Genomic DNA, 1,153,433 nt, shown 5'->3' with positions numbered 1-1,153,433 from the left:
AATCCTGTTTACAAATAAGTTTTTGAGAGCAGTATGCCTCAATAATAGGAGAAGATTTATTATGGTAAATACTGAGGTCAGAAAGCATGTGTAACTGTGTCAGAGTGATTACATCTAGGCATTACTGCCAGCCAAGATTGATAAATATGCTCAATAAGTATAATTGTTCTCTGTGTCAGCCCTTATTGAAGGAATACTCATGGCAGTGGTGGATATCTGCTATCATAGCTACCATTAAATTACTCGTTGTGACTGGTTGTCCTCAGATTTTCTTCTGCCATCTGTGACAGCTTCTTGATCTGTCCTCAGGTGGGTGGCTGTGTTCAATGGGTGTTGCTCATGTCAGTTGGGGTCCTCCTCAGTGTCAGTCTCAACATGGCTGCACCCAGGGGGTCCTTGGGATCCTCCCAGAGTCTCTTCCTCAGCTTCTGGCTCATGATAAGTTTTCAGGTGTCTTGATGGTATCAAAATTGGCTGTTGATTTTTGCCTGGAGAAATGCAAGCACAATCTCTACCCCAAGTTATTATTTTACTTATTTCCCAAACTTTTGTAATTGGATCTCTCCACCAAATCAGTTGTTCTGCTTCTGTCTTTGCAGCTGGTTTCTGTAGATGCTGTTCAGTTGCTGATAACATCTGGCCTTTGGGCAGGCTCAAAAAATTTAAAGTTAATAATGCTATATTCAGTTGCATCTGTGGGGTTCCCTATTCTCTTTCTCCCCCTTTCTGCTTCTGGAACTGCTGTTTTAGGGAGAGATTCATCCTTTCCACTATGGCTTGTCCTTGAGAATTGTATGGGATACCAGTAATGTGTTTAATATTCCACATAGAGAAAAATGTAGCTAGAGCTTGGCTAGTATAGCCTGGGGCATTATCTGTTTTAATAGAAGCTGGAATGCCCATCACCACAAAACACTGCAAAAGGTGATGTTTAACACAGGCAGAAGACTATCCTGATTGGCATGTAGCCCAGACAAAGTGAGGAAAGCTGTCCACACATGCATGTACATAAGCTAGTCTCCCAAATGAGGGAAGATGTGTGACATCCATTTGCCAAAGAGAGTTACGTTCCAATCCTCGAGGATTAACTCCTCCTGTAGATGAGGAACGTACCATTTGGCAAGTTGGGCATCGCTGGATTAAAATAGCTTTAGCTTCTTTCCAGGTAATGCTGTATCTGCATTTGAGACCAGAGGCATTAACATGGGTTAAATTGTGAAAGTGTCCAGCATTAGATATTGCAGTAGCAACTAGGTGATCAGCCATTTGATTCCCTTCAGTCAAAGGTACTAGAAGAGGTGTATGAGCCCTAATGTGAGTGATGTAAAAAGGGTGCATTCTACTTCTAACTGCTATTTGCAATTTGGTAAATAAAGTCATCAGTTGTTCATCTGCAGGAAATCGTAACTGAGAATTTTCAATTAACTGTGCAGAATGAACCACGTATGAAGAATCAGAAATCACATTAATAGGCATATCAAAAGTAGTCAATACCTCAATTACAGCTACAAGCTCTGCTTTTTGAGCTGAAGTATAGGGCGTCTGGAAAACTTTACTTTTCGAACCAGAATAAGAAACTTTACCATTACTAGACCCATCTGTAAAAACATTCTCAGCACCTTCAATTGGTTTAAATTTAGTTATTTTAGGGAGAATCCAATTAGTTAATTTCAAAAACTGAAACAGCTTCATTTTAGGAAAATGATTATTGAGAATACCCAGAAAGTCAGCTAAATGGGTTTGCCAAGTAAGACTATTTATAAAAGCTTGCCTTATTTGCGCCTTCATGAGAGAGACAATACATTTTCCAGGATTGTATCCATGTAATTTAACAATCCGAGTTCTCCCAATTCCTATCATAGTAGCGATTTGATCTAAATAAGGAATTAGAGTCCGTGAATTAGTATGTGGAAGAAAAAGCCACTCTACTAAGTCCTGTTCTTGGACAATAACACCAGTAGGTGAATGCTGAGTTGAAAAAATTAGTTAATCTAGAGTCTTCTCTGGAACTATTCTATTTATTTGAGCTTTATGGACTTGCTTCTCAATCATTTGTAACTCTGCCTCAGCCTCCTGCATTAATTGCCAAGGGCTAGTGAGACTAGGATTTCCTCTATGGATAGAAAACAGATTACTCATGGCATAGTAGGAATGCCTAGAGCAGGTCATATCCAATTAATGTCCTGTAGTAGTTTTTGAAAGTCATTTAATGTTTTCAATTGATCCCTACATGTGGTTACTTTCTGTGGCACAATGGTAGTGTCACTTACTGAGGTCCCCAAGTAGGAGTAGGGAGTAGTAGTCTGAATTTTGTCAGGAGCTATAATTAAACCAGCACGAGAAATTGAATTTTGCAAGTGATCATAACATTGGAGTAATATTTCTCGAGTGGGGACAACACAAAGTGTATCATCCATATAGCGAATAATATAACACTGTGAAAGTTTTTTATGAGTAGGTTCAATTGCTTGCCCCACATACATCTGGCAAATAGTTGGACTGTTTAACATGCCCTATGGCAACACTTTCCAAGGATAATGCTTAGCAGGCTGCAGGTTGTTTGCTGCAGGAATTGTAAATGTAAACTGTTCAGTCTTGCTCAGCTAAGGGGATAGTAAAGAGTCTTTTAAATCTATGACTATTAAAGACCAATTTTTTGGAATTATAGCAGGAGAAGGCAATCTTGGCTGTGATGCTCCCACAGGTTTTATAACTCAATTGATGGCTCTTAAGTCAGTTAACATTCTCCATCTACCTGATTTTTTTCTTAATTATGAAAACTGGAGAATTCCAAGGGGAAAATGTTGGAGCTATGTGCTCATTTTCTAATTGTTCAGTAACTAATGTACCTAAAGCCTCCTGTTTCTCTTTACTTAGTGGCCATTGTTCTATCCAAAATGGATTGTCTGTTAACCATTTTAAATGTGTAGGTTCTGGAGGCTTAACAATGGCCGCCATCAAAAATTATTTCCTAATCTTTGGCGGGAACTTTGTTTTTCCACATGAAGCAGTCCTTTCAAACCTTGCAAATTATTTTCTAATCCCGTACCAGGGACAGACTCCATTTCATGCATCATATGTTGATTTTGAGGGCTATATAATTGTTCTGGAATTAGAACTTGTGCTCCCCATTGTTGTAACAAATCTCTCCCCCATAAATTTATAGGTACAGAAGTTATAATTGGTTGAATAGTCTCAGGTTGTCCATCAGGCCCTTCACAACACAAAATGTAACTACTTTGATATACTTCAGGGGCTTTACCAACTCCAACTATGTTAAATTGAGTGGGTTAAATTGGCCACATGGATGGCCAGTGCTGTAGAGAAATGATTGAAATGTCTGCTCCTGTATCTACCAAACCTTTAAATTTCTTTCCCTGAATAGTTATTTCACAGTTAGGACGTTTATCTGTATTTTGATTTACCCAACAAGCTGCTTTGCATTGTTTATTTGTACTTCCAAATCCTCCTCCTGTTTGTTTAATTTCACTTTTTCCCACTCCCACATACGGCACAATCAGGAGCTGTGCTATGCGCCCTCCTGGCTCTGCTTTCCAGGGGACTGAAGTAGACATAACAATTTGAATTTCCCCATTGTAGTCTGAATCAATGACTCCTGTATGTATTTGTACCCCTTTTAAACTTAAACTAGGCCTTCTTAAAATTAATCCCATTGTCCCTGCTGGCAAGAGTCCACAGACTCCTGTTGGGACTTTTTGCGGGGCTTCCACGGGCAGAAGGCTCACAGCTTTTGTGCAGCATAAATCTACTGGGGCACCACCAGCTGTGGTGGGGGACAGACATTGTATGGGGGTGAGGGAATGGTCTGAGCTGGAAATGCCCCAGTTTAGAATGGGGCCCGGGACAGACCCCTCATAGCATTTCCCGAAATCGGGTTCCTTTCTTTGTCAAACTTAGAATGACACTCACTAGCCCAATGTTTTCCTTTTTTACATTTTGGACATATTTCAGGCTCAACAGTTTTCTTTTCTCCCTATCTGGCGGCCTGACTCGCTGACTTTTTCTACACTCTTTTTCAGTATGACCATGCTTCCCACAGTTAAAACAAGTTTCAGGAAATGGAGTATTTCCTTTATCCATCCTCAGTCTTGCCATTGCCTGTTCCAACAAAGTCGCTTTACGCAGGTTACCTCTGATGCTATCACAGGCCTTGATATAATCAACTAAATGTGCTTTCCCTCTGATAGGTTGCAGAGCAGCCTGGCAATCAGGATTAGCATTGTTGAAAGCTAATAACTGCAACACTATATCCTGAGCAGCCAAATTTGCAATCATCTTTTTAAGAGACTCCTGTAACCTAGCTATAAAATCAATGTATGGTTCTTTTGGTCCCTGTTTTATAGCACTAAAGGAAGTGTATTATTCCCCACCTGAAGGTATTTTTTCCCAAGCTCTAATGCACATTGCTCTAAGCTGTTCTATGGCATCATCCTGCATGACCAGTTGTGCATCTCAATCAGCCCAGCCACCAACCCCCAAAAGTTGGTCTGTAGTTATATTAATTTGAGGTTGGGCCTGGGCATTGTGAGCAGCCTGAATGGAAGCTTCATCTGCCCACCAAGTTTTAAATTGTAAGAACTGAGCAGGAGTTAGAAAAGCTCAAGTAAGAGCATCCCAGTCAGTAGGTATCATTCGACTGGAAACAGCAGCATTCTTTAACAGTCCCATTACAAAAGGAGAACCTGGTCCATACTGATTTATAGCTTGTTTAATTCTTTGAGTAATTTAAAAGGAAAAGGCTCAAATGTAGCTATAATGTTTCCTTGTTGATCTGGGGGGTGTATTTAGAGAACTGCCAAGCCTCTAAATCATCCTCTTGTCTAGTTTTCTGAATTCCTGCCTTAATAGAACTAAGAGCTGTTGCTCGAGGCGCTGCTTGAACAGTCACTGGGGCAACCACTCTTTGCCCAGTGTCCTCCAGAAAAGAAAGATCTGAAAAGAACGATCTGGGGGGTCTTTTTCTTCAAAATAATAAGGAGGGGGTGCAGAAGGGTAGGAATGAACCTCTCTCTCCTTTGCCACTTTAGCTTTAGCTGGCAAATAAACCTGGTCTCTAACCTCTTCTGTTACTTTGTTATACTCTTGTTCCTCCTCATCATCAGTGTGAAAAAGTTCCAAGGTGAAACGAACCAGACCCCACACTTGTCCCATTGTTACCCTGATGCTTCCGAGCTCCCCTTCTTACCATGGGGATTGCTTAAAGAGTACTCAGGTGTCCTCCAGCTAACTTTTCATTCCAACCATCTCTCTGGCGACCCTTCAACCTGATTCGAGCCCCCACGAATAGGCACCACTTGCCGAGACCACCTCAGTCAGGGAGACCCTAAACCAAAGGCACTAGAGGAATTGAAGACACACACACAGAAGTATACAGGTGTGAAGTGAGAAATCAGGGGTCTCACAGCCTTCAGAGCTGAGAGCCCTGGACAGAAATTTACCCACATATTTATTAACAGCAAACCATTCATTAGCATTGTTTCTGTAGGTATTAAATTAACTAAAAGTATCCCTTATGGGAAACAAAGGCATGGGCCGAATTAAAGGAATAGGTTGTGTTAGTTAACTGCAGCAGGAACATGCCCTTAAGGCACAGATCATTCATGCTTTTTTTGTGGCTTAAGAATGCCTTTAAGCAGTTTCCTGCCCTGGGTAGGTCAGGTGTTCCTTGCCCTCATTCCGGTAAACCCACAACCTTCCAGCGTGGGCGTTAGGGCCATTATGAACATGTTACAGTGCTGCAGAGATTTTGTTTGTGGCCAGTTTTGAGGCCAGTTTATGGACAGATTTTGGGGGGCCTGCTCCCAACAACAAGAAAATTCACAAATCGTAAAAACTAAACAATCCACTCTTGCATAACCATTGTGTCAAAGAGGAAGTCAATGGCAATTTTAAAAAATATCTTGAGAGAAATGAAAATGGAAACACAACACACCAAACTTTATAAGATGCAGCAAAAATAATACTGAGAGAAGTTTACATTGATAACTGTCTACATTAGAAAAGAAAATATATCTCCAATAAACAAGGAACTATAAAAAAGATTAAAGTATAATATTAACAGAAGGATGAAAATTAAAATTATATCAGAAATAAATGAAATAGAGACTATGAAAACAATATATGCTATGCATGGGGGCTCATGCCTGCAATCAGAACTTTAGGAGATAAAAGCAGGAGGATTGCTTGTGCCCAGGAGTTCAAGGCCAGCCTGGGCAACATAGTAAAACCCCTGTCTCCACAAAAAAATATTTTTTAATGAGCTGGGCACTGTGGTGTGCACCTGTATTCTCAGCTACTTGGGAGGCTGAAGTGGGAGGATTGCTTGAGCTCGGGAGCTCAAGGCTGCAGTGAGCCATGATTGCACTACTGCACTCCAGCCTGGGCAACAGAGTGAGACTATGTGTCAAATAATAATAAATAAAAACAGAAGCAAAAGAAATATTAACAAATAGATAAAGATAACCCACATTGACAAACCCTTAGCTTAACTAAGAAAAAAAGAGGAGACTTAAGTAAAATCCGAAATGAAAGATGAGACATGACAATCGAAGACTCAGAAATACAAAAGCTCTTAAGAGATGATTATGAATAATTATACACCAACAAATTAGATAACCAAAAAAAAGAATAAATTCCTAGAAAAAGACAATCCACCATGACTGAATCTAAAATAAACAGAAAGCCCGGACAGACAGACAATGAGTAAGGAGATCAAATCAGTAATCCAAAACCTCTCAATAAGGAACAGCCCAGGACCAGATGCCTTCACAGGTGAATTCTGCCAAACATTCAAAGAATAATACCAATCTTTTAAAAACTCTTCTTAAAAAATAGAAGAGGGAATACTTCAAAACTCATTTTATGAGAGAAGCATCACTGTGATACCAAATCCAGATAAACACACTACAAGAAAAGAAAATGATAGGCCAATATTCCTGATGAATGCAGATGAAGAAACTTCAATAAAATATTACCAAACTGAATTCAACAGCATATTAAAAGTATCATGCACCATGGATAAGTGGGATTTTTCTCTAGAATACAACATACTAAAGTCAATCAATGTGATGCACCATAGTAGCACAATGAAAGATAAGAACCATATAATTATCCCAAAAAATACAGAAAAAGTGTTTGACAAAATTCAACACCATTCGTGATTTAAAAAAAAAAAAAAAAACAACTTTCAACAAAATAGGTATATAAGGAGCTTACCTTAACACAATAAAGGCCATATATAAAAATGCTACAACTAATATCATAATCAATGGAGAAAAACTGAAACCTTTTTCTTTACTGTCCACTAAAGAAACCTTCTCCCACCACTTATATTCAACATAGTACTGTAAGTTTCAGCTAGAGCAGTTAGACGAGAAGAAATAAAAGACATTTAAATTGGAAAGGAAGAAGTAAAATTATCTCTGTTTGCAAATGACACGATCATACAGGTAGAAAACCTTAAATACTAAACAAAAAACTGTTAGAGGTAATAAATGAATTTAATAAAGTTGCAGGATCCAAAATCAGCACACAAAAATCAGTAGAATTTTTATGCACTTACAAGAAACTATCTGAAAAAGAAATTAAGAACATTTCATTTACAATAACAAGAAAAATAATTAAATAATTGGGAGTAAACTTATCCAGTGAAATAAAATACTTTTATATACTGATGAACTATTTTTAAATTGATGAAACAAAGAAGACAGATACATGGAAAGATAGCCCATCTTTATGAATTGGAAGAATTAATATAATTAAAATATCTTTAATACCCAAAATGATCTACAAATTCTATGTAATAGCTATTAAAATCCCAATGATATTCTTTTCAGGAATAGAAAAAACAGTCCTAAAATTCACATGGAACACAAAAGACTCCAAATAGCCAAACAATCTTGAGCAAGAAGAACAAAGCTAAAGGCATAATATGCCCTGATTTCAAAATATACTACAAATTTACAGTAATCAAAAAAGTATGATGGTGGTATAAAATCAGACATATAGATCAATGAAACAGAATAGAGGGTCCAGAAATAAATCTGTACATTATAGGCAACTGATCTTTGACTAGGGTACCAAAAACACGCAGTAGGGAAAGGATAGTCTCTTCAATAAACAGTTTTGGGAAAACTGGACATCCATATGCAAATGAGTGAAATTGGACCTTTATCTCACATCGCATACAAATATCAACTCAAAATAAATTGAAGACTTAAACATAAGGCTTAAAGCCATAAAACCATTAGAAGAAAATATACAGAAAAAGCTTCTTGACATTGGTCTTCACAATGATTTTTGGGATATGTGGCCGAAAGCATAGGCAACAAAACTAAAAATAGACAAGTAGAATTGCTTCAAACTGAAAAACTTCTGCACGGCTAAGAAAACAACAGAGTGAAAGAAAACCTATAGAATGAAAGAAACTATTTGCAAATTATATATCTAATAAGCGGTTAATATTCAAAATATGCCCGTAATCTCAGCATTTGGGGAGGCCGAGGCAGGCAGAACACTTGAGCCCAGAAGCTTAAGACAACCCGAACGATATGGTGAAACCCATCTCTACCAAAAAAAAAAAAAGAAAAAAAAAAAAAAAGAAAATTAGCCAGGTATGGTGGTGCACGCCTGTGGTGCCAACTACTTAGAAGACTGAGGTGGGAGGATTGCTCGAGCCCGGTAAGTCAAGACTGCAGTGAGCCGAGATTTTGCCACTGTACTCAAGTCTGGGCTACAGAGCGAGACTCTGTCTCAAAAAAAGCAAAAACAAAAGCAAAAAACTCAAAACATATAAAAAGCTCAAACAACTCAATAGTAAAACAGGTAAACCCCAAATAAAACCCAATTATAAAATGTGCAAAGTACCTGGATATACATTTATCCAAAGAAGGTATACAAATTGCCAAAGGTACATTAAAAGGTTATCAACATCACTACTCATTAGGGAAATGCAAATCAAAGCCATAATGAGTCATCGCCTCATATCTGTTAGGATAGCTACTATCAAAAAAGACAAAAGATAACATGTGCTGGCAAGGATGTGGAGAAAAGGGAACCCATATATACTGTTGGTAGGAATGTAAATTGGCACAGCCATTATGGAAGACAGTACAGAGGTTCCATAAAAACTCCAGCAATCCCTCCTCTATATCCAAAGGAACTGAAATCAGTGTCTTTGAAGAGATAACCACACTTCCATGTTACCTGTAGCATGTTTCACAATAGTGAAGATATAGGAACAACCTAAATATCCATCAAAGTATGAATGGATATGAATAAAGAAAATCTGCCCTATCTATCTATCTATCTATCTATCTATCTATCTATCTATCTATCTGTGTAGTGACATATTATTCAGCTGTAAAAAGGAAAAAAGAACCATGTCAGATGTGACAACATGGATGAGCCTGAAGGGCATTATGCTGAGTGAAATAAGCCAGGCATGATCTCATTCATTTGTGGGATCTGAAATAGTCAAATAAGTAGAAGCAGAGAGTAGAATGCTGGATTGCCAGGGTCTGAGGGATAAGGGAAGTAGGGAGATATTGGTCAATGAGGTGCAAATTTTAAGTTACACAACATGAATAAGTTCTGGAGATCTAATGTACAGCATGGTGACTATGCTTAACAATACTGTATTGTAAACTTGATGCGTGCTAAGAAAGTAAGTACATCTTAAGTATTCTCACTACATAGAAGGAGAAGGAGAAGGGGGAGGAGGAGGAGGAGGAGTGAAAGAGAAGAAGAAAATGATAATTTTGTGAGATGATGAATGTGTTAATTAGCTTAATTATGGTATTGTTATTCAGTTAATTAGCTAATACATTTGAAAATTTGAATGAAATGTGCAAATTCCTTGAGAAATACAAATTACAAAACCTGACAGTAGAAGAATTTAATATCTGAATAGTCTGGCATCTAATAATAAATTTGGAACACTTACTAAAACCTTCTCACAATAAAAACCCAGATGGCTTTCTTGGTGAAATCTTCTGAATATTTAAGGAATAAATTATACTAATTTTGTACAAATTCATCCAGAATAATTGAAAGAGTGAATATTCTGTCTGTATTTTTAGGCTAACATAAACTTGATTTTAAAACTTTTGAAAGAACACTCCAAGAAAGAAAAATTATTAACTAATCTCTCACATAATCATAGATGCAAAAATCCTTAACAAAAGATTAGCAAGTCAAATTCTATTTTATACATACATATATATATATATATATATATATATATATATATAAAGATAATAGATCATTATCATGTTGGGTATTGCAGAGTATAATGTTGTATTAAAATTCAAAAATCAACCTACTGAATTTACTACATTAACAGAATAAAGAAAATAGTCATAGATAGGATTATCCAGATAAATGCAGAAAAATTAACAAGATTTAAATCCTGTCGTGACTTTAAGAAACATTTTTAGCAAATTAAGACCAAAGAATATATTTTTAAAAACACTACAGGAAATATCATACTCAATAATGAAGCATGGAAAGCTTTCATCTACGATTGGAAATAAGACAAGGATACTCGTTTTAGACCACTCTGTTCAATGTTGTTGGTAAAGTCCTAAAAATACAATAAGGTAAGAAAAGAAACAAAAGGCAAATTGATTAGAAAGGAAAAGATAAAACTGTCACTGCTGGCAAGTTATATAATTATGTATACAAAATCTGCCAACACACAGAAACTCTTTCAAAAGAATATTACAATTAATAGGTGAAGTTAAGAAAAATTCAAGATGCTAGGTCAGTATTCAAAATTAATTCTATTTTTATATAGTAGCAAAAAATTAAAAATAGATTTTAAACATATCATTTATAATACCATCAAAAAATTGCCAGGTGTTATGGCTCATGCCTGTAATCCCACTGCTTTTGGCAGCCTGAGGTGGGAAAATCCCTTAAGTCCAAGAGTTTGAGACCAGCTTGGTCACCATAGCAAGACCCTACCTGTACAAAAAATGTAAACAGTAGCTGAGCATGGTGCCACATGCCTGTGGTCGCAGCTACTGGAAGGGTTAAGGTGGGAGGATTGCTTGAGCCCATCACGTCAAAGCTGCAGTGAGCCAGGTTCATGCCGCTGTACTCCAGCCTGGGTGGCAGAGAAAGACCCTGTTTCAAGAGGGGAAAACAAAACAAAACAAAACATAAAATGTCTAGGAAAATATCTCATAAGAAAATATGAAGAAATTGTAAGCTGAGAGTTGCAAAATATTTTTGGGAGAAATTTTAATGGACCCAATTAAATGGATGAATATATCACTTTAATGGACAGGAAGACCCAGTATTGTAAACATATCCATTTTCCCCAAAATCAACCTCTAAAATCAATACAATGCCTCCTTTTTTAAAAAAAGTATTTTTTTGGTGGAACTTAAAAAGCGAATTTAAACATTCATGTGGATATGCAAAAGCTTGAGAATATCAAGACAATCCTAATAAAACCAAAATGCTGAATGACTTACTTTTGCCCGATATCAAGATTCATTATACATCTGTGCTGCAGGGATAGACAAACTGACCAATGGAAAAGAATAGGATCCAGTAATATAAACACACCTGTATTCATCCATTCTCACACTTCTAATAAAGACAAACCTGAGACTGGGTAATTTATAAAGAAAAGAGGTTTAACTGACTCACAGTTCAGCAAGGCTGGGGAGGCCTCAGAAAACTTACAATCATGGCAAAAGGAGAAGCAAACACATCCTCCTTCAAATAGTGGCAGCAAGGAGAAGTGCCAAGTAAAGCGGGAAAAGCCCTTTATAAAAGCATCAGGTCATCTCATAAGAACTCACTCACTATCACAAGAACAGCATGAGGGTAACAGACCCCAGATTAAATCACCTCCCACCTGGCACCTCCCATGACACATGGGGATTATGGGAACTAACAATTCAAGACGACATTTGGGTGGGGACACAGCCAAACCATATCAATGCCCAATGACACAACAATTTACTTCTATCATACATCCCACAAAAATACAGATGCAGGCTGGGCACAGTGGCTCATGTCTGTAATCCCAGCACTTTGGGAGGCCATGGTGGGCGGATCACTTGAGGTCAGGAGTTTGAGACCAGCTTGGCCAATGGGGCAAAACCCTGTCTCTACTAAAAATACACAAAAAAATTATCCTGACGTGGTGGAGCACACCTGTAATCCCAACTACTCAGGAGACTGAGGCAGGAGAGTAACTCGAACCCAAGATGCGGAGGTTGCAGTGAGCCAAGATCAGGCCACTGCACTCAAGCCTGGATGACAGAGCAAGACACTGTCTCAAAAAAAAAAAAAAAAAAAAAAAAAAAAATTATATACACACACACACACACACACACACACATAGGTGCATATTTACTAGAATGTTCACAAGAGCGGTATTAGTAATCGTTCCAAACTGGAAATTACCAAAATTCTCAATAACAACTAAATCATTTAAAAAATTATTATAGTCACACGATTTAACACTATGTAGTATTGTGAATGCGAATAATTTACAGCAATAGCACCTACACGAAAAATTTTTAAAAACTTACTGTTGAACAAAAGAGGCCAATCAAACTAAATCTCTACTATAGAAGTCAGGACTGTGGCTATCCTTGGCAGGGACAAACAGGTAGTCTCTGGAAAAGAGAGAAAATAGCTTCTGTGGTGCTGGTAACATGGTATTTTAAATGTGTGCTCATCCTATAGTTGCACTCCATTTGTGAAAAGTCATCAAGCTGAAAGCTGAATAATTGTAATATGAGCCTATCTCTGTAAATACATTATATTTGAATAAAAACTTAATTAAATATCATATAAATAAATAAATCGAAAGCAGCCTAAATTATTAAAGAGTTCTAGAGTTAAAAGTTATTCAAAAGCACCATATATGTGCTTCCAGTGTGGGGAGTAACTGTAAATGTTTAAATACTTACAGAAGAAATGAATGATGAACATATAATCCTATAGAAAATTAACCAAATTTATGGAGAACTTATTATACTAATGCTCTGATGGATGTCAAAATGAATTACCACAATCCCTTTACTCAAAAAGTATACAATATATAAGCGATTACAAACCATAATAGTATTGTTGGAAGGTCTAATAAAATAAATGTCGTAAGATAAATACAAATAAATCACTGAAAGACAACTTTCAATTGCAAGTGGAAAGAAAGAAAGTCTATGGGAGAATGGTGTTGAAATTTACTCTGAAAGCCAGGTACAATCCCACCAGCTGAAGATGAAGCTAAGGCAGAGTGTATTCCCAGCCTGTTGTTTTCAATATCCATTTTTTATTTTTATTCAAAGAGATGATAGTTCATAAATTAACACAGTGCCTTTTAATTTAATTTTTCTGTTTGGTTAGGCAAATGCCACTCCCTTCCCCTATCTCATAACATTTTTTTCTTTATAATACTTCCACTGTGGCTTCATATTTTTGTGGGTGCACACTTCAGTGTTGTATTTTTCATGATCGAATTTCATCCTAGTATTTTCAATGTCATTTTGAATCCTTTTTTCCTCAGATTGTTAGCACTTATCCACGTTTACGTGAGGTCTATCCGATGGTATAAATTGACTATGACATGATCAATTTCATATTTTTCACCCTCTTAGTGACTGGCTATGTAGCAATTGACTGAGTTGAAAGTATAAGGATTCAGCAATTTTTATCACTGTAATAGTCAAAATGGATCATATATCAAGGTTTATACATTTCGACTATCTAGCTCTGGTATCAGATTTTATTTTATCAAAATAAAATAACTTAGAAAAACACGTTTTGCTTTATCTGAGACAAAGTCCATTCTCTATGAATTTCTTATATAATGGGACTCCTCTTTATTAGATAACAGAGGACAGATATTTGTGCCAGTCTCTGGCCTGTTTGCCCTTAGATCCATTGTTTTGTCTGCTTGCTCTGCCCTGTACTGCAAATAATGTGGAAGGCTTGTTTCCAGCTGTATTTAGTCAGGAGGAGGTCCTGGTAGAAGATTGAAAGATGGAAAGAAGAGAATATCCAGTTATTTCTCTCCTTCCCTTTCTCCTCCAGTAAGCGTCTTTAGAGGCAACTGTATTTCCTTCATCATTCCAACTTCCACCTTACATCTCTATTATCGTTTTAAGCTTCTGCTGGGACCTCCTGATTCTTGGCTCCAATAATGCTGCCTCTTGTCTCTATTCTTTCTGACTTTCTTCCTTCTGAGTGACTTTACTTCCAGTTGTTGGTTTCTCAATTCCTCTATTCTATCATCCATATAACCCATTCCCTGCATTTAGGTCTTTCTGTTCTAAACACTCTGAATGCTGTTTGCTGAATAGATCCTGACTAATATAGCATTTCATGCTTAAAGTTATAAATTTACAACCATCTTTTACTCATAGAAGCATGAGTTGATCATTTCATTCATGTTGCAGGGAATAGGAGTCCAGTACTTATATTTGACACAATTGACAGATCGTGACTAAAAATTACTCTTAGTTAAATTAGCCACAAAAGCTCAAGATTGCTTAGCATGCACTCGCATGTCACCACATATATCTACCAGATTCATAACAATATAGGGAAAAACATGCAGCATCACTTTCATCTTCATAGATGTAAAAACTGAGAGCAAGGTACCATATTCATAGACTGTTATGGTCTAAGAGATCTTAAAGAGATAATCTTGAACAGGCCTCTCAATTCATAGTAGTGTGTGGAGGATTTTTGTTGTTTGTTTTTAATTTTTGTTTGTTTATTTAGAGATGAGGTCTTGCTCTGTCACTAAGGCTGGAGTGAAGTGGCGTGATCATAGCTCATTGCAGCCTTAAACTCCACGCCTCAAGGAATCCTCCCACATCACCCTCCTGAGTAGCTAGGACTGTAGGTGCACCCCACACCTGGATCATTTTTATATTTTTTGTAGAGACGTGGTTTCACCATGTTGCCCAGGCTAGTCTCGAACTCCTGGTCTCAAGCAATCTTCCTGCCTTGACCTGTCAAAGTGCTAGCATTCCAAGCATAAGCCACCACACCTGGCCAGGAGGCTGTTTTGGTATTTTCTTTTTAAAGAAACAAAAAAGTTGAGAATTCTCATCAAAATATTTTATAAGGGGATAAACTGAGACCCAAAAAGTGAGAAGGCTTATCCATGGACAAAGTGTAAGCTCAAAACTTTATGTGTGATTTTTGGCTTCCAAAATGAAATTTCCATCAAAGTGAGAATTCAAAACTACTCTTATAATTATAGTTCTTCAATATCCCTTTCTTATCCTGAGAACCAAATAGAATTAAGTAGCTGTTGTGATCATTCATACCAGATTTTAATTTAATAATGGCAAGACCCATGTTTTATATGATTCATAATCCTTGCAAATCCTGGAAAAATGGTTTTAATTTCCATCAACACATGGTTATTAATTTTCTACTACATAAAAAAGACACCATGCTTTTTAATACTATGGCCAACCAGGCTTTAAACCAGATTTTCTGCTCTACACTGTATTCAGCTATATGAATGGATAAGTTGGACCAAAGATTAAATAGGTATAAGCATTTACTTCATCATTTATTCATTTATTTAACAAATATATTTTGAGCACCTTTAATGAAATACCAGTTTTGGATACTGAGGATATAGCAGTGCTAGAGTTTCTAAAATCATTGAAGAACAAGATATAAATAAGCAATAAATAATTTCAGCAGGCAATAAATGCTGTGGATGAAACAAACTGGACGCCGTGATAAAGGGTTAAGGGTTGCAGGAATGCTGTGTACAATCGTGCATGTTATGCACAACACAACCCTAGGAGGCGCCACTTATTTTATAGACATTGCAGATTTGTATATTTATTGCAAAAATTTTCCGGCAGATGGCAGCAAAGTGTCTTGTTCGAACACATTGGTATATTAAAATTATTTTTTTCTGACAGATATAAGTAAAGACTCTTGAAGAAGTGCTGCTTTTTTTCCAATTTGCCCGAAGGCACCATGTGGGCTAATGAAAGTTCTGAAAAGGGGAGATAAACTTTAAAAAGAAAGTCAGATAAGACCACTTTGATGAAGTGACATTTAAGCTACAGATAAATAAGAGTCAGTCATTTGGAGAACAGGAGTTAAGAACACTCCAGAAAGAGGGAGAAGTATATGCTTGACATTATCTACTCTTCTTTTGTTTTGCTTATTTTGACATTATATTCTTACAGTTAAAAATCATAAAGTTCTTTGTAGATGAACACAATTTTCACTAGCAGAGTCTCTGCTTTGGATAGTTTTTGTTTCCGCTGGTGATGACCCAATCTCCTTTCTCCCTCATTTCCAGGAATTCTTGCTAAGGTTAAGGATTTAATATTTGGGCCCATAACCTAATGGAATGACCTCATTGGCAGGAGGTACTGAACAATTAATTTGACCTAATCAGTCCTCAAGGAAACTTACATTATTATATATTAGTCCATTATTATATATTTGTCCTTTCCATCATCTTTCCTTCATTTTTTTTTTTTTTTTTTTTTTTTTTTGAGATGGAGTCTTGCTCTGGCGCCCAGGCTGGAGTACAGTGGCGCAATCTTGGCCTCCCAGCTTCATGCCATTCTCCTGCCTCGGCCTCCCAAGTAGATGGGACTACAGGCACCCACCACCACACCCAGCTATTTTTTTTGTATTTTTAGTAGAGGCGGGGTTTCATTGTGTTAGCCAGGATGGTCTCAATCTCCTGACCTCGTGAGCTGCCTGCCTCGGCCTCCCAAAGTGCTGGGATTACAGGTATGAACCACTGTGCCTAGCCCATCATCCTTCCTTCTAAATAACAGGTACCATGCCTTTTAGCCATACAACAAAGTTAAAATATCTACATATTATATATCTTATTATGACAATAATAACTGCTAACACTTGCAGAGTATTTATCAAGTGCTATGCTAAAAATGTCACTAACTTAGCTCATGTAAAACTAACAACTGTCTAGAGTAGATATTTTATCTAATCTATAGAGGAATCTGAGACTTAGCACACCTAAGATGTGTTGTTTGAATTTTAACCAAAATATCCTGGTTCCAGATTCACGCTCTTAACTCTTAAGAAAGACTTCAATAAATATTAGTATTACTAGATGCCAAAAAGTGTAGTGATAATGAATACAAACTCAAAAAGTTGAGATGCTCAGCTCTTAGGTGACTTCTAATAACAACCCTAAGAGAAGGTATTACAACCTGTCTCAACTACCATGGGACTTCACTTCGTGCTTTCCTATGGTTACTGGCTTTCTTGTTCTTAAAAAGAAATCATCTTCTTCAGTGTACTCCTTAGAGTGACGCACTCTTCATTCTCTCCTAGAAGTACATGATTCCAAGGAGGAGCAGATATAGAGTATGCCTAAAATTTTCTCCGTTCATCTAGGTTCTCCCTTCCAAGAGATTTCTACTAGAGTTCTCTAGCTGCCTGAAGCATACAGCAAAGAACTCCAATTAACAAGAAAAGACTTCTTGCCATGTCATATATTGCAAGAATACTGTTAAAATATTTAAAGCCTGCATGGCAGACTTTTACAGAAATTTGCAATTTTGAAGTACAAGAAAACGTGCATGATGGTGTTAATTTGATGAGAAGACAATTTGAAGCCAAGAGAGTGTTTAGACATGTCATTTTATTAAACATCATAAACTCTGCTGTGTTATAGGCACAGTGGAACCAATAAACCATTAATGTGGCATCATACAATAGCCAAGAGCAGAATACGAACCAGCTTTGATCAAGAGCAGGTGTGAGCACAAAGCAGAAAGTAAATTGTTCAATCAATTAATGGGAACAGAGTTAAATACTTTTGTTTATCGGTTGATTATAAATCATAGCATCCCAGTGGGAAGGGCTATAATAATTCCCTAACAAAGCTACATGATTCTAAAACACTACAGTAAATCTTTTATCAGCATCAGCCTGGCATCTCTGTTGGAAGAGCCAATCTGTACTTTGTGTGTTCAGCCCAAATGAGTGCCCAGAAAAGAAAATTTCAGTGGAAGGGACTTAGGAGCAAAACCCCAAATGTTCACGTTCCTTATCTTGATAAATACCCACAAATTCAGTGGCTTATGTTAACTATTAAAACATTCAAAGACGAACTAGAATATATGAAAATGGGCATTTGGAGTAGAACTAAGTAAGCACTCCAGAGAAGCCAGGGAAAATTAAGAGTCACTCAAGGAAATATGCATCCAGACAACTTCAATTTTTTAAATTATTATTATTGGGAGATTTTTTTCTTAGGCAAATATGTTCTCTAAGTCTCTAAAGAAGCCTCCCTAAAACTGGAAACTTCCCCCCTTACATCAGCTAAACTCTAAAACAAGTAACCTGGAAGGCAGCAAGTCACACTTGAAAATCTGGAAATTAAAAAATAATAATCCAAACTGCAATCAACTTAGATCACTTAAGAACTTAGATCACTTAAGAAAGGGTTCCTTTCCCTTCCCTGGACTTTGTAATTTTCACCCGACTCTTAATTATAACAATTATAACCTCAATATTGTTACTGGTGCCCTGGGTTCTTGCAGGCTCCCATGATCAAAATCAAGAGAGCCTAACAAGTAGAGCATCGAAGAGAAAGTTTATTTAGCTTATGCACAAGAGAGCCAGCACTGAAAAAGGAAAAGGAATGGGCTGCTCCCTGAGGATAGTGTGTGGGTTAGTTTTATAGGGTCTTTCCGTAGGGAAGGGTTATGTCAGGACATGTATAGAAGGGCTTTTTTAGTGCTTGCACAGTGGCTCAACATGCTTTTTCATATGTAGCACTAGCATTTTAAATCTCCAAGTGTAATTGTGCACGCAGGGTCTCTGGCAAAGTCCATAGCCATCTGAAATAGAAATTGGCAGTTAAAAGCTCATTGGATCTGGTTTTACTGATTGGTTGAGAGTTAGACAAGATAGAGCTTGGGTAAGGGGCTTTTATCCTTTTCCTCCAGACCACACTAAAACAGGAAACCAACCAGCCTGCCTGTCTCAATATGATTACTTAAATCCTGCCAAAAGCACCAGTTTCTAACCAGACTCTGGGGTTAACCTTCACCCTAATGAAGGACATATATGATGCTTAAGTGTGACATTAACTCTCTAGTTCAACCTCAAGGGCAGTTTTTATATTGAGTCTTTTTGACCATAGTAACAAGGTTCTCAATAACTGGATTCTTGACATGATTTCCAGTTATAATGATTAAGTTAGTACCTGGAACTAATGTACATCTGTGACTTGATTTTCTCTATGAACCTGAATTTACTCGATACTTGTTCTAAGTCTCTACATATGCCCATATGCCTCCAACCTATTTGCTTGTATTCATTTATTATTCTGGATTACTTGATGTACATGCATTTCCATTCTAACAGTAGCAAATTTCTCAGCTTTAGTGTTAAGGATTTTTTGTTTTTATTTTTGTTTGTTTGTTTTTGAAACAGGATCTCATTCCGTCACCCAACCTGGAGTGTAGTGGCACCATCTTGACTCACTGCAACCTCCGCCTCCTGGGCTCAAGAAATCCTCCCACCTCAGCCTCCCAAGGAGCTGGAACTACAGGCATGTGTCACCAAACCTGGTTAATTTTTTTATTTTGTGTGTGTGTGTGTAGAGATGGGGTTTCACCATGCTTCCCAGGCTGGTTTTGAACTCCTGTGCTCAAGCAATCTGCCTGTCTTGGCCTACTAAAGTGCTGGGATTACAGGCACGAACCACGATTCCTAGCCTACAGTTAAGTTCTTATTCTTTCCTTCCAAATATATGTTGAGTGCCTATTTGAAACTTGGTCTAAAGAGAGAAAATGACAAAGTTCCTGACCTTAAGAGTAACTATGAGTGTCAACATTTGAATAAAATCAGGATTCAGTCCTGCTTAACCCTCAGAACTTTCTGACCTCCAGGCACTAGTCTACACCTATCTAGTCTAAGGAACTGAGGCTGAGATCTCAAAAGGACACTAAATAGATTTCTTAAAGTTGATAAGCCTGAAGTATTCACTTATAGTCTTTCCCAAGTGATGTCCATATTGCTAACTGGTTTGGCTTGAATCAGTTTTCTTTTTGTCTATTTTGCCTAATTAAGTTGTACAATATTAGGGCTAACAATGATACTCCAGTTAATATCTGCATTAAGAAAAAATATTTAGTAATTTTTACATGTATAAACTTAATTCCTAGTAAGGATATTTTTAAAATTCCAATTAGAATATTTTGCCTTAGGTTGTGTCATGTTCACCATCAAATGAAAGCATAAAGTTTTCCATACAGGTATTTAAATGGTAGAGACCCCCCCAGTAACTCACTCAACACCTTATAACTCTAGCACACATACATTTAAATTCAGAAAATGTATTTCTTCATAAATGAAAGAAAAACATAATCCATTTCCTTATTTAAAAATTTTTTTTGGTGGGAATATTTGTCAACATTCCTCTAGGTGAGTGTAGAGTGCAGTCTAAAAGCCTAAGTTGTTGTGAGGAAAACTTTCCAACCACAACTGATCCAGTGTACTCATGATCTCTCATTTCACTCTCTCTCTTTACATACATACACACACACACACACACATGAATAAATGTGTTCTATTTTAAGCATAGGATGAAGTTGAAAAGCAGCAAAAATGAAAGGACAAGTCCTCTATTTTTGTACTTTTGGCATTGATGGAAGAGATACTCAGAATTGCAGATTTCAACACTGAGAACAAACATTATCAAGATACCAGAAAACTAAGAACACAGTTTAATGAGAAACAAATACTATGCATCAAATCGTTAACAGTTACCTTTGAGGATTATGGATTTTGCCAATTAGCAACTTCTTTACAAACATATTATTTATTCATGAAAATCGATCTGATTTTCTTTGTCTAACCATCAGCAGCCTCATTTAGTGACCTTAGAGATGATAAATCTGGGATTATTCTGAGCCCTGGGGTAGATTTATAAAATGTTTCGTATTTCTGGAAAGAAAAACTGATTTTTGATCAGAAGGTATGGGCCTTACGCTTAGTCCCTCTACTCATTAATTATATAATATTGGGCTAGATATTTAACCTCTCTGTGGCTTAGCATTTTCATCTATTTAGAAGTTAATGATAGTATTAATAAGAACTGCTCTTAATTTGACTAGGTTTTTGTAAATGTTTTTGATTCTTTTTCACTGTAGTAAAACACATATAACAAAATTCCCATTTTACACATATTTAAGTGTACAGTACTGTGGCATTAAGTCTACTTATATTGCTGTGCAGCCATCATCACTATCTATCTCCAGAACCTTTTATCTTCCCAAACTGAAACTCTATATCCATTAAACACTAACTCCCCACTGCCCCTTCTTCCAGCCCTGAAAACCGTCACTCTATTTTCTGTTTCTACAAATTTGGCTACTCTAGGAACCTGAGATAAGAGGAAGTACACAAGATTTGCCCTTTTATGACTTAAAATATGTACTTTTATGTCCTTATTTCACTTAGTAGAATGTCGTCAAGATTCATCCATATTGTGGCATGTGTTGAAATTCCCTTCCTTAATTAAGACTGAAAAAATTCCATTGTAGGTATGAACCACATTTTTTTACTCACTCATCTGTCATGGTGATGGGTGCACAACAATGTGAATGTACTTAATGCCACTGAACTGAACATTTAAAAATGGTTAAATGGTAAACTTTGATGAAGGCAGAGATGGATTCACTATAAACTCATGGAGCTTAAGCTGCATGGCCCCACACTTGTATAAGCTCCTTCCAGGGTTCTGACAGGAGCCCAGGAAATGTGTGCACCAGGTCATTTGTGTTTGAAAATTTGCAAAAGTTGACAAATGGCTCTTTCCATTGTGAGTTTCTCTCTGTCACACTTTCTGTTAGGAAGGGTAGAATGGAAGAACTCTCTTACGATGGCGGTGAACATTTTGTGGGGTGCTGCTAAGAAAAAGTTGAGTTGGGCATTCATTTAGTTTGGGTTGATTGGGATATACTGATGCAGTTTATAATCATTTCCCAGTGAAGTTAACTTACTGCCAGCCATTCTATTAAAAACAGCATCTGGGATTCTATCTCTGGACACTTTGCTAACTCAATCACTACAGTAGCACTATGATGCAAAAACATATAAATATGTAATACAATACCTGGCACAGAAACTCTGTGATTCGTGGGGGAAAAACAAGGTTTACAAATATTAAGTCATAAACTTGTCTATGTAAACATTCATTCAATCATTAGAAATGAAACGTTATAAGCAGATAACTCAGTTCCTATCAATGTCTAGTCAAAACAGAAATATACTCAATAATGCAACATACAAAATTATAAAACTACCATACAAAAAATGTATGTGAAATAGAATTTACTGAAATTCATATTACTGTAAAATACAAAACTATACGAATACTAAAAATAGCAATGAGTATGTTTGTAATGTCATAAATGAAAGAAACTTGATAGAGATTTATAAAAATTTGTCTATACTGCTAAAAAATTTTTATTATATTACTGGTAATTAATTGTGAAGCAAAAAAATAAAAAGAGAAACTTTCTAAACCCTTATTCATAAAAAGCAGATATTTATCAACCATGATAGATTTTAAAAATAATTTTTTTTTTGGCTCATGCCCATAATCCCAGCACTTTGGGAGACCAAGATGGGCAGATCACTTGAGCTTGGGAGTTTGAGACCAGCCTGACCAACGTGGTGAAACCCTGTCTCTACTAAAATACAAAAAAATTAGCCAAGCATGGTGGCGTGCACCTGTAGTCCCAGCTACTCAGAAGGCTGAGGCAGGAGAATCACTTGAACCCGAGAGGCAGAGGTTACAGTGAGCCAACATTGTGCCATTGCACTCCAGCCTGGTGACAGAGCAAGCAAGACTCCATCTCAAAAAAAAAAAAAAAAAAAACTATTTTAAAATAAAAACATGTAGCAATTTTTTGCTTAAATATAAAAAAAAACCTTTACTTAAAAATTTACTTAAATTTCTGTATTTTTATATTTTATAATTTTATATTTACTTAACAATTAAAAATATATTTTTTTACCTCTCAGAGACACTCAAGACAGCATCAGGAATTTGCTTAAAATGTCATCTTCACCAAATATCTGAAACTCTATTTAGACAAAGGTGCAGAAACACATGTTGTGAAGATATATTTCTACTTAGAAATAGAATCTCTGATCTTGGCTTAAAAGTCTATGAGGCAAGGACTTCTGCATTGCGGGCTCCAGGCACACAGGCTCTCTGGTCTACTGACTTGGAAAGCAGAGAGGGAGAAGAAATGAGAGAGCGAGATTCAGGCATCCTCTGTAATTATTTCTCTGTCAGAATTACAGTATCTCAGAAAGCAATCTGTCATTTGTAAGAAACCCTGTGAATCAGCCAACATTTTCTATATTATCAAAGAAATGTGATGTGGTTTGGAGGAGAGGTGGAGAGAGTGAAAATGAAGATGCTATTATACTATGGCTTTCTATTCCAAGATAAACTTTCAGAGAAATTTGTCAAAATTAGCTACGATGTTCCTTCTAAGTAGTGCTCAGCTGTCACCTACTCTGGGAAAAGGAGAAGCATGAAGGATGACTTTGTTCTTCACCATGTCTCCCTGTGTCTGTCAATAAGGAGATGACTATGAATATGGAGGGTAGTCCCTATTGACATTTTTTCAATCACGTCAAAAGAACTAAAGAACATTAATACTAATTATATCACAAATTATAACAACTTTTTCTATTTAATTTTGCTATTGTGGCTTCCATCTCCATATTTCAAAGCTTATTATAATACTGTGACTCTTGCATTTATCCCCCACCCCAACTCCAATCAGTCAAGAGAGTTTTATGGATTTTCCTGAGTTTAATAGTGAAACGCCAAGAGCCATGGGATACAGTCATAAAGAGTGTTAGTTATGGCCAGGTGCAGTGGCTCACGCCTGTAATCCCAGCACTTTGGGAGGCTGAGGCGGGTGGATCACGAGGTCAGGAGATCGAGACCATCCTGGCTAACATGGTAAAACCCCATCTTTACTAAAAATACAAAAAAAAAAAAAAAAAAAAAAAAAAAGCTGGGCATGGTGGCACGCACCTGTAATCTCAGCTACTCCGGAGGCTGAGGCAGGAGAATGGCATGAACCCAGGAGGTGGAGTTTGCAGTGAGCCAAGATCACGCCACTGCACTGCAGCCTGGGCAACAGAGCGAGACTCCATCTCAAAAAAAAAAAAAAGAGTGTTAGTTATTAGATGAATGTACTCCTCACTAAACACAGTTGTCTTAGGTAGGAAAGTTGTTTATGCCTGGGGTAAATAGAGTATGCTAAATAATTAATCTAATTGAGTCAAAAGATAGTAATTTGATCAGCAAAAGTTTTTTATTGACAAAATTGGGAGAGGAGATGAAAAGGAGAAAGAGATCATAACCATACTCATGGGAAGTTTTAGAGATATGTAAGATTATCATCACTTCCACTTCTCATAAGATAGAGTAGATGTAATTTCCCTATTCTTCCCACTAAGCACAATTTAAAAACTCTAGACATTATATATAAAACAAACATAAGAAGACTCTAAAAGATGGAGATAAGAAGGCAGACTGGATAGGGATGTCAGCAAGGAACAACATGGTGGTGAGTTTTGTAGGTTTTCTGTTTCCATCACACATCCCAAACTAACAGCTGAAAAGCCAGCATCCCAGAAACAGTGTATGAGGACTAGAAAACCTCGACAAAAGCTTGTTCTCTCTAGCCAAAGGATCAGGAAGGGGTAACATAAAAATACAAACAAAACAAAACAAAACAAAACAAAACAAAAAACTCCTAAACTATAAATTATCTATTTGAACCAAACATCATAAAAATAAATACAGACAACTCCCCACCCACATCATCAAAAACCAAGGACAAGCACAGAATCCCACGCTCATGACACTGTTGCAAGATGCCCCAGCAACTCTCCTAGCATGAGGCCCAAGAAAGCTAAGTAGGGATTTAGGACTTCCAGCACTGTTGGGCAATAACAAGATGTTCCCTGTGGTGTTGTTGGAGACTATATAGGTTGCCTGGACTTCCACCCAACCGAAAATTAAAGAGAAGGCCCTTCTCCTACCTACTGATGTGATATCAGAGGATATCTAGCAGAGAGTCAAGTTTTTCACAACTAGCCATTAGTATTAAGGTCATCCCTCTGTGATTTCAGTGGAGGCTACATGAGGAACAGTAATAAGTACTCCCCTCAGTCTGGGTGTTATCAGTAGAGGTCCAGAGGAAAGCCAGAACTCCTCCTCCACCTAACAGTTATGAGAAGCTCTCCCCCTCATTGGATTCAGTGGAGGCCAATGTAGAAACTGGGCTTCTACTCCCACCTGACAGTAACAATTCAGCACTCCCAGGCTCTCACTCTTGAAGCAGTGTCCAAGGGAGCCAGTTAAAATAGAGGGTTTAAATAAGATTCAGAATTTCATAATATACTACCCCAAATTTCCAGTTCTCAGTTTTAAAAATCACTTATACCAAGAACCAGCAAAATATCAACTTACAAACAAGGGACAATCAATAGATGCCACCACCTAGATAACAGAGATGTTAGAATTATCTGACAGAGATTTTAAATTAGTCATCATAAAAATGCTTCAACAAGCAACTACAAACATACTTGAAACAAAAAAATAGAAAGTCTTGACAAGGAAATAGAAGATTACAGCAAAGAAATATATATATAAATATATAAATTATATTACATATCATATATACATTATATTTATGTATACACACACATTGTATATATATGAAAATTTTAGAAATGAAAAATACAACAAACAAAATTTTAAAACCTCAATGGAGCTTTTTTATTTAGCTCAAGCTGCCACAATAAAATACCACATGTTGAGTGACTTAAATAACAAAAAAGTATATTCTCATAATTCTGCAATCTGGAAGTTCAAGGTTGGTGCCAGCATGGTTAGGTTTTGGTGAGTGCTGTCTTCCTAACTTGCAGATGGCCACCGCTCCCTGTGTGCTCTCATGGCCTGTTCTCAGTTGCCTAACAGGGAGTGGGAAATCAATCTCACTTACTTTTCCTTTTCTTCTAAGGGTGTTAATCTCATCATGAAGGCCTCACCCCATGAAGTCATCCAAACTTAATTAACTCCCAGAGTCTTCAGCTGCAAATACAATAGCATTGGGGGTTAAAGCTGCAACATATAAATTTGGGGTTGGAGGACACAATTCAGCCCATAGCAGAATGACTCAATAGCAGGATGAAGAGGACAGAAGAAAGAATTAGTAAACTTCCATATAGAACAATAGAAATTATCCAGTTCAAACATCATAGAAAAATCACCCTGAAAGGAAAACAAATGAATGGAACATCAGGAACATGTGCAACTATAACAAATATTTAATACTCATGTCATCAGAGTCTCAGAAGGAGAGGAAAATGAGGGTAAGGATGAAAAATTATGCAAATAAATACTAACTGAAAATTACCAAATTTGACAAAAGACGTTGACCTAAGAGGCTGAGAAAACCCTACACAGAATGTATCCCAAATGATCCTCAGGAAAACATCATAAGTAAATTTCTGAAAACTAAAGACCAACAAAAAAAAATTGTAAAAATAGCAAAGTAAAAAATAACACCTTATCCATATGGAGGGAAAAATTATCCAAATGACAAAAAATTTCTCACCAAAAATTATGAAGACAATGAGGAAGTGACACAATGTTTTTCAAGTGCTTTAAGAATTGTAAATATAGAATTCTATATCCTGTGAAATATCCTTTAGAAATGTAGGGGAAATTAAGCTTTCAAATGAAAGAAAAATTAAAATAATTTGTCACTGGCAGGTGTGCCTTAAGAAATACCTGAAGATAATTCTCTAAACAGAATAATTTGATAAAACAAATCTTGTAATATCAGTAAGAAAGAACAATGAAAAGAGTAGTGCCATGCATAAAAAACAGATTTTTTTTCTCTTTTGAGTTTTCTAAGTTATGCTTCACAGCTGAAACAAAATTGTGACAGTATGTGATATGTATCTAAATGTCTGTGGAGGAAATATTTTTTCCAGCTTTATTGAGGGATAATTGACAAAAATTGTTTATATTTAAGGTGTACAAAATGTTGCTTTGATATACGTATACATTGTAAAATGACTACTGTAATCAATGTAATTAACATATCCATCACTTCACAGTTACTTTTTTTTAATGGTGAGAACACAAGATCTATTCTCAGCCAATTTCAAATGTGCAATACAGTATTGCTAATTATAGTCAGTATGCTTGTACATTAGAGCTCCAGAACTTATTCATCCTGCATAACAGAAATGTTGTACCCTTGGACTAGCAGGGTCTGATTCCTCCCATCCCCCAGAACCTGGAAACTATCAATACCATTTTACTCTCTGCCTTTATGAGTCTGACTTTTTAGATTCCACATATAAATAAGATTATGCACTATTTGTCTCTCTGTATCTGGCTTATTCTACTTAGCATACAATTTGCAGGTTCATCTAAATTGTCACATATGGTATAAATTTCCTTCTTTATTAAGGCTGGATATTTTTTCATTGTGTGTGTGTGTGTATTCTTATTTTTAATCCATTTAAAAAAATAAACTTCAAGCTGTTTTTAATAATGGCTGTACTAATTAATATCTCCACCAACAGTGTACCAGAATTTCCTTTTCTTCACATCCTCACTAATGCTTATCTTATTTTTTTTTTTAGTAATTGCCATTCCAGAAGGCTGAGGTTATATCTCATTGTTGTTTTAGTGCGTTTCTCTGCTGATTAGTGATGTTGAGCAATTCATCATTTATCTGTTGGCCATTGTATGTCTTATTTTAAGAAATGTCTACTCCGGTCCTCTGCTTATTTATTTTTTTATTTTTTGAGAGGGAGCCTCGCTCTGTCACCCAGGCTGGAGTGCAGTGGCATTATCTTGGCTCACTGCAACCTCTGCCTCTCAGGTTAAAGCAATTCTCCTGTCTCAGTCTCCCAAGTAGCTGGGATTACAGACACCCACCACCATGCCCAGCTAATTTTTGTATTTTTAGTAGAGACAGGGTTTCACCATGTTGGTCAGGTTGGTCTCAAACTCCTGACTTCAGGTGATCCACCCACCTCAGCCTCCCAAAATGCTGGGATTACACACATGAGCCACCGCACCAGGCCTCCATTTTTAAATCACGTTATTTTTTTCTTGTTATTGAGTTGTCCTAGTTCCTTATATATTATGGATATTAACCTTTACCTGATGTATGGTTTGCAGATATTTTCTCTCACTCTGTGGGTTGTCTCTCCACTCTGTTGATTGTTTCCCTTACTATTTAAAAGCTTTTTAGTTTGATGTAATCCTATTTGTCTATTTTTGCTTTTATTACCTGTACTTTTTGTGTCAGAGCTAAAAAAAAATCAGTGTCCAGACCAATGTCACATGTTTGCTTCTAGTAGTTTTATGGTTTGGGGTCTTATGTCATTACCTATTTTGAGTTGATTTTTTTTTTTTTTAATGTGTTGTGAAATAAAGGTCCAGTTTCATTCATTTGCATGTAGATACCCAGTTTTCCAAACACCATTTACTGAAGAGACTATCCTTTCCCTATTGTGTATTCTTGACACACCTTGTCCAAGATTAGTTGACCATAAAAGCATGGATTAATTTCTAGGTTCTTTATTCTGTTCCATTGATTTATATGTCTGTTTCTATGCAATTTTAATTTTTTATTGTCTTGATTACTGTATCTGTGTAATACGTTTGGAAATCAGAAGGGGCTGGGCCAAATGGCCGACTGGAAGCAGCGGCATTTGGAGGCTCCCATTGAAAAACGAACATAGTAAGCATGTGTATCCTTCACCGACAACCAAGATATCCAGGTTCTCTCATCAAAATTGACTAGAAGGCTGGCATGAGCCACAGAGAGAAGGAAGAGCAGTGTGGTGCTGCAGCCCACCTGAGAGCCACAGGGGGAAGGGGAACCCCCTCCCCCCAGCCAAGGGAGGTGGTGAGTGAGCATGCAACCCAGCTAGGGAAACTGTGCTTTCCCCACAGAACCGTGCAACCCACGGATGGGAAGATTCCACTCGCAAACCCAAGCCAGCAGGGCCTAGCGACCCAACCATGGAACCTGCATTCTTATAGCCTCTCAGTGGGAATCTGCTTAAGCCTACTGGGGGAGGGGTGAGAGTTGCCTGCTGTGTAAGCCATTTGAGCTCCTTGGGGAGGGGCAGCAGCCAGCACTGGGACTGGCAACTGCCTAACATATTAAGTTCCCTGGCAGGGGAAGGGTGGCATCCATTTCTATAGCTCCAGGCTGCACTCCTTGCTGGAGCCAGGGAGGCTGGATGGCTTGGTCCCAAGACTTGTCTCCACAGCCCAACACACTCATTGTGGCAGTCTGTGGCCAGAGGGCCTCTTCAGGTCTAACTCTGACCTATCCTTATTCAGTGGGTGAGGCTTCCTTGCAGGATCTCCAATCACTCCAGCCAGAGGCTCAGGGACAGAATTTGGATCTCCCTGGGCCTGAGCCCCTAGAGGGAGGGGTGGCTATTGTTACTACAGACCAGCAGACTTAACCTCTCCTCCTGGTAGTTCTGAGGAATCCGGGCAGCGCAGATGAGTGGGTTTCCCCCCAGCAAAACACGCCCTCTCCAAGGGACAAAGTGCTTCATTAAATGGGTTCTGCTCCCCATGCCACCAAACTGGATAAGACCCTCCAACAGGGGTTGTCAGACACCTTATACAGGAGCAATCCTACTGGCATCAAGTTGGTGCCCCTTGAGGTCGGAGGTCCCAGAAGAAGGTGCAGGCACCCATCTTTGCTGCTCTCCAGACTCCCTGAGTGACATCTCCAGGTACAGGAAAGAATCAGATCAATAGAGCCTGAAGTGAACCCCCAGCAAACTGCAGCAGCCCTATAGAAGAGGGACCTGACTACTGAAAGAAAAAAAGAGCAGAAAGCAACAACAACAGCATCAACAACAATAACAACAACAACAACAACAAAAAGGCCCCCACAGAAACCCCATCCAAAGGTCAGCAGCCTGAAAGATCAAAACTAGACAACTACAAAAATGAGAAAGAATCATCAAAAAAATGCTGAAAACCCAAAAGGCCAGAGTACTTCTTGTCCTCCAAATGATTGTGACATATCTCCATCAAGGGCACAGAACTGAACAGAAGATCAGATACATGAATTGACAGAAGGAGGCTTCAGAAGGTGGGTAATAAAAAACTACACTGAGCTAAAGGAACATGTTCTAACCCAATGCAAAGAAGCTAAGAACCTTGATAAAAGATTAGAGGAATTGCTAACCAGAATAACCAATTTAGAGAGGAACATAAATGACCTGATAGTGAAAAACAAAGCACGAGAAACATACACAAGTATCAACAGCCAAATGGACCAAGCGGAATAAAGGATATCATAGTTTGAAGACCACATTACTGAAATAAGACATGTAGGCAAGATTAGAGAAAAATGAAAGAAAAGGAATGAATAAATCCTCCAAGAAATATGGGACTTCATAAACACACTGAACCTACAATTTATTGGAGTACCAGAAGGAGGTGGGGAGAATAAAAACAAGCTGGAAAACACACTTCAGGATATTATCCAGAAGAACTTTCCCAACATAGCAACAGGGGCCAACATGCAAATTCAGGAAATACAGAGAACACCACTAAGACACTCCATGAGTAGATCAACTGCAAGACACATAATCATGAGTCTCCAAGGTTGAAATGAAGGAAAAACTGTTAAGGGCAGTCAGAGGGAAAGACCAAGTCGCCTACAAATGGATGTCAGTCAGACTAACAGTGGACCTCTCAGCAGAAACTCCACAAGCCAAAAGAGATTGGGAGGGAACAATAGTCAACATTCTTAAAGAAAAGAATTTTCAACCCAGGATCTCATATCCAGCCAAACTAAGCTTCATAAGTGAAGGAGAAATAAAATCCTTTCCATACAAGCAAATGCTAAGGGATCTTGTTACCACCATGCCTGCCCTGCAGGAGCTCCTGAAAGGAGCACTAAATATGGAAAGGAAAAAACGGTACCAGTCAGTGCAAAAACACATGAAAATATAAAGACCAATCACACTAGGAATAAACTGTATCAATTAGTGTGCAAAACAACCAAATAGCATCATGATGACAGGATCAAATTCACACATAACAATACTAACCCTGAATGTAAACAGGCTAAATGCCCCAATTAAAAGACACAGAATGGCAAATTGGATAGGAAGTCAAGACCCATCAGTGTGCTGTATTCAGGTGGCCCATCTTATGTGCAAAGAAACCTACAGGCTCAAAATAAAGGGATGGAGGAAAATTTACCAAGCAAATTAAAAGCAAAAAAACCAGAGGTTGCAATCCTTGCCTCTGAGAAAACAGACATGAAACCAACAAAGATCAAAAAAGATAAAGAAGGGCATTACAAAATGGTAAAGGAAACAATTCAACAAAAGAGCTAACACTTCTAAATATATATGCACCCAATACAGGAGCACCCAGATTCATAAAACAAGTTCTTAGACACCTACAAAGAGACTTAGACTCCCACACAATAATAGTGGGAGACTTTAATACCCTGCTGTTAGTATTAGATCGACAAGTCAGAAAATTACCAAGGATATTCAGGACCTGAACTCAGCTCTGAATCAAGCAGACCTAATAGACATCTACAGTTCTTTCTATCCTACATCAACAGAATATACATTCTTCCAAGTGCCACATGGCACTTATTCTAAAATCAGCCACATAACTGGAACTAAAACATACCTCAGTGAAAGGAACTGAAATCATAACAATCTCTCAGACCACGGTGCAATCAAATTAGAACTCAGGATTAAGAAACTCACTCAAAACCACACACTTTCATGGAAATAGAACAACCTGCTCCCAAAAGACTCCTGGATAAATGATAAAATTAAGGCAGAAATCAAGAAGTTCTTTGAAACCAGTGAGAACAAAGAGATAACGTACCAGAATCTCTGGGACACAGCTAATGCAGTGTCAAGAGGGAAATTTATAGCACTAAGTGCTCAGTCAGAAAGCTAGAAAGATCTCAAATTGACATCCTAATTTCACAATTAAAAGAGCTGGAGAGACAATAGCAAACTAATCCAAAACCTAGCAGAAGATAAGAAACAACTAAGATCAGAGAAGAATTGAAGGAGATATAGACACAGAAAACCCTCCGAAAAAATTAACAAATCCAGGAAGAGGTTTTTTGAAAAAAAAAAAAATTAACAAAATTGATAGACCACCAGCTACACTAATAAAGAAAGCAAGAGAAGAATCAAATAGACACATTAAAAAATGATAAATGGGATATCACCACTGACCCCACAGAAATACAAACTACCATCAGAGAATACTATAAACACCTCTATGCAAATAAACCAGAAAATCTAGAAGAAATGGATAAATTCCGAGACACATACACCCTCCCAAGACTAAACCAGGAAGTTGAATCCCCAAATAGACCAATAACAAGCTCTGAAACTGAGGCAGTAATTAATAGCTTACCAACCAAAAAAAAAAAAAAAGAAAAAGAAAAAAAAGCCCAGGACCACACGGATTCACAGCTGAATTCCACCAGAATTACAAAGAGGAGCTGGTACCATTCCTTCTGAAACTATTCCAAACAATTGAAAAGGAGGGACTCCTCCCTAACTCATTTTATGAAGCCAGCATCATCCTGATACCCAAACCACAAAGAGACACAACAGAAAAAGAAAACTTCAGGTCAATATCCCTGATGAACATCAGTGCTAAAATCTTCGATAAAATACTGGCAAACCTAATCCATCAGCACACCAAAAAACGTATCCACCACAATCAAGTCAGCTTTATCCGTGGGGTACAAGGCTGGTTCAACATATACAAATCAATAAATGTAATCCATCACATAAACAGAAACAACGACAAAAACCACATGATTATCTCAATAGATACAGAAAAGGCCTTTGATAAAACTCCACATGCCTTCATGTTAAAAACTCTCAATAAACTAGGCATTGGTGAAAACATATCTCAAAATAATAAGAACTATTTGTGAAAAACCCACAGCCAATAACACATTTAATGGGCAAAAGCTGGAAACATTCCCTTTGAAAACCAGCACAAGACAAGGATGCCCTCTCTCACCACTCCTATTCAAAATGGTATTGGAAGTTCTGGCCAGGGCAATCAGGCAAGAGAAATAAATAAAGGGTATTCGAATAGGAAAAGAGGAAGTCAAGTTCTCTGTGTTTCCAGATGACATGGTTTTATATTTAGAAAACCCCATCATCTCAGCCCCCAAACTTCCTGAACTGATAAGAAACTTCAGGAAAGTCTCAGGATACAAAATTAATGTGCAAAAATCACAAGCATTCCTTTACACCAACAATAGGCAAGCAGAGAGCCAAATCATGAATGACCTCCCATTCACAATCACTGCAAAGAGAATAAAATACCAAGGAATACAGCTAGCAAGGTATGTGAAGGACCTCTTCAAGGAGAACTACAAACCACTGCTCAAAGAAGTAAGAGAAGGCACAAACAAATGGAAAAAAATCCATGCTCATGGATAGGAAGAATCAATATTGTGAAAAGGCCCATGTTGCCCAAAGTAATTTATAAATTCAATGTTATTTTCATCAAACTACCATTGACATTCTTTACACAGTTAGAAAAAAAAACTACTTTAAACTTCATACGGAATCAAAAAAACAGCCCCGGTAGCCAAGACAATCCTAAGCAAAAAGAACAAAGCTGGAGGCATCACACTACCTGACTTCAAACTATACTACAAGGCTACATACAGTAACCAAAATATCATGGTACTGGTACTAAAACAGATATATAGATCAATGGGAGAGAACAGAGGCCTCAGAAATACCACCACACATCTACAACCACCTGATCTTCGACAAACCTGAGAAAAACAAGCAATGGGGAAAGAATTCTCTATTTAATAAATGGTGCTAGCCATATGCAGAAAACAGAAACTGGATCCCTACCTTACATCTTATACAAAAATTAACTCAAGATGGATTAAAGACTTAAATGTAAAACCCCAAACCAAAAAAACTCTAGAAGAAAACCTAGGCAATCCCATTCAGGACATAGGAATGGGCTAAGACTTCATGACAAAAACTCCAAAAGCAGTTGCAACAAAAGCCAAAATTGACAAATGAGACCTAATTAAACTAAAGAGTTTCTGCACAGCAAAAGAAACTATCATCAGAGTAAACAGGCAACCTATAGAATGGGAGAAAATATTTGCAATATACCCATCTGATAAAGGTCTAATATCCAGAATTTACAAGAAACTTAAACATATTTACAAGAATAAAACAAACAACCCCATCAAAAAGTGGGCAAAGGATATGAACAGACAATTCTCAAAAGAAGACATTTGTATGACCAACAAACACATTTATAAAGCTCCATATTACTGATCATCAGAGAATTGCAAATCAAAACTACAATGAGATAGCATCTCCCACCAGTCAGAATGACAATTATTAAAAAGTCAGGAAACAATTGAGGCTGTGGAGAAATAGGAAGGCTTTTACACTGTTGGTGGGAATGCAAATTAGTTCAACCATTGTGGAAGACAATGGAGATTCCTTAGGGATCTAGAACCAGAAATACCATTTGACCCAGCAATCCCATTACTAGGTATATACCCAAGAGAATGTAAATGATTCTACTAGAAAGAAACATGCATACACATGTTTGTTGCAGCACTATTTACAATAGTAAAGACATGGAACCAAGCCAAATGCCCATCAGTGATAGACTGGATAAAGAAAATGTGGTACATATACACCATGGAATACTATGCTGCCTAAAAAGGAATAAGATAATGGCCTTTGTAGGCACATGGTTGAAGCTGGAAGCTGTCATTGTCAGCAAACTATCACAGGAACAGAAAACCAAACACCACATGTTCTCACCCACAAGTGGGAGTTGAACATTGAGAAAACATAGACACAGAGAGGGGAACAACACATACCAGGGCCTGCTGAGGGGTGGGGGGTTGAGGGGAGGGAACTTAGAAGACAGGTCAGTAGGTGCAGCAAACCACCATGGCACACACATACCTATGTAACAAACCTGCACGTTCTGCACATGTATCCCGTTTTGTTGTTACTGTTTTTGTTGTTGTTGTTGTTTCTTAGAAATAAAGAAAAGAAAATCAGGGCATGTGACACCTCCAACTTTGTTCTTCTTGATCAAGATTGCCTTGGTTATTTGAGGTCTTTTGCAGTTTCACATGAATATCAATTGTTTTTTCTGGTCACTGACCTCGCAGGCTTCACTTTGGGAGGTTGCACTGCCCTGCCCGGACCTCGGATCCTATCACATAAGACAGTGTGCCCCTTAAGATCTTGAAGAAAAGACACAAAATATTCAAGTGATGTTTAGAAATAATTTGTGAGGGTGTGTCTGAGAAATCATGCAGCAGTTAAGACACAGTCTCCGGGACCCGAGCATCATCCTTTCCTGGCTGAAAATTGTAATTATGACTCCCTCATCCTCCTCCTGCGAGGTCGACTAGGCCAACAGGGTCTGGCTCATCCGTGACAGCTGTGGCATGATCTGGGCCGTCATCAGGTGGCGTCTGGTCATCCATGCAGACTTCCTGGTGACTTTGCCATGCTGCTGCCTTCCAAAGACTTCTGGTACTCTGTGATCAACCGGGTCACCTTTAACTGCTTGGCCGTGCTCACCCTTTCCTCCCACCTGGGTTGCCCTCTGTGTCTGGTCTAGCGTGGCACACGGACCCGGTGGTGAATGGCCGTTCCTATAACCTCAGGGTTTCATTAACTCCTGGACACAAGCTTGCAGCGTTTTTCCTGTCCTAACTGGAGAAGAAACATTGCCTGAATAACAGTGATATCATGATATATCGATGACAAATATTAACCCATGGGGCTGTTTATTCAAATGAAGAGATTATGCTAGATACTTTCTAAAATCCCTTGTAGTTTAAATATTTTGTTTTTCCAAAGAAAGGACTGAAAGCTGGGAAGCCTGGGGTTCTAGATTTTACCACTTTACCAGTCTTTCGCTTGTTATTTGGCCATAAGCAACTAATTTAACTTCTTTGGGCTAAATGTTAGATGTTTTTCCTAAGTATTTTCTAGCTCTGCGGTTCCCTCATTATCATGTCTCAGCTAAGGTTTAAAGCAAAGGTTGTGTTCAACTAGCTGGTAAAAAGTAAAGGCTCAACCTGCCTGAAAAGCAGAGAGGAAGGATTCCATAAATAGCCATGTCATCAGGCAGGGCTGATCCTTTGGAGGAAGCAATGCAACCTGGGGCTTAGGTCTAGTGCACAGGATGTAGATTGACATAGGTGTGTGGAAACAAGAAAGGTGGATGTGGCCCATCTTTGGAGCAGATTTCCTTTTTAGGCTGAGAATAAACACAGGCCAGACCTAGCACATGAACTGCCTTTAGTTCCTGATGTCTTGTAGGCCAGCAGATTCAGCTTGCACATTGGGTTTAAGGATGCTTCAGAGTTTTGAGACATCCTCCATTTAGGGAAGGGCATTAGGGCCGATGGTACAGAACCTCACAGATCAGCCATCCTTCACCTGCAGTTAGTGAGTTCCAGGCTCCCCACAGAGCTTGGAGGAGATGCCCAGTGGCTGCTGGTGGGCAAGGTCAGGCATTAGCTGTCAACAGATTTTAATCTGAAGAAAATTCTTTCCACTGCTTTAAAACAATGTTTTTAAACCATGGTACAGGGACTCCTGATTTGTCAATTCAAAATCTACTGGGCTTCTGTTTATTTCTAAGCTATTTGTAAGGAAAGTACTCAGAAGTTAATGCTTTATTGAACACCTTTCTAATAAATAAGATTAGGAGTTTTTTGAGAATAAGGTGACACTGATCAGCTCACAGGAAAAAAAAATTGTGTTTTCTATTTCTGAAAAAAATTATTATTGGAATTTTGATCAATATTGCATAGAATCTGTGAATACCTTGGATAATATGAACATTTTAACAATATTAGTTCTGTTATTACTTTGGGTAATATTTTATTAATTCTTAATATTTGACCTATAAACAAAGGATACTTTTTAAATTTGTATCTTCAATTTCTTTCATCAATGTTTCATAGTTTTAGTGGTATCTATCTTTCACCTCATTGGTTAAATTTATTACTAAGTATTCTATTCTTTTTATGCCATTGTAAATGGGATTATTGTCTTAATTTCTTTTGCAGGCCATTTGTTGTTAGTGTATAGAAACACAACTGATTTTTAATGCTGACTTTGTATCTTACTACTTTACTAAATTCATTACTTAATTTTAACAATTTTTTGGTAGAAGGTAGGGTGTTCTATATATAAAGATTGTGTTGTTTGCAACAAAGACAATTTATAATAACTTTTTCCTTTCCAATTTGGATGCTTTTTATTTCTTTTTCCTGTCTAATTGCTCTGGCTAGGACTTCCAACATTGTGTTAAATATCAGTGATGAAAGTCAGTGTTTCTGATCTTAGAAAAAAAGCTTTCACATTTTCACCACTGAGTGTGATGTTATGTGCTTGTCATATATGCACTTTATAATGAGGTACATTCCTTCTCTACCTAATTTGTTAAGGGTTTTTATAATGAAAGAATATTACATTTTATCAATTTTTTTGCATTTATTGAGATTATCATATTTTTAACCTTTATTCTGTTAATGTGGTATATCAAATTTATTGATTTGCATATGTTAAGTCATCCTTGTGTCCCAAGGATAAATCTCATGTTTTCATGGTGTTTGATATTTTAGGCAATTATATTTAAATGGGGAAAGTCAAGGAACATAATAGAAGGTAAGATTTCTACTTAGATTCAACCTGGTAAAACCTCAACCTGAGAAGATCATGATAAGTTATGAATATATAATGTAATATCTAGAGCATCCCCTAAAAATACAATACAAAAAGATACATTAAGAGACTGTCAATTTTAAAATATATATATATTTAATAAGCCCACAGGAAGCCACAAAAAAGGAAACAGAGAAATGAAAAGCAGTGAGAAAAAAATTAGGTGTTTTTTTCTTTATCATTAAAGAATGTTTTCACAAAAAAGCAGGTGACTTAAACCTTAACATATCAATAATTGTATTAAATGTAAATTACCTAAATATACCAATTAAAAGACAGATTGGCACCGTGGATTCAAATGCATGATTCAGCTATGTACTATCTAAGAAACTTACTTCACATATAATTATATAGGTAGGTTGTTAAGCATAAGGATGAATGTCATGCAAACATTAATCAATTAAAGTAGGAGTCACAATATTAATATCATATGAAATATGGTTCTTAGCAAAGAAAGGTTTCTTGCCAGGAAGTGAGAAGGACATTATACAATGGTAAAAGACTTATTCCACCAAGAAAACATACCAATCCTAATGTGTATACACCAAACAACAGAGCTGCAAAATATGTGATGCAAAAACTCATAAAACTGAAAGAAAAAACAAATTAACGATTATGTTTGGAGACCATCCTTCAGTAACTGACTAAAAAATTAGACAATGAACGTATAGAAAAACTCAATAACCCCATCAACAATAGAATTTAGTCAAAATTTATGGAACACTCTGTCAAATAACTGCAGAATATACATTATTTTAGGTACTCATCAAACATATAACAACATAGACCATATCCTGGAATATGAAACAAGCCTCAACCTCATAAAATAATTGAATTCATATAGAGTTTAATCTCTGAATACAGAGTTTAGTCTCTGACCACAATGAACTCAAACTAAAATCAGTAACAGATATATTACAGGAAAATATTAAAATACTTGGAAAGTAAACACACTTATAAGTAATCCATGGGTCAAAAGGAAAATTTCAAAGAAATTATTTCACTGCATTGAACTGAATGAAAACGAATTTACAATATATCAAATGTAGAACACAACTAAAGTAGTGCTAAAGGGGAAATTTATAGCACTAAATGCTGAAATTAGTAAAGAGGACCATTCTCAAATCAATAATTTAAGCTTCTATCTCAATAACTTACAAAAATGATGTAAACATATATTAATATAAAAGTATAAACATGAGGAAACAAAGAGTAGACATTAATAAAATGAAAAACAGAAAAAATTTTAAATATCAATGAAAGAAGCAGTTATTTATTTAAAAAAGAAAATAAACTTAAAGCAAGACTGGGGGGAAAAATAGAAAGACTACCCAAATAAGCAATATCAAGAATGAAACAGGAGTTATTTCTACAACCCTACAGATATCAAAAGGATAATAGGTAGTAATACAAACAATTTATATGCATAAATTTGACAACAAAGACAAAATTGAATACTTCCTCCAAAAAATGCAAATGACTTCATCCATTATGAAATGGATAATTTGAATTGTTCTATGATCATTAAGGAAAAAGTGCACTTTATTTTTTTAAATCCCCCCAAAAGAAGTATCTAGGTCCAAATAGCTTTACTGCAGAATTTTAGAAAAAGCTTTTCAACCTTTCTACCCATTCTAGTATTATAGATACTATGTATTTGTCTTCTAAAAAAGATAAAAGAAGAAAAAGTTTTCTACCTCAATTTATAAAGCTGGTATTATTCTGACAGTAAAATCAGACAAAATTTGTGTAGATAAATAAAACAGCAGACAAATATTCCATGTGAATATACATGCAAAGATTCATGACAAAATATTAGTAAATGGAAGTCAACAATATGTAAAAAGAATTGTAAACCATTACTACGTAGAGCTTATTCCAGAAATGCAAAGCTGGTTCAATATTTGAAAAGCCGTTAATGTTATTGACCATAGTAACACACTAAAGAAGAAAAATCACACTGCCATATAAATTGAATCATCTAAACATCTGACAAACTTAAATATTCATTAATGATCAATACATTTAGAAAAACAGCAGTAAAAGGAAACTTGTTCAACTTTGTAAAGAGTATGTACATGGGAGGCTGAGGTGGGAGGATCACTGGACTCCTGGAGTTTGAGGCTGCAGTGATCTACGATTGCATCATTGCACTCCAGCCTGGGTGATCGAAGGAGACCCTGTTTCAAAAAAAAAAAAACAAAAAAAACCCCAAAAAACAAACAAACAACAAAAAAAAACAAACGAAAAGAAAAGAAAAAAAGAGAGGAGGACAAAATACTTACAGCTAACATATTAATGGTGACATACTGAAGGCTTTCTCTTAATATCAAAAACAAAACAACAACGTTCACTCTCACCACTGTTATTTAGCATAGCACTGTACTAGAAAGTTTTGCTACTTCAATAAGGAAAGAAAACAAAATAAAAGGCATACCTAGTGGAAATGAGGAAATAAAATTGTCCCTACTAGCAAAGCACATAACTGTCTACATTGGAAAATTCCAGGTAATCTACAACAATGTCCTAGAACAAATGAGTACATTCAGCAACATTGCAAAATACAAGATAAACATTTAAAAATCAATTGTATTTCTATACATTAGCAATGAACCTATGGAAACTAAAATTTAAAATATAACACTATTTATAATTGCTTTAAACAATGAAGTGCTTAGGTGTAAATCTGACAAAAGCAGGAGTTGTTATATATGAAATTTTGCAATGCTAATGAAAGAAATCAAGGAAGAGCTAAATAAATAAATAAATAAATAAATATATATATATATACACTATTTATGGATTGGAAGATTTAATATAGTAAAATTTTACTTCTCCTCAAAATGATATACAATTTTATTGGAATTTTTATCAGAATGTTGGCACTTTTATTTGTATACATAGGGATTATTGTAAATTGTACATGCAAAGGTGTAAGAACCGTAATAGGTGAACGAACTTTGTAAAAAAATAACAAAGTGGAAGTAACTGCCTATCTGATTTTAAGATTTCTTATATAACTAGAGTACCAAGACTGTGTTTTAATAGCAGAGGGATAGTCACATAGATAATAGAACACAATAAATAACCCAGAAATAGAGCCACACATATATGCCAAACTGATTTTTGATAAAAATGTCAAAGCAATTAAATGGAGCAAAAACAACCTTTGAACAAATTGTGCTGGACAAATTGGACATCACAATACAAGAAAAAAGAAAGAACCTTAACCTAAGAATCACACCTCAAGCAAAAATTAAGTCAAAATGGGTCACCCCAGAATTAAATGTATAGCACTTTAAATTATAATTATATAATTTAAATATAAATTAAACGTATAACACTTTAAATTATAATTTCACTTAAACTATAACACTTTAAATATACTTATATATGGAAGAAAGTCTCCAGGATTAAACATTAGGCAAAGAGTTCTTAGACTTTACATCAAAAAATTGAAATTAACAAATTTAGTTTTGTGAAACAGTCTTTTAGGAAGATGAAACACCAAGCTGCAGACTGGGAAAAAAATATTTTCCTACTGCATCTGTGATAAAGAATTATTATCCAGAATATATAAAGAACAGTCAAAACTCAACAGTGAAAAAATAAATAATACATTTACAAAATGGGCAAAAGACATGCATAGACATATTATTGAAGTGTATATATAGATGACAAACACATAAAAATGTGTTCAACATTAAGAACATGTAAATTAAAGTGACAATGAAATATTACTAATATCTATTAGAATGGACAAAAAAGCTAGTGATAACACCAAATGAAGATGCAGAGACAATGAATTGCACTCATATACTGCTGGTAGCAATAGAAAATGGTATGGCAACTCTGAAAAACAGTTTGGCAATTTATTTTAAAAAACTAAATTTTCAACTACCATACAAATCAGTGATTGCACTTCTGGGCATTTATCCCAGAGAAATAAAAGTGTATCATCACACAAAAACTTGTACACAAATGTTTATAGCAGCTTTAATTGTAATAGTCTCAAATTGAAAACAATGAAGATATCCTTCAATGAGTAAAGTTTAAACAAATTGTGATATATCCATGCCAAGAAGTACTATTTAGAAATAAAAAGAAACAAATTGTCATTACACACAACAACTTAGATGAATCTCCAGAGAATTATGTTGACTTTTAAAAAGACAATCTCAAAAGATTATATACTATATGGCTCCATTACATATTCTTCCTAAAATGACAAAGGCAGAGAAATGGAGAACAGAGTAGCGGTTGGCAGTGGTCAAAAAAGGGGAGTAGGAATGGAAATGTTTTGCATATTGATTGAATAAGTGTTTGTATCTTGGTTGTAAGGTTGTAATATGGTTTTTAAATATGTTATTATTGGGGTGGGGGAACAAACTGAGTACACAATACATAAGAACTCTATTTCTTACAACTGCATGTGAATCTGTAATTATCTCAATATAACAAGTTAATAAAAACTACTAAAAAATAATTGCCATTCCTGTTATGTGTTAACTTCTAGGTATGAGGAATATCGAAGTGTTCATGGTTAAGGGAAATAAAAAATCACTGCCTAGGCTGTGAAATCAGAAACACAAATAGCAAGTTAGGAAATAGAGATAAATCTGAGACAACACCAGCAAGTTTAGAACAAGGGGCACACTTGAGCCAAAGCAGTAAAGATACTAAGTGGTTATTTAAAATCAGTATGGTGGGTTTTCTCCTGCAAAAATTATTGCTATATTCACTTACTCAACAGATCTAAAGTAAAGTGGAAAAAAAAGCTATTTTTAATTTAATTTATCACTGAGATTTGAGAAATGAGATTTGGCATAGTTAAAAACATCCACAACCATCCTTTCCCTGTAAATGGAAAAACTTAATAAAGTGCTTTACTAAATCTTGAATCACAAGATTCAGCATGTGGTATAGCTAACAGTAAAAAATAAAGACTGACATAATTATAACTATTTTTTCTGAAACTTCATTGAAAAATGGAACAAAAACTAAGTTTCTATTTTGGATTTCTGGAGTATGAATTTAGATCTCTGGTAGAAACCTCCACTTAAAGAGAAACAAACGAGACTGAAAAATGTACATCACAGCTTCATTTTTTTTTTTTTTTCAGAAGGAAAGTAATTTGCTTCAAAATGCACATAAGTACTTCTCTGGAAACTCACACTACACATTTAAAACAGCTAATTTGTGCAACATATCTTTGCATTAATAACTATGACATGATAAGCAAAGTATTAAGTTCCCACAGAGACGTCTAAGGTGTTCAATTGTGTCAACTTGGCTAGGCTATAGTACTCACATTGTTAGTCTACATTATTCTAGAAGTTTCTTCAAAGGTATTTTTATATGAGATTAATATTTAAATCAGTAGACTTTTAGTAAATCAGATTACCCTCCATAATGTAGGTGGGACTCAACCAACCAGTTGAAGTCCAAAATAGGAAAAGATTCACTTCCCTAAAAAACGGGGAGATCCTGCCAGCAGGTTGCTTTTGGATTCAAGCAACACCCAGGGACTCGGGCCTGCTAGCCTACCCTGCAGATTTTACAATTGTTAGCCTCCACAATGCTGTGCGTCAATTCTTTTTTTTTTTTTTTTTTTTTAATTTTTTGAGACAGAGTTTTGCTCTTGTTGCCCAGGCTGGAGTGTAATGGCACAATCTCGGCTCACTGCAACCTCCGCCTCCCGGGTTCAAGCGATTCTCCTGCCTCAGCCTCCCAAGTAGCTGGGATTACAGGCATGCACCACCATGCCAGGCTAATTTTGTATTTATTTATTTTTTTAAGTAGAGACGGGGTTTCTGCATGTTGGTCAGGCTGGTCTTGAACTCGCAACCTCAGGTAATCTGCCTGCCTCAGCCTCCCAAGAGTCAATTATTTAAAGTCTCTCTCTCTCTATCTCTCTATCTCTCTGTCTCTCTCCCTCCCTCTCTCTCTCTCTCACACACATACACACACCCTGTTGGTTCTGTTTCTCTGCAGAACCCTGATCAATACAGATTGGCTGAGAATGGTTCTAGAGGAAGTGAATCTTAAGAATGCATTTTCTGGGCCTGGCATGGTGGTTCATGCCTGTAATCCCAGCACTTTGGGAGGCTGAGGCAGGTGGATCACAAGGTCAGGATATCAAGACCATCCTGGCTAACACAGTGAAACCTCATCTCTACTAAAAATACAAAAAATTAGCCAGGTGTGGTGGCACGTGCCTGTAGCCCCAGCTATTCAAGAGGCTGAGGCAGGAGAATCGCTTAAACCCAGGAGGCAGAGGTTGCAGTGAGCTGAGATCGCACCACTGCACTCCAGCTTGGGTGACAAGGTGAGACTACGTCTCAAAAAAAAAAAAAAAAAAAAAAAAAAAGAATATATTTTCTGAATTGGTCCTGAAATTTCTAGAATCTGAATACAAATAGAATAAATTAGATTTAAAGGCACCAATGACTCAATTTCCATTAGTAAAGAAGGCACTGATAGTTCATGGCATGATGTAGCAATAGAGATACATAAAGTATCAACACTGGATACTCCCAATCAAATACTTATAAACAAGGCTTCAGGGGTCTATGTATATGATAGCTTTGAATATTTTTGTTAGATTAATGTGTATAATGAGACTGGCTGGTTGCTCCTAATTTTACTATAGAAAGTGGAGAAAGAAAAAATGAGCTCTTGGTTTGAATTCTCAGCCCAAGAGGAGTGTAAATGACTTAAAATTCTAAGTCTACTCTTAAAAAGACTCATCTTCTGTAGCCACAGACTTGAGACTAGTGAAAACTAAACCCAGAATCTCATCCTGCAAGTAGCTGAATTACAAACTGAATTCCCAGCCTCTCAGTGTCTACTGTTAAAGGCATTGGTTGGGAAGAAACAAGATTCTAAAAATTTGAATGGGGACATATAGGAAGATCCAGATGAGTCTGGAGACATTGAACTCCTAAATTCAGATACATCTTCTTTGTCAGTAGAAAGCAGATGCTCTACTCCTAAGGAGATTAACCCTGCTTTGCCTGAGGAAACTGTAATGGCACCCACTGAGGTAGCTGCCTTCCAAAACTGCTGATTCTCTGTAGGAATCACCCCCATGTTCCTCCTCTTTTCTTCTAGACTTATAACTAAACTGAAGTCTCAACAAGGAAGCTCCTAAAGGTAAGGTACAAAGTGTGACTCATGAGAAACTGCACTACATTCCAAAAGAACTACATGATTTCTCCAATGTACACAAACAGAAGTACAAGGAATATGAAATGGATATCAAGAATGTGGGATAACAGTACAAGAAATGTAAAGTTAAATAAGGGTGAATTTACTGATATGGCCCCATGAAGCAGAGATTATGGATTTAAGGCTGCAGCTCTAGGAGTTAGAAAGGGCTCTAACAATTTGGTTGGTTGGCTGAAATATGAAACAAAAGTAAATACACTTAACATGTCATAACGCCTTGGGATACTGTAGAGGAAGGAGTTCAAAGGCTAAGGGAGATTAAAATGTTAGAATGCATTTGTCATTTAAGACGTGCTCACCCACATGGGGAGAGTCCAGAGAACATACCTTGCATTGTGACTGTGAGAAATTTGTGAGGGGAGCCCCAGCAGCCTTGAAGGGCTCTGTGATAAATCACTGTAGGTCGGAAATTATAGTGGGATCTACAGTCACTGAATTGGGAAGCCTAAATGCAATGGAGGTGATTGAATTTTGAAGTTGCAGAAGTCAAGTGGCTTGACTCAATTGCCAAAGAGAAAGTGGGTGTTGTTACCATAATGGACAGCAGAATCAAAGAAGCAATCAGAATAGTGTGACACACAGAGACCTATGGAGTTGGCAAGTTGATCAAGGTATGTCCAGAAGTGAAATAGATGGGAAGCCTATTACATTCTTACTTGATCTACAAACGCAGAAGGGTCATAGGTTAAGTGAACAAAAGTATTACTTAAACCGTAACAACAGGCAATCATATCCCCACAATTAATTCCCAGACTTGAGCTACTTTACAGACCCAGAACCCCTTAAATGAATGAGAGGACAGACCTCTTTAAGGAAGACCCCTGGTACACTGCCAAAATTTAAACTCTTAATCTTTTTCTTAGCCTTTGCCAGAAAGACCTATGATCTTTGACAAGGGTAACTGTGCATTAGAAAAAAAGAAAATAAGCCTAGGTGTGGTGGCTCACACCCGTAATCCCAACACTTTGGGAGGCCGAGGCAGGTGGATTACTAGGTCAGGTGTTCGAAACCAGCCTGGGCAACATAGTGAAACCCCATCTCTATTAAACATACAAAAAAAATTGCTGGGCATGGTGACAAGTGCCTGTAATCCCAGTTACTTGGGAGGCTGAGGCAGGAGAATCACTTGAACCTGGGAGGTGGAGGTTGCAGTGAGCCGAGGTTGCACCACTGCACTCCAGCCCAGGCAACAGTGCAAGACTCCATCTCAAAAAGAAAGAAAGAAAGAAAGGAAATAATCAGATTTTTCAGGAACTACAAAACTCTGGCTCTAAAGTGACACTAATTTAAAGAAACCTAAAACATCACTGTATTCCATCTGTCAGAGTAGGGGCATAAGGAAGTCAATGTAATTTTACTATGGGCCCATCTTGCAGTGGGCCCAGTGGGCCCCTGGACCCATGATGTGACGATTTCCTCAAATGTGGAAGGCATAATTGGATAGAGATACTCAGAAGTTGGCAGAATTGTCACATTGACTCCCTTGACCTATGGGTGAAAGCTGTTAAGTTTAGATAGGTTAAGTGGAAGTCTCTAGAATTTTCTCTACCTAAGAAGAAAATAAAACAGAAGCAATACCACATTTCTGGAGGGATCACAGAAAATTAGCACTACCATTAAGAAGCTGAAGAATGTAGGGATGGTGACTCCCATCCCATCCCCATTCAACCCACCTATTTGGCCTGTGTAGAAGACATACGGATCTTGGAGAATGATAGTGAATTATTTTAAGCTTAACCAGGTAGTGACCCCAGTTGCAGCTCCTGTACCAGAATTGGTTTCATTGCTTGAGCAATTTACCACATCCCCTGGCACTTGGGATGCAGCTATTGGTCTGGCAAATGCATTTTTCTCTTTACCTGTTAGTAGAGAACACCAGAAGAAATTTGGTTTCAACTGGAAGGGCCGAAAGTACACCTTTAGTACCCTTCCACAGGGGTGTATCAACTCTCCAGTTCTATTTCATAATTTAGGTAACTTGATCACCTTTCACTTCCACAAGACATCATACTGGTTCTTTACATTACTGACATTTTGCTGATTGGACATAGTTAGCAAGAAATAACAACTACTCTAAACTTATTGGTAAAATAACTGCATGTTGGAAGGCAGAAAATAAATCTGACAAAAATTCAGGGCTTCTAACTCAGTGAATTGTTTGAGGGTCCAGTGGGGTGGGGCATATTGAGATATCCTTTCGAAGGTGAACAGGTTGTCACATATTCACCTCCTACAGCCAAAAAAGATGCACAATGCCTAGTAGGCCTCTTGGATTTTGGAGGCAATGTATTTTTAATTTGAGTATGCTGCTCCAACTCATTTACTGAGTAACTTGAAAAGCTGATAGTTTTGAGTGGAGCCTAAAACAACAGAAGGTTCTCTGACAGGTTCATGCTGCCATGCAAGCTGCCAGCCATTTGAATCATATGATCCATCAGCATCAATGGGTTTGAGGTGTCCATTGCAAGAACTGTTGTTTGGAGCCTTTTACAGCCTCTTACAAGTGAATCACAGTGCAATCCCTTAGAATTTTAAAGTGAAGTCCTGCTATCCTCTGTAGATAACTACTCTCTATTTGAGAAACAGCTTTATTCTACACCTGGGTCTTAGAGACTGAATGTTTAACATGGACCACCAAGTTGCAACCTGAGCTGCCCAGCATGAACTGGGCATTAGCTGATCTATCAAGCCATGAAGTTTGGGCATTCGTAGTGGTACTTCCTTATCAAATGGAAGTTTTATGTATGAAATCGCCTCAAGTTGGCCCTGAAAGCAATATGTCTAAACTCTTATAGTTCACACTCCTGCTACACTACTTTCATTCTCCAGCCTGCACCTATGGTTTCATGGGGAATTCCCTATAGCCAGTTCACAGAGGAAGAAGATAGGTTATCATGCAGCAGTGGAGAGCAAAATAAAAAGTATTTTCTGGCAAACAAACAAGATATTCACACACTTACAAACCCCAAGTAAAATAACTTCTAAAAGGATCTATTTCATTTAATAGGAAATAAAATGGAAACAGAGGAAAGCAAGGTGATACAAAAAATGAGTGTGAATAAAGAACTGGAAATATGTTGATAGAATTTAAATGAGGATTGGCTATTCACAATATTACTAATGACTTAGTTTGCTATGTCTCAAAGTGAGAAAAAAGTAAAATAGTAGAAGCAATAATATGGAAAATGAGAGTAAATGAGAGTTAAAATATTCCAAAATATCAACCATATGATAGAGATTGTGGCTGAATTTAGATTTTTACCTAAAGACTTTTAAACTTTTTTTTCTTTTTGAGATGGAGTCTTGCTCTGTTGCCCAGGCTGGAGTGCAATGGCACAATCTCAGCTCGGTGCAACCTCTACCTCCCATGTTCAAGCAATAGCAATTCTCCTGACTCAGCCTCCTGAGCAGCTGAGATTACAGGTACCTGCCACCATGTCTGGCTAGTTTTTTTGTATTTTTAGTAGAGACGAGGTTTTGCCATGTTGGCCAGGCTGGTCTCAAACTCCTGACCTCAGGTGATCCACCCACGTTGGCCTCCTAAAGTGCTGGGATTATAGGCATGAGCCACTGCACCCGGCCAAGATTATTAAACATTTTAAGAGTCAGTACTGAAAGAACAGAGACAAGTTATATAATTTCAAGAAGGACTCAGAAAAAAAGAGAAATAAGAATTTTAAAAGTTTATAAAGGCTGGGCACTGGTGGCTCACTCTTGTAATCCCAGCACTTTGGGAGGCTGGGGCAGGCAGTTTACTTGAGACCAGGAGTTCAACAACAGCCTAGGCAACATAGATGAGACCCTCATCTCTAAAAAAAATAAAAAATAAAAAATAAAAAAAAACAAAACTTAGCTAGGTGTGGTAGTGTGGCCCTGTAGTCCCAGCTACTCTGGACGCTGAGGCAAGAGGATCACTTCAGCTCAGGAGATTGAGGCTGCAGTGAGCTATGACTGTGCCAGTGCACTCCAGCCTGGGCAACAGAGTGAGACTCTGTCTTGGAAAGAAAATTAAAAAAATGAACAGCCTTACAAGTTTAAAAAATAAAAAAATGATATGGTAGAGTTAAGTTTAAATATGACTGCCAGAAAGAGAAAAAGTAGGCTTTGAGATGCAGGAACTCATCTGACAATTACAAGGCCACAGAGTGGACAGAAGTAGGCCTGGCACTAGAAGCTAGGCTATGTTTTTTTTCTTCTTGGACAGAAATAATCTCAAAGACCATCAATTTTAGACAAAGTCATTGTGAGGCCATCATAAAGTGAGACAAAACAAAACCACTGCAAAATATTACCTAAGCAGTCACTGTCACTTAGCAGACCACAAAATACCAAACACCTCTCTCTCCTAGCAAATATAAGTGAATGTTATTGTTTTCCAGACCAATCTTAGTTTTTGTATCACTCTAGCCCATATCCCTTTAGCTAAGATTTGTTAAGACGCCCAATTACAGAATTGTCTCCAGTTTCTAACAGCACTAAATCCAGCATAAACCTCTCTTTTCTTAGACCGTCCTCCAAATCACCTAAATGAAGCCCAAATTTGATCATCTGTCCTTTATAATATCCTCTTACCAAGGTGCCCTGTCAATCTCCATTGTGTACAATCACCCATGATGTGATGAGTAATAAACTGAACCTGTTCAGCTCTAAGTGCACAGACAAGTGCCCAGACATCTATAATCACAATAAAATTTAAATGGCATTGTAGTTCACTGCTCTCATCTATTTTTTCTTAGATAAATTTTTAAAAAGCCCTACTGATAGTCCCCAAACATGCCCAGAAAAAATCCTGTTGACATTTTTCATTCATTTATTTTTTATTTCTATTTATTTTTTGCTCTCTGAATTTCTGCTTCTATATTTTTCATTTATTTTAGGTACACAATATCGTAGTAAGAAATGATATCTTTCCAATACTGAGTTTTCTCTTCCAGAAATATGATACATCTCTCCATTTATACACATCATGGCTTATGGGGTTTTTTTTTGAAGTTTTATTCATATAGATAATGTATATGACTTGTCCGATTTATTTTGAAGTAATATATAAGAACCTATTCCTTGATATATATATAAGAAGATTTTTACATAGGCATCTATATATATACATATGTATTTCTTTATGTAGTTTTTGTACTTTTACAAATCACTCCTATTTATTTATATATTTTGTGCTATTACATATCACTATTATACTTTTTGTTTTCTAATTCACTATTTTCTATTTTTAACTGTAAATTCTCTGTTATATTTTTTTGATCTCTTTTGATAATTTAGAATAAAATGATTGGTTCATTTATTTTTAACAAGCATTTTAGAATATGAATTTTCCTCTCAGCATAGATTTGACCATATGCTATAAGTGGTCCTACTGAATATAGAGTTCTCATTATCCTTAATTCCTAAATTATACAAGGTTGCAATTATCATATTTTATTTTAGTTTTTTAGAAATATTGATTTTTTTCCAGGTCAATAAAGCTTCGTCACTTTAATTTTTTGTAATCACTTTACATTTTTAAAAGAGTATGGTGAGAGAATCTTACTGTTAAAATAACTGAAAGTTTCTTTTTTCTCTCATTTCTTTTCATTTTAAATAATTTTCCATGAATGTTTAAAAGGCAATATATTGTCCAGAGATTATAAATATTTGTAGGCAAATCCTTTATACACATCCTTAATATACATGTATCTTTATGAATAAGCTTTTCCATATATATTACACTGTACAGTATACGTACTATATTTGTCCTTCTCACTATTGTGTCATTAGAGCCTGGCACAATGCCAGGACTACTCAAGAGATATTTATAGGTGAATAATTAGTCATTACTTTCATTTATTCTTTTCCCCTAAATGATCTGTCAAACAATAAGAGATGTCTTTAAAATTCCCCACTATTATTGTTCTGTCAAATTTTCCCTACGTGTTTAAAAACATTCAGCTATATTTACATTCTATGTTACTTGGTGTATCAAGTTCATAACTGTTATATCATCATTGTGGATTTTTCTGTCAAAATAAAATTACCATTTCTGTCAATTTATTGGTTCCTGGAATTGATTTCTATTTTGATGCATGTGATAGCTCCAGTGTTCTTTTGTATAGCCTGATACATCTTTGTTCCATTTTTTTACCTTTTTATTAAAATTCATTTACAGTTGTATTTTTTGTAAAGGATATATAAATTCTGTTTTGATAGTTTTAATTAATATGTCTATGCCCTCTAAATTGTGACATGTCATAAATATCTTTTACGCTTTTGGTTTTTATGCTTTCTTCTGTTTCTTTTACTATAGTGTTTTATAAATGTCCTCTACTTGTTTTTTTCCTATTTCCCATAATAAATTAAAATATACACATGGTGTCTTAATAGGATACATTTGCAAATATTTAAAATCATAAATTTTCTCAATACATCAGTTTGTCAAAGGAAATAATACACTGCTTTCCACCTACACAAAATTAGCAAAAAAGCATGCCTTTCTTCTCTCTGCATCCTCAGTACCAATTCCCTATATACATTTTTTTTTTGATCTGAGACTATAGATCAGAATATAGGTACTAATATTGTATACATTATACATCTTCTTTGTTAGGAATTATTCTTGATGTTTCAATTGTATTTCATTTATATTTATAAGTCTCTAGTTTTACTTCTATATTTAACTAGTTTCATGGTTTACTTCAGCTTTTATATCACAATTTTCCCATATTCTTTGGGAATATTTCTTTGTTTTCATTTATCTCTATGTTACACAAGAAGACATATTTAAATATCTTTCTTTACAGGAAAATAAATATATTTAAGCAATGTACTGTCTGATCATGTTCTTATGACAGTTAGTCCTCTTACTTTCAGGTGAACTGTAACTGATTTATCATCTGATGCTCAGGCTTTCAGAGTAATCATTGCTCCTTTATACTTACTCCCCCCGCCATGCCTGTATGAATGCAGAATTTTTATTTCTCTTGTCTAGAGGGAGGTCTAACTTGCTTTAGAACAGATTTGTCCAAAAGACTTTTCTATGATGACAAGAATGTCTTTTATCTGCACTGTCCAATACAGTAGTTATAGTAGCAACCAACCACATGTGGCAACTGAATGCTTGAAATGTGGCTACTATTAATTAATCTAATTTATTATTTAAATTACTACATATGGGTTACAAATTGGATAGTACAGCTCGAGAATGTTCCAGAATTGCGTGAGAGAAGTGGATTTCTGTTTTGTGTCTTCTTTCATTTCCAACCAACTCCTCCACTGCTTGAGAAATTGGAGTTCCCTCCATTTCCTTTCTCTTGGAGTGCAGATCTGAAATCTTGTTGCTTTTGGTCTATAACTGTTTCCATCTCCTTGAATCACCAATGGAATTCCACTTTGGTTTCATTCCTTTATTTTTTTTAAAGTATAGGACAATGTGATATATATTTTTCTTTTTTCCTTTTTTTATTATACTTTTAAGTTCTGGGGTAAATGTGCTGAACATGCAGTTTTGTTACATAGGTATATTGTTACATAGGTATACACACGCCTTGGTGGTTTGCTGCACCCATCAACCCGTCATCTGCATTAGATATTTCTCCTAATGTTATCCCTCCCCTAGACCCGCACCCTGCTGACAGGCTCCAGTGTGTGATGTTCCCTTCCCTGTGTCCTTGTGTTCTCATTGTTCAATTCCCACATATGAGTGAGAACATGCAGTGTTTGGTTTTCTGTTCTTGTGATAGTTTGCTGAGAATGATACCATCTCACACCAGTTAGAACGACGATCGTTAAGAAGTCAGGAAACAACAGATGCTGAGAAATAAGAAAACTTTTACACTGTTGGTGGGAGTGTAAATTAGTCCAGCCATTGTGAAAGACAGTGTGGCGATTCCTCAAAGATCTAGAACTAGAAATACCATTACTGGGTGTATACCCAAAGGATTATAAATCATTCCACGATAAAGACACATGCACATATATGTTTACTGTGGCACCATTCACAATAGCAAAGACTTGGAACCAACCCAAATGTCCATCAATAATAAACTGGGTAAAGAAAATGTGGCACAGGCCTCATTCTTTTTTTGCTTCTCCTCTTTCCTAGTTGCCTCTCACACTATAAGTCTAGAGCTATTATTTCCACCACCATTAGATTTGACTGCTGCCTGAGTGAAAGGAAAATATTTTAGTTTTGCTTCACTCAGGAGTTCTATTTGATGGAGGGATTGTCATATATATATATTTTAAGACGAGATAAATTGGGCTTAGGAGGCTTACATACAAAACTAGGAGAGAGTCTTCCTCTTTGTATGAGGGTTCGTTGGTTTATTTCCTAGGCTCTTCTCCTCTCTCCTTGGTGTTTTCAACCTTTCCAAAGAGGCTGAGCTATGAGATGGCTGCAACTCACCTCCAGTGCTTGATTGTTCCGGTTCCTGCATTCTTCACTCTGCCAGCTTGAGTGTCTCACCATATCTTCTTCCCAATTTTGGCTACTCCAGCAGATGTTGCCATTTCTCTTGTTCCTTTCATAGTCACTTTTATACTTCTAGTGTTTCGAAGCCAAATCAGCACTTTCGCCCACAGCCTCAAGACAGTTTTCTTGTTTTTTGATTTTTGGTTTATTTTTGGCAAAATAGAGGCAGTTTGGCTGTACTGGGAGACACTAGAAAGTAAAGGAAAGTCCTTTAGTTGTTTTCCAGACATCAGATTCACTTGAGTCAGGAGCGAGGTTGGGGGCCTTTATAGCAAGTCTAAAATTATCTAGAGGAATAATAGTTTTATGACTTCCAAGACCTATCTTTCCATCTATAATTCAGCTCTTCCTCTGCCTCTATGTTTCCTAGCTTAATGGTACCTACTTATACAGGTGTTAAGAAGAAATCACTTAGGCAGATAGTAAGGGTATGGGCGTCCTCAGTATGGCTTCTCTGTTTAATGAAAAGCAGCCCCAGATCATTTTCTAACAAACAGGAGCCTGTAAAGTCAAGCTGCAGACAAATAAGCAAGCTGGGAACTTGCACGGGTGAATGAAGCAGGAACTAGGGACTAGATATGTTCGAGATGGCATATCCATCTTCCCTTCTCTGACAGCCATGTGTACAGTAAGGAGCAGACAATATGGCACCATCCAAGGTGAATTATTTGCATAATTAGATTACGGTGGGGCAACCAGCCTTCCCAGTGCTATGTAAACCTGATTAAACCAATCTGTGAGCACTATGTAAATCAGACACCACCTCCTCAAGCTGGACTATAAAATCACGTGCATCCGCTGCCAGCCAATCTTTGCTTCTGGGAAACTCCTCTCTCTACAGAGAGAGAACTGTTTCTCTTTCTCTTCTCTTCTGCATGTTAAACCTCTGCTCCTAAACTCGTGTGCATTTGTGTCCTATATTTTCCTGGCACAAGATTACTAAACCCAGGTTATATACCCCAGACAAGGTAGCTGCTTCACTACTACCAAGTGAACTCTATCAAGGAATTCACTAATTCGAAGCCCCTTTCAGTTTCTGCTGCTTGGCTCATTGCGGAAACTGGGGCTAATGAATTGATCTGTAAGCCCTGGTGGGCCATCCCAATACTGGTTTGCATCGTGGGGAGCACAGTATCTGTGCTTGAAGCTTTCACCATGCCTGCAAGGTGGGAGGATCAATGCTGTCTGTGTTATCACTAGCACTCCCAGCTTTGTTTTATTATAATTCTGATTTGTCTCCGCCATAAACTTATCTTTCCTACATTTATTTCTGCTTAATTGACAACCAAACATTTTCAGTTACCTTTCTGCTCTTTAAGGTTCAGGGCACTCAGTAGGGGCACCTAGGTCCTCAGATTCACTGTGTGACTAAAGCCTTTCAGCCTCTCTGGATTCCTGGCTCAGAAGGTAAACACACCCTTCGGTGCAGAATCTTCTTCTTCTTTGTTTTTTTGAGACAGAGTTTCACTCTTGTTGCCCAGGCTGGAGTGCAATGGCATAATCTTGGCTCACTGCAACCTCTGCCTCCCAGGTTCAAGTGATTCTCCTGCCTCAGCCTCCTGAGTAGCTTAGATTACAGGTGCCTACTACCTTGTCCAGCTAATTTTTTTTTTTTTTTGTATTTTTAGTAGAGGTGGGGTTTCACCATGTTAGCCAGGCTGGTCTCAAACTCCTGACCTTAGATGATCCATCCGCCTCGGCCTCCCAAAGCGCTGGGATTACAGGCCTGAGTCACCGGGCAGGTGCAGAGTCTTCTATGCTTTCGGAGGCGGTTGTCTCCCGTCCTCCCGCAGAAAACAGCAAGCAGTCAAGCACTCTGTAAATGACATCATCAAGCAAAGGACCTCATTGGCTCTGCACCTTCGCTGATTGGTTTACAAACCAAGAAGGGGAGGGAAACCAAGAAAAGGGAGGGGCTTTCAAATTCCAGGAAGTCTTTCCAAGTTAGGTCGTCCCCTCTGTTTCTCCTACTTTGCATCTTTCCTCTTCCTGTCTACCCCTTCTACCCTTCCTCCTCATTTCCTGATTCCCCCTCAATACCTAAAGCAAACCGGTATCCAGAAGGGTCCTTAGGGGTTAAAGACTGTGTTGATAGATTAAAAAAAAAAAAAAAAAGAAAGAAAATGCGAAGGGGGAAAATGGGAGAATCTGGTGATAACAGCAGGTGAGCTTGTCTGGGAGAAAAAAAAACTGGGAGTGGGGGTGGGAGGTGCTGATTGCCTTGATCTTTTAAAGTTCAATACCTTTAACAAAGATACGTTTACCTGTGCATCTCATTTTGTTAATTTTGCTTGGTAGCGATTGTAGAGGATTTTACATTTTTTCCCCGGAAAGGTTTGAGTAGAGTCTATAAAAAAACTCATAATGGATTAATAGGAAAAAAAAAGGCATTCAGATTTTATTAACATGCATACAGGCACAAGAGTCATGCAAACATGAAAAACTTAAATTGCCAGATGGTTGATTTTTTTTTTTTTTTTCCTTCAGAGATGGAGTCTTGCTCTGTCATCCAGGCTGGAGTGCAGTGGTGTGATCTCGGCTCACTGCAACCTCTGCCTCCCAGGTTCAAGTAATTCTTCTACCTCAGACTCCTGAGTACCTGGGATTACAGGCACACGCCACTGTGTCTGGCTAATTTTTATATTTTTAGTAGAGACGGAGTTTCACCATGTTGGCCAGGCTAGTCTTGAGCTCCTGACCTCATGATCCGCCCACCTTGGCCTCTCAAAGTGCTGGGATTACAGGTGTGAGCCACCGAGCCAGACCTGTTTGATGTTTTTATACCATCTTGAGATACAGAAAGAATGGGGACTTAGAGCTTGGCAAAAGAGGTTAAGGTGGCAAGACAGGTTATACGAGGCAGAGAAGAGGAGAAAAGGCTTGGGGCAAAGGCTTCTATATTGGGCAGATAAAACCTCACAAGTAGTGCCCTCAGAAGAAATTGACTGTAGCCTGTGGTAAATGTTTCTAGGTCAGACCTTTAAAGGTGTCAGCCTCTCCGTTAATCTTTCCTAGATCCAGACGAAGGGAAGCCTTGGAGAAAGCCTGTTTGCATCTGTTGTTGATTCCACTTTATTTCCTCTACAGATGCAAGTCTCCTGCACAAAAGACAGTTTTGCAGGGTTATTCTTGTTTTTTTCAGGCCCTTTGAACGGCCACCTTGAAGGAAGTCAAAGAATTATATTTCGGGGTAAAATTTTGTTGGTTTTCTTAACTATTTTGATTTTCAGTTTTATGTCTCTTTTGAACTTGAGAACATTGACTTTGATTATGCCTTTATTTTATTTCTTCTCTTTCATACATTGTTATCTCTTATTGAACATCAGCTCTCTTCATCTTTTATCTCTAATCTCTGTCTTCCATATGTGCACTCTCTTACTATTTCTGTTCTCTCTGCATTCTGGAAAAATATCGTCAGTATGTCATTCACAATCTAATGTAACCCAGTGCTGATTCTGCTCTTTATTGCAATTAATATTAATTTAGTTATCCTATTGTGTTTTTACTTAGGGTGCAGTCTTGCTTTATCTCTTTTAGTTCTTTTTTTTTATTTCTGCCTTTCACCTAGCATCTTTTAAATTTCAGTTTTCTGTTGAATTTTTTTTTAATTCTCTCTTAAAGTGTGGGTGCCATACAGGCTTTCGGCCTCCTAAGGTTTGCTGAAAAATTACTGACATGAGGCAGTTTGATTAATAGGAGAAAAAGGGCATACAAATTTATTTAATTTGTATACACGGGGGCCTTCAGAATGAAGACCCAACTCAAGATAAATTACAGAAGCTTATATACTATCTTGAGATTATAGAAAGAATGAGGACTCAGGGTATACCCGGAAGCAAGTTTTAGTGGCTAGACAAGTTATGGGAGGGAGAAAGGAAAGGACTTGGGTAGCAAAGGTGGCCTTCCTACATAGAGGAAGCCTCCTTTAAAGAGAATAGATGACAAATGTTTCTTTTTAGACTTTTAAAAATGTCAGACTTTCAAACTCTCCTGGATCCAGGAAATGTAGAGAAAGCCTGACTACACTAATGGAGATTCTCTACAAATGCAAATTTCCCCCTACAAAAGACAGCTTTGCAATGTCACTTCTCTGTTGGCTCTGTGGCAGCCATTTAAAAATATGTCAAATACATATCTTTGGAGGTAAAATATTTTGATTTCCTTCAGAGGTCTGTTTTTATGAATTTTCCGGAGAATATAAACCACATACTGTATGAAATTTACTTATGTATCCAGTTATAGATCATATTTAGAAATACTTTAATATTCTGCTGCTTTAATTCTCATGTATATTCCAGAATATGTCTATGGACTCCATCTGTTTTGCATTTCCTTCCTTCTTGCATTGTTTCTTTCCTTCTTTAGGAAAGCCGTGCCCCTTCACCTAAATGAGGAAGTAGATTCTGGTTGATTCTCCTTATTGATTGCTTCCAGACTCCTCCTTTTATGATAGATCACTAGAAGGAGTGCTAAATAAGGTACTGTGAAAGGAAAGGAAATCTCAGGACCCCAAAACCACTAACCCAAAGGTAAAGTCAAGCTGGGAACTATGTCAAGCAAACCTGCCTCCCATTTTATTCCTAAATAGGATAGGTACAAAGATTAAAAAAGCTACATACCTCCCTGATAATTTTTCCACAAGGATGTTTCTTGTAAGCTTCAAGACTTTTACCCTAAAGAAGTTCTGTTGAATTTCACCCTGGCAATGTAAACGGATCATTTATCTTCACAGGTGCAAGACAGAAAGTCATCCCTCTGCTCACCTGGGACAAATGCATGTCTGATTGCTTCGTCTGCCCTATTGTTTATGTAAAAATGCAGATTCACTGAGCCAAACTAAGTTGTGTATTCAGTGGAAGACAGACCAAGTACTCAAAAGAATGCATCCTCTTGTCTCTTATCTACCTATGACCTGGCAGCTTCACCCCACCTTTGAGTTACTCCACCTTTCTGGATGAACATCTTACAGAATATGTGTACATCCTACACATATTGATTGATGTCTCATATCTCCCTAAAATATATACAAGCAAAATGTACCCCAGCCACCTTGGGCACATGTCATTAGGACCTCCAGACGCTGTCACAGGTGTGTCCTTAACCTTAGAAAAATAAACATTCTAAATTGACTGAGACCTGTCTCAGATATTTTGCGTTCATGGTACACACACTCAAACCCAATTTCCAGTGCATTATAGCCTTTTGTTTAGAATGGCTGGCCTTTTCTGCTTCGTGGTTACCTTCCTATTAGAAGCAGAGTTTATTCTGTACAATTTGAAGCAGTCTGTGTTTCTCCCTTATCACAATCAATAAGTGAAAAATATGACTCCCCAAGTGCAACTTTCCTGCAACTTTCAGCCCTTTCCCTTTAAAAACTTGTGACCTAACTTGCAAACCACTACCCTCTTTCCATTATAGCTGTCAATTATATTTCATATTTAAAAGTGTTTGATAGAATCATGTCAAAAGAGGGGAAAGAGGAGTGTTAAACTAACTGTTCAGTAGAAGTTAGTTTTCTTCCCTTTGAAAATTGAAGACCTCTCTCTCTGATCTTGTATATACAAGGATTTGAAGGATTCAACACCATATCAACTTTTCTCCATGTGGCCTTGTCATTCTGCCTCAGTACTTCATGTGGGCTATGGCACATGGAAATTCCTTATTAAATGTGGCACATCCTAGAGTCAAGAACCTAGACCATTATTTTATACTTCTGAAAATGTGCATATTTTGTTGTATTTTCTCAATAATAAGATGAGATTGGGTGGGAGGCAAATTAGACAATTATAACTTTGCCACACATAGTGGTCCAAGTCTGGTCAAGCAAATGCATATATTTGCACAGATTATCTTTGCTCCGGTAATACAGCTCTTCCCTCACAGGGAAGTGGGCCCATATTCACAATCATTAGTGATAATTGAGTGTTGCCTCAGCAACCCTCAGGAACTTAAAGAGGGTCTCATTGTTCAACTAAAGCCTTTTTTTCTTCTAGGTGATTTATGTCATTTCATATCTTTTTTACCTCCCTAGTATTTCCCATGTCTGTTTGTAACATAACAGTGACAGAAATCTAACATGGTGGACTCCATCTTGCTGCTAACCTCACAAGCTAACTGCCTTTACTGATTCCTGCACATAGGCCATGCTAACTCTGGAAGGAATTTAGTTTCTAGTTTTACTTAAAGCAAGGATGATAATAGTCCCTTCCCAAAACAAAGCCCCAAAGAGATTAGGAGGGTGTATTCACAAATAACAATGTTATGCTAAAGATTTATGGAAGCATTGTGACCTGACCAAAGATAAAGAAATTCTGCCACCCAGTCAGACTCTTGCTAATGCCCAGAGATCTGTGGTCACCAGTTACCTCCTGACCTCTATCCCCTTTTTGTTCCCTCTTCCCCAAAATAAAAAGAAGTTTGAGATTCATGCCTTTAAGATGGTTCTTTAGAATGGTAGTCCCTTCTTCTCAGTTTACTGGCTCTCTGAAATAAAGTCACTTTTCCTGCCACAACACAGTAAGTCTGTCAACTCATTGGCTGTCATGCAGTGATCACTATGAGCTTAGGACTCAGCTATGGTAACAGCAATCATCCATTCATTTGGCCAGCAGATATTTTACTAGGCTCTGTGTTAGGCACTGGAGATATGATGATGAGTAATGCATAGCTTTTGTGCTCATAAAACAAAGTTTAATGAGAAGAAATCTAGTAAACAAGTAAACAAACACATAAATATTCGTAAAAGTTGCATTACTCATTATGAAGAATAAACTGTGAGCTTTGGTAGGAAATACAAAGGGGATTAATTGAAATAAGGCAGCTACAGACTCTTCTGTTTTAATTGAGAAGAAGCCAGTTTTATAACATGGTGTGAGGATGATAGTTGGTGTCCTAGGCAGAATTGCAAGTGGAAAGGCTCTGAGACAGGAATCAGGAGAGCAATTGGAGCACCATTGGAAGGGAGTCTGAGCATGAGGCTTGGAGAGGTAGGCATAGAACAAAACATGCAGATTTTAAAGGTAAGCAAAATGGAATAAATTCTAAATATGGTGGGAAGCCATTGCAGAATTTTAAATAAGGAATAACAGGACATTTTAAATAGGAAATAATATATCTCAAATATGTGATTCTGCAATGGGGAATTAAGAAAAAGTGGAAGCAGGAAGGCCATTTAGGTTATTACACAATACCCACACCAAAACTGGACACATTTGAAATGTATTTCACAGGTAGGATTGATAGGACTTTCACTGGTTTGGATGTAGGATATATAGTATAAGAAGCAATCAGGGGTACCTTTAGCATTCTTGCTTGAGCAACTGAGTGAGTGACAATACTTTGTACTAAAATGTGGAAGACTGAGAGAGCAACATTTTTGTTTGTTTTTGTGAGATGAGGTTTCACTATATCTCCCAGGCTGGAGTGCAGTGGCTATTCACAGGCACTAACTTAGCACACTGCAGCCTCAAACCCTTGGACTGAAGTGATTCCCCCACCTCAGCTTCATGAGTAGCTGGAACTACAGGCATATACTCAGCTAGAGATGAACAGTTTTTTAGGAGAAAGAGAAATCAAGAGTTTGTGTTTGGACACGATGATACGGACAGGAGGCAGGGAAATACTGGGTAGAAGGGGGTGGGGTACCTGGCAATGACTCCATCCTCAGGCCAGGACCCACAGCCCTAAATGGGAACATGCATTCCTGTTTTGCCTCCCAAATGTTGCCTTTTCCAAAACCACACTGACCCAGCATGCACCCCACCCTGTACCCATAAAAATCCCAAGCTCCACTGGCAGAAGAGCAGAGTGGCATGGCAGAGAATAAGAGAAGAGAAGTGTCTGAATGTCAAGAGGAGAAGAGGCAGCTGGATATTGGAGACTACAGTCGGAGAGGAGTTCAGCCAGGAAAGGTCAGAGAAGAGTTTGGCCAGGGACAGCTGAACTCCAAGGGAAGATTATCTTCCCACTCCATCCCCTTTCCAGCTCCCCATCACATTAAGAGCCACTTCTACCACTCAATAAAATATGCATTCACTATCCTTGAAGTCCATGTGGCCTCATTGCTCTTGGACACTGGAAAAGAATTTGGGATGCACTGGGTGCGAGAACCCAAAGAGGCTGTCACACTGACTCTCAACTGTGCTGGTTAACACTTAGGCATCCATGGATGGCAAATAAAAGAGCATTGTTTGTAACACACACTCTAGGGATCCAGAGATTGCAGGCAATGCCTAGACACTGATGTGAGCTGATATGGGGTTTGTTCCTGCTGGCACCCAAAGGCACTCACTTAGCTCCTGCACCCACTCACCTGCATGCTCCCCCTCCTGAAAGGGGTTTGAGTAAACAAGCCACACCCCTGTTGCAAGTCCCTTGAAGGGGTCAAGGAAACTCTCCCATCTCAGTGATGGTTTTAGTAAGTCTTTGAGTCAAACCTGTAGTTGAATATATGTGCCTGGAATTTTTCTAAACAGCTGAACTCCTAGAAATGAAACTTTTGCAGTCATAGCATATACATGAAGTTTAAAGACATATGAGTAAAACATATTATCTAAGAAGAGATGGTAAATAAAGTCCTTGACAACTCCAACATTTAGAAATTGGGTGGAAGAGGAGGACCCTGCAAGGGAGACTAAAAAGGAGAGGACAATGAGGTAAAAGGAAAACTAGTGCTCTGAGTTATATGAAAGCCAAGAGAAGAAAGGAAGAGAAGAGATTAAGGGAGACTTTTTTTAAAGTTGGGAGATTCTGGAGCATGCTTATCTACTAATCATAGTGATCTAGGATAGGTAAAAGAGACTAATGCTGCAATCCCAAGAGAGGTCATCTGTAAGCATGATATTCCTGAGAAGTTTGAAACCAGACCAATTGTCCCATAGAACTGAAGTTTACAGGCCTTTTTTTTTTTTTTTTTTTTTTTTTTTTTTTTTTTGTAAAATAAACATAGAAATTGACCCTCTCTGCTCTTCAAACTTGAAACTTACTTCTAAATTTCTTCCTCAGGAAATCAGCCCTTAGGCAAGGACCTGAAACTCACTAGATCACTCCATCCAGACAGTGAGGCACCAGCCCCGTCATTTGTCATGATCACTTTTTAAGCCCTTCCTAATTTCTATGTTGTATCCCTACCCCCATCTGGAAGCTACGTTCCTTCCCTGCTATATAAACCACTAATTTAAGTCAATTAGGAGAGAGGAATTTGAGATTTGGCTTCCATCTTTCTGGCTTATGTCACCTGAATAAAAATTCTTCCCTGGCAATACTCATTGTTTCAGTGATTGGCTTTCTGTATGGTGAGCAATAGAACCTAGACCAAACCCTTTGTATTTTGGTAACAAGTTGAGAAAGAATGGGATCCAGAACACAAAGAAGGAATTGGGTTGTGATAACTGGAAGGAACCTTTAGCTACTGTAGTAGGAAGAACGAAGAGAAAGAGTAGATACAGGTGGCCAAGTGTGGTGGCTCACGCTTGTAATCCCTACAGTTTGGGAGGCTGATGTGGGTGGATTGCTTGAGTCTAGAGTTTGAGATCAGCCTGGGCAACATGGAAAAACCTTGTCTCTATTAAAACTACAAAAAATTAGTGGGTTGTCATGGTATGTGCCTGGAGTTCCAGCTATTCTGGAGGCTGAGGTGGGAGGATTGCCTGAGCCTGGGAGGTAGAGGTTGCAGTGAGCTGAGATTGTACCACTGTACTCCAACCTGGGCAACAGAGTGAGACCCTGCCTCAAAAAATATTATATGCAGGTAAGTTTATAGTCTTAGAGAACAATTTAGGATTTTACCAACCCCTCCTTATCTGTTAGCAATTAGAATAAAGACTCCGTCACGTACTCAGATCAGTCATCAGAAAGGCAACCATATCCTACTTAGGTAAAAATGAAATTAACAAAGTCAAACGAAGACTAAATGAGCCAGATTTCTCCTTGTTACCTGATTAGCTATAGATTCTAACTTCTAACTTGTTTTGCTGCTTTCTGGAAGTCAGCTGCCAGACTTTGGATAACAGTGCAGCTGTAGTAATAAAGGTAGCTTCAGTTTAGCTTTTGAAATAGCCTTGCCTGTATTTACCCATATATGGTATGTCTGTTGCTTTGAATCTTTTCTTGTCAGTGTTATAAAAACTCATTTGGTTTTAGTGATAAGAATTTAAAGTTGTCACTCTTGTTTCAAAACTCTAAAAACAGAGAAGTTCACATATAGACTGGGAGAGGAATACACAATATCTTTTGAAAACTGAGCCACTGCTCTGCAATGCTGAAGAATAAAACAAAAGCATTTTTCATATACTTAATTTATTTTTACATTATCTTCAATGCAGGGCCCTGGGATTTTGAGCCTGACTGGTCTAGCTCACTGACACTGACATATTCCCTTATAGATACATCTGACAACACACAGCCCACTAGTCACCAGCTTACAGTAATATTTATGGACACCTTTGAACACAATCACACAGACATACAGAAGAAGGAAAAGCAATGACAACTATTAAATAATGCTTGCCTTATTTTTTCATATTTCTTAGACATGAAGTCAAGGGTTAAATGAACACATTAAGAGGGAGAAGTGCCTATTCTTAGGAAAAAGTGAATTGTGTTATAAAGAAAATTTCAAGAAATATCACCTAGTGGAGGATTTTCTCTTCCCAAAATGAAGCGTCACTTTAGGTTTCCACCTACACATGTCAATTTAATTATAAAACAGATTTTATAAATCAGAAGTAATAATGGGGTGCTGGGTGAGAGGATGTGGGTGTGTGTGTGCATGTGTGTGTAATTTTTAAATATTCGATGTGCACATTTTGCACTCCAGAGAATTAATCAAACTGTCAAGTCCAGGACCAAAAACTGAAAAGCACACACAGTGGTATGTCATGGTAACTTAGCAACCAGAGCTGAAGAGGTTAAGACAGAAATTGCTGTCATTTCCTTATATTTAAGAATTTCTACCTTGTATATTCCCTGTTCCCTTCACGTGTTAACACACATTCTGATTCTTCCAGGTGGTAGTTTACTGAATCGTATCTTTTATATATTTTAATAATCTTGTGTATGACAATTTCTGTTTGTGGAGGATAATAGGAATCACCTACTGAGTACTGAATTTCAGAACATCTGTGAATGTGTTATTGATTAAGACTCTAAGTCTTTTGTACATAGCACAGTTGTTACCAACTGGACTCAATTTCCCATCAGATCATGAAACACATAGGTGATGAACAACTGCTATTTATAAATCCAGCACCAGGGTGGCATAACTGGTTCCGTGGAAGGTCTGTTCTGGTACTAAATGTCAGATGCTTCTGTCGCAATTACTACAGGGCCTACATGTGGCAAAGTTAGTCTTCTAAGTCAAAGAAATTCTGGCTTAAAATATATAAAGGCAATCTATAAAGGAGCTCTTTATTTTGAGGCTTGAGCAAAGAGCAAAAATAAGGTATTTATTAAAAACAGTATTAGGGTACACAACATGCTGATATATTTAACAATGTGCATAATGCCCTGAAGGGCCTTGAACTAGTAAGAATCAGAAATGCGTATCCCATCCCCTTCAATCTCATCAGTGTTGGCCTGTCACACTGTGCATTTTGCACTAGGTTTATTTGAGGATAGCAATGGGCAAAGGTGAAGTGGCCCCAACCGCCTAATCTCCCTTATTCTATGCTGACCCTAGGACAGGTTGCTTATAAGATTATGTGTTTCCTTTAAGATACATGTGGCTGGCGACCCATTCAAGACTACAAATCCCTCTTAACAGTAATATGATTGAACCAGATTTTGTGTGAGACCTTTAACAACAACAACAAATGAAAGGTCAGAAACTCAAGGTACTATGTGAAAAAGAAAAATGTGATTTTGCCACCCACAAATAGCCTCGTCTTTTGACTAAGTCTCAGTTATCTTCACATTCCTGGTCCTGCTCTGGTACATCCAAAATAGTGCCAGCCTCACTGGCCCATCTTCTCTAAGACTGTTAAACTTGAAAGCAGACAAATGGTCCCCCAAAACTGTTGTTTATGGTTTCTTTGAATAAACATAAAAGCTTACCTCCCTAGTCATAAAACTTAATGTAATTTTCATTTGCCTTATCTGAGTTCCTTTCTCAGAAATCTGACCATCAGGCCTCCCAGATAGTATCAAGGAACTGAAACTTACCAGATCACCATATCTGCACAATGAAAAGCAGACCCCTCACCCATCACAGTTGCCTAATGAACTACCTGCTTATTGTTGACCAGCTCCACTACTTAATTCCTATTTTCCAACATGTAATTACATTTCTTTCCTGCTATATAAATCTCTAAATCTAACCAGTTGAGAAGATGGATTTGAGACTGATCTCCTATCTCCTCAGCTGTAGCACCCAAAAGAGCCTTCTTCTCTGGCAATACTTGTTGTCTCCATGATTGGCTTTCTATGCTACAAGCAATGAGACCTAGATCTTATCTTCCATTACTGGATCTTATCTTCCATTAATGAGACCTAGATCTTATCTTCCATTACTAGATCTTCCATTCCAGGTATATGCTCCTGGATTATGGAAGAGAATCCTCTGGAGCATAGAAAAAAAGATTAAAACTTCTCTTAATTTTTTTTTAATTCAGGGAAAGGCACAAAATTATATGTGGAATCACATTAGCACATTCTCCTGTTTTTCTTACTTTCAGGGCATCACATGTCATGCATGGTACTATGATGGTGCTATGTGAGGTGCCTAGAAGAAAAAACACCAGTTTTGCCACACAGATAGATTAACAGTGGCATCCTTGTTTGCTTTTAGGGTGCTGCTATAGTGTGCAATTTATACTTGCTCAGTTAAGTGGATCAATATTTTTGTCCAGATTTAACTAAACTGACCCTCAAAGATGTACATCTAGCTTCCTGAATAAAAATACCACTGATTGAAGATAATAATGCAAGTATAAGGGAACAAACACAACTTGATAGGGATGACAATCTGCCTTTCCAGCATATTCTCTTGGTAAATTTTACAAAGGAAAAAAAGGCAATGGAGTGAGGCTTACAAGAAGTTATCAGAATTTAAAAAAATTATCAAGGAGGTCTTTTGGAATGTGGTTTTATATTCAGCATCAATGAATGTCAGTTGGTTGCACTCCATAATGAACTCAAGCCTAAGTAAATGTTGTTCCTTGTTATATAATCTAATGCCAGTATTATATGTATATAAGTTGTAAATAAATATTTATGCTCAAGAAAATTTGATGACATGGATTAGATAAGCTTAGCATTCTGTTTACTTCTTTTACCAGAACAAATTATGTATCAAATCCTGAGGAAAGTCTCTTAGTTTTAATGAGAAAAAATACTTCACTAATGTCTCATAAGTTGCTCTCTCCTGGTAAATTTCGAATATACATTTTCTGTATGGCCTTTTTCTATTTTCACTTCAAAAGACTGTCAGCACTTTCTTCCCCACTGCTGTGACCATGAAAAACTTATCCAAATATTGCCAAATATATTGGAGGAGACAAAATCACTCTACGTGTAGATTTAAGGACTAAACAGTAAAATAACAGGTTGCTATAGTAGAAAATGTTGGGCAAGGAGGAAGATTTAGATAGGGCTGTTTGAGAAAGCCACTCTAAGGAGCAGACATGTGAGCTGATGCGTGAGGAATGACAAGAAGCCAGCTCACCAATGCGGGTGGGGAAGAATCTTGTAGGTTGCAGGAATACTGTAGCAGCTGGAAGGCCCTGGGTTTTGAGCTTGATGGACTCTGGGAATTTAAATAAGGCCAGAGTTGCTGGAGAACCATGGAAAGGTATGAGATACATGATATAGGCAAAGTCCATATTACACAGGACCTTGGAAAACACCAGGTGGATCAGTACAAATCCTAATCCTGTGTTGGAACTCAGGAAACAGTAACAAAAATGAAGCCTCCAAAGCAGCCTCAGAAGAAAAAGTTTCTCTCTGACCTTCTCCTTCTCTCCTGTCTCTCAGTCCCATTCTACCCAGAAGCTAGCCATAGAAACTAGAATCCTTTCTTATCCAAGATGGGACATAGAAGTCAGAATGCATTTTCCCCAATGCTAGTTATAAAAGCTAAAGCTATTACTCGAACTTCCTTTCACCCCTTGTCTTTCTGTGTAAAAACTGGCCATGAAGAAATATTCTTACCTACCTTGTTTGACTGTAGATCATAAGAATCGCCATTCCAGAGAGGGTCCTGCTTCAAACTCAGTAGGAAATAATGCTGTACATAGAGGCTAAGAACAATGTTGCTGGGAGTCCCCACTCAGTCTATTAGGATTGGGTCATACCCATTTGGTCCAATCATATTTCTACATGACTGACTGTACTTTGGTGAACCTAAGCATAAAAATGGACAATTTCCCCTGTATCTTTAGTTCTTCATTCTGAAAGCTCCGGTGTGCATGAGAATAATTTTGTATGCCTTTTCTCCCATTGATCTGCCCTGTGTGAGTTGACTTTTCATTGCAACTTCAGAGACCAAAGGGGAAATTTTCCCTTGGCCCTGACACTTGTAACCATTCTGTGGATCTGGAAGAAAACGAGTGTATAGTATTGTATATCTTTTTACGATAACATTAGAGGGTGAGTCCTATGTAAGTTATTTCTACTACTAATTCAAGAATTTCAGCTTTGTGAGAGGAGGTACTAGTGAGAAACACCATATAATTATGTGTAAAATTGACTTCATGGGGCAGAGTATTGGTTTCTGCAGTAAACAGATTGTAGTTGATTTAGAATTAGTTGTTGATATCTCAAGGAATATTCAGGCATTGTTGCTAGAAAGGAAAAGCTGGTGAGTGGAAAATTTTTATTTATTCATTTATTTTTAAGTTTAATTTTAGGTTCAGGGGTACATGTGTCGGTTTGTTAGATGGGTAAATTTGTCATGGGTGTTTGTTGCACAGATTATTTCATCACCTAGGTATTAAGTCTAGTACCCATTAGTTATTTTTACTAATCTCCCTCCTCTCACCCTCCCTGCTCCAGTAGGTCCCAATTTTGTTGGTCCTCTTTATGTGTCCATGTGTTCTCATCATTTAACTCTCACTCATAAGTAAGAACATGCAGAATTTGTTTTTCTGTTCTTGTGTTAGTCTGCTAAGTATGATGGCCTCCAACTCCATCCACATTCCTGCAAAGGACATGATCTTTTTCTTTTTTAGCTGCATAGTGTTCCATGGTATATATGTATCACGTTTTCTTTATTCAGTCTACTATTGATGGGCATTTAGGTTTATTCTATGTCTTTGCTATTGTGAACAGTGCTGCAATGAACATACAAGTGCATATGTCTTTGTAACAGAATGGTTTATATTCCTTTGGGTATATATCTTGTAATGGGATTTCTGGGTCTAACAATATTTCTGTTTTAAGTCTTTGAGGAATTGTCACACTGCTTTCTACAATGGTCAAACAAATGTATACTCCTACCAACAGTGTATAAGGGTTCCTTTTTCTCTTCAACCTTGCTGGTATCTGCTATTTCTTGACTTTTTAATAACAGTTATTCTGGCTGGTGTGAGATGGTATCACACTATGGTTTTAATTTGTAGTTCTCTAATGAACAGTGATATAGATCTTTTTTTGTATGCTTATTGGCCGCATGTGTGTCTTCTTTTGAAAAGTGTCTGTTCATGTACTTTGCCCATTTTTAATGGGGTTGTTTATTACCTTGTAAATTTCTTGAAGTCACTTATAGATGTTGGATATTAGACTTTTGTCTGATGCATAATTTGCAAATATTTTCTCCCATTCTGTAGGTTGTCTGTTCACTCTTCTGAGTCTGCTTTGCTGTGCAGAAGCTCTTTAGTCAGATCCCATTTGTCAATTTTTGTGCTTTTTTTGCAATTGCTTTTGGCATCTTTGTCATGAAATCTTTGCTTATTCCTATATCCAGAATTGTATTGCCTCGTTTGTCTTCCAGGACTCTATAGGTTTGGGTTGTACATTTAAGTCTTTAATCCATGTTGAGTTAATTTTTGTATATGGTGTAAGGAAGGGGTCCAGTTTCAATCTTCTGCATATGGCTAGCCAGTTATTCCAGTACCATTTATTAAAGAGAGTTATTTTGCCATTGCTTGTTTTGTCAACTTTGTCAAAGTTCAGATAGTTGTAGGTATGCAGCCTTACTTCTGGGCTCTCTATTTTGTTCCATTTGTCTGTGTGTCTGTTTATGTACCAGTATTATGCTGTTTTGGTTAATGTAGCACTGTAGAATAGTTTGAAGTCAGGTAGCATGAGGCCTCCTGCTTTGTTCTTTTTACTTAGGATTGCCTTGGCTATTCTGGATCTTTTTGGTTTCATGTGTATTTTTAAATAGTTTTTTCTAGATCTGTGAAGAATGTCATTGGTAGTTTAATAGGAGTAGCACTGAATCTATCAATTGCTTTGGGCAGTAAGGTCATTTTTACGATATTATTTCTAACTACCCATGATCATGGAATGTTTTTCCATTTGTGCATGTCATCTCTGACTTCTTTGAGCAGTGTTTTGTAGTTCTTCTTGTAGAGGCCTTTTCACCTCTCTGGTTAGCATATTCCTAGGTATTTTATTCTTTTTGTGGCAATTGTTAATGGGACTACGTTGATGATTTGGCTATAGGCTTGACTGTTTTTGGAGTATAGGAATGCTGGTGATTTTTGTACGTTGATTTTGTATCCTGAGACTTTGCTGAAGTTCTTTATCAGCTTAGGAAGCTTTTGGGTTGAGACTGTGGAGTTTTCTAGATATAGAATCATGTCATCTGCACAGAGGGGTAATTTGACTTCCTCTCTTCCTATTTGGATGCCTTTTATTTATTTTCCTTGCCTGATTGCTCTGCCCATGACTTCCAGTACTATGTTGAAGAGGGGTGGTGAAACAGGACATCCTTATCTTGTGCCAGTTTTCAAGTGGAGTGCTTCCAGCTTTTGCCCATTCAATATGATGTTGGCTGTGGGTTTGTTATATATAGCTCTTGTTATTTTAAGTTATTTTCCTTCAATATCTAGTTTATAGGTAGTTTTTAACATGAAGGGTGTTGAAATTTTATTGAAAGCCTTTTTGGCATCTATTGAGATAATCATGTGCTGTTTGACTTTAGTTCTGTTTATGTGATGAATCACATTTATTGATTTGCATATGTTAAACCAGCCTTGCATTCTAGGGATAAAGCCTACTTGATCATGGTGGATAAGCTTTTTGATCTACTGCTGGAATTGGTTTACCATGATTTTGTTAAGGATTTTTGCATTGGTGTTTATCCAGGATACTGGCCTGAAGTTTTCTTTTTTTGTTGTGTCTCTGCCAAGTTTGATACCAAGATGATGCTGGCCTCATAGAATGAGGCCAATTTTTTGGTGTAGTTTCAGTAGTAATGGTACCAGATCTTCTTTGTACATGTGGTAGAATTTGGCTGTGAACTCATTTGGTCCTGAGCTTTTTTGGTTGGTAGCCTATTTATAACTGATTCTATTTCAGAGCTCATTATTGGCCTGTTTATGGATTCAATTTCTTCCTGGTTTGGTCTTGGGAGGGTTTATGTATCCAGGATTTTATTTGTTTATTCCAGATTTTCTGGTCTATGTGCATAAGTATGTTCATAATATTCCCTGATGGTTATTTGTATTTCTGTGGGGTCAGTGGTAATATCCCTTTTGTTGTTTTTAATTATGTTTATTTGGATCTTCTCTTTTTCATTAGTCTAGCTACTTGTCTATGTATTTTATTCATTTTTTTCTAAAAAACAACTCCTGGAATCATTGACTTTTGAATGATTTTTCATGTCTTAATCTCCTTCAGTTCAACTCTGATTTGGGTTATTCTTTCTCTTTTGCTAGCTTTGGGGTTGGTTTTCTCTTGGTTCTCCAGTTCTTTTAGTTGTGATGTTGGGTTGTTACCTTGAGCTCTAACATTTTGATGTGGGCATTCAGTGCTGTGAATTTTCCTCTAAACACAGCCTTAGCTGTGTTCCCCAATATCTTCTGGCTTGTAGAGTTTCTGCTAAAAGGTCCTCTATTTGTCTTATAGGTTTCCCTTTGTAGGTGACCTACACTTTCTCTCTAGATGCTTTTAATATTTTTTTCTTTTATTTCAACCTGGGTAATCAAATGATTATATGTCTTGGGGATGAACTTCTTGTGAAGTATTTTAATGGGATTCTCTGCATTTCCTGAGCTTGAATGTTTGCCTCCCTATGTGGGTTGGGAAAGTTCTCATGGATGATATCCTGAAATATGTTTTATAAATTGCCTACACTCTCCATCTCTTTCAGGGACACCAATGAGTTGTAGATTTTATCTCTTTACATAATCCCATATTTCTCAGAGGTTTTGTTTGCTTCTTTTTATTCCTTTTTCTCTATTCTTGTATGGCTGATTTATTTCAGAAAGCCAGTCTTCAGGCTGTGAGGTTCTTTCCTTCAGTTGGTCTATTCTGCTATTAATACTCATGATTGCATTATGAAATTCTTGTAGTGTGTTTTTCAGCTCTATCAGGTCAATTATATTCTTTTCTATACTGGCTATTTTATATTTCATCTCCTGTATTGTTTTATTGTTATTTTAACTTCCTTGGATTGGGTTTCAATATACTTCTACATCTCCATGATCTTTCTTTCTATCCTTATTCTGAATTCTATTTCTGTCACTTCAACTGGTTCAGAACCCTTGCTAGAGAGGTGGTGTGATTGTTAGGGAAAGAAGGTACACTGGCTTTCTGAGTGGTCAGGGTTCATGTGTTGGTTCTTCTTCACCTTTGTGGGTTGATGTTTCTTTGATCTTTGAAGTTGTTGACCTTTGGATGTTTTGTTTTTTTCTTTTATCCTTTATGATAACCTTGAGTGTCTGGTTGTGGTATCAAGTGGATTCAGCTGACTGGGTTTATTTCTGGAAAATTTTATGGGGCCACTCCTCAGCTCCGAACTCCTGGACTGTGTGCTGTAACTCTGGGGGTCTCGTATTGCCCACCAACTTCGTTCTCTTACTCCTTGAGGTCCAGAATTCACTCAGCTTGTGAAGCTGATGTGCTCCTAGACTGCTGGTTACTACACTCCAATGGGTAGTGTCAGCTAAAGTGTTTCATAGTACAATAGCAGCATAATCCATACTTTTTCACACATGCCAGCAGCAGCGAATGTGGCAGCCTGGTGGGGTGCATCCTTTTCAGTTACGGCAGGGTGCTAGTAGGTGCCAGGGTGCCTGCCTCAGTGCAGGAGTTCACCACAGTGGCAGAGGCAGCTGGCTTAGGAGGGTCTGGGGGACCCTTGGTGGCAACTGTGCACATACTCGAGTTGGCAGTGGTGTTGGCACAGGGATGGGGTACAGGTCTCTGTGCACTCTTGTGTGCCACGGGCAGGCATGATTGCTCAAGGCGGACACTGTTCTCTGTGCCAAGTTTCACTCCCTTGGCTGTGTTGGCTCAAGGTCATGGTACTGGCAGGGGCGAGACTGGCTGGCTCTGTGCCTGCCAAGACTTCAACTGTAATAGTGGTCCCACGGGGGTGAGAGTGTACACTGTTCTCCTGCCAGTGCTGGTAAGGCAAGGTTCACACACACACACATACACACACACACACACTGGTGGGCAAGGAAGGCAAAACCTGCCAATGCACACACATGCCAGCAAAGCAATGTAGCTGGTTGCCTTGGGCCTGGGGGAAGGTGCAGTGTGGGGAGGGAGCAGGCAAGCTGGTGCATTGCCATGGGGAGCCGGAGCTCTCCGCTGGTCAAGCGTGGCCTGCCAGCATGAAGGGGAGAAAATTTAGATGCTATCGCTACAACTTAGAAAAGGCATTTGCCAATTTCTCTAAGAAATAGTTGAGAAAGTAAGTCGCTGTGTTCCTGTTTGCATAGTGAACTTTGGCCAACTCCAGAGCTCAATTTGTCTACTTCTTTGCTGTGTATTTGCTGTGCAGCTTCAATTATTAGAGCCTCAATTTCTTAATCTATAAAATGCTAGGGTCTTAAGATCTATTCATTATCTTAAATGGTGTAATTCTCTGTTTATATTTTCCTCCCTCAAAGTAAATATAATTTACTTTTTATTGAAATCTTCATAACTATGTAAAATAATTGGGGGAAAATTTTTCTCATTCATCCCTGTTGTGTGATTACTTGCATTTGCATCTGAGATAATACACCATACCACCTTTTCTTTCATAGCGAGATAATACACCATACCACCTTTTCTTTCATAGCTCAATTTCCTTATCAAAACCTAAGGGTAAAACTGACTTTCATCCAAAATCCAGCCAAAGATATATCCAGGAGCAATTTGCTGAAAAGAAAAAAAAAAACCTTTCTTTTGCCAAACTTCCTTATGCCTGCTGCTCTTGAAAGCTATTTCTGCAGGAAAAAAAAAAAATCTATAAACACAGATATAAAAAGCTACTGTTGCCTCTGTTCAAGTTCCCATCACATGTGACCTGATTTTCTTATCTTCTGTGATGTCTGGACCCTTATTTCCCAGAGAAAGCCAAGGCGAATTGCTTTCAGGAGTCTCTATCTCTGTCTGCAAACCAAACCCAGTTTGCCCATTAGGCAGACATCTGGTGTGGAGACCATGGCAAAACTTCCTCATGGAGCCTCAATCTGAGTGGAAGGCCAAGCTGTACTTGGTCAGAATTCATCTGGAGATCAAGAGGTCAGTGTCAAGGTAGATAAATGGGGTTGTTTCTGACACTAGGACTAAACAGAAAACATTTTGGAGACAATGAGTGGCCTGAGGCTGATGCTGTTTCCTGGAGAAGAGGGGCAAAGAGTACAGTTGTCTAATGACTGCCCTTAAAAAAGTTGTTGCAAGGAGAAAGCGTGACTCCGTGTGTGTGTGTGTGCGCTTGTGTGTTCGTGAGTGTGTGAGAGAGAGAAAAAATATGAGTATGTTATTACTAAAATCTATAGACTATCACCAAATCATTCTACAGTAATTCCACTACTCCTTTAAATCCTTTCTAAAGTCCTTCTTAAGAGAGATATTTTTTTCCAAGATACAACCTGGACTTTCAGTCTTTTTTGTTATCATTTGTAGCTACTGTTTGTTGTAGTAGTTTATTGAAGGTACTTTCTGGCATTTTGGGCAAAACCAATGCTTTCAGAGCCAAATTATAAAGTTTGAGTAAGGATGCTTCTGTCCTCCAGTAAGAGAAGAAAATTCTGCAGATATCTCTTGTGGGTTTCAGGAAATTATGAAACCTAGGGTTGTTTAAACTTAAGGCAAGATCCTTGAGAGTTTAAACACTGTAATATAAATACTACTTAAATCAGTTCATTATTGCCACATAATTGATGATCCCAGAACTTAGTGGTTAAGACAACATTCATTTATTTAGTTCCTATTTCTGTGGGTGGGCAGTTTAGGCTGGTTTTCTCTTGTAGTTCTTCTGACATTGGCCAGTCACCCAATGCAGTCAAATGTATATCAGCAAGGCAAGTCAGCTACCAGGGGCTATCTGGCTATTGGATGGAGTGATGGTGAGACTGGGCTTCATTTCTCTCAGCTTCCAGCATCATAGCCCAAGTATAATCACATGTGGTCAGAAGAGTTCAAGAAAACAAGAAGTGACCTTTACTGGAAACTGGTGTAATGTCTATTAGCCCAAAGCAAGTAAAAGCCCAAAGCAAGTAAAAAGCCTCAATTCACTAACTGGAAGGTGAGAGAAAGCTCAATTCACGAGGTGGAGAATTACTGCCAGGGTTTGGTGGGACAGGCTGCAAAGTGCCTTGCAAAGGATGTGATACAAAGAAGGGCCATATTTGCAATCTACCTCACTACTCATTTGCACAAAGGATGCTAGGTAACTTTTGTATATTTTCATCAATGTTTAGAACAACTCAGAAAATTTCCCTTTTAAAGGTGAAAAAAACAGAAAAGCGAAGTAACTTGTCCAGGATCATAAATAACAAGCAAACAATCTCTGTCTTGGACCAGGATTTATGTGGCCCCAAATCTTTACTTTTTCTTTACTCTTATTTCATCTATTTCTCTGTTTTCATAGTTTCAACTCTGTTAAATTCTTATCAAATTTAGTGCCCTTCTTCCTCCCTCTCTGTTCCAACTCTCATTAGACTTTGTTACTCCATTGGTTTAATTTATTCATTTTCTCTAATTAAAAGAAAATTTGAGAATTGATAGATTTGGCCAACACTAAAAGTGAACATTTTAGGCTTCTTGAGTAAAACCTAAATAGTAATCTATACCATGGATTTATTACATATCAAAAACATTTCTTGACTATTATCCAATCTTCATCAATATACTAGATAGAGACTGGTGGGGGATGGCGGGAAGGGAGGCATCCAAAACACAGGCAGATATAACTAGGAAATGATAACAAAGGGTGATGCATGTTCTAGAACAGACATGTAGTTTTAGTGGTCCCCTGTATCTTGACTCTCTACTGGGAGGGAAGATCCTCCAAGATGAGTGCTCTGCACATGGTAGAATGCAAAGAACCATGTCATAGAAGTCATAATACTTGCATCCCGAGGCCCCTTGCATGACTAACTAGTTGCTTGTGGTTTGTACATCACCTGATTTCTCTAGACCTCAGTTTCTCCACTTATGAACTGAGGATGTTAGAGCTATAAGCACCGTGGATGCAAAATAATCCAACCTTCTAATTCACTGTACAAGGACATCTGGAGGAGGGAGCGTATAAGACTGAAATTTAACCAGCCTGCTCTGCTGGGCTCTGTCTGCTAGAACAAAGTGCTATCTTGTTCAGTTTTCAAAGAGCCAGCTTTCAATAACAATATGAACATCCCATGTGCCTACCAAAGGGAATACCTTTTAAAATTATCTTAAATTGCCATGTGGCTACCCTTGGTATTGCCCTTAATGTTCTCTGCTCATTGTCTCTAGTAAAATGGGAGTGAGACCAGCGCAAGTTTTATGTTCTCCTCTTGAGTTGCGGATTAACATAATTACCATTTTCTTCTAATTGAGTACAAGCACATGGTGACAGCAGCAATGCCTCATCCTCATAAAAACATCACCTAATGTTCACTAATTGTCAGTAACATTCTCCCACCTTATACCTGATGTCTGAGATAAACTTCCTCTTGGAAAGAACAAGTCAAAGGAAGGCTTGGGGAAATGTTTAAGGGAGCATCGGTCAGGCAAGCTCTTCTTTGGGTTTCTGAAGAAAGGGTATTTGCCTTGGTTTGTCTTTTCTTTTCTTTCTTTTTCTTTTTTTTCTTTTTTTTTTTTTTTTGAGACAGAGTCTTGCTCTGTTGTGCAAGCTGGAGTGCAGCAGCATAATCTCAGCTTACTGCACCCTCCACCCATTGGGTTCAAGCAATTCTCCAGCCTCAGCCTCCTGAGGAGCTGGGATTACAGGCACATACCACCACACCTGGCTAATTTTTGTATTTTTAGTAGAGACAGGGTTTCACCATGTTGACCAGACTGGTCTTGAACTCCTGACCTCAAGTAATCCACCCACCTTGGCCAACCAAACTGCTGGGATTACAGGCGTGAGTCACCACACCCAGCTGGTTTGTCTTTTCATGCTGCTTCTCATTATCAGAGGAATAAGACATTAGTCTTTCAGATGCAGATACACGCTAGAGGTTAAGAGCATGAAGAGGTCTAGTTTTTCCGGGGCATCACAGAAGAGCAAGACACAAAGAGCCCTTCCACCCAACAGATGCCCAGCGAGGTCCTTCGGGATTGGCGTTTCCCCTGGTGCTTGGGACCAGAAAATTAGCTTTTAATCAGAATCTTCCTTTGCTGGCTTTGTGCCCCGTACAGTTCTCACTCAGGAATCTGACTTTAGCAGCCACCTAGATGTTCACAGTGTCAGATTCTGGTCAGTTTGGGCTAAAGTAATAGAAATAAACTTTCAGAGTGCATTACCTGTGTAAATTCTGCTTGGATAATTCCTTACTACTCTGATCCCTACTAATGCTGAACTTTGCCACATCTGTGGCCTAAGCATTGCCTTTATAAAAAAAAATTGCTTTTACCATCTCTACTTACTCTTTTACTAACGACTTTTGGCTATGTTAAAAACCACAATTACTTTTGCACCAACCTAATAGAATATCAATAAAGATTTGATATTTTGTTCTGAGTTTTGTAATAATGTTTCTCATGATCAAATGCTTTCTTTTTAATAATAATGATAATAATAGCAGTGATTCTATTAGTTTGTTAGCGTTGCCATTAGAAAAAACACAGGCTGGGTGGCTGAAACAAGAGAAATTTACCTCCTACAGTTCTGGAGGCAAGAAGTTCAGGATCAAGGTGTCAACAGGTTTGATTTTTTCTGAAGCCTGTCCTCATGGCCTGCTGTGTCCTCAGACAGGCTTTGTGCATAAGCACCCCTGGTGTCTCTATCTGTGTCCTAGTCTCCTCTTATTAGGACACCAGTTGTATGGGATTAGGGTTGATGCTACCGACCCCCTTTTAGCTTAATTATCCCTTTAAAGACCTCATCTTCAAACACAGTTACCTTGTAAAATTCTAGGGACTAGGGCTTCAATCTATGGATTTTGGGGGACACAATTCCACCCATAACAGTTATTATTCTTATTTCTGTCAGGCATGATTCTAATCACTTTGTATAAATTAAGTTCAGAGTTTCTCAAACAACACTGTTGACATTTGAACCAGATAATTCTTTGTTGGGGTTGCGGGTGGGAGCCTGTCCTGTATATTATTGGATGTCTAGTGTCATCCCTGGCTTCTACCTGTTAGAGGCTTGTAACACTTCTTTCCCAGGCAGTGACAACCAAAATGTCTCTAGACATTGTCACATGGCCCCAGGAGGCGAATTTGCCCCAAATGAGAACCAGAGACAGGGTCACACTCTGTTGCCCAGGATGTAGTAGAGGGGCATGATCATAGCTCACTGCAGCCTCTCTCAAATTCCTCGGCTCAAGCAATCCTCCCACCTCAGACTTCTGAGTAGCTGTAACTATAGATGTACACCACTGCTCCTGTCTGATTTTTTATTTTACTTTTTGTAGAGACAGTCTTGCTTTGTTGCCTAGGCTGGTCTGACTCCTTTGGCTTCAAGCAATCCTCCTGCCACGGCCTCCCAAATTGCTGGGATTACAGATGTGGGTCACTGTGCCTGGCCAAGTCTAATTTTTAACTCAACATTGCAAGATAACTTTTAATATCCCTGGTTTGTAGAGGAAGACACTGAGATTAAGAGAGGTTGAATGACTGGCCAAGATCACATACAGATTGAGTGGCAGGGCCAGGATTTGAACCCTTGTGATATTTTCCATGACATTACGCTGCTCATTTGTGGCTACACTATACCTCTTCAACATTCACCACTGTCTCTAAACCAGGTAAAGCAAACTCTGAAATGCTGACCTAAAAATAACTAGTAATTACCATGTGATAATACTTTGTTTTATCTCTTTACGAAAATCAAACTATAAATCCGTTGTCTTTCCCCAACCGCTGACCAAAGGTTATTGCAGATTGTCAACCTGACATTACGCTAACTCTCCTCTCTAAAAATGATCATCATAATTGAAAACTAGACAGAAGGATACACTTTAAGAACAGCAGATTATAAATCTTAGCTTAATCTAACCATCCATCTATCCCTAAAATGTACAACACCCCAATGTTAAAGATAAAGAAGTCAGAGCAGGTGAGTTGAAATACTGCTTTTGATTACACAAAGAATTAGGCATAAAATTAAGAAATGCTCTGCCTCGTGAAACATTATTTAAAAATGAAAAATGCCTGAGACAATGCACCCCCCCAAAATGTGACAACTTCAGAAAGTTTTTCAGTTTTTCTTAGGAGCCCTCATGTTCATTAAATATTACCTGAACTTCTAATAACCTCAAGAGAGAAGAGAACACTAAATGATAAGGCAAGTGCATATTTTGCAGTGTTTGGAGGAAGATCTCTTCCCAACTCTTGAGAGGTAATCTTTGCTTCCCCACCATGAAGCTCAAGACTTGATTAACTTTATCTTAGCATACCAATAAATGTTGTATTGGCCATAAAAACAGTCAGCCCTAGCATAAATCCAACTCCAGTATTTAATTCCTTGACCTTCCATGTCAGAGATTCCCAGAAGCAAACTACATGCCCTGTGAAGTGTCTCCTTTTTATTGGCTCTAAATTTACTGCCTGATCACTTCGTAGCCCCTACGCTCATCTTGCCATGAGACAACATAAAAAACAACTGTTACAGAGACCTTCGTATTTTGGAACATCTTTATCTATTCATCTCAGACTATTCCCTCTGCCCCAACTCCTCCATATAGTAATGCATCTCCAGGGAAGGTGCATTTTTTTTTTATTCAGAGTTGAAGCAAATAAGAGGAAATCTTCGTTTCAGTTGAGAATGATATCAAGCTAAATCCTCTAGAATACTGTTTCTGCTTTATCTATTACTTTATTAGAAATATAATAACTTACTTTGAAAGCTTTCTAATACCAATCATTCATGCCACAATCCTTTAAGGGTGCTCTCCCAAAGAATGAATTTTGGGGGTAAATCTTTAAAAAAAATTCTGCATAGGAACTGCTAATAGAGACATTGTTTATTTTTAGGAGGACATATTTTAAACCATGTGAGAAGGCTACTTATCCTTGAGGAGACTTCTTTTATTGTTTTGAAATTTTTATTTCTATTTTTATCACACTGGGGCTTTTTGTTTCTCTTTTTGTTTTTTGAGGTAAGTCTCCCTTTGTCACCCAGGCTGGAGTACAATGGCTCACTGGGCCTCAACCTCCTGGGCTCAAGTCATCCTCCTGCCTTGGCCTCCCAAACTGCTGGGATTATAGGTGTCAGCCACCACGCTCAGATATTTTTTAATTATAAATTTAGCAGTGAAAGGTAAAACATAATGATCACCCTTTTGGGAGTGTCTGTGCCTGTGATTCTTAACCACGGTCACCAAAGTCACCCCTGAGGATTTTTCTAAACTATACTTCGTGATGCTTCCTCCTGCAGAGAAGCAGATACACTCTGATCCAATGCAGATCACAGAGCTACTGTTAACAGCTACAGCACATCTATTTCTCATGTGTATCTGGGCTATAAAGTAGTATTGAGAACCACTGGTCTGTATTAAATAAAATGTAATTTGTTAAGTGGGATTTGTTAGAAGACAGAGTTTTAGGTTTCCCTCCTGGGTCCTTTATTCTAATAGATAACCCTACACATGCTCTTCCCTCTTCATGCATTTTTTTCTGCTTTTTTATTATTATCATTTTTTGAGACGGGGTCTCTCTCTATTACCCAGGCTGGAGTGCAACAGTGCAATCACAGCTCACTGCAGCATTGACCTCCTGGGCTCAAGTAATCCTCTCATCTCAGCCTCTGGAGTAGTTGGGACTACAGCTATGCACCACCATACCCAGCTAAGTGTTTTGAGAGGTGTGGGGGGGTTCACTGTGTTTTCCAGCTGGTCTCAAACCCCTGGGCTCAAGTGATTATCCTGCCTCAGCCTCCCAGTGTTGGGATTGCAGGTGTGAGCCACTGGGCCCCGCCTGCTTTTCCTATTTATCATTAAATGCCTGGCTCAGCTGTTTCTACTCTGGGTTGCCTACACCCAGCTCTCAGGGAGAATTAGTTGTCCTGGCCTCTGTGCTTTCACGGCACCTTAATGTCTACTCTCGACCCTTTCATATAATTGTTTTGGAATCTGCCCTTCCTCTTGCTAGACTTTCAGGTTTTCACAGGTGGGGATGATACTTGATCATCTTTATATCTCTAGTACAAAGCAACACATCTAACATATAGTGGAGGCTCAAAAACTGCCTTTAAATGAATGGAAATGGGCACTTTAGGGAGAGGACAGGCAGAGTTTGAGAGAATTGAGAAATGGGTTGTGGGGAGAACTATGAACAACTCAAAGACAACTGTTGGCCCGTAACATGGCTGAGGAAGTGGCTTTAGGAAGAAATCTAAAGACAAATTTTGCCTACTTCACGAATTTGCCTCTAGCCCATTAGAAAAGGACAATGGGCAAGAAAGAAATTTTCACTTTAAGCTTCGGGTTAAAAACTGATTATTTAACCCTCAGTGCCCAGAAAGCTAGTGGGAAGGCTATTTTTTGCCGAGAGAGTTATGGGAAACTTGCACCCCACTTGGAAGTACTAATTCTTTGTTTTTGCTCCAACCTCCCCATCACAATCTAGCAGCAACCCATTCAATATAATAGAGGTGTAGTGAAAATTTGGTGTAAGCTTCACAGTAAATGTTATTTTAACATCAGAGGCTGCAGCAACAAGAAAACTAATTCCTAGAACTTATGAAAAAAAAAACAAAAAGGATTTGAGATTGTTGTTTCTAGTAATAATAATAATAAAAGTAATAATATTGCCATTTCAATCTGTCAAAACCAAAACAGCCTGATAGAGCCATAAAAAGCAAACTCCCAAGAGCAGACAGAGATTCTCTTTGCTTCGCATGGGGTGACAGAGGGAAATGTTCTCTCCCCTTTAACCTTTATAACAGGGAATAAATGCCAGAGCAAGACTCAGGGCTCTGCGGCAGGAAAGAAAAGGCCAAGATCCTTAAACCTGGGATCTGACTCTGCAGATAATCACTTGCCCGGGTGCCCAAGGCAAGTGAAAATTAAAATGGCCCTAGCCTGGTAAGGACAAGATGTTTCCTCCTAAAAATTACGTGTAATATATATATGAACTTCTCCCCTCTGGCTTGAAATTCTACTTCTCATCTGCATATTCTACTTTCATTCTTTGAATCCAAGAGCTCTTTAAAAGCCAGAGAAGGGAAACACGAAGTTGGCCAAGTCACAAATTAGGAAAGTTCTGTTTAGGAGCCTTGGGTAAAATTACACACACCTGCATGAGACCTGATACTGGAAACCAGATGAGAAAGTCTGGGGAGGAAGCACTGCAGTTTTGGGGGCCATCAGGGAATGTGGAAGCCCAGGAAAAGGGAGAAACGTGGTAAGCAGATTTCTGGGACTGCATTTGTGGGTTCCCTGAACATCCCTAGCAGGAAGGGTTTACTGAACCCCCTGGAAGGGGTTGAAATGGCAAGAAGGGGGTTTTTGTTCCATTCAACTGTAGACCTCCTATCTACAAATCACAGGACTGGGCAAAATACCTGCTAGAATTTGTGTTAAATCATTATCACAAAACTTAATAGAGTAATGACAAACTCGTGGCATTGAAGTGTCCCTGTCAGCATTCAAATTCTCAGATATGGTCAAAACTCATTTTGCTTCTCTGTTGTCTGTTTCTTAAATCCTCTTGAGAGAAACTGTGACTTATAGAATGGCTTGGTGGATGGTGAAATAAATGGAATTTATGAATATGCCCTCTCTTCTAGGTATGTTTCGTTTGCTGAGGAATTGTAAAAAAATCTAAAATTGGGACTAGGAATGACTACCAGCAAAAGTAAAGTAGTCTGATGTAAAGAACACGAACTAGGGGCATGTCCTGTGATCTGTTACTGATTATGGCAGAGATGGCTATATGTTTGACAAAACTGGTTGCATTTGCCAACCTCCTTTGCTGTTCAGCATGGCCAAGATACTGAGGGCTGGCCAGTGAAATGTGGGTGGAAGTGACGTTTGCCATTGCCATGCCTGGCCCATAAAAATAGCTGTATTTCTCCCTATATACTGACGGAATGAAGAAGGCACTGTGGCAATTACCTACAGGAGGAGGCAGCCACAAGATGGCAGGACGCTGGATCCCTGAATGTCCTAATAGAATGCTTCCCCAAGTTGCAAACATATGTACATTGGACTCTGCATGAGTGTGAAATTTTTATTTGTTAAGCTATTTGAATTTAGGAGCTTGTTACACCAGGTCGCTTCACATACCCTAACCAATTTGAGTACCTGGGATAAGCTGAACTTCATAACTTTGGTTTTTTCATCTATAAAATGGGGTACTATCTGCCTGTCTTTCTCTTTAGCACAATTTTGGAAGCTCTTAAATGAAGGAATATACATAATCAATATTGTGAAGCAAAGTATGATATAAGGCATTATTGCTCTTATATTTGATGCCCCTTTGCACAATCACCTAATATCCAAAACTATTACTATCTCATTTGCCATCCAAGTGTGCCCCAGTCTGGACCTCTTCTTGGCAATGGGCATGATTGTTTCTGTAACACAGCTAGGGAATAGGAATCTCTCCCTAGCCTTTCTTTGGTAAGCATAGTAACACTTAGTGGTGAATTAACTTGCCAGATTCATTCCTAATAGCTGGGTTTTGTTTTGTTTGATTTGGATTTTTTAGGAGGAGAAGGAAAGAAAGCACATTGGTCCATATCGATAACATGGGCATGAATGTTGACCAAAAAACATTTCTGAGACAGTTTCTCCAGGGATGAGAGTAGGCAGTCACCTCCTGGTAAGTGTTTGGCTGCTGCTAGGACTCTGAAATAGGTTGGACAAAGGCTCCCACCACCTGATCTTCACCAAGAGAAGCAGGAGTAGAGCCAGTGGCAGTAAGAGGACTAAGTGGAAACATCTTTGTTTTAATTTGAAGAAGGTAAACAAGTCTACCTGTCTTCTAAAATGTTTATTTTGTTGGCACCAAAACCAATGCTTTGTTTAACACACATGGGGTTTTGGTTCCATGAGTCTCTTGTTGAAATGGGTAAGTTACCTTTGGGTATAATCAAACTCTAACCTGTTCTTTTATTATTGAGGCTGGAGTATCTTAGAAGCTATCTAGTTCCCTATTCCTTCATTTTGAATATTTGGCTCAAGATGAAAAATAATTTGCAGGGTGTGAGACAGTCAGCACCTGAATTTAGATCTCTTGATTTCTCATCCAGAATTCTTTTCATCTTAGCACACTATCTTCTGTCCAGTGATAAGTATTATAATATTCTGAAAAGGATAAAACACAATTTTTTTATCATTAACCTTGAAGATGGCATTTCTGGGCCTACAAATAGCAACATCACCTATGTCCTTGAATGTAGCATATGACATTATATATAGTTGTTCCTCTCTTTGAGGATTGGGGCGGGATAGAGGTAAGGGACAAAAGCTGACAAATATTCTCTTCTATGCTCAGTACATATTAATATTATAGAGAATGCACTTACTGCTATGTTTGGATATAGTGTGACCAAAACTAGTGTTGAAATTTTATCCCCAGTGTAGTGGTATTGGGAGGTGGAGGCTAATGAGAAGTATCTGGGTTGGAGTAGGGAATGAATCCCTTGTGAATGGCTTACAGCTGTTCTAGCAGTAGTGCATTCACCCTCTGGCAAGATGGGATTAGTGCTTGAGACAATGGAATTAATTCCCTGAAGAGTGGGTTGTGGGCCAGGTGCAGTGGCTCACACCTGTAATCCCAGCACTTTGGGAGACCAAGGTGGGTAGATCATCTGAGGTCAGGAGTTCAAGACCAGCCTGGCCAGCATAGTGAACCCCAATCTCTACTAAAAATACAAAAATTAGCTGGATGTGGTGGCATGTGCCTGTAATCACAGCTACTCAGAAGGCTGAGGCAAGAGAATCACTTGAACCCAGAGGCAGAGGGTGAAGTGAGCTGAGATTGCATCACTGCTCCAGCCTGGGCAACAGAGCAAAACTCTGTCTCAAAAAGAAAAAAAAAAAAAAGTGGGCTGTTAATAAAGCCATGATGCCCCTTGGGTTTTCTCTCTTCTCACGCTTCCTACTTTCACCTTGTCCACCATGTTGTGACACACAGTGTAAGCTCTCACCATGCTTTTGAACTTTCCGGCCTGCAGAACCATTAGCTAAATAAGTCTATTTTCTCTATAAATTTCCCGGCCTCAAGTATTCTATCGTAGCAACACAAAAGAGACTAAGACACTTACATATATGAAAAAAGTAAGAAGTTTACAAGTTCTTAGTAAGAATTACATCTTAAAAAATACCCAGGTATAAACATCAGATTTGACAACAATTAACCTTTTAAGTCATCCAGAGAGAAGCAGTTGGAATAAACTTTAAGTTATACCATTGGTGGGTAGATGGATCTTTGAGATATAATGACATATAACATAATAACTAATATTGTCACATGGCATTGGTTACTGCATGCTAGCTGAAGTTCCATAGAACTGGCTACCTCACTACAGGTGCATTGTATTACAGAAGGCCATATGTATGCTCAAAGTTAAAAATGTACTATACTGAACATCTTATCTTCCTTCCCAACTTCCTCCACCTAGATCATCCTTATCTTGGTTAAAGGCAAAAAAATGCTCAAAAAAATCTTTTTTTTATTTTTATTTTTATTTTTGAGACAGAGTCTCTCTCTGTCGCCCAGGCTGGAGTGCAGTGGCATGATCTTGGCTCACTGCAAGCTCTGCCTCCTGAGTTCATGCCATTCTCCTGCCTCAGCCTCCTGAGTAGCTGAGACTACAGGCGCCTACCACCATGCCCAGCTATTTTTTTGTATTTTTAGTAGATACAGGGTTTCACCATGGTAGCCAGGATGGTCTCGATCTCCTGACCTCATGATCTGCCCACCTCGGCCTCCCAAAGTGCTGGGATTACAGGCGTGAGCCACCGTGCCCAGCCAAAAAATCTTAAAAAGCTTAGCACTGTCCTTGAGTCCTCTTCTTTTCTTATGCTACACAGAGTCTATTAACAAATCCTCTCAGCTCTACCCTCAAAATATGCTCCAATATGACTAGAGTTCTTATTATCGCCACCACAATCCAAACTAGTCATCTCTTGCTTGGATTATTTTAATAGCTTTCTTATTAGTTTGTCTGCCACTACTCTTGTCCCCATCATTTTGCTATCCCATGCCAGCAAAATCCTGTTTAAAACATAGGTCAGATCTCATCACCTCTACTCAAAACCTTCCATGGCTTCCCATCTCTCTTGAGCCAAAAGCCAAAGTACTGCCAACAACCCACAAAACCACACATGGCCTGGTCTCCTCCTTGCTCTCTAGCTTGCTCTTTTACTTCTCCACTCCTCAGTCAACTTTTATTACACTGAACTTCATCCTACTGCTCAAACATGACACACACTCTCCTGCCTTCAAACACTCTACACTGTCCATTCCCTCCACTGGCACACCTTTTCTGGAACAGTCTCATAGCTTTTCCTCACTTCTGGGCTTCTTTCCAGAGACGTCTTCTCCATGTGGTCTTCTTTGACCACTATATTTAAGATGAAAAACTCTCCCACATTACTTCCCTCACATTTCCTTTCAATCCTTCTGTGTTTTATTTTTCACCATCCTTCTTATCAACACCTAGTGTACTATATTATTTATGTTGTTAATTGTGTGTCTTGTATCTTTAGAATGTAACTACTGTGAGGGCAAAAATTTCTGTCTGTTTTGTATATGGTAGTCTCTCCAGCATTTAGAATAGTGCTTGGCCTACAGTAGATATTCAAAAAAATATATTTATGGAATGAATAAGAAATTGTCAAACAGAGGGAAAAGTTAGTATACTTTGGGTTGTTAGTAAGTCCTTATTTTCTGCTATTCTTAGAAATTAGCCTTAGGGTAATAAGTTGTTTAGAGACAGCCTCCAGATAGAAAAGATCAGTACAACTACTTTCGTTTCTCCAATATTGTTTTTTGTTATTTTCATTGGACTTGAATACTTTCAGGCAGATCATGGATGTTACTGTTCACTACTCTTCTTATTTTCATATCTTACACTTGGCTGAATGACACATTTACCTTATTTTCTTGACTTTAGAAGGCATTTGAGTTTGTGACCCTGATAATATCACTTTAAAGACTTCTCTGTAGAGCAGTTTTACAGAGGCCAAGAGTCATTGATTCATTCATTGAGTTCATTTATTCATTGATTCATTTATTGTGAATCGAGCATTTTTTATAAACTATGCTAATGCCAGGGAATCAAAATGAAGGAGACCCTTTCTCAAAAATGAAAAATGTATAGGGGTTGTCACAGAAAGTCCAAATCCCATTTCTAGTAAACCAGTTTAATGCTCTTATTTCTTCCCAAGAAAGGCACATCTCAGAGATGCCATCAGACTGTAATCATCTGCCAAGTTCTTCTTACCCACTGCACAGAAAGCCAATTCACTGAGACAGTGGTATCGCAGTAGAGAAAGAGTTTATGAAATGCAGATTTCAACTTAGCCTCTCCAAGAATTTGGAAGCTGAGGTTTTTCAAGGACAGCTTGGTGGGCAGGGGACTAGGCAATGGAGAATGGTCATTGGTTGGGTTGGGGGTGAAATTGTTAGGGTGTTAGAGCTGTCTTCTTGTACTGAGTCAGTTTCTAGGTAGGAGGTTTACCATACCAGGTGGCACCAGTTGGTTCATACAGAATGCAAGGTCTGAAAACCATCTCAATTACTAGTCTTAGGTTTTACAATAGCAATGTTATTCATTGGGGCAGTTGGGGAAGTTTTAAATTGTGTGGTCATTGGCTACATGACTCATGATTAGTAAGTGGTTTTAATAAAGCAAGTTACAAAACAATGACTGGTTAGAGTTTATGCCTACATCCTAGCAGAAGAGACAATGGCTGCATAGAGTTTAACTATGCCTACATCTTAGCAGAATTTAGGCCCCTATTACAATTTTAACCTTGTGACTTTTTTTCTTTTTTTTTTTTTTATTCTACAAAGACAGTTTCAGTCTGTAAACAAGAAGGAGGTTAGTTCAGAAAGGAACTTGTATTAGTCCATTCTCGCACTCCTATAAATAATTCCCTAGACTGGGTGATTTATACAAAGAAAACAGGTTTAGTTGGCTCATTGTTCCACAAGCTGTACCAGAAGCATGGCAGCATCTACTTGGCTTCTGGGGAGGCCTCAGAAAACTTACAATCACAGCAGAAGGCAAGCCAACATGTCACATGGCTGGAGCAGGAGGAAGAGAGAGAGAAGAGAGAGGTGCTACATGCTTTTAAACAACCACATCTCATGAGAACTTACACATTATACAGTACCACGGGCAGATGGTGCTACCCCATTCATGAGAACTCTGCCCCCATAATTCAGTCACTTTCCACCAGGCCCCTCCTCTAGCATTGGGGGTTACAATTCGACATGAGATTTTCATGGGGACACAGATCCAAATGACAGCAGGGCTGTTATCGTCTTTGTTTTAGAATTAAACTATAAACTAAATTCTTCCCATAGTTGGATTGGGATGAGCAAAGATGGTTAGCCTGTGAGGTTAGAAAAAAAGTGTAGTCAATTATGCCAGGTTTCTCTTTCTATCATAATATTTGCAAAGGCAGTCTCAATACCAACATATTATTAGATGTTTCCTTCTTTTCTTCATGCTCTCCTGTCTCAGGTTTTTCTCAGAATATTTCTCCTACTTTCCCATCTTAACTGAACAGTAGGTTTATCTTTAAGGATTCCTGCTCGAGGCCAAAATCTGTGATTTTTCAAACCCAACCAGGCTTTGTCTGTCAGCCTCATGGAGAGAAGCTGCACTCCCTAGTCCAGACTTGTTGCACAGTCATTGTGTTAGAGTTTTCTGGAGAGATTTATAGTCAAGGACACCATCCCCTGCCCACACACACAACCACCCCCTTCCCCTGCCCAGACATGCTCATGTGCAATATCTGCATTCCTAGTCCAGGGGCCTCCATTTTGAGGGATCTTTCTAGTGGACCTTGGGCTAAGGCACTTTTCTTCACTTTGACTCAGCATCCATCACTGCAAGACTTTCTACCTTTCTCTTGCCTAAACCCATGGGTCCGTAAAATGGCAGGACCTTTTGTTTGGGGATTCTCTGTGGTGAGATGATTTTCCTTATATGTGCTGCGTCAACCTACCTCTTGCCTGGTGCTGTTCTGTGGGAAAAACGGAACATTGGGAAGCTGGTGGCTCTTGTTTCTACTTTTGCAGTAAATGAATCAGACTTCGTTGTGACTTTTAGTTTGGCTCATTGTCCTAATTAACCACCGTGATACCTAACTGATGGCTCAACACTATATCAAAGAAGGTTGCGGGGGAATAACACGGACTCTTAATTCTCCTATGTCTCCCCACTTCTTCCCATTTTCCCTCAATATCATGGAACAAGCAGAAGGTACCATGTTCTGTCAGCTTTCCTCTGTCATTTTGAGACTATAACTTTTCACTTTTGTTTAATAATCCTTGCCATTTTGAAGTTAATTGCATCCACTGGAAGCTACTAATGGCTTTCAATTGTACCTAGAATGACATTTAAATTCCTTCTCGTGGACAATAATGCCCCAGATATCTGACCATCCCTTTTTTCTGACTTTATTCATTACATTTTGGCCACTCTGGCTTGCTTCTTTCTTAAATACATCAAACTTTTCCTGTCTTGGACATTTTGTACATATTTTACCTCTGCGTAGAATGTTTTCCCTAGATCTCAGCATGGCCAGCTTCTTCTCATACCTAAGCTCGAATGTCACCTCCTTAAGGAGGTGTTCCTTTTCCACTGGGACCCTCATTCAGTCATTCTTTATTACCGTGTTAAGTTTTATAGTAATTGTCACTATCTTAAAATATGGTATTTGAATATTCACTTGTTTATGACTGCAATGTAAGCTATCATTTATCATATTCCACTTATTAACATAGTACCTGATATATAAATAAATAATAAATGTACTTTCTTCTTATCCCCCTAGCTGACATTCACCAACCTCCAGGTCACTCTTTGTGTTCTTAATGCTCTAAATGCATGTCTAGGTGACATTAGTGGCCTATTCAATACCCTATTGTAGAGTTTTAAAAATTCTTCTTAAATATATTTCACCATTCTCTAACTCAATAAGCCATTCTCAGAACCATAATTTGTCATCATCTTGAACTTCTAAAATCCACCTCCCTTAGACCACAATTACCTATCACACTCTTTTCTTAGTTTCTACAGAATCTTCCCTTGAAGCTCGTATTGATTTACAGATCCTTGAATCCCTTTTCTTCTATTTCATAATTAACCCCTAGATTTTATTTTCTCTCCCATCTACTCCTGAACTAAATGGCTAACAGATGACTAAACATTTCAATGCACTCTCCCAAGCTCTTAAAATAATTCCTTAGTCACATGACTGTATATTGGACTTTGGCAACATATTTGGACTTACAATATCAATGGAACTTTGCAAGGACAATGTTCTTTACCTCTTGTTCTGTTCCAGAGTTGGGAGCAGAGCAGAATCTTTGCTCTGCTTGGTCATCTTTAAGTCACCCCTAATGCCTAAGATGTTCTTTCTCATCTTCAAAACAGATTCTTCTATTTTTTTAAACCTTCAACTATATCCCATCACCCTCATTCTCAACATAAGACCACATATTTTCTATTAAAAAAAAACACAATAAAATAGATTCTGTCATATATGGATTTTTTAAATTTCCTACTTCTTAACATTTTTTGTCCTTGTTTCTTCTGATCTATCTCAGAGTATGAAGTGTACGCTGTACTTATTTATTTTCAGTACCTAGCACACTCTTCAATGGGCTTTGTTGTATGTTGATTGAATAAATGACACAGGCAATGGGCAGTTCAAAGCTTTATTAGAAGAAATTGAGATGTTTTAATATTCTGAAGACTAATACAGATGTGCTCAGACAGAGGGCAAGTGGACATATAAGCAAATAAGTACTTTACTTTTTGTTTTTCTCAAATATGATGCTGCATGTTCATGAGACGTGTCCCTCCTTCCTGTGGGAATAATCTGTGATAACCCATTCTTGCCCACTTTTCCTTGTGGAGAGAAAGGCAGGTGATAGCACTCATATCTAGATGCTCAAAGAAGAATTTTATCCCACTAAAACTGGCTTTCCTAGATGGGAATGGAGCTTACCATCTTGATCTCACAAAATGCCCTGAATCAACAAACACAGTTAGGGTAGTGCCCCAACACACCTTTTTTCTTTCATCACCAAAGTGCCTGATATTCTTCATCTTATTATACAAAGAGATGATTAACTTGTATCTTTGAATAAAGAATGCATTGCACAACGTGCATGCACACACACATGCATACACACATAATGTAAATAATAATTTAGGGATAACTGCTTTCTCACTGACTATGTCACTGAGTTCATTACCAGCCTTACAACTACACAGAAACACATAATATACTTGAGGTGAGGGGAAATACAGTTCTGTTTATTTGTATTTTCTTGGTCCCAGCAGAGCTTGTAATAGCATAGGCAGCACTCTACATATATTTCTCTTGGCTTAATATGAGGCATCAGAATAGTCTAAGCAACAGAAAGAAATAGAAAATGTAACAAATGTTACAAATTATGAAAACCTTGGTTTTGAGTCTGATGGAGGAGAGTACCAATTAATACTCTCAGAGAAATAGAGGACAATGACTTGTCCTCTATCAAGTGGGCTGTGCCATTATTGGTTACTGAGAATGAAGAATTTCTTAGAAGCAGGTGGTATAAAGTAAATGACTCATACCACAGTGTAAAGTCAGGTGGATGCTAAATATATGGTTTTATTTTTTAGTGATGGGAAGCCACTTTCAGTTGCATTGAGCTTTTATTTACTAGTGGACGTGGAATGTATGGCATTCTGCAAATAATGCAGCTCCTATTTTTGCAATACAAATGGTCAAATTTAGACAGACATGAAGCCAGGTAGTTTCATGTACTTACAAAATTCACTTCAGTGAATACTATATGGATTGATCACAACTGTGGTCAACTTTGGATGGCTAAAAGTGGTAAAAAGCAAAACAGATGCTGATTTTCTTTTTAAAGGCATTTCAATTACCCTTTATCTTTCCCATTAACGTCACTAAAAAGTGATATAGATTGGATTTATCCATTGTTTACTTGAAGGAACTTTTACATCACCGTATTCCTATCAAATATCCATGAGCCATGTATTTTTAAGCACCTGTAAAATTACCCAATCCAGCTCCTTCAGTCCCACGGTATATGAAGTACCAAATAAAAACAAAAACAACCTTCAGTTTCTTCTTTTGCCTAACAAGCAGGAAAACCTATTTTAATATCTGAATATTCAGTTGTAATGTGTGTAATTTTGTAGTCCTGCTGTAAAGAATATTTTTCCTGCTTGTACAAAGATATAACAGATGAAATTAGAGGATATTATATTGTCATATGTATCAGAGGAATAGAGTTGATATTAAATCTTCCACATGGCACTCAGACACTAAGGCATCAGAAAAGGAAATGGCATTCCTCAAAATCTCTTTTCACCTTTCATCCCCAGGGGACCTCATTATGTCTGAAGGAAGGTATTTGCAGAAGTCAAATGCAGAATGGGCTATAAATTGTCATAGGGAGTTGTGGGAAAGGAGGAACTCTTACCTTGTCCAAAGCAGCGCCCTCTCAAGGAGCACGTAAAGTGCTGATTTCATATGCTTTGTTGATCCTCGAGTACTGTGACCATAGGAAGGGGAGGTTTGATTGATGAGAGACCATTTAAGATTGCAGACAATGGCAGGCGATGGTTTTGAATAACAATGGCTAGAGAAGAGCTCATACACCATCACTTGCAAATTCTGATTACAGACAAGACACCTACAAATGATTCTGAGATTGGAGGTACCACAATCTATGTTTTATCAGCAACTCAGAGCAGTCTCTGTAGGGTCATCAACTGCCAGTCTTCATTGTATTAATATTCTAGGTTTTATATTCATTCAGATGAAAAAGTAATGAAACTTCAAAACAATGTAATCATATTACAATATGACTAAACTTACCTTCTAAGACACCCCCTGTGCTTTGGATAATGCTTGGTGTCATTCAATAAGACATGTTTATTTATGCTGGATTAGATTTATTTTTTAAGCCAGAGAGAAATACCCATGCCTATGGAATTTTCTCACAATGGTTTCTCAAGTACTATACTCTTCTTGCATGCATTTTTTTAAAAAGTTATTATTAATTGGAAGAGAAACTGTTGTGGCTCAGAAGATAATACCCTAAAATAAAGGCCTCAGAAGCAAAAGTTTCTCCCTGACCTTCTCCTATCCTCCTGTCTCTCAGACCCATTCTCCCATGAGGCTAGTCATGGAAACTAGAATCCCTCTTCCTGGATCATAGAAACCAGAACCCCTTTCCTCCAAAGCCAGCTATAAAACAAAAATATTACACTAACATTCCCTCTGCCTTTCTGTGTAAGAACTGTCCATCAACAAATGATCTGACCTTCCTTGTTTGACTACAGGTCGTAAGACCACCTGTACAGAGAAGGTCCTGCCCCGCATCCAGAAGGAAGGAATAAGTGCCGAGAATGTTGGCCAAGAATCTAGACAGTCAGGCCCTGCTGGATTTCCCTACTCAGCCTATTTGCGTTAGTTTTCACCCCTTTGTCATGGGGAGTTGTGGGAAGGGAGGGACTGTCATTTTGTCTGAAGCAAGACCTTCTTGTCCAATCATATTTCCACATGCTGCCCATGCCTTATTAAACCTAAGCATAAAAATGGACAATTTCCTCTGTATCTTTTGGTCTTCATTCTGAAGGCTCCTGGGTATACACATTAAATAAATGTGTGTGCCTTTTCTCCTATTAATCTGCCTTTTGTGAGTTGATTTTTCAGCAAATCTTCAGAGGGCAAAGAAGAAGTTTTCCCTTGGGCCCTACAAAGCTGATTTGAAAGGAAATTTGCAGTTTTTCCTCACTTTGAACTTGTACATATTCCAAAATGTATTTTTAAATGTATGTAGCATGTATTATAACCCACATATTTTTATACATGTTATTTATTCATTTAACAAATATCTGTTAAGTGCCAGACACTGCCTAAAGAACTAATGATATAGCAGTAAAAAAAGCAGATAAGGTTACTTCTTCATGGAACTTGTCTTCTATTCATGGGTGGCCACAAATAAACATGTAAGCAAATACATAAATAAAGGTAAAAACAGATTGTAATACATGCTATAACAGAAACAAACGGAACATACCATGTGCAAAACAAGATACTAGTTACTTTCAGAACACTAAAATGAACACAAAATAAAGTTCTTGCCCTCAAGTAGCTTACAGAATTATAAGAAAACATTAATAATCAATCACTTTGTTCATGTTAAAGTATTATGCATATTATTAATTATGTGGTTTTATCTCTGAATTCAATTCCCTAATAATCTCTTCCACAAAATGTTCCTACCTGACAGTGCCATGATAAACAATGGTTACATTTTAGGAGAGTTATGAGCAAATCTGAACTGAAATCCAGGAAGGGAATTAACTCTTTAAGGAAATTCATAGAAAATGTCATAAAGAATAATTTTGTAATGCCATCCTACCTTGGGTGGGGCAATAATGTAAATTTCTCACTTTTTAAAAAGTTCGATATGTTGCTTAACAATCAAAACTAATAATTGGCCTGATGCATTGTTTGTTTGTTTCTGTTTTTGTTATTGTTATTGTTGTAGACAGGGTCTTGCTCTGTGGCCTAGGCTGGAGTACAGTTGCACATCAAGACTCACTGCAGCCTCAACTTCACAAGTTCAGGTGATCTTCCTGCCTCAGCCTCCCAAGTAGCTGGTATCACAGGTACATGCCACCACACCAGGCTAATTTTAAAATTATTTTGTAGAAATGGGGTTTTGCCATGTTACCCAGGCTGATCTCGAACTCCTGGGCTCAAGTGATCCTCTCACCTCAGCCTCCCAAAGTGCTGAGATTACAGGCATTAGCCATCATGCCGAGCCTGGCCTGATTTTTTGAAGAAGGAACAGAGGTTAAGTAGGTCATGTGGAGTGGGCGAGGGGACATTACAGACAGATGGAATATCATGTATTATGTAGGTATATCTCCTACTGGTTCTGCTTCTCTAGTTGAAACCTGACTGGTACAGTGTCTAGAACACAGTTACTATGAAGTTAACTTATCTGTTAACTTCACTTGAATATTTTAAAGGCAACACAAATGCATCATGGTCTGTACATTTGTATTATTCACTCATACTTTGTCATCTCAGTTAATGACACTACCATTCATCCTGTTACATAACCTAAAAAGGCAAAAGCCTTTCTTGAGAATTTCTTTTCCTCAATCCTTTATATGTAAACCATCACTGAATCCTATAAACTATACCTACTAATTATCTCTCAAATATCTAACACTCTCTGTCTCCACTATGAATAACTTGGCTTAAACTACTCTTATCCCTTGAGGGGATGACCCCAGAGCCACCTAACTGTTCTACCTGCATAATGTGTGCTTACTACTCAACCAGTTCTCCATTTTGCAACAGAGTCATGTTTTCTAAAAACAACTATGATCATATTGACCTCCTGCTTCAAACACTTTGGTGCCTTTCTGTTGGCCTTAAAAGAAAGATCAACATGTTTAACCCGTTTAACAGAGCCCTATCTGGGCTTCCTCTTACACAGTCTCAAAACTACAGATTCATGTTGTTTTACTCTTTCCCTTTCTTTTCAATTTTTGGATTTTGAGTGTTACATACTTCCCAAACCACCCCAGGCCATTATATGTGTGTGTGTATATTTATAAATATATATACACACACATATGTATGTATTTGTTACATGGAATTGGCTTACAAAATAATTTTGGAAGCCTATTAAATCAAATCTCTATAAGAACCTTGTCTCTGAGTCTGATTCAGGAGCTTGGAGCCCAGGGTGCGGTGCCGGGTTCTCTGCCTGTGGATTTCATTTCTGTCTTTTAGTTTTTACTTCTTCTTTCTTTGGAGGCAGAAATTGGGCATAAGATGATTTGAGGGGTGGTCTCCTCCCTTAATAGGACAGACATTCAGGAAAGGAAGATCACAAGCAGGCTGGAACTGAAACCAGCCCAACTGTCCCATGGAACTGATGTTTATAGTTTCTTTTGAATAAATATAGAAATTGACCTGTCCAGTCTTAAAACTTGAGAAACTTAAATTTGTCTTTTCTGAACTCCTTGGTCAGGAAACCAACCATCAGGTCTCCCAGAGAGTAATGACACCCCAGACCTCTCACCTGGCATGATTGCTTAACTGACCACCTAATGCCTGCTGCTGACCAACTCCTCTTCCATAGCCCTCTCTAATTACCGTTTGCCCACATGTAGTTGCAGTTTTTCCCTGGTATATTAACCCCCAAATTTAGCCAGTTGAGGAGATAGATTTGAGAATGACCTTGCATCTTCTTGGCTGTAGTACCCAAAAAAGGCTTCTTCTCTGGCAATACTTACTGTCTCAGTGACTGGCTTTCTGTGCAGTGAGCAATGAGACTTAAACCAAACACCTAGTATTTTGGCAACAGAACCCCTTAAGAACAAAACATAACCTTCTCTGTTTTGGGATCTCCGACTTTGGAAATGATGGTATCTTACAGAAGCTGGGACCCTTCATGAAGTGAATATTCTCCCCATCACTGCCATCCCACCACACACCTGACCTAGCAGACAAAGAAACTGAAGGAGGGCCAGAGGAAGGCAGAACAACTGCAGGCCCAGCTGCTGCTTCATGATAGAGGTGAGTCAGCAGTTGAGCTACATTTATGAGCCATAAAATGGCAGCTGCCTGCCTTCCACCTTCCAGACTTCCCAAGGATCTCCTTGTTGCCCACCCTAACAGGACATATACACGAAAGAAAATTCTGGAAAATGCAGGTCAGCCTAGACAGGTTGACACATCACAAAGCCATCATAGAAACTGTGTCATTTTGGAGGAGTACTATAAAGATTAAGACCACATTCTCTGACTTTCCATAACTACTAATTTTCAAATCATATGGTAAGTTTAAATGGAAAAGCATATATAGGTGCCCTGGGAGCCTTGAGAGGCTTTTATCTTTGTCTGGGAGTTCAAAGAAAACTTTCTAAATTAGTTAAGTCTTAGACAATATGTGTGAAGTAGAGAGACAAAGAATAATAGGAATGCAGTTGCAGACAAAGAAAGCATCAAAGCAAAGATGCAAAGAGGGTGTATAAATCAACTTTCGCTAGATTATCCTGGAGCAAATTCCAGAATCTCAACATAGGTTTGTTTTCTGTTTGTTTGTTTTGCTTACATTACTGTCTGTTGCATTTGGCTGGATCTCCTTCCAATCTTCTTCATTGCGAGCAGCAGGCTGAAAAAGCAGTACCCACCTAAGACATACTTGCCTCAAGGGAGAGGTAAAGAGAAAATAGCTAAATGACCCAGTGGCTCCCTGAAGCTGCTCAGGAATTTGTTTCCTCTCATATCTTGTTGGCCAAAGAAAGTCACATGTACAAGGCTGATTTCAATGAGGCAAGGAAATATAGGCATCCTATAAGTTGTAATAGCAAATATTTCAAACAAATAAAGTGCAGGTATCTAGGTCACAAATATCCTTATCCCTCCATTGTGCATGCTAAGTCTGCCCCCTCTCCCAGAAGTCTCATCCAGGCTCAAAATCTGGGATCTCTTGGTAGTTTTTGTATTGAATCTGGATGTGACTCTTCTCAATCCAGTGACCTGTGAACTAAAAAGATTAATTGTATTTCCTCATATATCCTGTATGTAATAGTGAAACAGGAAGATTATGCTCTCCCATTTGGAAAGGGGAAAACAGGAGACATTCATCAGCCACTGTCAATAGCATTCAGAAAATTCATGGGGCAGATGTTACAATAGGTCCCTATGCTGGAGATCTAAAAGGTTTCTTGATGGGGCCCGACTTCTACAGCCTAAGAGTTGCTCTCCAGTTCATCATCCTCTGTGACCTTTGGCTTCACTCTTTGGGAGGCCCATTCTCTTTCTTTTATCATCATTGGCTACGTTGAAATATGGCACTGGAGAATGTGCCCTTCTTAAAGACTCAACAGCATTCTATACCTGCTTCCTTATTAAAAGCTTTGGGGCCCAAGATTAACTGCGTTCTCCAAATCAATTCAGAAATGTAGCAGGAACATTGTTTGCCACACCCTTTATTCAGACCATATCATCAGGCTGAATTTTGGTTGGTCCTTGGCATTCACCAGTCTAAATTTGTATCTCTCTAGTTGAAAATGACAATGAAATGTATCTTCAAACTCTGCACATAACAGAATTTCTGGATTTTCTATACTCCTTTTAATTCTGTGCAAATTCTGTTCTTTTCTGAGCTCATCCTTTTTCTACGGTACTTTGACAAATGTAGACAATAACACCCATGTTACCAACAGTCTTTTTCCCTCTTCATTTTCCTAAAGCCACACATTCATTAGATACATTTCTTTGGACTTCCCAGTTATTATGGGTGACCATTTTATAGAATGGAGTCTGGCAGTATAGTGACAAAACACATTTCCTCAGTTAGTCAACACCCACACATGACCCAGAATCCAAAGCCACATATTTTAGGTTTTCTCATGGAAGCATCAATTTTTGTATTAGATTTGCTAGACTGTGCTACAATAACCCTCAATCTTTAATGGATTACAACAATAAAAGTGTATTTCTCACATCAATGTTGTTTGTTTTTTGGCTGCAGCTGTGCTCCACATCCAAATTATTTTGGCACCCAAACTGAAAGAGCAGCCTCTAATTTGGGACACTCAGTCTCACAACAAAGGGGAAAAACAAAATGGTTAAACAGTTCAGTGTTTAACCTGAACTGTTAATACTCTGACATGTCAATAGACATCTTTTCCCACATTTTATTGGCTAAAGTCATATAGCCAAGCTAACATAATGAATTAGGGAAGTATTTTGCTTTCACAAGTATGAGCCATAAATATTTTGCAAACATACTGCAAACTGCCACAAAATTAAAGCTGGAGGGTGAGGTTCACTAACAGTAGCATATAAAGTGAGATTATAGGACTGGTAGAGTATTAGAAGAGATGTATTTGGAGGGCCCTATATGCTCTCATGTACTTTTTGTTCTATAAGCAGAGGAGAATTATTGCAGATCTTTAAGAAGCAACACAGTGGTATTTTCAGTTTATATGCAGTGTTCTGCCAATGGCAAATACTGGAGACCAGTTAAGAGTTAATTTCCTCAAACTCAGTGGGTGCTAATGAGGGTTAGAAGTAGAGCTATGGTAATAGATCAGGATAGGGCATGAGGTGTATTCTTATTTAGCAGATAAAATATTCATAGGAAGAAGGTAAAGATTAAGAAGGGAAGGAAGATTGACTGTATTGAAGATAAAGAGGATAATTAATGATCTTAGAGGATATGGCAGTCAATGCATGGATGTAGTTAAGGATACATTTTGTAGATAGTAGAAGGATCAGGCTGTTTGTGAATGCTTCAACTTTCTGTGTGAAATAGAGGATGTTTGCTTACATTAAAGGATATGGGGTAGGAAATTTGAATAGAATGCTAATGATGTGGCATCCATAAGGGGAGTAGGAGAGAGAACAAATAGAAGTTAAAGCTTTCAGGTAATTAAGAGGCTTGCCTACAATGAGTTTGTAATGACTCTAAGGGATACATTTAGTTGATTTCTCCACCAATGCTATGCAGCCTTAGAGGTACAGTGGAAATTCTGGGGTTCAAAGTAATTGAGAATGTTGGTGAGAGAGTGACTGAAATAATGAACCAGGTGGTCTAGGCTGGTTAGGGAAGTGAGAGAGCCAAGAGGTGGCTGAGAATCTGGAAGACAATGGAGAAGCCATGGGGCCCTTGCCTCTCTGTATTTAGTCTGTACTGACTGTGTGGCTGGAGTGAGAACGTGAAGAACATGATGGATAAGAATTTGAGGTTACATAGTGGGATATTTGCATTTAGCATTTCTGATTTGGTACAGTTGATGATGAGGATTAAGACAAGAAAAGGGTGCAGCTTGAGTGATGTTCAAGGGAAGTCTTTAGAGTTGGATAAATAAAAGAAATGTGAAGATAATATGTTGAAGTCTTTGTGGAAATGGACATTGAAGTCATTCTTGATGATGTGGAGGATAGAAATAATTGTTATATGTGCTTTGGGAAGAGGCAATTGTTGCAAGGATGGCTGGGAAAAAATAGAAAAATTATTGGATCTCTTGATTCCTCCCTGTGGTTTGCAGAATTCTCAAATGACCCCCTGAGGTCCACACCCTTGTAGAATTCACCCTTGTAGTCCAAGGTGTGTGGACCACAGGGAGTCACTTGAGAATTCCCTTGAATGTGGATAGTATTGGTAACTTGCTTCTTACCAATAGGATATACAGAAAAGACAGGATCATATTCCCTTGATTATGTTATACTTCATGATGTAGATGCGGGATTTTGCATATATAATCAAGGCCCCTAATCAGTTAACTTTAAGTTAATAAGGAGATTATTCTGGGTAAACTTGACCTTGTCTGATAAGCCATGAAAAGAGGGTCTCAAGGCCAGAGATGGAAGAAAATCAGAGAAATACTATCCTGTATCCTGCTGGCCTTAATAAATCAACAGTCATGTTGCAAATTTCCAAGAGACTGGGGTGGCATAGGAGCTGAGAGCTCCACTCCTCTAACCATGTGAGCTTGGAAGAGAACCCCCAGACCACAATAAGACCCCACCCCTGGCTGACACCTTGGTTGCAGACTTGTGAGATCCTGAGGAGAGGACCCAGCTGAGCCACACCCAGACTCCTGACCCATGGAAACTGTGAGATAATAATGTAAATTTTTATGTAGCAAGGGAGCACTAATAGACTACATTAAATATACCACCTTGTGTTGAGACTAAAGTGTTTTCAGAAATCTTGTTTAGCATTCTTTTAAAAATGTCTTCAAAAAAAATATTTGCCTTCAACTTTTATTCACAGAGACAAATATGAGATGGTTTCTAAATTAAGAATGTAGATTAGAGCATGAGAAGCAAGCTGTGCAGTAGATGGATATAGAACAATGGGACGGATCTCAGTCGTAATTCTCATCACTCCTACTTCTCTTTAGTCAACTTGTCTGCATGGAACAGAAGCAAAAGGAACAGGTGCGTCCAGTCTGAGGGGCTGGATCTGCGGACAATCACACCTCAGGAAAGGTTGTTGGGCTAGGAGAGAGGTAAAAGAAGATGTGAAGTTTGCTGAATTGCTAAGACTGACAATGGAATAGAAGGTGGGAGAAAGGGAAACAGAGATAAAGGAAGGAGAAGAGAGAATCAACTGAGCAGCTGCTTTAATAGACACACATGATTTCTTAATGGCTACTGACATTTACCCTCCTTCCTAGAATAGTTGCCTTTCCAACTACTATGGGAGAGCTTGCATAGCCAGCCAGTAATGGCAGTGCCATGTTCTTAATAGTCTGAATTCTACCCCCACAAGTTTATTAATGGGAACACTCAAACATTCGAGGACACCAGATAGGTCCATATACAAGTTTCTTCTATTTTCTTCTTTTGTATCTATAGACTTCATTTTGAGTGAGCAGGAAGGGACTTAGTATCTGTTGGCTGCCACAAAAATGAATGGCCATGAGGAGGGAAGAAACCCTTAACTGTTAAATGGAAAGAAGTATAAAAATGTTTAGTTTTTTACATACATATCACTTCCACTTACAGAAAACACATTTTACATTTCAGTTTTGTTCTCAGAGTTCTCTTTGGAGCCAGAATGCAAAACTTTATGAAATTGCTAAATGTTTCAGACTAAATTATGAGTAATACTTTGGGACATGGTTAAAGATTTGTTATACACACCACAGAAGAGTTTAAAGTGTGCAATGATTCAATAGGATACAGAAGATATAGCGGGAGCCTTTAATTCATTATTTGTGGAATCATACTTGAGCTACTGCTATTGAGTGATTTTTCATTGATAGGCAAATATCCTTGACTATTTTGCCTCATGGTTATGGGAAGAGGGAAGGTGGAGTTGATTACCCATTCAAGGTGAAAACAAGTTTATTTATTGAACTGCAAACACTCCGGTGACCCTCTGAGAAAAGGCAGAAATGGGCACAATAGCCAAAATGAACTTTTACCAGTATATGTGATTTGAGGGTAATTCGTATTTCAAAAACACTATTTTCAAAAGAGTTCATTCACTCAACAAATACATATATCTGCCCCAGACAGGCAGATAGATAGATAGATGCCCTTTATTCAGAATGATCTTGACACATCTTTCATTCAAAGAGAAATTAATCTCTTCCCTTCCCAGTTTATAAAAGGTATTTGTCTAATTACATTATATAATGGTGTTGTCAAAAGACCTTTACCTAGGTAAGAATTCAATTATGTAGGGTAGGTAGGCAGAATTAATCACTAATACTTTTACAGCCTGTGTATCTATCTCCATGGAAAGAGAAGTCAGAAAGGAAATTCAGTGAACCAGCAAGTTAAAGATATTTCTTTTGCTAGTTTGCAGTAGGTAAAATGAAGGAGGATGGTGTTCCCAAATGTATGGTTTGACTGAACAAGGATAGATATTCAGAATTTCACAGCATCATACTTCATAAAGCTATATCAAGTATTTTATATCTAATATATTATTAGATATTTTATATCTAATAATATGAAAAATCAGAAGAAAAAAATATATATACTTCCCCAGACAGGATTAGAAAAAAAAATTATCACAGTCAGTAAGCCTCTGGTAGGAGACAGGAGTAAATATCTAGGGGAAATTGCACCAAGACTGAAATAAGACCAAAAGTTAATTGGGGAGATAACCCAGTGATTGTCAGTCCTGATTCTGAAACCAGTGATTTTTAAAGAACAATAAGGGGAAAAGGGAATCATTATCACCCTCAGTGGCTTTTTTCTGCATACGAAAAACTTCAAACCAGAAAATACATCTTCCTTGTGCCCTCTCTAAAATATATATACATAAATATGTTAATATCTATATATTAACATATACTATGTATTATCTAATTTTATATATTAGATTATATATGTATATATAATGTACTACCTCTATATATGACTTTTCAATCTAGCTTTATAATACTTTGTCATGGAAAGGCAGATAATTTTTAAAGAACTTTCCAGCTCCTATCTTCCTCAGCGTAAAAAGTCCCAATCCTTTTATATTTTTCTGGGAACAATTACTTTTCCTACCCTTTACTTATTGCTCTTGTTTTCCTCTCTGGACTCCATCCAATCTCCCGACTCTTTTTTTGTTTGTTTGTTTTTAAACTGAAGTTAAAACTGGTACAATGTCGTGTTAAGATCTTGGCTAAGTTTGAATAGCATCTATGTTTCTGCATCTTATTAAAACCCCAGAATCATTGGAAGTGGGTCTTTTTGTGCTCAAGGTCAGTGTAGCCTGGCTGGGACCTCTTCAAACTAGGATATTGCAAGAAAGAACCGTAATCTGTGTTCACTGGCCAAAAGAAGTTGCTGTGGATTCTTAGCGCGGCTTTAGCTCTCTGTAGACATCATTGACATTGTTAGCTCATAGGCAAAACACTTTAAGCAGTGTTTATTTATAGGTGTTCCTTCAATGAAGTGACATGTGGCTCCCAAATGCTGTTCAAATCACTACATGATGAACTGCACATTAGATGATCTTCTGGCACTTCTGATATTAACTCCAAGGAATCACTTTAGACATGTGTATCTCTTTTCTCCAAATGTGGATAAATCAAATAACAGTTGTTTGACTTCACAAGATTTAGAGCTAATCTACAATGTGATTTTGTGCCTTGTAGATAATCAGCTAGAATTTTCTCAGGCAAAGTAATTAAGCTGCACAGAAATACTGCAGTTGCAGTCTAAAGGGGGAAAAGAGATCCCAGTTACTTAGGCCTTTTACATTTATTTTTACTAATCCCTAATGGTCATCTGCATGCATTGTGTATTGCTATATTAAAAAAAAATCACAAGTTGTTTACATTCCTTTAAGATGTTCTGATAATGGAATTGGAAAGTATCCCTGATTTAAATATTGCATAAGTATTAGAGGGGTGATTACAGATGGGATTTGTAGCCAAGCCATTTTCCCCAAACAAGTTCTCAGCTGCAGGCCATTTAAGTGCAGTTAATTCATTAGAACAAGAAGAACTTGAGTTAAATACATTAACAATGAACTGTTCATCTGTAATAAGGCTGACTCATGCTGGTAATTTCTTGCATAGTTATTATTCAACATGTACTCTACAGTCCTGGCTGAAGGAGAGGAAAACAATGGGAAATGCAGTCTGTCTTTTAGTACCAGGGTTTGAGAATATTTTTTCCATGGCACTGGCCTGGTTTGAGCATCCCAGTGCTGCACTTCAAAGACAGGTCACACTTAGAACAGGCCAAGAACATTTCTATGACACCTTCTACAATGGCAAAAACTGCAATTACTTTTTTACCAACCTAATATCAGAGAAGGCTGGAGACCCAGGAAATGCAGGGAACAATATCAGAGGAGGAGTAGGGTTACTCCCAAAGGCTCATGTCTTCAGCTCTGGACCTTGAAATTACTTGTTTACAACAAAGCAAACCCTCCTTAGAACCAGTGACTCACCAGGGTCCCTTATTCCCTGAGCAAATGAATTGACTTGATAGTTGCTATTCCTCTTCCCAGAGCAGCCATGTGCTCTAATTGCCTAATTCCTCCTTCCCGGTTTGGAATGAAATAACTTCATATCACTTCCCATAGTAAGGCAAAGCATGTATCAGCACCCAGTGGCCTTTCACAGATGTTCTGACTTGTCCTCCTCACCTCCCTTGTCCCCACTCCCTGCCTGCCATCCTCATCACCAGATTCAAGTCTGTCTTCTCTCACCCCATGCCCTACCTAAAAGTTTAGTGTTGCCAAGATCAGGCCTCCAAACCTCATTATTTCTTCTTGGGTATTGTGCCTATAAAGTCAAAATTTCAAAGTAATAACAAGCCAGTAGATATCCCTTTATGAAAACCTTGCGATTATTCCTTTAAAATTAGTGATTTCCTTGCTAGTAAGCGTATAAGGCTCTTTTAAGTCTCTCTCCAATACCAATCTGATGTTTAGAAATGTGTGCATTGCACTACCCAGGGTTAATCTGTAATTTTTTTTTATTTTTTATTTTTTGGTTAGATGGAGTCTTGCTCTGTCGCCCAGGCTGGAGTGCAGTGGCCGGATCTCAGCTCACTGCAAGCTCCGCCTCCCGGGTCCACGCCATTCTCCTGCCTCAGCCTCCCAAGTAGCTGGGACTACAGGTGCCCACCACCTCACCCGGCTAGTTTTTTGTATTTTTTAGTAGAGACGGGGTTTCACCGTGTTAGCCAGGATGTCTCGATCTCCTGACCTCGTGATCCGCCCGTCTCAGCCTCCCAAAGTGTTGGGATTACAGGCTTGAGCCACCGCGCCCAGCCTTAATCTGTAATTTTAAGAGAATCTTACCATTTCTCTTGAAATTTAATTTTAAGAAAACACTATGTAAGGAGTATTCAAGTATACTAGGACCTAAATGGCATACCCACAGTGAATTTAAACATTTTCAGGTATCAGCTTTCTTAAGTGCAGGGGAGTCAAACCAAGACTAAGTATCAAAATGTCACCTGGAATTCTTGTTAAAAATGTAGATTTTGTAGCCCAACCCCCTGACCTGCAAAAGCATCATCTTTGGGACTAACACCTAGGAATCTTTGTTTTTAGGGCCCTCAACTAACAATTTTATTTGTTGTCTCAACCTTTTAGGCTATAGGCTGCAAGAGGACAGAGTTTTTTATCTGTTTTCTTCACTGCTGAATCCTTAGTGCCTAGATCAGTGACTGCTATTTGTTGTTCAATACTTACTAGTTGAATGAATAAACTCTCATCTGGAGCCAGGTTTGGAAAGTATCAGTTTAATGATGGATCATTAGAGCCAGATAGTTCTTAGTTTGAATCCCATCTCTGGCATTTATTAACTCTGTGACCATGGGCCAGTCCAAGGTCTTTATGAGCTTCAGTTTCCTCATTTTAAAACTGGGGATCCTAGATCCTAAAATAAATATGTGTTGATTCAGTAAGGAAACTATTGGGTCAATGTAAGGATTGGTGATGACATATGGTAGAAACAGTGCCCCACTCAATAAATGGCATCCACTGTTACTATTTGGATATAGAAGTAGAGGACTGGCCAGCCAGGGGTCATTTTTATGAGGACCTGGGGAAGTACATGGAAGACAAACTGGACATAATGAGGCTAATGGCTGGCCCTCAGAAAGAGCTGATTGGTGCTCAATTCACATCATCTAAAATAAACAAATGCCCAGGTTATTTCTAATGATAGAATTTTAAATGTAAAGCCATGTGAGAAGTAAGAAAAAGGGGAAATCAGTCTCATCCATAGTGCCATAAAACCTCATAAAGAATTGACACTTGCAGACAGGGTGAAACCCATCTCCCCACAGAGCTCTCACTTTCCATTTTTCCCTTAACTCTACTCCCTGCTCTGCTTCTACTCTGCAGGTGCCAAAGGTTCTTCTGCATAATCCACTGTTCTTTTGACTCTGTTTCTTAATCTGTGCCTTTCTCTAGCATTCTTACCTTACCATGTGTCAGAACTGACTGATAAAACTAGATCCTGCCTTAGAAAGTTTATACAATATAGACCATCCATGTGAGTGGCTTTTCATGCCAAGCCAGCTCACAGACTCCTGGGCAGCCCGTATAGATGACTGTGGCTGAATTTTGACCCATAACATAACCCTCGGCGGTAATGATGGCAAAGTCAAATGCCCCCAAATTTGGCAACATTTGTGTAAGAAGTAACTTTTGTTCATTTTTCTCAGGAGAATTAAAGGGTTGTCATTTTTATCATATTGCTTGGTTTGTACCACAGAGATATCCATGAAACGCTGAGTGGCTATTTTCCCATTGGTCCCTTCAGGGCATTTTATATTGAGAAACAGCATTTGATATCATTATAAATAACTTTATGACAATGCTAAACTTTACCCTATGAAGACATTATATAGTAAGATATTTTAGATCATATCAATCAAATAACATCTATGTCTTAAGTTCTTAAACTTTAAAAAATGATCTTTACCATCCTGGTTTTAACTACACAGGCATAAAGCTTGGAGATAAGATGCATTACATGGAAGGAGGGGATATGGAGGCCCCTGATATGAACAGTGGCTGGCAGGCAGAGGGCAGAGAGGATGCTGAGTGCTTCAGGGGGTGTTGTCTCTCAGATTGCCCTCCACCTGGCCTTGCCTTTTGGGAACCAAGTATGTCAGCTTCCTAGGAAAGAAGGGGCTTAAACCTAAAGCAGGCAAATAAAAAGGTGTCAATCTTAGAGGCCTGGCTGGAAAATAAACATGTAAAAACAAAATTCTCTTCTGTGGCTTTAATGACAGAATGCAGCACATTCTGGAGAAGAAGCAGCCTTTCTCCAGCTCGGTGGGATGAGTGTTGGCACAAGATAAAAGAATATCGCTATGCCAGTGGCAGATGATGGGAGAGAATGAAGTATCCCATGACCAGAAGAGGAAAGCCAAATGGAAGCATGAGGGATAATGTCATTCATGAGCCCTGGATTCTGCCCCAGTCCCCTCCCACACAGGCACACACCCCTCCCACTAATCTCTTAAACCAGATAGGAGAATTTAGGGGTAGGGTTCCAGTGGTTCTTATGGAGGGTGAGGAGCCTTGTATTGATTATGTCTTGCTGCACAATAATTTGCCCCAAAACTTTGTAACATAAAACAACAAACATTTATTGTCCCATTGTTTCTGCAGATCATGAATTTTAGTGGTTTCTGGCTCAGTGTTTCTCATCAAGTGGCAATAAAGTGTCAGTTGAGGCTTCAGCCACCTGAAGCCTTGACTAGAGCTGGATGATCTGCTTCCAAACTCAGTGGTGTTTGGCTGGAGGCTTCAGTCGTCAGTACATCCTATGCCTCTCCATAGAGCTGCTTGAGTGTTCCTATGATATGGCAGTTGGCTTTCCCCAGGCAAGTGATCCAAGCAAGAAAAAAGAGGAAGCTATGATGCCTTTTATGTTCTGGTCCCTGAAATCATATCCTGTCACTTCCACTATACCCCATTTATTAGAAATGAGTCACAAAGTTCAGCTCACATTCAAGGGAGGAGTATTAAGCTCTACTTCCTAAAGAGAGCAGTAGCAAAGAAAGCCATAGACATATTGAAAGTTCGCAATTTATACTTTGGATACATCTTATTTATATTTCTCCCACATGCAAAATATATTCACACCACTTCCCACAAGAATCTCAATACGCTACTAGCTTGAAGTCCCGGATGTGGTCACATAAAAAAGATTGAGGTGCGAACAAAGCTTCTCAGATGTATTTTCTCTTGATCTGAAGACGAGTGAACTAAAGAGAAAAGCTCTTGCTCCCTCCTCATTCCCTATTTTCAGTGGTGGGATAGGCACAAGATAACTGCTGTAGATACTCCTGTTCAAATAAGTGAAAATGGAAAATAAACAGGAGTTTCTGGTTTATACCAATTCTGACATCAGATCTGGGATGAGTTGTCTCTTGAGTGGAATACAAAAGGACAGGGAAAAATTATCTATGGCTCCTGGTTCCACTCTTCTTTCTGCTTTATGAGTCTTCCTTTCATTTTCATGAAAGGTATCATGTGTTTATAGCTGAGTAGTTTTCTGAGCCTACTTCCTGTCAGTAGAATTTGGGAGAGTCCAAAGGACTCTTTTTATTTAGTGCTGTTTCTCTCCCCTTCCATTCAAGCTGTCAGTGTTTCTGCTGATAAAATTATTTTAAAAACATGTGGGTCTCCTGTGAATATTATTAGGCTCCAATTCATTACAGAAAGCTAATTCTACAAATCAAGATAAGCTCTTCTCTATCTAAGTCTTTTGCTGAGGGACAGTATCCTTAAGCTTCTTAGAAGCCATAATGTTTGATTGAGGGGAGTTCTGAGACATTCAAATCTTTTAAAGGCCTTTTTTTTTCCCTGACAAAATGACATTCTGAGACATTTCCATTGATCTTTCTGATGTCTTAATAAGAGATTTTATGGCTGCACCTTCATCATCATTGTTAGACCTGGTGGAGCCCTTGATTTAATATTTTCTCTGAAGGTGTTTCCTAATTTTCATATTTTTTGCCTCCTTTAGAGGCTGAGAATTTTTAAAATCAGAGACATTAGCTTCTTTTTACTTAGCGGACTTTCTATAACATCTCTCTCCTCTCAAATTTTACTATAAGCAGAAAGAAGAAATTAGGCAGCAAAATCAGCATTCTATGTAGAAAATTCTTTAGCTAGCCCTTTTAGTTTATTAGATACATTTTTTTTTTTTTTTTTTTTTTTTTTTTTTTTTTTTTTTTTTTTTTTGAGACGGAGTCTCGCTCTGTCGCCCAGGCTGGAGTGCAGTGGCACGATCTCGGCTCACTGCAAGCTCCGCCTCCCGGGTTAACGCCATTCTCCTGCCTCAGCCTCCCGAGTAGCTGGGACTATAGGCGCCCGCCACCTCGCCCGGCTAGTTTTTTGTATTTTTAAAGTAGAGACGGGGTTTCACCGGGTTAGCCAGGATGGTCTCGATCTCCTGACCTCGTGATCCGCCCGTCTCGGCCTCCCAAAGTGCTGGGGGATTACAGGCTTGAGCCACCGCGCCCGGCCTATTAGATACATTTTATACTTTCCATATTATTGCAGGTGACAATGTTGCTAAAGTGTCTGTCACCATATAACAAGGACCCTTTTCCTCCAGGGTCCAAGAAGAAATTTCTCACTTTCCTTGGAGCCTTGTTGACAGTCTTCTTAAAAGTCCTGACTTCTACTAATAGTCTGGTCAGGGTACATTAGCTTTCACTCTCCTCAAATTCTTTCTAGCTCCTGCACATTAGTTAGTCTCAAGCCAATCCATATTTTTAGATATTTGCTATGACAGCACCCTACTTCCAGGCACCAAAATCTGTATTAGTTATCTATTTCCACAATAACAAGTTATCGCAAAACTGGGTGTCTCAAAACAGTAAAGATTTATTCTCTGTTTCTGTGGGTCATAAATTTGGGAGTGGCTTATCTAGGTGGTTCTGATATCTTTCTCATGAGGTTGCAGTCAAGTCTAGGAGAAAGCCACATTTTTTTTTTTTAGGTCCCGTTGGGCATCACATGCTTTCACTTTGGTCACATGTGACAGGAGAAAGTTATGAAGGCCAGCTCCCACTCAAAAAGGAAACATCCCCCTTCTGAAGGTGAGTGTACGAAAAAATTGGTCATCAGATTTTTAAACCACCAGAAGCCTGAAACTTTTATTATTGAAATTATTAACAGAACCATATTGTACCCCCAGGCAGATATGGCATAGGAAAATGATGACTACATTTATGTAATCAGAACTTGCGAGTCTTTCAGCCACCATAAGCTCAACATAACTAAATATAATGAAACATTCTCAAGTCCCAACTTAACCTTTCAGTAACATTGGACATAATGTCTTTTTTTCCTTGAAGTAGTTTTTTCACTGGGCTTCCAGAGCACTGAATCCTCCTGGCTTTTCTCCTGCCTATAACTAGCTGCTTGCTTTCAATCGCATATGCCATTTTCCCCTAACTTCTTTAACCCCAAAGCATTGGAGGGTCCTAGAGTTTGTTACTTGAACCTTTATTTTATCTATACTCAATCCTTGGTGACCTTATGCAATTCCAGGTCTTTAAAGACAATGTGTACGTATAACTGGCATATTTATATCTCCCTCATGTAACTTTCCTCAGTTGTAGACTCATATCCGATCACATCTCCACTTGAATGTCTACAGGCATCACCAACTTAAGATGCCCCTAACTAGGTGTTTTATGTTCAATGCAAACTTGCTCTTCCTGCAGTCTTCCTCATTTCAGGTCATGGCAACTCCATCTTTCCAGTTGCTTGGAATTCATTTCCATTCATCTTCTCTCTTGTTCTCTCCTGTATTCTCTCTGTTTCTTTTTCTCCCTCTTCTCTCCGCACATTTTTAATCTATCAGCAAAATCTGTTAGTTCTACCTGCAAAATAGTAGATTCATTGACCACTTTTCAGAAGCTCCACAACAACTACCACTGAGATCCAAGCCACCAGCTTGTATCTCATGGGTTATTGCAGCAACTTTCTCATTTGCCACCTATGTTCCCCCTTCCAATTTCACCCCATGCAGTCTATTCTCAGCACATCGTTCAGAGTGATCCTATTAAACATAAACCAGTTCATGTTACTCCTCTGTTTTACCTCTGCAATGCCTCCCTCTGTCATGCAGAGTAAACATCTAAGTCCTTAAAATGACCCGGATAATCTAACATTATCTGGCTTTTGTCATTTTTCGGCCTCATCTCCTGCAATTTTCCCTTTTACTCACCTTGCTTCAGCTCATTTTCCTGCCCATTCTTGTTCAAACATCAGGCATGATTTTGCTGCAGGGCCTGATCGTTGTGCCTGAACACTCTGCTCTTACATCTCCATGTGATCTTACACCAGTGTCATATTCTGAGTGAGTCCTACCCTAATTAGTTTATTTAAAGTTGCTCCCCCACCCGATGGTCCCAAATCATCTTTTCTGCTTTATTTTCTCCATAGCACTTATCATCATCTAAAAAAACTATTCATTTTGGTCAGGTGCAGTGGCTCGTGCCCACAATACTAGCAAATTGGAAGGACAAGGTAGGAAAACCACTTAAGACCAGGACCACTTAAGCCTGGGCAACCTAGCAAGACCCTATGTCTACAATTCTTTTATAATTAGCTGGGCATGCTGATGCACGTCTATATACCAGCTTCTCAGGAGGCTGAGGCCGGAAAAACACTTGAGCCCAGGTGTTTGAAGCCAAGTGAATTATGATTGTGCCACTATACTCTAGCCTGGGCAACAGTGCAAGACCCCATCTCTAAAAAACAAAAAAAAGACAAAAACAACAGCAACAAAAAACTATTCATTTTACTTATTTTTACAGAATGCAAACTATGAGGGAAGGAGATTTTGTTTGTTCTACTCAGCAATATTTTGTTAGCACCTAGGATGATTTTTGACACAAAGGCATTATTCAATTCATGTCCATTCGTTTTTTCATTCTCATCTGCCTGGAAGGCTCTTCTTTCTCTCCTGTGAACGCCACAGCCTGACCACTCCAGACCTGCTCTTCAGCAGCCTTTCCTCACTAACTGAGCTTCCATTGATCTGCCCCACCTTCGCTTTCCTCAGCACTCAAGGCCACAGCCCAGGTTACATCTTTATATACTTGTTTGTGTGCTTCATTTTTCTCCATCCTGCTGTTATATTCGTGTCTTGCTTGTCTAAACAGGTCTTTGAGAAACCATATTCACTTCCATTTTTTGGGATCACTCTTTTGCCTCTTTGCAATTATGCAATATGCACTTTATAAATTCATGTTTTATAAACAACTGTTAAACCCCAGAAGTGAACTTCCTAACCCCACACCTCTGAATGAAGATGCTACTTTGAGACACACAATGTTTTTGTAAAATGCATACCGTCATTTTCGATTTGTACAGTAGTAAGTTTCAGGAAAATCCAGCTGAGCTACACAAGCAACTCTGTTCTAATAGTCACACAGTTATTATGTTCTTTTAGGAAGTGGAATCCACTTTTCCACATGGGCTAGAAATTCTAAGATGTTAAAAAATATGTTTTTTAAGTTCCACTGAGATTTAGCTTCTTGCCATGATACTCTCTAAATGATTTCAGTGAGGCATTATAAAACACTGTAATTTATGTGATCCTGAGCAAGTACCTAAGTGTTTGCCAATGTGTTCGTTTCTGAACCTGCTCCTGATATCCCTGAAGGTAAGTGAGAAAACTCCCTTCATATGCAACCTAAATATAAGACAATATCAAGATCAGTTATGTCAGCTAAATATTGCTGTAAGAATGGCTCAAATTTTTCTGTTATTTTGCTCATCAAATGATTATACAAAGAATTATACACATAGATTTTTTTCCTTCTGTGAATATAGCATAATCCTCTGCTTTTTTCTAGATTAATCTCCTTATTATATCATGATTTAGACTTTGCTTAGTGATGTTATAGATTGAAACTGGCTCAATTAGCTCATCTTTTTCTCATCTCACCTTTGATACCATGCATGTCTGTTTTGGTTCCAATCAATCATCTTAGGTTATTAAAGACACCCTTGCACACACAAATCCTAAACACAGAAGCAGGACTATTAAAGCACTAACCCTTCTTGGAGCAAGACCATTAGTATTAGAAAAAAAAAAAAACTCACAAGCTGTCCTCAAATATATTCACATTTTGAATTAAGACTGTCATCTAATAAGATCTGACTCGTCTAGAGATCTTTTAATTCATAAATAAATATAAATCGATGCACCTTCTTGTTTCTCATGAAGAAATCTCATTAACCTGTCTGTTTATGCTGATACCTTTATTAATTTAATGTTTTAAATAATTTTGCAGAATATATATGACTATATAAAAAATACGGACCCTGTATATCAATTTCACTTAATTTGACTGTAAGTTCCTGGTATTATATCACAGATATAATTGGAATGTGTTGCTCTTGTTTTTGTCAGAGCCTTTCGTGAAGCCTCATCCCAAAGGCTAACTATTAAGATGGGAATTTATCACATGTGGCTACAAAATATACATCATGTATGTGTATATGACCTCAGAGCTGAAAGAACCTCAGAGCTTTTCTAATCATGGATTTTTGAGCTTGCTTTCATCCCAGCAAACCCAAGAAACAGACCAATCGTTAAGAGATACTTACCATAGTAGTGGATTCCTATTTCCTGTTGCCACTATAAAAATTATTGAAGATTTAGTGATTTAACACAAACCTATTATTGTACAGATCTATAGGTCAGAAGTCTGCAGTTAGTCTCGTGAGGCTAAAATCAAGGTGTCCACAGTAGTCATTAGTCTGCCAACTAGAGGTAATATTCTCAATATTCTCAAGTGATGGAGGAGAATATAGAAGCATATGTTATTTGAAAAATATGCAATACCACATTATAATTATGACCATGGACTCTGGTAACAGATAAACTCCCTGTGCCTCAGTCTTATAATCTGTAAAACTAGGAATGATAATATTAGTGATTACCTCAAGTAGTTGTTTTAAAGACTTGATACATTTATACATGTAAAAGCACTTGGGATAATTTTTAACCCATAATGTTTGATATGATTTAGATCTGTGTCACTACCCAAATCTCTTGTGGAATTATAATCCTCAGTGTTGGAGGTGGGGTCTGATGGGAGGTGGTTGGCTCATGGAGGTGTAACCTTCATGAATAGTTTAGCAACATTCCCTTGGTGCTGTTCTTGTGATAGTGAGTGAGTTCTCATGAGATCTTGGCATTTTGAAGTGTGTATCTCATCCCCCACTCACTCTCTTCCTCCTCCTCTGGGTATGTGAACTGGCTCCCCCTTTGCCTTCTACCATGATTGTAAGTTCCTTGAGGCCCCACCAGATGCCAAGGAGATGACAGCATCCCTCCTGTACAAGATGAAAAACAATGAGCTGATTAAATATCTTTTCTTTATAAATTACCCACTATCAAATATTTCTTTTTATATTATTATTATACTTTAAGTTCTGGGGTACACGTACAGAGCATGCAGATTTTTTACATAGGTATATACATGCCATGGTGGTTTACTGCACCTATCAACTGATCATCCATCATCTACATTAGGTGTCTATCTTAATGCTATCCCTCCCTGTGTCCACGTGTTCTTATTGTTCAAATCCCACTTATGAATGAGAACATGCACTCGTTTGGTTTTCTGTTCTTGTGTTAATTTGCTGAGAATGATGGTTTCCAGCTTCATTCATGTCCCTGAAAATGACATTAACTCATCCTTTTTATGGCTGCATAGTATTCCATGGTACATATGTGCCACATTTTCTATATCCAGTCTGTCATTGATGGGCATTTGGGTTGGTTCCAAGTCTTTGCTATTGTGAACAGTGGTGCAATAAACATATGTGTGCATGTGTCTTTATAATAGAATGATTTCTAAATCTTTGGGTATATACCCAGTAATGGGATTGCTGGGTCAAATGGTATTTCTAGTTCTAGATCCTTGAGGAATAGCCAAACTGTCTTCCACAATGGTTGAACTAATTTACATTCCCACCAACAGTGTAAAAGCATTTCTATTTCTCTGCATCCTCTCCATCATCTGTTGTTTCTTGACTTTAATGATTGCCATTCTAACTGACGTGAGATGGTATTTAATTGTGGTTTTGATATACATTTCTCTAATAACCAGCAATGATGAGCTTTTTTTCATATTTGTTGTCAGCATAAATATCTTCTTTTGAGAAGTGTCTATTCATATCCTTCATCCACTTTTTGATGAAGTTTTTTCTTTTCTTGTAAATTTGTTTAAGTTCTTTGTGGATTCTGGATATTAGCCCTTTGTCAGATGAATAGATTTCAATTTTCTTCTCCCATTCTGCAGATTGCCTGTTCACTCTATTTTTTTTTTTTTTTTTTTTTTTTTTTTTTTTTTTTTTTTTTTTTTGCTGTGCAGAAACTCTTTAGTTTAATTAGATCCCATTTTTCTATTTTGGCTTTCGTTGCCATTACTTTTGGTGTTTTAGTCATGAAGACTGTGCCCATGCCTATGTCCTGAATTGTATTGCCTAGGTTTTTTTCTAGGGTTTTTATGGTTTTAGGTCTTATGTTTAAGACTTTAATCCATCTTGAGTTAATTTTTAGACAAGGTGTAATGAAGGGATCCAGTTTCAGCTTTCTGCATATGGCTAGCCAGTTTTCCCAACACCATTTATTAAATAGGGAATCCTTTCCTCATTGCTTGTTTTTGTCAAAGATCAGATGGTTGTAGATGTGTGGTGTTATTTCTGAGGCCTCAGTTCTGTTGCACTGGTCTATATATATATATTTTCTACCAATACCATGCTGTTTTGGTTACTGTACCCTTGTAGTATAGTTTGAAGTTAGGTAGAATGATGCCTCAAGCTTTGTTCTTTTTGCTTAGGATTGGCAATGTAGGCTCTTTCATGGTTCCATATGAAATTTAAAGTAGTCTTTTCCAATTCTGTGAAGAAAGTCAATGGTAGCTTGATGGGGATAGCGTTGAATCTATAAATTACTTTGGGCAGTATGGCCCTTTTCACAATATTGATTCTTCCTACCCATGAGCATGGAATGTTTTTCCGTTTGTTTCTGTCCTCTTTTACTTCCTGTAATAGAGGTTTATAGTTCTCCTCGAAGAGGTCCTTCACATTCCTTGTAAGTTGGATTCCTAGGTATTTTCTTCTCTTTGTAGCAATTGTGAAAGGGAGTTCACTCATGTTTGGCTCTATATCATTGGTGTATAGGAATGCTTGTGATTTTTCCACATTCATTTTGTATCCTGAGACTTTGCTCAAGTTGCTTATCAGCTTAAGGAGATTTTGGGCTGAGATGATGGGGTTTTCTAAATATACGATCATGTCATCTGCAAACAGGGACAATTTGACTTCCTCTTTTCCTAATTGAATACCCTTTATTTCTTTCTCTTGCCTGAGTGTCCTGGCCAGAACTTCCAATACTATGTTGAATAGGACTGGTGAGAGAGGGCATCCTTGTCTTGTGCTGGTTTTCAAAAAGAATTCTTCCAGTTTTTGTCCATTCAGTATGATATTGGCTGTGGCTTTGTCATAAATAGTTCTTATTATTTTGAGATATGTTCCATCAATACCTACTTTATTGGGAATTTTTAGCATGAAGGGCTGTTGAATTTTGTCAAAGGCCTTTTCTGTATCTATTGAGATAATCATGTGGTTTTTGTCATTTGTTCTGTTGATGTGATGGATTACGTTTATTGTTTTGCATATGTTGAACCAGCCTTGCATCCCTGGTATGAAGTCGACTTGATCGTGATGAATAAACTTTTTAATGTGCTGCTGGATTTGGTTTGCCAGTATTTTATTGAGGATTTTTGTATTTATGGTTATCAGTGACACTGTCAAGAAATTTGCTTTTTTTGGTAGTGTCTCTGCCTGGTTTTGGTATCAGGATGATGCTGACCTCATAAAATGAGATATAGAGTATTCCCTCTTTTTCTATTATTTGGAATAGTTTCAGAAGGAGTGCTAACAGCTCCCCTTTGTAACTCTGGTAGAATTTGGCTGAGAATCTGTCTGGTCCTGGACTTTTTTTGATTGGTAGGCTATTAATTACTGCCTCAATTTCAGAGCCTGCTATTGGTCTACTCAGGGATTCTGTTTCTTCCATGTTTAGGCTTGGAAACGTGTATGTGTCCAGGAATTTATCAATTTCTTCTAGATTTTCTAGTTTATTTGTGTAGAGGCTTTTATAGTATTTTCTGATGGTAGTTTGTATTTCTGTGGGATCAGTGGTGATATCCCCTTTATCATTTTTTATTGCATCTATTTGATTCTTTTCTCTTTTCTTCTTTATTGGTCTTGCTAGCGGTCTATCAATTTTGTTGATCTTTTCAAAAAACCAGCTCCTGGATTCATTGATTTTTTTGAGGGCTTTTTGTGTCTCTGTCTCATTCAGTTCTGCTCTGGTCTTAGTTATTTCTTGTCTTCTGCTAGCTTTTGAATTTTCCTGCTCTTGATTCTCTAGTTCTTTTCATTGTGATGTTAGGTTGTCGATTTTGGATCTTTCCTGCTTCTCTTGTGAGCATTTAATGCTATACATTTCTCTGTACACACTGCTGTAAATGTGTCCCAGAGATTCTGGTACATTGTCTTTGTTATTGGTTTCAAACAACCTGTTCATTTCTGCCTTAATTTTGTTATTTACCCAGTAGTCTTTCAGGAGCAGGTTGTTCAGTTTTCATTTAGTTTTGTGACTTTGAGTGAGTTTCTGAGTCGCAAGTTTTAATTTGATTGCACTGTGGTCTGAGAGACTGTTATGATTTCCATTCTTTTGCGTTTGCTGAGGAGTGTTTTACTTCCAATTATGTGGTCAATTTTAGAATCAGTGTGATGTAGTGCTGAGAAGAGTGTATGCCCTGTTGATGTGGGGTGGAGAGTTATCTAGATGGCTGTTAGGTCCACTTGGTCCAGAGCTGAGTTCAAGTCCTGGATATCCTTGTTAATTTTCTGTCTCATTGATCTGTCTAATATTGACAGTGGAGTGACACTATTATTGTGTGGGAGTCTAAGTCTCCTTGTAGATCTCTAAGAACTTGCCTTATGAATCTGGGTGCTCCTGTATTGGGTGCATATATATTTAGGATAGTTAGCTCTTCTTGTTGCCTTGATCCCTTTACCATTATGTAATGGCCTTTCTTTGTCTCTTTTGATCTTTGTTGGTTTAAAGTCTGTTTTATTAGAGACTAGGATTGTAACCCCTGCTTGTTGTTGTCATTTTTTTTTTTCTGCTTTCCATTTGCTTGGTAAATCTCCCCCCATCCCTTTATTTTGAGCCTATGTGCATCTTTGCATGTGAGATGGGTCTCCTGAATACAACACACTGATGGGTCTTGACTCTATCCAGTTTGCCAGTCTGTGTCTTTTAATTGGGGCATTTAGCCCATAAGGTTAATACTGTTATGTGTGAATTTGATCCTGTCATTATGATGCTGGCTGGTTATTTTGCCCATTCGTTGATGCAGTTTCTTCATAGTGTCAATGGTCTTTACAATTTGGTATGTTTTTGCAGTAGCTAGTACTGGTTGTTCCTTTCCACGTTTTGGAAGCTTCTTTCAGAAGCTCTTGTAAGGCAGGCCTGGTGGTGACAAAATCTCTCAGCCTTTGCTTGTCTGTAAAGGATTTTATTTCTCCTTCACTTATGAAGCTTAATTTGGCTGGACATGAAATTCGGGGTTGAAAATTCTTCTCTTTAAGGATGTTGAATATTGGCCCCCACTGTCTTCTGGCTTGTTGGGTTTCTGCAGAGAGATCCACTGTTAGTCTAATGGGCTTCCCTTTGTGGGTAACCTGACCTTTCTCTCTGGCTGCCCTTAACATTTTTTTCCTTCATTTCAACCGTGGTGAGTCTGATGATTATGTGTGTCTTGGGTTTGCTCTTCTCAAGGAGTATCACTGTGGTGTTCTCCATATTTCCTGAATTTGAATGTTGGCCTGCTTTGCTAGGTTGGGGAAGTTCTACTGGATAATATCCTGAAGAGTGTTTTTCAACTTGGTTCCATTATCTCCGTCACTTTCAGGTACACCAATCAAACGTAGATTTGGTCTTTTCATATAGTACCATATTTCTTGGAGGCTTTCTTTGTTTTTATTCACTGTTTTTCCTATAATCTTGTCTTCTCGCTTTATTTCATTGAGTTGATTTTCAATCTTTGATATCCTTTGTTAGGCTAGATTGATTCAGCTCTTGATACTTGTGTATGCTTCACGAAATTCTCATTCTGTGTTTTTCAGCTCCATCAGGTCATTTATGTTCTTCTCTAAACTGGCTATTCTAGTTAGCAATTTGTCTAACCTTTTTTCAAGGTTCTTAGCTTCGTTGCATTGGGTGAGAACATGCTCCTTTAGCTCAGAGAAATTTGTTATTACCCACTTTCTGAAGCCTACTTCTGTCAATTCATCAAACTTATTCTCTGTCCAGTTTTGTTCCCTTGCTGGCAAGGGAATGTGATCCTTTGGAGGAGAAGAGGCATTCTGGTTTTTACAATTTTCAGCATTTTTGCACTGGTTTTTCCCCATCTTTGTGGGTTCATCTACCTTTGGTCTTTGACTTTGGTGACCTTTGGATGGGGTCTGTCAGTGGACACTCTTTTTGTTGATGTTGGTACTATTCCTTTCTGTTTGTTAGTTTTCCTTCTAACAGTCAGGCCCCTCTGCTGCGGGTCTGCTGGAGTTTGCTGGAGGTCCACTCCAGACTCTGTTTGCCTGGGTAGCACTAACAGAGGCTATAGAACAGCAAAGATTGCTGCCTGTTCTTTCCTCTGGAAGCTTTGTCCCAGAGGGACATCCTCCAGATGCCAGCCAGAGCTCTCCTGTATGAGGTGTCTGACGGCCCCTACTGGGACGTGTTTCCTAGTCAGGATACCTTGAGGTCAGGGACCCACTTAAAGAGGCAGTCTGTCCGTTATCAGAGCTCAAACACTGTGCTGGGAGATCCGCTGCTCTCTTCAGAGTGTCAGGCTGGGACATTGAAGTCTGCTGAAGCTGCACCCACAGTGGTCCTTCCCCCAGGTACTCTGTCCCAGGGATATGGGGGTTTTTATCTATAAGTCCCTGACTAGGGCTACTGCCCTTTTTTTTCAGAGATGCCCTTCCCAGAGAGGAGGAATCTAGAGAGGCAGTGTAGCCACTGTGGCCTTGCTGAGCTGCAGTGGATTCCACCCAGTTCGAACTTTCCAGAGGCTTTGTTTACACTGTGAGGGTAAAACCACCTACTCAAGCCTCAGCAATAGTGGACGACCCTCCCACTACCAAGCTCAAGCATCCCATGTCGACCTCAGACTGCTGTGCTTCCAGTGAGAATTTCAAACCAGTGGATCTTAGCTTGCTGAACTCCAAGGGGGTGGGACCTACCCAGTCAGACCACATGCTCCCTGGCTTCAGCCCCCTTTCCAGGGAAGTGAACAGTTCTGTCTCACTGGCATTCCAGGTGCCACTGGGGTATGAAAAAAAAACAAGTTCCTGCAGCTAGCTCTGTATCTGCCCAAACAGCCACCCAGTTTTGAGCTTGAAACCCAGGGTCCTGGTGGCATAGGCACCAGCAGAAATCTCCTGGTCTGCCAGTTGTGAAGACCATGGGAAAAGCATAGTATCTGGGCTGGAGTGCACTGTTCCTCCAGGTACAGTCTCACATGGCTTCCCTTGGCTAGGGGAGGGAAATCCTCTGATCTCTTGCACTTCCCTGTTGAAGCAATGCCCTACCCTGCTTTGGCTCTCCTTCTGTGGGCTTCATCCACCGTCCAACCAGTCCCAGTGAGATGAACCGGGTATCTCATTTGGAGATGCAGAAATCACCTGCCTTCTGTGTTGATCTTGCTGGGAGCAGTAGACTGGAGCTGTTACGATTTGGCTATCTTGCGAGCCTGACCAACTGAAATATTTCTTTATAGCAATGTGAGAAGAGACTAATACAGTGTTCAAAGGTATTTATAATTCTTATGTGTCCTTATTGTCTGAGAATGATTAATTCAGTCTAAACTTCTATTAAAGGTGAAGAAATAGAATCCCAAATAACTTAAATAATTTATACAAAACAATGTATTGGCATTAGATTATAAAACTTGTCACATTAAGATTATTTTGTACTGTTGAACCAGAGTGCAACAAATCTGTTTTCATTGGTGACAGAATTTTAAAAATACCTGTTTACTTATTACTAATTATTCTTAATTAATTGATGATATCAGCAAAACACTTCACTCTTGCTTCAGTCATGAGAATTCTGTGAACATATTTTGTTTCTTTCTCAATTTCCTATAACTTGAAATTGAGAAATTGATACGGTTATATTGTATTTTGTAAAGAATGAGATATTTTGCCAGTGTGGCATGAATCTGAGAAGACCCAAGTCCTAGCATTTCACAGAACGAACTTATCCTTGACTTTTTAATCTAATAATAGTGTATATTGACATTAAAATAAGTAGATGACTTTAATCCTCCATTCAAAATGTGCCCCAAATTTACTTACATTTATAGATTTGATTTAGTGTACTGATTAATTCTGTAACACAATCAACTGCTTCTCACACCAAACTGACCATTAGAATAATCAAATCAAACAGACCATTCAAGGTGGCAAATTTTGGTGATTTTGATTATACAGGAACTCTCATTGGTTCTTAATTTTTTAGTTTGCTTAAGAATCTTTCCAATGGGGGGCGGAGCAAGATGGCCGAATAGGAACAGCTCCAGTCTCCAACTCCCAGCACGAGCGACACAGAAGACAGGTCATTTCTGCATTTTCAACTGAGGTACTGGGTTTATCTCACTGGGGAGTGCCTGACAATCGGTGCTGGTCAGCTGCTCCAGCCCGAACAGACAGCTGAAGCAGGGCAACGCATAGCCTCACCTGAGAAGCACAAGGGGGAAGGGAATCCCTTTTCCTAGCCAGGGGAACTGAGACACACAACACCTGGAAAATCAGGTAACTCCCACCCCAATACTGCGCTCTACCAAGGATCTTAGCAAACAGGCACACCAGGACACTATATCCCACACCTGGCCAGGAGGGTCCCACGCCCACAGAGCCTCCCTCATTGCTAGCACAGCAGTCTGCGATCTCCCGGCAAGGTGGCAGTGAGGCTGGGGGAGGGGCGCCCGCCATTGCTGAGGCTTAAGTAGATAAACAAAGCAGCTGGGAAGCTCAAACTGGGTGGAGCTCACAGCAGTTCAAGGAGTCCTGCCTGTCTCTGTAGACTCCACCTCTGGGGACAGGGCACAGATAAACAACAACACCACCACCAACAACAAAAAGCAGCTGAAACCTCTGCAGACGCAAACGACTCTGTCTGACAGCTTTGAAGTGAGCAGTGGATCCCCCAACATGGAGGCTGAGATCTGAGAGGGGACAGACTACCTGCTCAAGTGGGTCCCTGACCCCTGAGTAGCCTAACTGGGAGACATCCCCCCCAGGGGCAGACCGACACCCCACACCTCACATGGTGGAGTACACACCTGAGAGGAAGCTTCCAAAGCAAGAATCAGACAGGTACACTCACTGTTCAGCAATATTCTATCTTCTGCAGCCTCTGCTGCTGATACCCAGGCAAACAGGGTCTGGAGTAGACCTCAAGCAATCTCCAACAGACCTACAGCTGAGGGTCCTGACTGTTAGAAGGAAAACTAACAAGCAGGAAGGACACCCACACCAAAACCCCATCAGTACATCACCATCATCAAAGACCAGAGGCAGATAAAACCACAAAGATGGGGAAAAAGCAGGGCAGAAAAGCTGGAAATTCAAAAAATAAGAGTGCATCGCCCCCTGCAAAGGAACACAGCTCATTGCCAGCAACGGATCAAAGCTGGACGGAGAATGACTTTGATGAGATGAGAGAAGAAGGCTCCAGTCCATCAAACTTCTCAGAGCTAAAGGAGGAATTAGGTAGCCAGGGCAAAGAAATTAAAAATCTTGAAAAAAAAGTGGAAGAATTGATAACTAGAATAATTAATGCAGAGAAGGCCATAAACGAACTGACAGAGATGAAAACCATGACACGAGAAATATGTGACAAATGCACAAGCTTCAGGAACCGACTCGATCAACTGGAAGAAAGAGTATCAGCGATTGAGGATCAAATGAATGAAATGAAGCAAGAAGAGAAACCTTAGGAAAAAAGAAGAAAAAGAAATGAACAAAGCCTGCGAGAAGTATGGGATTATGTAAAAAGACCAAATCTACGTCTGATTGGGGTGCCTGAAAGTGAGGGGGAAAATTGAACCAAGTTGGAAAACACTCTTCAGGATATCATCCAGGAGAACTTCCCCAACCTAGTAGGGCAGGCCAACATTCAAATTCAGGAAATACAGAGAACGCCACAAAGATACTCCTTGAGAAGAGCAACTCCAAGACACATAATTGCCAGATTCACCAAAGTTGAAATGAAGGAAAAAATCTTAAGGGCAGCCAGAGAGAAAGGTCGGGTTACCCACAAAGGGAAGCCCATCAGACTAACAGCAGATCTCTCGGCAGAAACTCTCCAAGCCAGAAGAGAGTGGGGGCCAATATTCAACATTCTTAAAGAAAAGAATTTTCAATTCAGAATTTCATATCCAGCCAAACTAAGTTTCATAAGTGAAGGAGAAATAAAATTGTTTACAGATAAGCAAATGCTTAGAGATTTTGTCACCACCAGGCCTGCCTTACAAGAGACCCTGAAGGAAGCACTAAACATGGAAAGGAACAACCGGTACCAGCCATTGCAAAAACATGCCAAAATGTAAAGACCATCGAGGCAAGGAAGAAACTGCATCAACTAACGAGCAAAATAACCAGTTAATATCATAATGGCAGGATCAAGTTCACACATAACAATATTAACCTTAAATGTAAATGGACTAAATGCTCCAATTAAAAGACACAGACTGGCAAACTGGATAAAGAGTCAAGACCCATCAGTTTCCTGTATTAAGGAGACCCATCTCACATGCAGAGACATATATAGACTCAAAATAAAGGGATGGAGGAAGGTCTACCAAGCAAATGGAGAACAAAAAAAAGCAGGGGTTGCAATCCTAGTCTCTGATAAAACAGACTTTAAACCATCAAAGATCAAAAGAGACAAAGAAGGCCATTACATAATGGTAAAGGGATCAATTCAACAGGAAGAGATAACTATCCTAAATATATATGCACCCAATACAGGAGCACCCAGATTCATAAAGCAAGTCCTTAAAGACTTACAAAGAGACTTAGACTCCCATACAATAATAATGGGAGACTTCAACACCCCACTGTCAACATTAGACAGATCAACGAGACAGAAAGTTAACAAGGATATCCAGGAATTGAACTCATCTCTGCAAGCAGACCTAATAGACATCTACAGAACTCTCCACCCCAAATCAACAGAATATACATTCTACTCAGCACCACATCACACTTATTCCAAAATTGACCACATAATTGGAAGTAAAACACTCATCACCAAATGTACAAGAACAGAAATTATAACAAAGTGTCTCTCAGACCACAGTGCAATCAAACTAGAACTCAGGACTAAGAAACTCAATCAAAACCGCTCAACTACATGGAAACTGAATAACCTGCTCCTGAATGTTTACTTGGTACATAACGAAATGAAGGCAGAAATAAAGATGTTCTTTGAAACCAATGAGAACAAAGATACAACATACCAGAATCTCTGGGACATATTTAAGGCAGTGTTCAGAGGGAAATTTATAGCACTAAATACACACAAGATAAAGCTGGAAAGATCTAAAATTGACACTCTAACATCACAATTAAATGAACTAGAGAAGCAAGAACAAACATTCAAGAGCTAGCAGAAGGAAAGAAATAACTAAGATCAGAGCAGAACTGAAGGAGATAGAGACACAAAAAACCCTCCAAAAAATCAATGAATCCAGGAGTTGGTTTTTTGAAATGATCAACAAAATTGATAGACCACTGGTAAGACGAATAAAGAAGAAAAGAGAGAAGAATCAAATAGATGCAATAAAAAATGATACAGGGGATATCACCACCGACCCCACAGATATACAAACTACCATCAGAGAATACTATAAACACCTCTATGCAAATAAACTAGAAAACCTAGAAGAAAAGCATAATTTCCTGGACACTTACACTCTCCCAAGACTAAACCAGCAAGAAGCTGAATTCCTGAATAGACCAATAGAAGGCTCTGGAATTGAGGCAATAATTAATAGCCTACCAATGAAAAAAAGTCCAGGACCAGGTGGATTCACAGCTCAATTCTACCAGAAGTACAAGGAGGAGCTGGTACCATTCCTTCTGAAACTATTCCAATCAATAGAAAAAGAGGGAATCCTCCCTAACTCATTTCATGAGGCCAACATCATCCTGATACCAAAGCCTGGCAGAGACACAACAAAAAAAGAGGATTTTAGACCAATATCCCTGATGAACATCGATGCAAATATCCTCAATAAAATACTGGCAAACCAGATCCAGCAGCACATCCAAAAGCTTATCCACCATGATCAAGTGGGCTTCATCCCTGGGATGCAAGGCTGGTTCAACATACGGAAGTCAATAAACGTAATGCAGCATATAAACAGAACCAAAGACAAAAACCACATGATTATCTCAATAGATGCAGAAAAGACCTTTGAAAAAATTCAACAGCCCTTCATGCTAAAAACGCTCAATAAATTCGGTATTGATGGAACATATCTCAAAATAATAAGAGCTATTTATGACAAAGCCACAGCCAATATCATACTGAATGGGCAAAAACTGGAAAAATTCCCTTTGAAAACTGGCACAAGACAGGGATGCCCTCTCTCACCACTCCTATTCAACATAGTGTTGGAAGTTCTGGCTAGGGCAATCAGGCAACAGAAAGAAATAAAGGGTATTCAGATAGGAAAAGAAGAAGTCAAATTGTCCCTGTTTGCAGATGACATGATTGTATATTTAGAAAACCCCATTGTCTCAGCCCAAAATCTCCTTAAGCTGATAAGAAACTTCAGCAAAGTCTCAGGATACAAAATTAATGTGCAAAAATCACAAGCATTCTTATACACCAGTAACAGACAGAGAGCCAAATCATGAATGAACTTCCATTCACAATTGCTTCAAAGAGAATGAAATACCTAAGAATCCAACTTACTAGGGATGTAAAGGACCTCTTCAAGGAGAACTACAAACCACTGCTCAGTGAAATAAAAGAGGACACAAACAAATGGAAGAAAATACCATGCTCCTGGATAGGAAGAATCAATATCATGAAAATGGCCATACTGCCAAAGGTAATTTATAGATTCAATGCCATCCCCATCAAGCTACCAATGAGCTTCTTCACAGAATTGGAAAAAACTACTTTAAAGTTCATATGGAACCAAAAAAGAGCCCACATTGCCAAGACAATCCTAAGTCAAAAGAACAAAGCTGGAGGCATCACGCTACCTGACTTCAAACTATACTACAAGGCTACAGTAATCAAAACAGCATGGTACTGGTACCAAAACAGAGATATAAACCAATGGAACAGAACAGAGTCCTCAGAAATAATACCACACATCTACAGCCATCTGATCTTTGACAAACCTGAGAAAAACAAGAAATGGGGAAAGGATTCCCTATTTAATAAATGGTGCTGGGAAAATTGGCTAGCCATAAGTAGAAAGCTGAAACTGGATCCTTTCCTTACTCCTTATACGAAAATTAATTCAAGATGGATTAGAGACTTAAATGTTAGACCTAATACCATAAAAACCCTAGAAGAAAACCTAGGTAATACCATTCAGGACATAAGCATGGGCAAGGACTTCATGTCTAAAACACCAAAAGCAACGGCAACAAAAGCCAAAATTGACAAATGGGATCTAATTAAACTAAAGAACTTCTGCACAGCAAAAGAAACTACCATCAGAGTGAACAGGCAACCTACAGAATGGGAGAAAATTTTTGCAATCTACTCATCTGACAAAGGGCTAATATCCAGAACCTACAAAGAACTCAAACAAATTTACAAGAAAAAAACAAACAACCCCATCGAAAAGTGGGCAAAGAATATGAACAGACAGCTCTCAAAAGAAGACATTCATACAGCCAACAGACACATGAAAAAATGCTCATCATCACTGGCCATCAGAGAAATGCAAATCAAAACCACAATGAGATACCATCCACACCAGTTAGAATGGCAATCATTAAAAAGTCAGGAAACAACAGGTGCTGGAGAGGATGTGGAGAAATAGGAACACTTTTACACTGTTGGTGGGATTGTAAACTAGTTCAACCATTATGGAAAACAGTATGGCGATTCCTCAAGGATCTAGAACTAGAAGTACCATATGACCCAGCCATCCCATTACTGGGTATATACCCAAAGGATTATAAATCATGCTGCTATAAAGACACATGCACACGTATGTTTATTGCGGCACGATTCACAATAGCAAAGACTTGGAATCAACCCAAATGTCCATCAGTGACAGACTGGATTAAGAAAATGTGGCACATATACACCATGGAATACTACGCAGCCATAAAAAAGGATGAGTTTGTGTCCTTTGTAGGGACATGGATGCAGTTGGAAACCATCATTCTTAGCAAACTATCGCAAGAACAGAAAACCAAACACTGCATGTTCTAACTCATAGGTGGGAACTGAACAATGAGATCACTTGGACTCGGGAAGGGGAACATCACACACCGGGGCCTATCACGGGGATGGGGCAAGGGGGAGGGATTGCATTGGGAGTTATACCTGATGTAAATGACGAGTTGATGGGTGCTGATGAGTTGATGGGTGTAGCACGCCAACATGGCACAGGTATACATATGTAACAAACCTGCACGTTATGCACATGTACCCTAGAACTTAAAGTATTAAAAAAAAAAAAAAGGATCTTTCCAATCTAGGATTAGGATTCTGAGAGTGCTTGTTATAGTTTCTGTGCTTATGATCCTTCCATATCCATCTGGCCTGAAATGAATTTTTTGAAATCTTTTCTTGCTGATGTGTTAAGCATGAACTATAAAGAGAAAAAATAATCTTATATGAAGAATTACTAAGTCAAGGACACATAACATTATGTTTCTGATGTAACAGAAATTTCCCACCAAAAGTTCGATTCCCTCCCTACCCTCCTTAAATAAAACATTGAATAGAATCCTGAAATTTAAGAACTGGAAAAGAGCATAGAGATTATTTGGTCCCAAGCCCTTATTTTGTAGATGTCTTCAGATATAGGAGAAAAGAATAAAAATGAGCAAGTTAATTTTAGGGACCTGAAAATAATTTAATCACAGGAGTTTTTTGGTTTGAATCTAGTCCCAAAACATTTCATTTGATTGTGACTAAGACACATTTTCTCCTCACTGCTCTATTCTTCAGGCAGAGGCAACTAAGTGTTAATTATGATACAGTCTTTGATAGTTACTGTATCCTTTTTCCAAATGACTTTTACTGTTGTTTGGCTGCCAGCTAAAGATGGCCTTGTGATCTTAACATATTTTCAATGACTATTCTACAAGAAATGTTTATATATTCCTAAACTACTGTGCTTATTCAGCTGTCAAGCCTCAGCTTTGTATTCTTCTCCTTTTAATGCTATTCTCTTTTTTAAAAAAAATCAGTTCTGAAAGACAAAAACTGAAAGTCCTTCCTAGATACTGCAACTATCCCTGCTGGTTTTTTCCCTGTGTGTCCTTGATTAAGTCAGTTAAACACTTTGACTTTTGTCATCAGTAAAATGAGGACAATAGCATATACAAAATGGGATAATTATAAAATGGAGGCAGGCTTTCTAAATATCTGTTAGTTGTCATTCCTATTATTTCTTATTGTCAATTAAAAATGTTTTCTTTGAGGCCGGATACAGTGGCTCATGCCTGTAATCCCAATACTTTGGGAGGCCGAGGCGGGCAGATCACTGAGGACAGGAGTCTGATATCAGCCCGGCCAACATGGTGAAATCTTGTCTCTACTAAAAATACAAAAATTAGCCTGGCATGGTGATGCATGCCTGTAATTCCAGCTACTCCAGAGGCTGAGGCATGAGAATCACTTGAACTTGGGACGTAGATGTTGCAGTAAGCTGAGATCACGCCACTGCACTCCAGCTTGGGTGACAGAGCTAGACTCCGTCTCAAAAAAAAAAAAAAAGTAAAATAAATGTTTTTTTTGGGCTGGTACCCCTGCATGCCTAGCCCCCATCCGGTTTTTCTCCCCTATTGACGACCTGAATGCTACATGCTCTGCCACCCTCCAGGAAGTGATTGCCCATGAAATCACAAATTCTCCCTTCACTTTTTCTGTCCCTCTCTTTCATTTGTAGGTCTTCTAATTTTGAGCTGGTTTACTTTATCATTTCTTCTTTCACACAAGCCTAGCCAGACTGACCTCACCCAACACATGTTCAACTTTGTTGAGTACCTGCTTTGTGCTAGGTGATTTCACATATAATATCTCCAATAACCCTCAAGTAAATCGGCAAAGGTGATGCTATTGTATTTCATAAATGATGACCAAGCCTCAGAGATATTAACTGACTTGCCTGAGGTAACTCAGATGCAAGTGTCAGGGTCAGCATTTGAAGTTAGCTTACCACCAGGTCCCTCAGAGTTGTAAGGAAGTCGTTGGTTTGTTGGTCCAACAGGGTCAATGTGTTAAACAACCTTTGGCCCTTTTTTAATAGCTATAAGCTAACATATGCCTCTGTAATAAGCTGAAAATTTATCTTTTACCAAAGGAAAGTTAGTTCTTATACCTCATTCTCACTTTAGGATAAAATCAGACAGATTATATACTTTGTCTATGCAAGAAACATCTGAAAACATAATACCTGAAATTTATAGGAAAGTACATTAACACAGATGATGATTACACAAAGCAATTTAAGAGGAGTTAGCTAGAATGAGAATTTAAGCCCGTTCCACTGTTGTGTGATGTCACCAGTCAGTACTGAGAGAAGTTTATGTTCAGGACCCAATGTCCTCATAATGGCTTTCTTCGTTCCTCAAACACAAAGGTAATCTAATTTACAAAAGTGGTGTTTTCCAATCAACACAGGGTAAAAGGTATATGTTCAGTAATTCTCTGGCAAATCATTTTATTATATTCATAGAAATGCATATTTTATTGCATATTAAGTAAAACCTCTTGGCTAGCTTCAATACCTTCATCCATAGAACTCAAAAGGGAGCAACCAGGGTGAGAGCTCAGCTGCTGATATCCCCAAGTCCATTGTTGGGAGTCAAGCGGGAATTTCATGGATTCAAGTGATGCCACTCCTCTTTCATCACTGAGGTTTCTATCAGCAGAAATCAAGAAGTAGCCTGTGCACTTGATGTGAGACTGTCTCATTGCCAACTGGCTAAGATGAAAGGAATCACATACATTCAAAATTAGACCAAAATATTGTCAAGACCTCCGGTCACTTCCCAAGCTTTTCTCTTACTTCTTTGGTTACTACTCAATCCTCTTTGCCGGTTTTCTTCTCTTCTCCCTACTATTAAGATGTTCAGTTCTCTGTCCTTGCACCTTTTCACTTTTTAATGTTAGTCACTCTTTTGGGTACATCATCCTGTAACATGGCTATACGTACAGTCTTTACACTAGTAACTCCCAAATTAATATCACCAGCCCCATTCTGTTTCCTGAACTTTATACTTACTCTATTACCTACTCAATATTTTCACTTGGATTGATCTGAGGCATCTCAGACTTAAAAATTTCTAACCTAGATTCCTGCCCTCCTTGCTCCGTGAAAGAACTGAATATACAAAATGACCGCCAAATGCCGAAGGAGTTGAAAAACCAAAGAACAAGGCAGCCATGTCCAGTTTGTTGGTAATGGATGTTTTACTGGGGAACTTACAGAAGCATGGTCTTGGGCAGCTGCAGGACAGCTAGGGGTCTGCACTCGTTACCCCCAGACCCAGGGCTTATGTACCATATGGAAAAAGTACATGTGCTCCAGGAAGATAATGAAAGGCAACTCTCCAGGATAGGCAAGACTGCTATTAATACGTGTGTCATAGCCTGTAATGTGTGTGCTAACATTAAGGTTAACACGTTGTTACAGTAAAGACAGGAAATAAAGGAGAAATCAGGACTGGGGCTAATCAGAAGTCAACATGGCAGATTAGCATCCAAGATGGACTCACTTTTGTCTCCACACCCCTCTACTCCAAACCTAGAGTTTCATGATGTCGCTCCCACCCACCCTTCAGATAATGATGCCTTCATTCTGTAAGACATCAGGGTTACATTGGTGAGGAAAAAGAGAGACTTCTGTTTTCGTGGAAGTTATAAAACAGAGATAGACATTAATCAGATAATCCTAAGAAAATTATATAATTATGATTGTGCTAAGTGTTTTGGAGGAAAGAAGGCAGCTTGAGAGAACACTTAAACCTAACATAGACTTGAAGTCAGCAAAACAATGAAAGAAATGTAATTTGAGCTGTGATCAGAAGGATGAATTGTGAGGAAGATTTTCAGATGCAGGAAATAGTACATGCAAAGGCTCTGTGGGAGGAAGAGCATGGAATTTAAGGGGACCTGCATAGCTCAAGTCGCATGCAGAAGGTGGGAGGAAGAATAGTGAAGTAATAGGGCAGAGAGGTTTGAAGGTGTTTTTCCATGTTAAGGGTTTGGGCAATGGGCAAATTGATTCTGAGTAGTGTTACTGAGATTTGTAGGAGATCTGAAGTCATGTTATTCAAATACCTTCCAACAAACTATTCAAACACTGTTTTCTAGTGTTTGAATATTTGCCATGGGCTATAGTTCAATGTAAACACTTTAACCAAGGAAGTGCAAAGAGAGGAAGATGTTTTTGTGGAGCACCAACATGAAATGAGAAACTGATTTGAAATCTGAATTAGCAAAAACAATATGGATTTCATGGCAAAACCAAAATCAGGACAAGTAGACAGAATACTTTCATTGATAAAAAGGAAAATAAGCATATATGAAGCAATATGTACCTTAATGACAAATTTGAAATGCTTCTGGATCAATTCTTAAAAATTTGACCCCAAACAAGAAATTTTTTTACATGTACAATATTTGACATGAAAGAAAGGTCAAGACAGTTACAAGAAAGGGCAATTAGTACTGTGTGTGTTTTTAAATTTAAGAATAACTAACTATTAAATGCTTATGGTTTCATTTTTCCATTTTAAAATTATTTTTACTTGAAATTTATTTTCTGTTGATGTTCCCCTTATTTAATTTTTTCTGCTCCCAAATGCCTTTTTCAGGCAGAGGTCACTTGTACATGCTATTAAAATATAGACTCCTCACAATATTTGATTCATGACAATAATAGAGTAACCATTTATTATTATACATTTATAGGATACCTCTGAAACAGTATATTCCTATCACAGAAAAATAATGCACTATTTATTATTATGGGTACTCATTATTATTAAATATATGTACATATTGTTACAAAGTATTATTACCACCTCTCCCTAAAAAAACACATAAATAAACTGTTGTACAGAATAGCTTATGATTTCAGGATTTCTAAAAAATTCTCAGGAATTCTGATTTCTCATTCTCAAATCATGAAAATTACTCTCTGTGAGGAACTTGGAAACACTAACAGAAGTGCAAGAAAGGAATGGTAGTATCCTGAACAATAGTGGTAGCAATGGAAATGGAGAGAAATAGACAAATTAAAGAAACATCCAGGAAATAAAATTCTTAGGAGTGGTAGAATAACTAGATGTGGAGAATGAGCTACAGAAGAGTATCAAGAATAACTTCTGGTTGCTGTTGTTGTGATGGTGAATGCCAATCATCAAGATAGAGACCATTGAAAGAGGACCAATGTATCAGTGAGGATAGACTGAGCTGTGCTTAAAACACAAGCATCCCCCAATTACTGCTGATGGAAACAATAGAGGTTCAGAGACAGAAAGTAGAGCAGTGGTTCCTAGAGCTGGAGCTGAGGTTAGGGGAAAGACAGAAGGGGAATGAATGCCAATGTATATAGTTTCTTTGCGGGGAGGGGGCCGGTATTTAAAATGTTCTAAAATTAGATTGTGGTGATAGTGGCATAACCTTGATTACTAAAAACCACTGAATTAATTTTATGGCATGTGAAATATATTTTAATAAAGCTTTGGTTCACTTCTCATTCATACTATATGTTGATTTCAGGCAAGACAGGGGCTCCGCTCAATGGCATATTCACTTAGGAACTAGGCTTATGGTTTTTGGATCATCTGAAATGTTCATTTGTTTGGGGCAGAGTGCATGAAGAGAACATGACAAAATTCACAGAAGCTTTTAAAGGCTTATACTTGGAAGTAATTAATGTCATTTCTGCTCATATCATATTGGCCAAAGCAAGTCATGTGACAAACTTCAAGGGCAAAGAGAAGCACAATCTTACCAAAAAGCAGAGATCCAGAAACACACTAATGGCTACTAGCACCAGGATTGGGTAGAGGGAGAGATCAAGAGTTCCACTGTAGACCTATTGAACTTGAGGTGCCTTTAAAATACCCAAAGAAATATATAAACTAGGCAGCTGGTTTGTGAGACTAGGAGCTTAGAGGAGGGGTCTGGGCGAAAGAAATTGATGAGGTGGTCATTGATATATAGGTGGTTATTTAAAGTCATGCGCATGGAAGAAATTGCAAAAGTAAATGTCATCTACAGATATCCTATAAGGCACACATTTCTTTATACACAGATACACACACACATTACAGTCTATCATGACTTCTCTCCTGAGCCATCTGGAATTATAACTGCTAAGAGCAATAGGGAGGATGTCATACTCTCTTTGGAATCTTAGAAATATTGAAAGTGACTAGAAGGCAATTGGTATTTTATGTCTGTCAATTTTTATTCAAAAGGCTACCTGCTCAATGAAACCCCTTACATGACATACGCTTTCTTTGCCTTTCAAATTCCATAACACTTTATTTAGCTCTCTTTTATAATATACTTCATACTCTCCTTCATCATTCAATGTGTTTATATGCTTGTTTTATTCCTCCTACTAAACAATAGGTCTCTTGTTGAGGTCTGTGTTTTAATCTTTTTTATAGCCATCATAATACCTACCACCGTACCTTCTACAGGGTAGTACAAAAAAAAGAGTATATTTTATAAACATGTTTTCCCAAATAAACTATAAGCTCTGTAAGTACAGGTGATGTGCCCATTATATCTTTGTGTTTTGATTTCTGCCTAGCATAGTGGTTTCCATATAGTTGGTGTTTGAGAAATGTATTGATTGATGGATTAATTCAGAGAGATATTAGAAGCCTTTGGCACATTATTTTAAGGGATTATTTGGGTTGCTTCCAGGTGAAAATATATGTACAAAAATGTTTGGTGTATGCCCTTCACTTCAGTGCAAACATACATATTCAAAGCTATTAGCTACTACTAAGCACAGAACCAAAAATAAACCTTGGCACTATGGTTCATGCCAGTAATCCCAGCTATTCAAGGAGGCTAAGGTGGGAGAATAATTTAAGGCCAGGAGTTCAAGACCAGTCTGGGCAATATAGTGAGACTTCATCTCTACAAAAAATTTTCAAAATGAGTCAGGTGCAGTGGTGTGCGCCTGCAGTCCCAGCTACTTGGGAGGCCAAGATGGGAGGATTCCTTGAGCCCAGGAGTTTGAGGCTGTAAGGAGATATGACCATGTCACTGCACTGCAGCCTGGGTTACAGAGTGAGACCCTGTCTCTAAAATAAATAAAAATTTTAAAATAATTTTGCCTTCTCTGTCTATGATGTCTCAGACAAATAAGTTATTATTTTGTAAGGTATTTTATTCTTTACAAGGTATTCTATGTCTATGGAATCCCATGTTCAAAATGTCATAGCAATTCTCAAATCACTTATTCTCACAGGTTAATTTTTTTCAAAGTAAATACTGAATATATTCATATATCTGTTATATGCACATGTACATATATGGTCCTCTGTATTTTATTTAAAGGATCACTAGGGACTTAATAATTTACTAACATTAAAAAAACTAAAATATTATGATCATACAGACCCCATATAACAATATATGTAATTTAATAATGTAGTAAATGTATAATTATAATCGATAGTAATAATCAAGTCAAGAATACAGCAACATGAGAAGATGTATTTTAAGGCAAAACAACTTTCCTTATAAGCATTATTATAAAAATGGCATAAATTTAATCATGATACAAAAATGATATGAAACAATGGTATAAAAATAAAGACAACAAATCTCTTAGAAAATAATAGATTAAGTAGTATCTAAGCCAAATAGTTAAGAAAACTAGGGGGGGTCTAAGTTTTATTTGTATATTGTACAAAATTTACAGACCCAAAGTCTAGAGACCCAATGGTATGGTCTTAAAGAGACATAAAACTAATTCAGCTAGTTAGGAATTGTTGCATAATGTTCCAGGCCTACTAATAAGTCAGAAATTAATTCCCACCACAAGTGATCCTTCCAGGACAGACTTTTTCTTTGATTTGTACTGCTTCCCTTATTGCTTTTTAAATCCAATATAAATTGCTACATATGAATTAATACATAAGTTTATATTTATATAAATAAAACATATTTTAAATATATGAATATGTAAATATATATAAGTAACATATAATACAAATAAATATGTGTAAGTAACTATAGCTACCAAGACCAAGCTTACCATTGCAAATTCAGCAGCCTTGTAGATCCCAAATAGCAGGGAGGTGGGAATTGAAATGGACAGTGTTTAAACAAATTCACGAAACACAATTCTTAACAATGCTGAATTTTGCTTTGGATTTCTTTTTGAAATCATGCTTCAGTGAACTACTAAAAATCTTAATCAAGCACTTACTATGAAGCAATTACTGGTCTATGTTACAAAAATGAAAACAATACAGCTCTTACTTTCAAGAAATTTAGACCCTTAGTGTTGGGTCTTCACTTCCACTAAAAACTTCAAAATTCTAGTTCTTATTTCCTTACAAAATACCAGCCCCACACCCCCAGAGACAGTGAGTTGACTTGGCAAAATGGATAAACGCTGACTCATTTGGGAAGAAGACAGTCTGAGGTGAGGCTGTCATCCTTGAACATGCAGTAATAACCAATGGCTATACCAATCCCAGCAACAGATTAGCTCTGTCACGTTTAATTACCGCAGCTTTAACACAATGGAAAAAAAAAAGTGCCTTCCCTTTTTTCACACATAAGCCCATCCATGCTGATACATCCTGAATGCCTTAGCAGGGCCCTCCAACCCCCACCAAGACATCCAGTCACGTATGATAAACTATAATGAAACTAGTTGCTAAACTAAGCATGATAATCCCAGCCCTTGAAATTTATTTATGCCAGTGAGGCATGGACTAATTCCCAGTCAGATTCTAGCTCAGCATTTGCTGCTGAAAAAAAATCATTTCCAATTACCAACAATGTCTAAAGAGAATCATACACCTCTTTACATCCACATACATACACAGAGTAGACAGAACATACACGTGCACAGATGTTATTCCTGAATTGAAGCAGAGATCTATTGAATGAACAGGTCAATAAATGCCATGAAAGTGAACCTTGACAATGGATCTTTACATAAAATTAGAAGGCAGAATTAAGGCTGACACCTTAAGGCTCAAATACATTCATTTCCTTTGGTAAATGCACCTTCCCAACGTCCCGTCTTGCCCTCTCTGAGACAAATGCTGATCTTCTTTCTATCATGATAAATTTGTTTTCATTTTCTAGAATTTTATATAGATTCATACTACATATACTCTTTTTTCCCCAGCTTCTTTCACTCAGTATATTTTAAGATCCATCTATGTTGTTGTGTGTATCTGTAATTCATTTCTTTTTTTGTTGAGTAGTATTCCATTGTATGTAGATCTCACAGTATATTCACATGTTATTCACATGTTGGGCATTGGGTTGTTTCTAGTTTTTGTCTTTACAAATAAAGCTGCTATAAACATATAGCTCTCATTTTTTTTAGGGAAAAAATCAAAGAATGACTGGTAGTAATGTAGGTGTATGCTTCACTTTTTCAAGAAAATTCTTAACTTTTCCAAAGTGGTTACACTGTTTTACATTTCCACCTGCAGTGTATAAGTTCTATTTCCTCTGTGTCATTACTAACATTTAATATGATCAGTCCGTAATTTTAGTCATTCTAATAGATAGCTAGTGCTATCTCATTGTGTTGTTAGTTTGCACTTCTCAAAAGACTAATGGCATTTCATGTGCTTATTTGCTAGTTCTGTATTATCTTTGGGTGTGGATCTGTTCATACCTTTTTCCTATCTTGTAATTGAGCTTATTGAGCTTTTGCTTATTGTAAAGTATTAAAAGTTCTTTCTCTATTGTGAATGCAAGTCCATCAAATATATGATTTTCAAATATTCATTAGACACTTTTTTCCCAATGTGTGGTTTAGCTTTCCATTCTGTTAACAATGTCTTTTGCTGAGTAAAGTATTTAATTTTGATAAAATCTTATATGTAAACCTTTATTTTATGTGTCATGCTTTTGGTATTATAGCTTAAAAAAAAAAAAAATCTTTGCTAACCGAAGGTCACAAAAGTTCTCTTCTATGCTTTCCTTTAGAAATTTTATAGTTTTAGGTCTTACATCTTAATTTAGGATTTTTTTTTTTTTTTTTTTTTTTTTTTTTTTTTTTTTTTTTAAGACAGAGTCTTGCTCTGTCTCCCAGGCTGGAAGGCAATGTGCTATCTTGGCTGACTGCATCCTCCAGTTCCCAGGTTCTAGCAATTCTCCTGCCTCGGCCTCCTGAGTAGCTGGGATTACAGGAAACTGCCACCATGCCCAGCTAATTTTTGTATTTTTAGTAGAGACAGGGTTTTGCCATATTGGCCAGGCTGGTCTTGGACTCCTGACCTCAGGTGATCTGCCTGCCTCAGCCTCCCAAAGTGTTGAGATTACAGGCATGAGCTGCCACACCCAGCCTAGAATCCATTTTTAATTATTTTTTTGTATATGGTGTGCAATATACATAGGCATTTTTTATTTTTACTTTTTAAAATATTTTACATTATTTTTTATACATGGATATCCAGCTCTTTCAACATTAAGTGTAGAAGATCTTTTCTTTATTGAATTATGTTTGTACCTTTATTGAAAATTAGTTATCAATATATGTGTGGGTCTATTTCTCAACTCTATATTCTGTTTTGTTGATGTATGTGTCTGTTGTTATACCAATTCGACTTTGTTTTGATTACTGTAGCTTTAAAATAACACTTAAAATCAGGCAGTGTTAATCGTCTGTCTTTGTTTTTCTTTCTCAAAACTGTCTTGGCAACTCTAAATCCTTTGCAGTTTCAAATTATTTTTACAGTGTAGACATTGCTTCTGTGATTGATTTGTAATTTAATTTCATTGTGGTTAGAGAGCATACTTTGCATGGCCTCAGTTATTTTAAATTTGTTAGATTTGTTTTGTTAGATAGAGTTTTGTTTTATAGACTAGACAATGACCTACATTGATAAATGTTTTCTATCTACTGGAAAATATATGTGTTATTCTGAGTGAAGTGTTCTATAAATATCAATTAGATAAAGTTACATATGGGGCTGTCCAAATATACATTTGTAGTTAATTATTTGTCTACTTGTTTATACATTATCAAGTAACAGGTACTAAAATCTCCCACTATAGCTGTGATATTTTTTAATGTTTCTCCCTGTAGTTGTATCAGTTTTTGCTTTACTTGTTTCATAGCTCAGCCTCTAGATTTATAAACATTTAGTAATATTATGTCATCTTAATGAATTGACTCTTTCAACATTATGATATACATTCTTTGTTTCTGGTAATATTCTGGGCTCCGATATCTGCTTTGCTTGATATTAATATAGCCACTCCACTTTAGTTAGTATTAAGATAGTATATATTTCTGTATCCTTTACTTTTATGCTATTTATATTTTTACATTTAAATTGCATTTCTCCTAGACAGAAAATAATTCAGTCTTGCATTTTTTTTCCATCCATATTAACATTCTTTGCCTTTTAATTTGGGTATTTAGACCATTTATATTTAATGTGATACAGGCCATTTATATTTAATGTGATTAATTATATAGGTGAGTTAAATCTGATATCTTGTGGGGGCAGAACAAGATGACCAAATAGTAACAGCTCCAGTCTCCAGCTCCCAGCGCAAGCGACACAGAAAATAGGTGATTTCTGCATATCAACTGAGGCACTGGGTTCATCTCACTAGGGAGTGCCAGACAATCGGTGCTGGTCAGCTGCTGCAGCCTGACCAGCGAGAGCTGAAGCAGGACGAGGCATCGCCTCACCTGGGAAGCACAAGGGGGAAGGGAATCCCTTTTCCTAGCCAGGGGAACTGAGACACACAACACCTGGAAAATCGGGTAACTCCCACCCCAATACTGTGCTTTACCAAGGGTCTTATCAAACAGGCACACCAGGAGATTATATCCCACACCTGGCCAGGAGGGTTCCACAACCACAGAGCCTCCCTCATTGCTAGCACAGCAGTCTGCGATCTAAAGGCAAGGCAGTAGCGAGGCTGGGGGAGGGGAGCCCGCCATTGCTGAGGCTTAAGTAGGTAAACAAAGCTGCTGGGAAGCACAAACTGGGTGGATCTCACAGCAGCTCAAGGAGGCCTGCTTATCTCTGTAGACTCCACCTCTTGGGACAGGGCACAGCTAAACAACAACAACAACAACAAAAGCAGCAGAAACCTCTCAGATGCAAACGACTCTGTCTGACAGCTTTGAAGACAGCAGTGGATCTCCCAACACAAGGTTGAGATCTGAGAACGGACAGACTGCCTGCTCAAGTGGGTCCCTGACCCCTGAGTAGCCTAACTGGGAGACATCTCCCACTAGGGGCAGACTGACACCCCACACCTCACACGGTGGAGTACACCCCTGAGAGGAAGCTTCCAAAGCAAGAATCAGACAGGTACACTCACTGTTCAGCAATATTCCATCTTCTGCAGCCTCTGCTGCTGATACCCAGGCAAACAGGGTCTGGAGTGGACCTCAAGCAATCTCCAACAGACATACAGCTGAGGGTCCTGACTGTTAGAAGGAAAACTAATGAACAGGAAGAACACCCACACCAAAACCCCAACAGTATGTCACCATCATCAAAGACCAGAGACAGATAAAACTGCAAAGATGGGGAAATAGCAGGGCAGAAAAGCTGGAAATTCAAAAAATAAGAGTGCATCTCCCCCTCCAAAGGAACGCAGCTCATCGCCAGCAATGGATCAAAGCTGGACAGAGAATGACTTTGATGAGATGAGAGAAGAAGGCTTCAGTCCATCCAACTTCTCAGAGCTAAAGGAGGAATTATGTACCCAGCGCAAAGAAACTAAAAATCTTGAAAAAAGAGTGGAATAATTCATAACTGGAATAATTAATGCAGAGAAGGCCATAAACGAACTGACAGAGATGAAAACCATGACACGAGAAATACTTGACAAATGCACAAGCTTCAGTAACCGACTCGATCAACTGGAAGAAAGAGTATCAGCAATGGAGGATCAAATCAATAAAATGAAGCGAGAAGAGAAATCTAAAGAAAAAAGAGGAAAAAGAAATGAACAAAGCCTGCGAGAAGGATGGGATTATGTAAAAAGACCAAATCTACGTCTGATTGGGGTGCCTGAAAATGAGGGGGAAAATGGAACCAAGTTGGAAAACACTCTTCAGGATATCATCCAGGAGAACTTCCCCAACCTAGTAGGGCAGGCCAACATTCAAATTCAGAAAATACAGAGAACACCACAAAGATACTCCTCGAGAAGAGCAACTCCAAGACACACAAATGCCAGATTCACCAAAGTTGAAATGAAGGAAAAAATCTTAAGGGCAGCCAGAGAGAAAGGTCGGGTTACCCACAAAGGGAAGCCCATCAGACTAACAGCAGATCTCTCGGCAGAAACTCTACAAGCCAAGAGAGAGTGGGGGCCAATATTCAACATTCTTAAAGAAAAGAATTTTCAACTCAGAATTTCATATCCAGCCAAACTAAGTTTCATAAATGAAGGAGAAATAAAATCCTTTACAGATAAGCAAATGCTTAGAGATTTTGTCACCACCAGGCCTGCCTTACAAGAGACCCTGAAGGAAGCACTAAAGATGGAAAGGAACAGCCGCTACCAGCCATTGCAAAGACATGCCAAAATGTAAAGACCATCGAGGCTAGGAAGAAACTGCATCAACTAACAAGCAAAATAACCAGCTAATATCATAATGGCAGGATCAAGTTCACACATAACAATATTAATCTTAAATGTAAATGGACTAAATGGTCCAATTAGACACAGACTGGCAAACTGGATAAAGAATCAAGACCCATCAGTTTGCTGTATTCAGGAGACCCATTTCACATGCAGAGACATACATAGGCTCAAAATAAAGGGATGGAGGAAGATCTACCAAGCAAATGGGGAACAAAAAAAAGCAGGGGTTGCAATACTAGTCTCTGATAAAACAGACTTTAAACCAACAAAGATCAAAAGAGACAAAGAAGGCCATTACATAATGGTAAAGCGATCAATTCAACAGGAAGAGCTAACTATCCTAAATATATATGCACCCAATACAGGAGCACCCAGATTCATAAAGCAAATCCTTAGAGACTTACAAAGAGACTTAGACTCCCATACAATAATAATGGGAGACTTCAACACCCCACTGTCAACATTAGACAGATCAACAAGACAGAAAGTTATCAAGCATATCCAGAAATTGAACTCATCTCTGCAGCAAGGAGACCTAATAGACATCTATAGAACTCTCCACCCCAAATCAACAGAATATACATTCTTCTCAGCACCACATCACACTTATTCCAAAATTGACCACATAAATGGAAGTAAAGCACTCCTCAGCAAATGTACAAGAACAGAAATTATAACAAACTGTCTCTCAGACCACAGTGCAATCAAACTAGAACTCAGGACTAAGAAACTTAATCAAAACCACTCAACTACATGGAAACTGAATAATTTGCTCCTGAATGACTACTGGGTACATAATGAAATGAAGGCAGAAATAAAGATGTTCTTTGAAACCAATGAGAACAAAGACACAACATACCAGAATCTCTGGGACACATTTAAAGCAGTGTGTAGAGGGAAATTTATAGCACTAAATGCCCACAAGAGAAAGCTGGAAAGATCTAAAATTGACACTCTAACATCACAATTAAAAGAACTAGAGAAGCAAGAACAAACACATTCAAAAGCTAGCAGAAGGCAAGAAATAACTAAGATCAGAGCAGAACTGAAGGAGATAGAGACACAAAAAACCCTCCAAAAAATCAATGAATACAGGAGTTTGTTTTTTGAAAAGATCAACAAAATTGATAGACCACTAGCAAGACTAATAAAGAAGAAAAAAGAGAAGAATCAAATAGATGCAATAAAAAATGATAAAGGGGATATCACCACCGACCCCACAGAAATACAAACTACCATCAGAGAGTACTATAAACACCTCTACGCAAATAAACTAGAAAACCTAGAAGAAATGCAAAATTTCCTGGACACATACACTCTCCCAAGACTAAATCAGGAAGAAGTTGAATCCCTGAATAGACCAATAGCAAGCTCTGAAATCGAGGCGATAATTAATAGCCTACCAACCAAAAAAATCCAGGACCAGATGGATTCACAACTGAATTCTACAGGTACAAGGAGGAGCTGGTACCATTCCTTCTGAAACTATTCCAATCAATAGAAAAAGAGGGAATCCTCCCTAACTCATTTTATGAGGCCAACATTATCCTGATACCAAAGCCTGGCAGAGACACAACAAAGAAAGAAAATTTTAGACCAATATCCCTGATGAACATTGATGCAAATATCCTCAATAAAATACTGGCAAACCGGATCCAGCAGCACATCAAAAAGCTTATCCACCATGACCAAGTGTGCTTCATCCCTGGGATGCAAGGCTGGTTCAACATACGCAAATCAATAAACGTAATCCAGCATATAAACAGAACCAAAGACAAAAACCACATGATTATCTCAATAGATGCAGAAAAGACCTTTGAAAAAATTCAACAGCCCTTCATGCTAAAAACGCTCAATAAATTCGGTATTGATGGAACATATCTCAAAATAATAAGAGCTATTTATGACAAAGCCACAGCCAATATCATACTGAATGGGCAAAAACTGGAAAAATTCCCTTTGAAAACTGGCACAAGACAGGGATGCCCTCTCTCACCACTCCTATTCAACATAGAGTTGGAAGTTCTGGCTAGGGCAATCAGGCAACAGAAAGAAATAAAGGGTATTCAGATAGGAAAAGAAGAAGTCAAATTGTCCCTGTTTGTAGACAACATGATTGTATATTTAGAAAACCCCATTGTCTCAGTCCAAAATCTCCTTAAGCTGATAAGAAACTTCAGCAAAGTCTCAGGATACAAAATTAATGTGCAAAAATCACAAGCATTCTTATACACCAGTAACAGACAAACAGAGAGCCAAATCATGAATGAACTTCCATTCACAATTGCTTCAAAGAGAATGAAATACCTAAGAATCCAACTTACTAGGGATGTAAAGGACCTCTTCAAGGAGAACTACAAACCACTGCTCAGTGAAATAAAAGAGGACACAAACAAATGGAAGAACATACCATGCTCATGGATAGGAAGAATCAATATCGTGAAAATGGCCATACTGCCCAAGGTAATTTATAGATTCAATGCCATCTCCATCAAGCTACCAATGAGTTTCTTCACAGAATTGGAAAAAACGGCCTTAAAGTTCATATGGAACCAAAAAAGAGCCCGCATTGCCAAGACAATCCTAAGTCAATAGAACAAAGCTGGAGGCATCACGCTACCTGACTTCAAACTATACTACAAGGCTACAGTAATCAAAACAGCATGGTACTGGTACCAAAACAGAGATATAAACCAATGGAACAGAACAGAGTCCTCAGAAATAATACCACACATCTACAGCCATCTGATCTTTGACAAACCTGAGAAAAACAAGAAATGGGGAAAGGATTCCCTATTTAATAAATGGTGCTGGGAAAATTGGCTAGCCATAAGTAAAAAGCTGAAACTGGATCCTTTCCTTACTCCTTATACGAAAATTAATTCAAGATGGATTAGAGACTTAAATGTTAGACCTAATACCATAAAAACCCTAGAAGAAAACCTAGGTAATACCATTCAAGACATAGGCATGGGCAAGGACTTCATGTCTAAAACACCAAAAGCAACGGCAACAAAAGCCAAAATTGACAAATGGGATCTCATTAAACAAAAGAGCTTCTGCACAGCAAAAGAAACTACCATCAGAGTGAACAGGCAACCGACAGAATGGGAGAAAATTTTTGCAATCTACTCATCTGACAAAGGGCTAATATCCAGAACCTACAAAGAACTCAAACAAATTTACAAGAAAAAAACAAACAACCCCATCGAAAAGTGGGCAAAGAATATGAACAGACAGTTCTCAAAAGAAGACATTCATACAACCAACAGACACATGAAAAAATGCTCATTGTCACTAGCCATCAGAGAAATGCAAATGAAAACCACAATGAGATACCATCTCACACCAGTTAGAATGGCAATCATTAAAAAGTCTGGAAACAACAGGTGCTGGAGAGGATGTGGAGAAATAGGAACACTTTTACACTGTTGGTGGGATTGTAAACTAGTTCAACCATTATGGAAAACAGTATGGCGATTCCTCAAGGATCTAGAACTAGAAGTACCATATGACCCAGCCATCCCATTACTGGGTATATACCCAAAGGATTATAAATCATGCTGCTATAAAGACACATGCACACGTATGTTTATTGCGGCACGATTCACAATAGCAAAGACTTGGAATCAACCCAAATGTCCATCAGTGACAGACTGGATTAAGAAAATGTGGCACATATACACCATGGAATACTACGCAGCCATAAAAAAGGATGAGTTTGTGTCCTTTGTAGGGACATGGATGCAGTTGGAAACCATCATTCTTAGCAAACTATCGCAAGAACAGAAAACCAAACACTGCATGTTCTAACTCATAGGTGGGAACTGAACAATGAGATCACTTGGACTCGGGAAGGGGAACATCACACACCGGGGCCTATCACGGGGATGGGGCAAGGGGGAGGGATTGCATTGGGAGTTATACCTGATGTAAATGACGAGTTGATGGGTGCTGATGAGTTGATGGGTGTAGCACGCCAACATGGCACAGGTATACATATGTAACAAACCTGCACGTTATGCACATGTACCCTAGAACTTAAAGTATTAAAAAAAAAAAAAAGGATCTTTCCAATCTAGGATTAGGATTCTGAGAGTGCTTGTTATAGTTTCTGTGCTTATGATCCTTCCATATCCATCTGGCCTGAAATGAATTTTTTGAAATCTTTTCTTGCTGATGTGTTAAGCATGAACTATAAAGAGAAAAAATAATCTTATATGAAGAATTACTAAGTCAAGGACACATAACATTATGTTTCTGATGTAACAGAAATTTCCCACCAAAAGTTCGATTCCCTCCCTACCCTCCTTAAATAAAACATTGAATAGAATCCTGAAATTTAAGAACTGGAAAAGAGCATAGAGATTATTTGGTCCCAAGCCCTTATTTTGTAGATGTCTTCAGATATAGGAGAAAAGAATAAAAATGAGCAAGTTAATTTTAGGGACCTGAAAATAATTTAATCACAGGAGTTTTTTGGTTTGAATCTAGTCCCAAAACATTTCATTTGATTGTGACTAAGACACATTTTCTCCTCACTGCTCTATTCTTCAGGCAGAGGCAACTAAGTGTTAATTATGATACAGTCTTTGATAGTTACTGTATCCTTTTTCCAAATGACTTTTACTGTTGTTTGGCTGCCAGCTAAAGATGGCCTTGTGATCTTAACATATTTTCAATGACTATTCTACAAGAAATGTTTATATATTCCTAAACTACTGTGCTTATTCAGCTGTCAAGCCTCAGCTTTGTATTCTTCTCCTTTTAATGCTATTCTCTTTTTTAAAAAAAATCAGTTCTGAAAGACAAAAACTGAAAGTCCTTCCTAGATACTGCAACTATCCCTGCTGGTTTTTTCCCTGTGTGTCCTTGATTAAGTCAGTTAAACACTTTGACTTTTGTCATCAGTAAAATGAGGACAATAGCATATACAAAATGGGATAATTATAAAATGGAGGCAGGCTTTCTAAATATCTGTTAGTTGTCATTCCTATTATTTCTTATTGTCAATTAAAAATGTTTTCTTTGAGGCCGGATACAGTGGCTCATGCCTGTAATCCCAATACTTTGGGAGGCCGAGGCGGGCAGATCACTGAGGACAGGAGTCTGATATCAGCCCGGCCAACATGGTGAAATCTTGTCTCTACTAAAAATACAAAAATTAGCCTGGCATGGTGATGCATGCCTGTAATTCCAGCTACTCCAGAGGCTGAGGCATGAGAATCACTTGAACTTGGGACGTAGATGTTGCAGTAAGCTGAGATCACGCCACTGCACTCCAGCTTGGGTGACAGAGCTAGACTCCGTCTCAAAAAAAAAAAAAAAGTAAAATAAATGTTTTTTTTGGGCTGGTACCCCTGCATGCCTAGCCCCCATCCGGTTTTTCTCCCCTATTGACGACCTGAATGCTACATGCTCTGCCACCCTCCAGGAAGTGATTGCCCATGAAATCACAAATTCTCCCTTCACTTTTTCTGTCCCTCTCTTTCATTTGTAGGTCTTCTAATTTTGAGCTGGTTTACTTTATCATTTCTTCTTTCACACAAGCCTAGCCAGACTGACCTCACCCAACACATGTTCAACTTTGTTGAGTACCTGCTTTGTGCTAGGTGATTTCACATATAATATCTCCAATAACCCTCAAGTAAATCGGCAAAGGTGATGCTATTGTATTTCATAAATGATGACCAAGCCTCAGAGATATTAACTGACTTGCCTGAGGTAACTCAGATGCAAGTGTCAGGGTCAGCATTTGAAGTTAGCTTACCACCAGGTCCCTCAGAGTTGTAAGGAAGTCGTTGGTTTGTTGGTCCAACAGGGTCAATGTGTTAAACAACCTTTGGCCCTTTTTTAATAGCTATAAGCTAACATATGCCTCTGTAATAAGCTGAAAATTTATCTTTTACCAAAGGAAAGTTAGTTCTTATACCTCATTCTCACTTTAGGATAAAATCAGACAGATTATATACTTTGTCTATGCAAGAAACATCTGAAAACATAATACCTGAAATTTATAGGAAAGTACATTAACACAGATGATGATTACACAAAGCAATTTAAGAGGAGTTAGCTAGAATGAGAATTTAAGCCCGTTCCACTGTTGTGTGATGTCACCAGTCAGTACTGAGAGAAGTTTATGTTCAGGACCCAATGTCCTCATAATGGCTTTCTTCGTTCCTCAAACACAAAGGTAATCTAATTTACAAAAGTGGTGTTTTCCAATCAACACAGGGTAAAAGGTATATGTTCAGTAATTCTCTGGCAAATCATTTTATTATATTCATAGAAATGCATATTTTATTGCATATTAAGTAAAACCTCTTGGCTAGCTTCAATACCTTCATCCATAGAACTCAAAAGGGAGCAACCAGGGTGAGAGCTCAGCTGCTGATATCCCCAAGTCCATTGTTGGGAGTCAAGCGGGAATTTCATGGATTCAAGTGATGCCACTCCTCTTTCATCACTGAGGTTTCTATCAGCAGAAATCAAGAAGTAGCCTGTGCACTTGATGTGAGACTGTCTCATTGCCAACTGGCTAAGATGAAAGGAATCACATACATTCAAAATTAGACCAAAATATTGTCAAGACCTCCGGTCACTTCCCAAGCTTTTCTCTTACTTCTTTGGTTACTACTCAATCCTCTTTGCCGGTTTTCTTCTCTTCTCCCTACTATTAAGATGTTCAGTTCTCTGTCCTTGCACCTTTTCACTTTTTAATGTTAGTCACTCTTTTGGGTACATCATCCTGTAACATGGCTATACGTACAGTCTTTACACTAGTAACTCCCAAATTAATATCACCAGCCCCATTCTGTTTCCTGAACTTTATACTTACTCTATTACCTACTCAATATTTTCACTTGGATTGATCTGAGGCATCTCAGACTTAAAAATTTCTAACCTAGATTCCTGCCCTCCTTGCTCCGTGAAAGAACTGAATATACAAAATGACCGCCAAATGCCGAAGGAGTTGAAAAACCAAAGAACAAGGCAGCCATGTCCAGTTTGTTGGTAATGGATGTTTTACTGGGGAACTTACAGAAGCATGGTCTTGGGCAGCTGCAGGACAGCTAGGGGTCTGCACTCGTTACCCCCAGACCCAGGGCTTATGTACCATATGGAAAAAGTACATGTGCTCCAGGAAGATAATGAAAGGCAACTCTCCAGGATAGGCAAGACTGCTATTAATACGTGTGTCATAGCCTGTAATGTGTGTGCTAACATTAAGGTTAACACGTTGTTACAGTAAAGACAGGAAATAAAGGAGAAATCAGGACTGGGGCTAATCAGAAGTCAACATGGCAGATTAGCATCCAAGATGGACTCACTTTTGTCTCCACACCCCTCTACTCCAAACCTAGAGTTTCATGATGTCGCTCCCACCCACCCTTCAGATAATGATGCCTTCATTCTGTAAGACATCAGGGTTACATTGGTGAGGAAAAAGAGAGACTTCTGTTTTCGTGGAAGTTATAAAACAGAGATAGACATTAATCAGATAATCCTAAGAAAATTATATAATTATGATTGTGCTAAGTGTTTTGGAGGAAAGAAGGCAGCTTGAGAGAACACTTAAACCTAACATAGACTTGAAGTCAGCAAAACAATGAAAGAAATGTAATTTGAGCTGTGATCAGAAGGATGAATTGTGAGGAAGATTTTCAGATGCAGGAAATAGTACATGCAAAGGCTCTGTGGGAGGAAGAGCATGGAATTTAAGGGGACCTGCATAGCTCAAGTCGCATGCAGAAGGTGGGAGGAAGAATAGTGAAGTAATAGGGCAGAGAGGTTTGAAGGTGTTTTTCCATGTTAAGGGTTTGGGCAATGGGCAAATTGATTCTGAGTAGTGTTACTGAGATTTGTAGGAGATCTGAAGTCATGTTATTCAAATACCTTCCAACAAACTATTCAAACACTGTTTTCTAGTGTTTGAATATTTGCCATGGGCTATAGTTCAATGTAAACACTTTAACCAAGGAAGTGCAAAGAGAGGAAGATGTTTTTGTGGAGCACCAACATGAAATGAGAAACTGATTTGAAATCTGAATTAGCAAAAACAATATGGATTTCATGGCAAAACCAAAATCAGGACAAGTAGACAGAATACTTTCATTGATAAAAAGGAAAATAAGCATATATGAAGCAATATGTACCTTAATGACAAATTTGAAATGCTTCTGGATCAATTCTTAAAAATTTGACCCCAAACAAGAAATTTTTTTACATGTACAATATTTGACATGAAAGAAAGGTCAAGACAGTTACAAGAAAGGGCAATTAGTACTGTGTGTGTTTTTAAATTTAAGAATAACTAACTATTAAATGCTTATGGTTTCATTTTTCCATTTTAAAATTATTTTTACTTGAAATTTATTTTCTGTTGATGTTCCCCTTATTTAATTTTTTCTGCTCCCAAATGCCTTTTTCAGGCAGAGGTCACTTGTACATGCTATTAAAATATAGACTCCTCACAATATTTGATTCATGACAATAATAGAGTAACCATTTATTATTATACATTTATAGGATACCTCTGAAACAGTATATTCCTATCACAGAAAAATAATGCACTATTTATTATTATGGGTACTCATTATTATTAAATATATGTACATATTGTTACAAAGTATTATTACCACCTCTCCCTAAAAAAACACATAAATAAACTGTTGTACAGAATAGCTTATGATTTCAGGATTTCTAAAAAATTCTCAGGAATTCTGATTTCTCATTCTCAAATCATGAAAATTACTCTCTGTGAGGAACTTGGAAACACTAACAGAAGTGCAAGAAAGGAATGGTAGTATCCTGAACAATAGTGGTAGCAATGGAAATGGAGAGAAATAGACAAATTAAAGAAACATCCAGGAAATAAAATTCTTAGGAGTGGTAGAATAACTAGATGTGGAGAATGAGCTACAGAAGAGTATCAAGAATAACTTCTGGTTGCTGTTGTTGTGATGGTGAATGCCAATCATCAAGATAGAGACCATTGAAAGAGGACCAATGTATCAGTGAGGATAGACTGAGCTGTGCTTAAAACACAAGCATCCCCCAATTACTGCTGATGGAAACAATAGAGGTTCAGAGACAGAAAGTAGAGCAGTGGTTCCTAGAGCTGGAGCTGAGGTTAGGGGAAAGACAGAAGGGGAATGAATGCCAATGTATATAGTTTCTTTGCGGGGAGGGGGCCGGTATTTAAAATGTTCTAAAATTAGATTGTGGTGATAGTGGCATAACCTTGATTACTAAAAACCACTGAATTAATTTTATGGCATGTGAAATATATTTTAATAAAGCTTTGGTTCACTTCTCATTCATACTATATGTTGATTTCAGGCAAGACAGGGGCTCCGCTCAATGGCATATTCACTTAGGAACTAGGCTTATGGTTTTTGGATCATCTGAAATGTTCATTTGTTTGGGGCAGAGTGCACGAAGAGAACATGACAAAATTCACAGAAGCTTTTAAAGGCTTATACTTGGAAGTAATTAATGTCATTTCTGCTCATATCATATTGGCCAAAGCAAGTCATGTGACAAACTTCAAGGGCAAAGAGAAGCACAATCTTACCAAAAAGCAGAGATCCAGAAACACACTAATGGCTACTAGCACCAGGATTGGGTAGAGGGAGAGATCAAGAGTTCCACTGTAGACCTATTGAACTTGAGGTGCCTTTAAAATACCCAAAGAAATATATAAACTAGGCAGCTGGTTTGTGAGACTAGGAGCTTAGAGGAGGGGTCTGGGCGAAAGAAATTGATGAGGTGGTCATTGATATATAGGTGGTTATTTAAAGTCATGCGCATGGAAGAAATTGCAAAAGTAAATGTCATCTACAGATATCCTATAAGGCACACATTTCTTTATACACAGATACACACACACATTACAGTCTATCATGACTTCTCTCCTGAGCCATCTGGAATTATAACTGCTAAGAGCAATAGGGAGGATGTCATACTCTCTTTGGAATCTTAGAAATATTGAAAGTGACTAGAAGGCAATTGGTATTTTATGTCTGTCAATTTTTATTCAAAAGGCTACCTGCTCAATGAAACCCCTTACATGACATACGCTTTCTTTGCCTTTCAAATTCCATAACACTTTATTTAGCTCTCTTTTATAATATACTTCATACTCTCCTTCATCATTCAATGTGTTTATATGCTTGTTTTATTCCTCCTACTAAACAATAGGTCTCTTGTTGAGGTCTGTGTTTTAATCTTTTTTATAGCCATCATAATACCTACCACCGTACCTTCTACAGGGTAGTACAAAAAAAAGAGTATATTTTATAAACATGTTTTCCCAAATAAACTATAAGCTCTGTAAGTACAGGTGATGTGCCCATTATATCTTTGTGTTTTGATTTCTGCCTAGCATAGTGGTTTCCATATAGTTGGTGTTTGAGAAATGTATTGATTGATGGATTAATTCAGAGAGATATTAGAAGCCTTTGGCACATTATTTTAAGGGATTATTTGGGTTGCTTCCAGGTGAAAATATATGTACAAAAATGTTTGGTGTATGCCCTTCACTTCAGTGCAAACATACATATTCAAAGCTATTAGCTACTACTAAGCACAGAACCAAAAATAAACCTTGGCACTATGGTTCATGCCAGTAATCCCAGCTATTCAAGGAGGCTAAGGTGGGAGAATAATTTAAGGCCAGGAGTTCAAGACCAGTCTGGGCAATATAGTGAGACTTCATCTCTACAAAAAATTTTCAAAATGAGTCAGGTGCAGTGGTGTGCGCCTGCAGTCCCAGCTACTTGGGAGGCCAAGATGGGAGGATTCCTTGAGCCCAGGAGTTTGAGGCTGTAAGGAGATATGACCATGTCACTGCACTGCAGCCTGGGTTACAGAGTGAGACCCTGTCTCTAAAATAAATAAAAATTTTAAAATAATTTTGCCTTCTCTGTCTATGATGTCTCAGACAAATAAGTTATTATTTTGTAAGGTATTTTATTCTTTACAAGGTATTCTATGTCTATGGAATCCCATGTTCAAAATGTCATAGCAATTCTCAAATCACTTATTCTCACAGGTTAATTTTTTTCAAAGTAAATACTGAATATATTCATATATCTGTTATATGCACATGTACATATATGGTCCTCTGTATTTTATTTAAAGGATCACTAGGGACTTAATAATTTACTAACATTAAAAAAACTAAAATATTATGATCATACAGACCCCATATAACAATATATGTAATTTAATAATGTAGTAAATGTATAATTATAATCGATAGTAATAATCAAGTCAAGAATACAGCAACATGAGAAGATGTATTTTAAGGCAAAACAACTTTCCTTATAAGCATTATTATAAAAATGGCATAAATTTAATCATGATACAAAAATGATATGAAACAATGGTATAAAAATAAAGACAACAAATCTCTTAGAAAATAATAGATTAAGTAGTATCTAAGCCAAATAGTTAAGAAAACTAGGGGGGGTCTAAGTTTTATTTGTATATTGTACAAAATTTACAGACCCAAAGTCTAGAGACCCAATGGTATGGTCTTAAAGAGACATAAAACTAATTCAGCTAGTTAGGAATTGTTGCATAATGTTCCAGGCCTACTAATAAGTCAGAAATTAATTCCCACCACAAGTGATCCTTCCAGGACAGACTTTTTCTTTGATTTGTACTGCTTCCCTTATTGCTTTTTAAATCCAATATAAATTGCTACATATGAATTAATACATAAGTTTATATTTATATAAATAAAACATATTTTAAATATATGAATATGTAAATATATATAAGTAACATATAATACAAATAAATATGTGTAAGTAACTATAGCTACCAAGACCAAGCTTACCATTGCAAATTCAGCAGCCTTGTAGATCCCAAATAGCAGGGAGGTGGGAATTGAAATGGACAGTGTTTAAACAAATTCACGAAACACAATTCTTAACAATGCTGAATTTTGCTTTGGATTTCTTTTTGAAATCATGCTTCAGTGAACTACTAAAAATCTTAATCAAGCACTTACTATGAAGCAATTACTGGTCTATGTTACAAAAATGAAAACAATACAGCTCTTACTTTCAAGAAATTTAGACCCTTAGTGTTGGGTCTTCACTTCCACTAAAAACTTCAAAATTCTAGTTCTTATTTCCTTACAAAATACCAGCCCCACACCCCCAGAGACAGTGAGTTGACTTGGCAAAATGGATAAACGCTGACTCATTTGGGAAGAAGACAGTCTGAGGTGAGGCTGTCATCCTTGAACATGCAGTAATAACCAATGGCTATACCAATCCCAGCAACAGATTAGCTCTGTCACGTTTAATTACCGCAGCTTTAACACAATGGAAAAAAAAAAGTGCCTTCCCTTTTTTCACACATAAGCCCATCCATGCTGATACATCCTGAATGCCTTAGCAGGGCCCTCCAACCCCCACCAAGACATCCAGTCACGTATGATAAACTATAATGAAACTAGTTGCTAAACTAAGCATGATAATCCCAGCCCTTGAAATTTATTTATGCCAGTGAGGCATGGACTAATTCCCAGTCAGATTCTAGCTCAGCATTTGCTGCTGAAAAAAAATCATTTCCAATTACCAACAATGTCTAAAGAGAATCATACACCTCTTTACATCCACATACATACACAGAGTAGACAGAACATACACGTGCACAGATGTTATTCCTGAATTGAAGCAGAGATCTATTGAATGAACAGGTCAATAAATGCCATGAAAGTGAACCTTGACAATGGATCTTTACATAAAATTAGAAGGCAGAATTAAGGCTGACACCTTAAGGCTCAAATACATTCATTTCCTTTGGTAAATGCACCTTCCCAACGTCCCCTGTCTTGCCCTCTCTGAGACAAATGCTGATCTTCTTTCTATCATGATAAATTTGTTTTCATTTTCTAGAATTTTATATAGATTCATACTACATATACTCTTTTTTCCCCAGCTTCTTTCACTCAGTATATTTTAAGATCCATCTATGTTGTTGTGTGTATCTGTAATTCATTTCTTTTTTTGTTGAGTAGTATTCCATTGTATGTAGATCTCACAGTATATTCACATGTTATTCACATGTTGGGCATTGGGTTGTTTCTAGTTTTTGTCTTTACAAATAAAGCTGCTATAAACATATAGCTCTCATTTTTTTTAGGGAAAAAATCAAAGAATGACTGGTAGTAATGTAGGTGTATGCTTCACTTTTTCAAGAAAATTCTTAACTTTTCCAAAGTGGTTACACTGTTTTACATTTCCACCTGCAGTGTATAAGTTCTATTTCCTCTGTGTCATTACTAACATTTAATATGATCAGTCCGTAATTTTAGTCATTCTAATAGATAGCTAGTGCTATCTCATTGTGTTGTTAGTTTGCACTTCTCAAAAGACTAATGGCATTTCATGTGCTTATTTGCTAGTTCTGTATTATCTTTGGGTGTGGATCTGTTCATACCTTTTTCCTATCTTGTAATTGAGCTTATTGAGCTTTTGCTTATTGTAAAGTATTAAAAGTTCTTTCTCTATTGTGAATGCAAGTCCATCAAATATATGATTTTCAAATATTCATTAGACACTTTTTTCCCAATGTGTGGTTTAGCTTTCCATTCTGTTAACAATGTCTTTTGCTGAGTAAAGTATTTAATTTTGATAAAATCTTATATGTAAACCTTTATTTTATGTGTCATGCTTTTGGTATTATAGCTTAAAAAAAAAAAAAATCTTTGCTAACCGAAGGTCACAAAAGTTCTCTTCTATGCTTTCCTTTAGAAATTTTATAGTTTTAGGTCTTACATCTTAATTTAGGATTTTTTTTTTTTTTTTTTTTTTTTTTTTTTTTTTTTTTTTAAGACAGAGTCTTGCTCTGTCTCCCAGGCTGGAAGGCAATGTGCTATCTTGGCTGACTGCATCCTCCAGTTCCCAGGTTCTAGCAATTCTCCTGCCTCGGCCTCCTGAGTAGCTGGGATTACAGGAAACTGCCACCATGCCCAGCTAATTTTTGTATTTTTAGTAGAGACAGGGTTTTGCCATATTGGCCAGGCTGGTCTTGGACTCCTGACCTCAGGTGATCTGCCTGCCTCAGCCTCCCAAAGTGTTGAGATTACAGGCATGAGCTGCCACACCCAGCCTAGAATCCATTTTTAATTATTTTTTTGTATATGGTGTGCAATATACATAGGCATTTTTTATTTTTACTTTTTAAAATATTTTACATTATTTTTTATACATGGATATCCAGCTCTTTCAACATTAAGTGTAGAAGATCTTTTCTTTATTGAATTATGTTTGTACCTTTATTGAAAATTAGTTATCAATATATGTGTGGGTCTATTTCTCAACTCTATATTCTGTTTTGTTGATGTATGTGTCTGTTGTTATACCAATTCGACTTTGTTTTGATTACTGTAGCTTTAAAATAACACTTAAAATCAGGCAGTGTTAATCGTCTGTCTTTGTTTTTCTTTCTCAAAACTGTCTTGGCAACTCTAAATCCTTTGCAGTTTCAAATTATTTTTACAGTGTAGACATTGCTTCTGTGATTGATTTGTAATTTAATTTCATTGTGGTTAGAGAGCATACTTTGCATGGCCTCAGTTATTTTAAATTTGTTAGATTTGTTTTGTTAGATAGAGTTTTGTTTTATAGACTAGACAATGACCTACATTGATAAATGTTTTCTATCTACTGGAAAATATATGTGTTATTCTGAGTGAAGTGTTCTATAAATATCAATTAGATAAAGTTACATATGGGGCTGTCCAAATATACATTTGTAGTTAATTATTTGTCTACTTGTTTATACATTATCAAGTAACAGGTACTAAAATCTCCCACTATAGCTGTGATATTTTTTAATGTTTCTCCCTGTAGTTGTATCAGTTTTTGCTTTACTTGTTTCATAGCTCAGCCTCTAGATTTATAAACATTTAGTAATATTATGTCATCTTAATGAATTGACTCTTTCAACATTATGATATACATTCTTTGTTTCTGGTAATATTCTGGGCTCCGATATCTGCTTTGCTTGATATTAATATAGCCACTCCACTTTAGTTAGTATTAAGATAGTATATATTTCTGTATCCTTTACTTTTATGCTATTTATATTTTTACATTTAAATTGCATTTCTCCTAGACAGAAAATAATTCAGTCTTGCATTTTTTTTCCATCCATATTAACATTCTTTGCCTTTTAATTTGGGTATTTAGACCATTTATATTTAATGTGATACAGGCCATTTATATTTAATGTGATTAATTATATAGGTGAGTTAAATCTGATATCTTGTGGGGGCAGAACAAGATGACCAAATAGTAACAGCTCCAGTCTCCAGCTCCCAGCGCAAGCGACACAGAAAATAGGTGATTTCTGCATATCAACTGAGGCACTGGGTTCATCTCACTAGGGAGTGCCAGACAATCGGTGCTGGTCAGCTGCTGCAGCCTGACCAGCGAGAGCTGAAGCAGGACGAGGCATCGCCTCACCTGGGAAGCACAAGGGGGAAGGGAATCCCTTTTCCTAGCCAGGGGAACTGAGACACACAACACCTGGAAAATCGGGTAACTCCCACCCCAATACTGTGCTTTACCAAGGGTCTTATCAAACAGGCACACCAGGAGATTATATCCCACACCTGGCCAGGAGGGTTCCACAACCACAGAGCCTCCCTCATTGCTAGCACAGCAGTCTGCGATCTAAAGGCAAGGCAGTAGCGAGGCTGGGGGAGGGGAGCCCGCCATTGCTGAGGCTTAAGTAGGTAAACAAAGCTGCTGGGAAGCACAAACTGGGTGGATCTCACAGCAGCTCAAGGAGGCCTGCTTATCTCTGTAGACTCCACCTCTTGGGACAGGGCACAGCTAAACAACAACAACAACAACAAAAGCAGCAGAAACCTCTCAGATGCAAACGACTCTGTCTGACAGCTTTGAAGACAGCAGTGGATCTCCCAACACAAGGTTGAGATCTGAGAACGGACAGACTGCCTGCTCAAGTGGGTCCCTGACCCCTGAGTAGCCTAACTGGGAGACATCTCCCACTAGGGGCAGACTGACACCCCACACCTCACACGGTGGAGTACACCCCTGAGAGGAAGCTTCCAAAGCAAGAATCAGACAGGTACACTCACTGTTCAGCAATATTCCATCTTCTGCAGCCTCTGCTGCTGATACCCAGGCAAACAGGGTCTGGAGTGGACCTCAAGCAATCTCCAACAGACATACAGCTGAGGGTCCTGACTGTTAGAAGGAAAACTAATGAACAGGAAGAACACCCACACCAAAACCCCAACAGTATGTCACCATCATCAAAGACCAGAGACAGATAAAACTGCAAAGATGGGGAAATAGCAGGGCAGAAAAGCTGGAAATTCAAAAAATAAGAGTGCATCTCCCCCTCCAAAGGAACGCAGCTCATCGCCAGCAATGGATCAAAGCTGGACAGAGAATGACTTTGATGAGATGAGAGAAGAAGGCTTCAGTCCATCCAACTTCTCAGAGCTAAAGGAGGAATTATGTACCCAGCGCAAAGAAACTAAAAATCTTGAAAAAAGAGTGGAATAATTCATAACTGGAATAATTAATGCAGAGAAGGCCATAAACGAACTGACAGAGATGAAAACCATGACACGAGAAATACTTGACAAATGCACAAGCTTCAGTAACCGACTCGATCAACTGGAAGAAAGAGTATCAGCAATGGAGGATCAAATCAATAAAATGAAGCGAGAAGAGAAATCTAAAGAAAAAAGAGGAAAAAGAAATGAACAAAGCCTGCGAGAAGGATGGGATTATGTAAAAAGACCAAATCTACGTCTGATTGGGGTGCCTGAAAATGAGGGGGAAAATGGAACCAAGTTGGAAAACACTCTTCAGGATATCATCCAGGAGAACTTCCCCAACCTAGTAGGGCAGGCCAACATTCAAATTCAGAAAATACAGAGAACACCACAAAGATACTCCTCGAGAAGAGCAACTCCAAGACACACAAATGCCAGATTCACCAAAGTTGAAATGAAGGAAAAAATCTTAAGGGCAGCCAGAGAGAAAGGTCGGGTTACCCACAAAGGGAAGCCCATCAGACTAACAGCAGATCTCTCGGCAGAAACTCTACAAGCCAAGAGAGAGTGGGGGCCAATATTCAACATTCTTAAAGAAAAGAATTTTCAACTCAGAATTTCATATCCAGCCAAACTAAGTTTCATAAATGAAGGAGAAATAAAATCCTTTACAGATAAGCAAATGCTTAGAGATTTTGTCACCACCAGGCCTGCCTTACAAGAGACCCTGAAGGAAGCACTAAAGATGGAAAGGAACAGCCGCTACCAGCCATTGCAAAGACATGCCAAAATGTAAAGACCATCGAGGCTAGGAAGAAACTGCATCAACTAACAAGCAAAATAACCAGCTAATATCATAATGGCAGGATCAAGTTCACACATAACAATATTAATCTTAAATGTAAATGGACTAAATGGTCCAATTAGACACAGACTGGCAAACTGGATAAAGAATCAAGACCCATCAGTTTGCTGTATTCAGGAGACCCATTTCACATGCAGAGACATACATAGGCTCAAAATAAAGGGATGGAGGAAGATCTACCAAGCAAATGGGGAACAAAAAAAAGCAGGGGTTGCAATACTAGTCTCTGATAAAACAGACTTTAAACCAACAAAGATCAAAAGAGACAAAGAAGGCCATTACATAATGGTAAAGCGATCAATTCAACAGGAAGAGCTAACTATCCTAAATATATATGCACCCAATACAGGAGCACCCAGATTCATAAAGCAAATCCTTAGAGACTTACAAAGAGACTTAGACTCCCATACAATAATAATGGGAGACTTCAACACCCCACTGTCAACATTAGACAGATCAACAAGACAGAAAGTTATCAAGCATATCCAGAAATTGAACTCATCTCTGCAGCAAGGAGACCTAATAGACATCTATAGAACTCTCCACCCCAAATCAACAGAATATACATTCTTCTCAGCACCACATCACACTTATTCCAAAATTGACCACATAAATGGAAGTAAAGCACTCCTCAGCAAATGTACAAGAACAGAAATTATAACAAACTGTCTCTCAGACCACAGTGCAATCAAACTAGAACTCAGGACTAAGAAACTTAATCAAAACCACTCAACTACATGGAAACTGAATAATTTGCTCCTGAATGACTACTGGGTACATAATGAAATGAAGGCAGAAATAAAGATGTTCTTTGAAACCAATGAGAACAAAGACACAACATACCAGAATCTCTGGGACACATTTAAAGCAGTGTGTAGAGGGAAATTTATAGCACTAAATGCCCACAAGAGAAAGCTGGAAAGATCTAAAATTGACACTCTAACATCACAATTAAAAGAACTAGAGAAGCAAGAACAAACACATTCAAAAGCTAGCAGAAGGCAAGAAATAACTAAGATCAGAGCAGAACTGAAGGAGATAGAGACACAAAAAACCCTCCAAAAAATCAATGAATACAGGAGTTTGTTTTTTGAAAAGATCAACAAAATTGATAGACCACTAGCAAGACTAATAAAGAAGAAAAAAGAGAAGAATCAAATAGATGCAATAAAAAATGATAAAGGGGATATCACCACCGACCCCACAGAAATACAAACTACCATCAGAGAGTACTATAAACACCTCTACGCAAATAAACTAGAAAACCTAGAAGAAATGCAAAATTTCCTGGACACATACACTCTCCCAAGACTAAATCAGGAAGAAGTTGAATCCCTGAATAGACCAATAGCAAGCTCTGAAATCGAGGCGATAATTAATAGCCTACCAACCAAAAAAATCCAGGACCAGATGGATTCACAACTGAATTCTACAGGTACAAGGAGGAGCTGGTACCATTCCTTCTGAAACTATTCCAATCAATAGAAAAAGAGGGAATCCTCCCTAACTCATTTTATGAGGCCAACATTATCCTGATACCAAAGCCTGGCAGAGACACAACAAAGAAAGAAAATTTTAGACCAATATCCCTGATGAACATTGATGCAAATATCCTCAATAAAATACTGGCAAACCGGATCCAGCAGCACATCAAAAAGCTTATCCACCATGACCAAGTGTGCTTCATCCCTGGGATGCAAGGCTGGTTCAACATACGCAAATCAATAAACGTAATCCAGCATATAAACAGAACCAAAGACAAAAACCACATGATTATCTCAATAGATGCAGAAAAGACCTTTGAAAAAATTCAACAGCCCTTCATGCTAAAAACGCTCAATAAATTCGGTATTGATGGAACATATCTCAAAATAATAAGAGCTATTTATGACAAAGCCACAGCCAATATCATACTGAATGGGCAAAAACTGGAAAAATTCCCTTTGAAAACTGGCACAAGACAGGGATGCCCTCTCTCACCACTCCTATTCAACATAGAGTTGGAAGTTCTGGCTAGGGCAATCAGGCAACAGAAAGAAATAAAGGGTATTCAGATAGGAAAAGAAGAAGTCAAATTGTCCCTGTTTGTAGACAACATGATTGTATATTTAGAAAACCCCATTGTCTCAGTCCAAAATCTCCTTAAGCTGATAAGAAACTTCAGCAAAGTCTCAGGATACAAAATTAATGTGCAAAAATCACAAGCATTCTTATACACCAGTAACAGACAAACAGAGAGCCAAATCATGAATGAACTTCCATTCACAATTGCTTCAAAGAGAATGAAATACCTAAGAATCCAACTTACTAGGGATGTAAAGGACCTCTTCAAGGAGAACTACAAACCACTGCTCAGTGAAATAAAAGAGGACACAAACAAATGGAAGAACATACCATGCTCATGGATAGGAAGAATCAATATCGTGAAAATGGCCATACTGCCCAAGGTAATTTATAGATTCAATGCCATCTCCATCAAGCTACCAATGAGTTTCTTCACAGAATTGGAAAAAACGGCCTTAAAGTTCATATGGAACCAAAAAAGAGCCCGCATTGCCAAGACAATCCTAAGTCAATAGAACAAAGCTGGAGGCATCACGCTACCTGACTTCAAACTATACTACAAGGCTACAGTAATCAAAACAGCATGGTACTGGTACCAAAACAGAGATATAAACCAATGGAACAGAACAGAGTCCTCAGAAATAATACCACACATCTACAGCCATCTGATCTTTGACAAACCTGAGAAAAACAAGAAATGGGGAAAGGATTCCCTATTTAATAAATGGTGCTGGGAAAATTGGCTAGCCATAAGTAAAAAGCTGAAACTGGATCCTTTCCTTACTCCTTATACGAAAATTAATTCAAGATGGATTAGAGACTTAAATGTTAGACCTAATACCATAAAAACCCTAGAAGAAAACCTAGGTAATACCATTCAAGACATAGGCATGGGCAAGGACTTCATGTCTAAAACACCAAAAGCAACGGCAACAAAAGCCAAAATTGACAAATGGGATCTCATTAAACAAAAGAGCTTCTGCACAGCAAAAGAAACTACCATCAGAGTGAACAGGCAACCGACAGAATGGGAGAAAATTTTTGCAATCTACTCATCTGACAAAGGGCTAATATCCAGAACCTACAAAGAACTCAAACAAATTTACAAGAAAAAAACAAACAACCCCATCGAAAAGTGGGCAAAGAATATGAACAGACAGTTCTCAAAAGAAGACATTCATACAACCAACAGACACATGAAAAAATGCTCATTGTCACTAGCCATCAGAGAAATGCAAATGAAAACCACAATGAGATACCATCTCACACCAGTTAGAATGGCAATCATTAAAAAGTCTGGAAACAACAGGTGCTGGAGAGGATGTGGAGAAATAGGAACACTTTTACACTGTTGGTGGGATTGTAAACTAGTTCAACCATTATGGAAAACAGTATGGCGATTCCTCAAGGATCTAGAACTAGAAGTACCATATGACCCAGCCATCCCATTACTGGGTATATACCCAAAGGATTATAAATCATGCTGCTATAAAGACACATGCACACATGTTTATTGCGGTGCTATTCACAATAGCAAAGACTTGGAATCAACCCAAATGTCCATCAGTGACAGACTGGATTAACAAAATGTGGCATATATACACCATGGAATACTATGCAGCCATAAAAAAGGATGAGTTTGTGTCCTTTGTAGGGTCGTGGATGCAGCTGGAAACCATCATTCTCAGCAAACTATCGCAAGGACAGAAAACCAAACACCGCATGTTCTCACTCATAGGTGGGAACTGAACAATGAAATCACTTGGACTCGGGAAGGGGAACATCACACACCGGGACCTATCATGGTGGCGGGGAGGCAGGAGTGATTGCATTGGGAGTTATACCTGATGTAAATGACGAGTTGATGGGTGCTGACGATTGATGGGTGCAGCACACCAACATGGCACAAGTATACATATGTAACAAACCTGCACGTTATGCACATGTACCCTAGAACTTAAAGTATAATAATAAAAAATAAATAAAATAAAAATTAAAAAAAGAAATTACCAACAAAGAAAAATAAAATAAAATAAAATATTGGTGATATTAAAAAATATATTTTAAAGACACTGGCCAAAAAATTAAAATAAATTAAATGCAACATCATAGAAAGCAATAGCTAAAAGCATTCAAGGATGAACATTCAGAAAATTGACAATATAACATTTAAAAATAATCATACAATGTCTTTTTAAGCATTTTGTTGGTAGTTATACTTTATGTGCAAAATGGTGAACATATTTAAAGAGTAAAATTTCTGAAATGTGACAGATGCATACATCTAGGAAGAGAATACACAATCAATACACAGAGTATTTCCTTCAGCCAGAAATTTCCTGTTATTCCTTTTTAATCCATCATTCCCTTCACACTGCCAGGCAACCGATGATAGTCTACTTTCTGTCACTACCAATATATTAGCATTTTCTATCATTTTATATTAATGAATTGGTACAGTGTGAGTTTTTGTATATCTTTTTTTACTGCCTTTTATGCCACTCAGATTTATCATGCTGCTGTGTTCATCAGTAGCTTTTTTATTGATAAACAGTATTCTTATACATAGATACACCAAAATATCTTTGTCTCTTCATCAATTGATAGTTTTTTGTCCAGTTTTTGGAATATTTTTAGAAAAGATCTTTAGGTATATGTATATTATCATTTCCCTTGGACAGAACATGGTGGAAACACTGTGTCATATGGCAGGTGTGTATTTAAAACTATCCTTCATGATGTAAGTGACAATATAAAATGCTGAGTAAAATGGCATTGCTTCCCAGATACTGGAATATTATAATGTATGAACTCTGAGTTCTGTTGTATTTCTCAGAAAAAATAAAGTTAATATTTTCATTTTGAAAAAAGTAAAAAATAAAAATAAATCTGATATCTTGCTATTTGTTTTCTATTTATCTCATCTGTTTTTTGCTCCCTTTTCCTGCTTTTGTCTGTCTACTTTTACATTAATTGGATTTAAAATTTTTATTTTATCTCTATTGTTGGCTTAGAAGCTATCTACATAATATTTATTATTTTAGTGGAATTTGTAGGGTTTCCACATTGTTAATGTGTTATGTTCCTCCTATAAGTGATATTACAACATTTTACCTATGGTATAAGAATCTCACAGCTGCATACTTTCATTTCTCCTCTGTTGACTTTTGCAATATTGTGGCTGTATATCTTAATTCTACATAAATTATAAACTACACATTATATCGTTATTTTGTTTTAAAGGTATTTAAATAATAATAAAATATTTTATATTAATTCACATACTTAGCATTTCCACCATTCTTCATTCCTCTGTATAAATTTCATATTTCTGTTGCCTATCATTTTCCTTATGCCCACAGTGTGTGTGTGTATATACACACACACACACACAAAAAAAAAATATTGCAAAAGTCAAAAGGGAGAAATGGAAGTGTGCAGTTTTTAGGTTCTCATACTATAGGTAAAATGTTGTAATATCACTTGAAAGAAGAGTAATACAGTAACAATCTAGAAATCCTATAAATTCCACTTTCAAAAAACTATTTCACAGTAGTAGTCTGCTTGTGGTGACTTCTTTCAGCTTCTGTATGTCTAAAAAATATTTTTTTCCATTGTTTTTGAAAGAAAACAAAATTATTCAGGGCATAGAATTCTCGGTTGAAGAATTTCTTTCTATACTTTAAAGAGCACTGTTTCACTATCATCTCACACTATTTCCAATAAGAAATTTGCAATAACATTTATGTTTGTTACTCTGTATGTAACGTCTTTTTCCCACACTGAATCCTTTTAAATTTCTCTCTCTCTTTTTTTTTTCTTTGACATGGAGTCTCACTCTGTCGTCAAGGCTGGAGTGCAGTGGTGCAATCTCAGGTCACTGCAATCTCCGCCTCCCAGGTTTAAGCAATTCTTGTGTCTCTGAGATTACAGAGTAGCTGAGATTCCTGAGTAGCTGAGATTACAGCTGTTCACCACCATGCCTGTCTTTTTTATTTTTTAATTTCTTTAGTAGAGACATGGTTTCACCATTTTGGCCAGGCTGGTCTCCAAGTTCTGACCTCAAGTGATCTACTCACCTTGGCCTCCCAAAGTGTTGGGGTTACAGGCGTGAGCCACCACACCCGGCCAATTTTCTTTTTGTCATTGGTTTTGTGTTACTTGAATATGATCTATCTGGTGTGGTTTTATTCATATTTCTTGTGCTTGACATTCATTGTGCCTCTTGGATTTGTGGGTCTATAATCTTCATAAGAATTTAAACACTTTCATTTTTTTTTTTTTAATTTTTCCTTGCCTATTCACCCACTTGTTCTCTCCTTGGGAGATTTCTATTATAGTTATATTAGGCTACTTGAAATTGTTTTCAGCTAACTGATTCTCTGTGTTTTTTGTTTTTAATTATTATTCTCTTTTCCCTTCATGTTTCAATTTTGATAATTTCTATTTCTGTGTTTTTGTTTACTAATATTTTCTTCTCTAATGTCAAATCAGCCATGAATCCCATTTTGTCTATTTTTCATTTCATATATTAATATTTTCTATCTAGAAATTTGATATGGGTGTTTATTGTGACTTCTATAACTCTACTTAACTTTGTGTACATATGAAATACAATTATCATAACTGTTTTAATATTATTTTCTAAGTCTAACACTTGTGTGTGTTCTGGGTTTGTTTTGATGTTTTTTCTCTCAACATGGTTTATACTTTTCTGCTTCTTTTCAAGCCTGACAATTTAAAAAATATATGTATTTTAAGTTCTGAGGTTCATGTGCAGAATGTGCAGGTTTGTTACATAGGCATACACGTGCCATGGTGGTTTGCTGCACACATCAACCCATCATCTACATTAGGTATTTCTCCTAATACTACCCCTCCCCCAGCTCCCCAACTCCCAACAGGCCCTGGCACGTAATGTTCCCCACCCTGTGTCCTTAAGTTCTCATCGTTCAACTCCCACTTATGAGTGAGAACATGTGGTGTTTGGTTTTCTGTTCTTGTGTTAGTTTGCTGAGAATGATGGTTTCCAGCTTCATCCATATCCCTGCAAAGGACATAAACTCCTCCTTTTTATGACTTCGTAGTATTCCTGGAATATATGTGCCACATTTCTTTATCCAGCCTATCATTGGTGAGCATTTGGGTTGGTTCCAAGTCTTTGCTCTTGTGAACAGTGGTGCAGTAAACATATGTGTGTATGTGTCTTTATAACAGCATGATTTATAAATCTTTGGGTATATACCCAATAATGGGATTGTTGGGTCAAATGGTGGTTCTGGTTCTAGATCCTTGAGGAATTGCCACACTGTCTTCCAAAATGGTTGAACTAATTTACACTCCCACCAACAGTGTAAAAGCATTCCTATTTCTCCAAATCCTCTCCAGCATCTGTTGCTTCCTGACCTTTTAATGATCATCATTTTAACTGGTGTGAGATGGTATCTCATTGTGGTTCTGATTTGCAATTCTCTAATGTCCAGTGATGATGAGCTTTTTTTCATATGTTTGTTGGCTGCATAAATGTCTTCTTCTGAGAAGTGTCTGTTCATATCCTTCACCCACTTTTTGATGGGGCTGTTTGTTTTTTTCTTGTAAATTTGTTTAAGGTCCTTGTAGATTCTGGATATTAGCGCTTTGTCAGATGGATAGATTGCAAAAAATTTCTCCCATTCTGCAGGTTGCCTGTTCATTCTGATGATAGCTTCCTTTGCTGTGCAGAAGCTCTTTAGTTTAATTAGATCCCATGTGTCTTTTTTTTTTTTTTTTTTCCTGAGGATTGTCTTGGCTATGTGGGCTCTTTTTTGATTCCACATGAAATTTAAAGTAGTTTTTTTCTTATTCTGTGAAGAAAGTCAATGGTTGCTTGGTGGGGATAGCATTGAGTCTATAAATTACTTTGGGCACTATTGCCATTTTCACAATATCGATTCTTCTTATCCATGAGCATGGAATTTTTTCCTTTGTTTATGTCCTCTTTTATTTCCTTGGGCAGTGGTTTGTAGTTCTCCTTGAAGAGGTCCTTCACATCCCTTGTAAGTTGTATTCCTAAGTATTTTATTCACTTTGTAGCAATTGTGAATGGGGGTTCTCTCATGATTTGGCTCTCTGTTTGTCTGTTATTGGTGTATAGGAATGCTTGTGATTTTTGCACATTGATTTTGTATCCTGAGACTTTGCTGAAGTTGCTTCTGAGCTTAAGAAGATTTTTGGCTGAGACAATGGGGATTTCTAAATATACAATCACGTTATCTGCAAACAGAGACAATTTGTCTTTCTCTCTTCCTATTCGAATACCCTTTATTTCTTTATCTTGCCTGATTGCCCTGGCCAGAACTTCCATTACTATGTTGAATAGGAGTGGTAAGAGAGGGCATCCTTGTCTTGTGCTGGTTTTCAAAGGGAATGCTTCCAGTTTTTGCCCATTCAATATGATGTTGGCTATGGGTTTGACATAAACAGCTCTTACTATTTTGAGATACATTCCATCAATACCTACTTTATTGGGAGTTTTTAGCATGAAGGGCTGTTGAATTTTGTCGAAGAACTTTTCTGCATCTATTGAGATAATCATGCGGTTTTTGTCATTGGTTCTTTTTATGTGATGGATTACATTTATTTATTTGTATATGTTGTACCAGCCTTGCATCCCAGGGATGAAGCCAACTTGATGGTGGTGGATAAGCTTTTTGATGTGCTGCTGGATTCAGTTTGCCAGTATTTTGTTGAGGATTTTTACATCAATGTTCATCATGGATATTGTCCTGAAATTTTTTTGTAGTGTCTGCCAGGTTTTGGTATGGAGGAGTCTCTCTTTTTCTATTGTTTGAAATCATTTCAGAAGGAATGGTACCAGCTCCTTTTTGTACCTCTGGTAGAATTTGGCTGTGAATTCCTATGGTCCTGGACTTTTTCTGGTTGGTAGGCTATTAATTACTGCCTCAATTTCAAAACTTGTTATCGTTCTATTCAGGGATTCAACATCTTCCTGGTTTAGACTCGGTAGGGCGTATTTGTCCAGGAATTAATCCGTTTATTCTAGATTTTCTAGTTTATTTGCATTGAGGTGCTTATAGTATTCTCTGATGGTAGTTTGTATTTCTGTGGGATCAGTGGTGATATCCCCTTTATCACTTTGTATTGAGTCTATTTTATTCTTCTCTCTTTTCTTCTTTGTTAGTCTACTAGCAGTCTATCTATTTTGTTGACCTTTTCAAAAAACAATCTCCTGGATTCATTGATATTTTGAAGCATTTTTCATATCTCTAACTCTTTCAGTTCAGCTCTGATCTTAGTTATTTCTTGTCTTCTGCTAGCTTTTGAATTTGTTTGCTCTTGCTTGTCTAGTTCTTTTAATTGTGATGTTAGGATGTTGATTTTAGATTTTTCCTACTTTCCCTTGTGGACATTTAGTGCTATAAATCTACCTATAATAACTGCTCTAGCTGTGTCCCAGAGATTCTGGTATATGGTTTCTTTGTTCTCATTGGTTTCAAATAACTTATTCATTCCTGCCTTAATTTGGTTATTTACCCAGTAGTCATTCAGGAGCAGGTTGTTCAGTTTCCATGTAATTGTTTGGTTTTGAGTGAGTTTCTTAATCCTAAGTTTTAATTTGATTGCACTGCGGTCTGAGAGACTGTTAGATTTCCATTGTTTTGCATTTGCTGAGGAGTGTTTTACTTCCAACTATATGGTCAATTTTAGAATAAGTGTGATGTGATGCTGAGAAGCATGTATATTCTGTTGATTTGGGGTGGAGAGTTCTCTAGATGCCTATTAGGTCCACTTGGTCCAGAGGTGAGTTTAAATCTCGAATATCCTTGTTAATTTTCTGTCTTGATCTGTCTAATATTGAGAGCAGGGTGTTAAAGTCTCCCACTATTATTGTGTGGGAGTCTAAGTCTCTTTATAGGTCTCTAAGAACTTGCTTTATGAATCTGGGTGCTCCTGTATTGGGTGCATATATATTTAGGATAGTTAGCTCTTCTTGTTGCCTTGATCCCTTTACCATTATGTAATGCCCTTGTCTCTTTTGATCTTTGTTGGTTTAAAGTCTGTTTTTGCAGAGAATAGGATTGCCACCTCTGCTGTTTTTTTTTTTTTTTTTTTTTTTTTTTTTTGCCTTCTATTTGCTTGGTAAATATTCCTCCATCCCTTTATTTTGAGCTTTTGTGCGTCTTTGCACGTGAGATGGGTCTCCTGAATACAGCATGCTGATGGGTCCTTCCTCTTTATCCAGTTTGCCAGTCTGTGTCTTTTAACTGGGGCATTTAGCCCATTTATATTAAAGGTTAATATTATTATGTGTGAATTTGATCCTGTCATTATGATGCTAGCTGTTTATTTTGCCCATTAGTTGATGCAGTTTCTTCATAGCGTCAATGGTCTCTACAATTTGGTGTGTTTTTGCAGTGGCTGGTACTGGTTGTTCCTTTCCACGATTAGGAAGCTTCTTTCAGAAGCTCTTGTAAGGCAGGCCTGGTGGTGACAAAATCTCTCAGCCTTTGCTTGTCTGTAAAGGATTTTATTTCTCCTTCACTTATGAAGCTTAATTTGGCTGGACATGAAATTCTGGATTGAAAATTCTTCTCTTTAAGGATGTTGAATATTGGTCCCCACTGTCTTCTGGCTTGTAGGGTTTCTGCAGAGAGATCCACTGTTAGTCTAATGGGCTTCCCTTTGTGGGTAACCTGACCTTTCTCTCTCGCTGCCCTTAACATTTTTTTCCTTCATTTCAACCTTGGTGAATCTGATGATTATGTGTCTTGGGTTTGCCCTTCTTGAGGGGTGTTCTCTTGTGGCATTCTCTGTATTTCCTGAATTTAAATGTTGGTCTATCTTGCTAGGTTGGGGAAGTTCTACTGGATAATATCCTGAAGAGTGTTTTTCAACTTGGTTCCATTCTCCCCATCACTTTCAGTTACACCAGCCAAATATAGGTTTGGTCTTTTCACAAGTCCCATATTTCTTGGAGGCTTTGTTCTTCCTTTTCATTCCTTTTTCTCTAATCTTGTCTTCATGCTTTATTTCATTAAGTTGATCTTCAATCTCTGATATCCTTTCTTCCACTTGATCAATTCAGCTATTGATACTTGTGTATGCTTCACGAAGTTCTCATGCTGTTTTTCAGCTCCATCAGTTCATTTATGTTCTTCCCTAAACTGGTTATTCTCATTAGTAATTCATCTAAACTTTCTTCAAGGTTCTTAGCTTCCTTGCGTTGGGTTAGAACATGCTCCTTTATTTCAGAGGAGTTTATTATTACCTACTTTCTGAAGCCTACTTCTGTCAATTCCTCAAACTCATTCTCCATCTAGTTTTGTTCTCTTGCTGGCAAGGAGTTGTGGTCCTTTGGAGGAGAAGAGATGTTATGGTTTTTGCAATTTTCAGCCTGTTTGTGCTGGTTTCTCTCTATCTTCATGGATTTATCTACCTTTGGTCTTTGATGCTGGTGACCTTCAGATGGGGTTCTGTGTGGACGTCCTTTTGTTTGATGTTGTTACTATTCCTTTCTGTTTGTTAGTTTTCCTTGTAACAGTCAGGCCCCTCTGCTGCAGGTCTGCTGGAGTTTGCTGGAGGTCCACTCCAGACTGTTTGCCTGAGTTTCACCAGTGGAGGCTGCAAAACAACAAAGATTGCTGCCTGTTCTTTCCTCTGGAAGCTTTGTCCCAGAAGGGCACCTGCCAATTGCCAGCCGGAGCTCTCCTGTATGAGGTATCTACTGACCCCTGCTGTGAGATGTCTCCCAGTCAGGAGGCACAGGGGTCAGGGATTCACTTAAGGAGGTAGTCTGTCCCTTAGCAGAATTTGAGCACTGTGCTGGGAGATTCGCTACTCTCTTAAGAGCTGGCAGGCAGGAACGCTTAAGTCTGCGGAAGCTGTGCCCACAGCTGCCCCTTCCCCCAGGTGCTCTGTCCCAGGGAGATGGGAGTTTTATCTATAATCCCCTGACTGGGACTGCTGACTTTCTTTCAGAGATGCTCTGCCCAGAGAGGAGGAATCTAGAGAGGCAGTCTGGCTACAGCGGCTTTGCCAAGCTGTGGTGGGCTCTGCCCAATTTGAACTTCCCTGTGGCTTTGTTTATGCTGTGAGGGGAAAACACTTACTCAAGCCTCAGTAATGGTGGACGCCCCTCGCCACACCAAGCTGGAGCATCCCAGGTCAACTTCATACTGCCATGCTCACAGCAAGAATTTCAAGCCAGTGGATCTTAACTTGCTGGACTCCATGGGAGTGGTATCCACTGAGCTAGACCACTTGGCTCCCTGGCTTCAACCCCCTTTCAGGGGAATGAATGGTTCTGTCTCACTGGTGTTCCAGGTGCCACTGGGGTATGGCAAGAAACTCCTACAGCTAGTTCAGTGTCTGCCCAAATGGCCGCCCAGTTTTGTGCTTAAAACCCAGGGTCCTGGTGGCATAGGCACCAGAGGGTATCTCCTGGTCTGTGGATTGTGGAAACTATGGGAAAAGCATAGTATCTGGGCTAGAATGCACCATTTCTCATGGCACAGTCCCTCCCGGTTTCCCTTGGCTAGGGGAGGGAGTTCCTCAACCCCTTATTCTTCCTGGGTGAGGTGACACCCCCACCCTGCTTCTGTTCAGCCTCGTGGGCTGCACCCACTGTCCAATCAGTCCCAGTAAGATGAGCCAGGTACCTCAGTTGGATATGCAGAAATCACCCACCTTCTGTGTTGATCTTACTGGGAACTGCAGACCAGAGTTGTTCCTTTTCGACCATCTTGCCAACTGCCTCCAGGCCTGTCAATTTCTTATTGGAATTCAGATATTGCATATTTAACGTCCTAAATATATTTGTATTCCTACAAATATTCGTACACTTCACTCTAAAATGCATTCACTTTACTTGGAATCAGTGTGATCCTTTCTTTGTTGATTTTAAAACTGATAAGACTAGATGACAGCAATGTTCGACTCTATTAGTCCATTTTCATACTGCTCTGAAGACATACCCGAGACTGGGTAACTTATAAAGAAAAAGAAGTTTAATGGATTCACAGTTCCACATGGCTGGGGGTGCTTCATAGTCATGGCAGATGGTGAAAGAGGAGCAAAGGCATGTCTTACATGGTGGCAGGCAAGAGAGCATGTGCAGGGGAACTGCCCTTTATAAAACCATCAGATTTCATGAGACTTAGTCACTATCACAAGAACAGCCCAAGAAAAACTGACCCCTATGATTCAATTACCTCCCACTGGGTCCCTCCCATGACACATGGGGATTATGGGGGCTACAATTCAAGATGAGATTTGGGTGGGGACACAGCCAAACTGTATCAACAACAGGTTAATCATGCTCCAGCGCTGAATGTAGACCCTTTTGTGTATTCTTAACACCTTGTGAATTATGGAGTTTTCCAATCTGGCTGTTGAAACAGGCAACAGGAACTACTGCAAGCTCTTTGTGAATGCCAGGAACTGTTATTTCTAATCATTTTATGTAGGTCTTTCCTCAGACTTCAGTAGTTAACTGTAAAACCTGTTTTCATTAGTACTATACTAATTATTACTATACCAAATACTTAGGAATGCTCTTTAGCTCTCTGGGATTTTGTGTCTATCTAATTTTCTCCTGCCCAGTACTCTGTTCTTTGGATTCTAGTTTCTTTGGTTGTGCCAGACTTGCAGATTCTGTCTTTGCAATTCAGGAATTCTCCCAGGCACTATCTGGATTTTCCCTCTCTTACCTTGGCCTGGAAACTTTTCCAGTGGGAAATTGTCATTTCATATATTTTTGTTCTTTTTTTGTTGTTTAAGGCATGAGGGTAATCCTGGTTCTTATCACTTGTTCTTGACTAGAAACATAAATTTTTGGCATGTGACTGATTTAGTAATAATCATTTATTTTATTCATCATAGCCAAAAAACTGAAAGCAGACAGGGGAGCTGAGGGTTTCATCTACTGCGTACAATAACTGAAAAATTTGTTCATGGCTTGACTTTCCCAGAGTTCTGACTTCCTATATTCTCTTACATACTAAGCCAATAATTTAGGAAATGTAGGCGTTCTGCCTCAGTCAATCTTCAAGTAACTGTATCATAGTTACTGAGCGTATTTATTTAGTCAGGCATCACTGTGAAAATGTCATTAATTCTTAAGACGTTTTATTTTCTATTTCTTACACAGAAAGAATACATTTGGAATCAGCCTAGTTTTATGGAAAGGGAACTAGATCTTGGAGAGCACTTGCTAATCATTCTCCTGCCTCTTTTCAGTCACAGAAGCTTGTCCTGGCAAGAATCCTATCTGTAAGCTCCACAGAACTAACATTTCCTCAATTTCCATCTGCCAAGATGCTAACAGCAGAACACATCAAGTAGGTGGAACACACAGGGAACCGACCTTGACTTAAAGCAAGCATGGCAATCTAAGATATCTGCCATGACATGACTATAGATTATGAACCATTTACAATGGTAGTAATATCACATTATTCATTCTTTGTATACCATGTGCCCCAGATAGTAAAGCCAATTGATGCATGCATTCTTTCCCTGAATCCTCATTTTGCCCATTCATACTAATGTCCTTTTTCTTATTTTGTCCCCAGAAGGAGTCAATAGTCACAACCATTTTAGAAGATTTACATGTAATTATTTGGGTGGCTTTTGTGGAGTTATAATGTTATTCTTTGCAGATTAAGAAAAGCTATTATTTATGAGAAATGTGTAAGTTGAAATTAGACAATTTGACTAATTTTATGAGGCAAGAATAAGTCATTATTTTGTTGAGAAAATTGATCCTGGGTATACTGAACATAGTAAGGCATTCACAGAACCTACACAGAATCTTAGCAGAACTTGATGTTAGCTGTTTTCCTGGGAATTGGTTATGGTCAATATGACTCTATAAATTCAGGAAACATTTATTAAGTAATTTCTATATTCATAGTACCTTTTCATATGTTCCTTTAACATTAAAAAGAATTCTGGTCCTGTTTTCCTCAATTTACACATGAAGAAAGTGAAACATAGAAAAGTCAAGCAACTACCACAATGGCATATAATTGGAGTGGCTGTATCAAGGTTTGATTCTCAAAGTTCAATCTGACTTCAAATTTCTCGGTCTCTCCCTTGCAACATGCTGCCTCCAAGAATAATAGTCTCCACTCAGATAAGATCTTTTACTCTTTTATATATATCATTTGGGATAGGCATGAAAATTTCATCCAGCACCTATGTTTTATACTGAATAATTAAAAATTTTCTTACTATGATTGGTTAAAGCTCATAAATCATCTTGATAGTGATATTTTAAAAATTTGCTTGACTGTTTATTGTGCCTAGTGAAAGTTACAAAAAAGATTGTGATGATTTTAATTTCAACCTATTATCTTAAAACATGCTGTTCAAGAAACCACTAGAATTGCAGTATTGACGTGCATAGAAATCCCAGCAATAGAAAAAGCAAAGTCCTGAGGGACTTCATTTGTATAATATCCATTTTGGTGCTGAGGAGAAGGATATATTCAGCAATCTCACAAGTTAATTAAGTGCCAAATCTAGGTAAAGTCAGAAAAGAGAAATTTTTAATATGACATCATAAGAGGATTTTATAAATTAACAGAGCATTATGTTTCACTCTTGTTGCTCAGGCTGGAGTGCAATGGTACAATCTTGGCTCACTGAAACCTCTGCCTCCTGGATTCAAGTGATTCTCCTGCCTCAGCCTCCCAAGTAGCTGGGATTACAGGCATGTGCCACCATGCCCAGCTAATTTTGTATTTTCAGTAGAGATGGGGTTTCTCCATGTTAGTCAGGCTGGTCTGAAACTCCCGACCTCAGGTGATCCGCCCGCCTCAGCCTCCCAAAGTGCTGGGATTACAGGCGTGAGCCACCACTCTTGGCCTTATGTGTTTTTTTTTTAAGTCTGTTCTCTTTCTGAAAGCAGACCAGATAATGTAGATGAAAAGAAAATCTAAATATCCATAGTTAATTCTGACCCTGCTTTTAAGCAGATGTATGACTTCGGAAAAGTCACCTCATCTGGTTGAATTTCTTCATATTAATGAGGAGGATAGGAATCAGAGGTTAAAAAAGTATCTTCCAACATTATTATTCTGGGCTTTTATGGTAAAATGAAAATCTCTTGATCCATAAGTTTAAGAAATCAAACTTGATGACATCACATTTTTAAATGAGTGCCAAAGTAAGTTGTAAGTCTTTTAAGTAGATAACTTATTTGGTTGTAATATTGAGGAAACTTTTCAATTGTCTTGCAATATAGAAATTTTTCTTTTTCTTTTTAGAGACAGGGTCTTCTTCTGTTGTCCAGGATGAAGTGCAGTGGAATGATCATAGTTCACTGCAGCCTTGAACTCCTGGGATTAAGCAATCCTCCTGCCTCAGTCTCCCAAGTGGCTGTGACTACAGGCAGATGTAATTACACCCCAATTTTTTTTATTTTAATTCTTGTATAGATGGGATCTTGCTATGTTGCTCAGGCTGGTCTCAAACTCCTGGCTTCAAGCCATCCTCCCACCTTCACCTCCCAAAGTGCTGAGATTTCAGGCATGAGGCACCATACCTGACCTAGAAGTTTCTTTACTTCACATTTTGTGGTCAGGTTATCTATCTGAGAGCATCTGAGCAACATAATCAGAAGATGCTTTGATCAGTAACAACAAAACACAGAAACCAAGCAGGTCACTAACCATGTATGATTCAACTACTAAAAACAAAAATCACTCTAGATTTATTCTACTCTAAGTCACTGTAGTATTCTGATACATTCCTACACCATTTCTTATCTTTCTTACCCCTTAAACTACACTAATGTTCTCAATTGCCATGGAAAAAAAGGATGCACATAAGTTGTATAATCTTTATTCTTAGACAAAATACACACTGTATAAACACCAGACATACATATGGCAGACACATGGTGAAATTCTCTATCTTCAAAAATCTCTCTGCAAAACATTGACTAATCTCTCTAATCTCTGTTCTCACTCATTAAATTAGCAGGAAGCTAGAAAAACAAGCAAACAAGCAAAGAGAAGGGGGCTGTCTGAAAAAAAAAAAAACCCAGCAAGGAAACAAATTCCAAAAATAGTGTATTATTACTAAAAGCTAAAGTTTAAAACTATGGCATCCATGTGATCTCTTCCAAGAAGGGCAAATCACTTCTACTTCTTGCTCATAGATACCTTTCTTTTGCTCTAATTAAGCCTGTATTGAGTAACTACTGCAAAGAAGATACTATACTGTTACAGGAAACAAACCATTGTTTGTGTTCCAAAGCAACTTACCATGTAAAAGAAAAGGCACACATTTACATGTATTATAAGTAAAAACAGCACATGATGGGGGGAAACGACAAAAGGTACATCTAGTGTATGGTTATCTTATGGGTATGATAAAAAAGGTTGAGCCAGGTTCATGCAATATTTATTGAATAAATCAGTGGTTTGAAACTATAGCAATACAATAGAATTACCTGAAGAGCTCTTTAAAAATATCAGTGTCTGGGCCTAATAATTCAGGTTCTGATTCAGTTATACTGGAGTGAGGCACTGGTATTTCATGAAGACTTTACTGAGCATGGTAACAGGCAGGCAGAGTTGAGGACAAAAGCATTAGGGGTGAGGACCAATGCATTAAACATTCTGTTCGTCCCTGCCAAAAATCAGATGTTCCTTATTCCCAAAACCTGGAAAAAATAAATAAGTTCTGATCTCTGCTTTAAAGGTAATCAGGCTAATGGAGATTCTTCTTCAGTTATTTGAATTTGTAACCAATTGAATGATTGGACCATTATGATCTTGAAGACAGAATTCTCAGAGAGTAACACAAAGCTCTGTCTTCTACAATGACTTTATTTAAAAAGTTCCCATTCATCACATCTGTGGATCATCTGTGACTGACAGGAAAATTGCATATTTGGAACAATTTGTATCAAAATTCAAGTGTATTTGAATGTAAGAAAAAAAGTGATAAATCTAAAAAAGATTAAATAGGTCTAAGATCAACAGGGTAATAGTCTACCTTTGGATCCTAATAGTCAACTGGGTAATTGTAGGACCGATAAGTTGTATCTTAGCAAATACTAGAGAATCAATGGTGAATTTATTTTCAGTCAAATAAGGACTAAAAAAAATTGAACTGAAAAAAAACTGTAACAACATAATCTGAGTAGAACTATGAAATCTAAAATGAACAATGACATAATCTCACTCTCTCTGTGTTGTCAGTTTGGACTTGGATCAAGGCCATCTGTTCATGCCCTCATTCTTAAAAGAGTTTTAGATGACTTATAAAAAACAAATGTAAATTAACCAAGGCTGTGAATAGTTTTTCACACAATTTACGTGTAAAATATTGAAGGAACTGTGGTAGAAATGTTAGGACTCTTTTGGCTGACTGTAAGAAAATGCCTAACTAAAAGTGGCTTGAAGAGTTGTAATGGACTGAATGTTTCCCCCCCAAATTTATATGTTGAAACTCTAACCCTGAATGTGATGGTATTTGGGGTTGGGGTCTTTGGCAGGTAATTAGGTCTAATGAGATCATAAAAGTAGGGTCTCCATGTTGGGATTAATGTCTTTTTGAGAAGAGAAAGAGACTAGAGCTCTATGTCTCTTCACCTGGCGGACACAGTTATTAATAGAGGGCTACAAGCCAGGAAAAGCATCCTTGCCAGAACCTGTCATGATGACATCCTGATCTTGGACTCCCAGCCTCCAGAACTGTGAGAAAATGAATAATAATAAATTAATTAGGCAGCTTCATCTATGGCATTTTCTTATGGCCACCCAAACTTGTTCTATAGGAACTTGGGTTCTTATAGAACCCAAATTTGTTCTATTATTCTCTATATTATCCTAACTTTTTGCCTTTCATGCTCTGGCTTGGTCACCCACGGATGCAAGATGGCTGCCCTATTATTACTTCACACACGCATGACCAAATCAGGATGGTAACTTTCTCTTTGTGTGCCTTTATTATTTTTTTAATGGTGAGAAAAATGGCATAATACCCAATATGTGCCATTGTCTGATATGACCACATACTTATCCTAGAATAATCTGTGATGCAGGGAATAAAGCTACCATGACCAATTTGGAACAATCATAATACATTTTCAGGAACTGTGAAATTCTTGGATGCAATCACATATCTATGATGCTATAGAGAGGAAGAACTTCTTAGTAGAAGTCTTCCAACATTTTGCTGAAATCTGATGTGAAATATGAGTGGGTGTATTCAAATATGAGTGGGCTTGCCCACTAAAAAATGGGCAAAGGACATGAACAGACACTTCTCAATAGAAGACATATGTGTGAACAAAAATTATATTAAAAAAAAAACACTTACTATCATTAATCATTAGGAAAACACTGATCAAAATCCAAGTTTTTTCAAATTACTGGAAAGTCTTTCCAAGAAGAATGACTACAAATAAGCCCAGACCGTGAAGACTACAATTAATACCTAGCTCTTCAATGTCCAGACTCTAAAGAACGTCTACTAGCATCAGCACCATCCAGGAAAACATGATCTAAACAAATGAACTAAATAAGGCACAAGGGACCAAATCTGGAGAAAAAGAGATATGTGACCTGTCAGATACAATTCAAAATAGCTGTGTTGAGGAAACTCAAAGAAATTCAAGATAACACAGAGAAAAAATTCAGAATTCTATCAGATAAATTTAACAAAGATATTGAAACAACTAAAAATCAAGCAGAAATTCTGGAGCTTAAAAATGCAATACACATTGGCTAGCTAGTTATACCAATGCCATTTATTAAATAGGGAATCCTTTCCCCATTGTTTGATTTTCTCAGGTTGTCAAAGATCAGATGGTTGTAGATGTGTGGCATTATTTCTGAGGCCTCTGTTCAGTTCCTTCGGTCTATATATCTGTTTTGGTACTATGCTGTTTTGGTTACTGTAGCCTTGTAATATAGTTTCAAGTCAGGTAGCATGATGCCTCCAGCTTTGTTCTTTTTGCTTAGGATTATCTTGGCTATACAGGCTCTTTTTTGGTTCCACATGAAATTTAAAGTAGTTTTTTCTAATTCTGAGAAGAAAGTCAGTGGTAGCTTGATGGAGATAGCATTGAATCTCTAAATCACTTTGGGCAGTATGGCCATTTTCACAATATTGATTCTTCCTATCCATGAGCATGGAATATTTTTCCATTTGTTTGTGTCCTCTCTCATTTCCTTGAGGAGTGGTTAGTAGTTCTCCTTTAAAACGTCCTTCATATCCCTTGTAAGTGGTATTCCTAAATATTTTATTCTCTCTGTAGCAATTGTGAATGAGGGTTCACTAATGATTTGGCTCTCTTTTTGTCTATTACCCATGTGTAGGAATGTTTGTGATTTTTGCATATTGATTTTGTATCCTGAGACTTTGCTCAAGTTGCTTATCAGCTTAAGGAGATTTTGAACTGAGGCAATGGGGTTTTCTAAATATATAATCATGTAATTTGCAAACAGAGACAATTTGATTCCTCTTTTCTGAACTGAATACCCTTTATTTCTTTCTCTTGCCTGATTGCCCTTGCCAGAACTTCCAATACTATGTTGAATAGGAGTGGTGAGAGAGGGCATCCCTGTCTTGTGCCAGTTTTCAAAGGGAATTTTTCCAGTTTTTGCCCATTCAGTATGATATTGGCTGTGGCTTTGTCATAAATAGCTCTTATTATTTTCAGATGCATTCCATCAATACCTAGTTCATTGAGAGTTTTTAGCATAAAGCAGTGTTGAATTTTATCAAAGGCCTTTTCTGCATCTATTGAGATAATCATGTGGTTTTTGTCATTGGTTCTGTTTATGTGATGGATTATGTTTATTGATTTGCATATGTTGAACCAGCCTTGCATCCCAGGAATGAAGCCAACTTGATTGTGATGGATAAGCTTTTTGATATGCTGCTAGATTCGGTTTGCCAGTATTTTATTGAGGATTTTCACATCTAAGTTCATCAGGGTTATCGGCCTGAAAATTTATTTATTTTTTGCAGTGTCTCTGCCAGGTTTTGGTGTCAGGATGATGCTGGCATCATAAAATGAGTAGGGAGGAATCCCTCTATTTCTATCATTTGGAATAGTTTCTGAAGAAATGGTACCAGCTCCTCTTTGTACCTATGGTAGAATTCGGCCTGGGCTTAGCTCAAGATGGATTACAAACTTGAACGTAAGGCCTGAAACCATAAAAATCCTGGAAGAAAACCTAGGCAATACCATTCAGGACACAGGCACAGGGAAAGACTTCATAACGAAAACACCAAAAGCAATGCAAAAAAAGTTAAAATTGACAAATGGTATCTAATTGAACTAAAGAGCTTCTGCACAGCAAAAGAAACTATCATCAGAGTGAACAGGCAACCTACAGAATGGGGGAAAAATTTTGCAACCTACCCATTTGTCAAGGGCTAATATCCAGAAACTACAAGAAACTTAAACAAATTTACAAGAAAAAAAAATCAAAAAGTGGGCGAAGGATATGAACAGACACTTCTCAAAAAAAGATATTTACGTGGCCAAAAAAAAAAAAAAAAAAAAAATCATGTAAAAAAAGCTCATCATCACTGATCATTAGAGAAATGCAAATCAAAACCACAGTGAGATACCATCTCATGCCAGTTAGGATGGCGATCATTACAAAGTCAGGAAACAACAGATGCTGGAGAGGATGTGGAGAAATAGAAGGCTTTTATACTGTTGGTGAAAATGTAAACTAGTTCAACCATTGTGGAAGACAGTGTGGCAATTCTTCAAGGATCTAGAACCAGAAATACCATTTGATACAGCAATCCCATTACTGGGTATATAACCAAAGGATTATAAATCATTCTACTATACAGACACATGCACACATATGTTTATTGCAGCACTGTTCACAATAGCAAAGAGTTAAAACAAACCCAAATGCCCATCAATGATAGACTGGATAAAGAAAATGTAGCACATATACACCACGGAATACTGTGCAACCATAAAAAAGATGAGTTCATGTCCTTTGCAGGGACATGGATGAATCTGGAAACCATCACTCTCAGCAAACTAATACAAGAACAGAAAACCAAACACCGCATGTTTTCACTCATAAGTGGAAGTTGAACAATGATAACACATGGATTCAGGGAGGGGAACATCACACACTGGGGGCTGTCAGGGGGTGGGAGGCTAGGGAGGGATAGCATTAGGGGACATACCTAATATAGATGACGGGTTGATAGGTGCAGCAAACCACCATGGCATGTGTATACCTATATAACAAACCTGCATGTTCTGCACATGTATCCCAGAACTTAAAGTATAATTTTGAAAACATTCACTACACATACTGAAGAATGTATCAGAGTTCTTTAATAGCAGAATGGATCAAGCAGAGGAAAAAATTAGTGAGTTTAAAGACATGCTATTTGAAATAGAGGAGACAAAAGAAAAAAGAATAAAAACAATGAAGCATGCTACAAGATCTTGAAAATAGCCTCAAAAGGGCAAATCTAAGAGCTAATGGCCTTAAAGAGGATGTAGAGAAGGAAATAGGGTAGAAAGTTTATGCAAAGGGATAATAAAAGAGAACTTCACAAATCTAGAGAAAGATATTAATATCCAAGTACAAGAAGGTTATAGAACACCAAGCAGATTTAACCCAAAGAAGACTACCTCATGAAATTTAATAATCACTCTCAAAGGTCAAGAATAAAGAAAGGATCATGAAAGCAGCAAAATAAACAAATAACATTCAATGTGGTTCCAATACATCTGGCAACAGACTTTTCAGTGGAATCTTTATAGGCCAGGAGAGAATGGCATGACATATTTAAAGTGCTGAAACAACAACAACAACAACAAAACTTTTACACTAGAATAGTATATCTGACAAAACCATCCATCAAACATGAAAGAGAAATAAAGATTTTTCCCAGACAAACAAAGCTGAGGGATTTCATCAATACTAGAGCCATCCTATCAGAAATACTAAAGGGAGTGCTTCAATCAGAAAGAAAAGAACATTAATGAGCAATAAATAATTACCTGAAGGTACAAAATGCACTGGTAATAGTAAGTAAACAGTAAAACACAAAATATTATTATAACTCCATAACTGTAGTGTGTAAACTACTCTTACACTAAGAAAAAAGACTAAACAATGAACCAATCAAAAATACCTAAAACTATTCATGACATAGTACAATAAGATACAAATTAAAACAACAAAAAATTAAAAAGTGGGGAGATAAGGTGAGTTTTTATAAGTTTTGTTTATGAAAATAGTGTTAAGTTGTGACCAGGTTAAAATAATGGGTTTTAAGGTAGTATTTGAAAGCCTCATGGTAACCTCAAACCAAAAAAACATACAATCAATACAAAAAAAATAAAAAGCAAGAAACTAAATCATATCACCAGAGAAAATCATCTTCACTAGAGAGACAGAAACAAAGAAGGACGAGAAGGCCACGAAATAACAAGAAACAAAATGACAAAATGGCAGAAGTAAGTCCTTACTTATCAGTAATAACATTGAATGTAAATACACTAAACTCTTCACTCAAAATATATAGACTGGATGTATGGATGAAAAAAACAAGACTCATTTGTCTGTTGCCTACAAGAATTACACTTTACCTATAAAGAACACATAGACTTGAAATAAAGGGATGGAAAAAGATACTCCGTGCCAATGGAAACCAAACAAGAGCAGAGTACTATACTTAACGTCAGACAAAATAGATTTCAAGGCAAAAACTATAAGAAGAAACAAAAAGGTCACTCTATAATGATAAAGAGATTAATTCAATAAGAAGATATAACAATTTAAAATATATATGTACCCAACACTGGTACACCCAGATACATAAAGAAAATATTATTAGAGCTAAAGAGAGTTATAGGCCCCAATACAATCATAGTTGGAGACTTTAACACCCCACTTTCAGCATTGGACAGGTCTTCCTGACAGAATATCAATAAAGAAACATCAGACTTAATCTACACTATTGACATATTTCCAGAACATTTCATCCAAGAGCTGTGGAATAAACCTTCTTTTCCTCAGCACATGGCTCATTCTTAAGTACATACCTTATGTTAGGTCACAAAAAGTCTTAAAACATTAAAAAAATTAAAATAATATCAAGCATCTTCTCCAACCACAATGGGATAAAACTAGAAATTAATAACAAGAGAAATTTTGGAAACTATACAGACACATAGAAATTAAACAATATGTTCCTGAATGACCAGTGGGCCAATGAAGAAATTAAGAAAGAAATTGAAAAATTTTTTGAAACAAATTATATTAGAAACAATATACCAAAACCTAGGATACAGCAGAAGAAGTGCCCAGAGGGAAGTGATCCAAATGAACAATCTAAGGATGCATCTTAAAGTGGAAAATCAAGAGCAAACCAAACCCCAAATTAGTAGAAGAAAACAAATAATAAAGAGCAGAGCAAAAATGAGTGAAATTGACATGAAAAAACAATACAAAAAATCAATGAAACAAAGTTTTTTTTTGAAAAGTGAAACAAAATTGACAATCTTTAGCCAGATTAAGAAAAGAGAAGATTTGGCCGGGCGTGGTGGCTCACGCCTGTAATCCCTGCACTTTGGGAGGCCGAGGCGGGCGGATCACGAGGTCAGGAGATCGAGACCATCCTGGCTAACACGGTGAAACCCCGTCTCTACTAAAATACAAAAAAAAAAAAAAAAAATTAGCCGGGCATGGTGGCGGGCGCCTGTAGTCCCAGCTACTCGGGAGGCTGAGGCAGGAGAATGGCGCGAACCCGGGAGGCGGAGCTTGCAGTGAGCCGAGATGGTGCCACTGCACTCCAGCCTGGGCGACAGAGTGAAGACTCCGCCTCAAAAAAAAAAAAAAAAAAAAAAAAAAGAGAAGATTCAAATAAAATCAGAAATGAAAAAGGAGGTATTAAAAATGATATTTCAGAAATACAAAAGAGCACGAGTGGCTATACTGAGAGACTATATGCTAATAAACTGGAAAATCTAGAAAAAATGGACAAATTCCTAGATACATACAGCCTACTAATATTGAACCCAAAATAAATCCAAAGCCTGAATGGATCAATAACAATTAACAAGATCAAAGCTGTAATAAAAAGTTTCCCAGTAAAGAAATCCTGGGACCTAATGGCTTCACTGCTGAATTCTACCAAATATTTAAAGAAGACTCAATACCAATCCTACACAAACTATTTCAAAAAATAGAGGAGGAGAGAGTACTTCCAAACTCATTCTATAAGGCCATTATTATCCTGATATCAAAACCAATAACACATCAAAAAAAAGAAAACTACAGGCCAATGTCTCTGATTAATATTGATGCAAAAATCCTCAACAAAATACTAGCAAACCAGATTCAACAATACATTAGAAAGATCATTCATCATGACCCAGTGGGATTTACCCCTGGGATGCAAGGATGGTTCGACATAAGCAAATCAATCAGATACATCATATCAACAGAATGAAGGATACAAACCATATGATTGTTTTTATTGATGCTGACAAAGCATTTGATAAATTTAATACCCCTTCATGATAAAAATTCTCCAAAAACCAGGGATAGAAGGAACATACCTCAACATAATAAAAGCCATATATGACAGACTCACAGCTAGTATCATACTGAATGGGGAAAAACTGAAAGCCTTTTTTCTAAGATCTGAAATATGACAAGGATACGCAGTCATCACTGTTTTTCAACGTAGTACTGAGAGTCCTAGCTAGAGCAATCAGACAAGAGAAAGATATAAAAGGGATCCAAATTGGAAAGAGGTCAGATTGTCCTTGTTTTCAGATAATATAATCTTTATTTGGATAAACCTAATGACTCTACAAGAAAACTATTAAAACAGATAAGCAAATTCAGTAAAGTTGCAGTATACAAAATCAACATGCAAAAGTCAGTTGTATTTCTATATACCAACAGTGAACAATGTAAAAATGAAACAAAAAAGTAATCCAATTTACTATAGCAAACCTAAAATTCAATACCTAGGAATTAACTTAACCAAAGAAGTGAAACATCTCTATAATGAAAACTGAAAAACAGTAATGAAAGAAATTGAAAGGAAGTTCCAAGATGCCTGAATAGGAACAGCTCCAGTCTACAGCTCCCAGGGTGAGCAATGCAGAAGACAGGTGATTTCTGCATTTCCAACTGAGGTACCAGGTTCATGTCACTGGGGCTTGTTGGACAGTGGGTGCAGCCCATGGAGTGTGAGCCAAAGCAGGGCAGGGCATCATCTCACCCAGGAAGCACAAAGGGTTGGGGAATTCCCTTTCCCAGCCAAGGGAAGCTGTGACAGATGGTACTTGGAAAATCGGGACACTCCCACCCTAATACTGCATTTTTCCAAAGGCCTTAGCAAATGACACACCAGGAGATTATATCCCATGCCTGGCTCAGAGGGTCCCATACCCATGGAGCTTTGCTCACTGCTAGCCCAGCAGTCTGAGATCAAGCTGCAAGGTGGCAGTGAGACTAGGGGAGGGGCATCCACCATTGCTGAGGTTTGAGTAGGTAAGCAAAGCATCCAGGAAACTCGAACTGGGTGGAGCCCACAGCAGCTCAAGGAGGTCTGCCTGCCTCTGTAGACTCTACCTCTGGGGGCAGGACATAGTTAAACAAAAGGCAGCAGAAACTTCTGCAGACTTATATGTCCCTGTCTGACAGCTTTGAAGAAAGTAGTGGTTCCCCCAGCAGAGAGTTTGACATCTGAGAATGGACAGACTGCTTCCTCAAGTAGGCCCCTGACCCTCAAGTAGCCTAACTTGGAGACACCTCCCAGTAAGGGCTGACTGACACCTCATATGGCCAGGTGCCCCTCTGATATGAAGCTTCCAGAGGAAGAATCAGGCAGCAACATTTGCTGTTCTGTAATATTTGCTGTTCTGCAGCCTCTGCTGATACCCAGGCAAACAGGGTATGGAGTGTACCTCCAGTAAACTCCAACAGACCTGCAGCTGAGGATCCTGATTGTCAGAAGGAACACTAACAAACAGAAAGGACATCCACACCAAAACCCCATCTGTATGTCACCATCATCAAAGACCAAAGGTAGATAAAACCACAAAGATGGGGAAAAACCAGAGCAGAAAAGCTGAAAATTCTAAAAATCAGAGAGCCTCTTCTCCTCCAAAGGAACGCAGCTCCTCGCCAGCAATGGAACAAATCTGGACAGAGAATGACTTTGACAAGTTCAGAGAAGAAGATTTTACATGATCGGTAATAACAAACTTCTCCGAGCTAAAGGAGGATGTTCAAACCCACCGCAAAGAAACTAAAAACCTTGAAAAAAGATTAGATGAGTGGCTAACTAGAAAAAACAGCATAGAGAAGACCTTAAATTACCTGATGGAGCTGAAAATCATGGCACAAGAAGTACGTGATGCATGCACAAGCATCAGTAGCTAATTCGATCAAGTGGAAGAAAGGATATCAGAAATTGAAGATCAAATTAATGAAATGAAGCAAGAAGAGAAGTTTAGAGAAAAAAGAATAAAAAGAAACAAACAAAGACTGAAAGAAATATGGGAATATGTGAAAAGACCAAATCGACGTCTGATTGGTGTACCTGAAAGTGACAGGGAGAATGGAACCAAGTTGGAAAACACTCTTCAGGATATTATCCAGGAGAATTTCCCCAGCCTAACAAGGCATGCCAACATTCAAATTCAGGAAATATAGAGAACACCATACAGATACTCCTTGAGAGAGCAACTCCAGGGCATATAATTGTCAGATTCACCAAAGTTGAAATAAAGGAAAAAATGTTAAGGGCAGCCAGAGAGAAAAGTTGGGTTACCCACAAAGGGAAGCCCATCAGACTAACAGTGGATCTCTCAGCGGAAACTCTACAAGTCAGAAGAGAGTGGGGGCCAATATTCAACCTTCGTAAAGAAAAGAAATTTCAACCCAGAATTTCATGTCCCGCCAAACTAAGCTTCACAAGTGAAGGAGAAATAAAATCCTTTACAAACAAATGCTAAGAGATTTTGTCACCACCAGGGCTGCCTTACAAGAGCTTCTGAAGGAAGCACTAAACATGGAAGGGAACAACCAGTACCAGCCACTGCAAAAACATGCCAAATTGTAAAGTTCATCAATGCTAGGAAGAAACTGCATCAACTAATGAGCAAAATAAGCAGCTAATATCATAATGACAGGATCAAATTCACACATAAGAATATTAACCTTAAATGTAAATGAGTCAAATGCTCCAATTAAAAGACACAGACTGGAAAATTAGATAAAGAGTCAGGACCCATCAGTGTGCTGTATTCAGGAGACACATCTCAAGTACAGAGACACACATGGGCTCAAAATAAAGGGATAGAGGAAGATCTACCAAGCAAATGGAAAAAAACAAAAACAAAAAAAACAAAACAGGCGTTGCAATTCTAGTCTCTGATAAAACAGACTTTAAACCAACAAAGATCAAAAGAGACAAAGAAGGCCATTACATAATGGTAAAGGGATCAATTCAACAAGAAGAGCTAACTATCCTAAATATATATGCACCCAATACAGGAGCACTCAGAGTCATAAAGCAAGTCCTTAGAGACCTACAAAGAGACTTAGACTCCCACACAATAATAATGGGAGACTTTAACACCCCACTCATCTGTCAACACTAGACAGATCAACGAGACAGAAAGTTAACAGCGATATCCAGGGATTGAACTCAGCTCTGCACCAAGCAGACCTAATAGACATCTACAGAACTCTCCACCCCAAAGCAACAGAAAAAACATTCTTCTCAGCGCCACATCACACTTATTCCAAAACTGACCACATAGTTGGAAGTAAACCACACTTCAGCAAACGTAAAAGAACAGAAATTATAACAAACTGTCTCTCAGACCACAGTGCAATCAAACTAGAACTCAGTGTCAAGAAACTTACTCAAAACCTCTCAACTACATGGAAACTGATCAACCTGCTCCTGAATGACTTTTGAGTACATAGCAAAATGAAGGCAGAAATAAAGATGTTCTTTAAAACTAATGAGAACAAAGACACAACATACCAGAATCTCTGAGATGCATTTAAAGCAGTGTATAGAGGGAAATTTATAGCACTAAATGCCCACAAGAGAAAGCAGGAAAGATCTAAAATTGACAGCCTAACATCACAATCAAAAAAACTAGAGAAGCAAGAGCAAACACATTCAAAAGCTAGCAGAAGGCAAGAAATAACTAAGATCAGAGCAGAACTGAAGGAGATAGAAATACAAAAAACCCTTTAAAAAAATCAACGAATCCAGGAGTCCGATTTTTGAGAAGATCAACAAAATTGTTAGACCACTAGCAAGACTAATAAAGAAGAAAAAAGAGAAGAATCAAATAGACACAATAAAAAACGATAAAGGGATATCGCCACTGATCCCACAGAAATACAAACTACCATCAGAGAATAATATAAGCACCTCTATGCAAATAAACTAAATAATCTAGAAGAAATGGATAAATTTCTGGACACAAACACTCTCCCAAGACTAAACCAAGAAGTTGGATCCCTGAATAGACCAATAGCAGGCTCTGAAATTGAGGCAATAATCAATAACCTACCAACCAAAAAAGTCCAGGACCAGACGGATTCAGAGCTGAATTCTACCAGAGGTACAAAGAGGAGTTGGCGCCATTCCTTCTGAAACTATTCCAATCAATAGAAAAAGAGGGAATCCTCCCTAACTCATTTTATGAGGCCAGCATCATCCTGATACCAAAGCCTGGCAGAGACACACACACAAAATGAGCCAAAAGAGAATTTTAGACCAATATCCCTGATGAACATCTATGCAAAAATTCTCAATAAAATACTGGCAAACCAAATCCAGCAGCACATCAAAATACTTATCCACTATAATCAAGTTGGCTTCATCCCTGGGATGCAAGGCTGGTACAACATACGCAAATCAATAAACGTGATCTATCATATAAAAAGAACCAAAGACAAAAACCACATGATTATCTCAATAGCTACAGAAAAGGCCTTCAACAAAATTCAACAGCCCTTCATGCTAAAATCTCTCAATAAACTAGATATTGATGGGACGTATCTCAAAATAATAAGAGCTCTTTATGACAAACCAACAGCCAATATCATACTGAATGGGCAAAAACTGGAAGCATTCCCTTTGAAAACTGGCACAAGACAGGGATGCCCTCCCTCACCACTCCTGTTCAACATAGTGTTGGAAGTTCTGGCCAGGGCAATCAGGCAGGAGAAAGAAATAAAGGGTATCCAGTTCGGAAAAGAGGAAGTCAAATTGTGCCTGTTTGCAGATGACATGATTGTATATTTAGAAGACCCAATTCTCTCAGCCCAAAATCTCCTTAAGCTGATAAGAAACTTCAGCAAAGTCTCAGGATACAAAATCAATGTGCAAAAATCACAAGCATTCCTATACACCAATAACAGATAAACAGAGAGCCAAATCAAGAGGGAACTCCCATTCACAATGGCTTCAAGGGAATAAAATACCTAGGAATCCAACTTACAAGGGATGTGAAGGACCTCTTCAAGGAGAACTACGAACAGCTGCTCAACAAAATAAAAGAGGACACAAACAAATGGAAGAACATTCCATGCTCATGGATAGGAAGAATCACTGTTGTGAAAATGGCCATACTGCCCAAGGTAATTTGTAGATTCAATGCTATCCCCATCAAGCTACCAATGACTTTCTTCACAGAACTGGAAAAAACTACTTTAAATTTCATATGGAACCAAAAAAGAGCCTGCATTGCCAAGACAATCCTAAGCCAAAAGAACAAAGATGGAGGCATCATGCTACCTGACTTCAAGCTATACTACAAGGCTACAGTAAACAAAATAGCATGGTACTGGTACCAAAACAGAGATATAGACCAACGGAACAGAACAGAGCCCTCAGAAATAATATCACACATCTACAACCGTCTGATCTTTGACAAACCTGAGAAAAACAAGCAAGAGGGAAAAGATTCCCTTTTCAATAAATGGTGCTAGGAAAACTGGCTAGCCATATGTAGAAAGCTGAAACTGGATCCCTTCCTTACACCTTATACAAAAATTCAAAAATTAATTCAAGGTGGATCAAAGACTTAAATTTTAGACCTAAAACCATAAAAACTCTAGAAGAAAACCTAGGTAATACCATTCAGGACATAGGCATGGGCAAGGATTTTATGACTAAAACACCAAAATCAATGGCAACAAAAGCCAAAATTGACAAATGGGATCTAGTTAAACTAAAGAGCTTCTGCACAGCAAAAGAAACTACCATCAGAGTGAAGAGGCAACCTATAGAATGGGAGAAAATTTTTACAGTCTACCTATCTGACAAAGGGCTAATATCCAGAATCTACAAGGAACTTAAACAAATTTACAAGAAAAAATGAAATAACCACATCAAAAAGTGGGCGAAGGATATGAACAGACACTTCTCAAAAGAAGACATTTATGCAGCCAACAAACACATGAAAAAATGCTCATCATCACTGGCCATCAGAGAAATTCAAATCAAAACCACAATGAGATACCATCTCACACCAGTTAGAATGGCAATCATTAAAAAGTCAGGAAACAACAGGTGCTGGATAGGATGTGGAGAAATAGAGAGTTTTACACTGTTGGTGGGACTGTAAACTAGTCCAATCATTGTGGAAGACAGTGTGGTGATTCCTCAAGGATCTAGAACTAGAAATACCATTCGACCCAGCCATCCCATTACTGGATATATACCCAAAGGATTATAAATCATGCTGTTATAAAGACACAGGCTCACGTATGCTTATTGAAGCACCATTCACAATAGCAAAGACTTGGAACCAACCCAAGTGTCCATCAGTGATAGACTGGATTAAGAAAATGTGTCACATATACATCGTGGGATACTATACAGCCTTAAAAAAGGATGAGTTCATGTCCTTTGTAGGGACATGGATGAAGCTGGAAACCATCATTCTGAGCAAATTACCGGAAGGACAGAAAGCCAAACACCGCATGTTCTCACTCATAGGTGGGAACTGAACAATGAGAACACTTGGACACCGGGTGGGGAACATCACACACCAGGGCCTGTTATTGCGTGAGGGGATGGGGGAGATATACCTAATGTAAATGATGAGTTAATGGGTGCAGCACATCAACATGGAGCATGTATACGTATGTAACAAACCTGCATGTTGTGCACATGTACCCTACAACTTAAAATATAATTTAAAAAAATTAATAAAAGAAATTGAAGAAGACACAAAAAGTGGAAAAATATTTCATGTTCATTGATTGGAATAATCAATATTTTTTTAAATGCCCATACTATCCAAGCAATCTACAGATTTAATGCAATCCCTATCAAAATACCAGTGACATTTTTTACAGAGATAGAAAAAACAATCCTAATTTTTTTTAGTTCCATGTATGAAACCTCAAAAGACTCAAAATAGTCAAAGCTATTCTAAGCAAAAAGAACAATACTGGAGGAATCACATTACCTGATTTCAAATTATATGACAGGACTAGTAACCTAAACAGCATGGTACTGACATAAAAGCAGACACAGAGACCAATGGAACAGAATAAAGAATGCAGGAACAAATCCACACACCTACAGTGAACTCATTTTTGACAAAGGTGCCAAGAACATACACAGGGGAATAGAGAGTCTTTTCAATAAACGGTGCTTGGAAAACTGGATATCCATATGTAGAAGAGTGAAATTAGACTCCTATCTCTCACCATATACAAAAATCAAATCAAAATGGATTAAATACTTAAATCTAATACCTCAAACTATGAAACTACTACAAGAAAACAGTGGGAAAATTTCCAGGACATTGGTCTGGGCAAAGATTTCTTGAGCAATACCCGTAAGTAGAGGCAATCAAAACAAACATGGACAAATGGGATCACATCAAGTTTAAAAACCTCTGCACAGTAAAGGATACAGTGAACACAGTGAAAAGACAATCCAGAGATGAGAGAAAATATTTGTAAACTACCCATCTGACAAGGGATTAATAACCAGAATATATAAGGAGCTCAAACAACTTTATAGGAAATAATCTAATAATCTGATCAAAAAATGGGCAAGAGATTTGCATAGACATTTCTCATAAGAAGACAAAAAAATGGCAAACAGGCATATGAAAGGTGCTCAACATAACTGGTCATCAGAGAAATCCAAATCAAAATTACAATGAGATACAATCTCACCCCAGTTAAAATGGCTTTTATCCAAAACACAGGCAATACCAATGATGGCGAGGATGTGGAGAAAAGGGAACTCTTGTACACTGTGGGAATGTAAATTAGTACAACCACTATGGAGAACAGTTTGAAAGTCCCTCAAAAAACTAAAAGTTTAGCTACCATATGATCTAGCAATCCCATTGCTGAGTATATAACCCAAAAGAAGGGTTATCCATATAGGAAAAGGAAATCAGTATATTGGAGAGATATCTGCACTCCTGTGTCTGTTGCAGCACTGTTTACAATAGCTAAGATTTGGAAGCAACCTATGTGTCTATTAATAGATGAATGGATACGAAGAATGGTACGTATACGTAATGGAGTATTATTCAGCCATAAATAAATGAGATCCAGTCATTTGCAACAACATAAATGGAACTGAAGATCATTATGTTAAGTGAAATAAGCCAGACATAGAAGGACAGACATCATATGTTCTCACTTATTTGTAAGATCTAAAAGTCAAAGCAATTTAACTCATGGACATAGAAAGTAGAAGGACAGTTACCAAATACTGGGAACGGTAGTGGAGAGCTGGATAGCGGGGAGGTGGGGATGGTTAATGGGTATGAAATAGAAATAATGAATAAAACCTACTATTTGATAGCACAAGAGAGTGACTATAGTCAGTAACTCAATTATATGCTTTAAAATGATGTAAAGAGTGTAATTGGACTGTTTGTAACTCAAAGGGTAAATGCTTGAGGGGATGGATACCATATTCTCCATGATGTGCCTATTTCACATTGCAAGCTTGTATCAAAACATCTCATGTACCCTATAAATACACCTACTATGTACCCACAAGTTTTTTCATTTAAAACAATGAACCAGGCTCAGTGGCTCACGCCTGTAATCCCAGCACTTTGGGAGGCCAAGGCGGGCAGATCACGAGGTCAGGAGATTGAGACCATCCTGGCTAATACAGTGAAACCACATCTCTACCGAAAATACAAAAATACAAAAAAAAAAAAAAAAAGCCAGGCGTCGTGGCAGGCGCCTGTAGTCCCAGCCAAGATCGTGCCACTGCTCTTCAGCCTGGCCGACACAGCAAGACTCTGCCTCAAAAAAAAAAAAAAAAAAAAAAAAGAAAGTAAAGTACTTTCAGATAAACAAAAAGCATTGCAAACATACAGAAACAGGAATATTATAGTGAATATTCATCTAACCATCACCAACCTTTGTTAAATACTATATTATGTAATATATTTCCTTTTGGTATTTTTGAAATAACTAGAACAATACAATAGAAGCACATGTGTACTCTTCCCTCAATTCCAGCCTCATCTGGGGAACTGTAGAAAATATTCTTTATAGATCAGGCAAAGTGGCTCATGTCTATCATCCCAGCACTTTAGGAGGCTGAGGCAGGATGATCACTTCAGGCCAGGAGTTCAAGGCTGCAGTGAGCTATCATCTAACCACTGCTCTCCAGGCTGTACAACAGAGCCAAATCCAGCCTCTAAAAAAATTAAAATTAAAATTAAATATAATAAAGAAAATATTCTTGGTAGATTTTAGTGCTCCCTAACTGTATATAAGTTTGTCTTTCTTAATTGACAACAAAATCAATGTGTAGTTTCTTTTTATGTCTAGTGTGTCACTCAATCTTTTTCATAAAAAAAATATTGTGCACATTGGTTTAATTAGATTCCACTAAAAAAACTGAATATCCTTTGAACATTCTATCATATATGCTGAGGGGAAAGTGCAAAACTAATCTTGAAGGCCTCTCAAAAGTGATCTGATTGGCTACCTGCACTGATCTTTTAAAAATCTCTTTTACCACTTAATACTCAACATACATTGGTAAGATTGACAGCCCTTCTTGGTCATGCCACGTGAGTCTCTGTCCATGAAGTACACAATACTTGTTCAACACACATAAAAAGATCAGCCATGAGTATTAAGGGAAAGCACTCACAAGACTGAAAAAAGTAAAGAAGTTGGACTTCAACTGATTAGATCCAGAATAGAGGTGTTTAAATACAAATGTTTTTGCACAAGTACAGTCATGTCACTTAATGACAGGGATATGCTCTGCAAAAAGCATTGTTAGGCAATTTTTATCCTGCAAACATCATAGAGTGCACTGACACAAACCAAGATGGTAGAGCCTACTTACACACTTACTTTCTATAGCATAGCCTATTGATCTCAGGCTATAAACCTGTACAGCATGTTACTGTACTGAATGCTGTAGGCAAATGTGCAAATGGTAAATATCTGTGTATCTAAACCTATCTAAACATAGACAAGGTACAGTACAAATATGCTATTATAATCTTATGGGACCACCATCCTATATGCAATCTATCCTTCACCAAAACACCATTATGCAGTGCATGACTGCAGAGCAGCAGAAGTAGAGGCAGAAGATTTTTAAAAATAAGAGTTTATTGGAATGTCAGAAACATCTACCTTTAGGGAAGGAATATTTTAAATATTCTTTCCAGTCTCTAATTTTGATTAAAGTTCACATCATTGCCTTCTATCTCTGAGTAAGTAGCCATTTCATCCTAAATTATTCTGTCAGTCTTCAAAATTTAGTGAAGGATACAAAGTTGTTTCTAGTAATGAGTGAAAAATAGAAGTTCCTGGTGAAGGATATTCTACTTGGAGTTTTAAAGCCTGCAAACTTTTGCTTGACATTTGAAGTTTACAAACTTCAATTTCTTTTTCAAAATTGTCCTTGTCAAGGAACCCCTGCATTTCAATTGTGATAAAAAGAATTTCAGAGGCCAGAGGTAAGAAAATTGGCTTTCGAAGAATAGAAAGACAAAGTGGAATATTTGATTACTTGTGTTTTAATATCCACTTTTTAACTAGATTGGGAAAAAATGGTGATAGCTGTTTCTGATGCAAAACACCATTTATTTCCACTGATATAATTTGAAAACTGCTGAACTAGTTATCACCAAACTTTACAATGTAATTTGTCACCAGCCCTGGAGCAAAAATGATTGTAGCCTTCACACTCTTGTTATTGTAGATGTGGGTGTGTTTCAATGCATACAATTCTAATAGAATTATACACTGGCATATGTAGAAAAGCTTCCATTTGGCAAGTAATTTGATATATGTCAAGACTTCATGTTTGGGTGATTCAATCTTTAGAATAAATGGTCATAAGTAAGGACCTGAGAACATAATCATCCCACTCTCCAAATATCATATTTTACTTTTCCAGCTTATTACCTCTGGTTGGCTAACTCCAACAATCAATTGAAATCATTTGAATCTACAATTCACGACCATCCTTGTCCTCGCATTCCTTTTTTCCATCTCACCTATCTAAATTTCATGCTCTCTCATAGCTGCCTCATTTCCTCCAGTATCATCTTTTCACTGCACTACACCACCCAGATCCCCACTTCCGGACAGAGGCATTCATTGTACGATGCTAAGTCTGTTGGCAGTTCCTGGCCCACAACTGAGTGTCATCCCCAGGAATTTCCCTCCACCAAAGACAGCTAACTTGCCCAAGCCTACCCCTTCTCTCCAGGGGAAGCTTACATCCAATGACTGGTTGATGTTGGCGTACAAAGCCCAGCACTTTTTTGCCTCCATTAAGGACATTTCTGAAGGACCATCCCAGCTCTGTTCTCCCAATATCAGCTAAGAGCTGTATTCTGTTGCAACCATGTGGCATCCAGCCTCTCCCTGTGCCTAATCCTACCCTCTTTACTCCCATGCCGATCTCTTGCCCCGATTGCTGCATACAAATCTCCACCTCCAAGCCTGTTCAACAGGGAATGAGACTTAAACAGTTAGTATGAAGAGTGGTGGTAGAGAGCAGGTTCTAAAGCCATTTTGGAAAGGGATCATTTGTCGCCAAGCTGGCAAAAAGGACAACATCACTGGTGGGAGGTAGAGTTATGACAACTCCTGGAATACTGCAGTGCTGTGATTATTAAAACTACCATTGGTGGCAAGCTGAAATGGGATATCTGTGGTAAAATACACTGGGAGGTACTAAGTCTCAAGCATTTGAGAGATTTAGGAAATACTAATTATATAGAACTATATAGAATTGGATGGCTGTTGCTGGGGGTTATTAAAGCATGGTAGAAAGATAATGAAAGGCCAACAGTAGTTAATCTCCAATTTAAGGTGAACAGTGAAAGCTTCCTAGGCAACATGCAGAGTCTTTCATCTTCTGCAACTGGAGAACAGACAAACCCGAAGGTGAGGCCCAGGACTTACTTGGTAGTAGAGTGCCATATACAGTTGAATTCTAAAACCTGAAAAGTCTACTACACCAAGACTAGGACTCTAAGTGAGAAGTAATGTGACTCTGGGTCTTGAGATGGGAACATGTAGATATTTGAAATTTTTGAGTGACTAGATTTCTTGAACATTTTCATACTATGTCAAATTTTGAGTGACTAGACTTCTTGAACATAGATCTGTAGAGCTATAGATCTGGTCCAGTCCTTTCTACTAAAGGCCAGTGTTCTCCCCTTGACTAAAGAAGAATCAGCTTCCAAGCTCACTAAGGTGGTTGGCAGAATTTATTTTCTTGTAAATGTGGGACTGAGAGCTTCAGATTGTTTTTGCTTATCAGCCAAAGGCTTCACTCAGCTACTACATGCCATCCACAGAGCTCCCTGGCATGTGTCCATAGATGGCTCACAATATACAAGTTTGGATTATCAAGACTAGCAGAAGAGCAGTAGAGGTCTAATAGCAACACAGAGCCTTATATACTACAATGTAATCACGGGAGTGACATCCCATTACCTTTGCCATATCCTGCTAATTAAAAGTACCTCATACGGCCGGGCACAATGGCTCATGCCTGTAATCCCAGCACTTTGGGAGGCCAAGGTGGCAGATCACTTGAGGCCAGTAGTTTGAGACCAGCCTGGCCAACATGGCGAAACCCCATCTCTACTAAAAACACAAAAATTAGCTGGATGTGGTGGCACATGTCTGTAATCCCAGCTACTTGGGAAGCTGAGGCACGAGAATCCCTTGAACCCGGTATGCGGAGGTTGCAGTGAGCCGACATTGCACTGCTGCACTCCAGCCTGGGTGACAGGGTGAGAATCTGTCTCCCAAATAAAAATGTACATCATAGGTGCCACCCACATTTTGGGGAGGAGATGTCACAAGGGCACAAACATCAGAAGGTAGGAATCATGGAGATCACCTTAGGGTCTGTTTTATTATTCTCTTAATAACTTTTAATACTATGTCAACAAATGGAGTAGTCATGGCTCATGAGGGGCATGGTGACCAGAGGTTCAGACTCCCAATGGATTAGGGTTTGAATACCTCCCAAGTTAGCTGTCTAGACAACAGAAGTGCTAGTCAAGAATAGCACTAAAGGATAGCACTCATAATCTATAATGGGTAGTAGGGAATGATGTATCAGTTGTGGCCCCAAGACCAACTAAATTTTAGCAACAGAGACTGTAGTTCACCCTACCAATCTCCCTCTTATACGTTTCCTCAGGAAAATAGACCATCTGAAATCCTGGGGTAGCTGTCCTCAGATAGTGATAATTTATCATATGAAGCAAGTGGGTTTCAGTTGCACAAGGGGTGGGCTATAATGAATGCTGTGGTATGCTTCCCAGATCCTCTTTTTAGTACTGAAACAATTTTTTTCCCAGTTACCAGAAGAGCTGCCTGCTGATGACTCACAGCTGACTCCTTCCCAGCGTCGTCCTCAGCCAGAGGGAACTACCCTATGCAAAGTGGCCCTCCATCCCTAGGGGCAGCCCACATCTCATGACTGGTTAAAATTGGGATACAAAGGCACTCAGCCCCCCTTCCTCAATTGATGCCATCTTTCGAGGGTCATTCCAGTTTCAGAGTCCTGACTATCTCTGAAGGCAATACCAGAAATCAGTTCTACTCCCTCCTTCTCTGCAAATCTGCTACCCTTACTGTCTTAGAAATATTTTTCACAAGAATACTCCCTGCAAAACCACCTGCATGAAAATGTCTGCTTCTAAGTCTGTTTCCTAGGGAAGATAACCTGTGACACTTGGCTAAACCGCTGCCTGGTTAAACACATTTCCTTTCTCATTCCATGTTTACTTTCATGCAGTTGTTGACGGCTGAGGAAAACACACAGCAATGCTTACTGGCATCACTTCAAACTCAAGATCACTAACTTCAACCATTTGAAGTTGAACTCTTAAGCTTCTCAGAAATCTTACTATATTTACTTTGGGCATATCTTCATTTCACACTCTTTTAGACTACTATTTCACTTCTTTTTTTCTTTTCTCAAGTCTCCAACACCTCCTTTCTATTCTCACTTCCAACTGACATTTTTGCTTTTTACTTTAATGAGAACATACAAGCATCAGAATAGAACTTCCACGTACTCCCACATCCTCATCTACTTACCTGCCTGCACTTATGCCTGTTACTCTTTATAACATGCATGTTCCTGGCAAGGGTCACTTCCTACACAAGTAAAAATTTATTCCAGCACCTCTTTCCTCAAGGACATTGCTCCAGAAATTCCCAGTTCATTCCCATGCATAATACTGTTTTGCCTTTCTATTAGATATTACCCATCTGCACACAAACATAATGCTGTGTTTTCCTCTTAACAACATTTTATTGTCCAATCTTCTTTTAAGCAAAGACCTTCAAAAGAGTAGTCTATATTATTTCTTTGATTCATCCTTTTGCGTTCCTTTTTGAACCTACTCCATTATGGCTTTTACCATCTTCATTCCATAGAAACTATTGTTTGGAAGGTCATCAGTGACCACCATGTTACTAAATCCACCTGACAATTCCTTTTTTTATCTTTTTTTGAGATGGAGTCTCGCTCTGTTGCCCAGGCCAGAGTGCAGTGGCGCAATCTCAGCTCACTGCAACCTCCGCCTCCAGGGTTCAAGAGATTTTCCTGCCTTAGCCTCCTGAGTAGCTGGGATTACAGGCGTGTGCCACCACACACAGCTAATTTTTTGTATTTTTAGTAGAGATGGGGTTTCGCCATATTAGTTAGGATGGTCTTGATCTCCTGATCTCTTGATCTGCCCGCTCAGCCTCCCAAAGTGCTGGCATTACAGGCGTGAGCCACTGCACCTGGCAATCCACCAGACAATTCTAAATCCTCATCTTGTTCAGGATCATTTAATATAGTTAACCACCCCCTCTTTCGTGAAACACCGTATTCACTTAACTTCTAGGATTAAATACTGTCCTGGATATCCTTTGACCTCATTGCACACTCTTTCTTGGTCTTCTCTACCAACACTCACCTCATCATCCTGATGGCTTATTGTTGGAGCACCCTAGGATCAGTCCTCTGCTTTGTTGAGGCTTCCCTCCCTTGATAAATTCATGCAACCTTATGCTCATAACAACAATGTAAAAGCTAATAGCTACCATGTTTACATTTTTTGCCCAGAGCTTTCCTCTGAACTCCAGACATATATATTTTTTGTGACATCTATACTGGAATGTCTAAAAGACATCTCGAACTTATTATGTTCAAACCTAAAATCCAGTCCTTCATCCCGAACCTTCTCTTTCTAAAAAAGTCCTTCCTGTCTCAGTTAGTGGCCACTTTATCTTTCCATTTTCTCAATCTATAAGCCCTGGAGTTATTCAAGAATGTAGTTATTCACATACTACATCCAATCCCTCAGTACATCTCTGGGGTGCTTTTTTTCAAGGTGTATCCAAAAGCTGGCCATGTCTCATCCCCTCTGCCACCTTCCTGCTCTAAGCCACCATTTCTCTTCAGTTGGTTATTGCAGTGGCCTACTAATAATTCTCCCTGAGATAGTTCCACTTTTTTACATTCTGTTCTTAATACAACATCCAGGGTAATCCTGCCAAAACAGAAGCTTCCTCATGTTACTCATCTGCTGGGTACCTTCCAATGTCTTCCTGACCCACTTAGGATAGAAGTCAAAGACCATATAACGGCCTATCTGCCCTATACATCCTGCATCCCATCAGCTCTCTGAACTCATTCCCCAGAACTCACCTCCCCTCATTTCATTCTAACCATACTGTCCTCAAGCATCCACGCAATTCCCTGCCTTCAGGCCTTTGCAGTTGCTATTTCCTCAGCCTGTAATGCTTCTTCTGGAGAGCTGCATTTTTTTCTCATCTCCTACAGATTGTTATCCAAATGTCACTTTCTCAGTGGGACCTTCCCTAACCATACTCTGCCCCTTCCTTCACTCATGCTTCCTGTCCCTCTTTCCCTCTTTCTTCTACCTTCATCTAACATACTATACCTTCATCTAACTTCATCTAACATCCTTCTTCTAACATACTATAGTATAACTACTTGTTTTGTGTTATCTGTCTTCCCTAACTATACCTAAGTTCCATAAGGGCAGCGATTTCTTGTTTGTTCAGTGTTTGTATTCCTAAGGCCCAGGATAGCACATAGCACATAGTAGATTTCAACATTTTCTGAATAAATGAATCAATACAGGACTGAATGAATGAGTAAATGAATGAATGAATGAATAAAGCTAAACTCTTCTGAATCAATCAGGGCCTCAAGCAGGAATTAAATGGAAAAAATCAAATGGGGAAACAGGTAAATTTGAAATAGGGGCTATTTATAAATATGTGTAGGATTGAAGGGTGCCTCTCAGGGTGGTGCAATACCCAGGGCCAGGCACAGTGGGGATTGTTATTCTTATACCTAAAAGAGCACGGGAAGGAATCAGATGCCAGAATGTGAAAAGAGTCACTATAAAATCAAGCTGACGAACAGAAGTTGTAGCCTTCAGTAGAAATGTGCAGTCAATCAAAGGTGACCAGTAGGGAAGTAGACAAGGAGCCTGGTCCAGTAGGGAAGGAGCCAGACTTCAGCCTCCCCTTGACCCCATCTGTCCTGCAAATCCTTCCCCTTAGCCAAGCCCAACTGCAAGTTGGAAGATAAGAAAGTCTCCCAATAGAGTCCCTAGTAGCCAGAGCTCAAGTACAAATAGGGTAGGAAAGATTAGAGGGTGAGTTTGGAGAGGAAAAGGAAAAAAAAATTGTATATTTGCATTTATTCTTTTTTTATTTATAATTTCTTACTTGGATGGGATAAAACAAAAGCATTATTTAAAAATTAGCATACATTTGTTGTAGAATATAAATTTCATTAATACTAAAAAGTATTTTCACATTGCTTATGTATCACTTATTCCTTTCTTTATAAAAGAAAAATATTTAATCCTCAGAAGGTTTGGATTTTTTTTAACTTTAAATCATTACAGTTCAGATTGTTTTCTCAAAATCAAACACTAACCTTTCAGAGAATGTCTAAAGGCTACATTCTTTGGCCTGTTCTATTTAGGTGACTAGAAGAAATAGCACTGGAATTTGCTAAAGGCATCCTTGGAAATTTTTTGAAATAAGTCTTATTTTTTTAAACAAATGGAAGCAAAGTATAATGAAAGGAACTGAAACAACAGCCATGCTGGGGAAAGATAAAACTCAGCCAAGGCTAAAAATAGCATCCATAACTGCTGATGAGAAAAAGGCACATCTGGTAGAAAGAATGCATTTATCAGGTGGCACTTCTGATAAGTATTCAGGACATTGTAACTATGCCACTATGATGATACCCTCAAGAAGCCAGAGTAGAAAATAAACCAAGAACATTATTCATAATGTTTAGGGTATAATGTAAATTGTGTTAGATTTCTGTCTTCTAGAAACGGGGCTATTTGTGAAAGAGGCTTTCCCTGCCTTCATTGAGCCTTTACTTTTAAAAAAGCTTTTTAAAAAGTAAAAAAAGAAAAACACACATCTAAAAAAGGAGGTTAGGTAAGTGGTACTAGTTATTGGAAAGACTTTGGCTCAATTCTGAAGGCTCAAATGTGAGTTCTGCAGACCTGGAGGGTGATGGCATGATACAGGGTTGGGTTTTAATTCCAGATAATTTTATAGTGATTCGCTTTGGAGAGTCCTCAGTGTGGTGCTGTTGCTTGTGTGCTCTGATGAGCATTCATTTGCTATGGAAATGCTGAGAGGATAGTGTGAAGATTAATACTGAGTGTCAACTAGATTGTACTGAAGGATGCAAAGTATTATTCCTGGTTGTGTCTATGAGGGTGTTGCCAAAGGAGATCAACAGTTGAGTCAGTGGACTGGAAAAGGCAGACTCACCCTTAATCTGGGTGGGCATGATCAAATAAGCTGCCAGCGTGGCCAGAATAAAAGCAGGCAGAAGAACTTGGAAACACTAGACTGGCTTAGCCTCCCAGCCTACATCATTTTCCCGTGCTGGATGCTTCCTGCCCTCAAACATTGGACTTCAAGTTCTTCAGCTTTGGGACTCAGACTGGCTTCCTTGCTCCTCAGCTTGCAGACAGCCTGCTGTGGCACCTTGTGATCGTGTGAGTAAAAACTCCTTAATAAACTGCCCTTTATATATACATCTATCCTATTAGTTCTGTCCCTCTAGAAAACCATGACTAATACAGGTAGTTCTGTTTTCCTTCTGAATTTTACTGCTGAGCAATGTATCTTTCTCTTCTTTAAACTTTGAGTTCTTGGAATTTGTGATCTATTTGTTTCCTTCCATTTCTCTCACAAACTCAAGCATGCTACCTTTGGCCCTCTCTTTTTGTAACTTATTTCCCCTTTACCATAGTTTATTAGCAAAGAAATTGTGCTCAGGGTGATAGTTACTATTCATCCAGTCAATGTTTGCTGATTTCCAGTAAATCCTATAGTCAAATAACTTGGTCACCTTTTATTCTTTCTATGAATTCCTGGCATCTCTGAATCAATGGACCTACCTTATTGTCCTTTTCCAGCTCAGTAAAGCTTAACTGTAAATTACAAAGAAATATGCCTTTCTCCATTCTCTTTAGCCTCAAGACTGACTCAAAACTTTATTTTCTTCCTCCGTATGCAACTCAGATTCAGGCTTATGGTGGTCTAGGTCTTAATTCAGCCTCATCTAACGTACTTCAAACTCTGCTCCATCTACAGTCTCTAGACTGTACCAGATTATTTTCTTTGCATTCTCTACAGAATTGGGTAATAAATAACATAAGATAACCCTAGGGAAGCTTAGTTTGGGGAGCTATTAATTTGGACATCACTGCTTGTGTGCCCATATCGACATGCATTTGCTTATGGAAATAAGTGTCTATGCCAGGGTCCCGCTCCATTAATTATCACATCTGGCCCTTATAACAACTCTGCAAAGTAGGCATAGTTCTTTCTACACCACAGAATAAAATTCTAAGACTTAAATAAGTTATTGGTCAGGAGTATCCTCTTGATAAGTGGAAGAGATATAAAATGAAACTACTTATCTAAATTAGTGCTTCTCAACCCTTGTTGTTCATTGGAATCACCCATATCAGTGTTTGTTAATATTTCCTGCATACATATTTCACTGAGAATCTTGGTGAAATGCAGATTTATGATCTAGAGTAGGGCCCCAAGTTCTGCATTTCTAACAAAGTCACCAGTGATGCCAGTGCTGCTGGTGGTCCCAGGACATACTTTGAGGAGCAAAGGCCTTGAGTGCTTTTAAGAAAATATTTGTGCCAGACCCCACTAAACTATTTCAGTCTTTAAAGATGAGCACAAGGCACAGAGATTTGTTCATTGTTGCCTAGGTGACTAATGCCTACACATAATTGGAAACTACTAGTCTGACATCAAAGTTTGCATGTATTCCACTATAAACAATGTCTTCTAATAAGAATTTATTTTACTGAAGTCTATCTATCTAAGTAGTACTTTGCATGCTACTTGTCAATGTATGGCGTAGTTAAGAGAGGGAAGGGAGATATGTATTAGTTTTCTATGGCTATTAATAAAACAATTTATAATCTAGGTGGCTTAAAACAACAGAAATTTCTTCTCTCAAAGTCCAGAGGACAGAGGTCCAAAATTAGTAGTACTGGGCTGAAACTAAGGTTTGACAGGGCTATACTCTCTTTCATAGGCAGGGAATAATCTGTTCTTTGCCTTTCCAGCTTTTGACAAATGCTGGCATTCCTTGGTTTGTGACCATATCACTCCTATCTCTGCCAGTGTCTTCATATGGCCTTCTCTGTATGTCAAATCCCCCTCTTCTTCCTTCTTATAAAAATATGTGGCAGGGCGCAGTGGCTCACGCCTGTAATCCCAGCACTTTGGGAGGCCTAGGAGGGTGGATCACGAGGTCCGGAGATCAAGACCAACCTGGCTAACATGGTGAAACCCCATCCCTAGTCAAAAATACAAAAAATTAGCTGAGCATGGTGGCGCACGCCTGTAGTCCCAGCTACTCGGGAGGCTGAGGCAGGAGAATGGCGTGAACTCAGGAGGCAGAGCTTGCAGTGAGCCAAGACTGCACCACTGCACTCCAGCCTGGGTGACAGGCCAAGACTCCATCTCAAAAAAAAAAAAAAAAAAAAAAGTAAGTGATCGAATTAGAATAGGTTATGGAATTAGAGTCCATCTAGGGACTCTGGAATCATCCTCCCATCTCAAAATCCCAAATTTAATCACAAAGACCCTTTTTCTAAATAAGGTAAAATTTACAGGCTCCAGATACTAGGATGTGAATATCTTTGGGGGCTAATATTCGGCCTACAAAGGATGAAAAGGGATTTATAATATCTCAATCAATCTTGAATAACAAAACAAAAACACAGGACTCACACCACTTGGCTTGAAGACTTATTATGAAACTACAATAGTCAAAATGGTGTAATGGTAGCTTAAGAATCAACTGATAAGTCAGTGAAAGAGAACACAGCCCAGCAACAGACCCATTTATGAAGCACTATTTGATTTTTCACAGAGGAGCCAAAGCAATCTAACAGAAAAAGGAAAGCCTTTTCAACAAATTATGCTTCAAAAACTGGACAGTCACACGGAAAAAAGTGACTCACTATTCATACCATCCACTATAACCAATTTGAGAAAGATCTCAGACCTAAACATAAAGGCTAAAACTATAAAGCTTCTGGAAGAAAATATAGGCAAATATCTTTACAACTTGAAGAAATCAAAGGTTTCTTAGAACACAGAAAGCAATGACCATAAAAGAAAAAAGTGACAAATAAGAGTTTATCAAAATGTAAAATCCTTTATTGATGGACATAATTTAGAAAATGAATAAGTGCCCCACAGACTGGGAGAAGATAGTCACAAAACATATATCTGACAAATATTCAATATCCAGGACATATAAAGAACTCCTGCAATTCAATAACCAAAACATAAACCATGTATTTAAAAATGGGTAAAATATTTGAATAAATACTTGACAAAGGATGCTATGCAAGTGGCCAAGAAGCACATGAACAAAGTCCTCAACATCATTAGTCATCAGAGAAATGCAGATTGAAACCACAATGAGACAGCACTACACACCCACCAAAAAAGCTAAAATTAAAGAGACTGAAAACACCAAATGTTAGTAAAGATGCAGAAAGAAACAACTTTTATACATCATTGGTGAGAGTTTGAAATGGCAACACAATTACTTTGGGAAAGGTCTGGCAATTTCTTATAAAACTAAACATCCACCCACCCAATGACTCAATCATTTCACTCCTAGGTATTTACTCAAGAAAAATGAAAACATGTATTCACAAAAACACTTGAAGAAGAAAGTTGATAAGAGGTTAATTTATAGTAACCGACAATGGAAAAGCCCAGTTGTCTATGAATAGAAGAATGGATAAACTGTAGTATATTGATAGTGGAATGTGACAACTCTGCACGTAGACCAGATACCCACTCCACATCATGTTCTCCCCACACTCCACATAAAATACTGACACATTCAAGCTAGTTATTTCTCAAGATTGCACCACTGATAAGTAGAAGAAGCATAAAATAAATGCATTTATCTTATTTAGTGCTTATAAGCTTGCTCAGTAAAAAGAAACCGTGGATACAAACACCAACATGGCTGCATTTCAAAAACATGAAAGTGTAAAAAGCCTGTAGATCAGAATACATACTGTGTGATCCATTTGTGTGAAGTTCTAGAACTGGTGAAGTCAGTTTCTGGAGGGAAAATCAGAACAGCTGTTGGCTGGAGGGGATGTTGAGAGTGAGGACAGCCTGGGAAAGAGAAGGTGGAAATTTTCTGCATGATGGTGATGTTCTTGTGAAGGGGCTGGGCTACAGCGGTTTATGCATTAGTGAAAACTTATCAAATAGGACACTTAAATTTGGGCATTTCACTTCATATATAGTTTTTCTAAAAACAAAGCAAATATGAAACTGTAGTTCATACTGAAAGGACATGCTGAAAATAAAAGGTAGCAATACCTACAACTCACTTATAAATGCATCAAAAATAAGATGGATCAACAGATGAATATGTTGATATTAAAGCAAATATAGCAAAATATAAATTTTAGAATGTAGGTGCTGAATATTTGACTTACAATCTAAAATTCTGTACATTTAAAATTTTGTTCACAAAAAAATTTAGAAACAATGGATTGGAAGGCAATGTTTTTGGGGCTCTGAAACCCTTCTTCACTTTCAGAATGCACCAACCATCCCACTTCTCTTCTTTAATTTTTAAATTGGCAAATAATAATTGTACCTATTCAGGGGGTACATAGTGATATTTAAATATATACAACGTATAGTGATCAGATCAGGGAAATTGACATATTCATCATCTCATACATTTATTTATTTGTGTTGGAAGCATTCACAATCTTCCATCTTCTAGCATTTTGAAACTACATATCATATATTATTTTTAATATAGTCATCCTATGATGCTATGTAACAGGGGTCCCCAGCACCTGGGTCACAGACCGGTAGTGGCCTTTTAGGAACCAGGCTGCACAGCAGGTGAGCAGGGGACAAGCGAGGATTATCATCTGAGCTCTCCCTCCTGTCAGATCACTGGGGGCATTAGATTCTCATAGGAACATGAACCCTATTGTGAACTGTGCATGTAAGGGATCTAGGTTGTACACTTCTTATGGGAATCTAACTATTGCTTGATGAGCTGAGATGGAACAATTTTATCATAAAACCATACCCCCTTCCCCGCCGTGGAAAAGTTGTCTTCCCCTAACCAGCCCCTGGTGACAAAAAGGTTGAGGACTGCTGTTCTACAACACTAGAAACTTTTCCTCCTATCTAGCTGTAATTTTGTAGCCTTTAACAAATCTCTATCTCTCCCTTTGCCCTACTCTTCCCAGCCTCTAGCATTCTCTGTCCTACTTTTTACTTCTAAGAGCAACTTTTTTTTTTTTTTTAACTTCCACATACAACTGAGAACATATAGTGGTTAACTTTCTGTTCTTGGCTTGTTTCACTTAACATAATGTCTTCCAGTTCCATACATGTTATCATGAATGACAAGATTTTATTCTTTTTCATGGCTGAATAGTATTCTATTATTTATATATACCACATTTTCCTTATGTATTCATTTGCTATTGGACACTAAAGCTTCATCTGTATCTTAGTTACTGTGAAGAGTGCTGTAATAAACATGGGGATGGAGAAACTCCTCCCCTTCACAATAAACAGCCTATCTGTGACATCTTCAAATAATTTTTATTTTATTTTCACTATGAAGTTACTCCTACTTTTTTTGCTGATGGGGACAGTTCAAATCTCTGAGATGATTTAGTATATTGCAGAGAATGAAATATAGAGTCGGCTAAACGTACCAAGACTTAAATTTTAAATTCACTCTATCTTACACTTATTAGCATGTAATTTCAGCCAAGTTATCTTGCTGATTTTGGCTTCATAAATTTAATTTGGTAATAATTATGATGATATAATACTACTAATAATACTTCTTTCAGAAAACCAGTGTGGCAAATTAACACATTTTAAGATACGTGTTCTGTCTATAAACTTTTTTAAGACACTGAATCCTATCACATAGTCTTTGCTGCCCCAAACAGCTATGTTTTATACTACATGGCTTATTACTAAACTACTACCACCTTCCTCAGCACACTCGCACAGAGGCACAACTGACTTGGCAAACTGTAAACCAGTAACCAGTAACACTGACTAGCCAGTGACATGTAGTTTGTGACCTAGTTCAAAAGAGCTACTAGAATTATTAATATTTCTCTCAATAACGTAAATCAAGAGACTCAGAGAGGTGGTAGTTGGTAAGGTTCAGAGCTGAAAGATCAAACCAAGGCTGGGATTGTCCCCATTGGGCCATATGTATGATGACTCGGTATATAACATTTATTGAGGGAGAAAGAAAAAGTCATGAGTAAGCAGAGAGATGCAGAGATGTGAGAGGCTATGCAGCTCCTAGGACATTAATAAAATAGCCCTAGTTTCTGATTGTTTACCTTCCTGTTCTAGGGAAACCTAACTGTTCCTGGTTCTAATCTAGGATGTGCCTAAGATTCCTTGTTGAATATTTTCATGACCCTCCCCTTACTTTAAACTAGGTTGCAAAATCTCTATAAGTCAGAGCTAGAGTATGCTGCGGTAACACCCACAAGAAAATCTCAATGTTTTATAGTCACAAAAACTTCTATTTATCTCTCATGCTACATGCCCAACCCACATTGGTTGGGGCTCTGTTTAACAGTGTCTGGGGTCAACAAAAGACCTTCTTGAAACCCATCAATCATCAGTTACATGGAAAACCACCATGAGCTAGTTTATGGATCTACTATGTGGAAGTCACACTTGTCACTTTTGCTCTCATTTCATTGGTAGAAGGAGCCCCATGACTGTATCTGACTTCAACAGAAGAGAATATATACCCTCAGGGAGGAGCATTAAATATTGGTGAATGCTAAGCCAATCCATCACAAGAGCTTTGTTTTTTAAAAGTTTTTCAATAAAAATAGTACTGAGTGAGTGATAATGTATAGAAAATAGCTGGTACCTAATAAATCATAAATCAGAATGGCATTTGTCCCTGTGAAGATCTTTGCCTATTGAAAGCCTTTCTCAAAGTTTTAGATGTTCTTATTCCTTCATTCTTCGGATACACAGAGTGCTCCTATATGCAAGGTAGGGTGCTAAAAGCAGAATAAAATGAAGAACGAGATAGACAGGGATTCTACACACATTGTCCATACAGAATAATGGATAATTAAAATAAACAAATAGACAATTACAATGCCTATTATGATGCCTATGATAAAACAAGTACTGGGTACCTGAAAACACAGGAGATGAATCTAATTAATCTGTGATACACACACACACACACACACACTATATACATATATATACACACACACATATTTATATGCACACACATATGTGTGTGTGTGTGTGTATAGCTATCTATAAACACATATAGTGCTAGAAACCACCCTGGCCAACATAGCAAGGCACTATATATATATATATATATATATATATATATATATGTGTGTGTGTGTGTGTGTGTGTGTGTGTGTGTGTGTGTGTGTGTGTAGTGATGGACTCAAGTGATCCTCCCACCTCGGCCTCTCAAACAAACTACTTCTTAGAGGGAGTAGCAACAACTGAATCCATATGAATGAGAAGGAATTTGGGCAAAGGGCAAGAATGAAGGGGAGTTTTATAGGTAGGGGGGGATAGCATGCAGATCCAGTGATGAAGAAGGCATGAAATATTCAATGAATAATAAAAAGAGAAAAGAGGTGGGCAAGCGGTTGTGAGCTGTACAACAGAGGTTGGACTTTATCCTAGGCAATGAGGAACCATTAAAGAGTTTTAAATAGAAAAGGAACTGTATCAAATTGGTGTCTTAGAGAGACCACTAACGACATAGATGGAGCAAGTTTCTAGGGGCTTTGGTCTTCTGGTAAAGCCATGTTTCTATTGGGCAATCCTTACTTCCTGTCCACACACTTGTCTTACTAAACAGAAAAGAATGGACTCGTGTTTCAACTAAACTATGTATTTTCTCCATTTCTCATTATAACTATTTTGTACGTGGTGTGCATTTGTACAGTGTGCTGAAGTAGGGGCAAAAGCAATAAAATGGAAACCAGACAACCAAGCACTAGTCTCAACTTTATTGCTTCCTCAAAATGTGATTTTGGGCAAATTACTTAACTACTGTGAAACATGGTGATAACAGGTTAGGGGCTTTGGAAAAAAATAAATCTATTTAACATGTGTAGCATTACTGGGAGGTTTTGAATACCATTAATTTAAGCAAGGAAAAGAAAACATCTGTGAAATATTTTCATTGTGAAGCAAACTGTATTAGTGTAGCATAATTTGCTTATGTCATGTGGATAGATCTTATCAGTAACCTCTGTCAAATAAGATATTCAAGTAGCACTCTTCAGCTATTGCTCACATGAATTAATTGAAATTTTTCTTCATTTTTGTGGGTGATAGTTTACTCTATAGTAAAACAAGAACCTTTGGGAGATTTGATTGGCCTAACCTGTGAGACATTTCTGAATACTGAACTTAGTCAATCTACACGAATTGTCCTTTCCTAGTTTGGATTGGACTTTCCAATTTGCATTTGAAATTCAAAATGTCAGGCCTAATACTCCTGCTGCATCTCTGAGGGCATGACATGGCCTTTATAACTAAATGTTAAAACATAACTCGATGCGTGATACTTGCAATTCCATTTTCCAATCCTTGGTGCTGTCAAAGGCACTATGTAATGTGCTGTCAAGCTGGGTTGGTCAAGCTATGCAGAATACAGTCTCTTTCCTGAATGCTATTCTTAGAATAAGGAGTATCTTGTAACCACTTTCTTGTCTCACAGCATACCAGCAATATCTAGCATTCATTTTATCCCATTTCAAGTCACCAGAGAAACTCTCTGGAGGATCTAGAGAGGCAAACACCACAGAAATGGCTAAAATTGATTTTTTATTTTTCCTATTGAGCAATTTATTTGTTTTTCAGCTGTTTCAGCTGCACTATGGAAAACTGTTCTGCCAGTAGGCAAATTTAGGTATTTGTCAAAAATGGCCTTCCATCCTCTGCAATGATATGCTTGGGTGGGAACAAAAGTATAGCTAGAGTAGTCCAGGAGAAAGGTACCTTAGAGTCAAGAGAAACAGAAATAGCTATCAAATGACTTTTCATAAGAGATATCCATGTAAAAGCTAGAATCAACATTATTATTCAGTTCAAGGAAATATTTCACTATGGATATTATCAAAAAACTGCCTACTAAGGGACCTTATAAAGTCTGACAAATGTTTTTTCCAACAGATTAATAAATGATAAATCCTGATGAAACAAGCAAAGCACAGTAGAAATTCTGACTCCTCTTAAAGGAAATAACACAAAGTGGAAAATAAAAGGTAAGATAAAAATGCACACGATTCTGACCTGTCAGTGAAGCTTAAATAAATATGGAAATTTAGAAAAATGAAAATAAAGTAATGATGGATTTTTCCTTCTGGTAATGGAAGAGTTGGTTACAAACTCTTGAAGGTTTGAGACACCAGTGAGAAGACTATTGAGTGTTTTTCCCCTCAAGGCATTTGTCAAGTATCCAGGACAAAAGAGAACCCAAGGGGAAATCAGTGGATAAGAGGTTAGGAAACTTAGCAGAACTTTTAGCAGTCTCATGGGAATGGAGTAACAAAAATATACTTCAGGACCCACAAGTTGGAGAGTTCTTGGTGAACACCTCAGACTACTAGTTTAGACCAAGGAGGACTATATTTTAGGAATAAGAACAATCAAAACTAGATCTAGTGTCACAAAACTCTAAAATCCAAACTGGAAACAACTCAGACCTAAACTCTAATTGCCTGTTCCCAGAAAAAAGTAAATCTTCTCTTGAGAATGGCAACCTGAGACAGATCCTAAAAATATCTATATGCTTCTTTATAATGATGTCTGGCATTCAGTCAAAAATTATTAGATATGCTAGGAGAAAGTACCAAATGACAGCAAACAAGGTCAGAAAATGCCCAATACAGATTATTCAATTATCCAGATATTATAGTTAGCAAGTACAAAATATAAAATAACTATTAATAATATGTTCAAGATAATAACAGACAAGATGGAAAATTTCATCAGAAACTGGAATCTATAAGAAGCCAAATGAAAGTTCTACCTCTGAAAAATAAAAAATAAAAAATTTACAACTTAATAGATGGATTTAAAATAGATTGGACATAACAGGAGAAACAATGAGTAAACTCAAAATAGAACAAGAGAAGCACCAGAGAAAAAAGCAAGGATATAAGAGACATAGAATACTGTGAAAAGCTACGATATACAGGTGATTGGAGAAAAAAGGAGGGAGAAAAGTAGTATATTGACAAAGATATTTATGAAACTGATATTTTAAAAAATCAGACCACCAAAGCATAAAGCTCTCTATATTCCCAAGGAGATCAATTACAAGGAAAGTCACATTTAGCTCTATCATAGTAGAATTTTTAGGGACCAAAGACAGAAGAAAAAAAAAATCTCAGGCAAGGTGGCATGAGCCAGTCCCAGCTACTGAGGAGGCTGAGGTAGGAGAGGATCACTTGAGGCTAGAAGCCAAGAGTCGGGTCCAGCCTGGGCAACATAGCAAGAGCTCATCTCTAAAAATAAAAATAAAAACATAAAAACTCATCAGCAGCAAAAGGAAAAAACAAACAATAAAATGGAAGACAGAAAACAATGAAAACTAGCATTGAAAACAATGGGTGTGGCAGAATAACTGCCAACATAGAATTCTGTGCCCAGTAAAAATATCCCGGCCGGGCGCGGTGGCTCAAGCCTGTAATCCCAGCACTTTGGGAGGCCGAGGCTGGTGGATCACGAGGTCAGGAGATCAAGACTATCCTGGCTAACATGGTGAAACCCCGTCTCTACTAAAAATACAAAAAACTAGCCGGGCGTGGTAGCAGGCGCCTGTAGTCCCAGCTACTTGGGAGGCTGAGGCGGGAGAATGGCGTGAACCCGGGAGGCGGAGCTTGCAGTGAGCTGAGATCATGCCACTGCACTCCAGCCTGAGAGACACAGCGAGACTCCGTCTCAAAAAAAAAAAAAAAAAAAAAAAAAAAAAAAAAAAAAAAAAAAAAAATCCCTCATGAATACAAAAAAAAAAAAAAAAAAGTGTTTTCAAACAACCAAAACCCAAACCAGGGGATGTTTTTTTACCAGTAGATTTATACTAAAAGAACTATGAAAGTAAGTAATTTAGGCTGGAAGAAAATGCTCCCAGATGGAAACATGGAAAATCAGGAATAAATGAAGAGAAACTGGAAGAGAAAATATGTGAATCAGTATATAGGAATGACTTTAGTAAAGTTTCAGCCTACAAAGTAAATGTACAAAAATCAGTAGTACTTCTGTATACCAATAATGTTCTTGCCAAGTGTCAAATCAAGAACATAATCCTAACCAGGCACAATGCCTCATGGCTGTATTCTCAGCACTTTAGGAGGCCAAAACAAGAGGATCGCTTGAGGCCAGGAGTTCAAGACCAGCTTGGGCAATATAGCAAGACTCCATCTCTAAATAATAATAATAATAATTATTAGCAAGGTGTGGTGGCATGCACCTGTATTCCCAGCTACTTAGGAGGCTGAGGCAGGAGGATCCATTGAGCCCAGGAGTTGAAGGCTGCAGTGAGCTATGATCACACCACTGCACTCCAGCCTGGGTAGCAGAGTGAGACCCTTTCTGAAAACACACACACACACCATACAAACACACACCATACACACACACACACACACACACACACAAAACACAATCCCATTTATGATCACCACAAAAAATGGAAATATCTAGGAATACATCTAACCAAAGAGGTGAAAGCTCTCTACAAATAAAACTATAAAACACTGCTAAATGAAATCAGCAATGACACAAATAAATGGAAAAATACTCCATACTCATGGATTAGAAGAATCAGTATTATTAAAATGGCCATAGCCCAAAGCAATTTATACATTCAATGCTATCCCTATCAAAATATCAACATCAATTTTTGCAGAAGTGGAAAACACTATTCTAAAATTCATATGGAACCAAATGGGAGCCTAAATAGCCAAAGCAATCCTAAGCAAAGAGAACAAAGCCCGAGGAATCATATTACCCAACTTCAAATTATACTACAAGGCTACAGTAACCAAAACAGCATGGTACTACTACAAAGATGGACAAAGACCAATAGAACAGAATAGAGAAGAACCCAGAAATAAGACTGCATACCTGCAACTATCTGATCTTCCATGAATTCAACAAAAATAAGAACTGGGGAAAGGATTATTTCCATAAATTTCCATAATGGTACTGGGATAGCTGGCTAGTCATATATAGAAGAAGGAAACTGGACCCCTACATTTTACCATATATAAAAATTAACTCAAGATAGATTAAAGATTTAATGTAAGACCTCAAACTATAAAAATCCTAGAAGAAAACCTAAGAAATATCCTTTTCAGCATTGTCTTTAGCAAAGAATTTATGGCTAAGTCCCCAAAAGCAATTGCAACAAAAACAAAAATTGACAAGTGGTACCCAATCAAACTAAAGAGCCTCTGCACAGCAAAAGAAATTATCAAAAGAGTAGAACAGGTCACCTGTAGAATGGGACAAAATATTCACAAACTATGTATCCAACAAAAGTCTAATATCCAGAATCTATGTGGAACTTAACTAGCAAAATACAAATAATTCAATTAAAAATGCCCAAAGAATATGAACAGATACTTCTCAAATGAATATGTACAAGTGTGAAGAAATGCTCAACATCACTATTCATCAGATAAATGCAAATCAAAACAATATGAGATACCATCTCATACCAGTCAGAGTGGCTATTATTTAAAAGTCAAAAAATAACAAACACTGGAGAGGCTGTGGAAAAAAAGGAAGTGCTTATACACTGTTGGTGGGAATGTAAATTAGTTCAGCCACTGTGGAAATCAGTTTGGAGATTTCTCAAAAAACTTAAAAGAGAACTATTGTTCAACCCAGCAATCTCGTTCCTGGGTACATATTCAAAGGAAAATGGATTATTCCACCATAAAGACACATGCACTCACATGTTCCCCACAACACTATTCACAACAGCAAAGACATGGACTCAACATAGATGCCCATCAGTGGTGGACTGGATAAAGAAAATGTGGTACCATGGAATACTACACAGTCATAAAATGGGTGCAGATGGAGGCCATTATTCTAAGTGAATTAATGTAGGAGCAGAAAACCAAATACTTCATGTTCTCTCTTATAAGTGGAAGGTAAACACTGAATTCACATGGAAATAAAGATGAGAACAAGAGACACTAAGGACTACTAGAGAGAGAAGGGGGAGGGGGCATGGACTGAAAAACTACCTATTGGGTACTTTGCTCACTACCTGGGTGACAGGACTATCCATACCCCAAACTTCAGCCTCACACAATATATCATGTAACAAATCTGCACATATACCTGCTGAATCCTAAATGAATGAATGAATGGTGTATAACACAGAAAAAGAAGAAGTCATGAGGAAGGAATGTTTGGGTCAGTGCTCTCAGGAACACTTCTGAGCACTGGACTCCAGCGAATTCACCCACTGAGTCAAGTCAGAGTGGTTCAGTCCAGAAATAATGTTCTTATACACATACAAAATCAGAGATACTGATTCCATGAAATCAGTTTTTTGAGTCAGAAAAAAAGTGAAATACAAAATAACACAAAAGGTAAGCAGAGTAAAGGGAACTGTGTTCTTAGGTCTTTGGAGTGTCTGGAAAATGGTGAACATTTCCATTTATACCAGACTTTAACAAGCCACGGATTCATTTTATTATCTCTAGAATAACAAGAAATGAAAAACAAAAAAATGTGTAACTTGCAAACTAACAGACTGGGAAATTTGAATAATGATTAGAAAAATACCAACTGATTCAAAAAAGGTGAGGAGGGGAAGAAAGGGAATACAATAGGTGAAATAAAAAGAAAACAAATATCAAGATGGTATGATTAAAACCAAATACATAAGTAATTGTGTTAAATTTAAATAGAATAAATATTCCAATTAAAAACTAGATTACCAGACTGATTTTAGAATATATTCAGTTATATGCTACTTATAAGAGATATACCTTAAATTATTCCTTTAAAAATGCATACAGATTGTAGCACTCACAGAAAGATAACAGGAGCAGATCAGTAGTATAAAAAGTAGACTTTAAAGGAAGAACATTACTATATGTGATGAAATTAATGATAAAAGTGGCAATTCATCCAGAGGATGGATTCTTTATGGAGACAGAATAGACTAAACTTTGAGCTCCCATCAAGTCATTCTAAGACCTACTCCCAAAGCTCTAATTTATTAAACATTTATTTCCATAATTATCAGTTTATGATTTGTTTCCCTGGTCATATTATAAATTCACTGTGTATAAATTCTATTCATTATTATATACTGAAGATCTAGTACAGGACCAAGCACAGAGAAGGAAATCAATAAATATTTTTTAATTGAATAAATAGGTGATTTAATGGATGGGCAGATGGTAGGTCTGGGCTTCAGAAAAGCAGTCAGTTTTGTTTACATGATAAATAAGATTATATTGTTTCTGAAAACAATTACATAACTTGTAGTTTTTAACAATAATAATTACAAGTGCTTTACTAATGAAAATGCATTGTTAGAAACTTTCTCAAACCTGATCACACTTTCTCCCTTTACTTTCATTGATCTCATTTGCTAGTAGTTATTTGCAGTGAATGAGATGTTTATGAGAAGAAGCATTGTTATAGATGCAGGTGTGCACATTCCTGCATCCTTTAGCCAAATGTCATCCATTTTCCACAACTTCCTCTAACAATTACTTTAGCTAAACTCACTAGTTCTATGTTTTTAATTTTTTTCTCTTAAAGCTGCTTCCATCTTCCTTATTGTATTGTAGCAGGACGAGCCACAGACAAAACCCTGCAGATACTGGGTTAAAGAAGGAAGAGACTTTATTCAGCCAGGAGCATCAGCAGACTCATGTCTCAAGAATTGAGCTCCCCAAAGAAAGAGTTCCTGGCCCTTTGAAGGGCTTACAACCCTAAGGGGTCCACGTGACAAGATCGTGATAGATTGAGCAAGCATGGGGTATGTGACTATGTCCACATACATTAGTGGTGGGGGTAAGCAAGGCAAGTATTTCTCCATACCATTGTCTGCAATCTATAGATAGCACAAGTGGTTAGGGTGGGGGTTAATCTTTAACCTGCAGGCCTGGCCAGTGGCACCGATCAGTTTGTTGTTTTTCAACTTTTACTTCCTCCTTCTCTTTGGAGACAGGGAACAGTGAGAGAAATGTCCTCTTTCCTCATTCCCCCCTTTAAGAACCTCACTCACTAGTTGGTGTTCTCACTCTCATCCTCACCATCTGGATCTTCCTGTGAGACAGAGTGATTGTGATTCATGTAATACACTTGTGCTGAGGTCTTTTGATGAACCAAGGTAGTAACAAAACCCTTTAGCAACTGGAGAAATACGGGTAACATACAGGGGAGTAACATGCAGGTTCCTAACACTATTATTATTCCTATTATAAGAGTTTTAAATCCTCCTAGAGCCAGAAACCATTTTCCAAACAGGGATCCATGGTCAAACCCATGCCAAACCTCTATGGGCACATATGCCAGCTTTGTCATGTCTCTATATTTTTGACTACTTGTCCTTTATCATCTATTTACAGACAGCAATTGGTCAAGTTGAATTTTTCACAGACTCCTCCTTCAGCTGCCAGCAAATAGTCTAAGGCCAATCTATTCTGATAGATGGCATTTCTCATTTGGGTTTCCTGCCAGGCCAAAAGAGTCAAAGCTCTGCCAGTTTCACTAGTGATTATTTCTAAGATGGCCTGTAACCGTGTGATCCGGTTGAGCATGTAGATGGGGGTTTTGTAGCCCCTGAGCCATCTTGTGCCCATGTGGCATGCCTATAGTACTGTATGATCCTTTCGGGGGCCACTCATCATCTTTCCAATTTCCTATAGCTATGCTTGTCTTTTCTCAGGAGGCATAGACAGGGAAACCTAGGAGCTCACCTGTTTCCACAGGCAACAAGAAAAAGGGTGACTTAATGGTGCCAATGACACAGCTACCTGCCCATTGGTCAGGTAATTTGCTGTAGGCTCTATGCCCACATATCCAGTATAGTCCAGTGGGAGCTGTCCAGTCTCGATGAGATTCTGGATGGACCCAAACAATCTGAACTGAATGGATTATTTTCAGTGTAGTTGAGACCCCACCAGGTGACTGTCCCTGTCCTGCTGTTATGCAGCTTTTGTCCTAGGCAATTGAGCCTTCCTACAGGGATGGTGAAGTCCTTTCACTCTCTAGCTATGCAGTATTGTCCAATAATCGAGGTTTTCAAGACCCAGAAGTTGCTAGTTTGGGCCTTCTGGGCTAGAATTATGTCAGGAACTGGATCAGTAGGCACCGCACCTATTCTCGGGCTTCCCAAGGCCATCAGTCTCCTATAGTGGTTCCCCCACATACATAACAGGAAGTAATATTGAGGGAATGAGCTACATTTTCTGCTAACTGGAGAGACAAGTTCTTCATCTCTGTTTTCTTTTTGGAAGCTCTGGTGCTAGCAGATTCAACTCATCATAAAAGGTCTGAAACACTGTTTTCGGAGAGCACCTGTGGACATCCCCTTGGACTAAAATATTTACTCGGGGATCCAGTACAGTTCTATTGATTCCTAGAGTTATATATAGTCTCCTGTTTTCCACCGGGGATCAAGGGGATTGGTAATTAGTAGTTCTAATGGATTACAGTGACCACTAGTGCAGGAAGAGTTACTCTTTCTTTTTTGAAGGTGGACAGGGTCCTTCTCATCTTTTTTTCAGGTGGTCTAAATGACACAGGACAAGTAACTACATTCATCACTACACAGTCCTAATTTATGACAAACATACTTATTTTCTACCATGTAGCCCCTTTCCCCATCTAGACAGCCACATCTTACTCTGTTTCCATATGGGTCACTGTTGATTGCTGCACAAGCATCAAATTTTAAGACAATTTGTTTGGGGACTCCTTTTTCTTCTCTTCTAGTTATTACTTTACTCATATCGACTTTTCCCCAGTTGCCAGTCCTCAACCTTATTTCAAATGCTGTGGCCATGGGGGGCTTCAGATGGGTTATAACAAACACTAGGTTGTCCATCTTCTGGACTGCATACCTTATACTGGGTGTCATTGTATAAACAAGTTCCTTTTAGGGTTCCTGTGTATTCATAACTATAAAACAGAAAGACTGTTTTAACCTTTTGCCCTACCTCAGTAACTTGATGTATACACTGGGAACAGTCCTCAGTCTGAGGAAGGTCAGTTGAAGTCTTTATTGTACAAGTCCAAAATTTAAGGAAAATGAGTCCCATGATGACTTTCCTCATGCTTCGGCCATGCATAGACCAGTCAGCTTTTGGGTGTGACTGGAGCAAGGGCTTGTTGTCTTTCTTAAGGTCACTTTGCAGAGAGTTGTCTGGGCTTGGTCTCCCAGGTCTCAGGTGCTACAGGTTTTACCTGTCTGTGGTGGATCCAGGCTGGGATTCCCTCTACCTTTACAGCTGTGGGAGTGGTCGAGATGATGGTCTGGGGTCCTTCCCACAGTGGCCACAAGGGGGCTACGTTCCAATCCTTGATACATACCTGATCACCTGGGGAGAAGGGGTGAACAGGGGAGAATAAGCTCACTGGGAGAATAGGCTACCCAGGCTGAAATTGTTTGTGTAATTTTCCCTAAAGCCTGTAGCTGTCGCTGTAACTCAATTTCACCTAGCTCTCAAGGAGTGCCTGGGAGTCCCCGTAGTATGGGAGGGGGCCTATGAAATAATATTTCATAAGGGGAATATCTTATTCTTTTAGAAGGGGTACATCTAATATTAAACAATACCATAGGGACAGCTTGTACCTACTTTACCTACTTTAATCCTGTTTCTTGACAAATTTTCCTTAAACTAATTTTGATAGTCTGATTCATCCACTCCACCTTTCCAGAACTTAGTAGTCGGTAGGCAGTATGTAGTTTCCATGTGATCCCCAATACCTTTGCTGTCTTCTGTACCAAGTCAGCCACAAATGCTGGCCCGTTGTCTGAGCCAGTTCGTAAGGGCAGTCCAAACCTAGGAATGAGATCTCGGAGAAGCACACGGGTTACTTCATGACCTTTCTCGGTCTGTGTTGGATAGGCCTTCACCAACCCAGAGTATGTACACACTAGAACTAGCAAACACTTGTCACCTCCACATTTGGGCATCTCAGTGAAGTCTTCTTGGAGATCTTCAAAGGGGGCTGCTCCATAAGCTTGTATGCTGGGCAGGACAGTTGGGCCTTGCCTAGCATTGTGCTGCCGGTAGGTAGGTGACACACTGCTGCGCCACTGTTTTGGCAAGGGCTGACAGATGTGAGATGTAGAAGTAATGGCCTAACAACTTTTCAAGTGACTCTTGGCCTAGGTGGTTGGTCTCATGTACAGCCAGTACGACTGTGGCCTCTAGCAGCCGTGGCATGGCTATTCTTCCGTCTGGTAACCGGATCCATCCCTCTTCTATCACCTGTCCTCCCTCTGTCTGGAGAAAGTCCTTCTCTTCTTTAGAATAAGTAGGCACAAGGTCAGGTGTCTGAGGGAGCCAGGGGACTGTGACTGACACCTGGTAGGGGGTGGATGCTGCTTTTTGAGCTTTTGAGTCAGCTCAGGAGTTTCCCAAGGCAAACGAGGTGGAAGCTTGCCGGCATCCTCTTCAGTACCTGACTGCCACCTTTTGGGGCTTCCACACTGCCTCTAATAATTGCAAGATCTCTTGCTGATACTTTATGTCTTTTCCCCCAGAGTTCAACAGGTCTTTTTCCTGGCATAATGCCCCATGCACTTGCAAGGTTAAAAAGGCATACTGAGAGTCAGCGTAAATGTTTACAGTCTTACCTTCACTTAGCTCTAAGGCCCAAATTAAAGCAATGAGTTTGGCCTTCTGGGCTGAAGTGCCCTGGGGCAATAATTTGGCTTCAATGACAACGTCCAGGGTTACCACTGCATATCCTGCACACCTCTCTCCTTGTGGGTTGATGAAGCTGCTCCCATCCACGCACAGCTCCCAACTGTGCACCTCTACACAGTTATTTTCAACTAGGCTCTCTGATACTGGGAGCAAGGTGGCGGGGTTCAGGGTGTTGCATACTTCAATGGTTATGTGGGGATTCTCACAGAGCAAACTTTGATATCTAGTTATTGTAGCATTTGTTAGCCAATAATGTCCTTTGGTATTCATTAAAGTCACCACAGCATGGGGTGCCTTTATGTTTAGGTTTTGCCCAAGAGTTAGCTTATCCACTTCTTGTGCTAGCAGGGCTGTTGCTGCCAAGGCCCTCAAAATTGGGGGCCAATCCTTAGAAACCCTGTCTAGTTGTTTAGAGAAGTAGGCCACCGGCATTGGCCAGGGCCCCACAGTCTGGGTCAAAACTCCAACTGCCATTTTTTCTCTCTCTGACACATATAGCGTAAAAGGTTTTGTCAGGTCAGGTAGTCCCAGGGCTGGGGCCGACATGAGTTTTCCTTTTAACTCATGAAAAGCTTGTTGCTGTTGGGACCCACATTTGAAAGGTTCCTTGTCTCTCCACTTTGTGACTCCATACAGGGACTTAGCTGATGCTACAAAGTTTGGGATCCACAACCTACAGAACCCTACAGCTCCTAAGAGTTCTCTCACCTGCTTTCTGGTCTTAGGCTCTGGCAGGTCGCAGATGACTTACTTTCTTTCTGATCCCAGGCTGCACTCTCCCTGGTCAGATGGTAAATCCCAGGTAACATACCTGCTATCTGCAGATCTGAACTTTCTTTTTGGACACCTTATACCCACAGTCCTCCAGGTGCCAGAGCAGGGTATCCATTCCCTTGGCACACCCGACTGCTGTGGGGTGTCCCAGCAGGAGGTCGTTGATGTACTAGAGCAGCACACAGCCTAGGTATCTGGGGGGGAAACTTCTGGAGGTCTTGAGCCAGTGCCTCTCCAAAGATGGTGAGGGAGTTCTTTGTAAGGGGAGCCGGGTCCAAGTGTACTGAGTGGTGACACCTAACCCCAGATCCTCCCACTGAAAAGCAAACAGTTTTTGGTTCTCAGGAGCTAGTCCGATGCTAAAGAAAGCATCTTTTAGGTCCAAGCAGGTGAACCAGCTGTCTTCAGCTGGCAGCAACCCCAACAATGTGTACAGGTTAGGTACCATTGGATGCAAAATCACTGCAGCTTCATTGACCATGCGCAAATCCTACACTGGCTTGTAGTCCTTGTTCTCCAGCTTGGGAACAGGTAGGAGGGGAGTGTTCCATGGAGACTGACAAGCGACTATAATTCCAAAGGCCCTCAGGTGCTTGAGATGGACCTGGTTGTCCTCAAGAGCTTGTCTGGGGACCGGGTACTATTTTTGCCTAACTGGCTGGGCCCCAGGCTTCACTTCTATGAGTATGGGGCCTTGGTTGACTGCCAATCCTAGAGGGTTGTCTTCTACCAACACCTTTGGCCACCACTTAGCCAGGGCTGTTCCTATCTCTTGGCCAGACTCCGTTAAGAGGAGTCTCCATTCCTCTTCCTGAGGAACCATAAGGGCTATGATGACTCCCGTTCCAGGTATCTTTAACTGTAAAGAGCCATGCTTTGTAAAAGAGATAGTGGTTCTCAGCTTGCTAAGTAGGTCCCTTCCCAGTAAAGGAAAGGGGCAGTCAGACATGTATAGGAACTGGTGAATTACCTCATGCTCCCCATAGTGCAAGTCCGGGGCAAACAGAAAGCTTGCTTTGCTGAAACCCCTGTGGCTCCGATTATACCAATATTTTTGGATAAGGGGGTGATCGGGGTGGTTACTACTGAATGTTCAGCACCAGTATTGACAAGAAACTCAATGTCCTTGCCCCCGACTGTTATCCAGACCATGGGCTCTTTGGGGGCACATAAGCCCAGTCCCCCTCAGTCCAGTAACCCATCTGCCAGATTGAAAAAGTCCCCTTCGTCCTTATCTGAGGCTCCTGCTCAGAGTCACCATGTTTTCCTTTCAACTGGGGGCACTTGTCCTTCCAATGTCCTGTTTCCTTATAGTAAGCACATTGGTTATGCTGCAAGCATGGACGGCCAGACTGGGTATTTTTCCTGGACCCCCTCCTTCTCTCTCCCCTTTGGAGGGACCCCTCTAATAGCTGCAGCTAATAGGTCAGTGTTTCACTGGGCTTGGCATTCGCTGTCTCTGTGGTTCTCTCTGTGGCTTACCACATCTCTATTCACAAACACCTGGTTGGCTATCTCCAAAAACTGTGAAGTATTCATGCCTACAAACGAGCCTGTTTCTGCAGTTTTCTTCTAATGTCTTCTGCACTTTGACTAACTAAAGCCATGTTAATCATGCGCTGATTTTCAGGGCTTTCAGGATCAAAGGGGATATACAGGATAGGCCTCATATAGTCTCTCATAATATTGTGCTAGACTCTCTTTCTCTCTTTGAATACCCTCAGAGACTTTATTAAAATTTGTGGCCTTCTAAACTCCCTCTTTAACCCTTCCAGGAGGGTTTCCCTGTACCGGTTTAGCCTTTGTATACCCACTCTTTCACTTGGGTGCCACTGGGGGTCTGTTCCTGGTAATTGGCTCCTCACATACTGTTGGGGATTTGATTTTGGTAATCAGCCAGAACATGTTCCTCTAGCTACTTAGTTGCTGCTTGGAGCACCCTTCACCTTTCATCTGTGTTAAAGAGGTATATGAGCAACTGGTGGCAATTAGCCCAAGTAGGGTTGTGGGTCTGGATAATAGTTTGGAGAAAATCAATTATAGCTTGAGGCTTTTTGGTATATGATGGGGTATTGTTTTTCCAGTTGAGGAGATCAGCAGAGGTGAAGGGTTGGTACACAAAGGCATGCCTTTACACCATATGCCCATCCTCGTCTACCCCAGTATACTGTTGTTCTCTCAGGGGCATTTGTATCCCAGTTTTAGCCCTCAAATGGGTTGCCAAGGGAGGGGTTTCTCCCAAGGTCTCGCATCCTTTCTTTTCTACTCTAGGTGGCCTAGGGGCATGTAGGCCTTGTGGAAGCTTGGGCGCAGTGGGATCAGGAGTGGGAGGGCTTCCTTCTTGGTGAAAGGGTTGGTGGGGGAGGGAGGAGGGAGGACACTGCTGTTACTGTTTCTTGCCATGAATCCTCTGATGTTGGGTCGGACAGGACTTAAGGAGCCAACTTCCCTCAGCAGGTAGAGCAGGATTCTTCCTTGGCTGTCTGTCCCTTTGCCACTAGTACTGCTGCTGCCTGTCCTCTTAACCACTGTGGGGAGTCTAAAACCAGCTGTAACCAAGTATCTATGTATGGAAAGTGGTCTGGGTATCCTGGCTTACCAGTTACCTTGTGCCATACCTTTGAAACAAGGGACCTGTCTAGGCTTCCTTCTGATGGCCAAACCACTCCTAATGCCGACCAGTCTATTTCACACAAAGTTCTAAGTTTCCCTGGTGTCATAGTAACTCCATAGTCTCTATTAAAACCTTTTATGAAATTCTTTAAAATAGTCTAATGGACTGGGCTTACTCTGCTTTTTACCCACCTCCTTCCCAAGACAAGAAAAGAAAGAAGAAAAGAACAACACTCACACCACAAGAGGAGATTCGTGTCAATCACAAGTATTCACTCATTTTCACTCTCCTTTCTTCAAATAAGCCAAGCCAAATCAAAATCAAATCAAAACTGAGATGAAAGTGCCAATAAGGGCACACCTTGGGTGATCAGGCCACACTTCCACTCAAATGGAGTGGGCAAGTTCCCAGGACCGGTCCTACCATATTCCAGATGTCTGCACTCCAAGCGCCATTTCCTTCTGGGTGTTCAGCCATGGAATTGATCCTCTGCAGGGGTCTGCTGTGTACTGCTCTGATGAGGTATTTCACTGGGGCCAATGCCTACCCTGGAGCACTCTTAGTATCCATGTCACTCAAGCTAGCCAGAATCCCCCGCAGGAATGCTCTGCAGGGCAGGCCTAAGCTGCCTAAGGGTTGCCTCGACCGTCCATCGGTCACCTCACTTCCAGGTCAGGGAACCAAGAACTGTAGCAGGAGAAGCCTCAGATAAAACCCCTCAGACACAGGATAAAGAAGGAAGAGGCTTTATTCGGCTGGGAGCATCAGCAGACTTGCATCTCAAGAACTGAGCTCCTCAAAGAGAGAGTTCCTGGCCCTTTTAAAGGCTTACAACCCTAAGGGGTCCATGTGACAGGGTCGTGATAGTTTGAGCAAGCATGGGGTATGGGACTATGTCCACATACGTTAGTGGTGGGGGTAAGCAATGCAAATATTTCTCCACCCCATTGTCTGTGAGTTATAGATGGCACAAGTGGTTAAGATGGGGGTTAATCACTTTTTGTTTGGTTTTTTGTTTTTTTTTTTTTGAGATGGAGTCTCGCTCTGTCACCCAGGTTGGAGTGCAGTGGCATGATCTCAGCTCACTGTAAGCTCTGCCTCCTGGGTTCATGCCATTCTCCTGTCTCAGCTTCCTGAGTAGCTGGGATTACAGGCACCTGTCACCACACCTGGCCAATTTTTTTCTATTTTTAGAAGAGACGGGGTTTCACTGTGTTAGTCAAGATGATCTTGATCTCCCGATCTTGCGATGGGTGGGGGTTAATCTTTAACCTACAGGCCTGGCCAGTGGTGCTGATCAGTCTGTTGTTTTGCAGCTTTTAATTCCTCCTTCTCCTTGGAGATGGGGGACGGTGAGAGAAATGGCCTCTCTTCTCAGTATTATTTAGTCCTTGGGTTTTAGATAAGGTAGCCAAACACAAATGGTATAGAATTATGGCTCTGTTTCAATGCCACCCACAGGCTCCTAATTCAGTCATTTCCTGTGGTTTTATTGCTGATCATGTTCCTCATTATATCTTCTTAATCTATCATATTCACTGTCCATGTTCCCAAACCAAGTTGTTATGAAGAAAGAAAATCAAGAGATTCTTCAAGGAAAACTATGTAGTTAACAGTGTGTTCTATAGAACATTTAAAATCTTTAAGCATCTGTTCAGTTTTAGTTTTTGCACAGAAAACTACCTGATTCACAGTCATAAATACACTGCACCTTCCTGCAGACCTATAATTGAGTTAGTTTGGTTTCCCTGGCAACCACCATGATTAATTAGAATACTTGAGCATGGTAAGTTTATAGATGCAAAAAATATTTCATGTATAAATAGTGCAATCTGTTTATGCTCAAAGGAATTTTTCCCCTCAGTTGAGAAATGGGGTTATTTTTTTTTTCCTTTTTGTGTGGATTAATCACATTTTCTTCCTCATAAACTCTATAAGTAATATTCAAGGATTAATGTGGATTGAACGCCTTCAGCAAAATATGCCAGCACTGACATTCTCTGGGTGGTTTCTGGCCTGAGTCCTGGGCCCCTGCTGGGAGAGACATGATTGCACCCTCACTGTATTTAGTAACAAAGCTTATGAAAGCATCCTCTGGGTCTCATGAATCCCCATTCTTTTCCTAAATTACCTTGTAACAAAAACAGTTGTGAGTCAGGCATGGTGACTCACGTCTGTAATCCCAGCACTTTGGGAGGGAGAGGCAGGCAGATCACAAGGTCAAGAGATTGAGACCATCCTCGCCAACATGGTGGAACCCCATCTCTACTAAAAATACAAAAAAAAAAAAAAATTAGCTGGTTGTGGTGGTGCATGCACCTGTAATCCTAGCTACTCGGGAGGCCAATGTAGGAGAGTCACTTGAACCTGGGAGGCAGAGGTTGCAGTGAGCCAAGATCATGCCACTGCACTCCAGCCTGGTGACAGAATGAGATGCTCCATCTCAAAAAAAAAAAAAAGTTGTGTGTAAGAACATTCATGTGAAAACTGGTGTCTCCCTAAGATAAATTTTGCACAAAACTGAAGGAGCAGATTAACTATAAAAAAAGAAAAAAAAAGAACTTGAAGCAACCAATAGTAATTAATAATATTAATGTTTCATATTGAAAAAAGATATGAAAACTATCATTTATTGAATGTCTACTCAATACATCATTTATTTCAGTGTTTCACATATGCTATTTCATCTTCACAACATTTCTGTAAGACTGGTACTATGACTCTCGTTTTAGAGATATCCAAGCTGAGACCTTGGTAACTTAAGCAAATTGCTCAGATTCACTAAGTTGGGAGTTGCAACATAGGAAGGTTTATCTATATCAAAAGCCTATGCATTCACACATCTGCCTGAGTTGTCCTAATGTGTCTGGAATTGGTGGGTTCTTGGTCTCGCTGACTTCAAGAATGAAGCCGTGGACCCTGGCGGTGAGTGTTACATTTCTTAAAGATGGTGTGTCCGGAGTTTCTTCCTTCAGATGTTCAGATGTGTCCGCAGTTTCTTCCTTCTGGTGGGTTCGTGGTCTTGCTGTCTTCAGGAGTGAAGTTGCAGACCTTCGCAGTGAGTGTTACAGCTCATAAAGGCGGCGTGGACAAAAAGAGTGAGCAGCAGCAAGATTTATTGTAAAGAGCGAAAGAACAAAGATTCCACACCATGAAAGGGTTCCTGATCAAGTTGCTTCTGGCTGGCTCAGGAAGCCTGCTTTTGTTCCCTTATGTGGCCCCACCCACATCCTGCTGATTGATCCATTTTACAGAGAGCTGATTGGTCCATTTTACAGAGAGCTGATTGGTCCATTTTGACAGAGTGCTGATTGGTGCATTTACAATCCTTTAGCTAGACACAGAGTGCTAGACAGAAAAGTTCTCCAAGTCCCCACTAGGTTAGCTAGATACAGAGTACTGATTGGTGTATTTACAAACCCTGAGCTAGACACAGGGTGCTGATTGGTGTATTTACAATCCCTTAGCTAGACATAAAGGTTCTCCAAGTCCCCGCTAGACCCAGGAGCCCAGCTGGCTTCACCTAGTGGATCCCACACCAGGACTGAAGTCAGAGCTGCCTGCCAGTCCCACTCCATTCACCTGCACTCCTCAGCCCTTGGGCACCAGTGGGACCTGGTGCCACAGGGTAGGGCTCCGGGCTCCTCCGGGAGGTTAGGGCCATGCAGGAGCCCAAGGCCGGCGGGGGAGGCTTGGGCATGGCAGGCTGCAGGTCCCGAGCCCTGCCCTGCCGGGATGCAACTGAGGCCTGGTAAGAATTTGAGCATGGCTGGCGGGCACTGCTGGGGGACCCTGCACACCCTCTACAGCTGCTGGCCTGGGTGCTAAGCCCCTCACTTCCTGGGCCAGTGGCATCAGCAGGGGTCTCTGAGTGGGGCCCACTGAGCCCACGCCCACCCGGAACTCACGCTGGCCCGCCAGCCTGGTGTGCAGCCCCGGTTCCGCCCCGCCTCTCCCTCCACACCTCCCGGCAAGCAGAGGGAGCTGGCTCTGGCCTCAGCCAGCCCAGAGAGGGGCTCCCACAGTGCTGTGGCGGGCTGAAGGGCTCCTCGAGCACAGCCAGAGTGGACACCAAGGCTGAGGAGGCTCCCAGAGTGAGGGTGCCAAGAGTGGGGAGGCCCCGAGAGTGAGGGCCATGGAAGAAGGAATGAGAGATTCTAACTTTATATCAAAACAAGACACTTTTAATCTCTTGATGTGTAAAGAATCTAGCTCCATTCTTCCTTGTGAAACAAATAAAATGGGATATATATGTGATATATAAAAACTTCCTTTTACTTAGACATACTTGGGCACCAAATGACTTTTTCAGCCAGCTATAATTGAATTTTAAACTAATTCTCAAGAAGTAATTATGTATAAGTAAGTCTTGTGCACCCCGATTGGGAGTGGGAGGCAACAAAGTGAAGTGCAAAAGGCATTGAACTGGTGCTAAGGAGTTCTTTCACTAAGCAGCTATGTATGCTAGGGAAGTGAATTTCTTCAGTGCTAACATAGGTTAGTATCACATATTACCACTTAGACGTTTGGAGCTGGTAGAGGCTGTAGGAATTACTCATTGAAATAACAATATAAATTCCTCTCCATTCAGTCTTCTGGAAAATACTCTCTAGGGCTATCCCATTTCCTTTCAAATGATAAGTATAATTTAAACTACAGAAATTCACCTTCTTCCTGTATTGGACAAATTACTAGAGCCATGGGAAACAGTGGGAACTTTTAGCTATTGTCTTAAAAATTTGTATATTGGAACTAGTTCAAAGCTCTTAGAAATGGTTAATCAACTGTCCTAACTATGACTACTTGCCAATTTCACTATTCTCCTCTTGTGTTAATAACAATTTTTTCTATTTAATTCTATTTTATTTCTATTAAATATTGCTAATAATGATATTTTCTATTTTAAACACTAGAATAGGGTTTAAAAATCTCTTTCAATTTTATTAAATTCGAATGTACATTGTCCTGAGACATCCTGGAAATCAAGCAGATTTGGCATATTTACTAGTCTTTTACCAAAAATTGGGCAGAAATTCCTTTTTGTATGCTATTCTGAGCTGTAAATATTTATTTCCTGCTAGCATATTTTAAACTAGGAAATGCATTCATAACATTTTAGACACTAATTTAACTGTATCAATATTTTTGGTATTTCTTGCTCATGACATTAGAATGCTTTTTAAATATAGACAGATACTCAATTTTAGAGTGATCATATAAATTGACTTTTGCTTAAAAACCTAGAGTGGTCTGAAGGTTATTCTCATTAAATATGACTTGCCAACACCCAGAATATGTACAGGGTATAGAATATCTAGCTTGTTTGCCTTTTTCTTGTCTCCTTCCCTCCCTCCTTCCCTCTGTCTTTCCTTCCTTTTTTCTGTTTTGAAAGGAAACTACTTCTCTTATTCTCTTCCCTTCCCTGCATCTCAAACTCCCCCTATCCTGCCCTACTTGAGACAGGAAGCTCAAATGATACACTTTAAGCAGCATCTATAGCAATTCAGGCCCTATGGCTAGAAAGTCCTCCTAAAATAATGGTGAAAACTTTTCTCAAAGAGTAAATCAAAGTTGGAAACAGGGCATTTAATAAATTTGTCTCTAGAATCTATAATGTCAACTTCATATTTCTAGATCTCTTGAGAGAAAATTAGAAAACTCAATGAGGAAATAAAGACAGTTCTGAATATTTTCTTTCGATTCAAAGACTATAAGCAGGGTCTCATCCTATTCAGTTATAAATTTTAGTACTAGCATAGGCCCGGAAGATATTAAGGAATCAATAAATGTTTGTTGGATTGAAGTTCAACATTTTTCAATATACTAAACATGTTTACTTCTGGGAAATGTAGAATCATATTTGAGGAATTAACCAGTTGAATTAATGTAGCCAATATGCTCTTGCCCAACTATAGGGCTTTAGTTTGTTGCAAGACTCATAAAAGTTCATTCTTTTGCCATTTGAAAGAGTATGATCAAGTTCAAGAATTATTAAAATGGTGCTAAAAAATAAACTAAAACAATTGCAAGCATTAACCCTGATTCTTTCTATGGTTTATGCAACCAAGATGTTTCTAAGGCAATAGCACCAGACACACAGACACAACATGGAAGGAAAATGGTGGTTGTCCCTGGCATCAACTCATAAGTTGTGGATATCCCCAGATCATAACCCTCTGCACTAACTCCTTACCTCAAAACATTTAAAATATGTTTTATTTATTTATTTATTTATTTATTTATTTATTTATTTATTGAGTTGGAGTCTCACTCTGTCACCCAGGCTGGAGTACAGTGGTGCAATCTTTGCTCACTGCCAGCTCCACTTCCCGGGTTCATGCCATTCTCCTGCCTCAGCCTCCCAAGTAGCTGGGACTACAGGCACCCGCCACCACGTCTGGCTAATTTTTTGCATTTTTAGTACAGAAGGGGTTTCACCATGTTAGCCAGGATGGTCTCAATCTCCTGACCTAGGAATCCACCTGCCTCAGCCTCCCAAAGTGCTAGGATTACAGGCGTGAGCCACCGCACCCAGCCTTGAAATATATTTTCAACACTCCAACTAATAATAATAATAATAATAATAATAATAATAATAATGGCTGAAGGCTCTATGAAAAGTTTAACAAGTTATGTATTACTTTCTATGTTGAGATACTAATGAAGTGCATACTATTTTCTGTTACACGCCTTTGTTTTAATTTTTCAATGAAGCTTCATAATTCTTTTAGCCTATGCTTTCATAAACACATCTAATTATACACTTTGCTTTTTTATAGATATGTTATTATATCACCTTTTACTTTGTCTTTATATACTTGAGACTCTTCACCATTTATCTCCCTTCACATAGTAGCCCTCGAACCTATAATCTCTCAATCATTTCAGATTCTCTTACCAAATGTATTCCATATCATGAATCTATAGGCTTTCACCCCAGAAATAGAACAATGTTTGGCCTATGGTTCAAAGAATTAGTCTTGTAAAAGTGCTTATCAGCAGACCCAACCGAATTAATGCCCAGAGGAGGCTTGAGGTAGATGAAAATGGGTGCTGATAATCTAAATCCCTAGCTAATGAGCAGCAGGATTCACCAAACAACAACAATCTGTCTTCTTCAAATAGGTGGTAGAATTGTGGCTTTAGGTGCAAGTTAAGTTATCTTGGCCCAGTAGCATCAAAATAGCATGACATTTACCCTCTTCAGTTTTCTCAGTGGTTTCCTAAGTGGTACCTCACACGTGCCCAAAGACCAATCATTTGGCTACAAACACCACATGGCATACATCCTCTTCTACATTGGTCCCACTTGTTATATTCCATGAAGTCTCCCCTGCCCCACTGCTCAAAGTGACCATCAGGAGACTGCAATATCTGAGACAAGGGTGCAGTCTCAGCTGGTCCATAAAGCTGCCATTTCTCAGGGAACCAAAGCAGAGTTGAGTTCTGCGTAGAAGCAGAGAGAGCAGCTTTCTTGCTAATGCTGTGTCATATTTTGTTGCCTGCCAAAAGAGCTTTGCTCAAGAATAGAGACCCACAAATTTTTCTCATAAAGAGTTTCACAATTAAGAGAACTCGTCACTCAATCATAGAGCTCCCTATCCAGTTCAATGGACCAAAAAGAGAACTGGAGTTGTGTCCATTTTCCTCCTCATCCTTCAGCTTACATTAATAAGCCTCTCCCAAAAGAACATGATCTCCCCCAGATACCAATTTTCTGCCTCTGCTTTGGGATCAGAATTCTTAATCGTAACTATCTTAGCGAAGTCTTTGTTTGGGAGAACAGTTATGCAGAAAATAAAAATTCAAACCTCCACATTTGAAGAAGCAGAACATTCTCTACTAGCTTTTCAACAACACATTTTTCAGTGCTTACTCATTGTAAATCTAAGGGGAAAAAAAAGAATCCAGAACAAGACCATCTTATTAGAGAAATTTTAAAATGAAGCTGGGCCCAGTTGAGCTGAAGGCACTGTTAGCTGTGCCTATCCTCTGCAGAGAGGGAGAGGACTCAAGTCACAGAACTGGGCTAGGCTTCCACCCCTCAAAGGGGCCAGTGAACAGACCGGAAGCCAGGACAGAAATGAGGCATGGAGACTGGACTCTCTCCACAGGATTAGAGGGATGAGCCATTCCTGGGAAGACTTACCCAGGCAGATTAATCAGACCCTATTGTAACAGGATGGCAGTCTCCGCAATTATTGACTCATGCTCAAGACAGCAGATTTTTGATCCGTCTGACAGCTGGTCCTCAGGCAAGGACTGACACTCCAGCTGTGTCATATCTTCCTTGACACATAGCAACCAGAATGGAGCTCCTTAACGCAGGTGCAGAAAAGCCCTCCCCACACCCAAATAGTTTGGTATAAAGACTGCAATATGTGCTTTTTGTTTTCAGCATCACTCATGGTTGGATTGCACCTATAGGCTTGTAAATCAATGCCTTTATTCCTTTATTCTAAAGTCATTTGTTGTGTCACATCTTGGAGTGACTTCACCTGGGGGTCTGATACTGCTTTTCAGAGATTACAAGGTCATGATTTGAATTTCAATGCTAATAATATGAAAAACAGTCATAAAAGTCAGCTTTTATTGGGTCCCAGTTTTGTGCTGGTCAGTGCTTGGTGCTTTGCAAGTAGGAGGAGCATGGGCCGGAGAACATTAAGGCCAAGCAGGCACTGTACATGCTCCCGACCAGGAGATGTTCCTCTTTAGCACTCTTTCTGCAAGCATCACTTACACCTGAGTCAACTTCCTATCTGTCATTTATCTGCACTCCTCACACCTACTGCATAATGACTACCTTGCAAAGTGTAATCCACTTTACAAAGTCCATGGACACATATTCTCTTTCTTGATGCAATAACCCTGGCAAGTACATAAGAACATTTTTTCTAGTTTCCTCCCACTACACTCACTTTTTATCAATACTAAGAGACCATTACTTCTCTTTCCCTTTTAAAAATCACATCATTTGGGGTCAGAAATAAACTCTTTTGTGGTGCGTGTTTGTGTTTTATGCTTTGGTTTTTGATCCTGCACCCAGAGGGGGACAAGCAAAGGGTGCACCTTATGCATTTGCTTGACACACACTAGCAAGCTGTAGAGATGCAAAGTTTGTGAGATGGATCTAATTTCAAGGGAACATCCTTGGAGGAGCTGCCGGGTTCCAGTGTGCCAGCTTTCTGTGTTATTCGTTTGCATTATTTGGCTAAAATTACCCAAGTATCCCTGCACCCACTCCCATTTTTTTGTTACTATTGTTACATGTTTATTCATCATAGCTGTTATCAAAGCATAGAGCATAAATAAACTACTTAGTAAATACTTTCTGAACAAAACACGGCAAATTGTTCAGCAGTGCAGAAACAGATGCTCATTTACTCACTGAAAGCTTCTGAAAATAAGGTTTCCATGTACTATCGTAGAGAAATCGGGAGTGAAGTGGCAGTTACATGTTTATTTGGTATGAGTACCACCAACAGGTAATCAAGCTATTCCCACCTTCCTGGCCACAGGACAGGTGATGGTTTTCTTATTCTCCCTGCAGATGCCTGGAATGATAGGAGACTGAATTGCTGCCCACACTCACAGCCACGCAGGTGGCAACTCAGCAGCTTCTCAGAGAGAAGCAGCAACTTGGGACCTCCCACACTATGGATAAGATACCTTTTCGCCAGGCCATTTGGGATCACCTGCATACATACAGACATCCCCAGTGCACACAAGTTCCTATATGCATAATCACACACATACACACACACACATACATGCACGCACGCTTGCAGAAACATCCTTGACAGAAATCTTCAGCTTGTGGCTAACACAGTCCTAAAACAGATTAGAGAGAGAAATTTCATGCCTGAAATCTGACATGTCTTCCTTCAGCTTACATCTTGAAAACATGCCTTTAAAGGATTTTGTAGGCCACACAGAGTTGTTTGGTGTGGAACGGGTGGCAGAAGCGGGTCATGTTCAATGTTCCCTGTCCACTGACTCATCAGGCATGGGGCCTCTGAGCATCTGTCAGGAGGGAAAAAAATCAACACACAGCAACTATAAAGATTCTCCAGCACAAGCCAGTGAATAAGAGAGTTATATTTCCGTAATCACTGATAAAGAGGAAATCTTATATTACAGTTCCTTCCCAGTGCTTAATGCTATTGCCTGTGAAATATTCTACAATTTGATTTAGCTATTTAATACCACCTCAGTATAAATTGAGCTGGATTCTTGACATTTGTTAACATACAAAAATCCATTTATTCCTGTCTCTTTTTTTGCTTCAGGAACCAACCTTGCATTATAAAAACAAAAACAAAAACAAAAATGTACACTGAGCCCATAAAGACCCACTGATAGAGTGATAGATCTTTTTTAAACACTGGGGCATTACAGAAGTTTATGAAGTAATAAAACTTTCTCCAGGCATGAGAAGTGCAGACTGACGGAGACCATTTTATCTGTAAGGCATTAAAATACAAGTGCCACATCAGACAAGCGTAATAGAAGAGAAAAAGAATAATAATTTCAGGAAAGGTGGTCAACTCCTCAAGCAAAAAGGACCAGACCAGGAGATACCTAATGATCATCAAAAAACCTAGAAGGGGCTAGTCTACGCGGTGTCTGAGTTTTCATTCAGAGGAATATTGGCTGCCGTTCTGCCCTCCATGTCATTGCAAAAGGCAGCAGAAATTTGAAGTAATTCCAATAAGACTTTTCTGAAGTAAAGAGAGAATCCTCTATTCTCATTCTATCTTACTTCATTTCCCTCATCACTTTAGCCAAGACATGTGTAGTGCTGTTTTCCATAAGTATTTAGTGAGCATCTACTATGTACAAAACAAGGCATTATATGTTGGGGAGGTAATAGCCAGACCCCTGCACTCAGAATCATGCCTTCTTATTGGGGAAGAAGCACTATACTAGGAAGAAAAAAAAAAAAAAAACTACAAATTATCTATAATAATGGTGAAGAGAAGTGCATGGGGATGTTATGATACATCAGTCAGAGGAATAAGGCGGAGAAAATTTTAGATTATGTGATCTGATAAAAGGTTGTAAGAAATAATTATACTGTGGGCTTTACTGAATGCCTTTGTTCCTTAGTCTCCTAGGATTCCATTTCTTCAAGAAAGCTCCAAACAGTCATTCATTCATTCATTCATTTTCTCTGTCTTTAGACAGCATGGCTCATAAACTATTCCAGTTAGAGGAATATCTGTCCTATTTTAAAGGAAGTAGATTTCTAATTTTTTTAGAACATTCTAGGGTTCTAATCTACTGTAATGACGCATCTACTTTGATCCAATTTCCTGCATTATTTGATTTAAGCATCTATCCTCTTTTTCCAGTTTTAGTGGAGAACCTAAAAAACTATTATCTCATCAGCAAGCCTTTTCTTCTGATAGATATGTTTATTTTCTTTAGTTAACCTTTAAACATAGATATTATTTTTATACTTTGATTTTCCCAAAGTGACCTCTTCTGGGACATCTCAAATATTCTTGCTCTATAAAAGAGCCCTGTTTGGACAAAGTAAAGACATATAGTTCTTGATTTAAACCCTTGGTTCATGGCTCAGCAACTTAGAGATGAACTCAAATGACTACCTCATGTAAGGATAAAATCATGTCCAAGACTGCCTCTAACAGAGTTATTCCCCATACTTCATTTAATCTGTGTGCCTCTTTTGATATGAAACTGACAGAATTAAGCTTGAGTTGGGGAAGGATTCCTTAAAATTGGTTTATCATTTTACTTAATTATTTAGAAATGTCCAGTGACCTCTCATTGTCTAAGCTGTTATATTCCCCAGACACCCAAACAGCCATAAGGGTATTCTTCATTACAAAAGTTTCTTTAGGCTGTCTCCACGTAGACTATTCATTTCTCTCACTCTCTCTTATCCTCTCTATCATTTCTTTTCCACAAAGTCATTCTTGTTTGTTTTGGACCATATTAATCTCCTTTTTTCCTGAAATATTATTGCAATTATTGTCCAAATGTCCCTTTCAGCACACTTCATACATAGCTGTACAGATTCTGCAATATAACTGAGGACTAGACACCCGGACAATGCACAAACACCCTCCATACAGAATTTAAGTAGCTACATATGAAATACACCAGGTTCAGATAATAACATATAATTATATTGTATATATTATTTTATGCATTATATATTAGATGTTGCATAGTATGTGTTACGATATTCTCCTCAATACATTCCTTGGCATGTAGTAAATATTCACCAAATACCCATTGAATGACAAAGCTCTTCAGCATTATACCTTATTTTAAAACCTTTGTGGTGTTGGGTTTAAACAAATCGGGTACAAATGTCACAGATTTTTTTCTGCTTGGAAATTGTAAATTAATCTGGTTATTCAAGAAAAAACATGATTGTTTACATGTTTATTGGAATGGGTATTACACGATATCTACACATTCTGAAAAATATCCAGGAACTATGGTACCAGAAGCACAGCCTACTCTGACCACAACACTCATTTGATAAGTGTCCATGGATGGTAGCCAGTGGTCACTATATTAAATAAATAACCTTCACCCGCCCTAGACTCTGCCTAAACATTTAAAAGTGACTCATTTTCTGAGTAGACCAGCACATGAGTTAGGATATTCCCAGTCAGTTTGAGTGTGACATCTGCCCCATCCCGAACAAAGGACTCTCACTTATCCTAGTACTGTTTGATGGAGAACAATGTTGCTGCCCTGCTCAAGCATAAACTTTTATTTTTTCTAGGACTTTTTCTGCTCCTCATATCATTTAACTGTTGTGTTCATCATCCTATAGTCAAACACACCAGGGAATTCTAAATGGTGTGTAAAGTGAACATCTGTCCTCTGCAGGATGAGCACATCTGTACCCATTAATTTTTCATCATTTCCCCCAATCAGGGGTCAGATGTTCACAATGTGCTAATGTCCTGGCATCCCTCTCCCATGGATTTCGTGCCTCTGAAGCAGATCTTGCAATTACAAGAAAACAGGGTAGCTTCGGCAGAGAACGTGGAGAATCTACCTCCCACTCTCAGAGGAGAAAAAGGAAAACAACTATTTTAAAAGATTGCATCTTCAAAGAAAATGGAAACAAAAAATCAGCTTGCTGCTTATTAAACATGAGATAATCATCTTTGCTATTTGCTATATGCTTGTTTAGAATAAAATGGGAATGATTTACTTGCTGGAGAGCTCTCTCTTTTGTGTTCTGTTTCTACATGTAATGGCCCTTAACATTATCTTATTTTTCTTTCACCTTTTATCAGCACAGCTTACCAACTATTATCTCATTTTTGTTTATGTATTTCTCATTCTTTTATGCTCTTCTTCATGTTTTTTGTTGTTGTTGTTGTTCCACAAGAGAATATTTTCAAAAGTGCAATGATTTGGTGCTGCCTAACACCTGCTCTTAGCCAGTCCACTTGCTCAGGTTTTCCGGTCCTTTCTGTTTCATTCTGACACATTGGACTGGACACAAGGTAGGGATGCAATTTACAGCAAGACAAATAATGACAAACTTTGTACGTGGCTGGCTGGGATTAAAGTCTACAATGATCTAACAAACATTTTCTTAGAGAAGGGAAGCGCCTTCATGCAAATGTTACCATCATATTCTATAGAAACAAACTATTCTCAGAAGCATTGCCTTGGTTAATTACCAATCTCATGGTGTGTTGAATATCTAAAAATAACTATTGATTGTCCTTCTTTGCAGAGAGTTGAAATCACAGCAGGAGGGCCGTGAAGAGAGAAGATGTTTTTAAAACTTGGATGGTTTCCCAGGATTTTTTTTTTCATTTCTTTCTTTTTTATTTTTTCTTTTTCTTTGGCTTCCCACTTTCCAAAAATACGAGGTAACATCAGAGGTTTCCCAAGCTGTCATAAGGTTTGAAGAGAGCGTGTTGGCATGTTCATTGCCCCTTAGGAAACAAGGCTATCTGTTTTTCTTCCCAGCTTTGCAGTCCATGTGAGCATTTTGTTAACAGCAGGTCAGCTGTTTCAAATTCAGTCGCTATCAACATAGACCTTGTTATCAAGGGAAAGAAAATGCTTTTTCTGTGAGCCTGGTTTTCTTCAAGTCTCCCTTTTGTTAGAATCTGTGACCATTACTGCTTTTGTGAATATATTTCATCCAACAATCTTCCTTCCTTAAATAAAATTGCCTGGCTCCATTCCAGGTTTTTCACAATGACTCCAAACCACTGCAAACAGCAGGCACTAGCAAACACCGTAATTATCCAGTGGACATAGTTAGCCCAGGATTTTTCTTTTCTTTCTTTTCTTTTCTTTTTCTTTTTCTTTTTCTTTTTTTTTTTTTTTTTTTTTTTTTGACAGTCTCACTCCATCACTCAGGCTCAAGTGCAGTGGTGCGATCTCGGCTCACAACAACCTCCGCCTCCCAGGTTGTGATCTGCCTGCCCCAGCCTCCCAAAGTGCTGGTATTACAGGCATGAGATACCATGCCTGGGTGGCTTTTCTTTTTATAAAATATAGTAGTTTGGCATTCTGGCATTAAAGTTTTGAGAACTTCCTGTATTTACTCTTTATCGATCAACCACTACAGACTTTCTGCTTGTTTCTTTAGGAAATACTTTTTATCCAGGTGTTCCAGGGTGCAAAAGGAAAGATAACAATAGTGTTTTAGATACAGCTAGCACTCTACATTTTACAAAATGTTTGCAGAGATGTCAGATTTTCCTTCCAACTACAGATTGGGAAAGTATAAGATACAGTAACAATCTATTTTAGAAGACAAGACTTATACATGTTCACTTGATTTTTTAATCAGGAAGAGAGATATTTACCTAACATTGTACCAAGCATTGTGGAAAATTTTTACATATCTCATTTAATCCTCATAATTACTGTGTCCGGAGTTGGTTCCTTCCAGTGGGTTCTTGGTCTCGCTGACTTCAAAAACGAAGCCGCAGATCCATGTGGTGTGTGTTACAGCTCTTAAAGGTTTCACAGACCCAAAGAGTGAGGAGCAGCAAGATTTATTGCAAAGAGTAAAAGAACAAAGCTTCCACAGCATGGAAGGGGATGCAAGTGGGTTGCTGCTGCTGGCTGGGGTGGCCAGCTTTTATTCTCTTATTCGTCCCCACCCATGTCCTGCTGACTGGTCCATTTTACAGAGTGCTGATTGGTGCATTTACAATCCTTTAGCTAGACACAGAGTGCTGCTTGGTGTGTTTTTACAGAGTGCCGATTGGTGCATTTACAATCCTTTAGCTAGGCACAGAGCACTGATTGGTGCATTTTTACAGAGTGATGATTGGTACATTTACAATCCTTTAGCTAGACACAGAGCACTGATTGGTGTGTTTAAAATCCTCTAGCTAGACAGAAAAGTTCTCCAGGTCCCCACTCGACCAGCTGGCTTCACCTCTCAATCCCCCCTCTAAACAGGACACCCCAACAGCTCTTGGGAATTGGGTGATGACCACTCTAGCTACTTACTGCTGGATAGGGGCGAAAAAGGGGCCCTGCAGTGAAACTGTCCTCCAGAGAGGAACTCTAGGGTCGGTCCAGGGGTCCTTGGTAGAATTTTAGTTGACCTCATTCAGGGTTCCATTTATAAGACCAACTGTAGCTTGATGGCCTCAATCCTGGAGGAAACAAATTTGACAAGGAGGTGAAAAATACAGGGCCTGGGAGTGAGTAATAGCAAGATGGCTATCACAGGACCTACAAAAGGGGAGAAGCCATGTTGCTCAACTCCAGAGGTCGTTATAAGAGTTTGAAAGGTGTTGTCTGATTTCAGAAGACTGAGTGGCATCTCATACTATCCATGACTGGTTAGTGCAAAAACAACACTCTTACCCTAAGAGTCCTCCTTTCTCAGCAGCAAGGAGGTCTAGGCCTCAGTGGTTTTGGAGAGTCATTGCTGCCAAACAGTCTATTTGGGATTGTAGAGTAAGGATAGATTTCGTTATTTCTTGCACACTGTCTGAGAAATCATTTAAGAGTCTGTGGTAGTAGGATAATGAAGTAGATAAACCTGCTATTCCAGTTCCTGTAGCAGTAGCCATTCCTAACTCTATAAGTAGGGGTATCAGTTGTACGGTCTTCTGCTGACAGACTTGAGCTTTGAGGGGCACTGATAGGGCCTGACTTCCACAAGACTAGAAGTTAGGATAATACATGTTACACTATTAACTTTTAGCAAACTTTATTTTTGTTGAAAACCTTGTAAGTTTGGGATTTTAATTATTCTTTGCTATTAATAAGACCTCGTTCAGTCCATATTAACTAAGAATTGGTAGAGATGGCTCCTTCCTGATTCTGTAAGTACTTTAAGGTTTGGTTGAGTGCAAACAGCTCGCAAGTTTGAGCAGACCAATTACTAGGTAATTTTAATACCCATTGTGTCTTCTTCCCCTTAATCGGCTAGGAGGAACCATCTATCATCCTGTCCTGAAGGGAATTCCTCTTAGGTCTGGTTGGACCTTTGTATGGTAATTAATTAAGATTTAGATCCCCTGTTAGGAAACCTGCTGGGTTAAGGATTTTTGATAGGAGGGCTATGGGTTGTCAGTGGCCTCAGTGCTTTTGGGCTATGCCCTTGTTTACACTGAGAACAAGGTGGTTTTGGAGTATTATAGGTTCATGGAGAAAACCTTTGATTATCAATTATAGGTTTTAAATTTACCCTGGCTTTTAAAGGAATAGAGTACACTGTTTTTTCTTTACTACTTCTCTCTCTCTTTCTTTGACTTTCTTTCTCTCTCTTTCTCTCCCTCTTTGACTCCCTTTTTATCTCTCTGTCTCTTCCTCTCTCTCTCTTTCCTTCTCTCTTTGACTTTCTGTCTCTTTCTCTCTCTGCTGGTCTTTCCCTGCCTCTGCCAGCCACTTTTTTATGGCTTTGGCAGTATCTGCCACCTCCTTAGGTTTTTGCACTGTGTGCAATAACTCCATGATTTCCTTGTGGTATTCAATGGGGATTTCCCCAGAGGTTAGGAACTCCCTTTCTTTCTATATTGCAGCATGGGCATGTAGGATTAGATAAGTATACTTACTATCTGTATACACATTTTTTCTTTTTCCCTATCCCAGTTCTAAGGCTCAGGTAAGAGCCACTAGTTCTGCTAACTGGGTGCTGGTTACTGGGGGAAGATGCTTACTTTTAAGTATTGTTAGATCACTATGGCATAACCTGCCTTTTGTATCCCATTCTCCCCAAATGAACTTCCTTCAGTATATAGGTTAAGGTCAGGATTAGCTAAGGGGATTTTTAAGTGATCCTCTTGGGCGGCATAAGTCTGGACTATAATTTGTTTGCAGTCATGCTCGATTGGCTCCCCAACCTCTGGGAGAAAAGTGGTGGGGTTGAAGGCTGCACATGTGCATATTCGAAGCACTGGTCCCTCAAAGAGTAGTGCCTGGTATCTAAGCAGGCAGTTGTCTGATAGTCATAAACTTCCATTGGCACCTAGTATGCCATTTACATCATGAGTAGTCCAGACAGTGAGATCCTTTCCTTGTATTATTTTGATAGCCTCTGATACTAAGATTGTCACTGTCGCAACTACCCATAAATAGTGAGGCCAGCCTTTTGCTACTGTATCAATTTCCTTACTTAGGTATGCTACTGGTTGTGGGGTTGTCCCATGAGTCTGAGAAAGGACTCTAAGAGCTATTCCTGCTCTGTCTGTGATGTATAAAGAGAAGTTTTGTTCTTAGGAAGGCTTAAGGCTTGAGCTTGTACTGGGGCCTGCTTTAAGGTTTTGAAGGCTTTTTTCTGCCTCTGGTTCACATTCTACTAGATGACTATTTTCCCTCTGGGTCTCTTTGATTAGAGTATAGCGGGGCCTGGCTATCTCACTGTATCTGGGGATCCATAGTTGCTAAAAGCTGGTGATTCCAAGGAACCCCTGCAACTGTTTTAATGTCTTAGGGTGAAGATAAGTCAGTATAGGCTGTTTTCATTTCTTGCTGTAGGCCCTGGTTCCTATGGCTAAGATTAGGCCTAGGTATTTGACTTGTTGTAGGCAGAGCTGGGCCTTCAATTTAGACGCCTTATACCCCTGATGTAGAAAGTTCAAGAGATCTAGAGTAGTTGGCATGAGGCTTCTGAACTGGTAGCCAAAAGTAAATCATCCACATACTGAAGGACTAGAGTGCCTGGACTTGAGAAGTGGCCTAGATCTTGGGCCACTGCCTGACCAAATGGATGAGGGCAATCCCTAAACCCTTGGGTCAAGACCGTCCATGTAAGTTGGGATGTGTCATCTGTGGGATCCTCAAAGGCAAAGAGAAACTGGGAGTCAGAGTGCAGGGGAATACAGAAGAAGGCATCCTTGAGGACCAGAACCATGAACCATTTGGTTTCATCTGGTATTCGAGAGAGCATGGTATAGGGGTTGGGTACTACTGGATATAGAGGAATTACTGCCTCATTGATGAGTCTAAGATCTTGCACTAGTCTCCACTGACCATTCGGTTTTTGTACTCCTAGAATTGGGGTGTTGCAGGGACTGCTGCATTTTCCTACTAAGCTTTGAGCTTTTAAATGTCTAACAATATCCTGTAATCCTTTATGAGCTTCAGGCCTTATGGGATATTGCCTTTGATAAGGAAAAGTGGTGGGGTCTTTTAGCCTGATTTGTACTGGGTTGACATTTTTTTGCCCTTCCAAATTGTCCTTCCAATGCCCAGACTTCAGGGTTGATTCCCTCCTCAAGCAGGGGACAACAAATGGGTAACTTGTTTCCCATGTTCATGTAGATAATGGCTCCAACTTTGGCTAATATATCCCTCCCTAATAAAGGTGTGGGACTTTCAGGCATAACACGAAAGGCATATGAAAAGAGCAAAGTCTCCCAATTACAACTGAGGAGGTGAAAGAAATACTTGGTTACAGGTTGTCCCAGGATCCCTCAGATGGTAACAGACCTTGAGGACAGCTCTCTGGGACAGGAGATTAACACTGAGAAGGCTGTACCAGTGTCCAGGAGGAAGTCAATTTCCTGGGCCTCAATGGTTAAATGTACCTGGGCTCAGTGAGGGTGATGACACGGGCTGGTCCTTGCCCCGGGCACTTTCAGTCCTGTTGTTGGATCATCTGGTTAGGGGCTTCTGGCCCAGAGAACCTTTGTCCTCTGGAGCAGTGCACCTTCCAGTGATTGCCTCGGCATAGTGTACATGGGCGAGGGGGCAGCTTGTTTCTCATTGGGCAATCTTTTTTAAAGTGTACTTGCAAACCACACTGATAAGCCCTACTGGGTGATTGGCCTGCTCCATTTTCTGTCCTCTCTGAACCACCAAGGTTGGTTTGTCTGAGGGCCATGACTAAGGCTGCAACCTTTCTCTGATCTCACTTTTCCTTTTTGACCTGTTCCTCTGTGTCCCTATTATAGAACACTGAGGTTTCCAGGTGTAATAATGCCTCCAGATTTTGTACAAGGCCCAGGGCTCACTTTTGGAGCTTTCTCCTGATATCTGTGGCTGATTGGGTAATAAACTTATATTTTAGGATCAATCGACCCTCTAGTGAGTCAGGTGACAGAGGAGAATATTTTCTTAAGGCCTCCCATAGCTGCTCGAGGAAGGCAGAAGGATTTTCTTCCTTTCCCTGAGTTATGGTGGACATCACTGAATAATTCATGGGTTTTTCCTAATTCTTATTAGTTATTCTAGAGCACAGGTCAACAGATGTTTGCAACTCCAGTCCCCATGATCTGAGTCAAGGTCCCAGTGGGGATCCATACTGAGGACGGCTTGCTGACTGGTAGGGAATTCGTCCCTTTCTTTCACTGTCATTCTATCATTTACTTAACTAAGATACCAGGTATCTTCAAACTCTCGCAATGTAGCTAAAGTTGCATTCTTTTCATTAAAGGTCAGGGTTTGATCTAACAGTAGCATGACATCTCTCCAAATGAGGTCGAAGGTGTGCCCTAGACCCTGTAGGACATCTATATACTGATCAGGATCATCTGAAAACTTCCCCAGGTCTACCTTGATCTGCTTTAAATCACAGAGGGAGAGGGGGACATGTACCTGGGTTGGGCCAAATTCCCCTCCCTCTACAGCTTGAAGGGGACACAACTGATAGCCCAGGGCTTTTTGTGGTCCCTTGGAGATTTCTTTGTTTCCTTCTGGGTGGGGGCGATTAGAGGACACTTATCATTAATAGGAAGGGGAGCTATAGGGAGGCTAGGATATGGGAGTAAGCTGAGAGGTGCTCTTGTGGGATGTAAATTACAAGCTTTGCATAGTAGTGGATTCTCCTTCAATGAAAAGAAAGCTTGGACATAAGGTATTACACTCCATTTGCCTTCTTTCTTACAGAAAAGGTCAAGCTGCAGGACAGTATTGTAATTTATACTTCCCTCAGGTGGCCATTTTTCCCCAATAGAGAGAGAATACTGGGGGCAGGCTATAGTACAGAAAAAAAAAATGAGTCACCTCTTTTTCAGGGTTTGTGGGTTACTGACACATTCTCAAAATCCTATTAGAGTCCTAAATGTTTTCTCTTGTTGGTATTAGGAACTTACCCTTGTCCTATAAAGATGATATGCCTCAAAAATGGAGTGGAGGGCCATACCCTGAGGTGGGTAAGGGATCTCCAAGGTTGGAAGAATGACTCCTTTTGTCCTCACCTCTCATCATATGAATAGGAATGTGTAACTTCTGAGGCCATATGCTAGCTTCAGGAATAGCCTTTGTTAGGCCTGCTAGTCTGAGGAGGGATCCTAAAATTCCAGATAGTAACCCCCAACAACAGGGCTTTGGGCAAAAATTATGTCTTTCTGATTGGTGAGCCGGGGTGCCTGAAGAAAGGAACAGAGTCTTGAAATTTATACTAGAAATCATTCTTACAGGAGAAACTAGAAAAGCACCAGAGACAGGGAGTGGTATTTAGAAGCAGGACTAGCCTCAGAGAAGAGAGGTGGGAGGAAGTTTGACAGGCATTAGGACCCAGGAGGCAAGGGTCAGAATAGATCAGATAAATGGGCGAGTCTCCCTTTGGTGACATGACATTGAGAGTTCCACTCACGGCTACAGGGTCAACCAACTTTTAGTCAGGACCCCGGAACTGAATGGCTTTCCTCTCTGTCGACCCTCAGCTCAGCCCAGAAGTACAGGAAAAGCGGAAGCTGGTCCCAGGCAAACCAATGCTCCCAACTCCTAAGAATTGGGGGTTGTTAGAGAGCCCTTTCCCAGAAAGCCTGACACTCATGTCTTTAATCCACTGGCTGCGCTAGTTGCTTTTAACTGGCTGACAGGTGCCCAGTGTTTAGCCCCCAAATTCCAAGGAAAAATAGGACAGAATAGCAAGTGAAAGGGGTCTGATGGTACTCACCGCCTGGCATTAGTCCCTTTGTGGTCACCAATATGTGTCTGGACTTGGTTCTTTCCAGTGGGTACTTGGTCTTGCTGATTTCAAGAATGAAACCACAGACCTTTGCTATGAGTGTTACAGCTCTTAAAGGTGGCATGGGCCCAAAGAGTGAGCAACAGCAAGATTTATTATGAAGTACAAAAGAACAAAGGTTCCACAGAGTGGAAGGGGACCAAAACGGGTTGCCCCTACTGGCTGAGGTGGTCAGCTTTTATTCCCTTATTTGTCCCCACCCATGTCCTGCTGATTGGTCCATTTTAAAGAGCACTGATTGGTCCATTTTACAGAGTGCTGATTGGTGCATTTACAATACTTTAGTTCAATACAGAGTGCTGATTGGTGCATATTTACAGAGTGCTGATTAGTGCATTTACAATCCTTTAGCTAGACACAGAGTGCTGATTGGTGCATTTACAATCCTCTGGCTAGACAGAAATGTTCTCTAGGTCCCCACTTGACCCAGGAAGTCCAGCTGGCTTCACCACTCATTACCTTTCAAGATAATGTTACTGCCCAAATCAGCCTCAGAAAAATGACTTGTACAAAGACACATATTTGAAATCAACTCCAATACCTAATGTTGGGAGAAAAGCTGAGTATTGGGAGAAGCTGAGGTAGGATTTGCATGTCTGACATAATGTAAAAGAGTCTTGGAACATGTCCGGGGTCCAGGGTCTAAAACCCCTTGTGACCTTTGCAACGTCAAGCTCTGTGCTAAGAGTAGAAGGCTACAATGACGCACCATAATATAAGCCCAGGGCATACAACCCCTCATGGCTTGGATAGAATCCAGGGCTCATGGCTCTGGAATGTGCCTAGACTTGCTGGCTCCTTGTTCCTTGCTCTCCCAGGATCGACTGTATCTTGAGTTAAAAAAACCTGCTCTCTATTATCTCAAGTAGCGGCGCTTTCTGTCACAGCTGTAACGGAATGCTAAATCATCACAGCTGTAAATCATGTGCTTAGTGCAATACTCCCTTTCAACCCCACATTCTCATCACCTGTTTCTTTGTTTGATCACCAATAAATAGTCTGGGTTTCCAGAGCTCAGGGACTTTGCAGCCTCCATACTTAGCGATGGCCCCCTGGACCCATTTTCTCTCTCAAACTGTCTTTTTCTCATTCCTTTGACTCCACCAGACTTCGCTGCACCCATGACCTGGTGTTGGATCTGATCACCCCAACACCTAGGCTTCTTCCACTAAATTACACAGACTGCTATTTGCAACCCAGTATTTTCTACAGGAACAAAAACTCAGATGACTGCTGAAGAATCCCCAGGTATGAGTGTTTAAAGGTTAGTGAGGTCAGCAATAGGGATGGCCAGGTAGGATTTCATGGACTGTGAGCATCTGCTGGGCTGTTAGCTCTGATTCTGATTCTTGGACTCATTATATGACCGAGTGCAAATGAAATTCCTGTCTTGATGTCTGTGACCAGCTTCCTGGGCTATGGGAATGCATTCAAGTTCCATGAGATTGGACAGTTTGAGTTCAATAACAACCTAGATAACTTGAAGAAGAGTCTATTTGGTGTGTCTAGACAAGTGTTGAATAACAGATAGTCCTGCACGTGAATCATTTCTTTTGTCTTTGATTCACTAACACTAATTCCTGGAGCCAAATACTGTCCAATTAGGAATGAATTGGTTCTGCTCTGCCTCCTAATTTATCCCGAAAGAAATTATAAAGGTTTACAAAGTGAGCTTAACTCATCTAGGCATAAAATGATACACAAATACAATTAGCTTTCCAATTGCCAGAAAATAAGTATACACTTATATCTCTAGTGGGTTTCTAAATATTAAAATCTATTGAAGGCCAGCTTTACAATACATGCCCAAAGCCCTACCAAGTTCATGCCATTTTCTCCAGGAATACTGTCTCTAAAATTATATTCAACAAAGCTGAATGCTGTAAAAATAGATTTATGAATTCAGTTAATCATCACATATCAACACATTATTTCATTCCAAATTAAATAAATTTTATTTTATGTTTCTACCCATGAAACAATCAGAAAAATCAAGATACTGAGCATTTCCATTACTTTCAAAAGTTATCTCACGGTCCTTTGGAATCCACCCTTCCTTCCACCCTTGCCCAAAGGTAACCACTGCCACTGCATTTTGTATTCTATGGAATTATATGTCAATGAAATCATGTAGCACATGTTATTTTGTGTGTGGATTCTTTCAGTCTGGGATTTTGAGAGCATCTATGAAGTCTGTGTCTGTAGTTTGTTCCTTTTTATTGCTGAGTAATACTGTATTGTAAAGATATAGTAAATTTTATTTGTTCCCCTGCTGATAGACATTTGGGTCATTTGCAGCTTGGGGTATTACAAATAAATCTTCTATGAATATTCATATACAAGATTTTGTATGGGAAGATGTCTCCTTTTTTTTTTTTTTTTTTTTGATAAATATCTAAGCAGAAGAATGGCCATGCCATGTGGTAGGTATATGTTTAATTCATTAAATGAAAAATTTTAAACTACCTAAACAAATAACAATAAGTCAAATATGCTCCCTCCAAATGGAACTGCCATGCAGTAATTTCTAATTTAAAAAATATGATTCTGAGAGGAATTTTATGAACATGAGAAAATGTTCTGAATAAATTGTTATGTAAAAATAGAAAAAAAACAGGCTCTCAAACGATGTGTATGATCTTCAGAAAAAAGACTTGAAGAATATACAATAATTTCAACGATGGTTAGTTGCGAAGGTAATTTTCATTTTTTCTAGTTACAGAGACAGAAATGTGTTATCAAAAAAGTAGCAATATGTAGTTTATGTTGTTTATGGGCAAGGGTGGAAGGAAGAGTGGATTCCAAAGGACCATGAGATAACTTTTGAAAGTAATGGAAATGCTCAGTATCTTGATTTTTCTGATTGTTTCATGGGTAGAAACATAAATTAAAATTTATTTAATTTGGAATGAAATAATGTGTTGATATGTGATGATTAACTGAATTCATATATATATATATATATATATATATATATATATATATATATAGTTCGTATATAGTTTTGTCTTTCTAAAGGCATATCTGCACTCCAAAGGCAGGAGTTTTCTGGTGTGGGAACTCTGAAGAGAGAAAGTATAGTCAGAACAAATGTTTAAAGATAGTATTTTGAGTTGTTTCACTCCTACCCAAAAGGCGATGACCAGCTACTAATAGAAGTATAAATAATAGGTCTTCACTTCTTTCTGGAGCAAGACTTAGGGTGCATAAGTAAATAAATTTTTAAATTTGTCTACCATTTTATTGTTAACCAAGTTATTTTCATGTATAACAACTCTGGTTAATCCTTACAATCACCGTATAAGTGGTCCCATAGGAGTTTGTTGCTATAATAAAACTGTAAATTGTGAGTTTAAACGTTGCTAGCAGATAAAGCTCCCTCATCAAGTGCTTTATTCAAAAATATAAACCTTAAAAAATTATTTTATTACCGGCTTACTTTGCACATCCCATGTGTACAAGTGCTTGAGGAGAAAGCCATCATGTCGTATGCTAGTGAAAGAATTATTCTGAGATACCTTTGTGTTGCTATAAGCAACCACAGAGATGTAAGCAGCAATCTAATGTTTGGGTCTTTCTTAATTTTAAGCACAGAAGATCCAACATAAGAAAATAAAGAATGCTTTTCTTTTCTTTTCTTTTTTCTTTTTCTTTTTTTTTTATTATTATTATACTTTAAGTTCTAGGGTACATGTGCATAACGTGCAGGTTTGTTACATATGTATACTTGTGCCATGTTGCTGTGCTGCACCCATCAACTCGTCAGCACCCAACTACTCGTCATTTACATCAGGTATAACTCCCAATGCAATCCCTCCCCCCTCCCGCCTCCCCCCTCCCCATAATAGGCGCCGGTGTGTGATGTCCCCCTTCCCGAGTCCAAGTGATCTCATTGTTCAGTTCCCACCTATGAGTGAGAACATGCGGTGTTTGGATTTCTGTTCTTGTGATAGTTTGCTAAGAATGATGGTTTCCAGCTGCATCCATGTCCCTACAAAGGACACAAACTCATCCTTTTTTATGGCTGCATAGTATTCCATGGTGTATATGTGCCACATTTTCTTAATCCAGTCTGTCACTGATGGACATTTGGGTTGATTCCAAGTCTTTGCTATTGTGAATAGTGCCACAATGAACATACGTGTGCGTGTGTCTTTAGAGCAGCATGATTTATAATCCTTTGGGTATATCCCCAGTAATGGGATGGCTGGGTCATATGGTACATCTAGTTCTAGTTCTTTTTTTTTTTTTTTTTTTTTTGAGATGGAGTCTTGCTCTGTTGCCCAGGCTGGAGTACAGTGGCACGGTCTTGGCTCACTGCAACCTCTGCCTCCCAGGTTCAAGTAATTCTCCTGCCTCAGCCTCCTAAGTAGCTGGGATTACAGGTGCATGCCACCATGCCCAGTGAATTTCTGTATTTTTAGTAGAGACCAGGTTTCATGTTGGCTGGTCTTGAACTCCTGATCTTGTGATCCACCTGCCGCCTCAGCCTCCCAAAGTGCTGGGATTACAGGCATGAGCCACTGTGCCCGACCAAAAATGGTTTTCTCTACATAGCTCCTCTTTTCCTTAAATCCACCATCGTCTGCTCTCTCCTTGTCTCCAATAATATTTTCCTCAGTGAAAGATCAGTGATCCCAACTCTGAAACCTAAGGTGGGTAAATCTAGGTCAGTGGCACAAAGCCTTGGTGATGTCTAATAGATCCTGTAATTAATGTTCTGTCAGGTCCCTGCTCTGGTCTTCTTTAAGGAGCAATTCAGTCACTAAATTTCCATTAGAAACTTGCAGACTAACTAGAATATGGAACTCATTTATCTAAAGCTATGGTAAAACAAAGCAAATTCTCCTGCCTTCCTTCCCCTTCCTTCAGGATTTCTAATCCCTGATTTTTTCACCCCTTAATATTGCATTTATACAATTTATTTCAGTTACTTTATTCAAACAAGCATCATGATTTTATACAATTTTTTCCAACCAAATTATCAGTTGTTCCATTTCTCATTTTATTCATCTCTGTATCACCTGCAGAACTCAATATAGTGGCTTTGTACCTACTAGGTGTTCAATATGTTAGCTGACTTAAATTAATTTCATTGATTCATAGTCCATTTTATGAGACAGTATCAGATTAATGTACATAACAAACTGCTTTCATTGCACTTTTTCCGACATAAGGATCTTCACAAGATCCCTGTTGTCACCTAATGTTGGTCTTTTAGTGCCAGCCTGATATAGACAGTGGACTTCCTATTTTCCTTATGGATTTACTCTACATTACCCCAAAAGCTTCTTTAACACCAACCCCAGAAAGAGATAAGGTCTCAGCAGCTTACACAGTCTTTAGTGTGAGCAGTGTTATTTGTAGTATAGGCATGTAACTGCCCTGAACAATATCAAGAACTGTGAAATTTTTCTCTGCTTGCAAGCTAACAAGTGAGACTGCCACAGTTTCATGGATGCTGATAAAAAAAAAAAACACAAGACTCCTATGTCAGACACACAAAAACTACATTACTCACAGCAATAGCAAGTGTCAGAGTATTAACATATACGCTGATTCCCCAATTTAGCAACAGAGGACCATATCAAACCATCACATGCAGAACACATTACTCACAGCAATAGCGTGTGTCAGAGTATTATCATTTATGCTGATTCCCCAATCTAGCAACACAAAGAGGGCCATATCAAACCATCACATGCAGTAGGTTCCATTCCAAGAAAGGAACCCTAAGCTTGTGGAACTGGAATCTTTTGTAATGGTCAGAAAGCATGCTTGCCCTTTGCTCCAGAGGAAGATAGTACCTCTACCTTTCCAGGCTGTAGACATATCTGCCTTTTGCTGTGGAGGGAAACACTATCTCTGCCTTCTAAGGATATTTGCTATGCAAATCTGGAACAAAAATGGTAGGCAATTTCTTGCTTCACAAGTTGTACAGAAATGCAAGATACCATGGGAAATTGGCCCCCACCACTCATCTCCATGTCATTCTGTTTCTGGCAAGTTTTCCCATGAGTATGCCAATCCAATGCTTACTCTGATTAATCTGACCAGCAGAGGCTAGGACCAAATCCATTCAAGTAGTCTCATGCAGCATTTAATAAAGGCTACACCAGTAGGACTCCAAGCCCCAGGAAGCAACCAACCTGCAGTAGTAACCTGATCATCCATCCCTGGTTCCCTGATCCAGCTGAACAAACCACATATATCATCAGGATCTACTTCAGAAAGTCAAGTATCTTTCTCTAGCTTTCTGTGTTGACTTCCCCACTTCACCTGAGACATTAATCCAGGTACAATAAGATATATTAGCATTTACACAGACTCTGTGCCTTTTCCAATAAGGAGGATGTCTAGGGCAATATTTTCATCCACAGCAACCCTTTCCAGTGAACTGGGGTTAAATAGATTGCCTTCTAGGGCAAAGTTGGTGTCAATGTCAGGGTCAAAATTTTTATCAACTTTTCTATTAAATGACACTATGTGGACATCTCTTCATCATATGTGTAACCATCTATGGGGTGAGCATAAATAGTGAGTCAGTTATCTCTCCAGGAAGTTCCTACAAATATCCAAGGATGGCCTTATTTGGAATGATCCTCCAGCCATCTGAGAGCTACATGATATACTATTGCCTTTTCTTTAAGCACTTGAAGGTGTCTTACAATTACCTTCAAGATACAAGTCACCCTATTTTTGGAAAAACCACCATCGCCTTACCACAGCTCCCAGGTCCTAAAGTATTGCCTCCCCAGCTGCTGAGATGGTTGTTTTTATCCCATTGCACAAAATGTGGCCTGTGTCTTAAACACCCTCAGAACTTTTATCTAGGAGAGCCCAGTGCAAGAGGGAAAAAAGAATTTGTATAAACCATTCACAGATCCATTGTGGCTTCCAACTTTGTACCACACGGGCCTCCACAGGAGGTCTGCAAGCAGTATATCCAACCAAGACATTATTTTTATGATCTTGGACTCTGTTGATCAAACAACAGAACTCAAGGGCCTGAACTTGAGCTTTGACTCTCTTATGCCCCCTTTTGGCTGAAATATCATTCAGAGGGAACATCAGCTGGGTTGGTGTGGGGTTGTCTTCAGGGAAAGGAAAAAAACATCACATTCAAGAATGGTGGGGGAGGAATCCCAATATTTCAAAACAGATTTTTATAAAACCCTACTCCTTTCATCCTGATCACTACTCAGAAAGCAGCTGAGAAAAGATGATTCCTCTCTGGGTAGAGCTGCATTCAATGATCAAACCGCCTTACTAGGGTATGGAGCAGGTAAGAGAGAGTCAGAAATCTTCTTGAGTTGGTTTTTGAAGAGGCCATTCCAAGCTCAATGATACCAGATGCCTGCAGATGATAAGGAACATGAAGGCTCATCAACAATGTTGACTCTCAGCCTGTTGTTGAATGGTTGTTGTAGTAAAAAGTAAACCTCTGTATCACATTTCAAGTCTGAAAATGATCTGGAAAGCTGAAACATGATTTGTTTCTAAGGCCATAATGGTGTAGCCAGCCTCAACTGGCTGGGCTGGCATCAGCAACATAGAGTCCTTTGTGCCCAGTCTATGATAGTTGATGTCTGGCCGTGTCCAGTGTGATGATGGACCCAGGTGGCCATGTGCCAGTCTCTGTAGTGCATGTTCCACTAACAGCTTCATTACAGTCAGTCTTATCACAGTACAGGCCCTTCCCATGAACATCTGCCTCAGTGACATGGATGGTTCAAACAGCAATCCTAAACACTATTTTAATATTCTCCAAAGAGTATCTTTAATCTGTCAGTCTCTGGTTTTCCAGGGACAGCCTGAATCACTGGAAATAGCTCAAAAGTCAATAAGAATATTACAAAGTTCATGAAGGTGGATATTGGCTAGAGCTGTAATCACAACCTTTTATTCTGCCCACTGAATCAAGACAGTAGACATCATCAGGTTTCAGAATCACTAAATCATCGATTAACCAGGCTCAACCATTTAGGAGAACCTCTGTGAACTGAGGGCCCTATTGAGCCAGTGGTTTTCCTGTAGGCAGTGGAATAGGGGAAGGTGAAGCTTCCTCCAAATGAAACAACTGTCACTTTTCCATGTAAAACTGCTGGGGCTGATCCGTCTATATTCTTGAATATAATATTTTCAATGGAAAAGAAAATCTTGCACCCCTCTTACCTTGTCACTCAGTGAGTGGAAACTGATTCACCCCAAGTAGAAATATAAGTCTATAGAATATCAAAACCTCCATAAAAGTTAAGGGTTCAGTTTCTACAAGAGCCCCATAGCAAGCTCATAGCTGCTTTTCAAAAGGTAGTCAATGAGTCCAAACTCCCAAGACGCACCTCCAGACTGAAGCTGGCTCCCTTTGCCAGAGGCTGCAATTGGCAAAATCATAAGTCACAGAGACTTATAGTTCAAGTAGACTTTAGAGTTAAGGGACCCCAAAGGCACCAGTACCTCTCTATACATGTAACTCTTCCTGATTGGAATAATCCCCTCTGGCTTTATAGGACAGAGAAGTAAAGGCACATAAGATAGCAATTTCTCCCACACATCCAGGTGTAGAAACAATAACAGCATTACATTGAATTGGCCCAAAAGGCTTTACCAACAAGGTCATGTTAGTTTTTCTTTCCTACCAACCTTGCTCAAAACCTACAAGTTGAATTCAGGTCCCCTCTCCCTTTACAGGATTTGGTAAAGTGGTGACTTGCATGCTTGTATTCAAAAGAACCATACAAGTTTAAGTCCTTCCCTGTCTGGAAGTTCCCCAGCATTCTCAGACTGGTGAGTATACAGCCTTTGGCACTCCCTGGGGACAGGGAGACCTCAGCCCTACTGCAAATCATCTTTTTTCTTAAAGAAGCTGAGTTTGGAATAAAAGGGGGAGGGAGAGATCCAGTGGCACCAACAGCAAGGATGTTTGGTTTCAGTTTTTAGCAATATGGTGGCTGTTTATCGCTCAACCAAATGAAATTCCAGTGTGTCTTCATCCATCCGAAGCCTATTTTAGCTGTGGGAACCCTTTGACTCAGCAGGAAATTGTACATTTGGGGTCCCCCACAGTACTTTCTAGCTAGAATACTCAGAATTGTCATGTTTGGGTGACCTTGAACTTGACTTGCACATTAGCATCTTTTTATCGTAGATAAGATATACAGATTTATTAAACAGTATTATTTTCTATGAGTACCACATAACTTTCTACTTCTCACATAGATATAATTGTCCTTCTGTAAGTTTTATTGAGATATAATTAACATGCAATATAATTGATCTTCTAAAGTCTACAATCCTTTTTCATATATTCAGAGTTGTGCAACCATCACCACAATCAATTTTAAAATATTTTTTCACCGCTCAAACAAATCTTCATATACATTATCAGTCACTACCCGTTCATCCACATCCCTCACCAATACCCAGCCCCTGGTAATCACTAATCTAGTTTCTGTCTCTATGGATTTGCCTATGCTGGACACTTCATATAAACAGATGTACACTATATACGGCATTTTGAGTCTGGTTTCTTTCACTTAGCATAATGATTTCAAAGTTTATCCATGTACTTTTTGTAATTTTTATTGTCAAGCTATAATTCACACAACATAAAATCTGCCATTTCAAAGTGTACGACTCAGTGGTTTTTAGTGTGTTCACAATGTTGTACATTCATCACTACTATCAAATTCCAGAACATTTCCATCACCCCAAAGAGAAACCATGTACTTGTTATCAGTAACTCCCAATTCTTCACTCCCCGCCATCCCCTGGCAAGATTCATGTATGTTATATCACATTTCAGTACTTCATTCCTTTTTATGGCCAAATGTTCTGTTATATGAATACCATATTTCGTTTATCCATTCATCAAATGATGGACATTTTGGTTGTTCGTAGTTTTTAGCTATTATGAATCACGCTGCCATAAACATTCAGGTGTATGTTTTTGTGTGGACATGTGTTTTCAGTTCTCTTGGGTATTGCTATAATCTGAATGTTCCATAAAATTCGTATGCCGAAACTTAATTGCCAGTGTGATAGTATTAAACAGTGAGGTCTTTAGGAGGTAATTAAATGATAGAAGTGGAACCTTTATAAGTGGGACTAAGGCCAAGAGACTTCACACAGCATCCAGCCCCTTTTTGCCCTTTTGTCTCTTCCACCAGGTGAGGACACAGCGTTCGGTGCTTTTTGCTCTTCTGTTTCTTCCACCATGTGAGGATACATCCCGTCCCACTTGCCCCTTCTGGGTGTGTAAGCACACGGCAACAAAGTACCATCTTGGAAGCAGAAAGAACAGCCCTCACCACACACCAAAATGCCAGTGCTTTAATCTTGGACTTCCCAGATTCCAGAACTGTAAGAAATAGATTTATATTCTTTATAAATTACTCACCCTGTAGCATTTCATTATAGCAGCATGAACAAACTAAGATAGGCATATAGCTAGGTGTGAAATTGCTAAGTCATATGATAATTTAATGCTTTGCTTTGCTCCCAAACTGTTTGCCAAATATGCTGCATGATTTTACATTCGTAGCAGCAATGTATGAAAGTTCTAATTTCTCCATGTCCTCATCAATCTTGTTATTATCTGTTATTTTTGTTACAGCAGTCCTAGAGGTTATGAAGTGGTATCTCACTGTGGTTTTGATTTGGATTTTTTGAGTATTAATATTGAGCATCATTTCATGTGCATATTGTGCTTCCATATCTTCTTTGGAGCTATGTCTATCTATATCCTTTGCCCAATTTTTAATTGGAGTGTTGGTCTTTTATTATTGTTTATGTATTCTAGGTACAATTTCTTTACCTGATATATGATTTGCAGATATTTTATCCTTTCATGTGTGTTATCTTTTCACTTTCTTGATGGTCTCCTTTGAAGCACAAAATGTTTTAATTTTAATGAAATCCCATTTATCTGTTTTTCTGCTTTTGATTTAGATATCATTATCTAGGATGCCAAACCCAATGTCACAAAGATTTACTACTATGATTTCTTTTTAAGAGTTTCAAAATTCTAGCTCTTACATTTCAATCGATAAACCATTTTGAGTTAATTTTTCAATGTATAAGGAAAGGGCCCAACTCCATTTTTTTGCAGGTGGGAACCAGTTGTCCCAGGACCTGTCGAAAGGGCCATTCTTTCCTTCAGTGAATTGTCTTGGTATCTGTGTTGAATATCAACTGACCATAAATGTAAGACTTTATTTCTGGGCTTCTGGTTCTGTTCTGTTGATCGATGCTGTCTATTCTTTTGTTCAGTAGCACCTTGTTTTGAAGGAGTTCACCTTAATACTGAGCATTTGCTCTCCATTGTCATGGTAAAACCTCATACATTCTTGCCTGCTTCCAAGATAAGGAATAAAAGAGTTTTCTAGGACAATGGAGCTGATCACAGGAATTTATATATAAATTTGTTTGAGATAGTTTATCATTCTCCAGTGGGTCACTTCATCAGCACTGAAACTCATTCTGCATACTCAGTACATTATCTCTGGTTTCCCATGGGATTTTATCTCTCTCGAGGAAATCTACCCAAGGAGACTAAACTGCCTTATAGCTGCCAAACCCTACGGCCAAATACTCTGAGATCCTTAGTCATCTTCAAATGGATCTAAGGTTTGCATGAGGCTGCAGGAAGGGATAAGCGGTAAGATGATCCAGCTGCCATCTTTGTTCCTTCACACACATAACATGCCCTGCCCTTGCTCTCTCAAGTAATCAGCTAATGTTCTGACAATTTGCCTGGATTCTGACCATAGTGGCTGTGAATTTCACTGCATTCATGATTATGTAGATGCACATCTCTCTAACTGTGAGAGGTCTGAAATTTTGCTTTACTTATAAGCTAAAAAGGTAGCTTGCTGCATTTTCAAGGATGCTGACAGAAGGCATGGGACCACCAAATTAGAGACAAAGGACAGCATGTTACAGCAATAGCCCTAGTCACGGTTCAGAGTAACAATATTTGTTCTAGTTCCCTTAATAGCCTCAGTAGTCTTAATTGCTACCTGGTGATATGAAAAGAAACAGATGATATCTTCTCGTGCAATGGATTGTCTTCCAGGAGAGACACCTGGCGCTTTGAGAACCCAATCTTTTATAATGGTAATAAGCGTATTTACCCTTTGCTGTGGAAGGACACGCTCTTTACCTTCCAAGACTTTGATCAATACTGCCTTTTGCTCCAGAGGGAGATACTATATTTTCTTTTCTTTTCTTTTCTTTTTTTTTTTTTTTTTTTTTTTGAGATGGAGTCTCACTCTGTTGCCTGGGCTGGAGTGCAGTGGCACAATCTCGGCTCACCGCAACCTCCGCCTCCCAGGTTCAAGCAATTCTCCTGCCTCAACCTCCCAAGTAGCTGGGATTACAGGTGCCCGTCACTACGCCCAGCTAATTTTTGTATTTCTAGTAGAGACAGGGTTTCACCATGTTGGCCAAGCTGGTCTTGAACTTCTGACCTTGTGATTTGCCCACCTCAGCCTCCCAAAATGCTGAGATTACAGGTGTGAGTCACCACACCTAACCAGGAGACACTATATTTTCTTTTATTCTTTTTTTTTTGAGACAGAGTCTTGCTCTGTAGCCCATGTGGGAGTGCAGTGGCACGATCTGAGCTCACCGCAAGCTCCGCCTCCCGAGTTCACGCCATTCTCCTGCCTCAGCCTCCCAAGTAGCTGCAACTACAGGCATCCACCACCATGCCCGACTAATTTTTTGTATTTTTAGTAGAGAAGGGGTTTCACTGTGTTAGCCAGGACGGTCTCAATCTCCTGTCCTTGTGATCCACCCGCCCTGGCCTCCCAAAGTGCTGAAATTACAGGCATGAGCCACAGTGCCCGGCCAGAGACACTATATTTTCTAAGGTGTTTGCTACATAAACATCCTTAAAAAGATAGTTTAAACAAAGGCCAGTCAATATGTCACTTTGTAAGATGTGCAGAAATGCAAGAGACACAAAAAATATTGTCTCCCAACAATGGGTGACTGCCCAAGTTCAGACTGTTTTTCTCCTGCTTGTGAAACCCTTCTTGGCACTTACTGTAAATACATCAATCATAGCTCTCTGCCGAATGGCAATAAGATATGGGGCCATCACAGTACCAGATTCCTATTGACTTCAATAGGGATGGTACCATGTTTGAAAGGCCAAAGAGACCTGAAGCCAGTGAAGGAAACAGAATTTATTGAGGGGACTTCCATACAGAGAGGATCAGTGAATGCAGGCTGGATAGGAGAAGCACTACCATTTGTAAAAAGCATGCAGTTTATATAGCATTTTCACTTAGCACCGCACACCTAGAAACCTTCACCTGACAAACTTCAGTTAACCCCAAACAAATGACCTCAATCCCTTGTATGGCCTGCATTCCACAAGGTGGGCTAGGGGTTCTGCTGTTCCTCAGAGAGAAGGAATGATTCTCCAGGTTGGCCACTGCCAGTGTCCTTAGCTCAGAACTCTAATCAGACATTCTTCTTAGACCATAGGGTCATTCTCAAGGTATGCTTGCATTAATTGCTGTTAGGTGCATCTTCCATACATCCATGCATCCTATTTTGTTGACATTTTTGCTCATGTAAGTTTCCCAACAAAGACTACTTCATGTCTAAACTATGTGACAAAGAGGCATTTGCCTTAGTCTACCAATCCCCGTTTTGCTCACATTTTTCCTTCCTTTCTTCCCCAATGACCTTTCTTCCCCTCTCCCTCTATGGATTCTTTCTCTTCCAAAGCTTATAACTACTGATACCATCTATTTTAGCTATTTCAGCAATTTCAGATACCTTCACAAAGCCTTTTCAGATAATTTCAACTATATCATCTCTCACTTCTCAAATTCTTTGGCTCTTATTTTCTATACTGGACACCTGACCATTTTTTATAAATTATCTCACTGTGTTTTGTTGATTAATTTCTGCCTCCCAACCAGAAAACAAGACTGTAAAGATAATATGGGTAAGGTGTTAGTATTTTCTATCTCAGTAATGCTTAGCACAGTTCCAAGAATATAGTCACCATTTAATAAATAGCGAGCCTCTTACTATTAGTAAATAATGCAGGCCCAATTTTAGTTAGGAAAGGAGAAGAACCTCTGAAGCAAAACAAAGCCATCAAGTCAACATGACCTCACCCTTGAGCTATGTCAGACATGTGGCCCAAATAAGCTTGACAGGAGGACAAATGTTCTGCAGAAGCTTTAATAGGTAAAGATAATGAACAGGAGGAAGAAAATTACTTATCCACAATGCTCTGTTCATACCATTTTCTAGTGTAATTGCTACTGGAAAATGGAAAGGTGAGATGCTAGCTCTTATGCTCAAAGATAAGCAGACAAGTCCAGCTTGACTGATTGTCATAACCTACCTGATTCTAACCTTGATGGATATATAGATTAAGGAGCTGGCCAAGTAGAAAAAGCCAGGATTTTCAAATTGGTCAACCCTGGATCCAACCACTATCTTCACTACTTTATTAGAAAGCAAGTTATTAGATGCAATTTGTACACTCTCTGACCTTGTCCTCTGATCTGTCAAAGAAGAGATAATAATAATGATGTTGTGATTTTTGTGAGGATTAAAGGAAAGGGAGACAACAGAACATTTGGTGGAGTTCCTGAGTTTGAATCTCTGACTTTGGGTAAGTTATTTGACCTCTCCTGCTTTAGCTCTTCATCTCTAAGACAGGGATGTTAATATTACTTACCTCAAAATTGTTGGGAAGGTTAAATGGGCTAATATATGTACAGCCACTAGAGCAGTGCTGAGCACTTAACAAGACCTCAATAAGTTTTAGTTTCAACTGTGATGAGGTATCTAAAGCAGTGTCTAATACCTATAAGCACTCATTAAAAGGCAGCTACCTGCCGGGCATGGTGGCTCAGGCCTATAATCCTAGCACTTTGGAAGGCCAAGGCATGTGGATCACTTGAGGTTAGAAATTTGAGACCAGCCTGGCCAACATGGCGAAACCCCATTGCTACAAAAATACAAAAATTAGCCAGGCGTAGTGGCATGTGCCTGTAGTCCCAGCTACTCAGGGGACTGAGGCAAGAGAATTTCTTGAACCTGGGAGGCAGAGGTTGCAATGACCCAAATTTGTGCCACTGCACTCCAGCCTGAGTGACAGAGCAAGACTCTATCTCAAAAAATAAAATAACAAATTATTTATTAATAATCATTTGCTAATAAGATTATTGTCCTTGAATTTTTTAGGGAGCAGCAATTCTTCCTTTCCCTTCTTCTAAGCATTGGAAAGGATTCAGAACTGGGGATCAGGGGGCTGTGATTCTAAAATCTGCACAGTGTTTAACCATGACCTTGTCAATTATTTCAACTCTCTGGGTCTCAGATTACTTCTGCTGCAAAATTAAGTGTTTAGAAGATGATCCCAAAAGATTACTTGCAAGCTGAAGACCTCTATGTTTCTAAGTAGAATGTATATATGCCCACTTGTACCTCATGGAATAGATCCGAGTTACTAAGGACTAGGACGGTGATTCTTAAAGAATCAGTAGGATCAATATCTTTATTTCTGCCTTCATTTCGTTATGTACCCAGTAGTCATTCAGGAGCAGGTTGTTCAGTTTCCATGTAGTTGAGCGGTTTTGATTGAGTTTCTTAGTCCTGATTTCTTGTTTGATTGCACTGTGGTCTGAGAGACAGTTTGTTATAATTTCTGTTCTTGTACATTTGGTGAGGAGTGCTTTACTTCCAATTATGTGGTCAATTTTGGAATAAGTGTGATGTGGTGCTGAGAAGAATGTATATTCTGTTGATTTGGGGTGGAGAGTTCTATAGATGTCTATTAGGTCTGCTTGCTGCAGAGATGAGTTCAATTCCTGGATATCCTTGTTAACTTTCTGTCTCGTTGATCTGTCTAATGTTGACAGTGGAGTGTTGATGGATTAGAGACTTAAATGTTAGACCTAATACCATAAAAACCCTAGAGGAAAACCTAGGTAGTACCATTCAGGACATAGGCATGGGCAAAGACTTCATGTCTAAAACACCAAAAGCAACGGCAGCAAAAGCCAAAATTGACAAATGGGATCTCATTAAACTAAAGAGCTTCTGCACAGCAAAAGAAACTACCATCAGAGTGAACAGGCAACCTACAGAATGGGAGAAAATTTTTGCAATCTACTCATCTGACAAAGGGCGAATATCCAGAACCTACAAAGAACTCAAACAAATTTACAAGAGAAAAACAAACAACCCCATCAAAAAGTGGGCAAAAGGATATGAACAGACATTTCTCAAAAGAAGACATTCATACAGCCAACAGACACATGAAAAAATGCTCATCATCACTGGCCATCAGAGAAATGCAAATCAAAACCACAATGAGATACCATCTCACACCCGTTAGAATGGCGATCATTAAAGTCAGGAAACAACAGGTGCTGGAGAGGATGTGGAGAAATAGGAACACTTTTACACTGTTGGTGGGATTGTAAACTAGTTCAACCATTATGGAAAACAGTATGGCAATTCCTCAAGGATCTAGAACTAGATGTACCATATGACCCAGCCATCCCATTACTGGGTATATACCCAAAGGATTATAAATCATGCTGCTATAAAGACACATGCACAAATATGTTTATTGCGGCACGATTCACAATAGCAAAGACTTGGAATCAACCCAAATGTCCATCAGTGACAGACTGGATTAAGAAAATGTGGCACATATACACCATGGAATACTACGCAGCCATAAAAAAGGATGAGTTTGTGTCCTTTGTAGGGACATGGATGCAGCTGGAAACCATCATTCTCAGGAAACTATCACAAGAACAGAAAACCAAACACCGCATGTTCTTACTCATAGGTGGAAACTGAACGATGAGATCACTTGGACTCGGGAAGGGGAACATCACACACCGGGGCCTATCATGGGGAGGGGGTAGGGGGAGGGATTGCATTGGGAGTTATACCTGATGTAAATGACGAGTTGATGGGTGCTGACGAGTTGATGGGTGCAGCACAGCAACATGGCACAAGTATACATATGTAACAAACCTGCACGTTATGCACATGTACCCTAGAACTTAAAGTATAATAATAATAAAAAATAAATTTTAAAAAAAAGGATCAATATCATTTGGAAACTTGTTAGATATGCAAACTGTGAGGCTGTGGCCCAACAACTGTATTTAACATGTCTGCCTGGTGATTCTGATGTGCCCTAATGTCTGAGAAACACTGAGCTAAAAGATTAGAAGAGACTCAATGAAGAGGACTTTGGAGACCAACTAGATTCTATCTTGAACCATCATTCCCTACCTGGTCTGTACACCAGATTTACCTAGGAAAAGATATATTAAGTACCAAATTCTGGCTTTGGCTTTAGAAATTTAGATTTGTTTGAGGTAGGATGGAGCCCAGGAATCAGCATCTTTAAAGAATACTCATGTGATTCCCACTGAGCCCCACAGATTGTTAAATAATCTAATTATGCAAATGAAGGGTGCCCATAGAAATTAAATGGTTTATGAAGGTCACAGAGTTAATATGGACTCTAACCTAGGTGTTCTAATACTTAAGCCAGTCTTAAATCATGTGTATTTCATTGTATTGTATTAGTTGTTTTTCAATCATCCCTTTCTGGAAAAAAATCACAGAGTAAAAATGTTGCAACTATTTAGTTGTCTAATATGATTGCCCAAGGAGTATCCAAGTCTTTTGAGATCAGAAGGCTATTAATGTTTTGCTTTTTCATTCTATCAATCGTTGTTCAAATATTTCCTTACACACACCTACTACCCAGAGTTCCAGTTTTTCATATACACGTGGATATATGGGTTTATTCACAAAGATTATCAAATATACTCTCTTCTGAGTTAACATTAAACAGACTACAGAGATGGACTATTGAAAACAGTAATCTCCATGCTGGCAAATTTCCAAGAAGCATGTCTCAAAGGGAAACATGATAGAATCTACGACTATTGTTTATTGGCGTCTAGTAGAAACAATCATTGATGGCTTCTAGAGTCACTTAGCTAAGTGGATAATATTTACAAGTGAGTTAATAGCTCTAAAACACTATATAATTAAAGGAACTGTAGGAAGACAATTTTTTATATGACAAGGAAACTAAACCAGTACAACCTCTGCTTCACAGAAACTTACTAACTGAAATAACCAGTGACTTTCAAACTATATGTATGCTTCAAAGGTGTTTTACAGGCTCCACAAACTATTCTAATCTCATCTTTTACTTTATTTCAAACTATTTTAAAACCTGAATTCAAAATAAAATACGTACATTCAAATGTGTTATAGGAACATCACATTGAAGATGACCAATATATTAACTTGACTGCTTACTGATTAGCTTTATGTTATGAATTTGAATTTATATAATATTTTAAATGTGAAATAAACTAATGAAATATGCTTTTATTTGCTTTGTATATATGGAGTTCATGTAGCATTTTATTATAAAATATGTCTAAAAATTTTAAAAATCACTGGACTAGAGAAAGATAAATAGGAGTACTTAAAAAGTGTTAGAATTACCACTATCTAAATAAAATAGCTACATGGAAAGAAAATATTTTTAGATGTCTGAGGCATGCTACTGATATCTACTTCTTTATTAGTATGGATTCCTGGATTAACTTTACATATATATGTCAGCTTCACATTATATATGATTTATAAAACTTAACCATAAATAGATCTTTATTCATCCTTACCATAATCAAATTCTGTAGATTCTTTTCTCTCTTCCTTTTCATAGAATCCTAAGTTGATGATATTTTTCCCCCTAGAATTATTAGTGAAAATCAATTAAACTTGGTTAGGAAAAAAAGATGCCTTTACAAAAGTTTTTTTAAAAGTTTCACCAAATATAATCTATATCCAGACTGAAAAGCAAAAAATATTCATGAATAGTAAATCCATAATGGCTAAGTTATGAATATTTAAGGAATGATTCTATTCTCTTCTTTATTGTATCACAGATTTCAACTGATATGATCTTCCAGACTATTAGCAGCATAGCTTATGCTTAGATGAATCAAGGTTTGCTTTCATAGGACTGGGCCCCATGACAGAGGTAAATTAATCATAGCTGATGTCTTCTCTCCATTCTTCTGTTTTCCACTGGCTCAGTCAGGACCACATTCTGAGGTCTGTAATTTTCACCTTTTTTTTTTTTTTTTCCAGCAAACCCTGGGTTTCCACAATTTGCCAAAAGTACAGTGGAATGGTCCCTAATACAAAAGCCTTTTGGTACCCTTTATTAACCGTTAACAGATAATGGACAAAAGAAATTATTCCAAAGAACAAATTTTGGGGTGACCAGGTTACCTCATCAAAGATTCTGCACTTTTCCTAGAAAGCAGGATGCTGTGATTTGAATGTAACCCCTCTAAAATCCAGGTGTTGCCAATATGATGGGTGCCAATAATGATGGCCTTTAAGAAGTGATTAGGTCTTTCATGAGGGCTTCTCCTTTGTGAATGGGATTAAGGCTCTTATGAAAGAGGCTTCTTGCAGCACAGCCCTTCTACCATGTGGGGATACAGGGTTCCTTCCCTCCAGAGTATGCAGCCCTCATCAGACAATTGAACCTGCCAGGCCTTCATCTTGGACTCTCCAACCTCTGGAGCTGTGAGAAAGTACATTTCTGTTTTTATAAATTATCTAGTCTCAGATATTCTATTGCAGCAGCACAAACAGACTAAACCACAGGATATGGTACTAGATGTTGCTTTCCACACTCCCTTTTTCTACACTGGAGTTCTTAATGTGACAATTCTACTTTTTCCATATCTTGTAAATTGGGAGGATGAAAAGTTGTGCAATTTTAGCACAAAGGTTGCAAAATCATAAGGAATACATATAGGTGGCTATCTGGCTTCCAACACACCCCTAGTGGCTGCTTCCATAGCTCTTCTCTCTCCTTCAGTTTATAGACCATACCTCCTGGCCACCATTGGTGTAATGATGAGCACATGAACCAAACCAATGCATTAGGTGTCCTGCTCCCGTATTTTTCAAGCAAGAACTGGTGAGAAAGAGGCATTTCAGTGTCTGGAACTATGAAGATATGGACTCAAAGCTACATTCTTATTATTTACATCCTACTTTGGGGCATCTACACTTGGTATTCCCTCTGGAATTCTCTTCCCTTTTTGCATAGCTCACTGCAGCTCATCATTCAGTACTCAGCTCAGATATCACCTTCTCAGAGACTTTTTTAATTATGTAAATTTCATGCTGTCTGCCTTACTGCCCAACCCTATATCTTTACCACTCACTTAATTATGTAAACCTCTTTTATTTTCTTCATGGCCTTTATCACTCTTTTGAAATATGTACTTGTCTCAGTCTCTACTTCTCTTCTTTGTCTCTGTATGTCTGATTTCTCAAACTTTGAGCTGTGATAGCACCTCATCACACTCATGGCCTTATAGCCATGACTCTACCTCTAGTTACTATCTTGGCTTCCTTTCTTCTTTTTATTTAATTAATTAATTAATTAATTTTTATTTTACATTAAGTTCTGGGATACATGTGCAGAATGTGGAGGTTTGTTACACAGGTATACATGTGCTATGGTGGTTTGCTGCACCTATCAACCTGTCATCTAAGGTTTAAGCCCTGCATGTATTAGGCATTTGCTCTCCTAATGCTCTCCCTCCCCTTGCCCCCTACCCACCGACAGGTCCTGGTGTGTGATGTTCCCCTCCCGGTGTCCATGTGTTCTCATTGTTCAGCTCCCACTTATGAGTGAGAATATGTGGTGGTTGGTTTTCTGTTCCTGTGTTAGTTAGCTGAGAATGATGGCTTCCAGCTTTATTCATGGCCCTGCAAAGGACATGAACTCATTCTTTTTTATGGCTATAGCGTCATCTCTTCTTATCACAATGTCATAGTTTTAAGTTTCTAAGATAATTTCATTAGACATATTTTTTTCTAAAGCCAGTTCAGAATGAGGCAATCGGCTTAAGCCTCACCTATCCTTCTTAGGTCAGATGCATACCCCAGTGTAACGGGAAATAATCCTTTCCTCTTGTTTTACTTTTCCAAGTGGCTGGTTTTGTACCAAACAAGTGGTTTTCAATGTGTGGTTCCAAGAACGGCAAAATCAAATATCACCCAAGACCTTGTTAGAAGTGCAAATTCCTGAGGCCCGACCCAGACCTACTGACTCAGAAACTCTAGGAGTGTTTTAATAACCAGTATTTCAACCTGTTTGGACAAACCCTCTAGAACTTCCAGGTTCCTGAGAATGATGGGGATACCTATCTTTTTATCTCCTAACATTTCCTCCAGAAAACAATATAGAATACTGAAAAAAAAAGAAAAGTCTCCACAAGTCATGCCCTCAGCATAACTTTAAAAGAATGCCCAAACTTCAAAATAACTGTAAATAAAAAATGAAAAATGGTCAAATCTCAGTCCACTATTTCTCAGACTCCCACTCCACCCCTGCTTCACGGCAGGGTTTTGGGCATGCAAAGAAAAACTAAGAAAGACTTCAGGGAAGACAGAAAACGAAAGCCAGAGAAGGAAACGTGGTTTGATCTAAATATACCATGAGACTGTCTACTTTCAGTCCAAAATTACTAAGAAATTATCCAGGTAGATCAGAGCACAGACTACAGGGCGAAGGACTTAAAAGTATATGCAATTTGGCCGGGCGCGGTGGCTCAAGCCTGTAATCCCAGCACTTTGGGAGGCCGAGATGGGCGGATCACGAAGTCAGGAGATCGAGACCATCCTGGCTAACACGGTGAAACCCCGTCTCTACTAAGAAATACAAAAAATAGCCGGGCGAGGTGGCAGCGCCTGTAGTCCCAGCTACTCGGGAGGCTGAGGCCGGAGAATGGCGTGTACCCGGGAGGCGGAGCTTGCAGTGAGCTGAGATCCGGCCACTGCACTCCAGCCTGGGCTACAGAGCGAGACTCCGTCTCAAAAAAAAAAAAAAAAAAAGTATATGCAATTTGAAGGTTCTAATTATAGGTGAGAAAAAGAAGAAACAAGTATCCTTTGATATTAGAAAAAAAGCAAAGAAGAAAAACTGAGTTCTATAACTCAAAAGGTAAACACACAGACACTTCATAATCCCTCTTTTACCACAAAACATACAAAATCCATCAAAGTATCTGATAGAAGAGGAATTATTAAGCCGGGACTCTTATAAAACACCCAATACCACAACAAATTAATTAAAATTAAAACTAACATTTATACGGAGGTATTACGAAAAGTCAGATAAGAAATGTCAATGCACATACTAAGTGAAATTCCCCTTCCTCCTCACAAAAATTGACCACAAAACAGAAGAAAACTGTAAAACAATAGCCCAAATGGAATTAAATATACTCAAACAAGTACTTAACGACATGAAACAGTTGATGACATAGAAGAACTTGAGGAATTCTGCATGAATGTAGTCTACAAAGGATGAGGTTTACCCAACCAGAAGATGACAAAGAAAACTTCAGCGAAAGGTCTGATGGTAAGCTTTTTACAAAATAGAATACATGTTAGGGTTTCTCAACTTTGGGGCTCTTGATATTTTAGGAGGATAATTCTGTTTTGTTTTTGGAGCTGTTTATAAATCATAAGATGTTTAGCAGTATTCCTAGCCTTTATTCACTAGATGCCTTTATTCACTAGATGTCAGTAATGCTACCCACATCCACCCCACTCCCATAAAAATAAAATCTCTCCCCTCCATAATAGAAATAATAGAAAATAATTGATCGATATTTAGACAATAGGTAGGACTTAAAAGATATCAATAAAAACTGATAAACCAGATAAGAAAATATTAAATAGTAAAACAATAGGCTAAGGGCATTAAAATATAAGACTAGGACAAAAATGCAAACATGACTAAACATTTTTTTTTTAGAAAAATTAAAGGCAAAGGACACAAATATTGTGGAGGAAAAAATATTGGAAATACAATAAATATATATGACTACAAAATCTAAAATCAAACTGTTAGATCAATAAAAGTGAACAGGCTTAACCTACTTATTAACTTTAAAAGAGTCCCAAATTGGCTCATAAAAGAAATCCCAAATATATTTTTGATATAAGAACTAAACCTAAAAAAATTAAGCTGAAAAATAAGTGGTAGACAAAGCTATAAAGAAAAATGGAAAGAAGAAGAAATGAGGAAAATAGTCCTGATGTCAAAATAGAATTCAAGCCAAAACGAATGACAAGGGCATTTTTTAATACTAAATTGACAATTTACAAACATCTCAAATTTGTGAATAATTATGCACCAAATAACACAGCAACTGTTCTCATTAAGCAAAAAATACAGTAGATGCAAGAATAGATGGAAACCCACTAAAAATAGTAGACTCAAATATAGCATTCATAGGACAAGTCAAATCAAATGAACAAAAAGCACAAGACATAAGCAACATAACCAGCAAGGTAGATCTTACAAGCCTATGTCAGTTTCTACAGGTGATAATAGAGAATGTACCTTATGAAGTGTTCATGGAATATTTATAAGAATTAACCACATATTAGATTTTTAAAAATCACTGCTTCGTACAGTACAAATATTTCAAACACCACTCTCTGATTACAGTATGACAAAGTTAGAGATTACTGACAACATGACAGCCCTTAAATCTATAAATTTTAAACACTTCTATTAAATAATTCTTCAATCATGCAAACTAAAATTACATAATTTTAATAATATAAAATGAAAACACTACTGATATGGTTTGGCTGTGTCCCCACCCAAACCTTGAATTGTAGCTCCCATAAATCCCATGTCACTGGGCGCGGTGGCTCACGCCTGTAATCCCAACACTTTGGGGGGATGAGGCGGGTGAATCATGAGGTCAGGAGATCGAGACCATCCTGGCTAACACGGTGAAACCCCGTCTCTACTAAAAATACAAAAAAAATTAGCCAGGTGTGGTGGCACGCGCCTGTAGTCCAGCTACTCGGGAGGCTAAGGCAGGAGAACCACTTGAACCTGGGAGGCAGAGATTGCAGTGAGCCGAGGTTGTGCCACTGCACTCCAGCCCGGGTGATGGAATGAGACTTTGTCTCAAAAAAAAAAAAAAAAAAAAAAAAAATCCCACATGTCTTGGGAGGGACCCAGTGAGAGGTAACTGAATCATGAGGGTAGGCCTTTCCTGTGCTGTTCTTGTGATAGTAAGTCTCACAAGATCTGATGATCTTACAAAGGGGAGTTCCCCTGCACATACCCTTTCTTCTTCCCTGTAGCCATGTACAATGTCACTTTGCTTTTCCTTTGCCTTCTGCCATGATTGTGAGGCCTCCCCAGTCTGTGGAACTGTGAGTCCACTAAATCTCTTTCCTTTATAAATTACCCAGTCTCAGGTATGTTTTTATTAGCAGCGTGAGAACAGACTAATATAACTACATACCAAAAAATCTATGGAACACGTTTAAAGCCATGATCAGAGTAAATTTCATAACATTGAACATTTCTAACAAATGCTACAGTGAAGTAAAAGAATGAAAATATTTAAATAACAGATGAAAAAATTTTAAAAAGATATGATAAAACAAAAGAAAGAACCAAGGAAGAAATAAAGGTATACATCAATGAGGTAGAAAATGATGAAACCATAGACCTAATCAACAAATCAAATCTATGCTTTAAAAAAATATAATAGACAAGCCACTAGCCTACCTGAGAAGAGAAAAAGGGGAGAAATCATAATATGTAAAATAAGAAATGGAGATACAACCACATAAATTTAAAAATAAAATAAGATACTACATTGCAGACAGCTATGCAAATACATTTCAAAACCTAGGTGAAATAGATTTTTTATTTTTTTAGGGAAGTACACATTGCCAAATTTGAACCTGTTAGACTTAGAATGACTCCAGACAAGATTTCTGGGGGAGATGCTGCCATCCCAACTGGGCCTAGAGGGCAGGGCATTAAGCCAAAAATGATTGTTTCTTGAGCTTTAAGATCTAATGAAATATGCCTTACTAAGTTTTGGGTTTGCTTAGGATCTTTTATGTCTTTTTTTCCCTATTTCTCCCTTTTAGAATGTGAATGTTTTTTCTATGCCTGCTTATCACCATATTTTAAAACATAACTTGTCTAGTTTTACAGATTCACAGCTGGAGAAGAATTTTGCCTCTAGTCTAATTCATATCTGATTTAATGAAATTTTGGACTTTAGACATTAGAATTGATGCTGGAATTAGTTAAGACTCTGGGGGCTGTTAGGATGTAATAAAAGTGTTGTATATATGAGAAGGACATGAATTTGCAGGGAACTGGGGCAGAATGCTATGGACTGAATTATGTCACCACAAATGTATATGTTGAATGAAGCCCAAATTCTCAGTATGACTGTATTGAGAGACAGGCTTTTAGGAAGTTATTAGGTTAAGTGAGGTCGTAAGATGATAGGATTGGTACCCTCAAAGGATGAGCCAGAGATCAAAGCAGTCTCTCTCTGTGCCATGTAAGGACACAGTAATAAAGCAGCAACCACAAGACAGGAAGGGAAAGATGACCAGGAACTGAGTCCGCCGGCACCTTGATCTTGGACTGCTCAGATTCCTGAATTGTGAGAAATAAATTTCTGTTGTTTAACCATCCACTCTATGATATTTTGTTATGGCAGCCTGAGCTGACTAATATATTGCATCAATGTTAGTTTTCTATTGTTGGTAACTGTACTCGGCTTAGGAAAAGCTGAATGGAGAGTAGATGGGAACTATTTTTGCAACTTTTCTATGAATTTAAAATCCTTTCAGAATAAAAAGTTATACAAATAAATTCTCAGAGCAATCTCTCCTGTTGATTCTGATGCATGCTAAAGTTAGAGAATGACTACACTGGACTAATAGTCCTTGCCTCTTCCCCTCTTGTTATTTTTCCCCATAGAGGTGACATTCATTTGTCTATATTTCTCAAGTGGGACAAGCACCAGATTACTGTTCCATTGGCTTTTCTCTTTACCCCATATCTGTGCTTTACAAAATCAAAGTTTCACTCAGGTTGGCTTTTACAAGGTCTTCACTTAGGGCAGGAGTGAGAGAAAAATGGTAGAAAGCTGCTTTGGCCAAAGTTCTAGAACCATATTTTCCAATTCTTTATCAGTAATAAAGCTAACATTTGCCTTTTTCTGCTTCTGTCTTTCTAGTAGTTTTAAGTGTATAAGGTGCAGTCCTCCCTAAAACCCCCACACCTTAGTCTAATCAGTTGTGATGGAGAAATACGAGGTCACACGATTTGTACAGGGCTTCTATTTCAGTGCAGGCGGTGGGGAGGGCAGTTTTTCTTAAGTAATTCATGAGCGGGTAGGAAAGTACACTACCAAGGGATTTTAACTCATTTAAAATAGGGAACTATATCTAAGACCATAGAGACATGTTCCTAAAATTTTATGTAAAAACATGACACAAAATTATATCCAACATGCCAAGACAAGTCAATGGGCAAAGAATAGTCTTCTTAATAAATGTTCTGGGACAACTGGATATCCACACACAAGAGAATAAAGCTTGGCCCTTTCCTTATATAATGCACAGAAATTAACTCAAAATGGATAACAGACCTAAAACATGTAAGAGCTAAAGGTGAAATTTTCAGAAGAAAACATAGGAATGATCTTGGGTTAGGCAAAGCTGTCTTAGATGCGACACCAAAAACACAAGTGACCAAGAAAAGATAAACAGGACATCATCAGAATAAAAAAAAAAAAATGTGCTTCAAAGGAAGTGAAGACAACTATCAAGAAAATGAAAACCCACAGAATGGGAGAAAATGTTTTCAAATCGTGTATCTGATAAGGGAATTGTATCCAGAATATATAAAGAATTTCTACAAATCAGTCATAAAAGGATAAGTAAACTAATTTGAAAAGGGGCAAAGGATCTGAATGGACATTTCTCCAAAGATGATAAATAGATCATCAAAAAGCATATGAAATGATGCTCAACATTATTAGCCACTTGGGAAATGCAAATCAAAATCACAGTGAGATACCACTTCACACCTACTAAGATGGCTATTATCAAAAGTCAGATAATAACAAGTGTTCACAAGGATGTGGAGAAATTAGAACCCTCATATTTTGCTGCTGGGAATGTAAAATGGTGCAGCTGCTTTAGAAAATAGTCTGGCAGCTCCTCAAAAAGTGAAGCAAAGTAGCTATTTGCTGTAAGAATTCTACTCTTAGGTATATACTCCAGATAACAGAAAACACATTCTCACAAAAACTTGTACACAAATATTTAAAGTAGCATTATTCATAATAGTCAAGAAATAAAAGTCAATGGATGAATGGATAAATAATATGTGGTATATCCACACATCAGAGTATTTTTCATCAAAAAGTAATGAAGTATTGGCCAGGCGCAGTGGCTTATGCCTGTAATCCCAGCACTTTGGGAGGCCGAGGATGGCAGATCGCTTGAGGCCAAGAGTTTGAAACCAACCTCGCCAACATAGTGAAACTAAAAATACAAAAATTAACCAGGCATAGTGGTGTATGCTTGTAATCCCAGTTACTCAGGAGGCTGAGGTGGTAGAACTGCCTGAACCAGAGAAGTGGAGGTTGCAGTGAGCCAAGATCACACCACTGCACTCCAGCCTGGGCAGCACAGTGAGACTCCGTCTCAAAAAAAAAAAAAAAAAAAGAGGTAATGAAGTACTGCTATATGTTAAAACATGGATGAACCTTGAGAATTATGCTATGTAAAGGAAGCCAGCCACAAAAAACGTGTATTGTATGATTCTATTTTTTTTTTTTATATTTTTTGAGACAGTATCTCACTCTGTCACCCAGACTGGAGTGTAGTGGCGTGATCTTAGCTCACTGCAACCTCTGCCTCCCAGGTTCAACTGATTTACCTCAGCCTCCTGAGTAGCTGGGATTTATAGGTGACCACCACCACACCCGGCTACTTTTTTTTCCTTTGGTAGAGATGGGGTTTTGCCATGTTGGCCACGCTGGTCTGTCTCAAATGCCTGACCTCAGGTGATGGCCCCACCTCGGCCTCCCAAAATTCTGTGATTACTGGCATTAGCCACTGCACTCAGTCATATCATTCTATTTACATGAAACATCCAGAATAGGCAAATCCATAGAGACAGAAAGTAGTACATTAGCAGCTTCCCAGGGCTGGAGGAATGTTTGGGAGATGTGGAGTAAAGTGACTGCTAAGGGTATGTGTAAGGAACATGGCTGTGCTTCGGTCAAGGATAGGCTGAGGTAGGATGTTTACATTTTGCATGACTCAGCGAGTTCAGAGCACAGCCCGTATAACTCCACTTGTTATCACAGCCATGTAGCCATAACATGGGAAGGCCATCCCTTGGCTCTACGCCATTATTGTCTGTAAAAGGTATAATTGCCCTCACACATAGCCTTAGCAGACACTAAAGAGAGAGAGAGTCAGAGCTGTCCGTCTTTGCAGATGGACAGAGGGGAGCTAGGACACAGCTCAGCTGGCTTGTGCTCAAAGAGAGAAAGAGTTAAGCTGCTGACCCTGAAGCTAAGGGAGAGCCAGCCATACAGCTGCAGGAGTGGGGGCGGCAGGAGCCACAGAGCCGGAGTAGGCACCAAGATAAAGGCGAACAGTGTAGAGAACTAGTGTAAGAAAGCTGTTGATGAGAGCTGCTGCTGAATAAAATCATCTTTCTCCTGCCTACAGCCCCCCTAGTGTTCTTCCTGCTCATCTACCCACTCCCTTCGGACCTCAACATGACATTTGGTGTAGTTGTGAACCTGACAGTATGTGGCTTCTTTTGGCTAACGAAAATGTTTTAACATTTCCGTTAAATGTGGTAATGCTTCCACAACTCTGTGAGTACATGAGAAGTCACTGAATTGTACACGTTAGATGGGGGAATTGTATGGTATATGAATTATATATTCACATGAATCTATGCATTGATACCTGCTTTTTTTTAAAGAGTACTGAGGAAAAAAAATAAAAACCCTGTACAACTATATTAAACAAAAACTTAACCACAAAATCTTTAAAATATTCACTGTGATTATTTCTAGGTGATAAAATTAAAGGTTATTACTTTCCCCCTTACACTGCTACTATATTTTCAACATGCACAAATACTGTTTTTAAAGAGAAAAAATAAACCTTCATTTTAAGTGATTAAAACAGAGAAAACACTGGTTAATATAACAAACTTCTCAGCATGCCAAATAGAGCTATTTGCAGTGAAAAATATCAACATAAAAGACATATTTATCAAATTCTGGGATGGCAATGTCTTGGGGCTGGAGTACATCTGACCCACGTGTTGGTTAGCCATGAATGATTGACACACCTGCTGGGCCACTGTTGAGAAAGGTCTCCTTTCTAAATACTACTTTGATTGGCATCAAGAAGCCTCGAACTGGAGTCAAAACATATGGAGCCCCTTACTATGTTGAGACTTCAGTTTCCTCATCTGTAAAATGTGGAGAGAAAATAAATAAGGTGCAGTTGGATCCAACTGAACTACATCAGTAGTTCTCAGCCCTGCAGAATCAGCCTCCTCTGTGAACTTAATAGAAATGTAAATTCTCAGACTCCACCTGCAACCTACTGAATCAGAAACTCTAGGAATGAAGGGCAGCAACTGGTGGTTAAGCAAACCCTCCTTGTGACTCTGATGCATGACGGATTTGAAAACTACTAATCACTATTTCTTAAGGGGTTGACGACAAAAATCACCATTCAGTACCTGGGGAATATTTTCAAATCACATATCTCCAAATCACAGGCATTTTGAAATGCCCCTTTAAGGCCTTCTATATTCTCTTCCAAACATGTACACACATGCACACACACACACACACACACACACTTCAATTGCTGCCATAATTAGCCACCATCACTCATAACCATGCCTCTCTCTCAGGTGTCAAGGAATAGTCAAAACCATTTAAAGCCTTCATACATATTTCCTCTAATTTCTTTCAATTCCAAAATCCTGTGGTCTAGCAGAGTGAAAGGAACCACCCCACCGAGCTGGAATAGCTAACACTGTAATTTCTGGCAAAAGCCAGTAGACATCTTTTCAGTTGGGAAGGCATTTTAGCACTTTGGAATTTACACCCCCTTCTTTTTGGAGATGCCTCCTGTTGCAAATGCTTATTCCTACCTTTATTGTATCTCTGTCTTGTTCATAACACTTTTCATCTCTTACATTTAACTCCAGACATCTTCAAAAACTTCCTGCTGACAGATTAAAATATTCCTACCTCCTGTCTTCTTCCTCACCCAGTTCTACTTTTCTTAATGTCTGTTGTAGCATTTTACGGCCAAAAGCTAGCTGTGATTTTGAGGAATTGGTATGTCATTTAAAATTAACTGTATACCTCAGCAGCATGTAGGAGGAGTTAATTCTTTCACGTAACATTCAATTAAAATACACAATGTACACACACTTAAAGAGAAAGGTGATATAAAAGCAGAAATTCTAAACATTGCTTTGCCTATCTGAAGGAATCTAAATTTATATTTTGTCTGCTAATTTATTTGCTTGTCACCACTGATCTTTTCTAAGAGGCCCAATTTCTTTGCCCAGCACATTTTTTTTTTTTTTTCTGCAATACCCAGGAATTTCCGTAAGTGCCCTGATCTGAAAACTACACAGAAAATGTTTCCAGGCTGAGCAAGGAAGGAAGAGAAGATGGACCTCAAGTTGAATATCTTTTCTCACCTTTAGAATACAGCAAAAATAAGGAGACGCAATTTGTTATACTCACATTGTTGAAAAGATTAGCAGAAGTAATCTCCCTTCGCTACAGGCAAAGACACCAACAAAGAGCTTGCTTCATCTGCCAACTGTTCTATGTCTTAAGGGAATGTGTTGATTCACTGAATGACTGAACTAAGCTATTTGCAGGATATATGAATATTGCCTCTAATCCAGGTGCTAAATGTATATGTTGCGGGACTGTGTTCTCTGTCAAACACGATCTGTAACATGATAACAGCACTATCTCTTTTCCTCCCTTCTCTACTTATTTTTCTATAGCTGAAGAGAAAGATTCTGTCACCTATCAGTAATATTTGGACCTTTTACGTAGTTTTTGCAATTCAGCCTACAAGACATTGATGGACCTCATGATTTTGTCAGTTTGCTCAAAGAATTTTAACATCATAATAAGATGGTATTTTTGTATTTATTCATTCCTGTCAAACCAGAGATCTGGAAAAGTATGTCCATAACACATATTAAATCAACTGGGAAAGGCAGACCATTCAAACACACTTGTTTTGCTTTCTAAAATAATCTGGTAGCCCGTTTTGCCAAGGACAAATGTGAAGTTAATTTGTCTTTGAAGTCCTCTTGTTTCCACTTCCTCCTTAGCTCTTCTGCTACTAAAAATATTTGGTGCCTCAACTCTATTATAGTTCTTTGCTTTCTTCTGAACAGATTTAATATACCCCAGGGATATTTTTAATTCCTCTCTGTCCCCAAAACTTTATCAAACTAAAGGACTGTATTAGTCGGATTTGTGTTGCTTTAAAGGAATACCTGACACTGGGTCATTTATAAAGAAGAGGTTTATTTTGTCTTATGGTTCTGCAGACTGTACCACAAGCATGACACCCACATCTGCTTGGTTTCTGGTGAGGCCTCAGGAAGCTTTTACTCATGGTGGAAGGCAAACAAGAAGCAGGCAGTCACATGGTGAGAGAGGGAGCTAAAGAAATGCCAGTATCTTTTAAACAACCAGCTCTCACATGAACCAATAAGGCAAAAACTTATTACCATGTGGAGAGCACTGAGCCATCTTGAGGAATCCTCCCCCATGACCCTAATAGATCCCAACATTGGGAATCACATTTCAACTTGCTATTTGGAGGGGATAAATATATAAACTACATAAAGGACTAAAAAAATAATAGTAGAACCATACTGGGTTTGAAACCCTACCTTATGCCCACAACTTACCCAATAGCAATCTGTTGCCTCAAAAGATTGGTCTAAGCACCTCTTCCTTTCAATTATTTAGTCATCTTTTTGTTTGTCTTGTAGAATCCTGAACAGATGCACTGTAGCTTTGGTGGTTTCATAGGATGTCAAGGAATGTTTATCCCCTAGGTCTCTTCCTATCCTCCTCATATTTGCTACAGAACATATCCTTACTTTTCACTCCATACTCAATTACAGTAGCAATGGAGATACTGAGATGGGTATTACCAAACGGGTGCTGGGCGATCAGATGCTCACTCACTACAGTGAAATGGATGACACCTTGGCTTCACATCTTAGCTCTGCCACACATAGGCTACATGAGCCTGTGTAAGCCTTAGTTTCTTCTTACCTGTCAGATACTGTATTAGTCCATTCTTAAAGAACTGCTCAAAGCTGGGTAATTTATAAAAGAAAGAGATTTAATTGACTCACAGTTCAGCATAGCTGGGGAGGCCTCAGAAAACAATCATGGCAGAAGGTGAAGGGGAAGCAAGGCACCTTTTTCACAAGGTGGCAGGAAAGAGAATGAATGCAGGAGGAACTACCAAATGCCTACAAAACCATCAGATCTCATGAGAACTCACTATCATGAGAACAGCATGGGGGAACTGCGCCCATGATTCAATTACCTCCACCTGGCCTCTCCCTTGACACATGAGGATTATGGGGATTACAGTTCAAGTTGAGATTTTGGGTGGGGACACAGCCCAACCGTATCACATACTAATAACAATTCTAAGATAATGCTATGAGAATTCACTTGTTTTCAAAGTGCCAGGAAGCATATTCAGTATTAGTTCTTTCCTTTTTTCTATTCTATTCTCCCCCAATTTCTATCATTGGTAAATATAGTTAAGATTTGGCATATTAACCATCATAACAGAATCCCTGACCTCAAGGACACTACTAATGGCATAAGACTAAGCTTCTTCTAGTGGTAGAATTTTTTTTAAAAAATATAGCTTAAGAAAAAAAATTATTTCCCTTTCCTTACCTATGTTTCCCAGAAAGAACAACTAATTGCTAAAATAATGACTTCTACTCATTGCCACTCTCTGTTACCTGGCTTAAGCTTTTCAATATCACTAAACTTGTTTTTCCTCTATCTGGGAAAGTACTAACTAGAATACTGAAAACCTTCAGAAACCATATCTTGCATTTTCACTATTAGTGTGGAAATCAAAATATTTGTGCTATAAATGTGAATGCTATTAAAACTGCAAATAAATTTTAAAGCCCATAAAATGCAAAGATTGGACTCCATAAGCATAGATATTCCCTAGATTTTTACATATTACGGGCTGAAATGTTTTTCACTATTTAATCTGAAGACCAGACGTTTTCTCTATCTGCTTGGCTATATTTATATATGTACAGCCAATCAAGATAAACATAATCTTGAGGACGTGGTGCAATTGTCAGAGTTAATGACCTTCAACATTACCAACAAACATATCTTTGGCATTTATTTACCTGGAATAAGTATAATGCAGAAGACCAATTAAGAATGTATTTCTCTAGATCCCGGAGCAGCTACTATTTGCTGGGTTAAAAAATGAAACTGGAGCTCTCAGAGGTTATCAAACCTACTGATTTTGTGTTTTTCAAATTATTATCATATTGCACTATATTTTTGTCTCACATTTAAATTAGTGAGGTCATATGAAACTAAAACTCTGGCAGTTCTCTTGGGGAGGGATTGATTGGAGAAACTTCCACTTCTAAATAATCACCTTCTGTAATATAACAGAGAAAGGTATAAAAAGGGGACACAGGGTACCATTTCTAACTTGTACCAATTATCCTCCTTCACAACCATTAGCCACAACAGACATAATTTGTTGATTTTCAGGAATCCTGAAAAGCAATATAAAACACAAAGCAACACACTGTTTACTTGGTTCAATTCTCATTTCTCAAATGTTGAAAATGTCACCTCATGTCCAGAGAGTTGAGGCTTGTTTTCAAATCTATGGGTCCAACAGATTGATTTTCTCAGTGATTTCTTTTTCTAAAATATGACTTTTTATATATAGCATCAGAACAATGTCAAGGTAGATACAATTATATTTGTGATTAAAATCCAAACAATGGCCAGTTCTTCTAAGTAGCCATTTCTGATCACCATGCAAGTCCTCTGTCTGTCACCTTCCTTCAAAAAGAAGCTGTATACATGAGAAACAGGAAGCATGAAATTGTTTACCTGATAGGAAAGCCTAGTGTGTAATGAAAAGTTACAACTTGTCATTGGAAGGAAGGAAGAAAGGTAGGACACAAAGAAAGAGGGGAAGAAAAGGAAAGATGGACAGACAGAAGGAAGAAAGGAAAGGAGGAAGGAAGTAAGGGAGGAAAAAGAGGAAAGAATAAGAATAGAATAGAATAGAATAGAATAGAATAGAATATTCTAGAATAATTTCATTCTGTTTATATTTCCCTAGGTTTTCCAATGTCGTAACTGACAAACCCTGTGTAACATTGAACTCAACGTTCTTAAAGTGTTAGACTTGGCCGGGCGCAGCAGCTCACGCCTGTAATCCCAGCACTTTGGGAGGCTGAGGCGAGTGGATCACAAGGTCAGGAGTTCAAGACCAGCCCGGCCAATATGGGGAAACCCCATCTCTACTAATAATATAAAAATGATCCGGGCGTGGTGGCATGTGCCTGTAGTCCCAGCTACTCAAGAGGCTGAGGCAGGAGAATTGTTTGGACCCGGGAGGCGGAGGTTTCAGTGACCTGAGATCCTGCCACTGCACTCCAGCCTGGGTGACAGAGTGAGACTCCATCGGAAAAAAAAAAAAAAAAAAAAAGTGTTAGACTTGCCCTGATAAGACAAAAGCTCTATAATCCATCCTAGGAATACATGAATCTCTAGTGCCAAGTTCATCAGCATTATTAAGAAGAACATTAAGGTCTTAGAAGCTACACCTATGAGCATTTCTTTAATTAGTGACTAAAAGATGACAATTTTTCTTTTATTACCCAAGTTGAAAGAATTACTGAAATTATAAATGCAGAAATATAACTTAGATTTTAACTAAATGCTAATGTTTTGTCTACAAGGTGGTTCCAAAGTGGTAATGTTAATGAGCATTCTATTTCCTAATATGATCAAGGAATGGCTCTCTAAATCTCTCCAGGGACCCGGTAACATTTTATACCTGCTTCATCACCTTTCATCAATATTCATAGACACATTTATAATTTTCAAAACATGAATAGAGCCCTATTGGTGATACAGAGAAAAATACCAAAACTAGTTCTTGTAAGGGCAGTATTATGAAGGAAATATGCCCTTAGAGACCCTCTGTTCCTGCTCCATCCCATCCCTGATCAGTGTCTCTTCCCCCAGATGAATAGTGCCTTCCTCCTGCCCACTGTTACCCAGAGCCCTCAATAACTCTTGATGTTCTGCTTCCCTTCCTCTCTATTTCCAAAACATCTTGCTACAATGCTAAAATGATTGTAATAATCTAATTTGCATGCACACATTAATGGTTTATATGAGTTGCATGTGTTCTCCCTCCCAGGTAACATGTTTACATACTTGCATTTTTGCTTGAGTTTCCAGGGCTTTCATCTAAAGGAGGAACCTCACAATTTCAAGATGGTATTTGCTGACTTTAATAGAGCTGGGGGCTAATTCACAGACAATCTCATATGCAGTCACTGGCAGGAAGAGCAACTTCACTCCACCTCCTTTTGCCCGAAAGATGAAAAATAAATAATCAGTTTCTCAAAATGATTCTGCAATGGTGAGTCCACCCTGAACAGCAGAAGCACGCTGTTTGGGTGACAGCCTTTGGAAAAACACGCCAGCCCCTGGTAGCACATGTGGCAAAAGTCTAGATGTATTTGTCACTCTGACAGCACTGCCAGGCAAGTGTCCCTCTGTCACTACACGGGATGAAAGGTGTGGACAGCCCGTCCAAACATGGAAGAACACCTTCAGTAGTTATTGATTCCAGGAGAGGAGGTCTCAGAAGAGGGTGCACCCTTCCAGTGCCCTAAACTGAACATTGCTAGGGCTGGGGATAGAAATACCACTGGGGGTCCGTTTGCCACTCCCCACTCTGCAAACTTTTGGGCATCGTCCATTTTACTCCTTATTGTCTATCCTGTTAAACAGCAGTGTGAAAGGAGGACTCATTTCAAAGGGATCTAAGAAAATTATCCTCTTGTCATGCAGAGCTTAAGGTTAAAGAATAAGACATTTACAGTGCTAATTGTTTTTCAAAGAAATAATCTGTAATTACTTGCAAGATTTTTTTTTTCTCTAAGTCCCCTCACTTCAGATATCTATTATATAGAATTGTTTGGTGGCACAGTTTTGTACAGAAGACACTGTTTTATCAATATTTTTCCCTTCTTAAGTAACTGTGGAACCATCTGGCATACAGTAAACAGGCTTATGCATTAACTGACAGCACTCAGGAAACCTTGCAGTTAGCAATTAATTTTATCCCTGAATAATGCAGTAGAAATGATAATCGATGGGACAAAAATGGACAGTATTGGAAAAGAGCTTGAAAAACATCATATGTCCACAGATGTAGGGGTTCCTAGGCATTCGCTCAGATCAGAAATCAAATCAATGTCAGATTATCTTATATTTTATGGGTCCTTGTTGGTTGCATAAATGGCAGCCCACTGATCATAAATTCCATGCAGTCTTCCTTTAATGACCTTAATGGGTTGCCATTATTTTACTGTGCTATCATTCAAAAAAAGCCCATCTGGTATTCATAAATAGATGCAGTGGAGTGTGGACTTTGACAGATATAAATGCAACTGAAGAATATCTTCAGATCAGGTAGAATCAGGAGCTTCTCTGACAAAACACCCTCAATGGGTTTCCATGATTCTTTTGGTAAATGAATCAACCTAAATGTCCACCATTAGGGACTGGTTAAGCAAATCATGGTTCTTTTACATGATGGATTATTATTTTTAAATATTTATTTAAATTCAAGTATTTTGAAAAATATTTAAATGGCAAAAGCATGATACAAACTGCATGTGTACTATAATCTCTACCACATAACCAAATTGCACAGAACTATCAGCGAATGACTTTCACTCTTCCAGTCTCAGTTTCTTCTCCTCTCTAATGAGAAGTGTCCCAGTTGGAGTTCCCCCAGAGCATACCCACCCTGATCAAGTGTTTGAGTGCAGGCTGTTTATCAGGGCAATGACTTCAGGAGGCCCGGCGAAGAGTGAGTGGGGAAGTAAAATCGAGAAAAGAAAAAAGGGTGCTGATCAATGTGTTAATTCTGAAACACTAAAGACAAATCCTGCAGGAGCTCCTCTGAGATGATCACTACTCAGAATTTCCCACTGTAGTATTCGTTCATTAGCACTCATTCCTTATTCCTTGCCATTTGTTCCTTGGGCACTTAGGCCTGTACCATGTGGACCAGGCAGCTTCCGCAGCCAGAGGACACCCACAGGCAGAGAGCTGCAAGAAACCTTCCAAGCATGGAACCATCTCCAGGTTGGGCCAACCAGAATGTAGGCAGAGTCAGACAGAATCTGCTGGAAGGTGACTGGATTAGATGACTTCTAACATGCCTTCAATCCCTGAAAGCTTATTTAACAGAGAGGGGTGGGGTTGAACACTATAGTATTACATCTTTAGAATTTTTGGCAATAAGCTTTAGAAGCCTGTGACCACAGTTGTAAACTAACCCTCAATCCCATCAGGAAGTCTGAAAGACAGTGTAGGTTATACCCCTGGAATATGCTGAATAAACAGAATTGAGGTTTTTATCCACTAGCGACCATCAGTTATGTCTTGAAGACTCTTCCAAGTAGAGCATCAGCCCCCTAGCATTTGTGGCTGATGCCACAGGTAAGCAGAGCTGACTTGGGTGGCCAGAAAGTACCCTCAGGCAAAGAGCTATGGTGCTTGGTGTTCAAAGTCAGTCAGCTTGCATGGAAGTTGTGCTGACAAAGGTATATATGGTGCACTGAGAACATCTGCTCTAAAGGAGATCAATTTGTTAAGCCCCAATGGTATATGCAGATTTGAGAACTCTGTGATGTATCGTGTACATAGTCTGTTGATTATTCTAGTTTGTTCTACCTACAGAGGCCACTGGGGTAAAAAACCCAAATGTGAACACTTCCAAACAAATTCAAGCTTATTGCCTCCATCAAGCATCTCCTAATCAGCACAGCCAAGCTTCTTCATTTTCTTCAAACTGTTTTTTATGAAGGTTTTGTCTCTACCACCCATTCAGAACTTACTGCATTCTTTTTTTGTTTTACAAGAAAATGGATGACTTATCTTCCTAACTATATTGTAAGTTTCTGCAGAAAAGAGTCTCTGTCTTACTATTCTATGCCATTCTCAGTGCCTAGCACACAGCAATGTTCTACAAATACTTGTTGCCTTGAATAAACTGTAAAAAGTAAGTATAGAAAATACTAAAAAGAAATATGTTTGAAAATGGTATCTATGGCTAGTGGAATTGTTTTCTGTCTTTTCCTTTGCTTTCTTTTAACTTTTTTTCAGAAAAGCAATATGTGCTCTTGTAGAGAATTTGGAAAGTATGGAAAGAGTAATGAAAAAAACTGCTTGTCTAACAATGAAAAAAGCAAAGAAACTAGCTACTTCTTAAAATCAAATTTAGTCCCATATTCAGCACTAGATCTATCTAATATCAGAAGCTTCAATATTCAAATAACTTAGAAATTGGTTACATAAGTGATCATTATTTTTATCTGCCCATCTAAAATAATAGTGCCATATTTCATCATAGAAAAGAAATGGTAAGATTAAATAAATGACATAAATAACCCATCCATGTTCATTTCCATCCTGTCCAACTTTCTTTACTCATTGCTTTTGGTCCTCTCTATATCATATAGAATACTTCTAGGTGCAAAGCTTGCCTTATTTAATTTGGAAACCAAAATACACTTTAGTGTAGTGCTAAGCTTGAGAATGAGCTTCTTTGAACTGTGATGATCCTTCTTAATTTCAATGTATCATTATAACTACTAATTTAATTTTTCATGTATTAGTGACACCTGGGTTTCAATATGCACATTATTAACAATTAATGGTCAGATTTAGGATGGGACACTCTAATTTTAATAAAAGGCTTCACAGGAAAGGTCAGTGAACTCTACAGAATCAATCATTTATAAGCAGCCTTTGGTTTTCACTGAAATATTTATGAATGATAACATTATTTTGACAAGGCAAAGTTCAACATGGAGGCCATTTCTGACAACATGACATGGTTTCATAAAAATTCCCAGGAATAATTAAAATAAGGCAAAAAAACTACCAGAGGAAATAGATTTTTCCATTTTAAACTCTCCAAGCAATGACAGACATTGATGTGAACACCCAGATGATTATATATGTAACATCTTTTCGGGGTAAGTCCAAAAGAGGCAGCCAAGAATAAAGTCTGAGATAAATACACATATAAGAAAATAAAACTATTCTCCAATGTCTTAGCAAGCAGATGTTTATGTGTTTCTACATTGTAAGAATAACAGTCAAAAAGCCGGCTATACACATTAAGAATCAGGTCAACTTTTTTTTTTTTTTTTTTTTGAGATAGTATTACCTATCCCTCCTGCAACCAAATTGACATAACAGAAACTTACTGTGTCATGTTATTTAACACAACTCTAGCAGAAATATAGATGGTTACATTAAGAATATTCACACGATGGGCATAGTGAATTAGGGCCACCGTCTTGGGGATCACAGGAAGAAAGAGCTGCCTATCAAACTCTTTTCTACAACATATGTATAAAATTAGCCCTTATATCTTGGCAATACTGCCAAGCATAGAGGTGGGCTTCTTTTTCCATATAGCCTCAGTCTGACAGCTTTTGATGTTCGTTTTAACATAATTTCACATGCATGCAAACGGGAACCAGGAGGAAGCCATTCACAAATGGAGTGGGCTCAGTCTGATTTGCTGCTGATCTTAAACAGCCCAAACCTGCTTAGGCCCCACCATGGTATGTCAAATTGACAAGGCCTTAGTGTTCTACAGGAACTACATTCTGTTTGGAGAGTAGAAATAGGCATGGTGAAATGAATTCAACAACCTTAGAGATCAACAGCTTGGTTTACTTTCTTTGCATATCCTCCCGTAATAGAAAACATGTCTAGGTCTCTTCAGTAAATGGTGCTGGGAAAACTGGATATCCATATGCAGAAGAATGAAACTAGACCCCTACCTCTCACCGTACACAAAAATCAATTCAAAATGAATGAAAATCTTAAATACAAGACCTGAGGCCGGGCACGGTGGCTCGCGCCTGTAATCTCAGCACTTTGGGAGGTAGAGGCGGGTGGATCAAGAGGTCAGGAGATCGAGACCATCCTGGTTAACATGGTGAAACCCTGTCTCTACTAAGAATACAAAAAATTAGCCGGGCGCGGTGGCAGGCACCTGTAGTGCCAACTGAGGCAGGAGAATGGCGTGAACCTGGGAGGCGGAGCTTGCAGTGAGCCGAGATCATGCCACTGCACTCCAGCCTGGGCGACAGAGCAAGACTCTGACTCAAACAAACAAACAAAACATGGGCAAATGAGTTGAATACACATTGCTCAAAAAGAAAAAAATACAAATGGCTGATAGGTATATGAAAAAATTCTCAACATCACCAACCATCAGGGAAATGCAAATCAAAACCACAATGAGATAGCATCTTATTCCAGTTAGAATGGCTTTTATCAAAATGACAAAAAATTAATAAATGCAGATGAGGATGAGGATAAAAGGGAACTCTCACATACTCGTGGTAGGAAAGTAAATTAGTACAGCCAATAGGGAAAATAATATGGAAGTTCCAAAAACAACAACAACAACAAACAAACAAACCTAAAAAGAGAGCTACCATATGACCCAGCAATCCTACTGCTGGATATTTACCCAAAGGAAAGAGAATCAGTAAGCCAAGGATGTATCTGTATTCCCATGCTTATTGCAGCACAGGTCATAATAGCCAAGATACAGATTCACCCTAAATGCCTATCAACAGATGAATGGATAAAGAAAATGTGGTATATATAAACAATAGAATATTATTCAGCAATTAAAATGAATGAAATCCTGTCATTTGTGGTGACACGGATGAGCTTGGAGGACATTATGTTAAGTGAAATAAGGCAGGCAAAGAAAGACAAGTAGTGCACATTCTCACTCATATGGGGAGCTAAAAAGTTGTTCTTACAGAACCAGAATAGAATAGTGTATACTAAGGGCTGGGAGAGGGGAGAAAACCAGAGTTTGGTTAATGAATACAAAATTATGGCTAGAAGGAGAGATAAGTTCTATTGTTCTGTAGCTCTGTAAGGTGATTATAATTAACAATAATTTATTGCATATTTTCAAATAACTGGTGGAGTGGATTTTGAATGTTCCCAACACACAAAAAAATGGTTAATGTTTGAGGTGATGGCTATGCTAATTACCCTGATTTGATCATTGCACGTTGTATACATGTGTGGAAATATCACACTGTACTCCATAAACATATATAATTTTGTGTCAATTAAAAATTTTTAAATAAAAAATGATCAAATTCTAAAACTAAAATGGCTGTAAAACTTGGAGTATTTCAAAACTTTCTGGAGCTAGTCTGAAGTTCTTTCAATTTGTTTATTTTGTTTAAACACATGACTCCTGAGTTTGGAAAAATAAAAATATGGATTTGATATATCGATTTGCAGGGTCAGTAATCTCACATTAAGTTAGAATAATTAGGCAAAAGTAAAATTTCAGAATATAGAAATGTTAACATTATTTTGAGCACATATATAATGTGTTATATAATTAAACTATTTTCAACAGAAGGCTGTGAAATGCTCTATTTGTAATATTAATGAGACCTTTATATTTTTAACATTAATCATATGCTAGCAACTGTTGTTCAAGTAGTTTCAGAATACATGAAAACAATTAATTTCCTTGCGATTTTGAGGACAATGTCTGGTCTGCCCAAGGAATAATTATTTTCTACAGATGGTTTAGAATTTCTAATAGATTCTATTCAAGTGATCACAGCTTTCAAATTAGTGAAACTAGCATTTATTATTTATTCCATCTCAAAGATTTGTTTCTGGAGGATTAGAGTTCAAATTCCATCAAGGACATAATGAATATAAGAGTTAACTTCTGAGTTTGAAAATATGGGTACTCACAATGCCAGTGGTGGCTGGGCACAGTGACTCACACCTATAATCCCAGCACTTTGGGAGGCCAAGGCAGGCAGATCACTTGAAGTCAGGAGTTTGAGACCAGCCCAGCCAACATAGTGAAACCTCGCCCCTACTTAAAAAAAAAATAGAAAAATTAGCCAGGCACGGTGGCAGGCGCTTGTAAGCCTAGCTACTCGGGAGGCTGAGGCAGGAGAATCGCTTGAACTCTGTAGGTGGAGGTTGCAGTTAGCTGAGATCGCACCACTGCACTCCAGCCTGGGCGACAGAGTGAGACTCTCCCAACAAACAACAACACAATGTCCACGGTGTTTTTGGTAACCTAGAATGAGCTCTGCCCACATTTCCAATCTGGGTCCCTCCTTCTCCCAAGTGTTATTCCTATCTTCTCATATGTAGCACATTCGAGAGTTCTCATTCAGAGTCTTTTCAAAAGCATCTGTTTCTGTTTTGTTTTGTTTTGTTTTGGAGACAAAGTCTCAGTCTGTGACCCAGGCTGCAGTGCAATGGCGCAATCATAGCTTACTGTGGTCTCAAACTCCTGAGCTCAACCAAACATCCTGAGTATCTAGGACTACAAGTATACACAACCACGCCAAGCTAATTTTTAAATTTCTTTGTAGATATGGGGTCTTGCTATGTTACCCAGGGTGGTCTTGAACTCCTGGCCTCCAGGGATCCTCCTGCCTCAGCCTCCCAAAGCTCTGGTACTACAGGCTTGATCCACTGTGCCTGGCCTCATCCTTTATTCTTCAACCAGTACCCCTTTCTAGTGCAGTCTCTTCTTCCTCTCAGGGATCATGCTTAACTCCTTCAAATCGTTCTGAATATCCCCTGCCAAACACAGTTCTGATCCTGGTATTTCTCTATTCAGACATCTTCTGTGTTTCCCCATTGCCTGAGGTATGAAGTTCAAATTCCTGAAGACAAAGTGAATGCAGGCTGAGTTACACAGTTACGCATTTGTATTAGTCAAGTGGGGAAACAAATTACTCTTATTTCTGTGAATCTTCTCTACATTAATATTTTCATCTGTTGAAATGGGAGACCTGGCCAGGCGTGGTGGCTCATGCCTGTAATTCCAGCACTTTGGGAGGCCAAGGCGGGCGGATCACGAGGTCAGGAGTTCGAGACCATCCTAGCTAATGCAGTGAAACCCCATCTCTGCTAAAAATACAAAAAATTAGTTGGACGTGGTGGCACACGGCTGTAGCCCCAGCTATTTGGGAGACTGAGGCAGGAGAATCGCTTGAATCCAGCAGGCAGAGGCAGAGGTTGCAGTGAGCCAAGTTTGCACCACTGCACTCCTGCCTGGAGACAGATCAAGATGCCGTCTCAAAAAAAAAAGAGAGAAAAGAAAGAAAGAAATGGGAGACCAACATTACCCATGTTTCAAAATAATTGGGAATATTAATTTAAAATGTAAAAGTGAAAATGCTATGAAAGTTATAATTATTTCTGTTGGCTTCTTTGCTCAGCAAAGTTCTGGTAGCACCAGCTTTTTTTAGGCTTTCAGATATAACACAGGGTGATACACTTCCTTCATTGGCCCTTAATTTCTGCCCTGCCACAGAGGTAAATAAGCTACAGTCAGACACACTTAGCTCCTTGCTGTGAAAACCATTATTATTCTTTTGTATAATTATTGCGCTTACAGATTTTGTAATTCTTCCTTTGCATTTGACATTTAACTTGGTACTCCATATCCAATTTTTGTATAAACCAATTCAATTTAATCTCACCATCAGCCTCTTGAAACAACAGTTTCAAAACACCAGGCTTCAAAGTCTCTTTCTCTCACTGCCTTCTCTGACTCTTCACTTGGTATTTCCAACATTCATATGGTTTATTTGGAGATCGTCGCATAAAAGAAAAGATGCAAAAGGCCATAAGGAAACATTTCAAGATGCTTGTAAACCTAATTTTCTGGGTCCTTACTGAGAGTCACATTTATAAAATGCATACTGGCAAAAGCTCAGTTACCCATTATAGTGCATTAAACTTAATCCTCTGTGAACTTTTCTATTAGACCCAACTCCTATTGGATTAGGCATAGGCCATCCTGAGACATTAACGCTGTCTAAAATGGATACACACACACACACACACACACACACACACACACACACACACACACACACACACACACATTTAGCTGTTTGAAAACCTTGTAGGGGGAATTCTGCCAAAGATTTCTTAACGTTTGAACTTGGCAGTTTTCACCTCCTGAATTGATACAGGTTCCCATGCAGATAATTTTGTTATGTTTTATTTTTTTCCATCCAAGAAAAAAGATAGGAGGAAGGAAAGTAGAGAGGAAAAGAGAAAAGAAGACCAAATGAGAAAAGAACCGATAAAGGAAAGAAAGTGGCCCATGCGTAATTGCCAACTCCAAAGCATCCCTTTCCACATGCAAAAAAAAAAAAAAAAAAAAAAAAAGGCTTATGTTGTCATTCATTTCCTGAGTTCACTCCAGTTTTCATCTTCAATGAGAAAGAGGTTCTCTCTTCACAGCTGAGCAAAAGATAAAATAGTCATGAAATAGTGTTGTTAATACTTGTATTTGCGAATTAGCATGGGCCAATTCTGCTTTTTGCATTAAGGCTCAGCATAGCTCCACCAGGTTTAAAACTTCTTGAAAGGCAAATGCTTAACCTTTGCTTCCTTCCATTTCCTATGTACGGTTGTTTGGTAATTAGGTCGGGAACATCAACTTAATATATATCTGGAGTCTCTAATGCTCACTTTCTCTGGTTGCTGTTGGCATTTTACATTACATTATAAAGTAATGACAAAATACGAGTTGCGTTAAGAGCCTTGACAGAGAACATGAAGTATAATTTTCAAAGGAAAAAAAAAGAAGACCTTCTTTACTATTTCAAAACTGCCTTGGTAAGTCTATTTAAAAATATATATTAATTAATTTTATATACTAATTTTTTGTGTGTCTTTGCATTTGGATGAAGCATTAAAAGGAAGATGCAATGGTAAACAGTTATCATTAAGTTAAATTATAGTTTCTTCCATAAAAGAGTATTGAAAGATATTCTAGTTTATTACTCACCTGAATGACATGATGAACAAAGAAACTGGAATCAGCAAACAAAGAAAGGAAAGAGAAAGCCGACTGAGTTGCATTATAAAACATAATCTACATCACAACAGGAGAACATTAATTTAGAAGAAAATTAGCAAGGTTCTGTTAACAGAATAATGAATAGTTTCAAAGGTTTACCATATCAAAAAGCTCTAATTGTGTTCATTAATTCCCAGTCCAACATTATTGTGGGAAAACTAAGTGTGAACAAAGCAATAATCTACCTCATATTCTCAGAAACCTGTGCAAATGCTTTCTATTTATTACCTTTACTTCGGAAGGTCCCATCTTAATTAGTGTGGCAATATAATGAATACAACAGCCTCTGAAGGTGATGAGGAAATGCATTGATTTCGAATATGACTTTCAAGGGTCGTATGAGGAGAAGTTGAGAAGAACACATGTGACCTTGCAGGTCACGATAGAATGACAGAGGAAACACACAAGATAGTGTAATTGAAGAATTTACACTACATAGTATAGATTTATATCTGTCATACCCCAAATATGAACAAGAATCTAGGTTCTCAGAGAAGAACTAAATTTATAAAATTCAGTGGGAAACCAAAGTCAGTCAAATTGGTAATTTGAGATCATGTAGACAAAATGTCCACATGAGTGACTGGCATTTTTCCTTCTCAAACTGGTTATTTAGTCAACATTAGACTCAAAATTGATGTCTGTGTTCTAGGGGAAATAAGTTTCTCTGTTGCAATTTTTCATTTTTAATAATATTAGTTCAAATTTCTCCAATGCCTTTTATTCCATTAGCTCAAAGCACTTTTCAAACCACTAATGAATTACACTTCCTAACATCCCAGCAAGGCAGAAAGCCTCCCATCCATTTTCATAGCAAAATGCTTTACTTCTAGCAGCGCAAGCCATTAGAGAGTAGCCATGATTTTTTTAAAAATATTTTATCCTTTTTTTGCTTCCCATTTTATCTGCTGCTTCATAGGTAAATCTGAGGCATTAAGAGGCTTAATGAGATGATTTCAAAAGGGAACAGGCAGACTCTCAATCCCCACTAATTTTGTCTGTCCTATATCTGAAATTATTTGCAGGAAATTGATCCACCCAGAATTTTCAAAACTCTCTCAGTGGAAGGACAAAGAACCAAAGGGAGATGCCCACAAATTCAGTGTCTTCTCAGTAGGCATCTCCATTATCCATGTATGTTCCAGCCTGAAAGCACTGAAAAGGACAGGTTAGGTGACACAAGTTATTTCCCAAAGCTGAGTGAATCATTGACAACATCATCCATTATACTGTGAAAAAGAAAGCAATTGTCAAAGAGAATAACATTAATTTCAGGTCCATTTAAGTAACAAGTCACTTCTTTATAACATTTTATCCTGAGTGAGTGCTTTAGGATTTATAATTACTTCTTTATAAAAATCTACCCTGAGTGAATCCTTTTGGGTTTATGAACAAAGATGAGATGGAGAGCCACTGAATGAGTCCATTCATTCCCACTTTAAACAATTGAATATCACTTCTATAGTTATCATTTCTGAAGTTTTTATTTTGAAAACTTTTCACCAAAGGTAAAGGAAGACTTTTATCTGTTCTATGCCTATTGAATTGAATATATTAAATTCTGTAAAAAATCATTATATTGTCACTTGTAATTTACCTTCTGCATTACTGCATTTAGGTCATTAATTGCATGTTTTCATCACTAGAATTAGAGACTTTTTTTTGTTGTTGAGTCCATAGTCCTTCCTTTTTCCCTTAAGGCCAAAAAAGTCATCAGGATGGGCCTGTGTCTCACGTGACATGATTATAGCTCCATGAACATGAGAGGGGTGAGGTTCCATGGGCAAGAATGTGGTAGAAGGACTTTGTATTAATCTCAGAGGTCATGCTATTTCTGCTTGGTATGAACTGAAGGAGAAGACAAGAGCTGAGCGAGAGGACTCGGTAAGGAACTGGAACAACTTAGTAGAGTCTTCTGAGCCAGAACTTCGTACCGCATTGTAGAAATATGTTATAAAATCTCAACTTAACAGACATATCCACTGTCAAATGAAACTTCAAACATATTCTGAAGTATAAATCCTATAAAAATTACACCATGACGTAATAACACCACCACCAAAAATGTACCATAACCACTCCCAGTCTGCAGAGATGAAGAAGAGTTGCCATGTACCCTGTCTGGACGTGTCTGGTGAGTGTTTTGAAACAGACACTGGAGAGCAGAATGAAGGGGAAACATATTTCCTGAACTTCCACATAAACACGTAGTTACTCTCCACCGACACCAGATGGCCTTCCACAGCCAATTGTTCACTTCCCCACCTTAAGAAACAGTGACGAATATTCAGAATGTTGCAAAAAATACTAGCTACAAGTGTGTCCTAAGTATTTTTAGATGAGCACATTAGCCAGACTTACAGCTATGGAAAGTAGAGACCACTTGTATATGCTTTTTCTAAGGAATTCAGCATATTCGTTTATTGATGTAATTCTCTTACAACATTGGTAATCAGAACAACTTCCTTTGAAAATAGATAAATGAATATTACTCTTTCTACTTAATAATGGAGATCAATGAGACACATAGAAATTAAATTTGTGGCTAGAAAATGTCAGTGAAAGGATAGCAAGGATAGCATTTGGAGGAATAAGAATTACTTGGACCTTGTAAACCCAAATAAAAATTGGATAACATGATGAAAAAATGCATATAAAAATAAAGTCACCAATATGTCATTTCTTATCTTCTTTGTGAAATAACCTTTCAAAGAAAGATCAGTCTCAGCCCCCAAGCAAAGTGTATTAAGATCCCAGAATAAAACACACCTTATACTTTTGATTCTTATACTCTTCTGTCTTCCCTTTGCTTTTTGTTCTTTAGATGTTACTAACTCTATAGAATATGCACTTATAACACTTCACTCAAGAGTTGGGGAGCACAGGGGCCGGGCGCGGTGGCTCATGCCTGTAATTCTAGCACTTTGGGAGGCCGAGGTGGGTGGATCATGAGGTCAAGAGATCGAGACCATCCTGGCTAACATGGTGAAACCCCGTCTCTACTAAAAATACAAAAAATTAGCCAGGCATGGTGGTAGGTGGCTGTAGTCTCAGCTATTTGGGAGGCTGAGGCAGGAGAATGAGGTGAACCTGTGAAGCGGAGCATGCAGTGAGCAAAGATCCCGCCACTGCACTCCAGCCTGGACGACAGAGCAAGACTCTGTCTCAAAAAATAAAAAATAAAAAATAAATAAATAAATAAATAAATAAATAAATAAAGAGTTGGGGTGCACAAGTAACAGACAGTTCTGTAGATGTGTCACTCAGTGTCAACATGCATAATTAGAGCATGTTAAGACGGGAACTAGATGAATTTCCTTTGAGGTTTCCATCTATGCTACCAAAGAAGTAAAATGCTTCCTCAAATATCCCACTCCTTGTTAAAAGGAGATACGTTAGACTTCCTTGGTACATTCTCTGAATATCAAACAGTTAAAATGATGATGCTAACAGCTTTCTGTCACTGATAATGGTTATTGCTTTTAGTTTGGTTGTTGTGTGTTATTTGAAAGATAAATAAATTGCCCAAGAGAAAAAAAAGAGAACTTGATAGCATTAAATTTGTGCTCAGTGTGTACATTTTGTATCTTCGCTAAAGTTGCCTTTCAGCTTGCAAAGATCTTCATTTCCTGTGTTCATCTGCTAATGTAGGACCACAATGCCATAGTCGCCTCCTCCTCTGAGTGTCTCTGAGGGTCAGGGACCATATCATTCCCATCTCTATATCGCCCACAAGACCTAGCGGAGTGTTTTGAAACAGTTGGGACCTGCCAATGAACAAATTTGGTGTGTTAGATAAACATGTTGACTTTTTGCATTAAACCAAGAAAAAAAGTTGTGTTTTTTTTTTTTCTCCCAGGTATTTGAAACAATTGTGGATAAGATTTAACCAATTGACAAAGACAGAAACCACCCCCTTTCTCTGAAACCCAAGGCTCTGGGTTCCAGCCTAAAGTTAGAGTACAATGGCCAAATCAAAGCTTTGCTGTGACCACACAACATGTCAAGTGCATGTAGGACCTAGAAGAAGCTAACAGACCTGGTAGAAAACAAAACAAAAGTCACAGACACACAGGCATAAGTGAAGAAGATTATATGTATTTGTACATGTATATCTTTATAGACACCTATCTTTAAACTCAGGAAGCTCTTCATGGACCTGTCTTTTCCACCTCAGTAAATATTCCCAGTTTCTGAAGATAAGCTACTCAGCTTGACAATGATGAATTCTTCCTGTGTTTCTGCTCTACCTGGAGAAGCACAGAAGGTGATGGAATGAAAGCAGGAATCAGAGAAAGGGGTGGTAGTACTGAACCATCTGCTCTGTTATTTTCCTTATTCTCTACAGGTAAAAATAGTGCCTTAGAGGAGGAGTAGGACTGGTAATGTCTAAGAATTATTACTTTGGCAAACAACAAACAGGAATCTTTTTGCTTTTTGGGGAGGGAAAGGAGGCTAGGTTTTAACGTGTTGTGGCTACATTTCTCTTTAACATATGCTTTTGGCCTATAGCTCAAAATAATAGAGGCTGCATAGACTTGTCTGTTTTACTTGGGAACCATGGACCTACATTTGAGTTCTAGCTGTATCATCTATAAATTCTGTAATCCTAGGCTTTACTTTTCCTAAGAGTCAGTGTTTGTAAAATAAGGATAATTTTTTATAGAGTTTAGTTTTAGTGTGATATTTGGGGTTATCTTATGTGGTGATTACATGAGATTTTTACATGACAAGTGTTTTATATCATGCATAGAACATAGTAGATACTAAATAATGCTGTGGTTTTTGTTTGTTTGTTTGTTGGTTGGTTTCATTAAAATCCAAGATGAGTGAATGTGGCCCCATCTATTCTTCACATTTGGACAATGTTGGTTTATCAGGCTACAGCATCAATTAGATTGGTGTGAAAATAATTGCATTTTTTTTTCCATTAAAAGTAACGTAATAATTTCAGAAACAAGCTTCTTTATCCCAGTTAGTATCTCGTAAAAAACAAATGGAATTATCTGACTTGCAGAGTTTCAAAATCCAAACATTTTTCAGTTTCTTCAAGAAGAAACTCATTTTCTTCTTTGTCCTTCTCTTTCTAGAAAAGGCTCCATTTACTCATTCCCTAATTCTCTATCACCCTGCAGCTGCTCCAGCTGTTCCAGAGTGTCTTTTTCATTCAAAACAATAACAACAACAAAACTCTCTTTTACATTCTTTAAAGTGAAACTTTCTTTAAAGTGAATGTATGTGCATAACTTTGTCAATTTCGAGTGGAAATACCGAGTCATTGAATATATATGTATCTTCAACTTTTCTAGTTAATGCCAAATTTTTTCTCAACTGGGTTTTGACAGTTTTTACTCCGACCAGCAGTGTAGAAGAGTTCCTGTTTTTCTTGGTTCAGGGAACCCAGGAAGGCATTTTTGGATTTGTTAATTTTTGTGTGTCTGGTGGGTGTATAATAGTACATATCTACTGGTGGGTGTATAATGGTACATATCTAATAGTTTAATTTGCATTTCCTTGATTATAAAGGAATTTGAACTCCTTTTCGAATATTCATTAACATTGGATTCCCTCTTTCCTGAAGTGCTAATTCAAGTCTCTTGGCCATTTTTCTCCAGGACTTAGGAGTTCTGCTATTATTCTTGCTGTAAGTCTCATGGAAGTCATGTATGTGGCAAATATCTTTACCTATTCAGTGACAGTGACTTGTCTTTCTATTCTGCTTGTGAAGTCTTTTTTATGAGTAGGAGTTCTTAGTTTTAATGTAGTCATTTTATTAATCATTTCCATTATGGTTAGTGATTTTCACTTCTTTTAAAAGAAATTCTACCCTACTCTGATTTTATCAGTTCCATTCTCCTTCCCCACTGTTTTCAGAGAAGATTGAGTTTACCAGGCTCTTGAAAGCTGCTGATTCAGCCTTGATTGAAAAATGCTAAACCATACTTAGACCAATAGTTTCCTATTAAATGGAAACTGCTTCAGTGACAGAAATCATATTTTATCCTTTTATTGATATGACAGCATTGTAAAATGTTCTCATTGCTTGTAGACCTGTGGATTTGCTGGTTTAAAGCAAAACCCTCCCTAGGAGATCATCAGTAAAAGATACATTACTACTAGCAGCTTTATGCTCAAGAAAATGCTACCAAAATATTGATTCTTCACTGGATGAAGTGGTAAAAGGCAGGAGAAATAGTAAGATCATTAAAATATCATTAAGCATGCATCAGTTTTACTCAGGAAGTGAAATTTTCCTTTTTGGTAACAAATAAATTTTAAAAACAATTGGTACGATCTCACTTCTAAAGAGGTTTAAAAAATAAAAAAGAATAGGATAGCAAAATTTCATAATATTAATTAGCGTGCACCTACCTGGTCTATATCACCAAAGAAGAATAGTATTTGTGGGCCAAGCACGGTGGCTCACGCCTGTAATCCCAGCACTTTGGGAGGCTGAGGTGGGTGGACCACAAGGTCAGAAGATCAAGACCATCCTGGCTAACATGGTGAAATCCCGTCTCTACTAAAAATATAAAAACTTAGCCAGGCCTGGTGGTGGGTGCCTGTGGTCCCAGCTACTCGGGAGGCTGAGGTAGGAGAATGGCATGAAACCAGGAGGCGGAGCTTGCAGTGAGCCAAGATTGTGCCACTGCACCCCAGCCTGGGCAACAGAGTGAGACTCTGTCTCAAAAAAAAAAAAAAATATATAGTATTTGTGTTCATTGGTTTTGCATTGCTGTAAAGGAACACCTGAGACTAGGTAATTTATAAAGAAAAGAGGTTTATTTGGCTCACAGTTCTGCAGGCTGTACAAGAAGCAAGGCACCAATACTTTCTTGGGTTCTGGTGAAGCCTCAGGAAGCTTCCACTTATGGCAGAAGGTGAAGTTGGAACGTGTCATATAGCATGTCACATAGTAAGAGAAAGAGCAAGAGAGATTCCAGGCTCTCTTCAACAAGCAGTTCTTACCGTAACTAATAAAGTGAGAACTCACTCATTACAGTGGGTAGGGCACCAACCCATTCATGAGGGATCCACACTCATGACCCAAACACCTTCTACTAGGCAACACTTCCAACTCTGGGGATCACATTTCAACATGAAATTTGGAGGGGACAAACATCCAAACTATATCAGTATTGTTTTTTCTATGGCTTTCAGTTTTAATAAACATGGTGAAGACATTCCTGTTAAAAAAAATACCCTCCACTTACTTACTGAGGGGAATGTTCTATGCCCCCCTTACAAGAACACCATCCTTGTACCATGATTAATGTTTACCCCTGGGCTCAAAATGCCCATTCAAACTGCCAAGGCTTATAGGCACAAATCAAGAAAATATAGCTACAAATCATTCTCCTCAAATAAAAAGGTCAACTGGTATTAATTAGTTCATTTACAGAACTCATTGAAATTAGCAGCATGTTCTTAAATTGCTTCTTGATTGAGGACATTTGCCTCATTAATTTTAAACAACCTGAGAAGACTATTAAAGTCTAACAGAAAAAAAAAAAATGACCAAAGGACATGATACACAATACACATTACTATCGGGGTGAATGTAAAATCCTAGAAAATATATACCCAGAATGAGAAATCCAAGTTGAGACGGTTTAACTTTCACATTCTCCCATGGAATTCCCTGTCTTTTATTTTTTATTTTATTTTATTTTTTTTGGTTTTGGCCATTTTTTGTGTTGCCATTTTTCCAGTGAAAAACTTTCTATACCACTAACCCACAGTCATATAGTTCTCTGCTTTAGTGATTCCTCTTTTCTTTTGAATAAAGCTAGAATGCTTTTGAGGATCTAGCTCTGGCTCCTCCTCCACATGCCCATTTAGTCCCCACCATACCTGACCCTTTCTGTTCCCTGAGTTTGCCATGTTCTTTTAACCATAATAGGTTTGTTCCTGATGCATGTGGCAAGTCAACATGCTAAGACACCAAGTTGCATCAGAGAAAGAGATTTAATTTGAGGTCTGCCAAATGAGAGGAAATCTCAAATCCATGTCCCCAAGGAGTTTGGGCCTAGAGTTTTTAAGGATTTTGGAGTGGGCCGAAGTGTGGAGATTGTTAATTGGTCAAAGAATTCAGGGCAAAGTCATGGAAGAGGGAGATGAAGAAACTGCATTCTCATGCTGATTTGGTTCCTTTGGGGTTGGGGAGGGTCAAACTGGTTGGTGTCACCTGCTTCACTGGAATTCAGGATCCAGGATCTGCTTAAGCATTTCTTAAACAAAAGCCTTATGATTCTAATGTCAAAGATCCTATCTACAGAAACCATAAAGATGCATATGCTCTGTATCTAGTGTTACGTGACTTACAGTTACAAGGAAATGGGTTAAAGTTACAGCCTAATTAGTGCTTAGTTATAATGATTTCTGGCTAGAATTCTTGTTAACTTTCTGAGATGGCTTCACTCTGACACACCTTTGGAGATTTTTATATGTTTTCTTTCCTCTTCTTTAGCCTAGGCTGATTTCTACCCATCTTTTAGAACTCAACTCAAGTATCCCTTCCTCTGGGAAGCCTTCTATAGACACAACACTATCCTAGGTGCTCCTTGTTCAGGAGTTATATTTACCATAATATTTACCACACTAACATAATTGCCTGTTAATTTTTCTGTATCAGCTATGAAAAGTCCTGTGAAGACAGAGACTATGCGTTATATACCATTTTATTTCTAGCTCTGGCCTTGGTAGGTGCTTGGTGGGTACTCTTGAGTGAATGAACAGATGAATGAATCAATTAGCTCAACATTTATTGAGCATTTTTTCTGCACCATGCCATGTTCTTGTGGAGGATACAATGACGTCCTTGTACTCAGTATGAGCACTCAGTATTTCACTGCAGAAAATTCATGCACACCAATTACTAGAGTGTGAGTTACCAAAAGATTCTAATAACAAGAGTTCTGAGGAAGGAGTAACTATTTTTCCTTGGAGACATCAGGGAATTCTTCTGGTGTGGGAGAAGGTGAACAACATAGTACATTTTATTTCAATATCAACAGTTGATATGTAAGATTTGTATTAAAAAAAGATAAGGCAGGGAAGAGGATTCTGATTTCAGGGAAAGAACAATATGAGCAAAGATCCAAAGAAAGAATGTTATTCATAAATTTATTTATTCATTCATTCATTTACATATTAATCAGTGATCAAAAATTTATTGATCACCTTACTACTATGTGTCAGAAACCGTAGTAGACACTGGATATTCAGTAGTGAGTTAAACAACTTCAGTAGCTGCTCCATAACACTTTTATTAAGAGGAAAGAAAAACATTAAATAACTAGTTCATAATTATCTACTTACTGTAAAAGTCCTATATTAATTATATTTAAGAAGAAGGTCATACTTATCAGGAGAATGAGATTGAGGAAGTATATTTTTTATTATAACTTTTATTCTAGGTTCAGGGGTAGAGAAGGTTTGTTTTCTAGGTAAACTGTATGTCATGGGGGTTTGGTGTACAAATTATTTTGTCACTCAGGTACTAAGCCTAGTATTCATTAGTATTTGGTTTTCTATTCCTGAGTTAGTATGCTAAGGAAATTGGCCTCCAGCTCTATCCATATTGCTGCAAAGGAACGATCTCATTCTTTTTTATGGCTGTGTAATGTTCCATGGTGTATATGTACCACATTTTCTTTATCCAGTCTAACACTAATAGGCTTTTATAATGAGTGAAATTTGAACATGTTCTAATCCTGATAGCAGTAATATGGAAGATAAGGTTAAGATAAAACTGAAAGAGCAAATATCCAAGGAACAATATTTCATAAAATGCAAAAAGGATAGCCTCCGGACAACATGACCTTAGATTTTAAAAATCAGAAGCAAGAGGAAATGGGTCTGTGTATAGGGTTAGGTGATTTAGAAGTGGTAAGTTGAGGTTGCACCTGTGGTTCTCTGAAAAATTGGAGGCCAGATAATTTCCTTATGGTTTAAAAAAGGTAGAGAAAGGAAATGCTATTAGAGGTTGAAGCAAATGAAAATGGGCATTTATAAAAAGAAAAATCCAGTTCAGTTTGATTTAGGGTTTGAGTGGTGGAAATTTTCAGAAATGAGGTTGGGAGTGGAAATTGGGGGCAAATTGTAGGCAGTTTTGGCTCACAAAGCTCAGCGTGCCTGTCCTTACACTTCTGGCTGACTTATTGGAGAAGTGGGAAAAAAGGAACCTGTAGCTAAAAGTTACTTTATTTTTCAACTTAAATAGAAAAGACTCCTTTTTTATAAAACATCTTTGTTCTTCCTGGTTGTGCTAGGGGAGAGGAAGAGGTCTTCCACTTTTTGTGGCTGCTTCTGGACTGATGTGAATAAATTCTTGGAAGAAAGGAAGTCATGGAACAACTGTTTCTTAAAAAGAACATAGACCACCTAACAACCTGTGCGTTATCAGTAGACAAAATTGGCTCTTATCAATGTTCCCTCACAGATAATGAGATGGCACAGTCAACAACAGACAGCCGGAACAGAGCTTCGAGATCATTTCTTTCATCTATCTCATCTCACAGTTCATGAGAGCACTGCTGGGTAGTGAAAAAGCCCTGCAGTGTGCATCACAAGACCAGAGCTCTAGTTCAGCTTCTGTCTGACATTCAAAAGATCACTTAAATCCTGTCTTCTTCCATTTGTACAAAGAAATCCTTTGATTTGTCCAGTGTTTGAGTATTTTAAATTGCAAATATTGCTAGATCATTACTTCTATCCCCAGTGTAGCCTCTGATCAATTGTGTTTTAACCATGGCTTCCCATACTATATAGGTTAAAGAATTTTAGTTGGCCATTTTATGCCAACCTCTTAATCCTCCTAATCAATTTTGTGTCCTTCTGTTGATCTTATCAAGAGGTTATAACTAATTTGAGACATAATCAAGCACAGCGTACTGGAAGGGCAAACATGGTTTAGGAGAAAGGTAGGATTGTATTTTCTATTTTCATTCTCATCTATCTCTAATGCCAAGGACTGTGATAACCTTTCAGTCTACAGAATAGCTGTAGGCTAGTGTCTTCAGAGACCAATCTATACTGTCTCCCAGGTATCTGTTTTTACTTATTTGCTGTTGTTCTTTGACATTTTTCCCCTCTCAGAGTGCTGCCTTAAACATGCCCACCCTGAAAATACAAATAAATAGTCCACTGTATTTTTAAGTAGACTTTGGGAAATTATCTCAATGTCCCTGGCCCTGAAATCCAAAGAAATAAAGGAAGAGCACAGGCATGGTCCCAGTCAGCATCTTGCTCTGCTCCTGAGCTTTTCCAAGACACTAGCTGATATTGACTCTGGACAGGTCATGAGGAGGGTAACTGTAGGTGTCTGTCTGCACATATAATTATGTGCAAGATCACTACTGATCCCTAAGACTATATACAGAAACACACATTCTATAGATCAAAATCTGAAAGTATATTCTATGGAAAGTTTGAATAATGGGTGCACCACAACCTTTTTCTATTTGCCTTGCCCAAAAGGTGATACTTTGCAATAGAACAGTCTTGAACTTTGTTTTTCCTGTCATATCTAGAGATTCTTTTATGTAAAACTACATACTTTCAACCCTTGAGGAGTCTTACTGTGAAATTGCTTGTGCTCAGGTTGAGTTATTAATTTAGCCCCAAATTTCAATTTCAGACAGCCTGAGGCTGGCCTCCCTAGTTACCAATGTTCTCATCATCCGAAAGCCCTTTGCCCCTCCTTGCATAACCTTTGGCTACCTCGTTACCCTCTTTTGCATAAATTTGAGCATCAAGTAATGAGTTTGAGAGAAAAATGGAGTAAAGCAATGCATGAGACAGCATGAAGGAAGCTCTCTATTCTGCCACCCCCAACTTGGTAACAAACCGGTCAGCCTAACGTGAGTGCCAAGATAATTAGTGGGAATGCTCTTTATGGCTGCATAATTTCAAGCACATCTTAACAAAATATCTCCACCTGACACTGTGTTCCAAGGTTACTTTTTTTTTAATGAGCTGGTATGTGTCAAATATTAATCCTGACGTAAAAATGAAACCACAACCGACAGGAAAGCCTAGTGTGGATTTTCAGATCTCATTTTTATTATTTTTAACTCTTGGTTTTATGTGCTTATTATGTGGACTGGGGACAAAAAGGATGCCAGCCGACTCCAAAATTACAAATTCAAAATGTTCAGACCAATTGACTGAGTTGCATTTCACGGTTTCATCACAGCAGGATTTTATGCAGCCACTGATTGAGAATCTAAAAATCCCATTCTTTTTAGAGAACAACATCTTTTGCTACACCTAATTTCTACACTTATCTTCGTAAATAAGTAGGGATATGTTTTTGTTAATATGAGAGAGTCCTCTCTGTAGCTGATGAATTTTCTTCTTTGCATGACCCAAGCATGATATTCCATCAAAGTGCTAATTGTCAAAGACAACTGAAAGGGAATGCAGAAGAAAAAAGAGACTATTAAGCACTCTTTGAAATTTATTGATCTAATTCTAGCTTATGAGGATATGTCAGTTAGGAATGCTTCTTGCTGTATGTCATAGACTGTATGTCTAAGAGTGGAACAAATGATACATGTATGTGTATTGTCGCCCTTAAGTGGATCAGTGGCAGATGCTCCTGGGCTGATCAGCAGTGCAGAAACGTCACTGGGACCATTTTCACCATTTTGGCTGCTCATCCTCATGCTTGTTGGTCTCTTGATTGTAATATGGCTGCCAAACTCCTTCCACAATGAAGTCAAGGGAGTAGGAATGGGAGCAAGTAGGAATGAAAGGAAAGACAGAGTACATCTTTTTTTTTTTTTAAATGGAGTCTCACTCTGTTGCCCAGGCTGGAGTACAGTGGGACAATCTTGGCTCGCTACAAGCTCTGCCTCCCAGGTTCATGTCATTCTCCTGCCTCAGGCTCCCAAGTGGCTAGGACTACAGGCACCTGTCACAACACCTGGCTATTTTTCTGTATTTTTAGTAGAGACGAGGTTTCCCACCATGTTAGCCAGGATGGTCTCGATCTCCTAACCTCATGATCCACCTTCCTTGGCCTCCCAAAGTGCTGGGATTACAGGCGTGAGCCACCGCGCCCAGCCCAGAGTGTATCTTTTAAATCTCCAAGTCATGTCCCTCACCCCCCGCTCCATCTCCCACACCTGGATTTATGTCTTATGGCCAGAATGGGAGCAGGACCCCACTTCTAGGATGATCACTGGCAGAGAAAAATGGGATCACCATGTTTGGCTTGAACCATGTATGGAATCATTGCCCGGGCCTGGATGCAGGGCCAGCTTCCACTGAGATGGAGGGTCTCTTTCTACCTAAAAGTCAGGGGTCTGTTACCAGAAAATGAGAGAAGGTGGCTCCTGGGTAAGCAATTAATCATGTCAGCCACACAGAGTGGACAGTGTACCTTCAACACCTTGGATTGTTAGAGTTCTTTCTTCCATTGACAACCACTTTGCTTCTATACGTCTCCACTCATTAACTTCAGTTCCCAGTTCACTGCTTGCAGACCTTGGGTTTTCAAGACCAGGGCCATCATTTCTGAGCTGTGTGTACCTCCCAGCTTAGACTGCAGTATCAACCATGATTTCACAGTGTGCAGGAATACTCCAAAACGGCATTGATAGAACATCCAGAAAATGATACTTTAAGGCCATATACACTTTACTGAGTTCTTCATAAGTATTATTTTGCCAATAAAAGACATTACAATCATATCTTAGTATACCTGGAAGATCGGTTCCAGGACTCCAAGTGTACACCAAAATCCATGCATACTCAAGTCCCAAAGTTGGCCCTGCTCAGCCCTGCTTGGCCCTGCCCAGCCCTCCACATACTCGGGTTTCTCATCCAGTGAATGCTGTATTTTTGATCAACATTCAGTTGAAAACAATCTGAATAAGTGGACTCATGCAGTTCAAACCCATGTTGTTCAAGGATTAATTGTAATTGCAATTTTGGCACAGCCTAGATGAAACTCAGGGGAGGAAATTGGCTTGCTTGTTCTGTGTATTTTGCTGCAGAGCAATAGCTTAACCAGAGATCTGTGACCCAAATTTCATGCCTTTTTCTCTGCTACTATTGAGGCTGAGCGGCCTGTGATTATTACCACTATGGTGGCTGTATCTACTGCTAGAGCTCTTGCTGACTGTTCTAGCTGCCACTTCTAGCCACTGTGGTAGGTTCCATACCTACATTATCTTGATATAATCCTTTCAACTGCCTTTTAGGATAATTATAATTAGCTTCATTTTTCAGATGAAGGCAATGAGGAAAAGGAAGAGCTTAATCGACTTGACCAAGGTTAGAGTCAATGTCATCACGGGGGATTAAAACCCAAGCCTGTAGCACTTCAAATTTCACACTCTTTCTAACACACTGCCTCTCAATCACTTTTTGCCCCAAGTGAAGGGACAAAGGTTATAGAGAGAAAATGAGACTTAAAATGATATTTTCCTCTTGTAATATTAATGTAAATTCTCAAAAAGCAACTGATCCAATCTGCCTATCATCTTTAGGTTGGAAGATGGGACAAATGATGATTTGAGAGTTAATAGCAAATAGGCTGACCTTATAAAATGTATTACCCTAATTGGAAAATTTCTGCAAGTGGAAGAAGACTCTATTTAAAATTATGTCATGACAACAGGTATAAACAAGGGTTGTCCTAGAAAAATTAGGGCATATGGTTGACTAAATTATAAACTATAAAATAAGAGCTTACAGAAAACAAAACCTAGGGGGAATAAAATCAAGCAACATCCAATTTAAGGTTCTGGCATGGATGTTCACTTCCTGTGCTCCAATTTTATCTCTAGGAAACTATTTCCACTCTGTTCCATGGACAAAGTGCATCTGAATTGCTTTTATAAAGTGTAACTCCCCTTATAAGATTTAAGTCAGGGATGTTTTGGCTTTTTTTGTTACAGCAAATCTTGTTTATCTGCCTTTCTCGTCTCCCCAACCTCATTCTCCAGGCCAAGCTTTTAGGGAGGGGAGGTTCCAGGAGAGCCATATGATGAAAAGAGCTTTAGCAGCTAAAACTGCAGGGAGCAGAGCATCATGGATCTGCAAGAGATTTGAAGAGTTGTGTTTGTGCTGGTTTTCCTTCAGTGCCCTCTAGGGAAAACTCTCTGGGAAGAAAATTGGTACTTGAGCCTGACAGGATAGTAGGAAGATCTTTGTTCAACTTTACAGACTGTGTTGAACTGTTCTGGGGACTTTAAGGAAATTCATCTGGAAGAGAGTAGGCCAGAAGCCCCTACCAGTAGATGCAGGTGTGATTCTGAGGAGGAAGATAAAACTTTTTTTTTTTTTTTTCATTTCTTACTGATTGTGTGAACAAAGTGAGTTTTCAACCATCTGGTTTCTAGGAAAATGAGGAGGGGTGAAAGAGAATGCTGTCCCACTTAGTCTAACCTCCTGGGAATACTGGAGGAAATCAAAGCTTGCGGTGCCACAGGCAACCCTGAATTAGAATTTCTAGGCTAGAAATTGCCTATGGAGACAACCCACAGAATGGGATTAAATATTTGCAAATCATGCATCTGACGAAGTACTAATATCTAGAATCTACAAGGAACTCAAACAAATTAGCAAGAAAAAAAAAACAAGCCCATTAAAAAGTGGGCAAAGGATACACTTAGCTATTTCTCAAAAGAAAATATACAAATGGCCACCAAACATATGAAAAAATGCTCCACATTTCTAATCATCAGGGAAAGGCAAATTAAAACCATAAAATGATACCACCTTGCCCCAGCTGGAATGGCCATTACTAAAAAGTCAAAAAACAATAGATGTTGGTGTGAATGTGGTGCAAAGGGGATGCATAGACACTGCTGGTGGGAATGTAGGTGAGTACAACCTCTGTGGAAAACGGGCTGGAGATTTCTCAAAGAACTAAATCTACCATTTGATCCAGCGATCGCAATACTGGGCCTCTACCCAAAGAAAAATAAGTTACTCTATCAAAAAGATACCTGCACACATATGTTTATTGCAGCACAATTCACAATTGCAAAGATTTTATATGGAGTCAACCTAAGTGCCCATCAACTGATGAGTGGGTAAGGAAAATGTGGTATATATATCATGGGATACTACTCAGCCATAAAAAAGAATGAGATAATGTCTTTTGCAGCAACTTGGATGGGCCTGGAGGCCATTATTCTAAAGGAAGTAACTCACGAAAATAAACAGATACTTAGTTCCTGCTTACAAGTGGGAACTAAGCTATGCGCACACAAAGGCATACAAAGTGGTATAATAGACATTGGAGACTCAGAAGGGGGAGGATGGAAGGGCGATGAGGGCTGAAAATTTACCTATTGGGTACAATGTACACTACTTGGGTGATGAGTACACTAAAATCCTAGACTTCACCACTGTGCAATACATCCATGTAACCACTTGCACCCCTAAAGCTGCTGAAATTTTTAAAAAATGAAATACATAAAAAAGATTAAAAAAAAGAAAAGAAATTGCCTATTGAGGGAAGGTAGATGCCCCAAAGGTAGAGGAATGATTAGTTTCCCCGGTCATTTTCGCCCTTGCAACTGCAGTGGCATCTTGCGTTCACACTAGCCCTGACCACAGAGATAGGATGTGTTGATTGGAATGGTCTGAGCCGTTCAGTGATTCGGCAGGGATGGAAAAACAAACTTCAGGGCTCTGATCAAGCCTGCCTGACTCTCCATATGCTGCTTCCCTGCTACTCAGCTCCTGATTGATGAGAAAAGGTGGTTAGACGGGAGAGGGAGGTGGCGGGGAGCGCTTCAGGTGCTCCAAATTAGGGATAATTCAGCCTATTAGTCTAATGAAGTCAAAAAGTTAATTTGTAGCTGCCAGCTGTTGAAAGGAAAGTTATAAAGCTCCACAGACCTACACAGCCCAGTGGGGGGAACGCTGATGCAGAGCGATACACGCGGAGGACTTTGAATAAACACAATCAACAGTGTCAGCTGAGAAAAGCTTGGCAGTGGCCAGGTGGCCTCATGGAAGAAGAGATAATGGAAATAATGACGGTAGGTGTCCAGGGCGCCAGTGGGGAGAGAAAGGAATATTTCTTTGCTCTGGCACTGGATCTAATCCCTGCTTACAGCACGCTGCTGTCAGCTGGTGCCAAGCTTAGAGGCCTCTGTCACTACATGGATATAACACAGTTAGCGTCAGTTCTTTCTTTCCAGCCTCCCCTGGCAATTTATATTCAGCTCCTCATTCTTCCTCTACCTTTTTTTTTTTTTTTAAACCACCAAGTAGACACTTTTTTTAACCAGTTCATCTCCTGCACTGACTCAGGAAGCGTGCATTCAAAGACAAAAGCAAACTTGCCATTGTCACGCTGAAAGGAGAGTAGGTCCTTTCCTAGCTTAGCGTTAGGTCCAGGGTACTATGCACGCTTGAACTTATCACTGCTTCTTCAAATGTAAACCTTCCTGGGAATCAGCTTGGACTCCACTTTGAGGTAATTTTCTAACTTTTGACTCTACAGAAAATGCAAGTGAACTGAGAAAGTAGTAAGTCCACTATGCTTTCAAAAGTGCACAGGTGAAAAAATTGAAAAAGCAAAAGAAAGCCTGCTTGATCTGCAAAGACTTGTTTTAAATCCATCGATAGAACTCTCAACCCCTCCGCAGCATTTGGCAGATGTCAGGAATACACCATGTCTCATATTACCTTGTGTCCATGTATCGATGCATGATTTTCTCTAGTATGTTACCATCTACTCTTCAAGAGAAGTGCTTAGAAGAAAAAAAAATAGGTCTGGATAAATATCTATTGAATGAAATAAAAGCTGCTCTTTAAATAGGAGCCATGTCAATCAGCCCTAGTTCTTTTATTACTGTCATCAAATATGGAAAGCTGTCCACAGCATGTTTGAGCATTTAATCATCCACAAAAGTTTCTGAATTACCTCATATCCTCCTCTGCCTTGAACACTGCTCCTTAAGAGTGTTGCACGTAATTTGAATGCATATTAAACTGGCCTGCTGTCTCTGGACTGAGCTTGGGTCTTAACCTTAAAAAAGAAAAATGCTTCTATTAGATCAGGGACTGTTCGTATGCAAAAAAGATTATCCCCTTGTTTGCTGAAAAGTTATGCAAGGTTGTGCTTGTAAAATTAGGTCTTAATATCTAGCTGGTGATTAAGTCTATAATCACCCACTCTGCGGAGTGATTTAGGAACTCAGTAAACGAACTGTTGATGCTATTGAGGCTTTTTCCCTGGGGCTAGAGGCTCCACCAGCTCTACTGTTTATATTGGAACTGAAAGGTAACACTTGGACCTGTCCAGACACTTGGCATGGATTCATTAAGTCCTCCCCACAACTCTGCAATGTTGATCTTCACATGAGAGGCATGAGGATAATAATCATTTTACAAATAAGAAAAATGAGGGTCAGAAAGGCTAAGTAAACTGCCCATTTGCATAGCTTATCGAGTTGTGAAACTACCATTTGAGTTCAAGACTATCTAGATTCCAAAACCCATCATGTCTGTGTTTTCCCATCTGGGACACAGAACTCCCATTCCTCAAGCCAGTGAGGTCTCCAGCAAAGTTAGATAATGTGGTTAGTTATAGCAGTAATCTACATGTAAAAGATAAGCACCTTCATCAGCACTGTGGCCAACTTATAATGAAATGTAACCATGTAATAATTACGTAACTTGAATGTCCAAGTTTATATTTATGAGCAGATTCCTTCTGAGTCATAACCAAATAATGTCACAGGACACCTGACAAACTGGTGTTTTACTTTGCTTTAAATAGGGAAAAGGAGTAAGAAGTGGAGCCATCCCATGTCCTGCAATATCATACAACTGAAGCTGCACCAGAGTTGCCAGGGTCTTAAGCAGATTGCCAGGCAATATCCTGCAAAGATGCCCATCTCTCTCTGTGTATGCTGGTGAAGTGACAGTAAGGTAGTGATAAAAATGAAATGCCAATTATTTCTATTTTTAATCCTGGTAAAAACGGACCATTTGAAAGTAGACTTCAATAATGCCGCAATGCTAAGATTACTAGTATCTTTAATTGAATGAGACAATTTTATAGAATGAAGCTTCGTTAAAATTTGTAATCATGAATTGATTGGTGGAAGTTTTGATTAAGCATGTGGTCTAACTTGAACTAGCCGACAATGCCTTAAAAGTATTAATTTTAATTGGTAAAACAATTACAAATTCACATTTTCTCTATTAATACTGAGAGAGATTAACTGTAGGACCAAAGTTGAGGCTATTTCATTTAATCATTAAACTAAACATCATAAATTTAGTTTTATCAAAATAGCATCATGCAATATATTATGTTAATATTAATTTGAATCTTACTGATTTTTGCAGTGTTGCTTTTATATTTAATTTATAAACTTGCTTTGAGTTTACATAAGAGCTATAAACAAAAAAAATGTTGAGTTACATGTTAATATACATTAAGTAATATTCCAACAAAACAACTACAATCAGTGCTCAGGATTTAGAATAATTTTATTTTTACTTTAAAATGGTCCATAGATGATATTCAAGTTTGAAAGAGATTACACAAACTGCTTCCTTTAGGTAAAAACAAATATTGGAATTTCAACCTAAAAATAAAGAAAACTACAGAAAATTATGGATAAAATGTTATATACCAGGTTAATATTCTGTTTAGAAAAGCTGTATTCATATGTATTTTTTAAATAGATCCAATGACCTATCATAAATATATTTTACAGTCCTTTTTCTGTTTAAAAAAAATAGACATATATACAAATACAGATGCCTAAAGGGAAGCAAATACAGATGATAATCAAAATGCTAATGGTGGTATTTCAGGTGGTAAAATTTTAATTTTGCCCATTTTCTTTTTTTTATGTTATTCACCATTCAGTTGTTTTACAATAAATATGTATGTGTAATCAGGGAGAAAAGCCATTTTCATTGTGGAAAAAATAAGCCAAAAGTAAAATACAAAGAGTACCCTTGTTATGTTTATAAGATTGTATCTGCGTACGAACAATCGTTGGAAATGAATACTGAATATTGACATCAGTTTGAGAGGTTGAAAAGGTGAGAATAACTTTTAAAAAAAATTTAGATTTCTATTAATTTCCCTGTGCAATTATAAAATCACTTATTTCAAGGGCTATTGGAGGAAGAAAGGGAACCACATTGGAGGGAAGAAAGGAATAATGGAAAACATGAAGCAGAAGCTTGATTTCAGACCAGGTTTCCCAATTCGAAGTCTAGCACTTTTCATAAATAACCAGTATTCATTCAGTAAGCGTGTACTGGGTGCCTGTGCTGTCATAGGGATCGGACACTAAAAGTTCATCAATGTACAAATGAGATTAAAATCCCTGCCCTAGTGAAGCGTAACATGTACTAGGGAAAGAGACAAAAAGCAGGAAGTAAATTATATAGCCTGTTAGAGTATGGTAAGCATTATATCAAACAAAACTAAGCTAAGAAAGTAGACTTAGAAATGAAAGAGGAGTGAGGACATAAAATGTTAAATGGGTTGCTGCAAATGCCATTCATTCCTTCATTTTTATAGCCGAGTAGTATTCCATCACATACATATATACCACAGTCTCTTTATCCACTCATTGATTGGTGGGCATTTGGGCTGGGTCCACATTTTTGTGATTGTGAATTGTGCTGATGTAAACATGAGTGTGCAAGTATCTTTTTCCTATAATGACTTCTTTTCTTCTGGGTAGAGGGGATTGGAGACTATTCTAAGTGAAGTAACTCAGGAATGGAAAACCAAACATTGTATGCTCTCATAAGTGGGAGCTAAACTATGAGGTTGCAAAGGCATAAGAATGATACAATGGACTTTGGGGATTGGGGTGTGGGGGGGAAGAGTGGGAAGGGGTGAGGGATAAAAGACTACAAATTGAGTGCACTGTATACTGCTGGGGTAATAGGTACACTAAAATCTCACAAATCACCACTAAAGAACGTATGTAACCAAATACCACCTGCTCCCTAAAAACCTATGGAAATAAAAAAATTAAAAAATAAAAAATGTTAAATGGGGCAGGCAGAGGAGGACTCATTGACTTTTGGACCAAGTTGAGGGAAGAAGCAAAGTGGTGTGAGGAAGCCCTATGGTTATTGAGAGACCCTGTCCAGGAGGAAGAACAGCCAGTGCCAGGCCCCCAAGGCAGGAACAAGCCCGAGACACTCCCATGACTGAGGGATGGCATGAGGGAAGAATCGAGAAATGCAGATACCCTGGGCTGCGGGGGGCAGAAAGTGCAGAGCCCTCCTGTTACCAGAAGGAAGGCCCTGAGTGTGAGCTGTCCAGGTACTTGGCGTTTTGAACCAAAAATTAAACAAAATGCACAAACAACACAGGAGTGAAACACAGGAAGGAAGCAGAGAAAGCAGGGATTTATTAAAGCAAGAAAGCACTCTGCAGGGCAGGAGTGGGCCCTAGAAAGTGGCTCAAAGACCCGGTTACAACGTTTTCTGGCTTTTAAGTACTCCTTTTGAGGTTCCTATCGGCTACCCCCTTACCTGGATGAAGGATTTGCCCCGTGGCTAATTAAAGGCTGAGGTGAATTGGTGCCATCTGCAGATGAAGGGATGGCCCGTGCTTGGCCCGAGGCCAATCCAAGGCACTCTTCCTTCCATCTGAGACGTGGTGGAAGCGGGAGGGTGGTAGGGAGAGTAGCCTTGGATCCTTTGTTTCTCGGTGTGGGGAGATGGGGTTTTTCCTTTTGACTTCGCTTTAGGAAGTGTGTGTTAATTGGCTTTAGGGTCCCAGCCCCCAGACCCAGGTGTTTTTGATTTAACTTTAGAAAATTGCCACAAATTGGCCTCAGATTCCCTAACCCCAGAACTTGGTGTTTTCCTTTGATTCAGCTTTAGGAAATCAATATGAATTGTCCTTAAGTTCTCTGCCTCTAGACTCTATTCTCTTGCCTCACTTCCAGGCCATGTCAGAACTTTGCCATTTGCTTTGAGGGAAACTGAGGGGCCACTGAAGTATGGAGCAGATGAAGGACATGACCTGGAGTTACTGGTTTTAGCAGGATCATTCTATCTGTTAAAGATAGAGTGGTGCCAACACAGGCTGGGCATGGTGGTTCACACCCATAACCCCAGCATTTTGGGAGGCTGAGGCGGACAGATCCCTTGAGGTCAGGAGTTCAGGATCAGCCTGCCCAATATAGTGAAACCCTGTTGCTACTAAAAATGCGAAAATTATCTGGGTGTGGTGGTGTGCACCTGTAGTCCCAGCTACTCAGGAGGTTGAGGCAGGAGAATTGCTTGAACCCAGAAGGTGGAGGTTGCAGTGAGCTGAGATAGCATCACTGCACTCCAGCCAGGGCAACAGAGTGAGACTCTTAAATAAATAAAAAGAAGATAAATGTTTGAGGGATGAGTAACACAATTACCTAGATTTGATCATTATATACTGTATACATTAAAATATCACATTACCTCCAAAATTTGTACAACTGTGATATATCAATAAAAATACACACACACAAACAGACTGGGTGAGAGAGAGAGAGATTAGGTTTAGGACTATTACTACGTGTATTAGTCAGAATCCCAGAAGCAGCACTGATACACTGCACTGGGTAATCTGAAGAACAGTTTAGTAAAGGGGCTATTACATTATAAAGCTGCGACCAGGATGTCAGGAAACCAATGGAACAGAGCAGGTACTCTAACCACCTTTAGGCCTGAATGAAGGAGCAAGAAGGAACCAGGGACAGAGAGTGCTGGGTGGAGATGGCCCCCTGATGGGAGCTGAGCCCTTTGGTTGAGGTGTGGTACAACCAAGCTGTGACACCTGCCCAATTGTCCCAGAGAACTGATATGTATGGTCTCTTTTAAATAAAGATAGAAATTAGCCCTCCCAATCTTACAACTTGAGGAAGTTACACTTGTCCTGTTTGAGTTCCTTTCTCAGGAAACCAACCATCAAGCCTCCCAGATAGTATTAAGGAAAGGAATTGAAACTTACCAGATCTCTTGTGTCTGGACAATGAGATCCCAGATCCCTCGCCAACTGTGACTGCCTAACCAACCACCTGCTTCCTGTTGACCAACTCCTCTTCACTACCCCTCCCTAATTCCTGATTTTCTGCAAGTTACATTTATTCCCTGCTATATTAACCTCTAATTGTAGTTGGTCAGGGAGATGGATTTAGACTGATCTCCCATTTCCTCAGGTGCAGCACCTGATTAAAACCTTCTTTCCTGGAAATACTCATTGTCTCAGTGATTGGATTTCCGTGCAGAGAACAGCAGGACCTACATCAAATCCCTGGTGTTTCAGTAACAGCTGCAGGAACCCTGCAGGTGCCTGTGAAATAAACACACCAACATTCTCTTCTCTCCTCCTTTCATATCTTGCTAATATACCCTATTGGGCAAACCAGTGGAATCCCAGTGGAATGCAAGGGAAATCCTTGATGTCATCTAACTGTAGGTACATGACCTACTGCTTGATTCAGTAGAGAGAGCTTTACTGGAATATACTCTTGCTCTTCATTTTCTTTTCATTTACAGCTGTTTTAACACCACAATGGCTGAATTGAATTGCTACAATAGAGACCATTTGACTAGCAAAACCTTAAATATTTACTATCTAGCCCTCTACAGAATTTTTTTTTACCCCTGAGGTAGCTCACACCAGTTTGCCTCAAGGACACAAGATAAAAAGTATGGTGGGCAGTGAGTAGCTAAGGAGGGGCAAATGGCAGCTATCTATCACACCAGAAAAGAGATAACAGGGGTTGGGATATGTTTTATGTCTCTGCCTATGGCCTATCTTGGTAAATGTTCCAGGAGCAATTGAAAAGCGCGTGTACTCTTCTGTTGTTTGATGAAGTATTCTATAAATGTCAACTATGTCAAGCTGATTTTTAGCGGAGGAGATAGTGAAAAGTGACAGGATTCTGGAATTCTTTTGAAGTTAGACCCCAAAGGATTACAAATGACTTGGATTTGGAGCTTGAGAGAAAAAGAGGAGTCAAGGATGTCTCCAGAGATTCTGGCCTGAGGAATGAGGAGGGTATGTTTGCCTAGGAGGACGGCTATAAGAGAAGGTTGATGAGGGGGTGGAGATAAATAACTCAGTTTGGGATATGTTAAACTTTAGATGCATGTTAGACATCACAGAGGAGATTTCTAGTACGCAGTTTGATATACAAGTCTGGAGTTCAGGGAGGAATTTAGCTCGATATATAAATTGGAGGTCATCAGTGTACTGATGGTATTTGAAGTCCTGAGATCATATGAGACCACCAAGGGAGTGCATATTTATAGAGGAGAGGACTAAATTCTGTATCCTTAGCTATCTTAAGTAGTTCACACATAATTAAGCCACACAACAATCTAAATTATTATCCCTAAATTATTATCCCTACTTTGATATGACTAAATTATTATCCCTACTTTGACTAAATTATTATTTAGTCAAACAGTGCTCAGAAGTCAACTTCGTTATCAAATGCCACACCTCTGTAAGTACTTAAATCAGGATTTGAACCGAACTCTGGACTTCAGAGCACATCTCTTTAATATTCCAAAATTAAGGCTCCATGCCACTGCCCCATAAGCATCCCCTTGTGTTGCAGCTTCAGGCAGGACTCTCAGAGCCGCCACTGCAGAGCTCTATTCCCAAGGTTCTTCCCAGGTCACTTGGCTTTCATTCTGCTCCAGTCCACACCTTCTGAGAAACTATTAAGCTATTGGCTGAAGAACTAAAAGGAAGAAGAATTTGCTAAAAGAAGCAAGGTGGGTGGGGGGGAAATATAATACAAATATTTGGTTAATATAGGATGCTGCTGTAGTTTGTATATTTGATCTTGCCAGATCTCATGTTGAAATTTGATCCTCTATGTTAGAATGGAGCCTGGTAGGAGGCATTTGAGTCATTAAGGCAGATGCATCATGAATGTCATGGTGCCCTCCTCTAGGTAATGAGTGAGTTCTTACTCTATTAGTTCTTTTTTTCGGGGGGGGAGACAGGTTCTTCATCACCCAGGCTGGAGAGCAGTGGCATGGTCTCGGATCACTGCAACCTTGATCTCCTGGGCTTAAGCAAAAAGAAGCAAAAATTTTTGCATTTTTGGTAGAGACAGGGTTTTGCCATGTTGTCCAGACTAGTCTTGAACTCCTGAGCTCAACCAGTCCACCCGCCTTGGCCTCCCAAAGTGCTGAGATTACAGGCATGAGCCACAGTGCCCAGCCCTTACTCTATTAATTCTTATGAGAGCTAGTTGTTCAAAAAAGAACCTGGTGCCTATTCCCTCTTTCTCTTGCTTTCTCTCTTGCTATGTGGTCTGCCCATGCCAGCTCTCCTTCACCTTCTGCCTTGAGTGGAAGTAGTCAGAGGTCCTCACCAGAAGCAGAGGATGGGCCATGTTTCTCGTACAGCCTGCAGAACTGTGAGCCAAAGAAACCTCTTTCCTTTATAAAGGAATATCAGCCTCCAAGTGTTCCTTTATAGCATCACAAATGGACTAAGACAGATTCTGTCTTATACTAATAATGCTGATGTTTATAGTATTACTATTAAAACATCTGTGAAGAGCAGTTTGAAATGTATTGGCATGATTATTGGATGGGCGGATAAACTTTAAAATTAAGCTATTTCAAAAGCAAAATGTATTTGCTTGTATATGCATATATGTGTATGTACATGTTATACACACATATATATATACTGATACCACACCCCAAAAAACATTGAAAGATGATAATAGTCCTCCATTATACATCAATATGTAGAGTTGATGTGGCCCAATTGGTAAATTTTTAAACATGTGGCATTATAATCCATTTGAACACTTTGGAGTTGCTCTACTGTTCAAATTAAAAGTATAAAGCCACACCATGACACTAGGAAGTGAGGCCAAGTGTCTAGCATTAATGAGAAGACAAGTCAAGAAAAGCAAAAGGCTTACTGTTCAAAAGCAGTAGTACCACATGGTGTTTGTAAGATACTATGATATGAAGAAAACAGATTGTCAAAACACAACCTTGAGGCTCAGGCACTCGTAAAGCCATGATGTAGCTCTGAACGTGCTTTAAACTTCCTCAAAGATACCTGTGAAAATATCTAAGGTAGCCATTGTACATTTATCAATTCTGATGAACTTTTCATTCAGCCTCTTATTAACAAAAGTTTAAAGCTATTTTAATGGAATATCAATAAAAGCAAACAGGAAGCACAAAAGAACAGTGATGATTTTATAGTGGTTCGAATGATCCTTTGTCATATACAAAATTCTATGATTGTTTATGATGCATCCTCATCTAATCAATTTACACAAAAGGTTTATTATACATATTTATGGGTGTATGTGTATATATATGTGGTTTGATAACAGTGCTTAGAAATTTGGCCCCCAGCCTCTTAGCTAGAGTGACTAATTCAAGGCTAGTCTCACACTATATTAGAGTTTCCATGGGAAAAGCAAGTTGACTGATCACCCCTCTGCCAGGAATGTAAATTGCTGTGTGTGTAGGGCCTCCCCTCATGTTCTTTTGCACCAGGATTCTCAATAAACACAGGCCTGTTGCCATAAAAGAAAGTCAGCCAGTCAAATCCTGCCACCTCTGCTACAAAGATATATGAAGACTTCCTCTTCCCGATCATCAATTCACCCTCACCAAGCATGTAAGACAGTGTCCAAGGCTCTCACTCCAGAGTCTGGGTAGGAGGAAATGATTGCTGTGCATTCACCTGTGCCCCACCAGCCCAACTGCATGGGGAGAAGTCAGCAGAACAGCCCTGGGTCCATCTGCTTGGGGCTGGTATTGAAAAATGTTGAATAATCAAATTGCCCATTTCTGCTCAATTGCTCTAATTTATTATCCCAGGCATTCTGAATGCTAATGAAAACCACCTATCATACCAGTCCATGTCACTCTACTTTATGATCTTATTAAAATCTCTGCATTTCTTAGCCCTGTGACAACAAATAGAGAGTGGGACAGCTGTCCTCCTGCCTCTAGTGTGGTTCAGACACCCGCCCTACCACTGCTAACAGCTGAATGATTTAGGCCAAATGAGCAGTCTTGGAGTGATATTTTTATACCCCTGACAGGATTATATAACTTAGAAAAAGGCCATTAGTGAATACAAAGGAATAAGCAGGATGGGGAAGCAGGTGAAAAATGGGCAAGTAAATCTTTGGGTCTGACTCTTCATAATAAAATGCCCTTCATGTTTAGATTTAATGAGCTGGTTATCTCACCAAAAGGCAAGGGGGAAGCTGTCACCCAAGCTTCCCAGCTTTTCTCAAGATGCACCCAGTTACAAAGGGAGACCAGGCAGATGCAGCAGGTGATGGACTCCCAGCTCTTAGGGGTGCTCGGTGGCAGAGGAGCCAGAAAGCCGTCCAGTGGGAGCAATTAGCAGCCCTCAGATCTCCAAGGCTATGGCTGGGAAGGGAACCATGGAGTTCACATTTGTGGCCCAGATATGAGTAAAGCTAATGAACCTACAGCAATTTAGGCTTTTAGCGTAATTATCAGTTTTGTACCCTCTTCATTGAAATGGAAATAACACAATTTTGCTAGCCTCATATGGTGAGAGCTATTTGACAGAGAAGCCTAAAGCCATGTCCCCTGGGGCAGGGAGGGGTGGCATATCACTATTCTTCATCGCAATGTTGTTATTTGGTATTAACTATGAAACCCATATGATATGAAAGCCTCCAGAGAAAAAGCATTACTACCATTTTCCATTCAAGAAATACATGCATTTAGTTCCCTTTTGGATATGATTCATTTGAAAAAGAAAAAATATATTTGATATTTATGTGCATATAGTAATTACCATTTCTCAAATTTCTATGCTTTTTAGTTTCAGAGCAAATGTCAGCTTTTGTTATCGATGAGACTCATATAAATTTATGTAGTTATAAGTGACATATATGCAGTATATATGTGTTTATATAAACACATGTATATATAAATGTACATATAAATATACAAAACCCCTTAATGCTCCCTCACCTTATCCACTTATGGATGCTAAGTTGAATTCCTATAGGTCAGACCCTGTATTTGCGGTATTGATAACTTCCTCTTGCTGAATGGCAGGAGCTCATTGTCCTGCCACAGGTACTCCCAAGAGAGTTGTAAACAGGAGATGGAATTTGTTTTACATTTATTTTGGGCTCTGAACTACCCCTGTGCTTCCCTGCCAGCCCACTAGGCATTAATGCTTGACTCAGTTGATGGAATTTACATCTGCTCAAAAAGAGTGCTGCCAACCCTCTTTTAACTTCCAACCTTCTCACCTCCACGCCCGCCCCACCCGCCCCCACAAACACACACAAGTCACAGACTTCTGTGCTCACTTCTTTAATGTTTAGAATTCTCAGCGTTTCTCTCCAGATGTCTGATGTTCATCTCTCTCTGGCTTGCAGAGAAATTCCTGCCTCTCTCTTCTCTGGGATGATTATTTTTTACCGAGGGCATGGGGAGCTGGTTATAGCAGTAGGGTATCTTCCAGCACTGATATTTGCACCACCCCCAAAAATACAGTTATTGAATGTTTAATACACCTCTCCTCCCAAGGGAGCTGAGTCACTCTCAGGGAGCTAAGTTGGGATGCATTTAAACACTGCCTCAGCATACTTAGAAATACTCTTCCCTCTGACTTAGCCACTATTATTAAGCCAGCTCCTTCCTTCCTTCTGGTGATGTTTTTCATCAAAGCCATATCGTTCCTTCCTGCAATCTGGTTTCTATCAGGGTCTATTCAATTCCTCATAAATATCTGTACTTCTCTGAAGCCCAGTTGTGGTCAGCTTTTATATTATTATCCACTGGCTTCTTGCTCCCAGGCAATTTATGGAATGTGGTTATTCTTAGTAGTGGGAGTTAAAAATAATTGTTTTCTTAAATGCACATTCTTGCAGATCTTTGATTGAGCTATACTCAGTTGGAAGCATAACCAGATGGGCAGAGGGATTCGAGGAAAAGCAAATAAAAGAGAACAAGTGAGTCTGGAACTAGCTAGCCCTGAGATTAATTTATCTGTGCATTCACTAAATAATATGTTAAGATCCAAGCCAAACAAGGAGAAACATTGTAAACAATAGCCTTGTGATGTTAAACCTTAGCCTAGTGATCATGTAAATATTGACCATGGAGATGTTGCATTGTCAAATTTATTAAACAATTAACCAAAAACTGAGACCAAGGGATATCAGGTTGTCTATTCTATGCATCGCTTGCCATTCAGACTTTGTTTTGTATGTCTGAAGGTGTGCAGTTGAATGCCAGGAAAGCACAATTGTTTTAATATTAGTTTCTCTCAGCTTTATTCTACTCACTACTGGAAATAGCAGAAAGAGAAAGACAGGATACTGCATTACTCAGCAGGCCAAAAGCAAGCCCCTCTTGGCCTATTTCAACTCTCCTTTAGCTGCATCTCTGTGTATAGATACACGTTTGCATGTTCATGGAAGAGTGTGTGTGTGTGTGTGTGTGTGTATATGTGTGTGATCATTGCCATTCACCTGTGGTGGGGGGATATCTTCAAAGACAAACTAGACTGATAGTGGTAGCCTTTAAGGCAAGACTCATTTATTGTGCATTTCAGGGGATGAAAGGCTATAAATGTTACCTGTCTCAAAGCTGACTAATGCTGTCTCCTTTGCTTGGTGCTTCAAAAAGTGTATGGAGAACACACTGGTTGAGCTATGCAGAGTGAATCTGTAAAACAAGAGCTGGCTTCATCACTGTTACTGCCTGCCCATTCTCTTTTCTTCACCACTCCCTCCCTCAGCCACAGAAGAAGAGATGTGTGAGACCCACACACATGTCCAGGTGGGTGACTCAACATGTTCTTCCTGTTAAGTGTGCACACATTTTCAAAGATGATCATCAGGAGAACTTCACGACTCATACAAGGAAATGAAGTGTCGAAAGTAAAAATCCAAGGCTGAGCATGGTGGCCCACACCTGGAATCCTAACACTTCTGGAGGTCACGATGAGGGGATCTCCTGAGCCCAGAAATCCAAGACCAGCCTGGGCAACATAGCAAGACCCCATCTCCACAAAAAGCAAAACTAAAATGAGCAGACATAGTTGTATATGCCCGTAGTCCTAGCTACTTGGTAGGCTGAGGCAGGAGGAGCCCAGGAGTTCAAGGCTGGAAATAGCAGAAGAAGACAGACAAGATGCTGCATGAGATCTTACTCAGCACCCAAAATTAAGCCTCTCTTGGCCTATTTCAACTCTCCTTGAGCCCAAGAGCTCAAGGCTGCAGTGAACTTTGATTGTACCACTACTCCAGCCTGGGTGACAATGAGACCCTGTCTCTAAAAAACAGAAAAAAGTCAAGAAAGAAAAATACAAAATATCAATATAGACAATGGCATAGATGTTTAAAGAATAGGGAGAAGAGATACATTGCCATTCTTCTGCCAGCATTGAGACACTACATAGAAAAAATGGAACTGATAGACACTGAGTTTGACCATATTGAGATCAGTTTTCCAGTACTGTTAAATAACTTAGAAATAAATTGGTGACATATATTTTAAAAACAAAACTACACAAAGGAAAATGTTGAGGCAACTATTAACTCTAGAGAAGACCAAAAGTGATAAAAAAAAAAAAAAAAAGACAATGTGATCTGCCCTGCTTGGTTCAGCTGTAAAACTGAATATTTAATGAATGAATATATTGGGAGGATAGAGGTGTTGGTAGAAGTTATGTGGAAGTTGTAACAGTTAAATCGTCTTTCATCAAAGAAAGTTTTAAAATGTCTAAAACTTAAAACTTAAGAAATAGCAATGTTGTTATATTTAGAAACATGGAGGGAAACAGAAGAAAACTAAGAGTTCAAAATAGCTCCCTCTGCTGAATAAATTGAATGGAAATGGGTGAGTCAAAGAGTTGTTTATCATTAGAATAAGTCCTGTAGATCACTTGATTCTTTTCAAGTATGCACATGTATTTTGATAAAAATAAAAACTAAATTCAAAGTTTTCTAAAAGTCTCAAGACAGGAAAAGTGAAGGTTCTCTAGCTTGCAAGATATGCTATAGTTCAGGAATCCAGACTAGTGGAAGGAATAAAAGGGGTTCTTCTTCCCCTTGTATCTCTCTTAGGAGTAAAGAGCCCTCTCTGAGAAAGCCTTAAGCAGGTCTCTTCTCATACCCTACTGTCTAGAACTGGGTCACATACCCACATTTTAACTAATTACTGGAAAGGAAATGGGACACTATGATTAACTTAGACTAATCAGAATGTAATTCCAAGTCATGGAGGATGGTGAAACAACACCCAAACACAATAGAAATAGGAAGAACAGAATCAGTTGAGTAGTCAACCAAAAGTGGCTCTCACCACATAAAATAATTATTCTAAAACCCACCCTTTATTGTCTTTTGTTTTAAATCAGTGGAGGAATGCAGAAAGGCTATAGGAGTAAGACCCACTTGGGACCTTATCGTGAGCACATTCAGGATTTGTTGTTTATGGGCTTTAGGCCTGTATTCATGATAAAGGAAGTGTCATGTACTTCATGCCAATGGAACTATGTGTTATTCCCTTGCATTTAGTTTGTACAAAGGGCATCTCTTTTTTTGTTGTATGTTCATTGTCAGCATGCACAGGTTACAGTCCTATGGTTCTGACAACTAATATTGTTTCACCAACTGCCTGAGATGTTTAAAGAATTTGTAAACTACATGTCTGTGGTATCTACCAAGAAAGGACATGAACTCTTAGAAACCACATACTTCTTGTGAATGCTCTTCCAGAAGCCATACTTCATACTTTTATGGGCCTACTTAGGGGAATTGTTCATGTAGTAGTATATTGCATGACTTTGGAGCATCATACACTGCCTAATCCATGCACTAGGCAACCTATGTGACTGTGTTCAGCAGCCTGTGTTAAGGCCATATTTTAGAAACTCAAGCATAGCCAGTGAATGCTAACTTGAAGACATGTCTGACAGCTAACTGATGCAAGGAAGAATTTTGATAACAGGCTCAAGGTTGGGTAGTTACAATCTTGGGCAATCAATACATATCCCCGTATCTTAGCCCCATCACTCAATAGCTATTGAATAAGTCATTTAGATACTCTAAAACCCAGTTTCTCATTTGTAAAATGAGAAAAGAAATATTAGTCATCCAACATTTATAGAACTGTTAATACATTTGCATCACAATTTCTAGCATATAATTATCATCCAATAAATGCTTACCATTATTATTCGTATGTCAGTATTGCTTTCAATACTGTGCGTGAAATAATGCATGCACAGTGTTGAACAAACTGCCTGGAAAAGAGTAGCAGTGCCGCTGCTGAATTATCCAGGAAAGCTTTATTGGCAACTAAAGTGATATGAAAGGTGCTGTCTGGAATTAGGCACCTGGTAGCCCCACACAGGAATATTTAATAACTGCTAGATATTATTATTGCTATTGATAATGTCCCATCCATCTTCTCAAAGATCAGTTGTATGATCTGCTCCTACTCCTTATGCAGATACTTCTTGGGCTACATATTACTACTAAGTCTTTCAAGGAGTCTTTGGTGTTTATTTTAAATCAAGTTCATGGTAGAATAGAGAAGAAGACCCCTGATAGAATTTACTGTTGAGACTCCTATCCTAGGGAAAATTATGAATTTCAATTTCACAAAGGACAGATTGATAGGCTGAATTGTCCTCAAATATAAAACTTTAAGTGGAAGAGAACCAATGAATTCAACTCATTGTAGCTCTCATTTAATATCATTTGATGCCAATATTATTAATCTGGAAGATCCCTGACTAGATGCACTACAGAACACAGCTGCAAACAGGAGGATAAGCAAAGCAGCCACACAGCTGAGAGCTATCTACCGCCCATTTTTCTCAAGTGCCATCTACTGAATTGCAGTCCAAACTAAAACACCAAAACACACTTTGCTGTTCTCCCCACTGTAAAACCAAGGAAAGGATTCAATAACAAAACCTGTACAGAACCTTAGCCCTCTGAAAACTTCCAGAAATGAAGTTAAATGGATATACTCAATTTACACCAACCCTCCCAGATGAGAAAGAATCAGTGCAAGATGACTCCTTTACCTCCAGATGAGCCCAACAGCTCATCAGCAATAGTTCTTAACCAGTCTGAAATGTCTGAAATGACAGACGTGAAATTAAGAGTCCTGATGTCAAGGAAGCTCATCAAGTTTGAAAAGAAAGTTGAAATTCAATCTAAGGAAACCCAGAGGCCAGTAAAATGATTCAGGAGCTGAAAGAAGAAATAACCATTTTAAGAAAGACCCAAAATGAACTTCTTGAGCTGAAAAATTTACTATAGGAATCTCATAATACAATTGAAAGTATTAACAGCAGAATAGACCAAGCTGAGGAAAGAATCTTGAAGTTTGAAGAGTGATTCTTTTAACCAACTCAGTCATATAAAAATAAAGAAAAATGAATGAAGAGAAAGGAACAAAACCTCTGAGAAATGCGGGATTATGTAAAGAGACCAAATCTGCAACTCATTGGCATTCCTAAGCAGGAGAAAGAAAGAGCAACTCAGAAAATATATTTGAGGATATAGGCCACAAAAATTTTTCTAATCTTCATAGAGAGGGTGACATACAAATCCAAGAGTTACAAAGAACCTCAGCCAGAAACAATACAAAATGACCATCTACAATACACGTAGTCATCAGATCCACCAAGATTAAATTAATGCAAAACAAAAATGCTTAAGGCAACTAGAGAGAAAGGGACAGGTCACTTACAGAGGGAACCTGAAGAGGTTAGCAGCAGACCTCTCAGCATAAACCTTACAAACCAGAAAAAATTAGAGGCCTATTTTTAGCATATTTAAAGAAAAGAAATTATAACCAAGAATTTCATATTCTGTCAAACTAAGCTTCAAAAGTGAAGGATAAATTCTTCTCAGACAAGCAATGCTGAGGGAATACATTTTAACTAGATCAGCCTTACAAGAGATTCTTAAGGGAGTGGTAAACATGGAATTGAAAGAATGACAGCTGCTACCACAAAAATACACTTAAGCACATAGCCCACGACACTGTAAGGCAACTATTCAATCAAGTCTACATAAAAACCAGTTAACAACACAATGAGAGAATCAAAATAAGATGTATCAATACTAACCTTGAGTGTACATGTGCTAAACATCCCACTTGAAAGATGGAGTGGATAAAAAGGCAAGATATAACTAGTCTGGATAAAAAGACAAGACTTAATCATCTGATGTTTTCAAGATACCCATCTCACATGTAATGATACCCATGAGCTCAAAGTAAAAGGTTGGAGAAAAATCTCCCATGCAAATGAAAAAAAGATCAGGAGTCACTATTTTTTTTATCAGACCATATATATATATATATATATTCTTTTTCACACACACACACACGTCTTTGAATTCTGGCATGTATTTTTTTACTTACAGCATGTCTTAATTTGGATCAGTTACATGTCTTATTTTACTTCATTCCATAAGTTATTGGGGTACAGGTGTTATTTGATTACATGAGTAAGTTCTTTAGTGATGATTTGTGAGACCCTGGTGCACCCATCACCCAAGCAGTATACACTGCACCATATTTGTAGTCTTTTATCCCTTGCCTCCCTCCCACTCTTCCCCCCAAGTCCCCAAATAACATTGTATCATTCTTGTGCCTTTGTGTTCTCATAGCTTAGCTCCCACATATCAGTGAGAACACATGATGTTTGGTATTCCATTCCTGAGTTACATCACTCAGAAAAATAGTCTCCAGTCTCATCAGGTCACTGCAAATGCAGTTAATTCATTCATTTTTATGACTGTGTTGTATTCCATTGTATGTATATACTACAGTTTCTTTATCCACTCATTGATTGATGGGAATTTGGGTTGGTTCCACGATTTTGCAATTGTGAATTGTGCTGCTTTAAACGTGTGTGCAAGTATCTTTTTTGAATCATGAATTCTTTTCCTCTGAGTAGATACCCAGTAGTGGAATTGCTGGATCAAATGGTAGTTCTACTTTTAGTTCTTTAAGGAATCTCCACACTGTTTTCCATAGTGGCTGTACTAGTTTACATTCCCACCAGCAGTGTAGAAGTGTTCCCTGTTTGCCACATTCATGCCAACGTCTAACCATTTTTTGATTTTTTTTTATTATGGCCATTCTTGCGGGAGTAAGATGGTATTGCATTGTGGTTTTGATTTGCATTTCTCTGATCATTAGTGATGTTGGGCATCTTTTCATATATTTGTTGGCCATTTGTATATCTTCTTTTGAGAATTGTATATTTGTGTCCTTAGCCCACTTTTTGATGGTGTGGTTTTTTTTTTTTTTTTTTCTTACTGATTTGTTTGAGTTCGTTGTAGATTATGGATATTAGTCTTTGTCAGATATATAGATAGTGAAGATTTTCTCCCACTCTGTGGGTTTTCTGTTTACTCTGCTGACTGTTCCTTTTGCCATGCAAAACTCTTTAGTTTGATTAGGTCCCAGCTATTTATCTTTGTTTTTATTGCATTTGCTTTTGGGTTCTTGGTCATGAAATTCTTGTCTATGCCAATGTCTAGAAGGGTTTATCTATGTTCTCTTCTAGAATTGTTATAGTTTCAGGTCTTAGGTTTAAGTTCTTAATCTATCTTGAGTTGATTTTTGTATAAGGTGAGAGATGAATGCCTATTCTGTTTTGATGTGTTTCCAGGATTTGTTTCCAGATTTAGAGCTCCTTTTAGCAGTTCTTGTAGAAGTGGTTTGGTAATGGTGAATTCTCTCAGCATTTGTTTGTCTGAAAATGACTGTGTCTTTCCTTCATATATGATGCTTAGTTTCACTGGATACAAAATTCTTGGCTGATAATTGTTTTGTTTGAGATGGCTGAAGATAGGTCCCCAATACCTTCTACCTTGTAGGGTTTCTGCTGATAAATCTGCTGTTAATCTAATAGGATTTCCTTCATAGGTTACCTGTGCTTCTGTCTCACAGCTCTCAAGATTCTTTCCTTCATCTTCATTTTGGATAACCTGATGACAATGTGCCCAGGCAAAGATCTTTTTGCAATGAATTTCCCAGGTGTACTTTGTGCTTCTTGTATTTGCATGTTTAGGTCTCTCACAAGGCCAGGGAAGTTTTCCTCAATTATTTCCCCAAATATGTTTTCCAGGCTTTTACAATTCTCTTCTTCAGGAACACCGAGAATTCTTAGGTTTGGTAGTTTAACATAATCCCAGACTTACTGGAGCCTTTGTTCATATTTTCTTATTCTTTTTTCTTTGTCTTTGTTGGATTGTGTTAATTCAGAGACCTTGTCTTCAAGCTCTGAATTTCTTTCTTCTACGTGTTCAATTCCATTGCTGAGAATTTCCAGATCATTTTGCAATTCTAAAAGTGTGTCCAAAGTTTCCTGAAATTTTTATTATTTTTTATTTAAGCTATCTATTTCCATGAGTATTTCTCCCTTCACTTCTTGTATCATTTTTTGGATTTCCTTGCATTGGGCTTTGCCTTTCTCTGGTCCCTCCCTGATTAACTTAATAACTAACCTCCTGAATTCTTTTTAAGGTAAATCAGGGATTTCTTCTTGTTTTGGATCCATTGCTGGTGAATTTGGGGGTGTCAAAGAGACTTGTTTTGTTGTATTACCAGGGTTGTTTTTCTGGTTCCTTCTCATTTGGGTAGGCTCTGTCAGAGGAAAGTCTATGGCTGAAGGCTGTTATTCAGATTCTTTTTGTCCCATGGGGCATTCCCTTAATATAGTACATACCCCCTTTTCCTATGGATGTGGCTTCCTGTGAGCCGAACTGCCATGATTGTTGTCTCTCGTCTGAGTTTAGCCCCCAAACAAGTCCACCCAGTTCTGGGCTGATACTGGGGGTTGTCTCCACAGAGTCCTGTGATGTAAACTCTCTATGGGTCTCTCAGCTGTGGATACCAGCACCTGTTCTGGTAGAGGTGGCGGAGGGTGCAGTGGACTCCATGAGGGTCCTTAGCTTCGGTGGTTTATTGCTCTATTTTTGTGCTAGTTGGCCTCCTGCCAGAAGGTGGCATTTTCCAGAAAGCATCAGTGTGGAGATGGACTGGTGGTGGGTGGGGTCATAGAATTCTCAAGATTATATGCCCTTTGTCTTCTGCTACCAGGGTGGATAGGGAAGGACTATCAGGTAGGGGCAGAGTTAGGCATGTCTGAGGTCAGACTCTCCTTGGGCAGGTCTTGCTGTGGCTGCTGTGGGGGTAAGGGTGGGATTCCCAGTTCACTGGAATTGTGTACCTAGGAGGATTATGACTGCCTCTGTGGAGTCATGCAGGTTGTCAGGAAGGAGGGGAAAACCAGCAATCACAGGCCTCACCCGGCTCCCATGCAAACTGAAGGGCCGGTCTCACTTCCACCATGCCCACTCCCAGCCTCGCTAACAGCCCTGAGCCTGCCAGGTGGAGGGTGACGTGGGCTTGAAAATTTGCCTGAGGCTATCTGCCTCCCAGCTGCAAAAAAAGGCTTTAGTTCTTCCACTGCCTGTGAATTCTGGATGTCCAGTTTGCACACTTTCCGGAGTTCTGGCTAGGAGGCTTCTCAGCCCGTTCAAATTGTTACAAAGATCAGCTAGAGAATGCCTTCTTCCTGTGGAGTGTTACCCCCTGTTCCTCTGGCCACTCTTCCGATGGATCCCGTGGTGCCAGGCAGGAATGGGTTGCTGGGGACCCAGCGAGCTCCTAGGGCCTTTTTGCTACTTCTCCAGCCCTGTATTTTGCTCAGCTCTCTAATTTGACTCAGCTCCAGGTAAAGTTGGAAACTTCTCCCACACACAGACCTTCATCTTGTCCAATGGGGGTGCATATTTGGGAGAGGAGAGTCTCCCTTTCCCAATTCCCCAGTTTGGGCATTCACAGTATTTGAGGTGTCTCCTGGGTGCTGCAGGAGCAGACGGCTTCCTTCCTTCCTTCTCAGGATTGCTGGTTTGTTCTTGCAGTTGATCTGGAAATAAAATTCACAATGCAAGCCTCCACATGCTTCTTGGTCTGGAGCTGCAATCTAGTCCTGCCTCCCATCCGCCATGATTCCCCTACTCCACATTCTGGATCATTTACATTTCAAATGCTAAATTGCCATATGAAGGTAGTGGCTACTGAATTAAACAGTGCCAATCTAGAGGCCACAAAATGTATTTTAAATCAATAAAATTAAGAAGGACAATGAAGGGTAATAATAAAGGGTACAATCCAACAAGAAGCCTTAACTATTCTAAATATATGTGTAACTAAAGTTGGAGCACCCAGATTCATAAAACAAGTTTTTCTTAGCCTATGAAAATACTTAACCACACAATGACGGTGGGAGACTTCAACACTCCACTGATAGTGTTAAATCATCAAGGCAGAAAACTAGCAAAGAGGCCAGGCGCAGTGGCTCACGCCTGTAATCCCAGCACTTTGGGAGGCTGAGGTGGGCGGATCACAAGGTTAGGAGATCAAGACCATCCTGGCTAACACGGTGAAACCCATTCTCTACTAAAAATACAAAAATTATCTGGGCTTGGTGGTGGGTGCCTGTAGTCCTAGCTACTTGGGAGGCTGAGGCAGGAGAATGGCGAGAACCCGGGAGGCAGAGCTTGCAGTGAGCTGAGATGCGCCACTGCACTCCAGCCTGGGGGACAGAACGAGACTGTCTCAAAAAAAAAAAAAAAAAAAAAACCTAGCAAAGAAACTCTGGACTTAAATGCAATACTCGACAAATTGGACTTAATAAACATCTATAGAATGCTCAACCCCAAAAGCAAAGAATATATGTTATTTTCATCTGCATATACAATATAAGATTGACCATATTCTTAGTCATAAAGCAAATATCAATAAATTTTTTAAAAAGTGAAGCCATACCAAGCACATACTCAGACCACGGTGCAATAAAAATAGATATTGATATCAAGAAGATCTCAACTATACAAATACATAGAAATTAAACAATTTACTCCTGAATAACTCCTGGGTGAACATCAAAATGAAGTCAGAAACCAAAAAAGTTTTTGAAAGCAGTGAAAATAGGAACACATTTTACCAAAAATCTCTCAGATGCAGCCAAAACAGTGTTAAAAGGGGAGTTTATATCCCCAAACACCTTCATCAAGAAATTAGAAAGATCTCAAATTAGCAATCTAATTTTTTACCTTAAAGGAACTAAAAAAAGAAATCTCAAAGCTATCAAAAGAAAAAACAGTAACTGAAATTAGAGAAGAATGTATTGAAATTGAGATGTAAAAATTCATACAAAAGATCAATAAAACCAAGAGTTTATTTTGTGAAAAACAAGTAAGACTGATAGACTGCTGGCAAGATTAACAAAGAAAAAGGAAAAGAAGATCCAAATAAGCATGATCAGAAAAAGGCAATATTACAACTGATCCCACAAAAATATAAAAGATTCTCAGACTAGTGTGAACAACTCTATGCAAACAAGTTAGAAAATCTAGAGGAAATGGATAAATTCTGGATGCATACCATCTCCCAAGATTAAATCAGGAAGAGATTGAAACCCTGACTAGACCAATATAAATTTCTGAAATTGAATAAATAATAAAGAACCAACCAACCGAAATAAGCCCTGAATCATGTAGATTCACCACTGAATTTTACCAGACATACAAAGAAGAATTGATACCAGTCCTACTGAAATTATTCCAAAAAAAAAAATCAGTGAGGAGAACCTCCCCTCTAACTCATTCTATGAAGCAAGCATCAGCCTGATACCAAAATCTGCAGAGACACAACAATAAAAGAAGACATCAGACCACTGCCCCTGGTAAACATAGATGCAAAATTCTTCAATGAAATACTAGCAAACTGAATCCAGCAGTACATCAAAAAGTTAATACATTACAATAAAGTAGGCTTTATTTCTGGGATGCAAGGCTGGTTCAACATACACAAAACAATAAATGTGATTCACCATGTAAACATAATTGAAATAAAAAACTACATGATATTCTCAATAGAGAAAAAGCTTTGGATAAAATCCAATATTGCTTCATAATAAAAACCCTCAACAAACTAGGTATCGAAGGATTGTACCTCAAAATAATAAGCCATCTAAAACAAACCCCCACCCAACATCATACTGAATAGGCAAAAGCTGGAACAGTTCCACTTGAGAACTGGAATAAGACAAAGACGTCCACTCTGACTACTATTCAGCATAATACTGGATGTTTTAGTCAGAGCAATCAGGCAAGAGAAAGAAAGAAGAGGCATCCAAATAAAAAAAGCCAAATGATATCTCTTCATTGCTGATATAATTCTATACTTAGAAAACTCTAGCAACTCCACCAAAAGATTACTTAGAACTGATAAACAATTTTAGTAAGGTTTATACATTAATGCAAAATCAATACAAAGCTCAGGAGCATTTCCATACACCAATAATATCCAGGCTGTGTGAATCAAATCAAGAACACAATTCTATTTATAATAACCTCAAAAAATAAAATACCTAGCACTATAACTAACCAAGGAGATAAAATATATCTACAGGAAGAACTGTAAAACACTGCTGAAATAAATCAGAGATGGCATTAATAAGTGGAAAAACATTCCACATTCATGAATAGGAAGAATCAATATCAATGAAATAGCCATACTTCCCAAAGCAATTTACAGATTCAACACTATTCCCATTAAAATACCAACATCATTCTTTACAAAATAGGAAAATACTATTCTAAAATTCATATGGTATCCAAAAGAGCCCAAATCACCAAAGCAATCCTAAGCAAAAAGATCAAAGCTTTGGGCATCACACTACCAGACTTCAAATCATACTACAAAACAACAATAAACCAAACAGTATGGTAATGGTACAAAAATAGACACATAGGCAAACTGAACAGAATAGAAAACTCTGAAATAAAGCCTCACATCTACAACCACCTGATCCTCAACAAGGCTGACAAAAGCAATGGGCAAAGGACAAAGGACTCTCTATTCAATAAATGGTTCTGGGATTACTGGCTAGCCATATACAAAAGACTGAATCTGGACCCTTACCTTTAAATTAACCCAAAATGGGTCAAAGATTTAAAGGTAAGACCTCAAACTACAAAATTTCTTAGAAGACAACCTAGGAAATACTCTTCTCAACATTGACTTTGGCAAATGATTTTTGGCTGACACCTCAAAAGCAACAAAACAAATATAAACAAGTAAGACCTAAATAGAGAGCTTTTGAACAGCAAGGGAAACCATCAACAGAGTAAACAGACAACCTATATATGAGAGAAAATATTTGCAAACTATGCACCCAACAAAATCCTAATATCCAGAATCTGTAATTTAAAAATCAATAAGCAAAAACAACCCCATTAAAACGCAAAGGATATGAACAGACACTTCTTGAAAAAGAAGACATACATGCAGTCGACGAACATGAAAAAATGCCCAGCATTATGAATCATCAGATAAATGCAAATCAAAACCACAGTGAGATATCATCTCACACCACTCAGAATGGTTATTATTGAAAAGTCAAAAAATAACAGATGCTGGCCAGACTGCAGAGCTGCAGAGAATAGGACACGTTTATACACTGTTGGTAGGAATGTAAATTAGTTCAGCCAGCCACTGTAGAAAGCAGTCTGGAAATTTCTCAAAGAACTTGAAATAAAACTATCATTTGACCCAGCAATCCCATTACTGAGTATACAATCAAAGGAAAATAAATCATTCCATCAAAAAGACACATGCACTCGTATTTTCATCGTTGTACTATTCACAATAGCAAAATCATGGAATCAACCCAGGTGTCCATCAGTGGTAGATTGGATAAAGAAAATGTGGTATGTATATACCATTGGATACTATGCAGTCATAAAAATTAATGAAATTGTATCATTTGCAACAACACAAATGGAGCCGGAGGCCATAATCCTAAGGAAATTAACACAGGAAAAAAAAGTACTGCATGTTCTCACTTATAAGTGGAAGCTAAACATTTAGCCCATGTGGACATAAATATTGGAACAGTAAGCAGCATAGACCATTGAGGGGATGGAAGGGAGGGAGGGAGAATTGGGTTGAAAAACTACCTACTGGGTCCTATGCTCAGTACCTGGATGATGGGATTCATACCTCAAACCTCAGCATCACACAATATTCTGACATAACAAATCTACATGTGTACTCCATGTATCTGACATGAAAGTTGAAATTAAATAATAATCTAGATAATGTCCTACTTAGGAAATCAGATTTTAGGCAACATCAACCATGTGTAACAGAATAACATTTTTTGTTTTTGATTGGAGAGGAATCCAAAAAACCTCTAAAATCAACGTGCTGTGTAAATGTTCTAAGAGGTCAGTTGGATTTCTCTTTCCATTATCAGTTATTACATATAATGCATTCTTTTAAAAAAAAATCTTAGGCATTTTACTTTCTGGTATTGGCAGTTTTCTTATTTATTGAGAAGCTGTAATTTCTTACAGAACAGTAATGATATGAAGAGGATCTGCATAGCTTGCTACAGTTTGAAACACCACATACAGGCTTAGACAATTTAGACTCTAAAGAGCTGTGCAGGGTGTCATTGCTAAGAAACTGTGTTTGAATTCTGAAGCCCAATTGACTTGAAATCCTGAAAATTGAATCATCTACTCTACCTACTTTGCACCATTATTCTAAGAGTCATGTGAGCTCAATGATTTTAGTGCCCCTTATTGAATAAAAGCAATGCCATATATTTGCACAGCACTTTATGATTTATAGGAGGCTTTGCCTCACTTTTGGGTGTACTGATTTGGAAGAGATGATATTTCATCTTAGAGGTACTGTTTGCAGGATTTTTTGTTCTTTTTGAACATAAACAAACATGAATGGTTGCTTAGAAGTAAAAATGTAAGAATGTAAGAATAAAATGATTACTGTACTATTTATCCATTAAACTCTGTAGGTCACATTTACTCATCACATTCTTTTAATTATCTTTTAAGATGGAAAAATAATGTAGGACATCATTCATGTTAAACATACCAAATCATAAGAAAAAGTATGTACTAAAAAATAAAATACCCTATCATGTTTGAATATTCAATTTGCCTCCACAGAAACAACTATAATTAAAAATTCCTTAGCACTTATTTTTCCTTTATTAATTTATTTGTAATTGACAAATCATAACTGTATATTTATGGTGTACAATTTGATACATTGAAATATGTATACATTGTGGAACGGTTAAATCAGGTTAATTAACATATGCATAATCCCACATATTTACCATTCTTTTGTGTTGAAAACATTTAAAATCTACTCTCTTAGCATTTTCAAGTATACAATACATTGCTACTAACTGCACCCACTTTGGTGTACAGTGGGTCATTGAACATATACTTTCTGCCTAATTGAAATGTTTTGTCTTTTGACCAACATCTCCCTAAGCCAGGTCTCTCTCCAACCCCCTCCCCCAGCTCCTGGTACCACCATTCTACTGTCTGCTTCTTTGAGTTTGACTTTCTTAGATTCCACATCTAAGTGAGACTGTGCATATTTCTTTCTGTTCCTGGCTTATTTCACTTAACATCCTGCAGGTTCATCCATAGTGTCACAAACACCAAGATTTCTATCATTTTTTAAGGCTGATTGGTGTTCTATTGTATGTGTATTACATACCACACTTTTTTTTTTTCCATTCATCTGCTGATAGGCACTTAGATATTCCAATCTCAGATATTGTGAATAATCTTGCAGTGAACATGGGAGTGTAGATAGCTCTACAATAACTCCTTCATTTCACTTGGATATATACTCAGTAATACGATTGCTGGATTATATAGTAGTTCTAGTTTTAGCTTCTTGAGAAAACTCAGTACTGTTTTCTGTAACAGCTGTACTAATTCACATCCACACCAATGTTATGCAGGTGTTCCCTCCTCTCCACATCCTCACTAACACTGCTATCTTTCATCTTTTTGATAATATCCTTTCTAACAGGTGTGAGGTGACATTTTGTTGTGGTTTTAATTTGTATTTTCCTGATGATTTGTTGTATTGAGCATTTTTTTCATTTACATTTTGGCCATTTGTATATCTTCTTTTGAGAAATGTCTGTTCCAGCCCTTGCCCAGTTTTAAAATCAGGTTATTTGTTTTATTGCTGTTAAGTTGAGTTCCTTATATATTTGGGATATTAATCACTTTTCAGATGTATAGTCTGCAAATCTTTTCTCTCACTGTGTGGATTCTCAGAGTGAAATCAGTTGCTTCCTTTGCTATGCAGAATCTTGACAATGAGATAAGCTCATTTGTCAATTTTTCCTTTTGTTTCCTATGATTTTGAAGTCATATCTCCCCCAGAAAAATCATTGCCTAGACCTTTGTCATGTAGCTTTCCCTCTGTTTTCTTCTAGTGATGTTACAGTGGCAGGTCTTAATAAGCCTTTAATCTATTTTGAATTGATTTTCATATGTGGTGTGAGAAAAGGGTCCAATTTCATTCTTTTAGATGTAGATATCATTGTCTCAACACCATCTATTAAAGAGGTTATCCTGTCCCAGTTGTGTGTTGTCAGCGTCTTTGTAAAAAATCAATTGACTATAAATGTATGTATGTATTTCTAATGTCTCTATTCCATTCCATTCATCTGTGTCTATCTTTATGCCAGTACCAATCTATTTTGATTACTGTAACTTTATAGTATATTTTAAAACCAGGTCATGTGATGCCTCTACTTTTTAAAAATATTTTTAATTTTTATGGGTATATAGTAGGTATTTATGGACTACATGAGATATTTTGGTACAGGCATACAATGTATAACAATCACATCAGGGTAAATGGGGTGTCCATCACCTCAAGCATTTATGCTTTCTTTGTGTTACAAACAATTCAATTATACTCTTTTAATTATTTTAAAATGTACAATAAATTATCATTAACTCTAGTCACCCTTTTGTGAGTAGAGTCTTATTGACCAAATCTTACTCATTTCATCTAACTATAGTTTTGTACACTTTAACCATCCCCGCACCCCTCCACCCACCTCTTACTACCCTTTCTAGATTCTAGTAATCATCATTCTACTCTATATCTCTATGGGTTCAATTGTATCTTTGTTCTATTGTTCAAGATTGCTTTAGCTATTTCAGGTTTTTTGTGATTCCATACTACATTTTGAATCATTTTTCCTATTTCTGTGAACAATGTCATTGGAATTTTAATAGAGACCACAATGAATCTGTATATAGTTTTGGGTAGTATAGATATTTTAATAATATTAATTCTTCCAATTCATGAGCACAGGATATGTTTCCCTGTATTTGTGCTTTCTTCTATTTTGTTAATCAGTATGTTTTAGTTTTCAGTATACAGATCTTTCATCTCCTTGGTTAAATGCATTCCTAAATATTTTTTGGTAGATATTGTAAATAAAATTGTTTTCATGATTTCTTTTTCAGAGAGTTTATTATTACTATATAGAAATGCTACTGATTTTTGTATGTTGATTTTGAATCAGCAACTTTACTGAACGCATTTGTTTAAACACTTTTTTTTGGTGGAGTCTCTAGGGTTTTCCATACTATGTAAAGTTATGTAATCTGCAAACAGAGACGGTTTAACATCTTGCTTTCTGACTAGATGCCTTTTATTTATTTCTCTTACCTAATTGTTGTGGCAAGGACTTCCAGTACTATGGTGCACGTAAGTGGCAAAAATGAGCATTTTTGTCTTGTACCTGATCTTAGCAGAAAAGCTTTTAACTTTTCGCCATGGAATATAATGTTAGCTATGGGTTTGTCATATATGGTCTTTATTGTATAGAGGTACATCCTTTAGTACTTAAGTTGTTGAGTTTTTCAATCATAAAAGGACATTAAATGTTGTCAAATGCTTTTTCTGTGTCTGTTGAAATTTTCATTTTCTTCATTCTGTTAGTGCAGTATAACATATTTATTGATTTGCATAGGCTAAATAATCCTTGCATCCCCCAAATAAATCCCACTTGCTTATGGTGAATAATCCTTTTATGATTATCCCACTTGCCTGTGGCTACTGATCCTTTAAATGTTGAATTTGGTTTGCTAGTATTTTGTTGAGGTTTTTTACATCTGTGTACATCAGAATATTGGTTTAAAATTTTCTTATTATGTTCTTGTCTCACTTTGATGTCAGGGTAATGCTGGCTTTGTAAAATGAGTTTAGAAGGATTCCTTCCTTTTCAATATTTTGGAAGAGTTTGAGAAAAACGGGCATTAGTTCTTTAAATGTTTATAGAATTCAACAGTGAAGACATGAGATTCTGGGCTTTCTTTTTTTGATGGTACTCTTTGTATTACTGAGTCAATTTGCTTACTTATTGCTGGTCTGTTCAGATTTTCTCTTTTTTCAGGATTCAGTCTTGGTAGATTATATGTTTCTAGTAATTTATTTCTTCTAGATAATTTGTTGGCATATGACTGTTCATAGTAATTTCTTATGATCTGTTATGTTTTCACACTATTATTTGTAATGTTTCCTCTTTTGTTTCTTATTTGATTTTTATGAGTCTTATCTCTTTTTTCTTTTGTTAGGCTAGCTAAAGTTTTGTCAATTTTGTTTATCTTTTCAAAAATCTAACTACTTTCATTGAAGTTTAGTGCATTGAAACTAATTTCATTGAAATTTTCTATTATTTTTCTAGTCTCTATTTTATGTATTTCTTCTCTGATCTTTATTATTTCCTTCCCTCTACTAACATTGGGCTTAGCTTGTTCTTTTTCAGAATCCTTTGGTTGTAATGTTACGTTGTTTATTTGAGTTTTTTTTTTTTTTTTTTTTTTTTTTTGACGTAGGCATTTGTTGCTATAAACTTTCCTCTTAGAACTGCTTTTGCTGCATTCTATATGCTTTGGTATGATGTATTTCCATTTTCATTCATCTCAAAATATTTTTTAATTTTCCTTTTAACTTTTTTTTGACTTGTTGTTTGGAAGCATGCTCTTTAATTTCCATATATTTGTGAATTTTCTGATTTTTCTCTTGTTGATTTTTAGTCTCATATCATTTTGGTCAGAATACATACTTGATATGAATCTAGTCTTCTTAAATTTGTCAAGACATGATATGATCTATCATGGAGAATATCCCATGTGCACTTGAAAAAAATGTGTATTTTTCTACTGTTGGATGGAATGCTTTTTATATGTCAATTAGGCCATTTTGTCCATAATGTAGTGCAAATTCAAAGTTTCCTTATTAATTTTCTTTCTACATTATATATCCATTATTGGAAGTTTTGTAGTGATGCTACCTGTTATTAATGTATTACAGTCTCTCAAATGTATTAATATTTGTCTTGTATATTCAGATGGCCTGATGTTGGTGTATATATATTTAGAATTGTTATATCTTCTCAATGAATTTACCCCTTTATCATTAGATAATGACCTTCTTTATCTCTTTTACAGTTTTAAAGTCTCTTTTTATCCAATATAAGCATATAAGAGACCTGTGCTCTCTTTTGGTTACCATTAGCATGGAATATCTTTTTCATCCCTTTACTTTCAGCCTATAACGTCCTTAAAGTGAGTCACTTATAGGCAATAGATAGTGGGATTTTATTTTAGCCACTCTGTGTTTTGATTGTATAATTTAATCCATTTACATTGAAAGTAATTATTGATAACCAAAGAATTACTACTACCATTTTGTTGATTGCATTTTGGTTATTTTAAATAACCAAATTTTTCCATTTGCTGTTTTCTGACTGTTCTGTAGTTCCTTTGTTCTATTTTTCCATTCTTGCTGTCTTTCTTTGTGGTATGATAATTTTTTTAATAAATAATTTCCTTTGTTCCATTTTTCATTCTTGCTGTCTTTGTGATATGATAATTGTATTAGTTTGTTGTCACACTACTATAAAGACATACCTGAGATTAGGTTTTATAAAGGAAAGAGGTTTAATCGACTCATAGTTCTGTGGGTTGCACAGGCTTCTGATTCTAGGGAGGTCTCAGGAAAATTACAATAATGGCAGAAGGGGAAGCATGCACATCTTCACATGGCCAGCAGGAGAGAGAGTGAGCAAAGAGATAAGTACTACACACTTTCAAACAACCAGATCTTGTGAGAACTCACTCAGTATCATGGGAACAGCAAGGGAGAAATCTGTCCCCATGATCCAATCACCTCCCACCAGGTTCCTCCTCCAATACTGGGGATTACAGTTCAATATGAGATTTGAGTGGGGACACAGAGCCAAACCATATCATGTGTCTTTATTTTTTGTGTATCGATTATAGGTATCTGGTTTTTGTTTTGTTTTGTTTTTGTTGTTGTTGTTAATGTGAGGGTCATATATCCTATGGTTATAACAAACCACTTTAAACTTATAGCAGCTTAACTTTGATTGCATAAAAAACTCCACAGTTTTACTCCATATACCTCCATATTTTATATTTTTGATGTCATAGTTTATATCTTTTTATATTGTGTAGTCTTTAACGATTATTATAGTCATTAATATTTTCAATAGTTTTGTCTTTTAACCTTCATACTAAAGATATACATGATTGTTCTCACTCATAAGTGGGAGTAGAACAATGAGAACATGTGGACACACAGAGAGGAACAGCACACACTAGGCCCTTTTGGGGGATAGGGAGCAAGGTGAAGGGAGTGCATTAGGACAAATACCTAAGGCGTATGGGGCTTAAAACCTAGATGATGAGTTGATAGGTTCAGCAAACCACAATGGCACATAAATGCCTATGTAACAAACTTGCACATTCTGCACGTGTATCCTGGAACTTAAAATTTTTAAAAACTTCAAAAAAGATGTACATGATTTACACACCACCATTATAATATTATAGTATTCTGAACTTCACTAGATACTAACCTTTACCAGTGAGTTTTATACTTTTATATGTTTTCATGTTATTAAGTAGTGTCCTTTTATTTCAACTTCAAGAATGTCCTTTAGCATTTCTTATAATGCAGGTCTTGTAATCCATGTAATGGTTATGACCTCCCACAGCTTTTGTCTGTGAAAGCCCTTATCTTTCCTTCATTTCTGAAGGACAATCTTTCCAGGCATAGTATTATTATTATTTTTTTTAGTACTTTAAGTGTATCATCCCATCTCCTGGACTGCAAAGTTTCTGCTGAGAAACCTGCTAATAGTAATAGAGATTTCCTTGTACATAATGAGTTGCTTTTCTTTTGATGGTTTCAATAGTCTCTCTTTGTCCTTGATTTTTGATAATTGAATTACAATGTGCATCATCAAAGATGTCTTTATATTTATTCTATTTGGGGTTCTTTGAGATTCATGGATCTGGGTATTTATGTCCCTCTCCAGATTTGGAAAGTTTTCTCTCATCATTTATTTGAATAAGTTTTTTTGCCCTTTCTCTTCTTCTTCTGGAATTTCCATATTACATACATTAGTTCACTTTATGGTGTCCCATAGTTTCTGTAGACTTTCTTCACTTTTTTCATTCTCATTTTTTTTTAAGGGACAAGGTCTTGACCTGTCACCCAGGCTGGAGTATGGTGGCATGATCCTAGCTAGCTTACCGTAGCCTCAAACTCCTGGGCTCAAGCAATCCTCCCACCATAGCTTTTAGTAGAGACAGAGTTTCTCTTTGTTCCCCCAGCTGGTCTCGAAGTCCTGACATCAAGTGATCCTCCTGCCTTGACCTTCCAAAGTGATGAGATTAGAGGTGTGAGCCACTACACTCAGCCTCTTTTTCCTTTTTGTTCATCTGATGGGGCAATTTCAAATGATCTGTCTTTGAGACCATTGAGCCTTCTGCTTGACCGATTCTTCTGTTAAAGCTTTCTATGGGAATTTTTGGTTCAGTAATTGTGTTCTTCAATTCCAGAATATTCATTTAGCTCTTTTTTATACTTTTTAACTTTTTGTTAAACTTCTCCTTTTGTTGATATATTATTTTCCTGATATCAGTTGTCTGCTTTTCTTCTAGCTCACAGAGCTTCTTTAAGACAATTATTTTTAATTCTTTGTCAGTCAGTTCATAAATCTCTCTTTAGGTTCAACTACTTGTAATGTATTTTGTTCTTTTGGTGGTGTCTTGCATCCCTAATTATTTGTGATCCTGTGCCTATGCATTAGTGTTTGCATATTTGAAAACATAGGCATTTATTTCAGTCTTTACAGATTGGCTGTGGCAGGAAAAGCCCTTCATCAGGCAGCCTTTTCAGACATTCTAGGAAGGCCATATAGCATGTTCCACAGGTAGACTTGCTGCTGGTGTCCTTGTGTAGCCTAAAATGAAGCCTCAGTCAACTGTTGGGCACCTCTGGTGCCTGGGTTTGCAGGCTTGGGCCTTCAGCCTGGGTCCACTGGGACAGGGTTGAAGCATGGATCTGCTGTGGTGGGTCTCTATCCTGGGTCCATGAGGGCCAGTCAGGTGCTGAGATGGGCCTGATACCCAGGTTAATGGGTTTAACTCTGGAGTGTGAGTCTGTGGGGGTTAGTCTGGCACTGAGGTGGGCCTAGATCCTGAATCTGCAGGGGTGAGCCAGGGTTCTGGACCTGCTGGAGCACAGCACTATGAGAACCTGCCTGGAACTTGAGGCTAGTCTGGTTCTGGAGCAGGCTTAGAGCCTGGGTCCATGGGGGCCAGTCTGAAGGTTTGGTGTATACATGCTGGCCTGAAGCCTGGGGCTGTATCAGCTGGTTTGGCTCAGGGGTGGGCCTGGAGGCAGGTCTGTTGCTATGGGAGCTGCCTGAAACCTTAGTCTGCAGGGGTAGTCCTGGAGTCTGCAGTCACATTTACCAACCTGGCACTGAAGTCTACTGGGGTAGACCTGGACCCTGGGGCCATGGGGTCTCACCTGGAGTAGACATTTCTTTTAATAAAGAGGAATTAACTTACTTGTGTATGTTACATGGCTGTGTATGTAAGTTAAATATATTTTTTAAACCAGTTTCATTTTTTTCTTTGGCCAGAAATATTAAATAGTTTTTATCCAAAGACTAAATTCTAGTGAGTAGAGGTGGCTCCCCAAGACATTGTACTGAAAAGACTTCTAAGGCCCATTATAAATGTTCCCATTGACACCCAATGGATAGGGCTCTTTGTTTGCTAAATATGGTACAATGATTACTCTCCATTGAAGAACTAGATCAAGGTGTGATAGGTTGTTAGTATTAACATCCTTATTTAGACTAAATTTTGCTGTTTAAAAATATTTAATTACATATAAAATAACATTTTATAAAAGCATTACCAAATTCTTCATTGCATTTGGACTCCTCGTGTCAGTCCTTTTCTAGGCAAATTGATGGGAATATATAAGTCCCTCACCAAATACTTTAATAATAACAATTGCTTCTTAATAGAAAAGCCTGTCCTCTAAATATCCAAATATAATATGGAACTAAGCAGTTAAATGTGTGTTATAATAGAGAAATAATAGAGAACTAGGATATCAAACATTGTTTAGGAAATTTAAAATAAAATAGTGTGAGGAAAGCTAGTGTAGACAGGAACTGAAATCGTTGATGGAGTAAGAAAAGTATCTGGGTTTTCTGTCTTTATATTTGGTAGAGTGTAAAGATGCCAGGCCGGCTGTTGAGAGGGCTGACTTCTAAGTGTGTTAGAAATAGTATTTGCAGGCCATGTGCAGTGGCTCACATCTGTAATCACAGTGCTTTGGGAGGCCAGGTGGGAGGATTACCTAAACCCAGGAATTTGAGAGCAGCCTGGTCAACATAGTGAGATCCCTGTCTCTACAAAAAGTAAAAAATAAAACAATTAGCTGGGTGTGGTCATGCAAGCCTATAATCCTAGCTACTCAGGAGGCCAAGGCAGGAGAATCGCTTAAGCGTAGGTGTTTGACGTTGCAGTGGGCCATAATTGCACCACAGCACTCCATCCTGGGTGATAGAATGAGATCCTGTCTCTAAAAAGAAAAGAAAGAAAGGAAAAAAAAAAAAAAAAGCATCTACTGCAAATTCCACAGGCTTTTCCAGAAAGATGGGTCATGTGGAAATTTATTTATTCACTTATTTATTGATTGAGTCTGTAAATATTTGTTAAGTAAATACAACATCTAGGACAAAACTGCAGGATGGACACTTAAAACATTGATTCCTTTGGTGCTTTATGTCGTTGTTGTCAGTTGTCTTCTGCTGGAAGCGATTCATAATGACTTCAATTTCTAGCTCTATCTCAGTGATAACAGTAATAGTAATAATAATATTAACAACACTGATATGACAGGCACCAGGCTGTTTCATATACATGTAATCTAAATACTATGTCTGTCTTCTTCTATACCTTTAAAATGGTAACTGTGCCAATTTTCCCACTAAATTATCTTTGGAAGGCGGTGATGTCATATAGTCATTATTACAATACCTTCCTGGCCTATAACTGTGTCAGGAACTGTTTTAAGCACTTTTACATGTATTAACTGAACCCCAGAAAGCCTTGGATTATTACTATCTTCATTTAAAATATGATAAATTCAAGGCATAATGAGGTTAAGAAACTAGTCCAAGATTCCAGAGCTAGTAAGCGATAGTGCAAAGTTTTTAATCCATGTAGGCTGGCTTCAGAGTTCATACTTATATATTCTAGACGAGGCACCGTGGCTAATGCCTGTAATCCCAGCACTTTGGGAGGCTGAAGCGGGTGGATCACAAGGTCAGGAATATGGTGAAACCCCATCTCTACTAAAAATATAAAAAATTAGCTGGGTGTGGAGGCACACGTCTGTAGTCCCAGCTACTTGGGAGACTGAGACAGGAGAATTGCTTGAACCCAGGAGGCAGAGTTTGCAGTGAGCCGAAATTGTGCCACTTCACTCCAGTCTGGTGACAGAGTGAGACTCTGTGTCAAAAAACAACAACAACAACAACAACAACAACAACAAAACTATTTTATTTATTGGGGCCCTTCTTAAATCCTCTTTTAGTTTTCTAAAAGGGAAAGAATATTCATCATTGTTACATCAATGATCATCATACCAATGATGTATCTTAAAAAATGTTTTAACACTGTCTAATATATAGTAGATGTTCCATAAAGGTTAATATTTTTTGTGTAACCATCATAGTACTTGGTGTTCTCTGGCCATTTAGAGATACATTGTTGATGTTAAATCCTTCAAACAGCCCATAAGCAGTGTAGAATTCTTGATACTCACATTATGCTGATGCAGCCGTTGAGGTACCAGGACAATAAGTTGATTTCACAGGATTATGTGGATGATAGGGTTCATGGGTTGATAAGAATCCAGGCTCTTTGTCCTTTAGCCACAAAACTGTGCTTGGAATAATTAAGTTCGCATACAATAAAAGTCTTAGTATTAGTTCCCAGTGTTAGTCCTTCCTTCACCCCAAAATGATACCTTCTTCTACATCATTAGAAATATAATTGTTAGGAAGCTCTGCCTGTACATCCTAGATATAAAAATTTCTTTGAATTTTACTTAGGAAGCCACTAAGAAGCACAAAGACATCTGTAGTGTAATTCCTGGGTATATTCTAGGCCTACTAATAACAAGTATAACAACAGCTAACATTTATTGAACATTTGTTATATGCCACTAATTGTGTTAGGCACCTTTTATACATTTGCTTATTTAGTCTTTAAACAAAACAAACTTTCAAGGAGGTGTGTAGTTTTATTTTGCCCAAATTACAGAAGAGAATTATGAGTTTTAGACATGTTAAGTAACATGCTTAAGGTCATACATCTTAATAAGTGGGATGGAATGGAACTCAGATCCAATGCCAAATTCTATAATTTTTCCAATTCCAAAACCCAGGGTCTTGTAACAAATAATTCTAGTTACCCCTACCCATTTCCATGAGCAACCTCCCCACTAAAAATGCTGTTTAGGCCTAAAAATCTCCACTGAACTTTCTGAGTTTAGTCTTGATTCTCTACTTTGTTCATTCCTTCCTGTAATCTTCATGGGACTTCTCATTAGACTTGCTCTACAAAACCAAAAAAAACACAATTTAGGTGTGCTCAGTTGACCATCTACCTCCAAACCCACGCTCTAGAATCTCAATACTATTTTCTGTTCTTTAACTGACTAAACTGTATGTGTGTATGTGTGTGTGTGTGTGTGTATACACATATATGTGTATATATATTAAAAACGTGTATATAATATATAATATATAATATAATGTAATATATATACATGTATATATTAAAAATTTATATATATACACACGTGTGTGTGTGTGTGTGTGTGTGTGTGTGTGTGTGTGTGTGTGTATATATATATTTTTTTTAGACAGAGTCTCCCTCTGTCACCCAGGCTGGAGGGCAGTGGTACAATCGGGTCACGGCAACCTCCACCTCCCAGGTTCAAGTGATTCTCCTGCCTCAGCCTCATGAGTAACTGGGATCACAGGCATGTGCCACCATGCCCAGTTAATTTTTGTATTTTTAGTAGAGACGGGGTTTCACCATGTTGGCCAGGCTGGTCTTGAACTTCTGACATAAAGTGATCCACCCAGCTCGGCCTCCCAAAGTGCTGGGATTACAGACGTGAGCCACCGCACCCAGCCAATGTTTTCATATACATTGTGGAAGGGATAAGTCAAGCTAATATATACACTGCCCCACATACCTAACCTTTTGTTTTTGTGGTGAAAACTCTTAAAATCTACTCTTAGCAATTTTCAAGAACCCAATGCATTGTTATTAATTATAGTCACCATGGGATACAACAAATCTCCTAAACTTATTCCCCCTGTCTAATTGAAATTTTGTATCCTTTGACTGACTAATATTTCCCCATCTCTCCCTTTTCTTAGACCCTATTAACTACCATTCTACTCTCTGCTTCTATGAATTGCTCATTTTTAGATTCCACATATAAGTGAAATCATGTAGTATTTGTCTTTTTGTGCCTGGCTTATTTCAATTAACATAATGTCCTCTATGTTAATCAGTGTCACAAGTAAAAGTATTTCCTTCTTTTTAAGGCTGAAGAGTATGCTATTGTGTATTTATACCACATTTTGTTTATCCATTCATCAATTTGATGGACACTTAGGCTGATTGTTTATCTTGGTTATTCTGAATAATGCTGCAATGAAAGAAGAAGTATAGTTACAACTTCCAGACAGTGCTTTCATTTCATTTGGATGTATACCCAATAATAGTATTGCTGGATCATATGGTAAATTATGATCAAATGGTAACTTTTTGAAAACCCTCGTACTGTTTTCCATAATTGTTGTACTAATTTACATTCCCACCAACAGTATACCAGTGTTATCTTCTTTCCACACTTGCACCAACACTTTTTATCTCTTGTTTTTTTTTTTTCCCCCCCCACAATAGCCATCTTAATAGACATACAATAATATCTCATTCTGGGCCGGGCGCGGTGGCTCAAGCCTGTAATCCCAGCACTTTGGGAGGCCGAGACGGGTGGATCACGAGGTCAGGAGATCGAGACCATCCTGGATAACACGGTGAAACCCGTCTCTACTAAGAAATACAAAAAACTAGCCGGGCGAGGTGGCGGGCGCCTGTAGTCCCAGCTACTCGGGAGGCTGAGGCCGGAGAATGGCGTGAACCCGGGAGGCAGAGCTTGCAGTGAGCTGAGATCCGGCCACTGCACTCCAGCCTGGGCTACAGAGCGAGACTCCGTCTCAAAAAAAATAAATAAATAAAATAAAATAAAATAATAATAATAATAATAATATCTCATTCTGGTTTTAATTTGCGTTTCTCTCGTAATTAGTGATGTTGAGCATGTTTTTTAAATACCTATTGGCTGTTCGTAGAAATGTCTGTTCAGGTTCTTTGCCCATTTTTTAATCAGGTTGTTTTCTTGATCTTGAATTGTTTGAGATTCTTGTATAGTCTGCATACTAGTTTTTTGTCAGATATATGGTTTGCAAATATTTTCTCCCGATCCATAGTTTCTCTCTTCATTCTGAGTATTTTTATTGTTGTTCAGAAGCTTTTCATTTTCATATGATCCCATTTATCTATTTTCGTTTTTGTTGCCTGTGGTTTTGGGGTCATATAAGAATATCATTGCCCAGATCAATATTATGAGGTTCTTTCTGTATGTTTTCTTCTAGTGGTATTACAGTATCAGTTCTTAACATATGTCTTTAATTTATATTTACTTGATTTTTGTATATGGAGTAAAATAAGGGACCAATTTCATTTTTCTGCAGGAGGATATCCAGTTTTGCTAACAATTTATTGGAGAGACTGTCCTTTGCCCATTTTGTATTTTTGGCATCTTTGTCCAAACGACTTAACTACAGTGTGGATTTGTTTCTGGGATCTTTATTCTGCTGATTGATCTTAGTGTCTGTCTTATGCCAGTACCCATTTGTTTTGATTACTATAGCTTTTTAGTATATTCTGAAATCAGGTAATGTGATGCCTCTACTTTTGTTCTTTTTGCTCAAGATTTATTTGGCTATCTGGGGCCTTTATATTTCCAAACCAATTTTAGGATTTTTTTCTATTTCTGTGAAAATACCATTGGAATTTTAATTGGGATTACATTGAATCTGTAGTTCTTTTGAGTATGGCATAGTATAGAATCTTATACTATAGTACAGACCTGTAATAGTATTTTTCCAGTCAATGAACACAGAATATCTTTCCATGTATTTATATTTTCTTCAATTTCCTTGATCAATGTTTTATAGTTTTCAGTGCACAGACCTTTCACCTCCTTGATTAAATTTATCCCTACTTTTTTTGAAACTTTAAAAAATTTTTTTTTGTTTTTATGGATAGTAGGTGAATATATTTATAGATAAATGAAATGTTTTGATACAGGCATGCAATGAGTAATAATCACATGGAGAATGGGCTATCCATCCTCTCAGGCATTTAGCCTTTGTGTTACAAACAATCCAGTAATACTCTTTTAGTTATTTTAAAATGTACAATTAAGTTATTATCAACTGTAGTTATCCTGTTGTGCTATCAAGTAGTAGGTCTTACTTATTCTATATTTTGTACCCCTTACTATTTTTTTCTGTAGCTATCATATATGAGATTTTTTTTTAATTTCTATTTCAGAGAGTTAATTGTTAGAGTATAGAAATGCTCCTGGGTTTTGTATGTTGGTTTTGTATCCTGCAGTTTTACTGAATGCATTTATTAGCTCTAATCCTGCAACTTTGCTGAATTCATTTTTCAGGTATACCTTGGAGATATTTCAGATTTGGTTCCAAAGCACCACTAAAAAACAAATAACAGAATAAAGTGAGTCACACAAATAGTTTTATTTCCTGATACATAGAAAAATTATGTTTATACTATACAGTAGTCTATTCAGTGAGCAATAACACTGTGTTTTTAAAAACCACATATACCATAATTTAAAATACATTTTTTTTTTTTAATGTTAATGATTATCTGATCCTTCAGTGAGTCACAATCTTTTTGCTGGTGGAGGGTCTTGCCACAATGTTGATGGCTGCTGACTGAGCAGAGTGGTGGTCATTGAAGGTTGTGGTGGCTGTGGAAAGTTCTTTTCTTTTTTTTTTTTTTCCCCAGACGGAGTCTCACTCTGTTGCCCAGACTGGAGTGCAATGGTGTGACCTCAGGTCACTGCAACCTCCACTTCCTGGATTCAAGTGATTCTCCTATCTCAGCCTCCTGTGTAGTTGGGATTACAGGCAAGCGCCACCACACTTGGCTAATTTTTGTGTTTTTAGTAGAGATGGGGTTTCACTATATTGGTCAGGCTGGTCTCGAACACCTGACCTTGTGATCCACCCACCTCAACCTCCCAAAGTGCTGGGATTACAGGCATGAGCCACCACACCTGGATGGAAATTTCTTGAAATAAGATAACAGTGAAGTTTGCCACATTGATTGAGTCGTCTTTTCATGAAAGATATCTTTGTAGCATATGAAGCTATTTGATAACATTTTACCCAGAGTAGAACTTTATTAAAAATTGGAGTCAGTCCTTTAAAACTCTGCAGCCACTTTATCAAATAAGTTTATGCAATATTCTAAATCATTTGTTATTGTTTCAACAATGTTCACAGGAATAGATTCCAGCTTAAGAAACCACTGTCTTTGCTCATCCATAAAAAGCATTTCTTCAGTTATTTAAATTTTATCATGCGATTGCAGTGATTCAGTCACCTCTTCAGGCTTCATTGTAGTTCCAGTTCTCTTGCGATTTCTACCACATCTGCAGCTACTTCCTCCACCGAAGTCTTGAAGCCCTCTGAGTCACCACCAGGATTAGAATCAACTTCTTCCAAACCCCTGTTACTCTTGATATTTTGAGCTCCTCCCAAGAATCACAAATGTTCTTTATGGCATCTAGAATGGTGAATCCTTTCCAGATGTCTTCAATTTACTTTGGCCAGATCCACCAGAGGAATCACTATCTATGGCAGCTATAGCACTACAAAAAAATATGTATTTTTTAAATAAGAGGACTTGAAAATCAAAATTACTCCTTTATCCATGGGCTACAGAATGGATGTTTTGTTAGCCGGCATAAAAACTATCAGAGTTCTTGGTGCATTGTCAATGAGTAGTAATATTTTGAAAGGAATCTATTTTTTCTGAACAGTAGTTCTCAACAGTGGGCTTTAAATATTCAGTTAACTACACTGTAAACAGATGTGCTATCAGTGAGGCATTGTTGTTCCATTTATAAGGTACAAACCAGTGAGTCAGCCTATCCCATGAAACTTTGAAACCAGACATTGACTTCTCTCTAGTTTGAAAGTTATAGATGACATCTTCTTCCAACAGAAGACTTTTTGATCTGCACTACAAATCTGTTGTTAGTGTAGCCCCTTCCATTAATGATCTCTGCTAATCTTCTGGATAACTTGCTGCAGCTTCTACATCAGTACTTGCTGCTTCACCTTGCATTTTTTAATGTTATGAAGATGGCTTCTCTTCTTAGACTTCATGAATCAACCTCTTCTAGCTTTAAACTTTTATTCTGTGCTTACTGACCTCTCTCAGCCTTCACAGAGTTGAAGAGAGTTAGGACTTTGCTTTCAGGTTGGGCTTTGGCTCAAGGAAATGTTGTGGCTGGTTTTATCTCCTATGCAGATCACTAAGATTTTCTACATATCAAAGACTTTTGCATTTTTAGCTTTTGTGGGTTTACTGGAGTAGTACTTTTAATCTCCTGTAAGAACTTTTCTTTTGCATTCACAACTTCGCTAATTGTCTAGCAAAAGAGGTCTCTCTCGGCTTTCAACATGGCTTCCTCAGTAAGCTTAATCATTTCTAGCTTTTGATTTAAAGTGAGAGATGTGCAACTCTTACTGTCACTTGAAACTTAGACACCACTGTATGGTTATTAATTGACCTGATTTCAATATTGTTGTATTTCACGAAATACGGAGTCCCAAAGAGAGGGACGGAGGTGAGGAAATGACTGATTAGTGGAAAATTCAGAACACACATCTTTATCAAATAAGCTCACCATCTTGTATTAGCATGGTTCATGATGCCCCAAACAATAATAGTAAAATCAAAGATCACAGATCACTATAACAGACACAATAATAACGAAAAGTTTTGAAATATTGTGAGAATTACCAAAATGGGGCACAGAGATATGAAGTGAGCACATGCTGTTGGAAAAAAATGGTACCATTAGACACTCAACATAGGGTTGCCACAAACCTTCAATTTGTAAACAAACAAAAACAACAACAACAAAAATTATTTGTGACATTCGATAAAGTGAAGTACAGTAGAATGAGGTAAATCTGTATTAGTTCTAATACTTCTTCATTTACATTGACTTTACCCTTTTCTGGTCTAGTCCCGTTAAGCTGTCATTAAGGTAGAAATGGGGATCTGTTTATTTTATCCTTCCTGTTTGGGAATTTTGTCAGTAAATTATCTTCCTTGGCTTAATGCTGCCCTCCTCTGATGGTCACTCTTGCTCAGATAGTTTGTGTTGCTGAATTTTGCCTACTATGGGTCAGACACTGCTAACATCTATAGAAACACCTTGTTTCCATGCTCTCTCATCATCATCTTGGTACCTCAAAATTTAATAATTAAAACGATAATCATCTAATCATAAGAATTCCAGGGATAGAAGGTTCACATTTAAAGAAACTGCTTGTCTGCAATCTCCCCTTTTCAGTAGTTCTAATCTGAATCTTACTAATACTTAATGCCCCTGCATGTACCTTATACTGGTCAGTAAACCTAAATAGGCCTTGAAGGGTTATGTGTAGACTATGTGTACTAACTTTGCCTCAGCAAGGATACAGGAAAAAGTTCACCGCCTGAAAGACAGTTTGAGGGGGTCAAAATAAAAGAACAACAACAAATTCTAGGCAAGTGTTCCATATATCCAAGATATGTTTATCCAGTTGAATAAAGAAGAGAGAATGTGGATGCCTCTCTCCAGTGCTCATTCTTTCTAGCCAATAGGAGAGCTACATGAATCCATTCTGTTTGTCACTTGACTAATTGTCACTTGACTAATCTTTGCAAATATCTTATAAAAGCGGGCATGACTGGGCAGAAATGTGAGTCTACATTATAGACTAGCATCAGATTAGTGGAAATTAATCCATTTTTTTAGTGGGAACCTGTTTTTAACTAAGATAGATGGTTTAAACTGCAGCATATAGATCAAAGAACATGTGGACTAAAATGGGCTAAGGAAAGGATAAATCCTTCTTTATTCACATTCTTTGATTAACTTGAGGTAAAAACTACCCATGATTTATGTCTGTGGCTATCCATGATTTCTTCCAGCTATCCCCAAAGGTGAGCAGTGGGAATTTGGGGAATTCCGTAATGGCCCTTTGGCACCTACCACTGTCTTGAAGATCTAGCTTCTACAGAATAGTTTCCAAAAGGCCATGGAGGAAGTGGCAGTGCAGGTTAATGAAAATACCTAGGACTTGAAGAATAGAAATTCCCAGCTCATAGTTGGTTTCCCCTTATTTTGTTTAAAAGTAATGATCAGTCTCTTTCAAATGTGTTCTTCTCTTTTGGACCCTCAACTTTTTACTAGATGAGCCATTCAACAGTGTATTCAGGAGTGTATTTACAAAGAGCAATAATTGTACTAAGCAGATGACTTTGATAATATTTGAAACTCACTTTTACAACAAAATAACTGTACAAGTAAGAAAATATTGACAAATATTTTTACTATGTGACAGCTGGTGGATATTAGGTAATTAATATGAACATTGCCTCCCATGAAAAAACAAAAAAAAAAAAACTCAAAGAAAGGAAATACACTCAGAATCTATAGTAACTTGATAAGAAATATGACATACTCAATTCTGCCTACTTCCTTGATTTTCACACCTCCTAGCCCAAATACAATGTGATTGTTTTCAACTCAAGAGTCTAAAGTACAAATAGTTCACAGCTCTTCCAGTAACCTGCCCAAATTCCTACCATTCCTCAGGGCCTCATTAAAGGTCACTTTCTGAATAAATCCTTGTATTCCTAACTCCTTTGCTCTGAGCTTGGTGTCTTACAAGATTGCACTTTTTTTTTTTTTTTTAAAGATGCGGTCTTGCTCTGTTGCTCAGGCTGGAGTACAATGGCATGGTCATGGCTCACTGCAGCCTCAAACACCTGGGCATAAGTGATCCTCCCACCTCAGCCTCCCAAGTAACTGGGACTTCAGGCATGTGCCACCATGTCTTGCTAATTTTTTTCTTTTATTTTTAGAGACAGGATCTTGCTATGTTGCTCAGGGTGCTCTCAAACCCTCCTGGTCTCAGATGATCCTACTGCCTCAAGTTTTCCTTTAATTTTGGATATCCATAATTCATTATAAGAGTGTCCAAATCCTGTAAGTTTATTTTATGCTAATTATGTCTCCAAAACTAGATTGCATGCTCCTTGAAATCAGAAACCATATCTTGTATTCTCTTTGTGTTGCATGCAGAACCTAGGACAGTGCAAAAACATAGGTGATTTTGTTGAATTATCTAATTCTTTGCATAGCTTCTGTCTCTTAATCAGGCTATCCTGAACATTCACCTTCTGGTGCTTGAAACACATTTTTTTAAAGATTCAGAACACAGAAATGTTTGATATACGATGAGAGGCTTGGTTGTTTGTGTTTCTGCTTTATAGCTTCTTGTGATTTGGGGTAATTTATCTTTCTTACTGCTATTCCATTTCTGACCTGTCTCGGCTCCCACAGACTGAAGTAATGTCACATCATTGATCTGACTTGGATTGTATCTTCCATGTGTCAGAAAAAGGCATCTACTCATAGTTGTTTTTCAATCAGGCTTAATACATCCAACAATCCCTAAGTCCACCATGTAGGTTAAGGAGAATTATAATTTTAATTGCATCTGTAACAGCATTCAACTTGGTGGGAGAACCATGTAAAACCTCAGAGCAAAGATAATCATGCACTTAACCTTTGACATGCTGCTGGTTTTTGCTTCAGGCAGTTGGGATTGTTAAATGTATTGACATTTATGATTGGTGAAGTTTCTTTTTTTTCCATTCTCCAGTTTAAGTGAACAAATATGTGGTGGGGGCATTCCACTTCAGTTAGGCACTTATTCTTTCCTGTACTATGAATTGCCCTTGCCAGATAAATCCTTTTCTTTTTATGAATAGGTCTCATTGTCTACTTGTAGATTAGCTCCTTTTCTTTTTTCTTCCTTTCTTTATTGCAGTAAAGTACAAATATAAATTTTAAAAAGTTAAATGGTACTTCCACACTTATACTGAAAAATAGCAATTTTCTTCTCCATCCCATTCACTCTCAATTCTTCTCCCCCTGAGGAAACGCCTTTCAACTTTTTTAGCTATTCTTTTATTTTTACTTCTGTATTTGTAGATACTGTTTTTATACTTTTTCTTGAAAAATTTTAGCTTTACATATTTCCCATTGAATGCCTACTAGAGAGGGTAAGACTTCAGTTCTTTTGAATACTTAACAACACACCCACCTAACCACCCACACATAAACAAATGCAGGCATGCATGCATAACACAACCTCATTCACTCATAATATGTTATTTTTTCAATATAATTATTCTTTTCTTTCAATATAGTTATATCACATCTTTTGTTAGATCAATATTATGTGTTTATATTACTACTGTCAGGCCTCTGAGCCCAAGCCTGCACATATACATCCAGATGGCCTGAGGCAACTGAAGAACCACAAAAGAAGTGAAAATGGCCAGTTCCTGCCTTAACTGATGGCATTACCCTGTGACATTCCTTTTCCTGGACAATAAGTCTCCAGAGCTCCCCACTCAGCACCTTGTGACCCCCGCCCCTGCCCACAAGAGAACAACTCCCTTTAACTGAAATTTTCCACTACCTACCCAAATCCTATAAAACTGCCCTACCCCTAACTTCCTTTGCTGACTCCTTTTTCAGACTCAGCCCGCCTGCATCCAGATGATTAAAAAGCTTTATTGCTCACACAAAGCCTGTTTGGTAAGCTCTTCACATGGATGCACATGACAACTAGGATTTTGAAACAATCATACTCAGCTGATCCGTGTAATATAACACAATCACATCTTATTTCCAGTACAATATTAAGTCCTGAAGTCTCTTATTACCTCATTTTAATTTTGCTTAGTTATCTCTATATTAATCACAAATATGTCTCCAGATTCTCTAATAGTTTTGATGATACCCCCTGAATATATTCAAATACACTGGGTATTATATCTGTTTTATTTTCTTGGCAGAAATACAATTTCTGGAATCCAGAGACTTCTGGCTCCAATTTTGATTCATTGCTTTCTAAGTTTGAAGTGCACCAGACATCTTGAAACTGTCTTTCTCTAAAATGCTGGAAATCCCTTTTGCTTCTCATTTGTTTCGGATTCTTATTTTTAGTATTCTATTTTTCCATTTCTGGTTTTCTCTTTTGTTTTCGTAAGCATATCTTCCAGGAGTTTCCTAGGAAAATAAAATTTTGAGACATTTCCTGTCTGAAAATGTTTTTATTCTATACTTCCAACTTAGTGATAGCTTGGTCAGGTATAGAATTCCAGGTTCTAAATCGTTCTCCTTGGAATAGAGAATTTCAGTGATGTCCTTTCTCTGAAAACATGTAGTAACTTCCATTTTAGGGGTTTGAAATTCTGAAATTTCAAAGTATAGGTTTAGTTGCAGATCTTTAATATTTTTTATTCAGGATTTCAGAAGTGTTATCTTTAATTTATGTCATACCTGACATTGTAGATTAAAAACAATTTTTTTGGCAATTTCTTCTATCCCTCACACCCTTCACTTTATCTGTTCTATCTGGGAGTATACATTTCCAAGCTTGATTCCTTAATTTTCTTATATTTCCTCACCAATTTTTGTATCTTTTGTTCTACTTTTTGGGAGTTTTTCTCAACCATTAAGTTGATTGTATAAATATATCTATGGAATTACCTTAAATTTTTATGTAGTATTTTTAGTTTCTTAGAGCACTTGTTTGTTCTCTGACACTTTTATATGGAATCATTTTCTTGTTTTAGGGACATATTTCTTACAGTATCTTTCAAAGTATATTAATTATAGATTCTTTTATTTGCTTGTTTTTGCATTTTAATTTTAGTCTTAACTTTCTTCATTCTCTTGTATCTTTTCCTCAGTTTTTTTGTATTCTCTTTTTCAATTTTGGTATCCTCTTTTTACATTAGAAGCTTTTATCAAATGTCTGATCACCATTGACTTTCCTTTCATACTTAAAAATGAGGCACCAAGAAAACAACAAACAAACAAAAAGCCCTATTCAAACGCTCTCTGAAGACAAGTAATGCCTGGTCTCATTCATATGTCAGAGCTGCAAAAGTGCATCTTATAAACGTAAAAGAATTGTGGTTACCAGAGGCCAGGAAGGGGCAGAAGAGAATGGGGTGGGGTATGAAGGCAAAAAAACTTTAATGTAAAAACACAATCAGGTTGATAATTTCATTAATTTATTCTAGCAAGAAAAATTGTCCTTCTCTTTTGTAATAAGCCCATAATGATTTTTTTAATTGAAACTGAAGAAATTGTTGTTAACCAAGTGTGATTACAGCTTTGAAAAAAGGACCTATAAAAGTCTTATAACAATAAACTTTACATGTTGGCCATTAAAATATGCAAGGAATTTCATCAGACAGATGAATTACCAGTATTTGTTTCAAAAAAGATTTCAGCTACAAATATGTTCTAAAATATAGACAGCCTGTCTCTTTGGGCTTTTCTCCTAACACCTGAGTATTCAAATAATTAGCTTTAGAGAAAAAAAAAATATATGGGTATTTTATCTATCAAAAGAGAAAAAAGAAAAACTCTCTGAATGGTTGGGACTTGTCAACTGGTGAGCTTCACAGTTGGGTAATAAGGTTGACTCTGCCTGTCTGGTTTAAGGATCTCTAAATGTCAATATCCAAACTTGTTTTCTCTGGGGCTTGTCCATTTCCTCAGGTAAGAATGTAGCAATTTTCTGGGAGGGGGATAGAAACCTGACAGGTAGCACTGCAGGAGATAAGCCTGGAGTAGGGGTGGAGGGGTTGTACCGCACTCTCACCATTCAGCATATTCATCATCACTCTCCCTGCTCTAAGCATGGGACACACTCTTCTGTAACTGTATCTCTATTCTTTCTGGAGTTCTGCTGCTATCATGGAAAGGAGACAGGATTTGGAAACAATGCTGTGGGTCTATTTCTCTCTGTATTAAATACACCACAGGGTTTTTCTTTTTTAAATTATTAATCAGGCAATCAAACCAATAGGACAATTTAAGTAAGTAACCTAGGTGTGGGGGACACAAAGCAGCCACCCGGTGTGATGAAGAACGTGCCTGGGAGTCTCCCTGCAACTCTTAAAGCCTTTCAGCCAGTCCTGGGAATTCACCGACTGACTCTGCTCCCCACATCCACTGTGTGTTCACTGAATAATCCCATTTTTAGAACAGTGCTTGGCACCTACTAGGTGCTCAATAAATATTTGTCGAACTAATGAATACATGACTTCATAACTTTCTCCTTTGACGGCTGAGCATTTTTAATTCCCTTGCAGACCGCTGCCCTGTAGGTCTGGCATTCAGCGTTCTCAGGTGTGCTACTTCAGCTGCCGCTCTTCCGCTCAGATCAATTTCTCTTCACTACACTTGGATCCTTTCCTGTTCTGGATATCTATGTGGCTCATGGACTGTTTATTTTTTTTCTGTCATTTTTGTGGACATTGGCAATGGGAGAGATACAGGTTAATGCATATTTAGTCTGCCACATAATGACATGAGATTTTCTACCTTAATTTTGTTATATATATAAAATACTTCAAGTATCAAACTATGTAAGATAAAAAATGTGTATTTCCATATCTTTTAGAAAAATCTTATTTTAGTCAATTTTATCAGATCTCTCTCTCTTTCATTTTTAAGGAACCCAAATGTCACAGATGGATAGTTAAAGCCTCTTTTAACTTACTTCAATTACATTCCTTTCCCTCATTCCTCAGAGATAATTACTATAAGTTCATTTGGTATGTTTCATATCCATCCATGTTTATTTCTCTTTCTTTCTTTTTTTTTGTGGGGGCGTGGGGGAAGACAGAGTCTCACTCTGTTACCCAGGCTCGAGTTCAGTGGCACGATCTCGGCTCACTGCAGCCTCCGCCTCCCGGGTTCAAGCCATTTTCCTGCCTCAGCCTCCAGAGTAGCTGGGACTACAGGCGCACACGGCCATGCCCGGCTAATTTTGTTTTGTATTTTTTAGTAGAGACAGGGTTTCACCATGTTGCCCAGGCTAATATCAAACTCCTGAGCTCAGAAGATCTGCCCGCCTCGGCCTCCCAAATTGCTAGGATTACAGGCGTGAGCTACCATGCCCAGCCTCTTGTTTATTTCTTAATGTACATGTATGTAGCCCCATATAATTTATTTTGTTTTTATTGTTAAAATTCTATGTAAATAGTGTCAAATTTCACATATTATTCTGCCACTTTTTTCACTCAGCACATTTTTGTTACGTACACGACATGTTGATGCATTCATTTTACAGCTTAAGGCGTTCTATGCGTATATTCTTTGTCCTTGACTTTTGTCTATCTTAGATTAAAAGCTATCATGGAACACAAATGGGGTCCTTAAAGCTCGTTACATAACACCATTACAAAGAAGCAGCATAGTTTTAAGAGTCTGGACCCTTGTGTCAGGTAGGTCTGAATTCAAACCTAGAATCTTTCATTTACTAGTTATATAATTTAGGGCGAGTTACTTCATTTCTTAGCCCTTGATATCATTATTTATGAAATTTGTATACTAATTATATAGACCTTATTGGTGTTGTGTGGATTAATTAAGTAGGTAGACCTTGGTGCAGTATTTGACAATAGTAAATAGTCAAATAATGGAGCTGCTATCATTATGCTGTTATATAATGGCCAACAATTCAAGACTCACAGAATCTTGTAACTGGTAGTTTAACTATTGTAGAATGTTTGAATTCTCTTTGGAAATTTCCCTTCAAATAGTAATCTGGGTTCTGCCTGAATACCTTAAGTGACTTGAAATTCCAAGAGAGTCATCCCAGTTTTGGACAACTCTGTGAAAAATATGTTCACTATAAGGGGAAAAAAAAAAATGTTTCCCTATAGTTTCTGCAGAATTGGTCTTAGTTCTACCACTTGGGACCAGGCAGAAAAGTCTAATCCCTCTTCCATGTGACAGACTTTCAAATATTTGAAGACAAATATCAAGTCCCCCTGAGTCTAATTATATTGAAAACAGAAAGAAGAAGAAGGGAATTGGTGCATGTCAGTGATGGATAAAGTATCACGTATTGAAACAAATAGGTAAAAGCAGAAATAAGTACCTTAGAACTTCCACTTTTACCAGTTCCTCCAAAATGAAAAGCTGTCACCAGAACCTCCCTTTGAAGAAATCTTGTAAGTGCCATTGAAATTTTTTGTTACTACCTTTTGGGGACCTGCTTTGATGGTATTAACATAAGTGCTACCAAATGGACTGGGAAATAATCTTTAAACATATTTTATAAAGAGAGTTTTTATTATAATCTGTTACACGTTAAACCTGAAATGGATAATAATAGAAGGGGATGCTCTGGTTTTACAAGGCAATAATGTGGTATCTGAGCAGTCAAACTTTATGGAGAGGCAGGCTGCAGAGTAGATTTTCCCCAGAGAAACTCTGACTACTGTAGAACTGCTACCAATCCAGAGGTGTGACCAGTCTCAGGAAGACTTTGATTAACAAAAATAGTTCTTCTTCCTTATTTTAATTTTTAACTAACTTTTACTCCAGGTACTATGTTCAAAACTTAGGCAATATATACTTATCATATCTTCCACTGAAGATCTTTTTTTTTTTTTTTTTTTCCTTGAGATGGAGTCTCACTCTGTCGCCCAGGCTGGAGTGCAGTGGCGCGATCTCAGCTCACTGCAGGCTCTGCCTCCCAGGTTCACACCATTCTCCTGCCTCAGCCTCCAGAGTAGCTGGGACTACAGACACCTGTCACCACGCCTGGCTAATTTTTTGTGTGTATTATATATATACACACACTATATATATATATTTTTTTCTTTTTTTTTCTTTTTTTAGTAGAGCTGGGATTTCAGCATGTTATCCAGGATGGTCTCGATCTCCTGACCTTGTGATCCACGTGCCTCGGCCTCCTAAAGTGCTGGGATTACAGGCGTCCTTTTAAAAATAGCCCACTTAGATAAAAGCATTAAAATGTAAAGACATCTGATTGAGCACCTTTCCTCTGAAATCACAGCAGATTCTCAGCCTGCAGAATGTCCTTTGAGACGTCAACAAATCTTACAGTATCTTTTTTTTTTTAATTAAATTAAATTTATTTATTTTTTGAGACAGACTCTCATTCTGTCGCCCAGACTGGAGTGTAATGGCACGATCTCGGCTCACTGAAACCTCTGCCTTCAGGGTTCAAGCGATTCTCCTGCCTCAGTCCCAAGTAGCTGGGATTACAGTTGCAAACCACCATGCTCAACTAATTTGTTTGTATTTTTTAGTAAAGATGGGTTTTCACCATGTTGGCCAGGCTGGTCTCATCTCCTGGCCTCAAGTGATCTGCCCACCTCGGCCCCTCAAAGTGCTGGGAATACAGGTGTGAGCCACTGTGCCCAGCCAACAAATCTTACAGTATAGTATGGACAAGTTGTTCCTCCTTACAGTCTATAATGAGTGGCTAGGGCAGAGCTGGGAAAACTGGCGCTTATGCCAAATCTAGCCAGCTACCTGTTTAGGTATGACTCATGAGCTAAGAATAATTTTTACATTTTTTGTTAGTGACTTGAAAATTTTTAAATTATTTTTCATGATTCTTTTGGTCAGGAATTCAGACACGACATAGTGGGGAATCTTGTCTCTGCTCCCCACGCTGTCCATTGGGCTGGAATGGGCAGCATGACTTCTTCACGTACGCATCTGGTTCTATAACCAGGCATTGGTGCCTGCAGCCCTGTTTGGTTGTGGTTTGTCTAAGTGGACAGACTGAGGAGGGGAATAAAGGAAGCAAAGAGCCACATATCTGGCTCTGCTGAGGCCCTTCCAATGTTTCTTGCTGTGTTCAGGAGTCCATGTGCAGGCTTATTATATAGGTAAATGTGTCATGAGGGTTTGTTGTACAGGTTATTTCATCACCCAGGTACTAAGTTTAGTACCTGATAGCTATTTTTCCTGATCCTCTCCCTCCTGTCACCCTCCATCCTCAAACAGGACCCAGTGTCTGTTGTTCCCCTCTATGTATCCATGTGTTCTCATCATTTAGCTCCCACCTATAAGGGAGAAAACACAGTATTTAGTTTCCTATTTCTGTGTTAATTTCCTAAGAATAATAATCTCCAGCTCTATCTATGTTCCTACAAAGGATATGATCTAGTACTTTTTAATGGCTGCATAGTATTCCATGGAGGATATGTATACATTTTCTTTATCCAGTCTACTATTGATGGGCATTTAGGTTGATTCCATGTCTTTGCTATCGTGAATAGTGCTGTAATGAACATGCACATGTGTGTGTCTTTATAACAGAATGATTTATATTCCTTTGGGTATATGCTCAGTAATGAGATTGCTGGGTTGAATGGTATTTCTGTCTTTAGATCTTTGAGGAACCACCACACTGTCTTCCACAATGGAAACTAATTTACACTCCCACAACACCACAACAGTGTATCAGCATTCCTTTTTCTTCACAGTCTCACCAGCATCTGTTATTTGTTGACTTTTTAGTAATAGCCATTCTGACTGATATGAGATGATATCTTATTGTGGTTTTGATTTGCATTTCTCTAATGATCAGTGATGTTGAGCTTTTTTTTTATTTTTTAATTTTTATTTTACTTTAAGTTCTGGGATACATGTGGAGAATGTGAACTTTTGTTATATAGGTTTATGCGTACCATAGTGGTTTGCTGCACCTATCAACCAGTGGTCTAGGTTTTCAGCCCCCCATGCATTAGCTATTTGTCCTAATGCTCTCTCTCCCCTACCCCTATCAGTGTGTGTGGTTCCCCTCCCTGTGCCCATGTGTCCTCATTGTTCAACTCCTACTTATGAGTGAGAACATTTGGTGTTTGGTTTTCTGTTCTTGTGTTGGTTTACTGAGGACGATGGCTTCCAGCTTCATCCGTGTCCCTACAAAGGACATGATCTCACTCCTTTTAATGGCTACATAGTATTCCATGGTGTATATGTACCACATTTTCTTTATCCCGTCTATTATTGATGGGCATTTGGGTTGGTTCCATGTCTTTGCTATTGTAAATAGTGCTGCAATAAACACACATGTGCATGTATATTTATAATAGATTTATTTATATCCCTTTGGGTATATATCCAGTAATGGGATTGCTGGGTCAAATGGTATTACTGGTTCTAGACCCTTGTGGAATCACCACACTGTCTTCCACAATGGTTAAACTAATTTACATTCCTACCAACAGTGTAAAAGTGTCCCTATCTCTCCACAGCCTCACAAGCATCGTTGTTTCCTGACTTTTTAATAATCATCATTCTGACTGGTGCGAGATGGTATCTCAGTGTGGTTTTGATTTGAATTTCTCTAATGATCAGTAATGTTGAGATTTTTTTCATATGTTTGTTGGCCGCACAAATGTCTTCTTTTGAGAAGTGTCTGTCGTATCCTTTGCCTATTTTTTGATGGGGTTCTTTGCTTTTTCTTATAAATTTGTTTAAATTCTTTGTAGATTCTGGATGTTAGACTTTTGTCAGATGGGTAGATTGCAAAAATATTCTCGCATTCTGTAGGTTGCCTGTTCACTCTGATGCTAGTTTCTTTGGCTGTGCAGGAAGCTCTTTAGTTTAATTAGATCCTGTTTGTAAATTTTGGCTTTTGAGGCAATTGCTTTTGGCATTTTCATCATGAAATTTTTGCTCATGCCTATCTCGTGAATAGTATTGCCTAGGTTTTATTCTGGGGTTTTTATGATTTTGGGTTTTACATTTAAGTCTTTAATCAATCTTGAGTTAATTTTTGTATAAGGTATAAGGTAGTGGTCCAGTTGCAGTTTTCTGCATATGGCTAGCCAGTTTTCCCAGCACCATTTATTAAACAGAGAATCTTTTCCCCATTGTTTGTTTTTGTCAGGTTTGTCAAAGATAAGATGGTTGTAAATGTGTGTTATTATTTTTGAGGTCTCTGTTCTGTTCCATTGATCTATATGTTGTGGTTACTGTAGCCTTAGAGTATAGTTTGAAGTCAGGTAGCATGATGCCTCCAGCTTTATTCTTTTTGCTTAGGATTGTCTTAGCTATACGGGCTCTCTTTTGATTCCATATGAAATTTACAGTAGTTTTTTCTAATTCTGTGAAGAAAGTCAATGGTAGTTTAATAGGAATAGCATTAAATCTATAAATTATTTTGGGGGCAGTATGGCCGTTTTCACGATACTGATTCTATCCATGAGGATGAAATATTTTTCCATTTGTTTATGTACTCTCTTGTTTTCTTGAGCAGTGGTTTGTAGTTCTCCTTGAAGAGGTCCTTCACATCTCTTGTAAGTTGTATTCCTGAGTATTTTATTCTCTTTGTAGCAGTTGCTAATGGGAGTTCACTTATGATTTGGCTCTCTGCTTGTCTATTGTCGGTGTATAGAAATGCTTGTGATTTTTGCACGTACATGTTGTATCCTGAGACTTTGCTGAAGTTGCTTATCAGCTTAAGGGGTTTTGGGGCTGAAACAATGGCATTTTCTAAACACAGAATCTTGTTGTATGCAGAGACAATTTGAGATCCTCTTTTCCTATTCAAATTCCCTTTATGTCTTTCTCTTGTCTGATTGCCCCGGCCAGAACTTCCAATACTATGTTGAAGAGGAGTGGTGAAAGAGAGCATTCTTGTCTTGTACTGGTTTTCAAAAGTAATGCTTCCAGCTTTTGCCCATTCAGTATGATATTGGCTATGGGTTTGTCATAAATAGCTCTTATTATTTTGAGATATGTTCCATCAATACCTAGCTTATTGAGAATTTTTAACAGGAAGAGATGTTGAATTTTATTGAAGGCTTTTTCTGCATCTATTGAGATAATCATGTAGTTTTTGTCATTGGTTCTATTTATGTGATGGATTACATTTATCGATTTGCATATTTTGAAGCAGCCTTGCATCCCAGGAAAGAAGCTGACTTGATCATGGTGAATACGCTTTTTGATATGTTGCTGGATTTTGTTTGCCAGTATTTTATTGAAGATTTTTGCTTCAATATGCATTAGGGATATTGGCCTGAAGTTCTCTTTTTTTTTGTTGTGCCTTTGCCAGGTTTTGGTATCAGGATGATGCCAGCTTCATAAAATGAGTTAGGGAGTAGTCCCTCCTTTTCAATTGTTTGGAATCATTTCAGAAAGAATGGTACCAGCTCCTTTAGTATCTCTGGTAGAATTTGACTGTGAATCTGTCTGTCATGGGCTTTTTTTTTTGGTTGGTAGGCTATTACTGCCTCAATTTCAGAACTTGTTATTGGTCTATTCAGGGATTCGACTTCTTCCTGGGTTAGCCTTGGGATGGTGTATGTGTCCATGAAATTATCCATTTCTTCTAAAGTTTTTTAGTTTATTTGTTTAGAGGTGTTGATAGTATTATCTGATGGTAGTTTGTATTTCTGTGAGGTCGTGTGGTGCTATCCCTTTATTATTTTTTATTGTGTCTGTTTGACTTCTTTCTTTTCTTTATTACTCTAGCTAGTGGTCTATCTATTTTGTTAATTTTTTTTTGAAAAAACAGCTCCTGAATTCATTGACTTTATGAAGGGTTTTCTTGTGTCTCTGTCTCCTTCAATTCTGCTCTGATCTTAGTTATTTGTTGTCTTCTGCTGGCTTTTGGATTTGTCTGCTCTTGTTTCTCTAGTTCTTTTAACTGTGATATTAGAGTGTTGATTTGAGATCTTTCTAGCTTTCTGATGTGAGCATTTAGTGCTATAAATTTCTGTTTTAACACTGCTTTAGCTGTGTCTCATACATTCTGGTATGTTGTCTCTTTGTTCTCATTGGTTTCAAATAACTTTTTGATTTCTGCCTTAATTTCCCTTATTTACCCAGGAGTCTTTCAGGAGCAGATTGTTCAATTTATGTTTATATAATGTGGTTTTGAATGTCTTAATCCTGAGTTCTAATTTGATTGCACTGTGGTCTGAGAGACAGAGGGGTGTTTTACTTCCAATTATGTGGTTGATTTTAGAATAAGTGCTATGTGGCACTGAGAAGAATGTTTATTCTGTTTATGTGAGAGTTCTATGGGTATCTGTTAGGTCCACTTGATCCAGACCTGAGTTCAAGTCCTGAATATCCCTGTTAATTTTCTGTCTCGTTGATCTGTCTAATATTGACAGTGGAGTATTAAAGTCTCTCACTATTATTGTGTAGGAGTCTAAGTCTCTTCATAAGTCTCTAACAATTTGTTTTATGAATCTAGGGGCTCCTGTATTGGGGGCATATAGATTAGAGAGAGTTAGCTCCTCTTGTCGAATTGATCCCTTTACCATTGTGCAATGTTCTTCTTTGTTTTTTTTGTTTTTGTTTTTATCTTTGGTGGTTTAAAGTCTGTTTTGCCAGAGACTAGGATAGCAACCCCTGTTTTTTTTTGTTTTGTTTTGTTTGCTTTCCCTTTGGTTGGTAAATTTTCCTTCATCCCTTTATTTTGAGTCTATGTGTGTCTTTGCACATGAGAAGGGTTTCTTGAATACAGCACATTGATGGGTCTTGACTATATCCAATATGCCAGTCTATGTCTTTTAATTGGGGCATTTAGCCCACTTACATTTAAGGTTAATATTGTTCTGTGTGAATTTGATCCTGTCATTATGATGCTAGCTGGTTATTTTGCACATAGTTGATACACTTTCTTCATGGTGTCATTGCTCTTTATATTTCAGTGGGTTTTTGCAATGGCTGCTACCAGTTTTTCCTTTCCATATTTAGGGTTTCCTTTAGGAGCTCTTGCAAGACAGACCTGGTGGTGGCAAAATCCATCAGCGTTCGCTTGTCTGAAAAAAAAATATTTTATTTCTCCTTTGTTTATGAAACTTAGTTTGGCTGGATATGAAATTCTGGGTTGAAAATTCTTCAATAATGTTGAATGAATATTGGCCGCCAATCTCTTCTGGCTTGTAGGGTTTCTGCTGAGGGGTCTGCTGTTAGTCTGATGGGCTTCCCTTTGTAGGTGACCTGCCTTTCTCTTTGGCTTCCCTTAATGTTTTTGCTTCATTTTGACCTTGGAGAATCTGATGATTTTGTGTCTTGGGGTTGATTTTCTCGTGGAGTATCTTAGTGGTGGTCTTCTGTATTTCCTGAATTTGAATGTTAGCCTGTCTTTCTAGGTTGGAGAAGTTCTCCTGGATAATATTCTGAAGTGCGTTTTCCAACTTGGTTCTATTCTCCCTCTTTCAGGTACTCCAATCAATCATGGGTTTGGTCTTCTTCCATAGGCCCATATTTCTCAGAGGTTTTGTTCATTCCTTTTCATTCTTTTTTTCTCTAATCTTGTCTGCCTGCCTTATTTCAGCAAGATGGTCTTCAATCTCTGATATTCTTTCTTCTGTTTGACCAATTCAGCTATTGATACTTGAGTATGATTCACGAAGTTCTCATGCTGTGTTTTTCAGCTCTATCAGGTCATTTATGTTCCTCTCTAAACTGCTTATTCTAGTTAGCAGCTCCTGTAACCTTTTATCAAGGTCCTTAGCTTCTTTGCATTGGGTTAGAACATGTTCCTTTACCTCAGCCGAGTTTGTTATTACCCACTTTCTGAAACCTACTTCTGTCAGTTCATCCATCTCATTCTCCATCCAGTTCTGCGCCCTTGCTAGAGAGGTGTTGCAATCATCTGGAGAAGGGGCACTCTGGCCTTTTGGGTTTTCAGCCTTTTTTCATTGATTCTTTCTCATCTTCATGAGTTTGTCTAGTTTCGATCTTTGAGGCTGCTGACCCTTGGATGAGGTTTTTGTGGGGACTTTTCTGTTGGTGCTGCTGCTGTTTTGTTTTCTGTTTGTTTTTCTTTCAATGATTAGGTCCTTTTTCTTAGCGCTGCTGCAGTTTGCTGGGGGTTCACTTCCAGCACTATTCTTCTGGTTCACTCCTGTGCCTGGAGATGTCACTCCAGAAGGTTGGAGAATAGCAAAGATGGGTGCCTGCTCTTTCCTCTGGGATCTCTGACCTTGAGGGGCACTGATCTGATGCCAGTAGGAAAGCTCCTGTATAGGGTGTCTGACAACCCCTGTTGGAGGGTCTTACCCAGTTAGGTGGCATGGGACGTAGGACCCATTTAACAAAGAACTTTGGCTGTCTCTTGGTGGTGGGGGTGTGCCTCGCTGGGGGGAAACCAAGTTGTCTGGGCTGCCCAGATTCCTCAGAATTAGCAGGAGGAAAGACTAAGTCTACTGGTCTGTGGAGACTATGGCCACCCTTCCCCTAGGTGCTCAGGCCCAAGGAGATCAGAGTTCTGTCCCTGAGCCCCTAGCGGGAGTTGTTGGGGTTCCTGCAGGGAGGCCTTGCCCAGTGAGGAGGGATGGGTCAGGGTCAGGCCTGAAGATGCACCCTGGCTGAAGGCTGCCGCAACCTGTGTGTTAGGCTGTGCGGAATACCTCTTGGGACCAAGCGGTCCAGCCTGTCTGGCTCCAGCAGGGTAAAAGTGTTTGTTCACGCCCTTGTCTACTTTATAATGGGTTTCTTTTTTCTTGTAAATTTAAGGTTTGTTTCATTTTGTTTTGTTTAAATAGATGCTGGACATTAGACCTTTGCCTGGAGTTGTAGAGATGGCTGCTGCCCTTCCTCCAGCCTTGAAGTTTAGAGTGTTAGGCAGCTAGCAGTCTCAGTGCTGGATGCCACCCCTCCCTCAAGGAGCTCAGACAGCTTAGACAGCAGATAGCTTTAGTTATGCTGATACCACCTTCCCCTGTGCCTCCCCTGTCCCCCCGGAACTTCACAGGCTTAGACAGATTCTAGCTGAGTGGCTGTTGAGAATCTGTGTGGCTTCATGGTTGGGACCCTAGGCCCCAGTGGCATGAGCTCATGAGTGGGATCTTCTGATCCATAGGTTGCACAGTTCCTTGGAAAAAGCAGTTTCCCAGGCTGGGTAGCATGCTCACTCACCACCTCCATTGGCTGGGCGGTAGGTGCCCCCCTGCCCTGTGAGGCTCTCAGGCAGGCCACTGCACCACAGTGCTCCTCCTTCCTCTCCATGGGTCACACCACCCACCTAGTTAGTCCTGATGATAGAACCTGGATACCTCAGTTGCTGGTGGGGAATTCGCACACTGTTCTGGTTCTGTTCAATGGGAGTGTCCTATTGCCACAGCTTCTAGTCAGCCATCTTGGCCCTGACCCCCATCATCATTATTCAAGCTTTTCTTAAAATATGCTTGCTGGCCACATGAGCATCTTTTTTTGAAAATTTTCTGTTCATGTCCTTGCCCACTTTTTAATGGGGTTCTTTTTTCTTGTAAATTTAAGTTCCTTATAGATGCTGAATATTACACCTTTGTTGGATGCATAGTTTGCAAAAATTTTCTCCTACAGATACTGTAGGTTGTCTCTTCACTCAGTTGATAGTTTCTTTTGCTGTGCAGAAACTTTTTAGTTTAATTAGATCCCAATTGTCAATATTTGCTTTTGATGCAATTGCTTTTTGTGTCTTCATCATGAAATCTTTACTCATTCCTATGTCCACAATGGTATTGCCTATGTTATCTTCCAGGGTTTCTATAGTTTTGGGTTTTCCATTTAAGCCTTTAATCCATCTTGAGTTAATTTTTTTATATGGTAAAAGGAAAGGGATTCAGTTTCAATCTTCTGCACATGGCTGGCTAGTTATTTCAGTTATTGAATAGGGAATCCTTCCCCCATTTGTATTAGTCAGGGTTCTCTAGCGGGACAGGACTAATAGGGTAGATGTATATATGAAAGGAAGTTTATTAAGGAGTATTGACTCACAGGATCACAAGGTGAAGTCCCACAATAGGCCATCTGCAAACTGAGGAGCAAGGAAGCCAGTCCGAGTCCCAAAACCTCAAAATTAAGAAAGCCAACAGTGCAGCCTTCAGTCTATGGCCAAAGGCCCGAGAGCCCTGGAAAACCACTGGTGTAAGTTCAAGAATCCAAAAGCTGAAGAACTTGGAGTCTGATGTTCAATGACAGGAAGCATCCAGCATGGGAGAAAGATGAAGGCCAGAAGACTCAGTCAATTTAGTCCTTCCGCGTTTCTCTGCTTGTTTTTATCCTAGCCACACTGGCAGCTGATTAGATGGTGTCCACCCAGATTGAGGATGGTTCCACCTCTTCCAGTCTACTGACTCAAACATTAATCTCCTTTGGCAACACCCTCACAGACACACCCAGGAACAATATTTTACATTCTTTAATCCAATCAATTTGACACTCAATATTAACTGTGGCACCCATTGCACCCATTGTTTGTTTCTGTCAGGTTTGTCAAAAACCAGATAGTTGTAGTTGTGTGGCCTTATTTCTGAGTTCTCTACTCTGTTACATTGGTCTATTTTTCTGTTTTTGTACTAGTACCCTGCTGTTTGGGTTACTGTAGCACTGTATTATACTTTGAAGTCAGATAGCATAATGCCTCCAGCTTTTTACTTTTTGCTTAGGATTGCCTTGGCTATTTGGGCTGTTTTTTGGTTCTATATGAATGTAAAAATAGTTTTTTCTAGTTCTGTGAAGACTCTCAATTGTATTAGTTTTTGTTTTTTGAGATGGAATTTTGCTCTGTCACCCAGGCTGGAGTGCAGTGCAATTTCTGCTCACTGTAGCCTCTGCCTCCCAGGTTTAAGTGACTCTCCTCCTTAGACTCCTGAGTAGCTGGGATTGTAGGTGCCTGTCACCAGGCCTAGCTAGTTTTTGTATTTTTTAGTAGAGACAGGGTTTCACCATGTTGGCCAGGCCAGTCTCAAGCTCCTGACCTCAGGTGATCCACCCTCCCTGGCCTCCTAAGGTGCTAGTATTACAGGCATGAGTCACCTTGCCTAGCCTCTCAATTGTATATTAATAGGAATAGCATTGAGTTAAATTGCTTTGGGCAATATGGCCGTTTTAGTGACATTGATTCTTCCCATCCACGAGCATGAAATGTTTATCCATTTGTGTCATCTCTGATTTCTTTCAGCAGTGTTTTGTAGTTCTCTTTGTAGAGATCTTTCACGTTCCTGATTAGCTGTATTCCTAGGAGTGTGTGTGTGTGTGTGTGGCAATTGTGATGGGATTGCATTGCTGATTTGGCTCTTGGCTTGACTGTTGTATAGGAATGTTAGTGATTTTTGTACATTGATGTTACATCCTGAAACTTTGCTGAAGTTAGTTATCAGCTTAAGGAGCTTTTGGGCTGAGACTATGAAGTTTTCTAGATAAAGGATTATGTCATCAGCAGACAGGGATAGTTTGACCTCCTCTCTTCTTATTTGGATGGCTTTTATTTATTTCTCTTGCCTGATAACCCTTGCCAAGGCTTCCAATACTGTGTTAAATAGGAGTGGTGAGAGAGGGCACTCTTGTCTTTTGCCAGTTTTCAAGGTGAATGCTTCTAACTTTTGACCATTCAGTATGATGTTGGTTGTCAGTTTGCCATAGATGGCTCTTATTATTTTGAGGTATGTTCTTTCAATACCAATTTGTTGAGAGTTTTTAATGTGAAGGGATGTTGAATTGTATTGAAAGCCCTTTCTGCATCTATTGAGATAATTATGTGGTGTTTTGTCTTTAGTTCTGTTTATGTGATGAATCACATTTTTTGATTAGGGTATGTTGAACCAGCCTTGCATCCTGAGGATAAAGCCTACTTGATCATGGTAGATAAGATTTTTAATGTGCTGCTGAATTTGGTTTGTTAGCATTTTGTTGAGGATTTTTGCATCAATGTTCGTCAAGGATGTTGGCCTGAAGTTTTCTAGTGTCTCTGCCGAGTTTTGGTATCAGGATGATGCTGGCCTCATAGGATGAGTTAGGGAGGAGTCCCTCCTCCTCAATTTTTGGAATAGTTTCAGCAGGAATGGTACCAACTCTTTGTACATCTGGTAGAACTCAGCTTTGAATCCATCTGGTCCTGGGCTTTTTTGGTTGTTAAACTATTTATTACTGACTCAATTTCAGAGCTTGTTACTTGTCTGTTCAGGGATTCAGTTTCTTCCTGGTTGAGTCTTGAAAGGGTGTATGTGTCCAGGAATTTATCAATTTCTTCTACATTTTCTAGTTTATGTGCACAAAAGTGTTCATAATATTCTCTGATGGTTATTTGTATTTCTGTGGGGTTAGTGGTAATATCTCACTTGTCATTTCTGATTGTTTATTTGAATCTTCTCTCTTTTCTTCTTTATTAGTCTAGCTAGCAGTCTATCTATTTGATTAATTTTTTCAAAAAACAGCTCCTGAATTTGTTGATGTTTTGAATTTTTTTGTGTGTCTCAGTTTCCTTCAGTTCAGCTCTGTTTTGGTTATTTATTGTCTTTTGCTAGCTTTTTGATTCTTTGCTCCTGGTTCCTTAGTTCTTTTAGTTGTGATGTTAGGTTGTTAACTTGAGATCTTTCTAACTTTTTGATGTGAACATTTGGTGCTATAAATTTCCCTATTAACACTGCCATAGCTGCGTCCCAGATATTCTGGTGTATTGTATCTTCATTCTCATTAGTTTCTAAGAACTTCTTGATTTCTGCCTTTATTTCATTATTTACCCAAAAGTCATTTGGGAACAGGTTATTCAATCTCCATGTAATTGTATGGTTTTAGTGAATTTCTTAGTTGTGATTCCTAATTTAATTGCACTATGGTCTGAGAGATTGTTATGATTTCAGTTCTTTTGCATTTGCCAAGAAATGTTTTACTTCCTATTATGTGATTGATTTTAGAGTACGTGCCATGTGGTGATGAGAAGAATGTATTTGCTGTTGTTTGTGGAGAGTTCCGTAGATGTCAATCAGCTCCATTTGATCCAGTGCTGAATATCTTTAATTTTCTGTCTTCATGCTCTAACATTGTCAGTGAGGTGCTAAAGTCTCCCACTACTATTGTGCAGGAGTCTAAGTCTCTTGGAAGGGCTCTAAGAACTTGCTTTATGAATCTGGGTACTCCTGTGTTTGGTACACGTATATTTAGGATAGTTAGATCTTTTTGTTGAATTGAACCCTTTGCCATGATGTAAATGTCTTTGTCTTTTTTGATTTTTGTTGGTTTAAAGTCTGTTTTGTCTGAAACTAGGATTGCAACCCCTGCTTTTTTCTGTTTTCCATTTGCTTGGTAGATTTTTTTCCGTCCTTTTATTTTGAGCCTTTGAGTGTCATTATGTGTGAGATGGGTCCCTTTAAGGCAACATATTAATGGGCTCTTTCTCCTTCTCCTTCTCCTTCTCCTTCTTCTTCTCCTTCTCCTCCTCCTCCTCCTTTTCTTCCTCCTTCTTTCTTCTTTTTTTCTTCTTTTTTCCTTCTTCTTTCTTTCTTTTCTTCTTTTTTCTTCTTCTTCCTTCTTTCTTCTTCCTTTCTTCGAGATAAGGTCTCACTCTAGTTGCCCAGGCTGGAGTGCAGTGGCATGATCTCAGCTCACTGCAAACTCGACCTCTTGAACTCAGGTGATTCTCCAAACTAAGCCTCCCAAGTACCTGAGACTACAGGCATGAGCCACCACATCTGGTAGGTTTTTTTTTTTTTTTTTTTTTTTTTTTTTTTGTATTTTTAGTAGGGATGGGCTTTCACTATGTTGCCCAGGCTAGTCTTGAACTCCTGTTCTCAAGCAATCCGTTTGCCTCCACCTCCCAAAGTATTGGGATTACAGGCATGAACCATTGCTCCTAGACAGGTCTTGGTTCTTTATCCAGCTAACCACTCTGTGTCTTTTAATTGGGGCATTTAGCCCATTTATACTCAAGGTTAGTATTGACATGTATAGATTTGATCCTGTCATCATGATGTTAGCTGGTCATTTTGTAGATTTGTTTATGTGGTTGCTTTACAGTGTCACTGGTCTGTGTACTTAGGTCTGTTTTTATAGTGGCTGGTAATGGTCTTTCCATATTTAGTGCTTCCTGTAGGAGGTTTTGTAAGGCATGTCTGGTAGTAACACATTTCCTCAGCTTTTGTCTCTCTGAAAAGTATCTTATTTCTGTCTTTGCTTACAAAGCTTGCTTTGGCTGGATATAAAATTCTCGGTTGCAATTTCTTTTCTTTAATAATGTTGAATATTGTCCCCCAGTCTCTTCTGTCTCATAGGGTTTCTCCTGAGAGATCTGCTGTTTGTCTGATGGGCTTCCCTTTGTAGATGACCTGACCTTTCTCTTTAGCTGCCTTGAACTTTTTTATTTATTTATTTATTTTTCCTGACCTGGGAGAACCTGATGATTGTATGTTTTCAGGAGGACTTCTTGTGAAGTGTCTTACTGGGGTCCTCTGCATTTCCTGAATTTGAATGTTGACCTCTCTAGCTAGGTTGGGGAAGTTCTCAGGGATGTTATCCTGAAATATGTTTTCCAAGTTGCTTACATTCTCCTAATCTCTTTTAGGAACACCCATGAGTCGTAGATTTCATCTCTTTACGTAATACCATATTTCTTGTCAGTTTTGTTCATTTCTTTTCTTTTTTTTTTTTGCTCTATTCTTGTCTGACTGTTCTATTTCAGAAAGCCATTCTTCGTGTTCTGAGATTCTTTCCTCTGCTTGGTCTATTCTATTAATACCTGTGATTGCAATGTGAGATTATTATAGTGTGTTTTTTTAGCTCCATCAGGTCGTTTACATTCTTTTCCATACTGGCTATTTTGTCTGTCTGCTCCTGCAATGTTTTGCCTTAATTTCTAGCTTCCTTGGATTGGGTTTTGATGATCTTCGTTCCTATCCATATTCGGATTGCTATTTCTGTTATTTCAGCTATCTCAGCCTGGTTCAGAACCCTTGCTAGAGAGGTGCTGTGGTTGTTTGGAGGAAAGAAGGCACTGTGGCTTTTTGAGTTGTCAGAGTTCTTGTGCTGATTCTTTCTGATATTTGTGTGCTTTTCTACCTTCAATCTTTCAGGTTTCTGATCTTTGGAGTTTTGTTTTTTGTTTTGTTTTGTTTTGTTTTATCCTATTTGATGACCTTGTGGGTTTGATTGTAGTATAAGGTAGATTCAGCTGACTTGGCTTTGTTTTTGGAAGATTTTAGGGGGAAATACTCAGCTCCAAACTCCTGGACTGTGTGCTCTAACTCTGGGGGACTTGTTTTTGGCCCTGACTTTGTTGTCTGGCTCCTTAAGGTTAGAAATCCACTGTGTTGGGAGGCCAAGTTGCAGCAGCTACAGCAGAGTGCTAACAGGTGCCAGGATGCCTGCCTCCTTACGGATATTCACCATGGTGGCAGAGGGAACACAGCTAGAGGGTGTGGGGGGCCCTGCTGGTGACTATGTGCATGGTCATACTGAAGGTGGAGTTGGCTTGGGGACAGGGTGCTGTGGGTGCAGATTTGGGAGCATTCTCTGCACGCTGAAAGTAGGAGTGGTCACTCAGAACATGGGAGGATCTGCTGTTCTCTGCACAGTGTTAGCACAAGGGTGGGACACTGGCAGGAGTAGGTCTGGCTGGCTCTGTGCCTATTAAGGCTCCATCTGCAATGGCAGTTGTTGCGGATAGGAGATGTGGACTGCACTCCCACCTACTGGTGGGGCAAGGAAAGCAAAACCTGCCAGTGCAGACACTTGCCAGCAAAGTGATGTGGGGGAGTAGCCATGGGTCCTAGGGTAGCTGTAGTATGGGAAGGGAGCATGTGGGCTGGTTGGTGGCTATAGGGGACACCCTACTGGAACTCTCTACCAGTCAGACATGGTTCACCAGTGCAGAAGCTCTGGTTCAGGGCCCCCAATTCTGCCATGCTAGCAGTTGTGGCCAGGCTGGAGCCCTGGGATATGCCAGCAGACCAAGCGGTGCTCAGATTGGACCAGTCCTTTTTGATGGGCAAGACTGCCCTGCAGATTTCGGGTCTGACAGTTTTCCTAGGGTTAAAGTTTCCTATGGAAGCAAGTCGAGCCTAGGGGGATAGCCATTCCAGGCCATCGTCCACTGCAGACAATCTTGCAGTAAACTGTCTGGGCTGCACCTTAGTTGGTTGCTGCCCCTACCACTTCTTTTAGCAGCTCTCCCTGCCAATGGAGTGTCCCTGGTGGTTAAGGGGTCTCCTCCTGCTGGGGTTTCAGAGGTCTGTGGCAAAAGTAGGTTGCTACTTGCCAGTTCAACTCACGTGTTCCCCCTGAGCCGCAGGGACCCAAGAATGAGTCCTAGTTCATGGTAGCCTTGTGCAGGGTACCCAACTTTCTCTCCCGTCAGCCCAGCTTCTATGTCTTCCCTCCATCCCCTCTTAGTGCTTTACTTCCAAAGATCTGTTAGGAGCATGCAAGTTATCTTGGTCCCTCCCTGGGAGCTGTTCCCCCAGGCTGTGTCTAGTCAGCCGTCTTGCCCTCCCTCCTTACATTTTTAAATGGTTGAAAAAAACCCAAAAGAAGAGTGATATTATAAATTCATAACATTATAAGAAAATCAAATTTCAATGTCCATAAAGTTTTCCTGCACCACAGCCACACTTACTTACATATGCTCTACGACTACTTTTATGTTATAATAGTAGAGTTTAAAGTTTCAGCAAGGACCTTGTGGTCTGTAAGGCACGTAATATGTTTACTATCTGGCCTTCCAAAACAGTTTGCTCGATCTTGGGCTAGGGAATGAAAATATATTAAGTGGGAGGAACTAAAATCTCATTTTGAAGGAAAAGAAGAAAACTGATGAGGGTTTGGGAAGAAAGGATTTATCAAAAACTGGAAAGAATGTCAACAAAGAGAGCTTGGAACTATTTGCATTTCAATGAATGCCATGGATCATAACTATGAGAAGCTTTTAAGATTCCTTAAAAGCTCATCCTAGTTTTGGACAGCTCTGTAAAAATTATGCTCGCTATAAGAGAAATAAAAGACTCTTGTAGTTTCTGCAGAATTGGTCTTAGTTCTACCAGTTGGGACTAGACAGAACAGGTCTAATTTATCTTTCATGTGACAGACTTTCAAATATTTGAAGACAAATATCAAGTCCCCCTGAGTTTAATTATATTGAAAAGAAAAAAATATATAGGAAAGAAAGAAAAATAGGGTAACTGGTACATGTCAGTGATGAATGAAGCCTCACGCATTGAAATAGACTTCTTTTATACCTCCTACAGGCTAACCACATTATAAAGACTGAAAAACAATTCTCAAACAAGTTCAGGATTGGCAATTGCTTAGATTTAGAGACAAGGATGGAGAGCAAGAGAGGCCATATGACTTCTATCTTCCCTTAGTCATTACAGATGTTAAGTTATTGATGTTGGTAGCAAATGTAAACCAAAAATAAAATTATAAGCCCTTCAGCCATCTGACTGGACCTATCCTCTCAGCAAAAGCGTTCCAAAGTTAACCTGAAAAATTAGTTCAGGCTATGATGGGAAGGGGGAGCTGGACATGCCTCATTATACTCCCCTCTCTTTTGAAATTACTGATTAAACAGACTCTCTAAGTCTGATAAGAAACATTTACAATCTACTCTCTCTAAAGCCTGCTACCTGGAGGCTTCATCTGCATGATAAAACTTTCGTCTTCACAACCTGTTATCTTAACCCAGATATTCTTTTCTATTGATGATAACTCTTTTACCCAATTGCCAATCAGAAAACCTTTAAATCTACCTATAGCCTAGTAGCCCTGCTCTGAGTTGTCCTGACTTTCTGAACTGAACCAGTGTACATCTTACATGTATTTGTTGAAGTATTATGTCTCCCTAAAATGTGTAAAGTCAAGCTGTAACCAGCCATCTTGGGTACCTGTTGTCACAACTTCCTGAGGCTGTACCATGGGCAAGTTCTTAACCTTAGCAAAATACACTTTCTCAATCTGATTGGAACCTGTCTCAGATACTTTTTGTTTACACACACACAAAAGAAAAGGCCTGCCAATTCTTGGGGTAAAAGAAGGGGGAAAAAACCCATAGAAGTTACTTGGAAAGTTATTGAGAGATGATACACAAATAAAAGACTCCCAGCAAATTTCCAAGACACACAACATTGTCAAGAAAAAGTTGCGGAAGACTTGAACATGCACCAAAAAAAGTGGAGTATTGGGTGTGCCTAGCTGACCTTTTAGGATTATCTATTTCCATGGGGGTACACTTCTTTGACCTCTATTGACTTGGTTACATTATTAGTTCTGCAGGGGTAGAAGTTAAATGATGGAAATCTGAAGTCTTGCAAATGTCTCTTCTCCATAGGAATGCAAAGGAATTTTGTTCAGATACAATTAATTTCCACGCTGGTAGGAAAGATAACCCGATCTTTATTGCCCTATTAGGTATTCACATGTAGATTGATATTCCCTGTAGACAGTTTTGTATTTATTATTACTGTATACAATACAAGATCTTAAACAGTTTTGCCTGTATTAACAAATTCACTTCAGAATTCTCATTTACATATACATGTATGTACATAGTGTGTATGCACACATGTATCTGTTCAAATTCTTCTTTGAACTGATTTTTAACATCAACTTCTTCATAGTAAATGAGGTAAATAAATTTTTTGTCATTTGTTTATATTTGCATGTGTGCCATGTTTTTAACCATTTGAAAACATTTCTTTTAATATAAAGATTTATATAAATGTATTCACTACAAAAATATTTTAGACATAAGAGTAGCTTTCTTTGCAAAGTGTTGTGAACCCATAAGTATCTGAGACAGGTCTCAATTTATTTTGCCAACTTTAAGAACATGCTGGTGACACAGCCTCAGGAGGTCCTGACTAAAGGATTTTGTGTTGATGTTAATGCTGGAGGGTATAATGAGGCGTGCCTGACCCCCTCCACCACCACTGCCTGAACTAGATTTTCAGGTTGACTCTGGAATGCCTTTGGCTGAGAGGAGGGGTCCAATGAAATTATCAGGTCATTTTATTTTTGGTTTACACACTCTTTTTTATGCATTCATTTCTTCTGATTGCATCAAGAAGGAAGGCTGGAGAAGACGCTAATGTGTCTCAGCCAACTGTAGTGTCTTCTAATGGTTCCCTGGTGAGTTGCACAGCTTAGACTTGCATAGCACCAAAAAGCTACAGCTTGCATAACTCTTTCATTGTATACCTTGGTTGTCTATCCTTTAGTAGCCCTAAATTCTGCTTTTGAATTAGGAAGACTTTCTGAACTACATACCTTATGGCTGAAGAAACATCAAGGCAATGTATTTTTAAGAAAAGTAGCACTCCATAAGTAGACTTAATTTAAACCCTGCCACTAACCAGTTTTGTAATCTTTGCCTAAGCCCTTCACTTCTCTATTTTATTTTGTTAAATAAGCTCATTACTACCTACATCACTATGCTTTAAGGAAAATGTATAGGCATAAACCAAGTAAATGTTGAAATGTATAAATAAGTGCATAAACCAAGTGAACTTTATTCAATTCACTCATTAATTTATTCCATTTTAGTGCCTACTATTATAGTGTTCTTTATCTCTGCCAAGGTACATCTCTAAAGGATGCCCTTTTTTCCAGGACATCCTTATCTCTTGTACTATACTCCTCGCACGTGTCTGTGCATCTGACCCATCTCCCAGTCTTCTCAAATTTCGAAGTCCTTTTCCAGTACCTTCAGTCATCAGCAAAATTCTTTATATCTTCATAAATTTCCGTTTCCTTCTTTTTTGCTCTTACTGAAACCCAGCTCTTCCTTAAAACTACTGTAGCCCTCTTAGGTGGTTGCTATTTTCGCTCCTATATTTTCTCTACCCCTGGAGGTGGGGTAGGAGTTCTTTCTCCTTCTCATTGCCATTTCCAGATCACATTCCCTCTTCTCTCCCTAATATTTTCCATTTTTGATGTCCTATTTTGAGGTAATGCTACCCACTATCTCTCCTGGTTGCGATCATCTGATGCCTAAGTCAGTTCCCCTTGTTCACAGAAGAATTAGCTCTGGCTTAGTGTCATTCTATTCAGCATGCTTCTTTTCTAATTTTTGGAGATTTTGATAAACATATAGATGATTTTTCTACCTCCCTATTCTTTCAATCACTTGAATTTTGATTCTCCAATGACTTTATTTTTTACCTTGTCTCAGCTATTTACCATCATTGTTATAGACCAGTGGTTCTCAACTGCAGGCAATTTTGCTTCCAAGGGAACATATGGGAATGTCTGGAGATGTTTTTGATTGTCATAGCCAGTAGGTGCTACTGGCATTTAGTTGGTACAGGATAGGGAAGCTGCTAAATACCCTATAAAGCACAGAACAGTCCCTTACAACAAAGAATTTTCCAGCCCCAGATGTCAATGGGGCTGAGATTGAAAACCCTCCCTTATAGACCTTGTTTACAATGAATACTCACCTCCACAATCACAGTTTCAAGAATCTCACTTTGACTTCCTTTACAAAAGAAACAAAAGATCTCTCTTCTCATTATAGCAAAGCTCCTCAAAAGGATGGATTATATGTGCTTGCTCCTTTTTTTCTCTTCTCATTTTTTTTTTGCTTGAATCTACTTTAAAATAGGCTTTCCAATACCATACTCCACCTAAACTGATCTTGCCATGAACATAAAGAATGTCCACATTGCTAAATCCAAAGGCCACTTATTAATCCCCATCATACTTGACCTATCAGCAGCATCTGAGACAGCCGATTATGCCTACTTTTTTTTTTTTTTTTTTTTTTTTTTTTGGGACGGAGTCTCTCTCTGTCACCCAGGCTGGAGTGGTGCAATCTCGGCTCGCTGCAACCTCCTCCACCTCTTGGGTTCAAGTGATTCTCTTGCCTCGAGCCTTTTGAGTAGCTGAGATTACAGGTGTGCACCAACATGCCTGGCTAATTTTTGTATTTTAATAGAGATGGGGTTTCGCCATGTTGGCCAGGCTGGTCTCAAACTCCTGACCTCAGGTGATCTGCCCATCTCAGCCTCCCAAAGTGCTGGGATTACAGGCATGAACCAACATGCCCAGCCCATGCCCATTTCTTGGTTACCCATTCTTCCCTTGCTCTGACATCACTCTCCTGATTTCCCTTTTACCTCACATGCTGCTCTTTCTCAGTCTCTACAGATTTCTTCTCATCTCCTGAAGGTCTTAATTTTTGAGTGTCTCAAGGCTTGGTGGAGTCTCATGATTTAAAATATATGTATATGGACATGTGTATCATTCTTCAATTCTTCTTTGAACTGATTTGTAACATCTTATCAACTTCTTCATTAGTGAATGAAGTAAATAAAACTCTTGTCATATCTTTTTTATATTTCCCTGCATGTGATGTTTTAAAGTCTTTGAAAATATTTTTCTGTTAATAATATAAAGACTTGTATCAATGTATTGTCACTACAAAATTCTTTTAGACATAAGAGTCGGTTTCTTTTCAAAGCACTTGTGAATTCACAAGTAACTAAGACAGGTCTCAATCAATTTAGATAGTTTATTTTGCCAAGGTTAAGAAGGCACCTATGGGCCGGGCGCGGTGGCTCAAGCCTGTAATCCCAGCACTTTGGGAGGCCGAGACGGGCGGATCACGAGGTCAGGAGATCGAGACCATCCTGGCTAACACTGTGAAACCCCATCTCTACTAAAAATACAAAAAACTAGCCGGGCGAGGTGGCGGGCGCCTGTAGTCCCAGCTACTCGGGAGGCTGAGGCAGGAGAATGGCGTAAACCTGGGAGGCGGAGCTTGCAGTGAGCTGAGATCCGGCCACTGCACTCCAGCCCGGGCTACAGAGCAAGACTCCGTCTCAAAAAAAAAAAAAAAAAAAAAAAAGAAGGCACCTATGATACAGCCTCAGAGGGTGCTGACAACATGTGCCCAAGGTGGTCATGGTACAGCTTGCTTGTATATATTTTAGGGAGACATGAGAATTGTCTGTATTTTGGCAACTACCAAGTGTATACCTCTCCCTTGAGCTTCAAACTGATAAGCCCACATGTATAATCCAAATGTTCACTTGTGCATCTCATAGGTGCTGTGAACCTCAAACACACAAAATAGAGCTCCTGGTCTCCACTTTCCTCAAAACCTGTCTCCATAAGACTCCATCCCAGGTAGTGGCATCTCCATGTTTTTGGTTGCTTAGACCAAAACCTTGGAGTCATCATGGATTTCCTCCTTTCACAACATGCATCTGTTACATCAGCAAATTCTGCCAGCTCTGCCTTGAGAATATATCTATGATTCAGACACCTCTGATCAACTTTACTGCAATTGGCCTGCACCAACTCACAGTTGTCTCCTGTGAATTACTACAGCAGTAATCTCCGTGCTTCCCTCCTTCTTCCCCAACATGTTCTCTAGTTGCTAGTGTGATTCTGCTAACACGGCTCAAATTCCTCTGATAGCTCCCCATTTCACATGGAGTATAAGCTAGAGCCTGTTAAGCCATCTATGATCTACCCCTTCGCTTCTCTGAACTCACCTCCTACTATTCTCTCGCTCACACTGACCACCTTGCTGCTCCTTGAATAGGTGCACCACGCTTCCACCTCAAAGCCTTTACAGCTGCTGGTTCCTTGACTTTGAATCCTCTCCTTCCAAGGATCTTCCTGATTCACTCTCTCATCTCCTTCAGGTATTTAGTCACCTTCTCAATGAGGCCTTGCCTGACAACCCTATTTAAAAATACAAACCAATGGCTGAGTGCAGTAGCTCCTGCCTGTATTCTCAACTATTTGGGAGGCCAAGGCAGGAAGATGGCTTGAGGCCAGAAGTTTGAGACCAGCCTAGCAACATAGCAAGATTCTCTCTCTACAAAAAATTTTTAAAAATTTAGTTGGGTGTGGTGGCATGTGTCTGTAGTGCTAGCTACTCAGGAGGCTGAGGCAGGAGGATCACTTGAGCTCAGGATTTGGAGAGTTGGATGCTGCCGTGAGCTATGATGGTGCCATTGCACTCCAGCCTGGGCAACAGAGTGATACCCTGTTTCTAAAAACAACAACAACAACAAAACACGAACCAAATCACACCCCCAGATACCCTATTCCTCTTTTCTGTATCTAACTTACTCTGTATTTCACTTATTTAGCCTTTACCCTGTCTTTCCCCATAAGAGTGAAATCTCTGTGAGAATGGGATATTTTTTGTTTACTGCTGAATTTCCATTGTGTACTACAGTGCTTCTTCTATAGTTACACACAGTAAATGTTATTTAAAAAATAAGCTCACTGTAAAGCAGTGAGACAATAGAAGGCACAATTAAATGTGAATTGTGTTTTCTTGTTTGCCTAGATTTTAAAGGACAGTAAAAAGAAATGATAGTTTGGGCCCATAAAACCCTAGAGTAAGAAGTGTTAACTTTTATCTATCTCTTTTAGTGATAAAAACAAATATGTAGTTGACTTTAGGATTTTGTATAATTTTTCACTTAGGACATGGCTAACCACAAACACATATTGATAATCTTTTTCAGTCTTTGAATTTTTAAAGATATGATACTAGAAGAAGAGAGTACTTGTTTCCCTGGCTATTCTAGCTAAATTATTCAGCCTAGGGATTGGAGATGAAGGAACAAGTCATGGTCATTTAAAATTTTTATGTGTATTTCTAACAAATTGCTCTAAAATAATTAATTTATAGTCTTTTGTTTAGTCTTTGACAGTCAGTAGACGATTCCCATTCTGTTAAAACACAACCTGCATAGCACTTACTAGAATACAAAGCTTTTTTCCCCCTTACATGTGGTATTTCATTTGACCCCTGCTGTAGCCAAATATGGGAAATGTGGCAGGATATTCATAATCCAAACCGAGATTCAAAAAATGAAATGAATTGTCTGTTGACTCTACTGGTAGGCATGAGAGCTGAGATTAGAACACATGCCTTCTCACCCTATTTCAGGCGTTTCTCACTTAGCTGCAGAGCATCTTACCAATGGCTGGACACCGAACATTCCTTTGAAAGAAATGACATTGAATTTTGCTCTGAGCTTACAGCAAAATTGCAATGACTTGACACAAGTTACTTAATTGATTATAAACATGCCTCCAACTTTTTAAAGAAGTAGTCATTATAAGGTTTAGCAAAAATATAACTAATTCTTACAGTTTTAAGGATGTATTTCTAATGAGTTACAGAGAAACATGGTTAAATCAAGCATTCACAGGCAAGAATTATAATGTTAAAAAGGTTGCTATGGGGTTATATGTTTAAAACTATGAAATTTTATTAATTGCAGAGAGATGGGTGGATAGATGAGAAAACAGAAATGTAAAAAAATCTGGACTAAATTAATTCAGCATGGAGCACACACTTTATCTCATATATCTTTAGAGAAAATATACACCAAAATGTGAACTTTGAGATGTTACTACAGCTCATTAAGTAAGAGTTAGGCAATGATAAATACTTGGAAAATGCTACAAACATTTGCTCTGAGCTTAGAGCAAAATTGCAATGACTGCAGTGGAGTGATTAAAATATGCTGATTTCAAAATATTAAATTAAAATCGTGATTAAAATAGCTGCAGTGGAGTGATTAAAAATGCACATTAACTTCTCTTTTCCTCAGTTTCTCCATTTACAAAATATGAGCAATAATTGTACTGCCTTCATATGATTGCTAGGGGATTAAAATAAGTGAATGCATATAAAGTGTCTAGCATATTGACTGCACTGAAAATAACTACCATTATTGTGTTAAAACCTTTGAGAGATTGCATAATAAATAAACCTCTGTAAATGAAATTAACTCATCCTTTTCTAAATATGGTTAATCATGGGATCAGAACCTAATAACATAGAAGAGAAGTTTGGGGAGTGCTACTGTAGAAGACTCAGGGTTTTAAGGACTAGAGTCATGACAATAGTCTGGCTGCCTCTCTTAAATAAAACCCTTATTAATTGCCATTGTTAATCTTTCTCTTTGAATGTTCTTCCTCTTTTATTTTTTGTCTGACAAATTCGTACTCATCTCTGATGGAGAAATTGAAACCATGGTCCCAGATCTCCATCCCTTCATGTATCCACACCCTTTACAATGTGATGTTGCAGCAATTCTCATCTAGAAGTGGATTATATTTCCTTATCCCTTGAATGGGCAGGTCTTGTGGGTTATGTTAGCCATTAGAATATTGCAAAAAAGAAATGATGATATTCCAAGTGTAGGCTTCACAAGAAACTTCACACATCTCTTTTTCTGCCTTTACCATGAGAACATGTCCAGCCTAACCTATTGGACCATGAGGCACAAGGAGCAGAGTGTAGTCCATCCTATTGTCCTAAGCAAGGCCCCAGATGTGAAAGGATCCTAAACTGGAAGAACTAGGCCAGCTCAATCTTTCAATTAATTGTAGATACATGCCTGAATCCAATTGAGGTGAACCGTGCCAGGTTTAGCTCCCAGCTGAGCCATACATTTATGTGAATAATATATGGGTGTCATTTTAAGCCACAAATTCTAGGGTTTGTTATACACTGTTATTCTAGAAGTCACTTTATTAATAGACCACCTTTAGGTCTTAGCTCAATGGCAGCTTCTCCATGGAACTTTCCCTCACACAACACAATTGGGTTTCAGTGTTCCTCCTTTGTTTTATCTTAACAGTGCTGCTTTCCTTTTTCCTAACACTTTCTATTGGATGGTATAATAATCTCTTGAGTTGGAGATAGTGAGCTTCTTGAAAGCTGGGTTAATGTCCTAATTGTGAATGTCTGATTGTAGCAGAGAGGTCTAGCACACAGCAGATGATAGTGCTTGCGTAACTCTTTAATGTTTAATTTGTGCAAAAACTCATGGTTTTAAGGCCCTGGTGTCATCTGAAAACCAGAGAATGGATCACCTCATTGGTGGAGCACTTACTTTATTCAGGAACACTAACATTTAGACAAAAGGTGATTTGTCTTAGATATGCCTTAAACATGCATTTGCCTCATCATCAACTCTAAGTTCTTTCCTAAAATCATCCTATGTGGTATGAAAATATGGGACCTTACTAGGGTATTTTTAACTCACTTTATGAAGCATTAACCTTTACATTAGAAAATAAGTTGCATTTCACTTAATTCAGGGTCAGTAAGACATGTTTTTTTTTTTTTCTTAAATAAATTTTAGGTATCAGAAAGATACTAACATTGAGTACACTATTGGTCCTGCTGTAACCTCACTATGTGTATATAACGAATACTCCAGGATGTATTGTTGTTCAGAAGCAAAACTAGCCAGAAAGAGTTGTAGATGTGTTTATGGTTAAAACAGCTCTTGAACACTTACTTTATGCCCCGTGAGCTGGATATGATTGTCATCTTTCAGAGATAGTCTCTTGGCCAAGGTCACAAATCCAAAGTGGGGACTCAGGATTCCCATCCAAGCCTATCTGCTTGCAAGCTCATTCTGCTAACTACTATGCATACCGCCTCTCTAAAATAAGATGAAAGTAAACCCTCACTGACTGTTTACTAAGGACCATGGAGTATGCTAATGGCTTTACATGAACCCTTTCATGTCATGTTTAGACTTTGGGGAGAATATACAATTCTCTTCTTATCCCTATATTATAAATGAAGCAGAAATCATTTTGCCTGACATCAAGTGCAAAATGATTGAGTCAAGACTTGAACACAGACTCTGCTATCATGGAGAAAATGCTAAATAACTATTTTTTGAGTGAATGAGTTAACCTCTGTCAGAATAAAATCAAATTCTAACAAATGTTCACTATATAAAAAAAGCATAAATTCATCCAAACTAACTTAATCCATTCAGAATTAGTTCCTAACTCAATAAGGCAGCTTTTAAATGAAGATACAATTTTTTTTGAATAGTTTATTACAGGTTCAAGCCAATCTGTTACGTTTTCATCCAGATGAACTAGTTACATCCAGATCTTTATGCTTGTCACATCATTCTTCTAGTTAAAATCTATTTTGAGGAACTCAAATTGGATTTACTTGCTCTAACTATTCAAATAATTCTGAGATTTGGGGTCTGGTTTTGCATAACTATAACTGAGTTACCTCGTTTAAGTTAATTTCAACTAATTTTCATTAGGCCAGTAGATTAAATATATTTTAATTAGCATCAAAGCTCTGCCTAATTTAAAGTGGTCAGAAAGAACTGTTGGAACTAAATGCAGCCTCTTTGTAAATATTCTTATCTGTCCCTAGTAGTCCCATGAGAAAAAGAATTACATGGTCAACAGGGCTTAGGAAGTGCTGCATAGACTCCCCTCCTTCAGATCTATCATATACATAAATGTTTTCTTTTCTGAGATGGAGTCTCACTCTGTCACTCAGGCTGCAGTGCAGTGGCGTGATCTTGCCTCACTGCAACCTTTGCCTCCTGGGTCAGGCAATTCTCCTGCTTCAGCCTCCCAAGTAGCTGGGATTATAGGCATGTGCCACCACAGCCAGCTAATTTTTGTGTTTTTTTTAGTAGAGATGAGGCTTCACCATGTTGGCCAGGTTGGTCTTGAATGCTTGACCTCAAGTGATCTGCCGCCTTGGCCTCCCAAAGTGCTGGGATTACAGGCATGCGCCATGGCACCTTTATGTATATGTATCATATACATAAAGATTTTCAAAACCTTAGTGTAGAGAATATTTCATTTTACCTCATAGCTTTTAAAACTTAATTTGAAAAAAGAAATGTTGTCTTTATATGGAAATGGTATTTTTAAAAAAACTGGTTTAAATCAACTCTTGACCTTTTTAAAAAATTATAACCAATGAAACAGACCAGAAGCCACCTTTGGGTGGATCATTCTGGTTCAACTGGCTCTGACCTGTTCTCTAAGTTTGAAAAAATTATAACCAACTAGTTTAAATAGACCAGAAGCCATCTTTGGGTGGAACATTCTGGTTCAATGGGCTCTGGCCTAAGTAGTTATAAGTAAATTTGGGAGAGCTCTCAGCATTTTAAAACCACTTAAAACAGGTTTAATCAGCCACATGTATTTGCAGTGTACAACAATGTACCTATTAACATTTTCCCACAGAAGGGCAGAAAATGTTCTATACAGTCTGGAAAAATAGCCCAAGCATTTTGAGGAATAAGGTGATTGGTATTCCAGTATTCCAGTTATGGTATGCCTATGATGACCTTGGATTCTATAAAACTATATCCTAAGGAAGTGTGTGTGTATGTGTATGTACTGGGGTGGGGATGTTAGAAGACAATCTTCTTGTTTCCAGTAGCCTCACAACACTGCCTCGCTCTCAAGGCTTGAGCAAGAAATTTTGTTCCATATGTTAACAGGTATTTGGAAATTGTCCTTTCGGAGAGCATTCCAACTCCTGCTAGGACATTGGCAGGAGGTATACAAATCTCATCCTCATCGAGATTTCAAAGTGCCACTCACGTAGTATCCTAAAATGTCAATAAAAGACTCTTTATTCATAAATAACTGATATGCAGTAATTTACGTCTGTACATTTATCTCGAAAAGTCTGTAACCATCCAGTTTTTTTTTTTTTTTTTTGCAAACTCTACATAAAACATCCAAACCATCCATTTTGTTCAATACAATATAACACAGCTGTTTGGCATTACCAAATATATATGTATATATATTTATAGATATGTACATGTGCTGAAAAAGAAGCCAGTGCAGCCTTTTCTAAGAAGTCCATCCAAGTATTTACTGTACAACATTCAGAATTTACATTGATAATACAAGGCACAAAAAGTGTGGTATGAAGCCAAGGCTATGCTTCATTCAACCTCTCTCCTCTGGCTTGCTCACTCCTTCAGCTTCATGTCAAATTAAGTGTTCAGCCCTGCTTTATTTTATTTTATTTTTTGGCTTTGAACACATCAAATAAAAGTTGAGAGTGGTATGGGTTTGAGATGTGAATCACTTGAAAGAACACCCCCACGCACCTTCCCAAAATAAACGGAACAAAATGAAATCTGTTTTAACATCTTCCATGCAGAAATGGAGGTATGCAAGTACTCATATGTTTTGAGTTTGGGTCAGAAGATGAGCCAGTTTTCCTCTAAATGCTTAGGTTGGCAACGTTTCTAGGTTGAGACTTCCTGGAGTGCATGTACCAATCAGACATCATTATGAAGAATGGGTAATTCTGAGTCTTTATTCCAATTTGGAAAAGGAGAACATTGTTTTTCCAACCAGAAAAATCACAGATTCTGAGTGCTTTCCCACCTTTGTATAGAAAAGTTTCGAATGGGAGTGACCTACATAATCTAGCATAAACCTTCGAGGGTGTTTCTGATTGAAAGTTTTCAGTTACCCTCTGCTGAGGCTTATATTCCTGACACCTGGCACAGGGTACTCTGTCTCTCAGCATCATTGGAACTAGCTAATGGAGGGATACTGGAATTATTAGGTCTATTTCTGATTGTAATGTCTGTGTTTCAGTAATGGGGTCATAAGGCATGATATTCTGCTGACAAACTCCCCTCAAATATTGTCTCTCCTTTCTATGATTCACCAGAACCATAGTTAAATTTCCTCCTACATATATGAAAATTTAAGAGAATTACATAATTTGGCCAATGTTGGGATTTGAGTGTAAACAGCGCTTGAAATTAGTTAAATACTTTTTAGGGTTAGCAAAACTGGAGGCAAAAGGGCATTTCCATTGTAATCATGCCTTTTGTGAAAGTATTTTGACACGCATTCCCATTCATGCAAAGAACTACCTTACCAAATTTAGTAATATAGTCTATAATTCAAAGCTATAACTTTTTTGAAAAATAAATAAGATGGAGCCCTGCTGAACTCAATATTAGTAGTGGGGAAGGGAATTTTTAAGCTTAGGTGTAACAATGAAGCTTTCTGCCCTTTTTATCTTTGGGTCAGATGGAGGGCGGGTGCTAGGACATGAAGTTTAAATGTTACTGCCTTAGGTCCACCCAATGAGGACATTTCCAATCCATGATCTTCACAGCAAAAGGAAAAAGCAATGAGTAGCTGCTTCAAAAACCACAATTATTCTATGTGAGTTAAATTTCCTACTTCAGATCACGGTACTACACACTAGTGACTAACGGCCAGGTCTGATTTCCATCCCCTGTTACTTTTCGAAGAATTACAGTGTACAAGTTGCCATTTTGATGTCATGAATGACCCTGGAGTGGGGATGTGAGGAGTTCATGGTAGACACTGGCTCTCCTAGAATTGCTTTTGCAAAAACACCACATGCTGTCAATACAGCCAAACAGCTTTGTAACGGCAGCTTTTGAAAGAGTTTGGAACGTAAAAACACAAAATATGCAACACATCTAAGATTAGTAACATTTTCACTTTTGTGACATTGGACAAATACATTTTTGCTTGTAGTTCAGGAAAATTCTATGCAGACAAAACAGTGGAAACTACGGAAACGGTGGCCATTCAGCTTTTGGCTAAAGCATCGATTTTCAAATACAGCGCTATGGCAACTAACACCAAAGGCGAATACAATTGTGTCATTCTCTGTAGGCCAACATTTTGCTCTCCCATTTGCTGTGGCCATCACCTCTAGTCCAGTCAATGAGAGTTACTGAGGATTCAAACTCTGCAATGTTTCATGAGGAAACAATGAAAATGGGCCGCAGACAGTGGGCCAGAGAGGAAGATTTCTCAGCTCCTTCACGATTCCTGTGACCTTTACAGAGCTGGAACAAAGACCTCTGCTAGAACTTTGCCTTCAACACGTCTGATAGCTATATATCACTCAACACACAGAGGGCAGAGGGACTAAGAAATTGAAGAGAAAATGGCTCAAAGGAAAAACAAAAGTGTATCAAGAGATTTTAAAACATTTTGAAATTCACAGATAAATTTGCCAGAAGTTTGGCAAGTAGAAAATACTATCTAAAACCAATTATCCTATTTTAATCATCTACATTTGTTTATCAATTCTGATGCTGAGAATGTTTCTCAAGGTAAATAGTTGCAATAAATCCAGAACGTTTAATCCAAAGAGAACCCTGTTTTAGTGATTTGACTTAATATCCTCTCCCAAAGACAATTGAAAGAAAAATATAGAGACCTCGGCAAAAGACACCACCTGCAGTTGGAGATAAAAATAATAATTAAAAAGTTCTTCTCTTTAAAGAAGACTGTGTCAATTCTTTTTCATCTCTTACAAAAAGGCCAATAAAATTTTTGTGGGCATACATCTGAGTTTTATGAGACTTCCTGCACTGGTAAATGAAGTCTGCATTTAAATCCATAGAGCAAGCTTCCTTTTGGCTTAAAGGATTTTAATGTAAACCAGTAAGAATATACAAGCAATGTTGTAAAAACTGTAAATTAACTTTATGATGCTACAGTCTGGTGAAGTTGTGAAGTACACCATTTTGGTGGCATAATTTAAAGCCATATTTAAAGCATGACTATTAGACTTAAATGCCTTTGAGGACTGAAAAAGACTTGGCATTGAGTGGAATATTTTTGTAAAAATTTTAAGTAACTTACCAAGTACTCGAGGCCACTTTTAATTTTGTTTCATTTTGCAATAGGACAGTAAAATTTCCAAATTAAGTCCTTGGATAGATGAGTAAATCTCTTTTAAGAGGGGCATTTGTGTTGTGACAGGCACATATTATAATAGGACTAAATTTAGGTCACAGTGAATAACTGAGTTCAAGTGTAAGCTAACTTTTTATCTGATCCGCAATTCCACCTCCTCCCCCACACCTTGGTTTGTAAATCTCACAAACATGGGTTCTCTTTGAAATTGTATTGTAACATACTGCGCAATCCTGACATGCAGTGACCACAGAATTTCATACATTTTTATAGAAATCCTATGTAGGATCCTAGCAGAAATAAGTAAAAGAGAAACATGAAGAAGAAACAAAACGGGCTGAAGGATGAATTTGATTGAACCGTAGGGTGAAGTCTGAGGTGAATTATGTTAACTTCTTCCTTTGTTATCCTATATGATATGATGTTCAAGTGTGTTTATAAAACCCAGGCCAAAGGAAAAAAAAAAAAATCCATGGGAGGGAACTCCAGACATTCAGGGATTGACAACAATCTCGTCTCATCCTAAAGTAATCTAGATAGATTTGAGGGAAAATCATTTAGAATTTTCATCTCTTTAAAAATACTTAAAACATATCAAACATCTTAAAAAAACAAACAAACAAAAAAACAAAAAGACCTGTGTAGATTCACAGAGTAGATGAAACAATTATAACTCCAATTAGAAGGGAAGAGGGAAAATGCTTAGGATGGTTTAAAACAAAAATCCTCCAAGATGGATTCTAACATAAGCTCTATAATGTGCTTTCTACAAGTTTTTACTCAACAGTGAATGCAGATTTCCTCTGCACACCACCCCATGCCAACCAACTTGTGACTGGTTGACCATCTACTCTCTCTTTCAGAAATTCTATCAGTGATGTCAGATGATTTACATTTTCATGCTGTTTATCTATTGTTTCCTAGAGGAAATAAATAAGTTAAGCACACTAGCAAAAGGGTGTTTTCCTGATCTTGATATGGTATTGTGAAAATATGCTTGACAGTTCTAAGATGATTTCTTTGTTCTATATCGTAAGCCTTTGGTTCCTGAGAAAAGCGAGATGCTTTTGAATTACATGTAGCAAAGCCTTCTATCTAATATAGGGGACCACATATACCACACATTCAAGAGTTCTTCCATGCCTTACTCATGGTACCATAAATTCAACTCATCTTTAGGCCTTTTTCACGTGGCATGGAGATTCACAACATTATTATTATTTTTTACAAGGGATCTACAAAAAAGTTGTTTAAAAAAAATGGATCATATCCCAACTGCCAAGTACTCCCCACCTCCCCCATTCCCTGATTACTTTTTATTTGAATGTAGCCAACTCTAAGTAGCTGACTAGCTGCCTTGTGGTTTGTCTGGGTCCTTGACTTTGGTTGTCCTGATTGTGAACAGCAAATTAAAATATCCACCAGAAGATGAGCAAGAACAAATCTGTTTATCTTTAGTCTACCAGGACATCTTGTCAAAAATGATTTAATAGGATAAAAAGATGGAGTAAAGTGATAAGATGAGGGTCATGAATTATCTGTGGATTTCCATCCTCCACAATATCACTGCCTCCTAATATAAAAAAAAAATCATAGAGCAATAGCCATATGTTAATGGTTCTATAGAGAAAGCATATTCAGGGAGACTGAATAGTCATAGCGTGAAGGCTCCCTGAACAATGCATGTGGTTTCAGGGACACTGTGTAGAGGTATTCCTCAAGTCTATTTACTCGGATATCATTTAGAGCAACGACTATCTGCTAATTTCCCAAGAGGTAAAATGAGGATCACATATAGCCTTACTGAGAGATTCTGTGATGACATAGGACCAACATGTTAGACAATTTCAAGAATCTGGATTGAAAAATACAGTCGAACTCATTTTCTTGTAACAACAATGCTAGAGAACTAGATCAACACATGCCTCCTGGAATTATAGCTGATTTGAGGCCTATGACATCTGCAGTTCATGTGTATTTGCATCTGCTTTAATCTCTCCTGTCTCCATATCCATGTAATAAGCTGTGTTCTAATAGCACTCAGCAATTTGAGTAGCTTAGATGGGAATAGAGATGGTCCCGCTTTGTTTCGTTAGAAAAAACAACTTTCCATATTGACAAGTTTAATTATGCTCCTTAATACCTCTCTACTGCAAGAGGTAAGGAAGAGGAAGAAAGAATAAGGGTAGATTTGTCTCAGGAAAAAAGTAAAAGGTGGAGTACACTGTAAGAACTAGTTTGTGGTCTGTCTTACCTCTCCATTTTGTCTCCATTAAGTGGCTAGAAGAGACAGGGAGCTGGTGCTGGTGTGATGTGCTCAGATTCTAAATTCAATGCCCTCCTTGACATTGTTGAAGTCATACAATTGGGTTGGAAACCCTGTTTCACGTCTATAAGCCAGTTTTATAATGATTTCTGACATCACAGATGCCAGTTGGTAGAAAACTCTGACAATCTAGTACCAGAATCAGCTGGCCTTTTGGGGCACATCATTAAAAACCTGTTTCAAAACATGCACTTAATCAATCTCTGCCTTCCCAGCATTATTGTAGCTCATCTTTTCCCACAGCTACTTCTGCTCTCACTTTCATCCTTGCCACTACAAATCTGAGGAGTTAACCCAAACGTGCATTCCAAGGAGATCATAGAGCCCTCTTATATGTAAGAGAGCTTGTACTTTTCGCTATTAACATGTTTTACCTATATAAAATTTAGTTTCTTCCACAGGGGAGTCTCACTGATTGTAAATGAAGGCTGAATTCCCCCAATGCCATTGGGCAGAAAGCGGCCTCTTTCTTTCCCACTTAAAGCAAATGTCCCCAAGCTGGCCATCACTCTGTCTCATGGGAGGAAGTGGACTAGAGTCCATTTTGCCTGCTGTAGTTGAAGTCGGCTTCATCAAGCTGGGATTCTGAAATGTTTGAGAGTTTCGTGTGTGTCCTCCCAATCTCTTCAAGGGCACAGGCCAGGGAGTCAAGATCACCATCATGCTGATGACGAGCTTCCCACAGGTTCAAAATGACAGCAGATGGGCTACTTTGTGTAGCAAAATAAGATAAATTCCTAGATGGAGAGAGTTAAACAAAAAGAAGAACAAAACAAAACATGAAAATAAAGGAATAAACACCAATCATCATAAGAGAATTAAAACGAATTTTAATAGATATTTTTACAGAAGGGATAAAAAGCTTATAGTAAGGCAGGTCTGGGGCAGTCTAATTTGTATCTCAACACTCAATTGAAACTGGGTTGTGGAATGTTACCAATAACCTTATCATCTCCCGAGTCTTGTTTTGCCTTCCTTGTTTGTTTTGTCTTGTTTCTTTTACAGACAGGGTCTTGCTCTGTCACCCAGGCTGGAGTGCAATGACACAATCATAGCTCACTGGAGCCTTGACCTCCTAAGCTTAAGTGATCCTCCTGCCTCAGCCTCCCAAAATCTTGGGATTATAAGCATGAGGCACCACATTTGGACCCAAGTCTTTTGGGTCCTCACTTTCCTTGAACTGTGTGTGTGTGTGTGTTTGCCTCTTGACCATCCCCTTGACATTCTCTATTTCATTAGTTTATGTCATACTTTCACTCATTCCTATTTTTTCAAAATATTTGACCCATGTCTACTCTGGCAAACATAAGGGCTTTCAAGGTTTCATCTTTGATTACTTCTTGTTCTTTCCTTTGTCAGTGGGCTTATATACTAAATGGAGTAGCTATCAAACAACGTAGATAGTATTCTAAATCTATACCTCCAATCTTTAAGTTAACGTGAGCTAATCACAGATCTCTAAATGGCCTTGGGATTGTTTCAATTATAGATGCCTCTACCTCCACAAACGCAATGCATCAGAAACTGGCATCTCCGTGCCTCCAAACTGGTCCTCCTTCTAACTAGAACAAGTATCCCAGTATTTATAACCATCTTTCTAATCTTTCACACTAGACCATTTGTTTTTGATTCTTCCTTTTATATTTTTTTCTTTTTAGCATGCTCATCAGCTTCTCCGTTGTTCTCCATGTTTACTACCTATACCTAATTTACACTCTATCACTTTATGGTCTAAATCACAGCAAAATCTTTAGTTTTTCCAAATTCAAATATATCCTGCATTCTATTTCCTCAGTCATGAAATATCTACTCTAGTTGTTTTCAATGACTTCTTTGGTCTGGCCTTGATCTAGCTATGGATATTGATATAAATATCCATAGCTAGACATGGATATCCCTAATATATATACACACACACACATATATATATGTATATGTGTGTGTATATGTGTGTGTGTGTGTATGTGTGTGTGTGTGTGTGTATATATATATATATATATATATATATATATATATATATATATATATAGTCTTTTCTCCTACTCAAGTCTTATTTTGCTCTTTGAACCACTGACCCTGACTTAGGTAACACTTTGCTTCTTGCTTTAATTTAGTCCATTCTGTTCACTAGGAAGGTCCACTTCCTCCCTTTATCCTATTTATCAAGATCATATGCAGCCACAAATGGACAAGTTTAATTATGCTCATTGATACCTCTCTACTGCAAGGGGCAACGAAGAGGAAGAAAGAACAAGGGTACATTTTTCTCAGCAAAAAATGGTTCAGTTTTTTGTGTGTGTCTCAATGGTTCAAAATCCCAATGGTGTTTGGCCGTGTCCAATGGTTCAATTCTCATCTCCTCTTTTCCCAAAATGATTTATGTCTTCTCTGAACTCTTTTTACGCTTGTACTTAACTTTCATGTGAAAAAAATGCTTATATATTTCGTGTGTGTGTGAGTGTGTGTGTGTGTTTTAGTTCTGCCTTCCCAATTTGACCACAAACACCTGAAGGGTAAGGATCATATCTATTGATTTTCTGAATCTGCTACAGCACTTATGATAATACTACGACAGGTGTTTATTCAACATTCTTCAGCCAAGTAATTGATTCCTACAATGCTTTTTAAGATGACATGGTATCTTCAGTAAAAGCATGGTAATCTTTAGGACAATAACTTTTCTATGATGAAGACAAAACACAAAAGATTAAAGATCACTGTTTTTCACAGGGACTTTTACAGTAAGGATAGAAATGTCATCTCTGGTAAATTCTGATGAGTTGAAAAGATTTTCCAGAGCCAGCCAAGTATTTCCTATTTTGAGGATGGTATTACTTTCCCTCACCACACCCAGCTTATGGTCACAAAGGGCACTGATGTAGAGTGAAGCACTCGGACGACAGACAAGCTTTTAAGGATGAGTTGCCATTTACAAGAGCCACAGATGCATGCACACACACACACAGTAATTCTGAGTGAATAAAGTGCTATTTTATTCAAAGGTCTTAAGATCCTGTTTATAGTCAGTTGGTTCCCAAATAGCACTACAAGTATGTTCCACTAATAGACATCTTTAATTGTGAAATAGAAAAGGCCAGCTTAAAAACATTCTCTCTAGTTTTTCTTTTGTCTTTTCTTTCCTTCCTCCTTTTCTTTTTTCTTTAATGGTTATTCATTTCTATACTAATAGAAATGGCAAAGCAAATCCTGCTTAAGTAGTTGAAGGGATCCGAGTTCCTCTTATTAAAGAAATTTGTTTTGGCTGAGTATGGTAGCTCAAGCCTATAATGTCAGCATTTGGGGAGACCCAGGTGGGAGAATCACTTGAGGCCAGGAGTTCAAGACCAGACTGGAAAACACAAGACCTCTGTCTCCACAAAAATAAAATAAATTAGCCAGGGTGCAGTGGTGCACACCTGTAGTCCCAGCTACTCAGAAGGCTCCGGTAGGAGGATCATGTAAGCCCATAAGTTCAAAGCTGCAGTGGGCTATGATTGTACCACTTCATTCCAGGCTGGGCAACAGTGAGACCCTGTCTCAAAAAAAGACAAAAACAAAACCGAACAACTTTGAGTATAGGCACTTGTTCCTTGTCATGTAGAGATGTTTGTAGGGAAAGTTGCAATATACTCCTACAAACACTGTCAACAAAACCCAGGTAGAAGGCAAACTGAAAGAACAGCTAGGAGAGAGGCAAACTGAGAGACAAGGCCTGAGTGGGCTATGGGTCGCCTGTGTGACAATCTTCTTTTATATCCATCATGAGAATGATGACCATGGACATTCTTTTGTTTCTAGCATGGGTAAATGATTCTTTATGATCTCTACTGTTGTTTTAAAAACAACAGCTACAATGACAAAACAGCAGTACTTTCTCCTTATTAAGGATTTATATTTACATTTTGTATTTGCCATTGAACAACAATGAACTTTTGCCCTATGGGAATTACTAGAATCTTTGTGATCCTACTATCTTAAAAGTTAACAGTCTATTCTATACCGGGGTTGACAAACTTTCTCTGTAAATGACCAGATAGTCAATGTTTTTGGTTTTGGGGACCACATATGCTCAGTGTTGCTGCTACTCTACTCTGCCTTGGTATTGCAAAAACAGAAACAATATGTTAAGTGAATAAGCGTGGCTGTGTGCCAATAAAACTTCATGTGGCACACTGATATTTGATTGTCACACAGATTTCATGTGTGGCACAATATTACTCTTTTGACTTTTTTTCAGACCATTTAAAAATGCGAAAACTATCCTTAGCTCATGGGCTGTATACAAGTAGGTGGTGGGTCAGATGTGGCCTGCAGGCCACCATGCTGACCTCGCTCCTCTGCTGTCTTATAACCTAAAGTAGGTTTCCATAGCTAGTAGTGATTTGAAAGAATATCACGTGGAACTTCCTGCATTTGAAATAAGCAAGTAGATGGCCAAAGTTGCTGAATCTCTAGCTCTGTGTCCTGCCTCAGGCACTCTGAGAACTTTATCCTAGGTAAATGTTTGGGGATCTTTGACATTTAAAGACATGACAGGAACACCAGGGCATAAAAACGCAATAACAGAACTGTTAGAGAAGCATAAAAAGTAGGTTTTGAGGCTTCTGATGAATCATTGTCTTAACACAATATTAAAAATATTGGTGAGTACACCTGCCTCAAGGAAGAGAAGGACCGGAGAATGACTCCTGCCAGTCACATGGTTCTGAAAAGTTCCGCAAATGTCCTGATTTGTGGAATAGGCACCCACGGCTAAAGGAAGCTAAATGATCAAAAGAGGCAGAAATATAACTCTCTTGGCACAGATCTCTGAACATATTGTAGCAAGTGAAATGTGCTCCCCAAAGCAAATTTTAAATTTATACTTTGAATTTACACAAGCACATTCAGCACAACATAAATCTCAAATTCCGCTAAATTTTAATACATACACAGAAGAATGTATTGGTCTTATTAAAAATAGTAGAATCAGCTTTGCAGTTAACAGATATCCTATTGTGAGAAAACATTTAAATGGCATTTTAAATGCCATTTTCAAGACATTATAAATCTAAGCACTACGAATGTAACAAACCACACAGCTCATGCACCTAGAAGGTCGCGATAAGTGAACAGAATGTAGAGGAGGGGTCAGTCCATAACAGGGAAGAAAGTTTCATTATTGGGAAATCAAAACTTAAGCGGGGAATGTGACAGGGTATAACCTTATAAGGAGGATAATGAAACTTAGGTGACATCCAGGAAGATTGTTCCCATAGTACTCGAGCAATGAGGAACTGGAGGAGGGACTTGTGTGCTAGGAGATAAATTACCTTCTGTAGCTGCCCCAGGTATGCCTGTCTACCAGACACCTGATCTTGCAAGACCGCTATTAAAAAGTCTCACTTTCTCGTTCTTTGTGCCTCTGAGTCTATTCTTTGGGTTTGGACGGGTGAGCGTGTTTCTCTCGCTATTAAACTACATTTATCTGTTTACAATAGAATAATATATAGGCTCAGCGTGATGGCTCATGCCTGTAATCCCAGCACTTTGGGAAGCCGAGGTGGGCAGATCACCTGAGGTCAGGAGTCCGAGACCAGCCTGACCAAAGCCCTGTCTCTACTAAAAATATAAAAATTAGCTGGGATGGTGGCAGTTGCCTGTAGTCCCAGCTACTTGGGAGGCTGAAGCACAAGAATTGCTTGAACCCAGGAGCAGAGGTTGCAGTGAACCAAGATTGCGCCACTGCATTCCAACCTGGGCGACAGAGCAAGACTTCATCTCAAAAAAATATATATATATACACATATACCTAAAATCTCAATGCAATAGGCTACTTCTCAAAGAGAGTTGAATTATTTTGCTGCTTACATGCGTGCAAATGCATTATGATTTTATGAAATTGGTATACAATGTATCTATCTCATCTCCTTGTGAAATTATTTGGATCCTAATCTATGTGACCCATTTCTCCTCATCATGCTGGTGCATTTGGACACCGGCAGGTAAATGTACACACCATTCAGGGAACGTTGTTAATACAGTACTACAAAACAGAATTCACAGCAATAGTTGATTTTAAGCAATTTCCTGAGTGCTTGATTTTTTTTTTTCTTGAAATGGAACCAGAACATTAGCAAAAATAGTAATCCTGAATATTCAGATAGATGCCTGAAAATGAAACTTTTTTTCTTTGACAAATTTTTAAGGAAGTGAATACTTACTACCTTCATCTTAGATGCTTCAGATTGTTAACTTTTTTATGCATTGATTCCAGGGAACCTTTTGATATAGCCTTTTCAAATTCTAATCAATGGAGGTAATTCTGAAAACTAAGATTTATTTTTTGCAGTGTCATTAAGATGTTATATAACATGCAGATGTAAATGAGCTACTCTCTATTTTTTATTTATTAATTATTTTAGTTTTGAGACAGAGTCTCATTCTGTCTCCCAGGCTGGAGTGCAGTGGTGTGATCTCAGTTCACTGCAACCTCCACCTCCCAGGTTTCAGCAATTCTTATGCTTCAGCCTCCCGAATAGCTGGGATGACAGGCATGTACCACCATGTCCAGCTAATTTTTATATTTTTAGTAGATATGGGGGTTTGCCATGTTGCACAGGCTGGTCTCGAACTCCTGGCCTCCAGTAATCAGCCCATCTTTGCCTCACAAAGCGCTGAGATTACAGGTCTCAGCTGTTGTGCTTGGCCTAAACAATCTAATCTCTAAATTTTAGGAATTCACTTTAGCATCATTTTGTCTTCAATTCATTTCCCTAAGCCCTATAGACTCAATGACTTTATCTTTTCCTTTGGAACTCTGAGTGAGCACAGATAAACTGTAAAATACAGAGACAAGCAGATTAAACCTTAGGCGAAGACAGCTGAATACATTCATCTATGTAAGTTCATTGAGTACTAATGGTTTATTAAATTTAATTTTGTTTTCTTGAGCTTAAATGCTTTCTATACACCTGAGTTCCAGGGGATTTGTTTTATTACCATGATTAATTTTATCTTTCTGAGACTTCTCTATCTCCATCCCTTGGCTTCAATTAAAAGCCCATGCTTTATGTAGAAGCCAGGACAGAACTGGAAACTTCTGAATCTTGACCTTACCAATTTCACCTGCTAGACATAGACCAACTTACAATGGTGGATATGAGTTAAAACCCAAATTTTTATATAGAATCTTAATTTTCAGAATGTATCTTTAAACTAATAACCTTGTTAAAATAATAAAACCTTAGATTTGAGGATTTTTGGAAATAGTTATTGAGCCTTCTGTTTTTTTTTTTTTGTTTTTTTTTTTTTTGGAGATATAAAGGTGGGGTAGAGAATTGAGGAACCATGATAGAATTCTGCCTTATAGGTCTTTATAAATTATTGCAACACAGGGCTAATTTTATGAAAAGGAAAAGTGGCTAGAGATACCACCCTTTCTTTAGGACTGTGAAAGCTTTCAGATCTTCCCAAATCCCTGAGTATTCAAATGCAAATGTTTTAGGGACTAGCACATCTAAATCCTCCATCAGTTAACAAAGAGATTAGATAACAGGAATGGAGAGGAAGGCACAGGCTCAGGCTCTGTCTTAGCCCTGGGGAGGTACACTGAAGAGCTACCAAGGGCACCTTGTACTTCCAGCTGGAGTCAGCCCAGCTCAGCATTCTGAGTCTGTAAGGGCCTCGCTTTCATTCAAAATTCCAGATAACAAAGCTTTTATTTCAGTTACTCAGAACCATGGTACCAGGAGGAAAATCTACCTATTTGCAAGCTGTAAAGCTCTTCCCATGACTGCTTGTGAGAATGAATTTCATACTGAAATATACCAGGAGATCACATTTGAGTTGCAGCCCTACATCCTTAGCAGAGAAGTCACCTCAACCCAGGTACATGAAATAATTTCCTTCAGAATTTGGGCTTTTGCCCAACACTTTCAAATATAAGGGAGCAGTTGTACCTGTGACATGAGGGCAGCAAGTTTAACTGTTTAGAAATTGTTGCTACTTACATATGACTCTTTTTTTTTTTTTTTCCAAGATAGGGTCTCACTCTATTGCCCAGGCTGGAGTGCAGTGGTGCGATCATAGCTCACTGCAGCTTTGACCTCTCAGGTTCAAGTGATCCTCCTGTCTCAGACTCCCAAGTAGCTAGGACCACAGGTGAGCATCACCATGCCTGGCTAAATTTTTTTAAAAAATTATTTTTGGTAGAGATGGGGTCTTACTATGTTGCCAGGGCTCACCTTGAGCTCCCTGAGATCAAGTGATTGTCCCATCTTGGCTTCTCAAAGTGCCGGGACTATAGATGTGAGCCACCATGCCTGGCCACTGTTTTTAATTTAGCTATTAAAAAGCGTATTTTTAAAAGATCTTCTGGGCCAGGCACAATGGCTCACGCTTGTAATCCCAGCACTTTGGGAGGCCGAGGAAGGTGGATCACAAGGTCAGGAGTTCAAGACCAGCCTGGCCAACATGGTGAAACCCCATCTCTACTAAAAATACAAAAAATTAGTCGGCCGTGGTGGCAGGGGCCTGTAATCCCAGCTACTTGGGAGGCTGAGGCAGGAGAATCGCTTGAACCCAGGAGGCAGGGGTTTCAGTGAGCCTAGATGGCACCATTGCACTCCAGCCTGGGTGGCAGGGTGAGGCTCCGTCTCAAAAAAAAAAAAAAAAAAAAATCTTTTTGAGTAGTCTGTCAGTACAAAAGGTAAAAAACAAAGTTAAACTGCCTGTAATAAATTGGAAAACATCATTACAAAATTTATAATCCTACTATATACCTCCAGATAGAGAATTGAAACACAGTCATAATGGAAAAATATTAATATCTCTGCTATCGTTTTAATTGTCTAATTTAATGAAAGCCTCTTATGTGACCAAAACCAACCTTCCATATGCCTCTTTAAATGCAAATAGAAGAGAAAAGCCATTTATCTTCAAGAGCAGTAGTTGAACACACCATAAGCATTTGCCCCATTCATCAAGCTTTCATCCCCAAACTTCAACTTCACTAGGTAGTCAACAAGCAGCAAAGCAGCCCGCAGGATAAAGCAAGCCAGTGTTGCAGTTTTAAAGACTAAGCAAGAGATGAGCACTGTATAGTTCCTGCTGTCCCCCCGGGATCTTCCAGTGAGAGGAAGCTGGCATGGAAAACCCGAAAGGGAAGGACATGGGCACCTGAAAACATGCTGAGTTCCAGTCTGCCTTGTTCTAAAAGTGGTGCATTAATTATTTCAGGCCAATTAATTTGGCAATAAAATTTCCCTCATCATTATCCTTTTACTTATTTCATTATCTGGTTCTTGGAAAAAAGCAAGAATTCTTTTTTTGGAAATGTATGAGAGCCCTGGATCCTTGAGGACTGTCTGTTGCCAAATGAGAACAGAGTCGGTTGTAGTCCCTGTTTTCAATTCTCCAGTTTCATTCCTGACAGGCAGGATAAGCCTATAACAGTTTCTCAATTTGGGAAATGAAAAGATGATAAAACCTCACAAATAATTGAAAAGAAACAGTTAATCACTTAAAGGACACTAATAAATTAGATACAATCATTCCTAGGATTTTACAGTCTCAAATTATGTAAACATCCTTATTCAGATGTACTGACATTGTTAACTTTTTTCAGTACTATTTGAAACAGCATTTGTGAAGGGGACTATTTAGGCTATAAAGGGATTTTGGCATGCCTGTCTTTTCTGAAAACATTCGTTTATAGGAAGGAAACCTTTTCCTTCAAAGCCTAGTGCACGCGCGCGCGCGCACACACACACACACACTGCCACCCACCCACACTGCCACCCACCCACACTGCCTAGAAGAAATGTGACACCCCTTGTCAGCATTCCCTGGAGCTCACAGTGGGAGCATAACTTTAGTTCTCTTGCAGGAACATAAAAAGTTTATTTTCCACATTGTCTTTAGGATGGGCACCTGCCACTTAGAAACCATATACAGCTTGTTCATGGCTAAGTGTGTCCCAGAGCTGTCTGTGTTCAGCTTCATATTAGCGGGCAGTTTCATGAGTCATTGGCTTTGACAAAATGAAGCCCAAATCTCTACCACTTTGCTGTGTTGGGTCCCTCTGGCTTCATGGCAAGGACTTTTTAATTTTGGACCCTGCGTAAGTCCACACTGGACCAGAACCAAAAAAATCTGATTTGGGCTTCATTGTATTTTTGACCACAACGACCTACGTATAATACTATCTCCCTATCCAATCATTCTTCTTAGAAGAGTCATCTGGTTTCTAGAACCAGGTAATAAAACTTGACAAGTAAATAAAAGGAAATAGTTAATCACTTAAAATATTTTCTCAAATTAGATAAATCATTCATAGGATTTTAATTTCTCAAATTATAAAAACATCCTTACTCAGATATTCTGACATTGTCAGCTTTCTCAGTACTACTTAAGACATGAAGGCTGATGTTTTTGGAAATGGCAGCCTCACACCCATTATTTGAAGGTTAGAATGTGTTTTCTAACCTGCAGAACCAAGAAAGCTTAGTTTAGTGTGATCATAGTAAATCCCCAAACACAAGAATGAAAATACCTAGAGCCCACGGTCACCACGTAACCACACTTAGTGATCTGCCTGTGAAGCCGGTGCTCTGTCTGCATCTTGTACTCATCTTCTTCTCTTTTTTCCTCCCTTCTTCCTTCACTTCAAAGAAACCTGGCTCTAGGATTCTGCTACCTCAGGTGAGTTCTCAACAGTTATTCAGAAACAGATTGCTAAGCTGCCTTAGGGCCTTCCTCCATCCTTTCCCTCCACCTTCTGGCCATCTCACTGTTCCTTTGCATTCAATGAATAGGATGGACAGAGGAAATGAAAAGATAGCACCTCAATGAGAGAAGATTCTGTTTCTCATTAAAGGCCCTGTTAAAAGATTTCATAGGAAACAAATTATAGCACAGCATGTCAGCCATGAGATATGAGGAATTTCACGTATACAGTTTTTACACCATAACCCATTAACTCTCAAATCTGAAGTGTGTTTGAAACATTTTAACTAGCAGACCAATAAGAAATATGTTTTCCCAGGGAAGTGCTTATACATGTTCAAACAAATATACTATTGAGGAGGGCACTGGGAAAAACTGTTAATAAGATATCATTTATCTGCTGCTTTCCATTTTGGAATCTTTTCTTCCAATGTGGCGGCCTCCCCTCTACTCATCTGCCCATATCTCATGGATCTCTTCCCATCTCATGAATCTGTTCCCATAGCAACTTTTGGTCAAGCTGGCTGTGTTTTCACAAGGGTTTCTGGAATATGAAAATTAGGAGGCATCACAGAAGAATGATCTAATAGTAGAATTTCAGGTACTGTTAAGATCTGAGGGAAAAGACACGAATCTTCCAAAATATCAGCCATGTAGCCTGTTTTAAGACTCACTTTCAAGATCCCTTGATGCTTGTTCATATCAATTCTGTTTATTAGGAAGCAGGTTTTTAGGGTCAAGAACACTCCCCTGGCTAGGCGTGGTGGCACATGCCTGTAATCTTAGCACTTTGGGAGGCCGAGGCAGGAAGATTACTTGAGACCAGGAGTTCGAGACCAGCCTGCCCCACATGGTGAAACCCCATCTCTGCAAAAATACAAAAACTAGCCAGGCCTGGTGGCTCATGCCTGTAATCCCAGCTACTCTGGAGGCTGAGGCAGGAGAATCGCTTGAACCCAGGAAGTGGGGGTTGCAGTAAGCTGAGATTGTGGCACTGCACTCCAGCGTGGGCAACAGAGAAAGACTCCATCTCAAAACAAACAAAAGCCACTCTCCTGTGAAAGAGTTCATATCATTCATTAGAAAAATATTTATTGAATAACCCCCAAGTAGATGGTCCTCTCTCCATACGTTTAACTGTAATTAAAAAATAAAAAGTATCTAAAAAATACAAAGCACTGTGGAAGTTTAGATATGGTGGAACACTTCCATGTAAAGCAGTTAGTTTCCAACATTTAATTTGTTAAGTCCTCTGCATTGCTCCCTACCACCTACCCCCTGCATGACCAATTCCTTATTTTACATCTACCAATCACAGGTGGCCAAGAGTGTTGAAATGGAGTTATTACAGCTGAATTTTCAGAATAAATGTGCAATCTCAGCTTTGAAATGCAGCAAGTATGAACTCTGAGTAATAGTCAAAGTTTGCTCACAGAATCTATAACTGCAACTGTTATCTATGACATTCTTTGCTAGGCTGTGTAGCTTATTTAGTGTGATCCATATGCCAGGCGAGCGGCAAGGCCACCTGTGTTGCCAGCCGTACAGCACACACTCCTGACATTTCTCGCATCCTCATCGACTGCTAAGCTTTTAACTTTACATTCCCTGTCTTTTCTTTCCTATTCAGATCTAAGTAGAAACACGATTGGCAAAAAGGCGTATCATCATCGGTGACATTTGCATTTACCAAAAGGAGGGTAAGAAAACATTGTCACTGGCAATAAAGTAAAAGCAAATGTTTTCTTCCACTTGTTTTGAAAGTCTTCCTTAATGATTTGAGGGCAGTAGTTTTACTAGCTTTTAAACGCTTTTTGGAATTGGATGGAGGGGAAGAGCCAGGCGAAAGTGTTGTCACAAGATCAAGGCAGGTGAACTGCCTGAGGAGAATGACTATGTACACTGTGGTCACCTTTTTGTGATCTCAGGGTTGATGAAATCCTAAGCTAATCATAGCTTTCTTACTCAATCATATTGGCAGAGAGACAATTTTAGATTTCTATGTATTAAAACATTTACTATTAGTTCTAGACTATATTATTTGGAATCATAAGAGGGCAAAGACAATGGTTTGGGGTTTTCACAATGGGAAGTTGTGACAGATTACATCCAAAAAAATCCCTGTTGTCTTTGGGACAGTACTAAAAACAGAAAGGGAACTTAACAATTTCTGCAAAATAGAATTAGCTAACAGAGTGCAAGATGGCTGTGAGTAGTTTTCTCCTATTCTTCTCCAAGTATTTTGGTGGCCCTGTTAAAATATTTCATTTTACTTTCTCAAATTATAAAAATATCCTTACTCAGACATACTGACATTGTCAGCTTTCTCAGTACTACTTAAGACATGAAGGCTGATGTTTTTGGAAATGGCAGCCTCATACCCATTATTTGAAGGTTAGAATGTGTTTTCTAACCTGCAGAATGAAGGAAGCTAGTTTAGTGTGATCATAGTAAATCTCCAGACACAAGAATGAAAATGCCTAGAGCCCATGGTCACCAAGTAGCCACACTTAGTGGTCTGCATGTGAAGCTGGTGCTCTGTCTGCATCTTGTACACATCTTCTTCCCCCTTTCTTTTCCTCCCTTCTTCTTTCACTTGAAGATAGAGCCAATAACATCCTATGGAAGTTTTACTAAATCAAGGCAAATTCACTTAAATCAGGGGTCAGCAAACTACAGACTGTAGGCCAAATATGGGTCGTTGTCTATTTTTGTGAATACAGCACACTGGCCCACAGTCATGTCTATTTGTTTACAGACTCTCTCTGGCTGCTTTCCTGTTACAGCATCAGAGTTGAATAGTTGCCGAGTAGTTGCGACAGATCCCATATGGCCTAAACTCTTTCCTGTCTGGTCCTTTACAGAAAAAATAAGTTCGCTGGCTCTTAGTTTAAATCATTTTTACTCCATAATTCAACTACTTTTTGAGAGTAAAGCTAGAGATTAAAGAAAAAGGTAGGGAATGACACTCAGTGAAATTGACATGTTCATTGTATAAGGTTTTCATTTATTTAATATTATTGTTTTGAATCAGGGTCTTGCTCTGTCACCTAGGCTGGAGTGCAGTGGCGCAATCATAGCTCACTGTAGCCTCAAACTCCTGGGCTCAAGCAATCCTCCTGCCTCAGCCTTCCAAATAGCTGGGGCAAGAGGCATACACCACTATGCCTGGCTAATTTGTTGAGACGGAGTCTCTCTCTGTCACCCCGGCTAGAATGCAGTGGCATGATCTTGGCTCACTGCAACCTCCGCCTCCTGGGTTCAAGCAATTCTCCTGCCACAGCCTCCAGAGTAGAAGGGATTACAGGTGCCTGCCACCATGCCCAGCTAATTTTTGTATTTTTAGTAGAGACAGGGTTTTACCATGTTGGTCAGGCTGGTCTCGAACTCCTGACCTTGTGATCCACCCACCTTGGCCTCCCAAAGTGCTGCGATTACAGGCATGAGTCACCGCACCCAGCTAATTTGTTAATTCTTTGTAGATACAGGGTTCTCCCTAAGTGCAGGCTGGCCTTGAACTTGCGGCCTCAAGCGACACTTCCACTTTGGATTACAGGTGTGAGCCAGGCTATATAAGATTTAAAGATAGAAGTAGATTCCATATATTCATGCTATTCTAACTTGCTATGGATTGTGAAAATGTCAAGGGGGAAAAACTAGCATTTATTAAGAATCTACATATTCTGGGTACTGTGTTAGAAATTTTCCATGAAATAGGTTATATGAATTATGTCAACAAAATTTTCCTGGAGATGGGATCTTAGAGAAAAACAAAAACAAGTAAACCAACAGGCATATGGGCACTCAGGTTTTATGGATGGCCCCAGACACAGAAGGGGGCAGTTGGTTCCGGGGTAGTCACTGACTGCTCATAAGTGTCCAGATATAAAAGGTTGTTAAACTGAAGTCTCCCAGTTTGAAATGCATTTTCCCTACTGTGCAAGGTCAGAAACTGATGATTTTGGAGGTACTCCCTGTAGTCCTCTTATGTGTACTATAAATGGAGAATAAAATGTAATAAGGTAGGAACATGTACATGCTCATTCAGCAAATTAATGATAGCATCTATGGGCACACAGGTATTTTGAGACAATTATTTTTTCTAAATGGTGACTTAAACAATCATCAACTTTTATAGCCAGCACGAATTAGACTTAACATAGTTCAGATTCAATTGCATTTCTAGAAAAAGAAACACAGGGATAGTAAGTGACTCATTTAGGCAGACTGGTATTGGTAACAGAATCAAGGCTCTCATGCAGATCTTCTGAGTCCCGTTCACTGTTCTTTTTTAACCATGTTATGTTTTCTGGGTTCATTTTTCATTTTTGGATCCATGTTGATCAGAAAGGGAAATTGACACAGTCATGGTGTTCACTGATTATAGACAAGACATCTCATCTTTTGTCAGAGTTGCTGGGAAATATTCAATCTAATTTTTTCCCCGTACACTCATACATTTTTGTTTCTTTCATTTTCAATATATGCCTTTTCAAACATGTGTCTATTCTTTTTGGGCTTGCCTGTCTCTGTAAATTCAGTTTTCTCTTGCAGAAATGCCTCCGTCTTGACTTTCCTCTCTGAGCCTGACTGATTTCTAGTTGTGTCCTTCATTCTTGGCTTCTGGATCCCTTTTGAAACAGAGAGCAGCACTCCATCCCTTCTTGGCAGACATCTACCCTCCCTTTCAGAGAAGAAAGAGTCAGGTAGGATGTCTGTGAAAATAAAGAACAGAAAATGAAAATGACAGAGCAAACCAAACAGTAAGAAAATAAGGCTTTGCCTGAAAGGAAAAAAAAAAAAAATAGTACCAAAGGAAAGAGAAATAAAATGGTTCTGGCAAAATATGTTCTCTATTCATTTTGGGGCATTCAGAGGGCTTATAGGGAGAGGAGATGTCATTTTTCAATGCAGGGATGCTGCGTATCCCTCAAGCTGAGCCCAGACCTGCCTGGCCATCAGTGTTGCCCTGGAGAGCATCACCCCTGCCTGTCTCATCTAAAGTAATAAAGCCCATTATGGATCTCTCTATTCTACTCTCAACTAGAAATGTTAGTGCAGTAATGAGCAGTGTCAGTTTTAGCAGCATGTTCATTCATGGTGCCTAGGCAAGCTTTTGCTTATTTTACATCCTCTGGCTTCAGACCCAAAAGTTATCCTCAAACTTTTTTTATTCCTATTCAGGCAATTGATTTTGTAGGTTGAGTGTGTCCTCATTAAGGGTTAAAGAACGCTTAAGATTACCCGATAGTAGAGGGGAGATGTGAGAAATTTGCTTGTTTGTTTCTGCATCACTGGCTTAAGAAAGTGCTCTGTTCGCTCACAATCTCCAAGATAACATAGTCTAAATGCCCATTTGGGTGACCCAGTTAGCAAACCTAGAGATGGTACCAAGAACCAAAGTAAGGATTTTCTATAATGTTGCAAAAGGCAGAATGGGGTAGCAGGAAATGTCACACAGGGTGTCTTTCTCTTTTTTTTTTTTTTTTTGGAGTCTTACTCTGGTGCCCATGTTGGAGTGCAGTGGTGCAATCTTGGCTCTCTGCAGCCTTGACCACCCAGGTTCAAGTGATCCTCTCACCTCAGCCTCCCAGGCAGCTGGGATTACTGGCATGCACCACCATGCCCAGCTACTTATTTATATTTTTTTGTGGAGATGGGGTTTCACCATGTTGCCCAGGCTGGTCTCAAACTTCTAGGCTCAAGTCATTTGTCTGCCTCAGTCTCCCAAAGTGCTGGGATTTCAGGCGTGAGCCACCACGCTTGGCCTACTGTTATATTCTTGCTCTTTCTCCACTTAGTGGGAACACACATGAAATATGGCCAGAGGAACTCATAAAAATATTGGGGCTCAGAAACTACATGGTTTCACTTAGCCCACTTTATGTTTCCAAGTTCTCTTAGTAACATCTTCTTCCAGAAGGTGTCCCCAATTACCTGTTGATGCTGTTTTTCTGTGCTAACATCTGCCAGTCCTTGCCTTTGGCATTGGGGGTATCAAATGTAGCACAAATCCGCTGTCTGATGGAGTAGGGAATTTTGAAGGCTTTGGGGCCAGTCTGTGCAGGGAAAGTGCTGTCCTCTTGTGCGAAGAAAGTGATGGTTTCTCGTTCACTCTATAAACAAAATAAGGAATGCATGATCAGATCCATCTGAAAGCAGTCCTGATCAACACTTTTATTTTTTAAGAAAACCTGGGTTAACACACATGCACAAAATGCTTGCCTGTTGTGATGGACTCTATAAAATACATTGATAAGTTCCCCTTTCTTCTAAGATAGTAAAGAACTTCTCTAGTAGCCTAATAAATTGTGTACTGGAAATTTACAACAGCCTCTTCCACTCAGGGGAGTCACAATCACCAGCTTCAAGCATTAAAAGAGCTGTCCGAGGCTGGGCACAGTGGCTCATGCTTGTAATTCCAGCACCTTGGGAGGACAAGGTGGGTGGATCACCTGAGGTCAGGAGTTGGAGACCAGCCTTGCCAACATGGTGAAACCCCATCTGTACTAAAAATACAAAGAATTAGCTGGGCGTAGTGGCAGGCGCCTATAATCGCAGCTACTTGGGAGGCTGAGGCAGGAGAATCGCTTAAAACTGGGAGGTGGAAGTTTCAGTAAGTTGAGATCCCACCATTGCACTCCAACCTGGGCAATAAGAACAAAACTTCACCTCAAACAAAAAACAAAACAAAACAAAACAACAAAAAAACTATCAGGTGAGAGTAGAATTAGACTCTTTTTCTGTTTGCTTTGGCTCTCAGGCATAGCTCTAGAATCAGCAGGAAGAAGCTACCAAATGACAGATTTCAGTTCAGAGTGAAGAATGACCCTCTGCTAGTCATAACTGACTAATGGTGAAGGGGTCGATCAAAGGAGCTGACTAGGAAATGCCTTGTAGGAAAGCTACAAGGAAATGATTGTATGTTGATTACCTTTAATTTTGTTTTTTTTCCCCAAGTCCTAAAGTTGTATGATTTTATAATATCTTTATTTCAAAATTAAATAAAATTGTTTCACAATTAAATTGCTTTGGTATAACAGAGCCAGCCTTGAGTCAGAGTAACATATAGACCAGCCTGTATAGTGGTACAATCAGGAAGGCTCCTGCCTGCCTACCTGCTTCTGGTTTCAAACTGTCCAATAAGAATTTGCCATTTCAGTATTAATCCTTATATCCAACATGAAATCCCACAGAAATGTGCCAGACTGCAGTGGTTGCTAATAAATTAAGTGGACTAACAGAATTTTAAGGACTGAAAACTATCTGATTGAATTCCTTCAGTGATTATAAGACAAAAGGGACTCTGCTGATGTAATTAATGTCCCTAATCAGTTGACTCAATCAATTAAGAGATTTTTCTGGGTGGGCCTGACCTAATCAGGTGGTCCTCAAATGAGAGCAGATAGCTCTTGTCTGGAGGCACCTTTTCTCCTGGCCTAGAGGAAAGCAAACAGCCCGTCTATGAGCTTCCTATAGAGGGGGTCATGTATCTGGGACCTGTAGGTGGCTTTTGGGAGCTGAGAGTGACCTCTGGCCAACAGCCAGCAAGAAAATTGAGACCTTAGTCCTAAAGCAATAAGGAACCAAATGGTGTCAACAACCTGAATAAACTTAGAAAAGGACTCTGAGCTCCAGAGAACACACCCTGGCCAACACTTTGGTTTCAGTCTTGTGACATAATAAATAAGTGTTGTTTTATGCTTTTAAATTAGTGGTAGTTTGTTATGTAGTAGAAGAAAACTAATCCAAGGGATAAGTAAAGCATCAGATCTGGGATTGAGTTAAGGGACTAGTTAGAACTGTTTAAACTCCAAGAAGCTGTCCTTTGCCTTAGAAACTTACCTGTTGTGCCCTCCAAGTTCACATACACCCTTCCTTCCCTCCCTGAAATCCTGCCCTGATGCCTCTTCCAACTGTTAAATGTCTTCCTAATGTGGGCACACAACCATGATGGTCTTTTTCAGATAGCAGCTGGGCTCACATAAGTATAAACTATCAGGCTTGGTAGGTTGAAATTAGAGTTCTTAAATCTGTTAATTGAGAAAACTGGTTGATACAGAAATTTCATTAATGATTGATAATTTTTGTCTTTCTGTAACTATTTAACACAGTTGCATTTTGGGGGCTCTGCTTTTGGAAACACGATGCCTTAATCCACCAGTTCCAAAAGGATATCTCAGAAGAGATTCCAAGAAAAGGCAGTTTCATGGTCACACACATGTGAGAAATGCTGCATATCACACGCTCTTTTGGAACCTCAAAGTACATGTTATTATATTAAACAGATTCTACTTGCTGGTTTTAGTTATGTTCCTGGAATATTACAAAACAGTACTCATCAAAACTATTCTAGTATTTGAGGTTATCATAGTATAACGGAAAAGAGCATGGTTTTTAGAAGCAGAAAGACCTCACTTTGGAGTAAAACTCAACACTTCCTAGTTCAGTGACCTTGGATGCTACCTTATCTATCTCAGCCCCAACTTCCTAATCAGTTATTTTGCATTTGTGTAGACTCCACAGAGGTTATGAAACCTGGAAAACTTCACCCAGGTAGTTTATGACATAGGTAAAACTAGAATTCTGACATCCTAACAACTATACAAGTACTTATTTCACTACAGCACCCTGTTTCGAGACAAGTGCCAAGAAATCTACAGTGCTGGGTGGTTAAGGAAAACATTCTCTGAGTACCATACGAAAGACTTCATGGAGGAGGCGTTTGAGTTGGCCTGTAAGATGGGTAGGCACTGACCGAGTAGAAATTAGGTGGATAGGTGGTTATTCCAGGCAGAGTGGACAATTCTGTTCTGATATATTGAATGGTTATAAAATGAACCTACTCAGCTTCTTTCTGCTTAAACTAGGTTACAAGATACATCATTTTTATCATGGTTTGTAAAATTTGTTCTAGTCTCTAAAAATGCAAATCAAGTAGGAATAGTATCCTTGCATATTTTCTGACTGATAGAAACTAGAAGCAGATTTTTTAAAAATTCTATACAAATTAACATGGTAGCTGTCATTGTCAATGCCAAAGATGTGGCTTATCAATGAAACTGAAAACACTGGATGTGTCTGTGCTAAAGGATCCCAAGGGACAGAATTGGCCTCTGAATGCCCTCATGGCATCTATAAATTGTTGACCGAGCTCTCTCTTCACTGGGGGCAGAAGAAAAACCACCTTGATGCATGATATCTTCAGAGAAAGCTGAACAAGGTGGTCTTATTTGAAGGCAAATAAAGTATTATATGAGATAGAGTCTAAAAATAAGTAATTTTCCAATTTACTACACATTAATAAGTGGGTCCCCATTTCCCTCTTAAAGTTCTCAAATTTAAATATTTTCCAGGCATAAGGATTACACTTTATGTAACATTTATGATGCATTCTAAAAGACATCTGGGCCAAGTAATAAGAATCCTGTAGATACATCACATTTTCTGATTGTTTAAATTACATATGCAGAGGAACAGTAGATTTTCATGCTCTGCACATCCGAGATAAGCAGCTGCTACCTGGTAAGCTAAGGGAGTTGTAAATCAGTGAGAAATTCCAACTATTCTGTATGTTGTAACAGACAAATTATCCCCCAACTTCCAACACTTTTGGAGGAAAGATAAGAGAACTGCTTGAATGGAAAATTGTAACATGCAAGATTCCTTTAAGTTGTTTATATTGAAGAAAAGATTCTTTAATAATGTTACATTAATAAGGAATGATGAAATAAATTACTTGGGAATTTTTCCCTTCTTTTCAATATTTGCAAAATTGTTTTACTCCAGTCTACAATTTTAGCCTGTTGATACTGTTGCTCTATAGAGTATCGATTGGCAATAATCATTAGGTAATTCAATAGGGTTAAATTTAAAGGTAACAACTTATTTCCAAAGACTGATACAATAATGACCTCTCTAAAGAGTAAAAAATTATATTATCTTGGTCACAAAAATAACTTTTAAGTGTGAAGGTGATATATGAAGGACTGGGTTTATTTGAAAAATCACTTAGAGGCATGAAGGGATATGTCAGGGATGAGGCTGAACATGATGGATAAAATACCTTCAATGAGGATAATTACTACATTGACTTAAACATTTAAAGCAGTATTTAAGATAGATATCTTATTAATATTTAAAACTCAATATTTGGATATAAAGTATCTTATATATCTTAAATCTTGATCCTATATATAAATGTTAATTATATAAATATAACTTACTAACGTATTAAACCACCTAAATCTAGTCTTTTTCTGCTTAGGGAACATGAAGCATGATGCACTTTAAAAATCGATCTAGTACAACTAATTCACCAATAGAGACCTGAGTCTAGAATGTATCCTGCACCTCCCCAGGTCATCCCAATTTCTTAGCACTTTCTGTGTCTTCACTTTTGCTGGAACCATTTACCAAAAAATTAAGCCATCTTAGGGAAAAGAGGACAGTTTTCTTTTTGTGAGAAGAGTCTCTCTCTCTCACCCAGGCTGGACTGCAGTGGTGTGATCTTGGCTCACTGCAACCTCTGCCTCCTGGGTTCAAGCAATTCTCCTGCTTCAGCCTCCCAAGTAGCTGGGACTACAGGCACCTGCCACCACACCCATCTAATTTTTTGTATTTTTAGTAGAGATGGGGTTTCACTGTGTTAGCCAGGATGGTCTTGATCTCCTGACCTTGTGATCCGCCTGCCTTGGCCTCCCAAAGTGCTGGGATTACAGGCATGAGCCACCACGCCCAGTCAAGAGGACAGTTTTTATTCATTATATGTATCACCAGATGCGTATCTTTCCTGGGAGTCAGATAATCCCAGGATTAAATGGGTTTGAGCAATCATTCAACAAAGACATCCGGCAGAGCTACATGTAGGATCTCCATTATAGAATGAACAATTCTAGTCCATCACACAGATGGTTACATCCCATCCTTTCTTCTTTTGAAGAAAGAACTTCTCAATTTTCATATACTTTCAGGTACTTGAAGACAAAATTTCTGGTGCTATGATGTTTGCCACTAGTACCTGAGCCCCTGAAGAGAAGCCATACTATGAAGAAGGCCCACAGTTAAGGCTAATCCATTAGATGGCCTTGACTGGGATCCAGAAATAGTGTAGTGTAGTAGTCAGACTTTGATCTTGAAGTCAGGTCTCTGAGTTGGGTACTGTGGCTCCACTCCCTTATGAGTTCCATGATCTTTGATCTTGGACAAGAAAGTTGATGCCTTTGAGACTTTTATAGCATGTAAAATTGTGATAGTACTAATACTTAATCCACAGAATTTTGATGGTTGTATGACAAATATGAAAGCAAATGAAATGATACCTGAAATATAGTGGCTTACAAAAGTTATTAGTCATCTTCTGACACAGAAAATGAGAGCAAATTAGACTTGTCCAAAAAAATATAGTTTATCACAAAGTGAAGATGACAACCTGGGCCAAATTCTGCAGGAATGCTTGAAGCAATTAATAAAATGATCCTTGAAAGGATCGAAGGGTTAATAAAGCCTCTAAAATGCAGCAGCCCTCAAATTGGATGACTATAGCCTAACAATAAATATTGAAATATTATTCTGATACTTGCCTCTCATTATCAAGAGATATTTAATGTTATCTTCTACAAGGCATTTCTAAGTGACTGTAAACTTGTGAAGCATTAGAAAAGAAATTGGGGAGTAAACAACAAGGTTGTGTTTATTAGCTAACTTTCCTTTCAAGCACTTTAAGAATTTGAGGCAAGGAGCAAAAATACCTATCACATTCCTCTTACATAAATATCCTGTAATAGCACAAATCGATCACCAATATCTGGATGCCTTTACAAACAATAACCTATAAACCGGAATTCTTTCATTGGCCTGTTAATGGACATCTAGGGCAATTTGGATGAGAGGGATCTTTTATGTTATGCCTTTTCATGCTTCCTTCTGAATACCAGCTCTTCTTAGATTTTTTGTTTTTATTTTTAAAACCTTTCTATAATTTTTATTTTACTTTGCAATGCATCATGTGAAATATAGTATCACTGTTCAAGAAAGAGCCCCTAAAAATATCCTACCCCAGGTTTCCAGATCTACCTTCTCCGTGAAAACTAGTTGAGCACATAATGCTAATTGGCAATAATGAATGCAAATACTGCATAAACATGTCAGTTAAGACAGCTATCAATTTTAAGGCACAATCCTTTGGAAAGCCATCCACTCTTCAGAAAAACTATTTGGGGAATTAGCAATGCTCATTTTGCATAAACTGATTTCAAATGAGAATAGAAGGAATAATGCTATAAAGCTATAAATTTTCCAGGAAAAAACCCTGAAATTGAATTGTATGTATATAAATGTGTTTAATCTTCTGCCAAGCTTAAATTTATAAATATATATTTATATATTAATAAATGCATATATATGTATAGATTTATTTTATAAGTGAAAAGCAAAATATGTATTTTTTTTACACTAATCTGTAATGACCTGGAAACTGCCAAACAAAAGCATCACAATCCCTCTGCTAATCTCCCCCTCTATCCCATTCAGGAAGGATGGCTATTGTCTACTTTATAAGCTCATGTTCAAAGCCATGAAGTCACTTGGTGGTTTAGGACAAATGGGAGCCATGACGGAAATCAGATGCCTTTTTGCAAAAGTTCTCAAGTGAATCCTCCCTTGACTGCTACTTTAACTCTATCTTCCAATACTGATTTGACCTGGACAAAGTCCTTTCTCACTTTGCACTTCCATTTCCTTACCTTATAGAATGAGGTCCTTCTTATATTATTGTATTGTCCTGTCTTCCTTATATTATTGTATTGGAAGGGAGTAACGGAAATGTGGATGTACAGAATTCTGAGCCTGGGGAGCATGAGAAACAGTAAGACAGGGAGTCTCATCCCTGGAGATAAAATAACACATATAGGGCAACTGACTTCTGGAAAACTAGTCAGAACCAGCAGAAAAACAGTCTGAGGGTGGCTTTGTGCCTCTTTGTGGCATGTGTCTCAACTGTACCATCTGGCTTCAGTCTATAATGAATCTCAGCTGGTAATCCAAGTCTGCTGTGGAATGAGACTTCTTGTGATTTTGTGTATCAAAAGCTTGGTACCAGTTCCTTCCCCAGAGGTACCTTCACAGTCTAAGCTCTCTGATGGGTTGAGCTTCCTTGCCCAGGGGGAAGTTTAGTTCAATCCTCGGTGTGAGAAAAAGTTTATTTTCCCTTACCAGTAATGAAGATGCGGACTTTGTGCATTTTGAAGCTCTTTCAGAACCTGAATAGCACGGCTGGTAGGTATAGCTTTATTATTCTTATCGTCCTTCAGAAAGGGTCAAATGACCTGTAGATCAAGGACTCACCTCTAGGATTGATGTCTGCACTTGGAGGATCTGTTCATGGCCTTTGAGCTGCCGAATGCAGATTTTGCAGGACAGCTGGGTGGTGGTGGGCGTGTAACGCTCCAGGGAGAAGGCACAGTGCAGGGGCTGCCGGTTACTGCACCACACGCGGGAGAACGGGACTTCCTGCAGGGGAGAAGGAGAGAAGGGATGGTTTGCAGGGCCCAGCTGAGATGAACTAGAACAGGGGAGACTTAATAGCGATGATGATGATGATGACGACGACGATGAAGACAATCACAGCAGAGATAATTGCCTAGGCAGCTTTAGTGGAATTGTTGTAAAAATAATGTTCCAGCAAATGCCAAGCAGCACAAAAGTAATTAATGTCAATTCCAATTGATAACATTTGAATTCCGAAACCGCACTGCAAGAGCTCAGATTTCACTTGGTGACACACAATTAGGAAGAATAACATCAAGAATTATCATTTTCATTCCCCGCTTAGAAAATATTTTCCTTTGGAAGATTCCTGTGAGCCATGCTTCTACTTCGGTCTGTGGGAGGACGTTATCTTTTTACCTATGTAAAAATTATGCTAAGGAACTGATTGGCCAGAACTTAACTCCATACCACAAACTCATGCAGAATTGTGAGAACACAATATTGCTAATGTATCCAACATAAAAATTAATACCTAGTGCAAAATCACACACATATACACACAGACAGAGAGAAAAAGAGGGAGGAAGGAGGGGAGAGAGACAGACACACATAGAGGGCCACCCCAGAGTGATCTAGTTTGTCAATTCTTCATTTGCTCAATTTGTCCATTCAACCATAATGTATAAAGTGCCTGCTAATGACCAGACACTGTACTAGGTAAACAATAAGAAACAATAACAGATTCAGTCCCCCACTCTCAGGGGACATATGGACAACTGAGAGGCAAAAATACCTTTTAGTAAATGAGGAAGGAGATGATAAAATCTATAGATTACTCATTTTTCCTAGTATTAGCCATTGCTTGCTACCAGACTGTGTCTAATAATGTGAAGTAGAAGTTAGTCACTGAAATTTTTTCATGTACTAAAAAGTTTCTCTCCTTTCTAATCAAATGTGGCTTGGCCCTTAGCAATGACCACATATGCCTCTAGTAATCCTCACGCTCACTTTTTTCTCTATTTCTCACTTTATTAGTTTGCTCCTTTACCTATTGCTAAAAATAAAATTTTCCGCAATACTAGAACAGAAAGGTGGCAAGACATGTATCAAATCTGGAAGTTTGGAACCCTGAACTATGACTGGTGATGAAGCCAGCACGTGTCATGAGACTAAAGAGCATGACTGAAATGATCTTTTCCCTTTGAGAAGCTATGCGTTACCTAGTTATTCCCAAGCCCTTATGTGCACACTTGTTTGGATACCTTGCTTCCTAATTTTCTCTATAGAAAGCCCCATAGATTTTTATTTTGGATGTTTACTGGTAGACTCAGGAAGGAGGGATGGATGGACTCTAGATGGTTGTGAACTTGAAGAGAGGAGATCCAGCTTTATGGGAGTATGAAATAACAAAATCAAATATTCTACCATGCATCTTAGCAATAAATTGCGGGTCATTTTGTTTGTTATTAATCCGGAACCAAAAGAAAAGTGGAGTTTCAAGAAGGATGTAGAGAAGGTCTACAGGTGGGAAAGGATCTGGCATTTCACAGACTTCATTCCTGTGCAAGAAGTGGGCTGTCAGAATGGAACTCTATCTTTGCCATTCTCTGTTCTTCCCCATGTGGAAGGGGCTTGAAGACTAAAAACTACATTTTAAAATTCCCCTGCTGGCAGTTCACATTTCCATTCTGCCCACAAGAGGCACTCATGCTAGATTTGGAAGGGAAAGGAAGTGCAGAAGCCATCACTGCCCGTCTAACATCAGCAGGCAGACCTGAAGGCTTCAACTGACAGCCCAAGAAAGGTGTGCAGGGGCTTCTGGACATTCCCTGGAGAATCCACTGCTTTAGTGCTGGTGCACTTTCCTGAAATTCCTGACCTGACTGGTTTTCTAATACCACTAGTAGCTTTCTCTGACCTTGGCTCTCCACAGAGGTTTCGTAATCATATAAATCCCTTGATTAAATTTCCCCTCAGTTGAAACGTCTTGAGCGCCTTCTATTTTCTTGACTAAAACAATTCTTGATTTGAAGAAGTTATCTTAGAAACTGATGTGAGTTGGGCAACCCTGAAAGGGGCTACTACTGAGTTCCAGAGGGAGGCTATTGTCTGGGGAAAATGCTGGAAGAGGCACCAAGCTAATGATCACTAAGGAAGCTTTTCGTTGGAGGACAACTTGCTTGCACCATCAGCTGACAACACATGTCCATTTAATGGTATCGCTTTCCCACTTTCTTCTAATACAAAAAATTTTGCTTATGATCTCTTCTCTTTTCTTCCTGTGGTAGATCCTGCAGCAGAGGGCATCTCTGGTTGGTGGGGCCTCCTGGCAATGCCTACAGGAAGTCATTTTCTCTAAAATACTCCAAATGACTTTTCACTTGTATCATCATGTGCACTTACAAGTTCTGCCATTTCTCCTTGTTATCTAATGTGATTCTTTTCCTAATTCTCCTAAGCTTTGTTCCACTTTGTAAACCATGGGCAGCCCTTCCTCCATATCTCAGCCTCCTACACTTCTCTCTCTGCCTTCTGTACTGTTCAAGATCCCATTTGTTCACACATGCCCCAACTGCCATCTCTCTGAGGAGGACTACAAAAACATCATCTCTGGCATTTATCTCATTATCCTCAATCCCTGGTATTATACCCCTAAGCGCTACAATAATCTTGTTTGGTCTTTACTTCTCTGGTAAATTTAACTTTTGGAAACTGATTGATTGCTATCATATCTCTCCCATTGTTCTCCTCCTCTAATATTCTGGTTTCCATTATGCTTCCATTATGGCTAACTCTGGTTACTTACTCCCAGTCTTCCTGCCTTCAAGCTCTACTACACAGAGCAAATGAGGGGGTTGGGGCTTAATGGGAGAGGCAAATAGCTCAGGAAAGCAGAAAGCAGTTGATTGGGATTATTCAGGGAATAGCATTATGGTCTTTTTTTTTTTTTTACCTCTAATGACTGGGCAGGCATTGATGTGACCAGACCACCTAGGAACTCTAAATTTATTACATGAGTCCTTTGCTTGGGGGGCCACAATGGAGCTTTGATGCCTGCTGTCTCCTGCCTGGCCTTCAAAGTCTTCCACCATCTCTTGCCCTATACTTGTTCTCTCCATTCTTATTTTTATTAGCCCTCAAATAAACTCTCTTCTCCAAACCAGTGAATTTTTGTAGAGTTGCTTTGCACCATGCACTTCAATGAAAGTAACCATAACACAGCACTCTGGAGTTCACAGGTACTTTTGCCTAAGGTGGTTTTGCCCAGCTAAGCTAAGTAGGAGATGCTTCCTAAAATTGAAATTTGAGTTATTATAGTGTAATGCAAGCACTTGGACTTCAGGGCTAGACAAAAAACTGTGCTCAAGGTCCAGCTCTTAAGCAAATGTATGTTTTCTGCAATTTGATTTGAATCATTGGTAATGCTTACCTTCCAAAAAAAAAAAAAAAAAAAAAAAAGGCACTGACCACTCATTTAAAAGTGTCCTCTCTGGTATCATTTGCTAAATTCCCTGTATTTTCTCCTAAAAACACTGGAAGAAATATAAAAGAGTAATGCCTACTGCAAAGATAATTTTTCCTTGCAGAAAGACATGAGAATTAGTACCAAAAAACAATAAAACAAAAGCCCTCTTTTTTCTTTTCCATTCCATCTAACACAATCCAAACATTTAAAAATCTGATTTTAAGACAGTATCAAGGGAATGCTTTTTATTGTTGACTTGAGTAGCAGCTGCCAATAGCATTCAACAAAACATTTTAAAATAATTAGAAATGCCATGATTAGTGTGTTTTCACGGCAATCATCTTCACTTTCATTTATTCAAAAAAACAAAAACAAAAAACACCAACAAGCTCGCTGAGCTGAGAGGAATTATGTGGAAAGTAATATGGGAGGAGAAAGTATAGCAAAGTTATGGGTGTTTAAAGAATTCCGGAAATGTTTTCATTTTGACTCCTATTATAATTAGGTTCTTAGCAGATGGAGAGAATGTAAATCATATCTTAGCAGGAGACAGACACTGGGTTCTCCAAGATACATAGCATGCTGGAAAGACAGCTGCTTTTACCCTAGGGAGGTGACAACTTGACTTTGTGTTTTGTTGGCTTTTAAAAATAATAATTTATTGTATTATGTTTATTACAGCTCCCCTACCCCACAGCCAGCAAGGAATAAAGGAAAGTGATTTAGGAGCTCCGAGGTCCCAGCAAGGAATAAAAGAAACTGATTTAGGTGCTCTCAGGTCCAGTAACCTATTAAAAGTAGAATTATTTACCTCCCAGAGGAGGGTTGCTAATTCTAACAGAGAGGGAAAATCATATATTCCTAATTGTGGTAGAGTCTTAGGGACTGACAAGAAAATGGGATATAATGAATTGTTTACTTGGGGAGACTAGCATCATGGACCTCAGGTTTTCTTCGAACCAATGTCAGTGGCTGCTACCATGATGAGATCTCAGAAGACCTGACATAGCCTTTCCGACTTCTCACTCAATATACCTGGCTTCATAAGCAATGACATCTATAAAGTGTAATCCTCCAGAACCTAAACCAACAAGATTTAAGATCTAGTTGGTCCTTCAATATACAGGCTCTCATCACATATCTCTGGGCCCAACCTTGAACTCACACCATTCTAAAAACATTTCTCATGCAGTTTGTTGGTGTCTGACAGGGAAAACATTGTACGTACTGGGCACCTCCCCAGCCTGTACCTTTCTGGGAAATTTCTACCTTTCCCAGAAGAAAACAGGGAAGTTTCCTAGTAGAGTAAGTTTTGGGTACCAATTGTAATATGTCGGCCCCCAGACTCCTGATTTGAAGTTAGAGAAAGGGAGATTCACCAATTGAAGGAGAGACCTATAAATGATGTCAGGAATAGTGCGATTTTCTCTCTCCACAATAGCTCTCTGGGATAACAAGAAATAGGCCCTGTTAGTTCCTAACCACTAAGCCCTAATGAAAAGCCATTCTCTATTATCCACGCCAAGTTTGTCAGTGCACATGATGTTCTACATGAGGTTCAAGCAGGCTGAACACAAACCCTCCCTTAAGTGCTTACATCTAATGCCCAGAGCAAACACAGCATGGTCATTAAGCCAAGCACAATATGCATTCACACAAGCTGAGGATTTCAATGATGAGAGGGGCAAGGAAATTGGTGGTAGGGGTGATGAAGAGAAAGGAGGAATAGAGCGGAAAGCCATTTGGGGTAAGAAAAATGAAGTGGAAATGAAAACTCAGTGGCAAGCCTCCTGATGCAGAGAAAATTAAATTGTTTCTCAGCCTTCCAAGACTCTTTCAAATTATGCTCAATTACAAAAGGCAAATATTTATACATGTTCACAACTTCCATGTAATCCAGCCCATCCCAGCAGTAAAGCTTGCTGGGTTTCCTTGAAAGTCAATGTCCTTTGGCTTTGGCTGGTCCTGTTGTACCCTCTGAGGTCAGTAAACACTTAGCCCCCTAAGTCTCTTCTTCCTGGGGCTCTCTTTGGTATCCCTGGTGTCAGAATTATTGTTTAAGTGATGCTGCAAGGTAATGGTTCTTTCATCTGATTTTTTATCTCCAAGCATTACACTTAATAGTTCACTTTGGACTGAGTCACTTGCATCAGATCCAGTGAAATGAGACCCTTATAGCCTATAAAGATTAATATGGAGGAATTTGCATGACTATCAGGACTTGTTTTAACAATACTCCAAAGTTCAATTTGGACTAGAAACTTTGAATACTGCTTACTGGAGAGCAAAGAGACCTACACCTTGAATGTCATAAACTATTTATTCATAGAAAACTTCTCCCCATGGAAAAAAATGTGGTGAATGTGCCCCTGGCCCTCCCAGGAAAAAAAAAAAATGTTCAGGGCAACGAGAGATGGTTGTGCTGCTTTGAATGTACTAAAACTGTACAGACAGGCAATTCCTCAGGTAGTAAGTCTGAAAAGTCAATAGAAAAATGCAGCCCTGTCCAGTTTAAAAATCCTGAATTTTAGAAGTTGGATGGTTGGTGGTACAACGTTTTTCTAACCATCATGATGCAGTCAAGATTTTTTCTTTGTGACTAGGCTTGTTCCCATTCTGACAAGCTGGTATACCTGTGTATAGTTTAAAAAAAAAATGCTGCAAGGTTGGAAGGTTACAAAACCCAGAGGACTCTACACATTACGCTGATGGGCAAAACAAAGAAGCCTGAAAGCATTCTGTGATTCCAGGTCAATGTGAGTCCACCAGAAGCTTTTCCAGAGCGAAGGAAATATCCTGTCCTTAGGCACTTGAAGTAAGACGACTGGCTTTAGAAACTATGGAGGCTAGCGAGCTGCTTACTGTAATATGTAATATGTATCACTGGGAATTTTCATAGACTTGTTTATAAGAGATCTTTTAAGGCTAAACATGTACTTGAAATAACTAAATAGGATCCAAAGAGATTCTGAGTCTCCCTGAAATGTTTACTTTGTTTGTTTGCTTTTTGTTTTTGAAATCTCTAACAGGAGACATGTGGACAATAAGTACCTTTAGATATTTATAAAAGGACTCTTAAGAAGTGTTCTGACCAGGCGCAGTGGCTCACGCCTGTAATACTAGCACTTTGGGAGGCCGAGGTGGGCAGATCACCTGAGGTCAGGAGTTCAAGACCAGTCTGGCCAACATGGTGAAACTCCATCTCTACTAAAAAATGCAAACATTAGCTGGGCATGGTGGCGGGCACCTGTAATCCCCAGTTGCTCAGGAGGCTGAGGCAGGAGAAGCACTTGAACTCAGAAGGTGGAGGTTGCAGTGAGGCAAGACCACGCCACTGTACTACAGCCTGGGCAACAGAGAGACAGACTCCATCTCAAAAAAAAAAAAAAAAAAAAAGAAAAGAAAAAAGAAAAAAAAGAAAAGAAAAGAGAAAGAAAGGCATGTTCTTTTTCCTTCCCATCTTGCCTGATTCATTTGGCAGCAAGTGCACTTCATATATGAAAGAAAAAAATCTCTTGTTTTCATCTGGCTAGCCATAGCTCTCTGCAACTCAAAATTATCACCCTTAAGAAGTTCCTCACTGACATTCAGTTTATTCACTGCTGAATATGATAAAGATGCTGTCTCATAATGAGCTGATTTTTAATAAAAACAAACCAACCCACCAACCTGGCTCTATGTTGTTAAATTGGCATCTTCAACCTATATTGAGCAATGATTCCAACAGGAGAGAAGAGAAAGGCCATCTCACCTAACATGCAAGCACCTTTCTTCCCACCCGTTAGAATGCTGTGAATTTATGACAATATGTTTCACTCCCTGTGTGTAGCCCAAACTGTTACATTTCTATGACAGTTTTGAGGCAAAATCCATCCTTTAAATGAGGAAAATCAAGCGGACCCTTGCCAGGATCTGTGACATGCTTGCTGGTTAAAGCAAAGCCGTTTCTGTTAGAAACCCATTTGGCCAGTACCTGGCAGGCAGTGAATGGTTTAATTCTCCAGAGGAATGGGGGAATATCAAGGACAGAGATCTGAAGACTAAAGGTATTCCCTTTGAAATGCAGCAACTTTGGTTCTTCCAGGAGCTGTCCACCTTGATGCCTTTCATCTGAAACCACTTCCTATAGGAGAAGAAAAAGAAAAGGGGATCAATAATGAAATACCCTGCTTATATATTTCCTATCTATGGATATGCACGCTCACTACCATGTGTCTTCCACAGACAGACAGCGTAGGAGAAACATACTTCTTTATATCCCCATAGCCCATAAAGTTCAAGACTAAGGATTAACAACTGCTGAGTGACAAGTATTTGGTTAGAAAGAGACAATATTTTTGTTATTTGTGTTGCTTAGGGCTTTAAACTACACTGTGCCTTTATTTAAACCTCAAAGACCTCCCCTGCCCCCAAGCAAATCATAATACTTCTGGGTTTCCACAACTGTAGGAATTTCACTCTGTGACCACAATCAAGGGATGCATTCATGCTCAACCTGACACATCATCATATTTCACACTAACTAGAAACAGCCCCCCTCCACTCTGGTTCAATTTTTCTTCACTAATGCAGGCATTATATGATATTTATTCTTTTGGCCTAAAACAAATGTTCCAGTGTGCATGTATCATGTTTATTTGTAGTCATGTTTGTAAAAGTTATTATACCAAAAGGCCAAGAAAAAATAAGTTGTTTAGCAAGGTAGCTGTAGCTCAGGAAAACAGAAAACAAATTCCTGAGGAAACACTCCTGTAGCTTTCACTGAAAAATCTTTATGTAATACAATCTAATACAAACTCAATTCACATATATTCTGTTGAGTAAACCATTTCATTGGTTCCAAATTTGTGGTGTTAGAATCATATTGGAGAGATGATATAACAAATGGAATAACAAAACAAATACATATTCAGTGAAGTGCTAAATGATTGTGCGGGATTGAGGCTTTCAGTGTTACTGAAGATAAAGAGATCTCCTTAAGTCCATTTTTAAAATCACCATTAATTGACATATTATTTCCTTGCAGAGCTAGGAGAAATTAAAAATTGAAATCCTTTATATCCTATAATCTCAGATTCTAAAAAAAAAAAAGACTGTTAGAAAACAAATAGGTTTATAAACACAATCAAACTTACATTTCAATTATCAATGAGTAAAAACACCTTTACTTGTTATCTTATATCCATCTCTTGTCCATAAGTAGAATGACAGTAACAAAAACATTTTTGACTAATATGTCATCCAAGTTTTATCCTTCATGTACACATAAACTGTTAATAGGTTGCCAGTATCTTTTTCCAGGACTGAATCAGTGGCATTTTCTCCAGCTCTTTGGTGTTGCGTGTGGGAAGGGTGTTTCCTGGGGCCCAAGGGTCAGTGATAAACTAGATGTGATGATAGAAATATTCTCTCTGTGTGGCTCATTATGGTACCCACTAGCTACAGTGGCTATTAAGCACCTGAAATGTGGCTACAGTGATGAAGGAGTTGAATTTTTAATTAAAGTTAAATACCCACATGTGATTAGCAATGACCATACTGGACAGTACAGTGCTAGGTAATTCACAATCTTGTGGATTTCAGAGTTGAACATGATAACATGGTAGCCAATGTCTGGTGGGGGTTACAAGAAATGGAAGAAAAGAGGCACTATGGGGAGGATAGGAAATTAATTCTAAATGCCTGCTTGGTTGAGACGTTAGGCGGTCTCTGGTCACTGATTCCTTCTTTTGAGATTTACTAAATTTCCATGAGAGCTATGTTACAGCTGGACACTGGGTGTGCAGAAATGAAACAGTCTCTGCCACCGAGAAACTTACAATACTGTGAAAGGGTCAGGACACTAGGCATTGATTCTAATATAGTATATATTACCATGCATATATTCCTAGGAGGTTAAGGAAGACAGAAGGTGCCCCTGACTCGGATGGGAGGACAGACCAGGAAAGGAGTCTGGGCATTACTAGGGGAGGTAGTATTTGAGCCAAACTTTGAAATAAAGGGAGGAGCTGGCCACTAGACAAGGAAGGAGAGGACATTCCAGACGCTGAGCAGGGCATTCTCAAGCATGGTGGCTAGACAGAGCTGGGATGGAAGGTTGAGGTGGAAAGTGTGTGATTGGAGATGATGAAAATGTGGGGCAGAAACCAAATAACAAATTCTTGCTTGCTACGCTAGGGACTTTGTATTTTATTTTTGAGTACTGTTGCTCTGGTTTTAAGGTGCATTAAAACTCTTTTGGTGTCTTCACGTACTCAAACGAATACCAGTCTTGTAAATTGAAGATAGCAGCATAAAATTCTAATCACATTTCTGTGTAGTTTTGGGCAAATTATTTTCTTTAGACCTCAGTTCCTTACCTGGGTTTATTTATAGCCAAGCAACATAATTAATATATTAACCTATTTTTGCAATTCTGGTGCAAGATTAGAAACAAGTACAAACAAGAAATGTGCTTATTAAGACCATATTAAAGCCATAGTATAACAGCAACTCTTCTAAGTGTACTTGAACTAGGCTTTCTCAAGTATACCCTTTTCTTTAAATTTAACTTTCCTTAATGGACATGAAGTAGTCGACACTAGGAAATGAAGTGAGTTCTTCAAGGTCATGTGTTACTTATTGTAGTGCTAGACTATTTTGTTATTTAGACACTACACACAATAGTTGTATTAGAAGATTTAGAGCACCAAGTGCCTTATTTACACATGAAAACACGGAAGTCCCCTGAAGAAAGTTGTTTGCCTAAAACCACATGGCTAATGAGAGAGCTGAGACTAGACCAGGGCAGCTTGATCGTGGTCCAGTGTTTTTTCTTAGATTTCCCTGCCTTTTCTTACTACTATGCTTTTTTTTCTAAAGAGTCATGTGAAGGTCATTCTGTGATTAACTCTGCCTCATAAATAATTTTTCATTGGTGCAGGATATATGTATAAGAAGATGTAAGTCAATCTGTGTGTGCCCTAGAGTTATATGTACTGTCTACACAGTCCATGAAAATCAGAATGGATAATATTACAAATTTTAAAAATAGATATCTGCTTATAATTATCATGGAAGAAAATAGTACCTAGAGCAGAAAATAGTTCTGCTCTAGGGCCTCAAATTTAAATACAACACGATTTATTTTTTGCTCTTTTCACTTACTCCTTAAATCTGCACATATTGAGACAACAACATAGAAGTAACAGTGTCTTATAATCTTGTACAAAATATTAAGCAATTACAGTTATTCTATAATAAAACAATTATTAAAATGAAAAAGCCCAGTAATGAACTTATAATTGTATTTATAAATTTGTAAAGGCACAATTAGCTTCAAAGTTAAATAAACAGACTCCTAAGTATGAACTTTAAAATACTCTCCAAATACAGTGGATTGCATTTAACACAGGGTTCCCTGAACCTACTGTATTACTCTAGGAGGCTAGGTCTGGGTATATATAAGTATTTCTTGGATGCTTCTGATGACCAGCCAGGCTTGGACAACTCTGCTTAGCTAGTTCTAAATCACTCATAGGGATGAATTATACCAAAAGTGAGGCTTGATAGTAATTTGATTTTTCCAATCTGCCTTCTATGTGACAAGAACCTCCTGTTAAATACCTCATTCCATTGTTAAACTGATAATCTGAGTAAATGGAACTAGGAAATAGGGTCTGGCCAGTTTTTTATATATCAAATGCACCTGAAGTCTCTGGATGGTGGTTTTTCTCAGCATTCTGTTTCATCATTTTACATTGGGGTTGCAAGCCATCCAGTTCTAGGAGCTGTGGCCAGGAAAAACTTGTGCTTTGTGCCTCACTGAGCTCTTTATGTTGATTTAATCAGACAGGCAGCAATATTCAGGTGTGCTTCAGGGATAGTAAAACGGGCAGGCTGAATTTACATATTTATGAGACAAAACTGAACTTAAACACACACACATACACACAAATTATGTCACTATGGTGTTTTCCTTTAAATGCTTTACGTGAACAATATTTCCCAAGATTGCATTATTGAGGAACACAAGAACTACATCTAGAGGAAATCCTTTGAAATTAGATTCTAAATCCACCTTAATGCCAAGTAAGTAATGAGTATCAAAAGTACTATATAGGAGTGCTGGGAGCAATGGCAAAAAAAAAAAAAGAAACAAAAATCCCTAGTTGTTTTTCTCTATTTTCTTTCTTAGATAAGATAGGGAACTGCTTAATTCCTTGCTTTCCTATGTCAAGGTTTGTTTGAGCTGTGCATGCGTGTGTGTTTTTGTGTGTAATAATCAAAAAACCAGGTCTTAAAATGTTACTGCTTCGAAGATATATCACCATTTCTCAACCTTTGGTTTGAATTTATCAGAGTCAGCGATGTCAAACATACAAGCATAAAATGGCAGCCCTAATTATTACAAAAGCACAAAAGCAAGGACAAGAAGTCATTTATTTATTGTCTTCTTATTCTTTTCTCACCTACCTACAGGCAGATGACATTGTTTTTTTTTTAAAAACATAGCAGATTTAATTTTTCATAGAGACGATTTTAGATGTGTTTATCAGAACAGATCTTCAGAAATCTGAAACTAAATTATGTCTTAGCCAGGTACACAAAGTATTCTGTTTTTGTCAAGGAAATTGCTACTATTACTCAGATAAGCTACCCCCAGAGCAAATGAGACTCAAATAGAGTAGATCTGTAGGGGGTGAAGGGAAAGGAAGACAGGACTAAAAATAGAGAATGGCCCTATTTAGATACTGAAATTCTCTCAAGGAATATTCTACAGTGGGCCCATTATATTGCCTGGTCCCCCACCTAGTTCTGAGAGGACAGGTGGAGTTGAGTCTCTACACGTTCCTTCTCACAAGGTCTTCTGGGGAGAAGGTAGGCATTTCAGTGTTTTATGGGATACAATCTCCGAGTGAGACATGAATGAAATGAAAGATGCAACCACGCACTTAACCTCAGCTTCCTTTTGGTTAAGAGCACAGAGTTGGGCATCTGTTATCATTCTTTGAGATACTGCAATAAATACAGCAGCTGTCACAACCATGCTCACATTGATTTCCTAATTACAACAAACGTGTCATCATAAGGATAGTTGAAGCACATTCCAGGGTGGGCAATTTCTGCAGAAATGCTCCAAGAAAAATTGCTTACTGATTTTGATTAAGAAGTCAGGGTTCTTTCAGGGTTGCAGAAAATATTATCACTGTATACTATATTTTCAGCTTACGCCACAGAAGTTGGGAGAGCTAAATACCAATTTGTGAGGTCATTTAGGGGTTCAAAAAGGGAACTGTCGTTAAGGCTTTCCTAAAATAGAACTGTTTTAATGGGTTAGTAACTAATTTCCTCCTCCAATGCAATACCATGTATGAAGCCATCACAATATGAAATGATTTGGGATATGCAGGTGATCAAAATAAATCTCTGCAGAAGGCCCTGAACACATTCACTCAGCAAAGTAAAAATCCAGAAAGCAAGACGGTTTCAGAAACAAAACCCAGAAACTAAGACTGAGGAATAAATGGCTGTTTCCTGTACTAGGAAGTCTCAGTTCAGAAAAGCCACAAGTTTCATTTTAATCCCTATGTGGGCCAGAAAAGTTATTCAAACAAGGTTGATGATCTTTCAAAACCCCAAGGGGGACACATGGCCTTTCTGCTCATGACAGCTGTCACATACATCCTGTCAATAACAAGTACAACCAAACACAGCTTTATTTGCCATTATAGGAGAGAGAAAGAATCACGGAGGTAAAAAGATTAGGACAAATGGGGTCAAAGGTATTTCTACCAAAAAACATTACTCTAAAGCAAAATTAAAGAAATACCTCTCGACTGGGCACAGTGGCTCAAGCCTGTAATCCCAGCACTTTGGGAGGCTGAGGCAGGTAGATCGAGACCATCTTGGCTAACATGGTGAAACATCATCTCTACTAAAAAAAAAAAAAGAAAAAAAAAGAAAAGCCAGGCGTGATGGCAGGTGCCTGTAGTCCCAGCTACTCAGGAGGCAGAGGCAGGAGAATCATGTGAACCTGGTAGGCGGAGGTTGCAGTGAGCTGAGATCGGGCCACTGCACTCCAGCCTGGGGGACAGAGCAAGACTCCATCTCAAAAAACAAACAAAGAAAAAGAAATACCTCTCAATGATGAAATACACTTGGATTCGATTAGAGGGAGAATAACATTCTCCCTAGTACTGTCTAAAACGATTCTATTACCAACCAAAAATGGATAGTGGTTTGAAAACTATGGCTAGGGTGTTTTCATGATGTCCACAATAATTGGTATTCATCTGTGAACACTGGAGCCATGGTAGAATATAGTAGAGATGAAAATAGATGATCTGAAAGTCACTGAGAACAAGCTCTTTAAGTATATGTCTATCTCACTGCTATATACATCAGCTGGGAGACCCTTATTCAAAGAAAACTCCAAACTGGTTATGAGGGCTGACTTCCAAGACAGTTGTGTGAACAGCTCCACACAGTCACAGTAGTCAGCAGTGGGTTATCTACATCAGCCAGGAGATTGGAAATCTTCCATGATGTTCCATGGTTACTCCAGTTTACTCAGCCTTTAAAATCTGGCTGAGTTACTAAACATCCAACTTGAGTCATGGTGCATTTTACAACTGGTGAGTAGTAGTAGTGACCCCAAGATGAACCCTCTCTTTAAGATATTTATTCTTTATTTTTGTTTCCTGAATATCTGTTATATATTTTCTCTTGGAGCAATCCTCTTATTGCGGGATGGGGAGTGCAGAGGAAGAGTATTAAATGACAATGGTGGGAGGAGGTTTAACTACTTACACTGAAGTTTCTTATTCCACAAAATGGCACACCTCTGAAAGAAGCCCTTTTTGTGAGCAGCCAAAGAAAAAGTGTGCCCTTCACAATGACCTGTGCTACTTAAGAGATACTCAGGGGCAGTTCGGGAACACAGGCTGGCACTGTGTCACCTTTACTGGCTTATGTTCAGGAGTGAGGTCATGATATTTTTTTTCTACTGGTAAACACGAGTTTTCCAGCTCAGTGTCTTAAAATCTAGTTACTGAGAAAATGCTCTGCATAATGGACTTAATGACCCAAAACTGGAATAGCAGGGATCTAGAATGAGGTGTGTCAGGAGAGCTATGCTATTTATATATGGGCAGAGCTTACACCGGCAGTTCTGCATCATCCTTGCTGCTATTAATAAACTTGCAGTCTTCCTGAGTAGCTAAATTAAAATGAATCTTACATGATTAAAAGTACCAAAAATGGAAAGGAACCTTGAACCATCTCTGCCCTAGTAGCCCTGATAATTAATAGACTATATGCCCAGGATAGAAAATGACTACCTCGTGATAGGTATGATTTATAATTGTGGCTCCCTAACTACAACCTTCAGTTGATTCAAGCAATTTTCTCCCTGCCCTCTGCACATCAAATAACTCTCTTTGTTCCTGTGGTTCATGCTATTTTTTTTTCTCTTGATGTGGTGTTCCTTTCTGTTTTGTTCCTATATCTCATCCATCCATGGAAATTTGTAAAAGAGTTCTCAAAAACTCTTCTCCATTTGTGTCTCTGCTGAATTCTGACTACATTTCTGGTCAGTTGCATAACTTAGTACACAATGTTCCGCACATGCCTTAGTTTAGCCCTTCTCTCTTCTTGAATTTCAAGTACCCCAACCCCTCTTACATTGCTGACCACACAGTAACACGGCTCTTGCTTCAAAGTAAGTATCCCAGTCAAACCAGTGGTGAAACTGCCATTGCAAAATTATAACAGTGAAAGCCATCTGACCTAACCAACTTCCTCTTGCTGCCAACCTCCAAGCTGTCCTTGTTCATTCCTGTGTATAGGCCAAACTAACTTTGGGAGGAACTTATATTATAGTTTAACTTTGAAACAAAGACAGTAACAGCGCTTTCCCAAAACAAATCCCCTTCCCACCTGGAGACTAGATTGCCTTTGTAGGACTAACAAATCAGCCACAAGATTAGAAATTATGGTTTGGGAGTCATGCAGCTGGAGGCTACAAGATTCTGACACTCTCCAAATTGCTCCTGAGGATAACATTGCTATTGTAAATCCTAAAATCAGTGCTTGAGATATTTTGCAGACCCTGCACATGGATCAGTAGGCACCACCCGATGAATAAACTGGCTCATCTATCTTGTGGCCCTGACCCAGGAACTGACTCAGTGCAAGAAGACAGCTTAGATTCCCCATGACTTCATCTCTGAAACAAACAGTCAGCACTACCAACTCATTAGCCCCTACCCACCAAATTATCCTTCAAAACAATGATTCTTGAATTCTTGGGGAGAATGATTTGAGTAATAATAAAACTCCTGTATCCCGTTCAGCCGGCTCTGCATAAATAACTCTTGCAATTCCTCTGTCTTAATAAATCGGCTCTGTCTAGGGAGTGGGCAAGGTGAACCCATTGGGCAGTTACAGTGGCGTGGGTTCATTTTCCAGACCCTCAATAATAAAATTTTCAATTGATACTGATCTTTTGGAAAACCCACACTTTCATGACACCAAAAGAAAATTATTAAAACAAAGGCTGACCTGAAATGCACAAGGGGTATTGTCCACACAGTAAACTCTCAAGTTGTAATCCAGTGAGTTACAGGACATGCAGCCAAAAACCGCCACCTTCAGTTGCTTCACGGCACAGTCTGTGATTGGCTCTCCAGTGAGTGCATAGGTCCCAAAGCTGTCTAGGAGCACATGACATGCAAAGGGGTCCAAAAGGCAGTAACAGGATGTGGATTCATCTTCCACTGACATCACTTCCTGTTGGGAAAGGTGTGTTTATTCTCTCACTTGGAAATAAGATGTGACCTAACCATTATATTGCCAGGACACAAATAAATGAACACACAAATATAAATTTTTTTTCAGAATAGTCCTATTGCCCAGTTATCCTGATGTTAACTGTTCCTCTTCTATCAAAATAACTGCTGACATTAAGAACTCAAGAAATGGGCTGGGTGTGGTGGCTCATGCCTGTAATCCCAGCACTTTGGGAGGCTGAGGCAGGCAGATCACCTGAGGTCACGAGTTCAAGACTAGCCTGGTCAACATGATGAAACCCCATCTCTACTAACAAAAATTAGCCAGGTGCGGTGGCACACGCCTGTAATCCCAGCTACTCGGGGGGGTCTGAGGCAGAAGAATCACTTGAAACTGCGAGGCAGAGGTTGCGGTAGGCTGAGATCGCTCCACTGCACTCCAGCCTGGGCAATAAAGCAAGACTCCATTTCAAAAGAAAAAAAAAAGAAAAACTCAAGAAACGGTTATGTTCAGTGTGCTAGAATTTCTACTTCATTGGTTATAATAACAAAAATCACTTTGAAAGTTCTATTTCTGGCTAATTTGTTCAATGTTGAGTTTTAGAAATCTTAAACCTTATAAATAAGCAACCGTTTTATTTTTTTTAAATTTTTTTTTACAAACACCTGTTTCTGACAACTCTTTAAATATCCTTAAGGTAATGCTGATTTTCTCTCAAACATTTTATCTTCTTTCGTCCCACTGAAATCATTTACAAGGGACTACTAAATAAATGAATTAGATAACATGTACTAGAATATTTCACCCTCCCTGATAAGAACTTTAGTATATGTGACTGGTTTGATAGAGCATAAATATAACACCATCTGTGTATAAGAGATTGTGAGGAAGTGCTGGGAAGAAAAATTAAAGTGGCAAAAATCAAAGCAAAGCCAAACATGATGGGAAGAGGACGAAAACATGGCCCTTTAGGAAACCCATGGAACTTCATGCCCCAGGAAATCTGTTCACGGTTGCACTAAGACACACTAAATAGCAGAATGCATTCCAGAATAAAGAAAATAGTTTCAAGACACTAGTGGGCAGGGTAAAGGTAATCCATTGCAGCAACTAGGAATTTTCTTCTCCTAAAGAAACATGATTTTCCTTTTACTTCTTTGGCCTGAAGTGCCTTCTGGGAGGAAGACCCTAGGGCTGGCTGGAACAGGTCATTGTGTTCCAACAAAGATAATTCTCCCAGTTTCATGCAAGCTGACTGCAGATGGACATAAAGGAAGCCCTATCAGGCAGATAAATCAGAGCTTTCACTTAAAATAGTAATTCAACTGCAATCTGTCTTTGCTGTGACTGTCTCCCCTGTTGTTAATGTCTTATTATGTATCCTCATTCTCTTTCCTTGTCTCCTACTGTATCCCTTTTGTATGCACTCCATACACACAGGAAACACTGCTAATAATTCTCAATGCATTCGTTAACTAAAAAAAAAATATATTAAGCAGCAAATGTGTTCCTGATTAAACATAGTTACCTTAGAATCCCCAGGATGGAAAAAAATAGACATAGTTATTTTCTTTCTGAACACAGACTGCCTGCCCTGAACCTCCTCCCTAACTCCACAGAGGCCACAGAATAATGTCCATTAAGACAGGGACGAGGCCAAGGAGGAAGTGAAGGGGATCAATGAGCAGGTATGTAGGTGTAGATGAATATGTGGGTAATTATAACTGTATTCTAAAACCAAACAAGAAAGCTCTGGATTATCCCTTGCTTCTCTTTTCTATTATAATGGGAAAAAGAAAAAACAAAAAACAAAACAAAAAAAAACCTAGCCAATATGTTTAGGATATTATAAAATACTTGACACCAACCCTTTGCCAACAAAGAAATGTTGATTTGTGGTGTTAGATGTTAAGGTTAAATCTATCCCATAGGTGGAACCCAAATTCCATTGTTTAAAAAAGGAAGTAAACGGTCTCACCTCCCATTTGCCCTGCTGTGTCCTCTTCTTTAAATGGATATTCCAGTGCTCAGAACTGACATCTGCACAGTGTGGGATGGTCAATGCAAAGGGAGTGGTGACGATCATGTCTGGTGGACCACAGGTGACTTCAGGACTCAGGAGCACCTCAGAGCCATCTGACTGGAGGCTTCACAGTTGAAAAAAGGATAAAAGAGAGGAGTATGTAGAGGAGGGGCCATATTTGAATGAGAATTTGGTTAACAGACTGGGGTTTTCTTCAGGCTTATAAATATTCCTTTCCAGGATTTTCTTTTACAAAGGACTGGTCTGGAGAACAAGCATTTGTCATGAAGTTCTCAGACACACGGAGAGAGTTTAAGCCTAGATTTCAAATCTAGGTTTTGATAAACCCACCAACAAAATGACAAATGCTTCTTTAGAAATACAGGGCAGAATTGGAGAATGCAAAGACCTGGCTGGTGGGTCACGCACCAGCTACTGAATCCTTATTATTGTCGATGCCATTATCAATGAGCAAACAAAAGCTTTATAGAAATGACTGATCTCGTCATCTCGTTACCATCAAATTCCTTTCTCACAAAACCACAATCTAAAATATTCTTAATGCTGGAAAATGATAACGCAAAAAATTATTATGAAGCAAAACAGTATTTTGAAGATACACACTGAGTGTGTCTATTCTGGCTTTGAAAACATTTATTTTTTGCCAATGAACAAATACACAGCTTATATAGCAATAGCACAGTAGACAGCTACAAATGTGCATAATATCATACATAAATGTATATCTTTCAACTCTTTTCTATTTTAGATCTAAATTTAAAATCATTCAATCCAAACCTGGTGTTCAGCTTTTCTGAATTGTGAATTATTTACAGCGAGAATGCAGAGTCATGGAACAGATCAAAGAAAGTGAAAGTTAACTAAAATGGAATCATCATACCTCATTGAATGCCTCCGTCTTTCATGTCTTTGGCTTTTGTTTTTAATCTGCACCCCCAAACAGTAAGGGGGAGTAGTTTACAGAACAGTAATCAGTGAGAAGAACCCAGATGTCTGCTTATTTTTCCTCTAATGGCATATGTGTTCTTCAACAACCTATTTGATCCTTTGTTTGCTGGATTTTCACTTGTAAGAAAAATAATAATATTGAATATAGAGCAATGCTATGGGAGAGCTGGAATTGGTATTATTACCAAAGCTTTTACTTATACTACCTAGGAAGGACATTGAAATATGTCATCCTTGACTAAAAAAGCAATTCCTTGGGCAAAATAAAGATAAAATTTAGTGCTAAAAGATACCGTCTTTCCCATGATCTTCTATAAACAAAGAGTTTTTCTCTGAGTTCATCCAATGTGCCATTCATTTCTGAATTGCTTATGTTGACATCTATTCTCTCAAGTTAGTAATGGTTATACTTGAGCTCATTATCTATCACTTGCTGCTGCAATAAAGCCAAGCCATATAATTGAGGAGCATCTTATGTCTACTCCGTCTAAAACAGTAGATGTAACATTATCACATTGTCTCCTCCCCTCTCCAAGAAGCCCTGGAGATGCCTTTAAAAAGTTGAGTCTCCCACAAAGGTAACCACAGTCCAAAATAGACAATTCTACCTATACGAGCAAAACACAGGTTAAGATGGTCATGTCTTCATTTACCCTTAAGTAGGGGAGGCGAGGAGAGGGGACTGGAAAGCAGTGTATTAGCAACATCAAATGCTCTGTGGAAAGCCTAGAATAATATACTCAAGGTTTGGAAAAAAAAAACATAAAATTCAAATGTGCAGCCTGTATGTGGGTGCCTGCCAGCGGCCATCAGAGAGGGTGAAGCGCTTTCCATGTAATTACTGCCTGCATTCATCATGGACAGGAATAGCAGGGATGCTTATGAGTGACCGATGACAAGCTCTCCTAAAAGAACTATTTAATTGCTTTCAGAGAATTATCCTCCTTGTTGAACATATTGTTCAAACATATGGGAATCTGGGGAATTATTTAATGCCAAATGAACTGAAATCAGCTAATTAGATGAACTCTCACACTCGTGAATAGCAAGACTCCTTTCACAGTGGTAACTTAAACAGCTTTAGGAGTCAGAGGCAGTGCGTATTGAATACGAGCCAGGGCATGGAATAGGAGTTTTGTATTAAATAGGCATTAGGCATTTCCTTAAGTGCAAAGTAAGTAAATCAAGATTTATACTTAAACCTCCCACTGTGAAAATAGTGTCCATGGGTATAGGTCTCTCTCTGGTGAAGGAACAAAACTTCACCAGAAGTTCACCAGAACTTCACAAAAATCTCTCAATATTTTTTCTCCCCACGATTAATAACAATTTGCCCTTTTCTGCTACCTTCTATCTGTAACAATCAGGGAGATTTACAAATATTAATTAAAGCTCTTCGCACACCTATAGAGGCAGGTGTTAACAGCATAAGGTCACAGAGGAGTCAATCAAGGTGATGGCAGGAAAATAACCCAAAATTTCTCACTCACAGGCTCTCGCTCTCTGTGACCAGATTGTACTTTTCTACTCTGTTACCATTAGGAGATTTCTGGCCAAATTGCTGGATCTTATGACATCCCAAGGAAAGATCAGGGAACGGGGTTGCAATATAGTCCAAGGGTAATCATGGATACAGATTCAGGACATTTGAGGACAGAGGGCTGCGGAGCGAAGCCTTTAATTGTATGTGGACAAAAAAATGAGCCTTCTTAAGGAAATCGTAGATGGCGTTTAAACTTTCCAGCATTGCATAATCCACAACAAGGCAGTATACATGTCCCTGCTGGGGCGGGGGGGAGCGCATAAAAAGGTAACACATTTTTCTAAAATTGCTGTGAGCTAATAATAACTGTGAACCAATAAAAGCAGTGATTTCAGGATAAAAATATGAACCACCTCAATGTATCACATACCCTAGTGTGGTCTGTAGACTGAAAAACCTTTTTGCATAGAACTTTTGCTACTTAATGTTTTTCATTGTTCTCTATCTATACATACGTATGCACATATACATACGTGCATATATATTTGTACTTTAAATGCTGTGTATAGATAGAAAAAGTTTAACAATTTGAGCCCGGTCTCATTTCTATAGGAACTCTGCTTTCTGAGATGATTAATTCATGCAATTTTCATACATTGTCATTGCATCAATGTACGCTTTGACTTAAATTCTCAATGCCTTAGGAATGTGCATGATGGGCATTTAAGGCTCCTTGGAAATGATGCTGGTCTCCTTGCTTTTATTCTCGCCTTTCACAGTCTGTCCTCCATGCAGCCACCTCAGTCATCCTACCAAAAATGCCAGTGTTTTCTCACCTCATGGAATTGCTACAATTCGTACTCCTCTGGAGTGCTGGGTGCTGCCTGGAAGAGCTTTCCCCTAGACATCCACATGATTTACCCGCCTTGTGCCTGTCAGGTTCTTGCTTAACGGACATCAATGAGGTTTTCTCTGACCAGGCCTTGGTAATTGCAACATTCCCAATACTAAAAGCGGATCTTTGTTTGGCTTTTTCTCCTCAACACTTAATTCCCTCTAGTGTACCATACCATTTGCCTATTTATTGTTATTTTTTCTGTCCCACTAACTAGAACATAGGCTCCTTGAGGCCAGGGATTTTTTTTTTTTTTTTTGAGACAGAGTTTTGCTCTTGTTGCTCAGGCTGAGGTGCAGTGGCACCATCTTGGGCTCACTGCGACCTCCGTCTCCTAGGTTCAAGTGATTCTACAGCCTCAGCTGGGATTACAGGCACGTACTACCATGCCCAGCTAATTTTTGTATTTTTAGTAGAAATGGGGCTTCACCGTGTTGGTGAGGCTGGTCTTGAACTCCTGACCTCAGGTGATCCACCCACCTTGGCCTCTCAATGTGCTGGGATTACAGGCGTAAGCCACCACGCCTAGCCCAGGGATTATTTTTTTTTTCTGCTTAGCTCATCATTGCATCCCCAGTGCCTCATATATGCCGGCTGTAAGCACTCAAAAATACTTGTTGAAAAGGACACAGAAGCCAGCTTGAAGAGATTCTCACTGATCAAATCTGGAACCTTTTGAGCATCAGAGTAAATCATGGCAGTAAAGAATTATAACCTACTGAGTCATACTATAAGAATCCACAAAATAAAAATCCACATAAGAATGAATCAATGAGAAGGGAAAACTCTTCCACATAAGAGAAAACCAACAAATAAATGTAGAAAACCATCAATTAGCAATCAGCTACATTAATACTTGGTTGAGAATCATAAATGGATGTTAACCTATTGGGTGAGAGTTTAAACAGTAATAAATAACTATTTACACATTCTCAAAGTATCTTCCCACCAGGTACTTAACTGTTTACCAAGGGTAAAAGAGTACTTCACAGCAGACACCACCTAACATGAATGACCAAGTTAACGTTCCCTGGAATGGGATGGATCCACAGAATATACCTCTCGACAGGACACGGTGAAGAGAACCTAGCATCACTTCTGTGACATTCCGGCTAAAAGTCCACAGCCTGAATCGCCTCATAAGGAACCATTAGACAAGCTCAGAGGAAAGCACATTCTGCAAAATAACTTATCTGCACTCTTCAAAGCTGTCAATGTCATGAAATACAAAGATTCAGGAACAGTTCCAGATGAAAGCAGACCAAAAGCACAGGACAACAGCATGCAATGAAGTGACTTGGACTTTAATTTGCTCTCAAGGACATTATTCAGACAAGTGAAATATAAATAACGTGTGTAGTATACTAAGAGTATTTTATCAATGTTAATTTCCTGATTTTGTTAATTGTGCTATGTTTATAGAAGATAATTTCTTGGTTGGGGGATATATACATGAAAGTATCTAGGGATCAAGGGTCATCTTGTTCACAGTGGTTAGAAAGTATATATATGCACATATATATATATTTTATTCATTTATATATATATATATGAAGGAGAGAGGAAAGAGACAAATACAGAAAATTTAGTAAAATATTAACATTTGTGAATCTGAGTGTAGGACACACAGGAATTCTTGATATTATCCTTGCAACTTTCCCTTGAGTTTACGATTTTGTCAAGATGATGATGATTATTATTATTACTATTTAAATGAATGCGGCTGTGCATGGTGGCTCAAGTCTGTAATCCCAGCACTTTGGGAGGCTGAGGTGGGGGGATCACTTGAGGTCAGGAGTTCAAGACCAGCCTGGCCAACATGGTGAGAACCCCCGTCTCTACTGAAAAAAAAAAAAAAAAAAAAAAAAATTAGCCAGGCGTGGTGGTGCATGCCTGTAGTCCCAGCTACTCAGGAAGCTGAGGCGAGAGAATTGCTTGAACCTGGGAGGCAGATGTTGCAGCGAGCCGAGATCACCCCAGTGTGCTCCAGCCTGGGCAAAAGAGTGAGACTGTCTCAAAAAAATAAATAATAAAAAATGAATGCATGAAAATAGAAGGCCCAGGGAGAATTTTTCCAGAATTCTTACAAAGAAATCAGCAGGTAGACTGCTCTGTAAATATCCATTAAGTCCATTTTGTTCTAGGCTATAATTTAAGTCCATTCTTTGTTGACTGTCTTGATGACCTGACTAGTGCTGTCAGTGACTGGGTACAGTACACACCGCTCAGGTGATGGGTGCACCAAAATCTCAGAAATCACCACTAAATAACGTATTCATGTAACCAAACACTACCTGTTTCCTAAAAACTATTAAAATAATAATTTTAAAAAATCGGTGGGGCCACTGATTAACATATGAAACACACAATGGAGGATGATGAAGGTGCTGTAGTTGGTGGTGACAAGGTGATGGTCCAAACCTTACCACCTAGTACCTAACATCCTACAGCATCCATCTGCACATGAGTGCCAACCAGAGGTCATGCTGAAGGTCAGCTACAAGGCAGCAACTGCTAATAACCATGGCAGGATGGGAGGTGTATCCTGGACATTTTGCCTCTATGCTCAATAATCCTTGACCTGCTGCTAGACTTGTAACACTTCACTTTCTTTAAGGAAAACGACCAGTTCCAAGTTCCAGTATGAGATTTTTACTGTAGCTGTTGTCTTCCATGCTGTGCTTCATCGTTCCCTCCTTTCCTCCTTATGATCTATATTCTAGATTAATGTAGGTTTGATCACCTTTACCCAGAGTATCACTCAGGAATCCAGGAAGGAGAGTAATGATAGTTTTACTATGTCAGACCTTGGGTCGATACATAATTAAATCATATGTGAATGGAAAAGACATCAAGGCTGATAGATGGAAGCTGTACTCAGTCTTAAAAGCTCAGAAAGCAAGGTAACTCTAGCCTCCTAGAGTTTTCCACCCACAAGACATCCAGTTTTAATTATTATTATTCATTTTTCATTAAGATCTTCAGATTTTGACCTGGGGTGCTAAAATTGCTGTGGATAAAAACAAGGTTTTAACGTTTATTATTTGTGTGTGTCTCTCTTATTTTTTGGAGTCAGCTCTCTCTCTCACTCAATTGCTCTGACCATAGATTTCAGATCAGCCCTAGGGAAATGACATCACTGAATCTCCTAGAGAGATGGACCCTTTAAAGCCAGCTTTTCCCATCAGTCAACCCCAACACTGTGGCTATGTCCTCTATTTCTGGTAATCACTATGTGTGATTTAAGAAAACAGATTCCTGGAGAGGGGAACAGGAAGTGAGAAGCAGAATGGAGGACAAAAGTGGGCAGCAACATTTTCTCTTTATTATAGCAGACTCCTGTTTTCATCGTCAAGTGGTTCTAAAACTGTAATGTTTTTCAAAATTTCTTAGGAAGCTTGTTTAAAATTATACTCCTGGATGCCACCAATGAAGATTTTGATTTAGTGTTTCTGGGATAGGGCCCACGAACCTGCATTTTCTACATGCAAGGTGGTGCTGGCACTAACATTTGAGAAAAGTTGTGTAGTTCTTAAAAAAAAAAAAAAAAAAAAAATCCAAAGCAACATCTCATGCACTGGAGCCTTGGTGCTCCATCAAATATAGGACGGTCCATTCTGAAGTGGAATTTAGATGATGGTCAAGTTTAAAAGCTCAATATTAAGGCCCTGGCTGATACTACAATGATGGAAAATCCAACTACACAGGGACTGTTCCTACATCCCATTTCTCTAAGTAACATGTGTATTAATAAGCAAAGATGTCAGGTTGGGGCGCTGATTAGCAGTAACTGGAAATAATGTTATAGGTCATCAAGCCATTATAGTCCATCCATTGGGGCAGGAAAAGGAGCACTTAGAACAGTGGATTATTACAAGCAACAAGTTCAATTCACTGAGGATAGAAACATATGGATGTTCTATTAAAGGGCTTAAAGATCTGGGTCACCCACACGCTATTATCTGAAATAGGATCACAGAAAGAGAGATGGCATATGGGGTTGGGGTGGGAGAGGAATTATATACACACTGGAATGAGTATCTGAATTTGCTGAAACTTGAGCAACACCACACAGAGAGATTACCCTGTTTGCATATGTTAAACGGCTTTAGTTTACACACACTTTCATAGGGTGTTTACCAATTAATATACTAAAGGAATCACAAATCATGTGTAAATCACCAGTTCCTAGACACAATTTAAGCCTAGTCTTTCATGCAGTGTCGGGCTTGCATTTAGCTTGTCTTTTTAGAAGAAGTGAGATAGTGAGATGATGGCTCATTGAAAGTGCCTTAAAAATGAATGAGAGTGAGGAGGATGGGAGAAGAGTAGGACTATGTATCATGCTGCTGGGGCATTTTTTTATATCCACTATGTTGTTTATCCACTTACATTTTGAACAGAGAAAACAGCCTTCTCTGGGGTAATCTGAAACCTATTTCACAGAATCCTTTTATTTTAGGCTGGGGAGGGGCTCAGGAGTTATGAGGCCAACACTTTCTTTGTTCAGATGCATGGCATGGGGTCGGTGACCCAACCAAAGTCATATCTCAACTTTGTGGCAGAGCTGGAACCACAGTCTACTGCTCTGTGAGTCATGGTTAGGATAGGTAGGCAGTGGAAGGAAGAAGGAATGTGTTCCCTGGGATATATTCTCCAAATCCAGAGTTTAAATTAAAATGTTGGCATGGGAATGAAGACTGGACTCATAGACACTAAACAAAACCCGAGGAAAGCAGGGCCCTGAGGTACAGAGCGGGGTCAAAATAGAGGCTTGTATTAGTTTCCCATTACTGTCACAGCACAGACTTACTGGCTTAAAACACAAATTATCCCACAGTTCTCTAGGTCAGAAGTCTGACTGTGCTCATATGAAGGCTGTCAGGAGGCTTGTGCTCCTTCTGAAGGTTCCAGGAGAATCTAATTTCTACAGGCTGCCTGCATTCCTTGGCTCAAGGTCCCTTCTTCCATCTTCAAGCCAGCGGCATGATACCTTCAAATCTGTCTTTCCCTCTGATATTCCTACCTTCCTCTCCTAAGGACCCTTATGTTAGGTCTACTTGGAGAGTCCAGGATAATCTCTCCTTCTCAAGGTCTTTGATCTTAATTACATCTGCAAATTCCCCTTTGTATGCTTGTAAATTCACAGATTCTAGGAACTAGGACATCTCTAGGGAGCCAGCTTTCTGCCTTCTGCCAGAATTTTCATCCCTTGAGATCCCCCTGGGGCTGTCTCCTGATCCACCGTTGTCTCTCAGACACTACACAATCCAACAAAAGTATCTGTTCACTTTAGGGCTATCTTCATTGTTTCAGTTTCCAGAACCCCCACTGTAATTTGTAGAGCGAAGCTCCATATTTGTATACAACTATATGGAGTCCTGGGAAGTTGTTATGGTTTAAAGATTATAACTGCAGGGAATAGGTGGTTGATTGTCCAGGTTTTCAGAGGGCTATGTGGATTGTCTTAGAAAGTGTGGGGGCTGTCTCCATGTGGGCTGGTGTCTTCGGGTATTTTTATTAGGCTGTAACAAAGTGAAGTGGAAAGGATGATATATATTAAATATCTTAATAGGACAGGTTATTTCTACTTCCAGCATGGGCAATAAAAGAGATAGCACATACAAATAAAAATAATTACAGTATGTTGTGCTCCTTTACAATGTGCAATCAAACTCATGGACCAGTGACTTTCTCCTTATTGAATTAAGGTACACCTTCCATTCAGATCTATTAACAGCATTCACAAACCATTGTTATCTGTCAATGGCATCTTTAATTAAAGACTCCTCTGGGCCACTCTAATCATTTCACATTGTGAGTGTCCATGGTCTTCAAATGCACTCTGATTAAGATGATGGCAATTTTTATTTACATGTGTTTACTTGTGGACCAAGGGGATGTGAGGTGAGGAGGAACAGCAAGGAGAAATGCTCCTTTCCAAAAAGAGCAGGTCTTGAAATGACAATGCCATTTTTAAAAATTTTGTTCCTCTCCCTCTTTTTCTATCTCTTCCTCTGCTTTTTTTTTTTTTTTTTTTTTTTTTTTTTTTTTTGGCGGGGGGTGGTGGTGGGTTAATGGCATTATATTCTAACCTCAATGACTCTGTGAAGAAATTATCATGATTTCACTGGGGAACAGAGTACAATCTTCAGTTAAAGGTGCATTAACCCTTCTAGGCCACTAAGATACCATTTGATAAATTGCCCTTTTTGTTATACTGCATGGCACTGGTAGCCTGAAAGAATTAACGTATTTCCCAAATGGCAGCAATTTACTCCCCCTTGCACTAACACAAAAAGTCCCCTTTGTTACCTGGGAAGCATCTTTCCTCAGTGATTCTCTCTATGCCTGGTATAGAGTTAATTAATGCCAAATCTCTTGGAAGAAATAGGTATATACTGTCAATTGGATTCTTCCAAGACAAAAGACAAATTTCTAAGTCTCACAGCAACAAAACAGATTCAAATCCCTAATTGACCATTTAATGCAAATGGTGACAGGGACGATTCATGCATTTTCATCCATCACTAGCAAGAAAAGCCTGACAAAATGGACAGGGAGAAAACTTGTTTAAGGCAGCATAAGGTTGACTGATCTGCCCTGCTTGACTGGTCACTGATTTCCTAATCTTAACACCAGCCCACGTGGAGTCTACTATTTAGACTCATACGATATACCTTTAAAGTATAAATCACATGCCAGAGCGTTGTGAGAAATAGAGATAGACTCAAAGGAATTGATGCAGGGAGTTATTCATATCTTCATGAGGCTCTTGGTTTTAAAGCCAACTATTAATATGTTTGCTGTAATTGAATTAATCTTTCCTCTGAAAGTCTAGGACTGTGTTAGCAACAAAAAGAGATGAACTCTACATCACTGCGACAGAGCTAAAGCAAATTCCATGCACTTCAGAGAATTTCTGTCTTTTATGTAATAAAAAAAAGTAAGACCAGGTATAAGAGGATGATTTCCAAATGTAGCTTTTAAACAGTACTTCACAGTTTGCACCAGACTTCTCATCTATCAGGTCATTTTATCATCCTCGCCAAAATCTGAAAGCAAAGTTACTAATATATAAAATTGGTAGATGATAAAACAGGCCTAGAGAAAGAGAATGATTTGCTCAAGGTTACACCCACAGGCTGTTGCTGAGGGGGGACTGGAACCCAAAACTTCTGAGTTCCTATGTCCTCTCCACTCAACCATGCTATATCATTTCTGAGAATTTTTTTTCTTTTTGAGACAGAGTTTCACTCTTGTTGCCCAGGCTGGAGTGCAATGGCTTGATCTTGGCTCACTACAACCTCTGCATCCCGGGTTCAAGCTATTCTTCTGCTTCAGTCTCCCTAGTAGTTGGGATTACAGGCACGTACCACCACGCCTGGTTAATTTTCTATTTTTAGTAGAGACGGGGTTTCTCCATATTGGTCAGGCTGGTCTTGAACTCCCAACCTCAGGTGATCCACCCACCTCAGCCTCCCAAAGTGCTGGGATTACAGACATGAGCCACCAAGCCCAGCTGAGATTTTTTTTATCTCTTATGCGATGTCAATGCTGAAGCCTGCATTATTTTCCTGACAAATTATTTCTGTTATCAGTTCACTTCAATGAGTTCCAGGACCAGCATATTCTTACTTCAGAAGGCAAAGAAAACAAAGAAAGGCAGAAGATTTTGCCTTGAATGAAGCAGTAGGCACAATTATGCTGAATATCATGACATCTTACTAGTTAAATGAGATTATGGTCACATGCTCTGGCAAAAGCTGATGTGGGATTTCGATTCAACAGTCATTTTTTTGTTCAGATTATAAATATTCTTTCTCCTTCTTTATTAATTCTTCAGTCATTCTTTTTCCCTACACTTTTTCTTGTAAGTCAAAGAGCTATGTTTATTCCCTGGAAAGAAATCCAAAGTTGCTCCCAGAGCAACTATTATCACAAACTCTCAAGTGACCTTCAGTAGGCAAATCTCTCTCTCCTAATTAATCATCAGTTTCTGAGCCAGAATTCTGGGAATTATCTTCAATTCCTTCATCACACATTAAAACACACACACACAGACACACACACACAGCAGATCTTGCCAAGTTTCTCCCCAAGTCTATCTCAAAACTCCCTGCTGAGAGCAAAGTGGGGATTTGAGAATAGATTTAGAAACATTAAAAACTAGAGACAAGGGCACTCAAAAGTAGAGTGACTATAAATTATTGCCCAAATTGAGATACTTTTGAGGAGGAAAAGAAACACTATTAATAATTGTGCCAAGGAAAATAAAACATAGCTTCACTGTGCTCTCAAGGAGGGTGCTTATCTGGTAAAGATTTGAACTTGGGCAATATCAGTGGAGATGAAACAGCATCTATCTAAAATATAAGCATGACCAAAATTTAAGCCTCATTCACCCCTATGCACCAGATAAATTGGACATTCTCTGGATGGCAAACTTGCTACATGATCTAGTCCTTATTTTTTCAGCCTCATTTTCTGTCACTCTTCCTTTCTTTTTTCTTTTCTTTCTCTTTTTTTTTTTTTTTTGAAAAGGAGTTTTGCTCTTGTTGGCCAGGCTGGAGTACAATGGCACGATCTCAGCTCACTGTAACCTCCGCCTCCCAGGTTCAAGAGATTCTCCTGCCTCAGCCTCCCTGGGGATTACAGTAGCTGGGATTACAGTCATGTGCCACTACGCCCAGCTAATTTTGTATTTTTAGTAGAGATGGGGTTTTTCCATGTTGGTCAGACTAGTCTCAAACTCCCCACCTCAGGTAATCTGCCCGCCTCGGCCTCCCAAAGTGCTGGGATTACAGGCGTGAGCCACTGCGCCCGGCCCTACACTCTTCCTTTCACATTTTGTTCTGCTTTGCTTAGTTTCCAAAATATGTGATGCTCTTTATACCTCTGTGCCTTTGAACACACCACTCTGTTGGAAAGGAACCCCTTTAACTCTTTTAGTTTACAAGACAACTGTTACTTCTCTGAAACTTTCCCTGAGGCTTTAAACAGGGTCCATCCTTTCGCTCTGGTCACCGTATATACCACACTGCAATATGATCATTCATTTAAATAACTGGGTTTGCTAATGGGGCTTAACCTATTATGGTATGAAATATATCAGCTATGGTTTTGGTTTTCCTAGTAATTGTTAACAAATACGCTTGGTGAAACCATCCATAGTAGCAGGGTCCCTTGAAGACATTTCATTTTTCTTATATAACTGTTCAGTAACATCGTTATTAAAATAGTGTAATTTGGTTTTTAAGACTCCTTTTTCTTTCATTGTTGTTTCAGACAGGGTCGCACTCTATAGCCCAGGCTGAAAGGGTGCAATCTTGGCTCATGGCAGCCTTGATCTCCCATTCTCAAGCCATCCTCCCACCCCAGCCTCCTGAGTAGCTGTGACTACATGCCCGATTAATTTTGTTTCATTTCATTTTTATTTTCTACACAGACAAGATCTCACTTGTTGCCCAGGCTGGTCTTAAACTCCTGGGCTTGGCAGCAGGAGAGGGTGTGTTACCTTCTGAAAACTCAAGGCCCTCAAAGGTGCCAGGAAAAGCATACACAGTTTCATATTTTACTGAGATGGGCAGTTTAGAATGGCCACGAATGTCTGCTATAACATAAAGAATAGTTCACTATGAACAGATTAATATCCTAAAAACTCCATTCTTATTAAGAGAATGACCAGCTGGCCCATCTTTTAATCTCATTAATAAAAGATATATACTTGCTTTCCTTTTACTCTTTTGGAGATGAGGTCCTCTCAAATAGTCCAAGGACATTTCTGAGTGCTTAGGTCCGCATGGTATATGAGGAGGTGTGTGTATGTGTGTTTACAATTTTGTTTTTGTGTGTGTGGTTTTTGCTACTGGGGAAGAAAAATCACAGTGATCTCCACAGTAATGGCTTATACTGCAGTGTTTGTGAGCCCATTACTGGGAACGAAATTCTATCCTTTCTTCTCCATTTTCCAGAGCTAGATTCTTTTTGCTTTTCTAGCCTTGTATTTGCTCTTATTTCAAGGCTTGCTATTAAAGCCATGTTACCATCTAAGTACCCTAAAAAAGATAATGTTTTCTATTACCACCATCTCTACCTTCTCAATCCTTACCCCAAAATGTGTCTACTGGGCAGGCCATACCATCTAACAGAAGTGGTTGAAATGTCCCACCTGGGCTGAGCCCAAATTTAAAAATATGTATTCTTTTGTAAATTCTTCAATAAGATGACTTACAACATTTCCAATTTTAATCTAAGCATTTGGTCAGGAGTATCCACATGACAGCGTAATTGGAAAAATAAATGAATGTTTGCCTTGGTTTCATTTTATTGCTTTTCAGAAGAAAGCCCCATATAATAATTTTCAGGTCCAGTTCTCTCCTCTCCAACCATGGGGTCAGGGGTGGGGTGCAAAAGGAGAGCTGGGAGGGGAGAGGAGAGGAGTAGTGGTAACTTCCTGCTATGTCTGTATCATTCTCTTATTGTAATGTCAGTGAAAAGAACCTCTGAAATGAGATTGATTTTTTAATCCCTGTTTGAATGCCTTAATTTTATAAAAATGATCTAAAGGCTGGTATACGGTGGTTTATGCCTGTAATCCCAGCACTTTGGGAGGCCAAGGCGGGTGGATCACCCGAGGTCAGGAGTTCGAGACCAGCCTGGCCAATATGCCCTCTACTAAAAATACAAAAATCAGCTGGGTGTGATGGCGGGTGTCTGTAATCTCAGCTACTTGGGAGGCTGAGGCAGAGAGAATCACTTGAACCTGGGAGGCAGAGATTGCAGTGAGCTGAGATGGCGCCACTGCACTCCAACCTGAGCGACAAAGTGAGACTCCATCTAAAAAAAAAAAAAAAGATCTAAAATGCGTAGAATAAAATTTCCCCTCCCTCAAAAACATTCCCAATAAAATGTAAAAAAAGAAAAAAGAAATACCCCGGCTGGGCCAGTGGCTCACGCCTATAATCCCAGCACCTGGGGAGGCTGAGGCAGGTGGATCACCTGAGGTCGGGAGTTTGAGACGAGCTTGACCAACATGGAGAAACCCCATCTCTACTAAAAATATAAAATTAGCCAGGCATGGTAGCACATGCCTTTAATCCCAGCTACTAGGTAGGCTGAGGCAGAAGAATCGCTTGGATCCAGAAGGTGGAGGTTGCGGTGAGCCGAGATCACGCCATTGCACTCCAGCCTGGACAACAAGAGCAAAACTCTGTCGAAAGAAAGAAAGAAAGAGAAGAAAGAAAGGAAAGGAAGGAAGGAAAGGAAAGAAGGAAATGAAGGAAGGAAGGAAAGGAAAGAAGGAAAGGAAGGAAGGAAGGAAAGGAAGGAAGGAAAGGAAAGAAGGAAATGAAGGAAGGAAGGAAAGGAAAGAAGGAAAGGAAGGAAGGAAGGAAAGGAAGGAAGAAAGGAAGGAAGAGAAGGAAGGAAATGAAGGAAGGAAGGGAAGGAAGGAAAGGAAGGAAGGAAAGAAGGAAGGAAGGAAGGAGGGAAGAAAGGAAAGGAAGGAAGGAGGGAAGGAAGGAAAGGAAGGAAGGAAGGGAAGGAAGGAAGGGAAGAAAGGAAGGAAGGAAAGGAAAGGAAGGAAGGAAGGAAGGAAGGAAGGAAGGAAGGAAGGAAAGGAAAGGAAGGAAAGAAGGAAAGAAAGGAAGGAAGGAGGGAGGGAAATGCCCCAAATCTTTCAAATTAAAGTTTGGGAAATGAGACAGGCTATTTTTTTTTTTTTTTTTGAGAGTCATTACTGCTGTTTTCCTCCCCTGCAGAGGGGGTAAAGCCCTGTGGAGGGGAGGAGGCCACATCTAGCATGGATGGCTTACATACCCTTGCGCCAGGAGGAGCCCCAGGGCTTCTCACCAGCAGGCTAATTCTGGCAGCTCCAATTTCATGCCATGGCCTTTGTGTCAGGCCACTCCAGTACCTGTTCCTACAATGTCACTAAATATCCTCTATGTTATAAATGGGATAATGCATTAAACCAACTCTTTGCCTGTGGCAAGGCCTGGGCTACCGTTGGAAGGATGGTGTTGAATGCAATGTTCTGGCATCAGGATGACTTTAAAGGAGGAAAAAAATCACTGGGTTTAGACCCCTCTACCCTTCAAACCTCTATAGAAAACTATAGGAAAATGCATTGTGGAGGAAGGGAATCATTGAGTTATGGACCTTACTGCTTTGTCTGGCTAATTCCTATTCATCTTTTAAGACTCAGTTCAATGACATCTCCAGGAAGCCATCCTCACCCCTCTACACCTCTGTAACCCAATCCTTAGAATGGATTAAAGGCCCTGATTAAACATACCAGTTCCACTTCAATTACATCACTACCCTGCTATATTGGGGCTGTAACTCACACATGGGCAACAGAAATGTATAGTCAATAGGAAAAATGGAGCAGACTTTAATTTCAATACAGCATAAAGATGTGGTTTGGAAGATCCTACTGTGCTCTGTGTGTGTGGAGGTGATGGAGAGTTCATAAATCCAGTTCTCAGGATGAACTAAGAGGGAGGGAACCACGGTGGCTCTAGAGGTAAAGATGAAAGGAACTGAGCAGTGCATTCCAGCTCCACGAACTTTAAGGAAAATGGGCCTTGTTCTCAGCACAAGTTCAGGATGGCAGAAATACAGCCCAAAATGAAAATGGATTTTCAAGTGATATTACAAAGAAAAGATGACACACTGGCCCTTTCCTGATTAATCACAAGATTAAAAGCTGAAAAACCAGACCCAAGCAGCCTCCTTGCATAGATGAAATAATACACTCCAGCTTAAAAAGAAGTAATAGAAGGGCATTTGCTATTTTCAGTGTTTTTCTAAGTAGTTGTGAGCTATCAAAAGGGAGTGAGGCTTATCAAGGAAGGTAAATGGCCTTTAGCCCAGTGACAGGTCATTTCCTTAGAGATAACATCTGGGAAGGTTTCAGCTCCCTGAAAAGGAATATACAGCTTCCTGTAATTTTGTTTTTTTCACAGTTTAGTAGAGAGAAAAATTCATACCTTACAGATCTAAAGTGTTAGATAAGGTTCTGTTTCTGTCCACCTTCCTCGACAGCAGTAGACACAGAATGATAAACCAAATTGGTTACCATGGAGCTTACAAAGCTTTCAAGGGGTGACCACAGGAGGCCAACCTGTTTTTTGAGATCTTTGGGCTCTTGCGAGTTCTAGGTATTCCTCACTCTTACTGTAAATTAGGTGCCTTGGAAAATGCGAAATTGCCGTAAGTTGGTTCTCATGTAATGAGGTGGAAGACGCCGGGGATGGATTTGAGAGGAATAAGCTCAACACAGGCTCACTGGATCAATTACAACCAAGGGATGGGGATGCAGAGCTCGGAGTGTGTAGGAGGCTGTGATTCAGGGAAGGCGGACTGGATTATACCTCACACTTAATTTTTGCAGCATGATATGTTTTAAAGCATATGTGTAATGGGCCATAACCACAAATTCAAACAAATATGGTTTCTTAAGTAAATTAACCCAATGGGTAAAAAAGGGGTGACTTCCATCCAGGGAACTCCATTTTTAGGTCTGCTTAAGTGACTAACCTAAGATTTTGAGTAAACTCTTCAAACTTTCTGAGCCTCTTTTTCCCCCTCAAGTGCCAAGTGGAGATATTTAGACATCAGCACTTTTTCAGATACACAAGTGAAGAATGTAGCTTTAGACAACTGGGGAAATAATGTGGGATCCCAACATAGTACAACCTGCACACAGATCCCCTAAGAGCCAGCCTCACAATCAAATGGCAGAACCTTTTCTTCCATGTCTCTCGAGCCGTGTGCAGCAGGAAGTTAAAACTACTGGGCACCAATAAATCCTTTAATAGAAATAGCTATCAAAATCTGTTTAAACCATCTGTTTCTCTGGCTATTTTTCCTCCCAGTGTTTTTCTTTCATGTGTTCTTTGCTAACAACAACCAAAAGAATCTATTCTAAAATAACCAAGATGTTATGACTAAAAATGCTAGAGGTATATATCCAGTTTATGAGAGAAATTGCTTTCTGAAGAGGAGTTAGGTTTATCTCGTGTGGAGGAAGACAACATTTCCAAAAATATTATACTTGCACTAAGAAAATAACCAACTACTTTCATTAAAAGGGAATGCAACAAGATTTGTATTTGTTCCTGTAATTGAATTTAATGCTGCTGAAATTTGTCAGGCCTGAAAGCAGTTGAAGTTTCAGATCATATTTTTACATTGGTGAAAATTGCCTAAGAAATTGTCTGTCAGGCAGTACAGAGTAGGTCTTCTGCTCAACTTAAAAGGATCAAGGATCACGAATCCATCATTGTATGTACTTGTCTAAGGCTTAGCACCAGTGAGTGCCTCTGGGGATATTTTCTTTGGAGAGGAAGACTCTGTGAGACACTCACTGTTTATGGAGTGGCCCTACTTCTGACCTGTCTAACAATTCACTCTTTTCCCTTTGGTGTCTCTTGTGTAGAGACTGGTGACCATAAAAATGTGGAGTCATGTATGGTTTCATTTCAGCCAATAGTTTTGCAACTGTTTTTTTCCTTTCTAGAGTGAAGGAGTTTATGATCTCATCTATACACCTCTAAGTCTCATTCTCTTAATAGTTTCAGATTTTCCACAGAAGTTCCATTACATATTTAAAATGTCTTTTTTGTTGTTGTTGTTGTTGTATGGAATCTCACTGTCGCCCAGGCTGAAATGCAGTGGCACGATCTTGGCTCACCGCATCCTCTCCCTTCCAGGTTCAAGTGATTTTCCAGCCTCAGCCTCCTGAGTAGCTGGGATTACAGGCATGCACCACCCATGCCTGGCTAATTTTTTTGTATTTTTAGTAGAGACAGGCTTTCGCCATGTTGGCCAGGCTGGTCTCGAACTCCTGACCTCAAGTGATCTGCCCGCCTCAGCCTCCCAAAGTACTGGGATTAGAGGCATGAGCCACTGTCTTTAATATGCCATTCTGTGTCTCTCACCTGGGTTCACCTTGGTTGATGGACATATAAATCTCCCAAGAATTCTCCTCTGGGATGGCACCATGCGGTATGAGTAAGCTCACCCCTAAAATGGAAAAAGCCAACAGGTTATTCATAGAGTTTTCCAATTATCTTGAAGTTCCTCACTCAAGTATCTTACAGATACTTGAAAAACAAGCTACTTTCTCATGGCAATTTATGAAATCTCAATCCTTGGAAAGTTTAAGGTTCAAGATTATAACAGGAAAAACATTGTTTTATAACAGTGACATAAAGAAGGGCATATTATTCAACTGAGTACTCAGATTACTTTTTTAAAATTTCAAGTCATCCCAGCATTAATTATTTTAAAAGATTGAGTGTTCTAAGACCAGGCAGTATTAAACATATCTGAGAATGTAAGAGTTTATCCACGCATCACTTAATCTGCTCCAAAATTTAAAAAAGGTATTTCTCTATTTGTTTATTTCCTGCAAACTTACATGAAATGATGGAGAGGAAGCTGTCTTACCAATGGTGCATCTGGAAGCAAGGTGAAGGTGGTACTCAGTGGGGTGTTGCATTTTGTCAAGAAAAACAGAAAGTGAAAGTATCTGATGTGCTCAGGAGCCTTATAGGTTATTGTGCATCCAGTATGACCCTTTTTAGCAAACAAGCTAGAAAGGGTTAAGGTGAAAGGTTACTTAACCAGAGTCATGTCAATGTCAGATTGAAAAAACTAGCAGCCTTCCTTACATAAAATCATACAATGCAGGAAGGGAAGGCACAGGAAGCCACATCTCACTGCATCTTAAAGGTCCTCTCTTTCCTCTATGAAGAAAATACTGTACCTTGGCCAAGAGAGAAGAGTCTAAGGAGGGCAGGGATTCTCTTTAATGTAGCTTCTTGAAGAACAGAAATTATAACAAACTGTCTCTCAGACCACAGTGCAATCAAACTAGAACTCAAGACTAAGAAACTCAATCAAAACCGCTCAACTACATGGAAACTGAATAACCTGCTCCTGAATGACTACTGGGTACATAACAAAATGAAGGTAGAAATAAAGATGTTCTTTGAAACCAATGAGAACCAACATACAACATACCAGAATCTCTGGGACACATTTAAAGCAGTGTGTAGAGGGAAATTTATAGCACTAAATGCCCACAAGAGAAAGCAGGAAAGATCTAAAATTGACACCTTAACATCACAATTAAAAGAACTAGAGAAGCAAGAGCAAACACATTCAAAAGCTAGCAGAAGGCAAGAAATAACTAAGATCAGAGCAGAACTGAAGGAGATAGAGACACAAAAAACCCTCCAAAAAAATAAATGAATCCAGGAGCTAGTTTTTTGAAAAGATCAACAAAATTGATAGGCCGTTAGCAAGATTAATAAAGAAGAAAAGAGAGAAGAATCAAATAGATACAATAAAAAATGATAAATGGGATATCACCACCGACCCCACAGATATACAAACTACCATCAGAGAATACTATAAACACCTCTACACAAATAAACTAGAAAACCTAGAAGAAATGGATAATTTCCTGGACACTTACACTCTCCCAAGACTAAACCAGGAAGAAGTTGAATCCGTGAATAGACCAATAGCAGGCTCTGAAATTGAGGCAATAATTAATAGCCTACCAAAAAAAGTTCAGGACCAGATGGATTCACAGCCGAATTCTACCAGAGGTACTAGAAGGAGTTGGCACCATTCCTTCTGAAACTATTCCAATCAATAGAAAAAGAGGGAATCCTCCCTAACTCATTTTATGAGGCCAACATCATCCTGATACCAAAGCCTGACAGAGATACAGCAAAAAAAAAAGAGAATTTAAGACCAATATCCTTGATGAACATCGATGCAAAAATCCTCAATAAAATACTGGCAAACCAAATCCAGCAGCACATCAAAAAGCTTATCCACCATGATCAAGTGGGCTTCATCCCTGGGATGCATGCTGGTTCAACATATGCAAATCAATAAACGTAATCCAGCATAGAAACAGAACCAAAGACAAACACCACGATTATCTCAATAGATGCAGAAAAGGCCTTTGATAAAATTCAACAGCCCTTCATGCTAAAAACTCTCAATAAATTCGGTATTGATGGAACGTATCTCAAAATCATAAGAGCTATTTATGACAAACCCACAGCCAATATCATACTGAATGGGCAAAAACTGGAAGCATTCCCTTTGAAAACTGGCACAAGACAGGGATGCCCTCTCTCACCACTCCTATTCAACATAGTGTTGGAAGTTCTGGCTAGGGCAATCAGGCAAGAGAAAGAAATCAAGGGTATTCAGTTAGGAAAAGAAGAAGTCAAATTGTCCCTGTTTGCAGATGACATGATTGTATATTTAGAAAACCCCATTGTCTCAGTCCAAAATCTCCTTAAGCTGATAAGCAACTTCAGCAGTCTCAGGATAGAAAATCAATGTGCAAAAATCACAAGCATTCTTATATACCAGTAAGAGACAAACAGAGAGCCAAATCATGAATGAACTCCCATTCACAATAGCTTCAAAGAGAATAAAATACCTAGGAATCCAACTTACAAGGGATGTAAAGGACTTCTTCAAGGAGAACTACAAACCACTGCTCAGTGAAATAAAAGAAGACACAAACAAATGGAAGAACATACCATGCTCTTGCATAGGAAGAATCAATATTGTGAAAATGGCCATACTGCCCAAGGTAATTTATAGATTCAATGCTATCCCCATTACGCTACCAATGACTTTCTTCACAGAACTGGAAAAAACTGCTTTAAAGTTCATATGGAAACAAAAAAGAGCCCGCATTGCCAAGACAATCCTAAGCCAAAAGAACAAAGCTGGAGGCATCACGCTACCTGACTTCAAACTATACTACAAGGCTACAGTAACCAAAACAGCATGGTACTGGTACCGAAACAGAGATATAGACCAATGGAACAGAACAGAGCCCTCAGAAATAATACCACACATCTACAGCCATCTGATCTTTCACAAACCTGACAAAAACAACAAATGGGGAAAGGATTCCCTATTTAATAAATGACGCTAGGAAAATTGGCTAGCCATAAGTAGAAAGCTGAAACTGGATCCTTTCCTTACTCCTTATATGAAAATTAATTCAAGATGGATTAGAGACTTAAATGTTAGACCTAAAACCATAAAAACCCTAGAAGAAAACCTAGGTAATACCATTCAGGACATAGGCATGGGCAAGGACTTCATGTCTAAAACACCAAAAGCAACGGCAACAAAAGCCAAAATTGACAAATGGGATCTAATTAAACTAAAGAGTTTCTGCACAGCAAAAGAAACTACCATCAGAGTGAACAGGCAACCTACAGAATGGGAGAAAATGTTTGCAATCTACTCATCTGACAAAGGGCTAATATCCAGAACCTATAAAGAACTCAATCAAATTTACAAGAAAAAAACAACCCCATCAAAAAGTGGGCAAAGGATATGAACAGACACTTTTCAAAAGAAGACATTCATACAGCCAGCAGACACATGAGAAAATGCTCATCATCACTTGCCATCAGAGAAATGCAAATCAAAACCATAATGAGATATCGTCTCACACCTGTTAGAATGGTAATCATTAACAAATCAGGAAACAACAGGTGCTGGAGAGTTTGTGGAGAAATAGGAACACTTTTACACTGTTGGTGGGACTGTAAACTAGTTCAACCATTGTGGAAAACAGTGTGGCGATTCCTCAAGGATCTGGAACTAGAAATACCATTTGACCCAGCCATCCCATTACTGGGGATATACCCAAAGGATTATAAATCATGCTGCTATAAAGACACAAGCACACGTATGTTTATTGTGGCACTATTCACAATAGCAAAGACTTGGAATCAACCCAAATGTCCATCCGTGACAGACTGGATTAAGAAAATGTGGCACATATACACCATGGAATACTATGCAGCCATAAAAACGGATGAGTTTGTGTCCTTTGTAGGGACACAGATGCAGCTGGAAACCATAATTCTCAGCAAACTATCACAGGAACAGAAAACCAAATACCACATGTTCTCATTCATAGGTGGGAATTGAACAATGAGATAACTTGGATACAGGAAGGGGAACATCACACACCGGGTCCTATTGTGGGGAGGGGGGAGGGGGGATAGCATTAGGAGATATACCTAATGTAAATGACGAGTTAATGGGTGCAGCACACCAACATGGCACATATATACATATGTAACAAACCTGCACATTATGCACATGTGCCCTAGAACTTAAAGTATAATAATAAAAAAAAAGAAATGAAATAGAGAAACAACAAGATCCTTACAAAATAAAATCTGAAGGCACTCTCCTATTCTTTGAGTAAGGCAGCTCTCACCTTCTTTTCCTTTCATTAGAGCTAATGTAATCACTCAGAAAACTTTCAGGTTGTTATTGTAATTTAAATCTAGAGATGGCAGGCTTTCCTGATCTCCTTCTATGTGCCTGTTAGCAGCTACAAAAACAAAAAATGTAAACCTCATTGCAAAACAAGTTATTTATGATTCCCATTATAAGCATTAATCAGTAATATGCTAGTTATCAGTATCTTTCACCAGCACTAAGAATAAGGCACATTTAAATCTTGGTTACAGCTTTGTAGCATGGAGATCCATTTATGTTCTGGACCTTAATGTCAACAGAACTATAATGGCCACACTTAGAGAGGCTCTTCCCTCTATTGTCTATTCTTCCTTAAATGTAGTTGCCAAATGAAGGGGCCTCCATTATAACCCTCCCTGCTGCTAACCACAAGTTGCAATACGTAGGACATCCAGTGTGCTTGGAAGTCAACCTGAATACACGCCCTTGACATTCTGTCTTCTCTTAGTTTGACTTAAAACTTCCTCTCTGCTGCTGCTCTTTCAGGCTGTCTAGGTCATTATGATGACAGAGACATGCAGTCTGAATTCTTCCAACTTGGAAGTACAGGAAACAATCATCAAGCAATAATAATAATATTAAATCAATTACACTTATCACAATGCCACTCATGGAGCAGGAAGCCAATAAACACATCATGAAGATATAAATGAAACAGGATTCAAAATTCTTAGTAAAAATGCCAGGTTCCGAGACATGTTAGCTTCTGTAGATCATCATAGCCTGATGGCCGACTCTCATAACAAAACAGAAGATGTATGTGTGAGGACAATTGAGGAAGAGCTGTCTGTGCAGATCACACCTTATTCCTTTCAAGTTGGCTTAATTCTCTGTCTTTAGATTAAGACATTATTCAGAATACTCCTAAATTCAACCTGAATCTATAGGATCACTGGAGCTTTAAATGATTTTTCTCTCTTCAATCAGAAATGGTGTTATCTTTCAAACATACTTCTCCTGCTCCTCATGCCCGAACATGCAAATACTATGTGGAGTCTCAAATAGTCATACACAAAGGCACGTGGGGAGTGGCAAATTACAGATCGTGAAGAACGAGAGACACTCTGGGACAGCTTTATGCCTATGATCCCCTAAAGTAGAATTCATTTCAATATGTCATTCGCCAGTTATCTCTGATTAAAGAAAAATATAATACCCCCATACTCCACCTGCTACCCCGACAGCCTTTTATTTGATATGACCACAGAAGCACCAGTCTGAGCTTCCTGTTTTATATTTGGAATAATAAATAATTTCTAGAGTGTGGAGACCACCCTAACCTTTTGGAGAAATCACTGCCAGGCACCATACAACAATTTAGGATGGATGGCATTAGAGCAATCTAATCTCAGTGCCTTGCTTTCTTTATACTTTTGCTCCCTAGGGCATATTTTACATTTATTTCCTGCAAATAACGGAGCATATGTTTTATTTCTCCACAGTTATTTTACATCAAACTCATTCCTAGTGAACAGCTTCAATCTTGTCCAACACTTCTTGTCAGGAGCTTTGAAAATGCCCCATTTCAGGGAGAAACTGTTTGGGAATCACTGACAATGCTGTCAGAACTTTTAGTTTTCAACATGAGTGCTGCTCGAGTCAGAGGTGAAGATAAATCTCTGGTTCATCATGATTTCATCTCGCTGTCTTTGATGAACAACAAACACCGCCAATGAAAGGGTTGGTCATGGCACTCCCTCTACACATGGATAAACAGATGCGCACACACACATACATACACTAAGAAAGGAGGATGCAAATAGAGAGAAGGAGTAATGGGCAGTTTATCAACTAATAACCACTGAGAGCCTTGTAAGTGCCAAGCAGGAGCTAAAAAGAGATAAAATAAATGCACAACTTAATGCACGGCTTTATATGATTCTGTATTTTTGTTTTTATGACATTTTTTTTTAGAGACAGCAACTTCCTATGTTGCCCTCACTGGTCTCGAATTCCTAGACTCAAGCGATTTCCCCACCTCAGCTTCCTGAGTAGCTGGGACTACAGGTGTGTGCCACCACACCCTGCCAAAATTTGTATAATTCTGATACGTCCTATTCTTTTTGAGAGGGCAAGGGTGGTATTCTTTTTCTTTCTTCAGGACTCACATGTTTAGTTTATAGATTCTTACAGAAAAGTTAATTGGTAAATATGGCTGATTGACTCACTATCCATCAAGTCTCCTATTTGCCAGTTACCAACTGGAAGAATTAAATCATGCATAGTCATTCACACATTGACACACATACACATTTGAACCAAGATCCTTACCATGTCCTAAAACACTGACCAAGGAAGATTTAGAGAATTAGAAATTTAAAAAACAAAACCTTTCCATTACGGCTGCCATTGAGGGCTATTTTGATGAAGTAAAATATGTTTTGAAAAGAAGATTTTAAGAAAGTAATTGCTCTAGGGGAGAACAAGACAACATTCATCAACTAGAAACGAATTTTAGTCTCCAGTCTCTAAGCTACTAGAGGGGTCAGTTAGCTAGAATGGTAGAATCAGACTAGTCCTATCACAGATTTTATTTATGGGATGAAATGCTTGATTTGAGAGGTTGGTTAGTTCTACCCTCCACAGATATAGAGACATCTGTCTAAACTATAATGTCCCTGACTCAATGCTGACCTGTTGTTTGATAAACACAGATCCAACAGATTCTCTTCCTTCTTAGCAGCCAGCAGATCACTACCTGCTTCAGTGCACTATGTAATTCTCATTGCTTAGAAATCCGAGCAGAAATTGACCTTGTCTACCATCCACTTAGGTCTTAGGCAGCAACTCTGAAAACTAATCCATAGAAAGGATATCATTTGGGCTGGATACCTTAAGTATCATGTCAAAACATCATGAAAATCTCCTCTCTTCCAGCCAAATGGAGGAAAAAATATGTGAGAATTCATTATACTGACACAGCCCTGGAACTGAAGTTTGAATTCAAAAGAGCAACTCCACAACGACCCCTCACGATTGCTCATCAGAGAGTAACACTATAGCAAGGGCTATGGAGTGTTCATTAGGTCAGTTACTGATGAGATGCCGTTTCACTAAATTATCTAAATTATCAAACTTATACATAAACCATGCTTACATGTAAACATGGGGCCCTGGTCTGTCATGCCAGAGAATTTTTTCAGTGCTTTCTGATCATGCCTAGGAAATACACTCCAAAGGGGCTTAAAGCCTGGGGACTACCCAAACCTTAGGCAAATATAGTTGTCAGCTCTAATAGGGAATCAAAGGGAGCATTCAGTCCATGCTGAGATGAAGACTGCAAAATCTAATCTCAGCGCTGGTTCTGGTTTGCTGTGTAAATCAAGTGGACTAGTGGAACTGCAGTGTTTGCAGGTCTGATGAGGGGATGGTAAACATCATAAAATGAATCTGATGGGAAGTAACTGTGTAAAAATGAAACATTTATACGTTGGAAAATACACAAACACACACTTACCACCCACCTGTATTTGGCATTACTAAGCGCCCCCCTAAATGGCCGAAGACTCCAGTTGTCCTCAGTTCTGTCCTTGTGGGGAGTGATGACAGATTTTGGATGTAGGGTGTTTTGTTTCTGGGATGCATTGTACTAAAGCTGTGGTTGTTTCCATGGGGAAAAGTCCTGGAATGATTCTTGCCATGGTACTCAGCTCTCTCCGACACTCCCAGGGAAACCATGAATGAGCTCTGGACTTTGACTTTGATGTCCGACAAAGGGTTAAAGAGTGAGGACTCTGTCATGAGCTCCTTGTCCAGAGGGTCCTGCAGACAGATGGGTCCACTGTATGTCCGGCTCACTGTCAGATCTGGCTGCATGGCGGAATTCAGGAGCAGGGAGTTACCTGGTAAAAGAAAATTGATCTGTCACTCAGAAACTAAAAGGCTTCTCAGTTACCCCTGTACTTCTGCCTCTACAAACTGTACAACAGCCTGCATGGCTGCCAGCGGTTCCAATCCAAGCTAGCTCTTCAGGCCCACCCTGCCAGGTTAGGTGCTAGTGACTAGAACTTTTGAATCAAGAGCCCTGGCTTCCACAGTCCATTCTCTAAATGGCACTGACCCACATCTTTCACTTTCCAGAGATCTTTCCTTGCTATCTTTTCAAAACAAGTATTTCTGGCATTCTCTCCAGCAACGAACTCAGGTATTATGGTTTATGTGATTATTTCAACTGGCAAAGAGAAGCTAAAATAACAACAACAAAAAAAAGTGGGGGGAGGATGGAGAAAGATGTTTTGCAGTTGAGTTTTGAGCAAAAATAACATCTGTTCATTTTAAATGGCAAGAGATGACACAGCGCGGTGACTAGGTAGTGCTGTTTATAACAGAAGCTACTTTGGTTCCAGTGCATTTCCTATGGAATTCTGCATAGATTCTGGAGCTGGGGAGGAAATGATTTGTCCTCAGAGCAAAAGGGTCAGGGCATCTCATGAATCGCACCACATCTGAGTAGCTAATTTGCTCTAATAACTCATATGTCACTCTGTGAGGGAAAGAATGCACCACCCAGAGACAGTGAGACGCTTAGATTCCACATAGGGAGCAGCTTAGTATGGTTTCCTTTCTGTCTCAAAGGGAAAAAAATATATATAACATCTTTGCAAAAACATGAGAAATTGGGCTTTGTCATCTGCTAGGGCTCGCCAATTTTTTCCAAGCCAAATATTAAAAAGAAATGCTGTGATATTTTCTTGTGATGAAGTAATCTCATTTATTAGTAAATAACAAAATAACCCTCAGTCCCAAGCTTCCCACCCGTATCAGTCTGTCAATGTGACATCTCAAATTGAAAGCCAAACCATATTAAACAATTTTCCTTTGGGGCCTGACAAAAATGTTTAAAGTATGATCTTTTTGAAAATGTTGCAATTCTGGGCCATATTGTATTAGCCTCTATTGTTTTTCCATTTTCATAATTTGCAGCAACACCAGCAGGGAATCTATCACCCTGATTTTTCCCACCTCTTGTTCTGATGCTCTAAGAATCCAGAGTAATAAAGGAAAATACACAAATTGGATGAAATAAATAATGCTATAGAGGTAAAGGATCCTTGATGATGTGTTTTTTGTTTGTTTGTTTGTTTGTTTTCCATGCATGGGCATGTTGTATCAAGACCCAGGCACAGGGAGTTGTGCTTTCTAGCAGGTCTGCACTGAGTTCTATAGGTGACCATTTTGCTCCTGTTCATGGTCTTCCCAGGCAAGAAGCAGGACCAAAACCCATCTTAGATTAGAAAAGAGTTTAGAACAGGAGATTCCATGGAGACCTCAAAAGCCCATATGCCTCAGTCACCTGGCTCTTTTATCTCAAGCCCTGGCCTCTGAAGTTTAATTTTTGGCTACGCTTAGAAGATCTGCCTAGCCTAAGTGATACAAGGAAGCAACAATATTTCCTAGAATGAGATAGCACTTGAGTGGGAAATGCCTGATTCTGGACATACGTACATATGATAGCATCCAGGGTCAGAGAAAATTGGCTGCCAGCTTGACTGAAGTCTGACCAGCGCCACTTACGCACCCCTGGTCACCCCAATCTTCTCTTTGGAAATCCTTTTACAAGTCCCTGGTCTGTTCTGTGTATGGCATTCTATTTAAAAGGCCCAGTATTCAACTTGCTGGGACACTTGATGTATTGCTCAAAAATGGATCTAAGACAGTGGAGGCGAAAACCACATGATATCAGCATGAGGCAGATCACCATAATAAATACACAGAGTGATGTTTGCCAAAGTACTTTGCTTGTATCATTAGTTCTGTGATGTTCTTGGCCAAAAACAAAAATAAAACAAAACGGTCAGATAAGTTTGGTAAGACTCATACAGTCTTAAGAGATTCACAATACACATAAGTTGTGTTTAAGTGTAGGTAAGTCAGCACTCCCCAGACATGTGTAGGCCAGGGATCCACCCCTCTCACCTGCTGCCTGGTGCTCCATGGAAGACGCTGGCATCCTGTGCTAGGGTAAGAGGAAACAACCAGCTTCTAGAACTCTATTCACCGCATTTGTGAGCACCCATATGCCAAGGGCTTACCCATGTTGTTCCAGGTAATCTATCATCCTCACAAGAACACTTTGAGGTGAATGTTACTAACCCCATTTTATAGCTCTAAAACTTGAGACTAAGAGGATAACAGACTGACTGATAGCAGTTTTAGACTAAAATCTAACTTCAAGGCCTATGGTCTTATGCACAAAACTGTCTCTCACACTAATATTGCTCCTCTATTTTCAAGTGTTATGGTCTAAGATATTTTATTACTTGATGAAAATATGTTGCTAGTTTTTTATGTAGCATAAAAATCAGTTCTTGACCCAGTAACTCATTCCTGTAATCCCAGCACTTTCAGAGTCTAAGGTGGGAGGATCATTGAGGTCACAAGTTCGAGACCAGCCTGAGCAACATAGTGAGACCCTGTCTTTAGAAAAAATAGAAATAAAACAAAAACTTAGCTTGGTGCGGCAACATATGCCTGCAGTCCCAGCTGCTGAGGTGGAAGGATCACTTAAGCCCATGGGTGGGAGGCTACAGTGAGCTACCATTACACCACCGCACGCCAGCTCGGGTAATACCACTTAAAAAATCAGTTCTATATTTGGGTTTATTTCCAATTCTCTACATATACTAAACTATATGTCCAAATGTAGGGGATGTGTCCCTTTTGAGGCCTAACTCTGAGGTGCCCAGAAGTGAATGGCAAGAGGGAAGGTACTCATCTCTCTGGCCATCTCTCAATTTTTTCCAGCATGCCTGTGTTTCCACTTCGGAAGCCTGTCTAGTCAATCACTGCCTTGCACTGAGACTTCGCTGTAGGCATCACTGATGCACAATAAACAGAAATAAAGGTGACGATATTGACGATGAGGGTCAAGGTAGAAAACTTCATCCTCTGAAAAGAGACAGTTTCATTTTTTTCTAAAATGAAAGCCGTGTATGTTTCATCCCCACCTTGCAATAAGGAATAGATTTGGTTCCTATAAGAGAATTAAATGACTCTGTTTTGAAAATGAGTATTGCTACAGTTTGACATGATAGATTTTCCTTCCCCCACAACTAAAGATTGCTTGGACTTGGCAACAGCTGAGAGTCATTTAGGCTGGAATTTCATTTTTTCCCCCTGGCTGGCTGACCCACCATCTATTCTCTAAAATTTGTTTACTTATTTAAAATAGAAATAACAAAATTACTCCACTTCATAAATAGGGTAATAAATATACCTGGGAGGTTGTGATATAGGTGTTAGTCCTCGGTCTTGAATAATCAATACTTGGGTTAACTAAATATACATTCTCAAAAGGACATTTTTAAAAAGAAGTATAATTTGAAATAAAATAACTCATTAGACTGACTGTACATCAAAAATGGAAATGCCTCATTGAAAATGTTGCTGATAATAAACCAAGATCCTCTTGTCCTTGTGGCAGACAAGGAGATAAGCAGACCACTTCACCCAGCCTGGTCTGTTCATGTGTGAAGACAATTTGGCAGCGGCTCCCCGTGCCAAGAGCTACCTTCACACGGGGCCCAGGAGAAGGCTGGGGTCCAGTGTGAGCGTAGTCTATGGTACTGAGGACGAGGTGTGGAGGGACCTACGCCGCTGACCTTGACGGACTGTTTTGAAGTTGAAGGTCTGGAAGCCACCTGTCAATGCAGAAGAGTCAATGACGTCCACGCCATAGTCACTCTGGCTCCGTCTATAAAGGGTGACACCAATGACCAGGACTGCAACAGCCACGACGGCAGCACCCAAGCCCGAGTACAAAGCAATGTCACTGGCATTCTCTATGCCTGAAAGACACAAGAGAAATCATAAGTGACCAGCATGAGCACAAAACCAAAGAACCACTCAGGGATACAAAAGGAAATGCTATTGGATTTTTGGAGCTACTGCTCAGAGAAAATGCCAGATGTACAGTGAACACAAGTTGTACTCATTTTCACACAATAATCATATTTCTAAAATGCCATGTATAAATGAAAGGGATGCTAGGCAAATATCTTAACTGCACTAAGGTAGCTTAGCATGTAATAGACGCTTGAAGATAATCAATTTTGCAAAGAAAATAGTATTTTTTTCTAGTAAGAGCAGACACCTCCTTAGTTTAGGATGTCATGTTTATCTGCAAAACACTTTTTATATTTTCCTTTTACCAGAGCGAGGGCAGACCCACACACAGTGGTAAAATATGGGTGATCTGCTCTGCTTATGTGAAACCTGGGGCACATGCATTTGCAGAGAGCAGTCTAGGGCAAGGAGATAACACAAAGTCTATGAGTTGAGAAAAAGACCAGAGTTCACAGATATGAATTTTAGCATTGGCACAAATCATTAAGAGTACACTGACAACATCAGTTTAGGGCATATAGTCATTATGAGAGAATTTTATTGTGGGATATGAAGGTCGTGGTCCCAGGTGCTGTTATGTCCATGGTAGATGTTTTCTGACACCAATTAAATGCTAGACTCTAATAATTTATTGTGGAAGAGGACGGGTCGCTAAGACGGCACATGCTGTTTCTCCCATACCTCTCCTACTCCATCCTATTGAATGCATGGGCAAAGCAAAAATAAAAGCGTTAGTTTGGATTTAGAATGTGGGTGCCTCCCCACCCCACGAGATGTGCTGTAGCTGCTTTTCACCCTTTTTCTAGAGGTGCGTTGGGTGTAGTTATTCCTGTAGCAGATCCATGATGGTTCCTGCAATACAGCACATGAGATTTATCTGAGATAACATAAGCCTCAAAGAGGTGTAATCTTAGAAGGTGTGTGAAAATGGAAGATGGCAAATGCTAACTACATAGTTAATCTTCCTACAGATTATGTGGTAAGTACACTTAATGGGTCCAAAAGTAATTACTCTGTCACCCCTGTGTTGGGCTTAGAGGATAAAATAAACCTATCATATGTTTACCTTGTAATTGTGCAGCACTTACTATGCATTCACCGCACCCTAATATGGTACTTATGTTATCAAATGAGTAATACTAACCACACAAGGAAAGTGAATTTATTTTCGACAAAGTTAGTGGAGTGTAAAATAAGGTGCTACCAAATTGAAGAGTGAACGAGGAAATCAAGCAGAACTGGTCCAGTAATAGGGCGATAAACACATAAAAATAATTCTCAAGTGAGAATACAACCATCAAAAAAAAAAAAACCAAAAAAAAAAAAAAAACAAAAAAAACAAAAAAAACCCCAGCATCTGAAAGGTCAGAGGTTTATCAAATACCTTTAATCGCCAGAACAGCATGATGGCTGCTCAGAAACAGGGTGTGATTTAGACTTCCATTCCAGCTTCATGATGATTCAAAGGTGAGAGAGACAGGAATGGAGCCTATTTCTCCAACCACTCATAACCATGGCTGAGATGATAAATGACCTCAGTTTCCACATGTGCCTCTGTCATGTGGGGGAAGAAGGAGGGCAGCTATCGTTCTTAAGCTCCCACCTTCACTCTACTCAATTAAGTACCTTGGAGGGAATAATTATTCCCAGAGCAGAGAACACAGAACACAGCAGATGCATCATGCCAGTGTATGGGAAGCAGTGAGGGAACTTTGGATTGAAACCAACTAGCATTTTCCCTCCCTTTCCTCCAGTTCCTTGGGCACTGCTGATGGATGACACTCTCACCTTAAAAAGTGTATCTGGGGAGAACACACCTGGTCAGCAAATGAGCACATACAGAGAAGCAGCCTGGCAGTGTGCAGAATGCAACTCCTTTATTGCTGAGTTGACAAAGTAGAGACAAAGGCATCCTCAGTTTTCCAGGTACTAAAATAGGAAGGACCAGAAGCCAGGAGGATGACCAGGGCAAGACGTCTGGGCTGGAAATGGATTTTGGTGGCAGTGAACATCCTAAGACAAAACCAAGCAGCAGGAACAAGTTTTCTTTGTTCCCCTGGATTGACGTTTTGTCTTTTATGTTTCTACTCCCTCCCTACCAGGTAACCAGAATTCTCATTCTCCCTCCAGATCCTGCTTTTAGGAACAACCCTATGTATGCCTGCAGACCAAAGTATTGATACCAAAGTATCAATGTTTAATATGGTTCAGTGTGTTTCCTCTCCCAGGAACATCTGTAGAATCCATTTGACTTAATTCAAAGGAATAAAATACTAAATTACAGAATTTTAAAAATGAGTAGAGGAACTTCAGGGACAGGGTAGGGAAAGAAAGGACAGAGACCGGCATGGCGAGTACTGGTTCCCCTAAGGCTCACCCTGACACTGGGACAGCTTGATCTACAAGCTAAGTGGCAGAGGAAAGGGATGCCCATAGAGAGATAAGCAAAGCAGTAATTATTTTACAGAACAGTTTATCCTGGGAATTACAAAACTCAGCTTACAATAATTTCACTAACTCAACAAATATTTATTGAGGGGCAGCAATGAAGATGCGTGGATGAATTAACATGTGGCTCATATTCTTAGTCATTTCTTGTCTAAAGGTGGTAAGGACAAGGTAGTGATGAGATCTGAGTATTTCAAGTGCAGTCACAGAGGTATACACAAGTCCTCAAAGCCACATTTTACACATCAGGAGACAGAACCAGACTTTACCTACAGCTCACATTCTTCTACAGGTGAGTCACTGTGCCTCTTTCTTCTTTCTTTTCTTTTTACCCTTCTCTTTTTGATCTACCTGGTTGTACTTCATCTCATTCTTTTTCCTCTTCCCACCCACACCCCCATCCTGCTGTTTTCTGATCTTTCTTTCCAAGAGCACACAGTGGCTTTCTTTGTAAAGATTTCTGTGTGTTTACAAAAGTTGAAGTGATTCCCTTTCATGTGTTCAGTATTGGCCCAAAGGTTTCGTTCTAGATTTTTTATTCTGGCTTCATGAGAGAAAGGAGAAAGTCTTGTGTGTGTGTGTATAAGTACATGTGCACTTAAGCATTGCCCCTGAAGAATCATCACATACACACATGTGCATACATGCACACAAGCACACAGCTCTCCCAAAGAACCTTGGAGGCCTCTGCCCCTCATTCCTGGGAGAATTGCTCTAGCAACAGGACCACAAGGTGCAGTCACTTCCCAGGGACTGGCAACTGTTCCCATAACCATTCCTGTGCTCAGCCTTTCAGCCCTTTATTGCATTGTCATTCATCCCAAGTGCAACTGTAATTGATATCTCTGCTAGATGGACACCTGCTAACAAAAGGCCATATGTAGTAGTCAGTGTAATATATACCCCCCCACCCCAACTCCATTAGGCATCTAGACCCTAGCCCTCTCCATCTACCCATCAGTCAGAGTACCCAGTGCAAGGTCCTCCTCTCCCATGGAGGTGATTCTGTCTTGGCCAATCCAGTCAGTGCTGCCACCCTGTGGTCTTCTGAACAACTTGTATCACTTGTACTTCCTAGATTTCAATTTGGGTTGTACTTTTTATTGTTAATTTTCCAAATGCCAGTGAGTTGCTTTGTTTTCCCTAACTGCTTTAAACTCTTCAAAAGCTACAATATCTCTATAACTTCCCAGGGAAACTTGCCAATCATCATGAACAGCTCTTTATTGATTGCTTGCCTGGCCTCCAACTGTGAGAAAAGAAACATCAAAGAAAGCACAGTCTTAGGTTGATTTTAGAACCCCTGCTGCCAGGACTCTCTTTTCGTTTACATTTACACATATGTTTATACCTATCCGGTCTCTCAAGTACAGTGTGGCTGGTTTGTTTGCTCAAAGTGATTCTGAACAAAAGCCCTGACTGAGCAGGCTATTCTGTCTCTTTGTGGGCACAGGATACTTTCCGCTGACTTTCCGTTTCATAAACGAAGCTTTACATACCAATGTGTTACAAACGTCTTTCCTGTTTTCTTCATCCCTATTTTCCTCTTTCCGAGAGTCACAAAAGCTTCAGGCAAAGCTTGAGAGGACTCACCAGGTGGTAGAGAAAATTACTGTCTACAATCTACAGGTATTAAGAAAGCCCCAAACCCCACAAACAATGTAGAGCACTGACTGCGAAATCTCTTGTATTCCAAATCAGTCAGAAACTACTGAGGAATGTACTCATGGCTGGAAGGGACACAAAGCATCTGCAGAGAAGGCTGAAAAGATTAATCGAGATCTGGAAACTAGGACCCTGGAGAGGAAATGTTTATGAGTTCATTGTCCTGAAGAAAAGGGTGCTGTAAAGTGACTTCCTGGTGATCCTGAATACATAAAGTGTTGTTATAAGAAGAGAAGAGGCCTACCATCTGGGTAGGTGCTCAGTGACCATTCATTCATGATGAAGCTAGTAACCAACTCTTCACCATCTTTAACAAGAACTGCAAAAGAGGACTTGACCTTTTATTATAGCGATTGGGACTCTGGTTAGATATTACAATGACCTTTTCTACAATGAGGGTTGTTAAAAACCTGAACTGTATTTCTGTGGGAGATTGTGAAATCTCCTTTCAGAAAGTCTCTAAAAAACCGCACGACTTTACAGTACTCTCCAGTTATTTTATTTTAGTTTTGTGGCCAAAGCCGGGGAGAAGGACTAAATGACCTTTCAAAGACCCTTTGAACTTCACAGTTCAGGGAATGCGTATTAACAAGGTTGATGGCTTAATGCCTGATAGTCACATCCAGTCATTTACTGTCACCAATGTGCCCAAAGGACTCTATAGAAGGGCTTTTTAGTTGGTTTTCCTCCTCTTTACATAACTCCCCTCTAAAAGATGTATTAATGTCAGCCACTTACTAATGGAAATTTAACTCAGTGCTCATGTTACGACCTTAACTATATACCAGATTAGAATCTATTTTGCAGGATTCAGATAAGTGACTGAGAATTAACATAGGAACATAGCGAGTACCTTTCCAAACATATGATATTCTGTTTTATCTCCTATTGGATATTGCAGAATGCCATTGCTCCCATTTCAGAAAAAACAAACATACTTGAATTGGTATATATAAGAGGAAGTGAATTACTAAGGAATCCATATGATAAATATAGCACATCCTGAGAAGGGTAAGACAAACAGAAAACGAGGCAGCCAGCCATGGAGATGGAATCCCATAGAAGGCCAGGTAACAGGCGCCCCAGGAAGCACCCTCAGCACAGGAGGTGGTGTTGATACAAAGTTCCCTGCCAAAATATTTAATTGCATGCTGAAATATGATGGAACAGAAGTTATTGTTAAAGTTCTTTATATGTGCTGTCAACAAGAAGGAAACTTTTTTTTCTTTAATGCATTAGAAAATAGCTTTTAAATGGTTAGCCATGGCCAACCATGCTAAGCAATTTCAATTATATTTGCAATTTTTAGAATCTTGTAACATTTTTGCCTTTCCCAAACTCCAAAATCTCATTTTGCTATTGTAGTTGTTGTTTTACTGCTGTAATGACAGTAACAGCTATATCTTAAAAAGCACTTAGAAGGCACTGTTCTAGGACTTTACATTTATTCATTCATTTTAATCTTCCAACAACGTTCAAAAAATATCTTCACTGAGATGTGTAAACTGAGGCGAGAGAATTACTTGCCTTTCTCAAAGCCTCATGATTGATAAGTAGAAGTGGGACTCAATCCCATGCAATCTGGCTCCAGAATCAATGCTTTGGATCACTCTCTATCCAGTTGTTGACCTGTGTCTTCCTGATCACACAGTGTGACTATCTCTCAGGAACCACAGTAACTCAGTAACTGAGCACTAACCTTATGCTGACTTCTCTTTCTCTAAGAACTATCCAGATGATCACATTTGCATCCTCATAAATAAAACCTATGAGGTAGGTATTATATATTAACATCTTATTTTACTGATCATGACACAGTGTCAAGCAAGTTAATAACTTGGTAAATGGCAAAGTGAGGCTTTGAACACATGTCCATCTTCACTCCCAAGCTGCTTAACCATGACGCAGTGTCTCTTCCTTGTGTCTCCTCTCTGCTCTCTCCATACTGGCACCCGAGTTAACTTGCCCTGCTGGAGGAAGTCACCATAGCACTGGCATCATCGAAACACTGATGCTATGCAACCTCACCTAGGCTTTTTTTGCAACTCAGTAATAATTTTATTCACATTCTATGGCCAAATAGTGCTTTCCGCACAACAGCTGTTCTGAACTTTGTCCCTTTCCTTCCCTACTCCTCACTTGCCCTCTTTCTTGTTGAAAACATGGAGACTAGCCTATGTGAGTTCACTCCCCTGCAACTCAAAATTCCTCTGTTCCTTCATCCAATTTTCTGTTTTTTCTGTTCCCTGAAGAGCTGCCCCATGAGGACCTGGCCTCATGCATTATTCTCTTTTGGTCTTGCATCTTCAAATTTTTCCTCCACAGCTAGGCCTTACCCCCTGCCTACAAACACAGTCTAGTCTCTCTAATCACCTCTCCCCAAATCCTTCCCTCAACTTATTCTCTCACAAACTTCTCAAACATGTCGCCTTTTTACATCTACTGATTTCTCAGCTCTTTGTCTACAAGAACTTTAAGCATTTTTTAACATTAAATATTTCTTAATGCTTGTTCCATGATCTTCCCAATCAGTTAACACCTTACTGTTAACATAAAAATGAACAAATAGAAGTAATACATATATAAGATTAGAAAATGTTCTAGGAAGTATAAAAAGGTACATATACTATGCAAAAAGCAAGCTTGCCTTCTTCCAACTACCACTTCTCCAAAAGTAATCACTCTTGATAGTATCTTATGTGCCCTTTAAGAAAAAAAAAAATATGTAAATGTCCTCCATTTGTTTTTATTTTCCTTTCTCTACCCTAAAGGTTCTATATTATACTTCCTTTACTATACTTTCCTTTAAGAAAATGTATGCTCTCTTGTCAATGACTTATCAGAACATAATACGCCTACTCCATTCCTTTTTTTGTTTTGTTTTTTTGAGACAGAGTTTTGCTCTTGTTGCCCAGAGTAGAGTGCAATGGCACGATCTCGGCTCACTGCAACCTCTGCCTCCCGGGTTCAAGTGATTCTCCTGCCTCAGCCTCCGGAGTAGCTGGAATTACAGGCATGTGCCACCACTCTCGGCTAATTTTGTATTTTTAGTAGAGACTGGGTTTCTCCATGTTGGTCAGGCTGGTCTCGAACTCCCAACCTCAGGTGATCTGCTAGCCTCGGTCTCCCAAAGTGCTGGGATTACAGGTGTGAGCCACTGCGCCTGGCCAGCTTCATTCCTTTTTAATTTGCCTAGCCCATACTCATTTATTTAACTACTCCCCTACTGCTACATCATTTGATTGTTTCCATACCCTGTAAAGTCTGTGTTTGCCCAAACCACGGTTCTCTTGAAGGTCGTTTGCAACTGCATCAACTGTAACATTCTTCGTCTTATTCTTTACCACTGCTCTGCAGCAATAGACAAGAATAGCAAACTTTCTTTTGGAAAAAAACTGCCCCTTAAATTTGATTCTCTTGAAGTTTGACCTGTTCTTTACTGATTGTTTAGTAACTACCCTTCATTCTCCTAGTTCTAAATAGGCAGGCTTTAAAGTTCAGTTCTTGGCCCTTTTTCCTTTCTCTGTTCTCATCTAATTGGATAATCACTCACATAGAGACATTCACATAGAGATCAAGATTTCCTTGATCCTGAACAGTCTCAGATTAACATCTCCTGCCTCATCTTCTCTCTGAAGATCTGATGACATATTTCCTTCCTGCTCGCTGGGCAAAACCACCAGCATCTTGTGCTCACATCTCACATTTGTCATCTGATTTACAGATTCATCATCATCATTCATTCTTACCTCTTCAAGTATGTTCTTCTCTTGAATTCTCCTATTTCTGGTAATGCCACCACCAGGGACATGGCTTGAGATCAAAGACTCATCTCTGAATCTGTTTCCATTCACTCCCTCCTCAAACCACTCACATATCTGAGTGATTATGTCTCTAGTGCCTCTCCCATCTCAATTTCCAAAGAAGACATCCCAGTGGACACCCACATGGGACAGTCCCCTCCACCTATACCCCCAGTCTTTGATTACTTGGAACCATTTTACCTGTGGATGACTTCCCAAACCCTGTTCTAGTATGGCCACCCCGACACCTTTCATGACTCTGCAGGATGGACTGGGTCCACTCCTGGTGGACTTCTTTCACTGCTCAAGACATTTCATGCTCTGCTCACACTACAGTTCAATGCCCACTTCTCATCTACACGAACCCTATTCTCTGGTCAAACCTGACTACTCATTTTTTCAAGTAGACCGTGTACTTTTGCAGACTTACTTTTGGCTCCAAATTTTTACCCTCAACGAGAGGTTCTCTCCTCCAATATCTGCTTCAATTCTAACCATCCTTACAAGGTTGGCAACAAAGGTCATCTATTTCATAAAATATTTTTGATAGTTCCCATTCAGACATGTTTACAGCTCCTTTTAGTAAGCTTGCCAGATTGAACAAATAAAAGTTTGACACACAGTTAACTCTAAATTTCAGATAAAAAAATGAGTAGCTTTAGCACAAGTGTTTTCCATGTAATATTTGGGGCATATTTATCCTAAACATTTATTTGATGTGTCTTTGAAATTTGAATGTAATGGAGGGTCCTGTATTGTATCTGGTAATTTCATCTTTGAACTATAAAAGAACTGTGCTTTTGCCCATCAGATGGGGAGACAAAATTGAAACAGAAGACAGGGTCAAAAAGAGCAGAATTTGACCTCCAGCTCTTGAGAAAACGACTTCACTTTATGTATTATTTTGAAAACTGAAGATATAAACTCTACAAATTTTTAGTTACTGAGAAGTAGAGAGATTCGGCTTTTAAATTCACATTTTTAACGAGCAACCAAGTTATTCTGGTGCTAAAGAACATACTATTAATAGTTTATCACTTACTTGTGTCTGTGCTTAGGTCTGAGGTATTTAATTAACAAAATCCCATCATGTCCATTAAGGGCAGAATCAGCAAAATCATTGAAAATTGTAGTAAGAAAAGACATTATACTTATGCTGGAATAAACATTAGATCATAAAAAATAGAAACTAGTAAAAAAAATTACAAATGTTGCACATATATATGGGTTGAATTGGTTCACAGTAGGAATGATTCTGAAGGATGAAGCAAGTCAGGCAATTTTCAGAAAGTGCTATATTTATGTAATTGAAAATAATAAGCAGGAGATGAGGAAAAATGGACAAAATAGGAAAAAAAAAAAAAACAAACCCGTTTGAGAGAGTGGTTAGAGCATCAGCATCAATGCCAGTAGCCTAATGCTAGCTTAGGAGAGCCTAGAAATCTTTTGAGAACTGAAAGGTATGACCAAAGGCACAGATAGTTTTGTGGGTTCAAGATCCTAATTAAGTCTCCATAGCCTAAAAGGACATGCCAAGTTGCCAGTGCAGCCCCCACAGCCTCTGAGGAATTCTGTACCCGGTGAAGATCATAAAGAATATGGATCAACATGATCTCACTCTGAATGAACCTAGTGCATTCTGGGGAAAGGTGCAGAATGGGAATTTTCTTCAGTGAGAAGAGCACGCCTACTTTTCAGACTTTAAGGATGCATTAAAGCCATTGTTTGGTGGAAATGATTTCAAGATGCACACATTTTGGGCTTTAACCTAGTGTCTGGCACAGAGTAGATGATTATTACAAGTAGTTTCCTTACTTTTCTCAAATCACTTATCTTCTTTCTGCTTTGTGTTAAAATTGTAGGGAAGATACATTTCTTGTTTCACAGAGCCAAGATTATTTGTATATGACAATTGTACAATAAATGTCCTCTACATGAATGAATAAAATTAACTATACTGAAGGAAAATCTTGATTTTCTCTTTCTTTTTGAAATGGAGTCTAGCTCTATCATCCAGGCTGGAGTGCAGTGGTGCGATCTTGACTCACTGTAACCTCTGCCTCCCAGGTTCAAGCGATTCTTCTGCCTCAGCCTCCCGAGTAGCTGGGATGGCAGGCACCTGCCACCACACCCGGATAATTTTTGTACTTTTAGTAGAGACGGGGTTTCACCATATCGGCCAGGTTGGTCTCAAACTCCTGACCTCGTGATCCACCCACCTTGGCCTCCCAAAGTGCTAGTATTACAGGCATGGCCAATTTTCTTTTACTTTAACACTAAAAGGTCCAGTGAGAAGTTAGCAGGAAGAACGAAAACCACAGCACAACAAATATTTATTGAATATCTACATGCTACACTCTGTGGTAAATTCAACAGATGTAATGATGAATAAAACTCTATACTGTATGTCAGATGGCAGGGACTATGTCTATCAGATAGGGAATCCAGACCAGAATAAAGGCAATGAAAATATAGAACAAAAATAGGGGACATTTTGATACCGAGGCAACTTACAAGAGCAACTAACTCAAACTTAGGGTGGGAAGGTGAAGGCCTTGCAGACCTGAAATCTAAGCTGAAAACCGAAGGAAGAATAAGTTAAGCAGGTTAAGTGTTAGGCTGAGGGAAAGAGACTTAGTCAGAAGTAACAGAACACGTAAGGGAAACTATAGGCCAAGATGGGCACCAGGCATTCAAACTGAGCGGCTTTGTTTTGCTGAGGAATACAGCAGTGGTGAGAGGGTAGGAAGGAAAATACCTAATGGTGATTAAGAAAAGAAGCTGGGGCCCAGCGCGGTGGCTCATGCCTGTAATCCCAGTACTTTGGGAGGTCGAGGCAGGCGGATCACCTGAGGTCAGGAGTTTGAGATGGGCCTGGTCAATGTGGTGAAACTCTGTCTTTACTAAAAATACAAAAATTAGCCAGGCATGGTGGCAGGCACCTGTAATCTCAGCTACTTGGGAGGCTAAGGCAGGAGAATCGCTTGAACCCAGGAGGCAGAAGTTGCCATGAGCCAAGATCGCACCACTGCACTTCAACCCAAGTGACAAGGCAAGACTTGGTCTCAAAAAAAAAAAAAAAAATAGAAAGCTGAGACCAGATCATATACATGATAAGTGCTCTAGACTTCCTCTTAAGAATAACACTGAGCTACTGGAGTGTAATGTGATCAGGATTTGTTTTAGATAGATCTGATAAACTGATGCAGGACAAGGACAAGACTGACTACAAAGAGGCAACTCTAGAAATCCTGGTATGGGAATGAAGATGGCCTGAACTTTTAGACTTCTGGACACCATTTTCCTTTCATTTGGTTTTTCTCTTACTCCTTGGGCTGTTACTTTTCTTTCTTCCTTGTAGTGACTCCTGACCTCCTCTACATCTAAATGTTAATGTGCATCAGGGTTCCATCCTCAGGTCTTTTCTCTTCTCTCTTCAACCATTATCTAGTGATCTCATCCAACCTAAGGGCTTTAAATATCATCCAGACACTGACAAGCCCCAAATTTATGGTACCAGCCCACACAGTTCTCTGACTTCTAGACTCTCTGGCCAATGTCAACTGTCTACTGAATCTCTCCAATTAGATGTTTAATAGGTATCTCAAACTTAGCGTTTACAACACTGAACTCCTGATTCTCCCTCCAGTTTTGCTATGCCAAGTTTTCCTCATACCAGTAATGGCCAACTCCATTCTTCCAGTTGCATAGCCAAAATTTTGGAATTATCCATAATGTTTTTCTTTCTCTTGTACTCTACACCCAAAACATCAGAAAATCCTTTTGACTCTGCTGTCAAAAGATATCCAGAATGTGACCCATTTTTACAATTCCTCTTGCTACATAGCTGGCTCAAGCCACAATCATCTTAAAGTTAGATTAAGAGCCTAGGTATTGTAACAGATTATTGTTACAATAGGTCATTGTGACAGATCTCCTTGCTTCTGCCCTGGTTCCTTATAGGTTTACACTCAACATAGCAGTTAAGAGTTTATCCTTGAATATATTAGGTCATGTCACTCTGAATAAAAACCCTGAATGGTTTCCCAACTTCCTCAGAGTGAAAGTCAAATTCCTTATAGTAGCCTATAACAAACTCAAACTATAACAAAACAAAGTCTTCTTCCCTCATCTCGCTTCTCTGACCTTAGCTATTACTATTCTCCACTTCTCATTCTGTTGCTGACATCCTGGTCTCCTTGCTGGCCCTTAGAGACTCCAACCAAACTCCCACCTCATAGCATTTGTGTCCTGCTGTTTCCTTTGCCTTGACTGCTCATACCGCATCTACCCAGAGTGTTTGTTTCCTTGTTTTTCTCCCCTCAGGTCTATTCTCAAACATTTTTATTTTATTTTGTTTTGTTTTATTTTTGAGACAGAGTCTTGCTCTGTCGCCCAAGCTGGAGTGCAGTGGCACAATCTCAGCTCACTGCAACCTCCACCTCCCAGGTTCAAGTGATTCTCTTGCCTCAGCCTCCTGAGTAGTTGGGATTACAGGTGCACGCCATCACACCTGGCTAAATTTTGTATTTTGAGTAGAGATGAGGTTTCATCACATTGACCAGGCTGGTCTCCAACTCCTCACCTCAAGTGACCTACCTGTCGAAGTCTCCCAAAATGCTGGGATTACAGGAATGAATCACCACGTCCGGCTACATAACTTGATTATAGAAACCCCTGAACACTCTACATCAAAAAGCATCACTCACTCCAACCCTGTCAGTGCCCCCCACCCTGCTCTGCTTCTCTTCATAACACTTACCACCACTCAGCACTATGTATTTTCTGGTTTGCTTATTCCTGTCTTTCCTCACTAACATGTGAGCTTGATAGAAGGAGAAACTGTATGTGTTTTGCTCAGTGTTGATTCTCCAACACCCAGAACACCTCCTAGTACAAGGTCAGCACTTAGTAAGTTGCTGAAGGAAGGAAGGGATAGGTTTGAGCAGAGTGGAGATGGAGATCAGCGGATGAACTTGAGATCTAGTAGGTGGCAGAAGAGTCAGATTGTGATGAATTGTTGGGTATTGAGCAGGAAAAGGGAGGTGAAGGAAATAAGAGGACTCTAGGAGGCTCTCCAAGTTTCTGCCCTATACACAGAGTTGATGGTATACTGTTCCCTGAAATAGAGAAGATGGGAAAAGGATTTGATTAAGGACAGGGACAGAAAAGGATAATTTCAACTTTGAGGAAATTGAGATTAAGGTTATTAGGACATATTCAACTGAAGATATCCTAGAGGTAGCTGGCTCTGGAACCATTAACTGAGTTTGTGTTGAGCACTCATCTCTGTTAGGTACAAAACTGCATGGAAAGGAGATGAAGAGAGACTGCATAGTGTGGAGTTATCTTCCAGGGAAAAGCTAAATCCTTTTCACCCCTTCAGGTGAATTTACCAAACCAGCTGCTACTCAGAAGCTCACAGCCTTTCAGAAAAAGGCATTCTCTAAGACTCCAAAGAGTCTTATTGTCTCAATGCAACCATTATTCAGTTTGACTCTGGGGGTGCGTGTTTGCCATTCAGAACCTACCATATTTTACTGCACCTCCTGACATTGTTACACAACATTTATTGAAAGCACATTTGATGGTAATGAAGTTTCTATTAACTATGATTAAATCTCATAAAGCACCTGAAGATAATTTAAGATGTGCAGAAGCAGAAAATGAAACATTCGGTTTAGTACATTAGGAAACGTAATTGATTAAATTATCTCATTTACAATAAGTGCTTTCATGAGCTATGCAGTGCACATATTTTCCCCAGTTTGTCATTATGATTTGCCAACAGATATCTTAAGACTCCACTTTCTTTTTACACCTCCCTGCAACTCTGAGCTTGTGCCTCTGCCCGTCTGCTCACGGAGCACTCTGTGCAGAGCTCTGAGTGATGTTTCCTATCTGCCAGGCCTTATGGAAGATCATGTGTATGGCTATATATAGGCACAGGTTGTTTCTCAATTAGCTTCATAATTGACTTTGATTTTGCATCAGTGATGATTCATGTAGTCTCACACTAAGCCTCTCTTTCACTGAACAACTGCAGCCTGAATTTCTATAATGCACTCCTAACCATGCAGCTTACAGAACCCTGATCAGATTCCTCTGGGAGCCTTTTGCAATCACATTGATTCTCTAAGGTCTTATTTTTAGAGAAATCACAAATTAAAACAGTTTAAGCGATTCCATTGCAGTATCCAGCAATTAAGCATGGTGCTCAGGAGCGAGAACCCCAAGCAAAAACTAATTCTGAAGTCCCTAAGGACTAGAAATAGCTTCTGTGGGGTTTATGGCTGGAAGTACAGATGTAACCAAATTAGAATGGCACAAGACTCACAAACTAAGCGTGAAATTAATTTTAAAAACACATACATGCATTTCTAAGTAACTCTCACATTGACCACCCCATGGATACCTATGATCTTTTTTGTGCTATACAACAGAATCAGTGGACAGCATGCACCATGTGGCCGGGAGGAAGGTAACAGTCCACTTACTCCACCTGTCATCCTGAGGGTCCTGACACAAGCACAGGGCAAATATTCAGTGATCTGTTTCTTTCTCTTTCCCTCAATTCCCATACACATGAACACACATATACACAGCCAGGTGCCCCCAAACTCAGTCTTCCCATAAATTCAAAATCAAACATACATGATATCAGAGGACCAATACTTAAGTAGTAATGATTTTTTTTAATGGGCAGCAGACAGCAGGGAAATAAGTGTAAATGTTTATTTTTGCTGTTTTCCCAAATTCTCAGACTTTGCAAGCAATGATATCTTTTTATCTCTAGTCTTCCTGAAGCCACATAAGGAAATAGGAAAAGAATGGCTTTACTGGATTTCTCCCTCATGTCTTGTGACCCCTGTCCCAAGGTACCTATTTCTGTCTATCCTCACAGGGTCTTAATTCTCTCAAAGAAGTTAGCTCATAATAGCTATCAACTCTTCCAAGCTCTTTGAATTTTAATACCCTGGGATTTAAAAGATCAAAAGTCATTCAGTTGCTACTAGAATGAGAGATGCTAGACAGGGACATCTTTCACAAGCTTTACAACCAAACCAGCCAGGCAGTTGTCTAATCTCCTATTAATGACAGCTGTATTAATGTTGCCCCGGTATCTTGAAGTTTCCCTAGCTTCCTTTACATATTTTTGATGTATGAGAATGACTTGGGGAACATATTAACACATAGATTCTCAGGAGCTCCTCAACCAGGAATTCAAATTTATTTGTTCTGTTCTGAGGTGGTGCATATTTAATTTAACAAGCTCCGGCCACACTCTGAGATTCTGATGTATGTGGATTCTGATCTACCTTTTGAGAAACATTTTTCTAAGACTATGGTTCTCAGCCCCACCTGCACCTTGGAGTCACCTGAGGAGTTTTGAAAAATAGAGATTCCCGGATCCTGAAAACTCTCCACCTTAAATTCTGATAGCCTTGATACAGCCTGGAAACTGGGAATTTTAAAAGGTGTCCAGGTGATACTAAAGAGCATAAGGTCAAATGCCATACTGCTAGCCATTCCAGCCATCTCCTCTCTCCAACTCTACAGGAAGCATAAAGTGAAGACAATTCAAAGGCTCTCCCATAAGCAAGCCTGGGTACAAGGGGCCTAAGCCAGTACCAACACCCCAGTCCTCAGCTCATAATTATTTCACCATGGAGTTCTGGGTCCTAATCTGCCCAGCTGCCATGGATTCCACAGGAGGTAAGATGCTAGGTGGAGAGACTTGTAGTCAGGCTTTTGCCTGCTCTCTCAAGGCTGCTCTCAAGAAAGCATGTACTGACAAATATTTATTAATTTTAATGTGATAAATCTCTTCAGAAATAAGAATCCTAGATGACATTTGCAGAGAAATGGACTTATAGGCAGAAAGAATCAAGAGGAGAGATTTACTTTTACTGGGAGGGAGGAGAGGGGTGTGCATATTTCTTTTGGATTTAAACCTCTGATATGTGACTCTGAACTCAATGAGGAGAGGCCTTGAAAGCCCTGGATCTTTCATAGGAACTTCAATTCTGCTGAGCTCCTAAACAAATACAACAGCAAGGCAGCAAATGTGAAAATAAATTATATTCACAAGAGGAAAAATAACTTACTTTGGGGTTTTATTTCATGAAGAGGTTTTTTATCTAAAAGAAAGAAAGAGAAAAAGAAAGTTGCATTTAATAAATTTACATGGAGCAGATATATTTCCTGTATCACTTTATATCTACCTCTATAAATAAAACATTTTCTCCATTTTTACGAACAACAGGAATGGCATTGTCCATAGTTTTCTTTTCCATTCTATTTTTAAAAATTTTTTCTCTTTTGAAAACTAAAAAAATAATTGTAGAATGATTATCACTTCATCATAGCAAAATTTATTTTGTTGTGGGTTTACTAGCATTTCTCTGTGTTGCGTTTACTAGATTCTTATCAGGATGAGAAGAGCAGTGAGCTTTCAGCCTGTCGCTCTATTATATACAGCCAGAAGCCTGCTCAGGTAAGGGATGCGGTTTCACTCTAGATGACAGAAAAATGAACCAGCGAATAAATATTTAAAGGGATCCTGCCTTGGTATGCAGTGATCACAGCCTGGATAAAAAGTCCCCAACTCTGCCTGTTTATCCATTCTTATCAGGTATGGGTATGGCACGGTGAACATGTTAGTTTTGTTTTTACAAAACTACTCTTTTTTTTTTTGGTTTCGCATCTCCATTATCTGCTAAAATCTGTTCCATCTCTCTCGATGGAAAAGTTGTCATTTTATAATAACAGTATTTAGCAGTGCACCCATCAGATAAGGTGGATTAAGAGAAAGGCATTTAGCATGGCCACAGAAGTCAGAACTCAGCTGAGGAATTTTCTCAGTGCCCCCAGTGTCCCCCATCCATTGTCTCCTGTCCTGAGACTGGGCCTCTGTGGCTTATTTTGTGTCACACCACTATCCCTCTTCTCCCCATTCCCCCTGCCCTGGTCCATCTCAGGCTCACACAACTCCTCCACAATGCAGGAACCCAAGGTAACTACCCTTCAGAGGCTATGCCAAGATTCTAGAAGATCTGCATGGTGCTTCCTCCTTCTCATTAGTCCTTTCTTAGGGTTTAGATGAGGCATTGTCTGACTACAGGGATCCAGGCTGTTGCTAATCATTCACAGAATCCAACAATGGTAGGGGAACCCTATGCAGTCCCCTTCTCTGTTTGCCCGAAGGCGAGCTACGTGGGGTGAAACTGTCATTTTGGATTATGTTTTTAACTGAAGCAAATCTGGTACAGTACACATTTGAGAATTTAAATATTATCTGACTGACTGCACCATCACCCTTCCCAGGCAGATCAACACAGCTCTATTCTGAGTTCTCCATAGAGTCTGTCTCACCCTAACTCACTCCTGCATTTAACATGGTTTCTACGGAATGCTCTTGCATCACATGAATGCAGTGTGCTATAAATGCAGCTCTAGTGTGTTTTGCCATCTGATTTGTTGTGGAAGTAACTTTCACAAGGTGTGTGTAAATCACACTCTTGCAAATGGGCCACTATTTTTTAAAATAGAAAGGCAAAGTGAGATGGTAAAGAGTAATTTCTGGCAAATCTTTCTTTAAAAAGAAAAATCCTTATAAAAGATAATAATTTGTTGATGTTCATAAGATCATAGTCAGATTTTTTTTTGCATAGTCAGGTTTCTTAAAACAGAGAACACTTGCATTTCCCTTACTGAACAGATGTGACGGTACTAATTTTCCTGAGAGCAGGTGGTCCCTACTGAAGTCCAGATGCTAATGCATTCAAGAATCAGAATAAAATGACTTTGGTGGTTTTAAGCTAACCTCAGTTTTTGCTTATTGCACGGTATCTGAAAGCATTTGGCATGGGGCACAGCGAGGCTGGCAGGCCAAGGCTGAGATGTCTGAAAGTGATACATTGCTACAACTACACAAGGAGACATGTAGAACATCTGTTTAGAACTCTGACTGAGCTTAACAGTATTTTCTTCCTTCTAAACCACAGGAACTAAGATTACGCTGGGTGGCAAAATGAAACTCCATTAAAAATACGTGAGATATGTAACTGTGCTCCAGAAAAATAAATCTAATACAGCCAGGCTACGAAAAAATGGGAGTAGTAGAGTTCTATCAGGTATAGCTCTGAAAGAATGAATGAACGAATGTGGCTGAAAAACCCAGGCCCATGGACTTGAGACAGAGAAATCAGACAACAAGAGCACACAGGGCATGAGTGTGGCACTTCCCCCTCTCACCTAGCTCTACAGCCACTTTTATTGGCATTGTGGCTTTAGTAGACCAGGATCAGAACTGGATTTAAACCTTCAGTTGTCTGCATTCTGTGTGACCTCAGTATTCTCACAGTAAAATGGGAATAAAAATTCCCATTAAAGGTTGCCACTGATGATTCAGCATAACTGGAAATCCATGCAGCATAGAGCTAGCACGTTTGGCATCAATAAATGTAACAATCGACAGCTAATGACACAATTTCAACCTGTTATGATTATCATGATCATCATCAGTTAAAAAAAAAAAATGCCTATTTGTGTTGCTGCTAAGAGGGAAGTCACAACTCCAAATCAGAAATTCTAGTGGATTTTGGGGATTCCTGAATGCACGTTAAAACTTGTATCTACTTCTGGCCTCTGCTATGAGACCAACGTAAATCAAAACTTAAGTTTCCTGATATGTAAAAAATTAGGGCAGGGCCAGAATGCAGGCTCCCTTGCCTTCACCCACTGTAAATCTGCAGACCAGCAACCAAAGACATTATACAGAATAAAAATTATTCAAACGGCCACTTCTCTACAGTGGGACTTGTTATGCTAGGGTCCAGCATGTCTTGTGCATCAGCGTGTATCCTCCTATGGAAATGGCTGGAAATCGCTGGTGCCCAAGAGGGTTTTAGTCCCCTGGCATCAGCATCAAAATTGGATTCTGCTATGTTTTGTGAAATAATGGTACCTTGACAGGAATCTGCTAACATAGAGCATTTTCCCAAAAAGAAATACCTGTTTGAGATTGTTCTACAATGAGTACAAGAGAGGGCTACCCACTGACTTCACGAACTTTGCAAGAAGTACCCACTCTATGATCTTTTATTCTGTTTGCATAATTATTTTCTCACAAGGCTCAGGGCCATGGAACAACTTCGCCTTGATCAACTACATTCTCTCTGCTTTAATTTTACCTCTCTCCAAAGGCCAAGTTCAAATGACCATTAGTAAATTAATCCATTAGAGCCGTGGTTCTTGGTGGTAGTGTTGGCTTAGTGGTGTTGGCTGCATATTAGAATCACCTACGGAGCTTTTTAAACAAATACTCATAGCTGGGCCCCACTCCAAGAGATCTCGATTATTTGAGGTTTGGGTTTTTGTGATCACGATCACCTTCGGGCAACACATCTGGGATCTGCGTGGTCAATTTTAGTTAGTCTCTGCCTCCCTAAGAGGTCTTGAGGTAGCTATGGTAAATAAATGGTCCCAGAAGGGTCTCTCCTATATCTTGCAGGTGAGAGATGTTGCAATTTTGAGCCAATGGAAGCTGAGCTGTAGTTTAGGAGAAAATCATAGCAGTTTTCCCAGGGTCTAAAATATACTGATTGGTACCTTCTGAGTAAATTGGAAATTGATGATAAATTATTATAACTCAGTCTTATAATCTTTTTGTGTATTTATAAGTTAAAAATGCAAACATTTTTAAGTGTTTTAAATTGTCACATTTTATTTCACTTTTTCATTTATTTCATTTTTATACTCACTTGTTACTTAGTTGTGCATCCAAAATAATATATATATAAATAATATATGTGTGTGTGTGTGTGTATATATATATAGATAGATAATCACAAAGTGAAGAAAGCATAATTCCAGCACCAAGGGATAACCACTGTTAAGTTATATATACAAGCCTAGGTCTTTATCCCCTATGATTTTATAGATATGAAACTATATAAAATTGCCAGTGATTTATCATTTTTACCTATACAAATGCAGAATTGTCTTTTATGTATTGTTCTGCAATCTGCTTTTGTCACTTAGTACTGTAAGGCAGCTATTGTTTTGTGTCTGCCTGTGTGTGTATGAGGGGGGAGGTATATATCTATATGATGGAGAAAGAGAACAATCTACCTTTTATTTTTGGTGATGATTCATTTCTTTTTCTCCTTTAATTTCTTGCTTCCTTTTTTATATTCCATGCTCCTGAACCATTTCCATGGTATCCATTGTTCTTAGCAGCTATTTATAACATCATCCCTACACATCCAGCCTCTACTAGAGAACAAATGTGGTCAGCTGCATGCAGCCCACCTCTCTGGGACTACAGACAGCAGGCCCTGGGGGGAGATGGCACATGTGGACAGAAGGATTCATCTCCAACCATAGAGTGAGGGCTGCAGACAGAGGGCTGCTCCTCAAAGGCTGTAGCTGGTGATTACTTGGAATCTGCTCCCAATGGTTTTGAATACTGCATAGATATGTTCGATTCCGGGGCCTATGTCATTTTTAAGATTCAGTTAGTAGTGTTGCTTAAATGTAGACTAAACACCCAATGGGGCAGCAACTCCCTTCCCAGCAGCAATTCAAATACATCATTACAGTCAATGTTTACCATTCTTTCATTTCACTAGATTAGTCATATCCCGTATTTTTACCTCCAAAGACCACTTTAATTATTTTGTTTGTCATAAATCATATGCTTTGGAACCTTTTCCACCCCCAAACAGGTATGTGTTAACTGTTTTGTATTTGAATTTACCGTTCACATTCTTTGTAATCTTAAATGATTTAAGAGTTGATTCTGAAGTCTGTGGAATAGTCTGCCTTCTTTCTCTATTCTCTGGCTTATTTCCTTATTTGTTGCAGTAATTCTCTAGTATTAGCGTGAAAGAATCTGCCATGACTCCACATTGCCTCCGAGTCATGGTCAGCTGCTCTGCCTGCCTTTGTGGTCTTGCATGACTGGGTCCCACCATGCCAGATATGAATTGGTTTCTGGAGCACCTCAGTACAAATCCATGTACTAGTCTGATATATCTATTAAATCTCTCCAAGGTCAACTCAAAGCTTTAGTCCAGGCTGTTGCTTCACCTTGGGAAGCCCTTCTCTCTTCAAGGCTCTCACAGAAAAGTTTCCTGACTCCATGGCACTGATGGATTTCTGATTATTTCCTGAAATCTCTGGTGATTACTCCATTTGCAGGGATTGCTTCCCTCTCTCGACAGTTTGTCTAACTTATAGTCACTAAAACACAATGTATTCTTTTCCAAAAAGTTGAAAGGACACAAAGATAGATGTGTACCCGCCCCACCCCCCCGCTACACCCTTTGTTCTGCTCTCTAATCTTTGCACATACCAGAGATTTCTTAAGTTCTGTGAGTACCTGTTTTTCTGCACGTACCAGAGATTTTGTTTTGCACATACCAGAGATTTCGTAAGTTCTGTATCTGTTTTTCTGCACGTACCAGAGATTTTGTAAGTTCTGAGGCAAGGTCACAAGACGTGTTTAAGTAAGATAAACTCTTGCTGCCATAAACCTGCTCTCCCGCCTCAAAGGTTGAACCGAAATATCAGAAATGGCGGGAACCAATCATAGTTAGCCAAATCGCCTTGTTCAAACACTAGCCAATCATATATCTGATTTGTATAATAACTCTATGCCCACTTTTCTTAGACTATATAACACTGCTCGGAGCTCAGTGGGGGAGCTCTCCTGCCCGTCTCGTTTCGCGAGCGAGTGAGAGTTCCAGGTTCGAACCTGTAATAAAGATCCTTGCTGCTTAGCTTTGACTCTGGACTCTGGTGGTCTTCTTCGGGGAATAAACGGTCTGGGCATAACAAGTAATAACATCACAAATGTTCATTTGATATATTTTATACTTTAAAAATCACTGTCAGTTATGGGTCTCTAACATGTAAATCATATTTAAATGCTTATGTGTATGACACTGCAACCACAGAGTCACAGCAAGAAAAAGATGGAGGGAATGAAATTAAGAGCTATTTGCTTGATTATTTGCTGACTGGTGGAAAAGAGATTGAGGTTATTGATTATCTGTGTATTGCATGTATTCATGCTTTCCCTCTCCCCCCGCCATAACTAGAAATAATTAAGAGCTGGTGTTATGCCCTCTGAATGCTATCCAAGGCTGCAGGAAATCCCAGGGCCTGGCAGATAGGCCTTGTATTAGCAGTGAAGGATAATTAGACAAACATGAGGTCTGCTTTGCATTGGCAACAACACTATGCTGGAATACGTCAGGGAGACAATGACAAGTGGGGATTCTGTTCTCCTCCGAGTGTTCAAAGTTCACGTAGGTTGTAGAACATGCAGGAAAACAACCTCCAGCTCTTATATACATCCTAAAACTATTTCAGTGATTAAAAATGCAGAAATAGTAAAAGAGATTACAATATAAACCATCTCTAGATTTGACTCTTTTTAGTTTCCTTATTGCATTTTTCTTTTCAGTTCATTTTTAAAGATCTTGGTCAGCAGTGACCCTTCAGAGACCATATTTATCCCACTCAGTACTGGGTTAGTTCAGTTCTTGCTTTCTCACTCCAACTGTACTCCCCCCAGCTTCCCAGCCTGTATAGACATCACAAGATCTATTACCCCGTTTAAAATGCAATCTGAGCATCCGCATGGAGGACAAGCACAGAGAATAGGAAATTTTTAGAGATTCTTCCTGGAGTTTTCCAATTGGTGATGTCGGTGAGAGAAATCACTGGTTTCCCCAGAGAAATCTGAGAATTAGTGGAATTCCATGGCTGAATGGCAAAAACATCCACCTAAATAACAACTTCTATGAGTTGAGATGCACATTAGTAAATGAGAAACAGTTCTATTGAGATCTTCTAACTATGCATTGTTCAAGATCCCATCATGTTAATTAGATGAAGTCAGAAGGGTACCAAAACAGACGGCTCAAGGATGTCACTTCTGATGACAATGACCTTCCTGAATTGCCCTTAGTCAAAGCACATAATTAGTGTGCATTCAGGAGATGTAGTCTTCCCCCTTTTTTCTTTCAAACTGGGGGCCTGGACAAATAAGTATCCTTAATGACCGTGCTTACAGGTGGCATTTACATATTTTTGAGCTCAATCATTGAAACATCTAGATTGATACCAACTTCATTGTGATGTCTATCCCTTCCTACTGATTCCATGTGTGTTAGTTTTGGTGATGAATATGCACAGTAAAATATGCTCTTGGGCCACTGCAAACACTTTTAAGCCCATATCTATAAGACTTTCTTATCAGTAATTAGCCTTTGTGATAAAATGCAGTGCTTCCAACTCTGCTCCAAGGGAAGATGCATAATAAAGTCCTTTTTCTAACCTATGAATTCTTTTGCTTTGATTCCCTACCTTCCAGTCACAATAGAAATATATACTATATATATTCAAAATGGAACAAAAAGTCCAGATTCTATAATTCAAGCTTAAGATAATCATGTATTGGTTAATGTCATGATAATCACTGACTTTGAGGCAAGAGTGATATTCAAATATTGAAAAATCATTTAAAAATATCTTATCAAAATGAAATTAATATATTGAAGAGATATCCACTTTCCCATGTCTATTGCCACGTGATTTACAATAGCAAAGATATGAAAACAACCTAAATTCCTGTTGACAAATGAATGCATAAAGAAAATGTAGTATATACAAACAATGAAGTATTATTCGCCCTTAAAAGAGAAGGACATCCTGCCACTTTCAATAACATAGATGAACTTGGAGAATATACTAAGTAAAGCAAGCCAGATGCAGAAAGATAAATCTGTTTGATCTCACTTATATGAGAAATTTAAAAATACCAAATTCATAGAGACAGAGTAGAATGGTGGTTGCCAAGGGCTAAGGCTGGGATGGAGGACGTGGAGAGATAATGGTCAAGGGGTATAAAGTTTAATTAGGCAAGATAAAGAAGTCCTAGAAATCTAATGTGGAATAATGTGACTACTGTTAAGAATATTGTACTGTATACTTGAAATCTGCTAAAAGGGCAAGACTTAAATGTTCTCATCACACATGCACTGAAAAAAAAAAAAGATAGGAGCTATGTGAGGTGATGGATATGCTAATTAGCTTGATGTGGCAACTATTGCACAAGTGCACATATATCAAATCATCAAGCTGTGCAACTTAAATATATACAATTTTTAACTGTCAAGTATACCTCAATAAAGTTGTAAAAAAAGGAATCCTATTTGTAAGTGCCAGCCTTGCCATAGGGTCACAGTGGCTTCCTGCTGTGTCAAGGGTTGTTCCTTAAATTGCTCAGGAGGGAGGTAGGGAGGTTTGGGGAGGGAAGATGGTGGGGGTTGAGATTTGGGAGGTGTTTGTTATGATGACTAAGAAAATACTTAACTGACATGAGGCTATCAGTCCTGACTCATTAGAAAATGCTTAAAGGGAAATTGTAAATTGAGGACCCTTGACTTACAAATTGTTTTTCAGCTTCATTAGTTCTCATGCTAGTCCAAACATTTATCTAACATTACAGACCAAATTACCTGTACATAGGGTCTACATCGGTCTTGTTTACCTATTTCCAGTACCTAGAACAATAAATAGAATATAGTAGGTACTCAATAAATATCTGTCAAATGAATCAGTGCTGCTAAGTCTTATACAGTGTACATAATTTCAATCACAAATTTACAAAGTCAAGGTTCATCAATTTCCTATGTTCTACATGAATTCATAGGATGTTGTGGCTTCTTGATGAAGAGTTTGGAGTACAATGCTAAAGAGGTTGAATTTGATAAGTCAGTCCCTAAGTGAGGCCAGCAGCTTGTTTTGTTGGGTTAGGGCAATTTGTTTTTGTTTCATATCTAAAAGATGCCCAAGTCAGTTTATGTAACCATCACTCAAATGGCTGATTTTAGGTGTGAATGAGAATAAACTTCTCAAAACTCATTAAAAAACACATAATCTGAAGTCGCTGACATGTCAGTGGTGTTATTTTCATACTACATAATGTATTATATATGTGTATATATGTTTAATATGTGTGTGCATATATATCTGGAAGTTGGTAAATATATAGCTGCAATGTATGTTCATATTTTACATGTATATATGTATATCTATTTTAATGTGCTTATGTTGTGTGTGTATGTGTGTATATATATATGTATAGGTGTGTGTATCTCATTTTTAAGCTAAAATGAAACTTAGCGATCTTCTTGCTCAATTTCCTCATTTTACAGTTACAGGTGCAAGATTGTGAGATTTGCCAAGGTAACGCACTAGTTAATGGAAGATCTGAACTGGGACCTAGGACTCCTGACTCTTTGTTTAGAGCTCTTTTTACTACCCTATGATATCTTTCTAAATGATCATGACGATTTTCCATTCCACCGAACACTAACACTGTCCTGTACTAAACACACATAGGAAGGCCAGGTCTTTTCTTATTCACAGTACTGACACTCTAGCGAATGAGGAAGGGCAGGGCTAATGGAATTAATGATAATATCTATTGATGATGTTAGTATCATCTTTATTTTATTTATCACCTTTCGTAATGATTTTGAAGAGATGTGTATTTAATTTGTAATTTAAAGAGAATAGGTGAAATCAAAACAAAGAGGTTTCCTTTATCTCTATTAATTTGCTTTGTTCAGCACACCCCAGAGGCCACTGAGTTTTTCACAACAGTAGATCACTCAGTTTTAAATCACTTCCCTGATTGGGTTCTTGCCACTTCTTTTATAGCTAAACCACTCTATGATCTCAGACATTAAATCTTTCTCTAGTCCAGACTAATATTTCTTACCCAGGGTTTTGTGCTGTTGAATCCTGATTAATGACACTGCAAATGTAAAATTTGTAATTTACAGAACTAATAAAATAAGGATAGTTTTGTTTATATGACAGAAAGCCTAAACTTTGGAAACATCCTGACTAGAAGGGACCTTGGATATCCATCATTACTGACAGCAAAAAATATTTTAAATATTGAAAATAAATATGGCAATATTGGTAATTTTGGAATCTGGGAATGTGGAATAAGAGAAGTACCAGGCATGCATCATTGTTCTAGAACTGGTTCACAACAGAACGGTAATCCTGGTATCTATAAATTGCTATACAGTCTAGTACAGTCTAGTAATGCTACATTGTTGGGTTTGGTTTCTCCCCACTCTACTGAGAAATAATTTTTGAATTTGTGTTGACAAATTAGGATTTGCTTTATAAAAAATATTTTCTACCACCTGTAATCCCAGCACTTTGGGAGGCCAAGGTAGGTGGATCACGTGAGGTCAGGAGTTTGAGATAAGCTTGGCCAACATGGCGAAACCCCATCTCTACTAAAAATACAAACATTAGCTGGGCATGGTGGCACACGCCTGTAATCCCAGTTACTCGGGAGGCTGAGACAGGATAATCGCTTGAACCCAGGAGGCAGAGGTTGCAGTGAGCCGCGATTGTGCCACTGCACTCCAGCCTGGGCGACAGAATAAGACTCCATCTCAAATAAATAAATACATAAATAAATAAATAAAATAAAAAATATTTTCTGCCCAGCTTGTCAGAATACATGTACTTCTTATGAATGAAAGATGCTTGTATATCCTACTCACTACGGTGAGGACTGATTTTCTCACCTGTGGTTCAAGTGTTCTTCCTTCGCTCTCCTGAGCCTTTCTCGTGAGAATTTATTTTATTTTATTTTATTTTTAAGAGACAGAGTCTTGCTATGTTGCCCAGGCTGAAGTGCAGTGGCTATTTACAAACACAGTCATGGTGCTCTATAGCCTTGAACTTGATCCTCCTGCCTCAGCCTCCAGAATAGCTGGGACTATATAGGTGTGAACAACCGTGTATGACTTTGAGTTGTTTTTAACTGTTGGTTAGAATCATAAAATTTTAGAACTTGTTGGGACCTTATAGATCCCCTGGTCTGTCACCTTCTCAGGACCAAATCCTACCAGCTGAGCAGAGGAAGGATAGAAAATGGAGGGTAGTTCATTCAGCTACTTATCAGAAGTTCTAGGAAAGGATATTGATTCTTTTGTCTGACAGAAAGTTTAAGAGTCTTTGTGAACTGTTAGGGTTCCTCCAAACTCTTTTTGACAACTGACAGTATTTCTCAAATTACTGCTCAAAACTAGTTTGTATAAAGAATGTAATGAATGCATAAATAATGTCTTCTACAGGTTTTAATGACAAGTACATTTTATTTTATTAGACACTATCTTAACCAGATATATTAGGAAAAGTTTTAATGAAATATAGAAAGTATTGCACTGTTGATACTCTTGCAGAACATGGAAAACTTTTTTTTTTTTTTCTGCTGCAAGAATTCCTTTATTAGAAAACACATATGTGTTGGGCATGGGGGTTTACACCTGTAATCCTAGCACTTTGGGACCCTGAGGTGGGAGGATCACTTGAACCCAGGAGTTTGAGGCTGCAGTAAGCTATGATTGTGCCACTGAACTCCAGTTTGGGCAACAGAGTGAGATCTTGTCTCAAACAAAACACCACACACACACACACACACACACACACACACACACACACACACTATCATTATTGCTATTTTGTATAATAGAGTGCTTACTATGGAGGGAAAATGCTTTACTCAGATTAGTTTATCTTCTCACAAAGAACCCTTTGTAATAGATACTGTTATAATTTTGTTTTATAGATAAGCAAATTTAAACTTAGAGAAATTAAGACACTTGTTCAAGGTGCTCCTGCCCATAGTACTGTAATCTGAATTCAAACTCAAACTATCTCACTGCAGAGCCCTGAGGCTTCAACCTATCCTTCATTTAAGGGATGAATATTCACACCCAACAGGCTCAATTCATTCCTTTCTTCCAATTGTAGGTTCCTGTCTGTCCATTTTGAGTGGAGAACAGCTGGTTTCAACTCAGTCACAAAGGAGCTTTGAAGGCTATTTAGCCTGTGTTCTTAATGCCAGATAAATCCAGGCCCAACATGGGCCAGTCTCACTGAAGCTCAACCTCTGTATCTTCCAACAGTCCCCAGTTCAGTGTTTCTCGGGAATATCATCTATAAAATTGTCTTTGTTATGGATTTGCACTCTCACCGACGATCTGGTTCTAAGATTATAATTTAAGAAATGTTTCTAAGCTTTCTAATGGTTTGTCTCCAGTTTACATCATCACAGGGACTCATTCTTGTGTGTTTGTTTAGTTTTCTTGGGTTTGTGTTAGGTTTTACTTTGTTTTGCTTTCGTTTTTTTCCCTCGCTCTCTAAGTAATATGATCTGGAGGTACATGCATCCTGCTCTCCAGCTGCCCAAATTCAGTTTTAGCACCCTTATTTACAGTGGAGGTGTTTTATTTTGATTTGTCTCATAAAATGAACAAAGTTAACAAGATGTGCTTAGAGAAACCAACTTCCAGAGACTATGTTTCTGAAGTGCTACATAGGACTTCCTGTCTAATTTTGCCAAAATAATGCAAGCATAGTGGAAAAATACATATTGAAATATGTTGTGGGAAAAAGTGGGTAGCAATGGGAAAATGTAGGTAGAAGGAGAGTTAAAGAGAGACAAGCAGAATAACTTCCTTCATTTCTATTAGCTGAGAAAGCAGTTCTTACCTAGGCTCTTCTGTCCTGGCTCTGTACCTGTGGCACAGATCCCTGAGGAAATAGAAGATGGTGGCAACAGAAAAAGTTTCCTGGATGACAAAAGGCATCTTAAGTGTTTCAAACCTGGTTGGTAAGAAAGGTCACAGATTTTTAATAGCTTATGAAATACGCATCCTTCATAAACCAATGGATGAATGCCAGTCTTCATTGAGAAGGGAGATCATGTTCAAAAAAAACCAATAAATGTCTTTTTCTTTTCATTAACAAGGCATAAAAATAGAAAAGTCAATAGTGGGTGGGTAACAAAGGGAGAAGTGTTATGGTAATTTGTTGCGTGCATTTTATTCTTGATCTTGTTTATGTCCAATCCACTCAGGATATGGCACTTGAGTGCAAGTGCCCATCAAGAGGCACAGAAATGACAGTTTTAGCTTTGTAAAAAAATTGTTTTTAAAGCCTTCACCAAGACACATGAATATTGCACTATCTCTGCTTTATTTTCTTTTTAATTAAGCACAATGGAAACTTCAGTCTGAGCCACTCCACTGTCTTGTTAAAGCTTGTTCCTCACTGGTCTTCATACTGGCCCCCATAATGGAAAAGTGTTTATTGGGGCATGGGGGAGAGATTGTTGCTAAGCTGCTAATGACACCATATGTGCCCAAATCTACATTCTAATGACTCCTGTGGGTCTGCAATATTATGTCCACATTTGCTATGCAGTATATATGAAGGCAAATTCTGAATTAATCAATTGTTATGCAGAAAGCCAAGCTATTGAGTATCTCTAGGAAAAAGTCTTTATGTGAAAAGGAGCACCTACTATGTCCTATAAATTAAAAGTACTTGGGAGAATTAGCAAGCAGTAGGATGCTTTGTGGCCAAATAAAAATATACTGTGCTGGTATGTTATCTTGCTAATGCCATTTTCATTTCTTGAATTTAGAGAGTTTATGCTATAATTAAGCAATTGTGCTGTGTGGCTGGTCCAGCTGGTTCTGAAATACGAACTTGTCTAACAAAAAGTCTAGATTGAGTCAAGTATGATTTCTGACTCTGACCAAAGCAAGGAATTGATAGGTTTTGTTTTGGTAAAGGGACACTCATCGGTTATAATCCTATAAACAAAAGAGGTATTCCATAAAACCGCTAGTATAGAAATAAGTTGTTTCAGATGCGAAGAGCTATCTCCAGGATGAAATTTCTCTGATTCAGTGCCCTAGGAAATACAGGGAAGGAACTCAGGTAATTACTGTAATGGATAACAATGAGGTTTAGAATTGTCCAAGAGAAAATGCTTAACAAAGCAAACATGTCTTTCCTGTGATTACAGGTTCACCTTTTCAGGTGCTTCCTCTAGGTCATTTAAGTAGATCATTCAACAGACAATGTGGTTAGATTATTAGATGTAGCTCCGGGATGTTTATTTGAACCTGCTATTGTGTAGATGTCTTTATCCTTGATGGGGTTTCCTAACCATCAACTCAAACTTTTCTTATCACTGCAGCCATGAGAAGTGAAAACAAACCACTATTTTACTGATATTTCAGTTTTTGAACTGTCAATGTTGAACTGACCTATGTTATACCTTGACAAGAGGAACGGCTTAGCTATCAGGTAGCTAAGCCTTGGAGACTTCCTCTGTCTTTCAGGCCTGTGTGGCATTTCTCTAGCTTTAGTCTCACTACACATCTAGGTGCTAATCCCTTCTGAAGCATACCCATTTAATCTTCTCAAGCCAATGCCCTTAGTTTTATATCTCCTAGGGTAAAGAGAGAGGGAGCTGGCTTCTCCTATTCCTCAGGATCAAACTAAACACCCTGCTATTTTCACCTTTCTCTTCCTGTCAATGAGGCATGCACAGCTTATTTCTCTCTGGCTGTGATCTGAGAGCACAGAAGCAGCTACGTACAGTAAGGAGAAAGACCAATGGTCAGGAAACCACCTGATTCTGGTGTTCAAGCTCAGAAAACATGGAACTACAAGTTCTTGTTTCTTGACAGTCATACCACATCATTACCTTTTTCCTCTAGAAAAGCAATACTCTAGTATAAAGGCACTGCATGTTTATGCTTGTAGTTTAGCTTTGTGGATTCACTGTTATTGCCAAAAAATTCCTACTCTGCCTCTTACCAGTCTTGGGGCATTTACTTAGTTTTTGATTTTTAAGCGACAGGGCCTCCCTTTGTCTCCCAGGATGGAGTGCAGTAGAGGAATCATAGCTCACTGCAGCCTCGATCTCCTGGGCTCAAGTGATCCTTCTGCCTCAGCCTCCCGAATAGCTAGGACTACAGGTATGTACCACCACACTTGGCTCGTTTTTCATTTTTCTTTTGTAGAGACCGTGGTCTTGCTATGTTACCCAGGATAGTCTTGAACTCCTAGCCTCAAGTGATCCTCCCTCCTAGGTCCCCCAAATGCTAGGATAACAGGCATAAGCCACTGTGCCAGCCGTATTTATTTTATTGTTGAGAGCATCTAGGTATGGCCATCTGGGACAGTGTAACATTAAGGTTCTGTGTTCTAGTCACAACTGACTAAGTAACAATAATACCCAAATATTAAAGTGATCATTCAGAGCTGGCAGCTTCATCTCTAGGAGAAATGCAACCCTCAGAGACAACAAAGAAAAACCAGGTGTTTTGTTGAAGGCTAAATAAAATCAAAGACATGTAGGTCATCTAAGAGCCGAGAAATGCCATTGTGAATCCTCCACGAGAAGGTGGAAATTGAGGAATTGCTCTAAGGTCATGTTGAGTGTCAAGGAAGAAAATCAGGATGAAGAAAATTCCCAAATTGTAATATGACCTAGATTCTTCAATAAAGCTACTGCTCCATAAAGCTGTTGCCAAACACTATTTTAATCAAAGCCAGCCTTCATTGGAGCTCTATCCTCAGAGTACAGCTATTTTCACAAAGAGCACTCCAACAGAGTACCAGTGAGAACCTCAGAGTGATGTTGGCATCATTTAATTGGATTACTGTTCATTGCTTCCTGAAGAGATAGTGAAGTGCTATTTTTATTTATTTATTCTTTGAGACAGGATCTCACTGTGTTGCCTCAGCTGGGCTGCAATAGCACGATCATGGCTCACTGCAGCTTCATCCTCACACCTCAGCTTCCAGAGCAGCTGGGACTACAGGCATAAGCCACCATGTCTGGCTTATAGTTTTTTAATTTTTACTTTTTGTAGAGACAGGGTCTCGCTACGTTGCCCAGGCTGATCTTGAATTCTTGGACTCAAGTGGTCCTCCTGCCCTGGCCTCCCAAAATGTTGGGATTACAGGTGTGAGCTACCATGTCTGGTGTTATTCATTTTTGTTATATAGGTAGCCACTTTCTATTTAAAAGGACAGAATACATCCTGGTGTTGTGCTCTTATGAACATACCCGTTTCCCACTGATATGAAAATGTATCTCAATTACATCAATAATCTCATAGACTTCACCCTTTCTCCTTCAAAAATCTTCATCACTATAGCCATCAAAAGCCTCTGATCATATTTGACAAATACACTAATATGCATACAATGAAGGCTAGAAAAAACATGCTTAAGTGAAAAAGGAAATGGAAGAAATTAATAGATTACATAGAAAGAAAAGGCTTATGTAGCATTCTCAACTCATGGGGGTATTTAATAGAGATCTTTTTACACATCCCAAGCCTATCTTCCTAGCTATGTTATTTCCACTATAGAAAAGGATTGAGCTGTTTTAATTCCATAAAAGTACGTATGCATCCATGATGCATTTAATTTTATGTGCCAACTTGACTGGGCCATGGGTTGCCCAGATATCAAGTCATATATTATTCTAGATGGTTCTGTGAGGGTGTTTTTGGATGAGATTAACATTTAGATTCACAGACTGAAAAAAGGCAGATGGCCCTCCATAATGTGGGTGGGCCTCATCCAATCAGTTGAAGACCTAAATAGAACAAAAGACTGACCCTACCATGAGTAAGAGAGAATGCTCCTTCCTGACAGCCTTCCAACTAAAACACTGGCTCTTCCAGCCTGACAGCCTTCTAACTGGGCCATCAGATGTTCCTGGTTCCACAGCAGCCTACCAACTTTTGGGCCTGAACTGGGACATGGGCTTTGCAGATTTTGGACTTGCCAGGCTTCAGAATCACATGAACCAATTTTCATAATAAATATATTTAAATATCTCTGCATTGCACTCTTTCTCTATGTGTGTGCATATCCTATTGGTTCTGTTTCTCTGGAGAGCCCTGTCTAATATTGCATCTCAGATTTCAGAGTTAGGATCGAGACTTGCCAGTACACTCTCAGTGCTGATAAGTCCTTTCAGCCTTAAACAGAACTCTTATTCAGTTGATAAATGACAAGCTATTACAATGCAAATGCAAAAAAAAAAAAAATAATATTTGTGTGTTGGATAACAATTCTTTCTTCTATTAAGAGCTAACCATTATCTGTCTCCAATCAGTAATTCTCAGATTAAGTTTTAGTCAATTAAGATTGAAGCCTGATATCCACTGATTTTCCCCAAGTGCAAGTACAGCCTGTGGTTGTTAGTGAAGGTTATTATTATGAATATAAAAATTTCAACCAGTAGCCAAATAGTTATATTGTCATGGTTCTTTGGAAGACATGAAATTCACCGCCCAACTGTACTAATTTATAATCATGGCCATCCCATGGCTCAGTCCGGTTGATACATAAAATTGATCAGGTGTATATGTGCTTGTAAAATTCAAATAGCTTAGTTCTTTCCTTGAAGTCACTCATCGTCATAGTTCAGGTAGTTGCTTTAAGCAGTTTATTGGCTTACTAAATGAACTCTTCCTATGGACATTGGCCATGTGTAGTTTTAGTGACACATGAGTGGTTTTCTAAGTGTTCTCCTTGTTCTCCTGTAGTGGAAATAAAAACAGTCACACCTCAAATGTGTGTATTAGAAAAACCTGGTGGTATTCAAGAGAGGTGAGAAGCACATTTCTTTAAATATCCTTCTATTGAGCTTGTGTTCAGATTCCTTACATTTAGGAAGGGGGAAGGCTTTTTGAAGGCAGCAAATAGTTGGTATGCATTTATTGGAGAGCATACCCAAACTACAACTGGTGGGTAGGTGGTCTTCCATTACAGCCCCCTGCATTGTATCTGATGCATGCAGGGTAATCAGTGCTTGTACTAGGAAATAGAGGCTATCAGGAAGTGCTCAATGTACTAATCATTTTAACTGAAGTATGAACCATACAGAATTAGTCTGAAAATACAACAGGTAGCAGGTGCCTGCCTTCAAGGGTATTCAGTCACACTAAGGCAGAAAAATAAAACCAACTTAGATATTTCCTCCATACTGTCATTTTCCCAAAGAAAATGTGATGCATCTCTCTGAGAAGATCACAAACTAGTAAGCTATGGTGTATATGTATATATATTTTGCTAGATACTTTCCAAAGAAATTTCCAAGAAGGCGACCAGCTCTAGAGAAATAAGTGCTGAGTCTTGTGTTTTTAAAATACCCCAGCAAAATCAATACACCTTGGTTCATCTGAGTGGGTGAGTGGAGAATAGATCCATATCAAGTGTGTACCTACTCTGTGCCATACAACATTCAAATATGTTATTTCATCATTTAGCCTTGACAATACTAAAAAGTGGGTATCATATTTGGTAATTATAGTCAGAGAAGTTAAGAGATTAAGCAACTTGCCCAAAGAACACAAAGTAAATAAGGAAGAGCATCAAATGAAAACCTATTTCTCTTGAACTCTAGTTGACCCTCCCACGTCTTCTAACCCAGGCAGACAGTCCCTTGGTGATGGTAATAATGTAATCTCAGGAATAAAGCAAAGACTTGGGAATTTTGAAACAAATGTTCTACTTGCTACTCTGCCAGACCACGGTGATACAAAGCCACCCACTTCCTCAGGTATCACTCTCCTTTCCCCGTAATTTTTTTTTTTTTTTTTTTTTTTGAGATGGAGTCTCACTCTGTTGCCCAGGCTGGAGTGCAGTGGTGCAATCTCGGCTTGCTGCAAGCTCTGCCTCCCAGGTTCATGCCATTCTCCTGCCTCAGCCTCCCGAGTAGCTGGGACTACAGGTGCCCACCACCAAGCCCAGCTAATTTTTTATAGTTTTATTAGAGACAGGGTTTCACCGCCAGGATGGTCTCGATCTCCTGACCTTGTGATCCTCCCGCCTCGGCCTCCCAAAGTGCTGGGATTACAGGCGTGAGCCACCGCGCCCAGTCTATTTTTAAGATAACAGTCACAACACATGTTCCTTGCCACAGAATCCATGGTCTCTAAAGATGATTAAATGCTTTACTGTGCTTGCAAAATTCCTGGGGGGAAATATAACCACAGTGATCAGTATCAGAATTTCACCAAAATTAAAAATGGAAGCTTCTAAAAGTCTAAAATATTTTAACTTTTTTTCTACTCTTAAAATGTTATCAATTTAATACATATACACATAAACAGAATGCACAGTGATACAATATATGCATTTATACCATCTCTATTAAAAATGCATTTGTCTGCTTTTCTGCACTTTTTACCTAATTTATTTTTGCCGTTAGCAACTTGGCTTTCTGCTAACTTATTTAACCACATTAATGGCTGTAGCTTACTTTCTTGAGATGCATAAATAGTATTATGAACAAACACTGAAGATGTTAAACTGAAGGTGTTACCTAGGATGCAGAGACCATCTGTGCAGTTTTCAGATTCCTGGCTTAGACCTTCACAGAATTTGCCCCCATTTCTCGGGGGTGGTGCTGTGCACTCCCGGATCCGCAAATGTTCACACTCTGGGCTGCAGACGGACCATTCGCTCCACACTTCCCAGCTCCCATCCACTTCAAAGGCAAACAAAAGAAACCATTGTTAGAATGAATCAAGTAGCTGTCAGGAGACTCACCCCAGGACTGCTGTTGTTCTAGAGCTAGATTTTAAGGAAATAACCACCAAACAGAAACAAAAGAACATATTCACTTATCTTCTCTCCATGGTTTCTTTCCTGAAGAGATAAGCTCACAAAAGCAGTAGTATAATACTCTTGCTATTTCAGGATGAGACCAATTACCAAATTGAGGCAAGCATTCATATTTCCAGCACCATTGGGTTGGCTAAAAATTTGTCATGACCCATTCTTTCCCAGTCTTTCACGCCCAAGTGCATCTTAGGTGGACAGATAAACTGTGTGCAGTAACCACTGATAATCAGCCACTTTCTTAGGGGTTGACAGTTTAGAACAGAGTAGAATGAACTATCTTTAAGCCCTAGAAGCCCCTAAACAATATAAAGTGAAACCCAAATATATTGATAGTATTAAACTAAAACAGGTCAGTCAAACCCCAAGACACCAGGACTTATAAAAATAGAATTTCTTGGGTCATGGACTGCTGCTGTATGTAGAAATTAACAAACTGAATTTAATTCCACTAAAAAGCAACCCTAGAGATCATGGCAGATGTCTGAGGCAATTGCCCTTTACCTCCTAGGAATAGTTCAACCATGCTTATGTGGGTTATTTAAGATATTGCCATTTTAAATCTAAAGCAATTAGTCAAGAATAGGGTAATATAAAAAAAATACTGAACTTGAAGCAAAATGTCTGAGCCCTTGTCTTGGATCTGCCAACTTATCCGCTGAGCAACCCTGGGCGAGTTACTTAGCCTCATTTTACCATGTCTGCCAACTGGGGATAGTAAAACTCACAACACAGGAGTAAATGACATTATGTGTGTAAAAGCATCCTGCACAGTACCTGGCACATAGTAAGCACTCAATAAATGCTTATTGAACATAAGTCCAAAATGAAACTCCAAGAATATGCTTCTGGGAAGAGCCCTACCTTAACTTCGATTGCAAATAAATTTGCAATTTTATTATAAAGACATGAGGCTCTAGTTCAGTGTCCTTGGAGTTAATGTTCTGTAGTGCATGTGAGACCCAGGGTCAATTTATTTCTCAGTGGGAGGATACGCATTTCCTAAAGAAAGTCATTCTTCCATCTCATCTATTTCTTGTTGTATAAATTGGGTTACAGCCAGTAAGAGACAAAGGAATTTATGAAAGCCATACTTGGTAAATGAAGTATCTCTTTTTACAGAAAGAAAGGCAAGCATAGACCAAATGTAAAATATAGACTGCTGTGACAGTGTACAGTCGCTATCAATTGTCTTATAAATAAATACAAAGCTAGAACTGATAAAGTTATTTGATTGATAACTAATGATAAAGAGTCAAACATTTGGTACCGTTCTTTTGTGCTTTAAGACAATTTATCTAATCCCTGCTAACTATTATACAAATACAGGCCACAAGATGGGAGAACCCAAGGAGAGAAGGGGATGGCTTAGCCCAACCAAACACTGGTAGTATAACCAGACTTCATAGCAATTGGCTTATTGATGACGAATGTTCGGTGTCATCTGAGTATTAAAAAATATGCCCCAAAACATCGCACCGTGGCATTTTACCCACGTTGCTGCCATGACAATGAGCTCTACATTAGCACCTTGGATAAAGGTTCTATTCTAAGAACTTGGGAGAGGGTGACTTTGGAAAAGAAAGTAACATTGATTGCTTCACACCAGCTTAATAGTGTTGGTGGACCAGAAGGGAAAAGGGAATCTGCATATATCTCACCAGGACAAAGAGAAGTGCAGGTTATTTTCTGCACTGACATTCCCTCACAAAAGGCCCCACCATTGAGAGGAGCTGGGTTGGTGCAGGTCCGGGAACGTTTCTGCCATCCTCTACCACAGCGAACATTGCAGGCTGACCACTCTGTCCAGGAAGACCAGCCTCCATTCACTGAGAGAGAAAAATGGGGAGGGGAGAAAAAAAGGAGAGAGGTTTTTACTGATTGCCTACTATGTGCAAGCCACTGTGCCAGGTGCTGTGAGTCAGGCATCCGGGGACCGAGAGACTGTGCAGCCCCCACTGGCTGCTCCATCATGAGACAACAGTGGGGTCACCTCATCCAGTCCTCAGCCTATTCATCTGAAATAGGAGGGACACAGAATTTGCCTTGCAAGGAAATTATAAGAAATAGAAAGAACTCATCAATAAATCTCTAAAGCACTTGAAAATCCGGAGTATAAGAAGAAAATATCAGCATTTGAATTTCTGACTTTAAGCGCTTCAAAAATAAATCCCAGGGCTCTTCTATTGTGGAAGGGAATGCCTTTACTTATATAGCTGGGAACTTCTTTTATATAATACCTGAGATATTCAGCAAATAGTATTGTTTGTTTTTGGAGAATTTCACATACCAAGGGAGAGACTACCTGACAGCAGGTCTAGGAAAAACTGGGGTGAGTATTGGGTTTGAGAGGCGTGGGAAGCAGAAGTTGCCCATCTCAATTCTTTTCAAATATAAACATAATGGAATAAAATAAACAGCTTTTTATTATTTTAAAAAGAGAGATTGGAAATGTCACTGACTATCACACGGAAGTGCAATATTGGAAGGAACAGCAAACACATTAATAGAAATAGTGATGTTTTTCGCCTGCCAGGTGGGGGAGGCAGGGTAGAGCGCTGCAGTGAACGAACCCCAAGGTCTTTGCAGCTCTCGACATTAAAAGTTTTAATAAAACATACATCCCTCTGCCTCTCTGCTTTCTGCCCTCCCTATCCATTCCTGGCCTTTGGGCTGGTCTTACCATAAACCACCACAGTGGCTGACAGGCTTCTCCTCTTAGCCACGATGTTGGCTGCCATGCAGGTATAATTTCCTGAGTCCGAGAGCCGTGCCTGCCTGATGATCAGGTTATGGTCAGCCCTTGTGTCAATGTTCTCATCTTGTTCAGAGTCAATGGGCTCCTCATTTTTCAGCCATTCCACCTACAGGAAGAAAGGAATGTTTACAAGTCACTAAAAAAATCAGAACTCTTTTCTGGAATAGAAAGGTGAGCAGATTCGGGTATGGGAGAGAGATGTATCTAAAATATGGAGCAACAGCAATGATTGGTTTCTTTATTCCATATCCTGTCCCTTTTATTTGGTAAATTTGGTTATATTCAGGAAATGGATACTCAAGCTAATAAGCTGGGAGCAGGAAAAGAACACAAATATCCTACATTGACATTGACCCATTTTCTAAAAATGCACTGGAAGAGAGAAAAGAGGTGACTGCAATTAGGCCATTTCATTTCATTACAACGTTCATGATGATGATGATATTTCAATAACTGGTCCAAAGTGGAGCTCGGAAAATCAACATATAAATGTAAAACTTGTATTTTGTGTTGAGAGGATATTATTAGACAAGGTTTTAAGTCAAGATGCCTGAATTTAAACAAGTTTTGATAAAGGTTTGAGATTGTACTAAGGTTAAAGTAATATAGTTTTGAGCAATCACAAGCAGATTTAAATTTAAAGCTCAGTGTTCTGTAGATTTTGAGATAAGTTTCTTTGGTGATCATTTATGTTACTCCTTCAGTGATCGAAGAGACATTTAGCACTTGGGTTAGGTAGCTGACACAGTTGAGGCCCAGCCCCTCTTCTGGAGAAGCTCACCTTCCCCATCCTCTGAACACAGACTACTCCCATTTCTGATGTGTTATCTCCTAGAGGCCGAAGAACCTATTTTCTTCTTCCCAGTTTTATCTTGGTCCTATCCTCGGTCTAAACTTCTCTTTCCTTGAACACAAAAGGAAGACACAGATGGAAGCCTTCTGCTCCTGGGATCCTCAATTTACTTCAAATGGAGAAACACCATCCTGAGCACCTCTATTTCATCACATGCCACTTTCCTCTGATCTGTTATTTCCTTATTCACTCTCTGCTTCCATATCTAAGCAACATCTCTACTCTCTAGTGCCCCTTGGTAGCACTAGACACATCTCTTGTTTGACAACAACCATTCAGCTCTAGTTATCAGCCTAGGTAAAACACAGTAATTTAACGGACACATAAAAACTGACATTTATTACAGAAAGCAATGGCCGTGATGACATCAAAGAGAAGTCACACAGGAGCATACACATCAGGGGCATTTCATCATACTCTGCTCACCACAAGCACAGCTCATTGAAAGCTGGTTTTAGAATAAGATACCTCATTTCATTTCTTAAGTCTAAAGAATTCTAATTTATCACCAATAAAAAGTGTCATCTGTGCCGGGTGCGGTGGCTCATGCCTGTAATCCCAGCACTTTGGGAGGCTGAAGTGGGCAGATCACGAGGTCAGGAGTTGCAGACCAGCTGACCAACACAGTGAAACCCTGTCTCTATTAAAATTATTAAAATTAGCCGGGTTGCTGGCATGTGCCTATAATCCTAGACACTCAGGAGGCTGAGGCAGGAGAATCGCTTGAACCAGGGAGGCAGAGCTTGCAGTGAGCTGAGAATGCGCCACTGCACACCAGCCTGGGCAACAGAGCAAGACTCCATCTCAAAAAAAAAAAAAGTGTCATCTCTTCCATAATCATTTGATTTAACAATGATTTGTCTTTGTAAAAAGGGATTTACCAGGGGAAGACATATAAGGATCCTTCCATACTTACCCCGAGTACCACCCCACAAATGAGAGCTTAAATACCCCAAATCATCACCATCAAAAACTTACTTTAGAAGAGGTTAATTTGAAAGAAAATGATACCAACTAGCACAAAGAAGAGATCCGAGAATTACAGTAAACGTAAAGAAAAGCTGTAGAGCCGAGTGGTACCAGACAATGAAGTAAAAATGCAAATCTCACTACCAAGTCCTGGGGTTCCTGATGGCACCAGCCTGGAAGGTACTAACAATGATCAGAGCCAAAAAGCACTGCTCTGTTTAACAAAGTAGGGCAATGGAACCAATTTTATAACACAGCTGTGTTATGACTACCAGCCTGTGACACAATGTCGTCCATTCACTACTACCATTGCCTATTTCAGAGCCATCCATTTGTTCCTTTGACAAGTATCTAAACAGTTGTTGAGTATCAGAGATTGTACTGAGCTAGGTAAAACTAGGTGAACAAAACCAAGATGGTCTCTTTTTCACTGGATCTTACAATGAGTAGGTAAAATAGAGATAAGTAAATCTACATTCTCACCAAAATATAAAAGTTGAGAGTCATATTGCCTCCATACAATGACTATAATAAATAAATTCCTTTCCCTTGAATATTACCCAGTCTTGGGTATTTTGTTATGAGCAACAAGAAATGGACTAAGACCTCGCCCTGCCATGATCTTCTTTCTGGGATTTTTGCAGTGGCTTCTTAACTAACTGGTCTGTCTGTGGCTTCTATTCTTGCCTTTACAGTTGATGTTAGGGTGTAACCCTTACTGTAAAGTCACTAGAATTAGGTCTTTTAAATTACCATCAGTCTTGTATCACTGCAAGGAAGAAATTGATCAGCTTAAAGCAGGTCTGGGAACTTTTTTGCTCTACCTCCACTCTCCTCCTAGGTCAGAAATTCAGGGGCAAATTGCCTGCTTTCTGATTAATTCCTTACATTTGCTATTTGTAGCATCTAGCAAACACTTCTCCTATGTCCCCAGCTCAGCTGTCCTCTTCTTTCATACCTCTCCTCAAACAGTTGGTCAGGAAGTAGAGAAAGTCTGGCACTGACCCATAAATAAATTATTCATAGACAGTAGATAGCCAGAGAGAGCCCTGTGGGCAGTGCTCCTGAAGACTGAAACTAAAGGAGTCCTAGCACCTAGAAATCCTAAAGAAATCTTGGCTCAGAGGAAAATTAAAGGTACAACCGTCAAGTAGAAACTTGCTTCAAATTGAAAACTTAAAGAAAAATAAAATCATGCACAAAAGAATGAGGCCAACAAACTAGGAAAATATTTGCCATAAATTTGATAGATAAAAGGTTAATAATATGAATGGTATGAGTAAAAATAATATGAATGCTCAAACTTTCATTTAAGTTGATGATAAAAACCTATTCCAGTAAATCTGGCATCAAGATGAGTATGTAATACATGAAAAAAAAAATCCACAAAGCACATGACAATTAAACAATTGAATATTATGTAGCACTAAGAATAAAGTCTAATAATTAATAAGTTAGAAGTTAGAGCAGTATGTTTCCTACCAAAGTAGTCAAGATTAAAATATCTCTCTCAAACACACATGGAGTTTTTATTTTAGTGATTTGTTTGTTTTTTGTTGAGAGTGCAGACCAGAGAACATTTCACCTACTGTTTGATACCATGCTATGGACAACATATTGAATATTTGTCTCCTCCAAACAACTTGAATATTTGTCTCCTCCAAAATTTATGTTGACATTTACTTCCAGTGTGGCAGGATTGAAAGGTGGGGCCTTTCAGAGGTGATTAGATCATGAGGACTCTCCCCTCATGAATGAATTAATGAATTAATTAATGAATTAATGGGTTATCATGGAAGGGAAACTGGTGGCTTCACAACAAGATGAGAGACCTGACCTGGAACATTCACCTGCTCAGCGCCATTGCCAAGTGATGCCATGTCTTGTGCCGCCTCTGGACTCTGCAGAGTCCCCACTAGCAAGAAGGCTCTCACCAGACATAGCTCCTCAACCTTGGATTTCTCAGCCTCCAGAACTGTAAGAAATAAATTTCTTTCCCTTGAAAATTACCCAGTTTCGGGTATTTTGTTATGAGCAACAAGGGATGAACTAAGACACTGTCCTACCATGATCTTCTTTCTGGGACTTTGGCAGTGGTTTCTTCACAAACTGGTCTGTCTGTGGCTTCTCTTCTGACCTCTACAGTTGATGTTCTACAAAGGGATGAGACCATGCCACTTTCTAGCTTGAGATCCTTCGGTGGCTTTGAATCTTAGAATGAAACCTCTAGGCTAACAAAATCCTTATGTGAGGTCTAGCACCCTCTGTGAGTTAGCCATCTCAGAGCCTCAAGCTCACTCCACTTTAGCCCTGCTGTACTCCTTCCTGCCCTTTGAACTTTCTAAAGTTCAAAGCAAGTTCCAACCTCAGAGCCTTCATACCTACTGATTCCTCTGCCCTGAAGAACTCTCCCATAGGTGGTACCATGGCTCAATCCCACTTTGCATTTAAATCTCTCAGGTCAAATGCTATTTCCTCACAGAGGCCTTACCTAACAACCCTTTCAAAAATAGTAAGCCCCACCCCTTCCTGCTTTGATTTTCTTCCTAACGCTTACCTCCATTTGCTAGTCTTTTTTCCTTTTTTAGTTTTTGAGACAATGTCTCAAAAGACTACTGCTGGAGCACAGTAGTGTGATCATAACTCACTGACCTTCCAGGCTCAAGCAATCCTCCCACCTCGGCCTCCTCACTAGCTGGGACTACAGGCACACCACTACACCGGGTTATTTTTATTTTTATTTTTTGTAGAGACAGGGTTTCACTATGTTGCTCAGGCTGGTCTCAAACTCCTGGGCTCAAGCAATCCACTTCGGCCTCTTAAAGTGCTGGGATTACTGGCATGAATCACAGTGCCTGGTTCTATTTGATAGTCTTAAAGATAATTATATCATTTGCACTTGTCATTACGGGCTTAGGAATTTACCGAAAGAAAATATTAAGGGTGCAAGTTTAACAACAAAAAATTATGTTTGATAGAAGAAAGAGAGAAAGAAAGAGAAAAAGGAGAGAGAAAAGAACAAAAAAGAGGAAAAAAGAAAGGATGCAAGGAGGAAAGAGAAAAAGCATGCCAAAGCTACATGACAAATAATGAAGCTTTCAAAAAATAAATTGGGACTCAACAATTGATTTAGTATTGTATAGACATTAAAAGTCCTGGTATCAACTAGTAAAAACATTAAAAAGTGGTCATAATACATGAAAGAGTAAATATATAAAATTATGTTTAGTGTTATCATAAATTTACAAAACAAAAACAATAAACATATGTATGCTTAACAGAAACATTGGGAGAGAATGCAGTGTTTATAGAAGTCTTAACTGGGGTAATTATTCTTTTTTTCTGGTAGTTAATTATGGCAAATTCAAGGTAAAAATCTTTCATAATCTAAAAACAAATTACTTTAGCTTAAAAAATCTCTTTTACTTATCATGTAGCACAGTGATTTTCAAATTTATATTTAGCTGCAGAATATTTCTTCAATTCAAAGCTTATCTGAAACCCAAAATGAAAAAGAGGATTAAAAAAGGGAAGATATTATGACTGATGCAGAAGCGAGGTATCTGAACTGCAGATGTGAGGGACCCTAACATGCATAAACTTGGTCATGCCAGGCCCACTGCACAACTCCAGAAGAGACGATTCACATCCTCCCTTGTCAATGTAAATGATGAGTGCTCAAGATGCTTGGTGCACAACCTGTGCTATCATATGAGCTGGTCCTGCTGTACGGTCTACCCCCAATCACTCACAGGCACTATGGACATATACTATGGTCTGCTTCTAGGCCTTCCAAAATTATAGTTTGAAAAATATCGATAAGGTAAATAAGGTGTCCTAGGTATGAGTGTGTATGTCTACACACACACACACATATATATACACACACACATATATATACACATACACACACACACATATATACACACACCATTTATATACACATACACACATATACACACACACACACATATATATACACATGCACACACATACACACACACCTACACACACACCCCCTATGAAAACCTACTCTCATGGCTTTCTCATGGAAATGATAGGTAAGCATCAAATAACTTTTTACATATGTACAGACCCCAGCATATCAGCATATATACACACACACACACACACACATATATATGCTGGTATACTTGATGTTTATGGTGTTATGACTCGGGTCCCTCGATCCAATTATGTCTATAAACAGTCAACATAGTAGACACTTAACTGTGGAACTGGTTTTTTATTCGTAACCTAATAGTTTATCCATTTAACTGATGGCAGGATCTTTATGAGGAAATCAGTTTGGTATTTTCTGGGCTTATAAAAGTGACAAATTGTGCTTGAATTTATGCTTTTGTCACTTAGAGAAACTTTAAAACATTTTTGATGAGCTAAGTGCTCCTAATGTAGAACAGTTTAATAAATAAAATAGGAAAAAAAGTTCTCTACACCAGCAGTTGCAAACTGCAATGTTCCTGGGGGCCAGGGAGGTAACATAAATTAGTGAAGTGGTGCTGGGTACGAGACCTCCACGTGCACTGCTTGCATATTAAAGACAAGGGACTGTTTTTCGTTTCCACAGAGGAATGAGCTCACACTCATTTTTCTTTAAAAATGTGGCATTTTCTGTCTTTTTAGACAAAGGCATGGGTATTTTTAAAAAATGATAGTGCAATGAAAAATGACAATGAACTCATTTTTGCTTAATAATCTCTTTTGCTTTTCATGTGTCACGGTGGTCTTTAATTTACAGAGTATTTATCTTTAGCATCAGAAATTATAGGAAAGTGATGACTGTGGCAAAATGTAGACCGCAAGACCTGTGTAAATGCGTGGCCACTAGTTAGGGTCAGACTATCATTACCATGAGAGAATACAGGCACAGTGTGGCCAGATCTTATATTTTTCATGAAAAGCCAGAGATGCTTATTTCAATGTAATATTTTTTGATTCTTATATGATGACCCATATATTACAAAATATATTATGAGGACCAAAAAAAGAAACATATTCATAAGAAAAATGTAGATTTGTCCCCCCTTCTCCACAAAAACCACAATACACCAGACTTCTGACCCCTGGTGAATGTTATCACAAAGAGGAGCTCAATGCCCTACACTGGATTTAATTTCCTTTCACTAAATCATTTTCCCCAACCATCCATGAATGTTATGGTGCATATGTGTTACTACCCACTCTCATGGCTTTCTCGTGGAAATGACTGGCAAGCACATAACTTTTGAACCTATATCCAATATTCTGCAGGTATGATAAGGGTTTGCATGTATGCTGAGTTCAGACATTATTTAACAATAAATTGCCTACACTGTAAATCCCTAATTAAGCTCTTAACAAAAGCAATACAAATTTTCAAATTAGCATTATGGGATCAATAAATTGACCACCTTGTGGCTAACAGACATTTTTATCACTTATACACATGACCTGCTGCCAAGAGTTCATCTTTTTGACAGAGAGGCTTAACATTCCTGAAGGTTGTTGGAGGCGTTCACCGCTCGGATGAACCATTCTTTATCTGGTTTCTACTTATTTGGTTCAGATAGATAATCCCAGTTCAGAACATGCAAAGAAACTAGTTACTTAGAGGTAATGAGCTTATGGATTTTCAGAATGCCAGCATTCATTAGCATAGTGTTATGTACAGATGGTCTGCGATTTGTGGACTTTTTTCCAGTTTATAAACAAATCTGGAAAAGCAGAACATCAAAGACAATTAGATTTCATGCCAGACAGCAGGTTCCTGATCAATCATTCTGGTTAGCTGGGGACAGAAGGTATGCAACTGATGAGCTTCTAGTTTTCTCACCAATAGGCAGCATGATGTAGTCAGATTGGAGAGGGAGCCTCCACTGGAAGGGGAACAGAATGATGCATTGTGGGAGATTATCTTACCTGAGACCTGGCTTACATATGACTATGTCTGCATGAGTCATAATATGTCACTTACTCTGACCTTTTATTAAGAACGTCTAGTATGTATATACATAAACCTTACACCTAAATGTTTATTTCCACCAGACAATGTGAGAATTTTCATGCTCCTATTCTTGTTCTTAATGTTCTATAAAAGAATGAGGAGTGTGGTGTTGTTAATCCTTTAGAAATGAAAAAACAAACAAACAAACAAACAAAAAACAAAAAACCCAAAGACTAGCCTAGAAAGAAGAGAAAGCTGCATTAAAATACAGCTTTCCTCACATGCAGGACCTGAAGCCCCTTGACCTTTGAATTCTAGACTGGACCAACCCAAAAATCTACCGTCATATCCCACGGAAAATGCAAATCAGACCCATTAATTGGTATGATCTACCATGTGCTCCTACACTTCATTCCCAGCCCTCTCTCTTGGGATATGGTAGACTTGGTATCAAATGGAGTTGTTCATACATATTATAGATGCAACCTCAGCTTTATGACTTCTAAAGTGTCTCAATTCATCCCATTGCCTGTGATCATTTTCTTTCTGCTCTACTTGTCAGCAAGCTCCTTAAGAACATGAACAATATCTCAAATATCTCCCATCTAAGGATGTTCAATGGTACATGCTGAATAAATGTGCTAACCCAAATTGCTATCCATGCAGATTTAGAGATTGGTGCAGTATACATACATGCACACATAGGAGAAAATTTCAAACTGTATTTTATGGATGGGGTAAGGGAGGGGTCCATTATTCTTTGCTTTAGTTCCCAGAGTTGAGCACATAGAAATGACCTAGAAGAGTGCGACTGCTCAGAGAGCTGATCTTCAATATATTCTGGGAGCCACTAATATTTCATAATGGCTACACATTTTTCATACTGAATTTCGCATATTCACTTAAGATTTATGAATTATATTAGAGTAATAAATATTTTTTCACACTATAATAAAAAATGTCTTGGGAAGACAACCATATCTAGGGGACAGGGTAGAGAGACAGGTCTATTAGAGATGTATAAGTGGTAGAGCCAGGAAAAAGCTGAAGGCCACAGAAGTTCACAACGTGATCACTCCCTACATAAGCTCAAAGCTTTTGTCAAGTTAGCATCTTATAAAAAGCAAGACTGATTGTGTTTTTGTGAGAAAATGGGGAGAAGAATGAGGTCTGCATTCCAGCTGCTGAGTAGCTGAACTGAGACGGCACCCAAGGACATGAGGTGGGGACAGCCTGCACCAGGCAGAGGTGAAGATGGGATTCCAGGAACCACGAGGAAGCCTCTGGATTCACACATGCCAGGACGCTGGTCTAACCAATACATTTCTCATTCGCTTTAGGTTATAGTGTGAGTTTTGATCAAATGGATTATTTCCCAGCCTAATAATGATATCTAGCATTTCATGAACACTTACCATGTGCCAAATACTCTTTTTAGGCACTATACATGTGTTAGTTAATTTAATCCTAAAAGAATCTCTATGAGGAAAATACCATTTTTATCACCTCCATTTTACAAAGAAACACAGATGTTAAGTACCTTGCCTAAACCACATATACACACACATACACAAAACACACATACTCACACACATATATACACATAAACACACATAGAGAGACATAATTCATTCCAAGTTTAAGTCTTGCTTTTATCCATTAAGCTCAGTTATCCTATCATTTGCTAGATTTGGGTGGAACGACCATTGACTCTTTGCAAAATTACACTGAAATACAGAAACTCGTCACTATTGAAGAAAATTTTGAAAACATATTTTGGATTTTTATGATCATTCCTAAGGAAGAATTGAAAACAATTTTCTTGGGAATGGCAACATTGTTAGAATAAGGGTATTGTCTCTCAGGTGGGTGATTTAAAGGACAGCTCTCAGTTGAATGCACACACTCCAGTTATATCACTACTGTCAAATGTTCAGAATGTGACCTGAATTATTTTGACATCAAAAACTTACTCAAGCTCAGTATCTGTCCACAGATAGGTCATGAGAAGTTAAGCTAGCCCCCTGAACATCATCTGGGGTCTGATTTTGCTTTTGGTGCTGCGTAGATATGAGTGCAGCATGTACCCATGAAGTCCTGCTGTGGCGATACATCCTAATGTGTTAAAATTGTTTAAGAAGCTTACTGGATCTAAGTCAACTGGGGAACTTAGAGGAAAGCATTTGCTTTTCTGAGAAAAGGGACTGGTATTTCTGTTCTTGTGACTCTATTGGACATGAATGTTATTCTAACAATATGGCAGCAATCTTGTGATCATGAGGAAAAGGCAAAGAAAACCACAGTGCTGTCGGCTATTGCCTTTACACTCGCATGTGAACATTTTGTCATTCAATACATCATCTTATTTGATCCTCACAGCAACCTCAAGATAGGCAAAGAAAATCTTATGCTTCCCATTCTACCCATTATATGATTTGCCTAAGGCTATATGCTTGGGAAATGGTAGCACTAGAACTAGTAGCCCTCAAATATTTTTTTTTTTCCTACCACAAGGCATTGGTCATGTTCTTAGGCTTCTTACTGACTACATGAAAAGCTGCTACTTAATATTTGCCTAATTTGACTTGGCATTGTCTAATAAGTCTCCACTGGGACTGAACCGTTACAGAGTGATGCTTCTCTGCTCACAATGGGACATATTCTTGCCTAATGTTAGTTTAGGCCATTACTTGCTTTGCCACTTTCAGATTAGATGTCACCTGTCCTCTCCTCTCTCCTTGATAATATTTCTTTCAAGTTATTTATAACAGTACTATCATGTTTCCCCTTTTGTCTTGCTTTTCTTTCCAGGCTCTACAGATTGATTTTAAAGCCACCTACACTGCAGTTTCTTCAATTTAGCTCCAGTTATCTGATTATGCATCACAAAAGGAAACAGAAATTCAGCTTAATTGTGAAGCCATTGCAGCAGAACCAAGCACATGATAGAAAACCTCATGATCACAGACAGAATGACACTCACTGCTGCTGAATGAAATGACAGACATCCGTACCTCTGCAGAAGCCTGAATACTGATTACGGAACTTTATGTTCTGACATTGTGTGTCTCTTGTCAGACAGTGTTGTCCTTTACTTTCCCCGCTTCAGTTGTGAAAGTCAGGTGCAGTCTCATACTATTTTTTTTAATTCATTATGACAAGTAAATGGTCTCTGGGAAAGTGAACATCCTCATCCACTGTTTACTGAAACTGTAACACTGTCATGAGTAAAGAATGAAACATATTTACTTTAATGTAAAGAGTTTGCAGAATGATGATCAGAGGAAAAGAACATTAAACAGAAGAAACATAAATATAAGAATGGGGAGAGAGATGTAATCCAAAGACGGCTTGTAAGGGAGATTACATGCTGCCATTTGCTTTTCAGCTGTGTTTTCCATAGTGGGACATATCTTGCTCTTTGTTACTTCTACTTTTGCTTTTTCCATCTGCAAAGGGGGAAACAATCTGCTTTTGAATCTCTAGTGAAGCACCACCTAGAAGATGCTGCCAAAGCTTGATATCTGAAACATAGTGTGATGTGCCCTTTCATCTTAAAGGATTATTTTCGGCTGGGCAGACCTCTCTAAGATAGATTATAAGGAGCTGGCTTTTAGAGGCACTGAAAACTGCTTCTGTATTCACATTTACCCCCTCCCTCCATTATCTGAGGTATGTAAATAATGTTTTAAAGTGATGATGTGAGAATATTAAGTTTTCATTTCCTGTTCCTGTTACCATGTAATATATCTTCAAGTGCTGAGAAAATATCTTACTAAACCATTAAAGATTCCAAATGTTGATACATAAACAGGTGTTAAAATCTGATGCCTGAGTTACCTACAATTATTGATACACAGACATATATCACACATACATGTACATGTACCACTGGAGAAATCAAATCTACAAAGAATAAAAATATTTCTGCCAGTGAGTAAAAGGCTAATAATGTAATGATCTCCAAAGGAAATGCAGGGACACATATGGATGAGCTTGGATTCCATATATTGGGTGGTTAAGAATGAATTAGCATAATTATAAATTTGTTCCAATTACAGAAGGTAATTATCGGAGACCAGCTTACAGCATTATCAAAATTAAAACAGCAAAGTGCATCTATATTCCAGGTAGATGCCATTGAGTTAATCGTCCTGAAAAAAACCCAAAAAGACTCTACACCTATTCATCTTCTGTTCCTTTGATTACCAGACACTGTATCCAAATTTCCCCTCAGCTGACAGACACAAAGTCACCATGAAGGAAGAAAAACATTTTGAAAATCATGCTTAATATAATAAAACAACTGCAAAACAACAAATTCAAACTCTAAAGTCTTGTATGGATTATTTATCCAGATCAGCGGTTCTGAGAGTGCTTTTAAATTTTAGACAGGAATTCACATTGCCTCTTGTGCTCTCTCCAAAATACTAATTAGGAATAAAGTTGTGACTAAACTTGTCATTACCTGCTCCAAACAAAAGTTCTTTATGCAGAAATCAAGTGCTATTTTATTACAATACAAAGGTAGACACACTGCTGTTCATATTATTTGTTTTCATTTGGCTTCCCATTATAAATGTAACCTGTTGCTTTGTTAACCATTGCCAACCTGGAAAGAATAAAATCAAGTCAACATATTTTGAAAAGGAGTCAACAGATTTGGTCTTCAAATTGTAGAACTGAAAATGCAATTCCACTTAATGAGCTGAGATGATACATTTATGTTAGAATATGCCTAGCAATTAAGGAAACAAATATAACAGCGACACTCGGGAGATCACAGATTAATAAGACAGACAAAAACGCATTTCCACTGTAACTAAGCACAATGGTTTTACTATTATGAAGGATGGTGAACTCAGTGGAGGTGGGGCAAGGAAAAGGGGAGGAGAAGAAAAGGGACAGAAGGGAGACTCACATTTTATACATATTGATGGTCCAATATGTATTAGATGTGTTAGATAATATTCTAGGTTTTTTCTCATCTTGAACCACTTGGTGAGTTAGACATCGTTAACTATGTTTTTATTATCTAAAAATAACTGAACATCAAAGAACTTAAATATGCCAACATATTCAAAATTCTGCCATCTATTATTTTAAGTTTCGGGATACATATGCAGAATGTGCAGCTTTGTCACATAGGTATACATGTGCCATGGTGATTTGCTACACCTATCAACCTGTCATCAAGGTTTTAAGCCCTGCATGCATTAGGTATTTGTCCTAATGCTCTCCCTCCCCTTGCCCTCACATCCCCCAACAAGCTCCAGTGTGTGTTGATCCCCTCCCTGTGTCCATGTGTTCTCATTGTTCAACTCCCACTTATAAGTGAGAACATGCGGTGTTTGGTTTTCTGTTCCTGTGTTAGTTTGCTGAGGATAATGTCTTCCAGCTCCATCCACATCCCTGCAAAGGACATGATCTCATTCCTTTTTATGACTGCATATTCCATGATATATATGCCCTACATTCTCTTTATGCAGCCTATCACTGATGGGCATTTGGGTTGGTTCCATGTCTTCGCTATTGTAAATAGTGCTGCAATAAACATACATGTACATGTGTCTTCATAGTAGAATCAAAATTCTGCCATCTTTAAAAAATAGGTAAACACAATCCTTCTTTTCCCTTCATGGCCAATCTATGTTGAATTATTTACCAAATATTCACCCCTTATCATCATATCCATTCTATCAAATCACTGCGATGGGTCTTGCTAAGGTCATTAAGGATTTTCAAGCTATTACATTGAGTGCACATTGATCTGTATTCTTATTTGACTGTTAAGGGTAACGATGGCTATTCTTGAATTCGTTCTTTCACCTGTTTTTATAATACCATATATTCTTTCCTCCTCCCACTCTGGCCACTCCTTCTCTATTGAAACATTCAGTGTTGTATTTCTTCAAATCTCAGGTTTAGGCCCTCTTCCACATCTCACTGTAAAACACCTCCCCACATGATCATATGCAGACTCCTGTCATTCATGGTCATACACTGAACATTCCCAGAATGACATGTTCAGTTCATTCACCCACTTGGGCTGCAGACTCTGGTATTCAGAGACTTACTACTCAGTGTCTACTTTTGTGTGCCTCAAAGGTACTTTCAGCTCAACATGTCAAACTGGACTTGGATTTTTTTTTCTGCATAAATAAGAAAGGGAGAGATGATTTCCTTACCTTTTTGACATTAAAATATTTGAAACTTATCATATGAGAAACAGAGATTGACTGAAAACATTTAAAGGGCTGGTGATAATATTACATTTAAAAGATCACTTTTGACATAATGTATAGAACACATGGGATGGGGAGGGGCAGGCGCAGCTCACAAAAGAGAGGTCATTGGGACACTAACAGTGGCAGGGAGAAATTATAGTGAGTTGAATGGAAGGTTTATAATGTGTATAAAGAATCTTGTTAAGGAATTAGGGGGTAAAATAGGATGGATAGAAATTTGTAACCTACTTGCTATTAGATTTAAGGAGACAGGCATCAAAATTTGGCACCCATATTTCCAACTTAGACAAGTGATATAGGGAACACCAGGTAAAAATGTCATTATTGAATGCTGTACTGGTAGGTACTGACTGATTATCAGCTTGGTCCCTAATATACAAAGAACACCCTGAAAATCAATAGAGTGAAATGAAGAAAGAGAAAAAGAGAGAACAAGAGAGATCAAACTAAACGTGGCCATAGAAAAATAGGCTAAGGATGTGAATAATTAATTCAATGATGCATATAGTTAAGTTTAAAATGCACATAAGGCATTGAAATAAATCTCTTCAACACAGATAAGTCATGAGCTCCAGACCTACTCAACTACTTTTTCAACATATTTATTCAAGCCTTCAGCATACATTCTATCAGAAACTGTAGACAGATTGAAATCATGCAAAAAGTGTAAAATGGAAAGAAGTGGGAGTGGAGAGGGTGTGGGTTAGGACACAATCCTGAAGAAAAGAAGCACCTTAAGATCAAGAAAGGGAAGAGGAGGATGCAGAAATATGCTGATTGTAAGGTAAGAGACAAATTAGAAATTCACGAATCATGAAAAATAAGAAAAAAAAAAAACATTTTAAGTACTGAAAATTAGCACTGGAGTTAAAAGTGAGAAGTGAGTCTGAGTAAGGTGCCAGGCTCCACTTCAACAAGAAGCTCCTTCCACAGTATGTTAATTAAAATCAGTTTAAAGGATTCCACTCATCTTCGTTATTTTTAATGCAAATAATTATAACAATAAACTACACTTTCCCACTCTGTTTTCTCAATATTCACTAAAACTTCTCCAGAGTCAACTGTCCTCTTGAAAAATAAAGTGGCATCTCTAACTCACTCACAACTGCAAAACAAACCCCAGACACATAAAATATTAAAATGTAATAAGTGCAACCACAAAAGTACTGTAAGAAAGCATTGATAAATATTCTTGTAATATTAGGATGAGGAAGGATTTACTGCATGATATAAAAACGAGAAGCCATAAAGACTATTACAATTTAAAAGTTCTATATAGAAAAAATTGTAAATATGGAAAAAATGTTTAAAAAATGTTTGCAGCATGACAAAGTGTTGTTATACCAACATAAAGTATGATATTAAAGATAGTTTGCATTCAATAAGAACAATAATGGTCAGTATGTTGAACCAGTATGTACTGCCTGTTCTGTAATATATAAAAAGCACCCAAAAATCAATAGGAAATAAAATTCCAACAAAGATGATCTAAGTACTTGAATAGATTATGTAAAGGAGGAAAAACACAAACGAAGAACTTACCTATAAAAGTCATTCATCCTTACCTATGAAAATGAGATATTACTTGTCATGGCAAATATTGAATCTAAGGTTTGCCAAAGTGTAGAAACAGAAGTTTCTATTCACTTTTGATGAATCTAAATTAGTGCATTCCTTGTGTAGGACAATCTTACAACTTTTATCAAAACTGAAAATGTTTCTATCATTTAATGTAAAATTCCACTGACTCCAGTGGAATAATCATTAGTAAAAGATCCAGAGATATGTGCTAAGAATAACTTTAATCACAACTTTGTTTATAGTAGTGAAGAAATTAGAAACAAACCAAATGTTCTTCACTCGATTAAATCAATTATGGCACATTTACTCAAAGGAAATACTATGCAACCACCAAAAAAATATGCCTTTCTATCATAATAGAATTGGAAATGTCTCCATGGGACATTCTTGAGCACAAAAAGCAGATCAACAAACTGTCCTGTTATTATGTCTACATTCAAAGATACAGATTAGTACCTGGAAGGTAGGTCAACAAATGTTATTTAAAAATTTTGGTGATTGATATTTTCTTCTTATAGGTTCCTAGATGGCTATAATTTTCTGTATGAGCTACTTATCAAGTATTTCTGGCTCTCTGTTTTACAGGTAGATTGCATTTGCTGGCCCCGTTGTAGTTTGGCAGGATTACGTGTCTAGCTCTGGCTAGTTGTCAGTAGAAGAAACTTGTTAGTTCCAGGACAAAGAAGTCAGTTTCCTGTATTGAGATCCCCCAGACTTTTCTCTTCCTCTCTCTGCCACAACAGCTAGCTAACAATGTTTTGGAAAATGGCTACTCCATCAGCCCTGAAACTATAGTAAGAGTGTCATGAAACACAGCATCCAGCTGACTGTGATGACCCTATAGCATGAGTGAAAAATAAATCTTTCTTGTGTTAAGCCGCTGAGATTTCTAAGTTGTTTGCTACTTTATGGTAATTTAGACCATCCTATTTTCTGCAATCTATATTATGTTTATAAGCAGGGGAAAAAAGCTATTTTCATTAAACGAATGCATGTGCCAAGTATGGAAAAAAAAAAAAAAAACGTCTAAAGCTCTGGGTCTCTAAGAAGTAAACAAATTCTCTTATATTGTTTTTGTTTTTTAGTTCTATAATGTATTAACTAGAAACCAATCTATTTCTAGACACCTAGCAGGCTAAGTCTCATACTACATTTTGCCTTCCCAGCTATCTTCCCCTAGTTGTTTTAGACAATTATTTTATTTTTGCATAATCTTACACAGGGTGGATCATGGATAACGAACCACTGTATCAAAACTCTAGGCTCTAAATCCACAAGAGGAAATTTAAATGAAATTACTTTGCCTTTACATGTCATAGGTACTTCAGTTGACCATGCAATTTCACTAACCAAATTGAGTTTTCATTTCTGTTTCTATTTTTTAAATAACACAGGTAGTTTCATGAGTTACAAACATTCCAAGAGGAATCCAAAAACAAGTCGCTTTGCACATCTAACATTTTCTCATTTGGGGAGGGTGTTTACGTTTCTCATCTTAATCAGCCTGGTCAATTAAATTGGACAGTTTTCTATTTATTTCTATCCAGTTTATCCTCCTCCTCTTTGCATTCTGGTTTTTATGAACTAGCTCAGAGCTGTGGTTTGGGCTTCACAACACTACAGGGAATGTTTAAAAAATAAACTGAATTGCCTTTGTGACTTTTTTTTTTAAACTTGCTGAAAATGAGATTTTCAACAGCTTCCATTCCACAGCCCCCTCCTTCGTTTTTAATTTAAATTTTGGTACTAAAATGAGTTTACAATATTCTATTAATATCGCTAGGGAAGACACTTCTTTCCAATGCAGTGTACGGATTAGTCCACAATTCTCCTCACTCCGATCCTTATTATTTGACTTTAGTGATGCCTATATAGATAAAATATTTAGCAATTTATTTGCCTTTAAAAATCCACCTTTCTATATTACTTATTTCTTTGTAGGCACACATTTACAAAAAAAATTAAATTCCCATGCAACCTTCATTCCACCATAAAATATTGCTTGAAGGAGGAAGTGGTCATAGATTTATAAGCAGGGGAAAAAAGCTATTTTCATTAAACAAATACATGTTCCAACTTTGAAAAACTTGGAACACCCTGAGATGAGGGCACTTGGACAGTCAATCCCTAGTAATCCATTCGAGAAGGAAATATCCCTAATAATCCATTCAAAAGGGAAAACCATGATCAAAATTGTCAAAAAATATATATATAAACAAGTTTGGAATTAAATATTTATTTATTTTGTGAAAAATAAATGTATATATGAACAGATTAATGTACATAGGAAAAGGATATACAGTTCATAATTAACCAAATACAGGGTAAAAAGTAGTAATATGCTAGAACATAAATGTATACATTATATATCCTCACAGATAATTCATAAATCCAATAATTTACATCAACATTATTTAGAGTTACTTCTGTTTAATACTTACCTATTCAGTCCCTGTGAGATCAAAGCCCTTTTCTTCCTCTGCAAAATGAAAAAAAAGAAAAAAAAAAAGGCACCTTCTCTCCCCTACCTCATGGGCTTTTGGGAGGCTGAAAATGAAACTGGAGGATGAAATGAAACTAGAGGATGAAATGAAACTAGAGAATGAAACGGGAGGATGAAAAGCTTTTTGTAAAAGTAGAAAGCAATAAATTAAAATAATCTGGTAGCAGATATCCAAAACCCATGGTCTCATTTGGGTGTAACATCAACAGTTCAAAGGGATTGAGACCAGAACAGCAGCAGCTTGTACAGGATCCTGCATGCCACTCAAGGGGCTTACATTCAACCTTGAAGGCATTCAGGAGCCATTCAAAGGAGGAACCAAAGGAGTTCTGCTTAAGAAAACTCATTCTGACAGCAAGGCAGACAGTGACAGGTGACACTGGGGGTTTGAGATGCCAGAAAGGAAGTCGTAACTCCTTTAAGGGGGATAAAGGATGAGAGCTTGAATAGCACAATGTGGTTAAGTTGGAGAAGATATAACACAAAAAATAGCATTGATAACTAGTGATAATTTAGAATGAGAGAAAAGGCTGGACACAGTGGCTCACATCTGTAATCCCAGTACTTTGGGAGGCCAAGGCAGGAGGATGGTTTGAGGCCTGGAGTTTAAGACCAGCTGGGGCAACAAAGCAAGACTCTGTCTCTATAAAAACTTAACAAAGTAGCTGGGCATGGCGGTGAACATCTGTAGTCCCGCCTATTTGGGAGGCTGCAGTGGGAGGATCACTTCAGCCCAGGAATTTGAGTTATGATCAAACCACTGTACTCCAGCCTGGATGACAGAGGAAAACCCATCTCTAAATACATAAAAAATAAAATAAAATAAATTGGGAGAAGAGATGAAAGAACCCTAAAAATGACTCAAAAGTTTCTAGCTTTGGCAACTTGATTAATGGGTCCAGATCTTCAAGGTCAAATGCCTTTTTGGACATGTCATTGTTGAGGTAGTATGGGACACTTTGAAGAACCAATCATTGGGCCAGGTGTGGTGGCTCACGCCTGTAATCTCAGCACTTAAGGAGGCTGAGGCAGGTGGATCCCCTGAGGTTAGGAGTTCAAGACCAGCCTAGCCAACTTGGTGAAACCCCGTCTCTACTAAAAATACAAAAATTAACTGGGCGTGGTGGCATGTGGCTGTAATCCCAGCTACTTGGGAGGCTGAGGCAGGATAACTGCTTGAATCCAGAAGCTGGAGGTTGCAGTAAGCTGTGATTGCGCCACTGCATTCTAGTCTGGGCCATAGAGCGAGAAAGACTCCATCTCAAACAAACAAACAAACAAGAACCAATCATTGACTTAGGCAATTGGACTCAACCCAATTAAAACAAACATCCTAGCAACATGCAGCAAACTGTTTCTGATTTGAGAACAAAGCCCATTTTACCCCAGCATCTGTAGAATCATCGTCAGTGAAAACTGCTTCTTTGTGGGCTTTTGGTTGGTGGTGACAATTTTACAGGTAAAACTACAAAATAACTGCAGTTCTTGAGTTAAGATGAAACTATTCTCCCCTTTAAATATATCTGACTTTCAACTGTGTTCAGTAAGTGGAGTACACAAACATCAGAAGTATCACATCCGGAATGTCAGCACCCCTTGAAGAGGGCAATCAATGATTTTCTGGATGCAAGACAGGACTGTAACCAGTTTTTAATAAACAAAAGTTCAACATCTGGCTGGTGGTCACAACTCATTTGCTAATAGCCTGTTCTTTTCAGTATATAAACCACACTCTTTTTAAAAAATAAAAGTTTATAGGAGGCTCTTTACCTCATATTTTCAAATCAATCACCTCTCATCTGCAACTTTCTACTACTGTGAGTAGGGCACATCAAAATAAACAACCATTCCATACTTCCTTTAATCACTTTACAAAGTGCACAGGACCTAGCATAGACATGGTGGCATTTTGTGGGGAACAATTACCATCAAAATCTTTCTCCCATTTTATAAATCATTCTCTCTTTTTCTGTCTTTATCTCTTTCTCTCCCACATTTACATGTATGCACCATAACCACTACATACATACATCCCTGCTGCATTTGCTACATACATATGCCACCACTGCTTACACCTCTCACCACCACCAGCACCAGAGCATGCCAGACAGACTCTCAGACATGGTTACCGAAAAAGAACACCTTCTTTATTTTCCTGCAGAGTTTTAGCTGGACATGAACACTCACATGCCACCTTTAAGCCAGAAGGCTCAAACTGTCAAATCCCACAGTTGCTATTGCAATCAATGGTGTCACTCTGTTCAGTGTTTAAGACCAGCAGAAATGTGAGCTGTTAGAATCATTTTCTAGAGTACCCTGAATTGGAATAAGGACAGAAAGGAAACTTAGCCAAGAAGGACTAAAAAGATCAGCTGATCATTTTCTACTAGGCTTTTAGCCACCTAAAGAATAGGAATGTGTTGACTGTTTGTCCTCTGCTCTCAGCAGTACATTTGGTGTGCATCAGTAACTCCTCAAGTGAATTCATTCATTGGTGTATCTGTACACACTGGCTGGTAATAAGGAACCCCCCTTCATGATGCTCTAAAGCAGTGGTCCTCAACCTTGTTGGCACCATGGACTGGTTTTGTAGAAGAGAATTTTTCCACGGACCTGGGGTGGGGGAGGTAGGGGATGGTTTCAGGATGAAACTGTTCTACCTCAGATCATCAGGCATTAGACAGATTCTCATAAGGAGCGTGCTACCTAGATCCCTCACATACGCAGTTCACAAGAGAGTTTGCACTCCCCTGAGAATCTAATGTTGCTGCTGACCTCACAGGAGGCGGAGCTCAGGTGGTAATGCTCCCTCGCCTGCTGCTCACCTCCTGCTGTGGGGCCCAGTTCCTAACTGGCCACCTACTGATACTGGCCCATGTAGGGACTGGGGACCCCTGTTCTAAAGCAGCTAAGTAGTAAAAGCCTCGCCTCTCAAACAAACTTGTGACTGCAGAGTGACCATTTATAACTTTCCATTTTAGAGCTGTGAGCTATTCATTTTTAGCCCAGATTTGCTCATGGAAAAATGTTAGTGGGGTGCAATACATTTATGCAGGGAAGACTTAGTGTTACCTGCTCTGGGCTGTGAATCTTTCTGTCCCTATCATGACCCTGCAACCCTTTCCCTGACAGTGTTTATTTTGCTTTAAACTAAGGCTCATCTCAAAGCTTATATATATATATATATATATATATATATATATATATATATATATGCACAAATCACAGCTAAACACAGTTGTTCACTTTCTCTTCCACACATTTGCAATCTCTATCAACCTTGGCAGTAAAGCAATATCACCTGAGGGCATCATCTGCTTTACAAACTACTGCAACTTCAATAAAGCACAGGTCTGGCTTTACGATACTGGTCTAGGCTGTGAGTATAACTACAGATGGGGCTGCCAGACCACCTCTTATCATAGAACCAGATTTCACTTAAATCAGTCTAAACCACTATGCACAGTTCTTTTCCTTTTTTTTTTTTCTTTTTTTTTTTTTGAAAGCTTTTGTTTAGTTCTTTTTGGACTCTACTAAATATAAGAGATACAAAGGAGTTTACTCCCTAGGCATTTCATAGAGAAAATGCTGGAATGGATACACATTTATGAGAGTAATCAGTCCTGGCATCAGAAAACATATTTTGCAACCCATTGCTATTTTTTCTGTGAGAAGATAATGTTGGCAAATGATGCTAGTTCCTTAGCCCCAGCATGTGGAGTGGCAGGAGGAGAAGCGCCGTGAATCAGGCAATAAGTGGAATGTACCCTCTTGGTCGGGAGAGTCCCAGGTTTCACTGATGGAGCCCATCAGGAATCCCAGAAAGGAAGTCTGTGGAGTGAGAACATCTTTAACTAAATAGATACATTTCTCAGTTTGATTATTTATCAAATGACACATAGTTCACCTGTAACTGAGGATGGTTACCAAAAGTGGTAAAATGCTATAAGGCAGGAAAGATAACTAGATGGAAGCTTTTCTCCAAGTTGACAGGAAGTCCCATGTGCTGTGCATGATGAACAGGCTGACCTAAGACTCTTTAGCTTTCCCAGTAATGCAGGGGATTGGCTCTAGAATCTGACATAAGGATCAATGTAGAAAAGGTGGCTAAGGAAACTGGCATTAAGCCTAAAGCAGGATAAGGCCAGGAAGAAAAGCGAATCGTTGCAGATATCAATCTTAAAGTAGTAGATTTCTCTTGTGTCATGGTTTCTTTCTACCGAACCCTCCTGAGACTGGGGCGATTCCCCACAAAATCTCTCTCAAGGATACCAACCTAAAAGGAAACCAGGAACAAAGAGGACATTAGAACCAAGCTGCCTACTCCAAGACATGGAGCCAAGATCATGCCGTTTTCTCTCTTCTCGGCAAAGGATGTCTCATTATTTCAACCATTAGAAATGGCCAATGCATCCAGTATGCCAGTCCCTTTCCAATAAACGCCTTTCTACATCTGCATCAATGAATCCCATAGACATTTCTTGTTTGAGGCAACTCTGTGTATAGAATGTTCTTGCAGCATTTAATCTGAAATAATTGCCAGAGGAATTTACAAGTCTTTTTTTTTTTTTTTTTTTTTTTTTTTTAACCTTACAGGGTCTCACTCTGTCACCTGGGCTAGAGTACAGTAGCATGATCATAGCTCACTGCAGGATTTAACTCCTGGGCTCAAGCTATCCTCCCACTTCAGCCTCCCAAGTAGCTGGGACTCTAGGCACAAGCCACCATGCCTGGCTAGTTTTTTAAATAAATTTTTTTGTAGAGAAGGGGTCTCACTATGTTACCCAGGCTGGTCTCGATCTCCTGACTCCTGGCAATCCTCCCAGCTAGACCTCCCAAAGTGCTGTGATTATAGGTGTGAGCCACCATGACCGGCATAGAAGTCATTTTTAAATTGTCCACCTTTATATAGGACCCTCAGCTAGTGATTGAAACTTCTAAAGACACATCTTAGGTCTGGAGATTTGCAGGGAGAGGGAGTACAGTGGCTTGCTCTAAGCTGGTTTTATGGAATAAGAGCAATTAGAATCCAGTAGAGTTGGGCATCCAGCAGCAGGTGGTTGTCAGCCCGACTTTGCTGTAAATAGCCCCAAGGGGAGGGACTCTACTTATTCCCACTCCTCCTCCCTAGTGGACCAGTCCCATAGCATTATTTTATCTAGATGGATTACATATAGGTGCAACTCTGCTCCTCTCTGGTTCTCTTCTTTCCCGTTTCCCTTGTTTTACAACATAAGCTAACTCCCAGTGGAATCAGAGTGATGAAGGGGTGCCTTTGGTTCTGCATACATTACAGGGATCAAAACTAAATGCTGGGTGATAAACACCACCAGAGAGCACAGAATGCTCCAGGAGAAAATGATCTTTAATGGAATCGTTCTTAAAAGTATCTGCATGTGGCAACATTAAATACCCATGAAGTCATGGTTACAGATCACAGACCTCAAATGCATGAATATTAAAGAAGAAAATAGCTGTGAAGCAACTAACAGCGAGTGGAAGAAGTTACTAACAGAAAACCACATTCATCCAGTTTACTTCCTTTTATACGACCAGCTCTAGGCAAAACCGTAATAGATAAAACCTTTTCTTCTAGATTCATGTTTCATCCTTTCCCTGTTCTCCCTATGCTCCTTAATCATTCCGTTTCTATCATGCTCTGCCTACAGAGGTAGGATCCGAAAATAATTAGGAGAGTACATAAATGACACAGCCCCTGGATATTTGCATTTTAATTGGGAAAAAAGGTTTAATGTAAGGAATGACTTTCCAGTAGTGAAATTTCAGGCAAAAATGGGAAAATGAAGGCTAGGTGGAAATGGATGGAAGTTTTGGGAAGTGAACTCTTCCTTAAATCATACCCCTTAAATGGTTTTCTTCATTCAGGACAGTTCTTGTCCTTGGAGCTGACTGCTGCTCTATTCTTTTCCTTCCCAAGAATGGGTAGTGGTGGCCTTGGGAAGGGGGATTCCTTATAGCTTGGGTATATCAAGCTTTTCAGGGCTTGACTCTGCAAAAGTGAGATTACTATTCATGCTTTTCATAACACTTTCTCCATTGTTCTAGCAATTACATCAGCAATACAGAGGCACCAATTAGAAGCCATTCTCATGGAACACGCACTTGCTGTGGAGACAAGACCCATTTAAATCACCATCACCTTCAAGGTGCCACATGAGCTCATACCTCCACATAGATGCATGTGTGTGGGTGTGCATGTGCACATACATATGTGTGCTTGCACAGATGAACCTTAAAGATTCAAGTCAAACAATAAGTAGAGGAACAGAACTGAATTGCTGTGAGAAGTCAGCAGTCATCATAAAATGTAACAACAGGTGATTAACGCAAACAAACCTCTACCACGCCCACAACATATCACTTGGTTTACTAGTTCTACCTTGTTCATGTTTGTTTCCATGATCATATTGTTATGTCATGGTAATAACCAAAGACATAAGTTTTCATTTCACAAAATTGATCTCAAACCTAAGAGAAGAGGAGGTCACTTTACCTGCTATATTGTCTAAACAAATCCAGAGAGGGATCTTGAGACGTTTAATCACGGGGCTGTCATTTGGTTTGAGTAAGCATATTTTCCCTTCATTAGATTTAATATACGATCTCATTATAGAAATCTGACACTCCGTACTGACTCTCAACTCATAAATCAGCTTCTACTTCTGTTCCTACAGCCCAAGAAGGGGGAAAAAACTATAGCAAAGTGTGATAAAAATGTATAGCATTACATTGTCTCAGCCACTCAGAAATGCCACTCCACTTCCCATTCTCATTGTTGATGTATCCTACTTCCACTGCCACGTGAACTATCACACCGACTTCCATTTTTCTATGCAATCAGACATTTAAAAACTAAGTCACCCATGAATTCTTCCCTTTAAGGTCACTTCCTAACTTTTCTCCACCTGATCACATCAGCTATTCTTTATTTTTTATCATCATGCAACATCTATCATTTATTATGTGTAACATCATTATGCAGCATCTGGGTACTTGCAGACCACCAGCCTGTCTATTTGTAGAGCACCTGCCCTACAACATGTCTTGTACTTTGTCCAGTCTTAAGTGGGATGGAAGAGACTAGGAGACATATCCCCTGGCTTCAAAGATGGTGCAATACACGTAGGAAACAAATACCATAATTTTTTTTTTTTTGAGACGGAGTCTCGCTCTGTCACCCAGGCTGGAGTGCAGTGGCTTGATCTCGGCTCACTGCAAGCTCCGCCTCCCGGGTTCACACCATTCTCCTGCCTCAGCCTCCCGAGTAGCTGGGACTACAGGCACCTGCCACCATGCCCGGCTAATTTTTTTTTATATTTTTAGTAGAGACGGGGTTTCACCATGTTAGCTGGGATGGTCTCGATCTCCTGACCTTGTGATCCACCCATTTCGGCTTCCCAAAGTGCTGGGATTACAGGCGTGAGCCACCGCACCTGACCAAAAATACCATAATTTTAATCCCAGCTGAAGAGGTTTTCTTAATGTTGGATGTACATGTTGACATATCTATAATAAATAGAAATCACTCATGAAATATCTATTTACTGACACAATATATTTCCACTTAAAATTTTAAAAGATTATAAATGAATAATTTCTTACATAGACAAAAATAAGCTGTTTCTCTGTTTTGTAACATTTTTATCTTTCCAGGATCATTAGTCTATTGAGGTCATATAACAAGAATTTCAATCTCAAAGAGGAACAAAATCTAGAAAAATATGAATTATGTTAGGGATTAGATATTAAAAATACATGTTAGCTTACTGGTAATATTATGATGCTTTCCTGTGTAACATGTATGTAGTCATTATGTCTTTGGTGGTAATATGTATAGAGCACATTCTTTAAAAACTTTCTATTCCTACTTGTCTTTTTCCAAGCTTCATTTAAATTTAAATCTTACTTAGGAAGTTATAATAGTGTACATGGTTAGTCCAATAATTCTTTAGACTAAAAATTCCCCTCTCTAAATGTCAAATTTATAGATATTTGCTAGCATTAAATTGCTATGAAAATAATCACAATATTGACTAGGCATGGTGACTCATGCCTACAGTCCCAGCATTTTGGGAGCCCAAGGTAGGAGGATCACTTAAGGCCATAAGTTTGAGGCCAGCTTGGGCAATATAACAAGATTTTGTTTCTACAAACAAAATTTAAAAATTAGCCAGGCATGGTGGCACATGCTTGCACTCTCAGCTACTCAGGAAGCTGAGGTGGGAGAATTATTTGAGCCCAGGTGTTCGAGGTTACAGTGAGCTATGATCCTGCCACTGTGCTCCAGCTGAGAGACAGAGCAAGACCCTACCTCTAAAAAAATAAAAAATAATGATCACAATATTATATCAGGCAAAATACTAGTAACACCTAAGAATCATAATTTATAACTGGAAATTAGCCCTTCAGATTTCTTGGCCATAAGGATCATAAAGCTTCATATTATCCCCTTTCTGCAAATGGAAATTAGTGTAAATATATACTGTACCTAAGAACATGATTTGGCCCAAGGTGCAACAAACAAATAAACAACAATAGCAACAAGAAAATCTCTAGCAATTTCTAACCAGGACTCTGTGTAGACAGAATGGTCATCAAAAAACAACTGGTTCATTCATGTATGTACACATATATATGTATGTGTATGTGTGTGTGTGTATATATATATAATTAAAGTGTTTGCTTTCTACACTAGAATTCTCTTTTCATTAACTGTCAACTTCTCAGAAACCTGATATACCATATGGCATTGTCTGGTTACAATGGCATGGAATAAAGGTTGGAGGCAATAAACAAAGTATGTCCTAATGAACCCACACCCTTTGCACTGAAGTTGCTTGGAGGCAATAAAGTAAAGTATGTTTTGTTGAACACACTTTACATACACATACATATATATAAGCTCGATGTGGTGCATCATTAATCCTAGCACTTTGGGAGGCCAATGTTTGAGGCTAGGAATTTAAGACCAGCCTGGGTAACAAAGCAAGACCTCGTCTCTACAAATAAATTAAGAAATTAGCTGGTTGTGGTGTCATGTGCCTGTAGTCTCAGCTACTCAGGAAGCTGAGGCAGGAAAATTGTTTCAGCCCAGAAGTTGGAGGCTGCAATGAGCTATGATCTTACCACTGCACTCCAGCCTGGGCAGCATGGCAAGAACACATCTCTAAAAACAAACAAACAAACAAACAAACAGGCAATTTATTATGGTAAAGTGCTAAATATGGTTCTAGACTACTTTATCTGAAAATTAACACTTGTTTTGGGAGAGGCGTGTGTATGTGTATACGTATGTACATTATTAAAAATCTGCTGAGAGACAAAAAGACTAAGAAGGCATATGTGAAATTTACACTTTTATAAAGAGTGACAAACTATAGCGCCAAATTCTTCCTGAACTGTGCTGCTAAAGCTCCCTGTGTGTGGTGTAGAGTAGATACTTTATACATTGAAAAATGTCCTGCTATTGGTATTTATGTCCCTGGGATTGAAAGAGTAAGGGGAGAGACACAGATTCTAGATTAGATCCAAATGCTGTGGTGACAAGTGCAGCTCCCCAAAGAGGGTTAAGGTTTGCATTACGGAGGTTCAATGGAAGTGACTCTCCCTATGCACTGATTTGAGAATTAAGGAGGAAGAAGAACAGGAAAGACAGAAAGTACACTGTGAAGTATTTAACTCTTAATGCTTTTCCCTTGGATGATGGGGAAAATAATACTTAATCTACAGAATTCAAGTGTTTGCTTTCTACGCTAGAATTCTCTTTTCATTAACTGTCAACTTCTCAGAAAAACCTGATATACCATATGGCATTGTCTGGTTATACTGGGACGGAATAAAGGTTGGAGTCAATAAACAAAGTGGGTCCTGTTGAACACAGGCCCTTTGAACTGAAGTTGCTTGGAGGTAATAAAATAAAGTGTGTTTTGTTGAACACACACCCTTGCACTAAAGTTATTGTGGAAATCTCAGGAGCCAAGTAAGCAGTGATTTGTGCAAGAGATGCCTGGCACTTCCCTATCAGCAGAGAGGCAGATGACTCAGGAGTGGATGTGAGACAGATCCTATCTCTCCCAAATAAAGAAGAAAAGGGTGACTCTTGAGGGAGGGAGGCTCAAGCTTGGATTACATAAGCATAATTAAAAACTACCATGTTCCTTCTGCTGAACAAAGAAAGATTTAATATCAATAGTGCCCAAGTTGAGTATTATTCCCATGCAAATTCAGATAGGTTTTTACATAAGTACGTGACTAACATTTGGCCCAGCTTTGCACTGCTTAAATTTAGACTATAAAGTTACATCTAGCACAACTGGCCAATTCTAGACAAAACCCTACACATTGTGGCTGTTTATTATAATTTGGCTGTGGGCCTCTCTCCCTCTCTTGCCCACACCATACTGTCTGAAAGGACTGCCCTTTTTATAATGATTCTTCTCCATCTGGCTGTTCTACCATTCTCCTCAAAATTTCTAAAACATTTACTGTCTATACCACACATCTAGGCCTTAGCATCTTCAATCTTATATTATTAACTACTTTTTCAGAAGTCCTGTCTCCTGAATTAAATTGGAAAGTTATTGAAGGAATGAAATCTTTGGGAATCTCTGATCTCTAACTAGGTTTATTATGAAACATTTATTATGAAGATGATGACCAGATTGCTTTTCCTTATGAATAAATGCAGAAAGGATCAATATCATTCTAAGAGAGCAGCTGAAATACAAAAGGAGTTAGAGAGCTGGTTATAAAGCCCTATGTATGACTCCTTAGATACCAATTAAATACCCTAAAGCAATGGGCATCCACCTAGCATCACCAGTTGAGAAGACCATGTGTGCAAATACTTGTTATGCAACTAGGAGACTTTCATATCAATAAGAGCAGATGACAATATTTTTTACTAATAGCCATGCGGTAATTGGCTAAAACCAGATGACTATGAAAAACTTAATTACAGAGAGAATGATAGCTTGGGCATGTTTAGGATGCATATAAAACAATTTATAATCCAATAAACCCTTAAAATTCTCCTACACAAAGCAGGTTGGAAGAAAATTCTATAACATTATTATTTTTTTTCACATTAGAGAAAAGAAACACTGAATGACTGAATTTCATGAACAAGTGGATTGTCCAAGGTCACTTTTTCTGTTCAATGTCCTAATATGTTCTGTAGTTTCATGTCTTCCACTTTACAAACTAGATTCAGTGCATCATTTTTACCACCCTCAAGTCACACAACTTCAGAGAAGGGACTCCATATAGCTCAGTCCCCTTGCTTTCGATCTGAGAAAACCGGGGGCAGAAGAATGTTACAAGTTACTTGAAATTAATTTGTAATTTCTGACCTAGTGTATTATCTGAAGTAAGCCACTCAAATCATGGAAAGTATGTCAAAATCCCCCCATCCCTCCCAAAAGAAAGAAAGAAATTGCTAAGAATTTTGGTTCTGAAAACATGATATAATAGATGTGCAAAGAAATCTTAGTAGTACAGAATAACTAAAAATGTTAGATAAAGCATGCCATAAAAAAACAAACAAACAAACAAAAACAAAACAAAACAAAAAAAACTTGGAAAGCATCGCCAGGCTGGTGATAAAATAAACAATTTAAAGCCAGTCTTCTCAGGGAGTGATCTGGGTGAGAGAGCCTAAGAACTGGTGTTTTCCACTGCCACGCGCTCCAAACCCCAGGGTAGTGAGTCATGCATATAGACAGGGGACAAAGCCTGACACTCAGGTAGAGTGGAAGATCAGATCAGGGAGCCCTGCATGAAGCAGGTATCAACAAAGAGCAATAACTCACAGAGCATGAACTAGAAAAAACCCTGTCCACAGAAAACTTAGCTTTTCTTGTAAAGTGGAGCCGGGAAAACCAAACGTCTCTCTCAAGAGTTCTTCACCCAAAGTCTATTTTCCAAAAAGTGAAGTCAGAATTCATTGATAGATGCACTAAAATCTCAGAATTTACCATTATAGAATTTATCCATGTAACCAATACTCACTTATACCCCCAAAGCTATTAACATAAAAAAAGAAAAAAATTCATATGATAAGAAAAATATCAGGGAAAATTTAAAATGGTTATCAAATAAGAAGTATCCATAAGTACCTGGCAGAAACAATTTACAAATTCCAGAAAAACACATTCTAAGCATAGGCCACAAATAACTCCTACAGATGAATTTCAGTTAAGCATGAGCTTATTATTAAAAAAAAAAACAAGTACATGAGGAAACAAGTCTTATGAATAAAAATGTGCAGAGACAACAAAGCATCAGATTTGCAAAGACTGATATTATAATTAACAAATACAGAGTATAAAAGTTTCAGTATATTTAAATAAAAGAATGAAAGTATAACACATTAAAATTAGTCTATTAAAAATGACTGGGAAAGACTGAAATAGAATTTACAGAAATGAAAAGCAATGAAATTTAAAACTCAAATGTACATTCAGTAGTTTAATCTACCTTCCACTTTAGAACTACAATATTTGACACAGTTGGAGAGTTTGTGAACTGACACATAAATATCAAGAAATTACATGTAAAGTAGCACTGAGAGAGAAAGAAACAAAAGATCATGCACAGGAGCAACTGGCTAGGAGGCATATGAAAATAGAATGAGAAGGTCTAACAGTATGGTGATCCACAAATTAACAGCATTAGCATCAGCATTTTCTCAGGACTGAAACGTGAACCTACCATGCTGTAGAAATTTGTGCTATAGGAAGCCCTTTAGATGACTTTTTGGTAGCCCAGGGTTTGAGAAGCATGGCTCAAATAGATCTCTAATCTGAGTTTTCATACAGGACATAGAAAATATTGGAGTAGTATCATTGAAAAATAATTGAAATTTACCGTAATTCATGACACCAATCTTCAGAATGAAGAAGGTCAATGAATCCCAAGTGGATGAATAAAAAGATATCCTCAGCCATGCACGGTGGCTCATGCCTGTAATCCCAGAACTTTAGGAGGCCGAGGAGGGAGGATCAAGAGGTCAAGAGATCAAGACCATCCTGGCCAACATGGTGAAACCCCATCTTTACTGAAAATACAAAAACTAGCCGGGCATGGTGGCACGTGCCTGTAGTCCCAACTACTCAGGAGACTGAGTCAGGAGAATCGCTTGAAACCGGGAGGTGGAAGTTGTAGTGAGCCAAGATCGCGCCACTGCACTCCAGCCTGCCTGGCAACAGAGTGAAACTCTGTCTCCAAAAAAAAAAAAAAAAAAAAAAATTCTCACTTGTAGTGAAAATGAAGAACACCAAAGACAATAAGAGGATCTTAAAAGTTGGAGAAGTAGTAGTTCAGGTCACAGCCATGTGAGATCAAGAGAATACAGGCTCCCCAGAGAGAGAGAGAAGTCCATATAAAAGCAGATGAGAAAGCCAGAGGCAAGATTTCTTGAAGATGATAACATGCACTCAATACTTACTATCTAATATGCTTAAATATATAAAGAGAAGATTTTCACACCTGGCAAAAATTTTAGGGGTTGAGTGATAACCACAGAGAAAACTAAGAAAATGAAAAAGAAAAACATAATTACTCTCTGAGGAAAACAAAATACTGTGTAATAAAAGTAATCATACTATGTTTTACTCATTTGCGAATAGCTTTCATATACTCATGCTAATATAAATTATCATATAATGACCTAACAGAAATTCCCTATAACTGTATTGGGAACACGGGAGGCTAGGAAGTACATGCATATGAAATGAGAGTAGGTAAATCCTCATTTTCTATGAGTAATATGGTAAGTAATGTCTCATTTTGCAAAATCAAGACATAGCACTTGAGGCATGGATGGAAATATTTTAAAAATTGCTAAAATAAGTAGATGACTTTGAAAAGCAATTAATGCCAGTTTCCTTGAACTAGCTCACTCTTTAAATTCAAGTTTAACCGTCATAAAATAACATTTTGTCTTCTGGCTCACTGTCAAAAAGTCGGAAGTTTGAAAATAAACTCATTGCTGTGTGTGCAAGGCTATAAGGATCAGTCACAGCTGGTGAGCTCTCATATTATACAACCACTTTTATAAGAGCAACTTGGCATGGCAAGGCAAGGAAGGGTATCCCCGAACTCTGAGATTTGGCTTATTCTTTAGTGTGTAGCCTAGATAATCACCTATACATTGGCACCAGAATGGGTACACAAGAAAGGAAAGATTAGCACCATTTTTACATATCTGAAACCTGAATACAAACAAAGTTTCTTAAGTAGCAGAATGACTTCATATGCTGTGATCTAGTCACAGAGCAAAACAGTAAACAGCAGTGAGCATGAATGAACTAGAATTATACACATTAACTTAAATGAATCTCAAATATACAAAATTGTATGAAATAAGCAAGACACAGAAGAGTGCAGTTTCACCTATACAAAATTCAAAACTAGACAAAACTAAATGGGGATATATTATATACAGTGAAAGGTTAAAAACGTACTACAGAGAAGTGAAGGAATCATTTAAAAACTGAGGTTCTATTAGGGGAAGAGAGAGGTTGCAGGAGCAGGAATTCACACAGCAGGGTTTTATTTCTTACACTGTTTGGTGAATTTTCTTATTCTTTTTAAAGCTGAAAATATAAATTACATATACTCTTTGTATTTGCGATTAAAGTACAATCTGGCTCAGGCCACCCATTCAGAATCTATGATTTTCCAAACTGTCTGATCTCGGCCCCTCTCACTTTGCTCCTAGCTCTGTTCTCTCAACTGTGTTCACCTCTTTTTTTATTCATTTACTCCTTATGTCATTCCCTTCATCCTTTTATCTTTTATGGTGACTCTAAGCTTCTAACCTTGGTTCCCTTGAACCACTCTTTTTCTTCTTTTCCTTTAGTTCCCTATATTTACATACAACCTTTCATTCTGGACTGGCCCGAGGGAGTACCTGCTGTATTCATATATACTGCTTTCAAGGAACATGTCACATCCTGATTGGCCTAGTTAATAATATACGGATACCAGAAAAATAAATGCTGCCTGTCTTTATTCTCCACCCAGGGCTGTTTCCTTTAAACAACACCAACTCAAGTTATGTCATGCAATACAATGGGGGGCCAGACCCCATGAATATCCCATCATCCCTGATAGAAAAGGAACATTCTATAAGCTGAGACTGTCACATGACCACAGATCCAAACATCTGTCAGGTTAAGGAGAGACTATCAGACTTTGAAAAGACTTAATTGGACAGATAAGACATGGCTATTTCTTAACAACGTATCTCATTCTCATTGAAAACCATTAGGATTTGCAAAGATGCTCCCCAGTAACAGTAATGTAAATTCTCAGTCCCCGCCTTCTCTGTTGTAATCGCTGACTCGGTTCTGTATCGAAAAGACAGCAGTTCTTGGCTGGGCACGGTGGCTCACGCCTATAATCCCAGCAGTTTGGGAGGCTGAGGTGGGCAGATCACCTGAGGCCAGAAGTTTGAGACCAGCCTGGCCAACATAGCGAAACCCCATCTCTATTAAAAATACAAAAAAAAAACAAAAGAAAAAAGAAAAAAATTAGCTGGGCATGGTGGCGCATGCCTGTGATCCCAGCTACTCAGGAGCCTGAAGCAGGGGAATCGCTTGAACTCAGGAGGCAAAGGTTGCACTGAGCTGAGATCGCACCATTGCACTCCAGCCTGGGTGACAAGAGTGAAACTCAAAAAACAAAAATAAAAACAAAAACAAAAAGACAGTTGTTCCTTTCTGCAATGTTTCCCCACTTTGTAGTCCACAGTAGTGATCATTAAGAAAGAGTAAAATACTCCCACTCGGTGCAGTCTATCATAGTATAAACTGCTTATCAGGGCTATGGGAGGCTCCTGACACCCACAGTATATGACCTCAGAGAGGAAGAAATAAGAATAGGAGGAAGACGACATCCACAAGGCTCACAACAAGTCAATGATGGAGCAGGCCAGAGCCTCGGTCATCCCCCATTCTCCATTCTATATTCCTGGAGCTGTGGAATTATTTTTCTGATACAGGTTAAGTGGCTGCGGGGTGTTTTTTGTTTGTTTGTTTTGTTTTGTTTTTGCAGTTTCAATATACATTTTTATTTTGGAATAAGACTGGATTTCCTGAAGAGTTTCAAAGGCAATACACTACCCTCATACCAATCCAGTTTCCACTGATATTAATATATTACATTAATATCTGACCCATGATTATTAAATAAACTGCAGGCTTCATTCATATTTCACCATTTGTAACACCAATGTCTTTTTTCTGTTCCAGGATGGACGCCAGAATACTATGGTAGATTCAGTCATCGGGTTTCCCCAGGCTCTTCTGCTTTATGTCTGTTTCTAAGTATTTCCTAGTTTTTTCATAACCTTGGCAGGCTTGAGGAGCACTGGTCAGGTACTTTCTAGAAAATCTCTAAAGTTGAATTTGTCTGATGTTTCTCCGTGGCTAGACTAAGTTTATAAATATGTAGAAGAATGTCTCATATCATCATGTCCTATTATATGAGGGAGTTCAAGTAATTAACATGATACAACTCGTGATGTTAACCTTGGTCACTTGGTTCAGGTGATGTTTTCCACGTTCTTCCACTGTCAAGTTATGTTTCTATCTTCATGGTGTGTTTTTTTTTTTTTTTTTTTTTTTTTTGAGATGGAGTCTCACTCTGTTGCCCAGGCGGGAGTGCAGTGGTGTAATCTCGGTTTACTGCAAGTTCCTCCTCCTGGGTTCACGCCATTCTCCTGCCTCAGCCACCCCAGTAGCAGGGACTACAGGTGCCCATCACCATGCCCAGCTAATTTTTTTTGTAGTTTTAGTAGAGACGGGGTTTCACTGTTGGCCAGGATGATCTCAATGTCCTGACCTTGTGATCCGCCCACCTCAGCCTCCCAAAGTGCCGGGATTACAGGCGTGAGCCACCGTGCCCAGCCCCATCTTCGTAGTGTTGATTGGAAAGGAGCCAGTAAGTTCAGCCCAATTACAGGCAATCATTCAAATTAATCCTTAGAGTCCAGACTTCTATAGAAGGTCCAGTAAAATTCTCACTGGATAATCTTCAAGGTCTTCAATATGAACATACTCTCTGTCCAGTGCTGGCTGTAGCCAGGCCATCTCACAGTCCAGTGTACTGGCCAGAGTCCAAGCTTTATTCAGGGCTCGGGATCAAGTCCATCAGGATAGGGCAAATGAGTAGGACTCCAGATGCCAACTGATGCCATCTCTTAGTGCCACTCCTGCCTGCTTTTCTTAATCTCAGTCTTCACGGTCTGAGTTGAAGATATTCAACTTCCCTTGCCTAGTCCATATAATTGTTCCTATATATTGAGAAATTTCCTCCATTCCAGAAATATTATCCTTCAACGATTCTAGAAATCTGATGTTACAAATGTGATCAGGGAAATGAGACAGTAATCTATTTTTTTTTTTCTTTTTCTAAGAACATAATCTCAAAGATCAGCTAAATCTTAGTATGTAACAAAAGTGAAGTACCATCTCCTTCTAATTATTTTTGTTCTTGACATTGTATTGCCTTACTGGACCCTATGTAGGTGCTTACACTTTTTAAGGATGTCTAAATCACTGTTAGGTATTTCAGATTATAATCTATTAGCTCTACAGTATTTACCTTGTCCAAGAACTTCCTTGACACAATATCATACCCTGGTGTAATGAATGCCATTTGTCAATCATATGACTGCATTATCAGATCCCCAACTTGTACATTGCTAAGAGTAGCCGCTTTAAATTTTGTTCCTTGCAAACTCTCTATTGACTTCTTTAGAAAGAGATCTTTAATTTCTTTTTTTTTTTTTCGAGATGGAGTCTCACTCTGTTGCCCAGGCTGGAGTTCAGTGGCACGCTCTGAGCTCACTGCAACCTCTGCTTTCCAAGTTCAAGCCAGCCTCCCGAGTAGCTGGGATTGCAGGTGCCCACAACCACACCAGGCTAATTTTTGTATTTTTAGTAGAGACAGTGTTTTACCATGTTGGCCAGGCTGGTCACAAACTCCTGACCTCAGGTGATCTGCCCACCTCGGCCTCCCAACTTGCTGGGATTACAGGCATGAGCCACCATGTACTGCCAGAGATAGTGCTTTAATTTCTTTAAGCATTCAGGCCTGTGAGGATATTGTGGGAGGAGGTACCCCTGTCCCACTTTTTAATGATATTAACAATCATAAAATGAACACTATTGCAAGGTAAACGGTTGTTTCTAGATTCAGGCCACATAATTACATAGTAATTTTGTACTTGAAAGATGAGTATAATGGGACATGCAAGATCACGTTCTGCAGAGATGAACTGCGTATTTGGCTTTTTATTTCCGGTTTTATTTGGAACACCCACTCATGTTTTCCTTCCTGTAGGTGCTGCATTATGATTCACTGTTTGCAGAGGACTCCAGATTGTTCTACAGGTATATGTGGTGCACTGTTAAGTTATGTGCAGCATAGCCATCAGTTGACTTCAATTGTTTTCTAGGAAGAAATAAATGACCTGACTATTGCTGAAACTCTAGATCCCTTGACTATAGTTCATGGGAATGAGAACAGCAAATTATCTGAGTTGTCTTTGGAATACTACTTTATCTTGCTAACTTGGGGAGTAAAAATGTAGAGGAACACCTAGGCTTGCTTTCTACCATGCTTATGTAAGCAAATTTCTTGAATCTAGATTAAAAGATAAAAAAAGCCCAAAACCACTCCGTATAATTATTTCTAGTTTGCCTTCATTTATAATTAACCAGGAAGTGCCTTCACATTGCCAATAGATAAACTGTACAAAGGACCATTGTAGATAAGAATACTGGTGATTGTGTTTTTGTGTGATATGCTAAGAGAGCATTTGTCTCTATAGCAATCATTTCAGAGATTAGAATCTACACAATATTCATAGAAAACTAATGCTATAAACCAGTAAACTCCTCCTTGCATAGCTCCTATTCCCTAACATGAAGACTATGAATTAAAAAGACTGAGTAAAGAAATAAATGTAATGCTGGTATAATTCTGGGTGTTCCTAAAGACACATAATTGTACACAACCACATAAGCATCATAAACACACACACACACACACACAAATACACAGGAGCTCAAAATCAAGATTTTTTAAATAACAAAGCATCTTGATAAATGTACCATGGCCTTAAGAAATAAATTGTTTTCCACTGCTTGTTTGTGTGGTCCTTTTTCTTGATTACAGCAGCAAGTTGAATAGCTCTGCACTATGTGTAAAAGTAATGGAGACTAGATGTGATCATGTTCAGAGTTACAGCTAACCAGGAAGGCTCAGACATAAGACATTTTCTCTTGATAAACAGTTTCTTTCAAAGAATACATTTGTTTTGTTTTGTTTATAAGATGCAGGTGAAGTCAAACAGATAGAAACATCATTAAGATCTGCTAATGAATCATCCTCCTATTTGCACTGGGAATAAGTGTTTGAACTCAATGCTGTATCTGTGTTTGAGGAAATACAGTTGCTGGTTAACAAATGTGTTACATTTAGGTGGTAAGGCTTGGTGAATACTAAACACAAGCAAGTAATCATTGAGTCTGTTAGGCTAGAAAAATACAGTACATCAATGGCGACATCCCATTTTCACCTAAGCAAATGCACATTAAATATATTCAGTCAGAGTTGTTCTTTTAAAATTCTTTTAAAATTAATACTGCTCTTTTTCACTGGAAACACATTTATGATTAAAAGGCACAAAATAAAGACAAATAATAATCATCAATGATCCCACTGTTTAGGGATAATCACTGTTATAATTTTGGAATCTATTTTTTATTACAGATACACATTTATATATACCTATGTCTGGAGCACAGGGAGAGGTATTAAAAAGTATTAAGCTTTAACTATTATAAATCATCTGTCATTTAAATTGTTTTTTATTTCCTACAGACAAATATCATTACAGACAAATATCAAACATGACACAGGAGCCCATGTTTCTATAATCCTAGGTATTTCAGGACTGGGTTGAGGCAGTGTACTGGTAATGATGTCCAAACTAAAGATGAAATCAGAAAGAAATAGGGACAGGCAAAAATGAGCTGATTTTAATCAGCTCCTGACTGCCTTCCAATGTTCTTCAATGTTCTCCCTGTGCTTTACTCCATAAACATCTTTCTTGAATCAAACAACTTCTGACATCTCACCACTTTCATGAAGAATGTTTTAATGTCGTAGAAAAAAAGTGTAGTGTGTTTCTCCTTTGATTCCACCTCATCTATCACCTAATAATCTGCAAGCTGAAAGCAGAGATTATGTTTTCTCTGGCTTTCTCCAACCTAGCAAAATGATAACACAATAAGTGCTCAGAAAGTGTTAAATCTACTAAATTGCATGCCAATGAGCTACATTATACAAAAACATTGCTTAATTGATACTATTCTAATTCTTTTTTTTTTTTTTGGTTGATTATTTTCGCATCATTTACATCATTTCCTGGGTTGACAGTCTCTGCTGAACTCAACAGATAGAAATATTAGTTTAATGTGGGAATCCTTTGCATAATCTTTTGAGTAAAAGGGTGTGTGTGTGTGTGTAATCTAAAGGAACACACGGAGACTTCACTCTTATCAAGGACCAGGGGACTCAAGAGAAAGGGTGCAAGTTTAGGTCTTACCATTCTTTGACATATATGTCTCATCCATCTGGACCTTGACCAGCAAGTGTCTAGAATGGCAGGAAAGAGAATACCCTCAAGATAATAGCATAATTCCTTTGTCCCGCAATTTTATATTCTCTGAAAAACACCTATATCTACTTGAAAGCAGCCTAGTTCAAAGACCTTTGCATAATGCTACAGCAGGGAAGTGAGGCTCCAAATTTTCCACCCAGGAAAAACACTTCACTTAGATTACATATGCTGGGAAGAAGGGTGGGAGTACTAGAAATAAGAGAGAATTCGTATATATATACACACACACATATATGTACATATGTGTATATATATACACATATATGTATATATTTCATATATATTTATATATACACATAGGTATATATTTCATATCTGTATATATACACACATATGTATATATTTCATATATGTGTATATATACACATACATGTATATATACACATATATGTATATATATTTCTTCTATATGTACATATATACATATATGTATATACACACACATATACATACATATATATATAGAGAAATGCTGCAAGTGGGTTCAAGTAATCGTATTATTTGTATGCATTTTTTTCTTTAGCTTTCTTGCATTATTTTGCTAAAAGATTTTCCAGAGGCTAAAACTGCAAGCTGGGCAGCTTGCCTGCATCTTTCTTATAGAACACAATGCATGCCCAATGGATTCAATAATTAATTAATTAGAGCAACCAGGCTGCTGCTTCAGCTTCCTTCAAAACAGTAAATAATGCCCAAATTAGGGTTCTGTCACCCATTCGAAGGTAATTCCCCTGTGCATCTAGCTCAGGGAAGCTTGTCTGAGGTTTTCAAGGTACCTGAAAGAGACATGTATGAAGACAGTTAAATCAGACCGCTGCAGAAAGATGAGGTGGGTAGATGGACACATTGCAGTCTGTGTGTGTGAACTCTCATTGTGCCAGAAGTAGGAAGAATGAAGCACAGCTAGGGGACATTGCAACTGCCCTGCCCAAAAGTCACTATGATTGTCTGGATTGGTAGATTGCTCAAATCAGATCAGTGGTATACAAAGACGAAGACCTTTATTTAGAGTCCCTAGACATGATTATATCAGCTATATTGTAAAAGAATCAGTATCAGAATTCTACCATTGTCCGAGTACTCCAAGTCTCACTTTTTGATATGTGTCTAAGTCAATGAAAATCCTAGACATAAACATCTAACTCTTTTAATGATTTCATGTGGTCTCCCTACTCACTGGGCAAAAATGTGATGAGCTAAAACCCTTTAAGATGACCAGAAAATAACTTTCCCATGAAAGGAGAAAATGTTATACCTTTTAAAAATATAATCCGAGGGGTTCTGTATCAATGAAAGCAAGACAGGCTTGTGAGCTGCAGACAACCTGCACGAGAGTTACAAAGTGAGCACTCTGAGTGTTCCCTCAGTTGTTTTCAGTCTGATATAATCAGCCCAGATATCTTTAAAACTGATCAAAATGGTGCTAGATTGTGGATCCAGGAACTGAGGGTGATGAGAAGCTTTTCATTCTGGGACTATGATGAACTTTAATTCTCAGAGTCTTTTAAATAACTGGAGGAAAGGAGGACAGGGAAAATGTTGAATCAGCAGAAATTAACTAAGCTACAGCAAAGTCAAACATCTTGGTCCCCTGTGGATAGACTTGTGACATCAGCTGTGTTAATAAAAAATAAGGGCTTTCTTTAAATGTTCAAAGCATGGCCACCAACAGGTATACAGTTGTCCTATAGGATTCCTGTTACCCATTTCTCTGTTAACCACCTCTGTCTCAACCCTCCCTTCCCACTCTTAGTGAAAAAGGATCAGGAGATCAAAAACGGTAACTCTATATAAGCCTTAATTTTAACCCAGTAGAGCCTGGACTTTTGACTATTAATATTTGTTAGCAATTACAAATGTCCACAATACATGATGATTTAGAACGTTGTAGAAGGACAAATGTGAAATATGCATAGTGAAGTTGTGGGCAGGAGTGAAGAATTCAGCTGGTGAGAAACATAGCCGATGGCTCAATATCTCCAACAGCTTTATTCTCTACTCGTTTTGTGTAGGTATAAATATTATGGGGAAAATGGGGGCCTTATCTCAGCTTGGAGGATAATGAAGCTCTCAGGCCCTGAGACTGATGAAGAGCAGGGATTTATTTTTAAATCATACCTCTAGTTTTGTTGATAGAGCTTAATTAAAATGGTAAAACACCGTCTCCAGATTTCATTCCCTACTCCATTCTCCTTCCTGAACCATTAGCATCCTAAAACATTTTTAGATATTTAGAAGCCACTAAGTGACTCTAAAGTCATGCAAGGACTGATTTGATTCTTAAATCTCAACTGCAGCCCAGGCCAGTGGCTCACGCCTGTAATCCCAGCACTTTGGGAGGCCAAGGTGGATCATTTAAGGTCAGGAGTTCGAAATCAGCCTGACTAATATGGTGAAACCCTGTCTCTGCTAAAAATACGAATATGGCGAAACCCCATCTCTACTAAAAATACAAAAACTAGCCAGGCATGGTGGTATGCGCCTGTAGTCCCAGCTACTCAGGAGGCTGAAACAGGAGAAATGCTTGAACCCAGCAGGCAGAAGTTGCAGTGAACTGAGATTGAAAAAAAAAAAAAAAAAATCTCAATTGCAGAGCTTTTAAAACAGAGATGTGTTGCAAAAAGAGGCGAGATGAGGACAGAATTAGGGTGGTGGTTCTCAACCAAGGGCGATTTTTTCCTCCAGGGCACATCTGGCAAGTCTGGGGACATATTTGGCTGTCGCAGTTGGAAAGCAGTACTAAGTGGCGCCTATTGGGTGGAGGCCAGGGATCCCACTAAACATCTACCATGCACAGGACAGTCCCCTACAACAAAGACTTCTCTGGACCAAAGTGCCAACAGTGCCGAGACTGAGAAGCCATGAATCAGGAAGAATAACTCTGACTTCTCCTGTAGACAAGAAACAGCAGGGTGACCAGAGGCTGGCCTGTCCCATTTGCTAAGGATGTTTTCCTAGCATGTTTCTAAGCCTGCTCCGTGGGCATAAACACTGTCCACCAAAAGACCTGTGTGCTTTACTCCATCTGGGGTGGGATGGGGAGAAGGGAAAAACAATCTTGTAACTAAAAAGAGGGGAAAATATATTTTGTAATTATCACAAAATTGCATCTTACTGTGTGCTTAGGACATCATTAAAATGTCTTCTAGGAGCTTAAAGTCTCATCAAAATCAAATCTGTACCGGGCCACAAAACAATACTTCCTAGTAATCTTTGCAGTATGTGCTAATTAAATTTCGCAAAAGCCTTAAGATTAGCCAGGAACCCAGCTAGGAAAGCAATCTGCTGATCTGCCCCCTCTCCAGATTGATTTGATGGGTAGGCTGCACTGATTTGGATTTCACAGGCTTCAGAAGAGCACCCATGGCCAGTGCAACTCGTTTTATCAGAGAAAAAATAAACCTCCTACTTAAAGCTTGAGTGTAAACCTAGATATATGACTGTGGTTTGTCTAAGTGTTCAGACTTGGATAAGAGAGAGGACAGAAAAACCTCTAACAAAAAATTGTATCATGTTGTTGCTATTTGTTTGTAATCAGAGTCCTGAAAAACTCAAGAATATGACACCAGATGTACTGTTAGTAATATATGGGCAAAGAAAAAAGGGACTGTAAAAGAGGAAAAAGCTCTTCTTGATCCCAGGGCCTAGGACTGAGCCACTGCTTTCATTAACACCCATGTCCCACAGATAATGTGGCTAATTTCACAGCTATAAAATGAGGTGACAGGCAGCAGCACCCCAGTTAATTCTGATCATATGAATGTGAGAATACTGGATTAAGATTTGCTGCTTTCATAGATCAGCAAGTGTAAGATAAACTCTAGGCGGAGGTGCAGAATCTCACACAGGGGAGAGGCAGGGGGAGGTTCTAAGTCTCACACTATAAGTATCAACTGACTAATGGCAATGCGCTTTAAGACAGATTTTTGCTCCCTGTTCTTAACCACATATCTTGGAGTGTTTAAGAGAATTTTCAGGGTAATCAGTAGTGAGATGGTACCACCATCCATACCTAAGTAAGAACCTGGAGAAGTAAGGAACTATAATTATGCCAGCCCTTTTTATTTAGGATGATAAAAATCTTAAGACAGCACTTGCAAATGGGATCTTTGAACCCGGAGTCTGAAATAGATGTATTGTTTTCAAGGTCAATCTATTAAGATATTCTACACTCCTATTTTCCCAAGCTACTTGGAAATAGCAGTATTTTTGCACAGGTGCTGAGAACACAGCCCAATAATTTGAGACTCAGTTTGCCCTTTACTTTCTGTCCATGAGATGATACAGAATATTTATTATATCATATTTTATGACGATGGCTAACATAGTCATAGTTGATGACTTTCATAAAATATCACAAATTATAGAATATGACTCAATCTCTAATGAAGGCTAAATGAAGGCTATATGTGTTCTCACCAAGAAAAAGATAATTATGTCCCTGCAGGCCATCCACTTAAACAGTTGGCAAAGATCTGATCAGATACTCCATCCCAGTGACCTACGAGTTCTCAAATGTTGTAGATGCTATTTTATTGTTTTGTTTTGTTTGGTTTAGTTTTTGTTTTGGTCTTTTCTTTTTTTTTTCTTGTTTGGCAGTGAGATATATCATACAGCAACAATCCTGCTACCCTAAAATTGAAAAGAGATTGAATGATTAGAAGCTTTTGGCAACTGTAAAATACTGCTTAGTAGACTTTGCCTTTGTATCAAATGAGGAGATGAGTATCAACACAGGAAAAAATTCTGCTCATTAGTCATATTCATATATACACAGCTTCCAGAAATGTGAGATCCTTGTGCCTTTGGGAAATTTCTTAACCCTAATCTATGTTTTGTGAATGTCTCTATTAAACAACTTACAGTTCTAGGCTTTGATTGGGCCCAAATCTAATCGAATTTCTTATCTCAAAAAAAGCTGTCTTGTAAATAGAAAGAAAAGAAGAGAAGGGATGTGCTCTAATGGGCTAACGTTACATTTCAGAGAACTATTAGAGAGAAGAAGAGGAAGAAGAGGACAAAGTTATGTGTAAATGACTGAAGAAAACTAACACAAATTTTCTAAAAAATCAATTTCAAAGAAAATGTTATTTCTTTTGTACAGCTGGACTTGGCCATATTTTCAAAATCATAGACACTGTAAATAGATCAGAATTCAAAAGACATGACACTTAAAACTGCAACTGTGAAAAACATCTCTGCGTTTTCAGGGAATTTAGATTTTGAAAAACATAATTATGATTTGAAATCAGAGCAGAATTTTTACCTTAATCTTCCACTGCATCATCCTGCTAGATTACCTTTCTCAAGGCATGACCATAATAATGGGAGATGTCTGTGATTCTTAGCATCAAATCTTCTTGCTCGTGTGGAGTTACTCCAGACAGCTTTATGTCATCCCTTCAAACTCCAGAATCTGACTGTAAGATACCCGGTCCATGTAACATCATATCAAGAAAGCAAAAAGTAGGCCAGGCGCAGTGGCTCACGCCTATAATCACAGCACTTTGGGAGGTTGAGGCGGGCGGATCACGAGGTCAGGAGATTGAGAGATCATCCTGGCTAACACGGTGAAACCCTGTCTGTACTAAAAAAAAAAAAAAAAAAATTAGCTGGGTTTGGTGGCGGGCGCCTGTAGAGCCAGCTACTCAGGAGACTGAGGCAGGAGAATGGCATGAACCCAGGAGGCAGAGTTTGCAGTTAGCCGAGATCGTGCCACTGCATGCCAGCCTGGGCGACACAGCAAGACTCTGTCTCAAAAAAAAAAAAAAAAAAAAAAGGAGAGCAAAAAGTAGTTTTGACCACAAGCTACATTATTTTGGGTTACATTATTCTGAGTTCATTATTATGGGTACATGATTTCTTGAAGGGCTGTTTACTTTCACTCCACAATCCTGAGTGGATGAATCATAATCTGATCAGGATACGAAAAGTGCAAGGACAGGGCATGAACGAACCCTTCACTTTGTGCAACCAAGAACCTCTGAGAGCAGGAAAATATTTGGCCTAGCTTGGGTTTAACCTTGTTACATACAAAGTAGGAATTAAAGTGTGAGCAGAAACTGGGGTTTTGTAATTAGTAGAAATCACTCTTTTTTCTTTCATTAAAAAAAATTAAAATTTTATGAAGACCAATAGGAAGCGTCTTAAATATTTTTCAAATAAACAAAATGGACCATGTGCTTGTACATTATTTAAAAAGTGAAATAGGCCAAGCACAGTGGTTCATGGCTGTAATCTCAATACTTTGCGGGGGCCGAGGCAGGACAATCGCTTGAGGGCAGGAGTTTAAGACCAGACTGGGCAATAACGTGGAGTCCTCATCACCACAAAAATTTAAAAAAATAGCCAGGCATGGGGGTGCATGCCTGTAGTCCCAGCTACTCAGGAGGCTGAGGTGGAAGGATGCTTGAGTCCAAGAGGCAGAGGCTGCAGTGAGCTGAGATTACACTACTGCTCTTTAGCCTGGGTGACAGAGAAAGACCTTGTCTTAAAAAAAAGAAAAAAGAAGTCAAAATATTTTATGTCACTTCTAATGAAAATAAGTAGTTCTTTTCTCCCACTGTTCCCTACTCTTGAGTTTTATCTTCCAGAATTTATACCAATATTTTAAAATACAGGTAATATGTGTTTATAGTTATTAACTGGTTTTCAGATATTAGTAACTATCTGTTTCCCATATTAAGGATTGAGATTTAATATTACAACACCCCTCAGAAACATGTTTTCTATAATCATCCTACCAATGCAATAAATATATTACGTTTGATTAAATTCACCATATTATGACTATTTGCCATTGTTTGCTTTCAAATTTTGAAAACAATATGCTATGATTACTCTTCTAGCTTGACAACTTTTTTCCTTATAGTTAATAATTGAATTAATTTTTGGTGAAGGCAATTTTTATACCAAATCTCCTAAAGAACTGTAAACCACTCAATATGAACAAATAAATCAGGTAACCTGTCAGTTCCACTTTCTTTTTTGAGATGTCCTTTCCTGGTCTCCCTGCCCCTTAGTTCCATAGATGGCTACCTGCCCTCTTGCGCTGTTGCACAGACCTTTGAGTGGACATGGTCCTGGGATCTCATTTTCCATCATTCTTGGGTTTCCATTTATTTCTCTCCTATGTGGAATCCAATAATATCTGAACGATATTAATTTTCCCTTACTGTTGAGGTTTACTTTGGGTACACAATTCAGTGTGGGAAAGAAATACTTAACTATGGTATCTGTAGCATCTTTCCTGAATCTGGGTTACAGAAGACTTAACAAATGTCAAAAGAATGAAATGAACCAACGTAGGTATAACTTATTTGGCTTCAGTTGCTTTTACCAAAATCTTAACTAAGTTTCAGTATGAATAAAGAGTTTATTTTAGTTCTTTTCATCTACTCTTCATACTGTGACTGAGACTAGTCTTAGGATAATTTATGTTACTTTTTTTTTTTTTTTAAAGAGACAGGGTGTTGCTTTATCACCCAGGCTGGAGTGCAGTGTCAGGCAGGATCATGGCTCACTGTCACCTCCAACATCTGGGCTTGAACAATCCTCCCAGCTCAGTTCAGCTTCCTGAGTAGCCAGGACTGTAGGTGCAGGCCATCATGCCCTCTAATTTTTTAATTTTTTAATAGAAACTAGGTCTCAGTATGTTGCCCAGGCTGGCTCAAATTCCTGGCCTCAAGCATTCCTCCCTCCCTAGCCTCCTAAGGCACTAGGATTACAGGTGTGAGCCACCAAGCCTTGCCAAATTATGTTAAACCTTAATCTTTATCTCGTTAGAGGACAAACAGCTACACATAAAAAAAGTAATAATAAAAATTGAAAAATACTGATGATATAGTCCACTCTTCTAGTTGTCTTTCATTTAGGAAAGTGAATATTCATTTGTGCCAGATACTTTTGTAGGCATTAAGTTCTCATTCAGGAAATTCTTACTGTATTTAAACAAGTCTTCACCTGCCAAACACTGCTCCAATTTTAGTTGATTCCCATTACCATCCTTCTGAAAGCATAGTATTTAGGTTACTATGTATAATGATTTCATCACTATGAGACAAGTGTTTGTTCTCAAAAAAATATGTACAGAAAGCGTAGGTGACATGTCTTCTTTCACTATTGTGAATTTACAAAGCAAATAATTGTCTTTTCTTAAAGATGAAAAAAGTATGAAAATCTCTAATCGGCACACATGTAGCTTTTGAAATAAAATGTATGAAGAAAAGGTTCCGTAAAAGAACACACCACAGGCTTTTTCAGTTTTCCCTTGTCATCCTTCTTAAGATACACAGGGCCAAGAGTGACAGCTGGTCCAGAATCAGAAACATAATAGACTGACCTGGTCTATCATGTTGTACGTTGGCCGGCACATGGGGACTGAAGAGCAAGATCGGCAAAACTCACAGTTCAAAAACCGGCTGTTGAATAATATCAGAGGCTGAGTGTCTCTTGAAAGCATCCTCACTATCATGCAAGAATGGAGAAGTCCTCTCTTTGGAAATGGAGCGCCCCGTTTTATTTTTCCTTTTGATTTAAACATCTGGAAAATTCCCGTTACTACCAAGAGATGGCAATGCAAACAGAGCAGGCTGAATCCTCCTGTTATGATATGATGGCCTGTGTTTAATTCTCCAGTTAATATGATGGCCATGTGTTCATTTCACCAATTTACTATATGGATACTTCCCTACTCAAGACTACCCTCATACCTGTTAGAGGGGCCTCATGAAAACGTGAACTCTAATCCCATCTTTCACATCCATCCCTAAAATGGGCTCATTATCACTGGCTTTCTCTCCATTTTACAGGTGTATTATAAAGATAAAAGGGCTACTCCACAAGTACTTCGGAGATTTTAGATAAGAGGTGAAGTAAAACTACATATAAATGAATGTAACCTATGCACTTGAGAAGCTTAGCTTCCACATAAAACATAAATTAATATTTTTGATTGGTATGGCAATTGATCTTAGTTGTGCTAGAGTCTCTTTGTGGCCCTATCACGAAGGAAAAGTGTGATTACTTTTTAAAAAAGACAAAAACAGAAAAATAAGAAGAAAAAGGTAAATTCCTCAGAGTACAAACCTGTTTATGGGCTCTACACAGAAACAATGTGTGCTAATAATTAGGAACCACTTTAGGAAACTAATGATTGCACCTCTACTTGGAAAACTAATAGCAATGAATTGTACTATGTGCTTGGGCATGGTCATAAGGAAATTCAGCTTTCTATGCTGCAAACATTTCATCTTCATTGGAAGTGAGAAATGAGAAAGGGTTTATTAGAGTTATTTGACAGGCAGTCAGAATGTCTGCAGGAACCGACTTCAGGCAGACCCGAAGGCCTGGTCTCACTAGGCAACAGCCTGTAAAACTGACTTTTGACTTACCCACTGCCAGAGCAAACACACAGGAACATTGCTGGGATTATTTTGAATGTTACTGGGGTTACTCGTATCCGCTGAGTTAGCAGAAATGCATCCAGAGTCTTGAAAGTGTTTGGATGGGCAGGATATACAACCACCTTGTGGGAACAGAAAGGAAGGATATGCCTCTGGAGGCCTGATGGGGGAGTCTCCCCTACGCCACCCTCCAACACTTTTTGTGAGTAATGGATCCCTCACTGGGGAAGACAGAGCTAGGAGGGATCTCTGGAGCTTCCTGCTCTGTGAGGCAGTCTGTGTACAGCCAAGTTCTTAGACTCTTTACCTAAATCAGTAATTATACTGGGGGCAATGGTGTCTCCATGCTGGGGGAATGTTTGGCAATGTCTGGAGAAACTTCAGTTTGGCACAACTAAAGGGGCATCAGGGAGTTCTACTGGCACCCAGTGGGTACAGCTCAGGGATGCTGCCAAACACCCACAATTCACAGGATAGCCTCCGGGACAAAGGATTACCAGGCCCCAAATGCCAAGGTTGAGAAAACCTGACCTAAGTTAAAAGAAAATATCCTTTCCTTGTTTAATTTTAGGCCACCGACCATCTCCTTTATGACGGATGCTTAGTTACTAGAAACTATTACCGGTAGGTACAAAACCCATCATTTGACCCCGTTTGCTTTTTTTCCTTGTTCTATGAAATTGATTTATACAAATGAATGCAGAAGAAAATCAATACCTCCTGCATAATCACAAGCATGTGCAATATAGAATTCGGCAGCAGGTAATCAGAACTCTTAATGATGAGCAAAAATAATCACTCTGAGGTTGTGCTATTGTATGGCCTTCCTTCTACACTGCCTCTCAGCCAAAAATAAGATCTCCTAAGACTTCTGCTTCCTTCTTCCTAGAGTTTCCTTCCCTGTGTCCACCATAATTTTACTTACTTGGTTTCCGTGAGGGATGAAGTTCATGCTCCTTTTCAGCACACCTCAGTGAGTCTGAGAGAGGGAAGGCTGAAAACAATCTTCTCCTATTGCCTTGATGAGGAAGGAAAATCTACACACATAACTCTTTTCCCTTTTCCTTTCCATACAATTTTTGATCTTTAGTTTCTACATACATAACAACCTTATTGTATATGTGTCTTTTATTGTTAGCCTGGCTCAAGTCCTTTTGTGAAAGCCAGCAGGGAATAAATTACAAATAAATAAATGCCACACAGAAGAACGCTTTACTACATGCAGCATGTGCTATTTATAGCAGGTTTCACATAGCCTTCATCAATGAACTGCCAGCAGTCAGCGTTGTTAAAATGATTTCTTACAACGAAGGAACATTATCATGTTTTCCAAGCAGGCAAGGCAATGAGTTATTATAACTTCTGCTCAACTTCTTATTAAGAGCTGAACTGCTTCAAAGCTAGAGCTGGTTTCCTGGATAGGTGTGTAGACCTTGGACAAGTGACAGGAAAAGCAGATGACAAACACTTAATGGGTTAAGACAAAACGTGCATCCCTTTCAAAGTGAAAAGATTGTGTCATCTATGAATATACCCGGTGATGTTGAGTGACAGCAAGAGAGGTATCAATACATAGGAGTATCCTTGTACCCCAAAGAAGATGCTTTGGTGCAAATACTCAGAATGAGATACCTGACATGGAGGAGGAAAGGAAGAGTCAGGGAAAGAAGAGAATAGGGGATACAGTGTCCCCAAAACATGATGTATATTATGGTCCTGAAGGATAGAGAGAGAAAAAAAATAGTGCACTCTTCTAAGAAGTCAGTGTCTAATTTGTGTAACTTTTTAGAAAAATCCAACCTAGGCACAGTGGCTTACACCTGTAATCCTGGCACGTTGGGAGGCTGAGGCGGGTGGATCACCTGAAGTCAGGAGTTTGAGACCAGCCTGACCAACATGGAGAAACCCTGTCTCTACTAAAAATACAAAAAAAAAAAAAAAAAAAATTACTAGCTGGGTATGGTGGCGCATGCCTGTAATCTCAGCTACTCGGGAGGCTGAGGCAGGAGAATCACTTGAACCTGGGAGGCAGAGGTTGCCGTGAGCCAAGATCCCACCATTGTACTCCAGCCCGGGCAACAAGAATGAAACTCCAACTCAAAAAAAAAAACCAAAAAAAAAAAAAAAAAAAAAAAAAAAAAAAGAAAAGAAAAGAAAAATCCAGAGATCCAGAGGGAGAAAAACAACTGTAAGAACTGTTTCCTTATTTACCTTATAATTGCACAAAAAGCACTTGAAAATATGTGCCACCCCATCATCTTTTCCCCCTGCATCAGTATTTGTAACCTTTCAAAACTAAATAACTTGTCTCTCTGTACCCTGGAAGTCAGTATGCTTCTTCTAAATGCCCCTAATTCTATCAAATAGATCCATTTAGGTCACTGTCAGCCCAGGAAATGAATTCATAAAGCTCTAACAGGAGCTATCTAGTTGGAACCAGAGGACCTTGGGATGCAAATGGATCTCATTTTAGCACTCCCATTAGTAGGGATGTGTTTTGCTATAGTGTTTCTATTCTGCAACCTTTGCTACTCCTTTGTGCATTGCCTTGTTTAGTTTACAGTTTAACACAGAAGTAAAAATGTGCAAGCCACCTGGTTCTCAGGGAAAATGTGTGCACCCTGCTTACTTGCCTTGATTGAATGGAAATTCTGTGTGATTCTGGAAAAATGTTTAAGAGTGCAATGCAAACAAAATGCCTAAGGTTTTCATCTCACTTTGGAGTTTACAAACCATTTTCCAAATAATCCTGATTTTAAATGTTAACTACACCCCAGGGAGATAGATATTATCTGGACTAACATGTGGAAACCTAAAGATCACACAGGTTAATGGGTGATAAAGTTAAAATCAAATGCCAGTGTTTTTTATTTGGTTTGGTTTTACAAAGCTTGTGTTCTCTGTAAATTCTAATGGATGATTGGTTTGGACTAATGACTGGGCTTTGATTCGGCTTCTTGTCAAGATTATATCTTTCGCATTCCTTTCTGGCTCTACAGATCATGACTCTTGGGTAAGTGACTTTCCACCTTATTCCTGGCTCAGGCTCTGTGATACCACATCCCTGCCTGGGCCCACTCCTTCAGTCTCCATGATTCTGGAAGTTCGTATTGGGTCCTAGAAACTGCAGACCTGGTCATTCTGACCAGGAATATTATAAGCTGTATCTGCGATCTAAGCTGGTGTACAGTCACAGCTCACTGTACCCTCATACTCCCAAGCTTAAGCAATCCTCTTGCCTCAGCCTCCTAAATAGCTAGGATTATAGGCATGTGCCACCATGTCTCACTATGTTGCCCAGGTTGGTCTTGAACTTCTGGTCTCGAGAGATCCTCCTGCCTCGACCTCCTAAAGTGTTAGGATTACAGGTGTGAGCCACCCTGCCCTGTACAAAAAAAGGATTTTTTTTAAATCTCACATACAAAAAGAGGCTAAAAGAAATTGCTCAGCATTAGACTGGAAGCTATATGTGGCTATAAAATTATTGGCTGTGGTTTAGAAAAGGTCATTGTAAATCAGAAAAAGATGAGACACAGGGGAACACCTCCAAGGGAGTATTTAAATTGTAACCTGGCAGCAGTGAACAAGCATGTAGAGGTATGCTACTGATTTACTTAAGCCTTGTAGAGTTGTGTTTCCAACCTTTTACTCAAGAAGTCCTATCCTAAGGGAACACAGGATGTCAAGGAGCCCTGGAATATTGCAGGTGGCAAGACTGCAGGCTATACACTGTCAGGGGTGCTACTGGGGAAGCAGAGAGCCTTACAGAAGGGACCCCATGCACCTGACATGGAGGAAATTACCTGGGACATAGACTATTGGAGCTGCAAGTTGATCCCTGACAACCAACTTCTCTTCTGTAGGAGGGAGCTGATTGTTAAACCTAAAACCCAAAGGAGGTGATAATCTGTGGGCAGGTTGTTTGCAGAAACAAGGGAGGTGAAGAGTAGTTTTGGACCAGGAAAGGGGTTCCAAAGAAACTGTAGTCAATAGCTGAGAAAAAGAGATGGCTGACTGGAACAGGTTAGACCACACACCCTCGTGGGCCAGCCTAGACTCCTCTTCTTGTCTGAGCCCCTCTGGCTTGTAAAGTGGTAACATCTGAGAAGAGCATAATGCCTACAAGTATGGACACACGGGAGGTGGAAGTATGCCATTGGACTGACCATGTGCACTGTTCTGCAGTGGACAAGACAGAGAAAAGAAAGGTAAGCCCTGGCTTTAGGGATGTGCTCTTCAGAGGAAAATCCAATTTCTCCTCTTACCTCTGCATGCAGCAGCAACAGCACAGGGATGAGGCCCCAGCTGGTTGAATGTTCTTTTATTTCTTTGGAAAAGAAGTGACCTGTATCAGAGAACAATCAGGTAGGCTTGAGGTCAAATGACACTCAAGCTCTAGAAGTGCCCAGGCCCCCTTTCTCAGCCTCCATAACCATAGTGATCATTGTGATTACAAATAAGAGATTTCCATTTCATCCCATGGGACACACAAAATAAAAGAAGCTAGACTTGCAGTTCCAGGTTATGCAGGGCATCAATGCTGTGTTAAAGGACGCATATTCTAAATAATGCAGGGTTTCCTCACTCATGTCTCAACAAGTAAGCATGAGTTGCAAAGATGCCTAAATTTCACTCCAAATAGAAGAAATGGAAACTTTTCTTCCCAAAATGAATGCATATCCAGTGACAGCAGAGCTACAGATTTGACACTGGTTTTGTCTCTTCTTGGTCTTAAGTGCAAGAAGGCTCGGATTGCTCCGTTGAAATGCAATAGATTTCTGTGCTTGAGCCGGGGGAGAAGAGCAAGGCTTTGTGATGAGCCTGTTGGACAGTGGACAATGTCAGATGCATGCAGAGGGCAAATGCTTTCATGTGCCCCAGTGAGAAACCTGTCTGATCATTTGGGTATTGGATAAATGATGCATAACACTTAATTGTTTGGGCTGATATAAAACCATACTAAATAATAAGACAAGTAAGTCAAGGTAATGTTAAAACAGGCTTTGAAGAAAGGGAAAAAACAAATCTCTTCAGATTCCAAAGCTCTCTAACTATTCTCAATAATCCCTATATTGTAATCCTGTAAAACAGACCACCTAAGGATTCTCATGGTCAATATCCTTATATTACGGGTGAAGAAACTGAGTTCCAGGGAGCAAAATATATGGCAGAAGAGCTGTCAGTAAGATCAGAATAAGTTTCTTACTCATCTACTCTGTTCGGACTACTTGCTGGAGAAGTGAGCAACTTTGGCCCTTTTCTGCTTCAATAAACTCTAATTTCCCAAGTCCATACATAGACTGCAGTGACAAAGACAAATGAGGCTTGACAGCCACTGATTTGAGAGAATTGGGTCAACAGCTTCCTAACAAAGGACAACTGATGCTGCCCAGCAGTGCGTGGTACAGTTGAAGGGACATTTCACCAGGAGTCTGAAGAGCTATGTCAAGCTGTGTGACTCTGGGTGAATCATCAGGCCTCTCTGAGTCTCATTTCATACCTTCTATAAAACAAAGCAGTCAAGTCAAATGATTTTTCTTTTTTTTTTTTTTTTTGAGACAGGTTCTCACTCCGTTGCCCAGGCTAGAGTGCAGTGGCATGATCTCGGCTCACTGCAACCTCTGCCTCCTGGGTTGAAGCCATTTTCCTGCCTCAGTCTCCCCAGTAGCTGGGACTACAAGGCACACGCCACTACGCCCGGCTAATTATTTGCATTTTGGTAGAGATGGGGTTTCACCGTGTTGCCCAGGCTGGACTCGAACTCCTGAGCTCAGGCAATACGCCCAATGTGGCCTCCCAAAGTGCTAGGATTACAGGTGCGAACCACCGCGCCCGGCACAGGCCGAGTGACCTTTAAGACTCCTTTCAGCTCAAACCTTCTGTGTTTCCACAGAGGAGAAACCCTAGTCCCAAAGTCTAGAGAAACTACTTTCATATCCAAAAGATGATCACTGTGCCCAGAGACATCCAAGTGCTATCTTGAATCCTTGGGGCCCCAAAATTGTGCCCTTGGGAGAAGCATGGCTTAAATTAGGGATGAAGTTTGCAAACTTCTGGCCTATTTCCCCTTCACCCCAGTACATTTTTCTGGATCTGAATTAATAACTTTGGTAGCATTGTAACCAGTTAACCAAAGTAGATATGGGGAGATTTAAGTAGCCTTCCCCTGCCCCACCCCACTTAGGAATCACTGAATGAGCAAGGAAAATTTGATAAGAGGGTATGTACGGTCCTAAAATTCTTGAGAAAATCATGGGAATTTACCCAAGGCAAGAATTTGCAATGTGGCCCCTAGAGAAAGCCAGAACAAGGTCAAGCACACTTCACTGTCACAATATCCTTCGCGTGAAATCAGAGAGAGAGAGAAAAGGACACCACTACTTCTGAGGTGCCAACCAGCCTTAGCTTTGCATTTTCCTCTACAGCAGGTATAGCCAGTCTGGACAGCTCAGGCAATGTTAGAGGAACAGCAAGTTATCCATGAATTAAGACTTATTTTCTGAGATCAGGGCTGCTTAGAATTCAAATGAGTGGCTAATAATCCCTGATAATACACTAATCATAAAAAGCAATTGAAAGCAGGAAAAAAAAGTTGTAGCTCATTGGATAAAAGAGTATTTGTATATGGTCCAAGTTGCTGAAATATAACCTTTGCCAACAAAATTCCACTACCATCATAACATTTCTTAGAAGTAGATAAAGTTCAGTATAACAAAAGCCAGAGTTCATCTATTGCGGAAGAAGCAGTTTATTGAACTTATTTCACTGGATTAAGCAATTTCACTTCAGACAATAAAAGACTTGCAAAACAAAGTCTTTTTCACATGTAAATATCAGTGAAATAATTATTTTATTAAGGTAAAATAAAAATGATTGGCAGGTAAGAAATAATTCTAAACGAATAATTCAATATAAAGGGGAAATGCAAAAGCAGGGGAAACAAAGTTACAATACATCTTTGGGTTTAGGCCTCATACTATTAACTCATTTATAATGATCTCAATACTTTTATGACCTGGGGTGGACGGATAACTTAAGATTGTGATAAATAGACAATACATTATAATACAGAGGCTATAGATGTGTTTTAGAAATTGTATTTGTGAAACTAAAAGATATCTCTGATTAGAGAATGACTTAGGAATTCATCTGTGTTTTTTAAATTATAGATTTAAATATATATATGCCATGTTTATTACATGGGTATATTGTGTAATGGTGGGGACCGGGCTTTTAATCTACCCATCACTCAAACATTGAACACTGTACTGAATTGAGCATTTTTCAACACTCCCTCTTCTCCTCTACCCCCATTTTGGAATCCTAGTTTCTATTACTCCATCTTTATGTACATGAATATCCTATGTTTAATTCCTACTTATAAGTGACCACATTGAGAAAATTCAGTAGTTGATTTTCTTTTGCTGAATTTGTTCACTTAAGATGCGACTCAACAAGAAAAACAAAACAAAAAAACAAAAAAACATTAAAACCTGGGCAAAGGACACAAACAGGTATTTCTCAAAAGAAGAAATACAAACAGTCAACAAAGACATGAAAAAATACTCAACATCACTACTCATCAGAGAAATGCAAATTAAAACCACACTGAGATATCATCTTACTCCAGTCAGGATGGCTATTATGAACAATTTAAAATATAATAAAGTGTCTGTGTTTAAGTAGCTTTCTACTCTTAGACTTAAAGCACAAAACATTGCTGCCATTATTTAGGTGGGGAGAAAAAAGTTTGCTACTGAAACAGTACTGGGAGTTTGAGAGAATAATGGCAAACCAGAAAGACAAAGAATTAGAAACTCTGCATATAAAACTGTTCCATGAGCCCCTCCCCTCCTCTGCATCAAAGATACCCACAGAGAAAAGAACACCAGAGAGGAATTGGACTGTTTTCATTTTGAGATTGATTTTGCTCATCCGTATAATCAGGGGGTTGGATAAGCCTATATAATTATTATAATTTTATCCAGATTTGACAATCACTAATTCTATGAGATACACAGAAATTTTCTAGACGGGGCCACACTGTTGGAAATCTCTAATTAGTGTATCACTGAGAGTAAGTCTCATACCATGATAGGCATTAAGCTAACTCCTCAGAGTGTCTATGCCAACAAGATTTTCTTTATACCCTTCAGAAGTCTGCCTTCTTTCTGAACCTATAAAACTTATCTTGTGTTATGTGGTACCTAGTAATTTAATACCTAACCCATTTCTGAAAACAGTCATTTCAGACTAGTTGCAAAGTTTGAAGGTCCAATACTAAGGAAAGGAAGGAAGAAGAGTCAGTGAAGAGTAGAAACAATACATGTTTCTCTGGTTCTGAAAAATCCTTGCACACTTTGCATATGAACATCTTTAAAACGAGGATGTGTTTTTAATTGATGACATCTTAACATTAAAAAGGCTTTTCTAGGCCAGGCACGGTGGCTCACACCTGTAATCCCAGCACTTTGGGAGGCCAAGGCGGGGTGGATCAAGAGGTCAGGAGATGGAGACCATCCTGGTCAATATGGTGAAACTCTGTCTCTACTAAAAATACAAAAATTAGCTGGGTGTGGTAGTGCACACCTGTAATCCCAGTTACTCGAGAGGCTGAGGCAGAAGAATCACTTAAACTCGGGAGATAGAGGTTGCAGTGAGCCGAGATCATACCACTGCATTCCAGCATGGCAACAGAGCGAGACTCCATCTTAAAACAAACAAACAAAACAAAACAAAACAAACAAGCAAAAAATACGGTGAGGGGGCTTTCTGGCCGGGCACGGTGGTTCACACGTGTAATCCCAGCACTTTGGGAGGGAGGCCAAGGTGGATCACCTGAGGTAAGGAGGTCGAGACAAGCCTGGCCAACATGGTGAAACCCTGTCTTCAATAAAAATACAAAACTTAGCTGGGTGTGGTGGCAAGCGCCTGTAATCCCAGCTACTTGGGAAGCTGAGACATGAGAACTGCTTGAACCTGGGAGGTGGAGGTTGCAGTGAGCTGACATCATGACACTGCACTCCAGCCTGGGCAACAGAGTGCAACTCAGTCCCCCCACAAAAAAAAAAAAAAGTAAATAAATAAATAAAGGGCTTTCTTAAAGGTGTATATAAAATAACAGTTATTTTTACAATTGATTAAATATATTAAACATGTATTATCCATCACATACAGACTAATGCTTCCTTCCCCAAACCACCCCTGACCACAAAACAAACAAACAAAACACCCAACAAATGAATAAATACAACAGAAGAATTTTCTTCTTCTTTGAGACAGTCTCACTCTGACACCCAGGTGGTACTGCAGTGACACAACCACAGCTCAATGCAGCCTCAACGTCCTGGGCTCAAGAGATCCTCCTGCCTCAGCCTTCTGAGTAGCTGGGACTATAGGTGTGTGTCACCATGCCTGGCTAATTTTTCTATTTTTTTGGAGAGGCAGTGGTTTACTATGTTGCTCAGGCTGGTCTCAAGCTCCCGGTCTCAAGTGAATCTTCCTCCTCAGCCTCCCAAAGTGCTTGGATTACAGACGTGAGCCACTGCGCCCAGCCAAGTTTTATTCTTTTAAAATACAGTACTGTCAACTGGGGAATGGCATTTGAAATTTCTTCTAATGATGAATATTTAAAAGTCTAGGGTCATTTTCTGTGGAAACAGAAAGACTGGATTTTGTTAAGTAAAGATGGCTGCATTCTCAGACAGAAGAAGACCAACATACTATAAATTATTTACCAGGGCAAAAGGCTGCATGACTGCTATGAGAGGAATGGTGACAAATTAATACAATAAAGATGCCCTGAGTGTGCTAAGAATCTGCAGCTCCCCTGCTCCTCTGTCACTGCAGGCTGATGAATCAAATTAGGTCAGAAATTACGAGATTAATTAAGTCAGGTGATTATGTCTGAACGTTATTGTTCGGAACTTGGAACTCTACCCTTAAAGGTCATTGGATTTTACTCCAGAGGGTGTGTCTCAAGCTGATAAGAAGAATTAGGGAAGAAGAGGCTAATGTAATGGAACCTGTGAAAAGCTGCTTCTTACTTGTCCCTGTTTTAAGTTTAAAATCCCTGAATACATTTTGTTCACATTTGTGCTTAATTTAGCAAAATTAATGAAATTGTTGCTTTTTTTAACCATTTCTTAGTAGATGGGTATTGGTGGAATTGGTTTCTATGAATAAAGAGTTAGCATTTACTAGGTTATCCATACTGAATATTCACCAAAGTGCTAGTTAAAGAAACTATTCTGCTTCGGGGCAGCAGCTACTTCTCACATTGACAACAGCAATAGCCATTCTACAGATGTTTAGTAAGTGAATATATCTCTACTACCAACAAAGCCAGATATCTGGGAGGAAGCAAAAACAATATCAGCAAGGTGTTTTCATATGTAGACTAGGCTCTACATGTACATGTAGGTTTGCTTGATAGTATTATCCAGAAAGTGTTTGAACTCATACAAAGACATAATGAAATATCTCTTTTGCAAGAGCACGCGGATGCCTGGATGATACACATTCCCAGCCTGTGCTCTAGGGAAAGTAATAGCGACACAGAAAGTGGAAATTGTACCTTGCTAGCTCTGCTTTAATCATTTTCAAGCACTCATATCTTGCAGACAGCTTTGAACCCAAATGAGCTGAAGGCTACGTGTGCCCTGCTATAAACGCAACACCGTACAGAATCTAATTAATCATTTTCATTCATTTCTAGCCTAGGAGCATGGTTTCCATGGTTTACCCAGCACCATAATCTCATATATGCATATAGCTAATCAGAGAGTTAAATTCCAAAGGGAGGCTATATTTTAATCTTTTGGTTATAATTACAATTTGAAACTAAGTCATATACAAAATACATATGGATATTTTTATGGATTTCCAGGATATTTTGACTATGATTTTAGTATTTGTAAGATACACTAAGAATAATATATAGGGTTTATATATTGAGACTTCCGTAGATGCTGATTTCCTTTCCTTGTATTAAAAAAAAAAAAAAAAAGTCTGAGTGGCCCCAGGGAGAGAAATCCATGTGGTATTTTGCAGACACAATGGAACATGAGGTCAGCTGCCCCTTTACAGCATACAGCTCCCATTAGCATTAATGAGAATGCTACACATACATCAAGAGGGAAAAAAGACCCCACGGGTTCTAAACCAAAGCTGAAAGACAGCCCTGCTATCTGCCAAGGAGCAATTTAATTAAACTCTTATTTATTGCTTCTTACTCCAGCTTCATGGGTTTCAGTGAGCAGCAGCAGCAGCAGCAGAATGTTTGCTTATTGCAAAACCAGTCTTGCTTACTTTCAACAGGGTTTTCAGATCAATAATCATTGAGACATATATTGCACACTCTGACTTGAGAACTGAAGCCAGTAAGTCTTCAATGAAAAATGAAGCACACTTATTGTATTTGTAACTAATGTTCCTTAAAAGTAAAGCAAATATTGATATTCTAGGCACACATAAAAACCAAGATCTATAACTAAGTGTGTAAAATGCACACTGCACGCATTTAATAATCATACTCCATTTTCAGTAACGGGAAACAAGGTACAATGACTGCAATAATTCATCATCCCCTTTTTTTCTTCAGCAAGCAGCACATTGTTTTATTACAATATAGCTATCCTGCCACATTACATTTTACAGTATGTGTACAAAAACCATAAATACACTAGTCCATCTAAAATATGCAGCAATGGCTCTCCCAGCTTTAGTGATACTTGCAACTTTGCGTTTTATGTGAATTTCACATTTTGTTGATGTGTTTGCAATGAAATCAGTACTGCCCAGAAGAGAAATTATTTTACATTTCCATTAAAAGCTACAGTAGTAAATAAACCATCAGAGTTTATGTAGATATCCACCAGAACATCGAGGGGGAACCCATTAAAGTGCCAAACCCTGTGTTAAACATTTGATGAAAGAGCACCTATAAGGCACATTTCTAACCTTTTTTTTCAAGTGATAGAGTTTTAAAGATATTTTATAATACTGTGCCAACCTCTGCAGAACACTCAAAAATCAAGGGAAGTTTATGTTTGTCAATAAAGCAGCTGTACAGCTCATCACAACGGAATGCCCTGTCAGGGCTGAAAATGAAATGGTGATACCAGAAAACAGATGAAAGACTACCAGGTCACTGAAGTTCATAGACCACTGGGCTCAGATTCATACGCACATATGAACACGCATATGCACATTCAAAATAAGCATGAAGTAGATTACAATAATTAAGGGGTGATTAATAATAATTAACGTTCCCATAATTGAAAAGGCCCTTTTTTAAAGAATTAACAAGGAGGTTTATGTAGTCACATATATATGTGAAATGTGACTCACTGCAGCTGGCTGATGGTGGAGAGGGAAGAAGCACTGCAATTTGTTAATTTAGAGAGATGCTGTGGATAGTTGTAAGACGCCCCCGGTTGTTTCCCCTTAAAAAATGAAACTGTAGTTAAGTGGAAAGGAATATGAAAAGGCGTCTGTATCCCTTAATATGATATGTCAAGTAGTATGCCAGTCATTCTTAAAGACCCACCATTTAAATCTTAGGACAAGCCAGAGGTATGGACATTATTATTTAATTTCTGTAAATGAGGATATCAGCTTGTAAGGCAGAACTTTTAAGGATTGTGAGAAGTAGAGCGTATATTCTTTTCTGTTGATTCCAAAGCTCAAGACTTTTGTGCATGAATGTGCAAGATGAATACAGGACTATTATAAAATAATCATCAGAGGTCATGCATGTTGGGAATGAAGGATAAACAACATCAATTTTAAACACCGATCATCTTTACCTGTGCAACACTGCAAACACACTAACTGTGCAGAAAGGTATTCCTAAAAATTAGAAGATTGCATAGGTATTGATTAAAGAACAAAAGAGATTGTGGCTTCCACCATAGACGCCATACAGCACTCTTCTCTGTAATCCATTAGTGTTACCTGAGTGAAGATGACTAATCTTTAAAATCAATGCTATACATCATTCATTCACAACATGAGTGATCTGTGATGACTTTTTTTTTTTTAGCTTTGTAGTGAAATACGAAAAACAAGACTAATTAATTTTTTTTTTTTTTTTCGAGACGGAGTCTTGCTGTGTCGCCCAGGCTGGAGTGCAGCGGCCGGATCTCGGCTCACTGCAAGCTCCGCCTCCGGGTTCACGCCATTCTCCTGCCTCAGCCTCCCGACTAGCCGGGACTACAGGCGCCCGGCACCACGCCCGGTTAATTTTTTGTATTTTTAGTAGAGACGGGATTTCACCGTGTTAGCCAGGATGGTCTCGATCTCCTGACCTCGTGATCCACCCGCCTCGGCCTCCCAAAGTGCTGGGATTACAGGCGTGAGCCACTGCGCCCGGCCATGAAATTTTTATAAAATTAAATTTATTTAAAAAACATGTAAATCAGATGTCATGTTGTTAAATGTCTACTTCTAAATGAAATAATGGTTATAAAAAAAATGGCTGTTATTCTATATTAAAATCCTTCCCTGAAAAAGATATTAAAAGTTGTCAACACTTGTCTAAACCCTTCTCTTAGGGAAGGGGAAGAGGGGACTTTTTACTGGTTCGTGAAACCCAGAAATCTGGGAGCCACTTGGGGCTCCGAGGAAGACAGGCCATGCAATGGCAAGGCCGACTTCTGTGCGGCTGCAATAAATAAGCAGAGATGCCAGAAAAGAGGATGCCGAAGAGAGAGGAAGGGAGAAAAACAATTTTGGCAAAAACTTTGGCAACAGGGAATAATGAAGTCATCACAAAAAATAATAAAAATAAAATAAAATGTACGCCTCGGGTGTTCATAGCACATTCTTCGTTCCTGAGCCCAAAGTAATAGAGATTTTACTCAGCCAAAGAAAGTAATAAGGGGAACAAACAAACATAAAAATGACTCAAAGCTTGACACAGCGGATGTATTGACCAAGTCCTTCCCAGGCTTGGCATGGGAATGGTCTGATAGCCGTGTGGGAGAACGCCAAGATGGCTATCAGATCGGACAGGGAGAAGAAATTACTATCCGAAAGACAGAGAGGCAGTGATAATTTATCCTTTTTGCTGACTCTATCACTAGGAGCTGGGATGCATTAGTCATATTGATTCTAGACGTTCCACCTTGACTGGTACAGAGCACTTCCAATGACAAAATCAAGTTGTTCACATTCTTCATTGTTTTACAATGAAAGTAAATGGCTTTGTCACTGAGAAAACATGAGTCCAACAGTGGCTACATCCCTAAAACTGAGAGAGATCATGACCATTCAGAAAGAATGCATTATCCCTGACTGGAATAGGATGAGCTATTACAGGCTAAGTAGGGCAAGTATAAAGCTCAACCAAATTATTGTAGAGAGAAGAATAAGTGAAAATTTCAACATGACCTCACTTCAACAACATATTACAAGGTGAGAATAAACACAGAAGCAGAACTATTTTTCCACACATGTGAGTGGAATGCTGTGGACAAACAATAACATAAAAAAATACAGTCTTATTAGATTTTATTGCCTATCTAATAGTACTAACAGCAAATATTTAATGTGCCAAGAACCAAGGTATATGTTAAAAATACATTATCTTATTTAATCTCCAAAGCATCCTTAAAGGCATTTTATTTCGTTTTTCCATATGAAGACCCTTATGTTCAGAGAAGTTACAGAATTCGCCTAACACACCGCTAATAAGAGGAGGAGCTTAGATTGCACCACCCCTCCCCTTCCTGACTCACGGTTTCAAGATCCATGCTCTTGAACAATACACTTATAATAAATAATGCCTCCCTCTCAGGATATTTTTTTTTTTTTTTGAGACAGTTTCCCTCTCTGTTGACAGGCTGAAGTGCAGTGGTGCTATCTTGGCTCACTGCAACCTCCACCTTCGGGGTTCATGCCATTCTCCTGCCTCAGCCTCCCGAGTAGCTGGGACTACAGGTGCCCACCGCCACGCGCAGCTAATTTTTGTATTTTTAGTAGAGATGGGTTTTCACCATGTTGGCCAAGATGGTCTCGATCTCTTGACTTCATGATCTACCCGCCTTGGCCTCCCAAAGTGCTGGGATTACAGGTGTGAGTCACCAGGCCTGGCCTCCTCTCAGGATTTTAAGCAGCCCTTACACAACTGCATTTTGCAAGCCTGTTGCCTTTCAGGTAGGAACAGTAATATCTCCAGTTAAGAAAACAAGAGATTTAAGTTTTCCTTGCTCTGAGGTAAAGGAGGGAGTCTAGAACACAGGTCTCTTGTCTTTGACATGTCCCATTTCCTCTTCAGCCACATTAAGTGGAGCCAAGGGTGAATGTGTTCATATTGAGTTTTGAAGAAACCACCCTACTGAAGGCTCAAGCACATGCTCCAGGAATATGCTTACCTTCTGGGATCTGATATGCTTCGGCAGGCTCTCTACTGAGGCAAGTTCCTTTGCAGGGTAGTGGCCTGATGGTATTCATCTATGGTGTGAATTTTTGACCAACCAGTTCAAAGCTCTGCAATTATTTTTATTTTTTTAATGAGAAGCCAATGGCAGAGTGTAGACAATGACCACAGTGCAGGTTCTACAACTTAAGCCTTCATCATGCTTCCTTCACTGACTTCCTCTTTATTTATCTCTTCTTATATGGATCCACCTCATCCCTTGAATTCTAGCTTGCAACGACCCAATACATGCAACTCCTTGACTAATCAGCAAATCTAACAATCATTCCATTTAAGTTTTTTGCCTAGTCTTTTCAATTAGGCATTCCTTCAACATATATTTTCTGAGTGCCTATTACATGCTAGGTACTCTGCTATAGAATGGTTATAGAGAGAGATGAGGCATGATACTCACTCCCTACACTGTGATCTCAGGCTAACAGGCACACGTTAACAACTATCTGTTGATGTTGGACTCAATTCAAACAAAACTTATTAAGCACCTGCTATATGACAGCCAATGTATGAGGCACTGTGGAGAGTATCTTAAGGAGATTCTAAGCTCCCTGAGAGGAAGACAGAGTCTCAGAGATTCTCAGCCAGGAATAACATTTGGCAATGCCTGATGACATTTTTGGTTGTCACAATTGGACATGGCCAGCGGGGGAAGGGAGGGTCTACTAGCATCAAATGGGTAGAGGCCAAGGATGTTGCTAAACATCATACCATGAACAGGAAAGCTCCCCACAATAAAGGAGCATCTGACCCCAAATGTCAACAGTGTTAAGGCTGAGAATCCTTGCTCTATCTTATACTTCTCCAAGTCTGAGTGAGTCTTCAGTGTATAATGACTGGTGACTGGAACGTGGAAAGAATACTGTCTTTGATAGAAGCTGCCCTTAATTGCCTTAGGAATCCACAATTGCTTTTGGGAGCCAGGAAGACAACAGAAACTAGGAAACTCAGGGATGAAAGCCCAATAACATAATTAGGCCTAAGTACGTAAGTAAATTAGAGCTAACTTTTAGATTTTAAAGCAGGCAAATGAAAGAAATAATGGTCTCAGCACTTAAAATGGTCCCAGCACTTTAAATGCAGGAGATAAGGTAAACCATAATTGCCTGAGTGAGACTTGGCTGAATAAGCCCAACTGCACACAGGGTAAAAGCAGATGCAAAGGGTAATCGGAACAGTGGGGGTAAGGGTCTGATGTGAGGAGAAACTCACTTCACATGATTAGTCGCAGAGGTGATCCAAGAGAACGCAAAAGCCCCTTCTACTGCAGGACCAAAGAACGTTTGATAGGCTATCTACAGTCTATGGATGAAAAGATCCTGGTCCTGCCTCATGGAGACAATGACGACAACACTCCACTGTTCTTTGTCTGCCCTTAACACAGGCTTTAGTGAAATACCGTAACAACTCGGTACAGCCCGAGAAGCCGGAGTTTCCCACCTGCCTCCAATGGGATCAAAGTCACTGGTAAATGGAAGGATCTCAGCATGTTTCAGGGAGAATGTGGATCAAGTACAAAGGAGGTAAAGGAAATCTTCAAAGACTTTGTCAAATCATTCTGGAAGTCCATGTTGAATACAGAGGTGAAGGGATGGTGCAGGGACATCTAATGACATGAAGATCTTTGACCCCCTCTTTAGTTGCTACTTTTATTCTGAATGAGGGAAGGGCAAAGACACCCATTAGAGGATCTGTGCTGAGTGAATGGAGCTGAGTTGAGGCAGTCATGCTTACAGGCTGCAGAGCAAGGCTGGGGCTGGGCCACACTGCTCCACATCAGGAATACAAAGCATCTATTCTCTCTACACTGCCTCTCATAAGCTCCATGCAACAGGTGCAGTAGAAAGAACAAGAGAGCTTGAAAACACAGACCTGGACTTGCTGAAGATAAGGAATCCAGGGACAGTGGTCACAGCACCTGGCAGAGCAATTATAAAAGGAGGTGTCTTCTAAGAATTATTGATTCTTAAGATTGTATACAAGTCTGAAATCATTTACAAACAGTTTGTAAGAAGTTCGTTCCAACAATGATGTAAAGACAAATCACACCTATTTGCAACTTCCGACCAGCTTCCCAGTTGTAACTGGATTATCAGGTCCTTGAAATAACAATATGGACACTGAGACAGACAGACACATAAAAGCTTGAGAAGCAAGTCCCTCAATGGCTCCCCACTACCTATGAGTGAAAAGTCCTGGGTTTTTCAGGATGGAAGACAAGATACTCTGTGATCCAATGCCTATTTTCTAGAGTCTCTGCTTCAGTGATTCCCCCACTTCTGCCTTAGGCGCTCTCAAAATGAAACTAACTGTATTTCCTGGGCAACCATGCCATTTTATACCTGCGTGCTTTTGACCATACCGATCTTGCTTCTTGAGTGTTCTGTATAAACTCTCACAGTGAGCTCATTCATACTTCAAAATCCTATATGGGAATTATATTCTGCAATGTCTTGTTTGACCACTCTGGCCTATAGAAGTTACTACGTCCCTTCTATTTTTATTGCTGTTATTATTATTACAGGTAACACATTCTATTTTAGATGCTTATTTACATATTTATTTCATTTGTTGGATGCTTGAGCTTGTCAGGAACAGAGACCATGTCTCATTTATTACTGTATCCTCTGAGGCAAATAAACCATTTATTAAATAAATTGAAATCTGTAGTAAGAGATTAAAGCTGTAGCAGACCAAGCAAGATGCTGTCCGTGCATTGTCTTTGAACCATGCTCTGATTTCAAGTACAATAAAGTTGACCCAGCACCAATGTGGGTGTGGAGGGGCAGGGAGTAATGTGATACAATAGACAGGAAAGACACAGCTTGGCTATAATATCTATTTCCTTACTCAGCAACTTCATGACATGCAGTAATTAACAAAAGGTGTCAGGTAGTGGCAAGATTTAGGCTTTGAAACCAAAGAGAACTAGACTCTTACTATCTGACAAACTTGGGGAAGTTACTTAACCTAAGCTTCAATAACCACATCTGTACAATGAAAAATAATAAAGTACCTAACTGAGCTGAAAGAATACAACAGAATCACGTAGTTAAATACCTAGAAGAGAGCCTGACGTGTGGGTCCTCAATGTATGGTAACTAACAATGATCATCAGTAATGAGGATTCTGTCATTTTGGCAGTTCACACAATTCAATGAAATGTCATACAAATAAAATCTAGTATTTGTCAGCTTCCATCTCTACTTTGAAGTCCTTTCTCTCCATTTAGCTTTTTATTCCTTTTTAAAAATCTGTCATTACCATCGCCAATCTACAGCACCAATTCACATTGCCTATTAGTCTAATGAGTTAATTAAAGCTGAGAATAGAAGCTCTAAGAAGACAGACTTTCCCAGACCAATGTACCATGTGCATTATCATTTAATAATCCTTCTAAAAATATCCGGATACTGTAACTACGGCATTTCTAGTGGTACCTAGATGACAGTGTTGAAAAAAAAAAGATTAAACTGATCGCTGAAGCCCACAGATGACTGATGTACTAGAGTGACTGCTCTTGTCAAGTTCTGGTGGTATTATGCGGATCTGTTTTTTATTTCCATGCAGCAGCGTGCCAGAGCCGCCTCTAGAAGGTGATCTCCAAATGATGCTGTTGAGCCAGTATATGAATCGTCAGCCTGACACTTCCTGTACACAGAAATTAAGGTCTAAGCCATCACTTGTAACTCACAAGGGTCAGTGCTGGCAGCCCATGGAGGATGAGAAATATTGCACATGATTAATAAATACATCTATAGAGAGAATCTGTTGAGAGGATTGACAGCCAGATCTGGAAGCCAATACTGAATCAACAATTAAAAGAACAGTTCCAAATCAGTTAAGCCAGAGCCAAGAGAGACTCAGTTATATTTAAATCAAAATTCACCACAGCAGGGGATTCTCAGCTGTTCAGTTCTGAACGTTGGATGTTTTTCTTGGAAGCTTAGCTGATAGAACCAAGTGAGTCCGAGTTACACGCGATGGGAACAGTGCAGCTGCTAAGCTGGGGCGGTGTGCCTGTAATCTGTGCCGTAGAAGCCACTGCAATTTGCACAAATCAAAGCTCTGGGAGTTTCAATAAGTCACTCATTCACTCTACGTACTCACTGTGCTGAATCTAAGGTAGCTCTGAGGGAAAAATCACAGCTCCTTAAGATTTTACAGGGTGGAGAGGCTTAAGAGCTGGGCAATGCAATGAAAGAGGCCATCTAGGATTCTTTTAGCAGTCACAGATTCTAGAACTGAAGCTCGACTGCAGTAAGATCAGCTGGGTGTATCTCAATAGTACCTGTAGGCAGGTGCTTATTCTGCAGGTGTCTAAACTACCCGTGACGGAAAAATGAGAACACTCTATTTTACTAGCAGTTATGCAGAAAACTCTCCAGGATGGGGGCAAGTGCACCTTCTAGTCACCCAAATTAGCTAAAAACGAAAGGCATCACAGAAGGTGGCATTTTTTCCTAAACAGATGATATACAGAGCAGTTAGGATGTGGGGATCATGGCAAAGGATCACCAGCAGAAGCTGTGGCTATAGTGGTTGTGGCAGTTGTTTATCTGTTTTAATAAGCTCAGCCTAAGAAACAAAGTCAGTCTACATTTGCTAAGTGAATCAGGGTGGTGTGTGGTGCGCTTCATGGAAACACTAAAATCCATGCTGCCTCAGCAGGATTGAGATGAGTTCTTGATTCATGCCCATGGAACATTACTGCTGAATTACAGATCTGCAGCTCCTTATGTGGCGGCATCCCAGACTGCTTTTACTTCTGCATAATTCAAGATATAAAGACTGTTTATTGCCGCTAAACTGTATAAGAAGGCACAGGACAGAGAAATAGCTCTAAGCCTTCATTATGTTAATTTAGAAATCATACATTTCCTTTTCTTATATGAGGTTTCTTTAAAAATGCTTACTACCAACTGACTGCTGGCCTTCGGATCTTTCCTCCAAATCGCCTTCCCTCTGATCCATTTGCTGCTTCTCTCAATCCAAGAAATCTTAAGCACAACGTGCAAATTTGATATTTTTGAAAAACCCTATGTTGGTACAGGATAAAGAATGTAATTTCCTGCAAGCGGAAAAAATTGGAGAGGAGAGGGAGGAGAATAAAGACAGGTTTTCTCAACAGTGTTTCTCCCATCCCATCAAAGCCTGCTCAAAGGTGTCAACAGCACTAAGCAACCCTGCCAAACCATCTCCAGAAGCTGAAAGTAGTGCAGAGTCCAATGCCATCAAACTGGGTGAGTTAACTGCAATTGGGGAGCAGGCAAGTTCAGGCCTGGAATCACAGACATGCCCAGCAAAATGGAGGAAAAGCAGGAGGCTTGTATGTGCTTGTGCACACACACACATTCATAAGTGCCATTCTCTTCCCTTCTGCTTAGCTTTGTATGCAAGGAAATCAGATGGTGAACTAAAGGCAGGCATGCTATCTGACTCTGCTGGTACTCAGCATACAATATCTGACACATAAAGCAGCTTTATCAGGTAAAGTTTAACAGAACAGGCTCTGAAATCAGGCTGTTTGGTGCAAATATTGGCACAGATCACCCATTATCTATCTATGCCCTTGAGTAAGCCGCTTGACCTCTCTGAGCCTCTGTTTGCTTATTTATAAAACTGGCGTCTAGGTGCTTCAGAGGGTTGGGAAGATTCAGTGAACAGTGGCTGGCACTGAGTGCACATGTACTAATGTTAGCGAGATAGCAGTTTCTCAATGAGTGTATATATTAAATGAGTCTATCAAGGATAGCAATATTAGGGATATTGGTATATTTATCAACAAATGGTAGCTTTAAGGATCAGATAAGTCCATGTATGTGAGAATCTATAAATTGTAAAGTGATATACAACTTTAAGAGTTTACTACTATGTGCAGCCCACAGTAGTTGTGCAAATATTCATCCTCTGAGTCATGTATGCTCCCCAGATATCTACTATAGTTTTAGATGCCTTTATATTATCTACTGAGGGTGATGGGAGATGATACTGAAAAGTATACTGTGCATTTCCTATCCTGAAGGGAATTAGAAAATATGACACACAGGCATGAAAAATTAAATATAAGAGAAAAATTTTAAAAAGCAATATGCTATAAAAGCCTTTAGGAGGGGAAAAATATGCTGTCCTTACTTGAGCAGTTCATGCCAGTTAAATTAGGATTTACAGAAAAGAGCCGAGACCATGCCACTGCACTCCAGCCTGGGCAACAGAGCAAGACTCTGTCTCAAAAAATAAATTTTAATGAAATAAAATAAAGAAAAGAGAGATCCGTGTCACCTGGGATGGGCAGGGAAGAACTCAGAGACTGGCTGGGTTACAGCAGATCCTCCTAGGCTGTGTCAAACACAGATAGATGGATGAGAGCAAGGACATTCCAAGCAAGGAGAAATAACGAGGACAGAGGGATAGGTCTGGAAATAACATTGTCGGAGAGTCGCTCTTAGAAAGAAAGAAGGCTGGTTATGTAGAGCTGACAGGCACAAAGAAAGAGGAGGCAAAGACAAGCACCTAGGAAAGCTTTGTAAAGTTATCTCTGGCCCCAGGCTGGAGTGCAGTGGAATAATCACACCTCAGGGCAGCCTCAACCTCCTGGGTTCAAGCAGTCCTCTTGCCTCAGCCTCCCAAGTAGCTGGGACTACATGTGTGTGCCACCATGCCAGTTAATTTTATTTTTTTTAGTTTTGGGGAAATGGGGGTCTCACTATGTTGACTAGGCTGGTCTTGAACTCCTGGACTCAAAGAATCCTCTTGCTTTGGCCTCTCAAAGCGCTGGGATTACAGGCATGCGCCAGCTGAAAAGTGTAATTCTAACTTCCAGAATACAGAACAAGAGGGAAAAGGAAAATAAACACCAATTAGGAGCTTTAGATATTTTCTTTCCTTTTCTTCTTCAGTAAGGAACTAGAGCTTCCCAGCTAAAGATGTGGCAAAAGTCAGTCCATTAACAGGACTTATTTCAGGATCAGTACTAATGATGAGGGTATTTGGGCTGTAGACACGCACTTTTTAAATAACTTATATTAACCTCATTTTCTTATCTCTTTTACCATAGCAAATTTTTTCTTATGGAAATGTTTTCAGAGAAGTCATTTACTGATCCTTAATTACTAGTGTTTAACCAGTAAAACTCACATTTTTTTTTAAGAGTATATTAGTTTTCTGTTATAATATACATTCTAATCAAATGTGGCTTTCTGCAAAGGTCCTCATTGTCAGTCTCCTCAAAGCAAAGTTTATCTGGACTATTAGACATTCTCTCTGCTTTGGCTGCACCAAATTAGATTAATTATTTATACATGAGGCCCACTGCTTCAGAACATGGGCACCCCACTTAACATTTCTCTAGTGAATTATTAAGAGTCTTACTTTTAAAATAAAATCCTCATTTCATAGTCTGTTTGATTGAGGTTAAACACAATAGTCTAGTGATTCCTGTATTAAACAGTCCAATGTCATAAGACTCTCTCCTGGGTTTTATGCCAATGAGCACATTTGAAACAAATGAACCTTTCATTAAGAACACCCTCACAGGGGAGAAGGGTAAAGAGCTTCTCGCTTGAAAACTGTCTGGCACCAGTCTGGGCAGAATTATTAAAACAGCAGGCAAGTCAAAGACAGTGTGCAGATTCTACTGTTAATACATCAGAAATAATTAGAAATAAGAGATATAAAAGGAACTTTGGGGTCCTCCCTCTTTATTCTACAAAGAAAGATGAACAAGCCACACCTAGTCTTTAGCTAACAGTGACTTGCTTTGTTCCAACGGACACTTTCAAATATTTGTCAAAGACATTCTGAAAGTAATAAGAGATGGCATAGGTACTAAAATGTGCAGGGTTTTTTTTTTTTTTTTGGTTTTGGTTTTTGTTTTTGAGACAGTTTTGCTCTGTTGCCCAGACTGGAGTGCGGTGGCACCATCTTGGCTCACTGCAACCTTCACCTCCCAGGTTCAAGGGATTCTCGTGCCTCAGCCATTCAGGTAGCTGGGATTACCAGCCTGCACCACCATGCCTGGCTAATGTTTGTATTTTTAGTACAGATGGGGTTCTGCCATTTTGCCCACGCTGGTCTTGAACTCCTGGCCTCAAGTGACCCACCCACCTAAAGTGCTGAGATTACAGGGGTGAGCCACCATGCCTGGCCAGGTTTCTTCATTGCAAACAACAAACTCTGCTCTGGCTGATTTATGTGACAAAGAAATTTATTAAAGAGTATTAGTAGTGCTCCAAACCTCCAAGTGGGCCAAAGAGCCAGCTGAGGCTGCTAACTGGCCAGAAATAATGTTGAAACACACCATGGGGAAAGGTACACTCAACAACACTCCTGAAGTGCAAAAAACATGGGGCCAGGAGCAGTAGCTCAGGTCTGTAATCCCAGCACTTGGGGAGGCCTGGGTGGGCAGATCACTCAAGACCAGATATTTGAGACCAGCCTGGGCAACATGACAAAACCTCACCTCTACAAAAAGTACAAAAATTAGCTGGGCATGATGTCGTGTAGTAGTCCTAGCTACTCAGGGGGTTGAAGCAGGAAAATTGCTTAAGCCTGGGAGGCAGAGGTTGCGGTGAACTGTGATCGTGCCATTGCACTCCAGCCTGGGAGACAGAGTGAGATTCTGTCTTAAGCAAAATACAGAGCTCACAACCGTGAGATGTGGGCAAGATGCTGGTTCTTCTACCTGCCCTGGAGAGTGGGGTACCTCTGCCAGCATCCTCTGCAGAGGGTTTCCACAAACCCACAGCATTCACCTCCCCATCCCATCTTGTACGAGACCACCTGACTGCAGGGATCTAACTGCAAAGATGACTAGAAAAGGTATTTGTTGGGCTACTGTCTTAGGTAAGTGAAACTTAAAAAGAAATTCCTCAAACATTGGAAAACATGACAGATATCCACGTGTCCCAAGATTAACAGGCCTTCTCAAAACATCCTTCATTTCCAGATAGGCATCTGGAAGTGAAACAAGGAAAATGGTCTCCTTTCCTTAATTGCCCACTCCACCCTGTCACCCCCAAATTTTGTTCCTAACACCTGTATGACTTTAGCACTCTTTATCATACAAAAAATACATTCTTTCATTCTGCTCCTAGTGATCAGCCAATGACAAAGCTGATTTGGGGCTGAGCAAGAAGCAGAGAACCTTCTCCTTATCCGTACTGCACTGACAAAAGCCCTTGACCTTCCCGAGTTTTCTAATTCCAATATTATCTTGACTCCTTGGTGAGATTAAAAACAAGAACAGTGCCTGGCATGCAATGCCTCAAGGCTAGAATCTGTCTGTTGCTTAGGCCTGAATTCTCAAAGACATTGAATTATTTTGAGTAGGCTGTTTACCTTGATGTGAGCAGAATTAGCCTTAGACACTAAGCCTTTATGGCAAATTTTATTGTCCAAGGCAAATATAACCTGTTAAGATTTACAGGCTTTATTAACAGCAATAACCATTTTACAGCCAACATCAGTAAATCAGGGTTTATTGAGAACTCTACAATTTTAATCTGTGGAAAACCATTAAACTGTCGGATTTTCATTAGACATAATTTCTAACTTTTATGAAAGATAGATTTTCCATTTAATTAGGGAGTATAAAAAAGTGCAGTGTGGGATAACGAATTGTTTGGAAAAGAACAAACTGGTTTTAGCTAAACAACAAGGGTCAAACATTAGAGATGCTATCTTTAGTTAGAACTGCCCCCAAAGTTAAGGCTAAAAATAATTGCAGTGACAAATGTGTTCTAATACATCCAGCTATTAGGATGGGCTCATGAAGTTTAGAAACATTTGAGTTGTCATTAATTCACATTTCAGGTATTTTGTAAAACAATGTGTGTGACCTATTTTGTAAAAAGTTCATGTGAACTTTTTACAAAAAGTAATTACATATTATCTAAACCAGTGTCTAAGTAAGTGTAATGAGAAACTTCCAGTTCATGTAACATTTTCATAAAGTGTTTTAATAACAATAATATCATTCATAAGATACTTCAATGGTGGTAAGGTGAACAAATATTGGTGGGTCACCAGCCTTCATCAGTAATTATTTAATTCCTCCATGTGATGGATTACAAGAGAGGGGGCCAGGAAGCTTTTTGATAAGTGGCTTTGTCTTTGATGACCCTGAAGGACAAGAAGAGAGGGCAATGTTTGAGAGAAGTAGAGCTCGAGGGAACAGGCTGGTCTTAGCAGCTCACTACTTCTTCAAAGGGTTAAAAACATGTTAGACATTATACGAATTTTCTGTTTTAATCTGGTTCCCCAAAAATAATAGGGCTTCACATCTTTTTGGGGGAATCAAAAGTTCTTAAAGCTTTAAAAATGAAAGAAGGAGGAACAACAGAAATCAAAATAATCTTTACCATTTATTTAATATTAGAAACTGCTAAATGTTTTGCACATTTGTTGTTGTTGCTGTTGTTTTGTTTGTCTCATAGAAATTCTACAAAGAAAACATTTTTCTCATTTCCAGAGGAGGAAACTGAGGGTCAGAGTGGCTAATTGCATTACAAAGTTAGTAGCCAGAGTCTGTTGGCTTCAAAGTTCATACTTTTCCCATTGTGCAAACCTGACAATCTTTGGTTCTGTTTCTATTATTTCCCTACCCCACTGACGTATAGTAGGTGAAATGACACTGCTGTGTTACAGACACAAGTATGCATTTATCAGCGTAAATTTGGGTCCTGTTTTGACAATGTGATCTGTCAGGGCCATGGCCAAATGTAGAGAAAGTTGTAATGAGGGTAGAGATTGCACTTGGTTCCCTTACTTCTCCTTCTATATGTCCCTTTTTCTTCTACGTGGCCTCTTCTATATAACTCCTAGGATAGCATCAAACCTGGACTCCTTGCCCTTTAAAGGACAGAGTGATGTCCTGTCCCAGGCTCCTTGTCCCCCTCGGCCTCCAAAACTTCCACATTCTCAGTGCTCTTAGTTTTATTATCTGATGACATATTTCAAATAAAGAGGCACAGAATATATAGCAAATTTGAGATTAGAATATTCACTAGAAGATAATTTAATCCAAAGACCTTTCGTTCTAAGGGTGAGATGATGGCAGTACAGTGAGCAGATAGACTATCATTGGCCTGGCGGCTCCCAACCTTCAAGAAGCTTGGTCCAATTAAAAACAAACAAAACCAAAAACAATTAGAGAAAGGACAGATTGAGCTTTAAAGTTGGCTCTTGGTGCTTCCTAGTGACCTGAGAGCTTAGACAAGTTGCTGTAGGATAGACATGAAAGCTCATATACCTTCTCAGCATCTCATAGCACATTTTTTTTTTTTTTTTGCAAATTAATTGAAATAACAGAAGATAAACCACCTACCATAGTACCTGGTACACAAGAACATTTCAAAAATGGCAACTCTATTTTTATTATTCATAACACTTTTCTTGTCAGATAAATGAGTTAGTTGCCAAGAAAGTTCTGTCTTGCAGAGAAAAGTCTATTGTATATGTCTTGTGATAACAGAATTTGGACATGCCCCCCAAGGTGACTTTCAATGAATGTGTCAAGTAGGAAACTACCTATTCCACTGACAGACAAAGCCAGCTGATGTACTGGGGGCCCCGCCAGCTATATCCCTTTCCAGTGGTGATCCCATGGGCCCCAGAGGAGGTGGGCAGAAAGGGAACCAACTGGTGGCATGGAGAGGGTGGAACATGGCCTGCACAATGAAGATGACTTTGACTGATAGCATTTCACAGTAACGATTACATGACTGACCAATTTCTAAACACAGTTACCAATTTCTGCCATACTGAAGAGTCATTACCTTAGTATACTCATATTACTATGAAGTTAATAGGCAGAATGATACATGCTCAATGACCTGACCACGTAACAGACATTGATAGACATCTGCACCCTAAGGGACACCATGACTGTGGAAGGGTATGAACATTTTCATTTTCCTTCTCCATCTTTATCATTTCTCAGCTTTCTTCTCTCATTCTGCCTTGTTTTCAGCAAAAACACAGATGTTGATAGCAATGACTTACTGTGTAAGCTACTGCTGAAAGTAAAAGAGCTACAGATATTGGTGCACAGATAATGGTAGCATCCAAATCATGGAGAAAAGAAATTCCAAAATAATGCAAGTGTTTGAGACTAGGATACTGTCCCACATTAAGATGATGTTATACATATACAACCTCATTAAAGAGTTGGGCAAAGGATATGAATATACATATTTCAAAAAAAGACATAGAAATGGCCAAGAAACATGAAAAAAAATGTTCAACATCACTAATCATCAACGAATGTAAATTAAAGCCACTATGAGATACCACAGTGTTATACCAGTCATACTGGCTATTACTGAAAAGTCAAAAAAAAAAAAAAAAAAAAAAAAACCCCCAAAAACTGGATGTTGACAAGGATGCAGAGAAAAGGCATTCCCACTGTTGGTGGGAATGTATATTAGTACAAACTCTATGAAAAATAGTTTGGATATTTCTTGAATAACTAAAAACAGAATTACCATTAGATCCTGCAATCTCACTACTGTCTACCTGCCAAAAAAGAAATGAAATAAATACATGTACTTACATATTTACTGCACTACTATGTACAATAGCAAACATATGAAACAAATCTAAGTGTCCATCAATGAATTTAGATAAAGAAAATGTATATATACACAATGAAATACCAGTCAGCTATAAAAAGAATGAAATGTCTTTTGAAACAACATGAATGGAACCAGAGACATTATATTAATGAAATGACTCAGACAAAGAAAGACAAATACCATGTGTTCTCGCATGTAAGTTGGAGCTAAACATGAACTTAAGAGTTTGAAATGACAGACAGTGGAGATGAGGCAGGGTGAGGGGGACATAGAGTATAGAATAATAGACAGTGGAAACCAGGAAGAGGAGGCGATGGATGACGAGAAATTACTTGTTATTTGGGTGATGGATACACTAAAAGCCCTGTCTTTACCATTACGCAACTTATGCGTGCAACAAAATTACACTTGTACCCCATACATTTATACAGATCAGATTTTAAAAAATAAATGTTTGCTACGGCATCAATAGCCTATTTAACCCTTAATGTAGCTGAAATACTTTCCATATTCATCTATAATACAACATTTATAAAACAAAGTTTTTGCCCCTTCTCAGCTGATAATTTCTGTTTTAAACTACCCTAAAGCCCCAGCTGCTCCTTGGAATTAGTTTCTATTTAATTTCAGCTGGTCTGGGTCTGAAATTTATTCCTAAAAGATATACATTATTGAAATAAAGAGTGATATGATGCCAGAGGTAGAATGGGAAGTGTACTGGGCTGAATAGCAGTCCCCCAACATTCATGTTGATTTGGAACCTGAGAACCTGACCTTATTTGGAAATTGGGTCTTTGCAGATGTTTTGTGATGCAGAATATAAAGTATGAGGCCACATGGGATTACAGTCAGTCATAATCTAATGGCTGGTGTCCTTATAAAAAGAAATTCAGAGACACAGGAGAATGCCATGTGAAGCTGCAATCGATGGAGGCAGAGACTGAGTGATGTATCTATTTATTAATCCATTTTCATACTGCTAGGGTTAGGGTTAGGGGTTAGGGGTTAGGGTTAGGGTTCATTTATTTATTTATTTATTTATTTTTTATTTTTTTTTTGAGACGGAGTCTCGCTCTGCCGCCCAGGCTGGAGTGCAGTGGCCGGATCTCAGCTCACTGCAGGCTCCGCCTCCCGGGTTCACGCAATTCTCCTGCCTCAGCCTCCCCAGTAGCTGGGACTACAGGCGCCCGCCACCTCGCCCGGCTAGTTTTTTGTATTTTTTAGTAGAGACGGGGTTTCACCGTGTCAGCCAGGATGGTCTCGATCTCCTGACCTCGTGATCCGCCCGCCTCGGCCTCCCAAAGTGCTGGGATTACAGGCTTGAGCCACCGCGCCCGGCCAGGGTTCATTTATAAAGGAAAGAAGTTTAACTGACTCACAGTTCCACATGGCTGGGGAGGGAAGAAGGGGAAGCAAGGTACCTCTTCACAAGACGGCAGGAAGGAGAAGTGCCCATCAAAGAGGAAAGAATTCCCTTATAAAACCATTAAATCTTGTGAGAACTCACTCACTATCATGGGACGAGCATGGGGGAAACTGTCCACATGATTCAATGATCTCCACCTGGCCTGTCCCTTGACGCATGGGGATTATGGGTGATTACAATTCAAGATGAGATTTGGATGAGGACACAAAGCATAATCATATCAGTGTGCAAGCCAAGCGACACCAAAGATTGCCAGTAACTACCAGCATCTAGGAGAGAAGCATGGAACAGTTTCTCTTTCAGAGCCCTCAGAAGGAATTAATGCTGTTGGATTTCAGACTCCTGCCCCAGAACTGTTGGAAAATAAACTTCTGCTGTTTCAAGCCTCCTCAGTGGTGGTAATTTATAACAGCAGCCCTAGGAAACCAATATAGGAAGTGGATAACTACAGTTTGGAAATGTGTCAGAAAGGTAGATACCAGAAAAGAAAGCGTATTTTCTGATACATCTATATTGTGTTCCCTTGTTCCACAGCTCTCCCAAATATTTTTTTCCACTGACATTGGACTGTGCTGCCACTGAAAGTTTTTCATATCTTGCTCTCCTCCTTGTGGTTACAGCTGAAAAGCACCCTCAGAAGCAAATGAAGAAAGGGGCTGAGCCAGTCTACAGAGCTCGTTTGCCTGCAAGTGTAGGGCGCTAGGGCAAGAAAGAGGGAGGGATGTGTAAAGAGCTACTTCCAAGCATTCAACAGAGTTCAGCCTCTAAATAATTGAACATATGGGCACGCTGCTCACCTCCTAGAAGCCAGTCTGTCCTCTCATAGGAATCCTCTACCAATCTCAGTCCTGAACAGTCACAGAGTTCTTACAATTCATAAGTCCCCTGCATTCTCTCAAAAGATGCTTCAGTGTGGGTGAGTGGGTATGCACCCTCATGTGTGCATTTATGAACCAAAATGTATTTTTGCTTTTGGCTACTATCTTACCAGACTGCACATCCTTTATTCTTCTTTTGTTCTTTCTTTTTTAAATTTATGTCTTCAACAAGCAGTGGGGGCGGTAAGTGGGAGCTAAACACTGAGAACACATGGACACAAAGAAAGGAACAACAGACATTGGGGTCTACTTGAGGGGAGAGGGTGGGAGGAGGAAGAAGATCAAGAAGCTACCCGTGGGGTACTATGTTTATCACCTGAGTAATGAATTAATCTGTACACCAAACTCTCGTGACATGCAATTTACCTATATAATAAACCTGCACATGTACTCCTGAACCGGAAATGAAATTTTAAAAAAGCCATAGACAACAGCACAGAGTGAACCTTAATACAAACTTTAGACTGTCCTTAATAAGAATGTATCAATATTGGTTCGGTCATTGTACGGGAGGTACCACACTCATGTAAGATGTAATTACAAAAAAGGAAACTGGGTCGGGTGCGGTGGCTCATGCCTGCAATTCCGGCACTTTGGGAGGCTGATGTGGGTGGATCACGAGGTCAGGAGTTAGAGACCAGCCTGGCCAACATGGTGAAACCCTATCTCTACTAAAAATGCAAAAATCAGCAGGGCATGGTTGTGGGTGCCTGTAATACCAGCTACTCAGGAGGCTGAGGCAGGAGAATCATCTGAACCCAGGAGGCAGAGGTTGCAGTGAACTGAGTGCAGCATTGCACTCCAGCCTGGGTGGCAGAGTGAGACTCTGTCTCAAAATAAATAAATAAATAAAAATAAAAAAACAAGAAACGGAGGGGGAAGGTACATGAGAACTTTCTATAAAAATAAAAAAACAAGAAACGGAGGGGGAAGGTACATGAGAACTTTCTATAGTATTTCAACTTTTATATAAATTCAAAATAGTTTCACCTAATGTCTATTAATTTTAAAATGTGGCAACACTCTTAGTTAAAGCTCCATTTTAGTTAATGTTTAACAATTAGCCAAAATGTCTAAATATTGCATTGAGGTGTTCTTTACTGTTAAAAGTGAATCAAACTTGAAGTGAAAATATCTTTATTTCTTTAGTTGTAGGACTAGTGATGGAGTTAATAAATTTATATTTGCATATATGAAAAAGAGTAGGTAGGAATGTTTTCTTCACCTGTTAGTACCCAATCATGAGAGAAAGACAAAACAAAACAAAGCCAAAATGTTGCCTAATGCATTTTACATTTTGTCTAGGGCTAATCCTGGGATAACCTTAAATATTCATCAATATAATTAGCAGACTAATTTCCCTTCATATTCAACAAGTATTTATTGAACACCTGGATGTAAGAAGCATGTTTTTTAAATTTATTTTTTATGCTAACAAATTGCATATATTTTTCATGTATAACATGTTTTGAAATATGTATATACTGTGGAATGGCTAAATAAGGCTAAATAATGTATGTATTACATCATAAACTTATTGTTCTTTTTGTGATGCAAGTACTCAAAATCTACTCTTAGCATTTTTAAAGAATACAATACACTGTTATTAACTATAGTCACCATATTGTACAACAGACCAATAAACATATTCCTCTCTAACTGAAATATTGTACCCTTTGACCCCAGCCTCTCCCCATCTCCTCAACATGTGGTGACCACCATTCTACTCTAGTTCTGTGACTTCAGCATTTTTTTTTTTTTTTTTTGAGACAGAGTCTTGCTCACTTGCCTAGGCTGGAGTGCAATGGCATGATCCTGGCTCACTGCAACCTCCACCTCCCGGGTTCAAACCATTCTCCTGCTTTAGCCTCCCAAGTAGCTGGGACTACAGATGCACGCCACCACACCCGGCTAATTATTGTATTTTGAGTAGAGATGGGGTTTCATAATTTTAGGCAGGCTGGTCTCGAACTCTTGACCTCAGGTGATCTGCCTGCCTTGGCCTCCCAAAGTGCTGGAATTACAGGCATGAGCCACCGCACCCGGTCGACTTCAGCTTTTTTAGGTTCTGCATAGAGGTGAGATCCCGTGGTATTTTTCTTACTGTACCTGACTTATTGCACTTGACATACAGCCTGCTTGGTTAATCCGTGTTGTCACAAATGACAACATTTCCTTCTTAAAGGCTGAGTAGTATTCCATTGTGTATGCATACCACATTTTTAAAATTCATTTGTCCATTGATGGACTCTTAGGTTGATGCCCTATCTTACCCATGGAGCTATTGTGAACAGTGCTGCAGTAAACATGGGAGTGCAGGTATCTCTTCTACATCCTGATTTCATTTGCTTTGGATATATACCTAGTATATACCTATCAGCAGAATTGCTGGATCAAATGGTAGCTCTACTTTTAACATTCTGAAAGAATGTCCATACTGTTTTCCATAACGGCTATACTAATTTCCATTCCCACCAACAGTGTGCAGGGGTTTCCTTTCCTCCACATCCTTGCCAACACTTGTGAAAACTCTTTCACCTTTCTGAAAATAGCCATGAGCAGCACTGTTTCATGTGCTGAGGACACAGCAATGAAGAAGAGAAAGCACAAATTTCCCTCATTAAACTTAAGTTTCAGTGGGGTAGAGAGAAATAAGCAAAGTAAATAGAGTATGCTTGTGATAACAGGTAAAAAGAAAGTATATACCTAGTAGGATAAATTGCTGGGATAAAGCAGGGAAAAGGTGGAGTGGGGGAAGCAAATACTTGCAACATTTGCAGAGTGTACAGAGCAGGCCTTACTGAGCAAGTGATATCTGAGTAAACCCTGAAGAAAGATGGGACGAAGCAGTGTGACAGCTGGGGAAGAGCCCTCCGGCAGAGAGGGCAGCACATGCAAAGGCCCTGATGTAGGAGCATGGCTGGTGCTTCCGAGAGAGATTGAGGGGGCCAGGGTGGCTGTAGCGCGGTCAAATGCAGAGTCAAATAAAATATATAAGGTCACACCAGGCCAGATTATGTTGAATCTTGTAAAGCACTAAAAGAACATAGACTTTTACCTGGAATGCCTTGGAGTACCTTTGCAGGATTTTGAACAGAGCCCTTAAATGGCTGCAAGACCTTTGGTTGGCCACTGATATAAGCATCAGTTTTCCTGCTTCTAAAATGCAAAGGTTATGGCAGGTAAATATCTAAGTTATTTTCCATCTGAAAAAAAAGTAGATTAATAGAGATGTAGAGTATGCTAAGTTCCTATAGGCTGATGGCTGATAAAAACATGAGCACCCCTCTCTGCTGCTGCCAAAGTCAATGGCAGTGACCTGGCACAGAACCAGAAGGAAACATGGGTGTACCAGGGGACACTCACACAGCTGGCACTACAGAGCCTAGACATTTTTATGCATAAAACATTTGTAAACTGGGGTTTTTTGAAAGATGGGCGCTGAATGTAGAGAACTGCTGATACCTCTGTTAGGCTCCCAGGAACACACGCGATGTCCTAAATGAGAGGGACACAGTCCCTTGCCTGACACTTAACGCCCTGCTCAGGAAAGGAGGGTGTGCTGTCGTAGAAAACAATAGGGCAGCAAAAGGAGATCAATATCTTTTTTGTTCTACATTCGATAACATTTTTAAATAAGCATTTTCCTTTCTAATCATTTTACATCATGCATGGAGTGTTCAGTTTAATTTTCAAGTCCGTTTACTTCATTTCTGTGAGCCATTTGAGCCCTGAATAGTGTCCACCTAGCACGCTTTCTAAGTATGCAAGTATGTGTGTTTTTTCATTCCCCTTTATTTTATCTCCTTTTTTGTCCTTCCAATTACAAACTCCCAATTTTACTAAAATATGAGGCAAAGGCTCCTGGTTTTTTCTTTTTCTTCGTATATCTGCTTCTCAGTGAATAAACAATAGCTCCAAACACCGTTTCCTAGCTTCCCATAGAAGAGTCAAACCTGGACCATGTGCTGCTGAACTCAGGCCTGTGAAAGGAAAATAAATCTTGGGGCCCCCAAATCACTAAAGCTAAAGGGAAAAGTCAAGCTGGGAACTGCTTAGGGCAAACCTGCCTCCCATTCAATTCAAAGTCACCCCTCTGCTCACTGAGATAAATGCATATCTGATTGCCTCCTTTGAGAGGCTAATCAGAAACTCAAAAGAATGCAACCATTTGTCCCTTATCTGCCTGTGACCTGAAGCCCCATCCCTGCTTCCAGGGGAGTTATCCCACCTTTGCTTCTAGTTGTCCAGCTTTTCCCGGACCTGAACCAATGTTCATCTTACATATGTTGATTGACGTCTCACGGCTCCCTAAAATGTATGAAATGAAACTGTGCTCTGATTGCGCACATGTCGTCAGGACCTCCTGAGGCTGTGTCGTGGGCGCACGTCCTCAACCTTGGCAAAATAAACTTTCTAAGTTAACTGAGACCTCTCTCAGATTTTTGGGGTTCATGGGCCTATGTTTATAAACTTTTCGTTATATTAAGCATGTCTTATACTTCTTAGTGTTTTTCCTCCAATAATAGCTATATTACTAGTCTATCAGGGGCCATCTTCCCATTGTGAATAAAAGATTTAGAAAGCCTTTCCTATGACCAGAGTGCATTACCAGGGACAATTATATTTGAATAGTAAGGTAGACCTTCCAGAAAACATTCAAGAAGCAGAAAACATTGTGACTCTGGATTCTAGGCACCTCGCTGTGAAGGAAGGATAACATATCAGAGGCCAGTGGCTTCATGATGTTTTATATCCCTAAGGCCTGCACAGTGCAGAAAACATAACAGACACTGAATAAATGAATGCTTGTTCCACAAAAAAGTGAAGGATGAACAAACACCAGTGACACTGGGACTGGGTCTTCTGACCTTTCCTATGGGCTTTTTCATGCGTGTTTGCCTGTTAAAAGCTCAGATTTGCTCCATAAGCCAATATGCATATCAGAAGATCTTGACAGAGGACAAAAAGAATGACATCTTTATGATTCAAGGTCCCCAGAACCAAGAAGACAGATCAAATCCTACCCAGGCTGCCTACCAAGGGCCTTGCGCAAACACAGAAGTAGATGGGAAACAAGTTCCTTTCTAGCTTATTTCCTAGAGAATTTCTTCATCATCTTTAGCAATTGAGCCCAGGCAACAAGAATCCCAGACATGGGCTCCTTGACTTCCCTTCCAGCCACCCAGGACTCTGCCCTCCCTCTTGGGAACAGGCCTGGTTCCTCCCGGTGACTGGTCCCAGGATCCTGTCTTACCTCGGCAGCAGGGACTCCCTCTGGTGGGCGGCAGTGCAGCACAATCATGCCTTCAATGGGAACCTCCCTTCCTTGTGGGTCTTGTTCAAAGTTTTTCCGTAAATCTGCAAAGAAGCATGAGATAGGTGACACTTTGCTCCAAGTCTAGTGTTATTCAAATTTGGTTCAAGTACAAAAAAAGTGAGCTTAATGTCACAACCTAGACACACACACACACAAATAAGTCACTTGTTCCAGGAATTCTAGAACAAGAGAATCATTTTTCTAAATATTCATAAATGCATGTGAAATAACCTGGACAAAACAGTTTCTGGTGTCCTATATTGATGTGAAGGATGAAAAAAATAACTAGGAAAGTAGAAAAAAAAAACAAAACACAGAACACCCCATTGTTTCATGAGTATTTGCCAGCATTATCTGCTGAGCATCTGATGAAACACTTGGCCTAATAAATTGCCATCCACAGCTATTATGCAGTTGAAATGCACGTGATTTTTTTCTATCAACCGAAGAATGCATTATTAATCTGTAACCTCTGCCTTTCCCTTAACCCTCTAGGGGGCTCTAGAAGATGCTAATAGAGTGAGATTACCTATTAGTGTTTTTATTTGTAACCAGGGAGAAGGGGCAACATTCAACCACAACAAAATCTATAACCTATCCAACCAAACATGTAATTATAAAACACAACGCCCTCCAGTCAAACAGCAATGCTGGATATTTGGGTAGTGCCCTTCATGGAAGGCTCCAGGCACTTTGCAAACAAGCTGTACTATTAACCTTTTACACATGGAAGGATGACACTTGCAGAGGTTAATTGGCTTGCCAGTGGTCACAGAGAGCATCAGTGCCAGTGATGGGGAACAATGCACTAAGCTTCCTGACACCCAGGCTGAGTGCTAACCAGCAAAGCCTTCTCAGGGAAAAGGACATAGATGGACAGTGCAGAAGAGTTTCATTTGCATTGCTTTCCACTTGAGCACACGCTTCATTAAAAAAAGGTGGGGAGTTGGCCTTTACTTCTCTGGAGGTGTCATGACAACTCTTTGATAATCTTGCAGCAGGAGGGTAATTCCTGCTGCCACTTGAAAGCACAGGATAGTAGGGTAAAGACAGGTTGTTTACAAGTCTTCCACAGTGTAAAAGATTTTGCCCTCCCTCCCTGACAATGCATTTTTCTTCAAATTGAGTGTCTCAAATTACGGGCTGTGAATTTATTGATTTAATTTTCTTCAGTGCTTACAATAACATGAAATATGTTCCCTGTAAAGAGGAGAGCTCCAGAATCAGTTACATCTTTATAAATTGTATAAATACATTAAACTTGCTTTTAGCAAGTCAAAAACACTCAATGAATAACAAGCACAGCAAGCCATGTATTCACTTTCCTCTGAATTTTACTCTTAATGCTTTCCCTCCCAGAGGCAACCAATGTCTTTTGTTAGTAGCAGTGCTACATATTCGGAGGTCTTCATGAGTATATATAAGGCAAAAGATCTTAAAACAACTCGAACTGCAGGTGGGTGACAAGATCCATTCTCTCATTTCTCTGCTGTCCCCTGAGTTTTAAAGCCAGCTTCCCTCTATCCGGTAAGCGTAAATTGCCACAGCCCATTTGATTCAGGACTTCTGACTCCAAGTATGATGAAGGTCACATATCTGACAACAAAACTGTGAAGGTACTGTGAATAAACCCAGAATGAAAAATCTCACGTTTCCCACACAATTCTCCTCTGCTGTCTCACAAGGGATCTTTGGGTCAAAAATCCCTCCTCCATATGAATTGGTTATTTATCAGAACTATATCAAAATTAGTCTATCATAGAGCGAGAGTGAATTTAACATATGAGATGTCAGTTTGCTGATGAAGGAGCTGTTTTTGTTTTGTTTTGGAGATAAGGTCTCGCTCCATTGCCCAGGCTGGACTGCAATGGTGTAAACATGGCTCACTGAAACCTCAACACTCTCAGGCTCAAGCTATCCTCCCACCTCAGCTTCCCAAGTAGCTAGGGCTACAGGTGTGTGACATCACACAGGGCTACATTTTAAAACATTTTCTGTAGAAATGGGCAGAGTGTCACTTCTTGCTCTGTTGCCCAGTCTGGTCTCCAATGCCTGGGCTCAAGTGAACCTCCAACCTTGACCTCCCTCCCAAAGTGCTTGGATTACAGGCATGAGCCACTGTGTCTGGCTTTTGTTTGGTTTGTGTGCTATGTTTTTTTTTTTTTTTTTTTTTTTTTTAATTTTCCTTTTCCTTCATTGCTTTGTTTTCTAAAGGAAGCTTTGCTCAGTGCTGCTAAATGATCATCCCAATTTTGACACCACCAATTAATCTGTTTTCAGCCAGATAAAGTATAGAAAACCAATAGTGCAAATTTCTATTTACATTCTACTTTTGTGTCCTTTCTTTGATCAACAGAAATAGAAAAGGTAAAAAATACTTAGTTTATGGCTATCTACACACTACTACATTAACTACATTATCAGGTGAAATAACAACTGGAGAAATGTCATTTTTTTCTCCCTATTCCAGCCTCTCAGTAAAATAGGTAAGTAAATACATACATACATATTTATACACGTTTATATAATTTACATATTTATATGTGTGTGTATATGTATGTACGTATGTGTGTAAACTGCATTGACAGTGGGACCTAGGAAAGGGTATTACTAGAAACTTCGAGGAACTTCTAATAGATCTCACATAGGCAAGATTAGGTAGAAGAAAAGGTCAATCCAACCTGTTGCTCTTTCCAAATGACATTTGAAATGACTGGAAGAGTCCTAGCAAGATGCATATTTCCCTCCCAAAGGTGTACATAAAAAGAACGAAGATTAAAGGCAATGACTGGGGGTCAGGGAAAAACTAGGGCACTATATATATCTGGATCCCACAGTGGTAACAGGCTGTCGACCTGTTAGGGAGCTGTAATGATCAGACATCATTACACCAAGTGAGAAACACAAGTATCACGGAGTCCTAGTTCTGGCTTGTGTCTGATACTCTGATACTGGTGCCAGGACACTGACTACTAAGGAGGGCAAACTTTTGAATCCTAAGGAGGGTAAACTTACCAACATATTCCAGTCAGCTGCTAAATATAGTAGACATGATGGAAATAAACTCCTTAGACACAGAGGTATAGCTGTGATTCTCACCACAGGGCACCCAGTCTAATGTGTTTCTGAATAGGCAATCTGAACACTTTAATCGCCTATATGAGCTCCAAGGCTTGAAAGAAACAGACAGGAACCGATCCAATTTCTAATAGTAGGGAAAACATCCTTAGCCATATAACAAGAATTATACTACAAGATAAGGAAACAAACCATAGAACCGAAAATAGATTTCTTCCTCTAAAAAGACATGAAGCAAGAGGCATATTTTTAGATAATTTCTAATTTTAGTTCTTTAAAGTCAAAAGGAAACAGCAACTGAGAATCTAGAGTAGAGAGTTATAAATAGGATAACATCTGAGATCAAGAAACTGCCACTATGAAAAAAGAAAAAAAACATAACTGCTGATTTAGAAATATATAAATAAATATGGAGACAGTAAATAGCATATTGAATATTGTAGAAAACTGAACCAGAAGACAGGCAGTATCAGTCAGGATGCATCAGAAAAACAGCAAGTATACCAGCTGGTTTAACAGAAAATATTAATATAATGAAATTGAAGAACTAAGTAAGCAAAGGGGAAACTGCAGGAACATTACAGGGAGCCTGAGCTTGGCAAAGGAGCTCCATATCCTTCTGCTCAATTTATAGATAGACCAGTTGGTATAGACATGTAAGACTGCTGTGTTGGTAACAGTGTAAGGAATGTCCTCTAGTAGGGTGCTTATGGTGACTTGTTCTACATCTGTTTTCCTTGCTCCATCATTGGTACTATGAAAGCAGGCTCTAAGTCCTAGACTTTCACTCCTCTATCACCAGTACCTATTGTAATATCTGACACAGGGCAGGTTCTTAATAAATACCTGGTGAGTAAATGAGGTAAGGGGAAAGTGATAAAGTGACAATGAGATTGTCAGAAGAAGGATGAAATGAATGACAAAGTGGAGAAAGAGGAATACAACATTACATATAACAGGAATTTCAAAAGGACACAACAAGCTGAAAAAAAAAGAAACAAAAATCAATTTAATAATAATAATAATAGTTCTCTAAGCTAAAAAGGGACTTGAGTTTGCAAAATGGCTCATTGGATATGAGGCAAACTAGCTTTAAAAATAAACAACCCTAGATAGATCTTAGTTGAAACTGTTAATTTTAACAAAATTAATAAAATGCAAAAATTAATTTACAAGTATTTTTGCAGAAAACAAGCAAAAAGAATAATGGAACAAGAATATGGAATTTATTTCCTATATAGTTTGTGTATCAGAGTATACTTAATCAAATTCTTTATTTTTGCTTTTTTTTTTTTTTTTTGGAAAAAGCATTGGTGCTAATTTGTTATTTGCAAACAAGTTAGTATTCATGAGTAACCTAACAACAATGTAGTGTCAGACATAAGACCATGAGAGTGTAAGCAGCCACATACTATTCCTGAAAACATTACCTTGTAAAATAAACTAACCAATGAAAAACAACTCAATGCAATAATTTCAGTATTTAGAAGTTATGGTTTTTAAAAACTTGGCAATAGGCAATAAAAACACTTAAAAGTTTTAAACCTAAATGCTTTTTATAATATAACTAAAAATATTCACATAAATATCCAAGGATCAGGGAAGAAAGATGCATAATGTATCATAAATATGCATAACTAATGGTATGAACTTAAAACTGCTGGATCATAGATCTCAGGACCCCACCAGGCAGGAGTGGTCACTGGTGAGGAAGGTGGGGGCTGGAGCCTGTTTTTTTGTTTGAATTTTGGGACCACCGCTTACTCGCACCTTGACTAAGTCCTCAATCTCTCTGCCTCAGCTTCCTCATTGGTGATATGAGGATAATAATTCACATACATTTTGTTAAGACTAAATGCTAATATATGTAAAGTCCATTTAAGAGCACTGGTTGCTTCATTGAGGTCATGTATGTTACTGGATCCTATTTTAAAGCCTTGATGATTAAAATGGGGTAGCTTTGTCATAAATCAGACAAATTAACTATAAACCAGAGAATTTTTCAGAGACACTCAAATAAAAAGAATAATAGAGTATATGATAAAAGTGATACATAAATTAATTGGGCAAAGGTATTAAGATGACTAATTGCCTTTTTGGAGAAAAAAATAAAATTAGATTGATGTCTTTTAATACCAAAATAAAACCCATATTAATAAGAAATATTTTTACAGGAAACTATAGCAGTAATAAAATAAAATATTCCTTGGATCTTAGGAAGAGGAAGGCTTTTCCAGACTTGAAATTAAAGACCCCTTAAGGGATTGATTGGTAGAGAGTGTTTTGCCAACATTGAAAAATTTTTAAATCTAAAACATTATAAGCAACATCAAGGGCAGAAGGTTAACAACCTTAACATATAAGAGCTCTTATGAAACAAAATAAAAACAATACCCTCAAATAAAATGGCAAAGTGAGATGAAACAAAATTTACACAAGAAGAGATACAAGTGGCTAACAAAAATATCTAACAAGACCAAATCACTAATTATTAAAGAAATGTCAATTTTGAAACCATCACTATATCTCCACTTCCTCTCCCAAGAGGCTCAGTTTTGCGTAAGGAATAATGCCCAAGGTTAGCGAGCATATAAGAAATAGTAATATTAAACATTGCTACTAGTGAAAATGGGCATACATGAAGAGTGAGTTGTAATGTGTGCCAAAGTTACTTCAAAAGTTCCTATATGAACAGTATGGCATTCTTTCTATCAATAAAAAGGAAAGAAGTATTGATGCATGTTACAACATGGATGAATCTTAAAAATGCTATGCTAGGTGAAAGAAAGAAGCCATTCACAAAAGGCCATATAGTGTATGATTCATTTATGTGAAACACACAAAAGAGGTAAATCCATAGAGGTAAAAAATAGATGAGTGGTTACCTAGTGCTGGAGTTGAGCAAGGAGTACGGGAAAAGACAGCAAAGAGAAATAGTTTTGGTGGGTTTTTACAGTGTGATGGAAATACTCTATAATTGACCCTGGTGATGGTTACACAACTGTATGAGTATACTAAAAACTACAGAATTGTACACTTTAAATAGGTAAATTGCATGGTATGTGGATTATAACTCAATACAGTTGTTATTAAAAAGAATTCGCTCATATGATTCAATAATTCCACTTCTAAAGTTTTCTAAAAAATGACTAGAGAGCTCCACAGAAAAATGGATGCATAGTGGTATTGCTCAAATAATTATTTATAATGAACACTTGCTAATAACCTAAATAATAATATAGGGTTGGTTAATTTTTTGGTGCATTCATACAATGGAACATTATGCAACCATTAAAAATCATAAGCTCAAAATATTTAAGATTATAGGTAAATATTCAGATTAAATGCTAAATAGAATGGAGTACATGATCTCTATCATATGCATGTTTGTAATAAAAATCATTCTCTCCCAAATGTAGTAACTGTATTATTATTAAATACATCTACTTCCAAATAAAAGTAAGTATACCTGCATTAAACACCTGTTTTGTTGGTTAATCCTTCTTTTTTTTTTTTTTCTTTGAGACAGAGTCTCACTCTTGTTGCCTAGACTGGAGTGCAACGGCACAATCTGAGCTCACTACAACCTCTGCCTCCCAGATTCAAGCGATTCCCCTGCCTCAACCTCCTGAGTAGCTGGGATTACAGGCGTGTGGCACCACATCCGGATAAATTTTTTGTATTTTTAGTAGAGATGGGGTTTTGCCTTGTTGGCCATGCTGGTCTTGAACTCCTGACCTCATGTGAGCCACCTGCCTCGGCCTCCCAAAGTGCTGGGATTACAGTCGTGAGCCACTGCACCTAGCTTGTAGGTAATCCTTCTTAATTTGCCTTCAGGTGTTGTGTAGAAGTGCAATAGCCTTCTCCACTCACTCCCACTGTTGACCGTGGGCTGGACACTGTGCCGGGCAGTGGGATACCTGACTGAACATGCCAGACTGCCTTGGCCTTCCCAGAGCATATGCTCTAGCACGGTGACTAGCTATTAAACAAGCAATTAAGAGGTATACGTCTGAGTGATGAGACGGAGAAGTGGGAAGTACCCTGTAAATGTAGCGCAGTGGGGCCCACCTAAATCTAGTGATTGCAGAAAAGTTTCTCGGAGAGTTATATCTAAACTGAGGCAGAGAATCTCACAGGCCTAAAAACACACACCAGACGCCATTTATAGTCTCAGTCCAACTTGTACTGGCTTAAAGCGTAACCACCATATCCCTTTCCTTTTAAACATATATACATATGCTCTCTCACTTTTTTCTTGCAAGTCTCTGCAAAATACTTGCCTAGCTACCTCTCTTTCCTAAGTTTTCATATCACATGAGGACACTCTTTTATTAGACTTGTCTTCTATTCATGTATATTGAGAGGGTGGAGCATAAATAGATTTCCACCCTCTGATCTCACTCATAATCGTGTGCACATGGTCTATGGGAAGAAGAAAAGCAGTCATTGTCACATTGTTCTGTATAAGGGAACAGAACCAAATTGCATACATACGCATAAAGATAGATTTTTAAATGTGGTTTAAAAATACAAAACCTTACCATCTGAAAATAGCAACTGGTATGGGATTAGTATATCTATATTATTGTAGTTATAGGAAAAACCTTAAAAAGAAATTACTAAACATTTTGAAGGTTTTCCACTGGATGAAATTTGGTATATTAATTATCTCCTTTATCTGTTTCTGCATTTTCCAAAATTTCTGTAATGAATATGGATTACTTTCATAGCCACCAAAAATCACGTCCAAAAAAAGATCCCTTTCTTCTATGAGTTGTCAAGCATCTCTGTACTAGACCAAACTGTATCAGAAGCCAGGAGAGAAGTACATCTTGTTTCATTTTATTGTACCAAGTTTCACTCCTACGATGTCTATCAAAGAAGGAAGCAAGGAAGATCATATCCTTCAAACTTTTCAGAATTGCAAATTCTGAAATACCCTTCTCTAATTTTATTTTAGTCATGGGAATCTGCACATGAGGGCAAAACTTTTCATTGGTTCTGTTTATTGCCATATTTTTGGCAGCTGGTAGATAGTGACTTAATACACATTTGTTGAGTGAATGAATGAATGAATGAATGAATGAATGAGCAAATATGATTTCCCACTTCAACTCATCTGAATGACTATGAACTAATATACAACGAAGTCTCTGGCTGTTAAGATGACTAGGGAAAGCAAAACCATGAACAGATATGTGCAATAGGCACTGCAATGATGCTAAAATAACACACTCATTCAGTGTCATCTTTACACACACATTGTGTGTGTGTGTGTTTGAATGGTATGAACAATCACCAACACAGATCAATTTGGAGCAACACTCTGTCTAGTTCTGTTCCCTCTTCACCCCGTCACCCTGTTTAGTTCCACAGCAGAATGCCAACAAGGCCCACAATGCCTGGAATCAGACAGCAGAAGCGAAGAGGAGGGAGAGGTGACGAAGCCAGGTACTTGGCTAACCTGTAAATCATATAACCAGCAACAGGATCATCCAGAGTCAGCAGTACCTGCCAATAAGTAGTACATCTGGGGCTAGGCCTTGGGAAGCAGCAGCCTCCCCTTCCTCACCCCGTGCCCTATTTGGCCTTTTTCTCATTTTCCTTTCATGCTACTATGTTAGAAAAGTCATTGTAGCACAAGAAAATCAATAAAAATTCAATTCCAAATAATAGTTCTTTGCAGCTCAGCAACACCAGGGAGTTATCGGCTCATTCAATGTTCTGGCAGTTAATGCAATGAAATAAAAATAATTTACTCATTCAAACCAAATCAGCCAGTGAAAAATCATAGTCATTTTTTTTAATAGTCATAGTCAAAGCCATTTGTTAAGATTCTGGGAGGATGGTCTGATGTCCCATTAGTTGTTCAACTACACTGGTATTCAAATCAGTTTTGAATCTTTCCCACCCATATTTCTCTGAAGGAACAACAAACCCCATTTGTCATACATAAAAGAAAATTGTAACTTACCCAAATACAAAATTTATTGTAATAAAAAGGCTGGTTCACATGCAGGACGGATGCATGCCAGCAAGCCAGAAGTCAAGGCCTGGTGCTTCCATGTGGTTCTGCCTCAATCCTCCAGTCCTGAGTTGTTATAACCCAAGAAGTTAGATACTGACTCCAGTTCCCGAGGGAAGGCACATAAAAGGCTTTCTGTTAGGTCAATTTCTTCCTCATTGTGATACTCTTTTGTATTTGGCACGTTATCTGCACTCTTCCCGCAAGCCTGGCTTAAACCCTCTACCTTGCTTAGATCTATGGATTATGCACATTTCTTTCCTTTTTTTTTGGAGTCTCGCTTTGTCACCTAGGCTGGAGTGCAGTGGTGCAATATCGGCTCACTGCAACCTCTGTTTCCCGGGTTCAAGTGATTGTCCTGTCTCAGCCTCTGGAGTAGCTGGGATTACAAGCATGTGCCACCATGCCCGGCTAATTTTTGTATTTTTAGTAGAGACGGGGGTTTTGCCATGTTGGCCAGGGTGGTCTCAAACTCCTGACCTCAAATGATCCACCCGCCTCAGCCTCCCAAAGTGCTGGGATTACAGGTGTGAGCCACCATGCCCAACTGATTCTGCACATTTCTTGACCGGCAGACCCATATTGATATTAGGCTGTTCCCTCCTTTCATTTCATGTCTTTGTGTTGGATCTTCCAGTTCTTATTTCAGCTGTGCTTCCTTGAGTGATAACTGGCATTAAAGGACAACACCACATGCAGATTCCTATACATCCGGAACATACATACATACATACATACATATATATATATATGCGCGAATATAATATATATATTCCCCTTAACATTATATATTATATTCATTTTATTGTACCAAGTTTCACTGCTACAATGTCCATTAAAGAAGGAAGCAACAAAGATCATATCCTTCAAAGTTTAGTGAATGATAAATTCTAAAATATTCTTCTTTAATTGTATTTTAGTCATAGGAATCTGCACACAGCACAAAACTTTTCATTGGTTCTGTTTACTGCCATATTTCTGGAATGAATATATATACACACACGCGTGCGCGTGCACACACACACACACACATTATGGTTGCAATAATATACTACATCTCCCTGAAATTCCTGAATATTGCAACCATAACTCCTGATCAGTAAATCTTTCAGCAATAATGAAGAAGGGCCACATTTGGATGCCATTGAATCACCCTACAACTCTCCATGCACTCTCTTCTCTTGATGCCAGGCACTGAGCATACTCTGCTTACTGGGACAGCAGGATGTTTGGCTGATGCAAAAGGTCCTGTCATGCTGACGCTCCTCAAGGCTGTTTCTAGGACCATAAAATAACTTTGGGCCTTTGTGAGATCCCTTGTGCTCTGTAATCCCTCTGCTGGTAAATTGCTATTATCAATAAAGCATTTTATAACTAGCACTGTGTATCATTATCCTGTGTTCACAAGTAGTGTAGCTTGTCAGGTAACAGTGGAGTTGCCAAGGGAATAGATATAGTTGTGCTTGCAGTAGGGACATATGCTGAGTACAGACAGTTGTAGTTTTCCAAAATGCTTTAAGAACTAATTTAACCTATTCTCTATTGAGCTACTCCCAACACAAGAAGATCTATCATGTTCAGCCTCTTTTGTTTATAAAAATAAAAAGCATTCATATTTCAACTAGAAATTAAGAATTTATTGAAAATTAAGAAGATAAAAATCTTAACGATGAGTTTAGGACTGACTGGAAACCAAGACAGACCAGGCTTGAAGAATAAGAAACACAATACAATGGTGACTTTAAGAGGCTATAACATAGCCAAAGGAGGAGACAAAGAGATCCAGTTGGGAGGCCAAAGTGGGAGGATCTCTTCAGGCCAGGAGTTTGATACCAGCTTGGGCAACACAGAGACCCTCGTCTCTCAAAACAAACAAACCAACAAACAAAAACAAACAACAAACAAACAAAACAAAACAAACAAAAAAGGAAAACAACAAAAAAATAGGCTTGGTGGTGCATGCCCGTAGTCCCAGCTACTTGGGAGGCTGAGGCAGGAGTTGGAAGCCACAGTGAGCTATAATCGTGACACTTCACTCCAGTCTGAAAGATGGAGTGAGATTCTGTCTCTAAAAAAAAAAAAAAAAAAAAAAGACAGGCCCAGTATAATTCTCTCCTCTGAGTTATTTCATGATCCTCTTAGCACATACATGGCCATGTCACTTCTACCCTTCCTAACCAATTCCCTCTCGCTATTGCCCTAATAGTCTTAACTTTTCAGTCAATTGCATTCACTCATGGGTGCTGATGTCTCAGGGTCACTGCCACCTGCTTCTTTTTTTTGTGCCTTCTACCTTCAGTTGTCACTACTAACTGCTGATTCTCTTTCAGGATGAGGTTATACTCAGAAGAGCAAAAATCTACAAGACCATAATCACTTAAATTCTTCTCAGTTGAATCTATCATACTGAGTCAATTCATGTGTCTCTCTTGCCTGGGGGTAGATTCTTGGCCTGAAGGACACAACAGTGGGCACATGTGGCATCAGAATGATCACCCCTGCCTACGAAGCCACTCAGCACCACTTCTCTTGGCAAGAAAGTAATGGGTAGGAACCCCACATAAGGAAACCATGCCTGTAGAAAGAAGGATTGCTGTTTGCTTTGTCTCCAAGTTCCGTAGAAGGCACTTCCTGCATATTGACTGCATTTATTTGGTTGTGTTAATACATAAAGGACAGCTGAAGTTTAACCTAAATAAGACATATTAACAAATCTTCAACAGGAAAAGCCGTTAACTGAAAATATAGAAATTCTCTGCTGCCTTGTTTTTAAGGCAGGGAAAATCCTCTGATAACTCACATTTTGTATCTTTACATCATGTTCCACCAAAAGCTATAGGAACCAAATATCTGCAAGTTCTACTTTCTGTACATTTGAGAGTACTGTTGTTCTACTTGCTGGGCTAATGAGAAAATTGAGTCCTAGGTAAGTACAGAAATAGCCACCAAATCAAAGTGTTTTTGATGGAAAACAAAACCAAAAAGAGCAGTGCCTGGAAGCACTGACTATACCTAGGCTGCTCAGTTCCCAAGCAGGATATGAAAAGACTATGCTGCTCATGCACACACACACACATTTTAGAGACTGGGTCTCACTCTGTCACCCAGGTTGGAGTGCAGTGGTGCGATCATAGCTAGCTGCAGCTTAACACTCCTGAGCTCAAGCAACACTACTGCCTCGGCCTCCCAAGTAGCTAGAACTACAGGCACATGCCATCAAGCCTGGCTAATTTTTAAATTTTTTTGTAGAGATGGGGTCTCACTATGTTGCCCAGGCTGGTCTCCAACTCCTGACCTCAAGTGCTCTTCTTGCCTTAGCCTCCCGAAATGGTGAGATCATAGGCATGAGCCACTGCACTCAGCCTGTGCTGTTCATCCTGTTATCAAGTATCCCTTTTCTGAGACAGCTTAATTTCTACATCTCCTACAAGCATTAATAGAGCTTATCTGTAGCTGAGCATCCAGCTGGGCACTTGAATGCAAAACGAACTCCATGGTTGAAGGGAAAAAGTTTTAAAAACCACATGGATGTGGAGAATCATTCCTGACTTCCCTGAGTGACCTTTGTGTCTTCTACAGGAAATTAGGGGGATGTGAACTAGCAACAACCTTTGTGTCTTCTACAGGAAATTAGGGGGATGTGAACTAGCAACAAGTTTAAGAAGAAATGACCTAAAAATAACCTTAAGCTTTCAATACTCACCACCTCATTGTAATTCACTACCAGTCCTGGAGAGGGATGAAAGGAAAACAAAGGGATAGAAGCGAGTCAAAAAGAAAAGCCAACCCAGCAGCAAGAAAAAACAATTTAACCACATTATTAGTTTTTTGGTTCTTCCCTCATCCCACATCTCCATGAGGCCAGGAAGGTCAATTGGGACAAGATATGGCCAGTGTCATGAGCCTATAAACACTGGATATGCCACCAAACATCTAGCACCTCCTTCTGCCAGCATGGCCCCACAGAACAACTGAGTGGAAGGAAGAAGGCTGCATTTTGCTTTCTTTAGGCCAATCTTGCCAGAACCGGGAAGATCTAAGGAACCACTTTGGCTCAAAGTTGTTCACCTTTTGGGTAGCCAAATCCGTACTTTTTAAAAAATAAAATGACCCAGCAGAATGCAGATGAAACTATGCAGAACCGACAAGAAAGAGGCAACCACTGCATGAGGAGGATGCTTTCCAGGAAAAGTGAATGATCAACGACTGTGAAATAGGAACTATCATGGGGATCTGAGAAAGAAAATAAATCACTATGACTGCAACAGCCACAGTGATTGGTGACTGGAAGCACTGTATAGTCAGGGAAGGAAGAGAGACATGGGGGTTCCTGCCTATGGGGCCAAAAGTTCAAAGTTTGGGAAGTCATGCTGTTCAACCATGGGAATAGCATGATCTGGTTTGCATTTTTCTTCAAGAGTAATCATTTTTGTTGCTGTGTGGAGAATGCATTTCAAGGCAGCAAGAGCAGAAGCAGCAAAGAGATTATCACAGGAGATAAATAATGTTTGTAATAGGTGGAGAGAAGAGGACAAATTCAGTATATAGTTTGGAGGCAGAGGTGGCTGGACTTTCTGGTGAATAGGATGTGACTGAAAAAAAGAGAAGTCCAGGATGATCCCTGGGGCTTGTCAGGAGCCCCTGTGGTCCCTTTACTGAAACAGAAAACACTGGGAAATAAACACAAATTTACAGCAATTATTTTTTTCTTTTGTTTTTGAATTGTTTTTGTTTTTAATTATTATGGGTTTATAAGAGGTACACATGTTTATAGAGTACATGTGATATTTTGATACATGCTTATAATGTGTAATAATCCCATCAGCTAATTAGGATACCCATCACCTCAAGCATTTATTATTTCTTTGTGTTAAGAACATTCCAATTCCATTCTTTTAGTTATTTAAAAATATACAATAAAGTAACATTCACCATAGTTCACCTTGTTATGCTATCGAATACTAGATCTTATTCATTCTTTAACTACATTTTTGTACCCATTAACTATCCCCACTTCCTCCACCATCACCCTGCAGCAGTACTGATGGAGTGAAAACCAGAAAAGTACTTTTTGGGACATAGCCAGTTTGAGACACCTACTAGATATCTAAGTGAATGTGTCAGGTAGGCAGTAGATGAAGAATTTGGGAGACAAGGTGCCGTGTTAAGGCTGAGCATGATCAGAACAAAGCCCTGGAGTGAAAGACTCCACCGAAAGAGAGACTCTGGATTATGGAGGGAAGAGGCCTCAAGATGGAGATCTAGAATTCTACAATACTTAGAGGTGGGAAGAGAAGGAATATAGACAGAAAATTCAACTGTGGTCAGTGAGAAGAAGGAAAACTAGAAGACAGTAAAATCAAGCCCTCCTTCCAGAGATGAGGATTCTAAAGGTCTTGAGTGAGACCCAGGAGTCTTAATTTTTAGAAGTTCCCCATGTGATTCTCATGTGTAGCTGGTATCAGGAGTCACTCTGAAGGTGCACAAAATCGGACAGTTGGTCCCAGAACTCAAACCTCTTCTGACCTCTATTTCCTCACTCAGTAACTCCTATTCCCTCTGTACACTTTTTAAAAATACAAGCCATTTCATCTTCATGCTGATATAAATTCCCATCTATGCCTCAAATCATTGACTCTAGCTATAGATCCCGCTGTTCCCCCATTACTCAAATTTTGGGGAGGAGTTGTCTACATCATCTCTGCTTCTCCTCTCCTATAGATTCCTACATCCACACTAATCTCTTATCACCCTGGCTCATTACGTTGTTTTGTGCAAGTCAATGGAGCCCTTCACATCAAACGTAACAAAACTTCTCACTTCTTACTCCAATTGGCAGATCACATTGACACCACTGACCATTTCTTCCTTCATAAATCTTTCCCTACTCCCTTCATGGGTCTCCTAGTGCCTATTCTACCTTTTTTTTTTTTTTTTTTTTTTTTTACTTTTCTCTCAGTCCTATTCATGGGATCCTTCTCCTGTGTTCACCGCTTGACCATTTACAGATTTTCACTCATGTTCTGCTGTTTTTTTGTTTTTTGTTTTTTCCTTTCCTCATCAGCAATTTGAGAGCTGAGGACTAAGGTGGAGATTGTGTAGTACAGAAAAAAATGCAGCTAGTTCTCATAACAGCCTGCTCCTTCTATCTTCCTGACAGATTTCTACTCACCTAACTACCACCTACTTGCCAGTGACTCTCAATCCTGTATTTTTGATTCTGCTCTTACATCCTTGAGGTTCAGCTCATAAATACAACAGCATAATGAAAGCAGTCCATTGACTATTCCACAGGTAGATCACACATGACATGATCAAAAACTAAAATCAGTATCTCATTCTTCAAGCTGGTTTATTTTACTCTGTTCATAACTTACTTAATGGAATCATTTGAGCCAGAAACCTGGCAAGTCCAAAACTGGGAGGAGTCCCCAAACTCCTCTCTTACTTCTCCTTAGTTCCACTTCTAAGCAGCCATAAACTCTAGCCAATTTTTCATTCCTGAATCCTCACACTTCTACCTTCCTCTTCAACCTATGCTATGCCTGCAGAAGTTCAGACCCCATCAACACTCTCAAAGATTGGTGCGAAGCTTCCTTGCCTTGACTCTTGCTCCCCTTAAATCTCTAACAGCAGTGAATGGGAGGGTTGAGAGTTTGGAACATATGATTGCATCACTGCCTTGCCTATGACATTTCAATGGCCCCAGACTACATTCTGGACAAATCTAAACACTTGGCAGAGAATTTGAACACACTCCATAATTTGGCCTGTCCACTTCTCTTTGGTAGCCCCATCTTCTGCCATCTTGTGATTCATTCACTACAAGTACTGTGTTGCTTGCTTTCCCACATAGGTCATGTGATGTTCCATCCTGTGCTTGGACTCAAACGCTTTCCTTTACTTGGAATGCACACTCTCTAAATTGTTACTCCTCCTTCTTCCTCAGGATTTAGCTCAGACATTGACTCAGGAAGTGTATCTTAGGCCTCAAAGATCAGTAAATTGTCATTGTTGGTGGCTCCTAAAATATATTGTGCCTACCACCAACCAGGTCCCATGAAAACACTTGTTTGTATCTCCCTTATTAGATTATAAACTCTTCAAAGAAAGGGACAATATTTTATTAATTATGATGCTGCCTAGAACATGCTAGATAATTATTCATGGATACCTGATACTGTTACACCTTAGTTAGTATTCTTTTACCACTTGGCAAGTTTCTGGAATGCACCTTCTCATCCTTACTTAGCTGGTGGAAGGATGTGAAATAATCTAAGATGACATTCTTAGGCTCAAAGAATCCCCAAAGATTAACTAAGGTAAGATTTTTGTTTGTTTTGCTTATCAGCTCTTTGTATTATCTGTCAGAAGGCTCCTTTAGTGGAGAAAATGAGAGTTGAATTGAAATAAAATCTATATCCTCTCCCCTGATAAACTTTTACTGAGGTTTTTATGGAAATGGCCATCTTCCAGGAAATTTTATGGTGAATTTCACCATCAGAATGGCAGACTGAATTAAGTTGCGATTTCCTTCAAAGGTGGTAGCTATATTTCTGCAAATTCTTCTTGGTAAAATAATGGTTGGCAATAAATAGCATGAAGGAATACTATTTGGGGAAATTGTCTTTTTCACCATCCACAGTAAGATGTGGAATACGCTTCTGCCTTCGTGGTTCCCGTCTTGGTGCTCTTCACTGTGCATGTGTTAATTAAGCAAAAGTAGCACAGCTTATATTAATTACACACAAGTCATTCTCTGTTCCTAGAACCAGAGTCTCTTACAGTTCAGTGTTGCTCACACTGCCTATTAAAATGCTTCTACTAAAAAAGGAGAAAATTGATTAACCCCATGCCATCTACGGATGGAACCTAAAAAGATGTGGCAGGCACAAAGTAACTTTGAAGTTTCAAATTAAATCTTCAAAATTCATGCAAGTTTTTGCATTTCACTCCATACTGTATCCATGTTCTGTTTTCACAGATCTAAAGGGGAATATAATTCATGCTTCAGAAAGATATGCCATGTCTATCTGGTGGCTTCTTATATTCCTGGAACACCAAGCAGTATTCCATATGTAGACAGCATTTTGAGAAACACAGTTAAATGAACTATTACTTTAAAAGTTCCTCAACACAGGTTTGTGTAATGCCTTCCTCTGGTTAAACACAGATTAGACATTTTTCTTTTTTCTTTTCGTTTTTTTTTTGTTTTGTTTTTTGTTTTTGTTTTTTTTTTTGAGACAGAGTTTCACTCTTGTGCTGCAGGCTGGAGTGCAATGGCACAATTTCTGCTCACCGCAACCTGAACCCCCTGGGTTCAAGCGATTCTCCTGCCTCAGCCTCCCGAGTAGCTGGGATTACAGGCAGGTACCACCACACCTGGCTAATTTTTGTATGTTTAGTAGAGATGGGGTTTCGTCATGTTGGCCAGGCTGGTCTCCAACTCCTGACCTCAAGTGATCCATCCACCTCAGCCTCCCAAAGTGCTAGGATTACAGGCATGAGCTACTGCGCCAGGTCACATTTTTCTAAGGATATCATTGAAGTGATATAGTCTCCTGGGCGTATCACATCAGGAGACACATACTGTTGATTTGACCCATTTTTGGTGATGTTAACATTGATTATTTGATCAAAGTGGTGTATTACAGGATTTTCCTTTGCAATGCTATTATCTAGTTGACCCTTTATAATTAATAAGTATCTTGCGAAGTGATACATCCAGATTATATAAATATCCAGTTTTCCTGAAACTTTCACCCATTAGTTTTAGCCTCCACACTGATGCTTGTGCGCATCAATTCATATTTTACAGATGTCTTTACAATAAGAAAGAGCTCTCCCTTGCACCATTTACTTATATGTTCATTCGTTCATTCATTCATTCATCTTTTAAAATATCAGTATAGATCCACAGATTCTTATTTCATGAGCTACAATCTTTGCTATCATTTATTTTGATGCTCAAGTTGTCCCAGATTTGGCGAGGGGGAGCCCCTTCAGGGGTGCTGTTTCCTTTTCCCATGTTCAAATTGAGGGGCAGTAAATAGAACAATGAACTTTCACTCTCCAAAAACTCAACATCATCAAAGACAAAGGAAGACCAGGGACCCATCCGGATTAAAGAATGCTAAACTGACTTCACAACTGAATGTAACACATGATCTAGGAATTTGTTATTAAAGGACATTATTGCACAACTGATAAACTACGATAAGCCCCCTAGAATAGATAATAGTATTTTGTCAAATTATTGATAATGATATTAGTTATGTCAGAAAATGTCCTTGATTTTAAAACATACACCATGAAGCATTTACAAACAAGGGGTATCCTATCTGCACCTTAATCTAAAACAGTTCTGAAAAAAATTTAATTTTCTCTATATAAATAAACATATAGATAATAAACACAGAAAGAGATCACACTAACGTAGTAAAATGTTAATGTTTGAAAATTCTCAGTGAAGGGCTTAAGGGAATTCTTTGTATATATTGTAACTTTTCTGAAAGTCTGAAATTACGTTAAACGTTTTAAAACTCTGTTAGTCACCAGGTGCGGTGGCTCATGCCTGTAATCCCAGCACTTTGGGAGGCTGAGGAGGGCGGATCAGGAGGTCAGGAGATCGAGACCATCCTGGCTAACACAGTGATACCCTGTCTCTACTAAAAATATAAAAAAATTAGCCGGACGTGGTGGTGGGCACCTGTGGTCCCAGCTACTCAGGAGGCTGAGGCAAGAGAACGGCATGAACCTGGGAGGTGGAGCATGTAGTGAGCTGAGATTGCACAACTGCACTCCAGCCTATGCGACAGAGTAAGACTCTGTCTCCAAAAAAAAAAAACAAACAAACAATAAAACTCTGTTAGTTCATACATCACCTACTTATTGAATGCAGGATTCATTCCCCAGTATCACTGTTAGATATGTATTCCTTGCCTGTCAATGTACAGGTTATAGGGAGCTGTGGCCATAGGAAGACTGTCTCATCAATGGGCATTTCTAGTTGTTAGCTCAACCCCAAATGTGCGACCTTAAAACTCAGCTCATGTGATGCTGCCTCTGGCATTCGATCAAACAGAATAATCCTGTCCCAATTCTACATCAGACGCTTTGAATTCATACCTACCTTTTCTAGGCCAATTATTTGCTTTTTATGTAACGACTGCATATTTGAAATGATTTCTTGAACTATCGCCATTACTGTCACTCAGAGCCAACTTCATGGGTGGGTGTCCCATGCAGTTGCACAGAGTTCCACGCTTGATTTAATGCTCTTGCTGTTGATTGCTCAAAACTCTTAATAACGTTTGAACAAAGGGCTCCATATTTTCATTTTGCACTGGGTCCTGTAAATCATGTACATGGTACTGCTGCAAAAAGTCTATGTGGTAACTTTGTGTAAACTGGACACCCATAGGCACAAGGCCTGGTGAGAAAATAGTACCTATGTGCCCGGAAAAACTAGCCTCCTTTCCTTCAGGTGGATGAAATCATATTCTAGAGTGACTGGCATCTTGGCTAGTGAATGCATAGTCCGGAATGTGATTGCATCCACCTGAAGGAGAGGAGCTGTATTTCAACATACATCCTTTTACTTGGCTAGATGCTATTACTTGGCTAGATGCACAACTTTATTTGGAGGTCTAAACTTTTTCATCCCCTGCAATAGTACTCCTATACATTAATTTCAGTCCAAGGAAAAGGACTGAGCATTCACAGAGTAGAATAATATTGTTTCTTGGCTTTGGATACTTTTTTTCCATGGGAGAGGAAGGAGAGTTTCAAGCTTCTGTATGATTTATACCAAGTGTTGAGCATTGGTCTTAATATTATGTTCCATGCTATGGGAATATATCCACATTCTGAACAGAAAGGAAGGGAGCAGTGGAGGTATTATTGGCAGTTTAGACCTCTTCCAGAGCTGTATACTGAACAACACAGAGTTAGTGAATCTTATGCTTCCTAACTTCCATTCCCATTCTAGAATGGCTTCATTGTAGTACTGCTAGGAGTGCACAAACAAGAAAGGACAAAGATGACCCTTCTCTGTCAGTGTAAGCTATGAATTCACTAAGAAGCCAGATGCCATGTTAGCTCCATGGTACAATCATGACCTACAGCTAACAAACCTCTTTTCCTAGAGCCATATCCTACACTGGTAGGGTTGCTTTTCAAGCCAAATACATTTACAAAACAAAGGTAATATGTAAGATTGTGTACTAGGCTAGAGAGTTAAGAAAAAGAGGGTAATGCAGGTTGAATCCTCAAGCAGTTTATAAACTAACTAGGGACATAAATCCACAAATACCTTCAAAATAACTATCATTTGGGGTATTTTAAGTAGTGTGGTAGAAGTACTAAATAGATGCTTTGAAAACTCAGAGTTAGATCCTTAGAATTTACGAAATTTTGAAGCTGGGGATGCTAGAGAGCATTCCTTTTAATGACTTACTTGGTATGTGAGGCTGCTGAGATCAAACAAGTGATAGGGGATTTGCTAAAGTAGGTTTTGTGAAGGAAACAGCATGCAAGACGGCCCTTGGATTTAGGGAGAGACAGGAGTGTGAGATGGGCCACAGAATATGTTCCAAGGAGGAAAAAATAGATAAGCAAGTCAAGGAGGGGGAAAGCGAGTCCCGCATCCCAGACTCTAAGCATCTAGGTCATGCCACTCAAGGGGACAAAGAACACTTGTAGGGATATCTTTGGAGATAAGAATGGAAATGTACAGGAAGGCTGCATCTGTAAGCCAGGAAGATGTGCCTAGATGTATTTATTTACATATTTAAATTTGTGGGTAGCAGAGGGCTATTAACAGTTATTAGTAAGTAAAATTATTTATCAGCCATGAAGCCAAGATCCATAATTGAGGTTTCATTTGATGTCTCTGTTCCATCATTTTCAAAAAATGCTTACCCTTCAAAAAGCAAATGAAAATAATACTGCTTTGACTATGGGAGTTTCAAAGCTTTTGAATGAAATTCTCTTTAATTTCTTTACTCCTTCTTGGCACAATTGCATAGATATTTTAGGGGTGTCTTAAATCAGCAGCATATTTAAATTATATTCAGGATGTATCACATTTTATACATTAAAAAACAAACAAACAAAATAGTGGTTTTCTGCTGTGTTTTCTTTCAAGTGGCTAACTTACTATAACAGGCTTGACTAAAAGAGGCAAACATTCCCTTTCTTCTCCAATCCCAACAATCATATGGGAGAAAAGGCCCAGGTGTTAAGAAAAGTTTGCCCGGACAAGGGTTAGTGGTACAGGTCCAACATTTTATAAGCAGATGAAGAAGAAGGAGAAAAACAGGGAAGAAAATAAAGGGCTAGGCAGCCAAATGTTCACACATGAAATAAACAACTACAAATAATTGAATATTCCTAGTTTTGACAACCGTCCAGCAGCAGAAGTAACAGATGCCATGGCGTGCCCGTCTATCTCTGGCTCTATTGAACCACACAAACGAGAGGAGGCCCGTGGGAGTCATTCCCTAGAGACAGACTTCTGCCAATTTTGTGGGGTAAATGTAGGTTGGTTTTATTTATTTATTTTTACCTTTATAAAATCACTTTTGAAACTAGGCCTCCTCAATTTCCAGCCCCAGGCAGTTGGACAGCCGCCAACATCTTCCTGACACAGTGTGGAATTATTAAGGAAAAAAACAATAGTTTAAGATAACAGGCACTTTGGCTCCTTAAACAAAATGTGTGTGCATGCATGTGTACACACACACACACAACTGGACCATGAGGAGGAATACAATTTGCTCTTAAACAGAGTAAGAAAGGAAAGCTATTATAGCTTTCCTCAAGGAAACACTCAAATGTACATGAATTTTTTTCATTATGTTTTTTAAACTCCCATTTAACAGAAAAGGATCAACATACCTTAGTGCCAACAGCACTCAGGGTGAGAGTTTAAAAGATTTAGGACCTGGTTCCATGTTTGCTATCAGCTGGGTGACCTTTGGTCATCTAACTTTTTTTCTTTTCTTTTTCTTTCCTAAGAGATAGGTTCTTGCTGTGTGCCCCAGGCTGGAGGGCAGGGGCTATTCACAGGTGTGATCATAGCACGTAACAGCCCCAAGCTCCTGGGCTCAACGGATCCTCCTGCCTCAGCCTCCTGAGTAGCCATGACTACAGGGATACACCAACATATCCAGCTCACCTAACCTTTTGCCTTTTGAAACATCACTTTCCCAGCTGTTAAATGAGGAATTTGGGGGAATGGTTAAATCAACACTCTCCAAATAGTGCTTCAGAAACATATTCTAGGGTCTTGTTACTAAAACTATGGTCCACAGACCCACTGGCAGCATCCGTACATATCCAGGGAGTTCATTAGAAATATAAAATTGCAGGCCTCATACCAGCCATACTGAATCATTTTAACCGAATCACCAGCATTTTAATAGGATCGTAGTTGATTTGCAGGCATATTAAGGTTTGAGAAACACTGCTTCTGGGCAAGACATCTCAAAGGTGATCATAGAATCACTTGGATACAACTTGATACAAACACACCTTTCTAGGTCCTTTCTCCAGTCTCAACCTGAAAGCCTGGGGTGAAAGCTAGGACTCTGTATATTTAACTTAATATCCCATGGAAATCCACTTCAGTGAATATATGCATTATTTCAATTATGTTTTGTTTATATTATTTCCCTTTAAAATCAAATGATCTCTAAGTGGTATAATTCCAATGAGCTTCCTGGTGTTTTTGTAAACAATAGCTAAGGTGATCATGTCAAGACCCTATGGGTCAATGGATCCCTCAGGGGAACTGTCCCAGATACCATAGAGGTTTAGCCCACGCAGTTTTTCACAGTTTTTTGCTTGGTGTGTGTGTGTTTGGTTTTTTTTTTTTTTTTTTTTTTTTTTTTTTTTTTTTTTAGACAGAGTCTCACTCAGGCTAGAGTGCCGTGGCACGAACTCAGCTCACTACAACCTCCACCTCCCAGGCTCAAACAATCCTCCCACCTCAGCCTCCCAAGTAGCTGGGACCACAGGCACATGCCACTGTGCCTGCCTAATTTTTGTAATTTTTTTGTAAAGACGGGGTTTCAACATGTTGGCCAGGCTGGTCTCGAACTCCTAGACTCAAGCAATCCACCGGCCTCGGCCTCTCAAAGTGTTGGGATTATAGGCGTGAGCCACTGCATCCAGCCCATGGCAGTTTTTAAATTGGTAATTCTTGCTGGATAATTGGTTAAATGCAGGAAACATAAGGAGCTCTGATGGTGAACTCGACCAATTTAATGAACAATATTAAAATGATACTAATTTTGCAAAGCCCCCTCAAGATGATTGTCATCAGATTCACAAGCTACATTCATCTATCAAATCCTCATTTAGCACATTAAGATGTCTGTAGTACTTCAAAAACCAATCTTAAAAAGAAGAAACATAGTGAATTATATCCAATTTAGCTTTTCATTTATTGGGAATAAACACTATCCTCACGCACAGTGTGTCACTTGCAGGAAAGTGCTTACAAATAGCAGCCAGAAATCTCTCTCATCCCCATATAACATGAAAGACATTTTTTTCTAAAGTGCATTTTTTCTTTTCCCTGCAAGCAAATCAAAAGAATTCTAAGCAAGGTCCTAAAGGCAATTCCCCCACCCCCCTGACTTTTGATGCCATTACACTAGTTAAATTTCAATTTACATTTTAATGTACACTGGTCCCCAAGTCAAATGCAATATTTAATGACAAATCATGTCTTGACTTGCATAAATAATTTTAAATAAATTAAAAAGCCTCTCACTTGCTACATGAGAAGAAACTAAATATGTGTTGCAAATATTAGAGATTATATTAAGTACATTGGATAATATAGGCTTCAATAATATTCAGACATATTTTTATTCAACTTGGGAGCTTATTACCACAAAAATATTTTATGATTCTAAAAAGGTGGGAAGTGATAGAAAAGTGTTTTCTGGGGCTAGGCTCAGTGGTTCATGCCTGTAATCCTAGCACTTTGGGAGGCTGCGCAGAAAAAACTGCTTGAGGCCAGGAATTCAAGCAACCTGGGCAACATAGCAAATGCCATCTCTCTCTCTCTCTCTCTCTCTCTCTCTCTATATATATATATATATATATATATATTTTTTTTTTTTTTTTTTTTTTTTTTTGAGATGGAATTTTGCTCTTGTTGCCCAGGCTGGACTGCAATGGCGTGATCCCAGCTCACTGCAACCTCTGCCTCCTGGGTTCAAGTGATTCTCCTACCTCAGCCTCCCAAGTAGCTGGGATTACAGGCATATGCCACCATATCCGGCTAATTTTTTTATTTGTATTTTTAAATTTTTAATCAATTTTTTTTTTTTTAAAGTAGAGATGGGGTTTCTCCATGTTGGTCAGGCTGATCTTGAACTCCCAACCTCAGGTGATCCGCCCACTTCAGCATCCCAAAGTGCTTGGATTACAGGCGTGAGCCACCGCACCCAGCCTAAGTGTTTTCTATTTTTACCATTGTTTATTCTCTCATGCCTGAGAGAGTTGGGGACGTAGGACTGACCCAGAATAAATTTTTATAGAATCCACATATCCATAATCTATAGAAAAATTACTAGGTTACTAAAATTTTAATTTGATTTGTTTCAGTCAGGATTAATACACCTGCAAGTGAGAGATGGTAGTGGAGAATCAAATATATCATAAAATAATAGCTGATGATTGATAAATGCTCACATGTGCCAGGCACAGTTTTAGATACAGTTTACCTCTAGCTATCAAAATAATTCTATGAACTAGGCACCCTTTTATCAATGAAAACATTAAGACACATAAATGAAATAATTTTCCTACCATCACTAAACTAAGTAGTGGAACAGAAGTTGGAAACCAACAGGACTCTGGAGTCTGAGTTCCTCCCCATGCGACGCATGTATGAAAGTAGAAACTGCAGGAGCGAAGGCACACGTCAAACATGTGAGGGTGACATGCAGAAGAGCAAAGTGTTTAGAAGGACAGAGAATACTGTACACCACGAATGGCAACGGGAAACTAACAAACGTGTATTTGAGCCATTCTTTGCAACATTTTGAAAGCAAAAACAAGGTTTTTCCCTGGACAAAACCCCTGGAAGTTTCTAGCGGGCCACTGGTAATGAAGAATTAAGTGAGCAAGAAGGATGGAGATGGGGAGGACGGGCGTGTGCAGAGATCAGGGAGATGCTATTTACAGTAGTTCAGAGTATAGGTCATGTGGGCCTCAGAGAAGTAAAGAACAGGAAAGGAAAAAGTGAGGGCGAGCAGAAAACAATTGAGGGGACGTATGTTGAAATCCCCTCTGCTGTTTTGCAGATAGAGCCTCGAAATTACCTATTTTATCTTGACTCAAGTCAGATGCCCTGGCAGGTCTGACTGACACCACGCTGGGAGCATAGACATGAACTTGTTAAAAGGAGATTAAATGCAAACATATTCCCTCTCTCAGCTGGCCTGCTACTTTAAAGTCATAAAATAATTGTTGGCTAAAATTAATTAACTAAATAACTATAGGAAAATATTTCCCATGGCTCTCACATCAAGAGCCTGGCTTATGAGGTGACCTCTTCTCCCTGGCCTATCAGAACTCAGGCAACACCCAGGAGAGGGCCCCCCCAAATCGTCAGAATGAAGGTGACAGGCGTATTTTAAGAGGAAGATTTCATTTCCCAGGAAACATAAATGTCTCTGCAAATAGCACTTCACTCCTATTCTTAATCCCTAAACCATCAACATCTGCTATGAAAAATTACTTGAGTCCTCAAGTCAATCTTTCTCGCCCTGTATTCTTCATGACGCTCTTAAAAGGTGGTATTTGAATAAAACAGCAATAACCATCTCTTCCCCCATCTCCCAATTTCTTTCTGGAGGTGATTTTGCAGTCCCAGGCACACAAAGGAGGTTTTATGGGGATCCATAGAGGTGGAATAATGTAAGTGGGGAGGGTTGAGGATATTTTCAAGGAGGAGAAAAAAAGTTTGTGTATTTATGAAACTTTTTAAAAATTATAAAAACACTAATGCTGAAATATGATGAAGAAATCTTGGTCTCTTCTGAAAAGCAATTTTCTTTCTTTCATACTTTTTTCCAAGTGTGTGTTTTTTTTTTTTTTTTTTTAGTCCTACTTGGGTCAAACTAATGCAGTTTTAAAACCCATTTCTGTGTTTTAAGATTCAGAGAGAAGAGATTGAACAGTAGACTATAAAAATGCCATAATATCTTTAATGTAGTATTTTTGCAGATTTGCTGGAAAGTAAACAGTCATTGCTCAACTTTTCCCATAAGTGTCCCTTGAACTTTGTCATTGATGGTGAACAGTAGAATCCATTTGGGTGAATTTCATTCTCTCAGGAACAGGTTTTCCCTGGCATTGTTGAGCCACCTGTACTCTGACCATCTAGGCAGACTCTCTTAGCCAAACTGATTTGCTGAATGTACTCTGAAGGAAATTATCAAACTTATTTATTTATTTTTTTGAGATACAGTCTCTCTCATTCTGTCACCCAGGTGGGAGTATAGTGGCACGATCTCAGTTCCCTGCAACCTCCACCTCCTGGGTTCAAGCGATTCTCCTGCCTCAGCCTCTCAAGTAGCTGGGATGACAGATGCACACCACCACCACGCCTGGCTAATTTTGTATTATTAGTAGAGACGGGGTTTTGCCATGTTGTCCAGGCTCGTCTCGAACTCCTGATCTCAAGTGATCCTCCCACCTTGGCCTCCCAAAGTGCTGGGATTACAGGCATGAGCCACTGTGCCACACCTGGTTGGAAATTATCAACCATTTTAAAACACCATTTTAGAAGAGTAAATTTAAGTCCTCTCATTGACATTCTGTAGAAGCATCTGACATCTGTAAAGCCTCTCTTCAGCTCTACTTAACTCTCATTTGTGGTCCTACAAGACAAGGTCACCCACAATGTACTTACAGGCTATGCGCACAGAGGCCTTCCTGCTCTTAGAGGTACCCAGGTGGCTCCACGCCACACACTGGCACCAATAGTCCTCGGGCCCGTGGAAGTCCTCCACCTGTTGCCTGGTAACGTTGATGAACACTTCGCGGACCTTCAAGCCTGATCGTGGGAGAGATAAGAGACAAATCAGCTGAGGCCGTTGCATTTCTCAAACAGAAAGTTAAGGTTAGCCAAACCTTTTCTTTTTAATTAAACAATCCTGTTTTTAATCAAGACAAGGTTTTAATTACTTTGAGAGTAATATATTACTGCTAATTAAATTTCCAGAGCTGATTAGGTTGGAAAGCACACATGTAAAGTATCATCAACCAACTGTGGCTCCCATGAAATAGAATAGTTCTCACAGTACCTTGACTTAGCGCTGTTTGTCTTTCTTTGCTACTACATTCCTCATAGATTTTACACAATGTTAATTGCTGGGATTCTACAAGCCAAAGAGGCCTCCACAAACCAATGTTAGGGACACAGTTCCAAGTTGTTCTAAGCGCCCCTATCTCTGGGTGTGGCAGCTGGGTTGGGTCATTGTAACAGTCTGGCTTAGAAGAAAGAGGAGTCAGTGAACATTTGCAGATGGGGTGACCAGGCTGAAAATCTGAGGAAGGACCAAGGCATCGGCATCAAAGGCTCAGGACAACGAAGCCAATGGGACTGAAAGAAGGAATGAGCACAAAGAGGAGACAAGTTGAAATTTTTTTTTTTTTTTTTGGCAATGGGGGTCTCACTATGTTGACCAGGCTGGTCTCAAATTTCTGGCCTCAAGTAATCCTCCCATCTTGGCCTCCCCAAATGCTGGGATTAGAGGTGTGGGCCACTTTGCCCAGCCAAATGTGATATTTTGATACATGTACCCAATGATATTTTGATACATGCACACAATATGTAATGATCAGATCAGAGTAACTGGGATATCCCTCACTTAAAATATTTTTTGCCTCTCTGTATTTTTTAATTGATATATCATAGCAGTACACATAAACCAAGTTAGTCTTAAAGCCCTGAGAAGAGAACCCAGGGAGGTCCCCATAGCAATGGTATGAGGAGGTGAAGAAAGAGGGGTTTTTATAGAAAGAGTGGCTAAGGGCACAGCAGTGAACTGAGATGCAGCTATAAGACCATAACCTTTTAATGGTTTTTTGTTGTTGTTGTTGTTACTTTACATCCTCCTTCTAAAATTAAACAAACTGTTTGGTGCTTCTAACTGGAGAGCGTGAGCTTCTTCTCCACCTTTGACCAAGGACTATCAACCTTTCTTTCTTGGGGATGAACAGTCGCCCTGTACCAATGATGGAAGGGGCACCTCACTTGCCTCACCAGTTAACTCATCACAAACAGGGAAGCAGCCTTCACAGCCAGCCATGTCCTCTCCATCCAACACACATTCTCTGAGGTTGTGCCTTTCTCTAGGATGGGCAGGTTGGGAGAAAAAAAGGGGATGCTTATTGAATTCCACCTAACTGCCTCGTGTCACGATAAGCCTTGAACCTATGTGCTCTTTACATTTCCACGGTACTCTGTGGTGGTGCATGCTATGGTGTCCCTACTTTGCAGAGGAAAGAACTATGACTCAGAGAGGCTACGTTATTTGTCCACAGTCACAGTTTGTAAATGAAGGGTCCGGTGTGTGAGCCTAGTGGTCTTACACCAAAACCAGCACTATGTTCAGGTGCCTCTTAACGATTCAATTCTGTCCCTTTATTTTAGTACTTACACTTAATTGTGGCAATAAGGTTAATACATGGAACTATTTTTTAAATTAAGTACCTAACTATGCTTTTTCCTTTAAGTCCAAAAGAAATTCAGGGGATAGAAGCGTCACTACAATCAAAATGAGTCCAGAAGTCTCGATGGAGGAGGTGGATCATGATTATATCTTGGTTTCAGGATTTAGAAAACAAGAATGCAGGTGTAGGATTAGTCAGGTTGTGGAAACGTTCCCTTCCACCCAATCAATAACATGTTATTTATAGTGCCTGATGAGAGATGGTCATGGCCACATAAGTCACCATGTGCAGTTTGAGGTACACTTTCCAAATTTGTAGGAGGAACCCACACAACAGAAAATCATCTTGATGACAGTTGGTAACTCACGTTTCCCCTATTTGTGAAAGTACAAAAGCACTGTGTTTTCCCTGTCAGAGACTATTAGTCCAGAAAGCCGACTCCTAAATCAAATAGGAGAAAGGAAGCCTTAAAGGTGATGATGATGTTGTTCCTGCTGCTTTGTTTTGTCTTTCTTTATACTTTAATGAAAGAAGAAATATGAATGGGGGGACAAAGGCCAGGAAAAGGCAGAGTTGGCAGGCAAAGGCAAGAGGGAAGAATGTCACAGAAAGTGGAAATAAAGGAAGGTTTTTAAAAAGTTTCTTAGAAGCAGACAAAAACATATACTGGGGAAAGGACACCCTAATTCAATAAATGGTGCTGGGTAACTGGATCGCCAAATGCAGAAGAATGAAACTGGATACCTCTCACCATATACAACAATTAACTCAAAATGGATTCGAGACTTGAATGTGGGACCTTAAGTTGTAAAAATTCTAGAAGAAAACCTAGAAAAATTATTCTAGACATTGGCCTAGGCAAATAATTTATGACTAAGAACCAAAAGCAAATGCAATAAAAACAAAAATAAATGAGACAAACTGAAAAGCTTTTGCACAACAAAAGAAATAACAAACAGCCAACCTATAGAATGGAGAAAATATTTGTAGACTATACATCTCACAAAGAAGAAATATCCAGAATCTACAAGGGACTCCAGCAAGTCAGCAAGAAAAGACATATAATCCCACTAAAAAGCAGGCAAACAACACGAACAAATGTTTTTCAGAAGAAGATATATAAGTATCCAACAAAAATAGAAAAAAATGCTCAACATTACTAATTATAAGGAAATGCAAATTAAAACCACCATAAGCTACCACCTTACCCCAATCAAAATGACCATTATTAAAAGGTCAAAAAATATTAGATGTTGGCATGGATGTGGTGAAAAGGGAATACTTACACACTGTTGATGGAAGCGTAAATCAGTAAAACCTCTGTTAAAAACAGTACGGAGATTTCTCAAAGGACTAAAAGTAGATCTACCACTTGATCCAGTAATCCCACTACTGGGTATCTACCCAAAGAAGTCATTATATCAAGAAGATACCTGAATTCGTACGTTTATCGCACCACAATTCATAATTGCAAAGATATGGAATCAAGCTAAGGGCCCATCAACCAACAAATGGACAAAGAAAATGTATTATACCTATATCGTGGAGTGCCACTCAGCCATAAAAAAAGAATGAAATCATGTATTTTGCAGTATATTGGATGAAACTGGAGACCATTTTCCTAAATGAAGTAACTCAGGAATGGGAAACCAAATACTGCAAGTTTTCACATATAATTGGGAACTAAGCCATGGGTATACAGGGCATACGGGGTGGTATAATGGACACTGGATTCTCAGAAGCGGGGAGGATTGGATAGGATGAAGGATATAAAACTACTTATAGGGTACAATGTACACTATTTGAGTGACAAGTACGTTAAAAGCCCAGACTTCACCACTATACAATTCATTCGTGTAACCAAAAACCACTTGTACCTCTAAAGCCATTAATTTATTTTGTTTGTTAGGACAGAAAGCAGGCTGGAGTGGAGCATGCATATTAGAAAGTAAAGTTGAGCAGGTTAAAGGGAGGCACTAGACTCTGGAGAAGAGGGCTTGCTTTATGTTTTCCTCTCTGGGCAAATGGTTGATGAGCTCCTTTAAAGAGGAAAAGGCGGAAGAGAGAACATCCATCAAGTGCACACAGGTAGGAGAAGGTAGAGTGACTTTAATATTTCAGAGCTCCTATATTGCAGAACAGGAAGACCTATTAAAGCAGAATACACACACACTCTGAGAAGTGGAGTCTCATCAAAAAAGCATTCAATAACCTTTAAGGTCAGAAATGTGTTTAAGCATTTTACCCAACTGCTACAAGAAGACACATTCATCTTTTCAGCATATAACATATTCTCCAGAATGGACCATAAGGTAGGCCACAAAACAAGTCTCAAAAAATTCAAAAAACAAAAAAAATTGAAGAGGAGAGAACACTTCCAAACTCATTCCATGAAGGCAGCATTACCCTGATACCAAAACCAGACAAAGACACAACAACAACAAAAACAAAACTACACACCCATATACTTCATGAACACAGATGCAAAGATCCTCAATGTAATACTAGCAAACCAAATTCAATAACGCATCAAAAGGATTATTCACCATAATCAAGCAGGATTGATTTCAGAGAGGTGAGGATATTTCAACATATGCAAATCAATAAACATGACACATCATATTAACAGAACAAAAAATAACAAGAAAAAATGATCATTTAAATAGATTCTGAAAAAGCATTTGACAAAATTCAACATCCCTTCATGATAAAATCCTCAAAAAACTATACATAGAAAGAACATACCTCAAACAATAAAGGCCATATATGACAAACCTACAGCTAACAACCTACTGAACAGAGAAACACTGAAAGCCTTTTCCCTTAATCTGAAACACAACAAGGATGTCCACTTTTATATTTTTATTCAACATAGTACTGGAAGTCCTAGCTAGAGCAATCAGGGAAGAGAAACAAATAAAAGGCATCCATTTGGAGAGGAAGAAGTCAAATTAGCCTTGTTGGTAGATAACTTGATCTTATATTTAGAAAAATGTAAAGATTCCACCAAGAAACATTCGAACTGATAACTGAATTCTGTATAGTTGCAGAATACAAAATCTATGTACAAATATCAGTAGCAATTAAATATGTTAGTGGTGAATAATCTGAAAAAGAAATCAAGAAAGCAATCTCATTTACAATAGCCCCCGAGCCCCACCCCCCACCCCTCCGCCAACAAAAAAAAAATACCTGGGAATAAACTTAACCAAAGATATGGAAGATCTCTACAAAGAAAATGATAAAACTCTGGTGAAGGAAATTGAAGAAGACACACACAAAAGTAAAGATATTCCATGTTCATGGATTGCAAGAATTAATGTTATTAAAATGTCAATACTACACAAAGCAATGTACAGATTCAAGACACTCCCTATTAAAATACCAATGACATGTTTCTCAAACATAGGAAAAGCAATCCTAAAATTTGTATGGACCTATAAAAATCTCTGAATAGCCAAGGCCAAAGGTATCAAGAACACTGAGGAAAGGATAGTATCTTCAATAAATGGTTCTGGGAAAACTTGATATCCATATACAGAACATTGAAATTAGACCCTTATCTCTCACCATATACAAAAGTGAGATCGAAATAAAAACAAATCTAAGACATGAAACTATGAAATCACTCAAAGAAAACATTTAAGAAACTCTCCAGGACACTGGTTGAGGCAAAAATTTATTTAATAAGTCCTTAAAAGCACAGATAACCAATGTAAAAATAGAAATATAGGATTACATCAAGCTAAAAAGCTTCTGCACTACAAAGGAAATAAACAACTAAGAGACAATCCACAGAAAATGAGAAAACATTTGCAAATCATCTATCTGACAAGGGATTAATAACCAGAATATAAGAGAAGTTCAAACAACTCAATAGCAAAAAACAGAACAAAATATTTAAAAATGGGCAAAAGATCAAGACCTGAATAGACATTTATCAAAAGAGGACATACAAATGGCCAAAAAATATATTCTAAAATAGCCAACATCACTAAGCATCAGGGAAATGCAAATCAAAACCACAACTCACCCCAGTTAAAATGTTTTTTGTCAAAAAGACAAAAAAAGATAGATTCTAGAGAGGATGTGGAGACAGAGAACCCTCATACACCATTTTTGGGGATGTAAATTAATACAGTCACTATAGAAGACAGTACAAAGGTTCCTTGAAAAACACAAATTATATCCTCCATATGATTCAGTCATCCCACTACTAGGCATATATATCCTCTCAAAAAGGAAATCAATATATCAAAGAGATATCTGCAACCCCATGTGTATTAGACTATCCACAATAGTCAAAATATGGAATCAACCAAGTATCCATAAATAAAGGAATGAAGAAAATGCAGTATGTATATATATTTATATATATACACACATACACACACACACACCATGAAATATTATTCAACCATATAAAGGAATAAAATCTTGTCATTTGTAGCAACATGAATGAAACTGGAGGTCATAAGTGCAATAAGCCAAGCACAGACGCAAATATCACACATTCTTACTCATATGTGGGAACTGAAAAAGTGGATCTCATGAAAATAGAGAGTAGACTGGTGGTTACCAAAGGTCAAGAAGGGAAACGAAGAGAAAAGACAGGTTGAAGAATGGGTAATAAAATACAGTTAAGTAGAAGGACTAAAATCCAGTGTTTGACAGTCCAGTAGAGTGACAATAGTTAACAATAATCTATTGCATATTTCAAAATTGCTAGAAAAGAGGAATTTGAATATTCCCAGTAGAAACATAAATGTTTGAGGTGATGGATATTCCTATTATACTGATTTGATTATTAGCCATTATATGAAGGTATCAAAATATCACTTGTGCCCCAAAATATGTAAATTATGTATTAATTAAAAAGAAATAGGTTCAAGCTAATGGGAAGAACTTTCATTTTTTCACTTTCCTCATCTTATAAGAATATCAAAGCTATCGATTTTTTTCAGCTTGAAGATGAAGACCAGCACCATCTCAAAATGATTCAGGGTTATCATGTTTATAAAGTAGGGAATGTCCAAATCCAAACCACAAAACTTGCTGTGATTTAATCTTGGCACCATGGTATTTTAAGAATACCCAGGATTTTTTTCAATAAAGTGTTTTAATAGATTTATACATGGAAGTGACTTTTATGAAGGAAGAAGTTGACACTCACAGGTCCCGAGAGACAGGAGGCACAGCAAGCCATGTAGAGCCACATGGATAAATATGGGGGTCTTTTAGGAGGCAGAAGGGGTGGGAGAACATGTGGCCAAGAGCCTTTCCATTGTGGTTTGCATGTGAAGAAACAATATACTGGGATTGGCTAGCTTGCATTATGTCAGTGGCTCTGGGGCATCCTGGCTACCCTAGTCCTGGGGTTAGGGCAGGAGAACAGTGGTCTGGAGTATAAGAGTTCCATAGAAATGGTAGTTAGGGGTGTGGCCTCTGGATCGCTTGGTTTGCGTATGAAAGGCCAATTCACAGGCAAGTTGTTTGATCTCTTTAAAAATTAGCCAGCCCTGGGCAGAGCGGTCCCTACAGGGTCAGCAAGGCCCCAACTAGAAAACGTGGTCACATAGACAAAGAGCAGCACACTGTGCTTTGGAAAGCATAAACAAGGGACCAGGGCACCCCACTATGAAGATTATATCTGTTCTTACCCCATTCTTGTCAGGAGGTTTTGCAACCCCTCATTCAGGCAAACACAGTTGGAAGGAAAATGCTGAAGTGAAGGTTTCAAATTTAGGATGGCTCAGTTACCAGCAGAGGCTCCCCATGTGATCAGCAGAGCAAAGTGCACATAAAACAACTGCTCCCAAACACAGTATTTTCCCAACCGGTGGCATCAGAGTGGCAAGCTTCTTTAAAAGGCCACAAGTGACATGACCATCTCACAAAAGGTATATTATCTCTCTAGATTAGGCCTTCTTCTAACACGAGGTCTTCAGTTTTATCAAACCATCCCCTCTAAAAGAAGCCTTGGCAAATCATGAATTCTTTGTATCTATTATCTTTTCCCCCTAACATAACAAGAAATAACTGTTGAATAAGATGTTTTAAATACATTCTTTCTCAAATCCTCACTGATCAAATGATACACATACAAATACACATTTACATATGCAGTATACATGTATACATACCCATATACACATATGTAATAGTATGAGTGTGTATATATATACACACATACATATACATGATATATTCACACATGAGAAATATCCAAGGAATGTGACTTTAAGAAAAATGCTCTTCCCTATCTCTTCCTCCACTGAATTTCATCTAACAGTGTTCATGCAGAAACGGCTATCTACTTCTATATCTCCAGAGATGGCAGCTAACTTGTTCACAGAAAATGCTACAGGGGAGTGGAAGTTCCAGGCAAATAAAAAAACGGCATGTCATAAATAAGAGTAGCATTGTACCCGATAACTGGCGTAACTCTAATAAGCATAGAAAAGTCCAACCCTTTAAATTATTGTGCAAATTATAACCATCAGCCTTTGTTATGGAGTAGAGTCTTAGAGAATATACAAATATGACTATGATACTGATATGCTAATAAGCTTTCTAGGCCGTTGGATGGTTTAGTTGTAGACTAATGTTGGCAGCAGATGAATAATTGCTCTGCATGTACCAAACATAACGGAGCAGCACAGAACTTCATCATTTGTCAGCTTTATTTGTTTAAATGAGAAAAATGCTGACAGCAGTTATTGCTATAATCCCCTTATTTATCAGATAGAAAACACTAGTTACTCTTAGCAGGTCTAATCCTGTTGGGAGACTAAAAGTTAAAGGATTTTCAAACTAATTGAAGGTATATACTTCACTGTGCAAGGAAGAGAAATGTAAAATAGAGGAGGGAAGAAATGGAGAGGGGAAAATAAATAAAACGCTTTATTTCTGATCAACTTTTAATAAAAGGGTGACAGTCATAGTCTAAGATCCTAACTTGTTCTGGACAAAATAGAGAATTTTGGAATAGTATTTAACATTCAGCACCATGCCAATCCCAGCCCGGTGCCTACCAACAGCTGGCCCTGAACTTTTTATCCATTGCTCCTTGTTGCACTGACAAAGCCCATCAGCAACATCCTGCTGTGGTTACCATTTCCAGCCAGTTCTCAAACATACCTGGTGATGGGCACTTGGGGAGGAATTTGATACAGTTCTCAAATGCTTGCCTCCCCACTCAGCCTTACTGCTTCAATCATTTGGAAGTTCTCTGTAGGATGCTCGGCTTACCAACTGGAATCAATAGATTCAAGAAGGAAGTGAGAGTCCCTCCCTCTAAGATGTTTATCATATCCCCAACCATACAGAAGCAGTAAATGACCAGCGAACTAGGTTTTGGTAGAATCATTTTCTCATCCCAGTCTCGGTGCCTGTTTTCTGGGACTTTTTCAGTTCAATGTTTCACTTTCTTTGTATCTCATTTTTCACATTATAGCGCTTCATGATCGGGGCTGAGAAAGTGAGTATTCTATTCTTTGTAGACAAAGTGCCAAAGAATTATTCCAATACAACTTCATGAGTAATGCAGGGCCTTGCTCAGTTCTCTGGGAGAGAAACAAAGCAATCCAACTCCCTTGAAAAGCAATAGACTTCTTTTTTCTTTTCTTTTTTTTTTTTTTCCTGGAGACAGGGTCTTGCTCTGTCGCCCAAACTGGAGTTCTATGCTGTGATCTCGGCTCACTGCAACCTCCATCTTTCAGTTCAAGCAATACTTGTGCCTCAGCCTCCCTAGTAGCTGGGATCACAGGAATGCACCATCACACCCACCTAGTTTTTGTGTTTTTAGTAGAGATGTGGTTTTGCCTTGTTGACCAGGCTGGTCTGGAACTCCAGGCCTCAAGTGACCCACCCACCTTGGCCTCCAAAAGTGCTTGGATTACAGGCATGAGCCACTGCGCCTGGCCTGAAAAGTAATATTCTCCTATATTCAAGAGTTTTCTTGAAAGAACCACGAACTTCCAGAGTTTCTCAACCCCTCTGATGCCTGGATTTGGCTGAGGTATCCTCTCTTACTCTGATGTCTCCTGAGCAGACAGAAAGCCATTTCAACTAGAAAAAGTGAGTCTTCCACTTACATAAGGGAATGTTTTCCACTTGTCTCTTACTGCTTCAGGATCAGAGCATCGAAAACTATACTTCAATGAGATACTCCCTCATATTTTGAATAACACACTGTTATCATTATTAGTTATATAGTATTTGCATGGCCCTTTACTTGTATTAATACCATCACAGGCATTTTGGTCTTTCATCTTAACATCGTGTTACTATTATTTCTATTTTTTAGTATTATTATTTTGCCACAGGTCCCCTACCATAAGCAACAGATCAAAGATGTCATAAGGTTTATGACATATTTCTCTGGAAAGACAATTATTGAGCACCCTGTATGTGCCTGTCACTGTTTCGCTCTTGTCGCCCAGGCTGGAGTGCAGTGGCATGATCTTGGCTCACTGCAACTCCCACCTCCCAGGTTCAGGTGACTCTTCTGACTCAGCCTCACAAGTAGGTGGGATTACAGGTGCCCGCCACCATGCCTGGCTAATTTTTATATATTTAGTAGAGACAGGGTTTCACCATGTTGACCAGGCTGGTCTTGAACTTCTGATCTCAGGTGATCCACCCACCTTGGCCTCCCAAAGTGCTGGGATTACAGGGGTGAGCCACCGTGCCCAGCCCTGGAGAGGAAGACATTTTAACATGCTCCAACAATGCCCAATGTGACAACAGTCATGACAGCAGAAGCACAGGCTGCTACAAGATCACACAAGAGGCTGAGTGCCATTCTACCTACGACTTGAAGGCGCTGTCCTTATTCAATATATAGCCTGGCTTCTAGACCACAGCTCTGGGGACTCCGGTAAGGACACATGTATCTCACACACATTTGAAGTTTCAAAATCGACAGATAGGAAGAAATGTCATGGAACTGTACCTCCATATCTTGAGACAGCTTAGATGTCTTTAGGCCAACATAGTACTGAAAGTAGTAAATTAAATACAAAAACGAAAAGGCAGAACAATGTTTCATTTTACTGGCAGATAATTAACTAGGGCTAAATGTCTTTTATCACTTCATCCTAGCAACAAGATAAAAATGTATCTTGACCAAAAATAAAATAGTTATCCTTTGAATGTGCATGTGCGCTATGCCTAATGAATAGTCTTTTGTTTTCCCAGGATAATAACCACTCCACGTATTCCTCAGAAGCACCGCGAGTTCAGTCTTAAGTACAGAAACAAAGAATACACCCAAGCTCTCCAGTTTCTTCCACACCAGAGATTAGAATTAATCAGCTCCGAGGTGTCTGGTAAAGGAAAGCAAATTAACTTGATAGCGTTGTCTAACAACAGCATGAAGAGAAACTTAAGAGGCAGAAGTGGACATGGAAGGGTTGTTTAGAAAACGCATCCCATGAATGACTCACTCCCATGTCATACTCACAACATTGTGGGCAACACGGTCATGATTTCCAATCCTGTTGCTTCAATCAATGACTTTCCATTCCTGCAGTCACTGAAATCATCTCCCGCTAGTAGCTTATGACCTGAGGTCAGGACATATATTGTACCACTTGTATCACCCACAGTGCTACTGTCAGAGGCATTCCAACCACAGCAACTCCATTTTAAGTGAGGGCTAGGCAAATGAGGCTGGAACTTGCCGGGCTGCGTTCCCACAGAGTTACGCATTTCTTGTCTCTAGATGTTGATGGTTAGGGGAACAAACTAATAATGTTTACTAAACAAACCCAAACTTGGGGGTGTCCAGATATCCTGATATCTGGAGAACAAAGGCATTCCTAATTTTGCTTTAAAGATAGTAATATCGATTCTTGCAAAATATAGTAATTAAGAAAATTAATCATTTATCACAAACCCTTATAGCAGAACACATGTACCCACATATACAAGCATTGTACCTAGAGTGGATGCGTTCCTCCTCTTACTTTCAGGAACGTCCTAGTCTGTCTACGGAGTAGCTCTACTTTCAGCACTTTACTTTCTTAATAAACTTGCTTTTACTTTGCACTGCACACTTTCCCTGAATTCTTTCTTGCGCAAGATCCAAGAATCCTCTCTTGGGGTCTAGATCTGGAGCCCTTTTCTGTAACACTGCCATGGACTCTGAGGGTAACATACAGACACAATGCGACCTGAATGATTGAATCACATGCAAGTAAGGCAATGTTACTCTAGGAAGGGCAAATATTTACCTGCCAATAATATTAGCCCTGTTATCTTCTTGGAATGCAAAATTCTACAATTATATGTTTTTTGAATCATAATCACCAGACACTTGTCTCATTCAAAAAGAAGAATAAAATAGCTGTTTTATATTCATCATTTTGAAGGCTAGTCTTGACTGAGCATTTGCTGTACACTAGCCCCTGGGCTAAGCATGTCACGTGTATTAGGTGCTATGTGACGGTGGATACAATTATCACTGCCATTTTATACACGGAGGAACCAAGAAGAAAGGAAGCTCAATTCCACATCTATCTGAAAAATAGGTAAATGGAGAGCCTGATTTCAAACATTGCTTCCTCTACACCAAAACCCATGTTCTTAACCATTAGGCTAACCTCAGGTTTCATTCTCTCTCTCTCTGTGTGTGTGTGTGTGTTTTGTTTTTTAGAGATCTTTATAATTATTTGTTTTTGTTTTTCATATTGTTTTGAGACAGAGTCTTACTCTGTTTCCAGGCTGGAGTGCAGTGGCACAATCTCAACTCACTGCAACCTCTACCTTTCAGGTTCAAGTGATTCTTCTACCTCAGCCTCCCAAGTAGCTGGGACTACAGGTGTGCATCACCACAGCCAGCTTATTTTTGTATTTTTAGTGGAGATGGGGTTTCCCCATGTTGGCCAGGCTGGTCTCGATCTCTTGACCTTGTGATCCGCCCGCCTCGGCCTCCCAAAGTGCTGGGATTACAGGCATGTGCAACCGTGCCCAGCCTGTCATTCGTATTTTAAATCATTGTACACACTTCTTAATGTGTGAACTGAAGAGACTGGTCAAGAATTTACACTTTGAGACAAATGTATGGTCGATATCAGAAATTATTAAATTATATAAAGTGATTAGCTGATTTCTATCACTGCTAAGGATGGATGAGAGTAAATAATCTCCTTATTTCCGTTTTGTAGGAAAAGTTAAATTAGCTATAGGAAACAAGGCCTTCAATACTCTGCCAGTTTATGTAGGGAATTCATAATATTTTCCTGAAAACCTTTTAAGAATATGTCAGTCTTCTCTGAGAAGTAGAGTGATGAGCACGATGAAATCTAAGGTGGGGAGGGAAAAGGCTTCCATAAAAGTGAGTTTTAAACCCACAAACTGTCAATGAAACACTTGAGAGATTATTTCTGTGTTATGTGGCCTAAAATATATGCTTCCCAAATGTACTTTAGTGACTTGTGAATCATTGAAGATACTTTCAAATTAATGGTTTTCTGGAAGATCCTATATTCAAATCCCCATCACCAGCATAGCAACATTCTAAGATATAAACTTTTAAGATGTAATACATTTTTATTTCTATTCTTCTCCCTTTTCTCAATACAATCCATTAACCTTTTTTCCCCAGAGAGTGACTCCAGTTGTTTAAAAAGGAAATCACACACAATGAGGTCCCTGAAATGAAATTCTTTAAGAAGAAAAATATTAGTTTACTGGAGTTGAGACTTTTCCCATAACACATTGGAATACACATTATTTCACTCATTAGAATTCGATATCTCTGAGGTGGAATAAGATAAGAGCTACGGCGTGTGGTTAAGAGAATTCCTATTTTTATTGAACAGTAAAGAAGTGGTTTAGCTTATTGATAATTCCAGCTCCCCACAGCCCACATAATCTTGATTGCCAAGATATGTTTGGTTTGTGGTTGTTTACTATTGTGTGTATGATATACATGTGTCTGCCTGTTTAGATTAAAGCTCTAATTTCTGCATTACTGCATACTCCATCCTTTTCACAGGGGCACGATTCCTGGGTTGAGATTACTTCTCAACTCTGAGCTTCCAGATGTTAACAGAAGAACAACACAAGGAAGACGAGTTCCCATATTTCCAAATGAAATGAGGCAGAACAAATGAAAGAGGATCCTTTGGCTAGTGCAGAGAACTGCAAGTGTACGTTACTAAGAGGTATAGCCTTGTCTGTGCAAACACAGTAACTCATGTCAAATAAATTGTACTTTTTGCAGGAAAGAACTCTAGCTCTGGGTTTTCCAAGCTAAATTGCATGAAAACACACAATCCTTTTTCTTCTTATTTGAACTGTTAGATGACGGCCAAATTACCAGAAAGACCAAAGGCAGTTTGCAGCCTTTAACAACTGAAAGGACTTATTGCTTCCAATTTAGGAACACAAAAGATTCTGTGTCTACTCCAAACACTCCCAGGTCCTATGCATTTCCCATTGGTTCTGTGAAGACAGAATGCCTGTAAGTAAAAAGAATTATCACAAATTTCTCTAGAATTTCAGAAATGGAGAATATGTTGTGCAAACAGACATAAGGAGTTACTTTCCACAGGACTTCAAACAACAGGGACAGTTGTCTCTGTCTCTTTGGTCAAATGTGGTCCCATTGTCCTTGACTTCTCAGTGTCATTCACTCCTATTAGACTGGCAGGAATTATTTTACAGATCCAGTCAAAAGCCATTAAGTCTATAAAGGTAGTCAAGTCCTGTTTCCCAGCTCTGCCTTGGAGAACCCAAGGGAGGTAATGCATCTATTTTTCAATACCTGAGACCATTTTGTTTCCAACCTAAATTGCACTTAGGTGTTGTTTTGGGGTATAATATCTCCACTCATCTTGTTCTTGTTTCCACAATTCTACTATTAATACAGAGCTTAGGAAACGTAATTGCAGTGTGTGGTAGACAGTGATTTTCATTAACTACACTGAAGAAAACTGTTTAGGGAGAGACATTTCTTTTGCATTGATTCAATCAAAATGACTTGGAAGAAAAGGTTGTGCTTATTAAGTTCTTTACAAAAACATAACTGCTAAAATTTAAATTCTTTCTCAACAGCAGATTTTTAAAAATCGGTATATAATCTCCTCAGATTTTGTCATTTATGAATATTTTTGTTCTGCTCAGTTTCTTTGAAATAAGTCTATTGGCTTTTCTTTTTTTTTTTTTTTAATGAAATAGGAGGAAATTTCTACGCGGAGGTAGAGAATGTCATCAAAAACGCTATCCACATGACACGGAGTTGCCTAGCAATGCTAGGGGAATTAAAAGGGGAAAGCAATAACAAAACAGAATGTAGTGAAATTAGAATAGGGTGCACTGTGGAACTGGCTTGCAATAGTTAAAGAGGTCTTTATATGAGAAGGGATATAAGATTTTTCTAGCAGTGGTAAAAGAAATGGCTGATCATTTAACAATGTTCTTTCTCTCTTTCATTTGGAAGAGTTTGCCCAATGGGATTCGACTATTTTGAGTTCATTGCTGGGCAAAATCTAGGACAGAGACATCTGATGATAAAACATACAGCCCCAGTGAGCCACTGGTATTTGAGTCCTTTTTAATTGTACTAATTGAGCAAAAGACACATAAACCTGTCATACTCTGCCATTGTTTTGTAGGCTTTTGCTTATATGGTAGATGTCATTCCCTTGGTTGCCCTCTCCCAAACTCCAGTGTCTTCCTTTGAATTTTTAATGTCAATGTAAATGAGACTGCTTTTGTCTCTGACTCAACCTCTCCCAGCACCAGGCCTATCCATCTAGGTCTCTCCTGGGTCCCAGTCTTGGGAGTACAAGATCAGAGACATTCCTGAAACCAAGATTCAATTTGTTCTCTACTTTCCCCATCAAAATGCCAAATCCTTCCTTCAAAATGAAAACTGTACCCACAATCCTGGAAATGTCTGTCATTGCTTGCTATAAACTTTTGTCTAACAGTGCCAGAAACATGACCCAAGTTAAGGGGTTGGCTTTTATGAAGATGGAAGAAATGGTCAGGAATAAAGAAATTCTAATGATATTTGTATAGGATGATACACATGGGTGATGGAAACCCTAAATAGATTCATAATGGAAAATGAAGAGCCATGTACTTCAATCCATCCTTATGTCAGCAAGAAAACCTGTCAATATTTTGATATGGGAGAAAAGTATAGAAATCTATAGGCAAAAGTGGTTTATGATGTTGAAGAAATTCATCTGAAGGAGAAGTCAGGAGATCTGGGTTCTTGAAACAGCTATGCCATGAATTCATTGTATCTCTTGAATCTTAACATTTTTAATGTGCAAAATAGGGCTGTTAGATTATCATTAAGCTCTCTCCCAGTTCTTACATTTAGATTCTAGGATTCTAACATGCTTTGGTCTGAAGAACAACATCTCTAAGAGGGCACTTTTTTTTTCTACCTCCTACTAATTCCAATTTGGAATGAATAGGGAATTATCATAGGATTTTAGGTGTTTCTCTACTTTTTGGACTTTTGAATTTACACTGCAATCCTACAGTAGTTCAGAACTGTGTAAGGATTAGCACCCTTTCTTTACATGTAAATAAGATGTTTAGTTCTTGGCCCTTTTCTATATTGATAGAGTTTTACCTACAGATCTTTTTGAGATAATGTTTTCCTTTTGCTTTGAAACACAGCATCCCCTGGTTACTTCTATTGTTTTCTTTTCTTTTCTTTTTTTTTTCTTTTTTTTTTTTTTTTTTTTGAGACAGAGTCTTGCTCTGCTCTGTTGTCCAGCTGCAGTGCAGTGGTACGATCTTGGCTCTCTGCAACCTCCACAGTTCAAGCGATTTTCCTGCCTTAGCCTCCTGAGTAGCTGGGACTACAGGTGCCCACCACCACCCCCAGCTAATTTTTGTATTTTTATTAGCGACGGGGTTTCACCATATTGGCCGGGCTGTTCTCAAACCCCTGACCTTGTGGTCCACCCACTTCAGCCTCCCACAGTGCTGGGATTACAGGAGTCACCGTGCCTGGCTCCCCTGGTTACTTCTTTGCTGAAGGCTGATACGCCTGTCTCTGTCTTCTGAAGAGGTATATCTCTAGGTCTACTTCCTTTTCATATTGACCCTTCCCCTCTAACAACTCTTCCACCCACATGGCTTCATTCTTTACTAATGATTCTCAAATCTACTCTTCTACCACCTAATTCTATCAAGTTCCAAATCTACATCTCTTCATTATATACCATAAGCACTTCAAATTTAGATTGTCAAACTATGATCTCAGATTTTTCTCCTTGTTAATGCAATTACTTACATTCTGGTTGTTATTTCTGTGCCGTCTCCCCTCTCAAACCAGTTCTTACCTTCTCTCACCTGAATTATCCATGTCTCCTAGCTCCCTTGTTCTGGTGTCTGCTTACCAACGTTTCTTCCAGATTCATTCTTTAAAGCAGAGCTCCAGCCACTGCATACCCGTCTATCAATATGATCGATCACCACAACCAAAATACCCATAAAACTAAGGACTCCACACTCTTATTTGAGGCCTTTCATGCCATTGATTAAACTGAATTTTCTAGCCACTGGCTGCTATTCTTGTGCATAAATTTTATATTTCAACAAAACCAAACGTTTTGCTGAACATATACTAAGCTTTCTTCATTTACTAATGTTTGTGACCTTCAGGCCACTAAAACTCCTCTCTCCCCTATAGAGTGTGACATCAATTATGTCCATCTTAGTTACATATTCATCAATGTCCCTTTCTACTGCTATCAAGTTTACAATACGTTTCCTGATAGTCCTAGTTAGATGTAATTTAAGACACAAATCTTCCGTAGAATCATATTCTTCTCTTCAGATATTTATCCTAACTTCATCTGCACTGCATTTATGGGTATATTTGTCTTATCTCTAACATTACCTGTAACACCTACCTATATGGGCTATTATCTTATCTCTCTCTGAATACTCTGTAATACTCTGAATACCTTGTTATATAGAATATCACTGCTATATAGTTAATAAAGTAGGCTGATTTGAAACTTCAGAGTTATACTGATGTTTTCTGACTTATTCAAAAATCTGATATCTAGTGAGTTGACCAAGTCAAGTAGTTGACCATCTAAAAAAATCAACAATCTAATGTGTGACCTGTTACGGGAAGTCAGGGACCCCGAATGGAGGAACCGGCTGGAGCCGTGGCAGAGGAACATAAATTGTGAAGATTTCATCATAATATGGACATTTATCAGTTCTCAAATAATACTGTTATAATTTCTTATGCCCGTCTTTAATCTCTTAATCCTGTTATATTTGTAAGCTGAAGATGTACGTCACCACAGGACCACAGTGATAATTGTATTAACTGTAAAAATTGATTGTAAAACATATGTGTTTGAACAATATGAAATCAGTGCACCTTGAAAAAGAACAGAATAACAGTGATTTCTAGGGAACAAGGGAAGATAACCATAAGGTCTGACTGCCTGTGGGGTTGGGCAAAAAGAGTCATATTTCTCTTCTTGCAGAGAGCCTATAAATGGACATGCAAGTAGGAAACATATCGCTAAATTCTTTTCCTAGCAAGAAATATGAATATTAATACCCTAAGAAAAGATTGTGTTCCTGTGGGGAGGTCTATAAATGGCCACTCTGGGAATGTTTGTCTTATGCAGTTGAGATAAGGACTGAGATATGCCCTGGTCTCCTGCAGAACCCTCAGGCTTACTGAGTTCCTGTAGAAAACTCAGGGTTTGGAAAACTCAGCCATGGTAAATTTGTGGTCAGACTGGTTCTCTACTCTCAAATCCTGTTTTCTGAAGTTTAAGATGTTTATCAAGACAATACGTGCACCGCTGAACACAGACCCTTATCAGTGGTTCTGCTTTTGCCCTTTGCTCTGTGATCTTTGTTGGACCCTTATCAGTGGTCCTGCTTTTGCCCTTTGCCCTGTTCCTGCAGAAGCATGTGATCTTTGTTAGACCCTTATCAGTAGTTCTGCTTTTTACTCTTTGAAGTATGTGATCTTTGTACCTACTCTCTGTTCTTACACTGCCTCCCCTTTTGAAACCCTTAATAAAAACTTGCTGGTCTGAGACTTGGGCAGGCATCACGGTCCTACCGATATGTGATGTCACATCTAGTGGTCCAGCTGTAAAATTCCTCTCTTTATACTGTCTCTCTTTATTTCTCATCCGGCTGACACTTATAGAAAATAGAAAGAACCTACGTTGAAATATTGGGGGTAGGTTCTCCCAATAGTGACCAGATTGGATCTTGTCTGAGAAAGCAAAGTTCAAAAGCATGTATTATTTCTGTCAACATTAAAATATAAAAAGGTATACATTTTGAAGGCTTTGAGTCAAATTATCTCACTTTGACATCCAGGGCAAGCACTTTACTTAATCTCTTTGAGCCTTAGTTTCCTTGTCTATAACAAGGTAATAATAGCATTATCTACTGCAGGGGACTGTTGAAGAAAACTGAACAAGATAATAATGCCTGTCAAGTGCTTAAAGTCTGATATATAGTGAGTACTCAATATGTATTAGCTAGTATAATAATAATTTCCATCATCACCACTTATCAGCCAAATTCACCAATAATTTACTAATAATGTAAAGATGGTCCCACAATTCTTTCATATTGGAGATCCTGCTAGAATATGGTAACCTAATTTGGGATCTGCCACTACACCATAGTCAAAAAAAAAAAAAAAAAAAAGGACTCAGAAACCAACTGTGGAGAATAAAGTGCAAAGAATAAAATCTAGGAAAGATTAAAGAAACTCAGATCATGCTGCTTAACAAGGGGTTTGATGCAAGATTTAATATTTGTCCTAAAAAATATTCAGAATTCTGCAAACAAAAACAGTGACTCCCTGGTTTTATTTCCAGGGATATTCACTTCCATTAACTTCCAAATTTTTAAACACCAAAATTTGGTGTTTAAAGTTATATACAGCAAGAAAAAAAATGCCTCTGCATCATATTAGAAGAGACTACCAAGGCAGCTGTGGGGTCATTTGAAGAAAATAATTGTATCTTATATGCCGGGAGTGATGTAACTATGACCTCATTCACACGAGGCGATGGTGGGGAGGGGGTGATTTCCAGTCTTTCCCAGATACATAACCACAGGAGAACCCAAAGAATCACCGTGGCTGCTTCTGACTGCTGCACGTTCCTACCTGAGCTCTCGTCCAGACTCTCTTCAGAGACATGCTCGTTCTGATGGACCCACTCGCCGTTGCATTTGAAGAATATCTGCATGGCTGGCCTCGCTTTGCACCTGAGTGCAATAGGGTTGCTCTTGATAATATAAGCATCATCTGGCTCCTCTATGAAATGAGGCAGTGTCCCGGGAGCTGATGGGATGGACTCAGGAAGGGCTTCGCCATTGTCAGTTCCTGTGAAATCAAAGAGGACATCAGAACACAGCCTACACTGATAGCACATACACCAGGACACAATGGCAAACCCACACCAGCTCTAAGATTCTGTGCTGGACAAATCTCCACTGTATTAATAAAGCATGCTTGTAGAACTGGTGTAGATGAATTATCTTCTAGAAGGTGAACTAAGAGGATACGGGGCCTCCAGCTAGCCATGGCTTCAGTGTTATTGGATGAAGCATTAAAATGAATAGGACACCCCTCAAATTTCTGTTTTGAATCTGAGCATCTTTGCAGAAACAACTGAGATAAACATCTGTGAGGTGAGAGGCTCTGGTGAATGGTTATCTGAAAGGGCTAAGCACAACCTCAAGCTGCTTCAAAACTGAAAAAATGGTAAGAATAGATGTTGTTCTCCCACACATGTATGTGGATGACAAGGATGATGACAGAGGATACTCAGCCATAAAATATAGTCAAAAGATTCCAAATAGTCTGCTTTCTTTACCTATGAAACTGTGGAGATTGTCTGGCAATCTGTCTTGGATCTTGGATAACTCACCAGCTCACCGCCCCTTCAAAGGGAATGTGATTCCATTCTGCTTGCCTTTGGCCCACCCTCTGCCCCCAGCAACCTTCCACCATATATGATGGACTGCACTACCGAGGGTGAGAACTAACAGAAATCACTAATAGTTCTGAGCTTATAGCCAGCAGCTATAATTACATTTGTTCAAGTGAAAGGAATAAACTGGACTCTCCCCTAACCTTAGGAAATGGAGGAAGCAATATAAAAAGGTAAGTGCAGGAGGGAAAACTGTACTTCCCTGTTTCTTCATAGAGTGAGCAAAGACTTAAGTCCCAGGAAACTGCCACAAAATCAAAGGCAGGAGGATGTGATTGCTGAGCACAGTGAATAGGACAAGGAAGAGTGGCATCTTGTACCCTGAAAAGGCCCACCCTCAATCTGGGTGGGTACCATCTAATCAGCTGCCAGTGTGGCCAGAATAACAGCAGGTAGAAGAACGTGGAAAGACTAGACTGGTTGAATCTTCTGGCCTATATCTTTCTCCCATGCTGGATGCTTCCTGCCTTTGAACATCAGACTCCAAGTTCTTCAATTTTTGGGACCTGAACTGGCTTCCTTGCTCCTCAGCTTGCAGATGGCCTATTGTGGGACCTCACCTTGTAATCCTGAGTCAATACTCCTTAAGCAACTCCCCTTTGTATATACATCTATCCTATTAGTTCTGTCCTTCTAGAGAACCCCGCCTAATGCACTCACCCATCAGATCCAACTCTCTGAAAAGACTCTGGGAAAGGGGTGCATCTTGTGGCCTTACCTGGTTTTCTGCATGCCATCGATGCAGTTGTGACCAGAGCCTCTTGCTATTCATGCTTAAGTCAAGAACCCAAATCAGAAAGCACTGTCAATGGTAAACCTAATTCATTAAAAACAGAAGTATTGCTCTGACTGGGCATGGTGTCTCACGCCTGTAATCCCAACACTTTGAGAAGCCTAGGCAGGCAGATCACTTGAGGTCAGGAGTTTGAGACCAGCCTGGCCAACATGGCAAAACCCCATCTCTACTAAAAATAAAAATAGTATCCAGGCGTGGTGGCATGTGTCTGTAATCTCAGCTACTTGAGAGACTGAGGCAGCAGAATCACTTGAACCTGGGAGGCAGAGGTTGAAGTGAGCCAAGATCCTGCCACTGCACTCCAGCCTGGGCGCCAGAGTGAAGTGAGGCTCTGTCTAAATTAAAAAAAAAAAAAAAAAAAAGAGTAATGTTCTGTTTCAGAACTACAGGAGGAATTCTTAAAAGTAAAAAGAGGTACAAAGGCTCAGACTTCAAGAGGTATTTTGTATAAGCAAGAAAATAAAAGACACCAAGTTAGTAAATGGCTCCTAACGACTGGGAACACACATGCACAGTTTGCCACTGGAACAAATTAAACGTAACTATAACTCGATTCTTCCAAATAAGATTTTTTTTCCCATTAAATACATCAGCTTAAGAGGAGGAAAAACAGCCTCACATAACAAAGAGTTTAAGAGACTATAAGCCTTGAAATGTATTTGCAATGGAAAAGCTAACTCACATTCAAGTAATTGTCAGCATAAAAAAATCGTACAGCAAATATTATAAAAACTAAGGGCAAACAGTTTATGTCAAAAGTATAATAAAGTCAGAAAATAAAATGTGTATCTGTCACAGGAAGTAAAAGGGGTTTTGGGGTAGAATCTCAGATGTAGTTTTTTAAAAAGTATTTTAATTGTATTTAAAATGGATTTCACAAAATAAATCACATATTGTTTTGTTACTGAATGCTTATGCAAATTTCTATCTTCAACAAATACCAAGTCCCCGCAGGCTTTTGTAAATCCATACGTTAGAGGAAATGACAAAAGTATTAAAAGATTTTATATGAACATCAACTGCTTACACTCCCATTAGAGGCTTTAGTTCTGTCCAATTCATTGTTCAATTCATAAAAGGGCCACTTGATAAACAATACATACCCAAACCTACAGTGGTGGGCTGAGTAGACAGGCACAGACGTGCAATCTGAATGAAGCATTTTTGCTTTACTAGTAACGAGGCATGAATATGTCTATTTATCTGGCATAAATAAATGCCAAATAAGTAAAGGCACTAGATCATGTAATAGATCAAGTTTTAACCATTCAACTCACAAAACACAGAGAGATCTACAGGCAGTTAGGTTCCCCTTCTCCCATTTTAATAAATGTCCTTTAGATAAAGTAGCCTGTTCAGCCTGCATCTGAAAGACAGAGCAGGAGAGTGGAATGGACAAGCCTGAGGGTAACTGTCCTAGCTACCCAAGGATCCCCCTTAAGTATCAATCTTAAGCCAGGCACAACTCATGCCTGTAATCCCAGCACTTTGGGAAGCAAAGGCGAGAGGACCACTTGAGCCCAGGAGTTTGAGAACTGCCTGGACAACATAGTGAGACCCTCTTCTCTACAAAAAAATTAAAAAATAAAAAAATTAGCTGGGTGCATGCCTGTAGTCCCAGCTGCTTGGGAGGTTGAAGTCGGGGGGCTCACTTGAGCTCAGGAGGTAGAGGCTCCAGTGAGTCAAGATCACACCACTGGCATTCCAGCCTGGGTGACAGAGACAGAGAGAGACCCTGTTCCAGAAATCAATAGAATAAAGAAAAAGGAATCAGTTAGCATTCAGAGGATGACAAAAAGGTAGAATGTGACATTACATTTTTATTATTAAATAAATATAAAAAGGGCTGGGATCCATGAAAATAAGAAACAAAGGAAAATGATTTATTAGAGTGGCAGTGGGAAGGTGAGGGATTGTAGGTACATATTTGTATACATATCACTGTTTATTTGTATCCGTCTAACAAATGAGGTAGGTGAAAAGAAGAATCTTTTCTTTTTTTTTTTGCTTTGTATAGTGAGGTGCTGGGAGTGGTTACTGCCTATCCCTGTACCTCGCCCCGCCTTCTCACACCCCAAGTTCCACACTGGGTCAGGCTTTCATTCCTGGTGCAGCAAAGCCCTGCCCAGCTCAGCAGGGGGCTTCCCTCCAGCAAGAGGGCTTCCTCCCCTCAGCAGGCTGCCTCTCCGGGAAGACACCCTTCTTCATCCCACAGGGCAGTGAGTCACCTCTCCCTGCCTCTCCAACCCACACTTGCCAACCATGCTCAGCCCTGCCCAGTAGTTTTGAACTGAATTCTTCAGGAAATCATCAATTCTTTCAGTAAAAGGGAAGGCTAGGAAAGAAAGAGGAACAGGAACTGAAGTGGAAACTTTTAGGGGGCTTATAAATTGCTGACAGATTCTATTCTTTGGGACAGGGTGACAAGAGGTCACTTACTTTAATAGTTTTACGCAAGACTGCATGAATGCTTTTTTTCCTTCAAGATAAATTTATTCATAATCTCAACACATATGCCACAACTCCACTTTATAATTCAGAGAAAAGTTTTAAATTCTGGTAGGACAAATGGCTGGTGACTGATCCAGCCATCTGCCTCCTTCCATACCACATTCACAGCAGAGGCTGGAAAAATAACAGACTCAGATGACCTACTTGCAGGTCAGCATGGTCAGGTGACACTGGTTTAGCACATGAGTCATAAACAGAGGCTTCTGTGAAAGCTTATATTTCCCTGATAAAAAGAATAGGTGTGACCAGGTGTGGTGGCTCATGCCTGCAATCCCAGCACTTTGGGAGGCGGAGGTGGGGGGATCACCTGAGGTCAGGAGTTTGAGACCAGCCCGGCCAACATGGTGAAACCCTGTCACTACTAAAAATACAAAAATAAGCCAGGTGTGGTGGCGCACGCCTGTCATCCCAGCTACTCAGGAGGCTGAGGAAGGAGAATCACTTGAACTCGGAAGGCGGAGGTTGCAGTGAGCCGAGATCACACCGTTGCATACCAGGCCTGAGTGAGAGAGAGAGACTGTCTTAAAAGAAAAAAAAAAAAAAAAAAAAAAAAAAGAATAGGTGTGGTTGGTATTGTCCTTTCTCCTGTTTGTTCCTGACTTACCTGGGGAAGTTCGGGAGGAAAAGTCCAACAGGAATCCAGAAGTTCCAGCACAGACATCACTGAGAGCTTTAACTAACACCAGGATCATCCACCCCCAGATAATATATTGCAGCTTTTTTTTTTTTTTTTTATGATCCCTACTTATTTAAAGCAACTGATAGATTGTCTGTTGTGACAGAAAACATTCCTCACTGATACAGCTGCATCTTCCTTCTTACACAAAGCCAGCACTCCAAGCTTCACTTAATTAAATCCTAATGCCATCAGCTGTTCAGGAAAGAACCTTGGTAGGCTAAGGAACGTGGAAACTCCGTTAGCAGAAAGTCAAAATAAGAGCTGCCATTTACCAAGTGACTACAGATTGTGGTAATAAGTCTTCTACATGGATTTGATCATTTAAGAGACACAGAAACTCTCTGAGGTGGGTGTCACTGTGCAACTGAGAAGATGCTTTAATTATGTGCCTTGTCTAAGGCTGCACTGACAGTAATTGGTGGGCTCAGAACTTGAATGCAGGTCTCTGATTCCAGCCACCTCAGAATTCCATTTTGTTTCAGAGGAATAGACTCTTACAAGTCTGATACTCTAATTTAGTGAATGCCTGTCGTAGGGTAATAAGGTGCAGTTCATAAAACCAAAAGATGATATAAAAACACACATTATCTGTGAGTCACTGCTTCACTTACAATAAGTGTGACATTTACCTTAAAGATCATTTGGTTAATCTGTCAGCTGGACTGCGATTCCAGGTCAGGATGGGTGTGTTAGGAACCCTTCCCAAAGAAGGCCTTGAGAAAATAAATATTTTTGAGAACTAGCGTTCTACTAACTATATTTAACTGACTAGACATGCTCACCAAAGTCAGGAATAAAGAAGACAAAGAATCATTGTTTGAGAATAAAATAATAAGAATTTTTCTGTGTTTCATTTAGAAATAAATGTTTCTTTTAAAGCAGAAATATTTAACAACTAAAATTCCAATTAAAATATAAGGATGTGGTGAACGTTAGCAAGAAAAACAACTCGGCCAAAGGCAGTGCCATTCTCTTAGGGTTAACCATAATAAACTGCCAATATTTGATCATTTGATGTGTTGTATTTGTAATGTAATTGGGCACAACGGGGCCCACAGTCATCCAAAACTGGGATTCATAAAATCCTGATCCATTGGATTATTAAGTGAAGTTGAGCATCAAGAGGTTTTGAGACATTCTAAATTATTTGTATACTTTTTTCTTAAGAGGATATTACTTTGAAATACATATCACTTTTTTTCTCCCTTTCTGTCTCCAAAGTGTGCTTGTCTTTTCACTATACAGGTATTTGTTTCAAAGTGTAAACAGGAACCACACCAAAAAGCAAAGACTAAATCTGCTAAAACTAAAGAAGTTTACATGAGAATCAAATACCCTGATAAAGTGTGCGTTAACTCTGTGACCTTGGGTGAGTAATTTAACCCTGATGTTCCATTTTTCTCATCCACAAAAATGGATGACTAAAATCTGTTGGTGTTTTGTGATGTTAAAATATATGTAAAAATAGAGTAAGTGGTTAAACGTTACATACATATTATGCAGCACCATGACCACCACCTTCAGCAGCATCACTGTGTGGACAAAGAATAGCATAAAAAGGAAACAATTACATTTATCATCCCTATGATTTCCATCCCCAAATTTATCCTAACATTTATAATTTGATTTTCTGATTGCTATTGTCATTTTCATCTCAGAATCTTAGTGATATGGACCCTTGCTTATAACACTTCTTTATAATTTGCTCCCTGTAGCTACATTAGTAAAATTCTGTTAGGTAAAAAATTCTGAACACATGCTGTGAAGCACTTATTCAATAAACATACAGTGAAATGGTTACACTGTACACCAGGCACATGACTATCTTGCAAAGCAGGCTAATACACAATGGGTTTCCTGTTGGCCAGGTCCCAAAACTATTGGCTTTAATATGCGAGTAGTTAATAAGCATAGGAGATTTCATAATATTCCAGAGACCCTCTCACTGCAATATGTAAATAGAGTAAGGCTCCTTAGAATTAGCTCTTTAACTTCCATTCATTTACTGTGAGTGTATTGGTCCACCGCAATGTGCAACTCAGAGCAGAAAGCCATAGCAGGAAAACCAAGTTACATAATCTAAAAGAGAATACAATAGAGCCAGGCTCTCTGCCTTTGTTTATGTAAATGTGACTTGTCTCCATATGGTTACTTAAAGATAGGGGATGCATTTCGCCCATTTAATGCAGAACAGCAGCCAGAATTTTACATACCAAATATTTAATGCAATTTATGAAATACAGACTCTTTCCCTAGGCCCCAGTAAAAGTTTTTTATTTTTAACTTAAAAACTATTCTTTCTTCCTAACCTGTAATAAAAATGGAAATATTTTATATCATTGCATTTGCATCATTCACCTCACCTGTGCAAATCTTATATATGACTAAGATATTATTTTATTGAGCAGATCTTAAATCCTGCAGAATGAAAGATGGGAAACAGCGCTTAAGACACATTCAAAGAAATCAAAGAGCCATTCTTAGTTCCTTAAAGAACTTCAAATTTCAGTATACCCTACAAAAGCACATTCATTATTCTCCAATTTATCAGTTTAATACATTCAATGTATTTAACACATTTTTTTTAAATAGACATGTATGCATGCCTACTAAGATTATACAATGTTCCAGGTACTAGGGATTCAAAGATGACTAAGACACAGTTACTTTCTGCCAGGAGCTCACAGACTAAAAATAGAGATAAATAGTAACAAATCTATGACAAGAATGCCTACAGTAAATTGGAAGTATATGCAAAGTGTCATCAGGTACAGAGGAGAGAGCCTAACTGTCCATGGGAGGGTTTATGGCTGGCATCACAGGGAAGATTATCCCTCATCACAGTCTGGATCAATGTGCTGACCAAGTGAGCAAGTTGGAGAAGGTATTCCAATAGTGCAGAGATTAAAAGGTAAGAGAGAAATTTTAGGGAGTGTGGGATGGCTGAAATATTACGTGCTACGAGTACATGGAAAGGAACTTGAAAAGTTAGGTAGAGCTAAATATCATCTTCATTAGAATGCACATTTTAAAGAGCTTGAGATTTTATTAAACCATTGGTCTTATGTGGGTCTGTTAAATTCAGTTTAGACTAAAGCTGCCTCCTATTTTAAATTATGCCTAAAGCCGACGGTTCACATCGTGTTCAAATAAGATAAACACTGAGCTGTAACTGATCTGGCTGTTTCTGAACTTCACTTCCGTTTTCTAAACGTCACTTTCCTTTTCTGTCCATAAATCTTCTTTGACCACGTGGCAGTGTAGAGTCTCTCTAAACCTATTTTTGTTCAAGGACTGCTTGATTCGTGAACAGTTCTTTGTTCAATTCAACTCGGTTAAATTTAATTTGTTTAAAGTTTTTCTGTTAGCAATTCTAACATCTCTCCTTTCTGCGTGCCTTGAACTAGGAACTTTCAGAGATGCAGACACAGAGTAACCACCAGATTATAGAAAGAAAGCTGTCTTGGTTTACAGCACGGGCCCTAAGACCAGTTCAGCTCTGCATACTTTGAATGCGGGAGAACCCATGCTGGTCCTAATACACAGGACAGTTATTCTTTCAGCCACACTAACACAGGTGACTTGTTTCCCAAGAGGGCCACAAGGGAAAGTTTTGTTTTTCTTTGATTGTTAACTTGTAACCATCATTTTAGCTTTTACTTCAGTCATCTCCAAAACTGGCCTCTCAAATTAGATCTAAGCCAGAGATTCTACACCAGTTATGATGGCAGGTACAGCTTTGTCCCCTAATGGAAACATACAGTGATTTAACCGGAGACACCTGTTCCCATAACAGTTTATTCAAAGAGACTGAAGTAAGATGTCAAATTGAGTCCAGGTGTTTTTCTCTGGGTCCTGCAATGTTAGTAATTCAAGTTTGTATTAAGTTTTTTGCTTTTTCTCTATTTTTAGGTTTCTAGAATAAACACATAACCAGGAAACACACACACACACACACACACACACACACACACACACAGACACACACCTGTTTTAGTGAAAGAATATAAAAGGCTTCCTAAACTATGGCAATTCTAGCTTTCACTTCATAGTCTCTAACTTTAGTGTATTAAAATCCACGTATCAAGGAAAAACAAAATATAAATGTATTTAGGAAAAAATGAAAAAGAATAAGATTATAAGATTTATAACAATTATTCATTTTAAGATGTAAAAAGGAATATCTTGCTGAGAATATGGAGACGGAGTTTGTAAATTGTTTAATTCCTCCCCCAACAATGGATACATTTGTGTATGAACATGTACCACTGACAAATTTTCAAATTCATGAAAACCTAGTGGGATTTGGGAAAGGTTTTGCTTTCAAAGTGTTACTGCTTTTCATTTGTAACTGACAGTTTTCAAGAGTGAGGCCATTCATAGTTATGGAAAAATGGTTGTTTTAATGCAACATTGAATGACAGAAAACTAAACAATCAAACACCATTCTCATATTTTTCACTCCTGGAAAATTACCTTTCAGGAAGAGCTTTATGTTTTATGTTCTGCACACTAATACAGCAAGGATTTTCAATATTTTTATGACAAAAAGAAGAAACAAAAGAGGGAAAACGAAACTGTAAGGAACAAACATTAAATTCTCTTTGAAAGAAGTACACTCCTATTAGATGTCAGGTCACATAAAATCTCAGACTGTGGCCATTTAGCTGCATATCTCATTTAGCTGATTTGACTGGAACATGGTTTGATGTAAATTTTGGTACGTGATGTGAACACAGGCAAAATAGGGTGGAAGATCACCTTAGGGAAAATTCAAACCAACTCTCCTATCTTAGAAGTCATGCAGGCTCTCAGAGGCTAAACAACTTGCCAACAAGTTCTGAGTCACAGGCACAGGATAAAAACCTCTTTGCACTGACATTCAGAACAGCACTTTTTTTCATCATGCCGATTTTGTTTTGGTGGAACACGAAATATTAAATTGACAACTAAATTTTGTGTTATTTTCTGTTGAGAAATTTTACCCTCCAAAATCTTGGAAAGTATCTTTTATGGTGATCTTGTAACTTGTAAACATTCTACAGTCCGATATAGTAAAATTGAAAACATAGTTAACATTTTATGATATATTATAGAAAATTATGGTTTATACTAAATTATAGAAAAATACAAATACGTGTTAAAAATATTCTTACCCATTGTCACCAAATTCCCAAAGACCAATACTATTAATAATTCAATATGATTCATTCTAGTATCTGTTTCAGATGTATACTTAATAGGTTGGTTTTGTATACATAGAACACACATATATTTGTAATATGTTATCTCATTTTTTTCATGGTATTACCTCCTCATAAAACTGATTCTAATGACTGCAGGTGTGTCAGTGTTGATCTATTTCTTTACTATTTAATATTTAGTTATATCCAAATTTTAGTATTATATTGATACTATAATCCTCCACATATCTATATCATACCCAAATTTATATCTTCAGTAGAGTTGTCTCTCTGAAGCTTCAATTCTACACATAAAATTGCCTCTAAATATATTTACTTAAATGTCCTGAAGACCCCTCAAACTTTTATGCCTCAAACAGACTTATTGCTTGGCCCCAATACTGTTTTTTGGCCTACATTCCATAAAGTTCATAATGGCTCTGGGATTCACTGGGTTCCCTAAGCTAGATCTTGGGTATCACCTACTTTTCTTCCATTCATCCCCTATATCGAATTCATCACTAAACCCCATTGATTCCCTCTCCTAAATATCCTTCAAATTGAGCAATTGCTCTTCATCTTCATTCTTCCTATGCTTGTCTGAGTCACCACCATCATTCCCCTACATGACTACAATGGATCCTTTTTCTCTTCTGCCTGCCCTCCTTCAATCCCTCCTACACACTGCAAAGCAGAATGCTCTTTCCAAAATGCAAATTCAAATATGTCATTCTGTCTTGAAGTTCTTAATCCTTTGGATAAAATTCCTCAGTCTTTTGAATAAAATTCTTATACATATATATGTGTGTGTGTGTGTGTGTGTGTATATATATATTTATCATGACTGACGAGGCCTTTCATGATGTGGTCCCTGTATTTATCACCAGCTTCAATGTCTAATCACTTCACCACCTGGAAGCTATAGGGACTGCCACTCATTTCTTTTAGGTATCTAAGTGCTCTTCACCTGGAGCTCACACGCATGCTTTTCCTTCTTCCCCATGATACAAATGTCCCCCCTCTCTTGCTTATAGCCGATTCTCCTCCTTTGGATTCAGTTTAGTTGACACATCTTATGTAAGGCTACCAGAGTTCCCTAAATCCTAGGTTGGTTACATTCCTCTTCTTTGCCCTTCCATAATACTTCACACGACTAAGCAACTATTCATGTATACCAATGCCCAATTATTCATGTATGTAATTATTCATGTATATTATGTATATCTAGACTATAGGTTCCATGAAAGCAAAGGATGTGAGACCCTTCATTATTTATATCACCAATGGTTAAATAGCTCTGAGACTTTACTTGTGTTGAATAATTTCTTTTTAAAAATAAACATAAATAAATAAATCTGTGAAAAAATACTGTGGACCATAATCTTTGCAATAAAATGTACTGAGTGCAAATGATGCATTAGCAGATATCTTTTTAAATTTTTATTATTTAATTTTTATTTATTTACTTATTTTGAGACAAGATCTTCTCCAGGCTGGAGTGCAGTAGTGCCATCACAGTTCACTGCAGCCTCAAATTCCAGGGTCAAGTGGTCCTCCCATCCCAGCCTCCTTAGTACCTGGTACTACTGATGTGTGACACCATGCCCAGCTAATTATTTTCACTTTTTATGGAGATATGTTTTCTCTCTGTTGCCCAGGATGGTCTTGAACTCCTGGTGTCAAGTGATCCTCTCACCTCGACCTCCCAAAATGTTAAAATTATAGGCATGAGTCACCGTATCCTGCCCTAAATTTATTTTCAAAAGGAGTATTCAAATTGACATGGGCACCAGCATTATAGCAGCTTACCAATTTTCCTCATCTTCACCAGCATTGAACATAATCTTTGAGATATTTGTTAGTTAATGGATAAAAATAATATTAATTGCTTAATGTATACTTTCTGATTACTAGCAAAATATTAAACCATATTTTTCCACTATTTTTGTTCACCTTCTGAATTCTTTCTTTATATTTTTATCATTTAAATTTTATGTTTTACAATTTTAAGGAGAATGTGGCTCTATAATATCTAAAAAGAAGTAAAACATAATTTGAATATATATATTTCATTGTCTTAGCATCAAGATCTTAAATGATACCAATAACACCTTGTTTTTGTTTGTTTGTTTTGTTTTTGAGACAGAGTCTCGCTCTGTTGCCCAGGCTGGAGTACAGTGGCACGATCTCGGCTCACTGCAACCTTTGCCTCCCAGGTTCAAGATTCTCCTGCCTCAGCCTCCCAAGTAGCTGAGACTACAACAGGTGAACACTACCACACCTGGCTAATTTTTGTATTTTTATTAGAGACAGGGTTTCACCATAGTGGCCAGACTGGTCTCGAACTCCTCCTCACCTCGTGATTAGCCCACCTCTAGCCTCCCCAAGTGCTAGAATTACAGGCAGGAGCCACCATGCCCAGTCACACCTTGCTTTTTATGTTATTTCTTCCAATTCATTAATTCATTCGTGATCATATTTTTAAAAGAATTTTGGATTACAGCAATCAAGAGATGAATTTAACTATCCCAAATGCAACAGAATTTTGACCAGAATGGGTATCTCTAGACAAAAGCAGGTCTTGTGCAGGGAATAACATACATCTTTAAAAAATAAAAAAAGAAATTAATGCTTTATGTGGAGGATTCATAAAGAAAAGGAAAAGAAATGGGATTTGTTTTCAGTTTAATGAGATGACCTTCTTTTCACAACAAAGTCCTTCTTCTGGAAATCACCTAAGACATTGATATGAGGATGAAGTTTTGATGCTCATATGAAATCCTTTAATTCCTTTGTTATTTTTCCTAATACACAGATTTAGTTGAGCCTGCTGGGATGTGGTATTTAGTCAAGATTGACAATACACCACATGGTACCAGTGTCCAGTAATAGAAGCTGTGCCCTGATTTGATTTGACAGTTATCTGATTGGGATGTGAAACTTGTACAACTGAGGGGGCTTAATTTCCTTATCCTCCTTGGAGAAAATGCTAGACACAGTCAGAAACAGATTTATACCAAGTTGTATTTGAAGCACAAAATATTGTTCCTCCTGATATTTTTTATCAAGAGGCAATCTGCTGCAGGGAAACAAATGTAGGCTTTGGAGTTAAGACAGAGCTAGATTCAAATCCAAGCTTTCTTATTATTTAGCTGTGTGATCTTAGACAAGATATCTAACTTACCTTACCTTCTATATTCTTCCAGGTAGAAAGAGAATATCAAACCACAAGGTTATTGTGTGCATTCAGTGGCTACATGAAAATAAACTTGGATAATGTATGGCATATAATAGGCACTCAGTCTATAATAGGATATTGTATAGCATATTATTATTAAGGAAAAATTAAGGGATGGGTGGAGAAGGATAAAGCAGAGATAGAGTCGCATCCTGTAGATTATTATTACTTTTTGTTTGTGAGGGAGAAAATGCTAGAGCAAGAGCCCAGTCTACTCAATGGCACTCCAGGAAAAGCCTGAATATTTTACATATTTTTTCCTTACAAAGCAGTATCTAACATTACAACCCAGTAGCCAATACTAGAGACCTGGATGCTCTTGAAGGGTTAAGGCTACCTGTCTTTGCCATCATGTGTTTGGTAAAGAGCTTTATGTACATCACTGGAAGACCTGCTGTTGTACCTCGAGATTTTGGCATTTGACTTATGGAGCTTAAAAACAAAACAAAAACAAACAAACAAAAAAAACAAAACCAATAAAAGAAAAACACAAAAAACAGCAACAACAACAACAAAAAGTCTATTACATACTTAAGCTGCTTAGTATACCTAATCAGCTTAGTTGCACTGGGGTGAAGCCTGGTATGCATACTGTCAGCAAGAAGAATGGGGGGAGAAGAGCACTCTAACAGAGTAAATTTAATTGCATTATGTGATTTAATTACGTAGTTATCTCAGCACCCTACCTCCATGTACAAATAAATAGGAATCAGACAATCACGTGCATATTGCTAGACCATTATAGTTTGCTATTTATCATCAATAGGTTGATAGCTTGCAGGTATCCGTGGCTTACAGCAAGCACTTAATTTTGCTGGCACCCAGGGTCTGGATCAGGAGATCGTTAATGGCCTGTATTACTACTGTACAGGTTTTGAAATTAAAAGAAACAACCAACATTACTTGGTACTTTGGGGGAAAATATTAAACCATCAATCAAATGGGTCAGTGTGCCCTAAGAGGAATGAGGCATTCCCTAACATTTAGAGGTAACTTCCAGAGCAAATATGTGGGAGTTCAGAGAGTTTCAAAATTTTCGTGTTAGGTAAGTAGGCATAGAAAGGGAAAGAAAAAAATGGATGTTGATATTATTGCACTATATATGTATGTATTTTCTTCTATCTCTCAATCTTTTTTTGTAGCCCAAATATATATTAAAACACGTTTGACTACAGGGCTTTCTTGATCAAATGTAGTATCTTTGCACATTTCAAATATTAGAGAAAGGACACTGTATATCCCAGGAAGGACCTATTTTGTGGTACCTTTACTTAAAAATGGCCCTGAATACTTTTTGGATACTATTTTATATAAATGAGTCAACATAGTTATTTTGAATTGATCTTGAAGTAAATCTAGAATCATCAACCCACAGTTTCTCCAGCAGAAGACCAGAGTAAACGTAACTTATTTTGAATTGATCTTTAAGTACATCTAGAACTATCAACACAAGGTTTCTCAAACAGGATACCAGTGATGGTGTTTATAGTTGATGTCACATTAGTGTTAGAATTTAACATCATAACTGCAAATTAGAAATAAGCACACTTAGTACTCCCATATGAAGACAATGTCATTAAAAGACATTAAAATCCGTGTTTAGACAGTGTTTAAAGTGGACAGTATGATGGAAACAATGGCACAACAGTGTCAGAGAAAGCTGACAAACACCATTACGAGTTGCTCATCAAAAAAACTCTAGATAAATGCTACATTACCATTTCCTCCTTATAATATTATATAATTCCTGTGATGTAAAACTACAAAAGAAAACTGAGGCCTACAAATTACTTTTTTGCATTGACAAATGATTATATATTATACCAACTATAAAAATAACCAGTTGTTTCTAGAATTCACGATAAACTTAACTGGGCATTGTCAATGATTAAATATTGTATCCTCCCCTTTCCCACTGCCAAATTAAAATGTTGAAAATCTGATGCCCAATTCGCTGGTGTTAGGAGGTGGGGCCCTTATAAATTAATTAGGTCATGAGAGTAGTGACCATATGAACAGGATTATAGTGCCCTTAGAAGAAACAGGAAAGGCCAGGAGTGGTGGCTCACGCCTGTAAATCCCAGCACATTGAGAGGCTGAGGTGAGCAGATCACCTGAGGTCAGCAGTTTGAGACCAGTCTGGCCAATATGGTGAAACTTTGTCTCTATTAAAAATATAAAAATTAGCTGGGTGTGGTGGCATGTGCCTGTGGTCCCAGATACTCAGGAGGCTGAGGCAGGAGAATCGCTTGAACCCAGCAAGCAGAGGTTGCAGTGAGTCGAGATCATGCCACTGCACTCCAGCCTGGGCGACAGAGTGAGAGTCAAAAAGAAAAAAAAAAAGAAAACAGGAGAAACAGGAGAGCTTCTTTTCATTCTGCTCTCCCTTATGTGAGAGCACAAAGAAGAAACAGCCATCTGCTAACAAGGAAGCTGGCCCTCACCAGACAGGGAATCTTCTAGTACCTTTATCTTGGACTTAGCCCCAAGAACTTAGAGCAATGAGTTTCTCTTGTTTAAGCCACCCAGTCTACAGAATTTTTGTTATAGTGGTCTGAACTGACTGTGACAGATGCCCATCTTTCAGGAAGGAACTCTGGAATACAATGATTATCACACACAAATAATTCAAATAAAAACAATCCCTACTGGATCACCTGCTATATACAGCACTGGCCAGAAAAGAAAATCAATCTGGAAGTACTTGAAGGTAAAGGGATTAGGGAAAATCATAAACGTCTCAATTTGGAACAAGGAGAAGAAAACAAAAACAAAAATACAAACAAACAAACAAACAAACAAACGTAACCAAAAAGCCAGCCTACAATTTTTACCATTTGATGTATCGGAGTACAAGCGATAGGTGTCATTTTTTAAAAATCTTTTTTTCGAAGTGACATTCCATTACGTAGAGAACCCCATTATAAAACGTGACGAGAGCAGAAATAAAGGCACAGAAACTTTTGACCCATGATGGATACAAATAGTCATTTACGCTTTCATTATAGACAGGGTCAAGGAGGAAGACCGTGTGCCTGCAGCAGATGGAGACACGGAGGGTACCCAAAGATCAGATATATCAAAGGATGCAATTACTGAAGCACACTGGGCATTTATATGCCATTTTCTTAAATCGGGGGAGGCATTTGGATACTCAGGGGAAACTAGTATATATGAGATAAGCATGTATCCCTCCTGGTTAATTAATCTCTTTTCTTAGATGGCAGAAAATAGAAGGATTTTCTTCAGGTGGGGAAAACAATGAACTCTTTATCTCTCAATATGTAAAGTGCTTGGAAATAATTCTGGAGAGATTAAAATGTTGGCATTGCAAAAAAAAAAAAAAAAAAAAAAAAAAAAGAAAAACAGAAAAAAAAAAGAAACAATTTACTGGTCTTCCATTTTACCCTGTGAATGTAGTCCCTACCTCTACTCCACACAAATCCCAGCTCAAACGATTATGACAACTACAGCTCAGGTGGAAGAGGCCAGTGATCTAGGAATCTGCTTGGCTTTCAAGGTACTAAATGCTTTTGAGGCAGTGACTATATGCAGAACAGGCAAGATGGATGAGGTCAGTTCCCACTATTATTATAGCTGCAGTGTCCAAGGACTCAGGGAGCCACTTTCTGGAAAGTGTACCACTCTCCCCAGGACTGCAGGGAACAATGTAAGCCTTCAAGATAAATGTGGACCCTGGGTTTGGTGGACAGTCTGGGTTTGGTGGACAGTCTGGGCCTGTCACAAATGCAGATTCCTAGTTTTCTATGAGAAAGTAGAAAACAGCAGACTTCAGTGAGATTAATTATACATCAAAGCAACATTCTCAATTGGTAATCATAGACTTAAAGGTAAAACTACTAGAACAAAATCGGGCTTTTTCCCTTTGTATCACAGAGAATGATTTCACTGCTGGGCCAGTGTCACACTGCAGTGAATCACAGAAAAATGTAACGCTTAATGAGCCAAATATGAAGATAATTATGCCAGTTATATTTGGGACACACACAAAATAAGGGACTATATTTGTAGACTCTTCATGAACACTCCAGGGCAGGGAGAGAAAAGAAGATTTTCTTTTTAAATAGCTAAACTGGATTTTACTATGACTAAATACCTTTGAAGTAACACATCGCTTTTCTGCACAATTAAAACAAAAAAGTTAGTTAAAAGAGCACATTCCTAATTTCAGAGGCTACAAATGGACTTTTAGGTTGCTCTGAAACTTCAACTCGATTTTATCCTCATGACCTTCAAGGGAATAATCAGGTCTGTCATTTCTTGAAAATTATCTACTTATATCAGGATGTCTTTGCATAGATGCTTTTTAAAATTGTGAATTAATGTTGCAGATTAACTAATACAACAGGCCAGTCATGGTGGCTCATGCCTGTAATTCCAGCACTTTGGGAGGCCGAGGTGGGAAGATTGTTTATGTCCAGGAATTCGAGATCAGCCTGGCCAACATAGTAAGACCCCCGTTCCTGCAAAATATAAAAAGTTAGGTAGATGTTGTGGTATGTGCCTGTAGTTCTAGCCACTTGGGAGGCTGAGTTAGGAGGATTGCTTTGGTCCTGGATATTGAGGCTGCAGTGATCCATGAGTGCACCACTGCACTCAGCCTAAGCGACAGAACAAGACTCAGTCTCAAAAAAACAAAAAACAAAAATCTATATATAATACAATGGTACCATTGCAATTATTAAAACAAACAAACAAACAAAAAACAAAAAACAGTAGTTCCAGGGCCGGGCGCGGTGGCTCATGCCTGTAATCCCAGCACTTTGGAAGGTCGAGGCGGGTGGATCATGAGGTTAGGCGATCGAGAACATCCTGGCTAAAACGGTGAAACCCCGTCTCTACTAAAAATATAAAAAATTAGCCAGGCGTGGTGGCGGGCGCCTGTGGTCCCAGTTACTCCGGAGGCTGAGGCAGGAGAATGGCGTGAACCGGGGAGGCGGAGCTTGCAGTGAGCCGAGATCGCACCACTGCACGCCAGCTTGGGCGACATAGCGAGACTCCGTCTCAAAAAAAAAATGGTTCCTAAATCACAAAAACAGTTGAAGAAAGAAATACATCTAGATCCATGTAATAGGCTTTATTGTATTGTTGGATATCAAAGATAATCATTGATTGGCAAATGCTGTTAATCAGGCTTATTCAAGCAAGTTTTCAGAGCAAGGGTACAAATCGTATTATGTTGTGGGTTGAAGAAAACAGTGCTTAAGAAAAAATCTTTAGATGAATGTTAGGGATGTCTTCATTATGGAAAAAACAGAAAGGAAGAGAGTGGTCCAAATCTACTTTTAGAATCATTACATATTAAGGCTTAGAAGAGACAATAGAGGTCATCCAGTTTCACATTTTATAAACAAGATGAGTATCTTCTTAGATACTTAGTAATTTGTCTAGGTTCACTGAAGTAGTTAATAGTACAATTGAGGTTAGGGTTCTAGAAACACAGCTCTTAAGAGTTCTTTCTACCATACAGCAGAGATTCCAGTGAAAAAATATCTGACATTTAAACCCAAAGTTGCCTTAAATGATTGCTTTTCTTCTAGATGAAACTTCCTCTCTTTGCGAAAACAGTTCACAGGGTAAAAATATCCCAAGGCATTTCAGCAATTGATTGAAATCACAAGCTCATTGTAATCATCTTCATAAACCCTTGGAGTTCTGTGAGGGCTCCTCTGATCAGAAAAAGGGCAAATGAAATATTTATCTTTGAGGGAATTTAGATTGTGGCTTCACATGAGAGCTCATCAAAGACAAGAACAGAGTTTAGATCAGATTACTGCTAAGTGGGTGCACAACTGATTAGAAAAGTGATTCCCCAAATCAGATTTTAGACATCCAAGGATGACACCAGTTATCTAAAGCATTGTAACAGAATTTATCCCCAAAATACTCCCAGAGTAAAATTTTTTTAAAAATGTTACTTTTAGAATCACTAGATATTTTATGAAGATAGTAGGATGAGCAGGCGGTGTTGTATATCATGTTTGCTGATGGGTAGCACGGTGTTATGGTGTTATGAAATCTAAGACTTTGGATGCACAAACCATCATGTGGTTTGGGCTCATTGCTCTAATTTATAAAAACGTTCTGATTACGGCTGGGCTATAGAGAATGTGTTCATTAAGGTGCTAATGCTGATGAGAACCAATTTAGCTAAGCCCATAACAACCTTAGAGCAGATACTTAAAATATCATGTAACCTTTTAACAATTTTGAAAAGTGGGTATCTAAAAATAGAAACACAAATAAAAGAGGTCACTAGGAACACTTTGGATGGGAGAATAATCTTCTAACCCAGGGTCATATGATCTTTTAAGATTCAGTTGAAATTCTCACCAAACAATCCATCATGGGGCTGGAAATTACAGCATTAGAATCAACTAACTGCTTGTAACTTCAACAGGGTGCTTACGAGGCAGAAGCCTAGAGGTCTCAGAATTTTGGGGACTCTGTTTTGTTTTTGTTTTTGTTTAATTTATGCACTTCTACATTAGTTAATCAGTTATCTTTTTATGTTATTTGAGACACTGTTTCTCTGTCACACGTCAACCACTCTTAAAACATGGTCCTTTTCCTGATTTCCTAAAAATTAAAAAAAAAAAAAATGTCCTGACTTACTTATTACACAAAGTCTTTGTTGAATAGCAGGATTAATTTAACATCCTGAGTACTGGAAGCCATTTAAGTGGTAGGAAAACATATTTTACATTGAATATCAGATATTCATTTTCATAAAAGTAATATGCCCACTCGTTTTCTTCTTTGTTATTTTCTCTCACATCTCATGTTCACATCTATTCCTCCTCTGCCTCCTCCCTTTCAAAAAAGTTTTTTTAAAACTTCACATTTTTTGGAAAAAAAATGCATTCCCTCTTTTTTCTAATCCAAAACATTTCATATTTGTACAACCAAAGACTCATTAATGTACTAGTCTAAGAAAGCAATGAGCAATCTCTTCATGATGTTACCCTTTGTCTCTCCCTAACAGTCTCTTGAGTGAAAAAGGAACAATATAAACATACACTGTTCCATTAATGTCAATTGCTCCATCTCCTTCAAAAAAAGAGAAAGCTGTATTGAATTTCATTATGAAGTATTTTATACAAACAAAACTTTTGGTAGTAAGCATTTATTAAAATTAGATATGAATTGTAAATATCAGAAACAAAGCAGGACAATAAATCCATCACTCAGTCTAAGAAAATGGGACTTTCTTTCCCAGCACGATGACTCTGTAATGAACCTCATGTGAAACTCAATGGTAATGACCACCACTTTGGATTGGATTTTTTTTTCTTTTTCAGCTCTCTCCCTCATTTATATGTTCATGGTTTTATCACACGGGTATACATACTACCCTAGACAACATACTGTTTAGCTGATTGGTTTTGAACTTTATAAAACCTACAGCAGAATACATACATTCTTCTGATTGCATCTTATAAAAACATCTGATATATAACCCACATACCATATAATTCACCAATTTAAAGTGTACAATTCAATAGTTATAATATAGTCACAGAGCTGTACAACTATCACCACAATCTAAATTTAGAACATTTTCATCGCCCCCAAAAGAAATCCTGAACCCATTAACAGTTGTTCCCCACTCTTCCTTATTCCACAGCCCTTGGCAACCATCAATCTATTTTCTGTCTTAACGGATTTGCCTACTTTGGGTATTTCATATAAATGGAATCATATAAAATGTGACCATTTGTGACTGGCCTCTTTCACTTAGCACAGTATTTTCAAAGTTCATCCATGTTGTAGCATATGTTGATGCTTCATTTTTTTACATTGATAAATAATATTCCTTGTCTGGCTATACTACTGTTTGTTTTTCATTCATCAGTTGATAGGCATTTGGGACATTTTATCTATTAGGGATAACTCTGCTATGATTCTTCATGAATGAGATTTTACGTGAACATGTGTTTTCATTTTTCTTGAGTAGAGTATAACCCAGGTGTAAAATTTGCAGGGGGGTCATATGGCAGCTCTATGCTTAACTTTGAAGAAGAGCCAAAGTCTCTTCCAAAGTGCCTGTACCATTCCACGTTTCCACCAGCAATGTATGAGGGTTTAATTTTCTCCACATCCTTGCAAATACTTATTATTATCTTTCTTTTTGATTACAGCCATCCTAGTGTGTGTGAAGTAGTATCTCAGTACAGTTTTGATTTCTCTAAAGGCTAAGGATGTTGAACTTTTTTTTCCCATGTTTCTTAGCCATTCATATTCTTCTGATTGCTTTTTTGAACTCAGTGTTGTTTTTACAGTTCACCTTTGTCAATGCAGGTATTTTGAGTTTTTGCATTTTCATTATAGTATTCTATTATGTGAAAATATCATGATTTACTTATTCAATCTGTCAATGAACATTTAGGTTGTTTACTTTGTTTTGCTATTTGAAATAATTCTGCTATAACATGTTTTAGATACCTTTTTTTATGTTTTAAATAATCCCCCACCCTGTGCTCTTTATCATTCTACTAAATAAATACCTATATAGCCAAATATGCCTTTGTACAACATATCAAGAGGCATATCTGGCCAAACTAGTGGGCCACGTACTAAATATAAATCAGCCACTCGGTACTGCTTGTGCACATGTGGGTATGTTATAAATGTATGAGGCCTGCTAAGCAGATGGGACACAATATATATTTCCTGAATAAAGGGATAGATATATACACATGCATGCATCAGCATAAGTACAGAAAGTCATATATAAGAACTGGGAGGTAATCATGCCAGCCCCATATGAGAAAGACCATTATAAGATCATATTATTTTAGTTTTAAGTCCTAGAAACTAAACAAGATATGGATAAATCTGAAAAAGAATTGATTAGAACTATACAAATGACTTAAGGGAGGAAACCCCAGAAAAAAGGCTAAAGAGACTAGACTCATGCAGGCTAAAGGAAAAAAGAAAATACTTTAAATCAGCGTATGGGATTAGAAGAAGTTATTTTAAGAGTAGAAGCAAGCTTGTAGCTGTTCTTCATTACTTCTGGAGAAAGCAAGAGGGAATGAGGCTTCAATTATAGAAGTAGGATTTTAGGTCAAATGTTGTTAAAAATTCCCCACCTCTTGTGTTCTGAGACACAAATATGTAACCAAAGGGATCTGTGGACTCCTACTCTAGTATTCTTTCTAAAGGTAGAGTAGAGAGAATTTCTAAGATGAGTTAAATTTAGCCCTGTTCAGAGGCAGAGAGGTGCACTACTACATCAATGACATCCAATTCCTTTGACCACATCTTCCTAGGGAGTCCATGTTGTAAAGGATTCTGCCTGCCAAACAGCATTATTTAAATAATTGTTCTTCCTAAAGCTTTTAATAATTGGAAACATATAGAAATTTCTACTAGAACATGAGCCAAAAAATGCATAAATATGTTCTACATGTTTTCCAGAGAAAAATTAAAATCAATATACCTGTCTACCAATAGTAGATCTAATAAATCAAAGATGACATATTCACAGAATAGAATACTATACTGCAGTAAGAAGGGACCATCGATCTATCTACCAACATGTAAATTCAATTTATGTTGCATAAAAAATGTTGCAGAAGGATATATTCTGTAGGGTTCTATTTTCGTAAATTTTTATAAATCATAGTCATAAAGGAATGTAATATGTATTACTCACAAGTACATACAAGTATGCTAAAATATAAAAATAAAATGGAAGGATATTAAATCACTGAGAGGAGCTGCTTTTAAGAAAATGGGGAAGGGAAAGAAGGTGGAAAGAGATGTGAAAGAAAAGGCACTTTAATGTTATCAATAACGCTTATTTCTCTTGTTAAAAATACATTAGTGGATATGAAAAAAAGTGCTATTTGATAGTAAATAATTGTTATCAAGGTTAAAGATACACAAGTACTTTTTTTTCAGTATTTTAAAAAGTTCTCAGGCAAAACATTTTCCACATCTCTGATTATTCCATTGCAACAATGCTTATGCCCACCAAATATTCATGTTGAAATCTTAACCCCAATGGTGATAATAAGATGGGATGGGGGCCTTTGGGAAGTGCTCTGCCTTCATGAATGAGATTAGTGCCCTTGTGAAAGGGGCACTTCTGAGATCCCTCGTTGTTTCTATCATGTGATGTTATGGTTAGAAGGCAGCTGTCTGTGAGGAAGCAGTCCTGCACCAGACACTGAAACTGCTAGCACTTTGAGCTTGGACTTCCCAAGCTCCAGAACTACAGGAAATAAATTTCTGTTGTTTGTAAGCTACCCAGTCAATGGTACTTTGTTATGGCAGCCATGAACAAACTCAGACATCCATCATTATCAGTATAACCCTGCTGAATTTAAAAAGCTCCAGCCAAGTCAAAGAAATGCATTGCGAGTAATTCATACTTTGCATTATGCTGTAGGAAACTCTGAAAATTGGGCACTCACCTCAACTGCTTTGCAAGCCCATGGCATTGAGGACTCCACACTAACATCAAGAGGACAGTGGTCTTTTAAATCTTTTCTGGCTCCAGAACAGCACTGGTCTGCATACTAACAGGTAAACTATACCCTCCCAATTATGGGTCCATTCTCCCGGTCTCACTTTCCTCCCTTTAAGAGCAAAAGGAAACCATGACAAAAATATTGCCTATTTTCAGTTGTTCCTCATATTAAGATTTGCTTTGTTTCAGGCCATCCCACCAGCAAGGATAATTGGTTCCTACCATTTCTAGTTTTTCCACCCATATGCCTGGTTCCCAAATTCTTTGAACACAATTGAATGACAGTCTAGGTACTCTATACACATTCCAGATGTCTTAGAAAAGTTAAAGAGAGGCATGTGTCTGAAAATGGGGCAGTATATGTGGCTTTGGGGAGAGAAGGTCTAAGGTCAAAGGTCACCCTTTGAAAGGGTGAAAGAGAGGGAAGAAACTCTCAACTACTAAAAGGCTGGACGACATCAAAATCTTCAATTAATGCTTTAAAAACTCTTGTACCAAAATGATTGTAACAGCAGAAATGAATGAATGCAGGTTTTTAAGAATGTCAGTAAAGAGAACGGCATGACCTCAAATAAGACGCTTGTCTTATCAACCATTTCAACTTAAAGTTCAGGCAAATTTAGATTACTGCTTTATGATATATCTAGTTAACAAAAACAAAGCCTCTATATTTTCAAGTAGAAATAACACTGAACTGAACTAAGACATGGCAAGTTCAACCCGGGATTCCTCATACACTTGGACACTGCCAATTACCCAAAATGGTAAAGCTCTTCTTGGGAAGCACAAAATAAGCAAATAAAGATATCTATAGGGGCTTGTGCTGGATACAGGAAGGATGAAGAACCCAGAGATTGAGGTTGAAAGGGGAAATCTGGGTAGATGAATTTGGGAGAGATAGTAGAGAAAGTGTTAGGAGGAAAGTTGAAGAACTTACTATCAGCTTTTTCATTCTAACATCTTGAGCCAATCCTGTACAAAGGCTGTTTGGCTTCCATCTATTGATGGCATGATGCAGGAAAGATTATGATCAACACAGTGGCTTCTAGCAGATTGTCGAAGCCCTCAACATACTGCCGTGGCTGTGCTAGTGGTGGACCACCACCAAATGACAAGCCAGGTGACACTTATGAGCTGTGAGAAGTACAAACGTCTGGTGCAAACCAGAACAGATTTTCAGGAGAAAAATAGGCAATTCCGTTTGGAGCAAGGCTGTTATTTCCACATTAACAACAATACAACAAAATGCTCTTCATGATCAAATCTGTCTTATTCCAGATTTGCATGCAACTGATGGGAATCAAAAATATAACATGAAAAATTCCATAAACAATGTCTATGAAGTGGTCCAAGACCGGAAAATAAGACATCATTTCTTGCTGCATATATCATGAAAGGCTTTTTCAAGAAAGTGGAATTTGTGATGGCTCACAATGGGTAGGCAATATTTAAGTTTGATAAATAAGTAGGATGATAAATGACATGAAAAATAAAAAGCATGGGAATTAGGTAATCAGACAGGAACCAGCAGGAGACAATAGTTCAGTTTGATGGGCTTGAACCGTTGATGGGGTAGGGGAAACTAAGATAGAAAAACTAAGTCAGGGTGTCATTATCCAGGGACATGAATGCCAGTCCAAGAATTTTAGCCCCTTCTCTGAGTCAGCTGAAGGGGTCTTATTGCGGCATGGTAAAGTCTACACTTCAAAAAAATTCTTTTGATAGCAGAAATATTATTAATACTTATTATATCCATAAAGCAGTCAAAGAAACAAGGAAAAATAGTTTTATATTTATTCTGACAGTTTAAAAGGTTGTCGCCCCTACATATGGACTTTAAAAATCTGTTTTTCTTTGTTTGTTTTTTGAGACAGAGTCTCATTTTGTTGCCCAGACTGGAGTGCAGTGGCATGATCTTGGCTCACTGCAACCTCCACCTCCCAGGTTCAAGTGATTCTCCCGCCTCAGCCTCCCAAGTAGCTGGGATTACAGGCACCTGTCACCACATCCAGCTAAATTTTGTATTTTTAGTAGAGATGAGGTTTCGCCAAGTTGTCCAGGCTGGTCTCGAACTCCCGACTTCAAGTGATCCACCTGCCTCCGTCTTCCAAAGTGCTGGGATTATAGGCATGAGCCACCCCACCCAGCCCTGATCTGTTTTTTGTTGATTGTACTTACTATGCCATCTATATACCTAAACAAACTAGAGAGAAATATTAAACTCAATGGAGACAGTAAATCACTTGAACCTGAAATCAAATGCCAATTTCATTTATACCCATGCATCAGTGCTGTTTCTTGGTTACATTTACCAAGAAGATGAACAATAATAATTTCAGGCAATTAATTCAGATCTTTGGCAAGGCCACAAGAGTTTTTCTGAATACAAGAAAACAGTTACAACACAAAAGATGAAAAACATCATTTGTGCCATACTGCAGGTTCAGAACTATGTGAGTGTGTTTGTGTCATTGAAGCTAGTCTTTCAGAAATTGCCCTAATCACCGGAAATCAATCCACAACTTCATAGACACTTTAGCAAGCTGGACTCTGATATCAGGTAGTAGTTTCATTAGACCCTTTCACTTTCAAAGGATCCACAGTATAAACTTTCAGAGCCGGCAACATAATCCTTCTCATCAAATATTTGGGCGACAGGTGGAAAATTGTTCTGCCAGCTGAAGAAGACAAAATCCATTCCTTCTGGCAATTTTCTGCAATGAAAACTCCAGAAATGAATGTGCAATAACTTGTGGAAATAAATTTCAAATATTATCACACAAAAGCAGTGTGCTCAAAATCTCTAACTGTAAACTAACTCCTGCTTATCTGAATTTTAAAATGTTGATTTCTCTTTATGTTTGAATTGCCACTAAGGAAAGAGAAAATATTTTCAGACACAAAAAGCCAGAGAAATGCTAAATTCAAACAACATAAAGCAATGTTGAAAGGTATATTTGGTTAGTAGCATCTCTTGGGTCAGGATACAAAGACCAAAGGGCCATTTTCTATCATAACCTAATTTCTAGCAACTACGAGACTATCCACTTTGACTGGAATGTTGTACACAAGCCAGCCTAGAAATGTGTTGGGCTTTGACTCTTCCTGGTTGGTTGCAGTGACTTCCATCTGCTCTCCCATGCAGAGACAGATCACTTGGCATTCCTAATAATGGTTCTTTTAAAGGTTTCTCTCAAAAGCCATCGTTTGCTCACTCCCTAGCTGTGTAAGAGTCTGGCAGATGGGTATGTGATGGCATGGGAGGCTGACAGCGTTTGCAGCAAGTTAATGAGGGAGAGAAGGTTGCACACTAGCAATCTGGGTCTGCAGTGTTGCACATGAACTGCTCAACTATGCTTTCCTGCATAGGGAATCTGCATGTCAAGTGTTCGTGTGGCTGCAGAGATGCAAAATGGACTCAGCTAAGGGTCATGCCGGGTAGAAGGGTTCTGCCTTGAAATGCCATATTCGACAACTTCATTAAATCATTTTTTCACTTGGAGGACTTTTCCATCCTTTTCACCAATGGTTTTCTTACATGGCTTGTATGTATAATGATCACCAATTGATTCCAATTTGGTTAGCTGGAAGTCTAGAAAATCTATTGGTGAAGTGTATGTTTGCAGTAGCTTAAAAATGTTAAACAAATGGGGGATGTAAACAAAATGGCCAGTTTACTGCATCATTTGGTTTTAGAAAGCAAACTCTTCATGGATTTTAAAAGAACCTGTTTAACAGGTAAACAACCATTATACACACACCATTCTCGTTCAGCAATATCTTTGGTGCTTTCTCTGTACAAGGCTCTGTAATCGGAGTTTGGAATACTTGGCAAAAAAAGAGACAAAATCCTTGCCCCTCAAGTAGCTCACATTCTTGGAAGGAACAAGGCACTCAATGTTAACAAGTATATAGTGTGTTAGATGACAAGTAAATGCTGTAGGAAAAAATAAAGCAGGGGAGAAGAACTAGGAATGTTGGATGAGAGAGGATTACAACTTAGAATAGCTTGGTTAAGAAGGGCCTGGCCAGGCATGGTGGCTCACACCTGTAATCCCAGCACTTTGGGAGGCCAAGGCAGGTGGATCACTTGAGGTCAGTAGTTTGAGACCAGCCTGACCAACATGGTGAAACCTCAACTCTACTAAATACAAACAAATCAACTGGGCGTGGTGGCATGTCCCTGTAATCCCATCCCAGCTGCTTGGGAGGCTGAGGCAGGAGAATCACTTGAACCTGGGAGGTGGAGGTTGCAGTGAGCTAAGATTGTGCCATTGCACTCCAGCCTGGGCAACAGAGTGAGACTGTCTCAGTTTAAAGAAAAGAAAAAGGGAGGGCCCAAGAAGGCAAAAGGCAAAGGAGATGAGGAAGTAATGCACATGGATATTATGGGAAGAACACGTCAAGATCAGGAAATAGCAAGTGTGAAGTCCCAGAGGTGGGAGCCTGTCTGGAATACTAGAAAAACCAAAGAAAGCATGTGCTGCAAGGTGTACGTGGGAGCCTGGAGGAAAGGCGTGAGGAGGCAGGTAGGAAGCTACAGAGAAGAGGAAGAGATGCGAATAAAGGAGTGAGGCCAGGCATGGTGGCTCACATCTGTAATCCCAGCACATTGGGAGGCTGAGGTAGGCAGATTGCTTGAGGTCAGGAGGTCAAGGCCAGTCTGGGTAATATAGCAAGACGCCATTTGTGGGGTCCTATATCCAACAAACACATCTGCAACCATATCTCCATAATTTAATAGATTCATAAATTTTTATAGCAAAATCTCCTTAATATATAGCTACTAATTCGATATTATAATACCTTAGAATGATACATCTCTGTATTTTCTAAAATGGGTAAGTTCACCAAGCAAATTTAAAATGCACACAAGACCAGGGGAGGAGCAGATTGTTGAAGCTAGATAAAGACCTCTGTTTTCAAAGGATGTCAGACACCTGCATTCTACATGATAGTCAAGGATCTCCATTGAGTAATATATATATACACATATATGTATATATATGTATATGTGTGTGTGTATGTGTGTGTGTATATATATATATAAAGCTCACTGTTAGCCTTGAACTCTCAGGCTCAAGTGATCCTCTTGCCTCAGCCTCCTGAGTAGTTAAGACTATATAAGCACATGCCTGGCTAATTTTATAATGTCTTAGAGACATATGGGGTCTCACCATGTTGCTGAGGCTGGTCTTGAACTCTTGACCTCAAGCAATCTTTTTGCTTCTGCCCACCAAAGTGCTGGCATCACAGGCATGAGCCACTGCGTCCAGCTCAGATAACCCTTAACCTTACTTGCATGAGTATATGAAAGGGAAAAGTAAACTTTTGAACTTATACTTTATACTTTTAACGTGTTTTACTGTAGTATAACCTCCATTAGTTGATAGTCTAACAAAGTGAGATGTTTTGATTGGGGGTCTATTCTAGTTAGAATCACAGTATCTCAGTATCTTAGAGGTAGAATACAATTCAAATGTCTCAACATCATTTCAATTTTTGAATCCTACCGACATATCACCCATCTTCTGCTAGACCAGATCTGATGTGGAGGCAACCATTGCCTGTCAAGACCATCTCCTCCTTTGAATAGCCAGGCACTCAGAAGGTTCTGGTCAAGGTTAAGTGTATCAGTTTCAGAGTCAGACAGCTTGAGTTTAGATCAAGCACATCCAACCTATGTCATGTGGCTACATGCAGCCCAGGACAGCTTTGAATGTAGCCCAACACAAATTCATAAACTTTCTTAAAACTGAGTTTTTTGTGATTATTTTTTAGCTCATCAGCTATTGTTAATGTATTTTATGTGTGGCCCAAGACAATTCTTCTTCTTTCAATGTGGCCCAGAAAAGCCAAAAGATTGTATATTCCTGGATTAGATTCTTCCTACCACTTATTATTGTGAGGCCTTCAGCAATTTACTTAACTCTTCTAAACCTTTGTTTTCTTCTATTTAACATACGAATAGACATACAACTTCCTCCTGGAAGGGGATTGTGAAAATTAAGACGTTTTTTATTTTTATTTTTTTAAATCTTAGAGCAGGGAACTCGCAACATTGGTCAGGCTGGCCTTGAATTCCTGGGCTCAAGCGATCCTCCCACCTGAGCCTCCCAAGTGGCTGGGACTATAGAAACACACCACTGCACCAGCTATAAAAATTAAGACTTAAATGACATAAAATGCTTATTTTAGTATTCCGTGCAAACAGAATTATTATTATTAACATGATTTTATATACTGGTCCTAAACTACCACAGGTTAGCCAAAAATCATGTTCATTATATTTACACAAGGCCTCATTTCAGTATTTCCTTGGCATCTCAGGATTTCACAGTCCATCATGGTGCTACATATGGAAAGAATCAGCAAAAGAAGAGCTGCTCTTATATAGGCCTTAAGGTATAATCTAGAAATCTCTTTTGAAGAAGAAAGTCCCTGAAAACTTATTTTCCTAGGAGATGCAAATCTCTTATACTCAAGGGAAGGCCAACAACAAAAAAATGATTAATTGAAGTCCTCTTAGTTGGAGGCCAGTTAATGGAGGTTTTGCATATATTAATTGGCCTTTCCCTCAATTAGTCCAAATTAGTAAATTTTACTGTACATTTGTTCCTGTCAAGAGTGAATTAATAATTTAGATGTGACATTAAATAAATACCAGACATTGATTTATATGTGTCATCTCTGAAAACATCCATTTTCCTGGCAAGTGAAGGCAGAAGGCAGCAGGGAGCTTTTGCTTCACTTGTGTATACCACCCAGGACAAAAAAATGTGGAAAGCTTCCTCCTTAGAAAATCAAGTGGATTGATTCGAACTTACAGACAGCAGGCCTGACTTGTCTGGCCAAGCTGAGACGTTGAACAAGGCTGTTTGTCTCTACTGAGCTTCCCAGTGCATCCCGAGCTAACTGGTGAGGATATGGTGGAATCAAATGTTTCTTGGTCTCAGGGTCACCTCTTGAGGCAGAGGTTGTAAGAGGCTATTTATTACAACCTCAGCAATGATTGATGTCTTATTGTTGCTAAAAAAGTCAGAGGCAGCAGGTGGTAACTGATCACAGGTGCAAACATGCAACAACTGATAGTATCTATTTCAACATAGGCAATGATGCATATGATACTGTGAAATATATATTTGGTTTTTGTTCCCTTTTCCTGGCAAATAACTCCTAGTATCCTGGGAATCTCCAAAGTGTTTTTTTTTTTCTTTCTTTTTTTTTTTTTTAATAAAAAAGATGACCGGTAACTGGTACTCCCTAGGTAGCTCCAGGGTGGGGGCTGGTCACTGGAAAGACAAAGATCAAGGCTTCAACAGAATGTTGTTACTTTCAGCTCCACCTCCTTAACTCCAGGTAGAGGGGAGGGGACAGGGGATGAAGGTTGAGTGAATCACCATTAACCAAGGATGTAATGAAAAATGCCTAGTAATGAAGTTTCCATTAACACCAAAAGGACTGGAATTTAGTAGCCTCCAGGTTGCTGGACACTGGAGATGCTTGAATGATGGTGCACCCAAAGAGGGCATGAAAGCTCTGCACACCCTTTCCTATATCATGGCCATCTAGCATTAACCTGTATAATTTCTAATAGCCTCTGTAATAACCAGCAAACCTAAGTAAGGGTTTCCTTAAGCTCTGTGATTCATTCTAGCAAATTAATCCAACTTGAGGAGGGGTTGCGAGAACCCCAGTTTATAGTCAGGCTTTCAGTTGGCATCTGAAGTGGAGACAATTGTGTGGAACTAAGCCCTCAACCTGTGGGATCTGAATTACAGGACACACGTGTCTGCTGGAGAATCTGCCAGAAAATTGCTTGGTGTGGGGGAAAAACTCACAAGTGTCTGAGGTCACAGAAGTATTCTGTGTTGTGGTAAGAAGAGAATAGGAAGGCCCCACTTTTTTTTAATTTGTTTTGTTTTCTATATGCTCACAGTGAGAAAGGATGGGAAAAGTATCCAATGCAGGGGAAGAAGTTCAGCATGTAGTATGGTCCAGGGTCTCAGAAAGAAAAGAAGGAGAGAAGAAGAGAAGAGAGGAGAGGAGAGGAGGGGAGGGAAGGGGAGGGAAGGGAAGGGGGAGGGGAAGGAAGGAAAGAGGAAGGGGAGACGAAGGGGAAAGGAAAGGGAGAGGAAGTAAAGGGGAGGAGATGGGGAGTGAGGAGGGGGAGAGGGGAGGGGGAGGGGAGGGGGAGGGGAGGGGGAGGGGGGGAGAGGGGGAGAGGGGAGGGGGAGAGGGGAGGGGGAGAGGGGGAGAGGGGAGAGGGAGAGGGGAGGAGGGAGTGGGAGAGGGGAGGAGGGAGAGGGGAGGAGGGAGAGGGGAGGAGGGAGAGGGGAGGAGGGAGAGGAGGAGGAGGGAGAGGAGGAGAAGGGAGAGGGGCAGAGGGGGAGATGGGGAGGGGGGAGAGGGGAGGGGGGAGAGGGGAGAGGGGGAGAAGGGAGACGGGGAGAGGGGGAGAAGGGAGAGGATGAGAAGGGAGAGGAGGAGAAGGGAGAGGAGAGGAGGAGAAGGGAGAGGAGGAGAAGGGAGAGGAGGAGAAGGGAGAGGAGAGGAGGAGAAGGGAGAGGAGAGGAGGAGAAGGGAGGGGAGGGGAGAGGAGGGGAGGGGAGAGGAAAGGAGGGGATAGGAGGAGAGGGCAAGGGATTCTTGTTCTCCTATCAAGATAATCTAAAAATTTTTACAGGGATCTATATTTGACCCTGTGCTCTCTTCCTGACTACAGGGCTCTAGCAATTTGTACCCTTTCCTCCCTTGCTGCTTCTTGGTCCTGGTACATACCCCTACATCCCATGGAGAGCTGAAGTCAGACCTCTTGCCCTTACCTCTAGTACTTTGCTGCAATAATAAACCTATTTTCTTTGATTGGTGCACAGGAAATGAATAACTCGTGCTATTCCTGTGATTCTGATACTCCCTCTGGCCCTGTACCCCACCATACACTATTTCTCCATGTCTACACAATTTCTGAGTGAGAAATACTACTCTCTGACATAGTAGAAAATACTAGGGAAAGGGAACACTTGGCCCGCCAGGCACACAATTAAAGTTCCTTAGCCTCCTCAAGACTCCCTCTCCTCCTTATCTATTAAGATGAAGTTTCCAATATCAACCTTGAAGAGTCATAGCAAGAATCAAAGAAAATAAGTAATTTTTCATTTACATTAGACCTTAGCTATTAATAAGAAATTCAAACTATTTAAGTTTTGACAAAATGCTCACTAAATCAAACCTGAGGCATGCACACTGCTACATTTCATTTTCTAAAGATGCTAGAATTCTGCCAGATACCTCCAGTTCATTTTCTAAAGATGCTAGAATTCTGCCAAATACCTCCAGTTCATTTCTAGACTGCAAACGAAGCTCTACATCTTTATTTTCCAGTGCTCTCCCTCTCAGCTCTGCCGACCTTATCACCAGTGTGTGTAATTAAGGGGCTTAGTGCTTAGCTGGCATTGCAAGAGGCATAGTCCCTGCCCTGGTGCCACCTGCCAATCTATCCAAATTTGTTTTCTGCCTCCTTGCCACTTCCCTCTCTGAAATCTTTTTTGAAGAGAAAGCTGGAAGAGACATGAGGCCACTTTCTACCTCCCAGCAGTGCTTCCAAAAATGTACAATTTGTCTTTTTAGAGGGCTCACCCTGGACTTGGCCATCTAGCAATTATGAGAGAAGATTCAAAGGCGGTAGCTTGGTGCGAGTGATCCCTGCCTTTGTCTCTCACTAGTCTCTGAAGAGAAATACAGTCTTTCTCCTTAGGAAACTCCCAGTGATCTCTGATAAAGACAAAATGTCAGGCCCTCAGCAGATGAGGATAATTTAAGACATTAAAATAATCTAGATCTAGGTCAGGATTTTAACTTTTCTTCCCAGCTCTATCTGAAAACAATCATAGACTTTAAACAAAACAAACAACAAAGACTCCCCAAGGTCACCGTCTGAAGAATGCACTGAAATCCAAATAGTGAAGTAACAGAATATCAGAGTGCCAAGAAGTTCCTAGACGGAGGTTTTGGACTTTCAAAGCACTTCCACATATATTCACCCCTTCATTTCTTGCAACAGCCTAGGGATTGTCGTGATTCATTTTCCTGAACAAGAAAATTTAAGTGCCATGACTGTCATGATAGGACCAATGAGTGACAGTGGGAGGGCTTCCAACTCCAGGTCCAGCATGGTCCCAACAGCCCTTGCAACCTACTCAGCTCCGAAAGCAAAGTTTCTTGGTATGCTTTTTTCCTCATGCTTTTAAAAAAATAATTTTTAATTTTTGCGGTATATAGTAGATATGTATACTTACAGGGAACATGACATGTTTTGATCCAGGAATGCACTGTGTAATAATCACATCATAGAAAATGGGGTATCCATCCCCTCAAGCGTTTATCCTTAGGGTACAAACAATCCAATTATACTCTTAGTTATTTTAAAATGTGCAATTAAATTATTAACTATAGTCACTGTTGTGCTATCAAATACTAAGCCTTATTAGCACATTCTATTTTTTGTACCCATTAACCATCCCCACCTCCCCCTCCATCTCCCCCATCATCCCACTACTCTTCCCAGCTTTTGGTAACCATCCTTCTACTCTCTATCTCCATGAGTTCACCTGTTTACTCTCCTTTTTTTTTTTTTTTTTTTGAGACGGAGTCTCGCTCTGTCACCCAGGCTGGAGTGCAGTGGCTGGATCTCAGCTCACTGCAAGCTCCGCCCCCCGGGTTCACGCCATTCTCCTGCCTCAGCCTCCTCAGTAGCTGGGACTATAGGCGCCCGCCACCTCGCCCGGCTAGTTTTTTGTATTTTTTAGTAGAGACGGGGTTTCACCATGTTAGCCAGGATGGTCTCGATCTCCTGACCTCGTGATCCGCCCGTCTCGGCCTCCCAAAGTGCTGGGATTACAGGCGTGAGCCACCGCGCCCGGCCTACTCTCCTTTTATCAATAACCAAGACCCATGAAAAGTTCTCTATCCACCAGGCTGTGTTGTCATTGCCTCTAGGACCTTTGCCATGAAGTGATTCTTACTTACAGGGTAAAGACCAACTGCCTCTAATGGCACTAATAACCACAATATTCCAGCCCTAGAAGGGGTCTGTGTACAGGAATTGATGAGAAGAAAAGCCCTGATGGAGGCCTGCACAAAGAACTTACCTCTAAGAAAACACGTCTGATGAAGGTCGATTTGTTTGTCAAACATAATTTTTAAAGGCCAGAAAGTTATTAAATAAATCATTAAAGCAATGTGGCTAGTATCATTTGCTCCTGGAGGTTGACAGCCCTTCAGCCCTTTTCCAAAAGTCTTGACCTACCGAGCCACGTCTGCCCCACTTGAGATTCACAGGGCTCTTCCATGCACAGTCCTTAGATGCCTACACAATCACTGGCGAATGCTGGACACGGCTGCCCTGTTCTGAATCCTTTCTTCTATTATGTTCCCTAAAATTATTCAATCAGTGCTCTCAGACTCCTAGATATATGTCCTAACCCCAAGCAAAAAGTCCATGAATCATGTTGCAAGGTACAGTCTTTAAATTATGACTTCAGAGTCCAAAACACTTCAGTTCAAACACTGCCTAATCATTTCCTAACTCTGTGACCTCAGGCTAACTGTTTAAATCTTCAATCCTCAGATTCCTTGTCTCTGACACTGAATGATTATACCTGGTCCTCTAGTGAATACTACTGTTGCTGAACTTCTTCCTCTTTTTAAAGGGAGCCACTCTATCTAGTACATTCTTTATCAAGGCCCTGCAATTTCATATGTCAATCAGGATAGTTCCATTTGCCATACAAGTAATAGGCAGAAGAAACCATGTTGACCATTGAAATATGAATGACAGTATGTTGGGGGACTTGGGGACTTAAAAAGATGTATCCAAGAAGAAAAGCCTTTCTTTTCCTCTTCTGAACACTGCTGTGTCTGAATGTGATGGCAGAAGCTACCGCAGCTATCTTACCTCCATGAGTGGAGCCAGCTTGTACATATAGTCAACACACTGAAGATCACAGAATATTAAGGTCAAAAGTACCTGGGTTTCTAATATCCTCACTGAGCCACAGAATGTATAACCTACTTTCCATCAAATAATAAATATCATCTAGGTCATCTGAATCAGGGCTTTTCCCCACCACTTGAAGCTTAAAAGCAAGAAAAATACTTGAAAATAATGACAATAGCTAAACACTCATCAAGGAATATCTCAGTGTCAAGTACAATGTGAAATATTTCGGTGTATTATTTAATTATCACAACAGCCCTCTGGGATTATTAGGAAACAGCACAGAGAGGTTAAGCAACCTGCTTAATTCACCCAGTAGGGAGCAGGAAAGCTGGAGTCTGATTAAAGGCAGTCCGGCTCCAGAGCTAACCACTGTGCAAAATCACTTTCCTTACATACTGTATCTCAAAGTGGGGAAATAGGCTTTGGTTTAAAAATAAAACCATCTCGACAGCCCCTAATGAAAAGTTAAAGGAACTCAAACATACTGGTAATTTTGCAGTAATGCTGATGTTTTCCATCTGCTTCCTGCCATCTCAGGCATCTCCCCACTCAGTGCAATTGATTTTGCTCACCCTCCTAGTACCTACATCTTTGAATTTATTATTTACATTAACCCTTGCCACAAACCTCTCAATCCTATCTTGATCATCTATACCGCTACCACAGACCTGGCCTCAAATTAATTCCACTCACACCTGATGCTCAATGCTAGCCTTTCTACTGTGAGGAGCTTCAAAAGTTGCATGAGCCCCAAGCTATTTTTGAAAGAACTGATTTAGTTTGTTCAAGCCAGTCAAGCAGAGTGGCCATTCAATTGTACTAAGACCTGTTTTCTTTTTCTTATCTCCAAAGTAATGCCATAATTTGGGGGATCATTTATCTTGGGATAATTTGGGGTATTATTACATTAACCCTTGCCACATTTACCCCAAAATAAATTTATCCCAAAATTACAAAAATGTACAAAATTTAGAAAACAGGTCATCATCATTTACAAGTATTTCTCTTTAATTTTTAATTTTTGTGGGTATAGAGTAGGCGTATATATTTCTTGATTACCTGAGATATTTTGATACAGGCACGTGATGTATGATCATCACATCAGGGTATACATCACCCATCACCTCTCATACTTGCCCTTTTTGTTACAAACAATCTAATTATACTCTTTTAGTGTTTGCAAGTAATTTGATTCAAGTCATCCAAAGTTTCCATGAATACTTTACCTTGTCTAGAACAATGACTGTTTTGGGGGGCTACACATGGGTGTTCAGCATAGTTGTCTCTTCATCTGCAGAGGAAACTTGAAAGTGGACACAGGGAGCCATGTGGTAAGAGGGGACGGTGGATTCTGCTTCACCATGAGAGGAGAGGAGTCATCTGGAACCACCATTAGCAGATGAGGAACTCAATAGAATTCAGATGCCTGAGTCCTATACCAGACTTCACACATCAAACATTTTAGAAAAAGGCTCAGGAAGATGCACTGTACACTGTTCCCCAGATAATGCTGATGTGTACAAAAATCTGGGACTCTATTATAGTTGCCAGAAAGAACAAAGGAGCCAACAAAGTAGAGGCTCTGAGTGGAGTCTAAGCACCTCCATAAGGTGATTAAGCCTGGTGGTAAAACCACAGCCTTCCTTATCATCTCTTCCTTTGCTCTTTTACAAGGCATTCCTCACATTCCACCTTAGGACCTCTTCACCATTCACAAGCAGGTTATTAGCTTGAAGGTTTTAAGAAGGCTGTATCTAATATTTCTGGGTATTCTCAATGAGGATTGAAAACTAAGAGCTAACAACTGCATAGCACCAGTGAGAGGCAATGATTAAGCACTGAGAGATATTAACTCTTTTAATCAGCCTCACAAAGCTATGGGGCTGTCAGTTTTTCAAATTACATAGATCAAAACAGAGAGCCCAAACAGCTTGCCTAGGGTCATATGGCAGGTCAGGGCTGATCCAGGATTTGACCCAGGTATCCAGCTGGTGCCAGAATTAAGTGAGAAGTCATTAATGGTTTTTGCTTCACTCTCATCAAACCCCCGAGTATGTCGCACTCTGTCCTTCTGAGCATTTTCCTCATACTTTTTCCTGCATGGAATACCTCACATCTTCATAATCTTTTTGCTTCTTACCCATCCTTCCAGGCTTATAGCTAATTAAGTTCAGCCAAACCTGGCAACCATTTCAAGGGTTAAAAGCATGAGTGATAATACTTTCTGCTTTATAGGGTTGTTTCTGGAAGTTTAAGTCATATATTTTAAATGCTAATAAGCACTGTGCTGGGCACTCAGCTAGCATGTTGAGCAGGTAGCTATATTTAATGTTCTTTTGACTGTACATTTCTCTTTCTTTAGGTGTTAAGACAGCACCAGACACAGGGAGGATCTTTTAATACACACTCTTCAATGACAATGATTCAGAGGGAGCAACACCAGGAGTGGGAATTAAAATTCTAACTCCCTTTCAATTAAGGAAGCCACCAGCACAGTGTTTAACCATTTTAATTAACAAAAACATACACTACTAATTACCCTCCATTTCTTCATCAGAGAATGCGAATATCACAGAGTGAAATACTCACAGTCCTGAGCACAGGGTCAAACTCTATCCCTGACACTTGCCAACTGATATGGTTTGGCTGTGTCCCCACCCAAATCTCATCTTGAACTGTAGCTCCCATTACTCCCACATGCTGTGGGAGGGATCTGGTGGTAGGTAATTGAATCATGAGGGAGGTTTCCCCTATACTGCTCTCATGGTAAGGGAGGAGACCACCCCTCACATTGTCTTATGCCCAATTTCTGCCTCCAGAGAAAGAAAGAGTAAAAACTAAAAGGCAGAAATGAAATCTACAAGCAGACAGCCCGGTGCCACACCCTGGGCCTGGTACTTAAAGATCAAGCCCTGACCTAATTGGTTATGTTATCTATAGATTATAGACATTGTATAGAAAAGCACTGTGAAAATCCCTATCCTGTTTTGTTCTGATCTAATTACCAGTGCATGCAGCCCCCAGTCACATACTCCCTGCCTGCTCAATTGATCCCGACCCTCTTAGAGTTGTGAGCCCTTAAAAGGGACAGGAATTGCTCATTCTGGGAGCTCGACTCTTGAGACAGGAGTCTTGCTGATGCCCCCGGCCGAATAAACCCCTTCCTTCTTTAACTCGATGTCTGAGGAGTTTTGTCTGTGGCTCGTCCTGCTACAGTGGTAGTGAGTACGTCTCAGATCTGGTGGCTTTTATAGGGGGTTTTCCCTTTTGCTTGGCTCTCGTTCTCTCTTGCCTGCCACCACGATTGTGAGGCCTCCCCAGTCACGTGGAACTGTGAGTCCATTAAATCTCTTTTTCTTTATAAATTATCCAGTCTTAGGTATCTCTTTACCAGCAGCATTAAAACAGACTAATACACCAACTATGTGATCTCCAGGAGCTCACTGTCCCAAGTCAGATTTTTGGTGCCAGCCACACACTTTGAGTCCCTGCTCTGCCATGTTGTTAGTTCAGAGAATTTAGGCAAGGCTACAAGTCACCCAGGTATCTTGTAAAAATTCAGGTTTTGAATCAGTTGTTCTGGGGATAACTGATTTGTACTTCTACAACTGATTTTGTATTTTTAACAAATTCCAAAGTGATCTTCATGTTCCTGGTCTATGGACCACACTTTGGGTAGCAAGAAGCTTGAGCACAGTTTCTTTGTCTATTAAGAAAAATGAAAATAACAGGATCATCCTTTTTGTGAGGATGAAATAAGAGAGTCCATATAGACCAGGTGTGGTGGCTCACGCCTGTAATCCCAGCACTTTAGGAGGCCGAGGTGGGCAGATCACAAGGTCAGGAGATCGAGACCATCCTGGCCAACATGGTGAAACCCTGTCTCTACTAAAAATATAAAACAAAACAAAACAAAACAAAAAATTAGCCAGGCATGGTGACATGCACCTGTAGTCCCAACTACTCAGGAGACTGAGGCAGAGGAATCGCTTGAACCCGGGAGGTAGAGGTTGCAGTGATCCAAGATCACACCACTGCACTCCAGCCTGGGCAACAGAGTGAGACTCCATCTTAAAAAAAAAAAAAAAAAAAAAAAAAAGAGATTCCATATAAAATCCTTAGTACACAGCCTTAGAAAGCACTCAAATACATTTGAGATATTTTATTTGAAATAATTTTAGTTAGGAAGAATTAGCAGGACTGAAGGCCAGAGAGTTTCCACGGTCATCTGGAATAACCAGGATGGTAATGGCAGTCCTGAAATTTGATCCTGCCACACGCGTGCATGACAACTCTGTTTAGAGTTGAATAGCACCTACTCTTTACAGGAAAAGAGCTTTGGCTTATAGGAAGGCTAAAAGTTATAGGCATCTCTCATCTCTAAGTTCACCCACCCTCAGACTGTTTATTTATCCAGTCCTCTGAGTGCTTTCGGTAGGCTCTGCCATGATATGCTTACCGTAGTGAGACTCTGCAGAAATTGAGGGATAACTTCCCATAAAACATGTTGATAATTGGCTATGGGAGACCAACATATTATATGTACCAATGAGGATTAATATGCTTGTAAAACACTGGTAGCAGCAGTCTCTCTTGTCAGCTGAAAATAATGCATCATCCCTTTTGTAGTCTCTTGTCTTATAAATTCATATTTTATTTATGTACCATTTAAAAATACTCAAATTTTAAAATTTAAGTGGAGGGCAAGTTATCACAAATAATCATCTCTCCCACATTTGTTTAATGCTGAAGTTGGGGAAAACATATTCAATTAATACAGATCACTTTCTTCAACACACACAGTTTTATTTGTTAACACATCAAATAAAGCACAAAATAGTATTTGCTCAGAGGTAAACTACCAGAGCAGGAAGTTTGTAAGGCTCATAGGAATTATATATTTATGAAGTACATTCTAATGATGGTAAGAATGGGGTAACTGAATGCAAATCCTTTATATTAATTCTGAATGGTAACAGTCATGATTTTAAATTTTTGTTCCCCAAAACAGCATGGTACTGGTACCAAAACAGAGATCTAGACCAATGGAACAGAACAGAGTCCTCAGAAATAATACCACACATCTACAGCCATCTGATCTTTGACAAACCTGACAAAAACAAGAAATGAGGAAAGGATTCCCTATTTAATAAATGGTGCTGGGAAAATTGGCTAGCCATAAGTGGAAAGCTGAAACTGGATCCTTTCCTTACTCTTTATACAAAAATTAATTCAAGATGGATTAGAGACTTAAATGTTAGACCTAATACCATAAAAACCCTAGAAGAAAACCTAGGTAATACCATTTAGGACATAGGCATGGGCAAGGACTTCATATCTAAAACACGAAAAGCAATGGCAACAAAAGCCAAAATTGACAAATGGGATCTCATTAAACTAAAGAGCTTCTGCACAGCAAAAGAAACTACCGTCAGAGTGAACAGGCAACCTACAGAATGGGAGAAAATTTTTGCAATCTACTCATCTGACAAAGGGCTAATACCCAGAACCTACAAAGAACTCAAACAAATTTACAAGAAAAAAAGAAACAACCCCATCAAAAAGTAAGCAAAGGATATGAACAGACAGTTCTCAAAAGAAGACATTCATACAGCCAACAGACACATGAAAAAATGCTCATCATCATTCGCTGTCAGAGAAATGCAAATCAAAAGCACAATAAGATACCATCTCACACCAGTTAGAATGGCAATCATTAAAAAGTCAAGAAACAACAGGTGCTGGAGAGGATGTGGAGAAGTAGGAACACTTTTACACTGTTGGTGGGATTGTAAACTAGTTCAACCATTGTGGAAAACAGTATGGCGATTCCTCAAGAATCTAGAACTAGAAATACCATATGACCCAGCCATCCCATTACTGGGTATATACCCAAAGGATTATAAATCATGCTGCTATAAAGACACATGCACACGTATGTTTACTGCGGCACTATTCACAATAGCAAAGACTTGGGATCAACCCAAATGTCCGTCAGTGATAGACTGGATTAAGAAAATGTGGCACATATACACCATGGAATACTATGCAGCCATAAAAAAGGACGAGTTTGTGTCTTTTGTAGAGACATGGATGCAGCTGGAAACCGTCATTCTCAGCAAACTATTGCAAGAACAGAAAACCAAACACCGCAGGTTCTCACTCATAGATGGGAATAGAACAATGAAATCACTTGGACATGGGAAGGGGAATATCACACACTGGGGCCTATTGTGGGGCGGTGGGGGGAGGGATGGCATTGGGAGTTATACCTGATGTAAATGACGAGTTGATGGGTGCAGCACACCAACATGGCACATGTATACATATGTAACAAACCTGCATGTTGTGCACATATACCCTAGAACTTAATTAAAAAAAAAAAAAAGATACAAACTGATCAGAACTTTGGAGGCTTTCTGACAAATTTGTTTTATAACATCTGCCTTCTGCCTTTGCACGGAGATTTCAAAAATCGAGACATCTTCAGCTAAGCTTTGGCTGTGGGTGACTTGAGAGGCATTTCCCTCCAAGAGGAGCTTATACCTATCTTCCTCACAGAGTGCTGCTGCTCCACTCAGGGGCTCTGCCCATAGTGATATGAATTTGAAAGCTTTTTTCCCCAGGCCTTATGCCTTCCAGCATAGAAACATAAAGGAAAGCCACCATCAGCACAAAAGCTACAACTAGGGGACAAACATGTGGGAGGCCAACTGGTGGGGACTCTCTTTGCATTTAAGCTTGGTCAGGCAGCAACTGGAAGTGAGAGTTCTCAAGAAAAGTTTTTTCTGACACTAAGTCTGTTTAGATAGATGGCGTTATTTCAAATGCCTTGGTAATCACATTTTCTGAACTGTGTCAATGTTTCCAGAGTAGTTTCCTGACTGACTCTCTGCAGACGCCTTTGGTCAGTAGACATGAGATATTTACTGAGCAACTACTATATAACAAGTGCTGTGCTAACTACTGGCAAACAAATCAGACATGTCCCCTGACCTCACAGAGCTCATGGGAAAGCACCCAGAGGTGCAGTACCAAGAATCATAGTACTCTAAATGCTACTTTCCCCCTATTTCCTTGGACTTCTAACAATTTCCAAATCCCTATTAGAAAGGTTTTGGATTCTATTTTTAAGTAACACATTTTAAAATGTCATACTTGTCATTGTCCCTTGCCCCTAAATGTGGAAAATATCCGGTGAATTCAGCCTGATCTTTTGCTTTAAGTCATTCGTTCATACACATGCATTCAATCAATCACCAATCATTTATCAGGCAGCCATGATATACAAGGATCTGTGCTAAGTATGAGGATAATAACCAGCCCAAGATGCCCACAGCCTAGCAGGCAAGGTCAAAAACCTCAGTGGGTTAAAATATAATGTGATAAGTAGCATAAATATGGTTTACAGACAGTGTTGTGAGAAGTTCAGAAAAAAAAAAAAAAAGATGTCATGGATGACTTCCACAGAGAATAAAATATTTAATTCATTGGGTCACATAAATATATAGTTGAATAGGAACATAAACGGTTTAATAGAAGTACTTAACATCTTACACGTCTAATAGAGTCAATAAAAGACATTACAGGTTAAACGCAGCCCCCAAAAGTTAATGTGTTAAGTACATCGTCTCTCTGCCCTCATGAATGGGTTAGTGTCACTATCAGGACAGTGGGCTCCTTATCATGGGAGTGGCTTTGCTATAAAAGCAAGCTCTCTCTGGCTCTCTCCCTCTCGCCATATAATGTTCTCCACCATGTTATGACACAGTAGGAAGGCCCTCACCAGATGCTAGCACTATGCTCTTGGACTTCCCAGTTTCCAGAACTGTAAGAAATAAATTTATTTTCTCATTCAGAAAATAGACTAAGACAAGAGGCAAAGACATATTTCCTTGAAAACTAATTAATACTATCAGAATACATGGCTTAATGTCATTCAAATTTGAATCAATTATTTAAAATGAAAGGTGAGGGTGATAATTTGTTTTTGTTGTTGTTCAATAGTGTTTAGGGTTTGAGTGGTGCAAGATGTTTACTATTCCCAATTTGATATTTTCACTCGCACAGAATCCAATTAGAGTATCAGATAGTTTGCATTTCCAGTATAAGCATTAATAAAACATTGTAAGGGTGGGGGATGAGAAAATGAAACGTTTGTGCCTGCATGATTCACGGATGTTTTTCAATATCATGCAATGCTCCAACTAATGAGCAATAGCTGAGAAGCAATATAAGGCATTAACTGTTCCATGTTATTAATGCCCTGCTTGAGAATGAAGACAGGCCTGTCCCATGCTGTTTATAAACAGCTTGTAGTGCTCCTGGAGCTTGTCCTGGGCCCCATTCCTCCCTCCAAGCTACTCTTCTCATAAAGCTTTTCTATATTAAAACCAAAACTTTCAAAGGGAGATTAAATGACTCCTCAAAAAAATGTTTCCTCTGGCTAAATGATGCCAGCACAGACATAATTAAAATATATTTACCACATTTGTTTAAAAGTGTTCACTCCAGAGAACAAAGTTTCTCCAACAAATGATCTTCGTATGCTCAGTACAGTCACTGAATCACACATGGTTTGTTGGGTGGGGAAATTTCTGTCATTCGGTCAGTTAAGTTATGATGAATCAAAGAGATAAACAACCAAGAGGGAGAACTGAATGACAGCAAGGCTAATACTCAATCTTCCACAAACGATGACTAAAGTTCAGTTTTCTCTTAAGTGCAATTATCATCTTAATGTAGGCCCCCACCAGCCCTTAGGTCTGAAATGTTTGCTAATGCATGGACTTGCAAACTGGCAGGAGGATAGTAAAAAATAAAACTGAATCTTGCCCTGATCATAATTGCCCCTGTGGTGTGGTGTTTATTCTTAGCTAGAGAAACGTTTCATTTATTGAAGCTATTTGTCTGAACCAATCCCCAAGCTCTTCCCTCAACTTGATTTGCAGATCAATTGTCATGATTAAAGTTAAGGGGTGTGAAGGAGGCAAGTGCTGATTCAAATGGTAGAGGTGCTTACTGCAGTGTTATTCACATTCTGCTTTATACTGAACTGGTTGGGTTCCTGTTTTCAAGCAAGAAAAGTTTCAAAGCATTGCTGAATGCTTGGAAGCAAGTGTTAAGGAGCAGGATCTAATAGGAAAAGAAGAACATAGGAATAAAAATTAATAAAAATACACAGGGTAATTTCTGAAAAATAAAAATGTTGCCAACTATGGTATAAATCACAGACTTCCTTTAGCGATTATGAGTTTTGAGCCAAGAAATCCGGGTTTGTGGATCTTCTATACACAATCACCATGGCTCTGTGCTGATGTCTGATGACTAAATTCAGCCAACCTCCAGCCATATCCATGCAAATGCATCGATATGGCTAATGGTAATTCCTAAAACCAACATAAATCTACCCATATCTCCACCTAGTCCTGCATTTTCCTTCCCAGTACACTGGAGGAGCATCCAGCTTCCTATTCCTCCAAGTATGCCTTTGATCTCACTCCTCCACTATGCTCACCCATCATGTTTGTCATCTCTTTCCTATACATAACTTTGCATGTTTCCTGTACTGATCCTTCTAGTTAATATTCAGCTATGGTCAAATTGCCACCATGTTTTTAAAAGCATCATTCAGATTTACATTCCACATATCTCTCTTCTTCACAGAAGGATGGTTTTGCATCTTTTCACTGGATTTGTCACCCAGTCCTTAACATACTCCAATCTGCTCCAACCAACCTACTCCAAGCAACACAGCTCCCACCCAGATCAAAAATGGCATCCAAGATAATAATACCAATGGAAACTTTCAGCCCGACTTAGTAGACAGGTCAGTTATCATTTGACAGATATGACCTTTAACAATTCCTTTTTACTTGAAATATTCTCTTCACTTTGCTCCTGATTTTCCTTTTTTTTTTTTCATTTTGAGATGAAGTTTCGCTCTTGTTGCCCAGGCTGGAGAGAAATGGTGCAATCTCATCCCATCGCAACCTCTGCCTCCTGGGTTCAAGCGATTCTCCTGCCTTAGCCTCACGAGTAGCTGGGATTACAGGCACGTGCCACCACGCCTGGCTAATTTTGTATTTTTAGTAGAGATGGGGTTTCTTCATGTTGGTTAGGCTGGTCTCAAACTCCTGACCTCAGGTGATCCACCCGCCTCGGCCTCCCAAAGTGCCGGGATTACAGGCATGAGCTACCGCGCCCGGCCAGTTTTCCTCTTATCTCAAAACCTTTTCTTGGTTTCCTTCCAATTTATCCTTTACACAACCATTAAAATGTTGTGAGTTCTACAGGGCACAGTCCTAGGCCATAATTTCCCCTTTTCTTTTCTTTTTTTATCCATGCTCCTTGCTTCCATTACCATCTGTAAAAATTAGATATTTCCACTGACTGTCCAAAAGACATCTCACACGCGACATGTCCAAAATCTAACTAATCATCTCTCCCTTGCTGTTGCCAGCACTGCTTCTCTGCTGGTGCTACCCCTCTAAAATAAAGGAAGCACCAGGTTTCAAACTGGAGAGAGGGCCACAGAATAAATGTGATGGGGTTCACGACATGCACCCCGGCATTTGAGAAAGCAGCAGTAGGAAGGTCACCCTCACTTTTTCCCAGTCTTGTCCCCTGAAGCAGCTCTAACAACCTAGGAAGGCTTTTCTGACTTTCTGAGAGTCGTAAGACCCTTATTCCAGTGGTACCTCCCTATACCCAGAAGGAACACGGGCAGAGACCCAGAGAAAATCCTGAACAAATGGACTTTGCTAAGTATCCCCTAGTGTATGACCATTAGATCATCCTCTTTTGTCCAATTCTATTTCTCCATGACTATCTACTTCTCCATCAAACTTAGCATAAAAATACACAAATTTAATCATTTATTGGGGTCTTCCTTCCCTATGAGGGCTTCCGGGTCATATAAAAGGTATATTAAATAAATGTGTATGCTTTTCTTTTGTGAATCTATCTTTATTATAGGGGCCTCAGTCATGAATGTAGGATGGGTGAGGAAAAGACTTTTTTCTCCCCTACACGTGTGCCTCAAACATCATGCTGCATGAAAGAAACCAGATTTTTTGAAAAACCACTTATGATTCCATTTATATGAAATGTCCAGAAAAGGCAAATCTGTAGAATAGCTATTTTGTAGGGCTAGGGATGGTAATGGGGAGTGGCTGCAAATGAACATAGAATCTCTTTCTAGGGTGTTGAAAATGTTTTAAAATTAGACTTTGGTAATGGCAGTACAGTTCTAAAAATATACTAAAATTTATTGAGTTGTACACTTAAAAGTGGGAAATCTTATGGTATGTAAGCGGTATCTTAATAGAACTGTTTTTAAAAATTACATAAGTAGGAGTGACGCGTGACTCCCTCCCTTCTCTCCTAACCCTCCATTACTGCCCCATCCCTGAGTTCCACCGTTAGCCTACAAAACTATTTCTTGAGTTATTCATCTCTTTCCATCTTGCTCTACTTTAATGTAAATTAGCATTCTCTTTTCCCTGGCTACTGCAATAGCTTTTTCAACGGTCTGTCCCATCAGCTCTGACACCCACAACAAACTGTTCTCTATACTACAGCCAGAAAGATCTTTTCTGCTTACAAACGCTTTACTGGCTTCCAAAAGTCCTTAGATGAAGACCACATTCCTTCAATTGACCTCAGCAATTCAGCATGACTCTAGCTCCTCTCTTCCAGTCTTCCCCCATCCCCTACCTCACAGATACTTACGTATCTGTGTGTGCAACCTCTTCTACCCCAACCTCACCTGCTCAGTTTCTACGCCTCCTTTAGACTGCAGCTGAAGAATTATCTTGGGGAAAACTAACCAAAGCAGTTTAGACTCAACCCTCAGTCTAAGTCAGCCCTATTGGTTATTGTTCTCAAAGAATCACAATTATTTCCTTCTAAAACCTAATTCCAATTTGCAATTAAACATTCCCCATTGTGATGAGGTGGCTTAATTTCTGCCCCTTTTGCCACCATGTAAAGTTGCCTGAAAGAAGGGAATACATATGCTTTGGTCCCTTTTTTCAGCATTGTATCTTTAGAACTTACACTGGTACTCGACCTTAAATAGTAGTTGAAAGGATAACTTCCATTAGTAGTGGTTACACATTAACACCTTTTATTAATGAGTAAGAAATCTCTTCTTTGACAGGAGGGTCAAAAAATAGGGTTTTTACTCCTGTTACTTAGCATTTCAATGAAATTTTTGCAAACACTTGTGAAATTAGATTTCTACTGTCTTTATCCCTGTTGAACCCAGGTAAACTGAGAACCAGTCTGAGAGGCACAGACAGGGGCACCAGAATGGAAATATGGTAAACCTTCACCTTCCTGTAAGTCAGGCAGAAATTACCTTTAAGGCTGATCTCTACATCAAGCTTGTACAACCCACAACCTGCAGGACAGCTTTGAATGTGGCCCAACACAAATTTGTCAACTTTCTTATCACATTATGAGATTTTTTTGCTTTTTTTTGTTGTTGTTGCTGTTGTTCATCGGCTTTCACTAGTGTGTTTTATGTGTGGCCCAAGACAATCTTTCTTCTTCCAATGTGGCCCAGGGAAGCCAAAAGATTGGACAGCCCTGTTCTAAATCAAGGCTCTCTTCCTATTTGGTATAGAAAGACCTCTTCCCACCAAATACAAATACTTACACTCCAAAATTTTGCTTGGAAAAAGATATTTTGACATATTTTCCTTATCTCATTCCCGTGCTGCTGTTCTGAAGTATGACAGCACCCATGGCAAGTACAGAGTCCTCGGTCTCTCTCTCTGCCCCGTGATGAAAAATACACTTTAAACCATCGCTTGGCAACACCGTGGCTGTCAAGTTCCCAGTCTCAACTCAGTCACTACTTTTCTTTCCCTGGACAGAATCCTAACCCTCACTGGATCGGTCCCCTGGGAGAGAACTTGTCTATCTCCTGAGTACCATTCCTTTATTCAAAATCCAAAGCCCTTAGAGGCCACCCTGTGGAGAAAGAAATCTAAAATATAGGCTAGAACAAATATCAGAGACATGTTCTAAAGGGTCTCCTTTAGAGACTCTTAGAATGAAATAGTTAAAAAACAAAAGCATAATTAAAGCAGAGCAAATAAAAGTCCTTTTTCACACAATAGAATTAAAATACCCTTGGAAAGATAAAGAACTAAAATCACACAAAAAAAACATAACGAATACATTTTCACGTTATAGATGGGGACTGTCAGAATTATTCTGGACAATTGTATCTGAATAAATATTCCAAACACTGACTCAACTTATGCAAGGCACAGCTTTCAGAATTAGAATCCTGCCAGGGTATACGAATGATTTGAATAGCAAGTAGTTGAATGAAATGAATATAATACTACTTGGCATTCTTATAGGATTTTTTGAGGAGTAACAAAATATTGTAGTAGAAGTAAAGTTTCTAGAAGTTCTAGGAACAAGCTATTATATCATACCTCTATTATCAAGGAAAATAACCCTAATATGTAAATAAAATTCATTATAATGTAAAATATTATTAGAGAACAGTGTGTTTAATAAATTATTTCAAGTTCTTTGGAAACATTTTGGATTAAAGTCTGAGGAGCATTTCTAAAGAGACACTAAATACTTAATCAGATACTTTATTATCAGAAATATCATCATTTTATTTTTAACTTTATAATACTAAGTGCTAATAATTTCACAGAAAAGGTAGTTTGTATATTTGTTTAGAGTTTAAGAGAGAAAGAGACAGCTGAAGTGAAACAATAAAAATTCAGAATAGGCAAAAAAGATAGGGAGGGTAAGAAAGGCCACTTTGAGAGCTTGACTTTTCAGTTGGGATCTACTGTATTAAATAGAACGATCTACTGCTGGAAGGTTGCTTAAGTCCTCTCCCAGTGTATCCAAATATTGGTTATTTTAAAACAAAATAACTAAAAATCACTTCGGAATGTTTTCATATATGTTTCCTTTGCTTAAAAAAATTTACCTATCAATTTTAGTAACTTTCCCCATGGTATATTCTAGTATAACCTATAAATGCAGGGTCTTATTCATGGAAATGTGGAGAAGAAAGTGTTAAAGAAAAGAAAATCTCAATTGAAGCTCATTTTAAAGCATCCTACAAAACAAACTTCACATAGAAAAACTCAATATTATTCTGTTTAATTTAAAAAGTCCCAAATAGTCCATATTCAATATTATTATTTCATATTTGTAACACCAACAACTCTTTTTCGTTAAATTCCATTTGGGAGCATGGGTTTTTTTGTTTGCTTTTTTGTTTTGCTTTGAGATAAAAACAACCTAAAGCCACCTTTAAATTAATTGCCAGCTAGAAAGGCAAATTTATTAATTACAAGGACAGGACCAACAACGTAAGAAAATGCTAACAAGTTTTAAAGCAACTTGCTTCCAGACCCACTTTGACACAACATTTCATAACACACACAACCCAGATACTTCCTCACAGTGGGATGGATAACACATTTCCTATTTTCAAGACTAGGAACAGATGCTTGACTACAAGGCAAACTGTTGAAGATTTTTGTTTTTGTTTTTTGGTGGGTTTTTTTTTTTTTTTGTCACAGACTTTATTGAAGCAAATCTTAATTGTTAGTGAAATTGAACTATGAAGAAGAACAAATTTAAATTGTTGTTGGGGTACAGAGAATGCTGCCCCAAAGTAAAGTGCTTAGGCATGCTGAGAACGACTGAATTAAAGAAAACTGAGGGTCTTAGAAGCTGCCTCAAATCAAGGACTTTTTAACCTATTGTTTCTCCTCCCAAAGCACAGAGAAGAGCTCTCCCTGCAAGTTCCCTTGCCAGACTGAGGAAAACTTCCTCCAAAAGAAATGCAATTGTCTTAGGATCGCCACCCTAAGAATTTCATGGGATAACCAAGATTAAACAGAGAAGAGACAAAGCCTTCACCACAGCCAGACTTTGCATCTATTGTTTCAGCACCCCTCTGAAAGATTACCTAGGAGGGCTTGCTTGCATAACAAGACAATCCTTGTTGCAGTACCATTCTGCCCCTCACCTTCTCATAACTTGCCAGTCGTGGCCAGTTCTCTAAGAGAATCATTTACAGACTACTATCTTCTCCTTGGGCCCATTTATTTCTCCTGAAAATCATTTACTACCTCTCACCAATTGCTTACATTCTTATTTTCCTTCTCCCCATTAATAGGCCATTTAAACCTCAACCATCTGGCCCTTCTTTGAGTCTCATATTTTGTGGTGCTTATGTACTTTAATAAATTTACATGTTTTTTATCCTGTTAATCTGTCTACTGTCAGTTAATAATAGCAGACTAAAAACTTCAGAGGAAGAGGAAAAATCCTTCTTGCCCTTACATGTTTGTCATACACACAACAGCTTGGGAGAACCCAAGTTCTCAATCACTGATGGCCAACTTTAGCTTTTCCTCAGTAAGGATGAAAATGCAAGTAGCAACTTTGTATTTCCCTCTTTTTATATTTTCCTTCTCAAAATGCTCTTACAGATGCAGCATACCCCACTGATAAAATTATTCTTCTGACTTACATCATGTCACAGTTAAAATAAAAAGAAAACAGATGAAAGATAAGAGAAAGAAATCACTAAGCTCTGAGGGCAGAGTAATAACATAGTAATAACATAGCTATCTGTTTCATTTGACCTAAACTTGGAGCTCATTCTTTGCTTAAGGAAATAATGGCACTGAAATACAGACTCACACTTGGACCCTAGGAAAGGCAGGAAAAAAAAAAAAAAAAAAAAGGAAAAGTGATGTTCTGGAAACAATGGAAGAGAAATAAAATTAGTAAGTCAAACATTTGAGACTATCACTTACGGAGAGCTGCTCCATGCAAAGCCACCTTTCAAAAGCCAGTCGAATCATACTCCTTTGCTTTTATGTGGTTACACAGGGGATGAGAAGAAAATGGGCAAAAGGAAAAGCTAAGGAAGAAGGGACTCAACTATTCTCACATAAGCTAATTACATAATATATGTGTTTGAAAGCTGGTCAGTTTCTGGCAACTAAAGGTCTAAGAGTAGAATAAATAAGAAAATACAGTTTAAAATACAAGATGCAGGACATGGCATACTAGCAGGAAAATTAATCAAACTAAAGGATACATGTACAACAAAGTATCACTTTGTCAATAACAGCACTCCTCCTAGATGCTGCAAACCAGTAACAAGTACTTCTAGTTGTGGATCTCTGCACACACACACACACACACACACACACACACACACACACTTTATAGTGTTGCCTACTCCCTGGAGTACAGTTTTGAGTATGTTACAATACTACCAAGGATAATGATGCTGGAGTCTCTCATCTTATGTAAATCTCCATATAACAATGTAAGTTTAAAAAATTAATTAATATGAAAGAAAATGGTGATGTAATAATCTAGCATTGGAATTTCTTTAAATAATGGCATTTCTTGTGTAAGCCAGGTATAATCTAATTTATCACCCATGGGCCTATTGTTTAAAGCCAAGTCTATCATGTGAATCATTATGTTAATTGCCAGTATCTCCCTAGCTCAGTTTATGCTTATTTAAAAAAATACATGGCAAATAAATAATCACACATCCTCTAAAACAGGGCATTTTTATTTCACGTTCACAAAGTCATCAAAGATCATGAAGAGCGACCTCCCGGAAAGATGTGCTCTTTGATACCTATTCCACTTTTACAATTCACTCAGCAGCCGCAGCTATCTGAATATAAACAAGCAAATAAAAAACAATGATAAACCCTTAATAAGTAATATTAAAGCAGCGAAGTTCAGGTAGTAAAAATCAGGCATATAACCCAAGACTATTCATGCTTACTTTGCAACCAGTTTTTACCAATTCAATTATTTTAAGTACATGGTGAAGAAAAAATAAATAAATAAAATTAGGAATGACGAAAAGGAATTCCATAGGTGAGTGGATGAAAATGAAGAAAAAGAAAAGACCAGAAATAGAGAAAATTTTGGTAAAAAATTAAAAATAAAAATTATAAAACTATTCCTGATAAGTCCAATCAGATGACAACCTGAAGCCACTTGATGACATAACAAAGAGCTCAAAACCCTCTAGTAGCTTCTGACAGTACTGATTCTTCCAGAGGCCTGTAAAATAATAATGTTCAAGATGAAGCCTCTGAAACACCACAAACGTTTAATCCATGTCTACTGTACCTGACAGACCAATCTAAGGCATTACATAGTATGCTTAAAGACATTACCATCAAAGATTCTTCAGGTGTTTATTTCAAGTTTGATAGATAAAAGCTATTACAGAAAGTTACCTTCCATGAAGACCCAAAATTCTTATTTTTTTTTTTTTTTGAGGCGGAGTCTGGCTCTCTTGCCTAGGCTGGAGTGCAGTGGCCAGATCTCAGCTCACTGCAAGCTCCGCTTCCTGGGTTCACGCCATTCTCCTGCCTCAGCCTCCTGAGTACCTGGGACTACAGGCGCCCGCCACCTCGCCCAGCTAGTTTTTTGTATTTTTTAGTAGAGACGGGGTTTCACTGTGTTAGCCAGGATGGTCTCGATCTCCTGACCTCGTGATCCGCCCGTCTCGGCCTCCCAAAGTGCTGGGATTACAGGCTTGAGCCACCGCGCCCGGCCACCTTAATTTTTTTTAATAAGAGATAGGGTCTTGCTCTGTCACCCAGGCTGGGGTGTGGTGGCTTAATCACAGTTCACTGTAGCCTTGACCTTCTGGGCTCAAGTGATCAGCCTGTGAAGTAGCTGAGACTACAGGCATGCACCACTACATCTAGCTAATTTTTAAAAAAAAACATTTTTGTAGAGATGGATAATTAAAAAAAAAAATAGTGTACAGATGGGGTTTTGCTATGTTGCCCAGACCGGTCTCGAATTCCTGACCTCAAGCGATCCTCCCACCTCAGCCTCCCAAAGTGCTGGGATAATAGGCATGAGCCATAATGCCCTGCTCCAAAATTGTTAATAAACCAAAACAAGACATTTCTGTACTTTTGTTTCTAGTGACTACCAAAAGAGAGGAAAGGGAATTGCTAAATAAGAAAATCCCTGGTTACAAACAACAACCAACAATCATATTCATAAAGTATTATAACAAACATAATATCTTCATAATGTATCCTTTCCTCTGGGTTATGTTTAAATAAAAATCAAGGTTTGTATATGAATAGTGATCTTTTTAGTGGATGATATTTACTAAGTATAAAACCTAAAACATCATCTTCAACCAAAAAATAACACGAAATCTACCAAAGTTGAATGTTATTATAACTGAACATAAATCTTTGATAGGCTTGTCTCAGATCATGTCTCATTATTTCAAAATAGATGGAATACCCGAGGCTATAACGTTTAAACGTTTGCAATAAACCAAAGCTACATGTTTGTAGAAGTAGACAGCACCAATACAACGGGCTCCTTAATAAGTTAACATTTCAGAATAATATCATTGGAAAATTATGCCAAGTGTATTAGTTTGCTCGGGCTGACATAACATGATACCACAGACTGGGTGGCTTAAACAACAGATGCTTAGTTTCTCACAGTTCTGGAAGCTGAAAGTCCAAGATCAAGGTATTGGCAAATTTGTTTTCCTGCATGTCCTCACACGGTGTTTCCTCTGTGTGTCCAAATTTGTGTTCATATAAGGACACCAGTCAGACTAGATTAAGGAGAGATTAAGGAAAACCACCCTGATGGACTCATGTTAACTTAATCACATTCTTAAATGCCCTATCTGAAAACATAATCACATTCTGAGACACTGAGTGTTAGAACTTTTAACATATGAATTTGGGGGTGGCTGGGTGTTAGAACTTTGGGGGTGGCCGGGCATAGTGGCTCATACTTGTAATCTCAGCACTTTGGGAAGCCGAGGCAGGTGGATCACCTGAGGTCAGGAGTTCAAGACCAGTCTAGCCAAAATAGTGAAACCCCATCTCTACCAAAAATACAAAAATTAGCCGGGATGTGGCAGCACAGACTTGTAGTCCCTGCTACTTGGGAGACTGAAGCAGGAGAATTGCTTGAACCTGGGAGGCAGAAGCTGCAGTGAGCAGATATCATGCGGCTGCACTCCAGACTAGATGACAGAGTGAGATTCCCTCTCAAAATAAAATAAAATAAAAAGTAAAAAATAAATTAGGGGTAGATAATTCAGCCCATAATACTCTGCCTTATACAGTCCGCCCCCAAACTCAAGTTCCTGTCACATGCAAAATCCATTTATCTCCAACTTAGTAACCCAAACCCATTCCATCATCAACTCCAAATGTCAAATCTCTAAATATCATCTAAATCAAGTGTGGTTGAGAACTGAAGTGTGATTCATCCTAAGGCAAAACCCTTGTGCCATCGCGAATCTGTGAAACCAGGTAAGTTATCTGCTTCCAAAATACAATGGTAGGATAGGCATAAGACAGACATTCGCATTTCATGAGAGCCCAAAAAGGAAAGCAGAATATGATCATATAAAGCAAGTCTGAAACAGAGCAGAGAAAATACAATTCAATGTTAAGGGTCATCCTCCTTGATTTAATGCTGTATCCTCAGGGCCACCAGGTGGCAACCCTGCCTTCCAGTACCTTGGGTTAGAAGCATTACCCTTGCGACCCTGGAAAGCAGCCCAGTCCCCAAGGCCCTCAGAGGCAACCTGGCCTGCTAAAGCCCAGGAGGAGACAGTCTCCATCTCCAAACTTGTGACCTCCAGGCTCATGGTGGCAGTGGCATCCCTGCTGATTTCTGAATCATCTTTTGGGTCATTCTGTCCTTTTTTTGAAAGATAATGCATGTTCACAGCTGGATAGCTCTATTGTCCCATCCTTTAGAATCCAAGAACTCTACCAGTCTTCCTTCATTTTGTCCCATCTCTGTAACCTTTAGTCCCAGGTAGCAGTGTTTCTGCTGGCATCGCACATCTCTACTGTTCTCTGCTGAGATGGCTGATTGTATCCATGGGTTATACCCACAATCTCTCTAGCAAACGGTTGCTCAGCACCACCTTTGGTATGCTCTCCAATATGCATTTCCTCAATTTTTTTGCAATATAGACAGGCTGAGAATTTTCCAAATCTTCATGTTCTGATTTTTGCTGATCAATTCCTCACTTATCTCTCTCCTTTCATATTTTACTTATAAGCAGTAAGGAGAAACCAGACCACATCTTACATATTTTGCTTGGACATCTTTTCAAACCAATATGTAAGTTTATGTCACTTACAAATTGTGCCTTCCACAAACCACTAGGAAACAAGTCAGTCAAGTCCTTTGCCATTTAATAACAAGGATCAGCTGTCCTCCCATGTCCACTACGTTGTTCCTCATTTCCATCTGAGTTGTCACCAGAAGCTCCTTTTATGTCCACGTTGCTACCAACAGTCTCTTCAAGGCAATGCAGGTTTTATCTGGCATGTAGTTCAAAACTCTTTCTGCCTATATCCCCCACTCAGTTCCAAAGCCACTTCACGTGTTTAGGTATTTATTACAGCAGCATTCTACTTGTTAGTACTAAAATCTGTATGAGCAGGGTTCTCCAGAGAACTAGAAGTAACAGGCTGTGGGGGATGTGGGGGATGTAGGGGATGTAGGGGATGTGTGGGGAGGGAGGGAGAGAGGGAGGGAGAGAGGAAGGGAGAGAGGGAGTGGGAGAGGCAGAGGGAGAGGGAGGGAGGGAGGGAGAGAGAGAGGAGAGAGGAGAGAGGAGAGAGGAGAGAGGAGAGAGGAGAGAGGAGAGAGGAGAGAGAAGAGAGAAGAGAGAGAGAGAGAGAGATAGAGATTTTAAGGAACTGGCTCATGTACTTGTGAAGGGCTAGATGTGTCTAAAATCTGCAAGGAAGATAGGCAGGCTGGGGATCCAGGAAAGAGCTTCGCTCTGAGTCCAGAGGAAGTCAGCTGTCAGAATTCCTGCTTGCTCAGAGGAGGTCAGTTTTTGTTCCAACTGATTGGATGAGGTCCATTCATATTATGAGGAGTAATCTCTACTCAGAGTCCACTGATTTAAATGTTAATCTCACCCAAAACCACACCTTCACAGAAACACCTAGAATAATGTCAGACCAAATAGCTGGGCACTGTGTCCAGGCGTATTGACACAAAGAATTAACCATCATGCAATATCATCTCAATTTCATGAGGCATTCATCAGGAGTGCTGCAACCCATTACCAGATCAGCAGCCATGGTGAGATTCCAAAGACTGAGAATTTTTGCCTTGTAAGAAGTGTAACTAGACTAAAACTACTTAGGCTTTGAGCACAGCAAAAATTATCTAGCAAATCTTAGTTATGCCTTAGTGACCTGGGGGGTTGGGTAGTGTGGCCTCGGATTCTGTCACTGTCTAGTCTGAGTCCTGTCCTGGTAGCCTTAAAACTGAGAATCTCACCTCACATGTCGTTTGTATGATCCTGGGAAAGTCAGTTCTCATCTCCTAGCCTGGGTTTCCTTAACGGTTCAGAGGATGCATTAGAAGAAAAGGCTTCTTCTATTTCAAAATACGAATATACAGAGTAGTAATTCCAAATAACTTCTCCTTAAGATGAAAATAGAAATGTGTGATACTTTTCATATGGGAAATAATGATACCTAATCCATGGGAAGCATGTTCTCACTTGGCATTTTTTCCTAGTTAAGATAGACATATTATTTAATCATATTTCCTTACCTGGTTCCCTTGTGACAAATCATAGACAGTCTGGCTAGCACAAGCTTTGATCTCACGGACCAAACCAGTCAGACATAAGGATGAAAATAAAATCTAGTTAATAATAATTTAAAAAATTATGACTTGACTCTAAGTTTCAATTTTTAAAGGTTCGAATCCTCCTGAGCGTCCTATGGAGTAGAAAAGATCAAAGATCATTTTAACATTTTTCAGAAGAAAAGGCTCAGACTGAACGCTTCCTTGGGCCCCCTCTCCATCAGCATCGATATTAGTATTGAACTTCATTGAGCTTAATGCCATCACTCTGGGCACCTTATTGTGTGTTTAGGGGATGGATCCCATTAGACAGCACGTGTTGGATGAGTTGCTATTGCATAGGGAATTTAGCCATATGTCTGCATAACAGGAATTAGAACGTGCTTCTCACAAAGCCCAAAAAATGGCTTTTATATCTACTCATGCTAATTAGGAAATTACTGAAAATATTTCCCATATTTAAAACAACAGTATTCCTCATTGATATGCCACTCTCTCCTTATATGGGAACCCTGATATGAATCAAAGCGGAATAATAATCCATCACTGTCAAAGGTAAATTATTGCCTTGAAAAAAAAGCAGTGTGACATTTAAAGCATTAGGAAATAGTCAGCTAGTCCCCCATGCAATCCTCAAGCTGCAAAAAAGCAAAGGTGAGATCTGCAGGAGGGGCCAGAACCTGGGAGGTCCTGTTGCACTCATACTTGCCATCCTAGTGCAAACAATGGGATCATCTGGAAGAAACATTCTTCGATCATCTCCCCTATGTCTACCATGGCTTTACATATGTTATTTCATTCAATTCTTATGACAGATCTCAGATTCCAATCATCTCCATTTCACAGATCAAGAAACTAAACCTCAGGAAAAGTAACACATTTCTCAGGGTCTCACTGCTAGCAAAAGGGGGAACCAGGATTGACAAGCAAAGTCTGACTTCAAAACCTATGGTATTTTCACTGCCTCACATTGCTTGTGCTACTGGGATACTGCAGGTAGTTCACTGAGTTGTACCACAAAGCGGCAAGGTATATTAACACACCGGATATTCATAAAGCCTCTGGGATTTAAAATTACATAAAGCTTGTCTATGCTCCAGTTTGTACCACCACATCATGAAATAATAATTACCCATCTAAAAATGTTATGGAGATTAAATGAGATACTCTTTATGTAGCACGTACTAAGGACTATCAGTATTCTAGAAACAAATATTAGCTTAGTCCTGCAGATGTAGGAACAATTATTATTGGTATGACCTTCAGCAGCAGAATGAACTTGAGGCCAAATGCTGAAGTAGATAGCATGGTCTTTAATTATGCCACCAACTACTCTCTTGCCTGTCCTGCTTTCTTTGTGTCCTGCTTCTAAGGGTTTGCTTCTCCTGAGCTCTTGGGTTCCTCCTGCTGTAGAGGAGAGTGATCCAGTGAAATTATATAAAGTATTATGTTAGTGACTTAGAGTGTTGCTACCATACATCTCTGCCTCAGTAAAAATAAAACAATTTTTAAAAGAAAGCTATTTATTTAAGGCAATTGTATTTATTAGTGTTGTTAAAATATTGAGAACTGGAGTTAGACTTCCTGGGTTAGAATCTCGGCTCTGCTTGCTATATCAATATTGAATAAGTTGTCTAGACTTTGTCATTCATTCTAAGCTCCTCCACTGAAGATGGTGATAACAATACCATCTCCAAAGGGTTATTATAAGCATCAAGCAAGAGATATGAAGTGCTTGGTGTAGTGACTGCAGATAGTATGCATTAATTTTAGATTTTACTGTTGGAATAAGATCCATGACATTAAGTCAAAGAGACTCTTAAAGAGCACCAGGATCCTTTGCCCAAGTCATGCTATGTCTCAGTCTGTAAAATACCCGTTTTACTTGATATTTCATCCTGGTATCTGCAATTTTCCTAACGTGTCAGTGGGAAGCCATGGAAGGGTCTTAGCCGAGGAGTGGTGTGACACTATTTATCTTCTAAGAAGATCACTTTTACATGAGGCAAATAATGGCCTTCAATGCTGCCATGTGGGAGTGAGGAGACGGGTTAGGCAGCTGTGGCAGTGACAGGAATGATGAACCGGTGCCTTGCATAAGGGACTGATAATGGGAATGGGGATATTAAAGGAAATAGAGCTATATTAGAGGATAAATAATAAGACATGCTGATAGATTGGTGTGGGGTGAGCAAAAAAAGAAAATGAGAATAACTAAAGATTCTGGCATGGGTAGCTGCCCAGCTGGCTCCAGTGGAAACCTAAACAGTGAGCACAGCCAACACCAAGCTTAGGCTGCTCAGTGAAGGTTCTGACAAAAATACAGTAGAGAGGTTATGTGGGGTTGCTGTTGTTGTTTTTATTTTCCCTTCTTAATTTTTTTCTTTGCTTTTTCCCCCTTAACGGGCTTTGGACAAGGAGCTTGGCATTGATGTCTTGGTGATTGAATATAAATATGCTTAATTCACTACAGGCAGAGATAAGGGACCTTAGCCTTCCCTTAAGGGTCATCATCCAGATATGATTATATTGTCAATTGAAACTAAGTCTCTAGAGGCAGCCAATTGATCTGTCAGTTCAGAAGCCCCTCATTTCTTCACATTTGGATGCAGCACAAATTTCCTGCTTAGAATCTTCATTCCAGCAGCCCTGTGTTAACCACATTCTGAGCTTCTAATGTCATAAAAGCAGTCTAAGTGACTGCCTAAAGAAAAAAATAATTAAAACGTTTTTATCTGTTATTGAGACTCATCCTAAGTTAATATATTGATTCAACCATTGCTCTCATAAATGGTACTTTAAAATCAATACCCTCTTGGCCCCATGGAGATTGGGGGTGGGTAGAGAAAAGCCCTTCATTTCTTTTGTGCCTTGACACTTATCTGTTATAATAAATTGAGAGATACAAATTCTTGGGTTGCTCTGTTAGTAAAGAGTCCAGTTTTGGAGAAAGAGTCATATTGCTATGTAGAAGTGGCCAAACACGTTAAAATGTTCTATGTCCTGAGATCAGTCTCTACCTTTCAAGCTAAATTTCCTTAACAAAAGCCGCCATAATGAATGACCTAATCTAAGGTATACTTCAGGAAGACTTGCTTGCTAGCAATGTATGAAATATAGAGAAAATGACTGATCTCTCTCACACACACCTCCTGCTGGTGACTGCAAACGTGAAAAGATAAACTATTCTGAACTATTTATGGCAAGTTAAATTAGATATGCAAATTCATAAAATTTGGTCACCATCAGTAGTATGGTAGCACTAGGTCATTTCAGATGTCACCGTGAACTAGGAAGGGTTTTTCAGAACCAGATTTGTTCACAATGCTTAGAGTAGATTCTGTATCATTCTGTGCTATAACCATATAAATCTGAGGTTTGGAGGCCTGCCCACCAAGATTCAAAACTCCCAATGCCCAGAGTCTAATTCATGTGAGAATGAACAACAGCACCTCTAAAAAAATAAATAAATAATAATGGGGCCGGGTGCAGTGGCTCATGCCTGTAATCCCAGCACTTTGGGAGGCCTAAGCAGGTGGATCACCTGAAGTCAGGAGTTCTAGACTAGCCTGGCCAACATGGTGAAACCTTGTCTCCACTAAAAATACAAAAATTAGTCAGGCATGGTGGCAGGTGCCTGTAATCCCAGCTACTTGGGAGGGCCAAGGCTGGAGAATCACTTGAATCCAGGAGGCGGAGGTTGCAGTGAGCCGAGATCGCGCCATCACTCTCCAGCCCGGGGGACAAGAGCAAGACTCCATCTCAAAAAAAAAAAAAAAAAAAAAAAAAAAGAAGGATCTCTTTAATGACACACTGATATAAGTAATTGTAGTTACCTTGCAAACTATTCATTGTTAGATTTCTTAATATTTGATTTGATTTGTAGTCTCTGAGTTTCATGAGGTCAGCATCTGTGTCTGTTTCCCAGCACCTATTATTGAATCTAGACCAAAGTAAATACTTAAGTATTGGTCAAATTAATTAAATATTATTAACAGATCTCATTTAGACAATAGATTTCAATTTACAGGTCCATATAAAAGGATTTTCAGTGGTTCATCAACTGTGGCAAAATGACTAGAAAGTGTGGCAAGGTGACTTAAACTGTTAGAAAAAGAGGAGTAGGAAGAGAGGGAGCTGGCAGAGCAGAGGAAGGAGGAGAGTTAGAACAACAATGTCAGCGCATAGGCTTTGGAGATAGACAGAAATGTGCCCAAATTTTGGCTGTAGTGCTTTTCAACTTAGTCAAGTTTATCAATAGTAATACCTAGCATTTTTTGTGTGCTTCCTTTGTGTCAGAAAATGCATAAAATGCTTTATGAGCACTACAGTCAGGAGGAAAAAGGACAAATTCATCGATAAGTGAACAATTTAGAAAATCATGGTAAATTAATAACAGGAAATACGATGTGGGTATTAAAAGCAAGGATTACTTCTGCTCTATAGACCTGGAGAGATGTTCACTATTCAGTCTAGCTACGAGAAATTTATCTAGTTTGACCCTACTTCAAAAAAGTTCAAAGAGGAATATAAATTAAATATCCAGGTACACACTATCATCTATCTATATATTTCTCTCACACTTCACATGCAATTTTTCAGGGAATCTTTTTGACTCTCTAATATATATCCACCGCCATACATAAAAGTCTGGATAACTAAATCATCAGGCAGTTAGTGATCTTGAAAAGCAGAGGGCATTGGATAGTGGGATATTAAACACTGAAACATATAAACAAACAAAAAACCCACCCAGTGAAAACTCCAGCATATTATAAAGTTAAATAAAAAGAGAGAATATAAAACTCAATCCACATTGCAAAATCCAGTTATTAAATATGTATGTGGATACTAATAAGGTAACTTTTTAATGGAAACCATTGATTAACAAGATGATAGGATTTAGTCTTTAATGTCTTTTGTTTTAACCTTTTTTTCAATTTTATACCTTTTAAGAGTAATCTCTACTTTATACCTGAACTCAAAGGTTCACAAAGATGTAACAGCTAGGGAAGCAATTAGAAAATTTATTCTAAAGTTCAATACTACAAAATACAGAAAGTCAATGGAAATGTTGTGCTAAGCATGTAGGGGCTGAAGACTTGGTACAAGTCTGCTCTCTAAGGTGGGGTTTTTGTTTTGATTGTTTTGATTTTAGTTTTTTGTGGTCATTTTCTGTTTTCTTTTCTTTCTTTTCTGAGACGGTTCTTACTCCACCACCAGGCTGGAGTGCAGTGGCATGATCATGGCTCACTGCGACCTCCGTCTTTGTCATTTTATATTGCACTAATACACACTGCCTCAGCTCTGATAAAAACAGGGATGACATTACAACTCTGTCTTCTGCTCTCCAAATTCTCTGCCTCATAAGATGGGCAGTCAGCACTTTATTCAATGTTAAAGGTCAATCCCCTCTTCTGGTAGGATATGTTTGTCCGATAAAATATGTGCTCCGCTTTATGTGTTAGAAAGCAAATAAAGTCAATTGGCTTCAACCAAGATTATATCATCTTGCCACAGATTTTGCCACAGAGACACTTTGCTGGAACCTATTAACATCTCAGGTTCTCAGTTCACAAACTGCAGATGTTTAGACACTCCTCTGCATCTTCACTTGGCATTTCTCCACTTGGAGATCTAATTGTCATCTTAAACCATCCACATCCAAAAACAAACTTCTTATCCTCCACCTCCATCCAAACAAACTCTACCAGATTCTTCCTCATCTCAGTGAAAGGAAACTTTATCATTGCAGGTGGTCAGACCAAGGGTCTGGAGTTATTATTCCATATGAATGGTAACCATTCCTGATCTCCTTTATCTTGCCCTATTTGTTTGTCCCATAGCACTTATCACCTCTATAATTTGCTTAGTTATGTTTTTTCTACTCCATACTTGCTAGAATGTAAGCCTCAAAAACATAAACCTTTGTAAATTCCTATCATAGACATATCCTAAAAACAAACTCTCACATATAGCAATTAAAAAAAGTTGTTCAATAATGATTATTTTATTTTGCAATAACAAGTAGGAATGAACAATGAAAAAACATATCTTCTCTTTCTGCCAGGAAAACTCACAAGGACTCCTCAGGAGCTCCACCAAGGAAAAAGGATCAAGTCACTATAACACCAAGACAATCCTTAAAATCCAGTGTGAATTCTTAGTCTCACTGACAACTCTTACAACAAAACAAAGCCTTGCTTCTACAAGATAGTCCAGATTGTATTAGGGTTGTTTTGTTTAGTTTAGAATTTAACTTAGTAGACTTTTCATTTATCTTAAAAGTGGCAATACATATATTACTGTTTATGACTTTAGCTTTTCTTTTCATTGGAAGTATAGTGTTTGGCAGTGGAACCACATACTGTTATATACAAGAGTATATATATACAAGAGTATATATAGGGAATTTATGTTCTAGAAAGCTGATATGCTCAACATTTTGTATCTAAATTACTAGTTTGCTACTGAAATACAACACAATAAAATACTGGAGACTAAAATTGCCTTAAATATGTTTATGACACTTCACTGATAACTCAGAGTGATTTGTTAGAGATTGCCATTGGAAACACACAGTAGAAGTAAGTCCATTAATGGTGCATTCCAGAGAACAGAGTGCAAGATCACCACATTTTAAAGTACTTTTCTTTTGCTCTTTTCATTTTAGGTTCAGGGGCTATGTGTTCAGGCTTGTTATATGGTTAAATTGTGTGTCACTGAGGCTTGGTGTACAAATGATGCCATCACCAAGGCAGTGAACATGGTACCTGATAGGTAGCCTTCCAACCCATGTTCTCTCCCTTCCCTGACAAAGCAGTCCCTCATGTCTATTGTTCCCATATGCATTCAATGTTTAGCTCTCATTTGTAAGTGAGGAAAAATGGTATTTTGTTTAAGTTCACTTAAAATAATGGCCTCCAGCTACATCCATGTCATTGCACACAACATGATTTCATTCTTTTATATGGCTGCATACTATTCCATGGTGTATATGCACCACATTTTCTTTATCCAGTCTACTGTTGATGGGCATCTTGGTTGATCCCATGCTGCTGCTATTGTGAACAGTGCTGCAATGAATACATGTGTGTATGTCTTTTGGTAAAATAATCTATTTTCCTTTGGGTATATATACGATGGTGGGATTGCTGGAACAAATCTATTTTTAAGTTGAGAAACCTTTATATAGAGTACATTTTGTTAATAGAGGGCTCCACAGTCATGGGATTGACACTTTTGTCTCACAAATCAGATATGGAGATCAGGAATCTTGATTTCTGATTCGTTTGTTGTCCTTCTCTACTAGAAGAAAATTGCCTTCATAAGGAATCAAAGACTCCTAATGGCTAACGATTTATTAGAAATTCCATGTAACTTTCTGCCTCAGGCTTGTAGGCTCACTTGTTCTATGTGTTCCTACACCACCAAATGGCAGGGATAAAGCTCTCCAAAGCCTGTATGAGTAAACTTTTAACAGTTAGAAAAGAAAAATGCTGCAATCCAGTACTGAAGATGTTTCTGTAAACTACATTGATATTTCTGAGCTCCAAAGACAAAATTTCTCTAAGTCTCTCATTCCAAAAAGACATCATGCTCTCCAAAGACTTGCCCTTTATTTCACTCTGAAAATTTTCTAAAACCCTCTTCTACAATGCCTGGTTTGAAATGTAATTTAAATAAACTCAATAGCTAAGAATGAGGAGCTGCAGTGTAATTCAACCAATAGAGCTTAAAATCCCTAATGATCTAATTAAAAACAGGTTAAAGAATGTTGTACTTGACTTTTTGCTTCCTCAGATATCTCACACTTGATCAAAAAGCATAGAATGTTTAATGTTATTAACACATTTCAATACCATCAGTTTCAGATCTGATATTGAAAAGCATTTAAAATAAAACCCAAATTAAAGATCAGGACTCAATGCTGACTTCTCCTTACGACACAGCTACATTTCTGTAAGTAAAGCATGGTCTTATGCTTGAAATTTTGTTCTTATAGGAATAAATAACTTTAGCACCAAGTCAGCAAGGGCTGGGGGAGCACAGCATTTTGAAATAAGAATCCTCGTGAGAATAGATACGTAAAGCTAAATTTGCTTATATGTTTTCATCTAGGATATTAATGTACAACGTCACAACATTTATGAAGAAAAGTCATTTTTTCTATAAGCTGCTGAAGGAAAAAGGGTTTTCATATGTGTACTTCTAACCTATGCAACTTCTGACATCAAGTTAAAAGGTTGCTTAGTTACCAACCTGAAAGAACAATGCCAATCATCAATATTTAAAACCACTGTGTTGACTTTCTCATGTGAGCTTTCTCATATATATATATTTCAAATTGTGTCATACTCTAAATAAAAATTCAAAAATTTTTGAAGAGGTACACCTATCTGTGTTGATTAATCTGAATTTTTTATCTAATTTTGGAATAGAGATTCTGAATATTGACTAAGAGCTGTCAATATCTAATGACAATGGGAAGGAAGAGAACTGGTCAGGGCATGAATTATGAATCTGCACACAATTCTTTGCTTAAAATGAAATTATTGCTTAATATAAGGCCTTTTCTTCATTTCTATTAGTGATATCAGCTCTCTAGCATGGGATTCAAAAATCCATCCTGAACACTTACTTTTATTTACCAATAATAATGCCCTAAGATTATCTTCCTATTTAACCAGTAGCTTTGAGAAAAAAAATATAAATAGAAACTCAGTAAGAGTGGTCATTGCTTTTGTTTGTTGTGATCACCAGCAAGCATTCAAGACTTCCTACATATTTTTTCTAAGTTGCACTATGTATTGAATATTACCACTGAGTGTTATCTAGTGGTTATTTGGTAAAAATTACATAATAAATATGCAATCATAAGTTTAGGGGCCATGAGACTTTAGATGAATTTTTACTTTTCAGTTGATTTTTATAAACATTTTTTTTTCCTTTCCATGTTACTTAGTAGCCACACATGATTGTCTTCGATTGGGTGTCAGAATAGCCTGTGCAGGGATTCATCCAAATTTTCTCCACATACCAATTCAAGAATAATTCTTTCTGTACAAACATTAGCATAATCAGCAGTTGCATCTTCAAATAGTGAGCATCATAAAAATCATTCTGTGAAAAAAGAAACCAGACGTTGATTTTCAATGATGTGATGCAGATTTTAAAACTACGCCAGTAAATATACAAATGACACGTAATGAATAAGACAAAAAAAAATGAAAGAAAAAAAAAGACAAAAGAGAAAAATAAAATACTATGAGTCTCAGCCTTATGGGAGCAATATTCAAACTAGAAGTTATTAGGAGAAATGAAAAGGACATTCTTAAACTAATGAAAGAGAAAAGGGCTACATTCTAAGGCTTGAACACATTAAAATTCGGCCATGGAATAATTTCAAAATTAAATGAAATGACTCACAGAAAGCAGGCAAATGACTTTTAAAGCACAAAGAAAATTACCTAAGATGAGAAGGAGTATCTTTTCAAGTACAGCACATCAGATAGACCAGAAGAACCTACAAGGAGGCTGCCTGGTAAATGTAATGGACAGATGATGATAAAGATTCAAATGAATGCCCTGTTATAATGATCACAGAAGGAATAAGATGCAAAGATTGCAGAGAAGGACCTAAGTCTAGGAGCAAAGCAGGCTGGGGAAAGCAGAATGGAAATCAATATTAATGCCAGAATGGGTGATCAAAGCATCACAACACAATGTCCAAGCCCTGGGCTGTGAAGCTTGAAAGAAATGGAAAAATATATATATGCAAAATCCTTCATTTATTTTTCAGCCTGAGCTTTGAGAAGAAAAATAAATAGGACTGAACTGCCATAGATGGTAAGCTGCCTTAATTTTCAGGAGATGTCTGAAATGTCATTGTAGGCTACTCTAGGACAGTAGCCTTTCAGAAGGCAGGGTACAAGATAAAGGAGGAAAACTTGGCTCTGAAATAAATGAAGGGAAGACACTTCTCATTGGCAGTGGTGAGAACAGCAGACACTACTGCTCTGACCCTGGAGGTAGGGTTCACAGTGTTGGCCAGAGAGTGTTCATGTTCTAAATCACAGAAGATACACATCTCCTTTCTCCTTATTGGCATATCATATACAACACCATAAAATACTTCCCTGAGAAAATGTTGTGAGAGTCATCAAATATTAGAGTCGGAAGAAAACTTTTTAAGCGTTTTTATACATCTTTATAGCTAGATGAATGGACTAATACTCAAAGAGGGGAAGTGTCTAGTTGACCTCACAGCATAGCCAAAATTAGAACTTGGTGTTGGGAGTGGTATTTTGCCTATTCCACTGTGCTTGTGAAGGTCCATTGCCCAACTCAGTTCCCAGACTTTTGTTTGCAGTAGAGTCATCTGAAGGCTCACTTGTTAAAAGGCAACTGCAGAAATAATGGCCCTAACCCAACAGCAGAAGACAGCAAACAATCCTGAGCCAAAGAGAATTATTCCAGCTTTCACGTAATACAACTGACTTAAATCCAGAGCAAGAGATGTTGTTAATTGCGGTCTTTTTGTGTGCAAGATACTACCAGATGATAGAGTCACTGATGACAAAAGCACTGTCCTCAAAAGGCTTTCAATATAGTAACTTCACTGCTTATTTCAGACCAAGAGCCTAGTGGGTACTCAGTAAGCATTAGTTGAAAATGATGGCGCTAGCCCCTGCCAGCTGGTGATTCACAGATGTTCCATAGTAGAAAAAAAAATGATTCTACTCCAAGTTTAACACTGGTTGCAAACTTCCCACAGATGCACAGAACAGAAAAAGAGATGGGTCATTATGGTCATAAGTAAAGTCTATGAGAAGATGCATCTATGCTGTAATTTTTTTTAACTCAAAACAAAAAATTTGTATCCAAACCAGTTTGTCCCCACCCCCTTGTTAAAACACAATGCAAAGTAGTCAGATGGTTTTCAGGATGGGTAATTCTGGAAAAAGGTGTTGACATGTACCTCCAACCCCCTTCTCTTCCCACCAGCCCATTGAGAGAAGCCAGTACTGGCAAAAGCAGTTATAGTTCAGTTCCTTTGGGAAATCACTGGGAAAGGCTACAGGCACAAGATAAGCCTGAGGGCTGTAGAAGGTGGGAGTTCACACAAATTAAGAACACAAGTACAGAGAGGCCCAAAGTTCAAGTCCCCGGACAGAGCCAGCACAGGCAAGCAGGTGGCAAGGCTCTGGGTGGCCATGGTGGCTGTTCTTAGGTCCCCTTCTGGGCCTCCACTTGACTGCTGTGTAGACATGCCTAACAAAAAAGGGCAGAATGTGCAGAAAAATGGATATTCAGCAGACACAGATTTGGCTCTCCTTCCACCTTTAGCCCTGTCTCACTGAGGTCCCCCCAGTTTGACTGATACTGATAGTCCCAAGTCTGGACTCCCACATTCACCTCCTACTTCTTTAATACTTTTCTTCAAGTTCAAGGAAAAATAAAAGCAAAACAAAACAGAGACGCTCCTTCCCTTATCCCAGAGTATTTACTGCTATTCACATAAACACTGAAGGCCCAGCTAAAGCCTCTGAGACTTATCTAGAGAGAACCACTGAAATCAACCCCCATTTCCTTTTTACAATGTACCCTCCCGGGATTTAAGTGACTTACATAATGAATGACCTCACCCACCTACTGACACTCAGATTATGAATGCCCCACCTAAGGGGATGTGCATGATTCACTCCTCTGTTTAGCCTCTTTTCCACTATTGTGGAGTGGGTCAGTTCACTGAAGCCTTATAGAAAGTTTTATTAGTCAAGGGAATTTATTATCTTAGTTACTGCAACAAGCAATGTAATCGCAGTGACCTCATGCAATGAGAGGTTATTTTCTGCTCAAATACAGTTCTAAGCAGGTCAGAGGGGCCCCTCCTCTATCCAGAATTCAGGAATCCCCAATCCTGCCAGGCTGTGATGGTGCCAATCACCACAGGGGGCCTCCAAGGTTGCTGACGCAGAGGAAGTCCCACAGCTTCACCCTTATTGGAGGATAGGCCAGTAAAAATAGAGAAGTTTACGGAATATTTAAAGTGTACAAACTCAACTACGATAGTAATTATAACTTACATACAATAATTATATGTATATCATATACATCATATCTGGAATGGTCTTTTTCTCATATTTATACAGTCCACCTCTCAACAGTTGCTATCTCTATTTTGGGTGGTAGAAAGTACTTCTGATGTTCTGCTGAGGTAGCTACATAAATGGAAAAATCATTAAAAACAAATAAAAACAATATCAAATAAAAGGGAACAATTCTTTTGTCTTTGCATATATGAAGGATCAGAAAATAGACATGGTTAAGAACTGTGGTAAACAACTAGGAAAGGGTGAGTAGAATATAAAGCAGAAAATTACAGTTGGTAATATCTCTTATGAACACATTGCATGGATGTAAATGGATGGATGTACATCTGGATATAACATCCTATAGTGCATGTGCACACTGCTATGGTGTGAATGTATCCTCCAAAGGTCCTGTATTGGAAACTTGATCTCCAATTCAGTGGTGTTGGGAGGTGAACTTAATGGGAGGTGTTTGGGTCATGAGGGCACTGTCCTCATGAACAGATTAATGCTGTTATTCCAGGAGTGGGTTTCTTATGAGTTCAGCCTCCTCTTGCTCTCCTGCTTTTTTTGCCCTTCTGCCATGGGAGGACACAGCAAGAAAGCCCTCACAAGATGCCAACCCCTTGAACTCAGAGCCAATAAGTTTCTGTTAATAAATTAATACATTTCTGTCAATAAATTACCCAGTCTCACATATTCTGTTACAGCAACACAGACACACACATCTACCCACACTCTGTAAATAGCCAAAAATATCACTGTTATATTGTTAATTATTTGCACATATGTTAGATTTTTACTGAATGCCTCAAAACAAATGGAATATAATAATGTAATCATCATGGTTGTTTCAACCTTCTACCATTCAATGCCCTCAGTTGAGAACACTGACTTAAGGTGAATGATTAGATGTGCTTCACATAATTCTTAGAGCTGCAGGGGACTCTTCAGCTTGTAAAGGGAATTCTTTCAACATAAAAATATATTAGGAATGTATCTTTTAATAATGGGTGAGTGTCAATGTGCAGTGCCTGCAAAAAAATTATGTGAGGGATTTTCTCACCATTCCGCCTCCCAAATACTTACTGGATGCATACCATGTGCCAGCCACTATTCTTAAAGCTGTGGATATGGCAGTGAATAAAGCTTACAAAAATTCCTGTCTTCATGGAACTTATCTTCTAGAGTAAATCTGGGTTCACTAATTTGCAATAGCCTTTTCTAACTGGCTCTTTTTCTTCAGTGCTGTTATTCTTCTCCCCTCCCCGTCCTCTAGGTCATCCCCAGGTGACTTCCCTAGACATGTTCCAAATACTATATTATCTCTCATTTCTCCTGCATTGTCAGCTGAGGTTGGCATCTTCCCTTGTAATCAAGGTCATTGGTTCACTTGCTTCTTGGAAGTTCTCTCATCTATTATCAGTGTAATCACATTTAAAGAAACATTACATTCTACAATTGGCAACTTGAATATTATTTTCACATTCTATTTTACTTAGCTTACTGTTCAGGCAGCCCGATAAGACCAACTCTGGTGCGCCTCTATGACTTGTTTTTGTTACTCCCACCTGGTGTCATTGACCACCTATGGAAAATCCAAAATTTGGATGAAACGCTTTCATCCTGGGATCTTTATTTTCCATCTATCATTCTTTCCCACTCTCTACTCACTACCCTTCATGTCAGGCCAAGTAACATATGATAATGTCCAAAGTGAGAAGCAGCCTGCATTCTCTATTCATCCTGGCAACTAAATACTTCTATGGTTTTAAGTAAGTCACTTTTCCTCTTTTGAGCTTCAAGAGAATTCTCTGTTCAGGGTTTCTGAACAAAGAATATTTCTCACTTTAATTTATCTTGGGGCTTTATGGTGATAGAAATGGCATGCCCTATTTTATTTATTTTTTTGCCCCCAGAATGGTCTCTATTTCCCATATCCCTTCCCATAAGTGTGCTATCATTTTTGTCAGTCTTGATTTCCCCTAAAAACACAAGGTTATAGTTTACCTGGTTGCTTACCAGGGCACTCAGCGTCAAGATCCAAAGCCTCACATTTTTCTCAGTGTTTTTCTGAATAGGCTTTTTTTTTGTACCTTCATCCCACTCCAACATTCATCCCAGGTTAAGACTACTTATCAGTTTTCTACTCATTCTGCCAACCCACTCATGTCTCCAGAAACCACTCATCACACCATTATTGTGGGCTATTCTCCTAAACTGATGCTCACCAAACCTTCTCCTCTTGTGAGTGGAGGTTCCCCACCTATGCCCACACCCGCTACACAACTGCTTCACCATGAGAGTTTGCCTGCCTATGGGAATAATAGGTGTTCTTCTGATGAGATCTCCTAAATATACAAATCAAGATTATTTTGCCTTCTTACAACAGATTTGATCTTTCGTTTCTACATAAGTAGCAACTTAATTTAAACATTATATACTTATAGACTGTGTTCCCTTCAGTTTGTTCTTGTTGTCTTAACTTCTTAAAGATATGAACTAAGAAAATGTAACAGCTTTACCTGTCTAGTACTGATTCACAAAGAAAACACTGAGATGTCTGCTTATTTTGTTTTGTTTAATTTTATTTAGTCATTACATGGTTGGCAATAAACCACAATAAGGCATCAATATATCTCAATGTAATGGCAGCTTCCTCTTTTAATAACTCAGTGAGTCTTTAAAAACTCACCAAACATCACATTTTATAATAGCCACCAGGCAAAAGATGTCTTTACCAGTATGTGTTTGTGTAATTCATTAAGGGAAACAAAGAAGTGGTTGTGGTCTACTGCATCACAATAGCTTTGCTAGATCTTAGAATATTAATTTTCTTAACCATGGAAGAGGAAAAACAAAAAGAAAAAACACAAGGAAAAGCTAACAAGAGAAAGGTGTAAAGTAATAACATATGCGATAGCAAAATTTAGATGCTTTTGTTATTTTTCTTTTGGTATTCATTTCTTTAAGGTCTACTGGGGAACTTGAGTTGATACAGATAAAAATCTTTCATTTATTTTCCCCAATATTATACATTGGTTTACAAGGTGTTATAATTCATTTTAATTATTTAAAAAAACCTCACTGCATGCTTTGTTAAAGTATTACTAGCTTCATGCAGTGTCTTCTATTTGCTGAGAGGAGAATGCACACTGCCTAATTCCTCAATTCCCTATTCCTGTGAAATCTTTTAATCAAACCTTCTGTGACATAAATAAGTCAATAGCAATATTCATTTGCTCAAGAAATCTGGTATAGTTATTACTTGGATCTTAGGGCTTGAAACAAATGTGAGATGAAAAGGTTGTTAGCAGCTAAACAGTTTCTGTTACCTTTAGCTGCAAAACAAGGTCACAGAATATTCCTTCTCAAGCAACAACTCAGTATTGGCGGGGAGGGGTAGAACAGACAGCAGTGATGGAGGAATTAGCCCTGTGGTATTAGAATTGAGAAGTCAGGTTCAAGTGCTGAGATCTCTGATAACTTGCCGTGTGAAGTTAAGACTAGTCTTTAAATCTCTTTGAGTTAGTTTTTATAGTTATAAAATGGGAACTCAACCCCAAACAGTTGATTCAATGCCTAAGTGATACACACACAATACAAATGCAAGGCCTTGGAGGTGGCATTCTCACCCAATGCTGCTAAGTTGTGCTTCACAAGTCAGTGCCATACCAACTCTGCTCATTCTTTTTATTTTATTTATTTATTCTTTTTTTTTTTTTTTTTTGAGAAAGTCTTGCTCTGTTGCTCAGGCTGGAGTGCAGTGGTGTGATTTCAGCTCACTGCAGCCTCAATCTCATCGACTCAAGTGATCCTCCCACCCCAAGCTCCCAATTATGGGCCTAAAGGCATGCACCACCATGCCTAGGTAATTTATTTTGCATTTTTTTTTTTTTGTAGAGATAGGGTTTCACCATGTTACCCAAGCTGATCTCAATCTCTTAGACTCAGGTGATCATCCCACCTCAGCCTCCTAAAGTTCTGGGATTACAGGCGTGAGCCAGCATACCTGATCTATGCTCATCCTTTACACTAAGTACACATATGTACATATTCCTTCCCCCGCTAGACCATTATCTCAATATCAGGATCCATGGCCAAGGCCCCTAGGTCAAAAAGGTTTCATGACCTGCAGAAGAGATGCTCAATAAATGTTTGTTATGTTAATGAATAAATTACCTAAGATTTTATGTTATAGCCTCAAAACTATATTTAAAAGAGTTTTTCTCTAATGTCCAATACCATCCTGAGGTGCTTACAAGCCATTTCACACAGACCGACATTAGTACCTGCCTCAATGAACTATAATTATTTAAATATATGTTTGTCTCCTCAATTACTAGTTGTATTTATGTACTTTTTGTTCTTAGCTCCTGGATGAATGTTTGTTCATAATTCTACTTAATATTCAGGTGGAAAGTCATTCAAAATCAAAATTAAAAAGTATGTACTGAGACCAGTGATTTGTCCAGCTCTATGTTTACAACATCCTTCATCAACTGTACCTGAAAGATGAGGAGTGGCTTAATAATTATGTGACATGCATCGAAGAAGGGCAAGAAGTCCAGTGTCCTTTCCATTATTCCCATACAACCAAGAAAGGGCCTCTAACATATACCTAAAGCTGTATCACATTTTGATATTTGTTCCTTTCATAAGATACAAAAATCATGATCTATGTTAGGTACAAATTCAATAATGAAGTCATGAGATCTGATTTTGAGCTGAAAACCTCATATTTGTCTTTCAGATCTTTCTGAGGAAATGCATTGTAGTTTTCCTTAAATGCCCTGCTTTAGTCAAATGGAAATATTACATAGATTTGTAATCTCTACTTTTTTACTTCTCTACAAGGTAATGGAGGGGTTGGTATTATCGTGCTCTAGAAAGGTAAATAAATTAAGGCACAGACAGTACATTAAGTGAGTATTCCAAAGCCAAGAAAGTTATTAAATTAAGACTACACAGTCCCTTTCCCCGCAAACATAGACACTCGATATGGGCCGTCCCAGTGAATGAAGACAATGTTTTTGGCAATCTGTGGGCTCTTTAGCTTTGGTTCCGAAGATACTATTTACTTCTATTTACTGATTACTTCCCATATGAAGAATACTAGGCTAAGAGCTTTCATGCATTATTCCATTTACTTTAACTTGCAAGGCAATGCTATTAGGCAAATATTACCTCCACTTTAAAATGAAGAAAATGAGACTCATAGAACATGAATGGGCTGTCCGAGCTTAAATCAATGTATTTGACTTCAAGTATTAACTAACAAGTATACTTCCTGCTGTCAAGGAGACGTTTTTACCTATATAGTTCTGTTAAATGAATGTTGTTCATAAAACTTGCATTCTCTTTGATGGGAATAGGCTGATGCCTCCTGTTATATCACAAGAGCCCTGTTAACTTAGTGAGGAAGGTGCAATAATAGATTATTTCATATCAGCTACCACCCTCTCTAACTCCCACCTCCACACGGCACGAATATTTATTTTCTCTCTGCAGAGGCTTTGCTGGCCACTTTTCTCCTATTTCTAACTCCAATTAGCAAGGGCTCTCCTGTTTCCCAAGCACTCCCACACTCTCAGTTTTCTTCTAACTCACCTGGTAAGGCAGCAGGCTGAAGACAAGAATCTTAATTAAAAAGTCATCAGCACTGTCCTGTGAAAATCACACCCTTCTTTGCCAGGAGGTGTCTTCAATGACACCATGTCTTGCTATTCAGGAATGATGGCAAAATGTGACTCCAATCACTTTGCAAGATTAAATGTCCCAGAGCAATTTGCTGCTGCTGGCCAGGTGATAAAGCAGTTAGTGCTGCAAACCATTCCAAGTGGTGACATAACTTTAAAAAATAGAAAATTCTGTCCTACATGTTTACACATGAATATAATAACTCAAGGAGACAGAGGACACGGACAATAACACTCCCAACATGGGGAAATCACGGCTGTCTATATTTGAGATAGCAAGGGACTGAATATTCAAATTTGACAACTCATTTCAACTCATACAATAGATAGCTGGGAACTGAATGTCCACATTTGACAACTAATTTCTCCTTTATAGGAACAATCAGCACTGAAATCCAACTTTTACAACAATGCATTATTTTACCCAACATGAAGGATGATTTTGATTTTCTCAAGGAGTGCAGGCAAACAAAGAGAACCCTAAAAGTGGTAAAAGAGAGCTAGTGATCTCTGTCTTTGGGAATGGTCAAAGTACTTGCCTATCCCTGTCTATCTGCATCTTCACATGCTCTCAATAGTTATTCATTACTCTGATATAGGGCAATCCCTATGCAACCAACACATTCCCGGGCTAAGTTAGTTTCAACTATTACATTCTGAATGCCATCTTGGTTTTGATGTTGAGAAATTTATCTAATTCATGGTAAAAGCAGGTAAATATCTGCTTTAATAATTTTAAAATTTGTGTTATCCTTAAGGAAAAAGTTGACACATTTCTGAATTTGAGAGAAATAAAGAATTCGTAAAGGGATTGCTTATATATCCTTTTGATAAGATCACAGAATTTTAGATTTGGTAGAAAAAAATATAACATTGGTTACCTAATACTACTTCCCAAACAATCTCCCACTAAAAAGTGATCATCTGGCCATTTGATGAAAGCTTTTTGTTATCAGAAACACACTCCATGATTTCACAGCTCTTGTTGGGAGACAGTGCTTGGTAATCTTGAATGAGCTCTATTCCCTCCACCCTACCCCAACATCTGCCCAAAGGTCCTACTTTTGCCCTAAAATAGACACTGGATGAGAACATCTTCTGCCTTCACTATCTGAAAGTTCTTTAAATATTTGGATACAGTTATTGATAGGTTACTCAAACAAGTCTGATTTATTTATTATTTATTTTTTTCCTGTCATAGTTTCATTATGGCATGGAAGATTTCAAATATAAAATAATGGTTCTGGATTAGTTTGAAGATTAATGCTGCATACCTAAGAGGATGAATCCAACAACCTCATGCACTGCAGCTGAATTTAAATTATCTTCTACCCTGCCTTTATAGCTTAATTTGTGCTTTCAAACTGCCAATCCACTCCCACTTTGAAACCAGCTAATTTGGTGTGTCCACACACTTCCCACTTCCTGATCTTCCCAGAACACAGACCCATGATGAATTCAGCATTGAGAAGAGAACAGGTAACCTCGGCTGAGTTCTCAGGAAAGGACATTAGAAATTACAAACTATCCATCCAGTGCTTAAAGACAGTTGGCACTTGAGTTACGCGCATGTTTTAAGGAATTCGTCTTAAGAAAAAACTGTGAGGGAATACAAATTTCTGAACTTACACACTCAAAACCTGCCTGTCTGAGAAAACCTCACAAGGTATCAGGAATGCTTTCACCCGCTAATTTTATAGTTGTTTGAATGACCTGGAATTTCACCCTTGTCCAAGAGTCTCTAGGAGACAGCATCCTTGACTTTAATAATTTTCATTCCAAGTAAAATTAAGTTGCAGCAAGTGGTACAATTTCCCCATTTCTCCTCACTTCTTGCAGAAAGAAATTCCAAAAATACACTGCATAATACAACCATGCTCAAAGAAACACAATCCACCATTGACCTATACTACACTTGGGAGCATGCAGCTGTGCTGTCTAGATAAGTCCTATGAGGCAAAGAGATTGTTTTTATTTCAATATATGTGCATACCAACCTTTCTTTTTATATGATCAATGAAATTCTCATTACATAAAATATGAAAAATCATAAATTATGATGGCAAATACAAGATTGTTGAAATCCAAACTTTTCTCATTTTCAACTAAAAATTTAATTTCCATTTTTGAATGGTGTCCATGAGAAATCATCTCATGGGAAAATATAAATGACTTTTTAAAGGAAATATCACCCTCTTGTGGGCATTTAGGACTCTAATGTTTAGTACCATTTCCAATGTGTTGCATTTTTACAATCTGATTCAAAAAGCACTGGCTTGAGTGTAAAGCTTTATGAATTAGATAAGGCAGAAGGATGCAAAGACAAATTATATATAAATCCTACTTCCTGGAGACTCAAATCCAAGGTTAGGTACACACTTGCATACACAGATATCTAATAAGAAAGAAAGTGCTGATACAGAACATAAGGTTTTACTTATGTTCGGGAGACAGTGAGAGATAAATTCTGACTGTAAGAATCTGGGAAGTCTTAGAGCAGGTGAGATTAGTACTGGACCTTGACATCTTTATTAGACTTCGGTAACTCCTTGTGAAGAGGAAGATTATTTCCAACATTATGATCAGCATGAGTAAAAAGCATGAAGGTAGGAGTACAAGTTTCCTCCTGCTGCTATAACAAATCATCTACTACAAGCTTGGTGCCTTACAACACAAATTCATCATCTTACAGTTCTGAAGGTTAAAAGTCTAATACAGGCATCACTGGGCAAAATTACGTGTCAGCAGGCTGTGTTCCTCTTTGGATACTGTAGGAAAATAACCCTATTTCCTTGCCTTTTCCAGCTTCTAGAAGTCGTTCACATACCTTGGCTCATGGTCCCTTCCTCCACCTTCAAAATGAACAATGGTGGATGGAGCTCTCTGCATCGTCTTCTGCAATAACATCCCCCTCTAACTCCTCTCCTCTGCTTTCCTCTTTCACTTTTAAGGACCCCTGGGATTGCATTGGGCCCACTTGAGAAATCCAGATCCTCTTCCTATTTTAAGGTCAGCTGAGTAGCATCTTCAAGTCCATCAAACCTAACATATTCACAAGTTTCAGGGATTAGGACATCTCTGGGAGACCATTATTCTGCTTATAACAGTGGAAGAAGACAATATTAAGAGAATGATGAGTAGATTGAGTTTCACATAAAGAAACAAAGACACACAAAAAGGATGTAAGGAGAAATACAACTGAAAATAAAAGGATCGAGACTCTTATGTGACTTTTGAGCATACTTTTTTTTTTTTTTTTTTTTTTTTTTTTTTTTTTTTTGAGGTTGAGTCTTGCTCTGTTGCCTGGGCTGGAGTGCAGTGGCATAATCTTGGCTGACCATGCCTTGCCCTCCCAGGCACAGGTGGTCTTCCCACCTCAGCCTCCCAAGTAGCTGGGACTACAGGTGCATGCCACCACACCCAGCTAATTTTTTGTACTTTTTGAAGAGACAGGGTTTTGCCATGTTGCCCATGCTGGTCTGGAACTCCTGGACTCAAGTGATCTGCCCACCTGTGCCTCCCAAAGTACCAGAATTACAGGCATGAGCCACCGTGCCCAACCAAGAAATATTATTTGACCTTGTCATAAAGAATATAATCCTGGCAGTGATATATACAGTAGACTGGAGGAGGTATCTACCCAAGGTGAAAAACCAAATAGAAAACCATCACTATCCAGGTGGTGATGGATAAGTGCCAGAACTCATATGGGGATTGCATGAAGGAAGTGACAGACACGAAAATCACTGTAAAGGCAGAACAGACAAGGCTCTGTTATCAGGGTTCTGGAGGGGGAAGAAGAGGATTTCAAAATCACTCATATTTCAAATGTGTGAAAAAAATGTTATACTATTATGTGTGGGAACACAGTAGCCTATGACTTGGGAGATGCCCAGGGGTAGGGATAAAAGTAGATTTACTTAAAGCTACATGAGTCAATAAAATGGGCCAGAAAGGCTAGATGAACTATAAAAATAAGCAGGTTAAGATTGACCTTCAAAGATTGCCTCCATTTAAAAGTTGAAGAAAAAAAGGAAACAGAGGAAAAAGTCTAAGAGAGAATCAAGATTAGGAATAAGGAAGCTTAAGGAAAGAAAAAAGAAAAACCAGTGAAAAATGAAAGCTGCAGATAGGCTGAGCAGTACAGCAAAGATGACTTACAATCCCAGAAAATTACAAATAACCTGGGCACCCAAGTGTTGGTATAATTCAGCTTTCCCAAGGGTCTTCTCCAGGTGATGATAATAACACATATCACAAATAAGTATACAGGTTTGAAACTATTGGCAAGAGAATCATTAATCAACTGTTTTCTTTTTTTTTTTTTTTGAGATGGAGTCTCACTCTTGTCGCCGAGGCTGGAGTGTAGTAGCACAATCTCGGCCCACTGCAACCTCTGCCTCCCGGGTCCAAGCTATTCTCCTGTTTCAGCCTCCTGAGTAGCTAGGATTACAGGCACCCACCACCACACCCAGCTAATTTTTGTACTTTTAGTAGAGATGGGGTTTCACCATGTTGGCCAGGCTGGTCTTGAGCTCCTCACCTCAGGTGATCCACTCACCTCGGCCTCCCAAAGTGCTGGGATTACAGGTGTGAGCCACCATGCCCAGCCAACTGTTTTCTAATAAATAAGTACCTGTATAAGATTAGAAATCTGCAAGTGACTATGGGCAGGTTGTCACCAAAGCATAATAGAAAACCAACTTTTTTTTTTTTTTTTTTTTTTTTTTTTTTTTTTTTTTTGAGACGGAGTTTCGCTCTGTCACCCAGGCTGGAGTGCAGTGGCCGGACCTCAGCTCACTGCAAGCTCCGCCTCCCGGGTTCCGGTCATTCTCCTGCCTCAGCCTCCCGAGTAGCTGGAACCACAGGCGCCCGCCACCTCGCCCGGCTAGTTTTTTGTATTTTTAGTAGAGACGGGGTTTCACCGTATTAGCCAGGATGGTCTCGATCTCCTGACCTCGTGATCCGCCCGTCTCGGCCTCCCAAAGTGCTGGGATTACAGGCTTGAGCCACCGCGCCCGGCCTAGAAAACCAACTTTTATTGCACATTTTCTACCACCCACTTTTTAAGCACTCTACATTTAGCTAAATAAGCAAATGGTTTCAGAGTATATATAATATCCAGGCACTACTCTACATGCTATGAATGTAGCAATAACCAAACAGACAAAACTGTTGTCATTTTTTTTTTTTTCTGAGACAGGTTATTGCTCTGTTGCACAGGCTGGAGTGCAGTGCAGTGGCACAATCAGAGCTCACTGCAGCTTCCAACTCCTAGGCTCAAGTGATCCCCACACCTCAGCCTCTCAAGTAGCTGGGACTGCAGGTGTGCACCACCACACCTGGCTAGTCTTTTGTTCATAATTGTCTTTATGAAGCTTTCATTCTAGTGGATTTAATTCAAACAGCAGTATTATAAAGCAAATCTTATTTTACAGATGAAACAGGTATCATTGACTTCTGTAAGATCACACAGCACTAAGAAGTGGAGCGGAAGGGGCAAACTCAGGTACCCTGGCCTCAGAAAAACCTTGGCAGGTACCACCTTTCACAACATAACCCCTACCCAGTTTGAAAAAATGATCATTAACAGACTGTTTAAACTGTTGTATTTCTATACTAGCTTTAGAGACTTCAAATTTGCATAAATGCTTCTGTTTGTCTTATATCTCTTGTAACTAATTTTTCAGAAGTCTGATAGCTACACCAGTAAAGGGAACAGATACTGGGATGCAGCACTTGGCAGAGAGGAGAGGGTATCCTCTGTGGGTAGGAATGGGACATGATTTTAGTTTGTGGGAACCCATCCAAGGCTGCAACAGACACAAATCCAATTGGAAATGCTTTTAATAACTATGCACGTTTTAGTCCTGCCAGAAATGAAACACTTGTCAAAAATACAGACTCAGCCTCTATCCAATCCAAAGAGGGATGGGAAGGATTACATAAGAGTGTGGTGTTCCAGAGAAGATCCCATGTCTTAAGAAAGCACCATGAAAAACAATCTACTTTTAGCTATGTGCCCGATATGGTTATACCTTTGTAAGGAGAGATCAAGAAACTCAGTTGCTGTCTTACGTAAATCGGGGGATGGAGATATGAGACAACCCCCCCTTAGAAATTCTGGAGCCTGTGATTACACCAATCAACAGGGCAGTGACTTTGGCAAGAATGAAGTAGTTTGCTCTTACTCCTTTGGGTCCATAACTCACCCATGCTAGGAAAGAGATGCCATTTTCCTTGATATGACTTTCTTTTTTCTCCTATCAGGTGAAAATGTTATTTAATCCCAGGGAAATTTAGAATAAAGTACAGAAATAATGAAGTAAATTAGTCCCATAATATTATTAGATTTTGTTAGTGTTAAGAATATTTTGATCATTGGTATTTTAATTATACCATTAGAGCTGTTTAAAGAGAATTCAACATAGAGTACACAGAGTATCTAAGGTATCATTTCTATGATTCAAGTTTAAAATGATGCATAATAAGCTTTAAAACTAATTTCAAGTTGGTAGCAGTGAGAATTTTTCTAAATTCTTAAATAATATTGTAACATACAGAAGAATTAAGATCTACCATATTTATAAATTTAATTTATGAGATTGATGAGTGTTACTTAAGCACGTGGGTAAGTCTATTTGTTAGACAATTTAGGTAGTTAAAAAGAAAATAGAATATATTAAATTTATAAGTGCAGTTTAAAATATTTGAGCAATTTAATTAACTAGGTTGTTAAAAAAAAAAACCCTTTAAAAGGGATTGCTAAATTTGCTAGATTTAGTAAAAGAATAATTAGATTTGTAAATGGAATATAAAGGTTTAAGAGAAAACTGGGTTTTTGAATTTGTAATTTTAATAAATTGAATATTAATATTCAAAATGAAAGTAACCCTTTAAATCATCTTTTCTAAGCACTAAAGCAAGTTTTAAGGACACCAAAAAGCTCACAGATACCATGAAACTTTCCAGGGTATTGGTTTCCTCGTCTATTAGGAAAGGCTTGAATTGAAGAACCTCTAAAACCCCTTCCAATTCTAAACATCTGAAGGTTGTGCCTCACCTGCTAAGCAGTTTGTTATTATAGTTTATTCAATGTTGGTCATATTTTCAGTCTTTTACATAGGGCAACCAGGTCTAATTTCAATTCTGATCACAGATCCACAGTTATGATCTTAAGCAAGTTATTTCCCAAGCACTGTTATCTGCCCTCTCCTTACTGTCACCTGCCCTGTCCTGGAGAAACAGAGTCCCCAGCAGTGACTCATAGGGGTGCTGTGAGTGCAAATGAAGTGGTGTTTATAAACTGCATACCCATAAGATGTGCTTTTAACAATTTTCTGTTATTATTCACTCCTACAATGCTAAAAGATATGTATGAACAATATTCAGAGGGTGAGATGGATGTACATATTCTCCAGCTGGAATGGAATTGCTATTATTATGTGTTATGGGATTCATTAATGATCCTGTATATTGGATTTTTTTCACCTTCTCCACGTGAAGAATGGGCTCTCCACCACCAAACACAGCTCCACTTTACTTCTGATCATGGGCCCTTTCCAGATGCAACCGGAGTATTCCTTTTTTCACATGAGTATAGCATAGAAGTAGGAGATTCCGAACATAAGCAATGTAGACACGTAAGATATAAAGCCAGATAGGGAGCTCAAGCATAAAAAGGCCCCCAGCTCATCGACAGAAACAATGGATATGAACTTTTCAACAAATAAACTTCATCAAATGTCCATTACCTAACCAACTCACCCATCACTGCTCCTGGGAAAGACAATGAGCCCTGTAACTTTCTGCTAACTACCCAGGTAGCTAACATCCTGCATCAGCAATACTGGAGCCTTGCTTTAGGAGTTTATGTCCACAGAGCCACCAGACTTTATACTCAAAACATAGTGTCAAGTACAACAATCCCTAGAACAATGAAATCTTCTTCATTTGCCTAAATGCAAACATGAAATAACAAAAAGGTAAAGCTCTGTTCAATAAGGAAAATCACCCTGAACACATGTCCTGTTTTGCTTTCCAAATAGACCACTGGATGGAGGAAGTCAGAAAAACATAAATAGAGTGATTCACTGTTGTTGATGGTAAGGACAAATGAGTTTTCTAAATGTGCTGAAGTAAAGGGCAGGATGATTGAAATTAGCCTGAAGGACATATGCCCAGAACACAGCAAGGAAAAAAAAAAAAAAAAAAAAAAACAGCCAGATAGAGATAGATAAGGAAAATTGTCTCCAATATGTGTGCAAAGGCTTCAAGCAGCTTGCATATCTTTAAAGAACTCTGCATCATGCTCGAAACAAAAGGAGTAAAAGATGTAGGAGTGATAAATAAAACATGCTCTCAAAAATCAATGAATAAAAATTAATTGGCATTGTGGTTTAGCACTGTAGCTATTGCATTTCCTTGGTTTAAACTTTACCTTACCCATGGGATTTTGAATAATTTGATGAAGTCATGTGTATTTCAGAGGTTTTGTGGTCCTGGTGTAATTTCCAGTTAACAAGTTCAGGTTTTACATTTTATGTTGCAGCATCTGGAATATTTCCTGATGTGCAGTTTGTTCTAACCTACATTTCCATGAGGATTCCTGAGTTGGCTCCACTCTGGTGTCTCTCAAGCTGTCAAGAAAGCCTCCCTGGGGAGATTATAACGTCTTCTAGGGAAAGCAAGCCTCAGGAATGTTTTGAACACCCAATGCTGCCCCGGCTACCCGATCCCCCCCTCCGCCCCGCCCATTCTCAGCGAGCAAGCAGCAGAGCTACTATCTGGCATCACACTGCCCAGTTAAGAGAACTTTAATTTTTCTGGGAGTAAATGGAAAGTGATAATTCAAGTCGGTACATTTGGAGTTTGTGTATGTAAAAGTAAGTTTATTGTTTCCCTTCACTCCAAACTTCCAAATCATTTAGAGACTGGCTCTTTTGCTCAGGTGGGTTGGCTGACACTCACTAGTTGCTCTAGTCCCTTTCAATGATGATGAATCGTGGAGCTAAATCCTGCTTAGTTAGGCTCCTCTAGTTTAGTTACACTTGTCTAAAGGCCACAGCAGATCTAAAAATACCTAATGAGCCATGTTCATGCAATGTTTTCCAGTTATAGGATTGTCCGATGCCATAAAATCAAGCTAAAAATACATGCAACAGTATGTTAAAAATCAAAACACAAGGCTCATTAGTGAAACAGAAAGGGCCCAAGTTTGAAATACGATGCTTTCCCATTTGACAATACAAGTTGACTCCACCATCCTCCATAATGAAGTATGATTTAAAAACAAACAAATATTTCCTTCACCTAATCTGATGAATAATGCATTGGTGATGGTGACAGGTTTATAAAGACTGTGCTAGAAATTGTGGAGGCTATGAATCTTCTTAATTCTTCCCTGTCTAATACATGCCATGACCTTCAGCTTTGTGATTTGAACATTTGGCCTGAAATGTCAAAAGGCTTTTGCAGTCAGCCCAGCAAATTCAGCTATATGTGATTGGATTCAATACCAATTTCAGGATTAATGTGTGTTCAACAAGCAGTTATACTTCAATAACATTTCACCATGAAAGAAAAATGTGGCCAAAAATTTAAAAATTGAAATGTTATTAGCCTGCTTTTCCTTGTTATTGGCAACAAAATCATTTCCGGTTACAGGTTTGGGATGGCTGCTTGAAATTCTTCACCCTCACCTAACTGACCAAGACACCCCAAATCAGTAAATGCAAAAGTCTTGTAGCTGCACTAAGGAAACAAAGGGTGTTTATCCTTAAGGGGCCAGAATTATTTATGCAGTCAAATCATTTAGCCTGTCCAGTAATCCCCTTCTTCCCCTCATACCACAAAAGAGCCAGGAAAAAGAAAAGTTATTAATACATCAATCAATGACTTAAATGGAGATAACCTACCAGCTCATGGACATTCTGAAATGTCTTCCCCATACATGCATGGGAGTAGAGGTCAAGGAAGAAATAAAAGAGGCACAAAAAATAGGGAGGAGAAAAGTCATTTTTATATTTAGATAATTAAAATGCTACTACATCCACTACAGAGCTGATCAACTCATAAACTCCACAAGGTCTTGGTCTTTATAGGATGTTCCATGTTTTATTGCCAATTTCAAGAGGTCTTCGAAGAAAATTGTTTACCAGCCTTTCACGAGATTCTTGGATCATTCTGGATTATGTAGAAATTTTGATAATAAGAAACAACAGGAAAATCCAGTGAAATCTGAGGCTTGCATAAGGCACAATGGCCTTAAAAAGGTTACTTGTATGGTTTTGCTTCATTGATGTCCACTTGGAGCACCTCTCTGGCCCTGAATATGTACCAACCACTTCCAGTATCCCTGGGCTCTGCTCTTGGCACATCTCTTTTCATCCAACTAGAAGTGTCTCATTATTTTAAATCAGCTTCTTGGTTTTCCTTAGTGGCAAGAGAGCTTTCCTTTCTCTTGCTTTCCTTTAGATGCTATTAATTAAAGATTTCATGTTGAAGGGAAAAGGGACAGAATCCCATGGCCAAAAGGTCAGTGCTAGTGGCCTCAGGAAATGGGAGCACTATTCCAAATACCAATCATGGTGAGCCTCAGCAGAAAGCAACTGTCAGGGTAAAGAACCACCATTAACAGTTCCCTCTGTAGAGCTTGGCCTAACAATTATTTGTACTAAATTAGAGAACTTAGGATTGGGTTCATTACCAGGTAGGGAAAGGTACTGGGAGGCATTTCTGTGCCAGAAAACAGTCTGCCTGTGAGAGAAGTGAGTTTCCTCCTCTGTACAATGAGGAGATTGCCCTGGGCAACCTCGAAGGTCCTGCTCTAACATTCTGTTCTGAAAGAGTGAGGATTCTTCAGCAACCATATTACTATGGTGCAGAGCATGCAGCAGTGCTCTCCAGTAATCACCATAAGGATAGACTCTCAGTCCACTACAGAGCTGATCAACTAATAAACTCCACAAGGCCTTGGGGTCTTTTTATAGGATGTCCATGCTTTACTGAAAATTTGAAGAGGTCTTTGAAAAAATTGTTTGCCAGCCTGTCATGAGATTCTTGGATGATTTGGGATTGTGTAGAAATTCCAAGACCACTGTGCTATTTTAATAAGCTCTTTTATTAAAAAATAACCATTGAACTCTTTCTGTGTGGACACTGGGCTAACCACTGGGAACGTGATGGTAAGTAAGATATAGTGTCATGTTTCCCATTGGGTTCCCAAGGGACTCAGTAAATGAGTGTCTTGGAAAATTACAAAGCAGCAGAGAACTTCCCTCAGTCATATCCCTTTTTTATAGATTTGGGGCATTAGGGCACAATTCAAATACTTCCCCAACTCACCCAGTAAGAACCAGTCTCCATATTCCTGCCTCCAGGTAGCACCCACACCCCCGAAAAGGACATATTCCAAACAGCTTGAATGATTCTTGACAAGGTAAACACTTGGTTTTATCACAACGGAACTTGGTAAGTTATCAGTACCTATCAGAACCATAAGGCACCTTCAAACTTGCTACCTTGAAAATGATAAATGGTATCAGAATTTGTGGTAGTTGTAGACACTTAGATGCTAGCCATTGTCATTCTGTTGAGATGGAGCAGAAAGCATGATACAGAGTAAGGAATCAGAATTTAAAGTTTACATCTTTAAACTAGGAGAGCCTCTAGTCTGACACTTGAAAACAACTTTGAAACATCATGACATGAAAGAATCTTTCCAATTATGTTTGAAATCAGGAAATGTCAATTAAATTTTATTTTGTTTTAATGTTAAGCTAACAACATAAAAAGAGAAAGGGAAGAATTAAGTATCTATTATATACCAGTCACTTTACAGGCTATCTGATTTCATTTTCAAATCAACTCTAAGTAACAGCAGGTATTATCCCTTTAACAGAGAAGGAAAATGAAGCCCAGTTGGAGGCAATAAGAAACTTGCTCAAGGACATACAATAAATTTCTGAGTGAAGACTCAAAACCTTGAGAAAACGCACAAGTAACATAGATAGAGGCACTTCATGCATCACATAGATTACAGCTGCTAAGAAAGTTAAGAGGGAGATGCATGTTTAGTGCATGTGATCTTGTAACTCCTCCAAAAGCAGTCCAATATGCATCGTATAACGCATGTTTACTATTGCCCTTTCCTAACAAGCCAAAGAACTTCACTAAGAAGTGCAGCATTAAGGCCCAGATTCCCATGTAATGCAATGAGGCACTAGTAGATTTAACACCTCTTGACTTCTAACAAATATGCTGACAGATAAGGTCAATTACATCAGTAACTTCTCCCATTGTCCATTATGGTCAAGTGGATCTTGACTCACCTAATACGTTTGTACTTTTAGGCAAAGTGATGCTTTGACAAGTTACACTGAAATAAAATATTTCTGGGAGATCACTACCCCTCAGTTCTCGCCATGCTTTAAGGTCATGGAGCCCAATGTTAGGTAGAAGTGAAAATCTGCAAATGAATGCTAAACTGCTCAGGGATCCACAAACAGGAGCTAATTGTATCCAAACTTATCCTTGTTGGGGCTTGTTGTGACCTTCAGCAGTGGATCTCAAAAGTGTGGTCCCTGAATCAGCAGCATTAGCATCACCCAGAAATGTAAAATCTTAGCTCCATTCCTAACCTATCAGAAATTCTGGGGGTAGGAGCCACCAATCTGTGTTTTAACAAGCCCTCCAGGTGGTTTTAACACACATTCAAATAAGACAACCATTGGCCAAAAGAGAACAATGGTTTAGTAATACGGATTGGAAATATTGGGGGAAGAATCAGAACCTCCATTAAATTATAATGCCAGGTAATGTTCTAATGAAACTCTTTCCAGAGAATCAGAAATACATTTGCCTTTTTAAATAAATGGATTCTCCTCCTTAAGAATTATCTGAGTTAGGCAGGCCAAGTAGGTCTAACTTAATTCTTAGGAAGTAGAATCCCTACATATCTGCTTGTTTTGTATATTTGTTTCAAAACTGCCATCCTCCACTTTTTTACAAGTGATATAGTTTGGCTTTGTTCCTACTCAAATCTCATCTTGAATTGTAGCTCCCATAATTCTCATGTGTTGTGGGAAGAACCCAGCAGGAGATAATTGAATCACAGAGGCAATTTCCCCCATCCTGTTCTTGTGGTAGTGAATAGGTTTCACAAGATGTGATGGTTTTATAAGGGGTTTTGCCTTTCACTTGGTTCTCATTTTCTGTTGCCTGCCACCATGTAAGATGTGCCTTTTGCCTTCTGCCATGATTGTGAGGCTTCCCAGCCACATGGAACTGTGAGTCCATTAAAGCTCTTTTTCTTTATAAATTACCCGGTCTCAGGTATGTCTTTATCAGCAGCATGAAAACAGATGAATACAACAAGATATTAGAATATCCATTCCTACCTTTGGCCAGGTGTGGTGGTTCACGCTTGTAATCCCAGCACTTTGGGAGGCAAAAGTGGGTGGATCACCTGAGGTCAGGAGTTCAAGACCAACCTGGTCAATACAGCGAAACCCCGTCTCTACTAAACATACAAAAAATTAGCCAGGAGTAGTGTTGTGTGCCTGTAATCCCAGCTACTTGGGAGGCTGAGGCATGAGAATCACTTGAATTGAGGAGGCAGAGGCTGCAGTGAGCTGAGATTTCGCCACTGTGCTCCAACCTGGGTGACACAGTGAGACTCTGTCTCACAAAAAAAAAAAAAAAAAAAAAAAAAGAGTATCCATTCCTAGCTATAAGACTTTATTTTATAGAAGAACATTATGTTCAGGAAGGTCAAACATTTATTAATACTTTATAAAATTGGGTCACTTTATGTCCAAATACAGCATTCTACAAGCAGATAGAAAGACAGATAACAGACGGGTTGATGGATGGCACGATATCTTCTGTTTGTATAGTAATTTTTACTGGAGAAAATCTAAAGTCTCTAAAGACCCTAAGAATTTCCATCTACTAGATTGTCAACTACATAAGTAAAAGAAGTAAGCCTTATTATGAAGGTGCTCAACAAATGTGTGTTGATTAAAAGAATAAAATCCATAACAAGGGGTAAATTTCATTTGAGACCCAGACATCTAAATGACTTCTAGAGAATTGTGCCTGAGTCAGGAAAGGGAAGTTGCCAAATGACAATTCCTCACCAGTGTATGGTATATAGGAAAATTTTTTTCCTTTACTCTCAGGTTCTGTGAATAAAACTGACCGATTAACAGGAGAGAGACATACAAATTTCATTGGTGTTTTCAATTTTTATGTGCATGGCGCTTACACAGAAAAGAAATATACCATTTTAACAAAGGGCAGTACATTGTGGGGAAGGAATTAAAGGAAAAGGAGTGTGGGCTTGTATGGATAAGTAAACTGTGGGAAGGTATATATATGGGAAAACTAATAGAAGATAAGAATTTTTTAATAATGTTTCTTTGTGCAGACTCATCTCAGAACCTACTTTCTTGTCTCTGCCGATGAGGGCTGTTCTCCTCCTGATACAGGAAAGAGGAGGAGGAAACCTTCACAAAGGGAAATTTATGCCCTGTTTTTAGGCAAGTGGGAAGGGGTGAGCAGCTCTTCCTGTGTTGCTTTTCATCTATTCCCTTCAGCTCAAAATAGTCCTTATATCAAAGTGACATTTTGTAGATGGCATATTCATTCTGATTCCCTTCACTAGTAACTCCTGCATCTCTGCATGAGGTGGAAAAAAATACCTCTACTGGATGGTTCTCTTCTGGTATGTTCTGGTGTGTCATGCCTTCTAAGACCTGGAACTTCCCCTCCCCCAGCTACAGACGTTTGAGAACCTTATTGCAACCATCATGAGTGGTATCTTTCCCGTTCCACTCCTATTCCATATAACATGAAGTCACTGAGGCAAAAGAGGGAAAGTCTGTCAGGTTGGTAGATTACATGTTAGATCACAAAACCAGGACTCCAAGATCCAAGTAAAATGGGTAACTGAATTTGCCATACAGTTAAAAGGAAACAGGCCTTGTATTAATATTTTTCTTTTACACCTTCATCTATCTGATTCTATATTTTTTCTACCATTAGGAGAAATGGCAGGGGTTGGGGGGAGGAAAGAAAAAGGCAGCTTAGAAAAAATAAATCTAGCCCCTTCCACTGAGTGTGGGCAGGAGGTTAATTTTATACTCCAGCTAAAGGAAGATGAGGAATGTCCTGGTAGGCAGGAGAGTGGGTGGGTGGCAGATGTCTTACTCTGCCTTTTAGAAACACATGTTTGAAAGTAGAGTCCTGAATATGCTACCCCCTTGAGATGCAAAAGCAGCCAAGAGGCCTGCAAGGAGTGAACACAGACAAAAAAAGAACTAGGCCAAACAGCAATTAGAGAAGAAATTAACTGAGAAAATGCCAGAGGACTTTCTCTTCTCTTTTCCCTGTTTCCCTGATACAAATTTAACACCAAATGTGAAAGAAACAAAATTATTCTATTATTGGATTTGCTGATCTCTTACTGCTTTTAAGACTCTGTGGTCAATGTAGACCTAGTACATGCATGCCTCAAATAATAACCATTTAGATTGATATGACCAGGAGTTGCCAGAAATTTGAACTTTCAGACGCAATGCTACAGACTTCCAAGTTAACTTTGTCCTTGGATTTCCTTTTTAGCACACCCATTTTTCAAGACCCTCACAGTACAACACCTTTGCTTCATATATCTTAAATCTCCATTTTGATGGAGATAGTGCACAGATGGTCACATTGGTCATGACTAAAAAATAACTCTGGAATTCTGGGATGATCATTCACTATTCTCACTCCTAGAGAATGCTACTGGAGACAGGAACAGAAATTCAAATATGAAAATGTAAATTAATCCTTATGCCATTCATTTGAAGTCAGTAATTAAACAGATTTCCCTACTTTCCAATGAAGATATTGGGCATTCAAAAAAGAGGCTGTGGGTATTCTACTGATTTTGCATAACTGTAAAAGCCAGAAGCCTGCAGGACAAATGTATTAGTTAATTTTCCACTATCACACACTAAACAGCTTTTTTTGGACTCTAGACATCAATTTGTTCCAATACTGAAGGCCCCAGTAGTAAAAAGATATAAAAATATTCAAAGTAAACTAATGCCTCCTGAAGCTCTTGGATCAGAATACTAATGCCTCTATCTGAAGAGGCCGTAAGTCTGTTATCTTTCCATTAGAAACCTTTCACATAAGTCCATTTGGACAATAAATACCTATGGCTCACAGAACACTAGGTAATACTCATTTATTTTTCTATGTAATGTCCTTCTTTCTCAGCACGTCTTGTGCAAATTCATCAGCAACACTGTTTGTGTGCTTTAAATCATAAGGAATTTTTTTAAAAAGCTACTACCATGTCTTTTTACCTAACTTTGGGTTGTAACTAGGATATTACCATGCATGCTCGGGTGCTTGGTAAAATTTGTTAATAATAGATATTAGGCCGGGCACGGTGGCTCACGCCTATAATCCCAGCATTTTGGGAGGCTGAGGTGGGTGGGTCACAAGGTCAGGAGATTGAGATCAACCTGGCTAACACGGTGAAACCCTGTCCCTACTAAAAATACAAAAAATTAGCCAGGCATGGTGGCATGTGCCTCCAGTCCCAGCTACTCAGGAGGCTGAGGCGGGAGAATCGCTTGAACCCAGGAGGCAGAGGTTGCAGTGAGCCAAGATTGCGCCACTGTATTCCAGCCTGGGTGACAGGGCGAGACTCTGTCTCAAAAAAATAAAAATAAATATATATTAGAATTTTCTTTTCTGCACACATACACGTATGTACAAACTCACTGAAATTCTAAGGAATTAACAAATCATATGCTTCACTTGTGATTCACAATATTGATTCATATACTAATTCATCAAATTAAGTGGTTACTGTGTGTCAGGCACTCAGCACTGTATTGTGAAGTAGATATGTACGGTACTGCCTTATTCATACAAAGCTTCTCCTATAGGAAGAAGTAACACATACAAGCTTTTAATTAAACAAAGGTGCTAAACTATTGCTTATTGCCTAGGCATCGGAATGAAGGAAGGGACTTCAGAGGAAGTATTAGGGGCTTCGGAAAAGAAAGATCTACTTTAAGTTTGCCTCCCTCCTTTCAAGGCTTTCCCTTGAAAGGAACTTGAAATTTCTTCTCCCAATATCACACTGTGCAGAATAATGTGAATTTGAGAAATCAACCACCAGAAAGACTGAAAGCACATAACCATAACATGATAAAGCTAGAAAGATTCAGCAATAAGTTCAAACTAAAAATGTCCTGTATGCAGTAATCAGAGGAAAGCATCATATAGGACCAAGACCCTTTGGGACACACAGACGGGAATACAGAAGAACAAGAGATAAACGCAGCATATTGCTTAAGAGTATAAAGGGAATAAAACTGTAGAGCAATTATTCTAAGGTTGGAATCTTAGCTCAACCACCTACTGCTCTCTGACCTTGGGCAAGTCATCTAACTTCTCTGTGCCTCTGTTTCCTCATTTATAAAACTGGGATAACAATGCCCACCACTTTGGACTATTGTAAAGATTCAATGTCTGTATATATATATATATAAGTCCATTTGGACAATAAATACCTATGGCTCACAGAACACTAGGTAATACTCATTTATTTTTCTATGTAATGTCCTTCTTTCTCAGCACGTCTTGTGCATATATATATATATATATATATATATATATATATATGGCTTAAAATCATGCCTAGTACATAGTGTTTTATGAGGATTTGCTAATTAAATGAAGTGTTCACTTACCACCCAGTCAACTCTTATAAATGGTTATTACTATTGGGCCAGGCGCAGTGGCTCATGCCTATAATCCCAGCACTTTGGGAGGCTGAGGCAGGTGGATCACCTGAGGTTGGGAGTTCAAGACCAGCCTGACCAACATGGAGAAACCTCATCTCTACTAAAAATACAAAATTAGCCAGGCATGGTAGTGCATGCCTGTAATCCCAGTTACTCAGGAGTCTAAGGCAGGATAATCACTTGAAACCCGGAGGCGGAGGTTGCAGTGAACTGAGATTGCGCCATTTCATTCTAGCCTGGGCAACAAGAGCAAAACTCTGTCTCAAAAGAAAAAAAAAAAGGTTATTATTATAGATGCTCCTTGATTTATGATAGGGTTATACCCCAATAAACTCATCCTAAATAAGAAATATCGTAAGTTGAAAATTATACCTAACCTACCAAATATAACTTAACCTAACCAACTTTAAAGGTGTTCAGAGCACTTACTTTAGCCTATCGTTGGACAAAATCATCCAACAAAAATCCTGTTTTATAAGTATTGAATATCTTATCTAATTTCTTGAATACTGCACTGCAAGTGAAAAACAGAATAGGTGTATGGGTATTGAAATTATGGTTTCTATGGAAGGCATATCATTTTCATATCATTGTGAAGTTAAAAATTGTAAGTTAAACCACTGTAATTCAGAGACAATCTGTTTTACTGAGGAAAATGCAGATTACCTTCAGAAACAATACTTAAGTTTATCTTCATTTTTTTGAAGTATATTTTTTAATCAATATATAATATATAGCTTTATCTGAAGAATACAGGCAGCAATAATACCTATGTCATAGATGCAAGAAAATTATTTTGTTGATTAGACATAGTCAAAAAGCATTTTTGGTTTCTTAAAATTCTAAGAAAAAAAACCAATCCTGATATTATAAATAGATATCAATGTTATGAATAGATAAAAAGTAAAGGTTCTGGGTGCCCAGAATAGAAAACCTTGGTGAGCATACAGTGGCCTATCTTTTTGAGGATTATTCTCCGTATTGGTAGAAGACCAGTTACTCACTCTGAGCAAGGGACAGGACATGTGAACCATGGTCTCTAAAGTGTCAAAGATGGAGTTTTAGTGAGTCACTACTGTGTGCATTATTGTGCATTTCCTCATCCAGATTTATTCAGCACTTATAGACAAGACATATTACTAAGTGCTAAACAAGTTCCATTTTCATTTTTTGTCCTCAGGCAGCTTAAAACTCAGCAGAGGGATGATGCCTAGTACAATATGAACCTAACAAACATGTGTCACTGAATAGTTCCAGAATAATACAAAGAAATATTCAGACTAGAGTGTGGGAAGAGATCAGCATGTGTCAAAATAATCTGAAAAGGCTTTGTGGATAAAGAAGATAAATGGGAATGGATTCTTGAAGGACAGGAATGCCTAGAACAGCTGCAAAAGAGGGGTAGGTCATGCTGAATAGATCACCATGGAAGCCCAAAGACCAAAGACTAGAAGGCAGCACATAGTAATCAATGTCAGAGGTCAGTTTAGTTAGAATGCAGAGGAGCCTCTGCGGGTCTAAAATATATTACACAACTACCATGTGCAAACAGTAGGCCAGGTGCCAGACACAGGAGGCTGGAGGAGAGAGTACGATGATCTCATGGAGTTTTTGATATGGTGGAAGACATAAAACGGGCAAGAATAATGACCACAGGATGACATAGAGTGAGTTAAGTTACATAAGTGAAATTCAATTTCCCAAGCACATAAAATAAAAACTCCATGGCGGCAAGAACCAAATTTGTTGTGCTTATTGTTTTGACTTATTGTATTGAACAGCAGATGCTCGATAAATATTTGTTTAATGAATGAACCCCAAAGCACTATGAAAGATGCTAAATGCATGGGGCAGGACAGGTCAGTAGAGTGGAGAGGAAGACTGAGATCCAAGAAATGCTTCATGAATGAGCTGACATCTTCATGAAGTCAGAGACCATGAGCAGATGCTCAATAACAGAGAGGACATGAAAGATGCCACGGGAAAGGTCTCATGGTGAGGGAGCAAAAGAAGGGAAGAGAAAAACAGGGTTAGGGAGAGGAATGGTGAGCAGTTCAACTCAGCAGGCACTAACCTAGAAAGTAGAAAGCTTTCTGAGTCTTCATCTCATTGCAAACTAATCATTAAGAAATTATATCAAAGAGCTATGTGTACTTGTATGTATATCAAAACACTCTTCACAATATCAAAGATATGTATCAGTTTAAGTATCCATCAACAGAGGACTGGATTTTATAAAATGTTGCTTTGGTGTTCATTCATTAAACAAGTATTTACTGAACATCTACTCTGCCAAAACAATAAACACAACAGATTTGGTTCTTGCCCTCACACACCGTGGAATACTACTCAGTGATAAAAAAAAGAATAAAATCCTACCTTTTGCAGCAACATGGATGGAACTGGAGGCCATTTTCGTAATTGAAACAATTAAAAAATAAAGTAAAATACTGCATGTTCTCACTTATAAGTGGGAGCTAAACAATGTGTACACACGGACATAGAGTATAGAATAACAGATATTAAGCTTTGGAAGGGTGAAAGGGTGGGAGAGGGGTGAGAGATGAGAAAATACTTAATGGGTACAATGAACATTATTCCGGGATGGTTATAGTACAAGCTCAGATTTCAACACTACACAATAAATCCATGTAACAACACTGCATTTGTATTTTCTAAATTATACAAATAAAAAGAAATATGAGGGTTTATTAAGTCACTGATTCCTGAGCCCCACCTCTGCTGGGCAGGTGCAGATAAGGGCCAAGAATTTGGATTTCTAATCACTCCCAGGTGCTGCTGATGCTGCCTGGCTTTTAAATAGCACTTACCTAAAGAACACAAACTTAAAGACCAAAGAATATGAGTCAAGTAATGTCTATACTAGAAATTAAAGAAGGAAAAAAAATTTACTAAAAAATAAGGAATTATTTTTCAGCCTCCCAATCAGCATCATCATCTTTAAAGCAATTTTGAAATAACCCCTCATGTAACTCCTTTCCTCAAGTCTGTCTTAAAAATACTCTTTAAAAGTCTTAAAAATGTAACTAGCAGACTGGAGCCCCCAAATTCCACTGGTCAAAACGATATGGAACAACCATTAGCCTGAAACCTTCCAGGGATAGGCATAGGGTAAATAGAATACTTTTTTTAAACTCCAGTTCAGCCAGTTCATTTAAAAAGATTAATTTCAAATTGGTGACAACATGTGTCACTGCTACAGCTAGAAAATTCTGCAACAGACCAAAAGGGAGGCGGTGGTAGGATGGGAGGTTTTGGAGAATACTGGAAAAGAGATATAAAAATAAGATGACTTTTTAGGAACAAATTTGGAAACTTTCAGACAGAGGAGTATTATTTCCTGGTAGAATAATGCTTGATTTCCATACCTTCAGAAGTTCTCCTGTTACTGGTTTTGGACTGTAATTATAGCAGAAGACTCCAGAAGAAAAGAATAGGAGGAAACATTTGGAACTAAATTTTCTACAAATCTCTGTCGCTCGATGGGGGTAGAGGATGAATAATAAATACACTAAAGTAATTTTTTTCCTTGCTATGTCAGTACCCATATGAGATCCACAAGTCAGCTCGCCTAAACTATCTACTGTTTCAATAGAATATGTTGATTCATTGGGATATGCGAGGACACTATTGTCTAATAGGCAGATTTTTAGGCACTTTAAATGTTACTTTAGCCTCACAATTTATCCTAGAAATACATTAATATTCTCTCCATTTTATGCTTGCAGAAACAGGCTTAGAAAATTTGAAAGAATTGAAGGACCAAAAGGTAATGCATGTCAGTAGAAGGACTGAAACCTAGTTTCAAATGTGGACTCTCTGGGCTATTGTCCTGTAGGCCACTTCCTTTTTGCAGTTGATAAAAATTTTATAATCAGAACCTTGAGTTTAGCTGCAGTTCTCTTACAAAACAGCTAGCCATTTGTCCTTGGACATATTAACCCCCTGAATGCCATATGCCTTATAAAGATAAATTACATCAATTCAATAAGCATTTTAGTACATATTTAGTAGAGTTAGTGATAAGCATTTACTAGATTGTACATCTACAAAATATTGATCTTTTCTCCTTCCTTGCTGTGAGTTTAGCCAACTTCCTCCTCTTCTGTGCCACCATGAAAACTTGAGTTTTTATACAAATTAGATAAGCTATTACAGGGAGAGCACGTAAAACCACATGACATTAAAAATTGTTGCACCAAAATGCTCACTCTTAGTTCTGAGGATAATGGCAAAGATGATGGTGGTGGCACGGTGATGGGAGTCACTTTGCTAAGTGGTATTAATTAATACCTGCTTCAATACCTCTGGATTTCCCTGTGAAGATGAGATCCATGCTTGTGGAAGTACGAACTGTAGAACACCACACAGGTATTAGTTTCCATCTTCCCTTAAGGTGAAGTTCACATGCAACTGAGATTCTGTTAGGGAAGAAGTAATCCTCGCAGAACGGGCCATCAGAGTCACTGTGTTAGGCAAGAAGGTGTGGGTATGGGAAACAAACTGGGTTTCCTCTATGAGGTAAAAGATCTACAGACCCAAGGGCAACTAATTAATGCTCCATGTCAGAATTTGCAAAATTAGAAGAGGGGGTAAGGAAACTGAAACCTTCATTAAAATAACAGGGAATTTCTGAGATTCAGAGATGTCTAATGAAACTCATTTATTTAACAAATATTTACTAAACCATACCCAGTTATTTTGCTAGGCTTTTTTAAAGAACTAAAAGGAATGAATTAGTTAATTACACTTAGGTAATTACTTTTTTTTTGAAGTTTTTAAAAATTAGATCTACATCTAATATCACAATAAAACAAATGCTATGGAGGTTAAAGAATTAAACGTAAAGATCAAATGCATGAAGTAATTACGACAAAAGGTAAGTGAATTTTCTCTGATCTCCAGGTGCAGATTCTTTTGAGCATAGAGACAATGTAATATGGTATGTGAGTTACATCGCAATTAAACAAAATCTCAAACATTTAAAAAAAACCCAGTAAATCCCACATACAAATATAACATCTGCATGTTGGAAATGCAGGGAATCATTTACAATAATATTTTAAAATTGTCAATGCCTTTGGAGACTCGGGCGGAAAGGATGGGAATGGGGTGAGGGGTAAAAGGCTACAAATTGAGGTCAGGGTATACTGCTTGGGTAATGGGTGCACCAAAATCTCACAAATCACCACTGAAGAATTTACTCAGTTAACCAAATACTACCTGTTCCCCAAAAACCTATAGAAATAAAAAATTTAAGAAAAAAAGTCAATGCCTAAAAAGGTTTTCACAATACATTAAGCAAATACAAGCAGATTATAAAATTATAATAATCATAATGGCCACCAATTCAATTTTCAGTTTTAAACTTTTATATATTTTTCCAAATTTTCTGAAGTAACTTTTGATCACTCATAAATAAATACTACAGATTAATCACTTTTTTAATACAAAAATTATTGAAAGATGTGCATTTCTCAAACATGAATGAGCACCACTTATAGTTTGCAGATGGATCCCTTCCGAAGAGTTTCTGATGCAACAGATTCCCAGGTGATGTTGATGTTCCCATACTGGAGGGACCACACTTTAAACTATTGGGTTACAGATAGGATCACAGACTTCTGAGCCAGATTACTAAGTTTAAAGCTCACCTTCAACACTTGTTTTTAGTAGGTAAATTAACCTCTGAGCTTTAGTTTCTTCATTTGTCAAGTGAAAATTAAAATGGCACATAATGGTACCAATCCCTTAAGACAGTTACATAATTTAAATAAATTAACATTTACAGGGAACTCAGAAGCGCACTTATGTCATAGTAAATGTTAAATGTATTATTTTAGTGAGAATGAAAATCTAGCATTGTTTGTATTTCACTAAAAAAATCAATTAACAGGTTTAAAGATTTCTACATTTTGAAACTTACTCATAGTTTTTATTTTGTTAACTTCTTTCTAATTCCTTTGTATTTGCTTGTCACAAAGTCTTTCAGAATCTTGAAAATAATTATGTGTTTACTGAACGACAAGGAGTGGACAGAGTGGAAGAAGAGGCCAGTTAATCACTGAACCCTGAACCCAGGAGGTACTGGGGGCTGGCATGAGAGACAGGGAGACAGGAGGTTGGGGGCTACACTCTGATACCAACAGAAGAATGGATAAGGGCCGATGTACACAATCACTTGGTCAAGAAAGATCATCTACATTTAAATAATAAAAATATGACTCCAGGAGGGAAACATCATAATCCACCGCTAGGGTGATGCTATAGTCTATCATCTAAACTAAGACACTTTAAAAGTGAACAGAAGGAGGTGCTTTCTTAACAACTACAATTAGTTAAAATGCAAAAAGGATACTATCTGTAGCTTCCACCTTTTAAAATATCAAAATTACTAAATAAAAATTTGTTATTCTTTTGCTTTATCAACAAAGATAATTCTCATGAGGTTTGTGTTACTATGGAGTCTTGGAATTCTAATAGTCTTCAGAGGAAGCATAAGTGTAGTTGAAATAATAGAAACCTAGGAGTCAAAGAGTCTTCAATTCAGGGTGGACAGTGGACCGGGCCAGAAATTTCCCTCCTGGGTCCACATATTCTCTCATTTCTGTTGCCATTGATCTTCCTAAGGCAAGGATCAATTAAGGCACAAGTTTTTCCTCTTCTAATGTGATTTCAGAAGATGAATGAATTTGGGAATAGAAAGAGAGAAAGTATGTGTTTGTATATGTATGGTATATGCAATCATGCATATGCATGCACACTTACACACACACACACACTCATTCTATGTGTTACTTGAAAGGGAAAAAGAAAATTAATCAGGCCCTTCCATAAAGGCTGAAAAAAGAAAGAAAAGAAATCTGCAATAGGCTGATTACTTTCCAGGAGATAAACATTCTCTAAATGTTTAGAGTAATCTCAGATTGAACGTGCCTACAAACTGAAATTAGCCAAGTCCCCCGAAAGAGCTTATCACTCGGTTCAGTAAGAAGAGCTAGCAGAATGTTTAAAGAGTACGAAACCAAGTACTGTAACACATCCACATGTTGGTGGGACAGAATAGAGAATGGGAAATTTGATTTTTCTTTCAATAATGACTGCCAATTCAGTCACCTTCTGTATGGAGGATGAACATTCAGAGATGGGTGAAAAAACAGTTCCCCCAAATACTTTGAACATTAGATAAGAAAGCCTACCAAATCAAATTATTGTGTTATAATCTGTCAAATAATTTGTTTTCAACAAAAATGTGTTTAAAGAATGAGTAAGAACACTTACAATAAATATAAATTTCTATATTAAAAGCAGTGAAGAAAGTGACACTTTCGTATATCTTCTAAGAGGATTTACAAATAGCTACAATTTCTGATTCTATTCTCATTACAAAACATGATCAGCTAATATATATAACCTTTTGATACACTTTCATGGAGAGCTGTAAATGCAAATATAATTATATATCACATCCTAAGTATTTATGACAACAATCAGACCTCAAGAAAATAAGTTGGGAAAGATCTTTTACAAAATTGTCTTAAACTTGTAACCATAATAAAAAAAAAATTCTTTCCAGTGTGAAGCTATTACCATTGGCAGGCAACGATCTGAAATAGAAATGATGCAGTGCCGTCCTTCTGAACTAGAACTGAATATTCCACAGATTCCCATTGAGATCTGTAAGCTTTCTTTTGCAAGTCACCAAAGAACTAAACCCACCATCACTTAGACCAAGCAGCAGAAGATGACGCCATACCATGCCTCTTCTGTTCAAGGTCCAGCTGTGTGGTTTAGGCTCCTATCTCCTCTCACTGTTTCACAATTTTTCCCAGCCTAAGCATGCTGGCTGCCCCCGATTCAGCATTCTGTTGAGTCTGTGACTCCCACAGAATCATCTCCATGCCCTTCCCCTAGATCCTTCCGCATTTCCACAAAGAGCAAACCGACTCACTAGCAGAGAAGTCTCTGTATGCCCCAAGACAGCACACACAGTAGGTACAGATTTTACAGAAGTTCTCAGAATATCCTTCTTGGTAAAGCATAGTACAGTTTTCTTAGTAAATTAAATACAGTTACTTGGGTTTTAGCACCCTGAGATATAATAAGCTCCGGATAAATAACATGATATAAAGAACATATGCGAATATGTCCGAAGCCATGAGGTCACTCCTGTCCTCTCTCAATTACTGGCTGTAAACCCAGAGGAAGCTCCCTGAGCCTAATGGTCCTCACCTATAAAATGGTATTTTGATGTCTGTAATTTACTGTCAAATACTTAGGCACAGTGGTGTGTGTGTGTGTGAGAGAGAGAGAGACAGAAACAAAAACAGAGAGACAAGGTGTAAGAAATAGAGTTTTAATTTACAACCAACCCAAGGTAATTACTTGTCTGAGTTGGGTTTGCTCTCACATATCTAAGCATTATAGTAGCTACGACAAACACTTCCGCTATCCTTATCTCTACTCTGGAACAGAGGTTTTATTCATTAACATAAAACAGGTTTTTCATATGAATTTCCATTGGTGAATTTTGTGGTGCTCAAATTCCTTGGATTGTCTGGAAATATTATTCAAACTACTAAACATACTATTCTATCAACAAGTTATATAAAGACTGGACCTTTGAGGTGGGACTTGAGCTTTGTTTTTGAAAGTCTCTAATTCAACCACTATTTCAGAAGATTCTTGTTACCAATGCTGATTATAAATCACATACACCTCATGCCTCTAGAGTAACTGTTGTGTTTGTCACAATCAATCTTTCATGCATGCTGGGGGCAGAACCCTTAAAGAAGGGGATGGCAGATGTCACTGTTCACCTAGCGTGGTGTATAACTAATTTTGTAGTTTCCTTCTAATAAATATATTTATGTGTAGTAGAATTTGGTCCAAAATATACTTGTGAATGGCAGCAAGGTTATGAAGGAAGACACATATAACTCTCACCTAACTTCAATAACTATAGGTCGCTGCTATTAAAAAACAGAATAAAAACCACCAATTAAAAAAATCTAATAACCTTGAATAGCCAAATGTGTTTATGTCAATTTATAATAGGAAGAAAAATAAAATGAAAGTAATTTTATGTTTTGCAAGGAAACATAGGCTATGCAGGATGTACAGGGTTTTCTGAGGACAACATGTGCTATGATGCACTTGGAATATAGATAATGCTAAAAAATTACTTTGTTATCATTCTACAAATCAAACAGGTCCTGGAATCAGAATTCTATCAGCACAAGACAGGGCCCTTCATCAAACCCCTTAAAGAATTTCTGCTTCTCGTTGGTGGCCCCGCTTATTAGATGAACAATGGTCAGATGATGGATTCTATTGCATATGGCACTGATTCTCCTTCGTTCTTCCCAAGTAAGATCTAGTATAGACTCTTCAGCCAGCATATTCTCATTAGCCTACTCTATGACGCATCATAGCCCAAATGGGCAACCTATTTTATACCTCAGTTTCATTATACCAAAATCAAAGAGATGTCAATTGTTAGGAATCACTTTGAAATCCAATGACCCATGTCTAACATACTCTGTTTCTTAACTAACATTTTGACCTACTTCTGTTCTAGGATATTAAAAAGTTCACAATTCAAGGCACCACTGGGAAAAGGAAGTGGAGGAGACTAAATTACAGTAGTCACCCTTATCTGCAGGGGGTACATTCCAAGGCCCTCTGTGAATGCCTGAAACTGTGGATAATAGCAAACCCTATCTATACTACGTTTTTTCCTATACATACATACCTATAATAAAGTTTGATTTATAAATTAGACATAAGAGATTAACAATAACTAACAGAATAATTATAACAATACTGTAATAAAAGTTATTTCTCTCTCAAAATCTTACTGTGCTATACTCACCTATTTTTGGACTGAAGTTGAATGCAGGTAATTGAAAGCTAGGAAAGAGAAACCATGGATAGTCGAGGAGTATGTTCTGAGTTTCTCCTCTTTCTGGCTACATTTGAAACTGCTGTAGTGAAGAGAAACTATAATCCCTGGATCCAGCCTTATGAAATTTTAGGTTAAGGTCTACTGGTATAAGAAAACCAAATGTTCATGGCCAAGAGGAGAGTCACATTAACAGAAGATTGCCTGCCTCAAAGACCTGCAATCTTTCAGCAGCCAAAGTTTTAGAAAACATATAAAATGCAGATTCTTACTAAATCTTTCTCCAAAGAGTAGATACAGTCTGGTCCCTACCCTCCTCTCAGAACATGTACAGTTTTTCATGGAGATAAGATCACCATGTATGAATCATTGATCGGTATATATGAAAATACATGAATCAAGAACAATATTAGGAAGACAAAAATAGCACTCAATCAATGAACATATACTAATTCACTTGTGACAAATGTTTTATGTGGCAGAGTTGTCTAGGGAAGATAAAAATTGGCAACAGCCACTCATATTTGCATAACACTTCCACATGAATTAATATTCGTGTCTAAAATAAAGAGCAAGGGTAGCCCAGGAAGACTTTGGGGAGGAGGTGAGATGCAAAGGGTTTGCTTCTAAGTTAGTTACTTAATTTAGCATGCTAGTTAGGTACTTAACTTGCTAAATGGTGCTAGTTTAACAAATGGACCAAATATATTCATCAGGAAGATGCCAACAGAAGCAGACACTGAACTATTTGTCTGGCTGAATATAAGCTCAAAGTTTCAAAGATATCACAACAGAGAACAAAAAAAGCTTAAAATTCATGTTTTAATAGTTTTTCTCATAAAATAGGCTTCATGAGGAGCAGCTAAAAGTGGCTGAATTTTCCAAGAGACCTGGGCTGAGTTTGGAAGAATGCACTCGCTAACAGTGATTTGTGTTCCTGTGATATGCCCCCATGATACAACGGGGACTTGAAAATGAGATCATCAACATGCACTCAGAGGGCTTTTAGGATCCCAATGAAGCCCAGATGGACATGCTTAGTTTCTTACCTATGAAGAAACATTTCTCCACAAAAAAGAATGGAGTTAGGTAAAGCCCCCAGGGGCCTATTGCTATTGCCTGGCAATACAGGTCACCAGCATGATAGAGTTGAACTTGAGGACAGTGTGGTAAACAAAACATTGAGGATTAGAGGGTGGGTTATGGTGGGGAAAGCACTGATTCTGAAAATACTTGCTTTGTGACCTTTATGTCTCTATATAGTGCTACTGGACATACTTTCTTACAACTGAAAATAATTTCGCTACCTCCTTCAGTTTACCTTTAAAAGTGAAATACGCCAGCCTGAGAGATTTTTGACATATTGGTGGAGTCAGGAATTCAGTAAAGGTATAGACACATACTACAGGAACTGTGCTTTTCATATTTAGAAAGAAAACAACTTTCCATATTTAGAAGATGACTTTCCATATTTAGGAAAATGACTTTCCATATTTAGAAGATGGAAAAATGACTTTCCATATTTAGAAGATGGAAAAATGACTTTCCATATTTAGAAGATGACACCCTTCTTGGGAATGACAGGGAACTCAGATATACCTTAGTCTATCCCATGGCTTTGGCAGGTAGAGAAAATGAAGCCTAAAGAATTAGGGTGTTACTTTTCCATAGCTTCAAGAAACTTCTGCTAAAAGAAGCATTCATGATGTCACAAACACAGTGTTCTAAATCAGACACTGGTTTTAAAACTTGCCCAAGTAGTTACCACTTAATGGGTTGATTTGGGAAGAAAGGCACAAAATATTTATGCAGCTTGTGCACTTGTTTTGTTATCTGTTGCCCCCCACTGGCCAACAAGTAGCAGCAGACACCAAAGGGGAAAACATGGATCTCAGAGAAACTGTCAGTGGAGAATATCCCAAACAAATTTAGGTTTCCTGCAAATTAAGAAGAAGCGACTCTCATGTTATTTTTCCTAACAGTGGCACACACTGAATCAGCTTGCAGAATGCAGACATCATACACAGACATGATGATGATGATGATGACGACGACGATGATTTATTGACAGCCTACTGGGGACCAGGCACTATTTTAAGTACTTTTCGGTCTATAAGGCAATCTGTGGCATAGGCATTATTATTGTATTTCAAGATCTGGAACTAGGGGCTGAGAGAGTTTAAATAATTTGCCCAAGGTCACACTCAGCTTAGAAAAAAATCAATATATGAACCAGGTCAAAATACACAATTCATCAGGCCAGATTTCTGGCCCCTGCATCCATCTCTCCCAGAACAGAGTTCCTTTTATCTCCACTTATATGCTTAGCCTTACTATCCCTTAAACCAGACCTGTCCTCAGAATTATCTGACGTTGACTACAACCTCATGTCCTAATTTTGCTAAATAGGCCTCTGATAAATGTTCCCTGCTCTTGGATAAGTTGATATCCTAAATTCTCTAGCTCTTGGTCTCTTCTTTACCTGTTCTTGATCATTCACTAGAATTTTCCCTTAACTGCAAACTTATACTCGGAGCCTTGCTTCCTGCTGCAAACTTTGCCAAAGCAAATTTATGCAAAGGCTAGAATCAATATAAATCTCCCACTAAAGGTAGTTTGTCTTATGTTATTCTCTCCAGGAAAAAAAAAAAAATGTATACACATACACACAAATAAGGTGATCCTTGATAGTGAATGTGAGTGTAAAGACATTTATACTTTTCTATATACAAGATGCCCACATATCTTTGCTTAGAACAGACCTGTTTTTAAGCTGGTTGTCCCAGCATGATTACTAATAGTGCCCCATTAAACTCTCCAAACCATGTGAGTTTAAATGATACATTTTAAAGTTATTCTAATCCTATGCACCACTGAGGCACCATGAAGACACTCTACAAGTGTCACTTAATCTTTTTAAAATTTTCACATTCATTTTAAAATATCGCTAACCTTATTCCCATTATACAAATGAGTTAGGTGAAAATCAGAAAGGTCAAAATATATAATTCAAAATCCCATTATTACTAAATGGAGACAAAATTCAAAGCCATGTCTGCCTGGAGTTTGTCTCCTTACTCTATCATATTGTATTCTGCAAGGTTTTCTCAACTATTTTTTTTTCTTTTTGCCTTTTCCAAAATGGATGAAGAAAATAAGAATACTGAAAAACAAAGTACAGAGTTAAAACTGAGCCAGATGTAACAGTAATATCAGATTACTTACCATAAGATTCAATATTCTGACTTCTCATGAGAAAGCCAATCAGTTTACAAGCCAAGTATCAATAAGAGAAAAAAAAAATCAACTACTCAGACAAAATCCAACTGCTCCTGTTCCTATGTTCACAAAGCAGCAAACCATTTCTCACAGAAAAGGTACTCACAAAAGCGACACTGTAATCCAATGACAAAGATCATAACATCTTTACAGAAGACCCCACAAGTTTTTACAGGTCTCTTTTCTATAGCTTTCTTAGATATTGGCTAATGGCACCACTCCAAACCATAATTCAAAAAACTCCGTGGGTGGGGTGTTGGAGGATGGAGGAGAAAGATAGATTTTATAGGAAGCCAATAAAATATCATTCATGTATATAAATGTTGTTTGGCCTCGATATTGGGATGGATATTAGCATATTTAATGGTTTAGAATATTTAATAGGTATTCATCAGATATCCATCCATAGATGATATTTCCTTCAGCTGAACAATGATATGGGGAAGACCTGTTTATCTGCTGACAGAAAAGAACTTTGTTGAGCATTCTACATGGATCAAAAGGATTACTTTTTTTTTCATTGTAGTTTTATCTTACAGATGTGCCATCTACTCATTCCATGCTGGAGAGGAAATGTAACACATTGAAAAATCAAGAAGTCAATAAAATAAACATAATGTGATGGTTTTCAGGAAAACACCTATAGACAATGGCATACATTTAAATTTTTATCATGAGCATGATAAATGCAATACCCATTCTAAGAACATGAGAGCATACTTTGTCCCTTATAATTGCAAAGTATGAGCCAGGCACATGGCACAAACTTGTAATCCCAACTGCTCATGAAGTTGAGGCAGGAAATTTCTTATGCCCAGTGGTTTGAGACTAGCCTCGGCAACAAACATGGTGAGACACTGTCTCAAAGAAAAAAAAAATGACTATGGGAAACAAACATGGTGAAACACTGTCTCAAAGAAAAAAAATGACGAAGTATGAAAATGAGATTTTTAAAATGAAGTTCCTGCGTAGTAAATGACAGTAATAAATTGAATAAGATTCAAGTATTGCTATTAAACATATTTAAAACAATTTCTAGATACTTCCCCCCCAAAATATAGAATCATATAGCAATTGGTACTAAATATTTCATGAAAAAAAAATCTCTAGGCTTTTTATGTGTGTGTATGTATGTCTATTTGTTTTCTTAACTGAAACACAGTACGAGTTATGAATCTCAGTAGTCATCATTTTAGGGTATATAGTCCCTTAAGAATTTGTGGATTATAAAAATTTTTTGTCTTCCAGTCTCCACATTCCCACTCTCTCCTATTGTGACAGAATACAGTTTTTGATTAGTATTTATATGGAGATATACAATCTAATACTAAAAATTTCTGTATGACACTATCAATTGACCCAACTGAATGCCAACTCTTGAAAATACCAGAAAGTTTCTCAGCTAAATACAGTTTTTGATATCCTGAAGAGCAGTTTTTGAGTGCAGAAAAGGATTCAGTTCAGGGCTTTTGTTTAGCTTCTATTATACTAATTTTAAAGGAGTTATAAGCCCCAAAATATAGCTTTCTTAAATTAAGTAGCTAAATGAATCCTATTCCAAGTGTAATAAACATTATTTTAAGAGTGCTTTGACTAATGCTTGTTTTTATTATAAATTTAAACATCTTCAAACATTTAAAACAGCTTTTATATATTTAATATTTCTGAAGACTTCAACAGTCTCACTGATAGACCCTAGTGTATAATCAAATTATTGTTAGAATCAAATACATTAAAACTATAATGTGAAGAAATGCAAAATTTACAAATTATGTGCTCTAATGTTTACAAGCTTACTAAGTTCCCACTTACAATCAGTTATAACTTAATTATTCAAATTACAAATTTCAAATTGAAGTCACAGAATAATCTATTTTACTGACACTCCAAATATTCATAAATATTGCAAGTACAAATATTTAAGAATCCCTTTTAATATAAATATTAATAAAATCCATATCGTCTATACTTCACAGCTAAAACTTTCTAAGAGTTTGATAAATGCTTATTTCCAAGAAAATAATCATTTCAAGTGCATAATGTAACCCTGCAACATAATTTTGGTGTGATGTCTCAGTATTCTGCAGTTCAGAAAATGACCAGAATTCAAAGAGGTTGACTGCCTTTGACAGCTACCCTTAGAGGAAACTTTGAACACTATTTATAGCTTCTATGTCAATGATTCCATAACCCAGAGGAGACAGTGTCCAACACTTGAAATTCAAGTTTTACAGTTCATCTCCCCACCCACAGCTAATTTAGATATATCAGTTGATTACATTTGTTTTCTTCCTTGACCCTTATAACTTATTTTCATTTTATCTCCAAAAAAGCTTTACATTTTTTTGAATGAATTCTTACATTGTTTCATATGCTTAGAAATATTATAATGATGTAGCCAACTGGATTATTGTTATTACACATGGCTCTACTGTACTATCTGCATACAACTTCCAATGTCATTCTACCTGTAATTTCCAGTTCTTAGAAACTGTAGTACTTCTGTATTACCAAGTTAGTACATTTTAGCCAGCATATTTCTTTTGCCTGTTTTCCCCAGAAATGAATGAAAGAAATGTAGGAGTGAAGACAGAGAACATTTTGCTATTGTTGGAAAGTTATAACCTATCCTCTCTTACTACAAAAGTGAAATGCAATCTTTAATGTCTACATTAGGATGTGAATCATATTTAATCTTTCAAGTGTTCTTGGATTAATCTGTTTATAGTGTTTAAAGTATTTGAAAACAAAATTAAGAATTTACCATATTGGTAGTTATACATAAAATAGATATAGTAATTTTGATAAACCCCCACATAGAAAACAAAAAAGATTTCTAAAAATTCCAAATTATCAGTGAACCCTCTTCAGAAAAAAACTGTACTCCACAGTCTTTCCAAGTTTAAGAGGTTCAGCACCAGTTAATATAGAAGGATTCATTAAGTGCACAGATGAAGATATGGCCAGACTAAAACTAACACACACACACACACACACACACACACACACACCACATCACATACAATTTGAATAGCAGACCAAGGACCGATTCATATCTTTTCATTAATAACTGACTGCATCATTGCTTTAGGTCTAGCATTTGCCAGAGAAAATATTTTATGCTTACTACATAAACTGTACACTTTTTGTTTGCTTTTAATGCAATTTGATCTAGGAAAGAACTATCATGTAAGTTTTCACTCTCCTAACTTGCTTTTAAATTTTGGTATATCATGAAAAATATATGCCTCCTAATGAATGGTATATGAAAACAACTTCTAATTAAATTGTAGAACTATATTAGTGTTACAAGATTTGTATCTTGATTTATAATAAGAGAATGAAAATTATTTACGAAAGAGAAGAGAAAGCTGAAGTAGAAGAAGGAAAGATAACTTTAATTTATTCTGGGGAATAATTTCTTACAAAAAAAGCCAATAGCATGTAAAAAGAATGAAAGCAAATATTGTACATTTCCAGATGAGAAGTTTTAAAACAGATTATTTCTGTTACATAGTTATTACTTAAAATTAAAAAATTAAAATTACTTCCTTTAATTTCCAATACCCCCTCCCTCAAATAAAAATATTCTCGAGCTCCAGCCTCCAGCTCCCAGCATGAGTGACATAGAAGATGGGTGATTTCTGCATTTTCAACTGAGGCACCAGGTTCATCTCACTGGGGCATGTCTGACAGTTGGTGCTGGTCAATGGGTGCAGCCTGACCAGCAAGAGCTGAAGCACGGCAAGGAATCACCTCACCTGGGAAGCGCAAGGGGGAAGGGAATTCCTTTTCCCAGCCAAAGGAAATTGAGACACACAACACCTGGAAAATCAGGTAACTGCCACCCAAATAATGGGCTTTACCAAAGGTCTTAGCAAAAGGCACACCAAGAGATTATATCCCACATCTGGCCCAGAGGGTCACACATCCACAGAGTCTCCCTCATTGCTAGCAAAGCAGTCTGATATCTAACTGCAAGGTGGCAGTGAGGCTGGGTGAGGGGCGCCCACCATTGTTGAGGCTTAAGTAGGCAAACAAAGCTACTGGGAGGCTTGAATTGGGTGGAGCCCACCACAGTTCAAGGAAGCCTGCCTGCCTCTGTAGACTCCATCTCTGGGGACAGGGCATAGCTAAACAAAAAGCAGCAGAAACCTCAGCAGAGGTAAATGTCCCTGTCTGACAGCTTTGAAGAGAGCAGTGGATCTCCTAGCATGTATGCTGAGATCTGAGAACGGAGAGGGTGATTGCTCAAGTGGGTCCCTGACCCCTGAGTAGCCAAACTGGGAGACATCCCCCACTAGGTGCAGACCGACACCTCACACCTCACACAGCTGGGTACACCCCCGAGATGAAGCTTCCAGAGCAAGAATCAGACAGCAACACTCGCTGTGCAGCAATATTCTATCTTCTTCAGCCTCTGCTGCTGATACCCAGGCAAACAGGAGTGGATCTCAAGCAAACTCCAACAGACCTGCAGCTGAGGGTCCTGACTGTTAGAAGGAAAACTAACAAACAGAAAGGACACCCACACCAAAACCCCATCAGTATGTCACTAACATCAAAGAACAAAGGCAGAGAAAACCACAAAGATGGGGAAAAAGCAGTGCAGAAAAGCTGGAAATTCAAAAAATAAGAGTGCATCTCCCCCTCCAAAGGAATGCAGCTCATTGCCAGCAATGAAACAAAGCTGGATGGAGAATGACTTTGACGAGTTGAGAGAAGGTGGCTTCAGTTCATCAAACTTCTCACAGCTAAAGGAGAAACTATGTAACCAGCACAAAGAAACTAAAAACCTTGAAAAAAGATGTGACGAATGGCTAACTAGAATAACTAATGTAGAGAAGTCCTTAAAAGAACTGATACAGATGAAAACCATAACAGGAGAACTACATGACAAATGCACAAGCTTCAGTAACCAACTCGATCAACTGGAAGAAAGAGTATCAGTGACTAAAGATCAAATGAATGAAATGAAGCGAGAAGAGAAGCGTGGAGAAAAAAGAGGAAAAAGAAATGAACAAAGCCTCCAAGAAATATGGGATTATGTGATAAGACCAAATCTACGTCTGAGTGGTGTGCCTGAAAGTGATGGGGAAAATGGAACCAAGTTGGAAAACACTCTGCAGGATATCATCCAGGAGAACATCCCCATCCTTGTAAGGCAGGCCAACATTCAAATTCAGGAAATACAGAGAAAGCCACAAAGATACTCCTCGAGAAGAGCAACTCCAAGACACATAACTGTCAGATTCACCAAAGTGGAAATGAAGGAAAAAATGTTAAGAGCAGTGAGAGAGAAAGGTTGCGTTACACATAAAGGGAAGCCCTTCAGACTAACAGTAAATCTCTCTGCAGAAACTCTCCAAGCCAGAAGAGAGTGGGGGCCAATATCCAACATTCTTAAAGAAAAGAATTTTCAACCCAGAATTTCATATCCAGCCAAACTAAGTTTCATAAGTGAAGGAGAAATAAAATTATTTACAGACAAGCAAATGCTTAGAGATTTTGTCACCACCAGGCGTGCCCTACAAGAGATCCTGAAGGAAGCACTAAACATAGAAAGGAACAACAGGTACCAGCCATTGCAAAAACATGCCAAAATGTAAAGACCATTGAGGCTAGGAAGAAACTGCATCAACTAGCGAGCAAAATAACCAGCTAATATCATAATGACAGGATCAAGTTCACACATAACAATATTAACCTTAAATGTAAATGGACTAAATGGACCAATTAAAAGACACAGACTGGCAAATTGGATAAAGAGTCAAGACCCATCAGTTTGCTGTATTCAGGAGACCCATCTCACATGAAGAGACACACACAGGCTCAAAATAAAGGGATGGAGGAAGATCTACCAAGCAAATGGAAAACAAAAAAGGCAGGGGTTGTGATCTTAGTCTCTGATAAAACAGACTTTAAACCATCAAAGATCAAAAGAGACAAAGAAGGCCATTACATAATGGTAAAGGGATCAATTCATCAGGAAGAGCTAATTATCCTAAATATAAATGCACCCAATACAGGAGCACCCAGATTCATAAAGCAAGTCCTTAGATACTTACAAAGAGACTTAGACTCCCATACAATAATAATGGGAGACTTTAACACTCCACTGTCAACATTAGACAGATCAACAAGACAGAAAGTTAACAATGATTTCCAGTAATTGAACTCAACACTGCACCAAGCAGACTTAATAGACATCTACAGAACTCTCCACCCCAAATCAACAGAATATACATTCTTCTCAGCACCACATCACACTTATTCCAAAATTGACCACAGAGTTGGAAGTAAAGCACTCCTCAGCAAATGCACAAGAACAGAAATTACAACAAACTGTCTCTCAGACCACAGTGCAATCAAACAAGAACTCAGGACTAAGAAACTCAATCAAAACTGCTCAACTACATGGAAACTGAACAACCTGCTCCTGAATGACGACTGGGTATATAACGAAATGAAGGCAGAAATAAAGACGTTCTTTGAAACCAATGAGAACAAAGATACAACATACCAGAATCTCTGGGAAACATTTAAAGCAGTGTGTAGAGGGAAATTTATAGCACTAAATGCCCACAAGAGAAAGCAGGAAAGATCTAAAATTGACACCCTAACATCACAATTAAAAGAAGTACAGAAGCAAGAGCAAACACATTCAAAAGCTAGCAGAAGGCAAGAAATAATACGATCAGAGCAGAACTGAAGGGGATAGAGACACAAAAAACCTTCCAAAAAAATCAATGAATCCAGGAGCTGGTTTATTGAAAAGATCAACAAAATTGATAGACTGCTAGAAAGACTAATAAAGAAGAAAAGAGAGAAGAATCAAATAGATGCAATAAAAAATGATAAAGGGGATATCACCACCGACCCCACAGGAATACAAACTACCATCAGAGAATACTATAAACGCCTCTATGCAAACAAACTAGAAAACCTAGAAGAAATGGATAATTTCCTGGATAGTTACACTTTCCCAAGACTAAACCATGAAGAAGTTGAATCCCTGAATAGACCAATAGCAGGCTGTGAAATTGAGGCAATAATTAATAGCCTACCAACCAAAAAAAGTCCAGGACCAGATGGATTCACAGCCGAATTCTACCAGAGATACAAGGAGGAGTTGGTACCATTCTTTCTGAAGCTATTCCAATCAACAGAAAAAGAAGGAATCCTCCCTTACTCATTGTACGAGGGCAACATCATCCTGATACCAAAGCCTGGCAGAGATACAACAAAAAAAGATAATTTTAGACCAATATCCCTGATGAACATCAATGCAAAAATCCTCAATAAAATACTGGCAAACTGAATTCAGCAGCACATCAAAAAGCTTATCCACCATGATCAAGTGGGCTTCATCCCTGGGATGTAAGGCTGTTTCAACATATGCAAATCAATAATGATAATCCAGCATATAAACAGAACCAAAGACAAAAACCACATGATTATCTCAATAGATGCAGAAAAGGCCTTTGACAAAATTCAACAGCCCTTCATGATAAAAACTCTCAATAAATTCTATATTGATGGAACATATCTCAAAATACTAAGAGCTATTTATGACAAATCCACAACCAATATCCTACTGAAAGGGCAAAAACTGGAAGCATTCCCTTTGAAACCTGGCACAAGTCAGGGATGCCTTCTCTCACCACTCCTATTCAACATAGTGTTGGAAGTTCTGGCTAGGGCAATCAAGCAAGAGAAAGAAATAAAGGGTATTCAGTTAGGAAAAGAAGTCAAATTGTCCTGTTTGCAGATGACATGATTGTATATTTAGAAAACCCCATTGTCTCAGTCCAAAATCTCCTTAAGCTGATAAGCAACTTCAGCACAGTCTCAGGATACAAAATCAATGTCCAAAAATCACAAGCATTCTTATACACCAGTAACAGACAAACAAAGAGCCAAATCATGAATGAACTCCCATTTACAACAGCTTCAAAGATAATAAAATACCTAGGAATCCAACTTACAAGGGATGTAAAGGACCTCTTCAAGGAGAACTACAAACCACTGCTCAGTGAAGTAAAAGAGGACACAAACAAATGGAATAACAATACATGCTCATGGATAGGAAGAATCAATATTGTGAAAATGGCCATAATGCCCAAGGTAATTTATAGATTCAATGTCATCCCCATTAAGCTACCAATGACTTTCTTCACAGAATTGGAAAAAAACTGCTTTAAAGTTCATATGGGAACAAAAAAGAGCCCGCATTGCCAAGACAATCCTAAGTCAAAAGAACAAAGCTGGAAGCATCACGCTACCTGACTTCAAACTATACTACAAGGCTACAGTAACCAAAACAGCATGGTATTGGTACCAAAACAGAGATATAGACCAATGGAACAGAACAGAGTCCTCAGAAATAATACCACACATCTACAGACATCTGATCTTTGACAAACCTGACAAAAAACAAGAAATGGGGAAAGGATTCCCTATTTAATAAATAGTGCTGGGAAAATTGGCTAGCTATAAGTAGAAAGCTAAAACTGGATCCTTTCCTTACTCCTTATATGAAAATTAATTCAAGATAGATTAGAGACTTAAATGTTAGACCTAAAACCATAAAACCCCTAGAAGAAAACCTAGGCAATACCATTCAGGACATAGGCATGGGCAAGGACTTCATGTCTAAAACACCAAAAGCAACGGCAACAAAAGCCAGAATTGACAAATGGAATCTAATTAAACTTAAGAGCTTCTGCACAGCAAAAGGAACTACCATCAGAGTGAACAGGCAACCTACAGAATGGGAGAAAATTTTTGCAATCTACTCATCTGACAAAGGGCTAATATCCAGAACCTACAAAAAACTCAAATTTACAAGAAAAAAACAACCCCATCAAAAAGTTGGCAAAGGAGATGAACAGACACTTCTCAAAAGAAGACATTCATACAGCCAACAGACACATGAAAAAATGCTCATCATCACTGGCCATCAGAGAAATGCAAATCAAAACCACAATGAGATACCACCTGACATAAATTATAATGGCAATCACTAAAATATCAGGAAACAAGTGCTGGAGAGGATGTGGAGAAATAGGAACACTTTTACACTGTTGGTGGGATTGTAAACTAGTTCAACCATTATGGAAAACAGTATGGCGATTCCTCAAGGATCTAGAACTAGAAATACCATTTGACCCAGCCATCCCATTACTGGGTATATACCCAAAGGATTATAAATCATGCTGCTATAAAGACACAAGCACACGTATGTTTATTGCAGCACTATTCACAATCGCAAAGACTTGGAATCAGCCCAAATGTCCATCAGTGACACACTGGATTAAGAAATGTGGCACATATACACCATGGAATACTATGCAGCCATAAAAAAGGATGAGTTTGTGTCCTTTGTAGGGACATGAATGCAGCTGGAAACCATCATTCTCAGCAAACTATCGCAAGAACAGAAAACCAAATACCACATGTTCTCACTCATAGGTGGGAATTGAATAATGAGATCACTTGGACACAGGAAGGGGAACATCACACACTGGGTCCTATTGTAGGGAGGGGGTAAGGGGAAGGGAGAGCATTAGGAGATATACCTAATGTAAATGACGAGTTAATGGGTGCAGCACACCAGCATGGCACATATATACATATGTAACAAACCTGCATGTTGTGCACATGTACCCTAGAACTTAAAGTATAATTAAAAAAAATATTCTCACTTTGGAGCAACTCTAAGACAACAATTGATACTTTTAAATCTGAAATGGAATCATTGACTATCATTAGTGGAACTTGCTACATTTTTATTAAAGTGTTACCAAATTTATTTCCATATTTCAATTTTATACATGAGCTAATACATAAAATCCACATGAAATTGAGATTTAATTTACTGTCAATTTTGAGCCAAGATTTCATAAATTTCACCAAGTTTTTCAGTTAAGCTTAAAATTCATACTTTCTCAAATCAATAGATTTTAATGCTTTATACCAAGGCTTATCATTATGTTACATATTCTGACTTTTTAATATTTAAAAAAATGCTAGTTTTAAAATAAACTATTGTATAAATAAGGTGAGAATCACAGAATACACTACAAGCCTATGTCACAAAATAGAGTAGGAGTCAGGAAAGATAATTGATAAAGATCATAATTTAATTAATAAAGTTCCACTGGTACAAATTAGAATACAGTGTTTTCTTTATTTTATTTATTTATTTATTTATTTTGAGACAGAGGCTGTTGCCAGACTGGAGTGCAGTGGCGCGATCTCAGCTCGCTGTAACCTCTGCCAATGAAAATAAATACGTTAACTTTCACATCAAGAATCCAGGTTCAAGTGATTCTCCTGTCTCAGCCTCCCAAGTAGCTGGGATTATAGGAACGCAGCACCAGGCCTGGCCAATAGTATTTTCTTTATTCTTAGGGCCTTTGAGTACTGATGGTTTATAAACCAATTAAAAAGATATAAGAATTAAATGTAAATTTAGTATTCATGAATATTCCATTCATTTACATTCATAGTCTAGTCTAATAAAATAAGCGATTATTTTTAAAAGGAGTCTTTTCATAACCGAATTGAGTAAATTTTATTTTATTTTTTTTGTAGGGGAGAGCTGATAGAAATTAATACATGTAAACTTGTGTAAGTTACCATTTCTTTCTTTAATCTGTTAGTTTTTCCTCTCATATGCTAGTATAAAGCAAGAAGGAAATTTTAGAAAATCAGAAAAAGAACATTCTAAATGATTTGAGACTCAATATTACATCCTTAACAAATGGACCAAGGACATAAACATTTTGAGCTGAAAGAAGAGATTCCAAGGTATTTGTAAGTGCCAGGTAGACCTATCTCTTCTTGAGACTTCACTATTTCATTAGGTCATCCAACTACAATCTGATTCTTCTTCTTTTTAGACAAATTTGGCATACCAATAGAAATTCATCATCCAAGTCTTCATGCAAAGATAGTCAATGAAAATACATTAACTTTCACATCAAACATCAGAAATCAGTTAAGTATTCAATTCACCTTCATAAAAAATTAAGTGCCAACACTTTTTTAGTTATTACAGATATAATTATGTTTACGACATGGTCCCTCACCTCCCAAAATTTCAGTTAATCAGTAAATATATTTTGTATTTGTTTGTTCTTTGCTATTTACCTGTGAAACAGAATGAAATGTTCTTTATAAGAGTTTCAAGGAAATTAATTGTTCTTGTCACCAGACAAAGCTGCCTTGGCCTTGAAAGTGATAGCAGATCAAAGTACTCAGGCAGGACAGCCAACTATTTGGTGAATTGAATTGGGAAACTGAAACCTTTATTCTCATGCAAAGATGAAAGACACATAAATATTATATCCGTGCAAGTAAGATAAGATGGTTTATTATTTAACTGATGAGGGACCTGTTTTTCCAGCTCATTCCACCATGAAATATTATCTTCTTGCTTTTCTACTACCAAGCATAAAAGATTAGCTGCATAGAATTATGAGCTAACCCCAAGTTGTTCCAACACAAGTGATTCTAGTTGGAGTTAAAATATTTACTATAAAGCTTATTGGTAAGAGTAAAGTGTATAAAGTTTATTGGTAGGAGTGAAGTGGGTGTGGGGCTTTTCTGCATCCTGGACAGCACCTCAACCCAGCCTGGGAAGCTGTAATTTGTAAAACAAGAGAAAGAAAATTAAAAATCTTCCAGTTGAATACTTCCCATAATTTTCTGATTTATAAAACTATGTCATAATAATGTTGTCTCATTAAAACTGTGAGAAGTAAAAAACTATTTCAGGATGGGGTAATAACAACAACAACAACAACAACAGAGGTTTTTCTATATGCCAAATGTTATTTTAAATATTTTCCCCAGATAAAGTTGTTTGATCTTCACAATAATATTATGATGTAGGTGGCATTACTTTCCCTATTGTATAGATAAATAAACTGAGATTAAATAACTTGCCTAAGGTCACACAGCTAGTATATTATAGATCCAGAATTCCAACCCAGGTATACTGACTCCAGAGGCCATGCCGTTAACCATTCCTTTGTGACTTAATAAAAAAGTTTAAATTGAAATCAATATGCTTTTAAGGATGTTATAAAATTCATTTTAATATTCTGTTCAAAGTTAACTGTAACTTACACAGAAAATTGTTTACTTTCTGCCATTTAACAAATGGCTCGTTCTGCTTAATTTATTTCAAGAATGTGTTATTACTATTATTTGAGTTAAAGCACAATTTATAAATTACTTTTAAGTATTACACTGTATTAGGTTTGGAAAGCAAACACACATTATCAAAATATAGACGAAAAACTATGTACCGTGATATCAAAAATATTATCAAACTAATTTCATTATCTTATATTTAAAAATTGTTGTACTTTGTTCATAAAATATATGCTGGTATATATAATATTTGTGTTTTACTTCTAAATAAAATAAGTGTTAGGGTGTTTTTTCCAAGCTCTTCTCCATAAATAACCTATTGTACTTGCAGAGTTTTTATACTTTCCCCAGTGAAAAGCCAGATGGAATATAACTGCATTTTTCTTTCTAGCATTAGTTTTTTGGAGTCCTAGAAACATTCTTTTTTGTTTACTTAAAGAGCCTCGAAAATATGGTAAAGATCATCTTGAGATGACTGTTTAAGTTATAATCTGTTATAATTTCTTATTCTAGGCACATAAGCATAAATAATACAAGATTAAGCATAAATTCCATGTAAAATTATTCATTCTTCAAAATGACCAATGCAGGTGGTATTGTTCAGATGAGTAATAAACTTAATGAATAACTGAGTCATGGACATCCTCAAATGAACTTCACTAACCATTATGATAACTACCCTTTTTACACTTAAGGGCTTTTACGGGAAATATTTAAACAAGTATTTACCCATTTTTGAAAATGGAAACTGAAGCAGATGTCAATAATGATTCCTGTTTTATCTTATTAACAGTTTATTACAATTGGCTAACAAATAATTATTTATCATCATTTAATATTCAAGTATACAAACAACTGAGGAAGTGAAATGACTGGCCCAAGATCACAGAGGTAATTAATAACAATAATATACTTTCTCAAACTTTTCCATACCATGTGTCCATCACAATGTTCAACATTCTATGACAGCACTTAAGTGGTGTGTTTGTGCATGCATGTGTGTGTGTGTGATTCAGTATTTGTCACCAAGGTGCTTCTTCCATCATCTGTCACTCTGCACTCTTACTCTGGGCTTTGAGGTAGATCTTAAACCTCTGGGAAGAACAAAGCTGAAAGGGGTTATTTGTTCTCAGTAGCAAAAATGTTTTTCCTGTGTTCTCACACAACACAGAATACTTCTGTGACCATATACATGTGGAGGTCTTTCCCCACCCACCAGCTGGGTGTCCTCTAATTGAATTCAATTCCAACACTATCTACCTGGAGATAGCATCAGATCCCCAAGGTAAGGGCTCAGTCCTGTAAGACTGCCCTCCACTTCAGACGCCAATTGCAATTCCCAGGTTGTTTCATTTGTGCTTCTGATCAACTGTAGACTTTCTAGTGACCCCTTTCTTGGGTTTAATTGATATGCTAGAGTGGCTCACAGAACTCACAAAAAGACTTATGTTTATCAGTTTGTTATAAAGGATACTACAAAGGATACAGAAAAAGAGATGCACCGGGCAACTCCTGGGAAAAGGATGTGAAGCTTCCATGCCCTCTCAGGGGTGTGTCAGCCTCCAGAAACATTCAGATGTTTATCTATCTGGAAGCTCTCTGAACCCAATAATTTTGGGTTTTATGGAAGCTTTATTAAGGAAACATGACTGATTAAACCACTGGCCACTGGTGGTCAACATAACCTTCAGCTTCTTTCTCCTCCTTGGAGATTGAGGAGGCTGAAAGTCCCAACCCTCTAGTCAAGCCTTATTCCTTTTAGTGACCAGTCACCATCCTGGAGCTATTTAGGAGCTGTCAGACCTCCGTCAACTTATTAGCACACAAAAGACATCATCTTGGGGATTCCAAGGATATTAGCAGTTGAATTTCATAACACTGGGGCAAAGACCAAATATGTATTTTACAATATCACATTAGTCAAAATCTATAGAACTACTAAGGGCAGAGAGGAAATATAATTGTCGGTCAGATGCAAAAGCAGTCTTGATATTTGAGAAAATGGTTTTGGGTCAAATGAAAACAAAGTGTTAGGCTCTACAGTGACAAAAAAGATCAGTGATTGTCATCGGCTGGGGACTAGGGTAGGAAGAAATCACAAAGGATCCTAAGAAACCTTTAGAGGTGATGGACATGTTCTCTATCTTGAATGTGGCTGAATCAAACCTCAAAGAATACTCTTTAAATTGATGTAGTTTATCATGCATAAATTGATTGATAAAATGGAAAAAAGTGTCATTTTATACCTTGTAGAGAAAGCTTAAATAGCTAATTTCCTCTAGTAATATTTTTAACCTTCATTGCTAAAATAATGAAATTAATGATGACATAATAAAATACAAAAGAAGTTTGTATACTTATGGTCTGACATCATAGCTAACATCTTAATGATGACACTATAAGTAACAATTTGAGCTGAACAAACACATATAAGTCACAAATATAGAGAAAACTGAAAGTTAGTGGTGGTCTGACTATTCACTGAAATGTCCATACAGAAAAAAACAAAACAAAACAAAACAGGTTTTCATGGAGAAAATCTAATTAATTCATAATCTAATTTCATTGCTATCTCTATGAAAAGCATATAGGTCAGAATCTCTAGCACAACACTTCCTGACCTCTTAAAGAGACTAACCCACATGGCTCCTCAGTTCTTCATTATCAAAGAAGAAAGGGATAAAACGAAGATTATTGCAGCTTTTGAAAAACAGTCCATTTTCATGCTGACAATTAACCATGATGTGTTTTATACAATGTAAATGACGCATAAAATAGCAAACAGATCTCACTTTTATGGATATAGCTACCATATTTTCCATTTAACCAGCAAACTGGGGCAAAGGCTTTTAAGAGATGGATTTACTCCAGCTTAGCCACATCTCCCATTTTCTCAATGACGAATCAATTAACATATTAGATTTCTTTGTGAATTGTCTACTTATTTTTCAATGACTGTCTTCTGCTTATTTGAAGTCAACAAAGCCTTTCACAAATAGTGAAAATAGTCAGGAAGGTAGTCACTCTCTTTTCAGTGAGGGATGGTTGGCTGGTGGTGTTTTCCTATCTGAGCTGTCACTACCACAGACTTTTTTTTTTCTCTTTTGGTTTGGCTTCAGTTAAGTCATGTTAGCAAACCAAGTCCTTGCTGGTCAAGGGTTTAACACCAACTTCATAATCTCAGGTACCCATTGTGAAACATGAATATCTAACAAAAGTTTACGGGGAAGTGAGGGTGTGCATGTGTATTGTAGCCACCAAACATCAGCGTAGGGTTCTTATGCCACGCAGGAGAAAAATGTGTCTTCAGTGGGACAGAAGAGAGCCAAGGAGGAGCACAATCCATTTATTCTGCAAGAAAGTAGAGTTGGCCGGGGGGCAGTGGCTCACAACTATAATCTCAGCACTTTGGGAGGCTGAAGCAGGAGGATCGCTCGAGCCCAGGAGTTCGAGACCAGCATGGGCCACATGGTGAAACCCTGTCTCAAAAAATAAATAAATAAATAAAATAGCCAGGCATAGTAGCATGCACCTGTAATCCCAGCTACTTAGAAAGCTGAGGTGGGATGATTGCTTAAGCCCTTGGAGGTAGAGGTTGCCTTGAGCTGAGATGGCACCACTGTGCAGTCCAGCCTGGGTGACAGAGTGAGACCTTGTGTCAAAAAGAGAAAGTAGAGTTAAAAACATGACCTGACATACCCTCGGGTGTCAGATTTGTTTCCATCAATGTGGGAAAAGCTACCTGAGCAAGGTTCTTAACCTTGCTCTTAACTTTGAGACTCTAACTATCCATCTACAGTTCAGTCTGGATGGCACTTTATCAAATATTGAGCTTCCACAAAGTATTTCTTTTGAGCCAAAAGACTTTGTTATTGAGAAGTGTTTGTAAACCAGGACTCTATGATACAGTCACCATTCCTACTGCATCAGTGAGTTTTACATGCACTGTTCTGATATGGTGGTTTACAGTTTTATCAGCAGGAAAGAAATATAACCCAGAAGCTTGTAATTTATAATGAGCTTTCCAGAGTAAACTTTCTTTTGATCACACTGATTTCACATTGAGGATTTTGAGTGAGGACAAAATTGTTAAAGAGGACCAAGGACAAATTATTCTAGTCTGATCAGTGTATTAATATATGAAAGGACAGGGATCACAGAACAGGAAAGATCCTAACTGAAATAGTCTGTGATAAACAACTTCTTCCTACTTTATCAATGTTTCATCATCTCTATCTCATATCCCTACTCATTCTTCAGAGAACAGTGTCAATCCCTTTGTCTCTCAGGCCTGATGACGGACAAAGCTATCTGACTATGTTTGGCATCCATCCTGCTAAAACACCTGGGGAATTCACTGATAATAAAAGCAATTCAGCAAGTAGAATTTCATACAGCAGCCGTCTGAAAATCCCTGGACTCATTGTTCTGTTTTCCCATCTAGCAAGATGCCACCCAAGGTAGCCCCAGGTGGGTTTGTGAGAACCAGCACTCACTTGTCCATGCACATGTGTGTCTACTCACCTATGCACATGTGAATATTCAGTAGAATAAGAGAAAGGAAGAAATTAGGTGAGCAGAGGTGAAAGCCGGACTTGAATACCACCCATGTCAGCATCTCCTTATGAGGAAATTTCACCTGTCAGACCTAACAGAATAATTCAAAGGGGTGATTGCGGGAAATGCTGAATTCTACATATTATATCGAGCTAAAGCTGAATATTCTCTACTTCTACCAAAAGCTGTTTGGTCAATTCAGGGGAATAAATCAAGGAAGATGTATTTTACCTTTAGTAGAGCCAAGTGATTGCAAAAATCAACTCATTCATCATCTTCCATCACCAAGAAATTTAGTAAATAGTAGCAGAATGGGAGTCAATAAATGTGCTTAAATAATACCTTGGCTTTTACTCACTGTGCTTTTAATTTGCTAAATGAATGCCTTCCACTGGGTGACCACGCTAGAGTCCAAGTAATGACGTGGATTAAATACTCTGTTAGCTCTCCAAAGCTGAATGCATCTCAGAGGTCTAGCTAGCAAAAATGGTCCTGGAACATTCAGCCTAAATCTCCCTGCTGTTTAATTTCTAACATTAAAAAGGGGCATGTGGGTGCAACAAAACTCTGAAATTAAAAATAGCACCTTTTTAATAGTTTTAAGTCTGGCAACTGTACAAATAAAAGATAGATGCCTTTAAGAAATACAAAAGGATGTCTCCATAAAACAACCGCAGGATATTTTACTGATTACATTAAGTTAACCTCAAAATAACTCTCCTAGTGTAATACTAGAATAGTATGTTTAGCAGAGCAACGATACCTACTTTCCTCTGACTTCATCTTCATGATACAAAAGGTGTCATGATGATGATTTTCTAAATCACAAATGCCAAGATTATTCAGAAGAGAGAAGAAAAACTTTTACAGGTTTTTTTCACATCTTTATTTTCCCTACTTCTCCAATTTTGTGATGAATATGCACTGATCAAATTATATTTAAAGTAGTATAATTAACAAATAGTCTAAGAATTCCAGTCAAAGGACAGTAAGGCTACTTAGAACCATGTTTTGTGAGGAACAGTTGAAAGAACTCAGAATTACTCAGGCTAAGGAATAAAAGGCAGTGGAATATTTTGATGGTGGTGGGAAGAATTCACCTCTTATTGCCAAATGCTTGAAGAGTTCTTATGTCTAGGTATCCTATGTAGTTTGAAAGGATAGAATTTACAGAAATACACATTTTGGTTACATTAAAAGAGAAAATTAACTGTTTAAACATGAAATGGGCTGCCTTAGGTATTGGTTAAATTTCTGTCATTCATGGCATTACATGGAGGGTTATGTGTCAGGCTATTAAAAAGGATGTTCAAAAATCATGTTAGTGCCTAAACCAGATGGTTTTTAGGTTTCTTCTGACCCTGAGATGGTTAAACTCCAGTCTGATCACTATATATTACATATATTTCAAAACATAACTATGTATCTATAAATATGTGCAATTATGATATGTCCAATTAAAAAAGGAGAGATCACTGTTACTTAATCAGAAAACAAACCCTCACAAATTCAAAGCCTGCCAATATATTCCCTCTGAAGGGCAGAGCAGGGTAGAACTGGCAGAAAAGGTGCCAGAGAATGACAGAGATGTGAATAGGAGAAAGACAATTGGTTCTGAGGGAGGAGAATCAGGGCCCTTGAGAAACGCATTGTCCTTGAGCAAGTCAATTTGACCTTCTAAAGTACAGCTTTGTTCACATTTCTATAAACACTTACTTAACTCACGGGCATGCTGCGGGGCTTACCATAATCCTAAGGTGACACGGTATACTGAGCACAGCAGTGTTTTAACCTGGGGGTCTCAGAGGGTGTACACATCAGCATTTACCACATTTTGTGGCTGGATAAACAGAAGCTCTAAGAAGCTGAAAGGATAGCTAAGAGAACAATGTCTTTAGCCAGGGACTGAAGCAGAACCTTCCCAGATCTCTGCCTTTTTACTGACTTGGTTTCTACGCCGAGATTTCATAGGTAATGTGTATTTGGGCGAGGCAAAAAACCAAGGGTGAAGATAAATTCTCTAACATTCACCTTTGTTAGAAGAGGAGCAACAATTTCAGCCCAATACATGATCACGCACATTCTAGCAAACATCCCCATCACTATCCCACAACCATAGCTTAAATGGAGAGAACAAGTCAGCAGCCCTGTAGAACACACCACCTAGGGGTCAACTTCTAAAGTCCAATTCCTCACTTCTACAAATACCTTACATACTGAGTTACCTCCTGAAAAGCAGAGCAGCTTGAACTGGAGAAGGTGAGAATAAGAGAAAGCCCCCAGATTTCCTGATGCTTCTTCCCAGGTTGCAGGGGCGTAAGTCCTAAGCCCACACTATAGAGACGAGTGTGGAGCTGAATCTCAGAGTCATCTCCAGATCACCTGAAGAGCTTCATAAACAGATGTGAAAGCCTCCCACCCAGATTTACCAAGCCAGAACCTCTAGGAATGGGGTCTAGGGAATCTTGTTTTTTAAAGCTGTGTAGAAGATTCTGTAGCTCACACAAAAAACACACACTTCTTCGATCATTTCTAGACTGACAGCCTGGATCTGCCTTATCAATACAGTAGGTACAAGCCACATGGGTGACCGAGCACTTGAAATGAGACTAGTCCAAACTGAAATGTGTTGTAAGTGTAAAATACACAATGGGTTTCCAAGACTACTACTAATGAGAGAATGTAAAATACTGGCTACATGGTGAAATGATATTTTGCATATATCATGTTAAATCTGTCATTAAAATTTCATTCCTTTTTATTATGTGATAACAAACATTTAAAAGTATATATGTGGCTCAGAGCTATCATATGAATTGCCTGTTGCCTTTCTATAGATCTTTTGTTTTTGTTTTTGTGTTTTTGAGACGGAGTCTCGCTCTGTCGCCCAGGCTGGAGTGCAGTGGTGTGATCTTGGCTCACTGCAAGCTCCCCCTCCCAGGTTCATGCCATTCTCCCGCCTCAGCCTACCAAGTAGCTGGGACTACAGGCGTGTGCCACCATACCCAGCTAATTTTTTTTGTTGTTTTTAGTAGATACAGGGTTTCACCATGTTAGTCAGGATGGTCTCGATCTCCTAACCTCATTGTCTGCCTGCCTCAGCTTCCCAAAGTGCCGGAATTACAGGCGTGAGCCACTGCGTCTGGCTGCCTTTCTATAGACTTTCTAATTTTATTTCCCATACATTGTCTCATTACCCAAACAATAACTCAGTAGAAGAAAATCCCTCAAACTCCCTCAGAATTAAGTACTCCTGACTGGGTGCAGTGGCTCATGTATACAATCCCGGCACTTTGGGAAGCCAAGGTGGGAGGATGGCTTAAAGCCAGTAGTCCTAGATGAGCTGGGGCAACATAGCAAAACCCCATCTCTACAGCAACTTTTTTTTAAATTAGCCAGACATGGTGGCACATGCCTGTAGTTGCAGTGAACTGTAACACTGAACTCCTGCCTGATGGGAAGAGTGAGAATCTGTCTCAAAAAAAAAAAAAAAAAAAAAAAAAAAAAAAGTACTCCTTATTACCATCTTCCAGTTTATAAACTCTTTACTCTTATATTATTTCTTATGTCACTTCAGCTTCATTTCAAACCCTTTAGTTTCAATTTAAGGGCTGTCATTCTTCATACTTCTGTAGAAATAATGCTGCCCCTACTTTTCCATTCTTCAGGACGTAATTTCCAATTGCTTTATCTCCAAAACATGACACTTGTTAAAAATTGTCACAACAAATTTAATAACCAGGCAGTGCTTGCCAAAATAGTATTAGTTCAAGTTTTTGCCATTTTCCTGTTTATTACACCCACACATTGAAAATATGAGGAAATTTCTATGCACAAGTGTCTACAAATCAACTGAGAAAAATAATATTAGCTATATGGTTTCTAACCTCAAAATAGTTTCATCAGGGAAAAGACCATGGCTTATATGTAAAAGAGACAATCTATTATAACTGGAGGTAGGAGCAGCTGACTTGGCAGGAAGGAGGAGGACATTTCAGAGAGGGAAGATGTCATGAACAATGCTGGAGCTGCAGTGAGCACAGCATCTGTAAGGCACAGCCTGGCCCCGGAGCTTCTCTGTGAAAATGCTCAAGGACATGTGTGGTGACAGGGACTAATGTAGCGGGTGTGTAAGTTTCACTCACAAGGAGGAGTCCTGCTCAACACAACCATGTTCTCTGTTCTCTCCTCACCAATTGAACTATAAGAACTGTTCTCCATGCGCATGTCATAAAATTGACCACTAAACCACAGGTTAAGTTGCATTGCAGCTGCTTCTAAAAAGCAAAAAGGTCATTTTCATTTGGTGGGGGTCAGTACTGGAGGACAAGTACAAAACCTGGATTCCAGCAACTGCTCTTCACATAGTAAACGCATACCCTGAGGCAAGTCACTGAAACTTGTGGAGGCTTTGTTTCTTCATCTGTGGGGCATTTGAGAGCCTCCAATAAAACATCTGCCCATGTGGCAACTTTCATTACAATAACTACACATAGACTAGGGGGAGCACGGGCTTTGAGGACAGATTATGTTCACATTTTTCCATCCCCTTTTTTCCAAAAGGGAGAAAATACCACATACCTCACATGGCTGTTGTGTAAATTAAATAGAATTATTTCCCTACTACCTGGCACATAGTAGGTATTTTTCATGTAAACAAAATCAGCATTGTTTTTGTTCACATGAAAAAATAATTATCTGTGTGCATAATATTGAAATTTATAGAGAAATGGAATTTTAGCATAGATTGCAAGACATCTTTTGTCATTTTGTATTGCAGAGGCAATTCTCCTGCTTATTAGTGATTGAATCCAATGAGTGGTCTCCTACTAGGTACGACAGCTAAGTTTCCAGACCTTGACTGACAATGAAAGAATATTGTCCCTTTAGAGGACAGTCAAACTCTCCTGCCAGGATTGATTCAAATGTACTTGGTTCAGCAAAACCTAGAATAACTGAGAAAATGGTCTCCTAATGAAACCCAGTCTTCTCCAACCTCTTTCTAAGCATGACATGTTTTTATCAGCACATTCTTCAGTGTTGCTGTTTCCAGAGTCCCACTAACAAGCAGTCCAACTGTAGCCATTACTGTGCACCCTAAGCTGGCAGGAAAGAGGCCATATTACAACCAGTGACAACTGGTGGCAACTTGGAGAGTGCGAGATGGGGCTCTCTAGGCATCTAATCACTGCAACAATCCCAGCGTGAGGCTACACGGTTCATGGTTTACCACATACAAAACATCATTTCAGAGTTTAAAAAGCCAAAAGTAACAATTGTTGAAAAAAGTTTCTCTTAATGCACATTAAGTAGAAGGTATATTATTCTGTCCCAAATTTGGTTTTTATCTTGAGTCTTTCAGAAGAGCTTCAGTGAATATATATTCAGAAAAGCCCACTGTAGAATATATCGGTAGATATGCTGAGTTTAAGTTTTCTTTCTCAAGATTTTTAAAAGGTAAATGATGATGTAAAGAAAAGTTTAGCCGGGCGCGGTGGCTCAAGCCTGTAATCCCAGCACTTTGGGAGGCCGAGACGGGCGGATCACGAGGTCAGGAGATCGAGACCATCCTGGCTGACATGGTGAAACCCCGTCTCTACTTTAAAAATACAAAAAACTAGCCGGGCGAGGTGGCGGGCGCAGATAGTCCCAGCTACTCGGGAGGCTGAGGCAGGAGAACGGCGTGAACCCGGGAGGCGGAGCTTGCAGTGAGCTGAGATCTGGCCACTGCACTCCAGCCTGGGCGGCAGAGCGAGACTCTATCTCAACAAAAAAAAAAAAAAAAAAAAAAAAAAAGAAAAGTTTAGACTAGCCAAGAGTAATCTAAACCTGAAGGGTGGGTTTATTTGGGTTTACTATTCCTATTTTTTCATAAATGTTGTATTTATCTGTGTGAGTACATATACATGTGTACATAAATATGATATATATACATATATGTAGATATCTGATATATAACTATTTTATGATTTTACAAATACATGCTCATAATAAAAGGATGCAATCAATAAAAATTGTTTACATTATAAAACTAGTTTTTATACAAAACTGGATGAATTACCAACAATTCCTATTATTAAAATTTAAAAGTCTCTAAAAACAGGAACTGTACTTATTGCCTGAATATCTTCAGTAAGAATCTGGTATGTTTGTTAATAACATAATGGCCTTTTAATTTGTGTTTATATAAATCATGTTTATTCCCTAATACTAATAATTCTCTTCTCCCTTTCCCAATACAGGCGTTAGGTGAGGTCTTCAGGCAGATGGCACCACTGGCTCTCTAGGTACAGTGGCCAAGTAGGGGAAAGTTACCTAGCACAAAGTCTGTACCTCAGCCTGTGTCATTTCCGAGATGCCCAGAAGCCATGTTTGGCTTCCAAATTGCACAGCTCCCTTACTTACTCCTCCTGTGCTCTTGAGATAATAAACCACTGAGGCACGTTTAGATAAAAGTTAATGTCATAACTTTTCCTGAGAGCAAACTTTGATACGGGCACAGAAGAGGTAGTCCTCTGTGGTAAGAGTCCCTAAATGGAGGGAGGGAATGGAGAGGGATTCAATAGAAGCTACAAATAGGGGACACTTTCTATCTTCACCATTTAGCCTGGGGTCAGTCTTGCAAAGAATGATAGCAGCAACCAACCTATAACTTAAGTCCAAGTCTCTGGTAATGCCAGAACAAAGTAATCACACATCATTTCTGACCTGTATCTTACTTGTCAGATACTTTATGTAATGATGAATTTTTATAGCTCTCCTGGGCCTACCCTTTCTATACTAAGGCATGAGAGAAATATATATACTTTCTTCCAACACACTGAAATGGCAGTCTCTCTAGAAAATAGAAAAGTCCATGGTATTAATACCATTTAATTAATAAGGCATCAGTATGATTTTTTCCAGCCACTCACATCTTAAACTATAGGTTATTAAGGGATGAAGGGGAGGGTAGGAGGCACATCTGGCTCCCTAGAGGGAACTGGCATCTTTGCAGATGCACCTGCTTGTCTGTTCCTGAGTTGTGGCTTCCACAGACTTCAGACTAATTGTATTCCAATTAGTAGAGGTAACAAGCACTTCATCCTGAATTCTGTTTTCAGATCTTACTTCAAGACACACAAAAGACAGTTCAGAGTACCACATTGGCCATCACCTTTATGAACCACCAGGAAGGCACCAGTGGAGGGGAAAGACATAGGAAGAGAAAACGCTGTGTTCATTGATTCTAATGAGAAGTTTCCTAAGCCCGCAGGTCTGGTTCTTAAATCTCTCACCAAGAGGGTATGTATGAACTACACTCCAGGTTTGTGAATGCTTTAAATTATATGTATATTAATAAAAACTCTGTAGCTTCTTCAATTTCATGTTATTTTATTGTAAAAAAGAAGAAACAAAAAAAATATTTGCTCAAATGATTTTTCATTATGATAGACAAATTCCTAGGCAGGCAGGTGCAGGTCCCTGGTGAAACCTCACCTTCAAACCAAAGACAATTTAAGGGCTGAAAATCAAGCGGCCAGTTTCAGGTGGAGTCCACAACTGGAGTGAAAACTTCTTCAATGCCTTTTAGTCAATCAAATAACACTTTTTCCAGGCCCACCCATGGACCAATCAGCACGCACTCCCCCATTCTGAGCCCATAAAAACCCCCAGACTCAGCCACATCTGGGGCTATATATTTTCGCCTCCCCACCACTCCCACACAGAGGGCTGCCCAATTTGGGTCTTCTCTTGTGTCGAGAGCTGTTCTATCACTCAATAAACCCTTATCTGCCTTGCTCACTCTCCGTTGTACGTGCAACCTCATTCTTCTTGCACACAGGACAAGAACCTGGAGCCTGCTGAATGGTGGGTGTGAAAGGAGCAGTAACACTGTGATCCTCCCTCTCACTTGTCAAGCAACAGGAGAGAGGAAGCTGCTGGGTACCACATACCTCTCTCCGTTTGCCCTACTGCAGGTGGCATGAACAAACCATAACACGAAAGAGCTGTAACACACCTCCCTCCAATTCACTGCACTGTGAGTGGTGGAAAGGAGAGAGAGCTGTAACAGTGCTTGGGGGCTCAGACCTTGGGACTCCCCAGGCAAGAGCCACAACACCCTTTGGGGCTCCATGATTGCTGGAATCTCCAAGTTTTCTGGTGGCACCACGTCCCTCTCATCCAGAAGCTGGTGCCCAGGGTGAAAGACAGTCACAGCATGCTGGGACCAGCCATGGACTGAGAATAGAACTGCAGAAGGCACGGAATCTGGGCTGGTAGTGTGAGCTGAGTGCAGCCTGCTTGGACAAGTGGGAAGAACTAGCCCAATAGTGAGCCCGGAGCTGAGTGAGGCCTGGGCAGGGGCATCATTGGCCGCAGAGTTTTCCGGCTGGTGAAGCAGCACCAAAAGAATCCTGTGTCAGTTAGCTAGTCACAGAGATTCAAAAGATTCCCCACATGTGATTGGCATCATGCTTACTGGAAGGCCGTCATACAACTTAAGGAGTGGAGTAATTTAAAAGTGGTGTTAATGAGCCAGTTTGTTGTGATACTTGGGGCTGTACTTTGGGAACCACATAGAGCTGTGAATTTCTCTGCTAATAAGTGTTTCTGGAAGATTTCTGGTTGTTTCTGCTATTGTACCTTAACAGTTTGTTCGAATTCTCAGGGTCCCAGTGTGCAGCAGAATTGAGTGACCATCCTATGAATTCTTAGGCTGTTTCCACAAATACCTAAGCATTAAAATATCCATCTTTACCACTTCCTTCCAACCTTGAACACAGTTTACTGACTCAAAAATAAACCTCCTAGGAATTTGTACTAAACAATTTTTGACACACCTTTAAGTCACTGGAGAAACAGAGGAACAAGTCGAATGCACGAACATCTGTAGGTGAGAACATTCCATCATGTTAGTTTTCTGCAGAACATGATATTACCAATGAGATATGAAGTGGCCATGGGGTGGAACTTTCCTTAATGTGGTTCTCCCAATTAATTCTCACCTTTCCTTGTTTTTAATGTAACGAGGAACTGAGACCAGATCTTGCATACCATTCGGATACACATTTTGAAGACTAAACAGCAAAGTGCTAAAGTCCAATTCATCAGAGATGCTTCCTGGTTCCATCAGCCTGCAACAGGGGTCTATATTACATGGAAAAGAGGGGTTGCAACCTGAGCTATAAAATCATCATTAATGTGCACTTGGATTAACAACAATATGCTGAAAATGCCTTTACATGTCAAGTATGAAGCAAGCTTTTGGCACTCACAGATGGAACTAAAATGAAATGAAATGCTGGCAGCAGCTCTCTAGATCCACAAGGGAACAGGTTGAGTCTCTGATAACAATTGCTCCCTGGAGGCTCTGAGATTGCTGTGAGCAAACCCAGGGAAGCAGGGGTTACCAAAATAAACAACTGAGATTGTTTCTGAACACTACTGACCTAAGCCCTGGGCAGTAAGAGACAAAAAAGAACAGGACAGTTTTTTTTAATAACGTAAAAAATATATATTTAAAATCAATCCCCTATCTCTATTTTCAAAGCTCACTCTCTCTGCAGGGTCTGCAAAAAGAAAGCTTATGGCATTCAATGAGAAACGAATGGACTCAACTTGATTTCAACTAGCTCACCTAAGCACTGTTCAGCAGAGTTGAAAATTAGCATAGTTAAAATCTGGAAATCCAAGTCAGAAGTCCCATCATCTCCCCTCCACTGATTTACTATGTGACACAAGTACCGTTCCTTTAATACTGTTACATCTGTGAATCTAGCATAATGATTCTTTTGTTGATTTGCTTAGAAATATGGAAGCAGAAATATAACATGTCCAGGGTGGCTCTTTGGCAATTACTTTTAAAATGAAGAGACAGTTTCCATTTCAAGAGGAAAATTTAATAACAAAAAGGTGAAGACGTCATAATAAATAAGCAAATGAAAAGAGATTAGCATGTTTAAGAGAAAATTTATTGGTGTAACACCTAGACTTGTGTCATTAAAAAAAAATCTATATATTTGACCTGTTACTTCAAGCAAAATAAGAATAGAGTGCTGTACTGGCTGATTCATTCCATGTTATATTGCTTTTCTGCACACTAACTTTTTTCAAATGGCTCTGTTGGAGAAAATAAATCATCTGTACAGCCCACTCCTTAGCCACATCAATCCTATTTAAAATGTGTATCCAAGCCTAATCTAAGTACCCAAACTCACACCGCCCAGTGACTCTGAGAGGAAGATAAGTCTGCACATACCTCCTTGACTATGAGTTCTGGAGGTAAACTCATCATTGCAGACCCCACATCCACAGGGATCATTTTAAGGAACCCCCAAAACTCATGGAGATAGAAAGTAAAAGGATGGCTACCAGAAGGTGAGAAGGGTAGTGGGGTGGGGATGAGGTGGGAGATAAGTGGGCATGGTTAATAGGCATGAAAACGATAGTTAAAATGAATAAATAAGACCTAGTATTTGATAGTACAACAGAATGACTATAGTCAATAATTTACTTGTATCTTTTAAAATAAATAAGATTGTAGTTGGATTGTTTGTAATACAAATAATAAATGCTTCAGGGGATGAATACTCCATTCCCCATGATGTGATTAATATGTATTGCATGCCTGTATCAAAACAGCTCATGTACTTGATAAATATATACTTCTACTATATACCCACAACAATTAAAAGTAAAAATAAAAACTAAACAGAATTCCCTTCTCTCTCTGCAATCAATAAAGAACCCTCAAATAGCCAAGTATCATCTCAATGACAGCTGAGTTTGCTGTTGAATCATGGGTGCTAAAAATAAAATTATTGTTATATACTTACTGGTTTCCTTTCAGATTAAGTTTGTCTGCAACTGATGCAAAATTGTAGTGGAATATGATCATAAGTAAACCAAGGTCATGTGCATTTTTTTTCTCTTCCAGTTGGAAAATCTCCTGATTTTCCAGTTAATCCTGATTCTACTCTTATTATAAGAAAAGAAATATCACAAAGTCAAACACTTGTTAAAACACAACAAAAGTGAAAACAGGAAGGTCACCTGTATTTTCTTTACACATTTAACCAATTAGATATTTTTAGGGCCATTCTCAAATTTATCTCTTGTGACTAACCATTTTTTGATATTTACATTGTCCAGACATTTAAAGATCAACTTGTTTATGAAATACTGATTAAACCAAATGCCACATTTAAATGTGTTCTCAATTAGTCATTTTTTAAGTATAAAGAAAAAAAAATTGGTGCAGTACAACGTGAACCTTTCCTTCTTTTGCTGGGCTCTGTACATCTCTTTAGAGTGTTTTTTACAATTCCTTTGTATCCCTGAAATCTGTTTCTCCTTTTCTAGTTAACAATCAATCAAAAAAATGTAGCCAGCAGGTGCCATCCCTGGACCAAGTCAGTCTTCCTATGGTTATGCTTCTTCACCTTTTTTAAAATTTTTAATTTCTGTGGGTATATGGATGTATAGACTTATAGACTACATGAGATATTTTGATATAGGCATACAATGCATAATAATCACATCAGGATAAATGGGGTGTCCATGACCTCAAACATTTATCCCTTGTGTTACAAACAATCCAATTTTGACCCTTCTTGGTACCTCAGAATGTTGCATCATGTAAGTGTAACACTAACAGCAACAGCAGCAATAACAAAACTTCACTTTGTTCAGCACTTTACAGTTTGCAAGGTAAATTTCCAGCACAAATCAAACTTGGTTCTTTCAGATACAAGCTCAGTTATCTTCCTACTCTTCTGTAGTTTACTTTTATGATCCATAAAATAATTACAAATTTTATGTAGTACACATGATTGAGGGTGTAGGAGAATAGGGAGCAGAGAGGGGAAAACGCCATGGTCTTCATAACTGCTATATATTTGGAAATACTTAGTGTTCAAAGTGGCGTAACTAAAAATGAACACAAAAGTCAGGAAAGTAGTAGGAACAGCTGGTGACTAGAAATTCAAAGTAGCTCCCTGGACAATTCCCCACTAGCAAGTCACAGGGTACTTCCTGCATCCCATGGTCAATGTTTAAGAGAAGTATAGAGCTATCTTGACGGAAGAAGGCCAGTGGGAGACCATTCAAGAAACCAAAGAGTGGTTGGTTTAGGAGATAGAGTAAAACCAAATGGCCATGGAACAGCAGTGAGATCGAGACTTTCTCTTCCCTGTGTAACTCTGAATAGATTTAATATATGATATACATTTATTGCTTATTCAATTCCTAAAAGAAGTGAAAATAAGTAACAGATTGCATTGTCAAAGGGGGTCTGGAAATTTAATTTTGAATGCTAACATCACATCAGAATCACCCATTCATGTGGGGTTACTTAAATATCCAGAAAACAATAAAGCAAAATCCTGAGGTTTGGTCAGTCCATCAACACACAATTATGTCTTGATCAGTTACAGACATAGAAACAAACTATAAAACATTAGAAGAAAAATCATAATTTCTGTAATAATGTTGGGAGAGGCAAAATACTCTCTGCGGAATTCTTACATCATTTTGTTTTCATATATTACATAGGCACCCAATCTGCCTTTCTCTGAACAAAACTCTGATTTAGACCTAAGGTGAGGTCTACCCACAGGTACCTTAAAGTTCCCTGGATAATTTGGCACACTACTAGTTGAGTTCCATTAAGCATTATGACAGTCATTGGAAAATATTTTTTATTAGGTGACAAGAAATAGAGAAAAATAATGAGTCTTCTTGTTCAGGGCCTAGTGCATAATTCTAACTTCACTACTGGGACTGAAAACGAAATTCAGTTTATTATGATTTGGAAAACTGACCCTCCAAGAGTTGAAGGAAAGCTAGGAATGAATAAGACAACCAGTGTGACTGATGAGAGAATTTCTTCAAAGGTAAATTTTAAAACCTCAGCCCAGGTCAGACTTTTCACAGCCTGTGGTAAATGTGACAAATAAGACAATGAATTATTTTTCAAAAAGCTTAACTTCCTCATAAATTTTCCTCAAATTTCCCTAAATTTATGGCCTGCGTAATTTTTTGGTTTTGGAAAAAAAAATCCCTTTAAAAAAAAGAAATGATCATTATAGTAGATCCTAGTTTGGGGGTTTAATTCTAGCATTATAGGCTAGTAAATAAAAAGTTGAAACACCTACATTGGACTAACAACCGGTAGAGTATTTTTTTAAATAAGGCAAGAGCAGCTGTAAGAAAAGTATAACAAAGGTAGAAGAAGCAAGCTACAGTCTGAGGATGGATGGAGGTAAGATAATGTGTTATAACTACATGGCAAAGTAATCACCATAATTTTTAAACTTTTTTTTTTTTTTTTTTTTTTTTTTTTTTTTTTTTTGAGACGGAGTCTCACTCTGTATCCCAGGCTAGAGTGCAGTGGCCGGATCTCAGCTCACTGCAAGCTCCGCCTCCCGGGTTCACGCCATTCTCCGGCCTCAGCCTCCCGAGTAGCTGGGACTACAGGCGCCTGCCACCTCGCCCGGCTAGTTTTTTTTTTTTTGTATTTCTTAGTAGAGACGGGGTTTCACCGTGTTATCCATGACAACTAAAATCCTGCACTAAGGTACAGTATAAATATTCAAGAGCACACAAAGAAGAAATAAAGACAGTGCTCCTGCCTTTGAGGAACTTTGAAATCACAATTTGGTCATAGGCTCTTGGGTCTATTTTAGATGTTATTGGTACCTATCTTGACTCCAGTATATAGAGCCAGGGAAAAAAGTTAAGCTAGGAGAATTAATGAATACTAAAACAGGTGGTTATCAACCTTGGCAGCACTTTCAAACAACTTAGAGAGCTTCAGAAACAAAAACAAACAGAACAAAGACATCAGGATTTGGGTCCCATTCCAATCAAGAATCTGAGGCCAGCCTTAGTGGACCTAGAACATGTCTTTTTAAAAAGCCCTTAAGATAGTTCTAATATATGACCAGCATTAAGACCCACTGTTGTAGCATCCATACTCTATAATATTCTAAAGGACAGAAAACTTAAAGACTTACCCTACTAGAAAAACTAACAACCCTTTCTGCTCCCCACTTAAGAGATGGATTACGGTAGCTCTTTTTCCTCTACTTTATTGTGATTTCTTAAGCCAGTCTCAATACTTGAACATGGCATTTATGAAGATCATAATCATTAAGTTAAATGGGTGACATAAGGAATTTGGAGTGAGTAGCCAGGGCTTTGTACACTATGACAAGTTCCCTGGGTAGAGAGATCCTTTCATCAAGATCAAATTATCTACTTTTAAATGTTGTCATGTGACTTAGTAGCAGAAAGTCAAAGGGCATTCATCATCATCATCATCCCCTTTAATAAATGCCTGTCAGCAGCACAGCAACAGCTGCTATTTTTACAGGTAGAATGCTGCAGTATAAAAAAAAAAAAAAAAAAAAGCCCATTGTGGCTTCAGGCTTCTGGCTATATTCTTAATGAGTTTAAGAAGGGAGTTAACAAACAGCTGAATATCTTTTTTTTTTTTCAAAGTCTGTAAAAACCCTAATCTCCAGATATCCATCTCCAATTTGCCCACAACAGTGAAGAAGAGAGAAAACAAACACACACACACACAAACACACACACACACGCACAGACACACACCCACCTGATTAGGAATTCTGAGAGGGGTGCCTTCAGAAATCTAAGATGCAGAAGCATGGAACATAGCTACTGTAGATTCGTTTTGCATAGACTGGACAGTGAAATTCATGGATGCTCCTTGAAGTAAACAGTTACTGGCAAACTTTGCATGCAGCTTCTAGCATGAATCCAACTACATAGCACGTTTGCAGCCTGTCAACGTAAACAAGAAACTGCCTTGATAGTGAAATTCAATAGAACCAGGTCATTTCATATGCTCAAAAATAATCCAGTGAGACCCACACGTGTGTTATGAAGCACTCCCTCTGTAGACCTGCATGCATACCTGCCTTTCTCTCCAAAGAATTTCCTGCAGCCCTCCATGGAATCAGAGCTCCTTTCAGTTTCTAGATTACTAGTCCTGGGAGTTGGAACAAATATATAACTCTTATGCATAATAAATAGGAGAACACTGGAGCCGTCTCCCACACCTGATAACAAGTAGTCTACTCAGTAGAAAAGTCTCATCAGAACACAGCAGAAAGGCCAATCTCCTGGTGTCTTATCTCATGGTAAGAACTTCCTTCCTAAAGGCTTCATAGTGCTTTATTTACAAGTGTTGATTCATCTTTCTAAGATTTCCATTTCTAAAAGGAAGATGACACTTTTATCATATTAAAGATAATAACACCATGGGAGGGAGAGGTTAAGAATTCTGCCTGAGGTCATAAAGAACCTGTGGTATTAGGAATAGAAATCATATCTTTCTGATTGTGGTTCAGTGCTTTTTTTGTCATTACATACAAAAAGCAAGGGGGCCAAGGCAACAGAAACAGTGAGTATCCTTAGCCCAAGGGAACATCTCTGAAGTCTCTGTCAAATCATTTGTTTCTGCTCAGTGCAATAGTGCTTATATTTTTAGCATAAGATCAGATCAGAAGAGCCAATACCACCAATCTAAGCAGAACATTTTCTCTCCATTACTGTCAGTGAGGACAATTTAAGTATAATCCTAACTGGTGCCCAATGGAGGGTTCTAAAAATAGAATAAAAGGCAGGAGCTCAGGGAACCTGACAGCCAACCTGCGCTCAAGATATACCAGAAGCATTTCTACTGAAGATGATGGAAAGCAGACCACCAGACACTGACCAGAGGCAGTTTAGACACCAATAAAATAACAGTGTGATTTTTTAAAAGTCAGGTAAACAACAGCACATACACCTTTTTTCAATTAAAGATGTTGTGTTCATTTTGAAATACCTACTCCCCTCTCCTTAATTTCCCTGTATCACAGGGACAGGCGAGGCCATGAGGTGACAAAGATCTCATCTTTCATTTTGAGTAGAATAGTGCCAAGCAGATATGAAGCATGTTACTCATTCAAGGAACACATATTGAACACTTTAAAAAATATAATATGGCAAGGACCATTCTGGGTACTTCACATATACATTGATAAAAAAATTAAACAGTCCTTGCTCTCCTGGAGATTCTATTCTAGGGGGTAAGAGAGAAAATGAATAAATATACATGTAATGCAATGTCAGTGCTATTTATAAGATTTAAAGAAAATAAAGTTACTTAAAGGAATTAAAAATGATGAGGTTGTGGTTTACAGGTAAGATGGCCAGGGTGGACATCTTTAAAGAGGTGATATTCAAGCTAAGATCCAAATGAGAACTATTTTATTTCATCTTTCAATCAATTCCTGAAAAATTTAATAAGTGTCTACTACATGTCAGCACCATTCTGGGCATTCAGCATACATGAATAAGTGGCCTTCATAAAATCCCTGCTCCATAAAAAATATTTAGGGTCAGGAAAGAGCGCTGCTACTCTCAAATTAGGAATGGTGACTGTCATCTTAGGTAGGACTCATGCAATTTCTGTTTGGAGTTTTCTTGTTTAGTCACATGTTTAATGCACATGTTTAAGGAATTATACTAGCAACAGGTTTAAAAACTTAATTTGCAAATCTCAGGAGGGTTTTCCATCTTCTCTCAGATTCAGGAAGTATTTTACACTAAGGTAAAAACACACTTTTAAGTTCAGAAGCACCTCCATGGTGCTCATGGAGCCATGGGTAATCACTAGAATAGCAGTGTCCTATACTAGGTACCCCTCTCCAACCATCCTGCTATCTAATTTTCAGCGATCTCTATCTCCCAGGTCTACCAGTATTTTCCATCTGGATGCAGGAATAACATAAAATAAAATATCAACAGGGGAGGCTTAGCATTAATGAGAGCTTCTTCCTATGGTGAAGGGACTTCAAGGTGTCCACCTTCAAATCAAATATTTAAGCTAAGAAAAAGTCCAGGCACATTTCTCACGATAGCGTGCAAAGGAAATATAAAACACAGTTCCCATAGAAACATGTAATACAACCTGAGAAAAATCTGAAAAGACAGTCATTTGGAGCTTTGTCCTAAGAATCGGAAGATGGGGGGGGTCCATGCTTCCACATCAATTTCCTGTGCAACATTGGGCAAGTTACATAATCTCTTTGAGGTTCTGTTTTCTCATCACTGCAGTAATGATGTGAGGCTTTCAAATATCTCTGCCGAGCTCAGTTCAACCCGAGTAGCTCTGCTTTTATCTGTTCTGTGTTTCTGGGTAAGATTTCTTTTGAAAAACAGGTGCTCTGATGAAAAATAAATTTTTATAATCATGGAAAGAGATGTTCTTTGCATTCTCTATTCCACAATACCAAGACTCTTAGTAAGATACAAAAATCTCACTCAAACTTAAATGGGGAAGGAGGAGGGACAGGACCTTTTTTAAAACAAACTGTATCCTGTCATACAAAGCCACTTGCTACTTTCACCTATTCAAAGAAGAAACAAACCCTTCCATGGTCCTGCTAGAACTTCATTTTGACAACTGAACTCAGTAACCATTAGGGCAAATCCCATAGAGATTTGTTTTTTCTTTTTTTTCTTTTTTCTTTTTTTTTTAAAAGGTAATGTGTAAATTCCTTTACTTCTGAAGTTTTCCCTAGCTGACAGTATATGGGGAGAAAAAGCAAAATTAATAGTATCTTTGTTAAGCTGCTACTTTATCCAATAAGTATTTATTGAATGCTTACTACATACCAGACAATCATTGCTCATGTGAGTTACTAGATTTTCTCAAATTGGAGCATAATACCCAATTAAACATAAATCCAAGACCTAAAGTGGAGAGTTCCCATGGTGGTAGATTGGAAAATTCATTACTGTTCAAGTGTCAATTTTTAAGAAGAAGGTCATGGCTGGGTGATGCAAAGAAATTCAATGGAGAAAGGACAGTTTTTCAACAAATGTTGCTTTACAACTAGGTATGCTATGTTTAAAAAAAAAAGAGCTAAGGTTCTTAAATCGTGGTTTATACAAAACTGACTCAAAATGGACTGCAGACTTAAATGTATAATGTAAAACTATAATATTTATTTAAAAATAGGAGGAAATCTGCATGATATTAAATTTGGTGATGATGGGTTTAGATGTGACATCAAGGCATGATCATAAGGGAAAAACTTGGTAAATCAAAATTAAGAACTTTTGCTCTGCAAAACATAAGGCTAAGAGAATGAAAAGACAAGCCAGAGACTGGGAAAAAAATGTATCCAAATCACATATTCAATAAAAAATTTATACTCAGAATATATAAAGGACTCCCAAACTCAAAAAGAAAGCAAAAGTCCCAATTTAAAAATGAGCAAAAGATTTAAAAAGACACATCTCCACAGAAAATAGGTAGATGACAAACAAGCATATTAATTCTCAACCTCATGAGTTCTGAAAAAATAAGTTAAAACCATGAGAAACCAGTATCCACCTATTAGGAAGATAAAATGAAAACAAACAAACAAATAACAAAAGCAAAAGCTGACAACACAGGGGCTGTAGAGGCACTGGAGCTCTCATCCACTGCTGATGGAAATGCAGAATGAAATATGGTACAGCCTCTTTGGGAGACAGTTGCTAAATTTCTTGTTACTAGTTCCCATATACTTACCACACTCCTAGATATTTACCCCAGAAATATGAAGACGTATGTCCATAGAGAAACCCATGTGAGAATTTTTAAAACAGCGTTATTCACAATTGCCCAAAACTAGAACCAACTCAAATATTTTTCAGTTGTACATCCAGACAATGGAATACAACTCAGAAATAAAAGCAAATTATTGACTCATACAACAAGGATGAAACACATAGGCATTAAGTGAAAGAAGCCTGACTTAAAAGGATATATACAGTGTTATTTTATTTATGAGATACTTTAGAAAATGCAAAGCTATACGAGTTTTCAAGTTTGTTGCCAGTAGCTAGGAATGGAGTGTTTTCCAAATCACAAGGGAGATTTGGAAGGAATAAAATAACTACTCTGTATCTTGAATGTGATGGCGATTACACAACTCTATGCATTTATCAAAATTCATAGAGCTATATGCTTTACTGTGAGTAAATAAAAATACTTAATAAGTCCATGGACATTTGTGATAGGTAGTAGTTTTTTTTTTTTGTTTTTGTTTTTTTTTTTCTTTTTAATCTCTATGTACCTACATAAGGTTACACTGTGGGATTTAAGTTTTATGGGTGAATGTGGGTTTTAAATTGTGGTAGCATTAAAGCATTCAACAATTAACCACACTCTTTAATATAGGAAATACCCCTTCTGGCTCCCACATACACACAAAATAACCCTACAATGGGTTATTTATATATAGCCACGCTCTGACAGCCATATAAATACGCAAGCAGTGAAACGTCAGCAGAAAACAGTTTCACAGGGGTCAATTGCCCAGGTATGGCTCACCATGTAATTTTCATTTAACATAATATGACAAAATGATACATACAGAAAGATGGTTCCTCCAATGGACTTTTACCTTCTGTTCTTTGCATTTTGCCTGATGTGTGTTAAGACTCTATCATTGTTAAAATGTGGGTGTTTATTCCTAGGTTGTCATATCTACATCATCATATTAAACCAAAAATAAAAAATAAAAAAGGAAGCAAAGAAAGAACTTTCAGGAGCATAATTATTAAAAAAGGAGATGATAAACTAGTTCCTTAATGTTTAGCTGCTGAGTACACTAAAAGTAAACATTGAAAACAAATCATTACACATGAGCGTGTGTAAAATAGATCTTACTGCATTTATTCAAACATTAATAATTTAATATTTTCATGAAAGTACCTATCTGAAACTGACATGAATGACCACAAACATTCCTAGACAGAGAGCTAATATTGAATGATCTAATGGTTAAGGAATAATTGCAGTTTAGTCTTTCATTTTAAAACAAGCATGTATATGTTCATTGCAGCACTACTAATAATAGCAAATACTTGAAATCAGCCTAACTGCTCTGGATAAAGAAAATGTGGACCATATATACCATGGAATACTATGCAGCCATAAAAAAGAAAGAGATCATGTCACTGCAGGGAAATGGATGGAGTTGGAGGCCATTATCCTTAGCGAACTAACACAGTAACAGAAAACCAAACACTGCATGTTCTCAATTATAAGTGGGAGCTAAAGGGGACCAACACACCCTGGGGCCTTTCAGAGGGTGGAAGGTGGGAGGTGGGAGAGGATCAGAAAAAATAACTAATGGGTACTAGGGTTAAGACCTGGGTGATGAAATAATCTGTACAACAAACCCCCATGACACAAGTTTACCTATGTAACAAAACTGAACTTCTACTCTGAACTTAAAAGGTCATACATACATACATACAAATAAAACCTGTATTTCTATAGTGCAACTTCCAGGACTCTTCTGAGAAAGTGATCAGATCCAGTGTAGTGGTGTCTGTCTACTTTTGCAAAATACATGACCAGAAAAATCAAACATAGTTAATGCTCAAAAATATTACTATCAAGTGTTTCTTTACTTATAGCAATATGTATATACAGTCGTGTGCCACTTAACAACAGGGATATGTTCTGAGAAATGCATCATTAGGCAATTTCATCATTGTGCAAATATCATAGAGCACACTTACACAAACTTAGATATTGTTGCCTACTTCACACCTAGGCTGCATGGTATAGCCTATTGCTGCTATGCTACAGACTGTACAGCATGTTCCTATATTGAATACCTTAAGCAGCTGTAACACAATGGTAAGTATTTGTGTATATAAACATATGTAAACATAGAAAAGGTACAGTAAAAATAAATACGGTATTACAATCTTGCAGGACCATGGTCATATATGCAGTCCATTTTTAACTAAAATGTCATTATGCAGGGCATGTCTGTACATGATAGTTCATATATGTATACATATATATGCATGTATACACATATATACACACACCATATATACCATCTATACATGCACCATACATACCATATTATGTAATTCTTCTGTATGTGCAAATTTGTGGTGTAATGAGCATAAAACTGGAAAACAAAACGCTAAACTAGGAGATTATAATCCTAATTCTGTCACCACCTAGTTACAGGATCTTAAACAAGACACTAGCATTCTTTAGACTTCAGCTTCCTCAATCCGGAGCATCACTTCAAGTCCTAAAATTGTATCAGAGCCCCAGGGAAGCCCTTAAAAGGAAAAGGAGCACTTCCTGTTTATTTCCCTCCCTGGCCTTCCCACACTTCACTCAGTTACAGATTCTCTCTGGGAAATATACTTTTTGAAGCTGAGGCTGGTACTGTCTTTCACTCTTTGAACTTCTTTAGACCAAATAACTCTACAGCAATTTTTCAGGACCAGCCCAATATGACTGAGATAAAGTACCATCTTGGAAAATTAAGGTAGCTAAGTTTAATCACGCTGAAAAAAGTGGCAGTATTTGCTATCACTGAAACACAGTGAGTCATAGAAAAATTCATTTTCATAAAAAAAATAACTTGCAAGAAAAAGGCTCCTTGCAAAGTAACATTACTTATGATTTCTAAAAATATGTGCAATCTGTCAATACCTCAGAATGCAAATAGTGAAAACAGTTAAGAGTTTATCGAGTATTGTCATCTTTTGGTTTGGCATTCAACATATATTATTAAAGAGAATTCAGTTATTTTTAAAGGCCTTTTGAAAAAGTAATTATAATCAGAAGGATCAAAGTTTGTTAACTCTAGTCTATCCTGTTTCAGGCACTATTTTACTATCAAGCCTGGAATATGATAAAAAAGAAGGAAAAATCAAAGAATCTCATTAAACACATTTAATTATTTGTAGTCCATAACTAGCTTAATGCTACATTAACAAATTTAGCATACTCAAATATTTAATTTTTGCATTTTCCTTCCCTTTAGTCCATTTAAGTCTGCAAACCTAGAATACAGCTAAATCTTTGAGTTACATATGTCAGGATTCTAAATTCAGTGAATTATATTTATATGCACAGATATTATTTTTACATACTGCAGTACAGCCCAATAAAAGGAAATCATTACTCGTAATAATATTTTCCTACAAGAAAGAAGTGCTAAAAGCTGGTCAGAGTTGTAACTAGAAATGAATATGAAAATTAGAAAATGAATCTATTGTGATAATGTGGTTTCAGAGCCCGTAAAAAAAGGTTGTGAATAGAGAATGTCAACTCCGGGAAACAGTTTAACATTAGGGGAACCATCATTACCAAATGAATACTTATTCTGACAGAAATAGAAAAAAAAAAAGGTGGAGGGAATTTTTTCTTATACTTCTTTCACATTTACCATTGGCTAAATATTTCCAATTATTATTAAATCTATATTGCTATCCAGGTCACATTGCTATACAATTTAAAGCCATTTGGTCAAATAAATCTGACACAAGGTAATAAATGCATCATAGACTCAGCTTAAATCCAGAAGTAACTCTGTGATGTTACCTATTCAATCTATGAAATTTCAGAAAAATGCAACAGGTTAACTGGGATAGAAGGTTCATTTTCTTTGGGAACCAATATGATCTTATTACACACCCCCTGATTTCTATCATATACACCACCACTAGCTTCTCCACACACCCAACCTTGAGTTTCTAGTTGCTCCTCCTTTCCCTATTATCTGGGTGCATGCAGCTACCATTATTTGGGCATGGAGTGCTGCTGGTATGAAAAATGAGACTGCTTGCAGGAAGTCTCTGAATTCTTGGCTTTAACAGCTTTTTGCTCACATACTGTTTTTAAAAAGCTTAATGTTTCATAAATGCTTCCAAATATATTACTTTTAAAATATGTGCACTAATAGTGAGGTAGCTCTAAAACTCATTTTTTAGTTAAGAATAGAATATTGAAGTACAGAGTCTAACTTAAAAAGTCATTTTAGCCATTCGTAGTACCGACCAATGCTTCTAAAACTTGAATGTGCATAAGAATCGCATGGGACCCGGGTGCAGTGGCTCACTCCTGTAATCCCAGCACTTTGGGAGGCTGAGGGGGGGATCACCTGAGATCAGGAATTCAAGACCAGTCTGGTGGTGAAACCCCATCTCTACTAAAAATACAAAAAAAAAAAAAAAAAATAGCCGGGCACGGTGGCAGGAGCCTGTAATCCCAGTTACTCAAGAGGCTGAGGCAGGAGAATCCCTTGAACCTGGGAGGCAGAGATTGCAGTGAGCCGAGATTGTGCCACTGTACTCCAGTCTCCAGAGTGAGACTCCATCTCAAGAAAAAATAAAAAAAATCACATGGGAAATCTTGAAGTGCAGATTCTAATTTGGCATAGTTCAGGGTGAGGCCTGAATATATCTCTTTCTAATAATCTAATCATCTCCTAGGTGACATCAACTCTGCTGTTCTAAGATCATACTTTGAACAGAAAGTATAGACAGCATTTGAACCCAAATCTTCTAAGTCCAAGCACCACAAAACCTAGCTTTCTTTATAACTAGTATCTATTCCTTCTCTTCCTTCTCAAACCCTGCTGCTGGGTGTCAGGATGGTACAGTGTATCTCAAATACGTGACTCAACCTTCAACGGCTTTCTTGGTCTCTTGCCAAACCATTAGGAAGAAGCCTCTTAAGGTTGAAGGTTGAGCAGGGTTTGAGAAGGAAGAGAAGGAATAGATACTAGTTATAAAGAAAGCTAGGTTTTGTGGTGCTTGAACTTAGAAGATCCGGCCACTGCACTCCAGCCCAGGCTACAGAGCGAGACTCCGTCTCAAAAAAAAAAAAAAAAAAAAAAAAGAGGCTTCTTCCTTCTGAAGTTTCTAACCATGCTGGGCAAATTCCTCTTCCAGCCCATCTCCACATACTCCTATCATTCCTAATAGATCTACCAACAGTTACCATTTATTAGAAGGGTTGTCTTTGTTTTCAATATAAGAGAGGCTCTAGCGACTTCATGTCCTATAACAAGCTGTCTCAGGCTGTTAGGGAGTAGCTGCTGGAGAAGGGAATACCATCTGTGGGACCTCAGGCTGGGAGAACAAGTGCAGGCAGTACACGTCAACACCCACACTGTCATCTCACACAGCAAACCAGAGAGCTGGCATGAGATATGACTTGGTGGGGGGAATGGAAAGAATGTCAGTGGAGGGAAAAGAGGGGAAGATGGACAGAGGGAATGCAGTCCAGGAGACAGCAGATTTTGCCCCTCCAGGAGTGACTATCTGAATTTAGCTTGATCTAATTATTCAGTTGAAGACAATGATGATGACCCTCTTGGTAATTCTCTACATTAGGAGAATTTTCTTACTGTGAGTGAAAGAATGGCATTGAGGTATGGGTTGAGCATCCCTAATCGAAAAACCCAAAAGTCCAAAATGCTCCCAAATCTGAAACTTGTTCAGTGCCAACATGATACTCAAAGAAAACGGTCACTGGAGTATTTCAGATCTTGGATTTTTATGTTTTGATGCTCAATTATTATGTGTTTTGCAAATATTCCAAAATCCAAAGAAATCCAAAGTACTTCTGGTCACAAGCATTTTAGGTAAGGGACACACAATCTATACTTGCACATTCTTCCATTTGAGGTACTTCCGGAGACTATGTCCCCAGTGCCTAGGTCAGTGTCTTACACACAGTCGATGAAACACAACGGATTTGGGGATGATGAAAAGGACTGCAACTCTAAGGAGCAGGCTTTAGGCTGGATACAGAAGCATCTTCCTTTAGCTGCTCAGACTGTCACAGTAGGTAGCAACGTAAAGGTGTTAACACACAACAGTTTTGCTAAGGAGGTACCCTGAATGTAGCTTTTATAAATGTGACACAGTGACATAGTGTTGCTGGCCAACAAGCTTTAGCAAAAGGTGAGAACATTACAAATAGCTATGCTTTCATTTCAGTGATTTACACAGTATAATGTGATGGCCTGGCCTGATTAGTAAATACAGATGACATGGAGTAGAAACAGCAAAAGCTACTAAATGTTAGCTCATGTATTCCCTGACTCCCAGAACCTGATAGCGTCCGTCTTGTAATGACCTAGCAGGATTTGACCTTGATACTGGAGAGAAAGAACAGGTCTATGAGGCAAAATGAACGTTGACGCAGGTGTGGCTAAGAGTGGGGCAGCACCAGATCTAAGGTGGGCACAACTATGTAGAGCCCCTAGGGAAATTAGGAACAGAGTGATCTGAGGTACATCAAACTGTCCCCAATCCCTTAAGGGTTACAGTACTCAACCTCTCACTATTCTTTTGGGGCTAAAAAGTAAGAACTGGTGAGGCTAGTAAGGATGGTCAGAAGAGGAAGCAGTAGCATGAAACTAAGCATCCTACTGCAGAATCCTAATGCCTCCAGTACTTGGAGGCCAGGCCAGGATAAGAAGCCATTATCAGTCAGCTAAGTTGGTCATCAAGTTGCTGAACAGCCCAAGAAAACCAGTCTCCTAATGTGTCATGAGAACATGGATTATGTGAATATTTCAAATTCTCACTTAGGTGATGATATGATTTGGCTGTGTCCCCACCCAAATCTCCTCTTGAATTGTAGATCCCATAATTCCCGCGTGTTGCTGGAGAAACCCAGTGGGAGATAATTTAATCACAGGTGAGGTTTTCCACATACTGTTCTGGTGGTCGTGAATAAGTCTCATGAGATAAGATGATTTTATAAATAAGGGGAAGCCCCTTTCATTTGACTCTCATTCTATCTTGCCTGCCGCCAATGTAAGATGTGGCTTTCACCTTCTACCATGACTGTGAGGCCTTCCCAGCCGCGTTGAACTGTGAGTCCATTAAATCTCTTTTTCTTTGTAAATTACCCAGTCTTGGGTATGTCTTTATCAGCAATGTAAAAACGGACTAATACAGGTAGAGAGGGGATAATGACAGACAAATGAAATCAAGATTGCGTCTTCTATAAGCCACTCCACGTAGCGTGAAAAGACCAAACTCCTTGCATATCAGTTTTTTAACACTGAGAAGTACAGGGCCTTTCAGGGATCCACACAGAGCAGAAAAACAATCATGCACTGAATGATCGAGTATTTGCAGGTATGCATGTGAGAAAAAGCTTTCCAGGCTCAATCCATTATTTACAATGCAAAATTAAGATGAATATTTCTCACCTCTCACTAAAAGCACAGTCAAGGAGTTGAAAGTAAGCAGGAAAGATGGCAGTATTTTCACAGGATAATGCCGACTTTGCTAGTTTCTTTTGAAGGCTTCAGAAAGGTCTTTACAGTATTATCTTTATCCAAGACAGTCTTCTAGGAAACCCGTACTCATTAGAGATGTTTTTTCTTTAATTTATTCTGGAATATGAACATGGTGCACAGGGATTTAGTAAGACGTCTCTTTATTCTAGTTTGGTGTCTACTGCACCAACTTTCAGTTTAGGGAAAGAGAGGATAAGGTTGGAACAAGCAGCGTACCCTTTCCTCTTAAAATTTCTTTGAAAGAGACGATGTTATGAAGTCTTAAATAAAAGACAGGCAAGAAGAAATGAGGTTTCCTCATCTCAGAACTGTCTTGTTCATCTGTCAACTATTTCTCTCCCGGCTTCCTTCCCTTTTTGAATGGAGTCTCGTTCTGTTGCCCAGGCTGGAGTGCAGTGGCCCGATCTCGGCTCATTGCAACCTCCGCCACCCAGACTCAAGTGATTCTCATGCCTCAGCCTCCTGTGTAGCTGGGATTACAGGCATGTACCACTACACCTGGCTAAGTTTTATATTTTTAGTAGAGACAGGATTTCACTATGTTGGCCAAGCTGGTCTCAAACTCCTGACCTCAGGTGATCCTCCCGCCTCAGTCTCCCAAAGTGTTGGGATTACAGGTCTGAATCACCATACCTGGCCCCTCGTTTTGAGCCACCGCACCCGGCCCGTTGTTTTTTATACCAATATCTTTATCATGGTTAAATGGACTGTTTCCTTTTTAATTATGAGTATTTTTACCTTCTTTTGTAAGAGGGCTATAGTTAATCTAGGCTGTCATTGCTATAATTATATAATGCCGATGTTTATTTCTGGTAATTTTAGTAATAGTATGAATGCATGTTGTATTACTGGTGCCAAGAAATCAGCAGGACTGATGGCTTTCTGGGGACACGTCCAGTGCTAATAAACAGGCATTATATATCAGTTAAATACATGCCCCCTCCACTGTACATGTGCACAAAACTCAGTAAGATGCAAAAACAAGTAACTGAAATAACAACAAAAGTGGCAATTACAAATTTTCTCATCCCACTTCTCTTACTGTTCCCCACCAGTGGAGCTGAATGAGAGGGGTGACAAAGGATTATAATCGGTCAATTTTGAATGTGGTGGGAGATGAGGACAGCAGTGGAATGCCTATGAAATTCTGTCAAGATTTATTTCATCAACTATCAGACAATGCCTCTGGGTGGAACCTCGCAAAAACCAACAAAACATGGTGGTATCTTTGTTACCCTAATGACCGAAGGAAAATACAGCTAGGAGAGGTGAGTGCAGGGTTTTGTTTTACTAACCAAAAAAATGAAGTCTACATCTGTTTTTAGACCTATGAGGAAGGAAAAGGCCAGCAAAGAAGAAAATGTCCCTGCCTGACAAAATTTTGCTCCAATTGTTGTTAGTGTAATCCAGGATAATGAGGAGCTTGATGGTTAAGCACAATGTGAAAATATCTATCTTCCCATTTCACATACTGAATTAATAACATATCACCAGAACATAAACACAACTACACACAATAGGCATCTTAAAGGTAAATTTATTAAAATGCATTTGGATTTTTAAAATTAATTTTCCAAGTGTATCAGCATTTTTTCTGTTAAAAAAAAAAAAGGATCTCAACTAAAAGTAGCTTATACTACAAAGATATATATTATCTCCCAAGCACAAGTGTTGGGGAATAAAATGCTTCCAAGGCTTGTGCAACTACCTAATAACGTCATGAATGCCCCAGCTCTTCCCATCCTTCCACTCAGCCATCACCAGGGTTGACTTTTCATGATCACAATGGGGCTGCCATTGCTCCAGGCAACATATCCTTAATAATCTTATACAAAGGCAGAAGAAGTGGTAGTTTCTCCTCATACAGCTGTTTTTTATCATGAGGGAAACATTGCCGGAAGTCACCAAGCTGACTGCAGTCAGACCCTATTCTCACATTTCCCTTCAGGTCCCGTTGTGTCAAATGCCCATTATTCCTTGGCTACACGGGCTTCAGAAAACATTGAATATTGAATCTTTCATCCTTATAGTTGAGGATAGCTCTGCTGCCACAGAGGAACCTTCCTGGTGGGCAATCAACTGCATCCACACCCAGTTTTCACAATTAAAATTTAAATTGTTATACTGAATTAAGAGCAATGGAAAGCCTTTATCGTATAATTAAAACAAACCTGATTCCAATTCTCAATTTTTTTCTTATCCTTTAAAGAGACACAGCTGTTAAGTATACTAACTTTTGACATATGTATGTATGCAAATTTGTGATGCCCAGATGTAGAAACTGGCTTATAAACGAGTTTCTAAAGATAGCAGAAAATACGTGGCTTGAAAGTTGACAAACTCTTCACTTTGAGTTGAATCTAGAACAAAATAAAAACTTTCTATCTCAAGAGAATATAATATCAAAATAGCAAAATTATAGCAGTTGGGGCAAATTTTAATTCTACCTACAACTTGTAGACCTATTTGACTTATTTTTTATTTTATTTTATTTTTTTTTGAGACGGAGTCTTGCTCTGTCGCCCAGGCTGGAGTGCAGTGGCCGGATCTCAGCTCACTGCAAGCTCCGCCTCCCGGGTTTACGCCATTCTCCTGCCTCAGCCTCCTCAGTAGCTGGGACTACAGGCGCCCGCCACCTCGCCCGGCTAGTTTTTTTGTATTTTTTTAGTAGAGAAGGGGTTTCACCGTGTTAGCCAGGATGGTCTCGATCTCCTGACCTCGTGATCCGCCCGTCTCGGCCTCCCAAAGTGCTGGGATTACAGGCTTGAGCCACCGCGCCCGGCCCTATTTGACTTATTAAGGCCTTAAAAGAAAAAACAGGCAGCAATGTCTGGATTACCACTCAAAGGACTGGGAAATGGCAGAGATTCTGCCTAGCATGAAGAGTCTATTGGTTTGCTCCTAGAAATCTATTTTGTGTTTACCATTTCCAGGAGGTCAGAGCAAAATTAATTCCTCCAATGGTGAGATGAATTAATGGTTATGTAGAAGACTTTTTTCTTTCTTTTATTTTTTTTGAGATGGAGTCTTACTCTGTCACCCAGGCTAGGGTGCAGCCACCTGATCTCGGCCCACTGCAACCTCTGCCTCCCAGGTTCAAGCAATTCTCTTGCTTCAGCCTCCCTAGAACCTGGGACTACAAGTGCATACCACCATGCCCAGCTAAATTTTTGTATTTTAGTAGAGATGGGGTTTCACTGTGTTGCCCAGGCTGGTCTTGAACTCCTGAGCTCAGGCAATCTGCCCCTCATCCTCCCAAAGTGTTAGGATTACAGGTGTGTGCCACCGTGCTCAGCCACGATTTTTTTATTGAAAACTACTTAAACTGTTTTAAACTCTTGTTTAAAAATTTGAAGAATTAAATGAAATTTGAAGTATGCCCATTTAATTTAAAATGTGCCCAAATCACTAGGCAAAACCACAAGCCTGAGACTTTTTTGCAGAGGTAAAACATTCCACCACTAAATAGTACAACCACTACATTTTTCTAAGACAACCAAATTAATTCCTTATGTTTTCAGTAAGACACCTGACAGATAAACCCAGGAATTTAAGGAAGAGCCTCTCAAATACAACTTCAATGTTGGGGGAGATGAAAGGAGAATACAGCAAGTGGAATAAAGAAGAGATGCTTTTTTTTTTTTTTTTTTTTTTTAAATGTCTGTTTAGAAGCACTGTTAGTATCTAATTACCAATTAAGGGGCTATTTATAAAGTATCTACTAGCTGTGTAGGGTGCTGGCTATAAAGCCCATGAACTCCTGAAACTTCACAGCCTAGTGGAGGTAAAAGATGTTAAACAAATAATCACATAAATTATGATATAATTAGTGATTATGAGATGAACAGTATGATGGAAAATGATAGGTTGTTATATATACAGAGAGACAGTGATTCAATGTAAAAGGAGGTGGTCAAGAAAGGCCCCGGCAAGGGAAGGACCTATTTGTAGCATGACTGAAATTCTCAGCTTACAGTTGTTGAATGGAACAATTATAAATAACATCCCCTTTTCCTCTAAATAGTGTCCTGGTTTGGATGATAAATTACGTGATTCTCTACCTCTAAAATAAGCTCTAAAAAACTAATAGGCACTCACTAACAATAAGAGATAACAGTGTTCCTATGTATGAATTAGTCTGTTCAAACCCTGAAGGTTCAGAGAGCCTGGTGAATTTGGAGAAATGACAGAAGACAAGGATAGATGCAAAGTAACCAAAAGAATGGTTCTAGACAGGGCTGGACAAGTCAAGTCCACCTAATATCATATTCTGGACACTGGGCTTCAATCTTAAGAGCAAGGTGAAGTCTCGGAAGAATTGTAAGTAAAGGAGTAGCATTATCCAATTTTAAATCAAGAAAAAGTCTCAGGCTCTTGGTGGAGTGTGGATTAAATTAGGAAGGCAAATGTTGAACAGAGAAGTCAGTTTGGATGCTATTGCAGCAATCCAGACTACAAACAAGAGTGGCTTAAATCAGGAGGTGGAAGAGGAGAGAACAAATGGGACAGACTCAGAACATATTTTAAATCTAGATGAAATAGAACTTGGCAGACAACTGTACACTGGGATGAGGGAGCAGGGCAAAAACCAGCTGAAAAACACCTACTCAATGCATGATGTTAAGCACAACTTGAGTTTTCAAGAAGCATCTGCTGTGTGTGTAATTACAGCTCTGGTAAACAAGTTGAGAAGGTTGTAAATTGGTATAAGATTGTGCAAATAAAAGGCTAACATAGTCCAGACTGTTGTTCCTTAAAAGGAATGTTGACCAGACTGGCCCTTGCCTGGCATCTAGGAACTTGTATTTTGTGAAGGTTTACAACATTCCCAGACCTGCTAAGAGTGGCTCATTCTGCCTGAACTGTTTGTACAAACACTAAGGCTTGTGTTAGACCCCTGCTTCCTTATGAAAGCCTAGAATGTTGGTACGTGCCCAGCAGAGGGTATCTGCAGGATCAGCCTCCAATAAAAACCTTGGGCTTGGGCCGGGTGTGGTGGCTCACACCTGTAGTCTCAGCACTTTGGGAGACCAAGGCCAGCAGATTACCTGAGGTCAGGAGTTCAAGACCAGGCTAGCCAACATAGTGAAACCCTGTCTCCATTAAAAATACAAAAATTAGCCAGGTGTGGTGGCACATGCCTGTAATCCCAGCTACTTGGGAGGCTAAGGCAGGAGAATCACTTGATCCTGGAAGGTGGAGGTTGCAGTAAGCCAAGATCGCGCCATAGCCTGGGTGACAGAGCTAGACTCCGTCTCAAAATAACAAAAAAAAAACACAAAAAAACAAAACAATAAACCTTTGGGCTCCAAAGAGACACATAATACACACAGCAAAATTTCACGTGTATCCTATAAATTTATACAAAAAATAAAAATAAAAAAGCCACCTTGGGACCAGGTGCAGTGGCTCACACCTGTAATCTAGCACTTTGGGAGGCCGAGGTGGGCTGATCACTTGAGGTCAGGAGTCCGAGACCAGCCTGACCAACATGGTGAAACCCTATCTCTACTGAAAACACAAAATTAGCTGGGTGTGATGGCCCACACCTATAATCCCAGCTACTTGATAGGCTGAGGCAAAAGAATCACTTGAACCCAGGAGGCACAGGTTGCAGTGAGCTGAGATCGCACCACTGCACTCCAGCCTGGCAGACTGAGGGAGATTTTGTCTCCTGGGAAAAAAAGAAGATAAAAGCCACCTTGGGTTCCAAGTCTCTAAGGAGCTTCCCTAGCTGGGAACATCCACATGTGTTGTCGCAGATCGCTGCTGGAGGAATGAGGTGCACCCGGTGTGACTCTACTGGAAGAGGCCCCTTGACTACTTGTGCCTGCTTCCCCCGACTCAGCCCCATGAGCCTTTTTCCTTTGCTGATTTTGCTGTGTAAACTTTCCCTGTAATGCATCATAGCCCCTTTGCTGATTTTGCTGTGTAAACTTTCACTGTAATGCATCATAGCCACTGAATACAACCATATGGTGAGTCCTACAGGTACTCCTAGTGACTCATCAACCCTGAAAGTAGTTACAGGGACCCTTGACACAATGATCAAATTCCTAAATGTAGATTTCAGAGCTAAAATAGAGAGGAGGTTAAACAAGAGGGGGTGAGCAATATGCGATAAATACCTCAGGGTTATGCCTTGAGGAACTAGTTAGTCTAATACTTACTAAATTATTAATATTAAATGCTCTACAAATTGGTATTCCCATGGCTCAAGTTCTGGGGCTTTTTCTTCTTAATCCCAGAGAGATAGTCACCATATCAGGAAAAGTCATTGCTGATAAAAGTATTTTCTTGACATTCAGGTCATGTTTCCTGTGTCCAAATGCCCCAGCTCTATCCTGTGCTGAAGAATCGAGTTTGAATCCTGCAGCTGTGGGCCACACAGGACATGTGAGGACTGTAGACAATCGGAGATTGAGACCTGCTGACATCTCAGAAAAATAATGTCAGAGGCTGAGGAACTGCTTGAAGATTTTTGTGCTGAATGAAAGGTGCTTTCTTGTCTTGTGAAAATCTAGTGTTAGCTATTGTCTAGGTATTCTGGATGGAAATGAGCCAGCACTAAACACAGAGAAGTGAGTTCTGAGCAGTTTGGAGTGGTGGTGTATGTTGATTATTCATGACCCCTCCAGCTTTCAAATGATTTAACCTCTACTGCTAAATCTAAAAGTAAGTGCTTCAGAGAAATTCTTCTTTAACTAAAAAAAGACAACTTGAGCAATATAGACAAAAGAAAATCCAAATGTTAGGATAATTTTAACATTGACTCCGCCCCACTATCTCCTATTTTCTTTCTTTTTGATATTGAAAAGGTTGCTCAAATGATATTGTCTTTTACCCTGTCAGATCTGCAGTAGCTTTTTTGGTTAAGTCTTCTTTTCTGATAGCCACATCATCAGGGAAAAGCAGTACTTATCTCATCTTCATTTTGATGATAAGCTAGCATTATAAACTGTCCAAATAGTCAAGTTATAGTGCTAGATATTAGCAGAAAGTAATAAAAATAGAAACAGCCCTTGTTCTTTAAGTTGTGAACATTGGAAAAAAACACTGTTTTGAATAAAAGGTCTTTCTTCCAACCTGAAGTTCCCAAAGCACTTAACACACATTATCCATATAATTTCCCACTAGTTCTATGCAGAAGAATAGCCCTACGCTTTTTATTTTTGCAAAAGTAACTAGGCAAAGCACATTATAGGAAAAACAAAATAAATATATGCCAAAGAAAGCTGAGGGAAGCTGAGGTCTTCCCATTGCTCCATCCATCTCTTTATCCAACAAATGTATTAGGTGTCAAGCACCGGGCACTCTGCTTGTTTCTGGGAATACAAAGAGTATGAAACACAATTTCCATTACCTTTTATCTAAAGATTGTCCCTCATGCCTTTCTCACTATTAACACGATCTGACAATTATAATGGCAAGATTTCTTGCAATAAGAGAAATAATAGCTCTCCATATTTACATAGAAGCCCTTCTCCTTTTTCCTTAAGCTTCCTGCTATTGAGATGACATTGAAGCTGGAATTAGGTTACTCCCTTTTTGGTGGTGTCTCATTGTGGTTTTTGCTTTCATATTTGCTTAAACAGCTTTATTGAGGTCTATTTTCTATACCATAAATTCACCAGGCTTCCTAATTTATTTTACAAAATAAAAATAAATGCTCATCATAAATTTCAAATTATCTAGATTTAGGTAAAGTAGGAAGCAAAGGCCCGAAAAATATGCCAATCCTAGCATTATTTTAAAAAATACATCCTTCCACATTCTTCTCACTATAAATATGGACATGGTTTTTTGAATATTTAAAATATAGACACACAAAAGAGTAAATCATTAGTGTACAACTCTTGTATTTTCACAACATTGTAACTTGTTCCCAGATCAAGAAACATGAGAAATACACCACAAATAGAATTTTACTGTTCTGTAACTTCCCACGTCAGTATATATTCATCAACATTGCATCGCTTTCATAAATTATTACTTAATAAGCATTTAGGTAATTTCCAATTTTCCATCACATAAAGAATTATATGACAAACATCTTTGTACATATTGTTTTCTTCTGCTTTTGAAGAACTACCCCTAAGACACAAACATGATTGGTTTCATAGGAAAGGTTAAGTGGTTTGCCTGAAATACACGTCATGTAAACTCCTAGGCCCAAGAAGAGAAAAAAAAGGAAAAAGAAAAACCAAAACGAGATGAGAGAGAGGAAAAGGAGAAAGAGGTAGAAGGATGAAGGAGAAGGAGAAGAAAGGGAAGAGAAGAAAGAAGACCAAAGCAAAAAAATTCCTTTACCAGGTATATATTTATTTCTTCTTTTCTTTCAGCCACACAAAAGTGTAAAACTAAAACGATCTTTAAGATCTATAGTGAGTTCTTTCAATTTCCCTTTCCTTAAAACAGGCCTTCACATAGGAGCCACATATCTTCTATGGCTGGAAGAACTTATGGTAATGAAAAAGGGAGAAGGAGAGAGTTTCCCCTGAATCACAGGTGCTTTTCATTTTCAATACCTAAAGTAGGACACTCCAATCTATGCACGTCACTGGTACTTTTCAAATGACGCAACAACTGTCCTGCTGACTTCCATAATTTGGTGAGTACTATCTGCAGTGTGCCTGAGAGCAGGGTGGAATCCTAATTCACATAAAGCTTTACTGAGAATGATCTACATGACAGTGAGATATAAAAATCCAAATGCACATGTACCCTACAACTTAAAGTATAATAATAATAAATAAATTAAAAAAATAAATAAAATAAAAAATAAAAAAATAAAAAAAATAAAAAATAAAAAAATCCAAATGCAAGTCATTTCTCACTGAAGATAATTTGAAATAGTATTGTGACAAGTGAAAAGGGAGACATTAAGATTCCAGAGGATAAAAAGTAGGAATAGGTATTTAGATATTTAGTTACATTTGCATAATTATCTAAAGTAGGTTTCCCAGGTCCTCATGGGACTAACTAGCATATGATGAAAAGAATAGTAGTTTCCTAAAATCACCCCAGAAAAGATTTTTTAAAAAAGAACAAAACAGATGAATGTTATCAAATAGATCCCAGTGAGATCCAACCTTATTCCAAGAAGAAATGCTACAATTCTTGCTTTTTATGAATATAAATAAATGCTAAGTAATAAATACCAAAGAATTATCTGTACCATGAAATAGCCATTCTAGCAGCTGAAGGCTGCAATGAACAAGGTTCTTCCAATTTCTGTGGAATCCATCTTCTACATGGTGGGCCAAATGACACCATCCTCCACTCCTTTACCCCCACCAAGATGTCTTTATCCTAATCACTAGAACCTGTGAGTGTTACTTTATATGGCAAAAGGGACTTTGCAGATGTGACTTTGTAATGGGTAGAGTATTCTAGATTACTAGGTGTGCCAATATAATCACAAGGTTCCTCAAACATGAAAGAGGTGTAACTTTTCTAAGAATGAATAGAGAGACACAATTTTATTGGCTTTAAAGATAGAGGGAGGGGCCAGGGATGGTGGCTCATGCCAGTAATGCTAGTGCTTTTGAAAGGCAAGGTGGGAGGCTAACTTGAGGCCAGGTGTTTGAGACCAGCCTGGACAACACAATACAATCTTGTCTCTACAAAAGGATGACAATTTTACAGTTGGCTGGATATAATGGCACAAAGCCCATAGTTCCAGCTACTGGAGAGACTGAGATGGGAGGGTCAGTTGCCTAGGGCCCAGGAATTTGAGGCTGTGGTGTGCTAAGGATGGTGCCACTGCACTCCAGCCTGGGTGACAGAGATATTGACTCTGAAACAAAACAAAAATGGAGAGAGAGATCTACTAGTCCAGGAACATGGGCAACCTCTAAAAGCTGAGAAATTCAAGGAAATAAATTCTCCCCTACAGAACCTTTGGAAAGAAATGTAGCCCTACAGACAACTTGGATTTAGAGTAGTGAAATCAATTTCAGATTTCTTACTTATAGAACTCTAAAAAAAATCTGTGTTATTAAGTCTTAAGATTGTGGCAATTTGTTATGGCAACAATAGAACACACACCATTTCTCCATCAAGATTGAGAATTGAGTCCACTACAGTCTCCAGTCCCTGTGCTAAAGAACACGAGACTAAGCAAAAAGAAAATGTTTGCAAACCAAGTACAATAGGTTACCAATGGCTTCCCCACAATATTCACATCCAGACACTCATCTCACTTTGCCCGCCAGACCAAAGTTTTTATGCCAAGAACTGCCAATTCTAATCATCCTCACTTTGGGAGATTTGCCCCAAATCACTCACCCCAGGGTTTTAAAATTATAAATACACTTCCTATTTTCCTCTTTTTGAGAGGCTATGAAAACTCAAGTTGGGATTATCCGCTACTACAGTAAGTCTAATAAACTTAGCTTTGCTGGACCAATAGTTTTTCCTCTTTAGCGTGTTGGTCACACACAACATGGGGCATCTCTTCCACTGGTATAACTGAAAATGTCTTCATCTAGCTGTGAAGACTGGGGGGCATGGACCCAGAATAGACTACTACTATGCTGAAGAGAAGAAATACAAAACATGGAGTTATAGAAATAAAAACATACATTAAGTAAATACCATGTTGTTTCGCATTTTTCTTAATTAGACATTTAAATTTTGCATGTATGTTTGTGATGCTGGGATAAGACTAACTCCAAAAAATACTTTGCTTGGCTTATGCTGCACAGAACTGAAGAATTTCAATCTGGAGCTGAGAAATGATGACGGAGAAGAAGGAATCCCAGGAATCTTTTTTAGGAAAGTACACAGTGTGGCTTTTTCCGCACTTTACAACCTTGTAGTTCATAACATTAAGGCTGAACAAATACGTTGCCTCAGCAGAACCAGGTCTAGTTTCTTTGCAAGCGTTTTTGTCAAGACCGTTCCTCCTATGCCCATAGCATATAACATCCTTTATGCCCCTCTCCCAGATTTTACTCCCTCCTGTACTTCCTGGTTAGTAGTCACAGATGAAAGCACAGAAGCTCAACCCAACACAGGCCCCAACTTCATACAAAACAAGAAAGCTCCCAGTGTGCCTTAAAGCATTTGGACATTGCCCACTAAAATCCAACTGCTTTTCTGCATGTGGAATTTAGATTTTGTTCCTGTGTTTATTGTTTTTTTAAACTCTTAGAACAATATGGAGAATACACGGTATATTCTTTTAACAAGCTCAGAAGACAATGAAGAAGAGTTGTAATCCATTATATCCAAATTACATGTCAGTTGGAACTGGGTTTTCACTAGTGAACATGAACATTTAATCCATAAAGAGAAACTAATGAGATATTTGAAGATGAAATATACGCATTTGTAAATTTAGAGAGATTTAGCTAGGATTAATGAAATGCCAGAGTGTTACCAACAAATAAGAAAAGTATTTCTTTTGGATGTGTTTATTTAACACAAAGATCAATTTTACTTTTTTGGAAACACGTTTTAAAAATATTTTCTTTCAATTCTGTTCCTTAAAGACTTTGCTTCTCTCTTGGAATTTTTCTGCAGTATATTTTTTTCTGATATTGTAACCAGCATTGAGAACACACCCTTAAAAGAATCTTAGAAAAAAATGAGCATTGACATCCTTTATGTAATACTAACAACAATAATAAGGATGACAACTATTATTTATTGATAACCTACTATATATCCAGAGTCTATTTTAAGTTAACTCTTGATATAGTTTGGATATATACCCCATCCAAATCTCATACTGAAATGTAATCCCCAATGCTGCAGGTTGGTTCTGGTGGGAGGTGATTGGATTATGGGGCTGGTTTTCTCACCATCCCTCTTGGTGTTGTTCTCCTGATAGTGAGGTCTGGTGAGATCTGGTCATTTATAAGTCTGTAGCACCTCCCCCTTCCTTGCTTCTCCTCTGGCCATGTGATATGCCTACTCCCACTTTGCCTTCTGCCATGATTGGAAGTTTCCTGAGGCCTCCCCAGAAGCTGAACTGATGCCAGCATCAGGTTTCCCGTTCAGCATGCAGAACCATGAGCGAATTAAAGCTCTTTTCTTTATGAATTACTCTGTCTCAGGTATTTCTTTATAGCAATGCAAGAATGGACTAATACAATTCTCTTAACAGGTGGGATTAACAGGTGGATATCTTCTGTTGCCTATTCTGTTAATAGGAAATGATGATTATGATTATGTAGATATAACTGTATCTGGATAGTCACGCACATATTCTCTGTCAATCCCTTTAACTTCCCATTGCTTGTACATATTGCCCCACGAGACTTTTTTTTTTTTTTAATCAGCCAGAACATTAACTTCCAGAATTCCATTAAGGAGGTGAACCATAGTTGCAAAATCCTTTCTATACTGCAAAGTAGTTTTCAGCCTTGGTATTGTATATTTAATCATGCAAAGAATGAAAGCGCAAGTTATTTAGCAAGTCATAATGTTCTTTCTTGTTTTTTTATAAAAGAGGCAGGGGAAGGATGTGGGGAGATGTACGTTCAACAGGCGGCATCAGGACTTTCATACTTACAGTCATGTTATGGTATTGTTTTCCAAACAAAAGCCGAATGATAATCTAGTTCTCTATTGCTCAAAGTGTGTTCCAAAAACCTGCAGCAGCATCTGCATTACCTTGAACTTCAAAGGAATGCGGAACCCCAAGCCCTACCCAGATTTTAACGAGGTGCTCAGGTGATTTGCACACATTAAAATGTGAGTGCAATGACCTAGTTTTAGTTTTAGAAGGCCACAAATAACAGATATCAAGAATAATGCAGGATTTCTCAATCCTAGATGTCCACTAGACATCAGAGCAGAACATGACCAACAAAGTCTCCAGAAATGGATCCCAAGGTTTTGAATGTTTTAAAATTCCACAAGTGGTTGTGATACACATGTAGTGTAGAAAACCACAGGAAAAAGTATAAAGACTCTTGCTTCCATTCAGGTAAGAAATAACTATACACACAAACCCTAAATGATTCCAGGTTCACTGGTCAACTCTGAAATTAGTGAAAGAAACAAAGAACAATGACAATGAACTCTTAATGGATTCAGTGAGAAGAACGTTGAAAAAAAAATGCCTTACTTATTTTCACTAGGAAACCTTAGGCTTTCAACATGAGAGATCTATTTTTTCATCCCTAAAAGTTAACTCCCTTATCAATGCCAAAATTTCACCTCAAAAGATAGTTTATTCAAACACATTCTGGAATAAATCAGTCCCTCTTAATTCAATAATCAGACAAATAAGCCAAAGATAACAACTATTTAGGAAAATGACATGTAAGAATCTTGACAACATAGACTATCTTTCATCATCTTTATAGCCACAACACTGTGCATGGAGATTATACACAGAACTTATGTTTGAATTTAACTGAATTGGCTGAAAATATGCCTACAGATGTGTATTACCACTAACCCCTCCAAAAATCTACAATCATACTATGCACTTGCCTGTGATCTATTTGACCATATAACCCTTTCATTTGGATTACTGTTGCAAGATGGTAGGACATTTTAATCTAAACATTTGTGTCTATGAAAACAAGGAAACACACTGCCTTTATAACTACATGTTGAACATGCTCCAAGTATGGTGGACTGAAGATTCAGTGCTAGGCAGCTGATGGAAAAGGGGCCATTAGTTAAGAGACTTCCTTTTTTTATTTTTCTTTCCTTTCTTTTTTTCTTTTTTTTTTTTTTTTTTTTGAGATGGAGTTTCGTTCTTGTCACCCAGGCTGGAGTTGCAACAGCATGATCTTGGCTCATTGCAACCTCCGTCTCCCTGGTTCAAGTGATTCTCCAGCCTCAGCCTCCTGAGTAGCTCCTGGGATTACAGGCTCCTGCCACCATGTCTGGCTAATTTTTGTATTTTTAGTAAAAATGGGGTTTTACCACGTTGGTCTCGAACTCCCGAGCTCAGGTGATCCACCCACCTCGGCCTCCCAAAGTGCTGGGATTACAGGTGTGAGACACCGTGCCAAGCCAAGACTTCCTTATTAATAAAAATCTGATTCCTGAGCAGGTCTTAAGGAAATTCCTCCTTGGTACTATTTCTTATCCCATTCTTGGCCTTTTCCCAACACTTTAGTGTGCTGCTCTTTGGGAAACCTTGTATTATTTTTCTTCTTAATCACTTACCTAGTCAATTTTCCCTTTCAGAAAAGAAGCAGATAGTATTCATTTACACACCATGATAATACTAAATACATAGACTCTTCCCAAATCATTTTTATTGCTAATCATAGTTACAATAATAGCTAATTCTCCTTGCATACTTACTGGGTCCCAGGGACTGTCTCTCTAAACACATGTACTCCTAAATCCTACTGAGATGGATGATATGAAGATCATGACATCCTCCTAATCCTACACATGAACTGAAAGTCAAAGATGTTAAGGAACTTGTTCAACGTTGCACAGCCATCAAGTGGCCTAGCTGAGTGTCAAATACAGGTAGTCAGCTCAGGTATTTCCATTCTGAACCTCATCCCTGTATGTCTCTGCTATCTTTTATTTACTGAAATTATTAGATGTTAAAGAAGGTTCCAGCACTAGCAAAGGAGAAGCATTTTGAGCAGGTGAAGACAGCAATTTGGAAACAAAGGAGGGAAGTTTATCTATGAAAACCGCTTAAGCCAGGGGTTCTCATACTTGGGAATGCATCAGATGAACCCAGAGGACCTGAGAATCTGCATTTCTAACAAGCACCTAGGTGATGCTCATACTGCCACTACAGCAGAGCGGGGGGTGGGAGGCAGAAATCCTTCTCACTATCCATCATTTGCAAACTGCAAAAATCACATTTCACTATTCATGAACATAAGTCACTTCTCATTTCCAATCTTTAACTCTCTCTCATCATCACCTTCAGAAAATGGTCAGAGTGAAAAATAAAAAATAAAAAAAGCAAAGTAAGCCCTATCTATATCATTTTCTACCACAGCTTTCAAAGGAAAGGTAAGCTCAAATTGTCCCTTTCCCACAGTCAGATATTTAGCCATTTCCGATGTTTAAATTTAATGTGAAAAGCCTCCCGCATGCCACTTTTGATAACAAATAACTCAGGATGCTCTTCAATGCCATTTCTTCAATTATATTTTCTTTACTGCTCAAACAAGATAAATGGGGGTAACCCAAACAATTTTTCATAGGTCAGAGATTCCGTGCACCCAGTGCAGGCAGAGTTTGGTTAACAATACAGCAACAACTCTTCTAAAATTACAAGCTAGACTTTTTTTTCCCTCCTCAGGCTTTTAGTCGATTTCTCTTTCACAGCACTGAGCCTCCCTTTAGTAAAAAATAATTAACAGAAGAAATCACTGCATCTTCCAGTTAAAAAAAACAATGATGTACTTTTAGAAAGGCAAGCGATTGATTTGCAGGCTCTCAGGGCTGAGTGATTTTCCTATTTAAATTGAGTGGGGTGTGTACATGTCTATAGAAAGAAATATCATATTTCTCTCTTTGCTAACAATTTTAATTCCTTGTTGGAAAGTTCATTTTTAAATTGAATCAAATGATGCTCTGATAGGGTTTGATTCAAGTGGCTTAAAAAATCAGTGATAGGAGACTTTATGAATACTTCTTACTACTAGAAACTTTCACTGAAAAGTGAAAAACTTGGGAGAAAGATGTAAAAATAAAAAAGATTAAATTAAGCAGAATGTTGATATTTCAAATGCAGTATGGTCTCCTTTAAATTTTGAGTATGAATAACAATTATTCAATGCTATGGACACGTCTGAGATGTACATTAAGAAGGTAAATCAATTATAGGTAGTATGGAATCATATCTAGATGTGAAAGTGAAGCAATCTACTACAACAAAATATAATATTGCTAGCTAGATATGGTTTAAGATGTCAGAAATTATTGTGAACCATGGAAAACAATTTCAACTAGAAAGAAGACAATCACCCATCCTCTTTATTAGCTAAATTTCTGCATAAATCTGAAGACAGTGCCTAACTGTTGTCTTTGTTAAAAAGAAGTAGGTAGAGGGGTGTGAAGACAAAGCAACAGGTGTGACCCTGTCTAATAGAGTAACCATCCCCATTATGAGATTGGTGGCATGTAGGATTCAGATAGCAGAAGAATCTTAACAAGGCACTACCAGAGTATGTGTGGGAATGGCAGCTTTAACAGGTCCAAAGAAATTCAGCCCTAGGGAAGATCCATACATTATCGCTCACATCATTAAGAAGTGGACTGGAGAAAGCACTAGAGAATCAAGCATAAGGAGTAATCCCCATGCTGCCAGAGAGTAAAGGGATGGGTGAGATCATCAGATGAAACAGACCTTTCCCACCCTAATTTCTATGATTTCATAGCACTAGCAAAGCCAAGAAAACTTCACTAAGGAAAGAGTGAGGTTACACAGTGGCCTGCCAAGGTCACCTGTGACTTCACACTGGCATTCTCAAAATAACAAGCGGGTACAATTTCAACACACGGTATGGAGGACCTAGACCTGGTGTTCTGCCACCTCAACTTTAGTGTCTCTCCCAGAGAGCTCCCATGTAACTGACTCCCCTTTTGTGCAGATTCCAAAGCTCAGTCCCACACCTTCTGGGGTGCCTAGACACTCCCACATTGCTGCCAGACTTCTGTCAACTCACAGATATAAAAGTGCAAACCTTTAGTCATAAACAAGACCAGAGATACACTTATGGTAGGCAGATCAACCACCCTTTCGAAGAGCAAATATCTTCACTAGGCTTGTCAAGTTAAAAAGTGAGAAAGAAATACACTGAAACTTTTACCTGGTAATTAATCGGCACAATCTATAAATGTGGGTCAGTGGCTCAGCTTTTATTTCCCTTTGTCCCACTTTGGGTTTCTGCAATTGCCACCACATGTAACTTTGATTAAGGGTTCTGCATTTCATTAGGAGGCCATAAGGGTTTAGGGCAACGAGCAGTGAAGTTCCACAGCACAAACAAGCATTAACAACAGTAGGCTCTTTTACAAGGTTGGCTCTGTCAGCAAAGACTTCAAAGACACAAACCCCTTCCAATTTAAAGGGGGAAGGAGAGGAGAGATACTGCACCGCTGGACCAGGCATCTTTGAATGCATACATGTGAGTGCACCCATATTTATAGTACATATCATGTGTCAAATCACATATACATTGAGTCCATAGGTGCACAGTCTGTTCTAAATACTGTGGGAAACATAGTTAATTTTATAAATACATCTATAAGACCATATTATTTTAATATTATTTTAAATGTTGGGTTTTTAAGACAGAGTCTTACTCTGTCACCCAGGCTGGAGTACAGTGGCATGATCTTGGCTCACTGCAAGCTCCGCCTCCCAGGTTCACACCATTCTCCTGCCTCAGCCTCCCCAACAGCTGGGACTACAGGCACACCCCGCCACACCTGGCTTATTTTTTCGTATTTTTAGTAGAGATGAGGTTTCACTGTATTAGCCAGGATGGTCTCGATCTCCTGACCTTGTGATCCGCCCGCATCGGCCTCCCAAAGTGCCGGGATTACAGGCGTGAGCCACCGTGCCCAGCCTCTTATTTTTATTTTTTTAGTAGAGACAGGGTCTTGTTATGTCACCCAGGCTGGTCTCAAATTCCGGGGCTGAAGCAATTCTCCTGCTTCTTCCTCCCAAAGCCCTGGGATTACAGGTGTGAGTCTCCACACCAGGCTTTAAATGTTGATGTTTTACCACCACGACACACATGAACTTAGATTTATGTTAAAAATTAAGGATATTTCAACAATAAAACAAGGTCATACACTGGAAACAAAGCTTTGGTCTGCAATTGACTGTAAAGTCCACCTGTTCTGCTTCATTTGCTACCACTTCTTCCTGTGGTCAACCACAGACCATACTCACTCGGCCACTATGTTTGCCTATGTTCCCTTGCCTACCTTAGAGGCTCTTTATCTACGTATTTACTCATCGGGCCCCTGTTGAAAGGTCGTTTTACCTGGAAAACTCTCAGATAATAGCAGTTTTTCCTCTATAGGCTCAAAGGAATGGGTATACAACTATCTAATTCTAATAACACTTTTCGCATTGCCTAGTCATCTTCATTCCTTCCATGTGACTATGGCTCCTTCAGGGCATGATCTAATTACTGTATTATGTACAGAGATTTCCTCTTGATGAGGAATTTTTTTCACTCAAATGTTTGTCTGTGATGGGTATGGAGGAAATGGCACAGATTAATGAAAGCAACACTGGTCCTGGAATAAAAAGGCATGGGTTCTACCCTGGGCTCAGGTTTTACCAATGGTAAGCTGCTGGACTAACTATTTAATGTCATTGTGATGAAGTTTCCTTGTCTATAAAATCAGGGTGATAGTACATTACCCTCTTATTGAATTGCTTTAATGTGATCATTGATATCAAAGTGTTCTTTAAACTGTAAAGGGCTGTCAAACCATCACTAAATGCACTTCCTTTTCTCGTACTTTGCACTAGGGAGTATTTTAAGCAAGGTTCAATCCAACATCTGAAGTTTACTGAGCCTGTGCTGCGTTATGCCACAGAATTCCTGGGACTTGCAGTGAAAAATAGACGATGGCAGTGTTAAGAAAATGTAGGTAATATCCATAAACTAGAGAAGTAATTACCACCAAGGATGTAAAAGTGAAACACACTTGCACAGAAACATCAAAGCCATGGTCACCATCCAGGGGCATGCAGAATCTCACCAGCATTCCGGGATCCAAGCAATGTGTAAGCTGGCGAGTGTTAATGCCCTTCTTGAGATATGACAGCAGGAGCCAAGTCCAGACAGAGTCACTATAAATCCACAAAGCAAAAACCTCCTTTGCAATTCTTATTCATCTTTTGGAATTTATTACCAATGAAATATTAAAGCCCCGTCTCAAGACAACACAAAAGATAAAGTACTTTAGCCAGTAAACTTTAAGGTGAATGAAAAACTGTACTTTTTATAAATAATACATCTTTAAAATCCCAAACCAGCAAAAACAAGTGTTAAATTTTTTCAAATAAAAAATAAGGGGCATCTCTGTTCACAGATGTGGAAGTTAAAGACCATGAACAAGTTCAGTTTTAGAAAAAGTGACTTGAGGCAATTCTGAAAGTCTCTCCAATGTTCTTTTCTTTTTTTGCTATGGACATCACAGACACCTAAAGCAGGATAAGAAATACAGTTGTCTGGCCTGAGTTACATATCAAAAAATGTCATCAACTGCTGTAGGGGAAAACACAGAACCTCAAACTCCAGCTGTCTAGATGCCTTTCAATTCACCTTGACAGATTTTATCTTAGTCTGTGCAGAACTGTGAACTCCTCAAGGTTATTCCAGACTGCTTTTTGCTGGGTCTACTGTGTTAAGATTTTTCAGGCACTTGTTACTTAAAAATGTATCTGTGTTGAAACAATCCATAATTACAAAGTTATTTTTAAATCCCAAAAGGCAAATGTGTTCTTTCAAAATACTGCAATGCTCACTTTTGAAATCACGTCCAACTTTCAAATAGGTTCTCCTGGCAGTGTTTCTGTACTACATCTACTCACTTTTTAAGTTAATGAAGATTTAATATGAAGTGAAATCGCTGGCACAAAACAAAAGCAACAGAAATCTGTGACAAGAAATCATGAAGAGGAGAGGCGGCACCGGCTCTGCTAAGTCAAGCCTACACAGGTGTGTAAAACACAGGGTGACTATATGCTTTGTGATAAAGACTTTATGCTTAGAATCAAAGGAGCAAAACTTCAATATTTCATATTACCACGGTGGCTTGGTAGGATAAAAATTTAATAAGTGCTGTCTAAACTAATGGCAGTGCTTCAGACTAGGGGAAAGAAAAGATGCATGAGATTAAGCATTCTAATGACTACTAATGAAACTTAAAAGAATATAGATCATCTTCTCTTGAATTAAATGACTCACTCTAAATAAGAACAGTTAAGACACATAATCACGGCCCACCGCTGAGTCTGCGGAAGATTCTGCTGCAGAGCTGATGATTATGTCAGGCTCTCAGGAAAGCAGAATCACTGAGTAAGGGACTTGTGTGAGGCAGTAGCTGGAAGAGGTTTGTTAACACAGCCAGTGTGGCCGGCCCAACTCCTCTCCAGTGTGAGAGTCTATGGTTATAAATCACCTAGTATTCAGGGCCCTGGAAGAGGTAGAGGTAAAAAGAACGAGATAAATTATTTGGACTCTAAAGGCAAAATTTAAGTGTCATTTGCTCCATAAAATCTTTCACGATCATCCCAGTCGAACTACACAGATCTCATTCAAATTCCTAGGCATTTTCTCCTCCATTCATTTGGAACGTTTAGGAAGCTGGTTTTTAATGCTGGCTATCATACTGATTTGACTGCCTTACATATTTAACTAGATCAATAATTCTTCCTGGAATAATATTTTTCACACGCGCGCACACACACACACACATGCACACACTCTCCCTCCCTCCTTCCTTCCTTTGTAGCCATCCACAGAATCTAACGCAATACCATCCTTTTACTCATTATTCAGTGATTAGAAGATAATACTTAGAGCCTTAAGCAAGAGGTTCGCAAGCATGGTCTTGGGAGGTGTGATGTTAAATAACTTACTTTTTCTTCAAGGCTTCTTCATTTCTCTTAAAGTGGACATAAAAAATGCTATAGGTTTAAGAATGATTATTTCAGTGCATAGTTATCAGCTTCTGCACAATATATACAGATTGACATATTGCTTTGTCAATGCATGTTATTCCTAATTGTATAACATCGAGAATCACCCTGTATCATCTAAATTCTAATTTTATCTGCTTGAAGAGACCAGGTTCAAATAAGCTTTGCTTTCGACTTTCTAACCTGGAAGCCAGAATCCTAACAGCATGAAATTATAATAAAAAGAATAATCAACATTAATAAAAATCATACCCTAAATGAAATCTCTTGGGAAAAGATTTCAGTATTTCCCTAAATAAAACATTATGCCTTAGAGAGCACATCATTCTTTCAAATGAGGAAAAGTTTACGTGTCTCATATTATGATGTTTATCTGTTTACATGTGCACACTATGTACTGAATGCGGTATGCCCCACCAAGTTCATATATTAAGGCTCTAACTTCCAATATGATGGTATTAGCAGACAAGGTATTTGGGAAATAATTAGGTTTAAATGCAGAGTGAGGTCCTCATAGCGGAACTAGTGTCCTTACATGAAGAGACCAGAGGTCTCAGTGTCTCTAGGTCTCTCTCGCTCTCAGTTTCTCTCTCTCTCTGTCTGTTTCTCTCTCTCTCGGTCTGTTTCTCTCTCTCTCGGTCTGTTTCTCTCTCTCTCTCTCTCTCTCTCTCTCTGTGTGTGTGTGTGTGTGTGTGTGTGTGTCTCTCTCTCCGCCCCCACCCCCCAACAGGTTAAGAGTTTTCTACAAGCCAAGAGAGGAGATCTCAGAATAAAACCTACCTTGCTGGGGCCTTTATCATGGGTGTCCAGCCTGTAGAACTGTGGGAGATAAATTTCTATTGTTTAAGCCATCTAGTCTACAGTACTTCATTATGGAAGCAGGAGCTGCCTAAGACGATATATAAAAATGTACATGAGTATATAATATAAATGTACAAAACATTGGCAGCTTTATATATCACAGTGTACATTGTTTACGCTACTAGGAAAGACAAAGCTAGACTTTATGATGTCTTAGTACTCCCTTTGTCTCTCCTCATACACACCTTTGTGTAACTATGAACCATAATTTTGGCTTTCCCCTCATTAAGTCACAGGTTTTCTTAACCTGGGTTCTCAGGTAGATATTCTAGTGCCACAGAGAGTCCAGGGAGACTTAAAGATAGGGATAGGTCCACAGGAACACAGAGATGCACTGGTGGAATTTAGTGCAGGATGGTCCAGGCAAGTCGGAGAAGGCTGTGGGGAATGTACCTACAGTTGTTCTAGAAAAGAGTCACACAGACATAAGATAATGGAAGAAAGGGAACAGACAACAGCATCTCTAGATACGGTAGAATCAATGCAGCTCGGTCACTCGGTCTCTTAGGGTAGAAAGAGAAGAGTGAAGATGATGTTCAGATCTCCAGCTTGCGGGGCTCAGGAGCAACTGCTGTGGCACTTAGTAAACCAGGAGGGGAAAGGTGACTGTGGACTGTTTCATCAGGATGGCGGGATTGGGCTAAAATGTAACGAAGCAACATGCAGAGTGTCCTAGAAGACTGGAGAGGAAGTCAGGGGTCCTCACTGGGTAGCTGCGTGACTATAAGTTGCTAGGCTTTGGTGATCTCCTGTCAAAGGAGCAGGTGAAAGCAGATGACTTTTATTCATTCCTCAGCTCAAGAGGCCACCACTCTAATGTTAGCAGTCCTATTTCCCCAGTCAGCAATGGAGGAAATCCAAAGAATTACCTATTCTTCTCAACACGGGAAGTAGGTGTAAATACAAGGCCAGAGAATTTGCTTCTATCCTTTCTAGAGTTTTCCCAATCATCAAGGACACTTGCTGAATCACATCCACTCCTGCACCGGATACAACCAGAGACACTGCCTTTTACTTTTTAGTGTAAGGTGCAGATGAAACATAGTGAGAAAGCAGCTTAACTAAGGCCACTACAGGAGTTCCCCAGCCCACCCTTTCCCTTCTAGACCACACCTGTTCCATTCCTCAATCCGTCCTACACCCTGTTAGGCCACAGGACCTTTACAATCCAGATATATAACAGAAATGCTCAAATTTTTCAGCTCTCTCTAGAGCTTCCACTGGCCAATATAGTAAAATGAGTTCTATAACTAATGGATTGAGGGTGTAGGCACCATGTCTGCGTGGCCACATGACTTCCAAAAGGGAAGAGAAACAGATTCCAAGCCAGGATCAGGCAGGTGCAGTCAAAAGTACGAATGCTGGATGATTCACACCTCTGGCAGGAGACACCACAACGTAGCAAACCCACAGGGTAGGGCAGGGTCTCAAATACGGGGCAAACCAGAGCGGGTGAGCCTCTTGACATCAACCTAGGCTTGCAGTCTCGCAAAAACGCTTGAAGCATCCTTTATGTCCTGAGAGATATCACGGAAGGCTTGCATTACCTGCTCTTCAAGTCCTTTGGCTGTGCCCAGAACCCACGTGGGAGAGCAGACACTCCAGGGAAGTACTGCAAGACAACTAGGGGGTTGACACTAAGTAAAAAATGAGTCATAAGAGAAAATTTTCTGTTTTAGCAGAAGGTAACACTTGTAAGGTACTTTGTATTAGAAAGAAGAGGTATTCAAAAACCATGTGTACATCACCTTTGTTAACAAGGGCTTCCACAAGGCAAGGATATAGAGGATCACAGTCAGGAAGCCAGCATGCTTATCCTCTTAGAAGAGTTTTTTAAAACAGTAAAGGTTTGGTGGCATAGAGTGACAGGATGTGAGTGACCAGATAGCAGAAGCCAGAGTGATTTGTAATCACCTAATCACTGGGAATCAAACATTATACAGAGAGTTAGGGGGAGGACAGCACAAAACAGGAAAAGTTCTGAGTGACATTGCAATGCTTGCAATATGGTGAGAGAATGAAGGATGAGCCTCCTAAAAGAGGAAAACAGAAATAAAGGACACAGAACACAGACTGATGACTTATCTCCAGAGGAAAGCTAAGTGCAAGCATAAAGCAAATCAAATGACGCACATGAGGCACTCATTTTAAAAAGTCCAGATGTGATCTTTTGCCTAAATCCTTCAGAAGAGCGACCTGAGATATCACAGGGATCCAGTAGTACCCACAGATATGAATGTCTTCCCCTTGCCTCACCTGGGGCACCTCTGATATAGATTGTCACCTTTCTATGTAAACACAGACAAACTAGGGAACAAGGGCAGATGAATCAAAGGAACTCAAGCTGTCCCTGCAGTCCTAGCTTGGTTTACAGATACATTCCCAGGCTGCTCAGCAGGAAGCTGAGGTCAACACGCTGGAAGATGGCACAGGGAGCTTTCCCACTGTGCTGCAATTACAGAAACACTCCACTTTAATAACCCCAAGCCTGGGCCCTGCAGAGACACACTGAGCACACTATGCCCTGGTGCTGCCTTCTGTGCTTTCCAGGAGAGCTGTGCTCCGTAGGAGCTGGGTTCACAGGTTCCTGGAAGATTTAAAATGCAGATAGGACACCTGCACTTCCACAGCACAACAGTCACTCCAGAACTGAGCCAGGAGAGGATCCTAAAAGAAAGCCTCACCTTGTTACACAGGTGAAAGAACCACTGCATCGCAGCTCAGGTTGGAGTGTCCCCAGATAGTTTTGTGATGGAGGTCTGCCATCATCCATATAGCATGCCAAGAGTATTTGCTAGGCAACAAGGCTCTATGCAGAGGATGACCTGAGAAGCAGACAAAATGATACACCACACCTGGTGCTCTTGTGAAAAAGTCTCATATCCAACTGAAGATGACAACACACACATAAAATAAATATGCAAGGAGAGATAAGTAGTCAATCAATAACAAATCAGGTTTACCAAAGGAAAGCAGAAAAGAGGAGTGCACTATGAGATGAGGGGCTGAAGGACGCTGTTATGAAAAAGATGACTTTGGCTGGTCCTTAGAGGATGGTAAGTCGTGGACTGATGGTGACATAGCAGTGATCATTCCTGGCTGATGAATACTATGAACAAGGGTGTGGAGAAGAGGGTCGCTGGCTAGAGTTCAGAGCGCTGTGGAGAGCAACTGGATGTTGCGGAGGAAGGTGAGGACCAAATGCAGAAGGCTTTGAATAGATTCCATTATCTAGGCAGGAGGGATCACTCAAGTTCTGAAGTTGGGGAGTGACTTCCAAGGAGTATGAAAGGAATCATGGGTTTTTAGGACATGTCTTCCCACAAATTTTCCTCAACTCTTTTTATCAATGGCATAAACTTCCAAAAAGCATCTGCTCTCCCATTCTCACTCTAAATAGCCATGGTTCCTCACATACATATCATCTATGTTTTTGAACCCAGTGTTCTTTCCAACCAAGCTAGGCACTCCCCCGTCCCTGCCCCATTTACACGGTTTTGTTCACTCACCCCTAGGTCTGGCATTTAGTCCCACCGCATGGGACTTTTCAGAAACAGGATCACTTGTTCTTCACCAAATACATGATTCTGTAAAAATTCTTTCTGGCCTATGGTCAGAAGGTACTATAATCTCTTCTTTTAGGTAAAAGACTTTCAGGAAAGACTTAGAATTCAAACATACCCCTCTTTTTTCCTGTTGCTGTTGCTAACTAGTGCAAAAAAAAAAAATGCATGGAACAAATGATTGCCCCAAATCAAAGGGTTCCCCCAAGCAAGTGATACTCAGCATGCCACGTATTCTTTAGATAGCACCACTACAGCACATTTCAATTTGTTTTGATAACTCCAATTTTACTTGAGACAGAAAGTGGCAAGATTTTGTATGTATGTGATCAAAAAACACATAATACAAGAATGTTTTCAGCACCATAAGATATAGACAGCAGTTTGCCCAAACCAACTTCTGGAAACATCTCAAATTTCTTCTGAGATTCAGGAGTTGGGAGAGTATAAAGAGGTAGAATACCTGGAATTCTCATATTGAAAATAATATTATATTGAAAATCTAAAAATCATCAGCACTTGGGATTCCAAGCACTGGCCTGGGCTCTAACACGAAAGGAATTAAAAATATAATTCCTCATTTCAAAAATGCATTTGAACTAAGGGGACAAATTCAATTTCCAGGCAATTCCTTTATAGCTTTAGGAACTGCCGACTCCATGAAATGCAGCTAAATTAATAGTTTGGATAAGAAGAAAATTCTCAATGACTTTTATTTATTCTATTGCTTTCTCTCAAATGTTGGTGATTTGTAACAAATGAAATTCCACTGTTAAAATTAAATATAGATTGTAAAGCCAACACCATTAATCGTATTTGTTTCTATTATTATTGTATGAGCATTGGTTTGCCATCACTGAGCATGGTCTGAACTGTAACTCATGTTCCTTTTTCGTGCGCATGTTGTCTTTTTTATTAGATAAAAGCTCAACTGTAGGAGGAGGGTTTCTTAACCATTTCTGATTTCCCCATGTGGAATTTGTTGAACATTCTTTTTCTTCTCTCTCCTTCCCCAGGACCCATAAGTGTAGTAATGATCAAGGTGTGGAACATTGAGAACCTATATTTCAGTGCCTCATGCTAATTATGTTGGTGCCTTTAACAAAGTGTTGGCAACAGACATTTTTTAGTTCAATTACTTTGCGATTCCACTGCAGACAGAGTCTCACACAGACAGCAAATTCATAGAGCTTTCTTTCTTCACCTTTCAACTCAAGAGAGATGGAATGAACCTACATGTAAATATTTTTCCCACTCTGGATTGTACTTAAAATATTTTTCCCTATAAAACAACCTAACTAATTTTAACTGTTTTATCACAGGCGTTAATAATTTGGATACAAGCCTTAGCCGAAGTCCACTTTTCTATTATACAGGATTTTAAAAGTCAACTATTAAAATGAATAATACAGAAAAGGTTGTAAAAAGAACATTTAGCTCCTTATAATAAAACTAATTTTCTCATTCTTCTTAGAATGTTCATTTATGTATGAAAATTTGATCTGCTAATTAAAAGTAGTCTTACCTCATTAGAATCCCAAAGAATCTCAGACAGAACTGTCAGCATTTAGTTCTCAATGCATTATGCAACTATAAAATGTATTTTTTAAAAATTCTATAACCCCACATCGTCACCAGTTCTGCTTCCCTCACAAAAGGTCTGAACCAATGAAGATCTGGCTATACATTTGCAATCTCTGCTAAAAGGCAGAGGAAGACTAAAGAAAAATGAAACGGGAGTTTAGTGTGTCCTTTTGAGACTGTAACAAATAAGCATTTGGGAGCTCACTGGTGCCTGACATGAGATGTGAACATGGATGTGAGGAAGAAGCTAGTTCCTAATAGTCTCCTTTTGGTTTGCTCTCATTTCTGTGAGCAACCTAACTCTACCATACTAGGTCCATTCTTCATAAACAAAAGCTTTGCCCATGCTTTAATCTGTACATTGTTACCTTGTTGTAGCCCTTAAGGAGACTGTTTTCATAGTAACTTTTCATGCTCAACGGAAATGGCTCACTACCCTTTGAAAACTCATTCTCATTAACATTTCTTTCCTCCGACTTCTTTTCATCAGTACAAGTTTAAAACTCGAACATCACATCATCATCTTTGGACACCCAGCTGGGAACACCAGACAAACTCTAAACATACACTTTCTGTCATCACTTAAGTGAATTATATCTTGCACTAAACGGCAAAGGAACAGTTTATGGTAAAAGCAAAGTGAAGGTACAGTGGTAATTTCTCCAACTGAAATGCAGTATCATCAATACACATTTAGGATGTCCATTAAACTACCAGTATGTCACCACCAGCCACAGGATCTCTCTGCAAAGTTCGTATTATTTTTTGAACCAAATCCCTCATATAAAAAAATAGCCTTGTAAATCTACATCATTCACTCCCTTGCTCTCCCCTCCCTGAAGACGAAATAATTCCCACCCCATTTTGGAAAATAAAGCATGCCTGAGAAAGAAAGATCAGTTTGATCTTTGGAACCCTGGTGCTCAAATGAGATAAGAGATTGTCTGTGGTGACGTGTCTATCAACACAATTTTTCTGTAATAACAAAAAAGTGAATATGAATTTACACTCATGCACTGTGAGTTAACCCTGGGATTTAAACTTTCAAATTGTGTACAACTGCAGATAGTTGACTCTAATCTCTTCTCTCAGCTCTCAATCCCCTTCCAGTGTAAGCAATCCTAAACGCATTGCTGATACGTTCTCAAGACAGGGTATATTCAAAATAACATCATCATCTTCCTTATCAGGGAGCCCCTCGGCTGCATGAATTGTCGGCTTTATCGCACCAGATAGTAATTAAACCTTCACCAGCTCCAGCACATGTCCCAGCACAAGGAGAACAAGCACATAGACTCAAAGTATGTGATGCTTATTAACTAGAAAATAAAAGCTCTGTTAAAAGAATATGGCTGACAGGAGAAAAGAAGGCTAAATAAGTCCATGCTTTATTGCTACATGTGTTTTTAAAGAAATGCCTATTGTACTGTGGAGTAGGTAACATTTCCCAGTATGTTTGAAATCATTCACTGAGCACCATATGGTGCAGTAATGTCACTGAACGGTGGGACACAAATCACTCACAATCCATTTCACTGTGCACTCTTATTTATTTAAAAAAGCAAAACTATTCTGGAATGCGACACTGCCATTTGTTACCCTTCAGAAAGAATCAAGATAGGCTGAGCATTAGTGATGCTATTTATTTTTACACAGGAAGCTGCAGAAGACACACATGTGAAAAGGATGCCCTTCAGGAAAGGATATCAAAGTTAGTCAATGCATGGGAATGGGGCAGACCATGGAGGGGGAACTGAGATTCCATTTGCATGGCCCCCAAACTAAAGCAAACCACTGGCTCCAAGACTCAATAGAGTTTGACACTCATTGAAGTGGGCAGAGACCATTTGCTCAAAAGAAATATGAATGGATTGAGTGTATAAAAATATTAAGACAGGGCACAGTGGCTCACATTTGTAATCCCAGCACTTTGGGAGGCCAAGGCAGGGGATCGGTTGAGGCCAGAAATTTGACACCAGCCTGGGTAAAATAGTGAGACTCCATCTCTATAATGTGTTCTAAATTAGCTGTGTGTGGTCACAATTGCCTATAGTCCCAGCTACTTGGGAGGCTGAGGTAAAAGAATTCCTTCAGCTCATGAGTTCAAGGCTGCAGTAAGCTAGGATTGCACCACTGTATTCCAGCCTGGGTGACAGAGCAAGACTCTGTCTCTTGAAAAGAAAAAATATAATATAATAAAATATTAGAGCATTTAGCCTATTATGAAATTGAGTGCTTACTCATTTCCTTTCTGAAGCTTCAGGTTCAAATATTAAACAACGGCTATGTAGGATAAGCCCAGCTGCTTCTCTGTAAAAATATCATAACCACCCAAAATATACAAGGTTGATCCAACATTAGAGTCAAAAACTAGATCCAGGCATGATGGCTCATGCCTGTAATCCCCACACTTTGGGAGGCCAAGGTGGGTGGATTGCTTGAACTCAGGAATTCAAGACCAGCCTGGGCACATGGCAAAACCCTGTCTCTACCAAAATACAAAAACATAACCAGATATGGTAGTGCATGTCTGTGGTCCCAGCTACTTGGGAGGCTGAAGTGGGAGGATCGCTTGACCCCAGTGGGTGAAGGTTGCAGTGAGCTGAGATCACACCACTGCACTCCAGCCTAGGTGACAGAGTGAGATTCCGTCTCACAGAAAACGAAAACTAAACCAAACCAAAACAAAACCTAGAGATGAGCCAAATCAAATAATGTATCTTCCCAAGTCATTATCAAATGGTCAGGGTGCGGGGGAAAAGTACAGGGAGTAGCTAGACACAGATCAGAGGCTAAGATCAAAGACCTAAAGAGCAGATGCCTCCATGTCATGATGACTCCCCCGTAATCCACCCAATTAGACAACAATTCAATGCTTACCCTAGTTTGGTTTTATTCAAAGGGACAATATATCCACAGGTCCTAATTAAGAGGATGGATTATAAAACTGTCTTTAAACAGATACAGCTAATGGGACATTATGTGGAAATACCATAATATGCAGTAAGGCAAATAAAACTAAAAGCACACCAACAAACAAGAAAACCTCTAGGACCCAGAATTGTATGAGGGTGCACAGGAAATGGCCAGAGAAACAGACTGAGAGTTATGACCTGGACATTTTTTTTTCCTGTGAGTCTTCTGAAGTTTTGATAGCTACAAATGCATAACAAACCATAACTTGGTACAAGTTCTTCTTATCAAATCAGGGAAAAAATAGATCCTCAGCCACGTCCTTCCCTCCTCTTCTACAGCAGGTGTTTACTAGACAAAGGCTTGATATCTAGTCATAATTCTCTATGAGATTTGCGTATCTCTAACATCCCCTTTCCCACTATATTTTTTTAAATGATAATCTCAGCCCAACACAAACCAAAATACAGAATATCATCAAATGCAAGAGAAGGCGCTGTTATAAGTCATCTTAGCCTGGAAGTAGGAACACTGTTATTTTTCTTTTCTATATTAATGGGACCCAGGTGTTATAATTACGATTAAGAGGTGGCAATCCAATGAAGCATATGAAGTATGAAGCATAAATCAGAACATATCTAAAATGCTATGTTCTCCATCTTTGCTATCTGAAACACTTTTTTTTTTTTTTTTTGGTTGCAGTGACACAATCATAGCTCACTGCAAACTTGAGGTCCTGGGTTCAAATAATCCTCCTGCCTCAGCCTCCCAAGTAGCTATGACTAAAGCACACACTACTATGCCCAGTAAATAATTTGCTTTATTTTTTGGTAGACATAGGGTCTTGCTGTATTTCCCAGGATGGTCTTGAATTCCTGGCTTCAAGGAATCCTCCGACCTCAGCCCCACAAAGTGCTCGGATTACAGGTGTAAGTGACCATACCCAGCTTTAAACTACTTTTTTTAAAGAAATTAAAAATAAATTTCGTATGAAATGTCTTAAGTACACTGTAAGTAATTGTATATAAATTATCCATGGCTATCTTCAGATGTGGTTGACTAAGTTGTTTTACCACTTACTTAGTGACTACATTTATTCAGCCCATTTCCATGAAGGATGGAAACTATGATTAAGCTACAACCATTGTTGTAACCAACTATTGTTAGAAAACTATTGTGGCATTTGACTCCATACCAACAAACAGACTAGATTCAATGGCCTCAGCATCGTTTTCATGTTTATTTCATTTCCATGCCTAAAAGTTACTTTCATTATTTGGTTCCTTTTTTTTTTTCTTTTTTTAGCTAACAGGAAATAAAGAAGCTGACAGACTGTTAAGAAATATATACAACATTCAAACAGCACAAATATAAGTGAACCATAAAAATCTCAGGAAAATTACCATTTTCTCAACAACAGCTTTAATTTTAAATACTTAATATTCATAGGAAATCTCCTAGACACAATTACATTGACAAGGCATTATACATTTCAAAGGAATATGACAGAACACTTAGTTAAATGTTATATTAAAGATTCATTGTAAATTAAATATTAAAAAGTATTCAACAGATCCAAATGTGGTTCAAATCCATCTGTTACTACAAACTATATTTTTTCTTTATTTTAGCATTGCCATATGCCATGGCAGAGCACCCAAGCTTTTCTTGATTTTCCGTTTGAAAACCCTCCTTCAAAATGAGTAGCCATGGTTAATCCATGGTATTTATTCGTCACTGTAGATGATCAGAGTCATATTTCACTAGGTTCAAGTTTGAAAGACCACAGATACAATTTAATTAGAGAAAGCCTTCACCCCAAAAGTATTAGCTTAGAAATTCTGCATAAAAAGTCTATCACCAAATTGGCTCAAGTTATAAGAAACATGAAGAAAAGAAAGAGATGGAAGACCATATATAATACTTCCAAGAGTGGGAAAGAAAAAATGCAGGAAGGAGAGAGGATCCAAAGGTACAGGAAAAAGAGAAAATTGCAACACAGAAAATAAGTGAGTGGGTTTAATTCTCCATTCCTTACATCATGGACAATCTGGTTACTGAACAGACGCAGAAAGCCTGACATGGGAGGAGCTAATGAAATCCCTACCAAAGCAAAGCTCAGGAGACATAGGTGTGCTCAGTATAGCCTGTTCTGAGGGGAAATAAAGACAAAAACAGAGACAAACTACAATTATCTATAGATCATTCCACAGTCACCATCATGCCTACTCCCAGAGAGGTTGTACACAAAGAAAACACACTAGAAGAGAAAAAAGAGCTCCACAGGACACATCTACGCATGGACAAGGCCAACTAGACTAAGTCCCAGCACTCTTGGGCCAAGTCAAGAGGTGAAAACTGTGGGCACATGAGATTCATAAACTTAATATGGATTCAGGCCTTCTCTGACAGAGGCAAGAAGCATTTCAGGAAATAAGAACTCTTGTCTAACCTTTCTTCATAAATCTTCCCTATTAGTGTTTTCCACTTAATTATATAAAACCACTGTCTCTGAAATGTGTATATAGTTGAATTCTGCTCCAAAAGGTCCTAACATCTGATTTAAAGGAATATCATTCTATCTGTTAATGTCAATAAAATTAATTCAAAGTATGGCTCAACTCTAGATGCTGAGAATGCAAGGACAAACGGTATAGGAGCCCTGGACTCCATGTGATTCTTGATCTTAAAGAACTCATCCTCTAGGGAGAGAGACTACCTGAGAGATAGGTGATTTAACTACAGTATACTCACCACCAACACTGTTTCTCTCCACTTTAAAATTGTACATCATTAGATACAATGTGTTTGAAGGTAAAGATATATTACCTATAATACATATAATTATATCATATGATATAGTCTTAGGTCAGACTGCCATATTTAATATGATAAAGTCTTAGGTCAGACTTCCATAACAACATACCATAGCATGGGCGGCTTAAACCATAGAAATTAGTTTTCTCATGGTTCCGGAGGCTGGAAGTCCATGATTAGGGTGCTAGAATGGTCAGGGTTGGTGAAGGCTGTGTTTCTGGCTTGCAAACAGACACCCTCTCACTATGTCCTTACATGGTCTTTCCTCCACGGGTAAGCATGGAGAGAGAGGAAGCTTTCTACTGTCTCTTGTTCTAAGGGACCCAATATCATGAGGGTACCACCGCGGGACCTCATCTAGACCTAATTACCTCCCAATGGCACCACCTTCAAATAAATCCCATGGTGGGTTAGGGCTTGAACATGAATTTTAGAGAGACACAAATATTCAGACCATAACAAATATATGAGACATAATACATTTTATATATATTTAACATAATATACAATTGAATTATAATTATATTATCTTAAATTTACATTTCTTAGGTAATATTAAAATTTTAATTTATATTAAATTTCCTGAGTGATACGATATGGTGGGTACATAATAGAATGTCTTTGTTTTTTGCAGGGAATATAGGCTGAAGTATAACTGTAAAGATATCTGAAACTATCTTTAAAATGGCTTAAAAGTATCAGAGTGTGTGTGTGTGTGTGTGCACACGTGCACATGTGTGCATGTGTGTTGGGGGGTGGAAAATACTGCAAAATATCAGTAATTGGTGAACCTGGACAAGGAGCTCTAAAACCAGTTTGTTGTTCTATTGTTTCAGCCTCTCTACAGGTTTGAAATTTTTCAAAGTAAAATTGAGAAAAACAGCAAATTAACCAAAATAATGTTTTCAATCTAAATAAAACTCATTATAGTTGTACAAGGTTTAAGTTCTCTTTCTTTTGCCAGGCATTTGGAAATATGTCACTTAATGGACATAATTTGACCTGTTTTGTTTCAACATGAGCTTTCCCACATTATTAAAGCACTTCTAATTAAAAACAAAGGTAGGCATCGGCATACTTTACAAGAAACCTGCTTGCTAATAAATTAAAAATAGAGAGACATATAGAGAAGACGCATAGAGAAACAAATGAGGGAGAGAAAAAGCAAGGAGCAAAGGGCCTTGAAAATGACTTATGTTTGGCCAGCCTTTTTGTTCTGTCCCATACCACATGACAAGATGATTAACTGGTTTGACTCATTTGGTAGAAAAAGCTAAGGAGACCAATCACAGCCAGTGGAAGCAAACTCCAAGGCTCCAGCAGCCCAAAGAACCGTCATTATAAACTCACTCCTCTTGCCTACTGTGTTTTATGTATGTCTCTGACTAATGCCATATTTAATTTTTGACTTTACTATTTTTATATTTGCCTTATTATACCATTACAGAAACAGAAGTGAAGTATTTGAGAGTTTACACAGTTGAGATGTACATATTCAATAGTTCTATTATGTTCCCAATAATTACAAATGCTCTTCTTCCTCTGGAAAATTGTAGGGGCACATTCCCACATCTGCCATCAACACGCTACTCCCCAACATGATTCATTTGTGCTTATGTTTTCATCCGGGGAAGACCTGGGTTCCTTTCAGTACAAAAAAAAAAAAAAAAAGCATATCTGAAATCAATCTTTCTTTCTTCCTGTAGAGAGGAAATAATAAATGGAAAAACATAGAAGTTTAATGGCAGACGGGAATTTTGGAAGGGCATGAAAGCATGGGAAAAGGGAAGAGAAGGTAAAAATTCACATATCACTCTTTCAGTAAACACGCAGCTAGGTGGGTGGGTGGAAAGCAACATGCACTAATTCTAGATGATGCTCTAGAAGTTGTGGAGAGAAGTAGAAAAGCACCCCATGATCATTTTGCAAATGCTCTATACTATATCCCCGGAGAGATTCATAATGAACAGCAGTATATGAGAGGTTCTATGAAGTTCTTCTGTAACAAATTACTTGTATGATTTTAAGAGATCTGCAGCCTGTTGTTACTTCCATTAACTAAATTAGAACCACTAGAGTCATGTCAGATTGTTACACATTTCAAATTATTAATCGCATCCCACTCGGAGTTGTAGAAAAGATTATACTAGAAGATTGATCTCTATTATGACATGAGCTAAGAAAATAATTTCCATTAATATTAGCTGATTAGGCTTTTGATCAGGCTGTCTACCATATGACAAAGAATATGTAATATATCTTAGACAATGGTAATCATGCCACAATAACCCTGTTTTTTTAAAAACTGTTTTCCAATACATTCCCAATTATATCCATAGCCTCTTAATTATTCAGGGGAAGAAGGATCTAGAATGCACATTATCCAGCATCCTAAATTGTTGGACCATTGATGAATCATTCACTTAGTAAATAGGTTGTGGGTGTTTAACACTGCTATAGGTGAATCTAATGATATACATGATAGACATAGCCTTGCACACAAAGACTTTACAGGAAGGGTAAGTGGACAATTATGTAAGCAAATGGAGGACATTTTGATAGATGAGCTGACAAAACAAATACAAAACAGAAAACTCTCACCAGTTCTGGAGAGTCAAGAAAAATACTGCCTGAGAAGTTACATCTAACCTGAGACCTGAAGACCAAGTGTAATTAGCCAAAATAAGGTGGCTTATGTTTGGAGTGGAAGGCAAGCAGGTGTGTATGTAAAGTGCATGCACAAGACCATGTGGCAAGAGAGAAATGGGATGCTGGGGCACACGGAAGAATGTCCTCAGCATCTCGAAGGAAGGGTAAGGGACAAGGAAAAACAGTGAAAAAATAGGAACCTATGTGGCCTCAAACACTCCAAGAGGCCTGGTTTAGAAAAAAAAATGCAATTAGTTCACTTAAATGGGGTTTAATTCCAAGAATGTCTACATTTTGGCCAAGCATCCCAGGAATCCATATGGGATCACCTCTTTCCTCTATCTCTTTCCCACTCCGCCCAAATCCATAATATTTTGGGAATAGTGAATAGGTTGTTAAATGTCTTATAATTTGTTTCAGTGACTTACTATGGCTAGAGATTTGTTATGTCTTACTTATTCTTTCCTCCCCCCAAAATGTGGGCAGTTCTTTCATTGCCTAGTTAATATAAACCACAGGTGAAACCATTCAAGTCAGGGCTTCTGCCTTGTTATTTTTTCATTAAACTCTCATTATTTTTCTTAATAAAATGCACCCAAAGCATTAACTAGAGCTAAGCCTAGCTTTCCTATAGAAGAAAAAACTATTTTCTTTAATACCAGGATTCTATTCCCATTCAGTGATACCCTTCCCCATTTCTCCTGGTACCTGGTATCTACAGGAATTATACCTACCATCTTTAGCTTACATCTCCTCTGCCTGCAAGTGACCACTTAACTGTTATCCTTCACAGCTGCATTTTTTTTTTTGGAGGGGCTGGTGTGAAAGCCTAAAAAGATAATCCCCCAGTGGCAGAATTTTGGACAAAAACAGTGGTAGGAAAAGAACCGTGTGACGGTACATGTTGTAGGGGCTTCCAGTTGGAATCTTTTCTTAAAATTGTTTTTCATGTATTGGTTTTCTTCAGATACCAGTATATTTTGGAATTATTGCTATAATAGTTCACAGAGATCTTCATCCTCTGAGACAGCTACATAGCCCTCCATTGTGAGAATGTACAAAAGTTAACCCAACCTCTCTCCTACTGAAGATAGAAGACTGTATAAAAAATATCTATGTACCTGCTCAGTTGTGCAAAATGAAACACAGGAGGGATATACCAGACACTAATGAGATTGGCTACACCTAGGAGATAATGGGAATGGAATGGTAAGAATGAGCAATCGGGATTGAGGCAGAAAGGATGGGAAGGATGTATTCTCTGAGTATAACTTCTCATGTATTTCTGACCTCAGAACTATGATCATGTTTCACACACTATATAATAATTAAAGATGAGAAGATGATATACCACCACAAATGAAACTAACTCTATTATAAATGCCTAGCATGATCCACACTGAAATGCTGAGATAATCTATGTGACCTTGGAAATAGTAAATTGACTCTATGAAGACGAAAAGAACTTCACACAAATAGATTTTCTTTCACAGGGATATGGGTTAGAAATTTCAACACTACTTTTCTATATTCCTCAATTAACAAATAAGCAAGCATATTATTTATAATAGTAGCCAACTTCCACAATGGAAAAGAGTTAGAAATAAAGAAATAGGGAAGGGGTAGGTTCTTATTATGTTAAACTGAAATTAGAGGTACTGGGATAAATTTGTGGATTTTAATAAATATACTGATAGGTATGGAAATGTATGCAAATGTGTATATATGTGTATGTGTGTGCACATATATGTATGTACATTTTCTAGTTCTGGTCACGGAGAAGGCATGAAACCAATGTTACTCCAATAACAATAACATGCTTTGCTCCCCTCCCCCACCATGGTTTCCAAATACTATTCTGTAATAAAAGAAACCAGGAATCACTGGTAAAACACCCTCATTCCAGGGTCAGAGCAAGCAAAGCACAAGATGAGCCTGGAATAGCCTGTGGTATTATAAAATTGGAAAAGCTCTTTAGAAAATGATGGGGACATCAAAAGAAGACAGCAGCTAATTCCAGGGGCCTCATAGCAGGCAAATATGGGATAATTTTGACCAACAAAATACATAATGACAGCAATGAAAACTTAACCAAAAGTATAATAATCCATGAGTTCATGCTAATATAAAGAAATAAAGTATAAGAGAAAGCATGTCTTTACCATAGAGTACCAAGTGACAAATGCAGAAAGAATGATGAAAATTTATGTATTTTTCTCATTATTTTATTTTTGAGACAAAGTCTCGCTCTGTCACCCAGGCTGAAGTGCAGTGGCATACCTAAGCTCATTGCAGCCTCTGCCTCCTGGGTTCAAGCGATTCTCCCAAGCTTAGCTACTTGGGAGGCTGAGATGCCTGGCTAATTTTTATGTTTTTTATTAGAGGCAGAGTTTTGCCATGTTGGCCAGGCTGGTCTCAAACTCCTGACCTCAAGTGATCCTCCCGCCTCAGCCTCCCAAAGTGCTGGGACTACAGCCATAAGTCACCAGGTCCAGCCTAGAATAATAAAATTTAAATGTCACCATTTGGCAAAAAACACAGTATTAACTATTTAAGGAAAGAATCATCACTAGATGCTAAAGTTAATGGGAAAAAGAATAAAGAGAAACAATATTTTATGTATTCTTAAAGTATAACCATATGATAATTACAAAGGGAAAATTGTAACTTCTAAATTACAAATGGAAAAATAAGCTTACAGGGAGAAACCTGGCAGATAACATATTAACCAAATGACTTGGTTTAGCATCACCAGTAATGGGACAAATTAAGATTGTGCCTCCTAATATAATGCAGAGAAGGCCACAATATCATATCTGTGCTATGCATAATGAAAATGCACAATCTAAATACAACTGTGAAGAAATACCAGAGATGCCCAAGTGGACAAATAGTTTATAATATGGTTTGGCTCTGTGTCCCCATTCAAATCTCATCTTGAATTGTACTCCCATAATTCCCATGTGTTATGGGAGGGACCCAGTGGGAGATAACTGAATCATGGGAGCAGTTTCCCCCATATTGTTCTTGTGGTAGTGAATAAGTCTCACAAGATCTGATGGCTTTATCGGGGGTTCCACTTTTACGTCCTCATTGTCTGTCTGCTCCCAACCATGTAAGATGTGACTTGCTCCTCTTTGCCTTCCAACCATGATTGTGAGGCTTCCTCAGGCACATGGAACTGTAAGTCCAAGTAAACCTCTTTCTTTTCTAAACTGCCCAGTCTTGGGTATGTCTTTATCAGCAGTGTGAAAATGGACTTATACGGCCTATAAAATAACAGGCTAATATGCTTCCAAAGTTTTGAAGTCATTAAATATAAAAATAGATGAAGGAACTGTTCCAAATTGGAGACTAAGACGACAACATGCAACACATGATCTGGTACTGGACTCTGGACCAGAGAAAGGATATTAGTAGGAAAATTGCCAAATTAGAAATACGATTTGTGGATTTATGGGTTAGTAAACCAAAACTGGCTGGTCACCTATTTTTATAACTAAGGTTTTAAAAACACAACCATTACTATTCTTTTAAGTATCTTTCATAGCTACTACAACAACAGAAATGAGAGATGAGATGAACTTACAGCCAACAAAGCCAAAAATATTTCTTCTCTGGCCCTTTACTGAAAAGGCATACTAATCTCTGAATTAGAAAAGAGTATTGCATCATGTTAATTTCATGATGTTGATAACTGCATGTGGTTCTTGAAAATGTCAGTTTGGGAAATCTGAGAGACAGATTTACAGGAATTCTGTTTTTGTAACTGTTTTGTAAGTCTGAGAATAATTCAAAATGAAGAATTTAAAAATCATCTATACCTTAGAGCCTAATTATTTCCATTGTCAGAATGGTCCAGTAATTTGGCTCACTGCATTAAAGTTCGGGTCTTCATTGCCCCTGGTGAGACACAGCTACCCTCACAGAAAGCTAAATATGGAAATGCAAAACCTATGCACTTAGCTAGAAAGTGTTCTACCCAGAAAGCACTTTATGGTTACCATTTATTCTGTGTCAGGCTCTGGGCTAAGTGCTTTACACCCATTTTCTTGTAAGGAAGTGCATTTGCAAAAAGGAAAATCCATTTACTTAAAGAGTACTAATTCCATAAAAACACTTTTTACGAGCTAGTAAAGTGAACAGGCAAGGGCTACAGAGGAGTGGCATGAGACAGTTGACTCACTTGTGAAATGCAACTTGTGAAAGAGTTATTTTTAGCAAAATTCCTCCACATCCAACATCCCAACCATATCAATGGAGGTTTTCTGTCTCTATTATATTTTCCTATAAAGAAACTTAGATCATGTCTGATACTACAGATTAATGCTATAACCCATCAAATCAAAGATATTACTGAATGTAAGATGCATCAAGATTTTATTTACCACTAATTGCAAAAGGTTTACCAATTTTAATTGGAAGATGCCACCAATAACAAATAATTCCAAATTCAGAACTTAAAATGAAAAGATGTGTACCCTTGAATAAAATGCAATATAGCACATAATTGATATACGGTCAATATGCATTTTTGGAAGCATCTCTTACTCATTTGGGTTATTCTAGGTAGAATTATATTCGAGGCCTAATAACTGAAGCAGATGGCCAGTTAAAGCTGTTGCTAAACTTCACACTATTGAAAACAGTGGACAAGGCTGGAAAATTTCATCTGTGAGGAACGGAAGACAAACTGCATAAGTGATTCTGAGAACCCAAATTGCATCCTCCACAGACTCGGGTGGCTGCAAGCTAATCACCTCCTTATGCGTCTGTGCATTTCCATTAGTGCTTTACTACTGGTGTCAATGACAGTCAATACCCTACCAAAAAGAAATCACTCCATTAGTGAGGGATTTCTTAGCATTCAGAGTTGACTTCCTGAAGGTCTCTGAGATAAGACACTTAGACGATGGCTACATTTTTGTGACTTTTGTCCTAAATGTGTGTTGTCTCATAGAGGTTACACAGCCTTAACATAAGGCCATATTGCTCAATTTTATTTACTGTTCACTTTAAAATCAAGGACAGCCATGAGATTCCATAGTTAGGTCTTCTTAGACATCATACACTCTATCCTTTTTTTTCTACAAATGACTTGACAGAGCAGAGAAAGGTGACAGTATTTGCATGAAGAAAGATAAGGTAGACTGGAACAGAGCCTGGAACAGAGCCCAGACCAGAACCCAGGTGCCCTAACTCCCAGTCAAAAGCTCTTCCCATTTCATTATGGAGATGATTGAACCTTGTTTAATATTTGCAACTGCCCTGAAACTCCCTCATCACCCACATCCCATTATCACAATCCTGGCAAGCATGCTGGTTTTCAGACATTTTGGCATCCATTAAATTTATTTTCCTTCTTCAAAAATGAGCCCAAATGTGCTTTTGATGTTTGAGAGTATATATATTTTAAAAATCTTTTTAAAAGCAACTTGAATAAAAATAAAGCTATCTTAAGCAAGAGTAATTTTGCAATAGTGTTCCAATCACAGTTCTCCCATCTGGGGAAACCAAGCAGAAAACACAGTAGGAGTTTTAAACTACACATTGTCAGTAGCTCGAATGTGCATTTTTAAAAACTATATTGCCAATTTCACATCAGTTCTTGGAACATACATTCATATGGATATAGCCACAGTTTGCATCTGCCACCATGCCCATATAGTTTCCCAGACTCCTAAAATACGTACTCACACAGCAGAAATTAATAGATTGAATTCAAAGATGCACATACTTGACTTACAACACAGCTGTAGTTGAAATGCAGACACACGGAACACAGAAGACAATTTTCTTTCCAAGTAATGACTGGTAACCTATAGACAATGCACTAAACAAGATAGATCATAGAATTCTGGAACACACTCAGCATTCCAGAGAATATGCCGAGCTGTGCATCGAGCCAATCAGCAGCTCAGCAAAGCCCAAGACCAGAGCCCACATCTTCTATAACTCTGATTTCATGAAGTTCACAAAAGCTGCCTTAAAGGAAAGAAGCATTTGACAAAATTTAGGATAGATTCTCTAATGAAAGCCCTCCCTACAAAAGTGAAAGGTTCTAGTATGAATTACAGGAATTCAATATGTTACAACCTTCTGGAAAGGTGATTCACATTTGCATGTAAAAGGAAATCAGAGACAACACTGATGTTGGGACATGGTGAGATACACACAGCATCTAAACAAGACAGATTATAAAATTCTGGAACACACAGATTATAGAATTCTGACCAGAGTTTGATAAATGAGCTGCAGACCCTCAAGGACAGGGAAAGAAACTATTAAATGACACAGGAACGTGAAAAAATCCTCTAGAAGAAACCAAATTTCTAGTGCATTATTATTTGTGTTTGCAAACTAGAATAATTGCAAGTAATTCAGAAAAAAAGGAAACTCTGAAACTCTATTCCGTTTTTTCAGCTGTTTTGTAAGTCTGAGAATAATTCAAAACGAAGAAATTAAAAAGTATCTATACCTGAGAGCCTAATTATTTCCATTGTCAGAATGGTCCAGTAATTTGGCTCACTGCATTAAAGTTCAGGTCTTCATTATCTAAAAATCTAGATAGTAAGCAAAGATCTGGGGGCAGGGGTCCCACTTCCAGGCTTTCATGGTACAATGATAACCAGTATTCATACTTTTAGACCCTAAAATTTTGAATCCTCATATAAAAATACATCTTTTTAATGAATGTGATGTAGAATATAGTTTGAATAAACTCCTGTACTCAATGCTGAGGGGCTAAAAAGTATATGGGACATAAAACAGGTATTCAAAGAAAAGAGAAACCTTATTTCACTATATTTTGCAAAACTAAGTAATCTATGTATGGTGTAAGTGGAAACTTTAGTAATCAGGTTATTCGATTAATCAGAATGTCCCATGTCAAAGAACATTGGTGTTCACATACATGATTGTCACAACACCCACAATCCCCTTACACCTTTGATAACATTGTGATGGTCCATGAATAAAGATACATTCAAAGAGACTTGTATTCTAAAGGGGTGATGAAGTCATTGCCTCCCATGGTTTGGCAATCACATAGAAGCTGGTAGATGGGTGAAGAATTTGTTTTGACAGACTTCACAGTCTGAGGAAGAAAAGCAGCCACAAGGTCACACTGGTCTGATCTTTGCTAAGTGTTAAAACAAAAATATTTGCATTCAAAAACAAATATACTACTTTTTAATTTTTTTATTATACTTTATGTTCTAGGGTACATGCGCACAACGTGCAGGTTTGTTACATATGTATACATGTGCCATGTTGGTGTGCTGCACCCATTAACTCATCATTTACATTAGGTATATCTCCTAATGCTATCCTTCCCCCCACCTCACAACGGGCCAAGGTGTGTGATGTTCCCCCTTCCTGTGTCGAAGTGTTCTCATTGTTCAGTTCCCACCTATGAGTGAGAACATGCGGTGTTTGGTTTTCTGTTCTTGCGATAGTTTGCACAGAATGATGGTTTCCAGCTGCATCCATGTCCCTAAAAAGAACATGAACTCATCCTTTTTGTGGTTGCATAGTATCCCATGGTGTATATTTTCTTAATCCAGTTTGTCATTGATGAACATTTGGGTTGGTTCCAAGTCTTTGTTGTTGTGAATAGTGCCACAATAAACATAGGTGTGCATGTGTCTTTATAGCCACATGATTTATAATCCTTTGGGTATATGCCCAGTAATGGGATGGCTGGGTCAAATGGTATTTCTAGTTCTAGATCCTTGAGGAATCACCACACTGTCTTCCACAATGGTTGAACTAGTTTATAGTCCCACCAACAGTGTAAAAGTGTTCCTATTTCTCCACACCCTCTCCAGCACCTGTTGTTTCCTGACTTTTTAGTGATTGCCATTCTAACAGGTGTGAGATGGTATCTCATTGTGGTTTTGATTTGCATTTCTCTGATAGCAAGTGATGATGAGCATTTTTTCATGTGTCTGTTGGCTGCATAAATGTCTTATTTTGAGAAATGTCTGTTCATATCCTTTGCCCACTTTTTGATGGGGTTGTTTTTCTCTTGTAAATTTCTTTGAGTTCTTTGTAGGTTCTAGATATTAGCCCTTTGTCAGATGAGTAGATTGCAAATATTTTCTCCCACTCTGTAGGCTGCCTGTTCACTCTGATGGTAGTTTCTTTTGCTGTACAGAAGTCTAGTTTAATGAGATCCCATTTGTCAATTTTGGCTTTTGTTGCCATTGCTTTTGGTGTTTTAGACATGAAGTCCTTGCCCATGCCTATGTCCTGAATGGTATTACCTAGGTTTTCTTCTAGGGTTTTTATGGTATTAGGTCTAACATTTAAGTCTTTAATCCATCTTGAATTAATTTTCATATAAGGATTAAGGAAAGGATCCAGTTTCAGCTTTCTACTTATGGCTAGCCAGTTTTCCCAGCACCATTTATTAAATAGGGAATCCTTTCCCCATTTCTTGTTTTTGTCAGGTTTGTCAAAGATCAGATGGTGGTAGATGTGTGGCATTATTTCTGAGGGCTCTGTTCTGTTCCATTGGTCTATATCTCTGTAATCTGTTTTTGTCTGTTTTTTAAAGACAGGGTCTCGCTTGGCCATCCAGGTGGAGTGCAGTGGTGCAATCACAGCTCATTGCACCGTCGAACTCCTGGGCTCAAGTGATCCTCCTGCCTCAGCCTCCCGAGTGCATGGGACTACAGGTGTAAGTCACCAGGCCTGGCCCAAGACTTATAGTCTCTATGGCCATTTTTCTATCTGTACCTCGTCTATTCATGGCAATCATAATTGTTAAATATACCAATTCTTAACTCATTCATATAAAAACCCAGTGCCAACAAAAGCTTACGTGATATTGGCTCCACACAAATACAAAATAATACAGTACTAGTTTCAATAATTTTATAAATAGGAAAACATAAATTACAGTCAATGGACATAATTGTGTGTCTCAGAAATATAAGAATGTCTCATAAGAATTGGAATAGAATGACTGGAACATTCCTTGAAGGAGGGATGAATATTGGACTATGATTTAAATACATGATACAGCAGACAGGAATGGGAAACTATTTTTTTAAGTTCCAGTGTACATGTGCAGGATGCGATTTGTTAAATAGGTAAACATGTGCCATGGTGGTTTGCTGTACCTATCAACCCATCACCTAGGTATGAAGCCCAGCATGCATTAGCTATTTTTCCTGATGTTCTCCTTCCTCCTGTCCCCCACCACTAAACAGGCCTCAGTATGTGTTATTCCCCTCCCTGTGTTCTCATTGTTCAGCTCCCACTTTCAAGTGAGAACATGCGGTGTTTGGTTTTGTGTTTCTGTTAGTTTGCTGAGGATAATGGCTTCCAGTTCCATCCATGTCCCTGAAAAGAACATGATCTCATTCTTTTTTATGGCTACATAGTATCACATGTTGCATATGTACCACATTTTCTTTATCCAGTCTATCATTGATGGGCATTTGGGTTGATTCCATGTCTTTGCTATTGAGAATAGTGCTGCAATGAACATATGCGTGCATGTATCTTTATAACAGAATGATTTATATTACTTTGGGTATATACCCAGTAATGGGATTGCTGGGTCAAATAGTATTTCTGGAAACAGGGAACTTGTTCTAAAAGTCTAGATAGTAAGCAAAGATCTGAGGGCAGGAGAAAATTTTCCCACTGCTCCAAATTGGATATAAATATGGGAAAATGTTGTTATAAATGGCAGTAACTTCCCATTGATGTGGAAGTCACTCATATGGGAATCTTACCTGCTTTTTGTTTTTCACTACCAAGAAGGTAATAAGCAAAAAAACAAGAAAGAAGGAAGGGAGGATGGAAGGATGGAAGGAAGTTAGATAGCTTCTAGTCAGCAAAAGCATGTTTTCAATGAAAACAGGTGAAAATTTGACTCAGAGGGTCATGCCATCAGCCAAACCTTATATACAATTGGCTTTACTTATTCACACAACTGATTCTTGGTGGTGGGGGCTGGAGGGTTGGATTTACCAGGCACCATTCTAGGTTTCAGCAATGGAGCATTCAAATAACTCAAGTTTCTACTCCCTCAAACTTGTAATCTAAGAGGAGATATAGACTAGGAAATAAGCAAAGTCAACACAGTAATATTCAATAATATCTATTATGGGGGAAATAAGAGGGTAAAATGAGACTTCACAAAATTAGAATTAACCGGCTTTGGTGGGTCAGGGAAGGCCCCATCATCCAATCTGAGACCTAAGATGTGGTATAGGCAAGAGAGAAGCAAAGGGAAGGGAAAAGTGTTGCAACGCAATATTCATCATGCCCAGTAGTCTGGGGTTAATGAGCAAAGCTTGTTAGCGGGACAAATGTAATCCAGACTGTTGAGACATCAAGTGAGAAAAGGAAACAGGTCAGAATAAAGCCAGAGGAAAGCAGCAGCTGTCATTCAGACGCTTGTCAGGTATTTGACTTTTTTCTGGTGGTAACAAAGCCATTAATTAAAGGAATTTAAGCTGGGAAGTCATATCATTAGTTTTTCACATTAGGATGATCCTTTCAGATGCAGTGCAGAGAGTAGGGAGATAAAACTGGTTACTTGGGAAATCAATTAAGAGACTGTAGATGAACAAGAGATGATGGCAGCCAAAAGAGAAACACAGTAGTCCTCCCTCATCTGTGGTTTCTTTTTCTACAGTTCATTTACTCGTGGTCAATCTTGGTCTGAAAATGTTAAATGAAAACTTCCAGAAATTAAAAAAAAATTATATTTTAAAGCAGTATAGTACTCTGGGCAGATGGTGAAATCTCATGCAATCCCAATCTGTCCCACCCAGGACATGAATCATCTCTTTGTCCAGTGGATCTATGCTGTTGGTGCTCGCCACCCATTAATCACTTAGGAACCATCTCAGTTCTCAGACCGACTGTCACAGTATCACAGAGCTTATGTTCAAGTCACTCTTACTTTACTTCATAATGGCCTGAAAGTGCAAAAATAGTCATGCAGGCAATTTGGATTGGCTATAGAAAAGCTGTGAATTTCTTCCTTTAAGTGAAAGGGTTAAAGTTCTCAGTTGAATAAGGAGAGGAAAAAAAAATCTTTATTGATGTAGTTACGGTAAGATCTATGATAAGAATACATCTTCCATCCATGAAATTGTCAAGGAAAAAGAAATTCATACTACTTTTGCTGTCATGCCTCAAACTGAAATATGAATGGCCACAGACCATGATAAGTGCTCAGTTAAGATAGAAAAGGTATTAAATTTGTGGGTGGACGTCGTGAACAAAAATGTGTTGCAACTAGTGACAACATGGTTCAGGACTATCCACAGTTGGATGCCTAAAGGCATCCAATGTGGGTTGCAGAATGTATCCCCCAAAGATAAGGAGGGAGTACTATAGTAGTAAAGGGAGTAGAAAAAATGTGAGTAAGCTCGTAAGTGTTTAAAGAGAGAATTTTATCACAATTTATTATGTAGCTATATACTGAGCACTGATCACGTTTCCAGAGTAGCTTGGTATGGGGGAAACAGGCAAACGAGGCAAAGTAGGCTCTCCTACACTGATAGAATAAGGGTCTTAGTCCATTTGTGCCACTATAACAAAATACCCAGGACTGGGTAATTTATAAAGGAAAGATAGCTGGGCATGGTGGCCCACCCCTATAAACCCAGCTACTTGGGAGTCTGAAGCAGGAGAATTGTTTGTATCAGAGAGGCGGAGGTTGCAATGAGCTAAAGTCATGCCACTGCACTCCAGCCTGAAGTCTGGGGAGTCCAAGATCAAGACTCCCCAGGTTCAGTGTCTAGTGAGGGCCCCATCTCTGCTTTCAAGACAACACCTTGTAAGCCAACCCTCAAGTGGGGAAGACTGTTTTCTCACTTGGTGGAAGGGATGGAAGAGCAAAAGGGGTCTAGCTAGTTCCATCCAGCCCTTTTATAAGGTCACTAACCTCATTCATGAGGGTTCCATCCTTATGACTTAATCACTTCCTAAGAGCCCTGCCTGTAAATATTACCACATTGGTGACTATGTTTCAACATATGAATGTCAGGGGATACATTCAGACCATGTCAGTAAGAGAGTCAAAGAATTGGAAATAAGACCCAGTGTTAATAGCGGCACTGCATAACAATGTTCTTGGAGGATACTTCAAGTCTGCTTGACATACCAAGATGGAAGACTAAGAAAGCTACTTTCAAAAGGATTTTATGGAAGAGAAGATAAGCAGAGCTTTGGGGAATGATGATTTGATTATAATAGGCTGCTAGGATGAAAATGAAGAACAGAGGCTTCACTGGATATTCAGAGAGTTCCCTCCTGGGCAGGTATTTCCTAACAAAGTAAAGAAAATTAAGTTTTGGGCTTAGCGCAGAAGCACAGGTTAACTGCTAACAAGGAAGGAAGGGACACTTTGAGGTTTGAGTTGATCGATGACTTTTGAAAACTTCCCAATACAGTCTTTAGGATCTTGCTCAAGTTGTTCAACCAAAAAGGGGGGAGTTTGGATGAATTAAAATTGAATTGGTCATCAGTTCTTTGGTACTCTTCCTATTAAGAGGTAAAGTCTGTGCCCTGCCACATTGAACATGAGTCCACTCTAACTGCACTAACCAATAGAATACGGAGGAAGGGACTCCATGCCAGTTCCCCAGTCAAGTTCTAAAGAGACAGGCAGTTCACATTTTCATGTCTCTTAAAACACTGATTCTTGGAAATCAGCTGCCATAAAAAAGCATGACTACCCTGATAGCACTGTGCTGTGAGAAGTCCAAGCCACATGGAAAGACGATTTAGGATAATATGCCATGTGGAGGGACTGGTCACAGAGAATCAAGGTGCTGCACATGTGAGTGAAGAAGACATCTTAAAATTGAGTCTTCCAGCCCCAGGTATGGATGGAAAACAAACCGTCCAGATGAGCCCTTCCCAACATCCTGACCCAGAAAATCCTGAGCTACATAAAATAGTTATTCAAGGCCACTAGGTTTTGAGGTTTTTATGCAGCAAAGGATATATCGAACAAAATCACAAGTAAACTAAGAAAACAGGTCCTCTTTTTTAGAGTTTTAAGTAAAAACCTACTTTTCTGGCATTAAGAGAACTTTTCCCTCACCTTATTAAGGGCATATTAACAACAAGAAAGAGGCCAAGTCAATGATGGTGAGTACTATATAAACTAAGCAAAATAAAACAAATTATGCATAACGAAAAGGAAAAGCTCAGTTACCATGAAAACACATACATATGAAACAGCTCAAGTTGCCCTGGAGTTCACAACATTTCTCTGTTAACATCTTGTAAGATGTGAATTTTAAGTGCTTATTAACAAAGACGTCATAAACTCATCAAAATTCTCACATGAGGTTTCTCAATGACAGTCTGTCACTCATATTTGTCTCTGCTTCACTTAATATATCAAAAGAACAAAGCAAGAGCGGGGGAATAAGAGAATAAACATGGTATTGAGAGAAATTACCTGCTTATTTCATCTTATTTTTACTGGAACCCCAGATAAAAACTTGAGGACAGGCAAAAATAATAGCAATACTCTGTGACTCCAATACATTTTCCTGTTTCAATACAATCTCCCTTACACGAAATTACTAAACATACCTAAAACAAATTGCTGTAGGCAGTCACACTGTTATTCATATCATATTTTAAGTATATGTTTCATTCATTTCCAAGCTAAGTAATTTACTTAAACTATCCAAACTCCGAGCTTTGTAAAAAGTGTAGAGTGAAAGTCAGCCGGGCACCGTGGCTCACGCCTGTAATCCCAGCACTTTGGGAGGCCGAGGCGGGGGGACCATGAGGTCAGGAGATGGAGACCATCCTGGCAAACACGGTGAAACCCCGTCTCTACTAAAAATACAAAAAATTAGCCGGGCGTGGTGGCGGTGCCTGTAGTCCCAGCTACTCGGGAGGCTGAGGCGGGAGAATGGCGGGAACCCGGGAGGCGGAGCTTGCAGTGAGCTGAGATCGCGCCACTGCACTCCAGCCTGCATAGCAGAGCGAGGCTCCGTCTCAAAAAAAAAAAAAAAAAAAAGAAAATCAACCTCTCCACATCGTCTCTAGCCAGTCAGTACTCTTCCCTGGAAGCAACAAATATGATTAGTTTTTTTGCGTTTATGTAATTACCATATATGTTTATGTAATTATATGCTCATTTTACAAATTTTATACACGTGTGTATGTGTAGACATGTGTAACTGTCCCCTTTTCCACACACACATTATCCAATGTTCCAAACTTTCTTTCTCCTATTATATTTTTTGGATTTTTTTCAATATTAATACACGTAGAGGTATCTTATTCTTTTTAAGAATAATATATAGCGTACTGCTCTGCATTTAACTGGAACCCTATCAGTGAACTTTAAGATGCCTGTCTTTGCTTTTTGCCAACAATGCTGTGATGAATTACCTCTTCCATACATAGTATGCTAGTATGCAATATATCTAACGTTTAAAAATGTGAGTTGTAAATCAAAGGATATGTGGGTTCATAGTTTAAATAATCACTGTCAATATTATATACATGGAGATTCTATAAAGTTACAATCCCAAAGACAACAGTAGATTTTATCCACAGACACGACAACAGTATTATGAAATGTTTGGGCTTTTGCCAATTTGATAGGTGACAAATTGGCGTTTCAGAGTGTTTTCTTTGTAGTTCTCAAATTCTAACTGTTACAATTGTGTTATTTATGTTTAGGAGCCATTCGTGCTTTCTACCCTATGAATGCTTGGCTCATATTCTTAGGCTATTTTTGTATTGAGTTGTTGGTCTTTCCCCTGTTGATTTCTAGAAGTTCTCTATTTTAAAGAAATTAGCCCTTTGGCTGTAATAGGAACTTGAAAAATTATTTACCTAAGTTCCATTGGTCTTTTGAATTTGCTTAGGGTAGTTTTTGTTGTAAGTATGTTTTTTATGTAGTTGAATTTATCAAACTTTACTTCAATGGCTTCTACATTTAGGGCCATATTTGTAAAGGCTACTTTACATTTATTTTGTTTTAAGGTGTCCACTATTTTTCTCCACAAAAAGCAAAAGTATATTGGTCAGATGCCATTATTAGGAAATACTAGCATTGGCCAGGCTCAGTGGCTCACGCCTGTAATCTCAGCACTTTGGAAGAACAAGGAGGGTCGATCACTGGATGTCAGTAGTCTGAGACCAACCTGGCCAACGTGGTGAAACCACATCTCTGATAAAAATACAAAAATTAGCCAGGCGTGGTGGCATGCACCTGTAGTCCCAGCTACTCGGGAGGCTGAGGCAGGAGAATCACTTGAACCCAGGAGGCAGAGGTTGCAATGAGCCGAGATTGTGCCACTGTACTCCAGCCTGGGCGACAGAGTGAGACTCCATCTCAAAAGCAAAAGCGAACAAACAAAAAAGAAATACTAGCATTGAGAAAATCTTTACAGAACAAAAATGTCTTCTAAGACCTTATTAATGAATAATTTATTTTTAGCAACATTTGAATCAATACAATTATAGTGCAATAAAAAGGGAAATAACTTCTTTTCACTAAAGAACAGAATTTTACTTATAATTTATGTTGGTAGCTAAATGATTGTTATGAAAATCTTGTAAAGAGAATAAGGACAAATCAAACCAACAAAAAATCATTGGAAATTCCTCCATACAGGATCATAACTATTACTTATGTGTATGTCTTTCCTATTTTGTTTCTATGAACATATATAAGTAACTTTTAATCATAGTTTGAACCTGATTATTTAACATTATAATAACCATCTTATGTGGCAATAAATATAGAACCATACCTTTGTGTTAATGATTAGTTATCTAATACCTTCCTTACTTATATATTTTTCTTATCTCTTAATGGAATATCAGGTTGTTGATGTAATTTTTGTAGATACCAAAAAACACTTCAATGTGTCTTTATATAAATGCTTATATGTGTACTTGCATGATTATCTTCTGTTTCTTTGAACGTTTTTTAAAAATTGAAATATGTGAATCACTTTCAAGAGATTTTGCTGTTTACTGATAAATTGCCCTCCAAGAAAACTGGTACCACCAGTTAACCAATGTATGCATATTTCTACCTTCTATATCCATGCCAATGTCAGCACTAGTCATTTTCAAACTTTTAACCCTTTGTTAATATTAAAGGGGAAAAATATTCCCTCCATATTTTACCTTGCAGTTATTATCAATAATTTTAATAATAAAATTAAACCCTTATTTACAATTCCACTAAAGCAAACAATTTCTCATAGTAGGCTGTTGGCCTAATGACTATCCCCCTAAGGCTAGGGAGACGGAAATTTAGAAGATTTCTTTAAGGTGGCAAATATTTAATGCTATACACTTCCTCCTTCCTAGGGGATAATAATCCTCAGTCTTTATGCACAGAATAACAGTTGTTTGGGTCTATGCTCTTCAAGAACACCATCAGTAAGATGGCACTGGATACAATTTAGAGGCATGGAAGATACAACCGTGATGGTTCACCTTTCGGTAATACTTGAGACTTCAAATTATTTAAACTGCATTGTTCTACCAGCTGGCCTTTATAAAATACAATCTAAATGTACAGATATATTTTATATTCTGAGTTAGTTGCTTTAAATACCACTGTCAGGGATGTAAAAATCCCTGGATAAGATCACCTCCGACTTTTAAGACATAATAGTTTTAAAGGACCATGAGTCATGTGGGGGATATGTGGGTAGGAGAAAGGAAAAGGATTTTCAATGGTTATTTTGGGGAAAAAAAAGTGAGTCTCAAGGCTGTGAAAATGAAAGGAGCATCTGTTAAAAGTGTTTGCACACGTGGATTCCTGCAGCTACTTTTCAGCTGCCTCAGGCTTAAGTATATTTATGCTACTGTTTTAAGCTTGGCTGCTTATAAAGTTTAATTACAAACTCTCTCTCACACACACACGCAACTGTTTGAAGTCAGCAGAAAGAAATAGTCTCACTAGAATGACATGCAGTCTCAAGACACAGTCTGTTTGAAATAACTTTTTAGATATTTTCAGAATCTTTCCTTTCTCATTAAATGAAATATAAACATTATCTACTTAATGAATTTAAGGGATTGTGCTGAAAACAACAAAAACTGCAACAATCTGCAAGCACTTGATGGCCATGAAAGAGAGTGCACAGATTGGAAATCAAAACAAACTCAAAAACATTAAGACAGCATGTTCTTACACATTTTGCTAAACACAACGTTTCCCATTCCCCTGGTTTATTAAACAAACTATAAACACCACTTCCATTGAGACTTAAAAAAAAAAGGATGGAAGATAGGAAATTTAACCGTTTCTAAATTATTATGCCAAAAATAATCATTTGGACCAGTATGAAATCACTTTTGGAGTCCACTTGAAAGCCAGAGGTTTTGAAATCAAAAGTGGGGAGAGTTGAGGGAATTACTGATTCCCACAGTGTTCTCTAAATGTATCGTTAAATAGTACATGTTTTTGAGTTTTATTCTTGAAAATTATTCAAGCACTAAGCAAATACTTATTGTATGCCTACCACATGCTAGGCACTTTTATTTACTTAAGACATCAACATGAATGAAATAGACAAAGATACCTACGCTAATGGAGACCCACTTCAGTAGGTGAGTCAGATTGCTGTAATCGCCTGCACTTCTTTTTTCAGGTAACATTACGTTTTTGAGATAGGACCTCACTAAATGACTATGCTACAATTTGTTTATCCATGCTCAAGTTAATGGACACTTAAATTATTTCCAAATATTTTTCTGTTAAATGGAACTGTAAACATTCTTGTACACAAAATTTGTTGCACATGTCCAAGTTTTGAAGGCAATTATTCTCAAAACATGGTTTCCAGAACTCTGGGGGTTCCCAAGACTCTTTTAGGAGATCCAGGCAGTAAAAACTAATTTAGTAATAACACAAAATATTATGTGCTGTTTTCACTACACTGATATTGCACAGATGGTGGACAATTCAATGTGAACACAACCGCTGGTGCTGTTAGCACAATGGAATGTGCTGTGGCACCAACCTTTATTAATCACTGTATCCTTTACTGCTACTTACTCGAAGAAGAAAAAGTGCCAGTTTCAAGTCCTTCATGACATTAAAATTCACTAATTTTATTAGGTCTCTACCCTTGAGTATGTGCCTTTTTAATAACAAAAATTATGCATAAAGCCATTCTGCAGCATACTGAAGTACAGTGGTAATCTTAAGAAAAAGCTCTCATGTGACTGAGTTATAAACTAAACTGGCTTTTCATTTCATGGAGTACCATGTGTTACTTGAAAGAATGTCTGAAAAAGTCATAATTATTCAGACTTGAGCAGACATTTTTCTCCAAAATAAATAGAGACTATAATTGTTTTAAGAAACTGACAGTATTCATTGCCAGAGACAAAATTTGTGCTTTTGATTGAAAATAAGAAATTTGGAAAAGTGCTACTCTGAACTTTAAAGCTTTCTAATATACAAAGGCTTTTCTGATGAAATCAGTGGTAATATTAATGAAAATGGTTTTGATATTGCATTGTGAAATGGTTCAACATTTGGAAGATAAAAATAACTCAGAGGACCAACATTTTCTAATTGATCATTGTTTGAAGTGACAAAATTATGGGTAAAGATATGCAGGCTAATAGAACAGAGTATAAAAATTCTTTGATATAGTTTCAGATTCCTACATTGTCACTTAACTTCAAAAAACCACCACTTGTGAAGTTTTAGTGTAGCATCAAAAAGAATGCCATCAATATCTGAAAGGGCTGTGAAAAAAACTCCTTCCTTTGTCAAGTATATTTGTTGGGCCAGATTTTCTTCACATACTGGAACCAAACAATATATCACATGGTAAATGCAGAACCAAATATGAGAATCAGCTTTCCATGAAGCCAAATATTTGAAAAGACATTTGCAAAAATTTTAAATAATGTCATGTAAATTTACTAAATTTTTTAAAAAGTTGTTTTTGATAATATGCTGTTTGTGTTAACATAATAGGTTTATTTTTACTGTTTCTAAATGTAATAAAGTTTATTAAAATATTATGACTAATATTGTTAATAGATGAAAACTTACATAAGAAAGAAGTCTTTAGCATTCTTGATGATTTTTAATATTCTAAAAGAGTCCTGAGATAGTACTATTTGAGAACTTTGGTTCAAAGGTCGATTCTCAGTATGGAAGCATGCAGTCCAGGATATATACATCTTCAACTTTATTAGATAATGAAAACGTGTTTTCAAATTTACTTGTCATAGTAGGAAAAATCACTCTGCTTTTCTATATCCACTCCATTTGGGGAACTATCAGAATTTTTTATGTTTGTCATTCTCATTGTCATTCTTTGAAATATCAAAAAAATGATACTTCATTGTAGTCTTAAAGTTCCTTTTCTCATGACTAGATGAGGAGAGGTTGGTGTATTCTATATTGATTTCCCTAGGCGAATCTAAAGCTCCAAATAGCATTTCTACATATTTGATTACAAGAAATAAAGAAGTAAATTTCTACCTAATTAATATTCAGAATGTCCATCTATCCTGTACTACCCAACAGACTTTGTAATTATTGAAGGTTTACTTCCCAACTGTGCCTAAGAACTTTCCAGATACCCCTGTTACTCTTGCTCCTCTGCTTCTGTGTCTTGCATTCATAACTTAATTCTGTGACATATATTTAAGTGAAAAGGCAAATTACAGACTAATATAGATTTTTTTTCGTAAAACACGACCACTAATGACATAACTTAAATATATTTTAATACATTTTTATAGGAAATAGAAAAAGTGGAAGAGTGGACACTAAGTTACCAATATTAGCTGCATTAGATGGAGAGGTGGGGATAAGTTCAGGAGAAAAGGCAGATAACTGACTTTGCCTTTATACATCTTTGTATTGCCTTGTTTCACTTCACAAATCAAAGAGGGATTACTTCGGCAGTTTGAAGAATTTCTATTAAGGAAATATGAAATAAAATTGAATATTTCTCCTTTGCACTTATTTCCCAATCACAAGTTATTCTCAGCTGTGTTTCTGTTAGACCTTCATTCATCTTTTGTAAACTTCCCTGGTCTTTCTTCAGGTGACCTCTTGGGCTATGCAGCATAAATTTCAAGTGATATTTCAACTGAATTCTAGAGTTCAACAGAGTTAAAATTCTCATACAAAAATCACAAATGAGGAATACACTCATGAAGTACAAAGAGCACTGATCTTGAGACCTGGTCTCTTTCTCTTTGCTGCCTCTGATTAGATTATGTTTCACAGAAGTGAACTTGGCAATGAGAGAAGGGCCGGAGTTTGAGCAGTAAGGCATGATGACGCTCAAATATCTTCCAACCAAATCATAAAGGAATCATATCACCAAGAACCGATGCAAGGAAGAAACTGCCTCAACTAGTGAGCAAAATAACCACCTAATATCATAATGACAGGATCAAGTTCACACATAACAATATTAACCTTAAACGTAAATCGACTAAATGGACCAATTAAAAGACACAGACTGGCAAATTAGATAAAGAGTCAAGACCCATCAGTTTCCTGTATTCAGGAGACCCATCTCACATGCAGAGACACACATAGGCTCAAAATAAAGGGATGGAGGAAGATCTACCAAGCAAATGGAAAACAAAAAAGGCAGGGGTTGTGATCCTAGTCTCTGATAAAACAGACTTTAAACCATCAAAGATCAAAAGAGACAAAGAAGGCCATTACATAATGGTAAAGGGATCAATTCATCAGGAAGAGTTAACTATCCTAAATATAAATGCACCCAGTACAGGAGCACCCAGATTCATAAAGCAAGTCCTTAGATACTTACAAAGAGACTTAGACTCCCATACAATAATAATGGGAGACTTTACACTCCACTGTCAACATTAGACAGATCAACGAGACAGAAAGTTAACAATGATATCCAGAAATTGAACTCAACTCTGCACCAAGCAGACCTAATAGACATCTACAGAACTCTCCACCCCAAATCAACAGAATATACATTCTTCTCAGCACCACATCACACTTCTTCCAAAATTGACGACATAGGTGGAAGTAAAGCACTCCTCAGCAAATGTAAATGAATAGAAATTATAACAAACTGTCTCTCAGACCACAGTGCAATCAAACTAGAACTCAGGACTAAGAAACTCAATCAAAACCACTTAACTACACGGAAACTGAACAACCTGCTCCTGAATGACTACTGGGTACATAACGAATTGAAGGTAGAAATAAAGACGTTCTTTGAAACCAATGAGAACAAAGATACAACATACTGGAATCTCTGGGACACATTTAAAGCAGTATAGAGGGAAATTTATAGCACTAAATGCCCACAAGAGAAAGCAGGAAAGATCTAAAATTGACACCCTAGCATCACAATTAAAAGAACTAGAGAAGCAAGAGCAAACACATTCAAAAGCTAGCAGAAAGCAAGAAATAACTAAGATCAGAGCAGAACTGAAGGAGATAGAGACACAAAAAACCCTCCAAAAAAAATCAATGAATTCAGGAGCTGTTTTTTTGAAAAGATCAACAAAATTGATAGACTGCTAGCAAGACTAATAAAGAAGAAAAGAGAGAAGAATCAAATACACGCAATAAAAAAATGATAAAGGGGATATTACCACCGACCCCACAGGAATACAAACTACCATCAGAGAATACTATAAACACCTCTACACAAATAAACTAGAAAACCTAGAAGAAATGGATAATTTCCTGGACACTTACACTCTCCCAAGACTAAACCAGGAAGAAGTTGAATCCGTGAATAGACCAATAGCAGGCTCTGAAATTGAGGCAATAATTAATAGCCTACCAACCAAAAAGAGTCCAGGACCAGACGGATTCACAGCTGAATTCTACCAGAGGTACAAGGAGGAGTTGGTACCATTCCTACTGAAACTATTCCAATCAATAGAAAAAGAGGGACTCCTCTCTAACTCATTTTACGAGGCCAACATCATCCTGATACCAAAGCCTGATAGAGATACAACAACAACAAAAAATTTTAGAACAATATCCCTGATGAACATCAATGCAAAAATCCTCAATAAAATACTGGCAAACCAAATCCAGCAGCACATCAAAAAGCTTATCCACCACGATCAAGTGGGCTTCATCCCTGGGATGCAAGACTGGTTCAACATATGCAAATCAATCAATGTAATCCAGCATATAAACAGAACCAAAGACAAAAATCACATGATTATCTCAATAGATGCAGAAAAGACCTTTGACAAAATTCAACAACCCTTCATGATAAAAACTCTCAATAAATTCGGTATTGATGGAACGTATCTCAAAATAATAAGAGCTCTTTATGACAAACCCACAGCCAATAGAATACTGAATGGGCAAAAACTAGAAGCATTCACTTTGAACACTGGCACAAGACAGGGATGCCCTCTCTCACCACTCCTATTCAACATAGTGTTGGAAGTTCTGAATAGGGCAATCAGGAAAGAGAAAGAAATAAAGGTATTCAGTTAGGAAAAGAAGAAGTCAAATTGTCCCTGTTTGCAGATGACATGATTGTATATTTAGAAAACCCCATTGTCTCAGCCCCAAATCTCCTTAAGCTGATAAGCAACTTCAGCAAAGTCTCAAGATACAAAATCAATGTTCAAAAATCACAAGCATTCTTATACACCAGTAACAGACAAACAGAGCCAAATCATGAATCAACTCCCATTCACAATAGCTTCAAAGAGAATAAAACACCTAGGAATCCAACTTACAAGGGATGTAAAGGACTTCTTCAAGGGGAACTACAAACCACTGCTCAGTGAAATGAAGGAGGACACAAACAAATGGAAGAACATACCATGTTCATGGATAGGAAGAATCAATATTGTGAAAATGATCATACTGCCCAAGGTAATTTATAGATTCAATGCCATCCCCATAAGCTCCCAGTGACTTTCTTCACAGAATTGGAAAAAACTGCTTTAAAGTTCATATGGAACCAAAAAAGAGCCCGTATTGCCAAGACAATCCTAAGCCAAAAGAACAAAGCTGGCAGCATCACGCTACCTGACTTCAAACTATACTACAAGGCTACAGTAACCAAAACAGCATGGTATTGGTACCAAAACAGAGATATAGACCAATGGAACAGAACAGAGCCCTCAGAAATAATACCACACATCTACAGACATCTGATCTTTGACAAACCTGACAAAAACAAGAAATGGGGAAAGGATTCCCTATTTAATAAGTGGTGCTGGGAAAATTGGCTAGCCATAAGTAGAAAACTGAAACTGGATCCTTTCCTTACTCCTTATACAAAAATTAATTCAAGATGGATTACAGACTTAAATGTTAGACCTAAAACCATAAAACCCTAGAAGAAAACCTAGGTAATACCATTCAGGACATAGGCATGGGCAAGGACTTCATGTCTAAAATACCAAAAGCAACGGCAACAAGAGCCAAAATTGACAAATGGGATCTAATTAAACTAAAGAGCTTCTGCACAGCAAAAGAAACTACCATCAGAGTGAACAGGCAACCTACAGAATGGGAGAAAATTTTTGCAATCTACTCATTTGACCAAGGGCTCATATCCAGAACCTATAAAGAACTCAATCAAATTTACAAGAAAAAAACAAACAACCCCATCAAAAAGTGGGCAAAGTATATGAACAGACACTTCTCAAAAGAAGACTTTCATACAGCCAACAGACACATGAAAAAATGCTCATCATCACTGGCCATCAGAGAAATGCAAATCAAAACCACAATGAGATACCATTTCACACCTGTTAGAATGGCAATCATTAAAAAATCAGGAAACAACAGGTGCTGGAGAGGATGTGGAGAAATAGGAACACTTTTACACTGTTGGTGGGACTGTAAACTAGCTCAATCATTGTGGAAAATAGTGTGGCGATTCCTCAAGGATCTAGAACTAGAAATACCATATGACCCAGCCATCCCCTTACTGGGTATATACCCAAAGGATTATAAATCATGCTGCTATAAAGACACATGCACACGTATGTTTATTGCGGCACTATTCACAATAGCAAAGACTTGGAATCAACCCAAATGTCCATTAGTGACAGACTAGGTTAAGAAAATGTGGCACATATACATCATGGGCTACTATGCAGCCATAAAAAAGGATGAGATCATGTCCTTTGTAGGGATATGGATGCAGCTGGAAACCATCATTCTCAGCAAACTATCACAAGAACAGAAAGCCAAATACCACATGTTCTCACTCATAGGTGGGAATTGAACAATGAGGTCACTTGGACACAGGAAGGGGAGTATCACACACCGGGTCCTATTGTGGGGAGGGGGTAGGGGGGAGGGATAGCATTAAGAGATATACCTAATGTAAATGATGAGTTAATGGGTGCAGCACACCAACATGGCACATGTATACATATGTAACAAACCTCCACGCTGTGCACATGTACCCTAGAACTTAAAGTATCATTAAAAAAAAAAAGAAGAAAACTCCTAATGCAATCCCTCCCCCCTCCCCCCTCCCCATGATAGGCCCCGGTGTGTGATGTTCCCCTTCCCGAGTCCAAGTGATCTCATTGTTCAGTTCCCACCTATGAGTGAGAACATGCAGTGTTTGGTTTTCTGTTCTTCTGATAGTTTGCTAAGAATGATGGTTTCCAGCTGCATCCATGTCCCTACAAAGGACATGATCTCATCCTTTTTCATGGCTGCATAGTATTCCATGGTGTATATGTGCCACATTTTCTTAATCCAGTCTGTCACTGATGGACATTTGGGTTGATTCCAAGTTTTGCTATTGTGAATCGTGCCGCAATAAACATACGTGTGCATGTGTCTTTATAGCAGCTGATTTATAATCCTTTGGGTATATACACAGTAATGGGATGGCTGGGTTATATGGTACATCTAGTTCTAGATCCTTGAGGAATCGCCATACTGTTTTCCATAATGGTTGAACTAGTTTACAATCCCACCAACAGTGTAAAAGTGTTCCTATTTCTCCACATCCTCTCCAGCACCTGTTGTTTCCTGACTTTTTAATGATCGCCATTCTAACAGGTGTGAGATAGTATCTCATTGTAGTTTTGATTTGCATTTCTCTGATGGCCAGTGATGATGAGCATTTTTTCATGTGTCTGTTGAAATGATGAGTTGATGGGTGCTGACGAGTTGATGGGTGCAGCACAGCAACATGGCACAAGTATACATATGTAACAAACCTGCACGTTATGCACATGTACCCTAGAACTTAAAGTATAATAATAATAAAAAATAAAAATTTAAAAAAGATTACGCTTATATGTATATAAATGTACATTAATGCAGAAATTCTCAAAGATTTTCAAGTAAGCATTTTATGATTATTTTTTGTTTTTATTTGCTGCTGTGGGGTACCCAAACCTTCAACTATGCCACATAGTTTTCATTTCAACAATGTACTATTTATTTTTCTGTTCTATTCAGTTTTGTCTATAGAACTGTTTAAGGCATGAATGCGAAGCTCTACTGTTATCTTCTTCAAACTTGTAGCCCCCAAACTAGAGTGTCTAGTATTATAATAGTGAAAATAGTAGGTAATGATTTCTGGATTGGATAATATGGATAGAAAAAAAAAGGAGACAGGTGGTAGAGATAACAAATTACATTTAGGTGGACTTGGATGAGACCAGAGTGCAAGCTGTCAAAATGATCTATAGATTAGCTTCCTAACTTGTCTATCTCTTTCAACCTTGTCCTCCTACAATTTATTCTCCAGTTAAGGGCCAGAATGATCCTTTTATATTCATAAGTCAGATCATGGGGATCCTCAGTTTCAAATCTTTCAATGGCTTCTTATTTTCTCTAGAGTGAAACCAAAGTCTTTATGCTAAATATCCCACTTTACCAGTCCCATTGTATCTCTGCCCACCATTTCCCACCCTTCCTCTGCTCTAGTCAACCTGGCTTCATGGCCTTTTCTGAGATACAATGCGTACATGCTCATACCCTGTCATTCGCTTTCCCTGCTTTATTTTTCTTCAAGGTACTTATTGCTACCTGTCATATACATATATATTTACTGTCTGAATTGCCCAATTAGAATGTAAGCTTCACTTCAGCAGGAAGTGTTTTCTTTACATCTGTACCTCCAGGGCCAGAACATACTCGGTACATGGTAGGTACTCAATACAAAGTTGTTGAATGAATAAACAAAGAAATGAATGTAGGGGTATGATTAATGGAATTAAGAAAATGGAGAGAGCAAATAGTCTGAGCATTCACATGTACATTTCAAGACCATCCTGTCTGCCAGCCAACCATAGCCCTATGATCTACTCGTGTGTCAATCCAAAACTGAGCCCAACTATTCCAATGGCTTTCTAGCTGAGTCAATGTCATCTATATATTCTATCCTTTTTTGATGCACAAATATTTATTGAGCATGTTCTATGTTCTAAACACTATTTTATGGTATCCTAGGCACTGGGGATTCAGTATGGAGAAGACAGGTACACTTTCTGGCCTCATAGAGCTGTCCCCACACAGAGCTGTCCCCACAAAAAAAAAAAAAAAAAAAAAAAAAAAGGAGAACTACATCAAAAAAAAAAAAAAGAATCAGTTCAAAGTATACTGGGGGAAAAGATTATGGTTTTGCAATTATGGTTAACAAAATCTTTATCTTGATATTCCAAGGGGAACCCTCACCTCATCCCAGAGAATCCATGCTGGCTGCAATGAAAGTAACCACACACATTTTTCAGTTTGAGTATGCACTAAAGATGAAGGGTGAATGTCATGTGTTCATCACACATTTAAGCAAAATCCTCAAAATATGACAAAGAAAGTTTGGTTTGGCTACAAAGCCTCTTAACATGAATGACTAAATACACACCCTAAAAAGCCCACTGACCTCTTGGGTAGATTATTGGCTCATGAGCTATCTCAACTGTTGCTCATGGAGCCAGAGTCTGTTCCAGCACACTGCCAAAAACAATCTATTTCTCCTCCAAACCTACCAATTATTCTAACTGGTCAATCAATGTGTCCTGTTGATCACATTCACATTACAAGATTCAAAGGCTATTTTCCAAAACATTAAGCTGTTCTTTGCTATCCTTTTAATGGTGGTGAGCACCCCTCCCTTATATTTTAGTTCAACTTCTGCCAAGTTTCAATTAACCTAAACTAAAGAATAATGGTTATTGTGCTTTAATGTATAAACTGTCTTGTCTGCATTGATGTATTGTGTTGCTCTGAAGAGGTCCAATGTGGCCTCTCAGAAACAAACACAAAGAAAAAGGGAAAATCATTACTGTGAATGCCAACATCTTAAATACAGAATCATTAGAAGAAAAAAAGAGATGTATATATTAAGGAGCAGTGAACACTTACTGCCTTATCAGAATGATCATAGTAATAATTCTAATAATGAGATTAATATTTGGAATAGTGACACACACACTACTATCTACAGTCAAAATAAGCAACTCACTCCATTGCATACTCGAGGCCATGGTACCAATTTTTCTGATGTTTGATTATACCAAATATTGTATAGCTGAACATAAAAATTTTGGTTATACGGAGATGTAATACAATATTTAATACATATCATAACATATATTAACAGTGCATAAGTATAATTTCATTTTATATTTCCCAAAAAGTAAAATGTTCAAAGAAAATTCCTCTCTTCTATATTACCCCTCCATTTTCTTTTGACAATTATCCCTGTTCCATCTCTAGTTCACATATGGACTGTGCAACCATGTATTGAAACAAGGAAGAAAACAGCCCATATATCTAAAGATGAAAATAGACTCTGAAGTTCCATATATCACTAATATTTTTGCATTGACTCTTCAAACATATTCAAGGAAAAAGCCTTTAGAATCTTAATCAGTTTTAATTACTTTCTACATAAATATATACTAGTCATTATCACGTAAACAGTAATCAGACATGCATTTCCACACAGAAAAGTCAATTGTTTCCACAGACTTCCTCCATCCAATCCTACTGTTTAAATAATCATGATACCATGGCTTTCACTTACAGTTATGCTGTAAGTGATGCCTATGCTGTCCCAAAAGCTAGAGTTCATTTTCCTTTTACCCCAGGGAATATACAGACTGGAAACACATCATCGGTAAAGCAAAGCATTTTTGAATTCAGATAATTCTTTTCCCTAAGAATTTCAGCATGTTAAAAATGACTTGAGATTCCTCCAAAGAAAACACATGCCATGACCTGAGAGGTCAGGATAGACCATCCACAGACACAAAAGGCCACCAGAATTAAGTGTGCAAATCTTCTTCCTTTCAGTTGGTGATGCTCTTTACAAAGAGATGACTCTGCTTTACCTTAATTTTTTTTTTTTTTTTCCTGTCAGGTCTGTATTGGAATCATAAAATCTCTGTTCCTTACTTTGGGCACTTTCCATTTTATTAGGCACTTTCATGCATGAGTTTTTAGTCAGTGTTTGAGGTTTAAAAAAAAAAGTCTAATATGTGTTTCATATCCTCTAAATTTTTGTGAGCACACAGAACATTTAAAATAAAAGTTTATAGCAAAGTCCCAGAGATATAAAGTTGGCATATTGTGTTTCTGAGCACACAGCTACGTTTACTCTTCTTCCCATGCCCAACACTGTCAAAGATGAAAATCACTTTAGTGAATAAAAGAAATCCCTCTTTCTGAATTAAAATGAAAATGGAATCAGAAAATTTACTAACAGAAATGTGTTATTCAAATGTATTTGAAGCAGAGTATAGCAAGATTTTTATTTCTAGAAATGCCCCATATGACAAAACCAAACCACACAATAGGACACTTTTTTCTCGCTAGGCTCCCTTGGAAAGGCTCAAGTATTTTCTAGCAGGCACTTTTCTTTCACATTTCTGCTATTTTGTGTTATTTTCTCTGCCAATGCAAGCAAAAGGGGCCATGGAAAATTCCAGAAGAAAATCATTAAATGAAGACACAGCAGGTCAGTAATAAATATAGGCTTTATAAAATGTAAACAGCACTGGCTACAATCAAATATAATTAGATTATAAGCATTCTTTTCAGTTCACACATGGAGAAAAGTGTATTTTTAGGTAAATGCCTATGATTTAGCAAACACAAAAGTTAATATATAGATTAAACTTTGCCACATTTGAAACATTAAATGTAATGAAGTTGCATTGTATAATCCTTTTTGGCATTTACTACAGCAAACCCATTAACCAATAGGCTAAAGGCATGTGTAGATTCCCAATATATTTTTTCTATATACAAGCGCACAAACCCACTTATGTAAGTATTGGTACTTTTCTAGGGTAATTAAACACCATTATGACAAAAAAGTCTTCTCACGATTTTGTAAACATGTGCTTCTTAGAGAAATTTTGTATCTATCAATAATACTATGTTTTGGCAAAAATGATGTTCCCCTCATCCCCCATGTAACATTTCTATGCTTTTGAAAGATAAAATGTGAATGATCTGAAGCATCAGGGTACTAAGATAATCATTCAACAAGGCAAAATATTCAGTGTAGTAAACCTCTTTACGAGACTGTAGTAGTTGGAGATGAAATTGTAAATGGGTAAGTGTAGATTGCTTTGATTTAGAAAATCGTTGCCATTAAACAGTTTACAAAGAGCCTACTGTTTCTGCATCATTATCCTGGATGTGTCAAAGTCAGCATTTTCACAATATTTAAAGCACTCCCAACTTCCTCATAAATATCATTTATACTCCTGCACAGTCATTCAGCATATCTAAGGATATCATTTACAGTCTTCTGTAGTTACACAGTAGGATCACCTGAGCCAATGCAGGTGAACATGAAATAAAGATATAGAGGAGGGCAAAATTCTCTCCCAGCAGAATCATGGAGATCATGGAATTGTACCGCCAAATTTGATCCAGGACTAAGCACATTGTGTTCCTTTGTGTGTGGAAAGTAGCCCAGAAGGTCAGCCGGGCCTGATGTGTACAGTCGCATGTTACTACACAGCAAATCAATTTCAGATGAGCAGATGGTCCCACATTCCAGCATTGCCATTTATTTTTCTTTATATACTTCGTGTTCCAAGAGGCCTCTCTTGCTTATAAGAAAACAGAAACCAACCCAGAATTGTCTTTTCCTATCTTTCTGTCCATTCAAATCCCAACAGAACCATTTCAAGCCACTACCTCCCATAAGCAGCAGCTGCTCCAGGTGACACTGCTCATAGCATTCTCTGAAATTCTCTAGCATTGATCAGTACAGGAAACACCAATTTTGATAGGTAGTCTTATGTAACCTTCAGATGACTCTTTCAAGACATTCTTGCATAGGTTAACAACTTAAAGCTGCAAGAATGATAAAACCAGTCCTTAAATAGAATTTTAAAACAAATTCATTTATGTTCAAAACAGCATATCTGCAGAACTGTATAAAGCATCTTTTTGTTTCTGAGGCTCTGAAAACCAAATGATAGCTAACATATAAGAGAGAATACCACAAGCCCTGGGGCTGAAAGAACAGAAGCCTGTAGTAGCCACAAAGTGAAAGGGAATCACTTAGCAAAGATGATTTTTAGTTTCTTCATTAAAGCTAGATTTCTTCAAGTAGCAAATGTAAAAGCTGAATGGGTTAAAAAGAAAATGCCAAACTGCGAAACATTTCCCAGATAAATGGATGACTTATTTTACTTATTAAGCCCTCTTACAAAACATCAAGAAAAAAAACCAAAACCTCAATAAAAAAGATAAGCTATAAACCAAATTAAAAGAGGACTGTGTGTTATACAATGAAAGTATTCAATATTAAGTGATCGATGAAATCAGATATTTTACAAGATATTTATTATTTGCCCATCAGGTTAACAAGGATTAAAATAGAATGATGACTTCTAATGTTTTCCTCAAGCAACAAGAACAAGACATAAAAATACACAGGTGGTACAATTTAAAGTATGATTCCTTTCATTCTATTATACAAATTTGAGGCAAGAAAGAACAAAGAGGAGAGTTCGATAGACCAGAGGAGAAACAGTTGAGTCCTCACCAAAAATAATTTGTATCTTAATACACTACAACATTGATTCTCCCAGTACGGTCCCCAGACCAGCAGTGTCACTATCATCCAGGAGCTTATCAGAACCACAGACCCTTAGGGCTCATCTCAGAACTACTGAATCAAACTCCAGGAGTAGGTCCAGAATTTATGCTCTAATAAGACCTCCCCATGATTCTGATGCACACTAAACTTAAGAAACCACTGCTTAGAACACTATAGCTTGTATAAAATGTAGCAGAGGTATTTGTTTAAAATGCTCTGCATTCTAGCAGAGACGAGATGTCATAATATCTGCAGCATACTTTGAAATAGCACAATAACAATATCTCCCTCTATGTTAGATATATGTAGAGATGGGAATGTTCACCAAATTGTTAACTAGCACAGAATCTAAATGGAGGTTACAGAGCACAGTGTCTCCCCTGAGCTAGTAAGATAGTAGGTCTATACCCAGGAATCTGACCAGGATAGGTTCGTGCCCAGGAATCTGGGTTTTTATCAAGTATCCCAGGTTTTCTTTAGGCTGGTGGTTTACACCACTTTACCAAATGTTATTTAAGAAACACCACTCTAGACATCTTGAGTATTTCTTAGTAAATGATGATGGGGCCTAGCAGACATCTGTCCCTAAATGTGCAAGCAACTTCTAAGATTTGACAGACCAAACCTGTGGGTGGTTCTATCTGTACTCCCACTATCTTTTCGATGGTGGATTCCCAACAACTGACCTGATGACTCCTGTTTTCCCACACATATTACAGAAGACCATGCCCAACATCTTTTAAATCACAAGGTGACATGACAAGCAATTCTATAATATTATGTGATCACTCAGTAATGGATCAAATCCCACATGATGAATAGGAATGAGCACTGGAGGCAGGAAAGCATTCTTCTCTTTCGGTCTGTCCCCAATGCAAATTCTGACTTACCTGGGATTCTGGGGTAACAGGAAAGGTCCAAACTCACAGACCTGGATCACTGAGTTTTATATTATTTACAAGATCCTGCATGTGAGTTACACTGGGCCCTATGAATTCTACAAAGGGCTTTGTTCAGACAGCAAATAACCAAGGGGAGAAATCACTTAAATGCATCCATGGTAAGTATTTTTCAGATGTTATAAGATTGTTACCAAGGAATCTTAAAAAATGGGGGAAAAAAAGACGACCTATATTCTACAGTATTGGTATTGATACTGTGAAGCATGCCATTTAGACTACTGTGAAATTGAGTATTTGACATTTTGCCCTATTCTTCCCAAATATAAAAATGTTGCAAAAAGAACTGCATGGTTATTGCATAAACCACCTATAAACATCTTTTCCTTAGTGTGTCTCATAAAGCAGAATGAACTAAGACCACCTCATTTTTGAAAAAAATTAGCTGGTTGCTGCATGTTTCACTATTAATTCCATTTGCATAAACTATGTGCCACATCTCTGGTCACTTGTTAATAAGATGTTTTGCTAGTAGTTATTTCTTCCTTCAAAGATGTATCTTTTCTGCCTGATTTACATAATCATTAAGCATCTCCACTTCCTTATAAGTACTTGCATAAAGGTTATGTCAAGATGGCAGGCTAAAAAGTGTTTTAAAATGGTAAAAGAGAAGAGGGAGAAGATTCGATCACTGCGAATATATCCAATGATCAGTTCAATCAACTTTAAATTTGTCGCCACTGAAAAACAAAACAAAACAAAACAAAAAACCAGCTCCTTCCTACACCCATTCTGGTTTTGGCTGTTCTGATCACTACTGTAAATGTGAAAGGATATCCGAGTGATAGGTCAGCCAAGAATTAAAATCCATGTTACATGGAACTCTACTCGAAAAGAATTTTTAAGTAGGTCATGCCTTTTTTTCCCCATAGATATAAAAAATGAGTGACAAGTGTCCTAAATTGCATATAATTAGTTTTGAGGATTTATAAAAATTTCTAGATTATAATGGAAAAATTCTAAATTATTCCAGTATGAATAGAAGAGTTCAGAGATTTTGCTCTGAGTATTAGATCTCACCAAAATTGAATGATATCTTTGTGATTTAGCTGTGTCAACATCAGCTATTGGAACAGGTGAATATCACAGATAACTGCTATTACAATAGTCACAGGGCAGGGTATGTTTCTAGTTCTTAAAACTAACCACTTTTAAAGTAGGGAAAATTATATTCAGTTTAGATTCCTTAAAATTAACCACTTTTAAAGTATGAAAGATTAAATTCAGATTAGATTTCTGAAAATATCTTTTATTCTCAGGTAAGTGAATGTCAGAAGAACAGATTTTTGACCAAAATATGTTTCACCCATCTAACATTAGATTTGAAAGTTTGGGCCCCTGAGCTTCAAGGCTAGAAATAAACCAATAAATCCTTATATCCTCGTTTCTGTGACTATTATGAAAATCTCAACTTTAAGGTCATCAAGTAAGAGTGCTCGTTGTTCTCCATGTTTTGCACACAATGGGTACATGTTCAGTTTCTTCTCCCAGTCATATATCCCAAGTGACCAAATAAATTGCAAAGAGGTGAACAATGAATTCTGGACTGGGTGCCAGAGACAAGGGAGAGATGATTTTTCTGTAATTTGCAAATGGAAGATTCCAAACCTTCCCTTTAACCAGATATACTTTCTCCAATGTTTTCATCCATACTCTATAACTTCCCTTTGAACCCTCAAGCACACGAAACTAGTGACCATATTCCAAGTAAGGTAATTAGTTCTCAAATAAAGACCTATGGAGAAATAACAACTCTGATCCACACAGAGCCAAGTGCTATGTTGCTGGATCTGCCCCTCAACAGTTTACAGTCTTCCTCCATGAGTCTGTACTGGATGTCCAGCATCAAGACATTCCTAGGAATATATCTGTTTACAGTCGTGTATTCCCGCTATCAGACAGAGAAGTTTTCTAGACTATTGTGACCAAGTAATTTTGTGTATTTTCATGGGAATGGGGGCAGACAAGGGTTCATGAGAAAATCCTCTTCCCATCATCTGGTCCTGTAACAGTGAAGCAAGAAAAGAACATAACTAACTCCATTTTTGTTTAAGGGGCCTTTACCCATTCCTGAACATAGACTAGGATAATTTTAGAGCAGTGAGATAATATGCAAAAATAGCAATCATGTAGTTTTTAAAACTAGCTCTGAATTAAAGGAGACGTGTGTAAACCAACAATGTTTTGTTAAAGATTTGTAGAGTCACTGTAACCTGACCAAGGACAAAGAAGTTCTCAGGCTCCTGGGACCCTCACTGGCACCCAGTTTCTTTTTGATCTCAACCGCTTCCTCTTCCTACTGACCTTAAGTTAAAAAGATCCTAAAATCATACTGACTCAAGATGGTGCTTTGGAACAATAGTCCACCATCTTCTCAGTGTGCTGGTTCCCCAGATAAACCTGCTTTTCCTCTGAACAACTCTGTCTTCTGGAGTTCTTGCTTTTGAGAGGTGAGCATTGGAACCTGGATTTGGTTACAGTACCTGTCTTCCAAGCTAGACATGTTCTTCTACTCTGACACACTATCTATGCAGCAGCAGCACACAAGGAATTCAGGTCTCCTAAATGCTCAACACACATCCATGTTTCCACGCCTCCGTATATTCTATTTTTTCTTCCTGAAATTCCCTTGTACCTTTTGATGCCCTGGATAACTAGTCTTTCTTCAAATCCCAAATCATACATCATTTTCTCCATAAAGACTTCCCTTTGATCATAAATGGACAGATGGAGAGGAAATGAGGAGTCCTACTACATTTTATATTTTACTGGGTATGCCACCATGTTCATGACCTCAAAGTATTAAAATTAATCACATCATATAAGACTTTATTTGCTTATTTATCTTTTCCATCATTTTATTAACAAGTAGGATTGGTTACTATGGGGAAAATAAATGTTTTATTTTTATTCCCGGATCTTATATACCATTAACCACTCGATTAGCTCTCAATAGGGAAGGAAGAAGGAATGGATAGATTCCTTTATATATTTGTAATGTACTTTGTATTCAAAGGTAGAGTTAGGTCCCGAAGCCAATATACTTTGGACTACATCAAACTATTAGATGGACGTTTTCTCTAAAGTCTTCTTTTCTTTTCCAACTAAGTTATCAGAAAGCCATTTTAGGCATAAAAGTATGTTATAGAAAGTAGATTCAGATATCTCCTTTGAAGTGATATTCACTATAATGCCCTATATGAGTGAAAACAGCATCCCCAAGGTACATACAGGCTTACATCAAGGGAACCTAGAGTAGAATTAAGTATCTAGTAGCTTTCAAGGGCCTGATCCTGAGAAGGTGAGGAATTGAATTCAGGGCAGAAGTTGGTCAGGTTGCATTTAACAAGGCAAGTCAGGGCTGGTGCATGGAAAACAGACTGAGGCAGAAGCCAGAAGGCCAGGAAGAAGGAAACTGGCAGGGGTGAAAGCTGTGAGCAAAGTGGAATGTGTCTAAAAGTGAGCCAGGAAGAAAAGCACAGTGAAGTCAGAGATGGGAGCAGAATCTCTTCCCCTCTACAAGCCTTCCTCTGTGCCACTGGCCAGATGCCAGTCCTGCAATGGGCATTCAGTACTCTGGTCTCTAACAGAAAATCTCCATGGTCACTGAAAAATCTCAGTATAAGTATACACCTACTTCTCCTTGGATCAGAAGAGCTGGTTCCCAAATCTATCTCAGTGAATCAAATGAATCAAGCATTATGGGAAACATACTCACTGGCTTTTCATGCTTTACACACACACACCACCCCCCACCCCCAGAAAAACCAAAACTGGCTTAAATGAACACTGCTGAAAATATCACTGAGTTTTAAGCATATAGTCACACTCGTCAATTGTTATTAGTTGTTCAACATAAAAGAAAAAAAGAAAAAAAAAAACAACCCTGAAGAATAGCAAATTTGACGATTTGAACAAATTTCCCCGTAGAGAGACTGGCATTGACAGCCTATTCTGTTAGAATTTCTGGTGCAATTTCTACATCCTAACTGGTCACTTACTTCTCCAGAAATTAGGTTGAAAAAAACCAGACATTAAAGACGGCCAAGGAATGAAAGTTGCAAGGCTTCATTTTGAGTTTCCTTTTCAAACCTTGAAGTAGGACTCTGATTATGAATACTGTATAATAATTTTAATATAATCATTTGCATTCTGAAAACATTTTAAAGCAATGAGAAAGCAAAAGGAAAATTAAATTTTTACTGTATGCCAACCAATTTTGATGATGCAGAAGTGAAATAATGTCACAAACACAAACCTTTAATAATTTATAACTTTGATGGTAATAACTAAAAATATGATTACCACTTTAGAAATGTTGAAATTAAACCAACAATTTACTTTCTTGGCTATCTGATTCTTTTTTTTTCTTGAAAACGAGAAAGAAATAGAGTCAGTCTATAGTTGCATAGAAAGAGACTTTTATGGTTTTTCTAACAAAGATAATAAGAAGTTGAGTTTGCTTGAGAGAAAACATTCCAGCCGCTTACTGAAAGGAGCAAAATTCAATGTGTGCTTCATACCACAGTAGAATGCTAAGAAGAACTGCCCACAAATTGGGGCATATTCTCTTAACTCGATAGGAAAAGCTGATTGCTTTCTTGATAACTGCAAGCTGAAGTCAACATATGTACCACCCAGGCAGATCCACTGAATAGCATAAATGTGTAAGTAAAATGTCACTAGGGATCCAACATTATTTTATGTCAGAATGGAAAAAAACAAAAAAAACCACTTTGTTTAAAGGCAAGATCTAAATAAGACATTGCCAAGTAAGTTTCCTCTGTCTCTAAGAATCCTCAAATAAAAACCAATTTTTAATAGAAAAGATTAGAAACAATCTTGGAAACTCCTATCAAAAACTAAGGTCTTGCATACTAGTAAGGAGTGACATTGGGATGGAGGTTGGGGGAGGGATAAAAATATATTGAAGATATTGGTGTCTCCTCAAGTGTATATCTGAAAAAGACAACATTAAGATCATTCAGTAGTTGAAGTCTATGATGTATTATATCAGAATTTATAACCACTGCAGGATTTCTAAATCATTACTCTCCTATGATGGGGTCAGCATTTTGAATGTTACTCAGGGAAAATAAGATGTATAAATAAATAAATATGAAAAATACAAATGATAGTCCTGACAAAACTATTTCAGGGTTATAAGATAGCAACTGCTTGCTGGCATCTGTTCATCCAGCATCCAGCTGTTAGTGGAAAAGACTGAAATCAGGTGACAATTTAAGTGCCACATTATGGTTAATTTCATATAAGACAGTGCTGAGCAGAAAATAAAATCCAAAACAACAGTAAAACTAAAAATAAATAAATAAATAAATAAATACTTCCTTTGGTCTGTCTGGGCTTTGTGTTTGAAAAATCATCTCCTCCAGGGAGGATTCGGTAAGTACTATTCCACAGTTGAAAGGAAAAAATATATATATATTTACATATATATATATATATATGTCTGCATACTATCCTTATGCAGGCTACTTTCAAGCAGACTTGGAGGGAGGGAGCAGCTCAGCTTTGACCCTCTGTCACTGGTGATGGCCTGGGTGACATAGCTCACCTATGTCTCCTGTGATGCCCAGCTGATTCAGTATTCAGACCAAAAGAGTAGCAGCATTGAATCCAGTCACACGCTGAAGACTTCTGCACAAACGCACTTTTACAAAATGACACCTCTCCTTGAGCAATCATAAAATTCTCCATGGGCATAATTAACAATGATTTCTACTCAATGTTTCGGTTGTCAGGAGTGCCGGAATGGTTAAGGAAGCATCTTGTCATGTAATCTGTCACAAAATCATAAAACTTTTCAGCCAGAGGCCAATTGTCTTAGTGTCAGAGAGGTTAAATGATGTCCCCAAAGCAACAGAGCTAATAAAGAAAGTGGTTTTAGCTTTCAATCTAGAGATTACCATGCACCAACTAAAGAAGCAGCTTCAAAATTGCATTTTCTTTATATTACCTCTTCCATCATTGACTCTCTCTATATATAGATATTTACTCTTATTAAACTGATTATACATCCTGTGCATTTTAATATGTGAATAGAGTCTTTTAGAATAGAAATCTCTCATTTCATTCTATCCTTTCAAAGGTTGTCTGCTTAGCATTCTAAGTATTTCATTAACTAATTATTATTCACATCTCACAAGTAAATATATCTTTTAAATACAGAGTATTTATTTTCATCCACTATCATGCAGTGCATTGAAATAATCATTTATCAAATGAACAAATTTTCCTGAGATATAAGCTTAAACATTTTAACACTAAAATTTTCTAAAGTTTTCAAATTGTTAAACTTAAAAAAATCATAGTTCCCCTTCCCAAGTCCAAGTGATCTCATTGTTCAGTTCCCACCTATGAGTGAGAACATGCGGTGTTTGGTTTTCTGTTCTTGCGATAGTTTGCTGAGGGAACATCACACACCGGGGCCTATTATGGGGAGGGGGGATGGGGGAGAGATGGCATTGGGAGTTATACCTGATGTAAATGACGAGATGATGGGTCCTGACGAGTTGATGGGTGCAGCACACCAACATGGCACATGTATACATATGTAACAAACCTGCACGTTGTGCACATGTACCCTAGAACTTAAAGTATAATAATAAAAATAAAATAAAACAAAATAAATCCTAATTCTAAAAAAAAAAATCATAGTTAAGATTTTAAAACCTAACTATAAGCTAGACAGTGCTAAGTGCTTGACATGAGTCATATAATTTAATCCTTCTAAAAAATGTGTGCTTTAGGTATTACCTAAGAGGCTAAAGGACTAATACACTGTCATAAGCTAGTAGATAGAATACAGATTTAAAGCCAGGCAGTCAACACCCATCTAGCACATGAGCCAGACATTCTATTTCTAGTTATTTAGCCCAGAGATTGAAAGCATGGCCACACAAAGGTTTGCACATGAAGAATCAGAGCAGTTTTATTTGTAATAGTCAGAAAGATGGAAACAATTCCAGTGCCCATCAATGGGCAATGGATAAACATTGTTGCATGCACATATAATACAGTACTATTCAGCAATATAAAGCAACAAACCGGCCCAGCATGTGGCTCATGCCTGTAATCCCAGCACTTTGGGAGGCCAAGGTGGTAAGATCACAAGATCAGGAGATCAAGACCATCCTGGCTAACACGGTGAAACCTCGTCTCTATTAAAAATACAAAAAATTAGCTGGGCGTGGTGGTGGGAGCATGTAGTCCCAGCTACTCTGGAGGCTGAGGCAGGAGATGGCATGAACCTGGGAGGCGGAGCTTGCAGTGAGCCTAGATTGCGCCACTGCACTCCAGCCTGGGCGACAGAGCAAGACTCTGTCTCAAAAAAAAAAAAAAAAAAAAAAAAAAAGGCAACAAACTACTGATACACACACAGCATGGAAGAACCTCAAACAAATTGAAAAATTTTGACCAAAAAAGAGCACATACGTTATCATTCTATTCACATGAATTTCCAGAAAATGCAAACTAATCTATAGCAATACAAAGCAGATCAATGATTGTCAGGAAGAAGGAAAGACTAGGGAAAGATGGAACTCAGGGGTTTGAGGAAACTTCTGGGGTGAGGCATACGTTCATTATCTTAATTATAGTGATGGTTTCACACCTGACCATATCAGTCAAAATTCATCAAACCAGGCACCTTTAAAAATGTACAGTTTAGGCCGGATATGGTGGCTCACACCTATAATCCCAACACTTTGGGAGGCCAAGGCAGGTGGATCATCTGAGGTCAGGAGTTCAAGACCATCCTGGCCAACATGGTGAAATCCTGTCTCTACTAAAAATACAAAAAATTAGCCAGGCATAGTGGCAGGTACTTGTAATCCCAGCTACTCAGGAGGCAGAATCAGGAGAATCACTCGAATCTGGGAGATGGAGGTTGTAGTGAGCCGGATGGTACCATTGCACTCCAGCCTGGGCGACAAGGGCAAAACTCCATCTCAAGAAAGGAAAAAGAAAAAAAAAAAAAAAAAAAAAGTTTTGTTGTATGTTAATTATACAAAAAAAAAAAATCTAAGTAGTCCAACTCCAAAACTTATACCCTTACCCACCAGAGTCTATGGCCTCAGATAAAAGTCCTACTTAGAAAAGGAAATATATTGACTTTAATTCCATCTCATCACTTATTTTACTCTCCAAGATATAAAGGGCCAATTGATGCTGTTCTAATTAGTGATTTTGTTACCTTGCTAGTAAAATCTTTAGGGACAATTTTAGTTTTGATCATTTTGTCCCTACTCAGAATGTTTTCACTGCCGCTACTTCTGCGTTTTCTCAGCTGTCTCTGATCACTGAGTTACTTTTTCCTTGTCTAGGTGGGTCTGTTTCTCATCTATTCCTTTAATCTGTTTTCTTCACTGTGTTTCAATCCCTTGGGTTGTGAAGTTATATAAAAATGAGCATACACTGCATATAAACTTAAAAAACTATCAAAAAGGTTCTGTGTGGAAGGAGGTTTTCTGCCACATTTCCTACAGAGTAAAATGCTCTGTTGCAGTCACTTTTATTGATGTTGATAGTTTATTCACTTAGAGTACTTACAGCTGAATCTGAAGCTCTCCCAAAGTTTCTAAAATCTGAACACTGAGTAATATAGGTAATTTACTGATACAAGCTACAATATTAATTTAACATCTTAAAATACTGTAGCAAAGTACCCTGTATTCTAAACTTGTAGTAACAGATTTACGGTCAAATCATGATTAAAAAACAGTGGCCGGGTGCAGTGGCTCACGCCTGTAATCCCAGCACTTTGGGAGGCTGAGGCTAGTGGATCACCTGAAGTCAGGAGTTTGAGACCAGCCTGGTTAACATGGTGAAACCCCATCTCTAATAAAAACACAAAAATTAGCCAGGTGTGGTGGCAGGCGCCTGTAATCCTAGCTACTTGGGAGGCTGAGGCAGGAGAATCACTTGAACCCAGGAGGTACAGGTTGCAGTGAGCCAAGATTGCACCACTGCACTCCAGCCTGGGCACCGAAGCTAAACTCCCTCTCAAACAAACAAACAAACACTAATTATCCAACTTCTGAGAAACCTGAAGATTGTACAATTTGAAGGGGTCACTTTAAGGAAAAGACTACAAAATAAAAATACAAAATTAAATCAGAATTTGGAAGAGGCCTATATAATTAAGGGGTTTAAAGGGTGAAAGATTATGTCTCATTTCTTTTCCTTTATTTTTTTAGAGACAGGATCTCACTGTGTCACCCAAGGTGGCATGCAGTGGCACGATCAGAACTCACTGCAGCCTCCAACTCTTGGACTCAAGCAATCCTCCTGCCTCAACCTCGTGAGTAGCTGGGACTCAGCCAGCTACTTTTTTAAAAAAATTTTTGTAGAGATGGGGTCTTGCTATGTTGCTCAGGCTGGCCTCAGGCAGTCCTCTCACTTCACCCTTCCAAAGTGCTGGGACTGCAGACGTGAACCACCACACCTAACCTAAAGCTTAAATATCTTTAGCTATATGCAAAATCCACCTGTGATTTTGGAGCAGCTTATTCATAAGGGCAGAGATCTGAGATGTGTTCTTCCCCAAAATTATATAAGTACTAGATTAGAACTGTACGTTCACCCCACTCAGAAGATCAATCAAGATTTAGAGCTCCTAGGGGCAGCTATGTTTACACAGTTAAAGCTGGAGTGGAGACCAAGGCTTTATCTTCTTTGTTCCCAGCACTCAGTTTACCATACCTCAAAGCAGGCCTCCATCTTCTCTAAGCCCATTGAAGTTCATGTAAGAGTGGGGACGGGAAAGCATTTAGCACTAATCAGCTGTGGCTCAATTACCAAATTTCTTGGCCCAGAAAGGAAGTGCCTAGAACATTGCTCTGTCATAAGTGTGACTGGTCTGCCCCTATATCAGTGATAGTTGGTTGCATACAATTAAATTGCTCAAATTCCTATGTTATGTCTCAAAAACCACATGAAACTATCAGAACTCAACATATTTAACTATAGCAACTAAACTGACCATAACTACTGACCGTAACTATAGCATAAGAACTGACCATCAGAACTCAACATATTTAACTATAGCAACTAAAGCAAAAGAGCTGTATAAATCCAACAAGAGTTCACATGAAATCTTTTCATTTTCAACAATATTCACAAGACATTACTGCAGAATAAGGAAAAGACATTTGCTTCTTGTTGTTGTTGCTGCCTCTGCTATTATTGCCACTATCCTCACTGGAGCCTGGAATATTTCTATTTGAGAATATTAGACCAAGAACTTTGAAAGTGAGCTTTTAATAAACCCATTCTGCTACATCACAGTACAATAGTAAAAGCCTCCAAAATATTTGCAGACTGAACACATTGAAAGCTCAACCTATATCAAACATGATTTTTAAAAACCTGCTAGGTACGTATACTCCTAGCATCATGTCAACCTTAATTTTAGCATGTTTATGCCTTAATCAGAAAGTTTATGGTCATATCCTTCAAGAGAATGCCCTCGCTGAGTCATTCTGACATGTGACCACATATTAGAAGATTCAACGTAAGGCATCCTTGTATTAGAAGATGAGTTTACTACCTTCCAGCAAGAGAAAACTACAAATCAAAATCGTAACGATGCCTACCAAATATTGAACACATGCTATCTGTCTGGAACTATGCTTTATATGTATTGTTGTCACCTCTCCCAAGATCTGGGCAAAGAAAACATGTTTTCCCATCTTCAGATGCAGCACAGAGAGAAGCAGAAGCACTTGGCAGATGTCCTACAGTCAGTAGTGACAGAGGCAGGATGTAAGGCTGACTCCAAAGGTCATTCTTATTTTATGCTATCAGGAGGTTTGATGTGATTCTGTTCAATTCACCTTCAATTCTTCTCATGAGAACTGGTTCATGATGAAAAAAGAAACATTAAAAAGATTTCTGTGAGTCAGAGCATCGCCTCCAAGGATGGTCCATATTCAAAGACTAGCAAGATGGACTGCTGACTCAGGCTGAAGTTGTTTTCTCATTGGTTAACGACTAAGCCAGTGGACAAGTGGTGCAAGTGATACAGATGAGGAGGCTAAGATGAGTGGACACAGCTCTGGCCTCCTCCTCTCAGAGTGTGCTCTTGAAGCTCCGTGGTTACTGCTGTCTGCAGGGTTTGAGCAATTAACCATATTCAGGGAGCAAAGAAACCTGTATCGAATATTAATTTCACTAAGCCCAGGAGAGAAATGACATCAGTGCTCAGGGGTCTATAAACAATGAGAGAAGGCGGCTACCATAGTAATTAACTCATGTGTTTTCATTTTTATGGAACCACTGGACTTCAAGCAAGCCCAATGACCCTCCAATATAACTCTCCTGTTCTTTTACACTGTTTGGAATATCTGTACAGGGTTGTGAATTAATCTCTCATCTCTCACTGATATTCCTCTTTTTCCTGTCTTTTTCTTAATCTCTCTGCCTTTATTTCTGCATCTCAAAAATTCCACTTTGGCTAACAATTTTTCAAAAAAAAAAATCAAGACTTAATATGATCTTAGCTTAGCAAACAACAAACCAACCAACCCATCCAAAGCAACCCTGAGCAGCTCCAGGAAGCACTTAAAAGAAAGGAAATGAGGCTGCATCACATTTTTGGTCTCCCTGGGGCCAAATACTTTACAGTGCGATGGTGCACTTCACTTGTACAATCATTTTTAAACCCACTTATCACTTTATCCACATTTTGTATAATACAGTGAAAGAATATACTCAAAAGCCAAAGCATCCGTGCATTAAGGAGGCCTGTCATGGTTCATCTCGAGTTAAATTTTATAGGTTTTCTCATTGCAGCCCCCAGCTATGCCGCTCTATGGTAATCAAAGTCAGGCTCGTTCATATCATCTTATGTATATTTCAGGTTTCCAAACTCAGGGTTAGAAGCCTAAATGTATTTTGTTTTTCAAACATTCTGAAAAATGATAGAGGCCCTGCAAAAAACGTATCTAGATTGGATCTAAATGGAATTATACCACAACGGCGGAACTGAAGATCAGCTGGAATAATGCAATAGCTATTTGCCCCATAACTGTAGTGCATCAGCTAGCAGTTTTGAATTATTTTTCTAGTCCCCACTTCTGGTTTTATTAGCCAACATTTAAAAGAGACCTTAGACTTCATTGAACCCTCTCCCCTTTATTTTACAGACGAAGAAAATGGAGTCTGGAAAGGTGATATGAACAAAAGGTAGTGAGAGCTAAAAGAGGCATAAATGTAAGTCAAACCTTTATCTTCCAATTTTAAGTCTGTTTCGATAAATACAGTCTCTTATTTTTCCACCTAAGAGGCATTTATTGAGCAGTTAATATGTGACAAATACTGTATTAGACAAGAAAACTATAATATGTACTAAGGTTAAGGACCTACATTCTGAAGTCAGAGAAATTAACAGTTTGAATTCAGCTTTACTACTCACTATTTCTGTGCCTTTGAACAAATTACTTAGCTGCTGTGAAACATCAGAAAAGTTACTGCCTTTCCAAATATTATTTAGTTTTCTCTTTTGTAATTGTGAACAATCAGCACACCTACCTCACAGGGTCTTTGTGAGGATTAAATGAGACATCGCCACTGAAGCACTCAGCAGGGGGCTTGTATCGGGGGTTCGTTCAATGTTAGCTATTATTATTACAAGTTGAATAAAGCATTGCCCATACTTGCTCAAGTGCTAGAAGATCCAAGTTCAGAGACAAGCAGAGAAACAATGAATAATAATAGAATTAGTTCAGTACAATAAGAGCCCCGTGCATAGAGGTAAGGGCAAGGAAGCAGGTGAAGCCATAAACTCTGCTTAGGGTGAGGGCCTCCTGGGGCAATTGCACTAGGCCCCAGTTACAGACTTTTAAAAATTTTTTTTCTTAATTTTTTAAAACTGGTTTAGCTCTATAGCATACCCGATCATGGCCTAATACATAGAAAGGAGTCAGAGGAGGAAATGTGTAAACAAAATGATGAGTGAGACTTTAGCTAGGAACAGAAGCTAATTAACAGCACTTGGCATTTTTCTGGTGCTTGTCTATTCTCTGGTCTCATTAGAACCTCAATCTAATGTGTTGCTTTCAAGATTGATGTCTAATTTTTCTATCCTTTCTTCCCCAGATATATATCAACCCAATAAAAAACAGAAAATTGGGAATATTCTCTACCTACATTAGTTTTATATGCTGAAAGCTATCTTTTTTTTAAATCAGAAATATGTAATCTTCCTAGAGGACGAAAATAGAGCCGAAGCTCTGGAGACGATAGCATGGCAGTAAAAAATAGGACTTGGGAAGTGGACAATTCCAAAATCAAATTTTGGCTCTGGCTTTGAGTATGTTATTTAACCTTTCTGAGCACAATTTCCTGTCCCAGAGAGAAGTAATAACATCTATTTTATGAGTACCAGTGATGATTAGAGGAAGTTAGATATATAAGAGATACAGTGGCTAAAATCATAGTTTTAAATTGGAGAAAAAAATGGCTTTATGAGTGAAAGAACTCTACAAACTCACTCATCAGTATCTCAGAAAATACAACTGTGAGCGGAGATTGATGCGGGAGTGTGTGTTTTAAAGCAGGGAATTGGGGCAAGGAGATGTGAGAAGGAGAAAGAGACACACCACAAGAGTAATGAATATATGTGTGCGATTGGGGAAGAAACAAAAATAGAATACTTCCAAAATGCATCACGAAAGAAACAGTTCACCTCAACGGTAATATGTGGAACGATACTCCTGTGGCCTCCAAGAGTAAATGCAGCTCCTGATGTGGACTGACTGCCTTGGAAGAAGTTTACACCTTGGGCCAATCTAACTTTATTAAGTTTATATGTGATGTCTGAGCTGGTGTATTAAAATTTTCTCTCAAATTCAAGCCTTCTCTGCCTTAGAGACTGCTATGTTACCCCGGGAGACCCAATACCAACAAAAGTTTATAAGAAGGGAGTTACACAGAGACATGATTGAAGCACAAATTGGATAATTATTATAGTGAGAAGACAAAAAGAGTTTTCGCCTACGCCGTGATGGGAACTATTAGTTCATAAAGGAAAAACTGAACCTAAGGCCTTTCCAGGAAGTGAATGTCCAAAGTCTTCTCAAAGCCAATCTTTAGACTAGAAAACAAAAATACAAATAGAACCACAAATGATTTGATTTTACTTCCCATGGAGGAAAGAAACTGTCACTGGATTAACAGTCTGTGATTAAAAGGATTTTAGCAACACCACCTGTGAGTTTTTGAAGGAATTATTAAACATCACTAATACAGCATCAGGAAAAAAATGAAGTAAATCTTTCTTAAAAGCATTTCTAGGGTACTTTTTCTTCAAAGTTTTACTTTTTTCTGGAACAAATACACATATATACATAAGTGTTGCATCAACTGAGTTTTGGAGGTGGAGGAGTCACCCAGGGCTTTGCCAGTGTTAGCCTGGTTAAAAAACAAACAAACAAACAAACAAAAAAAAACACACATCCTGGCATTTAAATAGTGGAAATGTGCACAAAAACCTTTCCTTACCACAATTTCCCAATCATATAGGCCAAAAATTAACAAATGAACCCACTGACTGTCATCTATCAAAGATCCTCTTATCCTAATCTTCTGTGACTTATTTCTCTAACTAGTGTATCTAACAGCTGTCACCTCAAACATCCAAATCTCGGGGTTCACGCTTCTAATAAATGACTCTTGCAACATTGTACTTGTGAAATCAACTGACCAGCTGGGAGCTTAGAACTTTAACTCAGGCTGTCACCTTCAATCCATCATCGTGGATTGGAAGAGAGTCACGGCTCTACAACTGCAGACCATGCCAGGGTCAGAAAGAACAGTTGCAGTCAATTAAGCAGTTTAGGGATCAACTTTCCAGATCCCCCCACACACACACACACACACACAACAGATAAGTATCTTGTTGAAAGGGGACATTTGTAAAATAAATGCAGAAGAGAGAGGTCAAACATGCCCCTGGCAGAGGAGCCCACCGAAGCACCTCGGGCACTCACAGAAATCTGGACTCCGGGAAACAGTCTTCCTGTCAAATATGGACGATGTGATATTTTCCATAAGTTGAGAATTCTCTTAAACCTTGAAATGTCGGAGCAAACTGACACCAGTGGTAAGCACGGGTCATCAGCATGAGATGCATCAGCAAACATGCAATGTGGGAAGCAGGCATGCAGAAAATGCATTCCAGACCAAATGGCATCTCTATAATCATTTGGAAAGGCCATTTAGTCCATGTAAAAATTAACTGATATAATTTACATAGTTGCAAGTGAGTGAGCTGTATGCTCATCACTGAAATATCCTTTGGGAAACATGTCTTAGAAAATATCATTACAGCTATATGTTGCAGAACTCAGTGGGCATCTAATTTTAACAGGAGATTCCTGCTGTTCATCTTTCCGCCAAGGCACTAAGGCAATGTACCCTCGGTGCTTTGCACTTCTTAGAAATACATATCAGACCATTTCCACTAACTCAGACAAATTTTTCTCCAACAGGTCAATCCAGTGGGGACAACGTTCATGACAACTCCCCCACCGCTAAACCTTAAAACAAATTAAATATATTACCTCAGGGATTGACCCTTCTTTCTGTGTCCAACACACATATATATTTGCCAACATCCAGAGGCCCTGAACGCACCAGTGCGGTACCTCCCCCAGTGGTGATTCCTGCAGGACTTTCCTCTGTATCAGTTTTCTCATGGTGCTGATGCCTTATATGGTCCTTTTTTTTATTTAGTGAAAGAGTCTTGCTCTGTCACCCAGGTTGACGTGCGTGGCACAATCATAGCTCACTGCAGCCCCTGACTCCTGGGCTCAAGTGACCCTCCTGCCTCAGCTTCCCGAGTAAATGGCACTACAGGCGCGTGCCTACATGCCTGCCTTTTATTTTTATTTTGGTACAGACCTGGTTTTGCTATGTTGCCCAGGCTAGTCTCTAATTCCCGGCCTCAGTTTTCCTATCTCAGCCTCCCAAGGCGCTGTGATGACAGGCGTGAGCCACCGTGCCCAACCTATTATTTATTTTCCATGTGAAAAGCTGCTCTTGGGGTTCTGGTGGATCCTCTGCTTTACTGCCAGCTGGACCCTCCCCTTCCTTCCTTTCTAAAATGTGTCCTGGTTTCCAACCACATGCTTTGACCTCTCCCTTCTCTGCCTGTTTTCAATTTCCTTGTGCGGCTTCTGACGCTACTGCAGCATGGTGCTCACTACAGGCTTATTCACAGGATCGGGTAACACTTCCAGGGTTGGGAGGGAACTTGAACATCTGCTGCACCTGGCCCTGAATGTTCTAGTCAAGGGGACAGCCTGCTTAAGCATGAATAACTCCATAATGAGAAACTCCCTTCCCCATACAAAAACCTACCCTATATTAAGAGAATTTGGTAGAAAAGTACTCATTACATGGAGTCTAAATCATCATTGAAGTTTCTACTCACTGATCCCATTTCTAATCTTAGAACAGAACAAAGTAAACAATTTCAAGAATATGGACCTTGAGGACTGGAAGATGCCAGTTAGGATGATGGTAACACCTTGGTATTTGCTGTGTAACCTTGTGCGAAATACCCAGCCTCCATCATCATCATTTTCCCAGCTGGACCCAGATAGGATGATGTTTTGGTGAATATCAATTGTGGTATTTTAGTACCTAGCACAGAGAACAAGTCTCAGATGTGCGAGGGCTTGTCATGCCTTCCTTGAAGTCTTTTGATTTCAAATTTCTTAAAGCAACTGCAACTCTCCATTGAGCATGTTCTAGTTGATGATATTTTTAACATGGTACCAAGAACAGAATGCATTGCATGTGTGTTCAGGTGAGTGTATAGCAGAACTATCACTTCCTTTGCTACTGAATACTATATGTATAAAAATGCACTCCAAGTTTCCTTCTTTGACTCACACTGCCAACAGCTGATCATTAACACAGCCTCCTGCCAACCCCCGCCCCTTTTTTTTAACCTCCACCTCACTGCCATGTCATTCTTAGGTTTTTCAGTCTTACTTTTCTGCCTGTCTTGCCTATGCACTGACGTCTATCTTCCTTTGTTACAAAAACTGTTGATGAGCTTAAGTTGTCACTGGTGGTCTTGACATTTTCAACCTAGAAGCACTTAAGCATTATCAAGTTAAGTGTTTTTAAAAATAATTACTAGCATGTTTTATTCATCCCTAATGCCTAGTGTCTTGATATATGTGCTTTACAATTTGCTTTTAAAAGTTAGCTGGTTAACCATTAACTCCAAAGCCCCAAATTCTTTATTGATATAGAATGCTTTGTCATTTCTCTCTGAATTCTGCTTACCTGCTTAGCCCTGATTCCAAGGGTCTCCCATTTCTGAGGCCATTTCCAATTTCAGTTGTTTGTTGGCTGAGAGCAACCCATTTTATTCGGAACTTTCAGTCTTTACAAGGTTGCTTCTACTTTGAGAAATATGACTATCCCAGATTCTGTTGTGCTGAGTGATATCATTCAGCACCATTCCTGGCACACACCAATGTTGCCAGTCTCTCCTCACGCCTTTTTCCATGTCAATGCCAGAAAAAGGGGGCCAAGAATAGACCTTAGAGAAATAAGCCTGCCTCACAAAATCCTGTCCTAGGACAGGTGCAGGCTGCCTTTTTCAGCACAGAGAACTAATTAGCATTCATTTTCTGTAACAAGCAAGTTGCTAATTTGATCAAAAAATCCAAGTACATTTGCAGCTTCTCTTCATCATATAATATTCATTTTTATTTAGCAACATGGTCATCTCATGCTGAATATTAGTTTTGAAATTTTACTTGACTATATGTCTTTTATTCAGGAACCGCAAACACCAAGTTTAACCATTAAGATGGAATTAACAAATGGCTGCAGTTACCTATGAGAAATGAACATCAGAGTTGTTCAATAAAACACAACAAATGTAAAATCTATGTTTGCATATTTTATAATTTATGAAATGCTTTTAATACCTATAATACCTAATACTCAAAAACAGCACAAAAACAAGATGGAAATGACATAATGGACAACATAAACTGGAAAGAAAATGGGAAAGGATTTTTATTTCGTCTCCAAATGTCTTGCATGATACTTGGCACATAGGAAGTACTCAATAAATGCCCACTTACTAAACTATGAATAGATAATGGATTGACTCAATGACTCGTCACTTTTTTTGGGGGTGGGGGTCTTGCTCTGTTGCCTAGGCTGGAGTGCGGTGGTATGATCATCGTTCACTGCAACCTCAGCCTCGTGGGCTCCAGTGATACTCCTGCCTCACCTCTATAGTAGGTATTGGGACTTATAGGTGGATGCCACCATGCCTGGCTAATTTTTAACTTTTTGGTATAGATGGGGTCTCACTATGTTTTCCAGGCTGGTCTCAAACTCCTGGGCACAAACCATCTTCCTGCCTTGTCTTCCCAAAGTGCTGGGATCACAGGAATGAGCCATCATACCCGGTCGAACATCATTCTTATGTTTGTCCCAAAGCTATATACACAGGGCACGCTATTCAGTGCTGACCAGGGATTTTCCTAACAAAAATGAATAACCAGCCTGAAAGCCCAACAAGGATAATGACTTTGCTATAATAGATTAATCACTCCACTGAATATGGAGGAATGCTGCCTGAGTGCAGATTCATCTCCACCACTTAGTAGCACCTTGAGCAATTAACTTTCTGTGCTTTACTTTATTGCTAAAATGGAGACAAGAAGAGTGCCTGCCCCATATGGTTGTTCTAAGGAAAACTGGATTAAAGTATGTAAAAATATTAATCCACACACTATAAATGACATATGTATTTGGAGTTAGGAGTAGCAATATTTCTATTGCCTATCACAATGCTTGGTGCAAATAGCAGCTACTTGAAAGAAATGTATATTTTTCATAGTTTATATTCTCTAGAATTAACTTCAAAATGGTGAAGGCAGACTAAAGGGGGGTGGGGCAGCCAGGCAATTTGCAACTCATTAAAATTGGTACAGTGCATTTCCTTAGAAGCCAAGTGACTCAGAGTAAAGGTTATGTCAATTAGACTCCACAAAAAATATCTAAAACATAAAGACACCAATTAGGTAGCCACTCCTTTTTAGAGAGCACATTTTCTCCCAAAGCTTAATCCTGACTATATTTATATGGTCCCAGGTATCACAATGGCTGAATAAAGGCCTTTTTCAAGTTCCATTCATGGAAAAAAAAAAATAGGGAAAAAAAACCCAGTAAAACAAAGGCTTTTTTTCCATGTCAGAGATGCAATAAATTAATATTTATCTTTTCTGATAGGTGTACTAGTTTACCTTTTTGTCTAAATATTGCCTGATTCCATTCTGAGATATGTGAAGGTCATATTAGTCCTACTGCTAAGACTGGATTGCAGAAGCAGAAATGCCTGGGCTAAAATAAAAAAGCCTGTAAGATATATCATCAGGAAATATAGCTGCTCTAACTAGATATTATGTGGCAAAAAAAAGTACTGTATGATTTGTCTCTTTAAACCTGTCAATCCAACCTCTTCGGAGAGTAGTAAACTCATCAAATCATTATAATGATTTAGAAAGATCATTTAAGAAATCGTAGGTACTGAGCCAAAACCTTGTGCCATGATTAGAAAAAATTAGAAGCATTAAGTTACCTATAAATAGGAAATCAACATATTAACCTTTACTTTCTTTAAAGAGGCAGACACAACATGCATTGCAAATGAGGAACTTTCACATACACGTATCCTCTATCCACATCATTAACTCCTCTTGAGAGGAGAGGGTCAGAGCGGGGCTGAAAGCACACCGCTTCATTCAGTCCCCTAAGGGAAGCAAAAAATGTATTACACGAAAACAACAGAGTGACACAGGGAACACGAGACCATGGGTAGAAGAGATGGACTCAAAGCACATGCTAATTCCAATGAAACTAAAAAGGTGAGTTTGTAAAATGAAGACTTACAAGTGTTTTGTCTTTGTCAACTTAGGAGATACTCTAGTAAACACTACTTTCTAAAGGGAACCAAAAAGGAAAAAAAAATAAGGGGGAAAAAAACATTGTTTTCAATTATTTATATAAGGAAGGAATAAGAACCATGAAATGTTCGGAATTGAGAACGCCTGAGAAATGCAGGCAATAAATATGTGCACCTTTAAAAAGAGAAATCCTTGACCAAGGAAACAGATATCCCTTTCAATAAGACAATCTCTTAACACTAGAATCTGGTTACATCATGATAATGTAGACTTATTTCACAATACTCATTAAAAACACTTTTCCTTCTAATAACCAATTCTTGATTATGTAGGCAATAATAAAAGTGAACATCTACTACGTTCAAGTCACTGGGCTGAGCATTTCACATACAAATTCATAATACATTTCTCACAGCAAACCATGAAATGAGTACTGCGGGATTTAGTTTCCTGCCTACAAAATAGTAATGAGGATATCCACTTAACAGTTCAAAAGACCTTCTTAAAATTTGCACCACAGGGTTTGTTAATTAGCATAAGGGAAGGTGAAATAAGAAGTGATGGAGACCGAGAAAGCAAGCCAGGGGCCCCCCAATACCTCACAGACAGTGCTTGCAACACGAAACCCTAGTGACCCAGGAATCCCCAACTTTAAGAAAGACTGGCCCCTAATCTGCCTACAGTTTGTTTGTCCTGTTTTCAGCATGTCATTGTATCTCCTCCAGTTATCTGCCATGTCCAATGCTGGTTGCACTCATGAAGACTGTATTAGTACATTCTCACACTGCTATAAAGAAATGCCCATGACTGGGTGATTTAGAAAGGAAAGGGGTTTAATGGACTCACAGTTCCACATGACTGGGGAAGGCCTCAGGAAACTTTACACTCAGCATGGAAGGCAAAGGGGAAGCAAGACACCTTCTCCACAAGGCAGCAAGAAGACCAAACACAGGAGGAACTACCAAACATTTATAAAACCATCAGATCTCGTGAGACTCAGTCACTATCACGAGAACAGCAGGGGGGACTCCAGCCCCCAGGATTCAATTACTTCCACCTGGTCTCTCCCTTGACAGATGGGAATTATGGGGATTACAATTCAAGATAAGATTTTGAGTGGGGACACAGCCAAACAATATCAAGGAGAGAATTAGGTCCTAAATGAGCTTACAGAACAGGTTGTATGATAGTTTTTGTCTGTTTGCTGACAAATTATGTGTGTATAAAACCTACTGTCGTTATAGCCTGTGGCCAAAAAGCAAATTGTGGTCCAAGGGTTATAAAGTCCTATCAACCTAGAACAATAAAGCTGATACAAAATTAATATAGAGAGATTATTTGGGCCAAGGTTGAGGACTGCTACAAGAACACACTTCTAAGCTGCCTTGGGGAATGCTCCAGAGAGCAAAGGAGATACTCAAGTTTTTGAAGAAACAAAACGGGCAACTCAGGAGAGAGAGTGATTACAAAGCTTGTTTATCAATAATTCTCATTGGTTTATAGAAATATCATTGGTTAGTCATTGGCTATACATTTGTAAGTCGAAAATAAAATTCCAAGCCCCCCAATCAACTGAATGGACCCTTCCTGTCAGTCAAGGGCATTCCAAAGTTAACAGGAAAACCTAATTCAGGCCATGATTGGAAGTGGGTGTCAGGCATGCCTCATTATACCCTCCTCCTTTTGGATTTCCAGGCACAGCTGATCAGCATTAATAATAAAACACAGCTCTTAAGACCAACAAAACAGAGTCTTTGCAGCAGTAAGGCACCAAATTCCAGCCTGACACTAGTACAGCATCACATAACAGCAGGCCCTGAAGGAAATGAAAGTATTTTAGCCCAAAATACATTTCTTTGACATATTTTGAAATAGCCCTGCAAGCCCATTTCTTGTGGAGAAAATCCACATTCTGTAGAGATCTCCTTCCTTTCCTAGGTCTTTTCCCTAATCCAGGAGAAAATTAACTAAGAGTATGGCATCTTTTGATGTCTGATAAGAGCTTGGAAGCCTCCTGGCGGCTCCTTGGAAGAACCTGGAGCCTTCATCTGCATGATTAAAACCTTGATCTCCACAACTCCACATATTAACCCAGACACTCACTTCTACTGATCTCGAGTCTTTAGATAATAACTTAACTCTTTCAACCAAATGCCCATCCAAAAATCTTTGAACCACCTATGACCTGGAACTGCCCCCCGCCCCCACTTCGAATTGTCCTGCGTTTCAGGACCAAAACCAATATACGTCTTGCATATACTGATTGATGTCTTATGTCTCCTTAAAGTGTGTAAAACCAAGCTCTACCCCAACCACCTTGGGCACATGTCCTCAGGATCTCCTGGGGCTATTTCATGGGCCACTGGTCACTCATATTTGTCTTAGAATAAATCTCTTCAAATATTTTACAGAATTTGACTTTTTTTGTCAACACATTGCTGCTACTTGGGGTCAGTTAGTCTACAGACTACATGGCAAGAGGCTTCAAGAGGTGACTCTTTGGCTCGACAGGGAGTAAAACATGACTGTTACATTTTAAATGTCTCTCTGGGCCTGATAATTTAAAGGGGCTCACATTCTCAAATAAAAGCTTGTTTTTGTTTTTGTTTTTTTTCTCCATTTCTACTTCCCTGTGGTTCCCAAATACTACTGATAGTTCCCAAAAGAACATGACAACTCTGGAGGACCACACTGTATTTGATTACTTTTCAAAGTTTCAACCACATCAGAAGCTAATGGCCAAAATACAGTTTTTTCCTTTCTGGCTTCCTCAGCATATAAGCTGAAATCAATTTATCCCAGTCTAGTGATTCTCTTTGCTAACCACCAATTTAAAAGAGGGAAAGGTGGAAGTTCATGGAAAGTAAGTGATGGAGGAGAAGTCCTAACTGAAACACACATCCAGGGAGACAAGAACGTATTATATCATAGGAAATAGACCATCTTATTAAGGAATACAGATCAATCTGACCTTTACCCAAATGCACATCGGATCAAGGATTCAGACAGCCTTCTACACAGCCCTTAACGAATCTTGGTCGTTCTTCATTAAACAGCAAAAGCAAAATATGGTCTATTTCTAACAAGTAAAGGCATACATTTAAAATGCGGTCTGAAAACTGTAGCAAGCCAATAGTGTGGAGGCCTGTTGGGGGCGGGGGGGCAGTAGCAAGATAGGCTTGGGTTTCTGTAAATGAGATTAAGTTTGCCTGAAGGGTATATTTTAATAGGAAATTAGAATGTAGTTTTATAAATCATACAAAGGGGGAAAATCCAGACTTCATTGCCATACTTACACAGCTGAGTTCAAAGATGCCTTGTCAGCTTCATGCACTTCACACAGACAACATGTGGGCATGAATGCCACTGTGGGGAATCATGGAAACCTTTCTTTTTTTCTAAAGACTGAGGGAAGAGAGATAACTGTTGTTTGTGGAACATGGGTGAGGTCCTTCTCTAAGATTTTATGCATTCAGACAGATTTTCTGTTTTATGAGACTCCTAAGTTAGTATTAATTTTCGTGTATTTTTAGGATATATACTTAAAGATACTCAAAATGGATAGGTTACAGCTAATTCCAGAAACCACATATTTTTTGCTTCATTATCAAAGGTCTCTGGTCAAAATTTGTATTCTTACTGAGCATATGCCATATACTCAGTGAAACACAGGCTTAGGTGTGTTCAGGCTGTTTTGACCGTGCTTTGGATAATAAAGAAAGTGTAATACAATGGGAAGGTACTTTATCCATCTTTAAATGTCATCTATCTATAGTTCTTAGCAGAAAAGACATGATTATTAAATACCTATTATATGGTAGTCACATTGATGATAAACAGGCAATAAATAGATAGAACTGTTTTTATTCCTTAAACAACCCTAAAAAATATGTATCATTAAAATGTTATGGATGATAAAACAGAATCAGATGCAAAGATATCTGCCCCAGGTCACATAGTAAAAAGTGAGGCCTGCTTCAAACCCAGCTGTGTCTGACTTCCAAGATGATCCTCGTTGTATGTGTCTTAGGAATTCATGTATTTATCATGTACTCACTTTTTTATGCTGCTTACAAGAGACATAATCTGTCAGCTTCATTATTATTAATGGTGGGTGAATGAGAACTAGTATTGTGAAGTTTAACAGAGCACCAGGAAGACAACTGCCCTTACATATCGGTCCCTCTAAATCCCTGACAAAGTATGATATTTTTTACATATGTGTAGAATTTGAAGTCCAACCTAGGGAGAGTTTGAGGCAGCACATGAAAATGACAGCAAAGTGATACAGTATCTTCCAAGAACTGGGAAATAAAGGCAATCAGGTTGTCTGCTGAGAGTTAAATAGCAAAAACATGTAAAGTCCCCTCTCAGAGACAGAGTATCTCTTATGCAATAAGACTTGAAAAATAATTGACACATGGGGTGGGAGCGAATTATCAATCAGAAGAAAGGAGAGTCAGAACTAAAGAAAAGATAGTCACTAGAACAAGGATTGGCAGTGCCTGTCCTCATACCAACCGAAAGACACAACCAAGAACTAAGTTGTCTCGTCTAAGTAGAAGGCAACTAAGTTGTCTTGTCTAAGCACAAGGTAGTCCTACAGTGAAAATGGCATAAAAGGCAATATTAGCCTGGAATATGATAATTATATAATTATATAAATTATACATATAATTATATAATGTTAATTATATACACATATAATTTATGTCACGTAAAATATGTGACAATTCTCAATACTTACTCACAATCTTACTCTGAGTTCCCCAATCTGGCTTCCCAGGTCCATGGAGGCAAGAGAGCGTGTACACAGTAGATTGATAGGAATGTTTATTTTGACTGATTGTCCATTTCTCATTGTAAAATAAATGGGCATTCTGTTTTCTGTTAGTGTCTTTCAAGTTTAGTTAATGTGACTCACCATCCTTAGTTGAGCACATCCTGATAAACTGTTATAATTAAATTTGGGGGCTGGTCAGCTAAAAATTTTACCTTTGACAATGACAAACTTACCAAAGTATTTTCATAATAGCCACTGTGACGAGTGAAATCAGTTGGTTATTAGCTGGTGACCAGATGACCCAAACTACCTTCTTTCAAACATTTACAGAACAAATTTAACTCTTCGAGAAGAGGTGTTATCTATCAGCAAACAGACAGACTTCTTCATTTTAGCAGGAACAGGTATACCAATCTATTTGTTACATATAATATTTGGAAAAGCATTAATCACAATGATTATGGGGCATTGAAATAGAAAATGTCAATGGAGGATTCATTGGACAAGAACTGGAAAGTTATTTCTAAACTCTCCTGCTAATTAGCTATGGGACCTTGGAAAAATCATTTAACTGTTTTGATCCTCAATCATCTTTATCTATAAAACGGAGAAATTGAAATATATGCTCCTTCCAAAATGCTAGCATTTGCTCACTTTAAGTTGTTAGCTTATCTTCTAAAAGTAAAAGTCAGAACATTTATTTTGTGCTGAAATGACTTCATTTCTTTCAAATATCAGTCTGCTACTGTCATGGTTGTTCTTGATGATTAAATAAATGTCCCCTAGTGGTCCCTAATATTGCTAACCCATCGGACGGTATATTTCCTGAAAATGCAAAGTAATATAAGCAATGAGGAAAACCGAACTCCACAGTCTGTGAATTATCTGGGACTTTACTTACTCATCACAGAGAAATGCAGTCTCGATAAAAATTTATCCTAAATAATTATACTCCCAATTAAATCTGTAATCATTTTCATTCAGGCTCATGTGAAACATTCCAAAAATCAGGAGGCCAGGAATTGCAAAGTCAAATAAGACAACAAAATCCTCCTTCCATTTCTGAATAGTTAGACCAATGTATGTGATTTTTCTAAGATGCTGCATAACTCGGTCTTCTGTAAAAATATATGTTCACACCTTGCAAGTTAGTTTGGCAGATGGACACTCACAAAGGAGTTTTGTGTTCACTGAATAAATACCATCTATACATTTAGCTCATAGAGACAGAATGAGGACTGGCATCTTTACAGGACCAATTAGCAAATATATTCATTAAGCCCCTTTCTCACCTCCATTGTCAAATCCAATCATTTATTTATACCAACTAAAATCTTCTGCCTTCATTATTCATTATTGACTAACAAGTAATGAGGTGATTGTGCTTTCCTAAATGTGTTATTTATATATCCACACTATTTTAATTTTTCCAAGCAACTCACACCTAGTCAATACTGTCACATTAATATTAACGCTTTTTCACATATTTCCTTAATTTAAATACAATAATATAGCTATTCAACTGCCACTACCTTAGATCAGGCTTCCTTCAATATACTATTCAATTAATGTACTGCCTAGTTGGTTGGTCAGCCTATTTCCAATCATGCCCCCCTATAATTCATTTTCCATTCTGTAGCTCCACTGATCTTTTTAAGCTGTAAAGCTGATCATGTCAGCCTTCTGATCATCATTTTTCAATGATGGCTCTCCAAAGCCCTCAGGATAAAATCCCAACTTCTTACAATAGTATACGACGTTCTTCATGGTCTGTATCTATTTGATCTCTCCCCTAAAAAGCCCACAGAGCAGAACCTAACTCTAGAGACACATTGCCTGGTTGCAAAATGCCAGTCCTGCCACTTACTGGCTATGTGACTTTGAACAAGCTCACAAATCTGTCTGTACAACGGAGGTAACTGGGGTTGACAACAATAGCACGTACCTCATTGAGATGTTTTAAGTTGCAATAGACTACAAAATTGGCCGCACACACTTTCGCACCCCTTAAAACGGAAGTCATTTCTCACATACTTCAATCTGGGTTAACTAAGTGACTTGATCTGGCTAAAGAGGAGTTAGCAGAGACTTGGAATGTGCTTGAGAACTGAGATGTGTCCTTTTGCTGATCTTAGCGCCCCTGGCGGTCTTGTGAACCAGCCTGGGCTTATTCACTTAATGACCAGACACGTGTCCCAGTCATCTCCACTGCCCCAGCCAAAAGGAAAACAATTGCCGAACATGTGAGTGAGGCCATCCCAGATGAACAACTGACCACAGATGAATGAGCAAATCCAGTCAAGATGACCCAAGCCTGCCCCGTAGGGGAAGAATCATGCCGCAGATTCCTAGACTCAAGAGCAATAGTAAATGATTGTCTTAAGTTACTAAGTTATGGGTTTGTTTGTGTTTTTAATGCAGGAAAAGCCAACAGATATAATACAATTGAAGGAGTTAATATATGTAAATCACTTTTAAAAGTATGAGGCATATATATGAATATAAGTTGTTATAATTATAACTCAGTTGCCTCTAAAACATTCTGTTCTTACTGAGACTGCTAGTACTTATGATCCTAGAGCCTAGTATGTGCTGACATCTCCAGGCCTTTCTAAAGATTATCAACCTGGAATACTGCTGTCCTTACCCTCACATACCTGGTAAACTCCTAATCCTCTTAGCTTAACTATACCTTATTTTGTGGATCATTCCCTTACATCATTACATGGTGTTTCATAGCCCTTCTGTGAATTCTCAAGAATTCTATGCTTACCTCACTGTAGTGTTTCCATATTGTACTGTTATTATCTATAGATTTGCCACCTACACCATTTTACAAGCTCCTGAGTGTTAGAAGCTATGTCACTATTGGGTATTAGAAGCTGTTTTATTTTCAACAACTCTTTATTACAGTGCTATAGTCAACCACATAGAACCAACAAGAGTTGGCTGTCCAAAACAAAGTTATTTATGTTTGAAGGTTCAAAATGTCTTTAAATAAACTTCTGTTATGCCAAGACTGCTTCACTATTGTAAGATTTTTAAAATAAAATAGATGATTTTACATATAGTCTTATTAAATTTTACTTCAGTTGTTTCAACCACTATTCCTACTAATTGCTTTTCTTTTTAAAATAAAGCTGTTGTCAACATTAGCTTTCTCTCTAAAATGTGTGTCTCTTACATGATATGTATGTTTTCTAGGTCTTCATGCAGAAACCCATGATACAAAAATTGAATGAAAGTAGGCAAAATAATAATACTTTCTTAGGGTATAAAAGCCCCCCGCCCATATTTGAGAATAACAGTATTTTTTTGTGGTGTTCTACCCATGAAACAGTAACTCTACTTGATCAAACTCATGTTCATTTCGATCAAAATATGTAAGGAAAGCACCCACATACTCAGATAAAGCATCTCTTATACGAACAATCCAGTAACACTTTCCAAAAACAAGATTAGGCTAGTTTGAAATGATTTGCTTTTAATTAACACATTAAGATGGTTAGTGACCACTGCATTTTTTTCTGAGTCCTCAAAAGCCATCTGTTTAGTAATTTCAACTAGAATTTTTTGAAAGAGAAATTGTAACAATCTATTATTTTCAGAATCCAAATGTTCCATCAATTTAGAGAATTAGAACAACATTTCCATTCTCCTGACACCTTTCTTGTGCTCAATGAAGCATAAAAAAATTTAACAGTACATAACTTCAATACATCAATTCATATTAACAAAAGTTAAAATAATAATAATGGGCTACATTTATGGAGCACTTACCATGTGTCACACACCGCTCTAAGCTTATTAGGTAAATAAACTCATTCAATCTTCAAAATAATCCTATGAGGGTTGTACTGTTATTATGTCCATGTAACAAATGAAGAAGCTGGGGTATGGTATTAAAGGGCTGTAACTTACCAACATCACATACCTCCCACCTGGCAAAGCCAGGATTTGCACCTGGGCAGCTCTATTCTGGATCCATCTTTTTAACTACTTAGGAGTAACAAAAAGAGACAACTCAAATATTGCTTTGATAACTAGTGTAATCAATCAGGTCTCCCACATGCATTATCCCATTTAGAAGAAATGTCAGTGGATGACCATCAAGAGTCTGTCTATCTCTGGCTTGAAAGGTTGTTCGTTGTTCTTTTTGCAAGTAATCACAAACTTCCATATGGAATGGGATAATTATAGTAATTTCCTCTCACCTGGGACATGGTTCTATTCCATTTCATGGATGAGAAAACTTGAGTAGTCTACAATATGTTCAAATGCTTTCTGTAGCACAGTTCGACCATCAAATACAGTATCAGAGGAACAAAGCATCATGATATTAAAGGACATTATTATCCACTCCACCAAATGACTAAAGAAAAGGTTTCCAGGAACTATCTCCTTCAAAATAAATATTTGGATAGATGCATCCTATTTACAATTTACGTAAGCTTGCACTCCCTGTATTTTAAGAAAAGCACAGTTCACCTTAATGATCTATCGTGTGTGAACTCTAATAAAATAAATATGGCTAACATCTACTCCAGTGCTGACTTGTACTTCCCGTAAGTAAAAATTTCCATTAATTTGAACTGATTGTTCTTTTCAAACAACTTGTTGAGTTATTTTAATGTGGTTACTCAGTTGATAGAACTACCTAGCCATCTGATACAAAACGGTCAAGTAAGCATTTCCTAATGCAGCTAAGCTATCTGCTGATAGTGGAGGAAGTTGGCAAGGACAGACTAATTTGACAATTTAGGTTATAAAGCAAAAGATTAAATAAATGTTACACAACAGTGACAAGTTAGTGAGAGTTTATATTATGGAATACTATCCTACATTGAAACATGAAGTTCTGAAACAGAGGAGAAAATTCAACATAAATTCAACACTTCCTTTGATTTCAGTGCATCTGTGCTATGATCTGACGGCCCTTATAAGACAGCTGATGTCACTGGGGTTCATAAGTATTCTGAGATGCTAATCAGTTGTTATGAAGCCTATTGAATATGTCAAAATTCATTTTAAAATATTACCCTGTGTGACAAGCCCATCCTTACTGCCTTCAAAAGATCCTTGTATCCAATTTCCACACCTAATAACTCTTAGTCGCATAGACAGATGAAGCTAAACTACCTTGCATTCTTCTCCAACTTGAAATGTAGTATGAACATACAAGAAGACACTTACTGATACACAGAGCATTAAAGTCACCAAGGAGAAGTAATGCTGTTTTATCTCAGCAGAGAATGTATTCTGGACATATATTTAAATGTTTGACTTGCCTACAGTAGTAATTTCTGACATTTTCAAATGGTAGTGAGCAGTAAAAAGCACAATTACATATTTGACAATTATGTCATCCTGGTTAGACATTTTGGATATTATTGTAAGCTATGTCGGATCTTGCCACAAGATGTGTTTTCAGAAGCTGGGTGATGACAGGGAGGCATCACAATGATTCATGGTGCTTGTGACAGCATTCAATTAATTGTACTTAACTGATTTTAATTAATTGAAAAACAATGTTAGTTTGGGAAACATGACTTTACCTCCAAGGATGAAATACTGATTGAATGGAGTACAGCACTTGCATAAAAGCCCTGATTTCAAATGAATGAGAGAATTTTTAAAAAACAGTGGGAGGTGTTCATTTTTTCCCATTATTCTAGGAAACAGATGGAAATATATTATGCTGATATGGAGTCCAGGAATGTTCATACAAGGATTGTAAATACGACAGGTCAAAACTTATCCCAGTAATTCTCATGGAGGTCCTAATAGAAGGTTATCTTCCTTGTACTTTTAAAATAACTTTGATCTGTTCTCTTTGTCTCTAGGGTCCTCCTTCTCTATTACTTCTCCATCTGACTCATCAAACTACTTCCCTTGCAAGTTACTGCTGAGGATGTGATTTAGTGCATTTTAAAGTCTGTACAGTTTTATTCATTTTAGTATCATCAAATCATAGCTCGTGCACCATGCCCAGCATGTATATTTTCTGAGTATTTGCCAAATGAAACAAATGATCTCCACCCTGACATATACTGCGTGTTTTCTTCATAGCGAGCTCTTTACATATATTATCTCATTCAGCCCTCACAACAGACCTAAGAAGAAGAGGCTATTGTTGTCCCTATTTTAGAGATAAGCAAAAAACAAACAAACAAACAAACAAAGTTTTCTGAGGTTAATTTGCTTAACCAACCAAGATCATACAAAACCCAGGCCTGTCCAGCACTTGAGTCTGAACTTTTGACTACTATTTCACAATGGGCAATCCAAAGATTACATCACTCCTCTGTAAAAAACAGCGACCATCCTCCATGGTTCAAACTTTTAGGCAGAGTGTCCAAGGCCTTTCTAAATATTCTCTGAAACAATCTTTTCAGCTTCTTAACCCACCATTTCCCTACACACATTCCCACTTCCACTGATTGTATTTGTAGACACCCAAATACGCAACTCTTATGCCAAGCATCCTATCTCCAATCCCTCTTTCTCTCCTCTCCTTTTATGAAATTGTATTCAGCTCCAAGACCTGTTTTAGTTACAGTCTCCTCCATGAGGCCTCCTGCACTGAGTCCTATGATGACTTTACTCTCTAGGCTTTCCCAGGCTTTGTGATTTAGGCAATTATTTGTCAAATTAGGATGGACACTGTATCTAGTCCTGCTTGCCCATTAAATTGTGTTTCTAAAAACTAACTACGTCTTACTTTTACCTATTTATCCATCATTATGGACTCAACTGTGTTCCCCAGATATTCATATGTTGAACCCCTAACTCTCAGCATGAGCATATTTGGAGACAGGACCTCTATGGAGGTATTTAAAGTTAAATAAAATCATAAGAGTGAAGAACTAATCCACTGGCACTAGTATCCTAAGAAGAAGATGAAGAGATAGGGGTGCACACACACAGATGAAAGGTCAGGAGAAGATAGAAAACGTAATCTAGAATGCATCTTGCTTTACAGAGCTTTGTAGGTTACCTGCAATTCTTTTTATTTTTATTTTTATTTATTTATTTATTTTTTTGAGACAGGGTCTCAGTCACCCAGGCTGGAGCGCAGTGGTGCAATCTCAACTCACTGCAACCTCAGCCTCCTGGGTTCAAGCAATTCTCCTGCCTCAGCCACCCCAGTAGGTGGGATTACAGGGATGCGTTACCACGCCAGGCAGATTTTTGAATTTTTAGTAGAGATGAGGTTTTGCCATGTTGGCCAGGCTGATCTCAAACTCCTGACCTCAAGTGATTGGCCTGCCTCAGCCTCCCAAAGTGCTGGGATTACAGGAATGAGCAACACTCCCAGCCTAAATTACTTGTAAATTCTTGAAAGCCTAACAATTTCAGGTAATTTATGCATAGCTTACTCTCTATCTCTTGTATTTCATTTATGCATTTATTGGGAGATTTGCAAAAAAGATTTTAAAGCAAACAGAATGTCAATTCCACACTGGATTATATACTAAAACATAAACAAAATTAGAAAATTAGGTATTAATTTCTATGGCATTGTAGTTTTAAAGAGACACTAGAAACTTTCAAAGGTATTTTAATAATGTGTCTAAATATAACAATAAAAGTATCAGAATAGAGGTGAAGATATGAAGAATCTTGAATAGCCTCAAAACTGCAGAAACACTTATGTATATTTCATTGAAAAACAATATTGTAATTCATAATTTATCAGTAAAACTATCATTAAATTTAAAATTAATCAAAATTCAAAGTTGGCATACTAGGTTGAAGATTCTCACAATTCTTTTGATTATCTGTAACAGGACTGCCTGGAATGCTTGCTTAACATGCAATTATTTGGGCCCTACCCCAGAACAAGTGAAGAACAATTTCTGGGAGATAGAACCTTGGAGTCTGCATTTTAAATAAGCTCCCTATGAGAGGCTTACATCTTTTAAAGGTTAAGAACATTCTACATTATTAGGTAATAAGCAGTAACTTGCAATGAAAAAAAAAAATATGAGAGAAATGGTTCATACGAATTCTGGTATTTCAGCCTAGAACAAATACTGTTTGAAAGCCAATAATAACAACTATCCACAACTAACCTTTGGGATTAATATTTATTTTTAGTGTTCTTGGCTTGTTTCAAAGAAGACTCACACTTAACTAATATTCATATTCACCAAGGACAGTTATTTTTCCAGACATATATTTCCCAGTTAACATAGTCAGAGACCCACAGGCTGAGAAGAACTTGCATGAGCCATGAGGGAGACACAGGATACACAATGATTCTGGGCATTACCCCTGAGCAAATGATGCTGTGACTATGGCAACTAATGCTGGGCTTAATTCCCCTGTACCTCAGTGTTGCACCTGCAACGGGGGAAAGTAGGGCTAGAAATCACTGCAGTTCCTTCTGTTTTGCAAATATATAACTTTTGGTAGCACTGTCATTAATCTGAGTCATGCTTCAGTTTCTCAGTCTATAGGTTGAAAGGCATCATCGTTGCTTGGTGATAACAAAAAAATGTGGGGGGATTTCACAAGAATTCGAAGGTCCCAGAATTGTTCATGAGGAGGAATGAGGGCCCAACTGATTAGGGATCGGCCCTCAGCCAGTGTTTTTATGGAAAACAGTTTTTCTGGAAGGCACCAGGTAAAAAGCAAGTGGTAAGCAATGGTCTTAAAATCACCACCCCTATCTAGCCAGCCTGGCTCTCTCCTCCCTTTAACCAGTGATGACACAAGTTTCATGTCCTCTAAGTTTCATAGTGTAATGATTCTTCCCTGTTAAAGACTAAAACATCCATGGCAGGGAATAATCATTATTGATTCACAAATCATGGATGTGTTTGTAATTCTAGTATAAACATGAACCATGCAAGGGATGAAACCATCCCTTCTCAGGAAGTGTCATTTTTATATATAAATATTGACTGAGCTTTGGTTCCTACTACCAGATGGCAGACCTGTGAAATTCTAATATAAAGCTGAAGAGATTCAAACAGATTATCATTCACTGAATGGCACTGGAGACCACTGCGAAGGCCAAAGTTTTTATTTCGAAAATAAGTAATTAGAGTTGACAGGAGAAGTGTAATAGGGCCCAAATGAATACATTTGTTAATTGGACTTCCCTGTGGTAGTTGTTAACCCAGGACTGTTTGGTCATGAAAGCTGTTCGCATCTGTAGTTTCAATGTAAGAGTGTCCTTGGATTCCAGGCACAAAATGGAATCCCAGATGAGATTGTAGCATTGTAGTAACCAATGAGAATTTGGTCATACCTACTCAATGTAAGACCTTGTTAATTACTTGCTGACAGAATACCTCCTTGACAGAAACCCATGGTACACAAATATCATGTGTTAAAATAAAGGCTGCCACCTCTAAGATTATATTTATAGATATATATATATATATATATATACACACACACACATACACACACACATATACATTGTGACATAGAAAAGGTTTAAAATAGGAATCACTATTGGTTATATAGCAAGCATTTCTTTCCTTTTAGTAAGAAATATATAAAGGATAATCAAACTGGTATGAAAAAGTTGCCTCTATGGCAAATGAGAAGTCGATTATCACAGGCCTGAATGCATACCCTCAATATCACCACATATGCCAATAATTAGGGCTTGCACTTTCACACATTCCAAATGAAAATTTCAGAAGGTTCTCCCCAACAGTCTTTTCCATGGCAATCAATGTTGTGCTTCTGACATTGAATCAATATTAATTGTAAAGTTCCTGTATGGCATTTCCATATGCATGTGTAGGAAGGCAAGGTCAATTCTATCCCACAGCATTTTCTCCTCACCTACCCAAAAGACTACACTAGTGGAAATGCAAGGTTAATTAAGCCAGGTTCACTGCAAATAATGATGCATTGCCTGCCTTTCCTTTCTATTGCAAATTCTATCAATTAAATAGAAGGCAATTTAAATTATTTTCCACTAACTCAGGCTTCCCTTTTCCCCTACCCATCCCTGCTAACCCTTTGCTGAGCCTTTCCTCACTTAACCAAAGAAAAACCTTTAGGTCTTCTCACCATCCCATTAGTAACTAGTACCAGTCAAACAGCAGTTATCAGAACCATGTTGCATAACACTTAAGAATATCTGCTGCTACGCTCAATAAATTCGGTATTGATGGAACGTACCTCAAAATAATAAGAGCTATTTATGACAAACCCACAGCCAATATCATACTGAATGGGCAAAAACTGGAAAAATTCCCTTTGAAAACTGGCACAAGACAGGGATGCCCTCTCTCACCACTCCTATTCAACATAGTGTTGGAAGTTCTGGCTAGGGCAATTAGGCAAGAGAAAGAAATCAAGGGTATTCAGTTTGGAAAAGAAGAAGTCAAATTGTCCCTGTTTGCAGATGACATGATTGTATATTTAGAAAACCCCATTGTCTCAGCCCAAAATCTCCTTAAGCTGATAAGCAACTTCAGCAAAGTCTCAGGATACAAAATTAATGTGCAAAAATCACAAGCATTCTTATACACCAGTAACAGACAAACAGAGAGCCAAATCAGGAATGAACTTCCATTCACAATTGCTTCAAAGAGAATAAAATACCTAGGAATCCAACTGACAAGGAATGTAAAGGACCTCTTCAAGGAGAACTACAAACCACTGCTCAGTGAAATAAAAGAGGACACAAACAAATGGAAGAACATACCATGCTCATGGATAGGAAGAATCAATATCGTGAAAATGGCCATACTGCCCAAGGTAATTTATAGATTCAATGCCATCCCCATCAAGCTACCAATGAGTTTCTTCACAGAATTGGAAAAAACTGCTTTAAAGTTCATATGGAACCAAAAAAGAGCTCGCATCTCCAAGACAATCCTAAGTCAAAAGAACAAAGCTGGAGGCATCACGCTACCTGACTTCAAACTATACTACAAGGCTACAGTAACCAAAACAGCATGGTACTGGTACCAAAACAGAGATATAGACCAATGGAACAGAACAGAGTCCTCAGAAATAATACCACACATCTACAGCCATCTGATCTTTGACAAACCTGAGAGAAACAAGAAATGGGGAAAGGATTCCCTATTTAATAAATGGTGCTGGGAAAATTGGCTAGCCATAAGTAGAAAGCTGAAACTGGATCCTTTCCTTACTCCTTATACGAAAATTAATTCAAGATGGATTAGAGACTTAAATGTTAGACCTAATACCATAAAAATCCTAGAGGAAAACCTAGGTAGTACCATTCAGGACATAGGCATGGGCAAAGACTTCATGTCTAAAACACCAAAAGCAACGGCAACAAAAGCCAAAATTGACAAATGGGATCTCATTAAACTAAAGAGCTTCTGCACAGCAAAAGAAACTACCATCAGAGTGAACAGGCAACCTACAGAATGGGAGAAAATTTTTGCAATCTACTCATCTGACAAAGGGCTAATATCCAGAACCTACAAAGAACTCAAACAAATTTACAAGAAAAAAACAAACAACCCCATCAAAAAGTGGGCAAAGCATATGAACAGACATTTCTCAAAAGAAGACATTCATACAACCAACAGACACATGAAAAAATGCTCATCATCACTGGCCATCAGAGAAATGCAAATCAAAACCACAATGAGATACCATCTCACACCAGTGAGAATGGCGATCATTAAAAAGTCAGGAAACAACAGGTGCTGGAGAGGATGTGGAGAAATAGGAACACTTTTACACTGTTGGTGGGATTGTAAACTAGTCCAACCATTATGGAAAACAGTATGGCGATTCCTCAAGGATCTAGAACTAGATGTACCATATGACCCAGCCATCCCATTACTGGGTATATACCCAAAGGATTATAAATTATGCTGCTATAAAGACACATGCACACGTATGTTTGTTGCAGCACTATTCACAATAGCAAAACTTGGAATCAACCCAAATGTCCATCAGTGACAGATTGGATTAAGAAAATGTGGCACATATACGCCATGGAATACTATGCAGCCATGAAAAAGGATGAGTTTGTGTCCTTTGTAGGGACATGGATGCAGCTGGAAACCATCATTCTTAGCAAACTATCACAAGAACAGAAAACCAAACACCACATGTTCTCACTCATAGGTGGGAACTGAACAATGAGATCACTTGGACTCAGGAAGGGGAACATCACACACCGGGGCCTATCATGGGGAGGGGGGAGGGGGGAGGGGGGAGGGATTGCACTGGGAGTTATACCTGATGTAAATGACGAGTTGATGGGTGCAGCACACCAACATGGCACAAGTATACATATGTAACAAACCTGCACGTTATGCACATGTACCCTACAACTTAAAGTATAATAATAATAAATAAATTAAAAAAAAAAAAAAAAGAATATCTGCTGCTTAGACTAATAATGCCTCCTCACCTAGGCCCCTCGACAAAGTGCAAAATCTAGATCAGAAAACATCAGGCAGATAAGGGCTCTTGTCTAGATGACCTGTAATCAGTAAAAAGTAGTAATGAGTCACTACAAAGACATTATTGACCTCAGAGTAAGTTCTGTTCTTGAATTCTAAGTTATCTTATGGGATAGACCAAGCTTGTCCAACCTGCAGCCCATGGGCCACATGCAGCTCAGGACAGCTTTGAACACAACCCAACAAAAATTCATAAACTTTCTTAAAACATGAGATTTTCTGCAATTTTTTTAGCTCATCAGCTATGAGTAGTGTTAGTGTATTTCATGTGTGGCCCAAGACAATTCTTCTAATGTAGCCCAGGGAAGCCAAAAGATTGGATACCGTGAGATAGACCATCATTTTTATTTTCACAATTGTGAATACATTTGTACTGACGAAATTTGAGATTTGACAAATAGCTCAAACTGGAAATCTCAAATGACAAACTAAATACAACAAAAATAACAATGAAACAACATGAATCTGATCTATCAATGATGGATCAAATTTTTAGTTAAAGCATTTTGAATGATTCCAAACAGAAATGGAAATGTAAGCATAGAAAAATGTCTAGCCATCCAAGAAGTGTATTCCAACTTAAGCAGATACTCCATGTGAACATCTTCAATGTAAAATTTTGGAGATAATTCATGATGGTGATGATTTTATTACAGAAGACCTTTATTCTCTAATTCCCAATGTAAATCTAAAGTAATCTCCTTCCTGAAATAGCTAACACATGAAATGGTTAGTGACCAACAGTTACTAATATTTCACTAAAGATATCGAAACAAAATAAAGTTCACTCAAAGTAATCACTTTTAGACAATATAGACTGCTCTCTCTTGTTCACTCCCTTTTTCGGTAAATAGTCTTCATATTTTTACCTAAAAATATAATTGATAATCTTGAGAAACTGTTAAAAAAAAAAACCTCCGTGGATATTTTTAAGCTAATTCCATTAGGAGAGAATATATTGAAGCCATCTCATCAGAGGACACACACACACACACACACACACACACACACACACACACATCACCCATTCCAATGTTCCTAATTTTACATTTTTTCATTTACATCAATTGATTTATTCACTCTTCTGTATAGTTTAAGACAAGTTCCTCTTATTCTTTCCACATTTCAGGTGAAGAACAAAACACTTAGCTATCCTTCTATTGAAGTGTTGTTTACTTACCTAAAGTTTAGCAAACGGATTAATTTATCTCACAGAAAGCCATATTATCCTAATTATATTTCTGCATGGTAAGCAGAAAAAGTATCATTTATATATTGGTAAGGAGAAAAAAACATGAGAGAGAGAGAAAAAAAGAAAGAGAGAAAGAGAAAGAAAGAAAGAAAAAGAAAGAAAGAAAGAAAGAAAGAAAGAAAGAAAGAAAGAAAGAAAGAGGAGAGGAGGGAGGAAGAAAGAAAAAGAGAGACAGAAAGAAAAGAGAGACAGAAAAAGAGACAGAAAGAGAGAAAGAAAGAAAGAGACAGAGAGGGAGGGAGGAAGAAGAAACAGAAAAAAGAAAAAGAAAGAAAGAAAATAGAAAGAGAGAGAGAGGGAGGCAGGCAGGGAGGAAGAAAGAAAACAAAAGAGGGAAAGAAAAGAAAGAGAGAAAGAAAGAAGGATAGAAACAGAAAGAGGAAGAAAGAAAGTGAGAGAAAGAAAGAAAAGAAAAAGAAAAAGAAAGAAAGAAAGAAAGAAAGAAAAGAGAGAAAGAGAGAATGAGAGAAAGAGAAAGAGAGAAAGAGAAGAAAAAAGAAAAAAAGAAAAGAAAAGAAGAGACGAAGGGAAGGGGAAGGGGAAGGGAAGGAATTTCCCCCTAAAGTCTTGGTATCTAAGTGGCTCACACACAATTCTATGGTATTTTGCTAGAAACTCAGGCTCCCTCCAGAGGTTTGATTTCCTGGGTGTCTGGATTGGAATATAAAGGACTTTAGATGTTCTCTCTATTTTTTGAACCCCATCTATTTAATTTTAGAGAATCTCTGGACTTAAAGGGAAGGGACCTACAGGTGGGACATAAGCCACTAAGAACTTACCAACTCTCAAGGAATTCCATGCTATTTTAAGATAGTTCTGACCATGGTTATTTCTTCATTTACATTCAATTAAAATCTGTCTTGTCACTTACGTCCGTCCATCCTACTTCTCACTTGGAGTCATACAGAACAAATATAACCCCTCTTTCATATGTTTTCAAATATTTGATGACAGCTATCATAATTTGCTTATTTCTTAAAATGATAAGGCTGAAGTTATTGCCATTTCATGAGGATGACCTTCAGAGTAAAGCTGGATGATCATGGAAAAAATCGTCAACGGAGCTGCTTCAATTCTTCAGCCTAAAATAATATAATACATTTCTGAGGCTTTCAAACTAATATAAATGAATATAATAACTTCCTTTTGTTCATGGCTGATTACATTATATTACAACAGCACGACTTCCAGAGCTAGCATGCAAAAGTAATTTATTTTTCTCCCACATCTGTAACTATTTGGGAGAGCAGCTAAGTCTTAATAATTATGCTGCAGACACAGTAAATAGAGCAAACCCAATAGGTCACACTGTGACTATAGTTCAGAGAGAGAACAATTATTTTATCCCATATAATTTGCATCCAACATGTCATATAGAAAACGAAAGAGAAAAACATAATGCTGGCTTACAAAATTACTACAGTCCTTTAATATTCACTCTTCTTTTTTTTTTTTTCTGTTTAGCAGCTTTTCTGTCTGGAATAGGAAAACACACACATTCGCGCACACACACGCTCGTGCACTTACGGCATAAATGACATGCTTGAAAAATTTTCATTAAAAAGTCATTTCCTTTTAGGTTTTGATTCATTTTACTTTGTCTGACATATATTAAGTTATTATGAAATTAACTAAAGTTGCTGGCATGTCATTCAATTTTTTTTTCTCTTTTCCTCCCCCCATACAAAAACAATATTCCACCATCTAAAGAATGATCAAAGTCAAGAAATGGGTTTTCTTCTTTCATCAACAGATATTGCCCAACATGTTTTTCTTTTTCTAAGTAGAGGAAAACGTGCTGTCAAAAATGCAAATCAACAGCAAGTAAATATCTTCCCTGAGAACCATGTCTGTATCAGAGAGGCCACCATTGAGAAATCAAACCAGTGTGTTTGTGGGGTTTAGAATATTATTATTAGTGAAATATGTGAAATATCAAAGTGATTCTCTTATGACACTTAAGGAAAAACAAAATCAAGTCCAGGGCAATTTTTCCTGCCAATCAAGGAATTCTGTCAAGACTTTTTTTGTTTTAGAAGTCGAATCTCACAGAGAGATCAATGTGAGTCCCTTTGAAAAATGCAGTCTAATAGCCTTTGTTTTTTTTTTTAACATGGAGGAGCTCCAAAACGAACACAACAAAATTAAAAGCACCATGACACAAACAACTTAGACTATTAATAAAATACAACTAGAGAACCTGAGTAAACTGCACAAGCCTCCTGAATAAAATGGCTTCAGCTGACCACTTGCATGGCCTCATTTTGTTGCAGTAATGACTAAGATTAACTAAGAACTACATTAACATTGGTGACTGTGAAGTGTGCTTGCTTGCTGCTCTCAGAAGGCCTGCCTCCTCTTCAGAACCCATGAACAAGCTGCCTCACAATGGACAATTGATTTTAGGCATTAAAGCCCATTAACTTCAGTACAATTATCAAAAAGCAGAGGAGAGAATATATCCAACTAAGTAAACTCTCATTACTACACAACTGCTAAGCGACAGAATTTGTATACCAGAAGTTAGAGCTAAAATCATGAAATTCTGAGTTGTGTTAACTCAGATTTAAATGTCGGTTCCAGCACTTGTGAGCTCTGAGGCTTTGAGTAATTAATTCTAATTATCTAAACTTACACTGTTTAGCCATGTATTCTACTGAATATTAGCCATGTATTAGCCATTTTTTCTACTGAACACTTCAAATGTGGCTACTGTGACTGGGAAGCTGAATTATAAATTTTATTGTTTCAATTAATTAAAATTTAAATTTAAAAGTAGATCCTTTAATTATTGGAAAAACTTTTAGACATGTTGGAATATTTTGGGTCTGTAAACCTATTATTTCAACTAAACATTTTATAAAATTGTAATACAGATCAAATAAGTATTTCCAGTGAAAATTTAGCATCCAAATTGAGATGTGCTCTTTGTAGAAATAGGCATTGATTTCAAAGACTTAGTATATAAAAAAGAATGAAAAATACCTCATTAATAATGTTTGATATTGGTTATATGTTGACATAATAATATATTGGATGAATTGAGTTGAATAATATATATATTCAAAATTAATTTCTGGTTTCTTTTTCTCTTTTTTAATGTGGCTGCAAAAAACTTAAATTTTATACATAACTGAAATTTGTGACTTGCATGTTTCTATCAGATAATGCTTCTCCAAACATTTGATTCCTTATTTGTAAAATGCAAGGATATTAACTACATTGTAGGGTTTAATAAACATTAAAATATATATATATAAAGCATAAGTGGTCACATTTATTATGACTGTATTATCTAACAGAGGATGGCATACTTATCTTGTGCAATATTTAATACCTTAAATTCCAAATGTGTATCAAATATCTATTACGTACACCGTAAGTTTTTCTTTTCTCTTTAATACTTTGCAATACAAGATCTTCGCAAATGCTTTAATGTGTTCTCCAAAAAATTAAAAGATTTTTTAAAAAGAAATTTAACTCATTTTTTATTGTGCCTTCAGACAGTGTCCAGTCAAAATTCCTACTCTCTTTGGTCTATCATGTGCACTTTTGTGCACAATCCAACCCTTATTACATCTGGTCACAGAAAGAAGGCTCTTTAAAACAGCTTTCTAAAATCATCTAAAAGCCCTGGTGTAGCACAGCATCTGAGGAAAAGAAAGCATGGAGTGAGTGCCCTGCAATTCTCTCATTTGGTGATAAGGTCATTTTGTTGCATCATTTTTCTGTTGTATTTGGTTTAGCCCTCTCCTTTTATAACAAGGAAGACATCCAGAATCCTAAGAAAAGGAAATAGTGAAGAGATTGAATTTCTCCCATGAAAGGATTTTCCAGATTTGGCTCTCAGCCCATCTTCATCTGGAGATTCAGAGCTTCTCTCATTCCTTCAAACCCACTGGCACCACTGAGCTGCTCCATGCTCAATAAATATTTCAAATATAAGAGTAAGCTGTTGAATTTATCCAAAGTGGATTAACAAGAGTCCAATTCTATCCCTTCTTCCTCCCTCCTTCCCCCAGCATCTCTAATCCCAATTAATCAGGCATAAAATTTTATATCGCTCTAACTCATGGCCTCGCCATTGCCAGATTTCACAATTCATCTCCCACATTTGTTCTCTCTTTCTCTCTCTCTGTCTCTGTCGAATAATTTTAGACTTACATTGCATCCAGAGTTCCTGTACATGCTGCCTGCATCAATAATTACTGTATTATTTACTCAAGAGTTTCCATTTCCCTCATTCTTTTTACATTTTTAAATCAAATTCCATGAAAAAAATAGTTCCCTCTCCCCATTCTTCTATTCAAGTATTTATTTATAGTAAATTATATAAGAAGGAGGCCATTTGTTTGAGACTCCCTCTGTACTTAAAGTTCCTATGTAACAAACTACAACCTAACCTAAGAATGCAAACAAACTAAAACATAATTTGGTAGTATACTTTTTGTAACAGCCATATTTCAGCCAATCAGAGGCAGCCAACTCAATACACCATGCTAAATAACAGAAATGCCTCAGTCTACCATGCTGAAGTAAGACAAATGCCTAGCTGTAACTAATCAGATAATTTCTCTACCTTGCTTCCATGTTCAGCTTGCTACTCGGGTTACTGGATGGAGCTCTCTAAACCTCTTCTGGTGCTGAGTGCTGCCTGATTCTTGAACTGGTTTTGCTCAGATAACCTCTGTGAAGTTGGTCTAAAGCTCTTAACATTTGTATTGATAAGGACTCATCTAGATATTAATTTACCCCATAGGTATAATAGAATACCATTGTTATTTATTGACTTATTTGCTCAAGCTGTGTCATCTTTGACCACTGAGAACTCTTGTACAAGGTTGACTTGTACACAGTTGTCCTTATCCTTTTTGAACACCTTCTTACTTTCTGGCACCACAAGACATCTCCAGGTCATCTTACATTCTCCCTGCTCCAACTGTGGAATCAGTAATTTCTTGAAGGAGACAACTTCTTTCATTAAAAAATTGTATTTAGAAACCAAGATCTAGGAGCAAGGTGTGCTTGTTGCTACTAGAACTTCAGTGCTTCTAGTCCCTCTCAATAGGCAGAGCTAGGAAATACATGGATGTATACACATAAATGTACACATATCTATATTCCTGTTGGTGTCTATCTGCATATACATTAAAACCTATGCATTCATATTAATACCACTGATTCAAATCCAACACCACAGGGTTTATTCTATATTCCTCTCTCTCCTTATTTGTAACTTGATTTTTTCATTACAAAGAAATCCATCTCTCATTATCTACAGAATACCATTTCTTCAATCCCAGAACATCCAAAGTAACTTCACAATTACTAACCGACACCTTGTGGGAAACAAAGTTACTAACTGAAGTACAGTGTTTGCTATTTGTTTATCCTTCTTCTAAGCTTTAGTTTCATAATATCTAGTCAGAATATTGTTTTCCAAAGTTACTTAGGTTAGTTTTTCTTCTTCCTCCGGGTGGAGTCATTTATAATACAGTTACGTTCATTTATTACTGCTTGTATTCCCTTTAGTTTTATTTATTTTTAAATAGATGAAACATTACTCTGCTTTTTTTTTTTTTTTTTTTTTTTTTTTTTTTTTTTTTTTTTTTTTTTGAGAGAGAGTCTCTCTCTGTTGCCCAGGCTGCAGTGCAGTGGCGCAATCTCGGCTCACTGAAGCCTCTGCCTCCTGGGTTCAAGTGATTCTCCTACCTCAGCCTCCCGAGTAGCTGGAATTACAGGCATGTGCCACCACAACCAGCTAATTTTTGTATTTTTAGTACAGATGGGGTTTTGCCATGTTGGCCAGGCTCATCTCAAACTCCTGACCTCAGGTGATCTGCCCACCTTGGCTTCTCAAAGTGCTGGGATTACAGGCATGAGCCACCATGGTTCCTAAAGGCCAAGCTAAACTAACTATAAGAGAAGTGTTGTTCTTCCTCATCTCTACTACCTCAGTCCTCTTCCTTCTACTCCTTCCTCGTCCACTTCCTATAGGTAATTTATCTCACTGGTTTCTGATTTATCTTTCCAGTATTTCTCTTGTACAAATTAGCAGGTGTATGCTTATTTTTCATATATCCTTTTTTATTTTATTAAGTAAGGAATATCTCAGAGTAACTCTTTTGCACTTTGCCTTTCCATTTAACAGTATATCCTGAAAATTATTCAAAAGCAATCAATTCACAGTAATTTTCCTCACTCTATTTTACAGTTGCACTGCACTCCATTGTGTAGATGCACTATCATTTATTCAACTATTCTCTTAGGTGTGAATATTTAGTTTCTAATATTTTGCTATTACAAAGAATACTACAGTAAATAATCTTATCCACTTGTCTTTTCATATTCTTGCAGGTAGATCTTTTGCATAAATTCCTGAAAGTGAGATCCTGAGTTAAAAGGTGGTCTTGTTACGTATTGCCAACTTTTCCTCCTAAAGAGCTGTGCCAGTTTGCATCTCCACCAGCAGAGAATGACAGTGCCACGCTTTATGTATTTTTTATTTTTACTCTAACACATCCTCCACAAAGCATGGAAAACATCAAGAGGGAAGAAAGGAAGGAGAGAACGAAGGAAGAATAGACCCAGCAGTCTGAACACATTACTGTCCAGCTTAAGGATGACTGACAGTTCCTCACTCCCTGTGAGATGAAGCCCTTATGCCTTTGAATACTCCTGCAAGACTCTTTCCAGGTTTAGCAACTCTCTCGGCACTGCTTTTATCAGGTCACCTGCATTCCTCAAACTGTCTATGATCAATTTCCAATGTTACCAGTTTGGTCACACTTTTCCCTTTGCTTGCAATTCCACACTCCCACCCATCATAACTTATTTCAGAAACCTTATTCCAATTGGTCCTTCAAGCTCAAATGTCAACTCTACTTCCTCAGCAGAAGCATATATTTTACATACTCCTTAGTGTTCTAGAAGTTCTTCATTCACACCGTCCTGACTGCACTGAACCCACCGTGGTATTATTGGCACCAGGCATATCTGGCTCCTTTGCACAAGTACTTAATCATTGACAGTGGAGACATTGTCTTTGAAGTGCCTGTACTGCAGGTGTACCAATTTTGAAATAAACAAAAAATGAATAAACAATACATAAAAATAACGTTACTCTTTATTCAAAAGCATGCTTCTGTTTCACATATGTCTTCTAACCTAATAATGTTGTTAATGTTCAAGTACCACTTCTCTTAATAAGCACATTTTGAAAGGGCAAATGCCAATACTTAAAATCAGTATTGCCAAGTATATATCCTTCCAACACTCTTCTTTTTGATATTATGTGGAATTTTGCTCTATTTTCCTTGCTTTACTTTCTTAGGATATTGTGCAACCCATATTGCTATTGAATACATATATTTGGGCCCTACTCAACATACACATACTTTATCAGCCCTCCTCTCCTCCTTGTAGTATCCAAAAAAAAAAGGAAAAACAATCAAAAATATTAAAAGCCTAAGTAATCAATCTTTATTCTGACAAAGTCAGGTGGTGACAGTACAATATACTGAGATATTAAATTGTGTTTTGTTCAGGTGCCAAAGGTACCTTGCCCATCCACTATCTCCAACACACACATTCAAGAGAGTAACTAAGCCTCTGAATCCAAGAAAAACGGACCTTCTCTTTTCTGAAGTAGAACTAACATGCAGTAGTTTATAAAAATACACAGTCAAAGAGGCTCAGAGACAAAATTTAGGGGTGAAGTGGATAGGGAATTCTTAAGAGTGGGAGAAAACCGGAGTGGGTAAATTGAGGAGAAAAAGTTGCCTTCCCTTCAACTTGGAAAGAGCCAGGGACTATAGGGGTGTTTCTGTGAGTAACAGAGTCCTGGATCCTGCTGGTGTGCAGAGTCCAGATCATTGGGACAGGGTTCTAGACATTCAGCTGCTGCTCCCAGGACTTGCATACTCAGAGCAGCAGAGGAAGTCCCTGTGGGTGAGCAGGGAGAGCTCGTAGTCTGCAGACAGGACTCCTGCAAGAGGGAGCCCTGTCAGCAGCCTGAGACTGAACAGAAAGATCACCAGCACTGACTGTGAAGACAGACAGGAATGCTACTGACTAAAGGCCAGGTCCTGTCCTCTGTTCCAGACACCAAAGAAACCTCCCAGTTTGTGGCCTCACTCAATGGAAGTTGTGGAATGCTGTCAAAGTGGTGGGTTTGGGGTTTCAGTATTTTTAACATCCTGCTGACTGTAGATATGGAGCCTTATTAAACTTGCCAAAATTAAAAAAAAAAATCATAACATCTTACATGTGAGTGTTAGGGAACATAATTCACACCTGTCACATTTATGATGTATTAAATCCCAAAGCAGCAAACACTAGAACTTTATCTACATACCCTCACCAACGAGTCCTCTAACATAGTTAGGAAGGGATTCAGATTAGAGGTAGCAGAGGAAAGACCAGGCCTATGTCCTAGTGTCAAGACCAGAGAGCGGCTGAAGTGAATTCTAGGTTTCTTTGGCTCCTTAACTTCCTGATGTAGCTTCAGTCAGCCTACAAAGGGAACAATATCCTCAATAGATGTGACTCCATCATTTAAATACTTCTATCCTCTGCTATTCAAATCATAGGAAATAAAGGTCTAAGCAGTTGGTCATGACATCATTTCAGAGGCCTCTTCACACTTCTACTCAATTTTTTTCTGATATGTAGATGCCCATAATTTATTGAAAAAATAGGAAAGTCTTTTTCAGGCTACAATTCAGAACAGTTGTCTTTAAAAATTAATCCAATAACCAATAATTCTTTGTGTGACTAGCTATGAGGATTTTTTTCTAAGCAGAAAAGTGAGATATATAAAACACTTATGATTCAGGGAGGCATCAAGAAAAAAGTGCCCAAATAGAAGTGGTTATAAACACACTTCACCACGTTAGCTGAGGTGAACCCTGTGGTACTCAGTGAAGGCAAACATAAGTTTTCTACTGAAGAGCTTCATCTAGACATCTGTTTCTTCCATGACTTACAAAATTTGTTTTGTGTAAATGTTCTGAGCTGAAGTTATTTTATATTTAGGATTTTCAACTTTAAGAAATCTGTTACTATCATTATTATTATGTGGCTGACTTTAAATATTGCAAATTGGCATGGCATTATTTGTTGACTGCCCTTAAAATGTAGGATAAAAATGTGGGTATCACAGTACAATGAGTAGTGCTGTGTATAAGGGAGAGGGGTGATATATTTGTTTTGGCCATAGAATGTAATCAACCAATATATTTTAAAATAAATTCAAAGAAGATATACAAATGGCCAAAAGATACATGAAAAGGTACTTAATACAGCCAGGCGTGGTGGCTCATGCCTATAATCCCGGCCCTTTGGGAGGCCAAGGCAGGTGGACCACTTGAGGTCAGGAGTTCAAGACCAGCCTGACCAACATGGTGAGACCCTGTCTCTACTAAAAATACAAATATTATCTGGGCATGGGGACGGGTGCCTGTAATTGCAGCTACTTGGGAGGCTGAGGTAGAAGAATTGCTTGAACCTGGGAGGCAGAGCTTGCAGTGAGCTAAGATCACACCACTGCACTCCAGCCTGGGCAACAAGAGCGAAACTCCATCTCAACCAAAAAAAGGATACTTAACACAACTACTCATGGGAGAAGTGTAAATCAAAACCACAATGAGATAACACCTCACACCTATTAGGATGGTTACTATCAAGAGGACAAAAGATAACAAGTGTTGTCCAAGGATGGAGAGAAAAGGGAACCTTGTACACTGTTGGTGGGAATGTGAATTGGTAGAGCCATTATGGAAAACAGTATAGAAGCTCCTCAAAGAACTAAAAATACAACTACCATGTAACCAGCAATTCCTGTTCTGTTTATCTGAAGGAAACAAAATTAGTATCTCAAAGAGGTATCTGCACTTCCAAGATCACGGCAGCATTATTCACAATAGCCAATATGTGGAAAAAACTCTGTTCATCGACTGATGAATGGATTAACAATTGTGTAAATTCACAATGAAAAATATGATTCAGTCACAAAAAAGAAAGAAATCCTGCCATTTGTGACAGCATAGATGAACCTGGAGGGCATTATGCTAAGTGAAATAAGCCTGACAGAGAAACACAAATACTGTATGATCCCACTTACATGTAGAATCTAAAGGTGTCAAACTCAGAAACAGAGAAGAATGGTGATTGTCAGAGGCTGAGGAGTGGAGGAAATGAGGAGATGCTGGTGAAAGGCTGCAAACTTTCAGTTATAAGATGAATAAGTTCTGGAGAGCTAATGTACATCATGGTGATGACAGTTAATAATACTATACTATATACTTGAAAAATGATAAAAGAGTAGATCTTAAGTGTTCTTACCACACCTACAAAAAAAGTTGACTATGCTAGGTGATGGATGTATTAACTGACTTGACTGTAGGATAGTTGCCATTTCACAATGTGGATGTATGGCAAATCACTTTGTGCTCCTGAAATATATACTATTTTATTAGCCAATTATCTCAATAAAGCTGGGGAAACATTTTTTAAAAAGCAAAAATAAAATAAAACACAGTTGGCCCTTGAACAACACAGATCTGAGCTATGTGAGTCCACTTACATGCAGATGTTTTTCAATAATATGTTGGAAATTTTTTTTGAAAATTTGCAACAATTTAAAAAAACTTGCAGATGAACCATGCATTTTAAAAATTAAATATTTTACAAATTAAGAAAAAGGTGTGTCATTAATGCACAAAATATATACAGATACTAATCCATTTTAGCAATTATTACCATAAAACCTATTGTAAAAAGTTAACATTTATCAAAATTTATGCACACAAGCATAGATAACACATGGAGCCATTTGCAGTTGAGAGAAATGTAAACAAACTTAAAAGGTGCAGTATTAAATTGTAACTGCATAAATTTAACTGTAGTCCACACTGTATTGCTGTAATAACTTTGTAGCCACCTCCTGTTGCTATCCTAGTGAGCTGAAGTGTTACAAGCATACACTTAAAATATCATGTGAAACTAATCATCTTTGTGTAAGCAGTTCATCTCTCCAGTAAATTGGGTATCACAGTACAAAGTGGCCTCCCGTGGTTCTTGCGTATTTTTCATTGTTTTTAGTACAATGCCATAAACCTCGAATAACACCACAAGATACATACACTTTCAAAGCACCACTAGTGATGTTGAGTGTTCCCAAGAATCAGAGAAAAGTCATGCCATTACAAGAAAAAGTTGAATTGCTTAATACATACTTTAGATTGAGGTCTGCAGCTGTGGTTGCTAGCCATTTCAAAATAAATGAATTCAGTGTAAGGATCATTGTAAAAAAAAAATGAAGAAAAGAAAATTTGTGAGGTCATCTCTGCAGCTACACCAATAGGTGCAACAATATTGCAGTTTTTGTGAAACACCTTTTTGTTTCATGTTGAAAATGCAGCTTTTATGTGGTACAGAATTGTTATAAGAAAGGCATGACTATAGATTCAAGATTCAAGAGAAAGCAAAGCAAATTCATTATATGATACTTTGAGCAAAAAGAATTAAATGCCAGCAAAGGATGGTTTGATAATTTTAGAAAGTGATTTGTCTTTAAAAATGTCAAGATGACAGGTGAAATAGCTTCTGCCAACTAACAGGCAGCAGACAAGTATCTAGATGCCATTAAGAAAATTATTGAGAAAGGATATCTACCTGAACACATTTTTAATGCAAATGTAAATGCTCTAGACTGGAGGAGAAAGTGTCACAGAGGACATTTATTAGTAAAGAAGAGAAGAAAGTACCAGGACTTAAGGCAGGAGGGATAGGCTAACTGTGCTGTTTTATGCAAATGCAGTCGAGTTTATAATTTGGACTGCCCTTAGTTTTAAAGCTGCTAGCTCCTGAGCCTGCATAGGAAAAGGTTTGGGTTTTTGGGTTGCACAACAAGAAGGCCTAGACAAGAAAAATCCTCTTCTTGGATTTATTTCCTTGGTGATTTATCCCTGAAGTCAGGAAGTACCCTGCCAGTAAGGGACTGTCTTTTAAAGTTCTTTCAATACTGGACAATGCTACTGAACACCCAGAACCCCATGTACTCCACACAAAGGTACCTAAGTGGTCTACGTCCTCCCAAATACTATGTCTCTAATTCAGTCTCTAGATCAGGAATCATTAGGATACTTAAGGATCATTACACATGGTACCCTATGGAAAGAACTGTCCACACTACTGAGAGAGTCCCAATAGAGAGGACACCATTTAAGTGTGAACAAATTACACTATTGAAGATGCCATAACTGTTATAGAAAAAGCTATGAAAGCCATCAAATCCTGACACAATAAATTCCTGTTGGACAAAATTGTGTCCAGATGTTATATATGACTTTACAGGATTTACCACAGAGCCAATCATGGAAATCATGAAATAGATTGTGGACATGGCAAAAAGGTTGGGGGAAAGGGTTTCAAGATATGGTCCTTGGAGAAATTCAAGAGCTAGTAGATACCACACCACAGAAGTTAATGGAAGATGACTTGATGGAGATGAGTGCTTCCAAACCAGCACCAGATGATGAGGAAGACATAAAAGAAGTAGTGCCAGAAAACAAATTGACATTAGACAAGCTGAAAGAAGGGTTCCTATTATTCAGGACTGCTTTTGTCTTGTTTTACGCTATAAACCCTTCCGTGGTAAGAGCACTGAAACTAAATCAAATGGTGGAAGAAGGATCAGTAGCCTATGGAGACATTTTTAGAGGAAATAAAAAAGCAAAAATTCAGATAAATTATAATTTATTCCCATTAAAGCTACATCAAATGTGCTTGCCTCTCCTGCCTCCCCTTCTAACTCCGCCACCTCTTTCACTTTGCTATCTCTGAGACCAAACCCTCATCTTCCTCATCTACCTCAGCCTAGTTACAGTGAAGAAAACAAGGATAAAGATTTTTATGATGATCCACTTCTATTTAATGAATAATAAATATATTTTATTTTCATTATTATTTTCTTAATAATATTTTTCTTTCTCTATCTTACTGTGTTGTAAGAATACAGCAGCCAGGCATGGTGGCTTACGTCTGCAATCCCAGCATTTTGGAAGGCCGAGATGGGTAGATCACTTGAGGTCAGGAGTTCAAGATGACCCTAGCCATCATCAAAAATTAGCCTGTGTGGTGGCACATGCCTGTAATCCCAGCTACTCAGGGAGCTGAGGCAGGAGAATTGCTTGAACCTAGGAGGCAGAGGTTGCAGTGAGCTGAGATTGTGCCACTGCATGCCAACCTGGGCAACAGAATGAGAAAAGTGAAACTGTCTCAAAAATAAATAAATAAATAAATAAATAAATAAATAAATAAATAAATAAAGGAGGGAATACAGCATATAATAAAATAACATACAAAATATGTATAAATCATTTATGTTATTGTTAAGGCTTTTTATCAACAGTAGGCTATTAGTAGTTAAGTTTTGCGGGTTTCAAAATTACATGAAGATATTTGATTCCACTGGTGGGTCAGTATTCCTAAGCCCTGTGTTTTTCAAAGGTTAACTGTAAATTCAAGTGTTTTTTTTACCATTTTTGAAAGCTTTGACCAATGTCCAACACTGCAATGCTACAATAATTAGAACAAAATTTTTCCACTAGAAATGAATTAATAACTGAAGTTCTGAATATGCAGTATGCACTAATCCTGGTTTTAAAAATCCCTAATGGGCTTTGTAGCAATGCAATTTGGCAAAGTGAGTAAAATCCTCACATAATAGATAAAGGTAATTAGAGATGCAGAACAAATTCCTTTTAAATGCCCTGAATTCAATTCGGACACTTTACTTTCTTCTTCAGAAATGGGAAACTAGTGAAGGGAAGAAATGAGACAAATCAAGAAAAGAATATGGGAAAATCAAACTGTATCAACCACAAAGGAATGTGGGGCTTGAGAGCTGTTAGAATTCCTTCTAGTTATTTTGACTTTCCAAAATCTCCCAAGAAACCGGCCAACTTGCAATTAGCGAATCTCTCTATTTAGAAATAGCCTAACTTCAATTAGCTTGCCAAAATGGGGGAAGAAAACTAGAAGAAAATCAGTGGGTGAATGCTTATGGATAATGAATACTTTTTCCATAGCTGTGCAATCTCTTTTCATAACTAACAGAAATCATTCCAAAGAAGTACACATTTGTCTTCAGTATATGAAGAATAAACTGGTTTTATATCAAAAATAATCACCTGGTTAGACTTCAAACTGAAACTTATCTTTACAAAAAATGTATCACTCTGAGCTACATCTATAGTTGGTTACTTGAAATTCAACAACAAAAGAGAGAAATGAAAGAATAGAACAGAATAAATGGAATTCAAAATCAAGGAGTATCAGAAGTGGAATGCCCTTGAAGGCCACACAATCCACCACCCAAACCAACATCACCATAAAGAAACAGAGCCCCAAGAAGTTACTGATGTGTCTGAAAGCCAATCATTATATACAGGAAAAGCTGAGTCCAGAATGAAATCTTCAGTCTTCCAGCTCAGTTTTTTTTTTTCTACTGCAAAATCAGGCCCATTTTCCCACGAGCAGCTCCAGAGGCCCATGGAAGTGCTGAATTACTAAGCAAGTGATGATCAGATCACCAAGGATGTCATGTGAACTTGATGGAGACATATCCTTTACGGTACTCAGAATATCCCATTGCTGCTTATACAACAATAAATCAGTGATTTCAAATTCCTTGTCTCTTTTTATTGGCTTTTACTTAAATTCTATTTTGTCTGATGTAAGTTAATTATCCCTGCTCTCTTTCAGTTCCATTTGCATGGGAAACCTTTCTCCATCCCTTCTCTTTCAGTTTGTTCCCTTACTAGTAATGTGAGTCTCTTGTAGGTACCATGTGTTTAGATCCTGTTTTTTTTTTTTTAATCCATTCAGCCACTCTGTATCACACAATTTGCTCCAGCTTATAACAGGCAATTCTGAGCAACTCAGTTTCCACTTGGTTTAGTGGGCATTGGTCTGAGGTTTAATTCTAAAAGCCCTCTCCCACAAGGATAGCCAAAAGTAGCTGATTTCTGGTTACCTCTTCCAATTTCTCTGACACTCTTTCTAGTCATACCTCTTTTATTTGTTTATTTATTTATTTTTTGAGATGGAGTCTCACTCTTGTCACCCAGGCTGGATTGCAATGGTGCGATCTCAGCTCTGCCTCCCAGGTTCAAGCGATTCTCCTGCCTCAGCCTCCTGAGTAGCTGGGATTACAGGCATGCACCACTACGCCCAGCTAATTTTGTATTTTTAGTAGAGATGGGGTTTCTCCATGTTGGTCAGGCTGGTCTCCAAACCCTGATCTCAGGTGATCCACCCGCCTCAGCGTCCCAAAGTGCTGGGATTACAGGCATGAGCCACCGCGCCTGGCCTCCACACTTCTTTTTTTTAAAATTAATATTTAAACATTTATTATTGCTATTATATTTGATTGACAAATCATAACTGTATACACTTACGGGGTATAATGTGATGTTTTGGTATATTTTACACAATGTGTCATGATTAAATCAAGCTAATTAACATATCCATCACCTTGCTTACCTATCAATTTTTATGATAAGACACTTGAAATTTATTCTCTTAGTTACTTTGAAATATATAATACATTATTATTGACTATAGATGCCTTGTTGTGCAATAAATATTAAAACCTACTCTTCCTGCCTATTTGAAACTTGGTAACCTTTGATTAACAACTTCCCACTCCCTCCCTCCCCAACCCCTTACCCTTATCCCAGCCTCTGGTAACCACTGTTCTACTCTCTACTTCTATGAGTTCAAAGTACAGTCATACAGTATTTGTCTTTCTGTGCCTAGCTTATCTCACTTAGCATAATGTCCTCCAGATTCATCCATGTTGTCACAAGTTTCCTCTTTTTTAAAGTCGAAGAGTATTTTATCATGTATATACACCACCTTTCCTTTATCCATTCATCCACTGATGGACGCTTAGGTTGCTTCCATATCTCAGCTATTGTGAATAATGCCACAACGAACATCCCATCGACATTGATTTCAGTTCCTTTGAATATATACCCAGAAGTGGAATTACTGAGTCATATGATATTTCTATATTTAGTTTTTTGAGGAACCTCCATAATATTTACATTCCCACCAATAATATATAGAAGTTTATTTTTCTCCATATCCTCTCCCAACACTTGCCTTTCATCATTTTGATAAAGACATTCTAACAAGTACGAGCTGTTACCCATTATATGATTCATGTTTATTTTTATTTTTCATTTTTTGTTTCAGAGCCAGAGCCTCACTATATTGCTCTGGCTGGTCTCAAATGATCCTCTGGTCTCAGCCCTCCAAGTGGCTGAAATTACAGGCACATGCCACCATGCCTGGCTCTTTCATTGTGGTTTCAATTTTTCTAATGATTTCCGATGCTGAGCATTTGTTCATGTACCTATTGGCCATTTATATTCTTCTTTTCAGAAATGACTGTTCAAGTACTTTGCCAACATATAGTTTGAGTTGTTTTCTTGCTATTGAATTGCTTGAGTTCATTATATATTTTGGTTGTTAACCTCTTATCACATGTATTATTTTCGTTCTCTTAAATTCGTTAATATTTGTTTTATGACCTAATGTGTGATCTATCTGGAGAATGTTCCATATGCACTTGAGAAGAATGTGTATTTTACCGTTGTTGGATGGAATGTTATGTACACATCTGTTAGGTCTATTTGATCTAAAGTATAATTCAATTCCAGTGTTTCTTTTCTGTCTAGATGATCTGTCCATTGTTTAAAGTGTGGTTTTGAGAATTTTATTGAAGAATTTAATAAAGTAAAATTTTTCAGAATTTTATTGAAGAATAAAACATGTATATTCAAGGTAATTATTGATAGGTAAGAACCTGCTACTGTCTTTTTGTAATTTGTTTCCTGATTGTTTTTTGGATCCCTTCTTTTTTTCTTCCTCTCCTGCTGTCTTCCTTTGTGGTTTGATGGTTTTCTGTGGTGATATGCTTTGAATCCTTTCTTCTTACATTTAGTGAAACTACTATAGGTTCCCACTTTTGTGGTGGTCATGAGGCTTACATAAAATATCTCATCCTTATGAAAGGCTACTTTAAGCTGATAACAACTTGCCTTTAGTTGCATATAAAAACTACACTTTCACCCTCCCAACAACATTTTATGATTTTGAAGTCCAAATTTACATTTGTTTTTGTAATTTCTATATCAACAATTTATTCTAGCTATAGTTGTTTTCAATTTTTTTTTCTGTTAACCCTCTTAGTAGGAATACAATTGTTTTATATACTACCCTTACAGTATTAGAGAATTCAGAGTATGACCAGGTATTACTTATGCCAAAGAGATTTTTTACATTCACGTATCTTTTGTTATTAAAAGCCTTTTCTTTCAGCTTAAAGAAACCATTTAGCAATTCCTGTAAAGCAGGCCTAGTGGTGATAAAGTCCCTTAGCTTTTGTTTGTCTGGGAAAGTTTTACTTTGTCCCTAATTTATGAAGAACAGCTTTACCAGGTAAAGTATTTTTGGTTGATAGTCTTTCTTTTCCCCAGTACTTTGAGTATATCATCCCACTCTCTCATGGCCGGTGGGATTTCTGTTGAGAAGTAAGCTGAAAGGTACTGGGGCTGCCTTGAATGTGATATGCTTATTTTCTCTAGCTACTTTCTGTATTCTTTGTCTTAAATTTTAATAATTTGATTATTATGTGTACTAGTAAACTCCTCTTTAGGTTGAATTTGATTGGCAACCTCTGAGCTTCCTGTACCTAGATGATATCATCTTTCTCCAGATTTGGGAATTTTTCAGCCATTATTTTCTTAAATATGCTGTCTAAGACTTTTACACAACCTCATCCTTCAGGAATTTGTATTATGAAAAGGCTAGTCCACTTACTGGTGTTCTATAATTTTCACAGGCCTTCTTCACTCTTTTACATTTTTGATTTTTACTGCTTTGATTGGATAATTTCAAATGTCCTACATTTGAACTCACTGATTCTTTCTGAGGCTTAAGTCTGCTTTAAAGTATATTTATTTATTTATTTATTTATTCATTCATTCATTCATTCATTTTGAGACAGGGTCTTACTCTGTCACCCAGGCTGGATTGCAACGGTGAAATCATAGCTCACTGCAGCCTCAACCTTCTGGGTTCAAGCAATCCTCCAGCCTCAACCTCTGAATATCTGGGACTACAGGCACACATCATCATTCCTGACTAAATTTGCATTTTTTTTTTTTTTTTTTTTTTTGTAGAGACAGGTTTTCTCCATATTGCTTAGTCTGGTCTTGAACTCCTGGACTCAAATGATCCTCAGCCCCTCAAAGTACTTGGATTTCAGGCATGTGCCACCATGTCCAATCTTCTTTAAAGCTTTCTATTGACTTTTTGGGTTCAGTTATTATATCCTTTATCACTATGACTTCCATTTGATTTTTTATTTGTTTCTTCCATGTCTTTGTCAAACTTATCATTTTGTTTATAAACTGTTTTCCAAATTTCATTTAATTCTCAATCTGTATTTTCTTGTAGTTCCCTGAACTTCTTTTAGAGGATTATGCTAAATTCTTCATCAGTCATTTCATAGATCTCCATTTATTCTGGGTCTATTACACAAGCTTTATTGGTATCTTTTGGTAGTGTCATTTTTGCCTGATTTTTCATTATCTTTGTGTCCTTATGCCTGTGCATTTGAGGAGAAGGCCACATTTTCCAGCCTTTGCAGGTGTTTTTTGTTGGTTGTAGATCTTTACTATTTAGTCTAGTCTGCGATTCTGGATGGGTGGCTGGCAGCCTTTGCTTGGGGTCAGGTTCTATAATTGGGCTGGGTTGCTTCCTGTGCTCTGAGATCAAATAGTATTTCTGCTGTGCTCTGTGATCAGTGAAACCACTAGCTGAAATTTGCCATCAGGTGAGGCTGCTGATTGGGCTCTGCAGCCATCTCTGATTAGGTAGAGTTGCAAGTTGTCTTCCCTGGCTCCGTTGTTTGGAACCTGTAGTTGGGCAGGGCTGTATGACAGTCTCCCATGCTAGGTGAGATTTTTGTGGTTGTTGCTCAGCCACACAAGGTGGACAAGGCCAGAGGATATGCCCTATAGACATGTATGGACTTGGGCTTACCTACTGGTCTAGGGTAGAGTAGAACACCAAGGTTTCGTGGTGGCCAGATGCTCTTTCCATGGGTAATCACTGACCTGCAATTGCCTCCTGGTTTGGAGAAGATATAATGAGAGCATCAGGGCTGAGCTGGATCATCTCTCCACTGGCAGGACCAGATACTGTGTCCATGAGTAATCACTGGCATGCAGTTGCTTCCCCCCCAATCTGGGGAAGATTTCATGTGAGTGCCAGAACTTAGTTGGATTACCTCTCCACTGCTAGGGTCACGCAGGGCCAGATGCTCCCTCCATAGATAATCATTGACTTAGGAGCACCTAGCCTATGTGGGGAAGCTTGCTAGGAATTCAAGCCTAGAAGACTTGTGGGTGGTGTTTCCTACAGTATGACACTGTTGACTAGTTTTTCTGGTGTGGCACTTCTGTTGGTGGGAACGTAGAACCACCATCAAGATCTGTGTGCTGATAGCTGCGAGCACCACTACCATTCTTTATTTCTAACTGACCCCAGGTGATCTAGCCCTGCCAATACTCCCAACGTCTCCTGTGGGATTGATGCTCCTGTGAAGGGTCCCAGAATGGTGAGGAACCTGAACACCCACCTCAAACTCACTTTTCCCAAAGTAGAAATCATGGATCCAAGTGAATTCTCTGTATGTAGTCTTGTACCAGCTTAGGAGAGGTGCAGCACGGTCAAAAGGAATAGTTCCTCTTACCATTCTATTGTGGCTTTTCTCAGTTCCGCATTCCAAGGGGTTGTCTCAGCTTCACTCCCAAGTTCTTCAATATTTGGGATGGTATTCTTGCCTGTGGATAGTCACTAGTTGGATTTCTGTGAGGGGACTAAAGTTAAAAAAAAATTCCTATTCCACCATCTTGTTGGTGTCACTCTGGTAAAATGGTCACGCTTTCTTAAAGTCATATATGTTTATTGTATTTGACACACAGAGTGAAATGCAGCCCTATTTGTGATGATAATGTCTTTTAACAGTTGTCAAGACTGATTTGACAGAAGGCTACAGTCATTCCTAACTGCCAAACAGCTTTTTCATTTTTATATAAAACTTTGGGGCCTCATAAATCGTTACTATTTTTTATTTTTCCCTAAAAAATGACATACTTACTAAATTGTGACTTATGTTTCTAATGTTTCTGTTTCTATGTTATTTTTTAAGACTATATTGTCATATAAAATTTGCTAACTGTACAATCACAGGATTTTCGCCTCAGTGGACTACAAAGTCCAAAATGTAGCTAGATAGAAAACTGCTTATAATGTTGATAGCCTCATTGTCATATTCATGCATAAGGGAATGAATCTGTGGATTCCCCTGGCTATCTCTTGGGGTAAGGCTGACTTCTTACCCCAAGGGACCGGTAAAACACCTTCGCTGGGGCTCACCCAGAAAGACCTCTTCAATAAGAAGCTTAACCTCTATACAGCAGTGATTACAATTCTTTGCTCTGGATTAAGAAAAACAAATTGTTTTTTCTAGATCCCTGAATAAATATAATTGAGCAACTAGCTTGATTTTTACCCTTTATCTCATATAATAGCAAATTAAATGCTATCCAGAAAGCTTACTTGGATTCATCTATCATCTCCTTGAAGAAAATTTAACATTACTTGCATATTCATAGAACACTAGAAATTGAACTTATGCAAAGCTTCATCTGAAACCAATTACTACTTCTGAACAAAACTATAGCCAAACATTTGGGACAATGGTTATCTTCCAAATGCTACAGAATGTCCTAGCATGAATGGCATAATTCTCCTAGGGAAACCCAGGGAAAGGTGTTTGCCTGAAGATAAATTAGCCTCGTACTGCAGAGAATAGGTTGGAAAATACGCAGGCCTTTTCCTCATCCATGAGTCTAACAAGGACACTACCACACTGTCAAGCAGTTTCATATCTGCCTAGCTGCAGTTTGGATTTGATAGGCTACAGAGGTCAAAGTCTTATGATTATACAATTTGTGGTATTGTATAACAGCATAAACTCAAAAAGTCACCAAAACATGAGTGTTACTATTTAGTGAGTGTATCATTTAGGTGTTGGTATCTATCTCAAAGCCAACTAGAATGAGTCTATTCTAAAATCACCAGTGATAAAGGTATCAAATAGGGAAAAAAAAGCATCCCAGGTCAAAAGAGGCAAATTGATTAAAAGAACTTTACTATATGGTATAGAGCTCAGAGAGAGAACTGTTTTGTTTCTAGAAAATAAACATTATGGTCCAGGTGCTGTGGCTTACGCCTATAATCCCAGCACTTTGGGAAGCCGAGGCGGGCAGATCACGGGGTCAGGAGATCCAGATCATCCTGGCTAACACAGTGAAACCCCATCTCTACTAAAAATACAAAAAAAAATTAGCCAGGCGTGGTGGTGGGCACCTGTATTACCAGCTACTTGAGAGGCTGAGGCAGGAGAATGGCATGAACCTGGGAGGCAGAGCTTGTAGTGAGCTGAGATCGCGCCACTGCACTCCTGCCTGGGTGACAAGAGCGAAACTTCGTCTCAAAAAAAAAAAGAAAAGAAAAGAAACATTTTATTTTAAATTAATTTCCCCCAGATTTTTCTTACTGCTAAATCAGAAAATAGATGTGGTTTATATGCCAGTAATAACGGATAAAGATAACTGTGATATTGTCAGTAGGTAGTATATCTCCAACTCATTGCATAAAGTCTGGGATTTAGATGGACAGTGCTAGGAGTAGTGAAAGAAGGTAATATTTTTATCTTTCTTGCGCAAAAAAAATCTCTGTCACCAAAAGCAGTAAATTTTTTAAACATTTAATTAAAAGATGTTTTTAACCTGTATATTTTAAAGAAATAAACACTTGCTATTAGTTAATAAAAGTTGCTTATGCCCCCCATGAGTCCATAATTATTTCATATGCATAATTTTTAAACTCAGTATGATTTTTCCAGAGAAAAGCATACACTAGCATAATATAGTTTAATATAGTCTCATGCAGCCTTTATCTTTTTTTATTTATTCATAAAACTGGCCAAGACCAAGACTTTCTGTTGATATTCTCACTAAATCTTTCTGCAATTTAAAATGAATCCATTCCAAAAAAGACTTCCTAGAGAAATTACTCTTATTAAAACTTTCAAGATTTATATTGAAGACTGTAGGTAATTGAATGAATCTAGATATAAATAGATCTCAACCTTGGCCATGCTAGAATTATGTGGGGAACTTTTGAGAAATGCTGATGCCTGGGCCCCATTCTAAAACAATTTAGGAATCTCTGAAGTTAGGACGTGGGTATGAACATTTTTTTTTTTTTCCAGACGGAGTCTCATTCTGTCGCCAGGCTGGAGTGTAGTGGTGCAATCTCAGCTCACTGCAACCTCCGCCTTCTGGGTTCAAGAGATTCTCCTGACTCAGCCTCCCAAGTAACTGGGACTATAGGTCCCCGCCACCACACCCAGCTAATTTTTGTATTTTTAGTAGAGACAGGGTTTCACCACGTTGTCCAGGATGGTCTCGATCTCTTGACCTCGTGATCCACCCGCCTTGGCCCCCCAAAGTGCTGGGATTACAGGCGTAAGCCACCACGCCTGGCCAAGTATGAGCATTTTTAAAGCTCCGCAGGTGATTCTAATCCACATTTGAGGACCTCTGCTAATTTGTAATGTGACACGACACACCTCATTAATAGGGTTCTTTAATGTTTCACCTTCCATTACAGATACAATTAGAGGAAGTGGCCTGCTAACTATTGACACTGCAGGCACGGACTTGACCGTGAACAATTAGAAATCAACCCTTATATTTGTATGCTGGGGACAAAAGTAACCAGAAATATTCTGACAGAGAATGATCTATTTAAAAAAAAGATCACATGAGCAAATTTTCTCAAATTAAAAATTGTTCTCCTTTGTACATGATGTAGTTTCACTTTAATTTTCTTTTTCTCTACCATTGACAACCTCAAGAATGAAAACTACCCCAAATAGCCTCCCAAGAGCATTAAATTACCAAATAAATAATGTTTGTGTCGATCACATGTCAACTGGTATTATTACTTTTAGCCAACCTGGGAGTTATAAAACATTGAAGGTGTTAGTCAAGGTTGAAAGTCTATTAAGAGAAACATACGCATGCTTCCATACAGTAAAAGAGTTGCCCCCAAAAAGAAGAATCCTTTATAAAGTACTTCACAATAAATTTAAAAAAGTAAAAAGCCCTAATCAGTATATTTAGCAAGTTCCATTAGTAGTATTTGAAGTAGCTGACTTTCCATTAGCTGATGAATATTATTATTCCAGGATAGAATAACAAGAAGGAAAGGAAAGAAGGATATGTTGCTTCGGGTTGCTTTTTTTTTTTTTTTTTTTTTTGTCTTTTAATAACTTGTTAGCTAAGCAAAATAAGTTCAGTTTAGAAATAACACATTTTAAAGAACACGGGAAGCATTTATATCTCAGATATTATGGTGCCGAATCAAGTTTTATGAACTCTCTTCTATATTAATTTTGGTATCATAGAGTTGTTTATGCAAGTCATATATGTGGGACAAAAATACACAAATCCTACCCTCTCCCTGACAACCCCTATGCCCTGTTGAAGACTTCACATGTGACAATAATTTCTGATAATCCAATTATGGAAGTAATTACACAAGGGTATTAAGAAGGGCCACGAGATTGTTTAGTATAAGTTTGGCTTATTGTTCCTCACAAGAGGAATGTAGGCTACTATATCACATTTACATAATTTGCAACCAAATTTTAGCAGGAAACAGGTGCAAAGAAAGGAAAATGAGGACTAGAAATTGTTTAAAAGGGCTGGCAGCCATCAAGCTGACAGCATGCTGTCCTCCTTCGATGCTATGGTGGCATCAACAGCAGTATTCGGAGACTGGCCATTGTTTCATGAGGCATTTTAAAAAGAGACAAACTATGACTAGGTTCCTTATCTTAAGAAAAACAATTTGTTAGACCAAATTACTGCTTCTGCAAATTGCTCTGAGTCTTTGGAGATTTAGAACTGCTCTTTACAGCTGAATCCGGCTTAGTTGGCTATTAAGTGATGGAAAATAATACAATATTTTAGTGCCTAAAAGAATAACTGAGTACATGTGCAGGGATAGGTCATTAAATGTGGATATTCAAAAGGTGATATAAAAGTAACCCATACACAGAAAATGTAAAAGCAAAAAGTATATGTAGATTTAGGCTACATCATAACAGTATTCACCAAACCCAATGAAGTAAGCAGGCTAGGATTGGAGAGAAGAATATCTGCTTAGAAGTATCAAAGTAATGGCAGGATTTATTTCCTATCCTAATGAAAATGCAAGAACAGTGCAATGGGGCTGTCCTAGACTTCAGCTATAAGGCATGCTCACAGGGGAACATTCTGCAGGAATCCATCACATAGCCCATAAGAGACTCTTCAGGTAAGGTGGCATAGCAATGTTAACCTTTCAAAAAGAAGAGGGCTGGGCATGGTGGTCCATGCCTGCAGTCCCAGCTACTCAAGAGGCTGAGGCAGGAGAATCGCTTGAATCCGGGAGACGGAGGTTGCAATGAGCCAAGATAGCACCACTGTACTCCAGCCTGGGTGACAGAGCGAGACTCCATCTCAAAAAAAGAAGAGGAGTTTGACAAAAATAAAAAATAAATAAAATAAAAGAGAAAGAGCTGTAATTACTCATTTGGTGCAAAAACCACTTGCACTCAGTAACACAGGTAGAGTTCTTTGATAAATGGTGCCCCTCGTATAGCCCACATAGTATGGAGACAGCCATCAAAATGTCTCCCTTTCCTTGGACCAGGGCAGCGGATGGCAAAGAGAAAATGAGAAAATGTAGCATTATCAGTAAAAAGAGGTGAATTTTCATCAGGGTAAAGAGAAGATTTGAAAAAAAGGCTTCAGTGTAGAGAGGAGTTTGCCCACAGGGAGACGGATACACAGAAATGTGATCACAGAACTGAGATCTGAGGCACAGCAAAGGCCTGGTGAGGTGTTGAAGAGCTGAGTGAGTTCCGGCAAGGGGAACAGAAAGAAAAGGCTTTGTGCCCAGAGTGACAGGGAAAAGGCATCAAGCTGAGAGATGTAATGAGTTGGGAGACAGGCACACATATGTTTGAAATAAGTATCATTTTGGAACTCTATTTTTGTTAGGCAATGGGAAAGACAGAAAATTTGGGAATGGGAGAGATATCATTAGGGTTGAACGTTAGAAAGATTAATCTGGTAACTGAGGATAGAATGAATCTATGGGGAAGGTAACCAGTGATAGAGAAGTCCACTGAACTATATCCTTTCAGGCAAGAGAAAAATAAGGTTAAACTGTTGGCAATAGAAATGAAAAGAGGCAGCAGTAGTAAACTAGAGTGTGCATACATCTAAATATATAATTTGTTTTAAGAGGTATCAGAGTGTTGCAAATATTGCAAGACTATATGAATATTGCCAAGACTACATGAACTCAATTTCAGCTGACAATGAGTTAAGAGAATCACCAAAGAGAGGATGTGTTCCCTTTATTAATGACCCCACCAACAATAACTACAATACTCACACAAATGCACAAGCACAACAATGCCCACACAGAATCTCACAATCAATGATAATGTAGAAATAAATATTTGTAAACTTAACTCTGGATCTAATGCATAACATGAGACACGACGGACTCTCTCATTAAATATCGAAGGATTAAATACGAGGATCTCACTACTGTCTTCTCCAAAAGACCCTTCATCACAGATGTTTTGCAGAGTGAGTGGAGAAATTACAGATCCACTTCAATGAGGAAAAGGTAGGACATGCCTGCAATCCCAGCACTTTGGGAAGCTGAAGCAGGTAGATCACTTGAGTTTAGGAGTTCAAGACCAGCCTGGCCAACATGGTAAAACCTCATCTCTACTAAAAATACAAAAATTAGTGAGGTGTGGTGGTGGGCACCTGTAATCCCAGCTATTTGGGAGGCTGGGGCAGGAGAACTGTTTGAACTGAGGAGGCGGAGGTTTCAGTGAGCCAAGGTTATGCCATTACATTCCAGCCTATGTGACAAAGTGAGACTCTGTCTCCAAAAAAAGAAAAAAAAAAAAAACAGAATGAAAAGGTAGTTCTTTATAAAGTTCATATACTTGAACCTTTAACTGCATGACTGATGAGAGTGTGTTCTATTTCCACCATAAGAGTAGCTAGAATTCTGAATTTTTCTTGATTATACACAGCCAAGTCTACAGATTCCATTTTCTACTTTGGTTCAAATTTGCTCTCGCTAATTGAAAGCTGGGGATCTTTTGCCAACGGAAGAGCCAACAGCAACTGCAGCCTGAGCCTGTCTCTACCTCAATGTCTTTCTGAAGCAAAGCAAGTTCATTGCATATCTGTTCATCTTCAGAGCATTATACGTATGTGGAGGTAGTCAGGTTAAAGGTAGAAGGGAAGAGTCACCAACATGACTTGAAGTTTATGGTAGTAATAGATCTGGTTATTAACCAGCCATGGAAACTGATTCCACCACATTTTACATTTAGGATCTGTGTTCATTAATCACCATGGTGACCTACAACAAAAATACAATGCTGACAAGTTTTCTCTTCATTGCAAAGGGTCAGTCCACTTGGGAGCAATTTGCCACCTGCATGGAATTTATATTATTTTTATGTTCTCTGGATATTGTACAAGTTCATCACTGTATCTCAGAAACAGCTGGTTCTTATTCCCAATGCCATCTCTCCCCACTATAAATAAAAACTCACCAAGGTACAGGTGGACCACTGAGTGAAGTACCAAATATTCCTTTTGAGTTTGTTTTATTTACCTTTTTCCTTCAGAAACACCCAAGGAAGGATGCCTTAACTCAACTCTGTAAGCATCAGACACTATTTACATAACAACTGAGTAGACAGGCACTGAGTACACACAGCATCATTAGAATTCAGCATACTCCCTGGCCTCCTCTGAGTAGCTCAGCAGGGTGAGAGTTTCCGCTGGAGCTCGACAGAGCCTCCTAGGCTGGCAGTCATAGCAGGGAGCCTGGGACAGGGCAGAAATTGGATTTCTTCAAGGCTGTAAATCTTGGCTCTTTCTTAGGGTAGATAATCACTCACTACCAGTGACAATAACTGGCACCCACCATACTAAACAAAACTTAACATTTAGTGGTGGATTATTTTTAAAAGATATCTGATAGCCAGGGGCAGAGAGGTGGGAAAACGAGGAGATGTTCATCAAAGGTTACCAAGTTGTGTAAGATGAATATAGGATGAATAAGTGTAGACATTTCAGGCACAGCATGATGACTATAGTTAATAATACTGTATTGGGTACTGGAAATTTGCTAAGAAAGTAGATTTCAGGTGCTGTCATCACCAGAAAAACAAGGTTACTATGTGAGGAGATGAATATGTTAACTTGTTTGACTGAAATAATCTTTCACCATGTATATGTATATCAAAACATGTGTATACCATATATATAGATACATAAAATTTTTATTTTAAAAATAATAAATAATAAATTTACATCCCTAAAAACAACAGAAAAATGAAATTTGGTTCTCTAGGTAATGTATAGCTATAAACACAATTATTTCCATCCCCTGATTCAAATATCCAATGAAATGACCAACTATTTTTTTAATAAGGAATAATCTGCTTTTATTTTTCACAACAAAAAGAACAAGGATTTTTTGCTAGATATAAAGCAGATAGAGTCAGACTGAGGAAAACTACTCTAACGAAGACATTTTCAATGTGAAGAAAGCGTGCACCTGGGAAGGTTGTGGAAGTGATCCCAGCTTGCTACTGGCCATTAGGTAACAGTGTCAGGGCTGGTGATGAGTGTGGCCAAGGGGCAGCCGGAAGCACATGTGACTTTCCCAGTGCATCTGGGAGGCACAGCAGGAGCTGGAGGGCACTGTGAGCAGGGACCAGACATCAGAACTCAGTGCTAGATGAAGGCTGGTTTTCACCGGGGATGAAGGGTGGAGCACAGTCCTGGCTGGCTGTTAAATCAGAAGCCCCAGACCAGGAAAGGAAGGCCAAGTTAGTCAGACTAACTAACCCCTGCACACTAACTATAGAAAGAAACAGGCAACAAATACGTCAGGCAGCCTCGGGTACTGAGTTTGCTTCTGGCCACCCCTGCCCAAGCAGCTGACTCTCAAATTTTCTCTCCTCCCTTCATTAAAGCCTGAACAATTTGAAGAGCATTCAACACATCTCTGAAAGAATCCACTGTAATTGCTACTCTTTGAAAAACAAAGGTATTTCCCCATACATAAGCAAAATTTTGAAGAAGCAAAGTGACCATCTTCTTAAGAAAGACAACAAGAGATGGAAGTACTTATTTTAAATTTATTCTTTTAGCAGAACTCAATAGCACACTGCATCTCTGACATGCGAGTAGAAGGTCATGAAAAGAAACAGTCAAGAGCAGGAAAAATAGAAAACCCAGCTCACATAATGAGAGACAACAATGAAGGCTGTGAGCGGCAGTCAGGATTTTGGAAAAAATCAAATCAGTAAAGTAAAAGCTTGAGAAAAGTCACCCGAGACTCAGAGGTAAGAATAAAGAGATGAAGATTAAAAAAGAAAAGCTAAATGACAATGAAGGTAGGTTCAAGACATTCAATATGCATTATATATAGCAGCACCAAGCAGACAACAGAGAGGACACAGAAAAAGAATTATTGAAGAAATGTAATCAAAAACTCTCCACAATTGAGAAAATGTTCCAAAAATGCACAATCCATGTACTATCCTTTAAGAAGCTGCCCTAAGGATATATTCCTGCCAGCGGACGCAGCAATAGTTTCAGTGCTAATTTATTATTTTACAGCAATAGATAACTGTCCCAAGCACTGTTGTTCCCAGATCAAACTGAAGGTTGGACTGCTATTTCTCATGGCCCAATAACGAGATGCAGATGAACTGGGGAGGAAAAGAGTTTTTATTTCTGTAACCGGTTACAGGGAGAAGGCCTGGAAATTATCACCAGACCAACTCAAACTTACAGTTTTCCAGAGCTTATATAACTTCCAAGCTATATGTCTACGTGTAAGTGTGCATTTATCTAAAGACATTAGTGATTAACTTCTTTTAATCTATAACTAAGTTCTGAGTCCTGAAGACCTTCTTCTGGAGCCTCAGTAAGTTTACTTAATGCAAATGGGTCCAGGTGCTAGGGTGATAACCCTTATCTTGTCTCCTGGTAAATCATAAAGGCTTGGGGAGTTCCTTCAGACTCCCAATAAACCTGTTTAGTTATGCCTTAAGGTTCAGGAATGGCCTAGGCAAAACTCTTTGTGGGCTTTTGTTACACTATGGCCTTTGCATAAGGGCACGGCTTTTCATATTTAACCTAACCACTCAGTCAGTACTGAAACAGTTGCTATGGAGGCTAGTGAGACCTGGTCTGCCACACTGCATGCCAAAATTCCCCTGATTTCTTCTTGTATACAGACCTACATGGGAAATTATATCATAACTCAGAAAATTGCTTGGTGAATGTGGAATCAAAACAAGTGAAAAGAGATGGTCAAATCAAAAATTTAATGATATCAGCTTAAGGTAGCTGCATCCAACTATCTCAAAATATGTACAGCCATGCTGATAACTCAAAAGTGCCTGAAGTACACTGACAAATGCTCAGTCTATGTTGGAAAGTGCTGGCACCGGTCACACGGGACTCCTTGACATCCGTTGTCTACGCATCTGAGTCTGACACTCTGACGGGTTATTTATTAGCTGTGCTAATTCAACCGATTAACTTCCAGTCAACTCTTGCTGGCCCAGAAGCAATTCTGATGTTAGGGGGGAGAAAAAAAACAACTTCCACATATCTAAGCTTTGATCTATTATATGTCAATATTCAATTTAACACTCAGAGGGCAAGCTTACTGCTATTATCATGTTATTATGGGACAAATCAGTATAAACCTCTGTACTGACAATTTATCCAGAGGATTGGAGAAATTTATTAAGAAGAGTGATTAAATAGATGTACACTGAAATCTTCACAACCTGCCAATAAAAAAAAAAACATTGTATCTTCAATTTCCATGAATCATTAACAAAAAAATTGATCCTATATTAAACCACAAAGGAAATCTTCTATCTCTACCCACCCCATCTTCCAAACAATGGACTCAGAACATGGCCATATCCCATTTATCTGGTCATACGTCCCTAATCCCTTAGAAATGTTAAACTATTTTGTTTCCAAAAGGTCTTGGTGTGATGAGAAAAAAAAAATTGTAATTATAAATAAAAACTACTTACAATATAGATGTATAAAAGTTAAGGCACACAAACAAAACTGCAGTTAAAGGCAAATCAATGGCACTTTACATATGTTACTTCAAGCCCTAGGAGATAAACTTGACTATGCCCATTTTACAGATGAGGAAACTGCCACAGTGATTTCCTCCAGGTCACACAGACAGTAAATGGTGAAGACAAGATTAGATTCCACTTATGCCAGACGGCAAATCATGCTTGTCAAAATACAACCAGGCTTCCACAAATAATGAAAACAATTAGAATAAGCATAATTTCATGGAGCTGAAATGTGCACAAACAAAATAAAAATAACTAAGAAAATGAATATGAGTTTTCAATGATATTGCCCCAGAGAAAAGAAAAGCAGGTCATGTTCTTCTGTATGAAAGACACATTTTGCCACACTGACTTGTCACAATGATACTGATTTATATTTATGGATTTTTTTCAACACTCTTTGCCTGACATTAGGACACACTAGTTTATTTATAACAGATGGTGACATCTGTTACGAAATTTTCATTCAAAATATCAGATTTCTTCTACCGAAGGTCTTTGGGAGGAAGGGTAGTACGAAAGATAGGAAATAGGTGGGAGTGGTCAAAATAGGTATCACGAAATGAGGAAGCGAGTGAAAGGGGAAGAGTGCAGGTTTGTCTTCTTATTTCATTATGTGTGTGTGTGTATATATATATTTTCACTATATATATATTTCATTATATATGTATTTTTCATTATATATGTATTTTTCATTATGTACACACACACACACACACACACACACACACACATATATATATGTAGTTTTTTTTTTTTTAGACGGAGTCTTGCTCTGTCACCCAGCCTGGATCTTTGCTCACTGCAACCTCTGCCTCCCAGGTTCAAGCAATTCTCCTGCCTCAGCCTCCCAAGTAGCTGGGATTACAGGCACCCACCGCTACGCCTAGCCAATTTTTTGTATTTTTAGGAGACATGGGGTTTCACCATTTTGGCCAGGCTGGTCTCGAACTCCCAACCTCAGGTGATCCATCTGCCTTGGTTTCCCAAAGAAAAGTATATTTTTTAGAATTGATAAAATTTTTAAATATTTTACTCATATATTAAATCATTTTGCCAACAAAAATGTTCTTGGGCTGTGGTTGCTTATGATTCAAATACATTTTCAATATTTCAAATACAAACACAAACTTTTACATCATAAAGCTGCATGTCAGCCCACCTGTGTTAGGAGACAAATAAAATGATGAATTGATGTTCTTACTCAAGTCTGCCACCAAAGGACAAAACGTGGCATATCACCCAGCAATGAGATTTGGAGGTTCTCTTCAGGCTGGTATAAACGCTTGTCATCAATCCACAGGTCGTTGTCTTCTAGGCTGGACACATGCGCACACTCACAACCACACTCACAGACCACACATCAGAGGTGCTGAACTTCATCCAATATCTGCTGGATAAACAGGTTACAAATACAATCTGGCTAGACAATCATTTTCTCTCCCTTTTGAGGCAGTTTAGTTTCTTAGGACGTGATTGCCGCTATGCTGAACTTAAGCAATGAGTTAAGACAAATCCTTCTCTAGAGATTTGCTAAATCATCTGAAGAAACCATTTCACTCTCGACTTTTCACCCTGGCAGTCCTCTGGACTGTGGTGTCTTTAAAAACTCGCCTTTACACCGTAGTAGGAGGAACTTATATATTCTGATGACTAAGAAAAGATTTTACTCTCTAAATGCCACCTAGTACCAGCAAGCTCTTTTGAACTTTACAGAGACAAGATTTGAGATTCTTAAAGGTTAAAATGAGCTGCATTCAAACCATAATTATGCTCAGTCAGTTGAGGTAGACAAATGAATCCTTATTACTGAGAAAGTTTAAAAAAAAAAAACTACGATAAATTGACATTAATATAAAAACTCCATAAAAGGCATAAAAATGATACTAGGAAGCCTATGAGAAAATGAAACGCTTTGGGTTGTTAAGTCTGTATTTCTCCCAGGGTTATAAATAAAATTTATGGAGGAGGATGTTAAATTTATATTGAACAAACTTTTCCAGGCTTTGTGGACACTTAGAGTTTTCTGACCCAAGCTTACTGGAAAAGCAACCGGTTTTATACAAGCCAAAAAACACCCATCAGTCAAGTGGCAAGAATTTTCAAATATTACCATCCTAGAGTGATTATGACACGAGAGTAAAACACTGGCATTAAAATGATATGTTTTTCCTGAGTTTCAGCTATTAATTTTTCCTAATTTCCTTGGGGAAAAATACTTCTGAAATCCACCTTTTGGGGAGCTTTCTAAACATTAAGAAAACTCTTTAACACTGTGTTTCCCAGCAGAATTCAGATTGACTCACAGAGAGGGAAGTTCTGATTCCTTAAGTCTGAAAGAGGCCTCGCTGTAAGCTTTTTCATCCTAATAAGATCCACTGTGGCAGTTCAAAATGAAAAGTTGGGGCAAGGACCTTCAGTACTTAAATAACGCCAACTGACTCCATCTTGAAATACCTATCCATTTCTTCACAAATTATTTATGTGTGTGTTAACATGTTGTGTAGCAACAGAACGATAAGATACATGCATTGCCAAACTCCCATAATTGTTTTAATTGACTCTAGTTGATTAATTCAGGAAGTGCTGTTTTATTTGGTGTTGTGTTTAGGGACTCCAAAAATTTGTATCTGAAAAGACTGTTGAGATTCTCCATATTTACCCAACTGAATGAATGCTGTGGGTTAAGTCCAGATTCTGTCTTTAGGACAAAAGCACTCATTCTCCTGCCTACTGGGAGTATTGGTGGCTGACAACTTTCAGCTGTCCTCTCCATTCATGAGCCCTCCTCACCCACAATTGCTCTAGAACAGAGTTCCTCAAGCTGTATCAGTCCTTGGAGCCTCTCATGGCATTCCTTAAATTAAAAGTGATGCCTAACCTACTGTTTAATAAGTAGCTCAAACAGCTTAATAAGTATTCAAGTCCCACTGGGCACTACACAACTTTTCAAACTCTGGAAGACTGGACATCACCACCCTCGTTTTCTGTTTTACATTGAGTTTCACATGTTACTTGCTTTTTAATCACAGTGACTACTGAAAGCCTGGTTTTGGAAGGAAAACAGCAATCTTAAGTAGAAGTGGCGAACTGTCTTGAGCTAGTAGGTCCTACTGAGTCCTACAGTACCCCTGAGTCCACTAAGGAGCACTGGGGCAGCTGGTGCACAGTTTAGAAAGCATTCCTGTGCTGTAAAGAGTTGGCTCACTCTAAGTCACCCTCTCCCCAGGGTCAGGCCATGTTAGGTGACATTGGGGATGAAAGCAGGGCAGAGCAGTGTTCAAGTCCCAGGCAATTGCCTGAGTTTGGAACACTCTAAAGAGCCACTGTAGTTCCAGAGCTCCCTGTGGAGTCCACTGAGGCCTCTGTTGCAAATATATTGACGTTGGAGTTCTCCCTCTACTAGCCCTGAGTCTTCTCTTCCTCTCAGAGCTGATTCCCAGGGCGTGACCAGTGAACTTCCCGCAAGCTGGTCTGCACCTCAGAGCCCACATCCCATGGAACCCAACCAAGGATGGTCATTTAAAATGGAAAATTTTTAAAAAAGAAGAAATCATTACATTCTCCAGCTAGTCAACTGAAAATATACTTCAAGTAATAGTTATTTTTTAAACATCATTTTTCAGTTTTGTTTGGGGCTCCATAAACACTCAGCAATTCAACCTCATGTTTTTTTTCTTCTTTTCATAAAAATCCAAGTTTCAAAAACAGCATAGCATTAATTCCATTCCACAGCTGCTGTGTTCTCCCAGTTTTATTTTAGTGGTGGGTAGAATGACCATATGTTACACCTAACCAAGGCTCTACAGCACGTGCAGCTAAAAAGAGCTCCCATCCATGCTGCATTTGCCATGATATTCTTATCTATGGCTGTGACATGAAGGCTTCTCAAAAGCTAACCTCAGGACTGCAATTTATTTCAAATGTATCTATTCAAATGGAAGCACCATGAGGGGAAAAACTTTATCTGTCTTATCCCCTGCCTATAGCAATGGCCAGCAAATTATAGGCACTTATATAAATAGAGTGCCTATATAAAAATATGTATAAATGTATACATGTATAAATATATGTATAAATACATATGTATACCTGTATAAATATAGGTATACATATGTATACATATGTATACATATTTAATATATCTAAACATATATTATGTTATATATGCATGTACACATGTAATATATATAATATATACATGTAACATATATGTGTATATACATATATTATATATGTATATGTATATAATATATAATCTGTATAATATGTATATATTATATATGTGTATAATATACATATATTATATATGTATATAATATATAATATGTATATATACACACATTATATATGCATATGTATATAATATATTACATGTAATATGTATGTATATAATACATGTTACATGTAATATAATACATAATACATATAGAATATAAATATATATGTATGCCTGTAAAACTGTAGTTATACATATGTATATGCATATAAAAATATATACCTGTGTGTGTATATATATAGGTATAGGTATACATATGTATACATATATAAAAATATATACCTGTATACATGTATGTATAGGTATACACATGTATACCTACATATAGGTACCTGTATAAATATAGGTATACCTATATGTATAGGTATACATCTATGTATACATACATGTGTATATGTGTACCTATACACGTGTATATGTGTATACCTATACATACATGTATGTGTATATGTGTATACCTATACATACATTTATGTGTATATGTGTATACCTATATATACATATGTGTATATGTGTATACACATACATACATACATGTATGTATACATATATACCTATACATATAGGCATACCTATATTTATACAGGTATACTTTTTTTAGATTTAAATTAAATATATTTTAATTTATATACATATATATATTTGTTGAATGACAAAAATCTCCAAAATCCAATTTTTGCATTCCCGTTAAGGATGCTTATTTTCCTGCAATGTAACTATAGGACAGAATTCATTATTCTCTCTTAAAATATCAGTTATGATTACTGTGACATGTATATATTTTTTAATTGTAGCTCACCCAAACATATGGGCTCTGCTTATGAGAAATGGCAGGAGACCAACCCCAGTAATGTAGTAATACATCCGTAATATACCATAGGAGCACATTTCAGTGTTAAAAGTTAAAGAAATAAATAGTGATTTGTTTTTATTGCAGCCACAAGTACAGTGACATAAGTTGACAACTGGAAGGAATGACTGCCTATAAATTTACTGTATGTTATGAGCCACTGTTTTAAATGGCCATGAAGCAGGTATCTGCTAGACACTTGTACAAAGCTAAGAGGTTCATAAAAATATAAATGAGCAGTAATGTTGTGTCTTAGATCTTATCATTTAAGATCTGACAGGACACAAGATTTTAGTTTTAATTTGAAGAATATACTACACTGCTCCAAACACAGCTACAAAGATAATGACACACACAGTCTATCAATTTGTCATAATCACTAATTAAGAAGGCCTATGTATTATCATTTTGTTTAAGACTATTCAAATGAAAATGGCAGAAGCTGAGTGAATAGGGTTAAAAATTAGCTCAATAGAATCAGAGTCAGAAAATGGTTTCTCATAAAGCTTGTCTCCTGAGACAATCAGAAGAGAACGATTCCACTGAAAGGTAGATAGACATTGGTTGAATTAAATCAGCTACATGAGCGTAGTAGGTGCAGCAATATCTCGAACCAAACTCTACAAACAGCTATAACCACATGCAATCTTCTATTGAAAGCCCAAGAAATCGACTGCTTACCACATAATGAGTTTACCTGGTCATACTCAAGCATCCACTAGGTGACTGTCTAAAAATGAAACACAAACAGTACAGGAGGAAAATTGGGAGAATTTATTATGGATCGATACTGAGCTACATTTCATGGCTGGTGGAAAGAAAAGTTCATCTCTCTGGTTGCCTCAGTTTCATTTCTTGTCCTTACCTCTCAATTTTCTTCTGTTATCCACAAGAGAAACATTCAAAAGGAAGCAGTGGAATAAATACCTTCTCCCATCCTACTCCAAACAGTAAAACCCTACTCTGTGCCACTAAAGACTTCTCATACTTCAGAGGCTGGGGGATGCCATCAAAGCTATACTGAACACAGGATTTTATGTAGCAGAATGGATATAGACGTGCCCTTCAGAGACACTGACCTGAGTTTGAATCTTTACACCCATTTGTGTGACTTTGGACTCACTGCTTAATCCTTGTAAACACAGTCTCCTAAAGGACCTGCCTCACTGCGTCATTGTTCAGATGAAATGAAATAGACTACTAAAGTACTGACGACAGTGTCTCATACCCAAACTGGCGATGGGAGGCTGAATATCACCACAGCAGTAGGAGAAACTGGAAGAGAATATGTCTGGCATTGTGCCAAACAGAGGAAATTTTTTAATAAGTTGAACTCAATATGTTTAATGGCTTTTGCAGGCTTATATATTATTGGGAAAGATAAATGAGAAAACTTAAAAACCTAATCAACTAATACAGGAAAACACTGACACTATCATAAAGTAAGTGGAAATGGTGACAGTGGGAGCTATGAATTCTGCAGACATATGTCAAGGAGGGCAGCATGAAGAAGGGAGCATTTGAGCTGGATCTCAAAGAATGAGTAAGCACTGGGAAGATAGATAAGACTAGAAAGGCTAGTATAAGAAGAGGAGAGTGTACACTCCAGACATAGAGACAGGAAGGAAGATGGATGTTCAGGGCCACCTGGGGTCTGACTAGAGCACGCATGGTAAATGGGATGACTGTGGACTAGGGCTAGGCTGAGAATAGTCCAGATATCATTTTTTGTTTTGTTTTGTCATTTTTATTGGTACATAATAAATGTGCCAATTTTCAGGGTACATGTGATAATTTACTACATTCATATAATTTGTAAAGATCAAATCAGTGTAACTTGGATATCCATCACCTTAAATATGTGTTTTCTTTATGCCAGAAACATTTAAATATTCTCTTCCAGTTATTTTGTAATAGACAATAGATTACTGTAAACTATGGTCACCCACCCACATACTGTTTCATGAATTTGTGGTTCATCCTCTAGGTTAGTGATAGCCAAACTTTTGTCACTGCATAATTTGTTCAGTTATAATTTTTATTGGATCCCCTATAAATGTACATTTAGTTAGAAAACACATACAGTGATGTCTCATTATCTATGTAGCTTAGTTGTGGGACCCTGCATAAGTTACTTCTTTCTCTGACTGTATTCCTCACCCATAAGGCAGAGATAAACAGTATCACTTTCATAGGGTTGTTATGAGCACTAAAGGAGTTAATAAGCAATATATTTAGAACAGTGCCCAGAGTCTAATAAGTTCTAAGTAAGTCATCTTTTATTATTATATTGTAAAATATATCCCAAACAGAAAATTTTAATTAATGAGAAAATATGAAGTAAATATTTTTTAAATGTGTGACATTATTAAGGGCACAAGAGTTTTGAGATCACTGAAACATTAGTTATTAATAACCATAGCCAGAGAAATGTGATTTAATATGAAATAGTACTTTTGATTATTTTGGTTTACTTGGTGATAAAAGAATTCAAGGCTCTGTTTTTAAATTATGTTTATCACTACAGTACTAGGTCGTAATGACTTTTAGAACAGAAAAAGACAAGGTAAGGAATCTACAAGACCAAAAAAACTACATTTCTGGATGCAATTATTAAGTAATTTAATCATTGTTCAGTTCCATCCATGTTTTTCAGTAATTTTTTGTTAGTTTCATTTAATAAATTTTCCTGTTCACGGATGTCACTAAGTTGTTCTAAAAAAGAATCAGAAGATACTGAAATTTATATTTTTAACAAATAGGTTGAAAACCACTAAAAAATTTTGTTATTTGGAAAACATTAAAGTACATTTATAATATTATGTTTCTAAGTTTTCTAAGGGAATATGGGAATTTATAGGAAACAAAGAGTACTTGGCACAAAAAAAATCATAACTTAATGCAGTCACTTCCAAACTCTAACTTTTAAATATTGTCTACATTCTAGAAGTTTATTTTTACAATCATTTATGTTTTCATTCATTTTTATAATGATGAGAAACATCAAATGTAATTTTGTTTTTCTTTTTTCAAAATCTTTGCAAGTTAGAAATCTAGTGATACTCACTTGCCACCATAGAAAAGGTCAGCAAACCTGGAACAATTTTCTTTTTTGAAAACAAAAAAATATGTATTCATTTTGATGTTTGACAATTCTTTAGGTTCTTTAGCCTAGGACAGCCAGAGGACATCTATATGGTTCAAAAAATATTCATGGTCAGGCCGGGCACAGTGGCTTATGCCTGTTATCCCAGCACTTTGGGAGGTCAAGGCAGGCAGATCACAAGGTCAGGAGTTCAAGACCAGCCTGGCCAACATGGTGAAACCCCGTCTCTACTGAAAATACAAAAATTAGCTGGATGTGGTGGTGGGCGCCTGTAATCCCAGCTACTTGGGAGCCTGAGTCAGGAGAATCGCTTGAACCTAGGAGGTAGAGTTTGCAGTTAGCCAAGATCATACCATTGCACTCCAGCCTGGGTGACAGAGTGAGATTCCATCTCAAAACAACAACAACAAAAAATATTCATGGTCACTTCCCAACTCAGCACAAAATATTGTCAAGATTCTAGACTAATTTAAAAGTCTTGTTCTTTTATGAAATTAGCTATATCAATACAACATGCTACCCTTTGTGCCTGTGTGGTTTAAGGTTTTTAATGTTTAAAGAGCTCAATCATATATGATGGAGAAATAAATAAACTTCATGTGGGGTGGTTTCTTATTAAACTTACTCTGGAAAAATTATTTTTCCCCCATCAAAATGACTACTCAATCAGTGATAACACTTGCAAATTTTCTTGCTTACAGTGGGTATATATCTTCTCTGGTTTAACTTTCCCTTAATGGCTCATCAAAAAAAAAAAAAAAAGAAAAGAAAAAAGAATAATCAGTCCCTGTGGCAGTGATATATGGTCCCCAAAATGTTGACATTATTTCCAACTAGAGGTAGGTTCTATGTCTCCAACCTTTCAATCTGGTGGCCTCATGATAGCTTCCATCTATATAGTATGGCAGAAGTGACTTCCAAGGCTGCATCTTAAAATTCTGTCTTCTGTCTACTTGTCTTGTAATAGGCGTTCTCCAGAGGCTCCATTTTGGGATGCTTCTTCCCAGTTGCCATGCCATGAGAAGCTAAACTATACAAAGAGGCCATGTGTAGGTGCTCTGTTAACCATCCCAGCTGAGCCCAGCCTTCACCAAGGTATTAGATATATGACTGAAGAAACGTTCACTTGATTCCAGCCCCAACCATTCTGGTCACTTCCAGGCATTCAGTTCTTCCCTACTGAGGCCCCGGAGTCCATGGAGTGGAGACAAGCCATCCCCATTGCACTCTGCTGAATTCCTGACCCATGAAATCCAAGACCATAATAAAATGGATGCCTTATGCCACTAAATTTGGGGTGGTTTCCCATACAATAGTTACTGGAATAGACCTTTATGTACTTCACAACTGAAATATAATCTAACAAATCACATAGGCTCTGAGATGTTGGAACATCTGTACTTTTAGCTAACCATTTGGCAAACCTCCCATGAATAGTTTGTTCTAATACTTGTTCCTTCAAATCTTCAACAGTATTTACTATATATGGTACAACAATATTTGTCAGCAAAGGAATACATTTCAATTGAATGCTATAATGTTGGCTACATATTATTTCAGGCACCTTTACAAAGGAAAGAGAAACACACTTTTCTTCCAGTGGTATGTGGATAATTATCTTTTCTTATAAAGAAACCTCAAATAAGCTACCAAGCATTTATCATCAAATTTAGTGAAAGGTGGTCAACTTACTAAAATGAAAGCTGATTTTAAAGATTTTGAAGAAAAAAATAAGATGTTTGCCCTAATGTTCTGGAGACTTATTTTTATTATTGAAAAATTAAACATATACAGTCAGAAATAATGTAATATACCGTCATATACCCATTACCTTACTTCAACAATAATCAATACGTAGCCCATCTCTTCTCATTTATATCTCTACCCTCTCTAACATTTCTAACATATTTTGATGCTACTACCAGATATATTGTTATTATTATTATTGAGACAGAGTCTCACTCTGTTGCCCAGGCTGGAGTGCGGTGGCAGGATCTCGACTTACTGCAAGCTCCGCCTCCTGGTTTCACGCCATTCTCCTGCCTCAGCCTCCCAAGTAGCTGGGACTACAGGCACCCGCCACCACGCCTGGCTAATTTTTTTTAATTTTTAGTAGAGACGGATTTTCACCATGTTAGCCAGGATGGTCTTGATCTCCTGACCTCGTGATCCGCCCGTCTCGGCCTCCCAAAGTGCTGGGATTACAGGCGTGAGCCACCGCGCCCAGCCATCATATTATTTTTGTAAGCATTTCTATATGTGTCTCTAATGCAAGGGTCAGCAAACTATAGCCTGCAGGTCAAATCTAGCCTGTTTTCTTCCTACTTTTATAAATGAAGTTTTATTGGAACCTACTGACACTCATCCATTAAGGGATTGTCTATAGCTGCTTTCCTCAGCAGAACTGAGATGCTGGTAATAGAGAACTTATCGGCTGAAAAGCTTAATATTTTTACTATTTATCTTTTTTACAGAAAAAGCTTGTCAACTCCCACTCTAAAGATAAAGAATCTTTTTGGGGTGGAGAGGAAAGACCTAGCATAACATGCCTTCCTAATCATTATAGCTCCATACTTAGATTAGAGATTATGATTAAGTAATAGCATCAGACTATGATAAGGTCACAGTCTTAATATAACCTAAGAGTAGAATTTATTGTTAACTGTAGTCTAAATAAGGTCACTTTAAAGTGATTTGCCTAACTTCTTGTTAAACCTGCTTTGACTGTTACTATTTTTCCTCACAAAACGGAAGATAGAGAGTATGCACTGAGACCTGGAGAAGCACATCTCTTCCATTTTCTTTGGTTTCATTTGTGGTTTGCATTATTATGATTGTTTTCGATGTACTACTTGTTTGCAGGAATATTTATGAACCATCTGCCCATTTTATGCAGATCAGTGAAGACTAGAGGATCCCTCAACTGTCCTCCGCAAGCCTTCTGGGCTGTGCAAACTCCACTCTACTCTTAACACATCTCAGGTACCACAGGATGGCCCTGCCAATAGCCTGAGTGGGCACAAGAGGCAATTTCTACTATATATATATATATACACACACACACACACACACACACATATATATATATATAAAAGGTTAACACCTTCTACTATTTTTTCTTTCTTTTTTTTTTTTTTTTTTTTTTGAGACAGAGTCTCACTCCATCACCCAGGCTGGAGTGCAGTGGCATGATCTCGGCTCACTGCAACCTCCGCCTCCCGGGTTCAAGCAATTCTCCTGTCTCAGCCTCCCACGTAGCTGGGATTGCAGGTGCTTGCCACCATGCCTGGCTATAATTTTTTTTATTTTTAGTAGAGACGGGGTTTCACCTTGTTGGTCAGGCTGGTCTTGAACTCCTGGCCTCAGGTCATCCACCCATCTCGGCCTCCCAAAGTGCTAGAATGACAGGTGTGAGCCACTGCACCCGGTCCACTATTTTCTAGATTAAAAGATGTTGACTAAAGCTTGGTGCAGGCACATGAATAATCATTATGAAGTATTCTCTATGTCCTATTATATACTTGAAACATTTCACACGAAAAGGCGTTTTGCTCCTGCACCCCAAGAGACTGTATTGCAAATCCCACTTTGAAAGCTTGCTGAAGAATTTAACTACTCTATTCATTTGCACATAGAACATCTGCAGTGCCTGAGCAAATAGATTAATGAATTGATAAGCTACAATTTTTGCTGTAAATTTAGTCTTTATATGCAATAGCTAGATATAGATAAGCCCATGCTTTCACTCTCCAAAATGCTCATTTATCTTATAAATCACATAACCTTATTGATTACGTTTTTTGCCTGGACTAAACAAAGGATAACCCATTTGTAAGTTTAGTCTCAAAACATAAAAGTGGTTTCTTTTCTGAGAAATTTATTAAATAAATACTGGTATTAATCATAGCAAAAAAATCATGAGTGTATTATTTACTGACAAACTTGTGACAATTTTATACTATTGGAGTTTGCAGCCAGTACAGGAGGGGTAGACAATATTATTTACTCTCACTTGTCAAATGAAAGTGACAGGCTAGAAGTTTGCTTCATTGCCACAAGGCAAGTCAGTGGTCACTTGAGGATCATCCAGGAGGATTTGAAAAATTGCAAAAATCAGCCACCTAATTCTAATTCCTAAGGTCAGGTCATTTATTGAGTTTGTATTCTGTCATCTACTCTACTATTATCAAGGCTTACTATTCAAATCATCTTTTAAATACTAAAGTCTTATTGTTCAGATACAAAGCTACAGATGTGTGGCTTCATTATTAGGTGGCTGGAAAAACTCCATTATGACTTAGAAACAAAAATAATTTAGTCAGGTGCAGTGGCATGAGCCTGTAGTCCTAGCTACACAGAAGGCTGAGATGTGAGGCTCACATGAGCCCAGGAGTTCAAGGCTGCAGTGAGCTGGACTGCACTCCAGCCTGGGTAACAGAGCAAGGCCCTGTCTCTAAAAAAAAAAATTGCTTTTAATTAAGAAAAATAACAATTTATTAAGTAGGATGTGCTACACACAGATGACTAACACACAGTCTCTCAAAATTTAGTGCAAATGGACAGAAATAAGCAATTCATTAATTGTAATTTAATAAATTAAATGCCATATTTTAAGAAACTAGTCTTAGAAGGGAGTGATTCATTCTATTCAGAGGAACTATTAGAGGGATTTACAGTGGTGTTCACCTTTAAAATGGGCTTAGAGGGTTAAGTAGGGGTTTGTCAGCCTGATTGAGAGGTGAAGCAACTTTGTCTCTTAAAAAAGAATATGTGAAGGTGCAGAGCTATGAAAAGTTCCTGATATGTTTTGTGGTTGGAGTATAAAGTACTGGGTGGAGAGTGGTGATAGATGAAACCGGAATGGTAGACTGAGGACAAATCACATTACCAAGTCTGTACCTTATCTTAATGGCAATAAGGAACTACTGTTGTTTTTTGGGGGAGTGATAAAATAACAAGAGGCTTTTAGAAATAGATTTCTGGTACTGAAGATTAATTGTATTATGGGATATGAGAAGGTAGGCAAATCTTGCTCTAGTACTTAGTATCACAGGATTCCATCTTGAACTTAGGAAGGCATAGTTTATCTGTCTATAAATCACTTTAACAAGCAACACGATTATTTTAAGCATCTTGCTAATAAATGAAGTCTCCAAAAGAAGAAATCTGCCTGGAAACAGGACATTTTGGTTGTAATGGAGCTGGGATCCAAGTTATTGTAATTCTCACTCCCAGAAACTAGCTCCCTCTGGCTCTCCAACGAAGCCCTTCTAAATTCTTTCACTACAATCAGGGCTCTTCAGGTTTGGGTGAAAGTCTGTTTCCTACTGAATACAATGCCTTACATTGAATTGTGCCTGGAAAGTCTTGTTTGTTTGTTTTTTAAAAGCTGGTTTCGCTGTGTTCAATACTTAAGTAAGCTTTTAAATCATTTGAAATTGAACCTAATATGAAAGGCCAAATATTTAAGAAACCAGGGCTGCCTATTGGGAAAATATTTACACAATCTTTAAAATGTTCAATATTTATTCAGCCGACCATAACTGTAGTATCCAAGACATTAGTCAATGTAAATACATGCTAACTGGAAACAGAGGGAGAAATGACTCTAGAGGAGAAGAAGCTCTTATTGGAGAAGCTGTTTTCGTTTTTAATTCCCTGAAGTTTAATATACTACAACTGAAGTATCTACTAATAAAAAAGTTTCATTATAAGCTCTTACTCATTGCACCAGAGGCAAGGAACCCCATATGACTGTTAAAATTTAGTGAGCATGTACACAAATTTAACATTGTCCCAGTGCCCAGAATCATCCTCTTAATCTGGAGAATTTTCAGTGCTGTACCACGGAGGTACTATTTGCATAGGTCAATAAAAAGAGATCAAGAAACCCAGACAACTACAATAACCCACTTTTATTTTTTGCCAGCACTGACTTTATTTAGTAGCATCAGACATACTCTTGCTAGAGATATATATCTGGCTTCAAACAGTGGAAAAAGCAGCTGAGGAGCTTAATTAAAAACAACCTTCTTCCCAAACCTACTAACACAACGAAATTTCTAAACGGTCCCTGTTATAAAACTCAAGAAAACAGTGACATAGTGCACTTAAGATTGTTCTCATCAGAGTTAAGAACATATGCCTGAAAACCATTTTTTCCTTTCAGTATAAGGGCAACAGTCCATATTCTGAATCGGTAATGAGCCTCCGTGAAATACACACACACACACACACACACACACACACACACACACACACACAATGAGCCTCCGTGAAATACACACACACACACACACACAGACACAAATCATTTCGAAGCCAGGTTGTATTTCCCTTAAAAGGAAGAGCACAAAAGATGAGCACTGAGAGTCTCCCATTGAGAAATAGCTCTGGCTGGCTCTAGCATAATAAACTGCTGTTTACCTTTTGGATTCTATTTATGCCACATGCACATTGTTCATCATTATTAAATGATCCTTTTTTATCTTTCTATGACAGTTACATATTTTAACAGGTGACAGTTTGCCTTTATAAGCAGCAAAACCCTGGTTTATTAGTATGCTTGTGTGGCATAAAATACAGTTCATTTTTTACTGAAATAACTGGAGGAAAGAAACATCAATTGTGGAGGGTTCTGAATAGCTCAATGGGTATAGAAGGTACTGGCAATAAATTAAGATAGGTTTGTCTTATTTATGAGTCTTAGGTATTCCTTCACAGTTGCTACTGTGCATGAATTTTAAGTGGCCCTTTGATGGGCAAGTCCATCTGAAGCAGCACCAAAAAATTCACATAGTTTCACAATTAATTGCTTCTCTGCAGTAAACCCAGGGTAGAATGTAACTCTACCACTCAGAATATTCTTTCTGGCTGTGACCGTAGCAGTGAAGGCTGCTTAAAAAAAAAAAAAAAAAGAGAGAGAGAGAGAAATTATGATACCGCCGAGTCACTAAAATGGCAAAGTGTGTTATTTATCAGATTATACTGCAAATCCCAACCCAGATCATTCTGGAAACAGCCATCAGTGTCCTGAGTGCCTTCTTGGAACCAGGGTCTGGAGCTAATCTTCAGCCTGTAGATTAATGCTGCAACCACTGGGATACCCCAGCACTGGTCATTTTTGGCAAATGGCATTTAAGAGTCACAGCTGCTACAAACTCCCTATGTCATTGTTCAAGTTTATATTTAATAATAAGCATAACTAGCACTTTGCGAGGCCGACGTGGGTGGATTCCCTGAGCTCAGGAGTTCCAGACCAGTCTGGGCAACATGGCGAAACCCCATCTCTACTAAAATACAAACAATTAGCTGGGCCTGGTGGCATGCACCTTTAGTTCCAGAGACTTGGGAGGCTGAGGCTGGAGAATCGCTTGAACCTGGAGGTTTTAGTGAGCAGATATCATGCCACTGCGCTCCAGCCTGGGTGATAGAGCGAGACTCCATATCAAGCAACAACAACAATAATAATAAGCATAACTAAAACCCTTCCTGCAGATAACGCTTTGTCGTATGAACTTTGCAGAGGAGGCAAACAGCCCATCCACCTCGGAATGCCACCATTAAGCATTGCCAATGAAGCCTGAGTCAGTAGATATTTTCTATAACTGCTTGTAGTAAGCACCTCACTGGGTAAAATATGGTGCTTTGGAATGATGGACCACTCCAGAGGTGTCTGCTCTATGGCAGGTGTGTGGTATAAGGTTGAGATAATAGAGATGGCTGGTGGCTTATTTGTTTCTCACCTGTCAGGTGAACCGTTCCCTCTGCATTTTTGAAAAGACATAACTACCTGTCACTCTGAAGGCAAAATTCACTCAGGAATAACACTGGCAATTCCTGATGGTGTGTTGATTTCGTTCTCGGCAGTCAGAAATTTGGCAAATCATTGCCAAAGAAGCAGGCAGTCGTTTTCTCAATTAAAATATTGAGAGACACTTTTTTATTTGCATCCTAGCGTGAACCTGGGGCCGGGAGGAGATGATAAGGACTAATTCTCCTCCAGTGACTTTAAAAGGAAAAAATAAAAATCAAATTTCAGCCACAGCGAAACAGTTTCACTTTCCAAATGTGTCCCCTTCCCTGCCCTCTCACCCCTCCCCACTTCCTCCACCTTTTTACCAGCATACACGTACACTGGCCCACAGGATATGTCTTCTACATGTTTTCATTACAGCACTTAAAAAAAAAAAAAAAAGATCAGTCAGCTTTTTGCACTCTTCTCTCTCACTAAAGTTGCTTCTGCCCTTTGAAAATATGAAAGCCCTTGAGTGATTTTATATTTTCAAAGGGTAAAAGTGCTAAAGAGCACACCTCTATTTCAGAGAGGAGGAAAAAAAGTAAATCAGTCTGCCTAAAGTGTTCACTTGGAAAAGGTAAAAATGAACTACCAACGTGATGGGGAGTAGTTACTGCATCTAGAGTAATAATATATATCACCCTGGAGTCCGCGGCTGGAAAACAAAACACAAGGCATCAGCCTCAGCTCAAATCTGCGTGGCGTCTGCTTCTGATGGAACCAATTCTTTTCCAAACAACTATCATGGTAGCGCACGTCCAGCCAGCATTCACTTTTGCCCTGGAAAGTACTGCAATGTGGGTAAAATCTGTGTCCACTCCCCAATCCCCTTCCATCCTAACCACCGGCCAGCTACTGCCAACCACCTCCTCTCCCTTCTCTGAAGATTCTTCCTTGGGGTGTGAATTCTCATTCCTTTCAGAAATCCACAGCCTTTTCTTTAATGCACTGGCTTTTCTTCTCTCTGCCTTCTCCACTCCACTGTTAGGAATTACCTTATCGAAAGGACTGGAGTTTAGAACTCAACACCACAGAATGAACCAACACTTACCGCTCCCAAGGACATTTATCTGTTTCCATTTTCCATGGAATATAAGGTTTTGTTTTCTGGTAAATGCACCCTCCGGGACCTAATCAGCCAGGGGGAAGAGTACTTCTCTGGATAATGGGCTTTGGTCTTCTTGGTGCTGCGCTGAATCACCTGTCTCTCAAACCTTCTCTGCATAATTCCTACTCAAAATTCACCACACAGATCAGTGATCACTTCCTCTGGGTCAACTCCTACTTCAAAGATTCGGGAGACTCTTGGCTGTGATGCCATGGCACTCTGAGATGTTTCACTCCCTGCATTTCCCACTTTTCCTTATAGAGTTTATTCTGGCATCTCCCTTGCTAAATTGAAAGATCTTTGATGGCAGCTATAGTTGCTTTTATTTCTAGATCTCAGTTTCCAGCACAGTGCCTCAAATACAGCAGCAGCAGTAGTAATAATAAATGTAGATAAAAGATTATCTATGATAAATGTTGTAAATACTTTGCTTATATTAATTTGCTTAATCCTCACAATGGCCTGATGTGGTAGGTACTATTATTTATCTGCATTTTACAGATGAGGAGACAGAAACACAGAAAGGTTCAATTATTTTTCCTAAGGACGCACAGCTCATAAGTACTAAAAAGTGAATTCTAACTCAAGCAGTCTGATCCCCCACACTGTGTGCTCTGCCACTAGTCTGCACTGTCTCTTTTAAAAATAACATATTACTATTGTTTGAATGTTTGTGTCTCTCTAAAATTCACATTGAAATTTAATCCCCAAAGCAACTGTATGAAGAGGTGGAGCCTTTGGGAGGTAATTAGGCCATGAAGGCTCTGCCCTGACGAACGGGATTCATGCCCTTATGAAATGAGTTGAGGGAGCAAGTGTGTCCCTTTTTTGTTTGCCCTTCCTCCACGTGAGAGCACTGTTCCTCCCTCCCACCACGTGAGAGCACTGTTCCTCCCTCCCACCACGTGACAGCACTGTTCCTCCCTCCCACCACGTGAGAGCACTGTTCCTCCCTCCCACCACGTGAGAGCACTGTTCCTCCCTCCCACCACGTGAGAGCACTGTTCCTCCCTTCCACCATGTGAGAGCACTGTTCCTCCTTTCCTCCATGTGACGATACAGCAAGAAAGCTGTACATCTTGGAAGCAGAGAGCAGCCCTCCTAGACATCGAATCTCAGGCACATTGGTATCTTGAACTTGCCAGCCTCCAAAAGCATGAGCAAGAAATGTCTACTATGTATAAACTACCAAGTCTAGGGCATTTTGTTATAGTAGCATGAATGGATTAAGACACATATGTATACAATAAATGTACTCAATAAATGGTTTTGGGATGAATTCGAAATGAATAGATTTAGATCCATTGTTCACAATGTGTTATGACCCAGGAAAGCTACTTAAGCACTTCTACTTTTATTTTCCTCTCTGCAATGTCACTTTCCTCCCTTTGAGAACTTAATAAAATAGGATCTGCAATCTGGCTAGCAAGGTGCATGGGTGTGTAAAATACATATTAATTCCCCTGCTGTAATACTGACCAATGGGGTTAATAGTCTTAGTGAGTCTCTGGCAATAAAAGCTCAGTTAGAAATGCAGGTTACTAATTTTACCTGAGGTGACCATTTGGTATATAATCCATACCACCAACTATTATTAGTTTGTATATCAATGCATGTATAATCTTTGCCCAAAGTAAAGTCATGTCATATATAACACTGACTCCATGGAAAAGTATTACTATTGCAATTTTAAACCTAGTCCTCTGGATGTACAGAAAGCATCAGGCCCTGAAACAGCAAGCACCATGAGAGTTAGGGTCCAGTCACCAGCCAGCATAATACTAGTAGGGTGCCTGCCAGCAGACCAGTACCCCAGAGAGCCAGACTCTGTAATTTCTGTACCATTTAGGCACCAAATAAGGAAACAGAATCTGCGCTCAAGGACAGTTACACAGTAGGAAAAATTGTGATCTATAAACTGGTAATAAAAGAGATAGCCAGGCTGGGTGTGGTGGCTGGTGCCTGTAATCCCAACACTTTGGGAGGCCGAGGCAGGTGGATCACGAAGTCAGGAGATCGTGATCACCTGACCAACATGGTGAAACCCCGTCTCTACTAAAAATAAAAAAAAATTAGCTGGGCGAGGTGGCACATGCCTGTAATCCCAGCTACTCGGGAGGCTGAGGCAAGAGAATTGCTTGAAGCAGGGAGTCGGAGGATGCAGTGAGCCGAGAACTTGCCACAGCACTCCAGCCTGGCAACAGAGTGAGATTCAGTCTAAAAAAAAAAAAAAAAAAAAGAGAGAGAGAGAGCCAAAAACAAAACCAAAAAGATGGATTTTAGTATGTATTTGCTCAGGGAACTCCCTACCATATCCATCCAGTGGCTAAGAAGTAGCTGGGAATAGCTACTTTGGAAAACAAACTACAGCTGGGTCTAAAGGGCATATTATATCCAAAGAATCCTGGACATTTCTATGTCCATCCTCTTCATTATGAAGTTAGAAACACCTTGATATGATACTAGGAAAGAATATATGTGTTGGAGTTAGGCTGCTCTGTGTTCCAATTCTTCTTGCTCCACTTCTTAGAAGTATGGACTTAGGAAAGTATATCTGAGTTTTAATTTCTTTTTTTTTTTTTTTTTTTGTAAAGCACATATAATGTTCATTTTATAAGGTTACTGTACAAATGAAGACACTTTTATGGTAAGCATCTAGCACAATGAATGGCCCATAGCAGACACTCATATTATCACATAAAAGTCCCCTGTTGGGGCGTGGGGGGCTATGGGAGGGATAGCATTAGGAGAAATGCCTAATGTAGATGATGGGTTAATGGTGCAGTAAACCACCATGACACATGTATACTTATGTAAAAAACCTGCACGTTCTGCACAGGTACCCCAGAATTTAAAGTATATTTAAAAAAAGGTACGAAGTCAGAGCTCAATTAACCCACAAATATTCTTTGTAGTTGGTACCTATTCATCCATTCATCTATTATTCCTTCAGTGACTAAAATGTCCCAAACAAGTATACAAAGATTAGAAAATAACAAGTCCCTGTCATCGAGGTGCTTTATGAAGAAATATAAACACACATTCAGTGTGCTACATAGGGGACCATTAGCTACAAAACCCTAACACCATGTATGTGTGTGTACACATAGGGGAAGGCCCTTCTGTAGATTAGGAATTTTAGAAACCTTCCATTCAGAGATGAGTACTTTGGCTATGAGAGATGGTGGTTATGGAGGAATTAATAAATTGAGACCTTCACATAAAATTGAAGTCTGCTATGAAATACGGTCTTCAGATTTTTATTTTCTACCTCTTAATTACTTTAGATGCAGTTTATTAATAAATCACTTTAAAAAAGAAGGTGGGAAGGAGACTAGGCAAAGACTGATAGCTCTCATCTTAATTAATTTGCCTATGAAAATTCCATGTAATTGTTTTTTTTCTATCTAAGACAAAAAAAAAGCAGAATATAATTTGAATATATGTCATGATGTCATTGCTCAGAGGTGAGGCTATACCACAACTGAGATAGTCTCAACACACATAAGAATAGTAAATATTATAACTAAACACATCCCAATTTCTCTGTGTTTACAGTTGTCAGAAGAGCTCATATTAGCCAAGATCTGATGCTGAGACAAATCTAGTATATGGTAACATACTAGGAGTAGAAAAACCAGCCTTCACAGTTGTTTTGGGAGATGAAATAAATAAAATTCTTAAACAAGCAAACCTCTGTTCTAAATATCAGAGTAGTAATCTATCCACACAACATCCTCATCCTGAGAGATTAAAAAAAATGATGTTGGTTTGTGTCTCTTAATTAGCTCATTTAACAAAAAGTACTACTCTATAACTTTTCTGAAGAGCTTGCTACTGGTGGCCTTGAGTCACTGTGATGGATGCATGTGTCCACTCGGGATGACCAGTTGTTAAAAATAACAAGTATGTGATATTTTGACATTATCCAAAGCATTGAAGATGTGTAACAGGACATACAAGATACTTAGTGCCAGTTACCAGGAAGCAAATATTCTGAGATGATAAGAAGGGCAATACTAGAGTGTTAGTTTAGCACTTGAGTGACTGCATGTTCCTCTTTCAAAATGGTGGCGACTCAGAGAAACCAGCAGAGACCTGCAGACCAACAGGGGTACCATGAGGGATGTGGCTTCTAACTTAAGAACTCTCCTGAGGTGGTTATTTTGGGATTATTAGAGATTTCTGTTATCTTACTTTCCCCTACCTTCAAACTTCTTACAATAAGCACATAATAGGGCGTATTTATAAGCTCATTTGAAGTTTCAAAAATTTTTGCTTCTTTAGTTTTTGCATTTAGTACATCTTGGATACCTAATTTTTACCAAACATAGCCCTGTGCTGGGTGTTGAGAAGACACAGACAAAAAATTGTCTTTGACTTAAGGGGTGACAATAAAACGTGAGAGAGACCATAAAAAAGAACTAAAATATGGTCTGAATGGTGCAGAAGGAATGTCAAAGTATGGAAATATAGCATTCAACAGGAAGAAAGAAATTAATCTGTAAGGATGGAGAAGATCCATGGACAGTAGCACGTGAAAACAGTTCTCCTGAACAAGGGGCATGTACAAAGGCAGAGGTGCAAGTCAGTATATTGTGCTTGGGTAATGCTGAGTGTTTTGATGTTAAGTGAACATCATTTTTAGTAATGGACTCAGTAAGTATAAGGGTCTTGGACCTACCATATATGTGTCTCTTCACCTGTTTTCTAGCATCTTCATATTGCCTCACACTTCTGGACAGCATTTTAATAATTCAGCCATTTGATCATGGAATGGATAATAAAAGACAATCTGGAATAAGCTCATGAAAAAAAAGAGACAGTGATGCAAAAACATGTGTGAAACTAGGCATTGCATTTAAGCTCTATAAATCTCAGTGATCGTGGATGGGCAAATATAATTGGAGTGGTCAGGTAATTTCTAAGACCTTCAATTCCAAACCCCAATTTAGTTCAATGACTTCCCAAATACCTATTAAGTAAAAAACACCGTATTTTTTGTTTAATGCTACCAAAGATGAACAAAATATCCTTCCTGCTTCCAAAAGTTTACAACATAATTGGGAGGAAAAGGGAAATAAATATACCTAAAACAATAGCACAAGGCAAAATGTGAGAGGCATATGAAAGCATTAAACACTTAAGACAAGGAAAATTGTGAGACAGTTTTGAGGCACATCACAGAGTTTAGTTCAGTAGAGAGTACATGAAGGGAACAGTAGGAAATAAAACCAAAAACGTTTGCGGGAACTGTTTTGAAGAACATTTAATGCCAGATGAAAAAATTCCCATGTATACGTGAAACTTTCATAAATGATGAAGGTGACATTGGAGATCATTAGAGAAAGAAGCTCCTCACTATATACTTCTAGAATTGCCTATCTACATGAAAGAATGAAATGAGGCCATGCGGTGGCTCACGCTTGCAATCCAGCACTTTGGGAGGCCGAGGCAGGCAGATCACAAGGTCAGGAGGTCGAAACTATCCTAGATAACATGGTTGAACCCCATCTCTACTAAAAAAAAAAAAAGATACAAAAAATTAGCCGGGCGTGGTGGCACATGCCTGTAGTCCCAGCTACTCGGGAGGCTGAGGCAGTAGAATTGCTTGAACCCAGGAGATGGAGGTTGCAGTGAGCTGAGATAGTGCCATTGCACTCCAGCCTGGGCGACAGAGCAAGACTCTGTCTCAAAAACAAAAAGAAAGAAAGTAAAAGAAAAGAAAAGATAAAAGGAAATAAAATCCCTGCAAACTCTACAGAGGGGAAAAAAAATCTATTCCAGGTGGCTTAAAAGAATAAATATGAAAGGTCAAAATATAAGACTTTAGAAGAAAGTATGGAAGACTGTTATCAATGAAATTTAAAAAGAATTTCCTAAACATGACCCAAAAGAGCTAAACATAAGATAATTAAAAAACACTGATTACATTAAAATTAAAAATTGTAGCTCCTGAGAACATGTCATAAATAATTCCACTTCATCAGAAGATACCTAAAACAAGTGGGGAAGAAAGGAAGCATCAAACTGGGAGAAGAAATTCCAGTCACATATAACACATTAAGGAGATACACACACACACACACACACACAGACTAGCTCACTCGCTCTCTCAAAATTCCTACAATTCAATGATCACCAGCAAAAAACGAGAAAAAGTCATGAGTAGGTACTTTACAGAAGAAATAAAAATGGCAATAAAACATATGAAAAGATTTTTGACTTTATTAGTAATTGAGGAGATGGAAATCAACTCCCTACAGAGATAATCATATTATATCCGGTAAATGAGTAGAAATCACTAGGCCTGGAAATATCAAATGTTGACAAATATAAAATGATGGGAACTCATATCTTGCTGAAAAATAATTGGCAGGATCTGGAAAACATAACATGTTCATCTTCAAGGTCCAAGTAATCTACTCTCACATATATAAGAAACACTTGAAAGTGTATACCATTTGACACATACATGAATGTTCCTAGCAGCATTTTTCATACTAGAAAAAAATCTGATAATCACCCAAATTTCACCGACAACAAAATGAATAAGCAAATTATGGTATAGTCACGCAACTGAATATCGTACTTCAGGGAAGTGAATCAACTAGGGATAGTAAATGCAGTAATACAGATGAAACATAATACTGGGTAAAAAAAAAATTAAACTGCTGAAGAATATGTAGACCACAATAAAATTTAAATATATCTCAAAAAGCAGCAAAAGTAACCTATGTTTAGGAGTACAAACATATTTGTTCAATTTTTTTTAAATAACAGAATAAGCACAAAAATTGAGTGATTACTTTTAAGAAGAACCAGAAAAATGGGTTAAAGGAGAAATCTGTAGAGGATTGAAAGGTGTTGATAACTTTACTTCTAAGTATAGGGGTAAGTTCATAGATATACATTTTCATCTGATACTTTTTAAAAACTATATTTATTCATATGCAACCATTAATAAAACACAAAATGTTTTACAGAGTTTGATTTCATAAATAAAGAACCATTGGTAGTTAGGAACAGGGTAGTAATATTAGGAAAGCTTGCTTTAGGAGTGATGCCTATGCTATGTTTCCTATGATGGCAGAGGTGTGTGGACCAGGGGTTCCTGCCCACCTCTTTTGGTTAACAGCAGATGGTGACTAGCACCTCACCCTACACCGTATGAGGAACTACCAGGCCTACATCCTTCAGATACTAAGATCAGTACAAACATATTAGTCCTTTCATAAATATGGCCACTTATCATTCACATTCTGAGATGTAATATCTAAGACACATTAGATGAAGGTTAAAGGAAAACAAGGAAACTCCGTTTATTGGCCCCTATGTTCTTGTCCACAAGAGAAACATGGCACAATCTCTAACTTCATGTTCTTAAAACGCTTCTCCCTTACTTGATAATTTTTCCATATAATCACATTCCATTTATTAATACCTCAATTCTTTTACCCTAGCAAGAAAAGTCTAGCTCCCAAAGGGTGAAACTTTGTGTGCCAGCATTCAATTTCACTCATCCAAGGAGTTTAGGATCTGATATGGTTTGGCTGTGTCCCCACCCAAATCTCACCTTGAACTGTAGTTCCCATAATTCCCACGTGTTGTGGGAGGGACCCGGTGGGAGGTAATTGAATCATAGGGGTGATTCTCACCAAAGTTCTCACGAGATCTGATGGTTTTACAAAGGGCCTTTCCCCTTTTTGCTCAGCACTTCTTGCCGCCACCATGTGAATTAGGACAAGTTTTCTTCCCCTTCTGCCATAATTGTAAGTTTCCTGGGGCCTACCCAGTCATGTTGAACTGTGAGTCAATTAAACATCTTTCCCTTATAAATTCCCCAGTCTCAGGTATGTTCTTATAGCAACGTGAGAATGGACGAGTATAGGATGCAAGGTGGAAAGATAAGGTCTAATAGGGAAGAAGAGGTGACTCATTGGTGGTCATCTTCATACCTTATGCTTTTGTCATGATAAAGATCTTCAAATATCTTCTTGGATTCTCAAGAAAGAACAGTATCTACATTTATACACAATCAATGCACCATTAAATCCATGGCTCTCATTATCCTAAGGAAATTAATTCAGAAACAGAAAACCAAATACTGCATGTTCTCACTTATAAATGGGATATGCACACTGGGTGCACATGGACATAAAGATGGCGGCAACAGACATCGGGGACTACTAGAGTGGGGGAGAGAGAGTACATTGGGGACTACTAGAGTGGGGAGGGAGGGCGGGTGGGGAGGGATGAAAAACCAACTATTGGGGCCGGGCACAGTGGCTCATGCCTGTAATCCCAGCACTTAGGGAGGCTGAGGCAGGCGGATTGCCTGAGGTCAGGATTTTAAGACCAGTCTGGCCAACGTGGTGAAACCCTGTCTCTATTAAAAATAGAAAAAAATTAGCCGGATATGGTGGCATGCGCCTGCAATCCCAGCTACTTGGGAGTCTGAGGCAGGCAGAAGATTTGCTTGAACCAGGGAGGCGGAGGCTGCAGTGAGCCGAGATCGTGCCACTGCACTCCAGCCTAGGCCACAGAGTGAGACTCCGTCTCAAAAAAGAAAAAATAACTAACTATTGGGTAGTATGATCACTATCTGAGTGACAGGATCAATCATTCCTCAAACTTCAGCATCACGCAGTATACTCAGGTAACCAACCTGCACATATACCCCCTGAATCTAAAATATAAGTTGAAATTATTTGGGAATAGATAAATAAATCCATGGCTCTCAGTCTTTAGTTTCCAAATTGGGAGTCACTTGAGGAACTTAAAACAAACAAACAAACAACAACAACAAACAAAACCCTGGGTCCTTCCCAGTGAGATTCTGACTTAAGTGCTCTGAGATCAAGGCCTTGGCATCAGCTGACTGAGAACTTCAGAATTAAACTCTTTCTCTTCAGAATTTCAATTACACATACAGGTATTTCTATAAACAAGGGTTACATTAAACATTTGGTGCTCATCTTTTAATCTAACGTGTTCCAGTAAAACCATTTAAACTTTTAAATATTAGTTTTAAACTTTAACAAAAAAAGGTAAATGCCCACACACATTCAAAGCACCTCTCTATGATGTTCTCACCTGACCCTAGGTGACAATACTACAGATGTTTTCCTTTCTGCAATTTTGAAAAAAAAAAAAAAAAAAAAGAAATTGGCTTTCAGTGAAGACAAGGGATATGTAGATTCAAACCCTGACCAGCATTTCCAGCAGCAATAAGCTTCACTGATAAATTGCTAAAAATAGCCAAACCTTGAATATTTTGACACCTAATCTCCAAGAATCAGGAGTTTTCGACACCCCATGTGTCTAACACTTCTCCAGTAAGGTGGCTTCAACATGAATAATCATAATAGAGGCACCGGAGTTTCATAAGCTCTATATAGGGATTGCTTTCTGCACGTTACTATGGCCACAAGAGATGCAGAATTCACTTTAAAAGAAACTCAGAACTGCATGAGAAGAAGTAACCAAAGTTTGTTGGTTTCCGTGTGTGTTTGTGTGTGTGTGTGTGTGTGTGTGTGTGTGTGTGTTTTGTTCTTTTGGAGATGGAGTCTCGCTCTGTCGCCCAGGCTGGAGTGCAGTGGTGCGATCTTGGTTCACTGCAACCTCCATCTCCCGAGTTCAAGCAATTCTCCTGCCTCAGTCCCCCAAGTAGCCAGGATTACAGGCACTTGCTACCACGCCTGGCTAATTTTTGTATTTTTAGTAGAGACAGGGTTTCGCCATGTTGGTCAGGCTGGTCTCAAACTCTTGACCTCAGGTGATCCATCCACCTCAGCCTCTCCCAAAGTGCTGGGATTACAGGTATGAGCCACCACGCCTGGCCACCAAAGCTTTTAAAAGTATATCCAGTCACTCTTTTTGGATGTAGATTTATGGCTTTTTAAGGATATCATGGGCATATTACTACCAACATGGAAAGCTTTCTTCAAAATATACATATTTAAAATATATATATATATATATTTAGAAGGTATATATATATAGAAGGTATTTAGGATTTCCTAGTAGATTCATACTGAACAAATTTATTATCAAGGATCCAGATGTTAAGTAACTGGAAGAAAAGATTAACACTAAGACTTAAGACACCCTAACTTTCACCCAAACACAAAACAAATCTATAATGCAAACCTCTTACAATATTAGTTCTGCTACAACAAACTGCATCCCTCATGTCATGACCTCAGCATTCTGTGAGCCAAAGGAAAAAAATTCTCTATTGGAAAAAAAAAAAAAACCTCTATAATTTCAAAGATATTTTAGAAAAATATAAACATTTTAAATAAAAGGAAAACATCCTTTAACAGAAAGGTAAAATGATCAATAGTATTTAGTCTTCTGGTATCATTCTTTTGAATTCCTTTGTGCCTCTATTGATTACTTTTGTTATTATAAGCCTGCAAGGGAATGAGGCAAGGACAACACTGAGAAAATGAAGACCTGGATTCATGGGCAGGGACGGACTGAAATGACCTCTAACAGCCAAGCAAGCAAGTGCACTCTTCGACACCTTGCTTTCTCATGTACAAATTTGGGCTTTGGCCTGGAAATTTTAGGGCCCTTTTTAGCAATGTCATTTTATGATTGTTTTTCATTGCAAGTGGGAAACAGAGAGCCATAGAAACTCAGTGATCAAATCAGTGTTCAATAAAGGGCCAAGACATAATACTATTCTACAAATCTAGAAAAAGTGTTGCATGCCCATGGCTCAAGTAAAGATAATTACTGAAAATGAGGACCAACTGGCTCCCTGATTCTTTAACTCTCTTAACAAAACCTGACCAAGTCGTTGATTTGAGACAAACTGGAGGGCTGATTGCCATATCCTGAGTTTTGCTGGAATTACATGAAAACAATGTGATAAGACTTCAGATCTGCAAGTTTAACATGAAATTTCATATATCTGGTATCTACTAAAAAAAGAAAGAAGTCAGTCTATCAAAAGGGGTCACATACACCCAACTGAGCAATGGTGAGCTATGGCAGGGGGTGCTTAACTCCTCCAGGTCTTCTGCCAACCTACTTCTGCATTAGTTACACACATATGCATTAACCTACAGCCACTGATTTAAGAGAAATCAAAAAAAAAAAAAGATTTCTCTTATGATTGGTACATTCTTGAAAATGCTTAAGCCAAGGATTACCAATGTCATTATGAAGCCCCATTAACTTGTCCTGCAATTTCTATTTCCAGAGTATTATCCCTTTACTGAAGGTTTGATGCATATTTAAAATGCAAGAAAAGCTTCCTGAAATGATAAAAAATAATGTGAATAAACGGTACAGAAAACAAGGGGTGGCATCACGGAAGGTCAGAGCAGGAAGGAGGCTTAATGATAATTTAGTCATTGCTTCTCCTACAAATAAAAAGAAGTAGAGAAAAAAGTGATGTTTCAAGGACACATAATTGTGAACTTTCCAGCCCCCCACATTGCTTACATGGAAAGGAAGTTTTGACTTGAAGAGGAGAAAAGAAGCAAGAAAAGACCGAGCATAGGGGTTAGATGGGAGGCATCATGGAGAGTGAAGTTATGGTTGGCAGAATTAAACAGCTGAGTTTTGAGTCAAAACTGTGATTACATCCCAAGTTTAAGTGTTACTAATGCCAGTTAAATTAATGGCATATAACTTTAATGATATGTTTGATATGATGATATATGACATTCTACTAATATATAATACACACAGATATCCATGAATTACAGTCCTTATCACCTTGACAATTATTAATAATTGATTGTACAATGGTCTTCTCTGCTGCAGGATGTGGTAGGTTAGAGCTGTCTTTTCACGTTGATATCCTGGAGACTGATGTGCATTGCAAGTTAGTTGCTAAACTTTAGAAAACATCAGATGGATATTTTTATTTTTTGCTCTAAGGTGAAAAATAAAATTAATAACAAACCTGTTATTTCTTTACAGCAAACCCCCAAACCCTTACATCCCTCCCACACACCTCACACTGACAAAACCTGTGAACATCCTGATTGCTTTTTTTAAGAGAAACAACTTTGGAAACCTCCTGATACAAGCTGCTAGTAATCACTGCAGCTTCTGGTCCCAAGACTGAGAGAGAAAGAAGTGCTGTCTATTCAGAGGAAGGATAGATTCTTTCTTTTTCCAGTTCCTTTCAAAAGGCTTACAACATAGTTATAGTTCTCTGGCAAAGAATTATATTCTGTGCTCTGTATTTTTTTCCATCTGTCTTAAAAAAACAGGCTAACACTTCTTAATGACATATTGATGGAAATTGTTATTATAAGTTCAATTGTATTGTGCCACTAAACTACTTTCGAACACAAATCAGAAGAATTTAGCTTTACAACTGGACACAGAAAGTAAAAATAAAGCACATACACTCAAAAGTAATAATAAAGACAAGGTATTCAGAAAATTACACAGATTGGGGAGCTAGTATACTTCTATAAACTTGGTGTCTCTAATGGCATATTTATTTATTTAATTTTTTTTTTTTGGAGGGACAGGGTCTTGCTCTGTCTCTAGGAATGGAATGCAGTGATTATGGCTCACTGTCACCTCAAATTCCTGGGCTCAAGCAGTCCTCTGATTTCAGCCTCTCAAGTAGCTGGGACTACAGGCACGAATAACCACATCCAGCTAATTTAAAAAAAAAAAAAAATTTGTAGAGAAGAGAGTCTAGCTATGTTGTCCAGGCTGGTCACAAACTTCAGGCCTCAAGCCACCCTCCCACCTTGACCTCCCAAAGTGCTGGGATTATAGGCATGAGTCACTGTGACCAGCCTGTAATAGCATCTTTAAAAACAAAACCTGAGAAAAACTACTGTAATTTGTTATTTTACTGACTTTAATAAACTACTTTAAATCCCTTGATTTTTCAAAAGTTCCTCTGAATATTCTACACATCAGTTACTCCATAATACAGCATGTTATTTTTAATATATTCATAATGTTACTATCCTCCAAACATTCCTGACACATTTGTGACAGCCCTTTTTCTCAGATAGGGCCATTTCTGTTTATAACCATGAGAAACATACCACCCTACAGACCAAGAAGGCACAATAGGCAGTGGAATGAATTTTTATCCACTTATTTCTCTTTCTGTCTCCCATGCTTATACATCCACACCCCTGTCAAATGGAATATGAGTGAAGTGCTGTATCATCCCACCTCAGTATAATCAATCTATGTGCTAATAAAATAGAATTACATGGTAACATCATCAAAAAGGCCCTAAAACCATGAAGACTTGGCTTCTAGTCCTAGCACTGTTTATCACTACCTGTTTGGATTTGGTCAAAAAATCTCTAAAGTCAACCAGTCAACCTAATTTTCATCATCTGTTCAATATCAGGGTGGGTGCAAAGATACAATGCAATCAAAATTATGAGAGTCCCCTACAAATGTTAAGTTACATGCACATGAATTAAACAGCCACACTTATATAATAGGACCACATGATAGATGTCACTTAATCATCTTTCTAGAAGAGTCTATCTAGGAATATAAGCTTTAGTATCTGTCTAAAACAAATGTAAAACCTTCTCACAAATATTTTATTCTTCCTCTGGCAAATAAAGTTTCCTGGGGGTTTTTATCACAGTATTGAGTAGATTTTTGAAATGTCATTCTAAATATTTATGGCTTAATAAAGTTCAAGTAACACACATTATTCAACACGTGCTATCAGACAAGCCCTATCAGGTACTGGGTAAGTAACAGTGAAGGAGATGGAACGTGAATTAAAGGCACAGGGGCCTGATGCAACCTCCACACCATGTTGGGACAAGGATCCAACCGCTTGGGAAACATCAATACCCCATATGGACTCACTGCTCTGTTTTTTTTAAAACAACTGTTCTCATTCTAGCTCTTGCTTAACTACAGCCTCATCCCCTCATTATCCTGAACTCCAGATCATTCTTAAGCATATGTAGCTCCTGCCAAGAGAATAAAGTGAAGAAATGCTAAAGAAAGTTAGAAAAGCCTCTTATTTAACAAAAATCTGACTTTGGGCAAACTGGTAAAATTCTGGGTTAGTCAATTTCCTCTTTATGACAAGAAATAAATTAGATGCAGATATAAGACCCCAATTAGCTCCAAAGGAAAATTCAAGACTTTTAAAACATTGTGAAACTGGAGCAGATACTACATCTGTCTTTATAAATGCTTTACACTGCATCAGGATGGCGCCCTCAGAATGCCTATTTGTTTTATAAGTGGCTGTGTGTTTCTCTGAGTTAAAATTGGCATTTGTGTTTTCTTATTCTTCAATTGGCATTTACAAAATATTCTTACATGAAATTCCACTTCGTACTGGTTTGCAAAAGAAAAAAAAATATTGAAAATAGAAAACATGAATTACTATCATCTACGGCCCATAGATGGTGTCATCTGTGAGTTTATCAGAACTGCAGAACCTTAGGCCCCTCCCCAGGTTTATTAAATCCGAATGTACATTTTAACAAGATCTGCAGTAATTCACATGCACATTAACATCTGAAAAGCACTGATTTGTGAGTTTCAAATATTACCAGCTTAGCTTCCATAACCCATGATCATTTGACTTCCCCTTATCTCCCAGTAGGTTTATTACATTAAATTCAAATAAAGATGTTAACTACTTAATAAGTGCTATTGCTAACAGAAGCCACCAATGACTTCTAAGCAACCCTAAACTACCACATATTTATTTAGAGGTAAATCTTCTCCAATATTGAGTAAATACGTTCTCTTTTGTAATAAGTTGCTGGCCAGGTGCGGTGGCTCACGCCTGTAATCCTAGCACTTTGGGAGACTGAGGTGGGCAGATCATGAGGTCAGGAGTTTGAGACCAGCCTGACCAACATGGTGAAACCCTGTCTCTACTAAAAATACAAATATTAGCCAGGCGTAATGGTGCATGCCTGTAATCCCAGCTACTTGGGAGGCTGAGGCAGGAGAATTGCTTGAACCTGGGAGGCAGAGTTTGCAGTGAGCCAAGATCCTGCCACTGTACTCCAGCCTGGCGACAGAGCAAGATTCCATCTCAAAAATAAATAAATAAAATAAAATAATAAGTTGCCAACATCTGTGAATTGTATCACACAAAGCATAGTCATCCCGGTGGTCGTGAGTCCCTTAAAGTAGTTCAGACAGTTTCTTCACTGTGGCCTCTTGCATCTTCTCCTTCCTATGCCTGCCTACCAGTTACTTACCTTCCCAAATGTCTGCGATGCCATCTCCCCTCTGACTTACCCGACTGGAAAACCACAGTATTCAATTTAGGTAACGACAAAACATCTGTAAAGCTTCTTATTCAAATCCCACATGGTTACAGTGATATTTTCCCACCTGTGGAAAAATACCCTTACAATGTGGGCTGGAGTGGTGGGAGTACCTCTACCAATCTTTCTGGGAAAGAGGGTTCTTTTGCACCTTATGAACCCCGTAATTTGGGGGCAGAAAGTCAATATTTGCATTAAATAAAGCCAACATTGACCACTCTTGGAAGACAGTTTTCAGCTTTTTCAGTGACTTCATTTATAAACTATCAAAATAAAAGAAGTTGATAAATGAGTACAAATATATCACTTAATAGAATAAGACCCAGTGTCTGATAGATCAGTAGAGTGACTATAGTTTACAACAATCTATTCATATTCCAAAATAGCTGGAAAAGAACAATTCAAATGTTTCTAGCATAAAGAAAAGACAAATATCAAAAGGTGATAGATAACCCAAGTACACTGATTTTATCTTTACAAATTATATTAAGGTATTAAATTATCATTTGTACCCAAAACCATGTACATGTACTATGCATCAATTTTAAAAAGTGTTAAAATTTTAAAATAAAAAATAAAAGCTACTCTGAAGTCTGAAAAAAAAGGGCGGGGGTGGGGGGGGAAATGGTCATATAAGAAGAATACCGACCTCATTTTATCCTTGTCCTGATAGAAACAATATTCAGAAATATTTTATGCTCTATAGTCGCCTGATGTTATCTGAGAAACGTTACTACTTGATTATTGTTTCTACTTTAGCCCCATAAACACAACCCTCATATTTCTATCTCTTAATTCAGTGAAGTGGTGCGGGGGGAGTCGTGATAGGGTGAGCACAAAATACTTAATACACAGCAAAAACACACTCACTTTCAAGAGAAAATTCCAAAAGCACAGGAATTAGCAGTGGATTTCAGATAATACAATCCAAAATGAATACATTAACATCCGCCTAATTCTGAAAATTATCTGCGCACAGCATGTGTATGCACACAATAAGGCCATATGATGCAATGTGGCACAAACAATTAAAAGTTCTTTTCAAAGTGGAAATGCAAAATAGAACGAATATCTATTTTCTATAAATGAATCTAGCCATCTGCCTCACAAGAGCAGCAGCAGGAGTACCCAAAACAGCAGAAACAGCAGCCTCTGGTGTTAACAATCTATTCTCAAATCTCATGCTCCACATTTCCCTGGCAAACAAGGCTAAAAATACAAGACATGCAACAAATAGTCTCGTGGGATCTGCCGTTCCATGGATGGCGTGTTCAATCAGAGTCATATTTTCTGTCGAAATTCAAAATTGAAAACAAAAGCAAGCTATCATATTGGAAACTGGCTCTTAGAATTTTAAGTGTGAATCCAATCCCAAAGTATAGTAAGCTGAATGAGGAGAGGGTGGTTATTTTCATACAACATAAATCTTTTAGATTTATCTGAACATATTTATAGACTTATTTAAGCTACTCTAAATTCCTCTATGCCTCTTGATGGTAATAAAGATACGATTTGAGTACTTTTGTCATCAAAATACAAGGGCCATTTTCTTTTCTACATAGTTCAGAAAATTGTCTTTGTTGTGGGCCCTGGAATCAGATGGAGTAGGTACAAATCTAGACCCTACTATGTCCTAACTCCATGACCTTGGGCAAGCTTTCAATCTATGTCCCTCTTTTCCTATCTTACAAATGCGGGTAATCATAGTACTCACCTCAAAGAGTTATCTTCAGGATTACATCAGTTAACGTTTGTAGAGCATTTAGAATTATGATTCTCACACATGAAGTAAGTACTATTATTATAAGTATTATTTCATACTCAAATAAGTATGAAAGTATTACTAATAAGTATTACTATTATTTCATATAAGTATTATTTCATATTCAAACAAAGTTGCAGAAATGTATTAAGGAACAGGTATAATACAAAAGGAGTGCTAACAACATGATAATAGGCCTTATGCTGGCAGTGGCCATTTAGAAAGTAAAGGGGTGGGGCCAGATGTGGTGGCTCACACCTGTAATCCTAGCACTTTGGGAGGCCAAGGCAGGAGGATCATTGAGTCCAGGAGTTCAAGACCAACCTGGCCGAAATAGTGACAGCTAATCTCTACAAACAAACAAACACACAAAAAATTAATGAGCCGAGTGTGATGGTGCATGCCTACAGTCCCAGCTACTCAGGAGGCTGGGGTGGGAGGATCACTTGAGCCTGGGAGTTCGCTACTGCAGTGAGCTATGATGGCACCACCGCACTCCAACATGGATGATAGAGTGAGAACCTGTCTCAAAAAAGGAATGAAAAGAAAAGGAAAGAAAAGAAAAGGAAAGGAAAGGAAAGAAAAGAAAAGAAAAGAAAAGAGAAAGGAAAGGAAAGAGAAAGGAAAGGAGAGGAGAGGAGAGGAGAGGAAAGGGAAAGGGAAAGAAAAAAGAAAAGGGAAAGAAAGAAGGAGGGAGCAGATAAGTGTCTCTATATAGAGTATGTGACTAAGAGTGAAATAGAAATAGGGAAAGTTTCCATGGATTATTCTGTTGAGCTGTTAGTTCATGAAGGTATCAGAAGGAGGAGGAAGGAAGACAAGATAATGATGTTGCTGGTCAAGTGAGAGCCTGGACGAAGGGACAATCAGCATTAATGGCAAAGGTGTAATCAAGAAGGAGGGCACATCTGGGTTACCTATGAGCACATGTGCCTTCCCATTATGAGGGCATCACACACCAACAGCAGCCCCTTCCTTAAGAGGATGCTATGGAATAAATCACTTATCTTTGGGATTAGATTTTAATATATGTCTGAGTCTCTAGCCTAGATATTAAAAAAAAAAAAAAAGAAAAGCAGAAGGGAAGCATGTCAAACATGTACTATCTCTTAATACACCAATTCCCTGATGAACACTGGCAGTGTTTTAAGTTGGGAACTACGTTTGGTAGGAAGAGGACAATAAAAACAAATTTACGGAGCATTGAGACAATAAACAGAAAAGCGACTTCCTAATCAATAAGAAAACACAGTGTAGAACTACCTGATGGATTCAGTCATCCAGTCCTGAGAGAGCTCAGAAAGGATCCACAGCTCCAAATGTTTCCCTCCCCTATGAGGTACTACTTGCTGACGAGTTGATGGGTGCAGCACACCAACATGGCACAAGTATACATATGTAACAAACTTGCACATTATGCACATGTACCCTAGAACTTAAAGTATAATAATAATAAATAAATTTAAAAAAAAAGAAGAAGATGGAAAAAAAAAAAAAAGAACCACAGATAGGTCAACTGGAGAGCAAAAATGTATGTAAAGGGTGACAAGTGCTAGGACGAGGTCAGAACAATTCATCTCTTCTTAAAAACTGAGATGCTTAAAAGATCTCTTAAGAAGGTGCCACTGGGCTGCTCAAAATAAGAGCACAACCCAAGAATCAGAAAAAAATAAAAGTCTGGCAGGAAATGGGGAGAAAGACTCTTTCTCATAGTCCTAGGAAGAGAAAGATTTGTGAGGAAAAGGAACAGAAAGAGAAAAGTGGGAAGCAAGAGGGTGGCCTTATAACATTCATTAAGGAAGAAATGACTATAGATTTTAAACTGTATGAGCTAGACAGATAAATGGATTTAAGTATGTGTAAATCATAAGACTATTATTATGCCTATGTAATAAGTATGCACTTCTCTTGCCATTAATGCATTACTCTAGTTATTGTAATCAACATTTCATTGTCCAGGAAATGTTTTCAAGCAAGAAATTGTATGAAAGCTCAGCCTGTCTAAGATTATCTTCCTCTCTGCCTTTAATGACTATAGTATCTTATGTACAGTATCTAAGGCAAAGATAACAAGCAGATGAACAGCAGTCCCCCTTTTTTTTCAAAGAACAAAAACAAATCAGTATGACAACATGATGTGGATTCAATTAGCACTTGACAGGTCATGAATAACTTTTAAACAACCTCCTTTTAAATTGGAAAGTGTAAAAACATACGGTGATCATGGCACCAGAGTGCCTTCCTTACAATATGCCGACAGGCAGAGATGTTCATCTGAAGAGCTAAGTCTTGCTTACAAAGGAGGGAAACAGAACATTGCTTCTTGGCCCACCACTGGGCTCTACAACAGTCCCTTGTTCCAAGGGTCTTCCTCTTATAGTATATTCAAAGCCAATTTGAAATCTCCCTCTGATTTTCAGAGGTTTCTACAAAAGTATGGAGGGAAAGAAAAGAAAAAAAAAAGTTGGTGCAATCATTTTGGAAAAAGATAAATGATAAATACGGTAAAGAAAACGCTACTGAATTGTTAAATATTCTCATAACATCAAGGCAAATGGCATAATTCTATACCCCGTTGGTTAGGGCAAGTAAAATATATTGTTTCAAATCAACAAGAAAAGTCCTAAAGAACAAAACTATTAATTGGATAGGTAAGAACAACCTAGGGCTAATCCTAGAGAGTATGGTGAAACTAGTGGTCAGGCAAGCATGCCACACCAGTGCACCTAATCTTGGTTTTAACGAATAGACGCCTTTCTGGGATGGGAGAACTTCATAAGCACTGAAACACACCCTCTGTTCTGAAAACTCCAATTACGCCCAACCCAACTGTGCAAAGCCAGGTGCCTGTGGCTTCACCGGTTTCACAGCCTGACTAGTGCTCATTTCTTGAGGACTCTCTGACAGTTGCTAAGGGGAATGGGCTTCATGCCCCAGAATGTAAAATATGACATGGGAAATATCAGTCAGATTTACTGCTCCACTCCATGTGTCTTCCATATTACTATGATCTGTGCAAGACATTTGTTGTAAATAAGCCTGCAGAGTGTACAGCATGTTTTCCAGGAGACCTTTAAAGAACAGCTTGCAGACAAGAGGTGCTAGCCTTAGTTTCACAGCCAGCAAAACTCCATCCAAGAGGCTGCTGGCATGTCCCCACCTCTTGTTTCGAGCTGGCTTCAAGACAACGTCAGCAACCCAATTCCAAGGGTGAGTACCTGGAGTTAGTGACTGTGAGGTATTCCACACGAATAGTAAGTGGAAACTCAGCCATTTAGATCAACATTTAGAAAAGACCCAGTTTTCCCATAAAAGTGTATTAAAAACAACTGAGAGCTGACTTTGCAATGAGGCATTTGCCGTACGTAGTAAATTAAATGGCTGAAGCTTGTGCTTCTTCCAGCATGAGAAAGAACTGTGCTTCATCATAACTCAGGGTGTACAATCACCGAGGCTCATTTTTAAACCTCCCCTTCTTCTTAAAAAGACTGCTCCACTTAAAAAAAAAAAAACAAAAAACAAACAAAAAAAAAACTTTTCAGGAAATGAAATGCAAATAGGCACAGAACAGGATCATACAACGGAGAGCCTCTATCAACCTCTTTTTTAAAAAAAAAGAATCTTTCTAGGCAGCCGGACTGCTTTTAACACACCATAAGCTTTTATAAAAATGAGATAACATTGGTTCTTTTGTGATCGTCCTCAACCCTTTCCACCCTTTCACTCTGCAGGCTGGTCAGAGTATGTTCAGGAGACCGAATAGAGCAGAAGGTGAAGCGGTCAGCTCAGCTCCACCTCTCCCCTGGCAAGTGTAAGGCAAATCATTTAACGGTATCATGTATTCTAAGCCAAATGGATGGCTTAGAAGGAAAAAGGGAAAGAAGGGCGGGAAGGCAAAGCTTCCGATTTTTTCAAAGGTAAAGCTCCGGTACTTGAGCTGTGTCTGAAACTGCCTCTGATCATCTTCAAAACAAGTCCTTGGGATTTATCTTTAACTTGATGCTTCCTGTCCTCGCTCAAGGTGGAGCTGAAATCAGTTGCGAAATTTCCCTCTGCTGGAGTCCAGAGGGTCCAAGAAAATGGGGTCTAGGTTTTTAAGTCGGAAAGAAGCAGAGGTTTCCCTGCGGCTCTGTGGGGCCCGCGCTTCCAAGCCAGAGTAGGCGCCGGGGAGGGAGAGGAGGCGCCTGGTGAGCAGCTTCGGGCCAAGTGCTCATCCCGGCTGGGCACTGCAGGCGCGGTTAAACCGGGATGGTGCACGCCGCTCTACCGAGCTTCCGCACACACGCGGCCTCCGCCAAGCCAAGCCCAGGGCTGGCTGGGACCTCGGGCTAAGGTCGCCCGATGGGTGCCAAGCTTGGCACAGAGCGAAGGGACTTCAGCATGGGTGTTCCTCCCCTAAGGGAAAAGACGCCCTCTCTGTTCAAGCCCACCCTACAGACACTCCCATCACCTGGTCCCTCTCCCCAGGAACTCTCCGACATCGCAATGGGCGCCAACCCCTGACCAAGCTCGTCTTGAGAGGAAGTGGAGAGGAGAGGAGAGGAGAGGGGAGAGCGAGATTGGAGTGAAGACCGGGCTACTCCAGTCTGCAGCAATTGGGGAGGGCTTGGAAAATGGAGCAGGCAAGGAGGGTCAAGGAAAACGGTAGGGGCCCGGGTCGCAGCCACCTGTAGGATTGCAGCAGATCGCAAACTTGGGTTGGAAGGCTGTGGTCCCCACGGAGTCCTCCACTCGGCTCCCACCCAGTTAGGCTTGGCGCGCCGAGGTGCAGGGCACAACTTGGGAAGCCAACGCCACCGGTGCGGGTCCCGCTCCGTCAGGCTGGCGTCCCTGAGCCCTCGACCCCAGCTGCCCGCTCCGCCCAGCGCTTACCTCGGGCAGCCGCAGCCCCTGCCGCCCAGAAGCACAGCCCCAGCCACGGGAGCCAGCGGCGCGCCCCTCTGCGGCCGCCTCCGGTGGCCGCCGCTCTCCCCATGCTCCTCGCCGCGCTCCAGAGGACGGCTCTTCTTCACGCTCCGGGGCCCGGGAAAGGGTCGGCAATGAGATGCCCGAGTCGAATGAGTCCCGGTAGTCTTTAGAGAGTGACTCTGCTACACGATCGCTTCCTAAAGCAGCGGGGCAGGGCGCTCCGAGCCGCCGCTAAATGGGCACCCCGAGAAAGGGCGCGTCCCCATAGCTTCCCACGGCTCGGCGACCGCTGCCGCCAGCGCCGATGCCGGAGTAGTCCGCAATCCCCGCCGCGCAGTTCCCAGCCCTCGCGCCGCTGCGGGGCCCCGAACTACAGAGCGGAGGCGCGAGTCCGCATCGCTAATGAGACCCCCGCGGCCGCCCCTTCCCCTCCCCTCCGAGCGGCAGCCAATGAGCCGGGCTGGGGCGGGGCCGCGGGAGGGGTGGTGGAGCGGCCGCTCTGGGCGGGGGCCTGGAGGCGCAGGTGAGCCCGAGGCCGCTCCACGTGCACCCGGGGCGCTTCGGGCCCCGCCTGCAGGCCCGGCTCGCTGAGAGAGGAAGCGGGCTTGGAGTTGGGCGGCGGGGATGCGGCCACACCGCGGTGAGCTGAGCGGAGCCGGCTGGCCTCTTGGGGCGAACGCCGCGCAGATATGTGGGCGTCTGGGTTGCCTAACTCAAAGTCACCTGCTTCCAGGAGACCTCGTTTTGTTCATCTACTTTGAGCCGTTCCAAAGTCTTGCCTCCCCTACTTCCACTTTTTCCCATTAGATCAGACATCACTCAGGAAAACATCCTGAGAAAAAGAAAGACTTAAAATAAATGCGTAGTGGGAAGAAAAAATAATAATACAGTTACTCCATTACTGCAGCTATGCTAACTGCATTCATATAAATAAAGAAGTGAGGAATTACAATCATGGGTGCATTAAGGCTTATATGATCGATTTTTATTTTTGCTTTCTTTTTTTTCGAATTCCCTGTTATGTTGTCCTGAACACTCCGGAATCACCAGACTTTTCAGAAAGCTCTCTCATTTCGAATGACTCCTATTTTTGTCAGTTTTAATCTGTGCCCAAGGAATTGCCTTCTGGTAAGTATCAGGGAAAGGAGTGTCTACTTAAAAGGAAGAAGTTGAGGCGAAATTAATATAAGTAAGAGTTTATTTGGGCCAAGTGTGAGGATTTTAACTCAGGAGTATAGATTTAAGTTGTTTTGAACATATGTTTTGACTACTAGTAGCTATAAGTGGATTCTTAAAAGCAAAAAAAAAAAAGGGGGGGGAGGGGGATGGGGAATGGACTGATGGAAAGTTGTTTGTTAGGAATTTGTACTGGTTTATTGAAATAATGTCGATTAGTGATTAGTTATATATAGTTAAGTTATAGGATGTGGGTTATACTGTTTGATGTGGTATTATTAGGTTGATTTATAGTTATTTGTAGTAATGATATGTAGTTTTAAGAAATGAATATATAGTTTAAAGGAAGGAGTAGGGCATGATTGTGGTCTCATTCTAATGTCTCTCTGGGCCTGACAATTGAAAGAACTTTGAAACGTGCTGGACCTTTATGAGAAGAAGGAAAGAAGACTCTCTCTCCTTTTTTTTTTTTTTTTTTTAAGTGTGACTTGTTTTAAATAGATTATCAAATTTTTATTTAACTGCTTTTGAAAATACCTCATGGTTGCCTCTTCCTTCTGCTGGAGGAGCAACTTTAGAGAGCTTGTCCTAGGTTACTCAATTTCAGAGCACACCCAGGAAGTTGGTGGGGAGTCCCAGGCTCCCCAGTTGGGCCACCTCATTATCGCTCCCAGGATGGAGCCCTCAAAATAGCAGCAGAGCTCACCTTTTGCCTGGTAATCCCCCATAGAAAAAGGAGCCTTGGTTTGAAAGGCAACCTTCCCAGCAGTTCCTCACTGCCCACACTCAATATCAAGTACTTTTCAAAAATCCATGTCTCCCACCAAAGTGCTACCTGCTCCCAAACGCCTTTCTCTGAAGAATAAACAGTTTAAGGTGAGGTAATTGTTCTGGATGAGGTAGTTGCACTAACTCGCTTTCTTCTGAGGAAAAGGAGGATAATAGGCAAGAAAAATTGATTCCCTGATAAGCACATGTGCCAGCCCTGACACATGAATGTCTGTGCAAGAAGCCGATTGTTTCCTCTGGTCGCCTTGCAGCTCAATAAAAGGTTTGGGACCTAGTCAAGAAAACCAAGCTCTGGGGAGTGGATGCTTCAAAGCAAAGACTGATGTGGGGCTGGCTAGGGACTTGCCTGGAAATCTCTTTAGAATCTTGGTAAATGAGGGTTTTGTCCTTTTCTGCTCAGAAGGTGAACTGAGAATTAATCTACCAAATACGCTTTACCTGTCTTCTGGAAAATAGTCATTCATCGCCTGACTTTCCGTATTCTTCAGGACCATGTGGCAGTTCTGTCACAAATGAGGATTTTCTAAACAAAAAAAAAGAAGGAAAAAAGAATTACTGTGTGTCCAAGAGACTATTTAAGTCTTTCTACTGACCTACTGGGGGCAAAAATAAAATCAGTTTTATTTTGAAATGGGATATAAGTAATAGATAAGCTAATTTTAGGTTAATAATTCAAGTAAAATTGCAATGACAAATGAGAGTGAAGAGGGAAATTAATAACCATTGAGTGCATACCATGCTCAAGGATTGGGTTTTTCATGCAGGTTATTATTTTAAAGCAGAACCAAATCCTGCAAGGTGGGCATTATTATTCCTATTTAGTGAGTGAGGAAAGTCAGATTGAGTTTAGAGGTGATTTGCCCAAGATCACATTAGTAAGTGGCTGAACATCATGAATGATACACTAGTTTGTATAATTCTACACCCAAGATGAAGGCTGAGGTAGCATCCATTCAATCAGGTTTTCCACAGATAGACTTTCCACCTCATCCTTCTCAGAACTGTTTAGATACTGGGTTGACAGAGTTGGATCTTCAGTATTATACACACTGTATTAATTGCACATCGTATATTATGCTCCGGATAGTAATATACCCTATATTAATCCAATCCTGGCTATTGTTAAACATGTGTGACTAGTACTCTGTTCCATTATGGAGAAATATTTATATCTATTTGGAGAAATAAGCTGAGTAGTTGCTACCCAGGATCACTGTCTCTGGTCAACAAACAGCAAGATGTAATAGAACTGTCCTGAGATTCAAGACAGACAGAGGCTAGGCCCTGAAACTATCAGGAACTGGTTAGATAGCCTGGACCAAGTCAAGATCTCCTATTTCCTCTTCTATAAAATGAGAATGTTTAACTAGATGATTTTAAGATCAATCCTATTTTAGGAGCCATCAATTTTAGCTCTACCATGTTATAATTTTGAAAACCCAAAATACTCAACTCATGATGATTCTGCCCCCATGACCTAATCATCTCCCAAAGGCCTCGCCTCCTAATATCATCACATTGATGATTAGGTTTCAATATGTGAATTTTGGGGAGAGGCAAACATTCCAACCATAGCACCAGGTAATATTGATTCAATTAATAGGCTTTATGAAATGTTTCTCTCAATTATTTGTAGTTTGAATTGACTACACCCATTTTCTAACACTCTACTCATAAAGATAAAGAGGTAGAAAGCTTCTACTTCCATTGCCATTTGATCATCTCTAGCCCGGCAAGTTCCAAAAAATAGAAAATGTTTAAGTCAAGCTTGGAGGAGGGGACATAGAGATTGAGCATGGATAGATGAGCCCTTCCACATATAATGAGTATTTTTTAAGTGACTTATTATAATTCCTTAGGAAGAGCTCTATGTTATTCTGGAACACATTGTTTTATCAACATACATGGTGTAAGAGCATAAAACTTCAAGAGACATTAAAGAATGTAGAAATATTCTGTGATTAAGGGGGAAGAATTTGTAGTTCTAGGAGATGGGGAAGGCAGAGGGGAGCCAAGTAATTGGTGAAAAGTCAAGCCTGCTAAGATATGGCCTTTCTCCTTGCAGCTGTGAATCATCATTAAGGTTATGGAGGTGATAGAAATCCTTGTGAGAAATGGTGAAGGGATTGGACAGGCACACCTCATTTCATGGGGCTTCACTTTATAGCACTTTGCAGATTCTGTGTTTTTTTACCAATTGAAGGTTTACACCCAGGCTGCATTGAGAAAGTCTATCAGTGTCATTTTTTTCCAGGCACATGTGTTCACTTCATTTCTCTGTGTCACCTTTTAGCAATTCTCTCAATAATTCAGTCTTTTTCATTATTATTACATCTGTTCTGGTGATCTGTGATCAGTGATCTTTGCTGTTGTTGCAGTTGTTTTGGGACTCCATGAACCATGCTCATATAAGACAGCAAACTTGATTTATCAATGCTGTGTGTTTTCTGACTGCTCCACTGACTAGCCATTCCCCTGTGCCTCTCTCCCTCTCTCACTTCTCTCTCTCTCTCTCTCTCTCTCTCTCTCTCTCTCTCTCTCTCTGTCTCTTTTTCTCTCTTTCTCCTTAGGCCTCCCAATTCCTTGTGACTCAAAGACACTGAAATAGGTAAATTAATAAAATCAAATGTTAGACACAATTTAGATCAGTGATTAATGCATGTTGAAGCCAAGATAAGCCAAAAGCTAGACTTCTTGGGCCAAACAGTTAGCCAACTTGTCAATGCAAAGGAAAAATTATTGAAGGAAATTAAAAGTTCTACTCCAATGAACCCGCAAATGACAAGAAAGCAAAACAGCCTTATTACTGATATGGAGAAAGTTTGAGTAGACTAAATAGAAGATCAAACAAACCATGACATTCTCTTAAGCTAGAGCCTAATTCAGAGGAAAGCACTAACTCTCTTCAATTCCATGAGATCTGAGAGAGATGAGGAAGCTGCAGAAGAAAAGTTGGAAGACAGCAGAAGTTGATTAATGAGGCTTAATGAAAGAAGCCATCTCCATAACGTAAAAATGCAAGGTGAAGCCACAAGTGCTGATATAGAAGGTGCAGCAAGTTATCCAGAGGATGAGCTAAGGCTCATTGATGAAGGTGACTACACTATATAATAGATTTTCAATGTAGGTGAAACAGCCTTCTATTAGAAGATGCTACTGAGGACATTCATAGCTGGAGAGGAGAAGTCAATACCTGACTTCAAAGCTTCAAAGGACAGGCTGACTCTCTTGTTAGGGGCTAATACAGCTCGTGACTTGAAGTGGAAGCCAATGTTCATTGACCATCCAAAAATCTTAGGGCCCTTAAGAATTATACTAATTTTTCTCTACCTGTGCTCTATAAATGGAACAACAAAAGCTGGATGGCAGCACATCTGTTTACAGCATGTTTTGTGTGTTTGTGTGTTTTAACTTTTTTTTTATTATTATACTTTCAGTTCTAGGGTACATGTGCACAATGTGCAGGTTTGTTACATATGTATACATGTGCCATGTTGGTGTCTGCACCCATTAACTCGTCATTTACATTAGGTATATCTCCTAATGCTATCCCTCCCCCACCCCTCCCCACAATAAGACCTGGTGTGTGATGTTCCCCTTCCTGTGTCCAAGTGATCTCATTGTTCAATTCCCACCTATGAGTGAGAACATGCGGTATTTGGTTTTCTGTTCTTGTGATAGTTTGCTGAGAATGATGGTTTCCAGCTGCATCCATGTCCCTACAAAGGACACGAACTCATCCCTTTTTTATGGCTGCATAGTATTCCATGGTGTATATATGCCACATTTTCTTAATCCAGTCTGTCACTGATGGACATTTGGGTTGATTCCAAGTCTTTGCTATTGTGAATAGTGCCACAATAAACATATGTGCGCATGTGTCTTTATAGCAGCATGACTTTGGGTATATCCTTTGGGTATACCCCCAGTAATGGGATGGCTGGGTCAAATGGTATTTCTAGTTCTAGATCCTTGAGGAATCGCCACACTGTTTTAATTTTTATTTCTTTTTTTGAGACAGAGTCTCACTCTGTCACCCAGGCTGGAGTGCAAAGGTGCAGTCTTGGCTCTGCAAGCTCCAGTTCCCTGGCTCAAGGGATTCTCATGCCTCAGCCTCTGGAGGAGCTGGGATTACAGGCATGCACAACAACACCCAGCTAATGTTCTGTAGTTTAGCAGAGATGGGGTCTTGCTATGTTGGCTAGGCTGGCCTCTAACTCCTGTCCTCAAGTGATCCACCTGCCTTGGCCTCCCATACAGCATGGTTTGCTAAATATTTTAAGCCCACTGTTGAGACCTACTGCTCAGATAGAAGATACCTTTCAAAATATTACTGCTAATTGGCAACACAACTGATCGTCCAAGAGCTCTGATAGAAATGTACAAGGAGAATAATGCCTGTTAACACAGTATCTTCAGTTCACAGATCAAGGCTAATTTTAACTTTTAAATCTTATCATTCAAGAAATACATTTCCTAAGACTATGACTGCCAAAAACGATGATTCTTCTATTGGATCTAGGCAAAGCAAATGAAAAACCCTCTGGAAAGGATTCACCATTCTAGATATCATTAAGAATATTCGTGATTCATGTGAGAGGATTAAAATATCAACATTAACTGGAGTTTGGAAGAAATTGATTCCGACCCTCATGGGTGACTTTGAAGGGTTCAAGATTTCTGTGGAGGAAGTCACTGCAGTGTGGTGAAAATAGCAAGAGAACTAGAATTAGAAGTGGAGCCTGAAGACATGACTGAATTGCTGCAATCTTGTGATAAAACTTGAACTGATGAGGAGTTGCTTCTTATGTAAGAGCAAAGAAGGTGGTTTCTGGAGATGGACTCTAGTCTTCTTGACGATCATGGTGAACACTGTTGAAGTGACTACAAAGGATTTAGAATATTCCATAAACTTAGTTGATAAAGCACCAGCAGGGTTTGAGAGGACTGACTACAATTCTGAGGGAAGTTCTACTGTCAGAAAAATGCCATCAAACAGCTGAGGAGAAATCTTTCATGAGAACATGTCAACCAATGTGGAAGACTTCATTGCTGTCTTATTTTAAGAAATTGCCACAGCCACCCCAACCTTCAGCACCACCACACTGATAAGTCAGCTGCCATCAACACTGAGGTAAGACCCTCCACCAGCAAAACGATCATGACTCAGTGACAGCTTGGATGATCCTTAACATTTTTTAGCAATAAAATTTAAAATTAAAGTATGTTAGACATAATGCTATTTTATACTTAATAGACTACAATATAGTGTAAACATAACTTTATGTGTACTGGGAAACAAAAAAAAATAGTGTCACTTGCTTTATTGCAGTCATCTAGAACTGAGCTTGCAATATCTTTGAGGTATGCCTGTATTTTGAGAATAGATCACTGAAGATAAAACAGACACTCAGAAAAGATAAAAAATAACTTAGACATAAAAACATTCAAAAAGTATGGGGAAACCTTTTGATTACTCTAAATCATAGACTAGATTCTTTTAGAAGCAGAAAGCCCTTCATTTAAAATATGTACCAAAGCAAGAGGTCAGATGTCAGTGAGATTGAGTCCTTTGGGAATAAAACATATTTACTGGTCATTAGAAATACAAATAAAAACCACAATGAGATACCATCTCACGACAGTTACAATGGCGATCATTAAAAAGTCAGGAAACAACAGATGCTGGAGAGGATGTGGAGAAACAGGAAAGCTTTTACACTGTTGGTGGGAGTGTATATTAGTTCAACCATTGTGGAAGACAGGGTGGCAATTCCTCAAGGATCTAGAACCAGAAATACCATTTGACCCAGCCATCCCATTACTGGGTATATGCCCAAAAGATTATAAGTCATTCCACTATAAAGACATGTACATGTATGTTTATTGTGCTACTATTCACAATAGCAAAGACTTGGAACCAACCCAAATGCCCATCAATGATAGACTAGATAAAGAAAATGTGACACATATACACTAAGGAATACTATGCAACCATAAAAAAAGATGAGTTCATGTCCTTTACAGGGACATGGCTGAAGCTGGAAACCATCATTTTCAGCAAACTAACACAAGGACAGAAAACCAAACACCGCATGTTCTCACTCATAAGTGGGACTTGAACAGTAAGAACACATGGACACAGGGAGGGGCACATCACACACTGGGACTTGCCAGGGGGTGGGGGCTAAGGGAGGGATAGCATTAGGAGAAGTACCTAATGTAGATGATGGGTTGATGGGTGCAGCAAACCACCTTGGCATGTGTATACCTATGTAACAAACCTGCACGTTCTGCCCCTGTATCCCAGAACTTAAAGTATAATAAAAAATAAAAAACATAAAAGATATACCTGTAAGGGAGAGAAGATGAACATGTGAACATTGAGAAAAGACTTAGGGGAAGAAGAATTGAAAATAACTCCACAATCCATTTGTACATCATAATTTACCTAACCTTCTGGACTGAATGGGGAGTTTTAGTTATGAGTAATGTAAAAATCTTTCTTAATGTTGCTGGAGTCTTTTAAAGTTGCACACAGTTCCTCTCCTGGGCATGGGCAACAGAGGCAATCTTCCCATACTTGGAGTGCTAACATTGTAGCTTTCCTTTCTTTGAAACTAATGACTATATCTGAAGACCCAACTAACAATTTATTTCTGGCTCTGTGACCTCCAGATGTTTCTGATAAAAGCCCCTGTCTCTATTAATCATATAATTATGATAATAAATAAAATAAAACAAAAGATCAACTGTACAAAAGGGCAACAGCTGGCAACTTCAATTGGTGAACTTGGCAATGCAATTAAAAATATATTCCACAAGTGATATTTCCATTGGGAATACTCCATTCCAGTCATTTTCCCAGGATGGTCTTGTTTAAAAGTGGCACATTTTAGAAGTGCATGTGGCTTACAGAGAGCATGCTGAATTTTATTCACCACTGTGTGTGCTCACAGTCTAGCTCAAGATTCATGAACCTACTGGAAACAGGAGAAAAATGATGTTAAAAGCCGGGGAGCTGCAAGTGCTTCACATGTGATGTTCTATCTGTGTACAATAATCCAGGTTAACAACCTTCCCTGTTAAAGGCAATATGGGATCGTTTGTTAAGTAAACTCTCTCTCGCACACAAAATTAGAGAAGTCTATTTTAGAGATTGGGCTATGAAGCAGCAATAAAGTGCAAAAATCCAATACGTTTGTTTAAAAGGGCAGCAGGGCACCAAGATACGACTTTAACTAAAAAGGTTTTCCTGACACTGCAAGTGTGCCTTGACCATTTTGTACGCTGGGAATTCTTCCTAGAAGCAGGCATCTTGGAGTTCAGCTGCAGCTACTGACACAGACGAATGAAATAACTTAAAAATAATAACAAAGAACACAATTCTTTGGCAGTAAAATTAATGTGTTAGTACTTTTAAAAATAATAAACTGCGGTGAGAAAAGATGAGATGTGTGAGCTCATAAAAGATGTAGCATCTGATGATAGCAGGACATGCAACCCCTGAGTTACCTTACCTTGGCATTTAGCATCAGAAATGTGACAATTACACATCCCAGCACTTGTAGGTCTTTATGGTAACCCAGCAATAGCCTGATATCCTTCCACATTGAGAGGAAATAGTAGGATTCTTATTGTCAAATAGAGATGCTGCCATATCTTTATGGGGTGTGTATTTGTGTCAAATTTTTACAGCCTAGTTTTGTCTTTATTTGCTCTTTCCACATTGCACCTTTGAATATCATTCATTCATTCATTCATTCATTTGCCTCTCTTTATCTACTCTGGTAAGCTCTATGCCTCTTGGTGCACAGAGAGAATGAAGGAAGAGACAGACAAAGATAACTAAAGTGAATTTGTAGTTCTTGAAGAGTTCAAAGTCATATGACTTCCATGTAGCCTCCACTAGACCACGCAGATAAGCCAAACAGCTCTCCAAATGGAACAAGGCCAAAGAAGGCCTGAGAAGATGATTGCCCTGCAGGTTCTGGTCAGGAACAGAATCAAAAGTCAAAAATGTGACAAGTGAAACAAACTCATGTTCAAATGTCTGTATCCTCTCATTAATATGAGATCCAGGGATGTTTGATTTCTCTGTAACTGGCAAATCCATGCAGAATAAATTGTTAGGGGAAAGTGAGTTTGATGCAGAGTTTCCAGAATGCAGACATGAGTAGGGTCAGCCCATATATTTTTACATGATAACTATCCTTCTTACCTTAGACTAAGGACTAAGGAATGATGGGTGAAGTTGGGGGATATCTGAATGTCAAAGTTGGAGAACAGTAAAAAAAGACATTTCCTGTCTGGAGTACCAGAACCAAAGCAAAAAAGAGCTATCCAGTCTCTTGAACAAAATGTTACAAATGGAGTATGTATTCGTGAAGTTGACTATATAATTATGAATTAATCTAACAGACTTTATAACAAGCCACTTGTAAAAATGACATCTAGAAATCACTAAGCAAAGAAAAATATGATTTCTCTGCAAGGTGGAATAAAAGAAGGCATATAAGTTGTCTTTCTATTTATTTCTTATTTTCTGCTTGTCTTCTTTTCCCTCCTTTTTTCTTCTTTTCAGTTGACTTCTCTTCTGGAATAAGATATTATAAATTAATCCCTGTAACTAAAATAAGGATGACATCTTTAGCAGACCCTTTAAAGCAGGACTTAGTAGCTGTTACATGATTCCAATTGAATATGTGCAAAGAAAAGATGCTAGCTTAACAAACAGACTCTTCTTTAATTTTTAAATAAAGCTTTGACTTTTCTGGCCCAAATCTTATACCTGCTTCCTTTTCTCCATCTTACAGCAAAAATATTGAATTTATAATTTGTTATATCTTAAGGCTCAGCAGGTAGATTTAAAAGCGTTCATTAGTAAATGACTGTCATACATTCTGAAGGAGAAAAGATCTGCTTTACATGTTAAGTAGTATTTTACTGAAAATAAAATTTAAGAGAGTACCATTTGCAATTTAATTCAACCAAATATTCCACTTATCTTCTCAGGTATAAGGATGACCTTATCCCAATTCAAGTACCTGCTTTCCTAGAGACCAACAATCTAGGTCTAGAGATGGTGGCGATCACTAGAAGGTCATGATCATTATTAGTGATTTAGTAAGAAACTATCCAAGCAGAAAATCATGGTAAAGCTCCTTAGATTCTCCTGTGCTCAAACAACTGACAATATATTTCCCACTGAGAAGAGAAAGCAGATTACACACATACACATACACATACACATACACACATTCTGGGTAGATGCACCAGTTCACCCATAGAGCTATAGATACACATATGTTTATATGCATATAGTATTGTGTGTGCATGTATATGAGTATACATGAACTGGTGCATCTACCTAAAGAGAGAGAGAGAGGAGAGGGAGAGAAGGAGAGCGAGAGAAACAATAGAAGAAATTTGAAGGTATTCTTTAAGACTCTGAGAATAAAGAAATGACTTCTGACCAGGGTGACCTAGTAATTTTATACATTAATCTTTATCCACTATACACACATAGGAGCAACAGATAATATATAAAAAAGGAAACTCAACACACACAGAGCCTGGCTCAAATTCAAGATAAATATCTGCATGGATCATCAACAGAAGAGAAATGCTAAATGCTGAGTTGGGATAAATCCAGGGACTTTCTGGGATCTGGCTTTTGAAGCAGGCAGTAGGGTAGGGGGTCTGAATAATGCAGTGCAATAGGGAATTAACAGCTCTACCTCATATGTGATACCACAGCTAGTTGCACAGCTTGAAGCAGAGATTGGGATGGATGACTCAGCTCAAGAGGACAGCCTGAAAGAAATGCAGTGAATCCATGGCTGCTATTTAGGGAAGCAGGAACTACAAAGGCACAACTTCCTTACTGGGAACTGAAACTAATCATACAATGGCTCAAGGAGTATGATTTCTCACAATAATACTACTGCTCAGAAGTTGTGAATAACTTTTATAAGACCTATTTTTAGACTTGGGGACCTGGGTTTAGATGGGAGGTAATCTAAAGAATGGTAATCACAGAAGGAAAGAGATGATATGGTGGGGAGAGAGAGGCAGAAAAGTAATTATCTACCTTCAAATGACCATACTAAACAATATCCTAAACACCTGAATATAATATAATACTTAAAAATGCAGAAAAATAAAATCAACATTTGAATATCTATCCACACTTCATTAAAAAAATCATAGACCTTAAAATACATTTATTTGGGATGCTCTAAGTATCAATAGAAGAAACATTTATTACATAATTATAAGAAGTAAATTAAAAATCTAAACCAATCAAACTGAAATGAAACAAGTATTGGTGGATTTTTAAAAAGTAGAAATCTTGGGAGTAGATAATATGGTCACTGAAAAGTAATAAACACAAGGCTCAAGGCTGACAAAAATGAAGAGAGAATTAGTTAATACTGAGGAAATATAATACTAAAAATAATACCCAGGGAAATGTCAGAATACAAATATATTCCTAGTACAACCTCAAACCTTTAAAAGAAGTTAAGAGACTTTGAGACTATATTGAGATACTCTGATAAACATCTAGTAAGAGTTAAAGTATCAAGAGAATGGTGGAGAAGTAGGTTTTTAATAAATAGAAGATAAAAAATTCAAGATTAAAGACAGAAATAATCACTCACTGAAAAGCACACTCCAATTATTAAGTACAATATATAAAAATAAATCCAGGCTGGGCACAGTTATCCCAGGACTTCGGGAGGCCGAGGCAGGCAGATCACTTAAGGTCAGGAGTTGACCAGCCTGGCCAACACGGTGAAACATCATCTGTACTAAACATTTATAAATTAGCTGGGCATGGTGGTGTATGCTTTTAATCCCAGCTACTTGGGATACTGAAGTGGGAGGATTGCTTGAACCTGGGAGGTGGAGGTTGCAGTGAGCTGAGGTCACACCACTGCACTCCAGCCTGGGTGACAGAGAGAGACTCCATCTCAAAAAAAAACTATTAAATAAATAAATAAATAAATAAATAAATACACAGAGCTACACATCATAGTGATGTCACAGAAAATCAAGGATTAAATACTGTTAAAATTTATCAGCTATTTTTAAAAAATGGATATAACCTAGAAAGAAACAGATGACAACAGATTTTACAACTTTCACTGTGGATGGCTAAAGACTGTGGAATACTATCATCAGCATCTTCAAGTGAACTCACATATCGATGTAAAACATAGTAAATTAAATCTATAGTAAAAACAGTTAAAACAATGTTTCACACATAAAAGATTGATATAGTTTACCAAGTACAGATAGATATGTTTTTAAATGATTACTATTTTAATAAATTACACAAAAATATAAGAATTGCAGCAATTAACTAGAAAGTCAAAATAATCCTAGATCTACTTTCTAGAACTAAATAATATAATAATTGAAATTATGGGTTAAAATTGTAACATTTAGGTGAACAGATAATTGCTGATATTGGTAATAGCCCAGAAGAAATATCCAGAAATGAAGCATTGAGAAATGAACAAACAAAAAGAAAGAGAAAAAGAAGCACAAGAGATATATTACATATTAGAAAGGTCTAAATTTGGAATTTTAATATCAGAAGAAAAGAGAGAGAGCCGGTGCAATATTTGAAGAAATAATATCTGATTTCTTTCTACAGTCAATGGAACTCATTAAGACAAAGGTTTAAGAACTGCTACAAAGCTGAGGCAGAATACAAAAGAATACCTTACCTAGGCACCTCAAGTAACATTCATAAAATAAGTTGGAAAAGAAAAATTAAAAGAAAGCAGTAAAAACACAGGAATGATAAATTAATGATGATAAACTGCTGACACCTCAACAAAATGATGGAAGTTATATGGCAATGGAACATTGCCACATCAAAAGAGTGAAAGAAATGCCAATTAAAATTCCACATGTAATGAAAATACTTTTCAAAATGAAGTCAAAGTAAACATTTTCAGATTAACAAAATATGATAGAATCTATCCTCAGAGGATCCAACTTAATTGAAGTACTTAAGGGGAGATCTTCAGGCAGGAGGAGAATGCTACCATGTGAAAAGACATGTACGAAATTTTTTTAAAAAGCAATGAAAAGATGACATTTACCAAAACAAACACTGATTGTATAAAACAATGAATATCATAATATGTTCAAAATATTAATAGATATATGACATTTTAAAATGGACAAAACCAACCCATGCTGTTATAAGTGAGCCTACCATAGGGATGAGGGAGAGCACAGAGAATAAAGGAAGTAAATAGAAGAATTTTGTGACTGCTGGTGCTGTCCTATTTTTTTGTTGTTGTTTGAGTGATGTCTTCATGGTTATGTTCATTTTATGACAAATCTTCAAGCTGTAAAATTAGGATTGTTTTTACTTTTCATTATGTAAGTTATATTTCAATAAAATAATTATTGTTTTAGAAAACTACTTTGAGATATCAAAACATCAAGAAACAAATGATAGAATGGGAATTTTTTGCAACTGTGTGATCAAAGCTAGATAGTGTTTCTAATAGTGATATGTTTCTACATACTGATAACTAAAAGTAAAATAATTTGATAAAATTATAGTAAAAAGAATTATCAAAAAAAGAAATTGAAATGGAAAATAAACACAAAAATAATGAACACATAAACACATAAAAAATGGAAAATAAACAAGTGATCAATTTCATTAATAGTTTGGAAAATGCAATTAACTGTATGTTATACCATTGTTCATCCATAATTAGATATAACATACAAATGGTGATAATATAAAGAAATGGTCACTATCATATTTTACTGATTGGAGTGTTAATTAATATAACCCTCCTGGAAACTTTTTTGGCAGTATATATTGTACTATAGTCTCATATTGATAAATTTATTCTAGAAGTCTGAAAATTGTTATATATAATTTACATATACTAAGCTGTTTACTATTTGTAGGGGCAAACAAAAGCAAAACTAAACTAAAATCTTTGTAAATATCATATGAATATTCATCTACTCAAGGAAAATTTGAATAAATTGCAGTTCATTTATATGGTGAAATATTATGTAACTATTAAAAAGCATGTGATAAATTCATACACATAGACCTAAAGGAATATCCATGTTATATTATTAATGTAAAAAAGTTAAGTCATGAGTAGTGTGGAGTGATCACATTTTATTAAAAACCACCACCAAAACAAAAAATTTAAATAAATAAAATATTTTTAGATCTTTATAAGCATAGAAAAATTTGGAAACAAGATAGAAAAAGTTTGTGTGTGGGAAGAGATGACTAACTTAATTTTATGCATCTTCACATTATTCCACTAGAAAAAATGAGCATGTATTTCTTTTTAGGTTCAAAATTTCACAATGGAAATTTAACCAAAAATTATTTCCAGTTGTAAAACTAGCATAATTCAAATATGTAAATGTACAATACATTTACCAAATAAATCCTATATGAATATTGCTACAAAGCTCTCAGTGAAAACAAATGCATTGTGTATGTGTATGTGTATATATATGTATGTATATATGTGTGTTTGTGTGTGTGTGTCTTACTTCATTCAGGCTACTCTAACAAAATACCACAGACTGGATAGCTTATAAAAAACAGCAATTCATTTCTCACAATTCTGGAGGCTGGGAAATCCAAGATCAAGTCACCAGCAGATTCAGGGTCTGGTAGGGGCCCATTTCCTCATTTACAGATGGCACCTTCTTGTTGCATCCTCACATGGTAGAAAGAGAAGCAAATTGTCTCAGCATTCTTATAAGGACACTTATTCCATTTATGAGGGATCCATCCTCATGTACTCATTTTATCTAGTTACCTCCCAAAGATTCCACCCCCTAATACTATCACACTGGGGGCTAGGATTTCAACATATGAATTTGGGTATGGGGGAGACACAAACATTCAGTCTATAACACTGTATAACAGGTCTATATGGTGATCAAGTTAGAATTTTCAGAAAATCCCTTTAATTTCATTAAAAGAGTTTAAGATTAGAAAACTTTTGGGAATGGCAGTTTTGTGTGTGCAGTATTTTGACCCCTACATGGCTACCCAAGAGTAGACTTGGGCTTGCAACATTTCCTTACAAAGAGAGAGAGAGCCCTCGCAACCAGTGCTGAGCATACTGCTTTGTTTGGGAGTATTTTTCCCTGTTACAGACTTGATGTATGTTTCTTTGTTCTGCTTAAAGATGTGCATTTGGCCTGGACAGTGACTCATTCCTGTAATCCCAGCACTTTGGGAGGCCGAGGCAAGAGAATTGCTTGAGGCCAGGAGTTTGAGATCATACTGGGTAAAATAGGAAGACCCTATCTCTACAGAAAAAATATAAAAAATAAAATTAGCCAGGCATGGTGATATGCACCTATAATTTCAAGTACTTGGGAGGCTGAAGCTGAAGGATCACTTGCGCCCTGGAGTCTGAGGGTGCAGCAAGCTAGGATCATATCACTGCACCCCAGCATGAGCAATAGAACAAGACCTTGTCTGAAAAAAAAAAAAGTGCATTATATGGCCCTCAGACACACTCCAGCTTTCTGTATTTTGACCCCAGAGTGAAAGATCAGGATTCTTTGCCTGCAATAGGAGACAGATACGTGTAGACGATCACCCTGCATCAGCTGCAGGCCATGGGTGACTGGCGCTCACCCTGAAGCTAATCTTGCTCTGTTTCTTCTATATGTGAGTAAAGCCTTATTCCACTCAGTGTCTATGTGAATCGTATCTTCCTTGTTGTCCCCAAACCATGGAGTGTGTTGTCATCCTGGGAATGCTACTCCTGGTGTAGTGGTCTTCTTCCTTAGGGTAATTACAAGTGTCACTTGCTTAACAAAAACACTATAGCTCTTGAATAGCTGAAACCTTGCAGTAATCTCAATAAGTACTAAAAGGGCAGTTGCAGAGACCGAGGTGTGAGGGTTGCTTGAGCTCAGGTGTTCAAGACTAGCATGGGCAAAATACCAACACCTTGTGTCTACTAAAAAAAAAAAAAAAAAAAAAAAAAAAGCCAGGCATGGTGACATGTGCCTGTAGTCCTGCATACTTGGTAGGCTCAAGTAGGAGGACTGCTTGAGCCTGGGAGATCAAAACTGTAGGGAGTGATGATCGCACCACTGCACTCCAGCCTGGAGTCTCAAAAAACGAAAATTTAAAAAGAAGACAGTCACTACATTTTGCATTTATTTGTGACTAAAAATTACTAAGCTATAAAAAGTAAGACATTCTCATGATTGATAACTATTCCAAACCCAGAGCCAAAGTTATAAAGCAAAATGCACGTCATTCTCATTAAAACTGTGAATAAGCTAGAATGTGATCACTCTAATTATTTGACAATATTCTAGATGATTCAGCCATGACAATACATTATTTTAAAAATTATGCTTATCAGAGACCAGTGAACAAATGTTATTTATACATATATAATTTTTACTTAGAAAACTCCAGAACTGAACTCTAAAAATTACTAAATTCAATATGAACACTTCATTTTATAGCACATAAAGAAAAAAATATATATAAATGCTAGATAAAATATTACCAACTTGTTTTTAGTGCATAGTCAAGTTCCCATCTGTCTTAGTCTGTTTTCTGCTGCTATAACAGAACACCACAGACTGGGTAATTTATAAAGAACACAAGTTTATTTGGCTCACAGTTCTAGAGGCTGGAAAGCCAAGAACATGGAGCCATCATCTGGCAAGAGTCATCCCATGGCAGAAAGGCAAGTGAGCTTGTAAGAGGAAGAGGAAATGGAGGCCTAATTTACCTTTTACTAGGAACCCACTGCTGCCATCACTAACCCACTCCTGAGATAAAGGCATTAATCTGTTCATGAGGGTAGAGCCCTCACCATCTGATCATCTCTTAAAGGCTGTAGCTTTTTAATATTATTACAATGGCAATTAAATCTCCAATGCTTGTGAACTTTTGGAATAAATACTTACACCACAGCCACTTCAAATTGAGAGAAAAATGCTGAAGCCAAAAGTAAAGATATGGATACCAGAATGATAAGTTTACTTTGAAACTGGTTGTCCTAAGGAATTTGACAAAGTTTTAAACCTACAGACGTGCACTTGGTTGCTAACTCTGAGGATCTGAGGCAAGTGTGTCTTCATAAGGAAAGGAATTGGACTTCAGATCTGCATAGAAACCGGGGACCCATAACGTAATACAACATGACTGAAATTGGGGACCAGAAATGTCTACTTATCAACAGAGGGACAACATCAGAAGATTCGTCGTTCTTATCCTGATATCTAGGTTTTAGAAAACAGTTTCTAAGTATTTTGAAAGCAACCTTCTTATATATAGATTTAGGGGTCAAAATGATACTACCTACTTGGTTACAGAAAAACCCAATCCTTGAAATTACCTCGTGCTAGATGTGCAGTGTCCCAGGATATAGAGCAGTAGGAAAACGATATCCTCTTTGGAGTGCTAATTATTGAACTCTAGGATTTTACACATAAAACCTCAGACAAACATGAATTTATAATTAAGTATGACAAATACTACCAACTAACCTACAATAAGCATCAACAAAATCAACAAGCTAAAGAATGACATTACTGAGAACTTCAGATATTGTAATATTTGTTTATAAAGTTTAAATAAGTCTTTGCATAATATTTTAAAATTGAAATAATGAAAAACAGGACAAGAAACAAGAAGCTAAATAGACACAAAGTACTAAATGGATCTTTTCCTTCAGGAAGTTTACAGGATATTCTGTATTAGGGTGTTCTATAACACAGGATGTCATATTCTTTCCCATGCATCTATAATTCAGGACAAAATTGGTAGACAGGAGTTATTTCATGAGTGTTTGTAGTTGACATAGTTGCCCCAAAACAGAGAGAATAGAAGCTGCATGGCAGAATTTCTAAAAATAGAAATAAAAACAAAACAGAATTTAGTCCATAGAAATATTGTTTTATCTAACTTACTTTGGTGGGCTGTAAAATCCAACAGGTGTTTCAGGGTATTCAACAACTGATATAGAAGACAAACCTCTGCCTATGGAAGCATGGAGTGTCTATGAATCCTAAAGAAAAGTATAAAACTAGATCAAAAGAGGAATTGCAGACTCTGAAAATGAGAAAAAGTTAGGCAATGCAAGAAGACAAAATGAGAAGTTTAGAGGCAAGCACAGTGGGAGCCTGTGGACTTTCTGTCTAAAAATGCTTCTATTCCTCCTCCCCAGCTTGATTGGTGAGACTGGTAGATTTACCAGCAAAATAATGAACAAAAATTCTGACACCAAAGCCACCAGAGTGGCAAAGTTAATTTGGGGCAGGTGTGAAGTCTTACAGCTTTATCAGCTTTCTGTGGTAAACTCAGTAGGGAAACTCCTGCAACTTTGATATTCTGAGATTGAGGTGGCCATTGTGGCGACGAGACAACCAGCCAGAAATTAATGGGAGATCATGGAATGGTGAGAACCGTAACAGTGTTGAGGTAAGTTTTCTACATATAACTGGATGACTAGGACTCTACATACAGGAGCAGAAAAAGACTTGCAAGAACCCAGTAAAAAAACAAACAAACAAACAAACAAACAAACAAACAAAACCCAAGGGAGATAGGCAAACTGCCACCAAATTTGAATGTGCAACCTAAACCACAAATAGATCTATTTGTATTGGATGACTTATGGGCTTCAAGGTATTTGAGTATAACCTTTTCCCAGATCATTGACTAACAGCTATGCAGACATGAAGGCAAACTCTAGGGAACCAGACTGAAAAAAAGACTGAACAGAAACATCCTTGGTGGACAGATTTCACAGTTTAATTCAAGGCAAGATATTAAAAACAAAACCCAGTAAAAAAAAAATAGTCAAAGAAAACCCGGTGATATTGCTAAAATATGTTATTTTAAACATCAAATTCTTAGCCAAAAATTATGAAACATGCAAAGAAACAGGAAAGTGTGACCTATATACAGAAAAAAAAACAGTCAATATAAACTTACTCTGATTGAGCTCAGAGGCTGGAATTTAAAGTTGTTTACAAACTTAATCAAAGAAGTAAGGTAAGTATGTTTACAAGTTTAAATGAAAATATGGTAAATTGACTCAAGAAAGAGAAAATTGAGTGCCAGTTGAGAAGTAGAAACTACTAATTAAAAAAGATCTCATTGGAAATAAAGTTGGGGCAATATGGTTATAAGATACACAAAAAACAAATAACACAATGGCAAAAACAAGTCCCCGTCAGTAATTACTGTAAATGTAAATGAATTAAAATTCTCAGCCAAAAGACATAGATTGGCAGAATGGATAGAAAAATAGAATATAACATTATGTGGTATACAGAGACTCGCTTTACATCTAAGGCCACATATAACTTGAAAGTGCTAAAATAGAAAAAGATATTTCATGAAAATAGTAACTAAAAGAAAGCAGAGGTGACTATATCAATGTAGACAAAATAGGCATTTTGTCCAAAACTGTTAAGAGACAAAGGACATTATATGTTGATAAAAGGATGATCTCACCAAGAATACACAGCAATTATATGTACCAAACATCAGAGCTCCAAAATATATGAAGCCAGATTGACAGAACTGAAGGAAGAAACAGCACTAGAATAATTGTAAGAGACTTTTAAGATGCCACTTGCAAAATTGTTAGTGTCCAGCTCTCAGCAGAGAAGGCAGCGCCTTTTTTGTTTGTTTGTCTGAGATGCAGTCTAGCTCCGTCGCCCTGGCTGGAGTGCAGTGGCGCGATCTCGGCTCACTGCAAGCTCCGCCTCCCGGGTTCACGTCATTCTCCTGCCTCAGCCTCCGGAGTAGGAACTACAGGCACCCGCCACCATGCCCGGCTAATTTTTTTGTATTTTTAGTAGAGACGGGGTTTCACCGTGTTAGCCAGCGTGGTCTCAATCTCCTGACCTCGTGATCCACCTGCCTCGGCCTCCCAAAGTGCTGGGATTACAGGCGTGAGCCACTGAGCCCGGCCGGTAGCGCCTCTTTGCAGAGGGAGGAACTACCTTCTCCGCTGAAAACCTAACTTTTGTTGAGACGGCCTGCCTGCAGAGAGGAGCTACCCTCTCTGCTAGGAGTTGAACACTGGTGGGGACTGGGGACACCCCTGGCTGCAGGAAGGTGCTACCCCATGTTGGTTTCCTCTGAGCTGTTATATTGCTTAATAGAGCTCCTCTTCATCTTGCTCACCCTCCACTTGTCTACATACCTCATTCTTCCTGGTCACAGGATTAGAACTAAGGACTGGAGGAATGGCAAGGCTAAAAGCTGCAACACAAACAGGGCTGAGACACGCTCCTTGCTCACCAAGTTGCAGGCGAAGGGAAGGAAAGAAGACCTGTGGCCCTTTGGGGAACCCAGACCTGGGAGCTCCCCGAGCCAGGGCTGTGACCCATTCTTTGGGGCCCTGTGGTTCCTTTCGTCTCCAAACTTGTGGAGTCCATTGTATTTCCCAGTGCCAGCTGTGGAAGCGCTTGCAGTGCACCTGATCCAGCTACAGCCTTGCACAGAGCCTGTGCCCAGGTGGGACCTGGAGCTTCCTACACCGCTGCAGCAACAGGCATGTCTGACTGCGCAGTGGCTGGACCCTAGGCTCACTCACACACCCCTTGCCACTCCACGCAATCTGCCTTGGCAGGAGTGGAATCCAATCCTGTGGCCTGAGTTGAGCACAGCCTGCCAGGCTGAGTGGGTGGAATGAGCCCAGCGGGCCTGAGCAAGACTCAGGCAAACGTGCCAATGGCCACAGAGTTTTCTGACCAGATAAGCGACACCCCAAAGATGCCATAACAATGGGACAACCAGATAGAAGATGAATAAAAAAATAGACGCCTTATACAATACTACAGACCAACTGGATGTAAAAGACATACAGAACTCTCCACTCAGCAACAGCAGAGTACACATTTTTCTCAAGTGAACAGGGAACATTCTCCAGGAAAAGTGATATGCTGAGCCACAAAACAAGTTTAGTAAATATAAAAATATTGAAATCATAAAAACTATTTTAAATTACAATAGAATAAAATTAAACATTAATAGTGGAAGTAAAACTAAAACATTAGGAATGTGTGGAAATTGAACAACTCACTCCTAAACAAACAATAGATCAAGGAAAAAAAATCACAAGTAAAATTGGAAAATATCTTGAGATAAATAAAAACACAGTGTACCAAAACTTAGGAGATGAAGCAAAAACACTGCTGAAAGGGAAATTTATAATTGTATCACTAATAATGATAGATAAACAACATAAACAATAGACAAACAATGGAGAAAATATCAGTAAAACCAAGAACTGGTTATTTCAAAAGATCAACAAAATGGACAAACCTTTAGCTGTATTGACTAAGGAAAAAAAGGGAAGACTCAGCTAAAAACAGAAATAAAAGTGAAAACATTATTACCAATGTTACAGAAATTAAAAAAAAAATACAAGAGAATACTATGAACAACTGTATGGTAACAAACAACTTAGATTAAATGGACAAATTCTTAGAAACACAACTTACTGTAACTCAATTATATACAAATAGAAAATCTGAATAGACCCATAACTAGCAAGAATATTGACTCCAAAATCTAAAAATTCCCAGCAAAAAAAAAGCCTAGGACTGTGTATCTTCACTGATACATTTTATGAAATGTTAAATGTTTAAAGAATTAGGACCAATCCTTCGCAAACACCACCAAAGTAAAGAGGAGGAAGTACTTCCTAACCCAGTCCCTGAGCCCAACGTTAACCTGATACGAAAGACAAAGATCCTACAAGAAAACTACAGACCAATATACCTTAAGAATATTGATGCAAGAATCCTCAACAAAATACTAGCAACCTGAATTTAATGGTGTGTTAAATAGATCATGTAACTTTACCAAGTGGGATTTATTGCCGTTATGCAAGGATGGTTCATCATATACAAAATGTGATTAACAGAATAAAGGGGCAAAAGGTGATCATCTCGATTGATGCAGAAAAGTCATTTGACAAAATTTAACATCCGTTTGTGGTAAAAACACTCAACGAACTGGTAATAGAAGGAACCACCTTATTATACTGAAACACAGCTAACATCACATGCAATGAATGGTGAAAAACCGAAAGCTTTTCCTACAAAATCACAAACAACACGAGGATGCTAATTTTCATTACTTCAATTCAACATAGTATCAGAATTTCTAAGCAATTAGGCATGAAAAATTAAAAATGTAGTCAAATTGGAAAGGAAGAAGTAAATTATCAGTTTTCACAGATAACATGATATTATATGTGGAAAATCCTAAAGACTTCCAAAAACCCTTTAGAACTAACAAACAAATTCAGTAAATTTGCAAGATAAAAAACCAACACACAAAAATCAGTGATGTTTCTATACACTAAAAGTGAAAAGTAAAAAGGGAAATTAATAAAACAATTTAGAATAGCATCAGAAAGAATAAAATACCCATGAATAATGTTAACTAAGGATGTGAAAGACTTGTGCACTCAAAATTACAAAACATTGCTAAAAAAATTAAAGACACCAATAAAGAAAAGAGGCTTGGTGGTGGATCCCACCTGCAGTCCCAGCACTTTGGGAGGCTGAGGTAGGCAGATTGCTTGAGCCCAGGATTTCAAGACAAGCCTGGACAACGTGGTGAAACCCCATCTTGACAAAAAATACAAAAATTAGGTGGGCATGGTGGTGTGTGTCTGTTGTCCTGGCTACTCAGAAGGCTGAGGTGGAGGTGGGAAGGTCATCTGAGTCCAAGAGGTTGAGGGTACAGTGAGCTGTGATCATGCCATTGTAGTCCAGCCTGGGTGACAGAGTGAGTTCCTGTCTCAAAAAATAAAATAAAAAGGACTAAATTGAATTTCTAGAAATTTAAATTTAGTACTGAAAGTTGAAAACCCACTAGTGGTTTAAATAATAGTAAGTTATTTCTTTGACTTCGGAACTCATATTCTTAATCATTATCCTGTATAAAAGTTTTAATTTTACACATCTTTAAATTTCCGCATTTTTTACTTGGAATAAAAATTTCCTTTCAGATTTTAAATAAAAGATGCAGAATTATTTATGGATGTCTCTTGAATTCTTGTTTTCATAGATGACCTAACTAGTTTTGCTTGCATGATTTTGCTCCCAAATTAGTTCACAATTTTTCCCACAGTCTCTCCCTGCTCTCCTCTGTGCTACTCTTTGCGGGGTAGATCTTTCCAGGTCTCAATTACAATTTTGCTTTCTGGTTTCAGATTTTACAATGGCTTCTTGCATCTTATCCAGTGAAAATAATTCAAGTTGGTATTTTAATAATATATACAATGTTCCAGGTTCTCAAAGATGAGTGATATTACTGTATGTCAAATAATATTAAAAAATTATTAAACTTTAGCTCCCTAAACATATGAATTTATGAATTTGAATAATAGACACATTTCTTCTTTTAAATGATCACTTTTTCTAAATGGTTTTCCCATGGCTCAGTACATTGAGGAAAAACCTTTCTGATTTTTAAAAATATTTAATAAAACTAGTATAATCCTAACAAGGCCTAAGAAGCAACTATCATCTTTCCTGATAGGGCAAAGGGGTACTTCAGGCTTTGATGTAGCCAATTATTTAGGTGTTTAAAAAGTATGAGTATTCACAGGACATATCACATCACAAAAGTTTGCTGACAAAGAAACCTGAACCATGGAAGTGATCCCCCTATGCAAAATAATAAATAATATATCTGATGCATGATTTGAGCTTTGACTAGAACTCATTTGCAAAATGGTATTTTATTTCTTTTTATGTGAGTAACATTAATTAATTGCTACTCAAAAATAAAATAAAATAAAGTTTGAAGCTGTTTTATTGGGTAAATTATCTTAGTCATTGGATAAATGGTCATTCTTTTAGTGATAAGTGTCCTGATTCCATTGCTGTAATGGGAGTTACTCTTTTGCAGACATGTCCTCTCTTTTCCTGTGTGATCATGAGGTGATTGTATTATCTGTAAAAATATGATGATAATTTTGATAATGATCATGATCATAAAGAAATACATGGTAATAGAGAAATTTCTGAAGTTTAGAACAAATGAATTGAGGACACAGAAACTAAAATTTGCTTTAGATTTGTAAAAACCGTATTATTTATAAACATTTATATTAGCTCCTTACTAAGTGACATGTGACAATAATGATTTCACCAAATTAGAAAGAAGTTGGCATTCAATTTAAGGCATGGCTACAAGGAAAATCTGTATATGATTTTTGTCACTGCTAATCAAACTCTTATCTTTTTGCTTTGTGTGTGCAATAATTTATTCTTACTGGTTTGACTGAATAGAATTGGCTGCTTTGTAATGCCAATCCCATATGAAACTCACAGACAAGAATGCTCAATTATTACAGTGAAATAATAGGAATAGCTAAATAAATAATCTTACCTGCTACTGCAGCATTGTGGTATGTTTTATGTCTGTTAGAGTTCTGATTTCTGGACCTCATTCTGTAGGCAGTGGTTGTTTTGAATTCATAGAATTCAAGATGAGGAAGACCTTGTGGAGTAAATCTAATGCATTATCATAACATAATACATTTCCATTCCTCATTTTAGGATGTTTCTTCTACATAAACAGGGCTCGTCAACAGGGTCATCTTCTACCCAGAATATTTTGGAACATGAAAACATATCGGCAAATCCTTTAATTCAGAGATTTCCTTTCTTTGTTGTGTCTGAGTCATCAAAAACTCCTAGTATTTGACACTACCACATAAAGTATAAAGTATATATAAAATGGTTTTGAAGATGCCCAAAGCTCATCAATCATAGTTAAACTACTTTCTTTTTAAGGATTTATTATAATGGCTAATCAAAAATATATGTGGACTCTTGTGATCACATATTAGGGTAGAATGTTTTTCAATTTTATCCCTAAATTTCTAAGTGGGAGTGGGGATTCCTTTTCTACAGTCTTAAGATAACTTATTACTTTTATAAAAATGTGCCTGCATCAATGGATACTCATTAAAGTAAAATGTAATTTGGTTTATACCAAAAAGCTGTATAATACAATGATATGCTTAACCTTTTATTTCAACAATGAATTACTTGTGTGTTTTTAAGTTAAACTTTTTAAATATTGCATGAATGTGTTTATCACCTTACAACTTAAAGCATTTAGGTTGGTAATTGCCCAAGTATTTTGTCAAAGATAAACTACAATTGTGCATCGCACCATTTAACTTGGCCCAGTCATTCCTGCATATCAACATTGCTATTGCTATAATATAAAAAATCACTTTTGAAAATTTAACCAATTAAAGAAAAAAATTTTAATGCAAGGTAAGCAGTGTTGCTATCATCTAAGTGTTATGATAACCATGACACAAATAAGGCACACTCTCAAACATAAATATAAACAAGGCAGAATTTCAAGTACTGAGAAGCAAGTCAAAGCAAAGCCACCTATTAAAAATAATTCAAAGGTTTTATATTCAAAAGTTTTATATTATGAGTATTTGTGTAAGAGGATTCTGTTTTTTGAGAATTGTGAACTGCAAATCACAAACTAAGAGAGGGTAAGGTGGTTGGGTGGTGATTGTGAAAGATACCTGTTCATTTCAGAGCTTCAGTTACCATGCCATCTTAAGGAAAATGGTGATTATTTATCAAAAACTTCAAAGAAGCTTTTAGGATTGAAATAGGAAAGCACGCTGTGCATAGAGAATATAGTGTTTGAAAAAAAAGATGGGAAAGATTGTGCTAAACATACATCTTCTACTTTAAATGAATACAGTTGTTTTTATCTGTAGAGCAAATATGACATTCCTTGAGTATACGACATCTGCTTGGTGGCATTTTTTTCCTCCCTGAGTGTAGTTATTTAATTACCAGCATGTAATTAAATGATGCAAAACATTCCAAGGTGCTCAGTTATAGAATTAAACAATCCAACAAAAATGCAAGTCTTTTAACTTTGGCTATCTGAAATTCATTATATGTAAGTATATTAAAAGAAATAGCTTTCATGAGCATCTGTATTATACCATCAAGGACTTTTCATATATATATGAAATATATATGCATATATATATTTGAGAAATATCTATTTAATAAATATTTAGTTTTCACATCTGAGAGAAAGAGAAAACTAAATCTAGACTCCTAAACTAAATCTATACTCCCCACACCTTTTAGACACAGAGAAAAGAGACAAGCTTTGCCTTACTGGAGTGACACCTTGAGTTAAGACCTCAGAGTAACAAGAGTTATAAAAATGTCCACACTGAACCAAACCACTGTTTAGCCCTGGCTGTCTGCATTTGTGCCAGCTGATATGTTTGGCATATTTCCCTTCATGATCTCATTATTATGATCTAAATAAGACATGAGGGCAAAGCTCTGATAAAATACTGTAGTTCACGAGTGTGCATGATTCTCTGGTGAACAGTCACAATTGCTGGTGAAAAATTTGTCAAAATGACAAAAGATCCATGTGTGGTGGAGACTTGTACTGAGCTGAACGGTAACATCGCTGCTAAAAAGATGTGCCTTTTGGCTACTGTGGGTATTCTCCAGCTAGTATTGGTAGTGATGTGGGAGTGACTGGGCTTTGTTTTAATTCAGTTAACAGCTTCCCATGAATGCTTTGGTTACGGGTTATACCCACAGAAAATATCTCCCGTATATGTGGGTGGTGTAATTTTGAAGACTCTAAAATATGGCAACAGCAATGCTGATTCTATTGTATAATGGAGGTGAATAGAATTCAATTAACAACAGACACTGTGCAACTCTTAATTTTCAAACACCAATCTCACATCACTGTTGCTTCCTGAACAACTAAACAAAAGGCAAGGAGTTAAACCACACATAATTTGACACCCTGTAACCCCAGCAAGCATGGTTTAATCTTAGCAGAAACTTGAAGAATTGAACATTTGGTAACTTGAAGGTTATATAATTTTTAAAAGCCTACATTTTAAGCATAAGAATAAGATTCTTATTTGAATAAATAAGTAAAAATAGATGACTATAGAAGTCAAGACATTAGTGAAACCATAAACATAGGTTCTGGGATTAGGTACTTTGAAGATACATTGTAAAATGGTAGACAACTTCCTGCATCATTTATAGTCTCTTAAAGTGGAGTTCAGCTTGATGAATCAACTGATTTTGGTAGCTGAGTCAGGTATATGGTTTAGTGCCATAGGAAAATGAGAAGGAATGATTCTGTGAATCATTGCAACTAGCTAAGAAGGGAATTAACATATTCTGTCTCATCAGAAAGGTTTTTTCTTTTTTAAAACAAAATGCAGCTGGTAAATGGGAATCAATTTGCACCTGCTATACTGCAAAAAATTATATTAAATCCATATTAAAAGAAATAGCTTTCATGAGCATATATCTTGTACCATCAAGAACTTTTCACAAAGACTTTGTCTGGAAGGTAAAATACTTTTCCCTCCGGTGTAAATAGTATCACAGACAATGATCAAAATGCTCCTGCTTCTTCTACGATTTTTATGACAATTTTGCTTCTGTAAAGGGATAACATTTTTATCTGAAACTCCTACGTGATCAAGAGCTGCCTCTTTTGCAACACCAACAAGAAAAAGAGTGACAAGCTCCCAGTATAAAGCACCCATTTACCTTGCTGACCCTAAGCTGCAAGTCATTATACCGCCTACTTTGAATTAATGGTGAAACATTTATCTTGTTTCACACAATGCATGCCTTTTTCCACGCTCCATCTTTCACCTCACCAGTCTGTATTATATAATACTTCTAACTATCTGAAGGTAGGACAGTCTTATTTTGTGACTGATCCTCCTGCTAGCAGCACATAACAGGTTTCTCTTTATTATTCTATGTTAATATGCTTTATTTGAAGATCTTCCTTTATTTCTGAGCACACGACTCCTTTTGTTTCCATATAGAAGTGATGGTTATTTCATGGCCAGACAAATAAGCATATTTAAAGAATTGTTTTAAAAGTATTTTTTAGAGACAGGATCTCATCCTGTATCCAGTCTAGAGTGCAGTGCTATGATCATAGCCCACTGTAGCCTCGAACTCCTGGGCTGAAGCAATCCTCCTACCTCAGCCTCTCAAGTAGGTAGGACTACAGACACATGCCACGATGACTAGCTAATTTAATTTTTTTTTTCAGAGACAGGGTCTTGCTATGTTGCCCGGGTTGGTCTCGAACTTACCTCCTCAAGAGATCTTCCCTCCTTGGCCTCCCAAAGCACCAGGATTACAGGCGTGAGTCACTGTGCCCAGCTGTATATTTTTAAACTGAGAAAAGATGGCCTTGAGTTATAAAAGCCTGAGAAAAACTAGAGAATTATCAGTTACCTATCTCTTTAACTGAATCCACAGGTAGGAAAAGCCTGGGAAGAGTCTGATTATATATTTTCCAATCAATTTACATTTTTCATTTAACTGGTAGTGTGGGCAGGCCCACTTTTGAGTTTATGTGCTTGATGTTCCTGGTAATTTATAGTGAATTTGAACAGGTGTATTAGTGCTGCCTCATATGACACAAGAAGCCAGATTATTTAAAAATAACCCTGGAGGCTTCTTTCTGGTAGTCTGGACAAGGATCTAGCTTGGGCAGGAAGGGATGGACAGTTTATTTCCAAGCCGGAGAGGTTGCATCTGAAGTCAGCTTCCTATGATGTTCATGGAATCCTTTCAGGAGCACTGCAACTTCACAGGAGTCCAAGATTCTGGGCAGCATACATTTCCAAGCAATCCCTACAAACTGCTGGCACCCAAATCTATTCTGCCTGGAGTTCAAGATGATTGTGTGTCTTCTCAGTAATAATGTTGCTTCCTCCCTAAGAAGAAGGTGACAGAAGAGGGAGACCCTCCTCAGGAGTGCCAAACCTCTTAATTGTCTATGCCCAGCATGCTTTATTGTGGAATAATGAGGGTGGGGAGCATGTCACTTTTCTTCTCTTAATTAACCCTGCCTGGTGAGATGGGCCTGATCTTGCATGACAATTTAAAAAAGAAATGATGCACATATGCAGTGTGGGCGTCTATGATCACACACAAAAAATACAGATCTGAAGCCTATACCTACCTATTTTTATTTGTTCTAAAATTGCCTCCTTCCAGGTACAAGATCTCAGAGAAAATCTATGTGCCTACAATCTTTCCCTTGTTTGAACACATATTTCCTCTGAAAGCTAGGTTAGTTCAAATAAGCTACCCGGATTGCCTGAGTTCTTGGCAATATGATACGGTGTTGAATGAGTACAGAATTAATGCACTAACAACATGAAGCAGGAGGGGAATTAAATGATGATCTCCTCTTTGACTCAGAGAAGGGAATGTTTCCAGAGGCTGGCTGATCCTGAGGATATGTTATGCAATGAGTCAGAAGAACTAATTTGCTCAATGAAGTCCACTGAAAAACCACAATCAGCATAGCCCTCTTCTGTATATTCCATAGTCTGCGTTTTGCCTTTTGTGACAAATTTTCCTGTCCAAGAATGACTTTAACTTTTATTTTATTTAGCTTTTCTACAACATTTATTTTAACTTTATCCTGAATTTCAAGTACAGACTAACTTAAATTTTAAATACCCTTGATATTTATAAGCCACTTAGACATACGTTATTACTTACTGGCACTCATATTAAGAAACTTGAACATTCCTCTATTGTCATGGAGGAGATAGAATCTCTTTCACAGTGCCTACTGTATTGAGATGTTCAGCAGGAGCATCAGTGACTTTTATTAAGATACTTGGGAATGGGTGGCTTCTGTTAGCATTGTCTGCTTCAGTTTCAGTATTCCTCCTTTCTTCTTAAGAATACAGTAAAACTAAGGCTTTCATTTGGTTTATAAACATCAAATACAAAGATCTGGTTTACATTAAATCAAATCATTGGGTGGGTAACAAAAGTGATCATCAGAATTTGAAGGGTTCTGTTCATCCATTCATTTACTTGTTTATTATTCAATAGTTCCATCAGTCTGTCCATCCATCCATGCATCCATCCATCCAACCAATGACAGCTGTGGCCCATCTGCAGCAGCTGCTGCGAGGACACCAGCTATGGCAGGAGAGACACAGCTGGGGCTGGGAAGAGGTGGGAGCCCCACCCCCTACCAAGTTGGCTGGGCAGGAGCCCTGCACTGCTGGGCACAGCTGCAGCCTCCCAGCCAAAGCTACAGACCTGTGCATCCCTATATTCTTGGGGGCCTAGGAAGCCCCACTCTACCCACAGGCTTGAAAGTGTCTCCTCCCACTCGCTGGCCTCTCTCTGCTCCCGGTGTCCAATCCAATTTTGCAGCAAAGTTGAAGCTAAACCCTGGTGCTGTCACAACCCAGCCAGCCATGTGCATGCTTGGGGTGGTGCTGACATGCCAATCCCTGCCTCCACCACTGCTTTGGCCCCCTCTGGAACTTTGGGCTCTGATGAGCACAGGGAAAGAGGTGGGTCCGCCAAGTGGAATGAGAACTAATGATGCTTTTTCCAGGCCCGCCCATGGCTGGCCATGGACCAATCAGCACAGGCTTCCTGCCTTCTGAGCCCATAAAATCTCTAGACTCAGCCAGACTCCCACACTCTTTCAGACAACCTGCCTGTGGAAAGGAGCTACCCACTTTGAGTCTCCTGAGAGCTGTTCTGTTGCTCAATGAAGCTCTTCTCTGCTTTGCTCATCCTCTAGTTGTGCGCATACCTCATTCTTTCTGGATGTGGGACAAGAACTCAGGACCCACCAAATGGTGGGACTGAAAGAGCTGTAACACAAACAGGATTGAAACACAGCCCTATCCTGTTGTCATGTTGCAGGCGACATATTCCTGTGGCCCTTCAGGAAGCCCAGACCTAGAAGCTTCTGGATCCAGGGCTGTGACACCCTCTTTGGGGCTCTGTGGTTCCTGGTGTCTCCATGCTTCCAGGTGCTACTGCATTCCCCTTGTCTAGATGCAGGTGCTCACTGTGGAAGCTGCTTGTGGTACATCTGATCGAGCTGCAGCCTTGGACAGAGCTGTTGCCTGTGCAGTTCCTGGAACTGCCTGTTCCACTACAGCAGCCCATGTGCCTGGTTGTATGCAGTGGCTGGACCCCATGCTCGTTCATTCACACATCCCTCACTGTTCCACACATGGCTCACCCATGGCAGGTGTGGGATCAGAACCAGTAGTGAGAACCAAGTACTGCCTACCAGACTGAGTGGATAGAACAAACCCAGTGGGCATGAAAAAAACTCAAGCAGAGGTGCTGCTGGCCACAGAGGTTTCTGGCTGGTGAAGCAACACCTTAAATATCCCATGATCCATCCGTTATTTTCCATCTAATAAATGTGGAGTGAGTAACTACCACATGTTGGAATTTCCAAAGTGAACAGCACAGACAGAGTACCTATTATTAAGATAAAGTTTTAGCAAGAAAGAAAGGGATATTACATAAAGATATGTTTCTCTCTCTCTCTCTCTCTCTCTCTCTCTCTCTCTCTCTCTCATTCTCTCTCTCTTTCTCTTCCTTTCTTTTTCTTTTAGAACTAGAATCTTGTTCTGTTGCCTAGGTTGGAGTACACTGTCTCAGTCATGGCTTACTGCAGCCTCAAACTCCAGGGCGAAGCAATTCTCCCACCTTAGCCTCCTCAGTAGCTGGGAGAACAGGTGCACACCACTATTCCTGGCTACTATTTTTTTTTCCATTTTTTTTTAGAGCCAGGATCTCATTACATTGCCCAGGTTGGTCTAAAACTCCTGGGCTTAAACAATCTTCCTGCCTCAGCTTCCCATGTAGAAAAATATGTTTCTTATACAGCTATGTTTGTGGGCTAAGATTATAGCGCTATACATATTATTATATAAAAGTAATGAATTCACAGTTATGACAATCAGTGAAATTGGGTACTGTGATTGTATATAAAATGAGAACTTAGTATGAGGTTAGAGAATACCTTCCTAAGGAATGGGAATTCTAACTTCCTAAGGAACAGGGAATTGTTTGCGCAAAGGCTTTGAGGAGGAAAAGCTTGACCACAAAACAAAATAAAACACAGCACAACAAAACAAACACATTGGGTTTGGAGCATACTGAGCCAAGTTACAAAGAAGCAAGGCTCGAGAGGTGAATGTGAACCAGATCCTGAAGGGACTTTTAGAACGTTTTAAAAGTTTTGATCTTTATCCTTAGAACAACAGGCTATATTTAAAGAATTCTAAGCAGGAAACTGATGTGATCAATTATACTGCTTTTCATGTTCCCTTCCAAACCCTGTAAATTTATTATTATTATTACATAAATTCCTTTCTATTTATAAAAAATGTAGCACTTTCTCTTAGTTAAAGTTGAAAAGGTTTTAAAAAATAGTACACTACAAATTTCCCTTCAACCATGTCTTGTGACCTTCTAGTTCCCCTTGTAAGAAGCAAACAGTATTACCAATATCTTGGCATCCTTCCAGAGATACTATCATTGTGGACTTCATTTTATAAAACATTTTTCTTACTGACAATATTAACATACATAAAGTAGAGATAATAGTATAATGAACATCCATATACCCACCACATAACTTCACCAATTGTCAAATTAGAGCTAATTTTGCACCTCTATAACTCCACCTACTTTTTCATCAATGCTGTAATAAATTTCATTGAAATAAATTTCAGATATCATAAATTTTATCTGTAAATGTTTTAGAAATCATTTCTCAAAGGAGCCCCTTTTAAAACATAAGATCAATATCATGATCACACTCCAGAAAACGCAAGTTCATTATTATAAAATTCCTAGTGTTTTACCCTTGGATCCCCATAAAAGCAGACTACAATGAAGGTTTGGATGCCATTGTACCTTACCTTGGGAGGTGATACAAAGAGGCACTTTAAGAGTGGAAGAAAGTGACCAAATGGAGAAATGAAAGTCAACAAACAGGTGTGCAAAGGGAGAGGTTCTGTTGGGCAGAAGCGGGACTGAATTCTACTGGAGATCATTGGAGACATTGTGTAGAATACGTATTAGAAGTTCAAGGAAACTGGAAATATCCTCTGATTGTTGCACCTCATAGGTTGCAGTGAGGTTGAGAGCTACTTCACTGGGTCTTCTACTCTGTTCCTAGGGCCAGAAAATGCCCTCAGACAGAAAAACTCAGGAGACTCTGGCAGACCCAAGAACTGTTTGCCTCTGACCTCTGGTATAGACTGAGGAATTTTCAGGGGGCATAGTCAGTATCTTACACATCACTCACTTTTCCCATAGTCTGTATTATTTTCACCTTTGTTTATTGAATTGGGGTCCAAAGAAGGTCCATGAACTGGAATTGTGCTGGTTAATAAGTCTAATTAAGTGTCTTCTGTAGATTTACCTGCCATTCTTCTTTTATTCTTGCATTTTTTTGGTTATTGTTATAGAATCTAGTCTTTTTTTTTTTTCTGTAGAATTTGTCAGACTGTATAGTGGAGTTTCTCTCCATAATATGTTTACCATGTTTTGTTGGTTTCTGTGTTTCATGCACATTGCTAATTATCATATTTAAGTTTATTTTTTTTTCTTGCCAGATGACTTTGTAGGTAGTCGTATGTTATTCCAATAGGACACATATAATTTCCAGTTTCCATTTTATCATTGTGATAGTAGTTGTGACTGAAAATCACTGAACAGATGCATTAATTCATTAGAGGTTACAGAAGGGTAATAGCCTAATTCTATCATTCTTTTTTCCATTATTATTGTGAATACTTCTGTAAAGAGGAACTTGCCTTCATCAAGTATCTGGTTGCCCCAAGGTATAGTTCTTAGAGGTTAACTGCTTGGTTATTTTCTTTTATATTTGAGTTTTCAAAATAATGAGTTAGTCTTAAAATATTCCAAAGGTGATGACTGATTTTGTGTGTGTGTATCATGAACTCCTAGACTTAAATAGCTTAATATTTTTCAATGCACACAGTTCTTATCCTTATTCGTGCTCACATTGTCTCATCTTCAACCTATTTTGTGATCTGAACTGAGTAACTAAGTACCTGTTCAAGTTGATGCCCACATTCTTTTTTTTTTTTTAGACAGAATCTCACTCTGTTTCCCAGGCTGGAGTGCAGTGGTATGATCTCAGCTCACTGCAACCTCCACCTCCTGAGTTCAAATGATTCTCCTGCCTCAGCCTCCTGAGTAGCTGAGATAACAGGTGCGTGCCACCACACCTGACTAATTTTTGTATTTTTAGTAGAGATGGGGTTTTGCCATATTGACCAGGCTGGTCTTGAACTCCTGACCTCAAGTGATTCACCTGCCTCGGCCTCCCAAAGTGTTAGGATTACAGGCATGAGCCATCAAGCCTGGCCAGCGCCCAAGTTCTTTTGACACAGGGTAGTCATCTCAGAGTGTTTCCTTATTTTCTGGTATAGAAATGCTTGTCTCGTTTCCTTATAACCCCACCCACTTTCCTAGATATACTCTCTTTGATTATTTTGGAAATCATCCAAGACATATTTTCTAGACTGGTAACAGCTACTTTCTCAAGGAACCCTGGTTCTTCTTTTGTTCATGTTGCCATGCCAAGACTAAAGTGGGCACTAGGGAAGTTGTCTACTACTTGGTCACTCATTGTCATTAGGCCTTTCTCAGTCATTAGGACTTTCTGACAGAGCCAGAAGATGTACAATTTTAAAAAATAAAATGAATTATGAATTTATACTGACACTTTCAATTAGAAATCAGAACTACAGAGATATTACTTAACATCATGGATCTTATATCAGTATTTCTTTTATTCCGTGCCCCAAATCTTAGTTCTAAATAACATCAATATGATTCCTCATTTGCTTTGTTTCACACTATACACACAACAGCCTCATAATAATAATACATTACCAACAATGGTATGATTACTGAGCTCAGCTACAGTTTTTTGTTTTACAGCTTTTTGTTCCCCTTTGGATCTATTCTGCTGTGGATGTGCAGTCGAGTTACTAGGTTTTAAAGTCCCTTGAAATATTTACTGTCCGGGGGTTATGTTAAAAATTGAATTATACAATTATCACTATTTAATTCTTTTTTTTATTTCTAGAAACATTTTTAAAATTTTAATTTTGTTTTATAATTATATATGTACATGATTTGAAAATCTGATTTATAAAACAAGATATATTCAAATAATTTTGGGTTAAAATGTTCATTTTACTTTATTCTGACCTAGGCAACCTTACCAATATAAGCAGATACATAAAAATGTATGTATGAACCGATATATGTGTGTATGAATGTGTGTGTGTGTGTATATATATATATGTAAGAATATATATATCTATATATATAATCTGTATTTATATTTTCTTCCTCCTTAGATAGGTGATAGTACTTTTGAGAATGTTTTTCTCATTGATATTTGGTACAATACCTAGGAAGACAACCTGTCATGCCAGAAGCTACTGTAGAGTAAGAGTCAGGAATATATGGATGTGCGGTATGTGATAACAGAAACCTGAACTTCAACACAGAATAGTGGATGTTTGTGTTTTCTCATGCCTTTTTCTAATGAAATTCTTAATTGCTATTTACTTTCTCTTCTTTGTTTGTGGATGGTTTTGCCAGATAAAAATGATTCTTTGATGTGCCTGAGTTAAAGATTACTCTTTTGAATTCTGATAGCATTTCATACAAGTTATTATAAGAATAGGCTAGGCCGGGGGCGGTGGCTCAAGCCTGTAATCCCAGCACTTTGGGAGGCTGAGATGGGCGGATCACGAGGTCAGGAGATCGAGACCATCCCAACATGGGCTAACATGGTGAAACCCCGTCTCCACTAAAAAAATACAAAAAACTAGCCGGGCGAGGTGGCGGGCGCCGGTAGTCCCAGCTACTCTGGAGGCTGAGGCAGGAGAATGGCGTAAACCTGGGAGGGGGAGCTTGCAGTGAGCTGAGATCCGGCCACTGCACTCCAGCCTGGGCGACAGAGCAAGACTCCGTCTCAAAAAAAAAAAAAAAAAAAAGAATAGGCTACAAAATTTCCATTTGCACACACATCCCTTGTGCTACATGCACACTTCACGAAAGAAGACCTTGGCTTCCCAATGTATTAGCAATTTAGAAGTACACTTTGTTCTTTTGTTATTTTCAATTTAAGGTGTTACTTTTTGCATTTAACAGAGTCTGGAATAAGTGTAACTGGATTAGTCAATTTTACTATAGATTACTGTTCAATTTAAGTCAGTTTTCTTTTGCCTGTGCTCTGGAATTAACATAATGAAGTCAGATCTGGCGGTGAAAGGAAAACAAAGGCCATTTTCCAGGATATATATGTACTTTTTTATTTTTGAAACACACAATGTTTCAATTCTGTCATGAAAATTAGTGCTTTCTTATCACCTGAAACAAAATAGAATTTTGGGTTCTTTTTTATCACACAATCTGGGAAATGAAGTTGGCTTTAACCAGAAGAAGCTAGTACATGCCAATGAACTTTACTTAATTCAACAATAAACATTTTAAAAACAGGTGGGTTTTTTAATGATGAAGACATAAGAAGAGAACCTTGGATGGAAGTTTAAGCAGCTTCCATGAGTGAACACTATGTGGTATTTAATTGGGGTGGCTATATTGCAATGTGTAAATTGCCACACTTGAATTGAAGCATGGATACTTTATGAAGCCTTGGATAAACACACACCTAATTACATACATAAGCCTTTAAAAATAATACAATAAAAAATAATTTTGTTGTTAAAATACCATTTCAAAAATCAAAATCATTTAATTCAACATTACTTTAACAAACTACCAAAAATTGAAACATAAGAAACAAAAAAATTAGGAGGCAAATACTACTTACTAAAAAAGATTCATTTCTGGCTTCGTTTAATACAGTCATGCATCAGTTAACAACAGGGATATGTTCTGAGAAATGCATCATTGTATGAACATCACAGAGTGTACTTCTCCTAACCTAGATGGTATGGTCTACTGCACACCCAGGCCACATGGATTAGCCTATTGCTCCTAGGCTACAAATCTGTCCAATATGGTACTGTACTAAATGAACACTCTAGGCAGCTGGAACACAATGGTAAGCATTTGTATTTCTAGACATATCTAAACACAGGAAAGGTAATGCGTTGTGCTTTGATGGTTATGATGTCACTAAGTGATATAAATTTTTCAGGTCCATTGTAATTTTATGGACCCATCATCATATATGTGATCAGTCTTTGACCAAAATGTTGTTATGCAGAACAAAATGTGTCAAGCTTCCCTAATATTGTCCAAATTTAGTCAATTTACCAATATTTTCTTTAGCTGCAGCATTACACATGGCTGTTAAGTAAAAGTGGATATATTAATATGGATAATACAGCTTTTTCCACATGAGATCACTGATGACCTTGGGAAATCAATTGCAAATATTTCTGTGATAAGTAGAAGATGGTGAAGAAGTGGAGAAATCTGATGTAATTTACTCATGCTTTTATTAAAATAATATTTATTACTCTTTTAAGAAGTCTGTACATGGAACGGAAGTAGCATGGTAATGTGAAGATACAAGATAAAATGACAGTTTTCTGGTAAATTTTTTGTAACTGGAATGGAACTTATTTTAGTTTCAAGAATTAAAATTTAGTCTTTTAAAATTTTGAAAAATAAATGTAAATTTTTATGGGTAATATTTTCATTTTGGAACAAAAAAGATAAAGGTGGAATGTTATTCTTTAAGGCAAGCCCTATTTCCCCTGGTTTTTGCTGTTGGCTTCCAACAGGAAACCATGTATATCAATTTTTTGTATACTTTTCCTGGCTTTTCTTTATGCAAATATAAGGAAATATGAATATATGCCATCCACTATGTTTACTATTTACCTTAGAAGAATTGTTTATGCCTGCTATTTTTAAAGTTTGTATTTTCTGGTGATTTCCACTATAATCACACTTCTATCTATTTGTTTCCCACTATGAGCATTCAAAAACTAATTTATATCTTCTTACATTCTTTATCCATTTCCCTCTCAACCCAGTATACCTCCCTCTCAAATGTACTCAATGGTATTTTTCCTTAGGGGTTACCATTGTACTCTTAAATATGCTTATATTTCTATACAATTTGATTTGCCAGCTTTAACTGCTCTTTTGGCCTCTAGCTACTTAAGAGGAGACATAAGTATATTAGTCTGCTCTCATGCTGCTAATAAAGACATATCCAAGACTGGGTAATTTATAAAGGAAAGAGGTTTAATTGACTTACAGTTCCACATGGCTCGGGAGGCCTCACAATCATGACTGAAGACCAACGAGGAGTAAAGTCATGTCTTACATGGTGGCAGGCAAGAGGGTTTGTGCAGGGAACTCCCATTTATAAAACAGTCAGATCTCATGAGGCTTATTTGCTACTACAAGAACAGTATGAGGAAAACTGCCCCCATGATTCAATTATCTCCACCTGGCCTAGCTGTTGACACATGAAGATTATTGCAATTCTAGGTGAGATTTGGGTGGGGACACAACCAATCCACATCAATAAACATGTTTACTTTACATGTAGCCTCCCATGTCTTCTCCCACTTTTCATTTTGTTAGTTGTTTTATTTCCATGTCATCAAGCCACCTTGTATTTCCATATCTTCTGGTACCCTTATGCCCCCCCCCTTTTTTTTTTTTTTTTTTTTTTTTTTTTTTAGTTTTAGGTGGAGCAAGATATATCCATTGCTTATCATCTTTTTTTTTTTTTTTTTTTTTTTTTTTGCCAAACTTTCCCCAGTTATTTCTTAGTTGGGCAGAATTCTGATAACCCTTTCTTCAAGTAGAGAAGAAGTTTTCTCTGCCTTTTTCCATTTTAAACTATTTCTCTGTAGTTTTAATCAATGGCTTTGTATATGTTATATGCTTAAAGGATAGCTTGGCTAGATAGAAAATCCTTTACTCAGATTCTTTCTACCTACAGTATTTCTTAGGTGCTGCTTCACTGTCTTCTGGCATTGGATATTGTGGTAGAGAGAGGAGTCTGATGTTAGCTGGATCATATGGAATTTTGTTTTCATAGAAGTGATTTATTTTTTTAATCCCATATCTGGAGAGTCTTCCATTATATTTAACGTCCAACAACTTTACTAGAATGCATCATGAAGTTGACTGCTCCAGTCAAGTTTCCTGGGACAAAATGTAGACTCAAAGCTTCTCTATTTCCAGAAAAAAAATTCTTGAATTATATTTTAAAATATTTGTCTTTGTGGTGGGATTTTAAGAAATCCAAATAAGAGCCACGTGTGGTGATGCATACCTGTAACCCCAGTTACTCAGGAGGCTAAGACATGAAGATTACTTGAGTCCAGGAGTTCAAGGATGTAGTGTTCTATGATGGCACTAGTGGTAGCCACAGCATCTATTCTCCTAGTACTCTTTCCAATAATCTTCATTTCTGCAATCCTTTCACCCTCCTTCTCTTTTCCTGAGTTTGGTCAGCTCATGTTTCACATTTCTGTATTGTGCCACCATTTTCCCTCTGAGCTCTTATTTTTCTGCTTTGTGGTCTTCTTTCTTGCAGTGATTGCTTCATAACTCATTTTAATGGTGTGATCTTTGGCTAAATCTTCAGCAACAACTTGGCAATATTTTTCTGCTTCTTTCCTCCTGTTGGAAAGTTTTATTGCTTTTGTACACATTTTGATGGTACTTTTGTGTGGACTCAGTGCCACTGTTCTTTTATGACTCAAAGTTAAATAGATTAGATTTTTCCTGACCAGCTATTCGCAGGATTTTTCCATGGTAGGTGGGATGGGGGATGTATGGCACACGGAAAAGCAGTTATAGCTTCAAAGGTTCTATCTTCTGCGGCCAGAGAAATAGACTATTCACTGAAAGTATGACACTTCTGTGTGCTTCTCCACTGGCTTCTCAACAGGCATCCTCCTTTTTTCAAAATTAACTTGGCCCAGGAGGGTTTCTGCTACCAGTTCTGGTCTCATGGTGGCTATTTCTATGAAGCTTATTTCACGGCTATTTCACAAAACACTTTTTAACATCAGCTGTGCTCCCCAGCCCCTCTTGTCACTTTTCTTGGCATCTCTATTCATCGAGGTTTCTGGATAATCTCAGTTCTGTTCTCAGTAGCTCCCATTTTGGTTTTTGTACCTTAGGATTGTCCTCTGTCATCAGGAAATACATTTTTGTCAGTGCTTCCTGGGATCTCCCACACTGAGATCCCTTTGCATTTTGCCTACTGCTCACTGCTGCTCTGGTCAACGCCCTTACAGCTCTGCCCTATGCCTGGTAGCTCTCTGTTTTCTTGTTCCACTTTAAGTGTTTGTGCCTTTTTGAAAGCACCTACACCCACCTCATTATTTATTTCTAATGTTTCCTGCAGGAAGAGGGGAGATTCTGATTTAAATTCTTGCTATTATACACTAGGATGATTTTTGTTAGTTTTTTTAAAAAATTATTATTTCATAAAGTGAAAATTGAACAAAGTGAAAAAACAGAAGGGAAAAAGGGAATGAAAAGCCAGGAAAAAATATTAAGAAGAAATATAAAGAAGTGAGTTCTTAATTATACATCAACAAATTGGATAAACTAGAAAAAATGGATAAATTCCTAAAAACACATAACCTACCATGACTGAATCATAGAGAAAAAGAAAATCTGAACAGACCAAAAACAGGTAAGGAGACTAAATAAAATGTCGTTCATCAACAAAAAGCCAGGGACTTCATGGCTTCACTGATGAGTTCTACCAAACATTCAAAGAATTAACACCAATCCTTGAATGGGGAAATACTTCGAAACTCATTTTATTAAGCCAGAATTACTCTGATACCAAAGCCATTCAACCACTCTGTAAGAAAAAAAATTACAGGCCAATATCCCTGAAGAACATTGATAAAAAATCCTCGAGAAAATACTAGAAAACTAAATTTAACAGCACATTAAAAGCACATTATTTTCAAGTGGAATTTATTCCTGGGATGCAAGGATAGTTCAACACACACAAACCAATAAATGTGATATATTATATGAACAAAATGAAGAAAAAAATTACATAATCATCTCAACAGATGCAGAAAAAACATTTGACAAAATTCAGTCAAATAGATACGGGCTGAATGAACCTTAACATAATAAAGGCCGTATAAGACAACCCACAGGTAATATCATAATCAATGGCTTTTCCTCTGAGATTAGGAACATATCAAAGAAGTTACTCTCACCACTCATTCAACATAGTACTGAAGTCCTAACTATAGCAATTAATCAAGAGAAAGAAATAGAAGGCACCAAACTGAAAAGGAAGGAGTAATATTGTCTCTGTTTGCAAAGGACATGATCTTATACATAGAAAATCCTAAAGACTCCACCAAAAAGCCATTAGAACTAATAAATGAGTTCAGTAAAATGGCAGTTTACAAAATTAACATAAAAAGATTGTCGTATTTCTATAAAATAACCAAAAAACTATCCCCCAAATTAAGAAAACAATGTTATTTACAATAGCATCAAAAACAGTAAAATTCTTAGGAATATGTTTAACCAAAGAAGTGAAAGATCTACATACGAAAAATTATAACACACTTATAAAATAAACTGTATATGATGCAAATAAATGGAGAGATATCCCAGGTTCATTGATTGGGTAGTATGGACATTTTCACACTATTAATTATTCCAAAGCAATTTATAGATTCAGTATGATCCCTACCAAAAGTTCTAATGACATTTTCCACAAAAATAGAAAAAGCAATTCTAACATTTATATAGAACCATGAAAGACTCTGAATAACCAAAGGAGTCTTGAGCAAAAAGAATAAAGCATAAGTGATCACACTAATTGTTTTCAAAATATACTCCAAGGCTAGTAATCATGACAACATGGCACTAGCATAAAAGTAGACATACAAGCTAATGGAAAAGAATAACAGAGTCCAGAAATAAATCCATGTATTAATAGTCAATTGATCTTTGATAAGGGTGCCAAGAATACACAATGGGGAAAAGCAGTCTCTTCAATAAATGCCATTGGAAAAACTGGGTATTCATATGCAGAAGAATGAAATTGAATCCCTATCATATATTATATACTAAAATAAACTTAAAATGTATTGAAGACTTAAAAGTAAGGCCTGAAACTGTAAAAATACTAGAATAAAATATAGAAAAAATATTCTTGACATTGGTCTGGGTCATGATTTCTTTTGATATGACCCCAAAACCGCAGGCAATAAAAGCAGAAATATACAAATGGGATTGCATCACACTAAATATTTCTGCATAGCAAAGGAAACAAGAGTAACGAGACAACCTATGAGATGGGTGAAAACATTTGCAAACCATAACCTGATAAGGGATTCATATTCAAAATATATTGTGAACTAAGACAACTCAATAACAAGAAAATATATTTCTGATTGAAAAAATGGGTAAAGGATCTGAATAGGTATTTCTTCAAAGAAAACATACAAATGCCAATTGGTAGACGAAAAGATATTCAGCACCACCAGTCATCAGGAAAATGCAAATTGAACCACAAGGAGATATAACTTCATTTCTGTTACAATGGCTATTATCAGAAAGACAAAAGATAAGAGTTGAAAGAATGTCAAGAAAAGGAAGCCCTTTTACATTGTTAGTGGGAACGTAAATTAGTACAGTTATTATGGAAAACATTATGTAGGTTCCTCAAAAAATGAAAATGGAGCTACCATTTGATTCAGCAATCCCATTTCTAAGTATATATGTGAAGAAAATTAGATCAATACCTTGAAGAGATACTGTATGCACATGTTAATCGCAGCATTATTCACAATAGCCAAGACACAGGATCAATCTCAACGCCCATTGATGAATAAATGAGTAACGAAAATGTCACACACACACACACACACACACACAATGGAACATTACTCAGCCTTTAAAAAAGAAGGAAATCAAGTTGTTTGCAGCAACATGGATAAACCTTGAAAGAACTATGCTAAGTGTAATAAGCCAGGCACAGAAAGACAAACACTGCATAATCTCATCTATACGTGGAATCTAATATAGTCAAACTTATGGAAGCAGAAAGTAGAATAGTGTCTGCCAGGGACTGGGAGCTGGGGATGATGGAGGGATGTTGGTCAAAGGGTATAAAGTTTCAGTTAGGCAGGGTGAATATGTTCATTTAAACTACAGCATAGTGACTATAGTTAAATAAGACTGTATTACATAGTTGATATTTGCTAAAACAGTGAGTCTTACATGTTCTCACCAAACATATGCACACAAAGATAACTATGTGAAGCAATAGTTATGTTAATTAGTTTGATTGTGCTAAACATTTCTCTTTCTCTATATATATGTGTGTGTGTGTGTGTGTATACACACACATCAGAACACCATGTCATATGTGATAAATATATCCACTTTTTATTTGTCAACTATGCCTCAATAAAGCTGCAAGAAAAAGAAGCAAGTTCTTGCAAGATGCAAAAGACTGTAGTGTCAATAATATACATCCTCCAAGACAGAAAGGAAAAGAGAATAGGGTAACACACAAAGGAATGCTAAGATGATAAGAAACATTTGTTTTCAGATGAAGAGTAAATGAGATTAGGAATTAATGCTAGATGAACTGGAATTTCTCTAAACGGTGAAGATAAAAATCACTCCTTGAAAGTTGGAGATCTGGAGGTAGCAGTGAACACTGCAAAGGAAATTTGGAATCACCTGCTATGGGATATTAAAGAAGGAGTTAGAAAATGATTTTTAAAAAAGTTTTCTAGGAAGTCTAATTTAGTTTGGATAGATAATTTAGGAGATAACAAGAAACTAATGTCTTAGGCCGAGTGGGGTGGCTCACACCTGTAATCCCAGAACTTTGAGAGACCAAGGCGAGAGGATTCCTTGAGCCCAGGAGTTTGAGATCAGCCTGGGCAACGTAGTGAAACCTTATCTCTACAAAAAATTTAAAAAATTAAATCAGCCTGGTGGTACGTGCTTCTACTTCCAGTTACTTGGAGGCTGAAAAAAGAGGATTACTTGAACCTGGGAAATTGAGGCTGCAGTGAGCTATAATTGCATCAATGCACTGCACCCTGGGTGACAGGTGAGACCCTGTCTCCAAAATAAATAAATAAATATAAATGAAAAGAAAACAAATTTTCTTGACTTTTCTCCCCATGCTCAGCAGCTGGGAGTTAACACATCTGGGGTAATAGGAAGGACGAAAGGGTCAGGATTAGAATTTGTATAATGGAAATTGCAGAAGTTCATGGGGTGGAAAGTTTCTACAATGCTCATAAAGATTATGCTGAAATGGTAACCATGAGGTCTGTCAGTGTCTTGGAGTATGAGCTTTAACCTAAAGCATTCTCTCTTAACCACAAGACATTCATGGTTCTGTTCAAACATACCCACAGAATTATAAAGAAAGCTTTATACAATGTAAGGACAGATGAATTTCCCTGGTTATTTTTCATAGTTGCAACCATCCACTTGGGTATTATCTAAAGTCTAAAATTCTTCATAAACTATCATGCCCACAATATTCAATTCATTATTTAGTCAAGTACTCTGATTTATCTCAATATGAAAATATTTTCAGGTATGTAAAACCCAGTGAAAACATCTTAGATAAAAAACCCACTTCATTTGCAAAGCATATTTTTTAGCCCTTTATAATTTAAGCAATTCAGTCTCATTTAATATGAATAAGACCAAAGTTTTCTATGTCACTGAATTTTGTTTGTAATTCAAGTTTGGGTTGTGTTGGGAGTGTGTGAGCTCTATATGAATGTGCATGTATGTTTACATCAGAAATTTCTAAAGTAGCCTTTTTGTTCATTCACAAAATTGCACAAGGCTTCATTCAATAATATATATCTCACATAAACTGGAATGAATGCTTTAGCTTTGTGGTCCTAAAATACCCCAAACAAAACAAAGCTATGTCAACATATGCCTAAATCATAAACTAACTCTGGGCATGTATTAGTAGAATATTTTAAAAAGAACCAGAACAGACATTGAAAAACAGACAAAATCCCAGAGAAAAACTTCTGACCAAAGCAGAAAATAATAGCAGGTGATGCATTTTCAGTAGGTACAAAGCTGGAATTCTGGTCATAAGGGTATAATCAAACTCAAGCTCTTGAATCATTGGACTTGGTTATTTGAAGAAGTGGCATAATTCCTTATAATACTTTTACTTGTTCTGAAAGAGAGAAATTATCCCTATTTGATACTCCCTTGACTTAATTGTGTCACGATCCAGGTTCAGGGGAAGAAGCTCTAATCATTAACTACTTGTTCACTTCTAATTTTAAGTAACTCTGACATATGGAAAGCAAGAGTTCAAATCCATCTTTTCCCAAATTAGTGTCACTTTTATGACAAATTTTCATAACACAAGGTCTGCCCTTACTCATATTGACTTATTAATGCACAGAAAAGTTTTCAAAAAACATCAGCCTTTGGTTCTTAAGGGAAACTTTAAAGAAACCCTTATGATAGATGCTTGACAAGTAATAGACACATAAGAACACACAAAAATGACAAGCTATTGACTCCTGGCTGTTTTGATTTTTGTTTGTTATTGTTGTCTTCTCTTAAACCTGGCTAGAAAACTCTTAAAGAGGGTAAGGATTCTGATTTAAATTTTGGAGCACATAACTTTTTCCTATTCTTTACAAATTAATAGTTCTGCAAGCTCTTATTGTGGAAGATTGTCTAGCATGTTTGAAATGAGGAGGGATATGTAGCAAATGTGGTAGGATTAAAAATAAATCAGTAATATTTTATAGTTGCTTAAGAAAACAAAGAAAATCAAATCAGAGAGGCAATTTAGCAGCTTGACTGTATGGGAAATTGTGGGTTTAGGGGAAAATATTTCAGATTCAAATATTACAGGAAAGTTATCCAAGGTGGTCTTTAAAACATCTTATATACTATTTTACACAGCACTGCATAGTTTAAAACAGAAATTGTTAAGTACAAAAAGCTACAGAGCCTCTATAGGAGAAAGTGGGATAGAGAAATTATACTTAAACACATAAGATGTGGAGAGAGAAAGAATCTGGGAACGTTTATAAAATAATTATTTATGTATCCACTTTCTTCTTTCTTTTTACTTCTCATCCAGTTTAGATTGCTTTTACACACTCATGAGCCATAGTAAATATACGTTCAATAAATGAATGCCTTAAACAAAACCACCAGCCCTTCTACAATGTAAAGAAATAATTTTTTAAAAATAGAAGAAGAGACCCGGCGAGGTGGCTCATGCCTGTAATCCCAGGATTTTGGGAGGCCGAGGCAGGCAGATCATGAGGTCAGGAGTTTGAGACCAGCCTGATCAACATGGTGAAACCCCGCCTCTACTAAAAATACAAAAATTGTGGTGGTCCGCACCTGTAATCCCAGCTACTCAGGAGGCTGGGGCAGGAGAATTGCTTGAACCTGAGAGACGGCGACTGCAGTGAGCCGAGATTGCGCCATTGCACTCCAGCCTGGGTGACAGGGTGAGACTCTGTCTCAAAATAAATAAATAAATAAATAAACAAACAAATAAATAGGGAAGGAATAAGACGGGCATGACAAGGCAGATGTTAGATCAGTGTATCACCTGAACAGGGTGGTTACAAGTATAGACTCTGGAGTTAGGACCCACCTAGGTTCAAATCCTGATTTTACCACCTCTTGCTCTCTGTCACTAGGCAAGTCATGAAAGCTCTTTTAACCTTGATTTCCTCATCTGCATAATGGAGCTAACAATACCATCTACTTTATCCAGTCATTATAAAGATTTAAAGTTATAAGTCATGTTTTAAGTACTTAGCAAAATATTGACATATAATAAAGACAAAAATAAATATCAACTTTCATGATTACATTATTAACAAAACCTTATGGTGAAATAAGCCATCTTACATTAGATGTAGCACCTCATACCTCATTAATTCAAAATCATGTAAATCCTAAACTACCTCATCAATTTTTACCTCTTCCAGGAGATAATAATAAAAATATGTGAGAAAAATAAATAAAGATAGAAGTACATTTACATGTTCTATGTTTTTAAAAAGTTGGTGAAAATAGAGATTATTTGGGGGTTCCCTTGACCACTTAGAGTAAAACAACCATGGGAAAAGGAGTTGGGCTGATGACCATCTGGGAATTCACTGAAAGAGGCACCATGGTTCTGATAAAAGTGGCCCATAGAACTTAGGAAGGGAAACTCTTGAGTGTTAATGATGGCTGAGATTACATGTCAGGGGACATTAAGTAAAAAGAGAAAAGGAAAACAATGTCTTCTTTTCCTTAGGCAACTGAAACCTAGTTAGGTGAATGAAGGTGGAAGGGTAGATATAAAATGATAGGTTTGGGTCCAGCTTCTTCCACCTACTGCTCTGATTTAGCTTGTTCTTATTCCAATCAAAAGTTACTTTAAAGTTCTATGAGCACAGACTCTCAACCACTAGCCTGTGAAAGCTCGTCATCCCAGTGGGAATAGAAATGCAAGACTTCACTTGTCCTATCAGACCTAGATATTGCAACTCCTGTGGGATATTGATATTGACATAAGATTAGTGGTATGTGAGAAGATCCATTCTACGGAAACCACATGCTACCAGAATGCGAGGAAATCACTCTTGTAGGTCCAGAAAATGTCACTAACCTAGCATGGGGTGTCTTTCTATGGGAAATCAGCCATTTGAGCTTGCAAAAATTACCCAGACAAAATGCCTCTCAGCAGTTGAACAACATAAAAAATGTACAAACTTGGATATGATGCTGCAACGAGAGACCCAATTATTTCTATCTCACTACCTTCCTCTAGATGCAGAATGGTGCATGTTGGCCGGGCGCGGTGGCTCAAGCCTGTAATCCCAGCACTTTGGGAGGCCGAGACGGGCGGATCACGAGGTCAGGAGATCGAGACCATCCTGGTTAACATGGTGAAACCCCGTCTCTACTAAAAAAAAAATACAAAAAACTAGCCGGGCGAGGTGGCGGATGCCTGTAGTCCCAGCTACTCGGGAGGCTGAGGCAGGAGAATGGCGTGAACCTGGGAGGCGGAGCTTGCAGTGAGCTGAGATCCGGCCACTGCACTCCAGCCTGGGTGACAGCGCGAGACTCCGTCTCAAAAAAAAAAAAAAAAAAAAAAAAAAAAAAAAGAATGGTGCATGTTATGGACTGAAGATTTGAGTCACCCCAAAAATCATATTGAAGCCCCAACCCCCATGTGACTGTATTTGTAGAGATAGGGCCTTTGAGGGGGTGACAGGTTAAATGAGGTCATTAGGGAAGTGTCCTGATCCAATAAGGCTGGTATTCTTATAAAAAGAGAGAGACACCAGAGTTAGCTCTCTGCAGCATGTGAGGACACTGCAAGAAGGTGGCTGTCTGCAAGCCCAGGAAGAGAGCCCTCACCAGGAACCCAATCAGTCGACACTTTGATCTTGAATTTTTACTCTCTAGAACTATGAGAAATACATTCCTGTAGTTTTAGCCACCCAGTCTGTGGTATTTTTTTTATGGCAACCCACACTGACTAAGAAACTAAAGGAATGAGAACATAGACCTAGGTTCAAATTCTGAGTTTATAATTTAAAACCCCTGTGACATTGGAAAAGACACATAATCCTTCTATATCTATTTCTTTATCTGTAAAATGGAGCTAATAATCTCTTTTTTATAAGGTCTTGAAAAGATTAGCTAAGATAATGTTTGTAAAACACATGGTCAGAGGAGACATTTGTTTATTGTTTTACGTTTCTACCAAAAACCACCTCTCACACATCTATCTGACAGTGGGGGCAGCACAATGAACAAGCAAGACCCAGTTCATGTACACAGGTAGCTCATTCTGTACTTTGGGGAGAAATGTTCGTTCTTTGCATTAATCCTAAAATAATTTTATGAATGGGTCTCATGTAATGGGCAAACTCCCAGAAATTGTATGCAACATTTTACATGTATGAGAACTTTGCTTGGAAGGAGACCAGCCCTTTCAATCAAGTCTCAAAAATGAGTGTGACCCCAAAAATGTGAGGAACCAATCACTGTCTAACCTATTAAATGTGGATAATAATGTTATCTAGCTCAGAGTGTGATGATGATAATCAGCTAAGACAGCTTATGTAACTCTTCCTTTCTGTCCTTAATATCCAAAAAGGACTGCATTGCTTCATTGCCCAAAGAATCTGCTCTTCCTGGAAGCCAATTAGGAATAGACTCTGTGCCCAGGAAATGGTATAAATGTCATCTTTTATCATTTCCCTTGGGTCTCCATTCAATCAGTGACAAGTTAAACTCCCACAGGCTCACAGTTAGGTAGCTCTGTGTACCTGACTCTTCTTCCTTCTGCTCCCAATTGAGACTGCCCTTATTCGTTTCTACTCCTTTTCACAAAGTTTTCACTTCATCTCTCTCTTTTTCACCTGCAATGGGAACTCTCATCTCTTGCACTGGATATTCATTCTCCCTAGAGTGGAGCTTTTTTTAAACATTTTTTAATTTTAATTTTTTTGTGGGTATATAATAGGTGTACATATTTATGTGGTTCCTGAGATGTTTTGAAATAGATATTGATATGGTTTGGCTCTGTGTCCCCACCCAAATCTCACCTTGAGTTGTAATAATCCCCATGTATCAAGGGCAGGACCATGGGGGAAACCATCCCCCACCCCCATGATTTGATTATTTTCAGCTGAAGATAATTGAGTAATGGGGGTTGCCTGTGATTCAGTTATTTTCAGGTGGAGATAATAGAATCATGGGGGTGATTTCCCCCATGCTGTTCTCATGATAGTGAGTGAGTTCTCACATGATCTGATGGTTTTATAAGGGGCTTCCCCTTTCGCTGAGCACTCACTTCTCCTTCCTGCTGCCATCTGCCATGTGAAGAAGGACATATTTGCTTCCCCTTCTGCCATGATTGCAAGTTTCCTGAGGCCTCCCCATTTATGCTGAACTGTTAGTCAATTAAGCCTCTTTCCTTTATAAATTACCCAGTCTTGGGTTTGTCTTTATTAGCATAGTCAGAACAGACTAATACAGGTATGTAATGTGAAATAATCACATCATAGAGAATGGGGTATCCATCCCACAAGCATTTATCTTTTGCATTACAAACTATTGAATTACATACTTTTGGTTATTTAAAATGTACAATTAAGTTATTATTGACTGTGGTCACCATGTTGTGCTATCAAATGGTAGGTCTTATTAATTCTTTCTAACTACGTTTTGTATTCATTAACCATCCTTACCTCCCCCACCACAGCCCCCCACTACCCTTCCCAGCCTCTGGTAACCATTGTTCTACTTTCTATCTCCATGAGTTCAATTGTTTTGATTTTTAGATCCCACAGATAAGTGAGAACATGTGATGTTTGCCTTTGTGAGCCTGGTTTCTTTCAGTTAATGTTAAATTATCGAGTGGAGCATTTTTGAGGCAATGGAAAGTTGCTCTTGCCACTATTGTTTCATCTCTCAAACACTTCTCTTCTTTTAGAGATGAGGAAAAAGAAAAGTGAAATGGGAAAGAAAATCCAGTGTTTTTACAAAGATTGAAAAACTTAATAAAATGCAAAGTAAAATAGTAAACATCAACATCATCATGGATAATTCTCACTAAGGGCTTATTGCATTGTAGGCATTGGGATAAGTGTCATCTGTGGATCAGTTCATTTAATCATTATGAAAATTCTAAGAGATGAAAATATTATTCTCATTTTAGAAATGAGAAATGCAGGCTTACAGAGGACAGGTAATTTGAGGGATGTGTGGAAGTGCTCAGCTGAGCACAAGCCGACAGAACAGAGTATGGAAATTGATCTCTTACTAGCAAACCAACACTATCCACTCATCTAAGTCTCAGTTATTATTTTCAGGCCTTTAAAAATTTACCTTTAGACTTATTTAGAACATATGTAATATATAATATATTATTGATATATCAGGCAGATTATTAAGAAATTGGGTTTGTGCATGTTAACGGCTTTAGTGGCAAACAGAAAGATCTAATTTGAAAATTTTATGGCTGGTTTATGATTCAGAAACATTTACCATTGGTCCCATATTTTTTGCAAGAATGATAAGGATATGAGGAAAACCATATGAGTGTCAGCATAGTGATGGTCACCAAGTTCTACCAACTAGAGGCAGGGGGTTGACACTTACCACTTACAATGTGAAGTGTGTTTGCCTTGACTGAAGACATTTCAGTTGACTTGGACTTGCTCATTTCTTTGGATTAGTCAGGCATGGACATTTTGTTTCCTCTGAGCTAATCAGAATATCGAGACCTGCTAAGGAATCATGAGGAATAAAAGGCTCCACGTTGTCTTGACCTTTGTCAAATTCTGAAGGGTTTGGTAACCTGCCCCCTTCTGCCATTAACCTGCTTCTTTCTGTGTAGAAATAGCCTGCACTATGATATGTCCTTAAATCCATGAGAAAACCGAAATCAAGTGTATGTGTTTTACGAACCACAGTCCCAGGAACACTGTATACCCCTGATCACCAAGAAGCTAAATTATTTAAGACTCATGGGATGTGTGTGACAGAAGGGGCTCAATGCCACCACTGAATGAGGAAAGGCTGGGCTGGTCATATTTCTCACATTTGGAACTTCCTCTTGAAGGTTGCAGAGTCCTTTTTAGTAGAAGGGACACATTAATCAACCATCCAAATGAAAAATAAATGTCACTGAATCTAGATTACACTAAGGTACAGGGGAAATTCTGACTAATGAAGTACAATTAAACACAAGAAAAATAACTTGAAGTGGATGTATCAGTTCTTTCTCTGTGTTTGACAACACACCCACAGAGATCAGGGGCAGGGGTGTTTGTTAATATTGGTGGATTTCCTTAATACAGCATAAGCAAGATATCCTCCTTATTAGCTATGGAGTGAAGAGCTTTGTCAGGTTTTCCACAGCAGGGAGTAATATCAGAACTTGTCTCAGTGATGATAATGGTGACAGATGTCCCTTACTGAGTAGTGTTTCTGGGTGAAGAGGGGTTATTACTGTCATTATTACTTTTTCATAGAGGGATTATCACAAACTTGGTGCCATATGGGGTGGTAACTTAGTCCCGGTCCTGCCAGGGCCAAACATGATTTTGCACGGATTGAACTGAATGGGAATTCTCTCTAGGTTAGTTCAAGCCAGCAAATAGCTTTGATGCATTTCGAGCTGACAATGTGATTTTCAACTGTTCTCCATGATGCCTCAGAGCCACGTCAGATATTTGTCATATGCCAACCCCAGTGGGGACAGGCTGACTTTGGTCTCTTCATTTCTTCCTTTGGGAAGCTCAAAATTCAATCCCCCTGGAATATTTTCTGAGAATTCAAATCTATGTTGGCATGAGGGGAAGGGCAACAGATAAGGAGCAGACATTACCATGGGTCCCCTAAATTAAATGAAGCATCTGGCCTTTCAATGTTAGAAACTTAAAACATTGGGCATAAGATAATAACAGATAACGTATATTAGATGCTTGTGTTGCAGACATTATTATAAGAATGTTACAGACGTTGTTTCATTTAACCTACAATCCCATATAGAAAGCACTATTATTGTTTCCATCACACATACAAAGTTTTGAGAGGTGGTTGGTTAAATAACCCACCTATACTGCCACCGCTGGTAATCTGCAGAGACAGCGTTTGAATTGAAGCATTCTGGCTGTTTCCAGAGCCCACCAGGCAATCTGTAGTTTCCGGAAGCTTCAAAAATTTTGGAGACTATATTTCACTGAATTAATAGGGGCTAAATTTCTTACAGAGTTTTCAATTAAATAATGATTCGTCATCATGCTCTTTTCAATAAATTTCTTGCCATGCAAGAAAATGCAGGGATCTTCCTGTTGAAATACTGGATCTGGCCTTATTACGAAGCTACTGCTCATATTCATTTTAAAAGCCATTCTATTGCTCCACAGACATCACTATCTGTATTTGAGAGGCTGTCTGAAAGAGCCTTATTATTGCAGCATGTTGCTGACAAGTAATGCACTATTGCCATCTATTGTAATGGAGAGTTAAGTTGATTTACTGCAAAGGATAGTGAGCTAATAGGAAACATTCACTATGCAGTTGGGAACCACAATTCATTGTTTTCCTCTGTTCAGGAGCATCTCTCAATTGCTCAGGGCAAACAAGCCACAAGCCTTGCTCTCATGGACAGGATTTGACCAGAAGAATTCCAAAGCCCCTTAGTCCAAGATCGTGAATCCTATTTACTGATGATGAAACTAAGGAAGATGATGCAATTCTTTGACTGTTTTTCTTTAAGCTCAACGGGAAACATCCGTACCATCATTTGCAGAAGGCACACATTGCAGAAGATCTCATTCTAATATCTTTAGAGCAGTGAAGCTGGGTCTAAGCTCCTAGAGGCTTCACAGCATGATGGTGAAACAGATGCCTGCCGGTCCTTTCATGTTGGCACCGTCTCCTATTCCCCAGTGAGATGCAAATAACGGTTCACTCATTTTGGAGGACTATCTACTGCATCCCATTGCCTCCCTGCCTTCTGAGCTGATCAGACAATATTAGGGGGGCCTTGATGCCTACTTCGTTTCCTGCTGGCCTTAAATAAATTTGTGATCTGCTGATCAGTGCTTGGATTATTCACAGGAGCAGTCGGCATTTTGGGCTTCCTCATTTCTGACCTGCCATGGAGCAGGCCTGGATGTGCTGCCTATCTCTGGAAAGCACTACAAGGCAACCAGCATCACTACGCATTCATCCTGTGGCCGTTTCAAGTCTGGCACGCTCAAACAAGTCTCAAATAGTGTCAGTTCTACTAGGAAATTAACCTGGATTCTGTTGCATTTATACTTATACTTTTTGGCTTGTTCTCTTTTCTCCTGGGCCAGGACAACACACCCTTCAGTTTTGTATCACACCATTCTTTCAGCTTTCCTGTATTTGTTGCTTCTCTCTTTTAAAATTTATTTTCATTTTGAATTTTTTTAAGAAATTGAATGTCAATAGCTTTAGGGGTCCCAGTGGTTTTTGTTTATATGGATGAAGTGTATTATGGTGGAGACTAGGATTTAATGCATTCTTCACCTACTGTACCCAATAGGTAGATTTTCATCCCTCACACCCCTTCCATCCTCCCCCATTCTGAGTCTACAATGTCCATTATACCACTCTGTATGCCTTTGTGTCCCCATAAGCTTAGCTCCTGCTTATTAGTGAGAACATGTAGTATCTGGTTTTTGATTCTGAAGTTACTTCACATACAATAATGGCCTCCAGTTCCACCCAAGTTGCTATGCAAGAGATTAATTCACTTTTTAATGTCCAAGCAGTATTTCATAGTGTATACACACCTTATTTTCTTTATCCACTCATTGGCTGATTGATAGACACTTAAGTTGTTCCATATCTTTGCAATTGTGAATTACATTACAATAAACATATGTGTGCATATGTGCAACTGTCTTTTTGATCTAGTGATTTATTTTTCTTTGGGTAGATACTCAGCAGTGGGGTTGTTGGATCTAATGGTAGATCTACTTTCAGTTCTTTGAGAAATCCTCATACTGTTTTTCATGGAGGTTGTACTAATTTACATTCCCACCAACAGTGTATATGCATTCATTTTTTGCAACATCCACACCAATATCTATTGGTTTTTTTTTTTTTTGGCATTTTAATAACGGTCATTCTGGGTGGAGTAAGGTGGTATCTCGTTGTGGTATTAATTTGCATTTCCCTGATGATTAGATATGGAGATTTTTTTCATGTTTCTTGGACATTTGTACATCTTCTTTTGAGAAATGTATGTTCATGTCCTTTGCCCTCTTTTTAATGGGGTTATTTGTCTTTTATTCTGGCTGATTTTGTTTGAGTTATTTTCAGATTCTGGATATTAGTCTTTTGTCAAATGCATAATTTGCAAATATTTTCTCTCATTCTGTAGGTTGTTTGATTAGTCTGATGATTATTTCTTTTGTTTTGGGGAGATTTTTAATTTACTTAGGTTCTATTTATTTGTTTTTAGGTTTGTTGTATTTACTTTTGGAGCCTTAGTGATAATTTTTTTGCCTAAGCCAATGCCAGAAGATTTTTTCTACATTTTTTACAGTTTCAGGTCTCAGATTTAAGTCTTTAATACATCTTGAGTTAATTTTTGTACATAGTAAGAAATAGGTATCCAGTTTCATTGTTCTGTGTATGACTATCCAATTTTCCCAGCACTGTTTATTGAATAGGGCGTTTTTTCCCCAGTTTGTGTTTTTGCATGCCTTGTCAAAGATCAATTGGTTGTAAGTGTTTGGATTTATTTCTGGGCTCTCTCTTCTGTTGCATTGGAATATGTGCCTACTTTTATGCCAGCACCATGCTCTTTTGGTTACTATATCCTAGTAGTATACTTTGAATTCAGGTAATATGATGGCTCCAGATTTGTTCCTTTTGCTTCGGATTGCTTTGGCAATTCTGGCTCTTTTTTGGTTCCATATGAATTTTAGACTTTTTTTAATTCTGTGAGAAATGATGTTGGTATTTTGATGGGAATTGCACTGAATCTGTAGAGTGCTTTGGGCAGTATGGCCATTTTCACAATATTCATTCTTCCAATCCATGAACATGGGAGGTATGTCCATTTGTTTGTGTCACTTATTATTTATTTCAGCAGTGTTTGTAGTTCTCCTTATAGAGACCTTTCCCTCCTTGATTAAGTATATTCCTAAGTATCTTTTGTGTTGCTATTGTAAAAGGGATTGAGTTCTTGATTTGATTCTAAGCATGATTATTGTTGGTTTATAACAGTGCTACTGATTTGTATACATTGATTTTATAATCTGATACTTTACTGAATTTATTTATCAGATCTAGGAGTCTTTTGGAGGAGCCTTTAGGGTTTCCTAGGATTAAGATCATATCATCAGCAAACGGAGTTAGTTTGTCTTCCTCTTTTCCAATTTGGATGCCTTTTATTTTTTCTTTTTCCTGATTGCTCTGACGAGGACTTCCAGTACTATGTTGGACTGGTGAAAGTGGGCATCCTTGTCTTTTTCAAATTCTTAGGGGGAATGTTTTGAACTTTTCCCTGGTCATTATAAGGTTGACTGTGGGTTTTTTCACATATGGCTTGTATTATTTTGAGTTGTGTATGTTTGTTCTATGCCTAGTTTGTTGAATAACTTTATCACAAAGGGATGCTGGATTTTATTAAATGCCTTTTCTGCATCCATTGAGGTGATCATATGGTTTTTGTCTTTCATTCTGTTTATGTGGTGAATTACATTTATTGACTTGCTTATGTTGAACCATTCCTGCATCCCTGGTGTAAAATCCAGTTGATCACACTAAATTATTTTTTGATGTACTGTTGGATTCAAGTTGCTAGTATTTTGTTGAGGATTTTTCATCTATATTAATCAGAGATATTGATTTGTAGTTTTCTTTTTTGTCTATGTTCTTTCCTCACTTGGGTATCAGGGTGTAATGGCTTTGTAGAAGGAATTAGGGAGGAGTCCCTTCTTCATAATCTTTTGGAATAGTTTCAGTAGAATTGATACTAATCCTCCTTTGAATATCTGGTAGAATTGAGGTGTAAATCCATCTATCCCTGGGCTTTTTTGTTGTTGTTGGCAGATTTATCTTATTATTGGTTCAATCTTACTGCTTGTTATTGTTCTGTTCAGGATTTCTATTTCTTCTTGATTCAAGCTAGGGAGTCATATGTTTCCAGGAATTCATCCATTTCCTCTAGATTTCCTAGTTTGTGTTTATAAAGTTGTTCAAAGCAGTCTCAAATGATCTTTTGTATTTCTGTAGTATCAACTATAATGTCTCCATTATTTTTCTAATTCAGTTTATTTGAAACTTTTCTCTTTTCTTGGTTAATCTAGGTAGTGGTATGTCAATTTTATTTATTTATTTTAAAGAACCAGCATTTTTTTTTGTTTGTTTCATTGACTTTTTCTTTTCTTTTTTTTTTCTTTTTTGTTACAGTTGCATTTAGTTCTGCTCTGATCTTTGTTATTTCTTTTCTTCTGCTAGTTTGTGGTTTGGTCTGTTCTTGTTTCTCTAGTTCTTTGAGGTGTAACTTTAGGTACTCAATTTGTGAACTTTCAGACTTTATGATGTAGGCATTTAACACTATAAACTTTCCTCTTAGTTAAATTATTCAGCAGCAGATTCTTTAGTTTCCATGTATTTGTATAGTTTTGAAGACTCTTTTTGGAATTGGTTTCTAGTTTTATTCCACTGTTGTCTGAGAAGAAACTTGATATAATTTCAATTTCTGAGACTTGTTTTGTGGCCTATCATATGGTTTAAATTGACAAATGTTCCATGTGCTGATGAAAATGATGTATATTCTTCAGTTCTTGGGGTGAATGTTCTGTAGGTATCTTACATCCACTTTTAGTAAAGCACAGTTTTCATCCAATGTTTCTGTGTTGATGATCTGCCTTGATGATATGTCTAGTGTTCTCAGTTGGAAAGTTGCTATATATCTCTTTTCTTCTTATTAATTGATTTATGAATCTAGAGGCTCTTAAATAAGGTACACACATATTTAGGACTGTTATGTGTGTGTTGATACTTTTATCATTATATAATGACATTCTTTGTCTATTTTACTGTTGTTGACTTAAAGTCTTTTTTATATGATGTAAGAACAGCTAGTCCTGCTTGCTTTTGGTTTCCATTTGCATGAAATATGTTTTTCCACTGCTTTACTTTGAGTCTATAAGAATATGTGTTAAGTGTGCCTCCTGAAGACAGTAGATATTTGGTTTGTGATTTTTTTTAATTCAAGCTGCCAATTTGTACTTTTAAGTAGAGAATTTAGACCAATCTACATTTAACTTTAATATTGAGATGTGGGGTTCTGTTTCAGTCATTCAGTTGATTATTACCAAGTGAGTTTATTTTCTTCATTGTGTTATTGTTTTACAAGCTCTTTGGATTTTATGCTCTCAGGAGTTTCCAGTCTGGTGTGTATCAACCTTTTGTTTTAATATTTAGAACTCTTTTTAGCATTTCTTTTAAAGCTGGTCTAGCATTGACAAGTTCTCTCAGCATTTGCTTGTCTGAGAAAGACTTTATTTCTCCATTCTAAATTTTATATATAGAAACTTAGTTTTTCTGAATAGAAAATTATTGACTGACAATTATTCTGTTTAAAGAGACTAAAGAAAAGACCCCAATTCCTTCTGATTTGGAAGGTTTCTCCTGAGAAGTCTACTGCTAGTCTGATAGGTTTTCATTTGTAGGTTACCTGATGTTTTTGTCTCACTGCTTTTAGAAATTTTTTTCCTTTAGGTTGACTTTAGTTGGTCTAATGACCATAGGTCTTGTTGATGTCCTTTTTGCAATGAGTCTCCAGGAGTTCTTTGTGCTTCTTGTATTTGGATGTCTAAATCTCTAGCAAGGCCAGTGAAGTTTTCCCCAATTATTCCCTCAAATAGGTTTCCCAAACATGTTTTTTCTTCTCCATCAAGAACACCTATAATTCTTAGGTTTGGCCATTTTACATAATCTTATATTTCTTGGGTACTTTATTCATTTCTTTTAATTATTTTTCTTTATTTTATTTCTGATTATGGTAATATAAAAGTTTGGTGTTTGAGCTCTGAAATTCTTTCTTAAGTTTGGTCTACTTTATTGTCAAAATTTTCCACTGCATTTTGTAGTTTTCTAAAGGTGTCTTTCATTTCCAGAAGTTTGAATTGGTTTTTCTTTAAAATAACTCTCTCTTTACAAAGTTTTTCATTCATATCTTGAATTTTTAAAGTATCTCTATGTTGATTTTCACCTTTCTTTTGCTTCTCCTTGAATAATTTAATAATCAAACTTTAAAATTATTTATCTGGTATTTCAAAGATTTCATCTTGGTTGGTACCCACTGTTAGAGAGTTTGTGGATCTTTGGGGGGTGTTATAGAGCCCCATTTTTTCATATTGCCAATATTGATTTTCCAGGTCCTTTTCATTTGGGTAGACTATGTTTTCTAATTAGTTTGTATGAAATTGAGTTTTTACATTTCTTGTTTTATCCCTTGAGGTTGTAACTTTAAAGTTAATTGTTTATTGTCACCTAGCTTCAGCTCTGTGTGCTTTCAGTGGTGATGACTCTGTATGAGTTCCTTGGTTATAGAGAATCTGTGTGCAATGGCTTTCTCAGATGCTGATTGTAGTACCAATGTGCCAAGCATGTGAACAAATTCACTGTCTCCTGTGGGGCCTGTGACCACCACCTGAGTTAGCTAGCAGACTTTGTGAGATCTCCTCTGAGATAGGATCAGGAATCTCAGATTTGGTGCTTTTCTGGTGATAATAAGAAATTCCCATTTCAGTCCTGAGGTCCATGGGACCCCTCTGATTATATGACTTGTATCTGTTTCCTTATGACTCCTAAGGAAAGTGAGACAGATTCAATTATTTATTAGAACCTTCCAATTGTGTTTTCTATAACAATTTTGAACTTTAGAAAGTTAAAAAATATATTAATAGTATTCTTCTGTGATACAATATAAAGATAATTTGAACAAAATTTCCATACAAGGAACCTTTCCTAAGAGATGCAAAAGACACTAGTGGCTCCTGGAATGTTCAACCCCCTTATTTTCCTAACGATTTTTCTGTCTCCATTCCCACTCTTCAGATCAGTTCAACATATGCTAGTGAGCTTAAACTACCAGTCGGGCACTGGGTGAGGGGCTGAAATTCAAAGAAAAATAAGAAATAATATTTAATCTCAATGACCTCATGGAGTCAAATATACAGATGCCTCCAAAAGACTATTTCAGTGACATGACAGAAGTGTGCATGGAATGAAAGGGAAATTTAGGAAAGTTTCCTGGAGAAGAAAACACCTGAGCTGAACCTTGAAGGGAGGACTAGGATGAGTGAAGAATAATGGAGGAAATAATATAAGCAAGGGACAGATTAGTGACTGGGTGTGAAGCCAGCTGCACAAGTTCGATATTAGTAGAGAACGAAGTATACAGAAGGAAGTCATTCAAAATGTGTTGTTTATGAAGCAACCACAATGTAGGCAAGCACCACCTTAGAAACCTGGAAGGATTTCACTGTCATGACTACATCCCTGCCCCCAGGAACTTAGAGTCTAGGTACCTGAGAGAATCATTGAATTAATTTATATACCAAACCAAAAGACTCTGGTTGGTGCCAAAGAAATATTAAGAAAATTATAATCCTACTGGTAGAAAGCATAATAAGAAAAAAAAATGTTTGAACGTTTGTATGCACACTTTACCAAGGCAACTTTATTATTCAAGGCTCTGGCAAAGGATGTTAGCTCTAGCTTTAGAAAGAATAGATGGTTTATTAAATACCAGCTTGCAAACCTATTGCATGGCTCTACTGCCTAACTTGTCACTGGCCCACCTTGCTGGATTTGGGTTAAATTGCCAGCATAAAGATGAATCTGCTGCATGCCTTCTACCTTATTGGAACTTTCATCAGGGATGTGGTTGCAGTGAAAAGCAACATAAGAATAGAGCTCTAAACTCAGTGATAACATGTCCAGCAGGAATAAGACAAAGTTGGAACTGTATTTTAGGGTTGCACAAGGCCCATCTCTGTCTGCAGCCAGCAGAGAAAATACTCAGTCAATTTAGCATTATGATCATTACTCTCCCCATAAAGAAAAGGACAACTGCTTCTTCTAATGAAATAGTCTCTTCTTCCTGCTTTAATCAGCTGATTGTACTCTCTTTTAGGATTATATCATAATGGTCATATAATCTAATACAGTAAAAAGGAAATCAGCAAAAATATCTTGATGAACAAGAGTTATTACCCAAGCCATTTAAAGAAAATTGTATCTACTCTGTCTTTCACAGATCTGGGATTTTAATATCTATATAAAGGAAGGGGAAATATAGCTACAGAATTTTTAAGTAAGCAAAAGTTTCTGATAAACAAATAATAAAATGTATGCTTTGATAAATTATCTTCAATTTTTGTGCACAAAATTTTGTACCACTTAGATCACTTACCCTCTTCTAAGAAGGCTCCTCAGAAATACCAGTTCATAGGGAATTTTTCCTCTACTCTATTTCTAGAGTAATTGTCTACATTTTAATTTATCTGTTAATCACATGGGATTTATAACATCGCTTGTATTATGTATTGAATTTTATTTATGTATTGTATTACCATTCAACATTTTATAGTTTTATAAGAGGGGGCTCTGATAGAAGAAAATATGAGGGTTTTAGGGAAAAAAAAACTGGATTGCTCATTTTATAGTGAGGTGGACTGGCACAATCACATAAAAATTCTGAGTCTCAGTTTCCTTATCATTAAAATAGGAAAAGTGGTACCCATTTTGCAGGGTTATTATGAGAATGGAGTAAGATATATTCATAGTATCTAACATGGGAATAAGTGCTCATTAACTATTACTACCATTTTTTTAAAAATCTCTTAAAATGCTTTTAAGCTCTTGTTATTTTTGCTTAAAGAAAGCCATTTGCCATGTGACAAGTTCAACTACTCTGAGATTGCCATGCTGTGAAGTAGCTTACATGGAAAGGCTGCACAGAGAGAGTGGGAGGAAGAGACAAGCCCAATCAATAATACTCAACTATTGCAGACATCTCAGCCCAGGCACCACACTCAAGGGAAAACTCTCTCACTACAAGTTGGGAAAGGCCCCAAGCAAAACCAGCTAGGTGGGCCCAGCCAAATCCCAGAACCTTGAGAAATAATAATGAGTTGTTTTAAGCAACAAAAAAGATTGTGATTTCCTTTAAGCAAGCATTATTCATTGCGTATTTTGTCTTTCCCAAAATCTAGATTCCTACATTATGCAGCGATCACTGTTAACAGGTAGACTGACTTACTTTCTCACTTTATGTCTTCACTACACTAAAATAGCAATATACCATGTCAGTAAGTCTCTGTAAAAATACATGAATCTTGAAGCACTTGATTGTTTCTCTATGCATTTTCAGAAATGGGCTCTCTTTTTCCAAATGTGTATAGAGCAGTAATCATATACCTATACAGATAGTGATTATTTATTGAGAGCATATGATAGGTCAACACTATGTCCAATTTATTCATAAATCATAAGAACAAAAATACCAGCAAAATATCACAATAAAGTAGACAGTACTTGGTTGTTTTCATATTTATTTTGGGTCCCAAAGAGAGATCTGTGATTTCACAGAAAGTGGGAGTAAAAATTCTCATTAGAAATTTGGCCTCAGCAGTAGCTACATTTAAATGTGTAGTCTTGACTTCCCAGATATTAAAGCAAAAACAAACAAATAAATAAGAAAGATTCTCTTTACTCATGATGTGAAGAAAGCATGCATGTAGGTTGTTTTGAAGAGACAAACAATTTTTGGCACGAAATTCTGCAAGCGCAACCTAACACAAATTATTTTGTTATGGTTCCTGATTAATAATGAACAATTCCTTCAAAAGCAAGTTTTCAAGAAGATTCAAAAACTTCCTCCATGAGGACATTTCTTATAGTGATCCTAAAGAAAAATAAGGACGTAATGTTAAAGTTTAATTCAGCGCAAGTATTTTACTATGTCTGATGTGACACAGGCAAAAGGGTTATGACCAGCAGGAGCTGGTGGTGAGCTGCTTTTCTGGAGAAGCAGAGAGAATTAATCTTTTCCAGTCCCTATAGTGAAGTAAAAAAAAAAAAAAAAAAAAAAAAAAAAAGTTGAACACTGAGACAATGAAATATACAGAAGATGACAAAAGCTGTATGAGAGAAACCAGAGCTGGAGCCAAGAAATGATCACCTGAGATCAGTAACTAGAAAACCAGGTTGAGCTGATGACAGAAAGAGGTACAAGAGAGAAGCAGACTCCAAACATCATTGAGTGTACAAAACCCCCAATCTAAAGCAATTTTCTATAGGACTGGACTAGTATTTCTGATAATCTAAAGGTGTTCTCTGGCTCCTGATAGATTGATGGGAAGAGAAATAAACACCACCTAGATTTTTTCTTCTCTTTCTGTGCAAATTGATGCAATATAAACCAGAGAAATCCGGAAAGAAGAGTGATTGGCACTCTTTGTAGTAGATTCTAATTATTTTGAGGTTCCCCCCCCCCCACATGAGTTGAAGACAAGGTATTCTAGCCTAAGCTCTGACAGGAATCTTCAGTTCAAATTATTGGCACATCGTTAAGGTAGCATCCATTTACTTTACATATTGGTGTTACAGATGATGAAACTAATATTCTGAGTCTTAGTTCTCCCTGTATAAAAGATAATCATGACTTCCCTCAGAGCTGGAAACAGGTATATACAATTTATATATAGGTATGTAGGCTGAGCATAGTGGCTCAACCCTGAAATCTTAGCACTTTGGAAGGCTGAGGTGGGACAATTGCTTGAGGCACATTTGAGACCAGCTTGGACAACACAGTCCCATTTTTATAAAAACTAAAAAAATTAGTTGGGTATAGTATTAGGCACCTGTAAGTCCCAGCTACTGGGGAGGCTGAGGTGGAAAAACACTTGAGCCCAGGAGTTCGAGGTTGCAGTGAACTATGATCATGCCACTGCCCTCAAGCCTGGGAAAGAGAGCAAAACCATATTTCTAATGTATCTATCTATCTATCTATCTATCTATCTATCTATCTATCCATCCATCCATCCATCTATCTATCTATCTATTTTTCTATCTATCATCTATTATCTATCTATTTATCTATCTAATCTATGTATATATACCCATATAGAGATATATCGGTATTTACTAATTTCTCAGTTGTGTTATATTGAACAGAAATACCATCACAGAGTTTATTCAACTATATAAATTTATCCTCCCATTAATTTACAGAAATAATTTCAGAATTCGTTGCTGCAGTAAATCCAGGAAAGATCCTTAATGAAACTCAGTCTTACAAAAACTGATAGTGTTGTGTCATATATAGATCCGACGTTGGCAAGCATTTTCTGTAAAGGGTCAGATGATAAATATTTTAGGCTTTGTAAGCCAGAAGGTATCTGTTGCAATTATTTGACTCCACCATTGTGTGTGTATGAAAACAGCCATAAATAATACATAAACAAAAGAATGTGGCTTTGTTCCAAAAAACTTTATTTATAAAAACAGGTAGTGGGCAGTATTTGGCCCTAAGGGTAGTTGGCCAACCCCTGGCGAAGAAGCACTACATAAACACAAATATGTTTATATTATACCTCGAAACCAGATATATGCAATATATAATTATATACTTTCTACCTTTTATATAACTTATTGACAACATTGGTATAACATTCAGCTGGTCTTTGTAGTAGTACTCTAATACTTACCAATAAAAATATTGTAATAAAAAATAAATAAATGAGAATTTAGTTAGATGTTGTGTATTAATTACTGTATAGGTGTTATTGCATAGGATTTCTAAATTTCCTCCTTTGTAGACACACGTTTAATTCACATCATAAAAAAATTGAGTTGCATGAGTTAGATTTTTAAGGGTAAGATACTGAGATTATATTTTAAGAGGAAGATGCTAAGATAAGTTGAATTTTAAAAAGTAAAATGCAGAGATTATACTTTTGCATACAGGTGGTAAATTATTCTTTGCCTTTTGATCTATGTATATTTGTAGATGCCATTCACAAAGATAGAATTAAGACTTCAAAAAATGTTTCTTGCTCTTGTTACCAATAGAGGACAGGCTTCTTTCCTAACAGGAGAATATTTTTCATCATTCGTAGTGTGCTTTTGAAATTCTATTCAGCATAGGTAATTAAAGGGCCAGATACATGTTTCGTTTGGTAAATTTCTGGCTTTTAGCACTGCCATTTTTCTTATGTTGGCATTTTAAAATTAAAGATCCAGATGATGCTTAAAGGGGGGTAAAATTCTTTCTATTTTTCTTGGAATTAAAAACACACATTTATTAGTTTCTAAAAATTATTTTATAGTAACTGATTTCCACTAGCGTTCATTCAAAAAACATATAACACCAATGTTAATACTGAAGTTTGAACAATACAAATGCCATTTTTAATGATTTAATATTTCATTTAAAAGGAAGGCAAACAAAAATATCCCCAGTTTCAGTTTTCCTAGATTTTACCTGGTAGTTCTTCCTCACCCATTTTTGACCTGTGAAAGTAGCACAGTGCAGCAGAGGGAAGATAGGCTTGACAGTAACAGAAGCTTGAATTGATATCCCATCTCTCAGCTCAGTTGTGTATAAGTTACATAAACTCTGTGCACCCCAGTTTTCTTAAGTACTGGAGATCAATGATGCCTGGCACACACTTATTATGAGGAAAAATAAAATAACATACATATTTGTTCGTTCTCACACTGCTATAAAGATACTACTCAAGACTGGGTAATTTATAAAGGAAAGAGGTTGAAGTGATTCACAGTTTTGCATAACTGGGAAGGCCTCAGGAAACTTACAATCATGGCAGAAAGCGAAGGAGGAACAAGTACCTTCTTCACAAGGCAGCAGGAAAGAGAAAGAGCAGGAGGAAATGCAAATACTTATAAAATCATAAGACTCGTAAGAATACACTCACTATCACGAGAACAGCATGGGGGAACCACCCACATGTTCCAGTCACCTCCCACCAGGTCACTCCCTCCACATGTGGGGATTACAATTTGAGATGAGATTTGTGTGGGGACACAGAGCCAAACCATATAGATGTATTACAGAGTATAAGTACGGTTCATATCTCTTCTCTTGCTTTTAAGAGGTAATGTTCACTGGGCATGTTATCTCAGCCTGTAATCACCTGTAATCCCAGCACTTTGGGAGGTCGAGATGGGTAGATCACTTGTGGTCAGGAGTTTGAGACCAGCCTGGCCAACATGGAGAAACCCCATCTCTACTAAAAATACAAAAATTAGCCAGGCATGGTGGTAGGCACTATAATCCCAGCTACAGGGGAGGCTGAGGCAGGAGAATCACTTGAACCCAGTAGGCGGATGTTGTAGTGAGCTGAGATCATGCTACTACACTATAGTCTGGGTGACAGAGTGAGACTCCATCTCAAAAAGAAAAAAAAAAAAGAGGTAGTATCTATCAGATTCTGGAAATCATTTTTTTTATTTAGGACAAATACCATTCTTTATACATATGGGTGGTAGTGAAGAGAAAGCCACCCAAGTAAAGGAAACAAAGTGGGAAGTATGAAAGGATGAGAAAGAAAACTTTAAACCCGATTGCTGGAGAGGAAGAGCACCCATTCCTTTGACGTTTTGAATCCTTCAGTCACAGCCAAGGAAAGAATTAAACATTAGAAGGGGATGATTACTGATTATTTAAAGGGTAATTGTAATGAGCTGAGATGAGTGATCGCATTTCAAAGCTTGATAAACTTTTTTCTTTTAAACAAAGAAAACATTTTCATTAAGTAGTATACAAATTATTCAGGTTGGAATTGGCCATGATGTCTAGGATGAGCTAGGTGAAAAATTCTCCTTAAACACAGTGTATTGCTTGTATTTGCTGAAGCATAGATGAGGAGAAATTGAAGGTTGTATGCATAAGAAAGGAAAAGATCATTTTATTAAAAAAACTTTGGTATGATATATCCTCAACAGGTGGAGCTTTCGAGAATATCAGCTGAACTGCTTCTGAAATTTAAGGCAGAAATTGAAGTCAAAGAAGGGGAATTTTCATCTGCAGAGTTCCTAATTCACAGGAATAGCAAGATTTTCTTTGTAAATTGATTTTTGAGTTCTTCATCTGAAGTGTGAAAGAACCCACCGTATTGTTTTCCTAGGAAACATTTTTTGTTTGACTGTTCTGTTTCCTTTTTCCTCAGGGATAATAAAACCCCTTAACATTACCAGACTTTAACGATGAGGCTTTTTGATAGCAAAGAGTGATTTCTTACAAAAAGAGTTTGGAGGATCCAGAAATGTTGCACTATCCCTTTCTGTCAGGTGCAATTATGTTCCCCAGTGATTTTTCATCCTGGTTATCTATTTATCTAATGTCAAGCTATCATGTAAGGACACCCTGTGGCAGGTTCAGCTGGTGAAGTGACTGTGTGAGTCCCACCCCGTACTGGCCAATGCTCACTCACTTTTTCTGCAGGCGACTAAAATCAGGTTTCATGCTGATCACCCCGCTGATTCTTCCTGGAAAACTTTGCCAGAGTTTCTATTGCCTGCTAGATTCATGAAGTCCACTCAACAAGTTTCCTAAGGAGTATACCCTACTATTGATCATGTGCTGAAAGTAAGAACATTTCTGTGAGTAGATGTATGTGAGTATGTGCAAGGCAGAGATGAAGAAAGAGCATGCTTTCTTGTTGAAATAAAACAGAATTTATTAATAGGAGCAGGGAGTTTTTGCTCCTGCTTGGCACTGTGCATATACAAGGGCCTTGTGTCTCAGTTTTCTTAGGGACTCAGTTCCAGTGATTTGTGTGTGTGTGTGTTTGTGTGTGTTTGTGTGTGCATGCATGTGTGCATCAAGGGGAAAGGATTTGGGAGCATGGGGAGATCTAAGAGAATTCCTGCAGGCAGATTGACCAGCACAGCAAAACAATAAAAAATCAGGATTAAACATAATTCTTTCCCCTTCAAAATAGGAGGCATTCATAGGACAGAAACCACTTCCATAAGCAATCCTTTGTTTGACTTTTCATAGTAATGCAAAAGTCTGAATGGGGCTTCATGCTACTCTATATAAAGGATGGAGCGGCTCTGGGACAGGGCTGTGGTTCCAGGCAGGAGCTGGGAGGAGATGGTAAGAGTTATTGGTTATAGTTACCTGGGCTTTCTCTTGGTCTCTGGGTTTCTGGCTGGAATCCGTCATTGGCACCAAACTCACATTCTTACACAACATTAATTTCTGCATGGATTAAAAGGCTTTTTAGTTTTGTTTTTTTTTTCCCCCTGGATCAAATCACACTATGAGTCTAAGGCCCGAACTTTAACATTCCATGTTTTCAGTTTAATTAGGTCCATATTCTAGGAAATGTTTTTCTGCCACCTTCTACAATAAGACACTCTCGTCAGGCAGGAGCTAATCTTCATTGCTCTCTGGACTGGTCCATAATTAATTTTAAAAACAAAAGTAGGTTTATTAAAATTACTCATGTTAGATCCCGTTGTTGGGACTAGGGGACAAAATAAATAATTTCCAGGATTACTTTGCCATCGACTGTCCAGATGTTAGCATGGAGTGTGATGAAGATACCTTTTTGGCCCACCTCAAGCTGTTTAAAAAAACCCCAGGTCCCCTCCTCAGTAATTTGCTGCCAGCAGAAATTCTGACTTTAGCAGCTGTGAATTCCTGGGAGATAGAGGTTTCATGGGCACATTTTTACACATTTCATTACCTTCAGGAAAGAAATAATTTTCCTCTCCAGAAGCAGACAATCATTTCTAGGCTTGATTCTCCAATAATGAAGGTGCAGTATATCTGTGTGTGTGTGTGTGTGTGTGTGTGTGTGTGTGTGTAGGACTGACAGCAATGAGGAGGCTTAATGTGTGTTTGCATTTGGATGGAGGGATTGATACTTGGAAACACTTTGCCAGGAGCATTTAATGATTGTCAATGAAATAAAGATAGTGAAGGGAATTAGCCTCCATGCTTCATGTGCAGTTCCTATCATTAGTCTAACTTCAACTAAGTAGTATGCTAGGCCCCTAGAGGACTAGCTTTGTGTTTCTCCCATAAAACATTGATGTGGAAAAGATGCCGCACAGTAAAGAACACCACAGAAAGCTCTTGAGTACCATAGGAAGCTTTCTAGATGGGAATAAAAGGGGATGTGAAAATGCACAATGCCACAGTCATTCCAAGCAGTCTCCTTAACTAACATAAATGTTAAATCATATAGAAACAAAGATGCCTTCACTGAAGCCATGCACAAAGATGACAAGAGAGGAGAAACCTTTGGGTAGGTACCCTCTTGTGAGGAGAAATAATCAATAACTGAGGGCATTGCCTCTGGAGTGCTTGCTTGGGTCTTTGACTAAAATTATAAACAACCACCACAACTGCAAAACAAACATACTGATCCAGGGAAGCTCACATCATTTATTCTAACCCATCGACTTAAACTTCTCCACCTAATGTGCCTCTAAGACACTGACTTAAATATACGTTTTACCAACCATTTGGGTCAGTAATGGTCATTGATAGTGAGGAACAAAAGCCTCAAATTCAATCAAAACAAATCCTGTATCTTTATTAGTCACACAATTTGACAACATAAAGTCTGGATTGTAGGAAGGAACTCACCCTTTCATCTAGGAATAAGGGTAAAGATATTTTCATTTAGAAAAAGAAATATTGCAAGTAATTAAATCAAATGCCTACATTGCAATGCCGTAAAAGAGCCCTATCTCTGCCCCTCACTGAGTTCCCAGCCTGACTCAGTGACTAGTTCATTCACTGCTCTCTTAACCCACTTCATGCACTTCTGTTGCTGTAACTCTTCATGTTGCACCTTTCTGTTACTGTCTAGGTCTCCAAATCTCAACCACCCTTCAGCATTCAATTTCTAACCTGGTCCCTTGATAATGTCCAGCTTCACAGCATTATCTGTGATCAGTTTTGGTTCTTAATATTTGTTTGGCACGTATTATTAATTTGCTTTTCTTTTAAAAGTTTTTTATTTTAAAATGATTTTAGATTTACAGAAGTATTACAAAGATAGTATATAGAATTCCTGTATATCTTTTATCCAGCTGTCCCTAATGTTAATATCTTACATCACTATGGTATAGCTATCCTAACTAAGAAATTAACATTGGTACAACTACACTACAGAGTTTATTTGATTTTCTCTAGTTTTTCAGATGTGACCTTTTTCTACTCCAGAATTCAATACAGAATACCACTTCGCATTTAGTCATCATGCCACCTTAGTCTTCAGCAATATCTGACAGTTTTTTACATGTATGTGTGTGTGTGATTTTGACACTTTGAGGAGTACTGGACAAATATTCTGTACAATGTCCCTCAGTTTGAATTTACCTTAGGTTTTCTCATGACTAGATGAAGGTTATGAATTTTTTGGCAAAATATTGGAAAGATGAAATGCCCCATCATAACATCTGATATAGTTAGACTCCGTGTCCCCACCCAAATCTGCTCTTGAATTACAATTCTTATAATCTCTCCATAATCCCCACTTGTCAAGGGAGAGACCAGGTGGAGGTAACTGGATCATAGGGGCAGTTTCCCTCAATGCTGTTCTCGTGATAGTGAGTAAGTTCTTATGAGATCTGATGGTCTGGCAATTCCTCAGCTTGCTTTCCTCTCCGGCCGCCAGGTGAAGAAGGTACATATTTATCCTCCACTTTCCACCATGAAAACACCATGATTGTTAAGTTTCCCGAGGCTTCCCTAGCCATGTGGAACTGTGACTTAATTAAACCTCTTTCCTTTATAGATTACCCAGTCTCAGGAAGTTATTTATAGCAGTGTGTAAACAGACTAATACATCTTACTTGAAGGTACATGATGTCATCATGGCTTATTATTGATGATGCCAACATTAAGCACTTGTTACGTTAGCATCTACCAGGTTTCTCTACTAAGTTACTATTTTTTCCTTTTCATATTTTTTTCATTAGAAATTAGTCACTAAGTCCAGCCTACACTACAGAGGAGAGGAATTAAGGTGTGCTTCCTGCAGAAAGATGTACCAAAGAATTTGTGGACATATGTTAAGAATCATGATGGCAATTAATTAATATGTGTTGTGGGAGAGATTACTTTGAGGCTATTCAAACTTTCTGTTTCTCCTTAACATTTTGCTCATTAATTTTAACATCTATCTGTGGATCTTGCAAGAAGTAATTATTTCTATGGTGGTCTAATAATGGTTTTTTATTTCCTTCATTTCTCCTATGTTTATCATTGTAGCCCTAAAGATTTTTCCATTAAAATATTTGTCAATTTTTCTATTTATTTATTTATATCAGAATGTCATGAACCTTTATTTCATTATTAGTGTTATAATTCAATATTTCCTTTATTTATTTTGTTCCAGTATGTGCTTTGGGAGCTCTTATGTCTTTTTGATATGCACCCATTTTTTTAAGCACTTCTTTAATTTCTGGTACTTGAAGATGCTGCAGAATTATCTCATATTTTCCTGGAGACTACCCCAGAGTCAGCTATTTCTTCAAGGATCCTTGGTTCCTATTAATGGAGAATGGCATTTAGAGGTTCGGATGATGTTTATTAAAGGATGAGGGAAGGGAGGAGCAAAAAGGCAGTTTTTCCTTCCTACTTTTATTTTAGGTTCCGGGATACATGTGCATATTTGTTACATGAGTCGATTGTGTGTCACTGATGCTTCATGTAAAACTAATCCTGTTACCAAGGTAGTGAGCATAGTGCCCCATATGTAGCCTTCCAACCCATGTTCCCTCCCCACCCTCCCACCTCAAGCAGTCCGCAGTGTCTATTTTTCCCATCTTTGTGTTCATGTATATTCAGTGTTTAGCTCCCACTTATAAGTGAGAACATGCGATATTTGGCTTTCTGTTTCTGTATTAGTTCTACAATGAGGCCAATGATAACTGCCTTCAGCTCCATCCATGTTGCTGCAAAGGACAGGATTTTATTCATTTTTATGACTGCATAATATTCTATGGTGTATATATACCACAATTTCTTATCTAGTCTACCTTGATAGGCATCTTGGTTAATTCCATATGTTTGCTATTGTATATAGTGCTACCAGGAATGTATGTGTGCATGTGTCTTTTTGGTAGAATGATTTATTTTCTTTGGATAGATACCCAATATTGGGATTGCTGCATCAAATGTAGTTTTGTTTTAAGTTCTTTGAGAATTCTCCACACTGCTTTCCACAGTGATTAGTTTACATTCCCACTAACAGTATATAAGTGTCCCCTTTTCTCCACAGATTTGTTAGCATTTGTTGTTTTTTGACTTTTTAATAGTAGCCATTCTGACTAGCTTAAGATAGTTATCTCATTGTGGTTTTGATTTGTATTTATCTAATGATTTATGATGACGAGCATTTTTTCGTGAATTTGTTGTCTGCATATATGTCTTCTTTTGAGAAGTGCCTGTTCATGTTCTTTGCTCATTTGTAATGGGGTAATTTGTTTTATGCTTGCTAGTTGTTTAAGGTCCTTTTAGATTCTGGATATTAGACCTTTGTTGGATGCATAGTTTGTAAATATTTCCCCCATCTAAACATAGGTTGTCTGTTTATTTTGATGATAGTTTCTTTTGCTGTACAGAAGCTCTTTCATTGGTCAACTCATCAATTTTTGTTTTTATTGCAATTGCTTTTGATGACTTACACAGTCATATATTCTTTATCAAGGCTAATGTCCAGAATGATTATTTCCTAGGTTTCTTCTAGGATTCTTATTGCTTTAAGTCTTTCATTTAAGTCTCTATTCCATCTTGAGTTAATTATTGTATATGGTGAAAGAAAGGGGTCCACCTTTCAATCTTCTGCATATGGCTAGCCAGTTATCCCAGCACCATTGAATGAATAGGGAGTCCTTTCTTCATTGTTAGTTATTATTGACTTTGTTGAAGATAAGATGATTTGTAGGCATGTGGCTTTATTTCTGGGTTCTCTATCTTGTTCCATTGGTCTACGTATCTGTTTTTATAGCAGTACCATGCTGTTTTGGTTACTGTAGCCTTATAGGATAGTTTGAAGTTTGGATAGTATGATGCCTCTGGCTTCGTTCTTTTTGCTTAGGATTGCTTTAGTAATTCAGGCTCTTTTTTATTTCCATATAAATTTTGGAATAGTTTTTTGTAGGTACCTAAAAATGACTTTGGTAGTTTGATAGTAATGATATTGAATCTATAAATTGCTTTGGGCAGTATAGCCGTTTTAACAATATTGATTCTTCCTATCTATAAGCATGGAATTTTTTTTTATTTGTGTCATCTCTGAATTCTTTCAACAGTGTTTTGTAATTCTTATTGTAGAGATCTTTCATCTCCTTGGTGAGCTCTATTCCTAAGTATTTTATTCTTTTTGTGGCTATTGTAAATGGGATTGCCATTTTGATTTGGCTCTGAGCTTGGATGTTATTGGTGTACAGAAATACTACTAATTTTGTACATTGATTTTGTATCCCAAAACTTTACTGAAATCATTTATCAGTTCTAGAAGCCTTTTGATGGAGTCTATGGGATTTTCTAGATGCAGAATTATATCATCTGTGAAGAGAGATAGTACAACTTATATTTAGAAATCAAGATTTGGTGTTAGTGGTACTTGCTGCTACTGCACTGTCACTGCTTTTAGGCCCTCTCAGCACACAGAACTGTGAAATATATCTGTATGAATACTACCCCATGTATACAAACATCTATCTATCTCTATCTAAATAAATAAATAAAATGAATTTATACTACATCTCTTACTCTAATCCACCTTCCACTTGATTACTTACAGCTTCTTTTGAAAAGTTGGCTCCCCCATTACTTACAATTGATTTACTTATTTGTTAAACTCTAACCATGTGTAATTTCAGAACTGCTAGGCTGTACCCCTGAGAGACACACATTCCCACTACAGTGTAGTGCTTGTGTACAGATCTTTTTTCTTGTCTTTAAGTCCTGTATTTTCCAGTCAATACACTGCTTACCAGTTACTTAAGCCAGCTCAATTTTGTTCCACTCCCTTCAGTGAGGTTTTCTCACCTAATCCTAATATAGTTAATTTCATTTATCAGAGTCTGCATTCCATCTGGGATTGCCCTGATGGTTTTTATTTATTCATTTGTTTTAATTTGCTTGTGATTTTCAGTGTTTACAGCATATAGTTCTATGGGTTTTGATGAGTGCATGGAGTCATGTATATGCCTCTGCATTACATACAGATTGTTCTATCACCCTGTAAATTCCCTATGTGCTTCCTTGTGGTCAGCCTCTACCCTCCTCAAATCCCTCTAACAAATGCTCATTTGTTTTCTGTTTCCAAGATTTTGCCTCCTCAAGACTGTTACTTAAGTGAACTATACCATGTACAGTTTTTTGGGTCTAAATTTCCTTTGTTAGAAAAATGAATTCATGTTTCATTAATAGCTCAATCCTTTTTATTGCTAAGTAACATTCCATTGAATGGATGTACCAGAATTTGCTTATCTGTTCACCTATTGGAAAACATCTTGGTTGTTTCCAGTTTTGGGTAATTATGAATAAAGCTTGTGTACAGGTTCTTTTGTGAACATAAATTTTCACTTCACCTGGGCAAATACCCAGAAGTGTTTGTTTTATTTCATAGGAAACTGGTAAACTAGTTTCAAAACTGTCTGTACCACTTTGCATTCCCACCACCAGTGAATGAGGATTAACTTTTTATATGGCATCTATATGTAATGCCACAATATGTGGGACAGTGTTTAATGTATTTATTTATCATAATTTCTTATTGAGTCCCTGTGATGTATCAAGTACTATTCTAATGTTCTTAGTAAAATTTCATTCCATTGGGCGAGAGATAAAATGAACATGATAAATTTGATACTTTTAGAAGGTGATGAGTGCTATTAAGAATATTCTTCTGTGGTTGAGATGAATCACTTTGAAGAATTATAGCCTTTATAACCACTACCTTAAAATTTAATTTGCCCCACTGACTAAGAACTTAATAAAAATTCATGAGACCAATGAACGTGTCATAGGTTTTCTGAAATGATGCTTTGACAATGTGTTGTTCAGAGAAAATTCAATAAACTATAGTCTTTCACCGGATCTCTGATTCTAAAATCTCTTGCCTGCACAGCAAGTGAACAAGAATCTTTTGGAGTGAGCCCAAGCATCTTTGTGTTTTATTTTGCTTTAAATCTAATGTGAAGAATAAGGAGTAGGGAAACAAGGGGAGAGAAATAGAGATCAGAAATAGAATTTGTCAATGGCTATCTAAGGTAGACCCTGCATTGACTGAAAGGTGACTTTTAGAAAATGTCTGCATTATCAAGAAAAAACAATTTAATTGGGTTTCAAATATTCCTTGTCTTTGGAAATGGAAGATGATCTTTTTTAAAAAAAGAAAACTATGAGTTAGTTTAAAAGACATTATTCGGAGAAACATATAGTAGCATGCATGGAGACAGGACTGAACTGAATAAACAGTCAGCTGTAGGAGGTTTAGGAATTGATTTTTGCAATATTGAATTTATGGTTCAATAATTTTCCATTGGGATGGAGGTCATGCATTTGGAGCAATTTCCCTGATACTATCACATTTCTCCTATGTGAAAATGCATTATTTACCTAACATAGGAAAAGGCAGACTTCCTGAAACTAGATATTTTAAAATATTAATCATGGAACCTTGAAACAGGGTTGGCAAACTCAGCTCAGTGTTCACTGCAACTAAAACCTAAGCTGGGAACCATCATAGGTTTCTGGGCATTCTTAGGGTATTCCATTAACCAAGGTTGCATAATTAATGTTTTAAAATATCTAATTTCAGGAAGTCTGCCTTTTCCTATGTTAGGTTCCTGAGGAGATAGCCCTTTTTAGAAAGGCTGAGCTTGGCAGGAATAAACAAGCACCACTGGTAATGAAACTAGAGTTGAGGCCAACTGAGTTCTAATAACTTTCATGTAGGCCATTGCTCTTGGTATCTGCTCGGCACTCTGCTTACTATTGGCCTGCCCAGGCCTTCCATGCTTGTGAGGCTAACATTTGCCTGATCCCATTAAATTATGGAGAAAGTATATGGCTGGCTTTTGGACAGTTAAGTTTAGTTTATCTATCTAAACTTAGATAGTTCAGTAGCTTCTTGAGGAAGTGAATGATTTCAGGAAAAGTTACATTGGGTATCATTGGAAATTTATGTCTTGCCAGAATTATAAGCAAAAATATTCAGGACCAATTTTGGAAGGCTTTGGGTCGTTTTTGTATGGCTGAAACAATTCAGAGATGTCTTGTGGGTTTGGAAGTTTGTACAGGTCCATGTTATTTTCCCCATGAAATCATAATTACATGAAGCTTCTCCAATTATGGGGCTCATTAGCCCCATAATTGGAGAAGAGAAATAGACAACTATAGGTAAGGCAGGACAATTGGCTTTATTTAGCATTTCTTTCCTCACAGCTTCTTTTTAGCTGATCAACAACTCATTTCAGATGAATTGGAGTAATGCTCAACTCCTCGTTGTTTTTTAATGTGGCTTTATCTTTATGCACACAATTTCAATAAAATGACTACATTTCTCCTGTCAAGATATGAAAAGGTATATAATAAAACACATGGACACATTTTTGTAGGAAAGATATATACATTCATATACATGTATGTGTCTATGTATGTACGTGTGTGTGTACATGCTTTGATCTGGTTTTGATTTTTTTCCTTCTCTCTGTTGGACAGATTACTGAAGTCAGAGCTTCTGTTCTTGCCTAGGGTCCATGGCATCATTAAACAGCTTTGTTCTCAAAGCCCAGAAGAACCATGCCAGGTAAGCAGGGAAAATAAATGAAGTTTTGTTTGTCATCTATTACAACAGACCACAACAATGCTCTAACAGTAGGACTTGCTGAGGAAATTGTACTGTAAAGAATATTTTTAAAATGTTTTAATGACATCAATTATAGTTAAGTTCATTTAAGGAAAAGAACTCAAAAATGATTAAAGAAAAGTCTAGGTTTGTTTAAGTTAAGGTCAAGATTTGGATCTCGGGCAAATACATACTCTTTTAATTTGTGGATGAATCCCCTACTTAGTGAATAAATATCATTTTTGGTGACAGAATTAAGGCTGGTTTCTCTGATAGCTGTCAGGGTATGCCAGAGTGCATGCATGTCTCAGTGGCTATCTGTTGAACACAGTCCTGTAGGCGCTGTACATGTATATACATTGATCTGCTTTGCAGCAGCTCCACCTGTCGGTAACAAGCGGCAGGGGACGGACCAATGCAAATTGGCTTCAAGGCAGATTTCAAAAAGTTTCTCTATATTGTTTATCACTGCTAGAAAACAGTAGGACTGGTGATCATCGTCTCTTGAACCTCACACTGCAAGCTCCCCAGGTCCAGCTAAGGAAGTTGTCATCGTGTGTTAGTTTAGTGTTGACTCTGGGAATTAACTCCATTATATACAAAAGGACAATGAGAGGATTTTGCAGGCTAAATGAACAGAAGTGCTGCCTGGGGATTCCCTGTTTCTTGTTGCTAACAAATATTAACAAAGATTTTCACCCTTGGGAAACCCTATCAGTAGCCTTCTCTTTTTTCCACCTGTCAGATGTTTGTAGGGAAGGAAGTTTGGAGCTTCTTAAAGGTACTGAGCTTTGAGTATTCAAATAAAGAGTTCTATTCTGCAGCAGTCTTTCTGGCTTAGGGATTTCAGAGGGCTTGATGAGCAGGTTGCAGACTGACATTCCACAGCAGAAAACTGTCCACCCACCACGTCTTGGGAATGGTGATACAGTTGGATAGATAGTTTCTTTAGTGGATGCTTGGCAAGGCATTATGGCAGTGTTGACATTGGAATGGAGCTGCTTTGCAGAAAATTCAGAAAAACACATTGACTACCAGTCTTTCCTTAACTTTTCATTCCAAATGTAACTAGAGTCACTTATGATTTTTTTTCTTTTTTTTCTTTTTTTTTTTTTTTTTGTGGTGGTAGTGGTGGTGTTGGCAAGGGAGCAGGGGAGAAGAGAAAGAAGGATACTTAGCAACATTTGTGTTCTAATTTTTCTATGGATAGTTTTAATTCTACCTACTCATTCTGATTACCTGCCTACTTCCCCCCCAAGTCCTGCCCAAATTCAAAGTAAGTGGGGAAGGAAAGGTTATGGGTCATTTTGGTGTTCTAAGCAGGCTACAGTCAAGGTTGATGGTGAGAAGCAGAGAGACTGCTTTTGCTTCTGCTTAACATGCTCTCCCACCCCAGGCTGGTACAGCCTTACTGCCACTATTTAAACATGATTCTCACCATCATTTATTTATTCATAATTAAACAGCCTCAAGGATCCCATAGAAGCCCCTCATTTGCTTTCAGTTCTTCTTCATTGAAATCAGATATGAATCTAAAAACCTGAGACAAATAGACAGACATGAAGGAAGCAACTTTCTTCCTTCCAGTATGTATAGTAAATAAAAAAAGCAAAATGGGTAAAATAATAGCAGACTAGACCAAGGCATGGAGTAGCAAAAATTGTGAGTTAAAAATCAGACTTGACATTTAAACGCCATTATTAATAACGCAGCATGAATCATTTCTTTTCTTTCTTGTTATTTCTCAAAACCAATTCTAGAACCATGTATGCTTAATCATTCAAATCCTGAGCAAAATAATATGAATCACAAGATGATTTCCCTTAGTATCGTCCCACCAAATCATTCCTGTTCAATCAAAATACATATAGTATAGCTTGCTGGAATTAAGTGCTTTGATCACCATTGCAAAAGTAAAACAAACAAACAAACAAACAAAAAACAGCAAAAGCTGAACATATAACAGAGAGTGAAATTAGCCAAACTAAGCAAAAGAAATGACACCCCTCCCCCAAATAAAGCAAACATGAATATTTCATTGTATGTTCTAAAGTTTAAAACAAAGCAAAAATGAATTATTATTTGAATAATATATGAAGCAGACCACTAATTTCTGAAGGAGATTTTGTACTTAAAGAGTTTAAACTCTAGTGAGGAAATAATGTATCTGTAATATTGAAACTAAATGAAAGAAGACTGCATAGCAGTAGTAGGTGGTAATACAGAATGTATATGAGGCAGTGATTAATTAGCAAATGAGTGGTACACCATGCTTTCTGAGTTTATAAGAAGGAATGGATGATGATTGTCTGGAAACACAAAGAAAGATTCTTTTGGCTTTGAAAGATACAATAGAAATGATTATATGGTAAAATGACTACCTTTCCTAATTCTTAAGTGAACTCTCCAGAGGTATTTTACTTTGATCTCATGCATTTTCTAGGGTAAGTGGTTTTATGCATCTTAATTCAAGAACAGCCTAAAATATATCATAAAATATGAAAAAAGGTAAAAGGTAGCTTTGAACTCCAACCTCTTCAAAGAGTTGAGATAAATGAACAACCGTACAAAAAACAGCAACAAATCTTTGATGAGTTGGAATATTCCGAGAGAAACCATTAGACTCTGTTTTGAAAGCACAGACTATATCATGATCCATTTTCATAAACACCAGTGCTTAGCAACATGTTTCATATGGCAAACATGTTTGACATTGCTTTTGTATATTCATTCATTTCCTCAATCATTTGCTGAATGTTTATTGGGTCCTTCTTTTAAGGATAAAACCTGGTCTAAAGAACTAGAGAATAAACACTGGAAAAAGACATTGCTACTTGGCTTAAGAATCTCTCAAAATAATGGGAAGACAAGCATGTTCAGAACTAAGGTTAACAACATGGCCAGAGTGTTACATGTACAATGGATAGAAGAATCAATCCTGACCTTGGAATTACAGAACATACTGTAGAGGACATCTATGGCTCTGGGGCTTGAAATATAAGTAGATTTTTTACAGCGGAGAAAAAAATCATAATTCTTTATAATTATAAACTTATAAATAGAAAAAATAAAGTGATGGAGAAATAAAAGTGAATAGCTTGAGTAAAATGCTAATTGTTTTGGAGTACCAAAAGTATAGAGAAGACAATTGCCATAAACCTTGAAAGCTGTGTTAGAGAATTTTGACTTTACCCTTACATTATTGACTTTACCCTTAGAGAATTTTAACTTTATCCTTCCAGATACACATATACACATATATGTATGTATATCTTATAGGTATGTTACATATATACATGTCATATATGAGAGAGTTATATATAAGACAAATATCTATCTCATATATATAAATATATATATATATACACATATCAGCTTGGATCATTCAATTGTTGCTTGAGTCTTACTGATAATACAAAAAGAACATAGCTAGGCATAAACCATTTAGAAAGCAAAAATATAACGTTATGTATTTATTCACTAAACAGTCATAGAAGTATTGACAATCAGACTCTGTTCTTGATGCAGGGAGTATTTAATGGAAAAGATTTACTGAAATTGAGAGGGAAAATTAAACAGGAAAAACAGTTGTGTTCCTTTTATCTGCGGCCTGAAGTGAATGCCATGTAAAAGACCAGCAGGAAGTACTTGAAACTTCCAATTTTTAGTCTCCATTGTAAGTTTTCAAACAAACCAAAAAAGTCACTCTTGTTTATTTGAGTAGAAGAACTGTTTTCTGTTTTTTGTTTTGTTTTGTTTTGTTTTGTTGTCAGAGTTTTGCTCTTGTCATTCAGGCCGGAGTGCGGTGGCCTAATCTCGTCTCTGCAACCTCTGCCTCCCAGGTTCAAGCAATTCTCCTGCCTGTCTCCCAGTAGCTGGGACTACAGGCGCGTGCCACCATACCCAGCTAATTTTTGCATTTTTAGTAGAGATGGGGTTTCACTATGTTGGCCAGGCTGGTCTCAAACTCCCGACCTTGTGATCAGCCCCCTCGGCCTCCCAGAGTGCTGGGATTACAGGCGTGAGTCACCGCATCCGGCCTTTCTCTCTTAATTTGAGGAGAAAAATACCCTTGAAAAATATATGCACTAGAAGCAAGATAAATCAACATCTTTGCAATAGAAGAATTAGTTGGCTGTAGACAGTGTTTTATGTGCTGTGTCACTACAACTTAAATTAACTTCAAACAAGGAACGCATTCTAGCTTTGCTCTCATTTTCAAGTATGTGACTCTATATTCCGTAAGTGTAATGATTTACCATTGAATTCTATCCTTTGGGAAATCAACATGACATTGCTCTGAATTGTCCGTTGAGTATACAAGACATTCAAGTTCTTAAAATTGTAAAGGAAGGCATGAAGAGAGCTTTGCCTGCTATGTTCTGATTGGTTGCTACCTTATTCCTTCAAGCCAATAGCATTAACAAGTTCAATTAAGAGAGCTGACATCAGAGTCAGTGATGAGGGCTGATCAGATTGAAGAGAAATAAATAGGACTAGGAATGTGACCTTATAGCTATATTTATTATTCCTAACATGATTGCAGTTTTTCAGGAGGACTTTACAAAAAGAATTAGAGTTATGACATTCTTTTTTTAGGAGGATTTTTTTTTCTTCTGTTCTTTCTTTTTCAAGTGTGTGAGGTTTATTCAACTTTCTTTGTGTCATACATACACTCCTATGCTATCTGTGGAGTTATGATTTATTAAGCACTTGTTATGTGCTAGACAATGTGCTAGGTGCTTTACAAATATTACTCTCGTAATCTTAACTATCATCCTAAAAGCGAGTTATCATTATCCCCATTAACAGATGAAAATAATGTGGTTAATAAGTAGTAGGGATGCTATTTAAACAAAAACTCTTAATATTCCAAGTGAAGACACTTAATAATCACAAGGCTACATAGCTTACTAGGGACCATACATTAGGATACTTAAAGAAAAGGCAAAACAACAACAACAACAATAAACAACTATTAAACTTGAGTCAGATGACCTCATGGAGTGCCTTTCTCCCTTAGTACCATCTGAGTCTAGGGTCAGCTTATGAAAAGATAAAGGAAAGATGTGCCCAGTCAGGTTTGGCTGCAGCTGGACACTTACCTGGGAAAGGAACAAATTTCTCCCTGGGTACTTCACCTTCAAAGCCAGCTTTTTGTAACTCCGAAATATTGCATCACTAGAACAATGCATGAGAAGCTCAGAACTAGTAACAGCCTGCCAGGTCCCTGCTGCAAAATCAAAGTCTCTCCAGCCCTCCTACTGTGAAGAAATCTGCTATTAATTCTCATTGTGATTTTCTAAGGTGAAACACAGATGCATGCAGCTCGACACTGCAAGTGGCTTTAGAAAAGGTCAGTAATTGTCCCACCTGGCAAAGATCACTCACAAATATAAATTGTTTTGGCTCTTTGTGTTTTTTTTTTTTTTTTTTTTTTTTTTCCAATGGTTGTTTGTTAGCAAAAATTCATCACTCTTCCTTCATTCTCCATGGATACAAGAGACAAACAATAGTCACATGGTCAGGCTACTGTCTTTGGAGACATCCACCCTCCTGCCCCTCCTCCCAGATTAGGCATCCAGCATCTTGGATTTGTGAACATAACAGAGTGTGGGGGTGAGTCCACGTTATGTTATTCCGAAAGAGAGTTTGTGATACTGAGGAAGAAATGTCAGCTTGTTCGGCCCTGATCCTTTCTGACCTTTCACTGTTTTTGTGAACCACCTCCTTTACCCTGGAGAATAGGGAAAGAACTGCTCTAACTTGAGATTTGAAGAACCAGGCTAGAATTACAGCTCCCTGACCAAATGTGTATTCCTGGGGTGGTCACTTGGCTATGCTGAGCCTTAGTTCCCCTGGCTATGAAGTCAGCGTTATAATGCTTACCTTACAGGTTTGTTGAGGATGAAAATGAGAGAATGCAAGGAAAACAACATTGTGATCACATAAAGCAGAACCATTGTGATATTAACAGCAATGTCTTCAGGGAGGCATGCGCAGTCCTGCTTTTCCCTTGCCCTGGCAGGCTTACCTGGTCAGGGATTCAGATGCAAGTAGTGGGCAAGGAAAGGAGGGAAGAGGTTGAGTTGAGGCTGGTCTGCTAACTGCTGCTACAAGAAGTCAGGGCTCTAAAATGTACAAATATCGCCTCAGTTTTCCATAACCCCAAGGTCAATCTTTAACATAGCCCATTTATCTTTTTCGCTTTAGACTTCTAAGGCTAAAAATGTTTTCTAGCTTATAATTATAACTCTAATGCTCTTTTAGGTTTACTTAAAGCAGAACATATGTAAATATTAGGCATGGGATGTGCTTTGAAGCAAGATTGAAAAAATTAAATTTTCTTCATACTTCCTAAGGATAACTTGGTGCCCTATGTTGATGTGAGACATCCTCAGGAATAAATAAATCAAATATTATCATCCTTCCTCCCTCCCTCCCTCCCTCCCCTCCCCTCCCCTCCCCTCCCCTCCCCTCCCCTCCCCTCCCTCCCTCCCTCCCTCCCTCCCTTCCTTCCTTCCTTCCTTCCTTCCTTCCTTCCTTCCTTCCCTCCTTTGTTTCTCTCCCCAGCACTTTTTCTCTTTTATATCAAGGGTATAAGGTTAAGTTTGTTGGAGCATTTAAAAAAATAATTCTACCTGGATGTCACTAAAGATAGTTATGAATCACTCACTGAGAATTTGGCATTACTGCTGGTAGGTAAATTTACATATTGACATTTTACTTGGACAAGTCAAGGATTGGTAAGAAACTGAGTTATAACATAGGTGAAGAGCTGTGGTTTACAAGTAGTTTTTATTTTGTTGTGTCACTGAAACTCCAAATATACTCTTTTAATATAAGACTGGAATTGATGTCACAAATGGCTCAGATTTATTAACCCAAAGAAGACACAGATTGTGTATGTTCAACTCCCATAGACCAGTGCACAAATCTAAAGAAACTCATCATTTGTTTGTGCATTTTATAATTTATTTTGCTCCTCTTTCTTCAGCAATGAGAACAGTTCCTTGCAAAAAAACCCCAAACCCAAACCAAAACAAAACCAAAACCAAATCCCAAAGAGTTCTCTATTTGTCCCTAACCAGCAGGGAAAGAGTTTTCTTCAGTCAGTGAGACCACAGAGAACATCTGGCTGATTAGCAGATGTTAATGCCAGAATAGCTTTGGTTTGATCAACGATGTAATCAATCATGAAAGTTTTAATTTTAGCAAGGTTTAGACTGTTCCATTAAATAAAGATGGAACATGTCTAATGTTTCGGATTTTCAGAAAAAAATATATTTCTCTAAAAACAGTATTTTCAGAACATCTGCATGCATATAATTTTAGATGTGATTTTTAACATGTCCATATGGCAACTACCTTACCTAAAAATGAAATTGGGGGAAGGTAAAGATTTATTTTTTCCTTGTGGTTGGGGAAGTACACAAGTTTTATGCATTATTAATTTTATGCATTGAAGAGACAGTAGGGAAAATAGAGACTAAAATATTGAGATTCAATTAGTTTATTTAGGAGGAAATTGTTTAATGGATGTTTTATGTTTTATACTTTATGCATTCATATTACAGTATTTGAACATGGATTTTACTTTTGTCTTCTTTAACTGGACAAAATAAAGAACAAGAAAATAGCACAACAGAATGAAAAATTAAAGAGAAGCCAAAGCAAAATGAGAGTAAAACAGTCAATGCCAATTATTCTACAAGGGGAAATTATGATGCCAAAGTATTCGTTAAAAAAAAAAAAAGATGTAATCTGAAAGCAAGGAAAGAATAAAACCCATCAGAAATATGCCAAGGGAAAAGGAATAGAAGATGGAAGAACAAAGAAAAATAGGCAAGGATTATATGGAAAATTTTTACAAAATGAATTTGCAGAAGAGAGAAATTACTTGCTTAGAAGTTGGTGCTAAAAAGGCAGGAAAGGGCCAGGCATGGTGGTTCATGCCTGTAATCCCAGCACTTTGGGAGGCCAAGGCGGGCAGATCATCTGAGGTCAGGAGTTCGAGACCAGCCTCACCAATATTGTGAAACCCTGTCTCTACTAAAAATACAAAAATTAGCCAGACATGGTGGCATGAACCTGTAGTCCCAGCTACTGGGGAGGCTGAGACAGGAGAATCGCTTGAACCCAGGAGGCAGAGGTTGCAGCAAGCTGAGATCACACCATTGCACCCCAAAAGTGAGCAACAAGAGTAAAACTCTATCAAAAAAAAAAAAAGAAAAAAAAACACAGAAAGACAAGAAAGGAGACTAAAGTCCAAGGACATGTTTTTCAGAAAATTTCTCCGATGGATAATCTAGCAGAACTGATTACTTCCCATCATAATAAAAAATCTGAGGTCTACTAGGTGGATCCACAGAGGTCTTATTTCAATTAGTCAAAATGCTCAAATTAATGTGATAACAAAACTTTGGAATCATATAAGTAGTAACCACTTTCTGTTTGTTACAATAAACTCAGATATGTCTCTTAGTCTAAACTAGTTTTATTGTATCTACAAACAGAAATACAAATGAAAACCTCTCTAATATTATGGGTACATCAAATGGATTGTTTCTTACATTTTAAGAATTTTATACACACTAAATTCATTTCAGCAGCACAATAAAATGAGGAAAAGTACAATTATTTTCCCTCTTTATGGACAGGAAATAGAGGCCCAAAGATTAAAACCCACCTCACATTCCATGGCTAGTACATGGAAGAATTAGGATTCAAACTCAAATACCCTTGCAACCACTGTGCTATGGTGATGGTTTGTAGATTTATGTTAAACTATGACTGAAAAAGAAATTTAGAAGCATTTTATGTATAATTTTTATCATAGTTTAAATGAAAGTAAAGGAAGAGATGGCCAAATTTTATTCTCCCATGGTAAAAAATAAAATGTGTCCAAACCAAATAAATAATTCACTTCTCCCTCATCCCTAAAGATCAAATAAATTAAACATACTCTGAAATAAGACTGTCTGTTTTTGCTACTTCTCTTATTAAAAAAAAAATAAAACTCTTTGAGAAAAAACCTTAAGCCTAACATTTCAAACATTTTGATTAAAAAAAAAATTTTCTTTTTTTTTTTTTTTTTTTTTTTTTGAGACGGAGTCTCACGCTGTTGCCCAGGCTGGAGTGCAGTGGCGCGATCTCGGCTCACTGCAAGCTCCGCCTCCCGGGTTCCCGCCATTCTCCTGCCTCAGCCTCCTGAGTAGCTGGGACTACAGGCGCCCGCCACCGCGCCCGGCTAATTTTTTGTATTTTTAGTAGAGACGGGGTTTCACTGTGGTCTCGATCTCCTGACCTTGTGATCCGCCCGCCTCGGCCTCCCAAAGTGCTGGGATTACAGGCTTGAGCCACCGCGCCCGGCCTTAAAAAAAAAAAAATTTCTAACGTCAACCAAGGGTGGTTCTCTCTATAGCCATTCTGAACTATTTTCTTTCCTAGAAGTATTGATTATTAAAAATAAACAAATAAATAAGGTTCTTAGTTCATTGGTACCAAATTTACTTCCTTTTGAGGAAAGAAGGAAGTAAAAATATAACAGTACAATTTAATTTTTCTTCATATTAATTTGAAATTTTTTTATTAGTGGTATCACATGCATTAGTCAGAGTTCTCCAAAGAAACAGAACCAACAGGATATATATGTCCAAGACAGGGATAGAGAGAAAAAGAGAGAGAGAGAGAGAGAGAGAGAGATTGATTTGGTTCAGGATTGGCTCACACCATGATAGACACTGGCAAGTCCGGTAAATCCAAAATTGACAGGGTAGTCCGGCAGGCTAGAGACCCAGGGAAGAGTTCACGTTGCAGTTCAAGTCCAAAGGCAGACTGTGGGCAGAATTGTCTATTTTTGGAGAGCAGCATTTTTGTTTTCTTTTAAGATCTTCAACTAATTGGATAAGGCCCACTCACAATTTAGAGGGTAATCTGTTTACTGCACGTCTGCTGATTTAAATGTTAATCTCATCTAAAAAATACCTTCACTACTACATCAACAGCAGCGCTTAACAAAATATCTGAGTACCACAGCATAGCCGAATGACCACACAACATTTTCTATCAAATAAAAAAAAAAAAATTCTAAACGATTTTTTTTCTGCAAAGAGATGCTGACCTTTGATATCAAAATCTAGAGCCAGTAGATAACCACTTAATATGAAATATTGGAGTTTACAATTTATTTCTATTACACATAGAAAAGTATGTCTGTCAGTTACATATTTCTCATTTTGTGGGTCTAGAGAGAATGTTGGTACTCAAAGTAGATGAGAACAAGAGTTACTGGTCATACTTGAATGGTACATTCTATGCCAGCCTTGAGCTCTGTGTGTGTCATTGCTGACTATATGAGATCACTTTACAATATATTTTTTGGTTACCGTAGGAACAGAACCTGGAAGAGGCCCAGGATGAGGAAACCATATTCTGAATATCATTGTAGAGTGATGTGTGCTATTTCGAGGGATGGGTAGGGAGCACTTCCTGTTAAGGAGCGGCTTTTATTGCTTGTGGTGTTTTAGAAAGTTAGCAGCCAACCTGCAATCTTTTATTATTTTTATGTGACTTTAAAAAGCAGCGTTTCTGTGGAGCTGCAGGGCTTTTGAAAATGAATTCAGCTGGCACATTGAATTGGGATGTAGCAAGATGGATGGCAAATTCATATTCCACTGAATCACATGACTTGCATCAATTTAGTGTGTCAGCTAAAAAGTTTAAGGAGAGGGGGGAAAATCAGTTAAAGAAATTTTAACTCTGTCAAAACTGAGTTTAGGGAACCTGTGGTTATTAAAGAAACTTTATATTGTGAATTGTCATAGAGGTTTTAAAACCTGTTAATATGGTGATATTTCAGTTTAAATTTGGATGTCAACACACTTGGTGGTTCAGATTTTGGACTACCATTTTGAAGTTTAAAACAAAAAACAAGGAAGAGTGAATGAAAAGAGATGCATATGTTAGGATTGCCCATAGTTTAAGAAAAGAATATCCTGAGTGCTATCAATTGGATAAACAAAATTGCAACAATTTTCTATGAAAGGTAGTTCTGTTCAAGCAATACAGAAAGTAAGACTGCATGGATTTTTCTGATATTTGGGTAATACTTTAAATGAAAGAATACATATATTTATTGCATTAATATTACCTACTACATGCCAGATACTATTCTAGGTATTCAGAATAGAATCAATAAACAAATCAGAAAATCTTGGAGCTTGCCTTTTTGCAGAGGTAAATAAGAAAAGAACCATAAATGTAAGAAAGATGCCAATTTTATAGTGTGTCAAAAGGTAATTAGCAGGATTAAATAATGAAAAAAATTCAGCAGGATTGCAGAGATTGACAGTGCCTTGGTGGAGTTGGAAGGGAGGTTTGGTTGCTTACATAAGTCTCACTGATAAGGTGACATTTGAGAAGGGATTTAAAGTAGGTACTGGAGTTTGCCACTTGCTTAACCAGAGGAAGAATACTCCAGGCAGAAGGAAAAGCAAGCCTGAATCCTCATGAGGGAGGGGGAATATTGTGAGATAAAGTCAGAGGGAGCTGTATTAGGAAGGTCCTCAAGGCCAATGAACTGAATTTGGTTTTGACTCTGAGTGAGAAGAGGAGCCATCAGTGGGTTGGAGAAAGGAAGTGAAATAATTGAACTTACCTACTAAGGAGATGACCCTGACTGATGTGTTGAGAATAAACTGTAGAGGGTAAGGTGGAAGCAGGGCAGTAACACAAGACAGAGATGCTGGAGCCCTACCCCAGGGTGACAGCCATGAAGTAGGTGAGAAGTTGATTAGATTCTGGGCATAGTTTGAATTTAGAACCAATAGGCTCTTTTGGCAGCCTGGATACGGGAAGCAAGAGAAAGATACCAGTCAGAGATGACTCACAGGTTTTTGGTTTGGATAGTGGAAAGGATGGATTTGTCAGGAATTTACTTGGGCTAAGCTGCAGAATGAGTGGTTTGGTGGAAATGAGCAGTTCAGTCATAGATGACTGAAGCTGAGTTATCTATCATTTGATTATACAGGTTGTGATTTAGAAGATGCTTCTCAGCTGCGAGTTGGTACCATGTAGATGGGAGATAGGTCAGATAACATACAATCAACAATACTTGATGATTTTGGACTAAAAGTAATAGCAATTTCATATGATTCAATCTTATAAAAAGCTTTAGAATTGAAACAGATTACCAAGATTTGGAGATAGAAATATAGATACGTAGGATGGAAGCTTGAGAGAGCCCTACATTAGGAAGCTGGAAGAAAAATGAGGATAAAACAACAAAGGAAAGAAAACTGTGTTGTCCAGGAAGCCAACTTGCAAAATTGAATCAAAGTGGAGGATGTAATCCTTGATTCACATGCCAGTGATAGATTGTGTAAGATGAAAATTGATTATTAAATTTAACAATATGGAGATCATTGGTAACCTTGATAAGATTTTGTGCTGGTGGAGTATGGGGGTTAAAGCATAATTTGAGTAGTTCCAAATAATACAGATGGGAGGAGAATTGACAATCACGCATATGGACAGATCTTTTAAGAAATTTGTCATACAAGTTGAATTCCTAGGTATTTTATTCTCTTTTAAGCAATTGTGAAAGGGAGTTCACTCATTATTTGGCTCTCTGTTTGTCTGTTATTGGTGTATAGGAATGCTTGTGATTTTTGCACATTGATTTTGTATCCTGAGACTTTGTTGAAGTTGCTTATCAGCTTAAGGAGATTTTGGACTGAGAAGATGGGGTTTTCTAAATATACAATCATGTCATCTGCAAACAGGGACAATTTGACTTCCTCTTTTTGTGAAGGACCTCTTCAAGGAGAACTACAAACCACTGCTTAATGAAATAAAAGAGGACAAAAACAAATGGAAGAACATTCCATGCTCATGGGTAGGAAAGATCAATGTGAAAATAGCCATACTGCCCAAGGTAATTTATAGATTCAATGCCATCCCCATCAAGCTACCAATGACCTTCTTCACAGAATTGGAAAAATCTATTTTAAAGTTCATATGGAACCAAAAAAAGAGCCTGCATATCCAAGATAATCCTAAGCCAAAAGAACAAATTTGGAGGCATCATGCTACCTGACTTCAAACTATACTACAAGGCTACAATAACCAAAACAGCATGGTACTGGTACCAAAACGGAGATATAGACCAATGGAACAGAACAGAGTCCTCAAAAATAATACCACACATCTATCTACAACCATCTGATATTTGACAAACCTGACAAAAACAAGAAATGGGGAAAGGATTCCCTGTTTAATAAATGGTGCTGGGAAAATTAGCTAGCTCTATGTAGAAAGCTGAAACTGGATCCCTTCCTTACATCTTATACAAAAATTAACTCAAGATGGATTAAATATTTAAATGTTAGACCTAAAACCATAAAAACCCTAAAAGAAAACCTAGGCAATACCATTCAGGACATAGGCATGGGCAAGGACTTCATGTCTAAAACACCAAAAGCAACGGCAACAAAAGCCAAACTTGACAAATGGGATCTCATTAAACTAAAGAGCTTCTGCACAGCAAAAGAAACTACCATCAGAGTGAACAGACAACTTACAGAATGGAAAAATTTTTACAATCTACCCATCTGACAAAGGGATAATATCCAGAATCTACAAAGAACTTAAACAAATTTACAGGAAAAAATCAATCCCATCAAAAAGTGGGTTAAGGATATGAACAGACACTCTTCAAAAGCAGACATTTATGCAGCCAACAGACACATGAAAAAATGTTCATAATCACTGGTAATCAGAGAAAGGCAAATCAAAACCACAATGAGATACCATCTCACAACAGTTAGAATGGTGATCACTAAAAAGACAGGAAACAACAGGTGCTGAGAGGATGTGGAGAAATAGGAACACTTTTACACTGTTGGTGGGACTGTAAACTACTTCAACCAATGTGGAAGACAGTGTGGCAATTCCTCAAGGATCTAGAACTAGAAATACCATTTGAGCCAGCCATCCCATTACTGGGGATATACCCAAAGGATTGTAAATCATGCTGTTATAAAGACGCATGCACACGTATGTTTATTGCGGCACTATTCACACTAGCAAAGATTGGAATCAACCCAAATGTCCATCAGTGATAGACTGGATTAAGAAAACGTGGCACATATACACCATGGAATACTATGAAGCCATAAAAAAGGATGAGTTCATGTCCTTCGTAGGGAAATGGATGAAGTTGGAAACCATCATTCTCAGCAAACTATTGCAAGGACAGAAAGCCAAACACTGCATGTTCTCACTCATAGGTGGGAACTGAACAATGAGAACACTTGGACACAGGAGGGGGAACATTACACATGGGGCCTGTCGTGGGATAGGGGGAGGGGGAAGGGATAGCATTAGGAGATATACCTAATATAAATGATGTGTTAATGGCTGTAGTACACCAACATGGCACATGTATACGTATGTAACAAACCTGCACGTTGTGTGTATGTACCTGAGAACTTAAAATATAATAAAAAAATAAAATAAATTAGAAAAAAAATATTTGTCATACAGAAGACTGGATGAATGAGGTGTTTGGTGAAAGAGGATCTGAGGCTTATATGGTTTGGCTGTGTCCCTACCCAAATCTCATCTTGAATTGTAGTTCCTATAATCTCCACATGTCATTGAAAGGACCTGGTGGGAAGTAATTGAATCATGAGGGCAGTTATCTCCATGCTGTTCTTGTGATAGTGAAGGAGTTCCCAGGAGACATAGTGGTTTTATAAGGGGTTTTTCCCCTTTTGCTCAGCACTTCTCCTTGCTGCCACGATGTGAAGAAGGCCATGTTTACTTCCCCTTCTGCCATGATTCTAAGTTTCCTGAGGCCTCCCCAGCCCCGTGGAACTGAGAGGCAATTAAAGCTTTTTTCTTTGTAAATTACCCAGTCACAAGTATGTCCTTATAGCAACGTGAAAATGAACGAATACAGATGTCAACCAAATTTTTTTTTTTTAAATATGGGAGAAAAGTTTACATGATGATTGGAATTAACCTAGAAATGAAAAATTTCATGACGCCAGAGAAAGAGGGAACAATTGCCAGGCCAAATGTCCTTGGGTAGGCAAAAGAAAGAAATTCAGTTTATAGTTAGAAGAGCTGGCTCTTAGAATGTCACATAAACCGTTTAACTCTATTAACAGAATGGAAGGCAGACTTTATGGGCACAAATGCAGGTGGGTTGGAAGTTATACTGATATGAGCATGCAAAAGTTCTTTTTTTAATTGTTTCTGTTTTCTTACTGAAAAAGAAAGCAAAATTATCAGTTGAAAGTGAAAATGGGGAAGATGTATTGCAGACTGTAGGAGTGTATGATATAGTTACTAGATGATTTGGAGATTGAATAGGCTAGGGAAATGTAGTAGGATTCCCATGTGGTACTATGGGTCCTTGGAAGACGGTGGCCATCAATTTAAAGCAAAGATAATGATCTTTCTACAAACATATTCTGCTTCATGGGTGCTAGTATAAGGAGGAAGAGAAATGAAATTATTAGGGCTAAGGTTTTCCAGGTGAATAAAAAGAATATACAGAGGAGCAACTGAGTTGAGTTTATCTATACAGGAGACTAATCATTAATATAATGGGAACATAGTATCCAAGGTGTGTAAGGAAAACAGTGACAATGAAAGCAGGCAGGTGGAATAAGAAAAGATGACAGAATTAAGGATCTAAGGACCACTGGAGTTGGGATACTAAAGTCAGTGAACTGAAAAGTTGGAAATTGAAGATATAGAAGAAATGTAATTATTGGTATGTGAGACCTGGGATTATGACTATGAGAGTAAATGAGTAAGGTAGGAAGGAAGATAAGGTCATTGGAGGAGAAAACATCAAGAAACTGAGACCCACTCTTTTGGAAGTATCAGCAGGGTAGATATTGAAATGATAAGAAGTTAATCCAGTAGGCTCATTTAATTCCAAAATAAAATGATTGAATATTTTAAGCATTACAACTTATTTTATATGTTTAAATGCAAACACATTGAAAATCCCAAAAGGTCTTGTTTTGGAATGTGCAAGCATGAATAAATAATTCTTCTATAAAGATAAAATGGCTGAGAATCCTGCAAAAATTTGTATTCAATATTCAAAAATGAATATTGAAAATTTTAGATATTAAAATATTTAAAGGATGATTTATATTATCAGGTATTGCAATATACTATAAATTATAATAAAAGTAAAACAACAATAAAATAATGTAAAAATGAACCACAAATTAACAGAGAGGCCAATTTAACACAGTAAATAATTCAGAAATAGATAATGGTATGTTGGATTTATTGTATGATAGAACTAGCATCACAGATAAATACATTGAGAAAGTCTTATTTAATAACTAAATTTAGCATAAACAGTCAACTGCTGGAAGAAAAATAGATTCCCATAACTTACATCAAAATGAAATTTAAAAAAGAAATTACTTGAAAAAAATTACAGAATAATGGGAAAAAAACGAAGAGAATTACTTTCCATATTTTAATATAGGAAAGGGACCCTTTCAGTGACCTGATAGGATTGACATTTTAAAAAGGTTACTCTGGCTATTGTATGAAGAATGATTGGGAAGCATAAGATGGGATGAGAGAGATAAGTTGGAAGGCTATTGCAAAGTGCACATGAGAAATCATGGTGTTGTACATGAAGCTACCAGCTTCTGGTGGAGAGAAAATGCAAAGATTTGAACTGTGAGTCAATTATATCCCAGATCCAATGACCAATCTCTTCCAAAAGAATCACTTCCTTAAGATTGAGAAAAACCACTCTCAAATTTGAGATTTTTCTGAAATATCAGGAAATATCAGGAAATAGCAAAAATAGTACAGTCCTGTGTATTCTTCACCCAGCTTTCTCCAATGGTAACATTACAAAAAATAACCGCAGTAAAGTATCAATACCAGAAAACTGGTATTATTTCAATACAGTAGCTGGGCTGGAGATTACTCAGATTTTCATGGTTTTATATGCACTAGTGAGTGTGTGTGTGTCTGTGTGTGTGTTGCTCAGAATGATTTTATTCCATAAATCATTATCACAATCAAGACACAGAATTGTTCTAGCACTGGATTCTCTTGTTCTACTTTTTTTTTTTTTTTTTTTTTATAGTCACCCTCCCCATTACTATCCCTTGGATATCATTAAACTGTTCTCATCTATAAAATTTTATCATTTTGATTTTTTGACAGCTTTATTAAGATGTAATTTACCTACCACACAGTTCATCTATTTAAGGTGTACAATCCAATGGTTTTTGATACTGCAAGATCATTATAATGTAGATCTCATAAACTTTGCTGTTTTAACTATTTTTAAGTGTACAATTCGGTGGCATGAATTATATTCACAATGTTGTGCCTCCATCATCACTGTTAATTTCCAAAACTTTTTTATCACCCAAACAGAAACTACTCCTTAGGCAGCGACTCCACCATTTTTTCGTTTCCCCAACCCATAGCCATCTCTGATCTTTCTCTGTCTCTATGAATTTTCCAATTCTAGGTCCAAATCAATTGTATTGATACATACAATATGTATCCTTTTTTTGTTGGTTTATTTCACTTAGCATAGTGTTTTCAAGGTTCTTCCATGTTGTAGCATTTATCAGAACATTATTCCTTTTTATAAATGAATAATATTCTATTGAATGTGTATACCACATTTTGTGTAATGCAATATAAATGAAATCATATAGTACATAACCCCCAGAAATTGGCTTTTTATATACAATGTCTTTGAGATTGTTTTATCTGTCTCCCAACCCCCAAAATGACTCCTGTGTTGATTTATTAATGCTACCAATTTTTTCCCTCCCAATTTTGACAACTAATATTTGTGATTTTAAATTTAAACCATGATTTTTTAAAATAACTATTTGAGTCATATCCTATATGATCTTATGTGTAATATTATTTTTGGGTGTTCTAAAATGTCCTCTTTATTTTCCTCTTTAAGAAAAAATTTTTAAAGGAAGAAGTGGTAGGGTTTCCTCTTTTCTAACTCTCTTAGGAAAGCCTAATTTTATTGAAATATATTCAGATAATATAGTTGGTATTTCTTCTATTCTCGATCTTGTGTCACAGTTTTCTTTATAGCCTAATATATGGTCAATTTTGTGAAGGTTTTATGAACATTCTCTGTTTTCATGACAGAATTCAATTAGTATCCACTGTATCCAACTTAGTATTTATGTTATTTTGAGCTTTACATCTTCTTCATTTTACTTTTTCCCAATTGATCCAGAATGACAGAGAGAATGAAACACTTCTTTTTATACCAATGTTTCCATGTGTTTTACCTTGTTTTACTGTCTTCTAGCTTTCAATATTTCTTCAGTGAAGGCTCATGCTGGATTTTCCCCCCTCAGAGCCAATTAAATCTTTTGACTGGCTATCCTAAGGATTTGTCTTATTAAAGTTATGTAGCTTTCAGAATATAAATTATGGACATGTTTTTTAAGACTTAGATTTAGTGTTTTTGGTGCTATGATACAATTCTTATTAGTATCTATTTTTTGTCATTTATTTATTTACTTATTTATTTTTTATTATTATACTTTAAGTTCTAGAGTACATGTGCACAATGTGCAGGTTTGTTACATATGCATACATGTGCCATGTTGGTGTGCTGCACCCATTAATTCGTCATTTACATTAGGTATATCTCCTAATTCTATCCCTCCTGCCCCTCCCCACAATAGGACTCGGTGTGTGATGTTCCCCATCCTGTGTCCAAGTGATCTCATTATTCAGTTCCCACCTATGAGTGAGAACATGCAGTATTTGGTTTTCTGTTCTTGTGATAGTTTGCTGAGAATAATGGTTTCCAGCTGCATCCATGTCCCTACAAAGGACACAAACTCATCCTTTTTGATGGCTGCATAGTATTCCTATGTGCCACATTTTCTTAATCCAGTCTGTCACTGATGGACATTTGGGTTGATTCCAAGTCTTTGCTATTGTGAATAGTGCCACAATAAACATACGTGTGCATGTGTCTTTATAGCAACATGACTTATAATCCTTTGGGTATATTCCCAGTAGTGGGATGGCTGGGTCAAATGGTATTTCTAGTTCTAGATCCTTGAGGAATCACCACACTGTTTTCCACAATGATTGAAGTAGTTTACAGTCCCACCAACAGTGTAAAAGTGTTCCTATTTCTCCACATCCTCTCCAGCACCTGTTGTTTCCTGATTTTTTAATACTGCCATTCTAAGTGGTGTGAGATGGTATCTCATTGTGGTTTTGATTTGCATTTCTTTGATGGCGAGTGATGATGAGCATTTTTCCATGTGTCTGTTGGCTCTATGAATGTCTTCTTTTGAGAAGTGGCTGTTCATATCCTTTGCCCACTTTTTGATGGAGTTGTTGGTTTTTTTCTTGTAAATTTGATTGTGTTCTTTATAGGTTCTGGATATTAGCCCTTTGTTAGATGAGTAGATTGCAAAAATTTTCTCCCATTCTGTAGGTTGCCTGTTCATTCTGATGGCAGTTTCTTTTGCTGTGCAGAAGCTCTTTAGTTTAATGAGATCCCATTTGTCAATTTTGGCTTTTGTTGCCGTTGCTTTTGGTGTTTTAGACATGAAGTCCTTGCCCATGTCTATGTCCTTAATGGTATTACCTAGGTTTTCTTCTAGGGTTTTTATAGTTTTAGGTCTAACATTTAAGTCTCTAATCCATCTTGAATTAATTTTCATATAAGGAGTAAGGAAAGGATCCAGTTTCAGCTTTCTACTTATAGCTAGCCAATTTTCCCAGCACCATTTATTAAATAGGGGATCCTTTCCCCATTTCTTGTTTTTGTCAGGTTTGTCAAAGATCAGATGGCTGTAGATGCGTGGTATTATTTCTGAGGGCTCTGTTCTCTTCCGTTGGTCTATATCTTTGTTTTAGTACGAGTACCATGCTGTTTTGGTTACTACCGTCTTGTAGTATAGTTTGAAGTCAGGTAGCATGAAGCCTTCAGCTTTGTCCTTTTGGCTTAGGATTGTCTTGGCAATGAGCGCTCTTTTTTGGTTCCATATGAACTTTAAAGCAGTTTTTTCCAATTCTGTGAAGAAACTCATTGGTAGCTTGATGGGGATGGCATTGAATCTATAAATTACCTTGGGCAGTATGACCATTTTCACAATATTGATTCTACCTATCCATGAGCGTGGTATGTTCTTCCATTTGTTTGTATCCTCTTTTATTTCACTGAACAGTGGTTTGTAGTTCTCCTTGAAGACATCTTTTACATCCCTTGTAAGTTGGATTCCTAGATATTTTTTTCTCTTTGAAGCTATTGTGAATGGGAGTTCATTCATGATTTGGCTCTCTGTTTGTCTGTTACGGGTGTATAAGAATGCTTGTGATTTTTACACATTAATTTTGTATCCTGAGTCTTTGTTGAAGTTGCTTATCAGCTTAAGGAGATTTTGGGCTGAGACAATGGGATTTTCTAAATATACAATCATGTCATCTGCAAACAGGGACAATTTGACTTCTTCTTTTCCTAACTGAATAGCCTTTATTTCTTTCTCTTGCCTGATTGCCCTAGCCAGAACTTCCAACACTATGTTGAATAGGAGTAGTGAGAGAGGGTATCACTCTCTTGTGCCAGTTTTGAAAGGGAATGCTTCCAGTTTTTGCCCATTCCATATGATATTGGCTGTGGGTTTGTCATAAATAGCTGTTATTATTTTGAGATATGTTCCATCCACACCGAATTTATTGAGAGTTTTTAGTATGAAGGGCTGTTGAATTTTGTCAAAGGCCTTTTCTGCATCTATTGAGATAATCGTGGTTTTTGTCTTTGGTTCTGTTTATATGCTGGATTACATTTATTGATTTGCATATGTTGAACCAGCCTTGCATCCCAGGGATGAAGCCCACTTGATCATGGTACCAGCTCCTCCTTGTACCTCTGGTAGAATGCAGCTGTGAATCCGTCTGGTCCTGAACTTTTTTTGGTTGGTAGGCTATTAATTATTGCCTCAATTTCAGAGCCTGCTATTGGTCTATTCACGGATTCAACTTCTTCCTGGTTAAGTCTTGGGAGAATGTAAGTGTCCAGGAAATTATCAATTTCTTCTAGGTTTTCTAGTTTATTTGCGTAGAGGTGTTTATAGTATTCTCTGAAGATAGATTGTATTTCTGTGGGGTCAGTGGTGATATCCCCTTTATCATTTTTTATTGTGTCTATTTGATTCTTCTCTCTTTTCTTCTTTATTAGTCTTGCTAGCAGTCTATCAATTTTGTTGATCTTTTCAATAAACCAGCTCCTGGATTCTTTGATTTTTTTGGAAGGTTTTTTGTGCCTCTATCTCCTTCAGTTCTGCTCTGATCTTAGTTATTTCTTGCCTTCTGCGAGCTTTTGAATGTGTTTGCTCTTGCTTGTCTAGTTCTTTTACTTGTGACGTTAGAGTGTCAATTTTAGATCTTTCCTGCTTTCTCTTGTGGGCATTTAGTGCTATAAATTTCCCTCTACACATTGCTTTATATGTGTCCCAGAGATTCGGGTATGTTGTATCTTTGTTCTCATTGGTTTCAAAGAACGTCTTTATTTTTGCCTTCATTTCATTATGTACCCAGTAGTCATTCAGGAGCAGGTTGTTCAGTTTCCATGTAGTTGAGTGGTTTGGATTGTTTCTTAGTCCTGAGTTCTACTTTGATTGCACTGTGGTCTGAGAGACAGTTTGTTATAATTTCTGTTCTTGTACATTTGCTGAGGGGTGCTTTACTTCCAACTATGCAGTCAATTTTGGAATAAGTGTGATTGGTGCTGAGAAGAATGTATATTCTTGTATATTCTGTTGCTTTGGGGTGGATAGTTCTTTAGATGTCTATTAGGTCCGTTTGGTGCAGAGTTGAGTTCAATTCCTGGATATCCTTGTTAACTTTCTGTCTCATTGATCTGTCTAATGTTGACAGTGGGGTGTTAAAGTCTCCCATTATTATTGTGTGGGAGTCTAAGTCTCTTTGTAAGTCTCTAAGGACTTGCTTTATGAATCTGGGTGCTCCTGTATTGGGTGCGTATATATTTAGGATAGTTAGTTAGCTCTTCCTGATGAATGGATCCCTTTATCATTATGTAATGACCTTCTTTGTCTCTTTTGATCTTTGATGGTTTAAAGTCTGTTTTATCAGAGACTAGGATTGTAATCCCTGCTTTTTTTGTTGTTTTCAATTTGCTTGGTAGATCTTCCTCCATCCCTTTATTTTGAGCCTATGTATGTTTCTGCATGTGAGATGGGTCTCCTGAATACAGAAAACTGATGGGTCTTGACTCTTTATCCAGTTTGCCAATCTGTGTCTTTTAATTGGACCATTAATCCAGTTACATTTAAGGTTAATATTGTTATGTGTGAACTTGATCCTCTCATTATGATATTAGCTGGTAATTTTGCTTGCTAGTTGATGCAGTTTTTTCCTAGCATTGATGGACTTTACATTTTGACATGTTTTTGCAATGGCTGGTACCAGTTGTTCCTTTCCATGTTTAGTGCTTCCTTCAGGATCTCTTGTAGGGCAGTTCTGGTGGTGACAAAATCTCTAAGCATTTGCTTGTGTGTAAAGGATTGTATTACTTCTTCACTTATGAAACTTAGTTTGGCTGGATATGAAATTCCTGGTTGAAGATTTTTTTCTTTAAGAATGTTGAATATTGGCCCCCACTCTCTTCTGGCTTAGAGAGTTTCTGCTGAGAGATCTGTTGTTAGTCTGATGGGCTTCCCTTTGTGTGTAACCCGACCTTTCTCTCTGGCTGCCCTTAACATTTTTTCCTTCATTTCAACTTTGGTGAATCTGACAATTCTGTGTCTTGGAGTTGCTCTTCTCAAGGAGTATCTTTGTGGCATTCTCTATATTTTCTGAATTTGGATGTTGGCCTGCCTTACTAGTTTGGGGAAGTTCTCTCGGATTATATCCTGCAGAGTGTTTTCCAACTTCGTTCCATTTTCCCCATCACTTTCAGGCACACCAATCAGACATAGATTTGGTCTTTTCACATAATCCCATGTTTCTTGGAGGCTTTGTTAATTTCTTTTTACTCTTTTTTCTCTACATATCTCTTCTTGCTTCATTTCATTCATTTGATCTTCAATCACTGATCCTCTTTCTTCCAGTTGATTGAGTTGGTTACTGAAGCTTGTGCATTTGTCCCGTAGTTCTTGTGTTATGGTTTTCATCTCTATCCATTCTTTTAAGGTCTTCTCTGCATTGATTATTCTAGTTATCCATTCATCCATTCTTTTTTCAAGGTTTTTAGTTTCTTTGAGCTGGTTACGTAGTTCCTCCTTTAGCTCTGAGAAGTTTGATTGACTGAAGCTTTCTTCTCTCAACTCGTCAAAGTCATTCTCCATCCAGCTTTTATCCGTTGCTGGCGATGAGCTGCGTTCCTTTGGAGGGAGAGATGTGCTCTGATATTTTGAATTTCCAACTTTTCTGCACTGCTTTTTCCCCATCTTTACGGTTTTATCTGCCTTTGATCTTTGATGATGGTGATGTATTGATGGGGTTTTGGTGTGGGTGTCCTTTCTGTTTGTAGTTTTCCTCCTAACAGTCAGGACCCTGTGCCGTAGGTCTGTTTGGAGTTTGCTTGAGGTCCACCCCAGACCCTGTTTGCCTGGGTATCAGCAGTGGAGACTGTAGACAATAGAATATTGCTGAACAGCAAGTGTTGCTGTCTGATTCTTGCTCTGGAAGTATCATCTCAGGGGTGCACCCTGCCGTGTGAGGTGTGAGGTGTCAGTCTGCACCTAGTGGGGGATGTCTCCTAGTTAGGCTACTCAGGGGTCTGGGACCCACTTGAATAGGCAGTCTGTCCATTCTCAGATCTCAACCTCCATGTTGGGAGATCCACTGCTCTCTTCAAAGCTGTCAGACAGGGGCATTTATCTCGGTCAAGGTTTCTGCTGCTTTTTGTTTAGCTATTCCCTGTCCCCAGAGGAAGAGTCTACAGAGGCAGGGCAGCCTCCTTGAGCTGTGGTGGGCTCCATACAATTTGAGCTTTCCTGCAGCTTTGTTTACCTGCTTAAGCCTCAGCAATGGCAGGAGCACTTCCCCTGGCCTTGCTGCCACCTTGCAGTTAGATCTCAGACTGCTGTGCTAGCATTGAGGGAGGCTCCGTGGGCATGGGACCCTCTGGGCCAGGTGTGGGATATAATCTCCTGGTGTGCCGTTTGTTAAGACCCTTGGTAAAGTGCAGTATTAGGGTGGGAATTACCCGATTATCCAGGTGTTGTGTGTCTCAATTTCCTTTGACTAGGAAAAGGAATTCCCTTCCTCCTTGCACTTCCCACATGAGGCAATGCCTCACCCTGCTTCAGCTCTCGCTGGTTGGGCTACACCCACAGACCAGTGCCAACTGTCAGACACACTCCAGTGAGATGAACCCGATACCTCAGTTGAAAATGCAGAAATCACCCGTCTTCTGTGTTGCTCACGCTGGGAGCTGGAGGCTGGAGCTGTTCCTATTCGGCCATCTTGGTTGTGCCCCCATTTTTGTCATTTATTATTAGTTTATAAAAATAAAAAAAATTACAAAAATTAGTTTATAAAAAGTAATTTTTGTGTGGTGATCTTACATCCAGGAGCCCTGCTAAACTCATTTACTAGTTCTAAATGTTTTCTTTTTTAAGTAGTTTTTAAGCCTGGGCAAAATAGTGAGAACCTGTCTTTACAAACAATTAAAACAATTAGCCAGATGTGGTGGTGCATGTCTGTAGTCCCAGCTGCTCAGGAGTCTGAGACAGAGAAGTTCTTGAGCCCAGCAGTTTGAGGCAGCAATGAGCCATGACTGTACCATTGTTCTCCAGCTCAGGCAACAGAGCAAGACCCTGTCTCAAAGAAAAGAAAGTGTCTTTAATTATTTTCTATGTAAATATTTATGCCTTCTGTGAATAGAAGCAGTTTTATTTCTTTTTTTGAACTTCATAATTTCTATTTTTTTTTTCTCATTTCACCAGTTAGGCCATCCAGTGATGTTGAATAAGATTGGTACACGTGAATATCCTTATCTTTTCCCAGTCTTGGAGATAACAATATTTAGTTTTCCTCTATTAATTATGACATCTCTGATGTATGTTCAATTGGTAGTTGAAAGCACTATCAATTGTATTGTTTGGTGGAGTTTTTTATTCATGTACATTAGGTCAAGGTGGTTAATTATGTTGTTCAACTCTTCTGTTTACTCAACTGATTTTTTGTTCTATTGACTCCAGAGAGGAATGCTAACATTTCCAAATACATCTGTGGATTTTTCTATTTATCCTTTGAGTTCTATTTATCTTTGTTGTGTCTGTGTAGAAAAGCTTTATATTGATGAATACACATTTATAATTATTAGGTGTTCTAATAATTCATGGTGATTTACCCAATTTATCCACTGTCTCTTGATCATTATAATATTAAAAATATTCCTAGATATTCTTGGTGAATTAACCCACTTATCCAAGTAAATGTTCATTGTTCTAAAGTCTACTTTGACTGAATTTCATGTAGACTCTCTAGCTTTCGAGTAGTGTTTGCATAGCATATATGTATATATAGCCATCCATTAAATTTTAACCTATCCATGTTTCTATAGTTTGAATATTTGTTTCCTCTAAAACTCACATTGAAATTTAATTTTCAGTGTGGTAGTATTGAGAGGGGGGGCCTTTAAGAGGTGATTGAATCATGAGGTCTCTGCCTTCATGAATGGATTAATACATTTATGACTTAATGGAGTAATGGTTTAAAGAGTGGTTATGGGAATGGAACTAGTTACTTTATAAGAGGAAGAGTGACCTGAGCTAATGTGCTAACACCCTTAGCCCCCCACCATGTAATGCCCTGTGCTCCCCCAGTACTCTGCAGAGAGTCTTCACCAGCAAGAAGGCTCTCACCTGATGTAGCCCCTTGACCTTGAGCTTCTTAGCCTCCACAACTGTGAGAAATAAATTGTTTTCCTGTATAAATTATCCAGGTTCAGGTATTCTGTTACAAGAAACAGAAAGCAGACTAACACACATGTTTTTCTATTTAAAGCAGATTTCTTGTGAACAGTATATAGTTAGGTCTTCTTTTCTTAACCAATATGATAATCTCTGTCTTTTTGTTGTGGAATTTAGACCATTTACACTTAAAACAATCATTGATGAGGCTGGATTTAAATCTATCATCTCACTAGTTTTTCTCTATTTGTTCCATGTGGTCATTCTTACGTTTTAATTTTTTTGTCTGATTGTGGCTTGTGTGTATTTTATAATTTGACTTTCTACCCTTATGTGATTAATAATCCTTGAAAAATATTTTTAGTGCTATTCTAGCATTTGCATTATACTTCTTCAATTTATTGCAGTGTGTGGAAAAGATTAATCTTGCCTAAATAAAGGTTTTACCCTTTCCCCCTGGCTTCTGGAAGGTAATCTCAAAATCCTTGGAATGTCCTGCTTAATAAGAGTGTCTTTATTTACATGAGGTCCTTGGTTCGTTCTAGGTAGCCTATTCTAACCACGTGATCTATGATGGGGGCCTTGGGCCAGACAGTTATCAGTTTAACCTCTGGAGAAACTGGAGACTAAGGTCAGCTACGTGGTTGATCAGCCATATCTCTGAAATCAACCCCCAATAAAAATACTAGACACTGAGTGTTTAGATGAGCTCTTTCATCTCTATATATTGCCACACATCATTGCTGGGAGAAATAGGCACTGTCTGCACAACTACATAGGGAAAAGACAACTGGTATCTCATACTTGTTGAGTCCTGGACCATCTCTGGTATGCCTCTTTCATTACCTGCTATGAATCAGTATTTTTTTACCCTAATAAACTGTAACTGGGAGTATAATTGTTTCTGTGAATTCTGTGAGTTTTAGCAAATTATTGAACCTGAAGGTGATCTTGGAGACCCTCAAACTTTGGCACATTCTACCTTCAAATAATATAATATTTCACGTGATGTGTAAGAACCTTACAATTTCCTAACAATTTTCCTCTTAAATCGAATGTGATATTATCACACATTTTAATCTTATGTATGTCATAACTCCCAATATGCATTGTTATTACTTTTTAAAATCCATAATATATAAGACAATTTTAAAAACAATTTAAGTATTATATATTTATCTCTGATATTGCCATTTTTGGAAAACTTTTTTTTTTGTAGATTAACATTTCTGTCTGATATAATATTCTATTGGTTGAAGTACTTCAACTATTATTTCTTATGTCATATGTCTTCTGGTCATGCATTCTTTCATCATTTGTTTGTAAAAAAGCCTTTTAAAATATTTTTTACAGGGTATATAATGATTGATTGACAGTTACTTTTTTAAAATAATACTTTAGGAATGTCAATTCACTGTTTCCTGGTTTTCACAGTTTCTGGTGAAAAGTATACTGAAATTCTTATCTTTCTTCTTCTGTATGTGATATTTCTTTTAAAAAATATTTAGCTTTTAAAAAACACTTAAGTTTCAGTAGTTTAATAAAATATTTCTATGTGTTTTGTCTTCTTCTTTAAAAATTTATGCATGTGTTTAGAGTTTTCTGATCTTCTTGGGATTGAGTTTTAGTAACTATCGTTAATTTTTTTTTAAATGCTTGGCTCTTGTATTTTAAAATCATACTTCTTCAACATTACTTTTGGGGTCTCCAATTACATAGATATTAGAATCTTTGTCATTAATTAGCAGTTCATAGATATTCTGTCCTGGCTCTCAAACTCAAATAACTTTTCTCCTTGGGTTTTAGTTTTGAAAATGTATATTGGTCTATTTTCAAATCCAATGATAATTCACTTGACTGTGTTCATCAGTGGCATTCATTATCTCTTTTAATATTATTTTCCTTTTGACTTATAGCATTTTCATCTTACTCTTTATTACAATTTTCCTCTCTCATCTGAAATTCACCCTCTACTTAGGTATGTTTCATATTATTGTTATCCTTTACATATTTTTTATAGTTTTTTTGAAAGTCACTGTTTGATAATTGCAATCTCTGGGGTATCTCTGGATCTGGTTCTTTTGTTTGCTTTTTCTCTTGACAATGGGTTGCATTTTTGCAATTTTTTTTTCAGCTTATAGTTTCGGGTTGAAGAGTAGAGAACAGTAGAGATTCAGTTCAATAATATTTACACCTGGTAATAGGTAAACCTCTATATCATTGTAAAAATACTCAGGCATTAAGCTCCTGAATTTGGGTTTATGTATATTATGACTATCTTTAGTTCATTAAAGAGCTGAAAAATTTTCTAGAGTTGTGTCAATCACTTAAAGAAGAATTAACAGCATTTCTTCACAACCTGTTAACAAAAAATAGAAAAGGAAGGATACTTGCAATCCATTCCCTGATACTAAAACAGTGTCAAGATAGGAAAGAAAGTACAGACCAGTATCTCTTATGGATATTAATGCAAAGATTCTCAACAATGTAGTAGCAAATCGAATCAAGCAACAGATAAAAATTATATACCATGACTGAGATTTATCCAAGAAATGCAAGGTTGATGTAATATTCGAAAATTGATAAATGTAATATACCATAGCAATAGAATAAAAAACAAAACCCACATTCTAATCTCAATAATTCAGAGATGAGTTTGCTAAAATTCAGTGACCTTTTATTATAAAAACACTCAACACACTGTTCCTTAACTTGATAAAAGGCATCTATGAAAAACTCACAGCTAGCCTTATAGTTAATGATAAAAGACTAGATATTTTACCCCTAACATCAGAAACAAGACAAAGATGTCTATTCTCATCACATATATTTAACACTGTAATGGAGATTTTACACAGGGCAACACGTAATAAACACCAATAAAAGACATTCATATTGGAAATAAATATAAAGCTATCTCTATTCACAGACAACATGTCTTGTATATAGAATATTCTGAGGAATCCACCACAAATCTTTTAGAACTAATAAACAAACTCAGAAATGTTGCAAGACACAAGGTTAATACACGAAATTCAGTTCTGTATCTATACACATGCAATGAACAAAATGAAAATAAAATGAGCAAAATAATTATAATAGCATAAAAAAATAAAAATACTCAAGAATAAATTTTACAAAATTAATGTAAAACATATAACTGAAGTACAAAACTTTGTTGAAAAAAATGAAATAATATCTAAATAAATAAATAAATTACATGCTCTCAGATGGGGAGACAGTATTGTTAAGACAGCAAGAATACCCAAAGTGATCTAGAGATTTAGCACAGTATCTTTTAGAATTTCAGATGGCAGCCAGCGCAGTGACTCATGCTTGTAATCCCAGCACTTTGGGAGGTCGAGGTGGCTGGATCACCTGAGGTCGGGAGTTTGAGACCAGTCTGACCAACATGGAGAAACCCTGCCTCTACTAAAAATACAAAATTAGCCAGGTGTGATGGCACATGCCTGTAATCCCAGCTACACAGGAGGCTGAGGAAGGAAAATCACTTGAATCTGGGAGGCAGAGGTTGTGGTGAGCGGAGATCATGCCACTGCATTACAGCCTGGGTGACAGAGTGAGACTCCATCTCAAGGAAAAAAAAAAAAAAAAAAAGAAAGGAAAAGAAAAAGAATTCCAGATGGCTTCTTCATAGAAATTGACAGGTTGATCCTAAAACCTGTAGGGAAATGCAAGGACTCAGCATAGCTAAGACAATTTTGAAAAGAAAATAAAAAAACAAAACACAAATTTTCAGGACTCAAACTTTTACATTTTATAACTTACTAGAAAGCTATCTATCTGTCTATCTATCTATCGGGGAAACCTGCCCCCAATATTTCAATGTAGGTTCTTTCTATTTTCTGTAAGTGTTTTGACTGGCTGAGGAATAAAGAGAAAGAGTACAAAGAAAGGAATTTTACAGCTGGATTACTGGGAGTGACGTCACATATTGGTAGAACCATGATGCCCACCTGAGGCTCAAACCAGCAAGTTTTTTAATTAAGGGTTTCAAAAGGGGAGGGGTTGTAAAACAGGGAGTAGGTACAAAGATCACATGCTTCTGAGGCAACAGGACAAAGGCAAAGCAGAACTACTGATAAGGGTCTATGTTCAACTGTGCATGTATTGTCTTGATAAACATCTTAAACAACAGAAAACAGGGTTTGAGAGCAGAGAAACGGTCTGACCACAGATTTACCAGGGTGGAGTTTTTCCCCACCCTAACAAGCCTGAAGGTACTGCAGGAGACCAGGGGGTATCTCAGTTCTTATCTCAACTACATAAGACAGACACTCTCAGAGCAGCTGATTATAGACCTCCCCCCAGGAATGCATTCCTTTCCCAGGGTATTAATATTAATATTCCTTGGTAGGAAACAAATTTAGCCATATCTCTCCTACTTGCACATCCATTTATAGGCACTCTGCAAGAAGAAAAATATGGCTCTTTTTGCCCAAACCCGCAGGCAGTCAGACCTTATGGTTGTCTTCTTTTGTTCCCTAAAAATCGCTGTTATTCTGTTCTTTTTCAAGGTGCACTGATTTCATATTGTTTAAACACACATGATTTTCAATAAATTTTACAGTTAACACAGTTATCACAGTTGTCCTGAGATGATATATATCCTCAGCTTGTGAAGATAACAAGATTAAGAGATTAAAGTAAAGACAGACATAAGAAATTATAAAAGTATTATTTGGGAACTGATACATGTCCAGGAAATCTTCACAATTTCTGTTCCTCTGCCGCAGCTCCAGTCAGTCCCTCCATTTGGGGTCCCTGACTTTCCGCAACAGCTATCATGTAGCTTTAAACAGTGCTATCATGTAGCTCTAGACAGTGTGATATCGATATATTGAGTAAATTTTAAACTATGATCAAGGGAATAAAATTGAGAGCTCAGAAATAAACCTATCAATTTATGGTCAATTGATTTTTTAAAATTGATGGTAAATAATTTAAAATGGAGAAGAAAATTTTTTCTTTTTTTTTTAGACATATTTATTTAGTTTTTAATGTCTGACCATAAGGTAAGATTTATTTATTTTTTTTATACTTTAAGTTCTAGGGTACATGTGCACAACGTGCAGGTTTGTTACATATGTATACATGTGCCATGTTGGTGTGCAGCACCCATTAACTCGTCATTTACATTAGGTATATCTCCTAATGCTATCCCTCCCCCCTACCCCCTCCCCACAATAGGACCCAGTGTGTGATGTTCCCCATCCTGTGTCCAAGTGATCTCACTGTTCAATTCCCACCTATGAGTGAGAACATGCAGTGTTTGGTTTTCTGTTCTTGTGATAGTTTGCTGAGAATGATGGTTTCCAGCTGCATCCATGTCCCTACAAAGGACACGACCTCATCCTTTTTTATGGCTGCATAGTATTCCATGGTGTATATGTGCCACAATTTGTTAATCCAGTCTGTCACTGATGGACATTTGGGTTGATTCCAAGTCTTTGCTATTGTGAATAGTGCCGCAATAAACATACGTGTGCATGTGTCTTTATAGCAGCATGATTTATAATCCTTCGGGTATATCCCCAGTAATGGGATGGCTGGGTCAAATGGTATTTCTAGTTTTAGATCCTTGAGGAATCGCCACAGTGTTTTCCATGATGGGAAATTTATAGCACTAAATGTCCACAAGAGAAAGCAGGAAAGATCTAAAATTGACACCCTAACATCACAATTAAAAGAACTAGAGATGCAAGAGCAAGCACATTCAAAAGCTATCAGAAGGCAAGAAATAACTAAGATCAGAGCAGAACTGAAGGAGATAGAGACACAAAAAACCCTCCAAAAAATCAATGAATCCAGGAGCTGCTTTTTGAAAAGATCAAGAAAATTGATAGACCACTAGAAAGACTAATAAAGAAGAAAAGAGAGAAGAATTAAATAGATGCAATAAAAAAAGAAAACTTTTTCAAAAAATGGAGCCAGGAAAGCTGGATATTCAAATGCTAAATAAAGGGCAAGAGGGATTGGGGCTCTTCCTCACACCACACACAAGAATTAACTCAAATGAATCAAAGAGCTAAATCTAAGAGCTAAAACTGTAACATACAGAAGAAAATGTATAAAAAATCTTCATGACATTGGATAGTTCATATATATCATCTTGGATATAAGATGACATTAGACATTGGTTTCATAGATATCTTATCAAAAGCACAATCACCAAAAGAAAAAAATGTATTCATTGGTCTCCATCATAATAAAAACTGAACCTCAGAGGATACCATTAGTAAAATAAAAAGATGACTCACAGAATGGGAGAAACATATGCAAATTGTATATCTACCACGGGTCTTGTATAAATAATATATAAAATACTCTTGTGACTCAATAATAAAAAGACAGCCCAATTTAAAATGGGCATAGTATCGATAGAGATATTTTCCCATTAAAGATATATAAATGGACAATAAATGTATGAAATGATATCAACATCATTAGTCATTAGGGAAATGCAAATGAAAAACACAATGAATAGCCATTTCTCATCCACTATGATGGCTGTAATAAAAAACACAGATAACCAAGTGTTGTCAAGGTTGTGGATAAATCTGAATGGTCATTCACTGCTGGTGGGAATGACAATAATGTAGCCACTTTGGACAACCATGTGGCAGTTTTTCAAAAAGTTAATCATCAAGTTAATATTTGATCTAGCAATTTCAATCCTAAATATACCCCCCAACGAAAGAAAACATGTCCACGCAAAGGGTTTTACATGAATATTCATAGCATCTTATTCATAATAGCCTAACAGTGGAAACAACTCTCATGTACACTAACAAATGAATAAATAAACAAAATGTGATATGTTATTTGGCTCTAAATAGTAATGTAATATTTATACATGCTACAATATGTATGAACCTCGAAACAATATGCTAAGTGAAATAAATCGGTCATAAAAGGCCACATACTGTATAATTCTATTTATATGAAATGTCCAGTATACGCAAATCTGTAGAGACAGGAAGTAAATTAATAGTTGTGAAGAGATGGGTGGGAGAGGGAAAGAGAAGTAAAAGGATTGGAGGTAATAGCTAAATGGTACACAGGTTCTTTGTGGGGGTGGATAAAAAGATTCTAAAATTGGTTGTGACAATGGTTAATGCAATTCTGTGAATGGATTACAGTCATTGGATGGTGAACTTTAAATTGGTGAATTATATGTTGTGTGAATTGTTACCAGCTGAATAAAGCTGTTACCCACCCCCAACTACAACAACAAAAATCCTCCAGTGTTAATCACTTGTTGCCTTGTGCTTAGGGAGGGTGCTATGGTACCAGAGGGGTTTTCTTTCAATTATTATTATTATTATTTTAAGGCAGGGCTCATTCTGTTGACCAGGCTTCAGTGCAATGGCGCAATCTTGGCTCACTGCAACCTCTACCTCCTGGGCTCAAGAAATTCTCCCACATCAGCCTCCCGAGTAGGAGTAGCTGGGACCACCGGTATGTACCACCATGCCTGGTTCATTTTGCATTTTTTCTAGAGACAAGGTTTCCCCATGTTGCCCAGGCCCGTCTCAAACTTCTGGCCTCAAGCAATCTGCCCTCTTCAGCTTCCCAAAGTGCTGGGATTATAGCTCTGAGCCACTGCACCCAGCCCAGAGGGCTTTTCTTAGTGTCTGTGCTCCATTTGTCCCTGTCTACGTGTGCACAGAGCTTGCAGATCTTCAAGCTCTTTCCTCTTTCCCATGGTAACTATTGTTCTTCTTATTCAGTACTTTGCCAGGGTGGTGGTGGTGACTTTGGTCCAGTCGCAGTTTGAGTCAGGGCCTGTGTGTCTGAGCATTGAGGGTAAGGCTCTCAGCCTTCCTGTCTCTTCTCTCCATGGCAGCCAAGTTCTTTGTATTTGTAGAAAAATCTCCTGTAGAGAGATTTTCTGGTACATCACTTAGTGGTAAGTAACTTTGAATGGCATTGATATAGGGTTTAAGACACGTTTTTGCTTTTGTTTTTGACTTCTCCACCAGCAACAAAGTGTTATTTTCTTTTGTTTTTCCTTTTATCCACCCACCAGCCATCATGGGTCTTTGCATGTGCTCTTAAGGTAGTGGCATTTGTTGCCCCTCCTTAGAACCTTAAAGATTTAGTTTCAAATGAGATAGCATCTAGGGGATTGAGGGCAGTGAGGCTCTGAGCCTTTTCCACAGAAGCACCGCATCCCCTCTAGCCCATCTGCACTAATTAGCAGATATATATGTGTGTGGGATCCCTCTGCTCCCCTATTCTTACACTAATATTTCTTTTGACCACCTGAAGAGATTCCATGGAAAAGAGCCTGCAAATGAATGCAGTCACCTCTTGTGTCAGTGGCCTTCATTTGTTCTATATTGTTGTGTTTTCCTACGACACTGTCTTCAGCAATCTATTACAATTTTGGTTGATGTCTTTTCACCTGCTTATATGGTGACCCTTGTCCTGTGCTCTGCCACAAAAGTCAGTCTACTTGTTTCATCTCTCCTGGGAGGGGCCTGCCCATCTTTGACTATTCAAACTATTCTGATGAGTTCAAAAGAAGTTATGATTTATTTAGTTTATCCAGATTTTTCTTATTGGTAGTGTGGGAAAAATGCTTTTTCAAGCTTCATAATTCCTACTGGAAGTAAACTCATTTCCATTATTTTGCCATTATAAATAATGCTGCAGTAGTCATCTATGTACATACATTCACATTCACTGAAGATTTTTTCAATAGGAAATGCTATTAAAAGTAGAAATTTTGTGTTTTTAATTTTTTAATTTTAAGTATTTTTAATTTTAATTGCTCTTGCCATATTTCTTCCCATATTCTATAAAGATGATAACAATTGACATTTCCATTGCATATCTCTGTCAACAATAAAGACAATGCTTTTAAACATTTTTGTTAATTTTAGTGGTAAAAAGTTATACTTTATGGTTCCTTTGAGGTAAATTCCATAATTACTATTAATTTTGTCACTAGAATTTTCTATTCAGTGAATTGTTTTTCGCTATTTTTTGTACAGTTGTTTGTATTTTTCCTGTGTCTTTTAAGAATCCCTGTGTCTTTACAAATATAAGCATTTATAATAGTTTGTCATCTACATTATTTTTCCAAAGCCAATCATTTGCCTATTGATTTTTTATTTTAGATTTTCACACATAAAATTACATATTTATGTATTCAAACATTTCTTTATATACTTATTTGATTATATAAATATGTACATTTTATATAGGTTTCTTATCTTGGTTAGAATTCTCTCCCCTTACTTAGATTCTAAACATGAAATCTCCTAGATTTTCTATTAAGGGTTTCAATTGTTTCATTTATAAAATTAAGACTATAATCCATTTGTAATTAATTTTTGTGTATGGTGTGATAAAGGGATATAATTTTAGTTTTCTCTTAATGCACAGCTATTTTCCTTGCATCCTTTATTAAATAATCTCTCCCCACTGAATCCAAATATGTTACTGTTATGTATTAAATTATTGTTTTTTCTTGGATCTATTTTGGGATTTTCTATTTGGTTTTAATAATCTATATGTCCATTCTTATGTACTATCACATTGATTATATCATAGTGCAGTTTTAGTTATTCTGATATCTGTTAATGCAAATCCTAGATCACTTTTATTCATGTTCTTCTCTTTCATGATTTTCTTGATTATTATTAAGCATTTATTACTTAATATAAACTTTCTGATAATTTTATATAATATCAAGTTAGATGATTTTAATTTACATATTAAGTTTTGATAAATTTTCTACAATGAATATGACTTCGTTATCTATAACTAGGAAGAGCTACATTATAGTTTTAAAAAAAGAAAAATAAGGAGAAGAATATTGAGGATGAGGTTTCTCACATCTACTCTAAGCTATGCAAAAGCTAGATCAGATGTTGTATGATACAAGCTTTGAGGCACATAAAGAGAAAAATGAATAGATGGTGCTGGCTTCTGAAAGTTATGAGCACCAAGCTGTGCACCCTAGATGGCAGACAATATCACACTCACATCCTGTGGAACAGTTTTCCAATATGAAAGGACAAATGAAATATATATATATATATATATATATATATATATATATATATATATTTCCATGCAAAGTTTTCATGAATGTGGCTAGATATTGAACCTTGACTTGTGTGCCTAGGGCTTTGGTTTCCCCAGTTAAGTTTTAAGGAACACTAGTATAATTCTTGAAACCTTCAGGTGTTCCTTGCTCAAGTGTGTGTGTGTTGGGGGTGGGGTGGAAGAGGAGATGCAGCTTTTCAATTTTGTTGAAAGCTCAGAAGAAAGATGGACCTGTAGCTTTATTTCACTCAAAATTTCTCAAATTTAACTTAATGTGGAATCTAAGCCATATATTTAACTTTTAATGGAATCTACACAATATACTATGAAAAGATACTGTGAAATATGTTAGTCTAGAGAGAGAGTAAGAGAGAGAGAGAGGTGTCAAATGGGCTCACAAGGCAATTAAGATGCTAAGAAAGTGGAGTGTGTCACTGGAGTGAATTTATGTTTATTTAAATTACTCTGGCCGAAGTAGAAAAATTTTTACAAAAATCTTGGAAACATAAAATCTATCTGAATTCTTGCTGGATACACATGTTTGGCTGGCCATAGATTATGCCTTGATTCTGGAAAGAAGGAGGAAAAATTTATGAGTGGTATAGTTAAAATTCTCAGTGCCCTTTCTAATAATGTCCTGATTAAGTCATCATTCTTTTTTTTATGTCTTGCATATTATTTTGCTTTGAGGCTGACAGTTGGAGTTTGGATCACTTAAAAACAAATCCTTTCCATGCTTTTCCCTCTTGTCAAGTCTTATTCTTTGCGGGAAAGGTGAGCAGCAGCCTCTGAAAAAAGAAAATGTTCTGCCTCATTTTCCTGAAGCAATTTCTAGTTAACTCTCTGCCCTTAGCAGAGGTAGGAGTATACACTGAGATGAAAAACTGTAACTGTAACTACTCAGCTTCATCTAATGTAACACTGCCATTTCCATAGGTATGTATAGCAGTTTTGAGAAATCAAAGCACTTGTACAACTATTTTATACTTGCATTTTTAAAAAGTGCATAGATTATGTTTACAAATACTATGTACATACACACATATAAATTGATTACTTAGCATTTATTCTAGTTTGAATTCTGGGGAACTAAAACAGGCAGGTATCACATGTAATAGCTGTGATGTGCGGTAACTCATTGGGTTTGGGAGCTAGAAACTGGGGTAAATTAGGTTGTGCTGAGGAGCTACACTACTTAATCTCTAAGGTTTTGTCAACCTCAAAGATTTTTATGTTCTACAGGAGGAAAAGAAAATGATTTCTTAAGGAAAGACAATAGCTTCTACATATAAGAAGTGGAGGCATAGCAGAATTAGGACTGGAACTCTGGAATTCTATTCTTAGTATGTGCTTGCTTCATTAAAGCACACTTTTTCATTTAATTTCTTACTTTGTGCCCTGTGTTTTGAAGACTGGGTAAACAAGAGAATTTATTGTTTTAAGATTTCTGAATTCAGATGGAATGAGTAGTTTGCTAGTGACCAAAGCCTTCTGCACCAGCAGAGACACTGACACTGCCAAGTAAACATTGAGTATGGATGGTCAGATGCCATACTAGGTGTTTGATGACATAACATATAACATGATTTGGGTACAGGGCAAAGGGCACAGTGATAAAGTATTACATGCCCATAAGAAGTATAATATAGAAAATGATCCCATCTTTTCATTGGAGATTATTATAAAAAATACTTTCAAGTCTTGGGCAAATAACTGACCCTGTTCTTTTAGAGATGATGATAAATATAGATGTTCTGTTCCTATCACTGATGATCCAATCCCTAGACACTTTTCAAAAGTACTGTGTGACAAACAGGATGTTATAGGCCACTGTGCCTTCTAGTGATGTGTGGAAAATTTGATAAAATGCACCAAATGTTCTGAAGACAAAAAGTACCACGTACAATAACTGATAAGTGACGATCCTAATGGTATGGGATGGCCACAGGAACAAGCTGCTTCCTCCTTTCAAACAGGGTAATATTGCTATTTCTTTATAAAGGACTTTAAATTGCCTCATATAAACCTGGTTCTCATAAGGCTGAAGATTTTCTAGACTCAATGCACCACCCACAGAGCATTTAGTCCACTCCCTTCCTCTTTTAAGTTAAAGGAAGCATGTTTTCTTTGTAAGCTGTGCCCGGAAAATGTCTCATCTCACCCAGATATTATTTTAGTGTATTAGGAACTTAACTTCATCCTTTGCTCACCTTCAGATTCATGGGTGTTGGTTAACTACTTTCATGAAAGAACAATATAGGCACAAAATGAGATGGAATAGAATAATCAACATTTTAATGTTACATTTGCCAGTGATCCTACTGGTTAAATGACCATGTATTTTGTCTGTGTGGGGTTTGAAGGGTTATACAAGTAGGAGTTAATTTGGTTAATCTAGTTATGTATTGTGCCTATGTATGTAAATGCTTTTCTGTTCTGTTTGATAATGTAAGCAGTTGGCCATTCAGTGTGACTCATCAGGCTTTTAAAATTCGGGGTGAGAAGCATTAGTAAAATTGCTATGAAAAATGATTCAGCTTGCACAGCTGGATCACCTTCCAAAATGCTGTTCTCAAGCACATTTGTTCAGTAGGAGACTGTTGTGATCTGGTGCCTAACTTACCTCCCTCCTCCTTAGGTTTAGAGACCCAAGGCAATACTCACTTCCCTTGGAAAAATCCTGTTATGCTGGGTAAAGAGTAGATCAGAGAAGATGCTGCAGTGTTCACAGCTAACAGGGTCAATGCCTAATAGGCTTTAACAATTCCAGAAGAGAGGAAGAATGCCATTAAAAATAAATTTTGCCTGGGTGTGATGCCTCATGCCTACAATCCCAGCACTTTGGGAAGCCAAGGATCACTTGAGCCCAGGAATTTAAGACTAACCTGGGCAACATAGTGATACCCCCATCTGTACAAAATTTAAGAGAAAATTAGCCAGGCATGGTAGGGCACACCTGTAGTCCTAGCTACTCAGGAGGCTGTGGTGAGAGGATCCCTTTAACCTGTGAGGTCAAGGCTACAGTAAGCCATGATCATGCCACTGCACTTCAGCCTGAGTGACAGAGTGAGACCTTGTCTCAAGAAAATAAAAATAAGTGCAAAAATAATAAATTTCATGTATTATAATAAAGTTTGATCCACAAACTTAGCAAACCTACAATGAATATAAAATATTTTATTTGATTATAGATCTTCTGCACACAAGATCGGGGTACTATGAAAAAATTATTTCTACCTCTTAATTTAAACAAGTTTCTCTCTCTTGATGCTCACTAGCTCACTTTGATTTATTGCTCCAGTTGGCAATATTCTAAAAAGACAGAAAACACCCACTTTTTTTTTTTTTTTCCAGAGTCTCACTCTGTCACCGTGGCTGGAGTGCAGTGGCATGATCTTGGCTCACTGCAACCTCTGCTTCCTGGGTTTAAGTGATTTTCCTGCCTCAGTATCCCCAAGTAGCTGGGACTAGCAGACACACCATTATGCCTGGCTAATTTTTTGTATTTTTAGTAGAGATGGGATCTCACCATTTTGGCCAGGCTGGTCTCAAACTCCTGACCTCAAATGATCCACCCACCTCGACCTCCCAAAGTGCTGGGGTTACATAGGCATGAGCCATCACAGCTGCCAACACCCTTTTTTTTTTTTAAGTCTAATCTTTGGATCTGAAAGCATCTTCAAACAGGAAGCATGGTTAGGCCAAATGGCCACATTTAAGCTCCATTCAGAGGCCCTAAAATGAAAAAGATAAAATATTTTAGAAGTACATATTGGATGCTACATGATTTTTTTCTGCTGCCTCATCTCAAAATAGTTCCATGTGTTGGCAAGTCCAGAGAAGAGAAACTGAAGTGTGCTCAGTTCAATCTCACATCTAGAATATACTGAATCATGTTTGCAGATTTTAAGTTTTCTATTTTCTGGAAAACTTGTACAGAAAATGTTTTAAGGTTGTGTTTGAACATAGCCAAATAACAACGTGGCATTTAATAATTGTTCATAAAAACAAACTTTTTGCATATTTAGGATCACTAAATTGCCCAAATTCTCCATCCTTTAAGATGAGACACTCAGAGCTTGACATCAACGAACAACACTTGTTGCCTTATAATTTGAATCTTCACCATTCCCCTTCCCTAATTTTTTCTGGGCCCTGAGAAAATACATAAATATAAAGAGAAGATTTAGAAAAAGTGAGAAAAATATTTGGAGAAAAGGAGATGAAAAGTTGACAAGAAGAGAGAGAGACAGAATGTAGAAATGGATAACGACCAGGTCCTGTATAAAAATGACCTGAAGCAACCTGATCAGAAAGTGAAACCTCCTTATCTTCAATGAATGGCCCAACAAGCCAGCATGCTGTGAGTCAGATCTGCAGGAAGCCAGATTGCTCTCTCTAGTAACAATCCAGGAAGCTGCACAGTAACTTCTGTAATAATTGACTCATGATGGCCAGGGCTTGATTAATAACTGACAGCTTCCCTACCTCTTGTCTCCACTTCCAACCTAGGGCCAACCAGAGAAAGCCAAATATGCACCCTTAACCAATGACATAGGATGCCCTGTTTCTTATAAGGCCACCCACAGCTCTCCCATGCCAACAGCCTCCAATCAGGGCACATCTGAAGCCTTCCTACCCTCACCCATCATGAAGCTTCACCACTGCTTCGTCTGCTTTGAGTGTCTGCTTAAACATAAGTGATGGTGGTTGACTCTTTTGATATGGTAAGCTCTGAAAAAAATAGACTTCGCTTTTTTCATTGGGACTTCATTTATTCCTATGGGAGAAAGAAAGAAAGTAAAAGAAAGAGAAAAAGAAAAGCAGGCTTATAAAATAATGAAAAAAGAAATTATCATGTCTTGTCATTCCTCATATCACAATTGCCACAGACACACACTCAACCTCTCAGAAATGAGGGTTTGTAGTGAGGTTACCAAGTTCAGCTTCCGTTTGTTATATCCTCTACCTAAGCTTCCTACTAATTTATGTAATGAAATCTTCAGAATTCATCATTTTTGGGGGGGCAGACAGGGTCCCACTGTGTTGCCCAGGTTGAAGTGCAGTGGTGCAATAGTAGCTCATTGCAGCCTACCTCCTAGGTTCAAGTGATCCTACTGCCTCAGCTCCAGAACAGCTGTGACTACAGGTACGTGCTATCACACGTGGCTAATTTTTAAATGTTTTTGTAGAGTTGGGGTTTCACTATATTGCCCAGGCTAGTCTTGAACTCCTGGGCCCAAACAATCCTCCAGCCTTGGCCTCCCAAATTGCTGGAATTACAGGCATAAACCATCATACCCAGCCTCATCATTCTTTTCTAAATAAATATTTACTCAGTATCTGCACAATGCTAGGATCTAGGGCTATGATGATATGGACCCTGCCCTCAAGAAACTTAAATTCCAATGGAGAGACCAACATTTAAATCAACAGTAAATTGGCCAAGTGTGGTGGCATGCACATGTGGTCCCAACTATTCTGGAGGCTGAGGCAGGAGGATTGCTTGAGCCCAGGAGGTAGGCTGCAGTGAGCTATAATGGGAGAAAATATTTGCAAACTATGAATTCGGCAAAGGATCAATATCCAGAATCCATAAAAACTTAATTCAACAAGCAAAAAAACAACCCTATTAAAGATTGGGCAAATGACATGAACAGACACTTCTCAGAGAAGACATGCCAGTGGCCAAAAAACATATGAAAAAATGTTCAACATCATTAATCATCAGAGACATGCAAATCAAAGCCACAATGACACACCATCTCACATCAGTCAAAATGACTATTATTAAACAGTAAAACAAAAAACAAAAAACAACAGATGCTGGCTAGGCTTAGGAGAAAAGGGAAAACTTACACACTGTTGGGGGGAATTTAAATTAGTTCAGTCACTGTGGAAAGTAGTGTGGAGACTTCTCAAAGAACTTAAAACAGAACTGCCATTCAACCCAGCAATCCCATTTCTGGGTATATATCTAAAATAAAGTAGATCATTCTACCAATAAGACACATTCACTCATATGTTTATCGCAGCACTATTTATCATAGCAAAGACATGGAATCAATCCCGGTGTTTATAAACATGGATTGGGTAAAGAAAATGTGGTACCTATACACCATGGAGCTGCAGTTATAAAATAGAATGGAATAATGTTCTTTGCAGCAACATGGATGCAGTGAAAGGTTATTATCCTAAGCAAATTAAAGCAGGAAAAACAAAACCAAACACTGTATGTTCTCACTTACAAGTGGAAGTGGGTCCTCATGGACATAAAGATGGGAGCAATAGACACTGAGGGCTACTAGAGGGCAGAGTGAAGGGGGCAAAGGATGAAAAACTAACTATTGGATACTATGTTCACTTTCTGTGTGCTGGGATCCTTCATATCCCAAACCTCAGCATCATGTGGTACACCCATATAACAAACCTGCACAGGTGCCCCTTGAATGTAAAATAAAAGTTGAAATTATGAAAACAAACAAAGAACAGAGTTTCCTACAACCTGTCTATTGCTTCTGTGCTTTTATTTCTGGAGTTTCAGTGCAAGTTTTCATGCGACAAGCGGAAGCTGCTCTGTGGTGGGCTCAAGCTGTCACCAGACCATTGGCAGTTGCTACAGAGCCTTACAAAGATAGTTCCTTTTGAGTTCCCTGTTACTCATCAGACCTTTGCCTTCCCTTTAATGGTGACTTGGAATATCACCCATAGGCCTGTGCCTCCTCTATTTATAGCTCCAGTTACAAATTCTCACTGGATTATCCCCTGCCTTTTAAGAGAAATAATAAACTTGGAGTAAACAAATTAGAGCTCTTGATAACCCCGCAAGCCTGTCCCATCCTGTGCTTTTTCTATTTTCCTGTTTCATAGGCAATAAAATCTAAGGATGTTGACATGTCCAAATTAGCTCTGCTGGTCATGGACCTAGTATTGAGAAAGGCAGAGTATGAACCAAAGCTGTTCCAAGGCTAGATTCTTAACTGCAGTGATCTACTACCCTTTTTTCACTTTAAATTATATTAATTTGATTTTCTAAATAACTACATGAAGCAAAATTTTTCAAAATATTTTTAATCTGAGAAAGATGGAGTGACTTGGCCAGTGTCACAAGGCTATTAGTTTGTGGATCTGGAATTTGGGTTTGGGGTTGCCTGTATCTTGCTTGCATGAAGGTTATTTATGTGAGATTCCTTCTCTCCCAGAGATGCAAGTTCCTTGACGGTGATATCAATACTTCATTCGATTTATATATCCTCAGTCCCAGCAAAATTTTTATGCACAGTAGATGTTTAATAAACATTTATTTTTAAAATACCTATTTTTAAAATAACATTTATGGAAAACTTTCTTTTAAACTATGAGACATGGCTAAAGCTGAAAAAATTAGGACAACAAAATAACAGCATTGTATCATATTCCAATACCTCATAAACATTCATGACATTTCATACTGCTATACAGAAATGAGCAAATAAATAAATTAATGGGGCACAAAATTTCACATAGTCCATACATATATTTTGCTTTCAAGGAAAAGGAGCAAAACTCCTCATTCCATAAGTATGGGCTGCATGCACGCAATGACTTCCTTCCAAAGATTTTAGTATGGAAAGGGTAACAAAGAATTATTTTACAATAGAAAACCTGACAAACACTGCCACAGCCAGGTGATTGAGCTTGCAGTCAATAACAATAAGTCATGTTGCTAGTATTACCCTTGATATGATGTGATCGAAATGTCAATGTACGTCTTTGGTCTTCTCCCAAGCCCATAACTCCATTAGAAAAATGTGAGACAAATTCCACCTGAAAGACATTCTACAAAATACCTGGCCAATGCTCCCCAAAGTGGTTAAGATAATAAAAACCAACAACAAATCTAAAAATATGTGCCAGCCAAAAGAAGCTTCAGGAGACACAACTACTATATCCAGTGTACTACCCTAGAAGGAATACTGGAACAGAAAAGAGATATTAGAAAAAACTGAGGAAATGTGAATGAAATATAGACTTGAGAATGTTCATTTAAATTAATATCAATTGTTGATTTAGTGTAATTTATATTATTATTTGTTTAATAATATACATCAGTTTATTTATTGTGACAAATATAACCTACTAATGTAAGCTGTTAAAAATAGGGAAAACTGGGTGTGAGGTACATGAGAACTCATTACCCTATCTTTATAATTTTTCTGTAAATCTAAAACTATTATGCTTATTTTTTTAAAAAATGACCTGAAGTTGTCATGCATCTAAATTGATTTATTTTCATCATCAGTTTTTAAATACCGGATGTCTTGCTTCCCAAGACCAGAAGCCCCCTGTATTCTAATGCTGTCCTACCCACCACTCCTTGATTCTAGATGTCCGAAATATTCCGGTGTAGGAGGAGTGACAATGAAAGAAAAACAGTTAAAAGTTGGCTCCTATGAAACTTAGCACTTGAGAAGACTTGAATGTTATCATGTCTTTCCAACTCTAAGTCTAAATATATTCTTCAATTTCAATTGCATTTTATTTCAGGGCTTGGAAAGGAGAATTGTAGGATGTTGACCAAAGCATGGTAAAGTTAAGGAGTAGAAATGATAACTAGAAATTAAAAGAGAAACCATATGTATGTCTTTAAAGGTGAACAGAAATTCTACAAGGCCCCCTTTCCTATTGGCGGTGCCCAGGTAAAGTCAGAGTTAGCACGTCCTCAGATAGAATGGGAAGTCCGAAACATCATAAAATACCTCGCTTCACTGACAGAGTGCTACCATTATTGGTCAACCTGAAATCACCTTCATGTGTTTACTGATCACACCTAGGTGAAATGAGAATGTCTGAAAACTGGGGCTGCACACAGTGACAGCTATGGACAAAGGGCTTCACCCACATCCACTCAGCAGGAGCCTACCACTTCTATGTGAGCGCCATATAAAGGCATAGCAACTGGCTCATGCAACTGTGATCACTGCCCTGTCTCAGCTTTAGCTAAGCACATATTTATTCACATTCCTTTTCCACAATAGTTCAATTAAAGATCAGTGGTCAGTTACTAGCTTTGTGTCTTGTTTAAAGAAGAATATAAATTCTTCCCTACTACCACACTTGCTTAAAAGAATTGCAATAACATTGCACCTCAGCAAAGTCAGAGGAGATGACTTCCATCTTCTCTGTTACATGAGGGATGATAGGACTTCCCGGGGATATCAGCTACCCACATGTGTTTGAGACCATTGGTTAAGATTGGGACTATAAATGAATGGATTGACCCACTCAGAGAAAATATTGGCCATTTGTGACCTGGGGTGTCTCAGTGGTATGTAAAAGATCTTGTATATTTCACTTATAAATTAGTAACAATAACCTCCCTGTTTGATTTATGTTAATCTGTTGCATTTCATTATAATTCTTTCACACTGATAGTACACCTGACTCAAACTAGTCCTTGTCCAGCTGGATGGTGGTTACTCAGAGACCTCGTCCACACTTCACCTTAGATTCCCTTGGAATTTGCAAGGGAAGTTCTGGTATCAATGGAAGAGGGAGCTTGTGTTTATCCTGTACTTTAGACATGGAAATAGCTAGCTTCGATTCTTGCCACTGGATGGGTACTGTGCTAATAGAAGTATAAAATGTCTGATTTTATTTTCTCAGAACCATATCTTAAGCATGTCATTTTCTTTGTCTGTAATTAGAGGATAATACCTCTCCTGCCCATCTCACAGGACTGTAATAAGACCCAAATAAGATAATGTGTGTTAAAAAACTGGAAATTATAAAGTGTCAAATTATAGGAGAAGATAGGGGAGAAGCAACCTTTACAAAACACCTACTGTCTGCTCATGCTGTACAAATATAATCTCATTTAATTTTTACAATCACCCTTTTAGGAAAGGAGATTCAGATAACCTGAGTAATTTCTCAAGTACACAGTGACCAGCACATTACTCCTATGCTGTTTAAATCCCAATGCCCTGTTATCTTTTACATAAAGATGAGATGCTGGGTCATTTAAAAAAAAAAAAAAAGAGAATGCATCTGGCTCTTTTCAACACTTTATACCTTTTCCAGATGCTTCTTGATAAAAAGAGAAGAGTAAGAGACAATGCCAATTCTTCTACCATCTCTGAGTCAACACAGTGAAGTCTAAATAGTGCTAGCGGGAGAGAGTTGAAAAAAAAATCTGTGGTTCTCTTGGCTACTTACATGTCACTGATCAAGTCACTCAGAGTTTCGTAACTTCTATCTTCCAATTGTAGTTAGAACTGAAAATAGAAAGATAATTAAGGGACTGCTTTTGCCTACCATTAGAGAAATGAACATGCAACCAATCGTTTAACACAATCATGATGCTGTTCTATAGAGGTGTACTATCTGAACAAAGTGCTATGGACCTGCAGTCTGTGAATTAACGCTTTGGGGTAGATAGAGGCTGCTCAAGTGGAAAAAAAGGAGCTGAAAGTCCAGGTAAAGGTAGGAAAAACATAGTCATTAAAAAGTGTATATTTAGAAAGCAGTGATACCTCTCTCAGGAATCCATTGTCTTCATTTGTAAAATGAAGAGATGAAACGCCATCATCTCTAAATACCCATTATGCTTTCATATTTCAGGATTTCATTGTTGTCTCTTTTGACTTTTGTTTCTAATATTCTACATTTGGTGTTAGAGAAAGTCAACTGCATGAAGTAGTCCACTATTCTGCAAAAATAATACAATTAAATTTTAATATGGGCAATTTGCTGACAGGCTTATCCGCTCTGACCAGTGAGCTTTTGAAAAACATTAAAAACCAGGCTATGTGAAGGCTAAGACTTGCCTTAACAAGGAGCAATTGCCTCCCTGAGCACATTTCGTTCTCCTATAGACATTGACACAACAGGAGCCTGTATTTCTACTGAGTTTAAAAAGGGTTAAGTGTCAGACATGATCTATTACTGTGGAATGTCATCTAAAATGAATGAGGCTACTGCCCTTAGAGAGAGGATCATTGTTGGCCATCAAAGAAATAGCACTGACATTCAGTCATCTCACTACGCTTTAAGGTGAAGGATCACTTTAGGCAAATAGCAGGCAACTTGTAAGTACTTATTTTAAGAAATTGCTCCCATAGGTCCTAACAAATACCTCCTATAAATGTTGGCAAAACAGTTAATCAACTCAAAAGCTAAAAATATTTCCTGATTTGATTTATTTTAGATTCCAAAGGAAAGAAATATATAGGAGCTAATGGTTAATGAGGAGATAAAAATCTCTCTTAATTCACAGAAGCAGTCATGGATTGCAAGCTTAACTAAACACAAGGCCCAATTTTTAAAAGGAATCCTTCTCACTTTACTGGGGTAGTTGTGAGTTTCATACATGGTTTGGCTCCCCTAAATACTATATTGGGGGGCTTCGTTTAGTAGATTGTGTAAAGTGAGGGTTTTATTAAACCGTTTTGGAAAATAGATACATTAAGTGAAATGCTGTATATAATGTAATAGTTCCCATCATCCATTTTACCATGAACCATAAAAGACCAATTTTATATTTCATTTTTTGCAGTATATCCATTTTTTTTCATGTGCACTAAGGTTCAAATTTCGATTGCAAATAGAGTATGACTGGTAGGAAGCAAATTCAGCCACATTATATATAGTTGCTTGGCAATTGATTGAACTATCACAAGGTTCTTCTTGGGACTTATATCACGCGCTCCTTAAAAGTGGGATTGTAGAGGACTTGGTAGGAATAATAACAAAAATATACAAATGGTTTTGGTATGTCCAACAACCTTAAATAAAGAATAACATCAATCAAAGACACTCTAGGATTTCTAAACCATAACAGAGAGAGATTAAACCTACTCTTTTGAGATTGCAGACCCCAATTAGGATATTAATCACCTTATCTCTCTTAATTATATTCAATAGCTCGTTGGAAATGAATGATATTCTGATCATTAGAATGGACATATCTAAGAGGTTAGGAAACTTCACTTTCCTATAAACTTGTTCTTAACTTTCTCTCTACTCATGCAAATGAGCCTTGCTTCCCAGTGTAGGGACAACCAGTCCAGGCATGGAGATGAATGCATTAAGGGCCTGCGGCGGACTCTCCTGGCCTTCATCTCCACCCTTTGTTCTGCAGTTCTTCTTTGAACCTAAGTCCAAATTGGTAATTAAGCAGAACCCAGGTCAGGGTTATTCTTAAGTAATGGGACCTGCAAACCTAGTGACTCTAGGGAAACGTTTCCCAAAGTGTGGTCTTTGGAACAGCTACATAGGGATCAACTGAGTCAAATTTGCTGAAAAATTAAATATCTAGACTCCACCCAGAACTACCAGAACAATCTCAGGAATTTGTATACAAGTTTTATCTTTCCAAGTCATCATTATATTCACAGAACGTAGGTCGATGACAAAAATAAACTAATAGATAAGAAAATTGTAGATTATAAAATTGCTCGGTATAAGCCAAGTTGATGAATGAATAGGGACCATTACTGCAGTAAAGTTTCACAACAGGGGCCACAGCACTTAGAAAATCCCTAAATACAGAGTACAAAATACATGGATCCTGGAGCTAGACTTCGAAGGTACAAAGAAAGTGACACATTATTGCACAAGTAGCTTGTTCATAATTCCAGTGTCTAATTTTTTAAAAAAGCATTTGACTTCACTGGTAAAAGGAAAAATGAGTCCTATTTCTTTGTAGCCCCCATCTGCGAAGATTTTGTATAGACATATTCTTTAACATTATCCCCTTTATCCCAACCTGTATACCAGACTTTATGTTCACCTGTTAATAGTAAGATACTCTCAAAAACCTGCAATGATTTTGACTCATCCACCTATCACTTCTAGACCTAAGTGCCAGAGCAATCGCAATCCTTTCTCCCTGCAGGGTTGCTGATTTGTTTCCTGCTGCCCAGAATGTAGGACATTTTGTTTTACCCTTATGAGAAATGGGGTCCCAGAAGCACTGCCAAGCCTCGACATGTAGCTAGCAGACATTTGCTATGTCCTTGTGTAACCATTTATTCCAGTTGATTTTCTTTCTACCTCCTTATTACTTTTGGCCCTTTAAATCCAGCCATTGTTATTTTACCTCTTACATAGCCTAAGGTAATAGACACCAGCAGGTACCGTGAGTCATGCTAAGTGTTTCCCGCAAAGGAACAGAGTATGATGGAGATAACAAAAGGTGCCTTGTTTAGCACAGTGGATAAAAATCAGCCACACTTCACAATATCTCCAATGCCTCTTGTCAAGGGGGAGGAAATTAGAAGCATGACTAGTGGTGTATCTTTATAGAAATCTATTCAGGTAGCAGAAAGCTTAATCTGTGCCATTTCTGGTAATGAAGTGCTAGAGACTAATTCAATTGTTGGATACAGCTGATTATAAAATTATAATAACTCATCCATTTATTTATTATTTAATCTTTGCCAGTCACTATGGCACTCAGAGTTTATTAACAGTAGGAAAAAATTATAGTTTAAAACATCTAAATCTATTATCTCCCAGAGAAAATAGAAACTTGCTGAACCTAGTCACTCAACAAATGATGAATGAACATAAGCTGTTGTCTTAATTTATAAACTCTCACTTAAGGGGCCAAAAGGCAAAAGCAAAAGCACCTCTCTCTTCCACCATATTTACCTTACATGTTCCTCTCCACAGCATTGCTCTGAGTAAGGATTTCAGCAAACTTCTCAGGCAATTAGTGCAAGACTCTGATCTCTGTACTCTAGTCCCTGGTATCCCTGATACTCCCTCATATTCCCAGTGCTTTCTCAGACTTCCGTCTCTGGGTGTGTTTGGCTTTGAAACTCCTCATGGTCCACTTTCAAGAGCACTTGCTCTAGCGCTAACCTTCATAGGTTTGAATGCTGGCTGTGCCACTTACTAGCTGTGTGATTTTTGACAGATGATTTATCCTTTATGTGCCTCGGTTTATTTATTTGTAAATTGGGGATAATATCTTAAGCAATTGTGACAACTGAAAAAATGTATACATATATATGTATATAAATACTTTCAAGCACCATATAGAGAGAGATAAAAAGAGAGAACTGAAAATAGTGTCTGAAACACAGTAAGTGCTCAAAACTGTTACTTTGTGTTGTAATTACAATCATACAGATATGTTCCTAAGGTCTCCATCAGGAATATTTGGTTATAAAAGGATACAAAGCCATAGAAAATCCCTTAAGCAAAGCAAACACATAAATATTACATTTTTCTAAAGTTAAAGCACTATTCTACAGACCTTAGAGAGGGAAGTGCAGCTAGTTTCCTGGGTATATCTGTGTCAGAGCTCAGTAAGCCCTGATAATTTTTAAGGCAGATACTGCCTCTTCCTTTGAGGTCACATGGTCCCTGCATTTGGTCCAGTAAACTGTGGCCAGAGGTCCAAAATCATGAATCCTGCTTGTTTACTTAGTAATTGTTGTGGGAACATAGTATATGAGAAAAATGTGAACGGGCCTAGAGAGAACATATAGATCGATTATTTTGTCTGCTAACCATAGCATGAAGCCATGCTGGAAAAATTCCCGTGATGTCTTGGCAGGCTACTGGTGAAAATCTCCTTCTATCCACAGATAAAGTTCAAATAAAGAAAACAGAAAACATCAGTAGTAAGATGCATCTTCGGGAACATCCTAAAGCAGGGACCCAAACAACTATCTCAGACTTACTAATTTTGAGTAAATTTGGGGTAATTTTGTCACATAGATGGATGAGAAATCCAAGCTTTTTGCATGTGAATTTAATTTTTGCAGTCTTTTCTTAATTCTCTTCTTGAAATAACACTGCTAGAAGCCTTTTCTTAAATATAGCATGGAGCAACAGGCTGGATAAGAATTACATTTTAATGTTTTGTAATATATAATTTAATACAACAGAGTTCCATAATGGATAACTGACTTTTAGACTCTACATATGCTTCCAGACCAGAATAAAAGAAAAAAAAAAGCAACAGAAAAACTCAACTCCACAAAGAATAAAACCCCCAGAATTTGAAATTATATAAAGAGAATTAAATGTATGGATACTCTGATTAAAGTTCATGACTCTTAAATATTCTTTGTTTATGACCATTTAAAAAGCAACAGATTCCCCTTAGTTAAAACTTAAACCAAAACAAGAACAACTGTCTGTTATTGCAAACATTGTAATATTGTGTTAATACAATAATGCCTAGCTAATTGAATTATTACTCGCTACTACTGGCTATTAATAGCCAGTTACGATTTTCCACTTAAAGTGGGAAAAAAATGGAACTTATATGCCATGTTTCCATCTGCAGTATTTCATCTATTTATTATTAACAAGTTTTCGCATCAGTGGACGTAGAAGGGTTCCACTTATCTCATCCCCTGAAATTCTGCAGGGCTATAGGCCTTGTTTAGCCTACATAACAAGCAGTAATACTGCATGCCATTTTTTTGTGAAGCATTTTATTTTCAGTGCTTGATTCTAGTCCACCCAAAGATCTTGACAGAGTATGCTGATGTGGACACGCCATGAGATCAGAGAAGCCTGTAATCTGAAGTTTCACCTGGAAGAAGGTATGCTGAGATTCATTCAGGCTTACAGTGGACTTTGTGAGAATGAGTAACTTTTATTCGATATAAATTGCAATCTCGATTTCATCTGCCACACGTTTCAGAACCAAATAGACTTCTGAACCCATGGAGGTTAGGGAAGTCCTAACACTCTGAAGTTTTGTGGGGAAAGGAGAGGCTAGGAAAGATGAATTTCATAGCAAACTCATATCTTCTTTCATGACTTGAGGAATAAGTGTAGCATGATATCTTCATTTCACATACAAGTGACTTATGACCCACAAAGAGGGACTGACTTGATCAAGTTCAAATATTTTGTCAGCAGCAAAGTCTGTTAATGTTTTATAGACAATTCCATCGGGACAGAATATGAGAAATGCATGGGAGAAAAAAAAAAACAGGGTACAAAGAAAACTCCATAGCTGTTTGCAATTTTAATAAAATAACATTTCGATTAAAATTGCCAATGGAAATGTAAGTATCCTGAATTCAAATTCAAAGGTTCACCCTGTTACTCTCCTTGAGAAAAGAAATGAGTCTAATGCACACAGTCCCAGCTTAGGTTTACCCTACCACCCACCCTACCACCAACCCTACCACCAAGCAACACAGGGAAATTAAGCTCTCTGCCTTCTTGTGTAACTTATACCAAAAAATATTGATAATAATAACAGAAGGAAAGAAGCAAAGCGATAAAGAATAAAGAGAAGAAAGCTAGTCAATGATAGAACTGTGACTAAAATATGAGTCTTTTGATTGACAGTTAATTAGGGGCAGCACGGTTAAAAGACATACATTTTATTCCCAAACCGAGTAAGATAGGATGTTATTTAACTTCATTAGACTCAAGTTTTCTTACTGTTAGGACTGAATGAATTCTAAATTTTTTTCTCACTCTACTTTTAACCTTTTTTAATATTAAAGTCTTATCTGTACGTAGTAATGCCAAAATGTAGGAATTTAGCAAATATGAGTTGAGTAGAGCTAAGCTATCTAATTCTTAAATGTCTCTAGCATATATTTTCCAAGGTGCTTTTGGTTTCCTTCCTTGATGCCAATTGCTAACACTTACCGTGTTAGGAGCAAATCCTTTCTTTCCTGACTTCTTCACTCCCACTTTTTTCAGGTTAATCTCTTCCTGCTTTAAGAGCTTCCCACATTTTCTCTCACTTCTGCTACTGCTGTAATTGTCTTATATGGAAACTTTGTGGTACTTTAAGCAAGGAAATTTCCTTATAATTTGAAAGTGTTCTATTAATGCTGTTTCCCTCTCTTGCTTTAATTGAAAATTGGCTTTCCCCAGTAACATTACTTTTCCTGAATTATTTACCACTAAAGGCTTCTTTATTACCTCTCCTTGACAACTCTTGGGATGAGCTGATGAAATCAGACTTTTTAAAAATCTCTCTTGGCTGGGTACGGTGGCTCACGCCTGTAATCCCAGCACTTCGGGAGGCTGAGGTGGGTGGATCACGAGGTCAGGAGTTCGAGACTAGCCTGGCCAACATGGTGAAACCCAGTCTCTATTAAAAATACAAAAATTAGCTGGGTGTGGCAGTGTGTGCCTGTAATCCCAGCTACTCAGGAGGCTGAGGCAGGAGAATCGCTTGAACTCAGGAGGCAGAGGTTGCAGTGAGCCAAGATTGTGCCACTGCACTCAAGCCTGGCGACAGAGCTAGGCTCCGTCTCAAAAACACAAAAACAAAAACAAAAACAACAAAAAACAAGCAACCAAACAAACAAAACCTCTCTCATGCTATGGCTACTTCTAGAGTGTGTTTCACTCAATAACTTGTTTAGCTTTGAAGTTTATGTCGTTTGCTTTAGCATCCTTTAATGACCTTGTTCACCACATTTATCTCTCTACATCCAGGGCATTCCTGTTTTCCTCAATGAATACAGCACTTTTATTACAATTTTGCTTTGTATTCTGTTTTTGCCATTTTCTTCATCTTTACATTCCTTCCTTTTCAGCCATATAGTGGTGAAGATGCCCGAAAGACCTCATTATCATTCAGTTTGGAATCTCTGTGATGCTTTTTTTTTCCTTAAAAAAATTACCTTTTACCAAGTCCTTCTAATATCTTATTCTTGCCCACGCGCTTTCACTGTTTTCACAGCCTCTAATCCCTGAAGCTCTCCCAGTTCTATAGCCCACCAACTGTGTCTTGATCACTTGCCTTCGTGCAAAGTTTGGGACTCCTGCTCAGACAAGGCAGTGATGCCTCATGAGCATCCTAGAATCTGCCACTGCCACTCCCAATCTTCTGCCAAGCCTACTTTATAGATCCCTAACCCAGGATAACCCTGTCAAGCCCTGTCACTGACCTTCTTACCGGACAATTAGCATGAGCTGAAGAAAGTCACGAAGCTAAGATAATTGGGCCCACTGCCATTTCACGCTAGGTAAATTCACAACTTCCCCGCTACTCAGCAATCCTTTAATTTATCTATTTCTATATTCATGGGGGATGCAGGAAAGTCTCCTACAGAGCAGCCGTTCTACATTACTCTACATTATTAACATCCTCACATCCCTGCCCCTACATGTATCATCTGAAGGTCCTAACCAAACCTATTATGCTGGGCAGGATTAAAATGAAAAACTTCTGATTTGAGTTTCTCTACCTTCTTCAACATTTCAAAATTTATCAGAGGTCTTCCTGTCCCCCTCTTTGCCTATCTTAGCATCCCATAAAATTGCATCCCTCATCTTTGCTGTTTTCTCCTTTGCACCTGTTTATAACCTCTTCTCTTTCTGTAGGACCAGCTCCCATAGATTAACTCTGTCCTTTTGCATTTTAAAAATCTTCCTATGTACAATTTTTCTTCTTTCCCTATGTCAATGAGCAAATTTCGATTCTACAATTCTAGAAAAACTATTTTTTTCCTAGTGATTGTCTTCCTAGAATGACCAAATCATTTCTTTCTAATTTTACGTTTGAGTAAAATTATAGTCTTTTTTTTTTTTTGGAACCTCTGTCTGGCATTCAACCTCTTGGTCCTTGACATTTACACTTACTTTGGATGTCCTCCTTGAATTTGTAGTAAGACAGGGAAAATATTTGAATACCAAAGTGGTCCATAATGATATTTGGAGCTAATATTGACCAGAGTGTCATAGCCTGTAGATAACTGGGTGTAAAAAATTTATGGAACATTTAAGGGAAGATAAATGAGGCAGGAATGGGCAGGGCTAACAATTAATGAAAGGGATGACTCCAAGATGGATCTCCAAGCAGCCAACCCACAGTGTTCAAATGTTTGGAAAACACATAAATTGTGGATCAGTGCCCAAGGAAATCCAAAATGGTCTCTGGTGTGATAGCAAGAATATTTTGGGCAGTAACAGAAATTGGCCCTGGAACCAAACAATAACTAGGTGTGTGACCAGCATTAGTAAGAAGGCTGGTAGTTAGTTATTCTGCCATTTCACATATAAATTCTTGAAGGTCTATGTGTTTTTTAGATTTCTATTTTCATGAACTTGTAAAATTTTGGTCAGTATTTTTCCATGTAGTTCTTTGATTTAAGGTATAGAGCAGGGTTCAGTGAATATTCACTGAAGTGAACTGAAATATAATTAATTAATCCAAAAATCAAACCTTAGGACTCAACAACTCAGTGACTATGCAAGTGCTCAAAGTTGACACCAACTTTAATGGTGGAAAGAGAAATTGCAGATATTGCATCTTTTTGGTAGATGGTATGTCCTGATACATACCCGACTCATGGTCAGGACTGACTCACAGCTAAGGCTTCGAGTGATGCTGTTAGTGCATGAGGCTGAGAATATCTGGTGGAAGCAAGAAGCCAGTGCTCACTCCCATTTGGTAAGCTCCTTTTTCTTCCACAGAAGACTTGGTTTCTTTGTTCTTGGACGTATATGTATAGCAATTCTATTTTCAGCTGAAGTCATCTGATATTGCTTATTACTTACACAACTCAGATTGTCTTTTAATTTACAGTCATAACTCTTATTGTGGTCTATATGATACATCCCTATAATCTATTGATGCACCTAGAAACACGCACATATCATAAAATGAACTTGCGAATGGCAGAAAAGGGTTCAAGATTCACTTTGTAAAGAGGGTGATAAAAGCGTTTCATAGGAGTCCTGTGGTGAAGGGTGATTTCTAATATATGGCAGTAAAAGCCTGGTCCTAAACACAAGGAATTTGTCAGTGAAAGGACATCATCATTACTGACAGAAAAGCTTTCTGCTTTACTGACATAGCAAAACTCCTGGGTCCTCACCCAAACACAGGGCTATATTGTGTTGAGCAGTGTTTGATGCTGAAGAGATGGATTCATGCACTGACTGGTCTCTAGATACATTATTGAGTTTCCTCCTCCACTGATCCGATACAATATGGCTCATGAATGTGAGACTTTGGGAGGCTCAGTAAAAGAAACATAAAGCAAAGTGGGTAGTTTGGTGGACATAGAAGTTCAGCTGGTGATTTTTCATTTCCCAAGAACGTATACCAATTGACATTGTGTTTTATGTTTGAGGTGGACATTTAGTCTATAGTATATTTTTATAGTTTTATTGGAGTATAATTGACATTTGATAAACTGCCTGTATCTAAAGTGTACAATGTGATGAGTTTTGACATATGTATACACATTGCAATCAAGATGATAGACATATCTATAACCCTTTAAAATTTTCTTATGCCTCTTGTCACACCTTTCTTTCTCTTCCTACTCCTACCCCCATTCCCCTGATCCCAGGCAACAACTGATCTGCTTTCTGTCCCCATAGATGAGTTTTCTTTTTTTAGAATCTTACATAAAGGGAAACATACACTATGAGCTCTTTGTTATCCAGTTTCTCTTACTCAACCCAATCATTTTCAGATAAATTCCTGTTGTTGTGCAGATCAATATTTTGTTCCTTTTTATTGCTTTCTAGTGTTACATTGTGTGGGTATATTATAAATTGTTTACTCATTCACATATTGGTGGACATACTGATGGTTTTCAGACTTTTCCTATTACAAATAAAACTTCTATAGACATGTGTGTACAAATCTCTCATTGGACATACAGTTATTCATTTCTTTTGGGTAAATATACAAGAATGAGATGTCTAGATTATATATTATATCTATATTTAATTTTCGAGGAAACTATAAAACATTTTTTCCAAAGGGGCTGTGCCATTTTACATTCTCATCAGCAAAGAACGTGAGATACAATTGACATTCTCAACAGCAATTTGTAAGGTTATTTTTATTTAATTTTGGTCATTATAGTGGGTGTGAAGAAATATTTCATTGTGATTAAAATTTGTATTTTCTTAATGACTAATGATATTGAACATCTTTTCCTATACTTATTTGATATCCATATATCTTTGTGAAGCATATATTCAATGTTTTGGTTGTTTTTAGATAAAATTATTTGTCTTCTAAATATTGAACTGTAAGTATTCTTTATCTATTTAAAGTCAAGACTATTGTTAGGCATATGTTTTGCAGATATTTTCTTTAGGTTTGTGATTTGTCATTTGATAGCAGTGCCTTTTGAAGACTGTGTTTTAAAAAAATGTTGACGAGTCCAAATTTTTTATTTTTGCATTTATTGGTCATGTTTATTGTGTCCCATTTAAAAATTTGTTGCCAAACCAAAGATCACTAAGATTTTATTCTCTATTTTCTTTTAGAAATTTTTTGATATATATACATCATGGAATACTACTCGGCCATTAAAAGGGATGAAAGAATGTCTTTTGCAGCAACTTAGGTGGAACTGGAGGCCATTAAATCCAAAACCGTATGTCTTGCTTATAAGTGGGGGTTAAGTTGTGAGTACACAAAGACATAGAGAGTGATATAATGGACTTCAGAGCCTCAGAAGGAGGAGGGCGAGAGGGAGGCCAAGGATAAAAAACTACACATTAGGTACAACGTACACTACCTGGGTGATGGGTGCACTCAAATCTCAGAATTCACCACTCTATAATTCATCCCTGTAACAAAAAACACTTGCACCTCAAAAGCTATTGAAATAAAAAATTTTGAAAATTTTCAGATTTTTGGTTTTTACATTTACGACTTTTATCAATTTTAAGTTAAATTTTGTATAAACTCTGAGGTAAAGATTAAAATTCATTTCTTAGAAATGGTATCCAATCGTCACAGCACCGTTTGTTGATCCTTTTTAACAAATTGTTTTGGTATCTTCATCACAGAGCAGTTTACCCTATGAGTATCAGCATAGTTTTGGATGGTCTCTTCAGTTCCATTGGTTTAAGTTTTTTGTCATGGTGCCACTGTCTTCATTACTAACATTTTGCAATTAAGTTTAGAGTTCAGGTAGTGTAAGCTTCCAACTTTCTTCTTATTTTTCAAAGTTGGTTTCTATGGTCATTTTTGCTTTCTAAAGAATGTTTACAAGTGGACATCATTTTTTAAAACATAATTCTAAGGAAGTAAAAGAAGAAAAGAGTTGACATGACATTCTTCAGAGTGGCTATAATTCTAAAATTGTTTTTCTTCTCTTTGCTTTTTTAGTTCAGAACACAAATGTTTCTGTCACTTCTTAAAATAGGGGTCCTGCTCTTAAAGGCCAACAGTCTAAGCCTCTGAGGCAGTGTTATCCAAGGTCTTGTCTGTAATGTTACATTAGATGACCTAAAATGTCTTATAATCACTCATTGTACATAGTGGATATGATAGTTCTCATACACTTATCATTTACTTGATATTGTAATATTTCTTAAATTTATAAAATGCTTTATAATTATAATATGCTTTTAACAAATTATTTCATTTAAACCATACATTTTTTAAAGAGACCTTGTCAGCATTATTAATATTGTAATTACTGCAATATTTCTATTACAAAGCTGTAAGAAAATATTTGTTACATACCTATTTTGTATGTGGCATAGTATATTATATGCGATCTTGTAGGGTATAATTCATTACCTTTAAATACAAGAAAATTGAAAACAGTAAATTACACAAATATTATAAACATGTAAGCTAAAATTATACATTAACATAAATTAGTATAAAATTATAAATTAACATTAAGAGATAAGTAATTAATGGTCGAGAATGACAGTTATATCCTATAGGGATTTAAAAGAAGTAACAATAAGTATTGGTGTGAATGACCTAACCATGAAAGAGTTCCCAAACTGAAAGGAATGTAGATTTATTTTAAAGAAAAAAATAGCATGTTGAGAGTCAAAATGAAGGAAGAGGAGGGAGTCACAGTATGAACAAGGGCATGAGGATAAAAATGCATGACATTTGTGTTGATTTAGTGAAAAGAATATGCTCTCTGTAGGAAATAAATTGATTAGAAAAATAATTATAGATGATGCTAGAATTGTAGGTTGAAGCAGTTTGGTAGGGACTTTGAAAGCTTTCTTGTATAAAGACATAGCTTTTATTAGCACCTGTGTGCTGTGGTGTCCGACATTCAAGTTTCCATCTTAGAACTCTTTCCTGAATTACAGGCATATATATTTAAGTGCCTGCTAGGCATCGATGCCTGAGAGGTTCCACAAAAAACTCAAACGTGCTTAAATCTGAACAGTATCATATTTGCTCAACTTATTTTTCTTCCTATATTCTCAGTTTTATTAAGGACACTATAAGCCATCCACAAGCCTGAGTCAGAAAACAAGGAGCTTCTCCAGTCTCCTTGCTTATCTTCCAGTATAAATCAATTCTGTAAATTTTAACTACTGTATATCTTCAATCTTTTTCCTCTTCTCCATCTCCATGGCCATTGCCTTCACACAGGCTATGTTATCTCTTTTTGGACATATTGACGACTTTCTAGTTGGTTTCCTTGACTCGAGTTTTAACTGCCCATAAGGATAAATGATCATATTATTTTCTTCAAAAAATTCTTCTCTGGGAGCTTCCCATTAGTGATGTAATCTTCTATCATGGTCTGTGCCCAGTACACATTTTTTAGCTTCATTTGTTGTAATCTCTGTTTTCCCTCAATGTATGCTGCATGACTGCCATTTCAACAAATGCATTTCCTTGGATGTAACATTGTCTTTTAAGCCACTGTGTTCTTGTCCCTGCTGTCCTCTCTAATGGGTCGTCTTCCCTACTGCTTACTTTTTATGTCCAAGCTCAAGCTCTACGCACCTGTGATGCTTTTGCTGGTGTCCCCAGATATTGTTGGTCACTCTTTCTTCTATGCTCTATTGCACTTGGTGGAAGCTTTTGTGAAAGACTGTGTGGTTCTTTTCCGAAAAGCACCATATGCTATTTTATTTCCCTATCCCTTTTCTGTAACGTGATAACTGGCTCAGAGGAGGTACTAAGTAAACATATATAAATACAATATATTTTACATGTTTATAAAATATATATTGTATGTTTTTATTTATATTATAAATAAATATATATTTATATATTATATTAACAAATATATGAATTATATACTAATTAATACATTACATATTATATATTAACATATTACACCTAAATATATTATATGTTGTATTTATATATACATATATTTATTATACAGACTATACATATATATATTTGAATTATCAACTGAATAGATAATAAAATCAAAGTCTTAAAAGCAGTAACCTGGAGAGGGTGAATTGGAACAGAGTAGATGTGGATGATGGGTGATTCTGGGGAGCCTGATATCAGAGGAGCTTCTTCATAGTGAGGGACGTCGTGATGAGCATCCGCTCTTTGGATCTTAGATTTAATCTCTCCACTTTTTACCTTACCCAATTATAGTTTCAATACTTCTGAGTCATTTCTATCCTGTTTACCCAACTACCCATACCATTTTTTGTTTGTTTGTTGGTTTCTGTCTGTTGTGAGTCGGAGGCAGAGAATACTATGGCTGAAAGTCCTAAGGTGGCAATTCCTTTTAGGAAGATAAACCAGAACAGGAAAAGTAAGCTCTTGGTTGTCAAATAATAATACAATTTTTGAAGGCGTACCTCTGCTTCAATAGTAAGAAACTATTTTGGAAACCATACTGGAGACCTCACCAGCCCACAAAGAAAGGTGATGGTGCAGATAAGAGACACAATAAACTGCTTGAGGAAGTCTATTAGTGTATTTTGGGGGGAAGGTAATTGGCCATTGGCAGGACTGACATTTTAATCACATTTTCTCTTCTATTCACTTACATTTTTTAAACTCAGGCTGCTGCTCATTGAATTGGAACTGTACTGCCTAATCTCGCTACTTTACTAAGTTCACCTGGCAGTTATATATTCTTAGTGTCTTTAATGTTCTTCAAAAAGTGTAATTAAATGATGCTTAGCCTTTAGCATAATTAAGATTTTCTTTGCCTTTAAGAATGGAGATAGTCCATGGTACTAAATATAGTTGCCGTCATAGAACAGAATAAGAAAAGCAAGAGGAAAAGGCTCAAAAGTGGTGGTGTTAGTGGTGGAGGAAAAAGACATGTCAAGATGTCAAGTGAAGTTTTTCTGCAAACTGCCTTTTTTTGGTCTTTGCATAAACTTTAAATTTTTACAGACTTGACATTTTCCACAAAAAAGCAACAGAAAAAAAAAAATGTCTCCAGAGTTTTTTGGTAGGGGCCAAAGAGAGCCAATGTAAAAGCAATGAAACATCAACAGTAGAGTAGCACGTGGTGGAGGCTGATGTGAAATCGATGTCAAATGAGTAAAGCAACAGGAAAATCGTGATTAGCACTGCAGGGGTATTGGAAATTTCATCTGTGGCAGAGAGTTTTCTTCACTCCTAGGTTCACTACCTACTATGAAAAGTATTTCTACAAGTCACTAACCCATCAATCATACATCTGCTCACTGTACTGGTTGTTATGGAGAAGCAAACATCAAGCATAAGATAGTAACTACTACTAAAAGCTTATGGCTTTTCTAGGAAGGCAAGTCATGCTGGCAACTTCTCCAAAGAGGGAATAAAAGCATTCAGTTGCTTTTTTTTTTTTTTTTTCTTATCTGTGAAGTATGCTGCAAACCAAGCAGGGTAGAAGTGTTAACTGAAAATCAAAGAGAACTTGGTTTAAGTAGCTTGGTCCTAGTCGGCTGACTGAGATAAAGAGCTTCAGAGAAATGGGAAATTTGACACAGAGAGAAACCGGACAAGAGAGAAACAGTGGGCATTCTCTTTCTCTGTTGACATGACTCTATGAAGATGTCACTTAATAATGTCATATTAGGAACATTCATGTAATTCTTATGACTTAATTCACTGGCTAATATCAAATAAGGTTACTTGGTTACTTATTTGTTCATTTTTTTTTTCTTTTGGAGTCAGAGTCTCTCTTTATCCCCAGGCTGGAGTGCAGTGGTGCGATCTCAGGTCACTGCAACCTCCGCCTCCTGGGTTCAAGCGATTCTCCTGCCTCAGCCTGCCGAGTAGCTATGATTACAGCCGTCTGCCATCATGCCTGGCTAGTTTTTGTATTTTTAGTAGAGATGGGGTTTCGCCATGTTGACTAGGCTGGTCTTGAACTCCCGACCTCAAGTGATCCACCCACCTTGGCCTCCCAATGTGCTTGGATTAAAGACGTGAGCCACTGCACCTGGCCTCAATTTTCAAATTAAAACTGACTTGAGTCTCCACTTGACAGTTTGGTAGAATTATTCATGAAACCAAGGAGGGTGGTCTGCTCAAATGCATTTGGTAAGAGAATAGAGTAATTTTATTCTCTTTCATGTGTCCACTAGAGGACTTCCTCTACTGTTGTTTCTTGTACTCTTGCCAATCAGTAAAATACTGGCCCAACTAGGGTAAAGTTATCTTGTTCACTGAAATGATGATGTTCTTTCCGATCCAAACACTTGCAGAAGCCTCTGGTTTTTCAATGGGGAAGATACATTCTCTCATTGATGTTCTTTAGTTTGCCTCTTTGTCCAAATGTCACCTGTTGAATATGATTGGCCTTCTTCAGGCTATGAAAATAAGTTTGATTATAATATTTTCTCCTAGGTCATTAGATACCTAGGAGTCTTACATTTGTATAACAATGGGCTTCCACTCATATGATTTTTTCTTGATCAAAATATAGTCAAAGGTAACTTGTGCTCTCCAATTGGATAATTTTCAATCACAACTTGTCTTAAAAATAAAAACATTGCTGGGTGCAGTGGCTCACGCCTGTAATCCCAGTACTTTGGGATGCCAAGGTGGGTGGATCACCTGAGGTCAGGAATTCGAGACTGGCCTGGTCAACATGGTGAAACCTCGTCTGTACTAAGAATACAAAAACTTAGCCCTGGCGAGGTGGTGGGTGCCTGTGATCCCAGCTACTCTGGAGGCTGAGGCAGCAGAATCGCTTGAACCCATGAGGCAGAGGTTGCAGTGAGCCGAGATCGTGCCATTGCACTCTAGCCTGGGTGACAAGAACAAGACTCCATCTCAAAAAGAAATAAAAAATAAATAAATAATTTAAAATAGAAATATTATATCCAAGAACTACGTCACTTAGTTATAATTTATTGAATGCCCACTGTGTACTAACCTTGATCTGGTCCATAAAATCTCATTTAATATGCAACCCCATGTGTAGGCACAGGACATGTGAGTGGTAGAATAACTTACCAGATAAGACTGTAATTTCTAATTACAGTCACTCTGGCTTCAAACAACATGGTCTTTCTTCCATGTCGAAATTCTTCATGCTGATAGTGCACTAGAAACAGTTGGAATCCCTGGCATAGGGTACAGATTGGCGAAAAGACTATTTCTAAATCTGAAAATCCACAGAGTCTGGCCTGTTAAAATATTCCCTTAAAGGCAGCATACTTCTTTTTTAATTTCAAGAGAAAGACCGAGTATTCTGTACATAGCTGTATAATTAGCACTGGGAGGGGTTCAGGGACTAACAACACACATACCCGTAACACCTATATACTTACAAAATCAGCACTATATAAAAATATAATATGGCTGTAAAATATTTACTAATTTTGTAAACATTGAATAAATGACCATTGTGTGCTAGACACTGAGATTTGTATCAGGGATATAAAGACATGATCTTTGTTCTCAGTACACAGTACAGTAGCAAAACTGACTTTTTGAACCATCTCAGCAAAAAGAGAAAAAGTGAACTTGAAACATCCAGATCACAAGCTTGCTGGACAGGTAGTCCCTGCATACTAGACAGCCCGTTATCATTGCTTATAGGATTAGGTAAAAGAAGCCTCCTCCTAGAAAATGTTTCCAAACTTCTCCTCTTTTTAAACACTCTTCATTTATGGTTTGTTTCCTAATTCTTTGAGAAAATAGAGATAATCAGAATAAAACTTTCCCAATGTCTTTCTACCTCATTTACCATCCTATGTGCTCCTAGGATTAGAATTCACCCCATCAGCCAGGTGCAGTGACTTATGCTTGTAATCCCAACACTTTGGGAGGCCGAGGCTGGTGGATCACCTGATGTCAGGAGTTTGAGACCAGCCTGACAAATATGGTGAAGTCCTCTCTCTATTAAAAATACAAAAATTAGTCACGCATGGTGGCAGGCACCTGTAATCCTAGCTACTCAGGAGGCTGAGGTAGGAGAATCGCTTGAAGCCGGGAGGCAGAGATTGCAGTGAGCCGAGATTGCGCCACTGCACTCCAGCCTGAGCAACAGAGACTCCATTTAAAAAAAAAAAAAAAAAAGAAAAAGAAAAAGGAAAGAATTCACCCCATCTACCCCAGGACATTACTAAAGTAGTTTACCCTCACCGTACATCATTAATAATTTTATTTTTAATGCATTGTTTCTAGTTATATATACACATGCTATCCTTCTCTTAATATCCCTTCCAGCTATAAATTCTCTGTTCCCCTTTACAAGAAAACCTGTCAAAAGAAGTTTATACTCTGCCTTCAATTAGGCTCCTCCGATTTCCCCTTGGATCCACTCCAATAGGGCTTTTGCCTGTAACACTTAACTGAAATTATTCTTATCAAATTTATGGAAGTCTTCCATGTTGCTAGATCTAATGCTTAATTATTAACTGTCTTCCTTGATATGATAGTCTTCTTTGATATGATATTTAGCTGTCTTCCTTGATAGGATATTTGACATGACTCATCACTCCTTGCTCTTGGAAATATATCCTTTGCTTGACTTCCAGGGTTTCCCCCTCTCTTCTTTTCTTATCCGTTTCCTCATCTAGTTCTTCCTCATCTCCTTTCCTTCTAGGTGGTCTGTGACTCAGATTTTGGAATAATCTTTTGTATCTACTCTTATTGTTTAGTGATCTTATCCAGTAACCTGGCTTTAAATAGCGTCTATATGTTGATGTCTCCCAAATTTCTATGTCAAGATTGATCCTCTTCTATGAATTTCAGATCCGTATATTCAAACCTCCCAACTCTTTTATATCCAGAATCTCCATACAGAAACAGACATTTCAAATTTACACTGCCCCAAAACCAAATGTATGACATCCTCCCCTAAACATGCTCCACTCATGGTTTTCTCCATCTCAGTTAGTGGCAACTGCATGCATTCAGTTGCTTGGGGAAATCCGACAGGGAATCTTTTAGCAAAACCTGTTGATTCTGCTACAAAATATATTAAGAGTCCTCCATTATCATAATCTCCACTAGAAGGTCACCGCCCAAACCATCATTTTCTCTTCCTTGAATGATTGCCATTTTGTCATGATTTGTCTTTCTATTTCTATCTTTGCCAAATCTGAATCGATTCTGACATGCAACCTGAGTGACCCTGTTGCAGCGTAAGTCTGATCTTGTCACTTCTTGGCTGCAAACCCTGGAATGACTTCCCATTCTATTCAAAGAAAAAAATGGAAGACCTTTCAAGAGCCTAGAAAGTCATACTCTATCAGCCTCATCCATTGCCTCTCAAATCTCATCTCTTACTACCTCTCATCACCAATTCTGCTGCAGCCATACTTACCTTCTTGCTGGTTTTCTTCAACATTTTAAACACACTTAGGGAAATTATATGTGCTGTTTCCACCTTGGAGAGCCATCTAATCTGTTTTCTGTCTCCCCCTCTCTAAATTCCATTCATGAAGAGATTTTTACTTGTTCTATTCACACATTTAGAATGAATATACATTATAGCCACCTATTAATTTTTCTAACTAATGGAAGATGGATCTGAAGTGTGAGTAATGAGACAATTTTAGGTGTTTAATAATTAAAATAGACATGATTTATTGAAGATTTGGAACATGCCAGGCTCTAGATGAAGAGTTTTACATTTACCATCTCCTTTAATCCTCACACCAGTCCATTGAGGTAAAACTGTTCTTCCCAAATTTTATAGGTAAGGAAACTAAGGTAGGAGAAGGTAAATAGTTTCTCCAAAGTCAAACAACATGTTGGCAGAGTTAATATTTGAACGCAGGCATTTTCACTCTAGAGCTCATATTCTTAGCCTTAACGTTAACAGTTGTCTTTCTAGCAGGAACTTTGTGAGTTTTGCAATTTGCCTGTGTCACATTTTATTCCATGGGATACTATAGGTATTTGTCAACAAATGTAATTTATCTCCTGTACACATTACGAGCTCTCTGAAAGAGAGAGAGAGAGAGAGAGCGGCGATCTTAGTTATCTTTGAATATACCTTATGTCCAGAGAAGGATCTTACACATAGGAGGTGCTCCTTAAATGTTGGATTAAAAAATAAGAAGAATAATGTGGCACAATCTGATTATTGATTTCACTTAAAATAATAGTTTCGCATTTGATTCTAGAAAAGCAGGGAAGCTGTCCAATATCCATCCTGTTCCTTTCAGTTTACCCATAGAATCCACTGCATGCTCAGAGTTAGAGAAAATACTTTCTCAGAATGATGCCAGGTTTTTCTTCTTCCAAATGTTGTTTAGTATACACCTTTCTGCACTATTCTAAAAAATAGAAGGTACTGATGTCAACAAAGTTGTAATTATGTAGATTTAAAACTTCATAATTAATTAACTTATGGCAAAGCACTCTTCTAGGTTTATAAGTTATAAAAAATATATTAACTTGTCTTTCATTAACTTGAAAAAAATTCCAGTTTTCAATAATAAGATGGTCATCTTGATACACAAACTTTCTTTAAATATTAAGAACCAGGAAAATAAAAGTTTCTAATTTTTTTTAATTAAAAATATAGAACCATCATACTTTTGTTTGTAAGTTTCCCACTCTGAGTTATACAATAGTTAAAGTTACCTCTTTTTCTGTTTTGGGCAGCTTTGAATTTATAGCTCTTAAAAACTCCTAAAAGGACACAACTAAAATTTTAATGGGCATTTCAGCTAAGTCTTTTTGAATTTTGTATTAGATTTGCCTTTAGCCTTGGGTAAAGCCATAAAAAAAAATTGTCTGCTTAAAAATGTAATCATCACACAGGAACTTCCCAAAGTCAGCATCAAATAGAATAAAATATATTTTATTAATGATACAATTCACAAAATTACCAACCCTGCCACTCTCTGCCCTCTAGGGACACCTCTTCCTCCTACTATTTGTATACCAGCCACTGGTGTTTGTTCTGTGTAATTTAACCTTCTGATTGCCTTGAATGCTTAATGAGCTAGATTAAGTGAAATGCTGTTTAGAGGGGTGTTGACTTCTGTTGGGACAGTGGACCAATGAAATCCCGGTCATGAGCCAGAGCCTGAGGAAGGTCCACTCCTGATGGATGAACTAGAATCAAGAAAAGACCTGCCAGCCTTTTTTGTTTTCACTTCTAAAGGGATGCTTAGTAAATACACAGAGTTGGTGTTCAAAGATCCAGTTAGCAGGGAGCATCTGGGCCCATTTCCAGGTGCAGTAGCCTCGTTTCTCTTTAAATGTCTTATTTCTTCCTTAACATACAATTTTAGGACTCATATTTAGTTACCATTAGTCTTTCACCTCCTACTTCAAATTGGTTTGTTTATCCTTTTACTAAAACCAGATAAGGTTCTTTCTCAAATTTGTCTTAAAGAAGGAAGCATATCTCCATCATGAACCTAGTACTTCACCTTTACAAAAAATCCCAGCAAGGAGTTGTGCTCTTTTAGAAGGAGATAGAGAGAGGCCACTCGCGGTGGTGGCTCAGGCGAGTAATGCCAGCACATTGGGAGGCCGAGGTGGGGGGATAACTTGAGGCAAGGAGTTTGAGACAGCCTGGCCAACATGGTGAAATCCTGTCTGCGCTAAAAATACAAAAATTAGCTGGGCATGGTGGTGTGCACCTGTAATCCCAGCTACCCTGGAGGCTGAGGCAGGAGAATTGCTTGAATCTGGGAGGCGAAGGTTGCAGTAAACTGAGATCGTGTCATTGCACTCCAGCCTGGACAACAGAGCATCTCTGTCTCCAAAAGAACAAAAAAAGACAGATAGAGAAAAATGCTACTGGTGAATGCTTATCATTTTGCTGGCAATAATATTTGATAGTAGTTTTCTATTCTGGGATTAAACAATGACTTTTTTTGAGCATTTGTTAGATGTTAAAATTTGATGAGACTTTGGGGTGAACCCCAACAAAAGCCCCAGATTTTTATAAGCAGTTCACAACTTTGTTAAAATCTGGTAAACAATGACATAATGTCTAAGAAATACCAAGTAAAAATTTAAAGGGCTTAGTTTTTGACCTTGAAGTTTGAGAAGTTATCTTTGAATAAACTTAGTGTCCAGAGATAAAACAGATAAAACAGGAGTGACTTCTAATAATAATTTTCAGTATTTAAAAGGGGTTTTTCCATATAAATAGGAAGAAGAGAACAATCCATATGTATTGTTCTGAAAATAAATTTCTACCAGCTAACTAGATTAATCTGAAAAAATAATTTGATATATTAAATTTATTTAATCCTTAGTGAAATTAATCTCCACTTCAGAGGACAGAAACCAGGGAATCTGGTTTTTTAGGTGTCTTAGAGGGGAGGAATAAGCTGACCCTGTTTTAACAGACAGGCACTTGACGAATACATGTGTGTGGAGGCTTCTAAGGGGCATATACAGCAGTGCAGCCATCATTATTCACTGGAGCTTGTGTGAGTATTATTAATTCCACCCTACACAGAAGCTTCCCTGAAAACCCAACTCTGCCTGTGGCCGAACCATGTAAAATTCAGGAGTTTTATCAAGCATCATATCTTCTCCAAGATACATACTTCGCAAGAGCAGAATGTGCATACCATGAGATTATTCTACCCTTGGTACAAGAGTAGAAAATTAGGGGATGATTAGCTTGACTTTCAACCATTCCTTTATTCTAATGCCTCTAACAAGGTGGTGGTGTTTTTTTTGTTTGTTTGTTTGTTTGTTTTCTTTTACTTATTTGTTTTTTTTTTAAATTTATTTATTATTATTATACTTTAAGTTGTAGGGTACATGTGCATAACGTGCAGGTTTGTTACATATGTATACTTGTGCCATGTTGGTGTGCTGCACCCATCAACTCGTCATTTACATCAGGTATAACTCCCAGTGCAATCCCTCCCCCCTTCCCCCTCCCCATGATAGGCCCTGGTTTGTGATGTTCCCCTTCCTGAGTCCAAGTGATTTCATTGTTCAGTTCCCACCTATGAGTGAGAACATGCGGTGTTTGGTTTGCTGTTCTTGTGATAGTTTGCTAAGAATGATGGTTTCCAGCTGCATCCATGTCCCTACAAAGGACACAAATTCATCCTTTTTTATGGCTGCATAGTATTCCTCAAGGATCTAGAACTAGATGTACCATATGACCCAGCCATCCCATTACTGGGTATATACCCAAAGGATTATAAATTATGCTGCTATAAAGACACATGCGCACGTATGTTTATTGCAGCACTATTCACAACAGCAAAGACTTGGAATCAACCCAAATGTCCATCAGTGACAGATTGGATTAAGAAAATGTGGCACATATACACCATGGAATACTTATTTGTTTTAAAAGTCGTATGTTAAGAGTACTTAATTGGGCTGATGCATGTAGTTTTGCTCTACAAGAATTACATAGGCTATTTGTAAATTAATCCAGCTAGCCCCCAAACCATTCTGAAACACTTTATTAGACAACACAGAAATTAAATAGATGTTATAAGGCAGAATACAACCAGAAAAAGAATGGTCTTTCTCTTCTGCTACATTATGACCTCTGACAGAATTTTTTTTAAAAAATGCTTAATCTCCAGTACCTAAATATATATGTGCAGCAAAACTTTGTTGAATAAACTAATTTACAGAAGGGAGAAAAGTATGAAAAAATGCACAAGGCAAGATATTGTCTATTGTCCCGTGTTTTAATATTTGTGTCAATAATATTTAATTAATAGATGCAAAACTCCTTTACATAGTCCTAAAACCAGAGGATATAATTGTTCATGTTTCATAAACATGTTTATTTTAGAGTTATGCTCAGTCTGTGAGAACAAAGAGATACGAAGTCCTATTCAATCACACTTTTGATTCATATTTGCTCAATTTATTATCTTAACCTATTTCTCTTCATTGACACAGAAAAGGTCCAGTTTTAAACTTGCAAAGATAGCTGCAAATTATTTGTTATAATGACAAAGTTGAAATGTTTTCTGAAGAGATGAAGAAAAACCGAGTGATAGGATAGGTCAGATAGGTAGAGGGAGAACTCAAACAAAACAAAACAAACAAAAAACTCTCACCCAATTCCAGTTTCAGAAAGTGTGGAGCAGTTTATAACAATTAAAAACTATATGTAACTATATATACATGCATATATACACACAGACAGACACACACGTGTGCTTGCACAGTTACATACAGTTATTTGATCACCCTGAGGAATGACCAAAAGCAAGCAGAACTTGAGAAGATTCAGCCCTTGAAAGAAGACAAAAACAGCCGGGCGCAGTGTTTCACACCTGTAATCCCAGCACTTTGGGAGGCTGAGGCAGGCAGATCATGAGGTCAGAAGTTCAAGACCAACCTGGTCAACATGGTGAAATCCCCTCTCTACTAAAAATACAAAAAGTAGCTGGACGTGGTGGCACACTTCTGTAATCTCAGTTACTTGGGAGGCTGAGGCAGGAGAATCACTTGAACCCATGAGGCAGAGGTTGCAATGAGCCAAAATTGTGCCACTGCACCCCAGACTGGACGACAGAGCAAGACTCTGAGAAAGAAGAAGAAGAAGAAGGAGAAGGAGAAGGAGAAGAGAAAGAAAGAGAAAGGAAAGGAAAGGAAAGGAAACAAAAAGGAAGAAAGAAAGAAAGGAAGAAAGAAAAAGAGGAAAAAAAGAAAGAGGAACACAGTGGGTAATCTCTGTGTTCACATTGTTTCTAACCTGAGGTTCCTGCTCATTCTGCAATAGGGCTGGTGCAGGACAATTAGAACCTAAGCTGAGAGCTTCAGGATTGTCACCTTGAGGAGTGAGAAGACTGAGTTTAAAGCTGTCAGAGTAACCAAAAATTAGGGGTGAGGATTCTGGAAAAGATAAATTGATTAGGAGATGAGTCTAAACTCTCCTCAAGTATTTGACACACAAACTGTGAATGTATGTGTGAGGCTCCAAATCGCCCACCAGTAAGCAACAAACTGGAGGTCTAAAAAGAGATTTTAGTTAAGGACTTCTGCATGAGAGACAGAGTTTGATGTTGGGATCCTATCAATTCAGAGGATTTGATTTGTTAAGGACACTTTAGTTTTTAGTTTTTTAAATGGAAGCCCAGAAGGGTCATACTTTAAAAGTAATCACTACATCCCAGGACTAAGGATATGGCTAACATGAAAGACAAAGCTGAAATAGGTTCCCCCACCCAAAATACAGAGCAAGATGCCAAAACCAAGTGATCAGTCAGTAATTTCAGTCACTGCTAGAATAAAAACCACTGCTGTTTGCAGGAGATTAACTGAATTCAGACTCTCTACAATGTGTTGTCATCAAAGTGAAGTATGCAATAAAAAGTAATACTCTTTGGCCATAAAAAAGAATGAAATATCATTTGCAGCAACATGGATTGAACTGGAGATCATTGAGTAAAGTAAGCCAGGCACAGAAAGACAAATATTGCATGTTCTCACTCATATGTGCAAGCTAAAAAAGTTTATCTTATGGATATAGATTAGAATGATAGTTACTAGAGTCAGGGAAGGGTGTGTGTGTGTGTGCGTGTGTGTGTGTGTGCGTGCGCATGGTGAGGGGTAAATGGTACAAACATACAGTTAGAGAGAAGGAATAAGTTCTAGTGTTCTAAAGCACAGTAGAGTTAGCAACAATATAGTTTATATTTCAAAACAGCTAGAAGAGAAGATTTGAAATGTTTCCAACACAAATAAATGATAAATTATTGAGGTGATGGATTCCTAAATACCACGACTTGATTACTACACATTTTATGCATGTATCAAAATATCATATGTATCCAATAAATATGTACAAATATCATGTATCAATAAAATTTTTTTAAGAAATGTAGACATATTAAGAAACTAGTGTAGTTGAACCATAGTCAAGAGGAAAAACAATCAATTGAAAACTCCCTAGAGGTGTTGGTATCCTTGTATTGGAATTAGCATATAAGTGTTTAGAGCAGCTATTATAACTATATTAAATTATGAAAGAAATATATGCTTATAATGAAGGAACAGATAATAAAATATCCATAGAAAAATAAATATTGTAAACAAGTACCAAAGGAATATCTTAAAACCGAAAACTAAAATGTTTAAAATAAAGAATATTTTATTGAATGGCTTCAACAGGAAGATTAGAGATGAGGGAAGAAATAACCAAAAAACTTTAAAACTGATTAACATAATATGCATTGTGAAGAAGAGAAAGAAAAAAAAATTGAAGACAGAATTATGTGGGGCAATACCAATTAACTTACAAAAAATGCAATTTAAAAAATGGAATAATTTTAAAATATAATAATTCTAGAAGGAGAGAAGAAAGAGAACAGGCAAAGAATACATCTGAAGAAGTCCTGTCTGAAAAATCCACAAATAAATGAAAGGTGTAATCTTACAGATTTAAGAAGCACAAATAGCTCCACACAGAATAAATACAAAGGAACCACACCTAGGTATATCATAGTACAACTGCTGAGGACAAAAGAAAAAGAAAAAATCCAGAAAGCAAAAAAATGGCACATTATATTAAATGAATAATACTGACTTCTGATCAGAACAAGGGAACCCGGAAACTAGGCAAACATGATATATAAAGTGTAGAAAGGGGAAAATCCAGACCTGCCAATTCTGAGTTGTATATCTTGAAAGTATATGTCAAGAATGAAGGCCAAAAAAAGATATTTTTAGATAAATAAAAAATGAAAAGATGTGTTTCTAAACTGACGTGTACTAAAAGGAATGCAAAAGCAGTTATTTAGACTGAGGGAAATAATTCTAGATGGAAATTTGAATCTTCAGAAAGAAATGAAGGATATGGCAATGATAAATATGCATGTAAATAAGAGCTTAATTTTTCTCTTATTTCCTGTATGATTATATGAAAAATTTATATACAATTTTATAAGATATATTTCTCTATATTATTTTTATATAATTTAAATGGCTACTTAAAGCAAAATGTGTAAGTTTTATTTGGGAGTTTGTAATATATGTTGAGGTAAATCATGAAAAATTATGTAACAAAAGCACAATTGCAAGATTCTTTTATATGAAGTTGTATAATTGTAACTCTAAGTAGTTTGAAAAGTTAATAATTTGGATTTTAATTTCGAAATCAAGCTCACTAAAAGCAATAGAAAAAAACTATAAATTAAAAGTCATTAGATAAATTAAAGTAGAATTCTAAAATATCTTGAATTAACAAAAAAAGGCAAGAAATAGAAATGGGGAACAAAAAAATTGGAAACACAGAAAACAAATAGAGACTTGTAGCTATATCTCAATTGTTATCCGTAATTACACTGCATGGAGATGGACTAAACATTGTAATTAAAGGAAGATGTTATTAGAGTTGAAAAAGAATCATGATTCAATTATAATCCACCAGCAGCACACAACACACTTAAATGTGAAGAAAATGAAAATTTAAAATAAAGAATGGAAGATATATGGTATCTCAGCAATAACCATAAGAAAGCTGGAGGGGCTATCTTAATATAAGATAGACCTAAGACAAAGACTATTACAAGAGATTTAAAAAAGGACACTTCATAATGATGAAATGTTCAGTCCTTCAGGAATCTATACTAATCACAAATATGTATATGGCTAATAACAGAGTTTCAAATAGTGCTGTGAATATTGATTAAACTGATAAAAGAAATAGAAAAATCCATGTATTTCATCGGAAATTTTAACATTCATCTCTCAGTAACTGATAGAACTGGACACAGAATCAGTAAGGCCATAAGTGCTCTGGACAACACTAGGCACCTCTTTTAACTAATTATTACTTATAGAACATTATACTAGAATACATGTTCTACTTGAGTGTACTTAGTATGCTTACCAAAATAGACCATCTTCTAGGTTATAAAAGAAGTTTCAATATGGCAAAAAGGTTTGAATGTTTCAATATGCTAACGGAGTGAAATTTTGCAGACTATATCTTCTGATTGCAATGAAATTAAATGACAAATTAGTAACAATAAGATATCTGTAAGTCCTCAATAGACCAAAGAATAAATTACAAGGGACATTAAAATTAATTTTACCAAATTATAATGAAAATATAAAAATCAAAATGAATAAAATAAAATCTAGAGGAAATTTTATAGCATTACACATTTATTATATTTGAAAACTGAAAATGTCTAATATCAAAGATCCATACTTGATGAACTAAGAAGAAGATCAAAGTAAAACCAAAGTTATCAGAAATAAGGAAGTAATAAAGATTGGAGTCGACATCCATGAAATAAAAAACAAAAAACTGCTGGTACAGTGGCTGACACTTGTAATTCAAGCACTTTGGGAGGCTGAGACAGGAAGATGGGTGAGGCCAGGCATTCAAGACCATCCCGGGCAACATAGTGAGACCCCCATCTCTACAAAAAATAAAAAATTAGCCAGGCGTGGTGGTGCACACCTGTAGTCCCAGCTACTTGGGAGGTTGAGATGGGAGGATAGCCTGAAGCCAGGAGGTCAAGTCTGCAGTGAGCCATGCTTGCACCACTGCCCCATCTTAGGTGACAGAGTGAGACCCTGTCACAATGAACAAATAATAAATAAATAATAGAGAAACTAACAGAATTTTGTCCTTTATTGCCATGACAACATAGATGCGCAGATACTAAAATGTACTAAGGGAACGTTATCAACAATTATATGCCACTAAATTTGGCAACTCAGATAAAATGGCTAAATTCCATGAAATTAAAAACTTATCAAAAACTGAAAAAAGATTAACAAAATATAAAGACTCATATATTCATTAAAATAATTCAATTATTTGTCAAAAATTTTCCCATAAAGAAAATTCCAGGTTGCTTTAGTGGTGATTTTTACTACATATTTAAGAAAGTTATACTCCCAATCTTACATAAATACTGAGAAAGTAGAGTAGAAAACACCAAGTTGTTTTATTGGATCATCACAATATTAATATCAAAGCTGGACAAAGATATTTCCAAAATAAATATATTGCACACAAATATCCCTCATGAACATAGTTGCTAAAATTTTAAAAATTGCAAGTTAAATCCAGCAATATACATATAAAAGATGATAACTTATTATGGGTCATGGGACATATTTTATAAAAGCAAAGTTGGTTTAGCAATGAAAAGACAATCAATGTAATTTGACATATTAACAGAAAAGAAAAATCATAAGGTCATCTCATTAGATGCAGAATAAAGGTTGGCACAATTCAACACTATTGCAGGAAAAACTCCTAGCAAAACTAGGAATCAAAGAAAACTTTTATACTGGCTATTTAGCCAATGCAGTAAGACAAGCTAGGGGGGAAAAAAGGCATATGTATTAAAAACAACAAAAAAAATGCCTTTCTTTTCAGATGACATAATCATCTACATAGACAATCCCAAAGGGAGATGCATTAATGTTATAAAAATCACCTATATAGTTTCATAAGAAGAGTTTGCAAATAGGAGAAAACCAGAATTGTCTATAAGGGGACAAAAAGAATGAGGAGAGTAGAGCAGAAGAAAGTCAACAGAAGGGAGATATAGACCAACAAGAAAAAAAGCTGGATCCTAAAGATAAACTTGACAGCTTCAAATTTTCACTTATTTTTATACTTAATTTTTTTTCTTTATCCCTGTTTCTTCCAGTCCTGTCTAATTTAAGGGAAAGTTGATGTCTTTATTCAAAGCATTCTATGTTTCCAGTGAAATTCTAAATCTCACAAAGGCAGAGGTTATGCCTATTTTATGCACTTTTCTATGACCCTATAGCAGCCACAGTAGCTGCATGGTAGATACTTAACTCATTTCTTCATTGCTTAATGCATTTGTTCCTCAAATATTGAATGAGTGTTCACCATGTGTCAGGCACTGTTTTATGTACTGGGAGCTTAGCAGTGAGCAAAAGAAAGCCTTAGCTTTTACAGAGCTTAAAAAAGTAAAATAGGGAAAGAGAAGAAAACAGCTAATAATTCAAATAAAATGTATATTGTTACATATATTTATTTTTAATTGTTTAAATTTCCATTTTTATTATAAATTCAGTGGGTACACGTGCAGGTTTGTTACAGGATATACTGTGTAATACGGAGGTTCAGGCCTCTGTTGATCCCATCACCCAGATAGTGGACTTAGTATCCAATAGAAAGTTTTCAGCCCTTGCCCCCCCCCCTTCTTTTTATATTTTTATACATATTATTTCCACAGGGTCTCAGAGCAATGATGTAGTATAGGCAGAGTGAAGTGATATCTCAATTTTATAGATAAGGAAACTGAAGAACGGAAAGACAGTGGGTTGCTAAGAGTCCTACAATGATGCAGCAAAGTCATGCATCTAGGTCTTCAGGGAGGAAATTTCATTTCCATTCTTCTTCCTTTAAAGCAGGCCAGCAGAAGGATGAAATAGACAAGCCCTACAATGTAGGATTTATGAAGGTTGCCACCCTCTTTTTCCAAGCATAGAAAAAATAAGTGCTCTGAGCACACGCTCATTGTTCCACAGCAGCAACTGTGGCTGCTAAAGGACGATGCCTTGTTAAAAGGAGAAAGAAGCATGGCTCCTTTGACAGAAGTTTTCTCTTGTGGCTTGCAGAGGATCAGACATCCATCATCCACTGTTATTTATTTATCATATCTTAGTCATTGCCCTCAGTAGCACAAATGCGAAATAGCAGTTTCCCTTTCCCCTGGGAAGGCCAAGCTTGATGTGTCAATAATTAAAAACCGCCTTGACAGCTGACACTTGTGACTCCCTGGAAAGCTGCAAAAGGGCAAGGGAAACAAAGAAAAGGTTCTTCTTATAAAGTCAAACCTAACTTTGTCAATTGACAGAAGGAGTTACATGCAAGCGAGAGGGAGAAACACCCGAGGGCAGGCGTGGTAGACCATGAGCTTGATGTGAGTCAGGGGTACAGTCATTTCCTGAGATGGTAAGCATGACATGAGAATATATTATCATCGCAGTGCTGCAAGAGGACCTCATCAGAATATTGGGCACTAGGAGAGGATATATAGTTCTAGACTCTACAGTTTGAGTTAGGAGTAAAACTCTTAGGGAAGTTTCTGATGATCCACCTGAAATACAACAAAGAAGGCAAATGGAGCAAAAAGGTGTACTATTTAAATTGAAAAACCAGAGTAAACAACGTCAAAACCCAGGAAAAACTGATAGGCATTCATTTCCACAGGACATTAGAGGAAGAATGGGCCTATGTTGAAGCAAAGGAATACCAAGATAGACCAAAGCTAGCTAAAGATTACACTTGCAGTTTGGTTAAACAGCAGCAGATTACCACGAGTGAACGTACCATTTTCACCCAAAGAATGATTTGATAATTATCAATGAGAGTAATTACCATAATTACTAGATTTGGACAGAGTGGGTGGCAGTAAATGGCAGGGCATTGGAAGGCTCTTTCAAAGCCTAAGAGTCCACTCTCATTTCTTCAGCTCCCAAGGAAGCAAGACTTCACTTCTTGGCTGATGCTCACTATAAGGTGTCATCCATGTTCATTTCATTTCCACAAACTTCCAGAAACTAGAAAGTGGTGCCGATTTAATGTAACGATATCTTCATATGTCTTTTTTCCAGAAGAATACTGGTAACCTTCTCAAAAAGCATGCTTTCTCCAGTTGTATTTTTCTTATTTTTTCCCCTAAGGCTTCTTAAATGTCTTGTCTGAAATTTTAAGTATTTTTAACATTCTTTTAGACAAAGAGAAGAAAAATGCCAAAATTTATTGAAAGTTTCAATAATGTAACATAAATGAAAAAGGAAACCAGCTGTGGTGGCTCACACTTGTAATCCCAGCACTTCGGGAGGCCAAGGTGGGCAGATCACTTGAGATCAGGAGTTCCAGACAGCCTGATCAACACGGTGAAACCCCATCTCTACTAAAAATACAAAAATTAGCCAGGTGTGGTGGTGTTCACCTGTAATCCCAGCTACTCAACAGGTTGAGGCAGGAGAATTACTTGAACCCAGGAGGCAGAGGTTGCAGTGATCTGAGATCACACCACTGCACTCCAGCCCGGGTGACAGAGCCAGAACCCAGAACCCAGCATTTAATTCTTGTTAACCCTATGAGGGTGGTTTCATTTACATTTACATTTCATTTATATTCTATTAGGTATTTAATCTAGAAATGATTTAAAGTATAAAGAGAATGTGCATAGATTGCAAATGCTACACCACTGTATATCAGGACCTGAGCATTCCTGGGTTTGGGTATCTGCAGGAGATTCTGGAACGAATCCCCCTCAGATGCTGTATTTGAGCTTATTACTTTCTTCAAAGCACTGGCCTTAAACATCTTCCATCTATAATTTGTAGGGGAGAGGACCACGAAGGAGAGGATAAAAACCAAACTAAATATAAAGGTGCCATTTAGTCACCCAAGTTAGGGAAGAGGAGCTCCTTGGAGAAATACCAGCCTTAATGGTCCCCAGAAGTTTAATGCAGACGGTAGAAGTACAAACCAGGGACACTCAGGAGCCAGTATGAACAGGAGGCATGACTGGTAGCTGCACCCGTGCCCTGATTTCAGGATCCTCGAAAATCTCTTTGTATTCCCAAATGTCTTTTCCAATTTCTTCTGTTGCCCTAAATTCCACTGTTTGGCCATTGTGATGGAGTTCTGTGGAATGGGATGTTTCCTAGGGTCACAGGATGGATCCTTACACAAAAGCATGAATTAGTTGGCCAGATCTGATCCATTCTTTACAGTTTATTTGGCTAATCAGTTGAAAGTGTAAGGAGAGCATAACATGAGACAGTAGAGACACAGATAAAAGCAAAGTAGAAATAAGAGTAAATATTGAGAATGATTTTTGAATCTATATTATTATATCAAGCCAAATCAGAGTGAAATGTGTATTGATGCTGTGATTTGTATATAGTTTATACTATGAGTCTGAAACTCTGGTGAAGAGAAGAGATGCCAAAAGCTTGGAGATGAATGAGCAAAATGATGTCTCTGGTTTTGGGCAGATAAATTTCAGCAAATTGACTATTGAACAGTAAAATAATAAACTGATTCTTTTTTACAGCTATGTAAAAAGATATGATTCACAAACCATACAATTCACTCATTTAAAGCGAAGAGTTCAATGGCTTTTGGTGTTTTTATAGATTTGTGCAGCCATCACCACAATGTATTTTGCAATATTTTCATGATTTCCCATAGAAATCCCACACCATATCCCGGTGGCATCACCCCTCATCAACTCAGTCCTGCAGCCCCAAGCGACCCATAATCTAATTTATGTCCCTGTAGATTTACCTATTCTGTACATTTGCATATCAAAGGAATTTAAACTGATTCTTAATAATTATTTCATTTTTCAAGAATAAATTTTATCAAAACATACTGACTTCTTTTTGATTGAATTACAGTAATTGCCCTTTAGAATATTATACAAACAATATATTTAAATATCAACAAAGATACTACTTTCCTAGAAAAAATATTTTAAAATACTCCAGCTGACCAAAAAAGGAGTTGACATAAAAAACTGAAAAATGAACAAGTTGTGGTATAAAATGACTGAGGTTATGAACAACAGCAGATGCATATAGAATTAATAGTCACTACAATGTTCATAGAATATGGCAAATGTTTAAAATAATTCTTGAAAAATGATATTTGGTGAATAATACATGTTACACATAAAATATGAATCTAAAGTTCCAGTTCATAACAACAAAACTGATAATGGTGGGACAACAGAAGAGGAAACAAAAAAAGTTAATGTTGTATATTAAGAGTTAAGAGACCATTACTATCACTGCCATTGATAGATAAAGAAAAAAATAGGTTCAACGTGTTTTATATAAACTTTAAATTTTGTAGAATGAAAAAGTGAATGTATATATATTCCCAATTATGGAGAAAGAAAAATGTCAAGGAGAAATGATACTTTTAGAAACGAATTTAAAAGAGACCTTCAGGAAGTATAATTGAATGGTCTTCATCTCCTGTTCCCAGGTGCAGTTCACATGATTACTTGTTTAAATTTCTTCCTAGATGGGCAGAGGATAATTCTGTCCTGCTCATAGATGTATCATGTACAACATGCGACATCTTATAAAGGCATGTTAAGTGAATAAATAAATGAATACACTCGTGATTATAAAACACAATAAGCCAGTAAGATTTTAGAACAAATATATCAATTCATCCATTACATGGAATATACAAGAATCTATTAAAAGTCATGTTTTAGTGAACATTTGATGGCACGGACAATGCTCATGACAAAATATTAAATGACAATACAATTCAACAATTCAAGTTTATAGTAATAATACACATGAAGAGAGAGAATGGATGAGAGAAAGAGAAAGAAAAAGGGTTGGAAGAGAGAGAGATATTGGAAATAATTCTAGTTAACTGACTGTTTCTGGGAAGTTAAAATGAGTGTTATATAAATTTCTTTGCACTTTAAAACAATTTCCTTTACTGTATTGAAAATGCTATGTCTTATTTGTTCTAGTGATTATCTTTTTATTTTTACCTTTTATGGCACCTTTAATTCCTCTTTTTCTTACATTTATTACAGTCACGGATAGTTTAATAAGGGGGATACAGTCTGATAAATGTGTTGTTAGGCAACTAAGTTGTTGTGTGAATATCATAGAGTGGACTCACACAAGCCTACACGGTGTGGTTTGCTATACACCTAAGCTATATGGTATAGCTTATTGCTCCTAGGTCAAAAACCTGTACAACATGTGAGTGTACTGAATAATGTAGGCGAAAAAACAATAGAAAGTATTTGTGAATCTAAACATAGAAAAGATACTTTAAAATGCAGTAATATAATCTATAGACCCACTGTTACGTATAAGATATGTTGTTGACTGAAATGTCATTATGTCGTGCGTGTCTATGGTTGGTTTGTCAGCGTTAAATGATTATCTCTTCATTTCCACTCCAACAATCAATGAACTTATTTTTAAATTTTCACTCCTTTTTTGATTTTTTAAGTTGAATTCTTTATTCTTTGTGAAATCATATCTATACAATATTTTTCCATCATTTTAATCATCCTTGTTTTCATGTTACATTTATAATTACATATATTAAATGCTCACTCTCAGTCCTTTCACCCCAGATTTCACAGTATCTTTTGGTTGGGTAAAGATCATTCTCTCGTAGTTTCCTCTAGAAAGACTATTGTGAGCAGGCTGAGTCCTTCCAGCTATAAATTCATTATCTGTGGTCTTGACATCGAACAGAAGCTTAGTTGAGTAAAACATCTTTGGATCATTCTTTCCATGAGTTCCTTAAAAATGCTGCTACAGGCCGGGCACAGTGGCTCACACCTGTAATCCCAGCACGTTGGGAGGCCGAGGTGGGCGGATCACCTGAGGTTTGGAGTTTGAGACCAGCCTGACCAACATGTAGTAACTCCATCTTGACTAAAAATGTAACATTAGCTGAGCGTGGTAGTGTATGCCTGTAATCCCAGTCACTCGGGAGGCTGAGGCAGGAGAATCGCTTCAACCTGGGAGCCGGAGGTTGTGGTGAGCCAAGATTACACCATTGCACTCCAGCCTGGGCAACAAGAATGAAACTCCATCACAAAAAAAAAAAAAAAAAAAGCTGCTACAAAATTGCCATGTTTGTTGATTTTGACAGACCTGACCCCATTATTATTTTCTTACTTTGGTCTTTCAGCGAGCAAGACTGGAGAATTTTTTTTTCTTTGTCTCTAAATTATAATAGCTTTACTAGGGTATGTCACAAAATTCAGGAAATTCCAACTCAATTATTCCAGGAACCCAGTGAACCTTTTAGTATGTAGTAGTATGTAGATGTAAGTCTTCTAGTTCAATAAACTTTTCTTTGATGACAGGTTTGTTTTTTTTTTTTCTTAACTCAATTGTATTTAGGGGTAATTTACATACATTAAGATTCAACTTTTTAAAATGACAGTTTGATGACTTTTGATAAATGGATATGCTTTGTAACCCATGTAAACACCACCACATCAAGATATAGGACTTTCTTTTGCCTCAAAGAGATGCCCTTCCACTCCATTTCAGTTAATCCCTTTCCCCCAGCATCTTTCTTACCATCCGTGTGCTAGCCCCAAGCAATCACTGATTTGATTTCTATCACTACAGGTTAGACTTTTCTGGAATTTCATATAAATTAACCATACAATATAAACATATTGTGTGTGATATCATACAGGGTTCACGTTGTGTGCCTAGTTTGTTTTATCTTGCTGCTCTTTCTCAGCATGGTTTTGGAATTTATCCATACTGTTTTATGTGTTCGTAGTTTATACCTTTTTACTGACATGTAGTATTTCATTGTATGTATATACCACAAATTTAAGAATTTAGCTATTGATAGATACTTGTGCTGTTTTACATATTAGATACTGGGAACAAGCCTTCTGTAAACATTTGTGAAGAAGTTTTTTGGTGAACATATGGTTTTGTTTCTCTTGGACAAATAAGAGAGGCGTTGCTGGATCATGGGATAAATGTGCATTTAATTTTATGAGAAACTGCCAAACTGTTTTGCAAAGTTCTTGAACCATTTTATATTACCAACAATAGCATATGAGTGTTTTGTGTGCTCTACTTCCATGCAACACTGTATATTCATTTTTTTGTTTATGTGTTTTTTACTTTAACCATTATACTAGTTGTGTAGTAGTAGCTAATTGTTACTTTAATTTGATTTTCCTTGATGATAAATGATGTCGAACACCTTTTTATGTGATTTTGACTATTCATATAGCTTCTTTGGCAAAGCTACTGTTTAAATCTGTTGCCAGTTTTGGAAAAACCTGTTTGTCTTAATATAATTAATCTATAAAAGTTTTAAAATAATATTATCTGAAAACAATTTCTTTATCAGATATATATATATATTTATATATATAGTGAATATTTTTATCCTCATCTGTGATAGCCTGTCAATTTTCCTAGGAGTAACTTTTGAAAGGCAGGCATTAAATTTGATAAAATTCACTTTATTAATTTTTTATTTTATCCTTCTTCTTTTGTAGGTTGTGTTTACAGAATGTGAGTCTTATCTAACCCATGGTCAAGAAGATTGCCCTCCTACATTATCTTCTAACATTTTTATAGTTTGAATTTTTACAATAGATCTATGTATTATTTTGAATTAATTTTGTCTATGATGTGAAGTTCATTGAACTTTTTTATAGATGGATGTCCAGTTGTTCAAGCACTACTGGCTGAAAATTTAATACTTTCTCTCATGGAATTACCTTCGTGTCTTTATTAAAAATCAATTGCTTGTAAATGTGTGAGTCTACTTCTGGACTCTCTTTTCTGTTTCACTAATCTAAATATTTTTTCCTCAGGCTAAAATTCACTCTATTACTCTTGCTTTAATATGTCTGAAAATCAAGTAGTCTATCAATTAACTGTTCTTCCCTACCTAGCGAATTATTACTTTCTTTCCATTACAGGATTTTCAGTTATATAATAGCATTTTGTTAAAAGCTTTTATTGGTCTACTGATGGTCTTCATTTGTTGACTCACTTTTATCATTTTTCCTCTAATTTTTTGAATATTTATCCTTTAATTCTTTGAACATATTTGTAATATAAGCTTTGAGGGCTTCATCTACCATATCCCACAGTGGCTCCTGTTCAGAATGTTTTCACTGACTGCTCTTTCACCTCTGTATAGGTCATACTTACTTTTTTATTTTTATTTTTTCCACATGTCTCATAATTTTTCATTGTTAAGTAAATATTGAAGATAATATAATATAGTAATTATGAATTCTGTTGTGTTCTTTTGGGAAGTGTTGGCTTTTTATTCCAGTAGTTAATTTGCATGGACTCAAACTGAAAAGTTATCTCCCTCACAAAATGAAGAAGTTGATATCTCAGTTTTGCTCTTAAGATTTCCATCTAATGGTTTTGAGCTAGGTCCACTTAGTGGTCTTGTGTGTGTTTTTATAATTGGTCGTCAGAGAAGGAATTAGGGAAGCTCTAATCTCTGCCTCCTCAACTCAGTTTAGCCCACAGGACTCTGCTACCCCAAATGGGAGTAATTATAAGGCTCACCTCATGTATTCTCTTTACCTCATAGGTCACAGTCCTTCACTACCTGATCTCCAGTGTTGGAAAACAATTCTTTATATTGTCTTCAGTGTTGTTGAGGCAGGATTGCTAGTTTGAGCCTTGTTTATTCATAGTGGCCAAAAGTAGAACTCTGGATTACAATTCAATGTACAGTCTTTGTTACATTGTTTAATAATCTTCTTCAGGTACTCCAGTTACTGTTATGTTAGATCTTCTTTGCCTATAGACCATTTTAATCCCTTTCTTTCTGACTCTTTTTTTGTCCTTTATCTCCTCTTTTTTTTAATTACTTTTGTTAACCCATTCCTATTTAATTCTCCCTATCAGTTTTCATTTAAGTCTATTCTTGATTAATTGGCTTTCACCTTAATTTTCATGTATATCTTTTTCTTTAACTTTCAGTAACTGCAGTCAGTTCATTTCCTTTTTTGCTGTTTTACCTATTTTTGTTTTTGATTTTTGAATTAATTATATAAGCATGATCTTGAAATGATTTTTGTGGGATATTTTATTTAGTTTGAGTACTGTGGTATAATTTTTTTCTACTTTAAGGTTGTTTTTTGAGGGAGATTTTTATCAGATATATTGTTTATCACTTTCTGTTTTTCTTATATAGTATCATTATATGGAAATGGGCTAATTTTACTCTATCCTTTTGATAAATTGTGTTTGTATTTCAAAACCATTTTTTGTTCTATTAGTTTCATATACTTTTTAAATTAATAACTTTTATATTGGTGGTGGTGATGGTGAGGGAAAATAATTTACGTGTCTTGTTTCTTTCTTTCATTTTTTTAATAGTCTTATTTTTTTTCTCTTAATTCCTGATTTGGCTTCACTACTACAGCTTAAAAGGATGTCTCCCCCTTCCTACTCACCTTCTTCTCCCCTAGATGTAATGTTTTCCCATGACTGCCATGTCAGACACATATATTTTCAAATCTTTTAACTATAGCTCGTACCTTCAACCATCAGGTTTCTGACCTGTGTTCAGTGTTGGATTTTTCTTTGTGTAGTGATTTGGTGTTTGCTGTGTATATGTTTCTTTTTCTCTGTTCCACTTTTCCATGCAGTCTCTTTAGACTCAGCACCTTTCCCTACATCCAATGTCTTGAAGTGACAGCGAGAAGTCTAATGATATCTCTGTTGGCATTTAATGTTGATTTGTCTATGTACAAGTGATTTAAAGCTTGTGTTCTCTAACTTGCAATAATGTTGAAGCTATGTGTTTTATGTGAATTTTATTTGTACTTCTTTGTTCATCTGTATGTTATTATACAGGCTCTTGGGACCATTTCTAATTTAGACAGCCACCTTTATAATAGGGTTAACTGGCATTATCTATATTTTTCGTGTTTTCAAAGTTTTTGTCCAGGCTGGAGTGCAATGGCATAAACATAGCTCATTGCTGCCTTGAACTGGGGTCAAAGGAGCCTCCCTCCTCAGCCTCCTGAGTAAATGGGACTACAGGTGCACACCACCACACCTGGCTAATTTTTATAGTGTTTTTTTTTTTTTTTTTTTTTTTTGGTAGAGACTGGGTCTCACCATGTTACCCAGCCTGGTCTTGAACTCCTGAGCTCAAGTGATACTCCGACTTTGGCCTCCCAAAGTGCTGGGATTACAGGTGTAAGCCACAACGCCCTCCAATACTATAAACTTTATAATACGTTTAATCGAGTAGTTTATCAAATTTCAGCAAGATACTTATTAAATTATCTCAAATCATTGCAACATTGTGAATAAGATAAATAAATGAATCCTAGCTGACAAAAACAAGGTAAATTTGAAGCATTTCAAATATTCACACATAAAATTATAGAGCTTAAGATCATGTCAACCATGAAAGAAGTTTAAAGTTGAAGATTAAAGGCTTTTTTAAATTTCTGGCTCTGTTCCATCTGATGTTTTAATCAATAACTTGAGTAAAGGTTTAAAAGGCATTGTTTCAGATTTTTAAATGATAAAATTTGGAAAAGGTACCAATAGTTTGATTATAACAATAACATTCAAAAAGAATTTTAAGAGGATGGAAAATGGATTAAAACCCACCAAACTAACTTAGCACAATGCATTTAGATAAAAAAAAAATCAATTGCATGAATTTAAAATGTGATGAACCTGGCTGGTAGAAATTCATGTGTAAAAGATCTGATGCTTCTAGTTAACTGTGAACACAATAAAAATCAACAATATGATACATCTGCACAAAAAGGGTAATATAGTATTACGTTTTGCTAGTAGGGTATTGTGGGCTCAGCATATATGAAGGGCATTTGAGTATGGATTTTGCTAGATACCAAAGATTTTTGAAGACACGTCATTAAAAAACTCTTTGTAGTTTGTTAAGTTTAGTTTGGGAGTAGATAGCTTATGATATTTGAGAAGGAGTAAATTAATTCAGTGGTGGCTCTTGAGGACAGGCATAGGACTAACAACTGGAGATGATTATGATAACTGATTTATACTTAGTATAAGTAAGTGCTGCTAAATTATTAAATTAACTCAATCACAATAAGCATGTTATGTGAATTCCATAAGTTCCCATCACTGTAGATTACTAAACAACGGCTGCTTATAGTTAGTAGAGCACATGCCTGCTTAATGTGGGAGGTTGCACATCGGTGGCTTCTAAGATCTTTTTCAACTTTAAAATTATTCAAGTTGATGAGGCTATATATTTACATAAAATAGAGAATAAAATTTAAAAAGAGTGCTTGGTAGTCTATACATAAACCCAGAAATGAAACTGGTAAGAAATTGCTACCTTCCTACTTCCTTTCTAGTTGCATAGGCAGCTATGGTCAGACTTCTTAGACATTCAGAAAGTCACTCATAAAATTAATGGAAGAAGATATTTCAGTTTAGCTTCAACCTGGAAGTTCCTGCACATGCAGAGGCCAGTAGGGATAAAATGAATTCCTAACAGGGATAAAATGCCAGCTTTTTCCTCCAGAAAAACACGCATCAGAACTTTCAAGAGAGATAATGTATGACAGTGTAGACCTGGCTAAAGGAGAGATGCCATGTTTGGGATTGTAATTACCTGTAAAAGAGATTTTCAGATGTTTTTTCCTTTCTTTTTTCTTTTTCTTTCTTTTTTTTTTTTTTTTTTTTTTTTTTTTTTTTTTTTTTTTTGTAGAGACAGGGTTTTGCTCTGTCAGCCAGACTGGCATGCAGTGGCATGATCATAGTTCACAGCAACCTTGAACTCATGGGCTCAAGGAATCCTCTGCCTCAACCTTCTGAGCTGAGCCAGAAGAACTACAGGTACATGCCACTGCAACTGGCTAATTTATTGTATTTTATTTTTTGTAGAGATGGGGTCTCACTTTTTGGCCAAAGCTGATCTTGAACTCCTGGCTTTAAGTGATCCTCCTGCCTTGGTCTCCCAAAGTGCTGGGATTACAGGTGTGAGTCACCATGCCTAGCCTAGAGTGTTTGTTTCTTTGAAACAGCAAGAGCTTCTTGGAATTTTATAGATTACTAACTAGATAATTAGAATTATAAAATAAAGTTGTCAAGGGCTTATTGTTTTATCTGAACTTTTAGAAAGTAGAGATAAATTGAAAATGTGACGCAATTACCTGTCAAAAACTGAAAAATCCGATATTTTACCCTACTTTTAAGCAAGTAAATCACCTTGCCACAGATTCATGAAGTCTGCCAAAGACACATGACATCTGGGTTAGAGACAAAGGACAGTGAATTACTTACAGCACCAGCAGTAGCTAAAGAACCAGTCTTCTCTTGCACTAGTACCCTAATCCTCAATTCTCACCAGGTGAAGTGAAGAGGGCCAGGTGACACCTGTACATGTAATGGGTTGCATCACAGAAGATAAAACCCTGAACACAGTAAACCTGAATCTTTTACACTGAGTATTAAGAAAACCTGGTCTTTGCCGTGGAGGAAGACATTATCTCTATTTTCCAAGGATGTTTGTTATAGAAATATTCTTGAAAACATAGCTCAGAACAAAAGCAGTTGGTGCCTCTGTTGCAAGGCATGCAGAATAAAAGAGACTTACAGAGAATTGTCTCTCAACGTTGGAATCTCATACCTGATTTTTTTTAAATTTTACTTTAAGTTCTGGGATACATGTGCAGAACATACAAGTTTATTACATAGGTAGTATACATGTGCCATAGTGGTTTGCTGCACCTGTCAACCCATCATCTAAGTTTTAAGCCCTGCATATATTAGGTATTTGTCCTAATGCTCTCCCTCCCCTTGTCCCTCACCCCCCACCAACAGTATGTCCCCCACCCCCCACCCTTGTATGTGATGTTCCCTCCCTGTGTCCATATGTTCTCATTGTTCAACTCCCACTTGGTGTTTGGTTTTCTGTTCCTGTGTTAGTTTGTCATAGCTGATATTATAAAGCCACTATTCCACTGCAAATCAGAGATAGAAAAACAGAGTGACCCAGGATGACAAAGAAAGAAAAACTAACTTTGTTTGACCCTGGCCAAACAAAGATATGTCCTTAGCCTCATTTAGTAAGTATTGTTACTAATTTCTAGGAAAAAAGAATTAGGCCTTACAACCAGAATCATGTAGGTATTACTGTACCTCAAATTCCACTCCTCTCTTTTTCTCTTTTCCATATACACATACACTGAAAAAGCCATCCTATTATGGATACTAATGTATTTTTTAATTAATCCTTTTGTCTTCTTTTGGTTCCAGTGTTCAAATGTTCCTCACGTGTTGTGGATTGTTGGTTGTCTCAATCAGCTAGACCTCAGATAACAATTGCCAACAAGATTCTCAGGCCAAGAATTGGTAGAACTAGTAAGAAAAATGTTATTTTTAAACTTTATTGATTGAAAGGATCACTTAAAAAGAGATAGACATACATAGATAGATAGATAGATAGATAGATAGATAGATAGATAGATAGATAGATAGATAGATGTATACATATACAGATAGATTAGATAGACAGATATAGATATCTAGATATCTAGATACCTATATAGATAGACAGAAAGAAAGAAGATTCTGGATGCCCTCTTACAAAATTCTGTTTGAGTAGTTGAGGGGTAGGTCTTATAAACCTGCTTTTGAAATAAGCAACCTAAGTGACCTTCATGCGGTTGCATTTGAACAACAGTTGAAAGCTAGTGCTGTAGGCAGCATCACCTTATCAAGTCTTAGTGAGCTGGATAGTTCCAAAGCACATTAAAACGGCAAAGGGCTATGTGAATGAAAGGGCATTGATGCATTATTATTGGAAACTACTTTTTCAACATTATCAATGTTGTCTGAATGGATTACTGTGTCTGAATGGATTACTGTGTGGGTGTTACCCTAAGGACACTGGAAGTGGGGTAACAGAGAAGTAAAAGTGGGAAGAGGATCCAGAAGACTTCCCATTGAGCCTTTGTTTAATTATAATAGAGTGCCTATAGTGAAGTTCACTATCATTTATGCAAAGTTATTGACATAATGTAAGTTATCTGAAATAAGTTATGTTTTATTTCATATCTGAAATTGCCATTGGTAAGTTAGAAGACATTTCTTTTATCCAAGATTTACTTTGCCTAATCACTGACCAGTTTGTACAAATTGGAATCAAATATGTGATACAAGTTCATCCTTCATTTTGCAATCTGGAATCAGACTAAAGTGTTGACTAATGTCATTCCATTTCTACCTGAAGAACTCAGAGATCTCAACTAGAGAATTCTAGTGATGCAAATGATGTTTTGTTTGCAACATTTCAATATAAAATGTCGTGGCTGTAGGTCTAGAGTTCTAATAGTTTACAAAAACAACGAGATTACATTTTGGGCAGTGAGATTAGATCCTTTTGAACCCTTCTTTGGGATTCTCACTTTCATGCCCTGTTAAAGGGAATAATCGTGTGGATTTTTTTCACAAGTAGTGCTATAGTCTTTGCTGCGGTTTGCATCTACTCTCTAGCAAGAAATGGAATTGAAAATGGTACATGAAATTTTTATTGCAGTTTTTCCTTGTAGATATTTTATATTTGAATGTAAAATAATTAGGAAAATGGATTTCTAATTTAGCCAACGAGGGCCAATTATGCTGAATGCATAGAGGGAGATACTTTTAAAAGTAATTTTTAAATTTATGTTTTCTTTTTGTCTTAACATTTTATTTTAAGAAGTTTCAAACATGGAGAAATACAAATGTGTTCAATTAATACCCATATATCCACGATATAGGTCCCATAGTTAACTTTACCATATTTACTTTCTCACATAACTATTCATCTATCTGTCCAATTGTTTATCCATAAATCCATCTAAATGAATTAATGCATCTTAAAGTAGGTTGTAAATAATAAACAAATATTAAATTCTAGTTAATGATATCCATGCTGAAATGTAGCTACCTGTAAATACTTAAGCATGCATATCATTAACTAGTGCTCAATATTTATTTTTAGTTTTTCAGGTAAAATTTTTACATAATGAAATGCATATGTTTAGCATACCATTCAATGGGTGTGACAATTGCATACAACTCAGGAAAGCAAATTCCTTTCCAGATATAGAACATTTCCATCACTCTGGAATGTTTCTCCATGCCGCTCCCTTATCAATACCTAAACAGGTGCAACCACCGATCTGATTTTTTTCCACCATAGATTAGATTTTTCTGTTCTAGAACTTCATATAAGTGAAATCACACCTTCTGTGCTCTCTTATGAAAGGCGTCTTTCTTTCAGCTTAATATATTGGAGATTAATCTGTGCTTTTTTAACCTAGTGATTCTGGGTGAAATTTACATTTAAATTGGTGAAATTTGAGGAAGCAGATTGTCCTTCATAATGTGGGTAGACCTCATCCAATCAAGTGATGGTCTGAATTGTACCAAAGATTGGCCTTCTGAGCAACAGAATTTTCCATCATGCTGTCTTCAGAGTACATCTTTACCATCAGGTCTTCTGGGTTTCCAGCCTGTTAGTCCACAGTGTAGATTCGGACTGTGCAGCCCCCAATTCCTTAAAATAAAGGTTTTTCTATATACATAAGCTTTTTGTTCTGTTGCTCTGAAGAACTCAGATGAATACATCCATAAATGAAATTACTGCATTTTATTTATTTTTATATATTATAAATGCCTATGATTTTAAAAATCAACAGGTACAAAGTGTGTTCAGTGCAAAATAGGTCTCTATATCACCCTAAACCTCATTGGTGCCCTATGGTCCCCTTCATAGACAACTACTTTTTCTTTATCTGTTTATGTCACTCTGATGGAATGTTACTCTTTTCTCTGAATTTTCCAAGATAACTACACATTTTACATACTTTTCATTCTCAGGAAAAAAAGAAAAAAAAAACCTTAGTCTAAGTGAGCAGAGTCTAATTATCAATTATTATCAGGAATACATTCAGAAATCTCTTTTTACTTCATTCATAGGAATGTAGGAAATTGGGGGTAAATATATTTACAGTTTACATGGATTCATGGCCATTCCTTTCTGCAGTTTTAATTAGAAGGCTAATCTCTACTCCTACCTTGAAAATGGGCTTGCCTTAGATCCAAGTTTTATGTACATAGAAAATTAGTATTAGTATGATTTTATGTCTATAGAGAAAAACTCTATTCATACTTAACCCCCCCACACACACAACAATGTTAAAATGTGCATTGTTTTTCACTACCTTAACCTTCTCATATGAGGATAAAATTTAAAAATATGTACTTACTTATTATTTTCACTTATAACAGAGACATTAAAACTTAAAAGCCTAAAATATATACCAGTTTATTATAATATATTTATAATATGTGTCTACCACTGCTTCTTGTACACACAAAAGTGTTTACTGAGGTCACATTAAATGTCAGGTGTTTTACATATGTTACTTAATGTAATTCATGAAGTCGACCACAAATTAGCATTTCATTCAATAAATATTTAGTGATTGCCTACTATTTGCCAGACACTATTCTAAGAGCAGCAGTGAAAAAAAAGAGACATAAATTATTATTTTCTATTTTAGTGGAAGGAAACAGGTAAATAGAAGTAAGTAATATACTATGATATGATTAATATAAAAGTAAAAAAAGTAAGTAATATACTATGATAAAATGTGGTAAATCTTAGAAGGGAATATTAAGCAAAGTAAGAAGGAAAAAGAGTGCTTTTACTAGGTGGGTGTGATATTGTTTTGAAAAGATCATATTTGAGTTAATATTTGAAGGAGTTGAAGGAATATGCTGTATAGATATCTGGGGAAGAATTTCAGTAAGAGGGAATGTCCAGTGGAAAGGGCATGAGGTGGGAATATGCCTGGCATTTTTGAAGAAGTGTGAAGAGTCAAATACAGTTGTAATTAATGTTATTTTCTCTCAGTAGACTAAATTTGCTATTTATTTCAGGGAGTGTGGGGCACAGCAGTAGCAGATGATGCTGAGAAAGAAAAATATGTCCAGAGAAAGAACCTCATTGTATAATGAAAGTAAATAAAAACTTTATCAGAAAAAAATCTGAGACAACTTCTTGCCAACAGATGTGTCCTGTAACAAATATTAAAGGAAGATTTTCAGGTAGAAGAAAAATATCATAGACAAAATTGTTGAACTAGAAAAGAAATAAAAAACTCTGGAAATGGCAAAAAAGAAACAATTTCCTTTTCATTTAGGCTGTTATTAGTGTAGAAAAACGTAGCTGAGTTTTCCATGTTGATTTTGTATCCTGCAACTGTACTAAATTCATTTATTAATTCTAACAGGTTTTCTTAAAAATCCCGAGAGTTTTTCACATACAGGATCATGCCATTTGCAAATACAGATAGTTTAATCATTGCATTCTGATTTCAATGCCTTTTATTTTTCTTGTCTGATTGCTCTTGATAGTACTTCAAGTACTATGTTGAATAGAAGTAAAGAGAGGAGGCATCCTTGTCGTGTACTGGATCTTAATAGAAAAACTTTCAGTTGTTTCTTGTTGATTATGCTGAGTTTTTCCATAAATGGTCTTTATTATGTTGAAGAGCTTTTCTTCTATATCTAAACTGTTGAGAGTTTTTGTAATGAAAACAATATTAGATTTTGACTAATGCTTTTTCTGCATCCTCTAAGATAATCATGTTGTTTTTATCTTCCATTTTCTTAATGTGATGTGTCACATTGATTAATGTGCATATGTTAACCCTGGCTTTCATGTCAGGGTTAAATCCTTTTTGCCATGATATACAATCTTCTTGATGTGTTTTTAAATTTGGTTTGGTAAACTTTTCTTGAGAATTTTTGCATCAATATTCAGAGAAAATGGCCTGTAGTTTGCTTTCCTCATATTATCCTTGTCTGTCTTATGTATGAAGGTGATGCTGGCCTCATAAAATGCATCTGGAATTATTCCTTATAACTGTATATTTAGAAAGAGTTTAAGAAGCATTGGTATTATTCTTATTTGAATGTTTGGTAGAATTCAGCTGTGAAACCATCTTGTCCTAAGATTTTCTTTGTCAGGAGGTTTTTGAATACTTCTTCAATCTTTTTGTTGTTCTTGGTCTGTTCAGGCTTCCTATTTCTTCCTCAGTCAATCTTGGTATGTTGTATTTTTCTAGGAATTTATCCATTCACTCATCCAATTTGTTAGTATGTATTTGTTCAAAATACTGCCTTATGATTCTTTTATCTTTTATTTTATTTATTTGAGTTTTTTCTTTTTTTTCTTAGACTAGCTGTCTGTCAATTTACATTAATTTTTTTCAGAACTCATTGTTATTGATTTTTTTCTGTTCTCTATTTTATTCTCTTTCTGTTCTGACTTTTATTTTTTACCTTTTTTCTGCCAATTTTGGGTTTAGTTTTTTCTTCTTTATCTGGTTCCTTGAGGTGTAATGTCAGACTATTGATTTGGTATTTCTTTAATTTTTAATGTAGGCATTTATTGCTGTTGTGTGTCTCATGATGTATCAAGATATTTGTAAATTTCCTTTTTGATTTCTTCTTTGATCCATTGGTTATTTAGAAGAATGTTGTTAATTTCCACATATTTGTAAAATTTCCATTATTTCTCCTGTTATAGATTTCTAGTTTCATGTCACTGTGGTTTGAAATGATGCTAGATATGATTTCAGTCTCCTGAAATTTGTTAAGACTTATTTTGTGACCTAATATATGGTCTATTCTGGAGAATGCTCCCCGTCCATTAAAGAAAAATGTGACTCTGCTGCCATTGGATGAAAATATTACACGTCTGTTTGGCCTATTTGGTCAAAATTGCAATTCATGTCCAATATTTCCTTATTATTTTTCTGTTTTATTGATCTATTCTTTGTTCAAAGTGGGGTATTGAAGTCCCCTAGTATTATTCTATTGTTATCTATTTATTCCTTTATGCTCACTAATGTTTGCTTTGTGTATTTTGGTGCTCCAATGTTGGGCACTAATATATTTAAAACTGTTGAATTGATTTTTTATCATTAAATAATTACATGCTTTGTCTTTTCTGAAAGTTTTTGGCTTGAAATCTACATTATCAGATATAAATTAGCCACTCGTGCTCTCTTGTGGTTACCATTTGCATGGGGTATTTTCTATCCTCTTGCTTCCAGCATATGTGCTGGTAAGCTTAAGTATCTTGTTGGCAGCATATACTTGGATCTTGTTTGTAAATCCACTCAGGTACTCTGTCTTTTGATTGGAAAATTGAATCCATTTACATTCAAGGTTGCTATTAATAGGTATGGACTTAGTCCTACCATTTTCAATTGCTTTCTCATTGTTTAGTAGCTCTTTTGTTTCTTTTTTCCTTTCTTGTTTACTTTGTGATTTGATAATTTTATCTAGTGTTAAGTGTTGATTCCTACAACTTCATTGGTTGTATAGCTCCTATAGTTTTTGTTTTGTGGTTATCATGAGGCTCACATAAAATGTCTCATAATTAATTATTTTAAGCTGATAACTTCTGTCACATCCAAAACCCTAGATTTTACTGCCCACTCTAAATTTATGTATTTGATTAAACAATTTATATTATTTAATATTGTGTATTGCTTAACAACCTATTTTGGCTTTAGTGATTTTTATTATTTTTATTGTTTAATTTTTTATGTATTTTATTTTTGAGACAGAGTCTCACTGTCTTGCCCAAGCTGGAGTGCAGTGATATCATCTTGGCTCACTGCAACCTCCTCTTCCCAGGCCCAAATGATTCTCATGCCTCAGCCTCCTGAGTAGCTGGGATTACAGGTATGCACCACCATGCCCAGCTAATTTTTATATTTTTAGTAGAGATGGGGTTTTACTATGTTGGCCAGAATGGTCTCAGACTTCTAGCCTCAAGTGATCCACCCACCTCGGCCTCTTAAAGTTCTGGGATTATAGGTATGAGCCACTGCACTCAGCCTTGGCTTTAGTAATTTTCAACAGCTTTAACTTTTAACCTTCATAGTAGAGATATGTATGATTTACACACCACCATTACCATATTGAAATATTGTGAATTTGACAACGTATTTACTTCTACCAGTGAGTTTTATACTTTTACATGTAATCATGGCAGTAGTTACCATCCTTTCTTTTCTGCTTGAGGAACTCCTTTACACATTCTTGAAGGCAGGTCTAGCAGAAATAAATTTCTTCAGCTTTTTCTTGTCTGGGACATTATTTTTTCTTTATGTCTGAAGAACAGTTTCCTGGGTGTACTATTCTTGGCTGATTTTTTTTTTTAATTTCAGCACTTTGAATATATAATATCATTCTCTATTTGGCCTGCAAAGTTCCTGCTGAGAAATCTGCTGATAATCTAATGAGGCTTTCCTGAGACTTTCCTCTTGCTGCTTTAACACTTCTTTCCTTTTCTTTAATTTTTGAAACTGATTATAAGCATCCTTGATGAAAATGTCTTTGGGTTGTATCTGTTTGGGGACTTCAAGTTTCATGGCTATGAATGTTTAAATGTCTCCTAAGACTTGAGAAGTTTTTAACAATTATTTCATTAAATAAGTTTTCTGTCCCTTTCTATATCTCTTCTCCTGTGTGAAATCACATAATGTGACTATTAATGGCATCCCATCACTTGTGTAGGCTGTCTTCACTCTTTTTCATTTTTTCTCTCTGACTGAGTCATTTCAAAATACCTATCTTCAAGAGTCAGATTCTTTTTTCTGCTTGATCTAGTCTGGTGTTGAAGCTCTCTATTGTATTTTTTTACTTTATTGGTTAAATTCTTCAGCTCTAAGATTTCTGGTGGGTTTTTTTGTGTGTAAATAATATCTTTTTGTTGAATTTCTCATTCAGATTGTAAATTGTCCTGATATTGTTAACTTATCTGTTTGTATTATCTTGCATCTGTCTGACTTTCCTTCAGATCATTATTTTGAATTCCTTTTCAGACAATTCATAAATTAATATTTCTTTGTGGGAAGTTACTGGAGAATGCTTGTGTTCCTTTGCTGGTGTCATATTTCTTTGCTTTTTCATTTTCCTTGTGTTCCTGCATTAATATCTGTGCATCTGGGTCCAGTCATCTCTTCTGAACTTTACAGAGTGGCTTTGGTAGGGGAACACTTTTACCCGCTGATGGGCCTGAGCATGCTGATTGGACAGGGTGCGTTGACCCTTGTTCCATACAGGACAACGTGTAGTCTCTGAGTAGTTTGTTCAGTTTTGATCAACATCAGCAACAGCTGTGGTGCCTCAGTGATCTAGGCTGCAGGAATTTGTGGCAGTGACAGTAGCTGCACTTATTACTGGAGAAAAGGCTTTAGGGATCTTCTTGTTCTTGTCTTCCCAATAGTAGGAGTTTTAGATAAGAAGATCTTTCTTGGTGTCAGCCCACAAGCAGCCATGGCAGAACTGGGGTCCAGGGAACATGTTCTGAAAGCATCTGTGGAGCCAAGTTCCTGGGCTCCAGATTATAGAACTACTGTAGTACCTAGGTGCATGTTAACCTTCCAAGACATGATTAGATGCAGTTCTTTCATAAAGCCAGTGTCTGTTCCTCCGAGGGACATTCCAACAACTACAGCCCTGAGGGCTGGGGTGTAGTTATGATTCAGACCACTGGGAGCAGGGTCCATTGCCATGGCACTGGGGAAGAAGGAGTGCTCTGGAAGCTTTGTACTTGGGGAGCAAGGCACAGCTACAATTCAAGACCTGGAACTAACAGGTCACAGTGGCAACTTGGGCTCTGGGGAATAAGATACCATGCAGTGGTGACTCTATATCCTGGGATAATGGTACACAAGGATAGTACTAACTCTGTAAGGCCAGGTATAACAACAGTAAATGAAGAAATAAGAAAAAACCTTTCTATTTGGCCAGGCGTGGTGGCTCACACCTATAATCCCAGCACTTTGGGAGGCTGAGGCAGTTGGATCACCTGAGGTCAGGAATTTGAGAACAGCCTGGCCAACATGGCGAAACCCCATCTCTACTAAAAATACAAAAAATTACCCAGGCATGGTGGCAAGCACCTGTAGTCCTAACTACTCAGGAGACCAAGGCATGAGAATCACTTGAACCCAGGCGGCAGAAGTTGGCAGAGAGCCGAGATCACGCCACTGCACTCCAGCCTGGGTGACAGAGCAAGATTTTGTCTCAATAATAAAAGAAAACAAAACAAAACACCCCCATCTATTTACAAATAATATAATTGTTGATACAGAAAACATCACATAATGGACCAAAACTTAAACTAGTTGGAGTATTGCAAAGTTGTAGGATGCAAGATTAACATACAAAAATAACCATTTGCATTTTTTATATTACAAATAACAATTTGGAAATTTAGGGTGCAGCACACCAACATGGCACAAGTATACATATGTAACAAACCTGCACGTTATGCACATGTACCCTACAACTTAAAGTATAATAATAAATAAATAAATAAATAATTTAAAAAATAAATAAATAAATAAATAAAATCTGTATAAAATTTCTAGTTAAAAAAGACCAAAAAAAGTACCATTTAAAATACCGTTTTTTTATTTTTATTTTTTATTTTTTCAACTGTTTTTCAAGATGGCATATAAGAAGCAGTGTTAGTGTGTCTTTCTCACTTGAAAGGACACAATAGTGGGTAGAGATTCAAACTGTGAATTTGTTTTCCAAGAAACACTATAGAAACTTACCAGGAAAACTAAAACAATTCACAGACTCTTTGAAAGAAGTAGAAGGCTTTAGCTTATTCCATAAGACAGGCGAAAAACTCTTAACAAAAAGATCATAAACTTTTGGGAGCTTATGGCCCTGTCCATCACTTGAGAAAGTAGAATACTTCCCCTGGACAATGCAGTGCAAGTTCAAATCCCACTGCTACTACTACAACTGGTGCTCTCTTGCAAGCACTATCTCCTGGCTAAAGGCCAAGAAACTCAGGCCATTACAGCACTTCCTGGCAGAATAACACTGTACCCAGGAAGGAGAAAATAGCTGCAGGATCTCAGCTAACACTATTACTTGCAACACCTTGGCTAACCAGAGGTCCTGAGTCTGTCTACCTGACATGTTTACTAGTAGTATAACCAGCATTCAAGAAAGCCAGCACACTAAGTTCATATACACCCAAGGACTCTCACAGAGTCTACGTCACTCCTCTGCCACCTCCATCAGAGCATCTGCTGGTATCCACTACTGGGAGACCTAAAGACAGGTCACATCACTGGATTTTCGCAGACATTTCTCAGCCTGGAGTCACATAGCCCCACTGGGTGGCTAGACCCAGCAGAGCAATCACAATCACTATAGTCCAGCTCACAGGAAGCCCCATTCCTACATTAAAGGGAGAGCACCACATCAAGGGAATGACCCATTGTACAAAAGAATCTGAACAGCAGACCTCGAGCCCCAGATCTTTCTGCTTGTGGGAAGTTTCTTACAGCAGAGCGTTTGCAGTGTTGGGCACAGTAGGGAAAGTCTGCTTCTCGACCCCAACAGTCTCTGTGATTGTGAATGGCCTTGGAGAAGGGGTTCTCTGGTAGACCACTGCAAACACAGCTGGGACTTGTCCCATGGGAATACAGCATGGGTGCACCTATGAACAGCCTTCCTGGAACAATTCAGAGTGATTGCAGCCCCACAGGAGGAGCACTCCCCAGATTCAGGCCTGCACAAGAGACAGAGTCACAATTCCTCTCTACTTGAAATGTAACATTTCTACAGATGAAAAGAGGTGCCTATCTGATCTGAATAACTGGAACATTGGGAGGGGCATGAGGCTGTGAGGTGGAGAGCTGTCCTGCTGGTCTGCAAGGAGATCTGAGGAAGCTTCCACTCTTCACCCTGATAAAAGCTCAGCCCATCTAATTAAAAGTGCCTCCAATTACCTTCATCAAGGCTGGAACCTCTGCCCCCAAGTATTACATCTACCCACCTGCCTTAGCTACAACTGGTAACTACCCAGGGATACCTCCCCTATTGGCCCAAAGCCAGAATAACCAACTCAGTAAATAAAATACTGAAGAAAATAATAAATAAAGTGTATGGTATGAGAGAACAAGGAAAGCTTCAAGAGATCCCTGCCATTCCAACCCTATACGAGACAATAAACTTGCCCACACACCAAGTGTGTGACATTGACTTTTGCAAATAATTCATGACTAAGACTTTAAAAACAAATGCAACAAAAACAAAAACAAATAAATGGGACCTAATTAAACTAAAAAGCTTCTGCACAGCAAAAGAAATAATCAGCAGGGTAAACAGATAACCCACCAGGTGGGAGAAAGTACTTATAAAACTATGCGTCCAACAAATATCCAGAATCTACAAGGGACACAAAAAAATCACCAAGAAAAAAATAATCCCATCAAAAAGTGGGCAAAGGACACGAATAGACAATTCTCAAAAGAAGATACGTGAACAGTCAAGAAACATAGGAATGAATGCTCAACATTACTAATTATCAGAGAAATGCAAATTAAAACCACAATGAGATATTACCTTACTCCTGCAAGAATGACCATAATTAAAAAGTCAAAAAATAATAAATGTTTGTGTGAATATCATGAAAAGGGAACACTTTTACACTGCTGGTGGTAAGGTAAACTGGTACAACCACTACGGAAAGCAGCATGGAGATTCCTTAAAGAACTAAAAGTAGAAGTACCATTGGTTCCAGTAATCCCACTACTGTGTGTGTACTCAAAGGAAAAGAAGTCATTATATGAACGAGACGCATACACATACATGTTATTGCAGCACAATTTGTAATTGCAAAATGTGGAAACAAACTTAGTGCCTATCAACCAACAAGTGGATAAAGAAAACATGGTATATGTATACATGAAATACTACTCAGCCATAAAAAGAACGAAATAATGTCTTTTGCAGCAACATGGAAGGAGTTGGGGGCCATTATTCTAAGTGAAGTAACTCAGGAATGGAAAACCAAATATTGTATGTTCTCACTTGTAAGTGGGAACTAAGCTACGAGAGCTCAAATGCATAAGAATGACATAATAAACTTTGGGGACTCAGGGAAAACGTTGAGATGGAGTGAGAAATGACAACTATATATTGGTTACAGTGTACACTGCTCAAGTGACAGGTGCACCAGAATCTCAGAAATCGCCATTAAATAAATCATCCATGTAACCAAAAACCATCTGTACCCAAAAAACTATTAAAATAAAAAATTAAAATAACAACAATAAAATACCATAATCCCCCTAAAACTAAGGTGTAAATCTAATAAAATATGTGCAAGATTTGTATGCCAAATCTACAAAACATTGCTAAGAGGAGGTAGATGAGGCCTAGATAAATGGACAGATGTACTGTGTTAATTGATTAGAAGATTTAATACCATTATAATGTCAACTCTCCCCAGCTTTATCTATGGACTTAATCTCAGCAGATGTTTTGTATACAGTGACAAACTGATTCTAGAATGTTTCTGGAAAAACAAAGTAATTAAAATAGTTGAAACAACTTTTTTTTTTTTTAAAGAAAAAATTTAGAGGACTTATACACTATGTGATATCAAGGCTTTCTGGTAAGTTTCAATTGATGTGGTATTGATAAAAACACAGAGACATAGATTAATAAAACAGAGTAGATCCAGAAATTGATCCAAACCCATATTATCACTGAGTTTGGCAAAGTGGGAGGCACAATTTTATGAAAATCTCCCAATTATTAAACCCTGTATAATCTTCACATCTTGAGTGTGGTAAAGATCTCCAAGTATCATGAGATATCACTCCCAATGTTATGTAATTTCATATGGCAACATTAGTGCTGAAATGATTGAACATCCTTATGCAAAAGAATGATTCTTGGAGGTCTGTTCCAAAATACTATAAACTTTTTAGAAGAAAACATAAGAGAAAATTTCTGTTACTTTAGTTTAGAAAAAGAATCTTAAATGGAATAGGAACAGCTTGGATCAAAACAGGAAAAAATCAATAAATTAGACTCAGAGTAAATTTTTTTCTTTTTAAAAGATATTAAAAAATGAAACCACAAGTCATAGACTTAGAGAAAATATTTTTCAAAATTCTTATCTATTGTAAAGCTGTTTTCCCAAATATGCAACTATACACTCAAATCTTAATAATAATAAACTAATAACCCAATAATAAATGCACAAATGATTAAAATAGACATTTTAATAAAGAAGATATATGAAATGAAAAATAAGCAAAATAGGCATAGGAAAGACACCCAGCATTATTAATATGAAAATAGATATTTAAACTACAATGTGATACCACGTCTTTTCTCTTAGAATGGCTTTAAAGAAACAACAATTTCAAATGCCGCAAAGGAATGGAGCAACTGGAACTCTCACATGTTCTTGTTGGGTAAGCAAAATGGAATAGTGACTGTGAAAAACTATTTGGCAGTTTCCTAGAAAGTTAATCAAACACTTAATTTGTTATGCATCCCTATCATAATCCCAAGAGAAGTGAAAACCCATATGCACACAAAATCCTGTACATAAATGTTTAAACAAGTGTTATTCATAATTGCCAAACTGGAAACAATCCAATTGTCTATCAACTTGTGAATGGATAAGCAATGTGTAGTAAATTTATGTGATATAATATCAAAATAGATTATTACTCAACAATCTCACATGCATTATTCTAACTGGAAGAAGTCAGACACAAAAGTCACATAATGTGTTTTATATATAAAATATATTTTATATATTCCGAAAGATACAAAATTAAAGGGACAGAAAAAATAGTTATTTTCTGAAACTAGGAGTGTGCAAGTGGATTGACTTAAAACAGCTTAGGGGGAAACATTTTGGATGATAGGACTATTCTTATACCTTGAATGTGATATTCATCACTCAACTATGTATTTGTCAAAATTCATAGAATTATAAAAAGGGTAATTTTTATATGTAAGTAAATTTTACATCAATAAGCCTGACTTTCAGAAAAAAAAAAATAGAGACAACTATTGCCCTGAAAAAATCTTATCTGTTGTAACTGTAGTTTATAGAAAATTTACAACTTCCAGGGAAAAGCTTGGATGGTAAATTGCAGTTAACTGTGGTCAATTTCAGTTCTCAGCTAATCAGCAGCCACCCATCACCAGCCTCCAGTCCTGTGGCAGGCAGTTGTGTACACGTTCATGGAGCAGATTGAACATAGCTTTCAGGAGCTGTGGTGGGAAGTAAGAACCTTGTTCTCAAAATCTTTGATACTCATGTTTTCATTACCAATGGCTGCTTCTAATCCCAGAGGTGTAGATATAGATGTGACCAGTCATTGTTTCTTTGCCCCTCATTGTTGCAAGCTCCTCCAATCTCTAACAAAAACAACTTCTAGGAAGTTTAAAGGATTGATGCTTTTTTAAAATTTCCTCTTTATTTTTCTCATTTTCTCCTTTTAGGACCCAGACAATCCCTAACAAAAACAACTTCTAGTATGTTTAAAGGGCTGATGCTTTTTTAAAATTCTCTCTTTATTTTTCTCATTTTCTCCTTTTAGGACCCAAACATTAAAGACTACAACATTCCAAAGCAAGTACATATATAGAGCAAATTAAAAAGTCACTGCACTGCCTAGTGAAAGGCACAGGCTCAGAAAATCCTGTAGAAGACTTAGGTATACAACTTAGCTTGATTCTCAGCATGGAGACAGCCTACAACAAGAAGACAAAAGGCAAAACAAACCAAAAATCCTAGAAAACCCTGGGAAGGAAGAGAATCTGATTTGCAGAGTTACAACATCGTTAGATTCAAATGGTTAGTTTTCAAGAAAAAAATACTAGGCATACAAAAAACAGAAAAGTAAGCAATTAGAACAAAAATAAAAATTGGCAAATGGGATCAAATTAAACTAAAGATGTGTGTACAGCAAAAGAAAGTATCGACAGAGTATACAGAAAGCCTACAGAATGGGAGAAAACATTTGCAAACTATGTATTGAACAAAGGTTTAATATTCAGACTCCATAAGAAACTGAATTTAACAAGGAAAAAAATAATCCCATTAAAAAATGGGCAAAAGATATGAACAGACACTTTGACACCTCTTAAAAGAAAGACATACATGTGGCCTACAAGCATATGAAAAAATGCTCATCATCACTAATTACTAGAGAAATGCTAATCAAAACCATAATGCGATATCACCTCACATCAGTCAGAATGGCTATTATTAAAAAGTCAGAAAATAACAGATGCTGGTGAGGTTGCTGAGAAAAGAGAATGCTTATACACTGCTGGTAGGAATGTAAATTAGTTCACTCACTGCAGAAAGCAGTGTGGAGACTTCTCAAAGAACTTGAACTATCATTCAACCTAGCAATCCCATTACTGGGTATGCATTCAAAAGTGTAGAAATTGTTCCACCATAAAGACATATGCATGTGTATGTTCACCACAGTTCTATTCACAACAGCAAAGGCATGGAAGCAACCTAGGTGCCCATTAATGCTGGATTGGATAAATAAAATATGGCACATATACACCATGGAATACTATGCATCCACCCACACGAAAAAATGAAATCATGTTCTTTACAGCAATATGTATGGAGCCAGAGGCCATTATCCTAAATGAATTAATGCAGGAACAGAAAACCAAATACTGCGTGTTCTCAACTATGAGTGGGAATTAAAACATTGAGTACAAATGGACACATAGAAGGGAGAAACAGATACCAGAGCCTTCTTGAGAGTGGAGGATGGAGGAGGGTGAGGATTGAAACACTACCTCAGACACTATGCTTATTACCTGAGTGAAGAAACAATCTGTACACCAAATCCCTGGGACACAATATACCCATGTAACAAACCTACACATGTGCCCCCTATACCTAAAATAAAACTTAGAAAAAATACCAGGAAAGTATGTTTCATTCCAACGAAAAAATAAAACAACAGAAACCAACTCTGAGAAAAACCTGATGGCAATTTTTTAAAGACTTTGAAACAATTGTCTTAAAGATGCTCAAAGAACTAAAGGAAGACATAGAGAAAAATTTTAAAAAAACCAATATATGAATGCAGTGGAAATATGAACAAAGAGGTAGAAAAGCAAAAAGAACCCATCCAAAATTCTGTAACTGAAAAGGACAATAAAAGAAAGAAAAAAATCAGTTGTTAAACTGGTTCCTTAAACATAACCGTCATGGTAACCACAAAGAAAATCGTTATAGAATATACACAAAAGAAATGAGAAGTCATTGAAAAAAGTCAGCTTAATACAAAAGAAGGCAATAATGTAGAAAATAAGGGACTAAAATAATATAAAGCACATAGAAAATAAATAACAAAATGATAGAATTAAGTTCCTCCATATTGATATTTACTTTAAATATAAATGAAACTCTCCAATCAAAAGACAAATTTGACAGAATGGATTTTAAAAAACCATGATCCCCAAAGTGGGCAGATCACTTGAACTCCATTTGGGACCACCGACCTGGACACAGTGAAACTTCATCTTTACAAAAAAATACAAAAATTAGCTAGGCACGCACCTGTGGTCTCAGCTTCTCAGGAGGTGGAGGTGGGAGGATCACTTGAACCTTGGAGATTGAGGCTGCAGTGAGCCGTCATTGATCATATCTCTGCACCTCTAGCCTGGTTGGGAGAGCAAGATGTTTTTGAAAAAGACAGAAAGAGTGGGGGGAGAGAGAGACAGAGAGAGAGAGAGATGGGGTGGGGGAGGGACGGAGGGAGGGAGGGAGGGAGGAAGGAAGGAAGGAAGGAAGGAAGGAAGGAAGGAAGGAAGGAAGGAAGGCCGGCCCACAATCCAACTATATGCTGTCTATAAGTGATCCACTTTAAAAGCAAAAACACTAATAGGGAAAGTGTGTCCGGACTTGGTTCCTTCTGGTGGGTTCCTGGTCTCTCTGACTTCAAGAACGAAGCTGCAGACCCTCCAGGTGAGTGTTACAGTTCTTAAAGATGGTGTGTCCCGAGTTTGTTCCTTCAGATGTTCAGATGTGTCCGGAGTTTCTTTCTTCCAGTGAGTTCATGGTCTTGGTGAGTTCATGGTCTGGCTGACTTCAGGAGTGAAGCCCCAGACCTTTGCGGTGAGTGTTACAGCTCTTAAAGGTGCTGCGTCTGGAGTTTTTTGTTCCTCCCAGTGGGTTCGTGGACTCGCTCACTTCAGGAGTGAAGCTGCAGACCTATGGTGAGTGTTACAGCTCATAAAGGTAGTGCGAAACCAAAGAGTGAGCAGCAGCAAGATTTATTGTGAAGAGCAGAAGAGCAAAGCCTCCAGGGCATGGAAGGGAACCTAAGCGGGTTGCCGCTGATGGCGCCGGTGGCCAGCTTTTATTCCGTCATCTGGCCCCACCCCTGTCCTGCTGATTGGTCCGTTTTACAGAGCGCTGTTGATCCATTTTACAGAGTGCAGGTTGATTCTTTATACAGTGTGCTGATTGGTGCGTTTACAAACCTTTAGCTAGACACAGAGGGCTGACTGGTGTGTTTACAATCCTTTAGCTAGACAGAAAATTTCTCCAAGTCCCCACTCGACCTAGGAAGTCCAGCTGGCTTCACCTCTCAAAAGGATGGGAAAGGACATTCCATGCAAATAATAACCAAAGGAGTATATTAATATCAAACAAAATAGACCTTAATCAAGGAAAGTTACAAGAGATAAACAACATTATATATTCATAAAATGTTTGATACAACAAGAAAATATAACAAGTATAAACATTTACACACCTAATAACAGACCATCAAAATATATAATACTGACATACGCTATTACATGAAAATACGTTGAGCTCATTATGCTATGTGGACAAAAACCTGTCATAAAAAGACAAATATTGTACGATTTTCTTTATATAATGTAGTCAAATCATATAAGCTTGCACCATGTGCCTGCAAAAGTCACAGACACTTAACACCAGCCTGTGAAAGCAGCAAAGAGGGAGGCTGTACCCTGCAAAGCCACAGGGGCAGAGCTGCCTAAGGCCATGGGAGCCCACCTCTTGCATTAGCAAAACCTGGATGTGAGACATGGAGTCAAAAGAGATCATTTTGGAGCTTTTAGATTTGACTTCCCCACTGGATTTCAGACTTGGATGGGGCTTGTAGCCGCTTTGTTTTGGCAAATTTCTCCCACTTGGAATGGCTATATTACCCAATGCCTGTACTTTCTTTGTATCTAGGAAGTAACTAACTCGCTTTTGATTTTATAGGCTCATAAGCAGAGGATACTTGCCTTGTCTCAGATGAGACTTTGGACTGTGGACTTTTGAGTTAATGCTGAAATGAGTTAAGACTTTGGGGTACTGTTGGAAAGACATGACTGGTTTTGAAATGCAAGGACGTGAAATTTGGGAGGAGTCGGGGTGGAATGATATGATTTAGCTGTATCCCCACCCAAATTTCGTTTTGAATTCTCACGTGTTGTGGGAGGGACTCAGTGGGAGCTAGTTGAATCATGGTGGCAGGTCTTTCCCATGCTGTTCTTGTGATAGCAAATAAATCTCAGGAGATCTGATGGTATTATAATGGGGAGTTTCCCTGCCCAAACTCTCTTATCTTGTCTGCCACCATGTGAGATGTGCCTTTCATCTTCTGCCATGACTGTGAGTCCTCCTCAGCCATGTGGAACTGTAAGTCCAATAAATTTCTTTCTTTTGTAAATTTCCCAGTCTTGGGTATGTCTTATTAACAGTGTGAGAACTGAACAATACAGTAACATAGGACAAAGAAAAAGGAATTCTTGGAAGAGACACTTGAGTAGGCAATAGAGGGTGGAATGTATTGCAGAGTGGAATAATTGACCATAGATGGCAATAGAAACAATTATTCTCTGGCAAAGCCTAAAAATAGTGGCATCTGTAGCAATGTAATAAATAACACTGGTGTGGCACTTATTGTACCTCAGGTATTATTCAAAGAATTTCATTTATGTTGATACATTTTTCATCTACAACCTTATGAGGTAATTTAGTTCTGTATGCTCTATGATACTTTTCACACAAGGAAACTGAGTAACATGGAGGATAAGTATCTTGCTCAGTGATGCAGTCTGGCTCCAGAATGTGTGCACTTACAAGACAGGTCCGATTACAATTTTGATCCAACAGTTTAGGTTCAGATAGATCCATGAACTTTCCCAAGGTTACATAGCTATTAAGTGTTGAATCTGGGCATGTTGGATCCCAAAGATAAAGCTCTTTCCAGGCCTCTGTTTTGCCTTAATTCAGAAAAACCTAGCAGAATTCAAACCTTAGGTAACTCTGACTGTCTAGACTGTAACTGTTTTTTTGTTTTTTGTTTTTTGTTTTTTGTTTTTCGTTTTTGGTGTAACAATGAAACTAGAAGCCTAACTATGCACCCTAGTTCTGCCCACCTAGCTGTGTGTGCTTGGATGGGTTGCTTGATTTCTATGTATCTTCGATATATTATTTGAAAAATAAAAACAATAACCGTTACCATTTTTAGTTATTATGAGGATTAAATTATTTATAATGGCGTTCTGTACATAGTAAGCAATAATATGTCAGTTACCATTTTTTATTTTAAGCTATGCATTTCCAATAATCATAAATTATCTCATTCATGGAATGCATTTTCTGCCAAGACTTATTGAATCTTAGTAGCTACAATGCCTTTTGCTAGGACACATAGGACACAAAAGTGAATTAAAGGCTACTAAATATAAACATAACACAGACACACACACACATACACATACACACACATATATACGTGGAGCCATATAATCTTCTGTTAGGAAAGGACCATTGGAATCATCACCTCTAACTCCTCTCCTTCCCCATCTTAATGAACTCTCAATGCCTGACTGGACAAGTGAACCAAAAGCATCACAGATGTCAAGATGGGAGGCTGTACCTCCCACCTTGCCTAGTACAAGCCCAGGCCATCATAGATATTTAAAAAATGCTTGTTTGGTGAAGAGCTTATGCAATGGTCATGAAAACGAGAATGATCTGTGTGCATCGGAGCACACTGCATTCCAGCTGAGCATTATGGGATAGCCATCCCTAAATCAATGCTGAGGGCCAAGCCTATTCAGACCTGGGGGATGTTGATGCCAATAAGGAAATGTTAAGCAAGGAGGGAACCACTCGTTATTTCCAGAAAGCTGTATAAATGTAGGGTGTAAAAGATGTATCATAAGCCACTAAAGAGTCTTTTGTTATTGACTGTTCATAGGCAACTGCTTGTCATCTGGCTTCTGACAAGAGAATAGAGTTTTCCAATGTGGAATCATTTTCCTAGGTAAATGTATCTTGTGCTCTATTCCGCTTCGATGGAACTGACATATTCAATGTTGGATGCCTTCCATGTGAAGATTTATCATTTAATTATAACTAAGAACATTGAGTAAATCCCAGCTGCTTCAGGAAATTACTTACCCAAAATGTAGGATTCTCAATAAAAGACCAGGAGCTTATTTCTGATCCACAGACTCAAAATTGCAATTCCCTAAAAGTGACAAATGTTTCAGGCACCAAGAAAGAGAGAATCCCTAATTATAAGGTACATGATATATTCCAAATTAGAGAAGGGCAAACATGAGCTCTCCGAAAGGTATTTTAGGGGGTTGAAAAGAGATCAGATGTGGTAATCTCTTACGCTATGCACCTAGCATATGCTCCCTCTCTCTCCTACTATCAGTTAAGACTTACAGCATCCTGGAAGATGTGTCTCTCAGTGCCATGTGTGTAACCACACCGCTTAATTATTCTGTTTACTGTGAGAAGAAACTCAGAGAATGTTGCTTCTGGGCTTTTCGTCTTTTGCTCTCATAACCTCAAAACAGCATTAAAGGGATGGAGCTTTCAGGCAGCCTATTTCATTAAGAAAATTAATTCAAAGGTTTGGGACTTTTACCATTTGTTGCTGTAATGGATATCTTAGGTCTGGATTTAGGAACTGGAGGCAGTTTTGTGCAAGGAAGCATTCAGTACTCGTTTACAATGTAGACTTTCCAGCAGTGGTTCTCAAACCTGGCTGTACATTAGAATTTTGGGGGAATCTTTAAAATCCAATGTTTTCTTCTTCACTTCAGAGATTCTGACTTAATCAGTTGGGGTATAGTCTGAGCACTGTTTTTTTTTGTTGTTGTTGTTGTTTTCCTTCCTTCCTCCCTCCCTCCCTCCCTCCCTCCCTCCCTCCCTCTCTCTCTCTCTCTCTCTCTCTCTCTCTCTCTCTCTCTCTCTCTTTCTTTCTTTCTTTCTTTCTTTCTTTTTATGGATCTCACTCTGTAGCCAGGCTGGAGTACTGTGGCACAATCTTGGCTCACTGCAACCTCTGCCTCCAGGGTTCGAGTGATTCTCCTGCCTCAACATACCCAGTAGCTGGGGATACAGGTGTCCGCCACCAGGCCCAATTAATTTTTTGGTATTTTTAGTAGAGACAGGGTTTCACCGTGTTGGCCAGGCTGATCTCCAACTCCTGACCTCGTGATCTGCCCACCTCAGCCTCCCAAACTGCTGGGATTACAGGCATGAGCCACCGCACCCGGCCTGGCATTTTTTAAAGGCTCCTGAAATGATTCCTACGTACAGACATTGTTGAAATCACTGAGCCTTGTGTCATTAAGGTGACCCAAGGTGATGCTGAGCTCAGCGGGAAGAGTCGTGAATGGTGGACCATCTCTGGTAGAAGCTGAAGCTTCTGGGCTCCTGCTCCGAGTAGACATGACTGTTGTAGTTTCAGCTTCTGCTAATGGCCCCAAACTTTGATTTCTAATAACATCTTCTCTTTCTTTGTCTCTTTAGCTGGAAGGAAGTTGTCACCTGCAGGTACTAATCTCTGGACTCCTTCATCTGCTTCTGTGGGTGTCTCAGTTCTTCGATTACCTGGTTAAATTACCTTGGTTTTAAATGCTGGGAGAGATTTTTGTTTTAATGGTTAGACTCTGACTGATATATCTCCCATACTTAGGAAATCTCTGTCTTAAATGCTACATTCTTCTTAAGCTATGCCACATTTCCCTGCTTTCTTAACATTTACCAATATTTGTTTCTGCTCCTTCTCCTTGTATTCTGCCCAGTCTTTCCTGCAGGCTTTCATCTGTACCAATCCAACCAGGCTGCTCATCTCATAGTATTAACCATGAATTATAGTAGATAATTCTTAGTCATTATCAAACTTGACTTAACAGCATTTGGCAGAGTTGATTATTCTCTCTTCTTGAAAGGATTTTCTCACTTGGTTTATGAAACAATGTACTCTCCTGGGATTCCTCCTTTTCTTTCCCTCCCTTCCTTCCTTCCTTCCTTCCTTCCTTCCTTCCTTCCTTCCTTCCTTTCTCTCTCTCTCTCTCTTTCTTTCTTTCTTTTTTTTGACAGAGTCTGGCTCTGTTGCCCAGGCAGGAGTGCAGTGGCACAATCTGGGCTCGCTGCAAACTCCGCCTCCCAGGTTCAAGCGATTCTCCTGCCTCAGCCTCCCGCGTAGCTGGGATTACAGGCGTGTGCCACTACACCTAGCTAAATTTTGTATTTTTAGTAGAGACAGGGTTTCACCATGTTGGCCAGGCTGATCTTGAACTCCTGACCTCAAGTGATCGCCCATCTCAGCCTCTCAAAGTGCTGGGATTCCAGACGTGAGCCACCGCGCCCGGCTGTTTCCTCCTTTTCTGTTGGTCATTCCATCTTAGTCCCTTCTTGAGACTCACCTGCTTCTCCTGAACTAAATGGAGTCTGCTTGCCAAAGGGCTCAGTCTTGGTTCTGCCAGAGATGCCGCCAGAGGCAGAAAGCCTGAAAGGAATATTTTATATTTTCATTGCTCTTTTTTCTCCAACCTCCCCCAATTTTCTCTTATTTTCCAGATCTAACAGAAACCTCGGCGTGAGAAATGCAACCTGCAGGGGCCAGACTCTGCAGAGCCAGAGAGGTACAGACTGAAGCCATGACAGCAGTCGATATGACATGGGCAATATTGTTGTACCTTTGTTTACCTATAGGAATAATCATTAGAAAGGGAGAAACTGATGATGCAGAAGAAAGAAAGCAAGAAGGACAGGTGGTTTGGTAGCAACTAAAGGTGTTTCCATTGCTCTCAAACCTACTCTTCTCCACCTCAGTAAAGGGCACCACTGTATGCCCAGTTGTCCAGAACCCCATACAGGAGTCTTTTTTTTTTTTTTTCACTCACACTTGATGTCCATCTAATTCATGAGCAAGTTCTATGTCCTATTTGGCTCCAGATGATAGTGTAGCTTCAATCCTACCACATTTCACTATCTCCTGGTTAGACTTAGCCCCATCATCTCCTGCTGTCTTCTAGTGGCTTCTTCTACCACCTCTCTGCCTTCATTGTATTGCTCTGCAATCACTTGACTGCACAGAAACCAGAGTCTTCTTTTTAAAATCTAGACAGATATTGTTCAAACCTTTAGTCTCAGGCCCACAGCCCATGCCCATGTAGATTATGTATTGCCCAGATGTATGGACTATACAATGTGTGGTACCTTTGTCATTATACACCTGGAGATCCTGCTCAGCATGAAAACAAACAAACAAATTTGTTATTGTGGCCCCCTGAGTCCTACAAGATGGACCCTGCCTGCCTCTGTGGTCTTGTCTCTTATCATTCTACCCCCTGATCACTATGCAATCATTGCACTTGCCTTGGACATCTTAGCTAACTAAATCTCAGGGAGTTTGTATTTGCTGTTCCTTCGATCCTGATATTCTTCACTCACACCTGTGTATGCCCTGCCCCCACATTTCATTCAGGTTTCTTTTTAGAAATTGTCTCCTCGACCAGGTGCAGTGACTCATGCCGGTAATCCCAGCACTTTGGGAGGCTGAGGCAGGTGGATCATGACGTCAGGAGTTCGAGACCAGTCTGGCCAACATGGTGAAACCCTGTCTCTACTAAAAAAAAATACAAAAATTAGCCAGGCATGATGGCACTGGCCTGTAGTCCCAGCTAATCCGGAGGCTGAGGGAGAAGAATCCCTTGAACCTGGGAGGCGGAGTTTGCAGTAAGCAGAGGTCACCCACTACGCTCCAGCCTGGGCCACAGAACAAGACTCTATCAAACAAAAAAAAAGTCTCCTCATCGAGGCCTTCCATGCTCACCTTGTGTTAAAGACCATCCTCAACCTGAAATTATTCTCTTTTTAATTTGGTTTACTCTCAGTTTTATAGCATTTATCTACCTGGTATCATATTATATATTTAAAGCATATGATCTGTTTTTTTCTCAAATGGAAGCAAAAAACCTTTTAGCTTGATCTCTGCTATGACCCTGGTACATAAGTAACATAAAACGTACCTGGCACACAGTAGGAGATAATGCATTTTTGAATAAATAAAAGAATCTGTAAATGACTGCTGGGATATGCTTTTGTCAGAGCTGAAAATGCCCATTGTATAAATTCTTTTTTTTTTTTTTTTTTTTTGAGATAGAGTCTCACTCTGTTGCCAAGGCTAGAGTGCAGTGTTGCAATCTTGGCTCACTGCAAACACCGCCTCCCAGGTTCAAAGGATTTTTTAGCCTCAGCCTCCTGATTAGCTGTGATTACAGGCACGCATCACCATGCTTAGATAATTTTTGTACTTTTAGTATAGATGGAGTTTCACCATGTTGGCCATGAGGGTCTCAAACTCCTGGCCTCAAGTGATCTGTCCCCCTTCAGCCTCCTAAAGTGATGGGATTACAGGTGTGAGCCACTGCACCTGGCCTCAGTTGTACAAATCCTTAAGACTCTACCAATAAACTTATTTCCAGATACCATATGAATTTCAGAGTGTCAGAGTATTGTTGAGTTCCATGCAGAAGTCAGAAAAGTGACTTTCCATCAAGCTTAATGTCACACAGCAGTTCCAAAGCAGCACAGTCGTCCCTCAGATCCGTGGAGAATCTGTTCCAGAAACTCTCCCAGAAACCAAAATCTGTGGACACTCAAGTTCCTGATATAAAATGGCCTAGTATTTGCATACAACCTATGCATATCCTCCATGTTACTTTAACTTATCTCTAGATTTTTTATAATAATTAATACAATATAAAAACTATGTAAATAGTCATTATACTATGTTGTTTTTTAATTGTATATTTTATTCTTGTATTGTTCACCTCAAATGTGTTTGATCTGTGGCTAGTTGAATCAATGAATGCAGAGCTCATAGATGCAAAGGACCAACTGTGTTTATTTTGATCAGTGTTTTCAATGTTTCCCCAAATAACTCCTCTAGGCAATATTGCTTGTGCTACACTGATTGTGAGTCTTACATGAAAATTGTTCCATCCACTGTCTTAAACCAAAGAGACTCTACAGTTTAAGAGGCCAGGCAGAAAACAGGCCCCATGTCGTCATCCCATTTCTCTTCTTGTTTCTTCCTGAACTTCCAAATCATAAGCCCTTAGGCATATCACTGTCACCAGAAGAAATAATTCTGGGCATAGAGAAGAGGATTTTCTGTCTAAGAATGTAGCATCTGATCCACAGAATAGCCAACCAACTTACCCTATACTAGTTAAATATATCTTAAGAAATATAGTCTATGCTGGGTGTGATGGCTCATGCCTGTAATCTCAGCAATTTGAGAGTCTGAGATGGGAGGATTGCTTGTGACCAGGAGTTTGACCAGCCTGGGCAACCTAGTGAGAGCCTGTCTCTACAAAAAAAATTCTAAAAATAGCTGGATGCAGTGACACACACCAGCAATCCCAGTTCTTCAGGAGGCTGAGGTGGGAGAACCGTTTGAGCCTAGGAGGTCAAGGTTTCATTGAGCTATAATCATGCCACTGCACTCCAGCCTGAGCAACAGAACGAGACACTTTCTCAAAAAAAAAAAAAAAAAAAAGGGAAAAAAATATATAATTTATGCAAAGACAAGTTTATTATGACGAAATGATATGATGTCCAAAGTTTGCTTTAAAATAATCCTGAGGAAGCAGGTAAAGAAGTAGGAAAAAGGAGATGAAACAAAGTTGGCAAACAATTACCATTCTGCATCTCAGTGATGGGTACATGAACAGACCCATTTGTACTTTTGTCTAAATGTTTTTGTTAAATTCCTCCACAATTAAAAGCCAAAGAAATAAACAAGCAAAAGAAAAAATGTATAGGTTTAGCATCAGCAGAATACCAAACAACTTCCAGTTTGTTCGTAATTTAGCGTTGTCTAATGTTATACTTCTCGTGAAAACTCCCAGCAAATACACAGACTCCAATTCAAAGAATAAATCTTCTCTACCCTTTGACAAGAAATTCTTCCCTAGAAGACAAGTTTGCATTTCTAAATAAATTGGCACCAAAATGTATCTGCTATGGTTTGAATGTTTGTCCTCTCCAAATCTCACATTGTAACCTAATTTCCATTGTAATAACAGTATTAAGAGGGTGGGAAATCTGACTATGGTATTTGAGTGATGGGACATTTGAGATGTAATCAGGATTAGATGAGATCATGAGGGTGGGGCATTAGTGGTTTTATAAGAGAAGGAAGAGAGATCTAAGCTAGCACATTCAGCCCCTTCATTATGTGATGTCCTGTGCCACCTTGGGACTCTGCAGAGTTTCCCCACCAGCAAGAAGGTACTTACAAGATGCTCCCACCATGACCTTGGACTTCCCAGACTCCAGAACTGTGATAAATAAATTTCTTTTCCTTATGTTTTACCCTGTCTCAGATATTCAGTTATAGCAACAGAAAATGGACTAAGACAGTATTCAATCCACCTTCCTTGTTGTCCCCATCAAAACTGAGCTTCCAAATGTATCTGGACTCTGAGGAGAAGGTTTTTGTCCAGCACTGAAATGGGGACTCCAAGTCAATGTGGTAGATGAGGCCCACACGGGATGAATTTGTCGTAGTCCTTGCACAGAATGTGCCTTTTCTGCCACTACGTTCTGATGCTGAATGCTTCAAGCAGAGGGCCATCCGCAGCAACCAGGGCACACGGCAATACCCACGAGTCCTTCCACAAACAGAGTGAACAGGGCTCGTTTTCATTATTTGTGGTCCTAGATTTTTAGTGGCTGATATTTACGTAAAGCTGAGAGAAAAATGACTTCTTTATCAGGGACAATGTATCTGCCTTCTTGGTCCCTTCTTCTTCATATTCTTTTCTAAGTGGCATGAACTCACATACCTAACCACCTGTCTTAGCACTGCTCTGTTAAGACTTACCTTTAGCTTGTCCAGAATAGTTCTTTTCTACATTCACTCAGGGTCTGCCTAGTTTTCCTAACCAATTAATAGGTAAAAACAAACCAACAAAAAAATCCAGGCACTAGTCTAGTCCACTTTTTAGCTGTCTCTTATCAGAAAGCTGGTGCTTTTGCTGTAATTTTTTCTGGTCTTGGTCATTTTAAAAAGATGCCTTTCTAAAATGTCGTTTCTTCCTGTGGATGTTTCTGATCCAAAACAAGGGAAAACATTGCAATCAATACTTGTAACATTTTGTTCTTTGGGCTCCAGAGTATATACTCCTGAAGTAACTCTGTTAATCATCCACAAACTTTATGTCATAGGTTATTTCTCACTAAATCCACCTACTCATAGACACGAGAATGAAGTTTAATAAACCACAGGGAAATCTTCCCACAGAGAAACCAGGGGCTCAGACTCTGGCAAGCTAATTACTATATTGTGACACAGGTCGGGCTGACCTGAGGCAAAGTCATGAAATAGTTGGCATCTGTGCCTCAGTGCTTCGTCTAGATTTTCTTTCCTTCCTGCATTTTATTCTGACTTTTAATTACCTATTTCTCTGTCATATGCTCAGTATCTCTATGTTGCACTATTTTTTTCCACGCTTAAGAATTAATTTATTCGAAGGAATTGCAAGTTTTAATGTTAGTTTCTTACTTCCCATATGAGAATTTGAGTGAGAAGAGCTTAACCCAAGGACTAAATGGCTGAATTTCAGTCCCGAGGGCTCTCTGGAAACATTTCCTTTTAGAGAACTTCGCCAGGCACTTCTCATTGAGAAGTACAATGAATGAGAAAGCTTACAGACCCAGCTTCTCTAGTCTTTCCTCTGTCAATCACTAGCTTGGCGACTGGGGAGAATCAACTTACCTATCTGGACCTCTGTCCTCCGTTGTATGCAGTGGAAGTGTTGGGCTTGTGCTATCAGGTCCTAGAGCCCAGCATCACATCTGCACAGAACTGGTATGCTCTCCGAATGTGTGCCAAATGGGTGATGGGAAATTACTTCCAGCTTTACCCTTCTGTGATATTAAGTCACATTTCAAAAGCAATTATCTGCTTATGTGTCAGTCTAGTCCTGGCATCAACCACTTGATCAAAGTGCACGCAAGTTTTATTTGGTAGGTTGGAAGCTTATAGGAGATAGGGCTACTTTCTCAGCTGGTTCAAATTGTTATAAAATATAGAAAAATTTCAAAGGGACCTTGGAACTGAAAAAGGTAATCTCTGCTTTTCATTGATGCTTTTTTTCAAGATTTGTGTGGAGGACAGGACAGGTTTATGATAGCCAGTACAGGTCAATTATAGAATACAAAGTACTCACATAAAGCATAAAGTAATAAGAAATATACAATGTAGAGTAACAAAGAAGGGTCATATCTGCAGCTTAGCATCCCTAAACCATGTGCTTTAAAGCTACGGTTTCTTCACTGAGGTTAGTGCGTGTTTCCACAAAGCACTTCTTAGGAAAAGTTGCATTTTCTGGAATGTTGTAGGAAATATATCAATAATGCCAACTTTCTACAAACTTCTAGGTCCCTGGGATTCATATATGCTTAAATACATTCTTTTCTAGACACACTAAATTTATAATCATCAGTTCACTTACTCAATAAGCAAGTCTTCGTTTGAGGATATATTACATGTAAACTACTGTGTGGGTTACAGGGGCCATAAAGATGAAGAATATACATTTCTTGTAACTGACAGTCTCACAATATATTGAAGAAATAGGTCAGTAAACATAATTACATCAACTTAACAAATATTATAATAGTCACTTCAAAATTATATGATACAACCTTCAAAATACTATCAAAGCATGGTGAGGGTGAGGGGTTGTATGTAAGTTTTACTCAGTAAAGGAGAAAAGGTTAGGAGTGGCTTTATTGAGGAAGTGGTTTGAACAGAGTGAAGTTCACTTCAGAATCCACAGAGGTAGAGAAGAGCATAGAAATCTTCACTCATCTTCTCTCTCTCTCACCAATAAACTCAGTTACTTCTGTTTGGAACACAACGTCAATGTGGGAGAACATCAAGGGTCAAGACTGAAGCTTCCGGAAAAATTTGACTTGTTAAGAGACTGAAGAATT

General features: G+C 38.2%; 1 protein-coding gene across 6 annotated transcripts; it reads right to left on the bottom strand.

Annotated features, from left to right (window-relative positions):
* Positions 1 to 386,817: 386,817 nt before the first annotated feature.
* On the bottom strand, positions 386,818 to 958,705 carry UNC5D (unc-5 netrin receptor D). 6 transcript variants are annotated; one of them, XM_005563042.5, is made up of 17 exons: positions 958,296 to 958,705; positions 634,290 to 634,508; positions 614,376 to 614,519; positions 587,269 to 587,372; positions 503,401 to 503,581; positions 502,379 to 502,546; positions 500,419 to 500,583; positions 481,262 to 481,294; positions 464,994 to 465,179; positions 460,857 to 461,234; positions 453,000 to 453,084; positions 434,660 to 434,828; positions 432,454 to 432,681; positions 423,884 to 424,033; positions 416,301 to 416,465; positions 408,894 to 409,072; positions 386,818 to 392,986 (listed from the first exon to the last, which is right to left on the bottom strand). In XM_005563042.5, the coding sequence occupies exons 1-17, from the start codon at positions 958,396 to 958,398 to the stop codon at positions 392,782 to 392,784; spliced, it is 2,862 nt and encodes a 953-aa protein (XP_005563099.2). In that variant the 5' UTR covers positions 958,399 to 958,705; the 3' UTR covers positions 386,818 to 392,781. The 6 variants fall into 6 exon arrangements, with proteins under 6 accessions (XP_005563099.2, XP_073856072.1, XP_005563101.2 ...); XM_005563044.5 differs by having other exon boundaries at positions 389,893 to 392,986; positions 465,033 to 465,179; XM_005563043.5 differs by lacking the exon at positions 481,262 to 481,294 and having other exon boundaries at positions 389,893 to 392,986.
* Positions 958,706 to 1,153,433: the final 194,728 nt, after the last annotated feature.

Source organism: Macaca fascicularis, chromosome 8 (genome assembly GCF_037993035.2).
Source record: "Macaca fascicularis isolate 582-1 chromosome 8, T2T-MFA8v1.1".
Classification (NCBI taxonomy): Eukaryota; Metazoa; Chordata; class Mammalia; order Primates; family Cercopithecidae; genus Macaca; species Macaca fascicularis.
Note: the sequence above shows the minus strand (reverse complement) of the source record. Positions and strands in the feature narration are given on the sequence as shown.

Bases quoted from the DNA above. Each gene is read 5' to 3' on its own strand.
- UNC5D (XM_005563042.5), bottom strand. From the start codon at position 958,398: ATGGGGAGAGCGGCGGCCACCGGAGGCGGCCGCAGAGGGGCGCGCCGC. The intron at 416,466-423,883 runs GTACTGGCCAAA...TCTCCCCTGCAG, and splicing joins AACCATTCACTGCCTGCCAG to GAAGTCCCGTTCTCCCGCGT. The intron at 392,987-408,893 runs GTAATTGGGGAC...CTCTCCATCTAG, and splicing joins CAGAAAAACAGCATCAACAG to GAATTTATCTTATTTTGCTA.